At 47.5% G+C, this 1003692-nt stretch overlaps 2 protein-coding genes across 2 annotated transcripts; one reads left to right on the forward strand and one right to left on the reverse strand.

Moving 5' to 3' along the window:
- Positions 1 to 170438: 170438 nt before the first annotated feature.
- RBM7 (RNA binding motif protein 7) lies at positions 170439 to 419016 on the reverse strand. The gene is made up of 5 exons (XM_069614528.1): positions 418715 to 419016; positions 363895 to 364057; positions 326482 to 326587; positions 237352 to 237454; positions 170439 to 172299 (listed from the first exon to the last, which is right to left on the reverse strand). Exons 1-5 carry the CDS (start codon positions 418802 to 418804, stop codon positions 171889 to 171891), a joined length of 873 nt encoding a protein of 290 aa, XP_069470629.1. The 5' UTR covers positions 418805 to 419016; the 3' UTR covers positions 170439 to 171888.
- A 298-nt stretch (positions 419017 to 419314) lies between these two features.
- On the forward strand, positions 419315 to 885614 carry REXO2 (RNA exonuclease 2). The gene is made up of 7 exons (XM_069614529.1): positions 419315 to 419529; positions 507443 to 507526; positions 644150 to 644227; positions 729436 to 729547; positions 755898 to 756006; positions 756730 to 756783; positions 884620 to 885614. Exons 1-7 carry the CDS (start codon positions 419371 to 419373, stop codon positions 884747 to 884749), a joined length of 726 nt encoding a protein of 241 aa, XP_069470630.1. The 5' UTR covers positions 419315 to 419370; the 3' UTR covers positions 884750 to 885614.
- The last annotated feature ends 118078 nt before the right edge of the window (positions 885615 to 1003692 follow it).

Genomic DNA, 1003692 nt, shown 5'->3' on the forward strand with positions numbered 1-1003692 from the left:
CAAGATTCATTCTAAACCTTCCAGCCATCACCTCTTTGTTTTTGCTTTGTCACCCCGAGTGGGACGGGTATGCCCAGACGTGGGTCCCGTGCCTGCTGGGCCTAGAGACCCAAGCTACTCCTCACTGATGAGGCCCAACAAGGCCAAAACATGTTTGGGGAAGCTTGTGGTCTCGCGCAGAAGGGATGTGGCCTAGCAGTTCGGGCTGGACTGCCCCTTTTGGGGTGGGACCAAGCCTGATTTGCATATGGTCTTTCCCCTTCTGTAATGGCTTGGCAGGCGAAGAACGATGGTCTGGAGGGTGCCCAGAGCAATGCCAGTGGTTAAGATTCATTCTAAACCTTCCAGCTATCACCTCTTTGTTTTTGCTTTGCCACCCCGAGTGGGACGGGTATTCCCAGACGTGGGTCCCGTGCCTGCTGGGCCTAGAGACCCAAGCTACTCCTCACTGATGAGGCCCAACAAGGCCGAAACATGTTTTGGGATGCTTGTGGTCTCGTGCAGAAGGGATGTGACCTAGCAGTTTGGGCTGGACTGCCCCTTTTGGGGTGGGACCAAGCCTGATTTGCATATGGTCTTTACCTTCTGTAATGGCTTGGCAGGCGAAGAACGATGGTCTGGAGGGTTGCCCAGAGCAATGCCAGTGGTTAAGATTCATTCTAAACCTTCCAGCCATCACCTCTTTGTTTTTGCCCAGCCGGCACTCACCAGCAAAACGCTCCTGCTGCAGGGCCGCCTCAGCCACAGTAGCCACCACCAGTTCACAGGCATGAAGGCACCCCACCAGCCACAGGGATTCAGTCAGACCGCTGCCCACCAGCATCCACACCCGATGCGCTGGAAGCCTCCAGATCTGCCGACCCCGCAGACGGATCTTCACACAACTCAGCCCATATGTTACTGCTACTTCAAGGAGTTGAGCATGCATCAGATTGCCATGCTGTGCTTACTAGAAGGAGTTTATCAGGGCAGGATATAAACAGACGGGGAGCTGCGAAATTAAGCAGCCATGTCTGTTGCTGCACAGCAGCACCCATTCACTTGTCCCTTTTTGCGAAGACCTTGGCTCGCTTCTTTCTGTTCTTCCTTCTTCTGTCCCCTTTTTCTACTAAGGGACTTCAGTCTCCATCTCTCATTCACCCATTCTTCTTCCTTTTCCTTCCCCTCATGAATTCCTATGATCTTTCCTTACTGCCCTCCCTCCCTCTCATATCTCAGGTCATCCCTCAACCATATCCTCTCCTCTTTTCCTCCTCTTTTCCTCTTCCATTACTTCTCTTCCATTTCCAGCCTCTGATCACCTACTTCTTTCCTTCACATTTTCCCCTCCCTCTTTTCACCCCACTCTTCCTTCCCCTGATCTTCTCTGTTCCTGTTGCCATATTGCTACATTCAACCCCTCCACTTTTCTTACAAGCCACACTTCCCCCACTTACTCACTTCTCACTTTTCTCCCCTGACTCTACTCTGTTACACTCTCTTGACTCATTCCAGCTTGCCAGGCCTTTTCCGCCCTTCACGCTGGCCTCCTCAGCCCTGACAGTTCGCTCTGCTCCTCCTTGCGTAGCACGGAGTGTAAATAGAAAAGACACTTCCTCTGCTAACCTCTCTTGTCTCTTCCTTACACTCTTCGCATGACTCTTCATTACACTAGGCTAAAAAGACCTACGATTCTAATCATATTCTCTTGTACTCTCCTCACCCTTGTTGCCTTTTCTGCCTTCTTAATCAGATCCTCCCCCTCTCCTGACACTTCTCTACTTTCTCCATGTCTCCCTCTGACTTTGCCACGTTCTTATCCGACAAAGTATCTATGCTTTGCTCCTGCCTCTCCTCTAATCATTCCACCTCCTTGCTCTCTCTACATTCTAGCTCATCTTCCTCCTCATTTTCCCTTCTTTCTGATTCAGAAACTGCTCGGTTTCTCACTCGTGCTCATGCCACTGCTTCTCCCTTAGACCCTATCCCCCTCTCTTTTTATTCCTAAAATCGACCGGCTGCTCCTATCTTTGCTCACCACTCTGGTCAACTCTTCTCTTTCCGCTGCTACATTTCCATCTTCATTCAAGGAGGCCACCATTATCCCTATTCTAAAGAAACCCTCTCTCAATCTCACTTCCCTTTCCAACTTCTGTCCTATTTTTACTTCTTCCTTTTCTTTCTAATCTACTTACTGGGTTCTCTACTCCCAACTCTCCTATCTTAACTTCAACATCCTAAGCTCTCCTCTCCAATCTGGTTTCCTGCCCTTTAACTCTAGCAAAACCGCTCTGTTGAGCATTTCCAACTCCCTTCTTTCTGCACAGCCCTATAAACTCCCCTCAATCCTTATCCTTCTCAACATGTCTGCCGCTTTTGAAACTGTGGATCACCTTTGTTTCCATGCTTTCCTCACTTGCACTTTCTGGTTCCGTACTACGCTGGTTCTCCTCTTATCTACACGACCGCACCTTCTCGTTCTCTCAGTCTGGTAGCACTTTACCCCTCCTACCATCTTGTCCATGGTGTTCCCCATGGCCTTTCTTTAGTCCCCTTCTCTTCTCACTCAATACTACCCCCTTTCTTCTCCCATTTCTTCTTTTGGGTTATGCTGCCACTTCTACGCAGACAATTCCCAAATCTTTATTTCCTTTTCCGCCTTCTCGTATTCCCTTCACTCCAAAATCTCTGTCTGCCTTCTTGCCGCCCAATCCTGGATGAGCATGCACTTTCTCAGTAAATCCCTCTAAATGTAAAATTCTCTTCGTCCCTTCTTTTACTGTTCCAACCCTTCTCCCTACCACTTCCTTAGCTCACTCTTCTCTGTCATTTTGCAGGTGTAACTAGGAACTGTTGATGGGGAGGTATACTTTTTCAAGCATTATGTCTGTATGTTGCAGCATTTACTTGGTGTTCAATTATACATTAAAACAATTACTATAATATGTATGTTTCAGCATTATTGTTCTCCTTCACTGTCTGCAAGCTGCTAATTGGAAGGCTTAATATTCAAGGAAAATCTGGCAGGGTTGTTTTACTCGATGTATATTTCATTTATAAAACCTTATACTTCTACAAGCCACATCTATTATTAGTTACACACCATACATTTGTTATGGAGGAAACAAACAATAAAATGTTTATTTCAATTTGACAGTGAAATCTAGAGATCTGAATCAGATCCATCAGCAAGGCAAAAAATAACAATTCAATAAACATTCACAAGCAACCAATATACAATACTGTGCTGGTGGTAACCAGGTCAAACAATACTAAACCACAGACTGCAATGGATTTTTTTAAAAATAATTTTCCTAGATTCTCTGACACAAGGTTGTCTGCCTGGCACAACAAGCCATCATTTGTCCAGACATTTGTGTTTAAAATAAAATACCCTGATAATATAAATGCCAATATAATAACAGATTGGGACTAAAAATAACCTTTTGTCCCAGCAAAAGACACATGGATCCCGAAACAAAGCTAAACATTAACAAACAATTCAAGTAAAATTGTATACATCTTGCAATATAATTGTCATTATTCCCTGAGTTCATCAGTACAATATCTTTTGTAAACATTTCTTAGTACCAAAAAGCCAACATGTGCCCAAGTAATGAGGAAGAAACTGTTCCGTCAAATGCACAGGGAGATTGCGTCCCATGCGGCTGTAGGGTACGGAACACTAATGTGCTTGCAGATGTTTTGCTGCAACAGATTAGGACCAAGAAGCCCTCTGCTCTGCCACAGCAATAAACCTATGGATGATCTGCGCTACAAAGCTTTTCAGCATGGTTTCGTTGCAGCAAATGTTTGAATTACTTTATCAAATTCCACAGAGTAGGCCAGGTCTCTTTCAATACTTATGAAAGCTACATTTGAAAGTCTCTCTTCACCCATTGTTGACCGCAAGTAACGTTTGGCCAACTTCAGCCTGCTAAAACCTTGTTCTGCAGCAGCACTACTTACAGGCAAAGTGAGAAATATTCTGTACAAATTAGCAAGGTTTGGTAAAACAGCATACATATCATTGGCTATCAAGAAAGGCAACACATTGTTTATTATGAACTGCTTGTTGTCAGAGAACATTTCCCCATACAGTGCACAAAAAGAAGAATATTCTTCCACAGCGTCTGGCACAGAGGCATCACCTGCATAAAATGTAGCTAACTCTTTGAATGTGTCAGAATTATAAAATGTTTAGGATCCAGTGCTGAGAATGTATACACAGTATTTCTAAAATCTTGAAACCTCAATGTCATCTGAGCAACAAATGTATTGACAAGAACATAGAAGGTTTCTACTTTGAATGCCTGCCTCCCACTGTATAAAGGATTATCATCAGCTGCTTCATCATGAAAGCTTTTCTTAGCCCTCTTCCTTGTTTCTTAAAAGTGTATTGATGTCCCACATTCTTCAGCCATGTTCCTAGCACCTGTTTCAATCCGATCAAATATATTGTTGTGCCTAGAAACACTTGTGTACAGGCACGTTATAAATGCCATATCATCTGACCGAAGCTTCTCTAGTTCCTTACAGCATGTCACAACCATGAAATATGTTGCAGTGTATGCACAGTTTGCAGTACTTTGTGCCAAAAACAAATTAAGAATTTAAACTCTAAAGTTTCAATTGTGTTCCAGAGCCCCTGTGCATCCCAAAGTGCTTTTCCATTTGGGATGCATCAGGGACGTCATTTCACCAAAATGCTAGGGGTAGCGGAAGTGACATCACACAACTCTTGACCCCACCCCAAAGTGATATCGCGGGAAGCGATGGAACACAACCTTTCAGCCGTTGACAAAACAGGAAGTGGCATCACATATCATTGTACACTATGAAAAACATGGTTACGATCTCACTATAATGTGATGTACATTTCATACAAGAATGGATCGCCATATGTATTGTTAAGATCAGTGTGTATAGGCCCATATTGCCAAATTACTGTGAATGCAAGCAGACGTCCATGACCAAATGATAATGATGTGTTATTATATAGCACTTATGCTTAAGCGCTTTATAAACAAAAAATATACACCCAATATCACCCAACCTGTGTTGGTACTCATTTATCGACCTCAGAAGGATGAAAGGCTGAGTTGAGGCATTTAAGAACAGACCAAATCAGGGACTCACCCCCTGAAGTGTGCCTGAAATAAACCTTTAATGAGTCTAGCAATTATTGTATAGAATTCCAGAAAGAGACATTACTTGGTATTCCTATTCTTTCCCATTTAGGATGCTGAAAGTGTAAGACTTGTGGCATTCCCCTTCTTATTTTTCTTATTTTTTTAAGGGGCCTACACAAGAAAGCCAGCCACTCCAGAAGTAAAGAGCCACATGGTGCTGGCCACAGCCCAGGAGCTCTCATTACCAAAAAAATAAAAAATAAATAAATAAACACCTCTAGTGACCCCTAAATGATGTCCCTGGGATGCATCCAGTGTATATTGGGTGCAATGCTGTGGTAATTGCTACAATGTTTTGTTTCTGAGAATCAACTGCCCTTTTACTACTAGCCCATCTAGAGTCAGATAGCTTTTTTAATGTCAGAGCTATTTCCTTTAGGACATGCTCCTGTTGCTCTTCCTGCAGAACTTTCATGCAAGACAGACTGCTTGTAAGGAAAGTGTACAGTGCCTCAAGTATACCAAAAAATGACTTTCCTTTTATAAATGTGTGTGCAGTATCAATCAGCACATGGTTTAAATTGTGTGCACAACAGTGATTACATTTAGCTCTGGGTGAGACTTGTGTCACAAGTGCTTGGAGTCAAGCAATACATCCGGACATAGTGCTTGCACCATCATGCCCTGCCCACGGACTAAGGGAATATCAAGTTCCAGGGACTCTAAAGTCAAGGCCAATAGTTTAGAAAAGTCAGACAATCCTGCTCCAGTAAGTTCAGCAAATGTTACAAAATGTTCAGCTGCATGACCAGATGTCACATATCTAAGGGATAAAGAAAATTGATCAACTTTGCTGGCATCTATTATAGAGTCAACAATGACACTATAGAATTTTCCCATTTTAACTTCTTCAAGGATAATGCGCATTGTCTCTTTCAATAGTGCACAAATGAAATCATTCTGAATGTCAAGGCTCAAACGGGTTTCATTCCGCTTACCATGAGCAACATGCTGTGCTAAAACATTGTCATAATTGGACATCATCTTCAGTAACTCTTGCTTGTTGAGATACAATGTAGCATCAAGCAGTCGCCTTAGAATGCCACAGTATTTCTCTATCTGTTCCGTTTCATCTTTTATTAGCTCGGAAACAATAGTTCTATCTTGGCTAATTCTAAATTTGGCAATTGTTAGCTGTTTTGTTTTTCAGCTTCACAGTGTATCTTAGAAAGTTCCTGCATTAGAATATTTTTTGTCCCTTTTTTGAAATTGGAAAAACCAAAGCTAGGATCGGACCAAATCTTAGAAAAGTGGTCATTTCTTTATCGGCAAATAGCCAACATGAAAAGCAAAGAAATGTCTGGGAGAATACAACAAGCACTGCCTTAATACAGAGAATCCTCCTGCAACCTTTTTTTGATACCAATATGGGCTAAATCCTCAAAGATTGGGGTGGCATGGGAATTTTTTATAGCCATCTTTTAATCCAGGCTGACATGAACCAGCTCATAGAAGGGCTCAAACTAAAAGGTGTAGACATTGGGGGTCATTACGACCTTGGTGGTAAGGTGTTAACAGCACCGGTTGTGGTGCCAGAGCCGTCAACCCCTTACTGCCCCATTACGAGTCTGCTTGCGGGACCCACAAAGGGCGCCTAGTAAAACCAGGTGCCCTTAGTGGGTCCCGCTAGCAGACCAGGGTGCTAACAACGGGCCCATTATTAACGGGCCCGTTGTTAGATCCCTCCCCATTCCCACTGAGCCCTGTGGGGGCTCCAATGAGAATGGGGATGTACCGGGTCCAGGTTCCTTGAATGAGGAATTACCGGGTCCTCCAAGGTTGGAATGGCCCGGTAATTCCTCATTCAAGGAACCCGGACCCGGTACCCGGTAACGGGGTAACCATGCCGCAAATTGCGGCATGGTTACCTCCAAGGTCGTAATGACCCCCATTGGCCTGCTCTGAAATAGGTATGGATCTGTTGGATAATTTTGCTGCAGGTCAATTGTGACCTCCATTTTTACATTCCCACTGCATTCTCCAATTTCCTTAGTCTTGTCTTGTCTCCAATGTCTTGTGCTACATGTGTGCCAACATTGGTATCTTCAAAAGTTTTAGTGCGATCAGCAGTTGTGCGACCAAATGTAACTTCAGGCTGGGTAACACTGTCTGTTGAGTGATCAAGACCCTCTCTAGATTCAGTAGAGCATTGTGGAAGCTCAGGAATGTCAGTGCATGATGGGTGACCTGTGGAATGTATCGTGATAGGAGAAGAAGCAGTAGACAGATGTTCATCAGTAGAAGCATGAGGGACAGCATGAAGGAGGTTTTCCTGCTGAGTTCTGAAAGCAAGGATTGAAAGAAACCTGTAACTACAATAACATCATTCAATGGTTGAAAACGTTGGCATTATTTGAATCAGCAATAACGTACCTTTGCTCCTGCTTGTCAGTGGAACTTCTGGGCTGGATTTTGAAAGCTGACAAAATACCTTGAGAGGATTTTACTGCTTTTGGCAAGTTCCAGTTTACTCACCTGTTTTCGTCTTGTGGCACCAGACATTTTTGGTTCAGCCTGATGTCTCTGGTTTGATGTTGCTCTATTCACTACTTCTGCAGAAAGAGAAGGAAAGCAACACATATTTGTGCATTTTTTAATTGAGTTCACACAGCTAACTTACCAATGATTCGGGTTGAACTGCAACACGACTGTCTTTCTCTAAGAAAGTGATGAGCTAAACAGAATGTTAAATTAATTTTTGAGCAATTTCCCGTGGGGAAATGGAACATCTGTCAAAGATGTTTCATTCATGGTAATGCATTTTACGGTGTTCAATTCAATTTACATGGTAAATAAGGAAAACAACAGACTGTAGGCAATGTCGGTTTGCTGTGGGGTGGACCCACACACTCACTGCCTTCCTAAACCCTGCTAGGCTATGCCTAATGCAGGACAGTTAAGCTCATTCAGAAATCAGGACACTTTAAACAGACGCCAGTCACTACATTTCTGAAAACATCACTCGCTGCTGCTAGAAAACCAGTACATGTGGTTGGCGCTGCTGCCTGCCTCATTTTGGAATTTAAGGCTTGCATGTTTATTAACCCCAGCCCTATTACGTTAGGGCAATATGGCACTGCCCAAACTGACAAATACAAACAGCAAGTGTGGGCCAGTTACTTGGGTCAAAGTCAAAGCGGGGCACTTATTTGAGGGCCAGTTTGATAAGTTCCTTCAACATGTTGCAGCTAGTAGTTTTGACCAGTATTACAGAATATTCTTTAAAATGCATAATTTACATCACGTTATCACTGCTATGTTACTAATCAAAAGGAATTAATTACCACCCCCCCGCCCCCAGGGGGACAGCCACAGATTGCATCCGTTTAGTGCAGTGCATTGAACTATATGATGGAACCCATACCTATTTGTTTTCTTTGCATTCTGGTACTTGTTGTTTTGTTCTTCACAGTGTAATTGCAGTTTATGAGTATTAAAATACAGGACACCCTCCCAGAACACTATATAGGTCTGTATGAGCAGGTGCTCTAAACACATCAACTCAACTCTAGTTAGATCCATATGGGGCTGGGGTTCTCTGAATATAATATAGGCCTCCATGGGCCAGGTGTACCCTCCTACTATGCACAGGGTCCCCTGACTTTATCACCAGTGGTTCTGCTGCTGTGCCCTAAAAACAATATAGGTTGTATATCCATAACTACATACTTACTTACATGTATGTATGTATGGCTACATACACAATGCAGGCCAACATATTAAGAACATACCTAAATTTGAACATGCATATGCATGACTGTATACCATATTCAGTGTAAACATATGCCACATACAATTATAAATGTATAAATACACACACATACATGCATACACGCATTACAGCAGGGCCCACCTTCCCCTTGGGGGGCCTCGCCTGCTCTGATGCTGTGGTGCTGGGCCTGCACTTGTCCCAGCAGCTTGAGTTGGTTGAGGCATCTCCTGAAGAACACACTTGGGGACTATTAGTGGGTGTTAGACCTGATGGTATACCCTAACTTTTTCACACATATGACAACAGGTCTATAATTGTATTAATTGATCTTTTTTGAGTTACCCTATGTGTGACTTTAAACAACTTGCCCTCCAACCATTCTATCTAGTCCCTCATGCAGGGTCTGACCCTAGATTGCACTGGTGTTATGTTATGTTATTTTGCATTTACATAGCGCCTTATGTACCATTGGTATGGTCTCAAGGCGCTGGTAGGTTGAACGCCCTCGAGAACCGAAGTTCAAGTCAGTAGCGATAGTCAAAGGTGCGTGTGAGCACTGGATATGTGTGCAGCTGGTGTGGCATTCGCGTAATAGCTGCTTCATAGCATTAGGTGTGGTGGTTGGGGGATCAAGAGTATGTGTTAGTTCTGGCAGGTGTTATCCAGACTGGTTCTGGCTGCGTTAGGCCTGAGGAGAACGCCTGGCTGCAGGGTGTGTAACCAGCTGTGTTTAGATAGAGTGATGTGGAGTATGCGGCAGATGTTGGTATGTGACCAGCTATACCGAATGGTGTCATAGTATCTTTGTGTTCTAGTTGAATGGTGGTGTAAAGAAGAGAATGAGTGTGGTGATGTGATATGATGGCTTACATGCTCTTTCAAACGATCTATGCACTCCAGACCATCCCATGTATGTCGCGCACTTCTATGTGCTCCAGCCTGTTCCATGGTGTGCTGATTATCTAGGGTTAGGGGATAGATGAGAAGAGGCTTGCCCTAACTCATTCTGGCAATTGAATGTTTTGTCAATTCCCAATGACATAAAAAGCACATCTGTCTATGGGTCTTGCGGGATAAACCCTGGATTGTGCTGCTAGTTCCCCACATGTACTTTGCTCTATACCTGGCGATATCTGCAGTCTATGCTGTGTCGCCATGAACTAGCTACCCTGCACATCAGAAGAGGCGTCCACTAGTGTCAGGTATGGCAGAAACTGAAACTGGGGTGCAGTGATCAGCTGGAGCTGAGCCTCTTCTCTCCTTCGTGTCGGCACCCACAGGGATGTTGAGGCCCTGAATAAAGTGGTACATTAGGAAACCACTGAAATCGGAAGGCCAGGTAGACCTCCTTTGACGAAGGGCCTAGTATTGCGTTTTGCAATAAGGAAACTGGCAACAGAAGGACTCCCACTGCAGGTGAAAAGCTACTACTAAATAAAAGTGGAAAGAGTGAGCGAATAGACACGAGCGATATTTGTAAACTATCCATGTTTAGAGAGGGAAATTAACGTTAGCTTTTAGCCGAGCGCCACCTTGTGGCAGATTGGCAAACTGTACTCTCCATATTGGTGGTGATACTCAGATGAACACACCCCACTTTCACCATGTTATGTTACATGGGATTGTATTGCATGTTCTGCATAATTTACAGGCGCATCAGGGCAGATCCTTTCAGAAACACGCTGACGACGCCCAGTTAATCCTCAAACTGAAAGGGGACTATCAAAATAATGGAATATCATTTAAACCACTTAAGAAAATCGCGGGTTGGATGTCGATCAAAATTGAGCTTTTGATCCGACTGCATCCATGAGATGCAAAGAATTTGACTTCCAGTGAAATCTCATTGCTTAACTGTTCCATTCATGTATCACATAAGGTTTTATCTCTCTGCAGGATTCAGGATGCTTCGTTGTCTATGATCCCCCAAATTAGTAACCGTATAAGCTCCACAAACTTTTATTTAAGGGTCCTTAGACAACTGAGAACCCTGCTCTCCGTAAAACATTGTGTCACACCAGCCAGGGCTGGTATTGGTTGAAACTGTTGCCTATTGTAACAGCGTGTATTCAGGGTTGCCCAAACTCGCTGTTTGGAGCCTTGAGATACCTCAAAACTGTGCAACCTCAATAGTTACTAAGAGTATGAAACAGGACCATATTACACCAGTACTGAAGCGACTACACCGGCTCCCAATCAGTGCAAGGATGCAATTTAAAGTGCGAGTTCTGCTTCATAAGTCTGTTTATAGTTCTGTCCCACACTACCTTAAAAAGCGATTCTTGCGCTCTGAACCATTGAGACCTCTGAGGTCCCCCTCAAAGGTGACGCTTACCATTCATAGATTGCAAAAGATTACCAGGCCGATTCATGGAATAATTAGCGCGGCGCAAGTGGGCAAAAACATGCGAATCGCAGTGGAATAGCGAAAATCGCAGTGCAAGTGCAAAAATCGCACGAAAAGCAGCGCACGTCGATTCATGGAAGGCCGTGCGCGAGAAAACCAGCGGATGTGCGATAAAAAAGTGCGCCGCGCACGTTGGCGCACAGGCCATCTAACAGCGTGCGCCAGGTCACAGCGAAAATCGCACAGGCCACAGCGAAATTCGCACATAGCGCGGCGCACGCAACAAAAGTAGGCGGAACACGGGCGTAACACTCGGAATGGGGAACAACTTGCAAAAACGTGGGCGTCACGGGGGAAGTACAGGGCACAAGTGCGCGGAACACCCACACGCTCGCCTACAACACGTATTCATGGAATAGAATAGGGCAAAAAAGCGCACGCTCAAACCAGCGCACAGGCACAAACACGACCGCCACAAGAAAGCAGGCGGTAGCGTCTCTGCGGCTGTAAGAAATGTGCGCCAAAAGGTGCGCCAACAAATAGCACCTATATACTGCCATGATGAATGTCCTATACTGTGGCCCTCCAGGACAAATGACGTGCAAAGGGGTACCCACAAACACGGACACCCGCTGACAAAAAATACGTGTGCGTGTATACCGGGGTGCGCGGGAAGTCTCAGACGCGATTTCAGCAGGGTACAACTTCACGCGATCGGGCCTGGGGGAGCGGGCTACGTGTATTTCAGGGGTTCGCGTGAAGTTTTTCACGCGATCGGGCCTGGGGGAGCGGGCTACGTGTATTACAGGGGTTTGCGTGAAGTTTTTCACGCAATCGGGCCTGGGGGAGCGGGCTACGTGTATTTCAGGGGTTCGCGTGAAGTTTTTCACGCGATCGGGCCTGGGGGAGCGGGCTACGTGTATTTCAGGGGTTCGCGTGAAGTTATTCACGCGATTAGCCAGGGTCAGGGGCGGATTTAGCTGTCGCTAGGCAGACAAACGGCGACCGGGCCCCTCCCCCCATTCCCTTCCTTCCCATTTGTTTTCACAGTCAGGCAGAGGCAGCAGCGCTCATGGGGCCCCGCGCGTGTTCTGTGTGAACACTGACTGAGCAATGAATCCATTAAAGTGGAGGGGCTGCCAAGTTCACTATGCATAGAAGTGCCCTAACTGCTCTTAATGAATGCGGGGGGGGGGGGGTGTCTCAAGTGATGCCAAAGAAATGCATAACTAACAGGTTTGCGATGTGCCCTCTTGTGAATAGGCAGTTGGTGGTCTCCCACCATTTACAAGGGCTCATTATCTCCACCTGAGCAGCAGTTGCCTCCCCATAGCCAGGCCTTTCCCCCTGGTGAGAATTTCTACTCTGGGTGTCAATGGGTGGCGGGGCAAATACACAACCCTTCCATGCCCAGAAGGAACTTTAAACAAAAGGCATCACGTAAGATGATGGCCATTTGCTGTTTTTCCATTTCACCTCCCAGTTTATTCCAAGTAGACCAAACACATCATGGGCTAGACGTGAATAAATTAACACATTCCCGCAATAAAGCCAACATTATAAAAAATTGCTTTTGTTCCTAAAGTTTGCCATTCCGCACTCGTGATCACAATTAACTTCGCTCACCCTAAGATCTGCCTCTATGACCAACCCATCTTGGGCCCTTTATCACGTGCTGCCCACGGGGCCCTTTGTCTTAAATCTGCCACTGGCCAGGGTACGTGTATTTCAGGGGTGCGCGGGAAGTTCCACACGCGAATATACTGAGCGCGTGTATTTCAGGGGTGCGCGTGAAGTTCCACACGCGATCGGGCCTGGGGGAGCGGGCTACGTGTATTACAGGGGTTCGCATGAAGTTTCTCACGCGATCGGGCCTGGGGGAGCGGGCTACGTGTATTTCAGGGGTTCGCGTGAAGTTTTTCACGCGATCGGGCCTGGGGGAGCGGGCTATGTGTATTTCAGGGGTTCGCGTGAAGTTTTTCACGCGATTAGCCAAGGTACGTGTATTTCAGGGGTGCGGGGGAAGTTCCACACGCGAATATACTGGGCGCGTGTATTTCAGGGGTGCGCGTGAAGTTCCACACGCGATTCCATCAGGGTAGGTGTATTTCAGGGGTGCGCGGGAAGTTCCACACGCGATTCCATCAGGGTACGTGTATTTCAGGGGTGCGCGGGAAGTTCCACACGCGAATAGCCTGGGCGCGTGTATTTCAGGGGTGCGCGGGAAGTTCCACACGCGAATAGCCTGGGCGCGTGTATTTCAGGGGTGCGCGGGAAGTTCCACACGCGAATAGCCTGGGCGCGTGTATTTCAGGGGTGCGCGGGAATTATCACACGCGATTTGGCTTGGTACGTGTATTACAGGGGTGCATGGGAAGTTACACATGCGATTAGGCTGGGTGGGTCCTCACAGGTGTTCCCTGTACACCCTCCACGGCCCCTGCAGGCAGCCCACAAAACAGGGGACTACCCTGCACACCTGCTCATGTCTCCCACCACCCCCACCCCCCACCATCCAGGGGCACCCTCCACCAGGCCCCCACTCATGTCCCCTATCACCCCCACCCCCCCAGTCACCAGGGGCACCCTCCACCAGGCCCCCACTCATGTCTCTCACCACCCCCACCTCCCCAGTCACCAGGGGCACCCTCCACCAGGCCCCCACTCATGTCTCCCACCACCCCCACCCCCCAGCAGTGCAGGGGCATCCTCCACCAGGCCCCAACTCATGTCCCCTATCACCCCCACCCCCCCAGTCACCAGGGGCACCCTCCACCAGGCCCCCACTCATGTCTCCCACCACCCCCACCCCCCAGTCACCAGGGGCACCCTCCACCAGGCCCCCACTCATGTCTCCCACCACCCCCACCCCCCAGCAGTGCAGGGGCAGCCTCCACCAGGCCCCCACTCATGTCCCCTATCACCGCCACCCCCCCGCCACCAGGGGCACCCTCCACCAGGCCCCCACTCATGTCTCCCACCACCCCCAACCCCCAGCAGTGCAGGGGCACCCTCCACCAGGCACCCACTCATGTCCCCTATCACCCCCACCCCCCCAGTCACCAGGGGCACCCTCCACCATGCCCCCACCCATGTCTCCCACCACCCCCACCCCCCCCAGTCACCAGGGGCACCCTCCACCAGGCCCCCACTCATGTCTCCCACCACCCCCACCCCCCCAGTCACCAGGGGCACCCTCCACCAGGCCCCCACCCATGTCTCCCACCACCCCCACCCCCCCAGTCACCAGGGGCACCCTCCACCAGGCCCCCACTCATGTCTCCCACCACCCCCACCCCCCCAGTCACCAGGGGCAGCCTCCACCAGGCCCCCACTCATGTCTCCCACCACCCCCACCCCCCAGCAGTGCAGGGGCAGCCTCCACCAGGCCCCCACCCATGTCTCCCACCACCCCCACCCCCCAGCAGTGCAGGGGCAGCCTCCACCAGGCCCCCACTCATGTCCCCTATCACCCCCACCCCCCCAGTCACCAGGGGCACCCTCCACCAGGCCCCCACCCATGGCTCCCACCACCCCCACCCCCCCAGTCACCAGGGGCACCCTCTACCAGGCCCCCACTCATGTCTCCCACCACCCCCACCCCCCCAGTCACCAGGGGCACCCCCACCCATGTCTCCCACCACCCCCACCCCCCCAGTCACCAGGGGCACCCTCCACCAGGCCCCCACTCATGTCTCCCACCACCCCCACCCCCCAGCAGTGCAGGGGCAGCCTCCACCAGGCCCCCACCCATGTCTCCCAACACCCCCACACCCCAGCAGTGCAGGGGCAGCCTCCACCAGGCCCCCACTCATGTCCCCTATCACCCCCACCCCCCCCCCCAGTCACCAGGGGCACCCTCCACCAGGCCCCCACCCATGTCTCCCACCACCCCCACCCCCCCAGTCACCAGGGGCACCCTCCACCAGGCCCCCACTCATGTCTCCCACCACCCCCACCCCCCCAGTCACCAGGGGCACCCTCCACCAGGCCCCCACCCATGTCTCCCACCACCCCCACCCCCCCAGTCACCAGGGGCACCCTCCACCAGGCCCCCACTCATGTCTCCCACCACCCCCACCCCCCAGCAGTGCAGGGGCAGCCTCCACCAGGCACCCACTCATGTCCCCTATCACCCCCACCCCCCCGCCACCAGGGGCACCCTCCACCAGGCCCCCACTCATGTCTCCCACCACCCCCACCCCCCAGCAGTGCAGGGGCACCCTCCACCAGGCCCCCACTCATGTCCCCTATCACCCCCACCCCCCCAGTCACCAGGGGCACCCTCCACCAGGCCCCCACCCATGTCTCCCACCACCCCCACCCCCCCAGTCACCAGGGGCACCCTCCACCAGGCCCCCACTCATGTCTCCCACCACCCCCACCCCCCCAGTCACCAGGGGCACCCTCTACCAGGCCCCCACCCATGTCTCCCACCACCCCCACCCCCCCAGTCACCAGGGGCACCCTCCACCAGGCCCCCACTCATGTCTCCCACCACCCCCACCCCCCAGCAGTGCAGGGGCAGCCTCCACCAGGCACCCACTCATGTCCCCTATCACCCCCACCCCCCCGCCACCAGGGGCACCCTCCACCAGGCCCCCACTCATGTCTCCCACCACCCCCACCCCCCAGCAGTGCAGGGGCACCCTCCACCAGGCCCCCACTCATGTCCCCTATCACCCCCACCCCCCCAGTCACCAGGGGCACCCTCCACCAGGCCCCCACCCATGTCTCCCACCACCCCCACCCCCCCAGTCACCAGGGGCACCCTCCACCAGGCCCCCACTCATGTCCCCTATCACCCCCACCCCCCCAGTCACCAGGGGCACCCTCCACCAAGCCCCCACCCATGTCTCCCACCACCCCACACCCCCAGTCACCAGGGGCACCCTCCACCAGGCCCCCACTCATGTCTCCCACCACCCCCACCCCCCAGCAGTGCAGGGGCACCCTCCACCAGGCACCCACTCATGTCCCCTATCACCCCCACCCCCCAGTCACCAGGGGCACCCTCCACCAGGCCCCCACCCATGTCTCCCACCACCCCCACCCCCCCAGTCACCAGGGGCACCCTCCACCAGGCCCCCACTCATGTCTCCCACCACCTCCACCCCCCCAGTCACCAGGGGCACCCTCCACCAGGCCCCCACCCATGTCTCCCACCACCCCCACCCCCCCAGTCACCAGGGGCACCCTCCACCAGGCCCCCACTCATGTCTCCCACCACCCCCACCCCCCCAGTCACCAGGGGCAGCCTCCACCAGGCCCCCACTCATGTCTCCCACCACCCCCACCCCCCAGTCACCAGGGGCAGCCTCCACCAGGCCCCCACTCATGTCTCCCACCACCCCCACCCCCCAGCAGTGCAGGGGCAGCCTCCACCAGGCCCCCACCCATGTCTCCCACCACCCCCACCCCCCAGCAGTGCAGGGGCACCCTCCACCAGGCCCCCACCCATGTCTCCCACCACCCCCACCCCCCCAGTCACCAGGGGCAGCCTCCACCAGGCCCCCACCCATGTCCCCCTGCCCCCAGGTCCTGACGATACACAATCATGGCAGTAATGGGCAGCATACCCAGCACAAACACCCAGGCAAGGATTGCATCCACCCACATAGTGAATGCAATTACATGACACAACCCCAATGGCAAGTATGTAAATGAACACATGTCCGTCACACACACATACACAATGGCTGCAAGTGAATGTCAAAACCCATATCATGACATGTATGAAACCAAAGACAAAATAACACAAGTGGAAGTAAAAATAAAAAATGTATTAAAGATTAAAAATAAGTAAACAAATCAAACATACAACTATGTGGATAACAAAATAAATGGTCCATGTTGGAGAACCAAAGTAAAAATCAAAAAACGAAAAAGGAATACAAAAACAAATGTTGACCAAAGCAATATCAAGTAGAAGCAAAAGAATGAAAAACCATTTCCACATGGTGAACACAATAATGAAAAAAAGAAAATGTTCCTTCAAAAAACAAACTAAATACAGGAATGTACCAGGGTCCATGAGCCCAACACCATAAAGGAAACCTACTACTACCTAATGAAAAAAATATATACAAAAAAGTGGCCATTGTCCGAGCGGTCCAAAATAATAAAAACAAATAAAGGAAACCTAACACTAACTAACTATATAACTATATACAAAGGCAGCGGGCAAGTCCTGCGGCTCACTTGTTGATGTTGCTGGCCAGGGCATCATCGAACTCCATGTCGATGTCCTGGAGGCGGGACTGTGTCCTGGCCCCGAGGTCTCGCAGGGATAACCCCATGTTCAGCTCAAACTCCCTGCGAGCTTCCTCGAGGCACTCAGCCCGCCTCAACGCCCGACGCATGGAGAACTCCGCCCTGACCATGGCGAGCCGCTCCTCTTCCGCCCGCTGCCGCTCCGCACCTATCCGCTGGACCAACTGCTCCCACACGGAAGACACCACCATCCCAGGGTTGCCCTGCCCTCCGGCCGATGCCTGCCCCTCTGATCTTGATGGCCCCGAGCCATGATGCCTCCCACGTCGAGCCCGCTGCTGCCTCCGACGCCACTGCCTCTGCCAGCACGACGGCATCCAGGCTGATGGAAACCACCGACGCCGTCGTGCACGTGCCCTGCCTGATGATGCTGTCACATCTTCCATCTGCTGGGGTCCAGTTGCTGTGTTGTCCACCCCTGCTGGACCTCCGACTCCCAACTGTGGCAGGGATGGGATCCCCACCGAGCTGGCTGCATTGGTCGGGGCAGGTCCACAGGGGGCCCTGGTGGCATCTGGGCTGGAAGACGGCAAGGAGAACGACTGGTGGATAGCCTGCACAGAGGAGGAGAGGGCCGCCACATTGGCCAACACATGCAGGAAACCCCCGAACATGGCCGATCCCAATTGGGCCACGTCGGCACGGTGCACTTCGTGATGACGTGCGTGCTCCTCACGGGAAGCACGCACGGCATCACGAATCACAGCCGTGCGCATCGCGACCCCAATCAGGACCTTCTCCGCACGGCCAGGGGTTCCCACGTCCGCAGGTGGAGGGGAGTCAGGTGACATGGACATCCCCTCTACCTGCGGACGGGCCTGGGACGGGGCATCCCTGCTGGTGCATGGTGGTGCACTCACAGGGTCAGGGACAGCGACATGCACAGGCCCCTCCACGGTGACCTGTGCTGCCTCCTGCCCCTGGCCCTGGACTGCACCACTTGCACCAGCAGGGATGCCCCCACCAGGCCCCATGTGTGCCCCAGTGGCGGCCTCCTCCTCCTCTGTGCAAACCACCAACCTGGATGGCTCCTCACCGTCTCCCACTGTAGCAGGCCCCTGTGGGGGCTCACCCACCCCTTCCGCTGCAGCCGTGGGGGCATCCCCGCCGCCTTGCTCCACAGCGCCGTCTCCGCCCTCTTCTTCACTAGCCGCTGCGTAGAGGGAGACAAAGAACACAAGCATCAGGACACTGTACAATGGTCCCCTAGACAGGAAGCAATAGCAGATGAGCACCACTGTCAAAGTACACTTCCATCATGTCCCTCCACAACACATGGGTCAGTCCAGGCAAAACACACACAGTAACAGGCATGGTGCATGCCATGGACATTTCCATGCATGTCCAATGGACTCTTGAAACATTCAATGATATGTAACTCACATGCATCATGGCTCATGCCTATCACATGCACACACTTCACCTCAGTCACATCCATCTGGCCCCAAACACACCAAACACAGCGGATACAAGGGTAATTTGGCTGCTTCACTGAATCTGTGCATTGTCACACACATGTGTCATGCATCCATGGCATGCACAAGTCACAGACACGCAGGTCAGGCACACAGACATGGCTACCATATATGTACCTGGCATCAGCACCCATCCCTCACCCCCACCCATGTCCAGGTACAGAGACTGGCATGCTCTCATGTTCAAAATCTGCATAGGGCTCCCCATGCGGCATTTGAACACATGCAACAACCATGTGGGTCACACATCACTGGTCGCACATGCATTACCATGATGTCCCTGCACACATACATGCATACATGGCCTATGGCACACATACAGGCAAGTATCATAGAACCAGCACACCGCAACATGCCCTGTCTCACACAGTAATGCTTGGACACTTACCGCTCAACTCCAGACGGGCCTCAGTCTCAAGGATCTGGGCGTGGAGCGCTGGGCGTACGCGTTCCAGGACCCTCATCTGGATGGAACTCATGCGGCCCCGGCCCCCCTCCACGAGGCGCCGGGCCTTCACAAGGGTCCTGGACCTCAAGTCCTCCCAGCGCTTCTTGATCTTCAGGACGTCGCGGGTTGCCACCCCCTCCGCGTTGATGGCAACCACACAGTCGGCCCAGATCCTCTGCCGTCCTTCCTTGCTGGCGCGGGACGATCCAAAGAGGGCATCATACTGCCCCAGGACATGCTCCACCAGGACACCAACTTCGGTGGCAGTGAAGCTGGTGCCCCTCTGCCCCTCTGGCCTGGGGTTGCCACTGGTGCCAGATGTGGAAGTGCCCGACATGGCAACCCCAGAGGCAGGTGTGGGTGGGCAACTGGGTCCTGGGGCTGGGCTGTGGAGCGATGTAATCCCAGTCGGGAGTCTTCAGTTCCAGCAGGGGTGGACACAGCAACTGGACCCCTGCAGATGGCTGATGTGCAGGCACCAAATGGCAGGGCACGGAGGCAGCAGGCAGGCAGGCAGGCAGCAGCAGATGGCACGTGGGAGGCTGCTCGGGGCACTGGGGGGCAGTAACTCGGCCTTCTGGGCAGGAGCGTGGTCTTCCGTGTGTTTTCGCGTGGCCAGCTTGATACGGAGTGATTTGGCACGTGAAAATCCTGCACGTCAGCGTGAAATCCGAGGAAAGGCCCTTAGCGTGTAAGCGCGTCAGCACGCATACGCGATTCTATTGGACCAGAGTCCCTCAGCGCGTAAGCGCGTCTGTGACATGACCCGCACGGGTGTTCCCCAGTCAGCACGTGATGACGGGGCACACGTGGAAATACTGCACGTCAGAGTGTCATCGCGTGTAATTGGACAAAAGTGCGCGTACACGTGATTGGCCTATGTACGTGTATTTAATGGGTGCGCGGGCACTTACACACGCAAGTACGTCAGCGAACCTGTATCCCGTGGTGCGTGTGAATTTCCACACGCTATTGGACTGGGAACAGGATTCCAGGGGTGCGCGGGTCACACGCTGTATCCCGTGGTGCGTGTGAATTTCCACACGCTATTGGACTGGGAACTGGATTCCAGGGGTGCACGGGTCACACGCTGTATCCCGTGGTGCGTGTGAATTTCCACACGCTATTGGACTGGGAACTGGATTCCAGGGGTGCGCGGGTCACACGCTCGCCTAGAACACGCGCAAAGCATAAATTTGCGGACTTTAACAATAACAAGCTCAGACGCAAGGATGAACATACCGTTCCTAGCAGCAGTGGCAGTGGGCTACCAAAGGAGGAGGAGGAGGATAGTCAGGGCCAGAATATTCACACCCAGAACCAGCCTTTTCGGGATGCCTGATCACCAGGTGTATGGGAGGTACAGGTTTCCACCACACATTATACTGGACCTGGTGAGTGAGTGGGAGGATGACCTCACATCACCCACCCTGTGCTCCCAAGCACTCAGCCCCCTGGAGAAGGTCCTCAATGTACTGCACTTCTTAGCCACTGGATCATTTCAGCGGACAAGTGCCATAGTGGGTGGGGTGTCACAGGCCACCCAGTCACGCTGCCTACACCAGGTCTTGAACATCATCACTGCACGCCCATCAGTCCGCAGGCACATATACCTGCCCAGAACACCTGCAGAAAGGCATGCTGCCGCCCTGGATTTTTACGCTGTGGCACGATTCCCCAAAGTGCTAGGTGCCATCGACTGCACCCATGTGGCTCTACGTCCCCCCAGGGCATCTGAGCACATCTATAGGAACCGCAAGCACTGGCATTCCATCAACGTGCAGGTAGCATGTAATGCCAAGGGAATCATCACCTCAGTATATGCCAACTATCCCGGCTCCACCCACGACAGCTTCATTTACCGAATGTCCACCCTAAGCCGGGACCTAGAAGCTGGGCGGCATGGCGATACATGGCTGCTTGGTGAGTATGTATGCCACTGCACATGCATGCATGTTGGATACTGAGCAAGGTCACAACCCCACCAATTATACCAATCACCACCTCCACAGGGGACAGTGCCTACCCTCTCAGCCCCCACATGATGATGCCAATTCGGAACCCCACCACGCCACCCCAGGTAAGATATAACACAGCCCACATTACAACCAGGGGCATAGTGGAGCGCACATTCGGAGTGCTAAAGTCACGCTTTCGCTCCCTTGACCGTTCTGGCGGGCAGCTGTTATACGCTCCCCCAGTAGTGTGCAGGATCATAGTGGCAGCATGTGTCCTGCACAACGTTGCAACACGCCGGGGCCTGGCCGTGGACATGGTGGTGGCCCCACATCCCCAACCACATGCACAGCCGCTGCGCATGGGAGGGGAAAGGGCACGGGGGGAGGCAGCCCGTACACAGCTAGTGGCTAATTACTTCACATAGAAATCACACCCCTGTGGAGTGCACACTGCCCTGGCACATTCCATCTGACAATCAATGATGACTCAACCTGGCACTGATCCTGAATGTCTGGAGAATGAACCGTGAATACCATATCAGCCTGAGATTGTTCACCTGGAAGTGTCACAATGTGTGCATCCCTACCCACACAGACACCACCAATGCAGTTTTGTGAAGTTACACATTGAAGCAGCTAAAATGAATACCCACTTGCAAAATGCAACAAGAGGACAGTGCCATGTCAGCCAACCCAACCCCAGCACCGCCACACGACACACCGTGCCATGTCATGCTAATTGCAGGTAAACAAAGTAATCCCCACAACATGACATCAGTCTCACTATGTACAGTGTCCCTATTAGAAACCTGCAACACCTGAAATGCTCACAGCAATGCCGGACCAACAACATACTTGAGCACGTACTACCATTAACATGACATCACAAATGTTACATATTAGTAGTCTCACCACCTGGAAATGCCTGCACTCCCACCACTACCAACTGTGCAGTGTTGGCGCCATGTAGAGTTGTAGGTGCACTGCTGCCAACATGGACCCCATCTCCAGACTAGAGGTCCTTGTGTAGACATGAGGAAGGGACCTGCAAATTGGGAGGTAGACACAGAAGAAGAGTTACACATCAATGCAACATGCAGTGTACAACACAACAGCAATATGCACTAGGAATGTATACACAGTATTGACTACAGACTGCCCACACAGCTCATGGGAGTCCAACGTCACTGTGTAATTCACTGTCACTTGGGCACACCCTTTGCAAGCCCATGGAAACGGGAAGCAGGAGGGGTGTGTGTGACTCAAACCCAAGCATCTGAACCAAATACATTACAAGCCTGCATGTGCCCAGCCACAATGCAGCGTATGCCCACAGGAACCACGGAAGCCAACAAATCGTCCCAAAAAAATTGGGAATAAAAGAAATCAAAATAAAAATAAAAATAAGAAACAATCAAAAATGGCCATTGATGGGCCCGGGGGGGTTGGGGAGGCCACCCAGGAGGTCCGAGGACAGGATGCACACCAGAACCCACCTGCGTGGATCCTGGGAAGATAAAACACCTCCATGGGCTCATGGCCCACACGGCTACCCTATTGTGGGAGTATCACTGCTGTCGCTATTATCACCCTGTGCAGCTGCATCCGGAGGTGGTTGCACTATGGGAGGCAGCCCACGCAAGGCCCTAGTCTGCTCCTCCATGGCTGCAAGCATGCGGGTGTGGTAGGTCTGGTTCTGGAGGATGAGTGTGCGGAGGTCCCCATGCAACAACTCACGGGATGCCCGGACCTCCGCCCTCGTTGCCTGCATCTCAGCTGAGAGCGTACGGGTGAGACGCTCCAGCTGCTGTTCTGTCCTTTGGTGTGTTGAAGCCTCGAGCTCAACAAGAGTCGTCCTGAGGTGAAGGAGCTCCTGCCTCAGGGCTTCCCTGTGGCCCTGGGACTCAATGGAGATGGCCTCCTGCAGAGTCGCCAGTGCCGCCCGCCTGTCCCTGTTGGACCCCAACATGCCCTCCCTGTGTGACTGGCAGATGGAGTCGGTTGCCTGCTCTAGTCGCTCCATCAGCCTTTCTGGGGGGACAATGGAAGTGGCCACCCTATCCATGGCCTGAGCCATCATCTCGGATGATGCAGCCTGTTGGGTTGCCATACCGTAAATGGATTGCTCCCATGCAGTATTGCCGGGTGGCGTACGGCCACCACGTCGGCGGGCACCACACCTGTCTGGGGCAAGGCGAACTGCGCCTTGCTGTGCCGGCACTGCCTGAGGCTGCAGGACTGCATTCCCCCTCTGATCTGCTGGCCCAGGAACAGGATCAGATGTCGCGGAATGTGACCCTGCATCCGTAACCACCGAAGGCGTAGCTGCCAACACTGACATCCCCATGGAGGGTTCTGACCCTGGTGCAGGTGGGTGAGACAGAACAGAATCCCTCCCTGGAACACTCACTTGCGACGGCACGTAGGTCTCATCCGAATCAACACCTGAGTACAGCTCGGGGGAGGTGCAGCCAGAGACACCCCTTGAGAGCACGACCTGCAGCACTTGTGGGTTCTCCCCCACCACCACACCACGTCCCTCACTGGTGGTTGGTCGGCCCTCGGACCCCTCCTGGGTCTGCACCATCTCCACAACCCCAGCAGTATCAGGTGCGTCTTCCCCTGCAAAGACATGAAAACAAAGAAATGGAAACAGGCATTAGCACCATGGCACACAATGAGGGCTGAGAAGCAAGAGAACCAGTACTTGATTGACACATGTCCCACATGACTAAAACCCTCCCATGCATGCACCCTCACTGCGTATGAAGTGCAGGCAAATGGCACACACTGATGACACCAAGATGGAAGATGAACACATTTTCTGCATGCTGCCTGGCAGTGGCATCACACATTGGCCTGTGATTGCCAGGTGAAACACACATGCCATCACACAGATGGCATGTACCATTGCTATTGAGTGAAGATGGAGAGGAGGGCAGCACCTATTCATTCAGTCCAGTTCCCGCATGTAATCGCTTTTCTAATTCTAACAGGTCAGATTTTTCACCTGGAGCTGCCAGTCTGAAATGGTCCAATTGCACAGGGACATGTGTGTACAAATGATATCCAGGTAACAAAGTCACTCCACTTTACCATACCCATGTCAGACATGTGACTAGTGGACAGCGACATGCCTAGTGAAAGTGGTGGAATGCAAACAAACTGACTGAATGAACAGTGAAAAATAAGCAAATATGTTGTGGCAAGGTGACACTTCAAGGGCAACTGGCGTGCAGTTGGGCTAGATGTCTACTGTTGGCAGAAGGGATACTGCTATGGCCAAATGCAGCTGGGCAGGAAGGATTGCATGAAGCACATGGCTGACCCATACGACTCAGGCGCACACACTCTCACCTGGCACACAAACAGAAGCCCTCACACACACACCATGCACATGGATGACACACACATGCATGTGCACTCACCGGACAATGCCTCGTAATCAGCAGATCTCCCACGCCTTGGATCTGTTCCTCTGTGACGTAGGTCCCAGCGACTGACTCATGTGGAGTGAGTTCCATGTCTACTACTGGAGACCCACCTCCAGTCACTAGAGTTGCGGCATGACTTGAGGCCAGCTTACTCTTTGCCCTGCGCTTTAGGTCATTCCAGCGCTTATAGCAATCATTGGCTGTGCGCCTCACGATTCCAAGGGCACTTACGATGTCCGCAACGGTCTGCCAGTGTGCCTGGCGTTGTGCAGGTGTGGTCTTGGATCCTGCAACAATGACCATCTCGTTGTCATGTCCGGACACATACTCGACAAGTGCATTCCGTTCGTCATCCGTGAAGCTGGGCTTCCTGGATGGGCCGGACTGTGTAGCCGTGTCTGGGGCATCAGCCAGTGCCGGACGAGCACTCTTCCTCTTCCGCTTGGAAGGTGGTGGTGATCCTGAGTGTCCTGCGCCGCTCTGGACACTAGGGGCAGGAGCCCTGGTGGACTCTGTATCAGGAGTGTGGGATTGCACACTCAGCATGGGAGTTGGTGCAGGCATTGGCTCTAGTGTGATGGTGTCAAGGGGAATGTCAGCAGCATGGACTAGGACCGACACTGTCCTGGCTGGGTGTGTGAGGGCTGGGGTGGATGGAGCCGCAGCTGCCCCTGCAGCCTCTCCTCCCTGCCTCCTTGGTGCAGCAGATGACCTTGCTGGCCCAGATGCACGTGGCATGGTGACATCAACGTGCACCAGCGCACGTGTCATAGGCCTGCTGACCTGGAAGTCAGCCATGGAGTCAGCCAGATCTGGTGCCACAATGGGCTGGTCCAACAAGGGCTGAGCATGGATGGTGTCAGCCACATCAGCCTCAACGGGAGGGGGGGGGGGGGATTATGGGTGCCCTTGACTGGTCCTCCACACATGGGGGGACAGGCTCACCCTGCAAGTAACGACCACGTCCCCTACCGGATCCACCACGGCCACCACTTGTGGCTCTTCCACCTTTGCCACCCTTACGGAATCCTCGCCTCCCAGCCATGGCACTGATGTAAATGTGCGTATGGGAGTGGCTGGAAACTATTGTCCTGGGCAATAGGGGGTCAAAGGGGTTGGGTACCAGATGGTAATTGTACCCTAGTGCTCTTGCAAGGCTGATTGTAACCCCTGGGGAAAACTGACGGGTCACGCTACGCACAGGAGCCCCAAAAAAGGGAGATGACGTGCACGCAACCCCTCCTAGACCACGTGTGCAGAAAGAAAAACCTGCACTACGCTGTGGCACCCAGTAACACAAGAATGAACGTATGCGTGTCACACGCAGCCTAGAATGACCTCTGAAGGGGTAGGCTACACACGGGGCAAGCACAGATGTTAGATACGTGCGTGACTCACCGTCTGCCTGGTAAACGAGCGTGTAAAAGGAGCACGTTTGGTTGGCAACACCCCCGCCAAAAGAAGATTTGTACGCTGTCTGAGGAGACAGGACAACAGTAGAAGGGAACACTGTTTGAGGGAACAGGCCCAGGTAAACCAGTAAAAGCGAAAGAAGAGAAAAAGCTGTCAGAGGTAACAGGGAATACGAACTTGAAACGCCGTGAAGTAAATCGCGTGTGAAACGACAAGAAGTACAGAATTCACCCACTCGCTCTCCACGAAAAGCACGTACAAGGAAGTGGTGTTCTACGCGTACCTTTTATACAGGCCCACACGTCCAGCGTCACTTACGCGGCGTGTACGCGCTAGGGCCATTTCCACCAATTACACGCTTTGTCACTTCTGCGTGTAGGGACATTTCCTCCAATTACACGCTTTGTCACTTCTGCGTGTAGGGCCATTTCCACCAATTACATGCTTTGTCACTTCTGCGTGTAGGGCCATTTCCACCAATTACACGCTTTGTCACTTCTGCGTGTAGGGCCATTTCCACCAATCACACGCGATGAGACTCTGACGTGCAGTCTTTCCACGTGTGCTCTGTCATCACGTGCTGTGTGGGAAACACCCGTGCGGGTCACGTCACAGACGCGCTTACGCGCTGAGGGCCTTTGGTCCAATAGAATCGCGTATGCGTGCTGACGCGCTTACGCGCTAAGGGCCTTTCCTCGATTTTCACGCTGACGTGCAGGATTTTCACGTGCCAAATCACTCCGTACCAAGCTGGCCACGCGTAAGCACACGGAAGACCACGCTCCTGCCCAGAAGGCTGAACTACTGCCCCCCAGAGCCCCGAGCACGCTCCCACCTACCATCTGCTGCTGCCTGACTGCCTGCTGCCCACGTGCACTGCCATTTGCTGCCTGCACATCAGCCAGGGGTGCTGTTGCTGTGACCACCCCTGCTGGAACCGAAGACTCCCGACTGGAATTCCATCGCTCCACAGCCCAGCCCCAGGACCCAGTTGCCCACCCACTCCTGCCTCTGGGGTTGTCATGTCGGGGCAAACACCATCTGTGACCAGTGACAACCCCCGGCCAGAGAGGCAGAGGGGCACCAGCTTCAGTGCCACCGAAGTTGGTGTCCTGGTGGAGCAAGTCCTGGGGCAGTATGAGGCCCTCTTCGGAAGTTCCCGCGCCGACAAGGAAGGACGGACTCGGATCTGGACTGACATCGTGACTGCCATCAACGCGGAGGGGGTGGCAGTCCGGGACTTACAACATGTCAGGAAGCGCTGGGAGGACTTCAGGTCCAGGACCCTGAACAAGGCCCGGTGCCTCTTGAAGGCAGCGGATGCCAAGGGGCGCCGGGGCCACTTGTCGGAAGAACAGATGGGGGTCCTGGAACGCATATCCCCAGCGCTCCACGTCCAGGTCCTGGAGAAGCAGACCCGTCTGGAGTCGAGCGGTGAGTGTACATGCATCCTGATTGTGAGCAGTGCGTGTGGTGATTATTCGGTATTGTGCAGGTTGCACATCTGTTTGTATGGGGTCGAGTATGGGTGGGGGTGTACATGGCCGTGGGGCTGACACATGCGAGGGCTGTAATGTGGGAGACATGGATGGTGCTTGTGTGTTTAGGCTTGCATGGCAAATGCAGTTGTGCGTGCACACATGTTTGTATGTATGTGTATGTAAGTAGACATGTCCGTGATGTCACGCATGTATGTTGTTTTGGGCTGCATGTATGAGCACTGTGTACATGTGCATGTGTGTGTATTTGACAAGGGTGCAACAGTGATGCAACATGGATGCATGTGACTGCGGTATGTGTAAGCCTGATTGGCAGATGTGACATGGATGCCCGTCTGAACAGTGCGACACTTGGCAGAGGTGTACACATGCATGCAAGTGTGGTGGTGTGTGTACATGTGTGGTGCACTTCCTGTGTTGCATGTGATGTCTGGGTCACCTTTGGCTGCTCATGCTGTTGTATGTGTATGGATGGTGGTGGCAGTTGCGATATGGCTGTGGTATGGCTCATGTGTGCGAGTTGCAATGACATGTGTGTTGGGGATTGTGATGACATGTCTGAGGTTTGCCAATGCCACTCATGTGCAACTGTCATGTGTATATGTGTCCATTGTACAGTGCCCTGATGCCTGTGTTTTGTTTCTCCCTGTCTGCAGCGTCAACTGATGAAGAGGGCGGAGAAGGTGCTGTGGAGCACAGCGGCGGGGATCCGACCGCCAGCCGGAGACGCAAGGCCCGGCTCCCCTCCCGTGTTGTCATCTCGTCGGGGAGTGAGGAGTCCGGTGCCGCGTCCCAGGCCGCAGCTGCCGGGGGGAGGTCCAAGAGACGGAGGTTGGAGTTGGACTCCTCGGCAGCAGAAGGGGCAGCTGGGACCCCACAGGGCCCAACAGGGGAAGATGGCACGGAGTCATCCAGGTTGGTGGGGGGTCTGGTGGAGGAGGAGGCCGTGCAAGCACCAGAGACGGGGTCTGGAGGTGGGGATCCCACTGGTGCTAGTGGTGCAGTCCAGGACCAGGGACAGGAGGCAGCACAGGCCGCCGCGGAGGTGCCTGTGTGCAATCCTGTCCCCGATCCTGTCCCTGCATCATCTTGCACCAGCAGGGATGCCTACGTCCAGACCCGTTTCCAGGCAGGGGATGAGCTGACGTCAACTGGCCTTCCTCTGCCTGCGGACGTGGCTATCCAGGTCCGGGTTGAGCCTGTCCTGGCTGGTGTGCGTTGCGTCAACGGGCCATGCGAGGTGACCTGCAGTCTTTTCATGGAGAGACTGCACGTCATCTCGAATGGCTCGTTGACCACGTCAGCCTGCTGGGACAGGTCACCCAGACCGGATTCCTCCGTCTGATGGGGCTTGTTCCGACCCCCTCCTCAACTGGACCCCCTACGCGCCAGTCGTCCTCTGTGCCATCTTCCCACCCATCAGTCACCTGGGTGCCCTGTGGAGCTGCCTCTGACAGTGCGGCCAGGCTGGTGGAGGAGGCATCCCTGCCACAGTCGGGAGTCGGACGTCCAGCAGGGGTGGCCACATCAACAACTGCACCCCAGCCGGCGGAGGATGTGCAGGCAGCAGGAGGCAGTGCACGGGCAGAGGCAGAGCAGCAGCAGCAACATGGTGGGAGCCATGAAGGCTCGGGGCCTTCGACATCAGAGGGGCAGGCATCGGCCGGAGGGCAGGAGGACCCAGGACAGAGAGTGTCTTCCGTGTGGCAGCGGTTGGGCCACGCCATAGGTGCGGAGCGGCGGCGGGCGGAAGAGGCGCGGCTCACAATGGTCAGGGCGGAGAACTCCATGCGGAGGGCCCTGAGGCAGGCCGAGTGCCTCGAGGCAATCCGCAGGGGGTTGGAGGAGGACACGGCGTCGTCCCTGCGGACCCTCGGGGCCAAGGAACTGGACCGCCTCCGGGACATCGAACAGGAGTTCGATGATGCCCTGGCCCGGAACACCACGGAGTGAGCCGCTGGACTTGCCCGCCGCCTTTGTATATAGTTCTTTAGTTTTAGGTTTCCTTTGTTTTTTCTTATGATTTGGAGTCGACGGACACTGCTCCACTTTTTGTATATAGTTGATATTTAGGTAGGTTTTTTAGGAGGTTTCCTTAGTTCAGTTGTGATGATCGACCCTTGTTATTTTTGTACATAGTTCTTTGTTGCATGGAGAGTTTTTACATTTCACTTTGGACAAAATTTTTTGGATTTGATTTTCTACTTTTGTGTTTTTATGCGGACATGCAGCTTATTTTTTCACATTTACATTGTAGTTATTTTTCTTTCTTTACCATTCGTATTTTTGTCCAATACATTTTTTTTCCATTGTTCACTGTGTGGTTTCATCTCATTGGTTTCATGCATGTCATGTTGTGTGTTTTCCCATTCAATTTGAAAATATGTGTGTGACGGACATGGGTTCATTTGCTTCATGAACATTGGGGGTGTAACATGTGTTTTCATTTCCATGTGGGTGAATGGGTTACTTGGTAGGGCTTTTTGGCTGTGGAGGCTGACCATTACGCACATGATTGGGGATTGTGAGGACCTGGTGGGGGCTGCACATGGTGGCAGGGGGGTGGGGGTGGTGGGAGACATGAGTGGGGGCCTGGTGGGGGCTGCCCATGGTGGCAGGGGGGGTGGGGGTGGTGGGAGACATGAGTGGGGGCCTGGTGGAGGGTGCCCCTGCACTGCTGGGGGGTGGGGGTGGTGGGAGACATGAGTGAGGGCCTGGTGGAGGGTGACCCTGCACTGCTGGTGGGTGGGGGTGCAGGGGGACATGAGCAGGTGTGCAGGGTAGTCCCCTGTTTTGTGGGCTGCCTGCAGGGGCCGTGGAGGGTGTACAGGGAACACCTGTGAGGACCCACCCAGCCTAATTGCGTGTGATAATTCCTGCACACCCCTGTAATACACGTACCTGGCTAAATCGCATGTGAGAATTCCCGCGCACCCCTGTAATACACGTACCCAGCCGAATCGCGTGTAGAACTTCCCGTGTACCCCTGTAATACACGTACCCAGCCAAATCGCGTGTGATAATTCCCACGTACCCCTGTAATACACGTACCCTGGCCAATCGCGTGTAGAACTTCCCACGCACCCCTGTAATACACGTACCAAGCCAAATCGCGTCTGATCATTACCACGCACCCCTGTAATACACGTACCAAGCCAAATCGCGTCTGATCATTACCACGCACCCCTGTAATATACGTACCTGGCCAAATCGCATGTGAGAATTCCCGCGCACCCCTGTAATACACGTACCCAGCCAAATCGCGTGTAGAACTTCCCGTGTACCCCTGTAATACACGTACCCAGCCAAATCGCGTGTGATAATTCCCACGTACCCCTGTAATACACGTACCCTGGCCAATCGCGTGTAGAACTTCCCACGCACCCCTGTAATACACGTACCAAGCCAAATCGCGTCTGATAATTCCCGCGCACCCCTGTAATACACGTACCTGGCCAAATCGCATGTGAGAATTCCCGCGCACCCCTGTAATACACGTACCCAGCCGATTCGCGTGTAGAACTTCCCGTGTACCCCTGTAATACACATACCCAGCCAAATCGCGTGTGATAATTCCCACGTACCCCTGTAATACACGTACCCTGGCTAATCGCGTGTATAACTTCACGCGTACCCCTGTATTACACGTGCCCTGGCTAATCGCATGTAAGACTTCCCGCGTACCCCTGTAATACACGTTCCCTGGACAATCGCGTGTTGAACTTCCCGCGTACCCCTGTAATACACGTTCCCTGGACAATCGCGTGTTGAACTTCCCGCGTACCCCTGTAATACACGTTCCCTGGACTATCGCGTGTTGAACTTCCCGCGCACCCCTGAAATACACGTACCCTGGCACCCTGGCTAATCGCGTGTATAACTTCACGCGTACCCCTGATATGCACGTTACCCGCTTTGCGTTCCTTGTTTGGCAGCCCTGTAAACTGGTCCAGGGTTAGCGCAGCCCTTTGCGATGATTTAGCGATTTTGATGGCTTTTCCTTGCGCGAGGGCGTTCTTGGGGGCGTTACTGGCGCTGCTGCAGGGTCGCTGCGATACTCTGTGCCACGGCTGGTTTGGGAGCCTAAAATCCATGAATACGCTGTGCGCGGAAATCGGTTTTAGCGCACGTGCCTGGCGCAGACAATCGCACGCGGACACTCTGCGCCAGCCGCTTGCGACACTTTTCTGCGAAATTCTATGAATTACCCTGTACATCGTTTGATAGGTCAGGTTCTGTCTTGGGAGCTACACTTTGGAATTGTCCAGGATCATCATCTTTTCAGAAAGAAAGTCGGAACCCTTCTTTTTGATAACTAGCCTCTCTTATAGTCTCGTCTTTCTCCTAATACTCCGATTGTGTTGCCATTTGAGCGCTTAGAAACCTCTTTGGGTCGACGTGCCTCTAAATATCGCGGAACAGGGAGCCTAATCTCCTCGGAGTGCAGTGAGTCCGGGGAGAATTCCTGACAGTGGGGAACACAAATGCTGGGCCTTGAAGCTGAACAGCGCACACAACACGGGCAGCGGAAACATTGAAGTTTAGTGCCTGTCTCGCTGCACCATGAAGGGTAAAGGTGGTCTTCACTCCACAACACCAGACAAGTAGCGCCCTGTCCTCTACCTCTAATAACTGATGCCCTTCGGTCCTCATGACACCCAGATGGACATGGCAGCAGGTGACCTGTGGCGCTCGTTATTTGCATAATAAGTGGCATTAGGACATTACAGAATGCTCAGCATTTGCAACAGTTACACGTTGCAGATGTGCATTAACTTAACATGTTTTGCAGAAGAGCATTGCAAATAATCAGGACTGCTTTGGCTCATCGCCCATGGAAGGCTGAGCTGCGCTGCAATTGCAGTGTCTCTAAGGGGTCAGTTGGCCATTGGATTGGAGAACCCAGGAAAAACGTGTGCATTGCAGGTTTGTGGTAGAGGATGCTATGCCAGCAAGGCCCGACAAGGCATGAGAAAACCCAAGGCACAAGGTGTCCTCCTGCCTCTTGCCTCTGCAGACAGGTCACATGTTTCATCTCTCTGCTCTGATACTTTGGACGCCGTGTGCAACAAAAAGTAAATGACAAATAAGGGCTGGCTGCCTGGGGATGCCACTCATTACCTTAAGTGAAGTGCTAGGGTTTGCAGCTTCATTCACTATAAAACATGTCGTCACATGCATTTGTATTAACACGGATGTTTTTTTTTTCTATTGTTGCATTTATGGTTTGCAGGAAACCTTACACAACATAGTAAAACAAGAAGATGCAAAACTCACTTTTCATAAAAAGAGAAAAGAAACATTAAAAAAGAAGAAAAAATAAATAAAACCCATCCCATTGCATCAAAAATAAAACAGAGCCACACATTACTTGTTCCATTCTTTACATCCTGTTCTTTTGTTAGAAAATGAAAAAAAAATGTTCATGCACAAAATAAGAGATACGTTTGTGCCCCACATGAGCCGACACCAAAGCATATTCCTAAACACCCCAGTGGAGCCAACACCTAGGTCTTTGAAGCATAACATACGCTTGTTTTCGTTTGGGCCTGATCACGACTTTGGCGGTAACCCTTAAATCCGGCAGTAGCGCTAATACCGCCGGATTTAAGGGTCCGCCAAATCAGGACTTCGGCGGATTTCGCCCCAGCTCTTAGCTGGGAGGAAATCCGCTGAAAATTTGCGCTATTATCGCCGGCGGGAAATCCGCCGGCGGTAAGAGCGCGAATTTTCCCCATTGGGCCAAATGGGGAATGGGGCATTCCCGAATGGGCTCAATGGGGAATTACTTTACTGCCGAACTCGTGATCCGGCGCTATTAGCGCCGGGGAGTTCGGCAGTAGGGCTATTACTGCCGGCGGTAATACCCAAGTCGTGATCAGGCCCCATACCGTCACCAGGTTTCGTATGTTTCCTTCGCACTGCAAAATCTACAATCTACACATGCATTTATGTGACGTCCCTAAGGCCGATCCAATATTCTTAAGAAAGTCGCCCTTTAGTCTGGCCTGTTGTCATTGGACTATATGTCCGAGGCGAATCGCTAGCTGCAGTTTCAGCAATGCAGACCTCAAGTTTCGAAACACATCAAAATACTTTCATGTCAATCTTTTATAAACAACCTATTCAAATGAGTTAATTATATTCACATAAAAAATGTATTTGTACAAAAATGTATACATTCTGTATTACAAAACTACATGCAACTGTATGTGTATTTTTCACAAAGCCAAGCATTCCTTATCAGAATGTCCTTCTTCTCCTCTAGTAAAATACACAGCAGTCACACACATCTTCCACCCAAACGCTGACACACCACACAAGTGAACAGCTCCTATCCCAACCCTTCCAAGGCTGTGTCCAGGAGGTGGGGATGGAAGTGATTAAAGCAGGGTCAGAAAAATGGATATACGCGATTTATTTCGAACATATTTAACATAATGGAGAAATGACCGAATGTATTTAACCTAACAACGAAAATCACTTTTGACTTTTTCTACTTTTTTTTTATAATGCAGGGGACGCCCTCCAGACCCCCCCCTTATCCCTCCCTACCCTAACTTATATCCTTACCCGACACCCCACCTACTAAACACTATACATATACCACATTACCTACCATTTTCGGTCAAATAAATTCGGTCACTTCTAGTCAGGTGAAATTGTATTCGTTGAAATCTACGGCAAAGCAGAAAAATAACCTTCCCTCTTCAACTTCGGCCCCTCTCAACAGAAAGCCATGATACTTCCATTACTAAATAAACACATCAAAATATGAATATGATTCGAAGTTTTTAAAAGTTCCTTCAGGTTGGACAAAGATATAGGGGGTTGTCTGTCGGATTTGCAGTTTGCGAGCCATGCCAATGGGGCCTTGCAGATAGGGCTGCAGTGCCCGCGGCATGCCAGCTAATAACATCCAATGTGCATTGCTTCTACTGCACATAGGACTGTGCACAGGGAAGGCCTTAGGCCGGGCCCAGCAAGCATTGCAGAGACAGAGGAGGTGCTGCCCGAGGTCTGACACGTGGACACTGCAAGCAGGAGCAATGTGCCTGGGGCATGGTCCATATCCATGCCAGGGATATAGTACTTGCTGGATGAAGCTACAGGCCTCGCACAAAGTGGACACAGCAGGTACGGCCACACTGCGCTTTCCTGGCATGACCATAGGCCCTACCCTGGAGGCACTTGCAAATAGCATCACTGTGCCCGGGTCTTACTCATAAGCCAGGACCTGCAAACACTGCAGATAGGGTCACTGGGCCCGAGGCATAGTCGGAGGTCACATGGACAAAAGCCACGCCAAGCTGCCACTGCATGAAAGGTTAGACGGCTGAGACAACAAAGCATATGTACGTAATCCCAATAAAGACCTACTGAAAAGACAAATACTGTGACATGTTTAACCATAATACACACAATTTACAAAGGATTTTCTTTTTTTTTTTAGTTTTTATTTTAAATGCTTTGGTTTGCATTCAAACCTCTCATCTTATTGCCTTCTGCTCTGGTTGTTAATCAGCTGAGCTATGCTGAATGTTTTATCCAATGACGTTGGCTCTCATTTGTCCTCTGAGGTTTGCTTTGGTTTTACTTTCTTTATCTTATTGTTTCTTTAGTCTGTTTGTCTTAAATTCATTATGTTGTTCCAGAATGAAATTAGGGCAAAGATCAGTTGTTTTTCATTTCCTGCTATCATTGTTGCCCAACGGTCTTCCGGGTAGAGTACCTTTGTCGTTTTCATGAACCGTTCTCTCGATAGTTGCCTTTTTTCATCAAGAGCAGGGTGAATCATGATTATGTGATGTAGTGCCTCTATAGTCTTCTTGTCTTTGCAGAATCGACAATATTTTTTTCCTTTGGGGATTTGCTTCTTCGCTGCCATTATTTCACGTGTTGGGAGGATGTTTAGGCGCAGTCTCATGAATGTGTGTGTCTCTTATTTTTGAGGAGGGGCACATTGTCAGGTACGCGGTAATTGATTAACTCTTCTGGAATCAAGTGCACATTGTATATGGTGTCGGTACTTGAATTTGTCTTGTGTTGTCTTCATCCAGCCATTCTCCCTGATTTTGGTCTTTGTTTTTTGAGGTCTTTCTAACAGTATTTCCAGAGATATGTCTTGTTCTATTCTTTTGTCTTCTATAGCTCTTTTCCATATTGCAAGGGTGTGTTCTGCATTGGTGTTTTTGTCGGATCTGAGTATTTCGAGCGGTGGTGCATAGCTTTGACTCATGATTTTCCTGTATAGGTCGAGTTGTTTCCATAGTACGATGGATTCAAGTGATTACAAGGCAAGTTCTGCTTGTATACGTGGTGCAGGCAGGGACATTGGTAGGTTTAGCACTTTCTTCCAGAATTTTCCCTCTAATTGAGTCCAGATGGATTTGTCGATGTTTATCATCGCCTCTGCTCCGTAAATTAGCACTGTTGTTATGTTTTGCTTGTAGAAGGTAACTACTGGCGTTAAGGAGAATTTTCCATATCTTCTGTGTATTATGTTGGCCTGTCTCGCAAGTGATGCAGTCTTGTCATTGAGTAACTGCATCCATTCTTCTTCAGTTGGGGATTGTGATATGCATACTCCGAGATATTTTATTGTCTTTACAAGCTCCACTCTGTCTTTTCCTATGCAGGTTTTTCTAAGCACTATGCTTTCAACAATCCCATGTTTTGCTGGTTCTATTTATGTGATGTCTTGTAACACACACCTCATGCAAGCAGCACGCTTCAGAGCGCTGGCGTTGCTCAAGTGAGTTGACTGAGTGAAAATGCCAATGGCTGTAAAGGAAAGTAAAGAGCAGCCAGGACAGCATCGGCAGTGAATCAGAATGCAGTCTGTACACCTCTACTCTTGCCTTCTACTCATCCTCTACTGAAAAGCTCATCTCCTGCTTTGGGCTCTCGTACCACCTTTTAACTGAAAATACCCAGATCATCATCTTGTTCTCCCACCTCCCGCCCTCATGTTCCATCTTGAGTCTCTAACTATGACCATACTGATACTTCGCTGTGACCTACCTCCACAATAAACAGAATGCTGCTATGCATTATTTGCACAAAAAGTGTTCTTTCTCTCCCTCTCGCTCTCTTCCCTATTTTGCAATGGATGTACACAGTTCTAACCACCCCATTTCTTAAAAAAAAGACATTATTATTTCCCTGACTGCTCTCTGATAGCAGTGTTTTCCTCACATATACCTGTGTTATCAATGTGTAGCTGGTTTATTTGCAATTTCTATTTTTGGACTAGGTATATATTTTGGTTGTACGTTTATATGGGGTGAACATATAAAAGGGGGGTATAGAAATGTAAACATTACTAACAGTTCTATAAATTATGCCAATGCTGCCACATATGCCAATGTTGTCAATACCACCAATGGTGCAAATGTATCCCTATTACACAAAGTAACGGAAATGAGCGAGCGCGGCAATGGTCTGCAATACAAAGACTAATCCAACTGCTAAGGATACATCTGTCACCCAGCAGCCTATGGGAACGTTTGCTAATTTACTTATGTTATCATTATTTCTTGATTTGTTTTCCGGCATACTGCACATTTTAGTTTCTCTCCTATTGTTCCACGTGGTATTGTTTAAAAACGTGTTAAAAGATAAGTTAGAAGAGCAAAGTACGATGAGTACCGTGAGCTCGGTTTAGATACAATAAAAGATGTGCACCATTCATCCCCACGGGGCTCCCTGCACTCACTATCGCCGTAAGGCGAAGCTCGCCCGATACCCAGTAGTAAAGGTGGCAGAAAACCTGTGGCCATACCAACATGTGGAACTGAGTGGGGACTATGTTGATTGGTTGCTGCCTGGAGCCATCAATGGATGACCCTTGGATTTGTCGCTGATAATATGCTTAGCTCTTTATTAAGGTCTCTTACGTCAAGCTTGGAACTTACCCATTAACTACCTTGTTGTGGACAAATTTGACATCTGCGTACAGGCTCTGGGGAGGGTTGGAAGGGGGGGGTATGTTATTTGTTGGTTGTTGTGGTTAATACAAAATGCCAATAAAGAAAGTTTTTTTTAAAAAAAAGATGTGCACCATTCAGAATTAAACAAGAGTTGGTACGCAGACATGAGCTTGGTGGGGAAAAAGAGGGTTAATGGGAGCTGTTATGTCTATTCCTTGATACCACACAAGTCGGGAGCCCCCAAGGTATTAATTCCACAAGGAACTCTGATTTTGGAGGCTCAAAGTTTAGTTCATCTGATGTTCTGCAGATTACAAAGCACTTTCCAGGCACGAAGTGTGCAACTTGAGATAATGGACCCCGATCAACTACAATGTGCCCAAAACCCCAAAAGTGTGCAATGTTTGCAAAGACTGTATCTGAAGCAGGAAGGCTTGCAGTTTGTGGCCAATAGGTGGAAGGATACTACAATGAGCTGCATGGGAGGAGGACGTGTAGGATTTGGGGAAGAAGTACTCGCAAGAGTAAATGATGTGTGCAGCCAGCACTGGAATGAACATGTGACAAAACTCACATAGATCAAGGTGATGGAAAAGCCAGTGAAAGTGCAGAAGCAGGAAGAATATGAACTATGTTTTTACACCGAAGGAAGTGTTTTGGTGGGGGCCAACAGCAAGTGCAATAAGACACTGTACATTCCAGATCTCAAGAAGGGCACAGCAGCGGTGATGGACAGCTACTGGATCTGTGGTCAGCAGGCATTTCTGCACATCCCGCCATCATGGAGGGGCACCTGCTTGCTGATTATGTTGTACTCAGCTCTCCTTGTGATCCTCGAAGAGCATCTAATAGTGGCATTCCAGGGCCTGCTTGTGTCATGCTGCAGTCCTGGAAGTGTTGGCACAAGTGGAAGATCTCACATTGATTCCTGCTTACAAATAAGAGTTGTGGTCTAGTCCTCACCCAATATGGCCACCAATCTCTATATCAACGTACTGTGCCATCTGCACGGTGCGTTGTATCCATCATCTAGGGGCCTTGCTGCTGTTTCCTCGTCCCTCTTCGTTGCTTATGCAGATTTGTTCACTTTGGCACTCCTGCGTTCTCTCCATCTCCTTTTGGGTAGTTGCTCTATTATTTCCTGGCGTTCGCACCCTTTGCCTATTCGCGGCAGATTTCCCAATCTACACCGCCTGCCTTCTAACTTTCCTGTCCCTTTTTGGTTGCCTTCGGCTCACTCCCGCATACTCCCTCTTTCCTTGCAGGTAACCTTTCTATTGTTTCCCAAACAATAGGAAGGCTCTAGCCTTTTGCCTTTCGCAGTGGTTTCTTAAATATTTACCACCTGCCTTCTAACTTTCCTGTTTCGTTCTATTTCAAATGGAGCTTCGCCTATGGCTCACTCCCACTTGCTCCCTTTCTCCTTGTGGGTTGCTTCGATGTAATTTTCCAGTGCTCTAGCCCTTTTGCCTTTCGCAGCGGTTTCCTAACCTACACTGCCTGCCTTCTAACTTTCCTGTTCTGTCTTACGCCCTTGTGTGTCGTCTTCACTCTGCTCTATGGTCTGCTTATCTTCTCACTTACCTGCTCTCTGTCTAACCGTATTATTCTTTCTCCTCTCGGTTACCTCTGTGGCTCTACCCCCTTTAGTCCACATGAGAATCTTCTTCTACTCACCAGATCATCTGACCCAAGACTCAGTTCTTCGGATATTCCTTTCCTCTGACATCAACGCCATCTGGGTATTCTCAGACCTGTACCTGGACCTACGTTCCCCTCTATTCTTGAGGGCAGTTGTCTGATTACACATCCGTCTGGTGGAGACCTTAATCTTGTAAGACATTATTCCTTCCGGAGTGTGTATTCTGAGTGCAACAAAGACCATTATCACCTTAACTAGCAGGGTTTTTCAGGTGCCTGGAGGCTTTTTCCCTGGCTTTGTACGGGCTTCCGGGAGTTCCCTTTGGTGTGGGTTTCGATCTCAGTCAAGGTGGACTCTGGGGGAGCCAGGCCCTATTTGCACAACAAGAAACAGAAGAAGACCAAGGGGAAGTCAAAGGAAGGACGAAGGACCAGACAAAGGACTTCTAAAGACTCTCGCGGCAGCTCATCAGAAGACAGAGGTGAGCAGGGGTCTCGGGAGGTTACGCCGGATCAGGACATTATACAACGCCCAACAACCCCCATGGCTTCCTTGGAGCAGTACCATGAGCTGGTAGCGGCCATCCAAGGACTGACTGCAGAGGTACAGTCTTTGCGATCCGAAAATGTGTCATTAGGTCAGCAGGTGGCAGTCAGGGATGAGGGAAGAGGGAAGAGGAGACCTACCACCCTTGCCCCTGCAGTTTAGCTAGTATGATGGCAATCCCAAGACTTTGAAGGAATTTCTGGATGCCTGTCATGTTTATTTCTCATTTAGGCCCCTTGCCTATGAGACGGATAGGACCCGTGTAGGGTTCTTAATATCCAATTTGGTAGGGAATGCCCAGGCATGGGCCACACCTCTAGTTACAGCCAACGATCCCACCTTGCAAGAATATGCTCAGTTTACTCAAGCATGCAAGACAAGATGCGACAGACCGGAAGTTTTATATGCCTTGTACAAGGCCATGATGGAGGTAAGGCAAGGTCCTTCTGATGTACAATCCTACGGATCTCGCTTCCAGAAGGTTGCAGCCAATGCAGGCTGGCCTGATTCAGCTCAACAACCCATATTGAGGAGGGGGTTACACGAAGACCTTAAAGATGAGCTGGCTCACGTCGCACACCCCACTTCCTTCCAAGAATTGATTACTCTCTCTGGTACTTCAGATTGAGTACAGACTGACCGAGCGTCGCCAGAAGAAAAGGAAGAACTATGACTATCCTCTCTTGAGCGAACCTCCGCCTCTATTTCCGGAGCTGCCGGCATCCGAAGAACCTATGCAAATTGGAACCACCAGAGCTCCACTAACGCCAGAGGAACATCGCAGATTGCGCGATCTTGGGTTGTGCATGTATTGCGGCTCGTCTAAACACATTCTCAGGAATTGCCTGGAGGAGCCTCCTCGACGGAAGGGAAACTTCACCCCCCGATCCTATGCAGGGGAGATTTCGGGGGTGTCCCAGGCAATCCCTGCAACCCTACCGAAGCAGTAGAGAAAGAAGAGGATGCCAGGTTAATGGTCTTCCAGGTTCGCTTACAGCTGTCTCCTGACAGGTCCGTAGAAGCCTTGGCCATATTAGACTGCAGAGCGGCAGGCAACTTTGTCGACCTCACATGGGCCCAGGAAAACCAGCTGCCACTATTGACCAAGCAGAAACCCATCCCGGTCGAAGGAGTAGATGGCACTCCTATCTCGTCAGGTTGCATCGTCCTGGAGACCTGGCCCCTCTCTGTTCAGCTGGGGGAATATACTGAAGAAGTTATATTTGACCTCATTAGAGCAGCCCACTTCCCAGTCATCCTTGGGATCCGATGGCTACGGAAGCATAACCTTAGGGTTGACTGGGCTCTCAACACTTTGAGTTTCGACTCCACCTATTGCTATCAGAACTGTCTCCAGATTGCTGAGAACCAAATTCAGCAAGGACTGAAGGTCGACCTCCTCAATCCGGTAGTCTCCATTATACCGGTTCACTACAGAGAATTTGCAGAGGTGTTCGAAGATAAGGTCCCTCGCTTATTGCCTCCACATAGACCCAAAGATTGCTCCATAGACTTGCAACCCGAAACTTCAGTTCCATTTGGTCGCATGTATCCGCTATCAATAACCAAACAACAGGTTTTGAAAGAGTATCTCGAAGCAAACACCCAGAACGGCCTCATTCAGGAATCCAGGTCATCAGCAGGTGCCTCCCTCTTTTTCATTCCTAAAAGGGATACAACAGAGCTTCGGCCCTGTATCGACTATCACAGTCTCAACCGTATTACCCGACGTGATCGCTATCCCATGCCTTTAATCCGTGATATCCTGAAGGCAGTTCCGGGTTTGAAGGTATTCACTAAGCTTGACCTCAGGGGTGCATATCACCTTCTGAGGATCAAGAAAGGCGACGAATTGAAGACCGCCTTTCACACTCCCATGACACTTTATGAGTACAAGGTGATTCCATTTGGTTTGGTGAACTCTCCTGCTGTGTTTCAGCGTTTTATGGACAAGATCTTCTCTGACCTCCTCTCTATATCAGTGGTTGTCTACTTGGACGACATTCTGATATTCTCCCCTACAATATCCAAATATCATCTACACGTAAGGGAAGTCCTGAAACGTCTTCAAGTGAATCATCTCTATACCAAGCCAGAGAAATGCCAATTTGATACATCTTCGGTTTCGTATCTAGGTTACATCCTATCAGAAGATGGCATCCAGATGGACCCGAGAAAGGTTGAAGCCATCGTAAACTGGCTGTAACCCCACACTGTGAAAGAAGTCCAATGATTCCTAGACTTGCGAACTTTTACCGTCGCTTAATCCCCAGGTTCTCTGAGATTGTCCTACCCATCTCCAATCGACTCAAGAAGTGGGTAAGGTTTGACATGAGCCAGTCAGTTAAGCAAGCCTTCCAACATATTCAGGAACTATTCACATCGGCCTGCATCCTAGTACAACCAGACAATTCTAGTCCATTTATACTAAAGACAGACACATGGAAGGCACGTTGGGTGCAACACTCCTGCAGAAGACTCTGGATGGTCAGGAACATCTACTGGTGTACTTTTCCAGAACACTTACGAGTAGCGAGCGCAACTACTCCGTCCTTGAAAAAGAACTGCTCGCAATAAAACAAGCTTGTGAAGAGTGGAGGCGCCTGTTGCAGGGAACAGCGCACCCATTTCTAGTACGTACTGACCATCGCAACCTAAAGATGCTCCAGCAGATGGAGTGTATCAATTCACGATGGGCGTAATACTTCTCCCAGTATGACTTCACGATTACATACATCCCAGGAACAGAAAACAGGTTGGCGGATGCCTTATCAAGAAGTACCGGTCAAGAAGTCAAGGATCCTGTAAGAGGCAAACATTTTTGGCCCAACCACAGGTTCATTGCTCTTCTCCCAGTTTTCCTTCAGAGGGTACGAGAGGGGTTTTGGGACTTCGATAGGTCCTCACTTCCACTCACACTACAGGATGGGCTATGGTATCATGATTCAGCGTTGTTCCTTCCTACCAAGGCTTCACAGTCTCAAGCACTTTCATGGTGCCATGAGTCTCCTCTTGCTGGACACACAAAGGTCAAAAGGGTACCCAGGAGCTACTCCAGCGACTGTTTTGGTGGCCCACGATATACAAGGACGTCAAGCAGTATGTGTCTACCTGTCCTGTGTATGCCTCACACAAGATCACCATTGGACATTCTCTTGGACTCCTTCAACAAGGAAGTCTACCATCCAGACCCTGGAAGCACATTTCCACAGACTTTGTAGTGGACCTTCCTTCTTCCGATGGTCAAACAGCTATTATGGTGACCATAGACACCTTCAGCAAGTTAGCCCACTTATCTTCCCTTTCAGGGCTACCCACAGCATCCGAGACCGCCTTGATATTTCTCAGAGACATAGTCAGATTACACAGTTTGCGTGTCACGATGGTGTCCGATCGAGGGACGCAATTCATCTCTAAGTTATGGAGTACTCTTTGTGCGCAACAGGGGATCCAAAGAGCGCTATCTTCAGGGTAGCACCCACAAAGTAATGGCCAAACAGAGTGCCTCAATGCTAATCTGGAACAGTATCTCAGGTGCTTCTGCAACCGTGAACAGGATAACTGGCCTCCCTACTCCCTTTGGCAGAATTTGCCTATAATAACACACTCCACTCAGCCATTTGCATGAGCCCATTTTATTGTACTTTTGGCTACCATCCTCACCATCTCCCCTGGACCGAGTTCTCTTCCACCAAATCACCTTCAGTAGACAGCCTCCTTACGACCCTGAAAGAAGCCCATCAAGAGGCCAAGAGTGCCTAGGAAGAAAGCCACAAGGGGTACAAGAAATGGGCAGATGTCAAGAGAAGGTCAAACCCTGATTGGGAAGTCGGAAGATAGGTTTGGTTAGCCACACGTTATCTACCCAGATGAGTCCATACCAGAGAGTTTTCGCCCAGATACATCGGACCATAACCCATTATGGAGAAGATAAACCCTGTAGCCTTCAGACTTCGTCTTCCCAAGCAGCTTCATTGGGTACATCCTGTGTTCCACACCTCCCTCCTTAAGGAATAGATTCCCGATACGTTTTATCGGACAAGGCGCAAGCATCTGGTTCAGGACACAATGGAGCCTGAAGAATACGAAGTATCCCATTTAGTTGACTCTAGATACAGAAGAGGTGTTCTTCAGTACCTTGTCCATTGGAAAGGCTATTCGGTGTCTGAACGTACCTGGGAACCCAGAAGCCATTTCCATGCACCCAGACTACTCCAACACTTCCACTGTCTACACCCAGGCAAGCCCGAGGGAGCAGGTATAAAGAGGGGGCATACTGTCATGCCATGGTCCTGGAAGTGTTGGCACAAGTGGAAGATCTCACATTGATACCTGCTTACAAGTAAGAGTTAGGGTCTAGTCCTCATCCAATATGGCCACCACTCTCTATATCAACGTACCGTGCTGTCTGCATGGTGCATTGTATCCGTCCTCTAGGAGCCTCATTGCTGTTTCCTCATCCCTCTTCGTTGCTTATGCAGAATTGTTCCTTTTGGCACTCCCGCGTTCTCCCCATCTCCTTGTGGGTAGTTGCTCTATTATTTCCCGGCGTTCGCGCCCTTTGCTTTTTGGCAGTGGATTTCCTAATCTACACCACCTGCCTTCTAACTTTCCTGTCCCTTTTTGGTCCCTCAAGGCTTCTCCTTCGGCTCACTACCACGTACTCCCTCTCTCCTTGTGGGTAACCTTTCTATTGTTTCCCGGCGCTCTAGCCTTTTGCCTTTCACAGTGGTTTCTTAAATCTTTACCGCCTGCCTTCTAACTTTCCTGTTTCTTTCCTTTTCAACCAGAGCTTCACCTTCAGCTCACTCCTGCTTGCTCCCTTTCTCCTTGCGGGTTGCTTCTCTGTAATTTTCCGGCGCGCTAGCCCTTTTGCCTTTCGCAGCGGTTTCCTAACCTACACCGCCTGCCTTCTAACTTTCCAGTTCTGTCTTAGGCCCTTGCATGTCGTGTTCACTCTGCTCTTCGGTCTGCTTATCTTCTCACTTACCTGCTCTCTGTCTATCCATATTTATTCTTCCTCGTCTCCGTTACCTCTGTGGCTCCGCCCCCTTTAGTCCGCACGAGAATCTTCTTCTACTCACCAGATCATCTTACCCAAGATTCAGTTCTTCGGATATTCCGTTCCTCTGACATCAACGCCCATCTGGGTATTTTCAGACCTGTACCTGGACCTACGTTGCCTTCTATTCTTGAGGGCAGTTGTCTGATTACACATCCGTCTGGTGGAGACCTTAATCTTGTAAGACATTATTCCTTCTGGAGTGTACATTCTGAGTGGAACAAGGACCATCGTCACCTTAACTACCAGGGTTTTTTGGTGCCTGGAGGCTTTTTCCCTGGCTTTGGGCGGGCTCCCGGGAGTTCCCTTTGGTGTGGGTTTCGATCTCAGTCAAGGTGGCCACTGGTGGAGCCGGGCCCTATTTGCACAACAAGAAACAGAAGAAGACCAAGGGGAAGTCAAAGGAAGGACGAAGGACCAGACAAAGGACTTCTGAATACTCTCAAGGCAGCTCATCAGAAGACAGAGGTGAAGAGGGGTCTCAGGAGGTTACGCCGGATCAGGACAGCTTGTCCCAACAACAGCACCGCTGACAGATGCCCCCACAAAGATCCCAGCGCTGCCTCCGATATTCCATATCCTATCAGATCAGAAAAGGAAAGAAAAGTCACAGCTGCTCAAAGGCATACCAGATCAATATAGACTATATAGCAAAGAAGAGGCATTCTTTGCATTGCTCTTGGTGCCCAGAATACAAGCAGCTGCTAACGCCAAAAGGCTCCAGATTGCCTGCAGGGAGGTGATACAGTTGGCAAATGACACAGAGCAGAGCCTTAATGCTATCAAGCCCGAAACACGGGCCATCAGGCTGATTACGCTGCCGAACTGCTATGCACTGAATTTGCTAATAGCGATGAAGGGAGGTGCTTCACATTCATACCCCCGGATCATGCTGAGAATGGATCCCTTATGCAAATAACAGCGGCCCTGGACACCATTGGTGCCTACATGCAAACAGAAGCGGGCATTCAAAAGAGTGACTGCTTCGACAATCTTTTTTCCTTGGACCATCCTGGATGAGGGAATCGTGAAGCTACTCATTCCTGTGATAATGTTTATGTCGGTGATCTTCTGTACCTGCCAGCTGGGGCTCCCGTGCTGTGCCAAAGCAGTGCCTAGCAGGGCAATTATGATGGGGTCTCAATTGGGGTACAGGGTGCACCTCACAGTACAAAAGATAGCGCAGTTCAAACTGATGACCCAGACAAGCCACGTATGGTTGCAATAGAGCAACGCCTTCACCCCCAGGCACTACCACGATTCCCCCACCAGACCCTGAGAATGACGTAGAACATTGGGTAGATTTAGCAGGGGATGGAGGCTGTATATATATGACATGTACCCCCGACTAATATGTGCACAAGCAGAGGAAAGTTTACGGTCCGTGTGTAGAGCATGGGTACCAAATGAACGGTCACTGCCATATTTTCAAGAAAAAAGATTGGAAAGGGAAAGAATGGAGAAGGAGGAACAGAAGCTGATCTGGGCATTCATTAATGTGGTATTAACAAAAGGGGGAATGTTCGGAAGGGAGGATGATCATTCCAGACCCCCAAGCGGTTTTGGATGAGGTAGACACTTGGAAATGTATAGTAGGGGCTTGGGAGGGTACGGAGGAGGGGGACTTTGACTGGGGCTACTGGGCATGCTTTGGGTTTAGAGTACACTGGGAATCACACGCAATCTTAGATAATAGCAGCCATATTGAAATCGAGGCCTAACTCTGCACTGCAGCCAATGCTGCAGGCCTAGGCCACAAATATGGAAATAAGTGTATGCATGCGAGAATAGGTTGCATCATGGGCACCGGTGAAAAGGCCAGAGCTGCAGAGATTCATAGACCTTTCATTGTTTCATGTTGACAGCATTCATATCGCAGGAAGAATGCGCCCTGCAGGGTCACAAGGGAGTTGAGCGCTCCCTGCGAAAAGCATTCCCATGAGAATGAGGGCACAAACCTATGACCTTCCCACATCTCAGCTCTAGGTAATAATGCATAGATGCCCCTTCCCAAGACCCCAGCATTCCAAAATACCAGTCCGTCCCAGACCACCGACCATAAAGCTGTTAGTGCCCAATCGTTAAGAAAAGATCAGAAAGCAGGGACAGGGTGCCGTCACTATAGGTTACATGATTTGTGCTGTGACGTACAGGGAGGGGCAAAACAACAAACCTAAAATGAGGGTGGAAAGCTTCAGAAGGACACCGACCTGTCTAGAATCAAGCTGGGGTTTCTGAGTTGCAATGACCTCGAAGTATTCTCTTAGCCCTTGTCTGCAGTACCAGGTGCACATTTGGTTAGATATAGAGAATGCATTGTTTTTCTTTGTATAATGAGCAATTAATTGTAGCCTCATACCTGATGATGTATGAGAACAAACACATGTGGGAGAAGATGGACAGAAGGGGCTGGGACCAATGGCCAGGAATCCCCCTTGGAGCAAGTAGCCAATGCATAGAGTCGCACCAACCAGCCATTCAGATGTCTACCTTATGTAACTTACATTACCTCTGACGCTTTGTGCCTTTTTGATGTATTGCTTGTACTGATTTTGGCAGAACGTTCCGCGGCAACAGCGTGCTTTGCTGGCGCATCTTTATTTTTGTGGAAATAAACATTGTTCTCCTTGCAAGAGGTGTGCTGGGCCTTTTTCCAAAGTGGGTTGTATTTTTTCCAGTGTGAGGGTTGAGGGGCTTCGCTACACAAGCATTACTAGCAGCCAATATTTTTATGTCAAAGTTTCACTCTTCATTTTGAAAAATACACGCACTGTCCAAAGCCAACAGTTTTGATGTCAAAGTTTCACTCTTAATTTTTAAAAAGACAAACACTCATTTTCCAAAGCCAATACCCTTGGGTCTTTTGTCTTAGGCCTGTAAAGCACACTTTGCCTATTTAGAAAGGGCTATCATGCAAACCTCTATTTACACTATATAAAATCAAGTTTAATGTTATTAGCCATTTAAGCTATCGCCCTGTGAAACACACTTTGCATATTTACACAGGGCTGGCATGCCAACCACAATTTACATTATAGCAAATCAAGTTTAATATTACTAGGCGTTGAAGCTAACTATCTAGCCTGTGTCATTCACATTATAACATCATGACATCATCTATACTCTCTATAAAGTTTATATTCACTTCCTATAACATTAAAGGCAAAACCCTAAATTCACAGTCCCTGTCTTCAGAGCTTCCTTTGCCCTCTATAGATGAGAAAGCAGCACTGTCGCCGGCTGCTCCCATGTTTACATCATTTTTATATAAAATGTATATTCCGTTTATATCAAACTGATATAAATTATACCCACTTGATATCAAATATGCATTTGATATCAAATAGATATCAAAACATTTTCATATCTTTTTTATATATAAAGTATATAAAGTGTATATTAAAAACCTATCGAAAGGAAGGCGGGACCAAGGCTGGAAACAGGGGGCGTGTCCACCTGTCAAAACTGACTTGATGTAGAAAGGGGGCCCCATTAATTACTTATCTTTCTTGATCTCACCAACTCAGCAGTTTATTTCCTGGTCACTTACATGTAACTACCACTTCAGATCTTCCAACCTTGAACTCTGCCAGAATGTGATATGGGACTTTGTAGAGGCATTGGCAACCACATCCGTTTCCATGATTATGCAGCTTTAAAAGGTGTTTCTCCAACACTATTCATTCATAAGGCTGTAATCAACCCCACTGCCCAACAGGAGGCGCATTAGCTTCCCGGTGGTCATATTTCCAGGGAAAGGTTTTCACTCTTGCTACACGGGACCTCACTGATAGAAAGGACCTCTTTGTCCTCTGCATCAGTCACTTCGAGAACTCCCGCCTGCAGCGAGTAGACAGGGGTAACTTGACTGTGCTTTTAGTGTTGTTTTCTTTACCCTCATGTTTGTACCTCATTCAACTGAAGGCGAGCCGAGATCCATCGCCGAGCCAGCCACTAACTGATCCCTGTGGCCGTGGGGTCGATAAGGATGAACTCTGTGGAGAATCCAAGCGCATGCTTCTGGTCATCACATGGAAAACAAAGGAGGCAGCCAGCGCTGGTTATTTGGCAATTCTTTCCCGGATCCAAAGTCCGGCAAAATATGTCTTCCCGAGCGGGCTAAACAATGTATGCCCTTTAAAGAGTCTAATGTTTTGAACTTGCTTGTGCTGCTGCCGAAGCCGAGGGTCAAACAAAGGTCTTCGGAATGAAAGTCTAGCGACTGCCCCCACTAGACCGCTTGAGGGTCTTTTTCAGGATATACCTGAATATCTGTCCGGAGTGCACGCTGTAGAAAATATGTAAGCAATCTTTGTAGAGTTAATAGGTGGGCACCTTTTAAACTTCGCCTGCGACATCGTAAGAAACACACCTCTCTTGGGTTATTTTCCATGTGTTCATAAGTACACTTCTGATCAAAGAAAATTCCAAAATAATAGTTTAAAACAGCGCAATTTCTTTCCTGTTGCTTCTTTTCCAAACTATATATCAATTCCACTTGAAACCACTTCCATGGCACTGATGATGAGTTACTTCACTAGGTCGATAATAGTTTTGCCAGTGTTTCTTTGTAAATAGTCTTTAAAATGCTCAATTTGCATCCCATTTTATTTTTTAAAAAACTCCCCTTTGGATACTATTCAAAGAGGGCCAGAAAAGGAATGAATTGCCATTTACAATCATGGGCCACTTTTTCATTGGTGCCTGAGACAATTTTATGGCCCAGTCCGAAACCGTACCAGCCATCTGTGCACCTAAACTACCAACGGGTATTTGTTTATTCATGCAATGTTTGTCGGATATCTGTATATTTATTTATTCATGCAATGTTTGTCGGATACAAATATCCGACAAACATTGCATAAACAAATAAATAATCCAGGTCCATGTATCTGACAAACATTGCATAAATAAATAAACCGAATGGTGGCTGAGGAATGTAACTTCCTCTGGTGACCCCTTGCACAGGGTCACCAGAGGAAGTTACAGTTTGCTTTTTCTGCAGCTGTGACCTGTATCAAAGTCCTGATATGTAAACATAGGGGGGCAAAGCCAGCAGAGCCTCATGGCAATGAGCTGGCCCCACCCTGCTCCATGTAGTCGAGGGTGCTTTCTTTTTTTTTCTTCAATTTTTTTTCAAAGTAACCCAGCACAGAGCATGAGTTTGGGGTTTGGGGTTTGCAGCGGCTGACTCTGGCTGGATCCCGAGATCCAGCTACACATCTGGTGCCAGATCTCAGATCTGGCGAGAGCCGGCCCACTGACCAGAGGCTGGGGTTGTGTAAATATCAGATGTAAGCTTTACGAATCAGATGCTTCTACGGGTCCTCCGTGGTCACGTTTCACTACAACTCGAAGGGACCCTTCTGTTAAACATCAATGTAAACATACTTTCTATTAAAAAGCCAATCTGAAGAAAAGACAATCCTAAAAGGGAAGCCACCCAAGAAGTGCCAATCCTCATCTACTTTGATGGTTCTGTGATGCTCGGATAGACCCCCAAAGGCATTTCACCTCCTCCCATCCACTACAGACAAATACTGCAGGGAAAAGAACATCAAAATATAACATGTATCATGTAAATTAATCATTTCAGGACATCACTCACAAGCCTCGCATGACAGAATGGCTTATGGGTATCTGAGTTTACATAGGCACGCATTTCATTGTAATCATTGCCACCAGGAGTTTTCATCAAAAAGATGCAATGATAAACAAGCATTGGAAATGCCAACAGCTTGGGCTTTTCTGTGGGCATGACAAAGGCCCTTGCCAGGCACAGCCGCAGTAGTATTAACTGGCCATTGATGGTAGCAGATGCCAAATGATGCCTTAGCATTTAGTAGCAGTGCTTGCTAATGCCTAATACTTACGGACACGCCAAAACTGCTGGCAACAGGACTTCAATGAAGGGCAAGTAGGGTGCTTATAAATCGATTGGCTGAAGGCAGACCTGGTTAAGACACATTTATTGAACCAGTAACAGGTTTACAATTCCAATTAGGTCATGAACTCCAAGACGACTGCTTAGAAAAATCACTTGCAGGCACTTTGAGTGCAAAGTTTGATGGTAAGGCTTAGGTAAAGCGAGCTAAAAGAGTTCCCATGAGGAGATGTTTTGGGCGGGGAGGGGCAGGAACTGCTTAGGCACGGGCAGTTAATGGGTGGGTGTGATGCTGGAAATGCATCGGAGGGACATGGCCTCCGTATCCTTGTCCTTTACTGCTTTTTATCGTGTGTTCTGTCGTGTTTTCTGCGCAGGAGTTTATGTGGGACTCCTGGCGGTGCAGCTCTCTCTTTTGGTTTTGGTGAACAGACCCATGGGATACCCTTATGGCACCCATGGGTGGGAGTAAAACCCTGTGTCCCAGGTGTATGTTTTTGGGCACCTGTGTGTGGCCCACAGAGCAGGTATGGGCTGGTGGCAGCTCCATGCTGAATTTGACAGGTGCTCTGAGTATCCTCCATTTTGGGATACCCAGGCCCTGCCATTGGAATCAGTTGATTCCTGATAGGAAACAAGATGGCCCCTGTGGGCTCTTGCTTTCTATTGCCTGTTACCTTGTTTTCCCAATATGGTATTGTTGTGAAGTGCTGACCAGACTGGCTGGAGCCTTCCCAATGACTGTTTGTTGTGGGCACGCCTGTTGGTGGGACCTGGGTGAATGGAATGTGTGACGAATACACATTCTGTGTTGTGGGTGTCTAGTATCTGGTGTTTGACAAAATGACTGAGACAGCCCTGCCCGAAACTGGAATGAATGCAGTGTGGAGTGTTGAATGGCTGGGTACTTGTCCCAATACACATAACTTGTTGTGAGTGTCTGGAGAGAAGTGAATGGCCTGAATGCACTATGCACCTGATTGGCTGGCTGCCTGTATGAATGTCCTTCTGACCGATTGGTTGCCTGAGTGTGACCCAGCAAAATGAATGGGAGATCAACTAGTATATCTGGGGGCCTTTCACTGCTAGAATTCGTGTTCAGAAGCTGAAGTCCACTCTGAAGAGTAACTGGAGCAAACCTGAAGCTTAACCTTGAAGCCCTGCTGGAAGAGAAGAATTGCTGTTGCTCTCCTTCATCAATCTGAAAGCTGCTGTGTCTCCAAGGACTGACACAGAGAAGACCTGGTAAGGCTACGAGGGATCATCGTGCACCAACTGATCTTTGCCAAAGCTCCCTGGTAGACAGACCTTCGAAAGGCTGTTGACCCGAGACGGGGACCGCCGCGGAATCACAAGGAGAAGCGCCCGGACTGTTGTCCACCACCGCTGACGACCGCCGTCGCTGACCGGAGCCGCAGTGCTCCCGCTTGCCTAAGAACATTTGATCCAAGGACGCTCTCGTCTGCATCGTCGGCCGCTTGATCCCACTGGAGAAGGTCAGACCTTCGACGGGCCGAGGAGTAGCCACTGGTGGGTTTTCCACCACTGAAAGACCACAGAGACGCCGACGACTCAACGCCCTTGCTGGACCACAGTTCTTCATACTCTTTGCGGTCCAGAACTATCATCATCGAGGTGCCCCGCACGCCTCTTCCTTGGAGGGCGTTTACGCTTCCCCATCGATGAGCACCGCTAGGATAGAAGCTGCCACTTCACAGCCGTAGTCACCCTGTTCTCCATCGGACGTTCGACGACCCGTGACTCCTGCCTTAAAGGGAGGGCATTCAAGAAGGGCCGTCGATTCCCCGAAGAGGAACGCTACAATGCCATGTACTTTGGGGTTGCAGAACTATTGGGAAGTCTCTTGTGAACAATATATGGACTGGGCTTGTGATATATCTTTATTCTACAGGTTGCCCAGGTGGGGGGATCTCCACACAGAACTGTGTCTCTGTAGCAGGGCCAGTATTCTGCCAATTTTTTTCACCAACTTATTATTGGTTTCTGTTACGAACTGATTTGTGTGCCATTTAACCATACCGTTGATGCACTTTAAAGAGATCTAATAGTAATTGTGGTACCACGTAGAACTGTATATTTGCCATTATAGATAACCGAGTACAAAGTGAGTTATCGTGATATTGTACATAACCTTGAATATTAATTACATAAAGACTGTGTTTTAACTGATACAGTGTGCGGACATTCCTTTGTGGGTGCTTGGGGACTACACTGTACTTAAGAACCAGCCCTCATCACCTCCTGAGAAGCTAGGCCTTGATTGCTCGACCAGCTACCAATAATAGAGAATCTTGGCTGGGGTCCTCTGTGCCTCTCCTCTACCATATAGAGAGCAGAAGTACAGACACCCCCCTCCGGTCCTTTACAGTGGGCAAATAAATAAACAACACCTACAGGCTGCCATTCCTCCCTATCTCGTCTCTAATGCAATAGTTTCAGCTAATAGGTGTCAAACGTGCTTGAGACTTTCCTGCCACCTGGGCAGAGGCCTATTCACTAACTACCCGCTAACAATCAGTGAAAAAGAGACAACTGATAAACTGGACAGAAACGTGTGCAACTGAAAGCCCTTCTCTCTACCTAGGCGTCCAACTGAGAATATTATGTAAGGTTCCTGGTGATTGCATCAAAGCATTTTAATGGGGGGTCCCCCCAACCCCTGTTTTTTTACCCCTTAAAACCCATTATAATAACAATAAAACCTTTACCTTTAAAAAAATGCATTTTTTCAATGCTTTTGCATTCGATGCTTTGTATTCGCTGGAATCACTGGATACCATTCTGTAATGTTTTTTTTAAGTACCACTTGCCCAGGTCATGCCACTTTGGAGGCTGAGTGAACATACATCTGTTTATATCAGTGATCTGCAACCTTTGGCTATCCAGATGTAGTGGCGTAGAACCACCATCAGCCCTCCCCAGTATTGACAATGGTGAGGGACCATAGGAGTCACATTCCAAAACATCTGGAGAGCCGCAGGTTGCAGAAATGGGGAATGGATAAAGCATAGTTAGCAATAACAACATATGCTCTCAACAGAACAAAAAATCAGCAAAACCAATACCTGACAGATGAATGCTCGGAACGAAGAGGTCAATTTAACTCTAGACCCCGCCCCCCCAAAATATAATTTAACCTGAAACTGCGATGACTAATCCTTACATGTGTCAGATCCAAATACTTTCAATTCGGAAAGATACCAAACTGAGAAAGGCCAAACAGGAGTTCCATACGGCATACTTTGACACTGCACTCCTCCGCCAACTTCAGAGGCATTCAAAGTTACCCTCCAACCCAACAGCATCCCGTACAGCTGCAACATCATAAAGATAGCAAGAACCTCACCCAAACATGAACTAGTTAGTAGGACAACACATGTCCCAAAAAGAAAACACGCCCCGAATGAATGTGCGTGCCTGCAACAGTGGCAGTCCAGGAAACGGAGCATATTGTTCACGCTTGCACATGCATGACATCTCCCCGCCTCCCCCCAGAGAAAGGAATCCTGTCCAAAAATCTTACATCAAAAAGCAAACGGCAACCCGTGAGATCAACTGAGAAAATGTCAAAGATTACACAGAGCAGAAAAAAAAGGCAGCAGGAGAAACGGAAAGCATGTGCCATGAGAAAAGCAGCATGAGTCACAATGTCAATTAGGCAAGAGGGATATTAATACATAAACAAGAAATGCCACAGACTGACCTTTTCTTTAAAACAAAAAAAACTCTAGCAAAGTGTTTCCCTGGTTAGAAACTGAGCATCCATGGGAAGAAGGACCTGGCCTCAAGAACACCAATCACAAGTCCTAGGCCTAGAAAAGCAACGAACACACTGCACTTGGACAATGACCCGCCTTTTTTTAACAGAAAGGGGTCGGGTCACTACCATTTCCTTGCATTTTGCGGGTAAAACTAGGAACTGTTGATAGCGAGGAATACTTTTTCGTGCATTTATGTCTATATGTTGCAGCATTTATTTGGGGTTCAATTATACATTAAAACAATTACTATAATGGGTAAGTTTCAGCATTATTGTTCTCCTTGACTGTCTGCAAACTGCTAATTGGGATGCTTAATATTCAAGGTAAAACTGTATGCAAGACCGCTGCAGATATAAGAGCCAAGGTAGAAAACGTATTAGGTATGGGCCGTGATAAAAAAGGTCACTTAAAAAAAATAATAATAAAACAATGGTAAAAGAAGCAAGAAGGGGAATAAGATTGTAGATTTTTGTTTTCATTTGATTAATTGTGGGGCATAACTGTGTATATGTAATTTATGGGTGTTCTCAACAAGCTGGTTAGACAGCTCAGTTGGTTGAGTGCTCGCTGCTGCAATCTATTTGTGATCTGCAGGTTTGAATCACGGCATGGCCAGCTCTGCCTTTCATCCTTCTGAGATCGATAAATGAGTACCAACTTCGGTTGGGATAATAATTGTATGGAAATATGTACTATGTACACCGCTTTGGCAAAAGCGCTATATAAATAAATCATTAACAAGGCTAGTAGCACATTCACGTAAATCACTGGAGATCAACCTAAATGTTGTTTACCATGGATCACACGTCTGCACTGCAATTCAATGTTCTACAGGGACTGCAAAGAAGCAGAGGCTCTGGAAGGGCTGTAGCAAGCCGAAGGTTATGGCTGGGTTGAGAAGCTTATGCATTGGTGTATGCATCTATAGGCGGTGGTTAGCTTGTGCAGAACAGTGTGGAGGGTAACCAAAAGAGCTTATGGGGGTAAGTGAGTAGCACTGACAAGTTTGGGCATTTTCCAGTCTCAGCAAAATAGCTCAGGGTAATATGCCCGCTGACGAGATCTGCAGCTGATCTCCAAGAGAGGGTTTCCAGATCCCCCAAGGCAGCTGAGTGTGATACAGTGCCTGCCAAAGACATTTCTGTGCAACCTGAAAAAATATAGGGTAGACGCAACACGCAAATTTGACATTTTTAATTGAAATTCACACTTTAAGATGTCACTCTTTGCGACCAGTTTTTATTGACCTACTCGTGGAGCTGTCTGTGGCGTATGCAGCATCGGAAGCAACACAAGGGGCCTAATTAAAAGGTTGCCGGTCCGGATACAACGGTACCAGTAAGCTTAGTGGTACCGTTGTATCCGGACCTGCAAATTCCGAGTTGTGCCGCGGGTGCCTTTCATTCCCCAGGTCTGCCCTGGCGGAATGAAAGGCACCCGCTAGCATTGCAAGCCTGTAGCACAGGCACCGTTATGAACGGTGCCGCTGCTACAGGCATCCCCATTCCCATTGAGCCCTATGGGGCTGAAATGGGAATGGGGATCTAGCGGCACCGGCACCTGCGAAAGGTCAATTACCGGGTCCGGCGGGGCCAGAATACACCAGTAATTGCCCAATCGCGGGTGCCGGATTTTCATGCCGGTTTGGAGGTACCCTTCCGGCAAGGCTACCTCCAACCTTATAACGAGGCCCAAGAAGGTCTTTATTTTGCATTTTCCAGCATCTGCAAGGGCATGCAAGCACATGATAATTTGACTCTGCTCTGGTTTCTCAGTAATGCCGTTGTGATCCAAAACCGATTTTCACACAATACATTCTTTTTTCACTTTAAAATTGTATGTACATGTATTGCTGTTGTGACGCAAACCGAAATTGCCATCCAACTCCGACAACCGAAAATCAAGTAACATAACCCCACAGAAAAATCAGAGGGGTCCGTAACTGAATAAGAGTATTGCTCAAGTTCAGCCAAGCAGTCTCACTCACACATGGCTCACCTGTTCTGCTCTCTCTCTGTGCAGCGTCCGACTCGATGCAGGTGGGCAGGGAGCCTGAAGGCAGGGCACAGTGGACCACAGCACCCACACACGGGCGGGCAGGTTGGCGGCAGGTTAGGGAAAGGGTCTGATAGTGTCATAGACATGGCAGCTCTCACCTGATTTACATTTTGTGATCTTGGGAAAAATCGCTATATCGCTGTTGCTCCATGCTCAGACCCCACATCTGCATCTTATTGATGAGAGCGCACAAGCGTCTTGGGGAGCAATCCAGGCTCCCACTACTAAAGGAAACTGCGACTAAGGGCCACTTGCCTGCAAACATTCTTCTAAATTACAATCGTCTGAGACCAGTGACCAGCGTGGGTGGACGCATGTCAAGAAACCTGTGTGATCCTGGGCAAAACGGTGGATCGTCCGTTTTACCCCCTCCACTGCAAACACCGCTCTCTGTGATAAAATAAAAACCATTTGCAAAGCCACCATTGTTTCCTTTTCATTTATCTGTAACATACCACATTGTGTATATATTAGAATGCAGTCTTGAACCACAGGCACACAAGGCTCCTATGTGGACACAAGTGAACCTGCCCGTGAGATATACCTAGAAACGGACCAGCACACAGAACCCAAACACAACAGCTATCTTGCATATTCCCTCTCTCCCGCTAACACCCTCTTTCAGAATCACCCAGAGTGCCTGGAGACCCTGCAAATAACAGAGCACAATATAATGCCAGTGACACAACATAGCAATAACATTATTAACCACGAGCTCCCCTCAGGTAAATCCCCGGGCCCCGATGGGCTTCGGGGGAGTTTTATAAGACAAACAAGAGCACTATCACCCCGAAGTTGTTAGAAACATACCAGGAAGCATATGAGGAATCACAACTACCAGACAGCATGTCGGAAACAACAATTGTACCGATCCTCAAGCCCGGGAAAACCCCAGGCAGGGCCGGTCTTTGTGTCAGGCAGCTCAGGCGGCTGGCTGACATCAGCCTCTAGGGGGCGCCGCGTGGCATCCTGATTTTGATGTGTTATTAGGAGCCAGCAGTGAGCACTGCTGCAGGCTGGCCTTTGCCCTCAGGTCAGCAGCAAAGTGCAATTGACAGACTAAGAAATATGCAAATAGCAACATTTGTTTGTTGCTTTTTCACTTCAGGGCCCCGGTGGCGCTGGCGCCAGGCCCATGGGCGCACGTGCGGCATGCCCCTCAGGCTATGTGCACGTCTGTGTACTGATAGCTTGGGGCTGGCTGGCTGCCTGGCGTTGTTGTCAGCCCCCCGCAGCCCCACCATTCCAAAAACAGGAGCGAGCGAGCGAGTGTGGATGCACATGCATCACTATCAGGTAAGTACAGTGTGTACTACTGTGTTTGGGGGCTTGGGAGGTTGGGGCGGGCGAGTGCGACTATAATACATTTTTTTTGCTAATATGCAAGTTACAGGCGGCGCTGCGCACGGCTCGGGTGCTGTATTATCAGACTCTTGGGCATGTTGTTGTTCCATTAATACAGCACCCGGGCCGAGTCACGAGACACATGGCCATGGACCCAGGGTGCTGCATTAATGGAACAACAACATGCCCGAGAGTCGGACGGCCTCAATCACGGCATATGTGCACTTGAAGTGATATGCGTGTGATTGCGGATGCCGGCTGTCAACTTATGGCACTAGCTCAGAAATCACATTTGATCATAATGTGTCGGAGAAAGGTATACATCTCGCATTTAAGACACGCAGGAAGCTCTTTGAAAAACACCCGTGGTAATAAATGGGCTGGTGGCCTCTAAGGCCTTGACAGGGCTGAAGTCAGAGGAAGGGCTTTCATTGATGAAGTGGAGACTTTTAACCTGACCAAACACTTAATCAACGCGGACCTTTCTGCCAAAGGGCATTTCTTATTCCTTTGTCCACAGAATGAAATAACTCTGCTATTTCCACACAGTTTACATCACGTTGATGTCCTAACTGGCTAGTTATTGAGCACTGCCTTCACTGTAATGATGTAGTACTCCTTAGCACGAAATAATAATTTGTTTGCACTAACACTGCTAAAACCAGTGCTGATTTGTGCACTGTCAACTGGAAAACTGGGCGATCTTAAGACAGATCCTGCCTTTCAGCAGGACACTGGAACAGCCCTTCTTAAGGAAGACTGTCCTGCACTGTCACTACGAGTTCTTCATGTAGGCACCACAGCCAAGCAGACTACACAGCCGGGCCCGCGAAGGTGGGGGCTGTGCTGCTCGGAGCAGTCTGCTCTGAGCAGCCCAGCCCCCACCCTTGTGGGCCCGGCAGATCTCCGCCCTGTGCGAGGACAATGCACACAGAGTAGATTACTCTTTGTGCTCAGTGCTCGCACAGGGCATTGCTTTTAATTCAAAATTCTGGGTTCCCATGCCTTTATTTTAAAATGAAACTTCTCTAGAACAGTTTAATTTAAAAATAGTGTAGGATGAAGTTGAAACTTGCACTGCACTGAACGTTTCCATAAACAGCAGGCACATGTGTTTTGGGGTTTGTATTGTGCGTGGGAGGGGGCGAGGGGATGCCCGTGGGGTTTGTGGGGAGCGGTGCAGGCCAGTAGGGGAACATAGTTCCATTACTTATTTCCGTACACTTTGACCACTGATTGCTGGGTGGTTTTACGTTCTGCAGTAAAAAAAGAGAACAAAAATAAAGCTTTTGTAATTGCATGCAGTGTTGTATTCCAGCCTTGTGATGGTCTCCTGTTCGCTCCTTAGCACTGACTCCACTAAAGTTAGTGGGAACAGGGCACTTTGCTTACCAGTGCAGGGAAGCAATTGCCAACAGCAGGGATCCTTGTGTTTGTTCCCAGTGATCCTTCTCTCAGCCCCTTAGGATGGTCCAGGGGCATGGCAGACTTTCCCCATGCAACGGTGTCTGTCTGGTCCATACACCATCATGGGTTGCCAACTCCGTAACCGTGGCCTCTACTTTTTTGCCTGGCACCAATTTTTCCAATAGCCCGGGACATGGCATCAGCGGGTCAAGGTAGGTGGTGTCTATGGCTAGCCTTCATATAGGTATAGTGGCAGGGCCTTTCAATTATTTTAGTTGAAAGGGTTTGCGAGGCTCAGTGTGGTTCTGTCCTTAATCCTGACTGCAAGCCCAACTCCACCGCTTGTTGCTTGCCTTCACACCTCATCAGATGATGGGACCCCAACGCTGCAGGCAGAGGGATCACTCAGAGTGAGGTGATGCAGGTGCTGCTGTCGTCCAGGTGACGGGACTCATTTTTGTGCCATTTAAACACGTTTTTTTAGCATATTGCGCCCCTTCTCGTGTGAAGTGATAGAAATGCCTTCCTGAGAGAAGTTGCCTGCACACTGATTGGGCTGCCCATGCCCCTCCCTTCCCCCATCAGAAAGTAGCACACAAAACCATTAAGCCCTTAATGAGCCATCATTAGTGATTTTGTGCGCTACATTCTGATTGGAGAAGCTGCACTTGGGTAGTCAGGATGTTAATTGGTCTGCTTTTCATCTTTTGTTAAGGAAGCCTGACTGGCAAAGCAGTGTTTATTTTGTCTTTGATAGCAGCTGGCGACTGGAAAGCTTCAGGCGAGCCACCCATCACTCGCAATCGACCTTTTGGCTAAACCTGCTCTATACCAATCCATTTCATTTTATATGGTTGGCTAGCGCCACCTTTATGAGCCAAAACTAAAAATAACACTGTTCTGTTCAGAAACCATCCAATTCACACTACTCAGATTCCCGCAAGGGTATTATAGAGTTGACAACCCAATATAAACCTCACTGCACCTTCCATACCAGAACTAGCGGGTTTGCAAGTTTTCCCTGTGGATTACCAGCTTTTTAGCTCACAAACGTAATTTTACCTTATAGGCTATAAGCGCCAGTATAGCATGTATAATACACATAGCATGAAGTGCATTTATTCCAAGACAGGTAGTATATTCCCATATAATCCTTGCAGCGACCTATGCATTATGCATGTTCACGCCTCTTGCAGCATAATTCCCATATAAAGTTAATATGCTCCAGGAAACCTATCATTAATATTTTCTGCACCTGCTTTACTTGCAATCAAGTCCGTGACAGCTCGGGGACTGATGTATTGCAGTGCTCGGCTGTTCACACCTCTTAAACAGGAAACTATTTTGCACCCTAAACTGTTGTATTTCTGCACACGTCAGACGGCTCAGCATTTTCTCCAAGCCCATCTTCTTTGCAGAGGAGCAGAGGCTGGCGTCTAATATCCCAAGGCAGAGGCAGTTAAAAAAAACCTGTTTAGTAATATTCTATTATTTCAAATTAATGCATCCCACACTGCAAGCTTGCGCCTGTGGGATAAATCAAAGCGAATGGACATTTCTGGCAAACTCATGCTCCTTCTCAGCAGCTGCTTGAAAAATCCAGTTAGGAAGTGGTTCTGTCCACTATACCAGTGTGCGCTTGAGAGATGGCTGTACACACCAATTCTGCAGCGACGAGGCGCAGCACACAGCAGTGTGCACTGGGCAGGAAAGGCGTTGTGGTGGGTTCGGGACTCTGTGGGTGGCCGAGTGACTTTCTCTCAGCGTACTGCATGCTTACACTTGTATGCACACGTAACAACAAACTGCTCCCAGGGGGGCTGGCGGGCGGGCAGGCAGTCGGCTGGCCTATTGTTTCTGGGCGGATGGATCTTTTGCTACGTTGTCCAGTGCCGCGGTATGGGGAGCACAATACATCTGAAGTGGACAGGCACTTAAGCTGAGGCAGAGGGGAAAAACTCAGGCATACAATATAATCATAACCAGCAATTGAGAAGGGGGGCCATCTCCCTTTCCTCCTTCCCACCGCCTTTCCCGCTCCGTGCCTGCCCTCCCAATTTGGTATCCAAGGGCAGGCACCCAGGTAGTTAGCCAACACCTCTAGGGCAGGAAAAGATGAGTTCGCGTTCCCCCAGAGTATTTTTGGCCGCTGCACAGGCCAGCGAGATGGCCGGCGTGCAGAGTGCCCCTAGGGGTATATAAGGGGGCAGGTAAGGTTCGGGAGCAAGTGACAGTTGGGACGAGTGTTTGTCCTGGTCGCCTGCTCTATAGCCTTCCCTGTTGTGGCCTCAGCGGGGCCAGAGTCAGTGAGGTATGGTGTTCAGGTTATGTTATTTTGCATTTATATAGCGCCTTGTGTACCATTGGTATGATCTCAAAGCGCTGGTAGGTTGAACGCCCTCAAGAACCGAAGTTCAAGTCAGTAGAGAGAGAGTCATTAGGTGCGTGTGAGCACCGGGTATGTGTGCAGCAGGTGTGGCACTCATATGATAGCTGCTTCTTAGCGGTAGGTATGGTGGTTTCGAGATCAAGAGTATGTGTTCGTTCTGGCAGGTTGCTATCCAGACTGATTTTGGCTGCGTTAGGCCAGAGGAGAACGCCTAGGCTGGAAGGTGCGTAACCAGCTGTGTTTAGTTAGGATGATGGGGAGTGTGAGGCAAGTGATGGTATGAGAACAGCTCTACCAAATGGTCTCATAGTACCGGTGCTTTCTAGTTGAGTCGTGGTGTAAAAGAAGAGAGTAAGCGTGGAGATGTGATATGGTGGTTTACCTAGGTGCTTAAGATCGAGCACACTCCAATGGTTCTATGCACTCCAACCTTACTATGACCTTCGAACGTTTTATGCACTTCAGATCATTCCATGCACTAGAATCATTTTTGTAAGTGTCCATTCCGTGCCCTCTATCCGTTCCATGCATTCCATCCGTTGCATGTACTCGTTCAGATTCTATGCACATTATCAGTTCGATCAGTTCTGTGTGTTCCTTCTGATCAATGCACTTCATCCAATCTATACATCTACACATATTATTCCTTCATCATCCCGTCTGCTGATTTCCACGTTATCCGTTCTCCATGCATCATCCATCCACATACTTGACCCGTTCCATACATCCTGTTTCACTCGTTCCATCCACATACCACATACGTCATCCGTTCATCCACCTACGTCATCCGTTCATCCACCTACGTCATCCGTTCCACCACTTCACTCGTTTCATCCACACACTTCTACGGTTCCATCAACTTCACTTGTTCCACCCACTTCACTGGTTCCACCCACTTCACCCGTTCCATCCACAGGCTTTATCCGTTTTATCCACCTACTTCATCCGTTCTATCCACTTCACCCATTTCACCCATTTCACCCTCTCAACCCACTCTACCCATTCGACCACATACTTCCTCATTCCAACCCCATACCTCGTCCGTTCCATCCACACACTTCACCCGTTCCTTCCACATACTTCACCCGTTCTTCCACATACTTCACCCATTCCATCCACATACTTGACCCGTTCCATCCACACACTCGACCCGTTCCATCCACACACTCGACCCGTTCCATCCACACACACGACCCGTTCCATCCACACACACGACCCGTTCCTTCCACATACTTGACCCGTTCCTTCCACATACTTGACCCGTTCCTTCCACATACTTGACCCTTTCCTTCCACATATTTCACCCGTTCCTTCCACATACTTCACCCGTTCCATACACCCACTTTCTCCGTTACATCTACCTGAAGTGCTGAGGAATGATTAGTGGCAAGTGGACAGGCTTAGTTAGGAAGCTATTTCAACATCTATAAAGTTGGTATTAGGGGAGTAGTGTAGATAAAGTACCCCCCCCTCTCCGTGTTGTAGGTGCGTTTCTTGGTTGCCATGCACTCGTGTAGGAATGCTTTCTCGGCAGCCTGGTCCTCGTTTGCCGTTCGGTGCCAGCGGGATTGTTGGGATTTGGGGCCAGATGGTCGTGGAACGACCGGGTAGGAGGGGAGAAGAGGTGGCCATAATTTTGCCCTGTGAACGGGGGGCTCTATCTTGTATTACCTGCCAAGCCTGGATGCGGGAGGGAGAGGTCAACCCGCGGGTTGCCGCAGCTCCTTTCTGTGAGGGGGTGCGGTGACCGCGTGTTGCAGGCAGAGGGCAGTGCGGCTGCCTTAAAGGACCAGCTCTGTTGCTCTGCGGTGGCAGTGACAGCAGCACGGTGCTGCCTGCACGCCACCAGGGGGTGGGCAGAACATTGATAAGGAGACATTGGGTTTTGAAGGAGCGAAGGGGCTGAGCAGCACCCGTGGGGGATACACAGGGGGGTAAAGAGTGTTGTAGCCCATAGAGAATTTCTTAGTGAGGCCCGGGGAGGGTTAATAAAAAAAATATGTGTTTTGTTTTAATAAATATGTAAATAACACAGAATTTTTTTTAGGTAAATGTCACGGAAGGAAGCTATTTCTAGAGATCGAAAGGGCACGTTCCCCTTGCATTTTTCTGCCTAGCGGTACCTCATGGGGTCGTTGGGGCCAGGGCCTGAGGGCCAGTTAAGGTAATTTGTTAACTAAGGCTGTGGCACGGCAGGAGGAAGCCCAGTACTGATCAAGCGGGCACATTGCAGGGAGTTACCACTGAGGCTCGGGTGCCAGCTTAGTGGGGAGAGCTTCGGGGGCAGCAGCACTAAGTTGAATTCATTTTGGGTGTCAGGATGGCAAGGAAAGGATTTGTAAGGAGAGGCTTGGTGGACACCCAGGCATTGCGTGAGGCTCTGGATATTATCAGCAGGGCGTCCATCGCCCAGATCGAAGGAGCTGTGGAGGCAAGGGGGTCAGGAAGGGGAGGACCCAGCACAGAGCAGCGGCGGATGGGGCCCTTGCCGTAATGGTGGCCTGTAGCCCTGCAGCAGGTAGGGAGGGGGTATGGGAAAAGGGGGTCAGAAGGAGTAGAGGAGAGGTACCCAGGAGATGGGCCAGGAAAAGGGGGGAGGTAGGGGAAGGATTAGGTAGAGGGTTGGGAGCGAACGAGTTGGTGGAGGTCTGTGGTGGAAGTGGTCCAGATGTGGGTGCAAAGCAGGCTGGGGGAGAAGATAGGGATGTCGAGGAGCAGAGAGAGGCAGAGGTGCATAAAAGGTAGGGGAGGAAAATACCTGCAAAAGAGTGCAGGTGGGAGGAGGAGGGAACGGTCACCGTCAAGTAGTGAAGAAAGGGTGAGGTGCGGAACTGCCTCCCCACCTGGTAGGTTTTCGGGCAGAGGGCATAGTCCGGCCCCGTGGTTCTGGAGGAGGAGTTAGGAGAGGGCTTAAGAACGGCCCCTCTGGAGAACCTACGTGATCAGGCTACAGGGCGCAGCACGGCTCCTAGCAAAGAGGACCAAAGGGTGGAGGAGAGGACCCCTCACCCGGTTTAGAGAGGACCAGTCAGGGGTTCCTACGGCCCTGCCAAGAAGACGCCAACAGAGCGGCAGGGCGGACGCCCCGGCTCACCCGAGAATGAGCTGCCCGGTCCGAGCATGCGCTCACAACAACCATGGTATTGCATTGGGGATGACGAAGGGGAGGATGAGTATGGGGGACAGTGGGAGGATGAGGGCTGCAGTGGTACAGGGGGGTTGGAAAGGTTGAGAGGGAGATCAAGGTGGGAAGGGGGTGTGAAGATTGAGGGGGAAGGTTGGCAAGGTGGTGGAGAGGAAGTTGGTTGGGAGTACCTGCTGATATGTTTTGTCCCTGCAGCAGGAGCCCAGTGAGGAAGGAGAGGAGGAGTGTTGGAGTGGAGGCCAGGCTGGGGTTGGGCGACGGCAGGGCTGACGGAGGTGAGAAGGAGGGGGATTGGTCAGCGGCCAGGTGCAGAGGGGGAACAAGGGGGAAGGAAGGAGGTGGGGTTTGGGGTACAAGGGACGGGAGGAGAGAGGGGCTTGCGGGCCACAGGGACCGTGGAATTGGAGAGGAGGATATCCTCTGTGGAGGTGCAGACAGACAAGATGGAAGGTGTGTGGCACCAGAGGAACAGGCCCCGAAAGAGAAGGCTGCGGAAGGTAGCGGGAAGGATAAGAAGTTGCAATATATAGGCATCATATAGCCATTGGGCGCGCATTTGATGGGGGCAACTAAAGAGAAGATTTGGGCATGGGAATTTGTGGACGTGTTCAAGCTCCTACATAGGGAAGTGAGAGCGAAGGAGGGGTCTAAGGAGGAGGAGAGGGAATTGGCCTCGCGTCCAAAGGTACCAGTGACGATTGAGAATTGGACGTCAGCTTTTATTGTTTACGCAAGTGTCTACTGCGAGAAATTCCCAGAGAGGTGTGTTGCATTGTTGAAGTATATGCATGTGATTTCTTCTCCACTCTTTTGACTGCTAACTCTCTGTTCTCTCCTCCTTTCCCTTCTTCCTTTTCCTATCTCCTCCCCTTACTTTCTTTTATGCACTTACTCTATCAGAATTGGCCCTGGACCTAGTATGATAGCAACCTCGTCTGTAACCTCCTTCCTCCCCTTACTGGTTTTTTCCTCCCCACCACCCCCCTCCAGCACTATCTGAAATGTCGTCAGGCCTAATATGATAGTCGCTTGTTTTGTTCCTCCCCTACCTTTCTGCACCCCTCTCCCTCGCCTCTTGTTTTTTTTCCGGCTCTACCAGAAATGTCGTCAGGCCTAGTATGGTAGTCGCCTGTCTGTTTCCATTTCCTTCCCACTCTCCCCCTCCCTTCCTTATCTATGTCTTAACTCTTGCACTATCTGAAATGTCATCTGGCCGAGTACGATATTTAATTTCACATCCTTACTGTCCATGGCTTGTAAGAATGTCATTGTTTTTCCCTTGTTCCCTCCCTTGCCTTGAAGCGCTTTGAAACACATTGTGTATAGGTGCTATATAAATAAACTATCATATCATATCAAGGAAGGCATTCACTAGTTTTGGGGTTTCGCGTGGGTGCATTATGATGAGGAGTTTAGGGCGAGGATGGCAGACGACAGACAGGTAGTCTCGGGGGAGATTGATATGGACCTCTGGTTGCAATGGATGGCGCTGACGAGGCCAGCCACAATTTTACACACAGCGAGCAGCTTACCTGTGCTTTACCGGCCCTTTCCTGCTCGCCCCGCCCTAGAGATGGCAGGGGTAGGAAGCAGAGGTCAGCCCTCAGCAGCTTGTTGGGCCTTCAATAAAAAAGGCTGCATGAGGGTGATGTGCAAATTTAAGCACTAGTGCAGCAGATTACACAATACTTTCAAGCTGGGGTTGGGGGAGAGGGTGAGAAGCAGGGCAAGGTCTTGGGGGGGGGGGGGAAGGCCGTACACCAAATAAGTTGTGGTTCATGGTGGGTGTATTGGTTTACCAGAAAGTGGGGGATGGGGGGGGAAGGGGCAGAGGAAAGGTTTTGCATGGGTTTTTAAGTAACTGATCAAGGTCCAGGGGTAATGTGGATGCAGTGCACAGGTCGAAGTTAAGTGGACCAAGAGTTGCCTGAGGGCTGGGCAGCCTTTCAAGGGCTTGCTTGCGCATTTGGGCTTTGGGGGTACAACAAGGTTTTACTGGTATTTTGGGCTATGTAGGATGGGGGGCCTTAGTGGGACGACCCCAAGGGAGTGGCTGAGAACAGGAATTAGGAGGAAGCCGAGGTCAGCAGACATTAAGGTAGGAAGGGGGAGTGCTGTGGTGGGGGATATAACGAAGAGCCGATGGGGGGTGTTGGTCGTTATAAGGAGGGAGTTGAAGAGGGTGGCCGGGCCCTCACGCTTGCCGCACGACAAGGTGAGCAGGCTTATGTGGGTGGATGTAGAGGGGGAGATCGGTGTGGGAATAATGCTGAGAGACTGACAGAAGTTAAGTGGATATCGCAATTTTGAGTGTGCAGGAGTGGCCCAGGTTTGCAGGGGGGAGAAGACGGGGCACGCATTAGGTTGGATAATCAGTATGCAGATCAGCGGAGGGAGCGGGCAGGTGCAGGCAAAGTAATTGCAAGTTTGGCTTGGATTATTTGAAGTATTTGCTGGGGGCTATGTATGAGTTGGTGCTTGATGCAAGAGCAGAAGAAGAGGCACTCAAAAGGATAAGTGTGCCGAGAGGATACGGGAAGGGGCAGGTTATTTGGATCAGACTGCATGGACGGGGTTGCTCGTGGCCAGTCGTGCGATGAGAGGGGGAAATGATGAGATGTAACTGCATGGATTGGGGTGCACAAGGGCCCCTGGTGCAGTGTGGGGAAACATGGTAATGGACATAAGGTGCTGGAAGGGCAGGGTAGGTGGATTGGACTGCATGGACGGGGGTGCTCATGGCCCCTGGTGCAAAGGGAGGGGAAGAGTTGAGATGTGACTGCATGGACAGTGATGCACGAGGGCCCCGGTGCAGTGTGAGAAACAGAGTGAAATGGACGGAAGGTGATGGAAGGGCGGACTACGTGGATTGGACTGCATGGACTGGGGCACAGGTTGGCCCCTGGTGCAGTGTGGGGGGGAGTAGGGAGATGGGTCTGCAGGGACGGGGGTGCATAAGGGCCCCTGGTGCAGTATGGGTAACACAGTGAAAAAAGCGTAAGGTGCTGGAGGATTGGTCAAGCGAGAACAGAGGGGGGAATAGGAGAGCAGAGGATGGAGGTCGAAGTTGGGAAAGGTGCATTATTTATCAGGGGGTGAAGATGCTCGAAGGTAAGGCGGACCAGGAAGGAAAGGGCTGTGGGTGCCTCTCTAGAGGGAGTAAGGAGTTGTGCCCATTGAGGTGGGTTGGCATGGGGGGAGAGATAGGAGAGGGGGTGAAGACCAGTGGTCCGGCAGAGTGGGAAGCACAAGTATTGGGGGTTAGGAGGAGGGCTCTGGGCCCTTGGGGGAGAGAGCAGAGGTTTCTGGAAATTATGCTTGCAGGAGGTTGGTGGGCGGCATCAGCAGGTAGCAGGATGGGGCTAGCAGAGAAAGAGAAAAAGGGGGGCACAGGATTAAGGAGGTACAAGGGTAATAGCAGAGAGTTCTGGGAAAGGTGGCCAATTAGGAACAAGGGTGAAGGCAGGGGGCAGGAGGAAGTGGGGGGTTGGCAATGGCGAGGAGAAGCTCATAACAATTTTCTTTTCCAAATAGGGGCTTGGAGGAGTGGTGAGCTGCAGCGGATATCGAATGGGGGCCATCAAATTGTTAACGTGGGGGGGATGAGGGGAGAAAGCAGATTGTTGGGGCTCAAATGGGATGCAGTTATAACAGTGCTTTAGTGAGATAAGGGGTTAGGTGGGACTAATTGCTGCCCGTGTCAGAGGGTGGAAGGGGGCGTCATGGGTTCCCGGGGGGAATATAGTACAAGCGGGGGGAATGGCCTAGTACATGAAACGAGGGTAGCACTGTTCAAGGTAAGTATTAGGGGACCTAGTGGGGGTCGGTAGATATGGCTCAGGGTAAGGCGGCCTGTACAAAGTTGCCGCTGAGGAAGATTTGGAGGGGGGCGGTGAATGAAAGGGCAGGGGGAAGGGCTAGGCAGTAGTTTAAGAGGTAGATGGGTAGTTTGGAGTGCGGCGGGGCACAGCTGCTGGAGCACAGGAAAATAACTTTTGAGGGTGTTCGGTTTCAAGAGAAGGGAGTGCAATTATTTGGTATATGGAAGCAGTTATTAATGAGTGGATGGGACGTTGGCAGTGCAGGGCATAATAAAAATAGGACATAGAGGGAAGGTTAGGTTAGGTGGGGCAGAAACAACACCTCAGGGGAGGGTTTTCTGGTGCCGGGGACATGGCCCTTTGGAGGAGGGGTGGGGGAAGCACAATGGGGTGGTTGTACGCTAAAGGAATGGGGTGGTGATGTTTGCACAAACTGGCTAATCCGGGGGTTAAAAAGAGGGGGAACAGGTATTGAAGTAGGAGGGGCGTGGCCTCGAGGAGAAAGCGGGAATGAAGGTTGAGAGGATTTTAAGAAGACAGAAGAAAGCAAGAGATAGAAAGGGAGGAATTTGAAATGCTTTCATTATTTAATTGTTGAGGAATGCAAATTGTTATTTATTTATTTGGCAATTGTTAAAAGGTTATTTAGTCTGTAAGGCCAGGGAGCCAAGGTAGCGTATCTTTGTGAGCTGTGCCCTGTCACATTAAAGCAACCTTTTCCACTTTAAAACGAGTCTGGGTGTTTTGTGCAGTAAGCCCAAAGGGGATCCCGGGGGGGAACGTGAAGCATTTCCCCCCCGGGGTATTTTTGGGCGCTGCACAGGCCAGCGCGATGGCTGGCGTTCAGAGTGCCCCTAGTGGTAAATAAGAGGGCAGGGAAGGTCCGGGAGCAAGCGACAGTTGGGACAAGCGTTTATACCCGCCCTCCCACCCCTTTATTTATTTAATTTGTGGGTAGCAGGATAAAGGGGGGTTGGATCTTGAATATAATTTTGGTTTTACCCCCATTTTCGGGACAAGTTTTCTGGGAGGTTGGAAGGACAGTACAGCCCCGTGGTTCTGGAGGAGGAGTTAGGAGAGGGCTTAAGAACGGCCCCTCTGGAGAACCTACGTGATCAGGCTACAGGGCGCAGCACGGCTCCTAGCAAAGAGGACCAAAGGGTGGAGGAGAGGACCCCTCACCCGGGAAGAGAGGACCAGGCAGGGGTTCCTACGGCCCTGCCGAGAAGACGCCAACAGAGCGGCAGGGCGGACACCCCGGCTCACCCGAGAATGAGCTGCCCGGTCCGAGCATGCGCTCACAACAACCATGGTATTGCATTGGGGATGACGAAGGGGAGGATGAGTATGGGGGACAGTGGGAGGATGAGGGCTGCAGTGGTACAGGGGGGTTGGAAAGGTTGAGAGGGAGATCAAGGTGGGAAGGGGGTGTGAAGATTGAGGGGGAAGGTTGGCAAGGTGGTGGAGAGGAAGTTGGTTGGGAGTACCTGCTGATATGTTTTGTCCCTGCAGCAGGAGCCCAGTGAGGAAGGAGAGGAGGAGTGTTGGAGTGGAGGCCAGGCTGGGGTTGGGCGACGGCAGGGCTGACGGAGGTGAGAAGGAGGGGGATTGGTCAGCGGCCAGGTGCAGAGAGGGAACAAGGGGGAAGGAAGGAGGTGGGGTTTGGGGTACAAGGGACGGGAGGAGAGAGGGGCTTGCGGGCCACAGGGACCGTGGAATTGGAGAGGAGGATATCCTCTGTGGAGGTGCAGACAGACAAGATGGAAGGTGTGTGGCACCAGAGAAACAGGCCCCGAAAGAGAAGGTTTCGGAAGGTAGCGGGAAGGATAAGAAGTTGCCATATATAGGCATCATATAGCCATTGGGCGCGCATTTGATGGGGGCAACTAAAGAGAAGATTTGGGCATGGGAATTTGTGGACGTGTTCAAGCTCCTACATAGGGAAGTGAGAGCGAAGGAGGGGTCTAAGGAGGAGGAGAGGGAGTTGGCCTCGCGTCCAAAGGTACCAGTGACGATTGAGAATTGGACGTCAGCTTTTATTGTTTACGCAAGTGTCTACTGCGAGAAATTCCCAGAGAGGTGTGTTGCATTGTTGAAGTATATGCATGTGATTTCGCATGGGACGCATGGGACGTTAGCAGTGCAGGGCATAATAAAAATAGGACATAGAGGGAAGGTTAGGTTAGGTGGGGCAGAAACAACACCTCAGGGGAGGGTTTTCTGGTGCCGGGGACATGGCCCTTTGGAGGAGGGGTGGGGGAAGCACAATGGGGTGGTTGTACGCTAAAGGAATGGGGTGGTGATGTTTGCACAAACTGGCTAATCCGGGGGTTAAAAAGAGGGGGAACAGGTATTGAAGGAGGAGGGGCGTGGCCTCGGGGAGAAAGCGGGAATGAAGGTTGAGAGGATTTTAAGAAGACAGAAGAAAGCAAGAGATAGAAAGGGAGGAATTTGAAATGCTTTCATTATTTAATTGTTGAGGAATGCAAATTGTTATTTATTTATTTGGCAATTGTTAAAAGGTTATTTAGTCTGTAAGGCCAGGGAGCCAAGGTAGCGTATCTTTGTGAACTGTGCCCTGTCACATTAAAGCAACCTTTTCCACTTTAAAATGAGTCTGGGTGTTTTGTGCAGTAAGCCCAAAGGGGATCCCGGGGGGGAACGTGAAGCATTTCCCCCCCGGGGTATTTTTGGGCGCTGCACAGGCCAGCGCGATGGCTGGCGTTCAGAGTGCCCCTAGTGGTAAATAAGGGGGCAGGGAAGGTCCGGGAGCAAGCGACAGTTGGGACAAGCGTTTATACCCGTCCTCCCACCCCTTTATTTATTTAATTTGTGGGTAGCAGGATAAAGGGGGGTTGGATCTTGAATATAATTTTGGTTTTACCTCCATTTTCGGGACAAGTTTTCTGGGAGGTTGGAAGGACAGCGCGGCTGGTAGTTTTAATGTGACAGGCTGGGGCAGTAGGCAGGGCGTTGTAAGGTGAGGTGCATTGTTGCTGATGTGGCAGGTCAGCCTGGCTGCAGGTCAAAGAAGGAGGAGATTGGTGTAGAGTTTATGGGTGGGGTGAGGAGTTGTTAGATGCCGGGGACATGGCCCTTTGGAGGAGGGGTGTGTGAAGCAAAATGGGGTACATGCGCTGTAAAGGAAGGGGGGGTGCTGTTTGCACGAACGGGCTACTCCGGGGGTTACAAAGAGGGGGAACAGGTATTGAAGGAGGAGGGGAGAAAGCAGGAATTAAGGTTGAGAGGATTTTAAGGAGACGGAAGGGAGCAAGAGAAAAGGAGGAATTTGAACTGCTTTAATTATTTCATTGTTGGGGAATGCAAATTGGTTACTTAATTATTTGGCAATTGTTAAAAGGTTATTTAGTCTGTAAGGCCAGGGAGCCAAGGTAGCGTTTCTTTGTGAACTGTGGCCGGTCACATTAAAGCAACCTTTTCCACTTTAAAGCGAGTCTGGGTGTTTTGTGCAGTAAGCCCAAAGAGCTCGTCACACCTGGGTGTTGAAAAGGTTCAGGCTGGCAGCATACAACAACAGGGGGGTGGAAGGGAGGAAGGTACAAACAAAAGAAGAAAGGGTTACCACACATACGTGTGGATGACCATCAGCCAGCCAGCTTGGGCTACTGAGCCAACAGCCAAATGCATGGCCTCTGGCCATGTTTTACAAATAAAAGGAGGGCCAACTGGAGCTAATCTCCAGCTTGCCCAGCACTCCCAACGGAGCAGAGCAAAGTTATTCTGTGAACGCAGAAGTCTACCTTTTCTTCAAGGTCTGTGCAAAATATCGGCACAAAGATGTCGCAGCCCGGTGGAGCCAGGTACTGTGAGGTGCTTCTGAGCATCGACCGCTCTTGAATCCACTCTTGCAGCACTGCAAATTACGTCATCGAAAGGAGTATGCAGCCCGGGGAGGCTAAGAATCTACGAAAATCCAGCAAAACCAGCCATCCGCACGGGTGCCACCGGGAAACTGAGCAGAGGCTCCAAAGTAGCAATCTTTCGGCTCAACGGTTCTCGTGGTGCCATGAAGATGACGCACCTCCCGGCCAAGGTTGCCAGGCAACCAATGAAGAACCGCAGCTGGGAAACGGCACACAATAGGCAACAAGGCTGCAGAGTTCGGACAATGCTCATGGCAGTAAGCAAATTGGTGAGCAGATGATTAAGAAGGACGAGGGTGCGCGGCAAAACACAAGAAGCTCGTCATGTCGTAGAAGGCTCAGGCGGAAGCGGGAAAGCGAGGTTCCAAGCTGTTAGAGTGGGCAACGGCAGCCGAGAAGGTACACGGATGGGCGTGGGTCCGGAAAAGACTTGGTGAGGATTCAGATGAAGAAGAGGAAATCATTCTTGGAGAGCAGAACGAGACGAATGAACCAGCTAGTAAAAAAGCGAGGACAAGTGAGTGTGCGCCCGCATGCAGAGAACAAGATGCCGGAAAGCATTCAGATGGCGAAAAGAAGATTAATAAAGGTAAAAAAGAAGCCTGCGTGTCTGCAACGTTTACATATTTTGCTTTGGAATATAACACACAGCAGGAGGCATTATTAACAGCTAAATTCGACAGAGTAGAAAGAATAATGACAGAAGTAGGGAAAAAACAAGTAACAGTCACAGAGACAAGCAATACAGAACTACCTGGGGGCCTAGCAAATGAGCACTTAATAGCATAGGGTGGAAGCCAGGCTTGGCACAAGCAGTAATAGGCAGCCCACCCGTTGCCGGACCACTAACAACAGGGATAACAGACAACCCCCCATTATTACAAGAAAACCAGCAAACAATAAACAATATAGACAGGGCTTCCCGCCCTGCCGGCTCCACCCCCCCACCATAAAGGGAGACGGGGCTCACCGCCAGGCGAAGCCGCGAGGAGAAGGCCAGAGGACAAGGCCTGCACTCCTCTTTGCAGCTCTTCGGTGCTCGTCTGCCATTTGCCACGATACTATGCAACATCACAGAGGTAAGGAGCTTGCCCACTGCCTCCTCCTACACCAAGACTTGGCCACCAGGAGCTCCAGACTACGTGCTCGCACTATAGAGGCCACCATCAGCTCCAATCCCCTTCCCACTAACATCCGCAATGCGCGGCTATGCTCCCGTATCTCGCAACCCACCCCACCCACTTACATGGCCATACTCAGCCGGTTAACCAAAAAGCCTAAAGCCTTCTCAATTACCCCCTATACAGTAGCAAATGATACACTCCACCCCACCCCTAATTGTACCACCTCTAGCCGCAATTTCTCCCCATCCATGCCCACCACCACTGAAACTGCGCCCCCTAGTGCAAAATGTGTGATATGCAATTCTACCCCCATTGTGAATGCTATTGTGCCAAATGTGATCTCACCTGTGCCCACCACCACTGAAAATGCGCCCCCAGTGCAAAATGTGTGATATGCAATTCTTCTACCCCCATTGTGAATGCTATTGTGCCAAATGTGATCTCACCTGTGCCCACCACCACTGAAACTGCGCCCCCAGTGCAAAATGTGTGATATGCAATTCTTCTACCCCCATTGTGAATGCTATTGTGCCAAATGTGATCTCACCTGTGCCCACCACCACTGAAACTGCGCCCCCCAGTGCAAAATGTGTGATATGCAATTCTTCTACCCCATTGTGAATGCTATTGTGCCAAATGTGATCTCACCTGTGCCCACCACCACTGAAACTGCGCCCCCCAGTGCAAAATGTGTGATATGCAATTCTTCTACCCCCATTGTGAATGCTATTGTGCCAAATGTGATCTCACCTGTGCCCACCACCACTGAAACTGCGCCCCCCAGTGCAAAATGTGTGATATGCAATTCTTCTACCCCCATTGTGAATGCTATTGTGCCAAATGTGATCTCACCTGTGCCCACCACTTCTAAAACTGCGCCCCCAGCGCTAAATATATGATATGCAATTCCTCTACTGCCCCTCACCACAACGCCACTGGAGCCCCCAGCTCCACACCGACCATGCCCATCACCTCACCCTCTCCTCCCACAGACCCCTCCCTTGTCGTCACAGAACCCCACCTCAAATGCGCCATGATCAATGCTAGATCCATCAGCGCCCACGCTCTAGACATTCACAACCTCATAACCACCCATGACCTTGACCTGCTCATGATATCAGAAACCTGGCTACACAATGCCTCTGGCCCTGCGCTCTCCCTGGCACTCCCTTCTGGCTACTCCATCACCAGACAAGATCGCCCCTCTAAAGGTGGAGGTGTCGCAATCATCGCTAAGGACTGCTATAGTATTAGAAAGGTAGAAAATCCCTACACAGCAACAACGACTACCTCCAAGTCAAAATTATCCTCTCCCCCAACTGTACCATTACTGCTCATATTGTCTATCGCCCTCCTGGCCCAATAGAAGACTTCCAAGCCGCCCTCATCCATCTCCTATCTGACAACCTCAAAAAACATTCGAAAGCCATTCTCCTAGGGGACGTCAACCTAGGCCTCCAGGATAAAAAGGACCCAGCAGCCAAATCCTTTGACTCAGCCCTAACAACACTAGGCTATAAGAACACCATCTTTAGCCCAACGCACACTCAGGGCAGAACACTCGACTGGATTGCTCAACACAACTGCCCACTCATCATCACTGGAAACACTCCTACCCCATGGTCTGACCACCATATCATCACATTTAGCATCCTCACCACCAGCTCCTCTACCCCGCCACCCCAACCCCTACCACCTTGCCTCACAAGAAGCTCCCGCCAGCTCACTAAGGAAAGACTACTGCCCTTCCTCCAAGGCCCAGCCTTCAGACCACCTTTTTCCACAGACCCAGAAACTCTTGCATCAACCTACGATGCTGCCATTAAAGCAGCTATCAACTCCATTGCCCCACTAAAACCCCGTAAATACAAACCCACCACCCACTCTAACTCCTGGTTCACCCCAGACTTACTCGCACTCCGAAACGAGAAAAAGGCAGCACTTACTCAGTGGCAAACGTCCCACACTGACAAAGACAAGCTGATCTTTAAAGCCTGCTCTACGGAGTACAAAAAAGCTATCACCCGGGCAAAATCCAAATCTTTTGAATCCAGAATTTCGGAAGCCCAATCCAGCACAAAAGAAATCTTTGCAATTTTTAGGGAGCTAGAGACTCCTACTCCCACCCCCCAGAACTTCACCAAAGACAAAGCCTGGTGCGACGAAATTCAAACGGCAATGCTAACAAAACTGAGCCGCCTCCAAAGCAAAATACTAACTACCAAACAAGCCCTGCCCAATACTCATATCCCTGTCCCACCACCAGCCCAAGACCCTCCCCAACCCTTCTCCTTCAAATCCATACAGGAAAAGGACATCATTAACATAATGAAGAACATCAAAGCATCCAACTGTAAAGGTGATGCCTGCCAGCCACTCTCATCAAGGACTGCACTGAAGCGCTTGCTCCCTTCCTGACAGCATTTGTTAATGCCTCCTTCGCAACAGGGAAAGTCCCCACCTCCCTCAAGGAAGCATGGGTCCGCCCCCTCTTAAAAAAAAACAACTCTCGATCCCACCTCCCCCAACAACTATAGACCCATCACCACTGTCCCTTTCCTCCTCAAAATACTCGACAAAGCAGCCTATCTGCAGGTTCAGCACTTCATCGAAGAAAACAAACTCCTGGGACTCCGCCAATCTGGCTTCCGCCCTAGACATGGGACTGAAACCGCCCTACTTGACCTGAAAAACCAAATGGATGATGCCAGAGACATGGGCAAACCAGCTCTTCTCCTACTCCTTGACTTATCTGCAGCGTTCGATCTCGTAAATCATGACGTCCTTTGCCATCATCTCTCCTCCACTGCCAAGTTCTCCCCTGACGCCACAGCATGGATCACATCCTTCCTACAAGACAGAACCATGCAAGTATTCTCCGACCTAGCCTCTGCCTCACCCACTACCATACTCTTTGGCGTGCCCCAAGGCTCATGCCTCTCCCCCACACTCTACAACATCTTCACACGACCCCTCTTCCTCATCCTCGACGCTATGGGTATATCCTACACTAACTACGCGGACGATACCCAGATCCTCCTTACCCTCACAGGCAACTACGACACTGACTCCATGACCCTTAACAACCTCTACAACACCATCCAAGCCTGGATGGCAGACAATGGACTATGCCTCAACTCTGACAAGACAGAACTTCTACTGGTAGGTTCCCCCGAAACGCTAAAAAAGCTTGACTCCCAATTCAGTCACTTCACCATCGACACCATCAAAATACCTGTTTCAGACTCAGTCAAAACTCTTGGAGTCTATCTAGACTCTAACCTTTCCATGGACAGACAAGTCAACGCCATTGCCTCCTCAGCCGCATATCATGCTAAACTGATCAACGCAGTCAGGCCTTTCCTCTCCAAAGAGAACTGCACAAACATAGCCAGAGCCATCACCGGCTCCAGGCTAGACTACTGCAACATACTCTTCCTAGGAACCTCAAAAAGAAACTTGGAGAGGCTACAAGTCATCCAGAATAGTGCTCTCCGAGCAGCCCAAGGTATTGCCAAAAGGGACCACATCTCGGAAGCCAGAAAACTAGCCCACTGGCTCCCAATAAAGGAGAGAATAATTTTCAAAGCGCTCACACTGACACACAAATGCATCCATCTCACTGCCCCCGACTACCTCTCACAAAGAATCCACTCCGTCGCCTCTACAAGACCAACAAGATCACCCTACACCAACATGCTCTCTGTGCCACTCGTAAAAAGATCCAGAGCAGGTGGATCCAGCTTCCCCTATCTCGCACCCACTCACTGGAATGCCCTACCTCCCACCATCCGCAGCGAGCCCTCCCTCCTAGCCTTCCGCAAAGCATTGAAAACCACCCTCTTCTCATAAAGTCCCTCACAGCAGCATAATACCAACCATAGGACCCACTGCCTAAGTTGTATTGACCAACCGCATAAGCTGTAATGATAACCTTGCTTGTTCCTATCTGTAATATGCCTCTTACTGATACCATGCCTGTAACTAAGCTCATGCAAGTAACAGCGCCTCAATGCCCCTGGGCTGCTTGCGCGCTATACAAATTTAAATAAATAAAATAACGGGGTTGGAGGCCAGCACCAATAACAAAAGCGACAGGCCTTCAGATTCTAGAAACAGCCCCCCTACCACACATTTTGGTAGATGTGTCCCTGAGAGAGAGAGACACACAAAAAAGATTTAATAAGACACCAGCTTGGAAAATAGACCAATAAGCAAAAAAGAAAATCTGTAAAAGGGAATTTATAGAAATATTCGCTTTATTTGAGGCCAAAAAGAAAGGGTATGATGTTTTCACGGACCACAAAAAGGAGGAGGAAAGAGCACAGCGAGGAGATCACATGTAGAGCAGATTTTTTAAATTGGTCAAAAGCGTATAATATCCTGGAAACAGTAATGTTAGAAACATTCCCTGAGGAAGGCTTAGCACTGTTCGCTTATCAGGATAAAATAAAGAAACATTTGGGGGCAGGGCTGGCTAAACTACGATAGGGAATTCAGACTAGGCATGGACACACACACAGATTTAGGCTGTGACGATGTGGAAGCCAATCGGTATATACATTAGGTATTGAAAACAAAATCCCTCCCCACCAGCACAAACAAGGTACAGGTACACACGAAAGCAGCTCAGCCCAACAATAACAAAAGCATAGAAATGGACACACAGCACCAAATAAATTAGAAGCCTTTTCGGAAGAAACAGCCCTCGGGGGCTACCTCAAATACCTGCAGCCAAAATACCAACAATCCTTATAATTCCAGCAAAAGTAACATTGCTTGCTGGAAGATTGAAAAAGGGTTTTGCTCATAAGGGACGGAATGTAGATACAAGCTTCTTTACAGCAAATGCGGGGGGACACAGTGTTGTCAGGTGCACCGGATTACCCAGCAAGGGCACCAAACGAGAGGAACCATAACACACCTCTAAAGGGGAAGTTCGCTCAGAAATGTTATTGTCCCAATTGATTGGGCATGGTTGTTAAGCATACTGTGATCGATCTTAAAAAAATGCCCCATGCATCTTGCCTTAGTTTTCCTTTTCCTCACATTTACACATGCGAAAACAACAAGTTGTGTGCTGCCATCTTGTGCTAATCTTAACCGTTGATACATGGCCCTAAAATCAAGAGCCCTCGCAGCCAGAATATAGATCGACCCACCCCTCAAACTGACATCACTAGATGCTTACGCCCTTTTTCACAACGCCAATGCATGTCTCATTTGAAGGTCCTCTGTGCGTAATCTATTGGCGTGTCTCCATGGAAATGCCAAGACTCCTCGTTCCTAGAAAAGTGTAAACAAACCCTTTCTGATCACACAACATTGGAGTTTCTTTTTCCTTCATGTCAGTGTATTTCGTTGCAGACCTCTGTGACTTCCTAGTTCGACACCCTGAAAACAGGTACTTACATTATCTGAACTGATTGAACTCTTTAGTTGCTTTTTATTTAAACATTTCTTATATTATGTGCAAATGTCTTTGCCAAACCATATTTAAATTATACTTTTACAAGGCTTCTTTTTTCCATGTGTGAATGCTACATTTCATAGCTTGTGTCTATTGTTCATGTCTTTGCCCTTCTTTAACAGTATTTCTTGTATACCAACAAACACATTCCTACTTTTCTGACTTTTGATTTTGTACTTATTCAATCATCAAGAACGATTCAGAGGAGGAAGAGAAAGAAGTGGAAACGATGGGGAATCGGATGAGAGTCATGATGATCAATCACCAGAGTCTGAACCAAGTCGTATGGAAGACATTTCCACCTGGTGTACCTGCAATGGTTGCAAGGTTAGGCCAACCAAGGTGGAGAAGTGCTGCTACAGAGAAAACTCTGGACGCTTGGCCTACATAGTCGAAGAAGACACACCACTGCTATGTGTTACCGAGCTGCATGTCTTCAGGGCAGTCTGTGTTGCGGATGATGATGGTCGTCCTTATGCACGAACTTCGAGCAACAGTTCACCCTCGTAATCCAAGTAATGATTATGTTTACTCTAGATCTGATGAATGTTTGACAACTGAGATGGCTAACATTTGATGTTGTTCTCCTATATCATTGTAACTTCCATCGATCAAAACGTTTTTTTTCTGTAAATTGAATACATTTCTCGTACTAATGTAAAACCAGAGTATTCACCACTAGATGTAACATCCGAACAATTACGTTTCTTTTACTTTGAACTTAAAAACAATATTTTCTTAGGTCCGAAACTGGTCTTGCTTCAATAGGCGTTCACATTTGTTTGTAATTTTTCAATACTTCAAATGGTGTTTCAAACTAAATAAGTACAGTTATCCGTTTCATTCCAGTAAAATATTTCTGTTTCTCTTTCACAGGTGGTACAGGCTTGTGGCCTATTAGATTCCGCGTTCGACAAGTAATATCTGCCTGTGTCGTTCGAGCCATTCGTGTGAAATTCCCCAGTGACAGCGGACAGTACAAGGGATTTTTACACACAGTACTGCAACCGCATCAATACAATTTGTAGTTTATTTGTGCCATCTATATTACCAAAGTAAATAAAAAATTAATTAAGTTGAGTTAATGTGAATAGTTGTTTGAATTGTTCAGTAAGTCAACAGCACGTCCAACCGACTAGGAGGTTCATGAAGGAAATTTGGTGGCGTTTTGCACTCGCCTCATGCCCATCCATCCCCCTCCAGTATCAATGGCAGTTCGCACCTATAACCGTGTTCTGCCGAGGGGGCTGGGTGGTTGGGGATGCTCAAGGAACCAAACACCCTGCACACCTCAAAGGGGCCTTCTGCACTGCAACCATTGTCCAAATGGCCTCCCCAGACCAAGGGTCTGCAAAGTCCCCTTTGAAGACCCTGTCCCTGCAATCAACATATGTCTATCCTTTGTACATTGTTTCTCCCCTATTGCGCTCACCTCATGCCCATCCAACTCCCTCCAGTATCAATGGCAGTTCACACCTATGACCGTGTGCTCGTAGGGGGCTGGGCGGATGGGGACGCTCACGGTGCCAAGCACCCTGTACATCTCAAAGGAATCTTCTGCACTGTGACCATTGTCCACATGGCCTCCCCAGACCCGTTGTCTCGGGCACCCGTTTGAAGACCCCGTCCCTGCAATCAACATACGTATGTATGCCTTGAACATTGTTTCTGGCCCATTGCGCTTGTCTCATGCCAAACCATCCCCCTCCAGTATCAATGGCAGTTTGCACCTATGACCGTGTGCTCCAAAGGGGCTGGGTGCATGTGTAAAAGGATGTTAAACATTGGCATCAAGGCTTGGTGGGTGTCAATGAACACATCACACATTCACATAAACACCCACTTTTCTAAGCCTTTATAAACACCTTGATAGTTCTCTGCAATTCACAAGGTATATCGCCATCAATCTACTTGTTACCAAGCTTGCTCAATCGGCTCATCGTGGGTCCAAGTAAGGGTTGGTCAACTATTTAGTTGTGTAGTTTCATCGATCGCTGATTGGAAATTTTGTGTTGCTTTATATCCAATGTGCACCATATTCTCATTTAAATTTATCTCAAAGAGTTCACCATTATAATGATAATGATGTGTTATTTATATAGCGCCTTTATCCAAAGCAAATTATGGAAGTTTTTCTGTATATTTAACTCTGGAATAAGCACATTTCATTGCAGAATATTATATCAGAATGTAATGTTTCATAGTCCATGTTTTCAACACATGTTTTCTTTTGGTGGCTCAAAGTTTATTGAATGGACTAGTGATATGTTACAATTGGCGGTATGACAATGAGTTCTGACTAATTTGATCGCTGTGACAATTAGACAATGTCACAGATTTTTTTATTTAAAAAAGTTTACAAACAAAACTATTTGATCATTGCTTTGCTCACAGTGAAACTTTATTAATTTGAAAAATTATTTATATTTCTTTAAAAGATCTTACAGACATTTCAAGAATGCCTTTATGTATTGTTTTGGATTGCCCTACTGTGAGCCATGTCAAAACACCTGGCACAGTCCTGCATGTATTCCCAAAGGATTTAGATTTAATAAGAAAATGTCTTTCAAATTGTGGATTTCCATTGTCCAAGATTGAAAGCTGAGCCAAGGATGTCTTGGAAGACGTGAGGGGCAATTGATTCTGCGTCTGCATCATGCACTTCTCAGATGATATATACTAAGCATTCCACTACACTAAAAAGCGTCGCCCCAGATGCCTTCACAAATTACTTCCCAATGCAGTTACAACTAAATTTCAGCAAGCGCTTGCTCCGGTGAGTAGTGGATGAAGAATTTGTTATGTATGTTGGTATATAAAAAGAGTGCTCTCTATGCATATGTCTTCTAAATGATCTCACAATCTAATGAATTAGTGTGGTTAGAAGGTAACTTTAGGACTTTTTTCGGAATATTTACATTGATGTTAGATTACACAAGTTGCGCTGCAACTGAAAGCATTGTACTTTTAAAAAGGTTCACTTTAGACTACTTTGCCTATCCCCACTTTCGCGTATTCTTTTTTTCATTTGTTTGTTAACATGTCTTTCTTCATGTAGAACTCACTGACGGAAGTACAGACCTTCACCAATGAGGAAACCACAGAAAACGTTGATTATCCCAATGGTGAGGCCAAGCCACATGCACATAGTAATGTTTTGAGCGTTGGATGTGGATGCAATGTATAATACCAATGTACTTTTTCAATTGGACTCTTTTCTAATTATATACATAATGTAAAGGAGCAAGATTCCTCATCGATCACTATTCAGGAGTCAACAGCAACATCACTCACCTATCAAGTAATTATTTTATACTAATCCTTTATATGCAACTAAACAATACATGCATGTGGCCTACTTTAAATTGAAACATATTGAAGATTATGTATAATATTAGTTATTGAAAAGCAGTGTCATGTAAGAGTGTCTCTCAAATGGACCATTGTCTGCATCTAATGTTTTCTTTTTAATTTTGCTTTTACATCCGTATTAAAACAATTACTATGGTGTAGGGGGCTGCTGGAACTTCTACGACAGTTCCTTCCTCATTTGAAACCGGTCTGCACTATGAGGTATGCGTATTTAGAATTTGTGTTACATTGCTAAGTGTTTTATTTTTAAAATAAATGTACAATACTTTTAGAAAAGTGCAAAAAATGCAGTCAACAACCTTGTTGTATTTACCTCCCATATACATGAAACAATGAAAGTAAAACCTCCCCAAAAAGATAGTATGAAACTGAAATGCATGTAACCTTTCACTGTATAAAAGTGTTCTGCTTTTGTTAATAACATTTAACTTCCTACTCAAAGCCGAATATATTAAAATGAAACCATTACAGCGGAAACTAATTTGGGAGGCAACATTGTAATCCCTATGTTTTGCAGGATATCACATCAACTCCATGTGACATCTCGGAAGGTTATCAGGTGAAATGTAAAATATATGTTGAAAGCGTCACACATTCCAAGTGTTCAACGTTATCTTGCTAAGAATTTTCAAATTGTTTTATGACTAACCTCATCATTTTCGGATGACAATTATTTAAAACAACTTTGTCGAGAAGTACTTTGTGAGATTAAACATTGTACAATTGAATGTGCTTGACAATTAATTTATTTTTCAGTTAATGTTTTGTCCAAGGAATGTACCACTCAAGCAGTTGAAATAGAAGATCCACATACACCAGAGGTGTGCATAACAATCTGAAATATAATTTATCCACACATCTGATTGGCACTGTAATTTTTAATATGTTGCAATGTTTAACGTACGTAAAGTGGTTCTATTTGTAGATATGTACATATGTTTCTTTGAGTGGAAAAGTAATTTGCTGGATTTATACATTATAAACATGCTTTTTTTCAGCTTAGTCTTGTGGGCGGCACATTGAAGTCCACTATTTCAACCAAAATAACGAAAACAAGGGTAAAGAACAAACCAGTTTGTTTAATAGAAGTTCTTAAGTGGCTATTTTGCTGATATTACATTTTTAGTTGATAGATCATTTCTTCTGAATGTGTGCTATAAACTGAGCATGTTTTTATTTCAATCTGTTAGTGGCCCGGGAGGAAGAGGAGCATAAAGACTCAGACAACAACAGAAACTATTGATGTTGCTTGCCAAACGGATGTCACTATGCAGCAACTACATTTTGAGGCACAACCTAGTCCAGTCAAGATTCAGAGTCATAATGCAGATGTCCAGTGGCTGGAATATGAATGTAATGTCACCAGGGAGCCTTGGAAAGTAACCACAGATCAATGCTACATTGCAAAACGTCACCTAGTGAAACTGAAGATATGTCAAAAATGTTTGCAGACCCGGTGACACAAAATACACCCTCTAAAAAATGTCCACTGATGGAACATTCAATTATCCCGTTTTCTCCAATTAATGTGGCAATATCACAGCCCAAAATAACTGAAGCATCGTCGCAATTCATTGACGAATCTGCTCATGATCTCGACTTCAGTATTCCTACTTTGGGGGAGTTGTCCACCACCATCGAATCACAAACCACACTACTGCAGGACAATTGGCCTTTAAAGGAGCAAAAATACACTGTATTCAACTGCTGCCTGCTAGAGGTTATACAAATGATTAAATGTGATCATAAATTACATAGGAGGTTATGTGGGGAGCCATTGGTGAATTTTACATGTGTAGTGTGAGAAACCTGAAGGTGTCTCCTTAGCTAGTCCCCGGGATCTGTCATCCAGGTGTCCAGGACACAGACATCGCTATTGGATCCCGTTCCTGGGGGTGGACCAGTGAGGGAGGATCACCTGCATGGGGGGGTTCTTGGGGAGTGGGAGACCGACTGGTGAGACATGGTAGCGCCCTTCTTTCCAAACCTTTTCCCAATGCTGCCGCATAGGATATTCCGAAACACTGCCCCCCCCTTTTTCTGACACAAACACTTTTGCACAACACGAAAGACAATGGACTAACACCAAAGCCATTTACCGGACATGTCCCAATACAAATGTCAGGCAAAGTCAGGCAATTCAGCAGAATTACACACACCTGATGGCCTTTCCCTTCCCCCACAGGGATAAAAGGTGGAGCACGAGAGCACAGGACATGCAAGACAGACCGTACCACGTGAGGGCCAACTCAGCATGGTGGTTCAAGAGGAGGCAAAAGAAGGTGCAGACCGAGAGGGTGACAAGAAGAGAAGTGACCTTGCCCTCTCCGATCAAGGCCCATGAAACCTCTGCAGAAGGAATTATAAGTCTGCAAACAATAGCCAGCGTGTGTTGCAGCAGATGTCTACGGTACTTGAGACCCTTCCCCCCTGATAACCAGGATGGGGAGAAACGGTGGTCTCTATGGTACCAACCTTGACTCAAAGGAGAAGAAAGCCAAGCATTTCATCACAGCCGGTGTGTCGAGGGAAGTGCTGATCAGAAACCGCATATACGATAAATAGCCAACGGCTAAATTGGAACTTTTAAAGATACTAGTGAGAAAAGAGGGGGAAAACCAGCAGAAGAGGAATCCGACACCACGTGGGTGTTCTGGCAGGATTACTCTGTGTGATTACCCGATGGTAGGAAGCCTGCAGCGGGCCAAGGGCGCAGTGTTTGCTGGCACTCAGACCCCTCCTGGGTCTTTCCACACTTGCTGTTCTCCTGGTCACACCCCCCTGGGACCTTTAGCACCGGCCCCCACCCCGCAGCGTTGAAGCCCACGGCGGGGCAAGGGCACAGTGTTTGTGGCACTCAGATCCCTCCTGGGTCTTTACACACTTGCTGTTCTTCTGGACACACCCCCCTGGGACTTTTAGCACCAGCCCCCACCCTGCAGCGGCGACGCCCACAGCAGGGCAATGGCGCAGTGTTTGGTGCAGAGGCGAGTGGCCACATGGGATGATTGGATGATTTCTGGACAGTTCTAGAAGCTTGAGGTGAGAACTTTGAACGTTGAGAGACTGTTTTCCTAAAGCCTGTTTTGACGTTCATCGGTGTACTGGTGCATCTTGTAGCCACGTTCCTCTCGGACTATTTTTGGAAATCACTTTGTCCCTATCCGAGGAGCTGATGGAGTCTCCCCTCGCCTCTCCCCTCCCTCCACTCCTGTTTTGCCCGGTCCTCCTCGGTGCACAGGCCCAACCCGTTCCAAAATCCCAATGCAAGGTGCTGACTCCGAAGAGGCAACGCAGCCAGGCCAGGCAATCAAAGGAGGCTAAAATAGATTCTATTGTAAACACGTCTACAGTGCCGGACAGTGATAAGGACAAGGGTACTGCTGGACTCCCCCTGCCTCTAATTCTACCTGCTGATGCACGGGACCACGCTTTCAACCCCCTCAAGCCCCTGGCTGTGCCTCTGGTTGTGCCCACACTGAACTCGCCCTTTGACTTTGTTTGTGTCATGATGCCTGCCCTGAAGACCAGGCCCAGCAGCCCCGGAAGCAGGCATCATGCCACTTGGAGCATGCCCAAAAGCCCCAGTTAGGGGCTGTTTGAGTACAGTCCTGGCGCCTATGGCGCCAGGCTCATAAAAATAAAGTCAGTCCTGGCGCCATGGGCGCCAGGCTCATTATTGATAACTTACCTGAAGCAGACCATGCTGCATACTCACCTGAGGCAGACCATGCTGCTTGAAGACTCAAGCCAAATGAGGCTTAGGAGGGACTATTTTACTGAAGGGACTATTTTGTTACTTGGGTGGGGCTGTGGAAGAATACTTACCTGGATCTTCTTCCAAGGCAATTTAAACCACGCCCGGACAGCCACACGTGCTTCACGTTATTCTGCTTGCTGCAGCGTAACGCTCACCGTGTTTCCAGCAGCTCCAGTCTTCAGCCACGCCCGCTTCAATCCTGGGACTCCTGAAACAAGAAGACAAAAAGGATAAAGGTTAGAACAGGAGTTTTAACTTTAATCCTTACCTGGATCCTGATCCATTTCGCCACGGAACTGAAAGACAGAAGTCTTTGAAGCATCGCTTCGCATTCCTACGGCGCCGCGCTGAACTCACCTGCTTGGCGGTACTTCAGCATTCCATCACGCTCTCTCCATCTCGCGGCCGCCCTCCGACACCTAAGGAGACAAAGACAGCAAGGCGAGCAAGGGGACTCTCTAAGGCCATACAAGCTACCCCCAAGGACTTACCTGATTTACCACGGGAGGTACTCACCTCATTTCAGGTCGGCGCAGTCAACTCTGCTTCACCGCCGTACCCCGGCCCCTAAGGGGAGAAAGCAAGAACAATACCAGTTACCCCCCACAAAACTTACCTGATTTACCACGGGGGTCTCACCTCATCTCGGGTCGGCACAGTCAACTCTGCTTCATCGCCGTTCCCCGGCCCCTAAGGGGAAAAACACAATAGACTTACCTGAATCTTACCGAGTGCCATTTGGAAATCTTCGAGTGGATTAATCGGCAACTTGCAAGGAATCGGACAGAGTGAAGAGCAGACATTTGAACTCTTATGAACAATTGGACTTTAGAGTCAATACTGGAACTCACCAATTCCTCTACGCCAGTGAAGTAACTGGTCATCAACGCGCCCCTGCGGTCGACGCAGGATGGAGAGCTCATCCTTCCAAACCATCAGGTGAGACTAAGGAGGGGACATCTAGAGTGATCAGTGGGAAGACAACGGGAGTGGGGAAGGTGGGTTGACACTCAATTCCACGGGTGGTTAACTCCTCTTCTCCTTTGCAGAAGAATATTCTTGCGAGCCAGACAAACTAGGCTGAGCGGGCCAGTCCAGTCAGTCATCTCGGCGCTACACGTCACGCTGGTGGAAGTAACAGCGGCTCAGTTCCGGTCGACGCCCCCGTGGGAACCAGGTGAGCCTAACAGTTTGCCATGGCCTTGCAAAATCACTAGCCTCAGTGTTGGGGAACTTGCCTCTGGAGAGACTTGTGGGGTGCACCTAACCACCTGATCCCACTGTAGAGCCCCTTACCTCGGCCCCTGACCTATTGGCCATTGGCACACTGGCCGACCACCCTATGCATACTGAAGCCCCAACCCTTATGGACCCTATGGTTTGTGCCACTGATGCTGTTGATCCTGTTCCCAGTTCATCGGGGCGCTGGGCTCATCAAGCTGCATTTGGAGGGAGCAATTGCCCTCTAGGAGCTGAGAGACTGGCAGTTGGGAAATGACAAGGAGTGGTGCGCCTCCTCATGCTGTGAAGCTCCCCTTCAGTGTCACCGCACCTGGCCTATTGACTGTAACAGAGCCATGAAGCATGCTGGCAAGTGAGGCCCTGCATCTCACCCAGCTCAAAGTACGGCATTGAATCCACCCTGCAGGGGCCATAGAAGTAGGGGCACAGGAGCCAACCAGAGGGATGACCCACCGCATTTGGATCTCCACAGCCCCTACAACTGGCGGCAGCGTGGGGCCATCTCTTCTGCCCACGGTACTGTCTGGCGCTCCGGGTACACTTGGCCCTGGTGAAAACTTGTGGTGGTTCGGCAGCCCACTACAAAGTCTCCTTGTAGAATGTGCTGGTCGGTCCCCCGGACCCACGCATTGCGTGTCCACCTAGTGGGGGAACCCACCCATTGCCTGCCCGCAGCCCACTTGGAAGTGAGGTGTTGGGATTGAGCAGCCTCCCTGATCAACTGGAGGCCTGAAGCCCTGTGGCCACTGCCATGGCCAAGGTCCTGAAAAATGGCAAGCAGGGGGCTATCTCTACAATACTGCAGGAGGTGGACAGGAACAAGTGCATAGAGTTGTTTACTGCCCAGGCGCAGAGCACGGACCCCCTTCCAGCCATGTTCACGCAGATGACCACATAATCTGACCTGCAGGATCTGCTGACCGAAATCTGCAAGGAGATTCAGACGGGGACATAGGAACTCTCCCACAACAAATCCTGACGCTGGACACAAGAGTTGCAGAGGCGGAACACAGTGTCTGAGGTGGAGGATACACTCTGTGAGCAATTCTACATTGTGGAAGAGTGCTCCAGCTGTTTGGAATCTGTGGAGGCGCGCTGCATGGCCTTGGAGGATAAGCAGGAGGATGGGGAGAATTGCTCCCGTAGGAACAATATTTGCATCTATGGAATCTCAGCTGCAGTGAGAGAAGAGGAATTACCAACCTTTGTAGCTGATTTGTTCGCTTCATCCTCAAACTGCCTGTGGACCAGGACATTGAACTCGACAGACCACACTGCACTAGATCCTGCCATGCCTCAAACCAGGAAAGACCTGCGGATGTTCTGTCACAGGTTAATTTTTTCCGACTGAATTATAGCAGCAGCCAGGCCCACGGCCACTATCACCTCTCGCGATATGGCCCTCTCTTTATACCAATAACTGGCAAGAACAACCCTAATCAAAAACAAAGCTCTGAGCCCACTAGCTGAGTAGCTGCGCTCAAAAGAAATACCATATTGGTGGGGCTTTCCCACTGTTCTTCTCTTCACCAACCATGGAAAGTGATGGCTGCTGCTTTCCCTGGCAGAGGTGGTGAGTCTGTTGTGCCTGGAGGGGGAGAGCCAAAGGGGTGTGGGGGGGGAGGGGGAATCCTGACGAGGAAGTAGAGCCTGCCTCTTCGCAAAAATGGCGCAAGGTGGGCAGGGGGAAGACAGCTGTGGGATCCGATCAGGAAGACCTGAGGGTATAGGGGTCCCAGGAGCAATTGGTTGTGGGTCCCCGCGGAGTAGATGAGACCAGGGGTTGTCATGCTGTTGGAGAAGCAGGAGGTGTTTACACTTGTAAGGTAGCGGTGAGGTGGGGGGGTGGGGTAAAGGGTCTGGGAGGGTTACTGATTAACAAGGGTTTTTGATGTATTCTCTAAAGTTCAGGAAATGCTCCTGTTTGAGCCTGTTTGGGGTTGGGGAGGGGGTGCTCTTTTCTAACATGTTGGTTGTGAGTCAGACATTCATTTTAGCACATAACCGGAAAGTAAAAATAATAGTGAGTTTGGTCATCGTGCAGGTGTCTGAATGTACATCTGCTGTTGCCATGGAGAAACATAGTTTCATTAAATCAATCGAACTTCTGCAATCCAGGGGAATGCAAATAGACCAGATAGCCACAGACAGGCACGTTGGAATAGCAAGGGCCATGCGAGAGCAGTTCCCACACATACAGCATCATGTGTCTTTTTGCAGTGCAAAGTGACTTTGCATGACAAAAAGACACTTTGCACTGTTCAATGAATCAGGGTGTATGTTGGCAGTGCAAAGCCACTTGGTACCAGTGAAAGGTCACTTTGCACAGTGCAGAAAATGCCATGAATCAGGCCCAAAGTGTTTTAAAGAATCACCTCATGGTGCGTGTGGCTACTTGACATGAGAATAAAAACACAGGAGACATATGTAGTGTGAGCACGCAATCTCACCCAGTGTCGCCTAATGGAACACAGGCTGCTTCAGATGAATGGACATGCAGCAATTATACTAAGAGGCGTACAATCTATGCCAGAAATGTAGGTAGCGAACAAACAAATCAAGGGTGGAACAGGGCATTAGTAATGAGGGTCTGTAGGAGACTAGGTGCAGGGGTATGCTTTGGGCCATGAAAGAGTGCGGGATGAGCGAAAAGGGGGCATGGATCTCTTATACTTACAGTGCAGAGATATCCCTAGAGGTAACAGCAATACATACTTTTCTGGTGTGTTATCTTTCCCCTGTTGAGGCACATAACTTTCCTTAGTTTTCTAAACCACGTGTCAGAAGCATGGTCTTATGCTGTATCTTTTTTTGTGGCATTCTTTCTCCAAAACATAACCTGCCCCTTGCTTGCTTGGATCACTGAATACAGGCTGGCATTGTTATTTGTCCTTGAATTAAACACACAACAGTTTGAAGAACACAATGGGCCTCATTCCGAGTGTGCGGGTCCGGTAACAACGGTGCCGGTAAGGCTAGCGTCACTGTTGTTACCAGACCAGCACACTACGACTCTGCGTGCAGGTGCCATCCCACCCGCCAGGGTCTGAGCTGGCGGGTAGACCGGCTCCCGCCCGCAGTTTCTCATGGAAGCATGGGCATCATTGCAAATAGTGCCAGTGCTTCTGTGGTCCCCATTCCCAGGGAATGGGGACTTACAAAATTACCAGCGCCTGACTTCCCAGCCACCAGGGTTGTAGTGTCACCGGCAGGCTTACCTTCAGACTCGAAATGAGGCCCAATGTGTCGAATAGCCATGAAGAGTTGATAACATTGACTATATTGAAAGTGGATATACAAAATTTCCGCTTCTATTTCTGGTATCTGTTGTTCGGAGCGGTTGTTCACTTGCCATCGAGAGAATGGAACACCCTGAAATTATTAAGTGTAACTTTACATAATATTAGGGTGATTGAAAATGGCATGTTTGCTGTGCGCTTGATGACTAACTCTGTGACTGACGAATGTACTTTTGACGAAAAGAATGGACATGGTACATTATGTAATGTTTAGGAATATTCATATTGTGTGCTATAACCACCCAAGTGATGCACTTGCAGTTTGTTGTGCCTTTTGCAATCATATATTCTGTGCAGAGTTGTGGGTTCTTCGGTGGCCTATATTGTGGTGATGACTCCTCCAAAACCTGAACCCACAACCTGTGTTCAGGCTAATGATGTCTACACCACTTTGTCCTGAGGCATATGCCGGTGTGCAGCCACCAACGCATCCCTGGGCACCATTAAGGTGGGAGGTAGAACCTTTTCACTGTGCCCTTGGGCTCCCTGGGTCCCAGCGGTTATCTGTTGGCTCACTACTCTTTACACTTCAATTATAATGCCCTCTTGTCTGTGGTTCAACCTAAGACGTTCCTATATCTGTCCTTAGTTTCAGGTATGGGCTGCTATGGGAAACTAATGCACCTGGGTCTCCCTCCCATTCGGTGGTCCCACTACTTCTGTGCACTTCCCTGCACATCGTGGTGTGACCTACTCCCCTGTCCTAACATCTCTGTGTTCATTCCATGTGAGTGTTGCTCATAATTTTCGTTTGGTACTGAATTATAACGTAACTTGTAAGCTAACATATGTGTATATTCGTGTATAAAATGGCTACCGAAATATATTCTTTTATTCTGTCATTTACATAGCTATATTCGAGCATTCTGTACATGCCATAGTTTCCAGCTCCTGTCTGATGGATTCTTCCATCAAAATTGGACAATATTAATAAACAGGGCTTCATTGATTAACATTATGTGGGACGATCGCCAGGAACCAATCTGTCCTTTAGCAGTAGCAGCAATAAGGAGCAACCTGCCAGCGTTTATGATGTGAACAGAGAGTCAGTGCGGCTGCTTACTTTGCAGCCATCTCGGCCGCGAAGAAGGCATGCTAGGCAGAGAAAATTGAGCAAGCTCTGTGTAAACCCAGAGAACTCTTCTCTGTGGTTAAATCCTTGACATCTACGGCCAATCTTGTGTCGATGGTGAGTCCATCTCAGGAACTTTGTGATTCTCTGTTTCAGTTCTTTATCCCCAAAATTGTGGCTATTGGGCCAGTATCTCAGTGGCGGCGACAGCGTCTACCCTTGTGAGGGAGCCGGCAGCTGTAAACAGTTTGGCTGTACCTGCGAGGTAGTTTCTTTTTCCCATGTTTGCGGAGTCTGAGATTTCTGCTGCTATTCACCAACTTAAGTCAGCGGCCCGTCTGATTCAGTGCCTCTGGCAGTGATGAAGGATATCTCATTGGATTTACTGAGTGAGATTACGGTGGCCATAAATGCTTACTGCGAGACAGGCTTTATCCCTCAGGAATTTAAGGTAGCGACGGTGGTTCCCCTTCTCAAAAAGCCTTCTTTAGACCCTGCACTGTCTTAAGATTTTCATCCTATTTCATTTTTGCCCTTCTTTATGAAACTGCTGGAATCTTTGTATCACCACTTCGGTCATCCTTTATGGAGTCATCTGATCTCTTTGACCCGGCTCAGTCGGGCTTTAGGCCTGGCCGGGGTAAAGAACGTGTTCTGGTGTCGGTACAGGATGATATGGCTAGCCGGTCGATGCAAGGGGGTGGTTGGTGCCCTGATTTTACACAATCTATCAGCGACTTTTGACACTGTAGACCACCCTACCCCACTGGCCCGCCTAACACAGGTCGTGATTTCTGGCCAAGTATTGGCCTGGTTTACCTCATTCCTGGCAGAGAGAACCCAAATACTTTCACTCCCTCCTTTTCTTTCATGCTCCTGCTCCCTTGTTTGTGGGGTTCCTTCGCGTTCCTTGGGGCTCCGCCATGTCTCCTATCATTTTTAACATCTACATTTGGCCATTGGTGTGTCTCACCCTCTCCTTCGGTATCAGGTGCTACTCATATGCCGATGACACACAGATCCTGATTCGGTTAGATCTTGAGCTGGCTGAGATGTCATTGTGCCTGCATCAGTGCCCGTCTGCCATGGGAGACTGGATGAACCACAATTGGCTGAAGTTAAATGGAGACAAGACGGAGGTGTTGGTGGTGGGTTCTCACCCCTGACCCTGCACTCTGGTTGTCGTCTTTCTGGCCGTTCTCTCTTGGCCCGCTTCCTGTCCCGGTTGTCACAGTTAAGAATCTGGGAGTGGTCATTTCATCTTCCCTCTCTATGGATGCGCAGGTGTCAGCTGTTTGTAAAGCTGGTCACTTTCATCTGAAAATATTGCAAAAGGTGCTCCCTTTCCTACCCCTGAATCTTAGGCTGCCGGTTGTGGCGGCTTTGGTCTGGAGTCAACTTGACTATTATAATACGCTACACTTAGCCCAGCCTAAGGGTCTTGTTCAGTGGCTACAGTGCTTGTAAAATCTGGCTGCGCGAGTGGTGATGGGATTCCCCTTATAGAGCACACATCTCGCCAGTTCTGCGTTCCCTGCATAGGTTGCCTGTGGCCCAGCGCATTAAGCGTAAGGCACTCTGTTCGGTCCATCGTGCTCTGCACGATCTAGGAGCTGAATATTTGTGGGTCAAATGTGCCTGTTATCTTCCTAATCGGGCATTACCATCCATTTCTGCCGGCCTGCTCTGCGTGCCGTCTTTCTGTCGCTCGCGCATTGGAGGCCGGCCTTTTCTGTGGCCACAGCCCAATTGTGGAAAGGCTTGCCGCTCCGATAAAAAAATGTGTCTAACCATCTTGCGTTCAGAAAGGCCCTGAAGACCTACCTGCACTAGATGGGATTGGCCAGTTTGTCCTTCCACCCTCCAGCGCCATGATACCTTGGGGTGACCGTGCGCTTCACACGTTTTCTTAACATAACAGAAGAAATGAAACATGGGGATTAAATCGATCGCTGAACATAATCAGAGTTTCACGAGGAACTTATAAAAAACATTCAAAGCATTCGATGCTCACTAGCTATAACGTCTATTGGCCAACGCTATAATTTTTTCTTGGACATAATCTATTTTGAGCGTTATGTGAAAAATAAAAGTACTTGTTGTATTGCAGACTATTGTCGTTTTCTTTAAAATAAATGCTTTCTTCTATTTGTGAAAAGAAAGAAATGTTTCGCCCTGTGAGAGGATGTGTGTGTTTATCTTCTTGGTTCTGCATTAGGTAATGTTATGGCGTGGGTGATGACAGGGTACGTTTGGCTACGCTGGCCACTAACATCATGAAAATAGGTGCAGTATATGGTTTGGGCAAGTGATGTCAGTTTGCGGGGCGGGCTATCTATATTCTTGCCGCAAGGGCACTTAACTTACAGTGATTTATCAACGGATAAGATTAGCACATGATGGCTGCGTCCAACTCGTTCTTTTCGCATATGTAAATGTGAGAAAACTAAGATAAGATTCATAGGAATTATTTTTAAAATAGACTACAGTATGCTTAAAAATACATGCCCAATCGATTCGGACAATAACATTTCTGAGACAACATCCCCTTTAAGACCAGGCAGGTCTCCCATAACGGTGCAGAACATTAAATACTGGCTGGATATCTACCCAGACAAACAGTCAAGTAAAACTTTGAAGATTGAGTTTTTGGAAGGTATCATCATTCCTTTGAACTGAAGGAGTCTCTTCAGCCCTTTAGGACAAGGGAGCAATACAGTGAGATGAATGGGGATGCAGAAGTTACTCAAACATCAATAATCGAAACGATTCAGGTAGTTGGCAAAAAAGTTAACTGTTTTAATATCAATTATCTAAAACAGGTAGTACAACGGACATCAACGGACGTCTCATAGCATGGTCTCTCAATTTGCTTCAGAAAAAACATGCGTTATATAGTAAAAACTTGTCATGGAAGACGTGAACCTACGTATTTACTAACATCATCCTACGTGGCAAACTGCTAATACCCAGTGGCAAATGTCATAGGCTCAGAGGGAACATCAAGGTATATGTTCCATACTAGTCTAAGAAAGTGATAGGCTTCTTAACATAAGGGGGGGGGGGCAACTAAGCCCTACCCTCAAACAAGTCACTATGAACGTCACTAAATACACAACGTCCCATTGGTTATACACACTATAGGGCTCTTAATCATGCAGACCCCCTACAATTGGTTGGCACTCTTGCATTCGTCAGTACTCTTCCACCTACTTTTAGCAGCACGCAGGCTAGACTTCTAGTTGCTGGTGGGCTGGTCATAACCATAGCTTCCCACCAATTAGCATATCATCTATCATCACCTCAGTGGTCTGCTGTCAATTAAGGCTTTGAACTTGTCCTTGGAAATGTTCCTTGCTCTGGAGAATTTAGGGGAATGAAGGCACGCTCTGCCTTCATGCGTAAGTGCGGTCCGTCATGTTTATTCAACTTCATCCTTCTACATGACTGAAGACCACAAATTCGAGCTCTGGTACATTTAAAATACAATTTTTAATAGACCTCTGATGTCTTCCTTGTTTTGTCCATGTCTTCTGAACAGAAGTTTTGTTCTTTCACACAAATTGTAACTACTTTCTGCTCATCCAAATCTGATAAGACGTTTGCTTCTTGGTATCCATCCAACCACGCCTTTCTGAGATACATAGCTACCCTCAAGAATACTTCATCTACTTGCATTTCATTGCATATATACATATCTAAAATGACTTAATATCTTCATTGTTTCTGTAGCATAAGTTTCTTCATCTTGTGCCCAAGATGTCACTTATCTTTCTTGATGCCTTATATAATATTTTAATTCTCTTGTCTCTGCATCTCTTCTATGTACATCAGTTCAGCTTTGTGTGTGACGTCACCAATCTGCTCTTAAATTCCTTGGTCTTGCTTCTTCTGGGATTTCATTCAAATGGCCATCATACTGTCTTGTATGTAGGTATGGCTTTCTTAATGGGAACCTTGCCTCCACGATTCTCCTCGGTACTGGTATTTTCACTGATACTGCACGTGTCCCACACTCTGGTTCCCAACATATAGGTAATGTGTGAGATTTGGTTGAGGTGGGGTACTTGGCTCCTCCTCTACACTCCTCCCCCCCCCCCCCTGGCCGATTCATTGACCACTCTCCCATCATTCTTCACATCCAAACATCCTTGTCTGAAGAAATGTTTTTTCGGGACCCATATTTTCAGGCATCCAGCTGATTTAACATGCTCATCTTTGTTCCACGTCATGAGCATGCACTGTCCACTTGGATTGCAATAGATCCATTTTCCGACATACTTCTTATGGTTCTTAGGATACAGGAACTTTGTTCCCTCAGGTGCATGGATACTGGCCTTCACAAAATCTCTGATTTCTTCATCTGGCAGGTCTCTGGCCATCCATCCTGATTCAACATCGATCATGATCTTCATCCCTATGGCTTTCTTTGCTGTCTTCTTGCATTGGGTGATTATTATCCTAGTCACACAGAATCCAAGCAACACCATCACGATCAGGGCTCCAAGGAACTTGAATGTGTCTGCAATCCATTGTGGAACACAGGAAAAAGAGTGTTCCAAACTAGCTATCAGCAATGTCTTCCACTTCATCTATCATCTGGACGTGTAACTTTGTAAACATCTCAATGGCCTCTGTTAAGGTCCCATTTTCGTTGTCATGAAGGTATGAATGTGCAACATGATTCTCTGATCACCTCCATCCATAACTGTAATCATGTCCAGGACATATCTATTCTGAAGCGTCATCAGTCATATGGCTCATCTATTCTCTGATAGCATTGAATCCCTTTATGGTAGTGTTGATTGTAGCAATTCCCATCTGATAATCTGCAGCCATTTGGTATTTACTCTGACCTGGATACTCGGCATGAAGATCAACGTGAATACCAACAAAGTCTGACTGAATACTATGTTCATAAGGGATAGAGTCAAAAGCTTCTATTGACTTGACTGAGAAAAAGTTCTCTCTCTTCATTCGGTTTATCAGCTCTACAGATCTCTTCTTTCTCAGGTGAGCATCTGCTTTCGGAAAGCTGCCCAGGCTTAAGTCACTTTTCAGAATCACCAACGCCGAAACATGAACATTCACTAATGAACACTTTCCACCCCAAACCCTTGGGTAGTCTCATATAGGCTCTGGATCCACATGCCCAGCAGTGATCCATAATTACTGCTGTTCCAAGTTTAATTCCTAGTACATCAACGATTCTACCACAGTTCTGGGTCTCTCTGAACTTTCTTGTGCCATTGTTTCTAAAGCACAGCTTTGAACTTTGCAAAGGCACTATCTGCAAAGGTACTCCACTATCTTCGACCCAGGTCAGTAGTTTAGCAAGTCTTGGCCATAAAGGTTTGCATCCATTCTGCACTATGTCAATGACTAGCTGATAGCAACCAATGACCACCCAGGCTCTGCAGATGACGACTCCTTCCCATCTATCTGGATAAAGCACTGATCCCCAAATCTGTATCTGGCCTCTGTTTGTCCATCTCTGAATTTCTTCTGCCGATTTTCCTGGACTCTCGAGTCTTCCGTTTACTTCCCATCCGATTTCAGCTCCCTTTACTCCACGCTTTTCGTATCTGATCACATGATTCTTGATATGCACCCCATTTCTTGTCTTTGTGTCTTGGATATAACCATCTTCATCAAGATCTGTCCATTCAGTTGCCCATTTGAGATAGGTCACTCAACCCATGAACTGGCCTCTTGTCAGGCAGAGTGCTATGTGTGATAGACAATGTGCTGTCTGGACGTCTATTTCAATAGCTATGAAGATCTTAGACTTTCCCATGCTAAAAGGCAGGAGTGCACATACAAATCATTCCTTCACGGTCCGCCTTCCCACTTCCTTCATATGCCGATACCATATGTTATTTCCCAAATATGCTGTACTGTCCAGGTAATCATTTAGCTCATGATCATTCTCCTTAGCACTTCGTTTAGACCTCATTCTTTTCCTTTGAGCTTCTATAATCATCTCATGAAGTATGTCGGCATAATTCCTTCTGACTGGACCAATCATAGAAACATTTGTCAGTAGACTTTTTACATGTGCTATCTGGGTAGGAGAAAGTTCCAAAAGCCTCATCCTATCAACATAATATGCAGGCATAAAGGTATCTCGTATTATCTCCATGTGTGACCTCCTCTTAACAGGAAGCCTTGCTATATCCATTTCAAGACTAGGTGCCTTTGAATGTGCCTCTAAAGTAAAGCTAATTACATAAGGTCTCGGCTGCCTTGCAGTTGCCACATCTGTACCCTCCTTCTGCATAGGAGGGTACACAGTAATCCTTTCTCCGTTTGGATAGTAAACAGTGTGTACTGTAAGTGAAAGAAGTATCACTATGCATGTGTAGATGATGTACAGGTAAGCCCATTTGTTTTACAGGAATAACTTCTTGCACAACATGGACGTCTCTTGTTGTCTGCCATCACGTTGTTGCTATTGACGCTGCCCATTCACGTTTTTGAGGAAGGAAAAACCAATTGTTTTTCAATTGGGAAAACACTATGCAATACTCTGAAAGCTGACGAACCTGCTCCACAAGTTCCCCGATCAGCGGACTGCTGCTAGACGATCAGCAAAGTTCCCAATGAAGAAAAAGGAATAATCCTTTCACCAGATGAAATGTGAATTCTTCTCCAGCAAAAAAACAATGTACTTTAATCAGTAGATTCTTGGATCTCTTCCCTCAAAAGTCTCATTCCGTTCTCTGTGTTCTCTCAGAGTACAGATTGACTTGTGTAATTATATCTCGTAGCATCTCATTAAGTGCCGCATTATTTCTTGGGTCTCTCAAAAAGGTGCGGACATCTGTATGTCTTCCAGCAAGATGTGGGCATTCTTCTATTAGATAGTAGAAGACAAGGCCAACCAGTCTATGTGCATTGTCATCATATAGGGGCATTTGTGTTTCCCCCACTATATTCAGGAAGTTCAAGAACTTGCTCTATTATAGTTGTGAGCAATCTCCTCATGTTTGGGCCAGACTTAGGTCTGGCAGGAAATGATGAACGTCAGTAGTTCTCCCCACCAGGACAGGGCATGCAATAAAAATGTAGATGATAACAAGGACGATCCGATGAACGTTGTCATTAGGCACCACCATAGACCCCTCCGAAAGGAATCAGGGTATTGTTCCCTCTTCCAGTCATTGAAAAGGAACTCCAAATTTGGCATGCTTTCCTTCTTTGTCAAAACTTAAATATGTCTCAGTCCAATGTCACCAAACACCTGTGGCTCAAGAACTAATAGCTTACCTTAACTCCTTTTTAGTAGCTTTGGCTCAAGAACAAATAGCTTCCCTTAACTTCTTTTTAGTAGCTTAAAAGAGTGTCACGGAACAAGCCACAGTCCAATATACTCGATCTGTTTTATTTAACAGCTTCTGCATCCCTCTTCCTCGACATAGATCTAGTCTGCACGTGCTGAGGTTCTTCCCTGATGCTTGCTTGTGACAGGGGTGCGGGTGAAGGGGGTTCTCCAGCGGATATTTTTACGTCTCCAAGAAATATCCGGGCACGCCTTCTGATTACCTTCACTGCTCATGGCGTTACTTCCTCAACAATAAATGGGCCATTAAAGCGTGGCTCATGCCATTGACGTGTAAAGTTCCTGATTAAGATTTGATCACCAGGAAAAAGTTTGGGAAGATGTAATTCTTCAACTCTGGTTGTTGTAGCATCTCCTTCTGTGTCCCACACCCCTTTTGTTTGAGCTGATCTGAAATGACAGAGATACTTGAAGTCCTACAGGTTAAGTAATCACATAACTCCTTTCCTAACAATTCTGCTGTCATCTAGGCATCACTTCTAGTGCTAGATGCAGGGGTGTCCTCATTCGCCTCACTGTCACTATTTCATGGGGTGTAAGATGATGGTCGGAACCTGGTTGATTTCTCAACGCATACAATGCCATTGGTAGGCAATGCAACCATCCTTTCTTCAGGGTAAGTTTCAATTTGGCTATTCTTTCCTTAAGCAGACCGATGAGTCTCTCACAGACACTTGCAGGTGATAAACCGATGAAAACTTGTGCTTTATACTAAGCAACAAGCTTATTTGTTCAAAGACTTCAATAACAAAATGAGGGCCATTATCTGATCTTAATACTTCACTTATTCCGCATCTAGGAAACACTTCTCGTACTAGACATTTTGCTGCGCAGTTGGAATCTGGATGTGTACATGGACCAGCCTCAATCCATCTTGAAAAGGGACATACCACTACAATAATATATCTGTATCCATTACAGACATGCAGCACGTCGACATGTAAATCCTGAAAAGGACCATTAGGTCTCGGGATAACTCCTCTAACTGTACGCAATGTGTGCCCAGCAGTGAACCTTTGACATACAATACAATTTAGTACATAAAATACAACGTGTTCTAAATTTGGAAAAAACCAATGATCCGCAATTGTTGCAGCGAGGCTCTCTAAAGTAACATGTGCAGGGTAGCGTAGCTGTTCTGAGGCCACCCTTAATAAGGCTACAGGCATCACCAATTTACCAGTGCTGTCTTGTCGCCACAATGCTTTGGAAGGAGTTAAAGAACACCCCCTCCGTGTCCACAGGTTTTCTCATCCTGGGGTGCATCCCCTTGAATCTCTGCTAGCTGAGTTTTAGACAAGCTATTATAACAATCAGACACACTCATCATCACCACCATGCTTTAATTCACATCAGGCGTGTCAAATTTCATAACGTTCTCTGAATATACAACACATTTTGCTTCCTTGTCTGCTGCTTCATATCCACATGAGATCAAATCTGCCCTTTTAGTGGGAGCTGTGCATTTAACAGCTGCGATGGCTACTGGGAGTTGTAGTGCTTTAATGAGTATGTCCAATAAGGCTGCATGTCATACTGGAGTGCCACCCGCTCGGAGGTAGGCTCTTCTTTTCCAATGTGCTAGCACTGCGTGTACTGTTGACATCACATAGGCGGAGTCACTGTACACTGTTGCTTCCTGATCTGCATGATTCTCGAGCGCGACTATCAACACCACTAATTCTGCAGCCTGTGCTGAAAAGTGAGACGATAGTCATGCACTTATTAACACTTTAAATTCCCCATCGGCCCTGTGTTTTACCACAGCAGCACCTGTATATCTTTGCCCATCATTTTGATCGATTCTGAATGTACTGTCAATAAAAATAATTTCCCCTCCTGCCAACGCATTCTCCTTAACTCTTGGGATCTCGTCATAAAATTCTTCATAGTTTGAGCAATCGTGCGCATGCTCACCTTCTGCCAGTGGTTCCGCTAAAAACATGGCAGGATTAATTATTCTACAACAAACTATTTTAATCACTGGATTGGACATAACCACCTCATAAGCAGAATCCCTTTGAGAAGTTAACGTGCCTTTAGGTTTTTCCAAAATGGCAAATAATGCATGTTTAACGAATAACGTCATGGAACACCCCATTACTATGCTTGCAGCCTTCTCAATGGCGAATGTGGCAGCTGCCAGAGATTGTTCACAGGGAAAGTGACCCCTCATTACTGGGTCTAAAATCCCAGTGTAATATGCAAGGGGCTTGTAACCCAATACGGTCCTCTGTTTAAGTACTGCCATCATAACAGTGCCATTCATGTGCAAAAACAAAATGAATTACTCAGCATAATTGGGAATCCCTAAAACTGGAGCTGTGCAGATTGCTTTTTCAACTCATCAAACCCTTCCACCATTTCTGCAGTCCAAACAATTGTTTCCTGTGTTGCCTTTGCTTTCTTTAGAGCTTGCAACAAGGGCCTTATGTATGAACTGTAATCAAATACCCATGCTCTCAAATAATTACATAATCCCAAAAATCTTTGCATATGCGTAATCGTGTGTGGCTTTACTGTTTTTAAAATAGCCTCAGCTCTCTCTGGAGTAACCTTGTTTCCTTCATGCAAAATTAACTGACCCATGTACAACACTTCTTCTTGACAATACTGCAATTTCTCTTTATCTACCTTATATCGTTTCTCTGCAAGAATAATCATCAATTAAACTGAATCGCGTCTGCACTCTTCTTCTGAGGTGCTGCACACCAGTATGTCATCTATGTGTTGCAGCCCAACACTTTCCAAATCAATATTGCTTAAGTCCATCTGTAAGACTCTGTTGAAAAATCGATGGAGACTCTCAGTACCCTTGCGGTAATCTCGCACGTTTTAACTTAGTCTGATGAAATGTAAATTACATCAGATTTTGGGAATCCTTATGCAATGGGATTGAGAAAAACAAGTTTTTCAAGTCAATGAATGTCAAATTTCACACCTCAACAGGAATACTACATAAGATTGTCGCAGGGTTAGGAACTAGAAGAAACTCAGCCTCGAAAATCTGGTGCAAATCTTGAATTAAACATTTTTTACTTTAAAAAATAAAATAAAAAATAAAAATAAAAAATTGGACACACTGACGTATTACACAGTGACTCCGACGTCACTAAGATACCCTGATCCACCATGGCGGATATCGTCTTAAAAATACCTTCATCTGGCTCTCGAGACATGGCATACTGTCGTGCTTGAGGTAAAATTGCTCTTGGTTTCAATTTAATCTTGACTTCTCCAACTCCCTTCAATAGGCCTATGTCATAATGGCCTGTTGTCCATAATGAAGCTGGCACCTTTGCCATATCTTCATAAAAAAACTCAGGACGTTTAAATGTTAGCATCATTTTTGGAGGAACCTCACTTCTAATTGCTGTTACCCAATAAGTAATACTAATTTCAAATACTAGTTTCTTCATCTGACGGATGGTCTCCAAATAAATCCTCATCAGTGACGTTAGTCAATCTATAACCTTCCCCAATGGCAATCACTGTGCACCATCGTCTGCCTTCATAATCAGTTCCATCAAGCAAAGCCATTTTTCCTCGCACTATGGCTGCTTGTAATTCCAAAGGAAAGACTCATCCTTCCTCTTCATCCATAGGTATCTTTGGTCTGAATAAAAATTAATCAGGTATCCTCATAGTTCTTCCCACTAAACCTGGCCATGTTAACAGGATGTGAACTCCATAGTAAAAAATGTCTGGTTCTAATGGCACTCCTCGCATGGTCACTTGTCCTGCAAATGCCATAATAAATTCACTCATGTTTAAATAAGGCATTCCTGATGTTGAACATACTATGCCTTCATCAGTAAATGAAATTGTCATGTTCAATTCTGTCATTAAATCTCGGCCTCGTATATTGATAGGTGTCTGCCTTGAATATAATAACGGCACAGACATGTCACATTCTCCTATAGAGACTGGCAACTTTTCAGTAAAAGAAACTCTACTTGTAGCTCCTGTGAATCCTTTAGTATTCATGGCATTTCCAAACATCGCAAATTTCCCCTCTTGTATACATGAGCCTGTTGCACCCATGTCTACTAAAAAAGAAAAAGATTTGACCCCTATATTAACATCAACCCATGGTTCCTCTTGAGGTTTAGGTGTTACAGATAGTGTTGAACACATCAAGTCTCCCAGTGAGCTGTCCTATTGCGGGTACATTCTCATTCCTGTACCTGTAAAAGGATTTCCTCCTTCTTCGACAGTGACACCCCCTATCCTATGAGTCATCAATTGTCCTGTACTTGTACCTTGCTGCATTTGCATGAGTGTCTGCTGTGACTGCCCTTGCAGCGGATTCATTGCTGTTTTCTGCGTGTGTAAATCCTGCTGTGCTCTCCGCGCTTGGGTTTGGTGTACTGTCTGATTTTGAGCAAACCCACTTTCATTCTGTTGCGTGTATGCAGGCGGGTATGTGTTCCCCCCTCTTGAGAATTTCCCATTTTGTACAAACCTTTGGCTTCTACACATACGTGCAATGTGTCCTGTCATACCAAATGTCCAACATACAGGAGGTGTCCTAATTTGCCCGTCCTGCATGCTTTGACTATCAATCTGTGTGTTTTGAAACCCACCTTGGCTATTCTGGAAGTTTCCCTGATTATTCTGGAAGCCTCTATACCTCGGAAGGTTCCCCTACCCCGTGGTACAAATCCACTGTTTGCTTGATCATACTGCCTTTGGTTATTCACCTGTGGCCTACCTGCTGCTTGCTGTGGACATGATCCTTCTCCACTAGTTAACATTGCCCCTTCAATGGCATACTTTGATCACTTTTTTTGCACTAACTTCGCCTCTTCACCTTTCCTCGTATCGTCTTTCTTTCGATTCTTTTCTTGCAAAAGTCTGCAATAATGTGCAATGGTCAACTGAATTTCAGACCATGGCTTTGCTTCCATGCCAACTAAATTTCTTGAGCTGCTTCTGCACAGGCTCTGGCAGTCCTTGGGATAGTATCTGATAAATTCCAGGTATATCATTGTCATGATGCCTACCCTCGGGCCTCAGGACCAAGCCCATCAGCTCCGGGAGCAGGCATCCAGATACTTATTAAAACCCCAACAGGCCCAGCTGGGGGGTGTTTGGGTTCAGTCCTGGCGCCAGGCTCATAGACTTTACTTACCTGATGCAGACCATGCTGCTAGTGAGTCCAAGCCAACGTGAGGCCTGGATGGGACTATTTTATTACAGGGACTATTTTTTACTTGGGCGTGGTTCTAGGGTCTAGGGAACTTCTTACCTGGAACTACTTTGGAGGCTATTTAAACCACAGCCGAACAACAGCACACGCTTCGCGTTATTCTGCATCCAGCAGCACAACACTCACCGTGCCTGCAGTCTGCATCCAGTCTTCTGCCACGCCCATCTCAAATCTGGAGCTCCTAAAACAAAGAGGAAAGAAAAGGACAAGGTTAGAAAACAAACTATTTTCGAATTCCTCACCTGATTCCGGATCCATCTTGCCTCCGGACCTGGAAAGAACATAATTTTTGTACGCGTCGCATCTCCAGCTGCAGCGCCGCGCCATACTCATCAGTCCTCGCAGCATCTTTCGATTTGGCGCTGCCTCCATCATTTCTTCGCCGAACTCCGGCATCTGGGGACAAAAGAAATGAGCCGGGTGAGCCGAGAGGCCAACAAATGCATTCTCTCTTACCACCATAGACTTACCCGATTTACCACCGGAGACATTATTCTATAACTCTCCACATCTTCATGTGCCGCACCTGCAAAGAGAGAGAAAACAACACGTTAAACACCTGCAACATTTAGCAGACAGCGTCGGGTAATACAGACTCTTACCTGAGCGCCACCAGCTGCCACGAGAGCATCTTCCCACGATCTTAGCTGCAAGACAAGGAAGGAAGGGGGGACAAGAGTGAAACATCGGACATATTGAACTCTATGAACTTGATACTTACTGGGCCTTGCCAGGAACCTCAGAGTCAATACTCGCCGGAACTCTCCCACACCTTCAAACCAGTGAAGGAACTGGCATCAACGCGCCCCTGCAATCCATACAGGATGGAGAGCTCATCTTTCAAGAATATAAGGTGAGATTGCTGAGAGGGCACTTCGGAGGTGATTAGTTGGGAGGACTGTGGGGGCGTGCCATCACTTGAATCCATGGGTGGCTAAATCCATCTCTCCACTTGCAGGAGAATACTTCTACGGGTCAAGCAGACAAGATTAGGAGGGCCAGTCCAGTCAGTCATCTCTGCACTACGTATCACGTTGGTGGAGACCGCAGCCGTCCGGATCCGACCGACGCCCCTGTGGGAGCCAGGTGAGCGTAACAATAATTCCCCCCAAGGATCGCGAGTCTCCACACTCCATTGTTCCTGAAAATTCTGAATGTAAACAAGAGGATCCTCCACTTCCTGCATCTTTTTTGTCATTATATCTCCCATGTCAGACGTGTCCGGATACAGAACTCTAAGCGCTTTCCAGACTGCTGCCCTACAGTTGTTGAGCGTTGCTCAACGCGGTAACACTTGAATACCCTGCTCTCTCCCCAAGGATACCGACTAGGAGACCTTTAATGTCCCCTACAGCTAGCGTGTTTCCTCCTGTCATTTTTTCTAACTCATGTATCCATTTCCCAGCACCAGAAGTTAAACTCAGGAGTTTACACCTTAAATGATCCTTATCCATCTGTGGCCAGGGTATATACTGTGGTCTAGCTCCTCCCTTTTCTAACAAAGGAAACTGCAAAATCCCTAACTCATTCGTCCCATGTTGTCCGTCTGTTCATAGCAGGGACAATGGTTCCGCTCTGCCTTCTTCCTGCTAATTACCTTAACTTGCTGACATAAGGTGGCAAACCCCCCCTCTCACCATGGGATTGTCCTTTACGTTGATCTAGTCGCGTCAGAGATTCGGAACGCCCATGATTTGGGTAGATCTACATCAGACCATCTTACTTCTCGATCTCTTGGAGAACACCCCATGGGACCACACCCTACCCTCTGAAGGTTTCTCTGTCCTCGCCTGACATATCCTGTCCCCAACTTGTGCGACTTCTCTACTCTTTGTCTCTATTCAGAGTTAGTCTATCTAAAGACAGCTCCTTATGCTCAAAACGACAAAAGCCTCCTCCTCTGTTGTATAGCTTTGTACTCTCAAGACAATCATTCTTGCCCTTTCCTGTCAGTTCTTTTTTAGTCCACATATCATGATAGACTTTATCGATTGCGTCCCCAATGCTCCTAGAGTCAAACTCATCATCTAAATTTACTCTAGACGGACCTGCTATTGGCTCCTGTGCTGGGAAGAATTCTTCCATGTCCTCCCATGCCACTACTGGATTAGGATCCATTAATTCCTTTTCCACACGTTTAAGATCATGTGCTCTCTGCCTTGTCTTTCATTCTATATCATCAAACTCCCTGCATTTCCTTGCTTCTTCTCTCACACCGTCTTCTTTTCTTATCCCTTTTTTCATTTGCCCTTCGGATTTCCTCGTCTCGTCTTTGTATTCTTGTATCGCTTAATTTCTGTTCCTCATATTCCTCTCTTTTCCTTTCTAGTCTCTCTTGTTCTTCAATTGCCCTCTGTCTGTTGTCATATTTTCTTTGCTCCTCTGCTCTTTCATGCTTTCTCAGTTGTTCATCTCTTTTCTGCCCATCTTCTTTCGATCATTCTTCTTCCTCTATACTTTTTGTACTGTTGGTCTCGATCTTCCCTTTGCCTTACAACCTCGATGCTTTTACCATAGAGTTTAAGCAAAATCTGACCACCCATCCATTAGTTCTGTATGAGCGCTACCTCATCAGCCTTATCCTTTTCTCCTTTCCATCTCTTTATTTTTCGTCCTATACCTAAGGATGTACTTGCTCGATCACTTCTCTCCTTGTCATGTTTTTCTTTGTCCCTCTGAACTTTAGAGATCACATCTCTCAGGATTTTTCTTTGCACCCTCATCTCTGCTTTGCACAGGCGACTCATGTGCCAGATTGCTGTACCCAGTTACTGCCTTAAACTGTCTTAATGGGAACAGTCCGTCAACTTTTTTGCTATCGCCGTCTACTTCAGGTGCGCCGTGGGGGGAGCAGAAGGCTCCTCACCCTCTCTTTAAATATGTTAAGTATTCAGTCTTCAGGAGGCAGCTTTTCCCTTTCCTCCTTGTACATTTTCCAGAGCTCTAAGCTTGCTATCCTTTTCTCTAACTTTTTTTCCCGTGTATGCTGCATGCAAGTATGTCGTCATATGCTGAAAAACTGCTTTCGATAGTGATCCCCCCTTGTGGCCATAGCATGAACATCTTGTTTGCTGTGCCCTTGTTTCGGCAACTGTTTGCAGAGATGTTTAAGTGGAGTAATATCCTCCATTTTGACTCGTCACTCTTGACTGTCAATACTCACCTTACACTTCGTTATTTTTTCAAATTTACATTTCAAGAAAATACAATATGAGCGGGCACCAATCGTCACAGGCTCAAAAAGCTCTATATCACGTTTTTACTCCAGGCTACTTTATTTTTTTAAAAACACCATCAATTCAATTTCATCAAATAAATACATTCTCAAAGCTCGCATTTTCCTTTTTTACATCTCTTAATTTCTCTATTATTCTTTCAACACATATAAAGCTATACAGTCACATTAAACGGACACGCTGACATACTCAACCGGCCACATATATCTCAGTCTACAATCCTCGAGACTTATCCTGCCCCTAATAAATACCCTGATTGGGATGTAAATCGTTCTCTTTGGATTGTCTTTAAACAAATCTGTTGTCTACGTCACCCATAAATGGGCTCTAGATATGGTTTCTTCTGGTATGTCTTTACGACGCAGGACACTGGGCTTACTCTACTGAGAGGCTCCTCATCTCACAGTTTCTCAATTGCTTGGCTCCTCTCCTCAAGTCAATTACTTAATAACTTGACGCTCATCGTCTCGAGTTGCTTTCACCCCAAACCTCCCTCTGTTACTCGTTTACCCTCATCACTTTCCATTCAGAATTTTGCCACCTCACTCAGTTTTACTCACCATTTGCTTTTTTGACTTCCGACTCTCAGGATCGCCGCCTCGTTATCAGCCTCTTCAACCTTTCATCCGTTCAGCTTCCGGTAGAAGTTGGTAGGGGTTTCTGCATGAAAACAAGGGACCTGTCTAACTTGTGCTTGCAAGACTTGCGTGTTTAAACTAATTCTGCCATCTACAGGGAGCTTGAGATCCTTTCAGTTAAATGGCAGATGATGCTCGATATTGCCGGGAAGCCAAAGCTTACTATCTTGATGAATATTTAACCATGCTCTGCTACCACGTGAACTGAAGGAGTCGCTTCAGCCCTTCAAGACAAGGTAGCAATACAATGAGATGATTGGGGATGCAGAAGTTACTCAAACATCAATAATCGAAACGACTCAGTAGTTGGCAAAAACGTTAACTGTTTTGATATCAATTATCTAAAACAGGGAGTACACCGGACATCAACGGATGTCTCATAGCATGGTCTCTCAATTTGCTTCAGAAAAAACATGCGTTATATAGTAAAAGCTCATCATGGATGACGTGAACCTACGTATTTACGAACGTCATCCTACATGGCAAACTACTAAAACCTAGTGGCAAATGTGATAGGCTCAGAGGGAACATCAAGGTATACATTCCATACTAGTCTAAGAAAGTGATAGGCTTAACATCAGGTGGGGCAACTAAGCCCTACCCTCAAACAAGTCACTATGAACGTCACTAAATACACAACGTCCCATTGGTTATACACACTATAGGGCTCTTAATCATGCAGCCCCCTACAATTGGTTGGCACTCTTGCATTCGTCAGTACATTTCCACGTATATTTAGCAGCACGCAGGCTAGACTTGTACGTTTTGGTGGGCTGGTCATAACCGTAGCTTCCCACCAATTAGCATATCATATATCACCACCTCAGTGGTCTGCTGTCAGTTAAGGCCTTGAATGTGTCTTTGGAAATGTTCCTTGCTCTTGAGAATTCAGGGGAGTCAAGGCACACTCTGCCTTCATGCTTAGGTGTGGTCCGTCATCTTTGTCCAACTGAAGACCACAAATTCGAGCTCTGGTGCATTTGAAATACTATTTTTAATAGACCTCGGATGTCTTCTTTGTTTTGTCCATGCCTTCTGAACAGACATTTTGTTTGCAACTACATTCTGCTCATCCAAGTCTGATAAGACCTCGGCTTCTTGGTATCCATCCAACCTCGCCTCTCTGAGATCTGCTTTTGTAATTCAATTGCTTTTTCAACTGTGACACACTGGAAAAGAGGCCTTCCTTCGGAAAACATCCATTCTTTGTTTATTCCTGTATGTATACGTTGGTGCATGCCGCAATCTATTCACTACGTAGCTAGCCTCAAGAATACTGCATGTGCTTGCGTTTCATTGCATATGTACACGTTTAAAATGACTCAACATCTTCATTGTTTCTGTAGAATAAGTTTCTTCATATTGAGCCCAAGATGTCACTTATCTTTAATCCTTTCTTGATGCCTTATAGAATATTTTCATTCTCTTGTCTTTGCATCTCTTCTATGTACGTCAGTTCAGCTTCGTGTGTGACCTCACCAACCCACTCTTTCATTACTTGGTCCTGCTTCTTCTGGGATTTCATTCAAAGGGCCATCATACTGTCTTTTATGCAGGTATGGGTATGGCTTTCTTAATGGGAACCTTGCCTCCAGGATTCTCCTCGGTATTGGTATTTTCACTGGTACAGCATGTGTCTCACACCTTGGTTCCCAGCACACAGGTAATGGTTGAGGTGGGGGTACTTGGCTCCTCCTCTGCACCTTTCCAAGTGCACAGCTCCACCCAGATACCCTGGAATTTAAAATCAGCAAGAGATTACACAAAAATAGCAAAAGATAAAATGCAGAAGGAGATAGACTTAGGGAGGGTAGGAGGCCGCAGGAGACATTGCCTTTCAGCAGCTACATCTGCTCATCCCTAGGCTTCGTAACCAAAAATGAACAGGGACAATACAGACCGATACACCACCTGTCATTTCCCACTGGCAAGTCAGTGAATGATGGTATCCCGCAAGGGAAAACAGCAGTATCATACACCAACTTCCTGGAAGCCATCAGAAAATGTGGCAAGAACACACTGATGGCCAAAGTGGACATAGAATATGCATTCAGGCTCCTCCCAGTCCACCCCAAATCACAACCATGGCTATGTGTCATGCCGACAAATGTACCCTGATGGGATGTGCAATATCATACTCTTTTGTCAAAGAATTTAGCTCCTTCTTTCTAGGGGCCATCATAGTCCACTACCTTGATGATTTTAAATAGTTGGGCACCATAATTAGACAGCGGGGAGTTAAACAAAATTATTAGAAATGGCGGCCAAATGGGGGATCCCGCTAGCAAAAGAAAAAAACACTGAGCCAACCACATCACTAACCTTTTTGGGAATAGAGATGGACAGAGTGGCAGGGGAATGCAGGCTCACAAAGAAAAAAAGGAATGATCTGCTCAGGGATGGCAGCTTAACTGCTGTGCTCCTGGCCCTATGTTGTTTCCCTGATTTTACATGAAATTCAGCTAAAGATGTCAACCCCAGCTACCCCAGAGGCTAAAAGACAGAAAGGAGTGGAGAAAGGTGATACAGAAGAGAGCAGAGAGGATAGACTTTTTGAAATGCTGAGTAAATTGACCTCAGACATTGGAGAGATTAAAGCAGCTCTTTTGAAGTCAGAGGAGAAGTTTACTAAAGTTGTCAAAAGAGTGGACTCAGCTGAAGAACACTTAAACACAGTGGATGAAAAGACCTTGAAGCTAATGGATCAGATCAGGGAACTGAAGGTGGTTATAATGAGAGAATGACACTGAAGTTGTCTGAGCAAGAACATTTCTCACGGAGGAACAATCTTCGCTTTGCAAGTTTTCCAGAAAATGCGGAAAAAGTTAATGCCATTGATTTTCTAAATAAGAACTTGCCAAAGATGTTAAAATTGGACTCAGCCATTTAATTGGAAATTGAGAGAGCTCATTGATCGCTGGGGCCTAAACCATCAATGGGTGAGAAGCCAAGACACATCATTGTCAAATTTTTGAGGTTCCCTGTGAAGGAATTGGTCCTAAGGAAGGCCCCGGAACTGAAAGATCTTGCTTGGGGGTAGGGGGGGTAACAGAATAATGGTGTTTGTTGGGATTTTCTTTTTTTGCAATGTTTTTTCTACTTATTTTTTATTTTTATATTTGACACTTCTGTATTCGATTGATTTGCCACGGAGAAAATGGTCGCCGATTAAAATCAGTTGTTGATAACGACATTAGAATGTTTCCAACATCGGAAAATGCACGGAATATACGTTTGCCTACTGTAATACGGGAATCAAAGGAAAGCACCCGAGATCGAGTAACGTTGCATGGATCACGTAATAAGTACGTGTTGTGGAACCTTCGTACGACTCTCTTCCTCATGTGATGCGGTGATGATTGCTGCACGACGGTATGTTCGTGGCCCCTTGGAGTTCATGAATGACTCTGGGGGTTCTTCGACGGTATGAACGGGACTGCGGAGGGGCTGGGCTATGCAGTGGCGACCGCTGGGAGTAGACGGCACTTTGTTTTGGACGAGATCTGCAGCTGACTAGGTGAGAGCGTTCAGCTGAGAATAGATTGGTGCCGTGCCGTCAAGTCATCAATGACTGTAATATTGTATGATTAAACTCCTGTGTCCCCGTTTGATTGAGACCTGGAGGGATGAGTCCTTTACAAAGTCTGGGAACTTATTCCTTGGTTTCTATAAGGTGACCCTTGTGGATTTCATGGCTTGTCGTGCCGTGTTGCCAGCGCTGTCGTGAAATGGTGGAACACTGGTATTAGACCCGATGGAATCCGGTTCACGAAACTAAATGGTTGGGACCCTGCATGCATGCTTTTCCGCTAGTCATCTCCATTACCGGTTTACGACTGGCTCTGGAACTAGACACCTCTGCACTTCCTGTGGATTGCCGAGATGGTGATGGCACCTAAATGATGCCTGTTTAAGTGGTGCACAACGCGCACTTGTTGGCCGTTTGCAAACAGACTAATTTTAGTAAGTTCGAATGGGGTGAGCTGTGCGCATGGGGTTCATTGCCAAGCCCGCTCTGGAGATGCCTGTACCAGCATGAATTTATTTAATGACTTGCACCATATATATTGTTTTTGTAACTGATTGTGGAATGATGCCAGGCCTTATAACTTTACTGGAATGTCATGGATTGGCTGTATATGGCGAACTTTTGACACTGAGCGCCAACAAAATGGAATGGAGGCATTATGAAATGCAAAGAATACGGGCACGTCGGTCTGAAGGTGTGAGTGTGAAATATCTAGCAGACTGGCTCAATCTCTTTGCGATGGATACAACAATGTATGCCAGGGTCATGATGCGTGGCATAGGGTGTGCCTCTGCACACAGCTATGCAACATGGCCTTATGTCGGCCAGCATGGATCTAAGTACATCTCTATGCCTCTCAATGGCTTGACATAGTACTTCCTGGTCATGGAATGGGCAATATTATGACATGGGGGTGATATTGACTGTTCAGCTCTGGGGGATTGTATTGAATTTGACTTGGCACTTTCTGAATATGTTGTTTCATAATGTGGGATCCAGTGTCCAGGCTGGATGGCCGTAGTGATGCGCTGGGATATTTCGTATGTTTGTTATTTGATGTATTAGTATTGATTGATTCAGATGGCGGGTCATCTTTCAGTCCGAGTTTCCATGAAGAGAATCAACATTTACCGGACTAGATAAGATGCTTGGAACTGCTTGGTGAATCATGTTTGATCTAATTTGATCTTAACTGGACTTTTTAAATGTTATGCTGAACATGATGCATTCCATTATTAAGTTGAACTTCTAATCTTACAGTTATTAGAAATTACAGTTATGTGGATGATATTAATTCATGTATTTCCAGGAGTGTGGAGACATTTTGAGACGGAGTGCGTACAGCTGATTGTTACGGAGGTGGATTGACACTGTTAGGTAGTATGGATGGGCAGAATTGTAAGTGGTACATGAGGGGTGTTGGGGGACTTGATGTGGAGGTAATCCTCTAGTTTTTACTTTATTGGTCTATTCTGGATTTAGATATTTTAGATACTGTGTTAGGTTGTTTGATATGTTTACCTTGCTGATTGGCCATTGCAATAGTAGGTGTGGGATGTTGATTTTTAGAACTTGTCCGGGATTGTCTTTAGAGTTGCTTACCGTATAAAGGTCAATTCAAGGGTCGTGCGAATCCCAGACAAGCTTCCCATATGCTCACCTTCTAGGATACTTTCAGGAGAATTAATTGCTGGGGGTGGGTGACTTTATTGAGTGGCATTTAGGGGAGTTGCTTAGTTGTGGCTGGATGAGGTAATTAAATGATGGCAATTGTGGTATATGCTGTATTGGGAAATGGATATTTTAGTGGGAAATTTGTAGGAGACGTAGATGGAATAGTAGGTGGTTGATAGAAGAGTTGTGTGGGGCCCCTTTCATGGTCCTTGGTCATTGTGAGGCAAATGTTGTTGAGTGTGTGGTGATTGGGTTTGATAGATTAACTAGTTACGTTGACAATGTAATATATTTACTGATTTGAGCGCTGTGGATGATTGAGATTGTTCTTGTTTAGGCTTTATAGTGAGGGGGGTGGGGGATTCACATGGTTATGAGATATACAGGGTACATTTTGGTTATGGTATTTATTGTGGTTGATATATAGGGCATAGGGTTTCTTGTGGATATGGTTCAGAATACTATATTTAATGTATATATCTATGCTTATTATATGTTTGATGTTTGTCAGACTGGATTTGTTCTATATGGCTCATGTTTTATGTTTCTCTGTCTTTATATGTGTCTTTTGTTGTTATGTGTACCCCTCCCTTCATTGTGGGATTTACTTATTTGGATCGTCCCTTCAGGGTATATAGATTGTCATATGAATAAATTTACTCAGAGTTTAATGTTATGGTTCCATTGACTTTCATCTTATGGAATGTTAAAGGGACTGGTAATGCTGTCAAAAGGAGTAAGGTTTTGACAAGGTTGTGGAGAAGTAAGGCTGATGTAATTTTCCTCCAGGAAACTGAACAGAGTGAAAGATTTTTGTCAAATTCGAAGTATTCTCAGATATTATCCAATAGTTTTGATTCAAAGTCCAGAGGAGTTAGAATTTTGATTAGGAGAGATCTCCCGATTACGATTTTGAAGTCAATTGTGGATGAAGAGGGGAGAATTTCATTGCTCGACATTCTATATGATGGTAGGAAAATGATAGTTGGCACCGTTTATGCACCATGCTCTCCAAATACATTGTTTTTCAACCAATTGGGTTGCTTGTTGGATGGTATGGAGGGTGAGTCAATTATTTTGGGAGGTGACTTTAACATAGTGATGGATAGTAAGATTGATCGGAAATCAGAATGCAGATACTACAGTGAAAAGGTTAGTGAGGATTTGAGGACATTTGTATTTAAATATGGATTACTTGATATATGGAGGGACCTTCATCATAATGAAAAGAATTTTTCGTTTTATTCACCTGTGCATGATTCGTACTCCAGAATTGATAATATTAGCAGTACACTTAGTGATCAAGTAGTGTCCTCAAATATTCTGGAAAGGGATATCTCTGATCATGCTCTATTGGAAATGCAGTTGTTATTGAACAATGTGAATGCTAAAACTAGAAGGTGGAGAATGCAAGCCAATGCACTAAAGGATAATTTGGTTACGATGGGATTGGATGAGTTTATTACTCGTTCTTTTGATGTGAATATTGATTCAGCCAGTATCAGATCTGTCTGGGATTGTTTTAAGGCGGTTTTAAGGGGAGAAATGATAAGTAGAACAGCTAATGCGAAAAAGAAAAATCAGGAAGAGATTAGAAATTTGGAAGTGAAGGTTAATGAAATGCAAAGGGTATGTGCTACTGATTCTCTGGGTCGGCATAAGGTGAAATTGAAAAATTTAGAGGCGGAGCTGGAAACTCAAGTACAGAACCTGGCAAGTAAAGGTATGTTTTATTCTAAACAGCGGTTTTGGGAGTTCGGGGACAGAAATGGCAGGTAATTGGCTGATAGATTTAGAGGGATGATATCTGATAAATGTGTTTCTTCTATTAGGACAGAAAAGGGTGATACTTTGCACAGGAATGGAGAGATTTGTGATTATTTTAGGCAATTTTATTAGACACTGTATAGGGAAGATCTTAACCCTGATACAAGCAGTCTAAATGTGTTTTTTTTAAAGATTTCTATTTCAAAATTAGCTTTAGAAAAACAAGCTTTACTTGACTCTGCTATTGAGGTTACTGAAGTCTGTACTGCTATATCTCAAATGAAAGACGGGAAATTACTGGGGCCAGATGGGATAGTTTCAGAATTTTATAAAAAATATGATCCTCAATTGGCGCCAATTTTATGTGACCTTTACAATGAATTTATAACATTTGGTCGACTGTGTGATTCAATGAAGGAGGCATTGATGATAGTGCTTCTGAAGCCGAATAAAGACCATAGGAATTGTGGAAATTACAGACCCATTTCGTTACTAAATGTTGATTTGAAAATCTTTACAAAAATGTGGGCGAATAGGCTAAAGTTGAGTGTGAGTGACCTGATTGATGAATCTCAGGTAGGTTTTATCCCAGGACGGTATGGGTATGACAATATTAGGACTGTGTTGAATGTGATTGGTGAACATTATGGTAAGGACTCGAATAAGGTAATTGGTTTCTTTGATGCTGAAAAAGCCTTTGATTGGGTTAACTGGAAATTTGTGGAGTATACTTTGAAAAAGATGGGATTTGGGCTGGTTTTCATGAAGATGTTAGAAAGTATACATCATGAAGTTAAGGCTCGAGTATTGGTAAATGGGGTTATCTCAAGCTCATTTCCACTGATGAAAGGCACACGACAAGGTTGCCCATTATCACCTTTTTTATTTCATTCCGCACTTGAGCCTTTTGCAGCATACATTAGACAATGTGAACTTATTAAGGGAATTATGGTTGGAAGGGTGGAAGTTAAAATTTTGACATATGCAGATGATATGCTTCTTTTGTTATCGAATCCAGAGGCATGTGGGGACATAGTTAAGGATATGTTTAAAGAAGTAGGTGAACTATCGGGTCATAAAGTTAATTGGGATAAAACAGAGATTTTTCCAATGTCCAGGACATGTGATAGTAACATCTTGCACTCATGGAATTGTAAGTGGTCACCGGGTGGGGTCACATATTTAGGAATTCATATTATTGGGGATTTGAGTAAATTGTTGCAGCATAATATTGACCAGATTACCATGAACATGTCATTAATAATTAAGAGATGGGAGAGATTAACGTTATCTTTGTGGGCAAAAATTAATGCGATCAAAATGGTTCTCTTACCTAAGCTCTTATATGTTATTCAAGCTGTTCCTTTATTGTTATTTAAAAAACATTTGATAAAGGTTGATAAAATCTTTCAATCCTTTTTATGGGGCCCCAGAAAGAGACCTCGTGTTCCAAAATATATACTTTTGCAAAGTGTGGCTAAAGGGGGATTTGGATAACCTGACTTGAAGTATTATAGAGGTTTTTTTACTTAAAAAAAGAGTACATATTATTTTAGGGATAGGAATGAAAAGGAACCATTTTGGCTGAGTAGGGAGAGAGGTATATGTGCACCATATGATTTCGGGAATATTTATACTATGGGTAAATTGCCATGCAAACGGTTGAAATTGATTCCAGTAGTGGCAACTAGACGGATGATTGGGTCGTGGTTTAGCGAAAACGGACAGGGCTATGGCTTCAGCCCAGATGTCACTCTATGGTTTAATGAAGCTTTCCAGGTAGATAATAAATGTCTGAATTGGATTGGTTGGATTAATAAGGGTATTCTGAAGCTGGGAGATGTGATGGATGGAGACCGATTGTTGGGATTTGAAGCTCTGCAGTGTAGATTTGGTTTGCATCGAAGAGAATTGAATAGATACTTGACTCTAGCTTCAATGATTGATTTGAGGATAGGTATGGCTGGTGGTTCAGTGGGGAGGAAACCAGAAATTAGCAAATTACTTGAAGGTCAGGAGTACTTATATGCAATTTATGCCTATTGACGAGAATTTTCTATCAGCATGGAATAGATTGAAGGAAAGCTGGTCACATGATATTGGTAGGGTCATTACTGATATGGATAGGAATAATATGCTGAAGGTGAATTTGAGCTTGGGGGCAGACATGGGTTTACGTCTGATTCAGCAGAAAGTTATTGGTTGGTTTTATTGGACTCCAGTTAAGATGTTTACATTGGGGCTTCAATCGGATGATTTATTCTGGTGTTGTGGTATTGGTAGAGGCACCCTTTTACATTTGATGTGGGAGTGCCCGAGGGTACAATTGTTTTGGAAGGAGGTCATTGACAGGACTGATTTAATTTGTGGAGTAACCTTACAGAGATCTGCAGCAAACATAATTTTACTATCTCATGTTGATAGATGTGTGCATGCAAGGAACCATACTAATTGGATTGATAGAGCCATGATGGTAGCAATTAAGATAATTCTTAGAATTTGGAAGAAGAGAATAAAGCCTAATGCTGATGAGTGGTTGACTGAATTGCATGTTTTATCGCAATATGATAAGATTTCATTAAAAAGTAAAGATAAAAAGGAGTAATACATTGAGGTATGGGGACTTTTTTGACTCTCTACGGTTGATGTGACAGTGGAACTGTTCTAGTGGGGTGTAATTTGAGGGATAAGGGAATTAGATGGAGGGGTTTATTTTTTTTCTCTCCCATTTGTGTTGTCTATTGTGATGTTTTGTGTATACTTGTCAGTATAAATATTGTGTTTCGCAGGATGATGCTGTTTTTGATGAATTTGATGGTTAAACTGTTAGATAACTTATGATAAGATGTTTTCCTGTGAGACATTGTATACTTTATGTATGGCTCTTATTGTTTTATTTGCAAACTTAATAAATTGTGTTGGAGAAAGATTAAGGGACTGTTGTAGAAATGCAGTCATTGCCAGGAAGCCTCAATTTCGCTACCTGGGTTATACCACATGGCAAGATTTTCTGCAGATGCCTCAAACTTAAAATCTGAGGTTTCACCAAACTTCATTTGCACATAAGACTATGTGAAGAAGTGAGAAAAGACTTGGACATGTGGGAGAACTTTTCTAACAAATTCAACAGGGATGTCATATGGCACACGCCAGTAAACACAAAAAAGAAAAGAATCCTATTTACAGACGCAGCAGGAAGTAGAGGTTTTGGAGCCATTCTGGGCAAAGCATGGTGCGCAGGACCTTGGGAAATCCTGCAGGACGGTAAATGCAGCTATTTGGTCAACGCCGGACAGCCAGGCCCGATCAGTATATCAGCAGAAAACCACACCTCAAGAACAGGTGGCACAAGCGCTCTCTGTGCCAGTAATCAAGTACCTGCATCAAGAGTTCTGATGTATCTCGCCAGTAAAGCTCTGGCGAACAGCAGAGCAAGACAATACAGTAAGTGTTTGACCACTGTATTAGAGGTTACAAGGGTAACACACGTAGAAAAAATAACTGCTAAAGAGATCAACGCATTTGTAGAATGGGCATATACTCAGAAAAAGAAGAAAGATTGGGCAAGAAAGCGTCTATCAGCAGTAGCTTACTTTGCAAAATTAATGGGGGGAGTAGACCCAACACACTAATCAATTATGCTCTCAAAGGGGGGAAATGGAAGGGCCACATAAAGACAAGAGACGTCAAATTTCGAGATGCTCACAATACTAAAGAAACTGGAAGAAACATGCTCATACAAGTATGACACTCAACTCTTTAAATCAGCTTTTGCACTGGCCTATTTTGAAGCTTTGAGAGTAAGCGAGCTCATAGCATTAAGCACAAAAGCAAATGACAGTCTGGGGATGGTGGAAGCGTGCATAAGGGAGGATTGCATGTCCATAGAAATATTCAAATCAAAAACGGGAAAAAAGAAAATGATAAAACTATATTGCATAGAAGACAAAGTTAACTGCCCAGTGTGCATCACAAATAAATACCTTACTTCTTGCCCCTTCTCGCAGGGGCAGTTTTTGATACATGAGAATGGCAAAGCACTCGGCCGCTTCCAGTTCCAAGCAGTCCTACAAAAACATGACCAAAGCAGGGTGGGACAGCACAGAATTTGGGACACACTCTTAGGATAGGAGCAGCAACCTCCGCATGGAAATGGGGTCTAGGAGCTCAGAAGGTCAAACAGATCATGGATTGGGTTTCAGACGGTTACAAAAAATACATAAGGCCTGACCTAATATAAACAACATTTATTTAACAGATCGAGAAGTGCCCCTCAGGATTTTGGGACACTCCTTTATTTTCAGGACAGGGTGATGGTCAGAAGAGTCAAGGGAGAAGCCGCCATTTAGAAACATCAGGGGCATGAACTGGGATGAAATCCACAATAAGCTGGCAGATTTGGTAGCATTCGGCTCCTCCTTCCTGTCCCTGAATTCTTGATTATCCACTATGGGGGCAACAACCTGGTGGAATGAGGCAGAAAACAGTTACTCATGGACATATGCTCATCATTAGCGGGATAGCACACAAATGGAAGAATACTGAAATCTTTTATTCTGAGATTCTGGCCAGAAAGATATGGCTGGGGGGCTTCATCTACAAAGCCATAGAGCTAGCCAAGAATTAACTAAACAGATGGGTGGAAAAATGCTGCAACAACAAGGGGCATCCATTTCATCGGGCACTGTCAGACCCAGACCTTTTTCACAAGGATGGGGATCCACCTTTCAGCCAAAGGGATGGAAAATTTCCATTCAGGAATTTTCGCTAGCCTATCCGGGAGAGGTTTCAAGTAAAAGGGAACATTTGGGGGGAATCTGGGTGGCCGGGAACCCATACAGGTGTGGCGGCATGGGCCAGAAGGACACCCCATGGCCAAAGTGCCCAAAAGTACAAGAAATGAGACCTTTATGAGTGAATTTCTTAAGTAAATCAAAACATATTTGTAATTGTATTTATGTATTGTGCAATAAAAATTCCACAGCCTTTTAATGCCAACACAAAATCATTCTCTCAGTTATCATTAGGGCAAAAACCAACAGGGGTGGGCTTTGTCATGTACCCACAGTTGCCATCTCTGCTCCACAATTTAAATAGCAATTGCGCCTTGCACGCCTGCCCTTCCCCGTGTCAGCTCCAGATAGTCTGGGCCTCAGCCTGGGCACATTAACATTTGCAAAACTGTGCGATTCTTTTTTTTTTTACCTCTTTATTTCTCATTTTTCAACAAACCATCAAAATATTGCAAAAAACCGATATACAGGTTTTAGAAGATCATCAATTCTAGTATTCTTAAAACAAAGTCGAATAATATATCCAACAGAACTTAAAAAAATCACCCAACAACTAAAACCTGTAACACTGTGTGCCCCCCGTTAGTACAAGCATAAGGGCAGCAAGGCGCAACCACCCCCACCATGGCAGGAGAAACACTGATAGAGTATATGTGTAAAGGCCCTACAGCTGTACCGAGGCAGACTTGAGAAGTACCATAAACAGGGGGTAAAAGAAACAAGGCAGAGCAGGGTTCCCACAATAAGGGTTTGCTAGAACATATGTCCATATTCCCAACAGCTAAATATAAGGGAACACAATTGGAAAGACGGAAGGAAATATTAGACCTCTGGAAGATGTTTGAGGACACTGAAGAGTCTAAGGGAGAGAACGGACAGGATGGTAGCAAGGGCGATTGCCTAATAAGAGAGAGCAGGGCAGCGACAGAATACGGAGGGATATACCCACTGGCATCTCGTCCCACAGTAGGTTATACCAACTCAACGTATGTGTCCACAGCAGCGACAGCCCCACCACCCCATATGTTTCCCTTCCAGATGCCTTAGGACATCCCGACGTCAATAAGGGAGAGAGGTGGCACTGGCCACAGCAAGAGCAGAACTGAATAGACTGCAAGCAGTAAAAAATAAAGTGAAGGCAGACAGACAGGAAGAACAGGCACCAGATGATGGAACGCAGGATATTTCCTATTCAGGATAGACAATACACCTATAAAAAAACATGCAGGTGGAAAAGGAGGGAGAGGGAAGTGAACGAGCGGACAGCTTAGGATATGACAATGCTGACGGGTGGAGTACATTGGATGAGTTTTGAGGATGAGGAGGCAGAACAGGCACCCGAGCAAACTCCTAGGATAGACAGTTTATGGGATGAAAGGTTAGGGAGTAGGTTCTGCCGGTTGGTGGTAGCAAGGAAAAAGGGGAGTGTGAAAAAGAGTGAGGGGAGTAAAGTACGACTGCAAATGCCTCTCAGACAAGGGGACAGGCAGGCCTCATTATGTGCCATGGGCACAGATGGACAAAAATAATCTAATAAACACCCTCCTGGCCCTTACGGTGGGCACAGGGAAGTGGGTCTTGTGCATTTGAAAAGCAGGCAGTGAGAGTATCCCTTGCAGTAGGAGACATCAAAAACCTATTGGTATCTGTGTTCAGAGATGAGGCTACCAATGTGTGGGTAAAAGTGGGATACCTGGGAGTACCTCTGGGAAATGACAAATGACGGAGTGTGCTTTAATCAGATTAGAGCAAAAATATGGGATGCTCTGGGGCGAGCATTTCCTGACACACCGACTTCCAGTCTATCATGCAGTGCACTATGGCTGACGATGAAGAAGCCGCTCAATTCATTCTTAAAGTTCAGGAGATGTGGAGAGCAGAAACGGGTAATGCATGGGATCTATCAATACCCTTTTCTACTTTATTGTTTAACAGGGCCTGCCCAAGGAGGTGCAGAAGGTACTAGACAAAACTGTGGGGGTGGAGGCAAAGGGGTGGCCTGAAATACAGAGCATAATAGTACACCATTGCAGGAGAATAAAGGAGCGTGACAAGGAAATGACCCAGAGGCGACAAGCAGAAGAAGCAAAACAAGTGCAAAATGAATGATCTATGGTCGCTGTGGAGGCGTCAGTATCAACACTGGCACAGACAGATGTGGCAGGACACCCTCCGAATTCTGTGATTGTCAGAATAGCAGCAGTGTGGTCAGAAGGAGGACAAGGACAGTGGCACAGGAACACACAATACTACAGCCCGCAGTGGCAAGAATGGCAACAGCGAGGAAAAGATGGGTTCTGGGGATCAAGGGGAGGGGGGTTTGGAGGGATGGGGCCAAGAGGGGGAGGGATGGGGCTGAGAGGAGGAGGGATGGGGCCATCACAATGTTGGCACTGTGGAAAATGGGAATATCTTTCAAGAGTGTAGAAGCAGACAGCGTATGGGGTATAGTTACGGTCAACAAAATTACGGTGCGCCTCCTCAAGGACCGACTCCTAGAATGACCTCCATACCCTACGACCTACATCAAACATATACGCAGTTGCCCCCAGAAATACCAGGTCCTCCCCACAGCAGCAGCAAACAATGCAACAATATATGCCCCACAACTTCCAGCAGCCAAGAAACGAACCCCTTTAACAGAGCACCCAGTGGCACAGTCGGCAGATTTGGATGTAAAAGTAGGGGGGAAGGTAGCGGGCACTCCCCTATTGTATTCTGAGAGCTCTCCTGTCAACCTGCTCTGCAGGGATCTGCTAAGCAAATAGAACATGATGATCTAATTTACTGATTGTGGCATTGACTGCACAACACCAGGCATGTGCCCAATGAGAGCGATGGGCATAATGCACACCATGACACATGATGTAGTAGTTCGAGGCATACCCGTCGACCCAGACATGTTCATCTATGATGTAACAGTACTTGTAGACGCAGTGCCATACATTACCAAAGCCTACTGGAGAGTCCAAACAGATTTTATTTTCCACTCTGCGAGGTCCCCAGAATTGGCACCGGTGCACAATTGTCCCAAGACTTACAAGCTTTGGTGGTATGTGCAAAGAGTAGTTGTCCTCGGCACAGGGAAGGGTGCCAGTGATGTACTGTATTATGCATCGATCCCACCGTACCTCTGAAAGAAATAACAGATGTGGAACTTTTCGAAGACAATGATGGGAAATCATATTAGAGATCTGTATCCCCTGTGAGATTATGGTACATTACAGGAGGTTGCAGTGTCCCCTAATGGGCGTTACCACACCACCTCCCTTCAGTGAAGCGGACTTGGAGTATGTGCCCACAGAGCTGTGGACAGCCAACCCACATGACGTAGGGCTACTAAAGGAACTGACCCCAGTACAAATTACACTGAAAATTGGAGCAGTATTACCCTGAGTAAAGCAGTACCCGTTATCAAGGGAGGCAGAAGAGGAAATACGAGACACAATACAGGCTCTGTTTCCATCTACCACACCAAGCAATACTGCAATCTATCCTGTCAAAAAGGCCACGGGGCAATTGGAGAATGAAGCAGGATCTCCAATGACATAGTACAGAAAGAATTTCCTGTAGTTCTGAACCCTGCTACCATTTTGTGTAGTATCCCCTAGGGAAGCAACCCATTTCACAGTGGTTGATTTAAAGAACGCCTTCTTCTTGATACCCTTGCACCCTGATTCATAGTACTTCACTGCCTTTACACATGTCGCAAAGCGCTACAAAACACACTTGTTTGCCCCAAGAGTACTACGAAAGCCCATGTAGATTCAACCGAATTCTACATGCAGATTTGGGTAACAACCAAGTGCCCAGCACAGTTATCCAGTATGTGGATGACTTGCTTGTTTGCAGTAACAGAAAACAAAAAGGTGTCCCGACAGGTTCACTAAACATACATATAAATTCTATTTATAGTAGTCTCCTCAATGCCAAGAGTATGGCACAAACTATCTGAAATAGTTCCTAGGTATGATTTTTATAATTTTATGTGTCCATCTAAGTCTTCATTGGGATAAGTCTTTCAAATCCACCATTTCATACTTCTGTTTAAGAATTTATACAAAAGTAATTTATTATTTTTTTGTTATTGCTCACAAGCAAGGTCTGTAAATTACCAAGCACAATTGGCTAAAAATAAATTCCAAAGCAAGCACAATATATACAAAAATGGAACAGATGGGTATCCATATTAATGTACACAATATTTCATATAGAACAAAATACAATTATTTATACACATTTGAAAAGAACATTTGAAAGAAGAAAAAAACTTTTTCTCTAAACAGTCAGCACAATGTGAATATTGGAAATGATAGGTCCCCTCTCGGTGGTTGAAACCATATGTAGCTAAATTTTAAATTTTCAGTTCAGTTGGGGGCATTTCCAATTTGCTAGCTGAACTCAAGGTCTACTAGCTGAACTCGGGGTCTACGTGTGACACCAGGATGGATCTAGAGGGTGTCGTACTCGTACAAGTATGAATCCAAAAAGTACAAGTAATTCTACGTTTCGGCGGAGTAGGCAATCCCGCCTTCCTCAGGACCAGTAGAAGTCATGACCCCTGAGGTACAGAAAAAATAATAAAAGAGAAACAAAGAAAAGACATAATCCCACTCAGAATCTCGGAATCACAATCTAAATACCACAAAATAATGTGAATCCCGCGACTCTTTGGGCATGCAACTACAAGTCCCACAAGGCATTGGGCTCATAAATCTGTGAAGGCAGAGAGACGAGAAAGAAACCAATCCCTCTATATATGGAGCCTGTGAGGAACAGTTGCCTTTTGTGCAGAAACCAGGTTAAAATGAATAAAAACCAATGTAAAACCATTAGTGATGTGTCATAAACCAAACACATTTACATAGCATGCAGAGAGCATAACCACTAAGCCAAGAAATGTGGTTAATCAAGACCATGAGTTACAGCCAGACAGCAGTAGGGTGTAAGGCTGATTTCCAAAATACAGCACCCTATGTGTGTCTGCACTGATGAGAAATAGCACACCAAGAAGTGTTAAACGCCAGATGTATGCACTCATGTCTGGGGCTCAAGATCGAATTTGCCACTTATTGTACAGTCAGTAGAGTGTATAGCACGACAATCCGTCACGTATATAAACAGACATTTCTAATCCAAAAGCAGAATCAAAAAGTGGAATCAGTGTATAAGGGTCGGCATTAGCATAGTAGTGAAAAAATGAATAAAATGCAATTTAGCAACAATAGGTCATTGGCTCTACCTTTAAATAGCAGAAGAAACTTTGCAGCAGTCACCTAGCATCTTTTTGCGTGCACTGGGGTGCCGTTAGGAAGCCATGCGCAGTTTGACACCCAGGATGGACTGCAACCTTCCGAAGTTGTATTAGTCAGTCTACAAAAAAGTGGCGTGGTCATAAGCTTATCCGTGTTGGATCATTAACAATACTGAGGCTGGGGCATATGCAACCTGCGTTTCTTACCTGTGTGCTAGAGCCACAGTATCCGGGTTGTTGCTCTCTCACAGGACTGCGGACGTGTGGGTCGGCGAGTCATGCGAGCGTAGTCATGGTAAACCTCCTGCCATTAGAGACCCGGCAGGGGTAAACCCTCACCTCGCAACAGCGCCATGGGAGCTGTGTGGTGGGAGGTGGAAAGACAACCAAGCTGGTTCTAGACACGGAGAAGCACGAATACAGGAATGCATTCATTCAGTGCAAAAGGAAATAAGGCAAGCAGACAGCAAGGGTATACATATGGGAATGGGTGAGTGCAGAGACGCATCACTTTGATGCACAGAGTTGTGGGAATATCATGCAGGGGCGTCTCAGTGTAAGTCACCACCAGTATATGCACGTGCCTTCACTAGTGCCTACTGCAAGTAATCCCTCAATTCATGCGTCGCTGTTCTGAACTTATTCCCACACATGGAGGCATTACTGTACGCACCTAAAAGTTGACTCCTCATTTAAGCCTTTGGTTTTATTCAAAGAGTCAAGTCTGTAAATCCATCTAGCCTCCTTGTATAGCAAGTATTTTTGTATATTCATGCTGTTTTTCACAACATCAATCACCCACCATTTGAGGTCATCTGGAGAATGTTGCATTTCCAAAAAGTGTGATACCATCGGGGCTGCATGGTTGCGACATCTGATTCTTGAACGGTGTTCACCAATCCTTATGGAGATGGCGCGAGTGGTCTGGCCTACAGACCTAAGGCCACAAGGGCACTCAATACAATAAATCACATTGCATGTTTTACAATTGGACATGAATCTGATGTCTCATTGTTTTGTGCCAATCTGGAATTTTGTGGTTTTGCTCGTGAATTTGCACGCCCTGCAGTTTCCGCAGGGGAAATGCTTGTTTGCAGTGGCAGTGAGCAGGACTATCGTGGGGACTCATGCTCCTGCAACTCTTGGCCCGCATGAGGTACAAGGTTGATAAGGCCAAACTCCAATTTTGCTACCTGGAAGTACTTTACTTAGTCCAGTTGATAAGAGCACACGGCAAGAGAATAATACCAGCCAGAGCAGCATCTGTGCGCCCCACGTCCAAACCGGTTATGGTAAAGGACATGCAAGAATTCCTAGGGTTGTGCAACTACTGCAGAGCATGGAACCTAGACTATGCAGCATACACAAGACCACTCCTACATGGCGTCAAGGAAGCATAAAAAGGCAACCACAAACTAAAATGGACAGACATGGTACAACATGTTAATGATTTGAAAGAAGTGATTTTACAGCCCCAGTTCTTGCCACTCCAGATTACACACAAGAGTTCTATATATGTTTGCATTCAAACGGCACACTTATGACTGCCGTACTGACCCAGAAAAGTACAATGGGCCGCAAGCCATTGGCCTACTACAGCAGAATGCTCGACTCAGTTATGCAAGGGCAATTCACATGCAAACAAGCACTTCCTGCAGCTTCCTTCACCATTGAAAAAAGCTCCACAATTGTAATGGGATGCTCAGTGACATTGTAAGTGGGGCATTCAGTATTTGCTATTTTAGAAAGATCGAAGTCTACCCTGACCACACAGAGAGCACTGGCATACAAAATGATCATCTCAATCACAAACATTCATGTTGTGCGATGCAAAAAACAGTAAATCTCACCACGTTCCCAACAGAAGTATGTGCAGACTATTTGTAACAACACGACTGTCCCAGTAATTTCAGAGTACGTCATAACTACAACACAGGACCAACAAAACACACCATACACGCTGCTGCCCATTACATAGCTCATTGAGCTACAGAGCAAAGCACCAAATGAAGAAAATGAATTATGGTCAAGGAGGGGATGTAAATAGTCCCCTACAGACTTACTATGGAGACAATAATGTACTGGCAAAGCAGTAATGCCTGTAGAACTCTTAGCAATTTCATTCGATCAGCTGCACCACCTGTCCCATAGCTCTAAACAGCACATTACAGCAGACATACAGAAAGATTGGTTTATACCAAACATTCAAGAGCATCTCACAAACATGACCATAAATTGCTCCACATGCTAAACTTTCAGCAGTTGCATGACGCTCAGAACAACACAAAGAACTCTACCTCGCCATATTGGCCCATTCCGTGAGCTACACAGACTACGCAGACATGGGAGAATGATTCAATGGTTCCCGCTATTTAATAGTTGTAGTATGCCCTTTTTTCACGATAGGTTGAAGCTGCACTTTGTGCGCATACGGATACCAAATGTACTGGCCAATTTTTAGCGCACAAGATTTGCCCTCAATGGGGCGTGTATGATGTACTAAAGTCCCACAACGGCACCCACTTCTTCAATGAACTCTTCAAAGAGAGCACAGCACTACTGGCCATTAAACACTGAATGTGCTCAATTGGCCACCCCCAAGCAAACAGCGTTGTTGAGAAGATCAAGGGCATCCTCAAAATGAAAAATCTCCAAGCTCTGCACCACATAAAAAAAAAAGAACCTGATGCATTGCCTGCCCCTGGCACTGTTCAGCTTACTCACTGAGCCAAGTAAAGACCACCACCTTTCACCCCACGAAGTAGTGAGTGGCAGGCACATGCATACACCTCTTTCTCAGTAAGCAGGGCATCAGATGCCCATAGGGCTGCAGCGGTTTTGTGTGAAGAATTATTTGATAAACTTAACACATGCAATAAAATGTGCCCCCCAACAGATTGCACCACCTCGCCTAGAAAATACACAGAGCACTGCAGAGCAGCCAACCACAGACACCACACCCACCCTACCCTACCGCTGCTGCCAGGAGAACTGATAAATGTCAAAAGCCTTGTGCATAAGTGCAACCACCCCATATTTCATGGCCCCTACGGCATGGTGTTTTCTACCGCTTGCATAGTAAAAGTAAAGGGGCTTCGGTATTGGATTCACCTCTCTGATGTTCGTAGGGGACCCCTGATTGCCTCACAGTGGCTCAAGTTCAGAATAGGGAGCCAGCCCAACCCGTTGCGCCCGAGGTGGAGGTTAAAAATTGTGGGATGTGAAAACCAGGATTTCAATATGAGGGAGTGTGGTCAACGAAAATGTTACCTCTCTTTCTGGTCTATTGCAGCAGGACGAGAATCAGGCAGTACACCCAGCCAGCACCGCTCATTACCGCTAAGCAGGATAAGTAGCCATGAGTTCACAGCCTTTGCTCTGTGGGGATCCAGCGAGAGGCCTGAAAGGAGAAAACACAGGGAGGGTACACTCCGCCCTCCCCTTAGAAATTCGAACCCTCAACGGCAAATGATTCATTGGATGTTAAGAAAGTAGATAAATATAATGTTCGTTCAAGATGGTTATATTCCTACACCAGTGGCCTACACGTCAGTGCTCTTCTGTGCACTATATTGATGCTTATGTGAGGAATTTACAGAGGTACATCTTTTATCTGGGCAAGCCATATAAAAGAGGGGGTAAAGGGGAACCTAAAGGAAAGTGTACTGCTAAACAGAACCAGTAACGCCACTGTACATATGTTTAATAGTTCCCCTACAAGCAATAAGTGTCAACACATATGCAATTATACCTGGCCCGAATGAGCGTGAGCATAAGCAAAGTATTGGAAAACCTATTCCCTGCCATTTTTAGAAAAGGTTTTTGCAATACAAATACCAGTAGCAATGTTAGTCATAGTACACTAAGGAAGAGATTTATATCATGGCATGATAAATGAGAAGCTCATGGGGAACCAAGGGTGCAGGAGTTGGCGACCCACAGGGGTTACCGAGTGTCTCTCCCTGCCCATCCCTGCCTTGGAAGACTTTGTTGCTGCCAGCATTCTGAGGCCACGCCCCCTCCTCCTTTCAACACTGCGGCTTCTCCCACCAGGACCAAAGCCCGCGGGGGATGAAGGGCGTGGGAGTTGGCGATGCGCAGGGGGTTAGTGACCCCACGGTGGGTGGGGGTGTATCCTCCCTGTGTTTTCTCCTTTCAGGACTCTTGCTGGATCCCACAGAGCGAAGGCTGTGGACTTGTGGCTACTTATCCTGCAGAGCGGTAATGAGTGGTGCCGGGTGGGTGTACTGCCTGAATCTCATCCTACTGCAATAGACCAGCAAGAGAGGTAACATTTTCTTGGACCACACCAGAGCACTGTCCCAATATGGAAATCATGGTTTTCACGTCCCACAATTTTTTACCTCCACCTCGGGTGCAACGAGACTGCAAGGGTTGGGCTGGCTCCCTATTCTGAACTCGAACCACTATGCTGACCTCACCCCCTGAGACTGCGTTGAGACACCTTCACCTGCCCCGGAATCCAGACCGGGGCTTGAACTGGGGCCCAGCTTGATCCATGTCTGAAACACAAACTGTTGAAACTGAAGAGGAAAAAAACAACTCTTAACTCCAACCATACCGTCCCCCCCAGACAATGTAGCCACAGGGGACCCCAGTCTGGTTGGCCCTACTAGCTCTTCCATGCAGCCCACCTGCTGATCAGCGAGATTCTGGGGAGGAAGGGGGTAATGATTTTCTATACCCAATACCACCACGGCCATCACAGCACCTAACCCGCCAAGGTCCCCCACTGCTGCTGAATTGGGCTCAGAGTGGCAGGAGGGGGCCTGTTGCAAAAGACCCTATCGCCCAGGTCCATCAGCCCCAACAGATATTCCCAGAAAAGCGACCCAGGACTCTCGGACCAAGTGCTCCAGTCTTAACCCCCATTTCTATTTTGACCGGCCTTAAGCAGAGTGAAATTTTCAAAGCACTGACTTATGTCTGACTGGGGGCAGGAGGACCGCACACTGCCAGTGTCCAGGGGCAGATCAGTATCTGATCTAGGGTTATTCAATGCATCCTATTTGTCCAGCAAACTTCCCCGGTAATCAACCCCAAAGAGGTACTCACCATTATCCCAGACCCGAACCGGGTGGGGGGCCCGGAGCCCAAGGAGCATTGCTGCAACTGTAGTATAGTCCTGACTGAACTAACGTTAATCAAGAAATTGCTCCAGACTCTACTGGAAGCTGCTGAGAAGGGAGCCGATGTAGGGGGCACCCCCAACTATCCGGAGGTGAGGGGAGAAGTAGGCCATGAGCAGCCCAAATCCATGAAGTCCCTTTATATTCCATAATGTAGAAGTTCAGCATAATCCTCAAAGCGAAGCCATGAAATCATTAGGCATGACGGGGCCAGAGTAAGACCACATTCTGTGAATGCTCAAGGGGCCAAGGGGACATCCAGCAGTCCCCCACCAGCGGTCCCAGCTTCAATGATGCCATCGAGCTGTCCTAGATTGCCAAAAATGCTGGTTCAGCACTTGCTCCAAGTCTCGCAAACTCCTTCAATTATGCTTAAAAAGCCTCTCCCAACCAGGTCAATATTTCTGCATGGCGTCCCCAAACCGTCATCAAAGTGGAATGAACCGAGAGAAGCGCTCCTAAACAAAAGTCTACACTGGTTACAAACTATAAAGGGGGGCAAATTTATAACAAGGGACCAAATTGTTAACTGCACCAGGTTCTCTAAAATGGGAGAGGAGTGTTGTGACTGTTGAGCAGAAATTTCGAGATTTTAGAGTGGTCACGGAAATCCAAAGAACTAACAGGTCAAAGTAAGCAGCTGGCAAAAAGTGCAATTGAAATGAGCCCACATCCCTGGGGCACACTGTTACTGGGGTCCATATTGACAGGTGTGAATGCTATCCCCTTGAGGGCAAAGGTCAGTGGGACTTCTTCTTGCTCACAAACATTTTCTGATGCTCTACCCGGTCCAATCAGATAATGCATGTTACAGCATGCCATGGCCTTTTGTTCCCTTTCTGTCTAGTAGCACATAACCTGCCTTTGAAGTTGATGGGTCTGTTTGTGTGATGTATTAACTGTTGTTTTGAAGGCTTATGCTTAAATAAAGTTATGATTTGATTTTTTTTGTTGATTTTCAGTCATTTATATAGCGCAACTGAACAACCAAATCGTATCTGGGCGCAGATGGAATCAACATAGACTCAAGCGATAATATGAGAAAAGCATATAAAACAAATTCCTAACAGTAAAACTCCTTGATAGCCATCCTGCCACAATTACATGAACAGGTAGGTCTTTTGAGCTTTACGAAAAAGACAGAGGGCCTCATAAGTTTGCCGGTCTGGGAACTACGGTACTGGTAAGCTTGCCGGTACCGTGATTCCGGGATTGGCAAACTACGAGTTGTGTTCGCGGGTGCCTTTCTGCCCATCAGGTCGGACCTGGCCAGCATAGCAGCACTCGCGAGCACAGCATGTCGGATGCACCGGCACCGTTACAAACGGTGCCGGTGCATCCGACCTCCTCATTCCCATTCAGACCTATGGGGCAGAATGGGAATGGGGAGCATTCTTTTTTCGGCGCCCACAAATGGGCAATTACCGGGTCCAGCAGAGCTAATGACCCGGTAATTGCCCATTCGCGGGCACCGGGAAAAAGATGACACCGGCAGCAGCCGTATCTGTATTACAAGCACGGCTACTGTCGAACTCATAATGAGGCCCCAAGTGTTTTTATGGCCTGAATTTCTAGCGGAAGTCTTTTCCAAATCTTTGGACCGTATATTGCAAACCTCCGATTACCCCTAAATCACAATTTGAGGGGGATTGGGGTGGGGGGGGTTATGCAACAAGAGTTTGTCACATGACTGCAACTATCGGGTAGGTTGGTACTTTGTTTTCTGAGAGGTAGCTGGAGGCCAGCATATTGACACATTTAAACACCAGGCACAGCAGTTTGAAATTAATATGATCCTTCACTGTAAGCCAGTGCAAAGGTTGACGCAGGTTAGAAATCAGAGAATATTTATTTACTCCAAAGAGGAGTCTAACGGCTGCAGTTTGTGCTTTTTGCAGTTTCTGGATTTGTGTCGAAGGGATGCCTGCCAGTAGCCCATTACAATAATACAGGCGCAAATTTAACAGGGTTCCCACCACCACTGCGTGATCCTTGACAGAAATGAATGAGAGAGCCTATTTCACGAGGCGCAAGGTGCCTAAAACTGATTGCACCTTGCATGATGATGATAGAATGAGAAGGCAAGGGCGTACGCCCAAATATGATGCATACCACACAGCCTAGGCTCTATTGAAGATATTAGACATCCTGAGCACTCCCAACAGGTGGTATACCAACATGAGTGTGGTAAGAAGACGAACAACCAATGGCAGCTGTTATGTATGCTCATTAATACTGCACGGATAAGGGGTACCCAAGGTTTTAGTACCACAGGAAGGTCCAATTATAGAGCTAGAATGCCTGGTTCATCTTGCGCTATGCAGAATAAAGGGCACCTTCCAGGCACACAGCGTGTGACTAGAGCTTGTGGATCCAGATCCCCTGCAATGCAACGACAACCCAAGAAACCTTAACTGCGTACAACAGCCATACTTAGTAATTGACGGCCTCAATTACATAAGCAACAAATAACAAGAAACATTACTTAGCTGCCTGGTGGAACAAGGAAGAAGTAGTGGCTTTAGTGGAAAAAACCTGTGCTCAAATATGGACAGAGCACATTACAAAACTGACATGGATGGAGGCAATGGAAAAGCCAGTGAAGGTGTACCGAGAGGAGAGTTACGAACTATGTTTCCACAGTGAAGTAACTGTTTTTTATCAGCTCCAACGAACGATGTCACAAACCATTTTTGATTCCAGACTTGAAAAGGGGCGCAGCAACAGTGATGGGTCAGTGGCCAACAAGCATACTTGCACCTCCCACCATCATGGAGATGCTAGTTTCCTGGCCATACTGCACTCAGTGCTATTATTAGTCCCCTAAGAACACCTGAAAGGGGGGCCGATCCCAGCTAAACCTCCCAATGGTTCCACCAACATTCGAAGAACAAAATCTACTACAATCACCTGAATTCCGCATGCTACCCAAACGGGGGCAGTACAAAAAACAAAAAATAAGAAAGATCGAACTATCCAAAGACTCATCTTCACTGCTCGGCGAAAATTCCAGACGAATACAGACTTTTGGGTTCAGTAGAAACTTCCTCTGCTTCCCTGCTGCTACCCAGTGTACAATGAGCAACCAACACCAAGTGGTTGCAAATTGTGCACTGGGAACTGGTCCACCTGGCGAATGATACTGAACACGGATTCATCATCATAAAGGTCAAGCTGAGAGCACTACGACTGATGATGTAGAACCGCTATGTGATAGACATGCAGCAATGGAAGGAGGTGTTTGCTGCAAAATCAGGGATTCTTGCTGCACGTTCACACCCCCAGAAGATACAGACAATGGGTCACTAGCTCATCCATCGCAGCAGTACATGGATCAGGAGTTTTCATGAAGAAAGGAGGAGGAATACAGGGGTGTGTGGGGGGGGGGGGGGGGACTGGTTTGACCTGGCCTTCGACTGGGCCCCATCCTTGTTAGGAGCAATTGTGAAGATGCTGTTACCTATTATCGTGTTCATACTGGTCATCTTCTGCATGTGCCAAATGGGACTCCGGTGTTGCGTCAAAGCAGTGCCTAATAGCGCAATGATGATGGTATCAATTGGCGTTTCAAAAGTACCTTGCAATACAAAAGAAATTCAAATACAAACTGACCATGCCATCCCAAAATGCGCCCTATTTACTATGGAGCTGAAGTAGACGGCTTACGCCACACCATCATTGTCCCACCCCCTGACCCTAAAAATTATAATGAAGTTTGGGAAGATCTAGCGGGAGATGTATTTATGTGATATGCACACCCAAAGAATACGCGCAAGCGGGAGAAAGTTTGCAATCAGCATGTAGAGTATGGAGGCCAATAAAAGGAACTCCACAGTGAGAAGAGAAAATGAACGCAACTATGCAGAGGAATTTGTTACTGTAGAAGTAAAAAAAGGGGGGGGCATGTTGTGAAGGAAATTAACCACTCCCACCCACCTAAGTGCTTTAGAGTAGGGTGAATCCCATAACTACACTTGCAATGTACCAGGTGGGGAGGGGGGCGTGCTAAGAGACCCTGTACGCATACAATATTATGTGAAATGTAGATGCTTAGATTTAATGCGCACATATAAGTAGACACCACTTTTATAGCTATGGTAGAAACCTGCCGCCCTGCATGGCTGTGCGGTAAATACAGACACAACAAAGAAACCTGAATAGGCCCAATCGCTGATGATGCAGAGACCCACGCTGAAAACACCCATGGAAACTTCCCTTTGTTCCATAACTGTTGCTAATATGTGTTATCTTTTCATTATTAGTTATACCAACTTCTTGTTCTTGGACTACTGGTGCCACTTCACAATAGCAATCCATATTATGTTCTTCATGGTCTCTTGATTGTAACACTGCAACTGGGGAGTTACGAGGAAATGCTTTAGGGAGTTCCTTTTGGAACCGGGAGTCCATGTCCCTAAGAGGGGCGGGGGGGTCCTCTTCCAGTGAGGTCCCACTTGCCTCTACCCCCAACTAAGGAAGGTATTCCATAGCAGGCTTCTTATTGGACAAGCAGAATTATGAAGATTCTTTTCATCAGTTTTTCTTAGAAATTAATAAGGAGTGTGATACCTCATTGGTTAATAGGTGTGATGCTTATAAGGCACACTTACATGGGCACATCGTCACATATGTAGGTAAGAAGAAAAAATATATTAAAGTGCATTGGATACTCTAATCAATTGCATCCTCTTGAAAAACAATATAGATCCATTCCAGATGATAGATGGTTTAGGGAAATGTCTGTTTTGCTAGTAACAAAAAACTCTCAGAGCAAGTATGTGGCGTTGTACTTAAATATAAATAAGAAATGTATCAAACATCCAACAAAGCTGGTAAAGGACTAAGTTCCGATTTAAAAATTAAAAAGGAAATAAATATTTCTTCTATTAAGAAGAAATCCAGAGTGGTGGTTTCAGCAGATAAAGATATCTTGGATGTTTTTACCAAGTTCTACAAGTAACTATATTCTTCAGATCACACAGATTTGCATAAAGATTTTAACATATTTTTAGTCAACTAAAAAATCCACACCCAGATATTTATTTAAGTACCCTTGAAAATCCCACACAGAGGCACGCCATTGTTAAAGCCATAAAAGATCTTAACGAGGGAAAAGCTCCTGGGCCTGATCTTTCAATTTTGTCACTAACTTTGCTTCCGCTCCGACACTAGAATCCCTTCTTAAATGATTTCTCTAAAACTGGTAGATCAGGTAAGTTTACAGAAGCCCTTTTTATTCTTTTTCCTAAGCAAGATAAATATACTGAACTCCGCAAAAATGATAGGCCTATATTTTTTACTGACTCAAAAGTGACCAGTAAATTCCAGATTGCTAATGAATGCTATTCACATAATTACTAAAAAGAAACAATTATCAGATAGTTGTATTGCCATTGCATTATATGCTGAAAAAGCATTTGACCATGTAGAGTAGGATTATATATTCGAGGAGCTTAAATCGCATGGCTTTGGAAACAGTTCAGTTTCCTTGGTTAAACCTTTGTATTCAGATCGGAAGACTTCTATTTTCATGAATGGTCATGTCTCCTCTTTCTTCTCATTGCAGAGGTACTAGACAGTGTTGTCCCCCATCACCAATTTGGTTTGTTGTTTCCCTTAAGACTTTGTTGAAACTTACTCGCAGGAAAACAAATATCCTAGGTATTGACTCTGGCAGTTCTGAAATTAAAATAGCAGCATACATAGATGATATATTAGCATCTGTAAAGAACCCAAAGGACTCTTAGTTTTTAATGGACACCATCAAAACCTTTTCTATTAGCTCAGGGTATAAATTAAACAAGAACAAATCGGAAATGCTCTTTCAATTCTTTATGTATCAAACAAGATGTGGCCAAAATATGGTCTAAAATGGTGCCCTTTGTCTATCAAACATTTTGTTTTTTTAATTGTCCCTTCACGTGCAGAAACAAATGAAATATTCAAACTCTATTAGCGAGATTACGTGGCTCTGTGGCTGTGTAGTCCCAGTAATATCTCACATGGCGGGGTAAATTGGAAACCATCAAGATGATGCTCTCATCAGTAGTTCTTTATGATCTACAACCACTTCACATTCCCTTACCTGTCCCTCTTTAAAATTCATTAATACGATGCTGCTTGACTTTTTGTGGGGTAACAAAAGAGAATAATATCCTTCAGTAAGTTAAAGAAGTCATCTGAGGTTGGTGGTGTGGGATTCCTGGATTTTAAATTATCACACAGCCTTTATCCTAAAACAAGCTCAAAGTTGGTTCCATCTTAGTTATCCTGATGCTGTGCCTGAATGGGCCATTATTGAGCAAGTACAGATTTCACTGTTTGACTTGAAGGACTCGCTCTAGGTCTTCATATTCTCAAGCCCTCTCTCCAATACCATGGCATTAAACAAATCTGACCATTAATTGCAAACTAATACTATGGAAGGCAGCGCTAGGTAAGGGAATAAGATATGCTGGTCAAATTATTTCAGGTGATAGCTTTCCATCGGTTGATGAATTAAAAGATAAATCTGCTATTCCTAGATTCACAGCTACTCATTATTCTAACCCGATAAATGCACGTTTGGATTTGTACAACTTTAGAGAGGTATGATAGACCCGTAACTGATCCTACCAGGCATCATGTTATGGAATCTTTACACTCTTTTAAAGCTTCGAATCTCTATAAATGACTCAATAAAGGAAGACCTCTGAACATTAAGTGGTCGTTAGAGGAACTATGGGAAGCAGACTGTACAGCACAGTTCGACACATTAATATGGTCTTGTATCTCGTCCAAGATTTAATTGGTTTCAGACTCAGCAGATTTAAAGCAAACACTTTACTATTTTATGCATAGAGCATTCTTCACTGTATTGAGTCAATAGAAGGCAAAACTCATGAACAATGATTTATGTTGGTCATGTCAAATGGAGAATGGATCATTTAAACATACGTTTTATGAATCCATTATTATGAACAATTTTTGGTCACAGGTTTGGTTTCAATTGCAGCGTATATTTAAAATCTCCATTCAGTAATATTAGGTAGCCTGGTGCTTAGTTCCAGGATTCCTCTTTGTGAGCTTGGACCTGCATATATTAATAGCCATATGCTTAATCACTACTAATTAGAAATATTTTGATTATGGGATGGTGTAATAACATCTGTGCAATCCACAGGATGGAAAATGCATGGCAAATATGTCAACTTTATTAGTCAAATATAACAAGAAATGGTGAGTCATTGCTAACTTTCTAGATGGTTCTTTACCATATTATGTCCTGGTTCTAATATGTATTGTATTAAGTATTCAAACTCATCTCATTATTTCCTTGAACGTTATTGTATAATTCTGACAGTAATTTGATACATTTTGTACAGTAACAAAGATGAACAAGTTACTTACCCATGGTAACGTTCTTTCAAATGGATGTTCCTCCCACGTATTCCTCATCTTATGATATCTCCATATCCAGCTTTCCAGCAGGGGGTTCCGAGTGTTGATGCCCATCGACTCGATGTCCGTAGAGGGCCTCCATCTCAGTGTCGACGTCATCAATGGCATATAACACGCATAGCAACCATTGGCTTCAGTTCTGTTTTTACGTGTTTTGATTTATCCTACGCCCGACAGCTACTCACCCTGAAAGAGCGCAAACTGCAATTACATGGAAATTCTATTGCAGGGTAGGCTGGGACGTGCAATGAGGAATACATGGGAAGACCATCCAGTCGAAAGAACATTACCATGGGTAAGTAACTTGTTCTTCAAATGGATTGGGCTCACACGTATTCCTCATCTTATGACGGACTCCCAAAGCAGTATTTGCATTTTCTAATTTATTTTTATTTTGTTTATTTGTAACACGCCACAGCCCGAGGGCATCAGGGCGCACATATACACCCAAGACAACCAAAAGATCACAGGACATGGGAGGCAAGAGGGGAACAAGGGGTCTAGAATTTTACAAAGGGGAATGTCTTCAGTTATATTTTTTTAAAGGTTCTGATGTTCATATCCAAGTGCGATGTTACAGGGAGGCTGTTCCAGATTTTAGCTGAACAGTTTGCAAAGGACCTACCAAGTCCTTTTGATCTTTTGAAAGCACAACAGATGACGAGCTTGGTGTTAGTCGATCTGAGAGACAGCAGGGGTTCATACCAAGAGGTAATTGATCTCACGTAGCTTGGGGATTTCCCATAGAAGCACTTGTGCAATAGGGTGGCTATTTTAAATGTACATCTATCTGCAACAGGGAGCCAATGTAGTCCCTGCCGGTAGGTCGAGATGTGGCTCCTTCTCAGGACCTTTTTAACAATCTGGACAACATAATTCTGGCCAATTTGTAGTCTCTGGATGCTTCTTTTATATCAGCACCCACCAATAGCGCACTGCAATCTATTCTAGATAGAATGGTTGCCTGGGCGATTGTGGCAGAGTTGTCCTTGGTGAGGTACGGACAAATGTTCCTAAGCAATTTTAGGTGGTATGCACAGATTTTAGTGAGTAGGCTCACATGGGATTCTGCATTGAAGGCACAGTCTGTTTGCACACCAGGTGTTTTGATTTTCACTTTTACTTGGATGTTGCAATTCTGGATGGAGAAAGACCGATAGCAGGCAATGAGTTTGGCTCTTGATTGTGAAGAGCCACAGATGAGTACCTCTGTTTTGCCCTTATTGAGGCACATCCAGGAATCCACTAGGTCATAGATGTTATGAATATTCCGACCATCAGTAGTAGTAGTTTTTGGAGGAGGGAATCAGAATTTACAGTTTCAAATTAGAATTTGAAACCCACTCCCTCCTTCCCTGCAGCTCTCTGGCCGGCCTCTCTTGGCCCTCTTCCTGCTCCTACCTGCAAGGCAAAAAACCTTGGGGGTCATCTTCGACTCCACACTCTCCTTCTCTCCTCACATCTCTGACGTTTCTAAGAAGTCACACTACCAGCTGCACCTCCCTCAGAGGTATCCTTCCTTTCCTCTCCTTCCCCCAGAAGCTCACTGTCTCCAGAGCCATGGTTATCTTGAAGCTGGACTACTGTAACAGCCTCTATCTAAATCCGCCTGCCTCTACTCTCCGCCCTCTGCAACTCATCCAGAACAGGACTGCGAGACTGGTCCTTGGCCTCAAGCCCAGGGACCATATCTCTCCAGGACTGAAATCGCTTCACTGGCTCCCTGTGGCTGCGAGGATTAAGTTCAAAACCCTCTGCATTGTCCACAAGGCCTTCTGGGACCTGGGGCCAAATTACCTTCAACTCTCCCTTCCTAAATATCTTCCTTCTCGAGCACTTCGCTCTTCCGCATCCAACTCCCTCAGGGTCAGCCGCTTCTCCAAGCAACGAGTTGGGGGGAGATCTCTCTACGCAGCAGGGGCCTCCCTCTGGAACAGCCTTCCTGCCTCCCTGAAACTTGAGGGGAACCATCTCCGGTTCTGGAAGCACCTCAAAACCTTCCTCTTTGCTTCTGCTTTCTCTCCCCCTCTCCCCTGCTAAATCACTGAAACTGTACTGAATCAGCAACGGGGCCACTCACCAATCTCTGTCCTTGGCCCAGCCACTCTCCCCTGCACTGCCTTCCTGGCAACCCCTGCACTGCGGGACTGTCTCTGTATCCCTACAGCCCCCCCTTCCCGCACTTGTCTGCACTTATCTTGCACTTGCCACCAGCTGGCCCTTATTATTTATCTTGTTCATTACTAACCCTGTACTGCACTTTCCCCTCTCCCTTTCCCCCTTGCACTTTTCCCGCCCCCCCCCCCCCAACCAGGCACTTGCGCAATCTGAATGACACCTGGCCTAGTAGGATCGTTGTCCGTCTCCCCTTGTTTCCCCCGTCCCTGCATCGTCGCGCCTTGAAACACTTGTGTATAGGCACGTTACAAATACCATATCATTTCATTTAGGAGTTCATTATTGGTCCGAGTGTACAGAATGTAACACCTCATTCCCAAAAACACCTTCCAGGCCTGAGAAAGAGCCCAGGCTAAAATGCTTGGTGAAAGTATGGACTGAGGACCATGTTACTGCTGCACAGAAATCCTGAATTGGTACTCCCCTCTGTAAGGCAGAGGAAGTAGCCATGCCCCCGGACTAATGTGCTCCGAGACCCTCAGGAGGATCTTTTCCAGCTAACTGTAGCAGTCAGATTCCTAGGATGATCCACCTAGATAACGTTTGTTTTGAGACCCTTATACACAACTTATGGCCTGTGTAACAAACAAAAAGTGTATCGGAACATAGAAGCTAGGTGCACGTTTTGTGTCAAGCCTGTGTAGCCCCACCTCTTCCTCTCCAGGATGAGGTGGGAGATAGAAAGAAGGTAGAATGATTTTCTGAGTTAAATTAACCTCAGTTTTGGTAGAATGGTAGGTTTAACCTTAAGGCCCAGTCTATCCTTAAAGAGGACTGCCAGGAGGCTTGCAGGACAATGCATGAAGTTCACTCACCCTGCAGGCTGATGCAAGAGCCACTAAAAGGATGGTCTTCAAAGTGAACAATCTTAAAAGGACAGGAGTAGATAGGTTCAAATGGACCAAACATTAGGAATTTTAGAAATAGGTTGAGATCCCAAACCGGGACTGGAAAAGGGACCGGAGGAAAAACATTTGTCAATCCTTTCAAAAACTGTATAACCAGTGGAATCCTGAAGAAAGATATTTCTTCAGGAGGAGCACTTGAAAATTGATAGCGCTGCCCGACACCCTTTCATTCCATCAACCTGGAGCCCAGACTAGCCAGATGTAACAAAAAAAATGATAAAGGGTTCACATTCTTATCCCTGCACCAGCTGCAGAATTTGTTCCAACGGCAGCAGTATAAGGATTTTGTTGCTGGACAGGCGTTTTTATAATGTTGAGTTATGCTATTTGACATTTATATAGTGCTCTATATAACCTCAAAGCACTTGTGGGTTCAACTGACCGCGCTGTAGTCCCAGTCAGTCGAAAGATTAGGGTGGTTGAGTGCACTCAATATGTGAGCGGCTGATGCGATTGCCTAATGGTAGTTGCATCCTACCATTAGGTGTGGTGATATTGAGAGATCAGTTGAGCATGTGCAGTCTAGGGGTTGGTCTCCGAGACTGCATTCTGGTGGCATTAGGCTTGTGTAGGACATTTATGTGTGCAGCTAGACTGATTTTTGGTGGTATATAGCTGCATTCTAGCAGGATGTTAAGGTGTTCATGCCGTATTGTTCGTATGTGGGCAGCTAGGCCGAAATTGATCGAGGGGTATAGCTGCACTGTATTGCGTGTTGATGTAGAGTGTTGGTGTAGAGAGTGAGCATTGTGATAGGAGAGGCAAGTGTCTGGAGTGGATGTTTTATAGTTACGAGCCCACTGTTCCAGAATACATTCTCGCGTTTCGCTGTACTGAGAGGGCGATAGCACAGGAGGCATCCAGGCCTGTGTAGTAGACTCAGGAAGCGGATAGTCAGCAGTCACATATCTTAGCCCCTGCAGGACGCCAAGGTTGTCATCTATAGTATCAGTCTCCTGATTCTGTCTGTCTTGGTGCCTTATTAGTCGCTTTCAGTGGTGTCATTGCTCGGTATCTCCTCAAACATTTGTCTGCAGGCTGTAATTACTTTCCAATGTACAGTCATTGAAGTCATGGTTCATGCTGGGTTTCAGTGGTCCTAGATGGTCTTAATCAGGTTTACGGAAAGAGCCAGGTTTTAAGAGCTCTGGAGAAGGCCATGTAGTCTTGGGTGTGTCGAATGCGTGGGTGGAGTGAATTCCACAGTGTTGGAGCCAAGGTTGAGAAGGCGGATCCTCCAATCCTGGCTGAATTGGAGGTTGGAATCACAAGTAAGAGGGACGTGCTTGATCTTAGGATGCATGATGGGAGGTACGTTTAATCTTCTATTGATGGGAAATGATCATGTGTGTATCACATATCTTACCCCATTCGAGGGAAATTGGGAAAATCATGGAATTTTTGGCAGAATGAAGTGACGAGTATTATATATGCATTAGAATATGCGCGTTGATGGGTAAGGATTAATTGTATTTGTGAAAAGGTCAGTAAACTATCATTTAAAAAAAAAATCTCCATTACGTTACCCTGCGGTCCATATCCTTATATCTCAACCTCTCAGAAACCATAGGTGAAGGTTGAGTGTCTTGACCTCTGGATGGAGAACCCAACCCCCCTCCTTTCGTGAGAGGAGGTCTTCTCTTTGTGGCAGACATATTGGAGGGCAGATGGACAGGTCCAGAAAGTTTGGATACCACATCATCCTGGCCCAATCCGTAACAATTCAGATCATGGATTTGACAAACCTTTTCAACTTCCTGATGACTTGGCGAATAACGGGGACTGGAGGAAATGCGTACAGGAGTGGAAACTCAGTCTACCACAAACGAGCCTTCTAGAGCTCCCCTAGGTGGAAAGTCCCTGCAGCAGTACAGTTCACACTTCCTGAAATAGTTCTCACTTGTGGGAAACAGCGCTCGGCATGCTCAAAGCATCCGCTGCCAAGTTCTCTCCGGCAGGTTGAACTGCTGATAAGCAGATTCCTTCTTGAATTGCCCACAACCAGAGCTGCATTGCCCCTCTGCACAGTGGGAGTGACTTAACGCTTCCTCTCTTGTTGAGGTAGTACATGGCCACTGTGTTGTTCGTCATTTGCAGGGTAACACCCAATTTTATTGAAAAAAAACTTTCCGTATGGACGTCTTGATCGAATTGGGTGTTACCAATTTGATTGAGACCAAATTAACCAAACATGAGGAGCAGGGGTTTCAGGGGTGCCCCCCACTTCCATAGCATTGGCAGCGGAAAAATAAAAAAAGGAAAAAACAGGCACGAGCTATAAGGCGGCAGGCAGATTGCCAACCAACAAATGTGGCACAAACAATCCACATAGATCCTTATCAGGACGTTCTTTTCCCCATACAGAGGGCAGGAAGGCCTTCGGCGCTAGTCCGATCGTCCTCAGCTCCAAAAGATTGATATGTAGTTTGGACTCTGATGGAGACCAACAATCGCTGATTATCATTGCATTGCCTCTCTGCACATTGTTAGTGATCCTACACTAACTCTCTTGTTGAGGTAGTAGATGGCCACTGTGTTGTCCATCATTAACAGGAAATTCTTTGCTCGTACCGCGGGGAGAAAGGCTTTGAGCCCAAGTCAGATTGCCCTCCGCTCCAAAAGATTGATGTGTAGTTTGGACTCCGATGGAGACAAACAACTGCTGATTGTCAGATCGTTGGCATGGGCTCCCCACCCCGCAAGTGAGAAGTCCATCACTACAGTTCTCTCCAGCCATGGATGCCAAAAAGTTCTTCCTTCAGAAGAACAAGTTACTTTCTTACCTGGTAACGTTCTTTCGATGGGATGGTCCGACGACATATTCCATATCTATGACAGGTAATGTCCACAGCTGTGCTGCTTCGGAAAATCTTTGGCGTCTGCGTCGATGACGTCGATGCGCCGTCCCCGAGGTCCTCCTCCGACGGCCAACGTCACCCGATGTGATAAGTAGGACGCACGACGCCCATAGCCTCAGTTGTAGTTTTTTCCCCAGAACGTGTGCCACCAGTTTTCTGCCAGTCAGACACACAAGGCCTTGCGGAACGCAAGCTGCAATAGCAAAAGAAATTCTGCAGCAGGGAAGGCAGGGAGGGAGCGATATGGAATACGTCGTTGGACCATCCCATCGAAAGAACGTTACCAGGTAAGAAAGTAACTTGTTCTTCGAGGGGATTGGGTCCTCCGACGTATTCCATATCTATGACAGACTCCCAAAGCAGTACCAAGCAAGGAGTTGGGAAAGAATTTAGAATACAAATTTAGCATGCCCAATCAAATTGCGGAATAGAGAACTGCCTTGCCAAAGGCCAGATCTTGCCCACTGATGGAATCAAGGGAATAGTGACGTACAAAGGTATGTACTGAAGCCCAGGTGGCTGCATCACAGATGTGATGAATAGGAACTCCCTTCTGCAGGGAAGTAGACGCAGCCACTCCTCTGGTAGAATGGGCCCGCAAGCCAGCCGGAGGGTCCATACCTGCCAAGCGGTAACACTCGGAGATAGCTAAAATAATCCAACGAGACAAAGTCCGTTTCATCACAGCTTGTCCCAAACGCTTTCCAGCGTAACCAATGAAAAGTTGATCGTCCACTCTGACCCGGGACATGAGCGAAATATAAAAGCTCAACGCTCTCCGAGGATCAAGCCTATGGAGCCTCTCCTCTTCCTTACCAGGATGTGGAGGAGGATAGGACGCCAGAAGAACAACCTTCTGGCTCAAATGAAAATCCGAAACCACCTTCGGAAGAAAAGAAGGACAACCCTGTCCTTGCGAAACACAGTGAAGGGTGGCGCAACTGAAAGTGCCTGTAACTCACTCACTCTGTGAGCGGAAGTAACCGCAACCAAAAACACAGTTTTCAGAGTTAACAGCCTCAAAGGGCAAGAATGTAAAGGCTCAAACGGAGCACCCATAAGAAACTTAAGAAGGTTCAAATCCCAACCTGGCACCAAAAAAGGCGACGGAGGGAACACAATAGTGAGCCCTTTCAAAAACTGAGAAATTAAAGGAACTCAGACGCTGGGAGATTCTGGGCAAACTGAAACTTGTGCACCATCTGCTGAATGTGAAGAGCCCTCACCTGAGGAGGAAAACACTGCCCAGGGATGTGTCGAGCACTGCTCCGATGTACTGGAGCCGCTGCGTTGGTGTCAAATGGGACTTCTTTAAATTGAGGGAGAAGCCCAACCTGTGAAGGGAGTGGCAGGTGATGGACAGATGATCCAGGACTTGCTCGGGAGAGCTCCCCCTGATCAACCAATCGTCCAGGTAGGGGTAGACGTGAATCCCCCCTTTCCTGAGATGCGCTGCCACCACCACCATGAGCTTGGTGAAAACCCTCGGGCGGAGGTCAATCCGAACGGCAGGACCCGAAACTGAAAGTGCGAGTCGCCAACCGCGAACCTCAGGTACTTCTTGTGCTTGGGATGGATCGGCACATGGAAGTAAGCATCCTTGAGGTTGAGAGACACCAACCAGTCCTGAAGTTGAAGGGCCTGGAGGACTTGAGAAAGAGTCACCATCTTGAACTTGTCCTTCCTGAGGAGTTTGTTCAAACCGCGCAAGTCCATGATGGGTCTCAATCCCCCCGTCTTTCTTTGAAATAAAAAAATAAAGGGGAATACCATCCCTTGTTACTCTCCGCTACAGGCACCAGTTCTATGGCGCCTTTCTCCAGCAGGGCTTGAATTTCCTGCGCAAGGAGCGGATCCGGACTCTTCAAAGAGAGGTTCCCTGGTGGATTGTCGTGAGGCATCTGCCGAAAAGGAAGACAGTAGCCGTGGGTTATGATCTCCAGAACCCACACATCTGAAGTAATGGCTTGCCACTCTACAAGATGCTGCGCCAGCCTTCCCCAACCGGTGAACCATGGGACCTGGCCTCATGACTGAGTGGTAGCGGCTGCGGCGTTGCCTGAGGGCAAAGAGGCAACTGCCCGAGTGGCCTTGGCACCTCGAGTACCTTTGTTTCCACCTCTGGAACTCTTACGATGGTCTCTTTGACTGCTAGCTCCTCTCGCTTTACTGAAGGACGAGTAATAGCGAAAGGAACCTCCCCTCCATTGCTGTCACCTAGGATGAAAAGGCAGAGGTTGGCGAACTGCAGCACCCAACGATTTCACTGCAGCTTTGGAGGTCTGCAACCTCTCAAGGCTCTAGTCAGCCTTGCTGCCAAAAAGGTGTTCACCGTCAAAAGGCATGTTGAGGAACCGGGACTGCACATCAGGAGCGAACCCAGACTTCCGCAACCAGGCAAACCTGCGCATTACGGTGACACAATCCGCCAAGTCCAAACCCGACTGAACGGCCTCACACATAGCATCCTTGCCATCCTGAACCATAGCAAGGAAACCATCCCGTTCGTCCTCTTCGGGAATATGATCAGCCGCTAATGCAACACAGTTCCACAGAGTGTGCGTGAAACGAGACAAGGCACATATGGAGTTGGCCGCCTGAAGCCCCATACCCCCCGAAGAAAACACTTTCTTTGCCCAGACGTCAAAACGTTTGTCGTCCCTATCCAGAGGGATGGTAGGATACGACGCCTGCTTTGCCGGGGCTGTAGCCGCCTGCACCACCAAACTCTCCGGGGTGGGGTGCCTAGACAAGTAGCAGGGGTCGCTACTGGCTGGATGGTATTTTCGCGACAGACTTGCCCACTGCCGGGAGACTCTCCGGAGCAGTTCAAGCCGCCGCCACCCTTCGCTGCAGAGCCATATGAAAAGGCAAAACGGGGTCAGTGGGTGGACCGAGATCAAGGATGCCCGTGAGATCATCCTGAACGAACTCCCCTGGGGGAGCTGACCAACCCAAGTACTCGGTAACCCGAGACATAAGGCGCCGATATGAAGAATCGGCATGAGTGCCAGGCTCCGGCCGACAAAACTCCACCTCCGGAGAGGTGTCCAGTCCAGTGGCATCATGCAGCGACTGCCTCAGGTCATCAAACTGGCTATGGCCCGAGATAAGGTCATCTGGAACCATAACCGGAACCAGGCCGCCATCAGAGCCTCCATCACCCTCTGAAATGTACTGCAGGCGGGGAGAGGAAGACCTCTGCGGACCAAAGCAGTGCCGGACCTTAGCCATAGCCTTTCTAGGGGCAAACCCCGTGCCACGGGGCCCCTCCGACACCACCGCCTCGAAAGGCGCCGGCGTCGAGGGCGCCGAACGAGTCGGCGCTGGCGTCGATAGAAAAGGCGTCAATGTTGAGCAAATTGGCGTCGACAGCTGCAGCGCCGCCAGCATCGGCGGCGTCGACACAGTCCTCGAAGCCAGAGCTCCGAGCGTGTCTCTCGACAACCTGGGCGCCGATGACCCCCTCGAAGACGGAACCTCGAGAGAAATTGTCGACGACCTCAGCGCCACAGGCGTCGACGTCTTCTTCGAAGATGGCACAGGATCACGCGGTCTCGAGCGCGTTGAGGACCGGGACCTGGAACAGGCATGGCGAGAACGGCTACCCTTGTCCGAGCGGGACCGCTCCCGCTAGCCGTGCCGACCACCCGAGCCCGAAGGCGTACGGGCGGTGTCTCTCGACCACGGACCAGTGCCCTGCGATTCCAGAATCGCTAGCATCTGCTTCCCGAAGGAAGCCCATCCCTCCAGTGTCGCTTGCATGGGGGGATAAGTGACCCACCGACGGGCGGAGTCCTCGGAAGAGGACGGGGAAGGCGACCTATGCTGGCGCTTCCTGGAATGCATAGAAGAGGCGGAGGAGTGGCGAGACCGACTCCTGGAAGGAGACCCACCGGACTTCCGACGACGACGCGGAGAGTCACCCCTCGAGTCATCGGTCGAAAGCCCCGCAGACCTCGACTTCCGGGACTTAGACACCCAGCTTACCGACAGCTTCTTCTTGCGTTCCCACAAGGCCTTTGCAGTGAGCGACTGGCAGTCGACACAGTCGTCCGTATCGTGGGCCTCCCCGAGGCACCAGAGGCAGGCGTCGCGAGTCCGTGACCGACATCTTGGACCCACAGTCCCCGCAGTTCTTGAAGCCCGGACGCGGGGTCGAAGATGAGAAAGACATCGCCACAAACAGGTCTTCACTACCGAACAGGTTCAACGAACCGAGAATAGAAAACAGCAACTCCAACGAGTCAAGGCATACCGAGATTCACGAAGCGAACACGTTCGCAGAAAAAACGGAACTGAGGCTCTGGGCATCGTGCGTCCTACTTATCACATTGGGTGACGGCAGCGGAGGTCCTCGGGGACGGCGCATCGACGTCATCGATGCAGGACGCAGACGCCAAAGATTTTCCAAAGCAGCACAGCTGTGGACATTACCCGTCATAGATATGGAATACGTCGGAGGACCCAATCCCCTCGAATATTGTTTTTCGCAGGCCCACCACAGAAGATCCTGTGCAACGCTGCTTGGAACCTGAAGTAGGTTTGACATGTTGCCCGAGAACTGAGACCATTTGGGTCCTGAGAGCCCATTGAAGAAGCCCAGAAGAATGCAGGATGCCATGAGGCCAAGCAACCTCAAGAAGTCAAAGGCCCGGAGATGCTAGCCACTCTCAAATTTGGTGACCATCTACAGAATGTCTTCAGCCCTCCCCCTCGGGTGGTGAGCTCTTTCCCAAGGATGTAATCCAGTAAATCCTGAGGTTTTGAGATGGTGTCATATGGGACTTCTTGTAACGGAGGGAGAAGCCCAGACTATGAAGAGTGTGGCAGGTGACGTTGAGATGATCTTGGACTTGTTCGGGAGAACACACACTGATCAACCAATCGTCCAGGTAGGAGTAAGCGTAAATCCCCTTCTCCGGAGACTCGCTGCCACCACTGCCATCAGTTTGTTTAAAACCCTTGCAGCAGAGGTCAGCCCAAAAGGCAGAACTTGAAACTGATGAGAACCGGGAACGGCGAACCCTCACTTATTTCCTGTGCTGGAGATGGATTGGCACATGAAAATAAGCACCCTGAAAGTCCAATGACACCATCCAATCCCAGAGTTGGGAGGGTCTGAAGGATCTGGCAAAGTGTGACCATCTTGAACTTGTCCTTCCTGAGGAACTTGTTCAAGTATCTTAAGTCCAAGATGGGCCTCAGTCCTCCGTCCTATTTGGGTATAAGGAAATATGGAGCGTTTCATCCTTTGGTTCCTCTCCATTGCACGTACCGGCTCTATAGCAGCATTCTCTAGCCAGGTAAACATTTCCTGCACAAGGAGCGTATCTGGAACCCTCAACGAATGGTTTGCTGCCAAAAAGGTGATACCAGTCAAAATGCATAATAAGGAGTCTAGATTGCAAATCTGTGAATTACAGTGCTTGCAGCCATGGGCCTGCTGATGCGGTCAGCAGAATCCAGACCCGACTGAAGAGACTCGCACATGGCTTCTTGCCGTCTCTAACAATAGCCAAGAAACTGTTTCTCCACTGGCTGTTTTGTAAGTTTACATAAAGATCTTTTAGCCTTGACTCTACTGATATAAAGCTATCAGGGACATTTGGTCTACCATACTGTAACCCAAACAGTGCATCGTTATCCAATGGCTCATTGCCCTCATAAATCAAGGTTAGTGACTTAAAAGGGAGTAGTTTCTTACCTGTAACTCAATTTCTCCAGCATTGGTATCTTTTAAGGATTCACAGGCTGTGAAGATTTCCCTTCAGGCTGGGAAACCTCAGTAACTTTAATATAGTGGTTGTCCTATGGAAAAACATTGACACCTTGAGTGTCCCATCAACGTATTTATGGGTGCTTTAGGGCACACCAATGGGATGTTCAGTATAGAGCCCCAGCCCGCAGCTTCACTTCAGATTTTAACCTCTCCAAACAAGGAGGATACCTAAAGAGGAGGTTTGCCTGAAGGGGGAGGCCAGAGAGTGCATGTGAATCCATGAAAGATACCAACGCTGGAGAAGAACAAGTTACTTACCAACTGGTAACGTTCTTTCAATTGGATGTTCCTCCAACATATTCCTCATCTTAGATGTATTCCATCCAGCTTTAGCTGCTTCGGAAAACAAATTCGGCAGAGGGCGCCGTGTGTCGATGTCGTCGACTCGATGGTCCCTCAAAGGCCTCCATCGGGAGTTTAAGTAGCACGCGCTGCACCCGTTGGCATCAGTTCTGTTTTTCCCCCCTTCATTATTAATTTTTCATTGTGTAGACTGCCGGCAGACGGGTATTTGCCTTGCGAGAGTTAGAGTGCCAATAACCCGGAGACATCTACAGAGGGGTAGGTTGGGAGGGCGATGAGGAATACGTTGGAGGAACATCCAATCAAAAGAACGTTACCAGTTGGTAAGTAACTTGTTCTTCGAGTGGATTGTCTCCTCCAACGTATTCCTCATCTTCGATAGACTCCCAAAGCAGTATGGACAATTTCTCTGGAGGAGGGGTTAGATTTTTCCATACCTTTAGATGGCCGAGTATAGTACTGCTTTACCAAAATTCAGCTCCTTAGACTGGGAAGCATCCAGGCTATAGAATTTTGAAAAAGTATGCAGCAAGGACCAAGTTGCTGCTTCACAAATGGACCTTATAGGAACACCTCTTTGTAGGGCTGTCGAAGAGGCAATGCCTCTGGTGGAATGAGCCCTTAGACCTTCTGGTGGGTCTTTTTGTGCTAATCTGTAGCATTCTGAAATACAAAGCACAATCCAGCGTGATATTGTTTGCTTTGTCACTGACTGACCCAATTTCTTGCCTGTGTAGCCAATAAACAGTTGATTGTCCACTCTAAGCTTAGAAAGCCTAGCGATGTAAGAGCTTAAAGCTCTTTTCGGATCCAACCTGTGTAATCTTTCCTCCTCCTTACTAGGATGAGGTGGAGGATAGACTGCAGGTAAAACAATTCTCTGACAAATGAAAATCAGATACCACTTTTGGTAAAAATGAGGGTTTAACCCTCAACACAACTCTGTCCTTATGGAACACAATATTGGGTGGCCCAGAAGACAGTGCCTGTAATTCACTCGCTCTTCTTGCAGATGTTAAAGCAACTAGGAAAGCAGTATTCCATGTCAGTAATCTTAATGGACAAGTGTGCAAAGGCTCAAAAGGAACACATATTAAGAATTTTAGGACCAGATTGAGATCCCAAATTGGCACTTGAAATGGGTAAGAAGGAAACACATTAGTGAGTCCTTTTAAGAATTGCACTATCAAAGGAATTTTGAAATTGGAGCATTCTTCCGACGAGCGCTTGAAGATTGAAAGCGCTGCAAGATAACCTTTAACGGTTCCAACGTTTAGACCTCTATGTGCTAGGGTCAGGAGGAAGGACAGTACTTCCGGAATAGAACAGAAAAGGATCGACATTCTTTTCTCTGCACCAGTTGCAAAACTTTTTCCAACGGCAACGGTATAGAGACTTTGTTGCTGGCCTTCTTGCCAAAAGCAACACCTCCATGACGTCATCTGGAAGGTTGCAATCCTTGTATCTCAGCCTTTCAGATACCAAGCGTGAAGGTGGAGCGTTTTTACCTCTGGATGGAGAACCCGACCCTCCATTTGAGAGAAGGCTCTCTCTCTGAGGAAGGCGTACTGGGGGACAGATGGACATGTCTAGAAGGTCCAGGTACCACGTTCTCCTGGCCTAATCCAGGGCACTTAAGATCATGCAGCTCCCGAAGCGTCTCAGTCTCCCGAGGACCTGAGGAATGACGGGAAACTGAGGGAACACGTACAATAGTGGGAAATTCCACTCAACCACGAACGCGTCCCCCAGGTCTCCTCTCGGGGGAAATTACCTTTCGCACATCTGGTTGATTCTGGTCGCAAATAGGTCCACTTGAGGGGTTCCCCAAAGGGCAAAGATCTCTTGAATGACTTCCTGAGCCAGTTCCCATTCGTGGGACACCGTGCTCTGCCTGCTCAGAGCATCTGCCGTCATATTCTCTTCCCCGGCTAGGTGAACTGTAGTTAAAGAGATTCCTTCTTGAATTGCCCAATACCAGAGCTGCATTGCCTCTCTGCACAGAGGTAGTGACCCTACTCCTTCTCTTTTGTTTAGATAATGCATGGCCACTGTGTTGTCCGTCATTATCAGGACATTTTTTCCTCTGACAGATGGCAGGAAAGCTTTCAGCGCTAGTCTGATTGCTCTCAGCTCCAGAAGTTTGATGTGTAGTTTGGACTCCAATGGAAACCAACGGCCGCTGATTGTCAGATCATTGGCATGAGCTCCCCACCCCTTGAGTGAGGCGTCCGTCACTACTGTGATCTCTGGCCATGGTTGCCAAAAAAGTTCTCCTTTCAGGATATTCTCAACAAGTCCACCCATAGAAGATCTTGACGAACCTTGTTCGGAATCTGGAGAAGATCTGTCATTCGACCTGAAAACTGGGACCATTAAGTCTTTAGAGCCCATTGAAGGGATCTCATTCTCAGATGTGCCTCTGGCACCAGAAAGATGCAGGATGCTATGAGGCAGAGTAACCTTAAGAAGTCGTAGGCCTGAATATTTTGGGCATTATGGAATTTGGAAACCATCTGAAGAATGTCTTGAGCCCTCGACTTGGGAGGCAAGCTCTTTCCCCGGTATGTGTCTAATACAGCTCCTATATATATATTGGAGCCGTTAAGGTGTCATTTGTGACTTCTTGAAATTGAGGGAGAAGCCCAGTCTGTGGAGGAAGTGGCAGGTGACTTTCAGGTGATCTAGTGCCTGTTCGGCAGAACGTGCTCTGATCAGCCAATCGTCCAGGTAGGGGTAGACGTGAATCCCTCCTCTCCTGAGGTGCGCTGCCACCACTACCAGTTTGGTGAAGACCCTCGGGCGGAGATAAATCCGAATGGCAGGACTCGAAACTGATAGCGTTGAGTCACCAACTACGAACCTCAGGTATTTTCTGTGCTTGAGATGAATCGGCACATGAAAATAAGCATCCTGGAGGTCCAATGATACCAACCAATCCTGGAGTTGAAGGGCCTGAAGGATCTGAGAAAGGGTAACCATCTTGAACTTGTCCTTCCTGAGGAACTTGTTCAAGTTTCTTAAGTCCAGGATGGACCTCAGTCCTCCGTCCTTTTTGGGGATAAAAAAAATACAGGGAGTACCATCCCTTGTTCCTCTCTGCTGCAGGTACTGGTTCTATAGCACCTTTCTCCAGCAGGGTTAAAACTTCCTGCTGTAGGAGCGAGTCTGAAAACTTCAGAGGGTATCTCCTTGGTGGATTGCTGTGAGGAAGTGTTAGAAAAGGAAGGCAGTAACCTTGGGCTATTATTTCTAGAGCCCAAATATCTGAAGTAATGGCTCGCCATTCTTGCAGATGCTGTGACAGCCTGCCTCCTACAGGTGTCTTGTGATGCAAGTCCTCAAAGTGGTTTTGAGGCAGTTGCTGCAGCCGCTGATGGCATAGAGGATGTAGCTGGCGCTGCACGTTTTCCTAGTCCACCGCGAGTGGCCTTTCTCTGGGCCATTCCTCTCACCTTACCGTATGAGTAGTAACGATGGGATCGTCCCCTCCAAGATTGACCTGGTGCACGAAAAGGCTGAGGTTGCCTGATGGCAGCTCCCAAAGACTTGGCAGCTGCCTTTGAGGTCTTCAACCTCTCAATGCTCTCGTCAGCCTTGCTGCCAAAACGGTGAGACCCGTCAAAGGACATGTTCAGGAGACTGTTCTGCACATCTGGTGCGAAACCAGACTTCTGTAACCATGCAAATCTGCACATTACCGTGCTAGTGCCCATGGACCTGCTCACACCATCTACAGTGTCCAATCCAGATTCAAGGGGTTCCTGCATAGCCTCCTTTCCATCTCCAATGATGGCTAGGAATCCTTCCCTTTTGTCCCATTCTGGTATGTGCTCTGCCACCATTGCAATGCACTCCCAGAGTGTATGAAAACTTTGTCAAGGCACATGTGGAGTTGGCTGATTTTAATGCCATACTCCCAGCTGAAAATACCTTCCGTGCCCAGCCATCCACACGCTTATCGTCCCTGTCCAGAGGGATAGGAGGGTATGCCAATTTGTTAGAAGCTGTGGCTGCCTGTATGACCAAACTCTCGGGAGTGGGATGTTTAGACAGATAGCCGGGGTTGCTACTGGCAGGGCAGTATTTTGAAGTAAGGGATTTATTCACTGGCGGAATAGAATCCAGAGTCTCCCAATTTTTGGCCCCCCTATTTTGCAAGGCTACGTGAAAAGGTAGTATTGGGTCTTCAGTAGGACCATGATCCAATATGTCTGTTAGATCATCTTGGATGAATTGGGCTGGAGGTCTGGCCCATTCTAAATAATCTATTACCTTTGTCATTAGCCGACGGTATGATGGACTGGCATGTTGTCCTGGTCTACCAAAGTCATTTTCAGGAGATGTATCAATACCACTTGCATTGTGCAGTGATCCAACCAAATCCCTCAGCCCGCTTTCTTCTGAAATCAGGCATTCTGGGACATTTGGGGTGCCATATTCTAGCCCAAAAGGTACATTCTCCTCATCAGATTTCTCCTGTTCCTCAGAAATTGAGGTCAGAGACATGAAGAACTCTTTCCTAGGAAGAGGTTTGAAAACCTTTTCTGGGAGAGGTGGAGGAGGAGTATTAATGGGTCCTGAAGGCATTACAGGTCTTGTAGCCTTCGCTTTCCCTATTTCTGGCTGATTTTGCCGAACTGGAGGTTTCGGCGTCGACAGCTTCGGGGTCGGCATCGACAAAGGTGTCGGCGTAATACCAGTCTTCGACAGCGCCGGCTTCGAGGCGCTCTTCGAAGACTTGCTCTTCGAGGTGTGTTTGGTCTCGGACGGCGTCAGTGACCTCGAGCGGTCGACTCGAGCGGCTTTTCTCACTCGGCGTCCTAGAAGGTTCTCTATCCTTCCTCTTTCGATCAGCCCGGCTCGAGGGCGCGCGAGTGTCGGAGCGATGACGTTGCCGGCCGGCTTCCGAGGAAGGCGCGGACCGAGGCTTCGCTTTCTCGAACACCTATCATTTTGACCCTGAATGCTTCCCATTCTTCGGATGATGAATGTTTAGTGGGACATTTCATCCTTTTTGGGGATTCGTCCGAGGAAGAGGTGGAGGGGGACCTGTGGCATAGTTTCTTTGATTTTTTCGTTGAAGACGACGAGCGATGGGAATCGCTTCGGGACCTGGACCTATGCCTTTCGCGGAAAGGAGATTTCTCCTCACGGGACCTTGACTCGAAGCTAGAGGCTTTACGGTCGAATTTATGACCTACCTGTAGTTTTTCCCTCCTCTATCGCAAGGCCTTCCCCGTCATCGCCTGACACTTCGTACAGGCCTCCCTGTCGTGGCCTTCTCTGAGGCACCACAAATGCTCTCGGTGCAGGTCTGTGATCGACATTTTTGAACCGCACGACTTGCACTTTTTGAAACCCAATCTCGGGGTCGTGGTCGGCGTCGATGACCAGGACATATTCGTATTATTTGCTATTCTTCACAGAACTCGAGGCGCGCCTCAACTCCGAAGCAACATATACTGCGGAAAAACAGAACTGAGGCCAACGGGCGCTGCGCATGCTACTTATACACCCCATGAAGTCACCCTAAACGGAGGCCTTCGAGGGACCATCGACTCGACGACATCGACGCACGGCACCCTCTGCCGAAAATTTTCCGAAGCAGCTAAAGCTAGATGGGATAGATCTAAGATCAGGAATATGTTGGAGGACACAATCCACTCGAAATGGAGTTACAGGTAAGAAACTACTCCCTTCTCTAGCATTGAATCTTTCATGGATTCACATGCTGTGAATAGACTACATAGCAGTAAGAGTACCTGGAGATGCACAACAGGCAAACAGGACCTATTCTACAAGTATATAAAAAACAAAGACATCACTTTGTTAATCGAAAACAAGAGCATAGCAGAACCCTGGAAGCAGTGGGGTTTACCGTACTGAAACAGGCATTGAAATACAGCACGCCCCACTTGCACGTCCTCAGCATGTTGTTGATTCAGACAGTAGTGTCTGGTAAACGTGTGCTGTGCTGCCCACGTCACTGCTTGGCAAATGTCACTGAGCGGTATGCCCACTCAAAGAGCTGCCAAAGACACCATGGACCTTGTACAGTGAGCCCTGGGAGTCAACTGTAAAGGTTTGTTGGCTTTTTCCATTGCAAATGATATCGTAAACAATACCCATAGTGAGATGCCTTGCTTTGAAATCAGCTTCCCATTGTTGGAGGGGCCGAAAGCCACAAAGTTGCCTAGATGCCCTGAACGACTCCGTCCGGTCCAGATAGAACTTCAAAGCTCTCTTGACATCCAAGGAATGCAATGCTTTCTCCGCTGGAGTGGAAGTCTTAGGAAAAAAAGTTGGTAAGGCAATCATAGTGTTCTTGTGAAATTTGAACGGAATCTTCGGAATAAAGTGGGCATTTGTAGAGGGGAGAACCTGGTCAGTCATGAAACATAGCTATGGATGGCTAATGACCAAAGCCTGCAGTTCTGAAACCTGCCTGGAAGATGTAATGGCCACCAGAAAAACAACCTTTTCTGGCCGCTGTTGACATAGGCTCAAAAAGTGGTTTCATGAGGGCCGCAACCAAGATGAGACTCCAGACCCGAGCAAACAACTTCTTCGGGGGAAAAGTTCTGAAAAAAGCCCTTGAAGAAATGTTTAATCAATCTGTCACTGAACAGAGTGTAGAGTTGCGCTGCCGCGTGAACTTTGAGATGCCCCCCCAAGTGCTAAAGCTGGATATGGAGATATCATAAGATGAGGAATACACAGAAGGTCACAATCCATTCGAAATGTGGTTTATATCTCCACTCCCCATATTTGTCCTTCCACATTTTCCTTTCTTTGATATTCTGTTTATAATGTGTCCAAAGTTTCTGTAGATATGACATCAATTCAAATGCCTACTTAATTTTGACTCAGTATATGATTATATTGGTTAAAAGGTTTTTCAGCACTGTACATGTAGCGTTTATGTAATATGTTGATGTTATAAATAGCCATGTTATTATTTGGATCTGAATAAAAAAATCAATAAATCACCAGGGGTAAGGTCATTTGTTCATCTGAGTTTGAGCATATTTTTTAAAAATTGTATGACATCCATGTTCAGCTCCCAATCACTTAAGGGACAAAGACACCTCAGTCGATCTGCCTACTCAACCCCTGAACATGAACAGCCACTGGAACAATACTATTTGCAAAAGCATTCGCAAACCTGGATTTTCAGCATGCAAAGTGGGCAGCTGTGTGTGACCCTGTACCCATTCTGTCCAAATTCAGAAGTGTGGGAGACCCCTTCTTTTAAAAGGTGAAAGTCCACAGGCGATAGCCTGCTTGAGGTCTCTAATCCCGGTTCTTGAAAGAAGCAGTCTTTGCCCTTCTGACATCACACTGAAGTGCTTCATGCCCCTTCACTTTTCAATAGGATAAAAGGCCTTTAGACATGCAGCACCCTGGCAAGGTTTTTGTAAATGGGTGTGACCGCGGATACCTGTTCCCAGGCATCCTTACTGTGGAGTGGCTGCTCATGGGAAAGGGCCCTTCCAACAGAACAAAGACAACTGCCCCACCCCCGCGCACCCTCCAATCTACATTCCTGCCAGTAAGGCAAGGTCCAGTCTGTCAGGGGAGAATACACATAACCCTTCCACAGGTGAATTGGCCCTACAGGGCTGACGCATACAATATCAAATTGGATGTGGCTGCAATGATGAGCGGTGCCATGCACTATGCCCCAACTCAGGCAGGGCTTATTTTCTTTTTACAATTTAAGCTACAACTAGCATGGACTACTTATAAATCATATTTTGGAACAGATGTGCATCCCTTAAATGCAGCCCCTGAGCAGACTGCAGCCATCAAGAGGGAACCTGTGACCTCTAAACCTGCTATGTACCACTGCAGTAGGGTACAGGTAAACACTACGGTTTTAGCAGAGACTCAGATCAACAGATTTCCCTTTCAGAAATGGAATAACCTGCATAATTTTATTAAATTAAATAAAAAAGCCAGTGCTCCAATACCAGTGGCAATCCGTCCATCTATGGGAGAGCATGACAAAAAACGTTTTATAACACCCAGACAAGCGAGGCATGTGCAAAACTGAGCTGTGGTTTTATGTGCACTCATCAGCATCATACTAATAACCGTGTTCAGAAGGAATCGGGGGCTTGGTATCAAGGGCTTGGTGGATATCGCAGCTGTGCACATTGGTTAGCCTTCAGGTACCTGCACGAAAGAAGCAGAGACAAGCCTATCCATTGGAGACTTTTGCCAATACCATCACTCTCCAGCCACCAGCAGAGAACCCAATACAGTATACTCCTACCTACAGAGCAAAGAATTTGAGGATTTACACAGGCATCTCGGGTAGAGGACCCCTCCCCACCTGCCCTTGCTTTCAACTCAATATACTAGCGACACCTAATGAATAGTGGCGCAATTCTCTTTTGAGCCTGCACTGGATGTAGATTTCCCACAAATGTGTGGCCAGGTGCGTAGACATCCAATGAGAGAAATAGGCACCAAATATATGCTCTCACGCCAACAGGAATAAGAAGGTATTTAAGAAGAAAAATGCAAACCAAGTGAACAAAAAACACTGAGCAGAATCACACTTTGTTTGAATACTAGAATGTGCCAGGGATCCCATATTTTTGCTATGGGCTTCGGCCCAAAACTGTCATACCTCCCAGATTACTGGGAACTATAGATAATAGCCTACTAAATAACATTTTCCAGATTGATGTGGCCCGCTTCGGCATGACGGGGTGGAGGAGCAAGGTAGGGATGGGATGTAGTACTCTCTCGCAAGTCTTTACATTTACAGATGTTTCATAATGATATCCTCAGCACACTGAAGATCATAGAAAGAACCGGCCTAAAGCACCTGAAGTCCTTTGAGAAAAGACTGTTAATTGCACTAAGAAAATGAATGTATTGTGAATGGCCCTTCTGTGCTTAAAGATCTGGTCCGCTCCAGGCTAAATTACTGTAACAGCCTCTTCCTCAAATGCCTCTTTACTACGTCCTCATCAACTAATCCAGAATAGAGCTGCAAGACTTATCCTTGGCCTCAAACCCAGGGACCGTATCTCTCCAGCTCTAAAATCCCTCACGTTTGTTGAAAGGATCAAATTCAAGACCCTTTGCTTCATTCACACGGCTGTCTGGGGCCTGGCACCATGCTACCTGCAACCCTCTGACTAAATGCTCTCCTTCCAGATACCTTTGATCTTCTTGCTCCAACTTTCTGCTGATCTAACAATTCTCCAAGCAGAGAGAGCTAGGGGCAGATCTCTCCTCACCTGGCTCCCTCTCACTCAGTCTTGAACCGTATCATCAAGTCTCACAAACAACTCAAGACCTTTCTTTTCTCCTCCTCCCTCCCTCCCTCCCTCTCCTCCTCCTCTCGTGCTAACCATCCACTCTGTTACTGAGATTGGCGGGCTGGTCCCTCAAGAGTCCAAAAGGGCCCTGGCTTTCTGCCCAATCACTGCCAGCAATTGCCGCCCTGCACTGCCCTCTGGGACCACACCCACCTGTCGGGTGGTCTGCCCCAACCCTCCACTTACCTGTTGGGCAGTAGACCAGCCTCTTCGCCTGGGATGCCTACGTCCATGCAATTATCTGTTGCCTCCCCAGCGGGCACCTCTTGCACTTCCTCCCCTAGGGGGCCCTTACACCCACCCCACCTTTTTTCTTTTCACTGCAATTGCACGCTCTGAATGTCACAAGGCCCAATTGGGCCACTATTCGTTTCTATTTATTCATTGTCATTTTCATTGTTTATTTGCTCCCTTGTGGCACTTTGGAACACTGCCTTGTTGTATAAGCACCTGATAAATATCCAATAAATAAAATAAATCATCATTAGGGCTAATAGTCTTCTCTGTTGTCCATTATGAATATTTGGAGGATAAGATGACTTTGGCAACATCTGTGTTTCACTGTATACATTAGGATGCTTTGTCTACTGTGATATAGCTTGCCACTGCTCTGGACCCTTGGTACTGGAACCAACAGCTTCTTGATATTAACCTGCTTAAACAATTACAATACCTGTAAGGAAAGCCATGGGGCTGTACCTAGATATGCAGGTAGCCTGGCATTGTGCCCAGAAGAAAGGACATGTAGGTTAACAATGTTACATTTAGAGCATTTACTCTTTTTTTTTAGCCTGCCCTTGACGCTCAAAGATATGTTGGTAACACTCCATTGGGTATCACTACATAATATCACCAACAAAAATATTGCCGTAGATCTGGCCGTTTGGTTCGTCATAGGCGATATTCTGTGGGTGCAGCGGTTACGGGGGTGTCCCCCGCACATTAAAAATGTGGGGCCTGCAGGGGTGTCCCCCGCAGGGTCCATGTATGAATTTCACCGCAAAAATATGGCGATATTTTTGCAGCAGAATTAACACATGAAACCCTCCATTGCACTTATACCTGCTTAGGTTAGCCATTCTAACGCACAGTGGTTCCAAGTAGGTATCCTTGATATTGCAGTGGACTCATTTGGTTAGCGTTTCTAGAATTGGGAAGATATATAGTCAAACTAAAGGTAACCTGTCAATTGCGCTTAGAGAATCCCATTATCCTAGTTTCTGTGGTAGCTTGTCTGTCCCACCTAGAAGATGTTCTAGGACAGCCAGTCTGATGCACTAGGTAGACTTGAGGGTATCCTGTCCATAGTGCCTAGAAAGTCTGCAAAGGTAGCTGGCTTTTTCTTCCCCACAGAAGATCGTTCAACAGCATCAAATATAAACTATCTGAGCTTAAGGTATCTATAAACACACCACTTGATGGACATCAGCCACAAGCACAGCTATCCATCCACATATTCTAGAATACACCTAAGACTACTACAAATTCAATCTAGCTGGTCACAATCGCTTCACATTGAAACACCAGACTTTCCACAATACCTCTGCCATTAGACTACAGCGACAACCTGACAAATTCAGTCTAGCTGGGTACATATTGGATCTCCTGCACTAGCACTCTGTTGTGCCCTCCCGCAGCAACCGTCCACATGCCCAACCTCTTGGGTTGCTTACTGGAGCCTAGCCAGCCCTCCTAAATCCTAATCTTGGGCAATGCTCACATGCATCTTAAGCCTCCTCTGATAACTTTTCCATACCTGAACTTCGGTCCCAGAGGACGTTCCTACCACAAATCGCTTTGAGGTCATACAAATGGGAAAAGGCGCGATATGACATGCATTACTCCTGGTAATAGTATTACAGATCATTGTATCTGCTTAGATTCACATGCTGTGCATATGTTATGTTACTTTGCATTTATATAGCGCCTTATGTACCATTGGTATGGTCTGAAGGCGCTGGTAGGTTGAACGCCCTTGGGAACCGAAGTTCAAGTCAGTGGAAAGAGAGCGAGTCAAAGGTGCGTGTGAGCACTGGATGTGTGCAACTGGTGTGGCATTTGTGTAATAGCCGCTTCTTAGCGGTAGGTGTGGTGGTTGAGAGGTCAAGAGTATGTGTTTGTTCTGGCAGGATTTATCCAGACCGATTGTGGCTGCGTTACGCCTGAGGAGAACGCCTGGCTCGGGGGTGTGTAACCAGCAGTGTTTAGTTAGAGTGATGTGGAGTATGAGGCAGATGTTGGTATGGGAACAGCTATACCGAATGGTGTCATAGTATCGCTGTGTTCTATTTGAGCAGTGGTGTAACGAAAAGAGTAAGCGTGGAGATGTGAATATGGTGGTTTACTTTAGGTGCTTGAGATGGAAGACGCCGTTCCATGCACTCCCACCCGTTCCATGCACTACTCCTTTCATTCGTTTTACCATGTTACTCTTTCTCCATGCATCATCCATACGCATACATCTTCACACTGCTCCTTTCATTTGTTCTACCCATGTTATCCTTACTCCATGCGTCGTCCATCCACATACGTCATCTTCGCACGTTCCATTCACTTAACTAATTCCACCCATTTCACTGGTTCAATCCACTTCACTAGTTCCAGGGCACGCTAGTAGGCACCCTTCTAAAATTCAGCTTTGCACAGAGGATATTAGGCGCACTTCTAGATTCGACCAAGGCGCGCTAATAGGTACACTCCTAAATTCAACTTTGAACAGAGACGATATTAGGCAACCCAATTCAACTCTGCACAGAGAAGATATCAGGCACACTTCTAAATTCAACCAAGGCACGCTAATAGGCACAATTCTAAATTCAACTTTGCACAGAGAGGATATCAGGCACACTTCTAAAGTCAACCGGGGCACGCTATTAGGCACACTTCTAAATTCCACTTTGTACACAGAGGATGTACAAGGATATTAGGCGCACTTCAATTCAACGTGCGCACGCTATTAGGCACAGTTCTAAAGTCAACCAGGGCATGTTAATAGGCACACTCCTAAATTCAACTTTGCACAGAGAGGATATTAGGGGCACTTTTAGATTCGACTCTTGCACAGAGAGGCTCTTAGGCACACTTCTAAAGTCAAGTAGGGCACAACATTAGGCACATTTGTAAATTAAACTATGCACAGACTATGCTCCCTTGGGTAGTATTAGGCACACTTCTAAAATCAACTTTACACAGGGAGGCTATTAGGCACACTTCTAAAATTAACTTTGCACAGAGGTTATTAGGGACATTAGTCAAGTAGGGCATGCTATTAGGCACACTTGTAAATTAAACTATGCACAGACTATGCCATCAGGCACAGTTCTAAATTAATCTTTACATAGAGAGGATATTAGGCACACTTCCAAAGTCGATGATGAATTCCCGCTTTCAAATAGCAACTATACCACAGACATGGTGCAAAGGGGGATTTACAAATGCAATGTTACCAGAGTATGGAGATTTTTACAATGGGTTTAGTTTCTAAATGCAATTATGTTACAGATATGTTATTGGGAGAATTACTGAATGAATGCTTTTATGCAGTGTGACGAGTTTACACCAGAAAAGCTTAATGGGTAGTGAAGTGGTAGGGTAGTATGGCATGAAGTAATTGCTTCTGTCCCCGCCCGTGCCACACTTACTTACCGTTGGCTTCTTGCTTCCCCTGCTGATACCTGCAGCTACTGCTTGGAGCCGTCTCAATTGGAGCCGTCCTTTGCCTCAGGGTCCTTCGCAGAGGGCTGCCAGGCAGAGGCTGCCCTGGGGTGAACCTTAATGTGCCCAAGGAAGGGCCAATTGGATCGCAGTCAAGGGCTGGGGGCGGGATTACAATGCACCAGGAAGCAGGAGCGAGGGGGTGCGGGCGGGCAGGCTGGGGGTGTTTGTGGATTCCTTTGCTGGAAAGGGGCTTCGGAAGGGGGACCACTCACCTTTGGGTCTGAGGCCGAATGGGGGCTTGTGGCTGCTCACACGGAGGACTTTGGAGCAGGAAGGTGGGAGGGCCAATCAGATCGAGGGCTGGGGGCAGGATCACAATGCACCAGGAAGCGGGAGCGAGGGGGTGCTGACGGGCGGGCTGGGGGCGTTTGTGGATTCCTTTGCTGGAAAGGGGCTCCGGAAGGGGGACCACTCACCTTGGGGTCTGGGGCCGAAAGGGGGCTTATGGCTGCTCACACAGAGGACTTTGGAGCAGGAAGGTGGGAGGGCCAATCGGATCGAGGGCTGGATTACAATGCACCAGGAAGCTGGAGCGAGGGGGGGGGGGGGGCGGACAGGCGGGCTGGGGGTCTTCGTGGATTCCTTTGCTGGGAAGGGGCTCCGACATCTACGGTTAACCACAGAGTATTGCATTTTTTACTCCAAAGATCAAAAAGGGACATCAACATGGGCCTGACTAACACTATCCCCAACACGACTTGTGTACCCAAAAATCCCTCATGTGTGGAGGTCCCATCAGTTGTTTTTCTTCTGCCACGGGGGAGCCTTGCAGAACGCACGCATGAGTACAGAAGAGAAGGCGTAAAATGTTTATCTTCCTTCTACGCCAAGAGGTGAGGACGGGTGAGCGCATGTGAATCTAAGCAGATACAATCATCAAAAATAAGATAACGGTGAGTAATGTATGTCTTCTGATGCTCATGAAGCTGCTTAGAATCACGTGCTGTGCATAGACCAGCAAGCAGTACCCAGAGATGGTGGTGGGATGTGTGAAGGAACAATAGCAAAGAGATGTCTTAGCACTGCATGTGCCACCTGAGACTCGGACTCAAGAGTGTGCATCTAGGCAGTAGTGTTGGGTGAAAATGTGAACAGATCTCCAGGTAGTGGATTTGCAAACGGAATCTAGAGGAACATTTGCAATGAATGCAATGGTAGCACCTGTGCCCAGAGTAGAGGGAGTTCTAGGTGTAAAATGCAAGAGAGAAACACAGTGTGATGCAATTTACAAACCATTTGGAAATAGTTGATTTAGAGACCGGGTCACCGTCTCTACCAGCTGCCACAGAGACAAAGAATTGGTTAGTCTTTCAGTGGCTTTGTTTTTCCAAGGTAGTAGATTACTGCCCTCCTCACATCCAGTGTGTGGAGGCTTATCACTGCCAAGTTAGTGGGGTTTTGGAAGAATGTGGGAGTTCGATTGATTTACATGAAACTTCAAGATTAATTTAGGCACAAAAGATTGGTGCGTGAGCAAAACAACTTTGTGAATAGTTACAAAGGGAACTTGACCAGAAAGGGCCTTTAGTTCACTATCCATGCGTATTGCGGTAATGGCTACAGGAAAGGCAGTCTTATAGGTGGAGCCTTAAGGCTAGCCTTGTGCATGGGCTAAAAGGGAGGCCCCATTAGTCTGGTAAGGCCAGCATTGAAGTCCCATCAAGGAGCTGGGTTCGAAATAGGGGGATGAAGACTCATCCCCTTCCATGAAGACCTTAATGACAGGAATTTTCCACCATGAAACCTTGCTCTGGGACATGGTATACGCAGAGCGCGCAGCCAGGTGCACCTTTGGGGAATTGAAAACAAGTCTTCAGTGTAAGAGGTGTGTTAAATAAAGGCGAATATCTTTAGGGGTACAGTCAATGGGATTGACGTTTTTCAAATTGCACTAGATAAAGGGCTTCTGCTTGTTGGAGTAGCACTGTCTGATGTTGGGTTTTCATGCTTCCCCAATTATGTCCATGTATCTCTGAGGAAGATTAAGGTGCCCAAACTCTATGACTGCAGGAGCCAAACAGCCAAGTTGAGTGTTTGGGGGCACGGATGCAGTGCCTTGCCCCTGGTCTTGAGACAGCATGTTGTATAGGCATGGCAGATTCCTGCAAGGGGAGACCGACATTTCCATGAGATGGAAGAACCAAGGCTGTGGGGTCCACAATGGTGCCACCAGGATCATCACGACTTTTAGCTGGTGGATCTTGTGCACTATCCTGTTTGAGATGGGGAATCGGCAGGGGGGAGGCATATGAAAATCTCCCATACCATATTATCCAGAGACTGTTCCCTTTAGAGCATTTGATGGTACCTGGAGGTGTAATCTGGGTATTGGGCGATCTCCAGAGTTGCAAACAAGTCAATCTCTGGGAAACCCCATTCTGTAAAAACGTTGAGTAGACTGTGCTCTTGCTCTACGGGTAGGGGGTGGGGGAAGTCTATGCTGAGCACATCTGTTAGAAGATGGTGTTCCCCTGGAACATGCGAGAGAAGGAACAGGTCATATTTGAGTGCCCATTTCGAGATGTTCTGGGACAGTCTGCATAGCCTTGGAGAGTGAGTGCCCCCCCCCCCCCGTTTGTTCATGTAGTACATGGCCGTGGTACTGTCTTTGCCCGAAGTTGTGCTAGGAAGGTTTTCAGGGCTTTGAACACTGCAAGCAGTTCAAACAGATTGATGTGATTGGACGCTACTGATGGGAACTGTGCGCTGTCTGCTGAAAAAGGTGAGTTCCCCCCTCCTCGACAGATGCATCTGTGATGAGTGGCCTCTACTGCAGGGGTGGTGAAGTTTTCCTCTGCAGAAGGTTTTCCCTTGATCCCTACTGCAGAGACTGAACGAGGGAGAGCCACTCCTGCACAGGGTGCATCCAGACGAGAGAGGAACTAGAACGATGCAGGAAGCAATCATCCCCAGCAGCCGTATGGCCTTGCGAACAGTCACCCGGTGATCACATAGTGAGGGACCGGGAACAGCACGTTTTGGAGGGGAAGACAAGCTAGTCTTCTGTCCAAATCAGGGCCCCCAAAAACTGTTCGACTTGGCTGGGGACCAGACTGGATTGCTTCTCGTTGACAGAGCATTCCAGGCTGAATAGGAGATCTACTATTGCCTGAGTATTTGCAAGGCACATTCCGTACGGGTCTCCTGTTATGAGCCAGTCGTCGAGGCAGGGATACACATGGATGGCGTGGCTACACAGGGTAGCCATCGCTAGCGCCAGTACCCTTGTAAACATACTTGGGGCTGAGGCAATGCCAAAGGGCAGAACTTTGAACTGATGTATGTCCCCTATCATGAACCCGAGGTACATCCTGTGCATTGACAACATTGAAATATGAACGTATGCATCTTTCATATCCAAGTTGGTAAGTCGCGCCACCCCCCAACCCTCCCTCCTGGCTCAGCAGTGGGATTACCACCTGAAGGGTGGTCCTCAACTTTTGCTTCTTGACATACTTGTTCGCAGGACACAGGTCTAAAAAAGGGCACATGGTAAGATCCTTTTTGGGTCACAGAATAAATACCCTTGCTTACCTGGAGATGAGTGACGACTTGGATGGTGAGCTTTTCCAGCAGGACCTGAATCTCGTCCAATAGGATGCGCAGATGGTCCGGTGACAGTTGTCCGTTTTAGGGTGGATGGTAGAGGGGTAGCCGGAAGAACTCCATGCACTACCCTTGGGCGACTGTCTCGAGTACCCACTGATGTGCTCCCCCTCCCATGCATGGGCAAATGATGTTGGACGTCCCCAACCGGGGAAATGTGGGAGGGGACCTGTACCGTCGAGTCACTTGGAGGCTGGGCTGCCTCTAGAAACAGAGCTTCTACCCCTGCACCTATCCCTGCCCCCAAAAACAAAAATCTCTGTTGCGATTGGAAATTAGCAGAGGAGCCCTGTACGGAAGCCCAGTTTAACCCTCCACAGCCATACCGTGCATGGGCCGAGCAGGAGCATGACTGCACTCGAAAGGACTGGCAGCCGTTGTAGTAGCCGTGGTGGCCGTAGGGTTTAGCCGAGGTCTGACTGATTAATGTTAGGGTCTTGTGCTCCTTCTTAGCTGTCTCCAAAGCACCCATCAACTGCTTTTGCGAAAAGGTTGGCGTCCTCCACTGGCTTGTTGATCAAAGAAACAAGAGTCTCAGGTTTGAACTCCAAATTCTTAAACCATGTGTATGTTTGAGCAGGGTTCTCTGGGCAAGGACACAGCCTGCAGTCTTGGCAGAGTCCAAGGTGTTTTTGAGAATATTCTGGGTGACTTGTCTGCCCTCTGCAAACACAGCCAAAAGTCAGGTGCAAGTAGGTTCCGGGACATCCTGAAGACCGTCCTGGACAAGGCTCCACTGAACATCACTATAGCTCGCAAGGAGCATGGTGTTGGCAAACCTGGTGGAAAAAGCTGCAGAGGTGGTAACACGCTTGCCAAGGGCATACAACGTTTTGCAGTCTGTCACAAGGGTATTCGGATTAGAACAGTGGTACCCCCACCCTTTTACAAGTAGTGGTGACAACCAGGGAGTCCGGGATAGCGTGGCCCCCGATGTAGAGCAGGTCTGAAGGAGACAAACAGAACATTTTCGCAACACTGGGGGTTCACTGCACGTGTGAGTGATTGAACTAAGCAAAAGAATGGCTTGGCTGACCGGAGTCTTTGCCATAAGGATATTTTCTACAAAGTCCAAATCGAGGACGGCTTTGTGTGGGGTACTCTTAAAATGGTCAGCAGCTTTCTTCAGAAGGTTGTTGATATTTGGTTGTTTATAGGCGACGAGCCTCTAGGTCGGGTAGCACATTCTCTCCAGCTCTGAAATCTCTCCACTGGCTCCCCATGGCTGCAAGGATCAACTTCAAGACCCTAAGCATCGTCATCAAGGCTTTCTGGGGCCGCTCTACCTCCAACTTTCTCATCCAAAACATCTTTCTTCTCGAGCTCTCCGCTCATCCACCCCCAAAACTCGGAGTCAGACGCTTCTCCAAGCAGAGAGTAGGGGGCAGATCGCTCCTCAGCTGTGGCCTTCCTCTCGAACAGCCTCCCTGCCCCTCTCAAACCTGAGCAAAACCACCTTTGGTTATGGAAGCAACTCAAGACCTTTCTCTTCGCTTCCGCTTTCTCTCTTCCTCTCCCCTGTTGATGTGCCTAGCTGCTCTGCAAACTGGTCACCTGGATACCCTCTGAACTCTGGCTTAGGGTCCTGCATGTCCAGTTGCCCTGCCGCCTGGTTCTCCCAGCAATTAAGTGTCTACACCTGCAACCCTATGCTCCCTTCTCTCTTCACTTATGAGCCACCCACTGGCTGTACTTCAGTGAGTTACACGCACTTCTCCCCTCCCTCTGCCCCGCACTTGCGCGATCTGAATGACAAGGCCTAGTAAGATTGTTGTTTTGTCCTCCCTTTGTCTTGTCGCACCTTGAAACACTTGTGTACAGACACGTTATAAATGCCATATCATTCAGACATTTTTGGTCCGTGTCATGTGTGGGTGTGCCACAAGTCCTGGTCAACCGCAGGGTTCCAGTCTGGGTCCAGGTAGGTGGGATCCTGGCCGCCATAGTCTTGAACATAGAAATGTCCACTTGGGGGCCCTGATGGGATTCCTCAGAGCAGAATTTGTCGCTGGGAGAGTGGAGCCACTGGGACTTGGGAGGGATGGGGCACAGCTCCACATCACAATGTCCTCAAATTGGCCTGCGAAATCAATGAACTCAGCCATTTTCTTCATACATTTTGTTGGGAAGGATAGCTCAGGGGCAACACCTTGTCTTGAAAGCAAGACAAAGCGGTGCAACACAGGTTTGAATCCCGATCCTGTGCGTAGAAACCACTCACTGGTATTAAGCATGTTATAAATTAAAAATAAAATGCAGGTCTCAAACATGTCCCTGGTCCATTCAGAGGATCTGGAGGGAGAAAATGGCCCTGCAGGAGGAGCTGGGTCATGAGAAGAATAGCCTTCAGCCGAAGATGGGGCCTTCCTGGGGCCCAAAGTGGGCGAATTAGCCTTGGAAAACTTCTGCTGAAGCTTTGGGAGTTTTGCAAAGTGGACAAGTTTCTGTGCGCCTTTCGATGCTACCGCGTCAGAAGTTGAAGGTTTAGAGGGAGCACCTGCTACAGAAAGATTTAGTACCATGCGTAGGCGGTTGTGCAGAGGGCGCCGAACCGCAAGGTTCAGGAGGCCAGCCAAAGACTTTGAAAGGCCTGCAGGCATCAAAACTTTCCTCAACAGGTCAACAGGGAGAGTTTGAGGGTTGTGAATCATGTGGTGTGTGAGTGCTCCTGTCGCTGGGATGGGACTTCCCCATAGCACTGCTGGCGGCATGCCCATTGGGCCAGGGACAGGCTCCACAGTAAGGTTAACGGCCTACGAATCAGGGATGGGACTGCAAATGGATTACTCATCTGAGGCAAGGGCAGAGGAGCGACTCTCGGCCTGCATAGCATGGGTTGCCCACCATTTCGTACGCCTGCGTTTCAGGGTCTTCGGCCGAAACAGCTACAGGCTTTACAGGAGTGCTCGCCATGGTCATGAGGGAGACACCAATTGCATCAGCGATGCGTGTCCCTGCAAGGAAATTTGCTGTTGCAAGATGGGTAAAATTTAAAAAGGAGTCCTCTCCATAGCAGAGGGAATCAGCAGCCAGAACAAGAAAAAGAGCAGAGAGGTGGTAAAGTAAAGGCATTGTCAAGAGAAGACAATGAAACGGGCCCACTCTCCCTACTGTAAAGGTCGAGTGGACAAGGCCACGTCTAACAGCCATCAAGTAGTCGCCGAAGGCTAGCGAAACCGCTGAAGAACAGTGAAGTAGCAATATAAACTTTTTCGAGCTCTGCATTATGTGTGACAAACTAAGTAGGCAGAAAAAAAAACTATCTGGTGGGACCTTGGCACATGAGGGATATTGGGTACATGTCGCATTAGGGATAGTGTTGCAGTCATGCCCACTGTTGATGTCCATTTTGGATCTTTGACAAAAGAAAGAGATGCAATGCTCCATGGTTACCACTAGATGTCAGACTTTATGCACAGCATGTGACTACTACAATACAACACTTAACACATGGTTTATGGAGGACTGTTATGAACAGGCTAAAAGGAGCTAGAACCCGATCTTGTATATAATGAACCGTTGTACAGAGGTGAACAGCAGCACCAAACAGTTTGTATGGAGGTGAACAGCAGCACCAAACAGTATCCTCGGAGGCACAATCCGACCTGAAACAAAGGGTATGTTATTATAGTGCAAATATTTCACAATGCAGTTTGAAAAGGGCTTCACTATGTACCGTAAATCAAGCCGGACTGAATATGGAGCCTGAAGAGACATTAAAGGATTAGAAAACCAAACAACACAGTTTCCTTGGATTAGATTTTATCTCTCCAGTTGAAATAAAACTTTTTTCTAAACGGGTGCATTTAAAAGTAAACTCCAAATGTATAAAAACAAAAGAGCATTCCCGCTGAGTATATACATTTTAGAAATAACGCTTCTCACAAGACTGCATACATTTATGACCAACTTCACGAACAGAGTTTTCAGTTCCACCCCTAGGTACAATACTTAAGACTTTTTTCGCACTTCCGTTAAAAAAAAACATGATTTTCTAAAACTTTTTTTTGCCTAACATCAAGTCGACTGCCTCTCTTCCCTCCAAAATAAAGATACAACAGATTGGTTACCCTGAAAACCAAGAAATACTACATGTCCCCCGATTCTCATAAGATCATCAGATAACATCATATTGTAATCATTGCAGTAACTTTCAAGCAAATGCAGGAATGTATGCAGAATAGTTCTCATCGCCAATACTCCTTTAAAATACTAGTGTACATACGTTTTCCTTTTGGTGTGCAATTCCCAAAACCTGTTTCTCAAGACTGGAAATACCACGAGTACATAAAACTGATGAACACACAGCATTAGGAGTGCATCTATTGTTTAAAATAATTAGCATTCTAATAACCGACTGTGTGCGGAAGGCAAAATTGTTGTCTTGGATTAAATAAACAATCCACTGAAGGTTACAGGGCATGCACATACCTTACAAGTCACCTCACCCCAAACCCTAAGGCAAGGGAAAAGAGGGCAATTGGGAATCTAGACAACATTGACATGAGTGACTCATTAAGATGGTCTAGCTATTGCAGCATTGTGATTATTAGAGACTGGAAATAAATGCAGGCCGTTGAAGTGGACAATACTATATTCCAATGTCACTATAAAACACCATCCTATTAAGATTTTAAAAGGTGTGCATATCCACAAGCTATATTTTTCTGACGTTTATATCATCACCTCTTAATGGGTGAAATTTTATATTAAATATGTAGAAGAAATTCCACATTAGCAAACTCAAACATACTAGAACACCTGTTAATAACTGATGGCAGTATTGGGTTTTTTTTTTCACATGTATCTTGAAGCAACTGGTAAAAAGTTCCCTCCTGCAAACACGTGGAACTTGTGCAAATTAAAATGTGTAGAAAATAAGGAAATTTTCATTTACAGCTTAAAAAATATCGAATAATTTTGCAATTACTTTTTTGTGACGATGTATAGCATTTCCTTTACGAAACTACTTTTTTCAACCTCTAGCACAATAGCTTTCAAAACCAGAGGCGAAAACTGCTGGTTTACTTAGTATGCAATATATTGTTCGGTTGCTTAAAATCTTTCATAAAAATTATATTTTCTTAATTTAAAAGTGTATCAAAGATCTTCTTACTGCCACTCAATATATAGTCTTTACTGGCTGAGCAAGTTTCAGTTGAAACATGTTGGATAAGGCTCTTCCAGTTCCACTGTTAATGCCTAGAATGGCGATATTTGTTGTCTCGATGGTTCTCCTTTCTGGGCTCATAATCTTTGCTCCAGCTCTCCGGACTGCGGTCTTCATAACCATAGTCTTCTCTGCCTCTCCGATATTGATTTTCACTTGCAGAATCTCCATAACGCTGGTCTGGACTGTGGTCGCCATAACGCTGTTCCCTGCTGTAATGGCGGTTATCAGGCAGATAGGATTGGGGACTTTGTGCGGTATGCCGGTTCTTCCACTGGGAAGATGAAGCATCACGGTTGGGCTGCATTTGCGGGGCTGCATTTTGATTGTAATAATTATACTGCTGTGGTGAAGGAGAGCTCACGTTGGATTGTGGTGAAACCTGGAACCCAGACACACCTGTATATGGAGTCTGCTGCCACAAAACGTTGTTCATCTAAAAAAGGGAGAAAAGACAAGTTATCAATTTGAGATGGAGTGATCAATACTGTACCAACTTCTTTTAGTATTGGAAAGTTACACAAGTTTCAACCAGAGTGCGCGCCTCATCCTCTTATTTCTACAAAGTGTTACTAAAGTCCCAGGCTTAAGAGGCAGCAGCACCGTGGTCACCATGCCTTACCAAGGAGAGCCGTTATTATGGTTTTCCAGATTTGTGCTTTGGAGGGTAGTTGGTTCCTGGTCACCGGAAGTGAAAAGATTGTGCTACTACAACTACCAGAATCCTTTGAGACTTTAATGGAAACTAACAAGCAACACCTGAAAAGGAAAACAGCCTCCCTGATTGTTTGAGACAAGAAAACGTTTGGACAAGACAAACTGAGCTGCAGGTAAACATGACTGGGAACCAGAGCACCTCATCCTCTTTTTTTTTGTTCTTTTCTTTTTTTCTACAAGTTTCAACTTAACTGAAGAGCAATATGCAGACTGAATAGCACACATTACTGACATAATTAATTCTAGTGCTATCCTCCACACCTATCAGACTCCCAGAATGCCCTGGGTGAGCAAGGGAATCCTATTCAGAGGCCCGGGAATGGGGGGTGCTAAGGGTCCCCGAGATGTCCAGTTACCTCACGGCAGCACCTATGCAGCACTGGTCCTCACAGGCATCCGAGAGAGGGGGCGAGAGCTGGAACAGGCTACGAGCATTCCACTGGGGTATGTAGGGTTTTTAAAGGCTAAGGCAAGAGAAGCCGGGGGACGCATGCTAGCATCCACAAGAATCACTCTTCGCTACTGGGACAAAGCGCTGCAGGCAAGAGAGCTAAGCCCTGGGAAGGGTCCCTATACCCCATTGAGTCATAATAGTGAGTTCTCTCTGGGAACAGCCCCAGGGTTTTGGGCAAACTGGGAGAGGGGCACCACCCTAACACTAAAAGATTTTTCAGGACAGTGCTCCTATGCAGTTTGAGGCGTGCAAAACGAAATTCTCCCTTCCGTAGGGTGAAATGTTCCACTATGTGCAAATTAGACATTGGATCACATCCAAAGAGTATAGAGAGGAGGCCAACAGAACCCTGGTGGGTCTAGAACTTACAATAAAGGAGAGGGTCCCAAGGAAAGGTATCGCAAGACTATCAGCTACTGGATAGGGCCGTAGTGGAGGACAAAATTGCCGTATACGAGAAGTTGGGAACAGGATCTGGGCATGCCTATCTCGGAAGTAGAATGGGGGCAAATCTGGGGGAGGGTCCAGAAAAGCTCTAGATGCTCCATAATCAGCATATAAGATATACATGAGATGTTATATGATGCCACTGAGACTACATAAGGTGAATCCAGACATCCCGAGGGAGTGAAGGCATGGGACATGTGGACATGACAAAGGCCAAAAGTTTTTGGAATTAATTTCTAGGCCAATGTGTCCTAAAGGTGATCCTGCTGGGGGCAGTAGCAGAGGGCTTATATGGGGCAACTGGGGCAAGAGCAACTCTGATCACGCACATGTTGGAGGCAGCGCGGATCTCGCTGGCACATAATTATAAATCGGAATAGGGCAATGTGGTGGGTCAGACTGTGGGGCATTATGGCTATGGAGAAGTGTGCGCGTTAGCAATGAGTAAATACCAGAACTTTGTGAAGGTATGGCTTCCTTTTCATGAATTCATTGCTGAAAGAGAATCAATTTCACAAACCAACCATTTTCAGAAATGTTTTGGTGCTGTGAACTCATTAGGGGATGAACGTGGACACTGGAGGGGACACTCTGGAATGCCACGCAATAGACGTAACCTGAACCTGAGAATGTAATGACTGGCATATTGGTTGAATTAAGACCGGAGACCTGAATGTACCACCATTGTTAAGTTTGCAGGAGTTGGGCAGCAGGTGGGGGAGGGTAGGGGGTGGGAGAACATATTGGCACCAGAAACAAGCCTTGTGTTGTATTACAAATATGAATGTTACTGGTTGGTGCTCAAAATAAAGCTTGTTAAAAAAAAAATGTACAAATAAAAATGTGGACATATGAACTGCACACTTCAGTGACCAAACAGTTGTCCTTATCATTACTTAATGACGCTATTGGAGTCATACCCTGAAGTAAATAAATATTCAGTGTGCTTCAAAGTAGATTCAATTTTTCAATAAATAAAACCTAGCTCTTACAAATATATGCAGGGAAGACATTTAATTAGCTAGTACATTATACAATTTCGCAAGCGGGAGTAACAATGTGGCGTGCCCTTAAAGCTACACATTTTAATGGTGATTTTAAACCAATGACCACAGGTCTAGCTCTGACTACTTCTGGAACAGATTTGTTTTTAGGTAACAAATTCTGTAACGCCCATTAACATCTTTAACAACGTGGACTTTGTCCTTAATAGCTGTCCGTGGTGATAAAGAGGCAGACAAAAATATTTTCTGATGCAGTCAGGATTTCATACATGATTAGGCAAGAAGAGCCCTCAGGGAGCAATAGGGATATGATCAAGCACAATAAGCAATATTGATAAGCAGGAAAGAGCTTTGCAATAATAATAATGAGTAGGCAGGATATCAACAATAATGCCAGTGGCAAGAGGATGAACGAACCTTACCTCCATCAATACTAATCACCATTGGCAATGTTACTCTCACAAGATAAACAATAATAACCATCTTCCTGGAATAGCAAGAACAAGTTACTTACCCCAGGTAACGTTCTCCAAGCACCCCTTCGATTCAGTTTTATTTTAACACCTTCTTACAGGATTACCAGCATCAGAGAGTCCAAGGCAGTATATGACCTTGAAAGAGCATAAGGTGTAATGCAAGGAAATTCTAAAGTGGGACAGATTGGGAGGGGCATTGAGGAATAAGTGGGAGGCACATCCAACCGAAAGAACTTAACATTGGGTAAGTAACTTGTTCTTCAAATGGATTGTGTCCTCCCACGTATTCCTCATCTTTAGATAGACTGCCAAAGCTGTGTGAGTTTTGGAGGAGGGATTACGAACTTTCAGATTTGTTTTTAAGATTCGTCATGGACAGACGGCCTTTATAAATCCTCCTTCCTGGCCTGAAGAAGAATCCAGGCAGTAATTTTGTGAAAGTGTGTAAAGAGTAGACCACGTGGCTGCTGCACAAATAATCATTTATCAGCACCCCTCTTTGCAAAGCAGATGTTGCCATGCCCTCTTGGAATGGTCCCTCTGGCCATCTGGGGGGTATCTTTCTCAGCCAATCGGTAGCATTCTGTAATGCTCAATATTATCCATATGGACAATGTTTGTTTTTTGACTGCTAGTCCAAACATGTGACCAGTATACCCTAAAATAAATTGGTCATCTTGACGTATTTTAGCCATCTTTGAAATGTAAAAGCGAAGTGCTTTCTTGGATCTAATCTATGTAAGCTTTTCCTCATCCTTGCTAGGGCATGGAGGCGGATGACAATGCATTACTTACCGTAAAAGCATTTCGGATGGTTGTATCTGCCTAGATTCACATGCTGTGCATAGGTCCGACATCCAGTGGTCACTGCGGAGTATTGCATTTTGTTTTTCGTAGTCGAAAAGGGGACGTCGACAAGGCGTGTCTGAAACACTATCCCTATAGTGACGTGCGTTGTACCCACAATCCCTCACGCGTCGAGGTCCCTCTGTTTGTATTTTTCTGCCCTGAGGGAGCCTTCTAGACGTGAGTGAGTACAGAAAAGAGAAATATAAAAAGGAAGTCTATGTTCCTTCCATCCGAGCGGGGAGGAAGGGTGGGCGCATGTGAATCTAAGCAGATACAACCATCAGAAATGCTTTTACGGTAAGTAATGCATTGTCTTCTGATGTTTGTTAATCTGCTTAGAATCACATGCTGTGCATAGACTAGCGAGCAGTACCCGGAGTTGGCGGTGGGTTATGAGAAGGAACAGTAGAGAAAAAAGAGGTCTTAATACTGCCTGTCCCACCTGGGAGTCAGATCTCGAGTGTGCTTCTAGACAGTAGTGTTTTGTAAAGGTGTGCACAGAACTCCAGGTAGCCGCTTTGCAGATGGACTCAAGGGGAACATTTACAATGAATGCTATGGACGCCCCCGTGCCTCGAGTAGAGTGTGCTCTTGGCTTAAAGGGCAGTTCTCTCTTAGCAAGAGTATAGCAGAGAGTGATGCATTGAACAATCCATCTGGAAATAGTGGACTTTGAAACTGCATCCCCTTCTCTTCCTGCTGCCACCGAGACGAAGAACTGTTTAGTCTTCCTCAGTGGTCTGGTTCTTTCCATGTAGAACATGACCGCTCTGTGCACATCCAGTGTATGCAGACTTTTTTCTCCCAAGTTGGAAGGGTTTTGAAAGAACGTTGGTAGTTGACTGGTTTACATGGAATTTCGAGATTAATTTCGGTGCAAACCTTGGGTGTGTGCGTAGAACCACCTTATCTTTGTGAACTGTTACAGGAGTTGTAGATGTCCAAATTCTATGATCTCAGGAGCCAGGCTGCTAAGTTCATGTTCTGGGGGCATGGATGCAGAGTCCTGCCCTTGTCTTGTGACAGCATGTTGTACGGGCAGGGGAGTTTCACTGGGGGAGATAGAGACATCTCCATCAAGTGAGCGAACCATGGCTGTCGGGCCAACATTGGGGCCACCAGTATCATGGTCACTTGATCCTGGTGCATCTTGTGCACCACCTTGTTGAGAAGGGGAGTCGGGGGAAAGCGTAAACAAATTTCCCTGACCATTGAATCGACAGACCGTTCCCCTTGGATTGGTTCTGGGGGTACCTGGAGGCGTAACTTTGGCATTGTGAGTTCTCCAGGGTTGCAAACAGGTCTATTTCTGGGAATCCCCATTGCGTGAAGACGTCGAAGACGATGTCTTCGTGCAGTCGCCATTCGTACTCTTCGGGCAGGGGGAAATCTCTGCTGAGTTGTCTGCCAGCAGATTGAGTTCCCCTGGTACATGTTGTGACAGTAGGAACATGTTTTGTTTGAGAGCCCACTTCCATATATTTTGGGCCAGTTTGGACAGTCCTGGAGAGTGGGCGCCCCCCTGCTTGTTGATGTAGTAGATGGCTGTGGTGCTTTCTGTAAGGACCATCACTGTTTTGCCTTGTAGGTGTTCCTGGAAGGCTTTTAGCGCCTTGAACACAGCTAGTAGCTCCAGTAGATTTATGTGTTTGGATGCTACGTTCGGAGTCCACACTCCGTGAGCAGTCTGATGGGATAGGTGAGCCCCCCATCCTGTGAGGGATGCGTCTGTGGTTAGAGTGGCTTCCGCCGCGGGTGTGGCAAAGGGTCTCCCTCTTACCAGGTTTTCCTTTGTCCACCACCGTAGCGAGAGAACCAAGGCCTGCGAGACCACCACTAGATCGTCCCATAGTCCGCTGGCCTGACACCACTGGCTGTTGAGCCACTCTTGCTTTGGTCGCATGCGCAGGCGCGCATGAGGTACCAAATAAATACACAACGCCATCATTCCTAGCAAGCGCATTGCTTTGCGTACCGTCACCTCTCGACCGGCCACACATTAAGGGATCTGAAACAGCATGTTTTGGACCCTCTCGTTGTAGGGGAAGACAAGGCCGTCCTTTGTTTGAATTAGAGCCCCTAGGAATTGTTTGATCTGGCTGGGGTCTAGGATGGACTTCTTTTCGTTGATGGAGAAGCCCAGCTGGAACAAAAGGTCTACAGTCTTTTGGGTATTGGAGAAGCATGTTTCGTAAGAATCCCCTGTTATGAGCCAGTCGTCGAGGTAAGGGTAAACTGGGATGGACAACCTGCGCAGGTGGGCCGCTGGCACTACCTTCGTGAATACCCTTGGTGCAGATGCTATGCCGAAGGGTAGCACTCTGAACTGGTAGTGTTTGCCCTCTATCATGAACCTGAGGTTATTTTCTGTGCGCTGGCAACATTAAAATATGAAAGTATGCATTTTTCATGTCTAGTGTTGTCATGTAATCTCCTTGTGATAGCAGGTTGATCACTTCCTGTAAGGTCACCATACGAAACTTCTGGGGTTTGACAAACTTGTTCGCTGGGCGCAGATCTAATACAGGGCGCATGGTTAGATCCTTTTTGGGTACAAGGAAGTACACTGAATAAATACCTTCCGTTACCTGAGATAGAGGCACGACCTTTATGGCTCTTTTTTCCAGCAGTTGTTCTACTTCTTGGAGAAGGATGGCAAGGTGTTCTGGTGTCATGCGTCGTCCCCTCGGGGGTCTGTATGTTGGGGAAACATTGAATTCGATGCAGTATCCGTGGGCTACGGTGGAAAGTACCCAGCGGTCTGACGTTATTCCCTCCCATGCTGGAAGAAAGGATGTTAGCCGGCCCCCGACCGGTGTTGCATGGGAGGGGACGCGAATCTTCGCGTCACTTGGTGTTGTTGGGGGCTTGGGAGCCTCTGGGGGTGGACCCCCGACCTCTCCCTTTGCCACGGCGCTGGCCTCTTTGGCTGTACTGCCCACTATTGGTCTGGTAATTGGTGGCAGGGTACTGTTGCTGCTGATTCTGTTGTTGGCGCTGGCCACGAAAAAAGCGTTTGTTGCCATAGCCGCGTCTGGTAGTGGGCTTAGAGATCTGGTCAAGAGTTTTGATAGTATCGAACTCTTTTTTAGCCATCTCCAGAGCCTCATCCACCGCTTTCCCGAAGAGGTTTGAGTCTTCAATAAGTTTATTTATTAAAGACGCCTGTGTCTCCAGTTTGAATCCTGAGTTACGCAGCCATACATGGCGTTTTAGGAGTATTCCCTGAACCAGGGAACGTCCCGCTGTCTCTGCAGCATCCAGAGAGTTCTTCACAATGCTCTGGTTGACCTGGGTTCCTTCGCCAATAGTTGATAGCAGGCGTGTCCGTAGCGGTTCCGGCACTTCTTCGGCGTCTTTGCGCAGTTTCGCCCACTGCGCGTCCGTGTAGCTAGCAAGGAATTATTGTTCGCAATTCTTGCAGAAAAGGCAGCCGAGGATGTGATTCTCTTTCCAAGGGCATATAATCTCTTGCCCTCCTTGTCAGGTGGTGCCTTGCTGGTGGACAGCGGCACCCCTGCCCTCTTCCTTGTATTAGTTACTACAAGGGAGTCAGGAATAGAATGTCCCCTGATGTACAGCGGATCTGAGGGTGAAGGAGTGAAAAGTTTTTCAATTCTTGGATTAACTCCTCTGATTTGTGCGGGCGTGGATAGCAAAGGGATGATTCTTCTCTTCACTGAAGCGAGGAGGGGAATGGTCTGGCTGACCGGGGGTTTCTCCTTAATTACTCTTTCCACGAAGTCTATTTCAGGAGTTATCTCCCCAGTGTCCAGTTCGAAATGTGCTGCTGCTCTGCGCAACAGGGCATTGAATGTGGGCTGATCGTCTATGGGAGACGTGTTCCTAACAGGTGAATTGTCAGGAGGATTTAGGTTCAGGACATCAGTGTCCGAATATACTGATGGATTACCAGGGATGTGAAGGCCCTTCTTCTGGATTTTCTCCGAAGCCTTCTCCTACCATGTCTGGGCTGTCTTCCAGACCTTCCTCCTGGTTCTGTCCCTCTTCATCGTCCACAAATTCATCCTCCTCCTCCAAGTATTGTTCCTCACCAGTGAGGTCATACACATTATGGAAATCTGAGGCTGTGTCCTGCTGGGAGGGGTTGAATAGTCTCGGATATTTAGCCCTGGGGTCCTCCTGAGGCCCTTCTCTTGTTCTCTTGGGAGTGGGAGGGTTCTGGGTCTTCATAAACCTCTCCATTCTCTCCATGCAGAGATGGAGCCTTTCCATGGTCTCATGGGGTACCCCTGAGCGGTCTAGCGGGGGAAAATTAGTGTCTTCCGCCTGAAAACGGCTCGACCTCTCCCATAACGTCGAGGAAAGTGTCCCGTCGCCTTCAGAAAAGCCTTCCGGTGTGCTGGGGGTCCCCCCGACTGAAGGGGTTAGTCCCTGTCTTTCTTCGGGCCTTTTCGGCGTGTCTTTCAACCTTTGCGTAGCGCTCGACGTGTCTTTCGGCGTACGCTTCTGGGCGTCGGCTACAACGATCCTCGCCAAGCTCTCTGCGACTAGTTTGTCAGAGGAGGGCTGTGGTTTCGACGTTACGGGTGTCGATCGTTCTACGGCGGCGTGCGCTCTCTGCTGGTGCGCGCCGGCCGATGGTTTGGGGGCGGCACCCTTATTTGCCGAAAGCCCAGTCGCTGGTCACGGCTGCGAGAGGGGCTTCGAACCTGAACGGTCCGAGGAGGCCGCCGGTGGAGCCTGCGTCTCCTTGGGCGCTGATGCTTTCTTCGTCTTCGACGAAGAAGAGCCGTGGGTTGTGTGCTTATGTGTGGTATCGTGTGCGTCAGTGTCGCCGGGGTGTTCATCCCCATAAGCAGGGCGTGAGCCGAGCCCGTCGGGCCGGGGACAGACGACGAAGAGCGCGAGCGCTCTTTAGAGGGGTCTACGACTTCCGTAGCGGAGGTCGTGTTATCACGTTCCTCGTCACTGTCGGTGGTAGCAGCGGCGGGTGAGGAATCGGCCTTCGACATAGCGTAGGCCGCCCACCTCTTGACCCTACGGTCTTTTAGAGTCTTTGGCTTAAGAAGCCGACAAACCGTGCAACCCTCCCTCCTTGTGATCGAGGGGCAAGCAGCGGTTACACCGTGAATGCTTGTCCTTCCAAGTGAACTTGCCCTTGCAACACGGGCAAAACCTAAAGGGTGTCCTCTCCATAGCTGAGGCAGTAAATCGTGATAACGACCCCAAGGGAAAGGAAGGGGAAAGGGAAAGGCATTCTCAGAAAGGAAACCGAGATGTCCCACGACCCCACTCTCCCTACTGTATTTGGCCTGCGAGGCCAGGCCACGTGTTCGGCAACGCCGAAGGATCTCCTCCGCTCGTCCCCTCCGTCGAAGATCTTGCTCGGCGGAGAAACAGCTTCACAACTGCGTTGAGGGAGGGATCTATGTATTATATATTAATAAGAAAACGACCAAAGGTCGAGGAGATGAAATCTGCAATGTCTCTCGAGGAGCTCCGCGTAAAGGCGACCAGTAGCTGGGCGGAAAAAAACAATCTGAGGGACCTCGACGCGTGAGGGATTGTGGGTACAACGCACGTCACTATAGGGATAGTGTTTCAGACACGCCTTGTCGACGTCCCCTTTTCGACTACGAAAAACAAAATGCAATACTCCGCAGAGACCACTGGATGTCGGACCTATGCGCAGCATGTGATTCTAAGCAAATTAACAAACATCAGAAAAAATGATATAGGTGGAAATCGGATACAATTTTCGGAAGAAAAGTTGGGTTGACTTTAAGAACGACCTTGTCCTTATAGAAGTTTGTAAATGGTGGTTTACGAGAAAGCCTGTGGGCTGATGTTAATGCGACTAATAAGATGGTCTTAAAAGTGAATATTCTCAATGGACACAAATGGAGCAGCTCAAAAAGGAGCACACAATACATTTTAGTACAAGATTCAGATCCCAAATTGGAACTTGAAATTGAGAAGTAGGGAACAAGTTAGTGAACCCTTTTAGAAATTGTATGACCAACAGCTTGAAATAGGACACCTCTTCCGACGTGCTCTTGCAGATCGAAATTGCCTAGTATCCTTTGATGTTTCCAATCTGGAGCCCCAGATTTGCCAAATAGAACAAAAAAAAAAAAAAAAGAAGAACATCACAGGTGTATTACACTGAAAAGGGTCCACATTTTCTCTGCACCAGCTGCAAAATGTATTCCAATGGCAGCGGTACAAGGATCACGCTGGCCTTATGGGCGAAAGCAAAATCTACATTACGTCATCCAGGAGGTCCCAAACCGTACATCGCAACCTCTCAAACCATGCGTGAAGGTTGAGTGCCTTGACCTCTGGACGGAGAACCTGACCACCCCCTCCCCTCTTGTGAGAGAAGGTCCTCTTTGTGGAAGATGTGTTGGGTACTACGTCCTCCTGGTGCAAACCGGAGTAATTAGGATCATGGACTTACCAAAGTTTCTCATCCTCTTGATCACATTAGGAAGGACGGGGACTGGAGGAAACTCATACGAGTGGAAAATCACAGTCCACTACAAATGCGTCCCCTAGAGATCCTCTTGGGGGAAATTCCAGGGGAAATTCCCTGGATCAAACAGTTTGCACTTTTCGTTGACATTGATTGCGAACAGATCTACTTGAGGGGAAACCCAAAGGGTGAAGAGCTCTTGAAGGAATTCCTGAGCTAGCTCCCACTTGTGGGAGACTGCTCTCCCTGCTCAGATTGTCGACCACTGTGTTCTCTCCAGCCAGGTAAACTGCTGCTAAGGAGATTCCTCCCTGGATTGCCCAGAACCAGAGCTGCATTGTCTTATGCACAGTGGTAGTGACCCTGGACCACCTCTTTTTTGGAGGTAGCAAACAGACACTGTTGTCCATCATTATCAGGACATTTGCTCCCCGTACAGAGGGCAGAAAGGCCTTCAGTGTCAGTATGATTGCCCTCAGCTCCAAAAGGTTGAAGTGTAGTTTGGACTCTGAAAGAGAACAATGACAGCTGACCGTCAGATTGGCGTGGGCTTACCACCCTGTGAGGAATCCATAACTACCGTTATCTCCGGCCATGGTTGCCAGAAAGGTTCCACCTTCAGAATATTGTCCTTGCGGGCCCACCACAGGAGATCCTGTCCCACCATGCTTGGAACCTCAAGTACATCTCACACGCAAGCCAATAATTGTGACCACTGTTCTGAGAGCCCATTGGAGGGATCTCATCCTCTGGCACCAGGAAAATGCAGGCTGCCATGAAGCCGAGCAACCTCAAAAAGTCATAGGACGGAAGACGCTGGGCACTCTGGATTTTGGTGACCATCTGCAGAATATGTTAATCCCTCACCTCGGGTGGCGAGGCTTTTCCCAAGGATGCATCCAGGACTGCTCTGATGAACTGGAGTCTGAGATAGTATCATGAGGAAGTTCTTGTAATTGATGGAGAAGCCCAGGCGGTGGAGAGAAGAACAAGTTACTTACCATATCTGGTAACGTTCTTTCGATGGGATGTTCCTCCGACGTATTCCACATCTATGACAGGTAATGTCCACAGCTGTGCTGCTTAGAAACATTTTCGGCAGAGGGTGTCCTGCGTCGATCCATTGTCCCTCGAGGGTCGACGTCACCGGATGTTATATATATAGGACGCACGGCGCCCGTATCCTCAGTTGTAGTTTTTTCCCAGAAAGTGTGGCACCAATCTCCTGCCAGTATAACTGTAGATAGCCTTGCGGAAACGTAAGCTACAAATGCATAGGAAATTCAGTAGAGGGGCAGGCTGGGAGGGCGATGTGGAATACATTGAAGGAACATCCTATCGAAAGAACGTTACCAGATATGGTAAGTAACTTGCTCTTCGAGGGGAATTGTGTCCTCCGACTTATTCCACATCTATGACAGACTCCCAAAGCAGTACCAACTTATGGAGGTGGGAAAAGAATTTACAATTTAGAATTTTAGAATGCCCAATCAAATGGCTGAATAAAGCACTGCCTTACCAAAGGCCAAATCCTGCCCATGGATGGAGTCCAAGGAATAGTGTCTCACAAAAGTATGGACAGAGGTCCATGTGGCTGCTTCGCAAATATTGCGAATACCCCTCTGTAGAGCAGTGCAGGCAGCCACACCTCTATTAGAGTGAGCCTGTAAGCCTACTGGAGGGTCCTTCCCACCAAACGGTAACACTCAGATCGTCAAAATGATCCATCTGGACAAGGTCTGCTTGGAAACAGCCTGACCCAAGCGCCTTCCAGCATAACCAACAAAGAGCTGATCGTCCACTCTGACCCGGGACATCCGTGAGAGATAGAAACTCAAAGCTCTCCTAGGATCCAACCTATGGAGCCTCTCCTCTTCCTTACCAGGATGTGGAGGAGAATAAAACACCGGAGGAATCACCTTCTGGCTCAAATGGAATTCCGACACAACCTTCGGAAGAAAAGAAGGCCACACCCACATGACAACCCGGTCCTTATGGAAAACAGTAAAGGGTGGCTTGGCGGAAAGTGCCTGCAACTCACTCTGCGTGCGGAAGTAACCGGAACTAAAAACACGGTTTTAAAGGATAACAGTCGCAACGGACAAGAATGTAAGGGCTGAAACGGAGCTCCCATTAGGAACTTTAATACCAAATTCAAATCCCATCCCGGCACCTGGATAGGTGACGGTGGAAACACATTAGTTAGCCCTTTTAGAAACTGGGAAATCAAAGGAATCTTAAAATAAGAACATTCCTTAGACGAGCGCTTAAATATGGACAGCGCCGCCAGGTAACCCTTAATGGTACCCACTTGCAGGCCCTTGTGGGCTAAAGCAAGCAAAAAAAGACAAAACCAAAAGGAACGGAACATTGGAAAGGATCCACATTCTGTACCTGTTACGCTCACCTGGCTACCACAGGGGCGTCGGTCGGACCCGGACTGCTGCGGCCTCCACCAACGTGATGCGTAGTGCAGAGATGACCGACTGGACTGGCCCTCCTAATCTCGTCAGCTTGACCCGTAGAAGGATTCTCCTGCAAGTGTAGAGAGAAATTTAGCCACGCGTGGATTCTAGTGATGGCACCTTCCAGCTCTCCCCACTAATCACCTCCAAAATCCCCTTCCAGTACCCTCACCTTATATTCTTGAAAGATGAGCTCTCCATCCTGCGTGGATTGCAGGGGTGCGTAGACACCAGTTGCTTCACTGGTTAAAAGGCGTTGGGGTGTTCCGGACAAGAGTTGACTATGAGGTTCCTGGCGAAGACCAGGAAGTATAGAGTTCATAGAAATCAATATGTCCGATGTTCACTCTTGTCCCATTCCTTTCTTATCTTGCAGTGGAGTTCGAGAAAAGATGGTCTTGTGGTGGTAGATGGCGTTCAGGTAAGAGTCTGTATTACCCGATGCTGTCCGGTAAATGAAGCATGTATTTAACATGTTTTCTCTCCGTTTTCAGATGCGGCGTTTGAAGATGTGAAGAGTTAAAGAATAATGCCTCCGGTGGTAAATCAGGTAAGTCTATGGTGGTAAGAGAGAATGCATTTGTTGGCCTCTCGGCTCACCTGGTTATTTCTTTTGTCCCCAGATGCCGGAGCCCGGCGAAGAAATGATGGAGGCAGCGCCGGATCGAAAGGTGCTGTGAGGACTGGTGAGTATGGCGCGGCGCTGCAGCTGGCGATGTGAGTAGAAAGAATGTCCTTTCCAGGTGCTGAGATGTGATTGTTCTGGAATCAGGTGAGAAACTGGAATAAAGTTTGTTTTCTAACCCTGCCTCTACTTTCCTTCCTCTCTAGGAGCTCCAAATTCAGGACAGGCGTGGCAGAGGTCTATAAGATGACTTGCAGGCATGGTGAGCGTTACCTTGCTGGATGCAGAATAACACGAAGCCTGTGTTGCTGGTCGGGCGTGGTTTAAATAGCCTCAGGTAAGAAGTCCCTAGAACCACACCCGAGTAAAAAAAAAATAGTCCCTGTAGTAAAATAGTCCCTTTCAGGCTTCATGTTGGATTGGAGTCATTTGCAGCATGGTCTGCCTGAGGCAAGTAATGATTGAGCCTGGCGCCTTAGTCGCCAGGACTGAACGCAGATAGCCCCTAGCCGGGGCTGCTGAGGTTTTACTAAATGTCTAGATGCCTGCTCCTGGGGCTGATGGGCTTGGTCCGGATGCCTGGGGGTAGGCATCATGACAGTACCCTGCACCAGTCACAGAACTTTCTCCAACGGCAATGGTACAGGGATTGCGTTGCAGGCCTTCTGGCCGAAAGCAACACCTCCATCACATCTTTGGGGTAGTCCCAATCCTTATACCTCAACCTTTCAGATACCAAGCATGAAGGCTGAGACACTTGACCTCTGGTCAGAGAGAACGCGACGCCCCTCCCACGAGAGCAGATCGTCTCGGTAGGGAAGATGGCGTGGAGGGCAGATGGACATGTCTAGAAGGTCCGGGTACCACGCTCGCCTGGTCCAAGCCGGAGCAATGAGGATCATTCAGGAATCGAACCTCTGCAACACTTGCGGAATGTTGGGGACTGGAGGAAACGCGTACAGCAGTGGGAAGGACCACTCCACTACGAACGTGTCCCCTAAGGCTCCTCTTGGGGGAAATTCCCACGAGCAGAATCTCTCGCACTTCCGGTTGACACTGGTGGCGAAGAGATCCACTTGTGGGGTTCCCCAAAGGGCAAAGATCTCCAAACGAACTTCCTGAGCCAGCTCCCACTCGTGAGAGAACATGCTCTGCCTGCTCAGAGCGTCCGCCGCCGCATTTTCGTCTCCGGCCAGATGAACAGCCGAGATCGAAATCTCCTGCTGCATCGCCTCCCTGCACAAAGGGAATGACCCTGCCCCCCCTTTTTGTTGAGGTAGTGCATGGCCACTGTATTGTCCGTCATAATCAGGACATTCTTCCCCCACACAAACGGCAGAAAAGCCTTCAGGGTTAGCCTGACGGCCCTCAGCTCTAACTGATTGATGTGGAGTCTGGACTGACGGAGACCAACATCCGCTGGCTGTCAAGTCGTTGGCATGAGCGCCCCAACCTGCGAGAAAGCGTCCGTCACGATCATCACCTCCGGCCATGGTGGCCAAAATGGTGCTCCCTTCATCAGATTGCCTTTGTCGGCCCACCATAGAAGATCCTGGGAGACCGAGGTCGGAATCTGAATGGGATCCGACAACCTGCCGGAGAACTGCGACCACTGCATCTTTAGAGCCCACTGCAGGGATCTCATCCGCAGCCTGGCCTCTGGCACCAGGAAAATGCAGGATGCCATGAGGCAGAGCAACCTCAAGAATTCGAACGCCGGTAGACTCTGGGAACGTTGAAACTTGTCCACCTGCAGAATGCGATTAGCCCTCAACTGGGGAGGGTAACACTGCCCCAGGGATGTGTTGAGCATTGCCCCGATGTATTGGAGCCGATGTGTAGGTGTCAAATGTGACTTCATTAAATTGAGGGAGAAGCCCAGCTTGTGAAGGGAGTGGCAGGTGACGGACAGATGATCCAGGGCTTGCTCAGGAGAGCGCGTCCTGATCAATCAATCGTCCAGGTAGGGGTAGACATGAATCCCCCCTTTCCTGAGATACGCTGCACCATCAGCTTGGTGAAGACCCTCGGGGCAAAGGTGAATTCGAACGGCAGGATCCGAAACTGAAAGTGCAAGTCTCCAACCGCAAGCGTCAGGTACTTCCTGTGCTTAGTATGAATCGGCACATGAAAGTAAGCATCCTTGAGGTCTAGAGACCCCAACCAATCCTGGAGTTGAAGGTCCTGGAGGACTTGAGAAAGTTACCATCTTGAACTTGTCCTTCCTGAGGAGCTTGTTCAACCAATGCAAGTCCATGATGGGTCTCAATCCCCAGTCTTTTTTCGGGATAAAAAAATAAGGGGAATACCATCCCTTGTTCCTCTCCGCTACAGGCATCAGTTCTATGGTGCCTTTCTCCAGCAGGGATAGGATTTCCTGCGCAAGGAGCGGATCCGGACACTTCAAAGAGAGCTTCCCCGGTGGATTGTCGCAAGGCCTCTGCCAGAAGGGAAGACAGTAGCCGTGGGCTATTATCTCCAGAACCCACACATCTGAAGTAATGGCCTGCCATTCTCCAAGCTGCTGCGCAAGTCTGCCCCCAACCGGCGAACCATGGGACATGGCCTCACGACTGAGCTGACGCGGCAGTGCCTGAGGGCAAAGAGGCAACTGCCGAGCGGCTTTGGCACCCAGAGTACCTTGCTTCCCACACCTGGTACTCCTACGGTAGCCCCTTTGACTGGCAGCTCCTCTCAATCTACCAAAGGAAGAGTAGTACCGAAAGAAACCTCCCCTCCATTGCTGTCTCCTAGGACGAAAAGGCAGAGGTTGACATACTGTAGCGCCCAAAGACTTTGCTGCAGCTTTGGACGTCTGCAACCTCTCAAGGCTCTTGCCAGCCTTGCTACCAAACAGAACACGATCAAAGGGCATGTTCAGAAGACAGGCTTGCACATCAGGAGCAAACCCCGACTTCCGCAACCACGCAAACCTGCGTATCACAGTGCTCGCAGCCATGGACCGGCTGACAGTCTGCCGTGTCCAAACCCGACTGAAGGGATTTGCACATGGCGTCCTTGCCGTCTTGCACAAGGGCTAAAAAACCATCCCTTTCTTCCCCTTCGGGAATATGCTCAGCTGCCAAAGACGCACAGTTCCACAGAGTGTGTGTGAATCTCGCTAAGACACAAGTGGAGCTGACAGACTTCAATGCCATACCCCCCCCAGCTGAAAATACCTTCTTTGCCCACCCATCAAAGCACTTATCATCCCTATCAGGAGGGATGGTAGGGTATGCAGCCTGCTTCTAGGAGGCCGTAGCCGCCTGCACCACCAAACTCTCCAGAGTAGGGTGCGGCGATAAGTAGCAGGGGTCACTACTGGATGGGCGGCATTTCTTCAAAAGCGACTTACTAACTGCCGGTAGACTCTCCGGAGCAGTCCAAGCCACCACCACCCTCCTTTGCAAAGCCATGTGAAACAGCAACACCGGGTCAGTGGGCCAACATTGATCCAGGATGTCCGTCAAATCATCCTGAGTAAAATAAACAGGTGGAGCAGACCACCCCAAGTATTCTGTCACCCTTGAGACGCTGATAGGAGGAATCTGCATGCGCCCCAGGCTCAGGTCGGCCAAACTCCACCTCCGGAGAGGTGTCAAGGCCACTAGCATCATGCAATGACTGACGGAGTTCCTCCATCTGACTATGCCCAGACAAAAGGTCATCAAGGACATCAGGAGGCACAGGCAAGGCCATCTCCTCATCAGACAGTTCCTCAACCTCTGAAATATCCTGTAAAGGTTGGAAAAACTCCAATCTAGGAGACGGAACAGAAAAGGGCTCAAAAACAGGCCTCAGACCTATTGGTAGCCTTCCTCGGAGGTTCCACAGCCCTCAGGGGCACCTCCGTCAAATCCTCCACAAACGGCGTCAGGGCGCCGAAGGAATCCGTGTCGACTGAGGCACTGAAGACTTCTTCGAGGAGGGAGCCCTGGGAGTGTCCCTCGACGGACATAGCGCTGTTGGCGTCAACGCCTTCTTGGAAGGCTTCACAGGTTCGGACGGTCTCGATGGCAGCGAGGACCGGGATCTGGATCTGGCACGGCTATGGCGATCTCCCTTGTCCAAGCGGGACCGCAACGGCTCCCGATGATTGCGCCGACCACCCGAGTCCGAAGGTGTGCGAGTGGTGGACAGAGCCTTTCGAAGGCGCGGCTGGAACTGTACCTTGCGACTCGAAAATTGCCATCTGCTGGCGGAATGCATCCCATTTTGCCAGCGACGAAGACTTGGTAGGACAAGTCAACCGTCTGGCGGAGTCCTCAACCGACGAGGAAGGCGACCGGTGACGGCGCTTCCTAGAATGCCTCGACAAGGCAGAGGAATGGCGGGAACTACTCCTAAACCGAAACCCCTGGATTTTTGCCGACGCAGGGAGTCACCCCTCGAGTCATCAGTCGAAAGCCCAGCGGACTTCGATTTACGGGGCTTAGACACCCTACCTACCTTCAATTTCCCCTTACATTCCCGCAAGGCCTTAGACGTCAGGGACTGGCAATCCTCGGTGGCGTGGCTTTCGCCAAGGCACCAGAGGCAGATGTCGTGCAGGTCTGTGATGGACATCTTTGAACCACAGTCCGGCATTTTTTTAAAGCCCGACTTCGGGGTAGTAGAAGATGACATCGTACATGAAGAAAGAATCGAGCGTGCCGAGATTCCGAAGCAAACACGTTTGCGGAAAAAACGGAACTGAGGCTACGGGCACCGTGCATCCTATTAGATAACATCCGGTGACGTCGACCCTCGATGGAGGCCCTCGAGGGACAACGGATCGACGCAAGACGCCCTCCGCCGAAAAGTTTCCAAAAGCAGCACAGCTGTGGGCATTAGCTGTCAGAGATGTGGAATACGTAGAGGACACAATCCCCTCGAATGGGAGGTTACGTTGAGATGCTCCAGGGCTTGTACGGGAGAACAGGCCCTAATCAGCCAATCATCCAGGTTGGGGCAGAAGTGAATGCCCCCTTTCCCGAGACTCACTGCCACTACCGCCATCAACTTGGTGAAAATCCTCAGGCGGAGGTCAGCCCGAATGGCAGAACTCGAAACTGATAATGAGAACCACTAACACCAAACCTTAGGTACTTTGTGCTTCTGATGGATAGGCACATGAAAGTAAGCTTCATGCCGGTCCAATGACACCATCCAATCCTGGAGCTGGAGGGCCTGGATGATCTGAGGAAAAGGTGACTTACTTGAAATTGTCCTTGCTGAGGAACTTGTTCAAGCATCTCAAGACCAAGATGAGTCTCAATCCTCCATCCTTCTTGGGGATTAGAAAATAAGGATAGTACCACCCTGTGTTCCTCCCTGTCACAGGTACTGGTTCTATAGCACCTTTCTCTAGCAGGCTCAATGTGCTGCAAGAGGAACAGATCCAGAACTGTGAACGAGTGGCTCCCCGATGGATGATTCCCAAGGCCTTTTTAAAAAGGCGAGGCAGTAACCACGGGCTACTATTTCCACCACCAATGCATCTGAATAAACACCCCGCCATTCTTACACATGCTGTGAGAGTCTGCCTCCCACTGGGGTTTTGTGGGTGAAGGCCTCAGAGGTTTTGAGGCGGCTGAAGCAGTGGCTGAGGGGTAAAGAAGCAGTTTCTTGGGCGGACTTGGCACCCCTCCCTCATCCACCAAGAGGGAATTTTCTTTGGCCGCTTTGACCGGCCAGTCCTTACTCTACCAAAAGAGGGGTAGTATCAAAAGGACCTACCCCCTCCAAGTTGGTCCACTGGGGTGTGGCAGTTGTGGCCGTCTGATAGCCGAGTCAAGTGATTTGGCAGCCTCCTTCAAGGTCTGTATTGTCTCCAGGCTCTTGTCAGCCTTGTTGCCAAACAGTTGAGTGCCTCTAAAGGGCATGTTGGAGCCGAGACTGCCCATCTGGTGCAAATCTTCCTCAAACATGCAAACCTGCGTATTACTGTGTTCGCCGCCATGGCTCTGCTGATACGGTCTGCAGAGTCCAGTCCTTACTGAAGAGACTCGCACATAGCCTCCTTTCCTTACAATCTTCAGGAAGCAGTCTTTCTTCCCCTTTGGGAATGTGCTCAAACAGTCCCACAGGGTGAAAGTAAACTTTGCTAAAGCGCAAGTGGCATTTGCTGATTTTAGAGCCATGCTCCTGGCAGAAAGCACTTTCTTTGCCCAAGCGTCAAAACACTTATCGTCCCGGTCTGTCAGTATGGTTGGATACACAGCTTGTTTTGATGTTCAAGTCGCCGACTGAACTACCAGGCTTCTCTTTTGTTGGATGTTTTGATAAGCAGTCTGGATCACTACATTTAGGTGAGGTTTTTATTTACTGCTGGACTTGTTTCTGGTGTCTCCCTATTAGTTATTACCTTTTTCCGTAGGTCGATATGAAATGGAAATACGGGGTCCTTCTGAGGTTCCTTATCAAGCATATCTGTAAGATTGTCATGTTCAAATTGAGGAGCAGGCCTGCCCCATGCTAGAAAGTCTACCCTGGACATAAGCTGGCTGTATGAAGCATCTGCATGCTCTGCCGGATGTGATTTGCCAAATTCAAGCTCTGGCAATGTGTCTATGCCACTTGCCAACTGAAGGTTTTCATAGAGGTCCTTTATTCTGGATTCCAACGAAATAAGGGGACTTTGGGGGCACCAAATTCAAAACCAAATTGAGGAGTATCTTGGTCTGGTGGTTCATGTTCTTTCTAAATGGAGGCTACAGATTTGAAAAAATCCTTTCTAGGCAGTGGTTTAGTTATTTTTTTTTGACCTCCTTCGAAAGAATCAAAGGTTTAGTAGGTAAAGGTGTCAAAGGCTTCGACACAGATGGCGTCTATGGTTGACAATGTCGGCTTAGACGAAGCCCTCAAGGGGTTCGACCCCTGACTCGATCGAGTCTTTGACGGTTTATCGCAGAGTCGAGGCTGACGGTTCGAGGAGTTTGTCATGTGTCTCGGGCTCGAGTGCATGGAAGATTTTGCCTTAGCTCTTTTCTGGTCAGCTTTTGACGGCGCAAGAGCATGGCTTTTTAGTTCGGGGGGGGGGGGGGGAGGCATTTTCAGCATTGGTCTGAACACCTATGCTGCAGGCTATTTTTCGCTCTGGTGAGGAATCGGAGGAAGTGGAAGGAGAAATATGGCACCTCTTCTTCACCTAACTTTCAATAATGCAGGACATGAGACTGGCAAAATGTAGTCCTTAAATAATAACAGTAGTCATTATACTAAATAGAATAAATAGAATTTGCTAGAATTGGCAATAACTAACGTTCCACAGGATTAACTATTACCCACTGCACAACTAGAGTATTTTGCCCATCCCATAACATGTCGGCCAAGCCACATTTTCCCAAAGGAATATTCCCAATTTCCATTAATGGCACCACTTGTACAGTTCTATGTTTCAAGAACCTAACCCTTCCAGCATTTCCCACCCAGCAATCACATTTGCCACTGCACAAGGAGAGATCTAGTGGATAATTAAATTGGAAGAATGGTTTAAATGTAAACTATTGACACCATGGGAGGGATTCGAGACAAGCATGTAAAAGAATTGCTGATACCATTCAAATCACATAGTATCCTCTATTACTAAGTTACTTAAACAACCACGTCAAATGCGCTTGCCGTAATCCATAGATTGACTTATATTTTCATTTAGCGGTTTGTTGCCATCTATAGCTCTCTTGTTAGTCCCTCCTTTCAAGTTCTCCAGACTTCGAAGCGCCAGTTTTTCTCTGTCCTCCCAAGCACTTTCTGGAACTCCCTCCCATCTAGCGCTCCACCTCAATAGGATCACCTGGCCTTCAGGAAAGCTCAAAACGTGGCTTTTCCTCCCACCCCCCCCCCCAGCCTCAGACTCCACGATCCCTCCGTGCGCCCACTCCCCACCTAGCGTGCATGCTTCATCCAGCAGTTCCCCTTGCCCCAACCCCCTTCCCCCACACTCACCATGCGACAGCTACTAGCCTCTTTCTCTTCATCCGCTCTGGCATCCAACCTTCTTTGTGGAACGCCAAGCACTTATGAGCCATTCCAGCAACTTGTACATAGAACAAAGCCCGACAGTGGGCCAGGTATGGCACCCATATGGGTTTGGAGGGAGCAATGCATCACAATAAAAATGCAACTTGGGAAAATCACGCTAATCATCCTGTAGGAGAACAACCAGGCAACCCACGCCCGTCGCTCATGCTTGGCAGGTAAAGCACAGGATGAGGGGCCAGGCCACATGTAATTATGCATAATCGAGCACTTAAGATTCCCCTATGAAATGCAACATTGTTCCTTGTACATATATGAAACCCAGAACAGACATTTTCTAAACCATTTCTCCCCTTCGCAACAATTGCACGTCACCTCTGCTAGAAGAATGAAGCTAATTTAATGACAGAAATTCAAACTGCAGCTTCCCACATAACTATCTCCTTCACACATTCTCCCCTACCTTAGGCCATAGTATTCCTCTGCTGCGCCCAAACAATTCATCTAGACATGGGTGACCCTCGCATAACTTTAATGGCTGAAATGCACACACTCATAATAGCACCTCCCAAACTCGCCCAAATGTTTGGACTCCATTCCCTCTTAAGGTATTCAACCAAAAGCGCATTGGGACCATAATTATGGTGAAAAGCGCTATAACAAATGACAAAATTAGTGAAATTAATGTATAGCTTGTGTTCTCTCAGAATTGATTTTAATGAGTACACAAATCAATGTATATCAAACGTCTCTGATTTATGAATCAAGAAATAAATCATGATTCAATGTCCTTCAAATGAGCTTTGAAACCGTATTTTCTTATTCTATAAGCGCCTAACAAGCAAACAATAAATGTTTCACCCATCCCGGGCTTTTTCAAGGCAGCATTGTGCAAGATATAAAAGAAATTTTGGTAGCAAATATTACATTTATCCTGACATAACCTTTTGCAATGTCAATACATGAAATTAAACACAAAAACAAGGCAAATTCTTTTGCACTACAAAATGAAAGTTAAATCATCCCAAAACTTAAAATGTACCCAGTCCTGAATGGCGTGTGCCTTAACTTGCAATCAGACTATTCTCAGAAAACCATACAAACGTCTCCATATTTTGGGGCCCCATCTGATCTTTGTTCAAAACAAGCAGTGACAATTGTAAATATTAAATTAAATTCAGAACATATACCTTATGTCTCTGATCAATACAAAGACGGACAAATGCAGGAAAGTGCAGAAGCAGTTCTGCAGGAGTCGCTCTTACTATTGTGCTGCTGACTTTGTGATTAGGTGCGTGTTCACCCAACAGCAATAATTGGTGCTCTGTGCAGTGGGCTGCTGTTTCGGGGGCTTTGTGCTTGGCAGATTCAGCTTTCTGGATGACAACAAAACCTGTTGGTGTGCGAGAGGACAAGTGCGGAAAAGTGCAGAAGCAGTTCTGCGGCTCAGTGGGAAGCCAGGTGTGTGGCGGTAACACCAGTCAGGATTAAAAAGGTACTGTTAAGCTAGTTTGGGAGATTTTTTTTAATTTTATCAAGTCTCCTTTTTTCAGCTTGACTCATTTTGTGGGCATTTGTAACTGCTGTGTTTTGACTTTATCCACCTGAAGCATTCAACTATGCTCTGTATAGCACTCCTGCTGTATAGATGGCGAGTAAGTCTACTTATCCATCGAGGAGCCAAACTGACAAATGCAATGGGTACTAGAGGTGGGGCAAGGGGTGGGCAGCAGTGAATGGCGGCATCTCCCCAACAAGGGTTGTAGTGGCTGAGGAGGAAGCCCCTGCACTAATCAAAATCCGTCATAACCTGGAAAGAGATTTGGAAGGTCAGATGAAGGCATGATTAATGTTCTTTGTGCCAATGTGGGGGAAACCAAGAAAAATGCTACAAAATCGTTAACGTCTAGTGTCTGCTTTAACCATGATTGCTGGGAAAAAAATTATGGATTTGTACCCCAAAACAGGCACTAGCACGGAGGTTAGACCTGTTGCCCCTGCTTTGGCAGTTAACGTTGATCAGATGCATGACCTAAGTATACTGGATGCAAACTCAAAACACTCAACTCTTCTGCTTTTAGGGAGTATGATAATCCTCATGAATTGCCTTCTAGACAGCTTTTTATCCGCCATTCAAGGAGTCTCTCAATCAGCGACCCCAACTCTCCTCACAGAACTAATGTCAGGAAGCAGCATATCATCAATGCCGTCCCCAGGAAATGGGAGTAAGACCTCAGGCCATCATACTTAAGTGACATGGACGAGAAAGTATAGCTTACCCCGCCATCAATATCGGCAATGAACTGCATTCTTGGTGCTTTTGTGGAGCTGTACGAAAATATTAAGGATGAAATCTAGCCTCATACTTTAATGCTCTGTGATTTGGGCATAAAAATGGATGACTTCATTATGAGAGGCCCCTGTTATCGTCCCAGAGGCATCATTCAAATTCCTAGTGGGCAGGTAGACCCATCTACAGCCGAAGAACGTGAACTTTCAGCAACAATAGGGATCCGCCAAGTGTTTGCACTCCGCTCCTAATCAATAGGAAACGGTGGGAGAGGCCAGACCTAGGCTCACAGCGGTTGGGGAATCAACATGAGTAACAACCTGTGTGGGGAGGAAGGAAAAAAAACGCCCAAAAAACAAACATACGAATCACCAAAGAATCATTTGCTCCAATATTTGTGGGCCCTCAAAAAATTAAGCCGACTGGTAATGCCACACAGATTGATAATGTTCCTATTAACAAGGATATATTATCTGCAAAACCTCTACAGAAAGATTGTATCGTAACCAAGAGTGACAGCTGGTCGCAAACAGGAAGTAATGGTGGACACATTGAGAAAAGTAATTTAAATCAGCCAATGGTTAATCCCACTAAGAGCTGTGGGTTTAGCCATAACACTGTAGAACTGCAAACTGGCGATTACCTTGAAGGGAAATCTATCTATGCCATGTTCTTTGTTGTGGAGTACAAAATCTGTGGGTGTTGCCCCGTTATACAAAGATCCCTGAAATTTGGTTGGGTGTGGGGGGCGGGGGGTGTGGAGAGGAGGGTGAAGTCAGATCCTCAATTACGGACAGGAGCACCCCTAGGTTATGGCAGGCATAATAAAGAATCTCAATGTAATATATGAGGGTACTGGATGAGGGAGGTCAATTGTTGAGGTCTGTTTCCCTACCCATTTGTTGCCCCCGGGCCTATACTCCACTCAAAGCCCCACCAACTGCAACAAAGGCTGCTTGCTTGCCCTCCCGCCCCGAGTTATAGATGTTCTGTATATACTCCGAACTAGAAACACAAAACAGTGTCGACAGTTGAAATGTGCGGTCAATGTTTGTGCAGCACAAACACCTTTATGTTACTAACCTCACTTATTTAGCACCATCTGTTTTTGAATAGAAAATGACAGGTCAACTGGAGTTCTCTCGCTGGAGGCAGTCTCAAACTGAGATATTGATAACAACTCCCTCAGATTATGTTATCAAATGTCCTCTGGGAGGCGTGCTCAGGTCTGAGGGGGGTCAACCTGCCCCTAGGCTATCTTGAACACTACAGGAATGGAACTCTCAAATAGCAACTGTGCTCCGTTAGGTCCTCTCCATTGAGCAGTTACAACCTTGTTCTTTGCCCTCTGCTTTTGCTCCTCTTCGACCTAATCCTCCTACAATGGTTCACGTCCCATTTCAGCGGCTCTCAGCTTCCCCTAAATTATTTCACCCCCAACCCTGCCTCTCAAAACTGGCAGGGGCAAAACCAGTTGGGAGGGACGGTTCATCCGGTAGTGGGACCCAATGCATCTGCCATGGGTGACCACTCAACACAACCGAGAGGTGGGAGCCTCTTGGGACGTTCTGAAATTTGCGGTTAAAATCCTGCAGCAGGATACATTCCGAGGTACTAAAACAGGGTGAACATATGGTAGTACTTAGGCCGCCCTTGAGAGTTGCTTCGATCTCGCACGTCGCGATTATGGATCCGAGAGGCGTCGTAATTGAGGATCTGGCTGCTCTACCTGAGGTCTGCCCTATTATCCCCTCTCAAAGTATGGTTTCAAACAGCAGCCTGTTGACTTTTCGGCACACTCGCTGCTCAATTACCAAACACAAAAGCAGCGAAGCCTGCAGAATAAACTTAAGAAAGTGGCAAAAAATGTTTTTACAAAATTTAAAAAAAAAAACAAAAAAAAACCAGATGCCATCGTGCCTGAAAATACCCAGTCCCCGCTACTTAACTCCACTATCGTATCAAGGACTAGCCAGCAGAAATTGATGAAGCGCCGAAAGAAAAGGGAGAGCCGTAAAAAAAAAACGCTGCTAAGTGTGGGAGGGTACTGACAAGCTGGCTACTCAAAGCTGCAGGAGGAAATTCTGCAATTGCCAGAGCCAGCAGTATGCAGGCCGGTTCTGGTTACTTCCAGCGTCAAGGTACCCAAAGATGTCTCGATCCAGCAGAGGGCTGATTTTAGGGTCCTATCAGAAACTGACAAAGCTGCACAAAGGGATTTAAATATTTAAATGCTCCCCCTGCTGTAGTAAACTCTTACGGGCCAATGTTGCTCAGACTGGGAGAATGGGGTGGAGGGTTGGCGGGGCGGGGGGGGGGGGGGTTGGAGGGCAATACCAGCATATGAATAGAGGAACTCCTCAGAACCTGTGGTAAATCCCAGCCCTGCGCATTCTTAGTTGTGCTGACTGAGTACGTGGAACCAATGAAGGGTGGGGGCAAGAGGGGCTCAGGGTGCATTGTTGTTTACCTGTTAGGGCATCTCTGATAAGAGCCCAAAACAATACTTTTTCCTGGCCCTTGATTGTGAGGACGAAAGTGAGGACGTCTAGCGGGGTCCTGTTGCAGTACTTGTGAGAGGGACTCCCCAGCAATTTATTTCCTCTGTTTCAGCTGCACTTTGATGTTTTGATGCCTTTTGCTCAGCGTTTATGAAGAATGAAAATTTCGGTTGGAAGAAGCTTGCTCCTCGACTCTGGTGAGGGGACTCTGGATCAAGATTTTCTGCTTCAATAGGGTCCTCTGGATGGCCACAAAGATTTGGACGGATTCAGTCTTCACAAGACAATGCACTCATCAATGGTCACAGGACTCCTGGCATTGGGCTTCTGCAGCTCTAGTGAGGCACAGCAAGTCGGGTGTTGCCCCAAATGGAAGCTTGTCCTACCAGCCCAAGGAAGGAAGTTGTCCCGTACGGGTCTACCGCAGTCTATATGAAAAAGGGGTATGCACAGCTGCATAGCTTCACTGGGGGCACTTTGCATTCCAGGAGGGTGCTTGATGGCGTCTCGTCTTCTTCGGATGTGCCTCTCCAGTGGTCGACCCTGACTCCAGTCCCAAAAGCCTCCCTCAGCCTAAGCTGTCAATCACAGCAGGGATGCTGCCCTTTCAGGACAGCCAGCCAATCAGGACTGGTTTCACTCAGGTACACCGAGAGACAAAGGACAGGGAATTTTCGGGACCCTTCCTCACTTCCTGCCTTTAGAGACACTGCATCCTGGGCGGGCTTCAGGGCTGAAGCCTGCAACAGGCAAAAGACAAAGCGCTTAAACCGGTTTCAACTAAGAGTAAAAGCCAAGAAAGAACTAAAACAGAAAATGGCGATAAAAAGGAGATAAGGCATTTTGGAAAATAAACGGTCACCCATGCGTGCTGTACTGCAGCTGAGTGGGATAGGGAATTACTAAGTAACCCCCCCAGCACTCCACATAGGGTGGGGTGTGCTGGTCCCAAAAAGAAAAGGTTTATGAAGACAGGGATCATCTTACTATTCTTGGGAACTGTAGTTCACCCAAGAAAATGTAATTAAACATTAAGAGAAGTCCAAGGGACATCTTAGTGGCACTGCACCCAAGATGCAGTGTGTCACTAGACAAAAAGCAGATGCCTATGGAGTTTGCTAGACTCCATAAATCAGTAAAACACAAATATCCTAGTCAGGAAAAATACATGGGGGACTGAGAAAAAGGCCCCACTCACTGAGGAGGAAATAAATCACACGCCCCAAGTCCGGTAAAAGAGCTGGGAGTCTCTAAGGTCTCTAAGGTTGAAGGGAATTAGCAAAGAAATTAAAATTTCCCCAACACCAGACCAGCCAGAGCTTCAGGACGGTCAGGGCTGATGCCCCTGGCCTTGGGAACCTGTCTCCCATGTTGTGCGACCGTCCCCAAATCCAGCGTCCGTAGCAGTGAGCCCCGGTAACACTCCGGGAGAGCCAGTGGTGCTGCCTCCGGGCTTGGGCACCTCTCTCCCTTCTTGGTCGACAGTCCACAAGTTCAGCGGCAGTCCCAGGGAGCACCGACAGGGACCCCATCCCTCCCAGGAGGGAAAACCTGTAACGGAGGCCAGCCAGATCTCCTGAATGGTCGTAGGTGATGTGCCCGGCCTCTGGCACCCCTCTCCCATGTTGGGTGACCATCCCAAAGCTCAGTGGCAGTCCCAGGGAGCCCTGGCAGTGTACCAATGCCTCCCAGGAGAGAAAAGCTGTAAAGCAGCTCAGTCAGAGCTCCAGGATGGTTTGGGCTGCTGATCCTGGCCTTTGGCACCAGTCTCCCTTGTTGGCCAACCTTTCCCAAGTCCAGCTGCAGTCCCAGGGAGCGTCAGCACAGTCCCCGTCCTTTCCCAAAAAGAAAAGCTGTAATGCAGTCCAGCAGAGCTCCAGGATGGTTGGGGTGATGTCCCTGGCCTTGGGCAGCTGTCTTCCATGTGGGTTGACTGTCCAAGTACAGCGACAGTTTTGGGGAGTCCCAGCAGAATCCCCATTTTTGCCCAGAGCAGAAAAGCTGTAACGCTGCCCAGCCCGAGATCCAGGCTGGGCTTGGTCACCCCATATGGGAGCCAGCCAGGGACATTGCTAACACCCCCCCACCCCTGACTATACTGGAGCTCTGGCTGGCCTGCGTTACAGCTCCTCCCTCCGGGAAGGGTCAGGGACCCTGCCAGGGCTCCCTGGGACTACTGCTGTGTTGGGGATGGTCGACCCACATGGAAGACAGCCGCCCAAGGCCAGGGACACCACCCCCCGACCATCCTGGTGCTCTGATAGACCTGTGTTACAGCTTTTCCCCACCAGGGAGCCCCGGCAGTTTGCCAATACCTCCTTGGATATAAAAGCTGTAACGCAGCCCAGCCAGAGAATGGTTCGGGGCAATATCCCTGGCCATGGGGACCCGTCTCCCATGTGGGTCGACCATCCCCAAGCCCAGCCTGGAGCTCTGGCTGGGCTGCGTTACAGCTTTTCCCTCCAGGATGGGACAGGGACCCTGCTGGGGCTACCCGGGACAGCCGGTGAGCTTGGGTGCTGTCCATGCAAATGGGAGACAGACACCCAAGGCTGGTGACATCACCCCCAACCATCTTGGAGCTCAGGCTGCGATGTATTACAAAATTTCCCTCGGGCAAGGGATGGGGACCTTGCCTGAGCTCCCTGGGACTTCATTTGGACGGTCAACCCTTTCTGGCCAGGAAAGTGCACCCACACGTGGGAGGTACCGTTTTAGACAGGACACCTATGTAGGACATGTGTTGTTGGCCACATGTTTCGGTGGTTTCCTGGTGGTAAATGTCTGAAAATTGTGTTTTGCCCCCTACATTTTTTAATTTACCAGGTCTTTCGGGTAATAAATTCTGAGGTGATTTGCACAAGTCAGACCTCTATGGATTCCCATGTTTGTCTTTTCAGAAATGTATGGGGTTCCCAGTTTTCGTTGGTGGCTGCGACACACCAGGCCCAAATCTGTTGGTTGTCCACAAGACCAAAATCCTAAAAATGTCTTCTCCCCAAACCCTTTGGGATACCAGTGGTTTTGCCTTTTACCTTTGCGCTAAGGTAGGTGCACCCACACATTCGTGACACCTTTGGGAACATGGGAAGGTAGCGACATGTGGTGTTGGTGGTTTCCTGGTGGCAAATGTCTGAAAATGTTATTTTCCCCCTAAATTTGGGAATTTGCCAGGCCTTGTGGGTAAATAAATTCTAGGGCGATTTGCGCAAGTCAGACCTCTTTGGATTCCCACGGGTGTCTTTTCAGAAATGCATGGGGTTCAAAATGCACGTGTCTTTGTTGTGGGTGCCTTACTCTGACGTTCTAGACAGAGGCTGTGAAGCTACGTATTATTTCCAGCATACGCAGAGTTACCATGTGCGTTCATTTTATTGTTAATTGATTTGCATGATTGGTTTACAGGGTGGCTCGCCTATTGCAGCAGGGGTCAGGTTTCATTGGATTAGAAAGGGTTTTGTGCGAGGTGACGCAGGCGGGTATAGCTTCCGGTTTTGGTGGGCGGGATCTGTTGTGCATTGACCCGTTCCGCTCCTGTGACCCTCCCGATTCAGCCACTTATGGCATGGAGTTAGCACAGCACCATTCTCCGTGGAGGCAAGGTTTTATGGAGGTAAGCAGAGTATTACCCATGCATGCTCGTAAGAACGCCAACGCCCTGAGCCGGCAGTTCAGCCACCCGCACAACCTCCAGAGCGAGTACGCCTGGGTCTGTCAGGTGTAGCACCGCGCCTCCACTTGTTACGATAGAGTAGAGGACGACTGCAGGTGGCTTTCCTACATTGATAGAGTACGGTGCATGGAGGAGTTAGAGCAGGGATTAAGGGGAGGAGCAGTCGATGGAGCCCAAGCAATTTACTTTGACCGACTACAGGCTGAATAATCTGGTGCAGAGATGGTGCTGCTGAGGGTGATAATGTGCTCAGCCTAACGTTTCGCAGTGGCATTGGTTTCTCTGGATTTCAATTGTATTTTTATCGTCTCCAAGCAAGTGGTCATGTTCACTTAAAACACCACTGAGAAGTACTGAAGGCATGCTGCTGAATAGGGCAGCCTCGCGTCAGTGTGTGCATCCCTGGCTTAAAATAAAAGTTATCATAAATTGTATGGGGTTTGAGTGCGTTTTGCTTATCCGCCAGCATGTAGTTGCAGACCCGGGCTGCTAGTTAATTCAGGTCATAATAATGATTCTCTTGTGGGTGACCCTTCTGCTCAACCTTTCGACCTTTATTTTCCTGCAGCCCACTATGCTGGACCCTTGGATTCATGGGCAGTAGCCCCGAACAGTTTTTGATCATATTAAACTATTTTTGTGTAAAGTATGGCATGGGCACTGGTAGAAGCCTATCGTAACATGATTCCTTTTAGAAATTGAATTGTTTACCCGCCCAGTTCGCTATGCCCATTGTCTCGGGGCTTATGGAGATCCAAGTGGTTTAGGTGGATTGTGGCACTCTCAGGATGGGATCCCCGGGCAGACCATTGCAGAGTGGTTGAGTAGAGGTGGGAACACTGTCTCCTGTTACGAAGGCTCTAATCTCATGATATATAAGGAATGGGTAGGCTGGCATTTGTAGGTCTTCTGAGGGGGTCGGGTCCTTACTCTGAGATGAGGGCGGGGGAGGGGCTCGAATCTCTTCCGGCCGACCCTTGATGGTGAAAGGGCTGACAGATGTGGCAAAGTACGGCCTAGTACACACAAATGTTGACAGGACGCACATACTTTACATGTTCCCTTGGGCAGTAGTTACTGGGTATTCTTTGCTTTGCCCATTTATGTAAGTCTATGGCACGTTATGTTCCTTTGTATCCTATATATATGGAATTTGCGGATTTTACTGTCACCATTAACATGCATCTGGACATTGTAATGATAGGAATGCCGGCACTGAACAGTTTGATGACATGGTGTTCTAACTGTGTGGGATATGAGGGGTTATGTGTCGCATTGGATGAGCGCTTGTGTGGGCGGAGTGAGAGTATACAAACATACTTGGGTGGGGGTCTTCTCTGTGGTTCATGATTTTGCTGTGGATGATATAGTGGGTATCTTTTAGGAATGGGTGTTACTCTGTGGACACTGGCTAGCACATTTTCTGACAGTCCGTGTAGGGACACATGTTGAGAGTGGGGTTGCAACTCCATAAATTGTATCAGGAGTACGATACTTGGTGTGAGGGATGGTACTGGGCTATCTTGAACATGGGGTATAACATATGACACTGGATTTGTTCTTTTCCCTGGTGTGCTAGTATTACTTTTCCAGGAATGTGATGTGAGGAGAGCCTCTGGGTTTTACCATGCATTAGAACTGATTGCATAGCTCGCATTGTTTGAAGTTGAATAATATGGTGTTATGGTGTAGAGATTTTGAGGATCATAATTGACGATCCAAGGGAGGTGGTGGGGTAGTCCTTTTATACGTGAAAGTGGAAGGGAAATTCTGGAGGGTTGGATTGTTCAAATCCAAGTAAGTTTTTATATTTTGTTTTGTTTTTTGTTCTAGGCATAGGGTTTAATTTTGTTGTGTTATTTGAATTCATCACAAGGGACGTGAGACGGGATACACTCATGTCTTACTCTTACCAGAGGAACTTAAGGGTGGTATCCTGGAATGTAAATGGTGCTAATTGTGCTAACAAGAGGAAAGTGATTTTGATCAAACTGGAAGCAGATGTTGCACTGCTTCAGGAGACATCTGTTCGATACAGATTTAGATAAATGGAAACGGGGATGGGTCAGCGATGCTTATTGCTCATCCTTCACTAATAGAATACATACACCTCTAGAACTGTTTAAAAGAAATTTGCCAATTACAGAAATGAAATGTGAGAAGGATGTTGAGGGGAGGATTGTTTGTGTAACTGCCAAAATTCAGGATGTTCCATATTGTTTCTGCAACATATATGCTCCGAAAGGGGGTGATGGGAGTTTTTTTCATCTCTCCAGCACAGTTTTTACAGAATATGCATGCAAGTAATGTTATTGTGGGGGGAGTCATTAATGTTGCTATGGATCCAGAGTTAGATAAAAGTGTAGGGGGAGGGGGCAGTGGACAGTGCAAATAATCTGAAAAGAGTGGCATTAAAAAGACTAAAGGATGAATGGAATCTCTCAGCTGTATGGAGATTGCAGAACCCTTCAGCGAGGCAATAAACATTTTTCTCTGCCAGACAAAATATATTCAAGGATAGACCACCTTCTGACTTCTAGTTTTTGCACGCAATCTTTTAAAAAGGGGAGACATTAAAGCACTGTTGATTTCAGATCATGCTTCGATCTCAATGGATTTGCAATTAACCTTTCCTGTTCCGAAGTCTAATACATGGCGGATGAATGTCACTTCGGGATTACGAGGATATTGTGGATGAAATAGTTCAAGAGGCAAAGTCCTTTGTAGCTGAACATTGGACTGGAGAAGTTGGTGTGGAGTTTGTGTGGGAAGCCTTCAAGTTCTACATGAGAGGTATGCTGATTGGATTGTCAAGCAAAAAAAAGAAAATGAGATGCTGAAGTGAAGAAACTGTATGAAGAAATTCAGGTTCTTGAAAAGGATAATATGCAAAATGTTTCAAGTGATACTTTGAGAGTTTTGAGACTGAAGAAAAAGAAAGCAAAATTAGAGGATTTGTATAATACAAAAGCTGAGTGGCTACTTTTTACAACCAAGAGCAAATACTATGAAAAGTGAGAAAAGTGTGATCGGCTTCTCGCTCATCGCTTGAGAGTCATGGATAATGAAAGAACTATTAATGCAATAGAGAAGCTATATGGGGTTGTGACTTTTGAACCTACAGAAATTGAAACATTTGAGACATTACAAAACCCTGTATTCTTCAGAAGTCATTTTAACTACGAATGAGATATGCCAATTCATTGATGACTGTCATTTGAAGAAAATAAGTTCTGAATCTTTGGAGTGCAAGGAAAAAGAGTTAAGTGTGGAAGATCTCAGGACTGCTGCATGTGCATTGAATTCTGGGACATGTCCGGGTCCGGATGGATTGCCAGCGGAACTTCATAAAATATTTCCAGAAGAGGTTTTTGAGCTTATGCTAGAAATGTTGCAAACTTCTCTAAGGGATGGATGTCTTCCAGTTTCCACTAGACATGCATCGATCTCTGTTTTTCTGAAAGATGGAAAACCACCTGTAAAACGTGCAGTTTTCGGCCAATCAGCTTGCTGAACATTGACAACATTTTTTGCGAAAGCATTGGCCTTGAGACTTCCCTGATGGATATTATAAATCAAGGTCAGACAGGTTTTGTGAAAGGAATACATGCATCAGATAATATGAGGCTTTTGTTGACCCTATTTGAAAGCAGGGAACGTCAGAATGATGTGGTGGTGGTGTCATTGGATGCGGAAAAAGCATTTGATCGTATTGAATGGGAATATCTTTTGAGTGCTTTGGAGGGATTTGGAAAAAACATGATCGGATGCAGTGCTCCAGTTAAGATTTTGAGGTGGGAGTATTTTACGCATGATTTTTCAAATTAGAGCGTAAATGCAATTTCAAGAGAGTAAAAATGAGTTTTCTCCTCGGCAAGAGAGTAAAACAAATCCAACATACACCCAATGCATACGTAAAACCAGACCCGTAGCCAAAAAGAGTTGTAGATCAAAGTTTTCTGGCTTGGCTTTAACCATTTTATTACCCTTGTGGAAAATATTCTGCCATAAAATAACTTACAAGTACCTGGTACTTACACAGCTCAATTTTCAAAATTCTAGAGCCTAGAAACTCTGTTAAGAAATAGTTTGGATTTGAAGGCCTACAGTAATGATGTCTTAAAGAGTTTACTTCCAAAAACACAAATTGCATAACACCACCACATGGCAACATGTTAAGCCTGAATGGTAGACTAGAAGTCCAAAACATCTAGTTAACCCCACTGTACTTTCAGTGATTTAATAAAAAGTTGTGTAATACACTCAGATATGGAGATTATTGCCCTCTACTCCCATCTAGTGGAAGAAAGTATGCTTTTTAAATGAAAATAAATACAGCGTTAACGGTACGCAGAAGAAAATTAAATGTTCCGTAATGGCTTTAATTCCATGCATATAAAGCCAAGATACGCACCTTATCTGTAGGGCTGATCGGATGGATAAGATTGCTGTACTCACGACCTACTGCAAGTGTTCGAACAAATGGCATTTTTGAACTTGAAACAGGCACGAGACAGGGTTGTCCATTATCGCCCATCCTGCTTGTTATTGCTATGGAACTACTGGCGGTGAGAAAGAAGATGTGAGAATTGAAGGTATTCATTATGGTGAGGCCAGTCAAAAGGTTTGGCTGTATGCGGACGATATGTTGCTGGTAGTCCAGAATGTTGAGACCTCCATTCCTGTGCTGATTGAACCGATTGATGTGTTTCACAGAATATCCAGATACAAGATAAATTGGTCTAAATCAGAAGCACTACCGGCATCTAGTTCATGCTCCATTTGAAAATGAGGAACTTTGGCTTCAATTGGTGTCCGATCAAGATGAGATATCTTGGAATTTGGTTGACTAGTGATGTCTCTAAAATAATGGATGTCAACCTTTCTCATGTGGTTCAATCCTTGGAGTTTGACTTGAAGAGATGGAGTGAGCTTAAGTTGAGTCTATGGGGAAGGGTGCATGCAATCAAAATGACAGCAACACCACGTGTCAATGTGCTTAGTATGATCCCTTGATCATTAAAAAGAGCTATTTGAAGAAAATTGAGAGTCTAATCCAGTCCTTTATTTGGGAGAATAAACAACCCAGACTTAAATTGTGGAAATTACAATTGCCCCACGACTGTTGAGGTTCAGGGGTTCCAGATTTTGAAAATTACCGCTTGGCTTTTGGAGCCAGACATCTGGTTCCTTTTGTAGAAAATTCGAATGATGTCTGGACGCTGGCAGAGTCAAGTCATTCATCTCCACTGCCGCCTAGGGCTATACTGTCCACGTTGGATGGATCTGGATATCAATCATTTCCGCCAACTAAATTTCTCAGAACATGCTTGAAAGAGCTTTGGAAGAATAAAAGAAGGGTCTGTGATGATGATTTCATCCCAATCTGGTTGAATCCAGAAATAAGGTTGAATGGAAGGCCACTATTTTGGTTGAACTGGTTCCTAGGTGGTGTGATGTGGCTGTGCGACCTAATTGAAGATGGTAAATGGGTCAGTTTTAAGAGACTTGCACGAGTTGAAGACCTCAGAGACTGCACTATGGGAGAATATAGGAAATTGAGGAAAATACTGTGGAATGAAGGTGCAGTTGATGGCAATGGATGGCAGATTTGGTTACCTGAATATAAGGCAGGAGGTGGTATGGCCTCTAAGATGTATACAAATGTGGGCCATCATCGTGAGCCAAATAAAGGATTCTTGTCAAAGTGTTAAATATTAAGAGGTATTTGTACCGCGCACCGTCAACAACGGAATTGGTCCCCAGGCGCTCTGGCGGATCCGTAAACGATAAGGTGGGATGGGTTAGTAAGGTGAAGAGGGAGTAGGATAGTGAGACGAGTGGTGTTCTGTTGGGAGCTTCAACTCGGTATACACCCGGTGCTGAGCTTTGGTGCGGGTATTGGATCAGTGTCAGTCCGCGTGTGCTGTTGCTCCGGCTTATGTGTTGTTGCAGTGTTGTGAAGTGCGTGCAGCTTGTTGTGCGAGAGATGGTTGTGAGTTTTTTGAGTGAGGTAAGTATGCAAAGTTGGAGTTATATTGGTTAGTGGGTTACCTGACCTTTAGCATGCTAACATTCACAGTTTTGTCTGGGCACTTGTTGACCTTAACAATCCTATCTAGATGCAGCGCAGGCCAAGGTTCCGAATTCTATCTAGGTGTGGGCAAGCCAACATTCACAATCTTATCTAGATGCGGAGCAGGCTAGTGTTCACAATTCTAAGTGTGGCACATGCGAGTATTCAGGTTTCACCTAGGTGCGGTCATGCTAACATTCAAAGTCCTATCTGGATGCGACGCAGGCTAATATTCACAATTCTATCCGAGTGTGGACATGCCAATATTCACAATTCTATCCAAGTGTGGACATGCTAATATTCACAATTCTATCCAAGTGTGGACATGCTAATACTATGGCAGTCTATGTTATTGGGACACACTCACAGTTTTTGTTGGTGTCTGTTGACTTCACTGGCTTCCCCTGCAGACACGCCTTGGAGCCGCCACTGTAGGAGCCGCCCTTTGCCTCGGGCCCTTAGCCGAGGGCTGCCCCGGGGTGGGGTGTTATGAGATTGAAACAGCCCAATCAGGTCAGGTGGGCGGGACTGGAGGCGGGACGTGGCAAACCCGGAACAGGCAGGGGAGAGAAAGGCCAGCGCGCGTCGCGCTCCATAATGGAAATGCCCAGTGTAAACAGCATTTCAGGGCAAGACTGTGGGGCTGGGGGTCTGGGCGCACTCACCGTGCCTCGGTTGGCTCAGGAAACGGTTGCGTGCTGTGCCTGCAGCCAGGTCACTAGGCCTGTGCTGTGGGTAAGCATGGGGAGCCAATCGGGTCGGGTGGGAGGCGGGACGTGGCAAACCCAGAACAGGCAGGGGAGAAAGAGGCCAACGCGCGCCTCGCGCTCCATAAAGGAAATGCCCAGTGTAAACAGCATTTCAGGGCAAGACTGTGGGGCTGGGGGCCTGGGTGCACTCACCGTGCCTCGAATGGATCAGGATATGGCTCGGAGATGTCTGAGGACCGATGGAGGAATATTTGTAAAAATGTGGCTCTGACATCTATTAATCTGGGAGAGCAAAGCCGTCAAATTAAAATTCTGAACAGGGTTTTTTGGACTCCCCAAAGACTTCATGCGAGAGGAATGGTCGATTCAGAGGCATGTTGGAGGTGTAAACATGCAGTTAGCTATTTTGAACACATGATCGGGGATTGTTATGAGCTGAGGTCATTTTGGAGGAAAGTCACTGAGAGGATGAATGAGGTCCTATTGTTGCAGGAAGATTTTGATTATAATACTGTCATCTTGGGTGAGGATGGTATGGTGGAAGAACTTACTTACCCACAGAGATGTTGGTTTTTCAGGGCTGCAAACTCAGCTAAGAAAATCATGGAAATGTGATGAAAGACCGACATTTTCAGAGTGGGTGGAGGACTTAAGGCAGGTTTCCAAACTTGAGAAGATAGTTCTCCGCAGAGATAAAAAAATGAATTTGTTTGATCAAATATGGGGTAGATTTTTGGAGGAGCAATACTATTGTTTATCGGCTACTTCCTAATTTCTGGTAGGATGTGGGGTGGTGGTATTTGAAGAGTTCAGATGTGATGAATTCAATGGTTTTAATGTTGATGAATTTGATATGTTGATTTGTTGGTCATAAAATTCAATAAATTTAATAAAAGAATGCATGGGGTTCCCCATTTTCCTTGGTGGCTGCGACACCCCAAGTCCAAATCTGTGGGTTGTGTCCCCCAAAGCCAAGTCCAGTCTTCCCCAGGGCATTTGATGTACAAGTGGTTTAGCCTTCTCTCTTTGCGCCCAGGTAGGTGCACCCACACATATAAAGGTACCATTTGTCGGGACACCTGTGGGAAGGTAGGACATTTGTTTTCTCTTGGTTTTGGTTATGCTTTCATACATTTGCTTCTGCACTTTCTTTCATTTCCCAAATGTAGCCTACATTTAGTCGCTGCTTAAGGCACTGTATGCTTTTGTAAACTGCACAAGTCAACTATCCCTCAAAAGGGCTGCTTGTGTTCTTTTTTAAAATAAAAAAAAAGAAAAAAAAAGCTTGCAATTCCTCGCCACGTTGGTTTTCCTTATTTTCACATGCTAAATAAGTGTTTAGGCCGTCCGTATGAAAATCCTGTTTACCATGGCTCCCGTTTTTGGCTTGTAGTATTGCTGGTTTTGTGAAACATTACAAAAAATATGTTATTTCCCAACTAGATTAGTCTGGGGAAATGTAGCGGTGCATTGCTCTTCTCAATATTCACAGAAGCCATTACCTTACAGGTCCAAATTATTTTTTTGTTTCCACTTAACCGGTTCTTGAAAGCCTGAATAATGGCAAACTCAAAACAGCAAACCAATTGTTCCTAGCTCTTACATGAGATACCGAAACCTCCACATTTAAAAAAAAAAAAACACAAACAAAAAAAACACAAAAAGGCTCAGCACCTAGGTAAAGCCCTCAGTAGTTATGGGGTTAAATAAACTCCTAACTCCAGGCACCCGAAGGTCTCCATTGTGACCTGCCCTGGACAATACCTGCGTGTGGCTACCCATTATCTCAGCCAACCACGCCTCGCAAAAGAGGCGTGTCTCCTCAGTGACCAAAGCGAAATTACCAAAAGGGAGCCTCACAATATGCCCACACATGAGCTTTTTTTTTTATAATCCTTGGACTCAAGTTTATCTATTAACATGCAACAAGGAGTGGCGAAACACTGGCTTTCTGTCTAGTATTTATAATAGTGCGAATATGTCAGTCCTCACTCTTCCCAGCCATCTTGGACCATCATTGAGGTTTCCATCCCCCATCGTCTCTGCCATCTGTATAGTCCCATCAACTACTGAGTGCCTCCCAGAGCTAGGTTGATGTATTGGTCCGATAGTTGTCTTGTTCTGCATCTGGCTTCCTGTTCCACATCTATCCACACACATCCTACTGCTCAACCTGGCATTCCAGCTCCCTTCAGTTTCCCAGAATCCCATGCTTCTTGCAGAGAATTACAAAACCAGTGGCGATCTCTACAGATTATCTTAAGTTTGGTAGGATACAGAAGCATGCATCGCACATCATGCTCTCTCAGGGTTAGTTTTACTTCTTCAAAGCTCTGGAACATTTGTTGGACTCGCCTGGTGTAGTCTGGAAACACTGTTGAGTGGTCTTTGGATTTAGGGCGCGATTGTCTCCATGCTTGCAAAATGGCTTCTCAATATCAAAAATGGAATATCCTGGTTAACCATAGGTCTAGGTCTGGCCCCCGGCATCAGTTTCCCCTCACTGGAACTTTGTGGGCACGTTCCACTGAAAACCAGTTTGAGATACTCTTCGGGCTGAAAGACTCCTTCAGCTATTGCTCCAAAAACAAGTCAGTCGAGTTCTGGCATGCCAACCACAAGTATTAGGTTTCTCCTTGAGACCCACTCTCGTTTTCAACTCCCTGGTAAGTTTGCAACAGGGTTGAGATTTTTTAGCATGGACACTGCCATCTCAATGGCCGTAGTTTTCGTTTCCAACCATTTCTGCTTCTGAGCAATCTTATGTCCATAAGTCCGTGGGAGGTTCAACTCCTCATGTATGGACCCCATCTTTGTCTCCAAGGCCACTCATGAATTCTCCACAGTAGACAACACCTCCCCTTTTCTATCTTCCAGGCTCAACTGGGCTCGCTTCTCACCTCCAGCTGCCAACTCTCCCCACTTTCCCTTGCCAGAGGGCTTTGGTAATGTTGAATATTTGTCAATTTTTGGCTGTATGGGGTCCATGGTGCCGGCCGTCACCCGCCATTGTGACATTATCCCCCACAGTTCGGGTGCGATTGCAGCCAAAGACGATTTACCCCCCCAACCCACCCACATCTGATCCAACTGCAGTATCCCGGTAGGTTACTACTTGTAAATGTCCCATGTAGTTGATCCACGAAAGGGACTCTGGCGCTACAAAGCTGTGGAGACACCAGCTTCAGAAATCCTAAACACTTACCAGAAGAGACACGGCTCAATGAACGTCCTTTGGGGCAGCCATCTTAAAGTCGAGCCAGAGTGAGAAACTCAAGGAGTAGTCCTCAACAGAGAGAGGGAGTGAAGGGGGGCGTGGTTTGTCAAGGCCAACCCCACATTTCACTTCAGGCGGACCCTGCACCACGACAGTACAGAGAAAGCCAGTCATCTTGGATATACTCCACTCACTCGGCTCTCCCAGTGTGCACGTTGCTGAATCCCGTTGTTTGCCGCACAATATGTCCAGTACTATTAATTCACTAAAAAGTATGGTTCGTAACACTAGCACACAAAAGAAAGTGGCAGCACTGCATCACCCAGAAGAATACCAGTAGGAAATGTCCACATTCTGCACAACAGATCATGCTTGCTAGGGTGTGACCAGTAACATCCTGTGCAGTTGAATATTCAATTTGACTATAGTATTTAGAAGGACACTATTCAGAAATAATTCACTATTGGGTCAACCTTGACAACCATCAATTGCTACATATTGAAAAAGTCATCCACCTGGTGTTAATGGATATATTAATCTGTCAGCACAGTATGCTTAGTTATTGCACAACCAAAGATGTAAACATCTTTTGTATAGCAATCTGCAGCATGTCATTTGGGAATGCAAAATATGAATTTCTATGTATTGCTATCTTTTGTGCAGGTTATTTTTTTAGAGCATCATGCATCAGTAATGTTTTCTCTAAAGATCTATTTTTCTATCATAATGTAACTATCGGCTACTTAGACTTCTCCAACTGTGCGAACGTTAGTCACTTTTTTTTAATACTTTTATTTTCTCCCCAAAAATGTATTCCATGGTCCTTAAGTGCACTTCTCAAATTAAATATACAAGCACTGGGTTTTGAGTAAACAGATTAACATTTTAGTTTTTATGTAATTAAAGAACTTGTTATTCTGGAGTCAAATTTGCATTTCAAATTGAATTCCTGCTTGAGCCAACACATGTTTCAAGCCAAAGGGGTCTTCCTCAGGGCTCACAAATTAAAATGCGATCACAATTGTAGGTGCGTGTTTAGGTGCTCTGTCGCACTGAAAATACCCATTTAAGGTTCTTGCTTACTGGACTTCGTTCCATTGGGTAACGTGCAGAGTGTTGACCAAAACAAATGAACACGTGTGCATGCTTTCCGATCAAGCGTTTGATAATAGCAGTGTGGTTATTCACTATATTGCGTGCAAGCCAATTTCTCTACAACAATCATCAAGGGCTAAAAAGGAAGAGTGGTGCTGTGAAGAGTGTTTTGGCTGGTTTTCTGTGTTTTAAGAAAGTCTGCAGTTTGGTCGCCTAGTTTTGGTGGACTGGAAAATCTTGTGTGCACCTCATGCCACCTCTACCTAACCCACACTGCCATCCCTCCACTTATACATGCATAGACATGTGTATTTGGTTGAATAGACCAAAGTGTTTGAAAGACTTACAAAAGAGTCTTCCGTTTGGTCAAACAATGTGATACCATACTGGCAAATTATTTTGTGCAAGTTAAACAATATGGATACCAGAAGACCTTCATAAAAAATACACCTTAAAATACCCCAATTAATTGTCCTGCCTCTCCAAAACCCAATGCAACCAACCAAAGTGTCTTCACGGTGCAACCCCAGCAGGGTGCAGATCACTAATGCAGTACCCATTTGCTTGAACCAGTCCAAAGAAGGATCCTGTTCTTGCTGAATGCCTAGCAAATCGCCTAATGGATTCCTCTGAGATACAACATGGCAGACCTTTAATACCCAGTTTCTTATTTTCACTCTAACTTATTTATTTGCGCACATGGTTTTTCTGCACAATTTCTCAGGTTGAGCCAATATTATGCAATCAGTTAAAAAAGGGCAATTAATCTGACAAATGCAGGCACTACACACACCCTCCATTAAGACAGTTTTTCTAGAGTCCACCCAGGGGCTTTATAAATACCTTCGGCAATACAGAAACTACACTCTTAGTATAAGGCAGTAGCACCTGAGATAATGGTAGCAATGACAGAGCAACCAGGCTTATCTTGGGAAGGAAGGAGGCCTGTATTTTGGTACAGAGAAATTGTAGCATACATATGGTCCAAAGAAACACTGATGTATTGTAAAAATGATATATCTCTCTCACACACACACACACACACAGAATATGTTAGAAAGGTAAGCACCATTAGCATTCATAAACTTATAAAAACCAACACAATATTTGTGGTTTTCAAACCAAAGAATAAACCTTATTTAGAATAGCAGGATGCAGTTCAAGGAGATTAAAACCTATTAATAGACATTTAGAATGGCAGAATGCTAGTCATGGGGAGCAAAACCACATCAGTAGGCTTTTCAATAGCCTACATTGTTCTTCCATTTCCGGAAAGCTACAGTTATACCAACACTGTCACAAGTGAACCTGGCCACTGTGCAAGTTATTCTACTTCAACAATACACTAACAGGTAAGCATTTGGCAACATATGTAACAATCTTCTCTTAGCAATGGATACAGTTACACCAACGTTACTTTTCATAACAGTTCAAAGGTAAGTAAATAATGCGGGGCACTAAGCTACTCCTGGATAAGTAATAACACGACACACATTTATAATGGCACCAAGCTCCCATGCACCATTTCTTTTGCAGGAATAGTATGTTATACAAACAATACATTTCAGAAGAGTAGAGCACAATTTTAAGGTAGGTGCGAACTCTGCAATGCTGTTTTAGAAAGTGGAACACAATGCAAAGGTAAGTAAATAACTTCTTGCACTTTTCAGTGGGGCAACAAGAAACTCAAAGGTAAGTAAGAACTGAACACCACCCAACTTATTCTGTTTCAGGAATCAACATTACACACCAACACCTTTACAAGTAAATGTGTAACACGTTGTATTTTCTAGTCCGAGTCCATATACTTAAAGAGTCCTGGCCTATTCTAAAGCATGAGTGACTTCAGAGGCAGAAGAGGGGCAGTAGTGGTCAACTGGCCAACAGTAGGCAGGTTAAGATAGGGCTCTGACGAAGGAAAGTCAGAGTTCCGGAGGATATCTCACCAAGTAAGTACAGACTTTAGAGCTAGTAGAATGTGTTCAGGGACTTTGTAGAATGCTCCCTAGATGCGTTCCTGTGTTAGGCCTGGGCGAACGGTATGGGCAAACTCCCAAGCACACAAATCCCCCACACAGGAGCGACAAGACTACCCAAACCTACACAGTACCTTAACAGTGAAGACCTTGCAGACAGAAGCCTTCACGATGCAGCAGCACCGGACCCAGTCTCTGGATTCTTGGTCGTGGTGACAAAAGAAATGACACTGGAAGTGAACTTGCAGGAGCGGATAACAGATGAGGCTCCCACAAAATGATTCTTTAGTGCTTCTCGGGGCTCCTTTTAAAAAGGTACCAGATCAGATTCGCCTCACCATCACGGATCAGCACTCTGGTGAGGGGACTTCAGGGAGTGGAATCTTGCTTCTGGGAGGTCCAGCAGGAGTCCAGCCAAATTTCAGCGAGAATCGGATTTCGGAAGACATTGCACTGCACCCAGGCTCGAGGTCCCAAGGTATTGGCGGTTCGCAGCCTAGGAAGGTCAACACTCATCGTGGGATGGCTCAAAATGCAGGTCTTCAAGACTGCTTGGTCCTACCAGTCGAAGGGTCCAAGTCGTCTTCGGGCTCCCTGGTCGCATGGAAGGTCAGAACAGCCTCTGGTTACACAGCAAGCATCGCCGGTCGTTGAAATCTGCTACAGCCGTCTTCTCCATCTTTCTCTTCGGATTCCACTCCAGTAGTTAACTTGTCTTCAGCTTCCAGAATTGGACAGTTATACGGGAACAAACGCACACGGGAAAAACTTCTGCAAACTCACCCTGCAGTTTACAGAAAAGGGCAGGTGGCTGTCCAATCGGGACCGCCAGCTCCCCAGTGAGAATTGGTTTCACTTAGGCATCCCAGACGACAAAGGGCTACAGAGATTGACACTCACCTCACTTCCTGCCTTCAGACAGTCTGGAGCCTCAGCAGGCTAGACAAAGGGTTGCCGAAGACAAAACTTCAACCAGAACCTCCCTCACCCAGGACGGCAGAAGGCACAAGAAAGGACAAGCAGAGTACAAATGGTGAAAAAAGAAAGAAGCCACCACTTCAGCAGAATGGTGACCCTTCTACGCATAACTGTGGCTGGTTTGACAGCCTGCGTGTAGTATCAACACCAAAAGTCATTAAAGTATGTACACTGCCACCAGCCATAATAGTAAGATTGTCACCGTAACTTACCTGTAACTGTTCTCCAGCATGTGTCTGGAATGGATTCACATGCTCATGAATATTCCCCGTCGTCAGGCTGGGCATCATCTGTAAAGAAAAAAATCTGTTTTGTTTCTGCACTGTCTTTTTCTAACAAGCAATCACTGGTCTCTGGGTCATACTGCCCCCAGCCAATGATTGCCCTCTACCTAAGCCCCTCCTCTGGCAGCCATCTTCAGGTTTGGTAGCACATAAAGTGGCAGTAGGACCAAGAGAAGAGCTGCAGAGCGTTAGGTGGGAGGGTTCGCATGTGAATCCATGCAAGACCCATACTGGAGAACAACAGTTACAGGTAAGTAACTTGTTCCTTCTCCAGCATAGGGTCTGACATGGATTCACATGCTCATGAAGAATGCATAGCAGTACACATGCAACCACGGGAGGTGGCAAGGCTCCACATTAATCATCTCATCAACTCAACATTAAGCATCTCTTACCTCCTCACCAGGCTGGCTCACCTTCAATTAAACAGGTTGCGCAGCACTGCTTGGCCGACTCTGGACTCCTCCCTGGAATCCCAGTCGGCGCAGTAGAATCTCGTGAAGGTGTGCGTCGACCTCCACGTAGCAACCCCGCATATGTCCAGCAGGGGCAGCCCAGACAGGAACGCCGTAGTTGCAGCTATCGCTCTGATCGAAGGAGCTCTCGGACGGCCAGGCAACGGTCGGTTTGCCAAATGGTGACAATGGGTGATGCAGACAGAGAGCCATCTGAAAAAGGAAGCCTTGGAGAGGGCCTTCCGTTGGTTCACAGGACCAAAGTTCACAAAAAGCTGTGATGTCTTCCGAAAACTCTTTGTGGGGTCCACGTAGAACTTCAGCGCTCTAGCCACATCTAGCAAGTGCAAAGTCCTCTCAGCCGGCGACAAAGGGGTCGGGAAGAAAACAGGTAACACCAAGGGCTCATTTAGATGAAACTACGACGGCACCTTGGCCATGAAGGAGGGGTGCGTACGCAGTACTACCCTTGTTACGTGAAATGTTAAGTACGGAGGTTTACAGGAGAGGGCCTGGATCTCTCCCACTCGTCGTGCGGAGGTGAAGGCCACATGAAATAATGTTTTCCACAGAAAACACGGTGCCGAATGCATAGGCTCGAACGGGGGACCCATGAGCCTGGTCAGCATCACATTGAGCTCCCATGCCGGGGCTGGAGCATTCACCAGCGGGAACGAACGGAAAAAGTCCTTTTAAGAATTCCTTGACCAGGCGGTGTGACCATAACGACGACCGCCCCGGAGTTCTGGTGAAGCGGGAGATAGCCGCCAGATGATCCTTGATGGAAGCATGAGCTAACCCTGCCTTGGCCAGTGACATTAAATACGGCAGCACTTGTGGAGCCCTAATCCGTAGAGGGTCGCGTTTCTGTGCGCGGCACCAGTCGGCGAACCTCTTCCACTTATGTCCATAGCATTTCAGTGTAGACAAAGCCCTGGCCTTGGCAAGCACTTCCTTGCAGTCTGCCAGGATCTCATCCTCCGAATTCTAGTGCTGCAGGAGCCAGGCCTGCAAGTTCAGCAACCCTGGGTTGTGGTGAAGAATCACGCCTCCTTCCATGGCAAGAAGATCTGCGTCCGCCGGAAGCTTAACTGGAGGGGACGCCGACATGTGCAGAATGTCCGGGTACCAGATCTGCCTCGGCCACACTGGTGCAACGAGGATCATCCTGCACCGAGACCGTCTGAGTGGATTGATGAGTCACAGAAGCAACGTCATTGGGGGTGAGGGGGAAACGCATAGAGAAACAGGCCGTCCCAGGGTAATGAGAAGGAGTACCCCCATGCTCCCCAGCTGGGGATACCTGCTGGCGAACCTCTGGCACTTGGTGTTCGCAGCCGTCGCAAACAGATCGATGTGGGGATTGCCCCATCGTCGGAACAGAAGATCCACTTGGTCCTGCCGAAGCTCCCACTCGTGGCATGAGCGCAGCTCCCTGCTGAAAGAGTCTGCAACTGTGTTCTTCACTCCTGCCAGATGAACTGGGACGAGGAACATCTCCTGGGCGACGGCCCATCATCATAGGTCCTGCGCCTGTTTGGAGAGCGCCGGGGATCTGGTGCCCCCCAGCTTCCGGATGTAGGACATAATGGTGGTGTTGTCTGAATATCTGCACCACCTTGCCCTTGAGGGACAGAAGGAAAAACTTCAGGGCCCAAAACACTGCCTGTAGCTCCAGAACGTTGATGTGCAACAACTTCTCCAGTACCACAGGCCTCTTGCGTGGAGACGACCGGTGTGAGCTCTCCATCCTTCCAGGGATGCGTCCGTCCAAACTAGCCCAATGTCAAGAAAGCTTTTTCATATGGGGAGGTTACCTCAATTGTGTTAGAGATTGGGAGCTGGATAGGTCTAAACCGACAGTGACCAGAAATGAGGCAGCAACAGGGGCACCAAATGCGCTGGTAGAAGCTCTGGACCTGGTAGATGTGAGGGAGCTTCATCTTACAGATCAGGGTTACTCATACTTCTCGCCACACCCTCTGCACACAAGAATTGACTACTTGTTTGTGGCCAAAAACTATCAAACAAATAGAATCGGCATAGTACTTGGGTAGGTCAATATCAGACCACTCCAACTGTTGATGGCTTGGAAAACACGGGGTCCTAGACCGCCCATACCATTGTGGCGCATGGCACCGGACACCCTAACGGACCAGGCTTTCACGGAAGAGCTGCGAGACAAACTAGAGGAATATGTAGAGAACAACGTAGGTAGCATTGAAAGATGGGGCACAGTTTGGGAGGCAATGAAAGTAGTGGTGAGGTGAGAGGCCATCGCAGGAGCAGGTGGCATACGGAAAACACTTAAGAGTGGAACTGGAGAAATTGGAGGAAGAGATAAAACACAGAGCCCAAGACAAGGGGGATGCGGGAGGAGACGACGGAACTGGCAGGGTTGCGAGAGAACTGCCAGGAAGCATGGGGAAGGCTCTTCAAGTTTGACTACTCTGAAAACCGCCAGAGCACACATGGAGGGCGACAAGCCAGGCAGACTGCTGGCCTAGCTGTGTAGAAGGGAACACCCACAATGTCACCACAGAGGTCAAAGACACAACAGACACAGCACATAAGTCACAACAGGAGATCAACGACAAATTGAGATTTTTACTCCCACCTCTATAGCCACGACCAGCCGGTGCCACAGACATACTAGACGAAATAGTCCTTCCCAAAATAAACCCATTACAACAGGAAACTTTGAAGGCGGAGATAACAGGGGGATGATATTGCAGAGGGGATAAGGTCACTAACCTCGAGTAAAACACCAGGGAGCGAAGAACTCCCCCCCCGCCCCTGTCTGCAATTCTACAAAACATATGAGGTAATCCTGACACTGGTGTTACTTGAGGTTTTCCTGGGAGACATACACTAAAGGGGAGTTGCTGGATTCCACAAGGGAAACCCTAGTTATACCAATACCCAAACCGGGGAAACCAATGGATGAATGTGACTTGGCGCCCACTGGCAATGTTGAACTAAAATGTCAAGATTCTGACCGCAATACTATCCAAGCGCCTCAGCTGGATAATGGGGGGCCTAATACATAGTGACCAAAACGGTTTTATATCAGGCCGCAGGACTGCGCTGAAGTTATGCAGATTGCAACACATTCTTGCGCAAACAGCAGAATTCAAAGAACAATATGCCATACTTTCCCTGGACACCACAAAAGCGTGCGACTCAATATACTGGGAGTGGCTAGTGGCGGCATTAAAGGGATTTGGGGATCGATTTATCCGGTGGGTTAGAATAATATACACAAACCCAAAAGCTAGGGTGAAAACTGGCAGGTCAGTGTCAGCAATCTGGGACAGAGGTACCAGACAGGGATGCCCACTATCCCCAATGCTGTATATGCTGGGCCTTGGGCCAATAGCAATATACCCCAGGAAACACCTAGATGCTGGCATATGGGTTGGAGGAAGGGACACTTGCTATCGCACTATGCGGACGACGTGCTGCTATATGTAAGAGACCCACACCTGAATGTCCCAGTGATCTTAGATATACTCAATAACTATGCCAAAGTGTTGGTTATCCGTTTTAGCAGAACCAGATCTTGTATATTCCCGATAGCTGGGCTGAGGGGGGAGGAGTGTCAATGAACTGCCAGTGGTGGGACTTAACTGGGAGGTGGACTTGTTCAAATACCCAGGAGTGAATATCAGACATACACTGGAACAGATGCATGAACATAACATGGCAAAGGTGGTGCAGGGTTTGAGGAAGTCCATGAAAATCTGGTCTAAGCTTCCACTTTCAGTGTTAGGTAGGGTAGCCATCATTAAAATGATTATCCTGCCGAGATTCCTGTACTTCGTTAATGTGCACTGCTATGTTAAAGCGCCCTTTTTTCAATCACTGGAAGTGCTGCTCCGAGAATTTTTGTGGGGCGCTACCCGCCATAGACTTTCACTAGCAACGCTACATTTACCATTCGACAAAGGAGGGGTGAAATTGCCAAACCTTGAGAGGTACTACCTGGCAGCCCAACTCAGTCATGTAAATAAATGGCTGGCAGATGAGTCCAGCATCACTAGTCCTGAATCGAGTGCTGGCCGAGTATGTTTGAATGCTGCAAGTGGAGTGAATAAACCCCTCTGGGTGTATAGATTGACTCTGTACTTTATTGCTTGATCGTATGGATGTTTCCATTTCAACTTGTTCATTACTGAATTGTGAATTGCAGTCTTGATCCCTACATTTGTGGAGGTGTGGCGATAATCTAGCGGACTGTGACGCTTTGTTGAAGTATTGATTTCTCATTTGGAGGGAAACCAGCAAATTTGTCATTCTGTGACGTGCTTTGAAGTTTCACCATTTAAAGGCTTGGAGTTTGTTTTCCTTTTACCCTCTTGGGTGCCTGAATCTACCCTTTCAACACGGTGTGGAAGAGATTAGTGGATGCTTTTAAATTTATCCCCTGAAGAATGTTCGCCTGAACTGGGCAGTTAAGAACAGAAACATGTTGGGATGCTTGTTGTTTTGGTGACACATTGAGATTTTTTTGTGTGTTATGTGATATCTTTTGTGTCGTATAAATAAGTTATATGATGTTTTACATTTGTTTTATATTTGTTTTTTAATGTTTAGTACACTGTGTTAGGTGAGGGTAGTGTTTTTTGTTTAAATTCAGTTTAAATTATTTGAATAATAAACTTGTTATACATTTGTGTAAATCAGTTATAGCAGACGGTCCATTTTTTCAGGACTAGTGATGCTGGAAAACCTTATAGAGTTTTTGTGTGAGGGGGTTGGAGGCAAGTAAACAACACGTATCATCTTGCTCTTTATTGTATTACATATATCTATATCCCCGTTGGTGGAGTAGGATGTTTTCATGTTAATAGGGATTCTTTATACCTATTTAAACATATTATTTGGCAGATGAGTCCACCTCAGAAACCTATTTAAACACGACTCCCATCAAACTAAAGGAAATACTGTGGGCAACACAGAGAGAAGGTATGAGGGGAGCGCAAGCCTTGCTGAAACTTGTAAACTCCTACCCACGGAGGTGCCGATAGCAGAAGACACATGTAGAGTTAGCACGGACATGGCAGTGGTGAGAAGGTGGGAGGGAAAGGGAATATACAAATGGGGCGACGTATATGAGGACGGGGTCTTTAGGGAGTTTGTCTCAATGCAAGAAAGAAGTGCCAAGCGGGCAATTTCTCTGGTACCAAAGAATCCGGGAGGTGGCCAAGGGAAAGTGGGAGGGCTGGCCAGAGGAACCACAGGCAGACCCGCTACCAACCACGATGTATAATCTAAACGACGGGTAGCGGTCGATCTCCCGGCTGTACAGCATGCTAATAGACACACCCAACCCTAAGGGCACAGTACTGAAAGAGCAAATGGGAAAAAGATCTGGGTACAGGTAACGGGGAAGGAATGGGAAAGAATACTGGGCTTTCCCAAAGCAGTATCAAGGAGCCATCGCTTCAAACTAATACAATTGAATGTGCTGTATCGCACATACATGACCCCGCACAGGATAGCCACATTTAACAAGGATGCGAGTCCACGATGCCCATGGTGTAGAGGCGAGGAAGCTGATCTAATACACATGTATTGGGTGTGTGTGTGCGAGTGAAGATTCTGGGAACGCATAGAATGAGCCTGCAGGGAGGCTGGAGTAGCAAGGTATGAGTGGTCAACGAAAGAATGCCTGCTTGGTGCCTACCCCAGAATCAGCGAATACAAACATGTGGTTAAGTTTATGGATATGGCCCTGCATATTGGGCAAGAGAACCATCGCCATTTCCTGGAAAACTGCTGGGGAGGGAGGGGGGCACAATACGAAAAATGGTGCAGGGAATTCGAAAGGTGGGTAGAAGCGGAGACCAAGGTGTGGATAGAAGGGGCAAACAGATCGGAGCCTGACGGCAATGATAAGTGGGTAGCATGGAAAGCGCTGGTCTGGGACATGTTTCACCCATCTGATGACAACCCCCCCCCCCACCCGATTGCACCCAACTGACAATAGCCAACCGTAGGACCTGGAGAGTGCAAGGAAGAGTTGAGCCCCAGACACTGAGGTGTTTGCCCCAATCAACGTTACGTAACAATACATGGCACGTGTAGGAAGTGGTTTGTTAATTGTTGTTATACAATGCTGGTTTACATGTAAGCCATGGGGAAACTAGATATGTTGAAATGCATGGCTGTAACTATATAAACGCCAATAAAATCATGTTAAAACAAACGGGCTCCTCCCCGCCCTGCTGCTCCTAATCGGTTCCCTCAATGCTTTCCACATCCGCTTCGCCGGGGTCCTTCCCATAGGACCTGGCCTCGACAAACTTCTAATGCAGTACAGCCTTCAGACCAGAAAGCTCCTCCTCTGAGGATATGTCTGAGCCCTGCATGACTACCACCCCACCCCCCCCCCCTTCTGCTCTACCAGCAGGGACAGTCTAGGGGAGATGATCAGCATCGTCTTCACCTGTATCTTCTCAATGGGTAGAAAAGACTATTCCCTCCGTGCAAGCAGGGAAACTCATCTTAGGGGCCGCCTCCTGCGAGTCCGCATCTGCGGCCTTGGCTAGGGACGCCACCACTCCTTCCAGGGAGGCATTCGCTTGGTCGACCTGGGCCTTCACGACCTTTGGGTGTGCTTGAGGGCTTCACTGTAGGGGGGTGGGGTGTTAGCGCCTCGCTCCCTCTTGGCTGTCTCCGTCGGAGTCGGCTGGGACTTCTCCAGAGGTTTACCCGGATGGTCCGACTTCCTCTTCTTCGCTGACCCGAGGTGTTGGCTCGTGGTCGAGGGTGCCGTTCCCAACCTAGCCGCCGAGGAGCCAGTCCCAACGGTGCTCCCAGAGCCCGCAGGCTCGCAGTGCTTTGCCTTATGTTGGGCCCCCGTCGCCAGAGCGCACTCAAAGGTCTTAAAAGACCGCTCAGATTTCCTCTTGCTGGGTGAGGCTTGCTGCCTGGGGATCTTTGTCTGGAACCACTCGGAGAGCCGCTTGCAACGGACCTTCATGGTGCGAGGCACCATATCCTTGCAGAACGCACAGGTCTCCTCCACATGCGTTTGGTCGGAATGTAGGCAGTAAAGGCACGGGGAGTGCCCATCATCCAGGAAAAGGTTCCGTAGTCCACATCCAGGATAGATCCTGAACAGAGGCGTAGAGTCTCCTTTATCTTCAGCCATGTCCATGCGGAGTAGTCCTCAAAGAATCTTCCGGAATCCTCCAAGAAGGGAACCATAAACCCCCGTTGAGGGGCGTAGAAAGTTCAGAAAAACGGGTCCCCATTAGTCAGATGATGGATCGATGGAGTTTGAGGCTCAATTGACCGACAAAATTGAGAAAACTAAGAAAAAGCGCAAAATGCAGTTAAAAGCCTGAGAGCTAATCAAGAGGATTCCCACCACTCTAACCTGTGGTAAAAATCTGAAGATGGCTGCCAGAGGAGGGCAGTCATTGGTTGGGGGCAGTATGACCCAGAGACCAGCGATTGGTTGTTAGGAGAAAGACAGTTCAGAAGTGAAATTGATTTTTCTTTACTTCCATGCCAGACCCTATGCTGGAGAACAATCATCTCGGATTGAGCGCCCCTTTCTGGATAACACGAAGCTGCGAAGTGCAGCTGAATCCTCCTCATCCTCAATCTCGTGTGTGGAACGGCTAATAGTACCGCCTCCAAGAGACCCAGGAGATGCTGGTACAACCATGCCAAGGTCCCCCCTCTGCTGAGGAAGTGGGTGGAGGCCCTATTGATGGCCAAGATCTTGTCCTCCGACAGAAATACCTTCTCGGAGCACGTGTCCGAGATGAGGCCCAAGAATGTCAGTCTGCGTGGGCTGCAGCTGCAACTTCTTGAGATTGAGCGAGAAGCCCAGATCGTGCAGTGTTCATAAGGGCATGGGAAGAGTGGTAAAACACTTCCGGAGATGTAGCCCTCACGAGCCAGTCGTCGAGGTATGGGTAGATGGAGGTCCTGCGCTCCGAGGAGGGCAGCCACCGTATTCACAGGCATGGTAAAGACACTGGGGGCCGAATTGAGGCCAAAAGGAAGGACCTTGTGTTAGGTAAGATTTCCACAGAGCTGGTAAATCTTCCTTTCCTGGTTCTTGCTTTTCTAGTGGGATATTTTTCATTAATACCTCAGTGAGTGGGAACCTTTTGTCACACTCACCTAATCTTTAATTCTTTTTATGGGTGTCATTTTTAAGACTCTCCATAGTGTCTTTTTAAAGTTATCATGTTTAACAACTTACTGGCAATACGTGCCTGTTGTTGCTGGGTTGCCCTAGGGGCTTCCCATTTAACTTTCTTGTGCTAACATTGAGTGAACTACAGTTCCCAAGGGTAGAAAGGATCTTTGGATCCCTTTTACATTTTGTAAAGTGAAACCAGCACACCCCCACCTTATGTGGAGTGCTGGGGAGATGCAATGTATCCCCTTTCACATTAAAACTAACAACCCTGTTACAGTGACAAGCTTACCTTTAATGGCTGGTGGCAGTGATACCATTTACTAATTTGGGGCACCTTTACCGTGGGCTGTAACCACAGCTGCAGTAAAGGCACCAAAGGGTGCTCATTTTACCAAAATGGCCCCAGTCTTTTTTCTGCCATTTTAGTGTTCGTCTTTTCTTGTTCCTTCCCCTGACATCCAGGGCGGGAAATTCCTTTGTGTGATTTCTGTCTTCGGCTGGAGTCCCCCCTGGACACCCCGCCCAGGCTCCAGTCAGTCTGTAAGCACAGGAAGTGGTGGAGGAGTCCAAAACTTCCCCATCCTTTGTCTTACGCCTTGCTTCAACTGGGACAAACCCCAGTGGGGGAGCTGGCTGTCCTGATTGGACAACCAGACGCCCCTTTCTTGTAAAATGCGGGGATAGAATGCAGAGGTTGTGCTGTAGTTCCCGATTAATACTGGAAACCTGGAAGCTGAAGTCATGTCGACCACTGGAACAGAAAATCGAAGAGGATGACTAAGGAAAAGCGGCAGAGATAATGCCCAGCGACCAGAGAGCCTGCTGTGTGACCAGAGAGCCTGCTGTGTAACCAGAGAGCCTGCTGCAGCCCTTCCTTACAATCGACCTGGGGTCTCCGAAAACGACGACCGAAACCCAGAGCCTGGTGAGACTCACTAGACTTAAGACCTGCATTTTGAGGCATCCCAAGAGTTGCTGTGACCTTGCGTTCTTGCAATACCCCAATACCCTGGGACCTCCTGCCACTGTGCGGTGCACGGTCTTCCGAATTCCGAATCTCGCCGAAACTTCGTGGGCATCTTGGTGTATCTCCACAGACACGAATCAAATCTGAAAAGTCCCCTCACAAGAGTGCTGGACCGTTAAAACGACAAGAATTAAACCGCAATTTTCTGTCTTATTCTGTACTCCTTGAAAAGGCGCCAAAACCGCAGAACCGCATTCAGCCACGAGAGAAATCTTGCTTAGAGCCTTCTTCATCGATCCCTGCTGCAAAGTCCCTTCCGAGGTCTTGTGTTCAGTCTGCAGGACAAGGAATCCACTGACCGGGCATTTGGCTGCAGTCCCTGAAGTTCTCCTGCTGCAATCTCTTCTTCATTGCTGAGGTACTGTGTTGGATTGGGTATATACTTACCTTAAGCCTTTTGGGGTGTTTTCTGTGATTGGGAGGTCCCTCATCCAGTGCACCCAGTCCCACTGCTAGAATCCTACTGGGGTGTCTTCTGTGAAGCCCCTGGACCCTCTTCTAACTCTAAAAGTAAAGGACTCACCTGTTTGCCCACTTTACCTAAGGAACCTGACTTTGCTACTAAAGAACTTATTCTAACACTGCCTGTTTGTCACTAGTCCTAGTGACCCCCCCCCCTTCTGCCACTGAGAACACTCATGGCTCCAAGAATAAGGGAAAGACTTTGAAGGGATTGGGACTTCTGCCTAGAAAAGAAATCAGTGTTTTACTTACTTGTAAAGAGTTGGTTGGTAACTGTAATTCTAAGAGTGAAGAGTTACAAAAGTTCTTACTGATCTTGAATGTGTGATGCACTAAAGTATGGTTAACATCTTGTCTTCCTTAGCCACTGTGTTGCCAGTCTAATAGAAAGTAGATGTGAAGGTAGTTTACTCACCTGTGATTAGGTTGTGCCTCTTTAGAAAAGCAATGTGTTGGTTTCACCAGATTATTCCTGTAGGGTAATTGTATGAGTGTCCTCCAACTGGGTCTTGCTTCCCTGACTTGCTATTAGCCTGTCCTTAATAAGGACACATTAGGTTGTTGCCTACCTAGAATAACTATTCAGTAAAGTGTGACATTGGGTTTTACTTTCCCCTTCATTGTGAAGTTAAAGTATGTGGGTTTTACTTACCTTGTGTTAGCTGTGTGCCATCCAAAATAAGTTACCAGAGTTATTGCTTACCTCAATCTGGGGTTCCCCGATTTCAAAAACATTGGTAATTGTAGATTACATCCTTAGGTTTTACTCACCTGGTATAACTGCGTTATGACAAAAGTAGTTATAGGTTTTTACTGCACCTAGGATAAGTGTTTCACTATTCAAAAGTATATTGTCCGGTTCACTGTTTATGTAATTAGTTCTAACAGTCACTGTACAACTGGAAGGGCCTACTGCCCTTGTATTACTGAATGTAATCTGAAAGTAACCATTGGTCTTTTACTCCCAAAGAATAGGCTTGGCCTATACTAAATGTGTATAACAAGGTTTTGACTTCCCTAGAACTAATGTTAGTGTTCCAAATAAGGTCTATACTTGGGTCTGTGGATTTCAAGTATAGTGTTTTTATATTGTGATTTCATATATTGTGTTAGTACTTACTTAACCCCTAGATTTATCTGGGCCTACCTGTATTTAAGTAAATCCTTTATTTTTACAATACATAGTGTTTCAGTGTTTCTTTGGATCATTTGTATTACAATTTCACTTGTACTGGGTCTACTGCCCTCTCTCCCGCCTAAGATAAGCCTGGCTGCTCGGTCTACGCTACCCTATACGCAGGTGGTACAGCCTTATACTAAGAGTGGAGTCTTGTACTGCCTCAGTTGAATGGTTTTACTAAGCCCTTAGGACAGTTTTTCTGAAGTCCAACTAACACCTTGTACTGAAAATGGTAGCCCATGATCCTGAACCGTAGGAAAGAACGATGGGGCTGCCAAATCGGGACATGTAGGTACGTGTCCTTCAGATCCAGGGAGCACATCCAGTCTACCTTGCACAATGTCTTCACTATAAAAATCTGGCATAACCATCTTGAATTTATGAAGGGGTAAGGAGAGGTTGAGGGTGGAAAGGTCCATCACAACTCTCAGGCCCGCCTGGTTCTTCTTCTGAATGGCGAAAATCCTAGAGTAAAAGCTTGCTGGGACTTCCTCCACTGCCTGACTCCGTCCACCTGGCTAGTCTGTTCTTCAGCGCTTTCGAGGACAGCGAGCCGCACACTGTACAAGCTTGCCAACTGTGGTCTGGGCCAAGGCAACGTAGGTAGAGGGCGTGGGGGTCTGAGGTTGGGAAGAGCCAGTTGCATGATGGACACCTGCTGAACCCTGTGGAAGTCGACATGTGCCGTGGAGGAGCGTGACGCCTGAGGACAGAGTACCTGAATGATAAAAAGACAAAAAGAGACAAGGGAATCAGCGTATGCCCTTGGAATTACATGGCCGAAGCCAAACCCAGGAGCGTTGGTGAATTCGGGCCGTTCCAATCGATGCAGAAAAGGGGACTGGGAATTGGCGGCCGAGTCAGGGCAGCGCATGCTCCCTGGGCCGCACGCCTCGAACTTTAAAGAGTACGATTTTTTTTCTGGTGAAAAAGGTTCCGTCTACCATACCTCGGAAGGGACGCCCATGCAGTATGGAGGCAAGGGGACAGGCCGTAAGAGTAAGGGGGTTTACAGGATGGGGCCTGGATCTCCCCCACTCATCGTGCAGAGCTGATGGCCATGGGAAAAGCTTTTCCACGATAGAAACTTGATTGGAACAGAATGCATAGGCTTTAACGTGGGTCCCATGAGCCTATTAAGCCACACATTAAGCTCCCACACCAGGGCCGAAGCCTTCCACAGAAGGAACGAGCAAAATAGTCCTGAATAACCTGTGCGACCACAAGGAGGGTCGTCCTGGGGATCTGGTGTAGCGGGAGATGGCTGCCAGATTAACCTTGATGGAGGCGTGAGCCTGCCCCAATTTAGCCAACAGCAAATATGGAAGCACTTGAGGGGCCTTGACCCTCAGAAGACCCATCTTCTGGGAACAACACCAAACAGCAAATATCTTCCACTTGTCTGTAGCATTTCAAGGTAAACGAAGCTCTAGCCTTAGTGAACACTTCCTTGCAGTCCGCCGGAAGATCATAGCCATCGAAATCTAGCGCTGCAGTAGCCAGGCCTTCAGGTTCAGAGACCCTGGAACGTGGTGGAGAATGGCGCCTCCTTCCCCGGTGAGCAGATCTGCGACCACCGGTAGCTCGACCAGAGGGGACACCGATATGCTGGGAAGGTCTGGGTACCAGATCTGCCTCGGTCACGACGGGACGACGATGATCATCATCATCCGGCACCGGCAGAGTCTGTGTTGATTGATGACTCGAAGTAACAACGGCAATGGAGGGAACACATACAGAAAGAGGACTTAAAAGCGAATGAGAATGCGTCCCCCATGCTCCCCTGCTGGGGGAACCTGCTGGCAAACCTCTGCCACTTGGTGTTCGTCGCCGTCGCAAACTAGTCTTTACTCCGGCCAGATGAAATGGGATAAGGAATATCCTGTGGGCGACGGCCCAATGCCAAAAGTCCTGTGACTCTCTGGATAGCGCATGGGGATCTGGTGCCCCGTTTCTGGATGTAAAACATTGTGGTGGTATTGTCTGAAGATCTGCACCACCTTGCCCATGAGGGACGGCAGGAACGATCAGAGGGCCTAAAACACTGCACATAGCTCCAGGACGTTGATGTGCAACGTCTTCTCCTCCGGCAGCCACAGGCCTCTTGCGTGAAGGTTTCCGGTGTGGGCTCCCCATCCTTCCAGGGAAGCGTCCGTCTAGACAGTCTCCTGGTGTGACAGGGTCTGGAAATCCGTGCCCCGGGTCAGGTGCGAGCGCACGCCCCACCGACTCATCGCCGACGGAAACCCTTGTAGAGCCGGATCTGGTCTTCGAAACTTTCAGATACCTGGACCCAACGGTTATCTAGGAACTCCTGCAGTGGGCACATTTGTAACCTGCAGAGCCGAGGTAAATGCATGACACGCCAATCAGCAACTTAATGGCCCTCACTGTGGCGATCTTCAGTGCTAGCAGCCGCTGCACCTTACCCAGGATGGCCACTAGCCTCTCTTCCGATGGTGATGCCAGGCATGATAACGTGTTGAGTCGAGATTCTAGAAACAGAGCGTCCTGCGATTGAGTCAAGCAGGACTTTGCATAGTTCACCGAGAACCCCTGCTCTGTCAGTAGGCAGATGGCCCTCGCTGTATGGTCGACTGCGATCTCTCTTGATTTGGCCCGGGTGGGGCCCAAGTAAGGGTAGACGTAGATCCCTTGCAGCTGTAGATGGGCCGCCACTGGCACCAGGCACTTGGTGAAGACCCTAGGTGCCGACTTCAGTCCGAAGGGAAGGACCTTGAACTGGTAATGCTTCCCCTGAACGACAAAGCGCAGAAACTTGCGATGTATTTTGTGAATGGGGATGTGGAAATGGGCATCCTCCAGGTCCAACGACGACAGAAAGTCTCCCTCTTACAGCTGTCCAAGTACGTGCTGCAGAGTGACCATGCAGAACTTTTGGGACCTTATGTATTTGTTCAGTCGTCGCAGGTTGAGAATGGGTCTCCAGCCCCTGGTCTTCTTTCGAACGAGAAAGTACCTTGAATAAACTCTGGATCTTCGAAGTTGCTTTGGGACCAGCTCCATCACCCATTTCCTTAACATGGCCCGCACCTCCAGCAGCAGCTGAAGGACGTGTTTTTGTTGCCGGCCACCTGTGGTATTCAGGGACACTTCCGTTGGAACACTAAATTGTGTCCGTGGGCGAGAGCGTCCAGCACCCAGCGGTCGGTGGAAATGCACGTTGACGAAGTTCACCAGCCGGCCTCCCACCGGGGTGCACAGGTGGGGGCCCGACGACTTGGCTGGTTCATTCCTGCTTGGAGTTCGACAGGCCGCCTTGTGGTCCCAGACAACGTCCTCTGCAGGCCTTGGAACAGGCCCTGTTGGTTTCCTGGACCGAGCAGCGGGAGGTGTTGGGGAGAATGCTCAAAATGTGCCAATTCCTCTCTACCTTCGAGACCCCCAGTTCTTTTGCTGGACTTTGGGGCTTTGAACTTTTTAATTCCGTTTGATTTCTGTGTTTGTTTTCTTTGATTGTGGAGTTTTAGACAACTCCACAGTCATCATTTTTTCATTTGTGTCACACAGCACCCTCAGTGCATTGACACAGGGAAGCCTTTTAGGCTGTCCCAAGGTTTAAATACCTGCTCTGGGATAAACTACTGTTTCCCAGAGAATGTAAAGTTAAATTGACTTTACTAGTCTTTAAATGTTACGCTCACCTGGTATCCACGGGGACGCCATCCAGCCTTGGTTGGATGATTTGCACTCTCGAACCCTCTCACGGTCCCTTGGTAAGGCCTCTTGTTAAAGATGGGTCTGTAATATAGGAGAGCTGGATTCAATACCAGATTGTCTTTGTTTGCCCACCTCCCTTGGCCTCAGCTCCTTCCTCCCCTTGGGCCTTCTCCTCATCTTAATATTGTAAAAGATGGATTCTCAGTTCTGCTCCTCGTGGCAGGGGCGCGTAGATGTGGGGGGCGAGCAGCGCCAAGTTACTTCACTGGTGCAAGCCCCCCTGTGGGAATCCAGGCCTGCTGCGACTCCGTAGGTCTGCTGCTTTACAGTCTTTATATGCAGTTCTTATATTCCTCTTAGTTTGAATAATAATCTCTTGCTTCTTTCCTTTTAGGTATGGAAAGGTATTTTGGTGCTGTCATGCAGTTTGAAGAGGAGCATGGGCCGGTAGCGCGGTGTGGCGATGCTGTCCTGTGAGTAATGCGCTATGTGCATCGCTGTTTCGCCTTTTATATTGCTAACCTGTGTCTTTATTCTCATTTCAGGTTGCGATGTTACTCGCCAAGCGCCGTAATGTTCCAGCAATGATACAGACCAGGAGATGACTACCCAGGTAAGAATTGTGTGGCTTTCTTCATTCGGGAGGAAACGCTTACTAATGCTGTCTTTCTTTCTCCTCTTTCCAGGTTATGGTATTCCAAGATGCATGCGATGCCGGATGGAGTTCGTACATTCAGGTGAGTGGAACTGAAGTCAGCAATGGATTGAAGACAGGATACTGTTCCAGGCAAGTTTCGTAGTGTTCTCTCTCTCTCTCTCTCTCTGCAGGTCCTTGGTTTCAGGTAAGCTGGCATCAAAGAACTGGACAGGGTGAGCTTTACGCTGCCCACAGCAGAATAACGCAAAGCATGTTCTGCTGTCTGGGTGCGGTTTAAATAGTCTCAGGTAAAGTAGTCCAGGTAAAATAGTCCCAGGCCTGCCACACCCAAAAGACTAGACCACATAGCTCAGTCCCTTGTAACTGAGCTATGTGTGTGCCTCCATGTTGGCTGATCTTACCCCAAGTTAAATAGCCACAAGTAAATAGTCCCATTCTAATGTTGGTCTTCATGATGGTTATGAGCCTAGCGCCAAAGGCGCCAGGACTGACTCCAAGAGAGTCTTGGATGAGATTTTAAGGCCTTTGACCTGGCCCTAACTGGAAGGCTGACTTGCCAGTGAGGGCCAAGGGCCATGACATTAAATTCCTAGACCCAGCCCACACTATCTTACAATAGAGTGCTGGAGGGGTTACCTAGTATCCCCTATGTCTAGAAACTCATGTAGCAGTCAAATGCTACCTTTCCCTATCGAAATGGCTGCTGGCAGTGGTTTTAGAACAAACTACCATGATTTTTCACAACCGTGAACACTGGCAGCTAAAAATCATGGGAGCCATGTTTTTCAAGATGGCGTCTGAGCCCCCTGTGTTGTCCCGATCTTTTTTCACCATTTCTTTTTGGGAAGGTCCTTCTAGAGTTTGTCTCTGCGCGCCAAACTAGGTTTGGTCACTTTGTCCCTACGCCTTTGGCAGGCGTCATGACTGAAGACTGCCTCTGGCGCCCGAGTGTCTAGGGTGGGCAGGAAGTAAGGGAGGTGCCCGAAACTCCATGTACTCAGTCTCTTAGGAGACCCAAATGCACGTGTGCGATTGGCTGGCTGGCTTGCTGTCTGGCAAAGACAGCCACCCTGCTGGGTGATTGGCATCTAGGCTGGAATGAATGGGAGAAAACTGTTTAAAAAGGCGAGTCTCTTGGACTGAAATGCACAGACGACCACTGGAACGAAAGAACCGAAGATGAGCTGGAAGAGGACGGCTACTGCAAATACTGGACCGTTGGTTTGCCCAGTGAAGCCCTGCTGCAGGTCAGAATCGCCAAGTTCACCTCGACAGAGAAGCCCTTTCAAGGACGACTTCTTACTTTGAGTGGGTGGGACCAATCAACTCGTAAGCCACCTGGATACCATTCTCAGAGCTGGGTAAGATTAACCAGGGATAAGGATACCAGCTTGTGTTCTTGAAGAACAGCAACCGGAATCGAAGATTTGCCAATTTGCCAGCTTTGTGATACGTCTCCATGCAGTGCAGGAGTCCAAACGTCCCCCCTCTTGTCCCCACAACTGAGGCGCAGGAACAGCGAGATCTGCCAGGAACAGAAGTCTTCAGCTGCATCTTTTTCTTCAAAATGAGGTACTGTGAAAACCTGACCGAGAGAACTTGTCTCTCGCGCGAAAGTTTGTGGACTTTCGGCAACTTGCAGGCGTACTAAGAACCGTGGCAAAGACTTCCATTTTAAATACCAGAAGCATTTTTTACTTATACAAGACACTAGCCCATTGACTTTGACCTACCTATTGCATTGAATCAACTCCTCTGGTGAACTCAAACTATTTGCACTGTTTTAAAGTAACTAATATTAGTTTCATCAACTTCTGCCTTTTTGCTCCTACTTCAAGGAAGCTCAACTGCTTAGTAATCAGTATTGTAGTATAATTTGTGCGATATTGGTTGTCCCCTTTAGTGAAGGGTTTCTAAATGATTGTGTAATAAATTAATAATTGTTTTACCAAGAAACCTTGAGTATAAGTGTCTATCTGAATACTTGTCATTGAAGACCTCTGTAATACCCTTACAAGCTCACATTTCCTCTTGAGATAAGCCTGGCTGCTCAGCTCGCTACCAAAAACTGTTGGTTTTGCTTACACCTGTAGTCCTAGTTGTGTGTAGTGGTCCCAGAGGGTACTGCATACAAACTTTGCCTAACAAGAGGGCCGATGGTAAGAAGGAGCCCACGCCGAAACTTTGCAAAGATCGGGTAGACTTGCCTCCTGAGGAGCGAAAGGACAGTCGTTGCTGAAGCATGCCCAGGGCATGTGCCATCTGTGTCCGCCTTGATGGCCTGAAGGGACTCAGCCACAAAGTCCCAAAAAGGTTGCCCCAGTCAAAGGGCATGTCCAAAACCCTGGTGTGGACCTCCTGCCGGAAGTTGGTGGATTTGAGCCAGCAGTCTGCGATGTCCGTGGACACCATGATCGCGTGATCCAAAGCCACCTCTCCTTCCTGCATAATCTCCAAAGCTTCGGACCTCTTTTCGTCGGGGAGGAAATCCAGTAGAGGAGAGATGGCGAGGGCGTTGGCCGCCTTGTTTGTCGTCGCTGTGGAATAGATAACTCCCCTCCCCATCGCGTCTAAGTTCTTATTCTCTTTGTCAGGAGGGGTGGCCGCCACAGAAGATGCCGATCCAGACGATGACTTCATGGCGGCTACGGAAAACACAGAATTCGGTGACGGCTGTGCCCGCAAGCACTTAGAGCCCTGGGGATCATCGCATGAAACGATCCGATATCGTCAAGAGACGAGGATGTGGGCGGAGGCGACAGGAGGTTTCCCCCATCCCACCATAATCCGTGTCCATCGCAGTCTCATCTGCACGGTGTGGTGGTGGTGAAGGGTGCAGGAAGGCAGTGGGTGCCTCTTCTTTACCTGTTCCCCTGCCGACCGCGGAGCGGAAGGAACCGGGGCCGCAAGCGAGGCAGGTGGCGGAGCAACTGGCATCCTCAGTTGTATCTCGGATATTAAAGTATGAAGAGTCAAAAGGATGTCCACGAGAGGTCTCCAAGAGGAGGCTGGGGGGCAGGATGCTAAGGGGCAGGCCTAAGCAGCTGGGGCACCAGAGTAGGGCCAGTGCCCTAGTCGCCCTTCAACTGTATCCTAGTCGTTGTTGACCTAGTGAGCGACTCCGCTATCACTCTTGTCACCAATGTCCTCCTGGATTGTCTGGAGATAAACAAGTTAATCCTCCTTGGCTGAGGAGAGGTCCTAGACCTGGAGGACCTCAACGCCCACCCCCCCTTTCTTTGCGTCCAGCAAGGACGGCATCAGGGAGATTATCGACATCTTCTTAACCAGGGTCTTCTCAATGGGTATGAACGAGTTCTCCCTCCTGGGAGGAAGGGATATCCTCGCCAACAGAGGAGCGCCCCCGAGGGTCCGCTCCCACGGCTTTCGAAAGGGATGCTAACACCACCTTGATGGAAGGCGCCGCTTTCGTCTGGTGTACCTAGGTCTTCACGGTCAGGCCAGGTCCCTTGTCCTGCTTGGTGTTCGTGGTCTTTTCCGGCTTGGCCTTCTCCTTAGGGGATGGGTCGGGCCCACACTCCCCTTTGGCCTTATCCATCATGGAGAGGCTGGACGCTGCACCCAGTTTGGACCTTTCCTTGGTCGTCTCCGGGACAACCTTCAGCTTGCCCGGGTGATCCGACTTCCTCTTGGATGTCGATCGAGCGTTGGCTGGAGACTGATGCAGCAGGAGATGTTGAGCGCCCTTGCCGCCGAGGCACCTGCTGGAACAGAGCTCTCAACAGTAGTGGACTTGCAGTGCCTGGACTTTTGTTGGACCTCTGTGGGAGGGGGACCCGCAAAAAGGACTTTGAAGCTCACTCAGCTTTCCCGGATCCAGAAAAGGCATGCCTCTGGGAACCACCACCCGGTGCAGAGGCCTTGGCCGGCAGCCACTTTTCCAGCCGTTTGCGCCGATCCTTCAATATGTGCTTCTAGAGGTAACGACAAAATACACAATCTTCCTCCTTATGCATTGGATAAAGGCAGTACAGGCACTGGGAAGGTTTGTCGTCCATGTAAACATTCCGCAAACCACAGTTGCAGCAAATCTTGAAAAGGAAGGGGAATCCTTCTCGTCCGACATGATCCATGCGGTGTAGGCCTTGAAGAATCTTCTCCGAAGAAACTCGACGAAATCCGCCCTTGAGGGAATTTCCATTTAAAGTGGCATGTTATTGTCAGCAAGAAACAGAGCATATATGTTAGTTCTTTCTTCATACAAGTCTCTGTATTGTATCTTTTGTAGGTCTGATGTTCCCAAGTAGGCCACTTTGGGATATCTTTTAGGAAGTCCTCACAGGAAAGGTAGTCCTTTTCCCCAATAGGGGAAGTCTCTCTCCACGAGTTCCCACTTGATCCCCTAGGGAGGGAGTTGGGGAGCGGGCTCCCAGCCTCACAGGTGGTGCAGGGTGGGAGGTCGGGGGGGGGGGGGAGCTCACGCTTGGGGAGAAAGGACATTACCTAGAGACTTCACAACACCCACAGCTCTCACAAGGGCAAAGAGAATAACTATATTAAAAGGGGGGGGGGGGCTTATTTAAGTTCACACCACCCTACTATCTCTGAGGCAACTCTAGATACCTATGAGGCAGCTGCCCTCTAGATAGAACCGCACAAGAGCTCATCAGGGAGAGATATTTGTGCTACTTCTGCAACCTGTTGCTGAACCCCAAGGGGCATCTACCAAATCACAGAGCTTGGCTCCGCTTGGAAAGCGCAGTGTGGTTGCTGGATTTTGGGCAATATTCTTACTCAATTGAGATCTCCTTTTGCAATCCCTAGAAATATGCATGTGCACAACTGTAAACAGCAAACCCTTCCCCCATTCTCACCACCACCGATTTTAAACCCAGATGGGTACCCACCGGTTGAATATGCAGCGATCGTCAGCTACATAACTATGATGCCTTGGCGGCAGGCAGCAAGAAAGCTAGTGACTGAAGTGGATGAAGACCATGTTGGCCTGGGACCGCTCTACCTCCAACTTTATCTTGCAAAGCATCTTCCTGCTCGAGCTCTCCGCTCATCCATCTCCAACTCCGAGGGTCAGACACCTCTCCAAGCAGAGAGTTGGCGGCAGATCCATCTCGGCTGGGGCATCCCTCTGGAACAATCTCCCGGCCCCTCAAACTTGCTTCTGGAACCAGAGGTGGTTCTGCTCAACTCAAGACCTTCCTTTTTGCTTCTGTTTTCTCTTATTCTCCCATGCTGATGCACCAGACTGCTCCACGCACTTGTCACCCTCTGAACTCTGGGCCAGGCTCCTGCATATCCAGTTGCCCTCACACTGCCTCCGGGCTCCCCAGCACTTAAGGGTCTGAATCTGCAACACAACATTCCCTTCTCTCTGCACTTATGAGCCACCCGCTGCCTGCACTTGCTATTTAACTGCACTTCAGCCTACCCCTGGCACTTCTGCCCTTCCCCACACTTGCGCAATCTGAGTGACAAAAGGCCTAGTAAGAAAGTTTCCCACGTTGTCTTGTCGCGCCTAGAAACATATGTTTAAAGGCGCATTATAAATTCCACATACCATCATTAAATAAACTGCAGGGGACTAGCTCATCTACTTTAACATGAATGAAACCAAATGTGCTCATCAAAACTCAAAACCACTTACCACAGCTTGTCTCTGCAAATCATCCGGCGACGAGTAGGCTCTCTGTGCCATTTGTGGGGGTGTGAACCCAGGAGATGCCACACTGTCTGTGCTTCTATCAAACCTGATAAACCAAAAATGCCACTGAGTAAATATGAACATTGAAATACAATTACAGGAAAAAAAAGTAGACACAATTGAAACAATCATAGCTATGGAACCACCAGAGTGATGGGGATAAAGACAAACAGGTTTCACTTTGACCAAATATGGATTTGGTTTCATGGAATATGCTTAATTTCATTGCAGTCAAAGTAAGCAGTGGGTGTGGTCAAACAGGCATTGGATGCTGAGCCCACTTAGTCCCAAAATGTATTTGTTCTACCATTTGAGTTTGCTAGGGGACATAGCTAGCAACAGGGGTGAAACCAGAAATATTGCAAGCTACCAAGCATAAAGACATTCAGACCCTCAATTCTCCAGATGGGCACAACCAACAATGTTACTCACTGTAGTGACTACCTTACTCCTAGTCGTTAGTCCCCTTTCCTCCATACTCGTAGGACATTCCATCCTAAAGCATCTAAAGATTAACTTTTTTGTCCTACCTTTATTTTTAGGTGGGCCACTGCACGTGACCGCAGCCCTCCCTTCCTGAGCTCCGCCCCGCGCTTCGCCCTTCAGTCCTTTTCCATCGCCAGATCCAGGACCATTTAGCAATAAGAGGATACTTGGAGGGGACAGCGGGTGGTAGTAAGGAGGAAAGGGGACTACACACTAGGAGTAAGGTAGTCACTACGGTGACTAATTGCCATACTCCTACGTCCCGCACCCTTTCCTCTATACTTGTGGGAGATTACCAAGCACTGACCATAGGTATTACGGGTGGATCAAGACAGTAAAGTCTGCAGAAAGCCGATGGGGAGGCCAACATAGCCGCCATGGCAATGGACTCCCAAGGGATGTATTTTTGGAAGACCACAGCAGCCACTTTGCCACGGACCAGAAGTGCATAAATGCCCTTTGGTGGTTGAAGGCCTTGAATCTTGTAAGCTTCGGAAATACATTAAGCTAACCAACAAGAAATTGATGCTTTCGAGGCTTGTTTCCCTTTTGGGTCACCAATCGTAACTGAGTTGTTAAGAGGTTCTAAGTTTGCTTGTTCTGTTGAGGTAAAACTTCAGAGCTCTCCTGAAGTCTAGGTTGTGTAGAACCCTCCCGGAATCGGAGACCGGGTTCGGGAAGAAGACTGGTAAAGATATTGACCGGTTTAAATGGAATTCAGAAACCAGTAGGGAGACGCACAACCTTTGTCCCTGTGGAAAGTAAGGAACTGATGTTCGACAGAGCTTGAAACTCATTCGTCTTGCAGAGGTTACCGCAATTAAAAAGGCCACCTTCAAAGAAAGGTAGACGAGTTTGGTATTGGCCATAGGTTCAAAAGGCTTATGACAAAGCGGCGATGACCACATTCAGCTCCCACTTGGGATGAGGGGCCCAAAACGCCGGAAAAAGATGAAGCCCTGCAAACTGTCTTGATTAAAGGATTAGCCAGTGAAAAAGAACAACTGTCTGTAGACCGGTAAGCAGCAATGTCGGATAAATATATACTGCATGAGGAGACATAGATGCCACAGGTTGCAAGGTCAGATACAAAAGACAAAGCACTGTCAATAGAAGCCTGTGTGAGGTCAAGCTCTTTGGCTAGACACCAATGACAGAACTGGAGCCACTTGCTCCTCTATTGTGGGTTTACGTGCCGCTTGAGTTTTACGCACGTTATCCTCAGAGGTTGAACTGCTCTAATTATCGGAACTCTGACACCAGGCCGCCAAGCTGAAGGATTGGGAGGAGGGGTGCCACAACTGGTGGTTGCTCTGAAGGAGGTCGGGGATCTGTGGCAACCTGATCAGGGAGCACACAGACAGGTGCTGCAGTTCCGAAAACCAGAACCTGGCTGGCCACCAAGAATCTATGAAGAGGAGAGTGCAGTTGGAGGCACTCCTGAGTTTCCAGAGCGACCGATAAATCAGTGGCAAAGGAGGAAAAGCATAAGCCTTCATGTTGTCCCACAGGATCCAGAGAGCGTCTCCCAAGAAAGACACTTTGCGCCCGTCCCTGGAAGCATAAAGAGGAAGTTTCCGGTTCGATGAGGTTGCACACAGGTCCATCGCTGGAGAACCCTAATGCTGGAAGATCTTGGTGAGAACACCAGTGTTCATCTCCCACTCTTAACTCGCCGCAGATTGGCGGCAGAGGGAGTCTGCAGCCACATTGATGTGACCTGGAATGTGCGCAGCTTGAAGCCAGAGAGAGGAGGAGACTTGGTGCACCCCTGTTTGTTGATGTAGAACATTGCTACGGAATTGTATGTGTGAATTTAAAATCACACTGAGCGAGTGTGTTGAAAAGCCTTGAGCGCCAGAAAAACTGCTAAGAGCTCTAGGTAATTGATATGGGAGCGCCTGTGAGGCATCCACACCAGGAGGGAGGAGTCTGTCGTAACCGCTGCTTGTGGGCAGGGCTCGTGGAAGGAGGTCCCCACTGAAAGGTTGTTGGTGGAAGACCGCCATTGAAGATCCATCTTCAGGAAGAATGGGACTGGGATCATCTTGGAGTTCGGATCCGTAGCCTGGGACAAGCAGCTTCAAAGAGCAAGCCGAGTGCGCCTCATTTTCAGGCGTGCGAGAGGAAGAGCTAACACGCGTGAGGCCCAGGAGTCTCTGGAACCACCAGGCCAACATGTGGGAGGACTGCAGGAAGAGCTGGCATGTGGTCAAAAGTGCAGCAATCCTGTCCTAAGTCAGGAACACTCGGTACTGACGGTACCCCAACGGAAACCCAGAAAGATTAGGTCTTGAGCGACCGTCATCAATGATTTCCGCCAATTCACTGACAGCTCAAGATGGAACAGGAGCTGAAGGAGTGAACCGAAGATTGGCCGTAGCATCCTGTGGGCAAGGACTGCGTACGAGCCACCAATCATCCAAGTATGGGTATACATGAACTCACTGCAGTCTGCGGAATGCTGCGATGACCGACATCTTCGTAAAGACACGCAGTGTCGAGCTGAAAACAAACAGAAGCACATGATAATGGAAGTGTTCTGTTCCCATGGAGAACCACAGATATTTTCGATGCGGACTCCAGATCAGAATATGCATGTAGGCATCCTGAAGGTCTAGTACGCGGAGCCAAATCGACCTTCCCGAGAGAGGTCCTTATCTACCTCGGCATAATCTTGAATTTCTCTTTGGGTAGAAAGAGACTGAATTTGGAGAGTTTGAGTGTAGTGCGCAGCCAGCCTGGTTGGATTTGAGCACTCTAAACAGATGGGAATAGTAGCCGCCCCTCCTCCCCCCCCCACCCCAACAGGTTCCACTGCTCCGAGGTTTAGAAGTTTCTGTACCTCGGCTCTGAGGAAGGACAACCCAGTCTGCTGGAGAGGAGGGTGAGGTACAGGGAGGGGAAAGCGGAAGCCCGCCCAGCCGATGGACAAAACATATCTGTCTTCTGTGATGGTCTGCCACGCCATCTCATGCAACTGATGGAAAAACATTTAGATGGTTTATCGGCAGAAGAACACCCATTGCTGAAGAGGAGGCAGTTGACAGAGACAAACCAGCTACCTTGCCTTTGCAGTTTACGGCAGGGCCACCAGTGGGAGCCTTTGCCCGGCAGTCCTGAAAGCCTCTGAAACCAGAGAAGAACCTTGTTTGAGACCCCGACCTCCGATTAGAAGGGGCCTTGGCTGGTGTTTTGGCAAGGACGGCCAATGACTTGGCAGTTTAGGTGCTTGCCTTGGTTTTGTGAAGTTTCATGTCTGTGAAGGAGTGGAACCGTTCCTTACCCTTGAAGGGGAGATCATGAACCTTGTCCTGAACTTCCTTAGAAAAACTCGTAGCATGCAGCCACGCTTGACAGGAGAGGTCTACTCCAACCATAAGCCCCCGAACGGATACATGACGGGCTGCGGCCTCCATTAGATCCTGCGCCAGAACTCTGGCATCAGATAAGCCGCCCTTAAAGTCTTCAAGCCTATCAGGAGGAATACAATCCTGGAACTCTGAGCTCCTTCCACAACTTGACATTTGTAGCCTCCAGGATAAGCTCAGTATTAGCCTGACATAGCTTAAGAGCCGAATTGGAAAATACCTTTTTGCACAATGGTGTAAAGAAGCTTGTCCTCCTTGGAAAGGATCAAGATGCTGCAGTGGAGGAAGTAGAGGCCGGCTTTCACTGGAGCGTAGCTGCTGCCACCACCGATTAGGTGAGTGGCCATGCAGACAAGGCTATGTCTTGAGACACGTGTAGCGAACATCGATTTACTTGTTTAGGTGTTGCCTGGAATTGACTATGCAACAGGAGTCTTTTCGACTGGGGGAAGGTGGAGACAGAGGAGGAGGCCCCACAGGAAGTGGAGGAGATGTGGCACTCCCGGGACCTGCATAGGGATTGCCAAAGCAGGGGCTGGTTCAGGCGGCTTAGGATAAATATCCTTAAACACATCATTAAGTACACCTTCATGGGATCAGAATGCATACATGTCTGAAACGCATCTTCAGACAATGGTGTAGGTGCTGGAAAAGTTAGAGGGCGCTCAGAAGGGGCATAACCCCGGGATCGCAAAGGATGGTTGCCAGGATGGCCCTCCACCAACTGGATCCAATAAATCAAGGGAAGCGGACGTATGAGGGAGCGAAACTGTGCGGCAGTGGAGTCTGAGCACGCCAATCCATTGGAAGGCGAATGTTTGTAATCCACAACACGTGGAAAAGGCTGCTGTGCCCCAAAAACCAGCCCCTCAGTACCAGCCATGGTGAACTTTGGTGTAAGAAGTAGTCAAAATGGCCACTGTGGACAGCGGGGGTTGGACTGCCATTTTGTTAACACCCGAGGCCAACTGTGTTACAGGTGTAAGCGAGGCCGTGGTCGCCACGGGGGCTCGGGGGACTTTTGTTCCATTTTAGCCTTGTGCGAAGGAACCTCGGCTGAGCCGGTGCTAGATCTACAAGAGTGTTTGAGACACCTTAGAGACTGCCGATTAGCTCCAAGTGAGGGAGTTTAACCGGCTTCTTTGCCTCCTCAGCAGGATTGGTTCCACCGCAGGTCTGAGTGTGGGAAGGCTTAGAGTCACCCCCTCAAAGGGAGTAACTCAATCTTGCCGGTCTTATATATAACCCCAAGAAGGGGAACCTCTGGGATAACCCCAGTGACAACAGCCCCAGAAGTACTTGGCCCAACTTTAACCCCCCCAAAAGGGGAACCTCTGATGAACATCCAGTTTTAGCAGCCCCTTTCCAGGGGTGCTCCGAGGAAACTCTAGCGTTGGTCAGATCCCTTTCGGGACACCTCAGGGAGATCCCTGGTAACAGAAGCTTGAGCCCCTCCCGGATCCAGAAGACCCCAGGAAGGAGTCCCCTGGCCAGGGTGTCCTAAATAGGAACCAATTTACCGGCCGTTTCCTTTTTTCCTTCAATTAACAGCTGTAAATGTGGAGGAGGAACGCATTGAAACACCTCCTCCCACCTGATAAGCCAACGCTGGAGTGCCCGGACAGAGAGGGAGTCGCAGCAGAAGCACAAGTCCCAACAGTGTTCCGGGCCTAAGCACTCCAGGCAAAAAGTGGGAATCCACCGTCGCAAAACGACGTTTGCACGATGAACAGGACATGGATCCCAGACGTTCCGGCATAAACGGAAGAAAGATGACCGTGCAACCGGAGCAAGTAATGAAGGACAAGGGAATAAAAAGAAAAATATTTCCTGTGATGCAAGTGCGTCTGACCCAGACCGCAGCGAGAAAAAAAAGGACTGAGGGCAATTCGCAGGGCGGGGCTACAGTCACATGGGGTGGCACGGCGTAAAAATAAAAAGGACAAAAAAGTTAATTTTTTGATGCTTTAAAGTGCTATGGTCCCGTCCCAAAGGATGGAATGTCCAACAAGTATGGAGGAAAGGGGACAAGATGTAGGAGTAACTTTACTTGCCAAGAGTCAGTCCAATTATCACTAGCCATTGGATAGAGTAGAGTGCACATTTCAAGGCCTGGTCTAGCATAGGGTACTTGGACCTGCCGTGGAAGATACTCAGAAATTCTGCTCTAAACGTTAGCACAAGATCTCAAGTATCCAGAGACCTCTGCTATCACCCTATGATAGTTGAAGAGCATGGCCTTTATGTGTTTCAAACATTTCATGCTAGTTAACACAATTGCAACATTAGTTTAAAACTCTAAACGCTACATTAGAAAGGAACAAGTTAATTACCTGTAACTGTTGTTCTCCAGCATGGGTCTGGCATGGATTCACATGCTCATGAATATTCCCCGTCGTCAGGCTGGGAATCCTCGGTTAAGAAAAAAATCAGTATCAGTTTCATTTCTGATCTGTCTTTCTTAGTAGTAACCAATCACTGGTCTCTGGGTCATACTGCCCCCAGCCAATGACTGCCCTTCTCCCTAAGCCCCGCCCCTGGCAGCCATCGTCAGATTTGGTAGCACGTAAAGTGGGAGTATGACCAAGTGAAGATCTGCAGAGGGGAAGGAGGGAGGGTTTGCATGTGAATCATGCCAGACCCATGCTGGAGAACAACAGTTACAGGTAAGTAACTTGTTCCTTCTCCAGAATGGGGTCTGGCATGGATTAACATGCTTATGAATATAAGAATACATAGCAGTACACACATGCACAACCACGGGAGGTGGCAAGGCGCAACATTAAGCATTACATAAAACTCAACATTAAGCATCCCATACCTCCTCACCAGGCTCACCTTAAGCGAACAGGTTGCACAGCACTGCCTGGCCGGCTCTTGACTCCTCCCTGGAATCCCGGTCGACCCAGTAGAATCTCGTGAAGGTGCGTTTCGACCTCCACGTAGCAGCCCTGCAGATGTCCAGCAGGGGCACACCAGACAGGAACGCCGTGGTAGCAGCGATCGCTCTGGTCGAATGGGCTCTCGGACGGCCGGGCAACGGTTGGTCTGCCAACCGATGACAGTGCATGATGCAGCCGGAGAGCCATCTGGAAATGGAAGCCTTCGAGAGAGCCTTCCCTTGGTTCACAGGTCCAAAGTTGACAAACAGCTGTGATGGCTTCCGAAAACCCTTTGTTCGGTCCACGTAGAACTTCAGCGCTATAGCTACATCCAGCGAGTGCAAAGTCCTCTCGGCCGGCGACGGGAAAAAGACTGATAACACCAAGTGCTTGTTGAGATGGAAGTCCGACGACACCTTGGGCATGAAGGAGGGGTGCATCCTCAGCACCACCCTCGTCTCGTGAAAAGTCAAGTATGGAGGCTTGCAGGAAAGGGCCTGACTCTCTCCCATGCGTCGTGCAGAGGTGATGGCCACAAGGAACGCTGTCTTCCACAACAGGAACTTCAACAGAGCCGAATGCAAGGGCTCGAATGGCGGGCCCATGAGCCTGGTCAGCACCACGTTGAGCTCCCACGCCGGGGCTGGAGCCTTCACCGGCGGGAACGATCGGAACAGTCCTTTCATAAACTCCTTCACCAGGCGATGAGACCACAGGGACGACCGTCCTGCAGTTCTGGTGTATCGGGAAATCGCTGCCAGATGTATCTTGATGGAAGCGTGAGCTAGTCCAGCTTTGGCCAGCGACATTAAGTACGGTAGCACTTGAGGGGCTGTAATTCGTAGAGGGTTAATCTGTGCACGGCACCAGACAGAGAACCTCTTCCACTTGTGTCCGTAGCACTTGAGAGTTGAGGACACCCTGGCCTTTGCAAGAACCTCTCTGCAGTCAGCCGGGATATCGTACCCTCTAAACTCTAGTGCTGCAGGAGCCAGGCCTGCAAGTTCAGCGACTCCGGGACGTGATGAAGAATGGTGCCTCCTTCTCTGGAGAGAAGATCTGCGTCCGTCGAAGGTTTGACTGGTGGGGACGCCGACAAGTCCAGAAGGTCCGGGAACCATATCTGTCTCGGCCACCTCGGTGCGACGAGGATCATCCTGCAACGGAGGGAAGGCATACAGGAACAGGCCGTCCCAGGGGAACGAGAAAGCATCGCCCATGCTCCTCAGCTGGGGGAACCTGCTGGCGAACCTCTGGCACTTGGAGTTCGTCACCGTCGCGAACAGGTCGACTTGGGGTTTGCCCCATCGCCGGAAGAATTTATCCACTGGTGCAGTTCCCACTTGTGGCACGAGTGCAGCTCCCTGCTGACTGAGTCGGCGATGGTGTTCATCCCTGTTAGATGAAGGTACCAGAAACATCCCCTGGGCAACGGCCCAGTGCCACAGATCCTGGGCTTCCTTGGACAGGGCTGGGGATCTGGTTCCTCCCTGCTTCCGGGTGTAGAACATCGTGGTGGTGTTGTCGTTGAAGATCCTCACAACCACACTGCTCGGAGCTCCAGTATGTTGATGTGGAGCGGCCTCTCCTCCGGGAGCTACAGGCCTCTCGCGTGAAGATCTCCGGTGTGCGCTCCCCACCCCTCCAGCGAGGCGTCCGTCATCACCGTCACCTGGTATGCTGGGGTCTGAGGTTTGTGCCCGCTGCGAGATGCGCGCGGGTGCCCCGCCATCGAATTGCTTGGCAGAATATTTAGTTGAGCGTGATCTTGTTCTCGAAGCTGCCGGTCACTTGCATCCAACGGGCGTCGAGGAACTCCTGCAGAGTACGCATCCGAAGCCTGCACAGGCGCACCAGATGGATGCAAGAGGACATCATCCCAAGGAGGGACTTGATGGACCTCACTCTGGCCACGTCCGTGGCCAGCAGACGCTGTACCTTGCCCAGGATGGCCTGCGTTCTTTCCTCCGATGGCGAGGCCAACTGCGCTACTGTATCGAGCTTGGCTCCCAGAAACAGCGCGACCTGCAACGGAACCAGGTGGGATTTGGGGAAGTTGATGGGTTGATGGAGAATCCCAGGCCCGTGAGGTGCCGGACGGTCTTTGCCGTGTGTTAGACGGCGAGTTCCCCTGTCCCTGCTCGGATGAGCCAGTCGTCCAGCTAGGGGTAGACGTGGATCTCCTGCAGGCGCAGCTGCGCCGCCACTGGTGCTAGGCACTTGAACACCCTGGGCGCCGACTTCAATCCGAATGGGAGGGCCTGGAACTGGTAGTGCCGCCCTTGGACTACGAACCTAAGAAACTTTCGGTGTCCTTTTAGGATGGGGATGTGAAAGTATGCATCCTCCAAATCCAACTACAATAGGAAGTCGCCTTTCTCCATCTGGCCCAGCACGTGCTAGAGGGTGACCATCCAGAACTTCTGTGCCTTGATATATTTGTTTAGCAGACGCAAGTCCAGGATGGGACGCCAACCTCCCGTCTTCTTTCTGACGAGGAAGTATCTTGAGTATACTCCGGAGCCCCAGAGCCTCTTTGGGACGAGCTCGATGGCTCCTTTCTTGAGCATCGCCCTTACCTCCAACTGCAGTTGAGGGACGTGGTTTTCCTTCCTGGCCACGGGAGGCATTCGGGGGCACCTCTTTAGAAATTCCAAAGTGTGCCCGTGGGCCAGGGCATCGAGCACCCAACGGTCGGAGGAGATGGACTCCCACACGCTGATGAACTTCGTCAGCCGGCCTCCCACTGGGGTGCTTCGGTGGGGGCCCGACGCAACGGCCAGTTCAGTCTTGCTTGGAAGCAGCCTTGCCGCCTTGCCCTCCCTGGCGACGATGGCAAGATCCACCTGACTTGCCTCATCCCCTGTAGGCTTCTTGCGACGAGGAGCGGGCCGCCTGACGGTAGGTCGAGGAGCCGCCGCCGAATCCTTTGGAGGCACCTTGCTTGCCTCCGGGGTTCCGAAAGGGCAGCCGCTGTTGCTGCAGAACTCCCAAGGCCCGAACCTGTCTCCGTCTTGATGGCCTGCAGTGACTCATTCACTGTCTTTCCAAACAGATTGTTCCCGTCGAAGGGCATGTCCAAAACCTTGGCTTGCACGTCTTGGCGGAAATCCGTCGCCTTGAGCCACCGTCGAAGGCAAACGCTGTTGCCCAACTGACAGAAACCGGTGTCGGCAATGTCCTTGGCCACAGTTCTGGCGTGGTCCGAGGCCACCTCAACCTCCTGTAGGATCGCCAGGGCCTCTGCCCTCTTGTCGTCCGGGAGGAAGTCCAACAGGGGGGCGATCTTGTACCACAACTCCCTGTCGTATCAGGCCACAATCGCTAGGGCGTTGACTGCCTTAATAGTCGGCACCGGCGCGATGACTCGTCCCATGGCATCTAGTTTCTTTCCCTTGCTGTCCGGTGGGGAAGTTGAAGCCAAAACCCTCCCCACCCCTCCCACTTTCTTCTTGGCCGCTGCCGAGACGATCAAATCCAGGGTCGGCCGTCGGGGACCCGGTACTTCTTCACGTACCGGTCCCTTTTGGCAGGCGGCGTGGACGGATTCTTCTGGAGGGCAAGACCCTCGTCCCAGATGTCATCCAGCAACGGCACCGCGAGGACAGTCTTCCTCTTGGCCTCGCTCGTGCTGTTGGTAGAGGAAGCCTTCCTTTTTTTCGGGGCAGAGCTGAAAAAGCTTGGATGCCCTGGCAATCATGGCGTGGAAGGAGCCAATTTCGCCGGGAGGAGACGCCCGAGGAATCGGAGACAGGAGTTCAGTCCTGTCGTCGCCGCCGTCATCATCCGTCCCCGTCGTGGCCGTGTCTGTTCCCGTGTCATCCCTCGGGACCGGGGAGGGCGACAAAGGCTGAGAAGGCCGTGAGGGCTGAAGGGGAGCCGGATGAGTTCTCCTCTTGTTTGGAGGGCTTCCCGACGGACCCGGTTCACCTGGGTCGTCCGTCGGGGGTAGGGGCAGTCTTGTCCTTATCTCCGTGCACAAGGCTTGGATTGCCGTCAAAATGGCCGCCGAGTTGTCTTGTGGCTCGGGTTGGGACGGGCGTGCCGGGAGCGACTGTTTCTCCACGGGAACCTCGTCGTCGCCACCCTCGCTCTCCTCGTCCCCGTCGGGATCCCTCCCGTGGAACCGGGCCCCGTCCAAATTCTCAGTCAGTTCCTCCTCGGAGGTTGTGTCCGTCACGGCTACCGCCCCCCCCCCCCCCCTCTTTTTACACCGGTGTTTTCACAGGATTTCATGGGGGTCCTCGACGGGCTTAGAAGAGGGAAACTCTGGGCCCCTGTAACGCTCACCTGGTTCCCTCGGAGGCGCAGGCCTTGATCTGGTGGGGATACGTCTTCAGTGTTAGGCGCAGGGTTTGTTTTGCTCCCGGATAGGGCCACCTTCTCACCGAAAGTTTAAGCTGAAGAGTGAGGTGTCTGCAAGGGTAAACCAAGGTATTAGTGATTGGAAGGTTGGGAAAGTTCCTAGCCCCTCTCGCCCTTTCTTTCCCCGTGGAACTGGGTTGATAATTGCGCTTACCTTAGATAGGTAAATGCCGGGCTCTCCATCCTGCGTCTTGTGCAGGGGTGCTGGGTCCAGTTGCTTCACTGGATGCGAGCTCTGCCTCTTGTTAGCAGAGGGTTAGCTGAGAGCGAAGACGCTGTTAGTGCACAAGCGAGCCTTGTAAGTATTTAAGTTCCTTTTAGATTGTTCTCTTCTCTTTCAAAAGTCTTAAGTCTTTAAAGTCTATGTCTTTTCCCTTTTCAGATGCTGTGGCGGTGAAGATTATCCTTCCAATGGCACGTAAGTAGAAAGACTGCACTGGCGCTGTAGAATGCACCGTAATGTCTCTTTTGTCTTTGCAGGTGCCGAGGTGCAGCGCGAACAGATTGGAAGCGAACGTAACACAGGTAAGCAGTCTTGTAACTAAGCGTTACTAACCGATGTATCTTGTCTTGCAGGTGCCGGAATGCAGCGCGAGCTGAGTTGGAACGGGCGTAACACAGGTAAGCAGACTTTGTAGTTAAATATGACCGATGTTCTTTCTCTTTGCAGATGTCGGATGCCGGAAGAGAAAGGCTGAAAAAGGCGCCTTGGATGCTGCCGTTGGATTAGGTAAGTAGATGCGCTGCCTTTGCTTTAGCCTAACCTGTGCCTTTGTTTTGCAGGAGCTGCTGAAGACTGAAGAAGACTGAAGGTTGGATCCCAGCAGGTGATTTCGTGTTCACAGGATCTGGAGCTGGGGTTTCCTGGAGCTGACACGGTGAGCGTCCTGCTGCAGATGCAGAATAACGCGAAGCACGTGAAACCAATCGGGTGTGGTTTAAATAGCCTTCTGTAGTGCTTAGGCGTCTTCTTCCACGGCCCCACCCAGGTAAGAAAAAGAGTTCCAGATTTCTAGAAGAGTTCCTGTGTTCTGCTTCCAGGGGGTGGCTCCTGCTCCATCCAGACAGAAAAAGTAGTCCCAGGCAGAGAAGGATCAGGAGACCAGCTAGCTGGTAAGTAAGCAGCATGGTCTGCTACAGGTAGGTCCACCAAGCACTGTTATCTAATATGAGCCCGGCGCTTCCTGTGCCGGGACCAGTCACCTTCATGAGCCTGGCGCCACTGGCGCCAGGACAAGGTCCAAAAGGTCCCAATAGGGACTGGCTGGTTCCTGGGATCAGAGTTATGGGCCTGCTTCCAAGGTCGTGGGGCAAGTCCTGACCCCTTGGAAGCAGGGATCATGACAGCACCCCCCCTTAAGGCCCCTCCCAAGGTTGACTTCTCCGGAGGTCTTGGTTTGTTAGGAAATGTCTGATGAAATTTCTTGATTAGTCGAGGTGCGTGTACATGTTCTGCAGGTTCCCAAGATCTTTCTTGGGGGGCCGTAGCCTTTCCAGTCAATCAGGTAGTGTAGTTTTGATTTGGAGATCTTGGAATCCAGGATATTTTTGATTTCAAACTCGAGTTCTCCGTCAACTAGGATAGGTTCAGGAGATTTAGTCAATCGGGTTTCTGGTTGAACAGGTTTTAGTAGTGAAACATGAAAGACTGGGTGCATTTTCATACGAGGGGGTAAATCCAACTTGACCGCTACTGGATTTATTATGGCAGTGATAGAGTAGGGTCCCAGGTATCTTGGGTTAAAGGTGCGTGATCCCTTTAAGGGTAAATGTTTGGTGGATAACCAGACTTTATCTCCTATTTGGTATTGAGGGGCTTCCTTACGATGTTGATCTGCTCCTTTCTTGTATTGTTCCTTGGCCCTTTGAAGGTGGGTAGTAGCTTCCTTGAAGGCTTGGGTGATGGTTGAATGTAGGTGGTCAACTGCTGGTGTTCCAAGATCCTGAGGTGGATCCAGGTTAGAGGTTCGAGGATGGTTACCATACAAAAGAAAAAACGGGGTCTTTCCGGTTCCAGAGTGGACTGAGTTATTGTAAGCGTACTCGGCTATCCAAAGGATGTCCTTCCAAGTTCCTTCTGTCTGTTGCAGCATGCAGCGTAGGTACTGTTCCAAAGTCTGATTGGTCCTTTCGGTCTGACCGTCGGTTTGTGGGTGGTGACTGGTTGAAAGTCTCACATCAATTTGAGCCAACCGACAGCAACTCCGCCAGAAGTGGGAGATGAATTGACTTCCTCTATCCGAGATTAAAATTGAGGGAAAAGCCGTGCAACCGAACGACGTTTTCAAGAAATTCTCGAGCCAGGATTGCTGCTGACGGTAAACCCTTTAGTGGGATTAAATGTGCCATTTTTGAGAATAAGTCTACGATTACCAGGATTGTATTGTATCCGGAACAGGGAGGTAAGTCGGTGATAAAGTCCATGGAGAGGGTATGCCAGGGACGAGGTGGGATGTCAATTGGTTGTAAGAGGCCTGCTGGTTTCTCCTTAGGACTCTTGTTTTGGGCGCACACTCCACAGGACATGAAATTTTCTGATGTCCTTTCTCCAAGATGGCCACCAGAAGTGACGCTTGACCTTTTCCGAGGTCTTGGCCATACCCGGGTGTCCTTCCATTAAGGAAGTCGTGATAAGAGATGACTTGATTTTGTAAGCTAGTACAGGGTAGATAAAGTTGTTCCTTGAAGTACAATAAGTTGTTCTTTACTGTGAAGTCTTCCCCCTGAAGATGCCATTTTTGTATGTCTGCTGGAGTTACAGGTTGTTTAACCTGGGCTTCAATTTCTTCAATGGATTGCATGCCGATCAGACCCAGGATTCTTTGTTCAGGAATAATAGGTACGGGCTCAGGGTTAACCATGTGTTCATCTACTCCAATTCGAGAGAGGGCATCCGCTTTACCATTCTTATTGCCTGGTCGGTAGGTGATTATAAAATCAAATTCGGCAAAAAATAATGTCCAGCGAAGTTGTCTGGAGGATTGGGCTTTGGCTGATTTAAGATACTGTAGGTTACGATGGTCAGTAATGACGGTGACAGTGTGTCGGGCTCCTAGGAGATAATGCCGCCAGGCCTTAAAGGCGGACTTAATAGCCAAAAGTTCCTCATCAGTAATGGTGTAGTTGATTTCTGGGGCTGAGAATTTGCGAGACCAAAACGCCACGGGGTGTAACTGGTTGGTTTCTGGATCTCTTTGTGAAAGCACTGCTCCCATAGCGAGGCTGGAGGCATCGGTCTCGACGATGTAAGGTAGTTCCGGGCGGGGATGTTTTAAAATCGGGGCTGAGGTAAATTTAGTCTTTAGCTCCTGAAAGGCTTGTTCTGCCTCGGTAGACCATTCAAAACGTTTGTTTTTTCTGAGGAGGGCTGTAATGGGTTGGACTACCCGAGAGAAGTCTGGAATAAACCTACGATAGAAGTTGGCGAAGCCCAACATACTTTGAACCCCTTTTACAGACGTTGGTGAGGGCCACTTGATGATTGCGTCTACTTTCCTCGAGTCCATGTGAACTCCGTCAGGCGACAAAATAAATCCCAAAAATTCGACCTCAGTGACATGAAAGACGCACTTCTCTAATTTTGCAAAAAGTTTGTGTTTTCGGAGCCTCTCCAGTACCGCGGTGACATGTTTTCGGTGTTCTGCCTCAGAGGACGAATAAACCAGAATATCGTCAATATAAACAACTACACACACATCAATGAGTTCACGGAGCACGTCATTCATAAAGAACTGGAACACGGCCGGTGAGTTACACAACCCGAAGGGCATCACTTGATACTCGAACAGTCCATACTTGGTACGAAAGGCCGTCTTCCATTCATCGCCCTCCTTTATTCGCACCAAATGGTAGGCTCCTCTGAGGTCCAACTTAGTGTATATACAGGCGTTTTTGACTTGGTCAAGTAGTTCTGGGATCAATGGCAATGGATATCTGTTCTTAATTGTAATCTGGTTCAGGGCACGGTAGTCTATACACGTTCTTAAGTCTCCCTCCTATTTTGGCACGAAGAACAGAGCTGAGGAGGCCGGGGACTTCGAAGGACGGATGAATCCATTAGCCAGGTACTGGTCCAAATATTGCCTTAGGTGTAGATTTTCAGGTTCAGTGAGGGCATAAATCCAACTGCACGGAGGAGTGGATCCGGGAATCAGGTCTATCTGACAGTCGTATGATCTGTGGGGAGGCAAAGAATTAGCTTGGTCTTTCCGAAAGACATCTTGGAATTCCTGGTATTCAGGAGGCAGTTGTGGACTCTCAGAAACAGTTGCGGCTAGTTTGGTGGAGGGCTGAGGGTAACAGGTAGAAGCGCATTCTGGAAACCAGATTGTCTTTGCTCGCCAATCAATTTGAGGATTGTGTTTCTCCAACCAAGGAACTCCCAAGATGACTTGAAACTGCGGGGCCTTGATCACATCAAACACGATCTTCTCTTGATGCCCATCTTGGCTTACTAACGTTACTTCCATGGTGGTGTGAGTTACGGGTCCGGAAGCCATTTCCGTCCCATCCACGGTGGTGATGACGTCTTTCACCGTCTTTGGACAAAGATAGATTCATCCTGGCGGCCAGTTCACAGTCTAAGTAATTCCCGATTGCGCCACTATCAATGTATGCTTTAATGGCATGCATACGATTAGGTTGCTCTGGACTCACGAGGACCATGGGCATGATGAAATGCGAGGTCAAAGAACTGGTTTTAACGCTCGGCAAGCGGACCTCTACACTTGCCGGGCGAGGTCGTTTCCCGGCTCAGAATTCTCGGTACCTTTATCAGACGCCCCTACTATCTTCTTCTTGGGCTTCACTGGACAATCTCGAAGAAAGTGCCCTGAGTTTCCGCAATAGAGGCATAAATGCAGTTGTCTCCTCCTTTCCCTCTCCTTTTGGGTTAAAGGTCCTTTAACAACCCCTATTTGCATGGGTTCCACAGAATCAGTTCCTTTCGTAGAACTTTGTGGCCTTGGAAAAAGTCGGGTTTCAAATCTGGATCGATCGGCTTTCCGATCCCGTAGTCGATGATCCAATTGCACTACCAGATCGATATATTCGGAACAGTCTTGTGGAGGATTTACCACTTGAGCCAGAACGTCTTTTAATTCCCCACGCAGACCTCTGTAAAACAGTGTGATCCTCTTATCCTCCGGCCATCCGGTTTCCACCACTAGTCTGTTAAATGATGCAATATAAGTCAGAAGATCTTGATTGCCCTGTCGTAGTGAAAGAAGTTCATTGTCCAAGGCCTGTCCCTGATGGTGCCTTGCGAACAGTTTCTCCATACTGGCTTGGAAGTCCTGGAAGTTATGGAGAATGGGGTCATCTTGAGACACTAAAGGAACAGACCAATCTGCGGCACTGCCACTGAGATAAGAGAGCACGAAGGCCACTTTAGCCTGGTCCGTTGGAAAAGCGGCGGGTCTGCATAAAAAGTGCAAGCGACATTGATTGATGAACACAGCAAACCTTTTCGGATCACCTGAAAAGCGTTCGGGCGGAGCCAAAGGTATATTTCCTGGTAGATTGATTTGCACCGGATTGGAGGAAGCTGTAGGGGCATGGCCCCCACTAGGGGTGGGTAGAGGAGTTTGTCCAGCTTGGGCTTGCAGCAATTGCCTAGCCAAATCGTCTGTTCGCTCCTTGGAGACCACTAACTCCCTCCTTAGGGCACATTTGTTTCCTGACGTGCGGCGTGTACTTCCGCCCTCAACTCCCCGAGTAGATGGGCCAATTGGTCCGTGTCTGAGGTTTCCATTGCGCCTGGGCGGGAATTATGTGGTAAGGCTTCGCGTTCTGTAACGCTCACCTGGTTCCCTCGGAGGCGCAGGCCTTGATCTGGTGGGGATACCGTCTTCAGTGTTAGGCGCAGGGTTTGTTTTGCTCCCGGACAGGGCCACCTTCTCACCGAAAGTTTAAGCTGAAGAGTGAGGTGTATGCAAGGGTAAACCAAGGTATTAGTGATTGGAAGGTTGGGAAAGTTCCTAGCCCCTCTCGCCCTTTCTTTCCCCGTGGAACTGGGTTGATAATTGCGCTTACCTTAGATAGGTAAATGCCGGGCTCTCCATCCTGCGTCTTGTGCAGGGGCGCTGGGTCCAGTTGCTTCACTGGATGCGAGCTCTGCCTCTTGTTAGCAGAGAGTTAGCTGAGAGCGAAGACGCCGTTAGTGCACAAGCGTGCCTTGTAAGTATTTAAGTTCCTTTTAGATTGTTCTCTTCTCTTTCAAAAGTCTTAAGTCTTTAAAGTCTATGTCTTTTCCCTTTTCAGATGCTGTGGCGGTGAAGATTATCCTTCCAATGGCACGTAAGTAGAAAGACTGCACTAGCGCTGTAGAATGCACCGTAATGTCTCTTTTGTCTTTGCAGGTGCCGAGGTGCAGCGCGAACAGATTGGAAGCGAACGTAACACAGGTAAGCAGTCTTGTAACTAAGCGTTACTAACCGATGTATCTTGTCTTGCAGGTGCCGGAATGCAGCGCGAGCTGAGTTGGAACGGGCGTAACACAGGTAAGCAGACTTTGTAGTTAAATATTACTGACCGATGTTCTTTCTCTTTGCAGATGTCGGATGCCGGAAGAGAAAGGCTGAAAAAGGCGCCTTGGATGCTGCCGTTGGATTAGGTAAGTAGATGCGCTGCCTTTGCTTTAGCCTAACCTGTGCCTTTGTTTTGCAGGAGCTGCTGAAGACTGAAGAAGACTGAAGGTTGGATCCCAGCAGGTGATTTCGTGTTCACAGGATCTGGAGCTGGGGTTTCCTGGAGCTGACACGGTGAGCGTCCTGCTGCAGATGCAGAATAACGCGAAGCACGTGAAACCAATCGGGTGTGGTTTAAATAGCCTTCTGTAGTGCTTAGGTGTCTTCTTCCACGGCCCCACCCAGGTAAGAAAAAGAGTTCCAGATTTCTAGAAGAGTTCCTCCTGTGTTCTGCTTCCAGGGAGTGGCTCCTGCTCCATCCAGACAGAAAAAGTAGTCCCAGGCAGAGAAGGATCAGGAGACCAGCTAGCTGGTAAGTAAGTAGCATGGTCTGCTACAGGTAGGTCAACCAAGCACTGTTATCTAATATGAGCCCGGCGCTTCCTGTGCCGGGACCAGTCACCTTCATGAGCCTGGCGCCACTGGCGCCAGGACAAGGTCCAAAAGGTCCCAATAGGGACTGGCTGGTTCCTGGGATCAGAGTTATGGGCCTGCTTCCAAGGTCGTGGGGCAAGTCCTGACCCCTTGGAAGCAGGGATCATGACCGCCCCGAGGTCGCCTCCACAGGCTTCGCCAGTGCCGCTGTGACTCCCTCAATCGAGGTCTTGGCCGGGATCAAGGCCTTCACCACATTGGGTGCGCTTGAGGCCTTCACCTTAGGGGGAGGGTTGCCGCCTCGCTCCCCTTCGGCCTGATCCTTCGAGATCGACCGGGGCCTCTCCAGAAGCTTAGCCGGGTTCTCGGATTTTCTCTTCCCCGAGCCAGAGTGTTGGCTCGTGGTTGATTGCGTCGGTGAAGGTGCTCCCTGCCTGGCAGCTGAGGAGCCCAACCGTTCGGCGCTCCCGGTGCCTGCAGACTCGCAGTGCTTTGCCTTCTGCTGGGCCCCTGTCACCGGGACGCCCTCACAGGACTTAGAAGACCGCTCAGACTTCTTCTCACCTGCTGGGCTCTTGCCTTCCAGCCAGTTGGAGAGACGGGTCCGACGAGCCCTCATAGTCCGATCCGACATGTTCATGCAAAACACGCAGTCTTTCTCCACGTGCGTTTTGTCCTTGTAGAGGCAGTAAAGGCATTTCGAATGCTCGTCCTCGAACACATTTTTGTAGGTTGCATCCAGGGCAGATCCTCAACAGTTTGCCGGTAGTCGAGTTTCCCTTCTCCTGGGCCATGTTCTTCTCGTCCGCGAGGTAGGCCTCAGAAACTTCTGGAATCCTCCAAGAAGCGCAACTCAACGAAAACTTCACCCTTGAGGGGCGTAGATAAATCCAAAACAGGTCCCTGTTGATCGGAAGTAAAAACGGTGGAGCTGGAGGCTCGATTAAACCAAAAAATGAGATAAATCTCTTTGAAAAAGCGCAAAACAGTAAAAGCTCAAGAGCTATAGCACGAGGACTCCCAACACTTGAACGTGCAGTAAAAATCTGAGGATGGCTGCCAGTCATTGGCTGGGGGCAGTATGACCCAGATTCCAGTGATTGGTTACTACTAAGAAAGACAGATCAGAAACGAAACTGATACTGATACTGATTTTTTTCTTTACCGAGGATTCCCAGCCTGACGACTGGGAATATTCATGAGCATGTGAATCCATGCCAGACCCATGCTGGAGAACAGAAAAATAAAATGGCAGTGGCCACCAATGTTGAAAAGACCAACCACAACTCCCACAAACAAGCACTGCCAAAGTCAACAGTTTTGGCTTTTGTGTAGGCATTTGCCAGGCACTGCCATAATTGTACCACCTGGCAACAGCTAGCAAATGGTGCGAGTACATGCATATACGAAACCAGAGCCTGGCAAAGGCCCATTTAATCCATATAAAAGAGCCAAAACTGAACCTTTAACAGAAATTCTATGCAATTAACACATGTGAAGGCACACATTTTGCTTAAAAATCAAGTGACTAAAAGCATATCGCTTGGTCGAGACTCTCCCAGGGGTCATCCACCCAAGAACAAGTCAATGGGCTGTGTTCGTGCTGGTAGAGAGTTTCCCAGACCCCCCCTCTGTTATGCATACCAAGTAACTTTGGGTCTCACCCCAAGTTACCAGGGGAATCCAGACGTGGACCCCTTGCTCACTGCTCTTAGAGAGGCACAGCTTCACCTCACTGATGATGCCCAACTAGGCTGAAACACGTGTATGGGGTTGCTGTTGTACTCTTGTTCAGAGGAGAATCGTCTAGCATTTTGGTGCTGGACTGCCCCTGGGCAGGACAAAGACTGATATGCTGGGACATTTCTTCTCTGTGAAAAGAACAGTGAGCTAAAGACTTGGTTGAGACTCTCCCAGGGGCCATCCACCCAAGAACAAGTCACTGGGCTGTGTTCGTGCTGGAAGAGTTTTCCAGACCCACCCCCCTGTTTTAAAAGCATATCAGGTGAGGCATTTTTATTCCACTAAGTAGATTTACTACTGCAAATAAGCCTTCACCTTTCATAGGAAAGCTTAGAGAGAACAATGGCTGCCACACAATGGAACAAGTTACTTACCTGTAACTGTTCTCCATCATGGGTCTGGCACGGATTCACATGCTCAAATATTCCCAGTCTGGCTGGGAATCCTCGGTAAAAGAAAACAGTTTTAGTTTCAAAATGGTCTTTCTCCCACAAACCAATCACTGAGCTCTGGGTCATACTGGCCCCAGCCAATGACGGCCCTCTACCTAAACCCTTCCTTTGGAAGCCATCTTCAGATTTGGCAGCATGTAAAGTGGCAGTAGGACCAAGAAAAGAGCCGCAGAGGGTCAGGCTCACATGCCAGACGCATGCTGGAGAAATTATAAATTACTTACCGTAGTGACTACCGTACTCTTAGTCCTAGTCCCCTTTCCTCCATACTGCATGGGCGTCCCTTCCTAAGGAAGGAAGGGAGAACATTTTTCACCAGAAAAACCTTCCCCCGAGGTGCACGTGGGTGCAGCCATGGGAGTATGAGTTCCCCTGACTGCCCACCGGCGCCACATCTCAGTCCCCATTAATCCGTAGACAATATTTAACATTGCCTAATGACACCAGTATTATTATGGGGAGGAGGATGGGATGTATGGCGAAAAGGGGACAGCGAGTAACTTATAATTACTCTTACATCTCGTCCCCTTTCCTCCATACTGCATGGGCAATTACAACTGAATGTAGCCCAAGAATGGAGAGGATAACCTCCTTAAGCAAATAAGTTCCTCAGAACCGCCTGGCGGAAGGCCGCGTGTGACGAGCCAACGTCCAAACAGTAATGCTTATAGAAATCCGAAGAGGTAGCCCAGGTGGGCGCCCTGCTTAGGACTTGCCACAGAACCTGCTGCTGGAATGCTATGGCCGTGGCCTTGGCTCTGACCGCGTGAGCGTGCATGTTGGCTGATGGCCGCAACCATCCACCGTGTAATAGAATCCTTGGATGCTTGATAACCGGGTCTTGAGCCCCCAAAAGTGACAAAGTGCGTCCGACTTCAGAAGGTCCTGTCCAGATAGAATTTCAGAGCGCGTCTGACATCCTGACAGTGCAAGACTGAGCCTGGTCCTTGTGTTCAGCGAGACCATTTCCTCGTTTAGCTTGAAAGCGGAATGCCGGGTGAGTCCGCAGGGCCACCATATCCCTGTTAAGAGGTATAGTTCTGAGGCCACCAGAGCTGTCTTAATGGTGACAAGCCTGTCGTCCACGGACGCCATTGGCTCGAATGGTTAGTGCGCCAAGGCGCCCAAAACCACATGGAGGTTCCACATGGGGTGTGGCTTTTTGATGGGCGGGTAAAGCCTGGACAAGCCCGCCAGATGTCTCTTGACTATCGGGTTTGAAGATAAGACCTCCTCCTCCAAATTTCTATAGGCCCCTATGGCTGCCAGATAGGTGCGACATGTGTCCACCTGCAAGCCTGAGTGCGCGAGGTGTGCTGAGAAGGAGAGCACGCCGTCCAGCATGCATGATCTCCTTAGAGTCCGCCCAGTGAAAATCTGCTCCATTTACTCTTATATTGGCTCCTGGTGTCCTGAATAATCTCCAAGTTAGCCTGTGCTAGGCTCAGGTGTTTTTAGGGTAATCTGCTGAGGAACCACGCTGCGAGGGCTAACTTCTGAGGTGTGCAGTGGAGGACCCTGCCCCCTTGCTAGGACAGGAGATGTGCTGGACCCAGTGTAAGGTGAAGGGGTGGTGTGTCCGTGAGGCTGAGCAATTCACAGAACCACGGTCTCGCTGGCCACCAAGGAGCTATCAAGATGATGCTGAGGTGACTAGCTTCCTTTATCTTGCGGAGTATCCTGGGGATTAGGGGTGTGGGAGGAAAGGCATAGGCAGTCGTGCCCCCCCCACTGAATCTGCAATGCGTCGCCCAGAGAGCCGTGGCCCAGCCCCTGCCAAGACACAAACTGATGGTACTTCCCGTTCTTCCATGAGGCAAATGGATTCACTGAGGATGACCCCATATTCTGAAGACCCTTTGCAGCACCTGGTCATTCAATTGCCATTCGTAATCGTCCACCCCAAGTCTGCTGAGCCTGTCCGCTTCCAAGCAGGCCTCCCCCGGAGGGTGGACAGCCGTGAGGTAGAGGTTTTCCAGGGCCCATTCCCATGTACTGACAGCTAGGCTGCACAGCGGAGGGGACCTGGTACCCCCCTGATTGTAGACATAGTACATGGTGGAGTTGTCGGTCTGGATAAGGACGGTCCTGCCCTCTATGAGCGGAAGGAAGGTTCAGAGGGCTAGCCAAATGGCCCAGAGCTCCAGCCAGTTGATATGCGACTCCTGGAAGCCGGGCCTAGACTCCGTGGACGCTGTGGCTGTCCGGAGTGGCTCCCCAGCCCTCTGGGGAGGAGTCCATAGTGATGGTGACCTGGAGGGACGGCTCCGGGAAGGGCCTGCCCGTCCACAGGTTGAAGTCCCTGGACCACCACGTAAAGTGAGTGGAGAGAAGACGGTATGCTGACCAGCTCAGCTTGGGAGCCCTTTTCCCGATTCCATGAGGCTGCAGAGTGCAGCTGTAACCATCTCATCCAGTCGCTTATGTGGGACACGGCCGGGAGGACCTCTGCCATGATACCCAGTAAGTGTTAGTACCACCAAGATAAGGTCACGGCTCTGGTAAGGAAGTGCGTAGTGGCCCTCTTGATGGCCGTAATCTTGTCCTCAGAGGGAAAGACCCTCTCGGAGCTCATATCCCAGATGAGGCCCACGTAGGGGAGGCTCTGCGAGAGCTGCAGCTTGAGACTTGAGGTTGATAGTAAACCCCAGTTTGTGGAGTGTGCCTAAGCCTGGAGGAAGTGTGGGTAACCCCCTCCGGGGATCTTGCCCCGACAAGCCAGTAATCCAGGTACGGGTAGGCATTGTGGTCCTGAGGAACGCTGTCACTGCATTCATGAGTCTGGTTAACACCCTGGGGGCTGAGGTGAGGCCAACTTGTACTGGAAATGACAGCCCATGATCCTGAAGCACAGGAAGGAGCGGCGTGGCTGCCAAATCGGGACGTGTAGGTAGGTGTCCTTCAGATCCAGGGAGCACATCCAGTCTCCCTTGTCTCGTGTTTCTGCAAGGAGTGCTGGCGTATCCATCTTTAATTTCTGAAGAGGGAGGGAGCGTTTGAGGGCGGATAGGTCCAACACAACTCTCAGGCCAGCCTGGTTCATTTGTATGGCAAAAATCCTGGAGTAGAAGCCTAATCCTCTCTGGGAGGCTGGTACTTCTTCGATGGCTTGGCTCTCGACGAATGACCGGACCTCCGCCAACAGAGTTGCCGTCCCAATCTGTTGGAGGAGGGAGGCATCAGTAGGCGGTACCCAGGAGGATCCAAGGGTCCACAAAGTTCTGCTGCCAGAAATGTACACGAGAGTCAAGCCTGCCACCCACTGGAGACACGTGGACCCGAAGGGACGAGTCAAGCTTTTTTTTTACCCTCTGAGGGGGGACTGCAAGAAGCCCTTGCTCTCCGGCCCCCCCTCCGCCCTTTTGTTGCTTGCGCCGGTGCTGGCTCAGCAAGCGGTCAGGTTGTCTCCATTCCTGAAAGCCCCTGAAACTGCCCAACGAGCGTCCCTAGTCGGAGCGTTGATGCAACTGGCTGTACGCCTCAGGCGTGGCCTTCGTCAGGCTAGATAAAAACTTTACAGTTTGCGAGCTATTCTTTATAGAATTCGTCGGTGGTAGAGTGTAAGGTCACTACCCTCGAACGGAAGGTCCAATACATGATCCTGGATGTCTGGGTTAAACTTAGTAGCCCGAAGCCAGGCCATCCTCATGTCAGTGGAGATGCAGATGGCCCTGCCAGAGGTATCTATATGGACCACGGTGAACTCCATGTCCTGCGTTACGAGGTTCACTTCTCCTAGACCCGCCTTGAAGCGTGCCTGGCTCTGCACCGGAGGTTCCGGACTGAAGGTGCAGGGATGCGTTTGAGTACAGTTTCTTCCCATACGCCTCCAAGATCTTCTCCGCCTTGTCTAGCAGCGCCAAGAACGAGGTGGCCGAGGGCGACTGAGGCTTAGAGTAGAGTGACGCTGCAGCGATCACCGAAGAATGCGGCTAGGGGTACACCGACAGCTAGAGTGTATCCCCTCCATCAGTCTATACTTAGCATCAAGGCACCGATTGACAGGTTGGGCAGAGTGTGGCTTGAGCCACCCTTTCTTGGCCAGAGCCACAACGTCCTTCTGCATTGAGATACCAGTCTTGGTAGGGGGCATTAGGGTGAGGACTTCTGCCAAGACCCCCTCGGGCTGCTCTACCTCGGGTTGAGGAAGGCCCAAATATTTCACCAAACCTGCAAGCCTGTCGTGCAAGGCCTTCGACGACAGCATGTCAGGGTCCTCCTCCTCGTCTGTGTCCGCCTGTGTCTAGCAGGTCCGGAGCGGGTGGAAGACTGCTGGGCGCCGTGGGCTGCTGTGTAGACGGAGCCTGAGACTGTTTTGGTACCGTCTGAACTGTGGGTGGCAGGTGAGCTGGAATGGAAGGATCCGGCAGGGGCAGTGGGGGCTGCGCGGAGGCCTGTGGCACCGGAGCCATAAGAGGAATGCCTATGGGCGCAGGTGGAGTGACCGGAGGGAGTAAGTCCCTGACTGCATCCTGCAGGGTGGCCCCCATCTGCAAGGTTCGCATCATCGCCAGGAACCTTTTGAAGAACCGGTCTTCGGAGGCTGAAGAGGTGGCAGGAGATATTGACCAAGTGGCTGGGGGCGGCTGGGGCCGGAGGGCACTCTGCCTAGGTTGCAGGGGGAACCTCCACTGCGCTGCTGATGAATAAATTGTAGGCTACGCACCACCTTTAAATTTGTTCAGCCGCATGCTCGGTTCCTAGGAGTGACATCGGACCAGCGGCCATGTGGTCTGGCACGTTGGCCATTTTGTAAAGCTGCGTGCCAAGTCGTGGTGCATGACTCCCTGGGCCCGGCCTCATCCTTGGTGGTGGAGCGAGAGGCCTATCCTGCAACTCAGGCCTAGAAGGCGTATTTCCCTAGGCGGTGTCCCCGGTAGTGCTGCGTGTAGGCGCCCCCTCAGCCATTGAGCCAGTACTAGGGAGTAGTCCCTCAGGTGTACACCTGGTAAAAGAACCTTGCAGTCCCTGAAGTCGACATGCACCGGGGAGGAGGATGTTGCCGGAGGACCAAGTACCTGAATGACAAATAAGAGACCAAAAGATAGAATAATCTGGGGAAGAGCGCATGGTATTACATGGCAGAGCCAAACCCAGGAGCGCTGGTGAAATCGGACCATTCCAGTCTATGCAGAAAAGGCAACTGAGGTGTGGCACCGGTGGGCGGGGTCAGGGTAGTGCATGCTCCCAGGGCCACAACCCTGTGCACCTCTAAATTGTTGAAGATTTGCCTGGTGACAAATGTTCTATGTACCGTCCCTAGGAAGGGACGGGACATAAAAGTACAACAGTTACAGGTAAGTAACTTGTTCCTTTCTCCAGCATGGGGTCTGGGATGGATTCACATGAATAAAGAATATACAGCAGTACATAATTAGAGAACCACGGGAGGTGGCAAGGCTCAACAGAAGCATCTCTTACCTCCTCATCAGGCTCACCTTCAAGCAAAACAGGTTGTGCAGCACTGCTTGGCGGACTCTGGACTCCTCCTTGCAATCCCCATCAACGCATTAGAATTTCGTGAAGGTGTGCGTCTACCTCCATGTAGCAGCCCAGCAAATGTCCAGCAGGGGCACACAAGACAGGAATGCTGATGTCGCTGCGATTACTCTGGTGGAATGGGCTCCCGGCCGGCCAGGCAGTGTTCGGTTTGCCAACCGGTGACAGAAAGTGATGCAGTCCGAGAGCCATCTGGAGATGGCAGCCTTGCACAGGGCCTTCCCATGGTACACAGGACCAAAAAGCTGAGAAGTTTTCCGCAAACTTTTTTTTTGCGGGTCACAAAACTTCAGCGCTCAAGCCACATCCAGCGAGTGCAAAGTACTCTCAGCCGGCGACGAAGGAGTTGGAAAAGCGGTAACACCAAGGGCTTGTTGCGATGAAATTCCAATGGAAACTTGGGCATGAAAGAGGGTGGGTCTGCAGCACCACCCTAGTCTCGTGGAAAATCAAGTAAGGCTGCTTGCAGGACAGGGCCTGGATCTCACCTATTCGTCTCACAGAGGTGATGGCCACGAGGAAAGCGGTCTTCCAAGACAGAAACTTGAGCGGAGCTGAATGCATAGGCTCAAATGGGCCCCCGCCCCCCATGAGCCTGGTCAGCACCACGTTGAGCTCCCACGTCGGGGCCTGAGCCTTCAACAGCCCCTTGAGGAACTCTGACTAGACGTTGCGACCACAGTGAACATCGTCCGGGAGACCTGGTAGAGCAGGAGATTGCCACCAGAGCCCCAATTTAGCCAAGGACAATCAATACAGAAGTACTTCAGGGGCCGTGACCCTCAGATGGTTGATCTTCTGCAACCTGCACCAAGTCGCAAAACGCTTCCATTTATGTCCATAGCATCTCAACACCGACGACGCCCTGGCCTTCGCGAATACCTCCCAGCAGTCCGCCGGAAGATCATAACCACCGAACTCTAATGGTGCAGGAGCCAGGCCTTCAGGTCCAGCGATCCTGGATCGTGGTGCAGAATTGCACCTCCTTCCCTGGCGAGGAGACCCACGACCATAGGCAGCTTGACTGGAGGGGGCGGTGACATGCTGAGAGGGTCCGGGTACCGGATCTGCTTCGGCCACGCTGGTGCGACGAGGATCGCCCTGCACCGGTACAGTCTGAGTTAAATACTCAAAGTAGCAGCGGCAACGCGTACAGAAACAGGTCTTCCAAAAAGGGAAGGAGAATGCATCCCCCATGCTCCCCGTCTGGGGGAACCTGATGGTGAACCTCCAGCACTTACTATTTGTCGCTGTTGCAAACCGATTGATCAGGGACAGCCCCATTTGAGGAAAAGGTTGTCCACTTGATCCTGCAGAATCTCCCACTCGTGGCAAGAGCACAGCTCCCTGCTGAGAGAGTCTGCAATGGTGTTCTTCACTACTGCCAAGTGAAACGGAATGAGGAACATCCCCCTGGGCGACAGCCCAGTGCCACAAGTCCTGTGCCTCCTTGGAGAGCGCTGGGGATCTGGTGCCCCCCTGCTTCCGGATGTAAAACATTGTGGTGGTATTGCCTGTGAAGACCCTCACCACTTTGACCTTGTGGGATGGCAGAAACAACCCAAGGGCCCAAAACACTGCCCATACTTCGAGTAGGTTGATGTGCAGCATCTTCTCTTCCGGCAGCCACAGGCCTCTGGCTTGAAGACGTCCGGTGTGGACTCCCCAGCCTTCCAGGGAAGCGTCCGTCGTGACCGTCTCCTGGTACGGTGGTCTCTGGAGGTCTGTACCTCCTGCGATGTTGGAGCACACGCACCACCATCTTATCGCTTGACGGAACTCCTCGCCGAGCGCAGTTTTGTCCTGGAAGCCTCCAGACACCAGACCCAACGGGAGTCGAGGAACTCCTGGAGTGAATACATCTGCAATCCGCAGAGCCGAATCAGGTATATATGCATGACATGCCGAGCAGCGACTTTATGGTCCTCACCGTGGCAAACTTCAGTGCTAACATCCATTGGACCTTGCGGTGTGTCTGTGGGCGAGAGCGTCCAGCTCCCATCGATCGGTGGAGATGGTTTCCCCACACGCTGACGAAGTTCGCCATTCAGCTTCCCACCAGGGTGGGCCCCCTTCCCTCCCCCGACTTCTTGGCCGGTTCAGTCCTGCTTGGAGACTGGCGCACTGCCCTGGGAGCCTTGGCGGCAGTGGCCCCCTCCTAGCCTTCGAGCGACCCTGGTTGGCGGTAAGAGGATGAGCCCCTGCCGAAACCATTCGAAGACCTGTTAGACCTACCTCCTGTAGAACGAAAGGACGGCCAGTGCTGCTCCAGAGTGCCCAAGTCTGTCAGTGTTGATGGCCTGGAGGGATTCAAAGGTTGTCTCCGTCTAACGGCATGTCCAGGACCCTCGTCTGAACCGGTCTAAAGTGGATGGCCTTGAGCCAGTCACGACAAAGGCAAACCCTGTTGCCCATCTGGCGGAACCCTGTGACCGCGATGTACAGGGCCACTGTGATGGCGTGGTCCGACACCACCTCGCCTTCCTGCAGAATCTCCAAAGCCTCCACCAGTTTGTCATTGGGGAGGAAATCCAGGAGCAGAGCCATCTCGTACCAAAGCTCCCGGTCATTTTTGGCCACGATCGCTGAGGCCTTGCCAGCCTTGACCGTCATGACTGCCAAGTAGATAATGTTCTTACCAATGGAATCCAGTTTCTTCCACTTGTTGTCTGGAGGTGCAGATGAAGACAAGAAACTCAACAACTTCTTCCTGGCAGCCGCCAAAACCGGCAATGGCTGAGACCGCAGACACTTGGGCGCAGTTTCCGAAAACCAATTTTTCTTTTATAGTCCTATCTTCGCTGAGGTGGGGTTCCTCAGAAGCGCCAGCCTCTCATCCCAGACATCATCCAGGAGCGGTACCGACAGGATTGTCTTTTTCACCTCCCAGCGCTGGTACAGGAATCCCTACGGGGTGGGCTGGAAAAATTCTGATGCACAGGCGATCAAGGAATGGAAAGATCCCACTTCGTCCGGTGGGGAAGCTCTCGGCGGCGGTGATGCAGGATCTCTCATCCCGTCGTCATCTGTCGGTGTGTCTGTCTACGTCCCCCCCCAGCGACGGTTGGAATGGATGTGTAGGATGTCTCCTTCACCAGTGGTTGCCCCGGTACCGGTCACTGCTGGTGGTGCCGCTGGTGACACCATGGCATCCGCTTAATCTCTGACACCAGAGGTTGGAGAGTCGAGAGGATATCGTGCAACAAGTCTCTAGGAGGCACCTGAGCAGTGTCGCTGGGCCCAGCACCCATGTCGTCATCCCGGTCGACGCCTTTGGCGGGCGTGTTCCATCGTCACCACCGTGGATGGAAAGTATCTCCTAGTTGGACAAAGAAATGTCCATGCCCTGTAGTTCATCAGCCACGCCCCCCCCACCCTCCACCGCCCCTTCTTTGGGTCCTGAGAGGTTAGTACCAGGCTAAGTTTCCGGTATCCTCTTATCTGGAGTCTTCTCTACCGGCTTGAAAGAGGACTCTGGCCTGGCTGCCAGAGCCACTCAGGCCGCCATTGAGGCACCCTTGACTGGGTCAGACCATTTTGCCTTCGAAAGGGAGGCCGCCCCCAACTTGGACGACGACTTGGCCTGGGCCACCTGGGCCTTCACAGGCAGGTCGGCCTACTTGTCCTGCTTGGTCTTCTCCGGTTTGAAAGGCTTGGCCTTCTCCGGCCTCTCATGCAGCTTCCCTGGGGTAGCTGATTTTCTCTTGGACGAGGAGCTGCAGCGGTGGCTAGTGATCGAAGCAGACTGAGATGATGAACGCGCCTAGAATGTCGCGAGACCCGATTGCGCGGCGACCCCGACGTAAGCGGACTCGCAGTGATTGGCCTGGTCTTGGGACCCCACGGATGGAACGGCCTAGAGGAATTAGAAGCCCGCCCAGTTTGGATGAATCCGGGAAGAGGCCTGCCCCTGTGACCCACTCGGAGTAAGGGCACTGGCCTTGAACCACGTCAACAACCGGATGGGTCGATCCTTCATCATGCGCTTGGTGAAGCCACGGCAGATCTCACAACCTTCTTCCTTATGCATCGGGTGTAGACAATACAGGCAATGGGAATGCTCGTCGTCTGAACACATTCTGCAGACCGCAGCTGGTGCACAGCTTGAAGAGGGAGGCTTTGTCCTTCTCCTCCAACATGATTAGGCGCGGTGCAGGCATGATTAAGTCTGGAAGATTCCAAGAAGAAACACTCCATCGAGGGGCGATGAAAGATGCTGAAAAACGGGTCCGCGTTATTATTCGAAGGATAAACGATGGAGCACACGGGCTCAAATGAACCAAAACCATTTTTCATATCAAAAAACATGAAAAAACACAAAGCTCGAAGAGCGAAACGCGAGGACTCCACACTTGAACATGCGGTAAAAATCTGAAGATGGCTGCCAGAGGAGAGCTTTAGGTAGAAGGCAGTCATTGGCTGGGGGCAGTATAACCTAGAGCTCAGTGATTGGTTTATAGGAGAAAGAGTTTGGAAACAAAACTAAAACTGTTTCTTTTACTGAGGATTCCCAGCCTGACGACAGGGAATATTTATAAGCATGTGAATCTATGCCAGACAAGTTGCAGCATGATCGAGCTAGCTCAAAAGAAGATCCCTGGCAACCCAGCACCCACATTAAAGAAAGATCTCCACTGCCTACTCGACACTGAAACAGCACACCCAACTCACAGAAAAGGTAATATCCTCGACATGACCACACTTCATCACAGCTCTCCTATTCCACATCCGATCATTTGGCAATTCCCCTTTGAGATTACTCACACCATACCCCAAGCAAACCCTTTGGAAACCAAGCCTTGAGATCTTTCAAGAACTTCCCAATGGAGGCTTTCACAGAAGCCCTCACCAAACTCCACCTCACATAGGCTGATGTACATCTGACTAACCAGGACTGCAAGTCGCTTCTCAACTCAACACTACCATCACAAACAATCACCATGCCCCAATGAAACTATGCACCCTCAAGCCTAAACCTTCAGCACCCTGGTAAACTCAAGAACTGAACCACAAACAAACCATCAGAAAACAAGAAAAGTCGAAAATCCTGCAGTACCGCCGACCTCATCTTGCTCAAAGAACTCTGTGCTACACGCAGGTAACTGACCAACAATGCCAAGGCCAACTACTACCAAAAAAAAGTCAACGCCAACAATTAAAGCAGAGGTCGCTTCAAAGCCATCAAGCACTGCATCAATCCTCTGCTTGATCCACCAGTAGCACATTCCATTGAAAAATCCATTGCCATCAACAAGATCAACATGATCCGCAAACAGACACCAACGCCACAACTGACAGTACACTACATAACCCATCTTGTAAAACCACAACTACCAGGGCAACTTTCAAGACACTAACTATGGAAAACCTCACTGCCAACCTAGCATCCCTCAAGGTCACATTGTATGCAGATTACATCTTCCCTGCCTCCTTAATCAAGACCCTTCTGACTGAAGCACTCCTCCCTTACCGGACAATCAACAGCTCCCTAACTCAGGGCATCCTCCTCTGACCATCAAGACCGGACAAATCCTTCCGCTTAAGAAACCAACACTGGACCCTGATGATCTCAGCAACTACCGTCCCATTACACATCTTCCCTTTGTAGGCAAGATCCTTGAGAAAGCAGTAGCTACAGCATATTGAAGCCAATAACCTTCAGTCCTACCGATCTGGCTTCAGACCCAGATGCAGCACAGAAACCGCTACCAAAAGGGTGGTTGTCGATGCCCATAAAATCGATGGCCATCCTTGCTGCCTAGTTCTCCTTGACCTCAGCAGCTTTGACATAGTAGGACATGGTTAGGGAGATTTAGAATGTTTATGCTTCATTCCCTCTCCTAGTAAAACCCTTAGCACCTTTTGCTGGACTTCTGGACCAGTTTCTTTTAATCCTGAATGAGTGGAGCCTTTTTGCACTCATTCGTTCTTATGGGTTCTGTCTTTTGTTGGAACTCTTCTCGATTTTACTTGTCCTAGAGAGTCCACTTTCCTCCATATCTCTTTTAAGGCATCTGTATTTTACTTTTGCAGTAGACAGCTCTTTATGGGCAGTGTTGCTGGGAACCCTGTGAGTTCTCCTTTGAGATTCTCTTTCTTTACCATTACTTTCTACTGTTCTTAGATACTTTACATCTCTCCAAAAACTTCATATTCAGAGAGATTTGCACACCACCTTATGTGGAGTTCCAATGGGATACCTAGTATCCCCTTTCTCTCTGCTCCTGTGACAGACAACCTTCTAGTTCTGGCTTGTGGGAGGGGGGGCACGGGGGTGCGTCTGGCTTATTGGACAGCCACCCCTGCCCCTTACTGTAAACTGCAGTGAGATTGCAGAGGCCTGTGCTGAAACTGTATAAAAAAGGTAAGGTGCAAGGCAAGTCGGCCACTGGAAACTGAAGTAACCAAAGACGGCAATGACCAGAAACAGCTACAAATCCTTTGCAACACCGTGAAGCGACCACTGCTGTCCTGATCCAATTTTCTGTCCAACAGAGGAACTCCGTAGAAGTCGACTCCTTCCCTTTGTCTTGTGGGAACAACCGGTCCCTAGACGAACTGAGCCTTCTAAAGTGCTGTGCCTCTCAGAGCTGCAGAACCCCAATACCAGGAGACCTCCGACCCAATTGAAGTGCATAGTCTTTGAAAAGATCGAATCCGTTCAAGTCTTTGCTGAGCGCCAGGTGAACCTCCAGAGACACTATTGGACTCGTCCGAATCCGCTCAGCAGAGTGCTGTACTCCAGGAATCTGTACTGAAGGTGCTGAACCAGCGCCATATAGGAGGCCTGATATACTACCTGCAGGAGTGAGCAAGGGGGAAATAGAGCACCCTAAAAAGGGGTGCAGGGAAAAAACAACCAAAATATAGTCATAGCATGGGAAGAGACGTGGGGATTGCGGGAATGGGGATGCATAACATAGTAACAGCACAAAGGGCTCATGTATAATTAGCTGCAACGCTCACCTGGTATCCACAGGGACGTCACTCAGCCTGTTCTGACCTCTTACGACTTCAAACCCTTCCCTGGAGTCTACTCGACTGGAGACTGGGCCTGAAACACGGATTGGTAGAGTTTAACTCCCTATTGTCTGTGTGCTTGAACCCCTTCTTCCCCGGGGTCCAACCCTTCCCTTTGATCCACAGCTCACTTTGTTTTCTTGGAAAGTGTGCTCTCCGTCCTGCTTTCAGCGCAGGGGCTCGTTGATTGATGCAGGCTTGTTGCTGCCTAGTTACTTCACTGGCAGGAGTCTGACAGGTTAAGTATAATGAGTCTTTTGAACAGTTCTCTAACTTCGTTCCTTTCCTTCCTTAGATGATGGCCGGCGTCCGGGGATGGCGACGTGCTGCTGAGATGAGTAGCGCTGAAGGCGAGTGAGAGCACGATGCGACCCTTTCGTATTTGTATTGAACAGAGTTCTTTTTCTGTGTCTTTTAGGTGCCGCAACGCTTTCAGCGTGGATGCCGGTTATGAAGAAGAAATGCGGCGAGTAAACCCGGTATGCGGCGCCTCTAGATGTTTCCACGCTAACCTGGAGTGCCTTTTCCCTCTTGCAGATGCATGAGAAGTTCCGGAAGACAGAGTTCCCACAGAGCGGCTGGGATTCAGGTAAGCATTTGAAGCTCGTACAGTCTTTAAAAATAAGCGAAGATTTGCTGAATGCTTACTAATGCCTTTTTTCTGTTCTTTTACCTTTTCCTCAGGAAGCGGCGTGCCGGGATGGGAATGACACCGCCAAAGATGCCCGCAGAACAGAAGCAGCGATGAATGACGGGCAGAAGCGCTGCAAGGTAATGCAGTTCCTAACGATGTTCTTGCAGGAGCTGAGCGCAGAAGATAGATGCAGGCCTACTAGAGACCGATCCGAACACGGTGAGTGTCACGCTGCAGGTGCAGAAAATGCAAAGCATGTTCCTCAGCCTGGGCGTGGCTAAATAGTCTGTGGGTATCCCAGCTGTCTCTGGGCTGAACCACATCCAAAAAGACTAGACTGCACATGCAGTTCCGGGAACCGAAATATGTGGGGGCATTCATCTTGTCCCCATCAATGCACTACAAGTCCAATCCCCAATGTTATCCTATGGGAGTGAGTCTGGTGCCACAAGCGCCAAGTCTGACTCCAAGTGGGTCTTTGGAGGGATGGAGGGGCCCTTGAGGGCCATGTAGGTGATCGTGGCCTGGCTCCAGCCTGACATCTTGGAGGGCTGGGGACATGAGGGGCAGGAATCATGACATTAGCACTCAATAGAAATGGTCTGCTTTTCTCATTTGCTGAATTGATTTTGTATTTATTATTCATTATTTGTATTTGCATAAGAAACTTGTTGTTCATTTATGTTGTTTGTATTCTGTAATGTTGGAATAAAACTTTTAATGCGAGAATGTAAAAAAAAGAAGAAAAAAAAAATTGCCTGTCCTAAATAGGAACCATACCAGCACCACTTTGCAAATTTGACACTTTTCTCAAACCTTTGAGCTCACAAACAAGTACCTACCCAAGAGATAGTATGCATACAATTCAAATCTTTGAAAATTCAAGCTTTGACCCCACTGAACAAATCTTGACTATGGATTATAACCTCTCTTTACACCAACATTCCCCAAGCACAAGCACTGGACTATATGCAGGAATACCTGATGGAATCTGATCCCCAAGAGGGTACCGATCAATTTCATAATGGAACTGATGGAATTAGCACTCTTAAGAATTACTTTGAGTTCAATGGGACCTTCTTTCTTCAAACTAAGGGTACAGCAATGGGAGCTGCCTTCACGCCCAGTTTGGCCATTTTATTCATGGCCAAATTTGAGGCGGAACACATCCGTTGTGCAGCCAATCCTTTCTTCAAACGCATTACAAACTGGAGGCGTTATATTGAGGACATTATTTTTATTTGGGAAGGACTGGTAGAAGAACTACAAACCTTCCTGGTATGGCTGAACCAGATTGACAACAATATTCAATTTACTCTGGCATATTCTAAACAGCCGATTGTCTTTTTAGATCTGGAAATGAAATGCGATAAAGGCAAACTTAAATGTTGTCTTCATCGTAAAGAGAGCACCAGAAACACACTACTGCATTACATCAGCAACCACCCTCGCCACCTTAGGGATAATCTCCCATATGGGCAATATTTGTGCATTAGGAGAAATTGTACAGACATACAGGACTTTTACAAGGCGGCAGATGAGTTGGACACTAGATTGAAAGAAAGAGGGTATCCCAAGAAGCTCATCAATCGGTCACAGAAGCAAGCACGCTTCACTGACCGAGACGCTCCGTTAACCACCAAGACCCAGACAGCCGATGACAGCAAAATGACCTATGTACTGACCCATGGCCCCAAAACATTTCAAATAAAGAAAATCATTCTAAAACATTGGGACATTGTCAGATTAGACTTGCTGGAGGAACCCCTTCCTCGCTTCGCTTTTAAAAGGCCATCAAACATTCGCGACAGATTAGTACAGTCAAGTGTTCGGAAACGTTTAGCTAAAACAGGACTTTGGTATTTGAGATCAGCAAAAGGACATTATCCCTGCGGTACCTGTACCGCGTGCACCTACACCAAGAAGATGAAAGATTTCAAAACTGGAGACTGCCATGAGTCCTTCCTCGTCTTACCAACTGCAAAACGAAGCAAGTCGTTTACTGCAATGAATGCCCCTGCGGACTGAGGTATGTGGAGCAAACTAGCAGAGCAGTACACGTCAGAATATCGGAACATCGGTCCCGTATCAGGTGCAAAACGATTACGGCACCTTTGGTGAACCACTACACAGCATTAAATCACTCTCCTAATGATATATTATGGTGGGTACTAGATGTAGTAAAGGGCTCTATTAATGCATCGAAACGTTTAATGGAGAAAGAAGCTTGTTGGATTTTTCGCATGGAAATGCACACGCGAGGGCTAAATGAAGAATTTCTTCCACCCCTGCAATTACATATGAACATACTCATATACATCCATATTCAGAGATCTATATATGGTAGTTTCATCCACATCTGCGTGGTTTCATGCCAGTGACAACCCTACCGGCCTCAGAATATACCACATATCTGTATTCACCTAAGGTTTCACCCTTAACACGGATGTCTCCTTTTATTTGATCCAACATTTTCATCCAATCAAGTAACTCTATAAAAAAAGGAAACAAAAATTGACTATGCCTAAGCTGTTTTCACAGCATTATCTTTCCTTTGCACATTTATTCCGGCCAGTTCAATAGGCCATACGGAGTCTAAACTTGTTAGCCTGCACTTTGAGATCATAATGCTCTATGGCAAGCATGCTAGGTCAGTCCCGAAGGGGTGGATGTGGCGCTTCCTTCCAATCATATACAGGATCGTCACTTTACCAACAAACCCCCAATGAATAGCAATTCAACTATCTCGTGGTTAACAATATATTTTTGAATTTCAAATCATCTCCCATATCCTGCATCATTGCGGTGCGGGCCCGAATCAGTCTACTTTTTTGTTCTGTTCTTATACTGCGATGCCGTGTTTCATTCGCACAGCAGAAGTCAGCTGTATCCGTGTCCATTATGAAAGTAACACACCAGCCTCGGCTTCCTTGTTTGAGAGATAGGTGTGCGAATCCTGACCAATCATGAGCTGCCACATCATCTAATTGACAAACCCCCACAAATAGTAATTTATCTATCCTGTGGTTAACAATACATTCATCTCCCATCTCCCATACCCTGCATTATTGCAGTGCGTGCCTGAATTAGTCTACTCCTCCGTTTTGTTCTTTTGTAAATTGTGATGCCACTTCTCATTTGCAAGGCAGTAGCCAGTTGTATCTGTGTCCATTACGAAAGTGACATACCAGCCTCGGCTTCCTTGTTCAAGAGAGAGGTGCGCCAAATCTGCCCATCATGAGCTGCCATGTCATCTAATTGGTAAAGCACAAGCGGCACACTGACCTCGGGCATCACGATCGTAAGAGGGGTGTGCCGCTCTGGACCAATCAGTATCTACTACGTCAGCATACAGGGAATACATTGCACAGCGGTTCTGCCTAGCAGGTTTCCTCTACAGCCAGCTTCCTCGCGACTGCACAGCTTCACTTTCCGCCTCGACTCAGAACGGTATGGGCGAGTACCTACCGTCCTTGTGCCTTGCCTTTTGCAAGCGGCTTTAATGTTGCACACAATCAAGACTAGGTTACCTACAGCAATCAGCCGACCATGCCTCGGTCTTTACTGAGAGGTATGTTGCGGGCGACGTATGGTGTCCTGATACGTCGTGAAACCCCAGCCAATAGGCTAAATTATGCTTGGCAAACTGGTAGGCTCTCTCTAGCCCCCCACTCCCCCTCCCCCTCGTTTCTGATTTGTCTACAATATCGGCTACAAATAGCCATGTTTTTCAAGCCTCAATGAGTCTCTTTTTGTGACTTATCAATGCAAGTTTACGAACGCTGATTTCAGCCATCTTGTTTCAACTTCTTTTCAGGTGTCTGTCTAGTTTGATTGCCACACCACGTATGACAATTGAAACCTTTACAATTTTTTTAACCGATTCCTGTGTCTAAAAAAAGGCCCGGAACCCCACCAGTACTACATTACCACGACGTTTCTACACGTTTAAGCATCTATCCTATCTAGCTGAGCAAGCAGTGAATTCAAAATCACTTCGACAAGTAAGCACGATTACATTGTTGACTGCATTTATTTATTTTCCGTTTCGTGTATAACTGAGTGACTAATACCAGACCCCTTGCCCTCTAGACTGAATATTGTCCAGCAACTCCTGGCACTTGATGGCTCCTTCAGCTACATGCATTTTCCGCTTTGCCTGGAGTGCTAGATCCAATTCTATCCACCAGGAAGGTGGTCCTCATCACCATTTCACAGGCACAGAGCAACCATTTGAGATACCGCTTCAAAAATTACAGTGGATTACTTCGTTATTCCACAGATGCAACGGGTGAACACAGTTGCTTAACTCAAGCCGCGCTTTGACGCACCGGCCTGTAAGGGCGAGGGGTCAGCTCCATGGAATTTTGTCCACAAAATACTCCCAGCATTGGTCTGGGTAAGGCTCTTTTTTGGAACAATTCGAATCAGTAGTCATAAATATTATTTTAACATTATACATTACCCTGCTAACTGTATATAATCTATAAAGAGGTTTATACAGGAGAAAAAATTCTATGCATTAAAACATCTTTTGTCTACTTCCCGTAGGAATAATTAACTGATACTCTGCCCTGCGTTTCTTTGATTCTGATGGTCTCTCAGATGGCCAACCGAAACGTATTTAGGTCTTTGTTTCATGACAGTAGATGCTCTTCAAGACCGTCTTTGAACCAAGCAAATGTGTAATTTTACGTAGGCAGACCTGAAAAATTACTGTATTGTGCAAATACATTTATTCATTACTTTGTATTTTATTGTTTTTCATTCAACTTTTTTGTTGTGGTGTTCTGTTCATTCATATGTAATTCACCATCCAGATTGTCTATTTATAGGGTATTCTTTGTTCATGTATTGTCCTTCATATTGATTTTCAACAAAATCTTTTTTCATTTTCTTGCAAAATTTGTGTGTTTTTTTATTTAATAAAACACATGATTTATTTCTACACAAAAACCCTTTTTTCCCCTTTTTCTCTTGCTTACCTCGTTAGATTATGTATTCAGGTTATTCAGGGTAATTAAATAACTTCTGGATATCTTTGATACCTATTATGAATGAGTTCTTGAAGAAATTAGGCAAAATTAATTTTTTGCAGCTTTTGGATTTCCTGTTCTATCCTAAATAAGAACACATTCAACAGGGAAAACCCCATGCCTGAGAAATCCCGCTCCTAGAACATGATCAACCTTCCACAAGCCAGAGGGGCAGGGACAGCGCTCTCGCTGTGCATCACAGGCAGACTAAGGCAGCTGCAACCTCACTGGGTGTTGTCAAAAAAGGGCAGCAAGTCGATCTTTGGTGAAGGGGCGGGGGTTAGCTCAGGGGCAACAAGTGTGTCTTGGAAGCAAGACAAAGCAGCGCAACCCAGGTTCAAAGCCTGAACCTGCCCTTAGAAACCAATCTCTGTTTATAAAAGAATAATAATAATAATAATAATAATAATAATCCAGCAGGCACTGGGGACAGGGGAGGTGGACCTGAGCTAGCAATCCTTTCACATGGCTACGAATGACTATCGGCAGGTGGTCATGTGAAAGGAAGCAGAGCGGAGTGGTGTATCTGGAAGAACCAATCAAGCGGTACGTTTCGTGTCCCTGGGAGGTGGCCAACCTTCAGAGTATCTACTACAAAGGCCAATATTCAGAAGGTACTGTGCGACTGTCTCCCTTCCCACCAGAAGAACAAGTTACTTACCCCTGGTAAGGTTCTTTCGACTGGATGTTATGCGAATGTATTCTTCATCTTTGATAAGAGTCCCAAAGAAGTGTGTTTTGGTGGTGGGAGTAAGAATTTAGTTATTAATGGTTTCCATGAACCAAATGGAGGATAGCTTTTCCAAAGGTTCCATCCTGATCAAGGAAAGACTCAAGGGAGTAGTGCTTTGTGAACGCGTATAGTGGACCACGTAGATGCCTCAAATGTTTTTGATCGGGACACCCCTTTGTAGAGCTGTAGGGGTAGCCATGCCCCTGGTGAAATGGGCCCTTAAACACTCTGGAGGATTCTTGCCCGCTAGCCTGTAGAATTCTGAAATTACCAGAATGATCCATCTGTAGAAGGTCTGTTAGTCACAGCCTGACCCAGTTTGTGACCTGAATAGCCTATAAAAAGCTGATCAATATGAAGGTAGGATAATTGAGATATGCAGAAGCGTCGAGCTCTATGTGGATCCAATCTGTAACCTCTCCTCTTTTGCAGAGTGAGGTGAAGGATAAAAAGTGGGCAATCTAATATTTTGTCCTACATGAAAATCTGAAATGATTTTAGGTAAAAATTAAGGGTTAACCCTCAGGACCACCTAATCCTTGTGGAAAATAGTAAAGGGTGGATTGGATGATAGTGCCTGCAATCCACTCGCCCTACGAGCTGAAGTTAATGACACCAAGAGGATAGTGTTAAATGTTAGCAATGTTAACGGACATGAATGTAGGAGTTCAAAAGGTGCACACAAAAATGTTTAATACCCGATTAAGGTCCCGAATTGGAACCTGGAAAGGAGATTGAGGTTGTTCCGGGGGGGGGGGGGGGGGGCGTGTTTACACATTGGTGAGTCTCTTTAGAAATTGTGTCACCAGTGGAATCTTGATATATGAAGATTCCTCTGACAAACTCTTAAATATGGATAAAGCCACCAAATAGCCCTTATTTGTTCCAACATGGAGCCCCAGATTGGCTCTGTATAGCAGAAAAGTGCACTTCTGGTGTCTTACATAGTAATAGTAAAGGGTCTACATCCTTGTCCCTGCACCAGCTGCAGAATTTGTTCCAACGGCAGCTGTACAAGGACTTTGTTGCTGACCTTCTGGCCGAAAGCAAAATCTCCATTACGTCATCTGGGAGGTCCCAATCCTTGCATCTCAGCCTCTCAGAAATCATGTGTGAAGGCCGAGTGTCTAGACCTCTGGATGGAGAACCCGACCCTCTTGAGAGAGAAGCTCCTCGCTTTGGGGAAGACTTATTGAAGGGCAGAGGGACATGTCTATAAGGTCTGAGTAACAAGTCCTCCTGCTGTGTTCTCTCCGGCTAGGTGAACTGCATATGGGGAGATTCCTTTTTGAATTGCCCAGTAGCAGAGCTGCATTGCCTCTCTGCACACAGTGTTAGTGACCCTATTCCACCTCTCTTGTTGAGGTAGTACATGGCCACTGCGTAGTCCGTCATCAGGATATTCTTTCCCTGTACAGAGGGCAGAAAGACCTTCAGCGCTAGTCCAATTAACCCTCAGCTCCAAAAGATTGCTGTGTAGCTTGGACTCCGAACGAGACTACGACCGATGATTCTGAGATCGTTGGCGGTGGCTCCCCACCATGTGAGTGAGGCGTCCGTCGTTACTGTCATCTCTGGCCATGGTTGCCAAAAAGGTTCTTCCTTCAGAATATTGTCCTGGCAGGACCACCACAGAAGATCCTGCACAATCCTGCTTGAAACCTGAAGTAGGTCTGACATGTTTCCCCGAGAATTGAGACCATTGTGTCCTGCGAGCCCATTGAAGGGATCTCATTCTCAGGCGAGCCTCTGGCACCAGAAACATGCAGGATGTCGAGCAACTTCAGAAAAATAGAAGGCCGGAAGACGCTGGGCACTCTGAAATTTGGAGACCATCTGCAGAATGTCTTGAGCCCTCACCTTGGGTGGTGAGCTCTTTCCCCAAGGATGTGTATGCAGTACAGCCCCTATGAACTTCAGCTTTTGAGGGTGTCATATGTGACTTCTTGTAATTGATGGAGCGTCGATAGTGCAGCCGGCAATGGCATGGACAACCTCGATCTCAACTTATGCTTCAACCCATGGCTCGAAGGATACTTCGATTTCTCAGCTCGTCGAGGACTTGATGCCTCGCGATGCAGATCCGGCCTTCGTCCCGGGCTCAGCATTTGTCTCAAGCCCTTTCCTTATCGGCTTCTTTGGAAGGCGTGGTAGGAGCATGGCTTGTTGAGGGTTTTTTCCTCAAATATTTTCAGCATTTCTGACCTAAATGCTTCCCATTCGGCCGGTGGAGGTTTTTGTGGCACAAGATACCCTCTCTCAGGCGATGTGTCTGACGACTAAGTCGCAGAAGGCGACCTGTGGTGCCTCTTTTTTGATTTCCTCGATGGTGATGAAGAGTGGTGGGAGCCACGCCTTGATCTTTTAATCTTTTTTCAAGGAAAGTTGCCTCTTGGCTCATCTGAAGGTTTTTTTGACGGGGTAGTCAATGGGGATTTTTAAAAAATTTTTTTTTTAACCTACTGCCAATTTCTCCTTTAGAGCCTTTCCAGTCCTGGACAGGCATTTGGAGCAGGCCGAGGTCTTGTGCTCCACACCGAGACACCACAGACATACTCTGTCAGTTATCGGTGGCAGTCGCGACACTTCTTGTACCCGAGCTTCGGGGTAGTAGGTATTGAGGAAGAAGACATGTTCGCGCTTAGAACTAAAGAAGTGCGCTGTATTTCTCAAAGTATAAGCGTATTTGGAAAAACAACGGAAGCCAACAGGCACTGCATGTGCTATATATACCTTCGATGACATTCACGAGACGAGGCCCTCAAAGGACATTGAGTCGACTGCATTGAGCACTATGCCCTCTGCCGAATTTATTTTCCAAAGCAGCTGACGCCGGATAACGAATATTAAAGCGGAGGAATACGTAGGACGACACCATCCATTCAAAGCAGGGCGTCTCGTGTTTCTTCTGCAATGGTGCTGACCAATGGCAGAGTAATAAAGCCCCAGCGGTCAGCACAAATATTATATTACTAATTACAAACTGTTCGTGGGTGATGTGAGAATCAGTGTGGCGCCATACAGGAGGATGTGTTGGAATATTTTTGACCTCTCTGCTCCAATCACATTTCGCTAACATACGCACAGCACTAAGGACATGGCATAATGCAGCCAATGACGGTCCTAGGAATCCTAGAAAATACGTACATTCTAACAGTTTCAAATACTTGAACTATTGTACTCATCCTATAAATCCAACTGTGCAACCTGTTCGCTCTCATCAACCAGTTCCAGTCCACTGCTGTTTGATTTGCGCTTTCCCGGCTGCAGGAAACAGCGTTACTTCTTGCCTGGTGCGTGCCATTTTTGACTGATTTTAATATGGTGTGATCAGCAGCCCCCCCCCCAACCCCCCCAATACATTTTTGGAGGTCCCAGCAAAATCCTCAGTCCTCCCGGTTAGCTGAGGGTATCCAAGTCTCCCTCCCTGGGGGCGTGGATACAGCAACCGCAGACCCAATAAATGCGCAAAGGAGGTCCTGCAGACGCAGAGTTCACGAAGGTCTGCCAGGTGCGGAGTTCGCACTGAAGGCTCTGTGCCAAGGGGACTCTAGGGTCTCCATGATGCGAGTATAACCATGCAAGAATGTGCTGTATCGTGGTAGCATGCCCACAAGAGGGAGGGATACATTTTTTATGTTGTCTAGGATGCATCCTCAAGGAGGGAGGACAAAAGTAGTCGTTAGGAAATAGTATGTGCCAGCCAATCAGGGTTGGACGCAGGTGTGTGCACGCCTGCTTTAGCTCAGGAGTGGTGAGTAGTGAACCCCCGTTAGACACCAGTTGCGCATAGTAACGGTGATCTGTATAGTTGCGTCATTGATCTTTATTTTTTGAAGACCTAGAGAAGGACACAAGTGTGGTAGTTAGAATTGTTTCCATGATACAGACTTGAAGTGGAGGAGTCAGTATCTGAAGGTACCTCATTGTAATAGTTTGCTTGCCATTATAGCTGCAGTTGTGTGCAGATGACACAGCGATGGCACAGTCAAATTTATTCTAATATAAGGCACGGTGAGCCCATGGAGAGGGAAGTGGAAAGTGAGACCTCTTTTTCCCCCACTCTTTCATGTATTTTAATGTGATTTTGAACTCAGTTTCTTTTGGTTGTAGAGTCTGACAAGCTCCATAGGCATCTTTTACATTGTGTCACACAGCATTTTTAGTGCAATGGCACAGGGAAGTCTGTCAGATTTTCCAAAGTTTTAAATACCTTCTCTTGGCTAAAGTACTGTTTCCAAGAGCAGTAAAGTGAAATTGACTTTCTTTACATTTGTAACTTTCTAGACCCAGCATACACTATTGGGTGCTGGAGGGGCAACTTAGTATTCCCTTTGTCTAGCTTCTCATGTAACTTTTTATTTGGTCAAAAACTGACCTTTACAAAGACAACATAAAGCAAAAATTTTGAAAAAGAAAAAAAGAGACACGATATACATTCAAGTTCAATAGGTCATCCATAAAAAGATTGATGGATGCATTATAATACAGCAATTAAAAATGTCCTTTGTCTTATGGAGTTTTAAACAATTGACAAAAAAAATGTGTCAAAAGAAAAGGAATTGAAAGGGACAAGAATGATGTTCAACCAAGCCGATTTGATGGTTTTTGCTTTAGCAGCCTTATTGCTGTCCCATTTTCTGTCTACAAACCAATTTTCTTGCGACTTGAAGTTCGAGAGTCAGTAGGAATGCCAGGCATGCTGCTTTGGTGAGTCAATTTCTTTATGAGGTCAGAACCAGGGTTCAATGAGAACTGATCGTGGGTGACTCCGGCTCTTTCAAGAACCTGGACTACTGTGCTATTGTTAGAGCTACGCTGTGACCTGAAATTAACATGTTCCAGAAGTTCTCAGAGATCGACCAGTCTTCTTTGTCCAGGAATCTTGAAAAATATTTTACTTTTCGGTCCCATATGCCTTTACAGTACTGGAGTAGATGGCTCAGGGTTTGGTTCGTCGGGTTAGCGCAAATGTTGCACAGCTTGATTGCAATTTGCTCTCGTCTTCTGATGTTCAGAATTTCTCCTGTATGAATGATATTCAAGCAGACCCTTAAAAACGTATTTCTTAAATCACAATCAGGACTCTTCCTTAGATAATTTGGAAGTTTACCCAATTTTTTGGCCACTACTAGGAAGCTATTGTAGGATTTGATTTCACGCATTTTTTCGAAGGTTCTGATCCAATCCCTGGTTTCAATATTTTTTTTGCTTTCAATGGGTTTGTGATCACATTTTTATGTTACCCTTTCCTCACTGAATGGCTGGTGGCAGTAGTTTACTTTTAACTACTGTGGTGTGCATTCAACGTGGGCTGCTTTAGCAAAGCACCCAAGGGTGCCATTTTTGGCAAAATGGCCCGGTCTTCTTTTTTCGCCATTTCTTTGTGAACGGTCCTTCTTGAGATTTACTCTGCGTGCCAAACCAGGTTTGGTCCATTTGTTCATTTTGCCTTTGGCGGATTCACAAGTGAAGCCCACCTCTGGCTCCAGGGTGTCTAGCGGGGGCAGGAAGCAAGGGAGGTGCCCGGAACTCCCTGTGCTTAGTCTCCTAGGAGACAGGAATGCACAACAGAGTGAAAGCCCATCTCGACAGCCAGGAACCGCGGTATTGCCATTTGCGGTAGACGCACGGAGCTGAAACACTGACGTGCCACTTGTTTGAAGATTGCCAGTTGCGAGTGGTGACCGTCCGATTGCAGTGAAGGAGTCCCCAGAAGTGCTCCCTCTTGTCCCCATGACAGAGGCACAGGAACACCAGGATCTGCAGAGCTGCACATGAACAGAAGACATCTGCTGCCATTTTCTTCAACCTAAAGGTAAGGTCTGAGAGGACTTGCTTCATGTTGTGCCACCTCGATTGTCCTCGGAGACTGTCTCGGTTGCCTCTGTAGAGTTGCTAACAGCTTCTTTACCTCACAAGCCTAGCGTGTGGCCCTACTTTGAATTTCTTCTCATTCTATAAAGAATATTAAAACATTGTGCAAGACTTCTACTTACCTGCAAGAAGTGCTTCAGTTCACCTTGACTTTTGCTAACTTAACATTGGCTGGCCTGGCTCCCTGAATGACTTGTCTCTTCTCTACTTATGCGTTGTGTCTTTGTTAGGCAAGATTGTATGCAGTACCCTTAGGGTGCACTACAACAACCCTGACCTCCTGGCAATAGCAACCCAACCTTGGTACAAGTCTGTACTACACAGGTTGGTAGTGTGGACGAGTAGCCAGGCTCATCTCAAGAGGGGTCAATGTGAGCTGTAGGGGAGTTACACCGAGATTCACAGTGACAAGTATTCAAGCAAAAACTTCAGGGTTTCTTTATAAAACAATTATTAATGTATTTACCAGACAGTTAACGTAAGCAGTCTTCAGAAGGAAGCACTGTAAAACCACACAAATATATTTCAAAACTATAAGTTCAGAATCAGTAAATACCCATTTGGGATGGCATACAGCAGGGACGTAATTGCTAGGGTGCTGTTGACAATGTATTATTGTTGGTATTCAGAATTAGTTAAGAGCAAGTCAAAAGGGAAAGTTTAGAGCAAAAACGATACCACAAATATTTCTTAAGCAGGCAAATACTTTCAGATTCCCCCAAACAGGCTAAGCCAAAGTCAATAGGCAAGAGTCTATATGGGCTGAAGCACTTCTGTGCAGGTAAGTAGAAAAGTCTTTGACCTTCCAGGATTTTGCAGCATGGAGAGCCAGGGTATCATTATTATGCATCTTTTGTATACATTTAATAGGAAGAGTCCCAGATGTCTCTGGCTTGGCAAAACAGTGTTTGATTTGGCTACATTTTCGGTTTAATGTGCATGTCTATTTAATAGTATTAACTAAATTGATCATTATCAGTTGTAATGCTGAAAATATTCCCCTTCTATGTTCTCCAATCCCCCAAACACTAACGCTCACCTGGTTCCCACGGAGGCGCGGCGTCGAAGGCGCAGAACTCTGAAGATGGACAGGAAGGGCCCCTCTATTCTGGCTTCCCTGGCTCGTTGGATACCCTCCTGTGCGTGAAAAGGGAGTATTACCAACTGTGGAACAATGCTCAAGCCTCCCACTCCCTTCCAACCCTCCACGATACCTCCTCCACGATTCCCTGTGAAGCCTCACCTTAGGGTTTGGAAGGATGAGCTCTCCATCCTGCTTCTGATGCAGGGGCGCGTTGAAACCCAGTTACTTCACTGGATTGAGGATTGATGGGAGTTCAGGTAAACTTGACTGTTCAGGTAAGGCGCTGTAAAAGTTCTGTTCAAAAGTTCAAGCTTAATAATAATGTTCGTTGTCTAATTGCAGCAAGCGCTAATGCTTATGTCTTTTTCCCCTTAGGGGCCGGGGTTCGGAGTGCCGGAGATATGGCGCCGACCCGAAGTGAAACAGTTCTGGATGAGCGCTCAGGTAATGTCTTTGCATTCGCTCATTCAATGTCTGTCTTTTTTCCCCAAAGGGGCCGGGGTCCGGAGATGCCAGGAAGCGGCAGGACCCGAAATGCAGTGGGAATAATCCAACAGGTAAGACTTAAAAGGAAACTGAGCTTTCCTTATTCCTTTTCTCCCTCTCACCTTTGTTCTTATCTTTTTTCCTCTAGGCGCCGGGGCGTAGCTGAATCCGGAAGATCGCTGCTGAAGATGGAAGCGCCTTGCAAAGGTGAGTAAAATGCAGCGCTGCAGCGATCGAAACAAAATGCCTTTAAAATGAGGTCTTCCTTTTCAGGGCCGTTGGAGAAATGACTCCGGGATGCAGATTTAGCAGGTAAGGGCTTTTCTTCTCCTATTCTCTTCCTTTCTCCCCTTGCAGGTGTTCCAGGGTGCTGGCAGGCGTGGCTGAAGTCAGGATGCAGGAGCTGACACGGTGAGCGTCCAGCTGCTAGGTGCAGAACAACGCGAAGCACGTGTGGCTGTTCGGGTGGGGTTTAAATAGCCTTGGAAGAGGTTCCTGGTATGTATCCTTCCACCAATCAGGTATGTATCCTTCCCCGACCACACCCGGGTGGTGAAGTAGTCCTACAGGTAAAGTAGTCCCATTCAGGCCTCAAGAGGGCCTGGATGAAGCAGCAAGGTCTGCATCAGGTAAGTGTGCACCCAAGCACTTAAACACATATCCTCTTCTATGAGCCTGGCGCCTAAGGCGCCAGGACTGGGGTCCGCTATGAGCCTGGCGCCTAAGGCGCCAGGACTGAGTCCAAAGGGCCCCAACTTGGGCCCGCTGAGACTTCCCTGGGGAAAATGATGTCTGCCTCTGGGGTTGCTGGGCCCGGCCTGGCTCCTTGGAGGTAGGCATCATGACAAACACCTACACACATCTCTCACCAACACATCTCACCAACTCCCCATCACAACTTGCATTCCTTAACCTCTCACTCTGTCATACAAATACTCACGTGCTATGTCACTCTGTCAAGTTACAATTTGCACTGCCCAGCTCCTGCACACTAAATCATGCTCCCAACTCACGCCATATACTCTACAATTCCTCCCGCAATATACAGTCCTCCATTGTTTTGTGCTGCTTCTGCATATTGCATCCTTTCTCCCATTCTATCGCACTCTTCCCTCATCCTTTTTCACAATCTGCAGCTCACTGCCTTTTTCTTGCCAACTGCTTCCTCTCTGCTTTCTAGCTCACTGACCACACGCTCCCTCTACTTTCTGTACCTCTGCTCGCTCTCAGATTTCTGGCCCACCGCATCAATGCTTCCTCTGCTCTCTAGTGCAGCTCTTCCTCCTCTGACCCACTGCTCTCCCTCTGCTTTCTTGCCTATCACTTCACATCTCACCCATCACTCTTCCCCCCTCCCTCAGTGTAACCATTTTTAAATTTTCTTTAAATGTAGATTTTAACCCAGATCCTCAAAAAATGGGGCATTTAAAAAAAGAATGGAGGATATGCTATTTTTAGACAACTCATTTTTGGAAATGAGCAGGTCACATTATTCTCAAAGGTGACCGGTGCATTCCCACAGGCTTGAGCTGTAGCACAAATTGTGCGCTGGCCAGCTGCCTTGAATGGTGTTCTGGGTTGTTTGACCGAAGTGTAAATATTTGTGGCGGTATTGACCGTAGTCAATTTCGCTGCAAATTGATTTGCACTTCAGCCAAACAACCCAAAATATACCTTTCAAACCCCCCCCCCCCTCCCGTACTTAACTGCTTGGTCGCTGCCACTTCCCCTGCAACCCTGCGGTGTCAGATCTAACGCGGGTCGGATCCGACTCCGTAGGGTCCCTTTTTTGTTATTTTCTTTTTTTTCTGTCCCCGCCTCCAATTTTGAGGAAAAAGGGGAAACACTTCTGCAACCACCCTAGACCAAAAATACTGAACATGGGGAGCGGGTGACACCCCTGCAACACATGTTCGGTATTTATTAAAATAAATATTTTAAAAAAAAAATAAATAAATAAAAATCGATCTAATAGTACCGGACGAAATAGGTCAAATTGTACCATTCAATCGATTTTTGTCATCAAAATGGCCAGTACCTTTCGCTCTCCCGACAGTGTTCTGCAAGCTCCCAGCGCCTTTCACAGGGACAGGCCCTCCAGGGGCCTGCCACTGTAAAATGCGACCCAAAAAATTCATTTTTTCATCCTGTTTGAGGAACAGAAATGCAAGCGACACAGCAGCGGTGCAAACCTTAAAAGAAATGCATGACAGGGTCAGGAAAGACCCGGTCATGCAGTCGCAGTCCCACATCCCATGCGCTACGGGTTGCCTACAATTTCTGCACATTTAAAAGTGCATCTTGCTTGGAAATGAGGGATGCATTTTTAAATTAGGCAGAAACGCCACTTTATTTGATCAAGGGAGTGAAAAAGGCCATCTGAATGGGCGCGCATATAAAATGTGCCCATTCATGTGTCCCTTGTGGATTGGGCTGCACTTTTTTGGGGCGCAAATGATGAGATGTGTTAGCGCATTTCATTTCTTGTGTAAAAAAAAATTGAGAACCTGGCACCCCGAGTATAATTTTTTTTTTTTTAAAACAGTAATTTTTGCATATTACTTAAATATATATATATATATATATATATATATATATATATATATATTTTAAAGATGCTGTTTTTGCAAAAAAACTTTTTGCAGCATTTTGCGCAAAGCGTCCGTTTTTGCAGCATTTTGCAGGATCGCAAAATCGCTATAAACTGGAGGGTCTGGTCTTTGCACAATGTTTCAGAAGTCTTTGAAGAAATAGATGAATAAATGTAGTGCCACAAGCTGTTAAGACGCGAGTAGTAGAAGATGCAAGCAACTCTACAGCAAGAGGCAAGTTCTCTTAGACTTTGTACAGTACCTTTGAAATTAAGAAAAGATGCAGCAGACAACTGTTCCTGTGCAGCTCTGCAGATCTCACTGTTCCTGGGCCTCAGTCGTGGGGACAAGGGGGGAGTACGTCGGGGGACTCATGTACTGCACTGGCACGGTCAAAACTTGCACCTGGCAAACTTCACTTTCAGTGGCTGTTTGGCATTTCAGCTCCTTGCGAGTACCGCAAATAGCAACACCGCGGTTCCTGGGCGTCGATATGGGCTTTCCTTGCTTCTCGGATTCCCACACTCTGTTGTGGGCAGGGGGGAGGGGGGCTCAGGCTCGGTCCGTCCTGCCTCCTGGGAGTCCGCAGGATCTTCCTGGAGCTCTTGGCCAGCTTAAAAGCAACACACACAAACTGGTGTTCCTCTCCCTGGCTATTCGGTTCCAGCAGCGACTGCAGTGGATACTCAACCAGCTTTGAGAGGATGTCAAGGTGGCTTACTTTGGAGTTGAATGGTCCCACCAACTCAAAAGAGAGAAGTCGTCCACCCAGGGGCTTCTCTGTCGATACAAATTTGAATTTTCAGCGCAGCACCAGGGATTCACTGGGCAAACCAACGGTCCAGGAGTTGCAGCAGGAGTCCTCTTGAAGTTCTTTGGATTCCTTCCTCCAGTGGTCGACTGCAATCCAAGCCAAAAAGCCTCGAATTTTATGCAGGTTTGTCCCATTAAATCCTGCAAAAGGCAAAATGAACTAAAGGACCAAGCCTGGTTTGGCGCGGAGAGTAATCTCAAGAAGGACCTCTCCACAAAAATGGTGAAAAAAGAAGAAGACCGGGGCCATTTTTGTCAAAATGGCACTCTTGGGTGCTTTACTGCAGCTGCGAACGGAGCCTGTGGTAAATGCACACCATCGTAGTAAAAACGAAACCACTGCCACCAGCCATTCAGTGAGGAAAGGGTAACAAAAATGTTACATGTGAAGTTAGACAAAAGGGGATACTAGGTAACCCCTCCAGCACCCTATGCTAAGATAGTGTGTGCTGGGTCTAGAAAGCTACAAATGTAAGCAAAGTCAATTTCACTGTACTGCTCTGGGAAACAGTAGTTTTTCCCAAGGTTTAAATACCTTCTCTGGGGATAAGGTAAGATTTTCCTGCGTCACTGCACGAAGGGTGCCTATGGAGTTTGTCAGGCCCCATAAACAAAAAGAGAAACAAAGCTCAGAAATCACATTAAAATACATGAGAGAGTGGGAAAAAGTGTCCGTCTCTCTCCGGGTTAAAAAAAAAAAAAAAACTCAAGTCCTCAAAATCCAGCAAAGTTGCTGGGGGTCTCCAAGGCAAAGGGAATTGGCTCATTTCTGAGAATTCTCCCCAACAGTCTTCCTTCCAGGAAGGGGTTAACTAACTTTCCATTGAAGGTTACCAAAAGTACTTACCTGTTTCAGAATATGTGCGTGATCTCTTGTTTTGTTCTAAAAAACCTTCCTTTGACATATTCCTAAATCTGATTCTAAATGCAACAGTGACATATTAATGTCCCCAGCACACCAACTACTGAAGTCACCCGAGGGTGTAGGTAGTGTCTGTGGGCCATCCCAAATGGGTACTTGCTGATTTAGAAATCTTAAGAGTGTGTAGTTTTGAAGGGTATTTGAGTGTTACTGTTATATTGCCCCGTCTGAAGACGGCTTATTCTAACTGACTGATAAATTAATAATTGTTTAATCAAAAAGTCTTGAGTGTAAGAGTTTATTTCAATGCTTGTCACTGTGAATCTGTAACTCCCCTACAGCTCACATTGACCCCTCTTGAGATAAGCCTGGCTGCTCAACACGCTACCAACCTGAGTAGTACAGACTTATACCAAAGGTTGGGTTCCTATTGCCAGGAGGTCAGGGTTGTTGTAGTACACACAGAGGGTACTGCATACAATCTTGTCTAACAGGGACGGATTAAAAAAGAAAGGGGAAAAGGACAAATAAGCACAAAGGAACTGCATGCAAAGGGGGAAAGGAAATACCTAGCGGACATAGAAAAGAATATGCGTCAACAGGTGGAAGGATTTTTTAGTGAGGCAGAGAGAGTGATAGAAGTACGAAGAAAAAAAAAACAAGTGAAATAAGAGGGGAAATGGCTGTCAGGAAGAATACAATTCAAATTCGATGACAAAGGTGAAGACGGGAAGAAGGAAGAAGGGGAAAATGGGGGATTTGACGATGCAGCATCAGACAAGACAGTGACAGCGTGACAGGGACTGGTCCACCTCCCTGCGCAGTAGGGTAGGGAAGTGGGAGGAAAAACAGGTCAAAAGATGCGAGTATTGCTGTTACTACAGAAAGTGAGTGGGGACGCCCATTATGTGGCATGGCAGGCCATGGACAAATATGCAGCCTGCCTTCACCTTTTGTAGGGTCCAGTAAATGGATACAGGCGCTCAGGAAAAACACAGCAAGGGTAACATTAGCAATTGAGGTTATGGAAAGTTTATTCGCAGCCACAACAGGAGAGCAGGCGGACAAAATATGGAACCAGGCAGGATACAGAGAAGTGTCATGGAGTACAAATGCAATGCTCATGACGGGGCTCACTAACAATTGACGAGCACATGTCAGAGGTCCTGAGGAGTATGTACCAGGACAGTAATGGCTCTTAAAATGAAAAGCAAGGATGACCCAGCTGATATATAAAACGGGGACAAGATTTATGGATACAAGAGACCCGGAGGTCGCAGGATGAATGTATACCCTTGTTCTATCACATACTGATAGAGGGACTGCCGACAGAAGAACAGACATCATTGGACAAGATTGTAGGAATCGAAGCTAAGTGGTGGCCAGAAATACCGGAAACTATGGTACATTACTGCAAAAGAAAATGGGAGAGCGAAAGGCAAGCAGGAGAAAATGCCACTAAAGCAGAAAAAGTTAGTACAAAAGAAACTGGCAAAATATATAATGAGGGAGCACTACTGGTGCAAGGCACTGCCCCACAGGGAGGGTTTCCTGCGGGTAACATGCCACAGCAAGGTAACTACATACAGCCCCAATACATGCCACAATGGGAAACGCCAACCATCGGGGAATTACATGCCCACAGCGAGGAAGGGGATAATATAGAGGATGAAGGTACAGGGTCTTCGGGCCGTGTTACATATGAAAAACCATGGGGCACCTGCCGGGCACATGCAGTAGCCCAGCAACAGGGGTTCGGCACAACGCAGCCAGGGTGGCAGAAGGTCCAATTTCTCCCATGGCAAACAAGCCCAAATACCTATACAGCAGGGTGGGATACCAACACATGGAGGGGACGACAGATGGCAGAGTAGTAGCCCAGGCTGCGACAACCACCAGCCTTAGCAATGAGAACGGCAGTGGTGCTGGAACAGAACCTAGTTCCTCACTACACTGGGTCATGGGGGAAACCCCTTTTCCCTTCCCCAGCAGGTAACATGCAACAATAGGGCGGGGGGGGCACAGAAAACAAGTGTTCAGTCCTAGCAATAACTGACAACCCCAAAGAAGAACCTGAGGGGGCAGTGAAAAACAGACCAAGATAATTTTTCTGTTTCACAGACACAGGCGCTACCAAATCCTGCATCAGGGAGGGGGGTATTCTCACTATGAAGTAAAGGAAATGCAGGGCTTCTCTGGGGCGGTGGTCACTGTTCCAGTTACCAAAGATTCACCCCCCCCCCACAACGATGGGGATGCAACATCTTGTAGCACCCCTACTGTGTTCCAAAGACAGCCCTATCAATAAACTGGTGAGAGATTTGCTCAGCAAGTTAAATGCAACCCTCTCATTCACAGAGAAAGGGATGGTGTGTACCACTCCAGGTATATATTACACAAGCGTAGCCACACTCATCTTGGCTGCGCACACAAAGCACGCTCCAAGAACAGCCCTTGTACCCTAGCATGTTCCTGTACAGGGGGTAGGAGAGGGGTTGAGACTGTGCTAGGATGGGATCCAGGGGAAGGTGTTCAAACTGGCTTCAGAATTCCTGTTCAGACCCCAGTGCCAGAAGAACGATATAAAAGGAACCACACTCGTGCTGCAGCTAGAAGAGGTGGTAGAGCGCAAAGACATGGTGATACTGTGCGGGACAGACCATGGCAGCATGGAATGGCGCACAGTGCGATGGATGGACCCCACACTAACAATTACAGGAGTAACGGAACAATTGTTTTACGATGAGGAGGAGGGAGAGATGGTGTTTCAGATACAGGTACCTTGTCCAGTCCAGAAAAAGGAAAAATTGATACAGATACTAACAGTTAGAAAGAGAGGGAACAGACACAGAAGATCACGAAAGTGCCAGAAATATTATGAACCAAGGAGCCCGACAATTTAGGAGTAATGAAGGGAGTGGGGCAGTAAAGATAGATGTGAGGGAGAGGGCACTGCTGCCCTGGGCAAAGCAATACCCATTGCAAAGGGAAGCAGATGAGGGAATTTACTTTACCCTACATGCACTATGGCAAAAGGGAATCATCCAGCCCTCCGCATCACCACGCAACACATCAATATACCAGAGAAGAAATCAAAGGGTGGGTCATGGAGGTTTCATCCAGGAAATTACACCCCCTGAACGATGTGGTTGAAGTAGAGATTCCCATGGTTCCGAATCCCACTAACAAATTGTAAAACATCCCCACAAGTCATCGACTTGAAGGCCTTTTTCCATTCCACTGCACCCAGATTCAAGATACCTGAACTGCATTTACGTATCGCGGGTCCAGATTCGAGCACTCTGCTTCTCCAGGGGTACGGAGTCTCACCCAGCATTTTTAACAGTGATCCAGTTGGATCTGAGCAATGTACACATTTCAAGCACAGTGCTCCAGTAGGTTGATTTGTTAATATGCAGTGAGACAGAGAAAGAGTGTAGAGCAGTTCCAGTGCATCGTCCGACCTTGCTATCAGACTAGGGATACAATGTGGGCAAAGTGAAGCTACAGTATTGTCAGGTAGAGGTTGTGTACCTGAGGCAGATGAGATCCATTGAGGGGCGCAGGATAACACCAGAAAGAGTGCAGGCAATACACTCCAACAAATGCCTGTGCACAGTGAAAGATGCACAAGTGGCTATGGAACTATTGCAGGGCATGGGTGTTTGAGTACTCAATGTACAAAAAGCCACTGTTGCAGGGCCTAAAATGAGGCAGGAAAAGAGAAGAGGGAACTAAAATGTACAGCAGAAGCGAAGGAGAGCTTCAGAGAACTAAAAGATGCATTGGCTCACATACCCGTGCTAGCAACTACAAACTACACAGAAATGCTATCTGTTCTCACACTGTTGAAGAAACAGCAGAGATCATAAAAGGTCCTTCCCCATTTGATTCTAAAGGACAGAACCGAGCCAGCAATGCAATCTCGGGAAGTGATGACCTTCTGAAACTTAAGAAAAAGCAATTTTGTACGGAACTGCACGGTCATTTCCTGCGAGAATATTTGCGAACAGATACGATCCCGGCGGGTTTAAACTAACCCTGCCTATTTTTGACAGACAAAGAATATACTACGACGTTTAGCCACATAGCCATAAAATGCAGTAGAGACCTGATGGTATTGACCATTACCACTGCACAAAGAATCAGTAAAGGTGTACAAAAAGACCTTGAAAAAGAAGAACAAATCTTTCTCAATAACAAAACTATTAAGGACGCACAAGAACAGCTCACAACCACAAATAAATTACTAGAAGATTTCAAAAACTTCAACATTTAAAAAAAAAACAAAAAAACTAAATAAAGACATACAGGACTTGAGTTCGAAGAAATTTTTCCCTATACCACGGATAAAGCCATAGAGGCGGCTAAATTACCTCAAACACAAAACCCTCCAAAAAAGAAATGGGTTTCTTTTTCGAATACGAGCAGCAGTGGCTCAGACGACCAAGGTCGACGGAACAAAATGAGACCCCGGGGGAATTGTCATCACCCCCAATACCCCCAACAGCTTTTGTTAGGAGGTGGCCCAATGATGGCAGGACCCGGTTGGGACCCCCCATGGTTCCATCAGTTTACTCCCATGATGCGCAGCAGAGGACGCAGACGACGAACACACTAAGCGATCCTATCATTCCCATTTTTAATTTGGCTGACATCCTCCTTACCGAAGCACAGACATCTGTCTTGAGCAAGGGCCTATCATATGTACCCACTCAAAAAACAGATTGGTACCGCACTGAACTTGACATTAGAAAATTCCTCGATCTGTACGGCTCAAAGTCTTTTTTCAGGATGAGGCGATATCGGAAACAGACAGACTCAGGTCTACATGTCCCTTCTTTCTGTCCTGTAGACAACCAAATGCCACCTGAGATCCTGGTATTTGAGAAATGTATTATGAGTGACCTTCACAAACTGAAAATCAAAAAACGACATCAACAACATAACATGACTAAAGAAGAGAATAATGCATTATTGGAACTTTTGAAAAATAAAGCATTAGTAATTAAACCCGCGGACAAGGGAGGCAGCATTGTACTTATCACCTCCCTACAATATAAAAACATGGTACAAATTCTTTTATCTGACAATCAAAGTTATAATAAAATAAAACAGGACCCCAGTAAAAGCATTCTGGCCGAAATGACAGAAATGGCCACATATGCCTGAGGTCGCAGCTGGATCACGTCCAAAGAATTTGATTTCCTGACAACCAACCAGGGACGCATACCATCCATCTATGCCCTACCCAAAATTCACAAAAATCTGCTCAATCCACTTGGACGAGCCATCGTCTCAGGTTGTGGTTCAGTGCTAGAACCTAGATGTTTTTCTCAAACCTCTGAGTATAAACACAGAGACATACATAAGGGACACAACCCAAACCATCCAAATTTTTGAGGGAATTGATTTTGACAGTAGCTCTCAAATGTCTAGTGACTCTAGACATCTGTTCATTATACACCAGTATCCCACAGGAACTGGCTATAAAGTGCATACACAGATATTTGACCAATTCTGATGCCCAAACAAGAGTTCCAGCAAACTTTATTGTAGAACATCTCACACTTGCCCTATCCAAAAACTACTTCGAATTTGATGGCCAATTTTATTTCCAATGTAAAGGGACAGCTATGGGGGCAAGTTTTGCGCCAAGTCTGGCTATATTGTTCATGGCAGATTTTGAGAAAACTAATATTCTATCCGAGAAAAATCCTTTCAAAAACCATCAAAATTTGGAAAAGGTTTATAGACGACATTCTCTGCATCTGGGAAGGTTCAAAATCAGATTTACAAAATTTTGTCGATTGGCTTAACAAGGTTGACCAAAACATTCAATTCACCATGGAATGCAATAATTCTGAAATCAGCTTTCTTGACCTCAAAATCCAAATAAATAATGGTTCCCTGAAATGCAATCTTTTTCGCAAACCCAGCAATAGAAATACACTTCTGCATTTCAAAAGCGACCACCCGAGGCACATTAGGGAAAATTTACCCTTCGGACAATACCTGAGAATAAAAAGGAATTGCACGGAATTCGAGGATTTTTATGCCCATGCCAACGATCTCGATCACAGGTTGACCGAGAAAGGGTATCCACACACGTAATATCTAGATCAAGGAAAAGAGCCAGATTTTCCAACAGGGACACACTTCTGCTAACTAAAAATACAACTAGCAATGAGGAACCAAGAACGACTTGTGTCATCGCACATGGTGCCCATACACCACTCATTCGCAAGTCCATAACTAAACATTGGACTTTGGCCAAATTGTGCCTCCCTAATGAACCCAGACCACACTTCGCATACAAGCGGGGTAAAAATCTTCGAGACCAGTTGGTGCACTCCAAATTCTCCAACCCTGCTCCGAGACTGGGTCTGTGGAATTTGAGATCACCTGTGGGACACTTTCCCTGTGGTAACTGCACTTCATGTAAGTTTACCAAAAAGATCAAAGTTTTCAAGATTGATGATAGACTATGGAATTTGAGAAGCATGACAAACTGTAAAACCAAAAATGCCATCTATATCATAGAATGCCCGTGTGGTTTGAGATATGTTGGACAAACAGAAAGACCAGTCCACATTCGGATTTGCGAACATCGCTCCCGAATAAGGTGCAAAAATGAAAGTGCCCCCTTGGTTAAACACTATTTGGAAAACAAGCACACAGCAGACGACATTTTGTGGTGGGTGGTTGATACCATCATATCCTCCACAAATCTCAAAATGAGTCTACTACAGAAGGAGGCCCAGTGGATATACAGAATTAACTCTTTCCATCATGGCCTCAACGAGGAATATATTTGCCCTACCTAATTATCTAACCATTATTTTTTATGGATTTTAGGGCCCGCTGCTCTCTGTGCCATGGTGTGTGTTTTTTGACCCGCGCGCCACATGTATATTAGTACCTTTACATCTCGGAATCACTATGGACCCTACGTAATCTCTTCTAGATTAGTGTGCTTTGGGGGTGTGTCCCCTTTCCTTGACCACCACACCACAGCTCTCTTCATCTTGGTAACATACCTTCATTACATGACTCTTACCTTATGGATTGTTTATCTTCTTATCAGGGAGTGCGCTTGTACATCCAGTGCGCCACACACATTAATTTTCTCCTACCCGGCATTTTCCGCCACGCACAGCAGCTGTCTGCTAACATTTTACTATACATCTACTAGCTCCGTTGTGTCCTGGATCCTAGCAACCAAGCTTAGACACACGCTGTTTCCCAGCGCGAGGAACATTCCATTAGCCTTAGTGGACTCGACTCATATCGCACATCAATACACCCATCATGGGCTGTGTTCACTTCATGCCATACACTTGTTTCTATTCATCCCTGCTTATGCGATTTCTTCAAAAACGTGCAAACCATACAAGCCTATGCACACGTTAGGCAGAGTTAGCAGTCCACCCCTTGCAATTTAGTAAGATGGTAGCATCCACCCGCACGGCATCATGGGCTCGTACTCAACCCAGGGTTTCCATAACTACGAGACGCCTCGCACTCGGTTACCAACACGGGCGTAACAACCGCTCACCCCTGGATGCCCCGCGCATTTCTTCGTTTCCTGCATTCACTGCTCGACCGCGAGTATCCACTCGCTTGTTTTTCTAGCTGCTCTCTTCAAGCGTGCTTCCTCTGTCTTTTTTTGACGGTCACACTTATGACTTATTACAACCCTAACACGCGTGTCCTCCGTATGTCCCCAGCCATCTTGCCGCTACGAGTGACACACGAGATTGCAAGTTCTCAGACGACCCCAACCACAAGGGCACGTGTACCCTGCGATTATTGCAGCGCATGAGCAACCTTGGACCCCAGCACGTTATGGGCTCAATGACTTCTATTCCAAGGTAGTGATTTTTAGGCAATTTTGTTGCCCTGTCCTTTCACTTTCCGTATCACGAGCACCTGTATGGCTGCCAGTCATATGTCTAATGGGTGTTTCTCTATTGTTCTTTTTGAGTCCTACCTCCCCCCTCTGAGGACTCCAGTTTGGGTTTCTACTCATCTTGATGCATCTCACTTCCACTTGTATTCTTGCTGCATCTCGAAATCCACACCATTTCACTACATTATTTTGTACTAAGTGGTGGGTTCCCCCCCCCTTTTCTTCTACAGAGTGATTTCATCGTAATATCACACTGGACACTGGGTATCTACTCGAGGACCCCACCCTTGCACCCACTACCGACAAATCCCAAAGGCTGAAAACCTCTGCACTACCCTGTGCCACATACAGGGTAAGTATAGTGGAGCAGTTTTCACCTTGAGGTCTAAACATATCAGCAGTATCATGTTCCCACAATGTTTTATGTAAATGGGATATCCAGTTGACAAATTTGGGCCAATCGCAAATTTATTTGCACTTACTGGAATGTGTTTTATCACACACCTGCCTTCCCTTTTAAATTCTTTCATTCATTATTTTTTCTTTTTGTTTTGTGGGCCCTTTTGTAGATCCAATTTGCCCTGAGGAAGGCTCTTCAATCAATGCCAAGATTCATGGCTTTAAGCCAAAACGTGCCACTAGCAGAGCTCATGAGTTCTAAAAGTAATTAACTGATGGTCTGTGTTTATAACAATTATTTACAGTTTAACTGGCACGTAGGCAACTTCACCCAGCATGATCAGACTGATCATGAATATACACAAAGGATAGGTACCTTTGCTTACAAGAAGGTTTGATTCAACATTTCAAACATTTAAATCTAATTATGTACTTTGTTCCAATGTGAAATTATTCGTTTTTTTGTCTTCACTTTATTATGTTTATCTTTTGAATCATCTTATTTTGTAAATGTTAACCATTTAAGTGATCGATTTTTCTTCATGTTTAAATTTCTCTGAACACTGTATGGGTAAATCTTTTTTGGCATTGCTCAGAAGTATCACTATATACCCTTTATTTTTCTATATTCTCTTTATTTTAGAACAATGAATAACATTTTTAACCAATTTATCTTCTCTGTTTATACTAATAAATAATATGTATGACTGAATATATTTTCTGTTTGCGCCCTATTTGTTCTCCTTGGCATTTTCCCATTTTCTTTCTGACCTCTTATGAAGCAGAACATTCACTGGTTGGGAAAACTGAACCTGAATCTAGACCATAACTGTTTGGTCAACTAATAGTGAGAGTTAAAACCTTGTGTTTACTTTGTGCTTTGCCCCGAACTCCCACTGAACACGCAGGGGGCACCCCCTTTTTTTGTAAAATACTCACACTCCGAGATGACAGCGACCCTCACAAAAGAACGCAGGGGGATTACATACATGATTGTGCGGCGCTCATGGACAGAACGGAGGGGACATACAGGCAAAGAAAGAAGAGATAGCAGGGGCAGATATGGTTCAAGTTAACAGGTCGACTATAAACGCATATCGGAAGAAGACATTCCGGAGCAGCGGTAGTGTGCACTACAATTGGGGAAAATTGAATAGCATCTCAACTGCGATTACCCTCACACTAGTCGGCAGAAGTGGTGGCTATAATCCGTGCATTACACATGATGGAAGGACACGCTATCAACATCATCTTCGATTCTGCTTAGGTTAACCTCAACAATATTTTCAGGATTAGTACGTTGGGAAAGGAGATGGTTGAGAAAAAGTGACATGTCCCCTGTGCAACATGCAGAATTGCTTAAGTTTTTAATGGAGGCCCCAAAAGTACAGGCACAGGTGGCAATTATAAAATCTGCCGCCTACACAGGTAAACAAGACAATGCCATTGGGGTCCGAAATGGCTTAGAGCAGCAAAAGAAGCATCCTATTTACCTGAAGTGTAAGAGGGTATCCAGGATCGACAGAAAGCCACACTGATGGCGACAGAAAAGGGAGGTGGGTGGAGAGAGGAGAGCTTCAATTCAATACCCATTATTCAAATTATCAAGTTACAAGGAGAGGTACCAAATGAGGAAAGAGATCTGTAGATAAAGCATTGGTGTTCACTGTCCCCAACCGATCTTATGAGGCAGAATAGCACTGGGAAGCCTGTAATGCCCAGGAAATTCCCAAGTGTAGCAATAGAGCAGCTGCACTTCCCCCACCGAGTCACCAAAAGAAAGTATAGCGGCGCAATGAATGAGGGTTGGTATATGCCGAATCTACATGAGAGTGACAGTTTGTGGGAACTGCGTGACAGGTCAACAGTTTTTGTCTGGCCACACGCTAAAGACAGTGCGATGAACAATGACTAGAAGGGCCCTTCCAGAACTCGCATATCGACTATGCTGACATGCAAGAAAGATGTGCCTCTTATAGATACATGATAATCATAGTCTGTCCCTTACGCGTTGGCTCGCTGCTGGACCCTGTGCAAAGGACGACGCAAAGAGTGCCACAAAATTCTTTGTGAAGGAGGCATTCCCAAGATGACGTATATTTGAGGAAATAAGGTCAGATAATGGCCATCACTTGGCCAACAGCATTTTTGAGGAAATCACGCGCCTCAAACAAAAAAATACAAACTTATCACAGTGTACCAGCTGCAAGCGAACGGTATGGCCGAGAGGCTCAATGGCTTAATAAAAGAAAGCTTGGCAAAGCCAACCTCTACCCTATGCCGAAACTGGCTTTTTTTTCTCCCCCTTGCCCTTTCGCCTTATGCAACTCAACCAGTGTGGATCACCACTTGACTCTGCATGAAACCAACTGGTCGGATGCATGTGCCTGCCCCTCCAACACATTCAATTTCGGACGCTAACCCTAGCTCAGAAATGCTTGGGAGTGAATTTAGAGTATATGACCGAAATGACTCGAGCTCTCCGCTACATCTCTCGCCATGTTCAGTAACCTCCATGTCAGTCAACACTAATAAACAGCAAAGTTCCCATGAAGGGAAGGACTTTTCCCGGAAGCACAGCCTCTTTATCCGCGTGACAGTACTCATCCACAAAGCGGTTTGAAATTGGAAGGAGCCGAGATTCTGCAGCACCTACGAAGTGGTGTATGCGACACCAATGGAAGAGAAGATCAAGGAGAGACAGGCATGGATCCATAGATCAGACATTCACAAAGACACAGCATCACCTCGGAATGACAAAGCGTCACCTGATGGTAAGTATATACTAGTTAACTTTGACATCTTATACTGCACTCCGATGGCATATATGGACTACCAATGAATAAGAAAATGAGCAAGCGACTACTAGGGGAAAAGGGAACATTGATGTAAATACAATGGGGATTGGAATATTGTGCGTTTTATTTTTAGCAGCTTCCTGGGAGGGCAGACTGATATTGCCATGAGATGGGAGAACCAAGGCTGGCGGGCCCAGATAGGGGGCACCAGGACCATCCATTGTGACTGGATCCTGGTGCATCTTGTGCACTATTCGGTTGAGAAGGGGAATCAGGCAGTTCCAACAGGTTCATACGATTGGACGCTACTGCTGGAGACCACACACAGTGTGCTGTGTATTGAAGGCAGTGAGCCCCCCACACGACAGATGTGTCTGTGGCGAGAGTAGCTTCTACTGCGGAGGCAGTGAAGGTTTTAAGCTTTTCCCTTGATGGCCACTGCAGAGACTGAACAAGGGCTGCCGAGACAACCACTAGATTATGCTACTGGCCCAACACCATTGGGTCGAGAGCCACTCTAGCATGAGGAGCATGCACAGACGAACGTGAGGAACTAAGAAGATGAAGAAGATGCAGGAAGCCATCATCTCCAGTCGCATGGCTTTGCGTAGTCACCTGGTGACTGGCTACATAGTGAGGGATCTGGAACAGCATGTTTTGGACCTCTCGTTGGAGGTGAAGACGAGCCAGTCTTCTGTTCGAATTAGAGCCCCCAGGAGCCGTTTGACCTGGCTGGGCGTTAGACTGGATTTCTTTCATGGAATGAGAATCCGAGGTTGAAGAAGAGAACTATCGTCTTCTGGGTATTTGTCTGCATTAGGGAGAATTCACAAAAATGTGCCAATTCCCTCCACCTTAGAGACACCCAGCAACTTTGCTGGATTTTGAGGACTTGATGTTTTTAACCTGGAGAGAGCAGGACCCTTTTTCCCACTCGTGTATTTGTGTGAATTTTACCTCTAGGTTTCTTTTTGGTTATGGAGTCTAAAACTCCATAGGCATCATCTTTTACGATTGTGTCACACAGCACCTTCAGTGCAGTGGCACAGAAAAGTCTTTTTCCCCAAGGTTTAAATAACTGGGATAAACTACTGTTTCCCAGAGTGGTAGAGTGAAACAGACTACCTAGCATTGTACTTGCTAGATCCAGCACACCCTATCTTACAATAGAGTGCTGGAGGGTTTACTTAGTATCCCGTGTCTAAATGCTCATGTAAAATATTTTATGTTACCCTTTCCTCAATTGACTGGCTGTTGGCAGTGGTTTTGTTTTGAACTACCAAGGTTAGCATTTACAGCGACCGGTCACGGACCCGGTAAAGGTTAACCGCGGGAACCATCTTTTTCAAAATGGCTTCCAGCCATGTTAAAATGGTGCCAGGTTTGGTCTCTTTGTTCATTCGCCTTTGGCGGGCTTCAGGAGTGAAGACCGCCTCTGGCTCCAGACTGTCTGGCGCAGGCAGGAAATGAGGAAGGTGCCTGAATCTCCCTGTGCTTAGTCTCCTAGGACACCCAAATGCACTCTGTGGTGATTAGCTGGCTGACTGTTTGGCAAGGAGAGCCACCCTGCTGGGTGAGTGACAGCTAGGCTGGAATGAATGGGAGAGAACTGAATAAAAGGCGAGTCTCTTGGCTTGGAAGGCAGAGTCGACCACTGGACGAAGGAACCAAAGAAGAGCTTGAAGAGGACGGCTGCTGCAACTCCTGGACCGTTGGTTTGCCGGATGAAGCCCTGCTGCAGGTCCGAATCACCAAGTTCGCATCGACAGAGAAGCCCTGCAAGGACGACTTCTCCCTTTGAGTTGGTGGGACCAATCAACTCCCAATGAAGCCACCTGGACACCCATCTCGAAGCTGGTTGAATTTCCTCAGAGTTGCTGCAGGAAACCGTAGAGCCAGGGAGAGGGACACCAGATTTTGTGCGTTGCTTGTAAACTGGCCTAAAGCTTTTGGAAGATCCTCCAGACTCTCACGAAGCAGGACTTAGCAAGCCTGACAACCCTCAGTTGAGTGCGGGACCTCAGGAGGTGAGGAAAGTCCAGCTTGACAGCCAGGAACCGCGCTTATTGCCATTTGCTGTACTGCAAGGAGCTGAAACGCGAAACAGCCACTGAAAGTTAATTTGCCGGTTGCCAGCTTTGACAGTGCCAGTACAGTGCAGGAGTACCCCAACGTCCTCCCTCTTGCCCCCACGACTGAGGCCCAGGAACAGTGAGATCTGCAGAGCTGCACAGGAACAGAGTCTTCAGCTGCATCTTTGTCTTCTTTACTAAAGTACTGTAAAACTAGCCTAAGAGAACTTACCTCTTACTGTGGAAGTGCTTGTAACTTCTGCAATTCACAAGTCTAATCAGCTTGTGTCCCTACATTTGATTCTTCTTGTTCTCAAAGACCCCTAAGAACTTGTGCAAAGTCTTTTCCATTTACTTACCTGAAGTGCTGCATCCTACACAGAGACTTTGGCTTAGTCTATTGAATGGAATGACTAAGTGCTATCTGAAAATATTTGCCCTGCTGATGAACATTTGTAATTTCCTGTGTTCTAATAACCTTTGCCTTTTACTTTAAGAGTATTCTGATTGCCAACAGTAAGGTATTAATGTCCCCATCACCCTTGTTACTGAAGTCACCTGTGGGTGTAGGTTGTGTCTGTGGGCCATGCCAAAAGGCCCTTTTCTGATTCAGAAACTCAAAGGGTACAGTATTTAAGTATATTTGTGTGTTACTATTCTATTGCTCCCTTCTGAACGCTTTATAACCGACTGATTTTATTAATTTTTTATGCAAGAAATCTTGAGTGTAAGAGTTTTTCAATACCTGTAAATGTGAATCTTTGTGCAACTCTACTACAGCTCACATTTCCCCTCTTGAGATAAGCCTGGCTGCTCAACACGCTACCAAAACTGTGTAGTAGAAGCGCATACCAAAGGTGGGGTTGCCTATACCTGTAGTCAGTTGTTTGTAGTGTTCCTAGAGGGTACTGCATTCAAACTTTGCCTACAGTCTGGCATGTTCCATACAAATCCCCTATTATGAGCCAGTCGTCGAGTTAGAGATAGAGTGGGATGGAATGCCTGCACAGGTGAGCCGAGCCGCCAGTATCTATGTGAACACCCTTGGGGTTGAGGCAATGCCGAAGGGGAGAACCTTGAATTGATAGTGGGTGTCTTCTATTAAGAACCGGAGGTACTCTGTGCACTGGCAACACTGAAATACGAAAGTATGCATCTTTCATGTCTAAGGTGGCCATGTAATCCCCCTGCTGCTTCAGTGGGATTACCTCCTGAAGTGTTATTCTGAACTATGGAGGTTTGACATACTTGTTCGCAGGGTGCAGGTCTGAAACAGGGTTCATGGTGATGAACAAGTTACTTCTTACCTTATAACGTTCTTTCGACGGGATGTTCCTCTGACGTATTCCTTATCTTTGATAATACGTTTCCAGCTTGCTGGCCTCGGAAATTTTTTCTGTAGAGGGCGCTGCGCGTCGATGTCCGCCGAGTCGATGTCCCTCGACAGCCACCGTATCTGCGCCGACGTCACCATGCCCATAAATAGCCACGCGCTGCGTCCGTTGCTCAGTTCCGTTTTGTAGCATAAGAAAAGTCATGCCTGAATTGGTTATTGACCTTGAAGGAGCGTAAGCTGCAACCACAAGGGAAGTATCAATGCGGGGATGGATGGGAGGGGCGATAAGGAATACGTCGGAGGAACATCCCGTCGAAAGAACGTTACAAGATAAGAAGTAACTTGTTCTTCGAAGGGATTGTGTCCTCCGACGTATTCCTGATCTTTGATAGACTCCCATAGCAGTGGCATGTAATTGGAGGTGGGAGTGAGAATGTTATGCATCCCTTTAGGGATGGACCGAATGTAATACGGCCTTGCCAACTAGTGGAGGAATCCAGATTGTAAAATTTTGTGAATGTATGTGCGGACGACCATGTGGCAGCCGCACATATGTCTCGGACCGGTACCCCTCTTTGGAGAGCCGAAGAGGCTGCGATACCCCTGGTTGAATGAGCCCTGAGATTTTGGGGTGGCTCTTTCCCTGCCAGTTTGTAACATTCCAGAATGGCCAAAATAATCCACCTGGAGATGGTTTGTTTTGTTATGGGTAGTCCCAACTTGTGACCCGAGTATCCTACAAACAGTTGGTCTGCTTGCCTGATCCGAGCCATTCTGCTTATGTAAAAGTTGAGAGCTCGCCTTCGGTCCAGCCTATGTAGCCTTTCTTCCTCTTTCCCCGGATGGGGAGGAGGGTAGAACAAAGGTAAGGTAATTTTCTGAGTAATATGAAATTCAGAAACCACCTTTGGGAGGAAATTAGGCTTCATCTGTAGGACAACTTTGTCCTTGTGGATAATTGTATGTGGGGGTTTACAGGAGAGAGCTTGTAGCTCGCTCACCCTCCTGGCAGATGTTAGTGCTACCAATAGGACAGTTTTAAGCGTGAGAAATCTCAGCGAACAAGAGTGAAGTGGTTCGAATGGAGTGCCTATTAGGAAGTTTAAGACTAAATTTAAGTCCCATAAGGGAAGCTGGAATGGTTTTGGAGGATAAACATTAGTTAATCCCTTGAGAAATTGTATCACCAGAGGAAGTTTGAAATACGATGGCTCCTCCGCAGTGTGCTTGAAGATGGAAAGCGCTGTGAGATAGCCTTTTACAGTGCCAACTTGAAGGCCTGAGTTTGCCAAGTAGAGTAGAAACAATAACACTGTTGGTGTACCACATGCAAAAGGGTCGATATTCTTTTCCCTACACCAGCTGCAAAATGTGTTCCAACGGCAGCTGTCAAGTTCTTCTCTCCGGCTAGGTGGACTGCCGATAGAAAGATTCCTTCTTGGATTGCCAGTGTGCAGAGAGGCGATGCAGCTCTGGTTTTGGGCAGTGATCCTACGCCTCCTTTTGTTGAGGTAGTGCATGGCCACCGTGTTGTCCGTCATTATCAGGACATTTCTCCCCTGTACTGATGGCAGGAAAGCTTTCAGCGCTAGTCTGATCGCTCTCAGCTCCAATAGGTTGTTGTTTAGTCTGGACTCCGATGGAGACCAACGACCGCTGACTCAAGTCGTTGGCATGGGCTACCCACCCCGTGAGATGCAGGAAGTCATGAGGCCTAGCAACCTCAAAAAGTCGAAGGCTGGGAGACGTTGGGCATTTTGAAACTTGGTGACCATCTGTAGAATATCTTGAGCCCTCACCTCTGGTGCCGAGGCTTTTCCCAGGGAAGTGTCCAGGACCTCTCCAATGAACTGGAGTCTCTGTGATGGTATCATCTGTGACTTCTTTAAATTGAGGGAGAAGCCCAGTTTGTGAAGGAAGTGGCAGACATAATCTAGCTGGGCCTGGGCTTGTTTCGAAGATACAGCCCTGATCAGCCAATCGTCCAGGTAGGGGTAGACGTGGATCCCTTCCCTCCTTAGACTCGCCGCCACTACCAACATCAGCTTGGTGAAGACCCTCGGGGCGGAGGTCAGCCCAAATGGCAGAACTCGAAATCGATAATGACAGTCGCCAATTGCGAACCTCAGGTATTTCCTGTGTTTGAGATGGATTGGCACATGGAAATAAACATCCTGAAGGTCCAGAGATACCAGCCAGTCATGGAGCTGGAGGGCCTGAAGGATCTGAGAGAGAGTTACCATCTTAAACTTGCCCTTCCCGAGGAACTTGTTCAGTTCTCGTAAGTCCAGGATGGGTCTCAGTCCTCCGTCGTCCTTTGGTATGAGAAAGTAGTGGGGGTGGGGGGCGGGGAGGGGGGGGGGGTACAGTACCAGCCCTTGTTCCTGTCCGCTACAGGTACCGGTTCTATGGCACCGTTCTCTAGCAGGTCTATAATTTCATGCAAGAGGAGCGGATCTGTAACTTTTAGAGAGCTGTTCCCCGGTGGATGACGCTGAGGGATGTGTAGAAAGGGTAGGCAGTAACCCTGGGCAACTGTCTCCAATGCCCAAGCATCTGACGTTATAGCTTGCCATTCCGTCAGATGGTGAGTTAACCTGCCCCCTACAGGTGTAGGGTGTGGAAAGGCCTCAGAGTGGTTTGGGGCCGGCTGATGCAGATGCCGAGGGTAAAGAGGCACCTGCTGCTGCTGCGGCGGCCTTAGTACCTTTGACCCGTCCACCTCGGGTGGATCTCCTTTGGTCTCTTTGAGCCGGCTGTCCTCTGCCTTTCCCGAATGCGGAATAATAGCGAAAGGACTTTCCTCTCCCAGAGGTTCCTGACGGGCGAAAAGGAGTTTGGCGGATAGCAGCTACTAAAGATTTTGCTGCTGCTTTAGAAGTCTGCAACTTTTCCAGACTGTCATCAGCCTTTTTTCCGAATAGTGAAGAGCCGTCAACGGGCATATTCAAAAGTCTGGCCTGTACATCTGGAGCAAAGCCAGACTTTCGCAACCACGCATGCCTGCGGATTGTTGTACTTGCCGCCATGGCCCTGCTGATACTGTCAGCGGAATCGATGCCCGTTTGAAGTGATTCGCACATGGCATCTTTGCCATCTTTAATAATGTTAAGGAAGGCTTCCTTTTCCTCTCCTTTGGGTATGCAGTCAGCCGCTGATGAAGCACACTCCCACAGTGTGCGACTGAACCTGGCGAGCGTACAGGTGGCGTTGATGGACTTCAACACCATACTACAAGCAGAGAAGACTTTCTTCGCCATAGAATCGTACCTCTTGTCATCTCCATCCTGTGGGACAGTAGGGTAAGCGGTCCTACTGCTAGATGAAGTTGCCGCTTGAACCACCAGGCTCTCTGGAATCGAGTGTTTTGATAAGTATTCAGGGTCAGCAGCCGCTACCCTATACTTGGCTGACAAACTTTTATTGACCGCAGGGATAACTTCAGGAGTTTCCCAATTAGATGTCATTTTCCTTTGTAAGGCTGCATGGAAGGGGACCACAGGGTCCTCCTGTGGACCCTTTGTCTAATAGGTCTGTTAGGTCATCCTGTTGAAAAACAGGACGGAGCGCAGACCAACCCTTAAATTCAATAATTCTTGCCATAAGGGTTCTATAGGGTGTTTCGGCATGTTCCCCTGGGTCTGGCTAAACAAATTCCACTTCTGGGGAAGTGTCCAGCCCACTTGCCTCATGTAGTGACTCCTGTAGTTCCTTCAACCTTCTTTCCTCAGAGGTGAAATCCTCTGAAATAGGCAGTGTGGTCCTCTGTAACCCAAATGTTTCGTGGTCAGAATCTTCCCCCTCTTCATAAATTGAAGATAGTCCAGGGTACTCTGACCTCTGAAATGGTGTAAAACCCATCTCTAAGGCAGAAGGAGCCAAACTCGTCATTATTGGGCGAGAAAACGTCGATGTTGTCGACACCGATGTGACAGGCTTCAAAGGCGCCGAGAACGGCGTCGAAAAAACTGCAAGGGGTCTCGAAGAACTCGAGAGGATCAGGATCCTACTTGAGGACATCGACGACGGTCTTGGTGTCGTGACGGAGGCCCTTGGAATCACCGTTGGCTGTGTAGTAGCCTTGGTCTTCTCCTTCGTCGATGTCGGCGTCGAGTCGATCGATGCATCGAAGAACCCTTCGACAACGGCGTCGATGGCGCTGATCCATGCGTCGAAGGAATCTTCGGCGAAGATGGTGCCTTCTTACCCGATGGCTCGTGGTGCTCTCGGGTGGAATGTTTCGCCGGGTGCTGCGACTCGCAGCGTTTAGATTTTTTGGGGTTTTTCAACTGGGGTATTACCCTCAGCTGTCTTCGAGGGGGTCGAGGGCTGAGAGCTGTGTTTTGTGGGACAGGAGACCCTTTCTGGGAAAACAGAAGACGACGAGGAGGAAGGGGATCTTCAATGTCTCTTTTTTGAGTGTCTTGATCTCGATGAATGGTGGGAGCTACTTCGAGATCTAGAATGGGAATGTTTGACAGCGAGGAGACGAATGCCTCGACTCAGCCGAAGAAACCTTCGAGGAGGTTTTGACTGACTTGCCTCTCCTGAGCTTCCCCTTGCGCTCCTTCAAGGCTTTCGCCGTCATGGACATGCAGTCCTCACACTCCGAATAATGGTGCTCGGCTCCCAAGCACCACACGCAGATCCTGTGTGGATCCGTTATCGACATTTTTTACTGCAGTCTCGACATTTCTTGAAGCCGGATTGTGGCGTCGTCGGTTCTGATGAAGATGCCATCGAGAACGAGTAGGTATTTATTCAAGTAGATATAGGGTTATCCTGACTGAACTGAGCAGCGACGTTCCGAGGCCCCACGAAGCGCGGAAAAATGGAACTGAGCAACGGATGCAGCGCGTGGCTATTTATGGGCATGGTGATGTCGGCGCCGATACGGTGGCCGTCGAGGGACATCGACTCGGCGGACGTCGACGCGCGGCGCCCTCTACAGAAGAAATTTCCGAGGCCAGCAAGCTGGAAACGTATTATCAAAGATAAGGAATACGTCAGAGGACACAATCCCTTCGAAAATTGTTTTTTGGGTACAAGGAAGTAAACTGAATAAAAACCCGCATTTACCAGGAGGAGGCAGACAACTTTTCCAGCATATCCTGAACTTCTTCCAGCAGGATGCGCAAGTGTTCTGGCGACAGGCGTCTGCTTCTTGGTAGGTGGTAGTGAGGTGGTTGGAGAAACTATACAATACACGTGGGCAACGGTCTTTAGTAACCAGGGATCTAAAGTGATCCCCCTCCCAGGCGCGGATAAATTAAGACAGGCGACCCCCGATGGAGAAGCATGGGAGGGGACCCATACCAGCGAGTCACTGAGGTGGAGGCCGGGGAGCCTCTGGGAGTAGAGTTTCTGCCTCTACCCTTGCCCCTACGAAAGCCTCTTTGCTGGTACTGGAAGTTGTTAGAGGAGCCCTGACCAGAGGACCAGGGAGTAACCCCCGAACCATATTGACCTTGGGACGAGCTGGGGAAGGATTGGCCAAAAAGAACCTTAGGGCGTTAGGGCAGCCGTGTTGGTGAGAAGGTTTAGCTGTAATCTGGCTAAGTGGCTTAAAGTCTGTTGCTCTTTTTTGCAGTTTCCAGGGCGTTGTCAACCGCCTTTCCAAATAGGTTGGATTCCTGCACAAGCTTTTTAATTAAGGAGGTTTGTGTCGTTTTTTTAACCAGGCTTTCCTCTCGAGTAGGGTAAACTGAGCAAGGGTGCGTCCAGCGGTTTAAGCAGAGTACAGAGTCCGGATATTCTGGTTCACTTGTCTGCCTTCTGCCACGACCACAAGCAGGCGTGATCGGGTAGGCTCTGGAACCTCCTGAAGACTATCCTGTACTAGGCCCCACTGAACATCACTGTAACTTGCAAGGAGCGTGTTGGTGATGATCTTTGTGGAGTAGGGCGCAGAGGCGCTGACCCGCTTACCAAGGGCATAATGCTTTTTGCAGTCCTTGTCCGGAAGGGAATTCTACAGACGCCATTGGTACCCATGCCCTTTTGCGAGTGGTTATTACAACCAAGGAGTAGTCGGAGGGGGCTTGGTTAAACAATTTTTCCACATAGGGATTGACTGCCCGTGTAAGAGACTGGGACAGTAAAGAAGAGGCTAGGTGCCTTTTAATAGAATTTATTAAGGAGGATGGCTTGACTAACCAGAGTCTTTTCCTTGAGGATGCCCTCCACAAGTCCGAGTCAGGGGCCGCTTCGTGCATAGCAATTTTTAAATGGTCGGCTGCTCTCTTTAAGAGAGGGTTGAACAGCATTTGGTCATCAACTGGCGATGAACCTCTCTGCGGAGTAGTAGGGTGATCCAGACAGGTGACGTCTGGGTCAGTGGTATGTGGTCGTGTGTGCCACAAGCCCTGGCCCTCCGACTGATCCCAGTCTGGATCTTGATAGACTGGGTTTTGATCATAAAGGTTAAACCCCTTTATAAGAAATCTCCTGGGTCTGCTCATAGGGGTCGTCCCCAAAGATATCCTGGTGTCCCTGTGGTTACTCCAAAGAGGGAAACTAAGCACCAGGGGGGGGAAGTTTCTGAAATTTAGAGGAGATGGGGCAAGAGTCCACTTCCCTAGGTCTCTTCAAGACTCGGTCAAACTGGTCTGAAAAAGGTCGATGAACTCAGCCATCTTAGCCATACATTAAACCTCTCCCTAGTCCATGCAGTGGAAGCTGAAGGGTCAGGAGGTGGGAAGGGCTGCACAGAAGACGTCTGACCACCAATGCCAGACTAAGTAATGGACATGCAAGCTAACAACTAGCAGAAATTGCATTAACCTGTAACCATTTGCTGTGTGAGCAGACCACCTTCCAACAAGTCTCAGGAACAGCTATGGGCGCAACCTTTGTGCCTAGCTTGGCCAATTTATATGTGGAGCACTTTGAAATAGAACACATCTATGCACAAACCTAGCCATACCTTAGACAGATCGTAATGTGGCAAAGGTATATTGACTATGTGCTCCTCATTTTTCAAGGAACATCTGACATACTAGTAATCTTCCATCAGTGGCTCAATAACTGCAATACACATCTAAAATTTAGCATAGATGTGAGTAAAACAGAGACCCACTTCCTGGACTTGCACATCACAGCGCAAGATGGTCAACTGATTTCCAAAGTTTACAAGAAGGAAACAGACCGAAATTCCCTCAAGTATACCAGTTACCACCCACGAGCCCTAAGGGATCATCTTCCTTTTGGGCAGTTCCTGAGGTACAGAAGGACCTGCACATTGACACAGGACTACAGCACACAAGCTAGGCTCCTCAAGAAATAACTGACAGAGAGGCTACCCAAAAGAAATCATCAACACTTACAAAAGAGCATGAAATATACCAAGAGATGTCACCCTACAACATCCTAAACCCGATAACAGGAAAAACATCACAGCCGTCCTGAGCTACTCACGCATCTTTAACTACTTGAAAAAAGAAATAAACTGGCCAATCCCGAATACAGGTGAGAGCCAACATGCACTCCCAGCATTTACGATTGAAAGAAGACAAAATCTCAGACTGCCTGGTACATACCCTGAAAGAACCAGACAGGGATGATTTGGAGCCACCAATCTGGGGGACAAGTAGACCCACTGGCCATCCCGCCCTGCAGGGGATGCACAATATGCGCCCAGACAGCTCGTGCCACAAGCCTCAACATAGGTTGAAAAAACCCATGGGAGAAAAGGAAACTAACAAATTCTAACAGCAAATGAGTGGTCTACCTCATCACACGTCCCTGTGGGCTACGATAAGTCGGCATGACGGCAAGGGAAGTTAAAGAGACAGAGTCCTGCATTACAACCAAAAGACTAACAGCGCTTCTAGTCACCCATTTTCAAGCCTGTGGACACTGCAGACCAGTTTAAATGGACCATACTAGAGAAGATCAGATCCCCCCTCCCCCCGGAAAAGGTGGCAATTTCACTCAACTCCTACGACGGGTGCAAAATTGGATCTTTTGATTGATCACTGTAAACAACGGTTTAAATGAAGAAAAACAATAGCATGAACTGTCCGTCATGAGATAATCAGATACGCACTAAACCAGTTCAAGGACAACACACCTATGGTCAGAAATCGGTATTATGACCATGGAGAGGGTGGACAGCAGGGGAAAAAAAAAAAAAAAAAGCAGTGTCCCAAAACACGGATGACGTCTCATTCCCCGTCAAAAATAAGCCCCTAGGCAAGGCAGAACATCTACGGGACATCTCTGGCACAAAATAAAGATACATTGAAACGGAGGCTAGACACAGCTAGTGGGACGACACACAACAGAAGGGAACCATAGCAATGTGAACTTTACAGGCCACCATCGAACCACCCGATAGGTCGGGCCCCCATCACACAACCGACACATTACAAGAGAATTTTTGACCACCTATGTAGGCATGATCAGGCCGTAGACTGCCCGCGACACAAAACAACCATACGATCTGTGCCCTATCATGCTCATCTCATGCAGGCTGGGCCTGGATGGCCCGTGACACGCAACATATTCGAGATAATTGCACTTTAGTACCCTTCTCCAAATATGCCACACCTGTGACATAGTGGGCACCTAGTACGCACAATGAATGAATCATGAAAAGCCCAATTTGAATTTACAGTTCTGTGCAATTTGCGATCGATCAGCACACTCCAAAATGGCCGACCGCATTTACAGGCACCCAGCCGAGCAATAGAAGAGGTCTTATGTACAGCACTCAGTAGCACGACTCCAGGCAACCGCTTTGTTGTGCTGACAGCGAGAGGCAGACCGCTGAAGTCTCACAGCGGCAGGAGTAACCTGCAGTAACGGTAAGCACAAACACTGAACCTGCTACTTAGCTGGTTATCCTGACTCTGCAGTAGAGGAATTTACAGCGGGTGCCCATGGAAGAACTCCGGGACCCGCTGGAAGAATCCTAATGATCACACTATGATGCGGACATTGTTTGAAAGATCTACACCGAATGAGCTTAACACTTGACCGGTGCAATGCGGTCATGAAATAAGAAACCAGAGACCTGCCTGCGTTGTTTAAGATAACTATGCTGATTGCACTACGGCAATGGAAAAAGTCTAATAAGACTATGTACAGAATGTGTAGATCAGCTGGTATCTGTAGCACAGTGCACTAGCAGAAGCGTTGAGGCACCCGAAAAAATTGGAATTCCTACCCACACGCGTCTTTGATATATTCCTTGATCTAGCCCACATAGATCAGCAGTGGCAATAAAGCTGTCGCCTATAAAGTTGTTTGCCAAATTAACTGCAAGGGGGCTAGGCGATCTTAGTACTGGCCCAAATGTAGGTATTGAAGACACTGTTCGTCACAATGTCTGCATTGGTGACATTGTATGTACAGTGCTGGCCGCAGAGCCACTGAACTGACAATACAGACACCGAACTGACAATACAGACACCTAGCAATTGGTGGCATGCCGCAGGCAATAGTAACGGCTCCACCCACTCAAATGGAGACACGCTATCTGGACTAACAGTCTGATCAAAATAACAAACAAGGTGATCAGACCATAACCAATCACTAAAGCACTACCAGCATTTTACCTCCTCTAGGGGACCTGGCAGTGAACCACTACATCCGGAAAGTTTCTTACCACGAGTAAAGAACCGGCACGCATCAGTAAATCCTGTCCAGATAGATTGGTATCACATCTGGGTTTAAGGTAAAAAACGAAAATAAAGAATACCGTTACCACCATTTGCAATGTCAATTGTGGGGACTATACAAGAGAACAGAAGAGGACACAACACGTGGGGGTGTGGGAGCCCATGGAGGATCCAGCAGTATCAGAAGATGCAAAGGATCTTGCACAAGTGCTATCACAATTTAATTTTGCATGTGAAAGAAATATATGCTTCGCAGACCCAGGCCAAAATAGTTTAAATGTTTCCCCTAGGCTGGATGTGGTAACGCTGCCACATCTGATGGGCAAGGTGATCTCAGAACAGATCCTGACTAAGAGGACTAGAACCAGCATCTCATTGAAACAGTTCGACCTGGAAGCACGATATCCATGAAGAAATACATGATCTAATTGACCATTCTGCAGAAGAGAATATAATATCTCCAGTTTATTATTGGCTTCTTTCGCCAACCTTCATTGGGTGTCGAAACAAAGAAGAAGAAAAAAGGAATCAGAAGGGAATCTAGTCTATAATAAAGAAAATAGTAGGGTCCATGATACACCCCACTACATCAACCTAAGTAACTTTTACAATTCTTTAGTTTCGAATCACTATCCTTGCACTGTATATTTTTATAGCTGTACTGAACCACGCATTACCATCTAATCTGTTCATCATGCACACACTCCTTGGAATGTGAATAAAATGTTAGACGGCATTGGGCCCAAAGGAAATACTTCCTCCATGAAATGTCGGTGGAAGTAAGGCAGATTTGGTTCAACCTCTTTCAGCTGTTGATAAATGCTGCAACTGCGTAAATTGGAGAAGCAGGGACAGCTACCTTCTTTTCTTTCCTATTAGATAGGCGGCATACCACCTCCAACCCAGAGACAGGGATGACCTATAGGGATAGGGTGTTCTTCCGCTTAGGGATATTGGTAGCATACACATTAAAATGTAAAGAAAATTACCATCTCTGCCACATCCAGGAGAATCCAGCCATAAACATTTCTAAGGCACTGTGGGGAGAAATGTACCTTAATCCAAGAAGTCTCGCCAGATCGGAGTGCATGTAGAGGCGTCCAGGGTGCCCCCCTCTTAACTCCGACCCAAGCTGCTGCTTGTGTCCCTTTAGCGAGTCCATTAACAGGGTCTCCAACATTGTGTTGATCTTCCTGCATCTTAAAGACTAGAAGGTCCACAGGAAATTTTGTATTCTGCTGCTCCACAAGACTGAGCCTCTCCAAACTGCCTTTTAGCCAGGGTTGCGAAATGGACTTTAAAAGACTTGCTGTGCTTAGAAACTGCCTCCATTTGACTAACCAACTATTTTCCTTCCTAAAAGACCTTATCTTATGCGGTTTTGCTAACTAAACCCAATTACCGTATTTCTTCTGTATTACGCAACTGCGCAGTAGTACCGATAATACGGTAGAACTCTGTCAAGCGCTGTAACAATTGTAACCGCGAACTACAAACTAAGCAGTGGCATGTTAGGGAGAATTTTAATTTCAGTGCTAAGGACCAACTCCCGAATGAGTGTGACCTTTTTCTTACTCTCTCATGTGTTTATCTCCGATTTGGATTTTATGTTTTCACCGTTTTTGGAGTCTGACAAACTCCATAGGCATCTGCTTTTTTTAATAGTGACACACAGCACACCTTCCAGTGCAGTGTCACTGAGAAATCCCTTGGATTTCTCTTAAGGATTAAATACCTTTTCTTGGGTGAACTACCATTCCCAAGACTAGTAAGGTGAAATGCCTCTTACTTACCTTTTCTCTTTGTAGGTCCAGCACACATAATCTTATGTGGAGTGCTGGGGGTGGAGGGGTGGTGTAGTTACTTGGTAGCCCCGTATATTACTTTCTCATGTAACATTTTTGTTACAACCACTACTTTCTTCTAACCAAAGAACAAGTTACTTACCAACTGGTAACGTTCTTACGATTGATGTTCCTCCAACGTATTCCTCATCTTAGATGTATTCCATCCAGCTTTAGCTGCTTCAGAAATGTTTTCTCGGCAGAGGGCGCCGTGCGTCGATGTCGTCGAGTTGATGGTCCCTCGAAGGCCTCCGTCGAGGGCGACGTCATCGGGTATCCAAGTAGCACGCGTGGCGCCCGTTGGCCTCAGTTCTGTCCCCACCCCCCCCCCTTGCTCTACTGTGTAGATTGTGCCGGTAGTCAGGTATTAGCCTTGCGAGAGTTGAAGTGGCAATAACCCGGAAAATCTACAGCGGGGTAGGATGGGAGGGCGATGAGGAATACGTTGGAGGAACATTCAATATAAAGAACGTTACCAGTTGGTAAGTAACTTGTTCTTCGCATGGATTGTGTTCTCCAACATATTCCTCATCTTAGATAGACTCGCAAAGCAGTATAGAAAATTCTCTGGAGGAGGGAGTAGATTTTTGATACCATTATATGGCAGAATATAGCACTGCTTTACCAAAAGCCAGTTCCTTAGACTGGGAAGCATCCAGACTATAGAATTTTGAGAAAGTGTTCATCGATGACCAAGTTGCTGCTTCACAAATGGATTTTATGGGAACACCTCTTTGAAGGGCTGTCGAAGAGGCAAAGCCTCTGGTGGAATGGGCCCTTAAGCCTTCTGGTGGGTCTTTTCCCCGCTAATCTGTAGCATTCTGAAATGCAAAGCACAACCCAACGTGATATGGTTTGTTTCGACACGGATTGATCCAATTTCCTTCTGGTGTAGCCAATGAAAAGTTGATCATCCACTCTAAGCTTGGAAAGCTTAGAAATGTAAAAGCTTGGAGCTCTTCTCGGGTCCAACCTGTGCAATCTTTCCTCCACCTTACTAGGACGAGGTGGAGGGTAGAATGCGGGTAGAACAATTTTCTGATTTAAAATGGAAATCAGACACAACTTTAGGTAAAAAGGAGGGTGTAACCCTTAAGACCACTGTCCCTATGGAGCACAGTATAGGGTGGCCCAGAAGACAGTGCCTGCAATTCGCTCACTCTTCTTGCAGATGTTAAAGCAACTGGAAAGCAGTTTTCAATGTTAGTAATCTTAATGGAGAAGTGTGCAAGGGTTCAAAGGGCCACACATTAAGGATTTTAGAACCAGATTAAGATCCCAAATTGGTACTTGAAATGGGTAAGGAGTAAACACATTGGGGAGTCCTTTTAAGAATTGTACTATTAAAGGAATTTTGAAATAGGAGCATTCTTCCGGAGAGCGCTTGAAAATGGAAAGCGCTGCATGATTACCTTTAATGGTCCCAACATTTAGACCTCTATGTGCTAGAGACAAGGGGAAGGACAACACTTCCGGAATGGAACATGGAAAAAGTTTTGCAACTGGTGCAGAGAAAAGAATGTTGATCCGTTTCTAACGGCAATGGTCTAGAGATTTTGGTGCTGGCCTTCTTGCCGAAAGCAACACCTCTATGACGTCATCTGGAAGGTCCCAATCCTTGTATCTTAGCCTTTCAGATACCAAGCATGAAGGTTGAGAATCTTGACCTGTGAATGGAGAACCTGGCCTTCCATTTGTCAGAGAAGGCTCTCTCTCTGAGGAAGATTTAACAGAGGACAGATGGACATGTCTAGAAGGTCCGGGTACCACCTTCTCCTGGCCCAATCCGGGGCAATTAGGATCATGTGGTTTCCGAACCATCTCAATCTCCTAACCTGAGGAAGGACGGGAATCGGAGGGAACGCGTATTATAGTGGGAAGTCCCACTCCACCACGAACGCGTCCCCTAGGGCTCCCCTCGAGGGGAAATTCCCTTGAGCAATACCTTTCGCACTTCCAGTTGAAACAGGTCTACCGGAGGGGATCGCCAAAGGGGCGAAGAGCTCTTGAATGACTTCCTGAGCCAGTTCCCACTCGTGGGACACCATGCTCTGCCTGCTCAGAGCGTCCGTCATATTCTCCTCCCTGGCTAGATGAACTGCCGCTAAAGAGATTCCTTCTTAATTTGCCCAATACCAGAGCCGCATTGCCTCACTGCACAGAGGTAGTGACCCTACACCTCTTTTGTTTAGATAATGCACGGCCACTGTGTTGTCCGTCATTATCAGGACATTGTTTCCATTGACAGATGGCAGAAAAGCCTTCAGCGCTAGTCTGATTGCTCTCAGCTCTAAAAGATTGATGTGTAGTTTGGACTCCGATGGAGACCAACGACCGTCGATTGTCAGATCGTTGGCATGAGCTCCACACCCCATGAGTGAGGCATCCGTCACTACTGTAATCTCCAGACATGGTTGCCAAAACTGTTCTCCTTTTAGGATATTCTCTGTGCAAGTACACCACAGAAGATCCTGCCGAACCTTGTTTGGAATCTGAAGAAAATCTGTCATTTGACCTGAGAACTGGGACCATGGAGTCTTTAGAGCCCATTGAAGGGATCTCATCCTCAGTTGTGCCTCTGGCACTAGGAAGATGCAGGATGCCATGAGGCCGAGCAACCTTAAGAAGTCGTAGGCCTGGAAATTTTGGAATTTGGAAACCATCTGAAAAATGTCTTAAGCCCTCGACTTGGGAGGCAAGCTCTTTCCCAAGGATGTGTCTAATACAGCCCCTCTGTACTGGAGCTGTTGGGAAGGTGTCATTTGTGACTTCTTGAAATTGAGGGAGAAGCCCAGTCTGTGGAATAAGTGGCAGGTGACTTTCAGATGATCCAGTGCTTGTTCGGCAGAACGTGCCCTAATCAACAAATCGTCCAGGTAGGGGTAGACGTGAATCCCCCCTCTCCTGAGGTGCTCTGCCACCACTACCATTAACTTGGTGAAGACCCTTGGGAGGTGGTCAATCTGAATGGCAGGACTCGAAACTGATGGCGAGTCGCCAACTACTGACCTCCGGTATTTTCTGTGCTTGAGATGAATTGGCACATGAAATTAAGCATCCTGGAGGTCCAATGACACCCGCCAATCTTGAAGTTGCAGGTCCTGAAGGATCTGAGAAAGAGTAACCATCTTGAACTTGTCCTTCCTGAGGAGCTTGTTCAAGCCTCCTAAATTCAAGATGGGTCTCAGTCCTCTGTCCTTTTTGGGGATAAAAAAAAATAAGGGGAGTACTATCCCTTGTTCCTCTCCGGTACAGGTACTGGCTCTATAGCACCTTTCTCCAGCAGGGTTAGAACTTCCTGCTGTAGGAGCGGGTCTGAAAACTTCAAAGGGTGTCTCCCTGGTGAATTGCTTTGAGGTTGCGTTAGAAAAGGAAGGCAGTAACCTTGGGCTATTATTTCTAGGGCCCAAATATCTGAAGTAATGGCTCGCCATTCTTGCAGATGCTGCGAAAGCCTGCCTCCCACAGGTGTCTTGTGATGCAAGTCCTCAAAGTGGTTTTGTGGCGGTTGATGCGGCCGCTGATGGCAAATAGGCTGCAGCTGGAGCTGGCTTTGCACGTTTTCCTCGTCCACCACGAGTGGCTTCTCTCTGTCCCTTTGACTGGCCATTCCTCTCACCTTCCCATATGAGGAGTATTAACGATAGGATTGTCCCCTCCAAGATTGTCCTGACGCACGAAAATGCTGAGGTTGTCGAATAGCAGCTCCTAAAGAATAGGCAGCTGCTTTTGAGGTCTGCAACCTCTCAAGGTTCTAATCAGCCTTGTTGCCAATAAGGCAAGACCCGTCGAAGGGCATGTTCAGAAGACGGTTTTGTACGTCTGGTGCAAAACCAGACTTCCGTAACCATGCAAATATGTGCATTACTGTGCTAGTGCCCATGGACCTGCTCACATCATCTGCAGTGTCCAATCCAGACTGAAGGGAATTCCTGCATGGCCTTCTTTCCATCTTTAACAATGGCGAGGAATCCTTCCCTTTCATCCCCTTCTGGTATGTGCTCCGCCGCCATTGCGATGCACTCCCAGCTGAAAATACCTTGCGTGCCCAACCATCCACACGCTTGTCGTCCCTATCGGGAGGGATAGAAGGGTGCGCCACCTTATTTGAAGCTGTAGCTGCCTGGACCACCACCAGACTCTCAGGAGTAGGGTGTTTAGACAGATAGCCGGGGTCGCTACTGGAAGGGCGGTATTTTGAAGTAAGTGATTTATTCACCAGAGGAATAGAAGCCGGAGTCTCCCAATTTTTGGCCACCCTATTTTGCAAGGCTACATGGAAGGGTAAAAATTGGATCTTCGGTGGGACCATGATCCAATATATCGGTCAGATCATCCTGGATGAATTGAGTTGGTGGTCTAGCCCATCCTAAATATTCAACCACCTTTGTCATTAGGTGATGGTATGAGGGACTGGCATGTTCCCCTGGTTCTGGCCTGCCAAAATCTGTTTCAGGCGAAGTATCAATACCACTTGCATTATGCAAGGTTTCCACCTGGCCCCTCATCCTGCTTTCCTCAGAAATCAGGCATTCTGGGACATTTGGGGTGCCATATTCCAGTGCAAAAGAAACATTTTCCTCATCAGACCTCTCCTGTTCTTCAAATATTGAAGTTAAGGATTTGAAAAATTCTTTCCTTGGCAGAGGTTTAAAAACCTTTTCTGGGAGAGGTGCATCAGTGGAACCTAAAGGCATTACAGCCTTTGCAGCCTTCTCTTTTGCTGTTATTTTGACAGCTTCTGGCTGAGTTGGCTGAATTGGAGCCTTTGGAATATTTGGCGCCGAGGGCTTCGGAGTCCACAAAGGTGCCAATGGAATAGTGGTAATCGACGGGGCTGGCTTCAAGGGCGTCAAGGCGCTCTTCGAAGACTTACCCTTTGAGGTGTGTCGGGTTTCAGATGGCGTCGATGACCTCGAACGGTCGACTCGACTGGTCTTTTCGCTCGGCGTGCTGGAGGGTTCCCGATCCTTCCTCCTTCGATCACCCGGGCTCAAGTGCGCGTGAGTGTCGGAACGATAACGCTCCCGGCCGACTTCTGAAGACGACGCGGACCGAGGCTTCGCTTTTTCAAACACCTCCATCATTTTTACCCTGAATGCTTCCCACTTTGAGGAAGAATGTTTTGTAGGGCATTTCATTCGTTTTGGGGATTCGTCCGAGGATGAGGTGGCAGGGGACCAGTGGCATCGTTTTTGGACTTTGTCGAAGACTAAGAGCGATGAGAATTGCTTCGGGACCTAGACCGATGCCTTTCGTGTCGAGGAGATTTCTCCTCACGGGACCTTGACTCGACGCTAGAAGCTTTTCGGTCGGGTTTACGACCTACCAGCAGTTTTTCCTCTCTCGCAAGGCCTTCCCCATCATCGCCCGACACTTCGTACAGGCCTCCATGTCGTGGCCTTCCCCGAGACACCACTAACATTCCCGGTGCGGATCTGTGATGGACATTTTCGAACCGCAGGATTTACACTTTTTGAATCCCGATCGCAGTTGCCGTAGTCGGTGTCAACGACAAGGAGATATCGAATATCTCCAGTAACTGCGCCACAGAACTACTCGAGGCGCGCCGAGTCTCTGAAACAACACGTACTGCAGAAAAACGGAACTGAGGCCAACGGACGCCGCACGTGCTACTTGCATACCCGATGAAGTCACCCTCGACGGATGGCTTCAAGGGACAAACGACTCGACATCGACGCACAGCGCCCCCCCCTGCTGAGAAAAAATTTCAAAGCAGCTAAAGCTAGATGGAATACATCTAAGATGAGGAATACGTTGGAGGACACAATCCATTTGAAAGGTACTTTTTCGGGCTTGTGGGGTACTTAGCTTCTTGCTTTAAGTCGTGCTGTCTCACTTGAGACTTGCACCTGCTTACTCTAAGTTGATCTCAACTCACTTTGCACAGGCTTAACAGCTTGTGTTCCTACAAGTGATTGTCCTGAACTCTGACTTTGTGCAAGACTTTTATCCAAGAAGTGCATCTGAACTAAAGACACTATCCAAATGACCGGCTGTCCTGGCACCCTAAAGGGACTCTTCCAAATCCATTGACTTTGGTATTGCTTGTCCCTCCACAGGTTGTAGCTTGTTGAATACTGTTACTGTTGGGAAAGGCTCAACTAAACATTTGAGGATTCAGTTGCCCTCACATTTTCTAAGAAACTGTTCTAACCTTTATTTTCCTTAACCCTTTATTTTCTGCAATCCAGAATCTACAAAGTATATTGGTGTGATATATAAATTCAAATACCATCCTTGTAATTGAAGTCACCTCAGGGTGTAGGAGAAATGTATTGAGCATATCCAAAGATTATTCACTAGCTTCATTGATTCTGAAGAGTAACTTCAACGTTTACCTGAATTGTTACAATCCTCGCCTTTTTAAAGAATGCTTATTTAAAACAGGCGTTAAATAATTATTTATAACTGAAACCTTGAGTATAAGTTTTACTTGTATTGACCGATTTCTCTACAGCTCACATTTACCCCTTTTGAGATAGGCCTGGCTGCTCAGTCACACCACCAACTTGTGTAGTACAGAAGGTGGGTTACCTGCTACCAAGCAGGTAAGTCTTGTGTAATCTCACACAGTGAGACTGCACCAATTCTAACCCAACACGGCCTATGAAAAGTATCTAAAAGTAGAGGTGTGTTTGTATTTAAAGACATATCTTGTGTAAATATAAATCAATATTTTAATATACATTTACATTACCAACTCGGTTCAGTAGGCTTACCTACAGCTCACATCTTCCTCTTATGATAAGCCTAACTAATCTGCCACTCTATCAAGGTTCCATGAGTAGTACAGACTGATAGCAAGAGTTGGGGGATCTAAAAATCAATGGGATAGTTTTATAAAGTCTAACCTCGCAGTGGACTTTAGGAAAACTCCCCTAACCACCACCAGACACTCAACTACAATCTACATTGCTACATGGGGATCAGCAAGATGGTCTTCAGCTGGTTCAAATCCTACCTTGTGAACAGCCAACAGTTTGTACAAATTAATTCTTCTAGATCACCGACTCTACCCATCACCTGTGGAGTCAAGCAAGCATACATCCGGTAACCATGATCTTCAATCTTCACATGGAAACGCTCTGAACCTGAGAACAGGTCAAAAAGCACATATCAAGGAAGACAAAGGTCCCGGTACTAACTTTCTCTCCTGCAGGAAATCAAGTCCATCACAGAAGAAAACTTCAGATCTGCAGCCCAAGCCTTGGTCCTCTCCCACCTGGATGGTCGTAACACACTTTTGGAAGGCCTTCTGGTAACTACCCTGGCACCCCTAAAATGTGTTGTGCATGCTGCATCAAGACAAAAAAAAGTCTGCTAATTCGACCACATCACTCAGACCCTCATCGAACTGCACCGACTCCCACTGCAAGCTCCATTACCTTCAAATACTGTTGCATCATCTACGTCACTCAAGTCCAAGCTACCTCACTGAGAAACTCTACATCCCCAGAGGCCTGCTATCCACCAAAAGTAAACATGCAGACTTTAATTAATACAGTGCAGAAAGGAGTACCGGAAGACCAGCCTTCACTTATGCTCCAAGACTGTGGAACCTCCTCCCCAACAACATAACACTTGCTGCATCACTTCTACAGTTCAGGAAAGAGCTCAAGACTTTCATCTTCAAGGAATGGCTCCTAAACCAACACCTAGTCCACACACTCCCCACCCTACCTGAGACCCAGTGATCTGCTCCCCACTGTCCACTTATGATCCCCAATTTCCTCCCCTCCCCCGTTAGCTGCCTGCTCCTCTTTTCTGCATTTTCCTCACTGTGCCCCCCCCCCTCATACGCTTATAAAACGCGCCGTTGCTTTCTGAAGCTAGGCACGCGCTCCATAAATACCCTAATAAATCTTCAGATGGTGCATTTGGAGCAGGTAGGGGGACATTGAAAACAGAAATGGCATACATATTAGAATGGCCATGGCAGTCAATGGGTGGGTAAAAAGCCCAACAGCGCCCCCAGAAGCAGTGTGTCCTTCCTAACATCCCATCTCTGTCACATGCCAATACTTTTGCCTTTATTATTAGGTGTCCTTGAAGCCACCCTAATAAAATCTTCCAAAAAACAAGTACGGGCAACGAGAACAGTTTTGGCTTTTGTGCAAGCATGTGAAGCAGTTTGCCAATCACTACCATAGTGGTATTAACTGCCCATTGATGGTAGCAGGCAGTGCTCCAGATATTTTGAAGTGGGATTTACTTGCTATTTTTTTTTATGTTGTGTGTAAAATTATGTTTTATGGAGTACAAATGTAAATCCCATTCCTAACTGGAGTATTTTGTGAGTAAAAAACAAATGGCAACTGTAAAACAGAAATATTTGTGTAATAAATGCTTAATTGCAACTAGTTAGTTATTCACACACATTAAAAAGAGACATTTCTCACTCTTCAGGTCAGTTTCTTCCTGTGGCACTTTGTGTACTACTTGTCCAAACATCATGGAGCTGTGTGGCTGAAAGCAGGGGGACTGGCACATCATGGGTCTCATTTTTTGTTGAGTATTTGTGCTCCCTATTTTTATTTCTTGGGGGTATTTGCCCATTTTCAGGGAGTAAAAGTGGCTGATACACCCCTTATCTGTAGGGATAGTAGCAGGTGCAAGTAGCTGGGGGCAATAATAACAGTGCCAGGCAAATGCTGAAAACTTCCACCCAAGTAGAAACTGTTTGCTTTGCCAATGCTTGTATTTAAACAGGACTTCAGTGAAGGACACGGATAGTGCTTATAAAAAATAGAGTGGCTGAAGGTAGACTTGGTGAAGACATTTTTATCAGTGGCGTGGCTACAGCTCCAATTAATTCTGAGAAGACTTCCTTTAAAAAAATACAAGCTTGCACTTCAAGAACAAAGTTTGATGGTAAGGATTGAAAGAATAGCTCAGATTGCAGTACGATGCATTTTGGGCAGTGATGGGTGGGAATGGCCATAAGCATTGGCATTGTCATGGGCAGTCAATGGGTGGCTAATGACCAAATAACGCCTACAAGCCATGTCCATTTTCATATGCCATTTCTCCCAAACTATACTCGCATGCTTTATTAGTCATCTTTGTATGAATTCAATGCAAAAAATAATTACGCTGCAGAAACAAAATTACTCTGACAAGTTTATGAGTTAACAGCAATCCAAAGATGTCCAGCATCCTGAATGTGTTCATTAATGATGCTGGCAAACATCTAATCAATTTGCCTGAGAAGCACGCTATTATCGCAGCTGTAAAAACCCAGAAAAAAAGGGAGACTGCCAAACATGTTTTGACAGTGGGCAGACAAAAGCCCCACATATGCGTTTGCTTTGGGGAGTTTGGTCAATAGATACGAGGCTATTACAGAAACCTTTTGGAATTATTGTTTAAACACGGACTCAATATCCTTGTAGATAGCCTTCCATCAGGTGTGGTTTGCAGGTGGTGTGGAGGTGTCTCCCCACGCACACCCCCGTGAATAGTAGGGCTGATGGTAAGCCTCCCAGTGAATAAAAGGGCTGATGGCAAGCCAGAAACATGATCTATGGTGCAAGGGCTAAAAGTTGTAATGATTTTGTATGAATTTTCTATGAAGGCAAGTTTTATACTTTTTAGATTTCAGTATTTTGGTACATTTTACTCTATTCTTGGGTATGTTTGTGTCTTGTTTTAAGATGCGACAGACTGAAATTGGTTTAGAACATATTGTATGTTATAAGCGGTTTTATGTCTCATGTTTTATGAGTTAAGTATATTTATGTAATATCGATGATCGGGTAATTGTAGGTGATCAATTAGTACCAGTACACATTTCTTGTATTGTGTCAAGTTAAAACCTTGTGTAAAGTTCAATTTGAACCAAATCACAATAAAGATATTATAAAAATGTTTCCCGGCCAACTCTTCCCTTTGAGTACTGGAAGGATGGTAGAAAGTTACCAGAAACCAGTCCACGGGGTGGCACTGTAACAACAACACTCTCAACCTGAACACAAGTAACCAAAAGCTACTGAAGCCTTCTCCCTGCGGACATAATCCATTTCAATGGCAGACACTGTAACCAGCTTACATTTTAAGAGGCCCTTTGCCTCCTATTACAGTCACCCATTCATAGCCTCCCGTTAAAGTTATGCACTCTGTATGTAATAGTTAATTTGTATTGGAAGTTACCTGTACTTTAATTGTAACCTGTAAGCCTATGCTTCGATACCTTCGGGTTAAGAGCGCCATATAAATAAAGTAGTAGGACAGGTGAATCCAAGGAGGTAGACCGGGAATTTTAAAACGACCACACAAAAAACAGGGAACATAGAAACACAAGGGTTATGATTTGAAGTGTATAAACATGAAACCAATATGGGTTTAAAAATAGTAGGGTGTTAGAAGTCTGATTACAAGAATGCTTAGAGGAAACAGCACAAACAAGCTGCAAGTGAAGTGCATATCAAGAGGTTGTTGGGTGGTGTTGCTACAACAAGGAAAAAATGCAAGACTTGCTGGGTTTTGCAGTCCTCACCCTTTGGGTCCGTTTATACAGAAGGTGAGGATTTCTTTTTTATTTTTTATTTTTAAATGCACAATATTTTTTCAGAATCCTCGCAACTATTGAAATTAACATTTGCAAGCAGATGGACAAAACTATAGTGAATGTTTTGCAAGCCCTTAAAATGGCGCCCTTCACTCTTCGGCTAGCGTCACTCTCCAAAATGTGGCTTTTCCTTAGTAAATAAATGATGGACATGGCCCAAGAAAGCCACCATGTACAATAGAATATAGTTTTCTTATGTTTTAGTTGCATGTGACAAAAAATGCAATATTTAAATATGTGCTTTTGAAAGACATGCTAACTAGTGCCAAAATGCTCGTTCTTCTGGGGACTCCTGCACTGCAATGGTACAGTCACCGCTCGCAATCGGCAAACTTCAAACAAGTGGCTGTTTGGTTTTTCAGCTCCTCGTGTCTACCGCAAATAGCAACACTGTGGATCCTGGCTTTCCTTACATCTGGGGTCCCGCACTCTGTTGAGGGGGCTCAGGCTCGGTCAGTTCTGCTTTGTGGAGCTCTTGGCCAGCTTAAAAGCAATGCACACAAACTGGTGTTCCTCTCCCTGGCTATCCGGTTCCAGCAGTGACTGCAGTGTATACTCGACCAGCTATGAGAGGATGTCCAGGTGGCTTACTTTGGAGTTGATTGGTCCCACCAACTCATAGGGAGAAGACATCCTTGCAGGGGCTTCTCTGTCAATATGAATTTGGAGTTTCAGCACAGCAGCAGGGCTTCACCAGGCAATCCAACAGTCCAGGAGATGCAGCAGGCGTCCTCAAGTTGTTCTTCGTATTCCTTCGTCCAGTGGTCAACTCTGCCTTCCAAGCCAGACAGCCAGGCGGCCAATCACCTAAGAGTGCATTCCTGTTTCCTAGGAGACTAAGCACAGGGAGTCGGGCACCTCCCTCATCAGACACCCTGTAGCCAGAGGTGGGCTTCACTCGTAAATCACGCCAAAGGCAAAATGAACAAAGGGACCAAACCTGGTTTCGCGCACAGAGTAAGTCAAGAAGGACCTTTCCACAAAGAAATGGCGAGAAAAGAAGACCGGGCCATTTTGACAAAAACAGCACCCATGGGTGCTTTACCATGGCTGCGAACGCAGCCTGCAGTAAAATCCCATAATGGTAGTAAAAGGTAAACCACTGCCACTCGCCATTCATCAAGGAAAGGGTAACGCTACATGAGAAGCTAGACAAAGGAGATACCAAGTAACCCCTCCAGGACCCCATTATAAGTAAAGTCAATTTCACTTTACTGCTCTGGCAAACAGTAGTTACTTCCCTGAAGGTGCAGTGTGACAATGTAAAAGATGATATGTCTCTCTCTCCCCCTCCCCCCGAAGTTTGTACATCCACTATTAAAGGGCTTACAAAATAATAATTATAATTTCAACTTTATACAATATGGAGCCAATGCCAGGGAAAATCAGGACTGTTACAAAATATAACAATGATACCTTTAATGTTTAAAGCTGAGAGGGGGCATATAAGTGTACCTAATGCACAGAACAGCTAAAGTACGCAGGATATTCTAAAGTTCTCACCGGTTTGTGTTCGGAGTTTGGGGTGGTGTGCTTGTTGGACTCCCATTTCCACTTGCATATGGCGAATGGCCTACATTGCCCCCATTTTGTGAGCCATGGCTGCTTCCTGGAATGAGAAAATATACTATTCACAAACTGTTTAAAAGCATTTAACAAAAAAATATGCCACAGAAATGATGCGTAAAGAAAGGTTGGACACATTATTAGTGTAGGGAAAACAGACATCGAGACTTGCTCAATTTAAAATACATTAAGTTCACAGAACGAAGAGCCATATGTACAAGATCCAAGAGTAAAAGGGAGTAGCCACATGGGATTGGTTAAAGACAACATTCGTGAAAATACATAGAACTGCATTCCAGTTTCGTCACAACATGCTACTTTCAGGAGATACAATCTTAATTGAAGTCCCATGCTAGGGGCTCAATATTGCAGACCAGAGGTGCCAGCTTTTGACATCAATTCAGCCAATAAAGACAACCATATGCTTAGTAATGGATAGACAATGGGACCTCTCAAAGTGGGTTTACATTACTCAAGATGCAAGCACAGGGTTTCATAACTGATGCAAGAGGCTTCACAAATACATTTCAAAGTGATTATGCCCATAAAACTACAATACAACAATATGACCTAGTCAACAGGAAAAGCAGGTTATGCCAGTTAGTGTCTCCTCCATCATAAGAGTCCAAAACTGAACTGCCTTCCTTAATAATTGATACAATGAATTTTAATAACTTCAGTTATCGCACAATCTTAGGTCACATATCACTATGTTCACTGATACCAGACAGTGCTCCAGATAGGATTTTGAAGTGGAAATGGGTTACTCCCCATTTTGGAGCTTTGAGAGTAAATGCAATTTCAAGGGAGTAAAAACGAGTTCTCCTTCACAAGAGGAGCAATTATGTGACATCTAGCAGACGCGTGCAAAATGTTGGAAAGGATTCTCATAAGTACGCAGTCTGACAATGTGACAGAAAAGCATGTTTCTCACAATTAACAGATAAAGCACAGATCCCACCATGCTTCCATAGCATGCAAACAATCTCATGGTCAAACGCTGGCTAGAAAATCAGCCTTCTATCCTTCTGAATTCTGTAAATTATCGACTGAGGCAATAATCAGAGCTTGGATGTTGGAGGAAGCCTGCATTAACTGCTACATAAAGTTAAATAGCCATCTAAATTCCCTCTACAGGGACAGGTCTTGCTTAGTTTCTATCACAGTTACAAATGACACCATTCATTTTGTGTTGCTTTTGTAACAGTGCTGGGGAGTAAGCCGTGAAGTTATGAAAGATCCTGTGATTGGTGTAATGCCAATCACTCAACTTTGAACAAGGACCTTGCTGCCGCTGACCATTTATAGTACCATTAACACAATGGTTCCAATTTAAGGTTAGTGACATTTCCCATTTATCCGTGCCTAATAAGGCTTGAGGCACAAGTATTTTACACCCTTTGAATAATTAGCGTGTTAAATTTTGAGAGTCAAAATGATTTGCCTACATGAGTAAAATGTATGAGTCAAGACAACCAAAACATGAACAGATAAATAGAACACATTATCACTAAGACAGAAACGATATGGGCTTCAAACGATGTATTAGATTTGTAGAAAACCCTGTCCTACACATTACCTTGAATAAACGCCACATAAATGCATCTTACTGGTAAATGTACACAACACAGGAACTCCGAAAAATACATGTGTGCAATAAAGCCACGCAATCACTTAAAATAAGCATAATTTGTTTTTGCAAAGGATATTTCCCATTGGTAAAATTGTCCATCTTTTTTACTGATAGGACCCTGACATGCTAGGAAAATAACTAGCATAATGCTCCTCTTCATGACAACACAGAAGTTAAACAAAATAAACTATTCAACATCGCACTGTGTGCCGTTTCTTTCTGAAACTAAATACACAGCTCAGTGCAAATGTGTTTTTCAGACTGCAGCATGCAATTTCATCCAGGCATATACCAGTTAAGATGTTCTAAATTCTGTCAAGTCACCTGACCTTAGCAATGCTCTATGTTCTCAACTAGTGCGTAAATTATAAAGATAAAAATATATAAGTGTTGCATTTACAATATTGTAATGCATAAAAAGGCCTGGCAGGACGCTTAGCTGGAGGCCTGATCCAAGATAGCCATATTTTATCCATGTGTCCTAATGCTACAAGATGATCTGGATTAAATATGATTTTGATTCAACAATTTGAAAGTAGTTATTGCCAACCATTTTACATGCATTGAAAATATATCAACCTACCAAGATGGGGTGTGTACTCTCGGAGTGAGTCTATCAAGCAAGCCGACTGAAGGTTTTGACCAATCCAACGTGTGATATCACCATGACAAAGTGTGGGAATATCACCAATGATTTAAAAAAAAAAGACTAACATAGGAATGGGGTGAGGGACAAAAACGGGAGTACTCTGGAATCAAGGCTGTGTAGAATGATAAAAATGTTCCAAATGAAGGATAGCTGATCTTAGATAATACGGAGAATTGGGTACTACCCAATCCTCCATATGGGGCAGTCCTGCATTCCAAGAGTAAGGAGAAGCTGGCTGGGAGTTCCTTTAAAATTCATGAGGGGGAATCCTGGCAAAGTGCCTTAAATAATTACTTAACCCATTTTAAACAATATTCTTAAATATTGTAGTGGGAAATGCTCTGCATCCAATGACAAGCGAGATTTCATTGCAATAAAAAGCAACAACATTTTTCAGCACTCTGTGCATAGTGTATAAGCGATAGCATATCTATACAGCGACAGAAATTGCAGATATCGTCCGTTCTCCCCAAGGGGGGGGCATCCCTCTGTGGAACTTAGTAGGTGAGCCTGTACCGCAAGAACCCCCCCCACCCCACGAGGGGTTGAAGCAACTGGCACCTCACTAGAAGAGTCTCCCCCTTTGGGGACAAGGAATCCCATTCCTGTGAGAAACTCCCTAGGCCAACTAAAATAGCTGCATAATTGAGACCTGTTGAGAATCATAAGACTAATCCTACTCGGCCGAGTCAAGATAACGAGCTGAGAACAGTGAAAGCCAGAGAAGTGATTGAGCATCATGCTATTCTTACTCGAGCCAGTCAAGATAACCAGAAGATAACCATGGACGCAAGAGAAGTGAATGAAAATGGTTGACTATTCCTACTCTTAACAGTCAAGCTACTGAGAGTAGAGCACTAAAAAGGGCGAGAAGCAAATAAGAATCATTCTAGGAGTACTCCTACTCGTCAAAGCAACAAAAAGTAATTAATGGGGAGAGTGAAATTACAAACAGATCCAGGTGTCATAATATAGAGGGTAAAGGTTTTGAACCACCTCAAGGAAGTGAACAACAAGGAGGACTCAAAGGTTAGATAACATTACCCTCGTAAGAGGAAAGAATAACTCTTGTAGCAGAAATAAACTGACATCCATGACGCGAGACTATCAGTCCAGGGTTTAGACTGAAGAGAAGAAACAAAAGCATAGCGCGAAGTACTTACAAACTGTATGAACTAATGAAAGAGGTCGCAAGATACTATTTGAAAATCAATTATTAAATAGAAGTTTGCAAGAAGCTAATCTTCAGGCGAAGGGAGTCATTCTCCTACCCTTAGTTAAGATATAGTGGAATGGTCAGTTAGGATTAGTTTGGTGAATGTCTTAACAAACTGTCCACTCTCCAAAGACAGACGAGCACCGTAGCAAGTTTTTTTTTTTAGGTACGGGACACCAAATGGAATAGAGAGATGGGCATTATCCATTTTCTTTAAAAAAAGAAAATTGAAATGTCATACAAGAGTGTGTCCTTCTGACCCACCACAGAAGTTGTGATGAAGAAAGTCTAAAAAGGGATCAAGATAATCCCACTGCATTAAAGTCTGCATGTAAAGAGGAAAGCGTCTACAAGTGATGACAAGAGTGTGAGAAAATACCTGAAGGGAAGATATGGTAAACCGAAAACGACAGAAAATACGAAACCCAAGACTATTCTTGAAGACAAGAATTAATCTCAAAGAGTATCCAAGGAGATTATGGTGAGAACTCTCCGCGACAGAGAAACACTAAATAAAAGCCTTTAGGAAGGTAAAGAAAAGACATGAGAAGATAAAACGGTATCTTGGCCTTTTTAAGTTAAATATAGTGGTAGGGTCAGAAAGAGTTAGTTTGGACCGAGGACATTTTTATGGACTACCCGACAATTGACAACCAACACCTTTTAGTTTCCTTAGATGGGTAGGGAAGGTTGGGCCTTTTACTTCTACATTTAATAAAAAGGAATTGGAGCATGTCTTGGAACACAAGAGGCCATCACTTGTTTTTGAATAATAGATATGTTTTAGCTCAAATAATGATTACAGACTTGTTCTTCCTGCAGGAGACCTGGCTTACCACTCGGTTTGAATTGGAGGGCTACTCTAACTTTCTGCCTATCCCCTAAACCTAATCAGGTCGGCGTGTTGGTGGCCTCCGTTTGGGGCTAAAGCTGCATACCATATGAGAGAGATTTCTAATGCTTGTTTGAATGAGCACTTACTATGTGCGGTCTTAACCAATTCTCCTTTTGGAGGTGGAAATACGTTACTAATTACGTATTAGGACCCGCCAGGCAGAGACTTTACAACTGGACTTAAAAAGGTATTGACCGATACCCTTAGAATCTGGCAATCGCAATTCCCAAAAGGTATCATGCTGGCCATGGACTTTAATGTGGATTATTAGGACAAAAGCCTAAATGTACTCCTGGGGTTAGCCAAGCTCCAACAAAAATTGCGTTAAGGTAAAAAAATTGAGACATCCAATGGTGACGTTTGATCTAATCAACTAACTACAACCACTAAAGAAGGCCAATATACTTCGACAAATGGCAAATATAGCAGCTGCATTATTTCATTTATGTTAATGGAGCGGTCTTCAAACATTTGCCTATCCTTAAAGTATCCCTGGTCACTATGAGAGACCATGCAATATTATAACTAAAATTGCAGGTTGGCTATACTGTGATCCAGGAAAAACTAGTACATAACCCACTGTTACTTTGCAGTGAAATAGACTGCGGTGGACGAAAGAAAATATTTCAAACCTAAATGCCAAGTTGATATTGGAGAAAACAGGGGTTTCTGTGCTGAAAACATGCAACTGAGAGTTGGATAACCTCCTCAATCTGTATGGGCCCCCAATTCTTGGCATATAATCAGTAGCAAACATCTGGGCAAGCCTGGTATTCCCTATGATTTGGTAATAGCAAAAGGGAAAAGAACCACAGGCTGTTTTGCGCAAAATCAAGATGAACCATAGGCTGCAAGAACTGGGTAAAAAGAAGAGTGGTAAACCTAAAACGTAAGCAACGGCTGCGAAATTATCGCTATGAAGCCATTGTCCACTAGAAGTTTGTTAACCAACTAATAAAAACAGCGGATTCCAGAAAATTCGGACATATCCACTGTGCGGGTATAACGCTCACCTGATTCCTGCAGAGGCGCCGGTCTTGACTGGGTGAATGCCGTATCTTCAAAGGTGATGTGTAACACACGGTTGGCTCTTTGGGCTGGACCTCTGTGCACTGTATGTCTGACTCGAAGAGTGATATGTCTGCAGATAGAAAATATGGGATTAATGAACTGGGGTTATTGGGTGCCTCTCTCCTCTTCCCTTTCTCTTCTCCTGTAGAACCCCAAAGGTTAACACCCTCACCTTAGGTAAGTGAACGCCGAGCTCTCCATCTGCCTCGGGGCAGGGTGCCGTAACCAGTTTCTTCACTGGATAAGGGTGCAGGCCTCTTGACCTCAGAGGACTGCTGTCCGTCAATAACTGCACGAACGGTAAGTTCTGGGCACTTCAAATGTCTTAAAAGTCTTTTGTAATGATATCTCTTGTTTTGCAGGGTTCCGGCGATGGCGGATGGCGGGCTGATGAGAGTTGAGGATCGAACGCGCGTGAGGAATAGAAGCGCCTGGAAGCACGTAAGTAAGCGCTTGTAGCCTGCTTCACGATGCGCACTAACTGTCCCTTTTATCTTGCAGGTACAAGTTCGGAGCTTTAGAGAAGCTGAAGGGTGCTGGAATACCCACTGGATTCGGCGTGGGAAGGAGTAATGGCATGTGAGTAATAAAGTTGCCCAATGTCTTTAAACGCACCTTCTTTTGTCTTTCAGATGCGGGATGCAGCGCGAGGCGTTGGTGACAGCAGATGGACCAGGTAAGAGATGCGCTGCCACTGAAGACCGTAGTGTTAACCTGTTTTCTTTGTCTTTACAGGTGCTGCTGAAGACTGGATTCCAGGATGGTAAGCCTTTGTTCCCTTAGCCCCAGGATCAGAAGCAGAAGACACGATGAGCGTTCTGCTGCAGAGAATGCAGAATAACGCAAAGCAAGATTCATCCATCGGGTGTGGTTTAAATAGCCTCCTGTAGTGCTTAGGTGTCTCCTTCCACAGCCACGCCTGGGTAAGAAAAGAGTTCCTGCTTTCCAGAAGAGTTCCAGTGTTCTGAACCTAGGGAGTGGCTCCTGCCCCACCCAACAGGAAAAGTAGTCCCAAACAGAAGAGGATCAGGGGTTCAACTGGCAGGTAAGTAAGCAGCATGGTCTGCTGCAGGTAAGTCCACCCAAGCATTATGAGCCCGGCGCTTCCAGCGCTGGGACTGGGCATCTTTATGAGCCTGGTACCACTGGCGCCAGGACAGGGTCCAAAAGGTCCCAATTGGGACTGGCTGGCACTCGGAACCGGGGTTATGGGTCTGCTTCCAAGGGAGTCGGGCAAGTCCTGATCTTTTGGAAGAAGAGATCATGACAGCGGGTCCCTGGGCGGTGGAAATCTTGTCTTAATGGAACCGATCGGGCAGCTTTTGCTGGGGAGAATTATTGGAATGAGCAGGGTACTACTTTAGTGCCACAATGCAAATCCATGGTTAATACTGCAGTCTGGAGGCAGTTTAAGGGGGGGCGGAACTGGTCGAGAAACAGGCAAGACAAAATCATCCCTATATACTGGGCCAGATGCACTGTGTAACATCATATTCAAGAGTGATCACTGTTCTTGGACTAGTCTTGCAACTTTTGTTCTTGCATACTTGCGAGACCAGTCTAGTCCCTTGGACTTTGCAACAGTCGATACTAATTCCGCTGCACAAGAAGGACCCCAGACAGTCCCCTGGAAATTATAGACTGCTGGCTATGTTAGACAGTAGCACCAAGATATTTTTGAAATTGCTTTTGGTGTTGCAGTCTACATGGGCGTAAAGCAGGAGTCTTAAACATTTGTGCCAGACAGGTTTCATGAAAAACTATAGTACAATGTATTCTATCTGCATACTGCTCATGCTAATCTCAGACACTTAACAGATATATAATGAGGAGTCTGGATTTTGTTATGTGGACTATAGTTCTGCCATGGAGTATTCTTCGCCCCACACTTTAAGACAAATTGAAAAGCTGCGGGATAGACTATTCTTTACTGTACTTCCTTAGGCAGCTACAAAGTAATACACAGGTACAAGTACGCCTCTCGGAAGAGGGAAACCTAACTGATTTGTAACAAATAGTGGCCTAAGACATGGCAGTGTGCTTGCCCCGCTATTATACAAGCTTTGCGTCTCTGACTTTGCATTATGCCTGAAGTCTGAATAACCCTACTCGCTTTGGCATTGAAGACATATATTGTCTCGCCTATGCTGATGACTGATATTCGACTGCACCGCAGTGGGGCTACAAAGCTCCCTTGACGCCATTCATCTCTTTGCTGGTGAAAACTGCCCAATGTGGCAAAAACTAAGATCATGACCATAGGGCGGTGAGCTTGTGGGTGCCCATCTTGTTTGGAAGATGGTTGGCATACAAATAGAACAGGTTAAGGAGTTTAAGTACCCGGGTAGGAGTATAAAGGCTTCAAATACGATCTGGTCTCCTTGAAAGCCTGAAAAAAGTGGCTCACGATCAGGTGGATTATTGATAGATTGGGGGGCAGGTGCATTGAGGCCAAGATTAGGGTGTACAAGCACTACCAGGGATTTTGAATGCATTGGAGGTACTGCCGGGGAGCGCGGTTGCCTGGCTCCCTCGTTTGGAGGCCAAGCTATTGAGCTCCCTGTAGGGCCTCCAAAGCGCAGTGCCAGTACAGTCGATAAGATTGGAACTCGGCTTACAGTCTCTTCTTTATGGCGCGTCTCAGTAGGCAGGTAGGTTTTGGGCTAGGATCAGCTACAGGGAACAAAATAAGCCATCTCTTTTAACCTTTACAATAGGACACTCGCGAAAGGTTTGGTTTAGAGACATGGAAGTGCTAGTCCTTACACATTTTGAAGATATCGCCCTGAGCTGTGCCCCCCAAGACTACTGTTAAATTCCATCAGACAGGGCTCGAGATACAATCAAGATATATCACACAGTCCTTGGCATAACTAGCTGTGCGACTGAGATGCATTATATGCCCAACAAGGAATTTCCTGAAGAAATCCTGCATAGCTACCAAACTAAGCTGCGAATTCCAGCTCTGATACGATTTGTTCTGTACTCAAGATTTTATATATTACCTGTTTTGGGGTATACACGAGCATGGAAGGGAATCCCCAGAGAAAATCCTATGTAGATACTGTGGGGACCATGTGGAAACGTCAACATATACTTAATGCATCAAATTACAACCTCAGGATGATAAAGGCTATGCAAAATTTTGTGATTTTCATAACGATTAAATTTGGAGCATGCTTTATGGAGCTGAATCGCTCGTTTTGGAATCGGCTGCCCATCACACAGGGCAAACTATGAAAGATATTCTTGTTGATCAATTGTAATCTTTTTAAAACTATTGTGTATTTTAAGCATTAGTATTGAATAATGAAGTGCAATGCTTGTTACTGCACTAGATGTTTAATTGGACTGTATATGCATATTTAGAAGGTTTTTGTGTGAAAGGTCGTATCACCAAATTGTGGGATGTTTTTACCCATGCATCCGAGCCCTACCACAAACACTGTGCAGTACTGGCATGGAAAACATCATGATGGCCAGAACTTCCCAGAAAATGCACAGGGAAATGCATGAAGAATAGGCTGCCACCCATTCTTGCCTATGTTGTGAGCACAGAAGGGCACAGAGCCTAAAACCATTGTAAAAGGGGCAATGCTGATTGCCAAAAGCAACCCATAACTGGTGGGAATTAGTTTTCTTCAAGTCAAACATGGCTAATTTATGGGCACAAAATTATTTTACTGCAGAACTACACCAATGCCATTTGTTAAACCTGGACAATATACTTCCATGTAATATCTCTTGTTTGAAATGCTTGAATAGAAGACTGATAAAAAAAAATTGCATGCAGTACCCGCTTTTGACTGAGGGCGGCGCTAGCGGTCTAAACTCTGACAGGGAAACTGCATGTCAGGAGTTGCAGGAGAGGCCTTTACATCAAAGGCTGGGAGTTAATTAAAATCTTAACCACATGCTGTTCCCAGAAGACAATCTGATTTAATTAACAAGCCAAAGGCTGGGAAACCTCTCACCTCCAGAGATTCACACCAGGAGTTAGAATCTCACATGACCTCTTGATTGATAGAAGGCAGACTGGCTGGGAGCCTCCTGGAGACCACACAATAGGCTCTTGCACTTGAATAGGATATGTTTATTTTGACTGTTTCCTGTCAACAAAGGCCTGCCTGCCAGAAGACACATGTGATCACTGGCCCACCCAAGTCTTGGAGGCGGACTCCAACACTCTGAGAACTGAATTGAAAGCAAAATATATATTTTACAGAAACACTGATAACTCTTTGTAATCAAATGACAGGAATGTATAACTTTGAGAGCCTTCATTTAAAAAAATGTACCTTCGATTCAAGCCCAAACTCCAATGTGTGCGATGTTTTGGGTCAAAACCCTGCTATTTATGTATGCTACAGACGCTGTGTTTAAGCTAGAGACATGGGAATTTACTGGAGTATGTATAGACAGGCCGTGTATATGTGTATCATTTTTAATGAAAAACCAATATTGCAAAACCAGTTAAAAAACGCAAAATGTTGCCGTTTCTGAATGCAAGCTCTTAGAAACACGAGTTGAACAGAGTATGCCTCATGTGATACGTGATGGGTGTATGTAATTTTAAACAAATGTGTACCTGTGCAAATATGTATTTGGGTCAAATATAGATTGTGGGCAAACTGACCAGGGGAGGATCCTCTGACCCATAAAACCTACAGCATCACTCTGACTCACATTTCTTTCCCCCAATCATGGGAGAGAGGAGAATTGGGCCAATGACATGTAGAAAGGGGCAGGCTTAGCTAGGCCCAGGCTCACACCCACTTTCAAAACACATAAAAAGAGGCTGCTGGGACAGGTAGAGACATTCAAAGCCAGTTGCTGCAACGCGCTCTGCCGGACCATACAACATCCAGAAGATCCCAGATTCAACACTTACACTTTAAAACTCCAAAGAACTTGATTCAGAACTCAAAGCAAGGGCCTAAACCCACAAACTGAGAACTCTTCTCAGTAGGCCTCAGCATCCAGCAACCCTAACAGTGGTAGCAGCATCCAAGAGCCGTGCAGATCAGCGCTGGGTCCAGAGAAAGCTGTGCAGAAAGATGCAGAAGCAATGCTGTACCCAGAGAAAGCAGAGCAGTATCCAGAACCAGAGGCCAGAGATCCAGAGTGACCCAGACCACTGTTAGCAGAACCAGAGAGCTGACCCAGATCACTGTGAAGTGCCGAGACCAGAACCGGAGTCCAGTCCAAAACCTGACCAGATCCGTGGGGAGGCCCATTTCAAAATATATTGCGAGTACCTAGCAGAACCAATCTCTTAGTTAAAATAATATAATTCAATCTATTTAATCTAAGTAGAACTGCCTCCTAACTGTCACCTGTCATTTGCAAAGCTGTCACCTGTCATTTTCTAGCTGCAAGCTGTAACCTGTCGCTTTGAACTTTTAAAATTTCAAGTCCAAAAAACAACCTTCACAAAACCGTTCATAACTCCGTAACCGTTTGTGCTACGAACTTGGTTTAACTTTCCTCTGAAAGCTTAGAATCTCAGCTTTTGAACAAGTTTGGAACCGACTTGCTACTCCTTATACTTTTGCCGTAACCACGATTCTCGCACTCACGAATTTTGCCGCGATTTGGCCCGATTTCTTTACTTGTAAAAAGATAGCTGCTTTTGCCTGAACTGCTAAATTTCGTTTGCCTCTTAAGAACCATACCTGAATCATTGCTAGAGTGGTATCTAGTTAATGACTTCAGGCTCACTCACCCTGAACCTCCTGAAGAGAATTAAAAGCATTTTCAGCATATTTCTCACTGCATTGTCATCATATTCAAAGCCTTTTGCCTGTGTTTCAAACTTCTGTAGTCTAAGCTTGCTGAATTGAACTGAATTCTATTTGATTGCATTCCTAAAAACTGCTCTCATCTTCATCTCCTTACATTGCATAAAAGGGGAGGGGGGTGAATTGTCCAAGAAAGTGATTACATTGTCTTTTGCTGAAACCCTATCAAGTTATTTTCTGTACTGCATTTTCATTCCACCTTGCATCCATTTGAAACCATGAAAGTATTGTTTCTATCTTATCCATCCTATAACCACTCATCATTGATTATAAAGAAGTGTGCTAGTGCCAGACTATCCATTATTGATTACTGCTCAGATTAAGTGTGATATTCAATTATTAATTTATTATAAAGTGTGATATATATATATATATTGTTTAAATTCTCAAATAAACCTTTTAACTTGCAAAACAGAACTACTTCTTGGCTCAGTGGGGTCAGGGGGATTCCAAGAGAGGTGTTATATAGGGGTAGTCATCCAGAACTCATGAACTGGACAAAGATATATCAGTAAGGGTTTCCATTCAGTATCCCAGACTAGGCATTGACTTAGCTGTAGTGTTGAATTGAATCCTCTTACAAAATGCACTTAATAAAAATATTTAAAAAATATAAGCATATCCGACAACTCCTGGCCCGCTACATATGGCATCAGCAGTGGAATGTTAAGGGCACGATAAAGAGTCTGAACCCACCAGAAAAGGTTTATGGTAACGGCCATCAACAAGCACCCACCCTTCTGGGTATTATACCCTCGTCCTTAGGAAGTAACTCACTCCCAGAAAGACCGAACCTGGAGAGGACAATACTCAAATCAGTCCTTGGGCGGATTGTTTAACATCAAGCCCAAGTGGATTAACTTCGAATAGCTTCCCCAAACACCGGATAGTGCCACATGCGATGATAGACCCATACTGGAGAACAATAGTTACAGGTAATTAACTTGTTCCTTCTCAAGCACGGGGTCTGGCATGGAGCCACATGCTCATCAAAAACAAATACATAGCAGTACAACATTACACAACCACAGGCCGGTGGCAAGGCTCAACAGAAGCAATTAGTTTTACCTCTGAACACTCCTCAAGCGAACAGGTTGCATAGCACTGCTTGGCAGACTGGACTCCTCCCTGAAATCCCATCGACGCAGTACAACTTCGTGAAGGTGTGCGTGGACCTCCGCCTAGCAGCCCTGCAAATGTCCAGCAGGGGCACACCAGACAGGAACGCCGTTGTCACAGCGATCACTCTGGTCAAGAGCGCTCGCAGATGGCCACGCAGCGGTCGGTTCGCCAACTGATGACAATGCATGACGCACCTGGAGAGCCACCTTGAGATGGAAGCCTTGGACAAAGCCTTCCCATGGTTCACAGGACCAAAGTTCACGAACAGTTGTGAAGTCTTCCGAAAAAAAGCGCGTCTCACGTATAACTTTAAGGCACGAGCAACATCCTGCGAATGCACGGCCCTTTCAGCCGGTGACAAACGTTTCAGAAAAAAAAAAAAACAAAAAAAAAAAAACACAACATACCAAAGGCTCATTGAGCTGGAATTCTGACTGAACCTTTGACATGAGAGGAGGCGTCCGCAGCAACGCCCTCAATTCCTGGAAAGTCAGGTATGGTCGTTTTCAGGATAGGGCCTAGATATCACCCACCCTCCTGGCAGAGGTGATGGCCACAAGGAAAGTCATTTTCCACGAGGGGGCCTGATGCATAGTCTCAAAGAGGGCCCCGGCACCACATGAGCCTCGTCAGAACCACGTGGAGTTCCCACGCGGGGGCAGGAGCCTTCACCGGCAGGAAAGATCGAAAAAGTTCTTTGAGGAACTCCTTGATTAGTCGATTAGACAGCAGTGAAGATCTTCCTGGAGAACGGGTGTAGCGGGAGATGGCCGCCAGATGCACCTTGATCTAAGCGTGTGCCAGGCTGGCTTTGGCCAAGGAGAGCAAGCATGGAAGAACTTGCAGGGCTGTGACCCTCAGCGGGTTAATCTTCTGCGAGCGGCACCACATAGCGAAATGCTGCCACTTGTGACCGTAGCACTTAAAAGTTGATGACGTCCTGGCCTTAGCAAGGACCTGCCTGCAGGCAACGCCTATACACTAAACTCTAGGGCTGCAGGAGCAAAGCCCTTAGGTTCACCGATCCTGGGTCGTGATGCAAGATTGCACCTCCTTCCCTGGTGAGAAGATGCAGAACTACCGGCAGCTTCACCGGAGGCGACGCTGACACACCAAAAAGGTCCACATACCAAATCTGCCTTGGCCAAGCTGGGGCGATGAGTATCATGTTGCACAGACAGTCGGAGCATGTTGATGACTCAAGCGGGGAGGGGGCAGGGACATGTACAGGAACAGCCCTTCCCAAGGAAAAGAGAACATGTCCCCCAAGCTCCTCGGCTGGTGGAACCTGCTGGCAAACTTCTTGCACTTTGAGTTCATCGCATGTCGCAAACAGATCTATCTGGGGCCGGCCCCACTCGGCGAACAGGCAGTCCACCTGATCCTGACAAAGCTCCCACTTGTGGAAGGAGCACAGTTGCCTGCTGAGTTAGTCTGCAATGGTGTTCTCGACTCCCATCAGGTGAAGAGAGATAAGGAACATCCTCTGTCCGATGGCCCAACACCAGAAGTCATGTGCCTCCTTGAGCACACCAGGGATCGAGTGCCCTCTTGTTTTCCCGATGTAAAACACTGGTTGCGTTTTCTGTGGAGATCCTTACCACCTTGCCTTTCAGGGACAGGAGGAACGAGTTGAGGGCCCAAAACATGGCCCGTAGCACCAGGATTTTGATATAAAGATCCTCATCCTTTGGCAACCACAGGCCTCTGGCATGCAGACGTCCAGTGTGCACTCCTCATCCCTTAAGGGAGGTGTCTGGTGACTGTCTCCTGGTATGAGAGGTCTGGAATAACGTGACTTGGGCGACAGAGCGGACGCCCCACCATACTCGCCCACCAAACTAGTCATTGAACAACAGCATGTCAGTGACCAGGCACCTGTATCCAGTGGGCGTCCAGGGATTCCTGGAGGGGCCGCATTTGCAGAGCCCAACGAGGTATATGCAGGAAGACATTGACGTCCTAGTCGACAGCTGCTGCACCTTCCCCAAAATGGCTATCCTCTCCTCCAAGGGAGACGCCAGGCAAGACACTGTATTGAGCCTGGTACCTATGAACAGCATATTCTGCGATGGCGTCAAGCAGGACTTTGGATAGTTGACGGAGAATCCCAGATTCGTTAGTAGCCGGATGGTTGTCTGTCCTTGGGCCAGCTCCTGCGATCGGGTGCGAATCAGCCAGTCATCCAGCTACCGGTATAGGTGTATGCCCCGTACGCATAGATGGGCCACCACTGGTGCCAGGCACTTTGTGAACATCCCCTGGGGGCCGACATCAAGCCGAAAGGTAGGGCCTTGAACTGATAGTGCAGGGACAGCACTATCAGCGTTTCCTGTGAATGGGGAACGAGGAAGTAGGCGTCCTCCAGGTCCAGCGACATAAAGAAGTATTTATCCAGTTGGCCAAGCACATGTTGCAACGTGACCATCCTGAATTTTTGGGGACTTGGAAGTATTTGTTCAGACGTCATAGGTCCAAGATGGGCCTCCATCCCCGTGCCTTCCTTCAATTATCTGGAATAGACTCCGGAGCCACGGCGTCACTGGGGAACTAGCTCCATCACCCCATTTTGCAGCATGTACCGTACCTACTCCAGGAGCTGAGGGATGTGCTGCTCCTGATGGGCCACTGGAGGGATCCGTGGACACCTGAACTGAAACTCCAGAGTATGTCCCTGGGCAAGAGCATCCAGCACCCATCTGTCAGTGAAATTTTCAATGCCACCATGATCCCACGCTACCTACCCTTCCTGGAAGAGAGCGATTGTCTGCATCTTATCGGGAGGAACTCCAAAATCAGGCCCAGCTTGTACCACAACTCCCTGTCGTACCGGTCTAGGATCGCCAGTGCGTTGGCCGCCTTGATGGTGGATGCTGCGGTGTAAATCGCCTTTCTTCACATGGCATCCATCTTCTTCCCCTCGCTGTCCGGAGGGAGGGACTGAAGACAACTGGTCAGCCATCACTTTCAACACAGCGCCAATACCACTGAATCCAGCGACTGTTGCGACCTCGGGCTCTTGGGTGCAGATTCCGTCATTCTGTACTTCTCCTGCCTAACCCGTTTGACCAGAGCCGTGCAAGGTTTCTTCAGGAGGGGCAGGCCCTCCCACGCGTTGTCCAGAAGGGGCACTGTCATGATGATCATCTTCCTCTTGGCCTCGCGCCTCTGGTACAAGAAATCCGACTTCCTTGTTTCTTCGGCCCCTCAGTGGCTGGAAGCGGGTTCCGAGACAGTGTTCCCTTTTCCAGCATGCGAGCCGACTTTGCTGAGTCACTGAGGCGATTTGCGCCCTCGGGGGCAGGGATGTGCCGAGGGGGCTACCTTCGCAGGGTCTGCCCCATTAGCTGTCGTGAGAGCAGTAGCCACCATCTCGATCAACAAAGTCCTCTCATGTGCCGAGTGGGCTTCTCACGCAGTTTAGCCAGGTTGGATGATTTCATTTGAAGAGGAGCGCGATTGCCGGCTGGCAATGGAGACGGAGGGTGAGGTCGATCGCGTCCTGTCCACCTTGGGATGCGCTTCCGCGGTGAACCAAGTTGACTTGGACTTGCAGTCCTTGGCCCCCACGGAAGAGGCACCCTCAAAGGACTTAGAAGACCGCTCCTTGGACTGGCCCGTCATGGGTGAGGCATAACCCTGCTCAGAGCACAGGGCAGAGGCCTTGGCGTTCAGACACCGCCAGTCTAGTGTGCCTGTGCCTCAGCATCTTCTTAGAGAACCCCAGGTAGACATCGCACTCCACCTCCTTATGGTCCGGGTGCAGGCATTGTAGGCGCTTGTCTCCCACAAACATGTTCCGTAGCCCGCACTTGGTGCAGGGCTTGAAAAGGGACCTTCGCTCCTTCTCGGTTATGGTCAGAGGTAGCGAAGTAGGCCAGATGGCCCTCTGGAAACGTTGACGATCTTAGTCCTTGAGCGGGGGCTGAAATACACAGACAACGTATCCCAGCTGTTTGCAGGTGGAGAATTCTCTGAAATTCTCCAATCCTCTACCTTAGAGACCCCCAGCAGACTGATGGACTCTAGGACTTTTTAATTTAAACCTGGAGAGAGCGAGACCTTTTTCCCCGCTCTCTCATGTATCTTTGTGATTTAAACGGTTTCTCTTTTGGTTTTTGGGGCCTGACAAACTCCATGGGCATCTTTTTGCATTGTGTCACAGCACCCAAAGATTGCCCAAAGGTTTACATACCTTCTCTTGGATAAACTACTGTTTCCAAGAGCAGTAAAGTGAAATTGACTTTGCTTACATTTGTAACTTTCTAGACCCAGCACACACCATCTTACAATAGGGAACTGGAGAGGTTACTTAGTATCCCTTTGTCTAGTTTCTCATGTAACATTTTTATGTTACCCTTTCGGGGAATGGCTGGTGGCAGTGGTTTACTTTTTAGTACCGTCGTACATTTTTACCAAGGGCTGCGTTTTCAGCCACTGTAAAGCATGCAAGGGTGCAATTTTTGTCAAACTGGCCCCATCATCTTTTTTTGCTATTTCTTTGTGGAAAGGTCCTTCTTGATATTTACTCTGCGGGCCAAACCAGGTGTGTGCCCTTTGTTCGTTTTGTCTTTGGCAGGATTCTCGAGTGAAGCCTGCCTCTGGCTCTAGGGTGTCTGGCAGGGGCATGAAGCAAGGGAGGTGCCCGAAACTCCCTGTTCTTACTCTGAGGAGACAGGCATGCACTCTTAGGTGATTGGCCGGCTGGCTGTCCGTCAAGGACAGCCACCCTGCTGGGTGACTGACAGCTAGGCTGCAATGGGAGAAACCGGCATAAAAAGGGGAGGCTTTTTGGCTTGGAAGGCAGAGTCGACCACTGGACAAAGGAATCCGAAAAGACGCCTGCTGCAGCTCCTGGACCACTGGTTTGCCTGGTGGAGCCCTGCTCCTGTGCAGAAGCTCCAAATTATTCTCAACTAGAGAAGTCCTTCAAAGAAGACTTCTCCCCTCGAGTTGGTGGGGCCAATCAACGCCAAAGTAAGCCACCTGGACATCCTCTCAAAGCTGGTTGCATTTCCACTGTAGTTGCTACTGGAAACCAAAGAACCAGGGAGAGGAACACCAGATCGTGTGCATTGCTTTTAAGCTGGCCAAGAGCTCCAGGAAGATCCTCCGGACACCCAGGAAGCAGGACTGACCGAGCCTGAGCCACCTCAGCAGAGTGCAGGACCCCAGATGCAAGGAAAGCCCATCTCGACAGCCAGGAAGCGCGGTGTTGCTATTTGAGGTAGACGTGAGGAGCTGAAACACCGAAGTGCCACTCGAAGATTGCCCGTTGCAGAGCAGGAGTCCCCAGAAGTCTTCCCTCTTGTCCCCACGACTGCGACTGAGGCCCAGCAACAGCAGGATCTGCAGAGCTGCACAGGAACAGAAGCCATCTGCAACAGATTTCTTCAACCTAAAAGGTACTGTACAGTCTAAGAACTTGTTGTGCCACCTTGCTTGTTCTCAGTTGGGACTTGTCTTGGTGGCTCCTGTAGAGTTGCTTGCATCTTCTACTACTCACAGGTCTATGAGCTTGTGGCCCTACTTTGAATTTATTCTTATTCTACAAAGACTTCTAAAACATTGTGCAAGACTTGATTTGCCTGCAAGAAGTGCTTCAGTTCACCTTGACTTTTGCTAACTGAACATTGGCTGGCCTGGCTCCTTGAATGACTCCTCTGCTTGTGCGTCTTGCCTTCCTTCCAGTAAAGGGTTAACTGACTTTGCATTGTTTTTTTCTTGTTTTTTTTAATTACTTACCCGATTAAGAATAATTGTGTGGACACTGGTCTTATTCTGAAACCTCTTTACTTTTGACACACTGCTCATTAATGTTCTAAATGCAACAGTGATATATTAATCTCCACAGCACTCTAGTAATTGAAGTCTCTGGAGGGTGTAAGAAGTGTGTGTGTGCCATCCCAAATGGGTATTTGCTACTATAGAAAGCTAAGTGTGTAGGCTATTAATAACCCCCTCCACGGGTTCCCTACAGATTTTAACCTCCAAACTAGAGGAACCCAAACAAGGTTTGCCTGCAGGAGCGGCTGGAGGGCACATGTGAATCCATGAAAGATGCCAACGCTGGAGAAATGGAGTTGCAGGTAAGAAACTACTCCCTTCTCCAGCATCGGATCGTTCATGGATTCACATGCTGTGAATAGATTACATAGCAGTACCAAACATGCATGGTGGAGTGTAAAGGCAAACCAATACACAAACACAGACATGAGACCAATAAACCCATACAGTGATCAAGTTAAAAAATGGGGCGGGGGTGGGTTGTCCAGACTGTATAGACTCCTACAGGAGCAAGCATGTCGACCACTCGACAGTCCCTAGCGAGGCCTGGAGCACAGACCTGGGGATTGACATAACAGAGGAGACCTGGGTTCCATGTGCAGTGGCACTCTTGAGGTGTCCCACAATTCAAGAGCATACACCCCTTTGTGGGGCTTACCTTACTGAAACAGGTGCCGAAGGACTGCTCGTCCCATCTGCATATCTGCCACATGCTGTTGCTCTAGGCAAAAATGCCGAGTAAATGTGTGCGGCACCGCCCATGATGCTGCTTGACAGATGTCCACCAATGGAATTCTAGACCATAACGCCGCCGATGACGAGGTGGATCTTGTTGAATGAGCTTTTGGGTGTCTTTCCAGAGGCTTTCCTGCTTTAGAGTGACAAAAAGCAATAGTTGACGACACCCAGCGGGCCAGTCCTTGCTTAGAGATCTGTTTTCCCTTCACCGAAGGTCCATAAGCTACAAACAGTTGCCTTGAACGTCTAAAATCTTGAGTACGACTGAGATAGAACTTCAAAGCTCTTTTTACATCCAACGTGTGGAGAGCTTTTTCTGCCACAGAAGAGGTTGTTGCAAAGAATGTTGGTAGAACAATAGAAGAATGTTTGTGGAATGTCGTTGGGACTTTAGGAATGAAGTGAGGATTGGTTGCCAATACCACTTTGTCTTTGAAAAACAGCAAGTATGGCGGATCAATGACCAATGCCTATAATTCCGAAAGCCTTCTGGCTACTAAAAAGGCTATTTTCCATGACAAAAACTTCAACGACATTGGCTCGAACGGAGCCCTCATTAGCGCCGACAGTACTAGATTGAGACTCCAGTTAGGTGGAAACTTTTTGGCTATCTGAAAAGTCCGAAACAGGCCTTTCAGGAAATGTTTTACCAGTCGATCGCTTAACAGCGGCATTGAATGTCTTGAGTAAATCTCGAGATGGCCGCCAAATGAACCTTAGTGGAGGAAAAAGCCAATCCTTGCTCTGCCAAGTGTAGCAAATATGGAAGAATCTGTTCTGCTCTGACGTTTAAGGGGTCTACCCCCGGATGATCTCTGCACCACACACAGAACCTCTTCCATTTACCTGCATATGAAGCGTTTGTGGACGGAGCTCGTGCCGCCTGTAAAATTCGTCGACATTCCGAGGGAATGTTCAGGTCCCCAAACTTGGAGAAGTCTGTCAGGCCTTCAGGTTGAGGGAGTCTGGATCGTGATGCCAAACTGGAGTAGGTCTGAGAACCGCGACTGTCTCGCCCAGTAAGGAGCCACTACAATTACCCGACATGGGTACTTTGAATCCACTGGAGTGTCTGCCGGATGAGTGGAAACTGAGGGAACGCGTAAGCAAACTTGTTCGTCCACGGGAAGGAGAACGCCTCCCCCAGCGATCCGGGTTGTGGCCACCTGCTCGCGTAATGTGCGCCCTTCTTGTTCTCTCGGGTTGCAAACAGATCCAGGGATGGATGACCCCATTTTCTGAAGATGTTTGCTAGTTGTCGATCGTCCAGTTCCCACTCGTGCAGTTGATTCATTTCCCTGCTGAGCGAGTCTGCTTGTATATTCTTTACCCCTGGAAGATGGTAAGCCATTATATGTTCATATTCTGTTCGAGGGCCCAATGCCATATTTTTTGAGCTTCGCTTGATAGCACCCTGGAACGTGTGCCCCCTTGATTCCTGAGATAGAACATCGTTGTGTCTGTTAGTATTCTGACGACCAATGCTCGTATGCGCAGCAGAAGCAGAAAGGCCTTCAGAGCCCAACGTACCGCCCTTAACTCCAGCACGTTGATGTGAAGAGTAGACTCCGCTGGGGACCATTGACCTTGAACTTGCAGGGACCCTAGATGGGCTCCCCATCCCTTCAGCGATGCATCAGTTACCACCTTCGCTTGAAAATCCGGTTCCTGCAGGGGCATCCCCCTTGTCAGATTGTCCAAGAGCTGCCACCACCGAAGTGCCCGCAGAAGCTCGCTGCTGATGCTCAACTTGTCTGACCAGAAGCCTCGACTCTGGGACCATCGGTCTGCCAGAAACTCCTGTACCACCGGCCTCATGAAGAGACAGCAGTTGTTCACCAATGGATTACAGGACGCCAAGGCCCTTAGCAGTGACATGTATTTTCTGACTGACACCCTGGTGCCCATTCTCCATTCTTTAGCCTTTTGTGTTAGTTTTTGAACCCTTTCCAAGGAGGGCTTCACTAGCCCCGATTGAGTTTGGAATTCGGCGCCCAGAAATACCAAGTTCTTTGAGGGCGTTAATGAGGATTTATCGAAGTTGATTGCAAAACCCAAGTGCTTCAGAAGTTGCATGGTGGCCTTTAGACTTGCCTGTGTTATGCTCGGCGATGAGCCCCTTATCGGCCAATCGTCCAGTTAAGGGTAAACATGGTGACCTTTCCTTCGTAGCCAAGCTGCCACTGGAGCCAAACATTTTGTGAACGTCCTGGAAGACGACTTCAGTCCGAAAGGAAGAACTTTGAACAGGTAATGGTTTCGACCGAATACGAACCTTAGAAACTTTGTGTCGTCGACGCATAGCTATATGATAATATGCGGCTCGAGGCTGTACGGATCGGATGACCTCCTGAAGCGTAAGCATTTCGAACTTCAGATTTTTCAGGGTCTTGTTGAGAGCCCGAAGGTCCAGAATGGGTCGCCACTTGTCGTTGGGTTTCTTGACCACGAAGTAATGAGAGTAAACTCCCCGGCCTCTCTTGGCCACCGGGACGAATTCTATAGCCCCTTTTTGCAGCATAAGCTCCACTTCCTATTGTAATATGCGAAGATGGGGGCTGCGCCGAATACACAGGTGGAATTTGTGACAGCGTTTCCTTGAACTGGAAAGAGTGGCCTAGTTTTATCGTGTCCAATACCCAGCGGTCCGTTCCACTTTCCCACTCGTCGACGGGACACACTTCCTCCCAGGACGTCCTGAAACCTGTCATTGTTGGGACACGGACTGCCTGTCTTTTGTTGACGAGGAATATCCCCTTCTCCTCGAAGCCTGGTAGTTTCGGCCTCTTCGTGTTGCCTGGACGGCATGCCTATAACCTTCGGAGTAGTATGATGGCCTGCTGAAGTTTCGGTCTCTAGATGCGGTAAAGCGGGAATTTCCTGATGCTCCACGGAAGGGATGAAAGGATCGAAAAGCTTTTCCACTTTGCAGGGCTCCTAGCGATCTGGCCGTGTCCGTATCCTCTTTCATACCTTTCAAGGCCTCGTCCACTTTCTCTCCGAACAGTTGGTCACCCTCACACGGCATATAGAGCACCTTATACTGGACCTTTGGTCTAAAGTAAGTACATTTCAGCCAGGCTTGCCTTCTCAAAACCACTCTGTTTATTTGCTTGAACCCAAACGCGTCCTGCTTTCTAGCCTCATTATCCAGAGGGGTAGAACATTTGTGTTGCGATCTGGCCTTCCTAGCCGCTGCCGCCAACACTACCGACTCTGGAGAAAGTTGAGCGGTCAAGCATTTAGGCGTAGAGTCTGGAGCTTTGAATTTCTTTTGCAACCAGCCCTTTTATTGCTGGTTCTGAAAATGGATGGCACATGGTCCTCAAGCCTTCTTGCCAGACTTGGTCCAGAAGGGGAATTGAGAAGACCGACTTCCTTCTTTTCTCCATATCGTCGAACAAGAAGCATTCCTTTTCTTTAGGGGTCAGACCAAACTCAATACAGGCTTTGCCCATCATCGCGTGAAAAGCGCTGATGTCATCTGGTGGTGACGGTTGAGCCAGGCTTCTAGGTGCTTCCATTTCCACCTCTGACTCCCATGTAGGATCCCTCGAAGGGGATGAAACATCTGAAAAAGTCTCTAGGTTCTGACTGAATCTTTTAACTCCCCTTCCTCCGGGTATGAGCGTGGTGGTTCCTCACTAACTGGATGGGAGGGTGGATTCCCGGTCAACCGCGTAGAGGGTCCCGCTTCGTCGTCGGTAGGCATCGCCGGAATCCCCGAAGGTGCGCCTACGAGGGGTAATCTCGCATCCAACTGGTTCAGAAGAGACTGTAGCGTGGACAACACTCCAAGTCCACGGCGATGTTAATCGAGTGGTTCGATGCCTCTTCCCCCTCACGGACCAGTAACATGGCCGACTTTCTATGCTCCTCAGGAAGGTGTTCTAGGATAGGAGCCAAACGATGCCACATCTCCCTGTCGTACTAATAAGGCCTCCGGCAGAACCGCATCGTACACCTCCGGCTGCCATGCCCTTGGAGGGTCCACCGTCGACGATGTCAATGTGGAGACATCTATCGTCGCTGTCGTATTCACCGGGGCCACTGCAGGTGTTACCTGCGTTGATGGTAACGATCTAGTCAACGACAGAGTCTCAGTTGACGATGGTGTAGGCTGTGACGCAGCCTCTTTAGGAGATCCCGCCTTTGAGCGGGATCTATGCCTCGTCGAGTCTCTACTCGAGGAAGACCCGTGAGTCTCCTGAGGAGGAGGTCTTCAAAGGATCTTATCCTTTTTTTCGACGAAGATGAAGACTTTCCTTGATGGCGATCCTGCCCATGTTTCGACGCGGATGCTCTCGCCTGGTGTTTCTCTGGGGGGCATTTTTCCATAGATCGCGGTTTCTTCGTCGGAGGCTCTGCTGACACCGACCAGCAATGGAGTTTGCCTTCGATGACTTGGGCCTGGATGCTAGACTGCGCGCAGATCCTACCTCTGATGAAGGGTAGGTTCCTTCATTTAGCCACGTCACCAGACGTCTATTCCGATCCTTTAGCGTTTTCTGTGAGAAACATTTGCAGATCTCACAACTATCCGAGTGATGTGGGTGTAGACAGTACAAGTAACCCATGTGCCCATCTCCTTCATAGACTTTTTCTCAGTCCGCATGTGGCACACGGGCGGCAGACATTTTAATGAAAAAACTCTCAAGAGTAGAATTCAACCTTGTACAGAAGTAGAAACAAACACAAGGTGCTCCAGCTACTTTCGAGACGGTTGAAATCTGAAGGGAGGCGCGGGGGCGGGGCTATTTATACCCCTACGTCCTATTGGGTCAGGTGTACGCAGCCCGAAAATAACGTAGATAGGACACAGAAGTGTCAAAAAAATGTCCTATGGGAAACATCTTTATAAATATACCGAGGGTTCCCAGCCTGACAACGGGGAGTGTCCTAAGCATGTGAATCCATGAAAGATCCAATGCTGGAGAAAAAATGTTACATGAGAAGGTAGACAAAAGGGGATACTAAGTAACACCCAGCACTCCACATAATATGGTGTGTGCTGGGTCTACAAAGAGAAAAAGGTAGTAAAGTCAATTTCACTTTACTACTCTTGGAAGCAGTAGTTTATCCAAGAGAAGGTATTTAAACCTTAACAGACGTCCAAAGAACTTCTCTGTGACATTGGACTGAAGGTGATGCGCGTCACAATACAAAACGATGATGCCTATGGAGTTTGTCAGACTCCAAAAATCCAAAAGAAACAGTCCAAATCAGATAAAAATACTTGAGGGAGTGATAAAAGGGTCTCCCTCACTCCAGGATAAAAATGAAAGTCCTCAAAGGAGCTGGGAGTCTTAGGTAGAAGGGAATAAGCACAGAAATGAGAATTCTCCGCAACACTGCACACCATTGACCCAGAGGCATAATTGTGCACACAAAACCGGGAAAAAAGTAAAAGAGCACAGAAGTAAGTTCCAGATAAAAACAAACTTCACACGGTTCGGATCAGCACACACCCAAGCTAATCCAAACAGGAATGTTAACCTACAGTTTTCAGCCTTATTCTAAAGATCATTGTAGAGCTCTGCTGTCTTAGGTCCAGTGACAGAGCATTCCAACCGCCCCAAGCGCAGCCATGGCAAAATCACAATTCATGGCCCTGCTGGATTATTATTAGACCAGAGGGTCCTTGTGCACGATTTCTTGACCACAGCCTCACTCAAGTACAATGGGCTAGATTCCATGAAGCAATTATGGGTAATCACTAATAGATGAATGCTTGCTTCAACTGGAAGCCAATGCAGACTGTGTCAGAGATGTGATCTCTTTATGAGTCCAGTAATTACTCTTACCGTACTTTTCTGAATCACTTGCAGACGATTACATTCTTTCTATCGTCACAGCATTTGCTTGCAATATAACGGCCAAAGTATTGCTAACAACTTTATGTAGTAGGCCGAGGAGGAGACAAGACTGCTAACCTGCGCCTGCATATTCAAATTTTGATCTAGGATGATTCCCAAAGTGTTCACTTTCTTAGTCACATCAAACCCTGCTATAGATAAGTGATTATACTCTGCACCAGGCTTTTTTATTTTATACTCTGTACCCATTACCATAAGCTCTGTTTTTTCTATGTTGAGAGCTAAACCATTTGCCATCATCCATGTTTGTATACGATCATACACTTTTTTTTAAATTTCTTTATTAATTTTATTCAACCAACAATACAAACCAAACATGCAGTGCAATTTATAACAGTTCCATTAACCACCTTTAATCACTGCTTCCCCAGTCCCACCCCCCTTTATGAGCCTGCTTGTTCTTCGCATTCAGTATCTGCTTCGCGTGGCTGGGCTTCGCTGCCCTCCGATTCTGTTGGATCCGATACAACTCCAAACATTTCCGCTATCAATGATTTCCATGCCATCAGGGAGCCCACTTCTTCCTCTCCACCCATACTGCTCATCTCCTGCAAGACCATTGTTTCGGCCTCCGCCCATTTCTGTAATTCCTCCCACCATACCTCCACTCGTGGCTTGTGACACTTCTTCCATCCCATAGCAATCCTTCGTTTTGCAAGCACATATGCCAAATCTTTCAAATTCCCAACATGTTTAAGTTTCCGTGATCTGGGGTACCCTCCCAGCAAGCAAGCCCAAGCTGTCTATGACCAACGTGACCCCTTTCTCCGCTAGCTTTTGTGCCACTTCGCCCCAGAAGCATTCAATTACTGGACATGACCAAAACATGCATCATGTCGGCGTTCTCCTTGTCGCACTTAGGACACGCCTGGCGCCCAACGTTTTTGAACTTTGATATCCTCAAAGTCATGTATGCCCTGTGTGTTATATATAGTTGTATTTGTTTTAATCTGGCATTTCTTGACACCTTCTTGTGGTATTCCAAGGCGCGTTCCCACATCCCATCCTCTATCGGGACTCCCACCTCTGCTTCCCATTCCAATCTCGAATGTACCAATTCCTTCCCGACCTTAGTCATCGCCATCTCATACAATCTGGAGATCTCATGCCCCCCTCCGATATGTCATATATTGCCCCAATAATAGCATATGGTTCCTCTGTTAAAATTGATTCAGGCCACATTTTCCGAATTTCTGCACTATTCTGCGATACGCAACATATTGACCTGTATGTAATCCTGCTACTTGCCCAAGTCCTTCGAAATCCCTAGTGGCCCCTTCTTGCCAAATGTCCAACGTAGCCAGCCCCACCGATTCCCAGTAGGTCCTGATAATCACCCTCAGCTGCTTATCTCCCCCTGCCAGTGCAACCAACTATCTGCGGGGAGCATGGGACTGGGTCCCCCATCCGACAAGCTCTACGCCACATTCTCCACCCAAGCATCATCCCAGGGCGCTCATTCATTTCTGACTCAGGCAACCAGATCATTTCCTTTTAAGTAAAACGGAGTACAGTTCTGCCCAAACAACCTACGTTCAGGAGTCTCTTCATCAGAGAGCTACTTGGCCACATATTGCAGTTGACCCGCTACATAATAAGCCTCGAAATTAGGCAGTTTAATTCCACCTTTTTCATAGAAGTTCTACAACTTCCATAACGCCACTCTATTACGGGTCCATGCCATAAGAAGTCCCTACACATACTATTCAGTTTAGCAAGAGGTATTATATACAGGATATTGCTAAAGTAATGTAAAAGCCTAGGAAGGACCACCATCGCTATTGCTAGGGGTAACTTCTCCCAAAACTTCATGCATTTCCTGATTTTCTCAATGGCTATCTCGGTGTTACACTTCTATTCCTCTTCTGCCGTGTGGTACACGTCTATGCCAAGGTAGCGGAAAGAACTCACCGCCCACGGTATTTGTAACACCGGCAGACTTTCTACAGGGGTTCCCACATAGCCCCCCAGCGGGAATATGCTACATTTTTGGGGGTTCACCGCTATGCCGGACAGCCTGGCGTACCTCTCCAGCACTTCCAAAATATATTGGAGATTTTCTTCCGGGTATTTTAAATATAACAAATCATCTGCATACAAGGATATTAAGTGTCGCTCCCCTCCTACCTCAATACCTATGGTGTCATATTGTTGCCCGAGGTATATTGCTAGGGGCTACAAGGCTAAGATGTAAAGCATCGGGGACCAGGGGCACTCCTGCCTTGTACCTCTGTTAAGTTCACATCTCTCAGATATCACTGATCCTGTTCGAACTCTGGCCAGCAGTTCACTGTATAGCATTCTAGCCCATTTAATATAACCTGGACCTACTCCATATCCTCCTAGGGCCGCCAACAGCCATGGCCACTTAACCGAATCGAACGCTTTAACTGCGTCTAGTGACACAATCGCCATTTCCCCATCACTCCTACACCCCCATTCGACCACCTGATGGAGTCGCCTGTGGTTGTGAGTTATGTTCCTGCTCGGGACATAGCCCGTTTGATCTGGATGAATTAATTTGCCAATTACTCTCCGCAATCTGTTTGCTAGGACGGCTGTCAATATCTTACTGTCCTGGTTTAGCATCGATAAGGGCCGTAGGAGCCACAACTATGTCCTGGTTTATTGGGCTTAGGGAGCGGTACTATGATGCTTCTCTGAGCGAGACTCGGCAACCGTCCCACCTCAAACGCTTCATTACGCATTTCTAGCATTGAGGGGAGCACTTCCACCCTGTATACTTTATAAAATTCACTAGGGAACCCGTCTGCTCCTGGGGTTTTGCTAGTGGGCCACTGCCTCACAACCTCTTCCAATTCCTCCAAGGTAATTGGTGCGTCCAGCTCTTCCCTCTCCTTCACTTCTCTTGGGCAGTCCTATATCTCCTAGTGTTTCTATTATCTCTTCTTGGCTGCTTCTCTCTCTATCCTCATATAGCACCTTTTAATACTCTGCAAATTCCTCATTGACTCCTTCTTGGGTATCCACTTCCTCGCCATCCTCTCTAGTTATAGTTCTAATCGGGGGTCTAGGTGTTTCATTCTTATAAAGCCAAGCTAGGAGACGTCCGGTTTTATCTCCCCCTGCATGCTGTCTCTCTATGTACTTTTTATAATTGAGGTTGCAGAGCCTTTCCCAGTGCTCCATGCACTGCTGCTGTAGCGTAAGTACTAGTTCCGTATCTGCATTGCCTCTTCCTAGTGTTTTTTCTAGTTCCTCCTCTGCTCTTTGTAGGTCAGCTATTACCCCACCCTGCAATCCCCTTGACTTGGATATGGCAACCCCTCGCATCACCACCTTAAAGGCCTCCCATAGTGTTCCTGCCGAGTCAACACTGCCAGTATAATAGTTAATCTCATCTCTAATGACCTCCCTAAAGACTGGATCCCTGAGTGCGGAGGCGCCACGTTGGAATCCGTGCTCTCGGGGGGGCAATATTGCCATCCGAGAACCAGGGGCGAGTGATCCGAGAGGACCCTCGCCTTATATTCTATATGGGTACTTTAGATCATCACATCTGGAGTGGCAAAGACATAGTCAGGTCTTGTGTGCAGCTGCTGCGGGGCCGAATAATGCGAGTATTGTCTCTCATTGGGATGCTTTGTTCTCCAAACGTCTACCAAGCCAAATCGTCTAGCAGCATCCGCAATGCTCTGGCCGCTGGGGTGGGCCTATCAATCCTATCATGCGACCTGTCTATCTTGGGATTTTTTACACAATCGAAATCCCCGCCCCAAATCACTGCACTGCCCACACACACGCCCAGGGTGGTGCACAGAGTCCTGAAGTATGCCGCCGTGTTTTGGTTAGGGGCATACGTATTCACAATACATATTTCTCTGTTCTCTATCAGCCCCTTCATTATAACCATCCTCCCGTCTGTCTCCACCACTTCTTCGATTAGCTTAAACAGGACGTGCAGTGCCACCCAAACCAGCACTCCCCTGGCATAAGCAGAGTATGATGAGCCCACCACAGTCCCTTTCCATTTTTTCCCAATCAGCTCTACTTTCTCTCGTGTCAGATGCGTTTCCTGTAACAGTGCAATATCTATCTTTTGCCTTCTCAAATACAACATAACCTTATGCCTCTTCAAATAACTATTGAGTCCTCTGACATTCCACGTTATTACCCTAACCTCCCCCATGGTTCGTTAATACTACTTCTTCCCTCCAGCCAGTCCTCTCCACCCACACAAAGCAGTTCCCCCTCTTTAGTCCGCATAGGCTCTTGTTTAAATTTAAACTCCCCATAACTATATACACACACCAAACTCCCCGTCTCCTACCCCTCCCCCACCCCTCCCTTCCCTTCCCCAACAACACCCTCTCCAACAATTGCCCAGCTCCATTCCTGGATCTAAGGCATCCCCACATCTAGTACTGTCCGCACTAACCTGTGCTCAGGGCTCAGTAGGGTGAAGTTGCCCTAATGGCCACTTAACTAAATATTTCGGGGTAGGTTATCTTCCTCCTGTCGCTTCTATTTTCAAATGCTTACGCTAACTGTTAATACTATATAGCTATCCATTATATCTTACCCACTATATTCCAGTCCATACAAAGCTCGGAGCTCATACAGAGCTCATATGTCTATCATTGTCCAACAAGACTTGCTTCCCAGCATACGAGGATCATCTTCCCACTTACCCCCTCACTGTCCACAGCACAAAATCTTTAATTATCTTGTCCATGCCGGTCCCGGTCTGCCTCTTGTTCGGGGCAGCCTTGCAGGTCCAGCCATGTCGCCACTTCCTCCGGGGTATCAAAAAAAAAAAAAAAACTTTGCTCTTATGTAGTACTTTCATCTTAGCAGAGTACAGAAGCATGTACCTGATGCCTGCCGCACGCAGCCTCCCCTTGATGGTCATGTAGCTGTAGCTGTAGCTCTGCCTTTGCACCTGCATCGTGTAGTCCGGATATGCAGTGACATTGGTGGATGCTCTCTATTGTTCCACCTTTGCGAAAGTATTCCAGGATCTTTTCTCTATCCCTGTAATTCAGAATCCTTGCGATGATTGGTCTCGGCGGGGCCCCAGGCCGTGGCTTCCTCATTAAGGCGCGATGCGCTCGTTCTACCGTGAACCCCTGCGACAGCTTGTCTGCTCCCATCTCCTGTAGGATCATGTTCTCTACGTAATTTGTGGGGTCCTGGCCCTCTTCCCCCTCCGGTAGGCCGACCACCAGTATTTTATTTCTTCTCGCCCTTCCTTCCGCTTCTTCCACCCGATTCTCGAGATTGGCCACCTGCTGTTTTAGCACATGCACTTCCTTTGCATTATTCGCACCGACGTCTGTTAGTCTTAACCGCACCTTCCAGCCCACTTGTTCTTTCTGCCAACGCCCTGACATCTTGCATCAACAAACTAAGTTCAGCTCCTACGTATCAATTTTATTCTCCAGGGCTGTTCGTAGATGCGCCATTGCCGACCCCCATTTAGTGCTCAGTTCTGCAATGGCCTCCAGGATCTGGTGGTCTCCATCTGGGGCAATTTCCGTAGGAGTCACTACCGTGCTCTGCGCCGATGTTGTGGGGGTTCTTTGCGTTTTTGCGAAAGCCTCCATTGTGGGTTGTTTAGTCTTGGTTCTGGAGCTTTTTATTGACATAATGTCCCCCTTCAATCGTATATCCTCCAAATTCGTGTTGGGGTAGTGGTTCCACTGGTTCTTTCGATTGTTGGGATGCTTTTCTACTTGTTTGTATTTGTCAAGTCACTGAAATAATGACTTCAATGGATTGTAGCCTCCCACGTAATACTACTAGCACACAGTGTTTGTTGGCACTGAGTCGCTACAGAGAGGGCTCCATGCGTGGTTGTTCTTATTCAGCAAGCATCCAGCACACAACGGGACAGAGCCCATCGGCTGCGCACTGCAGTCCCCTTGCTGGTCCCCTATACAGTGCCCTTTACAGCAATGTCAATAGCGCTGCCTGCATCTCCACCCCTACATGCACCTTTCAATAATGTGTTCTGAGCACCAAACTGTACTCGCTCCTCAGGGCTCATTGCCGTGCAGTTTCAGCTCGGCTCGTGTGTGTGTGTGTGTGTAGCCAGCATTACCCTCGTCGCCTCCCGCTTTAGTCTGGCAGGCAGCTTCTCTGCGCTCCGCTACGTAGCACCTGCATACGGTACGCTCCTATTTTCTGGCCGCGAGCGTGTGCATGTAGATTACGGCCGCCCGTATTTCGTCAACCCCCGAGGTTTTGTTCAAGCGCTCACCTCCATGCAGGTGCCCACAAGAGGGGGGGGGGGAGGGGGGATGTTTCCTCGCTGCACCCCCTCCTCGGCCGGGTCTCTGGTCCTTGTCGGACTCTTGCAGCAGCTTTATCCCCCCAAACCCCCCCGCCCCCCGAGGCCGCCATCTTCCAGGGGTGCTGCAGCAATTATCCGCAGACCGCTCCTGATGCTGCGAGCGTGGCTCGTTTGCTTCAATGCCTGTGTCCTCTCAGTGCGTCCGAAGCGCGATGCGCTTCTTGCAGGCCCAGGTGAAGCTTCGCGCAGCTCGTGTGTATGGCCAGCATTACCCTCGTCGCCTCCCGCTTCAGTCTGGCAGGCAGCCTCTCTGCACTCCACTCCGTAGCAGTTGTTTACGGTAAGCTCCTGTTTTCCAGCTGCGGGCGTATACATGTAGATTCCGGCTGCCCGTATTTCGTCGGCCCCGTCCCAGCGCTCAACTCCGTGCAGGCGCCCACAGCGGGGGGTTTCTTCGCTGCACCCTCTCCAAGGCCGCTTCTCCCCCCCAGGCACCCGTCCTCCAGGGGTGCCACCGCAATTGTCCACAGATTGCTCCTGATGCTGCGAGCGCGACCAGTTTGCCTCAGTGTCTGTATCCCCTCAGTGCGCCCGAAGCGCGATGCGATGCGCTTCTTGCAGGCCCGGGTGAAGCTTCTTGCCTTATACACTGTTGCAGACGGGCCCTCTGAAGTCCAGGTCCGCCATCGTGTTTCTTTTGTTCGCGTTATACAGCAGCACCCAAACTCAAATATCTCCGGATCCCTTGACACCACGCTCTTGTAGCTTTCAGGTTCCCTGCAGTCCACCTTCCGACGCTCTTATCTTTGATTATAGGGTTTCCAGGCTGCATTTAGCGTGTGTTTACACGGATCAATCACGGATCACCAGAAGCTGTTCAGGAAAGAAGTCCTACACCATGGCTAGTTAGCCACGCCCCCACGATCATACACTTTGTTGGTCATTTACGTCCTCTATATATATGATATGTGATATGGCATTTGTAACGCGCCTATACACAAGTGTTTCAAGGAGCGACGAGGCAGGGAGGGGGGAACAAAGGGAAGACAGACAACGATCCTACTAGGCCAAATGTCATTCAGATCGCGCAAGTAAATGGGTGGAGGGAAGGGAAAAGTGCAAGGGGAAAGGGAGGGGGGAAGTGCAGTACAGGGAAGTAGAGTAACAAATAAATAATAGAGCCAGCTGGTGGCTAGTGCAAGGTAAGTGCAGACAAGTGCTGGGAAGGGGGGCTGTAGGGATACAGAGACAGTCCCGCAGTGCAGGGGTTGCCAGAGAGGCAGTGCAAGTGGAGAGTGGCTGGGCCAAGGACCAAGATCGATGAGAGTGGCCCAATTGCAGATTCAGTGCAGTTTCAGTCAAGAATTTAGCAGGGGAGAGAAAGAAGCAAAGAGGAAGGTTTTGAGGTGCTTCCGGAACCGGTCCTCAAGTTTCAGGGAGGCAGGAAGGCTATTCCAGAGGGAGGCCCCTGCCGAGGAGAGAGATCTACCCCCAACTCGTTGCTTGGAGAAGCAGCTGACCCTGAGGGAGTTGGAGACGGAAGAGCGAAGAGCTCGAGAAGGAAGATATTTAGGAAGAGAGTTGAAGGTATTTAGGCCCCAGGCCCCAGAAGGCCTTGTGGACAATGCAGAGGGTTTTGAACTTAATCCTCGCAGCCACTGGGAGCCAGTGTAAAGATTTCAGTCCTGGAGAGATACGGTCCCTGGGCTTGAGGCAAAGAACCAGTCTCGCAGTCATGTACTGGATAAGTTGCAGAGGGCGGAGAGTAGAGGCAGGCAGATTTAGATTGAGGCTGTTACAGTAGTCCAGCTGAGAGAACCAGTGCTTGGGAGACAGTGAGCTTCTGGGGGAAGGAGAGGAAAGGAAGAATACCTCTGAGGATGTGCAGCTGGTAGAGTGAATTCTTAGAGACGTCAGATATGTGAGGAGAGAAGGAAAGTGTGGAGTCGAAGATGACCCCGAGGTTTTTTGCCTTGCAGGTAGGAGCAGGAAGAGGGCCAAGAGAGGCCGGCCAGAGAGCTGCAGGGAAGGAGGGAGTGGGTTTGCTGATTAGTAGAATCTCAGTCTTACTGGCATTAACGCAGAGGTCGGTGGCGGCACACCATTCCTGGATAGCAGACAGACAGTCAGAGATAAGGGAAGGAGAGGAGGAGGCCGAGGGTAGCCTGAAAATGAGTTGGTTATCATCCGCATGGCACTGAAAGTTGGGGCAGAGAGCAGCAATGCGGTGGGCAAGGAGTGCCAGATACTGGTTGAACAGCCAGGGAGAGGTTAGATCCCTGGGCGACACCACAGGTAGAGAAAAAGATGTCAGAGAGGAAAGACTCCAGTTGGACCTGGGAGGGTCGATTGGAGAGGAAAGAGGTCAGCCACGCCAGAGCCTGACCAGTGATACCCAGGTTATCACGGAGACGGTTGAGCAGGATGGCATGGTTGACAGTATCAAAGGCAGAAGAGAGATCGAGCAAAATGAGAACACACGGAATGCTGGAGTCAAGGTTCGAGAGCAGGTCCTCACGGATGTTCAGGAGAGCAGTTTCCGTGCTTCTAGCTCTGAAGCCAGACTGATGGTCATGAAGACTACCAACAGATTCAGCATGGAGATTAACCTGGGAGATGGCCAGTTTCTCCAGGAGCTTGCCTAGGAAGGGAGTGATGGAGACTGGGCGATAGTTAGCCGGGCAGGAGGGGTCAGAAGAGGGTGCACAAGGTAGTGCTTAAGGGGGGGATGGGAAGACTCCAGAGGCGAAGGAGTGGTTGCAGAAGTCAGCCAGGGCAGGAGCAAGGGAGTCAATGTGGTCCTTGATAGTTTGATGAACAGGGGTGAACCTGTTTTGACGAGACTTTCATAGATCGGACTTGTCTGGAAACCTCGTCAGCGGAGAAAAGGGGAAAGGCGGAGAAGGAGGGAGGGAGGGGTGGCTGCAGAAGGGCCAGAGGAAGAGCAGGGAATAGAGGGAGGTGATAGGAGGACACTATAGGTACTTTATAACAGGATGACACATTGTGTGTCATCCGCGTAATTGGTAAATGCCACAACATTCTTTTCAAGTAGACTAAAAAGTGGACTGTGAAAATATTGTACAATCAGAGCGACATTCTTACCCCCTGTGGTACCCCATAGGCCAAAAGCACAGGTTGGGCTTCTGAATCCTTGCTACAGACCCTACACCACCCGTCGCTGAGAAAGGTGACCCAGAGGGCCGCATCATCTGAATAAATTGGCAACTTTTTAGCCTGGTAACCAACGCATGGTCAACCAGGTCGAAAGCTGCCGAGAGGTCAAGCAGCGTCACAGCCGTTTCCCCTTTGTCCCTGGTATTCAAAAGTATTGATTGCAAGTCAAGTAATGCCGTTTGTTCAATGGCTTTGTCTAAAATCTGAGCACCATTTATTCAGAATGGTGCCTTTACTCAAATACGCTACAAGGTCTCAAATTTTCCAAAGAAAAGGAGTTTTATTCATCAGACGGTAATTGGCAGCGATACTATGGCAAAGACCCGGCTTCTTCAGTAAAGGTGTAATCCCAGCGAGACAATGTTCTGTGAAGGATGCGTTTACAAATGTATACAAAGTACTGATCAGGATGGAAGAACAGGCCTTTCTAATCATTGCGGGGCAAGGACCTCCCTTGCAGTTAGTCGGTGTGCACTTTTCCCCCTCCCAAACCCTCTAGCTTGATGCCATGTCATCCTTTTTCGTCCACCAAATGGCATTTTGCCACCGTTTGTTTTGGGCCAACCCCGGTTATATCCAGTTCTAACCGCAGGCATCTCTTGCCGATTAACATATAATTGCCAGATTTCTCATTTTTGAAAATCTTCTGCTGCAAAGCACAAAGGGAGATCTAGCCATAATTTTGGTAGAAAGGGGCAGCCCCTTCTCAGTCATATTTTAACTACTAGACAGAATAACCCAAGGCTCCTCCCAGAAATGGAGTCAACGCCTCATGCCCAAGTTGTGTGGTACATGGTCCAATTCTATCCAGCGGTTTCCGTTTTGTGCTGTGCATAAATTGACTTTTTCCTCAATGGCAAATCTTTCATAAAGTGTTCAGTCTGGGGTTGCTGGGCGAACAACCTTTTATCTGCAAAATATCAGCCACATCCGTCATGCAAGTCACACGTTGTTAGGAGAATTTTCGGGTTTCCAATGAAACTTGATACTCACCTTAACTATAGTGCCGCGACTGCAATTTACAATTTTTTTTTTTATAACAGTGCTATAACAAGATATTTCAAAAATGATATTCACCAGATGAAGGCCTGAATCGCTTAGTCAAAACATCATGAAGCAACTTATTGGTTTAATGAAAGAGGTGTATTATACCAAATCTGGACTAGGCCACATGGCCACCAACTTCACCGTCTCAGTGAGGGTTCCCCTGATCGCTTCTTAGAGGGGTAGCCTCCTTGACGGCCTCAAGGGGGCTACATGCACATCTTGCTTTTAGCAAAGCTGCTTCAAAGCCCAGTCCAAAGGGTGTCTGCACAAATGGACTTCGAGGACAAACTGCCAGAGACCGACTTCCAAGTATTTGGAATTACACGTTACACCAGGGTCCGAAATTGAGATTCGAGGAGCAGGAGCTAAAACCAGCTCCTGGGTGTCAGGCATCAAACACCCTGTAGGCAGGAGAGCCACCAGTGATGCTCCTTTAACTTTTTGTCCATTTTGTATGAACCATTGTGTTTAAAATGTATATTAGATGTGTTTCCAATTTTTCTTTATTAACATTCTCAAACACTCAAAGTTAATGTCACATTTATATGTTTGGAAGGCACCAGTTGGCCCTAGAAGCCAATAGTAGCTCCTGACAGCTGTTGGTTTCAAGCCAACCAGGCTCTACTATGCTATACTAGGCAATTAATTTTGAACACTGTAAACTGCTGCCACCGAGAGATTGCTCACCAGAGGGTCTAGTTACGAAATGAAAATGTTACTCTATTCTCATAAAAAGTACTGGAGTGGATCTTCCGACGTCTGAACTTCTGGGGGACAGTTTAATAATTGAAGAAATATAGGTTTGCTGATAAGGTTTTATAAAGTCACGACAGTGAACTAGTGGCATTAACTAAAGTGCTTGGATTCAGAGACTACTAAAGAAAACAATCTTACCCAACCGTAGATCTTTCTGCCAGTGTAAAAAGTGTAGCTTTTTCCTTTGGTCAACTTTCTTCCAAACTGAGAAATGACTTGGGAACTCAAAAAGCAGGAACACTCATTTGTCTCTTCAGTTCTACATCATAATCCCGCATTTTAAAGCCCAAACACAAGAGAGACCCATTTCTTCTGCCAGTTTTTGTGTAGGCTTTAAAATGTGGTATTACACAGAACCAAAGCCCCCTCCTTCACCACCCACACCCTGGTTAATCGGGGTGGTTTAACCCCGCCACCACCGCTTCCCATATCCACACACACACACTTTCAAACGTACTGGTCACTCTTTTTGACGAGTCCGCTAGGGCACACAGAGCCGGTCAATCCCTGCGCACACTCGTGGTCCTGACAGACCGCTCCCTGCAGTCACGGATTGGTCTTTCTAATCAGTCTTTTTCCGTTCAGAAAAAGAAAAAAAAATGGATGTCTTTTGACCTAGGACCACCTCTTCTATGAACCAACTTAAAATTAAGGTGAAAGCCAATTCATATATTGGGCAAGTTAAACTTTTTTAAACACATGTTTGTTAAAATAGGTTGTGTGTAGCAGAGGAAAAATAATCCAGCATTCATAACATATTTTAGTTCCATAAAACAATGTGAAAAAGCATGCTGAACAAAATCCTCAATATTAATGTTAAACTGATGCTTTTTCAGTCACTGCATAGGTCTTTAATTGCCTTTGGTAAAAGAAATACGCCAGTAACTAAACAATTGAAATCAGTCTAGTGTGCGGATTTGCTGCTGCATGCCATATGCTCACTGCGTTGCCTGGAATTCTACGTTTAGCTCACACTTAAGAGCTGTACTTTGAAGGTACTGGTTACTCATGCCTATTTCAGTACATACATTCATATACAAAATTAGTTTAGAACATTTGTACTAAAATTATATATTTGTTTTTTTTTTTTTTTTTTAAAGGGATGTAACCAAACTGATTTAAATTATATACATATAATGCACCTAGATTAGGGTGGAAACAGAATTACGTTCTTGATAGTAACTTATATGCAAAAAGGAGCACCAGATGGCTGAAACAATGCAAGATATTCAACAAAACCCTAAAAGGCTGCACAGAGAAATATGAATTCGTGTTTTGAAAGCAATTATGCTGGCAAGACTTGTGCATTGGTTATACAATAAATACCTGATCTAAATTGTATTTTGAGAGGCCTTCCAAACAGCTTGGTCCCAAGGAGCAGATTCATTGCATACGGAACAGATTCTTCATGTTTGAAATTCACAAATGCAAAATTCTTTGTTTTGCCATCTTTATCCTTTGGAATTTTAACCTTAATCACCGGGCCTGCCTGTGAATTGGGAGGGGAAAAAATGTAAACATTAACATTTTGCATTTGAAAGAGGACTGCTTACTAAACTAAATTATACAAAAACCTACTTGTATGCAAAACTTTTGCGGTGGAAAGAAAAAAAAATGCACTTTTCATGTTACAGAGCAGATCACGTGTAGCAAATAATAGGCAAGATATGAGGCCTACAGCATTGGATAGAAATTCAAGCTAGAACCAGCCATAAAACGTCACTTGCCACCTCAATTCGATACATACACACATTTCTTATTCACCAGAGTATAATATCACAAGCCACTTGCTAGTGGCAAGTGTAAATGTTGCACCCTGCCCATCACACATTTCCCCACCAACTGCTTACCATTTTTAAAAGAGCAGTCCTCATTACATACGGTGGGCTTTTCAGTGCACTATGTGAAATAAATCTGGACATGGTCTAGTGCAAACATTTATTGGCTATATAACTTGGTAATCCTCTAGTCACAGTGCTCACTAATGAGGTATTTGATGTTCCCACAAACCCTCATTTCCATGCTTTTAATGGCGTCCTGTTCAATCAAGACTCGATCCAACCTCCTGTCTTACTGACATTAAGGTAGTGAAGATGGGACAACCATTAAGGAGGGTTAGAAGATAGTGAGTACTTCAACGCGAGAAGGAGGTACAGCATAATGAGGATTACCATGGTGGGGGTAATAACGTGAAACTGCAAGCAAATCCACTCCACCCGTCCCCTCATATCTCTACGTAAACACAGCATCCCACTTCTTACTCAGTAATTGTCAACCATTACTATCCAAACGGCGCATGCCATGAGCAGATTTTAATTTCTGCCAGACGTAAACTAGCCGTTACCCCTGCATCTCCCCCATTTCACACTGTATTTTAATTTCTGCCAGACGTAAACTAGCCGTTACCCGTGCATCTCCCCCATTTCACACTGTTAACTTACGAGGACAGAAAATACACTGCAGCGTTTAAATCTTTACTGCATATCTTTGCTGTTTTCCGATTTGTGGAGTTACTAACACAATAATCCAAGACGAACTGAATTATTTCAGACCATATTGGCCTTTTATTAAGCAAACTTTACCCACATTTCGTAATGTGAATCAGAAGTACCCTGAGATTCCAAAGTAGCAATATAGCAGACATGGTGTTGCTTGTGTTTCTGTGCCAAGGACCTGGCCTAGCAGTTCGGGCAGGGCTGCTCCCTATGGTGGCTGTACCGGATTCTATGTCAAGACTCAAAGGTTCAGATTATGCTCAAACTTCTCTCCACTCACTCAAGCAGCATCAATAAAACAACAATCATGAAAAATAATAATGAACTACAAATTCCGACAAAAACCAACATTTGTAGTCTGTTTTTCATAGGTTATGAACACGTGACTTCATTCCCCAATCACAATCACTTCTCCTCCATAACATGTTCTGATTCCATAGTCCTTCCTCTTTCTTTGCTGCTCGAGCAGGCAATATAAGTGACACATCTTTTACTTTATTTGTATTGTTATGGCAATGATAATGTTTGTGTTTTACACTGTGCGCGCGCGTAGGGAAGCGTGTGGGAGACACGTGGCATGATAGTAGCTGGCGGAGCATATCCGCAGGGGAGGACGCAACAGGACTTTTTGTTCTGGCGTCAGCTTTGCCTCGTTAGGAGGCACTGTAACTACGGAAGTTCGCAACGGCGCGACAGGACTCTTTGGGTTCCGGCGGCATTGCGAACAGACTCGTGAGGGAGTAGTTCTATGTTACGCGTGGAGAAAGATATCAGAATAATCTATAAATCAAACGAATCCAGCGTTGACAGCATTCTATTGCTGTAGCCAGTGAGAAGAGCAGCAGCTCTATTCAGTGAGCCGCGGGCGCCATCCAGTGGCGGAAACAGATACCACAGGCTAAAATTGAATTGCATGCCTAAAGACTGGTTCAGCCAGGAGAAAGTGTATAGACCGGTGAGGAGGCATTAAGAGATTGTATAATATCTCATTGCACGCTCAGCCCCAGGCAAAACTGCTAGCTGATACAGAGACTCGCAAAGCTACATTATAAAGTATATATTTTGACAGGGGCAGCCCAAGCAAACTGCAAATACATCTGTAAGGCACTATTAACATGAGTGATTATTCAGAAGAATCTGAAGGTCCTCACGTCAGCGGCCTGCGTATGAGTGAGGCAGTCCAAAGAATGGAGAGTGCCGGAAGGCCCCGTGGAGATAGGGGCATCTTGCGTGGGGAAGTAAACAAAAAACCCGCAGGGACCGTAGCACCCAGACCCACCCCCCCCCACCCCCCTGGGTTCACCCCGCAGATCTAGTTCAGGGAAAGGAAGGCGAGGTCTCGTCGTGAGAGGCAAGGCACAAGCTCAAGAGAGTCGGATGACGACTACTGCAGGAGCAGTTCCAAATCTGAGGAATCCACCTCATCAGAACCTCAGACCTCCCCAGAAGGGGATGAATGCCAGCCTAAAAATAAGAGGCAGGAGGGAAGAGGAGGACTCTCTCAAAGACCAGTTTGAGCCCGACGACCTTGAGCATCCAAGGTCCAATGAATGGGACCCTCCGGAGAAGATTGCAGAGTACATCCGGAGATGGTTGAGGGCGCCGCTGAGCAAGCAGGCAAGATCCAAATTGAAAGCGGAGTGCCCGAGACCGAGGGTTCCTGACGGGATAGCGGAGACCCCCGAAATCGATGACAGAATCCTTACGTTCCTGGGCAGGTATGTCAGGGACGTGAAGGGGGCATCGATAGGTTCTGAGGTCCTGCCAGGATAAGTTGCTGGACATGCTAGGGCCGATTACGAGAATCTGGCAGCTGGCGGAAGAGGCGAAGGCCAAGAAAGAGCCCATGGACCCGGACATTGTAGCTGGCGGGGCTCAGAGGACCCTCTGTCTACTAGGTAACGCGAATACAGTGTTAGCCATGGAGAGGAGGTGGTCCATCCTAATGAAACTGGATTCCAGGCTAGGGGAGATGGCGACATCTGAGCAGGCAATGGCAGCAAAGGGCAAGCTGTTTGGGGACCTGTTCATTAAGGACATGGTGAAATTTGCCAGTACGTTATGTCTCAATGGATAAGGCCCAATCTTCTCTGAAGAAAATATTCGGCCGGAAGGTTTGACAGGGCTGGAGGAGGAAAGGGCCGCTCGTCCAGCCGTGGCAGTATAGAGGCCCCTATAGAGACAGAGCTTCTTGGAAACCGGAAGATTGGAGATCCAACCCCTTCTTCCCTTCCAGGGGAAGAGGCAGGGGTAGAGGTTGGAGGAACAATGGCAGACAACAGCACCAGAATAATTCAGGTGAGATGTGGAACACACAAAGGTTGGATGTGAGTATTCCTCCAGTAGGAGGGAGAGTGCAGTTGCATGTAGGAAAATGGGAGGAGTTGCCCTCAGATGCATGGATAAGACAGACTGTGCGAGGTTTTCAGTTGGAATTTTGGCAAGAGCCATATCAGGAGGTGTTGCCGAGGCAGATGAAGTTCAGCAGAGAAGACGAGGAACTTCTAGACAAGGAGGTAGAGTTACTCAGGGTAAAGCACGCAATAGGTCCAGCATCAAAAGGTCCGGGAGTTTTCGTAAGCAATCTGTTTTTAGTGAAAAGGAAAAGCAAGGTAAGGCCAGTGATAAACCTGAGGGGTATGAATTACTTCCTAGTGTACAGGCACTTCAAGATGGAAGGGATTCATCTTTTAAGAGATGTGCTCCAGCAGGGAGATTGGTTGACAAGGATAGATCTCAGAGATGCATAATTAACAATTCCAATTCAGACAGAGCAGACAAAACTTTTGCAGTTTCTATGGAAAGGACAGAAGTGGGAGTTCAAATGCCTTCCGTTTGGGTTGGCTTCAGCGCAATGGTGTTTCACCAAGCTATTGAGACCCGTGGTAGCATACCCGAGAGCAAGGATCAGGCTAATAATTTACCTGGACAATATCGGTCTAATGTGTCAGGACAAGGGAGTTCTTGTGCAACAGGTTCGGGTAGCTACGGGTTTGCTGATATGGCAGTTTTGGCAGATATGTCTCCAGAAGGGAATAAGCGTGAGAGCGGAGCATCTGCCAGGGGATCTCAATCTGGTAGCAGATTGGAATTTGAGATACCCAAGGGACTCCAGCGATTGGCAGCTGGACGACTCAGTATTTCAGTAGATAATGCGTTGCAGGGGTCCGTGTCAGAGAGATCTGTTCGCCTCCAGACTGAACAGGAAGATTTCCAGGTTTTATAGCTGGAGACCGGATCCGGAAGCGACAGATGCATTTCTCCACGTCTGGGGACCAGCAAGAGAATACGCGTTCCCTCCGTTCGCCATCATAGCACGCACAGTGGCGCAAGTCAGGCGACAACAAGCCACAGTGATTTTGATAACACCAGACTGGAGAGGTCAGGCATGGTTTCCGGATCTTCTGGAGTTGTCTTACGAAGCTCCAATTCGGTTACCAAACAGAGGATATATTGTTAAACCCAGCAGGAGAGATTCATCCATTGGTGAGGTTAGGGAACTTGAGTCACATAGCTTGGGCGATTTCAGGAAAAATTGGTCTAAGCCAGGACTTTCAGGCACAGCTCAAGAATTTATTAGAGAATCATGGGCACCGGCTACAGGGAAGGCGTATAGAGTGGCATGGAATAAATGGAGTGATTGGTGTCTGGAGAGAAAGGTTGATCCCGTACGTACAGATGTAGTGCACATAGTGAATTTCTTGGCAGCGCAGGCAAAGGCTTACAGGACCATTAATTATAGATCAGCGTTTTCGGCAGGTCATGTGTACATCGAGGGTAAGCCGGTAGGCAAGCACCCTCTGGTATGTAGGCTTCTGAAAGGCATCAGGTGTATGATACCACCTGCACCTAGATATTCTCATTTATGGGATGTGAGTATAGTATTAAAGATGTTTGAGACTTGGCCAGACAATGGGTTTTTGTCTAGGAAAGTGTTGTGGACTAAGTTAACTACCCTATTATGCCTGATTTCTTGTAAGAGAGTATCCGATGTGAAGGCTTTAGAAGTAAATAGGAAATCCTTTTCACCTTCAGGGGTAGTACTTTACATAGAGAAGAGAACAAAGACAAACATTAAATCAGCCGAGTACATGGCTTTTCCGGGGAAACCCAAATTGTGTCCAGTTAGATGCTTGAAAGTGTACAAGGAAAGAGCAAATAGGGTGAGACCTGTGGGCGCGTATCAATTGCTGATAGCTATTAGGAAACCTTTCAGAGCAATAGCGTCAGCCACTTGTCTAGATGGGTCAGGTGGTGCATGGCTGAAGCAGGTGTAGATGTAAGTCAGTTTGGAGCACATTCCACACGAGGTGCTATGACATCTGCTTTTATGGCAGGAGCCCGTCTGGAAGATATTCTTAAGGCGGAAGACTGGTCTAATGAAGAGACGTTTAAGAATTTTTATTTTAGACCAGTGGAGCAAGTAGCGTCGTTGGTGGTAGGTAAGCTTTAAACAATGATAATCTGAGCCTCCGAGTCTGGACATAGAATACAGATTTTCCATACATTAGTTACAGAAAGTCATGATTCTATTAAAGACTCGGATGCGAAAGAGTATTCCACCCAATTTCAATCGCTGCTATAGAAGTAGATAAAGGTGATATTTGAAAAATATTGCAAGCTTGTATTTGGGATGATAATGTTATTGTTATGCGATTGCCCACCCGTTCATAATGCGATTGGTAATAGTTTATATTCGTTTCAGGGACGGAGCAGAAAACAACGTCTTGAGAAGAATATAAGGGACAGTTAAGTCGTCTACCAGTTGGGGGGCAAGTTTAAATTAGTTCAGCGAACGAAAGAGGAAGGACTATGGAATCAGAGCACGTTATAGAGAAGTGATCGTGATTGGGGAATGACGCCACGTGTTCATAACAACCTATGAAAAACGGACTACAAATATGTTGGTTTTTGTTGGGGTCTAGTTTATTGTTATTCTTTTTCATGATTGTTGTTTTATTGATGGTGCTCGAGTGAGTAAAGAGAAGTTTGAGCATAATCTTTCGCCTCCAAGTCTTTAATAGAATCAGAACTTTCTGTAACGAATGTATGGAAAATCTGTACTGTTCGCATATGACTGGACCGCTTTCACAAATGGCAGACGGGCTAATAAACGGCAGTGCCCAGAGCAGTGCCAGTGGTTCAAATGTATTCAAAACCTTCCACCTATCACTTTTTTGGTTACAGTTTGTCTCCCTATGTGAGAGGGTATGCCCAGATGTGGGTGCCTTGCTCACCTTTGCCATAGGGAACCAAGCTACACCTCACAGATGAGGCCCAACAAGGCCGTAACAGGTCTGGGGTGGCTTGGGTTTCTGTGCAGAGGGGACTTGGCCTAGCAATTCGGGCTGGGCTGCTTCCATTGGCACTACCCAATTATTACATTTGACGGGACCCCTTTTTGCAATGGCCCAGATGGGCTAAAAAACGATGGTGTAGAAGGTTGCAGAGAATTTCAGATTTATTCAATACCTTTCAACCATTACTTTTTGGTTTATAGACATTCACCAATGGCAGGCACTCCCTTTACCTTTGTCAAATAAACCCCCTCCTGTCAAACAAGACTGCACAATGGGAAGAAGCTCAACATATATAGAAGTACCAAGTAATGACAAACAACCTAATAAGCCTGCTGCTCAAAGACACAGCAGATTTAATATCTTTCTGCCCACTAACTAATGAAAAAACAGGTTATCCGACTTTCAATCATCACTCGTCCTATCCAGATATTACAAAACAGCCATTATACACAACACATCCTGCTATGCACCTTTTATTCACAACAAAAGAGTAAATCATGACAATAGACAAGAACACTTCGTACTCCAAGTAAAGCAATGGAATTTTTCTGGAAGACGCGACATACCAGCAAGCAAACTCAATGCCTAAAAATAAATACAAAATATAGTAGGCAACAGATCAATGCCTCAACATCACCCAGTCTTCTAAAAGGGGCAACGTCCAACAGGGAACAAGGTCGTGTACAATAGGACTCTTCAAGCGCTCAAAAGGGGTAGGGGGGGGGAATACACTTCTAAATGCTTGAACAACAATTAAAAGAAGATCAGGAGGAAGCCTGGCCTTGCAAGAGTGATTTAGAAGTAGAAAACACTTGAAGTCTGGGAATCAATTAACCTAGCACAGAAAAAACACAAGGCAGAAGCCGGATGGCTGACCTCTGAAGCATTAGTGTAGAAATGGCCAGGCCCATTAGGACTAATTAAACAGTAATTCACAATCACTTGACCAATAATTTCTTTAGAAACAATTCCTCACTACACCATATGGAAGAGTAAGAATTATTGGTAAAAAGTGTCTTGGAATGCTTAAAAGCAATAGCTGCCCTCTCCGATACACAATTTCAGGATGCCTGCTTTTTCAAAAGCCAGAGCGATGGATATTTGTGATATCATTTACAGAACAGCCCCTTTGGCCAACTGTTCGGCAGGACGTCTGTTCCCTATGCCATTTGGGTGCCGGCAGAAGTACAAGGTCCACCCTTCCGATGAACTTGTTATTTATACATTTTAAAAAACAATAACATGACTGCGTACAACTCTTCAGGGAAGATAGTGTACACAGCTGTAAAAAGACAGTCCAGTAATATGACTCAAATGTGAAACCGCAATTACAGAAGATCGAAACACCCCCGTTAATCCCCCCTCCCATTTCCCCCATATTTGGTGTATTTTGGCTACATATGCACATAAACCTCGGATATGCACACACCAAATCAGGGGTGCTCCCTGCTGCAACCCCCCCCATCCCCACACCTTGCCGTAATGGTCCGTTTAATCAGACCAACTGTAGTGGACAGGAAACATTTCGAGTATGAAGATTCCACCCATAGCCCAAGCAGTAGCCGTTTCGTGTCTTGTGGTATTGCAGTACTCTGCACCACGTTCAACCGGTTCAGGCATCGTCTCCAAAATCAGCTGACCTGCGCACACTCCCATACAATGTGAAAAAAAAGGTCCCCTTGATTTCCCCCATACCTTAAACAGTCATGTTCAGCACACCCCGATTTGAATAACGAAGTGCTGGGGTAGTACAATCGGTGAAGTACTTTAAGCTGTATTAGCTGTAGCCTAGCCGAGATTCCAATTTCCCTTGGGAACATCAGCCCCTCCACCCATTTTTCGGGTTCAAGTACACCCACGTCCGCCTCCCGTTTTGCTTGGCAATAGCAATAGAGAAGAACAGTGGGATTTCCTGAAAGTTCTGAATTTTTGTGCTCTAAGCATGAGCAAATTGCATATAATTGTAATGTTCGGTATTGGGCAGTCTAAAAGCGAGCAGGTGGTCAGCAAAAGGCAGGATAGTCATATGTGATAAAAGATGGCAATGTTAAAATATTGCATTGAATCCATTACTTAAGTCCATCAATCTTGTTAACTTTGGGCAAGTGTGTGTTGTACCATAGGGGTTGAGCTAATGTCAGCCTGCCACCCCCCAAAATATGTTGGTGTGCCTCCCTCCACAGGCGCATTGATATGTGTCATGTCTGGTAACGCACACCCGCAACTCCCAGACCTGTGCACATGGTTTGAGTTGGCAAGAGATCCCTCATCCATGCCCGATGCGGATTTGATGTGTGGCAACTCAGGGTCCCCATCCAACCCAGTCATTCCATCAGCAATTGGATCGCCCAGTAATACTGCCGCATGCTGGGTAAGCCAATACTCCTTTCCCACACGGAACTGAGCATTGTAACGTGGCCATAGCTATACGGACTGCCTCCCAGCCCACAACAGTTCTCCGAGATCTGTGTCAATCTCATTGCGTTGCGATTCAGGGATCAGAAGAGGGGCATATCTTTTGAACAGGGTGCCTTTCCCCAGGAGGCACAGCAGCAGGTTTCCAGTGCATCACGTCCTGGAGAACTCTGCCAGTAACAGGATGAAGGTTCCAAGAAAGGAACCCTGCATGATCCAGTCCTACCTGTATATCCAGTATTTAAACCGTGCCTGGTTATCCGTTAGTGACATCCCTGGGGGATAGCCCTCACCTCCCTCTGCATCAGAATTTTTTTTACCAATTTATCCACAGTATGCCTCATACTCCGAGTTTACGGGTTACTATCAGACAAGAGTGCGCCAGAACCCCCCATGGATATCAATCAGTTATCCGCATGTAAAGAGGCTGTCCTCTCAGCCAGAAAGTGACCGAAACTCCGACCAGTTCAGATCTGTTCTTGTATTACTAAGGGCTCTATGGCCAGTGTAAATAGCAAGTGAGAAAGGGGGCACCTCGGTCTGGTCGCACAACTCAGGGGAAAGGCTCTAGAGGACACCACATTGACCTTAATGTCTGCTGTTGGTGAATTGTACAACAGGCAAGCCCAGCTAAGGAAATTCTCCCCAAAGCCCATGCACATAATTTCCCACAAACATTCCCACGTAACAAACAAAAGCTTTTTTTCAAAGTCTACTGAGAGAAAGGCCAGTGGGCCACGAAACGCAGATGCTTGGTTTATTGATGGATGTAGTCTCCAGATATTCTTGAATGGATTTGTCCAGCATAAATCCACATAGATCTGGGTCGATTAGGGATGATATCACCTTGATCAAGCGGTTAGCCAGCACCTTAGCCTTTACATTAATGAGGGAGATGGGTCTGTATGAAGCGCAGAGCTCAGGCGGTCTGCCTTTTTTCAGAAGGACCACAATACAGGCCCGCCGGAGGTCTAGGGGCAGGATTCCACAGTCTATGCTGTGAGAGAAAAGAATATGCAGGGGAGTGACAGATCGCAAAGCTTCTTTAGGTTTTTGAGAACTGATTTCGACCTAGAGTCTTCCCAGAGTGGAGATGAGATGGCTGTGGCAAGCTCTTCCTCACTTATCTCAGCATCCAGATCTAGCGTCTGTGGGCACGACAGGTGGGGGGCTGGAGGAGGGGGCGTTATGCTGTACACACCGTTCAATCCCGTGGGCGAACCCTGTTCTTGCAGGGCCCAATACAGCTCCTCATAGTAATCCACAAATAACACGGCTATGCCTGCATCTTCAGTGACCCTCCTGCCCTAACCTTCTTATTTCTCTAACATACATACATACATATTGCCTTCATCCCTTCTTTCTAGCCAGGCAAGCATTTTTCCCAGCCTGGTCGCCAGATTCTTAAGCACAGGGATCGTATCTCTCCAGGACTGAAAGATCTGCACTGGCTCCCAGTGGCTGCGAGGATCAAGTTCAAAATCCTCTGCATTGTCCACAAGGCCTTCTGGGATTTGGGGCCTCACTGCAACTCTTCCTAAATATCTTCCTTTTCAAGCTCTTCGCTCATCTGCCTCCAACTCGCTCCGGGTGAGTCGCTTCTCCAAGCAACGAGTTGGTGGTAGATCTCTTTCTTCGGCAGAAACTTGGAGAACCATATCCGATTTCAGAAGCACCTCAAGACCTTCCTCTTTGCTTCTGCTGTGCCTCCTTCTCACCCCTGCTGAACTGACTGAAACTGCACTGTCACCTGGCTACCCTCTGATCTCGGGCCCATGTCCCCTCCCCTGCCAGCTGCACACCTGCACTGCCTCCCAGGCAACCCCTGCAGTTGGTGGCTGTTTCTGTATCCCCAGCTCCTGACACTTTACGTCTGCACACACCCCTGCACTTGCCACAAGCGGACAGCAGTTTTTAACCTATTGTTTTTATTTATTCATTAAATTTCTTTTTTTTTCTGTTGATCCCATGTGCTGCAGTGCCCCTAACCCCCACTTTCCCTTCCCCCCACCTCACCTGCACTTGCGCGATCTCAATGTCACCTGGCCTAGTAAAATCGTTGTCTCCGTCTTCCCTCTGTTCCCCTTCCCTTGCCTCGTCTCGAAACACTGGTGTATAGTGCGTTATAAATGCCATACCATAAATTTGGCTTCGCTTAGCCCAATGTGCCTGTCGTGCATCGTCCATGGAAACGTTCCCGAGTGGCTCCTGGGCCCTCAGGAGTGCAGTGTGCCATGTTTGAGACCCTGTTCTGAGGAATTCTTCGGTTACTAGCAAGGTAATTTCTGCATCCTTATCGCTTACGTCTGGGCTTTCGGTCAATGCTGCCATTAATTAGAAAAATCACGCCCCCTCTCCCCCCATCCCCAAGCATAGTTTTGTCTTCCGCCCAAAGTGTTACTGACTATACACAGTCCCCTCGTTGACAGTGAAATATTCTGTCGTTTGAGGTTATCTCTTCAACAAATTCAGGGAAGCCAAGTCAAGATAATAGCACATTAGTTTGTGTAGGTTACTTTCGAGTTCCATTTTTAAAAGTGGGGAATATATCCTTCTAGCCAAGAACCTAACCGAGACTAGCTGTGTGCGTTGTGCTAGGAAAAGAAAAGGTAATCAATCCAGGACATGGACGCGTGAGCCACGAAGTGGAATGAGAAACCGCGATCTTGCATATGCAGTGTTCTCCAATCGTCCGAGAACCTGAGTTCCAGTCCAAAGGTATGTCGTTTTGTCCGAGTGTTATGCTTCCTACCTCGAAGGTGGGAGATCGGATCCATGACTCGTTGAAATCCCCACCTAGGACTCATGTGTCCGCTTGCTGGTTTGTAAACAATGCCCGAATGCTGTGCAATAAATCCATCGTCAATGGCAAAGGCACAGACGCACTAAAGTCATAAATGGCACCCCATAATAGCCCCCTACCACCCCCCCAACAGCACGAATCTTCCACATCCTGCTGTAACGTGAGGAGGATGAAGGGGTAACAGTTTCTGGATCAGGATTAGGGTGCCCAGTAACCTGCATGGGCTGCGGTTTTGTAATGTTCTCGTTTAAAGAAATTGCACTCCAACCCAGCCAGGTGCGTTTGTGCCTGGCCATATCCCTGGTCCCGGTGTGTGTGTTAAAGTTTGTACACGGGACGTACCATCGCTAAAGAGGCAGAAATAACATTTTCCTGTGGGTTACCTGAGCATTCATCCCAAATCAACTACATAAAACAAAATTTCCCATTCCCCATGACCCGCCACCAAAATCGGAAGTACCTCTCATCCAAACATGAAAGTAAACAATCAAAAAGTGAACAGTCAGCATACAGGACCAACTGAGGGGGCTTGTGAAAGAATTGCAGGTGAGGAAGAGCACATCCTCCGTCGCATCCGGTCAATCGGGTACGGCCTTAGTGTCAAAAACCACAATATAGAAAATAGTATCCAGACACAAACAGGGGAGGAGCTATAATCTAGACCAAGCCCTTCAGCCAGTGTCCGTAGAAGTTTGTGTCTCTTCTGCCATGTCGGGAGGTCTGAGACTTGAGCCTATTCTGATGTGGAGACAGGCCCCTGGATCGATGGTGTGTTCTGGGACCAGAAACCTATGACTGCATTAGTTTGAAGACAGAAGGATAGATTGATTTTCTTACTATGCCTGCCTAGTCCCGATCTTGTACTAGAATGCGCTGATGGGACGCTATCTAATAGGGACAGGAAAAGAAGGTAAAGAAATTATTTTTTCGAAAAAACGTTTACAATCTTGTAGATGTTTCAGCCCTGCTTGTCCATCGCCACTCATGTATGTATTTACATGAAAGAAAGTTTTAAAAAAAGAAACACCTATGGCATTATTTCAGCAGTCTATTTTGGGTACATAGTAGTTTAATATCCCATACACTACCTGAATTATCCTAGGGTAACTTAGGTTAAAAACAGAAATAAATCTCTACTCTAGACACCCAACCAGGGGAAAAATGCCAAAGAGTGGCAAACCCTGTTTGGGAGAGACAGGAAATTGAAGACAAAAAAAAAAAACAGCCACGCTTGCACTCCTTAGTAATTTGATATACAATATAAAGTATGAAAATCAATCTATCGTTCTGTCTTCTGAACACAACCCTGCTCTCCACGTGCCACCAATTGTCTGTGAAACTACTCCCGTGCTGCAGAAAATGTACACACAGTTGTGTTCTGCCCTCCTTTTGTGTAATAAAACTGTTACCAGTTAGTGCATTACCCTGTATACTGGCGATTCAGTGTCCCTTAGTCTGGGACTGCATTAGTTTGAAACCAGTCCCAAGCTTCACAAGGACTACTGAAATGGTGGGTGGCCCCCTTAAATTGATTCCTTACGTTGTGTCGTGAAGACAACTTGAGCTTGCAACTCTTTCTTGATCGAGTCAAAGGCCTGCCTGTCTTTTTGCACCTCCCTTGTACAATGCGAAAAGAAGGCAATCCTAAATCGGCCCAAGTAAATCTGACCTGTAGCGCGTGCCAGCTGCAATAGTGCATCCCTGTCACTGTGTCGGTGCTGCCGGCGTGGGCCGACCAGTTGCCATCCAATGTGCTCTTTCCACCAAGAAAATATTTGAGTTTCTTGGGCGCCTTGAAGTCCGACAGTCATTGTTCTAGAAAGAGCTTCCTGCTGGGGTCACCTTTTTCTGGGAGCCCCAGGATACGGAGGTTATTTTGCTTAGATCGACCAGCAATTGCTTGCGTCGTGTGTGCGTCGTGTGTTATTAAAATGACGTGGCAAATCTGGATTATTATTTTGTCCAACACGGTTAATAATTGAATGCAGGTGGGCCCACAAGGTTTCTAGTTTTTTTTCCCTTCATGCCAACAAAATACTTGCCAGCAATGCCAATTTATTTCATTATTGATGGACGTCAACAGGCCAAGCCCACCACACAAGTTTATTTCATGGAATGGCCATCCATTTCCTTGTTTTTCTTAAAACACCGTTTGTACCCTCTGAGGTTACAGTTCGGATGAAACCCAATCCTGCTCCCCGCACTCTCCTGGTACTGCGGCAAGACCCTACAGACAGGACCGAGGGAAAACATTTTGGCACGGTACCAGCTGCGAGACACCCGCCCGCATCTATGAGAAAGCCAGGGGTCCTCTATAAAAGCTCCTTTATTCATTCGAATCCCTGTTCTCAACGGTTGCAGCCTGAGGTGACCAAGAAAATGTATCCAGTCCTTATTCAGGCATTTAGTTTTGTTTTAGGTAATTATTCAGGGGCTGGATCCTTCATAGGTGTCCTCAGACACTAGGAGCTTCCACGTTAGGGCTAAGAACCGTAATTGCAACTAAAAGGTGAATTATGTCATGCAATTCCTTCTTGTAGAATGTATTATCTTAGTCTCTTGTCTCCACTGGAGCTCCTGAAATCCTAGGTTTCCTGTCCCAGAAGGGGTGTGACAAGTAGCACTCCAGCCCGGGGCAATCAGTGACACAGCCTGTTTCTCAGTCAGTAGGGTCTATTCTCCTGGGCCATGTGTTTGCACTGCGACTTGCTTCATCCCACGGTTCATGGCTATACCCTTCAAAAGACAGAAGGCCGAAAACACCTAGAAGCAACAGACCGACCAAAAGACCCATATTGATGCACTGCCTGGGTTCCAAAGTCCAGAAATATTGCTCACACTTACTTATCCACAGCTCCTTAGGTCCAGGAGAGCAGAGTGACGCTTTCCAAGAAACAGTAGCCTGACCAGACCAATAAACACCAACAATGGTAAACATGGTGATGGTATGGCACTTTTGTTTTTTAAAATACCAAGTACACACAACCACTGGTGACAAAGTGTATGTAGCATAATAGGCAAATAAATGCAACTTGGCAAATGTCCCCCTATGTACAAAATGCAACATAACCAGGCACTACTAGCAAACAGCCAAAAATCCATGCTCGACAAAGCCACAAGAAAAATGTAGCTCCACCATTGCTAGAGAAAAGCAGAAATGAAGGATGTCCCGGACGCTTTGTTCGAACTAATCAGTGTGCTGACAAAAGGCACTAGCCAGGACACCGTGTAAGGCTACTCACCATCAAAAACCTCCAACCTAAACTAGCACACCAAGCATCTGAGAGCACAAATGAACATGCTACTGGTGCGGAAACAAGTCACATGATGGGACTGGGCCAGCATGGGGAAAACTCTGCTCTGCATGTAAAATGTACCATCACTGTGCACGGGTTTGCCAGCAGACGAAAAAAAGGAACCTTCACCGGAATAACATCCTCCTGAATTATTAGGACAAAAAGTCATACAGCATAGCCCTACATGATGCAAAATGGACCAGCCAGACCTATGGTCCCCATAACAGCAGTACAAGTACCCCTCCTAGCGGGCTCACTTTCTCTGTACACCACGATTCCCTGTCAGTTATTTGATTTGAAATTCAAGGATGTTGTGACAAATCTATTTCCCTCAAACACTCTCAATGGGATCCTAGGGACATGAAATCAACCTTCATGGGTGGTTCCAGGCTGCCAGGATATACAAGGACAGAAACAGTAAGAATATTTGTGGCGGCCATTGGTGTACCAATCCTAAATTGGAAACATCAAGCCAAGTTCCAAGTTCGAAAAAACATTTAAGCCATGTCGCACAGAGAAACGCACTCAATAAGCGTTGAAGCAAAAGGAAGAGGAAAAAAAAAAAAAACACATCTTTCGCCGTCTTCAGTTCAGAGCTGGGGAAACCATCAGGATTCATACATCCAATAATCCTCAAACCCACCATCAACCCTATTAAGCAATGTGAGTAAGGTTACATTAAGACACCAACATAACATCAAGAAGGCCTGGACAAACCAGAGAATCTGAGCCAGCAAACAGTGACCGGACAAGATCCACCTATGCCTTGAAGTAAGGTTATTGAACAATAACATCTTTAGGGACATCCATTGCTTACCAAACATCAATGAACTTGTCAACCTCACAAACAGAGCACAAGTGTTGTTATTGATCTGCCCAACATCAAATCGAATTAGCTTCCAACTCAAAAAAGCCTGTGTGATCCCTTGCAGTACCTTCTATGCCTGCCCTTAGGCCTTGCTAATGCAGAAGCAGTTTTCTAAAGCCTTCCGTCCAGGTTGTTCAAGGAAGTCAGTGACAATCTCTTTCAAAGATGACATTCTAGTTTACTGAAGGACGGCACAAGAACAAACACTCTTAAGACTGACCATCCCGCAGATAAAGGGCTTCATCTTCAAGCAAGATCTGTGTAAGCTATTTTGGAAGCAAGTAGACTACTGCGAGAAACCAGAAGGTGTCTCACCCACTAGTCCCCAGGGATCTATCATCCAGGTGGCAAGGACACGGCCATCACTTTTGGATCCAGTTCCTGGGGGGTGGACCAGCACGGGAGGATCACCTGGGCGAGTGGGACACCAGATGGCGAGACGTGGTACCCCCTTCCCTGCAACACCCTTTCCCCTAACCTATCAGATGAGATACGCCCCCCTTCCCAACACAAACACTTTCACACGGACAGCCCGTTACAGACCAACATCTGAGCAGTGTACCCGACATGTCCCAATGCCCATCAAACTTCACCACACAGATAAAGGCGGAACACGAGAGCACAGTGAGCGAGGCAAAGCACACGAGATGATAGCACTTTCGAGACGGCAGCTGAATGAGTGAAGAACGACGGCAAACCAAGGGAATCGCAAGAAGGAAAATACCCTTGACCTTCCTGGCAAGGAACCGTTGCTTTCAGGAAACCTTCAAATTAGAAAGCATAAGGCCAGGAAACCAAGCTGAAAAATCCTGCATTGTGTTGGAGGTACCCATGCTCCTCCTACATGACTGATAAGAGTTGGGGAGAAGCAGCAGCAGACAGGGTGCCGTCCTTGGCTCCAAGAACAAAGAAGAAATCAACAGTCAGTCAGACAGATACAAGACCGGGATGTGTTGAAGCTAAGGTTGCAGCAACATTGTATAACGAACGCTGAAACGAACATTGTTAAAAAGCGTGTGGTGAAAGATGAGTAAAGCTAAAAATTGCAGACTTGTGTTTGAACTGAGATACGATACCTTTGACAGAATGATCCGACACTGCATGGTGTTCAAAGATATCAAGCCGAAAGGGGCAAGTGAAATTTAATAGTTGTAAAAAGAAACCGCAAATCCAAGTGGTCGTGCGAAGGGTCAAGCTAAATTCTGCGCACATTAGAAAGTCTTTGATCTTTAACGCAGAAAGTAAGATATAGATAGGGGCAATCCCCAGCAGAGTCACAGTACAAAAACACACTGACCCTTCAGTAGTCTTTCCAACAAATGTCATTTTTTGTATTTTTCAAATCAATTCATAGACATGACAAACCCATACATAATGAAACTCCCACATTCATGGTTAAAAATCAACCAATACAGACTTGTACAAAGGAGGTTTTCTGCCCTTTGTCATAAAGACAAGAGTCAACACAGAAATGTTTCGGCCTATTGCATATTAGGAAACTCAGCTGAAGATTCCTCACTGTCAGTGGTATGTCTCCAAGATATGAAATGAAATATTTTGAGTGCTATGTTCTTGGGACAAAAAATGTATTTAAAATAAGCCCTATGTGTAGCTCAAAATCCAATCTGCAGAAGAGATTGGAAGAAACTTCACTTAATGTGGGGTGCGAGACATGTTGCACGGAACGTGGAAGCAAACACAAAGTTCATGTGTGAGGCTGAAGCACAATGAATGCTGGCCTGTATGCACAGGCAGGTCAACTATAGGGCCAAGCATGTATACCCAGTTATTAACAAACATTCTTCTACCCAGTGAGGGATTAGTGGAGGAGAATTCTCTTACCCACAACCATGAAGGAACATGTCCAATGATATTGGTCCCAGCGAAGGTCAAGGTGCCTCTATGAATGGAGGGACAAAAACGAGGGCAGATGTAGTGGCCATCATACTCAAACATCATTAAACATCATTAAAATCAGGCAAACTTCAAGTGTGTGTCTGAATTTGTGCAATGTCTTACCCTGAAGTAAGGCAGTGGCAGCTGAGGTTTCAATGCATTCTCGGCAAGTGTCTCTTTAATGCGACCGTGTCTAAGGCTGAAGTGTGGCTATCCTGGCCGGAAAAAGACAAGGACCATCTTTGTTTGCATTTGTGTTGCGAAAAATACTTGGAGGCATCGGGTCGTTGTATCAACCATAAGTTTGAGATATCAGTAAGGATTTTTAGCTTTCTTGGTTCGAAGTGCTGAGTTACTTTGCGGTGTCCATGTGGATTGCGGCATCATATTCTGCATTGACTTTCGTACTGTGTGGCGTTCATTACTATGGTGCTCGCCCGTCTATAGTTCTCTGCGCATTGGCAAAAAACAAAGGAGCAACAAGCAACAGCGACGGGGTTGGGAAAAATGGGCCCGCCATCTGGTGGATGCCTATTTCGCCATACACCTTTTATTGATGGGCATGAAAGGGTTTGAAAACCATGTTTTGAGGTATATTAAAATAGTATTCGAATATTGTGCGCTTATTGTTCGCTGCAGCCCTGAACTTAATTTGTGACTGCGGATCTACAATAATTCAGAAGGGCCAACTTAGGTTGGAATAGACATGTTATAAGGTGCATTAAATCGTGGCCGAGTGTCAATGTTGACAGAGGCAACCACATAATATGGCCATCTAGATAGCCCGGATGACTCCAGAACAATTTGCTTAGTAATATCATGGCATGGTCCCAATATCCCCAATGACAACTGCGGGCGAATGTGTACCAAAAGGACAGTGCTGGGGAGCTCAAGTAGGATCTCAAGGTGAGTCTATCTAGCACTCATTCTTCCACTGAGTGGACTCCCAATGATGGTGAAGTGAGGAATTCGAACTGTAGCTGATGCCAGTATGTCTGTCTGAAATTGTAGTGTGTCTACCCAAGAGAAGAATAAACATTCCATAGATGACACCTAGTACAGGCACCAATGATGAAATAATCAAGATTCCCAAGTTCAGAATACTGTTGACATGGTATAATTTACATATTAAGAAACTCAATGCTTCGAAGTGGATTGCTCCAAAGAAAGGCATTTTTAGTACGAGGTTTCAGTATCAAAATTCGAGAATACTGCTGTCGCACACGATAATTACATATAGGAAGGAAAAGAGAACGGCAAGGGGAAACAATTATATGTTCAGTAGGCCACTCCACTCTATTGCCACATTGAGGCCGTTCTGAACACGGTCCAATTTGTAGATGCATTTCTGCTCGAGATCTTTCAGCCGTTTGTCGGGAGTCACCTCTCTTATTTGGGCTGATCATTTATAACACAAACCAAAATAAGTATTTGTCTGTGTTGTGGACGCTTACAATGGTCTAAATGTTTGTCCGGGACAGTTTGATGCACGACTGAGGTTTTGAAATTTTGTTTTATACGTCTTGTTAACAGAAATTAGGTCGCATGGACACTGGATGATTGACAAATTGCAATAGTAAACTGGTTGCCTGAGTGTTCAAATTCCAATGGATTGTGCCGTGATAAGAAAGTGAGATTGTGAATTTGCACGCTACACATTTCCCACATTTGTGGTGACCTTTGACAGGTGGAAGATTCCAAGCTCTTTCTATGCTAGCCTGTGATTTGATCTCTCTGTAGATGTATACCAGATGCGGCCTCAGGTTTCTGTTATTCTTGAAAGCAAACACTGGTTTCTTTGCAAGTGTGCCTGTGTTTGTTAGGCAAGATTGTATGCAGTACCCTGTGGGAGACTGCACCAGCCTTGTCCTCTTGGCAATAGTTAATCCAACCTTTGGTATAAGCATGTACTACACAGGTTGTTAGAGTGACTGAGGAGCCAGGCTCATCTCAAGAGGGGTCAATGTGAGCTGTAGGGTTTTAACAGATCTACAGCGACAGGTATAAACACACTCAAGGTTTCTTGATTAAACAGTCATTAATTTAACCATCAGTAGAATAAGCCTTATTTAGAAGGGAGCGAGTATGCAACAAAAATATGCTTCAATAAATACACACCGTTTCTTTAAATCAGTAGATACCCATTTGGGATGGCACAAAGACACTTCCTACACCCCGAGGTGACTTAAATAACTAGGACACTGGACATTGATATATCACTAGCACATTTAGAGCACTACTGAGTTTGGTGTCAAAAGGAAAAGGTTAGGGAATAAAACAATGGTTAAATATTCTTAAGCAGGTACGTACTCTTGAACTCCCCCCAATGCAAAGTAAATTATCCCTTTCCCAGCTACACAAGTTATAGAATGGGTGGCTTTTTGGAGGGGTCGTTAAAGCACAAAGTCAGAGGTTAGAAGAGTATGTCAGCAGCCAACGTCGATTGAGCAAAAGTCTAAGTGAGCTGAAGCACTTAAGTAAAACTTCTTGTACAATGTTTTAGAAATCTTTGTAGAAAATGAAATCACTGCCTGGCCACAAGCTGGGCCACAAGCTGGGAGGCTTGAGAGTGGCAAAACTGCTGCAAAAAGGCAACCAAAACACGTCTCAACTGAGAGCTAGCAAGTCTACACAACAAGAGGTAAGTACCCCTTAGTTTACAGTACCTTAGGTCTGAAGAAATTGGTTCCAGCTGGCTTTGGTTCCAGTTGTAGCATGGCAGATCCTATTGTTCCTGGGCCTCAGTCGTGGAGAAAAGAGGGAGGACGTCTGGGGACTCCTGCACTATGGTTTGAAGGCCAGCGGCAGCAATGGGCAAACTTCAGATCACCTGCACTTTGCGGTTTCAGCTACTCGCAAACAGCACCAACGCAGTTCTCAGATAACTTATGGTCCTTTCCTCGCATCTGGGGTCCAGCACTGTTGAGGTGGCTCAGGCTTGGTCAGTCCTGCTTCATCGGAGTCCAGAGGATCTTCCTGTAGCTCAGGTCCGACTTAAAGACGAGACACTACTATAATCTTCCTCTCCCTGGCAATTGGTTCCTGCAGCAGCAGAAGTACAGCCATCTCCGAGAAGATGTCCAGATGAGTTTGTCTTGGGGTCGATTAGTCCCACCAACCCAAGGGGAGAAGTCGTCCTTTGCGGGGCTTCTCTAGTCGAGGTGAATTCAGAGTTTGGGCAGGCGTCTCTTTCAAGTTCTTCAGATTCCTTCGTCCAGTGGTCGACTGCCTTCCAAGCAAAAGACCTCGCCTTTTATGCAGGTTCCTCCCATTCATTTGCAGCCTAGCTGTCAATCACAGGACAGCCAGCCAATCACCTTTGGGTGCATTCACCACCCTCACTTCCTGCCACGCTAGACACGCTGGAGCCAGAGGCGGGCTTCAGCAGTGAAACCCGCCAAAGACAACGAACAAAGGGACCAAACCTGGTTTGGTGTGCAGAGTAAATCTCAAGGACCTTTGCAAAAAGAAATGGCGAAAAAAGAAGACCGGGGCAATTTTGACAAAATGGGCACTCATGGATGCTTTACTGCAGCTGCAATTGCAGTCCACGGTAGAAACACTTAATGGTAGAAGAAAGTAAACTACTGCCACCAGCCATTCATTGTAGAAAGGGTAACAAAAATGTTACATTTGAAACTAGACAAAAGGGATACTAAGTAACACCTGCAGCACCCTACTGTAGGATAGGGTGTGCTGGGTCTAGAAAGTTACAAATAAGTAAAGTCAATTTTACTTACCTTCTCTTGGATAACCTTTGGGAAATCTAAAGGACTTCTCTGTGCCACTGCACTGAAGGTGCAGTGTGTCACAATGTAAAAAGATGATGCCAATGGAGTTTGTCAGACTCCAAAATAAAAAGAAACCATGTTCAAATTAAAGAAAATACATGAGTGAGCGGGAAAAGGGTCTCAATCTCTCCAGGATAAAAATTAAATTCCAGCAAAAAGAGCTAATGTAGAAGGGAAATTAGTACATTTGAGAATTCTTCCCAACAGTTTAATAAAATGCCAATGTTGATTGATGGTATTGTTGAGCGAGCTGTATGTGGCGGCACATACCAGTTGTTTGTCATCATTGGATCTTTTGGTCAAACACACCTCTCCCTCCGAGTATTGGCTAATCTTTTTGTGGTTTGAAGATTTTCTTTGTATAGCCTCTTTGCAAGAGTATTTGTTGTAACCCCTCTGCATGTTTGGCTAAAGTCTCTCGCTCTGTGCAGTTCCTGCGAATTCTGAGGAATCGAGCATAGGGCAGATTTTGTTTAAGGCCAATCGAGTGATTTTCGGTCAGTGGCTTTCTGGAACACTTCTGTTTTCAAGAGGTCGCCCACTCTGCAAATATGGAGATCCAGGAGATCAATTGCTACATTATTCCATGTCATGGTAAACTTGATGTCGCTGCCACATTGACAGTTATCACCTGATTGGCCTTATCCGCCCTATGGTCAATTCTTCCGAATTCGCAGTAACTGCACGGAGGAAGAGATCATCAAACAACCAGAAAAATAATTTCAGGGCTGCAGCGATGAACAAGCACACAATATTCCAATACACCACAAAACATGGTTTCAAACCCATTCATGTCAATCAATACAAGGTATATGGCGAAAGAGACATCCACCAGATCATGGAAAGGCATACGATTGTCCCTCAAAGATGGCTGGCCCATTATTCCAGCACCGTCGCTACTCGGTTTTTCGCACATGTGCGGGGAACTATAGATGGGCGAGCGCCATATTAATTAACGCCACAAACAGTATGAAAGTCAATGCAGAATACGATGCCGCGATCCACACAGACACAGCAATGTAACTCATCCATGTTGACAACTCAAACATATGGTTGATCCGACCAAATTTTTCACAGCAAGGATGCAAACATAGATGCCCATGTATTTCCTGACAGGTTAGCCACACTTCAGCCTTAGACGTGGTCGCATTAAAGAGACCCCTGAAGAGGATGCAGTGAAACTCAGCCTCCACTGCCTTACTTTAAGGTAAGCCATTTCACAAATTCAGACAAGCACATGAGGTTTGCGTGATCTTAATGGAGTATGATTACTTATTGATATAGAGTATGATGGTCACTACATTGGCCCTAGTTTTGTGCCTCCATTCATAGGGGCATCTTGACCTGCGCTAGGACCAATATCATTGGCCATGTTCCTACCCGGTTGTGGTTAAGAGAATTCTCTTCAACTAAACCCTCGCTGGGTAGGAGAATGTTTATTAATAGCTGGGTACACAAGTTTGCCCCCATAGCTGACCCGCCTGTGCATTTACTTACAGGCCTGTATTCATTGTGCTTCAGCCTCACACTTTGATTGCGTTTGCTTCCACTTTCCATGCAACTCGTCTCACACCACAGAAAGTGAAGTCTCTTCCAATCTCTTCTGCAGGTTGTATCTTGAGCTACGCATAGAGCTTATTTTATAAACTTTATTTATAGCGTATAAAGGATATGCATACAGGGCAATATACTTGCAAAAAGCAAGACAAGGTCGTATTACAGAACTTTGTGGGGACACATCTGAAACATAGCAGGGAGAAATGAAAATCTCTGGTGGGAAGGATTTAAAAGTCCGCCTCCTCAAGCATGTACAAATTTGCCAGACGAGGACTTTCAGGTGCCGGCAGTTACATAATTCCAGTCCATTTGCACCAGACCTTCAAGAATTGTCCCAGGCAGCCCCCGGTTACATATGCGTTTCTCCAGGGACGCACATTGGTCCATTTCGTTAGGTTCAGTCCCTCTGATGCTCCCCACGTGGAGGATACAAGTCAAACCTAGTATCGTCCACTTCACTCCAAATTCCCAATAGTGCCATTTTAGGCTCCTGCGGGACCAGAGAACCTTGCTGATTTCACCAGTCCATTTGCGCCAGATGTCTTTTATGATCTCACATTCCCAAATCATGTGAAAGAAGGTTCCTTCTGACCTGCAGCATCGCAGACAGTGTCCATCGTCCACTACATCCCATTTCCTCACAGAGGCCCGGAAGTGGTAAGCCTGGTGCAATATCTTATATGGTATAAGCCAGTGTTTGGAGTCTATGCCAATGTCTCGTGGAAACATCAGTATCCCTACCCATTCTTCCGAATCTAACGGGCCCACCACACTCTCCCAAAGCCGTGACAGTTCTTGGGCCCCAAAGGCAGCGATCACCTGATAGAATGTATAGAGCTTATTTTAAATAAATGTTTTGTGCCGAGAACAGAGCACTCAAAACATTTCCTTTATCATCATAGAGACGTAACACAGACATTGAGGAACCTTCACCACAATTCACGTCCCGATAAAGGCTGTTAGATTGGAGCTTCCCAATATGCAATAGGATGAAACACTTCTGTGTCGACTCTTGGTTCTTCTGTTAGCCAAAAGGGCAGAAAACATCCTTTGTGCAAGTCTATCGTTTGCTTGTAACCTTGCTCAATAAGACAAGAAGTATATGTAAAGAAATCACCCAGCTATATGATCTAACTGCGTTTTAGTTTTTGAATGTAGAAGATTCACTATGTATGGGTTCATGGTATGTCATGTCTATGAATTAATTTGAAAAATACAAAACATTTGTTGGAAAAAAAAAAAAAAAAAAAAAAAAAAAAAAAAAGGATTACTGAAGGGTCAGTGTGTTTTTTGTACTGCGGCTCTGCTCGGGATCGCCACGACCAATTGTTTATATATAGACCTCTGAAATAAGAGACTTTGAATGGCAAAGAGACCGAATCCGATACCTATGTTTTGAACTGCATCCTCTTGCTAAAGAAGCCAGAGTTGTGCTAAGCTTGAGTGTGGCGCCTTGTCCCCTGCTGAAAAAGTGGGGAAGGGAAGCCAACGGCTCAACTATCTGGCCATATCATTTATTGAACACTTCTCTTTGTATAACAGGTTCCCACACCATTTGTATTTAGAAGTATGGATTAGCAATATATTTATTAGTAAAGGCCCTTTTATTTTGACAAGACACTACTCATACTAGGACTGCGTTGTTATTTCATCGTCGTAGCTTGCTATCATATTTAGGATTAGATAGGAGTTTTTCAAACCCAATTGAAGTTCAATAAACACCCTTGACCTGTGGTCACTTGTGTCCGTCTTACTGATTGATACCAGGCCTTCCTTACACTACTTAGGATGCCCTCTCCACAAAAGATGCATGGCCAAAAATAAACCAGGTAGAAGCTGTTTAAGAAAGTGTACTCCCCTTTGACAATCTTAAAAATAAAATATATATATATATATATATATATATATATATATATATTTCTGCCAATTTTATTTGACATTTGCAAACAACTTGGTGGCTAGAGCCCAACCAGCAAGGAGCCGGTTTAAAAAAGGTGCAAAACTCTCCTTGGGCCTCCCCAGAACACCTCTACAGAAAGGAAGCCACAGCAGAAGCTCCACCTCACAATTTAACGCCCACCTACCAAATCCCCTAAAAGTAGATGCAGCAACAAAGGATCCGGGGCAGTTCTGTCCCAAACCGAGGGCAAGCAAGAACACAGAATGGCCCTCGCGACAAGTGCTTTGAGGCGTGTAATCAAACTACTCCACAATTAAGAAGGCTATGGGGGTCCTCTGGGCAGTATGATACTTGTTAATTGCTATAGGGAACACCATACAGACCAATTCCACCTAGTAACGTTTCTAACAGCTGGGGAGGGATAGTAATGTGCCCTCCAGACTCATCCACATGTCCAGTGATCAAGATACCAGGTAAATCCAACAGCACGCCTTCCCCAGCAGCATGAAGGCACAGTCCCACATTGAGGAGGACACAATTGACAATCTTGGAGCCGCAGTGGACCAAGCCAGACGGGCAGGATCTGGTATTCAATGAACTTAGGCAACCGGTACGCGAAGGCTGGCCTCCAAGGAAGGAAGACCGTGAAGAACTCAAATCATACTTTAAAAAAAACACAGCATAGTGACCAGACTGCTACCAGGAAACTATCGTTCCCCACAGCACTATGACAGGATCTCGCAAGGCAGCCACAAACCCTGGCATCACATTTAAAAAAAAATAAAAAAGAAGAGGTTGCCTCATGAAAACATGGGTGGTCAGCCATGGACATAGAGATGAAACGATAAGACTCTGCCAAGAGTGCTAAGAAAACTACTAAAAACCTATCACTTAATGCAGCAAGAATTCCACTAGACCTTACAGGACCTTTACACAGGGTACCCATTGACAAGAGGTTCGCAACTGTCCTCATGGACAATTTTTCAGTGGAATTTGTGGAGCAGATGTCAACATTGTAATCAATTACAATGCTCTCACAGTTGGTTATGTGAGGAACCTGAGGGCACCCTCACTTGTTCCCCTGGGGTGGCCAGGGAAAGGCCATTGCTTTTGTATCCCGACCCTGGGTGTGGATATGCGAGGTATGACATCCTTAGCTGAGACATGGTATCCCCTTTCCCAGTGAAACCTCTATCCCTAAAGTCTTTGTAGGCCATTGTCAGCCCTTTTCTTATTCTTCCTTCCAAACTGTCCCCCAGAAACCCCATTTAGTACTACGGTGAGGAAGAGACCAACTAGGATCACACATCTCATTTGACTAATACACATACACACGAGACAAAACAGAATTGTACATTCTGCTTTTATTAAGTCAGACAGTTCCAAACACCATTCTGTTACGGAGATGAAGAAGAGGGCTATGGAAGCATACCGGTGGAACAACCAGGCACATCCACCTAATAAGTTATCCATAGTCAAGCAAGTGAACTCAATGACCCACACCGGGGGTGGGGGGGTCACAACACTCCAGATTTATGCATTTGTTAATATATAGAGCGCACGTAAGCCTTCGGTATCTGGGTGCATTACATATGGTTACACATTGAGTAAGAGAGTTGGAAAAATAAACAGTGCATGGGTATGTTACAAATGCATCACAGACAAATACAGATTAGCATTTATATTGCCTCCTGTGAAATGAGCCCATTTCAGGTTCTGTTCTTAGGGCTATGGGCAGGGAATTCCATATCGCCGCTAGTACAGGGAAGCTGCTGCCCCCTGCTTTCTGTAATTTAAATCTGGGAACTTTGTGGCAGCGTAGTTAAGCAGACCTGGTGGGTCGGTCAGTTCGGTTTCTTGTGAATTTGCATGCTAGATAGTTGGGAGCTCAGATAGAGAGCCATTTATGGGTGAGTGCTAAGGTTTTCAATGAGATTCTGCCTTTGACTGATAGCCACTGGGCATCGCGTCTTGCCGCTGATATGTGATGAGTTCTTGGGATGTTAAGCCAGTTCAAAGCGCATTATTTTGAAGTATACACAGTTTTTTTTTAGATTTCACTTGTTAGTTCCTAGGTACAGGGTGTTGCAATAGTCTAGTTTAGATAGAATAAGAGCTCTGGCCAGGGAGGTGCAGCTTGCTGTAGACAGGAAGGGCCTGCAAGCATTAGTTTGTAGGTATAGGCTGTGGCCTAGGGTGTCGTGTTGATTTGTTTAGTTGGAGAGGAGTAGAGGTAAATGCCAAATATTTTCACTTCCTTGGACACATTTATGTTGATGCCCTCTATATTAAAAGATTTAAATTGGCCACCAAAGAAAAGTAACTCCGTCTTGTCGCCATTAAAACAAAGACCATGTGTGGCCAACCAAGCTTGAATGATTAGGTACATTTTGTTAAAGGATAGTTCCGGGACTTTTTTTTTTTTTTATTGTCCCTACGGTTCGGCCATGTGTTTTTAAGCATAAATCGGTAGATCGTAGAAAACTTTCCTATGGACCTTACCCGACTTTTCGTCCATTAACGCACTCAAAATCAGCCGCCATTTTCTGATAATCCTATCATTTCCCCCCCATCGACCTGGCTCACCTGCTTTTGCGGCACTAAATCAAATCCCCCGCCCCTGAGCCTGACATCAGCAGACGCGTACCGCCCATTTCCCAAAGCCAAAGCACGTTTCGTGTCAACAATCGCTGCGCCTCAGCTAATGAAGTGTCGCCATGCAAATGGCAGGACGCCTCTTTCCTCAATAAGTATAAACACACCGTTTCAAAACACACATCAGCAGATTTTCGATTCCATTCCTCTCTCTGTGTTACTTTGAGTATTCCGTGACTCGTTTCTGTGCTCTGGTCAGCTACCTTCGCCGCTTCTAGGCCTTGTGAACACCTATACCATCTCTGTAAATTATTTTACTTTCTTTACCACACAATGGCTACAATAATGGCGTATATGTACGAGCCCGAGTACACCGAGCAAGAACTACTGGAAAGGCAAGCACACGAAAACGATGGGGATTCGGACGGCAGTTTGGAGGACCAGTCAACGGATGAAGAGCCTGGACCATGTCGCATGGACGGCGTCTCCACCTGGTGCACGTGCAATCGGTGCAAGCTAATGCCAACTGAGGAGGAGAACTGCTGCTGCCGTGAAAATTCCGGGTGCTTGGCCTACATTTCGGAAGGCGAGCCAAGTCCGCAATGCATCACCGAGCTGCCAGAGTTCAGGGAAGCCTGCCTCTCACGGACCGTGTTGAGGATGATGATGGTGCTTATGCACGAACTTCGCGGCACTGTTCGTCCGCGTAATCCGAGTAACGAGTAAGTATACTCTGGTTGTGATGTCAATGATGCCACTACTATGTCATGGTCGTCTCCCACATATAAAATTACATCTACATATCATTCGAATGCATGTAAATTGGTTCCATATTGTGCATTTTCTAGATAGAATTTTTTTCAAAGCAGAATGACATTTTTTACCTGAATCGACAGTGATAAGAAAGTTTTGTCATTTTAATACAGTTTGCATCTTTCATTTTCACAGGTGGTACAGGCTGGTGGCCTATCGTTGCTTCACTTGGTGGCTTCACGGGAGGCTCGGACACCGCGTTCGGAGAGTAATACCTGCCTGTGCGGTACTTATTAGACAACATTTCCCCAGCGACAGTGGACAATACCGCGGATTTTCCCTGGATGTGCTGCAACCGGAACTTTACAATGTGTAATGTTTATTATTTATGTTCAATTGAAATTAAGATCTAAAATAAAACCCAACATATATTTTAACAATGGTTGTTTTGATTTTTTAAATGAATCTAGTGTGTCTCCATTGAATAGTCTTCCTGTGCCTTGTCTTGTCACACCACATGTCTCCGGCCAGCATCCTCCCTCACGCTGGCCGCCCACCTTCAATCCACATAACCGTTGAACCCATATGCAGCAGACATACATATGTTATTTTGCGGGTTGGCATCAAGCCTCCCGGCCTTGCCTCCTCCCCCAAAAATACTTACCACACCACTTTGTTCAAGCGTTGGCAATAAAAGGAAGACCGTTGGATTTTATTGATACAAAACATAGTTATAGGTAAATAATCCATATGGTTGATCATAATAAATCATCCTTTTGGGCACCGGGTACAGAGATGACCCCCCTCTGGCCCGTGCCGCCTTGCCACCACAGGCCAGCCTGCTGCTGACTAACTGCCTAGGCATCCAGGGTCTCCAGGGTGAACTGCACCCATATATTCTCCTGGGAGGGTGAGGTATTTATAAACTCACCCCCCTGCCTTCCATGTACTAGATCCTGCAGCCTGCCTCTTACATGCAGTTAGATGGCCTCTCCTTGGTGAGGCCCTGCGGCAAACGAGTCTTGTTTGCACGACCACCGCCCCAATCCACCCCCCCCCCCGCCCTATCAAAGGCAGTTCGCACCGGGGTACTTGTGCTGGCAAGTGGAGCTGTCAGGGAGCGATAAAGGCCAAGAGGTGCCAAAGACCATGTACACTTCAAAGTGGTCTATAGAGCATGGGTTGTTGTTCCCATGTCTACCTCCAGACCCCGTGTCTCCTGCCAAGCATCGCCCCTCACGCTGGACGGCCCCCTGCAATCCACATAAGTGTGTCTCCATTCACGAGTCTTCCTGTGTCTTGTCTGCACGACCACCGCCCCAACCCACCCCCCCCCCCGCCCTATCAAAGGCAGTTCGCACCGGGGTACTGGTGCTGGCAAGTGGAGCGGTCAGGGAGCGATAAAGGCCAAGAGGTGCCAAAGACCATGTACACTTCAAAGTGGTCTATAGAGCATGGGTTGTTGTTCCCATGTCTACCTCCAGACCCCGTGTCTCCTGCCAAGCATCATTCCCTCACGCTGGACGGCCCCCTGCAATCCACATAAGTGTGTCTCCATTCACGAGTCTTCCTGTGTCTTGTCTGCACGACCACCGCCCCAATCCACCCCCCCCCGCCCTATCAAAGGCAGTTCGCACCGGGGTACTTGTGCTGGCAAGTGGAGTGGTCAGGGAGCGATAAAGGCCAAGAGGTGCCAAAGACCATGTACACTTCAAAGTGGTCTATAGAGCATGGGTTGTTGTTCCCATGTCTACCTCCAGACCCCGTGTCTCCTGCCAAGCATCATTCCCTCACGCTGGACGGCCCCCTGCAAACCGCATAATGCCACGACATATACACGTCATTCATTCACAAACACACCCCTGTTTCGAATTCTTTATAACCCACTTCATATTTCTAATGAGAACTTCTTTGCGCTTTGCTAGTCAACCCGTGAAGGTGCTGGTTATCTGCTCTTCGTCTGTGAACTTCCGTGACCACTTCGAGGAAACTCGTCAGTTTGCAACCTGTGAACTGCTCCCTGTTCTACGACAAGAAACTACTCTGATCCCTGCATCCGTTTGTTCGTCAAAGTAAGGCCATGTACCATAATCATTTTGCGTCCAATTTCTTTTCGTTCAAGACAGTACATGCAAGGAACTAGTCACATGTTCTGAGTTTAGTCAAATTATCTTTCTATTTTTTTAAAGTTATTCAAATACTTATCCGCATGTGAATAACGTGTATAGTTCCAAGAACCAAAACGAACCTTGCATTGAACCTTTTATGTGTCATTTAATTTTTTAACACATTGGTATTCATAGAGAATTGTTGATCTTTACTTTTCAGAACTTTCCACAATGCCTGCCTGTTCCATTGGCGGCTGCCCTTCGAAGACCCATAATAAATCTGAAGGTACTATAATGCATGTTTTCCCTAAGACAATAGATCAGATAAGAGAATGGGTCCGATATTGCGGATATCCACCGTCTGAGCTTGAAAGTAGAGTCCTAGAAGTCTTTGCGGACAAGAGGGGTGATCGATACAGCATCTGCAGCAGGCACTTTAGCTCAGACATGTACTCCACATCATTGCTAATAAAGAAGAACACATCGCGAGCGAGGCGAAAATTGCTCTCAACCGCTATTCCCACTATTCGTCCACATCCCTCCCTTTACGTATTTATCTCTCGGCCTTGCGGTAGTGTGCAGCATTAGCTAACAATAATTTCCCCATTTATGTATCCACTCAATATGAAGGCGGAAGATTCTCCATCCGTGTCGTTATTGCAGTCATCAGCCACTTCAAGCGCCTATCGGGTAATCTTACTTAGCTATTCTGCCACTGACTTGTTTTAGGCATGTAAATCAATAGTTTTAATTTATCGTGTGATTATTTTACCTAATGGTACACCCTTGTACTCGTCCTCTAGTCTTTGTTTTCAGTTATAATTATTGTTATCCAAAATAATGCAAGTACTGTCTTTCAGGGAGATGATGAGGAGTCCAAAGTATTGACGACAACCGTTGATGTCACTCAGATGCTCGAGGTACGTTTCCGGACAGTTCCATCGATGGAGATCATCAGATCTTGCATTCTTGTAGCGTGATTGTTACACACAATGTTTCTTTCGTTTTTAGCCATTGATATGTCCTTCTGTCGTCGCCCTCCTATGTCTTCTTTTTTCAATATTGTGTTCATTACTAATGAAAGTCCTATGTTTCAGGGAGTCGATGGAGCATTAGTCCAAGAAGAAGGGGGAGCATGCAGTTACGGGTCGGCGCAACAGCTTGCAGAAGTGTGCACCGCAGTTACATCGTCCCTTGATGTTCTTATGCATTTCGAGGTATGGATACTGACAGTTCGATCAAGCGAAATCATATGACGTGATTACATCCGCTATACTTCCTTCTTTATTAACGCAAGTACTATGTTTCAGGGAGATGACGGAGCTTCTTCTACAAGAACATCACCCCTAGTAGTTGATGCAGATCTCTGGGTGGTGACACTTCCAACGATCGGGCAAATCGAATCATATTTACATATCCATTATTTATTTTAGACAACTGATCATTTGTGCAGGTCTATTTAGATGAGCCGTTGATGCCTGCACAAAGTTTATGTTCTTTTTAACAAAATAGAAAACCATACTAATGCAATTACTGTGTTTCAGGGAGTTACTGAAGCATCATCTTCAATAATATCAATGGAATGGAAGTCTATGAGGAGCCCGAGGTATGAATCTTGACAGTTCCATCTAACTAGATCAACAATGCGTGAATAATTGTCATTTGAATGTTCTACACAAAGCGTTCATTCGTGTTTTGCTATTGAGATGTACGTGGGTATTGGTCCCCAAGTACATTTTGTGTTTTCAATATTATACATACTAATGAAAATTCTATGTTTCAGGGAGTCGATGGAGCGTCAGTGCGTGATGGATGTGCTTATCATGAAAATATAGTCGTTGCAGCACAAGAGGAAGTGGAGACATGCACACACGAGTCGGAGCAACAGCGTCCTGATGTTGAAGTTCGAGGCAAGAAAGTTTCAAAGAAAAGAAAGCAAAAGAAGGTTAGTGTCCTGGTCACTATATTATGTTGTTTTTCACTGTTAATAGTTCAATACTGTAAGTTGTGTTTAAACTGAACATCCCTTTTCCAATCTGTCCTCTAGTTGCGAGTGGGTGTACGAACTAGATCTACACAGACAGTGAAGCGAACGAGAGATGTTGCTTGTCAAACCTTTTGGCAGGGACTTGAGACTGGAGATGCATCGTGCCAATGGGAAGAATATGAAGTGATTGACAACGGAGCTATACCACCACCAGCCATTGATAGTGAATGTCCTCCTGGTAGTTCGGATGCAGTCGGAGATCAATTTACAGAATCCACACCTGCAAAAACTAAGAACGCGAGAAAGTTGAAGAAATTGATTTATTCACCCATCGCCGGAGAAGGAACAGATGTTGCAATGGAAGAGAATGAAGTGGACGACAATGAAACACCATCAATATCACTGAACATAGCGGAAGACGATATCAGAGATTATACCTTTCATGTGAGTGACATGTCCTCAACGATACAGGCCGAACCAGCTGGGATGCAGAGTGACAGTATAAGGAAAGAGGCCAAATTCATTGTATTCGATAGTTGTTTGATTGATATTATTATTCGGATGAAATGTGGGCATTCGGTTGGTGGGGAAGTATGTGGGGAGCCATTGATTAATGTGACTCGTGCAATTCGAGGCACTAACCTTAAAATACATGCCACCTGTACAAAATGTCATCCTTTCTCTTCGTCTGCACAACCCATGCTGGGGCAACTGCCAGCAGGCAATCTACTTTGTGCAGCGGCTGCACTTTTTAGTGGTTCAAGTTTTAAAAAGTTAGAGTCTTTCTTTCAGTTTGTGGGAATCCATTTCATTGCGAAAACTCAGTTCTACAAATACCAAACCGATTATCTATTTCCAGCCATTAGCGAAGCTTGGAGAAAGGAAAAAATGTCTATTGATAGTACATTCGCGGGCAAACGGTTCAGGCTAGCCGGTGATGGACAGTGCGACAGCCCAGGATTTTCAGCCAAGTACTGCACCTACCACTTTCAGGACATGGAAAGTAAGAAAATTGTGAGTTCGGTGGTCGTGCAGGTGTCACAAAGTACATCCTCAGTGGCCATGGAGAAAGTTGGCTTTGTAGCATCATTGCAAGAACTACAATCGCGGGGAATGGTGATCGACCTGATAGCCACGGACAGACACGTTTCAATTGCCAAGACAATGAGAGAAGAGTACAAAAATATAAATCACCAATTTGACGTTTGGCATCTTGCAAAAACAATCAATAAAAAAAATGTCGGCTGCAGGTAAAAAAAAAGATATGCAAGGTATTTCACAGTGTTCCAAGTCAATCAGCAACCATCTTTGGTGGAGCTCAAAAACATGTAGAGGGTCGTTGGAAATTCTACTGGAAAAATGGCGGTCAGTAATGCTACACTGTAGCAACGTTCACCGCTGGACCACAAACCAACATTTCCACAATTGTGAACATGGCCATTTGTCCACAGAGGAGGCACGGAAGAAGAAGTGGTTGATTCCTTCATCACCCACTCACAAAGCCATTGAAAAGATTGTATTTGATAAAACTATAACAAGAGATTTGAGGGGACTCACGGAATTCTGCCACACAGGAGATTTGGAGGTGTTCCACAATATGTGCCTAAAGTACAGGCCAAAACGATTGCATTTTGGCATGGAGGGCATGATAAATCGGACTCTTCTAGCGGTCTTGGCACATAACCATAATGTTGGCTGTCAACAAAGTAGGACGACCGGAACTTTAGGGACGCTTCGCTACAATAAGGCCTTCACTAAAAGAAGTAAACAATGGGTTATCAAACCAGTGTTTGAGGATATGCATTATGACTTTATTGAGAGACTTATTGTTGATGTCCTAGATAGGCACATACATGGAGTTGTGAACGAACCTGTGCAGGGGACATCTGCATTGCCACCCAACATTGCCTCTGTTCCATGTCCACCTAAAGAAGAGCTCATTGAGAAATACACATCACGGTTTAAATGATTGTAATTTGATTGTCTGTTCTCTCGAGTCTCCTCATGTCGCAGGCCCATTGAATATGTGTAGCTATGTATTGTGTAAATAAAAGTGATTGCTCTGTGAGTCCTGTGAGATGGCCTTACACTGAATGTAGCCAACTAGGAATGTGTGCTCGTTCAAAGTGAAGGTCAGCTGCTTTGATTTTTTCTCGGGTGCCGGAATGGCCCACGACTCCGTATAAGGTTCTATTGTTATTTGACCTTGACAGGCCGGGACCATCCCGAAGACTTCTTTTTGGGGGTGTGGGGCAATAACGTAAGAAACGATAATGAATATAATTTCAGAAACGAAAGCCATTTAATGTTCGTTCATTAGAAGAAATAACGTCGGCACAGAAGCAGTGGTATTTCGGGGCTGCCCTACGCACAGACACAATGGAAAATGCAAATATAATGTAAGTAACTCTTTAGATGAGTTTATACCGCAATTTAATTACTATACAGTAGCTTTAAAGACGGGTTAAGTTGTACTTGTTCGTTCTATGTGGCATATTGTTTTGTACCGCGCACTATCTTGAGGAGAACCATCTCCTTTTACGGAAGAACCTCAAAACCTTCCTCTTTGCTTCTGCTTTCTCTCTCCCTCTCCCCTGCTACAACTGCGACCTCGGTCCTGGGCCCTTCCACTCTCCGCCTGCACTGCCTCCCTGTCAACCCCTGCACTGGGGGACTGTCTCAGTATCCTACAGCCCCCCCTTGACGTATAATACCCAATTGCACTGTCCTAGCTATGAAATAATTTCCCGACCTAATATATAAAATGAATAGTTTTAATAAAGATCTGATGGTGAGACTAATTTCATTTTTTATGTTTTTAAAACAGGTACATGCTTCATTATTGTATGTGTCACGAGTACCAGACACCGGCGGATGGCTTTTTCAACCGCCAGTTGCTTCTCCGCGTGAACAACGTTACCACCCTGACCATTTTATGGGACGATCGCCAAGTACAAGTATGCCCTTACGCGGTACTAACGGCTAGATGCAACATACAGACCGTTGTGGTGGCCTAGTGCCTCGTTGTTGGAACAGCCATGCGATTATCAGTGCGACCGAAGAGCTTATTTTATCGTAAACCAACACCCTGTGTACTGCACACGAACATCGCTTGCCTCAAGACGAACTATTTTGGATCGAGAGCAAAGAAAAATGCAAATCGCTGAATATTCTCTAAACATTTGATGTCCAATAAATGTACTTTGCCAAATGTACAATCTTGCCGTTTGCTTTTAAACCACAGTTTCATATTCCGAATTGTGGCGCTGTATTGTGAGATGATCTAAGACCCTGTGTACAGCAAAGGAACATCGCGTGCCTCAAAACAAACTTTTTGGAACGTGAGCAAATAAAAATGAAAATCGCTGAATATTCTCTAAACATTTGATGTTAAATAAATGTACTTTACCAAATTTACAATCTTGCGGTTTGATTTAAAAGTACAGTTTCATATTCCCAATTGTGGCGCGCTGTGTTGTGAGCTGATCTGTGTTGATTTCCGGGTTCTGTGTGGAGTCGCGTAGAAGACGCCTGGGCGCATTTGCCTATGCAGCACAGTCACGTCACGGATAGAGGCGGGGAATATGAATGTTTTGATAAAGTCTGTTTCAGGGGCGGGGGATTTGATTTAGTGCCACAAAAGCAGGTGAGCCAGGTCGATGGGGGGAAATGATAGGATTATCAGAAAATGGCGGCTGATTTCGAGTGCGTTAATGGACGAAAAGTCGGGTAAGGTCCATAGGAAAGTTTTCTACGATCTACCGATTTATGCTTAAAAACACATGGCCGAACCGTAGGGACAATAAAAAAAAAAGTCCCGGAACTATCCTTTAAGCAGTTCGTGTCAGTCACTGGTGATGGGTATAAGGATTTGTTGTCATCGAAAAGGGGCTTAGTAAAGATATTGTAAAGCGTTGGGGAAACTCAGTAGTCCTGTGGTACGCCGCAAGTGACCGGTGCTGGATTGGCCACTGCAGTGGATGCGAACAGCCTCATGGTTCTGTTGTGCAGGAAGGATTCTATCCAGGCAGTGGCTTTGGCTGAAAAATGAGCTGCTGATGAAAGGTGTTTGCACAGGACTTTTTGACTTACTAATTTCAAAGGCAGCCGATAAGTCTAGTAGTAGGAGGGCTAGATTTGCCTTTATTTTTTAAGTCGACCATCTGAATTTTTAAGTCCAACAAGGCAGTTTCGGTGCCATGTCTCGGTCTAAAGCCAGATTGTTGCATGCCGAGAAGATTGTAAGTTTCAAGATGTTCCTGTATCTGTAAGTAAGCTGCTCGGTCTACAATTTTCAGTAGTAACGGTACTGTGGTTATTGGTCTATAATTAATGGGAATATCAGGTTCAAGGCTAGGTTTTTTTAATAGTGGGAGGACCCACACATCTTTCAAATTAGATGGGACTGTGCTGGTTTGAAAAGGATGAGTTTATTAATGTAGTAATGAAATGTGCAAGATCCTTCGCTGCCTCTTTGATAATGGTTGCAGGGCACATATCCCCCCTGGCACCTTGATGGTTTAGGGCTAGTTATTATGCCCTCTACATCCTGGACAGTGAGAGGGGAGAACGTGAACAGGTTGCAAGGTTTCGGGGAGGGAGACTTGGAATCATGTGGATGTGAGTCAGAGTTTAGAATGAGTTTTTTTTTAAAACTCTTTATTTCCATCTTATCCATCAACGAAAATAAAATACAAATATAATAAAAATTACATTTCAGATCACAATATCATTAAACTGAGATTTTTTGTTTCAATGTTTGCTTGTAGAAGAGCCATTTTATGAAGCAGGGCTTTTTGTAGGTTAGTAAATCAGGTCATATCTTTAGTGCACATTTCTGATAGTGGTAAAGAGGACTAACTCTCCTAAATAGTTCTCTAGTACCCGATTTAGCTTTATTGATTCTATCGTTGTAGGTCTCGCTTTTAGTCTGGTGTATTGCCATTTTGTAACTCATGGAGGCTTATAGGAACGTCTTTGTTCAGTGCCGACGGGTGATTTTTCCATAATGTTTCAGCACTTTTTAGAATTGCACAGGGTTTTGAGGTTACCCAAGAGTTTAGGTGAGCGCGTGGCTTGGCTTTACGCATTCTCAGTGGCGCTGCTGTGTCAATAGCTTGGTGTAACGGTTGTATAACTACTAATGAGCGGTTTGTGTTGGGGGTAGAGTAATTGGTGGATGGAGTAACTGATGGGATATAAAAATGCCTGCTGCATTGAGAGGAAGAACAGGCTGGAGAGAAGGTAGCTGGAGACCCAGGTGCCGGGAGCCATGCTGGATAGGAGAAAGACACTGAGGCAGTGGTCAGCCGCGAGATGGTATGGAGGTCCCGCTATTCCCAGGGAACAGGTCGGTGTAGCAGGAGCTGTGGAACTCCATTGACCCCACCCACCACGGGAAACCAGGAGAGCAAGCAGTGCTCTATGTGGATGCCACGAGGGAGAGGCAGAGTTTGGTGAAGCCGGAAAGCTGAAGGAGCGTTGAGAAGCCAGTCACGAGGGACACCAAGCAGAAGGAAGCTGCCATGTGCGACAGGCGAGTGCAAAGCAGGGAAACACTCATACCAGGGCGCTCCAGTAACTTATGAAGCAAAGTCCTTTTTGAATGCTGAACAAACGTAATTGCAAGTACTTCTCAATGCCGAACACAGCCCTACAGATAAGTATACATTTTGGCAGATACCAAGGAATGTATTATATGAAACAAATATCAAGCATTCATAAACAAACATAAGATTAGACTGTTTTCAGTCGAGCTTCAGACCGGCACACGGCACCGAGACCGCCCTGGTGACGGTCTGGTATGATCTGTTGGGGGCCGCCGACTAAGGTAGTGTCAGTATGCTTATCATGCTAGACCCGTCGGCGGCCTTCGACACAGTGGACTTTGATATTCTCATTGCAAGGCTGTCATCGGTGGCACATGTTTCAGAAGAGGCAATGAGATGGTTTCCATCTGTTCTATCCGACCGCACCAAACAGGTGAAGATGGGTGATTGCCTCTCTGAGGCTGTGCCGGTTGAGTGTGGAGTACCCCAGGGGTACTCATCGTCACCCCTGCTGTTCAACATCTATATTCGATTATTCTTTTGGAATTTGGGTTGTCATAACACTCATATGCGGATGACACCCAAATTTACGTGCGACTTAATCAACCAGCGGAAGCAGTGAACACTGCTGTCCTGTGCAATTAAGAAGAACTGGATATTGGAAAATAAATGACAGCTGAACCCTGCAAAAACAGAGGTTATCCTATTGGGCGCAACGAGGTTGGTACGGGATATGGTTCATACTATTCCGTGCCCCTCTCTCTTTGGTGCCCCCACTAGGTATGCAGACACTGTAAAAAAGCCTTGGCTGCATCTGGCAGTCCAGTATGGACTGCAATTTGCAGGTCAGTCAGATGGTAAAATCTTATATTTTCAGTTGAGGCTCGTAAAACCAGTAATGTCTTTTATTGCAGTGAAGGATTGGACAATCGTGGTTGGAATACTAACCAATGCTAGGCTGGACTACTGCAATGCCCTCAAATAAAGAGAATTTCAGGTAGCCCAAAACTCTGCTATTAGATAGATTTTTTTTGTTGAGCAGAAGAACGGAAATCTCCCATGTCAGAAGGCAGATACATTGCCTTCCAGTATCTCAGAGAATTCTCTTTAAGGTGCTCTGTAGGGTGTTCAAGTGCATCCATTGGATGGAACCAGTTTGAGCACAATTCAAGTGAGGTTTGCTTTATTGGGAAATCAAATGTCAAATGTGTAAACCTTTGAAGAGGATTAATGAAAAGCTAGTTGAGTGACTTAGTCTCCCGAATATAAGCATCCCATTTTGAAACACGCTTTAGGAAGGAAGAAAGGCTGAAGAATGTGTCATAATTGGTGCAACCACGGAATTGGTCCAATCACCATAATCTAGTCTAGGGTTGAATTCCTGCTAAATGCATGTTATCAGATTGTAGGTGCACTGTGTGTGTAGCGCTACTGACCATTTAATTTTAAAAACGATTTACCTTTTTTGTTTATGTAATAAACAGTTTTGAATAGCAACTTGCCGCTTTCTTTTTGGTAATGTTCAAACTGGCTTTACTTCGATGGTAGGAGTTATAATTACGGCTATTCCTACCATGTGGCGCTTTCCCGATTTCAGAAGCAAAGTTAGTCTGTGCATTTGGACTCGTTGCTACTAATAAGATAGAGCTCCCACTACGGGGGACCATGTTCAGATGTTTCTATTCCACTGCTGCGGTCCTCCTTCTTTGTGAGGGGAGGTTGGATTGCTGAGGCCCACACTGTGCATGTTCTTAGTTTGGACTGCTGAGGCCTATGCTGTTCCTATTCTATGTGTGCGTAGCTTGTATTGCTGAGGGCCTTCACAGACCTGTTCAGCGTGAGGGAGCGTGCATGCTCCATTGCATGCAGTTCCTGCTCTATGCAAGTGGAACTTATCGGTTTTCTGTGTGTCCATTTTGCACTGTTGAGACCCATTACATTCAGATTGTATATGAGGGAACTATGATCTACTAAGTTCCACAACATGCCTTTCTATATCCAGAGAGGAGTGTGCACTCGTATAGCCTATGTTGCGTCTGTTAAGCAGTGCACATTTGGCTGTATAGATGGGAATCTTCTACCCTTGCTTTCCCTTACACTGATCCACCTGATCTACATGATGAAAGCTTGCATTGCTGTTGTCCTGCTTCATCTTTCGGTTTGTGTTAGAGAAACCAACAATTCTGCTCATCAAGCAGACCAGTGAGCAACAAAATGAAAAACATCTGCTTGTTGCTGCACCTTTTCTTTGCAGGCAAAGCAGGCACATGGCATTTCAGCTAATCTGTTCCATTAATATGGCGTTTGTCCTACACTGTGCTATATATATATATATGTTAAATCGCTAGAGAAAGTCGCTTTTCTGCCATGATGTGGAACCTCGGAAATGAGGATTTCAATAGTTTCTTTTTTTTAACAAAGGAATTGTATTGGATTTACAACAAGTTAAAGAGCAACACCATACACGTTATCTCCACAGTGACAATAGCGATTGACTCAGCGATAACATCCTGGTGATTTACAAAAAAACAGATAATTGTACATCTCTTAATCTCTTCAACTAACATCTAGAAAGTCCAAGTTGGAGGTCCTGCGAGATTTGTTTATCGCTCAACAGGTACTAGTCCGGTCATCATCTGGTAAGTGGTGTGCAACAAAGATAGGTACATCTCCCTCCAGCTTCCCTCCCCCTACTCAAAACAATATCTACTACAACACAGTTGATCTCGTTAGCCTTTACATTTCTTGCAACCTTCACATATTAGCGTGTAAGCCTCCTCTGTGTCCGATGATAACCTTTCTACCATTCTTTACCGTTCCAGCAGGGTTCAACTCAGGGGTAATTGGAACCTCCAATGAACAGCAATAGGTAACGCACCATTTAGCACGACTCTTCCCCACCACCTCCCTCAATGCCTACCTGTATGCTGTGTAATGTTACATTAAAGGGCAGCCAGATCATGTCTATGGGAGGATGGGATTAGAGTTAAGGCTGCAGTGAGACTTTCCATCGGGTAATTGTTGTGCGCTTTCATGAGCCATTCCCCTTTCGTCAGTAAAGTTCTACATTTCCATTTAGCTGTTAAGCACACTATCGCTGCTAGCAACAGGTTTCTAGGCATACGAGTAAGAAACGTGCATATTTCATCAGCGTCAGTTTCAATGCCAAACAAAATAAGTAGTGGGGACAGCCTCCTATTCATACCATCTAGCGACTGAATCCACCCCAAGACCTCCTTCCAATATGTCTGGACCTTAGCAAATCCCCACCACGGATGCCAGTAATCACACGTTTCACCAAACTCCCTCCAACAGAGTGGGGGTGTCCCCGGAAACATTTTTGACAGCAGTTGTGGGGTGCAATGTCATCTCAACAGCCTTCCTTTGTGCATTTTATATTGCATGGATAGCAGTGTGCTCCATACTACTTACTCCCCCACCCCCGCTTCCTCCCACCCCACCCCCCCCACGTGTCCGGTTGATGTTGCAGCTCCAACTCTGCATCCCATTTAGTCTCGGAAGTGGGACACACCAGGTGACCCCTAGTGAGCAGCACACTATATAAAATCAGGCAATGAAACCCTTTGAACCCTGGCGCTCACTCAGGATGCTTTCGAATGTCGTGAGTGGGCATCGAAAGAAGTCGCCCCAGCGCAGATCTCGCAAAACACTTCAACTGTAGGTAGAGCAAGGGAGCTATCTTAGTGCCCTGCAATGCTTCCTCCAACTCCTCTTCAGAGATGTATGAGCTCCTTCCACATCTGCCCAGCCCTAGGAGCTAAAAGCAGAGTACCTCACTCAACTGATCTCAAATGGGGGATTGTGGGGCATATGCAACTTGGCGGGGGGTCATTACCTTCATGGAGTGGGAGGGACGCCATAATGACCACAATACAGTCAGGACTGGGTGTTCTAGAATCTTTCATGGCATGGTACAATATGGGACCCACAGCCACTCGCCCAGGGTGACAGGTGCAAACCGTTAGTTTTCCTAGGCAACCCACTGCTTCTCGGAATTTTCCACCAGATCTGAGGCACCCTGTAGTAGTCAGATCGGGGTAACCACTTGACCTCTGCAAGGAATGCCTTGGGAACCGCTACCGAAAGAGATTGGAAGAGAAAAAAAAAAAATCTAGGGAGACAGTTCATCTTGATTGAGTTGTACCTTGCACCCCAGGAGAGCGCTAGTTTGGACCATCCCTCTAAATCAGCCGTGATGGTGTTCCAAAGGGGTTTATAATTTGCATTGAACAAATTGGCCAGATTTTTTGTGATTTCTACACCCAGACATCTTAATCCCTCTGCCTGCACTTGGGAATACGACTCTGCTGTCCTCCCGACCCAGATGAGAACATTCGGTTGAGGCGTTAGCACCACTGTTTGGTTTGTTAGCCCGGAATCCTGATAAAGCCCCGTATTCCCTCATAGAATTAAAAAGAGCTGGGACTGATTCCAATGGCCAGCAGATATAAGTTAGAATACCATCTGCAAACATTGCAAGCTTATTTCCCCCAACCCCCTCCAGGGCGGCGAGTGGGCATTTGTAGATGGCACCACGAGAGCGAGCTTCCGGGTGGTCACACTTTCAGCGATGCGAGTTTCTCTTTCACCCAGTGTCCACCATTAGCCTGTGCGAGGAGCTTTGCAGTCTGAAACAGGGCTCCGATCAGTCGTGGAGTGTAGAAAGAGAGAGCTCTCTGCCAACAGAGCTGTGCACACACCTCCCGCCTCAAAGGTTACTGTGCCCGTGGCGCTGCCTCAACCGAAAGGGCACTCACTCCGTGAAGCGCTGAGAAGGTTTTGCGCTCCTCCGCACTTTCACTTTGTCGCAGACAATCCAATATTTGCCCCTCCAAACCGGAGGGGGGTTGGCACATGGTCGCTTAAGGATGCAGCTGAAATCAGGCCGGTGCTTCCAAATAGGTCTGCTTGCTCGGTTTAGCTTAGAGTTTCTTTCTCTGTACCATGCTCTTCTTCAGTGCATGCAAGTGTTAGACCAGAAACGACCCTATAGTATGTATAGTATGTTGGCCAGAAACCAATCGCATCATGTGACAAACATCGCAATCCTAGAATCGTCAATGTAACCAGAGGGCGTCCATTTTGTCAAATGTCGGCCATTTGCTTTTTTTCCTTTCTGTAAAAAACACTTTGCAAATATATTCTCTGCTTCAAACTCACACACAGTGCGAGGCCACGGCCTGAATGCTGAAATACTAACAGACAGGAATGTCAAACTGCAGAAATACATTGTTTTTCTCTCTCACTAAGTCCTTGAAGTACAGCAGAAGCCGCATCTAATCAGTAGTCCAGGTGCCGGCTTGTCTTGCAAAAGCTGTAGTAAAGGCAGTTAAATCATGAATTATATTCTCCTAGCGGTGCTCCTTCGCGGAGAGTGGTATTTTCTGCTTCAGAACTGTCTGACCCTTAGCTCGTGAACCGAGACACACAGATAACGTAGTAAGGAATGTTTCTCTGCTAAGAACATTATATCTTTGCCGAGCTAAAAGCTCCATGTTCCCCACAGAAAGCTGTCTCTGCTGCCTTTGCTAGAATAACTATGTTTAGACTGAATGAAGACTTGTCACAACGTGTCATAATTGTCAATCACTGAACTCTATCCTGTACGACATGTTTGTGGCCGGATCGAATTGCCTGCATAAAGATTATGTATAAATATATTGTTGCTGGAGCATTGCTCGCTCTCTCGCATCTCACGAGGTCTGGGAACACAAGTTGTGAGGCGTTGAGACCCAGTCAGCCGACTGAGTATACTTTGAAATAAACCAGACTTGCTTGGAAAACGAACCTTGTGTCTGATGTGTCACTTGGGTATATGGTTATTGTGCCTTAGTTTCCATATGCAGTCTTTATGCCCAGCGAAGATGGCGCCCGAATAGGGACCCACCCACTAATTCTCCATTGTATACGTTGAAATTGAAGAAGGCAAAAACGAGTCAAAGACGAAGCCGTCCAGCCGGGATCGGAAGGCGTTCAGGGCGCCCCTGTAGAAATGATGAGACTCCTCTGCAGATCTGTACACAGCCGATCCCGGATCAACAAGCAGCGCCCAGAGAGCATCAAGACGAGGGTCCTGGAACGAGGCAGATTGAGCCAGACACGCAGTCACGACGATTCTTGGTTGGTTCTGTATACGGACGATTTGCATCCTGAGTGACAAATTGGTTGATTAGGTGAATCGTGCCCAGATTCTTAAACGTCATGATATTGGTTGAGTGTTGCTGCGGTAGACAATCTTTGGAAACGGGCCAGGTCGTGCCACCTGAAGGGTCGCCGGCACATGAAATGTACATAAAGTATTGTATAGGGGCAATAGTGTTTAATGCGATTTGGCATAGGCAGACCAGACGTGTATCAGACCTTCAGTGGCCTAATAATGGGAGCTTTGAATTAGCGCGTATAGAACACCTAGAATCAGTATTGCTACGCAAAAAGGCCCGACCAGCAGCGTTCGACGTTGTAAGAGACTGGAGGAAGGAAGCTAATCTCCGATTGAGAAAGAGAGCAACACGCGCGCACACAACGAATGTAGAGAAACCGCTAGAGCATGACCAACATTAGCAAACAGAAGCCATTAGGAACATGAACACGGCTTTCCAATTAGATGTGCAGAAAATATAGCCTCAGCAAGACTTGTATACATCAGACGAACTAATAAACAAAATACTTAATGAGCGAAGAAATGAACATCAGATGCCCCTCCTCCTCATGTACCTCCCATTCCCATTATTCCGTCTGCACCTGCAGTAAGCAGTTCCTCTCCCCCTGCGCCTGTGACATTTCCTCCACCGCCTTACGAGCATGAGGAAGCCGCGTTAGCAGGCAGTTCTACAGAGATGGGGCCTGCGCAAGGAAGCATTAGACTGCCGTAGTACGATTGGCAAAGAAAGGAAAGCAGAACTGGAAGAATGGAAAGAAACGAATATTGATGATGGCAATGAAGTGACTGTGCAAAGTTTCATATCTGATCATAGAGGCCTTGGTGAACAACAGGTGTTGTTAGAATGCATGGGGAGTTATCTTGTGAAAATATGGAGTGATTTGACCGATATAGTGGTACCGCAAGAATTGCATGATTTGGTTGTCCTTTCGAATTTGGGAGATAATGCGACAAAAGTACGAGAACACGTAGGCCGCTTATTTGTGTTTAAGCGAGAACTTGATCGATTGCATAAAGAATTAATGAAAAAAGATAAAACCGCATATGTTGTTTGCCCAGGAACTTTTTTTCCGCCTTTGAAACCTGTTTGTGAAGAAATGTGAATTTGTACGCGAGATGCGCTTAGATGGATTACAGATGTCTCCATTTCCCCAATTGAAGTGCATGATACGTCAGTATACACCAGAAATGCAGAGAAAGGTATTACAGGTCATGGTAGAGTACCTACAAGATGAATGTATGAAGAATAAGATATGTTGTCCCGCTGATTTAATGACCATTTACAAAAGATTTTTCACCTGAAATGACTTTTCCTCTTGATTTAGCTGTGTTGCTTAATAGAAGAACAAATGTAGAATCTCCTAGTTTGCAATTACCCATAAGGGAAGTGCCTCTCACATTTGTCCCGAAAGTAGAGGTTGCTGCTGATGGAGCGTCTCCAGCGCGAATGATAGAAGCTCATATTGCACAGTTTGTACATGTCCCCTTTTCAAGGCAAGAGGTAAATACTATAAAGCAGACGATCCCTGATATTAGGAAGAACCCGTGAGGATTCTATAAGGAAATTGAATCCCTTTTGAATGCATCTGTTTTTACATTGAGTGACATTGATTTATTGTTTCCTGTGATTCTTCCTGTAGACATATGGAAACAGGTTAGAAATATAAATGACGCGCTGATGTTAGGTGACACATGGGAGACTTTGACTAGAATTGATAGGGAGAGAAAGGCTGCAGAGAGAAGCCAACGCAAGTAATGCTGGCTTTACCATTGCGAATAGTAGAGAAATTGAAAACAGATTAGTTTGGGATAAATTGACTGTTTGCAGGGCAAGGAGGAAGGAGTGATGGATTATTTGAATCGATTTGAAGTAGTATTTGCAGATTTTAGTGGTCAAGATCTAACTACTGAATCCGGGAAGAGAATGTTTGTTGATAAGTTTGTGCAAGGGTTGCTAACGAACATTCAAAGTTTAATAAGGACATCTGAAAGTGCATGGCAAGCAAAAAACACAAAGTGAAGTATTACATATGGCCCTGTATTATGAGAACATAGTAAATTCGGAAAAGGATAAGGAACAGAGGGACAAAAGGAAATTTGAAAACAAGAGTACTGTTGCAGCAAGTAGAAAACAATAGAGATGGTGGGAATGCACCGTCCAAAGTCCAATTTGCATTAACGTCCAACATGCAAGGTGGTCCAATAAGGATTAATCAAGGCCATTGGCGAGCACAGTGCCCGCATATACAGAATAGAAATGGGACTTTTCTGAGAAGACAGAAGAGAGGTCGTCCGGGAATACAAGGACAATAGAAAACAGAGCGCCACAATTTCAGGGTAATTGGAATCAGAATCATCAGCGAAACAATACAAATGGTGGGAATATTTTTGACAATCAGTCCAATGCATATTATTCTGGCGACTTTACATCTGACGATGTACTGTTCTACTAGGACAGTCCGAGACAGGGGTTGGAACCAGTATCTATTCCCGTAGACCAGAAAAGGCCCTACGTAGAAATGAAGGTTGGGAATAGGGAGCACATTTTTTTAGTGGACACAGGTGCACAAAATATTTTAGATTGACCATCAGCGGGTTCCAGATATACCACTGTCAGGGCATAAGAATGTCTCAGTAGGGTTCTCAGTTAATTAGTCCAGTGTCACAACCAGTACCTATAACACTAGGTCCATTCACAGAGTCCTGCCCATTTCTTTTGATGAAAAATTGCGGCAAGAATTTGGTGCAATTAAATTTGTTGAAGAAATTGAATGCGGTCATTTATTGTTCTCCTGATGGTGTATTTGACAATTTCACCACAAAAGACTCCTTTATGGCAATTTTTATCTAAGCCACTACCAACTGAATTGAGTAAAGTACCGGCTTGTATATGGGCAGTGAACGACAATGATGTTGGTTGTTTTGAAAGAAGGAATTACATTGCCGCATTTTCCACAATATAAAGTTTCAGCTGAGGGAGAAAAAGCATTGAAATGCATTGTATCGGATTTGATTAAAAGAAACGTTATTGAAGAAACTTCTGGTAGTACTTGTATAGTCCGATTCTTCCAGTGTACAAGAAAGGAGGTAATGACATACCATACCGTTTTATAATTGATTTACGCAGAGTAAATAAAGTGGTTCATCCGCAATTTCAATTAGTCCCAGATGTGACTACGGTTTTGACTATGATTCGAGCTTCTGCTTCATATTTTAGTGTTGCAGATTTGAAAAATGCGTTTTAGTATCCCAGTGCATCCAGATAGATATTTATTTGCTTTTACTCTAGGAGGCCGTTCATTTACATTCACACGAACTCCGCAGGGCTACACTGAGAGTCCAAGTATTTACAGTAGAGCATTAAAGGAATTAGATATTCTAGAACTACCGACAGGTTGTGTTTTATTACAGCACATTGACGATTAATAGTAGCAGACAGAAGAAACTTTTAAAGAAAGTAGTTGCATTATTGACACATTTAGTAGCACATGGACACAAAGCATTGTTGAAAAAATTACATTATTGTCGAAAAGGAAGTGGCCTACCTCCTTTCGCAGGAGGGAAGAAGATCCGACACCAGAAAGAATAGAAAGCATCTCCGATATGCCTATTCCAAATACGCATAAAGAAGTCAGGGCTTTAATTGGCATGGCTTCCTATTGCAGGCAGTGGATCGCTAATTTTTCTATGATCGTGAAACTAATAGTGGCATCGACAAGGAAAGATGTTATCTTACCTTTGCCATAGAACATGGAATGTCAAGAAGCATTTGACCTGCTCAAAGCTGCATTATGTTCAGCTCCGGTTTTGGGCACGCCAAACTATGACAAGAGTTAAGCTATTTGTGCATGAAAATAATGGATGTGCTTTGGCTGTTTTGACTCAGGAACAAGGAGGGAGAAATAGACCATGCGGCTACTTCTCTTCCACGTTGGATCCTGTTGCATGTGCTTTGCCGCGCTGCTTGCAAGCTGTTGCTGCAGCCGCTGCGTCAGCAAAACAAACCGAAGGAATGGTTTTAGGGCACACATTAACCATCATGGTACCTCACTCTGGATGTTCTTTTAAATAGAACGCAGACGCAACACCCTAGATCAGCCAGATTAACAGGTATGAAATAGTTCTATTCGCACCACATATCCAAATTATGAGGTGTTGTGCTTTAAATCCGGCCAAGTTAATGCCCCCTCCAAATGAGAAAGGGGGTGAAATTGTTTAATGGTTACTGAACAAGAGACGAAAGGAAGAATTGGCCTAACTGACACCCCACAGAAAGAGCCAGATGGGTAACTGTTTTGTGACGGTTCTCGTTTTAAATTACCAGATGGCACAACTGCTGCTTATGCCATCACTACACTGAAAAGTATTGTAGAAAGCAAAATAATCCCATATAACTCAGCACAAGCTGCAGAAATAATAGCGTTAACAAGAGCATGTGAAATCTCTGCAAACCTCAATGTAAACATATACACTGACAGACAGTATGCCTTTGGGGTGGTACACAATTTTGGTTGATTATGGGCTGAAAGGGGTTTCCTCACATCACACAGAACCAAAATCCAACATAGCACTTTGATAGTGAGACTGTTGTCAGCACTTGCGCTTCCCAGGCGATTAGCAATAATGAAATGTGAAGCACATAAAAAAGTAACATGTAACGTAGGAAAGGGAAACGCATATTGCAGACAAAATTGCGAAACAAACTGCCACTGATTTACACACAAAAATGTATGTTGAAAAAGTATAAGTACCACCCTGCATGATAGAAAATGGAATTGCCAGAGTTAAGGAAATGCAAGCAGAAGCTACTGTAGATGAAAAAAACTGGTCTGAGGGTCCAGCAGAATTAGATTCTGAAGGTTGCTGGATGAACAAAATAACAGATGGATGTTGCCAAATGCCTATGTAATGGCAATGGTCACTATGGCCCACAGTCCAACACATGTGCTAGAAAAATAATTCAACATCTGGATTCTGTATGGCAGAATCCACACATTAGAAAGACTGCTGAAAGATTGTATGACCTGTTTACAACATAACATTGGAAAGGGAACAGTGACGCCAGTTGGAAGTTTTGGCCCACTGTCTATGCCGTTTGAAGTCATCCATTTTGATTTCATAGAAATTGAGGGATGCCAAAACTATAAGTATGTTCTTGTGATGGTCTGCGCATTTAGCAAATGGATAGAGGCCTATCCCCTGAAAGATTGTACAGCTATGTCCACAGCTAAAGCCATGCTAAAAGAATACTTTCCCCATTTTGGGCTACCCCGAGTCATATGGTCAGACAACAGCCCACACTAATTGCGGCCGTGATATTGCAAATTTGTGCAGGTCTCCAGATTAATAAACTATTCCATTCGGTCAAACACCCGATGAGTGCCGGTTTGGTGGAACGTCAGAACGGTATCTTGAAAAACAAAATCAGTAAAGTATGTGCGGGGAGAAATTTGAAAATGGCCCGATGCATTACCACTAGCTTTACTATGTATGAGAACTGCACAGGCAAGGACTGGTCTCTCCCCTTACGAAATCATGATGGGGAGACCAGCTAATGTTTGGAATGCCCCTCGGCCGAAACGGCTGAGGGATATAGAGTACCCATTACTACAGTCGACTCAAAACTTGCGTTTGATTCATCAGCAGGTGCAGGAGGCTCTTCCTGTCAGATACACCGGCCCAGGACATTGTCTGCAGCCTGGGGACTGGATGTTGATCAAGAATTTTGAAAGAAAATCTTCACTTGCACCACGTTGGACGGGGCCTTTCCAGGTACTGCTGGCTATGCAGACTGCAGACCGAGTGAATGGACGCAAGCATTGGATCCACGCAACACACGAAAAGAGTTCTGTTTTCTTTGCCACATGAGAAAGAGCTTGATGATCCTGACATCGAAAGAAAGACGGCTGCACTCGATCACAAAGATATCAACGCCAGTTCTCTGTCAGAAATGCTTCCGAAGCCTGGGGAGATTTCAACAAAGATCGAAAGGCCAAAGGTGCCTCAACTTTGTCCGACTGCTGCCTCATCGTGTCTCATTGCATCGCAAGCATGCACTGATCTTGCATCTGGAAATGAGAGTGCATTGTTGATCGATCATACTGTACCTGGAGCTGTGAGGTACAATCTAGGTTCACAAAATCGGAAGTGATCAGCTTTTGTTTTGCCTTTGTTGCCAGCATGGAGGAAGGGGGAACGTAGGCCTAGGGGAAAGGAGCGTATGAGCTGTATCAAGCTGGATCCATTGAAAGCTCTGACACGCGGTTTCCCAGTGCTAGCATTGAGAAGTGAAGGACCATTTCAACCTAGCACGGGGGCATATGGTACCGACACTATCAAATTGATACTCGCTGCTGCCTTTTTGGAGCTCTGTGCAAATTCACATCAGCTTGCTGTCATCCGCTAAGAAGGCTAGCCTGAATGCTTTGCTGCTAACGTGTGTTGCTGTGGAGAACTTTCCTCGTACGAACATTGAAAAACCTTTCCCGAGATAAGCATTACAGACAATGCCTATATTCGCTCCTCCTCCCTCCTGCACCAATGCTGTTGATGATATAGAAATAGAGACCAAGCCTGTTCCTAGAAAGACTTGCTTCGGAAAGAATATGCTAAAGATTATGATACCGCTTTGAATTTGGATTACACTGATCGCAATATTTTGGTATCTAGAAAATTTACATCCTTTGAAATCTTTTACCTGCTACCAATGCTCCTACTACGAGTAGCCCAGTGAATGTGCTCTTATACTCTCCCCTCACAAGAAGTGAAACATAGAAAAGGGTATGACAATAATAAATTGCTACAGATTATGAACAGGACCCATGCTATCTTGAATAGGTTTGTTCCCATTTACCCCAGTACGGGGAAAGAGGAATGGGTTGGTATGTATATCCTTTGCCACTTAATATAGCCTGTTATGCTTCATTAAGGGCGCTATTTTTCAGAAAATGGAATGACAGTGTCACTGGCCAGTTTGATGAACAAACAAATGAATTTGAAAGATTGGAACGGTTGGGTTGTTCCGTAATTACAAGCGGAAGCAAAATAAACCCAGAAACAAGTCCAATAGATAGGCTCTCTAGGCCTTACAAGTCCCTAATCACTTTTAAAATCTCTCCGGTAGGGAATAACGATGCTGTGCCTCCGTCTTATACTATTAATCATAGTCCACGTTTGGTCCCATTTTGCTTACAAAAAAAAAAAAAAAGGGTTCTTTCACTAGATGCATGAATATTGCTGTGCTTGAGCAAGAAGAAAATCCATTATATATAGGAGGTTCTGTCTATTATATATGTGGAGATCAGGCCTACCCATGGTTACCTTGAACTAGGGAAGGGACCTGTTATTTAGGTATACTTTTGCCTGATGTATTTCTTTCCAAAACCTCCAAGAAAGCAAAGCCATCTAGATCTCGCCACGTCGAGATGTTACCGCAGGGCAAATCGTAGGGGATATAGCGAAATCATTTATACCATTTTGGGGACAAGCAATACATTTGTGGAATATAAAGGAAACTGTCCAAGGTGTTAGAAAAACGGACCTACAGATACAATCTATAATATAATATGACCAAAAAGCAAATCAGATTAACTGTACTTCAAAATAGAATGGTCCTTGATATAATTTTGGCTGATCGTGGAGGGGTATGAAAATTGGTGGGGTCAGCATGCTGTGTATTCGTAAGTGACTCCTCCCCCACGATATTTGAAGCAATAAAAAAAATTGCATGTCCCAAGTTCTGAAATTCATGTTCCTACAGTTGGTTGGAATCTGAATATACGTTCATGGTTCTGGGAACTACTGCGATCATGGGGATGGAAACGAATTGCTGTTTTGGTTATAATATTTGGAATCCTCATGTTCTGCTGTTGCTGCATACAAATATCCCACAGACGCCTGTGGTGTTTTCCTGACGGCGAACAATGCCCATGGTATCATCACATCCCAGTCTGCCCAATCTGTCTCTACCAGTTTTCCGAGTATTCTTTTCAACAACGGATTGAAACATTCTACTAACCTGTGGGTTTGGCGATGGTACATAGAGGCTTTGATGATAAGCATCTCTTTCACCTCCTGCATCAATCGAGAGAAAGGTGGTACCATGATGGGTGAGGAACTATTTTGGAAACCCTACTCTCGAGAGGAAAGGAAGCAGGTGTTAGGAATTGTTGCAACAGAAAAGCCTTAGGATACATATTCTACGATTACCAAGATAAAATAATGTCCTAGGCTACATGCCTATTGACCCCATTATATGCATTGCAATCTTCGAGAAAGGGACATTTATAATGGGTAATGGTTTCAATTGGGTACATGGAACTGGCGTGGTTGCAGTTTTCTGACATATCTTGCATGTCAGGATGATTTTTTATTTCTTCAAATACTCTGGGCCAATAGAATCTACGGACAATTTGACTGAGTCTTCCCCCCCCCCAGATAGCCGAGTTCCAATACGATTTGACGAGGACTAAAAGGAATCATTAGCTGTTTTCGGCACAGCATCTGGGGTTGTGTCAGCCCAGTACAATATACCTTTTTTAAGAAGGGACAGGTGCATCCGTCCTCTTCAGGGTTTACCCTTGCAAATGCCTCCTTTAATTTACTTGATTTTTTTATAACGCACCCAATACCAACCCGAATTAGGTTTCTAGGCGCAGATTCGGGATTCAAACCTGTCGCTCAATGTGGTCTTGCTTCCAAGACCAGCACGTTGCCCCTGCGCTAGCCTCTGTGCTATCAGCACAAGGTTGTTTCTCTGGGCAAAGGCTGTCGTTTAAGGGGGCAACCTCTTCCGTTTCTTCAGGAACTGCATTATCTTTTGGGAGATATGCTTCCCCAGGCCCCTTTGATCTACTGTGTTTCAGTATAATTTCCTATGGAATGGGGAACAAGGCTTTTTCCAAGACTACATTGCGCAACCTTTCGACCTTTAACAGAACATGGATTATTCCAGTTATTGTGTAACAGTACCTTAATATCACCTCAAAAATTCAGATCTATGATTCCCTCCATAACACCCAGGCCATATCTTGAGTCTGGATCTTCTCTTAAGCCTGAATTGTTTTACGTTATGCAACTGTATCCACACCCAATGTAAAAGATCTTTCAGAGGGACAAATACTGTATTTGAACACGACACACAGAAGTACACTGCCAGGATATGCCATTTTGTACTGTGTGCTCCTCCAAAGTTGTAAATTAATGAGACTGGATTGAAGATCTCATAAAATGGGGGTTGTGGAAAAAGTGAAATAGGACCATCCGTTTTTGTACTCTTCCACTCTTCTCACGTAATAGCTCAGCCATCTGAGGCTGCCATGTTAAATTGTGCCTTGCTGCTTCCAATAGCCTTGTCTTATGTTGTAGTGCACAAGTACTAACCGAAGAGAACTGTAGATAGGCTGCTAGTCATCTCACCTCAGTTAGCTCACTGCATACGTATTTCCTGTTGCACAGACAAGTGAGTTTCAAAGCACTTCTTTGCTTAAGGAGGCTTCAGCGTGTAGAATTACCAACATTAAACAAACCAGGTACTGCCTGGGAACTAGTCATAGTAGAAATGCTGGCTTGCTAGAAACGTATCTGAAACTGTGTGCTGCATGTTGCAAAGTTCACTCTGAGGGCTGTGAAGCTCGCGTATTGCTTGTATAACCTATGGGAAGCTTGAATTACAGGTTGTGACCACAGGGAATACTGTTCATGTTGCAAGATGTATGTACCACCCCCTTCCATTTTATCAGTGTAAATTAGATGTATTGAAAAAAAAGCATGCAAACCCAAGAAAGAGGGGTTGCTGAGCTATTTACAGTTTGATTGCTGGTTATGTGTTCTGTCTTGTGGTTTGTTTGTATGCTGCTTTGTTGACTGCCATTAAAGAGTTATTAACCTATCTGAAGAGTGGACTTGAGTCTTTGGTTAAAATGCTAGGACGCTGGTGAACATTGAATTGTGCTGTTCAAGTGCTGAAATTGTGAGTTGGAAGTAGAATAATGGTGTTATTAGTATACTTTGCTCAGCTGATCTCCCGACAACTGGGAGCAACCATTTTCAGTCTGGAAACATCACAATTGGTAAAATTCAATGTTTATATCCATGCAAGACAGTCTTTTTATAGCCTTTATTGATTATGCTATGCTTCATGCTGTGAAGCTAAGTCACATTATGCTACACCACGGCACAACTTCTGGGCACACACATTGCAGTGAGTTGCTCATGGTTCCTTCTCGTGTCTGAAAGGTACTCCAACAGTGGCTACAATACATGCATAAATTGGAATGTGCTACATACGATACAACCGGGCAAGCATAATGAACTAGAAGTTGACGAATCCAAGCACACCCTATATCATAACAACATCATTAACACGCTATCAAGAACCAATATAGCAATGTGCCCTTCAATAAAATTTTCAGAGGCACAGTGAGTGTCGCAATGGGCTTTAAATTGCACAATGTGCTGTTGACTTGTCACCAATTGCCACAAACTTTCCTCAGAAGGGGGAGAGAGACACCCGCGTCCAAGCGTTTGCTCCACCCCCACACAGCCGCTGAAGGTAGCCCATCGCGCAGTACGTAAAGACTTAACTCGTACCCGTCCCGCGTGTGCTGCTCTACTTATACCCCTGCCGTCCGCCCGATAACCGTTCGTCTCACCTGCAGAAAAAGTTCAAACATGAGCTCCTCGGTCACTCGTGGGTCCAAGTTACCCACGAATAGCGTGCGGTCCGCCTCGGAGGCGCCCATGGTCGTGTAAATTGTCTGAGCACAACAGAATAAAACGGGGGAATTCAAAAACAGGCCAAGTACACAAACCGACGTAGAAGAACCACGACAAGCTCACAACTATCCTTCACAATGCTTTGTGACGATTAAGATACCCACGCAGGCGCAGTGGGTCAAATCTACAGTTTAGAAAGAGGGCCGACGGAGCTCATCTCCGGCAGCCATTTTAGAATGAGGTGCGTTGTTCCTCCACCGACTACAAATGTGCCTCTGCGATTGAACTGTAATAAGTTGTTTGCCGAAAAAATCATGCTAAGTTTGGCTGGCCTTTCTCAAATTTCCAGAGGCCAAGAATTGAGAAAGTTTAACTGAAAGTACAGATGATATTTTAATTTAGAAGAGGCTGCTTCGACTACATTAGTGGCACCCATTTCTTCCTTGACATAAAAATAGCTATCTCTACAACACTTGTGTGTAGTCGCCGTTTATGGTTTCTCTGTCCCTCTTCTCTTTCAACGAGGCAGCGGTTTCGCTTTTGCTGTGCGTGGACTTCCCTTTCGACGATCCAATGTACGTACTGACGTAGAATGTGGGCCCTACTTCGGCCCGTTTTGAGAGCTGTACCTCTCTGTAGTGTCGTGCCTCCCCTCTCCCAGACTTCCCAGTGTCTAGTCCAGCTCAAACAGCCCTTGACCATGGCCGCGGACGACAGCGCGGGGCTTAGGATGGTATGGGTGGACCTTGAGGTGAGCGGAAGATCGTTGCACCTCCCCTCAACCAACATCTCTTCTCTGTGCTCGCAACTGCACGTGTGATTGTGGGTTAACAGCTGTCAATTTCGCAATATGTCTTGTGCGTGCAGCTTTTCTGACAACTCTTTATTCTAAACCAAATGCAATTTTTCGCTCCTGTGTGTTAATAATTCAATCGCGGATATAAAATTACAATGACACGTTTAGAGCCCAATGGATATTTAAAGTTGGAAAATGGGAACGCATACCTCTTAACTCACACGGTTTTGACGGGTGTCACCCGCCCTGAAAGCAGCTCTCTCACCCGCCAAGCTCCCTACCCACCCATATATGATATGGCATTTATATCTGGCCTATACACAAGTGTTTCAAGGCGCGACAAGGCATGGGAAGGGGGCAAGAGTGAAGATAGAGACAACGATCTTACTAGGACAGGTGACATTGAGAACACGCAACTGCGGGGGAAGGGGAAAAGTGCGTGGGGGAAGGGACAGTGCAGTACATAGGATAACAGTAAAATAATAGACAAATAAAAAGTGCGGCCACCTGGTTGTAAGTGCAGACATCAGGTGTCAAGTGCTGGTAGGGAGCTGTAGGCATACAGAAACGGTCCCTGAGTGCAATGGTTGCCAGGGGAGCAGTGCGTGTGTGCAACTGGCAGGGAGGGGGCCTGGGCCCGAGATCAGAGGGTAGCCAGGTAACCAGTGCAGTTTCAGTTTCAGCCAGGAGATCAGCAGGGGAGAGGAGGAGAGAAAGCGGAAGCAAAGAGGAAGGTCTTGAGGTGCTTCTGGAACCGGAGAGTGCTCCGAGAGGCAGGCAGGGAGGGATTTAAGTGGGCCGGTGCCTGCCGGGGCTGGGCCCCGGCTGGCTCCGAAATTTCGTTTTGAGGCAGGGCCCACTAATCTCCCCTGGCAGCCCCGGCCACTACACGAAAAGACTTTTTTTTTCTACAGCCTGAAGCTCTCGCTCGTGTGCGAGAGCTTCAGGCTTCAGAAAAAAATCCCTTTCAGCCATAATGGTGGCGCCGCACCTGCGAGGCATCCCTTTAATCAAGTGATGCCCGTGGGCCGGCGCCACCATTAAGGAGATAACGTGAGGCTGCTGGAAGCAGAGGCCTTGCTTTCTAAATACTGAAGCTCCCGTGGATTCGCAGGAGTTTCAGTCTTCAGGAAAAAGGCCTCAGCTTCCAGCGGCCTCACCCTTTCAGCCTTAATGGTGACGCTGCCCCTCCGCAGCTGGCGAGGGACAGCGGCACCATTAAGGCTGAATAGGCGAGGCGCTGTCCCCTGCCAGGCAAGCCTATAAACAATAAATGCAGAGATCAGCACCCTCTCCCTGACAGGGAGAGGATGCTGATCTCTAAAAAAGGCTGCCTGGCAGGGGTGCCAGTTGCCCATTGAGCCGAGGCTCGTCAATGGGGTGTGGCCTAATGGTCCAACAGGACCCCCGCTGTTAGGCCACGCTCCCTCGATGAGCCCCAGCTCGATTTTTAGTGCCACTTAAGGCACTGGAGGCAGGGATGCTGTTCCAGAGGGAGGCCCGAGCAGAAGAAAGAGATCTACCACCAACTCGTTGCTTGGAGAAGCGTCTGACCATGAGGGAGTTGGAGGCGAATGAGCGAAGAGCTTGAGAAGGAAGATATTTAGGAAGAGAGAGTTGAAGGTATTGAGGGCCCAGAAGGCCTTGTGGACAATGCAGAGGGTTTAGAACTTAATCCTTGCCGCCACTGGGAGCCAGTGCAGAGATTTCAGTCCTGGCGAGATCTAATGCCTGAGCTTGAGGCCAAGGACAAGTCTCACAGTCCTGTTGTGGATGAGTTGCAGAGCGCAGAGAGTCGATGCCGGCAGATTTGGAAAGAGGCTGTTTCAGTAGTCCAGCCTATAGAGAACCAGAGCTCTGGAAACTGAGCTTCTGGGGGAAGGAGAGGAAAGGAAGAATACCCATAAGGAGATGCAGCTGGTAGTGTGACTTCTTAGAGATGCAGGGAGAGAAGGAAAGTGTGGAGTCGAAGATGACCCTGAGGTTTTTACCCTCAGAAGTGGGAGCAGGAAGTGGGCCAAGAGAGGCTGGCCATAGAGAGACAGGAAAGGAGGAAGCAGGTGTGCCGATGAGGAGAATCTCTGTCTTACTGGCATTAAGGCAGAGATCATTGGCGGCACACCACTCCTGGATAACAGACAGTCATAGATGAGAGAAGGAGAAGAGCTGGCGGAAGGGAGCCTGAAAATGAGTTGTCAGCCACATAGCACTGAAAGTTGGAACAGAGTGGCAATGCAGTGGGCAAGAAGTGCTAGGTATTGGTTGAACAGCCAGGGAGAGAGTTTAGACCCCTGGGGAACACTACAGGTAGACACAGAGGAGAGGAAGGACCCAAGTTGGACCTGGGAGGGTCGATCCGAGAGAAAAGTAGTCAGCCAAGCCAGGGCCTGGTCGGTGATACCCAGGTTATCATGGAGACTGGTGAGCAGGATGGCATGGTTGACCGTGTCGAAGGCAGAAGAGAGATCATGTAAGATGAGGACACAGGAGGTGTTGGAATCAAGGTTGGAGAGCAAGTCTTAACAGATGTTCAGGAGAGCAGTTCCCGTGCTTCTGGCAGCTCTGAAGCCAGACTGATGGTCATGGAGACAACCAACAGATTCAGTGTGAAGATTAAGCTGCGAGATGGCCAGCTTTTCCAGAAGTTTGCCCAGGAAAGGGGTGATGGAGAGTGGGCAATAGTTAGCTGGGCAGCAAGGGTCGGGAGAGGGTTTCTTAAGAAGAGGGTGCACAAGGGAGTGCTTCAGGGGGGAAGGGAAGACTCTAGTGGCGAATCAGTGTTTGCAGAAGTTAGCAGGAGCCAGGGTGTCAATGATGGTTTTGGAGGATCGGGGTGAACCTGTGTTGATAAGACTTTCATAGATCAGACTTGTCTAGAAACCTCAGCGGGGGGAGAACATGGGAAAGGCAGAGAAGGATGGAGGAGAGGTGGCCGAAGTAGGGCAAGAGGAAGAGTAGGGAGTAGACGGAGGAGGGGGGGAAGAAGAGAGAGAGGACAGGATGTCCTGAGTTTTAGCGATGAAATGAGAAGCCAGGGCTGTGCATAGGGCTTGGGAGGGGACAGGAGATGTAGAGACTGCAGCAGGATTGGCCAGCTCCTTGCAGATTTTGAAGAGTTCGGCCGAGTTGTTAGATGCTGCAGAGACGCAGGCTTGGATGTGGGCTCTCTTCTTGGTGCGGACAGAGAGCCGGTATTGCCTTTGGAGCAGGCGGATGGCCAGTTTGTCAGAGGATGTAGCAAAGGCATGCCATTTCCTCTCAGCCACCCTGCACTTGCGTTTAAGGGTGACGAGGTCTGAGTTGTACCAAGAGTTGCACTTGGCTTTGGGCTTCAAGCGGATCCTCGTGACAGGGGCAAGAACATTGAGAATATCAGATATAGCCGAGTGGAGCATGGAAAGGACTTGTGCCAGGGTGTTAGTCAGCCATGAGGAGAGGGGGGGAGAAAGTGGCTGCAAAATCCTCAACTGACACGCTTCATGGGTTGGATAATCAAGAAGGTAGGTGGCAGTGCTGGAGTTGGCTTGGCCTGAGGGGTAGAGAGGGTGAGCTGGGAGAAAAGGAGAAAGTGATCACTCCAGGAGGAGTGGTGAGAGGAATCGAAAGGGAAAGGTCTGAAGAGATCAGAACATCCAGAGTGTGAGGGGTACAAATCAGAGGTACACCCTGCGGAGGTGTAGAAGAAGCCTGAGGAGGGGCGGAAGAGGAAGGAGGAGAGGGCAAGGTAGCCAAGGAGGAGACCGCAGGGAGAGGTGAGGAAGCAGTGGAGAGGAGAGGGGACAGCAGGAGAAGAAAGGAAATTTATGAGGCGCTGGAAGCGTCGACCAGCTGGCCGTAACCATGTCTCAGTGAGATCGAGGTCAAGTTCCTCAAGGAGGCACCTTTCACCTATCAAAAGCAAAATCGGGTGTTTTCACACGACATTGGGCTACAAAACGTTGAAAGCAATGGGAGCGTTGGTGATGTATATTGTAACATAGATGGCAACTTTTCAAAGTGGGCTCGCGGCTCAGTTGTGCGCAGTGCTTTAAATGGAAACTCAGAATTGCAGGTACTATAGCAGAGTACCTACTTGCAGTTGAGAAGTGCCGGTACTCCTCCATTAAGAGCATTGGCTGCCTTTTGAGAGTGCCGGTATTATGCCTTGTAAATAAAAGAAGTGCAGGTACTCACGGCACTTGCCCATTTAAAGCACTGCTTGTGCGTTGTTTCCCACACTCCACAAATGTGCATAACTTGCACAGCTCCACCCACCTCGCCAAGGGCAAAATGCACTGTGAAACCACCACATTGAGGACAATTCAGATTTTGCATACTAACGTTCAGGGAAGTCCTAATACTATTAAAGACACAGAGGCAAAGTACTATACTATCTCTTTTACTTTACAACTCAAGCAGCAAATATAAACAATAACGTTTAAACCTTCAACACACAAATAATTACAATTAACTTGAAACCAATAGTCTCTTGTAGTTTAAAACCTGACTTCTTCTATTCACGTGATGCTCCCACCAATCACAGAGGCTGTATCCCTGTAACCCTCTGCCTTTCCTCCATCTTCCTCTGCTCATCTTGCAGTCTTCTGAGAACTTTCCAACTGAATGCTGAATGATGTTAAAAAAGGAATGTAACCTGAATGAACAACGCTTTGGCAACACCCCCGAGGCCTTGCTGCTTCCCCTCGATGCTTGCTGGTGCCTCGCCTGTGGTGCTTCAGGAGCCTGGAAGTTTTGCCTCCGTACCTGGAGAAACAGCCAATAAAGCACATTTGTTAACCTCCCGGGTGGGCTATTGCTTTATCAGTCGCCATAGCAATCCACCCCCTTGCACCACTGCACCTCTGCAGCCGTGCTGTGTGCCCAAGCCTCCCGAATGCATGCTCTATCTAGTCAGTAGTGATTGCGCCAGTGTGCCTTTATTAGAATTATGACTTTCCTGAATGTTATTATGGAAAATCTGAATTCTATGTCAAGACTTAGAGGCTCATATTATACTTGTTCAAAGCTTACTTAGCACCACTGAGGCTACTTGTTTCTATTGGATTAAAATAAAAGGTCTTAACGTAGACCTGTTAGACCAAACTGCGACTTTCAAGATTTCTTAAACGCGGGCTCTGCTGGCGAAAGCCTTAGAAGCCATGGCGCCTCGTGCTGAATGCGCTCCGACATGACCCACCTTGCCAGGTTGACCACTGACACTGCCTTGAAGGGCTTACAAAGCGCAATGACCACCCTGTTCTCTTCCGTAGGTCTGAGGGAAGAGGTGTTTGCTTCATATTCGTTCACACTTTGGCTGGTCTGGGAAGGGGGAGAAGAGGGCAGTGTTAATCTCTGTCTTTGTCCTCCTGACGTGGAAGGTCACCCCTTCTGCGGAGAACAACCTATTGTCCATGTTGGAAACTTGCTTACATGCCAGCAGACAGATAAGCAAAAGCAATTTGGCTGAAAGCGCCTTCTGCGTCAGTTCACCATTGTCCGGCTAGCTTAAAAAGAGATGTAGAACTGTGTTCTCTCCACATAAGCGCAAGAATGTCGGCGCTGGCGGGCGGATGGCCTTCACTCTCTTGAGCAATCTCGATATCTTGGTGTGCTCACCAATCGGCACAGTCACAACTTGCTTGTGACTTGCCGAAATGGCCGATCTGAAAGTATTGTCCGTCCTGTACGCCTTGCCTTCACTGCTAGGAAGTTCACTACATGGATCACATACACAAAAGTGGGATGTACGTTCCTAGCCACACACCAGCTGCACCACCTGGTCCAGGCTGCTTTGTCGGACTTCGCTTTGGGGGTCTTAGGGCCGGACTTCGTTTTGGGGGTCTTAGGGCCCCAGGAGACTCGGATGAGATGTTCAGCCCATCCCGAAAAGACCTGGCCTTCTCCAGGCACTCCTGAAATCACCCACCCTATGAACTAGAGCATCCGCTGAAAGATAGTGGGTGAGGGAGCCCTTCCAGGTCCTGCAGAATGATTTCCTGGTCCGGAAAAAGGACCGACCTGTCGCAGGACAGCTCTAGGAGATCGGGAAAGCAAGCTTCACCTCTCCGATCCGGCATCACTAACACCAGCTTCTCTTGCTGGCACCTCCATGAATACTAAAGTATTTACCATCATTGCTAAGGGGGGAAGGCACAGTCTGAACTCGGCCCTCAGGAGCACACAACACTGCATTTTGTCCTGGGTGAGACTTTTGATTGCGAACAAGCCTGCCAGAAGCTCCAGGCAGTTGATGTGCAGCCTGGTCAACAAAGGGGGCCAGCTTCCCCTCGTCAAAACTGCTCCGCAGCAGGCCCCGCTGCAATTGGATCTGGCTCGATTTCCCCCTGATCCGGAGTGGCGCCGAAGATGGTGTTGTCTAGGTATACCAGATGGGACCGGGGTTCACACTACACGCTCACCTTTCTAAGCACCCAGGGCCCAACAAACCCTCGCCCCGGTACACAGAGGACTCAGCCATGGGCACGTTAGAACTGTCTTTTATTTTCCATAACAGACAGGGATCATACAGGACATTATAATCTCATCAAATCACCACTCCTGAGCCCGTGTCAAGAGCTTTTGTTCATTTTCTGCATCACAACGTGGGGCTTTTCCCCAAAACCCTAAGAGTGTACATGATTGGGTAGTTGGGGTGGTAGTGCCTATAGACAGCAAATATAGATGTTGATGGAGATCCTCAGGTCAGTGACCCAGCTCAAGGTGATGAGAAAGAATGCCCCTATCGTTGCTACTGGTAAAGCCACTTTGCCTGTGAGAGTGCCTGCAGGGTTGCAAAGTTGTAAAAGAATGTATGTATCACTTTGTGTCTGATTTGCTGGGAACTGCTCATCTTCCCACTGCGGGTGAATGACCATTGTTTGGCTCGGCTGCACCACGTGGGTGAAGACCCCAAGATTGAGCTTTCTGGTCTGCAGTTAGTGAGGATTTATGCTATTATTTTGCAGGTGGCTCCTCGTCTCTGAGGCTTAGGAATGTACTGCTCATCGTTGACCTTGGCTGCAAGCTCTGGCCTGATGCTTCATGCAGCCTAATTCTGCTTTTCTTTGCCTCTCGTTCCGATGCCTGTGGCTTCATGTAACCTCATTACAGTTATGCTATGATTTTTATATATATATATATACATTGTGTTGGTGGTCTCCTTATAGACTAGTAGTATGTGGCTCTTCAGGTTCCTTATACGATCCTGTAGTTCCATATGGAGATTTGCAATCAGCATCTGCAAGCTTGCTCTGCATCTCTTGCTTCTTGCGTTTCTGCGTTTGGCTAATGAAAGAAAATAATAAAGGCTTTCAACAGTATGTATATGTAGCTGTCCTCTACAGAAGTGTAAGCGTGTTCTTCGTGTGCACATGCATGTCCGTGTAACTTCGTGCATGGGTGCAAGTTTGCTTCATGGCTAATGTGGCTATGTAGTGGTGTCTCTAATGACGTCAGCACCGCATGATGTTTGTCGTTAGTCAATCATGTCCATTGAGGCTTCTAGATCCATGATCAGGGTTGGGGAACCTGTATCCATGATGACGTTGATTGGATAAGGTTTGAATAGTTGTCTGAGAGAATATCTGTTCGCATATGTAGATGTCATTGGCCCTCCTGGGGGCTGTCCAAACAGTGACTGGCATCTTACGTTCTTGAATCTTAGGGCTGTCATTATTAGCAACACCGTGTACTCGCTGTTTGTGCATTACATCATTGAAGTTAGTGAAGATTATCCTGCAGGGCATTCAGTGACCAGAATAACTTGAGCTCTGTGTAGCCTGTGGGCAGCGCCCCCGGGAAACCCTCAAGGGGAGAAAAACCTGTTAGAGATGGCAGGACAGACTTTCTTGTCTGCATATGGAAGTGGGAGTCGAAGGTTGATTAGAAGAGTCTCTTGAGTGGAAAGATGAATCCAAGTAGTGTCCAACAGAACTTTTCAATGGATGAAGGCAACACAAATCCAATATGGAATTCTTCAGGTCTTATTGAATCGGACATGAGAGTGAAACAGAACCGAGTGACAGAAGTAGCAAGGAGGAAGTCGGAACAGAGAGAGAGAGAGAGCACACAGAGAAACTGCGTGCAACAAGGAAAACAAAAACAGCGTTAAAACAGAATAAAGGCAAGTTCGATCAGAGTGAGAGAGCATGTGCGAAGACCGTTCACAAGGAGGATGTAAAGATTAGGGAGCTGAAAACTGCAGTAATACAGCAACTCTCAAAAAGGAGCCACATAGCGACTCACCTTACCCTTCGGTTCGTAAGCATTTAAAGAAAGTGAATGGTGAGATTCCATACGTCTGCCGTCTTGAAAAGAACTAGACTGTGAACGCGATCTTCTGTGTATGGCATCAAGGATCGGCCATCTTGGAATCCATTTAGTATAGCGTGGATGATGCTTCCTCCAGTTAACCCATAAGGACCGGGATGAATTCCTAATCATTTTCTGCTTCTCCTGATGTCCAGATAGGTTCCTTTTACCATCCCGTGGCCTGGAGGCCCTGGGATCCCTCCCCATCAGCACTAACTTTGAAGGTAAGCCCACCGGGCTATTGCAGAGATTTATCTCTCTGTTTACTAGGCTCCTGCATGTAATTTTGTTTGTGCAATTATAAATCTTTGCAAGCTGAACCTTTGTTTTTTTTCTGCATTTCGTGTTACTGCGACCTCTGCTTCATGTAGATGGTGCGCATAGCACCATGCTTTCCAAATCAGCTAGCCTCTTCCAACATGGCCGACTCACTCTGCCCAGTAGCGCTGGTTCACCTGCTCTTCGCCTGGGATTGTTCCCTCAGGATAAATCTCGACCAATCAGGCAAGCCAGCAGGCGAATGCCGGCCTGCCTCCAAGGCCTTCGATGTAAGGCCCCTGTCTGTTCCCTGTCGGTTGTCTGGCCGGGTCTGGGGATGTGCTTACTCCTCTCGTACCCTTCGCTTTTATGGAGGCTGAGGTGACCTCTATACCATCTGTATATACTGGCTTATGGAGTTTCTACGTTATTCCAAGGTCGGTTCCCTCTATGAACTCTTCATATCCTCTTCCCCCGCACCTGGACATTTCCTTATTCAAATGTGCTCTCCTGCTGGCTGTGTTCTTCCAATACTGCCTGAATTTCGAATTTAGATGAGCTCTCTTGTTGCCTCTAATTCCTGCCTGTTTCTCCTCCTCCCCTCCAGTATGTTTACTTGTACCTACTGCGCCCTATGCATATCTGATGTAGCTCCCCGTAACATGACGAGAGGCATAGTCTGCATATTCTTATTTCAAGCACTTAATGTAACTAGCGCCTCAGGGTTTTGTGTGCTGTAAATAAATGCCAAATAAATAAATAAAAATAGTCATGCTCATTGGGGTCAAGAGGAGCATTCTGGTCAACTTGTCGACCAAACCACCATATTTAGTCACTGTGCCTTCGGTAGCCATATCTTTGTTATTCCTCCCAAGATGTCCATAGTAATTTGCATGCTCATCGAAACTCCTTATCATGTAACTGCTGTCTCCTTCTGGGTTGCACATACCCATTTTGCCCAGTGTTTGTTGTTGTCAAAGGGATCGTCGATTGATACCATCTCAGTTGGGAACAGTGGGCACTCCATTATCTTTGTCCTTAGGTTATTTCTTTGTTCTACTATCTTATCTTTGTTCTCCACATTTATATCTACTAACACCTTCATCCCTATTGTCTTCTCAGTTGTTTTGCAACAGCGTGTGATGCAGGTATTAATCACACATAGGGCCTCATTACAAGCTTGCCGGTCCGGATACACTGGTACCAGTAAGCTTGCTGGTACCATTGTATCCAGACTGGCAAACTCTGAGTTGTGCTTGCGGGTGCCTTTCATTCCGCCAGGTCTGACCTGGAGGAATGAAAGGTACCCGCGAGCACAGCATTTTGGATGCACAGGCACTGTTGATAATGGTGCCTGTGCATCCGGCTTCCCCATTCCCATTGAACCCCATGGGGCTCAATGGGAATGGGGAAGACTTTTTCCGGCGCCCAGGAATGGGCAATTACCGGGTCCGGCAAGGCCGCAATGACCCGTTAATTGGCAATTTCTGGGCGTCAGAAAAAATGCAACTCCGGTGGCAGCTGTGCCTGTTTTACAGGCACCGTTACCGCCAGGGTTGCAACGAGGCCCATAGTCTTACTAGTACCAATATAAGTGCTCCCAGTAGTACCTTCAATCCTTTTGCCATCCACATTTGCATCCAGGAAAATATATATGACACAGTTCTGATATTTTTCTGCTCCCTTTGCTTCTTCCCCATCTTGGTGTGCATTTTGGACAGTCTAGTAACTGCTTCTATTAGTGTGCCATTGTCTTCATCGTTTGCTGTCATGAACGTGCAACAGGAACTCTGGATCTTGGTGCAAACTCCTCCTTCCATTGCTGTGAAAAGGCCTAGAACCTATCTGTTCTGGAGGACCATCAACCGTACTGCTTGGAGCTCTTCTTTACTCGCGTAGAAGCCATTTCCCGTCTGGTTTGTCTGCATACGTTCCCATCTTGTTATCTGCAACCATTTTGCGTTTGTGTATGTTTGCACCACTGGAACCACTCGCGCAAAGAACATTTCTGTCCTACTAAACAGTCAGTGTTTGGGAAGTACATCATTCAATGATGCTTCTGATTCTGATGAGAAATGGTCATCTCTCTTCACTCTACTCCCTTCTACTGACCTTCTTTTTTCTTTTCGCTTCCAATTTTACTGACCTCTTCCTTCTTTTGCTATTGTCCATTTTAGGGAAGTCGTCCATCTTGATGTCCTTCTGTGGTACTACCAATGCTGGCATGTTGATGTTTGTGCACCAACAATTATATTCTTCCCCAGTTGGGTGCCAGGTTCTCATAAGCCTTGGATCCGCACGCCCAATAGTGTTCCATTAATACTGCTGTCCCAATCTTCATTGCTAGATGCTTTTCTGTGTGCTTGCACTCTTTATTTTCTTCAACCTTTACTGCACCATCATTCTGGAAACACAATGCTGGTTTCTTAAATGGTAATATGGGCATTGCTCCAGCTTCATTGTCCACTGAGGGCAGTAACTGTGTACGTGCATCCCATTCCTTCAGGCACTTTTCTCCTTGTAATGTGTTTACTGGAACTTGTGTGTGTGCTTTGCTGCCTACTACTCCCTCCTTCCACCCTTCAGCTGTGTTCACTTGACCATACACAAGCATCTGTGGTCTTTCCCAGCATCCTGGTTCTCCTACTTCCTGGATCCCTCCTTAGGACACAGTAGTTCCTGTAGTGTTATTGTTTTTGTCCCTCCCTTTTGTGGTCTGTCAGTTATGTATTGTATAGCTTGGTTCTTCTTCCAGTATGTATCCATCATGTCAAGTGTTTTTATATAGCTATCTTTATATGGGAACATTGTCTTGGACATCCATCTCAATGTGGCTGTTCTCGGAATTTTTCTCGGGTTGTAAACATAGACAGGTACATAAAGCATTGTGCTCTTGCTGGTGGTATTTCGGTTGCTACAAATGTTCTGGAGGCACTCATGGCGTAGAGGATTAGGGAGCAGACATAGCTCTCCCAGTGGTTTGTTTACCTACTTTCGTCATGTGCTTGTACCACATGTTATTGGATACTCAAGCAGTATCAGTAAAATAGGGATCCTGCACTGCGTCTACCCCTCTACACTGCACTTACAGTGCTTACCTGTCCACCGAACATGGGCGTGCCACTTGCTGGAGTTGGCGTTGTGCAGTATTGCTACCAAAATTGGATGCTTGCCAAGAGATGATGGCGAAAATACCAATTGAGAATAAGACACAGGGCACAATAAGCATTCTTTTAATAACCCCTTCCATCACTTAAACCTCCTTAGTTCCTTGTGTAGTCATGAAGATATCTTTTGCCCGCCTGCAATGCGCTAGAAAGGCGTTTTTGGTTTAGTAATCTATTAATTCAAGCTCCGCGAACAAGGTAGCCTGCTATAGCAAAAGTGAATAATTGCTCCCACACAGCTTTTATTCGAGGGTCACGTAGGATTGCAAGTACGGATGGGTTTCCTCTTTCTAACTGTGGGTAAACTTGTGCCAAATACGATATGAAGACACAAAAATACACATTAGGGTGACGTCTCTGTGTCCTATTTGATCTCGTAACAAATTGGCCTTCGAAGGGTTCGGGATCAGGATCAGTGGGAAGCATGGAACAAATGCAAAAAAACAGTTGCACTTTCACAGTGAAGGTGTGCAGAAAAAAAAATAATAGACAGTGTGCCCTCACTCTGGACGTGTAGGAAGTCTATTCCCTATCTCTCTTGCACGTGAGCGAGTAACCATTGGGTGTCATCTGCTGGGCTGTGCTAATTACAGATTATTGTTTTGCTCTTCTGTTCGTGGGTCGTTGGCTCTTTGATATTGGTGCTTGGAGAGGCCACCGCTTTGTAGGGCTTGATGTCCAGCAAGTAGTGTCAGGTTTTATTCTCCAATTTTATAGCTCGCTCAGTGCCCTTCTCGACACTGAAGGGTCCAGTAAAACGTGCCTTGGGCTTGTCCCACTTTCTTGAAAAGTTTCTTAGAAGGACTCTGTCCCCTGGATACAGCTGTGGTTGCTTCAATAAGTCCTTGTTTGCATTTGTGCGGTTGTCCTCTTCTCTTGCTTCAGGCCTCTCTCTGCAGTTGATGAGAAATAAGAGGCACTAGCCATCAAGGAAGCAGTGTATTTGTACATTTCCTGACCCAAAACATCAGATAATTTATCTGTGTCTTTGATTGCCGTAGTGGGAGGAGCCAGGGGAAGTCTCATGCGCCGTCCTGTCACCACCTTATGTGGGGTTAAGTGGTGGTCGGACCCTGGTTTATTGCTCAATGCGAACAATGCTAAGGGAAGACAATGAAGCCAACTTTCATTGGATCGATGTAATAATGTTGCTGTGAAAAAGTCGTCCGGTTCTGGAAATCTTTTCCTGGCTGCCAAAATTCTTTCCCCAAATATTCTAGGAGGGATATAATTAGATCTTATTACCTCCAGCCCTAGAATATTTGGGGAATTACTTGATAGCCCGAAGGGTGCATCATTATTGCATTTCTTTAAAGAAAGTCGCCAATACCCTTTTATTGCGGGTCTTTTTAATTTTGGCAATGCCTTCTTTGAGCAGGCCTTTGAGACGCCCACACACACCGTTTGACTGCATGGCATAGGCACAGAAAAACTTGTGTTGTGTTCCTAACAATGTTGTGATGTGCTGAAACATCTCATTGACAAAATGAGGGCCATTGTCAGACCACAGGACCTCACGCACGCCCCATTGTGGGAAGATTTCTCAAACCAGGAATTTTGCCACCGTAAAGGCATCAGGATGGGAGCAAGGACCAGCTTCGACCGATCAGGAAAATGGGCATACAACCATTATCATGTAGCGGTACCCTTGGCATACTTTGATCATGTCAACATAGTCGACGTGCAGATGCTGGAATGGACCCATGGAGTAAGGTATGGCTCCTCTCACTACCGTTAATGTATGACCTGTTGTAAATTGTTTAAACACTAGACAATTAGTCATGAATTCAGCCACGTGTTCCACCAAGTTGGAAGGAAACCCGTCTTCTCCAATTGAGCAGCAAGCACCTCCTTGCCTGTATAGGTAGGATGGGGTAATTGTGTCAGTGCAATGTGCAATAATGATATTGGCATTACCACTTTCCGCGTATTATTTTGCTGCCTCAAGGCGGCTGTGGGAGACTCTGTACATCCCCTTCTTATCCATAGCTCCTTTTTTCCCTGGGTGTAGCTCCCTGCAACTCCATAATCTGTGTCACTGTTAATGTATTATATCCTTCCTTTAGTATCATTGTTTGCACATAATTGCGCGCTAGGGACGAAGCATCCATTTCTAAAATGTCTCCAAAATATGCTGCAGGTTTTGCTTCCGCTGCCTTGTTGCCCCTAGAGATGGGATCCTCCCTCTCGTGTGTGCCTGCCACCTTGCCACTGCCATGCACAGTAGGGGGTTGAGTGCCTCTATCAGTCTGCCCAATAGCAGTGCGTGCTGCACCAATTACCCATCAGCACGTCTGAAGCCCTTCCTCAGCCAACGTGACAGCCCAGAATGCACTGTGGATGTGACGTAGGCTGGATCCGAATACAATATCACTTCTTTTCCCCTGCTCTGCTCCATTGCCAATATTAAATCTACTAACTCTGCTGCCTATTCTGAAAAATGTGACGGTACACGTGCACTTGTCACCACCTCGCTCGTCCCATCTTCCCTTAATCTCACTACTGCTGTCCCAGTATGTCTTTCCCCAATCGTTTGGTCAATTTGATATAAAGCACGACTCTTCCCCCCCCCTCGAGTGCGTTCTCCTGTACTTTTCGAGTGTCGCTGAATTCTTCTATATTGGTTGTGCAGTCATGTCCATAGTCGCCCTCCCCAACAGGTTCGACGGGTTGACAAGTCTGCATCTCACTATTTTGAGAGCTGGGGTTGACAGTAACATCTCATACCCTCAAGCCCTCTGTGTTGTCAATGTACTTTTGGGTCTCCTAGTATTGCGAAGAGAGCATGCTCCACATAGCGTGGTGCTGCATCCCATGGTAATACTTGATGATTTGTCTACTGCAAATGCGGCAGCAGCCAATGCATGCTCGCGCACATGGTGTACTCTCGTCACTGGGTCTAATTATCCACTGTAATATGCCAGAGACTTGTGCCCCAGGCTTATCCTTTGTGTCAGTACTTCAGTCATGACCACTCCATTGGCGTGCAAGAATAAGAAAAATTCACTTTGATAGTCTGGGATCCCTAACACTGGAGCTGTGCAAATTGCTTCTTTCAGCTCCTCAAATGCATCAGGGATCTCTATTGTCCATTACAATGTACCCCCCCCTCTCTGAGCTTCCTTCAGTGCACTCAGTAAGTTCCTAGTGTAAGTGCTATAGTCAAATACCCATGCCCTGTAGTAATTACATAATCCTAGAAACTGCTGCATTTGCCTTATTGTTGTGGGCTTTGCTGTCATACATATTGCCTCTGCTTTTTCTAGTGTCACTTTCCGTCCGTCTTGTGATATCAGCTGTCCAATATACAACACCTCTTTCTGGCAATATTGTAATTTTTCTTTGTCTACCTTGTACCATTTTTCTGCTGGTACTGTCAGCAAGTGTACTGAGTTGTTTCTACACTGTGTCTCTGTCTTGCTGCAAATCAATGTCATCTAGTACCGTGTAACCGTGCTCGCCATCTGTACATTGCCTAAGTCCATTTGTAGTAAATATAGAAGGTGATTCACGGTACCCTTGAGGAAGCCTTGCATGTTTCCACTTCTTATCTCTATATAGAAATGAAGTTAAGTCTTGTGAGTATGAGTGTAATGGCATAGAGAAGAAAGCATTCTTCAAATATATGACCAGGAAGTAGGTAGCTTCCGTGAGAATGCTACACAAAATGATCTCTGTATTTGGAACTAAAGAAAATTCTGCTTCTGCAATACGGTTTGGACGGCGCAAGTCCTGTATAAAACGCCATGACCCCCCTGTCACTTTTTGACAGGGTAGACCGCAGTATTGCATGCTGATTCTGATGGTACTAGGATGCCTTGCTTCACTAGTGCTGCAATGGTCTCATAAATGCCTTTGTCTGCCTCCCTTAACAGTGGATATTGACCATCTTGTGGTAAAATGGCTTCTGGCTTCAGCTTTATTTTTATTGCACCTATCCCTTTCAGAAGCCACACCTAATAGGGACCTGTGGTCCATAAAATGATGTGGACCTTTGCCAAGTCTTCCTTCGAAAAATGTTGGTGATGCTTTTATCATCATCGCCATTCTCTGTGGTATCTCTCTAATGTATTCTCACCCAACATGTGATGCTCATTTCAAACACCATCTCTTGATCTGATTTATTGTCTTTCGATAGTTCCTCATCTGTAACTGTAGTCAACCTGTATCCTTCTGCCACACCGATCACTAATCGCCATGCTCGTCCAGTGTCATCGATCCCATGTACTGCTATCTAGTCATCCCCCACTATTACTGCCTCTAATTCTAGTGGCACCAACGTCCCTTCCTTCTCATCTAAAGGTAATTCTGGCCTAAACAGATATTCATTTGGAAGGCGCCACATTTTCCCTGAATCCCTGGTAGCTATGCTATCATAATTTCAGCCCCATATTGAAACAGATCCTCATCTGCTGGCACCCCCCTCTGTGCCGTGCGTCCACAATAAGCTTGAATAATCTCCCTCCCGTTAAGAAGGTGTATATCCCTGGTGTGGAAGACACTGTCCCCTTGTTAGTAAATGAGATGTCATGTTAAGTTTGCTTATGTCTCTCCCCATTATGTGGGGTCTGTCGTGAATATAATGAGGGCAAAGCTAAGTCATGTTCCCCTATAGAAAGTGCAATATCGTCTGTAAAAGGAACCAATTCCGTCGCCCCAGAGAACCCTTGAGCATTCATGGCATCACCTGACATACTATACTTCTCCTCCCGGATGCAGGATCTAGTTGCCCCTGTGTATACAAGAAAGGAAAAGGTTTTGTCACCTATCGTCACCCCTATGAGCGGTTCCTCTGCTGGGTTGGGTGTAATCGATAGAATGCAACACATCAAGTCTGTCTGTGGGCTGTCCTATTGAGGGTATGACATTCCGTTTCCTATAAATGGGTTGCCCCCCACCACAGTGATGCCCTCCCAGTTTCCTAATGGGAGTTGTTGTCATGGAGTCTGTGCGTGCCATTGTCCAGTCGTTTGGCTGTGAGCTGTTCGGTATCTGCTGCCTTGTGTATGACTGCTCTGCTGTGTGTTATCCTGCATCTGCGGTATCTGTAGGGTCTGCGAATACTGCTGCACAGGCGCCTGCATTTGTGGTGTCTGCGGATATGCGTTTGCTGCCTGTCCTTGTTGTTGTGCCTGGTCCTGAACACAGAACTCATTCTGTTCCCCTGGATATGCTGGCTGGTATTGTATTCCTCCATTCTGTTGCATCCCTCCCGTGCTTCTACATACCCTTGCGATGTGTCCTATCTGTCCACACACCCAGCACTGGGGTGGTTCTCTTATGTGCCTCTTGATACCCTCCAGAAAACCCTTCTGCACCTTGCTGCATCTGTTGCCCATAGCCTCAATACCCCCCGAAAATCCCACTTGGCTCTGTTGCATTTGAAGCCCATACCCGCGTCCCCATGGTGGGCCCCTTCTTCCCCCAAACCCTTCTCCAGCGGGTGGTGTTGCGTAATGTGTCTGTGGTGCACCTTGTTGTCCTGTGCTTGTTAGTACTGCCTCTTCCATGGTTTATTTAGATAGCTTCTTCTGCACTAGCTTTGTTGCCTCCTGTTTTCTTTACTGTCGCTTTTTCCTCACGTTTTCTTGCATTAGCCTGCAGTAATGTACTATTGTAAGTTGTATTTCTGACCATGGTTTTGCTTCCATCCTCACCAACCTGTTTAGCTGCCTTTGCACTTGCTACCCCGGGCATAATATATGATAAAATAAGGCCACTGTTTTGTCCCACGGTTCTCGCGTTTCAAGGCGCCATAACTCTTGAATAGCCTGAATATATTGTAGGGGGTCTTAGCCTTCCCCCATTCTGCGTGCCATAATCGCACTAATATCTGGCGTATATGAGTACTGTGTCAGTAGAGCTTGCCATACGGCTGCTCAGCAGTTAGCAAACGGCAAACCATTGTGCGCTGTGTTCTGGGTTGTTACTCCTGGGTACCCCGCCCTTTTCCACAAGTCATCGGCTGCCTCTCTGAGGGTCAGCAATAATAAACCTTTTATGACCCCCACTGCTCATTTTTGTCCTACTGTCATCCTTTCCATTTCGTATAATAATTTCTCCTGCACCGGCGGTAAACGAGGGTAGCCTTGTCGATATTTTTCCATAGTGTGTATTGAGGTTGCCCCCCTCCCCTTTCCAGTAAGGGCAACTGTGTAAATCCAACCTCCCCGTCCATTCCTCTTGTCCGCTCTATTTCCCCCATCCGATCTCCTGGTGTCTTTGGTGGTAAATGCCCTTGCCCTTTCCCCCCTCTATGCTGGGCGGTCCCTAAGCCTCTGCACATATGGGGTTAAGTCATCCATACGGTATGATGTGTCCCTGTACTGTTGTGGTCTCTTGTCCTTGTCGCCCGCAATCCCTCTGTGTCTCTGTCTGCTCCCCATGTCGAGCTTCGGTCGGTCTTATTCCCTGACGATCGATGAACTGGTTGCCCTACTCCCTCGTCCTCACTCCCTGTCATGTCACCTTCTAACTCTGTGTCTCCCAGTTCGCTGTCAAGATCGTCATAAAAGCTCAGTCTCCTCAGTACCTTGCCTCCCTGTTGTTCCCCATCTAGGTCGTTGAAGTTCCCGCCGCTGCCCATCACATAGGACACTGTATTTGTCTTGTCTGACAATGGTGCTGTCCTGCCATTGTTTTTGCCACGATCTTGCTCTGCTTGCCTGTCGCTACCTACTTTGTCATCGACCGTTCTCAATCCTCATTTTATTCTTATGTCTCTTACTGTGCGTTTCTCCTTGCGTTTGCGCTCTCTTGCGACCTGCTCTATTTCCCACTTCCTCCTTTCCCTTCTTACCAAAACTTGCTTTTCCTTCGCATCTTCCTCCCTTAGCCTCTCTTTCTCCTCGAGTTCTCTTTCTACTCATCTCTCGCTGCTCCCGCTCTCTTCTGCCTTTTGCTTCTCTCTTCACACTCGCTCGCGTTCCTCCTTTTCTTCCTTCTCTTGCCTTTTTTACTTCTTCCATTATCCCTGCCCATTCTTGTGCTTCTCCGCTCTCCTTGCGACCAACTACCTCCTTACCTGCCCTTTCTGTTTCTCCTGCTGTTTTCTCATCTAACTTCCGGAGTAGTTGTCCTCCTACCCACTCGTTGGATGCTATGTTCTCCGGCCCCTCCTTGGTGCTCGTCTGTATCTCGCTATGTGCCTCTTTTCCACCTCCTGCTTGTCCGAGCCCTTTCTGCCCCTCCTCCTTGATATATGGTGGAAGTTTGAATATTGGACCGCTGCCTTTAATTCCCGTATAGGGGATAGTCCCTGTGCTCTTGCTATAGCCCCTTTGTTCCCATGATCAGGAGGAGGTGGGGGATTGGGGGCCGGGGGATTTTCACCCGGGGTCTACTGCTGGTTTAGCATCCATTGACGCCGTGCTACGTCCCCCTCGTCCTCTTGAAACATCTTCCAGAGTTTGAATATCGCCATACGATTGCTCAACTTTTCCCCTTTATAAACCTCTTATAAATGTGTGTGTGTAGTGTCTGCACATGCTTGGAGAAGCTCCCACATTTTGGCCATGGCTTAGTCAATTTAACTTCTGTGCTTTAAGTCCATTCTGTGCTATATTTGCAACTCTTGTCCTTATATTGCGGAAGGGCCTTACAAAAGTGCTGTAGGGGCGTGCCCTCCCACCCCGTTTGCACAGCATTTCCCCATGTACATTGCTTTATACTCACTTGAGCTCAAGTCGGGGTTTTCGACACTTACGTTGTTATTCAAAAACATCAATGCCATTTATCTTATTTTTATTCAATTCTGCAGATACCAGTTCTTGTCAACTGTCGCAAGCGCCTCTGGCTCCCAACCAACCTTTCAGGCTGGCTCCTCTTCACTAAATAAGGGAATGATAGAAATGACTAACAGAGCTCACAACGATATTGTTCCGTTACATAGACATTTTCACAAACCCAACATATAGCCACGGCCGGCGTTCTGCCTCCTAATGGGGACTACCAATATTTCTTGTGCTCAATCTGTACCTACAGTGTCGCCTTGTAAATAAAACACCTTTGCGAGACTTAACCGGAATAACACCTTCCACAATTTAAGCTAGCTTTAATTTGCTAAGCCCTATACACAAAGATATCATCATCCATGACCCAAGCTAAAACGCCCAATCCACAGGAAATCCAATATTTACATAACTTCTGTCATCCGTACCCTTAAGTCAATAATCTAGGTTATTCACCTGAACCTTTTTACCTCAAGATCGAATGTTCCCTAACCACGAACAAATGACATCTATCTCCGCACCTTTCCCTACTATACTTCACAAAACTTGATATTGCTAAACAATACTCGTCACCACCCCACACCCAATATTTCTCTACCACCCCCCTCAATTGCTGTGTGGCTGCGTTAATACTTAAACTCCATGATCCACTGACGCTGCTCGGCTACCGGCTCTACCAAAGCTGACACACCACCCTTCTGGACTGCTGGGCTCCTCACGGACCCGGGGCAGGATATTCTCCAAACTGGCTCCTGACGGCCTCTGCATGGAGGTTCACCACCTGTAGAACTCGCACTCTGTGAGGCGCCTCACAGCCCTCCAGGCGCTGTGACGGAAGAAGCGGCTCGATGCCGATCTGGCTTATTGAACCATCCCTCTGCTACCACTTGTTGTCTAGGTATACCAGAGGGGCCCGGGTTCACACTACACGCTCACCGTTCAAAGCACCCAAGGCCCAACTAACCCTCCTTCGGTACACAGATGGAGGACTCAGCCAAAAGCAAGCTAGAACTGTCTTTTATTCCAGACAGGGATCATAGAGGACTGAAATCGCCATTCCTAAGCATGTGTCAGGCGCTTTTGTTCATTTAATGCATCACATGGTGGGGCTCTTCCACAAAACCCTAAGAGTGTACATGATTGGGTAGTTGGGGTGGTAGTGCCTATAGATGTTGATGGATTGGCCCTTACATGTCAGGTGGCCCTAACATCCCCAGAAACAATCTATGACATTGTTTCAGGGTTGTAGGATTACCATTGGACCTTGGCCTTTGCCATCCACCCCTGGATTTGTGTTCCCTGATTGGCTGGAGATGGTCTCCTCCGGTCAGTGACCCAGCTCTCTCTGTTCTCAGCACTCCGTGTACCTTCTCATGGTTATGAGAAAGACTGAGTCCCCATTGTTGCCACTGGCAAAGCCACTTGGCATTAGAGAGTGCCTGCAGGGTTGTAAAATAATGTATGCATCACTTTGTGTCTGCTTTGCTGGGAACTGCTTCCCACTTTGTGTGAATGACCATTGTTCAGCTCGGCCGCACAACGTAGGTGAAGTCTGCAAAATTGAGCTTTCTCGTCTGCAATTAGTGAGGATTTATGCTATTATTTCTAAAAATCTGAGGAGCCTTCCCTTTCTCCCTCCTCACGTTGCTCTTCGGAAGATCCTTCTGGAGTCTCACTCCTCTTCTTCCTCCTCCTTGTCTCAGGCTTCTTTACCTTCCTTTCTTTTTTCTCAAAGAGATAGGGGCTAGCGCCACTTTGCCTGAAAGTGCAATACGCCAGGCAGTGGGGACTCGAGGAGCTAACCCCGTAGCAGGGACAAAGCCTTGCGGCAAAAAAAACCTGGAGTTTCCTTTGAAGCTGGATGATCCCTCTTCAGGAATGTACTCCGAATGGTAGGTACTTCCCAGTACAGAATATGCAAAACAAGGATCCTGGTGCCAGGATAGAGTACTAGGGACTGTAAAAGGATGGATAGCTCGAGAATCCACGGGGCAGACCTCGGGACTCCCGCTCCAGGAAAAGGGGATTCCGCTTGTAAAGGTGTGTCTTAGCCACAGGAAAGCCCCCAATGAACAGGCAAACACTTGGGAGACCAACCATGTGAGGGAAGCCAGGAGGCGATAATGAGAAGACCCAAGCAGCAGCGAGAGGAAGCAGCTGCCCAGTGAGAATCGCAGAAGGGTGAGGGGAAACCCAGAGAACAAAAGAATAGGGAACCAGGGTGAAAGAACAGCAGCGTACCGCAAGGTTAGCAAAGGAGGAGTAGAACACAGCCTGCAGGATATGGCAAGGTAAACTGAGGACAGCGTCTCTGTAGGAAGACAGAATGTCAGAAGGCAAGGGGAAAGAGCAAGTAGGAACACGGGAAAGCAAAGCACGAACTATGAGCGTCTAACCTTGTGGAAGGGTTGCAATGCTCCGACCGGCGGGTTGGATGCCGGTTTAAAGTCCATAATCTCCATCGGTGGTGCATGACATTATTCTTCAAGGTGGCGTCTCATCTCTGATGCTTAGGAATGTTCTGCTAATTGCCAAATAAGCATCTTGCAGGTCTATTTGAGATAACCAGTCTCCCTCCTCCTGAATGTCTTGCAAGAAATGGATGCCCTCCATCTTGAAATGCTGATAAAGCAGCTACGTGTTGAGGGCTCAAAGGTTGATAAATGAGCTGACCTTTTGCTTCCTTCTTACTAGGAAAAGGTTGCTTATGAAGCCTGCTAACCCTTCTTCAGCCCCACCGATCGCTCCTTTCCTTAAAAGCTCTGAGACCTTCTTTTCCATAAGCATCTGATGTTACTGTGACAAATGTCCAGGGTACCAGTGATTCAGGGATGAATATCGGTTTCTAAACTATCAATCAGCCCCACACCTCTAGTACACCAGAAGGGATCCGAACAGATTGAGAACACAATTAAATTCTAAACCTCCTTGTCCAATTTTGGTAACTAGGACGGAACAGCAGGCTCATCTCCAAAAGGTTGTGGATTGTTGATTAGTGGCAACAAAAGATCAGAACAGACATTTCTAGCACACCCCGAGTACAACCTACCTGTGTAAAGGCATGCAGAGGACAGACAATTTCAAAGAAGGAAAAGGGATGCACTCTGAATATTGACAGCAGTGTAGTCCGTATTGTAAATAATCGCAACAGTTCAAGGATACTTGGTTTCAGCACAAAGGGAGCAATGGATCTTAAAATGTCTCTAGGGCCCTTCGGAGAATGACCAGAGGGACAGAACCACGATGTAACTCGTGCTTGTAGGTGTTCTTGGTGCTCGACAGAGTCAACGGTTTCGGGGCGCTTTGCAGCTTCTGCAACAGAGTTCAAGAAGGGAGGCAGCTGCGGGTATCAGGCGGCAGGCAGTTCAGTGTGCGAAGCTGGACAGACAGCTGCAGGCTGGACTACACAGTTGCTCATCAGGAATCATTGTCTCAGTGCTGGTTGGTGGTGGTTAGGGCGTCTAAGTCTTTAAGCGACTGCAGCGCAACAACGGTCCGCGTTGCAGTCGGTTGCAGATCGAGAAACTCGACTGGCTCAAACATGTTCTTTAAGGCAGACGTCGGTAGATGCTCATCGATGCACTTCTCTGCTTCTTCACTGGGCTTGTGTCGTTCTTTAAGGCAGACGGACCAAAGCTTAGGAGGGTGTTGCAGGCAGCTGCCTTCGTTTGGTTCAGAGGCTCTCTGGCACTTCCCACCTAGGAAGCTTGATGCAGAGCCTAGCTGTGCTGGCTGGGTACCGATTCTGGAGCTGCTGGCGGGTCCACTGGATTCGGTATCTCCCTCTGTCCCCTGTGAGGTGTTTCGGGGAGGAATCTTGCTTCCCTCTTGGAGGTACTGGCCTTCCTTCACTGGCGGAAGATGTAAGGTAGACTGTACCTTAAGCCAGGTCCAATGCCGAGTTCTTCTTGTTATTCCTTGCAAAGTCTTCAGATGATCTGCCAAAAGAGGGACCTTGCCCTCTTTTAAATCCAAATTGACCACAGGGATTGGTGTAGGTTAAGCCTACCTTAACAGCCAATCCTGGGTCCCCACCAACAATCTCCTGTAAGTTAAAGGGGTGAAAACATGTAATACTAAGTCCCACCCATCTTCCGGCCTATTGTGGATCCTTGGTTAATGGAAATCTCTGTGGTTCCTGATTAAAGCAGCAGGTCTCCCTTCAAGCTGCAGCGAGAATGGACTTTCTGGCTCAGTCAAATCACATACTCGTACCTTCTGAATGGTTTCCTCCTGCTGGGATGACTACTATAAACACGTAGTCCCAGGCATAACGTTTTCACACTTTCAGTCTGTACTGAGGGCGGGAGCTGGCATCAGGTTGGCACAGTTGCATATGAAAGGTTGTTTGGGTTTCCTGTCTCCTTTGTTAGCCTCTGTAGCCAGGCCCAATGTGGACCTGTTTGAATTACTTTCAGATTAGTATGAGAAGTGCTGCCACTAGTTACAAGGCTCAACAAAAGGACAGAGCAGATCCATGGAGCTTTTTTGTTAGTTAATTTGGTTGGCTTGGCCCTCCCCCTTCTAGAGGTGCTTTGTGTACTCCTCCTGTCATATCCCAACTAAATATGACGGGGGACTGCGCCTGTATGCTGTGTCCACCCAGAGTACACAGGTCTATGCGTATGTCATGCGGTGAGCATAAGAACGTGTGCGAGGTTGATTGACATTTTAAATGACATGGGATGATGGTCGAAGTCCAGACGAGAGCACACACACCGTGTAGATGGTCAACCTCCTCATACTTGCCTTGACGGGTACATTATTTTCAGAGGGCCTTTTTGCCTGTACTCCTGGTAAAACTCTAGCTGGAAGCCAGGACCCAGGTGTCTCCAATAATCTCTCGCCATCTCTCCTGGCGCAACGCCAGCCTGCTGCAGGAATGGAGGCACTTGTGCTTTGCGTGTGTGTAATCGCTCTCGCCTGTAGTGGCAACCTGTCTATCGGCGCCTCTCCAGCTCCTACCACTTCCACCTCTTTAGAGAGGTGAAGAAGGGATTAGGCTTCCTGTTCTCTTTATGTCGCCGGGATCCTCTGTTATAAGGCCTTTGTCTGCTGGCTGAGCAGCCTCTCCCTCTGCCAGCCTGTCCAAAATCCCTTGGGGCGAAGACCGTCTTCAGGGAAGCCTGGGCTTTGTCCAGTGCGGCGAATGTGTTGGCAAATTTCGGCATGTCTTTGACGAAAGCGTCCCCGAAAAACAGCTCTTTCACAGCTGTGGCAGCTTCAGGCGACGGCAGGTCCCCAACCTTTGGACCATCTTCACAAGGATAGACCTTCTGCATTCCATGACAATGGCACAGTTCGCATTGCCGATAATATAGTCTGCCTGCTGGGCCCATCCCGCCAAGTCTTGTGGTTCGATCTCACTGGTGCCTCTCTTGGTCTCCTCCACGATCTGCAGGATCTTGGATAATGCTCCTACCGTGTCTAGGATCTTGTCCTGACGGGCCTGCCATGACCCGTCTATCCCCTTTCTGTCCCTTCTGTACCACACCATAAAGGTCATCATTTTCTGTCTCTTTCTGCCATTTCTGTCACCTTAATTTAGTTTATTTGCTTATATAGCGCACCTAACACAAAGGTATCTGGGCGCTTTTGCTTATATATATACAACAATTGTTACATACATGTAGTACACTACTAATATTACAGACATAAAGGTAATACAATACAGAGAAAGAGAGGTTGGCAGTTGACTTATGTTTCAGATCAAGATAACGTGCCTTGCCTGGCAGGAGAGTTAAATACGGAAATAGACATGGTTACAAGAATGAAAAACTAGAGTGGCAGGCGCTTAGTGTTACATATCTAGGTACAGCCACTCATGTAAGCACACAAGGTGTACTGAGGTAGTTTGTAGTCTTTAATGAAGCTGGGAGAAGAGACAAGTTTTTACCTTTTTTCTGAAGGACCAAAAAGAATGTTCGGCTCTTAGTGCTGGGGTAGGGAATTCCAGGTCCTGGCTGCTAACACTGGGAAGCTGGACCCACCAGCTTTTTGCAGTTTGTATTTTGGAATATTAAGGCAGTGAGAGTAGTTGGCTCTAATAGGTCTGATGGATTGCTTTCTGGAAAATGTATTGACCAGGTATTTGGGGACAGAGTTTGAGAGACATTTGTGGGTGATCACTAAGGTTCTGAGTGTGATCCCGTCTTGTACTGGGAGCCAGTTAGTGTTAGGTCTTACTTGTGAAATGTGGTTGGAGCGAGGAATGTTTAGAGCAGTTCTGAGACACTTGTAACTTATTCAGGTTTCGCTTACTGATGCCTAGGTATAGATTGTTACAATAGTCGAATTTTTAGAGTATAAGTGCTCTAGCCAATGTCATACAGCTGTTAGTGGACAAGAAGGGCCTGCACGCATTAATTAATTTGGAAGTGTAAGCTGTTGCTGATGCTGTTGCGTTAACTTATCTGGAGAGGGAGAGGGTGGAATCCAAGTACACTCCTAGAGTTTTGACATCATTGGATACTTTGATGTTGTTCCCATCAATGTAGAATGAGTTATATTGGGAATCTAGGTTATTAAGTTGTGGCCTAGAGCTGATAAGTAGTAGCTCTGTCTGGCAGCAGTGGCCTGTGGCATTCTGCTCGGTGCTAGCTCCTGGCCTCTTTGTTAAGTGGGGTGCAAAGGCGTTTGCTTAGATAACTTGCCACTTTGGCAGGCAGCTCTCGCTTGGAGGACCTCAGCTGTACTAATAAGTCTGTGTCCAACCCATCCTCTGATGGCTCTTTGTGACTTCTGCTTCTCTTGCACGTCCTGCTGGGTTCACCTCTGCTGCGTGAGGTAGCCGTAGAGCTCACTGTAACCACTGAATCCTCATCCTCAGTATAGCCCGGAGTCTTGCTGGAGTCATCGCCCTGTAGATCTTCCTCTGGGCTGGAGGGTACATCCAAGCACCATGCGCGGCTCCTGGACCGAGTCCGCTGACTGGTGGTGGGGGGCGGGGTGCATGCTTGCTCCTGCACCTAGGGGTGTCTTTCCAGGTGTCAAGTCTACTCTCGCAGTCTTCCCCAATAGACTGACTGCTCTACTTCTGGGGTGTAAATGCTGTAGAGCCCTGGGAGGAGGAGACCCTGTCTTCAATGAAGTCTAACTTCTTAGACGGGGCGCCCCTGCTGTCTGCATGAATTAGTCCCTGGCTGGTTGCCTCAGTAGGTAGGGGGACCCTGTTCTGGAAGGCCCACTTTCTGATGAGGTCTCTCTTGAGACTTCCATAGTGTTTCCCAAGTAGTTGGCGTTCACAACCAGACTCAGAGCCTGGATCTGCGTGGACGCGTGCCTGCACTCGGTATGGTGCTACACAGGTTTACTTGGAACCTGGACCCCTTATGGCCTGCTGAGCGGCTGGTGCGTTGTAATGGCTGACACGGTTTACTTAAACTGCCAGCAGGTGGTGGTTTAATGTTGTGGCATGTGTTCTGCCAGCTGGACAGAGATGTCAGGAAGACCACTGAGCCAGAGACACTCCATTCTGTGAAGGGAAGACCGCTGAGCTCTGGTGAGGTAATTAGCATAGGAAATCATGCAGACCACTCCGTAGCCGGCACGGCCCTCAAGGGAAGTGGAGAGCAGGCACCCAGAACTATGTAATGCAGCACCGACGCGTCTGCAGCCCCGCTTCCTTGTGACCGCCCAATGCCGCAGCTATGTGCTACCCGTGAGCATGCTGCTCACTGGAGCCAAAATTCCTCAGGGACTTGCAGTATGTGCTCTGCTGCCGCCTCTGGACCCGTGGTCCTAGCTACACTGTCCGCATTTGTACCAGAACAAAGTATGAGAAATAAGGTGCTTATCTGTGGCTCGAGGAAGATGGAGGAAAGACTGAGAGGGTTATAGGGATGCAGCCCCTATGATTGGTGGGGGGGAGAATCACGTCATTGGAAGGAGCAGTTGAGTTTTAAACTCAAGAGACTTAAAGGTCTCCAGAAAATTGTAGTTCTTTGTGTGTTTAAGGTTTTAAACTTTGTATATATTTGCGTCTTGAGTTTTAAAGTAAAAGAGATAGCATAATACGAGCCTCCGGGTCTTGACATAAAATTGCATTTGAATAAGAAAAAAAGCACAGTAACTTTTATTTACTTTTTTGTAATTGTGTAGATAGTGTGTCTACACCAATAAAGAGGACAGTTCCTTTGTTGACTGATTTGTAATTAGCCTGACAGTCATTTATCTGCATCACTTAGCCGTAGTGTGTACTGCATTGTACTTTTGAGTTACCCTTTGACAGCCATTGAGAATCGGTGGGATTGCAATGGAACAACACTGTTCTGGCAATGTGTTCACTATCCGTGACTTTCTTCACACATTGAAACATCAGTCATTAATTTATGTAGTGATGAAACAAAATAAAATTACAGTTGTGTGTATATATGTCTCCCCAGTGTATGATACGCCTTATTTTCAACGTAGCCCTTCCAATAACACTCCAAAGCAATTCATTCCTTTATTTTCTATATTTTTTTTAGCTGAGTCAGCAAGGCCATACTTTTTTGTGTTCTGGGCTACGAAATCCACAAACTTTAAGGCGTCACAGGAGGCCAAAGCTCTATTGGTAGAAGCATACCTCAGTAAAACCATTGCACCACATCTTTGCATCTAAAATGATCCTCACAGTAAGAAGTAATTACCTTGTTTCTCAGCATGCCCTGTTCATGGGTTCCCCCCCCACACTCTCACCCTCCATATCTTTGTGGCCTCAAGTGTTGTGTATATTATTGCGGGCCACACCCATGGGCCAGTTGACAGCTCTGTATTGTAGGAGGGAGGTTAGTGCTGGAAATTGACATATTTACTCTGGGATCCCACCACTTTGTGCAGGGTGCCGGGATAATTATGTGGATGGGGCTCAGGGGCAGATCTCCAGGAACCAAATTAAGTAGAGCTTCGGAGCAGCAGGCACCTACAGGAGGAATGATTACTGGCTATTTGTGTAAAAGCAATGGGCATTTTGGGACCATGAGAATTTCATCGACAAGGATCATTTTGCCAACATAAGCATGACGACCACATTTGTTTAATGTCTGGTGGTCATTCAAACCTGTCTGAGCATTTAATACAAACTCTGCTCTCTGCTGATTTCGTTTGTCAATCCTCTAACAGAAACATTTCTCTAAACCACAAGGCATGATGTACACTCCTTTTGACAGTGCATCTCTATGGACGTGGGGCTTTCACACACAGTTCATCACTCTCCTTTACTGCAGTCGCCTGAAGCTTGCTTGTGTATGCATTGGAGAGTCCTTTACTAGGTTTTGCCATAATGGTATTAACTGACCATAAGATGGCAACAAGTGGCAAGTAGTCTTGGTACCTGTGCACATAATGTCAGTGACTGGCAAATGCAGATAATACTTACATGTGAATCATGACTTTGCTTTTCTAATGCTTTTGTCAAACAGGAATTAATTGCAAGGTGAGGATGCTTATGATTCAATATTGTTTATAAATCAAGTGGCTAAGGTACGCTTGTCAAGCTATTGCTACCAAACCAGGAGCTGGTTTATAGACCACACAGTTCAGAAGGTTGCTTAGCAATAACATTGGCTTTCCGTTAAAAGAAAACCATAGAGCTAGCTCAAAGAGATCGCAATGGAGGGTGTGTCCCTTCTCACATTACAAAACTCTCCAATCTTCACTTCCCATTGTGAAGGGGCAGAAATGCGAGGCAGACAACTTGATAGAGGTTTTTCACAAGTAGCCTTTTTATTAAATTATAAGGGTGTGACAAACGCATCGCTTTCCCTAACCTAACAAGGACTGCCCTGCCTGTAAAATGCAAGCTAAAGAAAATACTCTAACGTCAAGAGATATCTGTCCCTCACACTTATACCTACAACAAAACCATAAAGGTATTTTTATGGCTGTGCAAACTCAACAAAATAAGTTCTAATCAAACACAACTTTATAACCAAATCTCCTTGTAACCAGGGTCAGATCCAGTACCCCAGGATTAATGCAGGATTTTCCAAATAAAAGTTCCAATTTACAAAGTTCTTTTCAATAGTCAAGTTCTACTTCAAAGGCAACACAAAGTATCTGTTACGCTCACCTGGTTCCCACAGGGGCGTCGATCGGACCCGGACAGCTGCGGCCTCCACCAACGTGATGCGTAGTGCCGAGATGACTGTCTTAGTGATGGCCCCCTCCCACTGTTCTCGTTCTCCCCTCTTGTCACCTCTGATATCCCCTTTTAGTAACCTCACCTTATGTTTTTAAATGATGAGCTCTCTATCCTGCATGGCATTCAGGGGCGCGTAGATACCAGTTACTTCACTGGTTTGAAGGTGCTGGAGGAGTTCCGGAGGAATATTGCTCCGGGGTTTATAAAGTTCAAAGAGTTCAATATGTCCGATGATCACTCTTATTCCATTCCCTTGTTGAATTGCAATTGGTTCAAAAGAATATTGCCTGGAGGCAGCTGATGGCGTTCAGGTAAGAGTCTTTATTACCCAACACTGTCCGGTAAAAGTTGCATGAGTTTAACTTGTTGTTTTCTCCTTTTATAGGTGCAGCAAATGAAGATGAGGCGTATTAAAGGGTAATGCCTCCGGTGGTAAATCAGGTAAGCCTATGGTGGTAAGAGATTGTATTTGTCGGCTCTCTTAGCTCACCTTGTTGTTTCTTTTGTTTTCCTCCAGGTGCTGGAGTTCGGCAAAGAAAATGATGGAGGCAGCGCCGGATCGAAAAATGCTGTGAGGACTGGTGAGTATGGCGCTGTGCTGCAGCTGGCGATGCAACGCGTGCAGAAATAATGTCCTTTTCAAGTTCGAAGACGTGATGGATCCGGAATCGGGTAAGGATTGAAATAATGTCAGTGTTCTAACCTTTCCTTCTTCTTTCCTCTTTTGCTAGGAGCTCTGGATTCGAGACGGGCGTGGCGGAAGACTGGATGCTGACTGCAGGCACGGTGAGCGTTACGCTGCTGGATGCAGAATAACGCGAAGCGTGTGTTGCTGATCGGGCGTGGTTTAAATAGCCTCCAAAGTAGTTCCAGGTAAGAAGTTCCCCAGAACCACACCCGAGTAAAAAATAGTCCCTGTAACAAAATAGTCCCAACCAAGCCTCACGTTGGCTTGGATTCAGTTGCACCATGGTCTGCATGAGGTAAGTAATGTCTATGAGCCTGGCGCCAGGACTGATTTCTATTATGAGCTTGGTGCCTAAGGCGCCAGGACTGAACCCAGACAGCCACTAGCCAGGGCTGCTGGGGTTTTAATAAATATCTGGATGCCTGATCCCGGGGCTGATGGGCTTGGTCCGGATGCCCGGGGGTAGGCATCATGACAGTATTGTTCAATAGCCAAATTCTGCTCCCTTCAAGGGTTTCTTTCCTCCTTTAGGGTTTTACTTGGCACCTGGATATGACCAAACAAGGTTAATCACTCGGCAAAATAAAGTTTCCACAAGCTTTTGTTTATCAGACCAAAAAGTCTTATTTTCAGTGAATATTTCAATATAACTCCTCTTTGGAAAACACAACTACTTCCCATTTGTTCTTTATAAACAACAATGTCTTTGTCGGGATGGTTTTACCACAGTTCATCAAACACATTAGTGTCCTTGCGACTTTCTTTCCACCACAACGCAGTACTTCAATTTCTTCTTCCTGGTCCACTAACCTGCCTGACTACCACTACTAATCTCTTTCCTGGTGTACTCGCCTGCCAGGGTAAAACTCCTGCCACTACTATACGTACTCTGTGGTGAAGTTAACTTCAAACATTAGCAAAGTCTTTTACTTTCAACAACAGTGAGATTCATAACTTCTTTCATAAGGATACAACACCCAGAGGGGCGTGGCCAGGCAGCCATGTAAGAGGACATGGTTTTCTGAGTCTCCCGTTGATCCTGCAAAATCCTACGAGTTACGTGGACTGATACCGTAACGCGAGCGCTGGCAATGGAACCATGGCTACATGAAAGTAGCGTGCGCATGAAGACCTGATTTTCGTGAGGACCCGGGAAATGGAGTGATCGGCGGTTGCGAGGGGTGCATCTGTTGTGGCGAAACGAAAAAGAAAATGGCGCCGGCACCGAAACAAAGGAATTGTCTCCGGCTAAACTCGAAACGAAACTGACAAAGCGGCCCCCTCGCGAATGCGGACCGCAGTGCCGGTCAACAACGCTGTGTGAAATGCGACGGACGGAGCATCGGTGAGCTCAAACTGGTTGGAGAGCTAAAGCGTGGTTGTGCCCAGGGCAGGGGCTCTATGGACGGATGGAGTGCAGAAGGTGAGCCGCGGCGCTCGGGCACTGCAGACGTGTGCATCGGGCGCCCAGACGGTTGCAGGTCTGATCGCTGAAGCGCGAACCAACGGACAGTGGGATAAACGCACCCCCCCCCACACATATCATACAAAGGGCCAATAACACGCGACATAATAAAAGCTGCACCCTGCTGACCCAGGGGTTCACGGAACATAGAGCCCGCAGGCTGGAGGCGACGGCACCGCAGCGCGAGTGACAGACGTGGAATGGGGAATGCAAGAACCAAGGCGGCGGTAAAAGGACATGGCGCTAGCGTTAGAACAAAGGAACGGCTCCCGGCCGGCGCTGGAACGGTACTGACGGAGCAGTGACTCAATGCATACAGAACGTAATCCCCTACGGCTGCGCTGCATGTAGCATGCTGGTCAAAGCACCTGCTGGCTCAGATAAACTGTAGTGATAAGGCGAGTCACTTGCCGCCTCAGAGCTGGAGCCCTAAGGACAGACAGAGTACAGAACTCGCCCAGAGCCCATCCAGGGAGCAGGAGTGAACCGCGGCGCTCGGGCGCTGCAGTTGTGTGTACAGAGCGCCCGGGTACAGGCGGCAGAGCTAACTGCTAGAGCGTGATACTAACGAACACAAGGGCAACACACTAGCCCCCTTCCCGACCCCCCATACACATAGTATGGGGGGAGAACAATAAGCCACAACAAGGACGCTGCACCCTGCTGGGCTGGAGGTGCATGGTAAGCAGAGCCTGCACACCTGAGGCAACTGCATATAACTGGACCGCGCAAACCGGACGGGCGCTGAACCTTACTGAAGGGTGATGAGAGGTTGCCAGGACCACAGACGGCTGGAAACACGACCAGTCTGAACTTCTGGGTCCCGCAGGACACGCAGGGGTGCGGGCCCGGTTGCGATATGGCTTGCAGACAGCGGTAGTGCAGAGTGGTATACTGCCAGGAAGCCTACAAGAGACATATACACCGATGTGACCCCTCCAGCTGGAGGACTTGATAAATGCAGAAAGCCGCGCTGGGGTGCACTCAGCAGCAGAAGCTGTGACCCGGCCCTTGGGGTCGAAGGTATAGATACTACAAGCTGCTTGCCTGGGTCTCACCCCCGTGCAGCTCAGTCAACAAAAACGGTAGCCTGGGGGAGACACAAGGGAAAGGCATTTATTGAGCAGCACACAAACCATGGATGCCTAAGGTTGCAAGATGCAATTTCTGAGAACATTATGGTCGACGCCGACAGAGGCCACAACACAAGGTGGAGGTCTGCAGCTGTGAAACGAGGGTGATGTAAGGTGAGCCGGGTGCACGCATCACCGAGAAGGGATGGCTGGTCCATAAAGGTCACTAATCCAAGCGGACCCAAAATACGTGAGAGTACACAGCCCATTCTTATAGTGCAACGGACTACGTGGGAGGACACAGCCCATTCTAGAAGTGGGGTGAGTGACAGGGACACATCTGAACATAGCTGGAACGACCCCGGTCACGTCGAGAGTGGATTGGCGCAATTTCTGCTTGCTTTTCGTTTGTTCTCCCTTTCCTGCAAGTGAGGTGGCGCCGTTGGCCCACGCTCGAATAGCAGTTCAAGATGTCTAACAAACCCGTCCGTCCCAAAAACAAACAACCAACCCTGGAGGCGTATGCCAAGACGACCACCGGAGCGGAAAGTAGCAAGAATGAGGACATTACTGCTGCAGTGGCAGAAACACCGGGCACGATCCAAGAAGTGCTGGCAGCGATTGCAGACTTGAAAATCGCCTGGGAGACCAAACTTGGCCAGGCCATGAACGAATTGCAAGTGGGTCTGGACCTTAAAATTGGTGCGGTCCAGGAGGAAGTCAATCTGTTGAGACAGGACGTGCGAACGCTTGCGGAACGAACTGGGAACCTGGAAAAAGAGATGGCCCCAAATACGGCGGCATGTGCCGCCCATGGATCGGAACTGCATGCCCTAGTGCAGCGTGTGGGTAACCTAGAGGACAGAGCGGAAGAGGCGGAAGGACGCGCCAGACGCAATAATATCCGTATTGTTGGCCTGCCGGAAGGAATGGAAGGGCCTAACCCAACGGAGTACGTAGAATCCATGCTCCTGCAGGAAATAACGGGCGGAGCACTGACCCAGGGGTTTGCAGTTGAGAGAGCGCATAGGGCCTTGACAAGGAGACCGCCCCCGGGTGCCCCCCCGCGACCGCTGATTGCAAAGATCCTGAACTATCGGGATCGGGAAAAGATTTTGGAATTCTTCCGAAAGGGGGGAACGATTGAAAGGGGGTCAGCGAAGATAACGGCGTACCCGGACTACACCTTGCACGTACAGCGTAGCAGAATGAACTTCGGGGCGGTAAAAAGAAGGCTAAGAGAGGCCGGTCATCGATATATGTTGCTCTACCCTGCTAAACTGAAAGTGTTCCACAGGAACAAAACTCTTTTTTTTGAAACCCCGGAGAATGCTATGGACTGGCTGGACATGCAGGGCCGCCCCCAGGAACAGGACGTCCAGTCGGCAACAGGAGAAGATAAGTAGCAAGTGGCGGGGCCATCTCTGGGGACTCGTCAGATGACACTGGGACTAGAATATAGTATTAAACAGAGCTCGCGTAAATAATGTTGCAGCTACATATAGTGACAAGGTACTTAAACATAGAGATAAATAAAGCTTGAGGGAACTTGCTGTAGTAAATATGCGCTGGTAGAATCCGTTGGAAGTAACTTTTAAATTTAGACAAGGGGGAGCTCCCTGGAACCATTCCTTAAACCCCGTAGTAGTATATTTAGGTAGGTCACTGTTAGACCGGTGACGCCCCGCGGGGTCCTGGTCCTCGGTTCCGAGACAGGACCAGACGCGGGTGGGCCTGAGATCCAGGGATGGAGCTGGGCTTTTGTAGGGGTAGGGTAGGGTGGTGGGAGGGAAAGGGTTGTGTGCAGTGGGGTGGAGTTTGGGGAAGGGGGAGGGAAAGAGCTGTTGAGAGTGGGAGTGCTAAGAGCCGGACAATGGGCCATCAGGGGAGACATTGGTGTGGAGAGGAAGGTGGAGAAGAGGTACTCCGAGTAGATGGCGTCGGGTAATCTCAGAGTGGTGACCTGGAATGTGCGAGGCCTTAATAGTTATCTGAAACGCAACAAAGTGATGATGTACTTAAAGAGAATGCATATAGATATAGCCTTGCTACAAGAAACCCACCTCACCAAGGAGAGATTGGAGGTGGTTAGAAGAAAATGGAAGGGGAGTGTCATAGGTGCCACTTATTCGGCATTTTCAAGAGGAGTGATCACCTGGGTGGCACCGCATGTGCCATTCCAGTTGCTCAGCTCGACTATAGACCCGGAGGGCAGAATGGTGGTGGTGGCTGGGATCCTGGAAAATAGGGAGGTGAACATAGTTAATCTGTATGCCCCTAACCATGACACAGCGGCATATTTCAGGTCCCTATACAATAAAATTAGCCCCCTGGTGGGCGGTGCGATGCTGTGGGGAGGGGACTTTAATTGTACCCTAAACCCCAGGATCGACAGATCAGATGACAAATTAAGGAAGCCAGCGCCAGCGGCCAAAACATTGAAGACCCTATTGACAGACCTCGGTCTAGAGGACGTGTGGAGAAGGCTACACCCGATGGACAGGCAGTATTCACACTACACAGCGCCACACGATCTACACACAAGGTTGGATTACGTGTTTGCTGCTGCGGATATAGCTAGGGAAATCGTGGGGGCCGAATATAAGGCCAGGGTATTATCCGACCATTCGCCCCTGGTGGTAGAGTGGCAACACCGACCCCCTAGAGCGCGAATCCCGACATGGAGGCTTAGGACAGAGGCCCTACGGGATGCGGAATTTCGCGAGGATCTGAGGGTGGCTATCGAGGAATACTTCGAGATTAACACGGGCAGTGTACGCTCTGTGGGAACAATATGGGAGGCATTTAAGGTGGTGGTGCGAGGGGTAGCTATATCAAAATCTAAAGGGCTCCAAGAGGGTATCGAACGGGAACTGCTGGTAACAGAAAGAGAGTTAGAGGGCCTTAGCCGCGAAGTGGGGACTGCCCGGGAGAATAGTGCTAGGATAAAAGACCTACAGTTGGCCTGTAGTGAACTCTGGGATAGATTATGCAAATTGAATTACAAGAAATACACGGAAAGGGTACATGCAGGGGGGGACAAGCCAGGTAGACTACTGGCCTGGCTGTACAAAAATGAGACTCCCCGTTCAGCGATCAGAGAGGTCAGGGATGCGGATGGGCGAACTTATAACACCCAAGAGGGGGTAAACGGGGAGTTCCTTAAGTACTACAGGAGGTTGTACGAGGATACAGATGAGGATATGAGCCAAGAAATACAGGAAACAATAGAGGATGCGGGGCTGCCCACCTTGGATGATCTAGAACGAGCAGACTTAGACGCCCCCATCACTGCAGACGAACTGGAGGTGGTGATCCAGCACCTCCCCACATGCAAATCGCCCGGTTCGGATGGATTACCCAGTGAATTTTATAAAACATACAAGCTGGAGATACTCCAGCCGCTGCTGGCCATGTTCAATGAAGCCTACGAGAGGGGGGAGCTGCCTGCGTCCCTCCGCGAGGCGGTTATCGTCCCGCTCCTGAAAACAGGTAAGCCGGACACGGAATGTGGATCCTATAGGCCCCTGTCCATGCTCAATCAGGATAGTAAAATACTTACGGCAGTGCTAGCCAATAGACTAAAGAGGGTAATTGGTAAGCTGATACACCCAGACCAAACGGGTTATGTCCCCGGCAGGAATATCACAGACAACCACAGGAGGCTGCACCACATCATTGATCAGACTGAGAAAGACCCGTGCGAGATGGCCATTGTGTCGCTGGACGCAGTTAAGGCCTTTGATTCGGTGCGGTGGCCGTGGCTAAAGGCGACCCTGAAAGGATACGGAATGGGCCCAGGATATATGAGATGGGTCCAGCTGCTATATAGCTCCCCGATGGCAAGAGTCAAAACGGGACCCACAATCTCCGAAAAATGGCAACTCAGCAGGGGGACCAGACAGGGGTGCCCCTGGTCACCCATGTTATACATCCTGGCATTAGAGCCGCTAGCAATATGCTTGCGGCAACAATACGGGGAGGTGGGGATCCGCACAGCGGGGGGCACACATCTGATTTCACTGTATGCGGATGATATGCTTCTCTACCTGCGCTACCCGGAAGAAAACCTGCAGTATGTATTGGAGGTGTTGGATCGTTATGCCACCCTCTCGGGTATATTTGTGAATCCAGAGAAATCTAGCTTGTTCCCCTTGGGAGGGTATAGGGGCACCCCATTAACGGGGCTGCCCGTCCTGCGGATACCCTGGCAGACCGAGACATTCAAGTACCTGGGTGTGAACATTTATCATAAGATAGAGCTCGAACATAAGCACAACACCGAAAAGGCAGTTGAGGGTATTAGGAACAGCATGAGGTTCTGGTCCAGGTTGTCCCTAGCTATGATGGGAAGAGCAGCGCTGCTCAAAATGGTCGTTCTGCCCAGACTCTTGCACTTCTTTTTGAACGTCCCATACCTGATTCCCAGACGTTTTTTTGTGAGACTCCATAGCATATGTAGAGGCTTCATATGGGGCAACTCCAGGAACAGGGTGGCCCTGTGGAAGTTACAGAACTCTTGCGATAAGGGGGGCATAAACCTGCCAAACTTTGAACTGTATTACTTGGCGGGGCAGCTGTTATATGTGGCCAGGTGGCTGTCTGCAGAGGACTCAGCGGAAGCCAGACTCTTGCAGGGTGACTCAGCCCCATATTTTCTAAGAGAGACAGTGTGGATACATAAAACTAGGATGGCACGGAGGGGGAGACTATTGGAGCTGGGCTGGGAAATTTGGCATAGAACATGGAAAACAGTAAGTGACCCGGACCCGTTTTCATTGCAGGTCCCACTGGTGGCCCTATGCGGGAATGACCCCCAATTGCTGGAAGCAGTTCGCAGATACTGGGAATCAGTGGGTCTAGCCACCCTTGGAGATTTACTGCGGGAAGGGGAGGTGCTGGAATTTCAGAGACTACAGGAGGAGACAGGGGTGCACAGCGGCCAATATATAACATACATCAGGCTGTTGAAACGGGTTAGGGGGAGGTGGCCTGAGACGGTGCTAGCGGAAGAACCTGATGCTTCCCTGGAAATGATGTACGATGTCTCAGAGGGTGGACATGAAATATCCAGGATATATGAGCTCCTAAGGGCAAAGGTAGAGAGGGAGTTATCCCAGTTAAGGCATGATTGGGAGGAAGAAATTGGAGAACCCATGACTGATGGGCAATGGGACAGAGCTCAGAGGTATCATAAGAAGGTGTCCAGGAATGCGAGACTCCAGCAGATTCAGCTGTATGTCACTCACAGAGCTTACCTGACCCCTGGGAGAATTGCCAGGTTCGGAGGCTCAACTATACAGAAATGCCCTAGGTGTGGAGAGGAGGAGGCAGGGTTGCTACACATGTTCTGGGCTTGCCCAGAGGTGCATAAATTCTGGGAGGAAATAAAAATGAAAATGGATGGCGGAGGTGTAAAGCTGGATGTGGGGTCTGCGGGGGCATGCATGCTTGGGAATTTCCCCAGGCCACGTAACTTTAAGCATCTTAATAAAATGAAGGATCTGGCATATGTCCTGGCCAAGCGCAGAATTGCAATGTGTTGGAAGGCGGCCCATAGGCCTAGAGTGGAGATGTGGTGGGCGGACCTCATGAGATGGGCAGAAGCGGAAACTGTGGTTTGGTTTGAAGCTATTACCAGGGGGGGAGGAGAGGAAGTGGGACCCCTGATGGCCTGGAGGCAACTGGTGACCACATTGACTGCCCCTCATCAGGTCAGTCGCGAATCGGAGAACTCAGATGAGTCAATAAGCTCTGAGATTCCCGAAATAACTCATGCGGATGGTACCGATAGTACGGCTCAAGTTTGAGGGGAGGGGGGGGGGAAACTGGAAATATATATTGCATTGAATTGACACTGAATGTTTTAAAAAGTTGTAATGTTTGGTGTGTTGTTATTTTAAAAAAAATAAAAATTGTTTAAAAAAAAAAAAAAAGGATACAACACCCATTGATGCTGTTTGTTCCTCTGATCACTTTGCCACCGGCAACCCTTGATACTTTCTTTTAAAACTTTTTTTTTTATTGTGACAGTCAAAATTAGACTTTTTCCACGAAAAACAAGAAAAACATCAATTTAAAATACATACAGGAAAAAGATAAAAAGAGAAAGAAGAAACAAAAAACAAATACAAAAATAAGGAAGATTGACCATGTTTACAGCGCAGGCCAGTCTTGATTCTATTAAAGACACAGAGGCGAGCATTATGCTTTACTTTCTTTATTGCTGCCGCTCCAGCACTTCAAAACAACAAATATTTAAAGTAGGTATTTCCTGTTTCTCTAAGAACTGTAAAAAAAAAGGTAAATGCAAATGTTTAAAGGACACTTTTTCTGGTACTACTAATCCCATGAACCTCCAAGTCACTGGTAATTCTGAGGCTCCTCTTCTCCACCTATCAGGTGCTTGCCCGTGTTTAAGATCTTCCAGCCCCAGGTCCCTTCCTCTTTCTTTTGTCCATAACAGAATTCCATAAACAAACATCTAACGTATTGAAATACAGTAGTCCCACACCATCGACGTCCGACGGATCTCTTGACACACCGGCTTCACTGGTCCAACGGGACAACTCGCCTTGTCATGATCCAAGCCTGTAATCCTTCAGTGCCCCTCAAGACGCTTTCTGCTTGTCACCTACGAGGAATCAAATGGACACTATGAGGGCGGGAACGCGCCAAAGCCCTTGTGGAATATGCAGTACATAACACTCATCAAAACATTTGCCATACTGGGTGGGATATAATGCTCGCCTCCGTGTCTTTAATAGAATCAAGACTGGCCTGCGCTGTAAGCATGGGCAATCTTCAAGCTAGCAGGAGGCGAGCATTATGCTTGTTCATAGCTTGCTACCACCCTTTTAGTCATATCTGAGACAGGTTTGAAATAAAACGTCTTAAACGTAGATTCTGAAGACCAATCTGCTGATTTCATTATTTCTTGTAGAGAAACACCTGCTGCAAAGGCTCTAGAAGCCATTACACCTCTAACAGAATGCGCGCCAAATAAGGACAAATCTATCCCAGCCCATTGCATCGCTTTTCTCACCCACCTAGCAATTGGCGCTGTTGCCACGGGATGATGGTGCCTCCTACGCGCCTATAAGCAGCTGTGTTATGCCTTGCGGCCTAAAATGGGCTGTCGCTGTTTCATAATCTTTAATGCATTGTGCTACGCATAATTATGTATGCTCCACGAAGTAAGGGTAGGAAATTATTCTGGAATCGCTCTTTGTTCTCTTTGCACTGTTAGAAGCCACCCCTTCCGGGTAAAATATTTTCCTATCTACTTCTAGAGCCTTGACGTCCGACACTCTTCGGCAAGCTGCTAAACACAGCTGCATCGCCAGCTTCCCCGGAGAGCGGCAAAGGCTATCATTCTCTGGCCATCTGATAAATAGGCGAAAGACGTCCCTGACGTCCCATAAGACTGCGTATTTGGGCTGTGGCAGTCTCTTCAACTTTATTCCTTTTAGAAGTTGTATGACCGGTGGGTGTTCTCCTACCGGACCCCCTTCCACCTTGCCGTGTCCTGCCGATAACCCTGATCTATAGATTCCTAGTGTAGGCGCAGCCGTCCTGAAACCTACCCGCTAGGGAGTTGAGAACATGTACTTCAGGGGCTGAAACGGGATCCAAACTTTGCTCTGTGCACCATTTGGACCACCGGTCCCATGCAGAGCCATAGCCCCTAATGGGGGAAGGTGCCCAATAGTCTCTGATACAGTCAGCAGTTAAATGCCTGGCAATTCCCATCTTTTCCTGAAACCCTGCAGGCGATCAAGTGTAGCGTGCCTGCTTCTATCAATGGGTGACGCTGGCCGGTCGGTCCGAGAAGAAGGTCCAGGCGATGGGGAATTTCCATTGCTACTGGAAAGTGTGCCTGGGACTCCCAAAACAGTACAACCATCACAAGCTCTGCTTCCTCCCTGCGGGCTTTCGCTAGGGTCCTCATGAGCATGATGAATGGGGGAAGGCATAATGAACTGCTCCTTCCCACGGGTGCAGGGATGCATCCGTACATGCTGCCCCCGGGTCTATCCTCCAACTGTACTTGCTCGCCTGCGTGTTCAGTCTGGATGCAAATAGATCTGTTCCTAGGGGGCCTCAATTCTCCTGTGACCGCTTGAACACCTGAGGATGTAGCTTCCAATCGCTGGAGTCTACAAGATATCGTGAATTCCAGTCTGCTACACTGTTCTGTGCTCCTGAAAGGTACTCTGCTGCTACTGTGATCTGGTGTTGAAGACATAGTGCCAGAAGTCCTTTGCTAGCTTCGCCAGCATCTTGGATATTGTCCCTCCTAGCTTGTTTATGTAGAGTATGGCTGAGATGTTGTCCATCTTGAGTAAGACACAACATTTCACTTTGTCTTTGGTGAAAGCTCATACCGCGAACAAACCTGCTAGGAGCTCGAGACAGTTTATGTGAAGCTTCAATTCTTCTTCCAACCATTTCCCCCCTGTCTCTGCTTGATCGCATCCGGCTCCCCGGCCTGCTCTGCTTGCATCTGACTCTGACTTACGAAGTCTGGCACGTCGCTGAAAATCGCTCGACTGTTCCAGGCCTCCATATTTTGCAGCCACCAATGCAGCTCCGAGATTGTTTCATGGTCTAGAGTCACTAACTGGCTCCTTGTAGGTGTTTGGTTTTCAGTCTCTGGAGCACTCGATAATGGAGCGGTCCGGGAAATATCGCTTCGATGGAGGTTGCGAGCAGTCCCACTATCCTGGCCAGACTCAGAGTTCTTTCTTGATCGTTTTTACTTTGTGTCCCGGTAGTTCTATTGTAGCCTTCGTGGTATCTATCGTGACCCCTAGGAATTCTATCCTCTGATCTGGTTGAAGCTGAGAATTGTCTAGATTGACTCGAAATCCCAGCGAAGATAATAGATTGAAGACCCAACGCGCATTGTTGGTGAGTGTTACTTTGTCTGGTCCCCGTACGAGAATGTCTTCTAAATAAATTATAATTAGAATTCCCCTCTCTCTTATGGCCACGGGTCTCATTAGTTTGGTAAACGCGGAAGGTGCGATGCCAGACCAAACGAGAGACACGAGAAGCGCCAAATCTCTCTGTTCCATCAGAACCGCAGATATCTGAGATACGCTGTCGCTATCGGTATAGTAAGATATGCTTCCTTGAGGTCTAGCCGTGCTAACCATCTCCTGAATTTAGGAGGTCTCTGAGCAGGTGAATGCCCTCCATGTTGAAATGATTGTACGCGAGCCATTCGTTCAAGCGCTTCAGATTTATAACGGGCCTTATCTTTTCCCCCCTGTGCACCAGGAACATATTGCTGATAAATCCTTCGCCCCCTTGTGAGTCACGCTCGATCGCATTTTTGTTTACTAGCTTTTGCAGCTCGCTCTGCAGCAGAGCTTCCTCTTGTGGCATGTGCATCGGGTGAGGTTCTACTCTCTGTATAGGGTCGCTTATGATCTCTAAATGAAGTCCTGTTACTGCTTGGAGCACCAACACATCGCTGGATAAAGCTTGCCATTCGCTCAAAAAAGCGGAGGGTCCTTCCTCCTACTTGTTCGCATGCTGTACTCACCGCCGGTAGGCACTTTTTCCTCTACGACACTTGGGAATCTTACTCTAGCCGGGAAGAAGGTATCTTGCTGCCTTCCCTCCCAGTACTGTGCTCGCAGCCGGTAGGGTCTGTGTGGGAAGTTGTAGCGACCGGACGACCGACCCCAGTGATGTCCAGTCCCAGCAAAAACTCGTCCCGGGAATATCTTTCTGATAGAGGTCTGTGCCTTCTCCAATGCGGAGTAAGTCCCGACAAAATGACACATCTCTTTAGCTAATGTTTTGCCGAACAAAAGTCCTTCAGTGCCTTCTCCTGCTTCGTTGCAGGCCAGGTCGCTGAGTTTCCCATCTATTTTCAATAGCCCTCCTCTCTGAGGAGAGGGCGCAGTTGGCATTACCAATGAGGCAAACTGCTCACTGCAGCCAGTTACCCAAGGCTTGGGCGTCCACTGGCGTCCCGGTATCTTTGGCTTTTTCTGGCAAATCCATTATTTTCGCCAAAGGCCTGGCCAGGTCCAGGACTTTGTCTTGGCACCCTCTCTATGCTCTGTCTACTCCTTTCCTGATGTCCCTCGCTGTCTTGGTCACGAAAGTGACCATCTTTGGATCAAGGCCTGGTGTCTCTACCAACCTGCCCGGCAACTTCGGCCGCAGGCACTCAGCTCTCATGCCTGAGCGTGCCTCCCTGTCAAGGGGCTTCCTGATGCGTTGCGCCATATACGATGTGACTCTGAAGATTTGGGGTGTTTATTGGCCTTGGGATCGAACATGTCCCCTGTATTGTCGTCCTCTGGGACGGCTTTCTCCTCTAAGGGTTCTCTGAGGTTCTCTTCCTCTTCTCCCCCTACGTCATCGGGCGAATAGCCCTCGTCCATGTCCCCTGAATTATCCACCCCTGGGGTAGGGGGTCTGATATGGCGATCTGCTGTTTTTGCCAGGAAGGCCTTTTTTCAGTCTGGCGACAGGGTCGTCTTCTCTTTGAGGGTCCGTCTCCACCGTGTTCTCCTCGCTCGGGGGAGGGGGTGTCAAAGAGTCATTCCTCTTCCGAGCTTTACACCCATTCTGCTCAACCCCCTTAAGGGGGTGTCCAGTTGACATACCTTCACCGGGGTTTAGAGCCTGTCTTTTCCTGGAGGCTGTTTGCTGTCTCTGCTCTACCATCAATGTCTCCAGCATATCCAAGCTCTGGGCTATGCTATGGGCTGCACCCCTTGAGAGACTGATTGTGACAAAGATTCCCCCAACACCTTTTTAAAACTGAGCGATAACTCAGTTTCTTGTTGCATGGGCTCTTCCTCCCATTCTTCTTCACTCCACTCTGGGGTTGTGGATTGGGAACCTCTTTGCCCTACATAATGAACCATTATAATCTGAGGTTGGCAAGGCCAACTTCCGTACAGTCAGCTGTAATTATGGCTCACTAATAGAGTAGCTGCTTAATGCTAACACTCTGTGCCTTCCGTGTGAAGCCAATGGTGAATTAATGTTTGTTATTTTGTTATGCTCATGTGCTTTCCGTGTCTGCGCGTCTACTTGTATTTATTTGTATTTATTTAAATTTCTATAGCGCTTTAATCCAAGGCGCTTTACATGAGGAACAAGAAAATACAACAAGCAATACATGACATTAAATCTAAACCAGAAAACAGCACAAGGAACAATTTACATTATTTATGAGGTTAATTGCAAATGGAGCTGGACCAGGGCGAGAAAGGGGGGGTGGGGAGGTAGGAGGTGAAGTTGGAGGTGGCTTCAATGGAGAAAAGGAAGAAAAAGAAGCTAATGGGGTGAGTGGAAGAGATAGGATTTTAGGGAAGTGCGAAATGAAGGGTAGGAGGTAATAGAGCGGATGGGGAGAGGAAGGCGGTTCCAATGGAAAGGAGCGAGAAGTTGGAAGGAGCGGAAGCGGGAAGGGGCACAGGGTGAAGTAGGAGAAGAGAGAAGGAAGTGATCTGCAGAGAGTAGAGAACAAGGAGGAGTATAGAAATTAAGAATTGTGTCAGTATCTAATCTAAATCTAATCGTGTCAGTAGAAAAGAGCGCAAGCAGTCGGAACGGCCCAAGGGAAGCTTAGAAGCCTCCTGCTTCCCCGGGTTCTAGCGCGCGCCTTCTTCGGCAGTGCTTAATATGGAAGTGTGAGGAGCGGGGCCGGCTGCCTCACACCAGAGCGTTCGCTCGTGGCTCCGGCCCCGACTCCTATCTAGATAACTCGGAGTTCTTGAAAAGAATATAGGTATTTATTCACGCACGCGATTGAAATGCTTGCCGCGCCATATGCAGATACTTCTACAAAGCTCTTCTAAGCATTCTATTTTACGCGGGCGGTGCCATCTAACCTTACAGGCATACAAACTATGCATACTTTAAACACCTTATGCTCTATAAGTACGAAATACAATGACATAAATAAGAAGACACTTACCTCGTTAGGCAGCAAAAGGAAAGAGGAAGGGACCTGGGGCTGGAGGATCTTATACCCCGAGCAAGCACCTGATGGGTGGAGAAGAGGAGCCTCAGAACTACCGCAGTATTAAAGTTTCATGGGACTAGTAGTGCCAGAAAGAGACTGTCCTTGAAGTTAACGTTTAGGCATTTAAACATTTGCATTTACCTTTTTCTCACAGTTCTTAGAGAAAACAGGAAATGCCCAGTTTAAATATTTGTTGTTTTGAGGTGCTGCAGTGGCAGCAATAAAGAAAGTAAAGCATAATGCTCACCTCCTGTTTTGACATGGAATCTTAACAACCAATCAATCATAATATACTTTCCATAAGGAGGGCTTCTCTCCAGTCACCTTTTGGGTTTTTACTATCGCACCAGGTAACTGCTGGTAAGGTTTCTTATTCAAGTTTCTCTCTTTAAGAAAACTGTCTCGCCCTTTCTCTGCAACAGCCTTTCTTTGGCTTAGCTAATGCTGGTTGTTATCTGGCTTGAATATGCCTCCTCTCTGCTTTGGCAAGGCCGGTAACAATTTAATTGCAATATTGACCCCTCTTTACTTGGGCAATGATAGTTACAAACCTCCTCCTCTTGTTTTTTCTTAGTAGAAGTATTATACCAAAAATACTTTCTTTTATTAGTTTGGCATTCAAAACATTTGTAAGCCACCAGCAGTCTTTCAAGGAGTGCCCCGGGGTCACCTATCAAAGGTCAGTCTCTTCTTGCGTGTCTGCCTACCCCACTGCTGCTGCGACTTCCGACAGCTCTGGTTGTGTTTGTGTCCCACGCCTTTTACCACCGGAGCTTGTGTTGCTCCTGCCGGTCTCCGATGCTTGCTAGCCACCAGAATTAGGTACAGGAAACAGAGAGCTTCATTATCTCATGGGGCAGCCTATCAGAGCAACCCTAACCGCTGCACCACAGCTGCATTCCAGACTTCTCACTCCAGCTTCTCCCTCTGTACCATAATCCGCTGCACACAGTGCGGCGGTTCCTACGTCTGCAATCTTCTGCCCTCGCTGCATACACAGCTGTAAGTCCCGCTCAGGTCTGGGCCATTAGAAACACTAGACTGCAGTTCTGTGCCTCTAAGCCCCTCTTATTTGTCCCAGTACCTAGGGCATTATGGGACTTGAAGTCCCTAATCCCCTTTTTATGAAAAGTTTCAATTTTACCCTCATCTAACTTGCTATGTTTATAGAATGTACTTCTTGGAAAGGGCTTTAGAGTAATTAATGGTTGCTTCTTGATTTCATAATTCAAAGAAAAGGGCTAATCATATGTATCAGAAGTAATGGTATTGATGTTCTGATTCTTATGTCATATTGCCATGCTGACTATAACGGTTTTTACTATTAACACTTTGGGTGCTCTTGGAAAGGGGAGTCTTATTTTGACAGCACGCCATTAGGTATTCTGGAGTTATGGAAGTCTCACCCTCCGAAGAAGATGCATGCCGCGTCTCTTTCCTAATGGAGTCATCCTATTCCCTTGGTGGCCTTCTCCTTCCAGGTGATCTGCACAGCTTATACCACCCCTAGGGTTAGGATCAGGTACCGGCTGCCTTCCCCTGGCCACCTGCATGGAGGCTTTAGGTAGGGTTTCTGTGAGGACTCTGCAGGATTCATCACACCATGCCAATAGTTTTATGTCTTAGGCAGCACTCGAAGCACCCCCTAATAGCGCAAATTAAAGGAATGGTTTGCCCAAAAAATTTTATTGCAAAAAAAGATGGGCAATAATTAAAAAAAATAGATTGGCACTTTTTGTTTTTTAAGTCCCTGTGTAAAATTATTTTGAGAAAATGAACGCTGTGGTTTTTCTTTCTAAGTTTCTCAGGCTCCTCCGGAGACCCAAAGTGAAAGCCAAGGCAGGCAGAAACACAATGCGGTTCTGTTTCCATGCCGCAGTGTTTCTGCCTAAAGCTGTTTTCCCATTTGGGGCTCTCGGGCTCCCCGTGGGGAGCCCGAAAGCCCCAAATGGGAAAGCAGCTTTAGGCAGAAACACAACGCGGTTGTTTTCTGAAATGCTAAATGCTGCAGTGTTTCTGCCTACAGCTGTTTTCCCATCTGGGGCTCTCGGGCTCCCCGTGGGGAGCCCGAAAGCCCCAAATGGGAAAGCAGCTTTAGGCAGAAACACAACGGGGTTGTGTTTCAAAAACACTGCGGTTTTTCTTTCTAAGTTTCTCAGGCTCCTCCGAGCCGGAGGAGCCTGAGAAACTTGGAAAGAAAAACCGCAGCGTTTTCAAACACAATAACGTTGTATTTATGTTTGCGGTAGCTTATAAAGCTACCGCAAACATAAATAAGTTTTTAAAGCTGCAGTTTTATTTCTAAGTTTTCCGGGCTCCTTCAGCCCGGAAAACTTAGAAAAAAGACGCAGCTATTGCTTATTTTTTTAAAAATAAATAGCACTTACCGAGATGCCGCTGCAGCTTTTCTGCCTGTAGTCTCCGGTCTGCGTCCTCCGAGTCCCGGCACCAATGAAGGAAAAGCCACCCAGTGGTAGCTTTTGTTTACTACAGCTGGCTGCCTTTTCCTTCATTAGTGCCGCAAAAGCAAGCACAGGCGGCCATCGATTTCACAAAATGGATGCCCCCAAGTGCTTCCTTTTGTAAATTTTGAGCTTCATTTCCTCAAAATTGTACACAGGGACTTTAAAAAAAAAAAGTGCCAATCTATTTTTTTTATTATTGCCCATCTTTTTTTGCAATAAAATTTTTTGGGCGAACCATTCCTTTAAAAAGTGCTCTTGGCTGAAAGCGTTGCCAGAAAAAAAAGTCTCTCAGGCTTAGCGTTTTGGTCTCCAGTAGCACCTCACAGCTGGATCGTATGTCCTTGTATGAATTAGTGTTTTAGGATCCCGAATGGCTATGTGGCTTTGTACAGGGCTTTGAGGTGGAAGCCAGTGTAGAGCGATTAGGTATGGTGTTATGTGTGCCCTCCTTTGGAGCCTTGCTGTCATGTTCTTTATACTTTGACGTGTCTTAGTAATGTAATCTGGCATGCCAAGGGTTCTTCGTGTTCTGAAACACTGTCATTGGAAAGTCTGCATTATGTCCATGCACTTTTGGTGCACCTGAATTCAACCAATGGGGGGAGGTTGCTCCCAGTATCCACCCCACCACTCCCCTACATACGTATATACATATTATCTGGAATATCTTATTTTACAAAATGTTCAGGTTAAACTAACAAAGTCTACGCACATCAGAAATAATAATTGTGCAGGGTTCAAAATTGTCAGGAGCTATTTAGCTCCTGGTTCTAGCCCAAGGGGGCCTGTTTAGCTTGAAGCCAACAGCTTCCAGGAGCAACTTTTGAGTCCCCAAGAAAGTGGTGCCTTTCAAACCTAGCTGTGTGATATTAACTTTGTAGGTTTAGGAATGTGTATAAAAGAGAAGAAGGGCACACAAAATGGACATTTTAAGGATACTGGATAATATATAATGGACAAAAGGTTAGCATTTGCTTCTTGCGCACAAGTTAGATTTGCTGCGCACTATATACTGGCTCCTGGTTCCCCAGTGGTAGCTCCTGCCTAATAGGTAATGTGGATTCCCAGGAGCTTCTTTTTGCCTGGTTCCACACATTTTTATTTTGAGCCCTGATTGTGGACTTGGGAGTCAGTCTAAAATAGGGAAGGCCGTGTGGGAGAACCCAAGCAGAGCAACATTTTAGGGCCAGCGATTAACAGACTAGGTGAGGGTCTGTTGAGTATGTAGTTTGACTTGGTTCCCCCCTCTGGCAATAACAGGGAGGCTACACCTAAGAGTACGCACACCAAATGACTGCACCAAAGTCTTTGTTTTGGTAGCAGATTTATTTCTGGCAGAGAAGCAAACTTCTTGCCGCCAGAGTAAGTTAGGCACGCGGGGGGGCGGCAATGGCTAAGCACACCCACGTTCATGGGACCTGGGGCCTGTTGAAGTACCCTTAGATGTAGGGGGAGAAAAAAAGGGTTGAAGAGGGAAAAGCAGAGTGGGAAGGCTGCTAGGAAGGAGGAGAGAGAGAGACTGGAGAGAGGGGGGACAACTGGGCAGTGATTAGATGAGAGTGGAGAGCGAGGAGAAATAAAATAGCCGTGGGGCAGTGTAGTAGGAGAGGGGCGAGAAGAAGCTGGTAGTGAGGGTGAGGGTTGAGAGGAGGGAGGAGAGAAACGGAGAGTTAAAGGGAGAGAACGAAAGAGAAAGAGAGGGAAGAATATGGAAACGGAAATTGAAAAAGAGGGAGAAGAGCAGGAGTGAAGGGGGGAGAGAGAGAGAGAGGAGAGAGAAAAAAAAGAGAGAGAGAGAGAGGGGAACAGAAAGGGAGAGAAGAGCAGGTGCAGAGAGGACTGGTAGGCCGACCGGTAGAAAAATTGTGCAGATTGGGGGAGAAAGAGGAGCAAGAGGAGGGAAAGTGGGAGAGGGTGAAGGGCAGACAGGGAAAAGGGTACCTGCTAAAGGGCCTCCTCAGCTTCTGTACCCCCACCCACAGGTTCAGCTCACCACTGTAAGCAACCCAGAAAAAGAGCCAGGTCCTCTCTCCACGCACGTATACGGCTGTCCCTCCCCTCCTCCAGAGCCCACCCACCCCCATAATAAGGGGAGGGAAATTACAGGTTTTTGGACAAGTGGTGTTATGAATCTGAGGAGGTCCTCACTTCTTTCCCCAATATATCCTCCCCCAGGTTGTCAGGGAAAGGCTCTTGCTTTCCCTGACCCTGGGGGTGGATATGCGAGGGAGTTCGCCTGGGTGGAGGAGACTTGGGGATGGGGATGGAGACGAGGCACCTTTGGGTGAGACACGGTATTCACCATCCCCCATTCCCCTTTCACAATGAGTCCACCATTTCCCAGGCCTTTATAAGCTGTTGTCAATCCCTTCCATGGTTTTCCTGAAAATCCCTAATAAACGCCACTATGGTACTGGGACGAGGAAGAGGGATGCCGAGTAGCAAGATTGTTAATAATGAATGAACATTGCCTACACCTGAAGCCAAGGGGGTAGTATGAATGGCCCGCTCCGATGAGGCTAAGAGGATCTTCAGTGGAACGCTTGCTGGAGAAGCTGGAGGTGAAGCCAGAGAGATGCGTCCCCGAAGTGCCTACGAAGTGCAGAGTCGTTGCAACGGAAGCTGATTGTGGCAGGAGTATTCGAAAGGTCTCTGGTAACAGACCTGGTCTGCATACCTCATGAAGTCAGAGACTTGCTCTCCGTACAGCAGAGGTGGTGGAGAACCTGGAGGAGAGGCCCCACCGAGCCAGGAGAAGCGACGGCCATAGCGACCCTGCTGTTGTGGAGAAGAGTGTTGGCTACATTGACACATTTAATAGAATTTCTCCAAAACCAAGCTGCGCTACAGCAGAAACAGCAAAATGGTTGCGCTGGTTCCAGTGGGCACCGTGGCCTCAAAACTGCATTGTGCAGCAACAAAAACATGCCTGCACCATCTTGCCAAGCACATATTGGGCAAGATGGAACTAGTGGACACACTGAGGGAGCTTGCCAGTGTGTTCTGACATATACAAAAGGAATAGAGTGAAAAAGCAGTGCTAAGAAGCATTTCACCTTTAAAATTGATGCTGCTGGACTTCAAGATGGCCGCCGACACGAGATAGACATGTCAACGGCGCTCCGGAGCCCGCCAGCGGAGTTAAACTGTCCCACAACCCTGTTTAATCAGCCGTGCCGGCAAGCTGCTCGCCCTGGGCGAAGGAGACAACTTGGTGTGAGTTGTGGACGGCCGGAATCAGCGAAGCACCCTCCACGATCAGAGGGACGCTTAGGCAGAGTACGACGGAAGAAGGGGGCCGCCTGGGTAGGAGGAGCAGTGGCCGCCAACGGCGCCTTGACTGTTGGCAGATCCGGCCCAGAGGGCAAGCGGACCCGCAGAGGAGGACTGGCCCTCAGCAACTGGGTAAGGAAGCTGCGGCCGGCCCGAGCGGGTGAGAGAGTACTGCAGTGGCTGCTGCCATAGAAGAAGCCACGGTCATCTGAGGGGGCTCGGCATTGCCAGCGACCAGAGCGGGCTGCGCTCACCAAGCGCCCGTAGGAGGAAGCACTCGGAGCACCGCGGGGAGGATTGACAGAGGCGCCGGGGACTAGCCATGCTTGCAGGAAGAGCGGAGCTGGAGCTGCGTCGGATAAGGTATGTGCGCCAGCCCCCGCCCGGATGACCGTGAGAGTAGGAGAAAGGGAAGCAGGGGAGAGGGTCCTTAAGACACTGGCCCAGACCATACGGATCATACTATGTTGGGGTTACTGTGATATATCTGGAATAAAGTCCCCCTTCCAACTTTTGATTATGAGTAAGAAGGAACGAAGAAACACGGATATACAGTAGGCGCCTCACGGTGAAGATAGCTATCATTCTGCATATCAGTGGCAGTGTTGGTTGTCTGTTTAAACAGTGCAAGGAGGTACTGCATTGGGCACCTGTCATGGAGTGACAACAGGCGAAGAGGAGTGACGGGGTGGAGAGCAGGGGGCATGGCTGGGGGCTGAGGTGAGGCAGGAGCTACAGCCACTGGGGAGATCGTTCCCTCCCCCCCCACACAAAGAGAGTTCATTGGAGGTTAAGCGACGACCAGGTCTTCGGCGAGGAAAGGGGACGGGGAGAGGGAGCTACTGTCCCGGGGCCACAGCAGTGTCAAGTGGCTTGGTGCCTCTGCAGGGTGAGGAGATTGTTAGCCCATCATCCCCAACCTGAGAATGTCCTCGAAGAACAAAGGTAGGCAGACTAAGGGCGGTCTGTCGCAAGCAGAGACCCCAGGTACCCTCCTGACTCTGTGGCAGCACAGGGTGGAGTGTGACGAGCAGACAACCGCCCATGAGAAAAGTCAGAGCCCGGGCCCACACGCAGAGGACACCCTGTCGGCCCTGATGTCGCGTCAGGACCTCCATGGAGAGATGCTGACCCTACAAAACAATTTGGGCAGGACCTTTCAAGATCAAATCCAGTTGCTCCGATTGGCCATTAGCCAGGCTCTGGTGGAGATGAAGCAGAGGAGGTGGGGCAGCCAGGAGAGAGGACAGACATTCTAGAAAAAGGCCTGCAGGAAGTGGGCAAGGAGGCCACAGAGAATAGTGAGGCGATTGAAAGACTGGATACAGCAACAAGGAACTTGGAGCTGAGGATGGAGGATTTGGAGAATAGGTCCAGGAGAGTTAACATTCGGCTGAAATGGTTACCGGAAACAATCCAGGACAAGGACCTGAAGGGTGCATTGCAAAGCATCTTTGCAGGGCTACTGGAAGAATCCGCCCCGGAATCTGTTGAGTTGGATAGAGTCTACAGAGTCGGCCGTATCAACAAAGGAGCAAATGGGAGACCAATGGATGTACTAGCGGCCTTCGCCAGGTATACACAGAAGGAGGCAGTTTTGAGAGCAGCCAGGCAGAAGGAACCTTTAAGCCACAACGGCCACAGAATAGCGCTATATCAAGAATTGGCCAACACTACCTTGGTGAAGAGACGACAAATGAACCCCATCTTGACATTCCTCAGGGATAAGGGGATTATGTATAAATGGACCTTCCCCTTCGGCCTCCTCTTTGAATGGCAGGGAGTACAAAGAGGATAACTTCTTTGCAAGAAGGGGCAAACCTGCTGCAATTGGACCTGGATCAGGATGAACCAGGGGGGAGTTCGGAGAGATCACCAGGAGCAGATCACGGACAGAGATCCAGGGCTTGGGTATGGTCTATGGTAAGGGAGATAAGGAGGAGGAAACCTGCCCTAAGAGGCCCCCCTGAGAGAGAGGAGAAAAGCAGAACGGAGTGGGGGATACTGCCAACGGTTTGAATTCCTGACGACAAGGTACTGTTTTAAAGGGGTGGTGGGCTCAGAAGCAATCTTCAGGGCAGGGAGCAACAAGGAGCAAACATCTTGTGGTTGGTAAGGGAAGAGGTGATCCTAGAAGGGATGAGAGGAGGGGGAAACCCCCAATTGGGAGAAAGTGGGTAGGGGGAGTTGTGGGCAAGGGGGGGGCAGGCAAACGTTTCAAGGACCAAGAAGGGCGGCAACAGGGTTAAAAAAAGGGAAAGGGCCAGAGATTTTTCAGACGGGTGTGGGGGTAGCGGATCAAAGGAAGAAAGGCTCCTAGAGAAGTAGCCCTACGAGTGGGTGATTGCGTTGGGCTTAAGAATAAATTGGACAATTCAAGTGGATAACCCATAATGTGAGGGGGCTCAATTCTCCCCTAAGCAGGAAAAAATTGGAGAGGTTTACAAGGAAGGAGGGACCGGACATAATGGGCTTGGAGGAAACACATTTACTACATAAGTACCAAAAGAGATTGAGGATTAGGGGCTTTGATCAAATCTTTCAGGCTTCAGGGAGCACGAAAACGGCAGGTGTGGCTCTGGTTTTTAAAAACTCTGTGCATTTCAGGGAAGAGTGTACTGTCCGAGACAAGAGGGGGCAGATACATTATTGTGCGTGGTACGTGACTAGACACTGAATATACAATTGCGGTTATATATGCCCCAAATACAGGTCAGGAAATATTTCTGAGACAGTTCCTCGAAATCTTAGGCGAAATGACAAGGGGCCTTGTGGTCTTAATGGGAGACTTTAATTTAGCCTGGGACGGGGCTCGGGATAGATCCGGGAAGAGTGCAACAGGTCTGGAGAGAGTGCTTTCGGCAGGCTTACGGGAAAGAATGGTGGGGCTAGGCTTGAGGGGCGTATGGCGTGAATTAAGTGGAGACGAGGTGGGATACACGTTCCTCTCGAGTGTACATGATACTCAATCTAGAATAGATCATATTTGGGTATCAACGACCCTTTTGGGACGAGTAAAGGAAGTAAAAGTAGGCGCCCTTGGGCATAGCGAATTATAATATTTCACTATGCAGAGAAGGAGGGGGATATGGAGTTGGAAATACCCGGCGGCCCTCATGAGAGACCCTGTGCTCAGGGAGGAAGTAGAAGGGGGAAAATGAATAAACTCATGGAAGAAAATAAAAGGGGTGATACATCTGTGGATATAAGATGGGATGCGTTTAAAGCTACAATTAGAGGTGAGCTCATAGCCGCCAAGGCCAATCGAGATAGGCAAATGGGAGAGCTTGAGAGACAGTTAGAGGGTGAAGTAGAAACCGCTCGACAAAAAGCAGAAGCAACGCCATATAGAGCCTCTCTGAGAGAGTACAGGAGAGCTGAGGGGCAGCTCAGAATCCTCCGAACTAAAAAAGCGGAAGGGGCTTTACTGTCAATACGGCAAAAATTCAATGCAAAGGCGAACAAGACGGACACCCTCCTGGCTCATCTTATGAGAGGGGAGGCAGCGAAAAATGTGATAGGGGCACTTGGGTCAGAGGCGGGAGAAAGGTTAACGCGTAATGAGGAGATCCAGGAACACCTAGCAGCTTTCTATGAGAAACTCTATACATCACAGCGCCCTGCGCTCAATCCCAGGAGGAGTTTCTGGGGAAAGTTAACTTATGCAGAATCAGTGAGGAGTCCCAAGAAGTTTTAGGCCAAGAGATTACGGAGGATGAGGTGAGACAGGTGACATCAAACCTCCTTCCTGGAAAGGCCCCGGGCCCAGATGGGTATACGGCAGCGTTTTACAAAACATTTGCTGCTTTTTTCATACCGCACTTGACCCATTTATTTAATACGTTCAAATTTATCGGACATATAACCCCTTCTATGGAGGAGGCTAAAATGACCCTGATCCTAAAACCTAACAAGGACCCATTGGAACGGTCATCTTACAGGCCGATTGCATTGATCAATATCGATGCTAAAATCTATACAAAGATTTTGGCCAACAGATTAGAGGGACTGCTACCAGATTCCATCCATCGGGACCAGTCTGGGTTCATCCGGGGGAGGCCGACAGCGGATAACTTAAGGCGAGTAGCACACTTTGTGGAAAAAACCCAGAAAACGAACACTCCTGCGGTCCTACTTTCTTTGGATGGCGAGAAGGCTTTTGACCGTGTGGAGTGGTTGTATCAGTTTCACACCATGGAGGGGATGGGGTTGGGAGGAGACTTCCTAAAAATGGTCAAGGCTAATTACCAGCAGCCGAAAACTCGGGTTTTGGTGAATGTGTCAGGGGAATATTGCCCTCGTAGTGTAGCCGAAGAATTCTTCTGACTATTATACCCCGCTGGCTGAAAGTGAACAACCAGTGCGATCTAGTAGCCAAAAGATAGGATGCCAAACGAAGACCAGGATGGCTGCAGTACTCAGGATAAGGTGCGCCGACACAGGAGTATAGGTAGACTGGAAGCGACTGTAAGGAAAGTGATGTAAGTTATCCACAATCCGTAACAGTAATACAGTGTGAACAAAGAATAACGGAACACTGACCTTTGAGTTAAACACTGTCAAACCCAAAGAAATGAACCAGCCAATCTACCAGTTTAACCCTGTGGATAAGAAAATGAAACAATACATGCTAGCTACTGGAATTGACAGGCTAATGATTACAAAAAGGGAAACTCAAAAGACACCCTTACCGTGAAGGAAGCTGTACTGGAGCAGTTGAGGCAATGATGATTCGAGGGTCCGTAGAGGAATGCAGAGAATCCAAACAGAAACTACCCCGACGGAACGAGGACGCCTAAGCAGGACTCACTGGCAGTCTTAAGTTAAAAGTACACACAAAGTTTCAAATCCAAAAGGAAGATCCAGAACCAAAATCCAAAGTATCCGTAAACCAAGGCAGTTCAAAGGCAGTCCGTAGCAATCCAGAAGGCAAACAAACGTAGGCTAGTTCGAAATCCGTGGACATTCCGAGGTCAGAGCAGTACAATGAATAGATCAAACAAAGTTCAAACACCAAGGAAGCAGGAGACAGGCAATATCCAGGGACAGTCCGAAATCCGATACACAGGAAGGCAGTTCCAAGATGAGCGGGGAAAGGGAGGGAAGGTACACAAGATTCAATTATACAAAGTAACGCCACTGGAAACCAGGAAGTTCAGAAGCACCAAGTGATTCCCGGCGGCGCTATTTAAACAATCACGTGAGCGCATAGTGATCACGTGAACACGCTAGCAGCACGCCAGAGGCGGGGCAATGAAGAAATGACAGGATGCCAGCGTTGCCAAGCCAACTTCCATGCGCCTGGTAATCCTCATCTTAAAGGGCCAGAACCTGTCGGAGCAAGGCTTCTCTTGCGAACAACAAAGGGGGCCACAAATCTTCTTGAGCCTTAAGCTTTACTCATGACAGATTCCTCCCTCAAGGGGACCTCACCCTACGAGAAGCCCAGAACGGCGAAACCAGTGCCGGGGCATGGACGTTCACAGCGGGTTCCCAAGTGCGGTCTTCCGGACCGTATCCCTTCCAGTCTATGAGATAGAACCGCCTACCACCACGGACCTTGGTGTCCAATACTTTACTAACCTCATACTCATCCATGCCCCGAACCCGAACGGGTAATGGCCGAGAGGGCAGCCGGGCATCCGGATGACAAGGTTTCAGCAACGAAACGTGGAACACAGGGTGTATTTTCCAAGCGGCCGGAAGGGTCAACCGGACGGCCGCAGCATTAATAACCGTTGCACTACATATGGCCCCACAAACCGCGGCACCAAGGGCTTCCGTCCAGGAAGATGCAGATTCCGGGTCGATAGCCACACCCGCATACCAGGACGGTAAACCGGAGCAGGCGTGCGCTTAGCATCAGCAAAGGCCTTGGTGCGCAGGCGCGCCTCTAGTAGATGTTTCTGCACATGTGCTCGGATCTCGGACTGGTCTCTAATGCAGGCCTCTGCGGCCGGGTTACGCACTGGTATCTCTGGAGATAGTGGAAAAGAACGGGGATGCTGGCCATACAATGCGTAGAACGGAGACACTTGGGTAGTGGAATGTAATGAATTGTTGTAGGCGAATTCAGCAAAAGCCAACATAGAGACCCAGGTATCCTGGGAGAGGCAGGTCAGACAACGGAGGTATTGCTCCATGGTGGCATTTAGTCGCTCGGTCTGCCCATCCGTCTGAGGGTGGTAGGCACTGGAATACCTCCCGTCAATCCCGAGCGAAGAAGTCAAAGCCCTCCAAAAACGAGATGTAAATTGTGGGCCACGATCAGTGACCACAACAGAAGGTAAGCCGAATAACCTGAACACGTGTTTCAAAAAGAGGTCGGCTAACGCAGGAGCACTAGGAATGCCACGACATGGTACAAACAGAGCATATTTAGTGACGTAGTCTATGACCACCCAAATAGTGTCAAAACCATCCACCCGCGGTAACTCTACAACAAAGTCCATCGAGATAGCTGCCCAAGGATGATCAGGGATGGGCATTGGTTGTAATAGGCCGATGGGCTTACCCGAAGTCTGTTTACACTGAGCACACACCGCACATGTTGCCAAATACGAGGCCACATCCTTATCTAGAGAAGGCCACCAGCACCACCTCTTTAAGAGATCCAGAGTCTTTCTAACACCCGGATGGGCAGCCAAAGATGAATCGTGGCACCATTGCATAGCGGTATTCCGGGTGGATGAATCAGGTAAGTAGATCTTTCCCAGTTTATAGGGTATTGAATGCACTATTTTGAGTCCCAGTGTGTTTATTTCAGAAGGCGAGTCCTTAACCCAGTTCTTCAGAGTTTCCCTCAAAGATGGCTGCAAGGTACATCCACACACCACCTGAGTGGGCAAAATCGGGACCCCATCAAGACTACCGGGACCAGAGGGACCGTGCAGGCGGGAAAGGGCATCCGCCTTAGAATTCTGGGAACCAGGGCGGTAAGTGATGGTAAAGTTAAATGCCGAAAAGAACTCATGCCATCGAGCATGACGTGCGGTCATGCATTCCACTGACTGGAGAGCCAGGAGGTTTCTATGATCCGTAAAAACCTGGACCGGCTCTGAAGTGCCTAATAGATGGTGCCGCCAAACCAAAAAGGCGTCTCTGACCGCCAACAGCTCTCTCTCTGTTATAGGTAATTACGCTCATAAGAGGTGAGCTTCCTGGAATGATAAGCCACAGGATGTAAACCACTAGAGTCTGAACAATACTGGGATAATACAGCCCCCAATCGCCACCTCAGAAGCATCAGCTTCAACCACAAATGGTGAGGTCGGATCCGGATGTTGGAGTACAGGGGCGGTCGTGAAAGCATTCTTCAAAGCCTCAAAGGCGTTCTGTGCCTCCTCATTCCAAAGAAATGAGCGCTTCGAACTGGTGAGAGCAATAAGAGGGCTGACCATTGCAGAGAAGTCCTGGACGAAGCGCCGATAAAAATTGGCAAATCCAAGGAACGATTGCAAGGTCTTTAAGTTAACAGGTGTTGGCCAATCCAACACCGCGGCTACTTTAGCTCGGCTCATTTCCACCCCGTTATTCGTGATGCTGTAGCCTAGGAACTCCACCTCGTTTGCGTGGAAAACAGACTTCTCCAACTTAGCATAAAGGTGGTTTTCCCGAAGCCGTTGCAGTACAGCCAAAACATGGTCAACATGCGTAGAATAAGACGGTGAATAGATCAGGATATCATCAAGATACACAATCAAGTAGCGATCCATCATTTTGTGGAATATTTCATTAACAAAGTACTGAAATGTGGCTGGGGCATTGCAAAGGCCAAAGGGCCTGACCCTATATTCAAAGAGACCATACTTGGTCTTGAAGGCGGTTTTCCACTCATCCCCCTCACGTATTCTCACCAAATTATAGGCCCCTCTTAGATCAAGTTTGGTGAAGAACTTAGCTGAACCTAGTTGATCCAGCAAAACAGAAATCAGCGGAATGGAGTACTGATTCCTAATAGTGATGGAATTGAAAGTGCGATAATTCGATACACAGGCGGAGAACTCCCTCCAGCTTGGGCACAAAGAACAAGGGGGAGGCCCCTGGGGATCGTGAGGGGCATATGAAACCAGATGCTAGAGATCTGTCAATGTAGGACTTCAAAACCTGATCTTCCTTAGGAGTCAATGAATATATGCGCCCGGAGGGGATTTTAGCCCCCGGAATTAACTCAATAGGGCAGTCATATGGTCTGTGTGGTGGCAAAACATCAGCACCCCCTTCATCAAAGACATCTTGGTAGTCCACATATTCGTCAGGAAGCTGTGTTTTACCTACCGCACCTACAACAGAAGCCGTGTCCAAAAGCACACGACTTATTGTTACGGACTCCTGATTTATCACTTGGCAGTTCTTAGCACAGAATTCTGAAGGAAAGCACACCACCCCGGACTACCAATCCACCACTGGGTTATGCAACTGTAACCAGGGAAGGCCAAGGATAACCCCGAACTGGGGGGCAGCTATCAGGTCGAATGTGATAGTTTCTGTATGCCCGTCTTCCATCTTCATAATCATGATGGCAGTGCTTTCCGTTACCATGCCAGACAATAGGGATGAACCATCGACCGCCTTCACGATCTCCGGACATGATTTCAGGACAACTGGTAACCCCAGTCTTCTAGCCAGCACATCATCCACATAGTTACCCGTCGCCCCGGAATCCAGAACCACCGTAACTAACCATTCCTCACCGTCCTCAGCGGAAAGAGCCACCGACACACCGTAGTGAACCTGACCGTTGGAGTCTCGAGAAACACCACCCGACAACTGGACTCCAATTATTGTCGGGCCTTCGCGTTTCCCTGTTTCTTGTTGGGTTTCTTGGGGCATGAGCGGAGCAAGTGATCAGAAGCCCCACAATAGAAACAGAGTCCATTCTTTCTCCGGTGTTCCCTTGTCTCAGGTGATATTGGCCCCTGAACGGCTCCAATCTGCATAGGTTGTACCGTACTGGGAGCAGAGACATGAACCGAGGAAGAGGTGGGTTGGACTAGTCTCTTCTCCCCTCTCCTTTCTGCCTGTCGGGAGTCAACCTATAAGACAAGGTCCAATAACTCGGGAAAGGCTGTACGTATCACTGGGACAGTAGCTAGCGTGTCCTTTAGGGGATCGGAAAGTCCCTTATAAAACAGGGAGGCTTTCTTGTCCTCTCGCCAACCAGTTTCTGCTATAAGATGGTTAAACTTAGCTACATAAGTCAGGAGGGGTGTATTCACTTGTTGTAATCCAAGCAATTCCAAATCGGTAGCCTGTGTGGCATACCGCGTGTCAAATACACGACTCATTGGCTCTGTTAATGCGTCACAATTGTATAACAAATGACTCCCTTCCTCAAGCAAGGGATTAGCCCAAGCTGCTGCAGTACCACCCAGGTGTGACAACAAAAAGGCTGCTTTTGTTGTGGAGTCCGGAAATGAAGCAGGCCTGCAAAGAAAATGCAACCTACACTAGTTGAGGAAAGTCCTATAAGATTTAGGATCCCCCATAAACCGCTCCGGTGAAGCCAATGGAAATTGGGCCGTCATATATATCGAGCCCGCCTCCTGCTGCGGCTGAGACAAACCAGAACCCGAGGGCACTGCAGGAGGGGGTATCAAAGCACCACCGGGTTGTAAACCAGCTTGAAGCTGATCAATACGCCTTTCAGTGGCGGAGTGGGCAGCAGCCATATCAGTACGTAATTCAGCCACAAGCTGGAGAATAGCTGTCAAGGAATCGTTGGCATCCATTATTAATGGCTTCTGAATCTGTCAGGGGAATATTGCCCTCGTAGTGTAGCCGAAGAATTCCTCTGACTATTATACCCCGCTGGCTGAAAGTGAACAACCAGTGCGATCTAGTAGCCAAAAGATAGGATGCCAAACGAAGACCAGGATGACTGTAGTACTCAGGATAAGGTGCGCCGACACAGGAGTATAGGTAGACTGGAAGCGACTGTAAGGAAAGTGACGTAAGTTATCCACAATCCATAACAGTAATACAGTGTGAACAAAGAATAACGGAACACTGACCTTTGAGTTAAACACTGTCAAACCCAAAGAAATGAACCAGCCAATCGACCAGTTTACCCCTGTGGATAAGAAAATGAAACAATAAATGCTAGCTACTGGAATTGACAGGCTAATGATTACAAAAAGGGAAACTCAAAAGACACCCTTACCGTGAAGGAAGCTGTACTGGAGCAGTTGAGGCAATGATGATTCGAGGGTCCGTAGAGGAATGCAGAGAATCCAAACAGAAACTACCCCGATGGAACGAGGACGCCTAAGCAGGACTCACTGGCAGTCTTAAGTTCAAAGTACACACAAAGTTTCAAATCCAAAAGGAAGATCCAGAACCAAAATCCAAAGTATCCGTAAACCAAGGCAGTTCAAAGGCAGTCCGTAGCAATCCAGAAGGCAAACAAACGTAGGCTAGTTCGAAATCCGTGGACGTTCCGAGGTCAGAGCAGTACAATGAATAGATCAAACAAAGTTCAAACACCAAGGAGGCAGGAGACGGGCAATATCCAGGGAGAGTCTGAAATCCGATACAGAGGAAGGCAGTTCCAAGATGGGCGGGGAAAGGGAGGGAAGATACACAAGATTCAATGATGCAAAGTAACGCCACTGGAAACCAGGAAGTTCAGAAGCACCGAGTGATTCCCGGCGGCGGTATTTAAACAATCACGTGAGCGCATAGTGATCACGTGAACATGCTAGCAGCACGCCGGAGGCGGGGCAATGAAGAAATGACAGGACGCCAGCATTGCCAAGCCAACTTCCATGCGCCTGGTAATCCTCGTCTTAAAGGGCCAGAACCTGTCGGAGCACGGCTTCTCTTGCGAACAACAAAGGGGGCCACAAATCTTCTTGAGCCTGAAGCTTTGTTCATGACAGAATGGGTCTCTCTCACGCTCCTTTAGATTGATTAGGGGCACAAAACAAGGCTGCCCCCTTTCCCGGTTGCTCTATGCTATATACTTAGAACCACTCATGCAGCTGATATGGGACGAGGATGGAGTGCAGGGCATTCCATTTGGCGGAAAGCAGCACAAGATCATGGCTTTTGCCGATGATATGCTGCTCTCTGCAATTAACCCAGTAGAATCCATCGGTGCCAGCAAGGAGGTCCTTGAGGAATTTGGCGAGGCCTCGGGCCTATGCATCAACATGGGAAAGTCAGATCTACTAGGCCTATCCCTAGGCAGGGAGATAAGCACTAGGCTAAAAACTGAGACCCCATTTGTTTGGTCCCCAGGGGGAATTAAATATCTAGGAGTTTGGATCACCCCCATGCTCAAGGGTTGGTACGCGGCAAACTATCTCCCTCTTTTGGAAGGGATCAAAAAGGACCTTCGGAAATGGCGGTCTTTACCCATATCCTGGCTGGGGCGTATAGCCACAATTAAAATGGTCACACTGCCACGTATGCTTTACCTCTTCTAGGCCATCCCGCAGGCGGTCCCGGAGAAATTCTTCAGGGAGATTCAATCCCTGACAAAGGAGTTTATATGGGAAGGAAAACGGGTCAGACTCAGCAGGCGCCTGATAGAGGCTTCCAAGAGGGAGGGGGGATTAGCCCTTACAAACTTTAGACAATACTATGAAGCAACACAGCTGCAGGTTATTAGGGAGTGGTTGCGGGGGGGAGAGGGGCAATTATGGTTTGGGATGGACAGGGCGGTGACTAAATACAATCTAGGGGAGGTATTATGGTTGAGGAAGGACCTTAGGCCTCAACACATGTATGAAAGCTCCATCACAAGCCTAATGGCAAACAATTGGAATAGACTGGCTAAGATCAAGGGAATTACATCCTCCCTGTCCCCCTTTACACCGATCTTTTAATAACGCTGAATTTACCCCTGGAACCGAAAAATGAGCATTCACGAAATGGGAGGAGGGGGGGATGCAGAAGATTTTGTGACATGTTCCAAAACGGTCAGATCCTGTCATTTAGAGAATGCGTAGAAGCCTTTGGAATCGGAGAAGGGGAAAGGCTCAGGTATGCCCAGATACGCCACTGGCTGTTATAGCCGCCAAATAAACGAGCGGCTACCAAGGAGGTCACCTCCTTTGAGAAATATTTACTTACAAATGACAGGGCCAAGGGTCGTATTGGTAACCTCTGTAGGATTCTGGAGGAGTCTGCCCCCTGTAAACGCTGGTCCTTCATGACAAGGTGGGAGTGGGTAATAGGGAGGGGTTTGGAAACGGAGGAATGGTCCAGTCTGTGGTGGAAAATCCCCAAGCTGGCTAGGGCATCACAAACACAGGAAGCCTGGTATAAAATAATATATGGGTGGCACTACGCACCAGCAATTCTGCACAGGATGTACCCAGAGATATCAGGGGAGTGTTGGAGAGGGTGTGGCACGAGGGAACAGCCGAGCATATCTGGTGGAGGTGTCCCAAAATCGTTCCATTCTGGGAGGAAGTGCAGAAGGGACAAGATCAGGCATTTGGGGAAGGAGGGAGCAGTTCTCCGGAACAGGTGCTACTGGGCCTGCAGGTTGGCGGGACAGCAGGAGAACCTTGTAGCAGAGAAAGAGCATGAGTGATATTGACACTTGCAGCTATGACAGTAATTGCTCAGAGTTGGAAGAGTGTCAATGTTCCGACATTTCATGACTGGCTGCGGAGGCTATGGGACACAGTCGCTCTGGAGTGGGCGACCTATGCTATGAACGGGGAGTTGTCGAAATTTGCTGGGGTTTGGGGAGAGATGCTGGCCTTCCTGATAGACTATTATATGGTAATCTGGTGCCCCGAACGCCTCAAGATTCTAGACCTGCAGTAAGCTCAACGAACTCGTCTAAGTTAGAGCGGTCCTGGAAAGAAGGGGAAATTGGCCAGGTGGGGAGGGAAGGTTAGGGGATTTGTTCTTTTTTTCTTTCTATGTTCATGTTATAAACTCAATAAAGAGATGTAAAAAAAAAAGAAATCGGTGCTGCTCTGACACTATTTTCATCTGTTCTTCCTCAAACTACTGCTATTAATAAGGCCCTGCCATGCCCATTCATATCCCCATTGTGCTTCAGCAAAACTAAGCATGACCCCTGAATGGCAGGCTCTGTCAAACCAAATCTGAGAAGAATCAACAAACTCCATGTACCCGCACAGGAAGCGCGTTCATTTTTGGGTTACAAAGTGTCAAAGATAGTAGTTCAAAGAAACTCCAGCTATCTGGGCTATGCCAATTTCAGTGCATCTGTACTTCAAATATACTACTGCCCACAAGAAAATAACTATGGTTGCAAAACAGTGGGGGGAATCCAGATGGAAAGTCAAACCGAATTTAAAAGGCAAAGTGCTAGCAGCTTCCACCACATGTGTAAAACGGGCTTTGAAAATTAAAGGGAAAAGAATCCTGTTTTAAAAGAAAGTAAAATGTTGAATGAAAGCTTGTCTCTGCCTAGCAATGTGAATAGGCTGGCTGCAGGGAAACGCATATGGGCTGTCTATTCAACAGGATTTTTTTATTTATTCAGGACCAAATAAAAGAAAATAAACGTTTTAAACTGCCTTGGCTAGATTTTGCAAGCTTCCAAAAACTGGTTATTCCAGTTGGCAGAGCTAAGGTCTCCCCCAAGAAAGGGAACCACCATAAACTATCTGTAGATACTAACACCTCAGTGATAATTACTAGGTTAACAAAATCTGGTCTGGGCTGAACCCTCTGACAATGGAACCTACAGGACATGGACATGTGAGAAAGAAAGTCGCAGAATCTACATGATGACCCGGCCCCTGAAGGGGGGTAACCTTGGAAGGCAGGCCCACACATGGGGAACAGATGGAACATTTGCCTCCAAAGACTATTTATTAATAAAAATGTAAATACTTTTATCTCTGCAGCAGGACTGTGATTTTGTGGTTTATAATTTGAGACATTGTAGAATTCACTGACACCTTGGGAACAGAAATGGCAAATAATTGGGGATTATGAGGAAAGTATCCATGATGCCATTGTGAATTTTAAAACTTGCCTCCCTTATGATAATCCGCACACGTGCATAAAGTTACAGAATTTTAGGCTGAATCTTTCATACTCAAAATTACCAAAAAGTATTAGAAGGGCGAAACAATGTCTTACAGATTTCAGAGTTGGAGTGGAATGTTCTGCATAAAATATGTAACCTGTTTATGTAAATTGCTAATAGACTTCAACTGTATACATTTGTGGCAAAATCGGATTTTAAATAAAGTAACTGTGGGAGGTTTTTGAACATTGTAAAACTCGCATCATAAATCTGACATCATTCTCTTGAAATCCAACCAGCGGAGAGCGAGGCGGGGACTATCACCCCTGGCCAATCCAGTGGTTTAGAGGTGTGTTTAGCTAAGCCTGCCCAGCCATACACTTAGATGATGTCACTATGCATTATAAATAAGAGTCCCTGACAAGACAGACACTTCCTGAAGTTACTGCGCTGCGTTCCGGATCTGCTCCAGCCATCTTGCTGATTCCAACTACAAGGCCTAAGCATTGCTGATCCTCTTCCCAAATCCACTAATCTCCAATTAACAAAAAGGGGAAAGCTGTGGTACCTTTTGCATCCTGAAATCAGACTGGCTTGCTGCTCACTACCTGCATGCCCACTGCAATCCTGCCATTCAGCTGTCCTTTGCCAGGAGAATTACCATCCAGTGACCCGAATTGCCTATCTGTTCGCTACCCGGTGACCAGACCTTACCCAGCTGTCTTTTGCCAGGCGCGCCAGCCGTGTGGGGACCAGACCCTGTTGGCTGTCCAAAAATCCCAAAAAATAGAAAGTGGACTGTGAGTATAATCCCTACCCCTTAAAAATGCATAGCCTATCTTGTCTTGCCTTTGTCCTTATCCCACTCTATAAGCAATCCTATCTTACTCTGATAACTTGTTGAAACTGTTAAAAAGACAGGATGCGAGAATAATTCTAAGTGCTAGCGCCATCCTTTTCAATTTTGTCTTGTGTAATCCTAAGCCATTAGTCATATTTAGAGTGATCGAACTGGTTTCTGCCAGGGTTGGGCGCTGGGGTGACCAGGTTGAACTCGCAAATCAACCTTGGATCTTACTGTGTCTATCTTTGGTGGTCTAGTCTGAATATTCTAGTTTAAAGTAAAACTGTTCTTGTCACAACTGATTTCCTTTCCTATTTCACGGCTTCATTTTGCTCAAAGCGCACCTTTGTACATCTTACTCATCCAGTTTCATAGCTAGAGACCTATTTTCAACTCCGTAATATCCCTGTGATGTACATCTATCCCCAACCCAAAAACTGCACTCCAAACCAGAGTATTTATCCCGTTCTTATTAAAAACCGCTCAGGTAATTTAAAGCGGGATTTGCGAAAATTGCAAGTTTTCTCACCTGTCATTTGGCTGCAGCATGCTCTAAACTTTCCACTCATTTCGAATTGTATGCCTTTTGCTGATCCATTGCCTTGTTTTTGCCAGTGATATAACATACATGCTATTGTGATAGAACCTATGTATATTATAATTTAACCACACATTATTTATTTGCCATTTTCGAGTGTTATTTTAGGCCTTTGGTAAGGGTTTAAAGTCCTTTTTTGCCTCTTAGTCTGTGAGGGAAGGTCTGATTTTTGAGGGAACATTGCAGGGGGAAACCTTAACTTGGGTGCTATCTTTCCTAAATCAAAAAGTGCTCCTATTCAATTGTTCTGTGTATATGTTCTAGGAGAAGGGTAAGCAAGTGTCTGGGTTCCATTTGCATTGTGATTATCACCCATTGGTGATTGCTCCCCCAAATTTTGAATTTTAAAATAAATAAATAAATATTGCATTTGTCAAACCGTCCTGGTTCATGGTCCATTGTGACCCGGGGTATTTGATAAAGGGGGTGTGATACGAGTTGTGTACCATCTCAAATTGAATCTGCATAAAATAAGGAGAAAGGCATCTCAGTTGTGCGCTACATACTAGGCCGAGACAGGTCGCCAGATTGAAATCCTTAACAAGCACCTGGAAACAGCGTACCCGGAGAAGTCTGAGGAACTCCAGGATACTGGGGTGTAGACCGCTTGGTTGGTGCATATAAGGGTCGCTCGCGAGTGACCGTTTGGGTGATCTAAATGCCGGTCGAGTTTTGAGCTCAGTCAGAAAACCGAGTGAAAGATTTTGTGAATACTGAACTGTAAAAGAGATGAAAGAAAGGCTAACATTGGGCCAAGTGAAACCCCAGGGTGAATCACATGAAAATGTGCATTTAAGCAAATTTCATCAGTGCCCAGAGAAGGTTGTAAGCCTTGCCAAGAGTAAGAGAATGAAAGCAAGCCCTTTTTGAATGCTGATTTGAATGAAAGCAACAACTGTTGAAAACTGATCTGAATGAAAGCAGTTTTTGTGAAATCCTACGCCATAAAGTAACTGTATAAATTGAGAGAACAAGCATTGGCAAGAGCCATAGAAAGATATGAAAGTGCAATAAGTGAATGCTGGCATAACAAGCAATGGTAATGCATCATGAGGATGTGAAATGGGAATAAACCAAATACCATTTTAGAGCTAAAACCGTGGCAACTTGTATGCTAGGAAGAAGAGGCAAGACGGGTGGGTTGGTTGCGTGACCTATAATGGATGGACCGTGTGGTCTGACAACTGCGCCTAGACTGAGGACACCTACTTGGGTTAAAGCCTTTTAAAATATCTACAAAGAAGCAATTGAATATAAAGGCCATTTGGTGAACTGAAGTTAAGGAGCTGTACTTTGTAAAATTGGTGAAAGGTAACTGTTAGAACCCTGAGGGTATTCTCACTCCTAGGACCCCTGAATCCTCTTCTCAGGTGGCCAGGAAACGGCCGTCGCTCTTGGATCCCGACCCTTGGGGTTGAGAAGCGAGGGTGGATCACCTGGGTGGAGGGTCCTTAGGACCTGGGAGTGGGGTACCCTTCGGAGAGACATGATATCCTCCTAATCCTGTTAAGAATCAACCAAACCTTTCCCCGACCTTTATAGGTTATTATAAATCTGCCCCCCTCATTTCCCCACATGACACTTGACAATACTGGGACGACGAAGAGGCAACTAAGAGTAATGCACACCACACTCTTTCACCAGTCTGGTACTGGGATGAGGATGATGTCTACAAGGGGCCATGAAGATCAGGCATGTCCCTTTAATTGTGGTCAGGCAAGTCACATTGGAGATCCACACCTGCAGCCTGTCTAGGAGCTGCAGGTGTATAATAAGAGACCACTGGAGCAGAACGGAAAGCAAGAATGATACTGTGGGAGAGACCAGCAGGGGGCCACCCTTCAGAGGAAGTAGCCATGGTGGGACCGGACAAGCTGCCAGGACGCCAGCAAACTGCCCAGAAAACGTGCACGGCCTGTAACCAGTGGGCTGTGTAAGTATTGCAGGTCTGGCAGCTTCTGTTATGAAGGATTGGCAGCACGAGCTGCGGGAGAGCACCAAGGAACAAGGGTGCTGTCCGTGTCCCAAACAAAATATTCTGCTTGCCGGCAGGCAGTGTGAGGCATGCAGCAGACGAGCAGAGCTCCAGTGGGTGAGTTTCCCCGGTTCAGCAGTGAAGGAGAAGCAGAAGGGAGTGTTATGTAAGATTTCCATTTATGTGTAGTTTTCTCTCCAATTGTAAACCCCCCCCCCCAACCTTTTATTTTTGTCTGGCCATCCTAGCCTGACTTTTACCAGTGGAGCCCAGCCTTCTGCTGTACTCTGCTGGGCTGTTGCTAATTTCGTTTGTGGGAAACTGACATGCGCTGTCAGAACTGGGAAACTTTGTTTCCCTTAGTTTTTCACTTTGTCGCCATTTCTTGGTAACTTTTTATCAGTGTACAATGTACCTTCCAGTACAGGGCGCTGGGGTCTCCTTTTCATTTTTAAGGCCCTAGACACCACCAAAGAATTTTTGATGAATGTACAAGTGTGCCGAGGACAGAGCTGGTGGCAGCAGTTACTTTAGAGCATTTTGGACTCTCTTCAGTGGTCCAAACCACGTTTACCGCAGGACAGTGTCCAGTGCCTGAAATGGCCATGCAACAAAGTCCTTTGTTCTGTCCTTTGGCAATTTTGTCCCTTTGCCTTCCCCAGGTCGAGCAGACCTGGGAAATTCCTGATTTGGTCATGCAGTCTCCCGCGCAATCTAAAGTTTTTGCAGGCTTCTGCATGCCTTGTGTGTGTGCGCCCAAGATGTGGGCTGGAGCTGTCTAGTTCCAATACACATTGTGGGTGCCAGGATGTCTGGTGTGCTGGGATGACTGGGAACACCATTGTCCATGATTGGTTCCATGTCTGGGATGGTTGAATGTGAGCAGATCTCCCGTTGGATGCCCTTCGTTTTGGTGCAAAGCAAACTTTGGATAAGAGAAGGCACTCTCGACCTATTCCAGGTCGATCTTCTGAGTTCTCAACGAACTTAGTAAAGAAGCCAAGTATCCTGAAACGAAGGAACAGATCCGTGGAACTTCTGTAGACTCTCTGGAAAGTTTGGAACCCTGACTCCCCTGTTGTCCCGTCGGAGCCCCTGTTTCTCATCAATCACAGAAGGCCTGCAAGGGCGCTTCGACCCTTTTGGAGTAGTGGGACCAACTGCTCTCGGCACCTCCTGCTTAACATGCAAACGAGCCCCTTTGGAAGTGTTCCTAGACCGCCCAGTAAACTGACCAGCTCGTAAAGGCTGTTGGAATCACCGTCCTCTTGATTTTTGATTAGCATTCGTAGGTCAGGAATTAGGAGCGTCTGCCCGAACCCGAGCATAGGCGTTACCCTTGTCGCCCCGCTTTTGTGACAAGCTTCATGGGTGTCTTGCTGCTGTGCTCTCCTGTGCCCTAAGACGAGCATCAGTGGAACTGGCCCGATCCCTTCCCAGAAGTGGAGAAAAGGCCAGTCCCGCCACGGACTGAGGTCCCGGAACATAGCCCCTGAAAGCCGGATACACGCGCAACTGTGGGACTCGAACCTGCGAGCGAACTGTACTTGACTGACGAATTTTGGTCCGGACTGCGTCAAGGGTTTGAGAGTACTTGCAACTTGTACCGGTGGCCCCTGGCGGATCCATAGACTTTTACGCACGTGTCCCCCAAGGGCCACACACTTTTGTTAGGGTAGCCTGCGCTACCATCCTATTCCCGATTCCTGGAAATCGCTCTGCACTCTTGTGGAGACCCTCCTTGAATAGTGGAACTCCATTCTTCATCGCCTCACCCCCCCTCCTGAGACACTACAGCCCTTGAAGAGACCCGTTTTGTACTTTAACGCACGATCAAGCGCTGCTGCGCTAGACGTACTTTTGAGCACAAGGCCCCACACTTCGTAGGGATTGGACTGCCGATTATTTGGGGCTTGGGTTGCTGCAGAATTGCCTAAAGTATATTTGCACTGTCTGATCCTCTTCTGTTACAGGTTGCGTATCCATACTTGTTTAAATATTACTTTAGGACCACAGTTACTGTGTATATGTTCCCTAGTATAAGGTTGTGGTTTCATCTTGTGTTTGACCTAAAAGGCCTTCAATAAATGGATATGTATTTTTGATACATAAACCTGACCAAGAGTAATTTGTGGTGTCGTTTGCTGTGTGCGCTCATTGTGGACTTTCTATCACCCTCACTCCTCCTGAGACCTAGTCCTGACCACGGCTAATGCTACCTTGATTGGTCTGGCTTGTCCAGAAGGTTGACCTGTTCCAAGAAATTATGCTGGCCTTCTGATCCTCTGCCCTCCAGGTCAGAGTTCAGAAATCCATCTTAACCGGGAGCCAACGGCAGGAGACTCCATAAGCCGGTGAGTGTCAAAGAGGAGGCTTGCACACCCGGGCGCTCCTGCGAATGTGTAATAAATACCAAAGTGAATGGATCTTTAAAATTAAGTGAAAACAATACTTTTTTTACTACTGAATTGAATAGAACTATAAAACCCAGCAAAGCCAATGCATATTGAATACCGCACTGAATGGAACTTTACAATTAAGCGGCATGAATGCATATTGAATGAAACCCTAAACTGAAGCATTCTAAGTGGTGAATGGAATAAAACCTTTATAGGCCAAGCAAATAAAGTGAATAACCCAATGCCCAGGTGAAAACCAATTACAGAGAAGAGGATAAGGGTGAAAGAGAGGGCCAGGACGATGTGCCCGTATGCTACCCACTCGCCTCCCATCTCGCCCTACAGTCACATCCTCCAGAAACTGCCTACTTGGCCTGCGCGCCCAAGCCCCGGCGACTAAACACAGCCATGCCAGCCTCACCATACCGATTACACACAGATGCCACCTCGCAAAAATGAGATCACTCATTGCTACATCACTCATACACACCACATATCCACACACCATTCACCCTCCTGATTGCCAAGCCACAATGCACAACTCTCGGCCTCGACACGCACATAGCATTTAACTCAAAACCCTTCAAACTGCACACCAACAACACACTACCCTTACCTCCTACCCCTACATCAGTACACAGAGAACCTACCTCCTCTCACCCCAGTTGCTGCTCTGCCCCAACGACCTCCACTCTCGCCCACATAGAATGGTCTCCCTGCCTAAACTAAGAAAAGACCACTGGCTCACCACACATATGAAACCCAGGCACCCCTATAATCTCATTTGCCAGCATCTCTAGCCAACTACCTTATGTTGCACTTGCTAAAGCTACCTCCCCAGACCACCTAAAGAAGTTATCAGCCTCAGCAAATCCATCCATCAAACTACCTCCTCCAACCACATCACTGGAGCACCAATACAGGATACAGCATCACTGTATCCTATCTCCTCCCTCGCCTGCCAGCCATACACCAATGTAACTATACATGCCAATCCTGTTAATATCTACTTCAGATTCCACCAATCGCAATCCCACTGCCTATAACCCGATCCCCTATGTGGCTAACCCAAGTGTTGCCCCAACCCACATGAAGGTAACACTTGCAAATCCCTTGCACTCAAATGCTGTTATGAACCTTACACTGGGTGTCTGGGCCGTACCGGAGCCGAGGGGCCAGCAACGCTGCTGGCCTCATCTGACCGTCCTACACTCATCAGGGTAAGCAAACCGCCTCCCTTTGTTACCATACACATATGGTTTACCAACTCCTAACTCCACTATCATCTGCCTACTCGCCGACGAGTTTAACAATCTCTTAACCACATCGATTCTCCCATGTGAGCCCAATATACGCCAGTAAAGCATACTACCTTTAGCATTACCCCTCACTATGCACACAAGCCACTCTCCTACGCTATTCGACCTGTAATGCTCCATCTCTCAGCCATTGCCTTGACACAGCCGTCTACAGCATTGACCGCCCCTGCCAGCACCACTGCCTTTGACTTGGACTGTTCCGACAGCACTAATCGCACCGCATCGTTGGATTTTAACATTACTTCTATTCTATAAGCTTGTGATGAAGCGCACCGCCTTCTGTACACTGCTACTCTCGCCCTGCACGATGCTTCCTTGTTCTCAGCTTACCTACCAAGCACACTTGCTTTGCTCCCTCAGAGTCTATTAGCTTTGTGACCTACTCATTATCAATTGCATTTGGTTGTTCAAATTGTACTGTATGCATTATCCCACTCAGGCCATATTACTAGTACTGCTCATTATGTGACCCATTTAGCTGACAACTGTGACCCCTGCTGCTTCAGAACTGCTTTATATGTTCTATACCAGTGAAGCCGCATTGTTAGCACTGATCATTAGTGCATTTCAGCCTTTGTAACCAACTCGCTGACATGTGCATCTTGCTGAATCTGTACTGTTTGCCTTACGCCACTCAGACCGCATTGCTAGTAACCGCCCATTTTGTTACCAGTTCGCTTCCACAATATCTCGCTGCCCTAAACCAATTTAACTGTTCTATGCCATAGAAGCTACATCGTTAGCCTGCTTATTAGTACATTCCATCCTTTGTGACCAACTCACTGACACTTGTATCTTGTTGCTTAAACTGTACTGTATACCCTACACCATTCAGACCGCATCGCTAGTACTGCTCATTTTGTAATGTATTCGCTGCCAGCTGTATCTTGCTGCCCTAAACTGCTTTATTTGTTCTATGCTATAGAAGCTACATCGTTCGCTCTGCTCATTAGTGCATCCCAGCCTTTGTGACCAACTCGCTACCATAATCCCTCCTATCTAATCTCAATGTAGACTCAAATTGCACCTTATATGATTATCAAAATGATTGACTCGTTACTGACTACATTGCAGTATTAACGAGCCTCATGATTTTCTAATTGCATGTATTGTTGATGCCTCGTGTCCATCAAACAACTTGATCTGTTGCTGCTTGCACTCCAATCCTGACGTGCCATACTCGCTTGCTGCGCAATCTCACGTACTCCCGTTTATGTGATTGCCTTTGTAATCTTAAATGTGCCTCACCTCGTCACCAATTGGTCTGAATTGAAGTGCCCCACATTGCATTTTAGGTTAATATGCCTTGTATGAACTGTCTCTGAATGCACTACTTGATTCACGTGCCTCACACACTCACTGTCCATCCTCTCCCCGCATAACTATCAGTCCAAGATCAATACCCTATCGATAGATCATTTAGACTTTACTCCATTATGTAGATGCTCTACATAATAAACTATACACTACTTCTATTTGGCGATCTACTAACGCCAACCTTGACCGCTCCCATTACCAGCAGCGACATACTAACCCAGCCCATCCTGATAGTGAATAACATGGCCAAAATGACCTGCACAACACTAACCATGAACAGGCTCCCTCCAGTAGACAGCATTCCAGCCTCAACCTTCTTGCCATCTTGCCTACAACCCATCTATAACACCTTTCCTCCCACCACGACACTACCGCACAGCCCTTATCTGAACGCACCAGCCTTGTGGCTCGAACACTTTGCTACCAAACCGACACCCATTCAACCATGCTCTTTAAATCATAGGAATTATAGATTAGGCACTAGATTCCTACTAGCAACCCCGCTAGTATCCAATCCCACCACCACTACCAAAACACACAATACCTCTGTTAAACCAGCATAACATTCCTAAGATAATACCTACCAAGTGTACCCTGCCCATGGATCTCTCAACCATCACCGATAAAACTACTACCATCAAGGGCGCTTTAATTATTGAAAGGTCACTCCCAGCACCTGCTTTTGATATTGCAGAATACATCACAGCTCAAGACCTTCACTTCTTAGCCATTACTGAGACCTGGCTACATGCAGCAGCAGGACCATCCCTCTCTCTTGCCATCCCTAACAACTATACCATCACCAGATGTGACAGAAACTGCAACCAATCCAAAGGCGGGGTGTCACATTCATTTCCAGAAGCTCCTTAGGCCTCAGAGCAAAACCAAGTCAGTATCTTCCATCTGCTGAGTCATTGTCTGTCAAGGTCCCTGTCTCAACTACCCAAACTATTACCATGCATCTTATCTATAGATCACCTGGACCAGTTTCCACTTTTGCAGAAGACATTACCACCCTTATATCCGCCAACACCAAGCACAATTCACAAATCATTCTACTGGGTGACCTTAATCTCGACTTCCAAGATGCCAAGGATCAAAAAGCTCTTGACATCGCCAATATCATAACAGAACTTGGTTTCATCCATCGCATCCAGGAACCTAACCACATCAAAGGCAGAACCCTTGATTGGCTTGTAGACCTCAATTGCAGCATCAACATCATGTCCAATACTCCCTATGCCTGGTCTTATCACCATCTGATCACATTCAGCATAAAATCCGACAAGCATTGTCCCAAACAGAACATCGCCCCACCTATCCCCACTAGAAATAAAAAGGACATAACCAGTGAGAAACTGCTTCCTCTGATACTACCCATCCTAAACAATGGAACTGAGTCGTATGCCGAATCCACGGCGTTAGTTGATCTATACAATCAAACTATCCTCAAGGACATCAATACCATTGCCCCGCTTAAACTACAGAAAACCAAAACACGTGCACACCTTAACCCGTGTTTAAAAATGTTGCCTGTACAAAAAATTGCGGCAAAAATGCTGTGGTTTGACCCAGTAAAGGTGTACCCCATTATACCATTTAAGGGGAGCGGGGGTGTCCCCTGCATCCTTTACATGGATTGTGGTGGCAAAACCACAGTCTTTTTGCTGCAATATTTTGTGTCCACTGCCATTTTTGCTGCGATTTTAACAAATGGAACCCTCAGAACATTATGTAAGGAAAAAGGAAATGCAGAGGCCTGCTGGAAACGTCTTCCCACGGCATCCAACAAGAATAGCTTCATACTAGCATCCCTCAACTACAAAGTCTTAAAAGATAACGGCAAGGTGGCCCTCCTCCTACTGCTCAACTTATTGGTGGCATTTGATTTGGTCAATCACTAAATACTTTGCAACCACCTTAAATCCGCAGCTCACTTCTTATACAAAGCCACCACTTGGATTAGAACAGATCAATGAGGGTCTTTTTCCCCGTCGGCCTCCGCTAAGCCGTGACCAGTTCTGTACGGAGTCCCCCAAGGGTCATGTGTATCACCAACACTGTACAATGTGTTTACGAAGCCCCTCTTGCATATTCTTAACTATTTGGGTGTCACCTACACAAATTATGCAGATGACACCCAAATACTCATCCCCATCACTGGAGACCACAAAGCAGACTCCAAAGCATTAAACAACGTTTATCTGGTCATTCAGGCCTGCATGGCTTAACGACGACAAGACAGAGCTCCTCCTTCGTGGATCGTAACCCAGACTCAATAAATTAGATTCTGACTTTGACTCATTCATCATCGATGGTAACGCCATTTAGGTATCTAATGATACTAAAACCCTTGCTATATACCTAAACTACACTCTATCCTTAACAGGACAAACTAACGCCATAATCTCCTCCACAGCCTACACATGCAAACTCATCACCGCCTGTCGACCTTTCCTCACTACCGCCAATTGCACTACTTTAGCTAGAACCCTTGTCCTGTCGAATATTGCAATGCACTCTATCTAGGGACTAGCCAACGGAATATAGACAAACTACAAGTAATACAAAACAATGCCATTAGGGCAGCACTGAATATTCCTAGAACTAATCATATTTCCGATACCAGACGCAGCCTACACTGGCTATCTGTCACCACTGTCGCCCACGCATAAATGCCTTGCCAATTGGACACCGAAATATCTGTCTAATCTATTCACATGCAACACTTCTGATCACCCCCATAGAGCGGCCCAAGCACACTGCCACCTGTTACCAAGGTTCAAGCTTCAGAAGGCGGGGGCAGCAGTTTCCCCGGGCTTGCAGCGAGGCTCTGGAACTCTTTAGCTAGCCCACTTAGAATTGAACCCTCTTTCATTCCTTCAGAAGTAAAGCCAAAACCTGGCTTGTAGCGCAACACCATTAGCCCTAGCACCAGGTACCTCGCTCATGCCTAACTAACCTTTTGCTGTGCACCTTTGGAATGCACATGTAAATATTGAACTGTATTTAACTGTATCTAACTGTATGTGTAAAATGTAACTGTATATGTAATATGTAATGCATATGCAACATTGTGTAAATATATGTAACTGCAACCTGTTAAGAAATGCGCCCAGATACCCCCGGGCTAGGCGCGCTATACAAATAAATAAAATACAAACACCCCAAACCCAAGCACCACCACATCCATAGACCCTAGATCCAAGTCAAGTTTAGCTCGCACATCCAGCCTCCTTGCCACCACCACCACCCTTGACACTACTAGTGGTCACCTCACCAAGAACTCCCTCAAGCCACTGGCCTCATTTCAATGTGCCCTCATTAATGCCCGCTCTGTCCCAGTAGACGCCCGAGAAATATGCAACCTACTCACTACTAACAATCTCGAAAACCTGATACACGAAGCCGCTGGCCCTGCCATCTCCTTAGCCCTACCACAAGGCTACAACATTTACCGTCAGGACCGCCTACACATAAAAGGGTTGGAGTTGCCCTCATAGCCAAGGAATCCCTTCCGCTAAGACAGGTTTCCAACTCTTTCGAAGGTAATAGTGACGTTTTGTCACTTGAGCTTAACACTAATCCCAACCGCACCATCACTATACACATTGTTTACCGCCCCCGGACCCCATGGCTGACTTCCATGAGACCCTCATCCACCTCCTATCTTACAATCTAAAACTAAACTTCCTCCAAATCCATCCTACTTGGAGACCTGAACCTTGGGTTCAATGATCCAGAGGACTCCCAAGCCAAATTGCTTGCCAGAGGCCTAGACACCCTGGGATTCAGACAATCGATCACTAACCCCACATACACTAAAGGCTGCATCCTGGACTAGATAGTTGACCACAACTGCGCCCCATCCATCCGCTCTAACGCCCCGTGTCATTCACTTTTCCATCCCCATACCTTCAAAACAAAAACCCCTCACCACTCCTCTACCGCCCGCTATGGTACGGTGCTCACATAAACTTAGCAAAGAGAGTCTACTCCCTTATCTAGAAACTCCTGCTTTCAGACCTCCCTTTTCCAGCAACCCCACAACCCTATCTGAACAAAACTATTCTGCACTAAAAAATGCAGTCGACGCCATAGCACCACTGTATGCCAGGAAAGCAAAAACAGCCAGTCATGCAAACTCCTGGTTCACCCCTGAGCTAATGGAACTCCGCTCCATGAAACGCACCACCCTTTTCACTTGGCAAACAACACACTTGAATCCACAAAACTGGAATTCTACAAGATAGCTGCCCAATACAAGAAGGTTATCATGTTAGCCAAAACCACTTCCTTTAACACTAGGCTCGGCAATGCAAAATCTGGATCTAAAGAGATTTCGCCATTTTTCAGGGAACTAGAATCACCAGCTCCTACCACCCAGGCCATTTCCAAAGACAAATCATGGTGCTCTAACATCCAAATCGCAATTCTTAACAAACTTGACCTACTGCATAGCAGAATCCTAGCCAACAAGAACTCACTGATAACCGCCACACCCACACCCAAAACTAACCCTTCGAATGGATTGTGTCCTCCCACATATTCCTTATCTTTGATATATCCATTTCCAGCTTGCTGGCCTCAGAATTATTATTTTTTCAGTAGAGGGTGCTGAGCGTCGATGTCCCTCGGAGGCCTCCTTATCGACGTCAACGTCATCACAGGTATAAATGGCCGCGCTCAGCGTCCGTTGTCCAGTACCATTTTTCCACGCTTTGTAAGCATCGGAGACCTAACGCTCGGTTCCTCAGTGAATCAAAAACTTCAGAATTTTCGTGAAGAGAAAACATTGAATTCTTCAATCCACGATGGGATCTTCATCGGCTCCAACAACGCCCCGATCCAGCTTTAAAAAATGCTGGAATTGTGGGACAGAGATGTCCTTGACTGATCCCCACAGGATCTGTCTATGGTGCCTGGGCATAGAGCACCAGTGTTCAGTGTGAAGAATGTCTTTCTATGACGGCGAAAGCCTTGAGTGAGCGCAGGGGGAAGCTGCAGAGAGGTAGGACTGTAAAATCTGTTACCCCTTCAAAATTGACCTCTGACTATTCGAGACCGTCGTCTACTCATCAAAAAAGAAAGCACTCCCATTCGAGGTCTCAGAGTGGATCACACCACTCATCCGCTTCGAGACACAATAAGAGGTGCCATGGATCGCCCTCATCTTCGTCCTCCAGTTCCCCAGAAAAAGTTGCTTGCCCCAAGAAGGACAGCTCCCCGGCTCAGTGGGAGGAATTTCGTTTAAATATGTTAAGGGACTTCGAGAACGCAGCCTTTTCCCCCTCGCAGATACCTTAGAGGCGATACCCCGGGTAAAAAAACCTGATAAACATAAAAGCCGTGAGTCGTCGACCTCAGCAAAACATACTCCCCGAGAGCGTCATAAACTCTCGAGTAGAGAAAAAGCCTCTTTGAAGCAGAAGACGTCGACCTTACCTTCGAAGTCAAAAACTGCATCATCGAAGACTTCGTCGAAGGAGAAGTTACCGACGTCTTGTGCGCCCACTTCGACACCGCTCGCACCTAAGGCATCGAAGTCTCCTTCGAGAATGTTGAGACCAGTGTCGACCCTATCGGCGACAATCGAAGAAAATCCTGAATCCCTCCACAACATCGAGGTCAATCTTGAGTACATCGACGCCTTTCACAATTACATCGAGTATGACGTCTACCCCAACGATTTCGAGGTTTTCTCAGCTAGTGATGACTAATATAGCCCCATCATCACTTGAGAAAAGCTTCACACCTCTTCCACACTCTGATTATTTCAGGTCTTTATCTTCCATACATAAAGAGGGGGAAGACTCAGATTCAGAAAGGCCTGTTGGTCTAGAACCTATAAGACCTCCTCTACCAGAGGACTTTGTACTAGAAGAGGTCAGGCTAATTTATCTGCAAGAATCCTTACAGGAGGCCAGTGGTATTGATTCCTCTCCAGAGTAGACTTCAGTAAACCGGAGCCTGGCGACCATGCAGAAGGAAATTATAAGTTACTTATGAACAGGGTAATGGAGTACATGGGCTGGTCGAAACCCACACCCACTTTTGACCAAGATGACCTGTTAGGAAAGATTTCCCTCTCATGTGTAATTTTTCCCACCAGTTGTGTACCCTGCAACTTTTTGCTGATGTTTAACACCGTAGTCTGACTTTACCAGAGGAGCCCAGCCTTCTGCTGCACTCCTCTGGGCTTTTTGCTCACTTCTTATGGGGAAACTGACATGCCCTTAACACAGTCAGTACTGGGAGACTTTGTTTCCCTTAGTCCTTTCCAATGCTGCAACCTTTCTGCAACTTTTAACATGTGTACAATGCACCTTCCAGTACAGTACACTTGGGTCTATTAGTCATTTCCAAAGGCCCTAGATACTCTCGAAGGATGTTTTAGGAGAAGTGCAGGTGTGCCTTGGACAGTGCTGGTGGCAGCTTATCATTTAGCATATTTTTAACCCTTTCCTGCAAGGTAAACCGCGATTACCGCCTTTGGCACGAATCGGTGGCCTGGCTCCAAAATGGCCATGCCACAAGGTTCTTTGTCCTGTCCTTTGGCCATCTTGCCCCTTCCCCTTCCCCAGGTCGAGCTGACCCAGGTCAGTCCTTATTTGGGCATGCATTCTACCGTAAAACGCCAACCTTTCGCGGGCTTCTGCATGCCTTGTGTGTGTGCCTCCAGGATATGGGCTGGAACGTCTGGTTCCAATGCATATCCTGGTTGACAGAGTCTGGAGTGCTCTGAATGCCTGTGATCACCGTGGTCCGTGATTGGTCCACGTATAGTATGCCTGTATGTGAGCAGATCTCCCATTGGGTCCTTTGCGTTTTGGCGCAAAGGAGATTCTGGATAAGAGAAGGCCCCAAACACCCATACCAGGTCGATCTCTGGAGTTCTCACTGAATGAAGGATAGGATCCAAGTATCCTGAAACTAAGAAGCTGAGTCGAGGAACCGCTGGTGACCCGCTGGAAGGTTTGGCACCCTGAGCCTGCTGTCGTTCTGTGGGACCCCTCTGCATCTGGTCGTCCTAGAAGGTCTGCGAAGACGCTTCGACCCATTGGAATAGTGGGACCAACTGTTCTCGGCACCTTCATCCAAACCTGCAAGTAAGCCCTCTCGGAAGTGTCCCTGGGCCAACCAGTGGGCTGCCCATATTACGCAGGACCTTTGCTCTGTCTCTGCCGCCATTTCGAGGAGGCCCTCGAAACTTGGTATATCGCTAGCTCTGTGTTCACGGCACCCTCGCACCGAATTTCGTATACTTAGTGTTCCCAGGTCTGAAGTGAGAGGAGTGCGCCCGAACCGGAGCATACGCTGTTACCATGTCGCGCAGCTATGGTGACGACCTTTGCAGGTGCGCTGCATTTGTGCCCCTCTTACCCGTGAAGCCTGCGAAAAAGAGAAACTGGCCTCATCCATCCACCAGGAGCGAAGAATTCGGCACTGTCCTGTTTGGGAATCATTGCTGTATCTTCGTCGCTGAAAGCCGCAGAGCCGTCAAATTGCTGCAACCGAAGTGGGCTCGACTGCCGAAGTTTGGTCTGGAGTGCGCCAGGGGTCGGTGAGTATTCGCAACCCTAGCCGGTGGCCCGTAGCGCCTCCATCCATTTTTACGCACAAGTGGCCTCGGAGGGCCCCTCTCCTTTCTGCTGCTAGTGCAACTAGCGAACTATTCCCAACTTTTGGAATCGACTCTGCCCTTAAGTGGAGGCACTGCTCGAATAGTGGGAACATATTCTTCTTCGCCTCACCCACCTTCCTGAGTTGCTACAGACTCTTGAAGAGACCCCGTTTTGCACATCTGAAATACTGCGTGCGCTCGCACTGCATGTACATTTGAGCATTACGCTCCACTCTTACGGGTTGGACTGCCTCTTAGTTAAGAGTGTGTTGGATGCAGAAGCAACTAAAGACTATTTGCACTGCCTGTTTCCGTCTCCTTTTAGGTTGTGGTCCCATTTCGTGCATTAACCCTTTAGACCCCCTTGGTCTTGTATATATGTATTTAGATAGGATTGTGTTGGCTTAATAAGTATTACTGTGATTTGATTTGTGTGTTGAAACTCAAAGGCCTTGAATTAAATGTATATGCATTTTCAACATATCTACACCTGACTGGGAGTGATTTGTAAGTGTCCTTTACCATGTCTGCTCATTGAGGTCTTTCAATCACCCTCACCCCTCCTGAGACCTTGTCTTGACTGCCGCCAAGCTACCTTGATTGGTCTGGCTTGTCGAGAAGGTTACCTTGTTCCAAGAAACTAGGCTGGCCTTCTGAACCTCTGCCCACCAGGTCAGAGTTTAGAAATCCATCTTAACATGACCTAACAGACATTTTAGGTAAGGGACCGCAAGAAGACCCTATAATTCCCTTCCATAAAGCCTTGCAGAAAAAAGTGTTCACAAATTGGGAGACTCCGGAAGTAATTCCTGCAGTCAGTAAAAAACTCTCTGCAAAATATAAGACATTGGTTGCAGACCCTCTTTATTTATCTAAACACCCGACTCCATAGAGTCTAGTAGTCCAAGCTGCAACTTCATCAGGCAGTCAATCAGCATAGCATACCCCACAATCCCGCACGATTGTGACGACAAAAACTTTGACGCCATGGCCAAGAAGGTCTTCTCGGCATGCAGCATGGCTTGTAGGTTTGCTAGCACCACATGCTGCCGGCACGATTCAGCCACACCCTTTGGGAGTGTCCTTCAATGGCGGTTGACCACCTCCTCGAAGGAGTGGAGAGAGACTGTTTCTTGAACGTTATCAAGGACGGAAGGGATGCGATGTGAGTCCCTCCAAACCGGTCTCAACTCAGACTTCTGAATGTGCCCTTTGACAGCACCCATCTATTTGGTAAAAAAGCTGATGACAGTTTAGAGAAGTTGCAAACTTCCAAAGTGGCAGCCAAATTCCTTGGAGCTGCAATTTGACAAACTCCAAACCGCCCCACAGGTATGCCCTGGAGGGGTAGGTCCTTTCGCTTTTACTCTGCTTTCAGAAAAAAAGAGGCAGCGGACCGTCAGCTCAAAGGGATTCACCGTGGTGGACGGGGCAAAGGTACCAAGTCTGCATCCGCAGGTGCTGCTTGTCTTCAGCATCTGCTTCAGCTTCCCCAAAACCCCTCTGAGGTCTTACTACACAAGACACCAGTAGGAGGCAGGTTAACTCAACATCTGGCAGAATGGCAGGCTATTACTTCAGATGCTTGGGCATAGGAGACAGTTGCCCAACAAATACAGACACATAACCACAGTCCCTTCCTTCTAAAAATCCTCGACAAAGCAGCCTACACTCAAGTCCAACACTTCCTCGAAACCAGCCACATCCTGGGCTTACGCCAATCCACGTTACTCCCTGGTCACGACACAGAATCTGCTCTGCTTGACCTAAACGACCAAATAAATGAGATTAACGATGTAGGCAAGCCTGCTCTACTCCTCCTCTTGGACCTATCGGCTGCATTTGACCTAGTGGACCATAACATCTTGTGTCATCACCTCACTTCCACAGCCCACTTCTCTCCCAAAGCCACAGCCTGGATCACCTCGTTCCTGGAAGGAAGATCCATGATTGTTCTCAGAGCAGACCTGCGCAGCCTCTGCTACCATCCACTGCGGAGTCCCACAGGGTTCCTGTATCTCTCCCACTCTCTACAACATTTTCAATAAGCCTTTATTTGACATTTTAGACTCCATCGGCATAGCTTACACCAACTATGCCAATGACAACCAAGTCCTCCTCCCACTCTCCGGCAACCATGAAACTGATACCAAGGCCCTCAACACAGTCTACTCCACTATTCAGGCCCGGATGACTGCCAACAGTCTCTGCCTCAATGGTGAAAATACTCCTAGTAGGTACCCATGAAACCCTAGAAAAACGTACCAGTTAATACACCTCTTTCACAATCGACAACATTCAGATCCCTGTCTTCTCGGTCAAGACCCTAGGAATCTACCTTGATGCCACCCTATCCATGTCACGCCAAGTCAGCGCTATTGTTTCCTCAGGGGCCTACTACACCAAGCTGATTCACGCAGCCACACCATTTATATCCACTGACAACTGCCTCTGAATCACTAGAGCAATAATGGGCTCAAGACGGGCTACTGCAACATCCTCTTCGCTAGAACTTCTTCAGACGCTCAAATAATCCCAAACATAACAATTCGAGCTACTCTCAACGTACCCAAAAGAGAACAGATTTTTGCAGCCAGACGTGAAGCACACTGGCTCCCCATCAAAGAGCGCATCCTATTTAAAACCCTCGCAATCACTCGCAAGTGTATCACTCATACAGCCCTCCCCTACTTCTGCTCGAAAGTAGTCATGGCAGGCTCCTCCAGACCTATTAGAACACCATACTCCCACTGACTCATCCCCAGAGTCAACCGTGCCAAAGCAGGGTGTGCTAACTTCCCTTTCATTGCTGCCAGACAATGGAATAACCTGCCACTCATCTTCAGAAAAGAACCCTCTCACATTGCATTCCGCAAAGCCCTCAAAACCTGGCTCTTCCTCTAACTCCTGCGCTCCTAGTCCATCCCTACTCTTGCGGACGTTTCGTGTAACCAAACGTACTTGTACACTTGTTTTGCCATGTCCTTTACCATTGCAATCAAGTAACCTACCACTGTATAGCCATTATACTCACTGTGTGCACCACTGTAACGAAGCAGCGTACCCACCTCTAACAGCGCCACAATGCACACGGCCTGTTGGGCGCTATACAAATACGAACATTAATAAATGGAGTCCTAAGAAGGTGGGTGTGAGTAAAACACCTGTAAGCTGAACTTTTATGAATGAATGCATGTGACAACATCAAAGACTGGAAATAATGTTTAACATGTTCTGGAAAAGCCAAGAAGCTGATTAGGAAAAGTCAGAAGGTTGTAATTCTACACATCAAAGCCAAGCGGCCCAGGGTCTGAGATCCTGGTTGCGTGACCTGTTATGGGTGGACTGTTTGGTCTGACAACTGCGCCTAGATCACGGAACTTTATTCTACTTGGGGAAGGGGTGCTGAGAGAAAGCTGTGACCTAAAAGAAGCTCAGAAACTTGAGTTCAACATTATTTCCTTGAGTTTTGACACCCCCGACGCATTGTTAGCTTTAGGTGTGAGGGCAAGTATAGGTTTTGGACACAGACTTTTAAGTTGAACTCTTTGACTCAGACTTTCCTTAGTTTCTTTCAGGTACGGACATCCCACCTTCGCATAGGGCAAGTTAGGCCTTCTACCATCCTGACATTTGATTTAATGTAGTATTTTATTTTGAACTTTTAAGTCTGTTGTCCGTGCCTTGCTTCATGATGCCTTCACTTAACCAAACCAGAAGAGCTGGAAAGTATTACAAAGAACTGAATTTTGGAAAATCTGAATGACTTGGAAGGGTGGGGAAGGAAAACCCTTTTGCGTTGTGAACAATATTGAACCTTGGGGAAGGGAAAACCCTTTCCAAATTACAAACTGGAAGAAGCTCTGAACTTTTATTTGAACCTTTCCTGTTTTGACACTGACATCCCTACACATTGTATACAAGTAGCTGTGAGGGCAAGCTTTGGTTCTGGATACAGATAGACCTTTACTTTAGACCTCCTGACGCAGACTATCCTTGGTTTATTTAGCTAGTGAAATCCCACCTTCGCATAGGGCAAGTTAGGCCTTTTTCTAACCTGTTTTTTGTTACAAAGGTTTATAGCCCAAAACTTGTATTTAGTTGCCTGTGTCTATTTCATGATGCCTTCACAGTGGGTAAACACAGGCAGGGATAGCATATGCTGTTATTGGGGAGGGGCGTACGTTCCCAGGAAAGGATGAAAGAGCCCAGCTCCCAGGCTGCAGATTACACTAGCTGTAAAAGCTGCCAGCCGGGCTTGGGCTGGGAACGTGTTTAACAGGGGAACTGGTTTCTAGAGGGAATGGAGTCTCTTTGTCGTGGCAGGAGAATGGCTGGAGTTCCACAGCCCAACACCCCCTCTCTCTAAGCAGCCATAGAGATCATACATTAACAGTACAAAAGGTAGTGAGCAGGCAGTGTTGAAACCAAGTACAGTGAAATGTCAATGCAGTAGACAAATACAGAGTTACCAGGATTCTGTCATGGATAAAATACAAACACAAGAGACACAGAAGCACTTCGCAGAAATAAACCACAAGCACAGGAAATGCTGTAGGAATTGTCTTTAACCCTTTAAGTGCCAAGGGCGAGGTATCTCGACCTTGGCAGTGCACATGCAGTGCCAAGGACGAGATAGCTCGTGTTTTTCGGCACCTTGTTTTGAGCGATCCCTGCAAAGCAGGGATCGCTCAAAACTGTAATCCAACCCCCGGGCTATGTGAGGGGGAGGTCCCCCCTCACTGCCAGGGGGCTGGATTACCTTCAGTTTCATGTCGGTGTGCATAGCGCACGTCGGCGTGAAACTGAAAGTAAATTCCCCGCAGCAGCCATTTTCGTCTGCTGCGGGGAAGAGAGAAGGTAAGAGACCTTCTTGTTCTGCCTCGATCTCCGGCTGTATTTCAAGCCAGAGATCGAGGCGGGTATCGTTGGAAAGGGGAGATTCTCCCCTTTACAACAATACCCATTGTGTGGCATTGCTGCCCGTGGATCGGGCGCAGGGTGCGCGATCCACGGTCAGCAATGCCACCGGATCAATACAGATCCGTTTGTGACGCGGGGGGAGGGGAGGCTGCTTACTAGGTAAGCGGCTCCCCCCCCCCCGTGGCCCCAAAGCATGGGGCCACAGCGCCAGAGACCCCTGGGGGCAGATGATCACTGCCCCCAGGGGTGAAAAGGGAGGGAAAAAAAATCGAGGGGAGGTGGGAGGGGGTTTGGGGCCCACTAGACCACCAGGGATATGCCAAAAAGTGGTGTCCTTGGAAAGGGGAGGTTCTCCCCTTTCCAAGGACACCACATAGATGAGGCATTGCTGGTCACGGATCGGCGCAGAGCGCTCGATCCGTGACCAGCAACCCACTAGACCACCATGGATCCGTTTGTGAGTTGGGGGGAAGGGGGCTGCTTCAAGTAAGCAGCCCTCTTCCCCCCTCCCGGCCCCCAAAGCATGGGGGCACATGCATGTGAACCCTGGGGCAGATGGCTGACCATCTGCCCCAAGGGAATGTAAAAAAAAAATGAAATGATGGGAAAAGGGGGTGGGAGTAGGGGTGGGGGTAGGGGGCCACTAGCCACCATGGATTTTTTACTGAATGAAAGGGGGGGTTGCCCCCCCAACCGAAGTAGAAAGGGGGGCACCCCGTGTAACCCTCCCTGGGGGCAGATATCTGCTCCTAGGAAGGGGCTTCTGACCGCAGGGAGGGATGCATGCGGTGGACAAGCCGCCCCCCAATAGATGGGGCAGTAGGGTTTGGGCACCCTGGGGGCAGATTGGCACACTAATATGGCCATCTGCGCCAAGCGAACTTGGGTAAACAAAAAACAAAATACAAAATCGTAGGCTGCATTTTAGGGGGGGCTGAGGGACACCCTAAATTGGCAGCGAATGATGTACTGCAACGGGGGGTGGCCCACACCCCCCCTCACCCCAAATGGAGGGCCCCACCTCATGCAACCCTCCCTGGGGGCTGATATCTGCTCCTAGGAAGGGGCATCTGACCCCAGGGAGGGATGCATGAGGTGGGCCCCCCCCCTATCTGCCCACAGGGAGCACAAATAGCAGCTGCACATGCGCGTGACCACAGACTTCGATTTTCAGCGAGCTGTGGCCATGATACGCATAGGTAAGGTAAATACTCCCTTTGTAAGCGGATCGCCGCCCGTGCAGATTATGAGCCATATACAGCCCAATGGAGCATTTGTCCCCACCCAATACAGGGCTCCCACTGTCAGCATGAAAAAACAGAAGTATTTACCCTCCACCCCTGGGCACTCGTACTCAGATCAAGCACTGAGCACACGGATGTAGCTTTCCCATTAAACCCGTGGTGAGCACAAAAAACTGAATGATTTACCCTTCACCCGTGTGGACTTGTACTAATATTAAGCACCAAGCGCACGCTAGACTTCCTTTAACCGGCATGCAGCTTTTTTACTAGCCACCATCACAGCCTCACTGGCTTGTAGACGTAAGAAAACAAAAAAATCACAAATGTGCCTAAATATTCGTGTCGTACTTTACAGCCACGAAGCTGAGCACTTCCTCCTAGAGAATCAGGAGTTCATTAATCTAAGCGCACAGAAGGCGCTTCAAGCAAAGAACTGTAACCAGATTCCACGCTCACCTGCCACACAAAGCTATGGCCCAGGTAGGAGTACGCACAGCACACTAAATACAGGACCTTTTCGCCTGTAGAGACACACCCACTCCCTGACTCTTTTTTATTGTTATTTGCCCTCAGATGCCCCAACACAGTGGTACATCATGTGATAAACGAAAGTCCACTAGAACTGTCCTGAAGACGGCACCAGTAGTGCAATTACTTACAGAGTGCCAGAAACACCACTATTGTGTCAACTAGACAGATTTGAGGTCAACCGGACCACATTCTAAGTCACTATCTCTACTAACCCTCACCAGAAATCAGTGATTGTAAAGAAAAAATGTATGAGGTTGAACAATATACCTAAACACTGAAATACCCTGGTCATTTCGGGCAAGCAAATAGCTTTCTTATTGTGATGTTGTTTTGCATTTTTTAATAGCGATGTTATGCTATTTTTTAAACATCACAGTAATAATAAATCATTGTAATTGCATTTTCATGAACATTGGGTGTCTCTCATGCATACAGACAACTGCCAGTGATCTGTAAATAGTGTGCTGCTTCCACAACCAGGCCAGTGCTTTTAATACATTCACAAATTATCACTGGACCCTCCTCTTGACTATAATGTTGGTGGGACAATGCATTTATTAAGTAATCTCATAGTCGTTATTTGTATCTTTTCACAGATGACTGGATTGGATATCGAGAAAGACCAAATTATCGAAATGGCCTGCCTCGTTACAGACTCTGATCTTAACATACTGGCTGAAGTAGGTTCTACAAAAAAACAAAACTGTTTGGAAATTTTCCTTTGTGTGCGTTTGATGCCTTGTTGATGAGAGTATACAAACCAAACTGATCTGCGTTACTGATAAATGTGCAGACAATGACTTGTCCAAATACATTTTATGTTTTTTATGTTGATATATTGTTTCTCCAACAATAGTAAAATAGAAATTGCCTTTTTTGCTTTGATTATCTCATTAACTGACAATTGATTAATAGCCAAGTTTGCATAACCTACTTGCAAACTCCAATTGATTGGCTGAAGTCATTTTTTTACTGCTTGAATCATTAACAAATATTTGTTTTGGTTCTGGGGTTTCATGCTGGGTTTAACTGGATTTGCTTCCAAACATTCAAATACGATCTTCAATGCTTCACGCACTGCAAAATTGTTTAAGAACACTATCCAACATGGGCATTTTCTTTTCTGACCGTTTTATAGTGATAAACTCTGGTATTGTTGTCATACACATTACTTTTATGATTTTGGCTAGGCTCTTAAGAATTCGGTGCACTTTAAACATGCTGCATATTAGGTTTAATGTGGGCAGTGTGGCCGTTCGGAAAAAGGAGTCGGACAGTCGGAATACATGGTTCAGGTACTTTTTAATTTAATCTAAATTATAAGTAGAAGACCTAATTTTCCCTATCACTGGAAGGAATAAACTATCTATCTAAAGAAACTAAAGATGTTTGTCTGTTGTCATGAAGTCCATAATAAAATATGTCCGCTATCCAAACTACCCTATCTGGCCCTGCCACTGATTCTAACTAACTTAAAATATATCACAGGAAGGATTTGTCTTTCCGTGGATTCTCTCCCAGTTCATTCAATAGTCTCTTGAATTATTTTATCTCTATGTGGAACAGATAGTCTCTGCAACTATTTCTTGTAGTTCCTCAAGAACACTTTTCTCTCTTACTTTCTGTGGCCCCCTTTTTAGAATGTCCTCCACAGTAATATTTCTTGATACTCAGAATGTTATTTGTAGTTTCCTTCCTGCCTCCCATACAGGAATACTTGAACAGGGTTTTCCTTCACCGTTTTCTAAACTTTCATTATCATAGGTTATCAGTCTTAAAGTGTCTCTTCTTTTACTGATTTAAAACAGCTGTCTAGGTTCAGCCCCTCTCTTCTAAGATTTTAACTTCTTGGTTGACTTTGTTGGTTATTTGATAACTCGTCTTGTGTACTGGGATGAGGTTCCAGCTTCTTACAATAACTCTCTTCCCTCTCTGGATTACTCGTTATTTGCCTCCAACTCTCATCACATAATTTTAGCCCAGCTTTCTCGTTATTGTGAGTAGGATGAGTTTTTGCTGATTGATAATGATCTCCCGTGAGCCTCATGCTTCTCCAGGTCCACCAGGTACCTCTCTCTTGGTACAAGCTGGTGTTGGGCTCGGCTCCTGTTCGGGACGGTCCTTCCTTCTTCCTTCTTCAGCCCCTCCCTCCTCCCCACTCTTTCCCTATTCTCCACCCCCTCACCCCCACTCCCTTTTCGGGTCCGCGTTGGACTCCTGCTTTGTACTGTTGCTGCTAATGGAACTGGCCCATGCTTCCTGTATAGGCGTTATCGGTATTGTTCCTGGGGCGTCCTGCTCACTACGTCCTGCGTGTGATCACGCCACCACCGAGTTGCTTGTTCCTCTCTTCTCGCGTCTGCATACGCCAGTTCGACAGCATCTCTTTTACTCTCCAAGTCTCATGCTCCAGTCAAGGAGCTTCTCCTGCTCATCAGGCTCTTCACTTCTCTTCTTCTTCATCACAGTTAAATATGTGTCTCATATTAAAGAGACATCTCCCTTTTCTTCTGCGACTGGGTTTAGTCTTGTATTGCCTTCAACCAAAGATAAGGATGCCACATTCTTCAGCCTACCTTATATGCAACTAGATTTGTTGGTCTAGTTAGTTCCTCGCATGAATGGGAGTTTTTGTCTCCAAGGGGCAGTCTCTCCCAATGAGGTGCCACTTGCCTCGACCCATAGGAAGGGTTTTACACAGTGGGCTCACCTCCATAACTCGCCTCCCAAGCCTCACTAGAGGTTGGAGGAGCTTCCCCTTCTCCCCCTTCGGGAGAAGGTGCGAATACCTGTGATTAGTCACAACAGGCTTTGGTGCGGGTTAGTCGGATAAGCGTTTACACTTTCAGTGTTTTCACAACTCTTGGATCTACCGTATGCAACAAGGGATGGTGAGTGGGCTCAATATTAGGGATACCGGCAAGAGCGGTAAAGGCGATACTGTACTCAATATATCAATTTCTTTACGACATTCCTGCCCCACCTAATACCTCTCGAGTGCCCTTGCGCTAGCTGCGTTCGAGAATCACCCTGGGTCTTGCCTCAATGGGAAGGTGTAGATGAAACAGCTAGAGTAAAGGCAGAGAGCAAGTAAGTGACTCGGATTGCCTAAAGAGAAAAGCAAAACACTGTGCTAATGTTGTACTTAAAAGGTGATACAAAACGGCACGGATGCTGGTGTACGATTGCTTTAGTATTGATTAGGTTCTTATTTGGTCTCTAACTTAGCTCATCGGTGGAAGGGGGCAGTGTTTTATTAGATTTCTGTGAAAGAAAGGGATGAACATACACATGTTCCTGACTATCCCTACTCTTAAAACTACTGCAAATTAAGCAGCTGATTAAAAATGTATTTAAGTATGCATGTATGCACAACAACAAAGGTATTTTTAGATTTAAAAGGGTCCTTATTTGTTTCAGGCAGCCTAGCCAGTGCTGTCTGATGTCCTATGCTGTATTTGGTTCCTGATGATCAGGGGGCTAGTTGATCTCTGTAGACCCAGGCCAAATGTGCTGTGTGGCTTGAGAGCTGAAACAGCCAAAGGGCAGCCCACTAAAGAGCTCCATCTGGATCTGCAAATGCCAGGTACGGGGCCTGCGTGATGATTATGTGGTGGATGACTCCCTGCATAGATTCTAATGATGGGCCACGTGTGCGAGAGAAAATTCGGGCTTTGGCAGCAGGGGGGGGGGGGGGCGGGGGGAGGCGGCCCACAGTTCTCACCACAGAGCGTATATATGTAGCTGCCCAGTGGGGATTGAGGGCAGGTCCACTGGGGAAAGCGGTGGCCCTGAAGCATAGTTTTGCAGCAGGGAGTGCCACAACCCACCTGGCTATGGGTTGCTGCAAAGAAGTTCACCGCTGCTGAGGTGTGGTCAGCGTCCCACTCTGGCATGGGATGACAAATCAATGAAGGTACGCCCGGGCACTGGTGATGGCGGCACCCCTCCTTACTATGGGCTCCATGTTAATTAGGCAGGATCAACCAGGTAAGTGGATAATTGAAGTAGGGCACTGTACACCTGCTCGACCCCCTTTGTCTCATCAGGCTAACTGTCTCCCAACAGCGATCTGCTCCTGTACCTTTATAAAGGTTTACTCTGTTTTTTATTTGATGGGACCCTCACATGGAACTTGTGCTGGAGGGACCCTTCACTTCCAGGGCTATACCACTTAAAAAAAAATATATAAATCAGCTGCCGCACAAGAAGCCTAACAACCCTTCTTAGTGGTGTTTGGGGTGTTACACTTCTCTCTACAACACGTAAAAATGACCTAACAGAATGAATACAGTAGAGGCACACTTATGTGGTCCAGCAGGGTCTGATGGACTCAACCCTGCCAGTGTTGCAGGTGTGGTTGCTTCTTCCTATGTTGTGTGGCAGGTCGGAAGATGATGTCGGACACAATGAGGACATGGTACCTTTCTTTAATGAGAATATAAGAAAAAGGCCTATCTTTCCCTATATTAAAGGGATCACCCTGCCTATTTAAAGGTGCTCATCTGTCGTCAGGAAGTCAACATTTATAATTTGTGCTCCGTTCCAAACCTAGCTCTACCTGAACTCAGAATAGGCCAAGATAATGTCTCTCTTCTCCTGGTCATCTCTCTTCTTGCCTTCTTCACAGTGGCTTTCTCTTTAAGGCTGTATCTTATCTCCTGTAGTTATTGATACACACATGTCTGTTTAAAATATAGGAAGCCTGTGGGAGTTATTGTAGCGGCTCTGGGGGACCTCTGTGCCCAGAGACACCAAGCATGGGCTAACAAACCCTTGAGGTGTTGTGCACTGGGTCCCTGGACCATGTTTGCTAATAAGCACCACAAATCCCTGGGTTACTGGTGGCTGCGCGTGCGCACATGAGCATGCCCATGTCAGGTGCTGGTAATTTTCCTGAAGAGGCACGGGCAGGACTGCATGGAAGGCGTGGTAGCAGTGTGTTACCTTGGGCAGCGGCAGTGAGATTGCTGAACTATACATATAGATTAGCGTGAACTCTCCGTTGGGGCTCCATATCTCAGCAGAAGCTCTGGCAGCATTTTGGAAGGCCGCACTGAAACTTTCATGAGGCTGCAGTGAAACTGCTGCTTCACTGGAGATTTCCTGCATATGATAATCTGCTCGGGATCGCTCTAAGGCGCCCTGAGCTTGAGATTAATGCTCCATGTAACATTTCATGCACTGCCGGATGATCTGGCTGTAACGAACCAGAGCTGGAGTGGGGAAAAGAGCATCTCTGAGTGGCGGAGTCATCACTGCCTGGATGCCGACTGAGGTGGAACAGAGACACCGCACATCTGCATTGGAGCAGGACTGCCCGCTCCGACTGGCAGGTGCAGCAGTGTGGAAGCCCCTGCCGAGAGCGAGCGGATCACCAAAACCCCCCTGACACCGAAGGGGACTGCTGGTGGGCGGGCACTAGTGTCTGGGCTCTGGAGGCCACCTGGACGTGGGGAGAGAACCCGGGTGGTCACCGATACACGCTCATGGGGCTGCAGGCTGGCACCTTGATCCCGCTGGAGGGAGAGGGAGGGAAGGGGAGAGGAGAGGAGCAGGTGTTGAAAGGCACACAGCGCCAGTGTCCTGCATAACTCTGGCAGGCACACGACACATGTAAGCCCACATAGGAGGCTAGAACAAGGGCACTCCCGGAGTAGGAAACTTGTGTGATCCTCGGGGCACCTGGAAAGGAGCAGCACATGTGAGGAGCTGTGACTGTGGGACAATCACATTACATGAGCTTGGCTCGCCTGGAGGACAGAGGGAGATCCTGGGATCGCTGACATGATTGGAGGGGCTGCTACTTGTGCACCGATCAGGCAGCGCACACTATGGAGCCACTTGGAGCTACTTGAACCGGAACCCGCACCCTGAGGGGAGAGCCACAAACTGACTCAGAGGGCTGTTAAAAAGGGCGGGAGGCAGCAAAAGCCCCATATAGCTGTGAAGCGCAGCCTGCACATGCCACCTCAGGAAGGCCTGGGGAGATTCCCTACTAAACACAAAGGGCACCTACACTGCTAGGCAGATTCAGGAGCGATCTATTGAACACCTGAGACCGCAGGCAAAACGCGCCGACCAATCGTGATAACAGCACAGACCAGGTGTGAACACTGTCCCCAGATGCCTGATAGGGGTCGCAAAGGGAAGGCCAGGCAGACTGTAATGGAAGCCTATGCGTGCAAGGTAGGAGACGACACAAGACAGCCTGGAAACCCGGAGGACATGGCCACGACACCGGAGGTGACGTAGCAGGAAGAGAGCCCTATCTTGACAGCAATAGCCTCTACAGATGGCGCTGGAGCACGAAATTGACAGGGTCATGCTAGACGTCGGCCTACTGCGCCAAGATGTGCAGGCACTTGCGGATCGCCTGGGCACAGCTGAAATTAGAGTGCAGGACAACACTGCTGACATTACTAACACTCAAACTCAGGTGGCTGATGTACTTGTACGAGTTAAGATCCTGGAACACTGAGCGGAGAATCCAGAGGGAAGGGCACACAGGAACAATGTCAGGATACTTTGTCTCCTGGACCGAGAAGAGGTCAGTGACCCCACATCCTATGTAGAGAATATGCTCCTGCAGGAGGTTGGCCCGGGTTCCCTCACGCAAGGATTTACTGTTGAAAGAGCACACAGGTCATTGGTGAAAAGACCCCTGCTGGGTGCAACCCCCCCACCTCCCCTCCTGCCAAGACCGATAATAATGAGTATCATGAACTACAAAGATTGGGCAAGAATCCTTTCCTTCTCTAGAGAGGGGAGCACTATCACCAGAGGATCTTGGAAACTGGCAATTTACCCTGATTATACTGCATTGGTCCAGCGACCTAGAGTAATGTTTGGGCCAATCAAGGAACGTTTACGCTGCACAAACATGTGATGCATGCTGATTTACCCAGCCAAGTTGAATGTACTGCATAAAAGATGGTCGCTCTTTTTTGACAACACTGAAGAATCATAATCATGGATGGATACGCAGGGGATACCGCAGCCCCTGGCCAACAGCAACGCAGACCCGTAGAAAGGTAGTATGGGATAAGATTGTCGGTTTTGTCTCTAGATGCTTCTCTCCCCATGTGGATAAATGAAGGGGGACAGGAGATATTGGTAGTGAAATTCGGGGGCAGGCAGAGCTGGAGCACAGGGACAGGCAAAGGTGCCCAAAAGACCCCCTGCTTGCAACGATTGCCACACGCTCTGTACACAATTTAAGATGCCGTGTTTAAGGCATTGAGCTGCTGCATGTTACCTGAGAGGAGGGACGCAGGTACGGGAGAAGCGGCTGAGCCTGAGCGGGAGAATCGCTGCTGGGCTATTTGTTTGAAGTTCAGAGTTACGGTTGGGATGTTACCAAGGCTGTTAGGCACTGGGGGGTGGGTGGGCTTGGAATAGCCCCTAGAGTTGTTGTTTTTTCCCAGAAAATAAATACGACCTTCGGGGGTTGGGTGGCAGGGCGTAGGGCATGCCGCGGGCATGGCGGGAAGGAAATGTTTGGTTATGTGACAGGCTGCGCTATGGTGATCACGGATTGGGTGGAAATATGCCGTTGCTGGCAAGATTAGAGGGCCTGACTCCCTTCACAGTGGTGCGACAGGGCATTGGGAAACAGGTAGCCCTGGTTTTAAGGTATGCTATGGCAACTAGCGGGCTGCACTTAATTACTTCGAATGTAAGGGGGTCTCAACAACTATATCAGAAGACTGAGAATGCACGCCTATTTGACCTGGAAAGGTATACAAGTGGGAATGCTCCAGGAAACACACCTCACTACAGACAGACAAGCTTTAATAGCTAGGAAATGGGGAGGCAAAATGTACGACTTGCCCTTCTCGGCATACGCTAGGGGAGTTCTTATTTGGGTCGCACCAACTGTCCCCTTTCAGCCATTGAAACATAAAAGGGACGATGAAGGTAGATTGGTCTTGGTACATGGGCTGTTGGAAAATAGGGAAATCTGCTTCATAAACACTTGGCCCCAAACCACGATGCCACAGCGTTCTTCAAGTCATTATACTCCAAGCTCCCTGCGTACAGAGTATATACATGGGTGTTGGGCGGAGACCTTAACTGTATTCTTGATCCTACCCTGGACAGGTCGGACAGGAAGCACAAGAATCCTGCACCGCCAGCCAGAACCCTTGGCGCCCTCATGCGGGACCTCAGACTGGTAGGTGTCTGGAGAGAGACACACGGTGAAACACGGGGTACTCACACTTTTCGGCTCCACATGCTGTACAAACGCGAATTGATTACATTTTACTGGGAAAGAAAGTTTGGGAGAATTCACAAAAGTAGAGTATATGGCCAGAGTGCTCTCTGAGCAGGCACCCCTAATGGCAACAATGCAGAGATCTAGAATACCCACCTCGAGGCTTAGGGGAGAGGCGTTACTGGACGACACCTTTAATAATTACCTGGACAAACAGATTGGGGTGTATTTTGTCTCCAACACGGGCAGTGTGGCACGGGGCAAGCAATTTATGGGATGCATTTAAGGTAGTCATACGGGGGGCGGCGATAGGAAAGACAGGAGCTCTTCATATAAAAATATTAAGAACTCTAGAAGCGAATTGAGGGCGATCTAGAATTGAAGGAAAGCATTAGAGATGAGGCAGAAGGAGAGCCAGAAGAGTTAATAAGACTGAGGCAGAAGTGTATTGGGGAATGGGAAAGAATGGGTAGACTGGACTTTGCGAAATATACACCAAGGCTTCAGGCGGAGGGAGACAAACCAGGGAGATTGTTAGCATGGTTATGTAAATGGGAAGAACCAAGAGACATGGTTGGTGCCATAGTAGCTGAAAGCAAAGACATAGTCAGGACACAATTTGGGATCAATGAGGTGTTTGAGAGATTTTATAAATCTCTGTACTCTGAGGACACGGCCGAAGCGGACTGAAATGGGTCTGATGCATTAGCCCAACTGCGTTTGCCAATATTAAAACGGAACAGACAGACGAGCTAGATGCCCCAATGACGGTAGAAGAAATCCAGGAAGTTATCAGGGAACTCCTGACAGCCAAGACCACAGTACCAGATGGACTCACAGGGGAGTTTCATAAGGCGTATATTGCTGTAAGTTTACACAGAAGTGTATGACCCACGGGTACTGCCCAATAGTTTGAAGGAATCCATTATAGTGCCAATTCTGAAGCCAGTCAAATGTCCACTGAGTTGTGGATCAACTCATCCAGACCACTGTCGATGGTAAACCAGGATTGCAAAATGTTAACAGCGGTACTGGCGAACAAGCTCAAGAAAGTAATAGGGGGTTCGGTCAATGCAACCAGATTGGGTATGTCCCTGGGCGCAATACCTCGTGGAATCTGCGGAGGCTACACCATGTAATAGACAGCACAAACCAGAGGAAGGATGACTGTGAGATAGCCTCGCTGGACGCTGTGAAGTCCTTCGATTCTGCTCGCTGGGACTGGCTACTGGCGACCCTGGAACGCTTTGGGGTCGGTGGGACCTTCCTGAGATGGGTAAAATTGATTTAATATCAACCCATGACAAGAGTAAGACCTGGCAGACAAGTTTCGGAGAGTTGGGAGGTTCATAAGGGCACTAAGCAAGGTTGCCCACTATCGCGTTGGAGCCATTAGCCGTGTTTCTCAGGTAAGAGTATAAAGAGGCTGGGATAGTGATAGTTGGGGCAGTACATCTGATCACTCTCTGTACGCAGATGATCTGTTACTATATATAAGCCAGCCCAAAGATAACCTGCCGCACCTCCTAGACATTATCGACCAATTTGCTATGCTCTGGCGGGATTCAAGGGTCTCCATGAAACACATTTACTGCACTTAGATCTACAGCGGGCAATTGGCACCTTTTGGGCATCAATGTGTGGCACAACCTAGAGGACAAGTACAATACAATGAAGGCTCTGGAAAGAGTGAGGAACTCTGAGGTTCTGGGAAAGACTTGGGGTTGCCGGGGAAGGCTGCACTCTTCAAGAGGGTGGCACTCTCCCGTCTCTTATATTACTTCCCCAATATTCCTAACAACATACCAAAAGCTTTTTTCCAACAGGTGGACATGCTAACTAGAACATTCCTGTGGAAGGGGGACGCGGTGGGGAAGGGACAGGATTGCCCTGAGCACCCTGCAGAGGGACTACAAGGAGGGCGGGATAAGAGGGCCCCACTTTGAGGGCTATTACCTGGTAGGGCAACTGCAATTTTCAGTGACATGTGTGGGGGATGAGGTCTCGCAGGACACCGCGCTGCTGCAACCAATGCTGAAGTGACATTTTCTTTAAAGAAATCCTATGGGTAGAGGACACTCATTTAATCAGACCCTCCGGGCTACTGAAATTGGACAGGGAGACATGGCGCAGGTAATGGACCCCTGCTCTGTGCATGACCCTTTGATAGGACTCATTGGAGAACAGAAAACAGTGGGACAATACAGGAAGCCATGGGAAAGCAAAGGGATAGCTACAGTGGATGACTTACTGCGAGACGACAAAATCATTGATTTCCACACCCTGGTCAGCGAGCGCAGAATTCATGAAGGCCAATTTCTGTTGAACTTGGGAATGGCCCAAAGGATCAGGAGGAAATGGGAGAACCCACTGGCGAAGATAATAACAATTGAAACATTAGACACTATGTACGATGTATCAGAAGGGAGGCACATGGTCTCTAGATTGTATGATTTGTTCCAGGGCAGTCTAGGTATGACAGGGTTGAAAGTGTGAGGAAAATGGGAAATAGACACTGGGAGAGTGTTCACAGGCACAGAATGGGAAAGGGTGTTGGCGTACACCAAGCAAGTCTCAAGGAATGCCGGATTCAAACCAACTCAACTGTATTTAACACACCGGGCGTATATGACACCACATATATCATATGTAACGGGGGAGGTTTGCCCGAGATGCATCCGAGACAAGAAGGTGCGGGCATGATACATATGTTCTGGATGTGCCCGCAGATTCAGACGTTTTGGGAGGAGGTGATGGAGGGAGTAGAGAAGCGGGGAATCCAGATGCATTTGTGGCCCCCTGAATATTGCTTGATAGGGTTGTTACCAAGAGGCAGGAGTCAAAATGCACATATCACCAAAATGAAAGATTTGGTCTGCATACTTGCGAAATGCAGGATTGCAATGGCCTGTAGAGGGTCCGAGACTTGAGGCTTGGTGGGCAGACCTGAAAAGATGGTCACTAGCGGAAACTGTAGTATGGCATAGAGCACTCAACAGAGGAATGCATGAAAAAGGCGCTGGGGTGGAGGCTTGGAATGCATGATAACCGAGCATGTTTGCCCCCAATGAGGGCGAGTCTAGCGAGACTGAACACAGAGAGAAGGGGAGTATTCAATGAGGTAGACCCCTTGGGAATTGAACAAAGGGCACGTGGTTGTACATGATGGGGCTGCAAGGTTAATACAAAGGAGTTGATTTGGAAGGGAGGAGGGAACTGGGACCGTGAAGAACTACAATGCCCAAAAAGTCTGGCATTGACGTATGCCCACAGATCTGTATTGACATAACTGAACCTGTCTTTCTGTTCATTTGTTGTTGGTTAGTAAATTTTTTTTTTTAAAGCATATTTAATCCTGTGAAGGAACAAGAACTTGAGAACAGTCATACTATTATTAATTATGCCAGCAAGAGTCATAGGCGCTCTCTGTGCAGACAGTTGGGCACCTCTAACAGAGTTTGGAATGGATTATGTCCTCCCACGTGTTCCTCATCTTATGATATCTTTGTTTCCAGCTGCAGCTGCTTCGGGAAAAAAAATGTCTTCTCGGCAGAGGGTGCTGTGCGTTGAAACGATCGAACCGATGTCCCTCAAGGGCCTCCATCTCGGCTGATATCATCATCGAGTACATATACCACGCTCAGCACCCATTGGCTTCAGATCCATTTTTCTGCGAATGCTTCGAGAATTATGGCGTGCTTCAGTTTTCCACGAAAACGTTTCGAGATGGCCTCGCCTTCGGCTCCTACTCCAAAGACGGGCTTCAAAAAGTGCCAAAAATGCGTTGCCAAAATGTCCATCACAGACCCGCATAAAATATGTATCTGGTGCCTGGGCGTCGAAAACAAAATCATTCACTGTTGACCCTGTAAGTCGATGCCCTGTAAGGCCTTAAAAGAGCGAAAAGCTACACTGTCAGTGGGTAGGGTTGTCCTCAAATCCTCGTCCACCCCTTTGAAATTTGGCTCACCCCACGAGTCGAGAGATTCTTCTTATAAAAAAGGTTAAAAAACTATCCCACTCGAGGAGCAGACACTCCTCTTTGTCTTCAAAAAAATCGAAGAGAAGGAATAGATCACCCTCTTCTTCTTCGTCTTCTTCCACAATTGAAAGGAGCATAGTCTGCCCGACTAAATCCTCCTCCAAAGATGAGTGCAAACTCTTTAAGAAGATATTTTTTTAAATCTTCGAAGAGCAGGCCTTGTCCACCTCGAAAGATTTAAAAAAAAGTGGCCATGCTACGGTCGATGAAAAGCATAAGGCCAAGGCAAAATCAGCGCGCCCTCGAGTCCAGCTCATAAGCCTAAAACTTTTGAGTACTCAATCAGACAAGAAATCATCAAAGAAGCTGCTGAGTCAACGGCTGAGTCCCTCAAAGCACAAGTCCAAGAACAAATCGTCGATACCATCAACGACACGGACGTCGACGCAGATGCAAAAAACATTGACGCCAGCTGTGCGTTCATCAACGCTTTTGCCTCAAAGTCAGGAAAAGGTTTTTAAACCTCCTACCTAAAAATTATTTTTTCAGGACCTTATCCTCAATATATGAGGGCTATGAACTCTGATGAAACCCCTTCATGTGTTCTTCAATTGGATACCGCTAGTATTCATAAAAATACTAATGTCTCTGAATGCTTCATTTCAGAAGAGGCCATGGTTAGGGAGCTACATGACACCCTGCAGACAGCTAGTGGGGTAAACACCTCACCAGAGCTAGATTTTGGGAAACCGGACGCAACTGATCATGCAGATTCTTTGTTTCCAGCTTCAGCTGCTTCGGAAAAGATTTTTCTTCTCTGCAGAGGGCGCTGTGCGTCGAGCCGATCGACCCGATGTCCCTCGAGGGCCTCCATCTCGGCTGACGTCGGCGTTGAGTACATATACGACAATGCGCAGCACCTGTTGGCTTTCCGGTCCTGCTTTTTCACCACCCATATGCAGAATTACCGCCATTGCCAAGTGCCTTTGTTTATCATACCTTAAAATAGCATAAAGTCTAAAGCTCGGACATTCTACAGTGGGGTAGGTTGGGAGGGCGATGAGGAATACATAGAAGGAACATCCAGACGAAAGAACGTTACCAGGGGTAAGTAACTTGTTCTTCAAATGGATTGTGTCCTCCCACGTATTACTCATTTTATGATGGAGTCACAAAGCAGTATTAAGTTCTTTTGGAGGAAGGAGTAAGAATTTGAGTCGTTCTCCATTCGGCTTCCGTGGTTAGGGAGGAGTTGTGTGACCGGCCCGAAGCTTGACAAAGCCACTGGAAGTGGTCGCTGATCTAGCATAATCAGTTATCCATTTTGCATTAATTGGAGGGGGAAATGGTAGGCAGTGCAACACCAGCTGAGAGAGGGTAGGCGGTTGCAGTGCCCAGCAGACACCAACCGGGAGTGAAAGCATTGATGGGAGTTAGAATTGAGCAGTCTGCAGCAACGGGGTGCTTCTGAAGTAATACTGGGCTTCATTTACCTGTCTTAGGCCTCAGTGAACGACTACAGTGGCTGCTGGGAGGAGAGATGAAAATCCTCACCACAGCAAGTAGCCCATCGCGTGGTGAAGTAAGTTACAAGTGAACAGTCAGCTGTCAGCTTTCGGACTTTGACTATAATCTCGTCTCGGCTGGTAGCTGCACCAGAGTGACGAGTCAAGTGCTCCGAGGTACCAGGGAACAAGCGAGTGTGGCTTCACTCCGAATGTATGCACTAAGGAGCCTTTCAAAGCCGTCCGATATGCTTATAGTTGATCAAATGCTTGAGATGGCCCGTCAACATCCCCTACCTCTATCTCCAGGAAAGGGGTTAGTGGTTTAGGGGACTTGTAAAATCAGTTCCCTTGATGAACAATAAACCTTGTTTTTTAATACGCTCGCCAGCGAAGGGACAGGGCATACAACTCGGGATCCACCTATTTATGCTGCGGGTATGATGTCCCTGGCGGCTGATCTCAAGGAAGGGACTGGGTTCAGGGTGCAGGAGCCATCAGGTGATGGTGCGGCTCGTTTTGTGTCCGACTCTGACATGTTGGAAACTATGGTTGCGTTGGAACCCCAGGGAAATGGTCTAACGGACTGTTGTTCTAATACTGCCTATTTTTTTCAGAAGAGCATAGCGATGATCTGATTTATCAGTGTCCTTGTATATATATTTCTGCGGCTTGTGGAATCTGCTTAGATCACATGCTGTGCATAGGCCGACATCTAGTGGAAGCTGCGGAGTATTACATTTGTTGTTTTCAAAACTCTAAAAGGGACGTCGACAGGGCGTGCCAGTAATACTATCCCTACTGTGATGTCCACTGTACCCATGATCCGTCATGCTTCGAGGTCCCTCAGATAGTTTTTTTTGGCCATTCTAGACGAACGCGTATAGCAGAGTTTCTCTTTCAGCATAAAGCCATTGACTTATTTCAATTATCGATAGTTCTTTCTTTCTATCCTTTACTCCACTGACATTCGAAACATCACTCCGGTGAAGACAAAGAGACTGCCTGTCGAAGGACTACCGTGATGGACTGTTCGGCCTTGGAAGGCAGCCTGGGCCTCTGTCCAGACAGTAGGGAGAGGGGTGGGAGGTCATTCTAGGATGTATATGCCCCTTTTCCTACACTAGTTTCTCCCAGCTGCAATAGTTTGTAGTTATGGACAAGACCCCATTTAAATTCTGCCCCAAGTGCAATCGTAAATTCCTGTGGGTCGACAAGCATTTAGTCTGTAACTTGTGTCTCCCAAGAGACCACATCAAAACGTCTTGTCGAGCGTGTAGGCTCTTCAAGCCGAAGACTTTAAAGGACCGCTCAACAAAACGCTAGGCCCACTACGCCAGGCAGCTCCTGGCCATGGAGGTAGAAGGCGATTTCAGTGTTGGCAGCAACGCCGCCGTTTCGGATGGCGAGGGGGACAGGGTAGCTCCGGCTACCCAAGCGCAGGCTCCAGACCCCTGAGGACAGGTCGGCAGCCATGTTGTGGGGACTACACCCGGCGGGGGAAGCTCTTCAAAATCATACACCACTAAACACATAACCCCAAGTCGAGACTAGGCACATGGGTCGAGTGTTCGACAACGCACGGCACCCAGGGAAAGGTCCGTTGAGTCCCTCTCTTCTGGATGTTCTTGTTAGAGATCGCCTTATGACAGGACCCAACCATTGAAAGACGGCAAGGGTGTTGCGCGCAAAACTCTCTCCGAAGGCCGGTCGTCTGCAGACGAGGCTTCGGCCCTTCCCACTCCCGAAAAACGACGCTCGGCGTCAAAACGGGTCGTAGGCCCCAAATAGTCAGTTACACACGACTCTGGGCGCCGGGGGAGGGAAGAGAGGGGGTTGAAACTGTACATAAGAAGAAGTTCTCAAAGACCACTCATGAGGATAAAAGCCCTCATAGGGAAAAGATTTCTCAGAAGGATAAGCCTAAGGAAACTAGGCCCATCCCTAATAAGGACAAACCTGTAGAGACTAGGCCTAAAAGATCTGGGGTTATTCCCCCCACAGATTAATATTTAGGACTTACTTCCCAACCCTTGGTAATCCCAACAGCAGAATGCTCTTCACAAGACATAGATAGGGTCATTAGGAGAATGACCTTTATGGCCAATTTCTACGAAAAAGATCCTGCATATTTCCAGAGTTTCCAATCCACCTCCCTCACTATTCCCCCCACCACAGCACCCTCTGGGTCTCAAGTCTCTGCTCAGCCTTCTCAACCCCCTTCTAAAAGGTCTCTTAATAAAAACTCCTGTGCGCGGCACAGTCATAGAGCTCTATGACACGGACTCAGAGAACGAGGACCTCTCAATTGTAGAGACAGCTGACCCTCAGTACGATGAGGGGGCAGCAGACCTTTATTATGGGGACGATGAGGACCAAGAGGCTGACCCAGAGGCCAATATGTACCCGATAGATTCGCCTATCGATCAGGATCCTCCTATAGTTGATTCTCCTATTGATGACCAACCCCTTCTTAATGAAGTGCTAGCCAGGGCGGCAGAGCCCTTTCAAATTGACACCCAAGAAGTGCAGGAGGATAAAGACTTTGTAGAACAGATCCTTGGGGACAGGAAAACGGTGTCGCAGTTTATTCCCTTACTAAAGTCAGTACAGCGCAGGATACAACCGTCATTAGAAGCCCCAAACCTCACATGGACTGTGAACCCACGTGTAGAAAAGCTTTTTAAACCTTCACCCTCAGACCCACTGTATGTTAGAGGGCAGCTGAAGCCAGACTCATTAGTTGTGACTACAACTAGGAAAAGAGCGGGCACCCCCCTTTCTTCCTCTGAGGCCCCACCCGACAAGGAAAGCAAAAAGATTTACACCATGGGTAAGAAAGTCACCTCCTCCGCGGCTTACCAAACCAGAGTTGCAAACAATACTACCCTTTTGGCCAGTTATGACTGCCACAAATGGGACGAAATGTCGGCTCTACTATCGTCTGCCCCATAACCACTGAAATTCCGGCTAGCATAGGTGGCAGCAGATGGGAGGGCAGTGTCAAGCTGCTTACTAAAGACCAACCTTGACGCGGCCGACAATGCAAGAAGAATCATTGCCCAGGGTACGGTTGTCAAACGTCATGCGTGGCTGCGGCAATCAGGTTTCAGGCCATAAACGCAGGCCACACTAATTAACATGCCTATTGAACCTAATATGCTCTTCGGCAAGGCCGTCGAGGACGCCCTTAAGACAGCCAAAGATGAGTATGACACTTAAATCGTTGGCCCAACTCACCAATAAACCACCCGGCCAAAGGGGTAATGGCAGTTTTTACTGTTTTTGCGGCCAAGGTTCTGAACGGCGGTCCAATTACAGTCAAAACCAAGGTTCCTCTTGGGGAAATAATCAGAGCCAGTCCTCCCAGGGCTATCCTAGAGGACGACGCAGAGGTTGTGGTCATGGAAGGGGCAACCCTTCTAGAGGTGGCACCCCACCTCAGAAGCAGTGACCTTCCGCTTCAGGTGCCCTCCCAATTCTCTCGAGTAGGAAGGCGCATTTCCAACTTCACCCACGCATGGGAGGGAATCACCTCAGACAGATGGGTGCTGAACACAGTAGCAGGTGTATACTGTATCAAACTCCTCCAACGACCCTATGACATAAGATCCACTCAAAAGAACACCAGCGTATCCTCCTCGAGGAGAAAGCCACTTTTCTAATTAAGGACACCATTGAAATTGTCCCGGCCAACCAGGTAAACGGGGGTATTTATTCAACTTACTTCCTTGTGCCAAAGAAAGATCTAACAATGTGCTCAGTATTAGATTTGCGCCCTGCAAACAAGTATGTCAAGCCACAAAAGTTCCACATGACTACGCTACAAGAGGTAATCCCTCTACTAAAAAAGGGGATTACATGGCAACATTGGATATGAAAGATGCCTATTTTCATATTTCAATGTTCCCAGCGCATAGAAGATTCTTGCGTTTCAAGATAGCGAACCAGCACTACCAATTCAAAGGGCTGCCCTTCGGACTAGCCTCTGCTCCAAGAGTATTCACCAAGGTACTGGCGGTGGTGACAGCACACCTACGCAGTGAAGCAATCCCAGTTTACCCTTACCTGGACGACTGGCTCATTACAGGGGAGTCCCCCCCCCTAATTTACAGACAAAACATTCAAAAGACAATCGACCTACTCTTCCAAATAGTTTCTAGGAGCTGTCTTAAACACACAAGAGGGGTTGGTCTTTCCGTCAGAGGAAAGAGTCCAAAATGTGTTACTGCAAATATCGCATGATCAGGCCGGCCGCCAGATAAGGGTGCACCAAGCTAGGCGTTTGCTAGGCAGGATGGCATCTTGCATTTACCTAGTTCCGCACGAGTGCCTGCGACCCATGCCGAAGTGGTTGGCGAAACAGTGGTCTCAGGCAAGTGGTCCGTGAGATGATCTAGTGGTCGTTTCGCGAACACTTGTACAAAATCTTCGCTGGTGGACAAGGGACAATCTGTTGAAAGGGAAACCCTTTTACGATCCAGACATGCAGGCAATTGTCACGACGGATGCCTCTCTAGCAGTGTGGGGCGGTCATTACCTTCATCACACAGCTCAGGGTCTGTGGTCCTGCACGGCAGCCCAAAACCACATCAATATGCTAGAACTTCTGCAGTAGTCAAAGCCCTTTGGGCATTCGAATCCCATTTAAAGAACCAATCCGTGCAAGTCCTGACAGACAGTACTACAGCAATGTTTTATATCAACAAACAAGGGGGCACATGTTCTCCAAATCTGTCCAGGCTTGCGCAGTAAACTTGGAAATGGGCACTCAAACGGAAGATGTTCCTATCGTCACAGCATGTTCCAGGGGAATTCAACTCTCTAGGAGACTCATTGAGCAGGGATCCCCTACCAGAGGAACACGAGTGGCGTCTACACGAAAGAGTCGTAGAACATCAGCTTCTCTCTATAGACTTATTGTCTACAAGCGAAAACAGTCAATGCCCAGACTTCGCGTCCAGGTTCCCCCAGCCAGGCTCCAAGGGGAACGCCCTATGGATGAACTGGTCAGGGAAATTTGCTTATGCTTTTGCCCCAACACCTCTCATGAGGAAGGTGGTGAACAAGATCCACAAGGAACCAATGATGCTTATCCTAGTTGCTCCTATGTTGGCAAGACAACCATGGTGTCCACATCTGCACAAACTGGCGATGTGCGATCCCATCAAACTCCTGTTCCCGTACAATCTATTCACTCAGCATGAGGGACTAACAGTGCACCCGCAGCTTCACTCAATGAACTTGGCAGCATGGCTCCTGAAGTCATAGAGTTTGGCCATCTTAATCTGCCACAGAAATGCATGGATATCTTGAAGGAATCCAGAAAACCAAATACTAGACACTGTTACTTTGACAAATTGAGAAGATTCATAATTTGGTGCCAGTCTAAACAAATCAACCCCATAGAATGTACTCCTTCCCACATTCTAATTTATATGCTCCATTCACTAGATGCAGGGTTAGTATTCAACTCCCTAAAGGTCCACCTGGCGGCTTTATCAGCCTACACCACTTCCCATAATAAGGTGTCATGGTGGAAGGTAACTGTCATCAAGGCATTCATCGAAGGAGTAAAGAGACTCCACCCTCCTATTTCTAACCCACCGCCAGGATGGGATCTCAACGTGGTACTCGCTAAGCTCATGGGACCCCTTTCGAGCCAATGCCCAAGTCTAGTCTAAAACACCTGACTTACAAAACCGCCTTCTTAGTGGCTATCACTTCCATAAGAAGAGTGAGTGAAATACAAGCATTGTCAGTGCAGGATCTTTTCTTTGTCGTACACAAAGAATCCTCTGAGGAGGACATTTTACTTGCTGGTGTTAAGTTTGGTACAAGTGAAGTTCCTGAGGAGTTAATTGACCCTCATTCTAAAATGGCTGATCTATATGAGTGTCTGCAGACAGCAAGTGGTCTGGACACTTCTCCTGAGTTAGATTTTGAAAGACCTGACCCTGCTGATCACGCAGACTCAGGATACAGGAGACTGAAGTGACAGAATGTATGGGATGGACCAGGAATTCCTCTATTTACCAACAGGATGATATGACTGACATCCTTTCTGGAGAGCCTCAAAAGGATCCCATACTTCCTTTTCACATAGCTCTACAAAGGAAGGTGATGGCTTGATGGGAAACCCCTGAGTCGGCTCCTGCAGTAAATAAAAAATTCACAAGTAAATACAGGCCCTCTTTTTGGACCCTGAATATTTAATAAAGCATCCATCACCTGAAAGTTTAGTGGTCCAGGCGGCCACATCCACTAGGAATTCTGTATACCCTACAATTCACCCAGATAGGGATAACAAAAAAATGGATGCATGGTCTTGTAAGATTTTTTCTCCGGGAAGCATGTCATTAAAATCAACAAATGTGACTTGCAGCCTTGCACAATTCACATACACCCTGTGGGATTGTATGACGGCGGCAGCTGAACATATTCCTGATGGCGAGGAGCGTGAAGGGTTCCTTGGGATTGTGAGAGATGGAAAGGGGGCTATGGGAGAATGCCTTCAATCCGGTTTGGGCATTGCTGACAGCATCAGTGGGTTCATGGCATCTAGCACAGTGCTACGCAGATTTGCGTGGGTGAGAAAGTCAAGGTTTGCACCGGATGTACAAGCCATACTTCTCAATATGCCATTTGACGGCTTAAGATTGTTCAGCAGCAAGGAGGATGAAAGTTTGGAGAAGCTGCAGACGTCTAAGGCGGCAGCTAATTCTCTTAGTGCCTCCACATGACAGCCTCAACAACGCCCCTACACAGGCTCATCTTCCTGGAGGGGTCATCCTTTTTTCATTTTTTTTCCTCATTTGGAAGAGGAAGAGGACAGGCCAGTCAAAGAGGACGAAGGAGATTTCGTAGGGGGCGAGGAAGGGTGCTACATCAGCCCCAGCAGCGGCATCTGTCCCCTTAGCCGCTGTTGCAGCTGCCACAAAACCACTCTGAGGTTTTGAACCACAAGACCCCGGTGGGAGGCAGGATCTCTCAGCATCTGAACAAATGGTGGGGCATTACTTCAGATACTTGGGCACTAGAAACAGTGGCCCAGGATTACTGCCTTCCTTTTCAGAAGAAACCTCAGGATCACCCTCTGGTATATAACTCTGTCAAAATTCCAGATCCTCTCCTGTTGCAGGAAATCTTAACCCTGCTAGAGAAAGGTGCAATAGAACATGTACCGGTAGCGGAGAGGAACAAGGGTTGGTATTCCCCATACTTCCTAATTCCAAAAAAGGACAAAGGATTGAGACCCATCTTGGATTTAAGAAACTTGAACAAGTTCCTCAGGAAGGACAAGTTCAAGATGGTTACCCTTTCTCAAATCCTTCAGGCTCTCCAGCTCCAAGACTGGTTGCTATCATTGGCCCTTCAGGATGCTTACTTTCATGTGCCAATCCATATCAAGCACAGCAAGTACCTGAGGTTCGCGATTGGCAATTCTCATTATCAGTTTCGAGTTCTGCCATTCGGGTTGACCTCCGCCCCGAGGGTTTTCACCAAGCTGATGGCTGTGGTGGCAGCGAGAATCAGGAGAGGGGGGATTCATTTCTACCCTTACCTGGACGATTGGTTGATCAGGGCAAGTTCACAGGAACGAACCCAGGAACATTTGACCATGACCTGCCACTTCTTGCACAGATTGGGCTTCTCCCTCAATTACAAGAAGTCACAAATGATTCCACTCCAAAAGCTCCAATTCATCGGAGCAGTCCTGGGTACTTCCTCGGGCAAAGGCTCGCCTCCCGAGGAGAGAGCTCATCACATTCTGCAGATGGTAACAAAGTTTCAGAATTCCCAACATCTGCCGGCCTTTGATTTTCTGAGGTTGCCTGGCCTCATGGCATCCTGCATTTTTCTGGTGCCAGAGGCCAGATTGAGAATGAGATCCCTTCAATGGGCCCTTAGGACTCAATAGTCCCAATTTTCGGGGAATATGTCCGATCTTCTGCAAGTCCCGACCAGAGTGGCTCAAGATCTTCTATGGTCGGCTTGCAAGGAAAATATCCTCCAGGGAGAATCTTTTTGGCAACCATGGCTGGCGATAACAGTAGTGATGGACGCCTCACTCACGGGTTGGGGAGCCCATGCCAACGGTCTGACAATCAGCGGTCGTTGGTCTCCATCGGAGTCCAAACTACACATCAACCTTTTGGAGCTGAGGGCAATCAGACTAGTGCTGAAGGCCTTTCTGTCCTCTGTATGGGGAAATAATGTCCTGATAATGACAGAAAACACAGTGGCCATGTACTACCTCAACAAGAGAGGAGGAGTAGGGTCACTACCACTGTGCAGAGAGGCAATGCAGCTCTGGTTCTGGGCAATGCAAGAAGGAATCTCTCTGTCTGCAGTTCACCTAGCCCGAGAGCAGAACACGGCGGCAGACGCTCCGAGCAGGCAGAGCGCAGTGTACCACGAGTGGGAACTAGCTCAGGAAGTCCTTCAAGAGATCTTCGCCCTTTGGGGAACCCCTCAAGTGGATCTGTTTGGGACCAGTGTCAACAGGAAGTGCAATCAGTACAGCTCAAGGGAATTTCCTCAGAGAGGAGCTCTAGGGGACGTGTTCGTAGTGGACTAGGAATTTCCACTCCTGTACGCATTTCCTCCATTCCCCGTGATTCCTTATGTAATCAAGAGGTTTAAGAAATTCCGCCAGGGGGACGTGGTACCCGGACCTTCTGGACATGTCCATCTGCCCTCCAATACGTCTTCCACAAAGAGAGGATCTTCTCTTGCAAGAGGAAGGTTGGGTTCTCCATCCAGAGGTCAAGACACTCAGCCTTCACGCATGGTTTCTGAGAGGATAAAATACAAGGATTGGGACCTTCCGGATGACTTAATGGAGATTTTGTTTTCGGCTAGAAAGCCAGCAACTAAATCCTTGTAGCAGTGTCGTTGGAACAAGTTCAGTAACTGGTGCAGCGATAAGACTGTGGATTCATTCCAATGTAATATTCCTACAGTACTATCTTTCCTTTTACACTTGGCCAATTTGGGGCTCCGGGTTTGCACAATAAAAGGATACTTGGTGGCGCTATCTATTTTATTTTTTATTTTTAAACATCTCTTTATTGATGGTCTCAACAGTTACAGCAGCATTCAATTAACACAACATATTTTCCTTCATATAACAATATTTCAACCAGATGTTTAAGAGTCTACAGCTTACATAGTTGTTTCATTGTCCGAGAGCATGTCGCATAGGTACTCCCTGAAAGGGCCCCAAATGTCTTAAGGTCGGCTCGTACTTGGTAAAGTTAGCACATATTGTTCCTCACATTCCTTGATATAAGTTAATTCACGTAAATAAGTGTTCATGGTGGGGGGGTTCGGGCTTTTCCATACTTGTAATATACATTTCTTGGCAATAACATATGATACATTGAACAGTCTTCTAACTTTCTCAGAGCATTTCCCAATATCCCCAAACAAGTATTTTTGTGGGGTCAGACACGGGGAAATCTGTGTGATGTCTGCCAACATGGTTGCAACCCTCTCCCAAAATCTTGCCACAGCCGGGCATTCCCAATACATATGATAGGATCCCGCCTGGGGGGGTCCCGCATTTGGGGCAGTTGCCTGGATCATCAGGTGTGAATTTAGCGATTTTGGCAGGGGTGTAGTGCAATCTATTAAGGATTTTAAACTGTATTTGGCGCAATCCCGTGTTGAGGGACACCCTTTTTGTAAGTGCACAATATCTTTCCCATTTGTCTTCAGGTATCTGCATTCTCATATCCACTTCCCGTTTCCCTTTCACTCGATTGGACGTGGGGGTGTGGGTTTGGATTGTTTTATACAATTTAGAGATTCCCAGTTCTCCCCGGGTTGTAACTAATTGTATGCATGGGTGGGAGGGAGGTTCATCAGGGAAGGATGGCCATCGCTCTTGATATGCGGATCTCATTCAGTAGTATTGTAACGTACGGAGCGGGCCTCCTCCCACACCCCTAGTGAATACTGCAAGGGTTACGAACTACCCATCTATGAACATGTCTCCCACTTTCATCTCCATATCGGGGTCCCAGGCCTCCTGTATACTGGTATCGAATGTAGGGGGAACATTTGGGTATTTCCATAGTGGAATTTCAGGTTATATAGCCCCCCAGGCCCTTACGGTGCAGCTCACAGGGTCGAAATCACAGGAATCCCTGTGTCTCGTATGAAATATAACGGATCTAATGTTTGTGGGTACAGTGGTGTATTCCTCTATCCACGTGTGGAGTGAGTTGACCGCTTCATCGTACCAGTGTTTCGCAAACTCTGCTTGCGCCACCGTGCAGTAGAGCTCAAAATCTGGTACTGCTATTCCCCCTGTTTCGTACGGTTCTGTCAACTTTTCCCAGCATATCCTGGCCATCTTGCCATTCCATAGAAATGACACTGCCATGGATTGCAATCTGGAGAAGAATTACTTTCCTGGCCATATAGGAATATTTACAAATAAGTATAGTAGCTTGGGGAGTACAATCATTTTGAGAATGGCGATTCTACCGTGTAATGAGATTGGGAGGTGCCCCCAGACCTCTAGCTTGGTGCTGAGTGTTTGTAGCGCCTGGTCATGGTTATCAGAGTATAGGGTCTGCCTGCTGTTTGAAACCAGTACTCCCAGGTATCTGATGTGTCGCTCCGACCACTTAAGGCCGCATGTCAGGGCAGGGCGTTTTATAGAGGGGGTAAGCGGGAACATTTCTGACTTAGTATTGTTCACCGTATATCCAGAGTATTCTGCGAATTCACTAATGACTGCCATGATGGGGGCTATGTTTTTGTTTGGCTCACGTACATACAATAGTGTAATGTCCGCGTACAACGATATTACCTGGGTGGCTCCTTTCAGCGTTATACCTTTGTTTACATGCCGCAACCGCACCGCCGCTGCCATGGGTTCTATTGTTAAGGCAAAAAGGATAGGGGAAAAAGGGCACCCCTGTCTGCTGCCTCTGCCCAATTCAAACAGGTCGGATATAATTCTATTCGTGCACACCCTTGCACCCGGGGCAGTGTATAGCACTCTAACAAATTTAATGAAGTAGGGGCCCATCCCAACCGACTCAAGCACCAGGAAGAGGTGCTCCCACGAAACTGAATCAAACGCTTTCTCGGTGTCTAGGGACACCGCTACTGCTTGTTTATTCGGATTTATTTGTGACATTATGCCGAACAGCCTGCACAGATTCAAGGCAGTGGACCTTTGGGGAATGAACCCACTTTGGTCCTGGTGAACCAGCGTGGCCATTAAGATTTTTGCATCTACGTTTATCAGGGATAGGGGCCTGTATGAAGACATATCCTGTGGTGGGCATCGGTGTTTAGGCAATACTGTGATTATCGCTCCTCTGCCGTGACAGGTTGTTCCAGCAGCAATCTGCTTTCCTCTGGGAGTTTAGGGAGATTCAACATAGCTAGGTAGTTTTTAGACTCAGCAGGGGATTTCCTATCCTTGTTCGTATACAGATTTTTGTAGAATTTAACAAATTCGTCATTTGTACCCTGTTCGCTCGTTATTATCTCATTTTGTGCCGTTTGGATCATAGCGGCCGGGGTAATTTGTTTCTCATGTTTTACCAGGTTGGCCAGCATTTTTCCTGCTTTGTTACCCTCCCCGTATCTGCGAGCCCGGGTAGGGGCTGCTATATATTGCACTTCCCTAGCTGCCAGCCGGTCAAAATCTCTAAGGGACTTGTGGATTTCTGCCAGAGTGTCCCCACCATGTGTGCGGCCATAGGTTTCCTCCAGTGTATTCAGGTCCCTCTCTACCCTCTCCAATTCACAGCGTACTCTCTTCAGCAGACCAGAGGTCTTGGACAGCCGTGCCCCCCTGACCCGGACTTTAAAAGCCTCCCACACTGATGATATGTGATCTACGGACCCAACGTTGTCTGTGAAAAAATTGGCAATTTCAGTGTGTAGAGTTTCAGCTACATTTGGGTCTTTCAATATGTCTCTAGGCATTCTCCATCTCCTTGTTGGTCTAGGGGCATCTTTCAAAGTGATCTCCAGCACCACCGGGGAATGATCCGATAGTGTGCGAGGAAGGATTTCGCAGTTCTGTAGGGCGTGTGCTAAATTTGAGGATACAAACCAATAATCTATGCGCGACTCACTGTAGTGTATGGAAGAATAAAATGTAAACCTCCTATCGACCGGATGGAGCACCCTCCAGGCGTCCTGTAGGGACAGTTGCGAAATTATCTGCTTTAAAGTTAGTGCCCCCCTAGGAGGTGGCCTAGTTACCTTGACAGATCTATCCAAGGCCTGGTCTAATACAACATTGAAGTCCCCATCCCAAAGAACAGTGGTTGCAGCGTGTTTGGTGAGCAAATCGAGCATTTGTAAATAGAAATCATGGTCGTCTAGATCGGGTCCATAGGTGTTTAACAAGGTTATATGCTTCCCCGCTAGCTCCCCCCACACCAGTACATACCTTCCCACCGGATCCACCAGGTGTCCCTTGGTTATAAAGCCCAGCGAGCTATGTATAAGGGTGCAAACCCCCCTAGACTGTGATGAATAGCCCCATTTGGCCAGTATTCTCTCATTGACCAGGCCCTGTGCATGTGTTTCTTGCAAAATTAAGATTTGAGGCCCATGCCTAGTAACATAATTACTGACCTTCCTAACTTTCATTGGATTATTAAGGCCTCGGACGTTCCATGACATTAATCTTATCCGTAGTCCGTCTCCCATTTGGTGTGTGTATACATCATACTTGTACAGAAGTGACCTTGTGTAACCCAGTAACCAGCCTTTGAATAGCGCCATTGTCTGCGAGACCACATTTCAATTAACCTACAACATCCATCAATACAAACTTTCCCACCAGGCTCAAACTCGTCTAGGTGGTCGCGATACCGAAAAACATCCCCACATTCCCTATCCCCCCCTCCACCCACATCATCCACCCCAACTTGACGATGAACTCTAGTAACCGTTAGGAACATTCCTGAGGGTGCTTTGTTGCAGTCACGAGGCCACCCGACCGGGCTCACGACCCCGTGTAGATTACTTGGAGCCCCCCATGGGGCCGACCACCTCGGAAACATCAAATATTACTTGCATTTGCCGGGCTATTCAGCCAAGTTTCAGTCCTCCACTGCAGGCAGGCGTCTTCCATTCTGATCCGGCCCTCGGCCCCGCGGGGGCAGCGGAATAGTGGCTTCCACATAGGCTTGGGCTGCAGCAGGATTTTCAAAGAAGTGCGCCCTTCCTCCATATTGGATTCTCAATTTGGCCAGGAATATCAGTGCATACGGGACCTGCCTCGCTCTCAGAAGTTTTTTTTATTTTTTAACTTTGTTTATTTTAAATCAAGGCAGGATGACAAGTACAGACATTATAAGCAGTGGTTATTTAGGCATGTTGATCCCCAGTCCTTTATCCCCCCCCTGCGTTTCCTCCCTCCTCCCTCCCCATGGTCCATCTGTCCCTTAGGCCTAGTAGACGGGCTCTTCCCTCCCGGGCTGTTCAGATTGGGCCTCAGCGTCTATGTATCTTCCTCCGGGATCTCCTGATTTTTTAAGATCCAGCGGGCCCCGGTAGGTTTGTAGGTCAGGGCGGGGAAGCGCTGGTCGAATTCCAGCACTGGGGCCCAGATATTCTGGAAACGATGAAGAGTTCCCGCTTGCGCTGCCGTCACCTTCTCCGCTACCAAAATGTTCCAAAGTTTGGTCCACCATTGGGCTATGTGAGGGCCTTCCGGGGTTTTCCAAGCTCGGGCCACCACCATTTTCCCTGCTAGTAGGCAGTGGGTTGGTAGTTTCGCTCTGGGTCCGGAGCGCGGGTAGGTCCCGGGAATTGGAGCTCCCAGCAAAACCGGTTCTGGTTCCAGGGGAATCGTTGTTCCGGTAATTTGTGTGATGAACCCTAGGCAAGCTTTCCAGAATGGTTGGATCTTCGGGCAAGCCCACCACATGTGGAAGAAGGAGCCTGGGTGGCCGCATCCTCTCCAGCAAGAATGATCCACCTGGGGGTTCATATGGTGAAGTCTGAGGGGGGGATAGTACCACTGCAGCGTGATCTTGTACGTACATTCCCTATTGGTGATGCAGGTGGACGAGGTGTGTGTTCTGGTCCATATGTCAACCCAGGTTTGATCCTCTATCGGGTGACCCAGGTCCGCCTCCCATTGGGCCATGCAGCGGGTTCTTGTGATCAGGAAGTCGCTTAGGAAACGCCTGTATAGGGTGGATATTCTGCCGCGGGTTAAAAGGTCTCCCAGAGTGAGTTCTAGGGCAGTAGGTGGGCGTGTCGCTGCTTGCAAAGTTTGGGGATGTGAGCACCAGTGGCGTAGTTGAATGTATGTGAATCTATCCCGTTCCTGGAGTTGGAATTTCTCCTTGCATTGGGCAAATGTGAGAGGTCTCCCCCTCCGTATACAGCTGATCTATGGTCTCCAGCCCGCCTTTGATCCAGTTACGAAAATTGCGAGGATTCGTTCCCGGTGCGAACGTTGGATTATGGAAGACCGGGGAACGTGGGCTCAGTCCCCTTGGCACTCCCTTTCGTTTTAGCGCCCAGTCCCAGGTGCTAAGGGGGTGTTTGGTTGATAGCAGGAGCTCTCCCCATTGGGTTCTGAGGGGGGGCGGGATGTGTGGTAGAAATCGTAGAGGTAGGGGCGCCCGTGATTGTTCCAGCTCTACCCATCTGGGGCAGTTTGTCGTATTTTGCCAGGCCTGGACCTGGGCCAGTTGGGCTGCCACTCTGTAGGCCTGCAAGTCTGGGACCCCAGCCCTCCCAATTTGGAACTCCCCAGCAGAGTTCTGAGAGGGATTTTCGCTATCTTACCTCTCCAGATAAAGTTCAGCATTTTTCTCTGGATCCCTCGGAGAGTTGGCGTGGGGATTGCTACTGGTAGGGAGGCACAGGCGTATAGGAATCTCGGAAGGAGGTTCATCTTGCATGCAGTGATGCGCCCGAGCAGTGAGATCTCTTGGGTCTCCCAGCGCTTCAAGTCGCCTTCCAGTTCTTTAAAGAGTCAGGGGAAATTGGCTTTGTACTTGTCCCTTGGGTCAACCGGGATGTGGACCCCTAGATAGGGGATGGCACTCTTTTCCCATGTTATCGGGCACATCTTAGTCAATGGTTCTCGTTCTGCTGGGGTGAGGCCGATACCCAAGGCGGATGATTTATCGAAGTTTATGGTGAGGCCTGAGACTTCACCGTAGCTGGCGATTTCACGTATCGCGTGCTTGAGAGATGAGTGGGCCTCCGAGATCGTGAGCAGAATGTCATCCGCATATAGGGCGAGTTTGTGATGCGTGGGGCCACTTTGTATGCCCTTGATTTGGTCATTTCGCCTGATCTTTTGTGCGAAGGGCTCCATGGTGAGTGCAAAGAGCAAGGGCGACAGTGGACAGCCTTGCCGGGTTCCGCATGATAAGGGGATTGGGGCCGAGTTATGACCGTTGATCCTCAGGCTTGTTTTAGGGCTATCATAGTTGGCTAGGACCATCGTTTGGAAAGCTGGCCCGAAGCCGAAGGCCCCTAGGGTGTGTCTCATGAACGTCCAATCCACCTTATCAAACGCCTTAGCTGCGTCGAGAGCCACCAAGACTAGTTTTTGGGAGTTCCGGGAGGCAAGGTCCACCAGGTTCAGGGTTCTCCGGATGTTGTCACCTGCTGTCCGGTGTAGGATGAAAACTGCCTGGTCGGGGTGAATGATCTTCGGCAAGATGCGGTTTAGGCGGGTTGCTAGAATTTTTGAGTATATGTTCGCATCGATGTTTAAAAGTGCGATCGGTCTGTAGGATGTTATGCTTCTTGGGTCTTTTCCAGGTTTAGGCAGGAGGATGGCGGTTGATTCCTGCATCGATGGGGTCACCGCTCCCGTTTCCCTGAAGGAGTTGAATAGGGTAGCCAGGTGGGGGGCCAATTGTGCTCTGAATAGTTTATAAAACCTGGTTGAGAAGCCGTCCGGGCCGGGGGCCCGTGTTTTAAGTGATTTGATGGCCTCCTCAATTTCCTCCCCTGTAATGGGCTCCTCCAGTTCGTCTCACGTTGCGTCGGAGAGCCGGGGCACTGCTGCCTGCTGCAGGTACTCCTTCTGTTGTGATAAGTTTCGTGGGGTTGCCTTCATGATTTGGGTCAAATAATCTATTGCGAGGCGTTGCTTTTCGGGCTCTGAGTATAGTGTGACCCCGTCGGAATCACACAGGCCCGTGATTGCGTTGACGCGTCTCTGCTTGGCTAGTTTGGCCACCAGAAACTTGTTCGCCTTGTTACCCTTCGCGTAGTATGACTGTTTGGCCTTCGCCATTAGTTGGGCGGTTTGTTCCGCATAGTGGACTTCCAGTTTTTTCCGTGCCGTACGAATGATCCCTTGCGTTTTGGGGGACCAGCCTTTCTCCTTATGGAGTGCCTCGGCCTCTCTTAGTTCTTTCTCTAGGGCCGTCCGGGTCTGACGCCTGTCTCGGTGGTAGGCCGCACCTTGGGCTATCATGGAGCCCCTGATTACTGCCTTCATGGCGTCCCAGTTGTTCGCTAATGAGGTGTCTGAGGCTGGGTTTTCGTTAAAGAAATGTCTTATTCCTGTTGCGATCTTGTCTCCGGTGGCCATGTCGTTAAGGATCGGGTAGTACAACATCCATTTACGTGGGTTATTGGGGTTAGGGTTATGAACCCGGAGTTCCAGGAGCACTGGGGCGTGGTAGGATATCGCTCTTGTGCCGATGGAGACTTCTTTGACTGAGGGGAACGTTTGCGGGGAGATCAGGAACAGGTCGATCCTTGAAAAGGTGCGATGGACGAAAGAGTAAAAGGAGAAATCTTTTTCGTCAGGGTGGAACACCCGCCATGAGTCTATTATCTCCAGGGTCCTGAAGAATCGGAGGAGGCTAAGCGCTTGGGCGAAGTCGCCTCGAGTCGGGGGGTGTGATCGGTCTTTGGTGGGGTCGGGAACTCCATTGAAATCCCCACCGACAATTGTTTGGCCCTCCACAAAGCTAGCGAGAGATGTGCCCAAGGAGTCATAGAAGTGTGACTTTCCAGTGTTAGGGGCATACACTGAGATGAGGGTATATAGGTCTCCCATCAGGAGGCATTTGATCGCTGTAAATCGGCCTTCTGGGCATATTTTCGTTTCCAGAATCTGTGGGTTCAAGTCTTTCCTGAAGAGTATCGCCGTACCTCCTTTTTTGTTTGTGCCAGAGGTGAATAATTGGAGCGGGAATAACCGGGATCGGAGACGGGTTACATCTGCCGGGAGCAGGTGAGTCTCTTGGAGCATGGCTATCGCTGCGTCTTCGTCCCGGAGTTTCAGTAGAATTGCCTTTCGCTTGTTAGGGGAGTTCAGGCCATTAACATTCAGGGAGAGGATCCGAAGCGTCTGGAGGTCCACTGAAGACTCACTCTCCTTTCCTTGGGTTAGGGGGGGTCATGGGGCGGTGGTTCAACTGCCATGTCTGTTAGGGAATCTCTTGATATCATCCTGCACTTGAGGTTTTAACGTGGAGCCCCAACAGGGGGCCGCAACTTTAACAGGGGGGTAGACCGACATTGTAAGTACGGTCGTACCTACGGCCAACAGGGCCAACTGTCCCATCATGTATCGTGTACTGTGGGTTTCTAAGGAACAAGGGATGGAAAGTATCCTTGGAGTGGGTATGAACCGTGGGTATGGCCCGCCGCCACCGCGTTCAAGGTTCCTTAGCTCGAAATCTAGGTGGCGGGTCCTACTTTAGGTAGGGGCATCTGTGTCCAGGCTTAATTGCTGACGGAACCTGGGATCGTGGAAGCGTCCCCGTTCATCTCTTTCTGTTGCTCCGCTGGGTTGACGACCATGGCGTGCTTTTGGGCTTTGGAGAGGGAAGCGGTCCAGAGTCTTCGTTCGCCTCTGGGTTTGGCGTGGAAGGATCTCTGGGTGAGGTTGGGTGTAAGATTTTCTCTGCGTCTTCCAAGTGGCTGATTCGGCGTAGGGTGCCATTATATGTAAATTGGAGAGCTGTCGGAAACAGCCACCTGTAACGGATCTGTTGCTCTTGAAGGAACACCGTCAGAGGTCGAAGTGCTCTTCTTTTCTGGAGAGTAAGTGGTGAGAGGTCCTGGTATATTTGAAGTGGAGTGCTCTGAAAAGTGATCTCATCTCCTTGGCGACTGATCGCTGATATTGCCTCTTTAGTCGTGAAGAAGTGGACCCTGGTAATAACATCTGGGGTGGGGTCCGAATCTGTCCCACGGCGCGGGCGAAGTCTGTGGGTCCGGTCCAGCAGAAGCTGGGATTTGTCCAAGTCCGGGAATAGGGCCTCAAAGAAGCTTCCCACGTAGTCCGCTAGCTTGTTGTCGGGGATAGAGGATGGGATGCCCCGAATGCGGAGGTTATTGCGGCGTGCCCTGTTTTCAAGGTCTTCATGTTTGAACTCCAGGATCTCGTATTTGTGTTGCAGGGAATCGATGGATTTTTGCACTTCCCCCAGTGTGGTAGCGTGATCTTGAGAATGGTCCTCGATCTCTCCGAGCCTCTGTTCGATTTCTGTGACCCTCTGGTCTGTTTGATCAACTTTAGCGGTGAGTTCCGAAAGGCAGGCGCGAAACTCCGATTTGATATCCGCCATGAAGGCTATCAGGTCTCCTTTGGTGGCGAGGGTGCCCCTGTCTTCTTGTGGCTTCTGCGGGGTCAGTTTAGGAGGATCCTGTTTCTTGGGTTTCTCCGGTGCAGTAAACATGGCGGAGATATCTGTGCCCTTGCTCACCTTCGTTTGCCTCGACATGCTGCTTGTATCAGGCGGTCTTGATTGGGAGAGTAGCAGCGAGGCCTAGGGCGGTGGGAGACTGTACTCGGGGTGTATCTCGCACTCGACATCCGCTCTGGGCGAGTGGGCAGGGGCGCCTCAGGAAGCGTTGGTGTGGGGGAGGGTCTCCGTCGGGGACGGTGCAGGATGGCCGATTGTTGCACGAGGGGGGGGGTATGTCGCTATGATGAGGCCCACAGGTTCAAGGCCTCTCTGGATGAAAGCACGTCTTCCGTTGCTTCCCCGCCCCTCCTCCGGTCTCCATCGGGGGTCCCTCGCTGGTGGGGGTTCACTCAAGCCCTAGTCGCCGAGGCTGCACACCGGTGTGTTCTGGGTCGCCTTGGTATGAATCGGATGATTCTGTGCTGGAGTCCGCTCCCCCTCTCCAGCTCCCCAGTGTTCTAGGGCCCCGCTACCGCCGGGTGCGGGGTGTGCTGCTGGGTTCCGGCTTGGCGGCCATCTTGGTTTCTTCGGTTGAAGACGGGGGAGAAGTTTGGCCCGCTGAATTCTGGTAGAACGCCTCCTCGGTCGAAGGCTATGTTTGGCCAGGTTGTGCCATGTCGGTTCCGGTCGCCTTAGATGGCATTGGCGACGCGGAAACCCGCTTAGAACCGCTGGAATTCGACGGCGGCGGCGGGCATCCCACGGGCGGCCTCAGAGGAGCGACCACATCGATGGCGCTCCAAGCCACGCCCCCCTCTCAGAAGTTTTTTGACTGGCTCATATGATCTTCGGCTGGCCTGAACCCCAGTGGCAAAGCCCGGGTAGATGTGTATGCGACTGTCCTCATACTGCAGCGTGCCAAGTTCTCTTGCCTTCCGAAGGACCATATCTCTGTCCCTTTAGTTGAGCATTCTTGCAATAATTGTGCGGAGCGGTGCCCCAGGCTTTGGTACCGGAGCCAGCGTTCGATGTGCATGTTCAATCAGGAAGTGTTCTGAAAAGGAGTCCGCTCCAAACAGGGTTTTGAAGAGGGCTTCCACCCGTACTTCCATTTTGTCTCTACCAAATGACTCTGGGACACCAACGATGCGCACATTATTTCTTCTCAAGCGAGATTCCAGGTCTCCGCACTTGTTTTGTAATTTGTTCAAGCTTTCTTTGAGCTGGGCAATGACCTGGTCATGGCGAGCAACCGTGTCCTCGGTAGTACCAATTCTGTTCTCCGCCTCCGTTAGTCTCTGATCATGTTTGTCAGCTCTAGTCTTCAATGTGCCAATGGTCGTTACAATGTCATCCAGCTTCATATTCAGCGATAGGAATCCATTTTGGACTATGTTAGTCAAGTACTCAACCTTGTCCTCGCTCTCTATACTGGGCACAGGGCTAGCCGCCAATGGTGGTTCAAGTTCACTGCTTCCCGCCTGGCTGCTAGTATATGAGTCCATCGGTCTTTTCTTTTTGGCGCTCGCTCCCTCCGTCATCTTGTCTTGCTTCCTCGTGTTTCCCATGGCCCTGGAGTCTCTTGGCGGTCTGTTCCGGCCAAACTGAGGGGATATTGTTCTTCGCCGTAGTTTGGGGCCGTAGGAATATGAAGTTATTACCTACTACTCTGTATCGTCGGGCCACCGCACCTCAGTCAAGGCCCTCTGCCAAGTCCAGTACATGTGTCTGTTTTCCGATGGATTGCGCTCTCCCACGTTTCTTGTTAAAAGATACACTAGCGACGCGCTCCAACCGTCCGACCCCGATTCTTGTGTTTGCCTCCGCAGCCGCGGGTCCCTCAAGCGCAGGGGGACTTCACCTCTCCAGCTCTCGGCCAGTCGGCGCACCGGGAACAGTCCTCCCCCGGCAGCTGCAGCGCCGACCCTGTCCCTCTGTGTCTGGATCGTTTTCGGATTTTGAAGGGCCTTGTGTCTACCTCCGTAACTGCTGGCCCTCAGGTGCAGGGGACTTCACCTCTCCGGCGCTCGGTCGCGTCACCTCGGGCAGGCGGCGCATGGGGAGCGGTTCTTTTTTTGTCCTCTGTAGCGCCGATCCGGCCCCACTGTGTTCGGATCGCTCTCGAATATCCAAGCAAGGGAGTATAGGCCGACCAGCTCGGGGCGGGCCGCCGCAGTCTTGGTCCGTGCTCACTACGTCCTTGTAGGCCTTCCTCTCTATGCTCCCAGCAGATAGAGCGTCAGCGGCTCAGCGCCGCAATGTCCTGGTTCCGGGGATCGGCGCGCTCCACTGCTCCTCCCCGCGGTGAACACCAGGTCTCGTAACTCCTCAGCCCAGGCACCTATCCCTCCAGGGTTTCTCGTGTGGGACGTCTCGGTGTGGTCGGTATCCCGCAGCGTGCTCCGAATCAGGATTTTTTCATATAACGGATGATTCTCGGGCCGGAGCGCTCGAATCAGGAAGCCATGTCTGTCGTGCGCAACAGCATCCCCCTGATGGCGCTATCTATTTTTAAGCGCTCCTCAGAAGAAGTGTCTTATTTTCTAAATTGTGCAGTTCCTGAAGGGACTCACTAGCGTGTACCCTCCAATACCCTTTCAGGTAGCTGTGTGGGATTTAAATTTAGTTTAAAAATTTCTCACATGTATTGCATTTGAACCTTTACATTCTTGCCCACTAAGGCTCTTTACTTTAAAAATAATACTTCTAGTGCCCGCAGGGTGAGTGAGTTGCAGTCGCTTTCTAGTAAGCCTCCTCATGCCATTTTTCATAAGGATACTCTTAGGGTTAAACCCTCATTTCTACCAAAAATTGTCTCTGACTTTCATCTGTCACAAAAATATGATATGATAGTTTATTTATATAGCGCCTATACACAATGTGTTTCAAAGCGCTTCAAGGCAAGGGAGGGAACAAGGGAAAATACAACGACATTCTTACAGGCCATGAACAGTAAGGATGTGAAATTAAGTATCGTACTCGGCCTGACGACATTTCAGATAGAGCAAGTGCTAATACATCATTAAGGAAGGGAGGGGGGGAGTGGGAAGGAAATGGAAACAGACAGGTAACTACCGTACTAGGCCCGACAACATTTCTGGTAGAGCCGGAGGAAAACAAAAGGTGAGGGAGAGGGGTGCAGAAAGGGTAGGGGAGTAACAAAACAAGCGACTATCGTACTAGGCCTGAGAACGTTTCAGATAGTGCTGTAGGGAAGGGGGGGGCAGTAAGGGGATGGGGGAGCGACAGACTAGGTTACTATCATACTAGGTCCAGGGACAATTCTGATAGAGTAAGTGCGTAGAAGAAAGTAAGGGGAGGAGGGGAGAAGATAGGAAAAGGGAGAGGGGAGGGGAGGAGAGAACAGAGAGTAAGCACTCAAAAAGGAGAAGCAAGAGGGGAGAGCGAATACAATTTCAGAAGTCAGTAGTAAAACATAATGTTGCAAGTCTAGATACAAGATGAAGTTGGGACCAGCATGATTCAGGGCCACCATGAGTACAAGATGCAAAGGAAGTCCAGCATGAGAGTTGAGAAAGGGTGACGCACCGTGAATCAATGAAGTCCATAAAAGTAAAATACAGCATTGGCCACAAGACGGTGATGGTGAAACCGAAATGTATCAGGACAGACTCCTGTGTGCAGGAAGGGGGGGGGGGCACAAGGGAACAACACAGGGGGACCAGAGAGGTTGGGGATGGCCTGTGGGGACAGAGGTTGTAAACACATGTTGGTGCATGCTTACCTGCTGTTTAGCAGGGGTTCGGACCCTGGATCCTCCTGAACAGGTCCAAACAGGAATTGCCCTTTTCTTTGACTGCCCTTCTCTTTGGACGCCCGGGCGAGACACGCCCTTGATCTAAGAGTTAAGAGCAGGAAGGAAGAGGCAGGGCTAGGAAGGTGGGTGGTGCTTAGGCCAGGTGACCTATGAAAAATAACATTACCTTCTTTTGGTAATGAGGTAATTGGGTTTAGCGGTAACAAAGCAAACATTGTCCAGATGGATAATTTCGGCAATCACTGAATGTTATAGGTTGGCAGGAAAAGATCCTCCAGATGGGCTAAGAGCTTATTCAACCAGGGGCATGGTAACTTCAACAGCTCTTCAGAGGGGTGCCCCAGTGCAAGATATTTGTGTAGCAGCCACCTGGTCATCTATGCACACTTTGGTGAAGCATTGCTCTCTAGATTCTACATCATCACAAGGGGTCTCTTTGCAAAAGCTGTACTTCATACAGTCCATAATTAATATTTCTGGTACTCCCTCCTCAAATTCATACTGCTTTGGGAGCCTATCTAAGATGAGGAATATGTGGTATGACATAATCCATTCAAAGAACAAGTTACTTACCAACTGTAACGTTCTTTCGACTGGATGTTCCTCCCACGTATTCCTCATCGACCCTCCCAACCAACCCCGCAGTACAGTTTACGTGTCTTCACACTCAATGTTCCTTGAGAGCTTATGGTCTAAGTGGTACGCCTTATCTACTCATCTTTTAAAAATATACCAAAAAACAGAACTGAAGCCAACGGGCGCAGCTCGAGCCATGTATACTACGGATGACGTCGACCGTCGACGGCTGCCTCCGAGGGACATCGATACCGCGACCTCGAGCACATCGCCCTCTGGTGGAGAAAAGTTTTTCGAAAGCTGAAGATATTGAATATCTAAGATGAGGAATATGTGGGAGGAACATCCAGTCGAAAGAACGTTAAAGTTGGTAAGTAACTTCTTCATCTAAAGCAAAACATTTTGGTGAAACTAAATATGTAATATTGTGTAGAAAGTTGTATGTATTTTTGTGTGAAAAGTTCTGTTTTTGAACTAAACACAATCACAAATGCAAGATAAATGTTTCTGCCTGGAACTTTCTGCCTGGAGCCCAGTGTGTTTACCACTAGCGGTCTTCGTGCAGGTGCAGTGGAGAGAAATAATTTGGGGAGGCGGGGGGTTCACAACAAGTAGTCACATCTTATAAAGATATAATTAGAGGTGCTTATCTACGAATTACTGTTTTTCTTTGGCATTCTGGGGGTCGGGTAAACATGCTCCAGGGGGATAGCCCCAGTGTACTGTGTCCTGGGGGCATTCGCTGTAAGGAAAAGGTCACTGTAGATGGTGGGGTCTCCCATACCTTTGATAAAAGAGTAGAGGGACCTTCGTCCTTGATAAATCCATTTGGGATTTCCCTGAACAATCAATTGCTGGTGAAGTTTATTCAGGGAGATAGCCAATTGATATTAAACAGATCTGACATTGCCTCTCTTCTCGGAAGTTCCTAATTTTAGCGCCATCTCCACTAAAGATATTGATAGAGTGGATTTTACTAACGAGAGACAGACATGCCTGTTTTAGATATTGCTTCAAAAATTGTATTTGACACGATCTTCCGAGAGTCTTTGCCACTCAGACACATGGGTTTTGATAGCGGGGGTGTGACCTGGAGCTCATGCTGTAAGGCTGCGTTTACATGGATCTCCGGCATACATCCTACGATGATCCTACAAACTGCGCTTATTAGCCTGTTTTCCTATACCTAGCTTGTAGAGATAACTGTCCTGCAATCTCTGCCTCAGATATGCCCGAGTGAACTTGGGCATATCTGAGGCCACGGACAAGCCGAAAGACCGACTCAAAGTCGTATGAGAGCACTGAAGAAGAGTAGGCAAGATGGCGGCTTACACACGCAGCACCACTCTGCAGAAACTGCACTGAAGGAGACCTGAGCAGCAAGTGAATGAGACCTGCAGTCGTGGGGAACGCAGTGCACCGGAGCGACTACAAGAACCCCCGCCTTGTGCCCTGAGGTGTCCTGACCACTGGCAGAGCTGTTCTTTGCATTTTGCTGAGCCACGCCTCAGCTTGCTGCCCGGTGACCTTCTTGAGAGACTGCCTAGGACCTGGGTTTGCGACCGAACCTGGCGGACCAATCTGCCTGTGGGAGCGGCCTGTGGATGCCATATCGGGGACTGGCGACCAACCGCTACACAGGTATGAGACGCTGGGGGAAGAAAAGAGGGGCCACGTCGTAAAGTCAAGCAACAAAAGCATTAGCCAAGAGCCCGGCCGCCGTAGCAAAGTCCATAAACTAACCAGCTGCGTAGGGTGACAAACAGCAAGCTCCCTCTGCCCTGCGGAAAACCGTAAGAACCGAGAGCCGACGAGCATAAGGGCTGCCTGGAAAGTCACGCCGGAAACCGCGCACATTAACAAATTGACCCGCACCTTCCAGTTGTTGGGTGCTTGCCGGAGGCAAAGGGGAACTCACAGAGTTAACGGAGGACTCCATTAGCCAATTGAACACTAGTGCATGGCTTACCTGCTTATTACGAAGCCAGAAGCAAGGCGGCTCCTGCTGAAATCTGAAGCACAGCTAGGAGGTGAAACAGGAGACGGTAAGCCGTCCGTGAAACGCACATGAGAAGGAAGCAACAGCGACCGCACCTGCAGAAACAAGCCCTCCCTCTCTTCGCTGAGCAGGGCACAGACTGCTCCTACTAGGATGTAAGGCAGGCCTGCGAAGCCGACACAGCCAGAAAGTGGCTTATACATGATGACTATGAACCACTGAAAACAAAGCTACTGTCGTCTAGCTGATCATTGTGGTGAGGGGCAGTGCCAGCGTTCTTCAAACAGACATTTGGCTGAATGTGGGGGCGCTACCCTTGCTGAACCTACCAGCATTTAATGACCTTCAGAGTAAGCCTGTTGCACCGGTGGGCAATGTCCCCTGACAGGACCAAACCAGTTTACCCCAACCTGCTAATCGCTAGTGCAAGCGCCACTTATTTGTAAAGCCCAAGTACATTCTTCGGGCTTCAGTGTGTGGCTCACACTGGAGATATACCCCATCTCAACGCATAGGGATTGCGTTCCCTGCCCAAGTGGAGGTAGTACAGGGCTACAGGTGACGGCCACCAGAACACAAAGTAAATTATTGTGGCAGACCGCTACACCATGCCACGCTTGCGCTGACCAGCGATCTCAGTAGAAAGCTGGGAGACAACAAAGGAATGACCCACCGAGTGCACCACTGAGGCACATCGACGTCAAGACAAGCAGCAACTGCAAAGGTAAGCAATGTGCCCGCTACAAAGAGCAAACAGCCAATATAATGGAATCCTTTGCAGGACTTGGGAAGACACAGGCACCGACAGTAGCAGAAAGTTGTTCAGGTATAAATAAGCCCTCTCAGATCCACAAGAAGACAAGGTGCTAGCGGCAATTGCAGCCCTAAGAACCTCACTTGAACACAAAATAGATGAGGTTAAAATAGATGTACAACCACTACGTCAAGATTTGCACATTCTGGCAGAGCGAGTCTCAAACACAGAGGAACAGCTAAAAGAAACCACTGACCCCACTACGGATATGTCAAGATGAAAACGCTGGAAACTAAAAATCGTTTCCTTGAGCAGAGGGCTGAAGATGCGTAAAGTTGCTCCCACAGAAATAATGTCAGGGTTCTTGGCATGCCGGAGAACAGAGGGCAAAGACCCTCCGACCTATATCAAAAACCTGTTCCTGCAAGAATTTGGCCCGGGAAAACTGTCACAAGGATTTGCAGTAGAGATAGCACACCGATCTCTCCAAAAGAAGCCCCCCCCTCGTTTACACCCCACCCGATTATAGCCAGAATAGTGAATTTCTGTGACAGAGAAGTGCTGCTAAAGTTCTCCAGAGATGGTGGAGAGATTAAGCGCGGTGGCTCAAAAGTAGCCATCTACCCGGATTACACCCCCCTAGTGCAGCAGCATTGGAACCGATTCATTACAGTTAAATCAAGGCTCCGGAAGAAAGGATAAGATACATGCTCACGTATCCCGCAAAACTAAAAGTGATGTATGGTGGCAGATCAAGGTTCTTCGAAACCCCTGAAGCAGTAACGGTGTGGCTAGATCACAACCACTTGGACACGTATGAACACTCTGAGCAACAGTGGACAGAGGCCACAGCCATTTAGATGCAGGGGACAACAAACAATACCGCACCCTATCATCATGAACACTCCGACATTGAGAATAGAACTAGTACAACTACTTTACGACTTGTGACAAGACATGAACAACGCTGTTGCAGTAGTAGCTCATACGCCGGAGCTGGAGAAACGGCCCACTGAGTTCCGATGGAGTCTCCCCCTATCCATATGGACAACTGGAAGGCTACCACTGTTGGACTTCTTGCTTGGAGCCCGCTCTGGAAAGCGAGCACCAGCAGGCCCGAGCAGACCATATCTGTTGGGCACAGTTGGATCCCCACGTTCCGGGGATGGTTATTGAAGTTTGGATTTATCCAACCAAGGAGAGGTTTGATGCCTCTTGTTCGCTACACTGTGTGAACATAAGAGTAAGCAAAAAAGGTTATTGTTTAAAGCATGTACCAAACTACTTGCCATTACATACTCGAGTATACTCAGGAACGCAGAGGGCCAGTGCTTGCTATACAGTGAAACATATATGGAAACATGAGTCAGTTCGTATCTTCAATGCAAGAAGATTTTTATAGCCCTCCTGCAAGAGACCCATCTGACAAGCATGGAGCAAGAGACTGTAGTAAAATACTGGGGAGGCGCGGTATATGGGGCCCCATACTCTGGTGTCCTCACATGGGTCGACGGCTCACTACCATTTCAGTTCCTGAGCTGTGATAGTGATGCCCAAGGCAGATAAGTCATCCTTAAGGGATATATAGGCAGCATGGAGGTAGTTATAGTTAATGAATCCCAGTGATTTGGCCGAAGCCAAAATTATCGCGGCTGAAATGACCGAAACCAAAGTGTTCGAATAACCAGAAGTTCAAACACATTGTTGTTCGGACATTACAGCAGCAATTTTATATATATATTTCTGAGGCTTGTGGAATCTGCTTAGATCACATGCTGTGCATAGGCCGACATCTAGTGGAAGCTGCGGAGTATTACAGTTTGTTTTTCGAAACTCGAAAATGGGCGTCGACACAGGGCGTGCCAGTAATACTATCCCTAGTGTGACGTCCACTGTACCCAAGATCCCTCACGCGTCTAGGATCCTCAGATTGTTTTTTTCCGCCATACTGGTCGGAAGCATTTTGCGGAGTCCCCTGGCCTTAGCCATATTCTTGCTAAAATTTAAAATAATAATCTATTGACATCCTTCCCCACCCCAACGTCGAACTTCGACACTCGACGTCGGCTGGAGAAGAAATCGACCGTCGGCTGCTGCACGACGGATTTGGGCCTCAGAAGGCCGCTGGCCTCGGCCTGGGCCTGGAAGGCAGTTGGCCTCGGCCCTGCAAGTAGGGAGAGTGGGGGGTGGTACGTACTCTACACTCTTGGTATATAGGTACACCTTATACATTTCCTACACTTAACAGCCCGCTGCCTCAAGGTGCGTATGGAGGGTACCCCTTTTCAATTCTGCCCCAAGTGCAATTTCAAATACCCTTGGGTCGACGGGCACGCCACGTGCAATCTCTGCTTGCCGAGGGACCACCCGAAGCGAACTGCAGAGCGTGTAGTAGGTTTAAACCTAAGACACTTAAGGACCGTTCGATGAAGCGTTGGGCCCACCACGCCAGGCAGGTGGCCATGGCAGCGGAGGGCGCCTTCAGCGATGGCAGCGACGCCGTACTTTCGGACAGCGAGGGCATTACGGCGTCGAAAGACAGCCGAGCGCAGGTCCCTGACCTCGGAAGGTCGTCCGGCAGGGCGGCTATGGGGAAGACCCCCGGCGACACAAGCGCTTCACATACTACACACACTAAACACACTAAGTCCAACCGAGACTCGACGACGTCGAGTTCTCGGAAAGAGGCACAGACAGAACGGTCCGATTCGGTGTCCTCAGGGCGCTCTCGATCAAGATCGCCGCATGACTCCAGGCAATCATTCACTCTTGCCAAGAGTGCCTCGCTCCCTAGGCTAACAGAAGTTCGATCGTCGGAAGACGAAGACGACTTCCACCCCCAGGCCGCGCTCCAGGAGTCGGAGTCCGCAGTTAAAGCCAGCGAGGTCCCACGCTCGAAGGACAGGGACACCTCTCCCGATCCTCGACGCCAGGCGTCGAAAAACTCCAGAGCCACTAAGGGACAGGGAAAACATTTTTCTACGCACGGGGAGGGGGGAAAACAGCAGAAGAAACTACCTGTGCATTCTTCCACACCTGTGAAACACTCCACCCCCCCTAAACAGACAGACAAGCCCAGGTCTGCTGATAGGTCAACAACCAGCAAAGCTACTCAAGAGAAATCCCATAGACTTGCTGAGAGAGTCATTCCCAGTTCCAAAAAATGGTCCAGTGAAGGCATAGATAGGGTCATGTCAAGAATGTCTTCTTTGGCTGATTTTTATGATAAAAACCCAGAACATTTCCTCTCGTATGATCCACAAGGGGCCACACCCTCAGGCTCTACTGATCCTATCCCCCCCGAGTAAAAAGGCCCGGTTTGAAACTCCGATGAGGTCAGAACCCTCAGAGGTACAACCTTACGCAAGACCATACTCACGGTATCAAGGAGAGGCTTCCTTTTGTGAGGACCAAAAATTTGGTATGATAGAAGAGCAAACCGGGACGGGCTACTATGGGGATGATGAGGACCAGGAAGAAGAAGAGGATGACCCGGAAACATACAGAGTAGATTCCCCGGTAGAGAAAGAAGCCCCGGTTACCGACTCCCCGGTCGATAACCAACCCCTCCTAAATGAGGTTCTCGCTCGCGCAGCAGAACATTTCCACATTGACACACATGGTGTCCAGGAGGAAAGGGACTTCGCAGAAGAGTTAGTGGGAGAAAGGAGGCCTGTTGCCCAGACCATCCCTATCCTTAAATCCATTCAGCGGAGAATAGATCCGTCCCTGGTGAACCCAAACCTCACCAGAGCAGTCAATCCCACGGTTGAAAAACTTTTCAGGGCGGCACAGTCTGACCCTCTATATATAAGAGGACATCTGAGGCCAGACTCCCTAGTTGTCACCAACACTCGTAAGAGGGCTGGGACACCCTTGTCTTCGTCAGAAGCTCCTCCCGACAAGGAGAGCAAAAAACTATACGGTTTCGGCAGGAAGGTAGCCTCAACATCCGCCTATCAAGCAAGGATTGCGAACTCCACCACCCTGTTGGCCAACTACAACTGCCATCAGTGGGAAGAAGTCGCGGCACTCATAGCCTCTGCTCCTGAACCGTTAAAGGGCCAATTAGCTCGGATTTCCGCAGAGGGGAGAGCCGTGTCTGGTTGCATTTTGAAAGCAACCTTCGACGCCGCGGACAACGCAGGCAGATTCATAGCGGAGGGCACTGTTATCAAGAGACATGCGTGGTTACGGCAGTCTGGTTTTAAAGCAGAAACACAGGCGTCATTGTTGGACAAACCGGTGGAAACCGATCTGTTGTTTGGTAAGGCGGTCGAAGACGCACTTAAAAATGCCAAGGACGAATACGAGACACTCAAATCCCTTGGCCAGTTAACCAATAAACCCCCTAACCAGAGAGGGAATAGTAATTTTCGTCGCCCACGCGGCCAAAATTCCCAGAGAGGATCTAACTATTCACAGGGGCAGGGTACACAGTGGAACAACAACCAACAGTCTACCCAGGGTTACGGCAGAGGTAATAGGAGAGGTCGTGGTAAAGGCAGAGGCAGCCCCAGCAAGGGAGGCGGCACGCCTCCACTAAAGCAGTGACGCTCAGTTCAGGGTCCCTTCTCACGCAACCCCAGTAGGGGGACGCATTTCAAACTTCACCCAGGCTTCAGACAGATGGGTGCTGTCAACAGTATCCACAGGATATTGTATAGCGCTACTGCAGCCTCCCCGGAACCATCCTCCACGACAAAGAGTACACTCCTTAGAACATCAGAAGATTCTCCTCGAGGAGATCGCCATTCTTGTACAAAAGGACGCGACAGAACTCGTCCCGGGACACCAGGTAAACAAGGGTATTTATTCAACTTACTTCCTTGTGCCAAAGAAAGACTTGACAATGCGCCCAGTATTGTACTTACGGCCTGCCAACAAGTATGTCAAGCCCCAAAAATTTTGCATGACCACACTACAAGAGGTAATCCCCCTCCTAAAAAAAGGGGGATTACATGGCAACCTTGGATATGAAAGATGCTTATTTTCATATTTCCATGTTCCCAGCGCAGTCGACACTACCAATTCAAGGTACTGCCCTTCGGGATAGCTTCAGCACCAAGGGTATTCACCAAGGTACTGGCGTTGGCGGCTGCACACCTACGCAGGGGGGCAATCCCAGTGTACCCTTATCTAGACGACTGGCTCATAACGGGGGAAACCCCAGGAATTTGCAGGACAAACATTCAAAGGACTATCGACCTCCTCCACGAGTTAGGCTTCTCAATCAACGAGAAGAAGTCAAGCCTGGTGCCAAGCACCTCAAAACAATTCCTAGGAGCAATCCTGGATACCCAGGAGGGGTTGACATTTCCTTCAGAAGAAAGAATTCGGAATATACTACTGCAAATTCCGCATTATCAGTCCGGTCAACAAATAACGGTACGCAAGGCAATGCGTTTACTGGGCATGATGGCGTCATGTATTTACCTGGTCCCCCACGCGCGCCTGCGCATGCGTCCCATGCAGGAATGGTTGGCGAAACAGTGGTCTCAGGCAAGTGGTCAGTGGGACGATCTAGTGGTCGTTTCGCCAACACTGGTACACAGCCTTCACTGGTGGACAAGAGAGAATCTCGCACAGGGGAAACCCTTTTACGATCCCGAAGTACAGGCAGTAGTCACTACAGATGCATGTCTGACGGGGTGGGGAGCTCACCATCTCCACCACACAGCTCAGGGTCTCTGGTCTCACTCAGTGGCCAAGAACCACATCAACCTGCTAGAGCTTCTGGCAGTATTCAGAGCGCTTCAGGCGTTCGAGCCCCACCTACTAAACCTGTCAGTGCAAATCCGGACGGACAGCACTACAGCCATGTTCTACCTGAACAAGCAAGGAGGGACTCGCTCGCCAAATCTGTCCAAACTTGCCCAGAAAATCTGGATATGGGCACTCAGACGGAACATCTTCCTGTCATCACAACATGTTCCAGGGGAGCTCAATTCCCTAGCGGATGCTCTGAGCAGAGTCTCCCTTCCAGAGGAACACGAATGGGTTCTTCACAGAGAGGTCGTAGAAGATATCTTCTCTCAGTGGTGTTTCCCCGCTATAGACCTATTCGCCACAAGCGAAAACAGACAATGCCCAGGATTTGCATCCAGGTTCCCCCAACCAGACTCCCAGGGGAACGCCCTGTGGATGAACTGGTCAGGGATGTTTGCGTACGCTTTTCCACCACCTCCTCTCATCAGGAAAGTGGTGAACAAAATGAACAGGGAATCGATGACACTTGTCCTAGTTGCTCCCATGTGGGCAAGACAACCGTGGTTCCCACACCTACACATTGTTACATACATGCTTCACCTGCTAGATGCAGGATTGGTTTTTAACTCACTGAAAGTACACCTGGCAGCCCTGTCGGCTTACACCACTTCCCATGGCAAGGTTTCGTGGTGGAAAGTACCAGTAGTTAAAGCCTTCATGGAAGGAGTAAAGAGACTTCACCCTCCTATTTCAAACCCACCACCAGGGTGGGACCTTAATGTGGTGCTAGCCAAGCTCATGGGCCCCCCTTTCAAACCCATGCATAAGAGCAGTCTCAAACACCTGACTTATAAAACGGCCTTCTTAGTAGCTATTACTTCTATAAGAAGGTTCAGTGAAATTCAGGCTCTGTCAGTGCAGGATCCCTTCTTTACTGTCCATAAAGACAAACTGGTTTTACGCGCACACCCTAGGTTCTCACCTAAATTTATATCAAAATTACATGTAAACCAGTCCATCGAGCTTCCGGCTTTCTTCCAGAACCCGCAAAGCTCGGCTGAGGTGAAACTACACACCCTAGATGTGCGTAGGGTGGTCCTCTACTATGTAAATAAAACCAGACCGCTAAGGAAAACAGATCAACTGTTTGTCTCCCTAGCTACAGGCAGAGAGGGGGATCGCGTCTCTAAAGGTGCCATCTCGAAGTGGATTATTAACTGTATCCAGCTGTGTTACTCACTCTCTGAAAAAACTCTGCCTTTCACACCAAGGGCCCACTCTACTAGAGGCATTGGGGCCACTCTGGCTTTCATTGCAAATGTACCCCTTGACACCATTTGCAAAGCAGCTACTTGGAGCTCTATTCACACTTTTACTCAGCATTACTGCATTGACACACATTCCAAGGCAGATACACAAGTGGGACAAGCGGTTCTAAGACACTTATTTGCTCATGACCCTTCTCACATCCCACCTCCTTCTTCTGGTACTGCTCGCTAATCTATGCACAGCATGTGATCTAAGCAGATTCCACAAGCCTCAGAAGGGATACATTACTAACCGTAATCGTATTTCTGATGCTTGTATCTGCTTAGATTCACATGCGACCCACCCTTCCTCCCCTCTGAGAGAAGGCGCATGATTGCTTGTAGTCTTACCTTTCTGTCTATCTGCTTGGATTATCTGTACTCACGCTACTCCTCATGCTACCTCATGTCAGAAAAAATACAATCTGAGGATCCTAGACGCGTGAGGGATCTTGGGTACAGTGGACGTCACACTAGGGATAGTATTACTGGCACGCCCTGTGTCGACGCCCATTTTCGAGTTTCGAAAAACAAACTGTAATACTCCGCAGCTTCCACTAGATGTCGGCCTATGCACAGCATGTGAATCTAAGCAGATACAAGCATCAGAAATACGATTACGGTGAGTAATGTATCCTATATATATATATATATATATATATATATATATATACACACAACCCCCCCACCACTTACCTTTATCTTCACGCAGTTCCCTTTCAGCGCTGTAGGGTCCTTTTCTTCTCTTTTTTTTTTACAGAAGGCTGCGGGGGTCACCCCCGGAGCCCCCGTTTCGTTTTTTTTGTAAATGTTTTCTTTTTTTTTACACGGACGGCTGCGGGGGTGTCCCCCCGCAGCCCCCGCTCACTATACCACGAAGTATAGTGAGCAGGGCAATGAAGGGGACACCCCCGCAGCCCCCGTTTTTATTAAATGCTACCACCAAAGGATCGAACTTAAGGTGTTGGATCCTTTGGGGGTAGCATTTTTCGAACCTTTGGTCATTTCGACCATTTTTTTAGAGCATTTCAACCTAAACCATAGTTAATTCCTATTTTACAAACTATGCTATACCGGCACAGGGATGCCTTCTTTATATGGGGCGCACAATGCTCCAAAAGTCCCACATGGTGAGATATAGGAAGGAGACGGGATCCCCCTCTGTATTGGTGCTGGATTCCAATAGTTTTCACTAGATACAGTAGTGCTTATAGCACAGGCACATGATGAGTCTTACTACTTGGTTATAGGTGTAGTGTTGATTTAATTGGCATAAAGTTAACAGTCTTTAGAGCACATCTAGTGCCAATCACATGGGGAAAGCCGGCACGTGTTTCGACCAAAAGGTCTTTATCAAGGCTGGGATGTTTTGGCATAGTGAAAGTTGGTGATATGGTGAGTGGCGAGTTGTGGTGTGACAGATATATACATTTAGTAATAATCAAAATAGAATGGTCCAGTTGGGTACTTATTAATAGTGGATAGAAGGTGCACCAAGGGGTGAGGAGAAAGGGAGAGAATAATGGTTAGACAGTGTTGCGCTCAATAATGGCAGGAATTGGTATGGTAGGCGAATGTTCTTACCGGAATGGGTATTGAAGATTTATATTCCTTGGTTAAGGAGGCTGGGTAGCCACTAAGGAGAAAGAGGGTAGAATATTAATGTAATGGGTATTGAAGCATAGATTAGGGGCTGGGTAGCAGCTAAGGAGTATGACAAAAGAAAAATACTGGGGCTCATAAGTAAGTGGCGCTAAGTAGCTGGTGCATGGCGCAGAAGTGAGGATGTGTGGTGTGCCCACGTGGTAAGTAGTCTCATGATGGGGAGGTTATGATCCTGGTGTTGAGTAGTGGTACCCTTAAGTGATGGTCAGCGTATAGCAGGAACCGCCCTAACTGTGAGGTGCAGGTTAGAATGTATGGGTGCTATTTTTTTATGACCAGCATGGTGGGGGGTAGTGCAGGGTGTGAGGTAGCTATCCTGAGGAATTAATTTAGCGTGTGGATTGCCCTGGTAGTCGTGGTGGCCCTGTGGGTGGGGGTGGGTAGTGCCCTGTTGAAAAAAGTCTTGCCTTGTGGGTCAAGAGTTATTTAAAATAAATGTTAATAGATCATGGACGGTATTGCCGGTCTGGCGCGATTCATGTATGGGTATAGTATGCATGTGGTGGCATCTATGAGTGAAGGATGAGGGGCTGGGGAAGAGGGGCCCGTGGTGGTGATGTCGAGCGTAGGGGCTCAGACCCTAAGCATTGCCCTAGGGCAGGGCAGTGGGGGGAGGGGCAGTTGGTGAGCGTGCAGTGATCCAGAACCGGTTGGAGGCGCTGGTATAGGGTGCAAAATGGAAAAAGGTGAAGTGTGCATTTGTGCAGCGGCTGATAGCCATGAGGGTGCCAGGTGAGGAGAGCGTGGCTGTGAGGTTGGAGCTTACCTGTGTGGCCATGGAGGTATCTAGGAACAAGATGGGCAGTCACAGCGATCTTTCGATCCCAGCTGACATCTTGTTTCCCTATATATGCATTCTGAGTGCTGATTGGCCAGTCTGCCAATTGCAAGGTGGATTCCGATGGCTGCCGGGTTTCCACAGGAAATCAATGCAGGCAGATGTGGTGTGTAGTATTGCATAATGACAACTAAACCGCATTATGAAGACGGAGGCTTGGGCTGTGACCAAGAATTGTGGAGCCAGTGGGCTGGAAGGTTTGTGGTTGCTAGAGGAAAGGTCTGGAATAGTGGCCTCATGGTCATGGGAGTGGTCAGTTTGTCCATAACTGTGTATAAGGGGATCATGTTGGCACATTGTGGCACGCATAGTTAGAGGTGCAGCATGTTGGAGAATAGACACGGCTGGGCTCATAATGCTTGACAGTGCATCTAGTGGGGGTATGTGCCTTTATAGTAATTCGGAGTGAGTGGAGACAGTGGCGCGCATGGCGAAAACCTTAGTGTGTTGCAATAGTAATTAGATGGCCATGGCTGAGAAAGGTGGGGGCGGGGAGAGTAGAGGGGTTTTTTTTGTTGTTGGATGGGAACTAGCGCTGGGACCTTGTCCTAGGTGATTACATGTATTCATGCGATCAATGGGGATCCTGTTTTAACAGATAGAACCGTGTTCACATATAGTTTCAGAAGTAAATTGGTGAGGTGTATCTGTCTAGTATTGGGAAACAATGAGGTTTAACGGTAGTCAGTTTCAGAGAAAAACATGTATTAATTAAATTATTTATTACATTTGTTATACGCCCAGACCCTGAGGTATCACGGCGTAGTTACAGACAGTTTGGTTATTACAATCTTTACAGTTAAAACGGTAGGTATTAAGACAAAAGGTACAGTACATGGTAATATAAGTACATAAAAGCATCTATGATGGCATAGATGGGTCCGGTTGGGATAGCTGTGTCTGTTAGAATTGGTTGAATAGCCAGGTTTTCAGTGATGTTTTTTTAAATTGCTGGAAGGATTCTTCATCCTTGATATTTATCGGGAGAGCATTCCAGTGTCTGGGGGCTAGGACTTTGAAGCCGCTGCCCCCAGCTCTCGGGCTTTTGTAGCGTGGGATTGCAAGGAGTGAGTTGTTGCTGGATCTAAGGGATCTGGTGGAGGATTTTTTCATGACTGAGTTGTTGATGTATTTAGGGTCTATATTAGCAATGCATTTCTGTGTAATGCATAAGGTTTTGAATATGATTCTTGTCTTAATGGGTGACCAGTGGTTATCTCTCGTAATGTTGGAGATGTGATCAGTCTTTTTTTATTCCTAGTGCTGCTCGCAGGGCTTTTTTCTGCATAAGTTGGAGTTTGGTCAAGTTAGTGTTGGACGTGCCTAGCAGGAGTACATTGCAGTAGTCTAACTTTGAGAGTATTAATGCTCTTGCTAGGGTGACGCAGTTTTTGGGCGTGAGGAATTGGCTACTTGGGGAGATGAGCTTGGCGGTGTATGAGGTGGCTGAGGAGAGGGCGTTTAATTGTTTTGTCATAGTTAGATTGGCGTATAAGTGGACACCGAGGGTTTTGACCTCTTTGAATACTGGGATCGTGGTGCCATCAATGATGAATGATGCATAAGCAGGCTGTAGGGAATTGATTCTGGATGCTGACCCGACAATAAGCAGCTCTGTTTTTTCATCATTGAGGCAGAGGCTGTTATGGGCCATCCACTTTTGAATTAAAGCATAGATATGATTGATAATCAGTGTATCCTGCTCGTGGTTCCCTAATAGGGGAATAAGGATCTGGGTGTCATCTGCGAAGTTGGTGTAGAGAACACCCATGGCATCCAGGGCTGCGAATAATAATTTGGTTTCTGATGCTTGTTAATCTGCTTAGAATCACATGCAGCGCATATAGTCTTGACATCCAGTGGTCACCGCAGAGTATCGCATCTTGTCTTTCTATCGAAAGGGGACGTCGATATGGGCGTGACTGTAACACTATCCCTAACGTGACGTGTAGTGTACCTAAAATCCCTCAAGCGTCGAGGTCCCTCAGATGGTTTTTTTCCGCCCAGCATACTGGTCGCCTTTAGCGGAGCTTGTACAGAGACATTGGGGGTCATTACAAGGTGGGCGGTAAGGGATACCGGGCACCGGTAAGGAGACAGGTGCCGGTAATCCCTTACCGCCCAATTCCACCACACGTCCTTTACGGGTTTCGTTTGGAATGGGGACTTACCGGGTCCGCCTAGGGCGGAATGTCCCGGTAAGTCCCCATGCCACCAGACCGGACCTGGACACGATTTTGGAGGCAGCCATGGCGCTAATAGCACCATGGCTACCTCCAAAGTGGTAATGAGGCCCATTGTTAATTGTCCCATCGACCTTTGGTCGAATTATTATTATTATTATTATTGTTAAGATCACCCTGACCGTCCTTCCTATTGATGGCTATTCCGGATTTCTGCCGAAACCTCCACAGACCTTTGACAGACTGATCCAGTCGGCGTTGCCGACCACGTGGCCGGGACTTGCAGCCGGCCTACACAGTAGGGAAAGTGGGATTGGGTTGGACATTTCTGTAAAATTTGAGAATACCTTTCCCTTTCCTCCCTCTTTCTTCTTTGGTCTTCGTCACTTTCCCTATCCTCAGCTATGGAGAGGACTCCATTTAGGTTTTGCCCCATTTGCAAGGGCAAATTTCCTTGGAGAGATCAGCATCGACGGTGCAACCGTTGCTTGCCCCTCGATCACGACGCACAAGGTTGTACGGCTTGTAAGCTCCTCCGTCTTAAGACATTGAATGAGCGCCGTGTCAAGCGATTGTTACGCTCACTTGGTCTCTGCTGAGGCATTGGGGCACGGTTGCAGCCCTCCCCGAACTTGAATCACCCCCTTCAGGCCTCTCTCTCAGTAGAAAAGCTGTGAGCGGTCGTACGTGGAGATACTGCTCCTGTGAATTATGGAAGATAAGCTCTCCTACCTGCTACTTCTGGCAGGGGCGCGTTGAATGGGATCTAGTTCCTTCACTGATCCCTGATAAGGATTAGTCCAGCCCAGCTGCGACTATGCTTCTCCTTATGATTGGTAAGTCTTTCTTGAGCTCCTGTGATGCTGTTCGTTCTGTTTAATGTCTTTATATGTTACTCCTATTTATGCCAGAAATAATGTCTCTCTTCTGTTTTCTTCCCTTAGATGGAAATGCGGCCTCAATGCAGCTGTGAGACACGAGACGCAACGGGATGGAAGATAGATGCTACCGCAGTGTTCGACAGCAGGTAAGTGATGGTTTAAGGAAAAGGGCAAAGTATGGCAAAGCGCAACTTTAAACTGACTGTTTTTTCGATGTCTAGCCTTGTCTTCTGTTTTTTCTTCCAGGCGCTGCTGTCGACGATGGAGCGTGTCGTGCTGCGGTGCCAAGATGAAGATTTTGGCGTTCCAGAAAGTGTAAAGATGAATACTTGGTTTGCCGAAGAGATGTACAGGTAAGAACAGCTTCCCCTATTTGGTAAGTATGCTGGCAGGAAGCAGGATGTCCAGGAAGCAGAATCTTCAAAGGTAAGTCTGACCTCAGGCGATGGTGAGCCTTACGCTGCTTGCAAGTGCAGAATAACGCCAAGCGTCTGTCTTGAGGATCGGGGCAGCTTATATAGCTATGATCGTGGGCATGCCCATTAGGGCCTGCTTACCAGCCACACCCTGCCACTCCTAGAGAGTGAGCATGTGCAAAGGCAATCCATTAGCAGCCACACCCAAGAATGCACTTGGGGCTGCTTAATGGATGGAATGTTCAAGGTTAATGCATCCTGCTTAATGGATGGAATGTTCAAGATTCATGCGTCTGAAGTGCTATGTCCATAATAAAAGCTTTTTGGTGTTAAATGGATGTTCTTGTTTACTTTTGTTCATGAGCCTGGCGCCAAAGGCACCAGGACAGTGTCCACCCAGGTCTCCTGTGCATGCGACCTCTGCATGCCTGTGCCGCTGACTTCATGACCATGACAGCGGTGGCCGGCCTATGGGATGTCGAAGGCCGAGTCAAGTTCTGCAGCAACCGCTGAGTGCGACGAGGGCATCAGTGACGAGCAGGCCTCCGACTCGGAGTTTGTTGATCTTTCGGGCAGAGCGGTCCCGCTCTGTGACATCTGTCCCCGGCCCCGCCAGGCATGGCTCAAGCACTGCTATGGGGACTGTACACCCCTCCGACAAAGACGAACACTTGCAACTCAATAAACACACAACCCCCGACCAGTCTTCGACAAAGTCGAAGTGGTCCACAGTGCCAACAGGCACACCGAAAGTTTCGGCCGTGCCCTCCGACCGTCAAGATTGGCAGCCCTGCCCGTATCCACAGATGCACCTAGCGACCGGGCAGTCGAAAGTAAAAGGCGCGACCCCCCAATATTCCAAAATCCTTCGCACGCATCGTAAGAAAGCATCTGCCGACGACAAGGCCCCGGTTCCACCGAAGACTGTACAACCGGAGGCCCAGGCTAAGTGACTCCCTACTGCAGAGGACGTTACCGAAAACATTCCGAGAATTGGTTCTGCGGACGCTCAGAAGCGTCAGTCAAGGGATTCGCTGACGACCACGGGAAAGCCCAAGGATTCAACGAAATCCAAAGATAGACTGAAGGAAATACCGGAACCCTCCGCCAAGCCTAAGGAGAAGCACAGGGACACTCAACCTCTGTCGGTCCCTCGGGAAGAGTTTTCAGAAAGCGAAGAAGGTATTTCTTCTGCATTAGTCAAGAGCCCTTTGTTAGGGAGAATTCTCTGTTAAGGCTAATTTTCCAAACCTAGTGAGTCCCTCAGCAGCTTTGCTGGATTTTTGGGGTTTATTTATTTCTCCTGCTAAGAGTGAGACTCTTTTTCTCCCACTCTTAGACATGATGTGAGATATCCTTTTGACTTTGTATGTGTTTTATGGGCTATGGGGTCTTTTACTCCATAGGGCTTCATGTGCTTTTTGTATATGTTACACAGCACCCTCAGTGCAGTAAAACAGGGGTCTCATAGTGACCCCCAAACATAGACTCCATACCCTGGGACTGACTACTGTCTCCCAGGGCATGTAAAGTCACCATTGACTTTACTAGTCTCAAATTGTGAACAGAACCAGTACAAACCATCATATTGTGGAAGTACTGGTAGGGGTAATTCGATTGCCCCTGGGTCTGTTTTCCAAGGGGGCACTGTGCAGTCCCCCCTTGTCGAGTTTCTGGCTGGTGGCAGTGGTTACCACGCGAAATATTCCTTATGAATATTTACTATGGGATTTTCCCATTGATTTTAAACGCACCACTTTTTGGTGCAATGTTAAAGATACCGCCGGGTTATTTATTTAATATTTATTCCCCGGTTGGGTCTTTTTTTCAGGACTCGGTTTTAAAATGGCGTTTGTGTTCGCCTCTGTAGCTCTAACCCAAGTTGAGCCCTTTGTTCCACTTTTTGGCGGGCTTCTCCACAGAAGCCCTCCAAATGGTGCCACTCTGTCTGGGGTCAACAGGATGTGTAGGAGGGGGAATAGGCACCCTGGACTGAGTTGCCTTGGCAACTCAAGTCGCACTCTTGTGTGATTGGCCCAGTGGTGAGCCGCCCGGCTCACCACTTAGCATGTTTGAGTGACAGCTAGGACTGATGAATGAGGGTTTTCTGCATAAAAGCAGGGCTTTGGGGACTGGAACTTCAGAAGTCGCCATAGGACCTAAAGAATCCGAAGAGGGGAGAAGCTGAGCCATCTACAACGACGACACCACTGGTGGAGGCCTGCTGTACGAACTCACCACTTCCCCGACGACAGAGGAGATCTTCTTCCAGGAGAGTCTTCTTCCCTTTGAGCTGGTGGGACCAACCAGTTTGCCTTTTTCGCCTTCCTGGATCGTCTCGTGGTCGAATCGCCCGTGCCAAGCACCCCGGCGGCCGGATAGCCACACTTCACCACTACCGTGAATAAAAGTATCGTACCATTTAACCGGGAAACTCCGCGGCTGGTTTCTTCCCTGGCAGTGCAACGACCTCCAGCTTTCCTCCACGTCGAGATCCTTTCTTCCTCTGGACGAAACCCCGACTTGCACCCGCTGCCAGGAACAACTGCCCCCGCTGGAGCTTTCTCACCATTTCAGGTACTGTGTCCCGCCTGGTCTCCCTTGCAACAGACTGTCCAAGGTGTCACGTAAATCCTTGACTCTCTATCCTGGGGTGACCTCGGACATGTTAACATTCCCTTTCTAAACTTGATCCAACCTCCTTTTGACTTTTCTACAAAGACTTCTAAGTGCATTTCCACTGTGTGATCTTGGGCACATTCCGCCTTGCTCTCCAAGAGTGGGCCTGGCCTATGACTTTTTTCTCTACAGTAGACCCTGCCTTTCTTGCCTTGCTGTGGTTTCTTAAAAGTGTTGGTACTGTGTTATTTTCATACTCTGCCCTTTCTCTCCCTTTTTAAACGAATTATTGGAGTGCCATCTTAGTTAAGCGCTCACCTCTGTTTGGATAATAAGTGGTGTGTTTTCAGACTTGTCGAATAATTAATCAGGGAGGTGTATATACTTATAGTGACTGTGTTTGAACTTGCTTGCCATATTAGTGCCAGTGTATTTTTACAAAGTGTGTTTTAAATAAATAACTCTATACTTTTAATACCAAAGCTCTGGTCAGTGTTTGCTTGCTCTACTGAATTTCTGGCCCTAGTCTGTATACTCTATATACTGTCTAACTCTTCTTGAGGGAAGTCTGACTGCTCAGCCACAGCTACCAGGTAAATCCGGGTGGTACAGACTGCTACCAATTAGGTTTACTGCTAACACCTGAAGTCTTAAACTTTTTGCAGTGGTCCCTAGGGGAACTGCACAGGTTTCTGCCTAACACCCTTTCCACCTCTAGACCCCTCTAGGTCTTCTGTTTGGACTAGGGAAACATTTGAAAATTGTATGGAGAAGCTTGATAGGTTTGTAACCCTATCAGAGCAATCTACCCCTAAAGGACCACAGGAAGAAGCCCTTATGAAACCTGTGGCTACATTTCCAATACTCTTTGATCGCTCTCATGAGGAGGATGTGTACACTTACGACCTCACTGAGGAGGAGGTTCCTGCAGACACTCAGGATGATGATCACTTCATTGACACTGAGGATATGCATGACCCCATAGAGGGGTGGGAGGAAAACCCGGATATGAGTGACTTGGCAGTCTCCAAATCCTTCTCCAGATCCTGATGCCCTGTGTTTAGATTCCCCACAGACCACTCCCACTAGACAGCCCTCTCCAGTGGACGATCAAATGACGTTTAACGCCATGTTGCACAAAGCAGCAGAACATATCAAAATCGCCACCGATTAAGCTGTTCCTGAGGCTCCCTCGTTTGGGATGGAGTGACCTCTGATATAAAGGGGATCAGAGGGGAAAGGCCGAAATAGCTTTTCAATCCTTGGATTAACTGCCCTGCCAACACTCACAAGGGCAGTTAATCCAAGGATTGAAAAGCTATTTTGGCCTTTCCCCTCTGATCCCCTTTATATCAGAGGTCACTCCATCCCAAACTCACTGGTGGTGACCACTACAAGAAAAAGGGCAGGGGTTCCCCTGTCAACCGGGGAGGCACCCCCTGACAAAGAGTGTAAAAGACTCTATGCCCTAGGGAAGAGGGTCACGGCTGCAGCAGCCTTTTCTACACGCATTGCTAACAATACTACCTTGTTAGCCAGCTACGCGGACGCTCAATGGGCCTTGTTACAGGAAGGCATGCAGGAGGTTCCTGAACCGCTACAAACTCGTCTTCTGTCCACGGTAACCGAGGGTAGACAAGTAGACCAAGGTATACTCAAGAACACTTTGGATTCCGCTGAGACAGCGGGCCGATCGTTGGCTCAGGGCACCCTCCTAAAGAGACATACGTGGCTAAGAAATTCTGGGTTCAAACCAGAAACTCGAGCGTCTCTCATTAATAATCCCTTCGAAGAATCCAACCTATTTGGAAGAGCGGTTGATCAAGCTCTCAAGACCGCAAAGGAGAACAACACACTGCAGAATTTAGATCAGATCACACAAAAGCCCTCCACAAGGCATGGAACTGGATCCAGGCGCCTTTTTTTTCATGGCCAACACTTTCCCCAAAACCAGTACAGCTCGGGAAACAATTGGTCTTCTCCACAAGGAACCAGCGGATACACCACCCCGTATCCCCAAAGGGGTCAGCGTCGTGGGAAACAAAGGGGCCGTAACTCTACCCCCAGAGGCTCCCGGCCTCCGGTTCACAATGACCCAAAGATCCGGGTCCCCTCCCTTGTCTTCCCGGTCGGGGGCTGGCTAACATCATTCCTTCAGGCATGAGAGAGAATAACTACAGACCAGTGGGTGCTAAAGACCGTGGCCCACGGGTACTGTATAGAGTTCTCCTGGTCCCCAACGTTCAGACCTCCATGCGCAAGATGACTGACGCCATACCATCTGTGTATCCTTCTTCAGGAAGTCCAGACACTACAAGAAAAGGTTGTTCCTCTTTCACAGGTAAACAAAGGTATTTATTCAGTGTACCTCCTTGTGCCCAAAAAGAATCTAACCATGCGCCCTGTATTAGATCTGCACCCAGCAAACAAATGTGTAAAGCCAATAAAGTTTGCATGGTCAGTCTGCAGGAAGTAATTCCCCTGCTATCACAGGGGGATTACATGGCAACACTGGACATGAAAGATGCATACGTTCATATTTCAATGTTGCCGGCGTACAGAAAATACCTCAGATTCATGATACAAGACAAACGCTATCAATTCAGAGTACTATCCTTCGGCATAGCCTCCGCACCAAGGGTATTTACAAAGGTACTAGCAGTGGCAGCAGCACAACTGTAGAGGCAATCCATCCCGGTTTATCCTTACCTCGATGACTGGCTAATAACAGGGGACTCTTACGAAACCTGTCAGTAGAATACCCAAAAAACAATAGATCTTTTATTGAGTCTGTTATTCTCCATCAACAAGAAGAAATCCAGCCTAGACCCCAGTCAGGTCAAGCAGTTCCCAGGGGCTCTAATTCGAACAAAGGACGGCCTCGTCTTCCCCTCCAACTAGAGGGTCCAAACCATCCTGTTTCAAATCCCTCAATATGTAGCCAGTTGAGAGGTGACGGTACGCAAGGCTATGCGACTGTTAAGAATGATGGCGTCATGTATTTATCACGCGCGCTTGCGCATGCATCCAATACAGGAGTGGCTCAACAGCTAGTGGTGTCAGGCCAGCGGACAATGGGACGATCTAGTGCTTGTCTCGCCAGCCCTCGTTCTCTCGCTACGGTGGTGGTCGAGGGAGAACCTCTTCAAAGGGAAATCCTTCACCACCCCCGTAGTGGAGGCCACTCTAACTACAGACACATCTCTCATAGGGTGGGGAGCTCACCTGCTTCAACAAACAGCGCACAGAGTTTGGTCGTCAGACATAGCATCCAACCACATAAACCTATTGGAAGTGTTAGCGGTATTCAAAGCGCTGAAAGCTTTTCAAACTCAACTGCACAGAAAGACGGTCCTGATCCTCAGATAGCACCACGGCCATGTACTATCTGAACAAACAAGGGGGCACTCACTCTCCAGGGCTGTCCAAACTGTCCCAGAACATTTGGCAGTGGGAACTCAAACACAACATGTTTCTGCTGTCTCAACATGTTCCAGGGGAACTCAATCTTCTGGCAGACGTACTCAGCAGAGATTTCCCACTACCAATAGAGTACGAATAGCGATTACCCGAAGACATTGTCTCCTTCGTTTTCGTGGAATAGGGATTTCCAGAGGTCGACTTGTTCGCAACTCTGGAGAACGCTCAATGCCAAGATTACACCTCCAGGTACCGGACTCTGGATAACATGGCCAGGGAAATTTGTTTACGCTTTTCCCCCTGAGTCCCCTTCTCAACAAGATAGTGTACAAGATGCACCAGGAACCAGTCACAATGATATTGTTGGCCCCCATGTGGGCCCGCCAACCCTGGTTCGCTCATCTGATGGCGATGTCTCCATCTCCTCCGATGAAACTGCCTTGCCCGTACAACATGTTGACGCAAGACAAAGTGGAGACTCTTCACCCGTGCCCGCAGACATTGAACTTAGCGGCCTGGCTCCTGAAGTCATAGAGTTTGGGCACCTACAACACCCTCAGAGATGTATGGACATACTCAGGGAGGCAAGAAAACCTAACACTCGATATTGCTATTCCAGTAAGTGGAAGCGTTTTGTCATCTGGTGCAACTTTAAGAGCATCAACCCCATTGACGGCTCTCCTACACATATTGTTTTGTACCTGACTCATTTACGTGACTCAGGCCTGGTCTTTAACTCTCTAAAGGTTCACTTAGCTGCTCTTTCAGCCTACACTACATCACAACAGAAGGTGTTGTGGTGGAAGATGCCAGTTATTAAGGCTTTCATGGAAGGAGTTAAGAGAATTCACCCTCCCATTTCTAACCCAGCCCCCGGATGGGACCTGAACGTGGTGTTGACTAGACTTATGGGGTCTCCTTTTGAGCCCATGCATGCAGCAAATCTCAAAGATCTCACCTACAAGACTGCCTTTTTAATGGCTATTATTTCCATTAGGAGAGTAAGAGAACTACAAACGCTCTTCGTTCTAGACCCCTTTGTAACATTTCAGAGATAAGGTGGTTCTGCGCACTCACCCTAGGTTTGCGCCTAAATTCATTTCAAAGTTCCATGTGAACCAATCCATAGAACTACCAACGTTCTTTCAGAACCCCTCAAACATGGGAGAAAGAAGCCTGCACACACTTGATATACGCAGATCGGTCATGTTTTACATGGAAAGAACTCGACTACTGAGAAAAACAAATCAGTTTTTCATTTCAGTGGCAGCAGGTAGAGAAGGAGACCAGTCTCCAAATCTACTATATCTAGGTGGATTGTGAAATGCATCACATCACACTCTATTACACTCTTGCTAAGAGAGAACTGCGCTTCAAGTCCAGAGCACATTCTACTCGAGGCACTGGGGCTTCCATAGCTTTCATTGCAAATGTTCCCCTAGAGTCAATTTGCAAAGCAGAAACCTGGAGTTCTGTGCACACCTTTACAAAACATATTGCCTATACACTCCTTCTAGGTCTGATTCTCAGGTGGGACAGGCAGTACTAAGACATCTTTTCACTACTGTTGCTTCTCACATCCCACCTCCAACTCCGTGTACTGCTCGCTAGTCTATGCACAGCATGTGATTCTAAGCAGATTAACAAGCATCAGAAGACATGCATTACTTACCATAAAAGCATTTATGATGATTGTATCTGCTTAGATTCACATGCGCCCACCCTTCCTCCCCGCTCAGATGGAAGGAACTATTAAGGAAAGCGTCTCTTGGGCGCTGAATACCTGAACTTCCGGTAGTTGATCGCGGTGAGGTCGCCAGGCTGTCCGACTGATGACTGCAGAAGGTGTAACGTGAGAAACCGGTGCATCCCTCTCCCTGGTATCAACAGGGCCAGGGGTGAACCAGCTCCCGCCTTCCCTGATTCTCGTGGCGCCGGGACAGTGCAAGCACTGTCAGGGAAGGTGGTTCTTGTAGACTGTTCGCTGATGAACTACTTCTGAGATGACTCCAAAAGTAGGCTGTGATTGAAGGCAAATGTCCACAATTGAGGACTGCAAAGTTCCAAGAAATGGCTGTGGGCTAATGTTTGAGCAGGGATGATAGTCCAAAGCAGTAGCTGCAAGGCTCCAGGAAGATGGTAGCAGGCAAAAGGCTGGTCTGAGGATGATAGTCCACAGCTGAGAGCAGCAAGGCTCCAGGAAGATGGCAGCAGGCAAAAGGCTGGTCCAGAAGCAATGGCTGAGAGGGAAGGAGAGGACCCAAGGCAGCCTAAGGGGAAAACCAAGGGAGAGATGGACCAAAACCCAAGGGAACAGGAGGGAATACTGGGGGGAACAAGGAACCAAACAAGGAAGATGGAAGGCAGCAGGAAGCTGCGGGAGCGAGGAACGCGATCCAGAACCAAACCGCGTTGAGACGCGGTGAGTCTCAAGACTCCGTCCCTTAAATAGGGCCGGCAGCACCCGGGAGGCTTGGAACGCAAGCCGTGCTGTCCCCGGGTGCTACCGTGCCCAGAACGAGGCTTGGGAAGCAAGCTTGTGGCTTCCCAAGCGTCTCGTGGACCGCGCATGCGCGAAGGACAAAACGCGGCCTTCCGCGCATGCGCGAATCCCGAGACACGGGAAACCCGGAAGCGCCGAGTGCCGCAGAAGACCGTGGTCCCCCCAGCCGGTATCGGGGATAGAAGCGCCAGGATGGGACGCGCCGGGACCCATACGTGCGCCCCCTAGGAGTGAGCTTGCGAGAGAAATATGCCACAGGGTGTTCCAAATTAGTTTCAGATTCCTTCTGCAGGAGAACAGCACCAACAGCAAAATCAGAGGCGTCGGCCTCCATGATGTACGGCATCTCATCATTAGGATGACGCAAAATGGGAGCTGTACTAAAGGCTTGTTTCAAGGTGTCAAAAGCCTTGGTGGCCTGTGAATTCCAAAGAAAGGGCACTTTACTGCTGGTTAATTGAGTCAAAGGAACCGTGAGTTGTGAAAAATGGGTTATAAATTGCCGATAAAAATTGGCAAATCCCAAGAATCGTTGAAGGGACTTCAGATCGGAAGGTCGAGTCCAGTTCTGAATGGCTTGTACCTTGGCTGGATCCATGAAGATACCTGTGCCACTGATCACATAACCCAGAAACTCCATTCTTTTCTGATGAAAAGAACACTTCTCAGCCTTAGCGTACAGTTGGTTCTGGGACAACAGTCGAAGCACCTCCCGAACATGTCCCACATGTTATTTCAGGGAAGCAGAGAAAATGAGAATATCATCAAGGTACACCCAAACTGATATTCCGATTAAGTCGCTAAAGATGTTATCCATAAAACGCTGAAAAACAGCCGGGGCATTACATAGCCCGAATGGCATGACCCGGTATTCGTAATGCCCAAAAGGAGTCTTAAAAGCCGTCTTCCATTCATCTCCTTCTTTAATTCGAATTAAATAAGCGCCTCGCAGATCCAACTTGGTAAAGACCTGGGCTGCTCGAAGGGATTCCATGATGTTCCGAATTAAAGGCAATGGATATCTATCTTTTCGTGTGATATCGTTTAATTGACGATAGTCGATACAGGGTTGTAGGGTTCCTTCCTTCTTCTTCGCAAAAAATAAAGGAAAACCAGCTGGTGACTTTGAGGGAGCAAAGTATCCCTTCCTGATGCAATCTGACAGGTATTCTTGAAGGGCCGTCTTCTCAGTAAGGGACAAGGCATATACCTTCCCATGAGGTATCACAGAACCAGGTACCAGTTCTATGGAACAGTCAAAAATTCGGTGAGGAGGCAGTGGTATGTCTTCAGGCTCGGAGAACAAGGTCTGAAATTCAGCGTATTCCAGACGGACAGGCAACAGAGAACAAAACCCAGGAGGACCGGTACCCCTCGTGAGGGGTATGGAGGTGATATCCTTTTGAGACACGCCGGGCGAGCAACAATTTCGGAGGCAATGAGCAGAGGAGAAATCCAAGGTGCGAGCTCCCCAATTGATGGTTGGATTGTGGTGAAGAAGCCAGGGCAATCCTAAGACCACAGAATAGGAGGGTGATCTGATGACATCCAGGGCGATTCTTTCCCCATGTTCCTTGATCTGAATATGTAGGCACATGGTTTGTTGACAAATTGGGCCTGAAGATAAAGGGGTTCCATCGATCACCTCAACGGGCAGGACACTTCTCCGGGCGAACAAAGGTATGCCATGACAGGCTGCAAATGTCTCGTCTATGTAGTTTCCGGAGGCCCCACAGTCCAGTAAGCCTAGAACTTCTGCCTCTTTGTCTAACCATGACAGCTTGATCTTCACAACCAGTAGAACAGCCGGTTGCATAGGCTGGAGCAAGGAATTGGAAAGGACTAAGTACGAGTCAGGACCTGTCGTTGCCTTTCCTACAGACGACAGTCCTTCTAGTTTTCTGACTTCCTTTTGGGGCGTAGAGGACAGGAACCCAAGTAGTGCCCGGCAGTCCCACAGTATAAACAAAGTCTTAAACTTCTTCTGCGTTTTCGTTCTGCTTCGGAGAGCGGACCCTTAACGGCTCCCAACTACATGGGTTCTGGACCGGGGTCCGAAGACCCGGAATTTCCGACCTGAGCGTTGGGTGGTCTTGCGAATATCCGCTCTGCTCGTCGTCTCTCACCCCTCCGTTCTGCCAACCTATGGTCTATGCGCAAAACCTGTTCAACAAGTTGCTGAAGGGTGTCAGGCTCTGGAATATGCAGTAATTCGTCCTTATACTCCTCTCTCAATCCTCTTCGAAACAAAGTTTTCTGGGTTATCTCAGGCCACTGGGAATCGGTTGCCAGTTGACGAAAACGGCCAATGTAGGCTATTATATCCATAGATCCTTGTTTCAGATCCATCAATTGGTTCTGGGCTGTGGAAGCCAGATTTGGTGATTGGAAAACCTCCAAAAATGCTTTTTCAAGAGCTTCGAAGTCATTGAGTATGGGGCTATTGGCGGACACCAATGGGGCTGCCCACGCAAGGGCATTCCCGGTCATATTTCCCAGAATATATCCAATCTTGGCCTTGTCAGAATTGAAATAGGAGGCTCTAAAGAGGAAATGTATCTTGCAGTGGTTGCAAAACTCTGCCACACGTCTAGAATCACCGCCAAACTTGATAGGCGCGGTCTGAGACATAGCTCCTTCACCCTGAGGTGAAGCCCCAGAAGCTTGTGACACCATCTGTCTTAGACTGATGTTCTCTTGACGGAGTGCTGTCATTTCGGCCCGAAGAACTCGCATCTCCTCCCAAAGTTCTTGAGCCTCATCCATCTTGGAGTCGGAAGGTAGGCGTCTCAATCTATTAAGGAAAGCGTCTCTTGGGCGCTGAATACCTGAACTTCCGGTAGTTGATCGCGGTGAGGTCGCCAGGCTGTCCGACTGATGACTGCAGAAGGTGTAACGCGAGAAACCGGTGCAGCCCTCTCCCTGGTATCAACAGGGCCAGGGGTGAACCAGCTCCCAACGCCACGAATGCGCACTTCCCTGATTCTCGTGGCGCCGGGACAGTGCAAGCACTGTCAGGGAAGGCGGTTCTTGTAGACTGTTCGCTGATGATCTACTTCTGAGATGACTCCAAAAGTAGGCTGTGATTGAAGGCAAATGTCCACAATTGAGGACTGCAAAGTTCCAAGAAATGGCTGTGGGCCAATAGTTGAGCAGGGATGATTGTCCAAAGCAGTAGCTGCAAGGCTCCAGGAAGATGGCAGCAGGCAAAAGGCTGGTCTGAGGATGATAGTCCACAGCTGAGAGCAGCAAGGCTCCAGGAAGATGGCAGCAGGCAAAAGGCTGGTCCAGAAGCAATGGCTGAGAGGGAAGGAGAGGACCCAAGGCAGCCTAAGGGGAAAACCAAGGAAGAGATGGACCAAGACCCAAGGGAACAGGAGGGAATACTGGGGGGAACAAGGAACCAAACAAGGAAGATGGAAGGCAGCGGGAAGCTGCAGAAGCGAGGAACGCGATCCAGAACCAAACCGCATTGAGACGCGGTGAGTCTCAAGACTCCGTCCCTTAAATAGGGCCGGCAGCACCCGGGAGGCTTGGAACGTAAGCCGTGCTGTCCCCGGGTGCTACTGTGCCCAGAACGAAGCTTGGGAAGCAAGCTTGTGGCTTCCCAAGCGTCTCGTGGACCGAGCATGCGCGAAGGACAAAACGCGGCCTTCCGCGCATGCGCGAATCCCGAGACACGGGAAACCCGGAAGCGCCGAGTGCCGCAGAAGACCGTGGTCCCCCCAGCCGGTATCGGGGATAGAAGCGCCAGGATGGGGCGCGCCGGGACCCACAGGTGCGCCCCCTACCACAGGTAAGTGAAGCGCCCCCTACCCCAGGTAAGTGATGTGGTAACAGGAACATAGACGTCTTACTACTTTCTCTCTTTTCTGTACTCGCTCACGTTAGACATAGGCTCCCTCATTTGAAAAAATACAATCGGAGGGACCTCGACGCGTGAGGGATTTTGGGTACACTACACGTCACGTTATGGATAGTGTTACAGTCACGTCCATGTCGACGTCCCCTTTCGATTCTCGAAAGACAAGGCAATACTCTGCGGTGACCACTGGATGTTGGACTATATGCACAGCATGTGAATTTGACCCATTTGCTGGCATCCTTGGAGACATGAAAGTTGTTGGATAGAGTGGCACAGAGTTTGTCGTGGTCGACTAAATCGAATGCGGCAGAAAGATCTAACAGCATTAGAAGACAGTTTGCCTGCTTTCCTGGTGGCATCCATTTGGATTTTCAAGTCGAGAAGTGTCGTTTCAGTGCTGTGGTTTGGGTAAAATCCTGATTGTCGGCCACCCAGCAATTGGGCTTGTTCTAGATGGTTTTGGATTTGCATGTACGGTATTTTATCTATGCTTTTTTTATAGGAATGGGACCGTTGTTATTGGTCGGTAGTTTCTGGGGATGGACGGGTCTAGTGTTGGCTTTTTCAAGAGAGGGGTCACCCATGCTTTTTTAATATTGGCGGGGACCGTGTTGGAGTTGAGAGGCATTGACGAATTTGGTGATGATAAGAGTTAACGTTGGGGCGCAGAGTTTTACTAGGTTGGGGGGAATTGGTCTTCTTTACAGTAGGATGCTTTTAGTTTGGCTATGGTGTCTAACACAGCTTTTTGTGGGACTGGGTGAAGTGGAATGGTTTGCTGAGATTGGCATTTGGTGAACCCTCTGAGATAGTGGGTAGGGTTTCGCCTGCAAGGATTTGTTTTTTGTTAGCAATTTTCTTTTGTAGAAGAAGTATTATGGATGCAAGCGCATCTTGGACTGTGGTACACCACGTTTTACTGGCATTAACAGGTGATGTATCTTGACATGGATATTCTAGTTCTCTGAATATGGAGAACAGCTCCTTGGATTTGGAGGAGGCATTGGTGATGCGCAGATTGAAGGCATCCGCTTTGTGGGTTATTATGGCTGTTTTGTAGATTTTATTGGCATAATTGAACGACTTTGCAGAGTCTGGAGTATTGTTTTTTTGTGGATGTGCTCTAATGATCTTTTGGTGCCTCTCTGGGAGACTAGTTCCTCGTTGAACCAGAAACGTGTGCGTTTATCTGCCCTCCGAGCTTTAGTAGTGATGGGCGCTAAGGAGTCAATGTTGGTTGAGAGGCATTTTTGGTAGCACTATGCCAGGTGAGTAGGATTGTTGCTCTCTAGGGTGGTGGAGGCCAGTGCTTCTCTTAGGGCGGGGGAGAGGTTGTCTGCTGAGAGTTTTAAAATATTTCTGGTTTCAAAAGTATCAGCTTTTTTTTGTCACGACGGGGTCTGCAGTTCTGTTGTATATGGAAAAGCTGATGATGTGCTGATCAGACCAATCAATAGGTAGGACTGAGTCAGTGGATACTTGTGAGTTGAGAGTGAGGACCCAGTCAAGTATTCTACCTTTATCATGGGTGGGGGCATTGACTAATTGCACAAAGCTCATATCTTTCATTGGCTGTATAAAATGCAGTAGCTGCATGATCTTGGGGGGTCATTGTAGCCTAGGTTTTAAGTCAGGTTGCGTGTTTTTGTTTGGTGATCTGTACTCGACCAGGATGTTGGTGGTGGTTTTAGGGTTGGAGGTGAATTTGGCTAGGCGGAGTTCATACCCCTGTGTTTCTTCAATGGCGCATTTGCAGCGTGGTTTTGGCTATTAAGGCAACTCTGCCTCCTACGGTGTTGGTTCTGTTGGTCCTAAGCATATTGAATCCTCGGGGGATGGCAAGTGCTAGCAGTGGGCCTGAGGCAGGGTGTATCCAGGTTTCTGTGACCACTAGGATGTCTAGTTGTTGGTCAATGATGAGGTTGTGAATTTCTATGGCATGTACTCCAAGTGAGCGTGCGTTGATGAGTGCACTTTTGAGGTTGGGAATGGGGTCTAGGAGTGGTGTGTTACCTGGGATAGATATGGGTATTGGGGCTTTGGTGCTTCTAGGTGGTTTGGCTGGTGCTTTGGGAGATCCTTTATGTTGGTAGGTATTGGACATGGTGTTTGCTTTGGTGGGAATGGTGTAGCTGAGGTAGGAGTGATAGCCAGGTGCAGCGATTTGGTTCGTGACTTAAGTCGCTTGTATCTGGCGTTACCCAGGACGGGTGTTCTGTTATTGGTGGTCCTATCAGCGGGGGAGTGTTTTGTGGTTATCTGGGTGGTGGTCAGCTCTGGGCTGGTGGTGGCTTTGTTAGAGATATTGGTTGTTTGTTCATGTGGGGGGGGGGAGGTGGTGGGCAGGAATGGGGTAGGGCAGGGGGTGGGGTGATGGCGCGGGCAACCAAGTCTGGCTGGACCTTTGTCATTCTTTTTTTTTTTTATTAAACATTTTATTGTTTTTCAAGTAACATAAAAACATACAGCCTCGCACTGCGAGGTAACAATTACTTCCCTTACCCACCAAACATCGAATTCACACCATGGTTACAGTTTGTTATAGTCTCTTAACACGTCTAGTTACATGTGCTACATCAGTGTCTCGTAATCCTGGTTCCCTTCACATGTCCTCAGTTGACAGTTCGGTCTGTCAGTACAAACTTCCCCTCAGTGTGCATCTTCCCACTTCTGCCATATTCTCTGAGCTTTCTTGGGGGGATACCCTAGCTGTATAAACTCTTTTTTCCATTGCAACACGGATGTCCACGTATGTGGTCCATTGCGCATAGTTCGGTGTCGTCTCAGAACCCCAAAGTTGCGCTATATTTCTCTTGATCAATGCAGTGGTGGTGGATAAGAACAATTTTTCGTATCGTGACAGTTCAACATCCTCCTCTATCCCCAACAACAAATGTTTCGGGTTTCTGTGGATCACTTTGCCCATTACTCTTGACAGTTCATCGCAGCACTGCTGCCAGTATTGGTGAATAAGAGTACATTCCCACAGGATGTGGTAGAAGGAACCTTCCTCACTTTTACAACTCAAACAGGATGGGTTGGTGGCTTTCTCCCAACTGAATAATGCTACCCTTGCGTAATAAATTCTATGCAATATCCTCAGCTGGATTAGCCTGAGCCTGGAAGAGAGAGTTGATTCTCTGGGGAACATCAGTGCAACTACCCATTCTTCCGGAGGTATGGTACCCACATCCCTCTCCCATTTGGTTTTCAGACTTATTAGTTCATTGGTGGCAAAGGAGGTTATGGCACTGTATATAATTGACGTGACTTTGTGCTTAATCATTTCTGGGAATAGGTTGCATTCCAGCGGGGTATAGTCAGGCATGTCAGTCATTTCAGGAAGGTGGGCCTGCAACTCGTGTTTAAGCTGCGTGTAGTGATACTGCTCATTTGGGGGAGGGGGGAGTACAAAGGTGGTGACTAGGTCTGCGAATGGTATTATCTTGTTTTCTCTCGCGACATCCCCAATTTTCGTTATACCTAGTTGTGACCAAGAGGGCCATTTAGGTAGTTTATTCACTTCTGGGAGGTGTTTATTGTCCCACAGTGGTTGTACTGGGGTTAGTTTTTTGTCCCAGTCTAAGTATTTATATGTATCCATCCATACTTGAGTTATGTGTGTCAGCATGGACGGAGCAGTTGGCCGGTCCTTTTTGCGATAGAGGTATTTCATGATGGGCCTTTCTTGTGGATTTAGGTCTTGTGTTCTGTTGTGCGGCAGTTTAGTGTCTCCGTGCAGTTTATCGTTCACTATTGCCATTTGGCTGGCCCAGTAGTAGGTTTGTAGCCGGGGGAGTCCAATCCCACTCTCCCATACAGATCTTTGCAGGGTGGTGAGTGCTAGGCGTGGGTGACCCCCGTTCCATAGCAGTTTCCTAAGTGTCTGGTCTATTTTACGAAATTCACTGGGCGCTATTGGTAACGGGGCGTTTTGTAACATGTAAAGAAAGCGGGGGAGAGCCATCATTTTGAAAAGTGCTGCGCGTCCTAGTAGTGTTAATGGTAGGAACATCCAGTGTCGGACGTCGTCCTTGAACCTCACTGTTATTGGGTGTATATTTTTGGGCACATAGTCCGCTAGATTATTCGTAATTTGTATGCCTAGATACCTGAATTGCTCTTTTTCAACGTGGTAGGGGCAGCCGTCCGGCACTGTGTTATCTATTTGCTTCAATGGGAATAATATGGATTTAGACCAGTTAACACAAAGACCACTAAATATGCCAAATCTATTCAATAATCGGATTACGATGGGGCAGGATTCTCGTGGGTCTTTTAGGTATATTAGCAGGTCGTCTGCGTATAAGGACACCTTGTCCTCCCAGCCATTGGACCACTTGAAGCCACTCCATGTTTGTGGGGTTCTTAATAGGATTGCGAGCGTTTCAATTGCCAACGCGAAGATTAAAGCTGACAGGGGACAACCTTGTCTTTTGCCTTTACCGAGTTGGAAAGGGGTCGAAACATGCCCATTCACCTTTGTTACTGCTTCCGCAGAGTTATATAGTAGTTTAACCCAGCTCATGAAATGCGGTCCTAATTATCCAGATAGCTTCCCAGTAGACCGAGTCGAAGGCTTTTTTTTCGAAGTCTATAGCGAGTAGGGCCAGGGGATCTTGGAGCTCGGGTAGTTTTTCTAATGCTGTATGTAATATGTATATATTCTGTCTATTTGATCTTTGCGTCATGTCTCCACATTGGTCTGGAAGCACCAGTGTGTGTATAACTCGTTGCAGCCGATTGGCCAGCACTTTCTCTAGTAGTTTGGCTTCACAGTTTATAAGGGAAATGGGTCTATAGGAACTGCACTTGTCGGGTGGTTTATCTGCTTTTGGCAGAATTATTATCGTGGCTTTTCTTAGGTCAGGGGGGAGACAACCCTGTGAGTGTGAATGCTGTAATAGGCGTAATAAGTGTGGGGAGATTACATTTGCTCCTATCTTCTTCCATACTTCGATGGGGAAGCCATTCGGGCCTGGGGTTTTACCTGATTGGAGTTCCGACATGGCTTGGGTTATTTCTTACTCAGTGATTTCTTGTTCTAGTAAGTTAAACTGTTGTTCGTTTAGGATGGGGAGGGCAATTTCCTCTAGGATGTCAGCTGCAATCGGTGAGGCTGGTGCTCTATACAACTCAGCGTAGTATTTTGTGAAGTCTTCCACTATGTCTTGGTCTGCTAAGACCAAGACATAGTGGTTCTGGTTCCCCTGTTGTCAGTTTCCTAACTTGGGTCAGGCCCAGATCTCTACGTTCTAGCCATACCAGTATTTTCCCCGCCTTGTCCCCTGTTTCTTATACTGTTTTGTATACTTTTGCCCGCATCGCTCTGTGTGCTTGTTTTGCATTATCTAGTGCTATGTGTTGCAGTTGTTTCTGTGCTAATTGTAGTGCACAGTGTGTTTCTGGTTGGTCAAAGGTCAGGTGGGCAACCTCAGCGTTTTGTACTTTTGCTTCGGCTTCAGGTATCGCTTTTAGGTGTTTTTTCTTGTGGGCTGGGGTCCAGGCTATGATTTCGCCTCTGAGCACTTTTTTTAGTGCCTCCCATAGCGTTCCCGGGCTGTCTACAGAGTCGGTATTTATCTCAAAGTATGATTCAGTGATCTTCTGGATATGTTCTACCAGTTCTGGGAATCCTAAATAGTAGCTATTCAGTCGCCAATTGGGCGGGGGGACCGATCTGTTGGTTTTAATCGTTATTATGAGTGGGGAGTGGTCCGATATGCCTCTGGGAAGCAGTTGTGCTTCACATGCTTCATGTATATTACCTGCTGGCAAGAAGAAATAATCTAGTCTGGACAGTGAGGCATGTGCTCCGGAGTGATATGAGTATTCCTTTATGTCGCGGTGTAGTGTTCTCCACACGTCATGCAGCCCTAGTGCGTTAGCGAATGTGGCAAGTTTGGTGCGCTCGACTGGGTTCCTGGATCGTACATGTGTTCAGTCAAGGTCTACATTCATCACTTTGTTGAAATCTCCTCCAATTAATGTGAGATCTGTAGAGTTGCTGGCGAGTAGGGGCGTGATGTCATTTGACAGGGGGTTAGTAGGTTAGGTGGTGTATATACGGCAATCATGGTTATGGTACGTTCCCAGAGAGTCCCTGTTGTTTATACAAACCTACCTCCCATATCTTGTGTGACAGTAGAAGGTGTAAAGGGGAGTCTTTTGTGTTTTAGAATTAGTACCCCTTGTGATCCCATGGTGAATCCGGTGTGTAACGCCATCCGGTAGTTAGTGCGTGTTTGCCGCGACCATGTGTGGGGTGATTTTTTGCGTACTTGCTTGTGTGACATGACTTACTGGTAAGGAGAGTATTACCTCTTTCGTGTAAGAGATGGTGTGATTCTTAACGCTATAACTTTGATCCCCCAACCCCCTAGTCCACCCAACTTGAAGCATCTGTCGCCCAATATACCAATACTAAACACACTGTCGAAATTAGACAGTTAACTCAATAATCATTAACCAACTTTCCTCCCTCTGCTCGTCAATACTTTCAATACCCACAATACTACCCAAAATGTTAGCACAATAGGGTAGCATATAACTGAGAAAGGGAGAGGGAAAGGGAGAGTGGGCGGTACTGTGCATCCCTGTTGGCCGTTACATTTGAGCACATCCGTGCTCTACGAGCTGCATGTTGCGCGCACGTTAAAATAGTATGATATCCCATTGTCTGGGCAGTGGAGGGGTGATTCTTTTCATAAGTGTTTCCATTTTAGCCAATTCCCTCCTGTTGAAATGGCTACTGCACTGGTAGTTGTGGGGCCAGCCATCCCCTCTGGCGGCTCTCGAGGGTTCCTGTTTCTGTTTCTGTTGTTTCTCACTTGTCTCCATTCACCTGCAATGTGTTTCTCAGCCCAGTTCCACGCCTCCCTCGGGTCAGTGAAGTGTATTGTTGTACCTCCATGATAAATCTTGAGCTGGGCCGGAAATATTAGGCCGTATTTCACATTTAGGGTCTGGAGCTGTCTTTTAAGTTGGTCAAACGACTGGCTGGCTTTTTGCACTTCCTTCGTATAGTCTGGAAAGAACGCCACTTTGGACCCATTATAGGTCAGTGTGCCCTTGGCCCGTGCCGTCTGGAGTAGCGCATCCTTGTCCCTATAATTTAGCAGCTTTGCGATTATGGTACGTGGGGGCGCTCCGGGTGTCGGTCTTCCAGTGGGCATTCGGTGCGCACGCTCGATTGAGAAGAACTTTGAGAATGTCTGGGGCTCGAACATATCAGTGAGCCATTGTTCAAGGAACAGTTCTATGGAGGGACCTTCAGTTTTTTCTGGTAAGCCCAGGATACAAATGTTGTTTCGCCTTGATCTTCCCTCACTGTCCTCTGCTCTCTCCTCCAACGATTTCAGACGTGTTGTAACCCCAGCTAGTCTCAGTTCCAGAGTGCGCAGTCCGTCCTCAGTCCCAGAGATTCGTTGTTCCGCTTCCCCTGTGCGGGAAGTCAATTTCTGTAAATTGTGGCGAAGGAGTGAGACATCCATACTGATGCTATCCAATTTTTGTTCCATAGAGGCCCTGGAGTCTGCTATTGCACCCATGATGTCTTTCAAGGATATAATGTTCTCTGTTTCTACCATGGTGTCTGGTTGCTCGTGTTCCGGTTGGGAGCGCGCCGTGGACGTGGTAAATTCGTCCATTTTACTTTGATTTGTCAACTTTCTTGTTTTAGCCTTCCCCATGACAGCTGCAGGTGCTAAACAGTCGTGTTTGGTAGGTTCCCTGGCGAAGGTCGGCAGGCAGTCCGTCGCGATTTGCGCCTGTTTGTCAGAGATGGATTGCAGGGGTAGTTCTTAGTCTGGATCGTGTGCCGGTGACAAATATGATAGTTTCTGCCTCACTGTATGGTTCCTCGCCACGGGCCAGGGTGTGATTTTGTTGGTTTTTTGAGTATATGTTCCACACCTTGGCTGTGCCTGGAGGGGTTAAGCGGGTTAGCTTTGTTATTACTTTACTCACACAGAGGCTTGTGTTGGATCCACTGGTATTCTTTTGAATCGGCTCTCACATTATCCCTCATGCGTCAGCGTTCCAAAGTAAACTGTATCAGGAGGATTTATTTCACTTTTAACCCCCTCTATTTGCCTACACATTGCCGTCTCTCCAGGGGCGGAGGCACCGTCTGGCTCTTTGCACAGCAGTGGAACTCCTCAGGATTTTGCGGGATTCAGTGTGACATTTTACGCCTTCTGTTGATCTACAGTCTCTCGATGCTATATTAGGAGGGGGGCAGAGGACAGCGCCGCCTTGCGTTGGGGGCCCCAGTGCGCCCTCCTTGGCACGTTTGTTTATATGGTGTCCAGCCTGTTTCGCCGCGCGGGGTGGCTGTTTCTGTCTATGTTCTCAGATGTGACAACCGCCCCTCTGCAGTATGTGAGCAGCCGTTTGAGATGAAGCCTGCGTGCCTTTGGTATGTACTCAATTATGGGCGTTATTGTTATGAAGCAAGTATACACTACCCGAGTACACCAATTAAAGGATACAAGTTGGTAGTAAAAGGATACACGAAGATCCCCGAGATACAGCAGTGATGGATGTAGAACGACGCACATCAATGTGAGTCCTTCCAACTAATGTCACTCTCTGGCTCGATAATTATACACAGCCAAAGGGAGTAATTAGTGGAAAGGGCGAGTAGGACCAAACATACACCAAACTGTGGATAGAAGAAAGGAATTATTAGGACCTGAACTGCCACCTAGAAATTAACTAAGAGTCTTTCAGTGATAGACTAACCTGTGTCTTCCAGGAGAATCTCAGATGGAGTCCAGGTAAGCAGCAATCAATCCAAGGAAAAACGGATGGGAGTTAGTATAGGAAACTAACCCGGACGGAACAAGGGCCACACTAGGGTCGGGTTGGTGCACACAGGATAGCGTCCAACAAGTCCAGTGCACGAGTCCTGAATTGACACAAAAGGGAAATGGAATGGTCCTGGGTTAAGATGGTCTGTAGAATGCCCTTGGTAGGAATGACTGAAGTAGTCTGTAGTTGTAGTGCATCAGAATAACAAAAGTTCAGGATGGTAGAATATAGCTAGGTTAACAACACTTTCCCCCTAAACACAGGAGAGTTGCCAATAATGAAATGATTAGTTGCTCCGAAAGGAACTGTAATTGGAATAGGCCGCTGCGGAGCACTGAAAGCTATCTGCTCCTAATCAGGAATGGAGCGGAACTGAAGAAGAAAGGATCCGTTGGGGTCCGCGATTCGATGGCTTACCGGCTGCGGGCCTGGATCGGGAAGAGGAAATGAGAACCGCTTAGGGAAGCGGTTTTAGTCTGCCCGAGTCAAGAATGGAAAATGCAGCGGGTAAGTATTTGCAGAGGACCGCTGAAATCCGTGGTGAGGATGAAGTCGGCAATAGAAGTAACTTCCGAATTGCGAGCTCCGGAACACGAGGTAATTAGCAATGATCAGAAGCACCGTAGCTTTGGGAACGTCACGTTATAAGGAATCCCGTGACACTCGCGTATTACGCTTGATCACGTGTCACGTAGTCAGGCCATCATGTGATGTCACCGGCGACTGTAGCAAAGTAAATAATACCGAAAGAGAATCAAACAATACTGAAAGAGGCGCGCACATGAAAATGAATGACCTGCTTCTACTGAAAAGAGTATTGGAAGCGTTTCCCGGGAATTTTACCAAACAGTCTCCAGTGTGTGTAAAAAGTCCTGGCAGATCTAGAAGCAGTGTGGGCAGGTAAGTATCGTTTATTGGAAATGCTCCGTGGAACAACAGCAGATGTACTAGGTCGGTCCGGGTAGGCAGGTATGACAGTTATGCTGGCCGGACGCCTGGTTCTCCCGCATTCCGCTGGCCGCTCCGCTCTGCCCTCGCCGTCCTTGTCTCGCGTGGGGCTCTTCTTCTGGAGCCATCCAAGGACCCACTGGTCGTCCGGGTCACCTCTGTGCCTTGCTCACGGACACCGCGGGCACATCGCGGTCACCACGCCAGGCGCCTGTGCCGCGGCTCCGTCTAGAGTGCACCGGAGGTTTCTTTTGCTGGCGAATGAGTGCGGTCTGCAGCCTCCCAGCACCAGACAGCAGTCGGTGCATTGTGTGCCGATGGAGGCGCTCCCTTGATTCCTCCTGCTGGGCAAGTCGGGCGCCGACCACGCCGCAATGGGCTTCTGTGTTATGGCAAGTTCCGTGTGAGTTTCGCCTACGCGTACCGCATCGAGGCATATCATAGCGGGTGGCAATCTTGTTTTTCCTCATCTTGCTCCGCAAAGGAGTTTCAAACGCTCAGATTATCACTAGTGGGTCACTTCTGGCCCCTCAGTTTAAATCAGTCTGTGCTCCAGCTTTTCAGCTACTAGTGGTGCTGCTTACGACTCGTAGCAGCGCGGATGTCAGGCTTTTTCCACAGGATGTTCGCAACAGCAGCAGGAGCCCCAGGGGACTCATGTCTGCATCGCACAGCAGTTGGCCACGCCCCCCGACCTTTGTCATGCTTGATGGAGTTCCCTCGTGTGCATGGCGTGGCGTTGTGAATTATACAGAATGGGAACATGATAGTAGATAGGAGGCCTAACATAGTGGGATTGGCTTCGGTTTAAGCAGAGCAAAGGAGGGTGGGCATAAGGTCAGATATCTACAATGCAATTTAGGCTACGGGACAGTGGGAGTAGGTCAAATGCGATATTTGTGTCGGGAGACCGCTAAAATCGTAACATAAGCATACAGGCACAATATCAAAATGGCTACAGAGCAGCTTAAGCTAAAAGGACAGTGGGAGCAGGTCTAATGCAATATTTGTGGCAGGAGACCACTAGAATCATAACATAGGCATACAGGCACAATATCAAAAGCTACAGAGCAGCTTAAGCTAAAAGGACAGTGGGAGCAGGTCTAATGCGATATTTGTGGCGTGAGACCGCTTTGATCACAGCATAGACGTATACCTTGTGTGTGTACTATTATACTCAGGCACAGTGATCTATTCGCACTTGTGGTGTGGCCCTGAAAGCTGGCCAAAGGGCCTACCGTGGTTGAATTAGGTTGGGACTGATGGGTCTTCCAACATATGTGAGAAGGCAAAAATAGCATGGGAGAGAAGGTTTAACTAAACAGTACGATAGGCTGTATACAATGAGTAGTGTCACGACTAGCATAAGAGCAAGTGCATTGGAAAGCTTATCGGTAATGAATATTGGTTATGCGGGAAAGTACATAATGCATGGCAATCAAAAGCTGCAGGCAAAGTAAGGTGGTTGATACGAGGGGCATGAGACAATAAACAAAGCAATGTGAATAGTCCAGCAAGCAACAAGATGGGAAGTGCTGCCAAATGTCTCAATCAGTGTTCCTGGGTGAATGGCTAGGAAGGATTGTGCACAGTTCAAGGCACAGCGGGTAGGTGACACGATGTGCGCTGCGCTAAAGAGCGCTGTAGGTAGGTCGAGTGGTAGGAGCGTGCAGATACAGTTATGGGGTAGGGCTGGAGAGCATTGGTAAAGTGCTTACCAGTAGGGCATAGCTCCGGTGAACCTGTGGCAGGATGCATACGCAGATGGGTAGGGGTTCTGGCTCTGGACACTCTGGACAGGCTCAGGACAGGTACAAGCCTTTGTACAAGTGCCTTCGTACAGAGGGCCGGCGTGCGCCTGCCAGCGCAGGAATGGAGGACAAAAAGGAACGTGTGGCCAATCCGAGGCCATGATGGAGGACAAGAAGGAAGTTAGGATATCCTCTTTTTGGTCAAGTTGATGTTTTTCCTGCCAATGCAAAGCAAAGGGATATCTTGCATCCTGTGAGTTCAGTAGAACCAGGTGTTCTCTGATCCTGGTTCTCAGTTCTATGATAGTATTGCCAATATATTTCAGATTACAGGTACAGGTAATCACATATATTACAAATCTGGATTTGCAATTTATGAATTGGGTGACTTTGTGGATGTGAGTTTCACTAAAGTAGATCGACTTGGCATTCCGCGCATTAGTGCACATGGTGCAAGTTCCACATTTGTGGAAACCTGCAGCTTTTGTTGATGTAAGCCAATTTAGGTTCTTTGTTACAGAGGGTCCCATGAGTGATGGGCTGAGTATGGTACGTAGGGTGGGCGCTTTGGTGTATAACAGTTATCCATTGTTGGATGTCTGTGTCGATTCTTAGGAGGTGCCAGTTTTTGCTGAATATTCTCTGCACCTGGTGACTGTCCTGATGAAACCTGGTTACATATCTTATGACATCTTACTGTGTTTCAGTTTTGGCTTTCGAAGTCAGTAGCGTTTTGCAAGCCCAGTTGGTTGCCATAGTGATTGCTGTTTCAATCGCCTTTTCCGTGCATCCTCTCTCTGACAATCTATTTTCTAATAGGTTGCATTCCGCTTGGAACGCCACCTTTGTGCTGCAATTTCTCTTGGCTCTTATACATTCCTCTTTTCGGATATTGTCGATCACAGTTCTGTGGTGGCAACCTGTTGCAAACGGGACCAAATTAACTTCGGTAGGTTTTCTGTAGGTGGTAGTTTTCAGTCCATCGTCATTCACAGTGATTTGGTAGTTTTCAGTCAATTTTCATTCACAGCGATTTTGATGTCTAGGATGTCGATGGAGCGATCACTGTGTGACCCTGTTAATTGGATCCTGAACTGATTATTGTTCAGGTATTCTTTGTAGGTCTCAAGTTGGTCTGTTGTGCCTGACCATATCATCAAAACATCATAAATGTATTGGTACCATGAGAGAGCGTGAACCTTTTCATATTGGTTCATAATGAGGTTAGCCATTGCAGGTGCATATGTAGCTCCCATAGCAATTCCCTGAATTTGTTTGTGACAAACACCTTGTTCATTAGTGAGACCTCTATGAATTCTTTTGTCATTTCCAAGTGGCATTAAAAGGATGCTGAGGCTTTAAATCAATGGCTTTGATAGCCAGTGCATGGCTGAATGCAGTATAGAGTGCCTTGACATGCAAAGTGACAAGTTGTCACAACCTTAGCCCCAGGCCAAGGAACTCGGGCTTCCTGGCCCGCACCACAGTATTTTAACAAGGCCCGAGAGTCAGTCTTGGCGCCGTTGGCATCAGACTCACATGGCAGGTGTGGATTCCAATGGGCAATGGACTAACATGGCAGCCTCCACTAGGATCAATGGGGAACTGCAACAAACAGTCTAGCATCCAGGGCGGGGCCCGCCCCAAAGTCACCTGGGATACCTGCTGGGTATTTAAACCATGCCCGACCTCAGGCATGCGCTTTGCGTTATTCTGCTCTTGCAGTGTGACGTTCACCGGGTCCTGCTCAGCATCTTGGCCTGCATGGGCAAGAGAAGAAGAAGAACATCCTTACCTGCCCAGTTTCCAACTCCGCCATCCATCCGGAGTCTTCCCTGGATCTTCACTACCTTTCTCCAGCAACATCCCTGGGAAGAAGGACGAGAATAAGGCATTAAGTACGCTTGCTTACCAAGTTCTCCTGGAAGTCCACTGCCACTCGAACATCATCCATCCGGCGTCAGGTTCCTTCAACCACCATCTTCCAGGATTCCTCCCGCGACCTGCAAGGAACAACAGCACAGGTTAGCCAACTTTCAAGGGCGCTCATAGCGCCGCGCCTTGCCTTCTCGAGCTCAGCCTCCTGCATCAGCTCAACTTCCCCATCATCCCTTCGGCATCTGCAAGAAAGAAGGTGAAGGTTATTCGGGTGATCTACAATTACAGACATTCATTCTTAATACGAAAGACTTACCTCAAAAGTGGAGTCGCAGCCGGTCTGGACTCCAGGCACACGCAAGTGAAGTAACTCAGTGGTACGGTGCCCAGCGACGACGTGCCCCTGCCCAGCACGGCAGAACGAGAGCGCACCTTAACGAAAACCAAGGTGAGAAAAGTCCCAAGGGGAACCGCAAGTGGAGCACGGGGAGGTGGACCTCGAGGGAAAGTGTAGTAGCTAAAACCCACCTCCTGTCTTCTAGAACTGGCCCTTGGCAGCACGAATCCCGGAGAAGGTGCAGTGTTCCCAGAAGAGTCCAGACCTGTCGAGCGGCGTCCCTGTGGATACAAGGTGAGTGTTACAGAACGTGAAGCCGTACATAATATTCCTCCCGGGCGCCTAGTATGGAAACCGACCAGTTGGCCCAATTGTTGGGGCAGTTACGTGCAGAGGTTCACTCTGCCCGACAAGAAACCAACGCCTTGCGGAGAGAACTAATAGTGGCTAAAGAACGAACTGATCTTGGCAGACAACTCCTTCAATCGCAGGCCGGGCAAGCCCCGTTGCCGAGAATCGACCCCTCAACGCCAACTCCGAGCAATCCGGTCCAGATCAACCTACCTGGAACAGTGCCATTAGCCCCACCGGAGCGTTTCTCGTGGGACCCTCGACGATACGCGACCTTCATGAATCACTGTTGCCTCCATTTCCTGTGCAGACCTGGGGCGTTTCCCAATGACCAATCGCATGTGGCCTTTGTTTTTATCCTACCTGAGTGGAAGTGCTGCAGATTGGTCGGTGCGGTTTATCAGCCGGGATGATCCCCTGTTACAAGACTTCGGAGGTTTTCAGCAGGAGCTGGAAAAGCTCTTCGCCCGGTGCTCCCATTGGCAGGCTTTGGATAACAAACTTTTGTCCCTTCATCAAGGAAGACAGGACCTTTTGGCGTACTACGCCACTTTCAACAGACTGGTGGTCGAAGCAGATTGGCCGGAGGACAAACGGACCACCTTGTTCCACCGGGGGTGGCAAGGGCAGCTAAAAGACGTTTTGGCCCATGTGGTGGATCCACCCCGGGACTGTGCCGAGTTCATTAGCTTGGTGGTGCAACTGGACCGGCGATTGCAAGATAGGAAAAGTGACCGTAGCAAACCGGATTCTCGTCCCATGTTCGTGCGGCCCAAAGATCCAGCCCTGCGGGGTTCCGAAGGTGCCACTGAGCCCATGCAACTAGGAGGGATTAGGCCTCCCTTGACCAGAGCTGAGCGAGAAAAGAGGAGAGAGCAACAGTTGTGCGTGTACTGCGGGAAAGCCGGCCACTTCCTTAAGGAATGTCCTGTCAAGCCGCCATGAAGAACCGCCGGAGCTACAGACAAGGAAACTCCTAGTGAGGAGTCGGAAAACTGCCAAGCCCGGCAATTGTAGGGGTCCAATTGTCGAGCGAAGAGATTCAACTACAGACCTCCCATTTTTCTCTACCCGTGATCTTAATTACCCACCAGCAGCCATCAAACATGTACTCATTGGAAGCCTATATTGATAGCGGAGCAGTGGGGAATTATATAGATCAGGACCTCGCAGCAAAGATGGGGCTATCACTCTGCCCTAAGCCAACCACAGAGACTGTAACCACTGTCGATGGCACTGAGATCGCCTCGGGTCCTGTGTCCAAATGCACCACAGAACTCACTCTCCTGTGTGAAGATGGTCATCGCGAAATGATCACCTTTGATCTTATTAAAGCACATCAGTTCCGATTAATCTTGGGGATGGCGTGGCTTGTCGCACATAAGCCGCGGATCAATTGGCGTGCTCGCAAATTGGTCTTCGCCGATGGCTGCAGGCACACTTGCTATCCAACAGGACGGAAAGGGAAGCATGCTAGTTCTTCCTTTCAAGAGGGTATTGTAAGTGTCCTAGAGGGGCTCGCTACTCTACCAACGCAATACCAGGACTTTCAAGATGTTTTCCAAAAGGAGCAAGCAAACACCTTACCACCCCAAAGGCCCTACGATTGCCAGATCGATCTGTTACCTGGAGCCCGAATTCCATGTGGGCGAATTTACGTGCTCACTGAACCTGAAAACCAAACACCTGAAAAAGTACCTGAAACAATACCTAGCCAACGTCTTCATTCGCCCGTCTAAGTCATCGGCAGCGGCTCCGTTATTCTTGGTACCGAAGAAAGAAGGAGAATTGAGAATGTGCATTGACTACCGTGCATTGAACCAAATCACCATCAAGAACCGGTATCCTCTGATCTCAGAGTTATTAGATCAGGTCAAGGAAGCCCAGATTTACACCAAGTTTGACCTTAGAGGTGCCTACCACCTAGTGCGCATTAAAGAAGGGGACGAATGGAAAACGGCGTTCCGTACCAAGTACGGCTTATACGAATATCAAGTTATGCCGTTCGGCCTGTGCAATGCCCCAGCTGCATTCCAATACTTCATGAACAATGTTCTGAGAGAGCTAATTGATGTCTGCGCTTTAGTTTACATCAATGACTTCCTGGTGTATTCGGCATCCGAACAAGATCACGTTGGGTACGTACGGGCAGTTCTGGCCAAGCTCCGTCAACACCATCTCTACGCCAAGCTGGAGAAGTGCTTGTTCCATGTCACGGAAGTAGAGTTCCTGGGCTTCATCCTTTCACCTAAAGGCATACGAATGGACGTTCACAAGGTCGACGCCGTCCTCAACTGGCCAGCGCCGAATTCAATCAAAGGAGTCCCGAGTATGTTGGGCTTTGCAAACTTTTACCGCTGTTTTATTTCCGGGTTCTCTCAAATTGTACAACCAATTACTTCATTATTGAGGAAGTGCAACAAGACGTTTCGATGGACAGAAGAGGCTGAAAAGGCCTTCCAGGAGCTCAAGGCGAAGTTTACCACCGCTCCAATCTTGCAACATCCACGTCCAGATATTCCTTATGTAGTGGAAACGGATGCGTCCAGTATGGTACAGGGTGCGGTATTATCGCAAAGGAACTCACACACTGGCCAACTACATCCAGTGGCCTTTTGGTCACGAAAGTTCTCGCCGCCGGAGCTCAATTATGCCATCACAGATAAAGAGTTACTGGCCACTAAGGCCGCCTTCAAGGCTTGGTGGCACTACCTGTCGGGAGTCAGACACGCCATCACTGTGATAACAGATCACCGAAATCTCCAATAACTAAAAGATGCAAAGGCTCAATCTTCGCGGCAGCTAGGCTGGGCCCTTTTTTTTGCGGAGTATGACTATGTGATCAAGTACCAACCCGGGGTTAAAAATGGTAAGCCTGATGCTCTCTTTCGCACGGCCACCGATGAGGTGGCGCATATACCTCCGGACTCTGTGGCCATCATTCCAGGGGACAGAATGTTGGGCATCACAACCACCATGACTCAGGACGAGCTGCTATACGAAGTTTGGCAAGTTTTAACCCAGGAACAACTACGAGAGTGGGGTTCCAGAGCAGAGGAGAACACTACTGTGTTAAGGACCAATTGCCTTATTACACAAATCGGCTGTTCGTTCCGGTGAAAGAACTTCAAGAACAGGTCATCTCGGAGTATCATGACTCCCTCATGGAAGGCCACCCAGGGATTGCTAAAACCTTGGCTAAGGTGAAAAGAAGTTACTGGTGGCCAAAGTGGCGTAAGGATGTAATTAACTTAATTTCTTCTTGCGGTATCTGTGCCCAGAACAAATCCTCCAAGCAAAGACCCGCTGGAATCCTACAACCTTTGGACATCCCACCGGCCCCGTGGCACACGTTATCACTAGATTTCATTACCGATCTACCCTCCTGTCAAGGAAATAACACCATCCTGGTGATCGTGGAATTGTTTTCCAAAATGGCCCACTTCTTCCCGTTCAAGGGTCTACCTAATGCATCCGGTCTCGCCAGAACCTTCCTCGAGCACGTGGTGCTATTGCACGGATTCCCATCAGTTTTGATCTCGGATCGTGGTACCCAATTTGTGTCCAACTTCTGGAGAAAATGTTGCTCGTTTGCCCAAATAGACATTCGATTGTCCACAAGCCATTACCCCCAAACAGACGGTCAAACGGAGAGGAGGAATCAGACTCTCGAGCAATGCTTGAGTTGCATGCTTCACCAGGTGGAAGGGGATTGGAAGGATCTCTTATGGATCGCCAAGTACGCCTATAATGACTCGTTGCACAGCAGCACTGGGCATACGCCGTTCTTTACGGTATATGGGAAGCACCCTCGCACCTCCGAGCTAGGCGTCCCTACCACCCTAGAAATGCCGGCCGTCACGACCCTCCACACGACCATCTCGCAGGCTTTCACGAGAGCCCAAGAACACCTGCAGCAAGCCAAGGCGCGCCAGAAGAAGTACGCGGATCAGCATCGCAAAGCCCCTGTCTACCAAATAGGGAATATGGTGTGGCTAGCCTCCAAACATATACCTTTAAAGGTCCGGACAGGAGAACCACCTTGAGAGGGGCCTTAGGGGGGGAGTGCTGTCACGACCTTAGACCCAGGCCAAGGAACTCGGGCTTCCTGGCCCGCACCACAGTTTTTTAACAAGGCCCGAAGGGCCCAATTCTGCCACCTCGGGTGCCCTGGAGTCAGTCCTTGCGCCGTTGGCATCAGACTCACATGGCAGGTGTGGATTCCAATGGGCAATGGACTAACATGGCTGCCCCCACTAGGATCAATGGGGAACTGCAAAAAGCAGTCTAGCATCCAGGGCGGGGCCCGCCCCGAAGGCACCTGGGATACCTGCTGGGTATTTAAACCACACCACACCCGACCCGAGGCACGCGCTTTGCGCTATTCTGCTCTTGCAGCGTGACGTTCACTGGGTCCTGCCCAGCATCTTGGCCTGCACGAGCGAGAGAAGAAGAAGAACATCCTTACCTGCCCAGTTTCCAGCTCCGCCATCCATCCAGAGTCTTTCCAGGATCTTCGCTACCTTTCTCCAGCAACATCCCTGGGAAGAAGGACGAGAATAAGACATTAAGTAAGCTTACTAACCAAGTTCTCCTGGAAGTCCACCGCCACTCGAACATCGTCCATCTGGCATAAGGTTCCTTCGACCACCATCTTCCAGGATTCCTCCCGCGACCTGCAAGGAACAGCAGCACAGGTTAGCCAACTGTCAAGGACGCTCATAGCGCCGCGCCTTGCCTTCTTAAGCTCAGCCTCCTGCATCAGCTCAACTTCCCCATCATCCCTTCGGCATCTGCAAGAAAGAAGGTTAAGGTTATTCGGGGGATCTACAATTACAGCCATTAATTCTTAATACGAAAGACTTACCTCAAAAGTGGAGTCACAGCCGGTCTGGACTCCAGGCACACGCCAGTGAAGTAACTCGGCGGTACGGTGCCCAGCGAAGACGCGCACCTTAACGAAAACCACGGTGAGAAAAGTCCCAAGGGGAACCGCAAGGGGAGCACGGGGAGGTGGGCCTCGAGGGAAAGTGTAGTAGCTAAAACCTACATCCTGTCTTCTAGAACTGGCCCTTGGCAGCATGAATCCCGGAGATGGTGCAGTGTTCCCAGAAGCGTCCAGACCTGTCGAGCGGCGTCCCTGTGGATACAAGGTGAGTGTTACACAAGTAAATAGTGAGGTTTCCAGATCACCTGCTGAAGGATAAGTAGGGTGAGCAAAGTGTCTCTTAGGAAGGTGGGTATTTTGGGGACCTCGGGGACAAGTCTATTGTTAATATACTTGGTAATTGGTTCTGCGACTGAACCAATGGTGCTAAGGACGGCTTTCTTCTGTTATTGTTGTGAATTTCTTGTGTACTTTAGGGAGAAAGTAAATAGTTGGCATTCTTGGATGATCAATTTTGAGAAATGTGAGTTCATCATTGGTTAATAGTCCACGTTTGTGCCAATTTGCAAAGAGCTCTTTGGCTTTCTTACAATGGTGGTGCTTGGGTTGGCTGGTAATTGTTCATAGCATCCGGGGGTTGACAGGTGTGTTGTGGTCATCTTAATGTAGTGCAATCTGTCAAGGATTACTATATTTCCACCCTCGTCCACTTCTTTCATTATTATTGATGTGTTCAGCTGTAGAGTCTTTAATGCTCGTAGTTCATCTGTGGTGAGGTTAATGTGTCTCCTTTCTTGTCTCATTTTGTCCTCCAGGTTGTGAAAGATATCAATTGCGTTGTCCCCTTGTATGCTAGGCGTAAATCTGGATTTTTTTCTTCCGGTATGTTCAGGATCTTCAATACCCAGGTCTTTTATAATGTCTCTTTTGGAGTGCGTCAGACAACCTTCGTCATTCGCCAAGTTGACTAGGAGGTGCATGAATTCTAGAGTTTCCATATTGATGTTGCTAATTATTGGTTTGGTCTTCTGTTCCAAATACCATGTAAACTTCTTGGCGAATAATTTCTTCAGTTTCAATTTCCTGGTGTACTTAAAAAGGTCGATGTGCGCTTCTATACGATCAGCTGATACAGTTGGTGCGAAGGAAAGACCATTAATAAGCATACTAGTTTCTGTGCTGTTAAGTGGATAACTTGATAGATTGAGAACCAGGTTTAGCGTCTCGGTTCCCTTTGTTGTAATTGCATTTGTGATCTTGTGAGCCTTATAGCGCTTTTGTACTCTGATGTGTTTTTAACATCCGTCTCTGTTGCCTCTCTTGTTTCTCTTCTTGTTGCATTTTCTACCAATGGGTCCTGGAAACGTACATGTTTGGGGTTTGGAGTTCTTGTTCCTTTTTTGTACCTCTTTATCTGATCTAAAAAATGATATCCTTTGGTTCTGTTAATATTCGTACTGGGTGTAGGTTCATCGGATGGCCTCTTGGTGGTTTGGGGTGTTTCCGTTTCTGTAAGGTCAGTTTCGCTTTCAGTTTAGTTTAGTTTAGTTTAGTTTATTACTTGTATTGCGCACCAAACCCGCAGGTAGTCGGGCGCATCATAAAAGATAACTCACAGCTTAGTTGTACATGGTATACAATACAATACAATATGCACTATTACAATTTTTACAATTTACCTATATAGAGAGAATATTTATACATTATATACAAAAATGAGTATATACAAAATCTTTGCAAGCAACCATACTGAGTAGGATCTGGAATAATAGAGGGTAGGATCTAGGAGAGGAGGGCGAGCGCCAAATCACGCTTAGCCATCAGAGTCTTTGAACATTTTTATAAGGGTGTGGCGAAATTTTGTAAAGGATGGTTCTAGTCTGAGTAGGGTAGGGAATGAATTCCATAGTTGGGTGGCCTTGACCTGGAAGCTGTTGCCTCCCACTTTGGCCAATTTGAATCTGGGGGTCAGGAGGCAATTAGTATTTGACTGTCTGGTTAGTCTTGTCTCAGATTTAGTGATGATTCTGTCCATAAGATATCTAGGGGCCGCTTTGTTTACACATTTATGTGTAAGGGAGGCGACTTTAAGTTTTATTTTGTCCATTGTCGACAGCCAGTTGTAGGCTCTTCTGGTGTCCGAGATTTGGTTTCTCCTGGAAGTTCCGAGCGCGGCTCTAAGGGCGTTGTTTTGCAGGAGTTGGATTTTATTAGTTATTTGCTTACTGGCCCCAATATACATGGCATTGCAGTAATCAAGTCTTGATAATATAAGAGCTCTAGCAAGGGTGATGCAGCTGTCATTAGATAGGAAAGCTCTGCCCGCTCTGATTAATTTACAAGTATAGGCAGTGGCCGAGGACAACGTATTTACCTGTTTGTTAAGCGTTAAGGCAGAATCCAGATAAAAACCTAATGTTTTTACTTCCTTAGCAGTTGGAATGATGTTATTGTCGACGCTAAAGGAGGAGTAGTTTGGGCTAAGTTTCTTTAACGATATTTGTGTACCCAGGATGAGGATCTCTGTCTTGTCATCATTCAGGCATAGTCCATGAGTGGCCATCCATGCCTGGATGATGAGGTAAACCTTGTTTACCAAGGCCAAATCCTTTTCATAATCACCAGTAATAGGTAGGAGGATCTGCGTATCATCTGCATAGTTAGTGTAGGTGATACCCAGATGATCCAAATCATCGAAAAGGGGCTTAGTGAAAATATTATACAAGGTAGGCGAGACGCATGAACCCTGGGGAACACCACACGAGATAGGGATAGGGTCAGCTGAGGCAATGGGAGAGAATACTCTCATGGTGCGATCACTGAGGAAGGATTGTATCCAGGCTGTAGCTTCTGGGGAGAAGTGTGCTGCCGAGTCCAAGTGGCTGCACAAGACCTGGTGATCGACCAGGTCGAACGCGGCTGATAAGTCCAGAAGCAGCAGGAGAGCTAGGTCGCCTCTGTCCCTGAGGTCATCAATCTGTGCCTTCAAGTCAATTAATGCAGTTTCAGTCCCGTGTTGGGGCCGGAAGCCTGATTGTCTAGATCCCAACAGGTGATTAGATTCTAAATGTTTTTGGATTTGTAGATAGGCTATTTTATCTATGATTTTCAAGAGGAATGGTACCGTGGTAATGGGTCGGTAATTTGTAGGAATTAGTGGGTCTAAAGTTTGTTTCTTTAGTAGGGGGAGCACCCAGGATTCCTTAAGGTTAGTGGGGATACTGTTGGACCTAAATGATGCGTTGATCAGTTTAGTGATAAAGGGTGATAGTTCTCTGGCTGCATCTTTTATGAGTTGGGCAGGGCACTGGTCACCTTGGCAGTTAGAGGGTTTGAGTGAGAGTATAGTCTTTTCTGTCTCGAGAATAGTAACTTTTGAAAATTTGAATCGTGTTAGTGTGTCGGAAATAATGGGCAGGGTTGAAGTGGTAATGTTGGGCGGGTTTATTGTTAGTGAAGCTTTTTTATTCTTAATTTTTGTTTGAAGAGTAGCAACTTTGCCTGTCAGTGCTTGTTGGATATTCGAGCACCAAAGTTTGTCCTTAATGCAGTTGTCAGGTATGGGGATGGGTGCTTCGAGTTCTTTGAGGATGGCAAAGAGTTCCTTAGTACTGGAGTTAGCTTGGGCTATTCTTGAATTGTAGGATTCACGTTTGGCTAAGAGAATTTCTTTCTTGTAGAGAGCAGAGATAGCGCGCAGATTAGTTTTATTTTCTTCGGAGGGGTGAGCTTTCCATAGTGATTGGCAGGATCTTTTTTTGGTGCGTAGTGTTTTTAAGTGGGGTGTGTACCAGGAGTTGAGATGCGCCTTAGGTTTGCTTTTTCTAATTTTGAGTGGCGCGATTGTGTCCAGTGAGGTGGTCATGGTGTTATTGAAGATTTTGGTCAGGGCGTCTGGTCCCAGGTTTTCTGGGAGGGCATTAAGGGTGGGTAAGATGAGGGGGAGTAGTTTATCGCAGGTGATGTTTTTTTTGTTGCGAGTAGGGACTGATGGAGCTAGTGGTGTGGGCAGTGCAGTAGTTTTCTCAGTGTTAATAGTAAAGGTTATCAGGTGGTGGTCTGACCATATCACAGGCGAGTTGGAAGAGATAGTCACATTGCAATTATGGTCCGCTATCCAATCCAGAGTTCTTCCTTTGGAATGTGTAGGGTCTAGTACTTTTTGGGTGAGACCTTGTTCTGTAAGGATATTTGCCACAGTAGAGGCATGTGCGTCTTTTGGGTCGTTATGCCCTAAGTTAAAGTCTCCTAATACGATTACCTGGGAGGAGTTTTTTAGATTGTTTGATATGATATTAGATAAGTCATCTTGGAAGGTACCAATGGAGTTTGGAGGTCTGTATATTAGGTGGATAGTAAGAGTTTGGGTACAGTTTAAGTTAAGTTTGGCTGATAGGTTCTCGCATGAATTGGTATCAAGATGTGGTATGAGTCTGATAGGTAGGTTATCTTTTGCAATAAGTGCAATTCCACCACCTCGTGCCTCGGTTCTGTCTGCTCTAAAGATAGTGTAGCCTTTAGGGATAGCTAGTGATAATGCTGGGCCTGCCGCAGCGTGCAACCACGATTCAGTGACTGCTAATAGGTCTAGTTGTTCTAGCTGTATGATCTCTGATATCTCAATGGCGTGTGCTACCAGGGATCTGGCATTTATTAGAGCTCCTTTAAGAGTATGGCACGGTAGGTTGGCTAGTGCTGTAGTCTGTGTTATTTGTGTTTGGTTACCTTTGGTTTTACTAATATTGGTGACGGGTGAAATGCAGGATCTGTTGTTACTAGGTGCTAGTGTTCTGGCGAGAGGTTCATACAGTTTAGGCAGTCTTGCCCGGAGTTTGCTATTTCTGATAGGGGTTGAGCACGGTAGAGATAGCAGTAATTCTTGCATGGTTAGATTGGAAAGCCTTTCTGCATTGATCCCAGGTGGGTGTAATACTGTTGTAGAGGTGGGAGGGTAATAATTTACCAGTGTGCTTATTAACAGCGTAGTGGCTAGGACACGGATCGTACAGGTCAATGAACTCCTAGTAGTGTGCATTGTAAAAATGCTAGATGCAGTGGCCATGCAGAGCCCTGTGGCAATATCTAGGTTAGAGTCAGTACTTCAGGACCAAAATACAATGAGCTAGGGAGGCACTAGGCTGTACAGTGCCCTGTGGACACGCCTAGAATTCAGGTAGGTGCAACAGTATAGCTGGAGGCGTTAGGTGACTTCTAGATTTACCATCAAGCAGCAGCACAAAAATGCATTATTAACATCTAGATTTGACGTACAACAGAATGACTAAGGGCAACAGCTAGATTTGGCGTCAGTCAGAATGAATATGGTACATTAGTAACATCTAAATTTGAGATAAGACAGTTGTCTACAAAGCATTGAGTCTGAGTTCAGACTTAGTGTGTTCTGTAAAGTTGCATATTGGTTCCAGACTTAACAGATGCTGGCAAGACAACGATAGGCTAAAATCAGGAATTTGATTAAAGGCAATTCAAAGGCAGATTTAGAATGTAGCAGTTCAAATAAGGTAGTATGGCATGATAAACATAACAATGTAGAAATAATAACAATATAAGCAAACATTACTTTATGGCTGGTCGGGAAGTTGTCACCCACATGTGGCGTAGTGATGCCCAGATGGTACTGTGAGATATTAATCAAGCATAGTAAATGTCATGGCTAATGACAAGTATGTGGGGCGGGGTACAATGAACCAGCGGCTGTCTTCGTCGCGGTGTACTGTAGGTCATATGCCGGCAGGGTGGGCGGGAACGCAATGTGCACTGTAGCAGAGGGCTCACGTGCAGTTAATGGGGAAGGGATAGTTAGCTTCTCTGTTGTGGTTCCCAATAATAATAATGCTGGCACTTGGATGTGGGATGTGACAAAGTTGGAAGATGAGTTACCATAGACTTCCTTACTAGAAAAGGACAGTGTTACCTTATGCAGGAGCCAGGGGGGCTGGCAATCGGCAACCTCGGCAAAACAGGCTCAAAACAGGCACTAGCCTTGCATCCGTGGGCCTTCCAAGAAGTGGGCCGGCTCTCGCCTCCGGTAGTCGATTGGTGGCGATGTAGAGCGCTTCTCCCAATCAGGTTCGCAGATGGGACGAGGCAGTGCTCTAGGGACGTCTGTGGGTCGGATCGGCCATCTTGGAGTGGTCGGATCCTCGTGGAGCCCGATGGTGGAGAGGTGCACACGGGCCGGTTGTGAAATAAAGTGGCACGGGGAAGGAGATAAAGCCCATTGGCTTACGGTGTGCAGGAGCGTTTAGATTACCACGCGGATCGCGGCAAGAGTAATCTTCTGCTGCTGCTTCCTGCCGAAATATGGTACAGCCAACTGGCTTACCTCCATATACTAGGGGAAGGCTGCTGGCTGGAGGGCGCTGCTCCTGCAGCGAGGGAGCTCCTGCTCCTCCGATGGCCCCACGAACAAGATGCAGGCTCAAAACAGGCACTAGCCTTGCATCCGTGGGCCTTCCAAGAAGTGGGCCGGCTCTCGCCTCCGGTAGTCGATTGGTGGCGATGTAGAGCGCTTCTCCCAATCAGGGGAGATCCAAACATCCGAGATGGCCGGTGATCTATTTGTTGTGCTTTCTATAGCTGTTTTCTTATAGTGGTCATCGAAATTTGTCTGGAATGTAAAAACTTGGTTGTCTCTATGATCCCTTTAATCCCTGGAGAATTTTCTGCATTTCCTGAGTTGGACCTCATCCTGTAGGGTATTTCGTACATGGTTTTGTAGTTTTTGTCCTTGGTGTGCTAGCTGGCGTGTTACTTGCTTCGATTTCTTGCTTAAGATTGTCGATTTCCAGGAGCAGTCTCTTGTGTTCTCTTTCAGCATGTTCTATAAGGAGCTCAAGCATGATATTGCCTGTGGTGTTTGAGAGAAGGCCACGACATGGAGGCCTGCTCAGGCGATGACGGGTAAAGCCCTGAAAGAGAAGAAGGGGAAATTACAGGTGGGTTGTAAAACCAAAACCGACTGATCCTCGACCGTCGAGTCAGGAGTTAATTCTCCTCGACGCAGGAGTGAGGAAAAGAGGTTGAGATCCCGAAGTGGCTCCCGCCACTCATCATCTTCGACGAAGAGATCGAAGAAGTGACACCAGTGGTCGCCATCTTTGTCGTCATCAGACGAATCCCCCCAGGAAATGTAGTTGTCCCACCAAGCATTCTTCTTCTGAAGAGTGGGAGGCATTTCACCTAAAACTGCTTCAGGTATTTGAGAAGGCCAGGCCTCTGTCCGCGCCTTTTTCGGAAGCCAGCCGAGAGCATTCCCATTCTGACACAGCGCGCCCTTGAGCCCAGGTGATCGAAAAAAAAAACATTGTGCGCCTTCGAGGTCTCTGATTTAAAAAAGAGTCACTCGAGTCGTGACGCACGCTCGAGGTCTTCAACGCTGTCCAAGGCTACACTTACTCCGAAGGTGAAATCTTTGATGGTGGTCGTCGAGTCCTCGACCCCCATCGGCGTCATTTACATCGACTCCATCAACGCCCTTGTCAACGTCGACACTAAAACCATTGGCGCTGAAGATTTCTAAGGTTTCAGCTCAGCCCGCTGAGCATGTTGCAGCAAAATAAAAAGCTTCTAAGCCAAAGCGTTCCACAAAATCCTTTACCCAGGAAGGAGTACTTTAAATCCTTGTCTTCAATATTTGAAGGAGAGAAAGAAGAGGCTCCATTTGGTCTGGTGTTTGGTACTCCTCATGTGCCAGAGTGTCTCTGAAGAAAGTAGAATGAAAGACCTTATTGACACACTTCACAATGCCAGTGGTGTGGGTATTACGCCAGAGACTGAGTTTGGCAAACCAGAGCCAGGCAAACATGCAGACTCTTCTTATCGACACCTAATGCCAAAAGTGGTATAGTATTTAGGCTGGGCCAAACCACCAGCTCAGTGTATTCAGGATGATCTTGCAGACATTCTGGACCAAGATCCCCCTACAGACCCAGTTTTACCCTTCCATGTGGCCTTGCAAAATAGGATGGCCAAGAATTGGGAGTCCCCGGATTCTATCCCTGCTGTGGATAAATCCCTCAGTGAAAATACCGTCCTTCCAGTAGCGACCCCGGCTATCTGCCCAAACACCCCACGCCCGAGAGGCTGGTAGTCCAGGCAGCCACAGCAACATCTAGCAAAGCGGCATACCCTACCATCCCTCCGGATAGGGACGACAAGCGTGTGGATGGATGGGCATGTAAGGTATTTTCAGATGGCAGTATGGCCTTGAAGTTGGCCAACTCCACTTGTGCCTTAGCCAAAATGTTTGTACTCTCTGTGGGAGTGCACCTCGATGGCGGCAGAGCACATACCAGAAGGGGAAGAAAGGGAGGGTTTCCTAGCTATCATTAGAGATGGAAAGGAGGCCATGTGTGAATCCCTTCAATCTGGATTGGACACTGCAGACAGCGTCAGTAGGTACATGGCTACTAGCACAGATAAGCACAGATTTGCGTGGTTGTGGAAGTCGGGTTTCGCACCAGATGTGCAGTCCCGTCTTCTGAACATGCCATTTTACAGGTCTCACCTTTTTTGGCAACAAGGCTGACTAGAGCCTTGAGAGGTTGCAGACCTCAAAAGCAGCTGCCAAATCTTAAGGGGCCGCTGTTAGGCAACCTCAGCCTTTTCGTTCATAAGGACAATCTTGGAGGGGACGATCCTATCGTTACTACTGCTAATTTGGAAAGGCGAGAGAAATGGCCAGTCAAAGAGGCCAAAGGAAAATCCTTGGTGGTGGACGAGGTAATAGTGCCAAGTCTGCTCCAGCTTCTTTGCCATCAGCAGCTGCAGCAACCGCCTCAAAACCGCTTTGAGAGCTTGTCAAGAAACGCCAGTGGGGGCCAGACTATCTCAGCATCTGCAAGAATGGCGAGACATTACTTCAGATGCCTGGGTTCTGGAAACAATAGCCAAGGGTTACGGCCTTCCATTCTTAACGCAGCTTCACAACAATCCACCGGGAAAACAGTCTTTGAAGATTCCAGATCCGCTCCTACAGCAGGAGATATTAACCCTGCTAAAAAACAAAATGGCAATTAGCAAAGGACAAAGGACTGGATGGACGAATACAGCGTAACAAGGGGAACGGCTGGTCTGGTACAAGACGGATTCAGCCTACCACGGATGGAACGGACAGCTCCAGTGTGAAGGTGAAGTGGTCGTGCTTGCATGCCCTGCGGCATTAGGAGTGAGGTCTTGGTGGAATTATCACGTCGGGTTGGGGAGCCGAAACGAGAGAATGGAGCGTGCCCGGAGGATCAGAGGACACTGACGTATGTAGTGGGGTTCCCAACACTGCTGTACCTGTGCGAGACGCAGCGCTGTACGGGTTCGGGAGTCCGGACACATCACGGTGCCACCTAGACTACGACAACGTGAACATTCTGTGCAGCACATACGGCCGATAGTGCATGATCACGGGACTTGGATACTAAGTAACAGGATCGGGCAGCAGAGATTACAAGCACACAGACTTCATACCAAGGCTGCACAGGCTATGCGGAAACCCCTTGAACCGCGCCGAAACACTCTGCATGCCGTTTAATGAAACGAACTGTAGCAGAGGCGAGATAAGCGCAAGGGAGTGCCCGGTGGATGAGTAACTGATCAAAGCCCAGAGACGCGTGATTTTACATCGGCACTGGAGGCCCAAAAATTGCATGAAACAGGGAGCGCTCTGAATAAGCTGTGAATAGTGGGAAAAGGACATACACTGCCCACCAGAAAGAACCTGCCGCCGCTCGACTGGGCACACTGCAGGTACTGTGAAGCAGGGCAGGCATATGCATGGAATCGCAACTGGGGTCCAGAAACAGGGTGGTATTGTCCAATGTAAGGCTGAGCCAAATAATGACAACGGAAGTCTGGGTTCTCCAGAGCCAAGTAGAGCAACCTGGCAAAGAAGAAATCCAATAGTGGATGGATATAGCGCCGCCACCAGGGAAACCAGGCGACACACTGTATCAAGCCACAACAATGTTAAAAGCCCATAATAAGTGTGGGGTTGCCGGCAAAGAGAGGATACTATAGACCCCGACCTAGGAGGAAAACAAACTGGGCAGCTATCCTCAAACCCATTTACATGCGCAGTGCACGCAAACAGAATTACTGCTTCTGTGGACTGGAGTTCAGAAGAGGAAGAGCACCACCACGGACAACTTGACGTTCACAACCGATGCAGGCTTCCCAGAGTATGTAAACCAGGCAAGAATCCAAGAACTGATACCGTTGCCAACTGCATGGCCCCATTACCAGCGACATCAACGCTGCCATGCAAAGCCGACACAACGACGGGGGGAGTAAATAAGAAATTGAGAAAAGGTTACTCTAATGCGCCAACCCAGTTTCCAAAGGTATTCAAAGGTGAGTCAAAGAAACGTCCAATAGACATTTTTTTAATTAAAGTTGGATTCAAGATGTTGAAAAGAATCTCATTCAATATTGATGATGTTCTCAAAAAACTCTTTAATGTTATTGTTTAGTTGCAAAAACAAATCGTATTTAACATGGTGTTAACATCACACCTTGTGGTCTTCAAGTCAATTGTCACACTCGAATCCTTATTGTAAATCAGTATTAATGACCTTAACTCAACACTTGTTTCCCCATTGAATTCTGTCAATGGTTCATCAGGAGAAGGAATGATTTCCTAGTTGTGATTAAAAGAAAATAAATTGGAAAGAAAGAGAAAAATGAAAGTAAAGTTAATGAAGTTAGAAAAGAATTATCATTGGTATTGCAAAATCATGTTATTATCCAATCTGATTAAGCGCCTAAAAAATAACCATAAAGTTTGACTCACTCTAGTTGTGGTTCTTTTTTAGTAAAGTTTTAGCTTTCATCCACTAATTATTGCTTGTGGCTTATGGTGGATGCCAGATATTTATTTTGTCCATGTGGTCTTTCAATAAGGCTTAAGGATTGCCTCATATTCCTTGTGTAAGAATCCAAAAATGTTTGGGAAGAGATAAATATAGATGGCCTCTGTTTAGAAAAAATGAGTGAAAGGCTTGGAGCAGAACAAGTGATGGTGACAGACTCAACATTTAGATTTTAGATGGCTTACCTATTATATCCAAAGTTTCAATTGTTGTAAAAATATCAGTCTTTTTCATTTACAGCCATGATACGCTGTGAGGAAAAGGGCAGGAAGGATGCGCAATGCAAACATTTGCATGCGTGCTATGTATACTGTTTACGCGACGCGCGGTGACATCATCACGCCACACCGAACGCTGTCTAGCGTGACGTGATGACATCATCGCGCATAAAGTCGCGTTTGTCGGCCATTTTGCAATGAGAAAAACATTGTCTCGTATTGAAAAATAAACAGGGATTGTTTTTGGAAATATTTTAGCCTGTAATGGTTGTTGATCCTTACTAGTACATTATTTTTGTAATTTAAATTTGTAAAGTAAATAGAAGGTTTTTGGTCTGAAGTAAGGTGTTTGCCCTTTCCAATGTAACAAAACCAAGCATCAGTAATGAAATGCAAATTTGTGATTTAGATTATAAATAAGGGTTACTTGCTGAAAAATTAGATTAGGAATTTGAACAGAGAATGTTTATATGTGAAGAAAATCTAATATTTACTTACTGTTTAAAAATTCTGATATAGTGGTTGATAGATGACAGAAAAAAGAGGGAGAGAGAAAAGTAGTGAGGTTTTCAAATCATGCAAAGGTATCTCATTACATGAATCTTGATCATTCAAAAGTGGAAATGCTACAAGCAGGTTAAGTCATTACAAAATGTGTTCCTCAGAACAAATGTTTGGGTTCAAATGGTTAGTAAATCTTTTGATTACTTATGCATGCCTAAATAGAAGGAGAGAAAAGAATGAAGAAAAATTGCGAACGTATCTACAACCAATTATACATTTCTGTGTCTCAATTCCGACCTGATACGCATGTGTCCATAATACAGATCCATTTGCATTCCTGTTTGCTTAACAGTTCCTCCTTCTTTCCTTCTCTGGGGGGTAGCATTATTTTCTCCAAGCCAAAAATGTTTAGGTTTACAATTTCAAACATTGGGTGGTTCGTGATGATATGGACCAAAATGGGAGATCTGAGGTCTTTATTCTGGATTGCTCTTATATGTTCGAATATTCTCACCTTTAATTTTCTTATGGTGCTCCCGATGTATAGTCTTCCACAAGTACATTTGATTCCATATACCACATATGTTGAGTTGCAATTGATCATTTGGTTAATTGGTTTAGTTTTACCATTTGGAAGACAGATTTTCTTTTTTCCTTGGTGTAGAAATGGGCATAACTTACAATGCCCACATTTGTAAGTACCTTTAGTGGTAGTTTGGAAAAATATCTTTCTTTCACTTGTGATTGGGCTTAAGAAACTTGGACTAATCAGATTTTTAATAGTCAGTGCTCTCCGGAAACAAATACTTTGGGAGTTATCCAGATGTTTCTGTAAACTTGAATCTATGAGGAGAATATTCCAATGGTCGGATAGTATACGTTTGATTTTCTTAGCTTCCATACTATATGTAGTGATAAACTGAATTTTGGGTCTGGATGTACCAGTTTTCAGTTTGTCTATTAATAAAGATTCTCTTGAAACTTGTTCTGCTTTGTTGATGGCAGTTTTGATGTTCCTAGATCCATATCCTCTCTGTTTAAATTTCTGGTAAGTTTTCTGAAGTTTATCTTGAAAGGTGAGGGGTGTACTGCAATTCCTTTTAATTCTAAGGATCTCCCCATACGGAATATTGTTAATGGTGTGTCTGGGATGATGTGATGTAGCAAAAAGGAGACTATTGCCAGCTGGCGGTTTTGTGAACAATTAAGTTTGAATTTGTGCATTTTCCACAAATAGTTTCAGGTCCAAATATTCAATATTAGTTGCACTGACTGATTTTGTGAAAGATAAATTAGATCTGTTGCTTTTGAGATAAGTGACATAAATGTCCAGGTCTTGGTTATTGCCTTCCCAAATGATCAAGATGTCGTCTATAAAGCGACCCCAGAATTTAATATTGCTGCAAAAGAGAGGATGTTTCCAAGCATGTTGTAGTTCGAAATAACCCATGAACAGATTTGCGTATGACGGGTCACATTTTGACCCCATAGCGGTGCCTTGGAGTTGTTTGTAGAAGTTGATATCAAAAGTAAAGATCTTGTTGTGAAGGCAAAAATGAACCATCTCGATAATCAATTTGTTTTGCTATAGAAAGGAGACTAATCTAGTTTTTAGAAAAAACATCGTACTTTCCAACCCTTTGTTGTGTTGAATGCAAGTATATAACTGAACAACGTCTAGGGATACAAAGAAATAGTTATTTTCCCGCAGGATGAGGTTTATCTCTTAGATTATGTGTTTAGAATCTTTGACAAATGATGCTAAGCTTGCTGCCAAAGGTTGAAGGTGTGAGTCGATTTATTGGAATACAATTATTATCGGTCGAAGTGGTGGAAGATCCTCATAAGCTTTATGTACCTTTTGGTAAAAAGTATATTGCTGCCATGATGGAGTTTTTACATAGTAAACCTTGGTATTCCTTATCACTAAGAAGATCCTGTTCATGCCATGATTTGATTGTTTCATTCCAAACGTTTTCTAAATCCAGTAAAGGGTTATTGATAGTTTTTCATAGCATTCTGTCATGTTGAGATGTTTAAGGCCTTCCTTTATGTAATATATTCTGTTGAATAAAACTATTTTTCCTCCTTTGCCCGCTGCCTTTGTTACCACCGATTTGTCTTCTGCCAATTTCTTAATGGCTAGCTTTTCTTCCTTTGTTAGATTATTTGTTGATTTTGTATATTTGTTACTCAGATAATTCTTCCTGATGTTGTTGCTGATTACCTTGTGAAAGATATCAATGACATTTTCTGAAGAAAGGATAGGTACAAAAGCTGATTTGGGTTTGAGACTCGTTTCTTCTGATAGGTATGTTGATATACCCTGTTCATCCAGGAACCTTTCTTTAGAATGGTGTTGATCCTCTTCAATATTAAGTAGGTCCCCTGTATCTTCGACCATCTTGTCTGAAAGCTCTGATGGAAATAATGTTTGGAGATGTTGTTTTTTTAGTTGGAGTTTCTTCAAAATATTTCTTGAGTTTCAATTTCCTGCAAAATCTATAGAGATCCAATTGTGTTTGGAAATAGTCTCTTTTGTGCGTGGGGCAAAAGGAAAGTCCTTTACTAAGAGCTGATGCCAAAGCAGATGTGACTTGATCATCTGATAAATTGATTATTAGATTTATCTTCTCTTCCCTTGTCTTTGAGCTCTTGTCTCTACTCCTTGGTTTCCTTCTGCGTGTTTTGCTTCCTCCTCTCCTACCTCTAAGGCGTGTGGGTGAGAGGTATTTTGAGGTTTTTGTTGGTTTTGTGGTGCACCACGGTACGTTGAATTGTTTAAGCAAGAGTGCTTTCTGTGTCTCAGAACTGCTTCCAAAACAGGACATACTTTAGGTTTGGGAATTTGATTGGTTTCAAGTGTAGGATCATGGTTGAGACTGATATGGCTGGAATAGATTCTGTTACAGATAAATCCTTGTCACTTGAAGTTTCTATATCCGAAGAGGAAGGTGTAGAAAGATTACTTTTGTTTGTTGAAGTTTGTCTTTTTTTATTGTTGTTTGGTGTTAACATCATACTTTCTTTGAAATGTAAAGATCCTATTATTGCTATAGTCATCCTCATCTCTGATAAAGGTTCTTTGTTTTTTGATTTTAAGTTCTTTTTCATAATTCCCAAGAAAATCATCCAAAATTTGATAGTTTTTAAAGGTAATCTCTGGGCATTGTAGATCCTTAATTGCCTCTTTGGTATCTTCTATATCTTTCATTATTTTTTCGTGTGTCAAACCTGCTTGATTTATGAGTCGTATCATCATTTCTTTGGATGTATTATTTAATAGGTCTACCCATTCATTTAGTGCTGTTGTGTCATCCTCGTCGAAGGATGGGAAAATACAAATTCGGAGGCCTCTTGGGATCCGATGGACCTCCAAATACATTTTGAGGGTTTTAATCTCCCACCATTTGTTTAGTTATTGTTTACTGAGGTTTTCTAGTCGTTCAAATAGATGTCTTAAGAAGTAGTTGTTCTTTTGCGTTGAGGTAGAAGGGCCAGTTTGGCGATGTCTAAAAAAAAAGTGCCTTAGCTTGTGCTTCTCTAAGATTGAAAGCTTCTTCCGTTTTTTAAATTTTTTAATTAGATGTTTAGTTTAGCATCAGCCTGGGGGTTTATAAGATAAATACTGAAAACTAGATGGATGTAGCCAAAAAAGCTCTCCCTTGGCGCCAGCTCTTGTTAAATTTGCAAAAATCTAAGGTTGAAAAAATGCACAGGGTTGTCAGCATGGGTAATTCCCAAGGACTGTGTGGCTGCTACACAGATACAAAGTAAACAACGACGGGGGGGGCTTTAGGAGCTGATGGATGCGAAGGCCAGACAACAAAAGTTGTATAAACACTAGAATTAACACGGCCAGAAACTTCGTGTGTCCAACCGAAGGACAGAAGGTGCAGACTTCGCTCCAGTTGAGAAACAAGGAGCAGCACGGCGGTTGCACCTACGCAGGGAACTATTGCGAGAGCAATTAGGCAGGTGCATCAATATCTGAGATACGTCATTCGCCGGTTAGACAACGGAGGAATAAACGGGAGACCCAGACGAAAGTTGAAGATCCGGCGAGAACACTATGGCATCTAAGGTGCGCAAAACTAAGGCGAAACAGCCAACTATGGATGATTTCCCCAAGGCTTCCCCAAGCGCGGAGGTTGTAAGGCCCAAGAAGCAAGACATACAAAGTGGGTCAACCCCTGCACGAGATGACCAAGAGATATTGGAAGCTATTGCAGATCTGAAGACTTCATGGGGCTGCAAGATGGACTCGGCTATTGCAGAACTGAGGATTTCGCTGGAACATAAGATTGACGCAGTCAGTGTAGACGTCAATCTACTACGACAAGATGTCAGAAAACTGGCAGAGCGCACAAGCGTGTTGGAAAAGGACGTGGAAGCTAACACAAGCACCTGCACTGCGAACGCCAAAGAAGTCTCCGGGCTACAAAAACAAGTGCGCAACCTGGAAAATAAGGTGGAAGAGGCCGAAGGATGGGCACAGAGAAACAATATACGCCTCGTAGGGCTTCTGGAAGGGGCAGAAGGAACAGACCCGATGAACTATGTTGAGAATATGCTGCTGCAGGAAATAACTGGAGATGCACTCACTCAAGGATTTGCGGTGGAAAGTGCGCATAGGGCCCTGACCAGAAGGCTGCAGCCGGGCGCACCTCCCAGGTCACTTATTGCCAAAATTCTGAACTACAAAGACCGGGAGAAGATACTGGAGCATTGGAGGGACCATCAGCAGAGGATCCGCAACCATCACGGCGTACCCGGCCTATACCTCATGGTGCAAACACAACGGCTGAACTATGTATCTGTCAAAAGGAGGCTACGCGGGATTCAAATATATGTTACTATACCCGGAAAAACTGAAAGCAGTGCACAACAACAGGATGCATTTTTTTTCGAGACCCCTGAGGACGCAACGTCATGGTTTGACACGCAGAATTGCCCAGCAGAGACCGTTAACCAGATGGAGAGCAGACTAGATAAGTGATGATGTGGGGGGGTTTTGGGCCACAGAAGCACTGGTGATTGAGCAGGGAGGGTTGCTGGTTATGGCTAAGACATTGACATGGATCCGCAGCATAATCCTCTTATATTGGTAGAGTGAATGTAGATGCAGTATGCTATGTATATATGTGCATATGACCACTAAGCTGGAATATACAAACGAGATATGTAAATTTGGCATAGTATAGCTTTCGCTTATCATATGGAGGCAGTTATGTGGGAGTCACGGAGGGATGCGCTCTTACCCCCAATAGTTAGTTTAGTTGGGATACCAGTTGAAGGGTCCCCTCTCTGCAATGTTCCAAGTACCGGGTGACTGGGCTAGGACTAGATGCCGGGTACCCTGAGATCCAGGGATGGAGCTGGTCAGAAGTTGGGGAGGGTGGTGGGAGGGGGGAGGTGAGGAGTTTTCAACAGTTTGGGATGGGGGAGTGGGGGGGAAGTTGGGGAGTTTCAGGGGGGGAAGGGAGGGGAGTTGGGTAAGTTCAAGGGATGCAAGCCTACAATCACATGCCGCTGAGGAAGAGCGCTACTACACATGGGGCGGAAGACAAGGTAGGACAGAGGTGGGACTGAGTATGGATGAGAGATGGGAGACCTTAAGATAGCAACCTGGAATGTCAGGGGGCTCAATAGTTACTTGAAGAGGAATAAGATCGTGATATACCTAAGGAGGCCGAGGATAGATAATGTCCTGCTACAGGAAACTCACCTCACAAAAGAAAAACAGGATGTGATGAGGAACAAGTGGAAGGGGACCACAATAGGAGCAACATATTCTGCATACGCCCGAGGGGTGACTAGTTGGATAGCATCACATGTCCCCTTTCAGTTATTACAGTCCACAGTGGATTCATAGGTGAGGATGGTGGCGATACGGGGGATTGATAGAAAATAGAGAGTTGTGTGTCATTAATACATATGCCCCGAACCAAGATACTGTGGCCTATTTCAAGACCCTATATAGAAAAGTTAGCCCCTACGTTGGGGGTGCAGCGATATGGGGAGGAGACTTTAATTGCACGTTGGACCCCAGGGTGGATAGATCAGACAGGAATTTAGACAAGCCTACCACTGCAGCCAAATTCTTGAGGACCCTGTTGGGAGACTTTCATCTGGAAGATATATGGAGGCTACACCACCCACATGAAAGACAGTATTCTCATTTCTCGGCACCCAAAAAACTTGTACACACGGCTAGATTATATGTTTGCTACTCCGGAGCTGACAGGGGAACTATTGCGGTCGGAATACAAAGCGATGGTCCTCTCAGACCACTCGCCACCGATATTAACATGGCGGTAATACTTTCCTCCTAGAGCTAGGATACCAACATGGCGGCTTAGAGCCGAAGCATTGAAAGACAGTATTCAGGGAGGACCTGAGAAAGGAAATCGTAGAGTATTTCGAAAAGAACACGAAGCGTAGAATTGGTTGGCACTCTATGGGAGGCATTCAAGGTGGTGGTGAGGGGAGCAGCTATATCCAAATCCAAAGGGTTGCAAGGAGGCATAACGCAGGAGTTGCAAAAGGCAGAGGCGAAATTAGAGGCAATTATGCGGAGAGGAGATAACTCCCCTGAGGATGAGGAAACCATAGGCCAAATGCAGCAAGAGTGTGGAGGGCACTGGGAGAGATTATGCAACTTAAATTACAAGAAATACATAGAGAGGCAGCACCAGGAGGGGACAAGCCGGGGAGGTTGCTAGCATGGTTATATAAAAATGAGACACCCAGACCAACGATCAGAGCAATAATGGGGGAGAATGGACAAATACTTGATACCGAAGAGGGCGTGAACAGGGGGTTCCTTGAGTTCTATCAACAACTATATGGAGACGTTGAAGGGGCTGAATGGAGCGGGATGATAGAAACATTAGAGGATATTGGTTTACCTAAACTGGGTATTGAAGAGAGAGACAACCTAGAGGCCCCAATCACATTGGAAGAACTAGAAGCAGTAATTAATTTCAGAGAGGTGGCAACTCAGTAGGGGCACCAGACAGGGCTGCCCTTGGTCCCCGATGCTGTTTATCCTCTCACTAGAACCCATAGCGATATATCTGAGACAACAATACAAGGAGGTGGGAATCTACACGAAAGGTGGGCCACATTTACTATCAATGTATGCCAACGATATGCTGTTATACTTGAGGTATCCGGAGGAAAACCTGCAATATATCTTCGAAGTGATGGAGCGATTTGCGTTGCTCTCTGGCATCACAGTTAACCCTAAGAAGTTGTGTAAATTCCCTGTGGGGCGATATAAAGGGATTCTGCGAGAAAATCTACCAGTATTACAAATACCTTGAGAGACTAGAACCTTTAGATACCTGGGGATTGACATCTATCACACGGTGGAGGCTGAATATAAACATAACACAGAGAAGGCAGTGGCAAACATTGAGAATAGCATGAGATTCTGGGTTAAGATCCCTTTAGCCATGGTAGGGAGGGTGGCACTGTTGAAGATGGTAGTATTGCTGAGATTGTTACATTTTTTTGTGAATATACCATACATGATACCCAAGCGATTCTTTGTCAAACTTCAGAGCATATGTAGAGAGTTCATATGGCACAATACCAGGAATAGAATAGTCCTGTGGAAACTACAGAACATATATGATAAAGGGGGCATAAAATTGCCCAACTTTGAGGTCTATTATCTAGCCAGCCAATTACAAAATGTGGCTAAGTGGCTAACAGAAGACTCAACATCGGAATCCAGATTGTTGAGGTCTGAATGTGTTCCGTTCTTTTTGAAAGAATGGATATGGCTGCCAAAACCAGCGATAAAAGGATGTCCGAGGATGTTAGAACTGGGATGGAAGATGTGGCATAAGGCTTGCCAGGCCATGGAGAACCCGACCCTGTGCTCTCCGCAAGTACCGCTAGTGGCCTTGAGCGGAGGGGGCGAGCAACTGAGGAAGACGATTCGTACGCACTGGGAACCGGTGGGCATTGCAACGCTGGGAGATGTATGGCGAGATGGGAAGTTAATGGAATTTAACGTACTGGTAGAAGAAGCAGGTCTACACTTAGGGCAGCATATAACCTATACCAGACTGGTACTGCGGGTTAAAGAGACATGGTCCGAAATAGTGCTGGAAGACCAACCCGACACAGCCATAGAGACAATTTGATATCTCAGAGCGGGGGCACGGGGTCTCTCGAATCTATGAACTGCTGATGTCCAAGGTGGGAAAGGAAGTGACCCAGCTGAGATGGGACTGGGAGGAGGAAGCTGGGAACCCATGAATGATGGGATGTGGGTGAGGGTCCAGAGATAACATAAAAAAGTGTCTAGGGATGTGAGGCTGCAACAGATTCAGCTATATGTTACCCACAGAGCGTACAGCCGCGGAGGTGGCTTAGGCCTTATTTTTCGTCCTTACTTTACCTCCTCTCTCTCTCCTGTTTCTCTACCTACTTTTCCTTCCTTTGAATTTATGTATAAAATCTTTAATTCTCCTCATTCTATTTCTTTCCTTATCATTTATCGCCCCCCTGGCACTGTCTGCTGCTTCTATGAGGATCTTGATCATCTCCCTAGCCTTATTACCCCGAGCCCTACTGCTTTACTTGTGCTTGGCGACTTCAATCTCCATCTCTCTTCTATCTCTCACACCTCTCCTCTCTTATCCATCATTGACTCTTACCTTCTTTCCCCCCTCCTAAGCCCTCCCACTCATCAATCTGTTTCTACTATCGACTTCATCTTTAACTCCTCCTTCACTGCTTCTCTTAAATCTACTCTGCCCATCTATCTATCTGACCATGCTCTGCTCTAATGTTCACTCTCCCCCCGCACTCCCTCTTCTCCCCCCCCCTCCTCCATCCTCCAACCTCTTTTTCCGGCGTGATCTACGCAACTTCAACCCTTCTTTATTCCTTGCATCCTGCTCTTCTCCCCCCTCCCAATTCTCTTCACTCTCAGCCTCCGAAGCCTCTTCCACCCTCTCCTCCTCCCTCACTTCTACTCTTGATCTTCTTTACTCTCTCTCCCCGTTCCGACCTGCACAACCATGGCTTTCTCCTCACCTCTCATCCATGTGCCGCCTTCTCAGGCGCCTTGAACGACTATGGCTCAAACACCCCACCTCCTCCAACCAAACTGCGTACTTCTCCTATCATACTCTCTATGACTCGGGCCTCAACTCCACTAAACGCTCCTATTTCTCTAACCTTCTCCAATCTCAATCTTCTCACCCTCGCCGCATCTTTCAAACCTTATCCAGACTTCTCTCTCCTGCTACCCCTTACTGCTTCTGATCTTGCCTCCTTCTTCTCTAACAAAGTCCTCAATCTCTGCCAAACTATCCTCTCCTCTCCTTCTTACTCTACTCGTCCACCTCCTCCCTCCTCCATGTCCTCATTTCTTTCAGTCACTCAATTTGAAGTTACCCTACTTCTCTCCAAAACTCATCCTATTGCTTCTCCCACCGACCCCATTCCTACCCCCCTCATTCCTAAAATCTACCCCCTCCTCATACCCTATCCCACCTCTTTCTTCAATACCTTTCTAATGTCTTCCACATTTCCTACTCCTTTCAAGCATGCGACTATCATTCCTATACTCAAAAAACCTTCTGCTAACCCTCACCTTGCGTCCAACTACTGTCCCATCTCTCTCCTACCCTTTCTCTCCAAACTTCTCGAACGCATTGTCTATTCTCACCTTTCCTCCTTCATCTCCAACCACTCTCTCCTCCCTGCTACCCAATCTGGTTTCCGCCCTCTACACTCGACCGAAACTGCAATTACCGCTGTTCACAACTCTCTCCTTTCCTCACGCTACACTAAATATTCCTCTATTCTTGTTCTTCTCGACCTCTCTGCTACTTTCGATACTGTTGACCATACTCTTCTCCTTAATTCTCTCTCCTCATTTGTCCTCAAAGACTCTGTCCTTCTTTGGTTCTCCTCTCTAAATGCTCCTTTGCCGTCTCCTGGGGTGGCTCCACCTCTCCCACCCTTCCTCTCAACCACAGCGTCCCCCAAGGTTCTGTCCTTGGACTCTTTCTTTTCTCGCTCTACACTTCCCTCTTAGCCCCCATCATTTCCTCCTTCGGTGTCTCACATCATTTCTACGCGGATGATACCCAGCTTTTCCTCTCCTTCTCCTCTTTCTCTCCTGACATCCACCAGAAGTTTTTTTCTTGCCTCTCTGCTATTAAATCTTCGATGTCCTCTCACTTCCTTTCTCTCAATACCGATAAAACTGAAGTCCTTTTCTTCCCTGCATTCACTCTCCCTCTCCTCCCCCTTTCATTCTCTTTCCCCCCTGCAAACTCTCCTTCTCTCCTCACGCACGTAACCTTGGTCTTTATATTGAGCCCCACCTCTCTCTCTCTCACTCTCACCATATTTCTATTACTGACAGATCTTGCCGCTTTCACCTTTGCAACATCCGTAAAATTCGATCCTTCCTAACCTTTCATGTGACTATTCTCTTAATCTCCTGCCTCATCTTCTCTAGACTCTTCTGCTGTTCTACTCTTTTTTTTTTTTGACTCCCCTCCTCTCATCTCTCCCCACTCAAATCTATCTACCACTCTGCCATCCGCTCCCTCTGCCTTCTCTCTCCTCATGACTCCATCTCCTCTTCCCTCACCTCTCTCGGTTGGCTCCTGTTTCACTCCCAGCTCAAATTCAATTTCCTCTGTCTAGTCTTCAAATCCCTGCATGGTCTTGCCCCCCCTATCTTTCCTCCCTCCTCACTTTCTACACTCCTTCTTGTCCTCTCCGCTCTGCCGAACTCTACCTACTCTCTGCTCCACCACCACCCTGTGCCCCTTCTCGCTTTCGCTCTTTCCAACTGCTTGCCCCTTACCACTGGAACCACCTTCCTCTCTTCATCTGCTCTACTTCCTCCTTCACTTACTTTTGTACCTCTGTAAAATCGTATCTCTTCCATTCACCACCTTTAAAACCCTTTGCTTCCTCTCTTACTTATACTAGTACTCCCACCCACACCTTCTTCTCCTTTTCCTACTTCCCTTCCAACCCCCTCTCTCCTTTCACTCTACTCTCTCCTACCCATGTCCTGCACTTTTCTAATCCTCGTCTCTTCCTTCCTTCTCTCTTACTCTCTGCCTCCTCTCTTTCTTGGCCCCTCCCTACTCTTCTTCCCCTTCCATAATGTAAATTGTTTTTTGTATAGTTTTCGTTTTTAATTCAATTGTTATGTAATGCTTGCTGTATCTTGTTTGTTCCTCTTGTAAAGCGTTTTGTATTAAAACGCTACATAAATTCAATAAAATACAAATACATGACCCCCGAGAGGATTGCTCGATTCAAGAGCACAGAAATACAAACATGTCCCAAATGTGGGGTAGTGAACGCAGGGATGATGCATAGGTTTTGGGCATGCCCGGAAATTGGAAAATTCGAGGGGATTGGGTCCTCCGACGTATTCCATATCAATGACAGTAATCACAGCGGTGCTGCTTCAGAACATTTTCGGCGTCTGCGTCCTGCGTTGATGACGTCGATACGCCGTCCTCGAGGGACTCCGTGGAGCCGACGTCACCGGATGTTATAAGTAGGACGCACAACGCCCGTAGCCTCAGTTCCGTTTTTTCCACGAACATGTTGGCTTCAGAGATCTTGGCGTACCTCGGTTCTAGTGAATCCTGTTCTTTCGGTTCTTCGAACCTGTTTCTTCCTTGCGATATTGTATGATGTCTTCGGCTTCTTCCACCCCGCGGTCCGGGTTTAAGAAGTGTCGGGTGTGCGGGTCCAAGATGTCACTGAAGGACACGCACAACGCTTGCCTCTGGTGCCTCGGGGAGGACCATGATACGGATGACTGTGTCGACTGTCAATCGCTCACATCGAAGGCCTTGCAGGAGCGTAAGAAGAAGCTGTCGGTCGATAAGGTGGCCAAACCCCGGAAGTCGCTTTCCACTGGTCTTTCGATGGATGATTTGAGGGGCGACACTCCGCATCATCGTCCTGAGTCTGGGGGTTTCTCGGTCTGGGAGTCGGTCCCGCCAGTCCTCTGCCTCTTCGAGGCACTCCAGGAAGCACCGTCACAGGTCACCTTCCCCGTCCTCGTCCGAGGACTCCGCCCGTCAGCGAGTTGCTTGTCCCAACAGGCATTCCACTCCTGAGGAATGGGATTCCTTCTGAAAGGAGATGATGGCGATTTTCCAATCGTAGGGCTCCGGTCCGTCGAAAGACACCGGCCATGAATGTGCTAGAGACACCGCTCATCCGCCTTTGGGCTCAAGCAGTCGTTGCGACCACCGGGTGCCTTCGAGGTCCCGGTCGGACAAGGATGGTCGCTCTAGACATGCCCGTTCCAGGTCCCGGTCCTCGATGCCCTCGAGACCGTGTGAACCTGTGAAGTCTTCGAAGAAGACATCGATGCCTGCGGAGCCGAGGTCGTCAACGGACTCTCTCAAGGCTCCGCCTCCGAGGAAGTCGTCGACTCCATCGGCGCCCAGGCTGTCGAGAGACACGCTCTGGGCTCCGCCCTCAAGGCCTGTGTCACGCCATCGAAACTGTCGGTGCCGCGCTCGACACTGATTCCATCGACGCCCTCGACGCCTTTCGAGGCGGCTTTGTCGGAGGTTCCCTGTGGCACTGTTGAACCCCCCAGAAAGGCTCTGGCCAAGGCTAAACATGGCTTTGTTCCTTTTTCTGTACCCTCCTTCCGGCCTCTAGATTATATTTCTGAGGTGGATGAGGGGTCTGAGGAAGGTGAGGTTCCTGCACAGGTTCCTGATGGCCTCCTTTCTGGTCATAGCCAACTTGAGGACCTGCGTCAGTCGTTGCACGACGCCAGTGGTCTAGACACCTCTCCGGAGGTGGAGTTTGGTAGGCCTGAGCCTGGCACGAATGCCGAGTCCTCATACCGGCGCCTGATGTCGAGGGTCACGGATTACCTGGGGTGGTCTGCCCCCCCTGGGGACTTTCAGCAGGATGACCTGACTGATATCCTCGACCAAGGTCCACCAACTGAAACAGTGCTGCCATTCCATATGGCCTTGCAGAGAAGGGTGGCTGCGGCTTGGAATTCTCCGGAGAGTCTCCCGGCAGTGAGCAAGTCCTTGCCGAAGAAATATCGCCCAGCCAGTGGCGACCGCTGCTACTTGACCACGCACCCTACTCCGGAGAGTTTGATGGTGCAGGCGGCTACGGCCCCCGAAAAGCAGGCGTCGTACCCTATCATCCCTCCTGATAGGGACGACAAACGTTTTGATGGCTGGGCGAAGAAGGTGTTTTCTTCTGGGGGTATGGCGCTTCAGGCTGCCAACTCCGTTTGTGCATTGTCTCGTTTCATGCACACTCTGTGGAACTGTATCTCCTTAGCGGCTGATCATATTCCCGAAGGGGAGGAACGGGATGGTTTTCTTGCTATCGTGCAGGATGGCAAGGATGCCGTTTGTGAATCCGTTCAGTCCGGTCTAGACATGGTTGATTGCGTCAGCCGGTCCGTGGCGGCGAGCACCGTAATACGCAGATTTGCGTGGTTGCGGAAGTCAGTGTTTGCTCCTGATGTGCAGGCCCGACTCCTCAACATGCCCTTTGATGGTGACCATCTTTTTGGCAGCAAGGCTGACGAGAGCCTTGAGAGGTTCCAGACCTCGAAAGCTGCAGCGAATTCGTTGGGTGCGGCAGTTCGCCAACCTCCGCCTTTTCGTCCTAGGGGACAGCAATGGAGGGGAGGTTCCTTTCGATATTACTTGTCCTTTAGTAAATCGAGAGGAGCTGGAAGTCAAAGGGGCCACCGTAGGAGTGCCAGAGGTGGAAAACAAGGTACTCGAGGTGCCAAGGCCGCTCGGGCAGTTGCCTCTTTGCCCTCAGGCACTGCCGCAGCCGCTTCAGCTCAGTCATGAGGCCATGTCCCATGGTTCGCCGGTTAGGGGAAGGCTGGCGCAGGATCTTGTAGAGTGGCGTGCCATTACTTCAGATGTGTGGGTTCTGGAGATCATAGCCCACGGCTACTGTCTTCCTTTCCGGCATAGGCCTCACGACAATCCACCAGGGAATCTCTCTTTGAAGAGTCCGGATCTGCTCCTTGCGCAGGAAATTCAATCCCTGCTGGAGAAAGGCGCCATAGAACTGGTGCCAGTAGCGCAGAGGAAGAAGGGATGGTATTCCCCTTATTTTTTGATTTCGAAGAAAGACGGGGGATTGAGACCCATCATGGACTTGCGCGGTTTGAACAAACTCCTCAGGAAGGACAAGTTCAAGATGGTTACTCTTTCTCAAGTCCTCCAGGCTCTTCAACTTCAGGACTGGTTGGTGTCTCTCGACCTCAAGGACGCTTATTTTCATGTGCCGATCCATCCCAAGCACATGAAGTACCTGAGGTTTGTGGTTGGCGACTCGCACTTTCAGTTTCGGGTCCTGCCGTTCAGATTGACCTCCGCCCGAGGGTCTTCACCAAGCTCATGGTGGTGGTGGCAGCGTATCTCAGGAAAGGGGGGATTCACGTCTACCCCTACATGGACGATTGGTTGATCAGGGCGCGCTCTCCCGAGCAAGTCCTGGATCATCTGTCCGTCACCTGCCACTCCCTTCACAAGCTGGGCTTCTCCCTCAACTTAAAGAAGTCCCATTTGATGCCAACCCAGTGGCTCCAGTACATCGGAGCAGTGCTCGACACTTCCCTGGGGCAGTGTTTTCCTCCCCAGGTGAGGGCTCTTCACATTCAGCAGATGGTGCACAAGTTTCAACATGCCCAGAGTCTCCCGGCGTTCGAGTTCTTGAGGTTGCTCGGCCTCATGGCATCCTCCATTCTTCTGGTGCCAGAGGCCAGGTTGCAGATGAGATCTCTGCAGTGGGCCCTCAAGATGCAGTGGTTGTAGTCCTCCGGCAGGATGTCGGACCCCGTTCAGGTGCCACCCTCGGTCGCCCAGGACCTTCTGTGGTGGGCCGTCAAAGGCAATCTGATGAAGGGGGCTCCATTTTGGCTACCCTGGCCGGAGGTGACGATCGTGACGGACGCATCCCTCACGGGATGGGGAGCTATTGCCAACCAATTGACAGTCAGCGGTCGTTGGTCTCCGTCGGAGTCCAGACTCCATATCAATCTGTTGGAGCTGCGGCCCGTCGGGCTTGCCGTGAATGCTTTTCTGCCGACTGTGCGAGGGAAGAATGTCCTGATTCTGACGGACAACACAGTGGCCATGCACTACCTCATCAAAAAGGGGGGTGCAGGGTCACTTCCTCTGTGCAGGGAGGCGATGCAGCTCTGGTTCTGGGCCAACCATCCAGCTGGAAGTTTTCGATCGCGGCAGTTCATCTGGCCTGAGACGAAAACGAGACGGCAGACCCTCTGAGCAGGCAGAGCGCGATCGCTCACGAGTGGGAGCTGGCTCAGGAGATTCTCCTGGAGATCTTTGCCCTTTGGGGGACCCCTCAGGTAGATCTCTTCGCCTCCAGTGTCAACCGGAAGTGCGAAAAGTTCTGCTTGCGGGAATTTCCTCCAAGAGGAGCCTTAGGAGACGCGTTCATGGTCGAGTGGTCCTTCCCACTGCTGTACGCGTTTCCTCCAGTCCCCGTCATCCCGCAAGTGCTGCGGAGGTTATGGAGGTTCGGTTCCCGGATGACCCTCATTGCTCCGGCTTGGGCCCGGAGGACGTGGTACCCGGACCTTCTCGACTTGTCCATCTGCCCTCCAAGTCGTCTTCCCTACCGAGACGATCTGCTCTCACAGGAGGGGGGTCAGGTTCTCCATCCAAAGGTCAGGTCCCTCAACCTTCATGCTTGGCTTCTGAAAGGTTGAGGTACAAGGATTGGGACCTCCCTGAAGACGTGATGGAGGTGTTGCTTTCGGCTAGACAGCCGACAACAAAGTCTCTGTACCGTTGCCGTTAGAGAAAGTTCTGTGACTGGTGCAGGGTTAAGAATGTGGATCCTTTTTCATGTGACATTCCTGTGGTTCTGTCTTGCTTTCGTTGGGCCACAGGGGCCTGCAAGTGGGTACTGTGAAAGGTTACCTGGCAGCGCTGTCTATATTTAAGTGCTCGTCTGAGGAGTGTTCTTATTTCAAAATTCCTTTAATTTCTCAGTTTCTCAAAGGACTCACTAATGTGTTTCCGCTGTCACCTTTCCAGGTGCCTGGTTGGGATTTGAACCTTGTTCTGAAATTCCTTATGGGTGCTCCGTTTGAGCCTTTACTTTCTTGTCCTTTGAGGCTGTTAACCCTTAAAACTGTGTTTTTAGTTGTGGTCACTTCCACTCGCAGAGTGAGTGAGTTGCAGGCACTTTCAGTTAAGCCACCCTTCGCTGTGTTTCATAAGGACAGGGTTGTCCTTCGAGTTCGTCCTTCCTTTCCTCCGAAGGTGGTGTCGGAATTTCATTTAAGCCAGAAGGTTATTCTTCCGGCATTTTATCCTCCTCCACATCCTGGTAAGGAAGAGGAGAGGCTCCATAGGTTGGATCCTAGGAGAGCTTTAAGTTTCTAAATTTCACGCATGTCCCTGGTCAGAGTGGACGATCAGCTCTTTATTGGTTACGCTGGAAGGCGTTTGGGACAAGCTGTTACTAAGCAGACTTTGTCTAGATGGATTATCTTGGCAATTTCTGAATGTTACCGCTTGGCGGGTAAGGACCCTTCGGTAGGCTTAGGGGCCCATTCTACTAGGGGTATGGCTGCCTCTACTGCCCTGCAGAGGGGTGTTCCTATTCGTAACATCTGTGAAGCAGCCACATGGGCTTCGGTCCATACTTTTGTACGACACTACTCCCTAGGTTCTATCCATGAGCAGGATCTGGCCTTTGGCAAGGCGGTCCTTTTACTCTCCAATTTGATTGGGCATTCTAAATTTCTATATTCTAAGTTATTTTTCCCTCCTCCATACGTTGGTACTGCTTTGGGAGTCTGTCATAGATATGGAATACGTCGGAGGACCCAATCCCCTCGAAGAACAAGTTACTCTCTTACCTGGTAACGTTCTTTCGATGGGATGGTCCGACGACGTTGATATGCCGTCCTCGAGGGCCTCCATTGAGCGGACGTCACCGGATGTTATAAGTAGGACGCACGACGCCCGTAGCCTCGGTTGTAGTTTTTTCCCCAGAACGTGTGGCACCAAACCACTGCCAGTATGACCACAGAAAGCCTTGCGGAATACCATATCGCTCCTTCCCTACCTGCCCCGCTACAGAATTTCTTATGCGATTGCAGCTTACTTTTCCGCAAGGATTTCTGTGGTCATACTGGCAGTGGTTTGGTGCCACACGTTCTGGGGAAAAAACTACAACCGAGGCTACGGGCGTCGTGCTTCCTGCTTATAACATCTGGTGACGTCCGCTCAATGGAGGCCCTCGAGGACGGCGTATCGATGTCATCGACGCAGGACGCAGAACATTTTCCAAAGCAGCACAGCTGTGGTGATTACTGTCATAGATATGGAATACGTCATCGGACCATCCCATTGAAAGAACGTTACCAGGTAAGAGAGTAACTTGTTCTTCTGGGGAGAAGTAGCCCACCGCTTAACCAAGAAGGGGATCACGCTAGATGTGGAATTTGTGTGGGCATGCATGGTAGGGGGGGGGGGGGTTCTAGACCATGCAAACTGAAACATGTAAGTAAACTCAAGGACTTGACCTATATACTTGCCAAGCGCAGATTTGCCATGGGTTGCAAAGCAAACAATAGGCCATGGGTAGAGGTCTGGTGGCATGATCTCCAGAAATGGGCAGAAGCAGAAACGGCGGTATAGAATGAAGTGGCCAATAGGGGGTGGGAGGGGGGGTGAGGACGCAGAAACTCTGATGGCCTGGAGACACTTAGTGGCCACACTGTCTGGGTCCACCCAGGCCTGCCTAAGTGAACATGATTCCTCCAGAAATACAGAGGGGAGGTACCCCAGGAGGAAAAAACTGTCACGACTCCTATCCTTGACTCCCTCAGATGCAACAGCCCCCTGACAGCAGTGAGGCTACAGCACCCCACAATGGCTCCAAGGGCCTTAAAAGCCCATCAACAGAAGACATGGAGTCAGTCCTGGCACCAGGCCCATTATTTAGAATGAGGCAAGCACCACTTTGGACCTTAATCCAACATGGATTAAGACTAGTGTTTTGGGTGTGGTCAAATCTTCAGGTGTGGCTGGCTATATAAGCCACGCCCGAACTGGGATTCACGCTTCGCGTTATTCTGCACTCCTGCAGCGTAAGGCTCACTGTGTCCAGCTCCAGCTCATCAGCTACTCCCGGCGGCTTTAATCTGAAGCCATCAACCTGGATTCCATCAGCAACCTGCAAGAACAGCATTAACAAAGGACATTTACCTGTGAGTAGCAGCTCCTACGTCCATCCTCGCATCCATCTGCGCTCGGCGGCCTCACCCATCCCCGGAGTGCTGCACAACCTGCAAAATAAAAGGACAGCATTAATAATAATCCGTACTCGGCAAGCAGCGGATTTGACATCGCGCAACACTATCTGCAAAGGTGACAAGCTAAAACACCAATAACCACTCACCTGAATAACCGGTCGTCGATTGAACTTCATTCCGGATCATCAGCGCACTGCACCCTGTAAGAAGGTGAGAAAGAAATACAGGTTAGCAACTAGCTCACGCTGAGCAGCGCCGCGCTTCAAACTAAACTACTTAGCTCAGCCTTTTCCATCCGGCGCTGCAGCTCCGCAACCACAACAACCCCTGTGGAAGACAGAAAGAGATATTAAGAGCACAAAAGAGAAAAGGAACATCGAAAAGGCACAGGGAACGAAAAGAAGACAGGAGAAGGAACAGAAACTGAAAGACTTACCTGAACTCCATAAACAGAGTCGGTGTCACAGCCAGTCTGGAACGGACACAAGGGCACAGGACCAGTGAAGCAACAAGGCCCTCTGAACGCCCACAACAAACACGCGCCCCTGCACAGAGTTGCAGGACGGAGAGCTCAATGCACAAGAAACTAAGGATCTGTCCACCAGCCAACATACAAACAAGCAGAAGGGGTCCAGGACCACACACAGACTCCCATCCGGTGTCATGTCGTGCCCCCGTGGATACCAGGTGAGCGTAACAGAACGCAAAGCCTCATTTAAAACATCCACCTGGGCGTCATGGAAACATCAGAGACTGATCAACTAGCCCAGTTACGGGGGTAAGTAACGGCTGAAGTACACTCCGCCCAGCAAAGAAACGAATGCCCTTAAAAGGGAGTTGATAGTCGCCAAGGATCGTACCGATGAATTAGCTAGGCAATTACTCCAAACGCAGGCTAGTCGGGCTCCATTGCCAGCAACTGTTCCATCGGTTTCAACCACATCCGTCAATCCAGTACAAGTTGTCCTCCCTGGGGCGGTCCTTTGGCCCCACCAGAACGTTTCACCAGGGACCCAAAAAGATATGCAGTGTTCATGATCCAGTGTCGCCTCCATTTTCTCTGCAGACCTGGAGCCTTTCCGAATTATCAGTCACGGGACACCTTTGTTCTGTCCTATCCGAGTGGCAGTGCCGCAGATTGGTCCGTACCGTTAGTGAAACGGGATGATCCACTCTTGCGAGATTTCGGAGGGTTCCAACATGAAATGGAGAAGTTGTTCGCCCAGCACACCCAGGGCCAAGCTCTGGATACGAACTTCTGTCTCTTCGCCAGGGCAGCCAAGACTTGTTGACATACATTGCCACCTTTAACAGACTCATTGTTGAAACCAGGTGGCCGTAGGAGAAAAGAACCACGTTATTCCATCGAGGGTTACGGGGGGGGAATTGAAAGACGTCCTAGCCGAGGTGGTAGATCCGCCAAGAGAATGTGCCGAATTCATCAACCTCGTTGTACAGCTCGACCACAGGCTGCAAGATCGAAAGACAGATCGGGCCAGAACAGATAATCGTACTGTGTATGTACGTCCTAAGGAGCATATTCCACGTGCATCAGAAAACACTTCAGAACCCATGCAAATCGGGGGGTACGCTGTCCATTGACCAAGGCTGAAAGAGACAAAAGAAGGAGACAAAATGTGGCGGTATTCGCTTGGTAGAGTACTCGTTACACATAGAACCACTGCCTCTTTACCTTGAACTGATGTTGACGGATCGGACATTGGCACTTCTGTGTCTCACCGCCACATTATTCCTGGACGAACTTCAAAAGGAAATTCGGCTCCTAATGAACACCGAGGCATTACAGGAGTGGGCCGCTGAAAGTGAACATCGCACAATCAAGGATCAGCTCCTGTATTTCAGGGGACGTTTGTATCTACCGAATAAAGCATTTCAAGAACAAGTCATCTCAGGTTATCACGATTCCCTGATGGAAGGACACCCAGGGATTGCCAAAACTTTAGCCAAAATAAAAAGACATTATTGGTGGCCAACCTGGCGAAAGGACATTATACAGTTCATTCTATCATATGGCATCTGTGCACAGAATAAATCTCTAAAGCAAAGACCTGCAGGTCTTCTTCAGCCCTTGGAAATTCCACCTGCGCCCTGGCACACTCTCTCCCTCGATTTCATCACCGACCTACCTCCCTACCAAGGATTTAACACTATTTTAGTGGCAGTTGACCTCTTTTCAAAAATGGCCCATTTTATACCGCTTAAGGGTCTACCAAACGCATCCAGTCTGGCGAAGGTATTTTTGAAACAAATCGTGCGATTACACGGATTTCTGGAGGAAGAGTTGTGCTATAGCCCAAATTGATATCCGTCTATCCACCAGTTACCATCCACAAACTGATGGTCAAACAGAATGGACAAATCAGACTTTAGAGCAATACCTAAGGTGCATGCTACATCAAGTAGAAGAAGGTTGGAAGGATGTGCTGTGGATAGCCGAATACAACAATTTGTTACACTCCATCACTGGGCAGAGTCAATTTTATACCATGTATGGAAGGCATCCACGTACTTCGGAGTTGGACGTCCCCACAACCTTGGAAATGCCAGCGGTAAAGACTTTACATACAACTATAACTCAGACTTTCAAAAGGGCGGCAGAACATTTGATTCAAGCCAAAGAAAGACAGAAAAAGTTCTCTGACCAACATCGACAAAGAGCCCCAGCCTACCAAGTTGGAGATGAAGTCTGGTTGGCATCTTGGCACGTACCCATAAGAGGATCTCGAACGTTTCATCCCAGGTACCTAGGACCTTATGTCATCAAGGCTATCATAAACCCATTGGCAGTAAAATTAGCTTTACCACCAAACATGCAGATCCATCCTGTGTTCCATGTCTCACTTCTGAAGCCAGTTCAACCTGGAACCTCAGGATTATTCAGATGGTTTCCAAATTTCCAAGTGCCCAGAATCTTGCGGCCTACGATTTCTTGAGGTTGCTCGGTCTCATGGCATCCTGCATTTTTCTGGTGCCAGAAGCCTGTCTGAGAATGAGATCTCTTAAATGGGCTTTGAGACCACAATGGTCCCAATTCTCAGGAAAGATGACAGACCTGCTCCAGGTTCCAAGCAGGGTCACACAGGATCTCCTGTGGTGGGCCTGCGAGGACAATATTCTGAAAGGCGAACATTTTTGGCAACCGTGGCCGTAGATTACAGTAGTGACGGATGCCTCACTCACGGGGTGGGGAGCCCATGCCAACGGTCTCAGTCAGCGGTCGGTGGTCTCCATCGGAGTACAAACTACACATCAACCTTTTGGAGCTGAGGGCAATCAGACTAGCGTTGAAAGCCTTCCTGCCCTCTGTACGGGGAAAGAATATCCTGATAATGATGGACAACACAGTGGCCATGCATTACCTCAACGAAAGAGGAGGTGTAGGGTCACTACCATTCAGGACAGAATCTCCTTATCAGCAGTCCACCTCCATCTGGGGAGGAGAACACAACAGTGGACGCTCTGAGCAGCAGGCATGATGCAGTGTCCCACGAGTGGGAACTAGCTCAGGAAGTCCTTCAAGAGATTTTCGCCCTTTGGGGAACCCCTCAAGTAGACCTGTTTGCGACCGGGGTCAACCGGAAGTGCAAAAGGTATTGCTCAAGGGAATTTCCTCTGAGAGGAGCTTTAGTAGACGTGTTTGTGGTGGATTGTGATTTCCCACTACTATATGTGTTTCCTCCGATCCCTGTCATTCCTCAAGTAATCAGGAGGTTGAGACGGTTCGGAAGCCGCATGATCCTAATTGCCCCAGGAGACCGTGGTACCCGGACCTTCTAGACATGTCAATCTGTCCTCTGATTCATCTTCTGCAGAGAGAGGATCTTCTCTCACAAAGGGAGGGACAGGTTCTCCATCCAGAGGTCAACACTCTCAACCTTGAAGCTTGGTTTCTGAAAGGCTGAGTGTTAGGGAGAATTCTCTGTTTAGGCTGAATTTCCTAACCTAGTGAGTCCCCCAGCAGCTTTGCTGGATTTTTGGGGTTTATTATTTTCTTCTGCCAAGAGTGAGACTCTTTTACCCTCACTCTTGGGCATGATCTGAGTGTGTTTCTTTGAGTCTAGATGAGTTTAATGGGCTATGGGGTCTTTTACTCCATAGGGCTTCATGTGTTTTTGTGATATGTGTTACACAGCACCCTCAGTGCAGTGACACAGGGGTGTCATAGTGACCCCCCAGTATAGACTCCATACCCTGGGACTGACTACTGTCTCCCAGGAAATGTAAAGTCACCATTGACTTTACTAGTCTTAAATTGTGAACAGAACCAGTACAAACCATCATATTGTGGACGTACTGGCTGGGGCAATTCAATTGCCCCGGGGTCTGTTAGTCGAGGGGGCACGTCTCCGTCCCCCCTGATCGAGTTTTGGCTGGTGGCAGCGGATACTACTTTTTATATTCAACCGCGAATATTTTCCTATGGGATTTCCCATTGTTTTAGGCTACTATCTTTATTTAATTATTTACGGTAGCCTCGAACATACCGCTGGTTTATTTAATTAATATTAATTCTCCGGTTGGTATTTTTTGCCGAAACTTGATTCTAAAATGGCGTTTGTGTTCTCCTCTGTGACTCCAACCCAAGTCGAGCCCTTTGTTCCACTTTTTGGCGGGCTTCTCCACAGAAGCCCTCCAAAGTGGTGCCACTCTGTCTGGGGTACTTAGGAGGGGTGGAGGGGACTTTAGGCACCCTGGACTGAGTTGCCTAGGCAACTCAAGTCGCACTCCATCCTGATTGGCCCAAGTGGTGAGCCGGCCGGCTCACCACTTAGCATGTTTGAGTGACAGCTAGGCTGAGTGAATGGGGGTTTGCTGCATAAAAGCAGGGCTTTGGGGACTGGAACTTCAGAAGTCGCCAAAGGACCTAAGAATCCGACGAGGGAGAAGCTGAGCCGACCTGCCATGACACCACCACCGGTGGAGCCCTGCTGGACTGTCTCACCACTTTTCCCAACGACAGAGGAGATCTCCCGTCGGAGAGTGTTCTTCCTTTGACTGGTGGGGATAACCAGTTTCACCGTCTTTTCGCCTTCCCGACATACCTCGTGGCCGCCTTGCCTGTGCCAAGCACCCCGGCAACCGGGATACCACGTTTTACCACGACCGCGAATCTAAGGTACCACCTTTAACCGGAAGACTCCACGGCTGGTTTCTTCCCTGGTAGTGCAACGACCTTCATCTTTTCCTCCAAGTCGAGATCTTCTCTTCCCCTGGACGACGACGCAACTTGCACCCACTACCAGGAATAACTGCCACCTCTGGAGGATCCTTCCCACTTTAGGTACCGTGTCCCGCCTGGCTTCCCTTGCCACCGACTGTACGGGGTAGATTTAGCCCCCGGCTTTCGAACCTGGGTTAGTCTGGGACATCCTGGCTAAACTTTCTTAAAGCCTCTCTAAACCCGTTTTTGAATCTTCTGCAAGACTTTCTAAGCATAGTGTAACTGTGTGATCTTGGGCGCATTTGTGCTCTGCTCTCTCTAAGAGTGGGCCCAGCCTTTGGACTTTGGCTCACCAGTGACTTTTGCTCTTCTGCCTTGCTAACAGTGTTCCTGAATCTTAGAGTGGTGTACCTTTTCATATTCTGGCTTTTTCCCCCCTTCCTCACAAACCTATTCGAGTGCAATCTAGTTAAGCGCTCACCTCTGTATGAAAATAAGTGGTGTTTTACTGTGATTTATCTAATAGGGAAAAAGGGGTGTATATATCATAATAGTAACTGTGTTTAGAATATTTTACAATTAGAGTGCTGGAGTGTTTCAAACTGTGTGTTTTTAAATAAATAATTATATACTTTGATACCAAAGCTCTGGTCAGTGTTTGCTTGTATTATTGTATCTGGGTACCTATTGTGTATACTTTGCATACTGCCTAACTCTTCTTGAGGGAAGTCTGACTGCTCAGCCACAGCTACCAGGTAAATATGGGTGGTGCAGACTGCTACCAAGTGGGTTTACTGCCAACACCTGTAGTCTTAAATCTTTTGCAGTGGTCCCTACGGTAACTGCACAGGTTTCTGCCTAACACTGAGATACAAGGATTAGGACCTCCCGGAGGACGTCATGGAGGTGTTGATTTCAGCAAGAAGGCCAGCAGCAAAATCCCTGTACCGTTGCTGTTGGAACAAGTTTTGCGACTGGTGCAGGGAAAAGAATGTTGATCCTTTTCTATGTTCAATTCCAGAGGTGTTATCTTTCCTCTTGTCATTGGCACACAAAGGTCTCAATGTTGGGACCATCAAAGGTTACCTGGCAGCGCTTTCCATCTTCCAGCGCTCTTCGGAAGAGTGTTCCTACTTTAAAATTCCCTTGGTGATTTAATTCCTAAAGGGGCTCACAAATGTGTTCCCACCTTCTTCTTTTCATTTCCCAGTTTGGGATCTTAATCTGATTCTAACGTTTTTAATGTGTGCTCCATTTGAACCCTTGCGCACATGTCCATTGAGGTTGTTAACCTTCAAACCCTTTTTTTTAGTCGCTTTGACATCTGCACTTAGAGTGAGCGAGTTGCAGGCACTTTCTTCCAGGCCATCCTATACTGTGTTACACAAGAACAGGGTTGTGTTAAGGGTAAAACCCTCCTTCCTACCTAAGGTTGTATCTGATTTCCATCTAAATCAGAAAATTGTTCTGCCGGCGTTCTACCCCCCGCCGCATCCCGGTAAAGAGGAAGAAAAGCTCCATAGGTTGGACCCTAGAAGAGCTTTAAGCTTTTATATTTCTAGGTTCCCCAAAAGTGGATGACCAACTCCTTATTGGATATACCGGAAGGAAATTGGGTCAAGCTGTTTCAAAACAGACATTATCAAGGTGGATTATTCTTGGCATCTAGGAATGTTACAAATTGGCAGGCAAGAACCCTCCAGAAGGCTTGAAGGCTCATTCTACCAGAGGTATAGCCTCTTCGGCAGTCCTTTAAAGGGGCATTCCTATTAAATCGATCTGTGATGCAGCAACTTGGTCTTCACTGCATACATTCACAAAGTATTACTGTGCAGATGCTTCCCACTCTCAGGATGTTGCCTTTGGTAAGGTGGTACTGTATTCGGCTTTATGAAATGTCGACAATCTCAAATTCTACTCCCTCCACCAAATTCTGCAATACTGCTTTAGGAGTCTATCAAAGATGAGGAATACGTTGGAGGACACAATCCATTCGAAGAACACGTTACTTACCAACTGGTATCGTTGTTTAGATTGGATGTTCCTCCAACGTATTCATCATCGCCCTCCCATCCTACCCCTCTGTAGAATTTCTTGTGCTGTTAAAACTTCAGCTATCGCAGGGCTGTATACTGCCTGCCTACACTAAAAACCAACACGAACAGGAGGGAACAACAGATCTGATGCCAATGGGCGCCGCTCGTGCTACTTGTACACCCGATGACGTCACCCTCAACAGAGGCCTTTGAAGGACATTGACTCGACGCACGGTGCCCTCTGCTGAGAACATGTTTACGAAGCAGCGAAGCTGGACGTGAATATCAAAGATGAGGAATACGTTGGATGAACATCCAATCGAAAGAACGTTACCGGTAAGTAACTTGTTCATTTGTCACACCACATTCACTTTTTTGTCACTATACTGTTCAAATTACATATGTATGTCCTCATGTTACCTGGTAATGTGCTTTGTTACAACTCACATCACTACTCACGGCAACTCGCCACTCAACACATCTCACTATGCCACCACATCACAGCCTTGATAAAGACCTTTTGGTTGAAACAAGTGTCCGCTTTCTCCATGTGATTGGCACTACGTGTGCTCTAAAGACTGCAGCAACTTTATGCCAATTAAATCAATACTACACGTATAACCAAGTAGTAAGACTCATCATGTGCCTGTGCTAGACGGCCTACCATATCTAGTGAAAACTATTGGAATCCAGCACCAACACAGATGGGGTTCCCGTCCTCTTGCTGAATGGAACTGTCCAGTGAGATATCCCTGGGCAACCCACTTTGCAGAGAGGAAGTAGTATGTCAGTGTTGGATTACGTTTTTGTTCACTGCAACTTGTTTGATCGGTGTAAGCAATGTACTGTAATTCATACGGGTTGAATCGATCATAAGATGTTGGCAAGTGTTTTTGATTTAGCGCTGTGCAAGGGTCAAACAAGCACACCTGCTAACCTTATTGTGAACTCTGGTAATAACAGGATTGCTTGGCATCCCAGGGCTTTTGGGCACTTCAACAGGATAATAAAGACAGTCACTAACGAAACTTCTTATACTTGGAAATTACAAACTTTTAGCCTTGATAACTTTGATCAATTCATTAATTGTAGTGTGAAAACTAAGAATGGGCAATCCAAATTGAATCGGAGTAAGTCAGTGAAGTTTACTCATGTTTTTGACCCCTGTGTTGCTAAGAAAAAAGAATTATGAGATTGTGTATTAAAAAAGTAAGAGCGCCAATTATTAGGAGCAGAATTTATAACAGAAATGAAGAAGATTAGGCAGCACTACAAGAATTGGGGTAAACGTCAAAGGGCTTATATTCATCAGCATGAGGCTGAATTGATGTTTAAACTTTTGGAAGGCAATTGCCTTTGTGGCGCGCAGATTGGCGAGCAAGCAAATGCCATAGCTGTGGTCGATTCGGTTCGCCATTTTGAAGAGCTTTACTCTGTGAAGAATGTGAACCCTTTTTGCAAAGATGTGCTCTCAATGCCTTGTGATAATTCTTCAACCACTCTTTGATCAGAGTCTGGTTCATGCTCTTGTTGTTCGCTCAAGTAATTTGAGGGCCTCCAGACCAAATAAAATATTCTTACGATTTTATTTAGGGAGATTGTAGAAAAGGAGGGGTTTCCAGAGTAATTATGGACCGCCCATATTATCCCTGTGTATAAGAGGGATCCAAAAACAGACCCAAAAAATGACCGACCTATTAGTATACTTGACGCGATAGCAAGGTATTTGCATCATTACTGTTATTACAGCTAGAGTGTTTGGCAAAGAGTGTGGGCCGTCTTAAAAAAAAATACAGACTGGCTTCAGTAACCAATCTGAACAGCTTTGTCCTAAGGTGTCTGCTGCAGTAGATGGTTTGGACCGGTGATTATGACAGCATATATGTGGCGTCGATTGATTGAACTACTGCTTTCGACCTTATTGATCGTGGGCATCATTTGGACAAAGCTCAGTAAGTGGGGTTTGCCAGTAGGCCTATTGAGGTTGATTGTGAGATTATATGAACACTCTTAATATCTGTCTGGCTTAAAGTCTGGCTTCATCAGAAGGGCTCCCTTTCAAGAATAATACGCACAGGGAGGGCTTTGAGTCAGGGGTGCATCTTGGCCCCCTGACTCTTTCACTTATATGTGTCAAACATAGAGGAATATATCGAGCCCTCAACATTTGTGCTGCCAAAGTTGCGTTCACATAGGTTTTTATGTCTCTCCTACGCGGATGACTTTTTGTTGCTTGCCCGAACCACAGTAGGCCTGCAGCTATTGATTACTGCTTTCGATAACTTTGCTGGAACTAACTCCTTGGTTATTAATCCCAGAACAACGATGGTGTTCCATCTTACAGAGCAAGATGCTTCCCAATTTTAAGTGGAATATGAAGAATGATAATTTGGGAACCATGGATTATATGATATATCTTGGATTCCCAATTATTGGTAAACTGGGTAACAAATTGATGAAGGAACATATATTATGTAAGGCTAAGGAATTGTTGGCTCATATGTCATATGTGTGATACAAGTATTGTACGTTTTCATTGATACTTCGCTTAAAACTTTACGAGAGTAAAGTTATACCAAAGTTAACTTACGGTACACACATTTTGCAAACATAGGCTTTTCAGTTTTTGGTAAAACTAGAAGGGCTGATCTGGTATAGGGTTTTGCACATTCCGAATGATGTGCCAATGTCGGCGATTAGATACGAGTTGAGGTGACGCTCTATAAGCGTGCAAACTAAATGGAAACATCAATTGTATCGCACATTTCTGTAGCCATTAGAGAATACCCTATATGATAACATTGATGCATTAATGCAATTAGTTAAAGAACCTGTGCTAAATTCATTTACATTTGGTTTGTGGGGAAATTGCTGCTTTTAACCTCCATTTAACAGAGGATATGAGCAAAGTAAAACATATTTTTACATGCAGGATTGGTGTATGATTGTGGATGATCTACATGTGTTCATATTTAAGACACACTAAAGTTTTAAATACAAGTGCCCATCTTTCAGGTTCATCCCCAGCCTTCATGAACAATTGGAGTTCCTACGTTTTACATGGAATCGGTTCTTGACTAGGGAAATACTGAGCAGACGAAGATGTATTCCTCCAGAGCAAGCATTTGTAGATTCTGTGAGAACGAAACAAAGTCATTGAATCACTTGTTCATTTGTTGTGTTAAGTTGGTTTAGAATCACACTGCACTTTAAATATATTTGGATAAGCATGTACAACTCTTTTTTACATTTGTTAATTGAGTTTTAACAAACAAGACATCAATAGTTTAACATCTTTTCCCACTCCTGACCCCCGCTCTCCACCCACGTGCCCTCTCTCTTCCTCTCCCTTTCCAATTCAGAAACCTGACGATATCCTGCATTTGTTGCCTTTTGTGGACATTTCTGTACTAGATCTTGATCTCGTAACTGGCGATCATCATACCTTATATCAGTGTCCACCAATGCATTCGTTCATGGGGGAAGATCATCTGGCAATGTTTGGAGATCGTTAAAAGAGGGTGCCCCATTGCAGTTCCAAGATAGCCAAGTCCTCCTCCGTTCTTTGCTCCTGTATTATTGCCTTTTCCGCAGTTGCCCATTTCAATACGTCTTGGGACCATTGACTCAGCAGAGGTCCTTTAGTGCTTTTCCACAAGATGGCCATGTGCGGCTACGCTAGAACTAGCAGGAATGCCGCTATTTTGTTTGTGTGCTTCCTTTCTTGGAAAAACATGTATAATAACTTGAAGGGTGAAGACGTATGGCTAAAAGGTACGACGTCCTTTCATCGCCAGGCATTTCTACGCCTGCAGTATAAACATGTATATAATAACGAGAAAGTTCATTGAATTTTTTGGGGGTGGGAAAGGGCAGATAAGGGGTCGGGGGGTCGGGTATAGGTACAAATCGGTGGGGGTTTGCCCCCCCAAAATTTCGATTAACTTTTTTGTTATTATATACATGTTTAAAATGGAGGCGTAGAAATGCATGGCATGAAAGGACATAGAACCGGCTAAAATGCCTGGAAGATCATTCAACCTCTGTGGTTCTCAGTTATTGGCTTTTTAAGCAGTTTAAGTCTTGGTCACTAATTTTAAGGTGCTTTTAATGTGATCAATGTCCTGTAATTGAGATGAACATGTTGTTCTTAATTAGATGTTTATAACCCTACCCTTTTATCAATATAGATTAATGCAGTGTTCTGAAGATGGATATAGGGTTTGGTTTTAATTAGCCATGCAATTGTGTTTAATTAGGTTATTTGAGTGTTAAAACGGATAAGCTGTAACTCTGCTTTTTATTTGGGGCATTGAATGTTTTGTACTATGTTTAGTGAATGTTGTATATCTTGTAATGTAAAAACATGAAATTGAAATTAAATTGAAATATTGTATATATATTGGGACGGTTGAACTTGATTCAGCCTATATACAATAAAAAAATATAGGATTTAAGCTATCTTCCTTGATGGTTTCTTGACGTTTCCTTCATGAGCTCATGCAGTTCATATATGTGTGAGCCTTGCATTCTCCTTAATGCCAGCTTTATGACCATTTTCCTTGAAATAATTGTTCACACTGTGGTCTTTACTTGTATACCTCTTATATTCTTGAGGGTTCAAAACCCCTAGGTTTTGTATGACCTTATCCAAATTATGAGCCCCCGTCTCCTGGGTTCTTGCTATTGGATTCTCTTTTATGATTCTGCTCCCTTGACAGTCTGATTTCACAATAATTGTTAAACTTATTTGTGGTGCGCTCTCTCCTCCCTTCAAGCCTCAGTACCTGGGGGCTTCTCCCTTCCTCCCAGGGAATTCGCTTACACTTTTTCATCTATTTCCCAAACAGCGTTATTCGTCATGCTGTGTATTGATTTCAGATATCCCCAATCCCGCTCACTTAATCTTCTACTTTCATATTCGTGACTTTGAGAGTTTTCCCTCCTCCCCATACATTGCCCCAGAGTCCTCCCTCCTTTCCCATTCTCCCTGGTACCTTTTCCGACGGTGAGGAACCTTGCAGGGCTCAGCGTGTAATTGGCTTCTGGATTGCTATTCTTTGTGCCTGGCTTCGCCGTCATAGTGTTCTCGCCTCCCCTGCCAATGCCGCCTATGGAAACTGGCTCCAGGTAGCTGGCAGTACTCCTTCTCCAGTGGTCTTGGCATTGTTTGTTGGTGTCTCGCCCACCCACGAAGCAGTGGTAGTCACGCCACCACGATGCGTGGGTTTTAGGTCCACGTTCAGGCAACGGTTCTTCCGTTGCAGGATTCGTTGGCTTTCCGGCATCTCGCTCAGGCATTCCTTGCCTTTCCAAAGGTTGCGGGCTCTGCGGCTTGGTTCTGCTCCACCTCTCCAATGCAAAATCACGTACCATACTCTCCCTTTTCACAAGAGATACTTTGGCCAGTTCTATACGCGTCTCTTTTTAAAGAGATATTTGCTTGGTATGGCTGTTTTTATTCCCACATTGCCTGATGCCATACATAAGGATGACAGATAAGTCTTTATAACAGGTAGTCCCATATATGCAGATAGGCTATTTGGTCTAGGGAATTCCTCCTCAGAATCGGAGTCCTTGTCCCATAAGGGGGTGATACTCCCATTGAGGTCACACTTGCCCAGACCCCTAGGGAGGGTCTTGCGTAGCGGGCTCACCTCCCTAGGCTTGAAGGGACTGGCACCCACCGCAACTCCCCTAAGCATGTGTCCCTTGAAAGAGAATAACATGAGAGCCGGATAGGCCCGTCCGAGTTCAGGCTTATGACAATGCATAGTTCTTGAAGAAGTTGGGTTTAAACATTTGGGTACGATACTCCCAGCTGAACCCTTATTAGTAACCAGATGTTCAGTTCATTGATTGCTCAAATATTCAGCTACCAAGATGACCCAAACCTTTGCCCACCATAGTGTGAGTAGAGAGGGCCTTCTGTGCTTCTTCAACCACCTGCAAAAGTGGTTATAGCCTCTAGGGACCAGAATGAAATTCCCTCCAAGTATTACTTGGCCCCCAAGGCATTGGCAGTTTTCTGCAGTTGCATTATTTGGTTTTAGATTTCGGATATGCAGGGTTTACCTGCCTCTGGCCACAGTCTTCGTTGGGGTTTTGGGTCAGGCGAACACATTGTTGAGGAAGGGGATGAGATGGTGTGGAAGATGTGAGTCTGGGAAACTGCAGGTTCAAAAAGCCCTCTGCATCCTTCTATGGGCTAATTGTCCATTTCCTTCCAGCTGGTGTCGAGTGGAGGGAAAGCCCCATCTGTATGGAGTCTTTCTTTTCTGAGCAAAAAGGCGACTGGTCTGAGGGCTCTCCGTTTTTGGATTGAGGATGAGACGAGTTCATGGTATATCTGTCTTGAGGTGTCACAGAAAATTATGTCTGGTGCATTTCCGACAGCTAGCATTATCTTCTGTTTGGTTATCTAGAGGTGCATGTGGGTCATCATGTTGGGTGGTGGATCTGTGCGACTCCAGAGTGCGGCTAAGTTGATTAGTGCCGTCCAGTTCTACGTCCTTGAGGTAACCTGGAACGGAATAAGGCTTGAACATATTCAGTGTGGTCTTTGCATTTCACCAATAGGGGAATTCCTTTCCTGGCTGATATTGTTGCGTCTAGCTTGGTTTTCCACTTCCTCTTATTTGGACTCTAGCGAGTCACATTTTTTCTCCAGCACTAGCATTCGTTGCATGAATTATGTGGCCTTGAAGGCCTGTTCGTACGTGGACGTTTCGATTTCATTAATCCGCTGGTCGCCTCATCCATGCTTTTATCAAAAGTGGACAACTTTTTGGTAAGCTCTGCAATGCTGCCCTGGATGTCTTTATTGATTTCCCCCTGCAGTCACGTAGTTACAGTTTAGTAGTCGGCTGGTTTGGGTCCTCGCTATGCATCACTGACATGATTACTGTTGCCATGATAGTCTCCAGTTTTGTCCTGTTTGGCCATCTTGCACAGTGTATAACGGTTGGGCTACTCAGGCCAGTGATGTGCCGCCCGTCTTCCCTCTCCAAATCACCACTTTGCATCTGCCTCTCCTTGCCACTAGTAAATGAATGTCTGAGTAGAGAGGAGGTGAACCAGGAGAAAGGGACAAATGGGTGTTGAAGGTGATGGTCGTTAGTGTGTGAGTCGGTAGTACTCCAGGCAGAAAGGCTGGCCTCCAGAGCATGCTCTGAGCTCACCCACTCAAGACAAGCTGGAAATTCCCTCCGGTAGTAGAAGCTGCAGGTATAGGGCAGGGAAGAGAATGGGGCCGCATTTGTTTCCAACCCCCCCTAGTCTTCCTGCCCTTCTCATCTCTTCCCCTCACCCCCGGGTATACCGGGCAGTGAACACTGGGGGTGGGACAACGCTACGGGAAGATAGATCCCCCCACCTCAGGCGCCCTCCATTGATTGGGTCTGCGTCGACTTATCACAAGGTAATGAAGCACTCCTGTCCGGAATCAAGTCACTTAGGATGCGCCAAAGTCGGCCCCATTCTCGGGCCACCTAGATCATAGCAGCTGCCCTCTTGCCAGCTCACCTTTTGCTTAAGTATGGTTCCCAACTCAGGTGGAGCGTCTGGGCGCCATATTGGACTCAGTGTGTCGTAACCAAACCAGTGTTCCTCAACTTTTACCCCTTCCCCCACCCCCTGCATGCTGTGCCCGAGAGATGCCGGGGAGTCTGTGGGAGGCCTCGGATCCGCCAGCGTTTTTCAGCCAGGTAAACACCAGATGGAGGCTCTTAGGAGGACACTTGTATCGGCTTCACTCCAGGCTTCACTCCAGGCCACGCCCTGTAGTGTATATTTGTATAAGTGTCTCTGGTCTTCAATGTTTGCAGAATATGAGACTCATAAACTCGGCAGACAGTCCATTGCTCAAGTCTTCCTACGACTCCTTACTTAAGTTCGGATTCTATTTTCCTGCATCCTTCTTGTCAGTCAATGAATACTTGTACAGGTTACTTGGGGAAAGGGGTGGCGGTTTAAGAATGACAACATTCCGCGTTTTCGTCAATGCATCACTACTCAGTTTGTGCTGCGTTTAAGACGTATTTTCCTAGCAGGCAGGGTGTTAATCATGTAATGCTTGGTCATTTTCATTTGAGACTTAAGACTGAGGCCCAGGGGGGCGTGGCCTGGAGCGCCACTGATGAGGCTGCTCCGTTGATGGCCTCCGTAGGGACCTGCGGCTTCGCCTAAGATTTAGCCGGTTCCGGCGACACTGCTGCTTTCCTCTGGCGGGGGGATGCTAGCGCACCCTCTCCTGCGCCTATAGCTTCATCCCCGGAGCCTAACGCTCCAGGATCGCCGAGAACGCGGCTGGAGAACCTGGTGCCGGTGCGCACTGCCTCGAGCCAACATGGCGGCTGCGACTCTGTCCCCTCGTCGCCTTCGGCGCCCGGAGTCCGTGCACCCATAATACCTCCTGCTTCTCCCTCCTTTCACTTCGATTTGGCCCGGGACCTTGCTGCCGAAGACTGTGGGAACTTGCCACCGCTCCGGACCCCGAGTCCTCCAGTCTGGAGCCTGAGTGCGGGAGCGCTCCATCCGCCCCCTCCTTCTGTGCCTGCTGCCGGGGGAGCGGAGTCTCGGGGCGGCTGCGTCCGCCTCTTTTGCCCAGGGGGATCCTCTCGCTGCCGGAGCCCCTGCCGCCCAACCCTCCTGCCGGCTGATCTTGACGAGCCCATAGCGGATAGAGGCCCTCCTGGAGGAGAGCCTCCGGAGCTCCCCAACGATCATCCGCTCCACGGCCCGGCTCCCAGGAGGGACGCTCGGGGCCCCCCCGGAGCCCACCTACCTGCGAAACCAGTGCGGAGGCGGAACCAAATCATACACCCTTCCTTGCCTGCATCTATTAACGCCGGGAGTTAGGACTGCGGCGTCTCCCACCTGAGTGGCTCTGCATGCTGTCTAAGCCCCAGTGGAGCCTCCATCTGTCCTCCCATGCTCCCCCAGGAGTGGAGCTTCTAGAGCGTTCCTGCCTGCATGATCTCCTGGGGCGCCCCTGCCCACTCCACCCGCTGCTATTACCACCCCTGAAGGCTCCACCCAATTGGGGGTAAGTGCAACCTCCTCAAGCTGGACCAATTTCCCATAATACTCAGGAGCTACAATCCCAGATACTGCGATTGCCACGTCACGACTGGCCCCCTGCAATTCGGCCAGTAGTGGATCCTCTGGGCCTCGGGGCTAACAAAATGTCGAGACTCACCAAACCATCCAAAACCTCAGACATTTCTACCATGCTTCTGGTGGCGGACAAGGCAAGGAAACCGGACCCCCTCCTAAACTCACCCCGCAGAAGCCCCCAGAAGAACAGGGTAATCTCGCCACCAAAGATGACATTGTGGCCTTCATGCGAGACATCAAAGCTGAGTTCAGGTCCTGCATGACCGAACTCACTACTCGGCTAGAACAGACGGACCAGCGACTCACTGAGGCTGAACAGAGGATAGGAGAGGTCGAGGGCTTGACACAGATCCATGACGCAACGATAATAGAAATGCGACGCGAGATCCAAGCGCTCCAATCTAGAAGCGAAACCCTCGAATTTAAACAAGAGGACTTAGAAAATAGGCCTCGACGGAATAATACCCGCATCCGAGGGGTCCCATCATCTATTCAAGACGAAGACCTACCGGAATACATAAACAATTTCTTCCAAGCTCTCCTCCCGCTTATGGACAAAACCCAACTCCTCCTGGACCGGACTCACAGATTGCGCCCGAGACGGGGAGTAGATTCAGACGGCCCTCCGGATGTGATCACTAGGGTCCACTTCGATGCCACCAAGGAGGCCATCTCAGCGATAAGCCGCACCAAAGATGAACTCTCATTCATGGGTACCCCATTGCAGATATTCCAAGACCTCTCCTTGATCACCATACAGAAAAGGAGAGCCCTCAAGCCCTTGACCCTGTTCCTCCAAAGCCAGCCGATCCGCTACCGACGCTCTTCCCTGCCACTTTACAATTCTCATACCAGGGAACCACGCGCAAAATCAGCCATCTTGAAGACGCAAAATCTATCCTGCACCCGGACTCTCCAGAAACCTCGCTCACCTCCAGTCCGCACCTCCCGCCAGAGGAACCAGACCAATCACCCCAAAGACTGCAGCAACAATCCTGGTCTAAAGCACAGAGACGCAGGAAGATGAAATAATCTAGGTATCTTCCTCTATTGTGCTACTGTCGACCCCGGAACCGAAACAAAGCATAGCTATGCCGCGGGCCCCGAACGGCCCATACCCCACTCCGAGGAGTATGTCACCAACTCACCCTTGGAGCCGAACCAAGCACGATGGTTCGACCCCCGCCCCGTTGGCAGGGAAACCTGTCTTGGCCCCATTGGTCCTGGTGGTGGGCGCACAGAAAACCCCCTCCCCCCACACATTATTGAGTTCACCCTTCCGTTTAAGTTCACCCTCCCGTTGGAGGGTTCAGAAAACTCGACCACTGGAGTGCTGGATTGATAACATGCTCCTGGATGATGCCTGAATCCCATGGCTCCCCCCCCCCCGCACCTCCCCCAGATATCGAGGAGAGTTCAAGAAGCCTCTCAACCACATCAGAAAGTGAAGTTCCTGACCCTCAATGTCAGAGGCTTAAATGGGCCGCCAAAGAGGAAATCCATACTCCGCCGCCTACAGAATGAAGAGGCCTCAGTGGTATTCCTCCAGGAAACCCACTTAATTCCAGCGGATTTCGGTAGGCTTCGCGACAGACAGTTCCCGCTGCAATTTATGGCATCGAACGACTCCAAGAAAGGTGGAGCAGCTTTACTTATCGCTAAGACACTGCGGCCACAAATCTTGGACACTTTACTTTGCCCGGACGGCCGCTATGTAGCTATTAAATGCCGGATCTACGGACAGCTGCACTCCCTCATCTCGATTTACGCCCCGAATGATAAGCAGGAAGAATTCTACTTGGCCTTGGAGGAGGCCCTCCAGCCATTCGTCGAGGGACAGACGATAATAGGGGGAGACTTCAATGGAGTCCCGGACCCAATCAAGGATAAATCCCATCCCCCGGCCCGTAAAGACTATAGCGTGGCGACAGCCCTACTCAAACTATTCCGAACCCTGGATGTGGTCGATAACTGGAGAGTCTTACACCCTGAAACCCACGACTACTCATTCTATTCTGGCGTACACAGAACCTATTCTCGCATCGACCTGCTGTTGGTTTCCCCCCAAGCGATGGCCTTTACCGATGATGTAATCATGGGTCCCAGAATCTTATCAGATCATGCTCCGGTCATCCTAACACTAGGGGCCCATGACCCGGATCCGCCCCAAAACGCAAATGGTCCTTGTACGACCCGATCCTGAATGATATTTCAGTGAGGGACGTGGTAGCGAAAACTATCAAAGACTACTTCAAAGAAAATAAGAGTGAAGACACCTCACCAGCCACTACCTGGGACGCAATGAAAGCAGTGGTGAGAAGGGTTCTAATCTCACAAGGAGCGACCTACCACAAAAAGAAGCGACAGTCCCGCCAGATCCTACAGGACGAGGTAGAGAAAGCGGAAGCTATATGTAAAGCGAAAAACTGGACGCCCAAAACCCATCGGGCCCTGCGAATAGCCCGGATGAAGCTGGAAGCGCATTATGCAGAAGACACAGCCCAGATACTAGCTAGAACGAAGCAGAGCTACTACGCTAAAGGGAATAAGGGGAACAAATTCCTAGTGGAAAAGCTGGCAAAAACCAGAAGAAGAAACGCCATCTTGAGCCTCCGAGATCCCCAAGGCAGAATCCAATTTGCGGAAGAAGACCAGCAGCGAATCGCAGTAACTCACCTTACAGACACAATGACAGTCTCCCCGAGATCGCCCGAGGAACAGCTCTCCTACCTACAAGACGCAGCGTTGCCTCAGATAGCTCCTACGGTACGTGATGAGCTAGAGACCCCGATCACATGCGAGGAGATTGACGACGTCATCAAGAGACTCAAACCAAGGGCCCCGGGTCCAGATGGATTCTCGACTCGCTTCTACAAAGTCTTTCGCTCCCAGTTGGCGCCCCCCTGGCATCGCTTTTTAACTTTTTAGCCACCTCAGGGTCAATTACCCCATCAATGCAGGAATCGATCACCGTCCTTGCCCTGAAGCCAGGAAAAGACCCCGGAGATATAGCAGCGTACAGGCCCATCTCCCTACTAAATCTGGACGCTAATATTTATTCCAAGGTCTTGGCTAACCGTTTAGCAAAGGTCCTCCCGGATATCATAGACCCAGACCAGACGGGATTCATACTGAACAGATCCGCTACAGACAACGTCCGCAGGATCCTAAACCTGGTCGAAGTCACGCATAGAGACAAGCTAAAACTAGCAGTTATAGCCTTGGATGCGACTAAGGCCTTTGACAAGGTGGACTGGTCATTTCTCCGACTCACTCTAGAGTCCTTTCATTTCGGAGCTGCATTCCAGAAACTCGTCTTGGCGAACTACCAATCTCCAAAAACCTTGCTCCGAGTTAACGGCTTCCTGTCTACTCCGATTCCTTTATCATGCGGCACCAGATAAGGATGTCCCTTGTCCCCCCTTCTTTTCGCTCTGGTCATGGAACCACTGGCCCGACGGATCCGATTGAATCCCAGAATCAAAGGTCTCCAAGTAGGCCCAACTCAGCATAAAATAGTATTATATGCAGATGATGTGTTGTTAACCATATCAGATACCGCCCAATCGCTGAGGTCCTCCCTGGTAGAAATTCATCGCTTTGGCAAAGTTTCAGGATTCGCGATAAACTTCGCGAAATCATCTGCTCTAGCGGTGAGACTTGAGCAAGAAGATGAGGCCTCCTTCCAAACCCTCTGCTCAATCCAATTAAGCGAAAACTCTATCCCCTACCTGGAAGTCCACATCACAGCCCGACCGGAAGATACCTACCGAGCAAACTTCCAGCCGCTACTTAAGTCCCTGGAAGAAGATCTCAATCGCTGGCTCCCACAGGAGATTTCGCGAATAGGCCGCATAGCGGCATGTAAAATGAATCTCCTCCCACAGCTGCTTTACGCCTGCTCGGCCGTTCCAACTCTGATCACCCGGCCCCCACTCCTGCGCCTCCAAAGGAAGATCCTACGATTCATTTGGAAAGGTAAAAAGCCAAGGATCCCACTCAGAACGATGCTGGCCAGTCCGAACTCAGGAGGCCTGGGGGTCCCATACCTCCAAAAATACCAAATTGCGGCTCAGTTAGCTCATACTGAAAGCTGGACGATAAGATCAAACAGGCCTAGATGGGTTGAGATCGAACAATCCCGCTTACCCCTCCCCCTCCGCTTCCTTCTGCATCTCCCACCTACCCTATGGGGAACATGGCCGTCCATCCTGTCTTCCACCAAGCAGACTATAAAAGCCTGGGAATGGACACGTAAACACAGAGGAATTCCCAGGGACTTAGGCCCTGCTTCTCCGATATTTCACAACCCGGCTTTCTCCCCAGGGATTCATCTGGCGAACTTTAAGAATTGGATCGCTGGCGGCCTTAGCTCCCTGAGCCAGCTTTATGAGAGGAAGAGACCACTCACTTTTGAACAATGCAAAAACTCCTTTGACCTGGCGGAAACGGACAGATTTCAATATGCGCAACTACGACATTGGTGTTCCCACCCAGCGACATGCGAGGCTGCGACTCGAGACCCAACAGAGTTGACAATCACAGATCCCCCACATCGAGGGCGAATCTCAGCGATGTACAAGCTGCTGCAGACAAATTTCCTTGTCGCTAGAGCTACCTACATGAACAAATGGGAAACTGATCTAGAACATCCGATAGAAGATCAAGTATGGTCGGACATATGGTCTCGTACGCGGGCCTCTTCCTTCTGCATCACTAACCGTGAGTGTGCCTATAAACTCCTAAAATGGTACTACCTGCCCCTCAGACTGAGTCACTTCAACCCAGCCTTGGACCCGCACTGCTGGCGACGATGTGGCCTTCAGGGTTCGTTCTTCCATATGTGGTGGTCTTGCCCGGTGGTAGTGAGTTTTTGGACCCAATGCATTGCCACTATTGCGGACATAACTGGGATAAGGCTGCCCCTCGAGCCGGAACCGATCCTGTTAGGAGCCCCAATCCTGGCTGTATACCCAAGATCGGGCAGAAAAGCCACCCTCCTTACCCACCTACTTTTGGCCGCTAAAATCACGGTGGCACGAACCTGGAAATTTCCAGAAGGACCCCTAATGATCCTATGGTGGCTGAAGCTCTGGGACGTTTTTGTCGCGGAAAAGATTACGGCAGCAAACAGAGGCCTTCTTCACCGCTTCACAAACATTTGGTCCCCAGTAAAGGACTACGATCAGTGTTATCCAGCTTTAACTTTCAAGCCACGGGCGGTGGTAAACGCTCTGAGGGCTGCGGGCTTGGAGACGACGCAACAAATACAAGTGCAAAACTGGGAAGTTGACTGAGGGGAAGTGGCTGCGGGGTTGGTGTGAGAGAAGGGGGTCCATGAGCAGTATTAAGTTTCAGGTAATTGGATAATGTGATGTAATGTATTGTGCTCTGGTGTGTCGATCAAAAATAAACATGTTTAAAAAAAGACTGAGGCCCAGCAAGCACTGTGTCTGTGAGAGAAAGCTTTTTGAATTCCCTCTGGATTTTGAGGATCAGTTTCCAACATGGTACATTCTGGACAGTAACTTTGTTTCACTGACTGCCATCAGCCAGTCCGTGAATGCTTTCTCAGTTCGTTCTGCGTATTAAGGTTCCAGTTTCCCAGTACGAAAAGTTCCCCCACATATTATATCAAATGTTTGCCTTTCCACTGCCAATGTGCTTCAGGTCTCTGACCTTCTAATCATTGTCCAGTTTGACTCCTTAACCTATGCCTATTCCTTACTTTTCCGACTGTTCTGCCTTTGTTCCCTCCTCATTTTCTGTTTGGGCTTGTGTGCACAGGGTTCCTCGAGATTGACAGCCATCCGAGCCTTTTTAGATCGCCCAAAGTTTCAGTGATGTTCTCACCTTCTTAGCCACTGGCAGCCACCGTTTGACATCGAGCAGGCCCCCTTGTTTATGTCTTGCATCCGGGTTCTTGTGCTGCTTTTCAGGCCACCTGCAAAGTTTATCTGATTTCCCCCTCTGGTTGCTACTAAAGCTGTCGAGCTATGCGATGCTTCCTCACAGCAGGCACGTGACCCTGCTTTTGTATCTCCACTGGGTTTTTCAAAACACAATGGGCGCGTTACCTCGCCGAAGACCAGGAGAAATAAATTTCGGAGAACAACTCTTTCAGCACAGCCTTGATGGTGATTTATCATAGTTGGTCGATTTGGCAGTTCATTATTGGGCAGGTGACTAGAGTCTTCCGAGTGTAGACAGTAGGCAGCTACAGTGCTAAAGGGGAGATTGTACAATTTTTCGGCAGTGCCTCAGGAAGCATGATCAGAGTAGATGCATTCTCCCACCTTTTTGATGAAAAGAAAACCGTTAAAGAGTGATGTATGGGGAAATGGCAGGCAAGTTGAGATGGACCAGTAGGTGACCTTGCCTAATGCAGAGGATAAAGCAGTAAGATAATTGCTTAGCTGCTTGCTGCTGAAATCTCTATACACTACCTACGTAAAGGGTTTACATTCAGCCTTTACTGGACACTCAGCCTTTCATCGTTCCCGTGTCTATAAAACGAGTACCATCTAGTTAGGGCATTAATGTCTGCTATTAAACGTTCTTTAAAAGTGCAAACATTTAACAGTAACCAGTAAATGGATACTACATTATTACGGTTAATGTGGTGGTTGTGTACAACCAGACTATCTGGGGTTGCACTCTGCTTACCTCAGTCACCTCCCCGTTGAAGTGATCACGAAGCTGATATAGTCAGCCAATTATGTGATTCAGAGGCTGTTCATTCATCCCCATTTTTGTTTCGCCGCATTTTTTGCCGTAAACTGTAGCCGAAAAAAACTCAATCGTTTAAAAAAAAGTGTACATTAAAAATATTGTTTTATTTGTGGGTGCTCCCAATCCCCTCCCCTATTAATTATTCCCTTATTTCCCATGCCACCCTACTCCTTATATGCCCTTACTGCTGCACCCCATATTTTCGATGTTTTTTTTTCGAACAAAAAAGTTTGGCTAAAAATGCCAAGAAAAAATCCCGGGTGATGAATGAACGTTGTAACCATTCAGAGCTAGCTCATCCTTGGGTCCCTATTGAGTGTGCGCACACACATTACTAAATATCACTGAAGTTTAATTCTGTTTATTACTGTAATTATTTTATTTGCAGTCAAAGCAATGACATGATTTTAATTTGCCAACTCTTGTTGATCGTTTAATTGTGTTGAAGGTTAGTTTTTGTACCGCTAGTCTTCTAGGTTTGTACTACTATTAAATTTCACTTTTTCCTTCAAGGGACCCAACCTGATTATCAAACAGGCAGACGAGTTGCTTGACAATATGTCTGATTGGTGTAAAGATCACCATGGAAAGGTATGTTTTGTTTTTCACCTACAAAAGCTATCTTTTTGTTAAAAAAAAAACAGCACTGATTTGTTATATGTATTGTATTTCTGGTTTATATTGGAATCGTTTCGTTGATTTCTTTTCTCTTCAGATGCCGTTAAAGTTACCATGTGAAAAACTATTCATATATTGGATGTTTGTTGTATATAGCTAGTAGGGCACCCTTACAATACAGTTGCATGTAATCAAAATTAAATAGTGTCTAAGTGTAAAATATATTTCAGAAGTTCAATAGCACCTCAATAGAAATTATATTGATAATTTTCCATTAAAAAAGAGATTTTTTTTAATGATTTTGGCTATAGCCCACAAGGCTGTGTTTTTATGAACGATTTAAATATTTAGTTGGATACACGTGGACAGGAGGCTCTTAATTAGAATTTGTTTCAGGACTGTCGGGTTTTCCATGCTCGGAAGTTTGAATCTGGCAGTCATGTTAAGTCCACAAGCCCTGTTTGGCAAAAGCCTTTTTGAGAGCGGAATATTGTGGGCACATTGGACATACTGTGTCCCAAAGGAAGGCCTGGATTTGGCCAAAGGGGGAGGAACATGCCTCATTTTCTCATGCCAAATGTGGCCACTGGATCCTTCTACTGCACATTTTGTCAGCATACTTAATATAACAGTGACAAAAAGCTGGCTCTCATTTCCGTGATGCTTTCAAGACGTTTATAAAACCCTGGAGGCAACATTTGCTATCCAGTGAAAGGCACTTATGGAAGGAGCACTTCACCCTGTCATAGTTAAAGGCCAAGCAAGGAGCACATTGCCTGCAAGGAAAACAGAGTGATCACCCTAGCATCTTTGGGTTTCTGTATTAGGATCAGCGAGGGGTTAGAAATTTGAGGCGGACAACTTTGTGAAGGTTTTTCAAAAGATGCCAGTTATTAAATTAAAAGGTTGGAAAAACACCTCACTATCCATACACTGACGAGGATTTCCATGCCTAAAATAAACTATAGGAAACACTCTTAACAAAGAATAGCTGGCCTTCACACTTATACATACAATAAATGGGGGGTGCTAGAGAGCCTGCAGCCAAGATGGCAGCATTTTTTTTCTGATCCCTGCATTCGGCCCGCCAGGTGGGGAGATTGCTATACTACCCAGTGTTCAGTTAAAACGTAGAAAACATTTGGTCGAATGCAAAAACGTGGAAAAAAAATGTCTAACAAAAATTTCGAATGTGTTTATTTTTTTTATTTGTATGTTTTTTTGGGGTTTAGCTAGTAGAAATAAATAGTAAATAAAAGAAAAAACAGGGGTTGGGGGGAACGCCCCCATTAAAAAAAAAACACATTCGACTTTTTTTTCCGACATTTTTTTTTGTTGACATTTTTTGCATTCGACATATTCACTATAAACCATACTACCCAGAGGGCACAATCCTGATCCCTGACCGAGGGATAAGTGGCTAATAGGGGACGGCACCCGGTGGTCGAGCCTTGGCCGTAAGAAAGATCCTGGAGAGTGAGAAAGTGAGGGAGGAGCTGTGTGGGCTAATGGCCCAGAGGAGCTGCTTGGCGCCGGCTGAGGGTCGTGGCGCTGGTGGAGGCTGGAGCCCTTTTGGTGAGAGACTGGTCGAGTCCCGCCTCAGTCGGAGGAGGATTGCAGCTGGCGGACCCCTGCTGCAGCGCTGAGGAGCCCCCGCGTGAGGACATCTGTGCAGCCCAGCACATGCAGTAACAGTGGCACTATGGACCTCGGGAAGCTGAGGACAGACTGAGGGCGCAGTGGCGACCAGAAGACGAGAGTGGCCATAGTCGGTGGACAACCGACTGGGGTGAGTGCGCACTCGACATAGGAGGCATCGTGGCTGGAAGTCCTGCGACTCATGTGGCTGCGGTGGTCCTGGGTGGCTTGTGAAGGGCGAACCTCCGCAGCGAGATACAGAGAGGGAAGCCCCGCCACAGAGGAGCTGTGACCAGTGAGGGGAGGAGGGAGAGCCGCAAGTGCAAGCTGGGCCAGCCCTAGCAGAAGCGGACCCCCGGCCCAGCCCGGCAGCACTTGGAAGCTGAGAAGCCTAGCCTGGGGGGGGGGGGGACTCGCAAGGAGGGTGAGAGAAAGCCTCACCTGCGGGACTTCTTGCAACATAAATGGCAGGCTTACTTTTGGGAGACGTGCCAATACCCCCCCCCCCCGGCCCCCCTGTAAGAGAATTGATATCTGATACTCTGATCTTTGTGGCTGGGAGCAATTAAGAGTGTGCAGGCCCTCTTCTGTGGACTACGTTGTGTGAACTGGACTCAGGGCCAATAATAAGCATTTCTGATGTTTGTTAATCTGCTTAGAATCACATGCTGTTTTTCGTAGTCGAAAAGGGGACGTCGACAAGGCGTGTCTGTAACACTATCCCTATAGTGACGTGCGTTGTATCCACAATCCCTCATGCGTCGAGGTCCCTCAGATTGTTTTTTTCCGCCCAGCTACTGGTCGCCTTTATGCGGAGCTCGTAGAGAGACATTGCAAAATAGTTTCTTCGACCTTTGGTCGTTTGTCATTAATATCAATAACGTAGATCCCTCCCTCGACGCAGAGCTGTTTCTCCGCCGAGCAAGATCTTCGACGGAAGGACGAGCGGAGGGGATCCTTCGGTGCTGCCGAACACGTGGCCTGGCCTCGCCGGCCATACACTGTAGGGAGAGTGGGGTTTTGAGGTCTTTCTTTCTTCTCTTTAAGAATGCCTTTCTCTTTCCCCTCCCTCTCTTTCGAGGTCGTAGTCACACTTCTTGCCCTCAGCTAAGGAGAGGACGCCATTTAGGTTTTGCCCGCTTTGCAAGGGTAAATATACCTGGAAGGATAAGCACAAACGGTGCAACCGTTGCTTACCCCTCGATCACCAGGAGGACGGCTGTGCGGCCTGTAAATTACTAAAGCCCAAAACTCTAAAAGACCGCAGGGTCAAAAGGTGGGCGGCCTACGCCATGTCTAGGCCTGACTCCTCGCCCGCTGCCACCGCCGCCGAGTGTGACGAGGACAGTGACTACACGGCCCCCGTAACGGAAGCAGTAGACCTCTCAAAGGAGCGTTCACGCTCCTCGTCGTCCGTCCCCGGCCACGACAAGCCCGGCTCACGCCCAGCTTATGGGGATGAACACCCCGGCGACAAGGACGCACACGGAAAAACACCAAAGCACATACCCCCCGGCACGCATTTGTCGAAGACGAAGGCAGCCATAGCGCCAACGGGGACGCCGGGCCCACCGGCGTCTTCCGCCGACCGTAAGGGTCGTCAGCCCTCCCCGCCACCGCCTCCGCGACAGGTGACTGGGCATTCTAAAAATAAGGGCGCTAACACCAAAACCTCCGGCGACGCGCATCGTAAGATCGCTCACGTTGCCAGCAAGGACTCGACGAGCAAGGACTCGACGAGCAAAGACTCGACGAACAAAGGCTCGACGTTACATAGCGCGACGGCGACCGATCCCTCGGAAGAGAGAATGATCGCCAAAAGCCTCGCGCGCATAGCATCTAAGGACGGCAAGAGACGTACGGTGAGTGAGACGCCGAAAACAGTGCACAAGGCCAAAGATACGCCCAAAGCACCGGAAAACAGATCAGGCCAGTTCCCGCCGCCGACGGAAGGCCCTAGCCAGCAAGAAGGCTACTCAGAAGGCGAAGGCTCTTTCTTCGACGTTATGGGACAGAACCAGACAACTACAGGAGGAAGAAACTCCTTTTTCATTCCCAGACCGTCCTGGCCGACCTCAGTGGACCTTTGAAAGGTTCCAGACCTGTATGGATAAACTAGACAGGTTCATGTCCATCCCAGAAGACAGGGCACCCAAGAGACCAAGGGAGGCACCCCTGGAGAGTCCAAGGGCTAAATACCAGAAGTTTTATAACCCCATACAGGAGGACATATACTCTTACAATCTCACTGAGGAAGACACCTTCTTCCAGGAGGAAGATTAGTTCACCTATGTTGAAGACCAACAAGAAGAGGAAGGTTTTCACGAGGACACTAACCTAGGTGAGGAGGGATTCCAGGAGGACACAGGCGAGGGCGACCCAAATCCCTGGCAGTCACCAGCTAGGTCGACAGACAGAGGCAGTAGCAGTATAGCCATCAGGTCTACTGAATCTACACCAGTCAGGAACCCTTCGCCTGTTGATGATCAACCCACCTTCAATGCACTGCTGAAGAAGGCAGCAGCACATTTTGATATTGAAACTGGGGAGGTCACCCCAGACACCGATTTTGTGGAAAGGATTATCAAGGAAAAACCCCTCACTAGCCAAATTATCCCCATCCTCGCCTAAGTTAAGAGACGTATTACCCCTTCCCTTTCACTCCTGCACTGGTGAGAGGGGTCAACCCGAGGATTGAGAAACTGTTCTCTTCCTCTCAATCAGACCTATTATATATTAAGGGTCACTCAATCCCGGACTCCCTGGTCGTGACCAAAACCAGGAAAAGGGCAGGAGTCCCACTATCTACCAGCGAGGCACCCCCAGATAAAGAGGGGAAGAAGCTGTATGCCCTAGCCAAGAGAATCACCACCTCTGCAGCATTCTCTACCAGAATTGCCAATAATAATACCCTATTGGCAAGCTACGCTGATGCTCAATGGGCAAAGCTCAAACAGGACATTGAAGAAGTTCCCGAACCCCTAAGGACTCGTTTGCTGGCTACAGTTAACGAGGGCTCTCTGGTCAACCAAAGCATCGTCAAGAATACCCTCGATGCAGCAGAGACGGCTGGCCGCACTTTGGTACAAGGAATTTTGCCTAAGCGTCACGTCTGGCTTCGCAATTCCGGATTTAAGGCAGAAACACAAGCGTCCCTTATTAATAAGCCCATAGAGGAGTCCAACCTCTTTGGGAGAGCAGTGGATGACGCGCTGGAGAACGCAAAGAAAGAATTTGACACTATAAAGACCTTAGACCAAATTTCAAAACCCCCTAACAGGCGGGGATTTGGTAATGAGCGCTTTTTTCGTGGACAACGCCAGCAACAAAACCAACAACAGTATTCTGCCAGCAACTACCAAGGTAATAGTGGCCAGTACAATCAGAGGGGTCAACACCGTGGCAAAGGGAGAGGCCGGGGTTCCACCCCCAGAGGCTCCCAAGCCACCAACACCACCAAGTGACGCAAAGATTTGCGTCCCCTCCCATGCAACGCCGGTCGGGGGCCGGTTAACATCCTTTCTTCCAGCATGGGAGGGAATAACATCAGACCGCTGGGCACTTTCCACCGTAGCCCGCGGCTACTGTATAGAGTTCAACAGTTCCCCAACATACAGACCCGCGAGGGGACGCCGCATGACACCAGAACACCTCGCCATCCTTCTCCAAGATGTGGACCAACTGCTGGAAAAAGGAGCCATAGAGGGCGTGCCTCTATCTCAGGTAACGGAAGGTATTTATTCAGTGTACTTCCTTGTACCCAAAAAGGATCTAACCATGCGCCCGGTATTAGATCTGCGCCCAGCGAACAAGTTTGTCAAACCCCAAAAGTTTTGTATGGTGACCTTACAGGAAGTGATCCCACTGATATCGCAGGGAGATTACATGACAACACTGGACATGAAAGATGGATACTTTCATATTTTAATGTTGCCAGCGCACAGAAAATACCTCAGGTTTATGATAGAGGGCAAACACTACCAGTTCAGAGTGCTACCCTTCGGCATAGCATCTGCACCAAGGGTATTCACGAAAGTACTGGCAGTGGCAGCGGCCCATCTGTGCAGATTATCCATCCCAGTATACCCTTACCTCGACGACTGGCTCATAACAGGGGATTCTTATGAGACATGCTTCTCAAACACCCAAAAGACTGTAGACCTTTTGTTCCAACTGGGCTTCTCCATCAACGAGAAGAAGTCCAGCTTAGACCCCAGCCAAGTCAAACAATTCCTAGGGGCTCTAATTCGAACAAAGGACGGCCTCGTCTTCCCCTCCAACGAGAGGGCCCAAAACATGCTGTTTCAAATCCCCCAATATGTGGCAGGTCGAGAGGTGACGGTGCCCAAAGCGATGCGCTTGCTAGGAATGATGGCGTTGTGTATTTATTTGGTACCTCACGCGCGCCTGCGCATGCGCCCAATGCAAGAGTGGCTCAACAGCTAGTGGTGTCAGGCCAGCGGACAATGGGACGATCTAGTGGTGGTCTCGCAGGCCTTGGTTCTTTCGCTACGGTGTTGGACAAAGGAAAACCTGATAATAGGGAAACCCTTTGCCACACCCACGGTGGAGGCCACTCTAACCACGGACGCATCCCTCACAGGATGGGGGGCTCACCTATCCCATCAGACTGCTCACGGAGTGTGGACTCCGAGCGTAGCATCCAAGCACATAAACCTACTGGAGCTACTGGCGGTGTTCAAAGCACGAAAAGCCTTCCAAGAACACCTACAAGGGAAGACAGTGATGGTCCTTACAGACAGCACCACAGCCATGTACTACATCAACAAGCAGGGGGGCACCCACTCTCCAAGACTGTCCAAGCTGTCCCAGAATATATGGAAGTGGGCTCTCAGACACAACATGTTCCTACTGTCACAACACGTACCAGGGGAACTCAATCTGCTAGCAGACGAACTCAGCAGAGACTTCCCCCTGCCCGAAGAGTACGAATGGCGATTGCACGAAGACATCGTCTTAGACGTCTTCACGCAATGGGGATTCCCCAAAATAGACCTGTTCGCAACTCTGGAGAACTCACAATGCCAAAGTTACGCCTCCAGGTACCCCCAGAACCAGTCCAAGGGGAACGGTCTGTCGATTCAATGGTCAGGGAAATTTGTTTACGCCTTTCCCCCGACTCCCCTTCTCAACAAAGTTGTGCACAAGATGCACCAGGAACAAGTCACCATGATACTAGTGTCCCCGATGTGGGCCCGGCAGCCATGGTTCGCTCACTTGATGGAGATGTCCCTATCTCCCCCAGTGAAACTTCCCTGCCCGTACAACATGCTGTCGCAGGATAAGGGCAAGACACTGCATCCATGCCCTCAGACCATGAACTTAGCAGCCTGGCTCCTGAGATCATAGAATTTGGACATCTACAACTCCCGCAGAGATGTATGGACATCCTCAGGGAAGCCAGAAAACCTAATACTCGCCACTGCTATTCTAGCAAGTGGAGAAGATTTGTCATCTGGTGTAGAGGAAAGAGCATCAACCCGGTTGACTGCTCTCCCACACATATTGTTCTGTACTTGACCCATTTATTGGATTCAGGTCTAGTGTTCAATTCCATTAAAGTCCACCTGGCGGCACTTTCTACATACACCACTTCCCAACTTAAAGTGTCGTGGTGGAAGATCCCAGTTATCAAGGCCTTCAAGGAGGGGGTAAAGAGAATACACCCTCAGATAGCTAACCCAGCTCCCGGATGGGACTTAAATGTGGTACTTTCCAGACTCATGGGCTCGCCATTTAAACCCATGCACAAGGCAACTCTTAAGGACCTCACTCTTAAGACTGCTTTCCTAATAGCTATCACCTTCATTAGGAGAGTAAGTAAACTACAGGCTCTTTCTGTTCTAGACCCCTTCGTAACAGTTCACGAAGATAAGGTGGTTGTACGCACACACCCAAGGTTTGCACCGAAATTAATCTCGAAATTCCATGTAAACCAGTCAATAGAACTACCAACGTTCTTTCAAAACCCTTCCAACTTCGGAGAAAAAAGTCTGCATACACTGGATGTACGCAGAGCTGTCATGTTCTGCATGCAAAGAACCAGGACACTGAGAAAGACTAATCAGTTCTTTGTCTCAGTGGCAGCAGGAAGAGAAGGAGATGCAGTCTCAAAGTCCACTATATCTAGATGGATTGTTCAATGCATCACTCTCTGTTACACTCTTGCTAAGAGAGAACTACCCTTCAAGCCAAGAGCACATTCTACTCGAGGCACTGGGGCTTCCATAGCATTCATTGCAAATGTTCCCCTTGAGTCCATCTGCAAAGCGGCTACCTGGAGTACTGTGCACACCTTTACAAAACACTACTGTCTAGATGCACACTCTAGATCTGACTCCCAGGTGGGACAGGCAGTATTAAGACATCTTTTCTCTACTGTTCCTTCAATTTAACCCACCACCAACTCCGGGTACCGCTCGCTAGTCTATGCACAGCATGTGATTCTAAGCAGATTAACAAACATCAGAAGACAATGCATTACTTACCGTAAAAGCATTTCTGATGGTTGTATCTGCTTAGATTCACATGCGCCCACCCTTCCTCCCCGCACGGATGGAAGGAACATAGACATCTTTCAACATCTCTCTATTTTCTGTACTCACTCACGTATAGAAGGCTCCCTCAGGGCAGAAAATATACAAACAGAGGGACCTCGACGCATGAGGGATTGTGGGTACAACGCACGTCACTATAGGGATAGTGTTACAGACACGCCTTGTCGACGTCCCCTTTTCGACAACGAAAAACAAAATGCAATACTCCGCAGTGACCACCGGATGTCGGACCTATGCACAGCATGTGAACCTAAGCAGATACAACCATCAGAAATGCTTTTACGGTAAGTAATGCATTGTCATATAGCTTGCAGGCATGATCCTGTGCCCTGTATGAGGTGGCCTGTAGTCTCCAGTTTGAGCCGGGGTTGCCAAGGAGTAAATTTTCCGGAAAGGAGTAAGGGGTGCCCCGAAAGAAAAAGGTGCTGTCTAAGGCTAGGCCACCAGAACTGAGAATAGCTGGCTGGGGAGGGGGGGGGTCCTGGGCGTGCGGACGCGGTGTCAGTCCGCTGCTGCATTGACCCACGAGCTGGGACTCCTCCTTCAGGACATCAACAGCAGTTAGATACACACAGTCGACTGAGGCCTTGTCCCAGGGGAGGGCAGGGGTGTAACGCCAATACCCTAATTGATTTCCAGCAGAAGAGGGGCCCCAAGCCCAACTGAGGGGAGCATGCCTGGAGACTGCTCAAGAAAAAGGTCGACAGGGCAGGCTCCTCTAGACTACAACACTGGTAGTGGAGGTGCACCGCTGAGCGGCGGACAGCGAGGTGCATGGCTAAAGGTAACAAACGGCAGTCCCTTTTGACCTTTTCACAGAAGGAAGGCCTACATGAAGGCTGTGAGAAGATGTTCAGTTATGGGATAGCACGGATAAAACGCCCCTTAGGGGCCAGGAGGAGCTATCGGGGAGCTCAAAAGGAGATGCCTGGCAATCAGAACTGGGCTTGGAGGACGGTCTTTGCATCCATTAATACAGAATTGGGTGGGATGGCGTACAAGGTCGACAGGATGCAAGAGCGCATTGAGAAAGAAAGCGGACGGATATCTGAGGTTCAGCATCCCGTGGGGACACTGGAAGACATTAGCGTTGAGGTGACTCAGGCGATCCAGGAGCTGCAGAGAGAAGTGAAGATGGTCAAAGACCAGAACAAAGAACTTGAGGCGAGATCACAAAGAAACAACATCCAGTTTGTGGGGGTTCCTGAATCGATCCTGCAGCAGAATGTGGAGATATTAATGGAAAACTTCATCATGGAGGTGCTGTATGGCCCCCCACTGTCCACTCAATTCTTGGTCGAGAGAGCGCATCGGGTGTCACAGACACCTCCTAGTGCAGCGCTGAGCCCGCCCTCTGATAATTGCACGTCTGCTAAATTACAGGGACCGAGATACTGTACTCCGCAGGGGCAGGGAGCTCGGAGACGTCAAGTACGGAAACACCAGGGTCTCCTTTTCTGGGGTCTGATGAGCGTCGGCATCGGGCGCCTTAACCCGGCATTCAGTTCATCCCGCAGCGTCAGTTCTGCTTACCAAAAGTGGCCCGCTGGGCCCTCTCATTCGATGCCCGACTCCACGTCAGCGAGCCCGGCTTCTTACCCATTTAAAGTTTGAGAATAGGTTGAGATAGTTTCGGCCCCAAGACCTCTAATCATTCACTTTACCAGATAAAACTGTGCAGAAGGGCCTGCCTTTCCTTCCTGGTGGCAAAGAGAACACTTCGGGAGCATGGGATACAATATGCCATGCTGTACCCGCCCAAGCTACGAGTCCAGGTCAGAGGTCAATCACACTTCTTTACAGACCCGGGAGTGGTGCACGATTTTCTAGAGACTCTTCCAAAGCAGCCTGCTGGGCCATTACAATAATGTCAGTCGGCCTGGGGTGGATGTTGGAAGTGCTATTGCAGCAGCTATGAGACGCTCTGGGCTGTCCCCTGGCCAAAAGTGGTCAAAAACATCCATAACGTTAATATTCCACGATGGGTATCCAATATGTGTGGTAAACATGTAACGAATCTGTCCTGAAGCATACCAAGATTAATCTACGAGCTCCCCACCGCCCCCTCACGTTCATTAATGTATACAGACCCAACATGGATGATCCTGTTCTCTTTTAGGCTCTAGTGAACAAATGTCATAAGTTCCTTCACACCTGTTTGGTATGGGCTGGGGACCTCAATATTATACTCGATCCAAGGAGAGATAGATCAGCTGGGGGGGACCGGCCGCGTTTTAAAGCTGCTGAAGCGATGATGAGCGACATGCAGGAGCTAGAGTTGGGAGATGTGTGGAGGCTGCTTCATCCGGAAGTGAAATAGTATTCATTTCACTCTACAGTGCATGGGACCTCCTAACTGTTAGATTACATACTGGCAAGCCCTCATTTGATCCACCAGACAATAGACTGCACTCTCCTCCCTATAACATTGTCTGACCACTCACCGGTCCTTTGGTCGCTGAGTCCGGAACGGGAGGTGATATCTTGTCCCTTTTGGAGATTGAAGCCTGCTGTATTGTCGGATATAGCGTTTAAAAGTGAGGTGCACGACTTCATTAAGTCGCATTTCCTGGAGAACATAGGTTCAGTATCTAATATGTGTACTGTATGGGAAGCGTCTAAGGTTGTGCTTCGGGGTGGGTGCCTGTCATTAGAACTTGGTGTGTTAAAATTGATACGCAGACAGCTGAACGAAATAGATGCTGAAATTAAAGTACTAGAAGTGAAAATAGATGCGGGAGGGGGGGGTTTCGGCCTCTAGCTAAACTGAAGGAAGAGTTAGTCCACTTGAATGTCCTGGCGGAGTGCAAGGTCAGGTACCTCGCACCCCCGGCAATGGCTAATAGATACGGGGAGGAAGGAATGCCTGATAAACTGTTGGAAGCAAGGATTAGACACGAGAGAGGAAGCATAGATATAGCAGCAGTGAGGACTCCGGAGGGATAGGTGGTGGTAGGGCGGGAGGGCATAGCGGATACTTTTCGCACATACTACCAGAGTTTATATGCATCACAGGGGTCGATGCCTATTGGGGAAATGGAGGAATATAAATGGGAAGCAGCCCTTCTGACACTGAGCGAAGAGGCAGTTGAAGCAATGGCAGCACACATTACGTTCGATGAGGTCCTCCTTGCAAAATGTGCCCTGCCCTCCTCTAAGGCGCCAGACACGGACGGGATCACAGCTGAGTTATACAAGGAGTGGGGACCCGAGGTGGCCCAACATATGCTATTGATGTGGGAGGAGGGCAGGAGGCTGGGACGGCTCCCCCCTACAATGCGTAAGCCGTGATAACGCTGATCCTGAAGCTGAACAAGGACCCTTTGTAATGCTCCTTGTACCGCCCTATCTTGTTGCTGTACCTTGACACAAAAATGTTCGCCAATATACTGGTGCATCGCCTTCTCCCGCACATTTCCCACATAATGCATGTAGACCAGTCAGGCTTTATTCCGGGGAGATTGACTTCGGCAAACCTGTGTTGGCTATTTGCAATTATGGCCAGATCGACCCCAAAGTGCAGGCTGCTGCGACCCTGCTTGACATGGAGAAGGCATTTGACTCCATTGAGTGGAGTTATCTGTTGGAAGTGTTGCGCCAGCTGGGGGTCCCTGAATATTACCTCTCGCCTGTGAGGCTGTTATACGATGGGGCGAACACCCGAATAGGGATTGGAGGCATGAGGTCTCGAGCCTTTGCATTGGGAAGGGGGACCAGACAGGGGTGCCCGCTCTGCCCTTGCTTTTTGCTGCGGCTGTAGAGGTGCTGGCAGCCTGACTGCGGAAATACCACGGGGCTAGGGGCCTAGCATTGGGGGGTACCAGGGAACTAGTGTCGCCATATGCGGAGGATGCCATCTTATACTTTAAGGACCACGCAACTAACTTGGGGCCTCTGTCGCGTGAGGTTGAGAGATTCAGAGAGGCCTCGGGTCTAAGACTGAATAGGGGTAAATCCACGGTATTTCCACTGAACAAAGCTACGATCAAACCACCAAATGCTGAGGGATATATATGGGAGCAGCAGGGGATCACACACTTGGGGGTGCGGTCACTGGAGATGCCTAGACACTCTTGGCAGACAACCATGTAAAATATCTACACACCCTGAAAACAAAGGTGGAAAAGTGGTGCAGGCTGCCCCTCTCGTCGTTGGGCAGAATTGCAGTAGCAAAGATGGTGGTGATTCCTAAATTGCTATATATTTTTCTGAACATCCCAGTCTGGCTTAGGTTTGGATACTTTGCAGGGGTGAAGGCTCAGCTGGTGAAGTTGGCATGGCATCTACGAAACCCACGTATTAATTGGAACACTTTGTCCCTCCCATGGGACAGTGGGGGTGTCGGCATCCACGATGTAGAATTATACTTTCTGGCGTCTCAGTTGTATTTTGCCTCGCGATGGATGCCGGGGCCCCCGGCATCCCCCTATGTCTGCATAGAAAAAAGCTTGGTCCGCCCGTTCGCACTCAGGGCGTCTTGGTCTCCAAGAGGGTGTTGGAGAAATGTAAATTTGACACAGTGGCATGTACACTACATGCATGGAAACGAGCCTGAAAAGGATTCGGGTAGATGTCCCCTTTGACCTGGGAATCCTATTGTGGAATATAGAGTCTGGCACCAACTTGTGATACTGTCATCATTCGAGAATGGCAGGGGCTGGGGATCAACTGTATGGAGGACCTGTATCCAAATGGTTCCTTTGTCACCCTGGAGATCTTTACTGAAAAGATGGGGGAGGGCTTCCAACGGAGGTTGCAGTATTTTAGAATGAGAGAAGCTTTCAGGGAGTGGTCCCCTTCGTTTTGGCAATGCTGCGAGCTACTCCGCTGTTGACGTTCATGGTGTGCTCGACAGGCAGCAGGGGGGTGCTCTCTGCAGTATACAAACTGATTCAGCAAGGCTCTCCTCAAGAACCCCTAAAATGCAGACAGAAATGGGAGAGGGATGTTGTGAAAACACACACAGCGGGGATTTCAGTACTAGGCTACAGTTGATCCAGCTTAACACACTGCACATGGTGTATGTGTCCCCGGCCTGCATGTATCAGTTTGATAACACCAGACCGGTCTGCTGCCCGAGATGCAACTATGAACCGGCTGACTTCCTACACATGGTGTGGGCCTGTACTAGCTTGGGAGGAGGTGGGGAAATGTATGTCTGAGATGCTGGGCAGACTATCACTGGTGACCTACTGTGCTGTATGTTTGGCTGGGCTCTGTCTAAACAGTACCAGAAACTACTCATGACAAGTATGATAGTCGCCAGGCGATGTATATTGATGAAATGGACTAGCCCATCTCCACCAGGGATAAAGTTGTGGCTAAAAGACTTAACATGGCTAAGTGACAGTGACAAAGAGTATGGGGGCCTATGTGGGCTGCAGAATAGTCCCAAGAACAACTGGAGCCCCTTGACGGGCTATTTGTTAGCCCGAAGTTCTGAATCGGGCATGTAGGAAGGGTGCATGAAATGGGAGGTTGAAGGTTGATGTTATATTATGTGTACAGCCGGGTCGCTACTGAAGTGGGTAGCAGGCTACGTCCTTTCATCGCGGGATGTTTTTTTGCTGGTTTTTTTACCATGGATTTTTTAACAAAAAAAAACAAATCGAAATTTAAAATATATATTTGGGGTGTGGGTGTTCCAGACTATATAAAAAATTAAAGGGGATCGGGGTAAACAAATACAAAAAGAAAGTTTATTTCGTTAAAAAATATGCGTTAAAAAACCTGCAAAAAAACATCCCACTATGATATGATATGGAACCCAGGCTGCAGTACTAATGGTTTCCCTCCTTGGACTATGAGCAATGTTAATTGGACTGGTGGCAGCCTTGCCAGAATAAAAGCCCTGTCTGAATGTAGTATAACTGAATGGCCTGATGTTGTACTTCAACTTTCCAATGTATGATAACATGTTATGTGACGTGAATCACCAATAAAGAGTTTAAAATAATAAAATGCATACAATAAATCAATGAGGTAATGCATGGCAGTTCAAAGGCAACAGAAAAATAATACAACAATTGAATTTGTAATATGACAACCGTCTCTCTTTATAATCTGGGTGAATTCCCTTTGCCCAGATTCAAGCATGATTCTGCTCCACAGTTCCAAAAGAAATAAGGAAATCCTGGTTTGTAACAAAGTTCCAACACAGTTCTTTATAACTCAGAACTTGATAACAGAATGTTCCAACACTCCAGTGATTCTACAAAAAAAAATAGAAGGTTCTTTCTCTCCCTTGAGTAAGATTCAGAATTATCCTCTGGACATGAAGAATATTTTCTTCAAAAGCAACCATAATTGTCTTTGTCAGGATGGTTTGCCACAACTGAATATTTCTGAAGAAATGTAACTCCTCTACATCATTTTTACACAGTTCTTCCTTCAGCATCACAAACAACATACATTGTCTTTGTCAGGACCACTTCATAGCACTTCATTTACTTCTACCTGGTTTGCTTCCATGCCAGGCCTACTACCTCAATCGCACTTGATTTACTCCCATGCCAGGCCTACTACGTCAAGGGTTTGCCATCCAAGTATACTCTCCTGCCCGAACAGCATTTTCACAAACAGTAAGTTCTTCTGTGATTAGGATCAACTAATGTTCATTATTTTGCAACATCACACTTTTAGCAACTCTTCAGGGAAAACAAGATTCACATTGGTGCTCTTTAATACCCCTCTGCAAATTATGCTCCTCTCCTTCTGAATAACCGCTTCCAGAAGGGCAGCCTTCTTGCCTCTCTTTTTTCCGTACTGCAAAGTATCCAAATACTGCCAAGCATAGGGTCTTATTCTGTTTCTTTTTTCGCTTTGGCAATGTGGCTTTATACCAGTTGTTGCTATATGCTTCTCAAAATATGGGCAAAAAGCTTCACAACCAATGGACCTTTCATTAGTCCCCTTATGCCTTTTAAGCCTTTTAAATCTGTTGGATTTAAATTGCCTTGTTTTTGGTATCTGTTGGATTGGGCAATGGTTGTATGTATTAGCTTTTAATAATATTGCCCCATGAGGTTGCTGGGTTCTCTACAAACGAACACGCTTAAAGTTACAGCCTTTTGGTTTTGAAAACTATGGCTTTCTCTGCTTTCTGATAGTTCGGTATTCAAAATTACTCCTATACGAGTGTTTGCTACCTGGTAAACACCTGCCTTGAGCACGCAAGCAGTCTTGGAGCGCTCTGCAGTCACTATCAGCTGAAGAACTTGCTGCGTAAGGCGTCCACGTCTGATCCCCTTACTGCTCACAAGTGTTCTGATTAGCGACCCAGCATACTGCTATTCCTGGTCTGCCGTTGTCCTCGCCACTTGTAAAAGGAGCATCATTTCCTCCGCAGGCTCTCTGGTGTTCGCCTGCCACCATAGACAGCTTCCTGGGGAGGAAAGCGTCCCTCGCTTTTGTTTCCCGCTGCACAGCCTCTGCAAAACAGGTCTTCAGATGGCAAGCTTCCAACTTTCACGCTCCCCGCTGCGCAACCCCTGCACTTTAGGCTTCTGTAGGCGCACATACCCTCTCAGGACCGGCTTCTGTTTTCTGCCTAACAGTGGTCCCGGCATCTTCTCCCTCCTCCTCCATTTTCTGTGTCGGCTGCATACACGGATCACACTGCTCTTCCTGCATGTTCTGCTCGACAATGGCTTGTACCTTGGGGAGGGGGGCTTTTAAGCCTCCCAGTATTGCTCAGGTGTGGGTCATTTCTATTAACAATCTGAACTCTCCTACAACACTGGTCCTCTTTAGTCCTCTTCTTGGTCCCAGTACTTAGGGTATTATGGAACTTGAAGTCCCAAATTAGTTTTTCTCACTTCTTCTGTTTTACAATAAGCCACTGGAAGATTGGGGTTTTGGGGAAATTGAACCGAGGGGGATGACCATTCCTCCTAGCCTGCTTCTCCCCCCTCATGTGATCCTCCTGCTCAACACCACCCCCGGGGTCAGGATTGGGATCAGAAAGTGTTTGCCAATCCCTGGCTGCATGAGAAGGGTCCCAGGCCAGGTTTTCTGGGGGAATCATTCCTGATTCATCACCGGTTTCATTGTAATACTACCACAAACCCTTGTGATTATGGTGCAGAATGGTCTGGGCTTTCAACAACTCTCCAGTATTTGCCACTAAATTAATTCCTGCCAACCTATCTATTTCGCATTAAATATAATCCCTTTTCTGCCTTTCAACTTCCCAGTACCCTTCCCGTCCCACCCCCCACTTGAAAGAAAAATGGGTCAAGATTGTCGAATCGCCTGAAGCATTTCTAAAAAATAAAAAAGTCTGTGCTCTTGAACACAATTTCTCAACAGGGTTGAAAATTGTTTTGAGAATAAGATGGTAGCAACTAAATACTAAGATTACTCTTCCAAGACTTAATCACTGCTGATTTTCAAGCTATCCTACACACGACTGGGCTATACACTGAAAATGTCTTGTGTGTTTAATATGACCCAAATGCATTTCTTGCTGTGAGAGTTTAATTTGAAGTTCTTGTGTGCTGATTACTTTTATGTTCTTGTAACTGACCGTATCTCAAGGGATTCCGTTGTGCTCTCCTAATTCTGCTTGCCATGTTTGCAGACTCCTCCCTTAACCATTCTATGACAAGGCCATTAAGTTCACTACCGAGCATCTTGCAGAAACTGGTCTGGTATTCCGCAGATGGCCTGTATAGGTGGCACAAGAGACCAGATCCCTCAGCATCAAAGCAGCAAAGATATTGCTCTCGCTATCAAGAAGGGAGATAGGGGGATGAGGTGGGAATTTCTCTTTCCATCAGCAGTGCACAAAACAGAAGAAACATGATTTCCGACCACATCAGCGGATCATCCTTTAAAAACCATGTTTGACAGACCATTTGGTCCGCCGGCTCTCGAACTGGAAGCCTACACAGTTAGTCCTTCGATGGATTCTATATATAGTTGCCAGGCGGTTTCTTCCAAAACACATTTCCGTAATGGCCCCTTATACACACAAAGAAAATATTTTGCCCCCTGCCCCTCTGCTGTGGGGTTGCTCTGTTGATGACCCTGGCTTAGACCCATGGCCTTTATCACATTCCTAGAATCGTGCTGGGTCAGGACTTGCAACATTCTAGATCCTTCATTGTGGGACTATGAGAACTTATAACCCTTTATCCAGTTTTTGTATTTTGTTTCAATTTCTTGGATTTAATCTCTAATGCCTCAGCTCCATGGCTGCACTTACCCCAATTAATCCATAATTCCTTATCAGAAATCAAGCACATTATAGTCTGGTGGTACAGGCTCCGGTGGTTTGCGACAAGGATAACGCTTATCCCGCTTTACCCCTTGACAGGGATGACAAACGGCAAAAAATGGTTTTGCCTCTGGCAGCATGGCACTAAAAGCTGTTAATGCTTTGTGTTTACCTTCCAAATATACACACGCACCTTATGGTCTGTAATAGATGAGGCAGCAGCGCACATCCCTGATGGGGAAATGAGGAAAGGCTTCCTTAACATTGTGGAAAATAGAAAATAATCTGTGCGCTAGTTCCTTCAGTTAGGACATGGCTGAATCTGTTGGAAGGTCTATAATGACAAGTTCAGTCATGCAAAGATTCGCCTGGCTCAGAAAATCAGCGTCCAAGCAAAACTGTTTGACATGCCTTTTTGACGGTACACACCTTTATGGACAAAAAGCAGATGACGGCCTTGAAAAATTACAGGCTTCCTAGGCAAAGTCTTTAGGGAAGGCAATACGCAACCTGCTCAATCTTCAACCAATGGATGGGGAAACCTTTATGTTACTATAATTATGGACAAATGGAAGCAGCCCCCACCAAGCACAGACTTTTCTCTCGACCTTCCAGCAGTAGAGGAAGTAAAACCGACTGCTTCCGCATCTGTCCCCTCCAGTGCAGCCTCTGCTGCAAAAATTTGTTAAAGACGTCTGCCATGCTGTGCCGGTAGGGGGGCGTCTGTCATACCATTTGCAATAAGAGTATACCATTACCTCAGATGCATGGGCGTTTCATGTAGTCTCGCCGAATACTGCATCCCCTTTTTAAAGCGCCCTCCCGATTGCCCCCTCTACCCCCCTCAGGCCAGACCACTGTTCCAGACCCACTGCTCCTGAAAGGGGTTTCCTCTAGAGCTGGTACCTGTACAGAAAAGGAACAGGGGTTGGTACTGCCACTATTTTTTGGTCCCAACCAAAGGACGGAGGTCTGCGACCCATCTTGGACTTGAGGTGCTTGAACAAGTTTCTCAGGAAGGACAAGTTCCAGATGGTAACAATCTTAGAGATCCTCAGGCCCTAGAAATTCAGGATTGGTTTGTGTCACGTACAGGATGGTTACATCCATGTGCTGATCCATCCAAAGCACAGGAAGTACCTGAGGTTCGTTATAGGCAACACTCATTATCAGTGTCGAGTTCTGCCTTTCGTGCTTAACTCCGCCATGAGGGTCTTCACCAAGCTGTTGGCGGTAGTGGCAGCCAGTCCCAGGAAAGGAGGGATTCACGTCTTTACCTTCTTTGACGTTTGGGCTACAATAATCCTCCAATAATTCCAAGACGGGCGACTACAAAAATATTCAGTGATTTGTTAGCAAAAATGTCTTTTGCAACTTTCCCTCCATAGTTTTCTATGGAACCCCATTCCTTTTGATTTGTTTTTCATCCTGATCAGACTTATTGAAGGGAAGTAAAGTGTTCACCTACACTTCCCTTTTGCAAATTTGTTATGTGGAACTGACTAGTCCTTGGGTCTGTCAGTACTGAGAAACTTTTTTTCTCTTTTGAATTCTTGTATTTTTACATTGCACTCACACCTTACAGTGCAGTGCAATGCGGATACTTTTGTATCAACCTAACTTTTTACACTTGGGATTTTGTATTACCTTTATGGGTGCCTAAAGACAAGCTGGTGGTAGGAGATGCATTTATGTGCACATTTGCGGTTACCTCATATGATTACTGTCACAGGTTTCCCCTTTTCTCACCTGTTTTCTCTGTTTTGCGGATCCTTTGTCGGGGTTTTCTTTCGAGCAGTTCGGGTCTTGTACAAGCCCGCTCGGCCGTCTTCGGATTCCAGGATTCGTTCAGCTTCTTCGTCTGGGATCTAGGAAACTCCAGGAAGCTTGGAATGGAGGCAGCACACGGAGGCGGTCTGCGTGGAACGCGGAAGAGACAGGATCAAGGAAGGTAGTAGAAAAGGAGAAGGAGGAAGGTCCGGGAACCAGGAAGCAACACAGTTCAGTAGAACGAACTACAGAGCACGTCAGGCCACAGCTATCGGTAGCGTTGAGACGTGCGGAACCGCAGGGGAGTGGCTAATTTATAGAACGTGCTGCATAGGACGTAAAAGGTCGATAGACCGCGTTCCGTGTATACGGCCATGTTGGATGTACTACAGCGAGTAACCCCCGATGTGCCAGGGACCAGGAAGACCAGAAGGGGCGTGATCGATGGATCATGACAGCATGCCTCCTTTTAAAACCCGTTCCACTGGGTTTACCTGGATGTATTCGGTAGAACCTTCTGAGCAATCTGGGGGAGTTTAAATTCGAGACTGGTTCCCAGGTATGTTCACTGGGTGGATAGCCCTTCCATTCCACCAGGTATTGAAGTCGGCCTTGTCTATATCGGGAGTCACAAATACGAGAAACTTCATATTCCAGCTGGTCATCGACAATCACAGGACTAGGTCTAAGAGTAGTCTGGGTGGTTTGGATGAATGGCTTCAACAGAGATTTGTGAAAAACTGGATGTATCTTCTTCCAGGAGTCCGGAAGTTGGAGTCGAAAGGCCACAGGATTAATGATTTCTTTTATAGAGAAGGGCCCATAATACCGGGAAGCCAACTTATTCGGTCTGAGATGTCGGGGCAGAAGTTTCGAGGATAGCCATACTTTATCCCCAATAGAGTAAGAAGGTCCTGGTCTTCTCTTTGAATCTGCATAGTGCTTGGTTTGGATGCGCTCACTTTCAAGATGTACCTTGGCGTCTTTCTGTACATTGATGAGTGTTTCGATCCAGGAATCGACAGTTGAAACAGGTGTTGGGTGTGGAAGAACAGAAGGTAAGACCGAAGGGCTGGAATCCTTGGCTGCAGAAAAAAGGGCTGGTCTTAACAGCCGAATGATCTGAATTATTGTAGGCAAATTCGGCCACTGGTATTAAAAGTGACCAATCATCCTGGACTTTGGTAGAGAAGCAACGAAGATATTGTTCAAGAGTTTGATTCACTCGTTCTGTGATACCATTGGTTTGGGGATGATATCCCAAGGAAAGAGCTTATTGGATCCCTAATATCCTGCAGAGGTGTTTCCAAAACTGAGAGATATACTGTGGTCCTCTGTCCGATATGATCTTGGAAGGAAGTCCATGCAGTCGGAAGATGTGTTCCAGGAAAATACCAGCAAGTTCTGATGAGGATGGTAATTTATACAGAGGAGTAAAGTGAGCCATATGAGTGAATAGGTCAATGGTGACCATGATAGTGGTATAACCTCTGGAAGGCGGCAATTCCACAATGAAGTCTGTAGCTATGATTTCCCAAGGTCTTGTTGGTGGAGTTGGCTGTAATAAAAGACCTGCTGGCTTCTGGGTATCATGTTTGTTCTGATTACAGACGGAACAAGATTGAATGTACAGTTGTACGTCTGTCTTCATCTTGGGCCACCAAAATTGTCTTTGTATTAGACGGAGGGTGTTGGAAATACCACGATGACCGGAGGCAGAGATTTACTATCCTTTGTTGTAGTTTCTGTGTGGGGATGACCAGGTTAGTATCCTTGAACAAGTATCCGTCTTTGATTCTTAAGTCCCATTGATTCTTCTCTGAAAGTCCTTTCCAAAGTTCCGAAGTCTGAGTTGCACGCAAATCTCTTCCAGGAGGTTGTTTGCTTGAGCTACAAATATGGTATGAGGAAACATCTTGGGATACGTCCGATCCTCCGGAGGTTCATAGTCTGGACGACGAGAAAGTGCATCAGCTATTACATTTTGGGTTCCAGCGACATGGTGAATCTGAAACTGATATTGGGCAAAAAAGAAGGCCCACCGAGCTTGGCGACTATTCCTACATTCCAGGGCTTGTAATACTTGTAGGTTTCGATGATCCGTGCGGACGTGGACCGGAAATTTGGTTCCTAGAAGTAAATGACGCCACTCTGTGAAGGCTTGACGAATGGCTAGCAGCTCTTTCTCTAGGATTGTCATGATCTCTGCTTCCAAAAGGTCAGGGTTTTCCCAACTCCCTTGGAAGCAGATCCATAACCCAGGTTCTGAGTGCCAACCAGTCCCAATTGGGACCTTTTGGACCCAGTCCTGGCGCCAGTGGCACCAGGCTCATAAATATGCTCAGTCCCAGCGCTGGAAGCGCCGGGCTCATAATGCTTGGGTGGACTTACCTGCAGCAGACCATGCTGCTTACTTGCCTGCCAGTTGAGCCTCTGATCCTCTTCTGTTTGGAACTACTTTTCCTGTTGGGTGGGGCTGGAGCCACTCCCTAGATTCAGAACACTGGAACTCTTCTGGAAGGCAGGAACTCTTTTCTTACCAGGAACTCTTTTCTTACCTAGGCGTGGCTGTGGAAGGAGACACCTAAGCACTACAGGAGGCTATTTAAACCACACCCGGTGGATGAATCTTGCTTTGCGTTATTCTGCACCCTCTGCAGCAGAACGCTCATCGTGTCTTCTGCATCCGGTCCTGGGCCTAAGGAAAAAGGCTTACCATCCTGACTCCAGTCTTCAGCAACACCTATAAAGACAAGAAAGAACAGGTTAGCATTCCGGCATCTGAAAGGAAAAGGCTTACCATCCTGAATCCAGTCTTCAGCAACACCTATAAAGACAAGAAAGAACAGGTTAGCATTCCGGCATCTGAAAGGCAAAGGCTTACCTACTCTTCGTGCACTCCGGAGGTCTTCACACTGCATTCCGGCATCTGAAAGACAAAAGCTTACCAACTCTTTGCACGCTCCGGAGGCCGTCGGCGCTGCATCCCGCATCTGAAAGACAAAACAAGGTGCGTTTAAATACATTGGGGAACTTTAATACTCACGGGCCAATACTCCTTTCCACATCTAACCCAGTGGGTATTCCGGCACCCTGCAGCCGCACCGAACTTGTACCTGCAAAATAAAAAGACAGTTAGAGCGCATCGTGAAGCTGGCAACAAGCGCTTACTTACGTGCTTCCAGGCGCTTCTATTCCTCACACGGGCTCCATCTTCAACTCACTTCAGCCCGTCATCCGCCATCGCCGGAACCCTGCAAAACAAGAGACATCATTATTAAAGACTTTAAAGACATTTGAGTTACTCGAAACTTACCGTTCGTGCAGTAAACGACGGACAGCAGTCCTCTGAAGTCAAGAGGCCTGCGCTAGCTATCCAGTGAGGAAACTGGTTACAGCACCCTGCCCCGAGGCAGATGGAGAGCTCGGCATTCACTTACCTAAGGTGAGAGCGTTAACCTTTGGGGGTCTACAGGAGAGGAGAAGAGGAAAGAGATAGGGACACCCCAATAACCCCAGTTCATTAACCCCCATATTTTCTATCTGCAGACATCTTACTCTACACGTCAGGCATACAGTGCACAGAGGTCCAGCCCAAAGAGCCAACCGGGTGCTGCACATCACCTTTGAAGATACGGTAGTCGCCCAGTCAAGACCGGCGCCTCTGCGAGAATCAGGTGAGCGTTACAGAACGCAAAGCCTACCGCAAAACTCTCGCCCAGGCGCTATGGAAACCTCGGATACTGACCACCTAGCCCGGTTACTTGGGGAACTAAGGGCAGAAGTGCATGCAGCTCGTCAGGAAACGAATGCTCTAAGAAGGGAACTAATTATTTCCAAGGAGAGAACAGATGATCTTGCTAGACAATTGCTACAGTCACAAGCCGGACAGACCTCGCTACCCGCATCAGGGGCAAATCTTCCTTCAACATCCTCTATGAATCCAGTGCAGATCAACCTACCTGGGAATGTACCTCTGGCTCCGCCCGAACGATTTTCTGGTGACCCAAAGAGGTTTGCGGTATTTATCAATCAGTGCCGGTTGCACTTCTTATGCCGGCCAGCAGCCTTTCCAACTGATCAAGCTAAAGTAGCTTTTGTACTTTCGTACCTTAGTGGCAATGCGGCAGACTGGTCGATCCCTCTAGTTAATCAAGATGATCCGATTCTCCATGATTTTCAAGTCTTTCAGCTTAGTATGGAAAAACTGTTCGCAAGACATGCACAGGGGCAGGCCTTGGACAATGAGCTTCTTTCGTTGCGACAGGGTAATCAAGACCTTTTGGCTTATATTGCATCTTTCAATAGACTAATAGTGGAAACTCAATGGCCTGAGGACAAAAGGATTGCGCTGTTTTATAGAGGTCTACGTGGAGAGCTCAAAGACGTTTTAGCCCAAGTAGTGAATCCCCCACAAGACTGTTCGGATTATATAGACTTGGTCGTTCAAATAGATCACAGACTGCAGAACAGGAAGGCCGATCGTTCCAAGTTTGAGGCTCGAGTATTTTCCAAACCGCCAACTCCTTCCAAAGGAGTAGACTCCGGGGAACCCATGCAAATAGGGGGTCTGAAAGGCCCTCTAACACAAAGGGAGCGGGAAAGGAGAAAACAGTTGCAATTATGCCTATATTGCGGAAACTCAGGGCACTTTCTTCGAGACTGTCCGGTGAAACCTGCCAAGAAGGCAGTAGGAGCTGCAGTTACCACAGTTACAAACTCTGAGCAGGGAAACGACCTCGCCCGACAAGAATAGAGGTCCTCTTGCCGAGCGTGAAAACCAGTTCCGTGACCTCGCATTTCGTGATACCTATGGTCCTCATTAGCCCTGATAATCCGGATCGATTACATGCAATTGAAGCTTACGTCGACAGCGGTGCCATCGGCAATTATGTGGATCATGAAATGGTTTTGAGGATGAATCTAACTCTTTGTCCCAAGGCTGTAAAGGACGTCATTACTACGGTGGATGGTACGGAGATAGCCTCCGGGCCAGTAACACATACCACTCAAGAGGTGACGCTAGTAAGTCAAGATGGACACCATGAGAAGATCGTGTTCGATGTGATCAAGGCCCCTCAGTTCCAGATTATTCTAGGAATACCTTGGTTAGAGAAACACAATCCTCTGATCGATTGGCGAGCAAGAACGGTCCAGTTTCCAGAATGTGTCTCTACTTGTCACCCTCCACCTGGTGTTGCACTGGCAGCAATTTCTTCAGAGACTCTCCAGTTACCTCCCGAATACCTAGAATACCAAGATGTTTTCCGGAAGGAGCAGGCTAACTCTCTACCTCCTCATAGGTCTTATGACTGCCAGATAGACCTGATACCTGGATCTACTCCTCCTTGTAGTAGAATTTATGCCCTCACCAAGCCTGAGAACCTTCACCTTCGACAATACCTGGATCAATACCTGGCAAATGGGTTTATTCGTCCTTCCAAGTCCCCTGCTTCTTCAGCTTTGTTCTTCGTTCCAAAAAAGGAAGGAGACCTTAGAACTTGTATCGATTATCGCTCCCTGAACCAGATCACCGTTAAGAATAGATATCCGTTACCTTTGATCCCTGAACTCCTGGACCAAGTCAGAAAAGCATGCATATATACAAAGCTGGATCTTAGAGGAGCTTACCACTTGGTACGAGTAAAAGAGGGCGATGAATGGAAGACGGCCTTCCGCACCAAGTATGGGCTATTTGAATATCAGGTCATGCCCTTCGGACTTTGCAATGCCCCGGCCGCCTTTCAATATTTTATGAACGATGTCCTCAGAGAACTCATAGATGTGTGTGTTGTTGTTTACATTGACGACATTCTCGTTTATTCTTCATCGCAATCTGAACATCGGAAACACGTGAAAATGGTCCTCGAAAGATTGCGTCAACACAAACTTTTCGCTAAGTTGGAAAAATGTGTTTTCAACGTGACTGAAGTTGAATTCTTGGGATTCATATTATCACCTGGCGGAGTGCGTATGGATTCAAAAAAGGTTGATGCAGTTCTCAAATGGCCATCACCATCCTCCGTAAAAGGTGTGCAAAGCATGTTAGGCTTCGCTAACTTTTACCGCAGGTTTATCCCTGAGTTCTCTCGAATAGTCCAGCCCATCACTGCCTTGTTAAAGAAAAACAAACGTTTTGAATGGTCTACCGAGGCGGAACAAGCTTTCCAGGATTTGAAGACTAAATTTATCTCTGCACCAATCTTAAAACACCCTCGCCCCGAACTCCCCTACATCGTGGAAACTGATGCTTCAAGCCTTGCCATGGGGGCAGTTCTATCACAAAAGGACCCGGTAACCAATCAGTTGCATCCCGTGGCATTTTGGTCCCGCAAATTCTCGCCTCCGGAAATCAATTACACGATTACTGACAAGGAACTTCTGGCTATCAAGTCTGCCTTTAAGGCTTGGCGGCATTATCTGCTGGGGGCCCGACACACCGTTACTGTGATTACGGATCACCGAAACCTGCAATATTTGAAAACCGCAAAAGCCCAATCCTCTAGACAACTCCGTTGGGCATTATTCTTTGCCGAGTTTGACTTCATAATTACCTATCGACCTGGTACAAAGAACGGTAAAGCTGATGCTCTTTCTCGGATGGGAGTGGAAGAACACTTGATTAACCCAAAACCTGTACCAATCATTCCCGAACAAAGAATTCTGGGTGTAATCGCCACAGAATCCATAGAGGAAGTTAAGGATAAAGCCAGGCAACTTGTAACTCCAGCAGACATACAGAATTGGCATCTGCAGGGAAAGGACTTTGCAGTAAAGGACAACTTATTGTATTTCCAAGAACGATTATACCTACCCAGCACAGATTTACAGAAAAAAGTAATCTCTTGTTATCACGACTCTTTAATGGAAGGTCATCCTGGTATAGCCAAGACCTCAGAAAAGATCAAGCGCTACTTCTGGTGGCCGTCTTGGAAAAAAGATATCAGAGACTTTATAATGTCCTGTGGAGTATGCGCCCAAAACAAGAGTCAAAAGGAAAGACCAGCAGGCCTCTTACGCCCTATTGACATCCCACCTCGCCCTTGGCATACGCTTTCTATGGACTTCATCACCGATCTACCTCCATGCTCCGGATACAATACGATTCTAGTAATCGTGGACTTATTCTCCAAGATGGCGCATTTCATTCCGCTCAAAGGCTTGCCAACAGCAGCAACTCTGGCCCGAGAATTTCTCGAAAACATCGTCCGACTGCACGGTTTTCCTTCGGTTCTAATTTCGGATCGAGGTAGTCAATTTATTTCTCATTTTTGGCGAAGTTGCTGTCGGTCGGCTCAAATTGATGTGAGACTATCGACCAGTCACCACCCTCAGACCGATGGACAAACCGAGAGGACCAATCAAACTCTGGAACAGTATTTACGCTGCATGCTGCAACAAACTGAAAAAACTTGGAAAGATATCCTTTGGATAGCCGAATATGCCTACAATAACTCTGTCCATTCGGGAACTGGGAAAACCCCGTTTTTTCTTTTGTACGGCAGTCACCCTCGAACCTCGGAGTTGGATCCCCTCCAAGATCTTGAAACACCAGCAGTAGACTACCTGCATTCTACAATCACCCAAGCCTTTAAGGAAGCTGGTTCTCACCTTCAAAGGGCTAAAGAACAATACAAGAAAGGAGCAGATCAACATCGGAAGGAAGCCCCTCACTATCAAGTAGGGGATCAAGTCTGGTTATCCACTAAATATTTATCTCTAAAAGGGCCACGCACATTCAACCCAAGATACCTTGGTCCCTATTCCATCACTACCATAGTAAATCCAGTAGCGGTCAAGTTGGACTTGCCCCCGCACATGAAGATACATCCGGTCTTCCACGTCTCTCTATTAAAACCCGTGCAACCTCAAACCCGACTAACCAAATCTCCAAAACCTATCCTAGTTGATGGAGAACTCGAGTTTGAAGTCAAAAGCATTCTGCACTCCAAGATCTCCAAATCTAAACTATTCTACCTAATTGACTGGAAAGGCTACGGCCCCCAAGAGAGATCCTGGGAACCTGCTGAATATGTCCACGCTCCTCGCCTAATCAAAAGATTTCACCGAACATTTCCTGACAAGCCAAAACCCCCGCAGAAGCCCGGTTTGGGAGGGGCCTTGAGGGGGGGTACTGTCATGATCTCTGCTTCCAAAAGGTCAGGGTTTTCCCAACTCCCTTGGAAGCAGATCCATAACCCAGGTTCCGAGTGCCAACCAGTCCCAATTGGGACCTTTTGGACCCAGTCCTGGCGCCAGTGGCACCAGGCTCATAAATATGCCCAGTCCCAGCGCTGGAAGCGCCGGGCTCATAATGCTTGGGTGGACTTACCTGCAGCAGACCATGCTGCTTACTTGCCTGCCAGTTGAGCCTCTGATCCTCTTCTGTTTGGAACTACTTTTCCTGTTGGGTGGGGCTGGAGCCACTCCCTAGATTCAGAACACTGGAACTCTTCTGGAAGGCAGGAACTCTTTTCTTACCAGGAACTCTTTTCTTACCTAGGCGTGGCTGTGGAAGGAGACACCTAAGCACTACAGGAGGCTATTTAAACCACACCCGGTGGATGAATCTTGCTTTGCGTTATTATGCACCCTCTGCAGCAGAACGCTCATCGTGTCTTCTGCATCCGGTCCTGGGCCTAAGGAAAAAGGCTTACCATCCTGACTCCAGTCTTCAGCAACACCTATAAAGACAAGAAAGAACAGGTTAGCATTCCGGCACCTGAAAGGAAAAGGCTTACCATCCTGAATCCAGTCTTCAGCAACACCTATAAAGACAAGAAAGAACAGGTTAGCATTCCGGCATCTGAAAGGCAAAGGCTTACCTACTCTTCGTGCGCTCCGGAGGTCTTCACACTGCATTCCGGCATCTGAAAGACAAAAGCTTACCAACTCTTCGCACGCTCCGGAGGCCGTCGGCGCTGCATCCCGCATCTGAAAGACAAAACAAGGTGCGTTTAAATACATTGGGGAACTTTAATACTCACGTGCCAATACTCCTTTCCACATCTAACCCAGTGGGTATTCCGGCACCCTGCAGCCGCACCGAACTTGTACCTGCAAAATAAAAAGACAGTTAGAGCGCATCGTGAAGCTGGCAACAAGCGCTTACTTACGTGCTTCCAGGCGCTTCTATTCCTCACACGGGCTCCATCTTCAACTCACTTCAGCCCGTCATCCGCCATCGCCGGAACCCTGCAAAACAAGAGACATCATTATTAAAGACTTTAAAGACATTTGAGTTACTCGAAACTTACCGTTCGTGCAGTAAACGACGGACAGCAGTCCTCTGAAGTCAAGAGGCCTGCGCTAGCTATCCAGTGAGGAAACTGGTTACAGCACCCTGCCCCGGGGCAGATGGAGAGCTCGGCATTCACTTACCTAAGGTGAGAGCGTTAACCTTTGGGGGTCTACAGGAGAGGAGAAGAGGAAAGAGATAGGGACACCCCAATAACCCCAGTTCATTAACCCCCATATTTTCGATCTGCAGACATCTTACTCTACACGTCAGGCATACAGTGCACAGAGGTCCAGCCCAAAGAGCCAACCGGGTGCTGCACATCACCTTTGAAGATACGGTAGTCGCCCAGTCAAGACCGGCGCCTCTGCGAGAATCAGGTGAGCGTTACAAGGATCGAGTAATGGGTTTCACTAGGAGTTAATGTCCAAGAAAGGTAGGCGGTGGGATGTACCAAGCTATCCTCAAATTGCTGTTTTAGAACGGCTTCAATGGCATAATTAGAGGCATCTGTCTCCACTATGAATGGTCGATTAACATCAGGCTGAGCAAGAATGGGAGCTTGTGTAAATTCAGACTTTAACTGTTGGAAGGCTTTCTCTTGGGCCATGGTCCAATGAAAGGGAACATCTTTTTTCAATAAGGCAATTATTGGTTGGACAATCTCGGAAAAGGAAGGTATGAATTTCCTATAAAAATTAGCCAAGCCCAGGAAGGATTGTATCTGTTTCACTGAGGCGGGGCTAGGCCAGGATAAAATAGCCTTGACCTTGGACTGATCCATACCGATTCCATCGGGAGTAAGGACAAGCCCTAGGTAGTGAACAGTAAAAGTATGGAAGATGCATTTCTCGGGCTTCGCCAGGAGTTTATTTGCGCGTAAGCGTTGTAAAACTGCTTTCACATGTTCTTCGTGCTTGAGAGGGTCCTTCGAAAATATTAGAATATCGTCCAGATAGACAATCACAAAAAGGAACAGCATGTCCGAGAACACTCGATCCATGAAACGTTGGAACACTGCTGGGGCATTAGCAAGTCCAAAGGGCATGACTAAGTATTCAAAATGCCCAAAGGGTGTTCTAAAGGCTGTCTTCCACTCGTCACCTGCCCTGATACGAATCAAATGATAGGCGCCCCTGAGATGCAGCTTGGTGAACACAACTGCGCCTCTTGCTGCCTCCAGGATGTCTGAGATCAAGGGTAACGGATAGCAGTCCTTGAGAGTACATTGATTTAGACCTCGATAATCCAGACACGGTCTGAGTTCTTTAGTGTCTTTTTTAGGAACGAAGAACAAGGAGGCCCCAGATGGAGATTTAGATGGTCGTATGGTGCCATTTGCGAGATTACTATCCAGGTATTCACGAAGGGCCTTCTTTTCAGGTTCTGATAGGATGAACATCCTTCCAAAAGGAATCACTGCGGAAGGTTCCGTCTCAATAGCACAATCTTCAGGTCTGTGGGGAGGTAAAGCCTGGACAATGGCGGAGGAGAAAACATCGGAATATTCCTGGTAAGCCTCCGGGACCCGGATGATGTTTGAAACTGAGATTGTGTTCTGATGAGTTGTAGGAAACTCCTTAGGTGGTGTAGGATCAAGGTCTGGATGTAAGCAGTGGGACATACAGAACTCAGAACCCAGGAACAAGGATCCCGCTGCCCAATTGATATAGGGGTTGTGTCTTTGAAGCCAGGGCATTCCCAAAACCATGGGGTAATGGGCGGACTTGATGATGTCAAATCTTATCCTTTCTCGATGTTGATTTATAGCAAGATCGATCTCCTTGGTCTGCAGGGCTATAGGTCCGGAAGAAAGGGGTCTTCCATCAATTGCTTCCACAGGTTGCATGATAGTCCAGGATTCATAGGGAATATGGTGTTTTAAGACCCATTCATGATCCATGAATACCCCCATAGCTCCACAGTCGACCAGTGCCAGGATGGGGTATATTTCTTTCTTGGATGTTGTCAAGAAGTCCTGTAAGATTACCAAGGAATTTTGTCCAGGAGAGTTCAAGGATGGAATAGAAGTGGAGGAGACACCTCTCTCCCGAACATGCGCTCCGTTTAGTATCGGGAGCTGGCGTTTCCCGAGTGCCGTGGGGGGGGGCGGCAATTGGACATTCTCTTACTAAATGTTTGTCGGATGCACAATAGATACATAACCCAGTATGAATCCTTCGCATCCTCTCTTGTGGTGTAATGGGTCCACGGAAGGCCCCTAATTGCATAGGTTCAGGCTCATTGCTTGGAGTAGAAATGCCTTCTGAGCTCGAAGGGGTTCCAATGGGGTTTTTCTGGAGTGGTAACTTGGTTTTCTTCTTTTCTGCCTTTCTCTCCTGAATGCGAAAGTCAATCTGTAGAGCGAGATCCATTAGGGCTTGAAAGGAACCCGGGCGTGCCACTCTGGCTAGTTCGTCCTTGATCTCTTCGTTTAGCCCTCTTCGAAATAAAGTAAAACAAGCTTCAGAGGACCAATCGGCTTCCTTAGCCAGCTGTTTGAAGCGTGTGACATACGTGAGCAAGTCCTGGGAAACCCTGATGAAAGTCGAGTAGACGTTCCTGGGCACTGTAAACCTGTTCCGGGCGATCAAACATGGTCTTGAGGGCCTCAATAAAGCCGTCGTAGTCATCCAGGAGAGCATCACCAGAGTTAACCAATGGGGTGGCCCAGGTCAAGGCATTCCCGGAAAGATGCGAGATTATAAAGCCCACTTTAGCCCTGGGCGTAGAAAAATAATAAGGCTTAAATGTTAAGTGGACCAAACAAGAATCTAGGAATCGACGAAGGCTCTTTGCTGAACCGTTGAACTTATCAACGACGCCGCCTAGAATTACACTCTCCTTCGTGGCGGAATCACAGGATAACACCAATTGTTTTAACGCAGCATTTTCCACCTTTAAGTTTTGCACTTCGGTCGTCAGCTCTTGCATGCCACGCATAAGATCCTGGACGGCCGCTTCCATGTCTGTATTGAGATCGGTCAGGTGGCGTCTCAATCTGTCACAGGTTTCCCCTTTTCTCACCTGTTTTCTCTGTTTTGCGGAGTCCTTTGTCGGGGTTTTCCTTCGAGCAGTTCGGGTCTTGTACAAGCCCGCTCGGCCGTCTTCGGATTCCAGGATTCGTTCAGCTTCTTCGTCCGGGATCTAGGAAACTCCAGGAAGCTTGGAATGGAGGCAGCACACGGAGGCGGTCTGCGCGGAACGCGGAAGAGACAGGATCAAGGAAGGTAGTAGGAAAGTAGAAGGAGGAAGGTCCGGGAACCAGGAAGCAACACAGTTCAGGAGAACAAACTACGGAGCACGTCAGGCCACAGCTATCGGTAGCGTTAAGACACGCGGAACCAGAGGGGAGTGGCTAATTTATAGAACATGCTGCATAGGACGTAAAAGGTCGATAGACTGCGTTCCGTGTATACGGCCATGTTGGGTATACTACAGCGAGTAACCCCCGACGTGCCAGGGACCAGGAAGACCAGAATATCTTTGCTTGTTTATATCCATATTGTAATTTGTCCACCTTCCACCTTCCTGCCATCTCGGGTCAGGAAATCCCTTATAGGTCATGCACTTGCCCAGGAAAGTTGCTGCTTTTGCGGCTAGTGAGCCTTTGTGTGTCTGTCACAAGAATGGGGCTGGGACAGTGTATTCCCAGTCCACATCCCTGGTGCCAAAACGTCTGCTGCGTAGGCCGATGTGAAACTAGCAGTTGACCCAATTGGACAACTACTGGCTGTTTGAATGGTGCAGATCGTTTCCAGTTATAGGCTTGGACTTTTCTCCAGTTTTGGATAAGGGGACTCCTGCAGCCATTTTTCAGCTCTACGTTGGAGCCAAGAATCCTTTGAAGACCAGCTCATTGATGACCAGAGGACGAATTCTGCAGTTGACCAGCACCCTCTCCAGCGAATGGCCTGGTAAAGCCCTGCCCCCCTGCCTTATCTCAAAGACCCTCATCGGTGCTTCAACCTTTGGGCTTGTTCGACCAACTAGTCTTGTCATCTTCTCGGGGTTGCATGCCCCAAGAGCCTTTGGAAGTGCCCCTGTAATGCCCGGTTCACTGACGAGCTCCTCCCTTGTGGGCTACCTCGCCAGCATCGTCTGCGTTGAAACCAGGAATGTTGGTCGCCATAAGGTGCCTTCTCCTGAAGTTTTAGCTTCCTAGCATTATTTCTTTTTTTATTTAGATTTTCAACATTTGTATGGCACCTTTCACCATCATTCTAGTCCCATCACGCTGGTGGTTGTACTCCCTCGTAGAGACCAAGGTCCAAAGTTTGGGAAATTGAGAGGTGCTATTATGCGTGTGTGCATTTCGGCCATTAAAGCTATGAAAGGGTGGCCAAAACCCTGCTAGTCACCCATGTCTAAATGGCGTGTGGATTGGTGGAAGGAGGTATACTAGGAGCTAAGCGTGAGGGTTTGTGTGAGAGGATAGGCAGTTGTGTGTAGCTACAGTTCACATTTTATTTCGTGAAAGTTAGCTGCATTGTTATGGTAGGGGAGTTGTATGTGAAAGCAGACATGTGTGGCAGTGAGGCCGTGCCTTCAGCTAAGCATCAAAGGTGCAGAGTGCTAGAGAAATACATTGGTTAGCTATGCATTCAACATTGTTTACCTCCTGGATTTTAACTAGGTGCCAAGAGCAGTGCTTAATCTCACATACGATCTAAGTGCATTAAAATACCCACCCTTTGTGGATCTTAGTGATACATAACCCATCCCCCAGGTCCTTCTAGTGCGATAATCTTCCCACCTTAAGTGTTTAGGTGCAGCGACAATGCCTGCCCACCTATGCAATAGAGTATGACACATTGCCAAACTCCATATGATTCAATTCTTGCCGGCTACTGCGGCAGGGTGAACGCGCCCTGCGCAGCAGAGATCCCATCCACCTTTTTAAACTTTATTTGTGCTCCATCTGCTTGTTTTGCCGCTCCTGTGTGCTCCGGTCCTCCTCCCTGTTGTTTTCCTCCCAGCTTCCTGTTTCCTGCCTTGCCGCCACCTCCTCCTCCTCCTCCCTTTCCGCCCACTGCCCTCTGATTGGCCTGAGAGGCCCAGTTTCCATCGTATTGAGGAGATCGTAACCCAAGTGTGTGCTGCAAGACACTTTTTTTCACCCTCTGATTGGCCTGAGAGGCCCTTTTAGACACCCATTCTGGGTAGCCTCTGCCCGGACAGCCACCGGCTAATGCCCCAAGACAAAGGGAAGCTCCCAAAGAAGCAGCTCCAGTCTTTGTTTGCCTGTGTTTCTGGGAAGCCTGCCGCCATCAACCAGCAGCGACTGATAAGGTAAGCATGGTTTTGGTGGGAAGTACAGCAATTACTGTATTCCACTAAAGCCCTACCACTCTTAATACCTTACTTAATATGTCATACCCATGTTAGTCAGCTAGTAATTAGTTTAGGTGTTTCTTCATTTGCTGCTCTGTATCCGATGTGGGTGTTTTCCCATTTACTGCTGTGTCTCGGATTTGGGTGTTTACCCATTTACTGCTGTGTATCAAATTTAAACATTTCCCCATTTGCTGCTGTGTTTCTGCTCAAGTATCTCAATGTGGGTGTTTCTCCATTTACTGTTCAGTCTCAAATTTAGGCATTTTCTCCTATTGCTCAAGTATTTCAAATGTAGCAATGTCTCCCTTTACTGCTGTGTCTCAGGTTTAGGTGTTCCTCCCACTGCCCAAGTGTTTCAAATGTAGGTGTTTCTCTTTTCACTCTCTCACTGCCGTAGTTAAATCTTGGTGTTTCAACTGTAGTGCTAAAAGTGATGTGTGAGTGTGTGAAAAAAGTCTGTCAATTCTGAGTGTTAACGCTGCAGTTGCCAAGGTTGGATCCAGGCCTTTTTCCCTTTCGCTGAAATAGTTGAATCTAGGTGTTTATACTTTAGGCATCTTTCGCTCTGCCACAGTTAAATCCAGGTGTTTACACTGTAGTGCTAAATTTGATTTATAAGTGTGTTCGTTGCTTGACAGCGTTAATTCTGAGGGTTGTACGTTACTGTTGTCAAAGTGCAGTACCATAGTCTATTCACACCTTTCTTCTGCTAGTTTATTCTCTGTCAGTGTTTAGAGGTCATTTTGGTCATAACAGCCATTTTTAAAGTTACTTTGTGAGAAATCTGGTGTCTTTTTTACGAAATCTTGTAAATATGCTGATAGACGTTTGTATTCGTGGGCTGGAGAGCAATGAGGGTGAGGGAGAGTTGAATGATTTTTAGTTTAAAGTAACGCACATTTATTTTATTTTGTATTACCGTGTCATATAGCCATATATTTCAACAGCTTAGGCACATACATCAATTAAGAACAATACAATACAATTGGCTAACTGCTTATCACAGCCTCGCTTTCACTCCCGCTCGGCATCATATGTGCCGGAGCGAGCGCCTGCTGATTTAGGAGAGAGGTGAGGCTGTCCTTTAGCGAGGACATCCATTAAAAAGCCCCTCTGCAGCAGATATTGAGGCCAATAATGTTATTGTGTGTTACACTTAACTGGTGCTTTTATCATTGCATATCTTGCTACTCTGTGTTTTTAGCACTGTGATTATTTTAGGACGCTGCTTCGTGGTCAGTCCTCTTTCTGTTTTTGGCGAGGGTGTTCTCACACCTCGCTTTCACTCCCCCTCTGCATCATATGTGCCAGAGCGATCGCCCGTGCAGTGCGCGCGCCATCAGCCCACTGCGCCCGTCTGTGATACTGACGGGTTGGATGGGGTTTTACGCTTTTCTCAGCACAAACTTCTGACATTGGCTCCTTCGGCTACGAAATTCCCCTATGGTTTGCAAGACCCTCCGGTACCCTGCCTGTTAACAGGCCTACAATTGCCGCCAGTGCTACCCCTGAATACATCTGATCTGGCATTGTTGCTACTTAACACATGTTCGCTGTCAGCTCATGCGGCCGACATTTATCATCTGCTGTCTGATTGTCGACCTGATTTGTTTTTTTCTAAGTGAGATATGGTTACAGGAGTGTTCGGCACCAGCCTTAGTTCAGGCCATTCCGGCAGATTTTAAAATTCATTTTGACTGTTCCTCTCCAAAGAGGAGGTAGCAGTGATTTTCAAAACCACTCTAATGGTTACACAGTTGGAGTTCTCGCACTCTCTGGCAATGGAAGGCCTGTTGCTTAGATGTGTTATTTCCCCCTCCTTTATCTGTCATTTCTTGGTCATTTAACGCCCGCCAGGATCATATGCTGGGTTTCTTGAACCCTTATTGGGCATCGTAGCTGACCTTCAAACTAAATTCTCACAATTTGTGGTGCTGGAAGATTTTAACTTGAAATGTAATGGCCCACTGGCCCCAGCACTTGACCTTCGTTGATAGTATGCCCGATTTGGGCCTTGTTCAATCTGTTTCAAGACCTACCCATAAGTTGGGGAATACCCAGGACTCGGTGTTATGCTCACCTGGTCTCTGCGGAGGCGTTGGGGCGCGGTTGCAGCCCTCCCTGGTGTTAGATCTCCCCCTTCTGGTTTCGTCCCCTGCGGATCAGCTATGGGCGGCGACAATTGGTGGCACTGCTCCTGCGTGGATATGGGAAAACGTGAATGCGCTGGTAGATGACTGTGGTATCTCCCAACCCCTTCGACCTAAGGTGCGATTTCTGTGGGCACGTACCGACCCATAAGGCTCATCTGATTAATGTGAATGATGAGCTCTCTGTCCTGCTACTTCTGGCTGGGGCGCTTGTTGGTGGAATCTAGTTCCTTCACTGATTCCTGAGTACTAGTCCAGTTTGGCTGCAACTAAGTTCCTCTTTCTGCTTTCTCTCAATGTCTTTATCTTTTCCCTCTCAATGTCTTGATGTTATTGCTTTCAATGTGGTTGTTTTGCACTGAATAACGTTTCCCTCTGTTTTCTCCCAAATAGGTGGAAATGCGGCCTAACAGCAGCTGTGGAGACGCGGAACGCAGCTGAACGGAAGATGGACGCGGCTGAACGGAAGATGGACGCGACCGCAATGTTCAGCAGCAGGTGAGTAATGGCTTTAGGGAAGGCGCAAGGTTTTAATGGCAGCAAGCCCTTAAAGTAATGTCTGTTAAGTGTCTAACCTTTTGCCTTTTCTTTGCAGGTGCTGCGAGTTCGGATGGAGTGCGTCGTGCCACAGTGCCTGGATGATGCTCTCTGTGTTCCGGGGTGTTTGCCGGGGAGCCGCGGTGCCAGGAGGATGATGTCTGCGCTCCGAGATGTTTGCAGGTGAGCCGCGGTGCCAGGAGGAAGCGTTCAGGTAAGAGCAGGATTCTCCAGTGACAAGCACGGATGCAGATGGCAGTATAACTCCAGGTAAGATGAATCCAAGGCGGCGGTGAGCGTTACGCTGCACGGAGGTGCAGAATAACGTGAAGCATGTGCCTTGGGATTGGGCTGGCTTTTATAGCTGAGCTCTTAAGGCCACGCTACTTAGCAAAGTTCTGCATGCCACACCCTGCCACTCCTAGAAGTTAGAAGATGCACGTGCAGTAGTAGATGAAGATGGGGACCACACCCGGACTAGTTACCCAAATGAGAGTTCTTGAGAGGAGTATTGCTCATAATAAAAGAGTTCCTGTTAATTCTAAGCACTTCTGCCCATAATGGAAATGTCCTGTTTTAATTCGTTCCATAAGCCTAGCACCAGGACTTTGTCATACCAGGCCCCCCATGTATAAATGTCCCAAAGGGACGTGCATGACCCATGATGCCCCCTGCTCCCTCCACTTGATGGTACCACTCTTATGATCCTGGGCAAGTTGCCATGACACTCGGTTTTGGCCAATGAATCCCTGTTGACCTCTCTTTCAGTTGAGCCGGTACTATAGTCAGATCATTACCTGGTGACCTGCTCGCTCAAAGTGGTCTGGATGCAGCAAAAGACTGTCCCTCGGAGAAGGTGGCCACATTGATGGCGTTCGGCCGACCTTCAGGGTTTTGTCTCATGACTCAGAGGTAAATGCAGGGCAGCCCCAGTAGCCGCTTTATCGGTACTCTCCCGATCACTGCTAGAAGCAGCGGATGTGGTGGCCCCCTACGGCTAGTTCAGCCACGGAGGCTCCTGTCTGAACCCTGGTTGTCGGAATACCTTAAAATGGCTTGTCTTGATCTCAGACAGGCAGAACGAAAGTGGCGGATAGCCTACGACCGGCCCTGGCCTTACAATCCAGTACAAACAGCGCTGTAGCCTATTCTGCGGCAATTGTTGCTGCAAAGAAAACCTATGTTGATCAGAAAATTGAGTCATTGTTATGTCAGCATAAAGCCCTTTTTGCTGTGGTGAAATCTCTTTCATCCTCAGCTGAATTGGTGCCTTCTGTGAGCCACTCTCAGGAACTCTGTGACTCACTGTCACAATTTTTGTCACCAAAATTGAGACCATCCGAGCCAACATTGTGCTGGCTGCAACAATGCCTGCCATGTGACTTAACCCCTAGCTCTCAATGGCTTGATTGTTTCTGAGGGCTGGTCCTCCTTCCCTTTATTCACTGAGCCAGAAATACTTACGGCCAACATATTAAGTCGGGGGCTCTGTCTGATGTCATCCCCCTTGCTGTAATGAAGGATATTTCCTTTGAGTTGCTGAGTGAGATCACGGTGACAGTCAGTGCCTCTTGTCAGACGGGTTGCACCCCGCCGGAGCTCAAGGTGGCAACCTCAATTCCTCTTCTAAAGAAACTATTTTTGGATCCTACCTTGCCTTGTAATTAATGCCCTATCTCACTTTTACCTTTTTTTATGAAGCTTTTGGAGTCTTTGATTTCCCCACTGTTGTCTTCCTTCATGGAATCCACAGAACTTTTCAACCTTGCTCAGTCAGGCTTTGGACCTGGCCGGGGTACAGAAAGTGTTAGTCTCGGTCCAGGCCTATATGGCTAGGGGTTGATGCCCTGATTTTACTATACCTCTCAGCAGTGTTTGATACTGTAGTCCATCCTGCCCTGCTAGCCCATCTGGCTCAGGCTGGAATTTCGGGTCAAGTGCTTGCCTGGTTTACTTCGTTCTTGGCCGATAGTACCCAAGTTCTCTCCCTCCCTTTCTTTCAGGTTTATCTGTTCTCTGTTGTGGGGTTCCACAGGGCCCTGCCTTGTCTCCCATTCTCTTCAACATCTACATTTGGCCTCTTGTGTGTCTCATCCGCTCCTTCGGCATCAGGTGCTATTCATATGCCGACGACACTCCGATCCTCATCCGTTTAAATCACGATCACGCTGAGTTCTCGTTGTGCCTGCTTCAGTGCCTGTCTGCCATGGGAGGCTGGATGAACCACAATTGGCTGAAGCTTAAAGGATAGTTCTGGGACTTTTTTTTTATTGTCCCTACGGTTCGGCCATGTGTTTTTAAGCATAAATCGGTAGATCGTAGAAAACTTTATGGACCTTACCCGACTTTTCGTCCATTAACGCACTTGAAATCAGCCGCCATTTTCTGATAATCCTATCATTTCCCCCCATCGACCTGGCTCACCTGCTTTTGCGGCACTAAATCAAATCCCCCGCCCCTGAGCCTGACATCAGCAGACGCGTACCACCCATTTCCCAACGCCAAAGCACGTTTCGTGTCAACAATCGCTGCGCCTCAGCTAATGAAGTGTCGCCATGGAAATGGCAGGACGCCTCTTTCCTCTATAAGTATAAACACACCGTTTCACAACACACAGCAGCAGATTTTCGATTCCATTACTCTCTCTGTGTTACTTTGAGTATTCTGTGACTCGTTTCTGTGCTCTGGTCAGCTACCTTCGCCGCTTCTAGGCCTTGTGAACAACTGTACCATCTCTGTAAGTTATTTTACTTTCTTTACCACACAATGGCTACAATAATGCCGTATATGTACGAGCCCGAGTACACCGAGGAGGAACTACTGGAAAGGCAAGCACGCGAAAACGATGGGGATTCGGACGGCAGTTGGGAGGACCAGTCAACGGATGAAGAGCCTGGACCATGTCGCATGGACGGCGTCTCCACCTGGTGCACGTGCAATCGGTGCAAGCTAATGCCAACTGAGGAGGAGAACTGCTGCTGCCGTGAAAATTCCGGGTGCTTGGCCTACATTTCGGAAGGCGAGCCAAGTCCGCAATGCATCACCGAGCTGCCAGAGTTCAGGGAAGCCTGCCTCTCACGGACCGTGTTGAGGATGATGATGGTGCTTATGCACGAACTTCGCGGCACTGTTCGTCCGCGTAATCCGAGTAACGAGTAAGTATACTCTGGTTGTGATGTCAGTGATGCCACTACTATTTCATGGTCGTCTCCCACATATAAAATTACATCTACATATCATTCGAACGCATGTAAATTGGTTCCATTGCATCTTTCTTTTTCACAGGTGGTACAGGCTGGTGGCCTATCGTTGCTTCACTTGGTGGTTTCACGGGAGGCTCGGACACCGCGTTCGGAGAGTAATACCTGCCTGTGCGGTACTTGCCATTAGACAACATTTCCCCAGCGACAGTGGACAATACCGCGGATTTTCCCTGGATGTGCTGCAACCGGAACTTTACAATGTGTAATGTTTATTATTTATGTTCAATTGAAATTAAGACCTAAAATAAAACCCAACATATATTTTAACAATGGTTGTTTTGATTTTTTAAATGAATCTAGTGTGTCTCCATTGAATAGTCTTCCTGTGCCTTGTCTTGTCACACCACATGTCTCCGGCCAGCATCCTCCCTCACGCTGGCCGCCCACATTCAATCCACATAACCGTTGAACCCATATGCAGCAGACATACATATGTTATTTTGCGGGTTGGCATCAAGCCTCCCGGCCTTGCCTCCTCCCCCAAAAATACTTACCACACCACTTTGTTCAAGCGTTGGCAATAAAAGGAAGGCCGTTGGATTTTATTGATACAAAACATGGTTATAGGTAAATAATCAATATGGTTGATCATAATAAATCATCCTTTTGGGCACCGGGTACAGAGATTACCCCCTCTGGCCCTTGCCGCCTTGCCACCACAGGCCAGCCTGCTGCTGACTAACTGCCTAGGCATCCAGGGTCTCCAGGGTGAACTGCACCCATATATTCTCCTGGGAGGGTGAGGTATTTATAAACTCACCCCCCTGCCTTCCATGTACTAGATCCTGCAGCCTGCCTCTTACATGCAGTTAGATGGCCTCTCCTTGGTGAGGCCCTGCGGCAAACGAGTCTTGTCTGCACGACCACCGCCCCACTCCACCCCCCCGCCCTATCAAAGGCAGTTCGCACCGGGGTACTTGTGCTGCCAAGTGGAGCTGTCAGGGAGCGATAAAGGCCAAGAGGTGCCAAAGACCATGTACACTTCAAAGTGGTCTATAGAGCATGGGTTGTTGTTCCCATGTCTACCTCCAGACCCTGTGTCTCCTGCCAAGCATCCCCCCTCACGCTGAACGCCCCCCTGCAATCCACATAAGTGTGTCTCCATTCACGAGTCTTCCTGTGTCTTGTCTGCACGACCACCGCCCCAATCCACCCCCCCCCCCCATCAAAGGCAGTTCGCACCGGGGTACTTGTGCTGCCAAGTGGAGCTGTCAGGGAGCGATAAAGGCCAAGAGGTGCCAAAGACCATGTACACTTCAAAGTGGTCTATAGAGCATGGGTTGTTGTTCCCATGTCTACCTCCAGACCCCGTGTCTCCTGCCAAGCATCCCCCCTCACGCTGGACGGCCCCCTGCAATCCACATAAGTGTGTCTCCATTCACGAGTCTTCCTGTGTCTTGTCTGCACGACCACCGCCCCAATCCACCCCCCCCCCATCAAAGGCAGTTCGCACCGGGGTACTTGTGCTGCCAAGTGGAGCTGTCAGGGAGCGATAAAGGCCAAGAGGTGCCAAAGACCATGTACACTTCAAAGTGGTCTATAGAGCATGGGTTGTTGTTCCCATGTCTACCTCCAGACCCCGTGTCTCCTGCCAAGCATCCCCCCTCACGCTGGACGGCCCCCTGCAAACCGCATAATGCCACGACATATACACGTCATTCATTCACAAACACACCCCTGTTTCGAATTCTTTATAACCCACTTCGTATTTCTAATGAGAACTTCTTTGCGCTTTGCTAGTCAACCCGTGAAGGTGCTGGTTATCTGCTCTTCGTCTCTGTGAACTTCCGTGACCACTTCGAGGAAACTCGTCAGTTTGCAACCTGTGAACTGCTCCCTGTTCTACGACAAGAAACTACTCTGATCCCTGCATCTAACTGTTTGTTCGTCAAGGTAAGGCCATGTACCGTAATCATTTTGCGTCCAATTTCTTTTCGTTCAAGACAGTACATGCAAGGAACTAGTCACATGTTCTGAGTTTACATTGGTATTCATAGAGAATTGTTGATCTTTACTTTTCAGAACTTTCCACAATGCCTGCCTGTTCCATTGGCGGTTGCCCTTCGAAGACTCATAGTAAATCTGAAGGTACTATAATGCATGTTTTCCCTAAGACAATAGATCAGATAAGAGAATGGGTCCGATATTGCGGATATCCACCGTCTGAGCTTGAAAGTAGAGTCCTAGAAGTCTTTGCGGACAAGAGGGGTGATCGATACCGCATCTGCAGCAGGCACTTTACCTCTGACATGTACTCCACATCATTGCTAATAAAGAAGAACACACCGCGAGCGAAGCGAAAATTGCTCTCAACCGCTATTCCCACTCTATTCGTCCACATCCCTCCACTGGTGAGTCAAGTTTACGTATTTATCTCTCGGCCTTGCGGTAGTGTGTAGCATTAGCTAACAATAATTTCCCCATTTATGTATCCACTCAATATGAAGGCGGAAGATTCTCCATCCTTGTCGTTATTGCAGTCATCAGCCACTTCAAGCGCCTATCGGGTAATCTTACTTAGCTATTCTGCCACTGACTTGTTTTAGGCATGTAAATCAATAGTTTTAATTTATCGTGTGATTATTTTACCTAATGGTACACCCTTGTACTCGTCCTCTAGTCTTTGTTTTCAGTTATAATTATTGTTATCCAAAATAATGCAAGTACTGTCTTTCAGGGAGATGCTGAGGAGTCCAACGCATTGACGACAACCGTTGATGTCACTCAGATGCTCGAGGTACGTTTCCGGACAGTTCCATCGATGGAGATCATCAGATCTTGCATTCTTGTAGCGTGATTGTTACACACAATGTTTCTTTCGTTTTTAGCCATTGATATGTCCTTCTGTCGTCGCCCTCCTATGTCTTCTTTTTTCAATATTGTGTTCATTACTAATGAAAGTCCTATGTTTCAGGGAGTCGATGGAGCATTAGTCCAAGAAGAAGGGGGAGCATGCAGTTACGGGTCGGCGCAACAGCTTGCAGAAGTGTGCACCGCAGTCCCTTGATGTTCTTATGCATTTCGAGGTATGGATACTGACAGTTCGATCAAGCGAAATCATATGACGTGATTACATCCGCTATACTTCCTTCTTTATTAACGCAAGTACTATGTTTCAGGGAGATGACGGAGCTTCTTCTACAAGAACATCACCCCTAGTAGTTGATGCAGATCTCTGGGTGGTGACACTTCCAACGATCGAGCAAATTGAATAATAGTTAGATATCCATTATTTATTTTAGACAACTGATCATTTGTGCAGGTCTATTTAGATGAGCCGTTGACGCCTGCACAAAGTGTATGTTCTTTTTAACAAAATAGAAAACCATACTAATGCAATTACTGTGTTTCAGGGAGTTACTGAAGCATCATCTTCAATAATATCATCAATGGAAGTCTATGAGGAGCCCGAGGTATGGATCTTGACAGTTCCATCTAACTAGATCAACAATGCGTGAATAATTGTCGTTTGAATGTTCTACACAAAGCGTTCATTCGTGTTTTGCTATTGAGATGTACGTGTGTATTGGTCCCCAAGTACATTTTGTGTTTTCGATATTATTATACATACTAATGAAAGTTCTATGTTTCAGGGAGTCGATGGAGCGTCAGTGCGTGATGGATGTGCTTATCATGAAAATATAGTCGTTGCAGCGCAAGAGGAAGTGGAGACATGCACACACGAGTCGGAGCAACAGCGTCCTGATGTTGAAGTTCGAGGCAAGAAAGTTTCAAAGAAAAGAAAGCAAAAGAAGGTTAGTGTCCTGGTCACTATATTATGTTGTTTTTCACTATTAATAGTTCAATACTGTAAGTTGTGTTTAAACTGAACATCCCTTTTCCAATCTGTCCTCTAGTTGCGAGTGGGTGTACAAACTAGATCTACACAGACAGTGAAGCGAACGAGAGATGTTGCTTGTCAAACCTTTTGGCAGGGACTTGAGACTGGAGATGCATCGTGCCAATGGGAAGAATATGAAGTGATTGACAACGGAGCTATACCACATCCAGCCATTGATAGTGAATGTCCTCCTGGTAGTTCGGATGCAGTCGGAGATCAATTCACAGAATCCACACCCGCAAAAACTAAGACCGCGAGAAAGTTGAAGAAATTGTTTTATTCACCCATCGCCGGAGAAGGAACAGATGTTGCAATGGAAGAGAATGAAGTGGACGACAATGAAACACCATCAATATCACTGAACATAGCCGAAGACGATATCAGAGATTCTACCTTTCATGTGAGTGACATGTCCTCAACGTTACAGGCCGAACCAGCTGGGATGCAGAGTGACAGTATAAGGAAAGAGGCCAAATTCATTGTATTCGATAGTTGTTTGATTGATATTATTATTCGGATGAAATGTGGGCATTCTGTTGGTGGGGAAGTATGTGGGGAGCCATTGATTAATGTGACTCGTGCAATTCGAGGCACTAACCTTAAAATACATGCCACCTGTACAAAATATCATCCTTTCTCATGGTCTGCACAACCCATGCTGGGGCAACTGCCAGCAGGCAATCTACTTTGTGCAGCGGCTGCACTTTTTAGTGGTTCAAGTTTTAAAAAGTTAGAGTCTTTCTTTCAGTTTGTGGGAATCCATTTCATTGCGAAAACTCAGTTCTACAAATACCAAACCGATTATCTATTTCCAGCCATTAGCGAAGCTTGGAGAATGGAAAAAATGTCTATTGATAGTACATTCGCGGGCAAACGGTTCAGGCTAGCCGGTGATGGACAGTGCGACAGCCCAGGATTTTCAGCCAAGTACTGCACCTACCACTTTCAGGACATGGAAAGTAAGAAAATTGTGAGTTCGGTGGTCGTGCAGGTGTCACAAAGTACATCCTCAGTGGCCATGGAGAAAGTTGGCTTTGTAGCATCATTGCAAGAACTACAATCGCGGGGAATGGTGATCGACCTGATAGCCACGGACAGACACGTTTCAATTGCCAAGACAATGAGAGAAGAGTACAAAAATATAAATCACCAATTTGACGTTTGGCATCTTGCAAAAACAATCAATAAAAAAATGTCGGCTGCAGGTAAAAAAAAAAGATATGCAAGGTATTTCACAGTGGTCCAAGTCAATCAGCAACCATCTTTGGTTAAGCTCAAAAACATGTGGAGGGTCGTTGGAAATTCTACTGGAAAAATGGCGGTCAGTAATGCTACACTGTACCTACGTGCACCGTTGGAACACAAACCAACATTTCCACAATTGTGAACATAGCCATTTGTCCACAGAGGAGCACGGAAGAAGAAGTGGTTGATTCCTTCATCACCCACTCACAAAGCCATTGAAAAGATTGTATTTGATAAAACTATAACAAGAGATTTGAGGGGACTCACGGAATTCTGCCACACAGGAGATTTGGAGGTGTTCCACAATATGTGCCTAAAGTACAGGCCAAAACGATTGCATTTTGGCATGGAGGGCATGATAAATCGGACTCTTCTAGCGGTCTTGGCACATAACCATAATGTTGGCCGTCAACAAAGTAGGACGACCGGAACTTTAGGGACGCTTCGCTACAATAAGGCCTTCACTAAAAGAAGTAAACAATGGGTGATCAAACCAGTGTTTGAGGATATGCAATATGACTTTATTGAGAGACTTATTGTTGATGTCCTAGATAGGCACATACATGGAGTTGTGAACGAACCTGTGCAGGGGACAACTGCATTGCCACCCAACATTGCCTCTGTTCCATGTCCACCTAAAGAAGAGCTCATTGAGAAATACACATCACGGTTTAAATGATTGTAATTTGATTGTCTGTTCTCTCGAGTCTCCTCATGTTGCAGGCCCATTGAATATGTGTATCTATGTAATGTGTAAATAAAAGTGATTGCTCAGTGTACATGCAATGTGTCTCTCCACCGTTGCCCCTCCCTTCACCGTGCAGTAGTGCGAACCACCCTGGTGTCACCTGTGACTTTGCTCTCGAGTCTCCTCATGTCGCAGGCCCATTGACTATGTGTAGCTATGTATTGTGTAAATAAAAGTGATTGCTCAGTGTACATGCAATGTGTCTCTCCAACCTTGTTCATTTGCGCATTGAATTAAACCAAACAGTAATATAAATCATTTTTCAAAATATATAGAATGTCTCCGTATTTATGGTTCTCTGGGGCTGCAAATACACGCACACAAAATGCAAAGATGGAGTGTAAATTTCAAGTCCTGTGAGATGGCCTTACACTGAATGTAGCTAACTAGGAATGTGTGCTCGTTCAAAGTGAAGGTCAGCTGCTTTGATTTTTTTGTTCGGGTGCCGGAATGGCCCACGACTCAGTATAAGGTTCTATTGTTATTTGACCTTGACAGGCCGGGACCATCCCGAAAAACTTCTTTTTGGGGGTGTGGTGCAATAACGTAAACGATAATGAATATAATTTCAGAAACGAAAGCCATTTAATGTTCGTTCATTAGAAGAAATAACGTCGGCATAGAAGGAGTGGTATTTCGGGGCTGCCCTACGCACAGACACAATGGAAAATGCAAATATAATGTAAGTAACTCTTTAGATGAGTTTATACCGCAATTTAATTACTATACAGTAGCTTTAAAGACGGGTTAAGTTGTACTTGTTCGTTCTATGTGGCATATTGTTTTGTACCGCGCACTATCTTGAGGAGAACCAACTCCTTTTACGGAAGCACCTCAAAACCTTCCTCTTTGCTTCTGCTTTCTCTCTCCCTCTCCCCTGCTACAACTGGTCCACTGTCTGCGACCTCGGTCCTGGGCCCTTCCACTCTCCACCTGCACTGCCTCCCTGTCAACCCCTGCACTGGGGGACTGTCTCAGTATCCTACAGCCCCCCCTTGACGTATAATACCCAGTTGCACTGTCCTAGCTATGAAATAATTTCCCGACCTAATATATAAAATGAATAATTTTAATAAAGATCTGATGGTGAGACTAATTTCATTTTTTATGTTTTTCAAACAGGTACATCATTCATTATTGTATGTGTCACGAGTACCAGACACCGGCGGATGGCTTCTACAACCGCCAGTTGCTTCTCCGCGTGAACAACGTTAGCACCCTGACCATTTTATGGGACGATCGCCAAGTACAAGTATGCCCTTACGCGGTACTAACGGCTAGATGCAACATACAGACCGTTGTGGTGGCCTAGTGCCTCGTTGTTGGAACAGCCATGCGATTATCAGTGCGACCGAAGAGCTTATTTTATCGTAAACCAACACCCTGTGTACTGCACACGAACATCGCTTGCCTCAAGATGAACTATTTTGGATCGAGAGCAAATAAAAATGCAAATCGCAGAATATTCTCTAAACATTTGATGTCCAATAAATGTACTTTGCCAAATGTACAATCTTGCCGTTTGCTTTTAAACCACAGTTTCATATTCCAAATTGTGGCGCTGTATTGTGAGATGATCTAAGACCCTGTGTACAGCAAAGGAACATCGCGTGCCTCAAAACGAACTTTTTGGAACGTGAGCAAATAAAAATGCAAATCGCAGAATATTCTCTAAACATTTGATGTCCAATAAATGTACTTTACCAAATTTACAATCTTGCGGTTTGATTTAAAAGTACACTTTCATATTCCGAATTGTGGCGCGCTGTGTTGTGAGCTAATCTGTGTTGGTTTCCGGGTTCTGTGTGGAGTCGCGTAGAAGACGCCTGGGCGCGTTTGCTTACGCAGCACAGAAACGTCACAGAGAGAGGCGGGGAATATGAATGTTTTGATAAAGTCTGTTTCAGGGGCGGGGGATTTGATTTAGTGCCGCAAAAGCAGGTGAGCCAGGTCGATGGGGGGAAATGATAGGATTATCAGAAAATGGCGGCTGATTTCGAGTGCGTTAATGGACGAAAAGTCGGGTAAGGTCCATAGGAAAGTTTTCTACGATCTACCGATTTATGCCTAAAAACACATGGCCGAACCGTAGGGACAATTGGGTCTCCTCTTTTCGGCATCTTCCCCTGGCCCTCTCCCAGTTGTTAATGTAAAGAATTTGGGTGTGGTCATCTCTGCTTCCCTTTCTATGAAGGCACAAGTATCGGCGGTCTGTCAAGCAGGCAATTTCCATCTTAAAATACTAAAAAAGGTTCTTCCCCTGATAATCCCAAACCTGCGGCCGGTGGTGGCATCCTTGGTACTGAGCGCTCGGACTACTGCAATGCATTATACCTGGCCCAGTCTAAGGGTGTAGTCCAGCGGCTTCAGCACCTGCAAACTATGGCTGCCCAGGTGGCCACAGGCTCACCTTATGGGGCTCATATTTCGTTTGTTCTGCGCTCTTTGCATTGGCTGCCTGTCACTCAGCGTATTGGGTTCAAGGCTCTTTGCCTGGTACATCGCGCCTTGCACAATCAAGGGGCTGAATACCTGCACGCTAAATTCACAAGTTACCTTCCCGTACGGTCACTACGATCGGCCTCAGTGGGTTTACTATGTGTTCCTTCATTTCGCTGTTCTCGCATTGGAGGCCGGGCCTTTTCGGTAGCTGCAGCCCAACTATGGAATAACTTTCTATTGACATTAAAAAGCCTGTCAAATCACCTGGCGATCAGAAAGGCTTTAAAAAACTATCTGTTTTAGTTGACCTACCTGATGGCTTATGGATTACTGACATTTCTTTGTCCAGCGCCATAATACCCCTGGGTGACCGAGCGCTTTATACATTTCCATAACATAACATAACAAAACAATGAGTTGGCCAAAAATTGGTTAATGTAATTATGTGGCCCAGGGCGTCCAGAGATGTATTAAAAGAATAAACCGCTATTTGACATAGAAGCCAGTTGCGCCATGTGTATTGCTCACGAAAATAACTGTAACCAGCCATGGCAGCTTTAAACTGGAGAAAAGGCCAACTCAAGGTAGTGCCCGGGACCAGAGCCAACCATTTGTTTCCAGCCTTGACCAAGCTATGAATGGCACTGCCCTGCATGCAATGGATTTTAGTACAACAAACACGATAGATAGCAAAGTTCAGAGTACCAACCTCTGCATTGGCAAGTTGCCAAAAGAGATTTGGGGAGGACAACTGGAGTCTTACCATGAAAGAGAAAATGCCAAACTCCAAGAGTATGGTCTGGAGGGGAGTCTGAGTAGGTAAACGAAGCAACCTATTAAGTAGGAAAGATTCCAGTTTCATTACTCCCGCCATGTTACCAGGCTGCCAAAGAACGGCACTGTACATTAACATGGGACTGATCTTTGCCAAAAATAATTTGACCAGAATCTCTATAGAGTAACCTCCACCCAACCGGGCCATTTTTCCCAGGGACCCCAAAACTTGGGAACACCCAAGTCTGATGTTATCTAGATGACGACTCCCACGTAAGCCCCCATCAAAGAGGACACCCAGATATTTATACTCTTTTACAATCTCGAGTTTTTCCTCCCCAAAGTGCAGGTATGGTGATCTGCTTTTGACCATAAGGGTGGAATACATTAATTCTGGTTTTGGAAATGTTGGTCACCAATTCCAAGGCATCAGAATAAGTCTTCAAGGCAGCCTGGAGGCCAATAGAGGTTAAGTCCAACAAGATAATACCGTCAGCAACCATTGGAGTGGGAAATTGCCCAATTTAGGGGGTATCAAAACAGGGTTTGCCAAAGCCACTCCCATATCAGGAATATAGGGGTTGAACAAAAGAGGAGCCAATCTACATCCTGGCTTTAGACCACATAGTGTGGGGATCCAAGGAGAGGTATTACCCAGTTGGTCCAGCTGGACTTTAACCCGAGTATCAGTATGAAGATGTTTAATCATAGCCAATAAACCTGCAGGGATGTTCCAAGCCGAATGTTTGCGCCACAGTTTATTGCGGTTAACCGAGTCAAACGCTGTGCTATAATCAATAAATGCTGCATAGACTGCAAACATTCGGATAAGCCAGGCCTGTTCGATAACAGTTTGAAGGGCGAGGGAATTGGTCATTGTGTTTAGTCCCTTTTGTAATCCAGTTTAGTTGGGCTTAATAATGTTAGCTGTCGCCGCCCACGCCCAAAGTTCACAGAGCATGCGGGCAAAGATTTTGGAGGATGCATCAAGCATAGCAAAGAGGCAGTAGTTACCCGGGTTGACACAGGCCCCCTTCTTCCAGGCAGGCACAATAATGCAATCACACCAGGAAGGTGGAATAACCTGTGTTTCACCAATCCATCAAAAAAGATGATCTAATGCAATATCCCAGTGATCTGCGTCTTTCTTGATGATCATGCTACAAATGCCATCAGGGCTATGAGCCCTAGAAGACTTGCTGCCCAGCATGATCTTATGGATATTGTTCTAGGTAAGGCGATACTGCCATCTGTCCAAAAGAAAACAACTGGCAGCAGAATTTACCACTCCTCCACCCAAGGTATTCTTAATATGCTCAACCCACGTATTGGCATGCACCCCAACTAGACAACGCACAGGTTGGTTACTTCAGTTGCCCGCCAAAATTCTTGCGGGTTATTGGAGGAGGCCAAATGGACAGAATTCCGCCAACAGATGCATTTGGAAGTGTACCGATGAAATTTGATCCACAGGCAGTAAGTGCTCTTGGATTTATTCAGCTGGAGTGCGCGCACAGAGGGATCCGATATCGTGCCCATAATGAGGCGCAATTCAAGACACAGGGCCTTCCTCTTGTCGGCCACTGTACCATCATAAGGATGGTGGTGCAATAATGGTAGGATGGCCAGCCACTTCACAATTGGCTTGGTCTTGGTGAAGACGGACAATACAAAGGCATCCATCATTTCGCCAAAATACTCCAATAACATGTACAGGTAATCCTCTGGATATACCAGAACACCCTTCCCGCAATGAGCAACAAAATAGGATAATGCAAGGTGCAAATGTTCAGAGGCTGCTTCCAACCTGTGCTCAGTCCAAGAGATACGATTTAGAGTGGAGTTGATCTCAAGGACTCCAGTACTCACTGGAGCAACATGGTGCATAGTAAGAGTAGTAGTCAACCCAAGAGGCAGATGGTCACTCTCTAGACGAGGATAAATGCCCATGTCCAGGACCAAGCGGCGGTCAGATAACAGAAACCCAGAGTCCAAGATGCTACTAGATTTTGGACCGAAGCAGGTGCACCTCGAGGGAGCTGGAGGTGGGGGGAATCCGACAGAAAGGCTCCATTAATCATGGAGAAGCCACAAGATTATAGTAGAGATGCCCATTCTATACCCCGTTTACAGTGGACGGTCAATAGGGCAAGAAATGGGAGGACGGGATCCGTGAGAAGTCCCTGCAAATGATACAAGAGGAGGAAGGTAGGTGATCAATCAATGTCTCAATCTCAAACAGCAGTCTATAAGTAACCTAAATATATTGTTTTGATAGGAATGTGGGGACAAGTCATGTGAAAGGGGAAGTGCTTTAAAAACTAAACATTTCCAATGTATGTCATTCATTGGCCACTTTGTTTTTTTTTCCACTTGGTAGGCACAAACCTAAACCTTTTGTTAGGAATTCAGTCTCCCTTGGTTGCCTGCTGTGGATAGGTTAATGCGTAAGCTTTCAGTTTTTTTGTTTTTTACACAGTTATGTTCACTTCCCCTTTCATTTCTATTCACCCTTCTTATCACAATGCAGTCTTGTAACTTGTTGTCCTAAAACAAAACCTTTTACTTGATAAAGCAATCACTTCTGATGGTTGCTGGTTGACTGATGTATCAGGTGGTGATCTTGCTATCCTCTTGCTTTTCCTCATCTATACAAATAAGGTCTTCTGGAGGTTAAACTCAGTTATAAACAATTACTGATTACATTTGAGATGATTTACCACAGCCTAAAATCCATTTTATTTGTAGTCTCTATCAGTTAGTAAATTAGATTAATAATATGTTAGGTACTTGTACTCCATAATCATTTTGGGAGAAAAAGTGGTGTCTGTGTGCATACAAATATGGCCGATGAGATGTATACATATACGTTTCGCAAAAGGTAAAACGAGATACGGATCATATTCTTGCACTTGCAAAAAAATACAGCTTTGATTTATTTTATTTTTTGTTTAATCATTTTTATTTTATTATTAACCACATGAGTACATATATAAATTAACAGCATGAGTTAAGTGGGTCATCAGATAGAAATATATAATTGATTACATTTTAGTAATTAAATAATTCAATTAATGAGATGTTAACTACTATTATAAATATGTATCTAAATAAATAGGTGCTATAGACCTACAAGGGAGACAGACAAGGCAAAAAAGACATTAGAGGAAGAAGGGGTTCGTTCATAAAAATAGCAATGTAACAATTTACTTAGTTTGAACTGTTGAGATATTGATTAAATATATCCCACTTATTAAACTTATCAAGGTTATTTGTAAAGAAAGCATACAATTTTTCAATACGATGAATAGAGCAAATGAAATTTCACCATATAGTATAAGGTTTGGTGGCATCTTTCCAATTTGAAGTGAATATATGAAAAGCGATGGAAATTAAGACTAAATGAATTGGAACCAACAATATTTTGCATATATAGGTTCAAATAAATCCCCTCAATTACATAACGATAATGATTCTTGAAAATGAAAAATGATTTGTAAATGTTTTCCAGATTTTGGACCAAAACGAGTGAACACATTTACAATTGTAAATTAAATGTCAGAAGTCTGCATTGGAAGTTTGGCATGACCAACAATTATTGGGAGAGTTACATGATTTAGCAATTTTAGAGGGCGTAAGAAAAGCACGATGTAGAATAAAGAGCTGTGTTCAATTAGCGGCTAAAGAAGTGGAATAATACAGCTTCTGTATATTGGTCTATTGATCAAGGGAGGGTTGTTGCCTAATGATAAAGATATTGAACACACTTCTATTTTCTGTTTAATTTAAGAAGGAATATAGGTTGGTGGCTTTAATGGAGAATGTATTAAGAATTACAGTTAGTAACAGTGAGGGAGATTTTTTGAGTTGAGGTACACATGGCTTTTGATATTCAAACGCCTTCCTACTTGCTGGTTCTAGGCCTTCCCTAGCTTACCTTTCATAACCCACATATAAATTGGGCAGATCAGACGATGCCTCATGAGCAGTTCTATTACAGACCAATCTGTTGACATCTACCGACCACCACATCGCGGTATATTCGCGCAAACTTCTCACAGTGAAGTCAGCTGTGCCGTCATTGAAAAAGAGCTGCTTGCCATCAAAGGACCATCTGAGCAGTGGCAACATCACGTGCAAGGGTGACCACATCCAGTGATCGTACGGACCGACCATCATAATCTGAGTCTACAGACTTTAAAATGCCGGAACAGCCGTCAAGCCCGCTGGGTTTATTCTTTTCCCCAATTTGATTTCCTTCTTACTCATGTTCCAGGAACCTTTAATGTACTGGCTGATGCATTGTCAAGATCATTGGCCACTGATTCCACGCATAACATCTGCCCAGCTGCTCTGCTTCCTGCAAAAACATTTTTGGGGCTGCACAGTCCTACCTGGAACAGGTTCATCTTGTCAACAGTCAGGTCCCTTGAATCCTTACTTGTTGCAAAAACAGGCAATCCGGCAACAGGATGGTTTGCTTTTCTATTCCAATCATTTGTATCTGCCTACTCTGGAGCTATGGCATGCAGTCCTACACGGATTACATGATTCCTGCCTTGCTGGTCATGAGGCATTAAAACCACTCGGGAATTAGCAGCACACACTTTTTGGTGGACCAGTTTGCTCAAACAAGTGGCTGCATATGTTGGCACCTTTCCCGTATGGGCTCAAGTCAAGACCTCAAGACGGAAGATCATAGGCCTACTTTAACCACTTGAGATACCTACGCACCGTTGGCACAACATTTCCACTGATTATATCATGGATCTCCCTGTTTCCAATGGTAACACTTGCATCATGGTTGTAGTGGACTTCTTTTCCAAGCTAGCACATTTAATTCCTTTGGAATCTGTGCCAACAGCTGCTGTGATGGCAGAAACATTTCTTCATAGCATCCATAGTTTGCATGGGCTGGCCGAAAATATAATTTCTGACTGTGGTTCTCAGTTCATGTCACGTTTTTGGACACAGCTATGCAAACATCTTAAGATCCAACAGGGACTCAATTACGGATTTTATCACTCACAGTCCAACGGTCAGACTGACTGAACCAACCAAACATTAGAACATTACCTACGCTGTTCTACTAACCCCACACAAGACAATTGGGCCTACCATCTTGATACTGCCGAAATTACATACAACTTCTTGTGGCATTCATCTATCAAGAACACTCCATTCTTTGTCATATACGGACTTCATCCCTAGACACTCTCGATACAAGCTGTTTCTGGAAGTACAGTACCGTACACCGGCGGTATGTTAGAGGCTGTCAGAAAAAGTGGTAGCCTCGAACAATGGGAAAATCCCATAGGGAAATATTTGCGGTCGAATATTTATGGTAGTAACCACTGCCACCAGCCAGAATCTTTTGAGAGCGGGACTGCACGGTACCCACTCGAAAATGAACATAGGGGAAAAACTATTAACCCCTTCCAGTACCTCCATAGTAAGATGGGTTGTACTGGTTTAGTTCATAGGATTTGACTAGTAAAGTCAACGGGGACTGTAAAAGCCCTGGGAGACAGTAGTCAGTCCCAGGGAATGGAGTCTATGTTTGGGAGTCGCTACGACACCCCTGTGTCGCTGCACTGAGGGTGCTGTGTAACACATGTGAATAGAGATGGTTCCTACGGGGTTGAGAAAGATCCCATAGGCATTAAACACAAAAATAGCCTAGAACACACATAGAAAAAATGCCTAAGAGTGGGAAAAAGAGTCTCACTCTTAGCAGGTAAAAGGAAACAAACCCTTCATATCCAGCAAAGCTGCTGAGGGACTATAGGTAAGGGAAATTAGCCATAGAATGAGAATTCTCCCTAACAAGCGGCATCCAGAATATGAAGTGTCTGCTGTCTGCGATTCACGCTATCGCAGGGGCCGTTTATTTGATTCATTTGAAATGATATACAGCCTCTGATCGGACCTGGGAACCAGCATCCCAAGTACATGCTCCATGTCTGGTGCGAAGGTTCTAAGCGCAATACCCCTGGAAACACGATCCTTCGATTGCTGCAGGAGTGGTGCAGAGTGTCACGTGCCGCGTTTGGCGCTGCTGTTGCGTACCTGGCAATGGCTGGTGGTTGTACACTCGCTGGCACCTTGTCCCGCGTATCCGTCACCTGTCCCCCCCCCTTCTGGATCCTGGAGCTTCATCATGCACCGGTAGCAGGATCCTGTGCGGCCTGGTTACATGGCGGCTAGCGTTTCTGCTCATACTTCCGCATCAGCTTTGGAGGATGCAGGCGACACACATTTCCATAGTAACCAGCCACAACAGTCCATAAAAGGAAGATGCCTACATCCCTCAATGCGTCTCAATGCTCCTTGTTACTGTGCCCCGCTCTGCTCTGTTGCCTATGTTTTTCTCCAATTTTTCTTGTCCCCCGATACCCTTTCTGGTGACCCTTCTATGCTTCATTTCTGGTCTTGTCCTGCTGATTGCTGATTGGCCATTCTCCCCTTTCCTCCTTTTCAGTTCTTCATTGCCATTGCTACCTGGATCCTGCCTCTTGTTTTTTTTCCTTCTACTTTCTGGTTGCCTCTTTTGTGTTGTTGAGCCGCCGGTTTGGAGAGCCCATACCCAACGTTCCCTTAGTTTACAACTCCACAGGGTGCAAGGGGTCGACTCCTCCAATTGCCAGCTACCTAACCATTCTGGAACCAAGCCAAATGAGTACAGCTCACAGAACAGATGGCACGTTCCAAAGACCAGGTACTTGACAGATATATCTGACTCTAGTTGAAAGACATTTTGTTGCACATTTCTTTAAGCCCTCAAATCTGTCTTCTACAAAGGCTATTCTTTCCCCCGATTTGTCAAGTCTGCCAGTCACTGTTTCCATTTCACTCTTAAAATACTTTAAATCTTCCTGGTTAGTTGAAGAGCGAGTGTCCAGTGTAGTAATAGAGGTGCGAATGTTAGTGAGTTCATCTAGGATTTTTTGCATGCAAGCTTTGATTGACGTGCCATCTTTTAAAGACGTATTTGTAGAGTTATTATCAGCCATGCATAGGACTATAGCAAAGGAGTCTGCAAGAAGTAATAATTGCGCAATGAAGTGTAATGAACTTAGTTGACACCGGATGTCAGCAGAGAGTAGGCCCAGTGAAGTGTATGAAAAGTCAGAGCTAATGTAGCCTGTCACGCCGTCCGCTAATGACACTGGCAGCAGGAATGAGGAAATGAAATTGCACCCAAGGCAATACCGGAATCCTCACAAACCGTCTATGCAGTGTTGAAGATGTACATAGATGCACTGTAGTTGGTCACTGAGGACTAAATATTTGAACAAAAATGCTGCTCCACCACTATTTACCTCATGAAGCACTGCAAGCAGCCATCATCACAGATTAGAAAGCCAGTAGAGGGCCGACACAATCCTTAAAATAAAAAGCCCCAACAGTGACTGGCAATGATGCTGGAAAGCTGTGTCGGAGCGAGGGGCCATCCAACGCCGGGGAGACAAAGCTTTCATCACTGTTAGGTAAGCAACTTGAGTAATAACAAGGAAAGGAGCATATTACCTCTCAAGGTTGAGGAAAATATGCTTTAGAGTGATATAAAAGTTTATTTTTGGTCCATAAATAGGTAATTTATCTTACTGTCCGAGGAGCTGTCGTTCTATACAACCATCCTGTTGCCGCCTTGCCACGCCCCCTTTTGTGGAGCTTTTAATCCAAAATGTACCCATAGTCTTTTTTCAGATAATCAGATTAGAGCTTCATGACACTTTTAAAATTGCAGCATCCCCTAAATTACCTGTAAGACTTATTGATGGAGGGAAATTATCAGGTTTAGACAGTTAAATTGTCAATTTGTAGATGGTATACCAGCAAAGATGACCTTCTGGGAAAATATTGAAGTTGTCATCAGATTTGGGTAACAATGATCCTTTAATAATGATATTGCAGATAGATGAGATACTGTAAGAATTTCAATCACTAACCTGATGGTGCAGCAATCAACGAGGCACTTGGGGAGCCCCCTAGGGACCCTGAGACCTCCCCTCTCCTAGTAAGGGAAAAAGGGGTTGTGTGAGGGATCCCAGGGAAACCCTCCTGGGGGAGAAAACCCTGCCGGAACGAAGAAGTAGCAGGATGGATCCAATTGTCCTCGGTATGCCGCTCTTCAACGCAGGAAGGATTCTATTAGCGGGACTCTGACTGCTTCTGTACTCTAATTAAAGAAACAGGGTATGAGCTGAAGTATAGTCATAGAAAAATCAGACAGGAGTGAGAAAAGAGCAGTACCCAGCGTGTTGGAAGGGAGTGACTAACGAAGAGTCTTGAGGAGTCTCGGATGTCGGAAGTGGGAGGCTGGATAAGGACACAAGTCTGTAGGTAGCTAGAGAGAGAAGGTAAGTTTAAAGGCGAGGATGTAGGTAACATGCACCCTAGCTGCGAACTTACGGAGCGTCTGGGGAGAGAAGCGACGCGCTGAGCTGTGGTTCCGCTGCACCATATCCGGGATCTCTGGAACAGCGTGGTGACAACAGAGGACGTCTGACTGAAGACGGAAACACTGCACCGCTACCCATAGTAACAGGAGCCATGCTGGGAGAGGGAAACAAAGACATAGTCCTCAATCTCCAGCGCCGCCAAAGGGAGCCGCGGCGCCAGCGAGACATGACAGATACTCAGAATTTAGAGAATTTGCATCATATGAAATCATTATCTAGGGAATAAAGAATTTCCCTAAACTATTTGTGGTTTATGGAGAAATTAAAGGAAACATTAGCTCAGGCAGAAGTCTTGAAAATGGATGTATTAGCAGGTTCACTGGTAGACAGGTCAGAAAACATTAGTGGTGCTTTGAAATCACCTGAAAAATGGTACAAAGTTAAATATCATCTAAAAGAGTTGATGATGTATGGCTTTATATCCGAAAGGAATTTAAGAAATTATTAAAAAGTAAAATGTGAGGTTATACTTTTAAACAATGAGTTGTTAGTTGAAATTGTACAAAAATTAAAGGATATGAGGGCTTTTTGGCAAATAGTCGCTAGGGGCTCCGTTGTTAACAGTGTTAAGAGAGATGAGCTCTTGCCTTCAAGACGGACCGATCACAATTCTGCCTTTCTCGCAGATCTAAATTTTGATCAGACAATAAAATGTATAGGCAGTCCAAAGATTCAGAGCCTCATAGAGGATGAACTTGCTGATTTAAAGAGGGTAAGGACAGGAGGCTAGATGAATAACAATCTTAATTGTTTCTTTGTGAAAAGAAATGGTGGGTTGCTGGTCCTTTAAAGTTTTTAACACAATTATTAGTTCAGTGCTCGTGCCATTATTATAGACAAAGTATTATCGGGATGAAAATGTCAAGTTCCAAGCTACTAGCCAGGTGTAAAAAGTGACTTGCTACCTCATTTCTACCCATGCACAACGCACACAATTTCTTATTCGCCAAAATTCCTTTCTCACTCGGCAATGTCTAGTTTTCAGTGCACATTTTGAGTCCAGGTATTGTAGTGCTGATTCGTTAAAAAAGAGATAGATCTGACCATATTGTTACCATTCAATTTCATTGTTACTGTACAATTTCATTATTGGATATATTGGGCAAGACATTTGACATTACTTGGACTCGAGTGCTGTTGTAGGCTGGCGAATAGGAGGGTATTCTCTTGTCCCAAGCTGGCTTTAAATTTGGGCTTTACACGATTGAAACATTGTGTAGTCCTAGCAACACTAATGGTGAAGTAATAGGGAAGTATTCTTCAATTACAAGATTTCATGGCCCAGGAAGCCTGAGGTACAAAAGGTTGCACACAAAAGCCTGACGCGCAGCATTTCCAAAGCTCTCATTCAGTGTAGTAATGGGTTATCAGATGAGTTCAATATAAACAAAGGAGGGAGATGAGGTTGCTCACTGACCCCCTTGTATATATGTGCACGCTACTGTAGCAGCAGGCTTTCAGACTCCCTCCCCAACTTAAGTGGTAGAACAGCTTTAATAGTTAGGACACCAAGAGGGTTACAGTCATGTCTACATGTCTAATTAAAGCAAAGGATTATTTTTGTGCTCACTGACTGGAATTACATTTATACAAAAAAAAAATTTGCCAATTTATAGGAAAAATAAAAAGTAGTTTACATGGGGTTTACACTATACAGAAGATATACTATAATTATTTGGAAATAGTTTTTTTTCCACAATCTGGCTCCTGCTATCCTGGTTAGTATTTAAGGCCAGAATAGGGAAATCATTACAGCAACATTTAGGTGGTCTAATGCATATTTATATGAAATATGGAACACTAATTGCATTACAATGTATCTAGGTCTTTCAGACATATGACCTTGGTTATGTTATATGGGGCTATATTTTAGAAATATTTTAATATGAATACATTAGAAGTTGTAAAAAAAGTTATGTGCTTCATTTTAGGGGCTGCAGTGAGTATTCTAGCATATGGTTTACATTTGAAACAGTGGTTTGCCCGATTGTGAATCGGGCAAAAAAATTGATTATGCTTCTAAAAATGCAGCCAACACTTGTAGTTAATGTGAACATTTTACATATTTTTGCAGGTAGTTTAGCGATCGAGTAAGGAATTTTCGCATAGGTTTATTCAATTATGTAAATTGGCTAGATTATAGGATTTAGCTGATATATGCACTCTGTTTTTCATTGGGAAAATTAAAACCAAGCATTTGTGTTACAGCGGATGAGTAACAGTCAGGCCATTGGAGAAAGGCCTCAAAAATGAGCTTTCTGCATTTGTGTTCAGCTGAAAGTTCCAATCGAGAGCAAAGCTTATTTTATAAATAGGAAGTACCCTATGTTACAGAAACAACTTGCAGCTCTTTGCATGAATACATTAAGAATGAGATCAAGAACTAGAAATTGTAAAATTTCAAGTAAGGCCACATATTGCAACTGTACTATTTTTGCACCAAATGTCTTCATTTGAGGAGACTGGCTGAGACTGATATTAATAAAATATAATAATATCAAGTGTAGGTTGTCGGCTTTACATTTTTTTTTTTAAGGCTGACCGTGATGAAATAAATTATGCTTTAGGTACATTTGATAGAGAAGCATTAATATGAACTAAAGAAACTCAATGGGGGTAGAGTAGGGAGCGTTGGAGGGGCATGGGGGAAGTTGACAAGGAAAATGGAAGAGGATATATGTCCCGACTACTACTCCTGCTGTGTATCGACAGAGAGCAACAGAAGCTCTAGATGTACTATGTAGCTCCCGCGATGAAGACAACAATTGCGGAAGGTCCGCTTTAAGGAATGGGTCCCAAGAGGCTTTATGTGTCAGTAGTAAACACCTATCTAGGTTGATTGAAGGCAGAGACGGCCAATAACATTGTATTGCATATCCAGTGAAAAGAGAATAACATTTTCTCTGGCCCAAGCAAACATTAGTGACAATAGAGAAATACAGAAATGGCATATGAAATCATCTGAGTGACCTTGATGGGATGGATTCTGCTCTGAATTACTAAGGACTATTGGGACTGTTGTGTGGCAAATGAATTGGCCATTAGGACATTTTAGGGCTGTAGATTTCTTGATGAAAAGTTGGAGTAGGATTGGAAGTTGTACAATAACAATCTCATTAGTTTATGTTCCCTGAAGAACTTCATAAGAATTTGTGTATTGGCAGAAGGAAACATGTTGAGTATATGCTGTAGTAATGTGATGATTGTCAATGTGTAATCGACAATGATGACTTGCTGTTAACATTAAAAGATGTGTAATAGCTCATTGAGTAAAATGGTGGCTTGAGATACACATCGGTCCATAACAAAAGATAATTACCAATGAGATGTGTTTATAATGTTTACATGTGTATGGAGGAATGGAAGAAGTGAGAATCAGCAATGTATGTACTATGTGAAACACTTGTGTATAGGCACGTCATAATTGCCACATCATATCATATCACATCATATCTAAAGTCTCATTCCCTTCATATTTATCTAGAAAGTTTTTATCCTGATCTAATACATTTGTATTTTTCTTCAAGAATGACAACCTTTGTTCAGTGAATGGATGGGCCTTTTTCTGTCTTTAGAGGATATATGTATACATTCATTGGAATGTTCTATTATTTGTAAATTCTTTAGAAACACATGTTCTACAAAAAGATGGGGTTAATTGTAGGATTTTAAAATGACAATTTTAATCCTGGTTTCTCATTTGCATGTGTTTTATGTACTGTTTGTGTTGCTTTACTGTGTTTTAGCTGAGAAATCATAACAAAAAATTACTACTAATCAAGTCAAGTATAGCTTTATTTTTCGGCACAGGGCCATGAAATAATATAAATTCATGAATACAGCCCATAATATTAACAATTTGAATAGAAAGGCATAACATTATTTTAAAGTGCATTAGTTATCAGGAAACATTGCTTGTAGTTTTAAATTTTATTTTATTAAGTTTTTACAAATACAAGTTATGGACAACAACATTTCAGCAATGAAACACCGTACAAAGTTGGGGTCACTTGAGTGTGATCGGTATAGTGCCCTCTAAACTTCCAACAACTTTGAGCTGTACGTTTGTAGAATGACTTGGCCCATCTCCCACCACCAACCCCCTCCACCCCCCCAAGTAGAGCAGTTCTCGTATGAGACGAGTGGGTGTTAATCACAAAGTAATCAAGGACTAGACTTCGAGGGTACTCTCCCCCCCCAATGTGGGAACATCTTTAGCATTACAACAATTCTTATTCATTTTCGTCTTATACCTTATCATGTAGCTTATGAGTTACTTCAGTTCAGCACCAAAGTGGGGACATTCACCTGTACCCATGCCTTCATGTCAGTTTGATACTCCCGGCATGTGTTTGTCCACAAAGTCCATCCCTATCACATTACATTGCGTAGATCCCCCATGTAGGAACAAGGTTATTTTTTCCATAATGCAAATGTTGGAGGCTACATTGACCCATTCTCTCGTATTCGGAACTGACTTGGATTTCCACTTCATCACCAACAGAGCACGTGCAGCCAACAATAACTGTGGCACCAGACCTTTAATACTTCTCCATTCATCTTCACATTTTTCCAATCCAAACAAAATGAGATAGGGGTCCGCAGTTCTATGGATCCCATCAATGTCTTTAATCCATCCCAGGACCTCATCCCAGTAGACTCTAATCCGGGGGCAACCCTACCACATATGCCAATAGTCTGCAGTCCCGCCACATTCACGCCAACATTGTGGGCTAGTTGACTGAAACATTCTAGAGAGACTCTAGGGGTCATACTGCCATCGATGTGATAATTTTATCGCATGTAGTTTATATTGACTCGATATCGAAGTTTGCGAGGTTGCTCTATATATTTTCCTCCACGTACCTGATTCTATGTGTTCTCCAAGATCTCTCTCCCATCCATCTTTTAGTGTCTCTGTGTTCCCATTTTCCGCCTCTATCAGCCTCTATCAATTTCTTATACATAGCAGATATTAGGCCTTTCATGTCCGTTCTGGAGTTCAGGAGTATTTCAAATGGGGTAAGGTCTCTCTTCAATTTTTCCTTCCACTCTGCTCTTGACAAAGTACCCTTAATCTGTAAGAATTGAAAGACCGACAGATTGCCTATTCCTACAGCTTCCTCCAACTCCGGGAGTGTGATGAATGAGTCGGTTTCCAGTAGTTGGCCTACCCTCTCCAGTCACGCCTCATACCATGATTGAAATCTATCTACATTGGGGATGTATTCATTGATACCTGGGGACCATAGGTGGCTCAATGGAGATGTGGAGATGGCCAGGTGGATACTTTTTCGCACCGTGTGCCCTCCGTCCAGATCTCCCAAATGGTTTCCAATATGGGGTGATTTTTCAATCTTTTGACGAGTTTGCGCCTTGGGGCCCCCAACCATTCTGAGACTGTTGGCGGTGATAAATAATGGTTGTCCATGGCTATCCATTGGGGTTCCTTGTGGCTACGTAAGTGAGGGATAAGAACTCGTAATTGTGCTGCCTCGTTATATTTCCTAAGGTCCGGAAGACTCACTCCTCCCTTCTCTTTGGGTAACGTCAGGGTGTCATAGGTGACCCTAGCCTTTTTCCCCTGCCAGAGAAATCTAACAATCGCCCTCTTGACCTCATTAAAAAAACTTCCCGGCATCTTTATAGGAAGCATTTGAAAGGGATACAGAAATCGAGGGAGGCAGACCATTTAAATAGCATTGAGTCGCCCTAACCAGTTTATTGTCAATTTATCCCACCAGGTGAGACCAGCATGGAATTTCTGAAGGAGGAGAGGGTGGGGGGGTGGGAGTAGGCCTCATATAGATCATTTAAATCCCTGGTGATTTGTATTTCAGTTTACAATGTTCAATCGTAAGACCCAGTGGGGCGAACTTAGTTTTGTTGTTCTGTTCAGTGTCTCGCAGGGGAACAGAATGGACTTGGCCTTATTTACCTTAAAGCCTGAAAGTTCACTGTAGCCCTCAATAAGGTGAAGGGCTCTGGGAATTGATGTCATCTGGTTAGCCACATGAAGGAGTACGTCATCCGCATACAGTGCCACCTTATATTCAACCTCCCCCAATGTTAATCCTTCTACCGGAGGGTCTTCTCTCAACTTCTGGGCCAAGGGTTCCAATGATAGAGCAAAGAGAATTGCTGAGAGAGGGCACCCCTGTCTAGTACCCCACCGTAGCTCGAACCACCTCGAGTATTCGACATTTACAAATACTGATGCTTTGGGAGATGTATAAACCTTGGGCCTATTCCCACCTTTCGCAGAACCGCCATTAGGAAGCCCGATTCGACCCCGTCGAAGGCCTTCTCTACATCGATTGAGAGTAGGACACGGTCATTGGTCATCGTTCTGGTTGCGTTGCTAAGATGTAAGGTCTTTCGCATAGTGTCTGCACCCTGTCTTCCCAATATGAAGCCCACCTGGTCAGCATGGATAAGTCGGGGCATGAGTGTCTCCAATCTAGATGCTAGGACTCGTGTGTACATTTTGGTATCTATGTTAAGTAGGGATATGGGACGATATGAGCCACACCTTTTGAGATCCCTTCCCTCCTTGCGAATTACTGTGACCAGGGCTTGAACAAAAGAATCTGGGGTCTTCCCCGATTCTAAGATTTCATTAAAGAGTTCGACCAGAAAGGGTAGGAGGCGTGCACTGAAGGATTTATAGAATCCAGCTGTATAGCCGTCTTCTCCTGGGGATTTGCACAAAGCCAATCTTTTAATTGCATCTTCGATTTCCTGTCCCGTTATGGGGTATTCCAGGAACTGTGAGTCCGAATATGATATCTTGGCCATATTCACTGAGGAGGGGTAACTTTCAGTGCCCAGTAAGTCTGATTCTATCTCCTAGCTGTACAGCGTCTCGTAGAAGAAGGCGAAGGCCTCCGGGATGGAGGGTATGTTGGTGACAGGGGGACGCCCTTCCTCCACCACTTTGGGTACTTTTCGCTCAGCCCTTTGTTCCCCAAGTCTGGCGGCCAACAGGGCATCAGCTTTGTTTCCTTTGTCATAAAATATCTGCTTCAGGAGTCGCAGCTTACGCACGGTTTGGTCATATTCTAATAGTTGGAGTTCCTCTCGTTTCTTTTTTGCCTCATTTATTTTATCTGAGTTCACCCCATCATCCCTCCTAATCTCCCCGTCTAGATGGCAGATCTCCTTTCTAAGTCTATTTTCTATTAGCTTCCTCTCCCTTTTCTTGCGGGACCCTTCCCTCATCAAGATACATCTCCATGTTGCCTCCCCTGCCTCCCATACTACTTCTTTGGAACTCTCCCCAGTATTGTTCCCCTTGAAGTATTCACTAATTTCTGTCTCCATCTCAGCCTTGAAGACAGGGGGCCTCATTACGAGTCTGGCGGTAACCGTGCCGGAAAAACCGGCAGGTTACCACCAGAGCCGTATTACCATTCCGCCTCCGTGATTCCCGGAATCACTGGGGCATTACGACCCCAGTGACCCGGGAATTCCGGAGCCGGAATTCTGTAAGTCCCCCATTCCCATGGAGTCCATGGGGATGGGGACAATGGAAACACTGGTTCCGTCTATGACAGAGCCAGTGTTTCCATGTCCACCTGCAGGCGGGTGATGTGGAGTGACACCTCCTGCCTGCAGGACTCTTAATCAGCTGGTCCGGAAAGAACGGTGGCAGCGGTTTTACCGCCACCGTTCTTTCCGGACCGGCAGGGTCGTAATGATGCCCAGGGTCTTTCCAAAGAGCCTCATTACATCTCCACCTCCCTCCCGGGACTGGTAAGTTTTCCCACTGAGTGTAAGTAACAACCATATCGTGGTCAGACCATGTGAGCGGTATAATCTCAGACTTCGTTGTCACACCATAGAGATCGTTAGAAAAGTATACGTAGTCAATTCGAGTCAAGGTGTTGTGCGGGGTAGAGAAGAAGGTGTAACCTAGATCATCTGGATGCATCGCCCTCCACACATCTCTCATGCCATACACATCCATCATATCCGCAAACTCGTCGTGATACACTTCTTGGAGGATAACCTCGTGGACATGGCCCAGGACAAGGGAAGCTCGATGCCCGGATCCAAGCTGTTCAGAAACTGCCCTGGATGCGGATTACAGAATGTTTTCAAGGAGGATGAGCATTTGAGATGTCTCTACTGCCTTCACGAAGACAAAATGCACGTGGAGAAGGACTGTGCGTTTTGCAAGAACATGTCGGAACGGACCATGAAGGATCGGCGTATCTGCCTCACCAACTGGCTGGAAGGAAAGAGCCCAACGGGTGAGAAAAAGAGGAGGTCCAAGCGGTCTTCTAAGTCCTTTGAGGGCACCCCGGCGACGAGGGCCCAACAGAAGGCAAAGCACTGCGAGTCCGCGGGCACCGGGAGCGCCGAAGGGTCGGGCTCCTTGGCTGCCAGGCAGGGCGCACTTTCACCGACGCCTAAGGCCGGTGAGCCAAAGGCCACTTCCTGTCAGCCCCTGTGCTACGGCGCGGGACACTGCTCCGCAGGCCCGGCTCTCAGTTCATCAACCTCTGCACTTTCCTTACTCGTGGAGTCTGCAAACCTTCAACACACCTGCTGCCAGATTCAACCCAGCATTCACGGATGGACAATCATGCTCGAACTCTGCGCTTCCCAATGCTTAAATGCTTATAACTTTGCCAGGAGTCACTGCCACGTGCTTTCCAATTTTTGTAGACTAGACGTCTGAAGGTATGTCAAGTTTCGACCTGTTGCCAAACTAATCATGCTTAGCGAATGATCCTATGTACTCTATTCATTACTACTTCACTCTTGTGCATCTATGCTAGTGCCATGTCATGCCTAGGTTTGCCTATGCCAGCACAGATGATCTGCTGTTCTGCCCTTCACTGCGCTCAATGTATTCTTCCTGCCTTAACATGTTAAGTCACCTCAGGCATGCTCTACTGTACCTCAGCTACCTACCTATAGCTTGTCTCTAGTGCTGCCCATATGTATCCTTATGCTCCTATGCTATAACAGTACGGCCAATGTGTGGATAGTGTTCTATGTCTGCCTGGACCCATGCTATTGACTCTGCTTGTATCCTTGGCCATTAGGTTACTGAGATTGTACCCTCCTCTGCTACCTATTTGACTGTGGTTAGCGTCTCCTCTGCCTAGTGCTACACCCTCTGACTACCCATTGCCCAGCCCACTTCTGCGCGTCACACTATCACTGCTCCCTGGCCAGCAACACTCATTCTATGTGACCCGAGCCATTGTGTCCCACTCCACCTTCAAGGTATCACCATGACGTACTCTGCCTAAGGGACAGCCCAACTCTGTATCAGCCTAGGCCTTAGTACCTGTTCTAACATCAGGCCCACCTACCACATATATAAATACACTTGGTATAACAACTTTGCATGTGTCCCTTGATCACCAGCTTGCTCGCGTGCCTCCTGCCTCTCATAAATACCACAGTATTGTCAAGTATGGCACCATACACTCCCACCACCATGTATCTGACCATGCTTAACACTAAGCCACCTAGTAGCTCACCCCTAGGTATAAATCACTTACATCCACTGCCACATACCAACCTCCCGCGTTCCACTATTGATAGGAATTTAGGACTCAGAGCCAGATTAGCTAAAATCCATGAGCCCCGCACCTGCTCTTTGCCTACTACACAGAGACCAAGAACCCTGACTGTCCGACCTATCCGATCTATCCGATCCTCACTAAAATCTAACTCATCCCAGAACCCTAATCCCATTCCGTACACAGTCCATCCTACCAGGATATTCCTGAATTAACACACGACCACTCTCGTACTATAACCACTAAAACCTTGGCGAGCCCCCAAATTAAGGGAGCCTTAATCAACGCCAGATCTTTATTAGCTCATGCAACAGAAATTGCAGACTTGATCCTCAAAGAAGACCTCGACTTCCTCGCTATTACGGAGACCTGACTACATCCGACAGCAGGCCCTATGCTCATGCTTGCAGTCCCAGATAATTACTCTATTCTGAGACAAGACCGACCCAACTCCAGAGGAGGGGGTGTTGCTATTATCCACAAATGTAGTCTTACCATGAGGTTAGCAACTACTATCAACGCCCTCTCTTGCAAAATTCTCTCAGTTAAAATCCCTCTCACCAACACCCAAACTCTCAACATCCACCTGATGTATCACCCTCCAGGCCCTATAGGCACTTTCGATGAGGACATTAACACCATTTTATCCAATAACCTTAAAAGTTCCACTCAAGTACTTATCCTTGTTGACTTTAATATGGGATTCAATGACCCGGAAGACCAAACTGCCAGCACTATAGTCAACACCCTTTCCGAACTAGGTTTTACCCAAAGGAGCTTGAAACCTACACATGCTAAAGGTAGAATTCTCGACTGGGTGGCTGACCATAATTGTCTAGCCAACATCACCGAGATTTCACCTTTAGCCTGGTCCGACCACCACCTGGTATCGTTCATGCTTTCTACCACCCGACCCACACCCTTGCCTATTAGCAGGGCCCCTCCCACACTCACGAGAAACAAGAAGAGTATTACAGTGGAGAGACTCATCCCGAACTTACTCCCCACACTCAATACACTCCCCGATAATTCGGATCAGGAGACTCTGGTCGAAGAATATAATAGAATCATGTCCACCTCGCTGGACCTAATTACCCCCCTCAAACTCAGACCCAGCAAACCTAAAACGCACCTGAACAAATGGTACACACCATTCCTCAAAAACGTAAGGCAACAAAAAAGAAATTGCGAGGCCACCTGGAAAAAACTCTCCTCAGTAGCCAACAAACTTAAACTTACCAAACTAGCTGCCCTCTACAAAAAAGAAATCTACCTTGCTAAACGAACCTCCTTTGACTCCCGCATATCCCAAGCGAAATCTAATATGAAGGAATTATTCTCCATCCTTAAAGAAGTAGAAAACCCTATAGCACCTGTACGAAAGATAAAACTGGTGCTCAGAAATCCAAAACGCACTAGCCAACAAGATTGCTACCCTACAAAACAAAATCTCCCGCAAAAAAGCCTCCTTAAACGATCCCCTCCCTTCCAAACTACCTGACAAGCCTATCCTAAGAGAAACCACTTGCTTCAACTTCTCCAAAGTCACCACACTTGAAGTAGAAAAAATGATCCTGTCACTGAAACCTTCTAACTGTCAGGGAGATCTGTGCCCTGCACAGCTTATTAAAGATGCTGCCCGCGACCTCTCCCCTTTCATCACAAAACAAATTAATGCTTCCTTCTCTACCGGCTCTATCCCCACCAATCTAAAACAATTCTGGGTACTTCCTATATTAAAAAAGCCCACACTTGACCCAGCCACGCCTACAAATTACAGACCCATAACGACCGGACCATTCCTCCTATAAATTCTGGATACGGTCGCCTACGTACAAATACAGAAGTACCTGGAAGAACATCACCTGCTGGGAGCTAGACAATCAGGTTTCCGTCCTCTACATGGGACTGAAACTGCTCTCATTGACCTTAAAGCACAGATCGATAAACTTGGACACAACGGCCAAGTCGCCTTACTCCTCCTCCTGGACCTCTCTGCAGCATTTGACATGGTTGATCACTCTGTCCTATGCACACACCTCCACACATCAGCCCATTTCTCCGCCGAGGCCATCACCTGGATCAGATCTTTCCTTAACGGCAGAACCATGAGGGTCTTCTCACCTACAGCTGCAACAGACCCCATACCTATCACTTGTGGTGTGCCACAGGGCTCTTGCGTCTCCCCTACAATTTACAATATATTTACCAAGCCCCTTTTCGATGATTTGGATCATCTCGTTTTCACCTACACCAATTATGCAGATGATACCCAGATCCTCCTTCCACTTTCTGGAGATTATGAGAAGGATTTGGCCTTGGTGTATAGAGTGTACATCATCATCCAGGCATGGATGGCCACACATGGACTATGCCTGAATGATGATAAAACTGAATTTATCATCCTAGGCACCACCACAAGCTTAAAGAAATTAGGTCCTGCCTATCATTCTTTCACGATCGATGGCAATAGTATCAAAGTAGGACAAGAGGTTAAAATGTTAGGTTTCTACTTGGATACTAACCTCTCTCTCAACAGACAGGTGAACACCCTAGCCTCTTCCACGGCATACACGTGTAAACGGATCCGTGCAGCCAAACCCTTTCTGTCCGACACCAGCTGCCCGACCCTCGCCAGAGCCCTCATACTGTCCCGCCTGGACTATTGCAACGCTCTCTATCTGGGATCCTCCAAGGCTACCACTAGCAAATTACAAACTCTTCAGAACAATGCTCTCAGAGCGGCCCTAGGCATCTCTAGAAGAGAGCATATGACAGGATACAGCCAACAGAACAACTGGCTTTCTATCAAAGATAAGATTATCCTAAAAACTGCGTCACTCACACATAAATCCCTCAATAACGCTGCCCCGATCTATTTGATTGACAGATTTTATAGACAAACCTCCCTGAGACCCACTAGAACAGCCTATAAAGACTGCCTTTCGGTCCCCAACTTCAAACGCTCCACTATAGGGGGAAACAGCTTCCCAGTGAAAGCAGCTAAATTGTGGAACTCTCTACCCCCCACTCAGAATGGACCTGCCCTATCAAAACTTCCAATCCAAGGTCGCCTTGTGGCTGACATCGTAGGCCTCAAAACTCACCCAGGTGCCAAGCCCTCTTACTCCCGCCATTGGCACACCCTGTAACCACTTGTGCCTACATGTACACATGTATATAATCCTGTTATTGATTTTTCTATGTTTATGTATATTTTACTAGTGTTGTAACTAAGCCTAGCAAATTCTTGTAAATGTTGCGCCCTGTTACCTGAGGGTATGCTCGCGCATTACAAATAATAAAACAAACAAACAAACCACGAGCCAACGCTCTGGCTGGGGGAAGAGAAAATCCGAGAACCCGGGTAAGCTTCTGGAGAAGTCCCGGTCGATCTCGAAGGAGTCAGCCGAGGGGGAGCGAGGCGGTGACCCTCCCCCCAAGGTGAAGGCCTCAAGCGCGCCCAAGGTGGGGAAGGCCTTGATTCACCCGGCTAAGGCCTCTATCGAGGGAGTCGTGGCAGCCCTGGCGAAGCCTGTGGAGGCTATACCAGTGGAGGCGACCTCGGGGCCCAGAGTTTCCCTGCCATCGTGGAGGGAATCCTCTTTTCAGCCCATCGATAAGACCCCCGTGAAGACCCCGGTGGAAAAAGAGGGGGGGTGCGGTGGCCGTTACGGACACGGATAGAGCCTCTGAGGAGGAGCTGGTTGAAGTCGTGAAGGGACTCGACAAGAGGTTTGAGGAGGTCCAGTCCCACAGGAGGAACCCCAAGGAGGCGGACGAAGAGAGCGATGGTGGGGCCGACGAGGCTCCCATGGAGGAGGAGCAACCATCGCGCCCGTCGCAACCAGTGCCCGAGCCTCAGGACAACTCGGTGGCCATTTTGATGGCAATCCAATCCTTGTGCATGGAGATAAGGACGAGGTTGTCCCTACCCCCAACGGATGACCCAGCAGAACCGGGTCCGTCAAGAAACCCTCCAAGCAAGTGGAGAAGAGTTCATCCACCCCGCCCTTCCAGCCCTTGCGGCCTGCCCAGCCTTCATCTCCATCCCCTGATCCTAGGGATGACACGGGAACAGATACGGCCACGACAGGGACAGATGACGATGGTGGTGACAACAGGATGGGCCTTCCATCACCACCTTCTCGGCCCTCCCCACCCGACAAAATTGGCTCCTTCCACGCCATGATTGCCAGGGCATCCGAGCTTTTCCAGCTCTGCCCCAAAGAACAGAAGAAGGAATGCTTCCTCTATCAACGGCGCGAGGGCAAGAGGAAGACGGTCCTCGCGGTGCCGTTGCTTGACAACATCTGGGACGAGGGACTTGCTATCCTGAAGAGCCCGTCCACGACGTCTGTCAAGAGGGATCGGTACGAGAAGAAGTACCGGGTCTCCGATTCCGCCCCTTTGTGCCTTAGGGCACAGCCGACCCCGGATTCGGTCGTCTTGGCGGTGGCAAAGAAGAAAGAGGCGGTGGCAACGGCTTCAACTTCAACCTCCCCACCTGACGGCGAGGGGAAGAAACTGACGCCATGGGACGACGAGTCATCTCGTCTGCGGCGATGACAATTAAGGTGGCCAACGCCCTAGCGATTGTGGCCCGCTACGACAGGGAGTTGTGGTACAAGATCGCTCCCCTGCTGGATTTTCTTCCGGACGACAAGAGGGCGGATGCCCTGGAGATCCTGCAGGAAGGTGAGGTGGCGTCAGACCACGCCATAACGGTGGCCACGGACATCGCTGACACCGGGTTCCGCCAGTTGGGCAACAGTGTTTGCCTTCGACGGTGGGGATGGCTCAAGGCAACAGATTTCCACCAGGACGTGTAAACCAGAGTTTTGCAGCGACGACGACCGCCCTTTCGGAACTCGAGCAAGGTGCCTCCAAAGGATTCGGCGGTGGCGCCTCTATGTACCGCCAGGCAGCCCGTTCCTCGTCGCCAAGGAGACCAGGGTGGCAAGGCCACTTCCAAGCAGGACTGAACCGGCCATAGCGTCGGGCCCCCACCTGAGCACCCCGGTTGGAGGCCGGCTGGCGAGATTCGTCAGCGTGTGGGAGTCCATCTCCACTGAGCATTGGGTGCTGGATGCCCTGGCCCACGGGCACACTCTCGAATTTCTAAAGAAGTGCCCCGCATTCCTCCTGTGGCCAGGAAGGAAAATCGCATCCCTCAACTGCTGTTATAAGTAAGGGCGATGCTCAAGAAAGGTGCCATCGAGCTTGTCCCGAAGAGGCTCCGGGGCTCCGGAGTATACTCAAGATACTTCCTCGTCAGAAAGAAGACAGGCGGTTGGTGCCCCATCCTGGACCTGCGTCGGTTAAGCAAATACATCAAGGCCCAGAAGTTCTGGATGGTCATCCTCCAGCACGTGCTGGGACAGCTGGAGGCAGGTAACTTCCTATCGTCGCTGGACTTGGAGGATGCTTACTTTCACATTCCCATTCTAAAAGGACACCGAAAGTTTCTCAGATTCGTAGTCCAAGGACGGCACTACCAATTAAAGGCCCTGCCATTCAGATTGAAGTCAGCACCCAGGGTATTTACCAAGTGCCTAGCACCAGTGGCGGCGCGGCTGCGCCTGCAGGGGATCCACGTTTACCCCTACCTGGACGATTGGCTTATCCGAGCAAGGACAAGGGAGCTCGCCATCAAGCAAACAGCAAAGACCGTCCAACTGCTCACGGATCTGGGATTCTCTATCAACTTCCCCAAATCCCACCTGGTTCCGTCGCAGGTCACACTGTTTCTGGGAGCCAAGCTTGATACAGTGGCGCGATTGGCTTACCCGTCGGAGGAAAGGACGAAGGCCATCCTGGGCAGGGTGCAGCACCTGCTGGCCACGGATGTGGCCAGGGTGAGGTCCATCATGTCCCTTCTCGGCATGACGTCCTCTTGTATCTACCTGGTGCGCCTATGCAGGCTGCGGATGCGTCCTCTACAGGAGTTCCTCGACGCCGTTGGATGCAAGCGGCGGGCAGCTTCGAAGACAAGATCCCGCTCAACGAGGTCTTCTGCCAAGCTATTCGGTGGTGGGGCACCCGCGCGCACCTCGCGGCAGGCACGGACTTTCAGACCCCAGCACACCAGGAGACGGTGACGACGGATGCCTCCCTGGAGGGATGGGAAGCGCACACCGGAGATCTTCACTGCAAGAGGCCTTTGGCTCCCGGAGGAGAGGTCACTCCACATCAACATCCTGGAGCTCCAAACAGTGTTCTGGGCTCTCAGGTCGTTTCTCTCATCCCTCAAGGGCAAGGTGGTGAGGATCTTCACCGACAACACCACCACGATGTTCTACATCCGGAAGCAGGTAGGAACCAGGTCCCCGGCCCTATCCAAGGAGGCCCAGGATCTGTGGCATTGGGCCATTGCCCAGGGGATGTTTCTGGTGCCCTTCCACCTAGCAGGGATAAAGAACACCATCACCGACTCACTGTGCAGGGAGCTGCGCTCATGACACGAGTGGGAACTGCGTCAGGACCAAGTGGATCGGCTTTTCTGACGATGGGGCAAACCCCAGATCGACCTGTTCGCGACGGCGGCGAACTCCAAGTGCCAGAGGTTCGCCAGCAGGTGCGAATTACGGCCCCTCAAGTGCTGCTTCCTGCTGTCGCTGGCCAAGGCGGGGCTGGCTCATGCCTCCATCAAAATACATCTAGCGGCGATCTCCCGCTACACCAGAACTAAGGGGCGATCATCTCTGTGGTCTCATCGCCTGGTGAAGGAGTTTATGAAGGGACTGTTCCGTTCATTGCCGCCGGTGAAGGCACCAGCGTGGGAGCTCAACGTGGTGCTGACCGGGCTCATGAGGGTGCCTTTCGAGCCTCTGCATTCAGCACCGTTGAAGTTCCTGTCATGGAAAACAGCATTTCTTGTGGCCATCACCTCCGCACGACGAGTGGGAGAGATCCAGGCCCTATCCTGCAAGCCTCCATACTTGACTTTTCACGAGACGAGGGTGGTGCTGAGGACACACCGCTCTTTCATGCCCAAGGTGCCGTCAGACTTCCATCTCAACGAGCCCTTGGTGTTGCCAGTTTTCTTCCCGTCGCCTTCGTCGCCAGCCGAGAGGACTTTGCACTCGCTGGATGTAGCTAGAGCGCTGAATTTCTACGTGGACCGCATGAAGAGTTTTCGGAAGACATCACAACTGTTTGTGAACTTTGGACCTGTGAACCAAGGGAAGGCCCTTTCGAATGCTTCCATTTTCCGCCCGAGAGCCCATTCGACCAGAGCGATCGCTGCTACCACGGCTTTCTTGTCTGGTGTACCCCTGCTGGACATCTGCAAGGCTGCTACATGGAGTTCGACGCACACCTTCACGAGATTCTACTGCGTCGACTGGGATTCCAGGGTGGAGTCCAGAGTCGGCCAAGCAGTGCTGCGCAACCTGTTCGCCTGAAGGTGGGCCTGCTGAGGAGGTAATAGTTGCTTAATGTTGAGTTATGCAATGCTTAATGTTGAGCCTTGCCACCTCCCGTGGTTTTGCATGTGTGTACTGCTATGTATTCTTATATTCATGAGCATGTGAATCCATGCCAGACCCCATGCTGGAGAAGGAACAAGTTACTTACCTGTAACTGTTGTTCTCCAGCATGGGTCTGGCATGGATTCACATGCGAACCCTCCCTCCTACCCCTCTGCGGCTCTTCACTTGGTCATACTGCCACTTTGCGTGCTACCAAATCTGAGGATGGCTGCCAGGGGAGGGGCTTAGGGAGAGGGCAGTCATTGGCTGGGGGCAGTATGACCCAGAGACCAGTGATTGGTTACTACTAAGAAAGACAGATCAGAAACGAAACTGATACTGATTTTTTCTTTACCGAGGATTCCCAGCCTGACAATGGGGAATATTCATGAGCATGTGAATCCATGCTGGAGAACAACAGTTACAGGTAAGTAACTTGTTCCTTCTTCCCCTTTCACATATTTAGTCTCCTGGAGGAGGAGAATGTCAATCTTCGCTCTACGAAATTCTCTACATTGCAAGGATCTCTTAGTTGGTGAGTTAAGACCTTTAACATTGTGTTCCCACCCTAAGGGAGCCCCACCCCTTTGAATCAGTAATCATCGCCATAGGGTCACATTAGAGTAATCAGGTCTTTCAACCATGACCAGCTTGTCGTCTGCTCTTTGTGTATCACACCACTTCCTGTCATATGCACCATTAAGAATATTGCTCTTTTCTTTTCATCCTTCCCACCCCTCCCCCTCCCCCTTCCCCCTCCTCCTCCATCCTCCACCCCTTTACCCAAATGATGGCGTCCGATCGCGCCCAGTTGAAAACACCAGCCCTTCATTGGACCACCAGTGGAGACCGTTACTTCATGATCCCATACGTAAAGAAAAACCACAATGTCGAATGAGCCCCCACTACCCCCTCCCCCCACCTACGCACCATTCTCATAACATAACATAACAATAACAACTGGGTCAATCTGTTGATCAAACTTCACATCTTAGAATATGATAACCACAGATCGACTGAATTTGGTCAGAGTTAATTGTCTCCCTCAGGGGAGACATTGCCTCTTCAGAACTTTCTCGAGCCCTTCACCTGCTTTCTTCTGGGGCCTTGGATGTGCCATTCTCTACCATCTTGTCTTGATTTCTCCTTCTCACCTCTCTCTCCTTGTGGACCCATAAGCTCTGAAGTGCATTCTCTAATTTCTTTTTCGGTTCTCAACCGTACCCTCGTTCCACCATGCTCAAAGGAGAGAGAGAAGGGGTAGCCCCATCTATATCGAATGTCACGCTCCTTCAGCCATTTCGTGAAGGGTCTGCACATCCGTCTCAGCGACAGCGTCAGTGAGGATAGATCCTGAAAGATAGTTATCTGTGCACCTCCAAAGGTGATCGCCCCACTGGTCCTTGCCTTATCCAGTATTCTAGCCTTGTCCTGGTAATTGTGGAATCAGGCGAGGACCGATCTTGGACCTGCAGGCGGTCCTCCCGCTCTATGGATTCGTACTGTTTTGGGTTCATCAATCGCGTCGTCGGCTAACAGGAGCTTCATTATGTCGTGGAGTGTTTTCCTGAAGTTGCTCTCCGTTTCCCCTTCTTGTTCCGGGATACCAAAAAATCGCAGGTTGTTCCGTCTCTCCAGGTTTTCCAAATCATCCATCTTTAGCTTAAAGTCCTCTTCCCACTGTCCCAATTCAACGATCCTGTATCTTTCCACCTATACTGGCCCCCATGTTCTTGATTTCACTTAGTTGAGCTGCAATGTCCCCTTTCGTGCCAGCTGATTCAGTGCTTCCTGTTGACATAGCCGCCATGCAAGGGTCGGCAGTGTAGGGAGGGGCGGGTAGGTATGCGAAGTTGGCTAATTTTTGTTTTGCGCTCATATAGGTCTGGGTGGGATGTACCATCAATGTTTGTTCAGACTGTGTCATTCGCCAGTTGATCTGAGTGCGCGGGCGGTATGGGTGTTGCACTTACACCTGTCATATGCACCCTAGGGTTGCCACTGCAATCCTATATCTCAGTTGTAGTGGATCACACTGGTGCAGGAGGGGAAGCGATCTCGTTCAGTCAAAAATGCCGGCTGGTGCCGTTCACCTTCGGTTGCTGAGTGTTCTTGACACACAAGGATCTCTTCGCGACCACTCTGGCAGAGCGTAGATATGAGTTCTTGCCTCTAAAGGCCCAGGAATGAGGCTTACTAATGGTGACTGCCCGCGTGAGTGGGTTTCTGCCTTGGTGCTGTTGGTTCCTTGAACCACCCTCCTCTATGCCTTCTCGCCTTCCTTTCAGCAGTGACCAGGTATTGACCCTGTTCGCCTTAGGTTGGGCACCTGGAGCGCTGATACGCATTGCATTAGTGAGAGCAACCGTCCGTGTAATGTGCTTGTGTGTTCGGGTCTCTCAGCTTTGCCGGCCGAGGCCCTCCTTTTCTGAGGAGAAATTTGCCTTGTTGCATCTGTGATTGGGGGAGGTGTGCTTCAATTGGTGCGTTATGCTGGTCGGCTCGGGGTTACGGCCTTACAGGTCCTTTGGGGCCAATCATCGCCTGCCTGCGCCTCAGGATTGACAGTTTCCCGTGCCCCAAAGTGCAGACCTGGACTCAGATGTCCTCAAGATGGTTCTCGGACGCAGGGACCAAGCAAGTTTTTATTGGTGCTGGGGTCTGGTTGGTCTCATTCCTTGGATGCAAGGTCCCAGATTCACTTCTTTGCCCACCCTCAGGCCTATGTTGTTGTGAGGTCTCCGCCAGGGTTGTCGCTGCAATGTGCCCTCCGTTATTAGTTTTCGGCAGGCCGCTGAGGTCAGGTCTGTGTCAGCTCCGAGTCTGTCAGCGGGTGCCCTGCCCCGGGGCTCACTCCAGGAAGGGCTTGCTGTGAGGGGATGCACTGGTCCGTTGGAGCGGTGCAGTTTAACGTCTGTTGTCCCTGCTTCTTCACTCGCGTTGCTCCTCTGCCGTGTGGCAGTCGCATGCTTCAGTCCGTGTTTTGGGTTCCTTCACCCTCTGCTTCCGGCCACGCAATCTGTTCTTGGCCACGGAGAGAGTCGTTTCCGACCAGGAAGGTCGTATGCCGCAGGTAGGGTGGGCTAGGGTGTCCTCGCTGTTACTCCGCGGGGTGCAGAGACGCTCTCCCAATGTTCGGCTCTCGAGCTGTGTCTCGTTGATTTGCTGGGACCCACCGCGGGACCCGCTCGGGGGGGGGGGGGTGTTCCTGTACCGCAGGTCAGGGGTAATTTACTTGAGCAAGGAGTGTGCTTCCACCCGCTGGCCTTTTATGGGTGGGGCGCCTGCATTGTTCAGTGAGGGGTCCACCCAGAGGACGGTTGATGATCACCATGTTGGCCTCCGGGTTGTTATGCGGTTGCTGTCAGTCCAGGTGTCATTTGGATTTTCTCTGCGAATCCTGGTCTGATTCATGTCGGATTTTCTCTGAGTGTGTGTGTGGGGGGGGGTGTCTTCATTGACTCAAATCCCCCATTGCTTTCGATGTGGGGGTCCTGAGGTGGGGGCTCATTCCTCTTTCTCTGGACCGCTTAACGGAGCTCACGCAAGGAGAGGCTCCATTCATGCGCCCTCTGGTGGCCAGTTATCTCAGAAGTCAAATTTAAAGTGCTTTGCAGTTGCAGCAAAGAGCAATAGTTGTCCAATCAATATCTGATTCAATATCTTATTAAAACCCCATCCTGTTGAGTTGGCATTATTCAACCAAAATTTCTGAAAGTTTTTGCACTTTAAAAACTAAATATTTAAAAAAGATTTAAAAGCATACAATCTTAAAAATAGGGAGAGTAAACTTGCAACCCAAAGATAACATTTTTCCAATCTCAATAGTGACTTTGCAGAAGAATTCAGACATCATCTCCAATAGCGGGCAGAGCTTACGTCTACATAGCCACGCCCAATGAATATAACCTGCAGTGCTTCTCACACAATTAGGTTTAGTACAAAACTTTAAAGCATCTGATAACCTCGCTTTGTAATAATGGTTTTAAGAGCCGTGCTCTCACCAGTTTCAATGATTCACACAGAAATAAAAAGTGCTCAATCATTTCTTCTCCAACATTACATAGAGTACAGAGGCCAGCCACACAATGTGTCCACAATTTAGTGAAAGCAGCAATATTTAATGTCCCATTCCTAAAGCTAACAAAAAGAGCACGCTCATATGATGGCTTCAAATAATCCAAATAATCTTCCTGGCCGAATTCTGGCTTGCACGCTAAATAGTTGGAGCCCAGCTTTCACATGCCTGCAGCTTCCACCATGTTACTCCTAGTTATGGCAGTTGCTTTATCCTTACCCTGGATTTGTCACCCAAAACAGTGGATTGTGGATCCACCATAATGATGTTTCGTTAATGTTATATAATACCTTACCCCTATGTCCCGTCCCCTTTCCTCAATACTTGTGGGACATTCCGTCCTTCGAGATGGGACCAGAGCACTTTTGTAAAAGCATCAAAAATGTCTTTTATTTTTACGCTGGGTACCGCATGTGGTTGTAACCCCGCCCTCCTGAGTTCTGCCCCACACATCGCCCTTCAGTCCTTTTCTACACACGGTCGGGCTGGACACACTAGCATCACTGGGAATTTTTATTTTTATTCCCTTTTGTCCTTCTTTCCTGCTCCAGTTCCTCGGTCATCTAGTACTCCGTCTATGGCAGAGCATTTGGGATTCGTGTCCTGTTCTTCATGCGAACGTCTCTTTGCGAGGGCGGATCCCCACTCTTTGCTTGGAGTGTCTAGGCCCGGAACATCGCTGGGATTCGTGGTTCTACTGCAACTCCTGCTCCGTCCGGGCACGCTGGGATTCGTGCTTCTCCTGAGACTCCCTCTCTGTCCGGGCACTCCAACGTAGTCTTCTTCGGTGGGACGAAGTGTTTCAGCGCGTTCTTCCACCTCATTTCCATCGACGAAAAGCAGAAACGCCCGGTAAGTTCTTTACTTTTTAGGGAGCCCCGGCCAGGGGACTGCTTCCCGGGGTCTTCCAGGTCTGGGAGGGGCTCATGTAGCTCAGTCACCAGGGGTTCCCCTGAGGTGCCTGACGGGTCTAATAGGCGCACCCGAGTTTTCTCTGATGGTTCCTCCAGAGGACCTGCCAAAACCTGACCCTGTTCTGAGGTTCATCATTTGGGTGCTAAGGTTTAGCCCAGTTCGTCTGTGGCTCCGGATACCGGGATTTGCCCTGAGGTCTCCATTTCTGGAGCTTTCCACACTGATACCGGGGTACGCCCTGAGGTCTCTGTTTCTGGAGCTTTTCATACCGAGCCACGGCTCAAGGTCCCCCTTGAGGGTGCTATACGTACCGGGTTAAAACCCGATTTCCTCTTCTTGGGGCTGCACCGACAGAACCGAGAGATCTCCTTTAAAGGTCTTGTTGGTGAGGTACATCCTTCAACCGTCCCACGCTCAGGGTCGTGGTGGTACCGGTACTGTCGAGGGGGCAAAGGGGGCCGTCACGGACCATAGTTCCTCTACTACCGGCTCTGCCGAGGTTCCTCCTCTGGCGGCTCATTTTGGGGCAGTTTCTAAGATGTCCAGTGAACATCCGAGTCCCCCCAGTACCGGCTCTGCCAAGGATCCTTGTGTCCAGGCAAAGGTGTTGTTTAAGTCCCCTGAGGAGAAAATTGCCTCATCTCCACATGTGACGCAATTCTCCTCAGGTATTGACAAAATGGCGGTCCAACCCCGTGGTCCACAGCAGCCATTTTGGATGCCTCCCTTACACCAACGTTCACGCCGTCTTGTGCTGGGAGCATTCCTTTTGGGGCTGAGCAGCCTTTTACACGCTATGTGGACAACAGAAATCTGTTCCACTCTTCATTCGACTGGCGCACTCGGACACCGCTGCCTCACACAGTCTCCCTCCCTCCTGCTTCCGCTCCACTGACCTATGTGGATCCGGCCGGTGGTGGGCCCTCCTGGCAACCATCCTCCTTGGGTTCATGGGGGTATGCCCCTCACGAGCGGCCTCTTCCTGTACCAGCGCCAAAGCCTTTGGCTGAGGATGAGTTTTTTGGGACGTTTCAGATGCTCATGCCCTCTTACCCTATGAAGGTGTATTTCAAACGTCTTTTCAGGGAAATGTACCCTGAAACTCCTGGCCCACCTCCTGCCCCGGCTGTTCCAATGCAGGTCCCGGTGTGCCACTTCCTCCACAGCTTCCTTCTGGCCCTCCTCCATCTCTCCCTCCTCTGCCTCCGTTGTCTCCCATAGAGGAGACACCGACAGACCTAGACGACACTTTAAAACCTGAGGCAGTATGTGTGGTGTAACAGTCTTCTTTTCCCGCCTCATTGGATGGGCCTCAAGCGCATCAGGATGGCGATGAGCAGCCCCGCTCGGTGAGAGCATTCCATGACCGGGTCCTGGATCTGATGGCCCTCCTTGATATTCCAGTACCTGAGGCCCCCCCCGCAGGAGGTGGTACTTTCTGGAGCCTTTACCCTGTCGCCTCAGGAGCTCACCGGCCTGTTCTTCCAGAAGGAAGTCTTGGCTGATGCAGGTAAGGTCTGGCCTAAACCCCACACCGGGCTACACTGCAACAAGAGAATTGACGCTCGATACAAGCTTCACGCCTCTGAGGAGATTGCCTTATTGGCTTGTCCGCTCCCTTCCTCAACGGTGGTGGCAGCAGCCACCCTCCATTCCAAACCGGCCTCTGCATTTTCAGTGGCAGCGGCTCAAATCCTATCCAAGGAGGAGAAACTTCTGGACGCCTTGGACAAGAAAGTCTTTGCCAATTCGATGCTCCAACTTCGTCAAGCGAACACCGAGCTCATCCTGGCAGCAGCCAATCTGAGGCTGTGGAAAGAGTTAGCCGACTTCCAGGAGTGTATTCCTGCGGATAGGCTAGATGACTTTAAAGCCGGTTTGTCAGATGCCAGAGTGTTGGCACGGGATCTACTGAAAGCTGTGTCACACCATGTAGAGACCTCGACTCAAGGCCTTATGGTTGGGGTTGACACCTCCTGCCAGGCGTGGCTTCAAGCGACGAAGTTCTCAAAGGAAGTGAAAGACAAAGTACTGGACCTTCCTTTTGATGGTAAGGAAGTCCTCTCTTCGAAAGGGGTTATAGGTCAAAGGTTCGAATCAAAAGGGTTGAATGACAAAAGGGTTGAGTCAAAAGGACCGAAAAAAAGGGTCGAATATATTATTTTTTTAAATTATTTTTGTGGGGGGACCCCCCCCCCCCCCGAACCCTCCCGCAATCCCCTGTTTTTGGTGTAAAAACACAATTTTTTTCCTATACTAAAGCGGAAAAAAAAATGTATACATTTAAAAAAAAAAATTCGACCCTTTTGTTTTCAATCGTTTTGACTCGACCCTTTTGTCATTCGACCCTTTTGAGTCGGTCCTTTGATAAGGGTGACTGGCTCAGTGTTGTGGACCTTCAGGACGCGTACATGCACATCCTGATACTGCGGTTCTCCCTGGGAGGGGAGCACTTCCAGTTCTGTGTGCTCCCTTTAGGTCTAAGCTTGGCGCTGCATGTCTTTACGAAGATGATGTAGGTCATCGCAGCTTTCCTCAGACTGCAGGGGATTCATGTACATCCATATTTGGACGATTGGCCCCTGTGCACTCCCTGCCCACAGACAGCATTGAACAATCTCCAGTCACTCCTCCAGCTCCTATTCCACCTTGGGCTGTCGGTGAACTGGCAGAAATCTTCCATGACGGTCTCTCAAGACCGGATTTTCCTGAGTTTCTGTTGGAATACGGTCAGTACCAAAGTGTTACTAACGGTGGACAGGATTGCAGACCTATCAGCCACATGTCAGCTCTTCCTCCAGTTTTCGCACATGACGGCTTGGTGGTTCCAGAGACTTCTGGGCCTCATGACCTCTTGCGTGCTAGCCCTCCCTCTTGCACGTCTGATGATGAGGAGCACTTGGTCTCAGGCTTTGCACCCGGATTCCAAGATAATCCCAGTTCCAACCTCTATGACGGCGGATCTCCAATGGTGGTCTTCGACCGACAACCTTTCTGTGGGGGCCTCTTTCCAAGAGCCCTGCCCACAAGTGACGATTGCCACAGACTCCTCCCTTCTGGGGTGGGGCGTGACGCTGGGTCCCCTCGAAGTATTCGACCTTTGGACCATTCAGGACAGGCAGTTTCATATCAATTATCTGGAACTCCTGGCTGTTTTTCTGGCGCTCAAAGCTTTTCAGCCGTCCATCACAAGCAAAGTAGTTTGTATTTTCACAGACAATTCTGTAGCGATGTTTTACATCAACAAGCAGGGTGGCACCAAGTCACCTCTCCTTGTGGCACTAGCCATACAGATTTGGGAATGGGCCATCCAGGGCAAGATTTGGCTCCTGGCTGTACACATTCCAGGTCACATCAATGTGACTGCAGACTCACTCAGCCGCCAGTCAGCAGCCATTTATGTGTGGAAATTGAACATAGATGTTCCCTTTGCCATTTTTCGCCTGTGGGGCACTCCAGCAGTGGACCTCTTTGCGACTTTTACGAACAGGAAACTTCCTCTATATGCATCCAGAAACGGTCTCAAGGTCTCCTCCCAAGGTGACGCTCTCGAGATTCCGTGGCACAACATGAAGGCTTATGCGTTTTCTCTACTGCCTTTGATTCATCGGTCTCTCTGCAAGCTCAGGAATGTATCAAACTGCACTCTCCTCCTCTTAGCTCCTTGGTGGCCAGCCAGATTCTGGTTCTCGGAACTTCAGCATCTGTCAAGTCTTCCTCTGATCAGATTGCTGTTGATTCCCGACCTGCTTCACCAGTGCGATCAACAGATGTGGCACCCCTCCTCACAGTCGTTCAGCTTGACGGCCTGGTGCCTGAATTCAGATCTTTAGCGCAATTTAATTTGTCCGAGGACAATATGCGCATTATTCAAGCTGCCAGAAAACCTTCCCCGAGGTCTCAATATAGGAGCAAATGGCTCAGTTTTTGCCACTGGTGTTTAGCTAAGCAACTTGACCCCAGGCACGCTACGATTGACACAGTACTTCCGTTCGTATCTCGCCTCTGTGCTTCAGGCATTCATGTCTGGTCCTGCTGGACTTACTTATCGCCCATTGCGGCCTAACTGTCGCACTCCTCATCCCAAGTGGGATTTGAATGGGGACCTCACGCCTAATGCCATAAACCATTTGAACCAATGGCCACTAACGATCTCAAATACCTTTCTTGGAAAGTCACTTTTCTGATCGCAGTGACATCGGCAAGGCGAGTAAGCAAACTACAAGCTCTCTCTGTGGAACATCTGTTCCTCACCTTCCATAAGGATAAGGTTGTGCTTCGCACTCATCCTTCTTTCCTGCCTAAGGTGGTTACCGATGTTCATTTGAACCAGTCGATCTCCTTACCGGTCTTTTTTCCTAACCCATCATCGGATGCCGAGAGAGACCTACACAACCTAGATGTCAGACGAGCTCTGAAGTTTTACCTCGACAGAACGAGTGAACTCAGGGGCTCCTCACAACTCTTTGTCACATTAGGAGACCCTAAAGGGAAACCGGCTTCAAAAGCAACTATCTCCCGTTGGATTGCCCCCTGAATTTCTGAAGCTTATACCATTCAGGGCCTTCAACCTCCGAAAGGCATCCATGCTCATCTTGTGCGTGGCAAAGCGGCTGCTGTTGCCTTCCAAAAGCATGTTCCTTGGGAAATCATCACCAAGACGGCTACGTGGGCTTCCCCATCAGTTTTTTGTAAGCATTACTGCGTGGACCTGAGCTCCAGGGCTGATGACACGTTGGTCAGGCTGTCCTTAAGAATTTATTCCAGTAAGGGGGTTTTCCATCCACCTGAACTACCTGTGGTGCGTGCTTGGGAATCTCCCACAAGTGTGGAGCAAAGGGGACAGGATGTAGGAGTATAACAAAGTTACTCACCGTAGTGACTACCTTACTCCTAGTCCATAGTCCCCTTTCCTCCATACGCCCCCGCCCGCCGTCCCCTCTAAAAAGTATCCTCTATTATTGCTGAAATGGTCTCAGACATGGCGATAGAAAAGGACTGAAGGGCGATGCGCAGGGCGGAGCTCAGGATGGCGGGGTTAAGGCCACGTGCGGTCCCCGCGTAAAAATAGAAGGACAACAATTCAAAATTTGTGATGCTTTGACAAAAGTGCTCCGGTCCCGTCTCAAAGGACGGAATGTCCCACAAGTATGGAGGAAAGGGGAATATGGACTAGGAGTAAGGTAGTCACTACAGTGAGTAACTTTGTTATTTTTACGTGGACAAGCCAGGGGATACTGTTGCCCCCTTCTAGGGCCAGGACATGTGACATTGCATCCCAATATTTTTCAAGGCCTTCTGTGCTCGGGGCCTGACAACCAGGATCTTTTGTTTTGATGTTCATCCCAAATTAAGCTCTTGGCGCTTTCGTAGGAAAATATCCAAGGTTAATTTCAGACCCCCAAGGGGTGGTTGCTAGTAACACAGCATCATCTGCATACAGGAGTGCAGGATACTTATCCGCCCCATTATAGGACAGTCCAAACTTTCTTGTATTAGGGGCACAATGATTTCTTACATATAAATGCAGAACAGCAGGGGGCAAATGGGCAGCCTTGCCTCACACACCCTTTAATACTGCAAAAGTTTTGGTACATCTCACTGCTGCTTCATTGTTACTACATAGTGCCTGAATAAAGGTGATTAAGTAGGAGGATGCTTTTCTTTTCTGTAAGACTTGCCATAAAGCTTCCTGAGACACCGTCGGAAACTATTTTGAGATCTACAAAAATAGCAGAGAAATCTTAGCTAAACATTACTACTAATAAAATCATATATGCGCTTCATCTATTTGCCGCAAATAAAGATGTGGCGTAATCTAACGTCATTCTGGGTGTCTGAAATCCTGTGTTTTAAAGTCTAAAAGATGCCATTTTTGCCAAATTGCATTATATGATCAAACATTAATTCACTATTATTTTCCTGCAGTCTGGTCTGACTCAGGCAGTGCGAGAGAGCAAAATTGCACTTCAGCAAGCTGAATACGAATTCCTTTCATTTGTTCGACAGCACACACGACCCGGAATCTGTCCGCTTGCAGGTGAGTTTGTGTACCACCTATCCCCAGTCTTGAATATGTTTGGTTTTGGCATTTGTCACTTGTTTGCAGAAGTTTTATTATTGGTTAACTACTATAATTGACCATATTTTTTTATGATATCAATAAGCCCCATGAAGCTGTCACAAGAAACATTCACGGAAAGAGCAACAAGAAAGGCTTTAATTTCCCTTGTATGTATATAGTAGCAACATAGGTCAGTTCAAGTCCTGGCAGGGAGTTTCAGTGCCCTAAAATCACATCAGAGGCTTTTCAAAGAAAGGGTATGAGCCTTCTGGTATTAAGGGCGTTGCATTATCAAACTATTGACCATAATCGGGTCTCACAATTTGCACTCTCGACTAGCCATTAGTGAGTGATAATTGGCTCTTGGTAAGGAAGAAGTGGTGTGCCTGTGGTGAACTGAGGGGGCGGGGCAAGTGACTATTTATGTTTTGCAAGTAGCTTGCAACTTGAAACATTTAACCTTTCCAAGATAGTCCAGTACTGTCGTAGGTGCTCGAAATGTGCCTGAACACTCTCTTAATTACTTGAACTGAATATGTGAAACAATTTTCTGTAAAGCTGTAAGGCGGGATGTGTAACAATGTCGATAAAACACTGTAGCAAAGATGAGATGTATCGTAATCCTGAATCAAAATTCCAACTCATTCGGTTAGAAAAATACATTGGCCCCTTTCTGGCTCCCCATTTGTGATGCAGGAAATCCACTGAAGGTTAAAACAACTAGCCTTAATACATTTGGTTGATATTTTAAGTACAAGATTTAATGGGGCTCACATGATGGGCGGTGCCTAGGAAGAATGTGTGAACATCCTTCCCGAAACAGCTCAGTGCCCGCTCTCCTTTACCCACCTAATGAACTGCAGCAGCGTCACATGGAACAAATCTGAGCTATTCGTCCCTTCTCCTGGGTGGGGAACGCCCTTTGAGGCTGAGCTTGCTAAGAAAGACTCTCCCTAGGGCTCTTGGAAAGTGGGCCCTCACTGGCAGTGACTCCCCTCTAGGGGACAAGGACTCTGATTCCTATACAGAAACTCCCTATCAACAATGCACTGTCTGCACATCTGGGTATAGAAAAGACTTGTGTTATTTCTGTTTTAAATCCAACACATAGTGACATTGATTCAACCTCGTTGGCATGCTGGTTTCTCCCTGAACTCAGCAGTCAAAGAGGAACGACATGCCTCTTTCAAATACGTGTTGGAAATAAAGAGTGAGGAAACTTAAATGGAGAACAGAGAATCCTATGCAGAGGCGCAAGCCTTCAACGTGAAAATATCCTAGAGTGGGCAGAGCCACGCTGTACTGCAGAGCCAGCAAGGGAGGATTCCAGAAGGCCGGCACCGAGTGGCAAGAAAGCCATGGTGGAGATGGGGACGGAAGTACTGCCTCTCCTGGTGGCGTGACCACTCTGCAGCTGTAGTGGGCATGGGGCCCACAGAACTGCGCCAAAACCAGGGTTACATGGAGGAATTAATGCTCCACTCCGAACACGAGGCAGGAAACTGCAGAGAGCAGAGAGCACACGCTGACATGCCAGAGAGGAAAACAAATTAAAATCACCACACTAAGACGCTATGCCGCTGGAGCAAACCTGCCGGTAACCGAAGTACTAAGGTTTCCCAGGGCAGAGGTAGCCGAGTGGAAGGAAGGAAGCAGGAAACCAGAGTCGGTCACAGGAATCCTAGAAACCAGAGTCCTGAATATTTGCCACAGCCAAAGCATCCCAGCGAGAGAATCGGAAAGGTGAGGCGAACCCTGTTAAAACAAGTGAGACTGTACATTATCCGAGGAGAAGCAAACATAGAGGGTTCAAACTAGTAAAGCAAAAGCCAAGAGGGGATCAACCAAACTCGTGGAAAAGGGAGCATGAAGGAAACCTCTCTCCATTGAAAGGATATAAAACTGTATATCAAGAATTGCAACTGTGCCTCAGGAAGTTAAAGGGGGAGTTGAAGGGTTTTCTTTGGTGAACTGATGGCATTGAAGATTTTATTTGGAACTCAATATAATATCCTGAGAGATATTTACCGAAACCTGGGATGGACAAAGCTTGAGCCAGAAGCATATAGAGCTCTAGTTTCATTCATGTTGTTTTTCTTCAAGTGGTATGACCAGATAGGTTTTTGGACGGTGGAATACTTTTTATTTTGACAATAGATGAGCACCTTAACTTAGTATTGCAGGCAGGCAAATCCTTCATAGCAGTAGGGATCGTTAGCATTTGCCTTTTAAGTTAACTTCTTCTTCTGGTTTGCCACACACAGCCTTTCTTACCCTTGCAGTGTTCCTGCAGGTGTCATACAGTCGCACCACGCTGGCTAAAGCTTGCATCTCAGCTCCAAGCCTCAGGTCAGAGGGCATGTGCCTTGCTCCTAGAGAGTGGGCCAACAGCATTTCCCTTGGACAAGCACAGCCGACTTAGCCATTGGACTGATTCCATGGACCCCCAACAACTCCTGGCACTAGTGCTTTGCAGTTCCGGGCCTACATCAGAATTACTGGAGTTCAAAAAATTCCTTCCCTAACAGTGTCATCAATCACTTTGCGATGGGAACGCTCCTGCGGCTAGGGTGGAACAAGGGGGAAATGAAAGGACTCACGACTTGGACATCCCCCATGAGTTGTATATGGGCGCCCGCGATTAGAAACAACATCTGTGATATTCATCGCTATCAGAGATGGTACGAGTCAGGGCTGGAAAGAGTAGGACGAGTGATTAAGCCGAATGGATGCATAACAATCCAAGACTTGGAGTCTGACTTGCAAATTGGGCCCCTCGAATTGTAAAATTCTTGCAACTAAAAGGGACACTGATGGCCTCTAAATGGAAGGAAAAGCTCAAGAGAGAACTCACGTCAATGGCAAAAATACTAAGTGAGTCTATCCTTAGCAAAGGCCTCATTTCAAAGCTGTATGTGACCCTCCTTGATGCAAGGGGAAACAAAACAGATGGTCTTAGAAAAAGGTGGATGAAGGACATGGGTCCAATGATGACAGCCAGCCTATGGTCCCAAATGTACAGGTCAGCACATAAAACCTTGATCTCTGCCCAGTACAAGCTGCACGGAGTAAAACTGCTAAATAGGTGGCAATTTGACCCCAAAAGACTCTCCAAAATGTTTGAGCAAACAAGTACCTCATGCTGGAGAGGATGTGGTGCCCAGGCTGACTACTGGCACATGTGGTGGACCTGTCCGAAAATCCCAAGCATACTGGAAAGAGCTGCTAGCCTGGATCAGAAAGCTAGAAGGAATTCCTCGAAACTGTGACCCCAGACTGGTTCCATTTGGCTTAGAGCAACAAGAAGATTGTTGGAAAAGTGTACCCAATATGACACACTTTTTACTGCTAGCAGCAAGGGCTTGCATCACGATAAGAAGGAAATCGGAGGCCCTCCCAACAGAATCAACATGGGCCCGGAAAGCCAAAGACCTTTATGAGATGGAGAATATAACTGGTGCCCTCCACAAAATCACCCCGAGTACAGAAATGGAGTGGGCCCCCTTTCTCGAGGCCTACAAATGATGGGGACAAAGCCTGGTTAGCATAGGCCTCAAAGGAAGGGAATTGAACCATCACTAAGACTGACACTTGACCCCCTTTTGAATACAAGGGGGGGTTAAGAGAGGTGTTCTGATTTAGCCTTCTGTTATGTAAAAGCACTGTGAGTATATGTGTGAAATGATTGTTTGCTGTACTTAAAGAAAATTCTCAATAAAAAATGTTTTAAAAAAAATTACTGGAGTTGTTAATTCTGCCCTTGCAAAGAGAGTCCCTTGTGAGAGGGTGGGTTTGCCAGAGGCTGCCATCTCTCCAGGAACTTCAAGGCCACTCTGTTGGTAGTGTAGCCCCGTGCCAATCCGCCACATGTATGCCTACACCTAGATGAATTGCAGAGGGACAATCAGAGTTTGATAGTGGGTGAGATTGACCCGATCATCGCTGTGTATTGGTGAAAGCATATTTCATAATGTGATGCATAAAATAAAGAGAACATTACAAGCATACTTTGTTAAAATTAGAATGCTATGCTTCCAGCAAGTAGTGAGTTTGCTTGCATATTGTCAGTGCATTGTTGATACTGTGCCATGGGTGACACTATATCTACCCACGGCTGATGTTGGGGACTCTCCCACATAGTGCCATTTTTCCATATGCGGAATGAAGATTGGACGTGTGAAGAGCACTGCAGAAAATGCAAGCCGTTTAATAACTGTACAGATGCAGCAACGCAAGTAAACTAAGTAATCATAAAGGCTGGCCAAATTAGTTAAAACAAAATTGTCAAAGTACACCATAGAAGGGGCGGCATTTACACGTAGAAAAGGGCTGGGGATACAGCAAACAGTGGGTGCATCACAGGTGAAATCAGCGCCTGATGGACCAAGGTGGTTATGGGTTCATGTCACGAGGCAGAGGTATGAGTTACAGAGGAAGGGCTGGATTCCAAAACAAGGAGGGTTTCAAAATATGCAGAATAAGAATCAAAATGTACAAGGAGGGTTTAATGACTAGTCAGACAGGCTCTCCCTGTATGTTGGACTTGTAGGATGACAGGGCACATTACGCGCATGTGTGGGAGCCAAGGGAATGTACAGAATGGGCAATTCACAAGAGGGGGGGCATCTTATCCTCCATCATAGAGCTCAAAAGCTAGGGAAGGGTTTGCCCAAGATCAGACAATGTATCAGACACAAGTGCCGCAAATGCAACTGGCATAGCAACCACAGCAGTGGCAAATGAATCTGCCACAAGGGCGGTCGCAGCATGCACCCATGCAGACATAGCAGAATGCAAACACTGGACAATTGTTGACACCTAGGATAGGGGATGTTACCGTAGTGGGAGGGAATCCTTTCACTGGTACAGGGATATGCATGTATCCACAATAGGACCACTCACAGGGCGACTTGATGTGTCAGTACTATCTGTGACACCAGACCCCCAAGAGGAACCAAGGGTTGATGTGACAATAGGAGGCAAATCTTTTTCTTTTTTTGTAGACACTGGGGCTACTTGTTCATGTATACGAGAAGGAAAATATCCAATATCGGGGAAATGCCATGAATGCTCAGGGGTTCTCTGGAGCTACATGTCGAGATCCTTTTAGTGATGAATTACCAGTCTGTATAGGAGAGTGTGATATGTCTGTTCCGATATTGTATTCATGGCACACAGCAGGTATTATTTTGGGAAGAGATTTGATGACAAAACTTAACATGACGATTTCATTTACTGACAAAGGTATTGTGTGTTCTACTCCTGCCATACACTATTTAAACATGGGCGAATTTATATTGGCGTTCATAGGACAAGTGGCTCTACGAGGTGTTCCAATCGAGCCAGAGGTTTTCCTTTATGGGGTGAGCATTCTATTAACGTGACTACCTGGCTTAGTGGGGAAGACTATGAAAATACCCGACAAATTCTTGTTCAGACCACAGATACGTATGGACGAAGAGGGGGCACAGACTATCCCTTTAGAATGAGATGCAGCCATAGTACAAGGGGAAATGGCAATGCTTGAAGGAACAGATGACAAGGGCAGACCAATTGTGGCAATGATAGATCTTGAAGAAGGGTGTATATTGATTGATATTACTGACAATTACATGTTTAGAGATGACCCAACAGACGATGAAGTAGTGTTTCACATGAGCATCTCTTACTAGATAAGGAAGGATAGAGAAAAGGGAAGTCCCGCAGCGAATGGCGATAATGTGCCAGCGTCCAACATTTTTTGAGGTAGACTTGGAAAAAGCGCTAAGCGTCCTATGGATTAGAGGCCCCTATGACGTAGGTCTGTTTAAAGGGGGTAGGGGAAGTTGAAATAAAGTTGAAGTCAGGAGCAATTTTACCTCAAGCAAAACAGTACCCCATGTCTCGAGAGACTGATGAGGGTATATTCAAGACCATTCCAGCACTGATGGAACAGGGCATTCTACTACCGTCAGAATCGTTGTGTAACACCGCTGTGTACCCTGCGAAAAAATCAAAGGGAGGGTCATGGAGATTCATACAAGATAATGAGACTGATTAACCAGATTGTAGATGCATAATTCCCTTTAGTTCCTAACCCAACGAGGATACTATGCAGTATGCTGGTGGAAGCACAATATTTCACAGTGATTGATTTGTAAAATGCATTTTTTTCAATCCTGTTGCACAAGGACTCACAAGACTTGACTTCATTTATGTTCCGACAGACTCGTCTGAAACGTACTAGGCTGCCCCAAGGGTACTGTGAGTCCCCATCAATCTTTAATAGAGTCCTACAGATGAACCTAGGCAATATTGATGTGAAAAGTTCTGTGATACAGTACGTAGATGACATTTTAATCTGTAGTATGTCAGAAGAGGAATGAAGGCAAGATTCGATTCAGTTGATGACTAGCCTAGCAGATGAGGGATACAAGGTAGACAAAGAAAGATTACAGTATTGTTAAGAAGAGGTGTTCTACATAGGGCAGTTGATGTCACATGAGGAATAAAGGTGACACCTGAAAGAGCTGAGGCGATTATGAAAACTGCAAAACCACCTGCAGTGAAACAGATGCAACAGTTTCTGAGCTTATGTAATTGTTAAAGCCTGGGTGTTTGATTACAGTTCGTACATGAGACCCCTTTTGCAAGCTTTATAAAAGGCACAAGTAGATAAGGTAGTGAACCCAGCCACGTTTGTAGCTGAGCCAGTGGCACAGAATGACCATGTGCATGACTGTGCAAATTATATTGAATTTGATGATGATATGATATGAGATTTATAACGCGCCTATACACAAGTGTTTCAAGGCGTGATGAGGCAAGGGAGGGAGAAAAGAGGGAAGACAGAGACAGCAATCTTACTAGGCCAGGTGACATTGAGATTGCGCAAGTGCAGGGGAATGGGGAGGGGGCAGTGCACTACATGGGAGCGGCAGTAAAAATAAATAGAATAAATAAGGCAATGAGTAAAAGTGCGGCCTGCTTGTGGCAAGTGCATGGGTAAGTGCAGACGTCAAGTGCTGGTATGGGGCTGTAGTGATACAGAAAACAGTACCCAAGTGCGGGGGATGTCAGAGAGGCAGTGCAGGGGTGCAACTGGCGGGGGAGGGGACCTGAGCCCGAGATCACAGGGTAGCCAGGTGACCAGTGCAGTTTCAGTTTTAGCTGGGAGTTCAGCAGGGGAGAGGAGGAGAGAAAGCAGAAGCAAAGAACAAAGGGAGGCTGTTCCAGAGGGAGGCCCAGCCGAAGAAAGAGATCTACCACCAAATCATTGCTTGGAGAAGTGACCGACCTGAGGAAGTTGGAGGCGGATGAGTGAAGAGCTCGAGAAGGAAGATATTTAGGAAGAGCGAGTTGAAGTTATTGAGGCCCTAAACCCCAGAAGGCCTTGTGGACAATGCAGAGGGTTTTTAACTGAATCCTCGCAGCCACTGGGAGCCAGTGCAGAGATTTCAGTCCTGGAGAGATATGATTCCTGTGCTTGAGGCCAAGGACAAGTCTCACAGTCCTGTTCTGGATGAGTTGCAGAGGGCGGAGAGTAGAAGCAGGCAGGTTCAGCAACAGGCTGTTGCAGTAATCCAGCCTAGAGAGAACAAGAGCTCTGGAGACAGTGAGCCTCTGCGGGAACTAGAGGAAAGGAAGAATACCTCTGAGGAGGTGCAGCTGGTAGTGTGACTTCTCAGAGACATCAGAAATGTGAGTAGAGAAGGAGAGTGTGGTGTTGAAGCTGACCCCAAGGTTTTTAGCCTCACAGGTGAAAGCAGGAAGAGGGCCAAGAGAGGCCAGCCAGAGAGTGACAGGAAAGCAGGGAGCAGGTGTGCCGATGAAGAGAATCGCGGTCTTGCTGGCATTAAGGCAGAGATCATTGGTGGCACACCACTCCTGGATAGCAGTCAGTCAGAGATGAGGGAAGGAGAAGTGGCGGAAGGGAGCCTGAAAATTAGTTGTCATCCGCATAGCACTGAAAGTAGGGGCAGAGAGTGGCAATGCGGCGGGCAAGGAGTGCCAGGTATTGGTTGAACAGCCAGGGAGAGAGAGGTTAGACCCCTGGGAAACACCACAGGTAGAGATAGAAGAGAGGAAGGGCCCAAGTTGGACCTGGGAGGGTGGAAAGAGGTCAGCCAAGCCTGGGCGTGATCGGTGATACCCAGGTATCATGGTGACGGTTGTGCAGGATGGCATGGTTGACAGTGTCAGAGGCAGAAGAGAGATCAAATAAGAGGAGGAAACAGGTTGTGTTGGAATCCAGGTTGGAGAGTAGGTCTTTCTGGATGTTGAGAAGAGCAGTTTCTGTGTTTCTGGCAGCTCTGAAGCCAGACTGATGGTCATAGAGACAACCAACAGATTCAGTGTGAAGATTAAGCTGGGAGATGGCTAGTTTTTCCTGAAGTTTTCCCAGGAAAGGTGTGATGGAGATTGGGCGATAGTTAGCTGGGCAGGAGGGGTCGACTGTGGGTTTCCTAAGAAGGTGCACAAGGGAGTGCTTCAGGGGGGAAGGGAAGACTCCTGTGACGAAGGAGTGGTTGCAGAAGTCAGCCAGAACAGGGGCCTAGGTTTCAATGTGGTTCTTGATGGTTTTGGAGGAACAGGGGTGAACCTGGGTGCTTGTGCTTGTTGGGCTCCTGGGGTCATGTTCCATTGCAGTATCATAGCCTGCTCTGTCTGTGCTTTCTGCGTTTGTACTTGTTGTGCTTGCATGAGTAGTTGCTGTGGTTGCCCTTGTGATACTTGCATGTGCAGAGGCACTGGCTGTATTTGTTGTGGTTTTGGCGCATATGTCTGAGCCTGTGTTTGATCTTGGGCATAATATACCTGTGGTTATATATTATATTGCTGCATAACCCAAACCCCCTCTTGGAGCTTGCCAATTCTGTTGCATGCCTCCTCTGCTTCTTTCATGTTCTAGCTATGTGTCCTATTCTTGCAATTCCAGCATTTGTGCGGCTGGCCATCATTAAATCCTCCTCTTCCCCGAGGGTTTTGAAATCCACCTTGTTCTACTCCTCTGGGCCCATTCCCTCTTCCCCTTGGCCAAACCTTGTACCCACTCTCATCTGTGGGATACCCTGCGTTATTTTGCTACCCTGACTGCATCTCATGTGTCACCCCTCCTTCAATACTACTCCTTCTATGGCTATGTTTGACAACTTTTTCGGAACTAACTTTGTTTCCTCCTGCTTTCTATTCTCTGCTTTTTTATTCTTCTTTTACATTAATCAGCAGTGATGCACGATTGTCAACTGTATTTCCGGCCATGGCTTCATTTCTATTCCCAGCTGTTTCTACAATTGCTCTTGCACTGGCACAGGCAGTCCTTGACACAAAATATGGTAAAATGATGCTACCGTTTTATCTCACGGTTCACGTGTCTCCTGACGCCATCCATCTTGAGTATCTTGAATATAAGCAACAGTGTCTTCACCCTTCCCCATTTTCCTCATCATAATCGCACCCGTGTCTGAGCGTCCACCATACGTCTGCTGTGAAATTTTTAAATGGCGCTTCCAACGTGTGTCGTGTTTTGTGCAATCACACCTGCGTATCCTGCTCGTTCTCAAATGTTGTTGGCTCTCTCCTCTGATAGCTGCTAGTAAGCCTTTTACGTCACCTCTAGCTAGCATCATTCCTGATGTCATTCTATCTAACTAATGAATCAATTTTCCCGCACCAGAAGTCAAACTTCAAACTCAGCAATGTACATCTTTAATTGTCTTTATGCATCTGTTGCCACAGTGTATATGTTTGTTGTCCTGCCCCCTTCTCCAATAATGGAATTGTGAAAATCCCAGCCCATAATCATTCTTGCCTACACTCCTTGTCTTCCAGGCGGGGTTAGTCTCACCCGTTTGTCTTAATCTGTTTACATATGGTGGGGGTATATCCCCTGTAGTGCGCAATCGTGCTTGTGGTCACTCAGTATATGTCGGTTTTGGTGCTTTTTTCTTTGGGGTCCTCCAGATATGACAATTGTACCCCTTTTTCTACACTTGATTCTCTTAAAAGCCTGCATGCACCCTCTCTTTGCGCTCTCGTTCTCCTCCCTTTCTTCGTCTGACGCCCCAACTCGTATCGCTGTTATCCCTCTCAGCATCATCAAGATCTAATCTGTTTAAAGACAACGTTACATACTCGTCTGTTATGCCGTCATCTAACCTACTCTCAGTTCCCCTTAATAGAGATCTGCATTCTCTCGGGTCTTACGTCTGTCTTTATCCCTTATTTACCTATACAAATTCCCAAGTCTTTTCGATATATCTTTTGTGTTCTGCCCATCAGCCCATGCTGATCTCTGCATTCCTTGCAGCTCTCTACGGGGCTGTTGTGAACCTCTATCTTCCTCCAGTTATTCTCGTGCATTAATCGGCATTATGCTCCTATGACGTACATATTCTATCTTGTCATCTTTTAATCCCCTACTCCTGTTCATTTCTTCTTTTCTTCTCATCTCACTCAATTCATCTTGCTCTCGCCTTCTTTGCAACCTACATACTTTCATTCTTTGAGCTTCTATCTTTTCTTGTTTCTTCTCTTCTAATCTTTCCTTTTCTTTCCTTTCCTCATCTTCTTCATTCTTCCCTTTGCTTACATTCATTTTCCCTCTCTTCTTTGTATGCTCTTTCTTCTTTCTTTTCCCGCTCTTCTTTCCTCTTTCCCTAACCCCATTGATGCCTTTATCATCTAGCTGAAGTAATTTGTCCTGCCATCCATTCATTTTGTACTATCATTATTCCCTTAGCCTTATCCTTTTTCCTTCTGTTTCTATGCTTCTTACTCTATCTCCATTTGTCTGTCTTGCCAGTCTTGTCTCTCATCACGCTGTTTACTTTCATTGCGTGTTGATATATCTTTGCGTTCTCTGCTTTTGCTCTCTTATGCATTATCCTTGCTTCTATAAACGGGGGGCGCATATGTTGGATTAACATACCCTGCTGCTATTAATTCCTTTAAAGGGTAAAAATCCATCTCTGTGTCTACGCTCTTATCTTCAGGAGGGGAAAGGGGAGCCAAAGGTATTTTATGCTCCCCTTCATGTTTATTAAGCTTCCACTCCCTCTTGGCGTGATCTTCTTTCTCACTCTGATACATCTTCCATCATTCTAAAATGAACAGCCTTTTCTGTATCTTTTTTCCCTTATATGTGGCATGCAAATAAGTTGTCATACGCCGCAATATGGTTTTCAACGGCTAACCCTCCCGAGGCCATGGCATGAGCGTCTTATTAGTTGTGCCTCAGACCCATTCCAAATATTTTCTTATCTTCGCTGTATATCTCTGAAATGTCCCACACAGAAGTAAAAGAGGAGTGTCCCAATGATGACGACTCGATTTTGACTGTCAATACTTACCCGTTCTTTTATTTTATTCTTTATTTTATCAAATAAACCACACTGATCAATTGGCTCATGCACCTTCAATCGCTGTTTATAATCCCAAAAGGAAATATTTTAACTGCTTACTTTTTATTTAAAAATCTATGCAATGATATTCTGTTACTCCTTCGTTTACACTTTCTATCAAGTTTTGTTATCTCGTTCTCATATTATTAATTTATTAAGAGTCTCTTCTTTATATATTAATTTCCTTCAATTTTTACCCTCCTGATTGACATAAATCCCTTGGTCCAAATGTTCACCAATCTCCTTAATTTAGTACGATTGTTTCCTATTTATTAGTCTAGACACAACAAAAGCTTTATATTGACATATTTATAACACTACACGTGTGCTTTTTTTCAATTTTACTGCGTACACCTTCATTACTATTTTAGTAAATGTATCCCTTCTCCGTTTCACTCAGTTTCGGAGTTTGATACGCACTCTTCTACTGGCCTTGCCACAAGAATCCAAAATACACCTATTTGTAGTCTTTACTTCAGTGCGTACCCTTCTGCCCCTTTTGAACTAGGAATCGATGTATCTACTTCTTCTCTTTATAATCTTCCCAATAAATCCAGTTAATTTTTATACGCATTATTTACAATACAATCTCTCCCTCTATTTTTGCCATCTTCGTTGTTCTACTTACATCCGTGACTCAGCTCGAGTCCCTCAGCATAGACTCTCCCTCACCCGACCAGTTTGCCTCTGCCCACAGGGCACCTGCAGGACCGGACAGGAATGTCATCAAAAGGGGCACCTGCCAACCAAACCTTCTTGCACATGACTTTGCACGCCGATCTCCACAGGAAGCCCTGCGGTCTTCTGGCTAATGGCGGGAACAACCAAGCGTCCAGTGGTCTAGGTCTGGCCTAGGTCGATTAGACCGTAACCATCCTCACCGCTACCAAAATGTGCTCTAGCACCTTGAAGCGTCTTTTGTGGTAGATGGAATTACAAATAATAATGCAACCAAATAATCGGACAGACTCAAGGAATATGGCAAACTACTACTTTATTCTCATTTAATTAAGCAGGGAGAACTGACAGGCATTGGACTGATGCATGCACACTCACACAGTAGCTTAATTACATAGAGGTTTTATACCCTAATATGCGTCATCTGTGACATTCCATGGTGGCAAATTATAAAACCTATTGAGGGAAGGGATATGTTTAAGGGAATGTATCTACATATAGAATACATATGGGCTATTACTTCATTGGCTGCCCCTTATCTGTAGGACACACCTTGAACTACCTCTAAGTACATATAGTACTGATTATAGCAGACAAAATGGCAGTGGATTAGTCTATGCAACATTATATGTTAGGTTGCCCCTTAAACTCACTGATTGGTTGCCATACTATCCCAACCTTGGACTGTCCTGGAACATTCAAGGAAGTGTGGTCACGCCACTATCTTCGTCTAAGGCTCTAATGAATAGCCCTTGTCTTCGACTTCTGAGTCACATGTGAAGTGACCACAAATCTGTCCATTTCAGCCTCTTATTTACTGTTATTTGATTTAATTATGCAGGGTGCTGTTGCTCCTATTGGCCTCTAAAGACTTGCTCACTCTACCTTGCATAGACTTCATACACTTTTAATTGTCCAATACTTTGGCCGTTGCAGATGTTTTCTTCTTCTTTAATCTAAGAGGAATGTCTCATTCGCTCATATCTTATCCTGTTTAATTCCCTGTGTGCCTTGCAATTACTCTCTAAAATAGCATCATTGGTCTTAGGCCAACATAGCCTTCGTGTTTTTGTGCACACAGAGCTTTCCAACCTCTCCTGATTCTGAAACCTTGGTCTTTCTCTGAGGTATCTAGGTTCAATTCGACATGAGCCAGTGCCCATTTCCTATCATGGTTGCCCTTGCCAAGTTATATATTCCTCTATAGCAAGCCTCCATAGGTTTCCTTTCTACCTTCCGTTACTGCCCATTTACAGTTATTGACCAGTAAGTTACTTAATCTTCTTTGTATTCACAATTACTTTAGCCTTAGGTACATGTTTCTCTTGTTACTTTTAAGTATTTTCATATCGTTCCAACATAGGTTTATATATCTTCTTCATGACCTCACTCTGCCCTTGTCGTGTTTCACTTTAACGTTCCATATGTCCATAGATGCGTGCTGACATTCTTCATGCAGCATCTTTCCACGCTTTCAGTGCGACGGTACATTCTGTATTGCTGTCTGATTGCATAACGTCTCTCATACACTCAATGTGATATAAGAACATTACATGGGGACCCATTTATTGCTCTTCTACTATTCCAATATTACAGTGGAGAGGGGGCGGGAACTAGTGTAAGAGCATCCACCTGCTCCTTTACACTCTCAAAAGCAGATCACTTAAAATAGGTCAGCCCCCAGAACTAGCTCTCCAAAATGAACCTTTAGCGATAGGTCTAGTGCTCTCTGCTGACTTCAGTTGCAGTTCGAGCTGATAGTTTGTGTCTCTTGCTCTTACTCACTGTCCGACCGTGCCACCTAGACTACTTCCAGAGGCTCTGTTCGTTGTCCATGGACCCATCTTGCTCACTTCCCAATCCCCATTGTGAGCTCCGGACTCTCCCAGCTCTGAGCCCCACCATCAGATGGCTATGAAACTACTCCTTTAGTGACAATATTTAATTCTTTCACACTCCTCAAGCGAGTCTGCTGAAAAGTAGAATGAGTCTCTTTCTCAGCCCTGGAGCTATGGCTACCACATCTGCCAGGCTCTTGTGCTTCAGCCTATATCCAAGTATGCATACATTGATCATAATTTTTCTGACTAATTACCAATGTTATAAGATATACTTTGAAAATCTAACTAATCCTGTGCAGGTGTAGCCATTATCCTCATCCAGAAAAGTTGCAGTGAGGAAATTGGGGAGTATTCGGAAATGGGCCAACTCACAGGCAGGCTGACTCCTTAGCTGTCTGTGCACAGCCACTGCTGAGCTACTCCAGATCCCACACGTCGGGCCGCCTATAAAAAAGCGCTTGAAGTTCTAGAGGTTGACTTGTACTTGGTGCACTGCTACTATGTAGACAACCGCCACAAGTGAGTTATATTTGTGCATAAAAACATTTCGGAAGAGGTGCTTGACCACAGGTTGGAGTGCTATGGAAATGATACATGACAATGCGAGTAGTCTAGTGGATTTTTCGAAGCTCAGAGAATTATCAGAAGTCCTCTTATGTATTAGAAGGGCTTTCCAAACTCGTTACCTGGACTAGAAAGTGGAGAAGCCAAACAGGGGAGCATATGTTATCTGAACCAAAGTTTAACTTTGCTACTCTCTCTTCAGGAAGAGCGGCTGAGCAGTCAGATTGAACTGAGGAGAGAGTGGGTACTGTTGTGCGCAACAGTTAACACTTGCAACGCTGTTCAATAAAAACAACCACGCATGTAAGTACACAAGTTTCGAGGGGATTGGGTCCTCCGACGTATTCCATATCTATGACAGTCATCACCACAGCGGTGCTGCTTCGGAAAATCTTTCTGCGTCCTGCGTCGATGACATCGATACAGCGTCCTCGAGGACCTTCTCCGACGGCCAACGTCACCAGATGTTATAAGTAGGACGCACGGCGCCCGTAGCCTCACTTTTTGTTTTTTCTGCGAATGTGTTCGCTTCGGAGATCTCGGCACGCCTCAACTCTTTGGAGTTTCTGTTCTTTTAGTTCTTCGAACCTGTTCGTTTTGTGAAGTATTCTCAGGATGTCTTCCTCTTCTTCCACCCCGCGTCCTGGCTTCAAGAAGGATGGGGACTGCGGGTCCAAGATGCCGGTGACGGACTCGCACAACGCCGGCCTCTGGTGCTTCGGGGAGGCCCACGACACGGATGATTGTGTCGACTGCCAGTCGCTTACATCCAAGGCCTTGCGGGAACGTAAGAAGAAGCTGTTGGTCGGTAAGGTGTCCAAGCCCCAGAAGGCGAGGTCCACTGGGCTTTCGACGGACGATTCGTGGGCGACTCTCCGCATCGTAGTCATAAGTCTAGGGGGTCTCGATCCACTCGACGTCGATGCCATTTCACTCGACGCCCTCAACGCCTTTCGAGGCTGTGGTGTCGGAGGTACCCCGTGGCACGGGGGAACCCCCTAGAAAGGCTCTGGCCAAGGCAAAACATGTCTTTCTTCCTTATTCATTGCCCACTTTCCAGCCTATGGAGTATATTTCTGAGGTGGAAGAGGGTTCTGAAGATGGGTTGGTTCCGGACACGGTACCAGATGAGATTCTTTCTGGTCATAGCCAGATTGAGGACTTGCGTCAGTCACTGCATGACTCCAGTGGTCTGGACACCTCTCCGGAGGTGGAGTTCTGTAGGCCTGAGCCTGGCACCCATGGCGAGTGAGTCATCATACCGGCGCCTTATGTCGAGGTTCACGGACTACTTGGGGTGGTCGGCGCCCCCAGTTGATTTTGGGCAGGATGACCTGATGGATATCCTCGACCAAGGTCCACCCACTGACCCGGTACTGCCATTCCATATGGCTCTGCAAAGAAGGGGCGGCTTGGACTGCTCCGGAGAGTCTCCCGGCAGTGGGCAAGTCTTTGCCGCGAAAATACCGCCCAGCCAGTAGTGACCCCTGCTACTTGACCACGCACCCCACTCTGGAGAGTTTGGTGGTGCAGGCGGCTACGGCCCCAGCAAAGGAGGCGTCGTATCCTACCATCCCTCCTGATAGGGACGACAAGCGTTTTGATGGCTGGGCGAAGAAAATGTTTTCTTCAGGGGGTATGGCTCTTCAGGCGGCCAACTCCGTATGTGCCTCGTCACGTTTCACGCACACTCTGTGGAACTGTATTTCCTTAGTGGCTGAACATATTCCCGAAGGGGACGAACGGGATGGTTTTCTTGCTATTCTTCAGGATGGCAAGGATGCCATGTGTGAGTCTGTTCAGTCGGGTTTGGACATGGCAGACTGTGTAAGCCGGTCCATGGCAGCCAGCACCGTGATACACATGTTTGCGTGGTTGAGGAAGTCGGGGTTTGCTCCTGATGTGCAAGCCAGGCTCCTCAACATGCCATTTGATGGTGAACATTTTTTTGGCAGCAAGGCTGACGAGAGCCTTGAGAGGTTGCAGACCTCCAAAGCTGCAGCAAAGTCTTTGGGCGCTGCAGTCCGCCAACCTCCGCCTTTTCGTCCTAGGGGACAGCAGTGGAGGAGAGGTTTCTTTCGTTATTACTCATCCTTTAGTAAAGCGAGAGGAGCTGCAAGTCAAAGGGGCAACCGTAGGAGTGCCAGAGGTGGAAAACAAGGTTCTCCAGCATGGGGTCTGGCATGGATTCACATGCTCATGAATATTCCCCGTCGTCAGGCTGGGAATCCTCGGTAAAGAAAAAACCAGTATCAGTTTCGTTTCTGATCTGTCTTTCGTAGCAATAACCAATCACTGGTCTCTGCGTCATACTGACCACAGCCAATGACTGCCCTCTACCTAAGCACCGCCTCTGGCAGCCATCTTCAGATTTTTACCGCACGTTCATGTGTTGGGATCCTCGTGCTATTGCTCTCGAGCGTTAGTGCTATTTTTTCACGTTTTTTCTCAAAAACTTCGTTTTTTTCGGTCAAAAGAGCCTCAAGCTCCACCGACTCTCCATTCGATCAACGGGGACCCGTGTCGGATTCGTCTGCGCCCCTCAAGGGTGAAGATTTCGTCGAGCTACGCTTTTGGAGGATTCCAGAAGTTTCTCAGGCCCGGACATGGCCCAGGAGAAGGGAAGCTCGACGCCCGGAAAGCTGTTCAGGATCTGCCCTGGATGCCAGCTGCAGAACGTCTTTAAGGAGGACGAACACTCCTTTTGTCTCTACTGCTTACATGAGGACAAGACGCACGTGGAGAAGGACTGTGCGTTTTGCGGCAACATGTCGGAGCGGACCATGAAGGACCGCCATCAACGTCTCGCCAACTGGCTGGAAGGGAAGAGCCCGTCAGATGAGAAGAAGAGGAAGAAATCCGAGCGGTCTTCTAAGACCTTTGAGGACGCCCCGACGACGGGGGTCCAACACAAGGCCAAGCACCGCGAGTCCGCTGGCACCGGGAGCGCCGAACGGTCGGGCTCTACGGGCGCCAGGCAGGGCGCACCCTCCCCGGCACCTTCAGCCACGAGCCAACGCTCTGGGTCGGGTAAGAGGAAGGGCGAGCACCCGGCAAAGCTCCTGGAGAGGCCCCGGTCGAGCTCGAAGGCCCCATCGGAGGGGGAGCGAGGCAGTGTCCCCCCCCTCAAGGATAAGGCGGTGAGCGCACCTAAGGTGGTGAAGGCCTTAATCCATCCGGCCAAGCCCTCTATCGATACTGTCGCGGCGGCCCTGGCTCAGCCTGTGGAGGCTACACCAGTGGTGGCGACCTCGGGGCTCAGAGTCTCCCTGCCACCTCGGAGGGAGTCCTCTTTTGTGCCCATCGATAGGACCCCCGTGAAACCCCCGGTGGGGAAGAAAAAGGGGGGGGCAGGGCGTCGTCGTAGATTCGGCCTCAACCTCGGAGGAAGAGCTGATCGAGGTCTTAAGCCACGGCCTTGGCGTGGAAGAAGACCGGCCCGTCGGGATGGATCCCGACGCAGGTGACGACGACATCGTCGAGGGTACCGACGGGGCCCCTGATCGCCCGTCGGATTCCCCTCTGCCAGCGCCGCAAGGAAACTCGGCGGCCATTTTGTTGGCTATACAGTCCTTATGTTCAGAGATAAGGACGAGACTACCGTTGCCGACGGAGGAACCTCTCCCGTCGGGGGATCCTGAACCGGGACCTTCTGGCGCTCCCCCACCCAAGAAAAGAAGGATTCACCCTCCACCTCCTTTTCAGCCGTCGCGCCCCGTCCAGCCCTCCTCCCCGTCCACCCGAGGGGATGATATGGGGACTGACACGGCAGCGACGGGTACGGACGACGAGGTATACGACGAGGATCTACCGTCGTCACCTCCCACCAAGGCTTCTCCGCCCGACGAGGTTGGGTCGTTCCACTCCATGATCGCCAGGGCATCCAAGCTTTTCCAACTCTGCCCTGAGGAGAAGAAAAAGGAAGGATTCCTTTATCAACGGCGCGAGGCCAAGAGGAAGACGGTCCTCGCGGTGCCTCTACTGGACGACATTTGGGATGAGGGCCTCGCCCTCCTCAAGAACCCTTCCACGACGCCAGCTAGAAGAGACCGGTACGAGAAGAAGTACCGGGTCCCGGACGCGGCCCCCCTGTGCCTCTGGGCGCAGCCTACCCCGGACTCCGTCGTCTCCGCGGCGGCCAGGAAGAAAGCGGGGGGGGGTGCGGCCTCCACATCGACTTCCCCACCGGACGGCGAGGGAAAGAAATTGGACGCTATGGGACGCAGGGTCATCTCGTCGGCAGTGACGACGATTAAAGCGGCCAACGCCTTGGCTATCGTGGCCCGCTACGACAGGGAGCTATGGTACAAACTGGCTCCCCTGCTGGACTTCCGACCCGACGAACTCCAAGTGCCGGAGGTTCGCCAGCAGGTTTCCCCAGGCGAGGAGCATGGGCGATGCTTTCTCGTTCCCCTGGGAGGGCCTGTTCCTCTACGCGTTCCCTCCTTTGCCACTGCTAATCCGGCTCGTCAACCAGCTCAAGAGGTCACGGTGCAGGATGATCCTCGTCGAACCTGCGTGGCCGAGGCAGATATGGTTCCCGGACCTTCTGGACTTATCAGCGTCCCCGCCAATCAAGCTGCCGGTGGACGCGGATCTACTCTCCAGGGAAGGAGGCGCCATCCTCCACCACGACCCGAAATCGCTGAACTTGCAGGCCTGGCTCCTGCAGCGCTAGAGTTTGGAGGATACGACATACCGGCCGACTGCAGAGAGGTTCTTGCAAAGGCCAGGGCGTCCTCGACTCTTAAATGCTACGGACACAAATGGAAGAGGTTCTCTGTCTGGTGCCACGCACAGAAGATTAACCCTCTACAGATTACGGCTCCCCAGGTACTGCCGTACCTGCTGACGCTGGCCAAAGCTGGACTGGCACACGCGTCCATCAAGATTCATCTTGCTGCGATCTCCCGATACACCAGAACCACGGGCCGGACGTCCTTGTGGTCTCATCGTCTGGTGAAAGAGTTCATGAAGGGACTGTTCAGATCGTTCCCGCCGGTGAAGGCTCCGGCCCCGGCGTGGGAGCTCAACGTGGTGCTGACCAAGCTCATGGGACCTCCGTTTGAGCCTCTGCACTTGGCCCCGTTGAAGTTTCTGTCGTGGAAAACAGTGTTTCTTGTGGCCATCACCTCCGCACGACGGGTGGGAGAGATCCAGGCCCTTTCCTGCAAGGCCCCGTACTTGACTTTTCACGACACGAGGGTAGTGCTCAGGACGCACCCCTCCTTCATGCCCAAGGTACCGTCGGACTTCCATCTCAACGAACCCTTGGTGTTGCCTGTGTTCTTCCCGTCGCCTTCGTCGCCGGCTGAGAGGACTTTGCACTCGCTGGATGTGGCTAGAGCGCTGAAGTTCTACGTGGACCGCACGAAGTGTTTTCGGAAGACATCACAACTCTTTGTGAATTTTGGACCTGTCAATCAGGGGAAGGCTCTCTCGAAGGCTTCCATTTCCAGATGGCTCTCCGGCTGTATCATGTACTGTCATCGGTTGGCAAACCGACCGCTGCCTGGCCGTCCGAGAGCCCATTCCACCAGAGCGATCGCAGCCACCACGGCGTTCCTTTCTGGTGTGCCCCTGCTGGACATATGCAGGGCTGCTACGTGGAGGTCGACGCACACCTTCACGAAATTCTACTGCGTCGATCGGGATTCCAGGGAGGAGTCCAGGGTCGGCCAAGCAGTGCTGCGCAACCTGTTCGCCTGAGGTGAGCCTGGCGAGGAGGTAAGGTGCTTAATGTTGGGTTTGATGTAATGCTTAATGTTGAGCCTTTGCCACCTCCCGTGGTTGTGCATGTGTGTACTGCTATGTATTCTTTATTCATGAGCATGTGAATCCATGCCAGACCCCATGCTGGAGAAGGAACAAGTTACTTACCTGTAACTGTTGTTCTCCAGCATGGGTCTGGCATGGATTCACATGCGAACCCTCCCGCCTACCCCTCTGCGGCTCTTCACTTGGTCATACTGCCACTTCACGTGCTTCCAAATCTGAAGATGGCTGCCAGAGGCGGTGCTTAGGTAGAGGGCAGTCATTGGCTGTGGTCAGTATGACGCAGAGACCAGTGATTGGTTGTTGCTACGAAAGACAGATCAGAAACGAAACTGATACTGGTTTTTTCTTTACCGAGGATTCCCAGCCTGACGACGGGGAATATTCATGAGCATGTGAATCCATGCCAGACCCATGCTGGAGAACAACAGTTACAGGTAAGTAACTTGTTCCTACTCGAGGTGCCAAGGCTGCGTGAGCAGTTGCCTCTTTGCCCTCAGGCAACGCCGCAGCCGCTTCTGCTCAGCCATGAGGCCCATGCTTCGCCGGTTGGGGGAAGGCTAGCGCAGCATCTTGTAGAATGGCGTGCCATTACTTCAGATGTGTGGGTTCTGGAGATCATAGCCCACGGCTACTGTCTTCCTTTCCGACAGAGGCCTCACGAAAATCCACCAGGGAATCTCTCTTTGAAGAGTCTGGATCCGCTCCGTGCGCAGGAAATTCAATCCCTGCTGGAGAAAGGTGCCATAGAACTGGTGCCTGTAGCGGAGAGGAACAAGGGATGGTATTCCCCTTATTTTTTGATTTTGAATAAAGACGGGGGATTGAGACCCATCATGGACTTGCGCGTTTTGAACAAACTCCTCAGGAAGGGCAAGTTCAAGATGGTTACTCTCTCTCAAGTCCTCCAGGCCCTTCAACTTCAGGACTGGTTGGTGTCTCTCCACCTCAAGGACGCTTATTTTCATGTGCCGATCCATCCCAAGCACAAGAAGTATCTGAGGTTCGCGGTTGGCGACTCGCACTTTCAGTTTCGGGTCCTGCCGTTCGGATTGACCTCCGCCCGAGGGTTTTCACCAAGCTCATGGTGGTGGTGGCAGCGTATCTCAGGAAAGGGGGATTCACGTCTACCCCTACCTGGACGATCGCTTGATCAGGGCGTGCTCTTCTGAGCAAGTCCTGGATCATCTGTCCATCACCTGCCACTCCCTTCACAGGCTGGGCTTCTCCCTCAACTTCAAGAAGTCCCACTTGACGCCAACTCAGCGGCTCCAGTACATCGGAGCAGTACTCGACACGTCCCTGGGGCAGTGTTTTCCTCCCCAGGTGAGGGCTCACCACATTCAGCAGATGGTGCACAAGTTTCAACATGCCTAGAGTCTCCCAGCGTTCGAGTTTTTGAGGTTGCTCGGCCTCATGGCATCCTGCATTCTTCTGGTGCCAGAGGCCAGGTTGCGGATGAGATCTCTGCAATGGGCGCTCAAGTCCAGTGGTCACAGTCCTCCGGCAGGATGTCGGACCCCATTCAGGTGCCGCCCTCGGTCGCCCAGGACCTTCTGTGGTGGGAAGTGGAAGGCAATCTGATGAGGGGGCTCTGTTTTGGCTACCCTGGCCGGAGGTGACGATCGTGACTGACGCATCCCTCACGGGATGGGGACCGCATGCCAACGAGTTGACAGCGGTCGTTGGTCTCCGTCGGAGTCCAGACTCCATATCAATCTGTTGGAGCTGAGGGCCGTTAGGCTTGCCCTGAAGGCTTTTCTGCCGACTCTGCGAGGAAAGAATGTCCTGATCCTGACAGACAACACAGTGGCCATGCACTACCTCAACAAAAAGGGGGGGTGCAGGGTCACTTCCTCTGTGCAGGGAGGCGATGCAGCTCTGGTTCTGGGCCATCCAGCAGGAAATTTCAATCTCGGCAGTTCGAAGACGAGACGGCGGACGCTCTGAGCAGGCAGAGCACCATCTCTCACGAGTGGGAGCTGGCTCAGGAGATTCTCCTGGAGATCTTTGCCCTTTGGGGGACCCCTCAAGTGGATCTCTTCGCCTCCAATGCCAACCGGAAGTGCGAAAGGTTCTGCACGCAGGAATTTCCTCCAAGAGGAGCCTTAGGAGACGCATTTGTGGTGGAGTGGTCATTCCCACTGCTGTATGCGTTTCCTCCAGTCCCCGTCATCCCGCAAGTGCTGTAGAGGTTACGGAGGTTCGGTTCCCGGATGATCCTCATTGCTCCGGCATGGGCCCGGAGGACGTGGTACCTGACCTTCTCGACTTGTCCATCTGCCCTCCACGTCGTCTTCCCTACCGAGATGATCTGCGCTCACGGGAGGGGGGTCAGGTTCTCCATCCAGAGGTCAGTTCCCTTAACCTTCACGCTTGGCTTCTGAAAGGTTGAGGTATAAGGATTGGAACCTCCCTGAAGGCGTGATGGAGGTGTTGCTTTCGGCCAGACGGCCGGCAACAAAGTCCCTGTACCGTTGCCGTTGGAGAAAGTTCTGCGACTGGTGCAGGTTTCAGAATGTAGATCCTTTTTCATGTGACATTCCTGTCATTCTGTCTATTTTGCTTTCTTTGGCCCACAAGGGCCTGCAAGTGGGTACCGTAAAAGGTTACCTGGTGGCGCTGTCTATATTTAAGCGCGCGTCTGAGGAGTGTTCTTATTTTAAAATCCCTTTAATTTCTCAGTTTCTGAAAGGGCTCACTAATGTGTACCCTCCGTCACCTTTCCAGGTGCCCGGTTGGGATCTGAACCTTGTTCTCAAGTTTCTAATGGGTGCTCCGTTTGAGCCTTTACATTCCTGCCCTTTGAGACTGTTAACTCTTAAAACTGTATTTTTAGTTGCGGTCACTTCCGCTCGCAGAGTGAGTGAGTTACAGGCACTTTCAGTTAAGCCACCCTTCACTGTGTTTCAGAAGGACAGGGTTGTCCTTAGAGATCGTCCTTCCTTTCGTCCAAAGGTAGTGTCGGAATTTCATTTAAGCCAGAAGGTTATTCTTCTGGCATTTTATCCTCCTCCGCATCCTGGTAAGGACGAGGAGAGGCTCTATAGGCTGGATCCTAGGAGAGCTTTAAGCTTTTATATTTCACGCATATCCCGGGTCAGAGTGGACGATCAACTCTTTATTGGTTACGCTGGAAGGCGTTTGGGACAAGCTGTTACTAAGGAGACTTTGTCTCGATAGATCATCTTGGCCATTTCCGAATGTTACCGCTTGGCGGGTAAGTACCCTCCGGTAGGCTTGCGGGCCCATTCTACCAGGGGTATGGCTGCCTCTACTGCCCTGCAGAGGGGTGTTCCTATTCGAAACATCTGTGATGCAGCCACCTGGGCTTCGGTCCATACTTTTGTACGTCACTACTCCCTCGATTCTATCCGTGGGCAGGATTTGGCCTTTGGCAAGGCGGTCCTTTACTCTGCAATTTGATTGGGCATTCTAAATTTGTATATTCTAAATTCTTTTCCCACCTCCTTACGTTGGTACTGCTTTGGGAGTCTGTCATAGATATGGAAAACGTCGGAGGACCCAATCCCCTCGAAGAACAAGTTACACTCTTACCTGGTAACATTCTTTCGATGGAATGGTCCGACGACGTATTCCATATCGCTCCCTCCCTACCTTCCCCGCTACAGAATTTCTTATGCGATTGCAGCTTACGTTTCCACAAGGCTTTGTGTGTCAGACTGGCAGAAGACTGGTGGCACACGTTCTGGGGAGAAAACTACAACTGAGGCTACGGGCGTCGTGCGTCCTTCTTATCACATCGGGTGACGTCGGCCATCGGAGGAGGTCCTCGAGGACGGTGCATCGACGTCATCGACGCAGGACGCAGATGCCGAAAATGTTCCGAAGCAGCACAGCTGTGGTGATTACTGTCATAGATATGGAATACGTCGTCGGACCATACCATCGAAAGAACGTTAGCAGGTAAGAGAGTAACTTGTTTTTCTCTGTGCCAATGAGTCCCTAAATGTAAAGAACTCTAGCAATTCCTCTTGGTAACCACTCCAGATGCCAAATAAGTCATCCATGTATCTGAAAAAGCATTTCAGGGGTTTCTTCTATCTCTCATTGTTGGTAATGTAGGTTTCTTCTAAGTAGGTCATGTATGTGTTGGTGTAACTCGGGGCCATTGCTGCTCCCATTGAGGTGCCTGAAGTCCGTACAAAGTACCTATTCTCGAACATGAAAAAAGTATAACTGAGGACAATCTTCAGCAATTTGAAGATCAATAGTTGCTCAGCTTTACATATTTCATTTGTAGTTAGCAACAACCATTTTCTACAAATGGTGTAGCATGAAGTTTGTTCAAGAAATCATTGGTGTCTTTGATATAAGTCCCAAATGAATGTGTAAGGGGTTGAATAACTTGGTCAATGTATTGCGCCAGTGGTTCTACTAGCCTGCTATTAGCAGCAATTATTGGTCGTCAAGGAGGATTCAATACGTTTTTGTGAACTTTAGGAAGAGTGTAACCCACAGGCATTGATGGGTATACATTTGTCAAAAATGCTTTAGTGCGGTGGGTGATGTAATCATTGGTTTCTGCTTCATCTAACAATGATTTGGTGATATCTCGTACTTGTTCAGTTGGATCACTAAAGATTTCCAGATAGGTTGTCTTGGTCTGCCAACTGGTTTTCTTTTGATGCTTCAACAAGTTCTTCAGGAAAGACAAGTTCAGGATGGTAAATCTTTTGCAGATCCTTCAGGCCCTTCGTCGCCTGGATTGGCTGGTATCATTGCACCTTTAGGATGCTTACTTTCATGTGTCCATATATCAGAAGGACAGAAAATACTTGAGGTTCGCAGTTGGCGATTCTTATGATCAGTTTCAGGTTCTGCCATTCAGGCTCACTTCTGCCCCGAGGGTCTTCACTAAGCTCATGGCACTGGCGGCAGCAAGTCTAAGAAGGGAGAGGATTCACATTTACCCTTACCTGGAGGACTTGTTGATCAGGGCTTGTTCTACAGAACAGTCTGAGTCATCTCAGTCGCACTTCCTCCACAATCTGGGCTTCTCCCTGAACTTCAAAAAGTCCCACTTGACACCTGCTCAAAAGCTTCAATTTTTTGGAGCAGTCCTGGACTCTGCATTCGGGAAAGCCTTGCCACCGAGTTAAGTGCTCAGCATCTCTCGCATATGGTCCACAAATTTCAGAGTGCCCAATATCTCCCCGCCTATGACTTCCTAAGGTTGCTCGGCCTGATGGCATCCTGCATTGTTCTGGTGCCCGAAGCCTGTTTGAGAATGAGATCCCTTCAGTGGGCTCTCAGGTCCCAGTGTTCTCAATTCTCTGGCGGAATGACGGATCTTCTCCAGATCCTGACAATGGTTGCCCAGGATCTCCTGTGGTGGGCCTGCTAAGAGAATTTAATGAAGAGAACCACATATGCCACATCATTACACTCAACAAGGGCCACTTTGTATGCGTCAAGATCCCTGTAACCAAGGTATCCTATGGAGAGCTTCTGGACTGTGTGCGGTCTTCTTGGTTGATTGCTCCAATCTCCAATGTCCAAAATCTCTGCTGAAACAATTACCAAAATTCTCAATTTGTTATTTTCTTGTGAGCAGCTGCATGTAATGTTAAGGTGGTCCCTATTTTGGGTTAAGATCTTAGCTTTGTGATATTTTGGTGGTTGTTCAGGAAACAATACTTCAACTGTCTTGTTTAAAAGACTTCATATCCTTCATCTCTAGCAGCCTGAGCCTTTACAGCTTTTTTCGGCCCATTTTCGCAATGTCAGATATTGAGATGACACAAGATTTCCGCTCAAAATAAACTCTCTGAATCCTAAAACTTCTAACAGGTTGTGCAAAAAAATAAAACGCAGTAATATACCAAACTTAAGAGTCCCCCTAAATTCTTAATCATTGAAAAACGTCTGTAAGGCTTGACATGTGAAACAAACCGCTCGTCAGCTAGATAATATCTCGATAAACTGACTAAATGCATAAAGCAACACCATTGTGTATTGGTTGGTATATTAAAGGTTTTTTGGAGCAGTTCTAATCATTCCTTTGCAGTGATCTCAAATTGTTTTTAGTGTAAATTGAGAATTTAAAAATTATTTTTCTTATAGGAAACTCGGTACATGCCGATAAGAAATTCCTCGACAAATACATGCCTCAATTTATGAAGCATCTTCATTACAGAATAATAGATGTGAGCACTGTGAAGGAGCTGTGCAGGTAACATGACCAGAGATACTGATGCCATGGGTGAGGGGTAATTTGACTTGAGCTCCAATTATTAAAAGTGCATGCCATTATGAAGGAGTATCTTGGGAAATTAGATGTCTAGCAAGTTGGCACAGAAGGTTAAAAAAGCTCATTTTTAGCATGTTTTATCCAAGAGGCTAGACTACCTCTGATGATTGTGTCCTTTGATGTATGCAACCTTTCACCATAACGTTTTATGTCTTTCACTTGCGTATATTGAAAACACGTTAAGGGGTTGTTATGATAGGAATCATAACTGTGCTACTGCCAACGTGACTCGGCAACCACCATGCACTGCCTGGCAAATGTTCTAATACCATTGAAATGTACATAACCAAACTTTGAATCCGAAAAAGATATTTAAAAAAGAGAAACGTTTGTGTGATAGTCCACATAAAACATATACTGTAACAATTGTAAAAATATAGTAGAAGACCTGATTTCCCAACTGAAATAGTGCATAAAGGGTTGTTTTACAGTGGCGATGTCACAGTTATGGTTGCTTTAGGAACTGGCTCATTTTTTGTGTGGGGGGGGGATTTCTTGCACTGCAACCACAAACATCCCTTTAACAAAGTGCATTTCACAAATCTACACCATATTTGGCTTTTTGTTAATTGTATATGCTGCTTGATATCAACTAGAAGTCAGTCGGTTTGCACGAATAACCAGGTATCAAAATCTGTCTTACAGGCGCTGGTATCCTAAGGATTATGAACATGCCCCAAAAAAGAAAGCCTCCCACAGGTCAGCCTTTCGTTTTTTTATGTTACCACATCTAAAATAAATATCTTTATTCTGAATGGATTGTGTCCTCCCACGTATTCCTCATCTTTGATATATGTTATCCAGCATCAGCTGCTTTGGAAAACCGGCATTGGGCGCTGTGCGTCAATGGCGTCGACTCGATGACCCTCGAAGGCCTCCGTCTCGAGGATGATGTCATGGAAGGCAGACATGCTTCTTCACTTTTGTGACAACTTTGTTATTTTGAGAAATCTAAATTTCTTCTTCATCGACACCGATAACCATGAAGAGCGGGTTCAAAAAGTGTTGGGATTGTGGGTCAAAAATGTCTTTGACCGATCCCCATCGAATCTCTTTGTGGTGCCTCAGGGTGGACCATAACACCTTTGACTGCTCCAAGTGCCAGTCTGACTGGAAAGGCCTTGAAGCGACATAAAGGTAAATTAAAGGTAGGTTGAATCCCTAATCTCCTACGCTGATCAAGAAACCTTCGACCAACGAGTTGAGAGGCGACTCTCATCGGAGGAAGAAGGCCAAGCTGTCGAGATCGAGGAGTGGCTCCCAACACTCTTCTTCGTCCTCGAAGAAGTCGAAGAGAAGGTGCCGTAAGTCGCCTTTGTCGACAAATACTTCCCCTGAGAGGGTTTCTTGCCCAACCAAAAAATCCATTTCGGCCAAGTGGGAGGCCTTCAGAGCAGAGATAAAATATTTGAAAAACAAAAGCCTCCAAGCCATGCTCCTACCGTGCCTTAGAAAGAAGCCAGGAAGGAAAGGGCTCAACCTAAATTCTGCATGCCCTCGAACCCGGGACGAGGGGTCGATCCGCATCGAGAGCCGTCAAGGCCTCGATCCAATGAAGTCTCATCGAAGGATCAGTCGAGCCGGAAGCATAATTCAAGGTTGTCGATGCCATCAATACCTTTGACGCCAGCCAAACCCTCGACATCGATGCCTTAGACGCCAGCTGCGCCATCATTGCCAACTGCACCATCGTTGCTGAGTGCCCCAGTAAAATCTACGGTGCCAATGAAGAAAGTTTAGACTCCTCCTCCAGTGCCTAACCCATTATTTGCAAAATCCCTCATTCCTGAGAAAACATATGTACCACTTCCCAGGAACGACTCTTTTAAGCCTCTTTCTTCCATTTATGAAGAGAATGAGCAGTCAGATGAAGAGGCTTCATTTGGCCTACAATTTGGTATGCCAAATGTACCTGAGTGTTTTATTGCAGAGGGGTCAAGGTTGAGGGACCTCTATGACAACCTACAGACTGCACGTGGGGTAGATACCTCACATGAGTTGGAGTTTGGGAGACTAGAGGCTGGGGAGCATGCATAGGCATCCTACAGGCAATTCATGTCTAAGATAGTGGACTACATGGGGTGGAATAGGCCTCCATTGCCATTCGAACAAGATGATCTAACAGACATCTTAGATAAGGGTCCTCAGTCAGATCCCATATTACCATTTCATGCTGCTTTGCAGAAAAGGGTGGTGACGAATTGTGAAACGCCAGAAAACAATCGAGCTCAAATCTGCCAACTCCACATGTGCCCTTGCAGAATTAACGTTCACTCTATGGGACTGCATTTCCAATGGCGGCAGAGCACATTCCCGAGGGGGATGAAAGAGACGGGTTCTTTGCCATAGTTAGAGATGGCAAAGAAGTCATGTGCAAGTCTCTTCAGTCCGGTTTGGATTCTGCTGATAACATCAGTAGAGCCATGGCTACCAGCATCGTTATGCGTAGTTTTGAGTGGTTGCAGAAGTCTGGTTTTGCACAGTATGTGCAGTCCAGACTTCTCAACATGCCCTTTGACGGGTCTCACCTTTATGGCAAGAAGGCTGACTAGAGTCTTGAGAAGATGCAGACCTTGAAGGCGGCAGCCAAATCTTTAGGCGCCGCCATTAGGCAACCTCAGCCTTTTCGTCCTAGTGGACAACATTGGAGGGGCAGATCTTTTCGCTACTCCTCCTCAGTTGGAAGGGTGAGAGGAATGGCCAGTCAAAGGGGCCAAAGAAGATTTCCTTGTGGTAGACGAAGGGGTGCAAAGCCAGCTCAAGCAGCGGCGTCTTTAGCATCTGCTGCTGCATCAGCCACCTCAAAGCCTCTCTGAGGTATTGAGTCACAGTTCACCAGTGGGGGGCAAACTGTCTCAGCATCTAGAAGAATGGCAAGGCATTACTTCAGATGCTTGGGCCTTGGAAACCGTAGCCCACGGTTACTGCCTTCCTTTTATACAGAGACCTCCGAACAATCCACTGTGGAACCACTCTTTGTGTATTCCAGCCCGCTCCTTGTGCAGGAGATTTTAACCCTGCTAGCGAAAGGCGCTATAGAAATGGGGCCTGTAGCGGAGAGGAACAAGGGTTGGTAGTCCTCTTATTTCCTAATGCCCAAGAAGGACAGAGGACTGAGACCCATCTTGGACATGAGATACTTGAACAAGTTCCTCAGGCCGGACAAGTTCAAGATGGTCACACTTTCTCAGATCCTTCAGGCCCTCCAACTCCAGGATTGGTTGGTGTCATTGGACCTTCAGGATGCTTATTTTCATGTGCCAATCCATCTCAAGCACGGAAAATACCTGAGGTTCGCAGTTGGCGGTTTTCACCAAACTGATGGCAGTGGTGCCTGCGAGTCTCAGGACATATGGGGGATTCACGTCTATCCCTACCTCTGGGTGATTGGCTGATCAGGGCACATTCTCCCGAACAAGTCCTGGATCATCTTAACGTCACCTGCCACTCCCTTCACATACTGGGCTTGTCCCTCAATTACAGGAAGTGCCATATGACACCACCTCCAAAAATTCATCTGAGCTGTTCTGGAGACATCCTTGGGAAAGAGCTCACCACTCGAGGTGAGGGCTCAAGACATTCTTCAGATGGTCACCAAATTTCAAAGTGTCCAGTGTCTCCCGGCCTTTGATTTGTTGAGTTTGCTCGGCCTCATGACATCCTTCATTTTTCTGGTGCCAGAGGCCCGCCTGAGAATGAGATCCCTTCAATGGGCTCTAAGAACTCAATGGTCCCAGTTCTCAGGAAAGATGTCGGACCTAATTCAGGTTCCAAACAGGGTTGCACTGGATCTTCTGTGGTGGGCATGCAAGGACAACATTCTGAAGGGAGAACAATTTTGGCAACCATGGCCAGAGATAACAGTAGTAATGGACGCCTCACTCAAGGGGTGGGGAGCCAACACCAACGATCTGACAGTCAGCGGTCGTTGGTCTCCATCGGAGTCCAAACTACATATCAATCTTTTGGAGCTGAGGGCAATCAGACTAGCGCTGAAGGCCTTTCTGCCCTCTACGGGGAAAGAATGTCCTTATTCTGACGGACAAAACAGTGCCATGTACTACCTCAACAAGAGAGGTGTAGGGTCACTACCACTGTGCAGAGAGGCAATGCAGCTCTGGTACTGGGCAATACAAGAAGGAATCTCCCTATCAGCAGTTCAGCTAGCCGTAGAGGAGAACACAGCGGCGAAAGCTCTCAGAAGGCTGAGCACAGTCTCGCACGAGGGGGAGCTAGCTCAGGAAGTCCTTCAAGAGATCTTCACCATTTGGGTAACCCCTCAAGTGGATCTGTTCACGACCGGTCAACCGGAAATGTGAACTGTACTGCTCCAGGGAATTTCCTCCAAGAGGAGTCCTAGGAGACGCGTCTGTGGTGGACTGGGAATTTCCACTCCTTTACGCCTTTCCTCCAGTCCCCCAGTCCCCGTCATTCCTCAAGTGATCAGGAGGTTGAGAAAGTTCGGGAAACACATGATCCTAATTGCCCTGGATTGGGTCCGGAGAACGTTAAAATGTTAAATGTTAAAGGTATTTGTACCGCGCACCGTCACCAACGGAATTGGTCTCCAGGCACTCAGGCGGATCTGTAAACGATAAAGGTGGGATGGGTTAGTAAGGTGAAGGAGGGAGTAGGATAGTGAGAGGAGTGGTGTTCTGTTGGCAGCTTCAACTCAGTATACACCGGGTGCTGAGCTTTGGTGCGGGTATTGGATCGGAGTCAGTCCGCATGTGCTGTTGTTCCGGCTTATGTGTTGTTGCAGTGTTGTGAAGTGCGTGCGGCTTGTTGTGCGAGAGATGGTTGTGTGAGCTTTTTGAGTGAGATAAGTATGCAGAGTTTGAGCTTATATTGGTTAGTGGGTTACCTGACCTTTACCATGCCAACATTCACAGTTCCGTCTGAGTGCGGCACCCGCTGGCCCCCACACTCCCATCTAGACGCGGCGCAGGCCAATGTCCAGGACCCCATCCAGGTGTGGTCATGCCAACATTCACACTATTATCTAGATGTGGCGCAGGCTAGTGTTTAGAGACTCGTCCAGGTGTGGGCATGCCAACATTCACAACTCCATCTGAGCGCCACGCAGGCTGGTGTTCACAACTCTAGGTGTGGCACATGTTAGCATTCATGTTTTTCTAGGCGCGGGCATGTTATCCTTCAATCAATGCTATCCAGATGCGACGCGGGCCAGTGTCTATCTAGATGCGTCTGCCGGTCTGGATATGTTCGTCCGGTACGTACGAGTGGGAGAGTCACTTGAGGCTTTCGTCTGGGTCTAGGTATGTGGTCAGTCTCTGCAGCCTTCCTTTGTGGCTATTTACCGTTTTATGCTCTGTCGACTGGTTGATTCTTTGGTTTGAGTGTTTGTCCAATTTGAGAGTGGTCGAGGTTGGAGTTATTTTCGTCATTGTTTTAATATCTGGGCATTCTAGTGTGTCTTTGTTGTAGTTATGCTTTGAAGAGCCATGATTTGAGGAGTTTCCTGAATGCTAGGTGGTAACCAGATCTTCTGGACATGTCCATCTGTCTTCCAATGCGTCTTCCACAAAGAGAGTACCTTCTCTAGCGAGAGGAGGGTCGGGTTCTCCATACAGAGGTCAAGACACTCAACCATCACGCTTGGTTTCTGAAAGGTTGAGATACAAGGATTGGGACCTCCCGGATGACGTAATGGAGATTTTGCTTTTGGCCAGAGGGCCAGCAACAAAGTCTTTGTACTGTTGTCGTTGGAATAAATTCTGCAACTGGTGCAGAGAAAAGAATATAGATCCTTTTCTATATAAACACAGGATGTTTTATCTTTTCTGCTATCTTTAGCCAATCTGGGGCTCCTGACTGGTACTATTAAAGGTTATTTGGCAGCGCTGTCCATATTTAAGCGCTTGTCAGAGGAATGTTCATGCTTCAAAATTCCACTGGTGACACCATTTCTAAAGGGGCTCACCAACGTGTCTATCCCGCCTTCCCCCCCATCTCCGTTCCAGGTTCCAATATAGGATATTAATCTGGTTCTAAAATTTAATTTAGGATATTAATCTGGTTCTAAAATTTCTAATGTGTGCATCTTTTGAACCTTAACATTCAAGTCCCTTGAGGTTGATAACCTTTAAGACCATTCTATTGGTAGCACTAACATCAACCTGTAGAGTGAGCGAGTTGCAGACACTTTCGTCCAAGCCAACCTTTACTATCTTCCACAAGGATAGGGTTGTTCTAAGGGTTAAACCTTCATTTGTACCCAAAATCATTTTTGATTTCCACATAGTACAAAACATTGTTTTGTCTTGTTTTTATCCCCCCTCATCCTAGCAAGGAGGAGGAGATATTACATAGGTTGGACCCTTGTATAGCTTTAAGTTTTAATATATCTAGAATGTCATAACTCTGTATTGATGGTCAGCTGTGCATTAGCTATACGGGCCACAAACTGGGTCATGCTGTCTCTAAGCAGACCTTGTCCTTGGTTCGGGCAGGGCACTTCAACGTCGTCTGGAGCGGTGGCGAGGAGTTGTTTCAGCGCGTTCCTGCTCTGCATTTTCAGAGTTTCACCGACAAGAAGAAGAGACGCCTGGTAAGTTCTTTCAGTTTTTAGGGCACCCCGACCAGGGGACTCCTTTCGGGGGTCTTCCCGGTCTGGGAGGGGCTTTAAAAGCTCTGTTACCGGGCTTTCCCTTGAGGTGCCTTCCAGGCCTAAGAAAAGTACCGGCATTTTCTCTGAGGGTCTCCATAACGGGCCTGCTCACACCGGAAAGCAATCCGAGGCCCCTCCTGTGGGGGCTATTCAACGGCCCAGTCCTACTGAGGCGGAGGGTACCAGAGCTTGCTTCGAGGTCTCCTTGTCTGGAGCTTTTCATACAGACACTGGGGCGTGCCTCGAGGCCTCTACTGAGGTTTTCTGTACCGAAACAAGGTTCGAGGCCCCTCGTGAGGGGGCTGTTACTGGGCTCGGGTCTGATGTTCCTCTATCAGAGGCCAAGGTGACCGACAGAACTGAGAGGCCTGTTAAGGTCTTGTTGGTGAGGTGGGTTCCTCATAGGTCCCGCTTTAGTGAGGATACTGGTTCTGTTGAGGGGGCACAGAGTGAGGTCGCTGACCGTAGTTCCTGTTACCGGCGTGGCCAAGGTTCCTCTTTCAGAGGCTAATTTGGCTATTAGTATGTCTCAGAAACATCTTAGGCCACACAGTACCGGCTCGGCCGGGGTTCCTTGTGTCAAGGCTAAAGTCAAGACCCCTACCTCACTCACACATTTGACGCAGTTCTCTTCAGGCGTTGACAAAATGGCGCCCGTTCCCGCGCGAACTGCGACAGCCATTTTGGACTCTTCCCTTACACCTACGCCATCAGCGTTGGGGGCTGGGAGCATTTTTCTCGGGTGAACAGCGCTTTCCGTGTGCACCGCTTCATCCAGTTTATGACTGGAATGCTTGGATGCCATTACAGCACTCGGTCTTGCTCCCTGCGGCGTCTGCGCTATTGATATATGTCAACCCGGCTGGTGAGGGCCCCTCTTGGCAGCCCTCTCCCTTGCGACCCCGGAGCGATTCATCTCATGAGAGGCCTCCGCCTGCCACAGTGTCTAATCCTTCGGCAGAGAATGCCTTCTTCGGAAAAGTTCAGAAGCTAATGCACTCCGACCCCATGAAGGAATATTTCAGAGGTCTTTTTAAGGAAATCTGCCCGCCAGGGCCAAATTCTGTACCAATGGTTTCTGTCACAGCACCGTTGTTCCGGCAGCTGTCCCACCTCTACCAGTTGGCCCACCTCCAGCTCTTCCGCCTCTGCTGCCCTTGTCTCAAATAGACAAGCCTTCGGCGGAGCCAGACGTGGCGCAGGACGATCCGGACGCGTTGGATGACACGCAAGGGGATCAGGATGGCGATGACCAGCCCTGCTCTGTTAGGGCGTTCCATGACCGGGTACTGGACATGTCTCTTCTGGATGTTCCAGTACCTGAGGCACCCACTCCGCAAGAAGGGATGCTTTCGGGGGCGTTCACCTTGTCTCCTCAGGAGCGCACTGGCTTGTTCTTTCAGAAGGACGTTTTGACCGAGGTCCGCAAAGTCTGGGATAAGCCACACTCTGGACTGCAGGTTAACAAAAAGATTGATGCTCGTTATAGACTTCATACTTCGTCTTGCCCGCTTACTTCCTCCACAGTGGTTGCGGCTGCCACGCTACAATCCAGATCGGCTTCAGCGTCATCTTCAGTGGCGGCTCAGGTTCTGGCCAAAGAGGACAAGCTGCTTGACTCTTTGGGGAGGAAGATCTTTGATAATTCGGCCTTGCAGTTGCGCCAGGCGAATGCAGAGCTCATTTTAGCGGGGGGAAATATGAAAATGTGGAAAGGTCTGTCGGAATTTGAGGAGTTAATTCCTGCAGACATGCTGGATGATTTTAAGGCTGGCTTGTCAGATGCCAGAATCTTGGTGCAGGATATGCTTGAGGCTGCGGCGGATCATGTTGACACCTCGGCTCGGGGCCTCATGCTTGGCATAGACACCTCTCGTGAGGCTTGGCTTCATGCCACCAAGTTTTCCAAAGAGGTTCAGGATAAAGTTCTGGACCTGCATTTTGACGGCAAAGAACTATTGCATTCATCAACAGATGTAGAGCTGACTAAAACTAAGGACAGCACTCAGACGGCCAAGTCTTTGTCCGCTCTGGTAACACCACCTTTTACGGCTCAGAGAACGCCCTTGCAGCCTCGTTCTTCCTCTGGATTTCTGGGTTTCTAGATCGAAAGACAAGGAGGGTCGATCCTCCAGCTGGAAACTCCCGTCGGCAGCGAGGCCGGTTTTTCTCTTGGTCCTCGGCCTCCTCCTCAGGATATGGGGGTCTCGCCTCTGAAAAGGCCACTAAATGAGGGTTTTCAGCGCTCACACGAGACCCCAGGTGGGAGGGCACATTGCGTTTCACTGGGAGGCATGGCAGACCATCACTGAGGACTGGTGGGTCTTGTCAGTAGCTCGGGCGGGCTTCCGCTTGCCCCTTCCCCCTACCCCACTCATCAATCCTCACTTCCAGCAGTCGGGGACGCCCTCCCTCAGAGCCGAAGTCCAGAAGCTTCTGGACCTCAAGGAGGTGGAACCCGTTCCCCTAGGGGAGTGAGGAGAGGGCTTCTACTCCCGTCTGTTCACGGTGCCCAAACCCAATAAGGCTGGCCTGCGCACCATCCTAGACCTTTCCCAGTTCAGCCTTTCTCTCCCCCAAGAGAAATTCAAGATGATCACCCCTGGTCAGATAAAGTCCTCTCTACAGATGGGCGACTGGCTCAGCGTGGTGGACCTGCAGGATGCTTATATGCGTATCCTCATCTGGAGCCCGCATCGGAAATGCCTACGGTGTTCCATGGGGGAGGAACATTTCCAGTTTCGTGTGCTCCTGTTTGGTCTCATCTCGGCACTGCGTGTCTTTACGAAGATGTCGGTCATCGCAGCTTATCTTCGGCTACAAGGGTATCCATGTGTATCTGTATTTGGACGATTGGCTGCTGCGCAGTCCTTGTCCACTGAAAGCGTCGAGCAACCTTCAGTCTCTCCTCCAGCTCCTGTTCCACCTTGGGATGTCGGTGAACTGGCGGAAATCCTCCATGACGGTCTCGCAGGACTTCATCTTCCTGGGTTTTCGTTGGAACAGGATCAATTGCAGAGTGTACCTGACTTCGGAAAGAATGGCAGATCTGTTCGCCATGTGTCGGGTGTTTATGCAGTTGGAGAGGGTGTGCAGTGAAAAGTCCAAAACATTATGTCGAAAGTCATAATGTCGAAAAAAAAAAGCCAAATATTTTTTCTTCCAATGTTTTATTTTTTGATTTACATGTTTTTTTTGGGTTCCGCAAGTAAAAAGAAATGGGTAAAACACAAAAAAAAATACAAAAAAGAGGGTTTGGGGGGGAACCGCCCCATTTCGAACAAAAAACAAACAAAAATAGACATTGGACATTTTTTTAAAACTGTTTTTTGACATTATGACTTTCGACATAATGTAATTCGAAATGATCACTATAAACCGTCGGAGAGCATGTCGGCCTGGTGGTTCCAGAGGCTTCTGGGTCTCATGGCTTTGTGTGTTCTGGCTCTTCCTCTTGCTCGTCTCAAGATGAGGCGGACGCAGATGGCTCTTCGGAGCTTATGGCTTCAAGCAGTGGATCCAGATTCCAAAATGATACTGGTTCCACCTTTCATGATGGCGGACCTCTTGTGGTGGTCGTCTCTCAGCAATCTCAGTGGGCGCTTTCTTCCAGGACCCATGCCCACTATTAACTGTCATGACGAACTCTTCCGTTCTGGGTTGGGGTGCAACGCTGGATCATCTTCAGGTTTCAGATCTTTGGTCGCCACAGGACAGACAGCTATGTATAAATTATCTGGAGCTCCTGCCGAGAAATCATTCAAACCAGGCATTGTCAACAAGTTGATCTGTGTCCGCACGGACAATGCGGTGTCCATGTTCTATATCAACAAGCATGGGGGTACAAGGTCTCCTCTTGTGATCTTGCCATTCAGATTTGGGAATGGGCCATTCAGCATGGTATCTGGCTGGTAGCAGTACACATCCCGGGCCAGCTGAATGCCACTGCAGACGCCCTCAACTGACGAGCAATTGTCAGCTATGAGTGGGAACTGAACACAGAGATCCTCTCAGATATTTTTCGCTGTTGGGGCACTCCAGAAGTGGACCTCTTTGCGACAAACAGGAAGCTTCCCCTGTATGCCTCCAGGAACTACTCGAAGCCTCCTCACTGGGGGATGCTATCGAAATTCCATTGCACAACATGAAGGCCTACGCTTTTCCGCCGCTTCCTCTGATCCATCGGGCGCTTTGCAAGCTAAGGAACACCGTGAATTGCTCCCTGCTATTCATAGCCCCTAGTTGGCCGGCCAGGTTTTGGTTTTCGGAGCGTCTGCATCTATCGGTGTGCCCGCCGCTCAAGCTTTCGCTGGTCCCCGACCTGCTTCACCAGAGCGATCGACAGCTGTGGCACCCCTCCCCACAATCGTTCAGCTTGGCGGCTTGGTGCCAGAGTTCAGATCTTTAGAGTGCTTCAATTTGTCTGTGGATAACATGCACATTATTCAAGCGGCCAGGAAGCCCTCAACAAGATCTCAGTATAGAAGTAAATGGCTACGGTTCAGTCACTGGTGTTTGGCTAGGCAGCTGGACCCCAGGGAGGCTACGATCGACATGGTCCTGTCTTTTGTTTCACATCTGGCAGAGTCTGGCATCCATGTCTTGTCCTGCAGGGCATATTTATCGGCTGTGGCCACTTATTTGTCCACTGACCAGTGCTCTTTTTCACTGTCTAATCCAGTCATTAAAAGACACTTTGCGGGCCTGATGCATCTTCATCCTCCTGTTCGCAACCTGCATCCAAGGTGGGATTTGAATGTGGTCCTTACGACCTTGTGTCATAAGCCTTTTGAGCCCATGGCTACTGTCGATTTTAAGTACCTTTCATGGAAAGTGTCCTTTTTGATTGCTGTGACTTTGGCAAGGCGTGTAAGTAAGCTTCAGGCCTTGTCGGTGGAACATCCATTCCTTACTTTTCATAAGGATAAGGTTGTCCTGCGAACGAATCCCGCCTTTCTTCCGAAGGTGGTCTCTGATTTTCATTTGAATCAGTCAATTTCATTGCATGTATTCTTCCCAGACCCGGCCTCAGAGGCCGAAAGGGTTCTGCACTGCCTGGACGTTAGAAGAACCCTTAACTTTTATCTGGACATAACATCTGACCTTAGGGCCTCGAAAGCGACCATCTCCCGGTGGATCGCGGACTGTATTTTTGAGAAGTATACTATTCAGGGTCTTCGAGCCACAAAGGGAATTCGTGCTCATCTTGTGCGGGGCAAGGCGACTGCCGTTGCCTTCCAAAAAGACCATTGCAAAAGTGGCTACTTGGGCCTCCCCATCAGCTTTTTGTAACCATTACTGTCTGGACCTGAGCTCCAGGGCTGATGCTCAGTTCGGTCAAGCTGTGCTTAGGAACATGTTTCAGTAAGGAGTTTCCATCCACCCGTAATTCCTGTGAGGAGTACTTGGGAATCTCCCATAAGTATGGAGGAAAGGGGACAGGATGTAGGAGTAAAATAAAGTTACTCACCGTAGTGACTACCTTACTCCTAGTCCACAGTCCCCTTTCCTTCATACGCCCGCCCGCCGTCCCCTCTAAAAAGTTTCCTCTGTTATTGCTTAAAGGTCATAGACCTGGCGATAGAAAAGGACTGATGGGTGATGCGCTCGGCAGAGCTAAGGAGGGCGGGGTTATGGCTGCGTGCGGTACCCCGCGTAAAAAGAGGAAGGACACATTTTGAAAAATGTGATGCTTTTTACAAAGTGCTTCGGTCCCATCCCACAGGGATAAGTATGGAGGAAAGGGGACTATTGACTAGGAATAAGTTAGTCACTACAGTGAGTAACTTTATTAAAATCATCCTTGAGAAGGAGGCCTTCGAGGCACATCGAGTCGACGCCATAGACGCACAGCCCCCTCTGCTGAAAAAGTTTTTCCAAAGCAGCTGAAGCTGGATAGCATATATTGAAGATGAAGAATATGTGGGAGGAACATCCAGTCAAAAGAACGTTACCAGGGGTAAGTAACTTGTTCTATCGGAAACCTTTCCATTCACATAATCATTGCAACAACAGTGATTAATTAATCTTTTGTAGCGTGCTAATTTCTGGACACCAGTCTCTAAGCGTGGGACCGGGATTTTAACCTGTGTTGCTCGCTGTTGTCTATCTTCCAAGACAAACGCGTTGCACCTGAGCTATCCCCTGGCCCTATATCAAGAGTTAGGCCTGTGATGCTACAAACACTTAACTAATTGCACGAGAAGATCTTAAAATCACGTTGCTGCATTCTTTCATTGCTATGTAATCCTCTGAGCAAGTAAAAAATCCCCCTGCCTATTAACTTATATCCTCTGTTTACTTTTTTATATATACATGTAGAATATTGGCTAAAAATAGCATTGTTTATGTACTCTTGATAAGGCTGCTTTCTGTTTCCTACTGATGTAAGCAATAATTAGTCTTTAAAACTAGCTTTCCGGCACAAATTCCCATGCTGTACCCCCAAATACACATTAGATGTACGCTACATTCTGAATATCAACACACAGTTGTTCTCTAGTCCGTACTGCCACCGTAATAAATGTAAGCTACCATTCCATAGTATATTTTATTTATTATAGATGTCCGATCCAAAAATGATTAGGACATGGAAGATGATGACAAATGCCAATAACTCATAAGGGGGTACAATATTCCCCAAGCAGTCCAATTTATCCAGCATATCGAATTACCTATACATTAGAAGGCAGTGAGTTGAGTTCCATTTAAAAAAAAAAAAAACTATTTTGCTTTTACAAATTAAACTCAATGCGCTAAATTCAACAAATGGATCCTATTTTGAGTTTTTAATAAATACTTGCGAGTAGTGGTTAACCCTTTTTGAAAACTGATTATTGCTTGCCTCTTGTAGGGGAATGAGGGTATCCAGTAGGTACAGCTTTTAAGACCCAAGGCATTATAAAAGCCCCCACTTGGGCTGCAAGCAATGTGATTTAGGGCAGCATCAAATCCAGCCCCCTTCACTTAGAAGACAAGACCTCTGTTCATGAATAGATTTGTCATCTGCGTTTGGACAAAGGGAGGTTAAAACAGGTTCTGGAAAGTCCCAGGAGGTTTATGTTTGAAATTAAAGCATCAGTTTCCACTACATTAAAAAGCAGTTGTTTCAGGGGACTTCATTATATATTTTTATATTCCGTTCATGCGTAACATGTATCCCTCTATTGTCTTCCTCTCCCTCCTTGCCAACTGTTGGTATAGCCTACATTCGGAAGCGACCTGAAAAGCTGACACCAAAAGACACGCTGGTGCTTTAAGAATGTTTGTTCGCCAAAACATGCTATAAGCATGCCTGCGTCCATCCATGTGCTCACCCTGCTACTCTATCCCAAGACAGCAATTACAACACTTGAGATCCTGTTTTGCTCTTGGTTTGGGTTTTATTTTAACTGCTCATGCTCCACTTAATAGACTTGCGTCATATGGACGAATCGTCCACAAGATGTTTGCCACCTTTTCTAAATCTTTCTGAAACAGTTGAGGTTTCTTTTTCACCAATGCCATTCTCTTTGGCATCTCCCTATTCTCGACTTTAATCCAGTAAGTGACACTTATAAAAAATTCTAATTCATCATCTGAATAATCATCGCTGAACAATTTTTCATCTGTCAATTTTGTTAGTCTGTATCCTTCACCAAGAGCTATTACTATTCTCCATCCTCTCCCCTCATCATCTGTCACATGAAAAAAACAGCCTTTCGTCTATTACTGCTGCTTCTACTTCCAATGGGAAAACCTGCCCTTCCTCATCATCCGTAGGTATTTTTGGCCTAAGCAAAAATGTGTCTGGTATTCTCAACAATTTACCAATCACTCTAGGAAGCCATGGCAACAAAATATGTACTCAATACAAAAATACTTCTGGCTCTAAAGGAACCCCTTGTCATGATTTTTTGCCTGTAAATGCTAATATGAATTGCTTTAGCAAGTCAATAGGTACACTGTTTGGCTGTCTTCATCAATCTTCTTTGACCCTTTCCTCAGATTTTTGACCTGCTGAGAAATAAAAGAAACACTAGAGGTCATATTTGTTAAATAATCATACATCTCATCCCCTAATGTCTTCGCTACACTATGATTTTTTTTATTTGAGTGGGAGGAGCAAGGGGTACTCTCGTACAGTATCCAGTCACCAACTCATGAGGAGTCTGGTGGTGATCTGAGCCAGGCTGATTCCTCAGGGCAAACACAGCAAGGGGTAGGCAATATAGCAATCCCTTCTTTAAGGTAATTTTGATTTTGGCAATCCTTTGGCAAACCATTCACCTATGGGTAATACACAGAGGAAAACTTGTGCTTTATGCCTAATAGAAGAGTTATCTGTTCGAACAATTCACTTACAAAATGTGGACCATTATTAGACTGCAGGACTTCATACAGACCCCATTTATGGAACACCTCACATACGAGAAACTTCGCAGCACATGCGGCATCAGGGTGCGTACATGGTTCTGCCTCAGTCCATCTGGAAAAGGGACATACTACCACTAACATGTTTCGAAGGGATTGTGTCCTCCGACATATTCCTCATCTTAGATATCTCCTTCCAGCTCTGCTGGCCTCGGAAATTTTTTTCTCTCTGGAGGGTGCTGCGCGTCGACGTCCTCCGAGTCGATGTCCCTCGACAGCCGCCGTATCGACGTCATCCTGCCTATAAAGGCCGCGCGCAGCGTCCGTTGCTCAGTTCCGTTTTTCCGCGCTTACTCAGTGCCTCGGAATACCGTTGCTCAGTTCTTGTCAGATTAATCCTATTTACCTCGAGTTATTTGATCCGTACTCAATGGCTTCCTCGTCGGGACCGACAACTCCTCGATCCGGCTTCAAAAAATGCCGAGATTGTGGGAAAAAGATGTCGCTGACTGACCCTCACAGAGTTTGTCTGTGGTGTTTGGGAGCTGAACACCATTGTTCGGAGTGCGAGGACTGTATGTCCATGACAGCTAAGGCCCTGAAGGAGCGTAGGGGGAAGCTGGAGAAAGGTAAGACTTTTAAAGCTTCTTCTTCGTCGACGAAGTCGAGACACTCGTCTCCTCGTCACCATTCGCGCTCCAGGTCTCGGAGTGGGTCCCATCACTCCTCGAGATCGAAGCACTCGAAGAGGAGACGTCGAAGATCCCCTTCTCCGTCTTCCTCTTCCTCTGTTTCGCCAAAAAGAATCCCTTGCCCCACGAAACATAGTTCCCGGGCTGAATGGGAGGAATTCCGCAAAAATATGATGAGCGTCTTCGAGAAAGCAGCCTCGACCCCCTCGAAGACTGCCGAGAGCGATGCTCTGGTCGAAAGACCCGAAGGTCAAAAACGCTGCGAGTCGCAGTACCCGGCGAAGGAAATCTCTCGAGCGCGTCTCAAACCCTCGAGTAGGACTATGACCTCCAAACCTTCCTCGAAGGTTCCGTCGACGAGGGTTCCGTCGACGCCGAGGTCGGTGTCTTCGACGCCGTTGTCGAAGGGACCTTCGACACACGGGTCTGTCCACTCGACACCAGCTTCGACACCGGCGTCGACGCCAAGAAAAGTCGCGATCACGCCACACCCAGTGACTATCCCCAGGTCCTCGATGGCGATGGCTTCGAGATTGTCGAGTAGAATCCCAATTCTGTCGAGGTCATCGAGGCCTCCGCCTTTGTTTTCGACGCCTCGCTCGAAGCCTTCGGCGTCGACGACATCGACGTTTTCGAGGCCGATAATGACAAGTTCGGCACCCTCTGCCTTGGAAATGGGATTTACACCCTTTATGAGTTCAGAACAATTGAGAACTATGTCCTCAATTTTGGAAGAGGGTGAATTGTCTGAACAGGAAGACACATTTGAGTTGCAGGGACCTGTAACCCCAATTAGAGAGGAATTTTCCTCTGAAGAACGCAGGTTAAAGGATCTTCATGATTCCTTACATGAGGCAAGTGGGTTAGACACTTCCCCTGAGGTGGAGTTTGCTAGGCCAGACCCGGGGGAGCATGCTGAAACCCCCTATAGAGCCTTAATGGCCAGGATCACAGAGTTCATGGGGTGGTCTGCACCTTCACAATCTTTTCCAACAAGATGACCTCACGGATATTCTTGACAAAGGCCCACAGGAGGATCCTGGGGTGCCTTTTCATAAAGCTCTTCAGAGGAAGATCATGACAAACTGGGAAACCCCAGATGTCGTACCAGCAGTAAATAAAAAACTGTCTACAAAGTACAGGGTATCTTCTACAGACCCGGAACACCCATCCCCAGAAAGTCTGGTGGTAAAGGCAGCATCCTCTACCGATGTCAAGACGGCTTATCCTACCGTCCCACAGGACAGGGACGATAAAAAATATGATGCTATGGCAAAGAAAGTCTTTTCAGCATGTAGCATGGCGTTAAAATCTGTTAATGCTACTTGCACCCTTGCTAGGTTCAGCCATACACTTTGGGAGTGTGCTTCTACAGCGGCTGACTGCATCCCGGAGGGAGAAGAAAGGGATGCGTTCCTGAATATTATACAGGACGGTAAAGACGCTATGTGCGAATCCCTCCAGACAGGCATTGATTCGGCTGACAGTATCAGCAGAGCAATGGCGGCAAGTACATCAACCAGGAGATTCGCTTGGTTGAGAAAGTCTGGTTTTGCCCCAGATGTGCAAGCCAGGCTCTTGAACATGCCATTCGATGGCTCTTCTTTGTTCGGGAAAAAGGCGGATGACAGTTTAGAGAAACTGCAAACTTCAAAAGCAGCAGCAAAATCCCTAGGAGCTGCAATCCGTCAGACTCCTTTTTGTCCCACAGGAACCTCTGCGAGGGGCAAGTCCTTTCGCTTCTACTCCGCATTCGGAAGAGGTAGAGGACGACCGGCTCAAAGGGGACAAAGAAGAACTACCCGAGGTGGACCGGGTAGATATTCAAAAGCCGCAGCAACAGCAGGTGCCTCTTTACCATCGGTATCTGCATCAGCCGCCCCAAAACCACTCTGAGGACTTCCCTCACAGGACACCTGTAGGAGGCAGGTTGACTCAACATCTGGCGGTATGGCAGGCTATCACGTCAGATGCTTGGGCATTGGAAACAGTTGTCCAAGGTTACTGCCTGCCTTTCCTACGTATACCTCAGAGTCATCCACCGGGGATCAGCTCTCAGAAAGCTCCAGATCTGCTCCTCTTGCAGGAAATTTTGGACCTGCTAGAGAAAGGTGCCATAGAACCGGTACCTGTAGCGGAGAGGAACAAGGGCTGGTACTCCCCTTACTTTCTCATTCCAAAGAAAGACGGAGGACTGAGACCCATCTTGGACTTGCGAGAATTGAACAAATTCCTCAGAAAAGACAAATTCAAGATGGTCACTCTTTCTCAGATCCTCCAGGCCCTTCAGTTCCAGGACTGGTTGGTACATCTGGACCGTCAGGACGCTTATTTCCATGTGCCTATCCATCTCAAACACAGGAAATACCTGAGGTTCGCAATTGGCAACTCTCACTATCAATTTCGAGTGCTGCCATTTGGGCTGACCTCCGCCCCGAGGGTCTTCACCAAGTTAATGTCGGTAGTGGCTGCAAGTCTAAGGAGGGAAGGGATTCACGTCTACCCCTACATGGACGATTGGTTGATCAGGGCTGTTTCTTCGGAACAAGCTCAGATCCAGCTAAATCACGTGTGCCACTTCCTTCACAGACTGGGCTTCTCCCTCAATTTAAAGAAGTCACAAATGATACCATTGCAGAGACTCCAGTTCATAGGAGCGACCCTGGACACTTCCCTGGGAAAAGCCTCGCCACCAGAGGTGAGGGCTCAAGATATTCTACAGATGGTTACCAAGTTCCAACATGCCCAACGTCTCCCAGCCTTCTGTCATGATCTCTGCTTCCAAAAGGTCAGGGTTTTCTCAACTCCCTTGGAAGCAGATCCATAACCCAGGTTCCGAGGGCCAACCAGTCCCAATTGGGACCTTTTGGACCCAGTCCTGGCGCCAGTGGCACCAGGCTCATAAATGTGCCCAGTCCCAGCGCTGGAAGCGCCGGGCTCATGATGCTTGGGTGGACTTACCTGCAGCAGACCATGCTGCTTACTTGCCTGCCAGCTGAGCCTCTGATCCTCTTCTGTTTGGAACTACTTTTCCTGTTCGGTGGGGCAGGAGCCACTCCCTAGATTCAGAACACTGGAACTCTTCTGGAAAGCAGGAACTCTTTTCTTACCTAGGTGTGGCTGTGGAAGGAGACACCTAAGCACTACAGGAGGCTATTTAAACCACACCCGGTGGATGAATCTTCCTTTGCGTTATTCTGCATCCTCTGCAGCAGAACGCTCATCGTGTCTTCTGCATCGGATCCTGGGCCTAAGGAAAAAGGCTTACCATCCTGAATCCAGTCTTCAGCAACACCTATAAAGACAAGAAAGAACAGGTTAGCATTCCGGCATCTGAAAGACAAAGGCTTACCTACTCTTCGTGCGCTCCGGAGGTCTTCACACTGCATTCCGGCATCTGAAAGACAAAAGCTTACCGACTCTTTGCACGCTCCGGAGGCCTTCGGCGCTGCATCCTGCATCTGAAAGACAAAACAAGGTGCGTTTAAAGACATTGGGGAACTTTGATACTCACGTGCCATTACTCCTTTCCACATCAACCCCAGTGGGTATTCCGGCACCCTGCAGCCGCTCCGAACTCGTACCTGCAAAATAAAAGACAGTTAGAGCGCATCGTGAAGCAGGCAACAAGCGCTTGCTTACGTGCTTCCAAGCGCTTCTATTCATCATACGGACTCCATCTTCAACTCACTTCAGCCCGTCATCCGCCATCGCCGGAACCTGCAAAACAAGAGACATCATTGCTAAAGACTTTAAAGACAATAGAATTACTCGAAACTTACCGTTCGTGCAGTAAACGACGGACAGCAGTCCTCTGAAGTCAAGAGGCCTGCGCTACCGATCCAGTGAAGAAACTGGTTACAGCACCCTGCCCCGAGGCAGATGGAGAGCTCGGCATTCACTTACCTAAGGTGAGAGCGTTAACCTTTGGGGGTCTACAGGAGAGCAAAAAAGGGAAGAGATAGGGACACCCCAATAACCCCAGTTCATTAATCCCATATTTTCTGTCTGCAGACATCTTACTCTTGAAGTCAGGCATACAGTGCACAGAGGTCCAGCCCAAAGAGCCAACCGGGTGCTACACATCACCTTTGAAGATACGGTAGTCGCCCAGTCAAGACCGGCGCCTCTGCGAGAATCAGTTGAGCGTTACACCTTCGACTTTTTGAGGTTGCTAGGCCTCATGGCATCCTGCATTTTCCTAGTGCCAGAGGCTCGCCTGAGAATGAGATCCCTCCAGTGGGCACTGAGGACTCAGTGGTCACAATTCCCAGGGAGAATGACAGATCTACTTCAGGTTCCCGACAGAGTAGCTCGAGACCTTCAGTGGTGGGCCTGTCAGGAGAACATTCTGAAAGGAGAACAGTTTTGGCAACCCTGGCCGGAGATAACAGTAGTCACGGATGCCTCACTCAACGGGGTGGGGAGCCCACGCCAACGACTTGACCATCAGCGGTCGTTGGTCTCCATCGGAGTCCAGACTACATATCAACCTGTTAGAGCTGAGAGCCATCAGACTTGCGCTGAAGGCGTTCCTGCCAGCTGTACAAGGGAAGAACGTCCTGATAATGACGGACATCACGGTGGCCATGCATTACCTCAACAAAAGAGGAGGCATAGGATCACTACCCCTGTGCAGAGAGGCGATGCAGCTCTGGTTTTGGGCAATCCAAGAAGGAATCTCTCTATCGGCAGTTCACCTAGCCGGAGAGAAGAACTTGACAGCGGACGCTCTGAGCAGGCAGAGCACAGTCTCCCACGAGTGGGAACTAGCTCAGGAAGTCCTTCTAGAGATCGTCGCCCTTTGGGGAACCCCTCAGGTAGATCTGTTCGCCACCAGCCTAAACAGGAAATGCGACCTGTTCTGCTCAAGGGAATTTCCCCCGAGAGGAGCTCTGGGAGACGCGTTCATAGTGGACTGGGAGTTTCCGCTTCTGTACGTGTTCCCACCGGTCCCTGTCATTCCTCAAATGATCAGGAGGTTGAGAAGATTCCGGAGAACCATGATCCTAATTGCCCCGGATTGGGCCAGGAGAACGTGGTACCCGGACCTTCTAGACTTTTCCATCTGCCCTCCAATTCGACTTCCACTCAGAGAGAACCTACTCTCACAGAAGGGAGGTCAGGTTCTCCATCCAGACATCAAAATCCTCAACCTTCACGCTTGGCTTCTGAAAGGCTGAGGTACAAGGATTGGGACCTCCCTGATGATGTTATGGAGGTGTTGCTTTCGGCAAGGAGGCCAGCAACAAAGTCTTTATACCGCTGCCGTTGGAACAGATTTTGCAGCTGGTGTAGAGAACAGAATATCGACCCTTTTTCATGTGGTACACCAATGGTTTTGTCCTTCCTACTATATTTGGCAAATTCAGGCCTTCAAGTTGGCACCATTAAGGGCTATCTCGCAGCGCTATCCATCTTTAAGCGCACTGCGGAAGAACCATCCTATTTCAAATTACCCTTGGTAATACAGTTTCTAAAGGGGTTAACCAATGTTTATCCCCCAAGACCATTCCAAGTTCCCCTATGGGATTTAAACTTAGTACTAACTTTCCTGATGGGCACACCTTTCGAACCACTCCATTTTTGTTCGTTAAGATTCCTTACCCTTAAAACTGTTTTATTAATAGCTCTTACATCTGCTAGAAGGGTGAGCGAATTACAAGCTCTTTCTTGTAAACCCCCCTCACACAATATTTCACAAAGACAAAGTTGTCCTGCAAGTGAAGCCTAATTTCCTCCCAAAGGTGGTTTCTGAATTCCATATCACTCAGAAGATTACCCTACCATCTTTCTATCCTCCTCCTCACCCGGGGAAAGAGGAAGAGAGGTTACACAGGCTGGACCCTAGAAGGGCTTTAAGTTTTTACATCAGTAGACTAGCCAGGATAAGACAGGCAGACCAGCTGTTTGTAGGTTACGCAGGTCACAAGCTGGGGTTACCAATAACTAAGCAGACCATTTCCAGATGGATCATTCTAGCCATTCTGGAATGTTATAAACTGGCAGGGAAAGAGCCCCCTCAAAACCTTAGGGCTCATTCGACCAGAGGTATTGCAGCTTCATCGGCCCTCAAAAGAGGCGTGCCGGTTAAAGACATCTGTGCGGCTGCTACATGGTCGTCTGTCCATACCTTTACATGTTTTTACAATTTGGATTCCTCCTCCAGTCAAGAGACTAGGTTTGGAAGGGCTGTACTGCATTCTATTCATCAATAGAAGGCAGCGTGAAGTCAGTACTCCCTCCTCCAATAATAGAATACTGATATGGGAGCCTATCTAAGATGAGGAGTACGTCGGAGGACACAATCCCTTCGAAGAACAAGTTACTTCTTACCTTGTAACGTTCTTTCGACGGGATGTTCCTCCGACGTATTCCTCAACGGCCCTCCCAACCATCCCCGCAGTTCTACTTCCCGTGTTGTTGCAGCTTACGCTCCTTCAGGGTGATTAGTCTAGTACAGAAAATATTATTGTGGGCTACAAAACGGAACTGAGCAACGGACGCTGCGCGCGGCCTTTATAGGCAGGATGACGTCGACGTCGATACGGCGGCTGTCGAGGGACATCGACTCGGAGGACGTCGACGCGCAGCGCGCTCTAGAGATAAAAAATTTTCCTAGGCCAGCAGAGCTGGAAGGAGATATCTAAGATGAGGAATACGTCGGAGGGTCTGGGTATTGCTCCTCTCACTGTTGGTAAGCCCTGCTATGAACTTCTGACAAACAATGCAGTTCACAATTAACTGTACAACGTGATCTAATAAATTGGGTGAAAACCAGTTTCATTGCAGCAAGATTCTCTTTTGGTTGTATGCACAGGATAGTGAAGCTGATCCAGCACAACTTTCAATAATGATAGAGGCATAATTGGTTTTCCACTGCTATCCTGTCTCCATAGAGCCTCGGTGTGGGATAAAGAATACACCCGGCTCTTCCATAAATCCTGTTCTTCCTGTGGTGCTTGACCTTGCAACTCAATTGAATTTACAATGGATAACATATTAAAACCTTCCGTCATCAGCATGCAGCATTCTAACATTTGCTTAACATCTACTTCAAAATTGGAAATATTTGGAAAATATGCTGCTCTCTTGGTTTCAACATCTGTAGCTTTGTTGCTGCTAGAAGTCATGTCTGCCCTTTTAATATGGGCTGCGCATTTCACCACTGTGCTAGCCAATGGGAGTTTTAGTACCTTAATAAGCTTGTCCAAAAGAGATGCATGTGGCACTGGTGTGCTGTTTGCGCAAAGGCAGCCCTTCCTTTTCCAACATGACAACCCTGCGTGAACAGTTGATCTCACATAGGCGGAGTCAGAATACACTGTCAGTGCCTCATCATAGCTCTGAAGTGCGGCGATAATCGCCACCAATTCTGCAGCCTGTGCTGAGCAGTGTGAAGGTAATCTTGCACTTGTCACTGCTTCAAATTCATCAATGCTGATACATTATATCTTTCTCCCGTTGTTTGATACATTTTTGAAGAACCATCAACTAATGGAATTTGCCACCCTCCGAAAGCATTTTCTCTAACATGGGGAATATCGTTAAAAAAAACTCAGTATTCATGTATATATTCGTCCTTCTCTACTAGTTCTGCTATAAATGTCGCTGGATTCACTATTCTACATCTAGCAATTGTGATCGCTGGATTCAAAATAATCACTTCGTACCCTGACGCTCTTTGTGTAGAGGATATGCTTTTGGGTGTCTCCAATATAGAAATAAGTAATGCTTGAAAAATAATGTAATTGAACACCCCATTGTAATATTTGAAGCTTTTTCAATCTGTGCTTACTTGAGTGCTTTTAAAAGTGGTTGAATATATGTACTGTAATCAAAAACCTAGGCCCTACGATAATTACATAGGCCTAGAAATGGTTGAATTTCCCTCACTGTCTCAGGGAGTTTTCATGATTGTTTCTACTTTTTCAGGTCACTTTTTTCCCCTCTTGAGAGATTAACTGTCATATGTACAGGACGTCTTCCTGGCAATATTGTAGTTTCTCTTTGTCTGTCTTGTAGGCAAGACGCCCAGGTACCTCAAATGATCCTCCTTCACCTCCATTCCTACTTGATTCAAGCTCTGCCTACACCAACCCTCCTCACAACCAAATGGCAACAAGATAGATATACCTGTGTTAATTTTAAATCCTGAGAATGCCCCATATTGTTCGATAAATTTCACCACTGCCGGGACCGAGCTCAAGTGATTCCGAAGATGTAAAAGGATATCATCTGCATATAGCCCCAATTTGTATTCTAACTCCCTGACTCTTAATACCTTTCACTCACGGGTCTTGTCTCAGCCTCTGGGCCAAAGGTTCAGTGAGAGTGCAAAGAAGAGCGGCGAAAGAGGGCAGCCCTGTCTCTTACCCCTGACTGGCCCAAACCACCTAGAGTCTCCTTTTTGCTGCTAGGTCTTTGCCTTCCTTGGGTATCACAGAAATGAGAGCCCTCACAAATTACCCCGGGGCCCGCCCAGTCATCAAGATGTGGATGAACAGCTTCACCATGCGGGGGACAAGTACATCTGAAAATGTTTGATAAAATCCTGACGTATACCCGTCCTCCCCCGGGGGCCATCCCCAGTTGCATATGACGCACCGCATTTACTCCCTTCTCGCCTGCTATAGGCGCATCAATTTCTCCGGCATCAAAATCGGGCGAGAGACCCCTATAAAATAGGGTTCCAGTCTCTCAGTGCCACCTTCCCTTTCCTCCGCATATAGCTTCTCGTAGAATGCTGCAAAACTGTCAACAATCTCTTCAAAGTTCATTTTCAATATTCCGTCAGATCCTTCTTACTACTTCTATCCATCTGTCCAGCCTCTGCCCCTTTCTCATAATTACTTTGCCGTAGGAACTGGAGTTTCCTGACAATACTTCCATTCTCCTTTAATCGCAACTCTTCCCTCATACCCCTGGCTTCTTCTATCAACAACCCCACCCCGTTGTCGATTCCTGTATTCTCCTCTAAAGGACCCTAATAGCCTTCCACAACCTATTTTCCAACAGAGTTCTCTTCCTCTTTTGCTTCACCCCTCCCCTAATCAACAGCCCACTCAAAGTCACTTTCGCGGCGTCTCATGCTATGCAGAAGTCCACCTCCCCTGTGTCATTGTTAAAGATAAATTCCCATATAGCCTCCTCAAGCACTTCTCTAAATGCCTGATCCTTCCAGAGAGACTTGTTGCACATCTAAACGGAGTGTTGCACAGGCCGCCCTTCCATTAATACCATGTTATGGTCTGACCAGCTCACTGGGAGTATCTCACAGCACTGGGCACTATCCCACAAATCCTGGAACACACAAAGATAATCGATACATGCAAATAGGTTCTGTACGGCAGGTTATAAAAGGTAAACCCTCTTTCCCTGGGGTGAAACTGGCGCCATGCTTTCCCGCAAGTCGTAAGTCTAGACATGCCTGAAGTCCCCCATCCGGGGAGTTCTGCCACCTGCCTCTTCTGGAACCAGTTGAAAACTCTCCCCCACCACTATCAGATGACCCTTGCAATCACTCACCACTCAGCTCAGTGTTGCCCTCAAAAACTTCAACTGTCCCTGTTTGGGGGTGTAAATCATTGCAAAAGAAAGCCAAACCCCCCATAAAGAGCCTTGAAACCACAAGTGCTCTACCATATGCGCTTTTCTATGTTGTCATTCTTTCCATCCTAATTCTCTTGTGAAAGAGAATTCCGACCCCTCCCTTTTTAACATCACCTGAAGCCCAAAATGCCTGTCCAATAAGCCCACAGGGAATACTCTGTTCCTCTCCCTGCAGAAACCTTGTTTCCTGCAAAAAGAGCACATCCACCCCCATCCTCAAATTCTTTAGCCACCAATGACCGTTTGGTTGGGGAGTTCAGTCCCTTGACATTCACCGTACCAAGCTTCAGATGGTCCATGCTACCCCACTCATTTACCTCTTGCCCTGCCATTGTACCCTGAAATTGTCTCCACTAAACAAAACCCAATCGACCTTAATAACGGTCAACCTCTCAAAACTCACATGAAACAGGTTCCCTGTACTGGTACACAATACTCTTCGACCGCACCCTCTGATCAGCCTTTTCCCACTTATCCCCACTACCCTCGGCATCCAGACACCCCCCCCCCCAGTTGACATCACTGATCAAGGACTGAACCACCAGACATCCCCGGATCTCCAGAACATCGCTATACATCCCACTTTTATACGGTCCCCCGTCACCCCTTACTCCTACTTAAGTTACATGAAACCTCAGCTCCTATCCACCATCCCTCCAAAACAAATAACATTCACGTTCCCATTCCCAGCTACGCCACACCAATGGGTGTCAGTCATCGTCTGCAGACCGGAATCCCCAGGTTCACCTCTTCTGTACTAATACACTGACGCACTTCAAGGTGCACTCCCTCTCCAACTGGGCACTCCCCCCATCATAGTGCAAGTAAAAACCCTAGAAACACCCATAGTGATATGTGCCCAATTACAATATTATGATGTGGGCAACTTCAAGAGTTCCCCCTAGCCCCCTGGCGGAGTGTTACATTTTCGGAATTTCCTCTGACCAGGGACACTCAGTCGCCCATCCTTCTTTCCCCTTTGAGATCCCTCGCTGTGTTCTCCCTCTTCATCCGGAGCTTGGTCTTCCACTGGTCCCATAGGTTTACTTGACTCTCTGGATGTCATCCTCCGAAATCAACTTACACTTATTGGCCTGGTACTCCAATAAGATGGAGAAAGGGAACCCCCATTGATAGCGGACGCCCTCGCATTCAACCACTTGGTGAGTGGGCCACACAGACTTCTTCTCATCAACGTGAAGGCCGGGAGATCCTGGAAAACAGTTAGCATTGCTGTGGCGAGTGTAACTGGTCCCTCTCTTCTTGCCTTATTGAGGACCCACATCCTCTCCTCGTATTAATGAAATCGTGCCAGCACAGACGGCGGTCTTCTGCCCCCTTCCCCAGCACGGTGCCCCCTGTCAACCGTGTGCTCTGTCATTGTATCATTACCAAACAACAGCTTGACAACCTTGTGGACAGACTTCCGAAGATCTCTTTTCGTTTCCCCCTCTTTCTGGGAAGCCGTAGAACCGCAGATTATTTCTCCTCTCACAATTTTCGATATAATCAATTTTAAGGGTCATTTTGGCCTCTCTTCCGAAGCTCTGACATCCGTATGTCAATCTGAAGTTCAACTGTATCCAGAGATAACTGATTATTTTCAATATTCTAAAGTGTCATCAAGTTTGTCCCCCTGCTTGTCCAGCTTATCAAGCCTACCGTCGATGACGGCCTGAATCCCCCTAATTTCCTCCATCAACGCTGCTATGTCCCTCTTAGTTGAGACCTCATCAACCGGTGTCTCTGCCATGTCCAGGTGACCCGCTTCCTGTTCCCGGTGGCGTTGGGTGTCACCAGTAAAGGAGAACCTCTTAAGTGAAGACCTCCAGTCCATTAATGGGGAGTCCCCACTCAGCCGCTTCCTATGCACCTCCCTCCACTGCGGGGGACCTACGGCGGGGGGGGGGGGCAGTCAAATCCACAGCAGTCCCTGCGTACCTTTGAAGTTGGTGTCCCCCACCAAGCTCCCCCCACCGCAGTCTGTGTCCTCATAAAAATGTCTTCCCTAGGGATTGCTCCCCCTGTTGTATGCTTTTCGACAATGGCTTCAAGCATAGTATTGGTTGTGAAAGACATTTCTAGGTGTCAATCATCACCATGCATGTGTTGAGTGCCTTTAGCGCCTTCCAGTGAATATTTGTTCCTTGTCCCACGTTATTTCTCCAGATCCCTGTGGAACAGACTACTCTCCAGTCAACAGACGTTTGTCCAGCATCTGAAGGCCCCAGAATAAGGGTAGCGATCTGATGCATCTTCAAAGGTACATCTGTAGGTACCCAGATGAAAGTCAGACCGCCACATTTGGGACCTTTATGGTACCGTTCAGAGTGTCATCCCTCCAGACGACTACATTTTGAAGTACCCTTCAAAAGGTGAAAGTACCCCTTGTTGGGAAAGCACTGCTTACTTCGGCACCAGACGATTTGTCCAAACTGGATGTTGCGACCGTGGTATCCAAGAAGAGTTCTACTCAGTGGTAATCCGTACAGGAACTCAAGAAAATGGAGGTCAGTAAGGCGGCTGCCAAATTTCCTCACAGTGCACATTCACGAGCTGCAGGTTAGAATGCATTTTGCTATCTCACCCTTGGTACTGGCAAAAGTTGATGAGGTTATCAAATAACAAAGTTTTGCATGATAAGGCTACGGTATTGCGTTGGGTGCCGAAGTCTGAAACATAACATATGGGAGCAAGCACCTTCCCTTTCATTGCAACAGGAGGCTCTGGCCTCATATTACTTTAAACTCTGATTCAGTGTAGTTTGATCCCTCTAAAACAATTGGGTATTTTTGGGCAACCTTTTTAGTTACACCACCAAGGTCAGTCATAGCAGTTTTCGCTCTGGACCCTTCTTCTGCTGCACCAGATCTTGCTCAGGAGACTGCTTAGCAGTCACCTTCTCCACTTCTTTTAATGTACAAGTGCCGAGGCAGGTATTTATTTATAACGTGCCGATAGCCCGCAGGCATCAGGGCATGACACAAACAGACGAACAAATAGCGCGGCACAGGTTCACATGAGACAGGACTGTATTGTGAATTTACTTGAATAACCTGGTTTTTAAGGATTTTTTTAAAGTCAGAGTATTATGGTCTTGCATCATGGGAGGAGGGAGACCCTTCTCCCTTTTGAACCTGGGACAGATAATCAGCCCTTTGTTAGGCGACCGCAGTACTCTTATCGGGCAATACTGTGGAATCAGCGTTTTTAGGTGGGTTGGAGCGTCTCTCCAGTCTTGCCAGTACAGTAGCTCGGGCGATCGTAGTAGTGTTAATCTGCGAGATAAAAGGCCCATGTTTTTTAACAGGTGGGAGAGTAATTACAGCTCTTAGTTAGCAGGTTGACGTGGCTGTCAGAATTAAGAGACGCCTCAATGCTGATCTCCAGGGTTTTAACCTTACTGAGGACACAAATGCTGCTAGTGTTGATTAGAAAGCTGGTATATTCAGAGCTAAATTTGGCACGTGCTGTTTTTGGACCAAAAATCAGTAATTCAGTCTTGTTGCTGTTTAAACGGAGCCATTTTGAGGACATACACTCCACGATCAGATGGTAGGCAGCGGAGAAGGCGGTGGAGTCTGCCAAATAGTCTCCAGTAGCCTCAATGACTAGTTGTAAATCGTCTGCTTAGTAGGTAAAGAAATAGCCTTGATTGTCTAGCAGGGTACAGAGAGGCCGGATGTACAGATTAAACAAAGTTGGCGATAGACTGGCCCCCTGCGGTACACCACACCTGATCGGCTTGGTGGCAGAGCTTGCCTGACCCCACTGTATGCGAGATTGGTGATCTGACGGAAAGGAAAGGAGCCATTCAGCAGTGCTGTCAGAGCATTGCCCCGAGAGGTGAAGGGATTGTTTCAACAGATCATGATCAACCAAGTCGAAGGCCGCCGACAAGTCCAATAGGACCGGGATGCTGGCTCTGCCCTCGTCAAATATACTAAGCATATGAGCCTGTAGGTCCACAAGTCCGGTCTATGTGCTGTACTTCGATGTGAAGCCTGATTGGCAAGGATAAAGTATACAGTTGGCCTCATTGAAACTTTGGTATTGCCTATGGGCCACTTTGTCTAGCACCCTAAGCAGAAATGTGGAGTTGGTGATAGGCCTAAGGTTGTTAGAATCCTTAAGGTCACCAGATGGTTTCATGGGCAAGGGGGTTACCGTGACGGTTTTTATGGATGATGGCACCTTGCCATCACGGAAGGCGGCATTGACCAGCATAGTGAGAAATGGGGCGAAAAGCTGCCTCTGCTCAAGGATGATTTTGGGTGCGATGATATTCTCTGGGCAGGCTGTGTGCTTCATTGCTGAAAGAATGTTTTCCATTTCACAGATGTTGATTGTAGTGAAGGAGTCCTTGGGTGGATGGACATCTCATATTCAGCATATGGAGATGTCGTAGTTGTGTTATTTTTGGCCTGCAATTTAACCTCTATCTTTCCTCTGGCTTTTGTGATTTTTATCCTTAAAGGCTGCCTGCACTAGGGTAGCAGCATGGCACGTGGGCATGAATGGTATTTGTAAAGCAGTTGGCTTCTCTAGTAGCCTAAGTGTGTCAAAGAGTTTCTGAGTGCTGTTCCCTGATAGGGCAATTTCCTGGTTAAAGAATTGCTCTTTACTATCAATCACTTTGCTTTTATAGACTTTGTCCCCTAGTTGCCAGACTTCTTTATTTTCTTTTGTTGGCTGTTTCTGCCAGATGGATTCTAGCTTATGTTTTTGTTTTTTGAGGGCAAAAAGTTCCTTGTCAAACCATTTTTAGTGGCCAGGATTGTAACTCAGTATCCTGGTTTTGAGAGGTGTGTCTTTGTCTAGGAGGGAGGACAGCTTTTTGTTATACAGATGAATACGTTGTTCAGCGGAATCAGAGTCAGATGTTTTGGACACAAGGTCAAGGCATGGTGCTAGGTTCTTGGCATCAATCCTCCTGAGATTCCTGCTGGTCACTGATTTAGCTATGTTAGGTTTTTTAGACATCCCATCGGCAAGTTGAACCAGGAAGTCTATGGAGTAATGATCAGACCAGACGCATGGTAAGGTTTTGATCACTTGCGCCTCAATGTTTCTGATAGCAACCCAATCAAGGACATGTTTCTTGTCTGTGGTGGGAGCGTCATTAATGACCTGGAAATCTAGATTGGTCATGGCTCTCTCAAGCTCGATGGCCTCTTTGTCAGACTCATCCCCTTTCCAGCAATTCATATCTCCCAGACAGATGGAGGCCCGATTGGGACCTTCTAAGTGGCTGTCATGCATGCTGGACGTGGTCCTACCTCCCACTCTCGTAGAACAGCTAGACCGTTCTATTCCAAATGGCGGTTGTTCGACACGTTGCCGGGAAAACGACGTTTGCACTTTTCACGTCGCTAACATCACGTGTATTCTGCTTCGTCACGTGAACTACGGCATTACGTATTTAAGCAGCGTGGAAACTTCACTCGCTGCTTCTGATCGAATCATTTGGCGTTGTGTAGCTGATCCTCCGGTCTGCATCCTTGCAGGTTACTACAGCTAACTTTTGGCCTTCTATAGCGTGTTTTCCGCCACACGCTGATTCCTGGAGCTGTTTGGTTGCGTGTAATTCCACACGCGCACGCTATCTTCAAACGCGGCTGGCCTGGGCTGCGTGAATCCTGTTCGCGTGTAAATCCACACGCGCACGCTATCTTCAAGCGCTACTGGCCTGGATGGCGTGAATCCTGCTCGCGTGTGAATCCACACGCGCACGCTATCTTCAAGCGCTGCTGGCCTGGACTGCGTGAATCCTGCTCGCGTGTAAATCCACACGCGTACGCTATCTTCAAGCGCTGCTGGCCTGGACTGCGTGAATCCTGCTCGCATGTAAATCCACACGCGTACACTATCTTCAAGCGCTGCTGGCCTGGACGGCGTGAATCCTGCTCGCGTGTAAATCCACACGCGCACGCTATCTTCAAGCGTTGCTGGCCTGGACTGCGTGAATCCTGCTCGCGTGTAAATCCACACGCGTACGCTATCTTCAAGCGCTGCTGGCCTGGACTGCGTGAATCCTGCTCGCGTGTAAATCCACACGCGTACACTATCTTCAAGCGCTGCTGGCCTGGACTGCGTGAATCCTGCTCGCGTGTAAAATCCACACGCATATGTTGTCTTCAAGCGCTGCTGGCCTGGACTGCGTGAATCCTAATCGCGTGTAAATCCACACGCACACGCTCTTTTCTTCGCGGCTGTCCAGAACCGCGTGTACTTTGTTTATACCTTAAAAGGAGCGCTATTTCCAACTCCTGCACCTGTGTTGTTAACAGGGGGATTGATTCATTTCTATACTTTACACTATGTGGGAAGGAAACTTTTCAAGGATAATTGGAAGGTGACAGTGAACAGTACTTTGGACGCTATCCTGTGGTACATTCAACCCGGTATCTAGCGTGAGCCTCGTTCCGTTCGGGATAAGTCTCCCTTACTAATCTTCCCTTCCTTGTCGTTTGTTCTACCTTGGATTCCTCAAGAGACTCTGCTGGATTCATCTGCCCTAGACTCAAGGTCAGTGTGTGCATTCATGACATTTCCTATTCCACCATACCCAGGTCGGGGCAGTTATTCATGATACTTTATTTTGTTCTAGGCTGACTTCTTATACCTTACCCACGCCCTTTCCAGTGATCCATCGCTCTGCCTGTTTTACCAGTCAGAGAGTTGTATCATTTGGAAGGTCTTAACTTGACTTCACAACTATCAAAACGCGTGAACAGGGATCCGGAAGACCCTACCACCTGTATCCTTTTAAGTACCGTATCCTTTTCAGTAATACTTTGGTGCTTTCTGACAGTGGCGCAGAATTTGTATGAGTTCCTCATTGAACTCCAGCATTGTGGAAAGAGGTCTATAGAGCAAGATATTGTTTACGCAGCACTTGGGAGAGGGGGTAGTGGCATGTGGCATGTGACTGGGGCAGTGAATAGTCCCAAATAAGATGTAGCAATAATCACTACCCCGCTCCCCTGCTCCGGTCTAGACTAATAGCAGGCCCTCTGGTATCACCGATCAAGGTCTCAGTAAGGCAGAGAATATCTAGCTCTTTCTCCACAATCAAATCATGAATATTACTTGCGTGGCTATTCAGTGATCTCGTGTTGAGGAGTGCCATCTTTAAGGTTGTAGTCTTTAACATTTACAACCAGAGAACTGATCTGCCCGCTCCAGTGAAATTGCCTCATACCTTAGACACACTTATTTATCACTTCTGGCGTTCCTAAAGCAATGACCAAGAGACAGTATCAGAACCCCTTCCAGAGATTCTAGCACAAACAATGCAGAAGGTATCTCTTCCTTTAGATGTTTCACCTCCTAATGAGGCTTCCATTTACCTTTTTCGGTCAAAACCACCAAAGAAGGCCAGTGTAGCAGAAGATATGGCTGACATTGAGGAAGAGGAACAAGTGCCTTTGTCTACAAAACTCTTCCATAAGCATCACAAACTGGACATTTTGGACCAAGAAGTACACCAAGACCAGAGGATCAAGGTTAACACATTTTATTAGGGACTGTGTATAGGGGAGGGACAACTGTAATATAAACGGGATCTTTCCCAACATAAATAATAATATAGCTATGTCGTCTTCTTCCAATGTCCCTTGTAATGGTTTTCCCATTGTCAGGATGGGAGTTCACGATTTCAAGCTGCCGCCACTGCTCCAAAGTCGCAAAAGGAGTTACTTCACTCCATCTAGTATGTTGCAGATCCTTATTCTGCTCCTGTGAGCCTAGTTGCAGGCTTTCTGGGGACCTGATCCCCAAGAGTAAGTCAGTCCTCAATGTTCGGTCGGATCTTCGGGGGTGGTTTAGGGATCTTGTTGGGGCCGGCAAGGAGAGAGGTAAAGGGACTACCCTGTACTAACTTACTTAACTCAACATGTATCAAAAAATTCCTACAGCCATTAGTAACTCTGCTGCCAACATATTGTGATGAATCCTGCAGAGTCATCACTGATCACCCAGCTTAAAGTCTCCTTTCATGTGGCATGGGGAAGGAGTTCTGGGCAAAACCTCACCACACATAATGTTCACATAACCTTGTTTGATTCGGACAATCTTTATTTCAACAAATATTTAAAACCATATTACTTTGAGAAGTCTAAAACATATATGGACTCCAATTCCTATAACAACTGGGATAGTGAGATGAAGAAGAACCTGAAGTCAATGGGGAGGAAATGTGACTTTGAGCATGAAGTACAGGGGAGTTGTTCAAAGCTGAATCAGCTGCGCAGGATATTTAAACCCGAAGGTTACCCGGAGCTGGAGGATCGAGAAGGAAGCAAGGAGAGGTGGCAGAATACATGGAGCCGGAAGCGAGACCGGCAGCAGAGGCAGTTCAGAGGAGAAGAGCCGTGGGGAGAACAGTGAATATGGGCCTGCAGCAGGTTGGCAGCGTTGTAAGCCGGCGAGCAGAGACTACGGTGGAGTGAAGGTACATGAAGCACAGTGTAGTCAGGGGAGATGAGGCCCTGTAGAGCCGCGCAGGTTCTGGCGGCGACTGAAGCAGGCGCTGATGCAGTAACCAAGCAAACCTTTCCGTAGATGGAGAAGCCGGCCCGTGACTGAGACCTGCAGCAACAGCACAGCATTTTTGCTTTGTTAAACCAAGGAAGACATTCTTTTGTGGAAGAAAGTTTCATTCACTTGGACAGAACATTGTTGGAACACCCTATTTCCAAAAGACTTCTTGAATTGTTTCAGGGGAAGGGAGCCAACTCCTGGACATAAGGATTGCTTTGTTGGAATTACCTATTTTCACATTCTTTATTTGTTAAAGTTGGAACCATAGACATTTCTCCTACATATACATTTTTTTTTTTTTATTTTTTTTATTGAATATAGTTGAATAAACAACTTTTTCAATATATAGACAGTATTCATTTACAAATACAAACCAAATTCAGCATTTACTTTAACAAGAAACATTCAATTAATAATGTAATACATTGTGCAAATAGTCCAAATAGATAAAAACATATGATATGATAACTAAAACAATTAGGACTTAATTGTAATAATTTTAGGTAATAAAAAACAATTTGAAAGCAATTTAAAAAAAAGGTTTAAGCAAGAAAATACGATTTGAAAGAAAGAAGGAAGAAGAGAAAGGGCCTAACATATTAGGAGCTTGACTTAACCAATATGTTCTTATTTGGAAGACATAAAACATGTCATAATTCTCATAGAACCATTGTGTCATTAGTATATAGTATGAGACTCATCCTCATTTAGCACGTTTTTTGTATATGTTAGTGTGAGGGTCCGATATGGTTTGGACAGAAGGTCAAGTTTTGGTTTGGTAGGTAGGGACATTCTCGTTATGATAGGAACAGATGGGCCTTTAGCCCACCCTTTTGTTTTAATTAACATAGCAAATGTAGAGAACCCTTCAACTTTGTGTCTCTCTCTCATTTCTGACACCTCACGATATGTACGTGACTCAAAACATATTATACAAATATTGAGTACAATCAAGTGGGAATCAAGTTTTTACCTTGCATGTTTTGATGTTAAGTCACTCTATACATCCATTAAGCATGAAGTAGCCATCAAAGCATTTGAATACTGTACCAACGCTATTTCCACAACCTATTACCTGCATTTGGAATGTCTTAAAGAATTCTAGACATTTACTATGAACAACAATAGTTTTACCTTTGATGGGGCTCGCTAGAAACAAGTCAAGAGGGGTCACAGTGGGGCTTGTCATGCACCATCACTCGCCAGCCTGTTTGTCTCAGTTTGAACTTACTTATGCCATAAAGGCAGAAAACAACTTTGCTAAACATATTAAAGGATGGTATCATTACATTGACAATATCCTTTTAATTTGGAATGCTACTACTGCTGACTCCATTGAATTCACAGATTTTATTAACACCACCACATTTGGGTTGGAATTGGTGGGACATATTAAAAGCTGTGAAATCACATTTTTGGGTATATTTTATTTATAGCGCGCTGGTACACAAGTGTTTCAGGGCGCGACCAGGCAAAGGGAGGGGAACAAGGGGGAACAAAACAACAATCTTACTAGGCCCAGTGACATTTAAGAACGCGCAAGTGCATGGAAGAGGGAAAAGGGGGAAAGTGCATGGAACTGGGAATAAAGTGGAAAGTGCGGGACACAGAGATAAAAAATAAGTTAAATAAATAAAGTGGTAGTGGCAAGTGCTAGATTTGTCAGATTGGATATAACTGATAAGTGTAGGAGAACGTGGGAGGGGTCTGTAAGGGTACAGGTACAGACCCCAATGCAAAGGGTGACCCGGAGGCAGTGCAGGAGGGTGGCAGGGTGAGCAGGTACCTGGGCCCGAATGAACATAAGGTCGCCAGGTGCACAGTGCAGAGAGATAAACAGATCAGCAGGGGAGGGGAAAAGGCTTGAGATGTTTCCGGAACTTAAGATGGTTCTCATCAAGTTTAAGGGTGGTCGGGAGGCTGTTCCAAAGGGAGGCCCCAGTAGAGTACAGTAATCTACCCCCAACCTGTTTCTTTGAAAAACGAGTGACCCTGAGGGAGTTAGAAGTAGAGCAGCGAAGGGCTCGAGAAGGGAGGTATTTACGGAGGGATAGTTGAAGGTATTTTGGACCCAGGCCCCCGAAAGCCTTGTGGACAATGTAGAGGGTTTTAAATGTAATCCTTGCATTCACTGGGAGCCAATGAAGGGATTTCAGAGCTGGTGAGATACAGGGCTTGAGGCCAAGGACAAGTCTCGCAGTCCTGTTCTGGATTAGATGTATAGGTCGGAGGGTGCAGGCAGGTAGATTTAGGAAAAGGCTGTTACAGTAGTCCAACCTAGAGAGAACCAGAGCTTCGGAGACAGAACTTCTGGGGGAAGGAGAGGTAAGGCAGAGTACCTCTAAGGAGGTGCAGTAAACAGTTAGACTTTTTCGAGACGTCAGAGATGTGCGCAGAGAAGGAAAGTGCAGAGTCAAAGATGACCCGAGGTTCTTAGCCTCACAGGTAGGGGTGGGGGTAGGAGGAGGGCCAAGGTAGGCCGGTCAGAGAGTGAGGGGGAAGGATGGTGAAGGTGTACCAATGAGGAGGATCTCAGTCTTGTTGGCATTTAGACAAAGATCGTTGGCAGCACACCAATTCTGAATGGCGAGTTGGGTGTCATCAGCATAACACTGGAAGTTTGAGCAGAAGATGGAAATGCAGTAGGCGAGAGTTGCCAGGTATTAGTTAAAAAGCCAGGGCAAGAGGTTATACCCCTGGGGAACACCACAGGTAGAGAGGGAGATAGAAGATAGGAAGGACCCCATTTGTACCTGGGAGGGCCGATCAGAGAGGAAAGAGGTCAGCCAGGCCAGAGCCTGATAAGTGATACCCAGGTTGTCACTGAGACGATTGAGCAGGGTGGTATGGTTGACCGTTTTGAAAGCAGAGGAGAGATCAAGTAGGATGAGGACAGAAGGAGTGTTAGAATCAAGGTTGGAGAGCAGGTCTTCCCGGATGTTCATGAGAGCAGTTTCCGTGCTTCTGGCAGCTCTAAGGACAGATTGGTGGTCATGGAGGGAGCCAACAAAGTCGGAATGAAAGTTAAAGGATCTCACAATTTATATCGAGGAAAATCCAATTCACACACATACTTTTCGTAAGCAAACTGAGTTAAACTCGACCTTGCACTTTATTTGCTGGAAGCAGGCACTATCAGCAAGAAGGACTTGCTGCTGTGAAAAAAAAAATATGCGATTACAAGCAAGTTGGTGCGCATGTACTTGGCCCTCGGAGTGAGGGAGAAAAGAAAAAGAAATAAAGACACATATCCGCCACATGTGAGCCTGGCGTCGGTCCAAAGGCCCGTGATAGGCACATTGAATATAAAGACTTGTTCCCTCTAAAAACAAGGTTTTGATCTCCTTCAAATGGGAAATTCAAGATTGAGTTTCTACATACAAGTGTGATATCTCTTCTGAATATAATCTCAGGCACATCGAACTATCAGATAAGCTTTGGACCTACAGCCTCACAAGTTTGCTGCAAGTCTGTGAAGCATATACAGATGTTTCTCCACATCATGCCATTAGCAAGCACATCATGATCTGTTCCCTTACACCAATCTGAAGATGGGTCCTAAGGGTCAACATAATAAAAATCCCCTGCAGAATGTTCTCAATAAAATGAACAGAAACATGTTGGGTTATAAAAAGCAGCAATACATAGTCTTTTATGCTGCTAAACATTTCTGAACATTGGCAATTGGCATTTAGATGCATGGTTTTAGGTGTTTCACTTTTTGGTGAGGTGATGGGTATTTTGAACTCGTATTGTCTAAGGCTGTGATTTATGTGCTTCATATGATTCATTGATTTACACGTTGTGTCCAATTCAGTGTATCCATTGTTTGCATTTTCTCAAATTCTTTTTGGTATTATATATATGTGTGCTTGATTTTAGAAGCTAAATGGTGCCACATCTTTGGCCTTCGGGTTTCTCAATCGTTTTTCATTTGTTTTCAGTTGTATGTGAATGTTTTCTACATGGGATATTTATAAATGTTTATTTTAAACCATAATTGAAGAAACATTTATGAAATATATACTTTCTTGGAAAATTGGCTGATTCATGCAGTATTGAGTGTTGTGAGTGTTTCATCTGGTGGTAACGGAGAGGGGGATTTGTTTTTGTATGTATAGTGAGACAGTACCCGGGATATCCTCTCCATATCCGGGGCTCTCAATTTTGTATTTTGAATACTATAGTAGCTTCCACCAAAGGCATGTGATTAACAATATTCTGGTGGGTGAAATGACACGAGCTAGACGCATCTGTAGCAAGGATGTCGTTTTTTTGAAGGAAATGACTACAATCAAAAACTTATTTTTTTTAGAAGGGGATACCGTGATGCATGTGTGAAAAAAGCTGCAATGAAAATAGAATGAGGGAAGACCTCATGGCGGATGTGGGGGGTAACAGAAGTACTGATAAACAGTGAGATTTATTACCAGCTATACTAGCAAAAGCAATCCACTGTATACAATCGCGAACAAACATTGGTATTTGTTAAGAATGTATGAGGTATTAAGTGAGTATATCGGAAGTAAACCATTCATCACTTATAGCAAAGCTCCGACACTAAGGAACAGATTATGTCCAAGTCATATGCTACCCATTCAAACACCCGCTAATTGGTTGACTATTGCACAGAGTAAAATGTCAGGCTTTCACAAGTGGGGATTCTGTTCCATGTGCACCTATGCCGTGGATAACACTACCAGCTTATTTACAAAGTAGATGATTATACATGTCAGTGCATTCCTTCATTTTGTGGGCTACAGTGCAGTGCTGCTTTGTTACCCAGACAGGTGGACGCATATTTCCTATTACTTTCTGGAATGTGAGAAATTTTGCAAATATTGGTTGTTGAATTTTGAATACTAGTTCTACAAAAGAAAATCACTTGCCGAAGGGACTTAGCAGTATGGATGTGGAATAACTCACAAATATATATTCCAATTAATTGGGTCCTCCAACGTATTCCTCATCTTAGATATATATTTGTCCACCTTTAGCTGCTTCAAGTAGCACGTGCGGCGCCCGTTGGCCTCAGTTCTGTTTTTCTGTAGTATGTGTTGCTTCGGAGACTCGGCACGCCTCAATATTTCTGTGACGCAGTTATTGTGAAGAAGATATTCGAGATGTCCTCATCGTCGACCCAGACTACTCTGCGTTCGGAGTTCAAGAAATGTAAAAGCTGCAGTTCCAAAATGTCAATCACGGATCCGCACCGAGAATGTCTGTGGTGCCTCAGTGAAAACCACGACTTGGAGGCCTGTACGAAGTGTCAGACAATGACGGGCAAGGCCTTGCAAGAGAGAAAGAGAAAACTACAGATAGCTCGAAAACCCGACCGAAAAGCCTCAAGCGTCGAGTCGAGATCCCATGAGGAGAAATCTCCTTGACACGAAAGGTGAAAACATAGGTCTAGGTGCCGACGTGGTTCACACCACTCTTCGTCTTCGATGAAAGTGTCTGAAAAGAGACGCCACCTGTCCCCTTCCACCTCGTCTTCGGACGAATCCCCCAAGAAAATGAAATGCCCCACAAAACATTTAGAGTTAAAATGATGGAGGTTTTTGAAAACGGCGCTTTCCTCAGAAGCCAGCCGAGAACGGTAGCGTTTTGACACTTGCGCGCCCACGAGCCCGGGTGATTGAAGAAGGAAAGATCGGGAATCTTCCAGGACCCAGAGTGATAAAGATCGCTCGAGTCGAGTCAACCGCTTGAGGTCATTGATGCCGTCCGGAACCCGACACACATTGAATGACGAGCCTTCGAAGAGCGTCTTGACGCCCTCGAAGCCAGCTCCATCGACGACTGCTATTTCGTCGACTCCTTTGTCAACGTCGACCCCAAAGCCTTCGGTGCCTAAAGTTTCAAAGGCTCCCGTTCAGCCAAAATGGACAAAATAGCAGCAAAAGAAAAAGCTGCAAAGACTACAAAACCTTCAGCGTCCACCGTAACAGCTCCTCCAGAAAAAATGTATAAGCCTCTACCAAGGAAGAAATATTTTAAATCCTTGACTTCAATTTTTAAAGAACAAGAAAGGTCTGAGTAGGAGGTTGTTCCTTTTGGCCTAGAGTATGGCACCCCTAATGTCCCAGAACGTCTAATTTCTGAGGAAAGCCGAATGAGGGATTTAGTGGAAACCTTGCATAACGCAAGTGGAATTGACAAAACAGATTTTGGCAGACCAGAACCAGGGGAACATGGCAGTCCCTCATACAGACAACTGATGACAAAGGTGATGGATTATTTAGGATGGGCTAGACCACCAACTCAGTTCGTCCAGGATGACTTGACTGACATATTGGATCATGGCCCCACCGAAGATCCGATTTTACCCTTTCATGTAGCCTTACAGAATAGGGTGGCCAAAAATTGGAAGACCCCAGACTCAATTCCTCCTGTGAATAAGTCCCTCACTTCAAAATACCGCCCTTCCAGTAGCAACCCCAGTTATCTGTCCAAACACCCTACTCCTGAGAGTCTGGTGATCCAGGCAGCCACAGCCTCTAATAAGGTGGCGTACCCTTTCATCCATCCGGATAGGGACGACAAGTGTGTGGGTGGTTGGGCACGCAAGGTATTTTCAGCTGGGAGTATGGCATTAAAATCGGCCAACTCCACATGTGCCTTGGCAACATTTTCGTACACTCTGTGGGAGTGCATTGTAATGGCGGCGGAGCACATACCAGAAGGAGAAGAAAGGGAAGGATTCCTAGCCATCGTTAGAGATGGAAAGGAAGCCATGCAGGAATCCCTTCAGTCTGGATTGGACACTGCAGATAGCGTGAGCAGGTCAATGGCCTCTAGCACAGTAATACGCAGATTTGAGTGGTTGCGAATGTCGGGTTTCGCACCAGACGTGCAAAACCGTCTTTTGAACATGACTTTTGATGGGTCTCACCTTTTCGGTAACAAGGCTGACGAGAGCCTTGAGAGGTTGTAGACCTCAAAAGCAGCAGCCAAATCTTTAGGAGCTGCTATTAGACAACCTCAACCTTTTCGTGCATCAGGACAATCTTGGAGGGGACAATCCTATCGTTATTACTCCTCATATGGAAAGGCGAGAGGAATGGCCAGTCGAAGAGGCCAGAGAAAAACCACTTGTGGTGGATGAGGTAAACGTGCTAAGCCAGCCCCAGCTGCAGCCTCTTTGCCATCAGCAGCTGCAGCAACCGCCACAAAACCACTTTGAGGACTTGCATCACAAGACACCTGTAGGAGGCAGGCTGTCACAGCATCTGTACGAATGGCGAGCCATTATTTCAGATGGTTGGGCTCTATGAATAATAGCCTAAGGTTACTGCCTTCCTTTTCTAACGCAACCTCAAAGCAATCCACCGGGGAGACACTCTTTGAAGCTTCCAGGCCCGCTCCTACAGCAGGAAGTTTTAACCCTGCTAGAGAAAGGTGTTCTAGAACCAGTACCTGTAGCGGAGAGGAACAAGGGATGGTACGCCCCATATTTTTTTATCCCCAAAAAAGACGGAGGACTGAGATCCATCTTGGACTTAAGAAGCTTGAACAAGCTCCTCAGGAAGGACAAGTTCAAGATGGTTACTCTTTCTCAGATCCTTCATGTCCTTCAACTTCAGGGTTGGTTGGTGTCATTGGACCTTCAGGATGCTTATTTACATGTGCCAATCCATCTCAAGCACAGAAAATACCTGAGGTTCGCGGGTGGTGGCTCGCATTATCAGTTTAGAGTCCTACCATTCGGGTTGACCTCTGCCCAAGGGTCTTTGCCAAGTTGATGGCAGTGGTGGCAGCGCACCTCAGGATTGGGGGGATTCCCGTCTACCCCTTCCTGGACGATTGGTTGATCAGGGCGCATTCTGCCCAGCAAGCCCTGAATCATCTGAAAGTCACCTGCCACTTCCTCCACAGACTGGGCTTCTCCCTCAATTTCAAGAAGTCACAAATGATACCTTGCCAACAGCTCCAGTACATGGGGGCTGTACTAGACACATCCTTGGGAAAGAGCTCGACTCCCAAGTCGAGGGCTCAAGACATTCTTCAGGTGGTTTCCAAATTCCAAAATGCCCAAAATCTCCATGCCTATGACTTCTTGAGGTTGCTTGGCCTCATGGCAGCCTGCATTTTGCTAGTGCCAGAAGCACACCTGAGGATGAGATCCCTTCAATGGGCTCTAAAGACTCAGTGGTCCCAATTCTCAGGACAAATGACAGATCTCCTTCAGATTCCGAAAAAGGTTCGGCGGGATCTTCTGTGGTGGACTTGCACAAAGAACATCCTAAAAGGAGACATTTTTTGGCAACCATGGCTGGAGTTTGCAGTAGTGACGAACGCCTCACTCATGGGGTGGGGAGCTCATGCCAATGATCTGACAATCAGCGGTCGTTGGTCTCCATCAGAGTCCAAACTACACATCAACCTTTTAGAGCTGAGAGGAATCAGACTTGCGCTGAAGGCTTTTCTGCCATCTGTCAGGGGAAAAAATGCCCTGATAATGACGGACAACACAGTGGCCATGCATCACCTAAACAAAAGAGGAGGTGTAGGGTCACTACCTCTGTGCAGAGAGGCAATGCGGCTCTGGTATTGGGCATTTCAGGAAGGAATCTCCTTATCAGCAGTTCATTTAGCCAGGGAGAAGAATATGACGGCGGATGCTCTGAGCAGGCAGAGTACTGTGTCCCACGAGTGGGATCTGGCTCAGGAAGTCCTTCAGGAGATCAGCCTTTGGGGAACCCCTCAAGTAGACCTGTTTGCGACCGGAATCAACCGGAAGTGCGAAAGGTATTGCTCAAGGGAATTTCCCCTGACGGGAGCCCTAGGGGACATGTTTGTGGTGGAGTGGAACTTCCTACTGCTTTACACATTCGCTCCGATCCCCGTCATTCCTCAAGTCATCAGGAGGCTAAGACGGGTCGAAAACCACATGATCCTAATTACCCCGGATTGGGCCAGGAGAAGGTGGTACCCGGACCTTCTCGATATGTCCATCTGCCCTCCGTTACGTCTTCCTCAGAGAGAGGACCTTCTCTCACAAAAGGAGGGCCAGGTTCTCCATCCAGAGGTCAGGACTCTCAACCTTCATGCTTGGTATCTGAAAGGCTGAGATACAAGGATTGGGACCTTCCGGATGATGTCATGGAGGTGTTGCTTTCAGCGAGAAGGCCAGCAACAAAATCTTTGTACCGTTGCCGCTGGAAGAATTTTTGCAACTGGTGCAGGGAAAAGAATGTTCTTTTCTGTGTCCTATTCCAGAAGTATTATCCTTCCTCTTTTCATTGGCACATAGAGGTCTCAATGTTGGGACCATTAAAGGTTATCTTGCAGCGCTTTCCATCTTCAAGCGCTCTTCGGAAGAATGTTCCTATTTAAAAATTCCTTTGATAGCACAATTCTTAAAGGGACTCACCAATGTGTTTCCTCCCTCTTCTGTCCAAGTCCCAGTTTGGGACCTTAATCTGATTCTAAAGTTTTTGATGTGTGCCCCTTTTGAACCTTTGCACACATGCCATTTAAAATTACTAATGTTGACCAATTTCTTGGTTGCTTTAACATCTGCACGAAGAGTGAGCGAGTTGCAGGCACTGTCTTCTGGGCCACCCTATACTGTGTTCCACAAGGACAGAGTTGTATTGAGGGTTAAACCCTCGTTCTTACCTGAAGTTGTGTCTGATTTCCATTTAAATCAGAAGATCATGCTGCCCGCATTCTATCCTCCACCTCATCCCAGCAAGGAGGAGGAAAGCTTGCACAGGCTGGACCCGAGAAGAGCTCTAAGCGTTTACATTTCTAGGCTCTCCAAGCTTAGAGTGGATAATCAACTTTTCAATGGCTACACCGGAAGGACGTTGGGTCAATCGGTGTCAAAACAAACCCTATCACGTTGGATTGTGCTTTGCATTTCAGAATGCTGCAGATTGGCGGGCAAAGATCCACCAGAAGGCTTGAGGGCCCATTCCCCCAGAGGCATAGCCTCTTCGACAGCCCTTCAGAGAGGTGTTCCCATAAAATGTATTTGTGAAGCAGCGACTTGGTCTTTGGTGCACACTTTTTCTAAATTCTATAATCTGGATGCTTCCCACTCTAAAGAGCTTGCTTTTGGTAAAGCAGTGCTGTATTCAGCTATATAATATTAAAAATCTACTCCATCCTCCAAAGACCTTTTACACTGCTTTGGGAGTCTATCTAAGATGAGGACTACTTTGGGGGACACAATCCATTTGAACAACAAGTTACTTACCAACTGGTAACATTCTTTCGACTGGATGTTCCTCCAATGTTTTCCTCATCGCCCTCCCATCCTACCCCTCTGTAGATTTTCCGGTATTATTGCCACTTCAACTCTCGCAAGACTGCCACCTGGCTACCTACACTATCTATACAGCAGAGCAAGAGGGAAAAAACAGAACTGAGGCCAACGGGTCCCGCGCGTGCTACTTGTATACCTGATGAAGTCACCCTCGACGGAGGCCTTCGAGGGACTTCGACTCTACGACATCGATGCACGACGCCCTCTGCCGAGAAAACCTTTCCGAAGCAGCTAAAGCTGGACGAATATATATCTAAGATGAGGAATACGTTGGAGGAACATCCAGTCGAAATAATGTTACTAGTTGGTAAGTAACTTGTTCATATTATGAAAGATCCAGACGGGTATCATAAATGTGACTCTTCAGTGAGTACAACACCAACCTTATCGCACCAATCATTGTGACAATCACTGTCCCAATATCATGTATATTTAATGTTGGCCCCATTTTATAAATTTCTTGAAAACATGGTGTTGTGACACTGCGATCTGACACATGCAATACACAATACATTGAGCACCCTGGATTGGTCCAGGCATTATTTCTACTTCTATCTCAACAGGTACTAATATTAAGTCTCAACATACAAAGTAGAAAAAACATTTTGACAGGTAGAGTAACTACTCGTTCATATTATCCCAGTATGGCGGCAGATTTGGGTGTTTTGGGTATGTGTGGCAAAATACAGGCTATTGGAATATATAACCTCTGAAATTATGCAGATAATCGGAACAGGTAATTTGTTCTCTCAACTTCGTACAGGATATAGGTACCTTTAGCATGGGTGTATTTCATGATTATTCCTCGTACACAGCAGTACCTGTTGTATCTTTTGGAAACAGAAGCATATTTGATTACAGGCATTACTGTTCCAATATGGCAGATCTTTTTGGTCTATGATGGTTATTAAGTTGTGCAGGTAAATACATGACCAAACTCTCTTTCAGGACCGCTAATGACTGCAGAGATGGTATTCGTTGTAGCATGTACGTGAGCATTCCTTCTTTATGGGTCATTTAGCACTTTTAGGTAATCATGACAATCTGGCATCACGTGAGGCTAGCATTATTAGCATAAATCCAAAGCAAGATGGCACTGATGCATGTAACGTGAAAGAACAAAGAATACTGTTCTCGGGTACGTAACCCAGTTATATTGGTGAGTAAAGGCTCTTAGGCAGGCAAATCGGAGTACAGCACACACTGTGCTTATAATAATATTTTGAATTATGGTATGGTGTAACAGATGCACCTCAACTGAAAGACTACATTGGACTGTGCAATCACTGTCTAATCATTTCCTTGGCTATTATATAAATGGCAGGAGGTCACTATACTAACCCATACGCGCAATAGTTATTATATATTTGTAAAATAAGTAATTTGTTTGTGTTATTATTTACTTTGATGTGACTTTGGTTTTGAATAATTTGTAATGAATTAAATCACTTTACATCTGTATTAGCCTATACTCTTTGTATATGTTTTGAATGTCAATTGAGGAGCTCTTACCTGTTGGGAATACCACTTGCCCAATTCTTAACTTTCTTTCTTAACTTGATTCTTTCCACCTCCTCTCTGTACTGCCACTAGGCTCCCTGACTCCCATCCTCTGGAACCTCTTACTTCTAAATAACTAGTTGGTCTCTGGCTTCTTGCCTCTCTTTTCAGTATTTTACTAAATAAGTGATCTCTTTTCCTTATGGTTCTATTCTTTCTCTTCCAAAACGCATCAACCCTTAAATCATCATCATCTTCTTCACTCGGATCACCTGAAGATGAAGATGCTATGCAGTACAGCATGTGCATGGGTGAACTGTTGGTGATCTGTGGTGCCTATCCTGATTGTCAGAAGCGGCTGACACCAGGCGTCAGAGCAGCTTGACGATTGTTGGTTTGTGTGCTGCTGCATAGCATGAGAGGTCCTTTCCTCTATTCCACGAGGCAAAGTGCGTCGAGCTTGGAGCTCTGTACCTGAAAAGAAACTAAATTTTGTACCCCGCCCTTGGAGGTGAGGCGCTGCCCTGATCACCCTGTCTTGCCCTATCTGGCCACCGGAAGCCTCAGAAGTGGCAGAAGTGACGCACCCAATAAAAAAAACAAAGGTCCTAAGTTGCGAAAGCCTGCCTACAAATATTGCTGTTGGTACTGCTGGTGTTGCTGGAGGGAGGCAAGGGCCGTTAGGGCTGTGCTTTCCTTTCCTTTTTCTCTCCAGCCATCACCAGTGATATTTTTCCTCTGTGAGAGTGGGTGGGGGGATCACTGGGATGGTGTTGGCAGAACTTCATCTTCATATCACTGCATTTCATGTAAAGTTAGCATAATGACTAAGACGAGCACTGCAAGTGGAGTACCTAAGAAAAACCCACAACCATGCAGGAGCCAAAGAGGCTCTGGGCGTGTAAAGAGCGGCCTTAATCAGAAATGCAAACGTAATGAGCTCTCAAAGCAGTCCACAATTAACTGGGCTTTGTGGAGCAAGTCGGGGCAGACCTGGAGCAAGTCAGCTTAGTCACCTCAGCCCTCTGAGGAGCTTCGAGCTTCGTTGACCATAAGTACCCCAATAGGATTAGCACGAAGATCACACAATGAGGTGTCTCCTCTACCTACAGCTATGAACGTTATGAACGAAAGTGTTCTTCGCACCCTACCACCCTTGTTTCCTCCATCTCTGTTTTTGGGAGATGAGGGAGAAGAAGAGGTGGAAGCTTGACGGTATGTAGAAGAGCACATGGAGCATGACTGTGATGATTTGAGTATATGGAGCAGCATCCAGAGATGCTCAAACCTTTAAAGGGCTTGTGTCCCCCTAGTATCTTCATCTCCTCCACCACTTTCCTCCGACATAGTCAGTCTTGAGGCTTTTGAAGCCTTGATTGATCATCACTATGAGAACTGTGTGTGCAGACAGTCATTTCCCTGCTTGATTAATGTAGGCAGAAGCACAGCAGTTTATGATATCCTTGTTGGACTATAGCTTTCGGACTGCCTGGCTAATCCAACAACAACTTTTCCCAACACTGCGGCTCTTGTTTGCCCTCCTCATCCTACCTTTGCATCTTGCCCATTGGAGTCATCTTTCCCTTCTTTCTCCAGTATGAGGTCTGGCATGGATTCACATGCTCGTAAATCTTCCCCGTCAGGCTGGGAATCCTCGGTAAAAGAAACGGTTTCACTTTCACTTACAAACTATATTTCTCTTTTAAACCAATCCCTGTCCTCTGGGTCATACTGCCCTCATCCAATGACAGACCTCTCCCTAAGCCCCTCCTCGGGCAGCCATCTTCAGATTTTTACTACACGCTTCAGTGTTGGGAGACCTCAAGTTTGCTCTACGAGCTACTTCAATGTCTTTTTTGTGTTTTCAACAGAAAAAGTTTATTTTTGTTCCAAAAATAGCATGTGTGCTCTTTTCTCCATCTGCTGACAGCGGGGATCCGTTGTCGGTGAATTTCAGTGCCCCTGAAGGGCGAATATCGAGGAAGTTTCCAGAACGCCATCGGGCGTTCTTCATGCCCTCCGACCATGAAGGAGGGAAGGTCCCTCTTCAAGCCCTGCACCAAGGGTGGGCTACGGAATGTATTTGTGGAAGACAAGCACCTACAATGCCTCTACTGCCTGCACCCGGACCATAAGGAGGTGGAGTGCGAGATATGCCTCAGGTTCTCCAAGAAGACGAAGGACAGGCACAGTAGACTAGCAGCGTGGTTTAACGCTAAGGTCTCTACCCCGTGTTCCAAACAGGGTCATGCCTCATCCAGGAACGGCCGGTCCGAGGAGCGGTCTTCTAAGTCCTTTGAGGGCGCCTCATCCGTGTGGGCCCAAGACAAGGCCAAGAACTGCAAGTCCAAGTCCACCGGGGTCATTGCGGAAACAGGTTCCAAGGTGTGGATAGGGCACAATCAATGTCGCCTTCCGCCTCCATTGCATTGCCAGCCAGCAATCGAGCTCCTTCTCAAAAAGGAAATTTACCCCGGCTAAACAGCGTGAGAAATCTGAGAGGTGGCGAACAGAGGAGAAGAAGGCCGAGCTGCCCAAGCAGGCCCAATCGGCACAGGCAAAGACTTTGGCGACGATAGAGTTGGTGGCAGCTGCTCTCACAACGGCTAATGGAGCTGACCCTGTGAAGGTAGCCCCCGCAGCACAAAAGGTATCCTTGCCCCCTAGGCGCGACACCACCACAGTGACCTTGGCAAAGTCTGCTGGCACGCCAGAAGGTGGGAAACCGGCTCAGGCCACAGTTCAAGCCCCACAGGAGGGAAAACGGAGGGACGAGGAGGCTCTGAAACAGCCCTCCTAGGCCGTGGCACAAGCCATCAGGGTCTCATCCACAGATGATGAGGACCAGGAGTCCTTGTACACGGTCCACAAGGACGTGGATGAGGACGTCGACGGTGCAGGGCCTAGTTTTCCGATCCCGCCAACTCAGCCAAGGGATGCGTTTCTGGACATTCTGTCAACTCTTCACACCTTGGAGTCAGAGATCCAGAAGAGGATGCCACCGGGCCCGGTTCCAGTGGTCCTCCAGGCCCCCGTTCAGCCTCCAACTAAGAAGATGACGCGTCATCCGACGCCCCCATTTCAGCCTCCACATCTGCGTCGGGCCCCTTCTCCCCCAGTAGACCTAGGGACGGATACAGCCACGACCACGGACAACGATATCTTCACAGCGGGCGGTGAGTCTCAGCATTTGGATGTTCCACCGGGGCATCCCCACCGGACGAGGTAGGGTTGTTCCAAGCGATGATCGCCAGAGCCTCCAAGTTTTTCAGCTGGTGCCTGAAGAAACCAGGATGGAGGGTTTCTTGTACTAGAGGTGCAAGCCCGGGAGGAAGACAATTATGGGGGTGCCCCATCTGGACGGCCTATGGGATGAGGGCTTGGCCCTCATGAAGAACCCTTGCACGGCTCCAGCCAAACAGGATAGACTGGAGTAGAAGTATCGGGTGCTGGACTCCGCACCCAAGTGCCTGAGGTCGCAACCATCGCTGAATTCAGTGGTATCGGCGGTCGCGAGGAAACGGTCGGCTGACCCGTCGTCTTCGGTCCCTCGGGACAGCAAGGGGAAGAAGATAGACGCCATGGGAAGGAAGGTGATTTGCACCGCTGCGTCTACCATCAAGGCGGCAAACGCACTGTCGATCCTATCCAGCTATGACCGGGAGCTGTGGTACAAGCTGGGGCCTATTCTGGACGATAAAAGGATGGAGGCACTCACTATTTTCCAGTTGGGGGAAGTAGCGTCTCATCACGCTATTACAGTGGCGTTGGATGTCTCCGACCAGGGTTCCGGCAGATAGGGAACAGTGTCTGCCTTAGTCGGCAAGGTTGGCTGAAGGCCACACATTTCTGACAGGCGGTCCAGGCGAAGGTGTTGGACATGACATTCTATGGAGAGAACTTTGGGAAGGTTGTTGACAAGTCCCTCCAGGCCATTAAGGCGGATACAGAGACAGCCTGTTCCATGGGCACTCTCCAGCAACAGCGCTCTTCTTTTTCGCTCTCCAGGAGAAAGTCGAGGTGGTCTTCCAAAGGTTACTCCTCTTCATACTGTCAGCCCTCCAGATCCACCATGCAGGAAGCCTACAGAGGCCACTCCCAGACCTATGGTAGCAGAGGACAGCATCGCTGTCCACCGCAGGGCAGGACACCAGCTCCAAAACAGGCCTCAACCGGCCGGGTTGTCAGGCCCTCACATGTGCACCCCGATGGGCAGCCGGCTGACTAAGATCATCAGTGAGTGGAAGAAGATCACCACTGACAGATGGGTGCTGGAAGCTCTCGCCAAGGGGCACACCCTGGAGTTTTCAACACAGGTGTGTGCAGATCCCTCTGAATACCTGTCAGGACCAGCACATACCTCTAGTCCTGGAAGAGGTATGGGCCATGCTGCGAAAAGGGGCGATAGATCTAGCTCCCCAACGGCTCTCGGGTTCCGGAGTCTATTCAAGATACTTTCTGGTCGCATAGGGTGCTAGAGAGCCAACCATGATGGTGGCTCCTCTGTGATCTCCGACAGAGCTCCCAATAAATCCTATAATATCGTTCCGGAGAAAGCGTAAGAAGTGGGATTAAAACATCCCATCTGTCTGACACCAACGGCGACGTTTGGAGGTGTCACACATGACGCAAGGGTGACTTTGGTGACCCCCCCAGAGAACACGGGGCCTGGCTGTGCAGCTCTCCCCCACCCGGGCCAACGCTGCAGAAGGAACACCAGCGTCAACCTGGACAGAGAAGAGAATGACTCTCCGAGTTGTGGCACAAACAGCAACTGTGAGCCTGTAGGCCCTGACCCCCCGCCCCTGCAGACAACTGCCGTCGAACACTGTAATAACTCCTCGTGGAGGGCTGCTCGCCTCTGGAGGCCGTCGGGCCACCTCTTGCGGCAGGCGCCTGGTCGTGGAGTAGCGGGTCGTCTGTCCAGCACCAGGCCCCACGGTTGACCTGAAGAACCCTGCGATGGGAAGGAAGCGTGGGGTCCGGAGACGGACCCGTTCCACGGGCGATGACCATTGAAAGACCCGGCCTGGATGACGCTTCAGCCGGGAGGAGAGGCCCGTAGGCCCAGCCCGTCGACCAGCTAAGGCGGAGACACATTAACTCCCATCCAACCGCCACATTTCCTCCACACGGACCGGCGGAAGTTTTGGAGCATCGGCATTGGAGAGAATCCCACAGTGGCAGGTGAGTGACCCACGAGCGCCCAGCGAACTTTCCCCTTGCTCCTCCCTGGCCCTTCGCAAGATGGACCTTACCCCACCGGGGTGCCATATTATCACGTAATAGCCAGGAGGTGAGCCCCGAGGATCACAACGCATAGCCCCCCTTGAATATACAGATAAAAAAGGCCAGTCCTCAGCCTCACAAAGACTGCCTGATTGCGACTCAACCCACGGCCATTCCCCCTCCCGCACCCCCTGGAGGGGCAGGCTCCTGGGGCTTCCCCAACGCACACCACGGACCACACTCTAATGCAGCTGAACAGCGTGCGGACGGGGGTGGGGGCTCCGAGTTAGCCGAGGAGACCAGGCACTACTCCCTCCAAGGCCAAGCAATTGAGGCCTCAAAAAGACATCAGGAGACCTTTGCGCACACCAGCTAACAGGCCGCATACCTGCCGAATCAACAGAAAGCCAAGTGGGAACAATTAGAAGCCTCACATCACCGCCCCAGCCGGCCAGCTACAACAACATACAGCGGCCTGATTAGCCACACAAACCTCCTCCTTACGATTTTGACAACATAGGAGACCTGTAATACTGGCGAGAGTGAGTACCTACACCCTGCCTGCCTAACCCAACACCACAATAAGGCGGAGAACTCGTGGAAACGTGACCAAACAACCCCAGTACCAACAGATACCTCGAACCCTGCAGTTAGACAGCATCCATCTCCTGCCCCGAGAAGTCGCCTAGCCACACAAAATGACTCCTAGGAACTACCACTACAAGCAGGAACATCCTACCTTAATGGCCTAGGAGCCTTGGCCCCCTCCTCGGGGGATGTACACCGGCAACCAGCGGAGCACTCAGAATTTGAGGTTACCACTCTGACACAAGATGCCAGTGCACCCAATCGCCTGCTACCAACTTTAACTAGACCAGCGAACCAACCACCTACCTGGCCTAGCCCAAGAGATCGCTTCCAACCCCCCAGTACACTTCCAACGCACCCCAGGCGGGAGCTTGGGGAAACGAGATGGGAAAAACAGATAAATCACAGAGGAGACTAAACTTCGAACCCGGAGCCGTGTGCAAACCCCCCAAATCACGTTACCAAATGGAGGCCATCTCCACGGAGACAGAACGGGAAGACGAGTCCTCACAAACAATGGATATTCGAGAGATCCTACTCGACCTGAAGGCCGGACTAGGCAACCTAGATAGCAAGTTGGACACATTATCGTCAAAGGTCGACCTTTTACAGCACCGACTCGACAAGCATGGGGACAGGCTAGATGCCGCGGAGAAGAGGGTCTCCGGCCTGGAAGATGGATCCACCTCGCTCGCCGCCAGAGGGTCTTCATTAGAGAGCCAAATAAAAGCCGTAACCACCAAAAACAAGGACCTTGAGGGTCGCTCACGCCGCAATAACATCCGACTGGTCGGGGTGAGGGAGAGGCAGATCCCAGGGAAAATGGAAGACTTTGTTGAGAGAATATGTATAGACCTCTTCGGGCCACGGCCCTCTCCTCGCTGAAATCCTTCTCAGGAGTCAAAAGACGTCTGATGGACAACCAAATGTCATACTCCATGCTGTTTCCAGCAAAATTATGAGTCCAACATGAAGGGAAGACCCAATTCTTCACCTCGCCGGAGAAGGCAAACTCCTTCTTAGACAGAATCGGCTGCAGACCACCTGAAAACATACCATGCCCGTCAAGAAGAGCTCCAGAAGAAACCCGCTGTGACATGAAAACCTCTTCAGCCGCTTCGAATCAATCACATTAAATACTACACTCAGCACCAGAAAGATTTACATGGAGCTTCTGTCCTTGGGCGGGTCCTAGCTCCACAGGCACGGCACTCAGTTTGACTCAAGTTAATAGAGTGGGAAAAATTACGGGCAACATGGGGGTTGCCCGCAAGAGGGAGGGAAGAAATACACTGTTTTTGGGAATGCACCGGGGAAGGAACCGCCGCCCAACCATACCATCGCTCAGAAATCTCATCAGATAATCATGTATCCAAACGTCAACAAGCTACAGACAAAGGAAAGTCACCGCTCAACATCACATCTATGAATGAGAATGAGGAACATCGACGTAAAGATAAGAACTACACGCCGCATTCAATCTAGCTACGTGGAATATTAGAGGAGGCAATCAGCCAACTAAAACACGGAAAATCTCCCAATACCTCCGGAGACACAAGATTGATGTGGCCCTGATACAAGAGACACACTTTCTCCCCAACACAGAAAGTAGCTGGGCCTGAGAATGGGGGTGCCACAGATATTTTTCATCGTATTCTTCCTTTGCCAGAGGCGTCGCCATCCTGATCGACAAAAAAACAAAATTCAATTTCATTTCGGCTGACAAAGATCCAGACAGCAGAGCCCTCATGGTATGTGGGATCCTAGAGGGAAAAGAAATTGCCCTAGTGAACTCCTATGGCCCAAACAATTTTGACTGGGTGATGACACACCTCATGAGCGCAAAGTCAGCCACGATCATCTGGGGAGGGAGGGGATCTAAATACACCACTGGACCCCCAAAAAGACACATCTGACGGTGTGACAGGCCCCCCTTCCAAAGTAAGCATGCAGATCACTGAGATATGCAATGCATACAATCTCATCGACATCTGGAGACACAAACTCTTGGAGAACCGCGAATATTCCTTTCACTCGTGGGTCCACAACACAAGCTCACGGCTTGACTATCTGTTGGTGTCCTCCCAAATTCATTTTCGCAGGGGACAGACTCAAATCCTGCAAAGGACCCTCTCCGACCACTCGTGAGTCATCTTGGAATGCACGGCGATGGACAACAGAAAGGGCGGGTTACACTGGAGGTTTAAACCAGGCTCCCTCCAAGACCAGGTCTTCACAGAAGAACTGCGATCAGAAATGAGCACCTTCATTGAAATTAACCAAGGCTCGGTCGCATCGGCTGGTATCCTCTGGGAGACGCTGAAATGCTACGTGAGGGGAGTGTGCTTGACAAAAGAGAACGGAATTCTGAAGCTGATCAGAAGAGAACTTGACGTAAGCAAAGCCAAGAACTCGAACAGGAATTCACAACGTCCAACAACCATCACTCGCAAGCAGCCCTCAAATAAGAGCTAGAAAACTTTAAAACCAAGGCAGAAAGAGAAGTGAAATTCTTAGCCAAAGGCAATAAAGTGCGTCAATACGGTGAGGGTCAGAGGCCTGGGGCCCTCCAGGTGCAACTAGTGGCTGCCGAAAGGAAACGAACCCTGGTGGAAAGGATCCAAAATCAACATGGCACACTGGTATATACAGAAGAGATTACTGAGACCTTTTGCATATACTACCAAAAGCTCTATGACACGAGTTACTCCACCGATCCGTCTGACCTAGCTCACTATCTCGAAAATATTGAACTTTTTTGGATATCCACCGAACTGCGAGAACCACTCAACGAGCCCATCACATAAGACGAAATTTTAGAAGCAATCAAAGGGCTCCCTAACGCCAAAGCCCCAGGGCCTGATGGCCTAACGGGTGAATTTTATAAACACTTTGCTCACATGCTGGCACCGCTTCTTCTGCAAACTTACAAGGAGGCACTTACCACTGGAACACTGCCAACATCCCTACGTAAAGCAAACGTCATCCTGCTACACAAACCTGGAAAACCCCAAGAAGACTGCACCCCGTACCGACCAATTTCACTAATTAATCTGGACAACAATATATTGGTGAAAATTCTCACTTCTAGGCTGCTCCCCCTGATGCCTCGCCTGGTGCTGGCCGACCAGGCAGGCTTTGTACCTGGCCGCAACACAACATTCAGAATAAGAAGAATGATTCGAGTCATGGAAGCAATCAAAGGGCTCCCTAACACCAAAGCCCCTGGGCCTGATGGCCTAACGGGTGAATTTTATAAACACTTTGCTCACATGCTGGCACCGCTTCTTATGCAAACTTACGAGGAGGCACTTACCACTGGAACACTGCCACCATCCCTACGTAAAGCAAACGTCATGCTGCTACACAAACCCGGAAAACCCCAAGAAGACTGCACCCCGTACAGACCAATTTCACTAATTAATCTGGACAACAATGTATTGCCGAAAATTCTCACTTCTAGGCTGCTCCCCCTGATGCCTCGCCTGGTGCTGGCCGACCAGGCAGGCTTTGTACCTGGACGCAACACAACATTCGGAATAAGAAGAATGATTCGAGTCATGGAAGCGATCAACCCTGAGTGCAGGGCAACAGTGGTGCTACTCGATGCCGAAAAGTATTTTGACTCCATTGAATGGCCTTTCCTGTTCGCCATACTGAAACGCATGGGTCTAGGAAACTACTTCCTAAAGTTAATAGCGCTCTTATATAAACTCCTGACATCCAATATCATCCTGGGGAACACTAAGTCAGCCGACATAGAACTGAAGAGGGGGACAAGGATGCCCATTGTCGGCCATAATGTTCGCGCAAGTGATGGAACCCCTGGCTTCAGAGCTACCGACAGACCACCTAGATAAAGGGGTATCTCTCGGACCCCATAAACTAATAATATCCCTCTATGCTGATGACGTGACCCTCTTCATCAATAACCCGGCAGAGAACTTGAACTCAATAATGAGAGTGGTAATCAGATTTGGCAATTTCTCAGGATTGAAGATTAACCACTCAAAATCAGTCATTTTTTCCCTGACCGCAAACACTAAAGAATTCGCCGATGACTTTGGGTTCCACTGGCAACACACAAAAGTAAGATACCTGGGAATTTTCCTGTCCAGACCCCATCAGGACATTATGCGAGACAACTACAGAACAACTGTAGAAACACTATGGAACAAAATAAATAGATGGAAACTCCTCCTGCTCTCGCTGTGGGGACGTGTCTCCCTGGTCAAGATGGTGATTCTGCCCAAAATCCTGTACTTGTTTACAAACATCCCAATCCTACTGCCACAGCAATTCCTTCAACGCATCCGAAGCATGGTTCTTGAACTATTACGAGCAGGCAAGGTGGCAAGAGTGGCATATGCAACGCTCATCCAACCGGTGACAATGGGGGGCCTTGCACTCCCGGACATCGAATGCTACTACTGGGCAGCACAAGCCCAGTTTCTCGGACATTGGTACGCTACGCACTTTTATCAGACCTCATGTCCAGGTCGAGAGGGCGCTGGTGACTCCCTATCTCCATAAGGCAATCATCATCTGCCAGCTACAGGTTCCACACAATACACTTAATATTGTACAGGTCACCTAGGCGATCTGGAAGAAAATCGCACTAAAAAATGATATTCAAACCACATTTTCCCCTTTAATTCCAGCAAGATTTATACCTGGAATACCCCTAACCGCCAAAGAGATTTACCTACAATGGACAGATAAAATGCAAATCAGATCATTGGGCGACCTGTTCCCAGAAGGCACATTTCTAACCCCCCAGCAGGCCTGAGACAAGGGGTGGCAATGCCCTAGACCTGTTTATCTACTTCTGGCTACGCCACGCACTCCAAGCCGACTTCACCACTTTTCCAAGTCAACCACCCACATGGCAACTACTCCATGGGGTGATACAATCACAGGGCGAAGGCAAGCTGGTATTAGAGATATACAAAACTCTCCTAGCTGACACGACCCCCACTCTCGTAAAGCCTAGGAGGAGATGGGAGAAAGCCCTGAAGACCCCAGTAACAGACGACGATTGGACCTATATTCTACAACAAACTCAGAAGGTATCTCTCAACACTAGTTATAAACAAACTCACTTCAATTACCTGCATCAGGTGTATCACACACCAATGAAATTCCATGCCCAACGGCCGACAATCTCGGCAGCATGCTACCACTGCGGGGCCCCAGAAGCAGATTTTGCACACCTAGCCTGGTCTTGCCCACAAATCTTTCAATTCTGGACCCAAGTGCTTGAAGAAACCTCTGCAATTATTGGTGAGCAGCTGGATCCTAATCCCATCCTGACGCTCCTTGGTCTGACCAGACAACTGCCACCATCCATCCGTAAGATGACAGGTCTCCTGTTAGTCTTGGCAAGAAGGAGGATTGCGTGCTCATTGGGTCGTGGACCCCCGCCAACTCTACAAAGATGGCAAAAAGATGTGACATACTGCCAAGACGTGGAAACTGACTTCATAAAGACACTGATGCTGCACGCGCGCCCCCAGACACCTGGGGCCCTTACATTTCATACTTGCTATGAACTGCAGACACCCCCTGTTCTCAGCCTCCATGTTAAGACTCTCACCGGCAAGGTACAAACTGTTGACACTCCACAGCAGCAGAGACTGATGACATTGAGCGGGACAGGTAGGGGACGGGCGGGAGGTTCGGGGATATGTTCTAAACGGTGCACAGTTGGGTATGTTAATTTGTTGCAAAAACCAAAAAATAAAGTTTAAAAAAAAAAGATACTTTCTGGTCAGAAAGAAGAGAGGGGGCTGGAGGCCCATCCTAGACCTGCAACGTCTCAACACATTATTGAAGTCCCAAAAGTTCAGGATGGTCACGTTGCAGCAAGTGCTCGGCCAACTGGAGGAAGGGGTTTTCTTGGTGTTGCTGGATCTGGAGTTCGCCTACTTCCATGTCCTCATTCACAAGAAACATTGAATGTTTCTGCGCTTCGTAGTGCAAGGTCAGCACTACCAGTTCAAGGCCCTGCCTTTCGGATTGCAGTCGCCTCCCAGAGTGTTAACAAAATGCTTGGCACCGGTGGTGGCCCATCTTCATCTACGGGGTATACACATATACCTGTACCTCGACTACTGGCTCATCCGGCCCCGCTCGCGGGAATTTGCCCTAGGACACACAGAGCCGACAGTCCAACTACTGACGGATCTGGGATTCTCCATCAACTATCCAAAGTCCAGATTAACACCATCGCAGAACGCACTGTTCCTAGGAGCCAGACTCAATACGGTGTCCAGCCTGGCGTCACCCTCGGAGGAGAGGGTGGCAGCCATTCAAGGGAAGGTGCAGCGACTGTCGTCGATTAAGACAGCCACAGTGCCGGCCATCAAGTCGTTGCTCGGCAGGGTGTCATCCTACATCTACCTCATCCGGCTCTGCAAGTTGCAATTGCGACCTCTTCAGGAGCTCCTGGACGCTCGCTGATTACAGGTTTCCGGGAGCTTTGCAGACAAGATCCTGTTCGATGAGTTCAGTCGGGCGATAAGGTGGTCAGGCGCCTGCTCCAACATCGCCCAGGGCACACGGTTTCAAAACCCTGCATACCAGGAGACAGTCCCCATGGACGCTGTCCATACTGGACGTCTGCATGCCAGAGGCCTATGGCTGCTGGAGGAGAAGGACCTCCATATCAACATCCTGGATCTACGGGCAGTGTTCTGGGCCCTCAAGTCATTCCTTCTGTCTCTGAAGGTCAAGGATCTTCACGGACAACACCACCACCATGTTCTACATCAGGAAGCAGGGAGGCACTCAGTCCCCAGTGCCCTCCAAGGAAGCACAGGACTTGTAGTGCAGGGCCTTCGGACAAGGGATGTTCCTCGTTCCTCTTCACCTAGTGGGAGTCAAGAACACCATTGCAGACTCCCTCACCAGAGAAAAATGCTCCTGCCACGAGTGGGAACTTTGTCATGACCAGGCGGACCGCATCTTCGTCAAGTGGGGCAGGCTCCAGATCGATCTGTTTGCGACGGCGGCAAACTCCAAATGCCAGAAGTTTGCCAGCAGATTCCACCAACCGAGGAGCCTGAGGGACACATTCTCCTTTCCGTGGGAAAGGCTCTTTCTGTACGCGTTTCCTTCATTGCCTCTCCTGCTACGAGTCATCAACACACTCAGACAGTGCCAATGCAGGATGATACTCATTGCCCCGGCGTGGCTGAGGCAGATTTGGTACCCAACCTTCTCAGCCTGTCAGCCTCACCTACGGTCAAGATGCCATTGGTTCTGGATCTTCTGAACAGAAAAGGAGGCGCAATCCTACATCCCGACCAAGGATCGCTGAATCTGGGGGCTTGGCTCCTGCAGCCCTAGAGTTTGGAGGATATGAGTTGCCAGCAGACTGCAGGGAGGTCCTTGCAAAAGCCAGGGTGTTGTCGACCTTGAAGTGCTACGGTCACAAGTGGAAGCGTTTCGCTACGTGGTGCCGGTCACAGAAGATTTCCCCTTTGAGGGTCACGGCCCCACAGATTCTGCTGTACTTGCTATCCTTGGTCAAGGCCGGACAGACGCATGCCTCCATCAAGGTGCATCTGGCAGCTATCTCCCACTACACCAGGTAACCAGGAAGATCTTTGCTTTGGTCCCATCGACTCGTCAAGTAGTTTCTCAAAGGACTTTTCAGATCTTTCCCACCGGTGAAGGCTCCTGCTCCTGCGTGGGAACTCAACGTGGTTCCGACAATGCTCATGGGGGTCCCCCTTTGAGCCTCTGCATCAGGCCCGCTCAAGTTCTTCTTGTGGAAGACGGCTTTCCTTTTGGCCATCACCTCTACCAGGAGGGTACATGAGATGCAGCACCTATAGTGCAAACAACCATACCTGACATTCCATGAATCGAGAGTGTTGCTACGTAAGCACCCCCTCCTTCATGCCGAAGGTTCAGTCGGAATTCCACCTCAACAAGCCTTTGGTGTTATTTTTTTCACAAAACCTTTGTCGCCGGCGGAATGGGCCTTGCATTCACTGGACGTTGTTCGTGCCCTGAAGTTCTACGTCACACGCACAAAGAGTTTTCGGAAGACTTGACAGCTATTTGTGAACTTTGGTCCTGTGGGAAGGCCTTGTTCAAGACTTCCATTTCAAGATGGCTCTCCGGCTGCATCACACACTGTCATCAGTTGGCTAACTGACCGCTGCCCGGCCATCCAAGAGCCCACTCCACCAGAGCGATCTCTGCGAGTACAGCGTTCCTGTCTGGTGTGCCCCTGCTTGACATCTGAAGGACTGCTTCGTGGAGATCCAATCACACCATCACAAAATTCTACAGCGTCGAAAGGGATTCCAGGGAGGAGTAGTCCAGAGTCGGCCAAGCAGTGCTACGCAACCTGTTTGCTTGTGGTGAGTCTGTTCCAGGGGTAAGTATAATTGCTTCTGTTGAGCCTTGCCACCTCCCGTGGTTGTGTAATGTTGTACTGCTATGTATTTGTTATTCATGAGCATGTGAATCCATGCCAGACCCCATAATGGAGAAGGTTTAGTTACTTACCTGTATCTATTGTTCTCTAGCATGGGTCTGGGATGGATTCCCATGTGGACCCTCCCGCCGACCCCTCTGCGACTCTTCTTGGTCATTCTGCCAATTTACATGCTTACCAAATCTGAAGATGGTTGGCAGAGGAGTGGCAGTGTGAGAGAGAGGAGCGGCAGTGTGTGAGAGAGAGGAGCGGCAGTGTGAGGGAGAGAAGCAAGAGAGTTGGAATGACAGTGGCAATGTAAGAAAGTGAAATGGAACCTATCTTCAGGGAACACTTCAACCTATCAGACCTTTGCTTCTCCCCTTCAGATTACCTATGCCCAAGTGTCTCAGCCAAACCCATAGAAGCAAATTGGCTGTCAGAACCCAGTTACTTCTGATCTGCATTAGTCAACAGTGCAGGTTTTGCATCTGCCTCTCCAGCTATCCCACTATTAACACCTCTCCCTCTATTCTAGCAGAATCACATGCAGAAAGGCCAACAAAATGAAAGCAGGGCGATCTAGAAGACTATTTCAGCATTACCAGTAAGATCCTTCAGCAAAGATGTGCATTCATCTCTGAATTAGATTAGGGGTCTCCAGCCTTCAACTCCCATCAACCCATGCCACATTAGGTAGTTGTGAAGGATCATGGGAGCTGTAGTCCAAAATATCTGGCGAGTGAAAGGTTGCAAACCCCTGTTCCAGATGCTACTAAAATGTGTGAAATTATGTCATTGTTAGTTCCATTTGTGAGTGTTCATAGTCCGATCAAACCAGGCATTTATGAGATGTTGGATCACTATTGTTGCTTTCAAAAGTGTCCTCCAGTGACCATAAAGGAGATCTTTTGTGACCGTGAGGATCAGCCAACTGCATTTGAAGACTGAAGCGCCATGGGGCTGTCCCTCCATCAGACTGACTGCCTTCGTAAACTCCCCACACAGGTGACTTAACATCTTATGAGCAGACACACCATTTGTTCTTCCAAGGATTTTCAATTTCAGAAACACAGAAGAACAAAAGAAAACAGAAACTAGTGATAGAAGCAAGGAACTAAAGAATGGTAAGTGAATATCCACATAAATTTTGCAACCCATCATATCTTCTGAGTTCAGAAGAGTAACTAGAATTTATTTTTTAGAAAACTGTATAGAGTAGAGCCTTTTGTTAATGGTATCCAAGGTTGTGGCGCTATCAACCTACATTAACCAGAAGCGGGAACAAATGGGCCAGATTGCTGAGCAATTACCCTAAACCTAAAATATATATAATGAGTTTTAAAGTGGAGGTTGGTTACCTTTACCAATTCACACTCCTGATATCATTTTCAATGACAGAGCTAATGAAATTGATCCTTTTTTTTGTAAAACATGAAATAGCTGTGGCATGCAACAGACTTTCAGGTGGGGATCTAGGGGGTAAATAACAGTTTGTTTTATTTCTTCTCCGATACCTGGCTTTGACAAACACTCCATATAATCAATGTTTCAAATCATGCAAACGCAGATCCAGTTGCAATGACATAGGAGATTATAGACTGGATTGGAAATTGTCCTAGGGCCGTCATTAAACCTAGTTTACATATGCTTTCAACTTGGATAGGACTACTGTTTCAGGCATGATGTTTGGGACCCTGAACTAGAGTGTTATGGTCTAACAAGCAGGTATGAGTTTCACAATGTTTATTTCCTCATTTGATTCCAAAAACGTATTTTTCCCCAACTCTGTGATCCTAAGCCCTACTCTGTACAAATGAAGGTAACACGGGGTGCTAGTCTGTCAAGATGGTCAAACTAAAAAAGTCCTTTCTCCAGAAATGCTATACTAACCTACTTTCTCACTCTACTGCTCAATGTAAAATATATAACAAAACATACTTTGCCTAGGTATGGCTGCTGGATTCTAACCCTAACGTTATGTCTCTTTAACATATGCCCTTGCCTATGTTCACTGTTCAAACCCTATGGTTTGTGTAGGGCTGCGGTTTCAGGCAGGTCTATCTGCTTCTCCTTGAACTTGTCTCACAGTCCTCTCTTCGGGGAGACTTTCATATTTCCCCCCCATTCCCACAGTCTAGGGTTCTTTCAGTCTCTTCCTCTCCACTTCCAGGGCTTGCGCTTGAACTCTTTCCCCCTATGGGCTCCTTGGTTCTTTCGTCCACACCGGACTTCTCTTTGTCTTGTTTCACCACGTCAGGGCTTCTTTTGGTTTCTCTACCCACACCTGGGTATCTCTGCTGATCCAAACGGCTAACGGGAGACACCCCCAGTCAGAGAATCGAAGGAGAAGACGACGGAAGGATGTGAGGAACGCCAGAGCTGCCCAGCAAGTCCAGAGAGAGCAAGTGGGTTACCAGAGCACTTAAGAACGAGTGTTGCATATCATTAACAGCACGAGAAAGCCCATTTAAAGTAATTGAAGGAACTGATACAAATATGAACAGTATTGTATTGTATTCAGTGAACCAAATCTTGGAAAGAGAGATTGATAAAAATATGACAAGTGTTAAGAAAGGGTTTGGTGACCCAATATTTGAAAAGAGGAGTTGGGTCGGTAAACGGAGGATAGCACAGGGGCAACACGCTAGTATTGGAAGCAAAACCACACAGAACAACAGAGGTTCGAAACCTGGATCCACGCTTAGAAACCGAAATCAGGTATAGTATTAGGCGTGTTATAAAAAAACTATTAATTTAAAATAAATAAAACTGGGAAAACCACCAGGGGGCGCAGACGGTATGGCAGCTTAACCTGTGAATCTTGTTTTTATTTCACAAGCAAACATTGTAGAACGGAGTCGGAACCCCCATGCCCCTCAGAGTACGCCAGTGTTGAAGCAGAGTCTCAACAGTGCCCTCCACACCTCCGCACACTGCCCAGACTGGAATGAGGCACGAATGATGGACACCGCGAAAACGTAGAGGAAGTGGCCCAATTCGCAAGCACACAGCGTGGAACGTTGAGACCTCAGCTGTGTGCCGGATCGTTATCACATGGCACCGAGTACAAGTGGTAAGGAGGAGCCACTGAACGTTACTGCGCTATTAATATCTGGTAAGCGCAGGACTGCAGCACATATAGCTCCGGGACAGAAGGAAAAAGACGCGTCTACTTCAGCGCACAGAGCATGCAGTATTGCCCTGAGCAGCTCCCGATTTAGCACGCAGAGCGGTCGGCTTGCATATCCTGCAGTAGGAATACTCGCGCGACATCGGGCAGCAGGGTGGCAGTCATGCATCACATGAGCGCACTGTTGCAGTAGACCCCGTAAGATTGTGTTTTTGCCCACCGGAGCGCAGCAGCGACTTACCAAGGTCCATAGACCCAGAGTCAGCTCAATAAAAGTGAAAAATACTGAGAACTTGAGCACCCTACGAAAAAGGTACTCTCTTAATCTCAGAGGGAGACGGGTTCCTGCGCAGATCTCAGACAACTCTCTCACAGCAAAGGCAGTCACTCTGAGAATCGCTCAGAGGAGCAACGCGGCATGCTATTATTTTGTGAGGGTGAAGAGTATTTGAACAAAGAGTGTATGTATCATTTGCATGGTTGCAGTTGTCTCTTAGCAAGCCAGCTGGATATACAACAAACATTGCTGCGAAGACCACTGGCTTTACATGAAAGTATAATGCGCACACCTAATCTCAACATGGACCCGCACACAGAATTTAGACTGCAAAGCTTCCGCCACAAGTTGATAGAAATGGAACCGGAACAGATGGCAAACCCACCAGACATCTCAGGCGCTGACCATGATCGCTCAACCAAAGCAGACATACGGCTACTGCTAGGGGAACTGCGATCAATTAAATCCAGCTTAACTGAGAAGGTTACTGATCTGCAATTCAGAATGGTTAAAGTTGAAGATCAAATAGAAGATCTTGAGAATAACCAGCTGTCCGGAGACCTTACTGTAATGAAGACCGAAGCCTGTCTCCAAGATCTGGAACAGAAAGAAAGAGACTTAGCGCTAAAAACAAATGAACTTGAAAACTGGGAGCAGCGATCCAACATATGCATAATGGGCTTAAATTAAAAGCCAGACGAGTCCTCATCTTCCCTGGAGAAATTAGTGCAGGCCCAGTTTGCTTTTTGACCCCCCAATGTCCACAGATATAGAGTTTGATAGAATTCACAGAGCTGGGGGCTCCAGCGAACGGCCCGAGGTTCGTCCTTGCCACTATTTTAAACAAAAAATTGACATTTTACAAAAAGCAAGGGAAAAAGAAGGTATTGCGTTTGAAGGCTCAAGCATCAGAATATTCCAAGACTTGTCAGCGACTACTCTCTTCAAGCTAAAAGGCTAGCGCCCACTCACAAATTGACTGCAAGAGCAAGGAGTGCGTTATAGATGAGGGTTCCCCGTTTCATTAAACTTTGAACATAGTGGAGAGGAATATCGCATAACCTCGGAGGAAGAAGCTCGCTCGAGGGGTCTTAGAGGGCCTGCAAACAGGTACTCCAGGTACAAGCCGGGAGACTCTCATATGCCTTAGACTCCTATTGACAAAGCAAAGACCTCTTCACCACGGAGAGGCCGTGCACAAGGCTCCAGGAAGTACAACCGTTTTAACACTCCATGACGGCTGCACGCATCGTGAATACTTGATAAACAAAGAGTTCTTCTTTTTTCTCCTGTCTGTCCGGCTTGAGGGGACTGCTCCAGCACTTTTAAGAAAGATCTTCAACTGTTAAGACAGACCTAGAAGGAGTTGTGAGGTTCAAGATGGGCAAAAGAAACCTCACTATCCTTGCTCCTGTTTTTGGTCCTTACAATGTTATGTTTGTTTGTGAAACCTTAAATTACAGTGGTTATGTGTTCCCACCATTCTAAAATTAGGTAGACTTGTTGCATATAGCTCGGTGAGGGGCTCCTGAAGTGTGGCACTTTTTATTCTAGGGCGTCTCTGTTAGAAGTGAAGTGTCGATGGAGGCACTTTTCATTGGGGGAGGATTCACATCAGGTAAATAAGAATGCTACCAGCAACACACATTTGGTGAGAAAGAAACAGCCATGTAAACATATAGGGCCTCATTACGAGGTTGGAGGTAGTCATGGCGCTATTAGCGCCATGACTACCTCCAATACCGGTACTGTGTCCGCCCTCGTTCAATGGGGACTTACCGGTCTATTCCGACCTTTGCGGGACCGGTAAATCCCCGTTGAAAAAGCCATTCCCCATTCCCATTTCAGCCCCCATAGGGCTCAATGGGAAGGGGGAAGGTGCTAATAACAGTACCGCAAATTGTGGTACCGTTATTAGCTCTGAAGTCCCTTAACGGGTCCCTTCCACAACGCCTGGTAAAACCAGGCATTGAGGAAGGGACCCGCTAAGGGACCTTGTAGTAGGGCGGTAAGGGATTACCAGCACCGGTGCTTTTACTGGTGCCGGTAATCCCTTACCGCCCACCTTGTAATGAGGCCCATAGTCTTTAAGCACTGTACTCCTCTCTATGAGATCACTGGGCGTAGTAGCCAATCGGCCAAGGCAAAAAGGAAGCAATTGACATGTGATCATGGCGCCAGCTGATGGGATAAGGTTTTGGTCCCTTAATGTTAAAGGCTTAAACTCACTGCAAAAACCCTCCATGCTAATGAAGGAATTCAAACTCTCCAAATTAGACATGTTGTTTGTTCAAGAAACGAAATTCAAAAGGGGAGAAGAGTTTAAAGTGGGAGCGAATGAATTGGGAGGGGTACTGTGGGCTTCAGGTCAACACAAACAAGGAGGGGTGGCTATCATTTGTACGAAGTCCAAAGGTCTCCAAGTAACACAGGTTTATAGAAATGAGGAAGGGAGCTACATCGTGGTTAATGGGATTGTGAGATTTCACGCAGTGACTCTTTGCTCGACATACGCACCCAATCAAAACCAACTTAACTTCGGTAGAGAACTCTTACTTGTTTGGACAGCTGGAAAACGGGCCTGTTAATATGTGGAGGGGACTTTAATGTTCTATCAGATCCCACTATCGATTGGGATTCCCTGAGGCAGAATGCTATTCCCCGATTGTGCCCAGGTAGCGAAAAACTCCCTGATCTCTTGAAAGCTAACTATCTGATTGACACATGCAAGTGCAGAAAAGAGCATTTACCTTTTATTCCCTGCCGCGCTTGACATATTCACAAATTGATTATGTCTTACTAGAAGCTGCATACAAACATGCCATACTCATAGCAACCTTTGAGATTGTGGCATGGTCTGACCATGAAATGTGTCCGTTGGAACTTCACTTAGGCCCACCTCCACAGAGATCGTAGATGGATTTGTAATGATACCCTCTACAAGGACGTGATGTTCAGGGACACCCTTGCTGAAGAGATGAAAAGTTACTTTACCACTAATGACACTGGAGAACTCGCATTAAGTATAGTATGTGAAGCGACCAAAGCCACATTCCGGGGTGTCCTGATAGTGGAGAGGGCTTTTAGGAAGAGAACCAGGTTGTATAGGGAATCTGCACTAAAAAAATAAATCATCCAGAAAGAATTGCTCCTTCAAACTCAAACTGCACTTAAAGATGAAATTCGAACAGATATCAAAATGCTCCAGAAAGAATAGAGTGACATATGGCACAATAAAGCATTAATCCAGCTTAGGTTTTTGAAACAGAAATGTTGAGAGGGGCGGCAAGGCCCATACCATGCTGGCAGCACGCCTGCGTAACCAGAGAGCAAACAGGGCTGTATATAAATTCAAAGATGAGAATGGGAAAGAACTCACTAACCCAGTTGAGATCACTAAGCGCTTTGCCCAATTTTATGCTGCCCTATAAACCACTGAGAGGGGGGGTGGTACGAAAGAGGAAATGGTACGATACCTATCCAAACTTCCTCACGTTCCACTGGCTAATGATAATCTAGTACTACCAAATGCACCAATAACGATTGAAGAGGTAAAAAATGTTATATCTAAGCTTAAAGCTGGCTCGGCACCGGGGCAGAACGGCTTTACCACCGGCCTTTTATAAATTGTATAGTAGCTCTTTAGCTCCTTGCTTATTGAAACTCTTCAACAGATATTAGAAACCAGTCAAGCCCCACCATCATTCACAGAGTCTCGAATAATAGTGATTGCCAAGGAGGGTAAGGATGGCACTCAATGCGGCTCATGTCGTCCCATATCACTAATAAACATAGATGCCAAGATTTACGCAAGTGTTTTGGCAGGCCATCTTTCCCAGGTCCTACCTCAATTGGTACATACTGACCAGGTTGGATATCTTCAGGGTAGACAGGGTGCTGATAATATTAGCAAAACCCTGGAGCTGATAGCTTCCATTAATGACCATGATGATTGTCTTACTCTGCTGTCGATCGACCCAGAGAAGGCATTTGAGAGGGTGGCATGGCCTTTTCTGCGCGTAGTTATGCAACGGGTTGGACCAACAATGGTTAACTTGTGGTTAACAGTATTGCATCTGAGACCTTAGTTTTGACTCAAGGCACACGCCAGTATTGCCCCTTCTGTTTGCCCTAGTCTTAGAGCCACTTGCGCAAGCCATTTGTGCAAATGTCCAGATAAATGGGTTAGTAATTTTTGGGCATGAATACAAACTCCCATTATTTGCTGATGACATTATGATGTACATAACCCAACCAACAGTATCTATACCAGCCCTCCTCACAACTCTGGCAGAGTATGGTACACTATCAGGGTTTTGCGCTAATTTAAAAAAAACAGAAGCGCTCACATTGAAACAAACCTCTACCTTTCCTGGTCATTTGGTAGTAGATTGGGGATTTCAACTGCAAACCGAAGTAATTAATTATTTGGGAGTTGTAATCACTAAAGAATTAACAAATCTGTTTTGTGTGAACTTCCTGCCCTTGTGGCATATCATTAAGGCTGATTTTGCAGAGGTGGACTAGGACAACGCTTTCCTTCACCGCCAGATTCACATCTATCAAGATCAATATCCTACCAAGATTTTGTTATTTCGAGGGGATTGGGTCCTCCGACGTATTCCATATCTATGACAGGTAATCACCACAGCTGTGCTGCTTCGGAAACTTTTCCAGCGTCTGCGTCCTGCGTCGATGACGTCGATGCGCCGACGTCGAGGACCTCCTCCGACGTCCGACGTCATCCGATGTGATAAGTAGGACGCACGACGCCTGTAGCCTCAGTTCCGTTTTTTCCGCGAACGTGTTGCTTCGTGTTTCTCGGTTCTAAGCCTCGACTCTTTGGAGTTCTGTTCTTTCTGGTTCTTCGAACCTGTTCGTTTGTGAATATTAACCTTCGACGATGTCTTCCACTTCGTCTTCAACCCCGCGTCCGGGCTTCAAGAAGTGCGGGAAGTGTGGGTCCAAGATGTCGGTGACTGACTCGCACGACGCCTGCCTCTGGTGCCTCGGGGAGGCCCACGACACGGATGACTGTGTCGACTGCCTGTCGCTCACGTCCAAGGCCTTACGCGAACGTAAGAAGAAATTGTCGGTAGGTCGGGTGTCCAAGCCCCGGAAGTCGAAGTCGGCGGGGCTTTCGACGGATGATTCGAGGGGTGACTCTCCGCGTCATCGTCGGAAGTCTCGTCGGTCTTCTTCTAGGAGTCGGTCTCGCCACTCCTCAGCCTCTTCGAGGCATTCTCGGAAGCGCCGTCACCGGTCGCCTTCCGGGTCCTCTTCCGAGGACTCTGCCCGGCACGTCGGTTATCCCACCAGCCGTGCGACGCCGGAGGAATGGGCTTCCTTCGGGAAGAAAATGTTGGCGATTCTTGAGTCGCAGGGTACTCAACCGTCCGCGCCCCCGAGTGGGGTCGGCCGTGTGAGGTCGAGAGACACCGCTCGCAAGAGTGGTCGGCACGAGTCACGGGAGAGGTCCCGTTCGGACAAGGAGGCTCGTTCTCGCCGTACCCGTTCCAGGTCCCGGTCCTCGACGCGATCGAGACCGTGTGCACCTGTGATGTCTTCGAGGAAGACATCGACGTCTGAGGCGTCGAGGGCGTCGACAGGCTTTCTCGAGGCTCCGGCTCCGAGGAAGTCGTCGAAGCCGTCGACGGTCAGGTCGTCGAGGGACACGCTCGGGGCTCCGGCTTCGAGGGCTGTGTCGACGCCGCCGATACTGGAGGCGCTGCATCTGACGTCGACGCCGATTTCCTCGACGTCGACGCCGATCCTCTCGGCGCCGTTGCCGGTTTTCTCGACGGCGGCGCCGATTCGCTCGACGCCATCGACGCCTTTCGTGTCGGAGGTGCCCCGTGTCTCGGGTGTACCCCCTAGGAAGGCTCTGGCTAAGAGCAGGCACTCTCGGGTGCCTTTCCACCACTTGGATTATATTTCAGAGGCGGATGAGGATTCGGATGGCCTGGTTCCTAGTCAGGTGCCAGATGACATTGTCTCGGGCCATAGTCAATTTGACGATTTGAGGCAGTCGCTGCATGATGCCAGTGGACTGGACACCTCTCCGGAGGTGGAATTTGGTCAGCCTGAGCCTGGCTCCCATGCCGATTCCTCATACCGGCGCCTTATGGCTAGGGTGTCTGAGTATCTGGGATGGTCTGCTCCCCCAGGGGAGTTTGTGCAGGATGATCTGACGGACATCCTTGATGTTGGTCCCCCAACTGACCCGGTACTGCCGTTCCATATGGCTTTACAGCGTAGGGTGGCGGCGGCTTGGACTGCTCCGGAGAGTCTCCCGGCAGTGGGCAGATCCTTGTCGCGAAAATACCGTCCAGCCAGTGGCGACCCCTGCTACTTGACCAGGCACCCCACTCCGGAAAGTTTGGTGGTGCAGGCGGCCACGGCCCCGGCAAAGCAGGCGTCGTACCCTACCATCCCTCCTGATAGGGACGACAAACGTTTTGATGGCTGGGCGAAGAAGGTGTTTTCTTCTGGTGGTATGGCGCTTCAGGCGGCCAACTCCATTTGTGCCTTGTCGCGTTTCACGCACACTCTGTGGAACTGTGTTGCGTTAGCGGCTGAACATATTCCCGAAGGGGACGAACGGGATGGTTTCCTTGCTATGGTCCAGGATGGTAAGGATGCCATGTGTGAGTCCGTTCAGTCGGGTTTGGACTTAGCTGAATGCGTCAGTAGGTCCATGGCGGCGAGCACCGTGATACGCAGGTTTGCGTGGTTGCGGAAGTCGGGGTTTGCTCCTGATGTGCAGTCCCGGCTCCTCAACATGCCCTTTGATGGTGAACATCTTTTTGGCAGCAAGGCTGACGAGAGCCTTGAGAGGTTGCAGACCTCCAAAGCTGCAGCGAAGTCGTTGGGCGCTGCAGTTCGCCAACCTCCGCCTTTTCGTCCTAGGGGACAGCAGTGGAGGGGTGGCTCCTTTCGCTATTACTCGTCCTTTGGTAAAGCAAGAGGAGCTGGCAGTCAAAGGGGCCAACGCAGGGGTACCAGAGGTGGACGACAAGGTACCCGTGGTGCCAAGGCCGCTCGGGCAGTTGCCTCTTTGCCCTCAGGTAACGCCGCAGCCGCTCCTACTCAGTCATGAGGCCATGTCCCATGGTTCGCCGGTTGGGGGAAGGCTGGCGCAGCATCTTGTAGAGTGGCGTGCCATTACTTCATATGTGTGGGTTCTGGAGATCATAACCCACGGCTACTGTCTTCCCTTTCGGCACAGGCCTCGCGACAATCCACCGGGGAACCTCTCTTTGAAGTGTCCGGATCCGCTCCTTGCGCAGGAAATTCAAGCCCTGCTGGAGAAAGGCGCCATAGAACTGGTGCCTGTAGCGGAGAGGAACGAGGGTTGGTATTCCCCTTATTTTTTGATTTCCAAGAAAGACGGGGGATTGAGACCCATCATGGACTTGCGCGGTTTGAACAAACTCCTCAGGAAGGACAAGTTCAAGATGGTTACTCTCTCTCAAGTCCTCCAGGCCCTTCAGCTTCAGGACTGGTTGGTGTCACTCGACCTCAAGGATGCTTACTTCCATGTGCCGATCCATCCCAAGCACAAGAAGTACCTGAGGTTCGCGGTTGGCGACTCGCACTTTCAGTTTCGGGTCCTGCCGTTCGGTTTGACCTCCGCCCCGAGGGTTTTCACCAAGCTCATGGTGGTGGTGGCAGCGCATCTCAGGCAAGGGGGGATTCACGTCTACCCCTACCTGGACGATTGGTTGATCAGGGGGAGCTCTCCCGAGCAAGTCCTGGATCATCTGTCCGTCGCCTGCCACTCCCTTCACAGGCTGGGCTTCTCCCTCAATTTAAAGAAGTCCCATTTGACGCCAACGCAGAAGCTCCAGTACATCGGAGCAGTGCTCGACACTTCCCTGGGGCAGTGTTTTCCTCCCCAGGTGAGGGCTCTTCACATTCAGCAGATGGTGCACAAGTTTCAGCATGCCCAGACGCTCCCGGCGTTCGAGTTCTTGAGGTTGCTCGGCCTCATGGCATCCTGCATTCTTCTGGTGCCAGAGGCTCGCCTGCGGATGAGATCTTTGCAGTGGGCACTCAAGACGCAATGTTCGCTGTCCTCCGGCAGGATGTCGGACCCGGTTCAGGTGCCGCCCTCGGTCACCCGGGACCTTCTGTGGTGGGCCGTCGAAGGCAACTTGATGAAGGGGGCTCCATTTTGGCTACCCTGGCCGGAGGTGACGATCGTGACGGATGCATCCCTCACGGGATGGGGAGCTCATGCCAACGGGCTGACAGTCAGCGGTCGTTGGTCTCCGTCGGAGTCCAGACTCCATATCAATCTGTTGGAGCTGAGGGCCGTCAGGCTAGCCCTGAAGGCTTTTCTGCCGACTGTGCGAGGAAAGACTGTCCTGATCATGACGGACAACACTGTGGCCATGCACTACCTCAACAAAAAGGGGGGGGCAGGGTCACTTCCTCTGTGCAGGGAGGCGATGCAGCTCGAGTTCTGGGCCATCCGGCAGGAAGTTTCGATCTCGGCAGTTCATCTGGCCGGAGACGAAAACGTGACGGCGGACGCTCTGAGCAGGCAGAGCGCGATCTCTCACGAGTGGGAGTTGGCTTAGGAGATTCTCCTGGAGATCTTCGCCCTTTGGGGGACCCCTCAAGTGGATCTCTTCGCCTCCAGTGTCAACCGGAAGTGCGAGAGGTTTTGCTCGCGGGAATTTCCTCCGAGAGGAGCCTTAGGAGACGCGTTTGTGGTGGAGTGGTCATTCCCGCTGCTGTACGCGTTTCCTCCAGTCCCCGTCATCCCGCAAGTGCTGCGGAGGTTACGGAAGTTCGGTTCCCGGATGATCCTCATTGCTCCGGCGTGGGCTCGGAGGACGTGGTACCCGGACCTTCTCGACTTGTCCATCTGCCCTCCACGTCGTCTTCCCTACCGAGACGATCTGCTCTCACGGGAGGGGGGTCAGGTTCTCCATCCAGAGGTCGGATCCCTCAACCTTCACGCTTGGCTTCTGAAAGGTTGAGGTATAAGGATTGGGACCTCCCTGAAGACGTGATGGAGGTGTTGCTTTCGGCCCGAAGGCCCGCAACTAAGTCTCTGTACCGTTGCCGTTGGCGTAAGTTCTGCGACTGGTGCAGAGTTCTGAATGTGGATCCTTTTGCATGTGACATCCCCATGGTTCTGTCCTTTTTGCTTTCTTTGGCCCACAGGGGCTTGCAAGTGGGTACCATTAAAGGTTACCTGGCGGCGCTGTCCATCTTTAAGCGCTCATCTGAAGAATGTTCTTACTTTAAAATCCCTTTAATTTCACAGTTTCTGAAAGGGCTCACTAATGTGTTCCCTCCGTCGCCTTTCCTGGTGCCCGGTTGGGATTTAAACCTTGTTCTTAGGTTTCTTATGGGTGCTCCGTTTGAGCCTTTACATTCTTGCCCTTTGAGGCTGTTGACTCTGAAAACTGTGTTTTTAGTTGCGGTTACTTCCGCTCGCAGAGTGAGTGAGTTACAGGCACTTTCTGTTAAGCCACCCTTCACTGTATTTCACAAGGACAGGGTTGTCCTTCGAGTTCGTCCTTCTTTTCTTCCAAAGGTAGTGACGGAATTTCATTTGGCCCAGAAGATTGTTCTTCCGGCATTCTATCCTCCTCCGCATCCTGGTAAGGAAGAGGAGAGGCTCCATAGGCTTGATCCTAGGAGAGCTTTGAGCTTTTATGTTTCTCGCATGTCCCGGGTCAGAGTGGACGATCAACTCTTTATTGGTTACGCTGGTAAGCGCTTGGGGCAAGCTGTGACGAAACAGACTTTGTCACGCTGGATTATTTTGGCCATCTCGGAGTGTTACCGCTTGGCGGGTAAGGACCCACCGGCTGGCTTGCAGGCCCATTCTACCAGGGGCGTGGCTGCATCTACTGCCCTGCAGAGGGGTGTTCCTATTCGCAACATCTGTGATGCTGCCACCTGGGCTTCAGTACATACATTTGTACGGCATTATTCCCTCGATTCCATCAGAGGGCAGGATCTGGCCTTTGGCAAGGCGGTCCTTTGCTCTGCTATTTGATTGGCTATTCTACATTTTGTTTCTAAATTCTTTCCCTCCTCCTTGATTTGGTACTGCTTTGGGAGTCTGTCATAGATATGGAATACGTCGGAGGACCCAATCCCCTCGAAGAACAAGTTACTTTCTTACCTGGTAACGTTCTTTCGATGGGATGGTCCGACGACGTATTCCATATCGCTCCCACCCTGCCTTCCCCGCTGCAGAATTTCTGTTGCGATTGCAGCTTACGTTCCGCAAGGCTTTGTGTCTGACTGGCAGTTGACTTATGTCACACGTTCTGGGGGAAAAAACTACAACTGAGGCTACAGGCGTCATGCGTCCTACTTATCACATCGGATGACGTCGGACGTCGGAGGAGGTCCTCGACGTCGGCGCATCGACGTCATCGACGCAGGACGCAGACGCCGGAAAAGTTTCCAAAGCAGCACAGCTGTGGTGATTACCTGTCATAGATATGGAATACGTCGTCGGACCATCCCATCGAAAGAACGTTACCAGGTAAGAAAGTAACTTGTTCTTCTCTTCCAATCACTTCCAGTGGTAATCCTGTTATCATTTCATATAGAGGTAAAACGATCCTTACTGAAGTTTCTGTGGGCAGACCAGAAACCTTGGTTATCATACAAAACAATGATTTTGCATAAGAATGAGGGGGCATAGGCTTCCCAGATATCTTTGAATATTGCAAAGGATCACAAATACGCATACTTTTAGACCACCTTTGGGAAAACACAGAAAAGCAGTGGGTAGGTCTTGAAAATGGAATGTTCTCCCTGGTCACCCTGGGCAAATGGTTATGGGTACCAAATAATTCCATGCCCCACAGAATTCATGAACACCCGGTACTCGCAGTGTTGTGGTTCTTTTGACGTCTATCACAGGGTATGCAGGGAGTGACAACATGTCATCTCCACTTAGCTGGATATGGGCCCCTCTCATTAGAGATCTGTTGGTCGATCCAAGCAGTTTTCAGCCTCAATATGAGGATGGTCTGGTGAGAGCTGGGCAGATGTGGAAGAATGGCACTTTTGTGACGAAAGATGAATTAGAATTAGCTCAGCAGGGTGCCAGCATTCCACCGCTGCAATTCCTACAGATGAGGAGTGCATTATTGGATCCGCGCTGTGGCAAGTGCCTCCGACGATCGCTCATTCCCTTGGAACGTGCCCTGAATGAATGCCATGGCTCCAGAGGGGTAATACGCTTCTTTAATTAATAGGGGTCTTTTACTGACGTCAGACACACAAACCAAATGGGATGCAGAGCTGGGCTTACAAAACAACTGAAACACCTGGGCAGTGATATACAGAGCGGTATGGTCAACCTCAAACCCCATGCAGTACAAGATGCATAATGGGAGGTTACTAATGCAATGGCACCTAACCCCTCAAAGATGAGCAAATATGTACCTAGGTGTCACCCCGTATTGTTGGAGAGGTTGCTCCGAAGTTTGTGATTGCTGGCACCAGTGGTGGAGCTGTCAGAAATTTTAGACATATTGGAAGGAAATTCTGGGTTGGATGCGAGCCTTTGACGGAATTCATAGGAACTTATCCCACATTATTGGTATTCTCCAGCATGGGGTCTGGCATGGATTCACATGCTCATGAATATTCCCCGTCGTCAGGCTGGGAATCCTCGGTAAAGAAAAAACCAGTATCAGTTTCGTTTCTGATCTGTCTTTCGTAGCAATAACCAATCACTGGTCTCTGCGTCATACTGACCACAGCCAATGACTGCCCTCTACCTAAGCACCGCCTCTGGCAGCCATCTTCAGATTTTTACCGCACGTTCATGTGTTGGGATCCTCGTGCTATTGCTCTCGAGCGTTAGTGCTATTTTTTCACGTTTTTTCTCAAAAACTTCGTTTTTTTCGGTCAAAAGAGCCTCAAGCTCCACCGACTCTCCATCCGATCAACGGGGACCCGTGTCGGATTCGTCTGCGCCCCTCAAGGGTGAAGATTTCGTCGAGCTACGCTTTTGGAGGATTCCAGAAGTTTCTCAGGCCCGGACATGGCCCAGGAGAAGGGAAGCTCGACGCCCGGAAAGCTGTTCAGGATCTGCCCTGGATGCCAGCTGCAGAACGTCTTTAAGGAGGACGAACACTCCTTTTGTCTCTACTGCTTACATGAGGACAAGACGCACGTGGAGAAGGACTGTGCGTTTTGCGGCAACATGTCGGAGCGGACCATGAAGGACCGCCATCAACGTCTCGCCAACTGGCTGGAAGGGAAGAGCCCGTCAGGCGAGAAGAAGAGGAAGAAATCCGAGCGGTCTTCTAAGACCTTTGAGGACGCCCCGACGACGGGGGTCCAACACAAGGCCAAGCACCGCGAGTCCGCTGGCACCGGGAGCGCCGAACGGTCGGGCTCTACGGGCGCCAGGCAGGGCGCACCCTCCCCGGCACCTTCAGCCACGAGCCAACGCTCTGGGTCGGGAAAGAGGAAGGGCGAGCACCCGGCGAAGCTCCTGGAGAGGCCCCGGTCGAGCTCGAAGGCCCCATCGAAGGGGGAGCGAGGCAGTGTCCCCCCCCCTCAAGGATAAGGCGGTGAGCGCACCTAAGGTGGTGAAGGCCTTAATCCATCCGGCCAAGCCCTCTATCGATACTGTCGCGGCGGCCCTAGCTCAGCCTGTGGAGGCTACACCAGTGGTGGCGACCTCGGGGCTCAGAGTCTCCCTGCCACCTCGGAGGGAGTCCTCTTTTGTGCCCATCGATAGGACCCCCGTGAAACCCCCGGCGGGGAAGAAAAAGGGGGGGCAGGGCGTCGTCGTAGATTCGGCCTCAACCTCAGAGGAAGAGCTGATCGAGGTCTTAAGCCACGGCCTTGGCGTGGAAGAAGACCGGCCCGTCGGGATGGATCCCGACGCAGGTGACGACGACATCGTCGAGGGTGCCGACGGGGCCCCTGATCGCCCGTCGGATTCCCCTCTGCCAGCGCCGCAAGACAACTCGGCGGCCATTTTGTTGGCTATACAGTCCTTATGTTCAGAGATAAGGACAAGACTACCGTTGCCGACGGAGGAACCTCTCCCGTCGGGGGATCCTGAACCGGGACCTTCTGGCGCTCCCCCGCCCAAGAAAAGAAGGATTCACCCTCCTCCTCCTTTTCAGCCGTCGCGCCCCGTCCAGCCCTCCTCCCCGTCCACCTGAGGGGATGATACGGGGACTGACACGGCAGCGACGGGTACGGACGACGAGGTATACGACGAGGATCTACCGTCGTCACCTCCCACCAGGGCTTCTCCGCCCGACGAGATTGGATCGTTCCACTCCATGATCGCCAGGGCATCCGAGCTTTTCCAACTCTGCCCTGAGGAGAAGAAAAAGGAAGGATTCCTTTATCAACGGCGCGAGGCCAAGAGGAAGACGGTCCTCGCGGTGCCTCTACTGGACGACATTTGGGATGAGGGCCTCGCCCTCCTCAAGAACCCTTCCACGACGCCAGCTAGAAGAGACCGGTACGAGAAGAAGTACCGGGTCCCGGACGCGGCCCCCCTGTGCCTCCGGGCGCAGCCTACCCCGGACTCCGTCGTCTCCGCGGCGGCCAGGAAGAAAGCAGGGGGGGGGGGGCGGCCTCCACATCGACTTCCCCACCGGACGGCGAGGGAAAGAAATTGGACGCTATGGGACGCAGGGTCATCTCGTCGGCAGCGACGACGATTAAAGCGGCCAACGCCTTGGCTATCGTGGCCCGCTACGACAGGGAGCTATGGTACAAACTGGCTCCCCTGCTGGACTTCCTACCCGACGAACTCCAAGTGCCGGAGGTTCGCCAGCAGGTTTCCCCAGGCGAGGAGCATGGGCGATGCTTTCTCGTTCCCCTGGGAGGGCCTGTTCCTCTACGCGTTCCCTCCTTTGCCACTGCTAATCCGGCTCGTCAACCAGCTCAAGAGGTCACGGTGCAGGATGATCCTCGTCGCACCTGCGTGGCTGAGGCAGATATGGTTCCCGGACCTTCTGGACTTATCAGCGTCCCCGCCAATCAAGCTGCCGGTGGACGCGGATCTACTCTTCAGGGAAGGAGGCGCCATCCTCCACCACGACCCGAAATCGCTGAACTTGCAGGCCTGGCTCCTGCAGCGCTAGAGTTTGGAGGATACGACATACCGGCCGACTGCAGAGAGGTTCTTGCAAAGGCCAGGGCGTCCTCGACTCTTAAATGCTACGGACAAAAATGGAAGAGGTTCTCTGTCTGGTACCACGCACAGAAGATTAACCCTCTACGGATTACGGCTCCCCAGGTACTGCCGTACCTGCTGATGCTGGCCAAAGCTGGACTGGCACACGCGTCCATCAAGATTCATCTTGCTGCGATCTCCCGATACACCAGAACCACGGGCCGGACGTCCTTGTGGTCTCATCGTCTGGTGAAAGAGTTCATGAAGGGACTGTTCAGATCGTTCCCGCCGGTGAAGGCTCCGGCCCCGGCGTGGGAGCTCAACGTGGTGCTGACCAAGCTCATGGGACCTCCGTTCGAGCCTCTGCACTCGGCCCCGTTGAAGTTTCTGTCGTGGAAAACAGCGTTTCTTGTGGCCATCACCTCCGCACGATGGGTGGGAGAGATCCAGGCCCTTTCCTGCAAGGCCCCGTACTTGACTTTTCACGACACGAGGGTAGTGCTCAGGACGCACCCCTCCTTCATGCCCAAGGTACCGTCGGTCTTCCATCTCAACGAACCCTTGGTGTTGCCTGTGTTCTTCCCGTCGCCTTCGTCGCCGGCTGAGAGGACTTTGCACTCGCTGGATGTGGCTAGAGCGCTGAAGTTCTACGTGGACCGCACAAAGTGTTTTCGGAAGACGTCACAACTCTTTGTGAATTTTGGACCTGTCAATCAGGGGAAGGCTCTCTCGAAGGCTTCCATTTCCAGATGGCTCTCCGGCTGTATCATGTACTGTCATCGGTTGGCAAACCGACCGCTGCCTGGCCGTCCGAGAGCCCATTCCACCAGAGCGATCGCAGCCACCACGGCGTTCCTTTCTGGTGTGCCCCTGCTGGACATATGCAGGGCTGCTACGTGGAGGTCGACGCACACCTTCACGAAATTCTACTGCGTCGATCGGGATTCCAGGGAGGAGTCCAGGGTCGGCCAAGCAGTGCTGCGCAACCTGTTCGCCTGAGGTGAGCCTGGTGAGGAGGTAAGGTGCTTAATGTTGGGTTTGATGTAATGCTTAATGTTGAGCCTTTGCCACCTCCCGTGGTTGTGCATGTGTGTACTGCTATGTATTCTTTATTCATGAGCATGTGAATCCATGCCAGACCCCATGCTGGAGAAGGAACAAGTTACTTACCTGTAACTGTTGTTCTCCAGCATGGGTCTGGCATGGATTCACATGCGAACCCTCCCGCCTACCCCTCTGCGGCTCTTCACTTGGTCATACTGCCACTTCACGTGCTTCCAAATCTGAAGATGGCTGCCAGAGGCGGTGCTTAGGTAGAGGGCAGTCATTGGCTGTGGTCAGTATGACGCAGAGACCAGTGATTGGTTATTGCTACGAAAGACAGATCAGAAACGAAACTGATACTGGTTTTTTCTTTACTGAGGATTCCCAGCCTGACGACGGGGAATATTCATGAGCATGTGAATCCATGCCAGACCCATGCTGGAGAACAACAGTTACAGGTAAGTAACTTGTTCCTTATTCGGAGTAGGAGATGGAACACAGTGTTGTTGCATATGCCTAGGAATCTGCTTCTGGTGGCCTGAGTCTGTCTCACAATTAGCTGGAAACACAATACGCTGCCCACAAAAAAGGAATGGTTGAGCAAAGCCCACAAGATCTTCCAGATGGAGAGCATCAAAGCTGCATTTTAGAAACACCCTCCCATATCGTCATGACATGGCTCCCCTTCCTATAGTATTACACTGCGCATAAATACACACTCATGCAGGCAGCGTTGTAATATATGAAAGGTGACCCAACAACTTATGAATGATCACACTTTCCATTTAACTAGAGAACGCAAAGGAGAGGGCCACTGCAAGTAAGACTGGAATGCCATGTATTTCAATGTTTGAGTGCGACTTATGGTGCAGTAGGGTATCGTCTCAAGGCCTATGGAGACTCATTACAACACAAATACCACCCAAACTATTGTCGCCAACAGGTAACCCTGTTGCACTCTATATGGACAGATGCCCTCCTACAAGATTTATATGTTCAAGTTTGTAGTGCAATAAGACTATGTTTAATAAACAATCTCTCTAAGTGTACATATCACAAAGACATAAATCTCATTGTTAAAGTAGACTGAAATGTAATGTTGTCTGGGTTCGTTCACCCTCGATCAACACGAAACAGAGGTAAAATCACAATTAGAACATAGATTCACTTGTGGTCATATAACTTCTTACAAATCCATAGAAGATAACCAATTGTCTGCAACATTAAAAAAAAGAAATAATGAATGTATTGTTTGCACAAAAGTCTATTATGTTACAACCAATCAACTCCAATTTGGATCAAAAGTTTACAAATAGATCATCAAGGCTTGGAGCTTTTTGTTCATTTCATTTCAGTGTAGCAATAATCACATATTCATCTGTAAACCTATAATGCAACAGGTAGACTGTCTTAAATTGAGTAATCAAGAATATGTGACTCTTATGCTGTTCAAGATATTTCATTATTCATATAAAATTCATCAACACACTGACGACAAATCCCTAATGGCGCGGCTTTGTGAGGTTTACACCCTAAATGGTAAACCAGAATTGCATAAAAGCAGTAAACTCCCTGGTTTCATATCCTATAGAGCTTGAAATGAGAAACTCCTACATTTAGGGTACCCTACTCACACAGCTTCTGAAAGTTATTCCACATAGCAGGGAAAACCATAAGGCCGACTCCGTTGTTGCACGTATCAGTCTCATGCACCTGTGCATAAAAGTGGACATGGAAGCACAATGTAATGCTTAGTGTAGACTCTAAAGGATTGGGATTGTCATAGTAAAATGAACTATGCCCTCAACGAGAGCTCCCTGGTCAGGTCGGGTGATAGTATGTCTCCACAATGGATATGAACAATGCGCCCCACAAAGTCTGCTGCAGCAGAACGTTCAGTGTGACACAAATTAACATTTATGAGACAGTCTCTTAGGGGCCTAGGACTTATAGTGCAGGCGTCGTGCCACCCATCGCGACCCCCGCACTCTGAAGGAGAGAGATTACTTGCATTCCTCCCTTCATGTCAACATCAGTAAAGCGTGGTCCTGGCCTCGTTACAAAATCTACAGACTAGATATGCTGATATACAGCATCCATGCCTACCTTGTATGAACACTTCGAGTTGTGAGCCGGCTGTCTGCAAGACGGATGCGCGTATTGCCTAAGTGTTTATCAGTGGTTTCCATAACTACCGGGCAAATGCACACAGGTTGACCACCATCTTGGTGTTGGAGCTCCCACGGAGTATGTCAGTCAGGGCTGTAAGTGAATTGTAGTGATAGAAAGCTTGTGTGTTATTCTAGAGATTACTTCTACCAAACTTGTGTGCTATTCTCCAGTATGGCTCAGAGCCACACCCCTGTGCTAGACAGCTAGACTAAAATGTAGCAGTGTTAGGGGACCCCGATGAGCTAAGCAAGAGCTGTGCGGGTTCATAGCCAGTTTAAGGAAGAGAGCCCTACTTGGCTATGGATATGTGATATGTTTGGCTAATAATAAAGTCACATACTTAAGGTCTGACAAAGCTTACCTGACAAAGAGTAACGAGCAGCACTTAGCTAGATAGCCAAAGAGATGACTCAAAAGTGCTTGATAGGAGCTTCTTGGGATAATGTAACCTGGAACTAGGTGAACACTGATTACCTGTCTGACCAGATGTCAGCTCACATTCTAGACTCAAGGTGAGGAAAGTCTCACGGATAACTAGATGATTCATAATGTACATATATATGAACAAATCATGTGGTTTCAATCATGTTAATGCACTTGCGGCACATCAACCCCGCTTACATCCTGGACACAACACTGCCAAGATACATTCTGGTGTTGGTCATTCTTAATTTGCTCACAGGACATTGAGCCTGCTTCCATTCTTAACACAACACTGGCCATAGTGGTTTATACAAAGCACATCAAATCATAGTCACAATTCATCCCACGTGGACTCAATGAGTCTAGCATATCAATCCATGTTATCTCCCTTTGGAGTAGCCTTTTGTGTAAGTCCCCTCCTCTCTTGCCCAATTTTACTTTCTCTAAAATGACACATTCAATTGAACCACAGTATGCGTAGCTTCGACCAAAATGTGTGGCTACAAGCGATTTTAGATTTCTTGTGCGGATATTGGACTTATGTTCGTCCATCTAATCTTGGCTTTCTGCATCGGCATGCCTACATAATAGAGGCCACATGGACATTTAAGTGCGTACACCACATTGGGGGCGAATCACACGTACATGAATGTTTTAGTTTGATTGCTTTTCCAGAGTGTGGATGCGTAATGCTTTTTGCCCTTAATGATATTGCTGCAATGTTGGCAGTTATGGCATGGTTAGCTACCCTTTGGGGTATGTTGCATATTATTTTAGGTGGAAATGCTCAGCTCTTTCCAGGGTGTCACATAGAGCCTGTTTGTTCCTATACGCAAAGGTAGGTAACTGTGGAAACAAGTTGTGCAGTGTAGGATCCATTTGCATCATGGACCAGTTGCGTTTGAGGATATTCTTGATCTTGTTACTCTTTGTCGAGTGTTTCTTCACATATACAAGGGATTGATCATACTTGGGGGGGTTTAGGTTCCAAAAGGCTATCTCGCGAAATTTCCCTCTACTTTCTTTGCTATGTCCGCAATTGCAACGTTGCTGCAGCCCTTCTCCAGGAATTTTTTTGCAATGTCTAAGCTTGTTGTCTGTACTCACTCACATTCGAGATGTTCCTACCTACACCTCAAAAATTGGCTTAATGGGACTCTGTCAATCGTGCGTTTTAGGTGAAAGCTGGTGGCTAGTAGCAGATTAATTCTGTCTGTGGGTTTGGTAAATATTCTGGTATTAAGGCCATCGCCTTCATAGTAAACCTCCACATCCAGAATATTGATCGCTGGGTCACTCGTTTGTGTCATGAATTTTAAGCGTGGGTGCATCCCGTTCATCATCAGAAAGAATTCATATAATTCGTCCATTAGTCCTGTCCATACTCCAAAGACATCATTGATGTATCTCACAAAGACAGAGAGGTGTTGCATGCATCTTGGTGAGTTTAGAACATGCTCTGTTTCTAAATGTAACATATATGCGTTGGCATAGCTTGGTGCCATAGTGGCCCCCATGCTGGTGCCAGATAAATGTAGGTAAAATCTGTCATCAAACTTCGCCAGTGGTTCCAACAAGCTGCCTGTGTCCGCGATGATGGGTCGTCCTGGGGGTTTCTCCCGTTTCTTGTGGATCTTAGGCAGAATGTAAATGACCAGCATTATTGGGTGTGGAGTTTCTAGGAATTTCCAGTTCCTATCAGAAATGACTCCCCTACTCACTGCTTCGTCAAGAACATCCTGGATCAACAATCGTACTTTCTCTTTTGGGTCGCACTGGATCTCCTTGTACGCTTTGTGATCCATAAGCTGCCTCTCCACTTCCTCTAAGTAGTCCCTTTTATTCATTGGAACCAAAGCGCCCCCTCTGTCAGCTGTTTGAAAACAATGTCCTGATTATCCAACAAACCTTTATGGGTCTGAGGTTCTCTTTCGGTAAAGTTGTCGTATTTCTTAGGGTAGAAAGACATTTTCTTGAAATCTTCAAGTACTTGACTCTCAAAAACCGTTAGAATGTGGTTTTGGACCGGTGGATTGAAGGTGCTCTTAGGTGACAATTCTAAGTACTCTGATGGTTCCTCCAAGTCCGACTCCTCTTCCAGTGTATCAAAAAAGCCTTTCAATTTTAATTTCCTCATAAGTTTGAAGAAATAAATGTTTTCTTTTAATAGGCACCTGCTGTATTGTGGTACAAATGACAAACCTTTCTGTAAAACAGCTAGTTCAGATTTAAAAAGCGGATAAGATTAAATATTCACTAGTAGGTCTTTTTTACCACTGTTTCTTCCTCTGGGGATTTTTTCTTCATTCCCTTCTAGTAGGTTTTTTTAAAAAAAGCAAGCCGCTCCAGTGGTATTAGTATCAGATGTTGAGGCTTCTGTCTCTGTAACTGTATCAGGCGTTGTCTCAAGCGCTGCGTTAGATGCATCGGAGGATGTTTTTTCAAGATTCGGCACACCTGTTTTGGGTGTGCATGGGTGATTTCTCGGAGCTCGCTGCCTGTGATATTCCTGCCAACTATACACTAGCTTGTAATCGGTGTGTCCCGCCTGAATTTGCTTATTTTTTTTCACTTCTAATTCCTGTTTATATTTGGCCAGCTTAGAATTTGTATCCTCAAAAAATAGCTGTATCTGTTTGTTGGTCAAGCCAGTGCTCATGTTCATATAATGCTATTGATATCGTCCTCCAAGGTACTAAGGTTGTGTACTAACTCTTCAATTGTTAACAAGATGAGATCAAGCGAGCACTTGTTCAGAATTTGACGCCACCTTTTGACGAATGTTGGGTTATCCTTGCAGAGAGTGGGTTCCAAGGTACCCTCAGCCCATGTGGAATCCTTTGTGCTCTGTGATACTGACCTAGAGTTGTTGCATCGAGCTTCAAATTTATCTGTCGATGTATTGTCCACTTGTTTGATTATAAATTCTAGTTTATCTGAGGAGGTAAGTTCCTCTCCTGTGGATTTGATCAGCCCCAGAATCCTCCGGGCCTCATCCTCACTGAAACCAAGTACTTCTGCTCTATTCTTTGTAGTGTGGTCAATCTTTGCAAATGACATATTGAAACTAAGTTCAGGTTATCTTCAATCGGTCGTGTGCACCCTCTAGTGTGGTCAAAAAACAAAGAACTAGAGAACGCTATCCATTTAGACAAATGGGCTTTGGTCAAACAAAAATGTGTAACAGTTTTAGTTCCCCCTGAAACTAACATGGTTTGTACGAAGGAAATGTTGTGTTGTGAAATGAACAGAACTTGTATTAAAGATTTCGTTTTCCCCAGAGTTAAGGGGTGGTTTGTTGGGGTAAGAGGATTGGGCGGAATCCTTTTTTAGTTACCGAAAGCAATAATGCCATCAGGGTCGCATTTTACAAATGCGAAGTTTCGTGATCAGTTTCACTCCGAGCAATATTATGCATACTTTGTAATGTTCCACAGTGTATGTAGCATCTGAAATGGCTGTCCCTACATGATGTTGGTTGGACTAATGTTGGTAACAAAATCAATAAAATACTATTTAAATAAATAAATAAAACACCAGTAAGAGCTTTGCTGAGGAAGGGTCAGTAACCTAATACTGGAAAGACATTATTTCTTGGATGAAAGAAAGTGTGTGTAGAACGTAAAAGCCCTGGCAGCATAGTGCACCAGGCACTGTGGGAGTCTGGGTCCCGCACCTATGAAACAGAATTGGGATATCCTGGCAAGAGAGTAAACCAGGAGTAAGAAGAGAGGTAAACCTGATACAGTGAGAATGAATACAAAAGGAAAGATCAATACCCCTTTTAAGGATCAGTAATAAAGTTGCATTACCCCGGCAGGAGAGTACACACAGTCAAAGGAAAAGGGAAGAGCCATAATCCTTTAAGGTTAATTCAGATACTGAGTGTGATAAAGTGAAGATTTAATAGAACTCTGTGTTTAAAAGAGACTCTAGGGAAGGCTTATTCCCCCCTGGAATAACCTTGTACTGTACTAATAAATTGGGTGGTGAAAAACGGAAGGAACAATTTTCCTCAAAATTGTGCAAACATAATAAGTGGAGAAACTCAAGGGAGACGTTGCCCCCCCCCCACCTCTGCCCCCCCCTTTTGAAACTGTGAAGTGAAATATCACTTCACTGGCTTCCTGTAGAAGCACGCTTCAAGTATATGTTTCTGACAATTACCTTTAAATGCAGACAGGGCATCATGCCATCCTATCTGCAGAATGTCATTAATGAAACATTTGTGGCAGAGAACTGAGATCATCAGGGCAGAATCTTCTGAAAACCCCTAGGAGTAGAAAGGCCGAGAAAGCAGTCTTCCACTTCGTGGCCCGAAAACTCTGGATTCAGCTTCCTCTCTCTTTAACATTTCAAAGCTCACTGCAGATTTTTAAGAAAGATCTGAAAGCTTTCCACTTTGCTTGAATTTTTGACCCCGCAGCTAGCAATCCTATAGTGAGAGCACCACTACATATTCTGTCCTTTGTATCGTAACCTGCATGTAACAATGTCAGCGCCTTCATGCCCCAGGGTCTACAGCGCGCTATACAAATACTGTAAAGTGAAGTCAATTGTATAAAGAAAGAGAGACGAGGGTGGAGCCTTTTGAAACAGTGGAACATTTGACCTTGTTTCCAAAAGTACCAGACAGACAGTGAAAGACCAGAAGAAACATAATGGAACGGAAGATCCCTTGAGGACACTGGTTGGAATGCTGGAGGCAAGCACACTGTGGATGGCAACACAAAGGCTGACGAGATCGGCGTGCAGAGAGACCGGGCCAAGAGTCACTCACTGCTTTATTGCTATGGGCAGCTGGAGCCACCAGAAGCAAAGGAAGATAAAGCATAAACTAAACGGCTAATGGAACTCATCCCCAGTCAACGAACCGAAGGAGAAGAAGAACGGACGCGAGGAACGCCAGAGCTTCCCGGTAAACGCAGATAGAGCGAGTGGGTTACAGGAGCGCTTGAGAGAGTGTTACATATCATTAACAGCATGAGAAAGCCCAATTAAAGTAATTGGAGTAATTTATACAAATACGAACAGTGTTAAGAAAGGGTCAGTGACCCAATATTTGAAAAGAGGAGTTGATACAATAAGAACTTTGCTGAGAAAGGTTTGGGAACCCAATGCTGGAAAGACATTTCTTGGATGAAAAAGAGTTGGTGGATAACGGTCTGCCTTGGCAGGATAGTGAAACAGGCAAACAGTGAGTCTGGGACTCACACCAATGAAGGCCTATAAATGTAATAGGTAGCCATCTGCGGTGGTCCCTTTGGCGGTGCTGGAAGCAGATTGGAACTGTGTCCAGGCCTCCTTCCAAGAAGGCGCCTGTAAGACTCTGCAGCATGCTAGTTTTTCCTGTGGCATGCAGGAAGTTGGCTCCGCCCCTGGAGCTGCAATGGATTATCGGGGCTTGCACACAGAGAGAAGTTGCGTAGCTACTCTTCATAGCACACCCTCCGTATGTTCGCTCTGCTCACATTTTATTTCCTGGCTAACTTGTCATTGATAACTTGTTATTCCTGGCAAACTTGTATGTTCTCTGCTAATCTATCTGAATTCCTTTACTTGGGCACAGACCGCAAACTCGCAATTCTCCTGTTCCTTTTGGCCGCATTTACCCGGCTCGCTGCTTCCGGGTCTGGAGGTTTTGCTTTCTTACGTTTCCTAGTCAACATTCCCCTAACCCAGTGATCTTCAAACTTTTTTGGCCTCAGCCCCCCCGAGCAAAGTTTGGGCAGGCCGACCCCCCCCCAAAAGTGCCAGATGGACAGTATGTATAAATTGCTATGAACTTTTGCATGCCGTCACCGCACCTTACTCCCAGTACAGACCCTGGACTCTCCCCACCCTACTCCCGCCACTATCCCAGTGCTGCCGCCCATCCTGCTCCCACCACAGTTCCATAACACAAGCATACACACATCCATACACATTTAAATAAAAATTAAGTTGCCATAAACGTACCTTCTGCAGGGGCCTGCGTGTGGTTGCTAAAATGCCCCGCTCCAGGTTGCTCTGCCCGTATGTGCGAGGAGGCGCAGGAGCATCCCTTGGACATACATACACACAGTGCCCCAGCCAGCATTTCCAATGAGCTATGCAAGGCTTGCGAAGCAAAACACCCCCAGCGTTGCATGGCTCAGTGAGCATGTGCGGCTGGGGAAATGAACTGTCAAAGGCAAACAGTGTTTCCCTTTGACAGTTCTGCCAGCCCAGGAGCACTCCCTCAGCCGGAAAAAGCAGCTGAGGGAGTGCTCAGTGTTTCACTAGTCTGGCTCCTCGGCTCCTCCATAATGGGTGAGGTGGCCAGTGGGTGGACGCCCCTTCACCCATTATGGATGAGCCGGCAGGCTTGGACTGGCCTATAGGGCGATGACCGTACCAAAAATGCAAAATGCTAATGTCGGCCAGTCAAAATGGGCCAATATGCAGCTAGTAGTTTTGACCATTGTTGCTGAATAAATATTCTTTAAATATCACAATTTGTTTACATTTGAACAAACAACAACCCCTTAGGTACTATTCAAACAGTCTGTGATTAAAGGACTGAATATTCATTTGCAACTGCTGGCCATTTTTTCATTGGTGCCTAAGACTGTTTTATGGTCCAGTCTAACCATGTGAGCTGGCCCTCCCATTTCCTCCAATCTAAAAAAAAAATGTTTTTTTACACATTTCATGCTGAGCTCTGGCGCCCCCCATGGGATGCGGCCGCGCTCCCCTAGGTGGGCTGCCCCACAGTTTGAAGACCTCTGCCCTAACCAATCCCAGCTGTGCTCAGAACGTTGCCTTCTCTTCCCTTAGCCTTTAGCCGGCGCTCGTTCTCATTCCGGATTGAAAGCACCCTGCACACAATCTGCCCTCACGTTCCGAAGAACGGATTCATAGCATTTTCTCAGCCCGCTCTACAGTTGCCGACAACGGGTGAGTGCTAATCACTGTTCGCTCATTGTAGCAAGAAGGGAATCTCCTTATCTGAATGTTTACTGACGGCTCTGTTGGTTTTAGAATCCACAGTAAACCCTGCCGAACCTTCCTCGGATTTCTACCGTATTCCAACGAAAGCCTTCCGGCTCATATCACCACCCATTAAGTCAAGAGACTCTTACTTTCTGGTTACTACATATATATATATATATATAACGCTACTCCTCTTTTTACTCAAACTCTAATTAAAGCCTCTACATCTATTGTAGGGAGATCATATGCCGGAGAAGCACAAGTATCTTCACCTCAGTTGTCCAATCAAGCAGCTGAAACCACCGGCACCATTCCAAGACGACACCACAGGGTTTTATTCCCCAAGAGGGTTTCCCTGGGAACCCTGTCCCCTCTTAAGTCGTTCGACAGGAGGATCCAGAGCAACCAGGAGGGTTCTCAATACCTCAAACTGCTGCATCTCCTCCAGGTCAGTCCTAAGTATTATTTTAGTCACAGTAGAAGTGTATAGCACAATAAAGCCCTGACAGGAGAGTAAACCAGGCACTGTTAATATTATTAATATGGTATTTAATCAGTGCGGACCTGGATTTGAGAAGCAGCGGAGCGCTTTCAGAGGTATACAACAATACAGATACATAACAGAGTGCTTTTCAGAGGTAACAGAACATATATACAGCAAGGTGTAGGAAACAGGGGCACAGATGAGGGGTACAGCTATACTGGGTGGTGGGGAGGAGAGGGGCAGGTGGCGTCTAGCGATTGAGCGAGGTGGCGCAAGGATTAACGTGAAGGGCCTGTGTGTTGAGGATGAGCGATTCCTTGAAGAGGTGGGTCTTTCTTTTCTGAATTGCAGGATCGTAGGGGCGAGTCTGATGCTGATGGGGTGGAGGTTCCATAGTCTTGGCACGTAGGCAGAGAAGGCTTGTTTTCCGGTCCTTCCCTTTTTCCAGTGGTCGATTTCAAGTCTGCACGTGTCCTGGCTTCTGGTGGTTTGCAGTCTGCCAGAGATGCTGAGTTTCTCTGCGAGGTAGCTGGGTGACTTGAGGGCCACTGCCTTATAGACGATGCAGCAAGTCTGGGACCCGCACCCAAGAAATAGAATTGTGATATCCTGGCAGGGGAGTAAACCAGGAGTAAGAAGAGAAGTAAACCTAGAACAGTGATAACGAATACAAAAGGGAAGATCCATACCCCTTTAAGGTTAATTGAGATCTGGAGTGAGATAAACCTATGAAGTAAAACATTGGATAAAGAGAGACACAAAGGTATAGCCCTATGAAACAGTGGAACATTATTTGACAATGTTTCCGGAAGTACCAGACAGAAAGTGAAAGACCAGAAGAAACCTAGGGGAAGGAAGGAGGCCTTCCTCTCGTGGAACTTGAAGTCCTTTTTGTTTTGGGCACCTTAGAACTTTGTTTGGAACTCTGAAAGAAAGCTACAAGTGCAAAGCTTACAGAAATCCCTTTGTACACATTGCTTTGAGTTTAGTGTGTAAGGGTCAGTTTATGGTTTTTGGACACAGGACGGAGGATGCTCTTTGGTTTAACATTCTGACACACACGTTCATTCATTTTGTTGAGACAGAGAAACCCCTCATCGACATTGGGACCAGTAGGATTTCCCCAACCCCTCTTAATATTATGACAATAAAGGTCCTATTTCATGCTGAAACATGTTACGGTGTCAAAGTCTTACTCTTGATCCCTTACAGTAAGTAAAGCTAACTAGCTTTACCTACGTCAAGTCAGGCAAGGGTTCAAGAAAATCTATGGTGTTTGTGACGAATTGCAGGTTTCTGTCACTTCTCTCCAGGGGGGAGCCTTTCCCTGTGAGGCTAGAGAGGTGAGCCTGCTATGCAATACCCTCCCTAGGGGCAGAGGCAAGCAGTACCTCACTGGGAGAGACTCCCTCCCCCCCTGGGAACAGGGACTCCTGTGCTAATGAGGAACTCCCTAAGCAGGGTATTACTAACCACATTTAAGACCATCTAAGGAGGAACAATGTCAAGAATCACCAAGGATTTGTTATTGCCAACACACTATGTCTGTGAAGGAAAACATAGAGGGTACTGAGACAAAGAAAACCAATGGAGACATAAAGATTGTGACGCCAACAGAGAAGAGGGACTTTGACAGCACGCTGTGTAAGTCCCATGGCAACGTCCTTAGAAGAGGAGGCATAGACGGAAGGGAAAGGAGAGCCCACGAGTTTCGAATTGACTCGCAGTCAAACGCTGGAAGTAATCAGGATGTGCAGCGTCTGATGCAGGTAGGAAGCTCCAGAAGAGCTTCTGATATTTCGTATTGAGTAGGAACGAAGAGACGAGAAGCAGAGGGTGACAAAGGGCACCCTGGACCTGTACAAGAGACGAACAAGTGGTGGTATCACTGCCAGTACAACATGGAGGACCCAAAGGTTCACGAAGAATGCCAACACCACTAAAAGGATACCGTGGAGCAGAGCTGACAGAAAAGAAAGGAGAAGCCATCCTGACAATCAAACAAGAGTCCCATCCTAGCAGAGGCTGCAGTGACGTTATCCCGTGACGGCCCATGTAACGGAGAAAGCAGAAGACTCAGGATGGGGACAGATGATCATTACTGGCACGCTCATACTCGTCCCAGTGCAAATAAAGAGTCAAGAACAAACAAAGAGGGTAATAATCATTACTGGTATGATTATACTACTCGTCCCAGTGGAACAAAGTTGGCAATAATAATTAGAGAGAAAAGTTCCCCTCTGGAATTTTCAGGTCTGTACCAATCAGGACAAAGTGTTAAGAGTATATATAACAAGAAAATTAATATTGGATTACTTAAACTTCCTTCAGTCAAGAAAAGGAATGGACATTAAAGAAAAGTGAAGGCTTAATTGGGAATGAAGAGACAAGAGTAAACTATTCTCCAGGGAGGAGTAAACTGGATAAGAAGGAAAGGAAGAATAACGGAGTGAACGAGAAAACGTGAAGAATCCAGTATTATAACTGTGCAGACCCTCCAGGATATTGCGGCAGGAAATGTAAAATGTTGTGGCATAAATGAAAATTTTGTGGCACAAAATTGTATTTATAGCAGCATTTTTGCAGCACATTTTTTGACTGGAGGGTTTGAAATTGGTACATTGCAGGAAAGAGGTAGTGTGCAGGGCAACATTTTACATTTCCTGTGCAAGTTAATAAAAGTAGTCGCCAAGATCTATCCTCTGAACACTTACTGAACTAAAACTGGTGGAGAACCAGCTCGCGGGAGAATGGAATCATTCTCCATTGGGTTTTGTTGTTTGGAAAGTGGTAGGCTAGAAGGTTCGTTTTGAACGGTCGACTAAAATTGATTTGGACTGTCGCTGACGAGCGCCTTATTTAGTTTGGTCAGGTAGGGAATCCCCTTAGTGTAGGGATAGATAAGAGTTTTTCATCTCTTAGTTAATAAACCCAAACAGTGAGATGGCAAATCAGTCTGTATCCGTCTTCTGACCCGTCACATGGTCCATTGAAATCTATGGTTGGAAAATGCAAAAAAGAAACACCATCTTCCCTAACCTTATTCTCTGTTCCAGCAAATCGAATATGTCTGCAAATAGTGTCTAAAAAACTTAAGACAATACTTGAGACTATCAGCCTTTGTATGGGACGATAACAACGGGGGCAGAACATGAATATATATGTACCGATCAAAACGCACACGTACAACATACTAACAAGTGGTACCGAATGACTGTATAATAGTTGGCCACAAATGCTACGGAACATAATAAGCCACAAAACAACCTGTAATGAACAATAACAATTCACAAAAGTCTTAAAAAGAGCCAACACTGAAGGAGATAGCCATATTTTATCAGTGACACTGTGTATGGTTACACATTGCTAGAATATGAAATAAGATTTCTACAGAACAATGCATTATAATTGCACATGTATTTAACACCTTATTTACAACAGAAATATTTGACTAAAAGTACAAATTTTAAAAATCTTCCTGAAGAGGCTGCACAATGCTGTGAAATTAGTAGAGTGCCTATAAATTAAAACCTCCACTAATACCTATTGGTGTTTGAATAAAAAGCACAAACGTTTCAGATCTCGTTATTTTACTAATACAAGAAAGCTCAAAAGCAATGTTTGAAAAGCCTACTGTCAAAAATGTTCAGCCTTGCTTTAAAATTGGAGCTGTTTATATTAAACCATTTCTCCACCCTCACACTGCACCTCCTACCTTAGTGTTGTGGGGGTAAATGCAGCTTCCAGATGTTGTTCATCTTCGCTCTTTTGGGTTTCTTTATCTACTCCACAGCCTCTAGGCTGAATGGGAACCAGTATTTTTTCACATTATATTGATCATTGCCCTTATCAAGGCGAGGGAAAGGTATTTTGTATTTTGATAGGATATCACCCTCAGACTTAAGTCCCCTTTGAAAGCGTGGGTGCAAAAATGCTTTAAAAAGTGTTCCGATTGGCTATCTCCTTCAGTGTGTGTCAGGAAGTTGTTAGTACATCATTGCTGTTGCGCTTCCACTTATGACGAGTGTCTTGATTAATCCTGATTTGTTCAATCCAAGGGAAATCCTAGCTTGAAGTTTTCAGAATGCCAACAGTTTTGCTTTGCCCCTTTGTTTTGATGATGTATTCATTGAGCCTGAAATGAACACCAACAGGTCATAAGGAGCAAGGAAAGAATCCATTACAGGCCATTTATGGTGCATGGCCCTCTGATTATTTTCTAAACCCATCCCCCACCACATGCTTTTTGTCGCACCCAACTGAAAAGTTACTTATACATAATCCTAGCTCACCGTCATGGATATGTTGATACTCATGAGTGAACGCTAGGATTACAAGCAATAACATTTTCCCTGCACCTACAAAGGGAAAGCTATCAACTATTTATTAATATTAATGAAGATCCCAGGCTTAGTTGGGGCGGGAACAGAAAGGTTCTTGACAGTGCTTAATTTGTGGGGGTGGTTGCCGGTACCCAACACTGGCACTCTTTTTTGGGCACCGAAACTCATCATGGGGGGCCGGCGTACGTGCAATTGCTTTATTTGTTCTTCCACGTCACTTTGCTTCATTATAAAACATTGGGTTTGTTTGTCATTGTGGTCTCTCGGGCTTGCAGGTGCAGGCCATGGCTGGCTGGGCCTGGGAGGGGCCAGCAATAGCAATGAACAACAAGTTACAAACCACAGCCAATGAAAACTGCCATTCTGTTGTTACTATCCAGTATTTGATACGTTCTGTATAGTAACACTGAATGTGCAGTTTTCATTGGCTGTTCTTCTGGGCCAGTGAAATTACATGGTGACGTGTTGTTGTTACAGGAGGCAGTACGGCGCCACCTTCATTTCACGAGTTGCTGTGAAGTGAAGGTGTCTAGGCGTAGCTTGTGAGAGAGAGACCCTGCCCTGCTGCACTGCGTGGTGCGGCCAGGTTGCTTCCTGGGGCCCCCCTCTGCCTGCTTTTTCATTTGTGCGTGCCAGTGGGTGCCTCCCCACCGCCCACCCTGAGGCCCCGACAGGAGAGAAGACCAAGTCCCAGTCGACAAAGCAGGTAAGTCTGGACCGAAAACAGCAGCCTGCCCTGAGCCTGTCACAGTGATCAGGCAAGGAAGGGCCAGGTCGGGGCCCGGGCGGCCGCGCGGTCCCCTGGTGGTATCCTGACTTGCCAAGAGTCAGGACCGCACCAGGGGCCTGTCCGCACCCGAGCTTCTGTCTGTGTGACCTGTGTGCTGCTGACCGAGTGCCACGCACAGGCCAATTTCTGTGACCACAAGGCAGGGCTGCCGCGGCCCATACTGAGTTGGATGACTCTGCCGCGCCGCGGGCCTGTGGATTTATTTGTACCCAAATTAGTACGTTTTTTACTTTTTTCTTTTAAAACCTGACCTTCCGTGGGGCCAGTGGCCGGGGCCCCGCCCCACGGAAGGTAGGTTTTAAAAGAAATAAGTATTTTTGAGTGGTGGCTGGGACCCATCACTTCAAAACTGATGGGCCCCAGCCGCCCAGATATACGTTTTTTCTTTTAAAATCTTACCTTCCAAGGGGCCGCTCCCGCTGCGCACCTATTTTTGTCATCAGCATGGCCGCGGTGGCTGTGGCGGGCAGTAGTCCCACGGAAGGTAGCCTAAAGTGATTGAGGCAGCTCAGCTCAGGCACCAAGGCCCAGGGCCGGGCGGGGCACGGGCGGCAGCGCGGTCTTTGTCCCTGGTGGAGTCCTGCTGGGTCTGAGCGGTGAGTGCACTGTGGCCGTGGATGCCCCTTTAGGTTAGCATGTGGTGAGTGCGGTCATACAAAGCACCCGGTGGGAGGAGGGGGGGACCTTGTTGATGGTGGCAGCTTACCGGTTTTTATTGGTTTGTTATCTGCCACCTGCTTCCCGCTCATACACTACTCTTTCTAATATCGAATAGAAAGGCTGTCCCCTGGCGCTGGTACACTGGGTACTGACTAGTATCATTCTGTGTTTTACTTAACACGTTTAATGAGGGTGGCAGTGGTGATCGTTGGGTTTATGCTCTTGGAACCACTTTTGGTGGCGTGAACAGACTGTTCTTGGGATTGGTTGTGTGGGTGTAAAGAGGTCTACCTTTCTTCTTGTTATTGAGGCCCGGCTTGGACTTGGGTTGCAATTCCTTTCTTGCCCTTCAGTCCCTGTCTTCTGAGAGCTTCATCCACCAATATTTTACCTCTGGAAAACGACAAGTTTGCCTCATACTCATCACAGCTATTGTTATTTTTGTGGTAGTTGGAATTGTGAAATGTGTCTGACAAAGTACATATGGTCTTCGTTGTGGACCTGTCAATACGGGTAAGCGTCCTCAGAGCCCAGGAAGGCACCCTGATGGGTCTAAAGACGCTCCATGTCTGAAAAAAAGGTAAAAGAGACACATTTGTAAACCTTGATACAACCAGCGAACGGCAGCCTAAAGTCACTGGCTTTTTGACAAAAGCTACGCCCCCTCCTTCGGCAACCGTATTGGTGCCGGAGCAACCTCCCACTACGGAACCACCTATACATTCTGACTCAAACGATCTATGTTACTCACCCACAATTGATAATACTGGCTCCTTACTAGACTTATGTTTAAATTTAAAATGCAATTCCTTGGGGCTGAGCTGTCAAACTATGCCAACATTACTGTGACCCCTTTGTGTAAGAGTCTGACTGGGGTGGCCGTGGCCGGGTGGCCCTCGTGTATAGGCGCGTTACAAATACCATATCATATCATATCATATCGTGTCTCGGGGAAGTTGTGAGTATTGAACTTGGGGTGGGTGCATTTTATTCATTTACACATATGTAGATGGGTGCATTTTATTCTATTCATACACAAATGTGGATGGGTGCATTTTGGAATCTGCTCTTTAGGCAAGTGTCCCAGCTGATAAGCCTTTTCTGTCCCTGGGGGAGATGGAGGGGGTGAAATCGCCCGATTTTTGTTCTCTGCACTTTGACATGACAACCCATTGAAGTGTGGGGGGTGTGGGGGGAGCGGCCGGCGGGTAAGTAAACTGATTAATTTACAAAGTGACACCCCCCAAGGCGTGTGAGTTGAGAGGAGTCACCTGTGAGTTGAGAGAGGCATGGCCAGGTCTTACCGGTGGGCTTGGTTGTCAAAATTAAAGATTCGGGCAATATGAAAACAAGAGCCTTTCTCTCCTCTGCAACAGCCCCCTGGCCCCCACCAGGTTTGCAGAAAACTACCCTCCCCCACCCAAAGCTCTCATCATCCTGTGCTTGCCATGCCTGCCTGGACCCTCAGGCCCCTGCAACACCCCCCTAACTGCCCAGTAACCCAATAGATTCTCACTGGGCACTGTCAGGCTTTCACCCCTTCCTCCGAGGGGGAGCCCAGCCAAGCACTGAGGCTGTTGCTGTTCCCTTCAGCAGCTCGCATCTCATTCCCGGGGGACCCCCCTGGCGCTGCAGCCCTACACAGCAAGTGGGAGTTCTCGGAGAAGCAGTCATGCAGGACTTACCCTCGGGCCTAAACACATCACCCCAGGACCCTGCATGCAAAGCCCCCCAGGACACTACGTGCACAGCCCCCAGGTAACCATGAGTGCAACCCTGGGACACTGTGAGCACAGCCCTCCCACGCCCTCTGGACTCCATGAGCAAAGCCACAGACCCCTGAAACAATGTGAGCACAGCCCACCAGAACACTACGTGCACAGGCAGCCAAGGGGATCACTAATGCACAGCCCCCCAGGACACTGGCTGCACAGCCCCCCAGGGCCCCAGGTCACCACGTGCACAGCCCCCAGGGCCCCAGGTCACTGCATGCACAGCCCCCCCAGGACATTGGGTGCTCTCAGCCTCCAGGACAATGCATGCACAGCCCCTCAGGACAGCATGTGCACAGACAGCCCTCCAGGACACTGTGTGCACAGCACAGCCCCTCAGGACTGCACAGCACATGCAGCTTTGTTTGTGTCAGTTGGCAATCCAGCCCCACATCACCTGAGCGGAGCCGTAATATCCTGGGGGGAGGGCGCGTGGGTGTCCCGAAATCCTTGGCCCAAGTGACGTGCGTTTAGCCCCCCTTCACAACACGGTACACGGTACACCACATGGCCATGTGCAGGTTTTTACACTTGCATATTTGGGATTTTTCCATAATTTTGATCCTTCGGGCCCCTGTCTGCCCGTTTGACACCATTTTGATTGCGGCAGGAGCAGCCATGGTCTTGTCACCTATGCCTCTCTCCACTGCACTAACATACTGCACTGCTTCCTTCACCCCAAAACGCAAACCCGGCAGAGTACCGGAAAGGATTCGGGCGATGCAGGGGCTGAGTGTTTTGTTTTCATTGAAAAGATAGCACCGGCTCAGACTGGCCTATAGGGCAAAGATAGCATTCGGCTCAGACTGGCCTATAGGGCAATGCAAGAACCAAAAACACAAAATGCTACTGTGGGCCAGCTTTTTTGGTCCATGTGGGCCACTTTTTTGTCCCATGTGGACAAGTTATGATATGATATATGATATCATATGGCATTTGTAACGCGCCAGTGTTTCAAGGCGCGACGAGGCAGGGAGGGTGGACAAAGGGAAGACAGACAGCGATCTTACTAGGCCAGGGGTCATTCAGATTGCGCAAGTGCATGGGAAGAGGGGAAGGGAAAGTGCAGTACAGGGGTAGAAGAATAACAAGATAAATAATAAAGGGCCAGCTGGTGGCAAGTGCAAGGTCAGTGCAGACATGTGCTGGGAAGGGGGCTGTAGGGATACAGAGACAGTCCCGCAGTGCAGGGGTTGCCAGGAAGGCAGTGCAGGGGGCAAGTGGCTGGGCCAGGGACCGAGATCAGTGAGAGTGGTCCAGTGCAGATTCAATGCAATTTTAGTCAGGAATTTAGCAGGGGAGAGGGGGAGAGAAAGCAGAAGCAAAGAGGAAGGTTTTGAGGTGCTTCTGGAACCGGAGATGGTTCTCCTCAAGTTTCAGGGAGGCAGGAAGGCTGTTTCAGAGGGAGGCCCCTACCGCGGCGAGAGATCTACCCCCAACTCGTTGCTTGGAGAAGCGGCTGACCCTGAGGGAGTTAGAGGCGGATGAGCGAAGAGCTCGAGAAGGAAGATATTTAGGAAGAACGAGTTACTTCACCATTCGGCTAGTAGTTTGGGCCAGTGTCACTGAAAAAATACTCTTTAAAATGCACAATTTGCCTCACATTTTATCAAAAAGCCTCCCCCGTGGGTACTACTCAGGACAGCAAGTATGGTCCAGACATCTAACAAGTGTGGTCTAGAAATTAGAAGTGTGTTCAAATGCACTCTTTTGCCTCTGGGGTTGCCGGAATGCTGGAACCACTACACCTTCCATAACAAGTGTTTTCCAACTTTAAAGCATTATACTTTCTCAACCCATGTGTGCCCTTCCCCATCCATCCCACTAATAGCCTGTGCCAGCAGTTGCTGCAGCACCAAACATGTGACATGGAGCAGCAGCAGAGTGATGGGTCGATCTAGGTCTAGCACTGAACTGACGCGGGCCGTGCGCCATCACTGCGGGCAGCACCGTGCGCCCGCACTGCGAGCAGCGTCGCACGCTGTATTATGGGGCCAATATTTTTTGGGCACTGGTACTTATTGTTTTACAAATCAAGCACTGCTTCTTGATTTGCGGAGTGGAAGCCCAAGTAGGAGAATAGAGGGTGATTGAGTTAGATACTAGGGTGCAAGGCCATGGGTAGATTTGAAGATTCTAATAGTTTTTTTGTTTTTTTTGCATTGCACGTGTGTGGTGGTAGAGAATCTAGCTAGGTAGGTTGCATAGAATGCATGTGTCAAAGTTGGTTGAGGTGAGTGGTGAAAGAGTGGAGGCAGCATTGATAGTGGGTAAGCAAGAGGGGCAGCAAGTTTAGAGTTGGTTCCAGACTTAGTCCATGAAGCATTTTCTTTGTTATGGCTGTGGGGAACAAGCAAAGCTAGTGGAGAATTAACTGAGATAGTGAAGTGGATGAGCGAGCAGAGAGAGCAGCATCAATTGAGAGCAGTATAGTTAAACAAGGATGATAGGAATATGTGAGTTTCCATTAGGAGGTTGTGCAAAATTACCAGAGAGTGCTCAGATAGAGTGCAGCCACTACTCCAGATAAAATTGAAATTGGCGTGGAGAGGTATCCAGAGTGCCAGTGTGAAGCTGTGGTAAATATAGGTTTCAGGTATAACCATCAGATAATTTATGGAGATAGGAGTCCAAGTGGTTGTTGAGAGATTTGTGTAGTTTTCTTTTTTTGAAAACCATTTTATTTTTACAACATTACCAAAAAACAAACTTAGCGGTATATGTTATACATTTTAAGTATCTCGTATCATATTAAACCATAACCGCTGCATACCCGCTGCCCTCACCCTTAACTTGAGCCTACTCCATTTTGCCTTCCGCTATATCCTCTAGGGATGTTCCCTCTTCCGTTTTTTGGGAGGTATCGTTTTGGCTTGGGCATACCTGGGTGGACCCAGACAATGTGGCCACTAGGTGCCTCCAGGCTTTCAATGTATCTGCCTCTCCCGCCCTCCTCTGTTGGCTGCTTCGGTCCATACTGCCGTTTCTGTCTCAGCCCACAGCCCATTTCTTGAGATCGTTCCACCAAACCTCTACCTTTGGTGTGTTGCATGCTTTCCAGCCCACGGCAATTCTGTGCTTGGCTAGTATGTAAGCCAGGTCTTTAAGTTTACCGACATGGTTTAGCTTGCGTGGTCTAGGGAACCCCCCCCCCCACCATACATGCCAACACTGATTCCACATCTAACGTGATCCCCTTCTCTGTCAGGCGATGGGCTACTTCATTCCTAAATTTACCAATTTCCGGACATGCCCAGAACATGTGTGTCATTACAGCATTTACTTCTCCACACTTGGGACATGTTTGTGTTTCTGCACTCTTAAATCGGGCCATCCTCTGGGGGGGTCATGTACGCTCTGCAAGTTACGTATAGCTGGATGTTGCAACCTTGCATTCCTGGACACCTTTTTATGGTATCTCTGAGCCCTCTCCCACAGCCCATCATTCACGCTTTCTCCCACTTCCTCTTCCCAATGCCGTTTTAGCAGGGTCACTTCCTTCCCCACCCTGGTCATCAATAGTTCGTAGATTCGGGAAACCGCATGCCCTCCCTCTGCGATGTCATAGATTGTTTCTATGGCCGTATCGGGTTGGTCTTCCAGCACTATTTCAGACCATGTTTCTTTCACCCGTCTCACCAGTCTGGTATATGTAATATATTGCCCTAGGTGTAGGCCCGATTCCTCTACCAGTGTGTTAAATTCCAATATCCTCCCATCTGTCTCCCATTGTTGCAATACACACCGGTTCCCAGTGCTTACATATCGTCTTCCTCAATTGCCCATCCCCTTTGGTCAGTGCTACTAGCGGTACCTGCGAGGAACACGGAGTCGGGTTCTCCATGGCCTGGCAGGCCTTTCGCCACATTTGCCACCCCAATTCCAGCATTTTCGGATACCCCTTTAGCTCTGATTTAGGCAGCCATATCCATTCTTGCAATAAATACAGAGCACATTCTGACCTCAACAGTCTGGACTCCGTTGTTGAGTCTTCCGTTTGCCACCTGGCCACATATTGTAGCTGGCTGGCCAAATGATAGATCTCAAAATTGAGAAGTTTTATGCTTCCTTTGTAATACATATTCTGTAGTTTCCACAGGGCTATTTTGGTCCTGGTGTTGTGCCAAATGAAGCCTCTAAATATGCTCTGGAATTTAACAAAGAATTGCTTAGGTATCCTGTATGGTATATTTCCAAAAAAGTGTATCAGCCTCGGTAATACAACCATTTTCAACAAAGCCGCTCTCCCTACCATGGCCAAGGGGGAGTTAGCCCAGAATCTCATGCTATTCTCAATGTTTGCTACTGCCTTCTCTGTGTTATGTTTGTGTTCGTCCTCTACCTTGTGATAGACCTCTATCCCCAGGTATCTAAAGGTTTCGATCTCCCAGGGTATTTGTAGGATGGGTAGGTGCTCCCGTGGAATCCCTTTATATCTCCCCAGGTGGAATATACACGACTTTTTAGGGTTGACTGCAATGCCAGAGAGCGACGCAAATCGCTCCATTACTTCTAGGATGTATTGCAGGTTTTCCTCCGGGTATCTTTAGTATAGCAACATATCATCCACATACATTGATATTAGGTGTGGCCCTCCTTTTGTGAAAATTCCCACCTCGCTGTACTGTTGTCTTGGGTATATCGCTAGGGGTACCAGTGCAAGAATATGTAGCATCGGGGACCAAGGGCACCCCTGTCTAGTACCTCTGCTAAGTTGCCATCTTTCTGAAATAACCGCTCCCGTCTTAACCCTGGCTAGTGGTGAGCTGTATAATAGTTTTACCCATTTCAGATACTCGGGCACTATTCCATATTCCTGTAAGGCCGCTATCAGCCACGGCCATTTAACAGAATCGAAGGCTTTCACCACATCCAATGAAATAATTTCGACTTCCTGCGCATCTCCTTATGTTTGCTCCATGACCCGGTGGAGCCGTCTAAGGTTGTTGGATATGCTTCTGTGTGGTACGTATCCGGTCTGATCAGGATGCGTACGTTTGCTTATGACCTGTCTCAATCTCCCCGCCAACACAGCCGTGAGTATCTTGCTGTCCTGGTTCAGCATGGCTAGCAGTCTATATGATCCACGGTCCGTGCTCGGCTTATTAGGTTTGAGAATCGGAATGATTATCACCTCTCTTAGGGATTCTGGCAATATCCCTGTTTCAAAAGCTTTGTTTAGCATAGCCAGTAGCAAGGGAAGCACTTCCGTCTTATATGTTCTATAGAACTCGCTAGGGAGTCAGTCCGCCCCTGGGGCCTTGCAAGCGGGTAAATCCTCGATCACTGCTTCTAGTTCCTCAAATGTGATTGGGGCGTCTAAGTTCTCTCTCTCCTCAGCACTCAATTTGGGTAGGCCAATGTCCCCTAGAGTTTCCACTATGTCGCCCCATTCACTCCCATCTGTATCTCCATACAATTGTTTGTAGCACTCGAGGAACCCTTCGTTCACTGCCTCCTGGGTATCAAGTATCTGTCCTCCTTCCCCCTGTATTGCACTGATCGTTGGTCTTGGTGTCTTACTTGTATACAACCAAGCTAGTAACCTCCCCGGCTTGTCCCCGCCAGCATGATGCCTCTATGTATTTCTTGTAATAAGTTACATAGTCTCTCCCAGTGCTCTTCACATTCTTGCCGTAATTGGTTTATAGTGTCAGCCTCTTCCAGAGAGTCATTCCCCCTGCGCGTGATTGCCTCTAGTTCCTCCTCTGCCTTCTGTAGCTCTTGCAATATGCCTCCTTGCAGCCCTTTGGATTTTACGCTTCCGGTATTGTTTTCGAAATATTCTACAATTTCCCTCCTCAGGTCTCCTATAAACACTGTGTCTTTCAATGCTTCGGCTTTCAACCGCCACGTTGTAATCGTGGCTCTAGGGGCCTGATACTGCCCTGTTAGGATCAGTGGTGAGTGGTCTGAAAGGGCCCTCGCTTTATATTCAGTCCACACTATCTCTCCTGTCGTCTCCGGGGAGGTGAACATATAATCCAGCCGTGTGTACAAATTATGTGGGGCCGAGTAATGCGAGTAATGTCTATCATATGGGTGGTGTAGCCTCCACATGTCTTCTAGCTTGAAGTCTCTCAACAGGGTCTTCAAGGTTTTGGCTGCAGGGGTGGGTTTGTCTAATTTCCCGTCTGACCTGTCAACCCTAGGATCCAGCGTACAGTTAAAGTCGCCTCTCCATATGACTGCACCCCCCAGGTATGGGCTTATTTTACTATATAAGGTCTTAAAGTAGGCCACAGTATCTTGGTTATGGCATATGTGTTAATAATACACACTTCTCCTTTTTCTATCAGTCCCTGTACCGCCACCATCCTCCCATCTGACTCTCCCGCAGATTGTAATAACTGAAAGGGGACATGCGGTGCTACCCAGGTAATTAGCCCTCTGGCATATGCCGAATACGTTGCCCCCACAGTGGTTCCCTTCCACTTCTTCCTTATCACCTCCTGTTTTTCCTTCGTTAGATGGGTTTCTTGTAGTAGAGCGATATCTATTTTCTGCCTCCTCAGGTACATCATGATCTTATTTCTCTTCAGGTAGCTGTTGAGCCCCCTGACATTCCAGGTAACTATCTTAAGGTCTCCCATCTTTCATCCATACCCAGACCCGCCACTGTCGCTCCTTGTCTCCTGTATCTTGCGCAGCGGTGCGTGGACGTAAGCTCGTTTCCCAACTAAAATCACTGCACACACTCCAACTCCCCTCCCACCCCCCTCTCTTCCCGTCCCCAACTGTTGCCCAGCTCCATCCCTGGATCTCAGGCTATCCCGCATTTAGTCCTTTCTCGGCAATGCCAGTACTAGGAACACAGCAGGGGGTTACCACACTACCGGTAACCCAACTAAGCTATCTATAATGGTATAAGAATGTGTCCATTGTGTCTCCTGCAATTCTGCACCATTACGCTATGCCCGCTCAAATCTACATGCTCAACACATAGCTTATTTTTTCCCCGATCAACATTGCCCTATCTTATATTCTAGTCCCAATGTCACAGTTTATACAGCACCTCGGCTTCTGGAATCGCTGCCTCACTTATCTGTTCCACCCTCCTTCTGGCTGTCTGTTCCCGACGGACAATTATGAGCATCCAGCCACTCTGTCGCACCCTCAGGGGTCTTGAAGAACAAGGCCCTGTTCTTATGGAACACGTTCAGTTTCGCCGGGTACATCAGCATGTATTTATAGCCCGCCTCGCGCAGTCTCTTCTTCACCGTCCCATAGTTCAGTCGCCGTCTCTGCACCAGAAGTGTAAAGTCTGGGTACACCATCATGGACGTGGATGCCCTTTGTATTGTGCCCCCTTTCCCGAAGTGTTCCAGGATTTTCTCCATGTTCCGGTAATTCAATATTTTGGCAATTATTGGTCTCGGGGAAGCCCCTGGCGGTGGTTTCCTTGTCAGGGCTCTGTGTGCTCTCTCCACTGCGAACCTTTGGGTGAGCGCCCCTCCTCCTATTTCTTGCAGCAACATAGTTTCAACGTAGTCTGTTGGGTTAGGTCCTTCCTCTCCCTCCGGGAGCCCCACAATGCGTATGTTATTCTTCCGGGCGCGCCCTTCAGCTTCCTCTGCTCTATTTTCTAGATTGCTTACTTGTTGTTCAGTATGTGAATTTCCGAGGTGTGAGATGCGCATGCAGCTGTGTTTGAGGTCACTTCCTTCTCCAGCTGGCCTGTGCGTTCCGCACAGGCCATATTGTTTGTATGTCTTGTCTAAGTAGGTTGACATCCACCTGTACTGCGCCAACTTTAAGTTCCAGTGTTGCCTTGAGTTCGGCCATGGCTGCCACTAGTTTAGTTTCCCACGTTACTTTCAAGTCCGCAGTCGCCTCCAGGATCTGTTGATCATTGCATACTGAGGTTGTGTCCATTTGTGGGTTCCTTTCTTTACTTCTAGCCCCCTCCGTTGGCTGTGGTGTCCTTGCAAATTCCTCCATCGTGGGATGCTTCCATTTTGTCTTAGGCAGCTTGGACGCCATCACAGTGTCGCCATGTACCTCAGTTCAAGATGGCTGGGGTTCGGCTTTCCAACTATTTCATGCGCTGGCACAACCAGTGCTTAGGTCTCTATAGGGGCTTCCAGCTACGCCTGCTCTGTATCTTGCTGGTGCTGCCCAGTCACCTGCCGTCAGATGGCTACAGCTCTTCAGTCATTGTCTTTGTAGCCCAGAACCACTATACGCACTTGGCGGGTACTTATAGGCTGCTGCACCACCTATTTGTGTCCTAGTACCAGCCGGGATCCAATGCCACCAGCCCTTTGACTGGTTCCTTCCTTTATCAGCTGTTAATGTCTTATCAGATACTGTGCGCAAGCACTCCCCTTACCGTCTGTCCTGTGGGCGCTGCGCTCATATGGACAGCCTTCCTGTAGCGCTTATAATATTTTGAAAGGTCTGGGTACTATGCTCCAGTGATAAAGTATTGCATCTGAAGCCAAGGGGATCTTACTGCATAGAGGCCGTTTTCACATTGTCCGTGTGGCTTTCTATGGGCCTTCAGTTCGTCAGCATACCCCACTTGCTGTCTTTACGGTAGCACAATACCCCCACTCCTCCACAGGGCTGCGAGTGGGGTTGTTCGGATTGCGCCGGGTTTTGTGTTGAAATTGTACTCCCTTGGAGAGACGAGCCGCGAAGCTCAGTTTTTCTCAGAGTAGTTTCCCGGCCAGTGTGATCTTCACTGTCGTACCCCGCTGCACACTGCTCTAACAGACGGCGGCTGTAATGTTCGGAATTGACTGAGCTCTGGCTCCTTTCATGTTATCACGTCGGAAACACTCTACATTGTGCTTCACTTTCGGCGGCATTGTTCCTAAGCCGCTACAACGTATCGCTTACAGCTTTGCAGCCTTTGATGAGTTGTTTGACTTCCAGTGTCTGAGCGTGCAGGCCCGGAGCAGCGCAGTTCAGCCCTGAGCACCGTAATGGCTTGAGGCGCGTTTTACAGCACCTTCAACCCCGTCGGCTCCCCATCCAGGTCCAGCCTCTCTGAGTCATCCGGCTCCCGCAACAACGGCGGTCTGTTCCGCCCAATTGTCAACACTATGTTGGACATGCTGTCTGCTCGGGGTGCACTCTGTGATGTGGTGCATGCATCCGTATCTGCAGTTTTTTGCTGGGCCCTCGGCTCCTGTCAGAGTGCCTGCTCTGGATGGCTGCGGGCAATCCTTCCTCCTCACCGCACTGCAGGGGCTCAGTCCGCTGTTATTCGATGTTTGCTGTGTTGCCGGGCGCAAACCTTGTCCTATTGTCCCCGGCTCGCTCAGGGGTCGGGTCCATAAAACTCGGACGGCCGTCGTTGCCGCCGCTCATGCAATGGCTAGAGCAATCCGCTATGTCTTACACGTTTTACTCGTTGCTGACCCGCTCCGTCGTGTATGCAGCCACCATCCTTGCCCTTTGTTCCTCCACGGGCGCCATTTTAGATATTCCTCATGGAATTATTCCTCAGCGGATCTCGCCGTAGCTGTAGTGTTACACCTCAGATGTTCATAAGCGCGTTACCATCATGCTCCATGCATATTCCCACAGCAGATGTCCCATTTGTGCCTCGAGTGTACCAGTTCCAGCATTGGCATACAACAGGATGTTTAAGGATCTGAAGGAGACACCAGGAGACACGTCTTATCCCATGGCTCCTAAGACACGCCCCCGGGATTTGTGGAGGTTATGGGGATTCCAAGGGCTCGGTATGAGTTCAATACTTTAAAAGGAGCATGTGGTGAGAGTGAACCCATAGGCCCTTTAAACAAGTTAACACTATATGGGATAGATGGGGGATGCAGAAGTTACTCTTACACCAATAATAAGACCGACTCGGGAAGTTGGCAAAACTTAGCTGTTTTATTTGCAATTGTCTAAAACAGGGACTACAACAGACGTCTCAGTATATTTCTCTTGACGTGTTACATGAAAAACACACATTTATAGTAAAAACTCATCCTCATTGACGTGATCCTCCGTGGCAAAGTAAGAAAAGTTGGATTGTGGTTGGTCTATGGGGAACATCTAGGTATACTTTCTTTGGGGGATGGGATTGTGAATGGGTATTTCTAGTCAGGTGGACAACTATGCCCACCCCTAGTCAAGTCATCTTCAGTGTCATAAAATACATGTTTCATTGGCTTTCCAACTATAGGGCTCTTTGCTATGTGACCCTCTACTATTGTTTGGCACGCTTGTACCCTTCTGGAATATTCCACTTGCTAGCAGCACTCAAGCTGGTACCCCAGGTGTTTGTGGGTGGACTTGACCATGCCTCCCCACCCAATTAGCCCATCTTCCATCATCACTCCTGCTGTCTGCCATTCAAATTGTCTTTGAACTCGGGCTTGCAAAGTATCACTGGACCTGAGAATAGAAGGGCGTGTTAGCACAATCTTATCTTCAGTCTCGATGTAGCTTGCCCAAAGTCTATTTCCATCTACCCCATGTGACAGTAGACCGTGTTTTTCGCTCCTGCTTTGCATTTAATACTATTAAATAAATAAAACTTTCCACTCAGTGTTTTTCCATTGCACCTCAACAGGAGCTCGCCTCGCTTCTCACGTACATTGTATCTTCTCGAATAGATAACCAGTTTCTTGGCTGCCCCAACCCTTGACACTGGGCCAGACAACCTTCTTGATTCTTTCTTCATTATCAGCTGTCTTTCTCTACTGCGCCACACTTTCAGCCTTTTTGCAACTGAGGTCCTAGTTTGCTAAAATGCGACATGGAACATCCAGATTCTATATACATATATGTAATGGCAGCACCACCTACAGTCTATTCACTACGTATAGCCAGCCTTTGTGGTTACTTAGTCTACTTGCGTTTCAGCAACTGTACAATTTATAAAACGGCTTGCATTTATTTTCTGCAGTGATTCTTCGCACTTGCAATCTTCATTCCACACATGAAACGTTACTCATTCTCCAGCATGGGGTCTGGCATGGATTCACATGCTCATGAATATTCCACGTCCTCAAGCCGGGAATCCTCGGTGTAGAAAAAAATCAGTATCAGTATCAGTTTCGTTTCTGATCTTTCTTTCTTAGTAGTAACCAATCACTGGTCTCTGGGTCATACTGCCCCCAGCCAATGACTGCCCTCTCCCTAAGCCCCGCCTCTGGCAGCCATCCTCAGATTTTTACCGCACGTTCAAGTGTTGGGAGTCCTCGTGCTGTAGCTCTCGAGCTTTTGCTGCGTTTTCACGCTTTTTTCACAAGATTTTTCTCATTTTTCGGTTAAATAGAACCTCAAGCTCCACCATTTCTACATCCGATCAACAGGGATCCGTTTCAGAGTATTCTACGCCCCTCAAGGGTGAAGATTTCGTCGAGTTACACTTTTGGAGGATTCCAGAAGTTCCGAGGCCTACCCCGGACATGGCCCAGGAGAAAGGAAGCTCGACGCCCGGGAAGCTGTTCAGGACCTGCCCTGGATGCCAGCTTCAGAATGTTTTCAAGGAGGACGAGCATTCGTTATGCCTCTACTGTCTCCATGAGGACAAGACGCACACGGAGAAGGACTCCGCGTTTTGTGGGAACATGTCGGAGCGGACCATGAAGGATCCCCAACCTCCATCTCGCCAACTGGCTGGAAGGGAAGAGCCCGTCGGGCGAGAAGAAAAAAAATAAGTCCGAGTGGTCTTCTAAGTCCTGTGAGGGCGCTCCGGTGACGGGAGCCCAACAAAAGGCCAAGCACCGCGAGTCCGCGGACACCGGGAGCACCGAACGGTCGGGCTCCTTGGCTGCCAGGCAGGACGCATCCTCCCCGGCGCCATCAACCACGAGCCAACGCTCCGGCTCAAGTAAGAGGAAGTCCGAGAACCCGGCGAAGCTTCTGGAGAGGCCCCGGTTGATCTCGAAGATTCCGGCAGAGGGGGAGCGAGGCTCGGACCCTCCCCCCAAGGTGAAGGCCCCAGGCGTCCAGAAGGTGACGATGGCCTTAATTCACCCTGCTAAGACCTCGATTGAGGATGTTGCCGCGGCCCTGGCTCAGCCTGTGGAGGCTACAACAGTGGAGGCGCCCTCAGGACCCAGAGTCTCCCTGCCACCGCGGAGGTAGTCGTCTTTCAGGCCCATTGAGAAGACCCCCACGAAGTCCTCGTTGGAAAAGGTGTGGGAGGGGCTGGTGGCCATCGTGGATACGGACACGACCTCTGAAGAAGAGCTCATCGAAGTCGTGGAAGAGGCCCAGCCCATCGGGAGGGATCCCGACGAGGGCGACGACGAGAGCGACGGGGTCGCCGACAAGGATCTTCAAGAGCCCTCGCGCCCGTCGTTTCCGGAACTGCAGGACACTTCGGCAGCCCTTTTGTCAGCGATTCAGTCCTTAGGTTCGGAGATAAGGACAAGGTTGCCCCTCCCCCCGACGGAGGTACCTGAGCCCGACCCAACGGGGGAACCGGAGCCAGGACCTTTGGGAAGTCCACCGCATAAGAGGAGGAGGACGCATCCTACGCCACCTCTCCCACCTCTGCCGCCTGCTCTGCCTTCCCCCGGTCTACTACCCACGGGGATGATACAGGCACGGACACGACTACAACAGGTACAGATGACGACGGAGGTGATGACGGGACTTGTCCCCCGTAGCCCCCTGCTCGGGCATCCCCGCCCGACGAAATTGGATCCTTTCATGCCATGATTTCCAGGGCATCCAAGCTCTTCCAGCTCTGCCCAGAAGAGAAGAAGGAAGGGTTCCTTTACCAACGGCGCAAGGCTAAAAGGAAGACGGTCCTCGCCGTACCGCTTCTTGATGACATCTGGAATGAGGGGCTCGCCCTCCTCAAGAACCCTGCCACGGCACCGGCAAAGAGGGACCGGTACGAGAAGAAGTACCGGGTCCCCGACGCTGCTCCCTTGTGCCTTCGGGCGCAACCTACCCTGGATTCGGTCGTCTCGGCGGCGGCAAAGAAGAAAGCTGGGGGGGCATCGGCCTCGACATCAACTTCCCCGCCGGACGGCGAGGGCAGGAAGTTGGACACGATGGGACGGCAGATCATCTCATCCGCAGCAACGACTATCAAGGCGGCCAACGCCCTGGCTATCGTAGCCCGCTACGACAGGGAGTTGTGGTTCAAAATCGCCCTTCTGTTGGACTTCCTTCCGGAAGCCAAAAGGGCTGAGGCCCTTGAAATCCTACAGGAGGGTGAGATTGCTTCGGACCACGGCATCACAGTGGCGACGGACATCGCCGACACCGGTTTCCGTCAGTTGGGCAACGGCGTTTGCTTGAGACGACGAGGATGGCTCAAGGCCACGGATTTCTGCCAGGACGTACAAACCAAGGTTTTGGACATGCCCTTCGACGGGAACAACCTGTTTGGGAAGGCAGTTGATGAGTCCCTTCAGGCCATCAAAACAGACACAGAGACTGCCCGGGCACTGGGAGTGCTCCAACAACGACGGCCGTCCTTTCGGAGCTCCGAAGGCAGACAAGGTGCCTTCAAGGGATCCGGCAGTGGCTCCTCCACGTACCGCCAAGCGGCAAGATCTTCGTCCCAGGAAGCCTACAGGGGACGCGGCAAGTCAGGTGGTGCCCGTCGTCGTCGACAGGGAGGTCAAGGAGGCAAGGTGGCCTCCAAACAAGATTGAACCGACCGTGGGGTCGGGCCCCCGCCGAAGCACTCCGGTGGGATGCCGGCTGGCGAGGTTTGTCAGCGTGTGGGAGTCCATCTCTACCGACCGTTGGGTGCTGGACGCCCTGGCCCAAGGGCACGCCCTCGAGTTTCAGAAGAAGTGCCCTCGCGTTCCACCCATGGCCAGGAAGGAAAATCACGTCCCTCAACTACTGTTGGAAGTAAGGGCGATGCTCAAGAAGGGTGCCATCGAGCTCGTCCCAAAGAGGCTTCGGGGCGCTGGAGTTTACTCAAGGTACTTCCTCGTAAAAAAGAAGACGGGAGGATGGCGCCCCATCCTGGACCTACGACGATTAAACAAGTACATCAAGGCACAGAAGTTCCCTATGGTCACCCTCCAGCACGTGCTGGGACAGCTGGAGGAGGGCGATTTCCTGTCGTCGTTGGACTTGGAGGATGCGTTCTTCCACATCCCCATTCTAAAAAGACACCGAAAGTTCCTCAGGTTCGTGGTCCAAGGGCGGCACTACCAGTTCAAAGCCCCCCCGTTCAGATTGAAGTCGGCACCCAGGGTGTTCACCAAGTGCCTCGCACCGGTGGTGGCGCGGCTGCACCTAGAGGGGATCCACGTCTACCCCTTCCTGGACGACTGGCTCATCCGGGCAGGGACAAGGGAGCTCGCCGTGGGCATACTGCGAAGACCGTCCAGCTGCTCACCGACCTGGGATTCTCCATCAACTTTCCAAAATCCCACCTGGTTCCGTCGCAAGTCGCCTTGCCGTCGGAGGAAAGGACCAGGACCATTCTGGGCAAGGTGCAGCGTCTGTTGGCCACGGACATGGCCAGGGTAAGATCTATCAAATCCATCCTCGGGATGATGTCCTCCTGCACTTATCTGGTGCGCCTTTGCAGGCTTCGGATGCGCCCCTTACAAGAGTTCCTCGACGCCCGCTGGGTCCAGTCGACGGGCAGCTTCGAGGACAGGATCCCTCTCAACGAGACGTTCCGTCAGGCGATCCGGTGGTGGGGTACCCGCTCCCATCTGTCGGCGGGCACAGACTTTCAGACCCCAGCTCACCAGATAACGGTGATGACGGACGCCTCCCTGGAAGGTTGGGGAGCGCACTCCGGAGATCTTCACGCGAGAGGCCTTTGGCTCCCGGAGGAGAAGTCTCTCCACATCAACATTTTGGAGCTCCGCGCAGTGTTCTGGGCCCTCGGGTCCTTTCTTCCGTCCTTCAAGGGCAAGGTGGTGAGGATCTTCACCGACAACACCACCACGATGTTCTACATCCGGAAGCAGTGCGGAACCAGGTCCCCTGCACTATCCAGGGAAGCCCAGGATCTGTGGCATTGGGCCGTCGCCCAGGGGATGTTTCTGGTGCCTCTTCATCTGGCAGGAATAAAAAACACGATCGTCGACTCACTCAGCAGGGAGCTGCGTTCGTGCCACGAGTGGGAACTACGCCAGGATCAAGTGGATCGACTCTTCCGACGATGGGGCGAACCCCAAATCGATCTCTTCGCGACGGCGACGAATTCCAAGTGCCGGAGGTTCGCCAGCAGGTTCCCCCAGCAGGTTCCCCCAGCCGAGGAGCATGGGCGATGCTTTCTCGTTCCCCTGGAACGGCCTATTTCTTTATGCGTTCCCTCCGCTGACGTTGCTGCTCCGGCTCATCAACCAGCTCAAGAGGTCCCGGTGCAGGATGATCCTCGTCGCACCGGCGTGGCCGAGACAGATCTGGTTCCCGGACCTTCTGGACTTGTCAACGTCCCCACCAGTCAAGCTACCGACGGACGCAGACCTTCTCTCCAGAGAAGGAGGCGCCATTCTTCACCACAACCCGGAGTCGCTGAACTTGCAGGCCTGGCTCCTGCAGCACTAGAGTTTGGAGGGTACGACATCCCGGCCGACTGCAGAGAGGTTCTTGCAAAGGCCAGGGCGTCCTCAACTCTCAAGTGCTACGGACATAAATGGAAGAGGTTCTCTGTCTGGTGCCGTGCACAGAAGATTAACCCTCTGCGGATTACGGCCCCTCAAGTACTGCCGTACCTACTGTCGCTGGCCAAAGCTGGACTGGCTCACGCCTCCATCAAAATACATCTGGCTGCAATCTCCCAATATACCAGGACTACGGGACGGGCGTCCTTCTGGTCTCATCGCATGGTGAAAGAATTCATGAAGGGACTATTCCGATCATTCCCGCCAGTGAAGGCTCCTGCCCCGGCGTGGGAGCTTAATGTGGTGCTGACCAGGCTCATGGGGGCCCAATTCGAGCCTATGCATTTGGCTCCTTTGAAGTTCCTGTCATGGAAGACAGCTTTCCTCGTGGCCATCACCTCCGCACGACGAGTGGGAGAGATCCAGGCCCTATCTTGCAAGCCTCCCTACTTGACTTTTCATGACACGAGGGTGGTGCTGAGGACACACCCCTCCTTTATGCACAAGGTGCCGTCGGACTTCCACCTCAACGAGCCCTTGGTGTTGCCAGTTTTCTTCCCGTCGCCTTTGTCGCTGGCCGAGAGGACTTTGAACTCGCTGGATGTAGCTAGAGCGCTGAAGTTCTACGTGGACCGCACAAAGTTTTCGGAAGACGTCGCAGCTGTTTGTGAACTTTGGGACTGTGAATCAAGGGAAGGCTCTCTCGAAGACTTCCATTTCCAGATGGCTCTCCGGCTGCATCATGCACTGTCACCGGTTGGCAAACCGACCGCTGCCCGGCCATCCGAGAGACCTTTCGACCAGAGCGATCGCTGCTACCACGGCGTTCCTGTCTGGTGTGCCCCTGCTGGACATCTGCAGGGCTGCGACGGGGAGGTCCACGCACACCTTCACAAGATTCTACTGCGTCGATCAGGACTCCAGGGAGGAGTCCAGGGTCGGCCAAGCAGTGCTGCACAACCTGTTCGCCTAAGGTGAGCCTGGTGAGGAGGTAAGAGTTGCTTAATGTTGAGTTGTTGTATCGCTTAATGTTGAGCCTGTTGCCACCTCCCGTGGTTGTGCATGTGTGTACTGCTATGTATTGTCGTATTCATGAGCATGTGAATCCATGCCAGACCCCATGCTGGAGAAGGAACAAGTTACTTACCTGTAACTGTTGTTCTCCAGCATGGGTCTGGCATGGATTCACATGCGAACCCTCCCGCCTACCCCTCTGCAGCTCTTCACTTGGTCATACTGCCACTTTACGTGCTACCAAATCTGAGGATGGCTGCCAGAGGCGGGGCTTAGGGAGAGGGCAGTCATTGGCTGGGGGCAGTATGACCCAGAGACCAGTGATTGGTTACTACTAAGAAAGACAGATCAGAAACGAAACTGCTACTGATTTTTTTCTATACCGAGGATTCCCAGCCTGACGACGGGGAATATTCATGAGCATGTGAATCCATGCCAGACCCATGCTGGAGAACAACAGTTACGGGTAAGTAACTTGTTCCATTCTTTACTTCCTCATCAGATTCTGTAAGGTTTATATACTTTCTTCCTTGGCTTCTCTTCTTGTCACGTCACCTCTACTTCATGCAACGTCACCAATCTCTTGCCTTCACCACTTCACACTTCTTCAGGAACCTCCTTTAAGAGACTGTCATTTCTCCACAGGTACATCATATAGGGCTTTCTCAATGGATATCTTGTTTCGCGAAATCTTCATGAGATAGGTACCATTATTGGCATTGTGAATGTTGCAACTTCCGGTTTCTAACATAGAGGCAAAATAGGGGCGGGATCTCCGGTAGAGGCATTTGGCTCCTCCTCTACACTGCCCCCTCTGGTTGATTTATCGAACACTCTTCCATCAGTCTTCACATCTAGACATCCTCATCTGAAAAAGTGCTAAAATCCTGCTGATTTTATATGGTCATCAACACTCCAGGTCATATCCATCTTCCCACATAGTTCTTGTGGTTTCTTGGATGCAGGAACTTTGTTCCTTCAGGTGCTAGAATACTCGCTTCTATATATTTTCTCATTTCTTCATCTGTCAATTCTTTGGGTCCAAACCCAGACTCAACATCGATCATGATCTTCATTCCTACTGCCTTCTTTGCTGTCTTCTTGCACTGTGTGATTAATATTCTGATCATACAGAATCCGAACATGATCAACATCAATAGTGCTGAGAGAAACTTGAAAATATTTGCCATCCATTGTAGAACCCATAAGAAGATTGATGCAAACCAGCTGTCATTTGCAATATCTTCTGTTTCATTTTCCATCTTGATGTGCAAATTCATTAGCAAATTATGGCCTCTATCAAGGTCCCATTTCCGTCACATCACGGCAGCTAGGAAACAGGCACAGTGTCTCCCAGTAAAAGAACGAGTCCTCTTTAAATCACTTGCCCTCACCCACAAGTGCATCCACCTCACTGCTCCACCTTACCTCTCTGAGAGCATTCACCCCACCAGATCGATTAGAATCTCATATGCAAACATGCTCACGATCCCTAGAGTCAAGAGAGCCAGAGCAGGTGGGGTCAGCTTCCCATACCTAGCAGTGCTACAATGGAATGTCCTACCACCCCCGTGCAAGCAGAAGTCTCCCACCTAGCATTCCGTAAAGCGATGAAAACTATGCTCTTTAACTAAAACTCACCCAAGATCGGAATTCCACCTGTTCTCACACCGAGGATAGTATACCAAGACACCTGCACAATATGTTTTAAGCTGAAATCTGCATCTAAATGATTGTATAAAAGGGTATAATGTTCTCTAACCCTTGAGTGTACTTCTGTATACCCGAATTATGTTATCTTCACATGTATATAACCCCTTTCTAACTAAGACTACCACAGGTAAAAGTGCTGCAATGCCTTTGGGCTGTATGTGCACTATACAAATGCAAAAATAAATAAAAGTAAACAAATAAAAGGTATGAATGTGCAACATGATTCTCCAATTTTGGCATAAACACCTCCATCCATTGCTGTGATCATGTCCAAGACATATCTGTTCTGGAGCGTCATCAGTCTTATGGCTCTCAATTCTTCCTTGATAGCATTGAATCCCTTTATGGTAGTGTTGCTCGTCTGCAGGAGCTCCCAGCGAGTGATTTGCAACCACTTTGCATTCGGCATCGACTGGATCCCTGGCATGAAGATAGTCGTGATTGCTGGGGCTATGATAAATTCAAAGCTAGACTATTGCAATAGTCTCCTGATGGGCACTTCTAAGAGCAACATCATAAAAATGCAAACTGAACAAAATGGAGCAGTCAGAGCAGTCTATGGACTGAGCCGACGTGCAAAGATTTCAGCAGCTTAGGAGGAAGCTTCATTGGCTTCCATTCGAACAAAGGATCACATTCAAGGGCACAGTCATAGTTTATAAATGCCTAGCTGGCATTGCTCCCAACTAGCTTGTCAAAAAAGGCACCTCTTAGAAGAGACCTCTGTTGTAATGGCAATCATGATTTACATCAACCACGCCAAAATCTTAAGAGTAGGTGGCTCAAACTTTGCCTTTTGGGCATCTTTGGTCTAGAACTCTCTGCCCTCTTTGGTTAGGAATAGTGTGTCTCTAACTGTGCTCAAGAAACAACTAAAGACACATCTGTTTGATGAGGGAGAAAATTAGGGAGATGCGAACCCTCTCTGCGCTTTACATACCAGTTTTAGCATCAGCTTATTTGTTATCTGTCTCTGAGCGCTATGGGCGATTTTGCGCTATACAAAAACAATAATAGATAGATAGAATACTGCAGCAGTTTGACTGAACAACCTGTGTTCATACGGAATAGAATCAAAAGCTTCTTTGGGCTTGGCTGAAAAGTAATTCTCCCTTTTTGTTTGATTAAGAAATGTAACGGATCTCCTCTTCCTCATGTGGGCATCAGCTTTTGGAAACTCTCCAATATTCAAGTCACTCTTCGGAATCACCAATCCTGGAACATGAATGAGCACTATTTAACACAGCCCTCCCCAGTCTTTGGGCAACTTCATATATGCTCTGGATCCACCGGCCCAGTATTGGTCCATTATCACTACTGTTCCATCCTTCATGTCTGGACCATCAAAAATTGTGATGCACTGCTGAATCATTCGAACCTTACTTGTGCCATTGTTTATGAAGCATAGCTCTGCACTTGCTAGAGGCACTATCTTTAACAGGCCTCCTTTATCATCAACCCCTGTCAGCAACTTTGCGATCTTTGGCCAATGATGTTTGCATTTATTCTCCGCAGTATCTATTACTGGCTCATAGTATCCTATAAATGTGAATGCGTTACATATAATCAGGCCTTCAGCCCATCCCTCTGCAGTAAGCACTTTTCCCTTGATTCACAGCTGAACTCTCTCCTTGCATCTTTGTATTTCTTTGTAGTTTTTTCCTTGACAATTGAGCTTTTTATTTTCTTCCCATCTGATTCCTTCTCCATTTATTCCAGGCTGTTCATATCTTATCACGTGATCTCTGGTTACTGGTCTCTCTTGTCTTTAAATCTTGCACATAATCCTCTTCTTCTGGAGCTGTCTTCTCAGTCACCCATACCAAGGATGCCGTTCGACCCTGGAACTGACCTCCAGGGTCCGCGTGCCAGGTGCATCAGGCAGTGAGCTTTCTGGACTGCTACTTCTAAAGCTATGAATATCTTGGAATTCCCCATGACATAAGGTATGAGAGCACAAACATAGCAACTCTCTTTGGACGTTCTCTCTCCCACCTTTTTCATGTGCTGATACCACAGGTTATTACCCAAGTGAGCTGTGATGTGTAGATAATTGTTTAATTCACAATGCTCTTCCCTTGTGCTTCCCCTGTGTTTCCCGCTTGCAAGGTGAGTGCTAGCATAATACTCAAGAAGTATATCAGTAATGGTCCTTCCTACAGGGCAGATCATCGATGGATTCGTTTTAGCAATAGGCAATCTCACATGAGCTACTGGTGTGGGGAAAATCACAAAAGGTCTTTGGTCTTTCAGTAACAGACAATTCTGTGAGAGTCACTGGAGTGGGAAGAATCAAAGGGACTTCTACCTTGCTTGGACCAATGAAGTAGACAGTATGGATTAGCAAAATCAGGAAAACAATGATAAATGCTGAACACGCATATAATATGCACCAATACATCAATCCCCACAATCAATGATTTTCCACACGTAGTTAAATTTGCTCAATTTCCAAAACAGTACCATTCTCGACAGTACTCATTGTGCCTGTATACTGTTTTAAGGAAGGAACATTTTTTTAAATCAGGTAACTCTTAAATGGTCAGGTAACTGCAGGATCTGTTCAACTATTGCCTCAAACAGCCTCCTCATCGCAGGGCCATTTTTAGGATCATGCAGGAAAGTGCATATATCAGTATTGCGCCCAACAAGAATAGGATAAACTCCAAGTATAAGAATGAAAACAGCGAGAAAGAGCCCATGGGTATCGGCATCTGTCAGGACCATTGATTTATCGAAACAGAAACTTGGTGAGGAACGAGTCTAGGAATTGCTTGTGTTTCCATTCGTCAAATTCAAACTCCAGGTATGGCATGTTTAGTATGTCTACTTTCTAAAGTCCAATTCAAAAGATTCCTGTGACTCAAGAACTGAGTTTGCATGCTTGCTATAATATCTATAAAGAGTGTCCGGCAAGAGCCACAGTCCAAATGCACACTTGCATTTATTTAATCAGCAACCTTAGCGTCCTTTTTCCTTGTCATCAGTCGGGTCTGCACATGCTGAACTTCTTCTCGTCTTGCTTCCGAATTGATAGTCGGGGGTACATTGGTCTCACCAGCGTATGGCTTTACATCATTTAAATGGATCCAGGTGCATCTCTCTTGGACTTTTACTGCTTAGGGAGCAATGTTTTCTACAATATAGGGACCACTAAAGCGTGGCTCATGCCACTTCCTGGTGGAATTACGTGCTAGGACTGGATCTCCAATACAAAATCTAGGTACATGTAATAATTCTGCAGCTCTGGTTGCTGAATGGTTTTCATCTGTGTCCTGAGAACGACCACCCCCCCCCCCCCGTGCGTTTGAGTTCATCTGAAATGACAGAGGTACTAGCGGTCATACATGTTAAAGAAGCACGTAACTCATTTCCTAAAATTTCTGCAGTCTTCTGGGCATCACTTCTACTCCTCGAAGGAGAAGACAAAGGTGTTCTCATTCGCCTCCCTGTTGTTAGCTCATGGGTTGTGAGGTGGTGGGCTGATACAGGCTTATTCCTTAATGCATATAAAGCAAGGAGCAGGCAATACAGCCATCCCTTCTTCAGTGTCAATTTTGAGTATTGCAATTCTCTCTTTAAGGAGACCGTTGAGTCTCTCACATACCCTGTTCGCTTGCTGGTGTTAAGCAAAAGAAAACTTGTGTTTTATACTTCATCATAGGCTAATCTGTTCAAATACCTCATTAACAAAATGGAGCCCATTGTCAGATCTCAACACCTCACACACTCCTCATCTGGGAAAGTCTTCTCGCACTAAAATCTTTGCTGCGCAAGTGGCATCAGGGTGTGTACAAGGACCTGCTTCGATCCACCTAGAAAAGGGACACACCACCACTATCATATACCTGTATCCACTACATACTTGCAGCATGTCAACATAATCAATATGTAAATGCTGAAAAGGACCGTTCGGTCGAGGAATCAGTCCTCTGATCGTTCGCAGGGTATGCCCAGCAGTAAACCTTTCATATATGATGCAGTTTACTACATAAAATGCAACGTGTTCTAACCGGTTCAGTATGAACCAGTCCTCCGCAATAGCTGCTGCAAGGCTTTCCCTAGTTACATGCGCAGGGTAGTGCAGCTGTTAAAGCGCTACCTTTAACAATGCTATCGGCATCACTGGCTTTCCAGTGTCACCATAAGGCTTCAGAGGGGGATAAAGAACATCTCCTTCATTTCCACAATTCCTGCTCTTCCTGTGGTACACTGCCTTGAACCTCCATCAACTGTGTCCTTGATGAATGATTAAACCCTTAATTTACTGTCCTAATCGTGAATACTTTTTCCTTTACATCTAGTGCATCAAATCTTGAAATATCTGGTGAATTTGCAACCCTTTTGGCCTCTTCGTCTGCAGCTTCGTTCCTGTGAGAGATAAAATAATTTTGTTTAGTATGTGCTGCACATTTAACTATTGCAATGGCTACTGGAAGTTGTAGTGCCTTAATAAGCCTATCCAATAATGTGTGTTGCAGTGGAGGGCCATCTGCTTGGAGGTAGCCCCTCCTTTTCCAACGTGCTAATCATACGTGCACCGTGGACGTCACATGGGCAGAGTCACTGTACACTATTACTTCCTACCCTGCATGATTTTCGAGCGCAACAATAAGCACCACTAATTCTGCTGCTTGCGCTGAAAAGTGAGACGGTAGTATTGCACTTGCTACCACCTCAAATTCACCATTTGCTCTGAATCTCACCACAGCTGAACCAGAATGCCTTTCCCCACTAGATTTTCGAAGAACCATCAATAAAAAAAATCTCCCCCCCCTGCTGATACATTTTCCGTTAAGTGGGGGATTTCATCATAGAATTCCTCATACTTTGCGCAATCATGCACATGCTCACCCTCTACCACAGGTTCGGCTACAAATGTGGCAGGGTTCACTATTTTACACCTGACTATTTTGATTGCTGGATTCGATATAACCACCTCATATGCAGAAGCTCTCTGAGATGTCAATGTACCCTTTGGTTTTTCCAAAATGACAAACTAAACATGATCAACAAATAATGTCATAGAACACCCCATCACAATACTTGTAGGCTTTTCGATTGCAAATATGGCTGCTGCCAGCGACTGTTCGCAAGGAAAGTGCCCTTTCATAACTGGATCCAGAATCCCACTGTAACATGCCAGAGGTTTATACCCTAACGTAGTCCTCTGCGTAAGCACTGCTGTCACGACTGTCCCATTTGTATGTAAAAAGAAAACTAACTCTTTGTCATAATTGGGAATTCCTAAAACTGGAGCTGTACAAATTGCTTTCTTCAGTTCTTCAAACCCTCCCTCCATTTCCTCAGTCCATTCATTTTTTTCCTTATTCACTTGTACTTTCTTCAGAGCCTGAAAAAGGAGTCTGGTGTATGAACTATAATCAAACACCCACGCTCTTACATAGTTGCATAATCCCAAAAACTGTTGCATGTGTTTTATCGTGTGCGGTTTTGCTGTTTTCATAATCGCCTCAGCTCTTTCAGGTGTGACCCTCTTCCCCTCATGTGAAATCAACTGGCCTATATATAACACTTCTTCTTGAAAGTATTGCAACTTCGCTTTGTATACCCTATATCCCTTTTCTGCTCGGATAGTCAGTAACTGAATCAAGTCTTGTCTACACTCATCTTTTGTTGTGCTACAAACCAAAATATCATATGCGTACAGTATCACAATGCTTTTCAAATCAATATTGCCTAAGTCCATCTGGGGGACCCTATTAAAGATCGATGGAGACCCAGGATCCTTGGGGCAAACAAGTGCTTTTCAGTCTAGTTTTTCGAAAAGTAAACGACTTAAGGTCTTGGGAGTCGTTATGCAACGGTATTGAGAAAAACTAATTTTTCAAGTCAATCACCGTAAAATAGTGTGCTTCTGCTGGGATATTACACAATATTGTCGCAGGATTCGGAACTAAAGGAAACTCTGCCTCTACAATCTAGTTAATCGGTCTCATATCTTGAATAAATCTCCACGACCCTCACTTCAATTTTTTATCGGATACACTGCTATATTACACAGTGACTCTGGCGTCACTAAGATACCTTGTTCCATCAGGGCTGAAATAGTCTTAAAAATACCCTCATCCGCCTCTCGAGACATGGGGTACTGTCTTGCGCGAGGTCAAATTTCTCTTGGCTTCAGCTTAATTTTAACCTCCCCTACCCCCTTCATTGGTCCTAGGTCATAGGGGCCTGTAGTACATAAAGAGTTTGGTACCTTTAACAAGTCTTCATCGAAAAAGGCAGGACGCTGCAGCACTATCACCATTCGCTGTGGGATCTCTCTTTTTTCTATTCTGATCCAATATGTAATACTCATCTCTAATAATACTTCATCATCTGAAGGATCATCTCTAAACATATCCTCGTCAGTCAGTCAATACCCTTCCCCTATGGCAATCACTGTCCTCCATGGCCTGCCCTCGTCATCGTTTCCTTTGAGCATGGCCATCTCCCCTCGCACTAAGGCTGTATTTAACTATAGGGGAATAGTCTGTGCCCCCTATTCGTCCATGGATATCTGTGACCTGAACAAAAATTAATTAGGTATTCTCATAATCTTTCCCACTAAGCCGGGTAGCCATGTCCGCAGAATGCATACACCATAAAGAAAAACTTCTGGCTCTAGCAGCATTCCTCGCAGAGCCATTTGTCCTGTAAATGTCAATATAAATTCCCCCACATTCATATAATGTATCCCTGGAGTAGAACACACTATGCCTTCATCAGTAAAAGAAATAGTCATATTAAGCTTCGTCATTAAATCTCGTCCTAGGATGTTAACTGGTGACTACCTTGAATATAATAATGGAACAGACATGTCACACTCTCCTATGGAGACTGGTAATTCGTCAGTAAAAGGAACTCGACTTGTAGCTCCAGAGAAACCTTGAGCATTCATGGCATTTCCTGACATTGGATATTTTCCCTCTTGTATACATGAACGAGTAGCCCCAGTGTTGACTAAAAAAGAAAAAGATTTGCCTCCTATCGTCACATCAACCCTTGGTTCCTTTTGGGGGTCTGGTGTCACTGATGGTACTGAACACATCAAGTCACCCTGTAAGCTGTCCTTTTGTGGGTACATGCATATCCCTGTACCTATAAAGGACTTCCTCCCACCACAGTGACACCCCCTACTCCATGTGTCAATAATTGTCCCCTGTTTGCATTCTGTTGCATTTGCATGGGTGCTTGTTGCGACTGTCCTTGCAGTGGATTCAATGGTGCTTGCTGTGGCTGCAATGCCTGTTGCATTTGCGGCGCTTGTGCTTGATAGACTGACCTTGGGCAAACCGTATTGTGAGCTATATACTGGAGGATATGCTGCCCCCCTTGAGAATTGCCCATTCTGTACTTACCCTTGGCTTCCAAACTTGCACGGAGTGTGCCCTGTCATGTCCAACATACAGGAGGAGCTCTTCTGATTTGTCCCCCTTGTACATTTTGATTATCATTCTGCATATTCTGAAACCAGCCTTGATTATTCTGAAAGCCACCCCTTCCTCTATAGCTCATTCTTCACCTTTGTGGCATAGGCCCATTCCCTCCTTGATCCATTTGCCGCTGACTATTCACCTGTGATGCACCCACTGCTTGCTGCATTCCAAATCCTTCTCCGCTTGTCAACACCGCCCCTTCTATGGCATATTTTGACAATTTCTTTTGAACTAACTTGGCTTCCTCAAGTTTTCTAGCATCTTCCTTCTTATTATTTTCCTCTTGCAACAGCCGACAGTGATGCACTATGGTCAACTGTATTTCTGCCCATAGCTTCACTTCCATTACCACTAGTTTCTTTTAGCTGTATCTGTACCTGTTCTGGCAATCCTTGACATAAAATGTGGTAGAATGCTGCCACTGTCTTCCTCCATGGTTCCTGCATTTCAAGAGTCCACCGTTCCTGAATACTTTGAATTGTAAGCAAGCGGATCTTCATCTTCTCTCATCTTACGTGCCATAATTGCACCCATATCTGATGTATCAGGATACAGTACCCTAATTGCACTCCGGACATCTGCTATAAAATTGTTAAATGTTGTTCCATTGTGCACTGTGTTTAGTGCTGTGACACTTGAGTATCCTGCTCTCATCCAAATGTATTCATCCCTTTCCCCAAGAATGACTGCTAGGAGACCCTTAATGTCCCATATCGCATTTTCTCTAGCTCATATATCCATTTTCCCACACCCGCCGTTAAACTGGGAAGTTTACACCTTAAATTATCCTTATCCATTTGTGACCAAGGAATATACTGTGGTCTGTCCCCTCGTTTCTCCAATAAAGGGAACTGTGTGAACCCAAATCCACAATCGGGTCCCATTGTCTTCCTTTCCATAGTGGGGACAATGGTTCCTGGTCACCTTCTACCTGACAATGATCTCAACTTGCTCGGTATACGTATTTTCATCAAAAAACCATCCATAGACTTTTTCCATCGAAATGTATTGATTGAAATACCTTTCCATCGAAATTAATATTCATTGGATTTTTTTCATTGAATTTTCGATGGCAAAGCATTTCAATGAGTGAACAATAAACAAAACGTGGGTTTGGGGGACTCCCCCACGCTTCCCCCCAATTAAAAAATAAACTCCACACAAGTTAGAGGGAGCTGTCCAGTGCTGAAATAAATTGTAACTGTATTGAATCAATTTCAGCACTGGACAGCACCCTCTGACTTGTGTAGTATTAGTGAACTATTTTAGGACTGTGGACTTTTATTGGGGATTGGGGGGGAACCCACCCATTAAAAAATAAGTGTCACGTGCAGGATTAGATTGGTACTTTTTGTACTCGACTTCAGTACTGGAGAGCTCCCTGTAACATTAAGTTCCAGCGACTTTACATGTAAAAAATGTAAAGTGTTTATATGACGAAACCCTATTCGATAAAAGGGTTTCGATGCATAAACAATTTACACTTTATGTATGGCAATTCGATGAAACATCTTTCAATAAAAAAGATTGGATGGAACAAGTCCTTGATAGAAATATTTCGATGGAAAGATATATAACCAGCCTGCTCGTATATGGTGGTGACTCTCCCTTCTCGCTATGTGATCCTTTAGGACGCTCTGGATATGCTGTACGATCTGGCGTCCTATCTTTAGGCTGCTCTAGATCAGAGCACCTTACTTCCTTGTCTGTCTGCAGACATCCTTCAGGCCGCATGAACTTCCTCCCTCTTCCCCACGGAATGTTTCTCTCTCTTCGTCTGACATGTCTAGCCCCCAGCTAGTGTGGCTCTCATCCCCTTCACCTTTATTTAAAGTCAGCCTGTCTTAAGATAGAGCTCTATGCTCAAGACCAAATAGGTCTCTCTCTCTCTCCACTCTGTGGGTGGAAGACTGTAGATTGATCTCCCTTCCCTTGGCCTCCCGATTTACTGCTTTCCCTTAAGTCTTGATAGACCTTATTGATCCAATTCCTGATACTCCTTTGTCAAAATTCTATTCAAGGGTTACCCTAGATGGCCATGACGTTACTCCCTGTTACGGGAGGAACGCCTCTATATTACCCCATGACATTACTAGACTCGGTTCCATCAATTCTATCTGAATGTGATCAATATCGCGCTCCCTCAGTCTCCTTCTTCGTTCCACTTTTACGTCGAATTCTCTTTCCTTTCTCGCTTTCCAACTCTTTCCTCTTCATGTCTTTTCTCTTCTCTTCTTTTGTTTGCTCTACGCTCATCTTCCCTTCGTCTCTGTATTCTTTTATCGCTCAATTTCTGTGCTTCCTCCTCTTCTCTCTTCCTTTCTTGCCTCTCGCTCTTTGAATGCTCTCTGCCTGTTGTCATACTCCCTTTGCCCCTCTGCCCTTTCCTTTTTCTTTTGTTGTTCTTCCTCATACATCTGTTCTCGTCTCTGCCTATTCTTTCTCTTATGCTCATCCTATTTCAGCTGCTTTTCTCGTTCTTTGTCTTTTCTGTCCTGCTCGTCTTGATCTTCCCTTTGCCTAACTTCCTCAATACTTTTTCCATCAAGCTTGAGCAATATCTGTCCGCCCATCCATTTGTTCTGTACGAGCGTTACCTCGTCAGCTTTATCCTTTTCTCCTTGCCATCTCCTAATTTCTTGTTCTATGTCTGTGTTTACATACAATCGTTTCTTTTCTCCTCCTTTGTCTGTAAGATCTTAAAGATCTCCTCCTTTCTTCTAGTCTCTTCTGGACTATTGTCACTGCTATAAGCAGGCAGTTCATATATCGGATTAGTATACCCTGTCGCTGCTTTTAGTTCCTTTTAACGGGTACAATCCTACATTCACTTCGAGGGAGGTAAGGGGAGCAGAAGGCTCAACACCGTCCTCCATACACTGAACACACATCTACTCCTCAGGCGGCGGGTCCTCCCGCTCCTCCTGATGCATTTTCCAGAGCTCTGAAATGGCTAACCTTTTCTCCAATTTCTTCCCTGTGTAAGCAGCGTGCAAGTATGTGGTCATATGTTGCAATACCCTTTGTGGCCATAGCATGAACATTTTGTCTGCTGTGCCCTTTACCCACTCCGCACTGTACTGTTGTAGCATAGGCATATGTTTTGGCAGAGTTTTATACAGATGCATCAGTGGAGTAATATCCCCCATTGTGACAAGTCTCAATTGACTGTCAATTCTTACTGTTGGTTACATAGATATGTTTCAGAAAAACAACAAATATGAGCACACTCCAGCCTTTTCCGCTCAAAGCCTCTATTTCTCAATTATCTCAACCTACTTTTCGGTTTGCGCCGACAATGACCTAAAATGGGCAGTAACTTTTTATCTTTACTCTCCGCCACCTTTTCATTTACCTTTTCATTTACATAATATACTACACACTGACAGACAGACTAGTCGACTTTTCACATATATACCATGGTACTCCTTTTCACCAAGTCCCTAAAATACTCTGATTGGAGTTTGAGTCATTCCCTATCATAAACCTGTTTATGTGCCGCCTATTTATACCCCAATTGGGGTTTGAAATGACTCCTCCTAGACCTGCCTTGAGGTAGGAAACCGGGCTCTATAAATGCTCCTCATATTTTAAATAACCCCTGTTACTTTTCTATTTTACCACAATCCCATTCTCTTATTTTGCCTGTCCCGTCAGTCTACTCACCATTCGCTCTTCAGCTCAAGGCCTTAGGTATCGTCTCCCCTCCTCTGATCGACCACCGTCGCCTTCCGTCAGCTCGAAGCCCGTTGAAACCAGCAAGGATTTCGTCAAAGAGGGACCCGTCCCACCTATATCAATCTTCTTGCAAGTATTCTATATCGGCCGCTCTCACAGGAAACCTCACAATCTTCCGGCTGGATGGTGGAGGGTGTCCGATCGTCTGAAACACTGGAAACCTACTGGTCGATGGGTCGTCTCAAACCATCCTCCCTCTGCTACCATGTGAACCCGTAGGCACTTTAAGCGAGGTAACAATATATGGGATGGATGGGGATGCAGAAGTTACTCTTAAACCAATAATAAAACTGACTCAGGAAGTTGGCAAAACGTAGCTTGTTTTATTTGCAATTGTCTAAAACAGGGAGTACCACGGACATCAACGGACGTCTCAGTATATTTCTCTCAACATGTTACATGAAAAAAACACATTTTTAGTAAAAACTTGTCATCATTGACGTCATACTACGTGGCAAAGTAAGAAAACCTAAGTTGGATTGTGCTTGGTCTATGGGGAACATTTAAGTATACTTTCTTTGGGGGATAGGATTGTGATCGGGTCTTTCTAGTCAGGTGGACAACTATGCCCACTCCTAGTGCAAGTCATCTTCAGTGTCATAATAAAACTCGGCACTCAGTGTTTTTCCACTGCATCTCAACAGGAGCTCGCCTTGCTTCTCACGTTCATTGTATCTTCTTAAATAGATAACCAGTTTCTTGGCTGCCTCAGCCCTTGACACTGGGACAAAGAACAGGTTGTATTGTGGTTTGTCTACGGGGAACATCTAAGTATACTTTCTGTGGGGGATAGGATTGTCATTGGGTCTTTCTATTCAGGTGGACAACTAGGAGCACCCCTAGAGCAAGTCATCTTCAGTGGCAAAAAATACACAAAGTTTAATTGGCTTTCAAACTATAGGGTTCTTTGCTACGTGGACCTCTAACAATTGGTTGGCATGCTTGTACCCTTCTGGAATATTCAACTTGCCAACAGCGCCCAAGCTGGTACCCCAGGTGTTTGTGGGTGGGCTTGACAATGCCTCCCCACCCATCGTCCATCATCACTCCTGCTGTCTGCCATTCGAATTGTCTTTGAACTCGGCCTTGCAAAGTATCACTGCGCCTGAGAATAGAAGGGCGTGTTAGCACAGTCTTATCTTCAGTCTCGATGTAGCTTGCCCAAAGTCCATTTCCATCTACCCCATGTGACAGGAAACTGTGTTTTAGCTCCTCCTTCGCCTTTAATACTATTAAATGAATAAAACTTGCCACTCCCAGTGTTTTTCAATTGGAACTCAACAGGAGCTCACCACGCTTATCACGTTCATTGTATCTTCTCGAATAGATAACCAGTTTCTTGGCTGCCCCAACCCTTGACAGTGGGCCAGACAACCTTCTTGATTCTTCCTTCGTCATCAGCTGTTTTTCTGTACTGCGCCACACTTTCAGCCTTTTTACAACTGAGGTCCTAGTTTGCTAAAATGCGACGTGGAACATCTAGATTCTATATACATATATATAATGGCGGCAACACCTGCAGTCTATTTACTACGTCTAGCCAGCCTTGCGTTTCAAAATCTGTACAATTTATAAAACGACTTGCATTTTCTGCAGTGCTTCTTCACACATGCAATCTTCATTCTGCACATTAAATGTTACTCAATTCTTTACTTCGTCATCAGATTCTATAAGATTTATATACTTTCTTCCTTGGCATCTCTTCTTGGCACGTCACCTCTACTTCATGCAACGTCACCAGTCTCTTGCCTTCAGCACTTCACACTTCTTCAGGAACCTCCTTTAAGAGACAGTCATTTCTCCGCATGTACATCATATAGGGCTTTCTCAGTGGATACCTTGTTTCGAGAATTCTTCGTGGGATAGGTACCATTATTGGCATTGTGTATGTCGCAACTTCCGGTTTCCAACATATAGGCAAAATAGGGGGCTGGAATTTCGGTAGAGGCATTTGGCTCCTCTTCTACAGAGGATAGAGGTTTCCTTTGAGGGAGACAAAAGGGTAAATGGGGCTTTAGTATGTAGGGCGAGAGGCACAAACATGATGCCATTATAGAGGTATTGGGATGGGAAGCAGGGGCAGTGGAGGTGCAGTGGGACGTTTGCGAGAGTAAGCAGAGGCCATGAGAGAAAGAAAGAGATGCCAGATAGGAGGAAGAGGGGTCCAGGGAACCTGATGGTTGGGGTTGCTTATTGTGTCAGATGATCTGGAGGTGTGGAAGGAGCAAGAGTGGTTCTGGGCCTACGACCTAGCAACCTGATTGGGCCAACCAAGAGTTGACCTTAGCCAGACTCCCTGTTGCCATAAATTCCAGTTATGTGGGACACCTGAGAGCCAAGGATTAGAGGGCTATGAGTGACTGGGTGAAGCAAGTCTGGGTGCCTAATCTGGGACCTTGATTAGTATTTGTGTCCGACTCACCTGAATTTGGTGACCAGTGCACAGGGTGATCTCCTTGGCTGGTGCAGGTTTGCTCTCTTAAACATAGTGAATTATTGGAGGTCACCTCTAGTTAATACCTCTGGTGGCCTAATAAACCATTCAGTGACCACCAAGAATGTATGTTAATGTTTTGTTGGGGACCAAGAGTTTTATACTAAGTGTGTCCAGGCATATGCCGTGATGCAAAATAATATTTGTAAAGGAAAATGGACCATCATTTGAATAAGACTTTAGCTGCCTGCACATTGCCTCAAGAATGAACAGAAACACAATTTAGTTGAACTATATGGAATAACGATTTCCCAATAAATATACTAAATGCCTTCACTGTCACCTTTTTAAAATAAGCCATGACACATAGTAAATGAATTTAAGTCTCATTCAACCATACCTACTGTTATAGTTTTGTTCCTGGACTGATTTTTTTTCCAAAATAAACCTTCTCACATTGCATAAACAAGATTGTGGACAAACATGATTTTCACTAAGAACCCCCTTTGTTCAATGTGTTAACTAATTTTCGTGCTACATGCTTGATGGCAGTGTGGAAACTGCTGGTAGGGGACAGTTCAGTATGGTGAAATCTATCATTTTCAGCTCTGCCATTTTCCTTTTCCTTTCAGAGCTCTAGATGACATCACAGAAAGCATCAAAGAGCTTCAATACTATAAAGAGCACATCTTCCAAAAGAATTCCGAAGACAAAAAGAGAAAAATCTCAGAAAATGGAGAAAACAAGAAGAATGAGAGTTGAAGCGGTGGTGGCCTCCCCCAAACCTGAGTGGACTTCTTTCTGTAATTCTTAAGCAGTTCTTAATCAATCAGACAAGTGAACGTGAAGCAACCAAAAGATGACATTGCAAATGTACAGTTAAAGTTCTTGCTGCATGAGGAGCAAGCATCACTGCCTAACATTTTATAAATGCCCAGAATTTGCCCCAAGTGTACAAGGAAAGTCAAAGGTTATGCTTTTTCAGCATCTCCTAACAGGCTTTTACCTCAAAATTCACCTGGCTTTCCCCAAGATTTGCCTGGTTAATTATGCCAAAGGATTTAATTGGTTTTGGTTTTATCTGAGAGAAACTTGATTTGGCCACGCCATGAACTGGTGGTGTGAGTTTGTGAGTCATTCCACTAACACAGAACAGATGTCTAGATCTTCCTGCCTCATGGTGCATCTTAATCTCCTCATGCTAGCCTTTCAGTGGTCTACTGTGATATATCTATATTTGGCGGCTTGATTGGGATGTCATTTAAAAGGACAAGATGTAGGGCCCGGAAGGAAGAAATATGTTGATTGTATTAGCCAATTTCCTCTGTGTATGGTTTTATTTGCAGTTTTTCCAGTGCAAACCTCTCATTCCATTTCATTCTTTTGGTAGTGCCACCGTCAAAGTTGCTTTTTGAAATGTTCTTGTATTAGAACTGAAATTAAGAGTTGATTTGTTTTAGGTATTTTATACAGCAGTAACATGGTTTGACAAACTGTTCTATAAATCTTAATTTGTCTTGGATTGCAAAACTGTGCCTTAATCTGCCGTTTAATAAATACCCTATGTTAACAAGAAATAAAACAGACTCTTGTAAAGGTAATAATAAACTTATTTTGGTAAGATGTTTGGGGGTTTCTGGTCCTGCCCTACTTTTGAGCCCAATCTTCACTACTGCATAGTGACATCGCTGATGCAGCAGAACAGCACTCCTTCATTTTAGAATTCAGTGTTTCTAGCAATAATGAGTTTCTCAGTACAATCTGGTCTTTAGACTCACTATTCCAGCATTCAGCATTTCAAGCAAGGAATCATTTCTCAGTTCACTGAAGACTTTACCACATAGTTTGACAGGCATGCTTTCCCCACACAGTACTACACATCTCCACTTAGCAATGCCAATGTGCGTGTGGCTTCTTATCAAAATATATATATGGTTTTACTCTTTGGCCCATCTTTCTCAGTATTCTGACCTTTCCTCTGTGGGTTCAGGTTCCTTTGTTGAACTCTTGCCGGTGTTTGTGTCTAGATCCCTCTCCTTGGCACTTGTACCTCGCTTCTCTAATACCTCTGTGACATCCTGGTCGCCTTCTGTTCCACAAGGGTAATTACCACATGCTTGCAGCTTCCAGGTTTGACTACAGGTCTCGTTCCATGAATTATCACCTACATTTTTAGCAACCATGTAATGGGATTATCTGCCTCTTTCTTTGCTGATCCTATAGCCGTCTTCTAAATGCAGTTTAATGGCCCTTTACTCACAGGAAAACGTTTTTTATAATGTAAACTTTATTTTGCATTTTTTTGCATGCACTTCACAGTTGCAGGTGATACATTGTATTGCGCATCTTTCCTTTTATATGCATGCAATTGACCAATCAACTAAAACAAAAGAAAGGGAAGGCATACCGATTTCAAGAACCCAAACCATTGTCCTCCTTAGCTCCACCCCAGAAGAGGCCATCTTTAGATTTTTACTGCATGTTTTCATGTTGGGAGGCCTTTTGTTTTGCTCCTTGAAATCTTTTTGTGAGAAATCTTCATAGTGACTACCAGGGGCAGGAACCCGTTGCTGGTTGAGATCCAGCCCATAGTCGGATCTCCAGACCCTTCGAAGCTACAGTCTCGGACTTGGCCCTTCACCATGCACCATGATGGAAGCCACCACCAAAAGCCTTTTCAGGGCCTGCTCGAAGTACGGCCTGAAAAACATCTTCGTCGCAGATAAGCATCAGAAATGCATTTACTGCCCACATCCAGATCACGATGCAGAGGGCTGTTCCATCTGACTTTTTTTTTCTTCTAAAACATGTAAAGATCGTCATAGAAGGTTGGTGGCCTGGTTTGAAGACGGTGCAAAGGCCTCTGACTAGGCCTCAATGCGTATTCATGCCTCGGCAAGGGTCGGCAATTCCCGTAGAGCGTACTCCCTCTGCTAAGATGTCAACATATTTTGAGGACACTTCCCTGAGGAAGATACCAAAAATGGTAAAATTATATCAAGCTCCTTCCACGTCTTCGTCGACGATTCCCGCAGCTGTGGCACCTAGGACCACTGTAGTGATGACAGGAGCAGCGCCAGCTCCTTCGTCTGTAAAGAGGCACTCAACAACTACTTCTCCATAGCCGGCTTCTTCAACGACAGGCTGTCCACTGGTCAAGCACACCCGTCACATTAGTTTACGAGACCTAAATAATCATTGTCGAGATCCTCGTCGATGGCTCCACCAGTGACCATCTTGTTGATGACCACCTTGATTCCTGCAGCCTTGGCTTTCACCCCATCGACAGCCTTGTTGATACAGACTACCATTTCAATGGCTCTTGCTCCCGTATCCAGGGTGGCTTTGCACCGAGACCTCCTGCCGCACTATTGGCTACAGTCATATGAGCAGCGGCTCTGTTGACGTCACCACAGGCTCCAGTAATTGCGTCCTTCACCAGGGGTCGAGTGTGGACAGGGAGATGGCTCCAGCTCTCTCCTTCCTTCCAAAGTCGACCAAGATCTATCCCCTGTTGGGACCTCCTAGGACATCACCTCCTGCTGCAATAATGCAATACTATAGCCTTTATGACGATGAGCTGCCAGAAATGTTTTACTCTGACCAAGAAAGTGGACAGGGTGATCCTGACCCCATACTTCTGATGCCTCATTGCTCTCCGCAGCCTGCTCCTCCACATCGCTCTCTGCACCTGCTCCGCCGGCAGGACTTGCCAGCCCTTTGCCTCAAGCCCCGGTGCCAGCCCACAATGCACCCAGGGATTTGTCGATGGACTTTTTGTCCACTCTGCACACACTTCAGCGTCTTCCTCCTGTACCACCAATGCCTGTGCCTTCTAGGAGTCTTCCTCTGGCTTCACAGCCATACCTGGTGCCTCCTCTTCAGACTCTGCTACTCGCCAGCTGTCCATTCTAGTGGCTCCCATAGTGGATACTGCTGCCATCACAGACACTGATACCATCTCGGACACAGATATGTCACAGGGCACTCTGGGTACTGATGTGACTTCATTCCTCCGGATGGCAAACCTCCGGATATTGACCTGCCCTCCAGGGACTCTTCTTCAGATGAAATTGGTTTCTTTCATGAAATACTAGCTCATGCTGTGAAACTGTTAAATCTGGTCCCTGAAGAGAAAATACCCTTATGGCACCGCTGGGTGGGAGTACGACCTTGTACTCCTAGTGTATGTTTTTGGGCACCCGTGTGTGGCCCACAGAGCAGGGTACGGGCTGGTGTCAGCTCTGTGATGAACTGGCAGGTGCCCTGAGCGTCCTTCATTTTGGGATGCCCAGGCCGTGTCATTGCAATCAGTGGATTCCTGATAGCAAACAAGATGGCCCCTGTGGCCTCTTGCTTTCTATCACCTGTTACCTTACTTTTCCCGAAGTCCCGGGAAGCCCTGACTCTGTCCCTTCCCCCTGACTGGCTGTTGGATGAAAGTTCCATATATGGTGTTGTGGGGAAGTCCAAGCCAGACTGGCTGGAGCCTTCCCAATGACTGTATGTTGTGGGTACGCCCGTGGGGTGGGACCTGGGTGAATGGAGTGTGCGACGAATACGCATTCTGTGTTATGGGTGTCTAGTATCTGGTGTTTGACACAATGGGGGTCATTGCGAGGTTGGAGGTAGCCATAGTGCTATTAGCGCCATGGCTGCCTCCAAATTTGTGTCCGGGTCCGGGTTCCTTGAATGGGGACTTACCGGGTCATTACAACCTTGGAGGACCCGGTAAGTCCCCATTCAAAATACCCATCCCCATTCGAGCCCCATAGGGCTCAATGGGAATGGGGAGGGAGCTAATAACGGGCCCGTTAACAACAGGCCCGTTATTAGCTCCCTGGTCCTTTAGCGGCTCCTGCTAAGGGCGGCTGGTAAAAGCAGCCGCCCTTAGTGGGACCCGCTAAGGGACCTCGGAATGCGGCGGTAAGGGGTTAACGGCACCAGCATCCTTATCGGCACTGTTAACCCCTTACGTCGTACTCGTAATGACCCCCAATGACTGAGATTGACCTGCCCGAAACTGGTATGAACGTAGTGTGTAGTGCTGAATGGCGGAGTACTTGTCCGAATCCACATTCTGTGTTGTGAGTGTCTGGATGGAGAAGAATGGCCTGAATGCACAGTGCGCCTGATTAGCTGTCTAGCTGCCTGAATGCCCTTCTGAGTGATTGGTTGCCTGAGTATGACCCAGCAGAATGAATGGGAGATCAACAGTATATCTGGGGGCCTCTCACTGCTAGAAATCGTTCAGAAGCTTAAGTAGAAACTGACATCGAAACTGACACCGTTCAGAAGCTGAAGTTGATACTTGATGCTTACTCTCGAAGCCAAGCTGGAATGGGAAGGTGAACCGCTGTTCCCTTCCTGAAAGCTGCTGTGCCTTCAAGAACTGATCCAAGAGAGGACCTGGCTAGGAGACCTCTCCCCGAGCTACGAGGGACCATCGTGCACCAGCTGATCTTTCCCAAAGCTCCCTGGTAGACAGACCTACGAAAGGCTGCTGACCGGAGAAGGGGACCACCGAGGAGAATCAAGAGAAGCACCGGACAGCCGTCCACCGTCGACGATCGCGGTCACCGACCGGAGCCGCCGTGCTCCCTTTGCCTAAGAACATTTGATCCTAGGATTCCCTTGTTCATCCTCGTCGACCGCTTTCGTCCTGCCGGAGAAAGTCAAGGCCGTCGACGACCGAGGAGAATCCGCATGTGGGTTTCCCGCCACCCGAAGACCTCAGAGACGCTGACGAAGCTACTGAAGCCAGCCGCGGTCCCGTTCACCGACACCAGACGCCGACAACTCGACGCCCTTGCTGGGCCAAATTTCTTCACTAACTCTTTGCGGCAACGAACCATCATCGCCGAAGTGCACCGCACGCCTCCCCTCTTTCAGGAAGTTTTCGATCACTCGTGAACAAGCACCGCAAGGACCGAAGCTGCTGCCTCAACAACAACGTTCAACCTTTCTTCATCTCGGAAGTTCGACGACCCATGGCTCCTGCCTGAAAGGGAGTGCACTCATGAAGGGCCAGTCGATTCCCCGATGAAGAACTCTACAACACAAGGTAAATTTGGGTTGCAACTATAGAAGAAGATAAGACTCTAATAGACAATATATGGACTGGGCTTGTGGCGTATCTTCATTTACAGGTTGCCCAGGTGGGGTATCCTCATTAGGAACTGTGCCTAGTGGTAGAGGCTCAGTATTCTGCCAATTGTCTAACCAACTTGTCTTCCTCCTAAATCTACGGTTGATATCGTCCCAAATCTATGGTTGATTCGTTTGCTATTTGAACTGATTACAGTTGATGCATTTTAATGAAATCAGAGTAATCGTGGTATCACCTAGAACTGTATATATTTACCATTTTAGAATTGTCGGAGCACCAAATGTATTATCGTGATAGTGTATATAACCTTGAACCTTATTTATATAAAGACTGTGTTTTAACTAATACAGTGTGTGGACATTAATTGGTGGGGGCTTGGGGACTACACTGCACTGAACCAGCCCGCATCACCACCTGAGAAACTAGGCCTTGATTGCTCGTCCATTGCTACCAACAATAGAGAATCTTGGCTGGGGTCCGCTGTGCCACTCCTCTGCCATATAGAGAGCAGGAGTACAGACACCCCCCTCCGGTCCTTTACAGCTGGCAAGCGCATCATCACTACTACTGCTGTACCCACAACAAAGCTGCCAACGCATTGACCATTCTCTCTAGGTATGATGGAGAGCTGTGGTATAAGCTGGGCCCCATCCTGGATTTCCTTCCAGATGACAAGAAAGCAGAAGCGTTGGCTTGATTTCATGAAGAGGTGGCTTCTGACCACGCGATCACTACTGCCCTGGACATCGCAGACTGTGGGTTCCGACAGATGAGCAATGAGGCAGCCCTGTGCCGCCAGTGATGGCTCAAAGCCACCAACTTCCAGACGGCTGTCCAGTCTAAAGTGGGAGACATAGCGGTCGATGGAATAGACCTCTTCAGTAAGGCTGTAGTTTATTTATTTATAGAGTGTGCCAAGCCCATAGGCAACTGGACACTGACGCACACACTCATTGGGCATGCTTCAACAGCGGAAGCAGTCTTTTTGCTCCTCGAAAGGGCATTTTTCAAGGTCTTCAAAGGACTACAGGCCATCCTATCATCTGCCCTCTCATCCCAGCGCTCAAGAGGCTTATAGGGGACGATCGCAGTCATACAGAGGGGGAACCCAGTGTCGTCGCGGGACGTCCTCCAGGATGCAGACACCCAAAGGGGCCTGAACCGGTCCATGGTCCACAGCCACACTTCACCCGAGCGGGAGACAGTCTGTCTGTTTTTCTACGAGTGGTACAACATCACCATAGACAAATGGGTGTTAAATATCATTTAACAGGGTCACAACCTTCAAGGAAGGAACAACACATTTCCCTACTCCTAAAAGAGGTTCAAACCCTGTTAAGAAAAGGGGTGATAGAACTGGCTCCACTTCACTTATGGGGCTCCGGAGTGTACTTCAGGTATTTTCTGGTTCGAAAGAAGTCAGCAGATGGAGACCCATCCTAGACCTTAAACAGCCAAACAACTTCCTCAAATCCCAGAAATTCAAGATGGTCATGTTGCAGCAGATTTTCAGCCAGCTGGAAGAGGGGGACTTTCAGTCGACCTTAGACTTGGAGGATGCCTATTTCTACATCTACATTTATCGCAAACACCGGAAAGTCCTGCGTTTCGTCATCCAGGGATGGCACCACCAGTTCAAGGCCCTGCCCTTCGGCCTGAAGTCGGCTCCTAGGGTTTTCACAAAGGGCTTGGCCACGGCGGCAGCTAATCTCTGACACACCGGAGTCTACGTCTATCCCTATCCCAAACATTGGCTGTTCGGCTCCCACTCTCAAGCTCTGACAGTGCAGCACACCACAGAAACCATGCAGGTCCTGACTTTACTAGGATGCTCGATCAACTAACCGAAGTCCTATGTGGTGATGTCCCAGAACGCCCTGTTTATGGGGTCTTGACTCAACACGCTAGTGTGTCTGACGACTCCTTCGGAGGAACAGATATAAGCCATTTTAGGAAACATTCAGCTGTTAACCACAGCCCAGATAGCGACAATCCAGGCCATCAAGACCCTGCTGGGTATGATGTCCCCCTGCATCCATATAGTTCTTCATTGAAGACTACGGATGAGACCCTTTCAAGTGTTCCAGGATGACGGATACAAGCACATATCAAGCTTCTGAAATGACAAGACCGTCCTCAATCAGGTGTTCCATCCAGCCTTGCACTGGTAGTCCATTCGTCAACACTTCTCGCTAGACGCTCCCTTTCAACACCCAGCTCATCAGGCAATGGTCACTACCAACGCTTCTCTCTGGAAGGTTGGGGCACCCACTCAGGCCAACCCTATGTCAGAGGCCTCTGGCTTCTGGAGGAGGAGTTGCACATCAATGTCCTAGAACCGCAAGCAGTATTCTGGGCTCTGACGTCCTTCAAGCCCTCAGCTCTAATGGAAGATGGTCTGCATCTAGAGACAACACGACCACCATGTTTTACATCAGGAATCAGGGTGGGATGCGCTTGCCCATTCTCACCCAGGAGGCACAGGGCCAATGGAACTGGGCCATAACGCCACAGATGTTTCTCATCCCGTTTCACCTGGCAGGCATTCACAACAACACCAGGCTCCCTCAGCAGGGAACCTGCCACAAGAGGTATCTCGATCAAACTCTGGTGTCTCTTCTCTTTATTGTGTGGGCTTACTCTCACATTGATCTCTTTGCCACAGCAGCCAAAGCCAAATGCCACAAGTTTGCCAGCCGGTATCCTCAGGTGAGGAGTCTGGCAGATGCCTTCTGATTCCCTTGGGAGGGCCTGTACCTCTACGCCCCCCCACCCCCGGTTCCCCATGCTGCTGTGTGTACTAAAACACTCAGACGGTACCATTGCAGGTACCGAGATCAAGATTAAAGACTGTGGAAGTGGACTGTGGAAGTGGTGAAAGTGGTCTGCCGTGGTCCACTCTGCTGATTTTGGGTGGATTTCTTTTTTGGCTGTTGAGAAGAGGAGGAGCCTGTGACAGACTCTCAGCCACACAGAGACAAAACCACACTTCCAGTGCGGAACACGCATGGTGTGGAAGTGGTTAAAGTGGTCTGTCGTGGTCCAGTGGGGACGGCGCCCATACGTCCCACAGAGTGGTAAGCAAGAAAGTATAATTTACATCTAACCATTAACGGATTGGGAAAAGAGGCAAGTGTCTTAACTTCACTGTGAAAGAACTATCACTAACATCAAAGTAAAGTTCATTTTGGTCAGCAAAAGTCACGGTTTCACTGCCCTTCTCTCATATATCACTACATCTGTACATAATAATAGATTCCCAGAACTCGACTACTGACAAGGCAAACAGTAGGAGGAGACGTGCTTGGAGTGGCAGGCTTAAAACTGTTACAAACTGAGTAACGTTTCAAGAATTCAGAATAAAACGGTCTGCAAGATCCAACTTACCCTCGGCTGGTCGGGAGACTGCGGGACGTGGATCCTTTGATCTCGGCCAGCTGGGGGATTCTGGGGACTGTTTGGTGTGCCTGGAGGAGCGGGCGCCTTGTGGGCAGTGTCACTCCACACTCCCGAGTTGTTGGGTGTGCGGGGTATCGCCAGCGCCACCCGAAGGACTGTGGGATAGAGTCTCGTTGATCCAGGCGGCGGGGTGACTGGAAGCGAGGCTCTGTGCAAGCCTGCTGTGAGTGGGCGGTGTCCTTCCGCATAGCCGGGGCGCTTTATGCGCAGGGCTCTCCATGCACACAGAGGCGGCTTGGGAACCGCTGGGTCCTAACTCAGCAGGTTTCAGCTCCGGCGGTAACCCATTATGCACACTGACACTGGGCAAGTTAAACTTCAAGAAAGCCCCAAAATAAAGACAATAAATTGCAAAAGGAAGAGATTTTCTTTCTCTACTAGAGGGGCAACCAATCAAAAGTGCAGCAATTACATAAAGTAAATATGAAATTAAGGAGTAATCCTGATGATGGGAGTGCACCAGAATGGAACAGCATAACACTGGAAGAGGTGGTAACACCCAGCATTCCAGAGGTAATTGGCAAGCAAACCAGGCTAGACTTGCATACCTCAGGAGATGGATTCAATACCACAGCACAAGTGCATAGGGGGGCAGCACCCCTCACACCCACAAAAAGCAGAGAGACAAGAGAAGAAGAGTACAGTGGAAGGGATCATTGGAAAAAAGGATTAGAATATACGGTGACAACAAAGAAAATAGAAGAGCACTTTGGTAAAAAGAAAACAAAAAGTGCAAGCGACGAGGAGATTATATGGATCAAGAAAAGACAGGGGTGAAACCGACATTACACTACCCGCAATACTAGGACTGAATATAAGTGAACTGACTTTTGAAAGAACAAAGAGTGTCTAGTTCTGACAAGAATCGTAAGTCCACATTATTGGGTAATGAAGAAAGCTTGGAAGGTCGGCAACTGTGCTTGGAAACAAATAACCCCTATCCCAAGGAAATTGAAGCTCGAGACAACCAAGTAAATGAAAAAACACTCTGCACTAAACTATGTCCTGAGCTCCTTGGTCTCAGTATTTGAATTATTAAAAGGAGAGGTGCAGTCACAAACAGGCCCCCTCCTAGAAATGACAAAGGAAATGGCAAGCTTGGATGGGGTGTTAGTGGGTTTTAATAATATATTAAACACAAGTGTTCTGCAGGGTCTACAAGAGATGAGAATAGAATGTACCAAACAGGGATTGGACTTATCAACGTTACATCAATCCCTGGCAGCAAGGACAAAGTATGAGGATCTAGACCTCAAGGTAAAACAGGACATTTTGCTGAAACTCCAAACTTTGAACCAAAGAAAGTCAGACATAGAGGAAATAAGAGAGCTGGAAGACCATAACTCACAGATGGATGACACCCCACTGTCGGAATCAACACTTGAAGAGTTCAGGAGACTGGCTAACATAGGTGATGGTCTCCAAGAAGAAGAGACTGAGACATCGGACCTGATGGCAAAGACAACAAATCAGAATCGGACACCTACAATTGGGGTGGATGAAGAGAGTGATATTCCTGCACAATTGGGAAGGAAAAAAGAAAGAAAAAGAGAAACAAGGAGACAAAGAAGACTGAAAAAAGGGAACAAAAATAAAAAGAAAAAAAGGAGAAAAAAATACAATAACTCAGAAACAAATAATTTTCTGAATAAAATGACGAATACCCTGGCACTGCCATCAGGGGTAGAACAAGATGTAATTGAAGTAGACTCAGAGGGGGGCTCTTGTGAGGAAATAGAACCATCTAGGAAACAAAAAATTCATACTGGAAAAAGGAACAGCTGCAAAGGTCAGATGGGCAGCCAGGAAAGAGATAAGAAACTATCAAGGACATCAACAGGCTGTCAAACAGATTCTGAGAAGGATGATTTGGTGGTACCCGTAGAACTAGCGAAGACAAAGAAGAGTCTACCAATTGCACCAATATTCTTAAGAATGAAGCAAAAGGCAGAAACTGTAAAAAAAAAAGTTCAAAATACTGAGACTGGTGGAGAAGTGAAGATCGCCCTGATATTTTTGAAAAAGGCCGGAGTAGAACAAAAGAACTCGGCCGCTGGAGAAAACATAAGGACGGGGGAGGGAAAGCACAGGAGAATTGGGGAGATTGGGAATGGAGTGGGAAAATCAAAAGAAGTGAAGGAATTCTCAACCCCAAATCTAATAATAGCAGCCCCGGTAGAGGCCCCAAAAGATAAAATTGAAGGACAAACAAAAGTATCGTCACCATTCGCTATGCCAATTATCTGGCTGTCATCAATTGCAAATAAAAACCAGATAGTCTCTAAATCGAGGGGTGATTTTATCAGTTCTAAAAAAAAGTGCTGAGTCTGTACTTCACCAACAGCAATGATATTGAATTTGTGAAATTTCCAGACATAACAAACCCTCTGGTGGCAGAGCTTGGATGCGACTCAAGAGAGGTGTATACAGCCATACAGCCATCAACGGGGCAAAGGAGGACCTGAAGAAACTAAATTTATTTGTTACAACTGTAAGGCCAGAGACTTCAATACAGCAAGAGGGAGGTGGCCGGAAAAGTACCCCACCTCAAGGGATTAAAAATACCTCTACGTCGGATTCTCAATTGGTAACGAGTGCAACAGTAGTTCCTGAGGTAACCTCAAAAGAAAATGCGTTGTCTCTGCTCCCGTACATTCTCACAGAGGTTTTGCAGAAACTCGGTTTGGCCCAAAAACCTCTTTAAAAAATGATGGTCTAAAAATCTTTAGTTGGAACATGCAGAGCCCAAACAATTTCTCCTCCAGGTGTATGAAAAACCACCTTTTAGGGGAGGGAGATGTTATCATGTTACAAGAAACATGGATGGTAAATCATATAGCAAAAGAGTTTTTTTTTTTTAGAGGCACAAGCCGCATCTCAAAAAGCTAGAGGGCGGCCGACTGGGGGGGGATGCTCATGGCCCTTAAGTGCTCCAAATTTAGGGACATACATTTTGAAGGGATTGTGTCCTCCGACGTATTCCTTATCTTAGATATCTCTTTCCCGCTTTGCTGGCCTCGGAAATTTTTTCTCTGTAGAGGGCGCTGCGCGTCGACGTCCGCCGAGTCGATGTCCCTCGACAGCCGCCGTATCGACGTCATCCTGCCTATAAAGGCCGCGCGCAGCATCCGTTCCTCAGTTCCGTTTTTCCGTGCTTACTCAGTGCCTCGGAATATCGTTGCTCAGTTTCGTAGATATATTATTCCATTTTCCTCGAGATATTCGATCCATACTCGATGGCTTCCTCGTCTGAACCGACGACCCCTCGGTCCGGCTTTAAAAAATGCTGAGACTGTGGAAAAAAGATGTCGCTAACGGACCCTCACAGGGTCTGTCTGGTGTTTGGGAGCTGAACACCATTGTTCGGAGTGTGAGGACTCCCTGAAGGAGCGTAGGGGGAAGCTGGAAAAAGGTAAGACTTCTACAGCTTCTTCTTCTGCGACGAAGTCGAGACATTCGTCTCCTCGTCACCATTCCAGGTCTCGAAGCGGGTCCCATCACTCCTCGAGATCGAAGCACTCGAAAAGGAGACGCCGAAGATCCCCTTCTTCGTCCTCTTCTTCCTCTGTTTCACCTAAGAGAATCCCTTGCCCCACGAAGCATAGTTCCCGGGCTGAATGGGAGGAATTCCGAAAAAATATGATGAGCGTCTTCGAGAAAGCGGCCTCGACCCCCTCGAAGACTGCCGAGAGCGATGCTCTGGTCGAAAGACCCGAAGGTCCAAAACGCAGCGAGTCTCAGCACCCGGCGAAGGAAGCTTCTCGAGCGCGTCATGAACCCTCGAGTAAAGCAAAGACCTCGAATCCTTCTTCGAAGGTTCCGTCGACGCCGTCGACAAAGGTTCCGTCGACGCCGAGGTCGGTGTCTTCGATGCCGTTGTCGAAGGGACCTTCGACACACGGGTCTGTCGACTCGACGCCATCCTCAACACCGGCATCGACGCCAAGGAAAGTCATGGTTGCGGCGCACCCAGTGGCTATTCCCAGGTCTTCGATGTCGTCGAGATTGTCGATATCCTCCGATTCTATCGAAGACTTCAAGGCCTCCACCTTTGTTTTCGACGCCCCTTTCGAAGCCTTCGACGTCGGCGTCAACAACATCGACGTTTTCGAGGCCGATTACGACAAGTTTGGCACCCTCTGCCTTGGAGATGGGTTTCACACCCTTTGTGAGCTCAGACCAATTGAGAACAATGTCTTCAATTATGGAAGAGGGAGAACTGTCTGATCAAGAAGAGCCATTTGAGTTGCAGGGATCTGCAACCCCAGTTCAAGAGGAGTTATCCTCAGAGGAACGCAGATTAAAGGAACTCCATGATTCCTTACATGAGGCAAGTGGTTTAGACACTTCCCCAGAGGTGGAGCTCGCTAGGCCAGACCCGGGGGAGCATGCTGAAACCCCTTATAGAGCCTTTATGGCCAGGATTACAGAATTTATGGGGTGGTCAACACCTTCACCGGCTTTCCAACAGGATGACCTCCCGGATATTCTTGATAAAGGTCCACAGGAGGATCCTGTAGTACCTTTTCATAAAGCTCTTCAAAGAAAAATAATGACGAACTGGGAAACCCCAGATGTCGTCCCGGCAGTAAATAAAAAACTCTGCTAAAGACAGGGTATCTCCTGCAGACCCGGAGTTTTTGTCCAAACACCCATCCCCAGAAAGTCTGGTGGTACAAGCAGCATCTTCTACTGACATCAAGACTGCTTACCCTACCGTCCCACAGGATAGGGACGATAAGAAATACGATGCTATGGCTAAGAAAGTCTTTTTGGCATGTAGCATGGCGTTAAAATCTATTAATGCTACTTGCACCCTTGCTAGATTTAGCCATACACTTTGGGAGTGTGCTTCTACAGCGGCTGACTGCATCCCGGCGGGAGAAGAAAGGGAGGCGTTCCTAAATATCATAAGGGACGGTAAAGACGCTATGTGCGAATCCCTCCAGACGGGCATTGACTCGGCTGACAGTATCAGCAGAGCAATGGCGGCAAGTACAACAACCAGGAGATTTGCTTGGTTGAGAAAGTCTGGTTTTGCCCCAGATGTGCAAGCCAGGCTCTTGAACATGCCATTTGATGGCTCTTCTTTATTTGGGAAAAAGGCGGATGACAGTTTAGAAAAACTGCAAACATCAAAGGCAGCAGCAAAATCCCTAGACGCTGCAATCCGTCAGACACCTTTTCGTCCCACAGGAACCTCTGCGAGAGGCAAGTCTTTTCGCTTCTACTCCGCATTCGGAAGAGGTAGAGGACGACCGGCTCAAAGGGGACAAAGAAGAACAACCCGAGGTGGACGGGGTAGATATTCAAAAGCCGCAGCAACAGCAGGTGCCTCTTTACCATCGGCATCTGCATCAGCCGCCCCTAAACCACTCTGAGGACTTCCCTCACAAGAGGAGGCAGGTTAACTCAACATCTGGCGGAATGGCAGGCTATCACGTCAGATGCTTGGGCATTGGAGACAGTTGCACAAGGTTACTGCCTGCCTCTCCTACGCATACCTCAGAGTCATCCACCGGGGATCAGCTCTCAAAAAGCTCCAGATCCGCTCCTCTTGCAGGAAATTTTAGACCTGCTAGAGAAAGGTACCATAGAACCGGTACCTGTAGCGGAGAGGAACAAGGGCTGGTACTCCCCTTACTTTCTCATTCCAAAGAAAGACGGAGGACTGAGACCCATCTTGGACTTGCGGGAATTGAACAAATTCCTCAGGAAAGACAAATTCAAGATGGTAACTCTCTCAGATCCTTCAGGCCCTTCAGTTCCAGGACTGGTTGGTATCTCTGGACCTTCAGGACGCTTATTTCCATGTGCCAATCCATCTCAAACACAGGAAATACCTGAGGTTCGCAATTGGCAACTCTCATTATCAATTTCGAGTTCTGCCATTTGGGCTGACCTCCGCCCCGAGGGTCTTCACCAAGTTAATGTCGGTAGTGGCTGCAAGTCTAAGGAGGGAAGGGATTCACGTCTACCCCTACCTGGACGATTGGTTGATCAGAGCTGTATCTTCGGAAACAAGCTCAGATCCAGCTAGATTATGTTTGCCACTCCCTTCACAGACTGGGCTTCTCCCTCAATTTAAAGAAGTCACAAATGATACCATCGCAGAGACTCCAGTTCATCGGAGCGATCCTGGACACTTCCCTGGGAAAAGCCTCGCCGCCAGAGGTGAGGGCTCAAGATATTCTACAGATGGTCACCAAGTTTCAAAATGCCCAACGTCTCCCAGCCTTCCACTTTTTGAGGTTGCTAGGCCTCATGGCATCCTGCATTTTCCTAGTGCCAGAGGCTCGCCTGAGAATGAGATCTCTCCAGTGGGCACTGAGACCTCAGTGGTCACAATTCTCAGGGAGAATGACAGATCTTCTTCAGGTTCCCGACAGGGTGGCTCGAGACCTTCAGTGGTGGGCCTGTCGGGAGAACATTCTGAAAGGAGAGCAGTTTTGGCAACCTTGGCCGGTGATAAACAGTAGTCACGGATGCCTCACTTACGGGGTGGGGAGCCCACGCCAACGACTTGACGATCAGCGGTCATTGGTCTCCATCGGAGTCCAGACTACATATCAACCTGTTAGAGCTGAGGGCCATCAGACTTGCGCTGAAGGCTTTTCTGCCATCTGTACAAGGAAAGAATGTCCTGATTATGACGGACAACACAGTGGCCATGCATTACCTCAACAAAAGAGGAGGCGTAGGATCACTACCACTGTGCAGAGAGGCGATGCAGCTCTGGTTTTGGGCAATCCAAGAAGGAATCTCTCTATCGGCAGTTCACCTAGCCGGAGAGAAGAACTTAACAGCGGATGCTCTGAGCAGGCAGAGCACAGTCTCCCACGAGTGGGAACTAGCTCAGGAAGTCCTTCAAGAGATCTTCGCCCTTTGGGGAACCTCTCAGGTGGATCTGTTCGCCACCAGTGTCAACAGGAAGTGCGATCTGTTCTGTTCAAGGGAATTTCCCCCGAGAGGAGGTCTGGGAGACGCGTTCATAGTGGACTGGGAGTTTCCACTCCTGTAGGCGTTTCCACCAGTCCCTGTCATTCCTCAAATGATCAGGAGGTTGAGAAGATTCCGGAAAACCATGATCCTAATTGCCCCGGATTGGGCCAGGAGAACGTGGTACCCGGACCTTCTAGACTTGTCCATCTGTCCTCCGATTCGACTTCCACTCAGAGAGAATCTGCTCTCACAGAAGGGAGGCCAGGTTCTCCATCCAGACATCAAAACCCTCAACCTTCACTATTGGCTTCTGAAAGGCTGAGGTACAAGGATTGGGACCTCCCTGATGACGTTATGGAGGTGTTGCTTTCGGCAAGAAGGCCAGCAACAAAATCTTTATACCGCTGCCGTTGGAACAGATTTTGCAGCTGGTGTAGAGAAGAGAATATCGACCCCTTTTCATGTGGTACACCAATGGTGTTATCCTTTCTACTCTACTTGGCAAATTCAGGCCTTCAAGTTGGCACTATCAAGGGCTATCTCGCAGCGCTATCCATCTTTAAGTACACTGCGGAAGAACCATCCTATTTCAAGTTACCCTTGGTAATACAGTTTCTAAAGGGGTTAACTAACGTTTATCCCCCAAGACCATTCCAGGTTCCCCTATGGGATTTAAATTTAGTCCTAACTTTCCTGATTGGCACACCTTTCGAACCACTCCACTCTTGTTCGTTAAGGTTTCTTACCCTTAAGACTGTTTTATTAGTAGCACGTACATCTGCTAGAATGGTGAGCGAGTTACAAGCTCTTTCTTGTAAACCCCCTCATACAATCTTTCACAAAGACAAAGTTGTTCTGCAAGTGAAGCCTAATTTCCTCCCAAAGGTGGTTTCTGAATTTCATATCACACAGAAGATTACCCTTCCATCTTTCTATCCTCCTCCCCATCCGGGGAAAGAGGAAGAGAGGTTACACAGGCTGGACCCAAGAAGGGCTTTAAGTTTTTACATTAGTAGACTGGCTAGGATAAGACAAGCAGACCAGCTGTTTGTAGGCTACGCAGGTCACAAGCTGGGGCTACCGATAACTAAGCAGACCATTTCCAGATGGATTATTTTAGCCATTTTGGAATGTTATAAACTGGCAGGAAAAGAGCCCCCACAAAATCTTAGGGCTCATTCGACCAGAGGTATCGCAGCTTCATCGGCCCTCAAAAGAGGAGTGCCGGTTCGAGACATATGTGCGGCTGCCACATGGTCGTCCGTCCATACCTTTACACGGTTTTACAACTTGGATTCCTCCTCCAGTCAGGAAACTAGGTTTGGAAGGGCAGTATTGCACTCTATTCATCAATAAGAGGAAGCATGAAGTCAGTACTCCCACCTCCAATAACAGAATACTACTATGGGAGCCTATCTAAGATAAGGAATACGTGGGAGGACACAATCCCTTCGAAGAACAAGTTACTTCTTACCTTGTAAAGTTCTTTCGATGGGATGTTCCTCCGACGTATTCCTTATCGACCCTCCCATCCATCCCCGCAGTACTACTTCCCTTGTTGTTGCAGCTTACGCTCCTTCAGGGTGATTAGTCTAGTCCAGAAAGAATTATTGTGGGCTACAAAACGGAACTGAGCAACGGACGCTGCGCGCAGCCTTTATAGGCAGGATGACGTCGATACGGCAGCTGTCGAGGGACATCGACTCAGCGGACGTCGACGCGCAGCGCCCTCTAGAGAGAAAAAATTTCCGAGGCCAGCAAAGCTGGAAAGAGATATCTAAGATAAGGAATACGTCAGAGGAACATCCCATCGAAAGAACGTTACAAGGTAAGAAGTAACTTGTTCATCTTTGAATGTAAGACACAAGGGCTACAACTCTGTAAAGCAACATTGAAGAATAATCAGCAAGACCTGGAGTTGATAATTGGTAATATATATATTGGAACCCCACGTGTTCATGGTTGGGTATTTTTTTGGAAAAACTAGCAAAGTCCCTGGAAAAGGCAAAAACATTGATTGCAGAGCCTGAAATAATACTAGGAGGGGACTTGAACTCCCAATGCCTGTATCTACCAAAAGAACAAACAAATCAAGGAGAGTGGAGGGTTACAGAGAATGGCCAGTCCTGGGTGGACTTCCTAAGCATGTGGGATCTGAAAATGGCAAATGTAAATTTACCGGGGGACATACCAGCAAAACCGACGAGAATGCAAGGTGTGGCAGTTTCAACGCTAGACTACTTTCTTTCAAGCTCATTATTTGAACAAAAGGTAATGCTGGTTATTCGGGAGGGGGGAGGTAGCGATCATCTGAGGTTAGAACTTACATTCCCAGAAGTATTATCAGAAACACAGTTGAGATAAACAAAAACTGGAATGCAGGAAGGGAAGAGTACGTATCCAGAAATATAAGGCAGGGGGGTTGAAATTAAATGGGAAACTTACAGCCTTGCCCGAGTCCATCCAACATGAGAACTGTTCACCCTCAGGTTTTGCAAAATTCATTTGGTCAATTTGGCCGCCGAAAGCAAGTGGGGGCGGGCGTAAACAAATACACAAACATGTACACGATGAGGAGACTATGGTAAAGAAAAAAGAATACAATAGGAACATATTGATAAAAAAAACCCACAAGGGAAATATTGAGGCGATAAAAGATGAGACAAGATTGTTGAAAAGAAATTATAAAGATTGGTCCATGTCATGGAAAATAAACAGACATCTGAAAGACGGTGAACATAGGTTAGACTTGCTCTCAAAAAATAAATCAAAGGATTTCTGGTCTGTTATTCATAAACTAGAGGGAAACTCAGCGACCCAGCATTGTAATCTGGTAAAAGAAGAAGACTGGATCAGCCACTTAAAATTTGTTTTTTGGGAAACCTATTAAAACTGTATGCTGAGATCAAAGGGAATACCAGAAGGATTGTTGGGCATGCTAATAGAATTTCATAGGTAGAATAACATCGGAGTGCGGTTGGACGAGGAGGGCCATCTATCGGAACCAGTGAGGGTGAACTCGGGGGTGAGACAGGGGAGTTTGGGGGCTCCATTCTTTTTTAACCTCTACACATCCGACATGGGGGACTTCCTAGCTCCCTATGCATTAGCAAGTCCATTATTGAATGGGGTACAACTACACTGGCTCGCTTATGCAGACGATGTTGTAATCCTAGATAGAACAGCGATAGGACTACAACGATTGTTGGATTGACTCTACCAATATGCGAACATTAATGGGTTCTCAATTAACCCTACAAAATCAAAAATTCTAGTATACAGACACAAAAATAAACATGTCACCTTTCAACATTGGTCATTGGGGGAGAAAGAATAATGAGAGTAGAAGAACTGGTATACCTTGGCTATAAAATATATGCCAACCCAGCAGTGCATAAAATGGAGCACGAGATTTCCTTGAAGCTAAAACCCTTAGTGGCTCAGATGAAAAAGATACTTGGGAAATATGGAAGATTTTCCATTATCCCAGTAATAAAATTCTATCAAGCGAGTCGTGCCCATCTTGTTGTATGGTTTGGAGGCAAAACCTCAGCTGTGGTACACACAGTGGCAAAAATGGGAAGGCCTCCTCTGGAAGCGTTCATTAGGGCTGCCTTTGAGCTTATCAATAGACAACCTCCGATTCAAATTAGGCCTTAGGTCTCTCGCATCCCAAGCAGGTTGGAAATTAATATCACTTCTGCAAAAGATCACCACTGCTCAGGAAGACTCACTATTCGAGGGGATTGGTTCCTCCGATGTATTCCATATCTATGACAGTAATCACCACAGCTGTTCTGCTTCGGAAAATCTTTCGGTGTCCTGCGTCGATGACGTTGATACGCCATCCTCGAGGACCTCCTCCGACGGCCGACGTTACCAGATGTTACAAGTAGGACGCACGACGCCCTTAGCCTCAGTTCCGTTTTTTCCACGAACGTGTTCGCTTCGGAGATCTCGGAGCGCCTCGACTCTTTGGAGTTTCTGTTCTTTCGGTTCTTCGAACCTGTTAGTTTGTGAAGTTCTTCTTCGTGATGTCTACCTCGTCTTCTACCCCCCGTCCAGGCTTTAAGAAGTGCGGGGACTGTGGGTCCAAGATGTTGGTGACGGACTCGCACGATGCCTGCCTCTGGTGCCTCGGGGAGGCCCATGACACTGATGATTGTGTCGACTGCCAGTCGCCTACATCCAAAGCCTTGCGGGAGCGCAAGAAGAAACTGTCGGTAGGTAAGGTGTCCAAGCCACGGAAGTCGAGGTCTGCGGGGCTTTCGACGGACGATTCGAGGGGCGACTCTCCGTATCGTCGGAAGTCCAGTGGGTCTCGGTCCCGGAGTAGGTCCTCCCACTCCTGCCTCTTCGAGGCACTCCCAGAAGCGCCGTCATCGGTCGCCTTCCCCGTCCTCAACCGAGGACTCCACCTGTCGGCGGGTCGCTTATCCCACCAAGCATGCGATGCCGGAGGAATGGGCTTCCTTCGGTAAGAAAATGCTAGCGATTTTCAAATCGCAGGGCACTGGTCCGTCCGCGCCTTCGAGTGGGGTCGGTCGTGATCGGTCGAGAGACACCGCTTGTACGCCTTCGGCTTGGGTGGTCGGCACGATTCGCGGAAAAGGTCCCGCTCGGACAAGGGGAATCGTTCTCGTCATCGATGCGCTCAAGACCGTGTGCACCTGTGGTGTCTTCGAGGAAGACATCGACGCCTGTGGTGCCGAGGTCGTCGACAGACTCTTTCGAGGCTCTGCCTCTGAAGAAGTCATTGGCGCCCAGGCTGTCGAGGGACACGCTCGGGGCTCCGCCCTCGAGGCCTGTGTCGACGCGGTCGATGCTGTCGGTGCCAAGTTCGGCGTCGACGCCGATTCACTTGATGCCTTTCGAGGCTGTTTCGACGGGGGTACGCCGGGGCATGGTGGTACCCTCTAGAAAGGCTGTGGCCAAGGTCAAGCATGGCTTTGTTCCCCATTCTATACCCTCTTACCGCCATCTGGAATTCATCTTAGAGGTGGATGAGGGCTCTGATGATGGCCTGGTGCCTGATACGGTGCCTGACGAGATTCTCTCGGGCCATAGTCAGTTTGAGGACCTGAGGCAGTCCCTGCATGATGCTAGTGGGCTGGACACCTCTCCGGAGGTGGAGTTTTGTAGGCCTGAGCCTGGCACTCATGCCGATTCTTCGTACTGGCGACTTATGTCACGGTCACCGAGTACTTAGGATGGTCTGCTCCCCCAAGGGAGTTTGTTCAGGATGACCTTACGGATATCCTCGACCAAGGTCCACCAACTGACCTCGGTACTGCCGTTCCATATGGCTCTACAGAGGAGGGTGGCCGCGGCTTGGACTGCCCAGGAGAGTCTCCCGGCAGTGGGCAAGTCTTTGCCGCGAAAACACCGCCCAGCCAGTAGCGACCCCTTCTGCTTGACCATGCACCCCACTCCGAAGAGTTTGGTGGTGCAGGCGGCTACGGCCCCAGCAAAGCAGGCGTCGTATCCTTCCATCCCTCCTGATGGGGACGACAAGCGTTTTGATGGTTGGGCGAAGAAAGTGTTTTCTTCAGGGGGTATGGCGTTTCAGGCGGCCAACTCAGTGTGTGCCTTGTCTCGTTTCACGCACACTCTGTGGAACTGTGTTTCCTTAGCGGCTGAACATATTCCCGAAGGGGACGAAAGGGATGGTTTCCTTGCTATGGTCCAGGATGGCAAGGATGCCATGTGTGAGGCCGTTCAGTCGGGTTTGGACATGGCAGATTGCATCAGCCGGTCCATGGCGGCGAGCACCGTAATACGCAGGTTTGCGTGGTTGCGGAAGTCGGGGTTTGCTCCTGATGTGCAGGCCTGGCTCCTCAACATGCCCTTTGATGGGGGAACATCTTTTTGGCAGCAAGGCTGACGAGAGCCTTGAGAGGTTGCAGACCTCCAAAGCTGCAGCGAAGTCGTTGGGCGCTGCAGTTCGACAACCTTCGCCTTTTTGTCCTAGGGGACAGCAATGGAGGGGAGGTTCCTTTCATTATTACTCATCCTTTGGTAAAGCGAGAGGAGATGCCAGTCAAAGGGGCCACCGTAGGAGTGCCAGAGGTGGAAAACAAGGTACTCAAGGTGCCAAGGCCGCTCGGGCAGTTGCCTCTTTGCCCTCAGGCAACGCCGCAGCCGCTTCAGCTCAGTAATGAGGCCATGTCCCATTGTTCGCCGGTTGGGGGAAGGCTGGCGCAGCATCTTGTAGAGTGCCGTGCCATTACTTCAGATGTGTGGGTTCTGGAGATCATAGCCCATGGCTACTGTCTTCCTTTCCGGCAGAGGCCTCACGACAATCCACCGGGGAATCTCTCTTTGAAGAGTCTGGATCCGCTCCTTGCGCAGGAAATTCAATCCCTGCTGGAAAAAGGCGCCATAGAACTGGCACCTGTAGCGGAGAGGAACAAGGGATGGTATTCCCCTAATTTTTTGATTTCCAAGAAAGATGCGGGATTGAAACCCATCATGGACTTGTGCGGTTTGAACAAACTCCTCAGGAAGGACAAGTTCAAGATGGTTACTCTCTCTCAAGTCCTCCAGGCCCTTCAACTTCAGGACTGGTTGGTCTCTCGACCTCAAGGACGCTTATTTACATGTGCCGATCCATCCAAAGCACAAGAAGTACCTGAGGTTCGCGGTTGGCGACTCGCACTTTCAGTTTCGGCTCCTGCCGTTCGGATTGACCTCTGCCCTGAGGGTCTTCACCAAGCTCATGGTAGTGGTGGCAGCGCATCTCAGGAAAGGGGGGATTCACGTCTACCCCTACCTGGACGATTGTTTGATCAGGGCGCGCTCACCCGAGCAAGTCCTGGATCATCTGTCCGTCACCTGCCACTCCCTCCACAAGCTGGGCTTCTCCCTCAACTTGAAGAAGTCCCATTTGACATCAACTCAGAGGCTTCAGTACATCAGAGCAGTGCTCGACACGTCCCTGGGGCAGTGTTTTCCTCCCCAGGTGAGGGCTCATCACATTCAGCAGATGGTGCAAAAGTTTCAGCTTGCCCAGAGTCTCCCAGCGTTCGAGTTCTTGAGATTGCTCGGCCTCATGGCATCCTGCATTCTTCTGGTCCCAGAGGCCAGGTTGCGGATGAGATCTTTGCAATGGGCACTCAAGCTCCAGTGGTCTCAGTCCTCCGGCAGGATGTCGAACCCTGTTCAGGTGCCGTCCTCGGTCGCCCAGGACCTTCTGTGGTGGGAAGTCGAAGTGTATCTGATGAAGGGGGCTCCTTTTTGGCTACCCTGGCTGGAGGTGACGATCGTTACGGACGCATCCCTCACGGGATGGGGAGCTCATGCCAACGAGTTGACAGTCAGCGGTCGTTGGTCCAGACTCCATATCAATCTGTTGGAGCTGAGGGCAGTCAGGCTTGCCCTGAAGGCTTTTCTGCCGACTGTGTGAGGAAAGAATGTCCTGATCCTGACGGACAACACAGTGGCCATGCACTACCTCAACAAAAAGGGGGGGGGCAGGGTCACTTCCTCTGTGCAGGGAGGCGATGCAGCTCTGGTTCTGGGCTATCCAGCAGGAAGTTTTGATCTCGGCAGTTCATCTGGCCGGAGACAAAAACAAGACGGCGGACCCTCTGAGCAGGCAGAGTGCGATCTCTCACGAGTGGGAGTTGGCTCAGGAGATTCTCCAGGAGATCTTTGCCCTCTGGGGGACCCCTCAAGTGGATCTCTTTGCCTCCAGTGTCAACTGGAAGTGCGAAAGGTTTTGCTCGCGGGAATTTCCTCCAAGAGGAGCCTTAGGAGATGCGTTTGTGGTGGAGTGGTCCTTCCCACTGCTGTATGCGTTTCCTCCAGTCCCCGTCATCCCGCAAGTGCTGCAGAGGTTACGGAGGTTCGGTTCCCGGATGATCCTCATTGCTCCGGCATGGGCCCGGAGGACGTGGTACCCGGACCTTCTCGACTTGTCCATCTGCCCTCCACGTCGTCTTCCATACCAAGAAGAACAATGCTCTCATGGGAGGGGGGGTCAGGTTCTCCATCCAGAGGTCAGGTCCCTCAACCTTCCCACTTGGTTTCTGAAAGGTTGAGGTATAAGGATTGGGACCTCCCTGAAGACGTGATGGAGGTGTTGCTTTCGGCCAGACGGCCGGCAACAAAGTCCCTGTACCGTTGCCGTTGGAGAAAGTTCTGCGACTGGTGCAGAGTTCTGAATGTGGATCCTTTTTCATGTGACATTCCTATGGTTCTGTCTTTTTTGCTTTCTTTGGCCCACAGGGGCCTGCAAGTGGGTACCATAAAAGGTAGATATTTAAGCGCTCGTCTGAGGAGTGTTCTTATTTTAAAATCCCTTTAATTTCTCAGTTTTTGAAAGGGCTCACTAACGTGTTCCCTCCTTCACCTTTCCAGGTGCCCGGTTGGGATCTGAACCTTGTTCTCAAGTTTCTAATGGGTGCTCCATTTGAGCCTTTTCATTCTTGTCCTTTGAGACTGTTAACCCTTAAAACTGTATTTTTAGTTGCGGTCACTTCCGCTCGCAGAGTGAGTGAGTTACAGGCACTTTCAGTTAAGCCACCCTTCACTGTGTTTCATAAGGACAGGGTTGTCCTTAGAGTTCGTCCTTCCTTTCTTCAGAAGGTGGTGTCAGAATTTCATTTAAGCCAGAAGGTTATTCTTCCAGCGTTTAAGCCTCCTCCGCATCCGGGTAAGGAAGAGGAGAGGCTCCATAGGCTGGATCCTAGGAGAGCTTTAAGCTTCTACATTTCACGCATGTCCCGGGTCAGAGTGAACGATCAACTCTTCATTGGTTACGCTGGTAAGCGTTTGGGACAAGCTGTGTCTAAGCAGACTTTGTCTCGCTGGATTATTCTGTCAATTTCTGAATGTTACCGCTTGGCGGCTAAGGACCCACCGGTCGGCTTGCGGGCCCATTCTATCAGGGGTATGGCTGCCTCTACTGCCCTGCAGAGGGTGTTGCTATTCGCAACATCTGTGATGCAGCCACCTGGGCTTCGGTCCATACTTTTGTACGTCACTACTCCCTCGATTCTATCCGTGGGCAGGATCAGGCCTTTGGCAAGGCGGTCCTTTATTCTGCTATTTGATTGGGCATTCTAAAGAATCGAAAGAACGTTACCAGGTAAGAGAGTAACTTGTTCTACTCAGTCGTAAATGCCCATATGAAATCAGGAAAATCGATCATATTGGACAATTTAAAGCTGCTAGTGGAAAAGTCATTGTTGAATGCTAACATCGACGTTAAACTTTTACTAGAAGGCCCGACGAAAGCAAAAAATAAATGGGATGAAATGGACTGGATCCATACTATTGAGAAAATAAGAGCAGGTACAAGCCCGAACCCTCTCCAAATCACAGATCGGAAACTGGGTTTTTTGAATAAATACTTGGTAAGATTCCCTGACTGGAGAATTAGGAGCCAATTCCTAAGGCTAAGGTTGAATGTCACCAAAACAGGAGAAGTCTTCACAAAAAGAGAATGGGTGATCAGGCAGTAAAGCTGTGCAAGACCTGTGAAAACCCAGAACGGCAATCCACCAAACTATTGTTGTTCTGTGAAGGCACAGCAGAAGCCAGACAACATTTCTTTAGTAAATGTGCACAATCTGCATCATACTACTCACAAGAATCCTGGTGGGGAAGTGACACGGGATGACACCCTGTAAAGAGAGGCACAGGACACCCAGGAAGGGTTTGGGTGGTTATGCCGAAATAAGGTGGACAGATAAGTACACACACACAGCTGAAAGTAATGAGAACGAAGAGTAGGCAAGTGTAGCAAGGAATAAGGTACAACAGAATGGATTCCCTCTAGGGGTGTATGCAGATATAGGAAAAGAGTATTCCACGAACCTTAGGAAAAACTCTAGCCTTCTGCACAGTTTGCTATAACAGAAGCCCACGCTGTTTGCTCATGGCTTGGAACAACAGCTATGGGTGTCTGTAACGTAGAAAAGAGACAAGAGAAGGGGCAGAGGTTGCCTGATGGAAACCAACAGACAAGCTCTGTACAAAAGGGTCTACAAACTGTACAAGAGAAGATACTTACAGACAAATCCAGGAAAAGGAAGTTGATAGCAAACTAGCAGAAGGAAATGAAGGGAAAGTTGAATAACAGGATTGGATAGCAGAGGACCGTATGGAACAAGGTTGAGAGCTCAGAGGAGCAGGAAAGCAATGAGCAAGCCCACAAGAGCAGGGCTGAAAGATAGGGAGCCCAGAGGGAAAGGGCTTAGGGCAGCGGAGTAAAGCAGGCTGCACGGCAAGGGACCCAGAAGGGCCGGCCAGCAAGGAGTGAGCCCTGAGGGGCAGGGCAGCTGACTGTAGAAGGTTGCAGAGGACTGTAGAGGGCTACTAGGCTGGGAACCAGGCGGACAAAGGCTGTAGGTAGCAAGCAGCGGAGCGTGATCGGCTGCAAGGTAGGAAGCCCCGAGGACAAGGGCTGTTAGCAGCGGAGAGAAGCGGGCTGCGCGGCAAGGAGCCAGAAGGACCGGCAGCAAGGAGTAAGCCCAGAGGAGCAGGGCCGCTAACTGTAGAAGGCTGCAGAGGACTGTAAGCTGCAAGGTAGGAAGCCCAGAGGACAAGGACTGTAGGCAGCCGGAGTGAGGCAGGCTGCAGAGCAGGGAGCCCAGAGGAACAAGGGCTGTAGGCAGCCGGAGTGAGGCAGGCTGCAGAGCAAGGAGTCCGGAAGACCAGGGCGGAAGGTAGCAGCTGAGCGTGATCGGCTGCAAGGCAGAAACCCGGAAGGGCACAGGCGGAGGCTGGAAAGCAGCAGAGTGTGATCGGCTGCAAAGCAGAGAGCCCGGCAGGGCAAGGGCGGAGGCTGGAAAGCAGCCGAGCGTGATCAGCTGCAATGTAGAGAGCCCGGCAGGGCACTGGATCCAAAGCCGGAGTAAGGAGGAACCGCATACAAGATCCATAGCTCGAAGCAACAAGGTGCCGGAAAGACTCCTAATGCAAGAGACTGAGCTCCTGCAGGCAGCAGCTTTTATACCGCCCAGCCCAGCACAGAGGCAGGCTAATTGGTCGCACCTGGATCCGCACACCTGCAGACAATCGGCCTCCTCCCTCTCTGTTCCTGAGCTGGTGGAAGCAGAGCAGATCCCTAGGGCTTCTGGGGATTGTAGTTCCGAAGATGGCGAATAGGAATGGCCAGGAAAAGATGGTTATAGCCAAGTGCATTGTGGTAAGTGTAGTTTGTTGGGAAAAATAGAAAAGCACCAAAGTCTCGCAAATGGAAAATAAAGTCCATATTGATCGTAAATGTATGCGCCGGTGGCGCAGGCATGACAGGAAGACTAATTGGTGGGCAATCACACAAAATAACAATCGCAGTGATACAAATGTTGGAGAGCTGTAAAATTGAGTCCTAGCCTGTGAATCAGGGACATGTTTTGAAATCAATTACTATTATGTTGGATAGTTGAATTTTCTATTGGAAAATGATTTAGAATCCAGCTCAAGATCATTGCAAGTGTTTACCCGACCAACAGTAAAATGAGATTGTGTGCTGTTAGGGTATTGTTCTTTCCTGTTTTGGGTGGGAAAGAATGTATATTTTATTTTGTTTTAAATAATCTATGTCAGTTTGATGTCATGAAAGATTTGGAAATATGATGAAACAGTTATAAAAGGTTAATGACAACCATATGCAACAATAATAAAAAAGATTAAGGACTTAATTGTAAAAATACATTTGTAGTATATGCAATAATTTGTGTATGCAAGAAAGTGTACATTGGCAGCACTATAAAACAGTTAGGGGTAAGAATTAGAGAGCATCTAGCCAGTCTTAGCAGTGAAGACCCCAAATTACCATGGGCAGTCCACTGGCACGAATGCCATCAGATGCACAACAAAAGCGATCTTAAGTTTATGGGACTCATGAGGGCCAAATGCGATAAAAGAGGGAGCCATCAGAAATTGAGACTCGGGCTTGGAATCTAAATGTATAAGCAATTTACGTAGTACTGCGAAAGACCTGAACACAGAACATGAGATGTATGTATTTTTATGAAAATGTATTTTGGTGAAAATGTGGATCTGATGAGATGTATATTAATTTCCATACTATATACTTGAGACAGGAGTCATCACAGTTTGTTTGCTAAATTCTGCTTCTCATCACAAATAAAATGAAGCAGCGGATAACATTGCTCCTATAATTGATCCCAATGGCAGAGATTGTATGGACATGCTTTTGTGTAATTAATGGAATAATATTTTCAAACAAGAACGGATGGATGAAGCACTCAAAATGCCCGTACCAAGCTTACTTTTGGATCGTTGGGGATCAAGAAATCTGAGATTCAATCATGGACATTAAAGCTAAAGGACGTGTCTGCCACAAGCCAAACATTTAATTCTACTGACCCAACATGATTAGAAATTATTTCCATTCGATTTTCACGATCCCTCTTTAGATTGTCTCTTTTTGATACACTAACAATAGGTCAGACACAAAGAAAAAATGCTTTTCATTCTCTATCCCTAAAGGACTATTTCTTACTAGAAGGGGTGCTGCACGGCAAATATGGCAAATCTGCCGTTGTCAATATTGACAAAGGCTGGTGTGACGTCACGCACGTTCTGAACTATAAATAAAGAACCAAAATGGCACCCGCTTCGTCCACGTGTACGAGGTGCCCGGGAATATTCCTTTTGAAATCAGTTTTCCTATTAAAGGTAAGACTCTTTTGAGGATGATGGTTTCCAATAAGAATCTTTGCAGATCCTTAAAACGCACACACCGAAAAATGGACTCAGCACTAAACTTTCCTTTCCATATTAATTGTTGATACAATGATAGTTTGCGCTAATATTTGCGCCTCATGGCTTCCTGCCTTTTGCTGAACCAAATAACAAGCACTAGAGGACACAACTCAAAAATCCTTTACTGTAATCTAAATGGCAAGACACAGCATTATGCACTAATATTATATGCAACTCATGGCTTCCTGCTTTTTGCAGGACTATATAACAAGCACTAGAGGACAAGACCAAAACATCCTTTGCTGCAATCCAAATGTAATGATACAGCATCCAAAGTAAACCTCAGGTGACTCATTTCTGTTTTCCAGCTATAAGGCCCAGTGGACAATTCCTAACCAGTCCTGTGCATTAAATATTCTAGCTACCATAGAGGATTTCTCTTCAGGAGAGCAGTATAATACTGTCCTATACAGACATGTCACCTTCAATCCAATGGGTAAGTGACTAATTAGCGATACTCGTGTCATTAGACATTAATGGACTTCTAGGGAACATCGCGACTCACTTATGCCTATCATTTGATTTATAGGAAATAGTATTTTTCTCCAATTGATGTGTCTTTTCAAATCTCACCCTATGCCCACTGGGGAATCTGATCGGGCCTCACTGGGTATTAGTAGTCAGCTACACCGCTAACCCATTATACCGCTAACTAGCAAGTATTAGTCGTTACAACACAAGACTGTCGAAACATGCGTTGGCTATAACCACAAGAAAAAACATCTGGATCTGCATAAACCTCGTATTTTGCAAATTATGTACTGTTCAGAGGAATCTGTGACACATATTGATAATTAGCTGTCATTACTTGTTGGCAAAGCGTGAATTAACAGTATAAACAGTTACTTTCTACACAGTAAATGAGGTCAGGGGTTGACCCTCAGCGTACTGGTGACACATCACCCACACACCTTAGATATCGGGTCCTGAGCGCATCCACAAGCGGTAATACCCCCACACACATTTTTTGGCCATCGCAAAATGATCCTCGTTGCTCCGGCATGGCCGAGGCAGATCTGGTACTTTTATATTATCCATCTGTCAGTGGCTCCAGCCATCAAACTGCCTCCTCTTCCAGACCTACTCTCCAGAGAAGGAGGGTCTATTCTAAAGCTAGCAGCCTGGCTCCTGAAACCCTAGAATTTGGACACTCTGTGCTGCCTTCAGAATGCAAGAAGGTTCTAGCCAAAGCCAGAATGCTGTCTACACTTTCCTGCTACAAGCACAAGTGAACGCGCTTTGCGGTATGGTGCCATTTACATGGATCTCTCTGCATCACAGCTACGTGTGACTTCTGCCATTCCTGCTGTCACTTGCAAAGTCAGGTCTTGCCCACACATCAATAAAGGTACACCTGGCTGCCATTTCCTGGTATACTTGCCACCCCCCCCATCCCCGGCAAGCTCGCCCTGTGGTGTCTCAGGATTGTGAAGGAGTTTCTCAAGGGCCTGTTCAGAATGTTCCCTCCTGTCAGAGCACCAGCTCTGGAGTTCATCGTGGTTCTGTCAAGACTGATGAGCCCTCCCTTTGAACCACTGCATCAAGCCTCTTTGAAGTTCTTGTCCTGGAAGACTGCTTTTCTAGTGGCTATTACCTCTGCCAGGCGTGTTGGAGAGATTCAAGCTCTCTCATGCAAACCACCATATTTATCCTTTCACCAATCTAAGGTGGTTCTGCGAACACATCCCTCTTTCTTGCCAAAGGTCCCATCACACTTTCACTTGAATAAGCCTTTGGTCTTGCCAGTTTTCTTCTCAAATCCTACTTCACTTGCAAGATTTCTTGGCATTCCCTGGACGTTTTGTGTGCCTGCACGCACCAAAGCTTTTCATCTCAGCTTTTCATTACATTTAGACCTGTGGGACAAGGAAAGGCCCTGTTGAAAGATTCCATCACCAGGTCACTTTCTGGCTGTATCGTGCATTGCCATCGTCTGGTCAACAGACCATTGCCAGGGTAGCATATGGCCCACTCCACCAGAGCCGTGGTGTCAACCACTGCGTTCCTGTCTGGTGCGTCCCTGCTGGTTATCTGCAGGGCTGCTATGTGGAGGTCAACCCCCACCTTCACGAGATTCTACTGCATCGACAGGCATTCCAGAGAAGAGTCCCATGTCAGCCAGGCAGTGCTTTGCAACCTGTTTGCTTGAGGTGAGTGGGTTCCAGGGGAACGTTTTATTGCTTCTTGTGAGCCTTGCCACCTCCCGTGATTGTGTATATGTACGTATATTTACTGCTGTGTAATCATATTCATGTGCATGTGAATCCATGTAAGATCCCAAATGCTGGAGAAGGAACAAGTTGCTTACCTGTAACTTCTGTTCTTCAGCATTGGTGTCTTAGATGGATTCACATGCAAATCCTCCCTCGTCCCCTGTGTGGCACTTTTTGGTTCCTACTGCCAGTTAACGTGCATGACCAAATCTGAAGATGGCCTCCAGGGGTGGTGCTAAGGAGGACGAGTGTCCTTGGCTGGGGCAGTATGCCCCAAATTGACAACAATAGGCTATAGAAGCGACTAGCAGTTTTAGCTTTAAAGAAAAACTTTTTTTTATTTATTTTGTATTTATTTATTTGACATCTGTATAGCGCACCGAACCCGGAGACATCTAGGCGCCTTAAGCTTAAGAAAGTGGTTACAGCAATTACAAAGTGCAGTAAAGTCCAAGTACATGAATTGGAAGGCCTGACCTCATGTTGCAAGGCGGCTACATAAGACCATGCAGTTACAAAAGGTAAAGTCCAGGTACGTGAATTGGAAAGCCTAACAAATGTTTAATATTACAGAGGATTCCCATCCTGACGACAGGAAATATTTATGAGCATGTGAATCCATGTAAGATACCAATGCCCGAAGAATAGGAGTTACAGGTAAGTAACTTGTTCCTTCTCTTGAATTGTTTTAATTCTAGTTATCCTTCTCTTTTTGCAAGATAACCTTATCCAATACTTAAGGCTCTCCCCTCAGGCTCTCTGGTCTTTGATATATAGTTCAGTCTTTGGTTTCTCTTTGGACATTACTCTTATTCTCTTTTTCAGCCTTATGTTCATGCTTTTCTTTTCTATTATGTCTCTCCTCTGTGACGATCCTTCAGATGGCATCCCTTCTCCCCAGGGAAGAAGCCTTCTCCATGAGGCTAGGGAGGTGAGGCCGCTAACCAATAGTCCCCATAGCGGTGGTAAGATGCAGCACGATCTGATGGAGAGAGACCTCTCTCCAGGGAATAAAGACGCAATTGGGAGGCACAACCCCTTTATACCCCAACCGGGTAGGTTGATGATAGGACCAAAATCTTACAGGTATAAGCTCATGACTAAAACCATGTGTTACTGTGAAAGAACGCACCACCCGCACTGTTTGTAAACGGAGACAAAATGTTCGAGAACACTGGAAAAACCCCAGCGCACCTGTAGTCAATGAAGTATACGGTACGTCAGGGCGAGCCCTACTATATTAAGGCATCGGAAACAAACAAAGCCAGAAGAGTACCAGGAAGCGTACCAGGGAGAGTCCCAGGAAGGATACTGAGGAGAAGAGTAGAGAGACTAGAATAGAGGTATTCAAACAGTGGGGCGTGCCTCCCACCCCCGTGGGGGCACAGCGTCATTCCTGGGGGGTGGGTGGCTGTGGAACCCCAGCCTGGAATGAGGGGAAAAAAAAGATGTAACCTACTTATTTTTTTTGAAAGGGATGAAAGAAAAAGCTGGCGTGGGATGGGACATGCACATTTGTGCATATCCCATCCTACCATGATCCCTGCCACACATGCTCAGTGCGACGGGGCCAGGCTTAGGGTTGGGGGTGTAGCTGATCCAGGAAATGGATACCCTGGAAGCACACAATCCTTTTCCAGAGAGCATGCTTCCAGGGTGTTTTAATCCAGTCGCAGGAACGAAGCGGGATTGGGATTATATGAGCTAAGGAGAGGGACCCTGGGGTTGTTTGTGGAAAGTGTGGAGGGGTCTTTTGGGTTGTTTTTGGAGCGGGTGGGGGAGCCCTGGGGTTTTTGGAGCTGGTGGGGGAGCGGTTGGGTTATAATTGGTCATTTATAACTCGCTTAATACTGAAGAAGTTTCTAAGCGCGGACCCGGGATTCAAACCAATGTTACTCTGCGTCGTCTTGCTTTCAAGATGAGCGCATTGCCACAGAGCTATACTGAGAGGGTGAGGAGCCTTGGAGTTGTTTTTGGAGCAGGTGGGGGCACTGGGATTAATTTATAAGGAGGTGGGGGCCTTGGGATTGTTTTCGGAAGGGGAGGGGGAGTTTTGGGATTATTTTTGGAGAGGGTGGGAGGCCATGGCACTATACCAGGTTTGGTTTGGGGGGAGCCCAGGGACTATGCAGGGAGTGGCGTAGGGTGTCACTTTTTTTTTTTAATGGAGGAAAGAAAAAACCGTTGTGGGATAGGACATGGACTTTTCTGCATATCCCATCCTACCATGGTCCCTGCCACACATGTTCAGTGTCATAGGGCCAGGATTAGGGTCCGTGGGAGTGGCTGACCCAGGAAATAGACACCCTGGCAGCGCGCTCTCTAACCCTTTCCAGAGAGCATGCTTCCAGGATGTTTTAATCCAGCTGCAGGAACAAAACGGGACTGGGATTATACACAGTAAAGAGGGGGACCCTGGGGTTCTTTGTGGTAAGTGTGGAGAAGTCTTTTGGGTTGTTTTTGGAGCGGGTCGGGGAGCCTTTGGTTTGTTTTAGGAGCGGGTGGGGGTGGGCCCTGGGGTTATTTTTGGAGCGGGTGGGGTAGCCCTGGGATTGTTTGTGGAAAGGGTGGAAGGGTCTTTTGGGTTGTTTTTGGACCTGTGGGTGTGGGAGGGGGTCTGGGGTTATTTTTGTAGCAGATGGCGGAGCCCTCAGGTTTTTTTTTAATTGGGTGTGGGGCTCTCTGATTTTGGAGTGGGTGGGGGAGCCCTTGGGTTGTTTTTGGAGGGGGGCTGGGATTGTTTTTGGAGCAGGTGGGGGACCTGGGACTATGCAGGGTGTGGGTTGGGGGAGTCCAGGGACTATGCAAGGAGTGTGGTAGGGAGGAGGGGACACTGGGAAGCCCTGAGCAGGGGTGGCTTGTGCATAATGGGTGAGGGGGTGTTGACTCAGTGGCCCCCTTGCCCATTATGGAGGAGCCAGCCCAGTGAAACACTGAGCGCTCCCTCAGCTGCCTTTTCCCGCTGAGGGAGCGCTCATGGCCTGGCTGATCTGGCAAAATGAAACACGGTTTCCCTTTGACAGTTCCCGTCCCCAGTTGCACATGCTCAATGAGCCATGCAGGGCTGTGGCTGTTTTGCTTTGCCAGCCTTGCATAGCTCATTGGAAATGCTGGCTGGGGAACTGCTTGTATTCATGTGAGAGAGGGGAAGCTCCTATGCCTCTTTGCACACACAGAGTAGGCTGGAGTGGGGCGTTTCAGCACCCAGGCTCAGGCGTCTGCACGCATGTGCAGGAACCAGGAAGCTCTTGCTTCCCGATTCCTGTTCTGATGCAGGAGCTGGAGTACTGGGGGGGAAATTTCAGGACCAGGGCAGAAGGTATGTTTGTTTTTTTAATTTAAATATGTGTATGGATGCGTGCATGCTTGTGTTATGAGTAAGTGTATGATGGGTGCTTGTGTGAATGTGTGTGTGTTGGTCCGTGTAGCTGACTTTGGCAAGTGGGGGAGGAGGGTTGTACAACAAAGGCATTTAAAAAAGGCCTTTGTTGCACAATTCCCCTACACACCTGCCAAAATCAGCTCTCCTTCTGAGGTGCTGTGGAGCCCAGGGGACAGGGGATGTTTTTTTTTACTGGACATCTACTATAGATGTCCAGTAGAAAATACCATGCTTTCGCCCTGTGCCCCCAATGCCTTGCATACACACATAATCAGTTTGATTGTGCATGTGTGTTAGGCGCTGTGAGGCCCAGGGGACCGGGAGGGTATCTTTTTACTGGCCATCATAGTCCAGTAAAATGTACCATGCCTGTTCTCTGGGCTCCCCAGCGCCAATTGCAAACCGTTAGGCTTCCTACCCAATATTTTTTAAAGGAAGTTCTAAAATGCAACATTTTAACCGATTATTTGAACACATTTCTAGCCTTTAATTGGTTCGGGCTTTTTTCACTACGCTTGGTTGCTATGGCATATCTAGGGGATATTTATGCCCCTCCACTTAAACAATTCACCAGCCGCCACTGACTTTGGGACTGTGGTGAGAGCAGGATGGGGGGAGACATGGGATAGTGGTGGGAGCACAGTGGGGAGAGTCCAGGGACTTTGGTGGGAGCAGGGTTGGGACATCCCAGGGTCTGTGGTGGGGTGGGGTGAACCCAGGGAATGGGCTAGGAGTAGGATCAGGTAGCCCAGAGACTGTGATGGGAGCAGGTGGGAGAACCCAGCGACTAGGGAGCAGGGTGTGGTGACAGCACGCAATAGTTCATAGTGTCATGATGCCTACCCCCGGGCATCCGGATCGAGTCCATCAGCCCCGGGAGCAGGCATCCAGATACTCATTAAAACGCCTTAGGCGCCAGGCTCATAGACTTTACTTACCTTATGCAGACCATGCTGCAAATGAGTCCAAGCCAACGTGAGGCCTGGATGGGACTATTTTATTACAGGGACTATTTTTTACTCAGGTGTGGTTCTGGGGAACTTCTTACCTGGGACTACTTTGCAGGCTATTTAAACCACGCCCGAACAGCAGCTCATGCTTCGTGTTATTCTGCATCCAGCAGCGTAACGCTCACAGTGTCTCCAAGTCAGCATCCAGTCTTCTGCCACGCCCGCCTCGAATCCAGAGCTCCTAGACAAAAGGAAAAGAAAGGAGAAGATGTTAGATCACGGACATTATTTGATTCCTTACCTGATTCCGGACCCAGCACATCTCCGAGCCTGGAAAGGACATTATTTCAGCACGCGTCGCTTCGCCAGCAGCAACGCTGCGTTATACTCACCAGTCCACCGCATCTTTCAACTCGGCGCTGCCTCCATCATTTTCTTCGTCGAAACCCAGCACCTTGGGGGAAAACAAAAGGAATAACAAGGTGAGCCGAGAAAACCGACAAAGACAATCTCTTTGCCACCATAGGCTTACCTGCTTTACCACCGGAGGTATTATCCTTTAATTCGCCACATCTTTCTATGCCGCACCTATAAAGGGAGAGAAAACAGAAAGTTAAACTCATGCAACTTTTACCGGACAGTGTTTGATAATACAGACTCTTACCTGAACGCCATCAGCTGCCTCCAGGCAATATTCTTTTGGACCCAGCTGCAACCTAACGAGGGAATGGAACAAGAGTGAACATCGGACATATTGAACTCTTTGAACTTTATAGACACTGGAGTCAATATTCCTCCGGAACTCCTCCAGTACCTTCAAACCAGTGAAGTAACTGGAATCTACGCGCCCCTGCATGCCATGCAGGATGGAGAGCTCATCATTTAAAAACATAAGGTGAGGTTACCAAGAGGAGATATGGGAGGTGATTAGTGGGGAGAACGAGAACAGTTGGGGGGGCCATCACTAAAGTCCACGGGTGGCTAAATCCCTTTCTCCACTTGCAGGAGAATACTTCTACGAGTCCAGCAGACAAGATTAGGTGGGCCAGTCCAGACTGTCATCTCTTCACTACGCATCACGTTGGTGGAGGCCGCAGCTGTCCGGGTCCGATGGACCCCCCTGTGGGAACCAGGCGAGTGTAACACATAGCCATTTGGACATACTGTCCATTTGGCATTTTTGGGTGGGCTCGGCCTGCTTGCATTTTGTTCAAAAGTTTGAAGACTACTGGAATGGATGGAGGAAGAGCAAGTCGAGGCTGGAGAGACCGACTTTTGGATGAGAACGGAGACCGCGGAAGCGACCAACGTTGAGAGAGTGAGAAAGAGCTAGAAGGCCTTACAAACGGGGGATCCAGCATATCGCAGAAGGCAGATTAGGACAGCCTGATAGAGGGTGTAGAGGGAGTGATTCAAGAGAACTCATGAGGACGCAGTAGGCCGCTCCGGTGTTTGGAGGAGAAGCAGAAGCAGAGGCTGGAGCACACGTTCTATTCGAAGACAAAACACCAAATGTTATCTGAACTATACTTTGTGGCTAGCATGGTGAAATTAAGACTGCAACCAAGAACGAGTGGCCTTTCACCCTGGCAAATGACGACTTTCCCAGACAAGCAGAAAACGTCTCCTCAGAGGGCCCGACAGAAAGGCAGTGTGTTTATGGCGGCGGCGTGACCTGTAGTGGGTGGACCATCAGGTCTGACAACTACACCGAAACTGCTACCCCAGGCTTGCTACAGAGAAGTGAGAACGAGCCTGGAAAAACGGCAGAGTCCTGGTGGCACCCAAGCCTAGATGGAAGGACGGTCAAAGCCACTACCGATATCAGAGAAATGAGCAGCGCAAGGCTCCTACAATTGGCGCCTCACACAGAGAAGGCTGGCGGCGTCATCCAAAATTCTACCGAACCAGGGAAGCATCCCCACCTAAATAAAGGTAGCTAGAGTGAACCAAAGTCTGGGAGGGAGCCGATCAACTGTTTAAGAAACTCTTTAGACATTCCATGAAGCTTAAGGCAACAAGGGAGGACAGTGAATAGTAGGAACAGAGTTCCTACTTACGATTGCAAAGATAAGTTGTCCAGAAATCTGAGTCCCCAACTCCCTGAAATGCCATAAAAGGGGGTTTTCTTATCGACCATGGAAAATAAAATAGAGGGGTCTAAATGGGTTGGAGGCCCGGGGTTAGTTGATGCTCTTGAGCCCATTGGCCCTCTAAGAAAAGCTGGTGCTCTTATAGGATGGATGGGGATGCAGAAGTTACTCAAACATCAATAAAAAGATCGACTCAGGAAGTTGGCAAAAGGTATGCTGTTTTATTAACAATTCTCTAAAACAGGGAGTAAAATGGACGTCTCATGGAAAAGTCTCTCTGATTTACATAAAAACCAAGCTTTTATAGTAAAACTTCATCATCACTGACGCCACACTACGTGGCAAACTGTAAAGCTTAAATTGGATTGTGGTTGGATAACGGGAAACATCTACATATACATTCTTTGGGGTATGGTGTTTTTATTGGGTTTCTATTGTCAGGTGGGCAACTAAGCCCTCCTCTAGTGCAAGTCATCTTCATCGTAATAAAATACACTACGATTTGATAGGTGGCCCTCTATAATTTCTTTGGCACGCTTGTACACTTCTGGAATATTCCACTTGCTAGAAGCACGCAAGCTGGTACCCCAGGTGTTGGTGGGTTGGGCTTGACCATGCCTCCCCACCCAATTAGCCCAACATCTATCATCACTCTTACTTTGTGTCATTCAATTAGCCTTTGAACGTGGCCTTGCAAGCCTCACAACTCCTGGGAATAAAAAGGGAGTGTGAGCATGCTCTCGCCTTCTCGTCTCAGAGTCGTCTGCCCAAGTCTATTTCCATCTAGATCACGTGACTGGAGACCACATTTCAAGCTTCTTCTCTGTATTTAATGGTTTTAAAACAAATAAAACATGGCACTCCTTGTCTTTTTGCTGTACCTTGGCGGGAGCTTGGCCCATCTCTTGCATTCATTTGTATCCGTTGAAGCTAGACAACCAATTCTCGGCTGCACTGGCCTATTGAAACTAGGACAGGCAAGCCATTTGAATTCTTTCTTGCTCGTCAGCTACTTTTATTAACTGTGCCACACTTTCAGCTTTCCTGCTCATGGGATCCCAGTTTGCTAAAACACGATGTGGAACATCCAGATTTCTTATGCCTATATATACCTTGGCGCATCGCTGCAATGTATTCACTACATATAGCCAGCCTTTATGATTACTCAGTCTACTTGCGTTACAGCATCTGTACAATTATAAAATGGTTTGCATTTTCTTCCGTGCTCTTCACACATGCAATCTTCATTTACATGTGAACGTTTACTCGATTCTTACTTCATCACTAGATTTTATATGTTCTCTTTACTTTCTCTTCTGTCATCTCTTCTCTGTGTCACTTTATGTCATGTGACGTCACCAGTCTGCTTTTTCATCTATCTTCTCTCGCTCTTCAGGGATCTTCCCCAAGAGACTGTCAGCTCTTTGTGGCTACATAAAGAACGGTTTTCTCAATGGGTACTTTGCTTCAAAGGCTCCTCGTATCATTTGCATCATTACATGTGTCTTGCTTGTCACTATTTCTGGTTCCCAACATATAGGCAATTTAGGGGTGGGACTTCCGGTAGAAGCTTTTGGCTCCTCCTCTACATTCCCCCCTCTGGTTAATTCATCGACCACTCATTCACCAGTCTCCACATTTAGACATCCTCTTTTGAAGAAATACTTCTTTGGGGTCCAGATCTTCATCACCCCATTCAGAGAGCCTGATGATTTGTACATGGTCCTCAATGTTCCAGGTCATAAGCTTAAATTGTCCACTTGGACTGCAGTATATCCATCTTCCCACATACTTCTTGTGGTCTCTCTGATAAAGGAACTTTGTTCCTTCATCTGCATGGATACTGGCCTTTACACAATCTCTGATCTCTTCTTAAGTCAGTTCTTTGGGTTCTATCCCAGATTCAATATCGATCTTGATTTTCATTCTTACTGTTTTCTTCGTTGTCTTCTTGCACTGCATGATTATCATCCTGATCACACAGAATCCAAGCATTATCATCACTAGTAATGCTCCAAGAAACTTAGATGTTCCCCATCCATTTTGGAACCCATGAGAAGATCCATGAAAACCAGCTGTTGTCTGCAGTGTCTTCTGCTTCATCTTCCATCTTAGTGTGTATGTTCGTCAGCATTGTTATGGCCTCTGTCAAGGTCCAAATATCCTCATTGTGAGAAGGTTTCAATGTGCAACATGATTCTCTAATTTTGGCACAAACACCTCCAGCCATTGTTATGATCATGTCCAAGACACATCAATTCTGAAGTGTCATCAGTCTTATAGCTCTCAGCTCTTCTTTGATCACGTTGAATCCCTTTATGGTAGTGTTGATCACCTGCAAAAGCTCCCATCTGGTTATTTGTAACCATTTAGCATTCGCCATTGTCTGGACCCTGGCATAAAGATAGTCGTGAACACTGACAGTCTTGCTGAACAACCTGTGCTCATATGGAATAGCATTAAAAGCTTCTATTGACTTGGCTGAGAAATATTTCTTCCTCTTTGTTCGATTGAGAAATCCAAGTGACCTCTTCTTCCTTACATGAGCGTCAGCCTTTGGAAACTCTCCAATGTTTAGGTCGCTTCTCGGGTTCACTAATGCTGGAACATGAATAATTACTATAGAACATAGTCCTCCCTAGTTTCTGGGTAGCTTCATATAAGAGCTGGATCCACAAGCCCAGTAGTGGTCCATTATCACTACTGTCCCATCATTCATTCCTGGTACATCAAAAATGTGTCCGCATTGTTGATTCTCTTCAACTTTTCTTGTGCCATTATTCCTGAAGCACAGTTCTGCACTTGCTAAGGGCACTATCTGCACTGGGCCTGCTTTATCTTCAAACCAGGTTAGCAGCTTGGCAAGTCAAGGCCAAAGGGGTTTGCATCCCTTCTCCACACGCTCTATAGTCGGTCTGTGATGTCCTCTTACTGCCACTGCTCTGCATACATCTATGCCTTCTTCCCATCCATCTAGTGAAAGTACTGTTCCCCAGATTAGCATCTTAAGATTTCTTCTTCAGTCTTTCCTTGGCAATTAAGCTTTTTATTTATCGCCCATTTGATTCCTGCTCCCTTCATTCCAGGCTGTTCGTATCTTATATGATCTCTGGTGTGTGGTTTTGCTCTTGTTTTCAAATCTTGTACATAATCATCTTCTTCTGGTGCTGACCATTTTGTCACCCATACCAAAGATGCTGTTTGACCCTGGAATTGACCTCCTGTATGACAGAGTGCAAGGTGAGGTGGTCAATGAGCTGACTGGACATCTATTTCTATAGCTATGAATATCTTAGGGTTCCCCAATGCATAAGGTAGGAGAGCACAAACATGGCAACACTCCTCTGAGGGTCTTTTGCCTACATCTTTCATGTGTTGATACCACATGTTATTCCCCAAATGTGCTGTACTGTCAAGATAATTATTTAACTCATAATCATCCTCTCTTATACCTCTCATAGGTCTCTTATTTGATATGTGAGTCCGTACATAATGATCATGGAGCAAATCAAAAACAGACCTCCCTGCAAAGGGAAGTATAGGGCCATCTGTCACAGAAATAGATGACTTCACATGTCTCACTAGTGTAGGGATAATCACATATGGCCTTGCCTTCGTACAACAGATATGTCTGTAACTGTCACTGGTGTGGGAAGAATGAAAGGAATTGCTACTTGCTTTGGACCGGCAAGATAAGCAGCATACATTATTAGAACCAGGAAAACAATAATAGATGCTGTGCAGACGTGTATCAGGCACCAATACATTAATACTCACCAGCGGTTGATTCCTCCTAAGTCGCTGGACTTGTTCGTTGTCTACTACTGTATCATTATTAGCACTCCACATTATACTGGTGAACTACTTTTAAGGAAGGAAAAACATCTTTAATCAGTCAAATTTGCCCGATGCTCGGGAAGCTGCTGAATCTGCTCAATTATTTCCACAAGTAACCGACTGATTGCAGGTTTATAGGACCTCGTAGAAACACATAAGTGTTGGTGTTGCAACAAACAAGATGGGGATGAACTTGAATTATATAATAAAAGATCATAACAAGTAGTCTGTGGGTATCGTCATTAGACAGGACCATTAAGGAGACCAAACAAGAACTCATTGAGGAACGAATCTGGAAATTGCTCCCTCTTCCAGTCATTAAACAAAAACTCAAGATCTGGCATATTTTTCAGGACTTCAATACTTTCTAAAGTCCAAGTACAAAAGATTTCTGTGGATCAAGCAACAGGTTTGCACGCCTGCTAGAATATCTGAGTGTTCACGGAAAGCCACATTCCAAATGCACACTTGCATTTATTTACTCAGCACTTTCTGCGTCCTTCTTCCTCATCTTCGATCGAGTCTGCACGTGCTGAACTACTTTGTGTTGGCTTGCTTCCGAATCAACAGGCAGGGGTGGATTGGTCTTGCCAGCATACAGCTTGACATCGCCCAAATGTATCCAGGCACGCCTTTCCTGGACCCTTAACTGCTAAGGGAGTAATTTCTCGATGATATAGGGACCAATAAAATGGGGCTCATGCCACTTCCTAGTGAAGTTGTGGATTAGGATTGGGTCTCCCACAAATAATCTTGGTACAGCTAATAGTTCTTGTAGTCCGGTTGCTGAATGGTCTTCATTTGCATCCTGAGACCGACACCCCTTGCTTCTGTGTTGATCTGAAATGACAGAGTAACTAGCGGTCATATTATCAAATAATCACATATCTCACATTTCTGCTGTCTTCTGGGCATCACTTCTATTCCTTGATGGAGGAGTCTGAGGCGTTCTCATTCGCCTCCCAGTTACTAGTTCATGGGGTGTGAGGTGGTGATCTAACCCAGGCTGATTCCTTAAAGCATATAATGCTAGGGTTAGGCAATGAAGCCATCCCTTTTCAGTGTCCATTTTAATTTAGCAAATCTCTCTTTGAGAAGACAGTTGAGTCGCTCACACAGCCGTTCACTTGCGGGTGATAAGCAGAAGAAAACCTATGTTTTATATTCAATACCAAGCTGATCTGTTCAAATACCTATATCCACTACATACTTGCAGTAAATCAACATAGTCAATATGTAAATGCTGAAAAGGACAATTCGGTCTAGAGATCACTCTCTTGATTGTTCGCAGTGTGTGCCCAGCAGTGAACTTTTGGCATACGATGCAATTTACTAGGTTCGGTACAAACCAGTCCTCCGCAATGGTAGCTGCGAGGCTTTCCCTAGTTTCATGCACGGGGTAGTGCAGCTGTTCAAGTGCTACCTTCAGTAAAGCTACTAGCATCACTGGCTTTCCAGTGCTGTCTTGCCGCCATAAGGCTTTAGTGGGGGATAAAGAACATCCCCTCCTTTCCCATAACTCCTTCTCATCTTGTGAAGCATTACCTTGAATTTCCATCAACTGTGTTTTCGGTAAATATAAAATCCCTCTTGCATTATCATAGCCATAGTCACCCTCCTCTTTATACTAGGAGTGTCAAAACTTGAAATATCTGAAGAATCTGTAACCCTTTTGGCTTCTTCATCCGCAGCTTCGTTTCCGCGCAAAATAAAATCAGTTCTCTTAGTATGTGCTGCACATTTGACAATTTGCAATGGCTGCTGGGAGCTGTAGTGCCTTAATAAGCCTGTCCAATAATACTGTGTGTTGCACTGGAGTTCTGTCTGCTTGGAGGTAGCCCCTCCTTTTCCAACGTGCTAGCCCTGCGTACATGGTTGATGTCACATAGGCGGAGTCACTGTACACCATCACTACCTCCCCTTTGTATTTCTCAAGCGCGATAATAAGCACAACCAATTCTACTGCCTGTGCCGAAAAATGAGATGGCAGCCTTATGCTTGCCACAACTTCGAATTCCCCATTTGCTCTGTATCTCACTACAGCTGAACCAGTTCGCCTTTTTCCATTATTTTGATCAATTTTAGACGACCCATCAATAAAGAGAATTTCTCTTTCCGACAATGCGTTTTCATTTGCACGCAGTATGTGTCAGATGACTCCTCATAGTTGGTGCATTAATGCACATGTTCACCCTCTGCCACGGGCTCAGCTACGAATGAGGCAGGGTTCCCTATCCTGCACCTGACTATCTTAATTGCAGGATTCAATATAACAACTTCATACGCAGATGCTCTCTGCGATGTTGACGTACCCCTAGGCTTTTCCAAAATAGCAAACAAAGCAAGCTCAACAAATAAGGTCATAGAACACCCCATCACTATGGTCATAGCCTTCTCAATGACGAACGTGGCTGCTGCCAGTGATTGTTCGCAAGGCAAAGGTCCTCTCATAACTGGATCTAAAATCCCACTGTGATATGCCAGAGGTTTATACCCCAGGGTAGTCCTCTGTGCAAGCACTACTGTCATAACTGTCCCATTTGTATGCGAAAATAAGTAGAATAATTGTGAATCCCTAAAACTGGAGCCGTACAAATTGCTTTCTTTAATTCATTAATCCCTTCCTCCATTTCCTCCTTCGATTTTATTATTATTCACTTGTGCCTTTTTTAATGCCTGCAGAAGTGGTCTTGTGTATGAACTATTATCAAATACCCATGCTCTAACATAGGGACATAATCCCAAAAACTGTTGCATCTGTTTTATCGTATGCGGTTTTGCGGTCTTCCTAATTGCCTCCGCTCTTTCAGGTGTAACCTTCTTTCCTTCGTGTGAAATGAACTGGCCTATGTACAACACCTCCTTTTGACAATACTGTAATTTCTTTGTCCACTTTATATCCCTTCTCTGCTAGAATAACCATTAACTGAATTGAGTCTTCTCTGCACTCCTCTTCTTTCGTACTGCAAACTAACATGTGATCTACTTACTGCAGCACAACACCTTTCCCTTTTAATTAAATATTGCCTAGGTCCATCTGGAGGACCCTATTAAAAATCAATTCACAATACCCTTGAGGTAAACGTGTGCTTGTCAACTCATTCTGACGGAACGTAAATGTCAGAATTAAGGGCTTGGTTAAGAAAAGGCATGTAAGGTTGATGCAAGAGGCTAACAACTACATTTCCCAGTAGGCAACGCTCCTGTGCCATTGATTGATGTTATGGAGCACGGGCGGCGGCGGCAGATCGACAGGCGGACTAAGTGGTGAGGTTGGGGCACATTGCAGGATCGCACATTGTGATGTTGCTAGTGGGGCTCCAGAGATCTGGGAGCCGTGCTGGGGAATGCCTGTGTCGCAGCGGTGACTAAGGAGACGGCCAGGCGCATTGCGTCATTCCTTCGGGCTCGGATGGTCTCCCGAGGCATCCGAGCACTCAGTTAAATCCTGCTTTCTACTTTTTTCTGCAAACGATGCCTGTATATGCTCAGCTGCTACAGCGTGGGTCGCGGCAGTGATTAGAGGATCCAGACACAAATTGCTGCATGTCTTCAGGCTCAGAGGGCCTCATGAGGCGTCCGAGCATTCAGTTAAGTGTTGTATAACAAAATAGCCATTGTATATGTACTACGCTGACTGGCTGGTGGTTTTGGGTGTGGGCAGAAATTAAACATTGAGGCATACTCATATTTGGATATTCAGGGCATGTTGAGTGACGCCTACAAGACTGTACAAAACTGGTGTTGTGGGCTAGGACCAAAGAAAGGACTGGTTCACCATTGAGTCATAAAAGGAACTCTAGAGGCCAGTTCATTGCCATATATCATGCAGGGGGGTGATTGAGAAAGCTTCATGTTATATGTATTGCATTATGTTCATGTGTTGTGGCTTGTGCTTGCACATTAGGGCTATGTTTCTACGTTTATGTCATTATAGGGAATTCACTTGTTTGAGCTAATTCTGCTTATGCATTTCTGTGAAGTAGAAGCGGGTTGTGGGTGTTATGTTAGTCAGGTTATGACTTCTAACCTTTGTATGTCTAGTGTTTTGTGAGTCTTCTGAATATGCAATCCGCTGGGTAAGCTATGTGCGATGGACATTAGGATTACAGGTGTACGGTGCTGAGTATAAGTTATATGATAGTGAGGCAGGAACAGGTTTTCATATGTAAGGTCTTATTAGTGTTGCTTTGTTGAGATGCATGTTTCCTTACCCTACCTTTCCTTTGTCATTCCATCCCCTTTCCCCAACTCAGTCTTCCCCCATGGCTGTCACGTGGTCTCCTGTATTTTGTTAACATTCAGGTACCCGTGCCAACCACGGTGGGAGGGTCGATCTATTCGGCTTCTGTGGTTCGGGAGAGGGGATTGATACCCTCGTCCTTTTTTGAGTTATTGACAGAAAATAACGTCAAATCTTGAGTCTTTATGCGACAGGATTGAGAAAAATAAGTCGATCACCGTGAAATATCATGCCTCGAAAGGGATACTACATAGCATCATCGCAGTATTTGAAATTAGCGGAAACTCTGCCTCTAGAATCTGGTTAATCAGCCTCATGTCCTGAATTAAGCGCCACAACCCACCTTTCTGTTTTTATCACAGGATACACTGTGGTATTGCACGGTGGTTCTGACGTCACTAGGATTCCCTGTTCCATTAATGCTGAAATAGTCTTAAAAATACCTTCATCTGCCTTTCCGAAACATGGGGTACTGTCTTGCTCGAGGTAAAATTGTTCCTGGCTTCAGTTTAATCAGAAATTCTACCTCCTTCAATAGGCCTACGTCATAAGGGGCCGGTAGTCCATAACGAGATTGGCACTTTTTCGAAGTCCTTGTCAAAATATTCTGGACGTTTCTGCACTATCATCATTTGCTGCAGGACCTCTTTTCTCTATTCTAATCCAATAAGTAATATTCATTTCAAATAAAAACAAATCTGCTGGATCATCTTTAAACAGCTCCTTATCTGTGACATCAGCCAATCTATACCCTTGCCCATTGGCAATCACTGTTATCCATGGCCTGTACTATAGCTGCAACTAGTTCTAGAGGAATGACTCTTCCCCCCTCTTTGTCCATAGGTATCTGTGGTCTCAACATAAACTCATCAGGTATTCAGTAAGCCGGGCAACCATGTTAACAAAATGTTTATCCCATACAGAAAATCTTCATGTTCGAGTGGCACTCCTCGCAGAGCCATATAAATGCCATTATACATTCGCCCACATTTAAATAGTGTATCCTAGGAGTGCAACACACTATGCCATTGTCAGTAAACTAAATCGTCATGTTAAGCTTTGTCATTAAATCTCGCCCCAGAATATTGACTGGTGTCTGCCGCGAATACAATAAAGGCGCAGACATGTCACATTCTCCCACAGAGATTGGTAATTATCAATAAAATGAACTCTACTTGTAGCTTTAGAGAAGCCTTGAGCATTCATGGCATTTCCTGATAAGAGATTTTCCCTCCCATATACATGAGCGAGTTGCACCCGTGTCTACTAAAAAGAAAAAGATTTGCCTTCTATAGAGACATCAACCCTCTGTTCCTCTTGTGGGCCTGGTGTTACCAGTAGTACTGAACACATCAAGTCGCCCTGTGAGCTGTCCTATTGTGGAATTATACTCATCCCAGTACATGTGAAAGGACTCTCTCCCATCACAGTAGCACCCCCCACTCTAGGTGTCATTAGCTGTCCCGTGTTTGTATTCTGCTGTATTTACATGGGTGCGTGTTGTGACTGTCCTTGCGGCGCACTCAATGATGCTTGCTGTAATTGTTGTGTTTGTTGCATTTGTGGCGCTTGCTGTTGATAGACTGTCTGATCTTGTGCAAACCCATTTCTAACTTGAGGGCCGGAGGGTAAACTGTACCCCCTTGAAAATTGCCATTCTGTACATACCCTTGACTTCCACACATGCGTGCAACATGGCCTGTCATGTCACACGCCCCACATACAAGAGGAGCTCTTCTAATTTGTTCTCTTGCATATTCTGGTTGTCATTCTGCACATTCTGAAAACTATTTTGATTATTTTGAAAACCACCCTTTCCTCTGAAACCCATTCCTCAGCCTCTTTGCACGAACCCATTTCCTCCATGATCTGTCTGTCGTGGATTATTTACCTGGGATACACCCATAGGTTGCTGTATTCCCAGCCCTTCTCCGCTTGTCAAAACCGCCCCTTCTAAAGAGTATTTTGACAATTTTTTCTGAACTAGCTTGGCTTCTTCAAGTTTCCTAGCTTCTTCCCATTTCTTATTCTTCCCTTGCAGCAGTTGACAATGATGCACTATAGTCAACTGTATTTCTGCCCACTGTTTTGCTTCCATACCCACTCATTTCTTGCTACACTTGCTCCGTTAGTCCTCGACATAAAATGTGGTAAAATACTGCACTGATTTCCCCCAAGGCTCGCGAGTTTCCAAAGTCCACCGTTCCTGAATACGTTGAATGTAAGCAAGCAGATCTTCCCCTTCTTGCATCTTACATGCCATAATTGCACCCATATCTGAGGTGACAGGATACTGCACCTTCAGCGCTCTCCATACATCTGCCCTACAATTATTAAATTGCACTCCATCATGAGCTGTATTCTGTGCCGTGGCATTAGAACGACCTGCTTGTGTTAAAATGTCATCAGCCCTTTCCCCGAGAAGGGCTGCTAGTAGACCCTTAATGTCCCCTATGGCAAGAGTATTTCCTCCTGTCATTTTTTCTAATTCATAAATCCATTTTCCCGCGCCCATCGTTAAGGTGGAAAGTTTACATCTTAAATTGTCCTTGTCCATCTGTGGCTAAGGGATATACTGCGGTCTGGCTCCTCCTTTCTTTAATAGGGGGAACTGCGTAAACCCAATTCCACCCTCGGCTCCCATTGCCTGCCTATCCATAGCAGGGACAATGGTTCCTCATCGCCGTCTTCCTGGCAATGACCTTAATCTGCTCACATATGGTGGCGATTCTCCTCTCTCACTATGTGCTCGTCTTTTAAGGCACTCGGGATATCCTTTAGGATCTATTGTCCTATCCTTGGGTTGTTCCAAATCTGACCATCTCACTTCCTTGTCTAACAGCGTGAATCCCTCAGGACCACATGCACCTCCTTCCTCTTCCTCACGGAAGGTTTCTTTCTTTCTCTGACATATCTAGTCCACAACTAGTATAACTCTCTTCTCTTTCATCTCTGTTCAAAGTCAGCCTAACGGCAAGGCTCTATGCTCGAGACTAAACGGGCTTCCTTCTTTGGCTTGCGACTGAGCAACTATAGATCGATCTGCCTTTCCCCTGCTTCCCGATTCACCTTTTATCCTCATCTCTTGATAAAATATATCAATCCTGTCTCTGATGCTTCCTATCGCAAAATTCTCATCTAGGTTTACCCTAGATGGTCCTGGTGTTGCCTCCTTCAACAGAGCAAACTCCTTCTTGGTTTATTCCATGTGGTTCTGCCGTCGCTCCCTTTAGCAGGAGGAACTTCTCTATATGGCTCCATGGTATCGCTGGACATGGTTCCAATAACCCCTTTTGAACATGCTCAATGTCTCGTTCCCTTTGTCTCCTTTTTCATTCCATTTCTTCATCTAATTCCCTTTGTTTTTTCTCTTCCCATCTAACTCTTTACTCTTCCTCTAGTCTTTTCTCCTTCCTTATTTCGTTTGCCCTTCGTTCTTCTTTTTCTTACCTTTATCTCTGTATGCTTTCATCTCTTAATTTGTGCTTCCTCTTCTTCTCTTTCTTTCTTGTCTATCCTGTTCTTCAAGTGCTCTCTGCCTGTTGTCGTACTTTCTTAGTTCCTCTGCCCTTTCTTCCTTTCTTTGCTGTTCTTCATGATAAATTTGTTCTCATCGCTTTCTATTCCTTCTTTTATTCTCAACTTCCCTCAACCATTTTTCTCATTCAGTCTTTTTTATCTTGTTTGTCTTGGTCTTCCCCTTGCCTAACTTCATCGATGCATTTCCCATCAAGTTTAAGTAATATCTGTCCACCCATCCATTCATTCTGTACCAGCGTTATCTCGTCAGCTTTATCCTTTTCTCTTTTCCATCTCTTAATCTCTTGTTCTATATCTGTGGTCACATTTGATCATTCATCTTTCCTCTCCTTGTTCTGCAAGGCCTTAAAGATTTCTTCCTTTCTCTTACTCTCTTCTGAACTGTCACCACTGCTATCAGCAGGTGGCCCATATATCAGATTACTATACCCTGTTGCTGCCTCCAATTCTCTCCGTGGATATAGTTCTACACCTTCCATACTATTGCGGTTTACCTCCGATAGAGTAGGGGGAGCAGAAGGCTCAACACCCTTCTCCTTGCTCTGGTTAAGCATCCATTCCTCAGGGGGCGGATCCTCTTTCTCCTCCTGATACATATTGCAGAGCTCTAAAATAGCTAACATTTTCTCTAACTTCTATCCCGTGAACGCTGCATGCAAGTATGTTGTCATGTGCTGTAAGACTGCTTTTGACAGCGATTCCCCTTGTGGCCATGGCATGAACATCTTATCTGCAGGGGCCTTTATCCATTCTGTACTGTACTGTTTGATCTTGGGCATGTGTTTTGGGAAGGTTTTGCACATGTGCATCAATGGTGTGACTTCTCCCATTTTCTCATTTCTCAATTGACTGTCGATACTTACCAGCGTTTACACACAATAATTTTCTGAAAAATAACAAATATGAGGGTGCTCCACAGTCGCCGCTCAAGCCTTTATTTCTCAATGCTTTCAACCTACCCTGCAGTCGGCACTGACAATGACCCAAGATAGATAATCTTTTTACCTCTATTCAACACAGCCTATCCTTGCCGTCTCTCCCAATACTTCTTTAAAACATAAAATTCATAAACAGACAGACTTTGTCGACTTTCACGTGCCCGTCATGACACCTCTTTTTACTTGGCCTTCAAAGCACTCCAATGGAGTTTGAATTGTCTTCTCTCACAGACCTGTCTGTGTGCCGCCTATTTCTATCCACTTGGATTTTAAGACAATACATTCTACGCTCCTTGAGCGAGGAGTACAGGCTTTCAGAAGCTATATGTCTCACTTTAACTCGTTATCATATATATTTGACGGTCTTCGTCACACACTAAAACAACCCCCCCGTTACCTTATGTTACCACAATCCCATCCCCACAGTTTGCCACCCTCCTTAGCCTAATCACCATTTGGGTTTCAGCTTTAGGCCCTCGGTATCGTCTCCCGTCCTTCAATCTGACCACTGTTGTCTTCAGTCCGCTCGGCGCCTGTGGAAACCAGGAGGGATTTTCTCAAAGAGGGGCCCGTCCCACCTGTATCTTCTTTACTTGCAAGCTTGACTATTTCCGCCGCTCTCCACAGGAAACTTTGCGTCCTTCCAGCTAGATGGTGAAGGGTATCGGATTATCTGAAAATCTCGAGTCTACTAAACCGATGGATCTTTATCTAACCATTCAACCCGCTACCACTTGAACCCGTAGGCCCTCTAAGACGAGTTCCCAGTTTGCTAAAATGATGTGTAACATCCAGATTTCTTATGCATATATATACCTTGGCGCATCGCCACAATCCATTCACTACATATACCCAGCCTTTCACGTGGACCCCTTGCTCCCTGTGTCTTAGAGAGGTTCACCTCCACCTCACTGATGAGGCCTGACTAGGCTGAAACACGTGTCTGGGGTTGCTGATCGTACTTTTATTCAGAGGAGATTTGCCTAGCATTTCGGTGCTGGACTGCCCTTGTGGGTGGGACAAAGACTCATCTGCAAATGGATATTTCTCTTCTGTGGTGCTGTGTGCTAAAACGTGGTTCTAGACCCGCCTGAGTGGAAGAAATTCCAAAGAACAGGGTATTTGACCCATATTTGTTCTCTGTAGAGGGGCTCCCACCCTCCTTTGTAACCATATTGATAATTGGTCAACACCAGGTCTTGCCAAGAGTGCTGTCTTTACAGTGCATGCCTTATCCATGCTTCTTCAATACATGTAGAAACCTTAATATAATCATAAAGAAATACAGAAGCCAGTAACCAATTATTTGATACGGTTCCCTAGCCAGTCCCGCAGAAGGGTGGTACTGGGGAGTTGAGAGTAACGGCTTCATCATCCCAGTAGGGCGGACCAACAATTGTACAAAAAAAACCTGGAGACTGAAAAACCTCCCTTATGGAGCTACACTTTTTGTTGAAAGTTGTGATGGACATTGGGGAACCAGCTAGGAGAAGGGCGTCATTTTCCTAGCCCCACAAGAACTTCTTTTCTGCTGGATCATGGAGAACCTAGAACGTGTATGGAACATTTGTTCTGAGTCATTTGCTTTGATTACAAACAGTTGCTGGACTTTATAGTGTTTTGCTGTAGTTACAGGGATACAATAGGAGCCTTTGTGACCGAGATGGTGCATTTTTGTTTTGACTTGCATGGACCGCATGACGAGCGCACGAGTTCTTTAGTTTAGGTAGGGAAAACCTTTTGGAGATACAGATAGATGGGGCTGATTTGTTAGTTGATAAGTCTATAGCCACCACTTGGTCAGTCTCTTCATTCCCTGACATGGGTGAGTATGAGTAATCCAATAATGATTCTTATTCACTTCTCTGAGTCAATATCTTCTCTTGACTGAGAGGAGTAGGAGTACTCCAATAATGATTCTCTGTACCCCTCCCAGGTCTCCCGTTTTCCATTTTACCTGCAGTTGTGAGGGATAACATCACTGGGTTTATTACTCGGGTGAGACCTCTCTGGTTTGTCAGGTTAGCCTCTTCTGCTGCTTTTTCTTCGTGTTTTTGCGTAAGCAGGATCTTCAGTACTCCGTCCAACCGGTAGGTTCTGCTTTAGTTCTAGATAAGTGGTATCAGTGTTGTTCATGGAGCCTCTGGACCACCATTACTCTGATGTGGTCATGCTACCACTCAGTTCTCTCTGGGTTGGGACGCCTTGCGTCTTCCTTGGCTTCTCTCCTCTCTCTGGTTTCCCGACTCGGCACATCTACTTTTGCAGTCTGCTTCCTCGCGTCACAGGACGCCACACAGTCAGACTGTACTCTGTGTAAGCTAGCGTGCCGATTCGTAACTCGCGGGCTTGCACTCTTTCTCCAGTCTCTGCCCCTCTCATATATTACATAGCCGTGTGACTTCCCTGGCGCAGTTCCGTATTCCTTTCTCTCTGTTTATTTAGTTTTCTCTGCTCCTCGACATGTGTCCCAGTAAAAGGTGATTTTTCTTTTAAAGGATTCATCAAAGTTAGTTTCCTGATGACAATGGTACATACTGGTATTTTTCTCATACATTTCTTTAATCGATGTGTTTGAAGAGGTACTGTTCGAAGGTTTCTTAAGGAGTACCTCACAGGAACAGGAGACCTTGTCCTCAAAGGAGTCTCTCCCTATGAGGTCCCTTGGTAAGGCATCTGGTTAAAGATGGGTCTGCAATATAGGAGAGCTGGGTTCAATACCAGATTATCTTTATGTTTTCCCACCTCCCTTGGCTTCAACTCCTTCCTCCCCCTTGGGCCTTCTCCTTACCTTAATATTGTAAAAGGTGGATTCTCCGTCCTGCTCCTCGTGGCAGGGGAGCGTAGATGTGGGGGGCGAGCAGCGACCAAGTTACTTCACTGGTGCAAGCCCCCCTGTGGGAATCAAGGCCTGTTGCGACTCCATAGGTTTGCTGCTTTACAGTCTTTATATGCAGTTCTTATGTTCCTCTTAGTTCGAATAATAATGTCTTGCATCTTTCCTTTTAGGTATGGAAAGGTATTTTGGTGTTGTCATGCAGTTTGAAGATAAGCATGGGCCAGTTGGCAAAAGCGCAGTGTGCGCAATGCTGTCCAGTGAGTAATGCGCGATGCGCGGCGCTGTTTTGCCTTTTATATTGCTAACCTGTGTCTTTTCTCTCCTTGCAGGTTGCCATGTTCTTCGCCGAGGGCCGTCATGTTCCAGCAATGATACTGATCAGGAGACGACTACCCAGGTAAGAATTGTGTGGCTTTCTTCATTCGGGAGGAAACGTGAGTAAACGCTTACTAATGCTGTCTTTCTTTCTCCTCTTTCCAGGTTATGGTATTCCAGGATGCATGCGGTGCCGGATGAGGGAGTTTGCACCTTCAGGTGAGTAGAACTGAAGTCGGCGATGGATTGAAGACAGGATACTGTTCCAGGTAAGTTTCGTAGTGTTCTTTCTCTCTCAGCAGGTCCCTGGTTTCAGGAAAGCTGGCACCAAAGAACTGGACACAGTGAGCGTTAAGCTGCCCACAGCAGAATAACGCAAAGCATGTTCTACTGTTTGGGTGCGGTAGTCCAGGTGAAGTAGTCCCAGGCCTGCCACAGCCAAAAGACTAGACCGCATAGCTCAGTTCCTTGTAACTGAGCTATGTGTGTGCCTCCATGTTGGCTGAACATCCCCCGCCCTCAAGTTAAATAGTCCCAAGTAAATAGACCCTTTCTAATGTTGGTCTTCATGATGGTTGTGAGCCTGGCGCCGAAGGCGCCAGGACTGACTCCAAGAGAGTCTTGGATGAGGTTTTAAGGCCTTTGACCTGGCCCTAACTGGAAGGCTGACTTGCCAGTGAGGGCCAGGGGCATGGGTCATGACAGCACTCCCCTCCTCTCCCCCCCAAGGCCCCTCTCACGGTGGCACTTCTGCCTGGTCCTGGTTTCGCTGGGTAATTCTGATGGAACATTTTAATTAAGCGAGGTGCATGGATGTATTCACTAGGTTCCCATGATCTGTCTTGAGGGCCGTATTCCTTCCAATCAACTAAGTAGTATAGTTTGGATTTGGTGTATTTTGAGTCTAGGATATCCTTTACTTCAAACTCCCGGTTCTCGGTCAACTAATACTGGTTTTGGTGGTTTTTGTAACCCGAGTACCGGGTTGTACCGGTTTCAGGAGTGATACGTAAAACACGGGATGAATCTGCATAGTGGGTGGTAGGGCTAATTTAACTGCCACTGGATTTATTATGGATTCAATAGAATAAGGTCCCAGATATCAGGGACGAAATGTCCGAGTCCCTTTTATGGCCACATATTTTGATGCTAACCAGACCTGGTCTACAATTTGATAGTCGGGGGCTTTACTACGATGTTGGTCAGCAAATTTCTTTTGTCTGTTCTTGGCTTGGAGTAAATGTTCTGCTGCTTCTTTGAAGGCCTGGGAAATAGTTGTATGTAGGGTTTTAACCGCTGGCATTTCCAAAGGGGTTGGGAGATCCAATTCTGAAGTATGTGGATGTCTACCATATATAGTGTAGAAAGGGGTTTGTCCAGTGCTGGTGTGTAATTATCATAGGCATATTCAGCGATCCATAACAAGTCCTTCCAATTTCTTTCCACTTGATGTAACATGCAACGTAAGTATTGCTCGAGGGTTTGGTTTGTTCTTTCTGTTTGGCCATCAGTTTGAGGATGGGGACTTGTGGGTAGTCGAATGTCAATTTGGTCCATTGAACAGCATTTCCTCCAGAAGTTGGATACGAACTGACTACCTTGATCTGAGATCAAGACCGATGGAAAGCCATGTAGCCATACGATTTCCTCCAGGAATACTTTTGCTAAATTGGATGCATTTGGAAGACCCTTAAAAGGAATAAAGTGTGCCATTTTAGAGAACAAGTCTACAACTACTAAGATGGTGTTGAATCCTTGACTGGGAGGTAGATCTGTAATGAAATCAAGGAACAGTGTGTGCCATGGTGCGGGAGGAATTTCCAATGGTTGGCGAAGACCAGCTTGTTTCTGCTTTTGGGACTTTTGTGCACACACACCGCAAGATTGGATAAATTGTATAATGTCTTTACGCCATGTGGGCCACCAATAAGTTTGTTTTACTTTAGCTAGAGTTTTGGCAATTCCACGATGACCTTCAATCAGAAAATCGTGATAACCCGAAATAACCTGCTCTTGTAAATCTTTACTTGGAAAGTATAGACGGTTCCTTAAATATGGTAACTGGTCTTTAATAGTGTAATGTTCTCCTTGAGTACACCACTCTTGTGAGAAAGTGGAATCCATTAAGAGTTGGATCTTGTTTTGGAGTTCACCCTGTGTCAATGTTGTCATAAAACCCAGGAGCTTGTCTTCTTGAATGATGGCTACTGGATCTGGAGTTATGTATACCTTTTCATCAACACCCATGCAGGACAAGGCGTCAGCCTTTCCGTTTCGGACTCCTGGCTGGTAGGTGATCACATAGTCATATTCAGCGAAGAAAAGAGCCCACCGCAGTTGACGGGATGATTGAGCCTTTGCTGTTTTTAGTTATTGCAGGTTTCGATGATCAGTTATGACCGTGACAGTATGTCTAGCACCAAGGACATAGTGTTGCCATGCCTTGAAAGCTGATTTTATAGCCAAGAGTTATTTGTCTGTGATAGCATAGTTGAGTTCGGGAGGTGAGAATTTTCATGACCAGAAGGCCACAGGGTGTAACTGGCAAGTTCCTGGGTCCCTTTGTGAGAGAACAGCTCCCATAGCCATGCTAGAGGTATCTTTCAACTATATAAGGGAGGTCTGAGCGAGGATGTCGTAGAACTGGAGCAGAAGTGAATTGTTTCTTAAGTTCTTGAAAGGCCTTCTCTGCTTCTTCGGTCCAATGGAACTTTTGATTGTTTTTTCTCAACAGTGATGTAATTGGATGCTCTATTTGGGAAAAATCTGGGATGTATCGGTGGTAAAAGTTTGCAAAGCCCAACATACTCTGGATTCCTTTAAATGAAGTTGGTGACGGCCAGTTAAGAATGGCATCTACCTTGTGCATATCCATTCTGATTCCTTTTGGTGTGAGTATAAAACCGAGTAACTCCACTTCGGTGACATGAAAAGAGCATTTTTTGAGTTTAGCGTACAGTTTATGTTGGCAGAGTTTAGTAAGGACGGACCGGACATGCCTGACATGGTCTTCTTTTGTAACAGAATACACTAAGATGTCATCAATGTAAACCAGGGCGCAAACGTCGATTAACTCCCGCAAAACATCATTCATAAAGTACTGGAATGCAGCAGGAGCGTTGCAAAGTCCAAAAGGCATTACCTGGTATTCATACAAGCCATATTTGGTACGAAAGGCGGTTTTCCATTCGTCTCCTTTCTTCACTCGAATAAGATGGTACGCCCCCCCTAAGGTCCAGTTTGATATAGATTTGGGCGTCTTTGACTTGATCCAATATTTCGGGAATAAGGGGCAGTGGATAACGTTTTTTTACTGTGATCTGATTTAATGCGCGATAGTCGATGCAAGTCCTCAAATCTCCTTCCTTCTTTGGTACGAAGAATAAGGGACTGGCTGCCGGTGATTTAGATGGGCGGATAAATCCATTTGCCAGGTACTGATCAAGATAAGATTTCATATGGAGGTTTTCTGGTTTAGTAAGTGCATAAATTCGACCACAAGGAATTTGCGCACCAGGTATGAGGTCGATCTGCCAATCGTAGGGCCTGTGCGGTGGTAGAGTATTGGCTTGTTCTTTCTGAAACACGTCTTGAAAATCTTGGTATTCATTTGGTAGAGTACTAGTCACACCTAGTACAATCGCCGCCGTACTGGGAGTAGCAGATGTACATAAGTCTGTTTTCCCCTTTTCTTGGTAATAACAGGTGCGAGCACAATCATCGGAAAAGGCCAACTTTTTGGCACGCCAATCTATTAGAGGGTTGTGAGTTACCAACCATGGCATCCCTAAGATTAGTCGAAACTGAGGAGCTTTGATGAGATCGAATGCAATAGATTCTCGGTGTCCATCCTGGCACAGTAGGGTTAGTGCTGCTGTGCATTGTGTTACTGGTCCGGAAGCTATTTCTGTCCCATCAACAGTAGTAACTTTTTCAGTAGTCGACTTAGAGCATAAGGGAAGCCCCATCTCTGCTGCCAGATCTTGGTCTACATAATTCCTAACTGCTCCGCTGTCTATGTATGCTTCGACAGCATGCATCCGAGACGGTTGTTGGTCATTGATCAAAATTACTGGTAATGCAAAGTGTGAGGTCTGTGGTTCATATTTCTCGCTCGAGAAGCGAACCTCTACGCTTGCCGGGCTTGGTAGTTTTCCGACTCCTTGTTATTATCTTGCTTCTCTGTGGCTCCAACAGTTCACCTTGGTGGTTTCACTGGACATTCTTTGAGGAAGTGGCCTGATTTTCCGCAATATAAGCATAATTGCTGTTACCTTCTCTTGTCTCTTTCAGTTTTAGTTAAAGGGGCCGTACACCTCCGATTTGCATGGGTTCTACCGTGTTTTCCAATGTACGTGGACCATTATCCTTTGACCGGACATACACAGCTCGAGTGTCTAACCTTCTCGGGTTTTCAGTCTTGTAATCTAATTGCACCACAAGGTTGATGAATTCTCCACAGTCTTTAGGTGGGTTAACCACTTGAGCAAGGACATTCTTTAGTTCCCCTCGTAGACCCCGATGAAATAGTGTGGTTCTTTTTTCCTCAGGCCACCCAGCTTCAACGACTAGTCTGTTAAATGTTGCTATATATGTAAGCAAGTCTTGACTTCCTTGACGGAGTGACAAAAGTTTGTTGTCTAATGCTTGGCCTTGGGTATGACGAGCAAAGAGTTTTTCCATTTCCATCTGGAAACCCCCAAAGTCATGTAAAAACGGGTTATCCTGACTTACCAATGGCACCGACCAATCCACAGCACTGCCACTCAGATATGACAAGACAAAAGCAACCCGCGCTTGGTCGTTAGAAAAATCCACAGGTCTGCAAAGGAAATGAAGAGACACTCGTTTATGAACGCTGCATACTTCTTGGGGTCCCCTGTAAATCGTTCAGGTGGAGCTAAAGGAACTGCCCCAGGAAGGGTTATTTGTACTGGATTGGTGGAAGAAGTTGCTACAGGTGCTGGCGGAATGTTACCAGGCAATGGGGTCTGTCCTGCCTGTTATTGGAGCAATTGGCTACTTATTTCGTCGGTGCGATCCTTAGTAACAATCATATCCCTCCTAAGAGCGTTGGTTTCTTGCCTGGCTGAATGTACTGATTGTACATTAATTGTGTTCGAGGGTGAATGCCAGAAATGCTTTGATCATTTTGATATGTTGAGAGTATGATGCAGAATGGTGGCGGAACGTAAAGTCAATAGTGTCTAGTGCCAGGTTATGTTGTATAGATGTGTACAGTGCTTTGACGTCAAGACTTGCCAAGAGATAGTTGGAGCGCCATTCGACAGATTGCAATATTAACAATGTCTGTGTGGAGTCACGGAGAAAAGCCAACACTCCCTGGCTAACTCCCTGGCTAATTTAGATCCGCGATTTCATTAATTGCAAGTCTAAATACATAGTTTATGCAATCCTGTGCGTTTGCCAGAAAGTTTATGTTGATTCTACGATTTGAGAATTGCGGGTTCGCATCTGTGAACATTTTGCTCACCTCAAAAGCCAAGACCCAAAACTACCTCTTGCAATACATTGGCAAACCCATCAACAATTGGATTCTGTGAAGGACCTACGCTTTATTGGATTACTACAAGCGCATGCTCACCCAAGAGGAGGCAACCGGCAACTATTACTTCGACAACTTGAGGCACGAACCATTGCTAAACTGAGATGCATCAGACTGTGATTAAATAAGGATTTAGAACTGAATGTCTTTCTGTAACTACAATACTTGTAGTATAGCTAATGCTGGTACAATGTTCCCAATGTTGGCATTTTCCATTTTTCATTCTTCTGCTCTTTCTCGCCCACCCTACATCTGCCAGTTGTTTCATATCAGGTGACATGAACAGGTGACGTTAGATCTTACAACTTGAATTTTGTTTTGGTGTCCGCCCTCCTTTTTCCTGTCCCCCTTTCTATAACATCTCTGGCCATTCAGGTGACAATTTTCAATATGTTTAGTATACTTATCACAAGCACCATTTTGATTTTTAACGTGCTTGAATTCCTCTGCACTCTGTTTTTTCCTTTTACCATGTTCCCTGGACAGGGCCATATTAGCTTAGGGATATACCCATTCATGCACATCTTCCCCATTTGGTAAGAACTCACACTCTTACAACGTTTTTCTTATTCCAGATATAATCCTACTTATCCACATTCAACAATTAATTCTCACGTGGTATAAATAGTATTGTATTGCCAAAGTTTACTGTCTTGGAATATATAGTCTATTGAGCAATGCCTCTCTATTAACAAATACATTGCACTCAACTACATATTATTTTGGTAAAATCAACATGGCATGTACATTGCAATGTGTTGCATGCAGACCTGTTTAAAATTTACTTCACTATAAATAATGTCTTTGTTAACAAAAGGTTTTGTGGTTTCAACATTTTTGCTGACAAATACTATAATGTGAAATTATCTCAACCTAATTTAGGTGTGACACATTTGTTTTCCTCTAAAAAACATTTAAAAAACAGTGTACCCAGAATGAGGAGCTACTCCCCTTTTCACTTTGTCATTTGTTAGTAGGCTAGAGGTACCTACTAGCCCCTCTGGGGTGCAGCAGCTTTTCCACTTACTCTGACTCTGTGTTTTTCGAGCATTATCACTCCTGCATGTTTCTTAGCCCAAGCGCTTCAATTACCCGGCATACCTCGAATTTCGCCTTGTGTTATGTTGAATGAGAAACTAAATATAATTGTAGCAAATCATCGGAAGTGAGATATAATCTATGTTGACTGTGATACTAAAGGTATACCAAAGGGAATGAGGACTGTCGATTAAGCATTTGAAGTTGTTAAAGGTATACCAAATTGAGACCTGTTCACAAGGTATCACCTACTAAAGAGATTGTGGCAAACCATCCTGACTAAGAGCATTATTGTGGCATTTTATCAATTGAAGGATTGTTCAAAAAGTGAAAGAAACCTATTTTCTGAGTTGAAGTGCTCTGTTAATGAAGGGAAGTTAAACCAATAGAAGTTGGAACTTTCATTGACAAAGTGGAACTATACCAAACTGACTCTGGAACTTAATATAGACAAATGGAAGTGGTAACAGACTGTGGTAGAACAGTATTGTAAATCACAATGTCCTTGATTTCTTTTCCTGAACTGTGAAATCAAAACCACATGTAAACTTGGGGAAGAGGAATTTGACTAAGTTACAAAAACAAGACAGGTTACATGTCAAATTCAATCTTTATTGTTTGTTGAGAATTGCTATATATTTTCATGTTTATTTTCTGTATGTGCAAGTGTGAAGGGCAGATATCCTTAATTAGAGTGTTTCCTTTAGGCAGGGAAATTCTCATCATGGTAGGGACAGTGAGGCGTTCACCAACCTAATTTGCAAATAAAATGGCATTTGTTGAGAAACCTTTACAAAGTTGTCTGCCTCACATTTCTGACCTCTCGCAATATCCTTGTGGCTTCAAAGTTAACTATGTTTCATATTCAGTACTGTGAGGCGTCAGGAATGAAACTCGGACACAAGTAAGCCATGATTATGGTTAAAGTCCTTTATTGAACCTGCTCTAAGAGGAATATCCCTACCAAAAACTAAGGATATGTCTGTGTCATGATGTCAAAATCAAAACTGTCCTGTGTCCAAAGTTCTATTCTGACCCTCACACTATTAACTAAACTCTAAGGTTGAAGAAGGAAATGTCTTTAAACTTTGGTGTAGTTGAAAAGTGTACTAAAAGAAAGAATAAAATGTCTCCAACAAAAAGGTTCACCAGGGAGAAAGGTTCTTACTCTAGAGGGTGGTTCCCTTCCCCTGGATTCCTCTTTCCTCCATGATGTTTTACACACACGATAGTTCCTTGTGTCTTTCTTGACCAACATTAACACTGTCGGATAAAGCAGTTTATATTTGTAGTACACATCAGGTATTGTTAACACAGTGCCCTTTTCTAGTCCTGATATTCTTCTAGGGGCTTCTTTAAATCTTGCACAATTCTTGTGACTGCCTGGCATACTCTCCTGCCAGGGCTTTTTGTATTCACACCCTTGTAGTTGCATGGTATACTCTCTGGCCAGGGCTTCATGTATTCACACCCTTGTAGTTCCCTGGCATACTTTCTGGCCAGGGCTTCTTATATTCACACACTTGTAATTGCCTGGTATACTGGTATACTCTCCTGCCAAGGCTTCTTGTCTTCTACAGGTTTTCAACCCTCTCCCAGAGTTGCACATATACTTTATAGGATAATGTGTCTGCTTGACATATTATCCTGTTCGGGTACTCTCTGTGCTTACACTGCAAGCATTTGTATAATTGTAAGGATTGTGCTCGCAATTCAATTTCTGCCTTTCACAGTCAATCTTTTCACTTCTGTTTCTGCTGCTTAATTTACATTTGTTTTCATTTGGCGTGGCCGCTGATATGCCCCAGGGTCCTCACTGTCATTGAGCAAACTCACCGGCTCTTGTTGCCATTGTCAGTTCTTTAAATTTCCCGGGCACAGATGTATGCGGGCAACAACTAGAGTACTTGCTGGGCTTGTGGCCTCCTTCGATCGGCAATCCTAGATCCCTCTTGCTCGTGCCAGTATTTTGGTAATTCTGGGAAAGGAAGTCAATTTTTTAAGATTAGATTGAAGAACTTGGAAAAGTATTTTCAATGGTTTTAAATGGCAATCCAGTCCTGGATGATAGCTGGATGGAACTGGTGAAGGTGGCTTCATAGGTTTCACAAGGCAGACCAATGTTGGAAGGTTGGCATACAGGTCTGGAGAGAAGGGTTTCTCTAGTCTTCACATGGGAACGAGTAGATGTATGACAACAGGCCATGAGGGCATTAGACATGGGAGGGTTATTTTCATGGGAACATGGGGGATTCCATGTCTCACCTGATGAAGCCATGACATCTCCTTGGAGGTTGTCTTCCCCCCCATGTGATCCTCCCTCATATAGCCTCGCTCAGGGTTGCGATCAGGTAGCGGCTGCTGTCCCCTGGCCACATGGAAGGAGGCCACCACTGGGAAATCAGTGATGACTCCATCAGATTCATCACATACTCTTCCCCAATGCTGCTGTTTTTCTCAACACCTAATGGAAAATGGGAAAGGAAGTCTACATTGCCATGTTGGCTTCCCTTTTAGTGTTCTACTTTAAAACAATAGGGCTGCAGGTATAAGAACCAACACATAATTTGTGTATTGGTGTCTTTACAGAGGCTCATACAGGTCAATGGAGCATGAACTGTGACCAATCTAAACTTTCTACAAGTGAGATAGTATTTGAGGTAGGCTATCGCCCACTTAATTGCCAAGGCCTCCAATTCAATAGCATAGTTCTTTTTCGGGGTAAAAAATGTTCTACTGATGTAGAGAATAGGGTGTTCAATCGATCGTGATCTAGTGAAAGAACTGCCCCTAACGTAACCCAACGGTTGATGCATCGGTCTGTAAAATAAACTCCCTGTTACAATATGCCACCTTCAACACAGGTTCACTACACAGAATGTGCTTGACTCTATCAAAACACAGTTGAATTTCCTCTTTACCTTTTTGGGGTTCTGCATTTTTGAGCTGATCAGTGAGGCAAGAAGTGATGGAGGAATAACTTGGACTAAATCGTCTATGTGAAGCTTCTTTGGATTTGCTGTGAGCCTGGCTTTTCATAATGCCCTTGTAACTAGGTATAGATGGTGTAAATGTTCTTCCTATGTACGACTGTGGATGATTGTCTGATCGATGTATGCTCCACAGAAAGATGCTTAAGGCTGGAGGACTTGGTCCATTAACCTTTGAAAGGTGGCCGGAGCTCCATGTAGCCCAAAAGGTAATACCTTGAACTGAAAGTGTCCAATGGGGATGAGAAATGCTGTTTTTTTCTTGTCTTCTTGATTGACAGGGGCTTGCCAGTATCCCTTTGTCAGATCAATCGTGGAGAAGAAAATGGTGGCTACCAATCGATCAATCAGATAGTCTATCCTTGGCATAGGGTAACTGTCAAATTGGGAGACCTGCAGAATCTCCACGACTGATCCAGTTTGGCAACTGTAGGGGAGGAGTGGTCCAAAAGACCCCCCTTGCCTACATCCCCTCCCCAGGTGAGGGCCATGGCTCATTGGGCGTCCCCTCAGACCACCCGGGCCCAGGTGGTGGAAGGTTCACCTGCTGAAGACATTGCCCACATGTATTGAATTTAGCTAGGCCCAGAAACAATTTTGTCTATCAAAGATGGTGTGAGCTCAGCGCACTGTAGCGCGGCCCCCACCCTCGGAGAGTTTCAATTATCCCTGTCGCCGCAGCACTCTGGCAGATCCGCTGTGAGCCCGTTCCCACGAACAAGGCGGACATGAGCTAGCATAAGATACTAACACTGTAACATTTCATCGTCCACAGTGTATCACTGCTCCCAGCATGACCCGGTCAGCGAGGCCTGGGTGATGGGAAGAACTGTAGAATGGTCATCCGATGAAAGCAGAAAAATACCCAAATACGAATGACAAAAACTACTTGTAATGCGTGTATCATTTCCATAAAACTACTTCTACTAAAGAAACCTGTAAAATTGTGTAATTATTGTAAGAAACGCATGTTTACATGACACCAGCAATGAAGGACCCACACCCCTGCAGGGGTGTGCAAATGATAAAAAGCATTCCGGGGGATTATTCTCCATATGTATCATTGAAAACCGTACACCCCGCGGTCCCGCGCCATAACTGAACTAATGCTGCTAGAGTGCAGGGGAGGACGAATGCAACTATACATAAGGCTCGTGTGAAAAGACGCGGGCAAATGCGCAAGTCATGTGTACATATCTACAGCCCTTATATGCCATTACCGCCGCGTACAATGGCGGGTCTCGTTCTCTATGCTCCACCAACCACACTACTACCTCACGTAATGCAAATATATATGCATATTACTAAATGCTGTAGTTGTTAAAATATAATGTACTAGTAAGGTGCTTAGACTGGCTATATTCGAGAGACATGTAGTGAGTTGAAATGTATGTTTTCAAGTGATCCAAATGAGTATTATAAGAATGTTCAAATGTTTATGATGTTCTCATCAAAAGTCGGCAACACACGAGAAAAATACCTTTGTGAATATGTGCAAGGCCATTCTCCCCCCCCCCACCCTGCAAAGTCTGCCAAATAAGAGAGCTAAGGCCTGCGCCACGCTGCTCCACCTCCCCCAACTAGGCTGGAGCCGCTTCAAAGATTTGTAGTCCCCGCTACAGCACCCAAGGCCACAGCCTGCCACCTGCATTATTTACAGCCCAGCAGTAAACCTCCGCTTGAACACACAAATCCAAGGCGCCCCCTCGTAAACCCCACAACCCCCCGGAACACCTCAGACTTATGACCCGGTGCAACGAAGACACCCAATACGGTGGTAACACACAACATCCCATTCATAATAACTTCTAACGAGACAGAAAGACATGTACCGCCCGTCCCATGCCCGGAGACTTAGCCCCACGACCTATGGTACCGGTCAAACAGGACACTGGTAACCATGCACGGATAAATCACCATCAAACCCCTCACAAGGTGCATTCCTCCTGTGTTGCATTAACCTGTAGAATAACCTATTGATAGATTTACTAAAGAAGATAACATTGCAATGACTGAATGACTGTGGTGTGCATGGCATAGGGCAAATAAGTCAAGAAAAGACATTCATCTCTGACACTGGCCACAATGGCACAACAACACCGCCTGGATGAACTCAGCTGACCTGCCAGGCCCAGCCCAACCCACGAGGCTGACCAGTGACGTCCTCCAGCCAAGGCCAACCACATCGCAGCAGCACCTATAGCTAGTCATCGCCACCCAATCCCATTGAACTTGTGCCCCTTATAGTATGTAGGTACTGATGACGTTTTTTGTAAATAAATACGCCTGTCTTTGCGATTGTCAGACAGAGCGCTCTCTGAGTTTGCAGAGTTCTTTGCATGCCCTATTCTGATTGATAAACTCCCATTTAAGCTCACCCGCACTCTGTCTTGGCTTTATTCCCGACTTGGGAGAGTCCATCATTGTCTCTCATTGCGGGGAGGATCCTGCTGGCTGGGGACGCTTGCCTTCACAACACATACTATTGGAGAGGACCACAGGCTCTGAGATGGTTCAATGATATCAGCTCTCAACATATTTTTCACTTCCTCTATGATAATTTCTTTTCTAGACTCGGGTATTTGGTAAGGATTTAAATGGACCACTTTCCCTGGGAATCTACAGATATAGTGAAATCCCCCCTTAACTCTTCCTGGCTCAGTTCTAAAGACATCAGGGAATTGTTCTAGGAGGTCCAATAGGTCTTCCCTCTGGTTTTGATGCAGGTCGAAAGGAATCATGTTGTTCCTATTTGAGTCATCGGACAACAGACTAGTCAATACTACTGCTATGTTCAACAGGGTTCTCCCTCCACTCCTTGAGATTTATAATTCGTTGGTCAGGTTATGATACTCGATAATCAAATGGCCCTGTTTGTTCTATCACTTTATAGGGACCATGCCATTTGGACAACATCTTATTCTCAGATGAATGGAAAAGGACCTACGAAAAGCTTTCCTATCATGGTAACCTTTCTGATGTTCTTGGTCTTTGAGCATATGTGTTTGAACTATTGTCCTGACCATAGCCATGTGTTCTTTTAATCGTTGGGCTTTTTGGAACAGGGGCAAGATGGCTTTCTCCCACTCTTCCCAAGTCTCCCGCAGCATGTCAAGAACATCTGTCGTTCTCTGCCATACAATAGTTCAAATGGAGAGAATCCCGTTGAGGATTGTGGGATTTTACGGATGGCAAAAGGGGCCCAAGGTGTCATGATATCCCAGTTCTAACTGTGAACCTCAACTAACTTCTTTAAGATGTGTTTTAAGGTCTTATTAAACCGGTCCACTAATCTGTCAGTTTGTGGGAGGTAAATGGAAGTTGTAAGCGGCCCTCCAGATAAGGTGCATATCATGCTTTTTTATGCACAGAGATCTTGTCAAAATGGCCATTTTAATTCTTCCTTGCATACAGCTTATGCAGGCTATTTATGGCCGCAGCTCATAAATCTTGGAGTTCACTGGTGAAAGCCTGGCCAGCAGACACTTCCAAATCCACACATTACTTTAGCAATCCACACAATTCCTTGCTCGGATGAGTCCTGGTCTGTTTATTTGTTCGACATTCTCCTCTGTTAATAATTCCATCAAGAAGATATTTTCTGAGTAATGTAGAAGGTGGTTTGTGTTTTCTTCACTTTGTTCAACTGCCTGCATTTTGTAGGGTACACTGTTATTAAAGCATTTTAAATCATGAACATGCTTTTCTCATTGCTCTAGGACACATGTATTGTGTAAAATGAAAAGTGTCTTAAAACTAGGGCTACATTTTTGCTTCATTTTCCTCTGTTTTAATGAGCTTTAAAAGAGGCAGCACAGTTGCAGCAGCATGGGCATTTCAGAATTTGTTTTCTATTTGTCACAGAAGCACATCAGTTGCATTTAATAGCTTGGTGTTCTTGATGTCTTGACGTTTTAGGAGAGCAACCCAGCAAGCAGTTGTTTGGCATTTGTGAGAAGGAAAAGCTTTTGGTGTTCTATATAAAGATGTGTTTTTTTTTAGTCTGAAGATTGCATATGTTTGCGAGCATGCGCATGCACTAAAGGGCACTGTACACAGTTTGTTGTTTTAGAGAGCCAGGAATAGCTGGGCATGTGGTCTGAACTTTACGTTAACTCCCTTTCTGACCACCCACCGCAGGCGAGTATAATGGATGCAGGTAGAAGCAGTGCTGTATATATTTTCAGTGCCACAGATTGTACCGGTACCTCTCAACAGGACTGCTAGCCAAATTTATCAGCGCAGCTGCTATACACATGTTATGGGAGAATGCCAATTAGTCACAGCAGGGCTGATTGCATCATGCCCACATTTCCTAGCAGGGATGCTATGTTTTGGGACAGTACCTGAATTTCCCAACAGAGCTGTTGTAATGACAAAGAAAGAACATGTGTTGGTATTTTCTGCAGCAAGCTAAAGTACTGAGCAAGAACAGTGTCTGAGCTCTTCTCACTGGCATCACTACAAAATACTGAATCCTATTACTGCAATGTGGAAAACCTTGCACGGAAAACAATGAATTCCCCCCCCAAAATTAGTTGGAGGGGCTGAGGGTGTTGGGTAGGGATATTCATTAAAATGGGGGATATGGAAAATATAGAAAATGTGTTTTACATGCAAGACTTTCTACTTCACAGTAACAAATTTGGTATTTTCACATAGATCCTTCCCACCATCCTCCTGAGCTGGTGTGATGCACACTGGCGGACAGTGTGAGAAGATGGCACTGCTGTCATATACTTTAATCCCTCCTTCTCGGTCTTGCACTTTTCAAAACTTCTGCTTCTCTCATGTCCGATTACTGAGCCCCACTGGTAAAAATCTACCACATTTCAAAGCCTCATTACGAATCTCCTGACTCATGTAGGATAGTCCAAACAGGCTGAGAGCTTTTGACAAGCCAGTTATATCAGGCAAGCCTCACATGGAACTGCCAGTGCCATAACCCTATGTGCCTTTTCGAGTCAACAGCCTGTTGGGAAAGGATGGTCAGTGGGTCAATACTGTGAGAAACCTGAAGGTGTCCCACTCGCTAGTCCCCGGGGATCTGTCATCCAGGGGGCTAGGACATGGGGGAGTGGAAGTGGGACACTGAAGGGCGAGACGCGGTATCGCCTTCATTATAACACAATTTCCTCATCCTACCAGGTAGGATATCTAGAAACTTACCCCCACCCCTCTTTGCAACACATACACTTTCTCACAGGCCGTACATCGTGAGCAACAACAGACTAACACTAGAGCCGTATACCTAACATGCCCCAACGCAAGGGTCAGGCAATTGCTGCTAATTATACAGCCCTGACTTCCATCACACTTCCCCACATAGATAAAAAAAGGCAGAGCGCGAAAGCACACTCTGAGCGAGGAAAAAACGCACAAGGAAGCAGTTATTCCGAGATGGCAGTTTAAATCGAGGAGAAAGGCGGCGAACCATAGAGGGTGACGAGGATGGAATTGCCCTTGTCCTTTTCAAGAAAGGATTGCGACTTTCAGAAAACATCAAGGAAAAGATACATAAGACAAAGAATACCAACTGACTAACAATGCAGCGTTTATCCAAGGTACATGGGGCCCTCCCGCCTTGATGGCCAAGGCGGGGAGAAGATATTGACATTTTGGTACCGTCCTTGACTTTGACAACAAAGCGATGACAACGAGCTCAGCACAGCCGGTGAGTCGGGAGAAGCTGACAGCAAGCCGGGCTGTGTGATGCTCAAGGTTGCAAGCAGCAACTTTGTATGAGCAAAGAACTTGTGTACGATTTAACTTTAAGAAACCAAGAACGGTACCAGCAACAAGTGGTCTGGCGCCATGTGGGTGCTCTCTCAAAGGTCTCTATTTTGGTACCCCAGAGCGTGTAAAAACACTACTAAAAGGTGAATCGAAGTGGTCCTGCAAAGGGTTGAGTGGAATCCCATGCACATTTGAAAGTCTTCGATTGCCTACGTGTTGAAATTGGTCTGAGCCTGGCAGAGGGGGATCCGCAGTGAATAGCTAAATTGCCCAAGAAGATATTGTAGACTTAAATCCTGTGCACATTCAAAAGTCTTCAATCGCCTACGAGTGGAATTTGGTCTGAGCCCGGCTGAGGGGGACTAATTGAGAAAAGGGGGTCTGAGCCCAGCCGAGGGGGGGGGGGGTCCAGGGGTAAACAGCAAAAATCATCCAGGAAGAAATTGCAAATGAATTGGTCTGAGCCCGGAAGAGGGAGACTAATTGTGGATGTTGGGGATCTGAGCCCGGAAGAGAGGGATCCAGGGTGAAGAGTAAATCATCTGACGTGAATACCAAGGAAGGGACTTTTTCTCATTATTGTTGGTGGAACATCAGGCCCTCTGAGGCAAGAGACTTTGCACCAAAGAGACTGGGGCACAGAAAGGCCTTGATATATGAGAAAGGAACTGTGACCTTGTGTCAGAGATCCCAGGAGTGTGTTGTGTTTAAGTGACCCGCCTTGTCCCGTGCTAGAAACGTGGGAAGGGGAGCCCAGGCCTACACATCCCGACTTATCATTTTGTGAACACTTCCTTCTTTTTGTGAACATTATACCACAATATTTTGAAGCATAGCGGTAAGTATTGGAAAAAGTTTTTTTTGTATAGGCCCTTTTTATTTCACTAGACCCCACAAAGACTGTATTATTATTATTTGATGGTCGTAGCTTGCTCCCATTGTAGATTTAGGGTTGGATAGGCGTTTTTCACACCCCGGATGAAAGTTCAATAAACACCCATGAACCGTGATCACGTGTCTGTCTTACTTTGATACCATGCCTTCCTTACAATATCCATGCTGCAGAGATCATTGTGTAACCTCTTATTTCAAATCCTGATGATAGGTGAGTTAATGCGTCTGCATCAGAAGTATGCGTTTAAGATGCAGGTAACATTCAATTGTAACAGAGCTGGCTTAGCTTTCGACTTATGAAAAGGAGTACTAAATGTTCTGTGACTCAGAACACACACATTTCATCAGGGCTGCTATACTTGTAAAGGCTCAGATCACACACCTCATCAGGGCTGCTATACCTGTAATAGCACAGAAGTAGAACACAGACATCTCATCTGGGCTGCTATACTTGTAATGGCTCAGAACAGACACATTCCATCAGGGCTGCTATACCTGTAATGGCAGAGAAGAAGCACATCCCATGAGGGATGCTAAACCTGTAATGGCTCAGACCACACACACATCTCATCAGGGCTGCTATACCTGCAATGGGTCACAAGAAGTGCATCCCATGAGGCATGCTAAACCTGTAATGGCTCAGACCACACACATCTCATCAGGGTATCAGGTAATAATATCGCCATATATATGGTCGCCGTAAATAATATCGCCGGGAAAATGTTGTGGCGATATTATTTGGGTGACAGGGCCAAAAAAGAAAAAAAGAAAAGTTTGGGGGTTGCGGGGGTGTCCCCCGCATGTTCCATGCAATAATGTCGCCACAAAAAACGGACATTTTTCGGCGATATTTTTGCATGGAACCCTCATCAGGGCTGCTATACCTGCAATGGCTCACAAGAAGCACATCCCTCATGAGGGATGCTAAACTTGTAATGACTCAGACCACACACACATCTCATCAGGGCTGCTATACCAGTAATGGCTCAGAACAAGCACATCCCATGAGGGCTGCTATACCTGTAATGGCTCAGAACACACATCTCATCAGGGCTCCTATACATGTAATGGCAAACAGTGCTGGTAAAACATCTGCATTGAAGCAAGTGAAGCATCTGGTGAGACAAACCTCTAACTCTATAATTCCCAGCCTAATGACCAAAAGGTTTGCACACATATAAAAAGGAGAACCCAGTGGTCAAAGTATACTAGATTTGTAAATGGAAAAGGCATTTTCAGCTTTTTGAATATGTATTGCTGCTATCTGTGAAGGCATCTTGGAGTAAGACACAGACAACAGATTCTGAATAAACAATAACACTTTATTAACTTAAAGGTCAGAATGGCAAAAACGCCTATCTTGCCCTATACTACAATGGATTCTCCCTACCAAACCAAAACTAAGGTACGTGGAAGTCCAAGAGTTCAACTAAGGAATCTGTCTGTGTCCAAAACCTATACTTGCCCTCACAACTAATGTATACAATGTGTAGGGATGTCAGCAACCAACAAAACCGTGTTCAACACAAAGTTTGGAGCTCTGACCAGCTCGCAGCTTTCTTTCAACTCCCTTCCTGTCACGCCTCCCAGGTCCACATTTGTCACGCTGCATCCCAGACCTACATCTAGCACCATTCCCTCTGGTCCTGCATGTGTCATCCGTCAAGTCCCCTGCAGTCCTAGCCACCATGCACACAACCATGCACACACTCAGAGGCAGCTAATAACCAGACAAGGATGCCTATGGCCCTTCCTGCATTGGCATCTACCTTGGCGCTTGTCTCCTAGGCAGCGCTGTTCCACGGGCGCACGGAGACTCTCCACGGGCATACGCAGGCAGCGCTCCTACACGAGCACACAAAGCGCCTCATGTCATGTGACCAAAGACAGGCGATTGTCTCTTTCCACATCAAGGGTCACGTGACGCGTTTCCCTCGTGACTCGCGTCATGTGACTATTTCACGCAGTCAAAAGGATAGGGGAAATACGGAAAGAACGCTTCACAGCTGCTTCGGTGGAGAGCTGCACAGTGTTTTGACCTCTTTGGATATTTCGGATTTCTTGACTACGGAACGTTCTAAGGATTGCTTTGTTCTTCCCTTCAGTTAAGTCGAACTGTTGTCTTCTGGTATTATGACCCTTGGCTCTGCTATTTGGATTCTGGAACTCTGGACTTTGGTTTTTTCTTCTGGCTGCTGACCCTGGACTGTTTACTGGATTGCTCAAGGATCATCCATTGTACTACCTGTTTGGCTCAGGTGTTTTCCACCCAGAGTGCTGCCACCGGCCCCTCCTGCTCTCCCTACCCATTCAAGGTTTTCTGGCCATCACATTTGGGTAAGCCCTCTGGCACAATTTTATTGTTATCTTGCACTTTTATCCATTGCTACTGTTTGACCTAATCAATCATTGCCTTACAGTGGTCAGGGGGTGTTTGCGGTGTTCCTGGTTCCAGACTGACGGCACTCTACACCTGTGGCCTCAAAGATTGCACTGGTAGTGATTTATTTTCTATCAGTGTGGTACTTGGGGACGGAGGTATCTTAATCTGCACGACCATCAAGAACAGAACAGACTGTGAAGCCTTCTGGTCATCCAGATTATGAATACCTCCGCCGGGGACCCTGTGACCGCTCTATTGCAAGCAGTCGCAGCCCTTAGGACTGACATGGCTACAGCCACTACCGCGATCCACCACCGATTGGATGCCCTACAGAGTGCCCGACACGCCTTACCCGATGATGCCGAGTTCGGGGAAGCCGCACCCCAGAACCCTGCTCCTCCCGCAACTCCCACACTGCCTACTCCCTTGGTACTCCCAACTCCATTTCCCCTTGCAGCCCCGGAAAGATACCAGGGAGACCCGAGGAAGTATTGCACATTCCTGAATCAGTGCAAGCTCCACTTTTTATGTCGACCCCAGGCATTCCCTGATTCCGTCACCAAGGCCGCCTTCTTGCTTTCTCACTTGTCAGGCGTGGCAGCTACTTGGGTGAATCCTTTGTTAGAGAGCGACCATCCTGCACTTTATGATTTCGACCTCTTAGTTAGCTAGATGGCGAAGGTCTTCGACACCAAATACAAGACACAATCCCGGGACTTGGAATTGTTAGATCTCACTCAGGGCAGACAGACACTCATAGAATACATAACCCGCTTTAATCAGCTGTCTGCAGAAACTTCTTGGCCAGAAAATAAGAAGGCGGTTGTGTTCTATAGGGGTCTGTGTAGTGCCATGAAAGACGCCCTCTCAGTCGTGCCGTCCCTTCCTGCCATCTACTCAAATCTAGTAGATTTGGCTCTGCAGGTGGACGCCCGGAGAACCGAGCGCAGGGCAGAAGCAGGTCTTTCCAGTCATCAATCTTCCCCCTCACCAGACCAAAACACAGAACCCATGCAAGTAGGTGGGATCCGTAGCCCCATAACCCATGCTGAACGAGAACGTAGACGGACTGACAATGCCTGTTTTTACTGTAGTATCAGCGGTCATTATGTAAAGGAGTGCCCCCGTCGCCCCAAAAATAAGAATCTGGGTTTTCAGAAGGCTCGCCCCTGAGATCGGGGGTACGAGCAAGCATTCCACTGACCCCCTCTGAAATCGCTTTTGGTCCCATAAAACCAGTTGTAGTCCAGGCTATGCTGATCCCCACCAGGGGACGAATGCATTCAGTCCACATCGTAATAGACTCAGGGGCCACTGGTTGCTTTATAGACATCATGCTGGCCCACCAACTCAACCTACCACTGATAACCAAAGAACGCCCTGAACCAGTGCAGGCCTTGGATGGTACTTCCCTAGCTTCTGGCCCAATCAAGCAACAAACCACTCCTCTGGAAGTGGTAATCCAAGGTAATCACAAGGAAACATTGTCTTTTGACCTCATCACTACCCCCTCAATTCAGGATCATCCTAGGCATCCTAAGCTAAAGCAACACAATCTGTTGATTAACTGGGGTACCGGACAAGTGTTCTTCGAGTCAGAGGTCAGTCAACATTACTGTCTAGTGGAACCAGAGACATTGTCCAACCCTGCTAGCGTTTTGGGCACCGTGGCTTCTTTAACCTTAGAAGACAGCGACTCTACGGCTACTGCTACTGCACCACATACGGTTGGGGCCGTTTTAGCCGGGATACCCACAGTATATCAGGACTTCCATACAGTATTTGACAAGGCCTCAGCAGAGGGTCTGCCACCACACAGGCCGTATGATTGCCCCATTGACTTAGTACCGAATGCTCCGATACCAAAAGGCCGAATTTACTCACTGTCCCAATCAGAGGAACAGGCCCTGAAGGAATACATCCAACAGGCCTTATGACTGGGTCATATCCGTCCTTCCTCCTCCCCAGCTGCAAGTCCCATATTCTTTGTTCCGAAGAAGGAGGGGGATTTACGCCCTTGTGTCGATTATCGGCGGCTAAATTCAATCACCATTAAGAACTGGTACCCCATTCCCCTCATCTCCACACTATTAGACAGACTGTCCCATGCATCCATCTACACCAAGCTAGACCTACGTGGGGCTTACAATTGGATCCGTATGCGCAGGGGGATGAGTGGAAAACAGTGTTTTGTACCCGACAGGGTCTTTTCGAGTACACTGTGATGCCCTTCGGGCTATGCAACGCCCCCGCTACCTTTTAGCACTTCATAAACAACGTGTTCAGTGACATCCTAGATGCTTATGTGGTGATATATCTGGATGACATTCTGGTTTTCTCCCCCACTATGGAAGAACACGTCATCAACGTCAGGGAAGTTCTATCTCGTCTTAGAAAAAATGCATTGTTTGCTAAGCCTGAGAAATGCCTGTTCCACACCAATGAAGTCGAGTTCTTAGGTTTCCACATAACACCCGGGGGTCTGTCCATGAACCAATCAAAGGTCCGCGCTATCACGGATTGGCCTGTCCCTGTTAATCTTAAACAACTGCAGTCCTTTCTTGGCTTCGCAAACTTCTACCGGCGTTTTATCGCTGGCTTCTCCTCCGTTGTTGCCCCGTTAACCGCTCTAACCAGTCCCCTGGTCCCTTACCATTGGACACCGGAACATCAGGCAGCGTTTTATTCCCTAAAAACGAGATTCACCACAGCCCCTGTTCTTCAACATTATGACCCTGAACTCCCTTTTGTCCTAGAAGTGGACGCTTCATCATTTGCATTAGGTGCAGTACTCTCTCAATCCTGCCCGACGACGGGTCGTCTGCACTCTCCGTGGCTTACCATTCACGGAAATTCACTTCGTCTGAAGTGCACTATACAGTTCCGGAAAAGGAACTTTTGGCTATCAAAGACGCAATGCAGACCTGGCGGCATCACCTTTTAGGGGCTAAGCATCAGACTGTAGTGTATTCAGATCACAAGAATCTACAAGACCTGGCTTCACTAAAATGTATGAACAGCCGACAAGTACGCTGGCATTTGTTTTTTGCTGCGTATGATTTCGTGATGAAGCACAGACCAGGGACAGGCCACGGGAAAGCCGACGCTCTGTCTCACTCCCCAGGGGGGGAGTCCCTTCCTTTGTTCCCAGACACGTTGTTGGAAGAGGGTCATGTTATTTGTGCCTGTTAACCTTCTCCATCCATGTTAACCACCATAGACCACTGGGTTTCTCAGAATCCTCATACATTAGCAGAATGGGACCTTATCACCCAGGACGGATTGCCGTTCATACATGGTAAACTTTTCTTGCCCACAAGTGACACACGCAACCAGGCTCTAGATTGGTCTCACGACGCAGCGATCAATGGTCACCCGGGACAACGCCGTACTTTAGACTTGTTGAAACAGTGGTGTTGGTGGCCATCAATGAAACGTGATGTCGAGAATTATGTTAACACCTGCTTAGTGTGCGCACAGTGTAAATCCCGCAGGGGTCGCCCACTAGGACTACTCCAACCACTACCTATTCCCCCAAGACCATGGCATACGGTCTCGATGGACCTAATTACTGATTTGCCCCGTATACAAGGCTATTATACCATTTGGGTGGTTGTTGATTCTTATACTAAGATGGCACGATTTGTACCCTGCACAGGTATATCCTTTGCTCCTACATTGGCCTGGTTGTTTTTCAAATCAGTCTTTTGTCTCTTTGGTTTGCCACAGGTCATAGTATCTGACTGTGGTACGCAGTTTACATCCCGTTTCTGGCAGGCCCTAACCAGACTACTTGACATTGATGCATGGTTTTCCTTCACATACCACTCGGAGAGCGATGGGCAGACAGAAAGGGTGAAGCAGGCCTTGGAGCAGTACTTGCGCTGCTTAACCCGCCAATATCAGGACACATCGCTCAATCTATTACATCTTGCAGAATTCGCCTACAACAATGCCCTACACTCTTCCACTGGTTTCTCCCCGTTCTATTCCCTGTATGGCCAACATCTCTGCACCCTTCCACTCCTGGATTTCACACCTACTGGTACCCCTGCTGCCAATGCTTGTGCCCGCGTCCTCGTCACTGTTCACGCCCAGGCTCTTGTACATCTACGGGAGTCCCAAGCCTCCATGAAAACGGCAGCTGACAGGAAACGGTTAGCAGCTCCTGAGTACCTGGTGGGGGATCGGGTATGGTTGTCTTCCCGACATTTGCATATTCCTGGTTCTCGTAAACTGTTCCCTCGTTTTGTTGGGCCTTATTGGATTTCCAGGATCATAAACCCTGTGGCCTTGCGCCTTGCGGTTCCCGCTACCTGGCGAATCCATTCGGTGTTTCACACCTACCTGCTCAAGCCTTGCCCGGATCCTACCCGTATCATTGCCCCTCCTGCTCCCGTTTCCGTGTCATCCTCTGATGTGTTTGAGGTCAGTGCCATTCTGGGTTCCCGTTTCAGTAGGGGTCGCTTGCAATATCTGGTGGACTGGTTGGGTTATGGTTCTGAGGATCGCTCGTGGGTTCCCTCTCGGGATGTCCATGCCCCTCTGTTGGTTGCTCGCTTTCATCGGGATCATCCGTCGAGCCCACGGGTTTGTGGGCCTTTAGGGGGGGCTCTGTCACGCCGCATCCCTGACCTACATCTAGCACCATTCCCCCTGGCCCAGCGCGTGTCATCCGTCAAGTCCCTTGCAGTCCTCGCCACCATGCACGCAACCATGCACACACTCAGCGGCAGCTAATAACCAGACAGGGATGCCTACGGCCCTTCCTGCATTGGCATCTACCTTGGCGCTTGTCTCCTAGGCAGCACTGTTCCACAGGCGCACGGAGACACTCCACGGGCATACAGAGGCAGCGCTCCTCCAGTGGCACAAAAAGCGCCTCATGTCATGTGATCAAACGCCGGCGATTGTCTCTTTCCACATCGAGGGTCATGTGACGCGGTTCCCACGTTTCCCTTGTGACTCGCGTCATGTGACTATTTCACGCAGTCAAAAGGATAGGGGAAACGCGGAAAAAACGCTTCACAGCTGCTTCGTTGGAGTGCTGTACAGTGTTTTCACCTCTTTGGATATTTCGGATTTCTTGACTACGGAACGTTTTAAGGATTGCTTTGTTCTTCCCTGCAGTTAAGTCGAACTGTTGTCTTGTGGTATTACGACCCTTGGCTCTGCTATTTGCATTCTGGAACTCTGGACTTTGGTTTTTTCTTCTGGCTGCTGACCCTGGACTGTTTACTGGATTGCTCACGGATCATCCATTGTACTACCTGTTTGGCTCTGGTGTTGTCCACCCAGAGTGCTGCCACCGGCCCCTCCTGCTCTCCCTACCCATTCAAGGTTTTCTGGCCATCACATTTGGGTAAGCCCTCTGGCGCAATTCTATTGTTATCTTGCACTGTTATCCATTGCTACTGTTTGACCTAATCAATCATTGCCTTACAGTGGTCAGGGGGTCCTTCCGGTGTTCCTGGTTCCAGACTGACGGCACTCTACACCTGTGGCCTCAAAGATTGCACTGGTAGTGATTTAATTTCTATCAGTGTGGTACTTGGGGACGGAGGTATCTTAATCTGCACGACCATCAAGAACAGAACCCTTCCCCAAGTATAAAGCAGTTCCAACAAAAAGTCTCAGCATTACCTTAAATTCAGAATGATATAGAGTTAACCAAGATTCAGGGTTCCCTTCCCCAAGTTTCAAAACACAGTTGTAAACACAAAATATCTTGTGACTCTGTCATCAAATCAATAAGCAGGCTACACCTTGGGCTTCCCTTCCGCAAGATTCACTTTCAATGTTATCAGGGGCTAGAATATAGCTCTAGCTAACTGTTTTATTGATTTACTTAATAATACTCCCCTTGATGTACCAGATATATTGTTGTGCTTTGTTTTGCCTAGCGCCTCTATGCCTCGGGGCCTTTGTTTTGCACTATATAAATGAATAAATATTTAACAAAAAAGGATATTTTCCAGTTTTCTTAAAGTTCTGCACAACAATTGCGTCCTCTGTATATGGTTGATCATTGTACAGAAATGTCTGGACTGAAAGTTGCAGTTCATTCACTTGTTAAAGTTCTTCTCCATTCACTTTGGAGTTCAATATATATTGGGTTCATTTGTATTGCTGAGGTTCTATTCACATTTTTTTTTATTGGTTTCTTTAGTTCAAAGCTTTGTTGACTTGTAGATTCAACATATGTCTTTTGCTTGCATTGAATGTTTCATTCACATTTAAGCTTGGCACATGACGGGTTTATTGTTCGGTATTCAAGTAAGAAAATAAGCTTTTAATTCTGTTTGAAATTCAATAAGTGTTAAAGTCCTTCATGCAATTCACCTTGTTGTTATATATCTTTATAGAATGCCTTTAAGAACGTGCCCAGCAAGTCTTTGGAGATTGCTTTTTTAATGAGCCCAGCACTCATAGACTTTATAGACTTTCGAAAACGGGCCTTCATGTACACGCGATCAATCCACCACAAAGTATTCTCCATTGTTCAATAGTTAATGAGGATTCAGATCAAAGACATTTGAAAACATGATTTATCATGCACGCTACCACTCCAATACAATGTAATCCTTTGCGTAAATTCAAACACTTGCATTCCGGGTTTCCTCTCTCATAGACACTCACTGGTTGCTTCTTTCGGAGTTCCTGCAATGCAGATCACTCAGGCTTCTGTTCTCCACCTCAGGGCTCCGCCTCCTGCCCCTTAGGCACTCCTGGGTCAGCTTCTGACCCCAGGATAATGAGCTGTGTGAACACCAGAAAAAGGGGCAGCCTCCCAGCACGGCTCCTGTTTCAGTGTTCATTCGGTTCCGCAGGGCCCTAACTCGTGGGCTGCACTCCTTTGAACAGTCAGCGTGCTGCACCCATACAGCTCCCTGGTGCTTCTCTTGGCCTCTCTGCTGCTGCTCCACCATCACAGCGACTGCTCCTCTCTTTGATATAATTTGATTGGGCTTTTTATACACCTGCAGTCCTTTAACAGGATGCAGGTGCGAATGTGCAATTAGCCCTGCCTGACCATCATTAAGGGGATATGCCTAACCTCTAGCTAAAAGCACCTAGTCTTCATTACTCCTGCTTGCCTCTTCTTCGTCCCAGTACTGTTGGTGGTTATATATGAGAAAGCCAGGGGAGTTGACTCATAATAATCCATGAAGGCAGGGGAAGCGTTGGGTTGGTTGTCAGTAGGAAAAGGGGGATACCATGTATCTCCCAAGGGCATCCCACTCCTAGTTCCCAAAGACCTTCCACCCAGGTGATTCTCCCTCGCTTGTCCATCCCCAGGGTCAGGATCCAAGAGCCAGACCTTTCCATGGCCACCTACTCAGAGGACCCATGGGGAATAGGAGTGAGAATACCCTCAGGTTTCTCACATATGTCAAAGGACAAAATGGAGAGAAAGAGCAATGCTGAACCTAAGCAATACTGGAGAACAAAGTGAGGGGTGAGTGGAAGGCTGAGAGAACAGAGAACTTATTCGACAATCCAAATCAGGAATCCGAGCAACAGGAAGAGAGAGAGAGACCAATGAGCTACATAAGAGAGCAACATAGAAGGTGAGAAGGGAAACAGAGGTAAATGATAGGACAGACACACAATAGGCATAACAGAGCAAAAGAGATATATAGAGACAGTAAAATAAGAAAACGCAGATAAACAGCAGACGGGAAGAGCTGGAAATAGAAAAGCTAACCTAGAGAAAGACAGGCCAATAACATAAGAGGCAGTGCAAGAAAGATAATCAAAAGGATTAGCAACCGCAACAGACAAAGTGAAAAAAACAGACATAGCCAGATTAATGACTTGAGAGAGGAACAGGAGTTATATCAAGATTCAGCACAATGTAGGAGGGAAACAGCAATAGAATGCAGAGATGGGACAGGCACAGGGGCAGAGCAACATACCTCAAAACGTGACATAGCAACACTTAAGGGTGAGAGGCAGAACATCCGAAAGTAAGAGACAGGTGAAACAGAGTAGCAAAGGAAAGGAGAGATGGAGCAAAACCATGCAGTGGCTGTCAAGCAGGTAGTGCCAGGAAGCAACAGTAGGCCTGAGAGGCAGAGAAGCAATGCTGGTAAAGTGAGGTTCTTGATTTATGATGTAACTAGCTGGCATCTGTAGTAGTTTTTAACAGGGTTTTAGTGTCTAAGTATAATGAAGGTGAAGCTGGGTAGTATGCATCAACAAGTTCGTTGTCATTAATGTTTTCCAACACAGTTTTTATTTTATGCATACATTGGATAGTTGCCAGACACTTTTTTATTCTCTTGCGAAGGAAGAAACTAATTTTTCACTCTCTTAAAATTGGATTTAATCTCTAATTCTAAACGTTGGGAGTAAAACATTTTAACGCCAAAATCCTATCTGGAGCATTGGTTGTAAGTGTGTTTATATCTAGAATGTCCTTTACTGACACAAGCCAGCTCATAAATGTAGTCCCCTGGCCCATTACAATTTACTTCGGGAACCCAACTCTGGAAAAATATGGGATCAAATGTTTAAGAATGTGTTGGGTCGTGCTATTGCGTAAAGTGAATGCTACAACATAGCGGGTTGCATAGTCCACTATTACCAATATGTATGGGCTCCCTACTTTGATGGTTCAAGGGGCCCAACTATGTCCATGCCTATACGCGAAAAAGGTACAGCTATGCTTGCTAAAGGTTGTAATGGAGCTGGAGGGGGCATCTGAAAACTAGTCTTCTGGCATAAGGCGCAAGTGAGCACTATGTTTTTCATATCGGCATAGATCCCTGGCCAATACAAACAGCTTGCGCTGCTTGAGATTTGATCGGGCGAAAGGTACTTTCTTTCATATTGAATGGGAGTGTCCACTGGTCCGCCGCTTGTGAGAGAAACATCTGAATAAACTGACAGGGGTGGCCGGAGAACATGTGCCTGCAGTACCTAAACTTTTGCTGGAAATCTAGTGCGTCCACTCGTATAATTCCTGGGACAAGTTGTTGTTCTCTATCGGAGCTATTCTGGCAGAAAGGAATATTGCAATGAAATGGGGTGCACCAGAGGCACCTAGATATCACAAAAGGCACAGGTGGGAGTAAGCTGGGGTTAGTGGTTCATTTGTGGTAATTCGGATTTGCCCATCCTTAATGGATTCATTTTTTTTTGGCCATGATGTACTTCATTCCTGCTGTTCCTGGAATCTGTAACTTTGTAATGTCCATCATTTAATGTGCTGCTATGATGTGTTTCAGTGTTTAAATCTCAATAGAATGTGTTATAAAAAAGAATACTTAAAAAAAGGCTTAATATTTGTGCTTGGGTCTTAGCCATTCCCAAGTGACCACTTGTCAAATGGGAGTGAGCAATCTCTAACACTATTTCTGTGTGACTTTTGGGCACCATTATCTGGGACCTAGGAGTACCATCAGGACCAACATCTCTATATAGTAGCCAGTCTTTAGGAAAGAAAATGGCACCTTTCTCTCCGCCCTCCTCCTCCTCAGGTAGTACCTGAAGGAAAGGTTCTGCAAGCAAGTGATAATTCCTTTGGGCAAATGCCAAATCCGGAATAATTCCGGCTTCTTCCCCAAGGGCTTAAGGTGGGGATGCCACAGATGTAGTGTGGAAATCTACGTCTGCCTCCTCAAAGCCTTTGCTTCCCCTCTCAGTTTTATCAGAATTTTAAATGTTCTTTGTTTTAGGAAGTAGAGCCCTTTCTAGAATCCCCTGGTCTATTTCTTCTCCTGCCTTGATTTAATATGCCTCCTTTCTGCTGTTTTGAACCAATACTTTTATGTCACCTCTACAATCAGGGTCTATGTCACCGGCTAAGACGTCTAGGCCATATCACCAGGCTTGGCCTGATTTGGAAGCAAGTCTAATGTAAGTTCCGGTAGGAGTATGAGGACCAAATCAGTTGGTATTAAAACTCTATCACTGCGTTGTATCAGCTCTCGCCGGCTACTACATAAATCAAACCCAATGGAATGTTCTGTAGCTACTGATGGATCTGAAGATCTGTTTCTAAGTTTCTCAAACCTGAGGGACCTCCCAGTTTGTGTCAACTGATCCTGATCCCACACGAGACATCATATGTGAGGAGTCAGGAATGAAACTCGAATACAGGTTAGCCATGATTTTGGTTAACGACTTTTATTGAAAATAAAAGGATTGGGAAAATGCCTCTCTGACCCTGCTCTATTAGGAGTTTGCCTACCTAAAACCAAAAACTAAGGATTTGTCTCTGTCAGGATGTCAAAATCAAAACTGTCCCGTGTCCAAAAATCTATTCTGACCCTCACACTATAAACTAAACTCTAAGGTGAAGGAGGAAATGTCTTTAATCTTGGGTGATTTTGAAAAGTGTTCATAAAGAAAGAATAAAATGGCTCCAACACAAATGTTCTCAAGGGATAAAGGTTCTTGCTCCTGAGGGTGGTTCTCTTCTTCTGGATTCCTCTTTACTCGCTGCTGTTTTAAACACACAATAGTTCCTTGTGTCTTTCTTGACAAACAACAACACGGTCGCACAACGCTGTTTAGTTTTGTAGTGCATCTGAAATATTGTTAACAGTTCCTTTTTCTAGTCCTGACACTTGAGTTAGTGCATTGTTTTGTGGTAATATGCATTCTTTGTTCCGGAAACATGATAAGAGTTTACCTGCTGGCAGGGACTGATGTGAATTACTCATTCCCGGTTGGAATATTGCCCCATATAATGCTTTAGATCAGAATTTGCGGGCAGCTCTGGTTTATGTGAAAAACTGCAGGATTTCTTAGCTGAGGCAGACCCTGCAGGTGTGTTTGCTTGCTTGCAAAAGGTTCCAGTACTTAAAGGGTAGGAATAGGAGGATGTGGTAGGAGAGGTTGGATTGTGCTTCAAGCTTATTATAAGATACATCAAAGATCTATGCACTAAGAAGAGAAAGTAAAGCGCTTGGAAAAAGAATTGGCAACCGAAAGACAGGCCTCTTTTATGCAACAGTTGCTGTTAAACATTTTAAGTGACAAGGCTTCTAAATTTCAACAAAATGCAGTAAAATGATGCAATTAGAGTAGCCCAATTCAGATATAAGAAGTGCAGAGGTAAAATAGATAAACACAAGGTAGTGGCTGTCATTTCAAAGGCTGATATAAACTGGGACATGGATTGTTGGGATGAGAATATGTTGCATTCCTCTTCGAGTAGTACATCTTCTGACCCTGAAATGAAGACAGAACATGCAATGAAACAAGATGGGAAGAAAGTTATTGTAAACCCAGTGACCCGGCACAGAGCTGGGCCTCATCTGCATAATCCAGCAGGGAGCATAGTTGATTTAACCACACTTGAGGATTTCACTAAGCAAGAAGTGGGTGAAATAATCAATAGATTGAGACAAATGTCAGGTAAGCCGTTATTGGCTTCCATGCTGAGGTTATATGATGGGGGTGGGGCAGGTTTGTTAGTGGACTCTACTGACTCGCCATGCTGCTTCCTACCTTTATCAAATGATACTAATGTTCAGGAAGTGTTGCGAGCTGGACCCAGGCCTGATGCCAATGGGCAGGCCTCAGAGGTGTAATTATTACACCTTACAGCTCAGGTATGTAATAGAAAGTACCTGATTACCACTGATTGGCTCTCTGAGGAGAAGAGATGGTATACTTTGAAAGAGACAATTGAAAAGATTAGGGAACATGCAATGAAGGAGGCAATCCATGTTGATGAGCAGGGACACATGGGTGTAGTGCCACTATCGGAATCAACCAGAAATATGGTTATCAGAACTGCCCCTCCAGCATACATACAAAAGTGGCATCATGAATTTGCTAGTAAGGATGACTGGCAAACCCACTGATGAAGTGGTGGATGCCATACGGCAATTGTAAGATCTGGGGGAATGGTAAAAAACTGAAGACATGCCTCGTGAGAGGGAGGGGCGCAGTGAGAGGAGAACAGAGGGCAGGAGACAAGATATCAGAGATGCCCCTGTGTCTAGAAAGGGCATGTTTTTGGCACTATTGAAAGATGGTGTTCACGGGAATAGATGGTATGGAAATCAGAGAAATTGATGAGTTGTACAAGAAGAGAGGGCTTGCTGGGAAAGCAAGTCAAAAGACAGGTGGTTTCCAAGCAGAAGGGTGACACTTCACCTTCTGCACCTCCTGAGGAGGAGCCGGGACAAAGGTTGATAGGAGCTCCTTCCCAGTACCAGCCAACATTTGCTGAGTTGAGAAAAATAGTGAGTGCAATGTTGTAGGCTGAATCGGGGTACACTCACTGAAAATCTGAATAGGATTATGGCCAAGTGCTGGTGGTGTCAGCTTGTATAAAAATTAACAGTGACCTCGTGTTGATGTAAAGATATTTTGGAAGCCTGGAAACACACAAGAGGTCAGAGCTTTGATTGGCACCTGGGCAGAGGCCTCATTGATTCATTGTAATCCTTCAAGATTTAAAGTTAGACATTTTACCATTACTGGACTGGGTGGACAAGAGACACCCGCAGTACAGACAGTAGTGGAAATGAAGATTGGCAATTTGAAAAGAAAAACAGAAATATGAAGTATTGATTGTCCCGATACCTGAATACATTATTAAATTTGACATTTTGGAAGGGTTGACTTTAGGGTTAGGAGGTAAAACATATCAATTTGGAGTAAATGCATTGATTTGTATTCCAGTGATTGTGGGAAAATTGAAGATCCCTCTAGTGCACGTGCCATTGGCCACGAAGCATGAGTGAATGAAACAATACTGCTTTCCCAGGGGGCATGAGTTTATTTCAGACACGATCAAAGAATATGTAGAGGCAGGTGTGTTAAGGCCAGTCTCTACTGCTTGGAACAACCCAATCTGGCCTCTTTAAAATGGGGATGGGAGCTGGAGGATGACTGTGGACTATAGAGAGTTAAATAAATACACTACCCCTTTAATTTCTGCAGTGCCAGATACTGTTACCTTGATTGAGAAAATTCAGAAGTTTGAGGGAACCTGATATGCTATGCTAGATTTGGAAAATGCATTTTTCACAGTACCAATTGCCAAAGAGTGCCAGGAATACTTCTAATTTTCTTGGGGTTTGCGTCAGTACACCTTCACAAGCATGCCTATGGGGTACTTGCATAGTCCCACTCTCTGTCACCGGCTGCTGGCAGAACACTTAGACAAGATATCATGCAAGACTGACATACAGATCGCAAATTACATTGATGACATTTTGATTTAGGGAAAGGATGGGTGCAGTGTGCAAAATCAATTGGAAGCAATCAGAGAGTGACTAAAAAAGGAAGGCTGGGAAATTAACCCTAACAAGATTGAAGGGGCAGCTGAGACAGTGTTATTTTTGGGAATTCAATGGTATACGCTAACAAGACGAGTCAACGTCACAGCCACTGCGGCTGCCTACATATCCAAGCTCATTATAGCTTGCAGACCCTTCCTGTCTTCAGCCAGCTGCACAACCCTAGCCAGAGCTCTCATTCTATCCAGACTGGATTACAGTTATGCCCTCTATATCGGGACCAAAAAAACACATTAAAAAAACTACAGCTGATCCAAAATAATGCGCTAAGAGCAGCACTTAATATACTGAAGAAGAAGCATATTAGTGAGGCAAGATGTTCTTCCCAGTGGCTACCAGTACATGACTGCATCCTTTTCAAAACCCTCTCCCTGACTCACAAATGCATCTCACAATCAGCCCCCAAATACCTATCCAACAAGTTTGCATTGAACAAATCTAACAGACCCATGCGTAGTGCCTACACACACCTACTCACCATCCCCAAATACAAACTACAGAAAGCAGAAGGCATCAGTTTTCCAGTGTTGGCTGCTAAATACTGGAACGCCCTACCAACATCACTATGGTCAGAATCCTCCTTCTGGACATTCCGCAAAAATCTGAAAACCTGACTATTCGCTGAAGAGAAACATATCTAGCCCAACCTCATATCAGATCCCCAGCTTTACGCATACAGCCCACCTGGAATTCTCACTGATACCTGTATCTGCAGACTCCTTTATCCATAGTTTCTTAAAATGTAAAGGCATTCTGCCGACCCTGACTGCCAATTTATTGTACCACAATATTGTAACCTATAGTATAGTTATGCTTAACATGTATGCAACTCTATAATTCAACTGCTACTGATAACATGTATGTAACTCCTAAGAATATCAGCGCCCAGATGCCTCAGGGTTAGGTGCGCTCTACAAATGCCAAAATAAATAAATAAATAATGGCCATCGAGAGATAGTGCCAAAAGCTAAGCAAAAGATACTTGAATTTGCTACTCAAATGAACAAGAAGCAAGCTCAACAGTTCATAGGGCTGTTTGTGTTTTGGAGACAGCACATGCCACATTTAGGTACAATCTTGGCCCCAGTGTACAAAGTGACACAAAAGAAATATGAATTTGAATGGGGCGAAAAACAGCAGAGAGCCTTTGAGTTGGCAAAGGATACTGCGCAACATTTGCTTGATTTGTGGCTTTTGAAACCAGGAGAAGTATAGTTAAATGTCTCCGTACAGGAAAATTATGCTAACTGGCGACTGTGGCAGAGAAGTCCCTTTGGGATTTTGGAGTTGCAAATTACCTGAAGCAGGTGATAAGTAGACTTCATTTGCAAAGCAATTGCTGGTATTTTATTGGGCTCTGATTGATACTGAACAATTAACTGTGGGTCATGAACTACTGATTAGACCTTAGATCCCAATTATGCAGTGGGTGGTGAGCTCTTCTTAAAGTCACAGGATAGGTCACACCCAAGAGACTAGCATAACTACAAGTCTGCTTACTGGAGCCGCTGTGCCCTACAGGTCTGACCCTGCCAAGTGCAGCGGGCACGGTAAGCAGACTTGTCACAAGAGCACTGGCATCGTTGTAAGCGGTGCCGGTGTTCCCATGTCCCCATTCCCATAGAGTCCCACAAGAATCTATGGGAATGGGGATTAGTGAAATCGCCGGCGCCTGACTTCCGGCCGCCAGACTTGGAATAGTAATTTTTTACAGGTCCGGCGGCAACCCGCCAGTATCACTGGCAGGGTTACCGCCGGACCAGTAATGAGGCCCAATGTATGTTGTTTGTGGTGCTTAAAGAAAAGCTGAGTAAAGCTGTAGCAAAGGAACTTTATTGCTTTGGAACTTATTAGTTGTGGCAGATCATCCTGACCAAGACAATTATTGTTGCTATTGATGAACTGAGAACTTGTTCAAGGAGGAAGAGAAGTCTTATACTTTTTGTACTGGAACTTTATGCTGACAAGTAGAGGTGGCATAAGATGATATTGGAACTTTTGTTGAAAACAGGATTTCCTTGTGTCGTTTTATTGAACTGTGGCACAAAATCACGTTTAAACATGTGGAAGGGGAATTCGCCCAGGTTGTGAAGAGAGACTGTGGTTACATTGTGAAGTCAGTCATTGTTGTTTTGAACTGCCATGCATTTCCTTGTTTATTTGTTATATGTATAAGTGTGAGGGACAGATATCCTTTGTTAGAGAGTTTCAATTTGTTCATTTCAGGCTGGGAAATCCCAAGACCCGGGGTACATGGTGGTTTGAGTGCTGCTGTGTGCAATTGAGTTGCTGTTGATCTTCAATTACTCCATAGCCTTCCCTAATGGGAATTTGGGGGTATACATTACTGGAGCGGCGGAATGGTTGTATATATATATATATGTCAGTTGCTTTTCTGTGCAGTGCGTGGCTGTGTGTGGAGGCGTGCATGTTAGATATCTGTTTGCATGTCTTTTTCCATGGCTTTCTCAGGCAGGTGAATGTGTGCAGGCCGAGCCTGCCACTTGTCATCCTTTCATCATGGACAGCATCTCGTGTGCGGTCACTGTTCCTTTCTGGCAGCATGCATGATCATGCGAAGAAGCTGTTGACCAACCGCTCCCTTACTTGCGCTGCTGTCGCAGTGGGCTCTCCCTGGGGTTCGTGGCCTGGCTTGTGGCCTGAGATCAGGTATAGGTCTGCATGTTCACCTTTGCGCACTGCAATGTTATGCAGGATGCAACACGCATGTATGATGTTGTGCACAACGTGTGGCCTGTACAGGAGGACACCACCTGAGTGGTCTAGGCATCAGAATCTTGACTTCCGTAGGGCTATGGACAGCTCAATGATGCCCCTGGTGGCCCGATGTGCTGTAATGTACCTTTCCTGTTGCGTACTAGTAGACCGACTGTAGAGTTTGACATGGGAGGACAACAATGGATAACCAGCATCACCTGCGTGAAGAAGGGCATGAATGGTGCCAGTGTGCCTTGGGTGTTCCTTGGAGTGTAGAGTACATGTGTTGCGATGGTCATGTGCCTGTGCGCCTGTCAGTGAATGTGTGTGTGATGAGAGTTGCAGTACTTACCTATCAGCCACATATCCCTGTAGTGTCCGGCTTCCAGCTGCGCACACATGCTGGATATCCAGAATTGAGCCCGGGAAATTGGCGTACACATCCAGCAACAGCCCACCAGCATTGCAGACCAGTTGGGTGTTGATGGAGTGCCATTGGTGCCAGTTCCGGTAAATTGCAATTGGTCCTGTGGGCAGGCGGGGAATAGTGCGACATGGGTGAAGTTGATGGCACCAATGACCCTCAGGAAATCGGTGCGCTGCATAGTATCGGCGAGCCACCAGTCTTTTTTCCTCCTGAGTCGAGGGCATGTGGATATGGTGCTGGCTGCACAATATGATGAAGGCCACAACCTGATGCATTGCCCTTGACTGCGTGGCCTGTGAGATGCCTGTAGTGATGGCACTGGTCCTCTGGAAAGAGCCAGTGGCGAAGACATGCAGGGCGCCCAGAAGCTTCACGTGTGGCCCGAAGGCATGTGACCGTGCAGTTGTGGGGTGCAAATCCCCCTCCCACTCCTGCAACATGTCCATGATGATATTTAGTAGGTGTTGTGGGTAGAGGAAGGGAACTATCACAGTAAGCCATAAAGGATTGAGATATGGGGGGAATATCCCTAAAAGGGAAAGGGGGAAATGTGTTCCTGTCTGACAATGCCATGTCATCCCCCGCCTCGTACCATGTGGTCCTCCCTCATATAGCTACCCCCTGGGTCAGGATCAGGTAGCAGCTGTTGTCCCCTAGCCCCATGGGGAGAGGCACCTCCAGGAAAGGAGTGATGACATTGTCAGATTTATCACACTTGTTTGCTGGTGTTGTGTGTGTATGTTTTGCATGGGGGTATTGTTCCTTTTGCAGGATCATTTTATTGGCTGCACCTATGATGTGGCAGTATGTGTGATGTGTTCTGTGGGGTGTTACAGGATGTATGTTGGATTTTGTGTGTACAGTCCCCTCCTGGGTGGCTTAGCAGTGATTGTGGGTGTTGCCTATTTTCTGGTAATTGTTTGGCAGTGAAATTGAATTTTATGTTTAATTGGGGTTATTTATGCCTTTTCGTCTTTGCATAACTTCCGCCCTGATGAAATTTCCACTATGAGGTACGCTCTTTTTCTTGACTTCCGTCCTTCTGTGTTTTAGTCATATGTCATTTTTGTAAATATGTCTAAGTAACTTCCATGAAAGTTCAGATTCATTTTGGGCATTAGTTTCACTTATGACTCTTACCTTCCTTAGTAAATTTGGCCCATTAACCTTTTCCCATTTGATCATGAAGGGTTAACATGGGGATTGCTCTGCAATTGTAGCACCAATTGTTGAACAGAAAAGTATTGTTCATAGTGGAATCTACCAGCTCTCATCCCACTTCACTATTTTCAAAGCTGCAGGTAATTTGTTGAGCAATTTAAAAAAAAAAAAAAAAGATTCAGCGATTCCAATGGACATTTCATACCTGTTATGCATTACCCAATTTAATACTAACTACTTAATCGATCTTGCATTTAGTAAAAATATACTCCTGCTTAGAATACTATACTTTTACGAATAATGTTACTAAAGTGAAGAACATAATACAAAGAAATAAGCACAGAAGGTGTCACAAATATTAAATATATCAAGTGGAAGTTTGAAAACATTCCAGACAGGATTCAGGAGAGGGCACAGCACTTTACACAGTAATTGTATGCCTCATTATTTACCCTCTGAAGCATATACCAGTAAGCGGAAACTTTATGTGTGCTCTGTAGACTTCTCAAGGGCATTCAATACAGTCTCACAACCATTATTATGGAGTAATTTATATCACTGGGGACTCGATGCCAGGCTTCTTCATTTCATTAAGGAATTCTATAGTTACAATTCTATAATTGTATGACTAGATCAAGAGGGCACTACATCCCGCCAGGTATACTAATATAAGTTTGAAGCAGGGTTGTGCTTTGGCACCTCTGCTATTCAACCGGTATGTTTCCGATCTGTATGATGTTTCAAGAGGGGTGCACAATATTCCCCCACCGGTTTGGTGGTGAGCATATTTCATGGCTAATGTACGCCAATGATACAGTCCTTTTAGATTTTATGCAAGTTGGACTACAGCAGTCTACCAATGCTCTACATAGCTACACAACAGATAACCACCTTAGTATCAATAAAACAAAAATAATTATAGTGGGTAGTAAGCCAAAGAGGAAATTGAGTGAACGCGTTGCATTAACACTCACCCAGCAGTCCAATCTATGTGGTACTAACCTGAGAAGATTGAAAAGATTGTTGAGAATTTAGTGAGATCTCACATGAGGCTTGAAAAAACTAACAGGTTCAAATATATGAATAATAGTCAAAAACCAACTTAATAGTCAACTTACCAATTCGGAATTCTAGGTAATATGGATAAAATCCTTGCAATGAATCTTTGTCAATTGAAATTAAATGGTTTTCAGTTGAATCAATATCTGTCAAACAATGTATAAGTAGCATAAACTAAGAGGCCCCTAATGGAATGTATAAACTGATATACCTAGCGTTGGCGCTCTGATTAAATGTCAAATAAAAAGCCCTGTTGTTCCATTATGATATGTTTATAAGGTCATTGGATCATTGCAAAAGGTAACAGCATGAACATAGTTACCTGTTATAAGAATACAGATTATCTATTAAAAAGTGCACAATTCACCAGGACCATTAAATTCATGCTGTGCTAAAAAAATGGAATATCCCACTGAAATGCAGCTTACCTAGTTATGCATAGTGTGGGATAGGTTGGAGAATATTAATAGGTTTAGCAAGAAAATGTGATGCCAGGAATATAGTAGGAAGGGATTTGAAGTGGGTAAGCCTTGTACTTACATGACAAAAGTCTGTGACAACAAGTTACAGAGGTTTATCAGTTATCTGCGATTTAATAGTCTCCCTACTTTCAAATATATAGGTGGTTGGTCAAATGTACCTTATGAAGAAAGAGCCTGTAGACTATGCCACCAAGAGGTAGAATCAAATCACCATCCAGTGTCCAAGCCTAATCCTGCAGAATCAAAAAGGTTACCAACTATTGGTCTCGCGTATGGAGGATATACAAGCAGATCAATTTTGGAGTATATTGGTGGGAGCCACCTCATTAGTAATCACAAGTGTAGGTTATTATGTTTGGAAGGAGGCAACAATAATGATAGGAGGTATCCATCACAAATAGTGTTTGCAGAATCTAAGTCTGGATATTAATGAGGTAGTGTATGAAGATGTCTGTTTGTAGATATGTTTGTAGTTGAGAAATTAGATTGTTTTTATACAACTGTTTTTTATTTGTATAGTATTGTTATTCATTTTGTATGGATTGAGGTTTGAGCAGAATGTTGTATTAATTACTTGATTGATTTTATAGGGTGAAATTTGTATGTAGTGATTGTGAAATGTGTATGAACTATGGAGCTGTTGCATTATATATTGTTGGAAATGTATTTTAATAATGTAAAAGTGCTTAAGGTTTGTTTTTTAACAAATTGCACAATAAAGAAAAATATAAACAACTGGAACTAAAAAGGTACAAAAATTGGCTCAAACAGCATAGAGCCATTCAATACCAAAGGGACGCAGAGGAGATGATGTCCAAGCTATACTAAAAAAAACGAGGGAATTCTGGACACTTATAAAAGATACGAAGGACAGCCAAAATGCCACCCCCGCAAATGTGGTATCCGAAGAAAGGTGGATCCAATATTTCAAGACTGAATTCGAGAGCCCTTTGGGAACCATGGAATTACCCGCACATCTTTCGGAAACACCTTGGGTCTACCTGTCAAATACTGAAGAAATTGAAAAAGTAATATGGAAACTGAAATCTTCCAGAGCCCCAGGCCCAGATGGGCTAACTAATATAGATTTTAAAATGTCACCGGTGGAATGGGCAGACTGGATCAGTAAGATATTTCAAGTATGCGGCAGAACGAGGATGCTCCCAGAATCCTGGCTAAGGGCAGTGATTGTCCCAATTTACAAACAGGGCCCCAGACACGAACCAGCAAGTTACAGACCAATAGCCCTTTTGGACATCTTAGGGAAATTATATGCTACCCGTCTCCTAGACCATTTCCGAGTCTGGGTGAAAGATAGTGAGGCTGAAGACAAACTTCAAACAGGCTTTCAAAAAAACGGATCGACCTCGATCAACCTAATGGCTCTGAACATTTTGAAAGCCAAAGTCAAAGAAGGAGCACCAAAGGTGTTCTTGGCCTTTGTAGACCTCTCCAAGGCCTTTGATATGATTGACTGGCCCAGTTTGTGGGCGAAGTTACAAGGTTGGAAGTGCCCAGCAAAAATACTGGAACCCATAATGGCACTCAACATGGACACAAAAATGAGAGTGAAACTAAATCATCAAGGCGCACTCTCAGACGAAATTGTGGTGAGGCGAGGAGTCATACAGGGCTGTCCCCTGGCGCCAGCCCTGTTTATAGCCTTTTTAGGTGATTATCAACACTCAGAAGCCAAAATTCGAGCCTTCCCTCCATAAATCGGGAAAATGGATATCCCCCGCCTGCTATATGCTGACGATGTTATTCTTATAGATCAAACCAAAGTGGGCCTGCAAAGAAAACTATGCAACCTTGAAAGATACATTGCGAAAAACCATCTAGAGATAAACAAAACTAAGACAAAAATTATGGTGATGGAGAAAGTGATCAGCAAAGGAACGAGAAAATCCAATCTGTTCCTGGACAACACCACAATTGAAATTGTCAACTCCTTCAAATATCTGGGGATTGAATTGTACAGCTCCAAAACTGAAAAGAGCCTCCAAACTCAACTATGGGAAAAAGTAAAAAGACTCACCGCGCAAACAAGAGCGATGGATCTAAAGTTCAGCAAATTTTCCCTGATACCGGCGATCACATTCTATAAAGCTAAGGTGGTGCCGGCCTTAATCTATGGCATGGAGGCATCGCTATACTTACCTCGCAATATCTGGAGTAAGCTGGAAGGGCATGTGTGGAAATCAGTGCTAGGTCTACCCAAATCTACCGCCATGCCAGCAATCAGGAGAGAGCTAGGCCTGGTGTCCTTGGCGTCAATGGTAGACCAAAGCGATATGCGCCTTTATAGAAGAGTCATCATGGCCGACACGCTGCCCATCTTCAACACCTTTCGTGATGAAATAGAAAGCGAAAAGTGTGTTGCGTTGAAAAACTGGGTAACAACGAGAAGGGAAGACCTGGCAAAGATCGAATGTTCTGAGAAAGACCTAAAAGAAAACCCTGACCGAATCAAAAGAAAATCAGAAGACCTGGACTGGATTATCACTACTGAACAAGCGGTGAGGAACAAATTACTAAACCATCTGCCCCCCACTTTCAATAAGGCAAAAAAAACATTAAAGTACTGCGCCAAGTTCCCTGAAAAGGGACTCAGAAATGTGATTATGAGAGCAAGACTCAATCTATTACCCACTAGAGAGATCATATCCATCAGAGGAGCCGGAACAGAGAAACGATGTAGACTGTGCAAAAAAGACCAATCCATCGAAACCCTAAAGCACTTGGTGATAGAATGTACTAGCACGAAAGAAAGTAGGAATCTTTACCTCCCCCCGCTGGACGACAATCTATGGATTTTCCAAATGGACGAGCTGTGGAATAGACTTATATCCGGTGAGAACACAAAATGGTCCCAAGCTTTGGCGAAACTCATCGAATTGGTGTTCGACCAAATCGGGCAGCTCGATCCCGAAGGCGGTTCGCCATATGATTTGGCCACAGCGGTAGGAAACAGGTCCGAGGTCTGGGACCTATGAAGAGTACACAAACAGCACGTTCCAGGCGGTGGGGGAGGTTTTCCCTGGAAACTTTGCTCCAGTTTTTGAGACTCATCTAAGGTTTGAGATTACTGTTTTTGACAAAACTTAGTTTTAACTGAGTAAAGCTCAATAAAAAAAAAAAACATTTAAAAAATGACCATTCATTTCTTCTTATTAGAGTGTCCCGTTGCGATGAATTTGCATTTCTGTGTGTGCTTGTATAGCTATTCTTTGACTCGCTGCTTTCACTTTTTGTGTGGAACAATCATGTTGTCTAAAGTGGAAATCAGGGGATTCATGACAGATGTAGTCTATGACAATTAATGGGTCAATGTCTTAACTACACATTGGTATCATTTTCAACTGGGACTATGGACATTCATCAGGAAGAAGGGGTGTGTGTATTGTTTTCTTAAGGGTAAACAACTTTGTTGCTGACCTTGTTGTGCGGCCTTCAAGGCCCTGCTCATAATGCAGGGTTTGTGATGTATTGTCAGAGGGACACACAGTCCTTGCTTTGTGCGCCAATGGATCCATTGTTTCTATCAAAGATTCCTCTACTTATTGGAACAAAATAATAGTGAAACCTATAATGCCATCACAATTCAAAAAAACAAAGTGAAGTCACACACATTGAGTGCTGTTTGAAAACACATGCACCGCAGAGGTTACCTCTACCAAATGCTGGGCATGTATCATGCATCAATTACATCCTGGTCGAAGGAAGTGGTGGAGGAAGACACATGTATGTGCTTCTACAGTGAACAAAGGTAAATATATTTATATTATGAAGCTCTTCATGCCGAATTCCTCTCGATTCTAAGTGCTGTAATTGTAGCTGTTATTATTACCGAATTTAATAGTAAAGGATGAAGGGCTGAGTCAGTGCTAGTAGGATTTGGACTTACGATGTTAAGGCTTATGCTATTAAATGTATATTAGTTCTGATGGAAGTGAGGCATCTGTTTCTGAATTGTTAAACTTTTAGATTTTACCTCTTGGTAAAGCTCTGAGTTTTTCTGAAGTTGCCAGATTCTCTGAGGCCTACTGTCATGTACTCACAAGGCAGCGGGCAAGTATTCCGTACAGTCCAGTGTGGCGTGACCGAATTCCTGACCTGATAACTTCGTGAACCTTCAATCTGAGGGTCTCCTCCAACTAGGGCGACCTTTCCTATGAAACGGTGCCCTGTCTGTTTCTATTGGACAGACAACGCTGAGAATCAAATGAAAGAGCAAATACCACTAGGTATACGCCAGGCTGTGGAAAAAAAGAACAGAAAGGGTTAGAATGTATTATAAATGGAGGTATACTGAATAAGTACTAAGAGGACTAACCTGGGGAATACTGGTCGAGGATTTGAATATTATGTGGAAGGACGTTTGGTGGAAAGCTCAGTATCTAAGTCGGGAGGATATGAAAGGTACCGACAAATTGAGTATGTGGGTTCGACCAGGCTCTTGTGCACTAGTGACCACTCTCTACTTCCTGTAAAAATACAGGAGAGAAAATAAAAAGTATATAATGCTCAGAATGATGGGTGTCAGCAAGCTCACTATTCCTACAAACCACCCACAGGGTTTGTGAATTTGAAAATAGTGAAATTAAGGATTTGGAAAGGCAACTTGTGCTCAACCCTCAATTGTCCATCATCTTCAATTAAAACTATGTTTCTTTAATAGCAGAACTGTTCATCAGTACTATTATTGATAAAATGGTGTTCTCAATAACAAATTGAGGATACGAAAGGTAGATGTGAAGGATGGAATATAGGGTGTCGAAATTGCAATGGTGTTTAAGAAGCAGGACTTACCCTGCTTGACAGGATGAGGGGACCAGAAGCATGTGAGTGGAAGTGAAACCTAAGAACGAGCTGTACAGGATGTTAGAATGAGTTAGTATGGACCTGCCCCCCGGGCGAAATGAGGACGTACTTGCGACTAATGGAGACAAGTTTTGCGTGATTACTGCATAGCGTTCATGGAGTCCAGTGCAAAACGTAACTCCAGACAACTTACTAGATGAATCCAATACTCGACAATCCCCCGTTGGTATAGCGTCAAGCGAAGAGGTTCCAGGAGTAGTACAAATTAGTAAGAATTCCAATCTCAATCCGTAAAACAAGGTGTAGGACTGACAACAAGCGGGCAGAAGAAACACAGGATTAAAGGGTAATTCAAAGGCAGTCCATTAAAACAGAAGCGGGTTCAAGTACATTTAGAACAGAAAGATACGCTAAGGGATATCCAAAGAGAATTGGCAGGAACGAAAGCCGGGGTCAAACAAGGAAGTCAACTGGATACGACGAAAAGGTAGTGAACGCGAGCATACTAACTTCAATTAGAATCGCCAGCGTTTAGCGTCTTTCCCTTTTTAAACAACCACAGCGATACGCATTGACGTACCGCTGTGCGTCCAGTTACCTGGACAACGGTGACGCAAGCAATGCGGACGTAATATGGAAAAACTTTCCCAGTAGTAATGGAGCTGACATGGCAACCACCAGGAATGTAGGAGAGGGCACAGAAAACAATAATGTTTGCGCAGCGATGAACGTTCACTCCTACGAAGTATAACAGTATCCTCCCCCAAAGGCCAAACCAACCCTCGAGTGGCATAAAACGGGCCACTAGCAAAGGAGCGTGGACAATTTCCTCCGGTTCCCAGGACCTGTCCTCTGGGCCGTAGCCCTTCCAATCATAAAGGTAGAAACGCGTGCCTCTATGCTTTTTAGTGTCCCAAATAGCAATGATCTCATACTCGTTCACCCCACAAACCTCTGCCGGGCTCGGAAGCGTAGGCAATCTACTGGCAGGAGGACATGTTTTCAGTAGGAGATGTGAAACACTGGGTGAACAGGCCAACGTGCTGGGATATCAAGGCTTACTGCGACTGGGTTCAATATGTGGAGCACAGAGTAGGGACCAACATAGCGGGATAGTAGTTTACGGTTGCCCGGAATATGCAGAATCCTAGTAGACAGCCAAACCCTCATGCCGAATCAGTATACCGGGGCAGGAGTACGGTGTTGGTCAGCGTATTTCTTGGAACGTGATTGTGCCTTTTCTAAATGTGACTTGACATCCTTGTGTAGCACCTTAACATTCCGGATACAGGCTTGAGCCGCCACAGGATTCTGGGATGGTAAAGAAGGATCCAAAGGAACCAATCTCGGATGTTGCCCATACAGGTGTCACGACTGTGCCACTGGCGCACCAATTGGCACCCATCGTGGACTATTTGGGACTCATTAATCTCCATAATACTCCCTGGACAATACCTATTCATATTTTTGTCTTAACTTTCTGTTTGCAAGACTCTGGAACTTTCTTATTTAATTTCACAAACTACACGTCCCATAATGCACTGCGTGGCCGTTACCATTCCCTGGCTATTCCTATGCAGCAGTCTTAGAGCTACAATCCTCAGAAGCCTTAGAGATCAGTGCAGCTTTCACTTTTCCAGGACCGGAGAGGGAGGAGGACAGTTACCTTCGGTTGTGCTGCTCCCCAGATGCCACTAATTAGCCTGCTTTGGCACAGGGCAGCTCAGTTTTTAAGCAGCTGCCTGCAGGAGAACAAGTCTCTTGCATTGAGCTTGCTTCCAGCCCTTTGTTGCCTTAATCCTTGGATTTCTGCTGTGTCCTGTTGTTTCTAGAACCTGCTCCTGTTCCAGAGCCTTGTGCTCCCTGCCATGCAGCCCTGCTACTCTGCATTCATACCCCTGCCTTTTGCCCTATGCCTCTGTGCATCCTATACTGGAGTCCAGCTCTCCTGCTTGCAGTCCTATGTTCCCTGTCTACAGCCCCTTGCTCTCTAACACTAATTATCCTGTTCCCTACCTACAGTTTCCTTGTTATCAGTCTTCAATTCTGCCCTTGTTATCCCACTTCAGAGCTAGTTTCCTTGTTATCAGTCTTCAGTCCTGCCCTTGTTTTCCCATGTCAGAGCTATAGTTCCCTTGTTATCAGTCTTCAGTCCTGCCCTTGTTATCCCACTTCAGAGCTACAATTTCCTTATCAGTCTTCTATCCTGCCCTTGTTATCCCACTTCAGCGCTACAGATTCCTTGTTATCTCTCTGCAGTACTACTCTTGTTATTCCAGTCCAGAGCTATTGTTCCTTGTTACCAGTTTGCAGTTTCCATTCTCCTTACCCCTGCACTTAGAGTCTAGTTTTCTTGCTTTTCTTCTTTCTTCCAGTTCTCTTTGACTTCCTTTTTCGCCTGGATATTTCTGTTACAGTTCTTGTCTTCACTTGTGCCTTGTGTAATTCCTTTGTTCAGAGTTGGCTGCTGGGTTTCCAGCAGGCAATCTCTGCCCCTTTTCTTTGTCGCGTTTCAGTATTGCACCTTGTGTCATTGATAACGGTGTGCCGGTTCCTATTTCAGGAGGCAGTCATTGTTCAGTTCTTGCTGGAACCGTAAAGGCTTCAGTCTTGTGAGTACTGTTATTTGTGCCTTAGGCTCCAGACACACACACCGACTGCTGTTGCTCCTTTCCATGAGCATTCAGAGTGGGGCCCTGTAATAGTAACCTGCTCAGAAGGCTGGAGTTTCCCTCGTTCTGTGGGAAACTCTTCCCCCATTCTGCGTACACCCCAAGAGGGAACCTAACGTGTTTGTTTTACTTGTACTCCCTGCCCCTTTCTGTTCACTGCATCTGTTGCCTATACTTTCTTGTCTGCAGGAATCTTTGTACTCCTGCTTCTTGTGCACTTTTCTCCCTTTGGCTTTGCAGGCACGTCTCTACCTGCAAGCTCTTGTGACAACAGAACATAAAAGGGTGATGAACCGACCGAGGAATGCACACAGTTGTTATAGGCAAACTCAGCGGTTGATAACATGGAGAGACAGTTGTCCTGAAATTGCAAACATAAGCAGCAGACATATTGCTCCAACGTAGCATTTAGCCTTAAGGTCAGTGCATCGGTCTGTGGGTGGTAGGCATTGGACTACCGATCATCTATACCGAAAGAGGATGTCAAAGCTTTCCAGAAACGGGAGGTGAACTGAGAGCCCTTCTCAGAAACGATGATAGAAGGTAGGGCGAAGAAGCGGAAGACCTGTTTAAGTTATAGATCTGCTAATCTAGGAGCAGTAGGGATCCCCTTACAAGGGACAAAGAGAAGTATCTTAGTGAAGTAATTGATTACCATCCATATAGTATTGTGGTTTTGGACACTCAGAACTTCCACAATAAAGTACATCGAGATCATGTACCAGGGCTTATGAGGTACTGGAAGTGGTCCAAGGAGTCCCACTGGTTTACAGTTTTGACATTTACACTGCACGCAAAGAGAACATAAGGCCACCAACACAACCAGCGCAATAAGTCTAAGGTCTTTTGTCTGCCAGGATGGACTAATATGAGAGAATCATGGCACCATTGTAGAGTACATATATGCGGGTTTCCTCATTTGGAATATATATCCGTTCATGAACATACGGGAGGCCGCTAATGACAGTGGCGTCCACCTCCTCTAGTGTGGCAGGATTCCGAAGGACCCACTCTTGGAGCTTTTATCTGAGGGTGGCCTGTGGAGTACAACCACAGGCCACCTGGTGTGGCAACAGGAGTACAGAGACTTCTTTCAGAGAAGGGGTCAGATCATCCAACTGGGAGATAGCATGGGAGGCGGCCGGTCTCCAGGAAATGACACAGTCGAACAAGGAGAAGAAGGAATGCCAATGAGCCTGTCTAGCAGATGCGCATTTCAGGGATTTGAAGTTGAGGAGATTACGGTGGCCAGTATAAACAGAGACGGAATGACAGGCTCCCATTAGACGATATGTACAAAAGATTGGGTACTCCCTGTTTTTTGTTGTCGGGGGTGGGGGGTTTGATCTTGAAAAAATTAGGGAGAAATTAAGGGTAAACACAACAAGAACTTCAAGATCAACTACCCCTCTCTTTTCGTCCTCAAATGGACAAACAGCTCAGTGATACGTTATTCCACTTTCCTATTTTGTGGATAGACAGAATCTCTCAACACTTTACTAAACCATGATACTGTTTATACTTTTATTCACAAGGTTATGTTTGAAAATCATATATAAAATATATGATCACAATTCTCATAGACTGTACCAACATAAAAGTAACCCCGTTACAGGGTACAAAAAATACACTCAGTACTCATATATGCTATACATTTTGCACAATTTGTAAATGAAAAATTCCTACATTCAGAACAATTTGGGGAACAAAAAGTGTACACAAATTAACAGAAAGTGACATCTTGGTCCCATTAGATGATGCCTCCATTCTGTGAAAGCCTCATTGATGGCCAACAATTCTCATTCAGTTACAGTGTAATTCTGTTCAGCAGGGGTTAGCTTGTGAGAAAAATAGGCCACCGGATGGATTTTACCTGTACCTGGACATTTCTGGGACTATACTGCCCCAAGGCAATGCTAGGGCGTCTGCTTCAACCTGAAATGGTTGAAGGGGGTCAGGATGCTGCAGTACCAGAGTAGTAGAGAACGCCTGTTTTAGCTTACAAACGCCTTTTGTGCAGCTGGGTCCCTTTTGAAAGGGAACCTTGGACTAGATAGATTGGTCAAAGGGGCGGCTATGGAGGAAAACAAATGCACAAATCTCTGTAAAAATTGCCAAAACCAAGAAACGATTGCAATACCTTGAAGGACTTTGGGACGGGCCAATCCAACACTGCTTTCAATTGTGAGTGGTTCATTTGAACTCCTTTTTTAGTTCTGTCATAGCCAAGAAACTCAACCTCTGTCGTGTTAAAAATGCATTTCTCAGCGTTAACAAAAAGGTGCTTTTCCCTCAGTCGTTGCAGAACGGATTGGACATGTACATGTACTACATGGTGATCATAAGAATCCAAATAAATCAGGATATTGTTCAAATACACTATGACATACTAATCCATCATGTCTTGGAAGATATCGTTCATCAAATATTGGAACGTAGCAGGAGCATTACAAAGCCCAAAAGGCATACCAGAATCCTTGTATCTTGTTTTGAAGGCAGTCTCCCACTCATGCCCGTCTCGAATGCGGACCAGATTGTAGGCCCCCCTTAGGTCTAACTTTGTGAAAATCACAGGCGAGCCCAAATGATACAGTAAAACAGAGATGAGTGGTAGACTATATTGTTTTTTTCAGTGATGGCATTTGAAGATCCGCAGTCAATGCAAGGCCTCAAGTCACCATCCTTACGGTACGAAGAACAACAGTGCAGCTGCCAGCGACTTAGAGGGCGGAATAAAGCCGTTAGCCAAGGACTTATCCAGATACTCCTTAAAGACTTGGTCTTCCTTGAATGTGACGGAATAAACATGACCACTGGGTATCTTGGACCATGGTACTAGATCTATTGGGCAGTCATAAGCCCGATGAGGATGTAGTTGCTCCGCCTTCCCTTTGTCAAAGACGTCTGTGAAGGCCAGGTATTCACCAGGAATCCTGCTAAACGAGGATTTGGTTATAGCACTGACAGAAGAGACAGACTCAAGCATAGCCACACATGAAGGGATAGGCACATCGGTTTTCACCCCCAAACAATGGGTGTAGCAAAAGTTTGAGATAAAGGTGACTTCTTGTTTTTCCCAGTCGATGAGTGGGTTGTGTGCCTTCAACCACAGTACACCTAAGAGTATTTTGTACTGAAGAGCGGAAATTAGATCACAGGAGAGGCTTTCTTGATGCCCTGACTTGGTAGACATTAGGATAGATTCAGTTTGTTCAGTCACTAGACCGGAAGCTAGGGCTGTCCCATCTACTGCATTAACAACCTCTGGTTGTGTTTTGGGTATTACAGGAATACCGAGCTGCCTAGCGTATGTGATGTCGATGTAATTCCCCTGTGGCCCCGGAGTCTATAACTGCTTGAATCTGCCATGGGTTCCTTCCGGACAAAAAGAAATATACGGGCAAGCAAATGGGTGAAAGATGAGCTGGAAATTGGGAGTCCAGGGGACAACCACTCGACCGAGGGACCCCTTCTGCGCTCCAGTTTTAGCATTTCCCTGCTTTCGTGCTGGTCTTTTGGGACATGTCCTCAAAAAGTGATCGGCTGCACCACAATATAGACATAAATTAGACCATGGCTTGTGTTCCCTTTCTGCATTAGAAAACCTCGTACTGTACCTATTTGCATGAGTTCAGCGTCGGTAGGAGATATGCTTGGCACTTCAGGTTTACAAGTCGAAGGTAAAGGCGTTCTCTTTTCTCCCCTTCTCTCAGCCTTTCTAGCATCGATTTGAAATACTAGATCAAGCAATTCAGGAAACCCCACAGGAACCACCGGGACAGTGGCAAGAACGTCTTTCAATTCCTCTGACAAGCCTTTGTAAAAGATGACAGCATTCTTTTCTTCCGGCCACCCCGTCTCTGCGGCTAACTGGTTAAACCGAGTCAAGTAAAGGAGTAGTGCCCTGCTTCAGGCCGAGACTCGAGATCTGTAGCCTGTATCTGATACCTTGCCTCAAAAACTCGGCTCATGGCAGTGATAAGGGCATAACAGTCATACAAACGATGACTGGTAGATTACAGTAAAGGGTTGGCCTAGGCTGCTGCAGTACCCCCAAGATGACAAAGAACAAACAACGCCTTGGTGGTGGAATCTGGTGGAATCTGGGAACGTTGCGAGACAATGCAGGAAGTGCAACCTGATTAATAGCAGTCTGGTAAGATTTTGGATCTCTCAAGAACCTCTCTGGAGGAGCCAATGGGAAATGGGCAGACATAGGAACCGTGACAGGGTTTTGTACAGGGACCGGATATGCAGGTGCAGGTGCTCCTGCGTATCCCGCTCCCTGAACAGGAGGGGACACTGTGTCATGTAGAGAATCCATCCCCAGACGGATAGCCGAGTGTGCGGAAGTCATGTCATTCTGCAGGTCTGCTACTAATTGTAGCAGAAAGGCAAGCATGTCAGCGGTGTCCATGGCATCTAATTCTGCCATGTACTTACAAGGCAGAGAGAGGGCAAGGACTGTCATCTACTCAAAATGCGGCTGGCAAAGATCCTGTACAGTCCTGTGTGACGTGACGGAATTCCCGACCTGACAACTACGTGAACCCTCAATCTGAGGGTCTCCCTGAACGAGGGTGGCCTTTCCTATGATATACTGCCCTGTTTGTTTCTATTGGACAGACAATGCTGAGGTTCACATGAAAGAGCAAAAACCGCCAGGTATACGCCAGGCTATAGGGAAAAAAGAACAGAAAGGGTTAGCACGTATTCTAACTGGAGGTATACTGAATGAGATACTAGGAGGACTAACCTGGGGAATCCTGGTCAAGGATTTGAGTATGATGAGGAAGGACGTCTGGTGGAAAGCTCAGTATCTAAGTCGGGAGGATATGAGAGGTAGACGTGAAGGACGGAATTTAGGGTACCAAAATTATGATGATGTTTAAGAAACAGGACCTACCCTAGTTGACACGATGAGGGGACCAGAAAGTTGGGAGTGGAAGTGATACCTAGAAACGACCTATACAGGATGTTAGAGTGAGTATGACCTGCCACCGGGCGAAACAAGGACGCACTCACGATTAATGGAGAGAGGTTTTGCGTGATTACTGCATAGCGTTCATGGAAGTCCTGTGCAAAACGTAACTCCGGACAACTTACTAGATGAATCCAATACTCGACAATCCCACGTTGGTATAGCGTCAAGCGAAGAGGTTCCAGGAGTAGTACAAATTAGTGGTAATTCCAATCTCAATCCGTAAAACAAGGCATAGGTCTGACAACAAGTGGGCAAAAGAAACACAGCTTAAAGGGTAATCCAAAGGCAGTCCATTAATACAGAAGCAGGTTCAAGTACATTCAGAACAGAACGATATGGTACTGTGTAAGGGATATCCGTAGAGAATAGTCAGGAACGAAAGCCAGGGTCGAACAAGGAAGTCAACAGGATACGATGAACAAGGAGTGAACGCGAGCGTACTAACTTCAATTAGAAGCACCAGCGTTTAGCGTCCTCCCCTTTTTAAACAACCACAGTGATGCGCATTGACGTACCGTTGTGTGTCCCGTTACCCGGACAACAGGAAAGCAAGCGATTTCAGACGTAATCTGCGGTCCCGTTATTGACGGAGCTACCATGGCAACCACCAGGAACGTAGGAGAGGGCACAGAAAATGATGTTGTTTGTGCAGCGATGAACGTTCACTCCTACAAAGTGTGACACCTATGCTCACCTTTTGTAAACGGATTCCAGGTGTGCAGACCCAGTGCTTCTTTGGTGTCATACAGCGACTTGCCACACCTGCTTCTTCCTGATAACTGGAAAGGCCCACTTACTGCACCATCATGCCGCCACATCCATGCCTCACCCCACTCCAGAGCCATTGCAGACGCCAGGCAACACATCAGCACCTCAGTACACCCAGGCTCGTACTGGCCCAATGCATAAAGCAAAAACCCCATATGCTGGTATGCGACAGTTTTATTTTGGTCAAAGTGGGCCACTTTTTTGGCTACTGTGGACAAGTTTGATGAGTTACTTCACTATGTGGCTAGTAGTTTTGTCCACTGTTGCTGGATAAATATTCTTAAAAATGCACAATGTATTTATTGAATGTGGTACAGTTTAAATATAAAACTTTACACATATAAAAATGAATAAATCAATACATCATTCAAACAAAATCAATACATCATTCAAACAATTAATAACAGTTCCATTTCATTATTCAGTAAAAGAAATTTTTTATTTATTGTGCATATTTGTTTAATTTACCAAACATTAAGCGTGTACAAAAAAATGTATAAAAGAACAATATTTCGCATATATATATATATATATATATATATATATATATATATATATATATATATATATATATATATATATATAGGAACTTACATAAAACGCTTACTATATAAAACTTTTAAAAAAATTATTGGACATCATTACGGGTCCAGCAGTAATCCTGCCAGTGCTACCGGCGGGTTGCTGCCGGACCCGTAAAAATGTACTGCCGCCTGACTTCCTGGTGCCACCAGCTCATTACAAGTCTCGAGCCCGGGAATTCAGGTGCTAGTAAATTTGTAAATACCCATAGGACTCTATGGGAGTGGGGACACGGAAACACTGGCACCGTTGATAACAGCGGCAGTGTTTACGTGACGGTTTTGCCTACCATGACCGCTGCGCCCAGCAGGGTCAGACCTGTCGGGCACAGCTGCTCCAGCAGGCAAACACGTAGTTTGCCGGTCCGGACACAAGGGTGTCAATGAGCTTACCAACACCCTTGTTTCCGGACCGGCAAACTTGTCATGAGGCCCATTGTGTTTATAAATTCCATCAATGATCTTCAACTTAACTAAAAGATCTTCCTCTTTCTACAATCGTGTTTGCCTCGTCTCTGTTTTTCCCCCATTTCTTTCCATATTCCAAAAGGGACAGCAGTCATAACTATTCATTGGGCTCCACATAGCATCGACCAAAACCGGTCATGAAGGATACTATCCATGTTATTTACATAATTTGAGTAGCCTTTAATATAGCATTTAGCCAAATTAGGGCAGTTAAGATCTGCCGAGATGTTTCAGTTTCTCAATGATACAGTCTACAACGGTTGTCATGCTCAATGAGGATTTTTCTGCTTGCCACATTCCAACATTTTCATGCTCTGGTAAGAGTATTTCTCGTATTGTTTTTTTTGGTGGAGTTTATCTATATTCAAGGCCCTATCCCACAACTTAAGTTTTTGTTTTTAATATCGCGTCAAAGTTTGGCAAAGTTACAAAGATGTCTGGCTCGATGTCTAGTGCTGCAAGATGGGTTTTTGCAGTTGTTTTTAGGTCCTCAATAAAGAAATGTTTCCCGTCTTTATCCATGCCCTCACCCAGTAATTTTAGTACAGTATTTGAGTTGCGGTCTGTGCTCAGCAGTTTGGCGTATAGCAGTGTACGTCATATGTACTACACTGATTTTAGTGAGCACGGACCGTACTCTAGTCTTAATGACTCGACCGGTACTGATTTTGGCAGGTTATTGTACAGAGAGATTTGCCCAAAATGTGTTCTAACCGTTGTACCTTTGCACTGGGCAGTGCATCAAGCGAGTATAGAATAGTGGGGACAATACTTAAACGGCAAACTTTGAGAAAGCCTTCCATATTTTGTCCTCGGCGACACTCTATATAATTTTTTAAGACACGTCATTTTTTCCATATTTTTTCCCTCACCACTGCTTCATAATAAGAAGGACGTGGTCTAATTTTAACAGTGAAACCCAAATATGCAAACCCTCTTGACCTTTCCAGTTCTGTTTCATTGAGGTAACAGACAAAGGGATCTTTTTCTAGACTGCCCTTACTTAGACACATTGGGCCTCATTGGAGGTAAGCAAAAAATGAAGGCGGAATGGTAATACTGGCATTGAGTACCGGTCTGGGCCATTACGAGCCACAAACCCGACATCACAAGTCACGCGGCCATGCACCTACCGGCATCCCGAAAGGCAATAAACAGGGCCTCGACTATGGCATTATTACAGACATCGCGGATCACCCGTAAATAGCAAACTGCTGTGTACCCAACTGCCACAGGTGCACACAATCACCAGAGGTGGAGGCAATGGAGCCTGTCCCAGCACAAAAGGAGCACACCCACACACCACACCCCTTCCTACACCAAAATGATCCCACTTGCTGTTGCAATCATGTGGCTGGAGGACTTGCCTGTACTGCTACACCAGCAACAACACCAGGCAGCACACAGGAGACGCAGGAGGAGAAGGAGGGTGAGACAGGCCCAGCATGTCCCACCAGTGCAGGCAGTAGTACCACATAGGCAGCCACCAATCCCTCGCATCAGAGCCAGTCCATTCAACCTAACCCCTGTGCAGATCCACAGCCTGTACCAGTTGGACCGGGACACCATCACCACCATAGTGGACATGATACACGACATTGTCAGCCTGATAGAAATCCGCACTGCCATCCCCCCTCTACTGAAGGTACTGTCTGTGCTGCGCTTCCTGGCCACAGGCACCTACCAGCACACAGTGGGCCAGCTGCATGGCATATCACAACCTCTCTTCTCACGCATGCTGACCCAAGTGCTGGATGCCCTCCTGAAGCACACAAGCAACCACATATCCCTACCACGGACTGGCCAGGAGCTCGCTGACACTAAATGGCTCCCATGCAGTGGCAGGCATGCCCAATTGCATCGGTGCCCTCGACTGAACCACGTAGAATTGGTGGTCCCTCATGCCATGGAGGTGGTGTACCGCAATCGTAAGAAATACCACTCCATCAATGTGCAGATGGTATGTGACTCCAGCAAGATGATCACACATTGCTGTGCCCGATTTCCCGGATCCACACATGATGCCATGGTGCTGCGGAACTCCTCGCTACCCCGCTACATGGAGCAACATGCTGGACGACGTGCATGGCTGCTCTGTAAATTGCCTGACAGGCCCATGGCAGTGCAGTGGGGAGAAGCATACTCCAGCTGGGTGAGATTGGGGGGGAGCATACTCCAGCTGGGTGAGATTGGGGGGGGGGAAGCATACTCCAGCTGGGTGAGATTGGGGGGGCATACTCCAGCTGGGTGAGATTGGGGGGGGCATACTCCAGCTGGGTCAGATTGGGGGGGAGCATACTCCAGCTGTGTGAGATTGCTGGGGAGCATATTCCAGCTGGGTAAGATTGGGGGGGAAGCATACTCCAGCTGGGTGAGATTGGGGGGGAAGCATACTCCATCTGGGTGAGATTGGGGGGGGGAGCATACTCCAGCTGGGTGAGATTGGGGGGTGAGTGGACAATGCACATACAGCAAAACACGGTGTGCCTAAACATTCTAACCTGAACATGACACATCAATGCCATACATAAGACCAATGCTGCACACCAATGACAATATGCCAGACTTACAAGCAGGCCACTTCCCTCAACGCGTCCACTGCACATCAACTGAGCATACCCTCTGCGACACAATCCAGCAACATGCAGTGACTATGCGTAACGGACATGACTGCAGCAAAGCACAACACAGGACATGCACCCATGAGTGGTAACAAAGAAATTCCACTGACGGAATACACTGATTGACACTGGCCCACCACCAGTCGTACTGCATGCCACCATGGAAATGGCAACTGATGGATGACAAATCATGATTTCACCTGTGCCAATGCTGCTAGTGGGAATACATACAGAGTACTATACATCACCAATACGTGTGCAAATACATTGTTCCGCATCCAGAGTACTTCTGCAACAGCATGCAAGTGAACAGCCGGCATCTTCTGGACAACGCAATCCACACCTGCAGACCATAGTACAGCACACATTGCGACAAATGAAACTGTGTGCATACATCCAGGGACATGTGCATATCAACACCAAATAGCTGCAGCCATGAGATTTCTACAGGGGTCATGTCAGTTGTTGACTCACACATACCTCATTGTGCTCCCATGCAGGTGATGGTGGCTATCTCTTGAAGCCGTGGCTACTTACCCCTGTACGGAACGCGCAGAACAGGCAGGAAGAGGAGTACCCCTGTCCTGATCGAGCAGACCTTTGGCCTGTTGAAGGCACGGTTCCGCTTCCTCAGCAGGTCTGGTGAAGCACTCCTTTACGGGCCTGAGAAGGTGGGAAAGATCACCATGGTCTGTGCCATGCTGCACAAAATGTGCACCCGGAGAAACGTACCACTACCACCTGACATTGACCTGCATGCACCGGATGAGGATGAAGATGATGATGGAGGAGAAGCAGCACCCCTGCCAGTTCGTGATGCACAAGATGGCCGTGCTGTGCGCCAATCAGTGATTGACAATTTCTTCTGAACCACTGGGATGCTGATAGGTCTGTGTCAGTACTACACTGGGCATTGGGAATGTGTGCATATGGACACAGGGTGTGTGGGGAGTTGGGCACTGTGCGCTGTCATGAATTGAATAAACACACACAAAATGGACAATGTCCAGTCAAGATATGATTTTGAACACAACGGGTGTATTGTACATTAAACATTATTGTGGTTGAACCCTCCACCTCACACACACCCTCCTCCCTCCACCCTCCCCCCAACTCCCTCCTACCTCCCCCAACACCAACTCCCCCTTCCAACCTCCCCCCTCCCCCCAACATCCCATACCCCCTCCCCCATTGACATCCCACACATGATGTGCCAATCATGGTTTTCCTCCGGATGCTAGTGGCGGCCTCTCTTTGGTTCTGGGGGATGCATGTCCCTGTGGCATGCGCTGCGCCTGGGCTGGTGCACAGGGCTTGTTGGAGCCGAGCTGGCAGGTGTGCTTGATGGGGTAGAGGTGGCTGCCTGTGCAACCATTGGTGCAGGTCATCGCTGCTGCAGTTGCTCAACAATCCTGCCCAGGACCTGGGTCAGTGCTGCCAGACTGTCGCTGTCATAAATCTCCCCCCGTCTCACCTGTGATCGGGATCTCCCTTGTTCGGCCGCAGGACTCTTCCTGTGGATCGTTCGGGTCTTGAATAGGCTCGCCCGAGCCTTGTCAGGTTCCAGGACGTGTTCAGAGTTCCGGGAAGTTCGTGGTTCCAGGGTATCCAGGATAGCGATGAACGAGTAAGTAGGGGGGGAAATCCGGGAACAGGATAAAAGGCAAGGAAGGAAGTAAGAGGATCAAAAGGAACTAAAGTAGAGAGTAAGCACACGTCGGGTCACTACCGAAGATAGCGTTGAGACGCGCGGACCCGCAGGGGCGAGACCAATTTATAGTACGTGCCACGACGTGAAGGCTAGTGCGTAGCTACTGCGTAGCTTGGTACGGCCATGTTGGGAGGAACAAGGAGTACAAGCCCTTCGTGACAATGACCATGAGGTCCAGAAAGGGCAATTTCGCCGGATCATGACAGCATGCCCCCTCCGAAGAATGGTTCCTCCAGGCTTGCCTGGGTGAATAAGATGGAATCTTCTGAGCAAACGAGGGGTCTTTAAATTAGAAACTTGTTCCCATGTCCTCTCGCTAGGGGGGGTAGCCTTTCCACTCGACCAGATATTGTAGTCGACCCCTCCTATACCTGGAATCACATATCCTGGACACCTCATATTCCAACTGGTCGTCCACAACAACAGGTGTGGGTTTGAAGGGTTTTCGAGTAGAACTAACGTAGGGTTTCAACAGGGAAGTATGGAAGACTGGATGTATCTTCTTCCAGGAATCCGGGAGCTTAAGTCGGAAGGAGACAGGATTGATGATCTCCTTTATAGACAATGGACCATAATAGCGAGGAGCTAATTTGTTTGGTCGTAGATGTCGAGGTAACATTTTCGAGGCTAACCAGACTTGATCGCCAACTGAATAGGAAGGTGATGGTCTTCTCTTAGAGTCCGCATATCTTTTGGTTCGAGTCTGGGCATGTTCTAACTGATCCTTTGCCTCTCTTTGTAAGTCGATTAGAGTCTGAATCCAAGAGTCAAGGGTAGGTACCGGAGTAGGTTCTGGAAGAACTGATGGTAAAAGAGACGGGTGATAACCTTGACTGCAATAAAAAGGGCTGATCTTGAGAGCTGAATGATCTGAGTTATTGTAGGAGAATTCGGCTAAAGGTATGAGGAGAGACCAATCGTCTTGAACCTTGGTGGCAAAACAACGAAGATATTGTTCCAGGGTTTGATTTACTCGTTCCGTTGCCCCATTGGTTTGTGGATGATAGCCTGAAGAAAGGGCACGTTGGATTCCTAGAACACGACAGAGATGTTTCCAGAATTGTGAAATACACTGAGGTCCCCGATCCGAAATAATCTTGGAAGGAAGGACATGAAGACGAAAAATATGTTCCAGGAAGATTCCAGCAAGTTCTGAGGAAGATGGTAGTTTATACAATGGTGTAAAATGAGCTAGATGAGTGAACAAGTCAATCGTTACCATGATGGTTGTATATCCTCGGGAAGGTGGTAATTCAACAATGAAGTCAGTGGCAATAACTTCCCAGGGTCTGGTTGGCAACGTAGGTTGTAGAAGCAGACCCGCCGGCCTCTGGTTATCGTATTTGTTCTGACTACAAATAGCACAGGTCTTGATGAATTGAACTACACTGGACTTCATCCCTGGCCACCAGAATTGTCTTTGTATAAGACGGAAGGTGTTGGTAACTCCTCGATGGCCGGAGTGAAGAGTATCATGGCATAGATTCATTACCTTCTGTTGAAGTTCTTTTGTCGGAATGACCACTGAATTGTTCTTGAATAAATATCCTTCCTTAATTGTCAGACGCCAGGGATTCTTCTTCGATATGTCCTTCCAGAGTTCAGATAAATGAGTCTGTGCTCTGATTTCTTCCAGGAGATTAATCGCTTGAGCTACAAATATTGTGGGTGGAAACATTTTAGGATAGATCTTATCCTCCAAGGGAACGTAGTCGGGACGCCGTGAAAGGGCATCGGCAATCAAGTTTTGCGATCCAGGAACATGTGAAATTTGAAATTGATATTGAGCAAAGAAGTAGGCCCATCGAGCTTGTCTACTGTTCCTGCACTCCATGGATTGTAGGACCTGAAGATTTCGATGATCAGTACGGACTTGAACGGGATATTTAGCACCCAGGAGTAAATGTCTCCATTCAGTGAAGGCATGACGAATAGCCAATAACTCCTTCTCCAGAACTGAGTAGTGAGTCTCGCTGGTGGTCAGGGTCCGTGAGAGATAAGCAATGGGATGTTCCAACTTATCATCGGATTCTTGTTTTAAAACTGCTCCAGTGGTGTAATTGGAGGCATCAGTTTCCACTAGAAAAGGACGATTTATGTCAGGTTGGGCCAGGATGGGGGCCTGAGTGAATTCTTCTTTCAAGCGTTGGAATGCCTTGTCTTGTGGTATAGACCAGTTAAATGGTACGTCTTTCTTCAGGAGATTAACAATGGGTTGAACAATCTCGGAGAAGGTGGGAATGAATTTCCGGTAGAAGTTGGCAAGCCCCAGGAAGGATTGTATTTGCTTAACAGATGTTGGGGCGGGCCAAGCCAGCATGGCCTTCACCTTTGAAGGGTCCATACTAGTTCCTTCTGAACTAAGGACAAATCCCAGATAGTGAACTGATGTAACATGAAACAAACATTTTTCTGGTTTGGCTAAGAGTTGATTTTCACGGAGACGTTGAAGTACTGCTTTTACATGTTCTTCATGTTTCAAGGAGTCCTTGGAGAAGATCAATATGTCATCCAAGTAGACGATAACATTGAGAAATAACATGTCAGAGAACACCCTATCCATAAAACGCTGGAAGACTGCGGGAGCATTAGTCAGATCAAAGGGCATGACTAGGTATTCAAAGTGACCTAAGGGTGTTCTAAAAGCTGTTTTCCATTCGTCTCCTTCCCGGATACGGATCAAATGGTAAGCACCTCGGAGATCCAGTTTTGTAAATATCACTGCACCTCTCACAGCTTCAAGGATATCCGAGATCAGGGGTAGTGGGTATCTGTCTTTCAGGGTGTATTGATTTAGGCCCCGATAGTCCAGGCAAGGTCTGAGCTCTTTGGTATCCTATTTTGGAACGAAGAACAATGAAGCACCAGCTGGTGGTTTTGAAGGTCTTATGGTGCCGTTCTCAAGATTAGTGTCTAGGTATTCCCGGAGGGCTCTCTTTTCGGGTTCTGAAAGGATAAACATCCTTCCAAAGGGAATCACTGCTGAGGGTTCAGTATCTGTGGCACAGCCTTCGGGTCTAGGCTAGGCTAGATAAGGCTTGAACAATGGCAGTAGAGAATACATCAGCATACCCTTGATAGATCTCTGGAACTTGTACAATATTGGAAACCATGAGTGGTGTCTCTGGACACCTTGGTAGACTTATAGGAGCTGTGACTGAGGTATCCAGGTTTAAACAATGGTTCATACAGAACTCCGAGCCCAGGAATAAGGATCCGGCCGTCCAGTTAATATATGGATTGTGCCTTTGTAACCAGGGCATGCCCAGAACCAAGGGGTAATGGGCTGATTTTATAATGTCAAACACAATCCTTTCTTAATGATGATTTATGGAAAGATGGATCTCCTTTGTTTGCAGACTTATGGGTCCTGAGGAAAGAGGTCTTCCATCAATTGCTTCAACTGGCTGTGAAACACTTCTTGCTTCATATGGAATGTTATGACTTCTGACCCAATCTTGATCAATGAAGATTCCCATTGCTCCGCAATCCACCAAGGCTAGTATGGGGTAGACCTTGTCTTTGAATGGCGATAAAAAGGCCTGTAATATCACCAATTTGTTTTGTCCAGGAGAGTTCAAGGATGGAATTGATGTGGAGCAAACATCGCTCTCCCGAAACCTTGCTCCATTTAGGATCGGGAGCTGGCGTTTCCCGAGCGTCGGGGAGGAGCCAGAGGACACTCTTTAACTAGATGTTTATCTGAGGCACAATACATGCATAAGCCAGTGTGTATCCTTCTTAAGCTTTCCTGCGGGGAAATTGGTCCACGTAAGGCTCCAAGTTGCATGGGTTCAGAATCAGTGCTCGGATTCTTGGCAGATTCTGTCCTTGTAGTATTCTCTGGGGAGTTTCTTTGAATTGAGACTTTATTCTTTTTCTTTTCGGCCTTTCTTTCTTGGATTCTGAAGTCTATTTGCATAGACAAGTCCAGGAGGGCCTGGAATGAACTAGGACATGCCACCCTGGCTAATTCATCCTTAATCTCTTCATTTAGACCTCTGCGAAACAAAGTAAAACTGGCTTCTAGGGGCCAGTCTGCCTCTTTGGCTAGCTGTTTGAATCTGGTAACATAGGTCAACATGTCTTGGGATCCTTGTTGGAAGTCAAGTAACTTCTCTTGAGCACCGTGGACCAGCTCTGGACGTTCGAACATGGTCTTGAGTTCCGCGATGAAGCCTTCATAATCATCCAGGAGAGCATCCCCTGAATTGAGTAAAGGAGTGGCCCATGTAAGGGCATTACCGGAAAGATGCAATATTATGAAGCCCACCTTAGCCCTAGGAGTTGAGAAATAGTAGGGCTTGAAGGTAAAATGTACCAAACAAGAATCCAGGAATCCACGTAAGGTTCTTGTTGAACCACTCCTCCCAATAATACGCTGTCCTTGTTCGCGGAGTCACGTGACAAGACAAGCTGTCTTAGCGCCGCATTCTCGGCTTTTAAATTCTGCATCTCTGTGGAAAGTTCTTGCATTCCGCGCATCAGGTCCTGAATAGCATTCTCCATGGTAGAATCCGTATTGATCGTTTGGCGTCTCAAACTGTCATAAATCTCCCCCCGTCTCACCTGTGATCGGGATCTCCCTTGTTCGGCCGCAGGACTCTTCCTGTGGATCGTTCGGGTCTTGAATAGGCTCGCCCGAGCCTCGTCAGGTTGCAGGACGCGTTCAGAGTTCCGGGAAGTTCGTGGTTCCAGGGTATCCAGGATAGCGATGAACGAGTAAGTAGGGGGGGAAATCCGGGAACAGGATAAAAGGCAAGGAAGGAAGTAAGAGGATCAAAAGGAAATAAAGTAGAGAGTAAGCACACGTCGGGTCACTACCGAAGATAGCGTTGAGACGCGCAGACCCGCAGGGGCGTGACCAATTTATAGTACGTGCCACGACGTGAAAGCTAGTGCGTAGCACGTAGCTTGGTACGGCCATGTTGGGAGGAACAAGGAGTACAAGCCCTTCGTGACAATGACCATGAGGTCCAGAAGGGGCAATTTCGCCGGGTCATGACAGACGCGGATCACCATAGTGTTACTGTTCATCGCTAGGATGTTTGCCTCATTGGCTTCACGTATTTTCCAGCGGGTCAGTTCCCCCTCCGCCACGTACAAGCGGACCAGCTCTATCATACTATCCTGGCGGGCTTCAATCCTCGTCGTGCGGGCCTCCATGTTAGTGGTGGCTGTGGAGGTGGACGGGGCAGGGCGGGCCAATGCTGGACTGCCCTCTGATGGGGATGACAGATGTGGACTCCCCAGTACTCCAGCCTGTTCTTGCATGGGGCTGACTGGTGTGCCCTGTGTGGAGTGTAGGGGGGTGGGCTGGGGGCTTGGGGTATGTGGACATTCCACTTGGAGGTTGCTGTCCATGTCGAATTGTTCTTCGACGTGGCCCTCTACATCGCTGAGGGGGGCTGAGGCAGCTACCTCCCTAATTGAACTGGTGGCAGCAGACTGTGTGACATCAACTTCAGCCTTTATAACAGTGGACAACTCCGGTGTGGCTGTGTTGTCGGGTGGTGTCTCACTTTTTTTCCTTCTCCAGTGGCCTGCCCTGTACTGCTGGTGCTGGCCTGTGTTGCAGTCTGGGTGTTGGTGTTGCCCTGGAGGTAGATGGTCATGTGCCTTCTTGCCTGGCCCTGGATCCCTTGGAGGATTTTGTGGCCTGGGCGGCAGACTCCTGGCCTTCACTGTCAGCATCTGTGCCTGTGGGGGAACAAGAGATGCAGGGCATCAGTGATGTTGGTACGTGCAAGATGCATACATTGGTGTTGTTCAGTAGTTCACATTTCATTCATTGCATACTTGTAGGTGTGACGCACAGGGTGCTTCCAATGGGGGGGGGACATATTGGCATACATCGTGGACTCTCCTTTTTGAACTGATGTGTGCTATGTGGCATACCGTTGTGTTACGGTTTGCGTAATGTGTGACATGTGATGTTTTGCTGTGTGTTGGGTCTCTGTTGGTAATGGGATTGGCACGCAGCATGCTGTGAGGAACTAGAGGAAAACACAGTGCTCCAAGTACCCATAGGACCCCTATTTGCATGTAAGGGTGTATCAAGGGACTTCTCAAGTCACATAGGAAACTCTAAGAAAAACACGGGCCGGCTACGAACAAACCAGCAATGGCAGATGCAGGCAACCCCAGGTTTTGGTGGGGCCGCGACGTGGAACTTGACCCCTCAAACACATTAAGGAATTTGCTAGCCGTCACTGACCCGACTTTCAGCAGCCCGCCTCAGACGGGGGCAGTGACCGGCGAGAGTCGCGAGATGCGGGCTGACAGCGGCTTGCAGAATGGATACCTCAGCGGGCCGACAGCCACGTCGCGTATCAGCAGCCCGCCTCAGACGGGGACAGCGACCGGTGAAAGTCGCGAGGTGTGGGCTGACAACAGCTTACAGAATGGGTACCTCAGAGAGCCGACAGCCATGCTGCGTTGTAGCGGGCCGGCAGCCACGCCGCATTGCAACTATGAACAAAGCGCGGAACGCCAGACGGCCAGGCGGCTCCATACGGATAGTGGAAACAAAGGGAACATACAGATTAAAACTGTTGGGACAAACACTGGCCAACACACTTACCTAAGCTATGGAATCCCAAACAGCTGGATGAATGTTGCAGGCAGTGGGGAAAGAAGCAGGAAGCCATTTCCACCGCCTTTGTCTCAGGAGAAAAGGGGCAGGGCTTGAGGGGGTTTTATAACCTGCATGATCAAAACATTGCTGATTGGCCCATTAACAGTTGCCTATATAAATAATAAGTGAACAAAGGACTGACGGATCATTCTCGTTTTTGTTGCAGAGCCAGGCAGATGTGGAGACAGGAGCTGCGGGAAACCTGTGGGCTTATGAGGACTAGAAGGTGCAGACAACAGCTAATTCCTTACTCCATACCCTGGAGAGGCAACGTGAGAAAACCCATCTAAGGGCAGAAGGGGAAACGGAAGAAGAGATTCAGTTAGATACTCTTAAATTCCAATTGGACATTTTCTTTCTACTTTTAATTCAGTTAAGTCAATATAGACTGAATTTACTTTAAAAATCCAGCCTGCCTGCTTCTTTGTCACACATGCATATCAATGTGCCAGGGTTTGGGCCACCATCTGAACATGGATATGTTTATGTCTGTATGATGGGCCATGCATTGACTTGGTTCACTTTCATGTCAGTTGTGCTACGTCATGCTTTGGTTCCCTGTGGTTTGTAGGGACACTCACCTCCATCTGCCGATGACGGCACACCCGCCTCCATGTCTCTGAAGCCCTTTATCGACTCCATGCTGATGGTGGTGCTACACGTCTCCTCCCACCTTGTCAGTTTGGTGGGGGAGTGGTCTCCGCCGCCTGTTGCCATGGCCTCCCTGCAGTTGGCAGTCAGGATGTTGCGGATGCGTGGTCGTAGATCGTCCCACCTTTTTTTAACATCCTTCACTGTGCGGGTGGTGGTGCCAACCGCAGTGACTTTCCTCGCCACCTCCTCCCGGATTTCTTTTTTCCGCAGTTGTGCTGGGCGCTTCAGATCTGTGGCAAAGACTTCCTCTGCATGTGCAACCAGCGTGTCGGCTAACATATTAAGTTCTTCGTCCGAGAACCTCTTCTTGCACAGGCGGGGGGTGGATTTCCTTGTTGCCTTGGACATTTTCTATTGATTTGCCCTACTCCCAACTCAGTAGCAGTGCTGTGTTCGGAGGATTGCGATGGATTGTGTTTTTTAAGATGGCCGCTGCCGCATTTCCCATTCCGGCGCAATGACGTTACTTCTGGGTCCGGTATTACGAGCCCGGTATTTGCATGATGGTATTGCCGGGTCTGTTATTAAGGGGTTGCTCATGGGCGGTTTCAGCGGATTCTGTGATGCCGCTATTGGGGAGTTGGGGGGTTTTTACCGGCATGGCAGTGCAGCCACTACCGGCATGGGGGTTCACGCGTGCTCGCGCTATCGTAATCAGCCGCTATTTGCAGCGTCGAGGGTACAGGGATGCGCTACTACCACCATGCCGATAATGACTGTGTTTTTACTGCGATTCTCATAATGAGGCCCATTGTTTTTGTTTTGTCTGTGTTTATTATCATGTGGTTTTCCTTTGCATATGTTTCTAGTTCGGTGATCAAGCGCTGCAGGGCGATTGGAGTACAATCAAACAATATTAAATCATCCACGTAAGATAAGCATGTTATGTGAGTATCATTTATCTTCGGTGAGAAATTATGGGCATGTTATAATTCACTTTCGATATCAGCAGTATAGATATTGTACAGTATGGGGCCCAGCACACAGTCTTGTTTTAGGCCCCGATTTGTGTCGTAGTAATTTGTATATGTGCCTTCCAAATGTAAACGTATTTTTGTGGAGGTGTGTAGAACAGTTGTATGTGATGCAATAAAGTTGGATCAATATAATATTTGTCTTGAGATGAGATCGACGATCTTTGTGAAATCCACAGAGCAGCAGTATAAGTTGGTGCCCTTCTTGTTTTCATACTCCGCTATAAAGAATTTCAGTGTGCAGATACTGGTTAAGGTATTACATGATTTCCTAAAACCTGTTTGAAAGGGGCTGAGAAATTGGCTTTTTTTCCAGCCGGGAAGTGAGTTTGTCTAATATTATGCGGGCAAAAATCTTTTGACTTGAGTGCATCTTCGCCAAAAGGTGATAATTGGAGGGGACCAGTCTATCGCCCCTTTTAAAAACAGGGACAAGCATGGACTTGCGGCAGCTTTCTGGGATGGAGCCCGTTTTCACTACATGTGAATAAAGTGTGTTCAATATCTTTGCCCACTATTCGGTTTTATCTTTTAACACTATGTTAGGAATGCCGTCAAGGCCAGGTGCGCTAAGACTTTTTTTTTTATAATTCTTATCAGAGTTCCTCACTTATATATAAGGTAAGGGGCTGACTCTTAGTTTTTCCCGTGGCCTTTTCCATACTTTGTGTAAGGGAACCAGTGTCGATATCAGGGGATCCTGAGGTGGAATACAGTTAAAATACAAAAAGGTACATATAATCATTTACACTTATACAATACTCTGGACCAATATTACAACAAAACGTATACAACACATAAACTCGTCAACCATTCCATCCTTCCATCAGTACTATTACCTCCATATTTCTGAGCTCAAAGAGTGCAAAATCATGAGAGGGTGTCCAGTCATTTGGTCGACTACAAACTGGTCGACTGCAATTTGGTCGACGTCATTTGGTCGAAAACCAAATGGTCGAATTTTTTTTTTATTTATATATGTGTTTTGTGGGTTTTCGTGTAGAAAAAAAAAACAAAAAAAAAAGGGGGTTGGGGGGGGACCCCCCAAAAAAAACCCAAAAAAGGGGTAAAAAAAAAAAATTCGACCATTTGGTTTTCGACCAAATTGATTCGACCAGTTGTCCAGTCGACCAATTGTTTTCGACCAAATGACTGGCAACCCATGAGAGCATAGACAAAATGCATAATTTGCATCACATTTCAACAAAAAAACTCTCCCTTGGGTACTAATCAAACAGGTCACAAAAGAAATGAATAGCCATTTGCAACTGTGAGACACTTTTACATTGGTGCCTGAGACCATTTTTTGCCCAGTCTGACCCTGACCACACCTTATGTGGCTTGCCCGAGGGTCATACCTGCCAGCTCTCCCAATTTAGGTTGGAGGCTCCCTATTTATTCTGCCAAAGATATTGCTATTTTTGCAGTGCTTGATTTGTGGGGGTGTTTTCCAGGGCTCACCCAAGGCACTTATTTTTTAGCCCTGGC

Source organism: Ambystoma mexicanum, chromosome 9, assembly GCF_040938575.1.
Source record: "Ambystoma mexicanum isolate Mex_15411 chromosome 9, UKY_AmexF1_1, whole genome shotgun sequence".
Classification (NCBI taxonomy): domain Eukaryota; kingdom Metazoa; phylum Chordata; class Amphibia; order Caudata; family Ambystomatidae; genus Ambystoma; species Ambystoma mexicanum.

Bases quoted from the DNA above. Each gene is read 5' to 3' on its own strand.
- REXO2 (XM_069614529.1), top strand. From the start codon at position 419,371: ATGTGGGCCCTACTTCGGCCCGTTTTGAGAGCTGTACCTCTCTGTAGT. The intron at 507,527-644,149 runs GTAGGTTCTACA...TTTTCCTTCAAG, and splicing joins ATCTTAACATACTGGCTGAA to GGACCCAACCTGATTATCAA. The intron at 644,228-729,435 runs GTATGTTTTGTT...ATTTTCCTGCAG, and splicing joins GTAAAGATCACCATGGAAAG to TCTGGTCTGACTCAGGCAGT.
- RBM7 (XM_069614528.1), bottom strand. From the start codon at position 418,804: ATGGGCGCCTCCGAGGCGGACCGCACGCTATTCGTGGGTAACTTGGAC. The intron at 364,058-418,714 runs GTGAGACGAACG...CCCAATTCACAG, and splicing joins TGTTTGAACTTTTTCTGCAG to GCAGGCCCGGTGATTAAGGT. The intron at 172,300-237,351 runs GTAAGTGGTTTT...TCCCTTTTTTAG, and splicing joins ATTTGCAGAGACAAGCTGTG to ATGAACAACGTTTTGTGGCA.